This window comes from Ochotona curzoniae, unplaced genomic scaffold (genome assembly GCF_017591425.1).
Source record: "Ochotona curzoniae isolate NIBS_2020 unplaced genomic scaffold, NIBS_Ocur_1.0 contig_2754, whole genome shotgun sequence".
In the NCBI taxonomy this organism is placed as follows: domain Eukaryota; kingdom Metazoa; phylum Chordata; class Mammalia; order Lagomorpha; family Ochotonidae; genus Ochotona; species Ochotona curzoniae.
This window is the reverse complement of record NW_024465582.1, coordinates 33,755,214-34,908,646: the sequence shown is the minus strand read 5'-3', so window position 1 is coordinate 34,908,646 and position 1,153,433 is coordinate 33,755,214. Positions and strand designations below refer to the sequence as shown.

At 44.2% G+C, this 1,153,433-nt stretch overlaps 5 protein-coding genes, 2 long non-coding RNA genes and 1 pseudogene across 8 annotated transcripts in view; 3 read left to right on the top strand and 5 right to left on the bottom strand.

Annotated features, from left to right (window-relative positions):
- Window positions 1-4,682, top strand: part of LOC121154598 — a 5,798-nt gene extending 1,116 nt beyond the window's left edge. The window contains exon 2 of the long non-coding RNA XR_005883564.1: window positions 4,017-4,682. This is a non-coding gene — a long non-coding RNA (uncharacterized LOC121154598). The remainder of the gene's footprint in view (window positions 1-4,016) is intronic.
- Window positions 4,683-25,457: 20,775 nt separating this feature from the next.
- LOC121154595 (zinc finger protein 260-like) lies at window positions 25,458-43,285 on the top strand. Its single transcript, XM_040977629.1, is given in 5 exon segments — window positions 25,458-25,478; window positions 30,339-30,396; window positions 35,440-35,500; window positions 40,896-42,689; window positions 42,691-43,285. Coding segments are annotated over 2 exon segments (1,875 nt in total). The 5' UTR covers window positions 25,458-25,478; window positions 30,339-30,396; window positions 35,440-35,500; window position 40,896; the 3' UTR covers window positions 42,773-43,285.
- Window positions 43,286-62,005: 18,720 nt separating this feature from the next.
- On the bottom strand, window positions 62,006-62,800 carry LOC121154596 (inositol monophosphatase 1-like). Its single transcript, XM_040977630.1, has one exon. It carries the CDS (start codon window positions 62,747-62,749, stop codon window positions 62,006-62,008), a length of 744 nt encoding a protein of 247 aa, XP_040833564.1. The 5' UTR covers window positions 62,750-62,800.
- Window positions 62,801-90,449: 27,649 nt separating this feature from the next.
- LOC121154402 lies at window positions 90,450-110,257 on the bottom strand (annotated as a pseudogene).
- Window positions 110,258-126,498: 16,241 nt separating this feature from the next.
- LOC121154594 (zinc finger protein 260-like) lies at window positions 126,499-130,267 on the bottom strand. The gene has a single exon (XM_040977628.1). The coding sequence runs from the start codon at window positions 130,205-130,207 to the stop codon at window positions 127,883-127,885; it is 2,325 nt and encodes a 774-aa protein (XP_040833562.1). The 5' UTR covers window positions 130,208-130,267; the 3' UTR covers window positions 126,499-127,882.
- A 1,344-nt stretch (window positions 130,268-131,611) lies between these two features.
- On the bottom strand, window positions 131,612-148,219 carry LOC121154599. 2 transcript variants are annotated; one of them, XR_005883566.1, is made up of 4 exons: window positions 148,191-148,219; window positions 132,416-132,542; window positions 132,191-132,283; window positions 131,612-131,624 (listed from the first exon to the last, which is right to left on the bottom strand). It is a non-coding gene; the product is annotated as an uncharacterized LOC121154599 (long non-coding RNA). The 2 variants fall into 2 exon arrangements; XR_005883565.1 differs by lacking the exon at window positions 131,612-131,624 and having other exon boundaries at window positions 132,094-132,283.
- Window positions 148,220-243,387: 95,168 nt separating this feature from the next.
- On the top strand, window positions 243,388-259,845 carry CD180 (CD180 molecule). The gene is made up of 3 exons (XM_040977627.1): window positions 243,388-243,605; window positions 255,209-255,375; window positions 257,517-259,845. The coding sequence occupies exons 1-3, from the start codon at window positions 243,516-243,518 to the stop codon at window positions 259,243-259,245; spliced, it is 1,986 nt and encodes a 661-aa protein (XP_040833561.1). The 5' UTR covers window positions 243,388-243,515; the 3' UTR covers window positions 259,246-259,845.
- A 69,645-nt stretch (window positions 259,846-329,490) lies between these two features.
- Window positions 329,491-923,745, bottom strand: MAST4 (microtubule associated serine/threonine kinase family member 4). Its single transcript, XM_040977340.1, has 29 exons — window positions 923,377-923,745; window positions 762,002-762,155; window positions 732,855-732,979; window positions 606,567-606,598; window positions 438,522-438,610; window positions 403,306-403,375; window positions 397,527-397,605; window positions 391,805-391,962; window positions 389,962-390,037; window positions 388,001-388,210; window positions 383,020-383,121; window positions 379,969-380,101; window positions 376,666-376,733; window positions 374,243-374,328; window positions 367,429-367,637; window positions 365,348-365,486; window positions 363,995-364,127; window positions 362,999-363,164; window positions 361,043-361,144; window positions 354,464-354,586; window positions 354,153-354,265; window positions 352,313-352,440; window positions 351,750-351,985; window positions 348,066-348,266; window positions 344,894-345,123; window positions 343,814-343,936; window positions 335,811-335,947; window positions 333,616-333,797; window positions 329,491-333,347 (listed from the first exon to the last, which is right to left on the bottom strand). The coding sequence occupies exons 1-29, from the start codon at window positions 923,743-923,745 to the stop codon at window positions 329,491-329,493; spliced, it is 7,830 nt and encodes a 2,609-aa protein (XP_040833274.1).
- Between the last annotated feature and the right edge of the window lie 229,688 nt (window positions 923,746-1,153,433).

Below are 1,153,433 nucleotides of genomic sequence, written 5' to 3'. Positions count from 1 at the left end.
TTAAGTTCTCATAATTGGGACTAGATGTCCCCAAGAATTTTCGAGGGAGAAGTCAGGTTCAGCAGAGAGTATTAAGGCAGGGAATAAATCCCTAGATGGCCAGTCTCTTACCTCAATGCCAAGTGCTGCCTTCTGCTCTGAGAAATCACAACACTATCCACTATATGCCCCAAGATACAATTCATTCAGCTTCGGTAAATTGTCTGCTTTAAGAAAAAAAAAAAAAAAGCAACTCTTAGCTCTTTAAAAGGACTCTTTTCTGTGAACAATAGGCATGAGAGAAAAGCAGTGAATGCCCCCTTGATACACCACAGGAAGAAATCATTGCTTTGTGAGTGTGTGTGTGTGTGTGTGTGACAGTAGTTCAGATGACAAATGTGCACTCCTGTGTCTGTGTCAGAATGCCTGGGTTTCATCTCTGTGCAGCTGCAGTGTGCAGCTAATGCCCAGGCTTGGAGGCAGCAGACAATGGCTTGGGTACCAGTGTGAAAATCTCAATTTCCTTTCTGTCTTGTGGCTTCAGCCTTGTCAGTTGCAGGCATGAGGGAAGTGAGACAGTGGATGAAGAGGTGTGCCTTTATCCCTCAGCACAGTAAATATACAAAACTAAGTTAAGCTTCAAAAGTTCTTAGTGCATCTCCTTTTATCTAACTCAAGTGCAGACATTTTATCAGAATGTCCTCAGTTTGTGATCCTCCCTTGAAACATTTATACATGGTCCTCAGTACACGTTTTTGATTTTGCTGAGTTCAAAACTCTTTGGAACAAACATAACTAATTTACCCTGACTCCCTCATTCGCCTAACAGATAGTAGTAGATTGAGGGTTGCCATTCAGAGTGGCAGCTGATGCCCTAAAACCGGAGGGCATCCACTGTGTTCCATCTATTTTATAAAGCTAACTCCTTGGAGAATTAGTATTTTGTTTACCCATCCACAGTCCCATTCCTTGGTGACATATTAATATCATTTAATTAGAAGCTGATATGTAAGGGGCAGTGCAGCGATGATTGATAAACTTTGGGTTCTCTCAGCCTCACCTTGGAAGGAAAATGTTGGCAAAGGCTCAGCCAAATCCTAGGATAATGTGCTTGGGGCATACAACAGTTTAATTTTGCATCACAAGTTGTTTCCGTCACCGGATAATGTGCACCAACAAAGAATCTTGGTGAATAAAAAATGGTGGTGGACTAAAACACTTGTAAATTTGTGAGTGTATTTGTGACTGGTTTCATAAATTATTTCAGAGAATATTTGCAGTGGTCCAATTCTGGTGATAGAGTGGTGTGTGCATGTGTGAGTGTATTTGACTGGTTTAATAAAAAGTATCATTTGTGCTTACTCTCTGGGCCAAGGATCTTAAGACCCAGGGAATTTACTTGGATAAAAGAGTCGCCCTGATTTTTTTTGTTACAAGCCTCTACCAGACCCTAGATAAGCTTCTGTTACAAAGAGATGGCTTTGGGTGAGATCCCTACCTAACTGCTTAAAGGGCACAAAAAACAGACAGTTGAGACTTGCCATCCACCAACATTAACCTGTTCCTGTGTCTAGTGTTTGGGCTTTCACCCTGAGGCCTCAACTAATTCTAGATGCTGATAGAACTGAATTGCTTTGTCATTAGATGTTGGTGGTAAATTGTTATTAAACCAACATAACACATGTGGTGTTAGAAGTGATCAAAGAGAATCCCAGTGGTCACCACCTTCACTTGGTTTTGGATGTGTGGTTGTAGAAGTGAAGTAAGACAGGGAGGAGACAGTCTAGGCTGTGAGGAGTTCCCAGATTCACAATGTCACATTTCTGGCTCCATAAGATTCCTTCAATCAGTGAGATGAGTTCCCTGGGCACTGTGTCCTCAGCGAGAGTGATCCCCAAGGCCTGGGAATGTGGGTAAGCTGCTGAGTGCATCTCCCTGTGAAGTGCAAGCAGGCTGCTTCCCAGAGCTCATTGTCTGTCATGTCCTTGTGCTTTTATGTTTGCTCAGTAATGAAGGAATAGTGTGCCATGAGTTGGATGTTACATCTTTATTGTCTTACATGCAGCTTGAGTTTTTCAGTGGTCTCAGAGAAAGATAACAAATTCTTAATGCCATCATTTTCTGTTATGTTTGTAATATTATGCACAATATAAACTGATTTGCCTAAGTGAGAAAAAAGCCTTTTTCAGTTCAGGTCTTGCTCTCTTTTACCTCTGTCCCTAGAGCTGACTTAGTCTGGGTTTTTGTGATGATTGATTTTTTTGATTGTTTAAAATTTGTTTCTCTGGTAATGTGGTAGCACACCTAATCAAGCTGCTACCTGCTATGGGTGCCAGTTCAAGTTCTGGCCACTTCACCTACAATTCTGCCCCTCACTAATACATCTGGGAAAGCAGTCTGAGGTGTCCCAGGTGCTTGGGTCCCTGTTCCCTTAGGACACCAGAGGAAGCTCTAATTTCTTTGGCCCGGGTTCAGTAATTGCTACCCCATATGGAGTAAACCAGCAGATGGAGCATCTCTCGTTTTTCTCTACCTTTCAAATAAATGAATAAACCTTAAAAATCTACATTTGTTTCTTTTCAAGGGACAGTTAGAAAGTAAAAGAGACAGACACCCTCAGTCCACTGGCTCACTTGCTAGATGGCCCAATTGAGCAGCACTGGACCCAGTTGAGTCCTGGAGCCTGTAGCTTCCTCCAGGTCTTCTGTGTGGGTGATCAGGGCCCAGGCTCTTAGATGATGTTGCACTGCTCTTGCCAGGTGATTAACAAGGCAGTTGGGTTGGAAGTGGAACAGCTGTTTCCGTATGAGATATTGCGTATTATAGCACAATGCTGGCTTTTACCTTAGCTTTTCATACTGATGGCAGTCTTTTTCTTTCTATTTCTCATGTACTAATTCATGGCAAGTGTTTTACATATAGGACAATACTTCTTAGGTTATGAATTGTGGACAAATTCTGATGCTGTACGAGGTGTTTGTAGGTTAGAAGAACTGGAGTCTAAACATTTCCTCCCTGTGCATTTCTTTAGTTTGTGATTCTCTAGGATTGATGTGACTTTATTTTCTTCACATAGTACTAATGATGATCACACTGCTGAGTAGTGGCCACCCCTGGCTGGGCACTGACACTGCAGCATTAACTTGTCCTGATTACTGCCAGTCAGTGTGTACCTTCCCTTGCAGTTCTGTAAAATTTTCCTTTACATAATTCACTGCTCTATTTAGAGCCACTGGGAAGAAACATGTGGTCCTCCCAATTGTGTGTGAAAAGCTGCATCAAACATGCCAACTCTGGTTTTCACCTGACTTCCTTTTGTCATCATTTTTTAAAACTAATTTTTTTTTTATTCCTGTATTTCATTTATAACATTCAGAGACAGAGTGATCTACCTTCTGCTAGTTAACTCTTTAAATTGCTGTAAGATTGTGACAAGGCCTGGCCAAACAGGAGCCAGGAGCTAAAATTTGTCTCCATGACAGCAAGGACAAAGATTCACATTCTTGAGAAATTTCCTGCCTGCTTCCATTGAGTGCATTAGCAGCAGGTCCAGTGTAGAGTGACGGTCTCCTAGCAGTTTCTCAACCACTTTCCCAGATGCCCACACATCCTCATTTTAACTGAGCATCTTACGGGATTGTATTTCATTTTTTTTTTATTAAGATATCAAGATTGTGTCTACTAAATTTTGTTTGTATAGTTTCGTTAGAGCCTGTAATGTACATTTGTCAATGATCTAAACCCAATTATAAATAATCCTGCTCCGTTTCTTGAGAAGGTCAGGTATGTTCTTGTCCCAATTTTTTTCACCTATCTTGTATATACTGTCTATCATTTCTTTTAGTTATTGTAAGTTGTAACATTTTTGTTCATAATTGGCAGTTTCATTTTTAATAAAGATGTATATATTAAATGGTATGGAACTGGACAAAGTGAATGTTTGTACCATCATTTGATGTCAAGCATGCTTTCAATGACCTGACATCCAAAATCACATTGTATTTTTTTTAATAATTTCTCTTTTATTTGTTTAACAGAATGTGAGAAACATCAGAAATCTGGTTCACTGATTTACTTCTCAGATTCCCGCACCTGCAAAGTATGGAACAGGACTAAAGCTGGGAGTTGAGAACTCAAGGCAGGTTTTTCTGTGAGTAGCAGAACTCCAGTGCCTTAAGCCATCACCTCTGCGTCCCAAGGTCGGCCGTGTCACAGAAACTGGAATCAAGATCAGAACTAGGAGTGGAACCCAGGCACTGCAATGTAAGATAGACGTTCCTTACCTACTAGCCTAAACGTTTACTCAGCATGGTTTTTTTTGGGTTTTGATTTTTTTTTTGTTTCATTGGTCTTAGGTTTTTTTGGTTTTTGGGTTTTTTTTTTGGTTGCTGTTGTTAACTAAGATGAATTAATTCGATTTTGAATACCTTAAGTGTAATTTTGCAGGGATATTAAAATGAATAAAACAGCATAAGTAGGGTATGGGAGCGGTAGAATGAATGCATCTTATTTCAGTACATCTCACTGAAGTCCTGGCTACTCTGCCCCTTCAAACCAGCTTCCTCCTAATGCATCTGAGCAGCGTCTGGTGGTGGCAAAAGTGCTTGCATATCTCCCACCCACATGTGAGATGCAAGAAGGGAACCTGGAGTCTGTGTGACACAGCCACAGCCGGGAAAGGCATTCAGAATTAAACCAGTGAATGAAACATCTATATTTCTGTCATTCTTCCTTTTCAAGTGAATAGACATTTTAAGTAAAGCAGTGTAATTCTCTTTCCATCTAGATTCCAGGTTAGTTTTCCAGCAGATGCATGTACAAAATGCCAGGTAACATCATTGTAAATCATGTGCAAGAGGTTCAATGAAAAAAGCGAGCCTGACTTTTGATTACAAGGTTGTGTGTACTTAAATAATCCTTGTGATGGATGTTATGAGGTGACATGTTTTATTGCTACATGCAGTGCCAGCGTTCTACATAAGGACCGGTGAAACTCTGATGTTCGCTTTCTGATCTAGTTCCCTGCTACTGTGCTTGGAAGATAGCAGAAAATGTTCCGATTCCTTGGGCATTGTGTGTACCCATTCCTTGTACCCATGTGGAGGATCTGAATGGAATTCCAGGCCCCTGGTTTTGACTGGACCTTGCTGATCTTTGTGGCCATGGGGGAGCAAACAAGTGGAGGGGAGATCTTAGTCTTTCTGTCTTTGACTCTTGTACTGTAATTCTCACACTTAAGCAAATAAATAAATTGTTTTTAAAGAATTAGGAGGGGCCTGGCATGGTAGCTATAAAGTTCTCAGCTTGCCTCCGCCAGGATCCCGGAAGGGCAGCTGTTCTTGTTCCAGCTGCTCCATTTCCTATCCAGCTCCCTGCTTGTGGCCTGGGAAAGCAGCAGAGGAAGGCCCAAAGCCTTGGGACCCTGCACCTACATGGGAGACACTGAAGAATCTCTTGGCTCCTGCCTTAATAGCAGATTGTCTCCAGCTGTTGTGGGAGTGGACCAGCAGATGGGAGATCTTTGTCTCTCCTCTCCTAAAATCTGAATTTCCAGTGCAACTAAATAAATACACATTTTAAAAATTTTTATTTATTTATTATTATTGTTTTAAAAGATTTATTTATTTATTGGAAAGTCAGATATACAGAGAGGAGGAGAGACAGAGAAGATCTTCCGTCTGATGATTCACTCCCCAAGTGAGCACAATGGCCGATGCTATGCTGATCCAAAGCCAGGATCCAGGAACTTTCTTCTGGGTATCCCACTCGGGTGCAGGGTCCCAAAGTCTTGGGCTGTCCTTGATTGCCTTCCCAGGCCACAAGCAGGGAGCTGGATGGGAAGTGGAGCTGCTGGGATCAGAACCAGCATCCATATGGGATCCTGGCACATTCAAGACAAGGACTTTAGCTGCTAGGCCATGCCGCCGGGCCTTAATTTTTATTTATTATTATGATAATATTACTTAGCTGTTTAGGGTACAAAGGGTCAAGGGCTACAGGAAAGTGGGTAATACCATTGTTTCTACACTAATATAATTTTTCCCCCCTGTATCTGGGGTCAGGGGAGAAACAAAGGGAAAAGCCGCACCCAGTCTCCCACCCATCCCAGGTCCCCGATATGAGACATGCTCCAAGGGACCTGCTCAAGCAGTTTTGATAGTTCAGTAGTTCTGAATTGCTGCCAGTCTTGTCATTCCAATCGCAATGAAATCTATTCAGAATCCACTGGCTGACATAGTCTCTTCATGGTTGGGGTTCTGAGATCAGCGGTTCAGTTGGAGGGATCTTCAAAGAAACTTCGTGTGCTGTGATCCCACACCTGATTCTTGTGTGTGCTTGCCAGTACAGGATCCTGTACCGTCCATCGCCCCAATCAGCTTATACACGTGCTGGTTGTTAACAATTGGTGGGTCAGTTCTGTATCCAGCCTTGTCTTCCATGCGAACCAATGGGTGTTGTAACTAAATAAATATTTTTTTAAAAATACAATAAGCAATTTAAAAAGCAGTAACTGAATTTTATACTGTGTATATTGGGACTATTTAGTGTTTTTAGATAGCTCAATGTTTGAAGGGATGATTCTGATTTTTAGAAATTCGAGTGAATTCTGATCAGCGTGAACTTGAATACTATTTTAAGGTACAGTGCAGCATTTGAGTATATATACAGCACAAACTGAGTAAAGCAGGGGGCCAGGCTTTCCATTTATCTTTGTTTTTACAGCACACCCAATCCTCCGTTCCAGTGTCCTGCATAAGCACTGGGATGGAACACTGGATCTTGTTCCTTCTGTCTCACTTTCTTTGCTAGCTGTTCTACCTCCTTCCTTTCCCCAGGCCTCACTCTTCCCAACCTGTAAAAATCACCACTCTAAGTTTGCACCTGTGAGTTCTTAAGAGATATATATATATATATATATTAACATGTTAGATTTATTTTCATATCCAGTTTCATCTATTTTGCAGCAGATAACAATATTTTATTTTTGTTAGTGACTGAATGCAGTCTTGGCATTCATTAGGTTTTATTATTAAAATCAGGGGAGCAAGCACAATTGAGTATCTGCATTCCTATTTCTGTGCCTTTTATTTCCTTCCTTTGTTTACTTCCGTTGGGAAAATATTAAATTGAATAACAGTAAAAAGTTGGCACTATTATTTAGTTGCATATCTTAGAGGAAATTAACCTCATTTGAGGTATATTGAAGTATATCTAAATATTTCTAGGTTTGCTAAACTTATATGTAAGTATGTATGTTATAATAAGATAAATGGAGAACTTTGTTGAATATTGTCTGTAAGATTTTAATGATACTTATCCTTCATCCTGCTTATGTGAAATATTTGGTTTGCTGATTTTCGTTTGTTGCCTCATTTTCTACTCTTTGGGTTAGGTTCAGTTTGATTATCATATGAGTGTATTGGTATGTTGGATTCATTTTACGTGTATTATGCTAACAATCTTACTTTTATTTTTATCAGGTGTACTGATGTGATATTTTTAAGTAGATTTCTGGGGTATGAAAAGTTATTTCAAAAGAAATATTAAGAAATATACAGAAGATAAATTGTGTAGCAATGGAAATTGCATTTTTACTGAACAATCCCATTGTGTTTTTCAATGTAAAAATTCAGTCAGATGTAGGTTAAGATATCCCAACTGCTGATTCAGTCCAGTTTTGAAATCTAAATATTGTTGGGATCAGGATAAGTTTGGAACTGTTTTCTCCCTTTCAACTTTTTATAGGAATTGTAGAAACTTTGGTGTTAATTTGGTAGAATTTAGTAGTAAAGACACCTGGTATTGACTTCTTGCTTGCAATTTTTATTAATGATTCAACATTGTTACTATTGGTTTTGTCAGGGTTTTTTTTTTAAGATTATTTTTATTTTGAAAGGCAGATATGCAGAGAGAGATACAGAGAGAAAGATCTTGCATCCACTGGTTCACTCCCCATGTGGCCTCAATGATCACAGCTGGTGGAACTGAGCCAATCCAGAGCCAGGAGCCTCTTCCCGATCTCCCTGCAGTGTCCCAAGGCTTTGGGCCATTTTCTACTGCTTTCCCTGGCCACAGGCACGGAGGTAGATGCGAAGTGCAGCAGAAGGAATTAGAACCAGCACCCATTTGGAATCCTGGCACATGCAAAAGAACCATTGGGCTATCATGCCGGGCCCTAAGGTATTTTTTTTTTTTAGATTTATTTATTTTTATTGGAAATACACATTTGCAGAGAAAAGAAGAGACAAAGATCTTCCATCCACTGATACACTCCTCAGGTGTCCACAATAGCCAGAAATGAGCTGATCTGAAGGCAGAAACTTCTTCTAGGTCTCTCTGCAAATTCAGTGTCCCAAGGCTTTGGGCTATCTTCTACTGCTGTGCCTGACCACAGGCATGGACGTGGTTGGAAAATGGTGCATCCGGGACTTAAACTGGTACCCAAATGAGATCCCAGTGCATGCAAGGCAAGGATTTTAGCCACTAGAATACTATGTTTGGACCTTATTGGATTTTTAATGTCTTCCTGATTTAGTTTGGTAAGCTAGTATTGAGAAATTAACCATTTATAACAAGTTGTTTGTTTATAACTAGTGTTAGTAGTCCCTAGTGATCTGTTGTATTTTTTTTTTGTCAGTGAAGACTTATTTTATCTATATGGAAGGCAGAGTCATAGAGAAAGAGGGAGAATTAAAGAGAATCCCATCTGCTTTATCCCTCTCCAAGTGACCACCATGGCTAAAGCAGGACCAGGTTGCAGCCAGGAGTCAGTGGCTTCTTCCAGTTCTCCCACTTCAGTACAAGGACTCAAGTACCTGGGACATCCTCTGCATTCCCACGTGCATTAGCACGGAGCTGGATCAGAAATGAAGCAGCTAGGACTTGAAGCGGTGTCCCCATGGGGTGGTCATATCACAGGCAGAATCTACTCTGTCACAGACAGCCCCGGTCCACTGTACTTCTGTGATAGCAATTTTCATACATTCCCTTTCTTTTTGATTTTATGTACTTGAGTCTGCTTTTTTTTTCGATCTAGCTAAAAGTTCATTAATTTGGCTTTTCAAAAAATGAGTGTTTCCTTTCTCTTTGCTATTGCTTAGTATAGTTTATTCATTTCTTCACTAATCTTTATTTGGAATTTCCTTTCACTATTCCTAGACTTGGTTTATTATTTTCTGGGACATGGAGATCAGTGCTTAGGTTGCTTATTAACCTTTGATTTCTCTCACAGTGGTGGGTTTTCTTTCTCATTGGATATAGGAAGTGTAGTTACAAATAAAGGTGTGCTTTGGTTGCCATCAGAAAGTAGACTAGATTATGTACCTTGAATTCAGGTAATTCTTTTCTTGTGTTTTTTTTTTTTTTAAAGACATTTATTTTCGGGCCCGGCGCAGTGGCGCAGTGGTTAAGGTCCTCGCCTTGCACGCCCCCGGGATCCCATATGGGCGCCGGTTCTATCCTGGCAGCCCAACTTCCCTTCCAGCTCCCTGCCTGTGGCCCGGGAAAGCAGTCGAGGACGGCCCAAAGCTTTGGGACCCTGCACCCGCGTGGGAGACCCGGAAGAGGCTCCTGGCTTCGGCTTGGCATAGCATTGGCCGTTGTGCTCACTTGGGGAGTGAATCAACGGATGGAAGATCTTTCTCTCTGTCTCTCCTCCTCTCTGTATATCTGCCTTTCCAATAATAAAAATAATAAAAATAAATCTTTAAAAAATTTTTAAAAAAAGACATTTATTTTCAACAAAAAAATTAGATTTAGAGAATTAAGGCGAGACAGAAAAAGATGTTCCATCCACTGGTTCACTCCCTAAGTAGCCATAGTGGTCGGAGCTGAGCTGATTCTAAGCCAGGAATCAGGAGTTTCTTCTGGGTCCCCGACATGGGTGTGGGGTCCGAAGGCTTTGGGCCATCCTTGACGGCCTTCCCAGGCTACAGGCAAGAAGCTGGATGGGAAGTAGGGCTGCCAGGATTAGAACCGGTGCTCATATGGAATTCCAGCGTGAGCAAGGTGAGGACTTTAACCACTATGCCGCCACGCTGGGCCCTATAGTTTCATTTTAAATATTATCTGTCAGCATTGGCTCATGCATATCCATACCCAGAACACCTGCATATATATACCATTAAGAAAATGCTTTGATAATCATGTGTGGATAATCATGGGGTAATCCATAAAACATAAACTAGAAAGAATGATAAAAATTAACATATGCTAATCAACATTCCTAGTTTTTAAAATATAAACTGAAATCTGAGAACCTAATCAGTGCCAAACCTGCATATAGCAATCCTACTGAACGGTCAACATGAGGATGATTCCCAATGTTTCCACAAACGTTTTTGGGGAATAAATGAAACATGGAATGTCACATGTCCAAAAGCATAAACCTAATGCCATTATAGCCCAATTTTAGCTAATGCTTATTTTTTTACATTATCTACTAAATAAGCCCAATGAAAGTTCAGCGCAGGCTTTCTGCTCTTTGATAAGCAGTTGTAATACTAAAATTTTCAAATGTATCACAAGCGGTGTATTTGTCCACAGACACACTAATGTTGCCTGTTTAGTGAACTGGGGGTGACATTTACAAGATTAGAAAGAACATTTATGTTCTAGTTATAAGATTGAAAAATTTAAATTCTTAATATAGTCAAAGTCTCTGAAACACAAAAATAATGCAGGTCATTAAAGGGATCCATATCATGGAGTTGAATTTTCTTTTACCTAATGTTTCCTAGTTCTGTGGTAATTCGACATGCAAATTCACAGAATATGCAAGCACTCATTGAGAAAGTGAAATGAACAAAAAGACCCATTCTCCAGTTCACTCCCACCAAGACCCCAGGGTCTCCAATTCCAGGTTTGGCCAGATCCAATCTAGGAGCAAAAAATCACATTGAATTCTCCCAGGGGAGATATCAGCAGCCCAGTCCCTGGCATCATCTGCTGCCATACAGCTGATCAGAAGCATCGTAGCTGGTACAGGAACTCGTGCTCTGATAACAGGATGCCAGTATTATATGTAGTAGCTCAACCTGTTGTGTTCAGTGCCAATCCAGATAAAAAGATTTTAAAGACAAGAAATAAAAATCTTTTTTTTAAAAAAAATAGATTTTTAAAAGATTTATTTTTTTATTGAACAGGCAGATATACAGAAAGGAGGAGAGACTTCCTCTCTGTTGATTCACTCCCCAAGTGGCAGCAATGGCTGGAGCTGTGCCAATCCGAAACCAGGAGCCTGGAGCCTCTTCCATGTCTCCCATGTGGGTGCAGGGTCCCAAGGCTTTGGATCATCCTCGACTGCTTTCCCAGACAACAAACAGGGAACTGGATGGAAAGTGGAGCTGCCACGACTAGAACCAGTGTCCATATGGGATCCTGGCATATTCAATGCAAGGACTTGAGCCGCTAGGCTACTGTACTGGGTCCAAGAAATAAAAATCTTATTAGTTTCTTAAGATGGTATCGTAGAGACAACAAATGGAGACATATTTGAAGAAAATTTTAAAAATTTTTTTTATTTTAAATTTTGAATTTTATCATACAATTTTATATAATCTGGGATTTTCCTCTTCCCAATTCCCATTCCCAACTGATTTTTCCCATATTGTCGTAACTGTACATTCCTTCATGAAGAGTTGCAGTTCCATCAGTTTGCTATTTAAGTGTGCCCAGGCATTGCTGGTACAGTCAATGTCAGACATATGTCCAGTGCTTGCATTGGGAGTCCATCTTTTGTTTGGAAGTGGGGATTCATTTTGCATTGTGTCCTCACATCTGGATATGGTGGTCTCCGTTGCTCCATCACTGTGCGTTCCAGTTTGCATGATGGTTTTCTTATGTTAGAGGGAACATGTATTTGTCTTTTTGGGATTGACTTATGTCACTGAGAATAATGGTCTCTAGTTGGGACCATCTAGTTGCAAAGGGTATAATTTTATTTTTTTTTAAGATTTATTTATTTTATTAGAAAGGCAGATGTACAGAGAGGAGGAGACACAGAGAGGAAGATCTTCCATCCAATGATTCACTCCCCAAGTAAGCGCAACGGTCGATGTTGCACCAATCCAAAGCCAGGATCCAGGAACTTCTTTCCGGGTCTCCTATGTGGGTGCAGGGTCCCATGGCCTTTGGCCGTCCTTGACTGCTTTCCCAGGCCACAAGCCAGGGAGCTGGATGGGAAGTGGAGCTGCTGGGATTAGAACCAGCACCCATATTGGATACTGGCGCGTTCAAGGTGAGGACCTTAACCATTATGCTATTGCGCCAGGCCCAATTTTATTCTTTCTAATGCCTGAATAATATTCCATGGAGTAGATGTACCACAGTTTCTTTAACCACTCCTCTTTGGATGGGTATCTGGGTTGTTTCTATGTCTTTGCTAGTGTAGATTGTGTTACTGTAAATATAGTATTACAGATCCCCTTCTCATGCAGTTTTAATTTCCTTTGTTTATATTTGTAGGAGTGGAATAGTTGGGTCATATGGCAGGCTTATTTGCAATTTTTCAATTACTCTCCATACTGATTTCCATATTGTTTGTACTAGCCTGCACTCCCACCATCAGTGAAAGAGGGTACCTTTCTCCACACATCCATACCAGCAGGTGTTGTTAGTTGAGTTCTGAATGTAGGCTAAACTGAATAGAGTAGGTGGTACCTATATGTGATTTTCTTTTTTTTATTTTTAAGATTTATTTATTTATTGGAAAGTCAGATATACAAAGAGGAGGAGGGATAGAGAGGAAGATCTTCCGTCTGATGATTCACTCCCCAAGTGAGCGCAATGGCCAATACTATGCCGATCCAAAGCCAGGATCCAGGAACTTCTTCCAGGTATCCCACACGGGTGCAGGGTCACAAAGCTTTGGGCTGTCCTTGACTGCCTTCCCAGGCCACAAGCAGGGAGCTGGATGGGAAGTGGAGCTGCTGGGATTAGAACCGGCGCCCATATAGGATCCCAGCACGTCCAAGGTGAGGACTTTAGCCACTAGGCCACGCCGCCAGGCCCTTTAATGTGATTTTCATTTGCATTTCCCTGATGGCTAGGGAGCCTGAGCATCTTTTCATATATTTTGATGTCTGTTAACCATTTGAATTTGTTCTTTTGAAAAATGTCAGTTCATTTCCTTTGCCCATTTTTTTCAGAGTTGTTTCTTTTTACTGTTCCTGGGTTACTGAAGCTCTTTCAAATCCTGGATATTAGTCCCCTATCGCTTATGTAGTGTGCAAAAATTTTCTCCCTTTCTGTTGGTTGCTTCTTCACTTTGTTAATTGTTTCCTTTGCTGTACAGAAAGAAGCTTTTTAGTTTGATGTAGTTCCATTTGGTCATTTTGGCTTTTACTGCCTGTGCTTTTGGCGTCATTTCTAAGAAGACTTTCCCCATTTTTATTTCCTGGAGAGTATTTTCTATGTTTTAATTTAATAGTTTGATGGTTTCTGAGTGTAGATTCAGGTCCTTGAACCATTTAGAGCTGATCTTTGTATCACATGGGTGGGTCTTGCTTCTTCATTCTGCAAGCTGCTATCTAGTTGTCCAACAGCATTGTTGAGTAGACCAGGCTTTTCCCCTGGATTGTTTTCAGTTTTCTTGTCAAAGATCAGTTGTCTATACGTGTGTGGGCTCCCTTCTGATGTTTCTATTCTGTTCCATTGATCTTCATCTCTGTTTCTGTACCAGTACCAGAGTGTTTTGATGACCACTACTCTATAGTATTTCTTGAGGTCTGAAATTGTGATTCCTCCAGCTTGATTTTTATTCTTCAGGATAGCTTTGGCTATTCATGGTCTCTTGTGTTTCCAGATGAACTTTTGTATCATCTTTCTATTTCTGAAAAGACTTTTGTTGTGATTTTGATTGGGATTGCGTATATTACTTTTGGTTATATGGACATTTTGATGTTGATCCTGTCAGTCCAGGAATATGGTAAGTTTCTGCATTTTTCAATATCTTCTTCTATTTCCTTTTTAAATGTTTTGTAGTTTTCATCATAGAGGTCTTCTATATGTTTAATTACCTGAATTCCGAGGATTTAAGATTCTTCTCCACTATTTCAGAAGGCACTGTACTTACAATTTCTTTCTCATCCATGGAATTATTTGTGTACACTAGTGCCATCGATTTGTGTTAGTTAATTTTGTATCCTGCTACTCTGCCAAAGTCTCTTATGGGTTCCAGTAGTGTCTTGAACAAGTTTTTTGGTTCTCCTATGTAGAGAATCATGTCGTCTACAAATAGAGATACTTTCAGTTCCTCATTTCCAATTTGGATTCCTTTAATTCTTTTTTCTTGCCCAATAGCTCTGCTAGGACTTCCAATACTATCTTGAAGAATAGTGGTGACAGTGGACATCCCTGTTTAGTTCCAGATTTCAGTGGAATGGCTTCCAGTCTTTCCCCATTTAGAATGATGCTGGCATTGGGTTTTTCATAAATTGCTTTGATTGTGTTGTAGAATGTTCTTTCTCTACCTGTCTTGCTTAGAGTTTTTAACATGAAGTGGTGTTGGATTTTGTGAAATACCTTCTCTGCATCTATTGAGATGATCATATGGTTTTAATTTTTTATTTTATTGATGTGATGTGTCACATTTATTCATTTGCGAATGTTGAACCATCCCTGCATGCCTGGGATGATTCCTACCTGGTCTGGGTGAATGATCTGCCTGATGTACTGTTGGATCCTGTTGGCTAATATTTGCTAATATGTTGTATCTGTATTCATCAAGGATATTGATCGGTCTGTAGTTCTTTCTCTGTTTTTTCTCTTTCTGGTTTTGGTATTAAGGTGGTGTTGGCTTCATAGGAAGATTTTGGAAGAATTGCCCTTTGTTTCTATTGTTTGGAAAATATTGTGGAGGATTGGGCAAAATTCCTTTTGAAACATTTGGTAGAATTCAGCAGTGAAGGCATCTGGTTCAGGACTTTTCTTGATTGGGAGGGCTTTCTTTCTTTTTTTTAAATCTAGCTTTAAATATTTTCTTTTTTTATTATTTTTTTTTTATTTTGACAGTCTTACAGCTAATTAGGTAAAAAGGTTCAAGGGCTACAGGAAAGTGGATAAGACTATTATTTTTTCCATATTGTTTCCTTCATGCTTAAAGGAGGGTATTAAGGGAGAAGGCCTACCCAATTTCCCACCCTCCCCAGGTCCAGGATGTAGGGTATGCTCTGAGGTTCTTGCTCAAGTGGTTTTGATATTTCAACAGTTATGAATCGCTGCCAATCTTGCCACTCCAAGCACTATGAGGTCCTTGAAGAATCCATTGATTGCCATAGTCCAGCATAGAGTCTCTGTTTGCCCCGTATTTCGTTGCCAAGATATAGCTGAGATGGTTGGTTGACCTGTTCTGTCTTCTCTCTTTTCTTGGTTAGGGTTCTGAGTCCAGCATTCTGATTGGGGAGATCTCCAAAGAAACTTTGTCTGAGGTGTTCTCAAACTGGATGCTTGTGTGTGCTAGCAGGTACAGGGCCTGGCACAGTCCATCGCCCTGATCAGCTAGTGGTTGTAATTGCTGGGTTGGTTCTGTTTTCACTCCTGACTTCCACTGGAACCAATGGGTGTTGCAGTCCAACCTGATTCTGCCCAGCACCTACTCAGCCCTCCCATAAACCAGTGGGAGCTGCAGCATAGTTGGAGCGATCCACAATAACCCCCACCAGGCCTGCCCCCTACCCTGGTTTGCCACTATGTGTAGCAGTAATCCAGTCTGTCCCACACCCCATTCCACCCCAGCCGAGGTCCTAGTTTTATGCCCTCCCATGGAAGTGGTAACCCAAGAGGGAGGAGCCCACTATTTCCCTCCCAAGCCTCTCCCACTCCAGGATTATGCACTCTCCAGATAGTTCTGTGGTTTGACTTGACAGAACTAGACCCCAGTGCCAGCTTCTGCCAGCTGGTGCTGTGGCTAAGCCCAAACAACCCTCACCCACTCTAATTTTGTTTGCACCAGTAGGAATAATCATCCCAGCCTGGCTTTTCCCTGATCTTGTCCACATGAGGTCCACAGGTGTTGTAGCCCTGCCTAGACTGGTCTGCTCCTATACCAGAGCACGCTCTCCAGTGGGAGTAGCTGTTCAGCAAGGAGACCCTCCCTTATTCCCCCTGCCGGCTCTGCCCCCTCCCTTCCTGGTTCTCATGCGTGCTGGTTGGGTGCTTCGGTCACATCCAGTACAGGCAATCTTACCTTGGCATTCTGTATTGTGCATTGGTTTTTGTCTCTACCAAACCTGGCTCGACCCACACTCTGTTCTGGTGCCTGGATTTACCAATGGATGATGGGAACTGATTCAGCCTGGTCTGCCCCCAACCCATGCCAAATGTATGCCAGTGGGAAACTTTTCATGTCCTGTTCTGGGCTGTTTCCTATCATGCTTCTTGCGCTTACCCACCAGGTCTGTGTCCTGCCAGAGGAGTTGCACAGGCTCCTCCAATAGAACCTCTCCCAATGCCAGATTTTGCGCATACCAGGGGTTCCATTATCAGATTTACTCAGTTCACCTCCTGTCCTAGCAGGAACAGTGGCTTTTCCTGACTGGCCTTCAACCCAAACTGGTCCTTGCTGTTGGATGTTTCAACCCAGGCATGATTTGTCCATACCCACATATGGCTCACACATGGCTCAGTAGGGGTTTGAGACCTTGCCTAGTCCATTGCACATCTGCCCTGGTCTTCCAGGACACCAGAGGGTGTTGGGGACTGGCCCGGCTCGGTGCATCCAATCCTGGTTCACACTTGTGCCAAGGGAGACTACAACTGTTTCCAGATCAGAACGCAGCCCCCATTCCAGGTCACATGCCCTTGGCAGGAACCTCAACCCAGCTAGGGTTGTCCCCTTAGCTCCTCAACCGGGCCTGTTGGGAAGGCTTTCAATACTGATTCAATTGCAGTGCATGTTATAGGTCTATTTAGAATATTATTTGCTTCTTGGTTCAATTTTGGTGGATTGTATGTGTCCATAGATCTATCCATCTCTTCTAGGTCTTCTGATTTATTCACATATAGTTGCTTGTAATAGTTCCTAATAATTCTCTGGATGTCTGAGGTATCCGTTATATTTCCTCACTCCTCTGATGCTATTGATGCATATCTTCTCCCTCCTTTTTGGACTATTTGGGCTAAGTGGGGAGTCTATTTTGTTGATTATCTCAAAGAACCAGCTCTTTGATTCATTGATCTTGCGTATATTTCTCTTGGTCTCTATTTGGTTTATTTTCTCCCATGTTTTAATATTTCTGTCTTTCCTACTGATCTTGGGATTGCTTTGCTCTTGTTTTTCTAGTTCTTTCAACTGCAAGGTTAGCCCATTGACTTGGCGCTTTTCTAGTTTCGTAACATAAGCATTGATTGAAATGAACTTTCCTTTTTTTTTAAGATTTATTTATTTCTATTACAAAGTCAGATATATAGAGAGGAGGAGAGACAGAGAGGAAGATCTCCCGTCCGATGATTCACTCCCCAAATGACTGCAACGGCTGGTGCTGTGCCAATCTCTGAAGCCAGGATCCAGGAATTTCCTCCAGGACTCCCACGCGGGTGCAGGGTCCCAAAGCTCTGGGCCATCCTCGACTGCTTTCCTGGGCCACAAGCAGGGAGCTGGATGGGAAGTGGAGCCACCGGGATTAGAACTTGCGCCCATATGGGATCCTGGCGCGTGCAAGGCGAGGACTTTAGCTGCTGCCACGCCGCCGGGCATGAACATTCCTTTTAACGTTGCCTTGGTTATGTCCTGTAAGTTTTGGTATGTTGCTTTGATGCCTTCATTTGTTGCACGCAATTTTTAAATTTCCCCTTTGTTTTCCTTTCTAGACTGCTGTTTTCCTTTCTAATCCACTGCTCATTTAGTAACTTATTATTCAATCTCCATGTGTTTGCAGGTTGTTTTTGGTGCTTCAGACCATGATGGTCTGAGAAGATGCATGGCATAATTTTGAGTTTTTTTTTTAGTTTGCTGAGGCTTATTTTGTGGCCTATAGATAGCATGGTCAGTTCTGGAGAAGGTTTCATGTGCCGATGAAAAAAAGTGTATTCTCTGTAGGATGAAAGCTTTGGTAGATCTCAAGTAAGTCCATTTGCTCTTGTGTTTTGATGAGTTCTGTTGTTTCTTTGCCGAGTTTCTGTTTTTTTTTTTTTATCTGTCCATTGATGTTAATGGGATGTTAAAGTCACCCACTGTGATTGAATTGGAGTTTCTCCCTTTAAACCCATAAATTTGTTTCATGTAGCTAGATGCCTTGGCATTTGGTGCATATACATTTATTATGGTGACCTCTTTTTGCTGAATGGATCCTTTGATAATTATATGATGTCCTTCTTTATGTGTTTTAATGTTCTTTACAGCAATATCTGCATAATCTAAGAAAGAATTGCTACCCCCGCACATTTGTTTCTTACCATTCACTTGAAATATATTTTCCGCGCTTTTACTTTCAGTTTCCTCTTACATTTGTTGGTGAGATGTGTCTCCTGTAAGCAGAAGATCGATGGATTTTGTTTCTTGATTCCATCTTCTAATTTATGGTGCTTAATTGATGAGTTTAACCATTTACATTCAATGTTATATGGATAGGTGACAGTTTGATACTGAATAGTAAATAAATATACAATACACAGTAAGTAAATACATAGTAAAAGTATAAAACCAAATTTAGCTTCAATTGTCTTAGTACAATCTCTTTCACCTAACTTAAGTGCAAACATTTTATCAAAATGTCCACAGTTTGTGATCCCCCTTGGAAAATGCGCATGTTCCTCAATACATCCTTCTCTTTCTGTTTTGCTGAGCTCAAAATTCGTTGTAACAAACATGACCAACTTATCCTGATTCGCTCATTCCTCTGGCAGATAGTGGTAAAATGGGGATTGCCATTCAGAGTGGCAACTGATACCCTTAACTGGAGGGCATCGATTGTGTTCTATTTTATAAGCTAATCCTTGAAGCATTAATATTTTCTTTACACATCCACAGTTCCACTCCTTCCTATTAGTATCAGTAGAAGCTGAAATATAAGGGGTAATGTAGAAAGGATTGATGTATTATGGATTCTCTCAGCCTGGCCTTCTTAGAGAATAAAACCTTTGCAAAGGACCAGGTAAATGCCAGGATAATGTGCTTGGGGCATTCAGCAATTGAATTTGCATCCACAGTTGGTTTAGTAAGTTATCTCAGAGAATATTTGCAGTGGTCCAATTCTGGTGGTAAAGAGGCTTGTACATGTGTGAGTGTATTTGACTGGTTTAATAAAAAGTATCATTTGTGCTTACTCTCTGGGCCAAGGATCTTAAGACCCAGGGAATTTACTTGGATAAAAGAATAGCCCTGATTTTTTTTTTTTTGTCACAAGCCTCTACCAGACCCTAGGTAAGCTTCTGTTACAAAGAGATGGCTTTGGGTGAGGTCCCTACCTAACTACTCAAAGGACAAAAAACCAGAGTTAAGGCTTGCCATCCACCAGCATTAACCTGTTCCTATGTCTAGTGTTTGAGCCTTCACCCTGAGGCCTCAACTAATTCTAGATGCTGATACAACTGAATTGCTTTGTCATTAGATGTTGGTGGTAAATCAAAGAGAATCCCAGTGGTCACCACCTTCACTTGGATTTGAATGTGTGGTTGCAGAAGTAAAGTAAGACAGGGAAGAGACACTCTAGGCTGTGAGGAGTTCCCAGATTCACATTGTCACATTTCTGGCTCCATAAGATTCCTTCAATCAGTGCAGTGAGCCCCCTGGGCACTGTGTCCTCAGCGAGAGTAATCCCCAAGGCCTGGGAATGTGGGTAAGCTGCTGAGTGCATCTCCCTGTGAAGTGCAAGCAGGCTGCTTCCCAGAGCTCATTGTCTATCATGTCCTTGTGCTTTTATGTTTGCTCAGTTATGTAGGAGTAATGTGCCATGAGTTGGATGTTACATCTTTATTCTCTTACATGCAACCTAAGATTATTCAGTGGTCAAAGAAAAAAATTCCTTGACAGTTTTATTCTCTGCCAAGTTTCAATTTGAGTGTAAAGAGTTTTATACTCTTTAGTGAATGCCTAAGTGAGAAAAAAGGCTTTGTCGGTTCGGGTCTTGCTCTCTTTTACCTCTGTCCCTAGAGGAAACTTCGTCCGGGTTTTTTGTGATGATTGATTTTTTCGATTGTTTAAAATTTATTTCTCTGGTAATGTGGTAGCACAGCCAGTCAAGCTGCTACCTGCCATGGGTGCCAATTCAAGATCTGGCAGCTTCACCTACAACTCTGCTCCTCACTTATACATCTGGGAAAGCAGCCTAAGGTGTCCCAGGTGCTTGGGGCCCTGCTCCCTGTGGGACACCCAGAAGCTCTAATTTCTTTGGCCAGGTTTGGTAATTGCTACCCCATATGGAGTGAACCAGCAGATGGAACATCTCTCGTTTTTCTCTCTCTACCTTTAAAATCAGTGAATAAACCTTAAAATTCTACATTTATTTATTTTCCAGGGACAGTTAGAAAGTAAAAGAGACAGACACCCTCAGTCCACTGGCTCACTTGCTAGATGGCCCAAATGAGCAGCACTGGACCCAGTTGAGTCCTGGAGCCTGTAGCTTCCTCCAGGTCTTCTGTGTGGGTGATCAGGGCCCAGGCTCTTGGATGATCTTGCACTGCTCTTCCCAGGTGATTAACAAGGCAGTTGGGTTGGAAGTGGAACAGCTGATTCCATATGGAATATTGGTGGTGTAGTTGGCACTTTTATACATTATCCCACAATGCTGGCCTTTGCTTTCATTTTTGATATTGATGGCAATATTTTTCTTGCTTTTTACTTTTCGTATCTTATTCATGGCATGCATTTTACAATTGGGATAATATTCTTAGTTTACACATGCGGGCCCAAAGACTGAAACCATCCTTTGCTGCTTCCTAGCCATTAACTGGGAGTTGGAATGTAGGTACAGCAGCCAAAGTTAAAGCAGCACCCATATGGGATGCCAGCACTGAGGGTGGATCCTTAACATCAGCATGCTGGTGCCATCTTGTGGTAGGCGTTTGTTTTAGAGACAAGGACAGAAAGCTTGCAGAGAGATTACTCTCAGAAGCTGGTTCTCTAAACAAATTCTTGTACCATATTTAAGTTAAAGCAGGGAGGTAATGAGCCGGTATGGCAGCACAGAAACTTTAGCAAATTATTTGGATATCCATATTTTACTTCAAGACTGCCAGTGCAGGATGTGGCTACTTGTAATGAGCTGCTTCCATTTATGTTCCATTCAAGGAATTTGTCACACAGGAAATGAAAAAGTGGAAGCTGATACATTAGTAATGAAGAATACAGTGGAGCAGAATAAAAGTACAGTGGAGAGTCTCCAAAATAGAATGAAGGAGGCAGAAAAAAGAATCTCAGAATTGGAAGATATTTCCTGTCATTAGGGGGAGGCAAGCAAAAAGCTGAAAGCAGAGCTGGATCAGGCCAAAAAAAGTATTCAAGAATTGAAAGACACTATTAAGAGGCCTAATGTAAGAATTATGGGAGTCTTAGAAGGTGCAGAAAGAGAAACTGGGTTTACAAATATATTTACTGAAATAATAAAGGAAAATTTCCCTAATCTAGAAAAAAATTAGGAAACAAGATCCAGGAGGGGCACAGAACTCCCAACAGTCTTGATCAAAAGCGCTCTGCACCACGACAAATGATCCTCAAGCTCTCTTCAATTGAACATAAGGAAAAGATCCTTAAATGTGCACATGAAAAAGCCCAATTGACATATAAAGGAATGCTAATTAAACTCACAGGAACCTCTACAGGCAAGAATGAGTGGAGTAACATATTCCAGATTCTAAAAGGTAAAAATTGTCAGCCTAGGATAACATATCTTGCAAAGCTTTCTTTTGTCTTTGAAAATGAAATAAAATTTTTCCACATTCATCCCAGAACATTCCAATAAAATGGTAACAGAAGGCTAAACCAATGAACAACCCATTCCTAAATTACAGGAACAAAGTACAATCCATACATATTAAAGTGAAAATAAATGGCTTAAGCTCAAACAAACGTCATAGATTAGTAGACTGGATTAAAAAACAAAGCCCATCTATTTATTGTCTAGAAGAGATACACTTCACCAACAAAAACCAGCGGACACTATATCGCATGGGGTTTTGATGTTTTCTGTTTCATCTGTTCAAAACACTTTGTTCTGATTAAGTCATTCAATGACTGATAGATCATACAGTAGCATCATTTTCTTCAAGAAGGTTCTTGATTTTTCCTTTCTTCAGCTACATGTTAGTCATTTAGTATCATGTTATTTAACTTCATGGTGTTAATTTCTTTTTTCTTCCTGATGTTGATTTTGTTTTGTGGATTTTCATTTAAGGGATGTATAGTAGCTGTGTAATGGAGACTGTTTTTTTCTAGTAACATGTTACTTAACTTCATGGCATTGAAAATTTCTATTTTTCTTTCTATTGTTGATTTTGTATGATGACTTTTCATTTGAGGGGATATACAGTAGCTGTGAAATGGAGTCTAACATCCAGATGTGAGGATACAATGTAGTATGCATTTCTACTTCCAGATAAAGACGGACTTACAATGAAACTGTTTACTATATCTTGACTCTGCCATTGTTCATGCCCGGATTGATGGACATATGAGTGTGTATGAAGAAGTATACATTCGTCATGATCTAGAGGAACTAGGTTGTGGGGGAGAGAATTGGGGCTGGGATAAGGGAAATGCCAGGAGCCTATGGGACTGTATCATAAAATGATAATAATAATAAAATGTAAAAAAAAATTAAAAAATGAATTTTCTGAATTCTGTGTCCCCCCATTTTCTCAATGTCTTCCTCAATTAACTCTGAGGTTGGCATAGGGTTTTGCTCCTTTGCAGGGGAATTTTCAATAATATACATTGTGCTTTTGTCTCTTCTTTTGCTCTTGGTCATTGTACTTCTGGTTAGCAGAGTCTTCTCCTTAGGGCAGGTTTCTAAGGTGTGCTACCCACAGTTCTACAGTTTGATTTTACTTATTGCATTGGTACACAACTTTTTGCTTGCAATCACTTGTGCCACTCCCGCCAGCAGGTTGCAGGTCTGGGTTCGTATGTTAGATTTCCACTGTGGTCTTCACAGCCCCAGCTCCTGGCTCACCTCTCTCCACCTCCTGTGACACAATGCTGAGGCGGCACCGTTGTCTCTGCAACCTTTCTCCCACTTCTGGTTGGATCAGGTCCCAGGATTAGAGAGACACCAGGTGTCCTATATAGCTAGGTAGTTGGTGGTGCTGATCTTATTGGAACCCATTGGATGTTAGGTCTGGGTGCCACACGGACCTATTTTGAACGGTATGATGCCACAGTCAGTGTTATTTTCCTGCAGAACCAGTGCAATCCATGGAATTCAGTGAGTTCTCGTGAGCTCAACACATGCGCAGTTCACTGATGTGCCCTGCAGTCCTAAAGCTTTTGCTACAGTGTACAAAATGGCTACTGACATACGGCTACTAGAGTTCTTGATCTGCTGGCCATCAGATCTGAGGGCTACCCAGACCTGTGTTGGGTGGAACCTATGGAATGCCACATTGCTGCAGTTTACTGAGTCAGAAATGAATTCACTCTCATCTCAGCATATGCTCAGTCCTTTCCCTTACCTTTTCCGCTTAAGCAAAATGGTGCCCAATTCGGCTTTTGGGGGCTGACTGGGCTGTGAAATCCATTCTGTCCTTTTGAGATCTGCTGTTCTGTCTCTGCTCCTGGTGAAATCAAATAGACCAGCAGGACGGACAATTCTTTGTCTGGTGTCACCTCCCAAGCTCCCAGTGAAAGTTCCTTCCCACCTGGTTGCTGGTGGAGTTCTGGCTGCTGGTGGAGTTTAGATTTCCATTAGCTGGATGCCACTGGAATATCATTCATTGCAACACCACGGCCTTGTTTCTGCTGCTTTCCTGTGTGTGTCAATCTTCAGGTACCACTCTGCTGTTGTTCTGTGCTCTGCTGTTTCCTAGAATGTGTCCTCTCTGCTTCATCCTGATTAAATGTTTCTAAGTCCATTAAAAAGCGTCCTTACCCTATTCCACAATCTTGAATCCTGTGCTTGATCATTTTTATATGATGTTGGTTTGAAAGGTAGATTGCAGAGAAGAGATATTCCATCACTGGTTAATTCATGCTCAATATTTCAGGACTTGTAATATTTAGTTCAGCAGCAGGAATCCATCTAGTTTTCCCAGGGGGCTCTTGGAACCCACCACTGTGTTCCAGGCACAGTAGCAGGGTACTACATTGGAAGTGTTGCATAGCCAAGAGACCTTAACAAGGTATTTGGGGATCAGATGTGATCTATTCCAAGCAACAGCCCATCCTCCTGTATCATGACACTCACTCCTCTAAGTCTGATGGTTTTCTCTAGCTGTTGCCTTAATGTAGCTACTTGATGAGGTAAAGTAAAATCACTTGTCAACTATGTTGCCGTATTTATGGATGTCCTATGGGCTAAGGCAAATAATGTGGCAAAGTCGAGTGTGATTAAGGGTTTAGGAGCTGGGAAGTGTCATCCATGTCTAAGAACTTGCATTTGGCACAATTACTGGAAAGCTGTATAGAATAAATGTGTATTATATCCATTTTTCATATATAGGTATGGACAAAGTTACTCTGATCGAAAGATGTTTGCCTTCTACAAAGTTTTTAATATAAACAGCAAGAAGTGTTCTAATGGAAGTCCTTACATGGAGTCCTTTGCAGCTCATGTGTAGAAATAGAAAAATATAGAACACCACGGAAGTGTTCTGTAGCATAAATTTTCTTGACAGTGATATTGTTTCAATGGTGTTTTGTGATTTGAACATTAGTTCTTGAAAAATGTTAGTGCTTGGCAATTACATCAATATTATTATTCATTTTCATAGGAAAATCAGAGTTATAGAAAGAAAATACGGAGAGAAAGATCTTCCATCTGGTGGTTCTCTCTCCAAGTGGCCACAATGGCCACAGCTGAGCCAACCTGATGCCTAGAGCCAGGAGCTTCTTCCAAGTCTTCCGTGCAGGTGCAGGGTCAGGGTCATCAGGTATTGGGCCATGCTTGATTGATTTCTCTGGCTGCTAGCATCGAGCTGCAATGCAAAGTTAGTAGCCAGGATGTGCATTGGTGCCCCTGCAGTATCATGGCTCCTGTTAGATGAGGACTTTAGTTACCAGGTGTAGGGCCCAGTGACAATATTCTTGAATTGCAATAATAAAGCATTAAAGAAATTATAACTTAAGTTTAATCATTCTCAATTATTGAAATTTCAGATACTGTTTCAAGGAAGCCTTCCTGGCACTTGACATTGGTAAAGCACTATTGCCCAGGGAAGCTGATTGCTTTTGCTTCTCCAGCCATTGTGTCTGCTTTCTGTCCTGACTTTGCTTAGCACAGTAGGGACTGCTAAAGAGACTAGGAACAGGCAAGGCCAATTCATCACTCCCTCTCTCTACTTTCTCTTGCAGGTGTAGCCCTGCAGCCCAGTACATGCTTCCATGCCTGGAAAACACAAACACACCTTCAGTAAGTAGTTTGTTTTACATTGTGTTTTAGGAGCTTTATGATGGCTTTAAGCTAAAATGGAAACAGCATATAAGAGGGAAAGAAGGCAAAATTGTCATAGCTAAGACATTGGAGCTGTTAAAGCTGATTGAAAGTTTCTCTTCCGGTTCTTTGATGCTGTAACATGACAAGATTACTAGACATGATTCAAATGAAGATAATTTAATACCAACCTGAAAATAAACACTGAACCTTTTGGAGTAGTACAATTTCCAAACATATATATTCCAAATATATATATATATGTAGCTATTAGCCTTTCACTTTTGCTTTATTGGAATTGGAATTGCTGAAACAGTGTGATGCCTGGTAACACTTGGAGGATGTACTATTCTCATGAGCTGCTACAGAAATGTGTAGAGAGTGAAATATTCTGCAGGTTCTTTTATTAAAGATTTAAATGAATCCAATTATTTGTACATTATAAAGTTGGACTTGCAGAAAGAGTAGGAGAAAGACAGAGGCAGAGACAGACAGATATGTGTGCTCTCTGCTGATTGATTCTCCCGATGGTCACAATGGTCAGGACTGGACCATGTCACAGAAGAACCAGGAGGTCCATCTGAGTCTCCCGTGAGTCTCCCATCCAAGTGCCTGAGGCATCCTTCACTGTTTGCAATTCACATTGACTCAGAGCCGCAGTGGCAGTGAAGCAGCTAGTAACTAACTTGCTATGTCACAATGCCATTTCCTGTTGCTGGGTAACTTTGTTTTGTTATAAGATTTATTAATTTGAAAAGCAGAGCTACTAAAAAATGGGAGATAGAGAGGATCTCCCATTTGCTGATTCGCTCCTCAAATAACCAGAATGACCAGAGGTAAGCAAGTCTGGCCAGGAGCCAGGAGCCAGGAGACTTGTCCAGGTCTCCAACTAGATTATAGGAAGCCCAAGTGCTTGAGCCATCCTCCACGTGCTTTCCAGGCCTGTTATCAGAATGTTGGGATAGAAGCAGAGCACCCAGGATATGAAGCAGTGTCCCTGTGGGATGCCAGTGGCTTTATTTGCCAAACCATAGTGCTGGCCTCTTGTTGCATTACCTTTGGTTTTTATTTGAAATGCAAAGTTGTAGGAAAAATGAGAGAGAGAGAGAGAGAGGGAGGGAGGAGAGAGGGAGGGAGAGAGACAAGTATCTTCCATCTGTAACTTTACTCCCCACATGGCTATAGTGGCAAGACCTAAGCAAAACCCAAAGCCAGGAGCCTCTTTTGAGTCTCCCACATGTGTACAGATGCCCAAGGACTTGATCTATGCTTTGTTGCTTTCTCAGAGCCAAAACAGGAAACTGGATTAAAAGTGGAACACCCTGGACATGAGCTTCACCCATATGGGAAACTCAGCCCAGCATGCTACAGTTCAGTCCACACATCTAGTGGCAGCTTTGAAAGGAAACAGAGGCAGACCATGAGAACACTGACATGTTCCCTGCTTCTTCCAGCTGATAACCCTGTACTGGTTCCAAAGTCTGTGAGAAGGTTAACAATATAGACAGTCCTTGAGTACCATTTCTAATGTTAGTTTCATCATTATACACTTAGATCAATAATGCCTAACTTCAGTTTCTTTGTGAACATTTTTGAATGAAGGACATTGCAGTTGTCATAAAGTGATATCTCATTGTGGTTACCATTTCATTCACCTAAGGATAAATCATGTTGGGAATATTCTTGTGCTAATTAATGTTTTGTTATCTTTGTAGAAATGTCTGTTTAGCTCTTTGTCCATTTTAGAATTTGTTGTTACTGCTCTGAATTGGGAGATTTTTTGTCAACAGACCCCAAGACCACCGAGGGAATGAGATATCAGTTTTCTTCAGCTGTAAAAACCACTGGAGACAGTCTGATGGAACACATCCATTTATTGTAAAGGAAGCACAAGTCATATAGACTAGGAAAGGGGGCTACAGAAGGGCATTCCCTGGCAGCCTTCCCACCCCACAGTGACACTAATTGACTAGAAGACATGTCTGTCCCTTTAGAACCTCCAGTCCTGTCACAGGTCATGTTCGACACACAGGGCTGGAAGCCGTGCCTCAGGTCATGGGCAGGTAGGCGATTATTCATGCCAACTTGGGAACATTTCAGTTGACTATCATAGTTATTATGCAATATGCAATTGTTATTTGCAACTGATGCAAATTGAATTGTGATTGTCCTGTTACTATACTATCCATTGACCTTAGTAAGATTTTGGATGTCTGTACTCTAATTATTCTGCTGAAGAAATTGCTACTGCCCACAGTGTAATGTGTGAGTAGGGTTGAAATTTTGATGACTACAAATTAGATTATAATGCCATTGTTATGGTAGAATTTGTTTAATGTATTTTCCAATTTATTCTAATTGGAAAGTCAGATTTACAGTGAGGCAGGAGAGACAGAGATCTTTGATCCACTGGTTGATTCCAGAATGAGGTGCAATGGCTGGGGCTGAACTGATCTGAAGCTAGCAGCCAGGTGCTTTTTCCAGGTTTCCTATGCAGGTGCAGAGTCCCAAGAGATTAAGATGCCCTTTACTACTTTCCCATGCCACAGGCTGGGAGCTGGAAGGGAAGTGAGCATCCAGGATTCGAACCAGTGACATGTGTGATCCCAGGTGCATGCAAAGCATGAGTTTTAGCTATTAGGCTACCACGCTGGGTCCTGAATTTATTTTTTGAAATGTTTCTTACTGAATTTCATGTGATATTAGCTAATATCAGTGATATTACCTAATCATCTTAATCATCTTAATATTTTGGCTTTTAGATCCTGTAGTCTTCATGTATCTTAAAATACATTTAAGGATTATATAGGAAGAAGCAATCAAAATTTGGAGACAATGATTACACCCACTTTTCCCTAACCCTTGAATCTCCCCATCTTGATCCACATGAAAACATCATCTAAAATATATATAAAAAGTTTTAATTTTATTATTGGAATCACAGGTATACAGAGAGGGAGATGTAGAGAGAAAGATTCTCCACTTATTGTAATGATTGTTTTAGATCCAAGGGTGTTTAGGGAAAGGTGATATAATGTGTTTGTCTTTTTAAGAATGGGATTATAAAATGTATTTATTTTTTAAATGTATAATCAGACACCAGAGGTACATGAGAATATTTTTAGTAGTGATGAGTCAAAACCACTAATCTTTCTTGCTGAATTTGTGGTGTAATGTGTTAATCTACCGCTCTACTGCTGGTCTTACTGCATAGCAGTGCCAGGGGATAAAGGAAATCTCAGAGACTATTGTTTTTTTTTTATCATAAAATTACAAATAAAATACAGGAGAAAAAAAAAGAAGTAGATTGCCTAAGTACCTGCGAAAATATCAACGTAAGTGTCTTTGCGAAATCCTCTTTATTGAATTTGAAATACATTTCTTTTACTCACCAATATAGATCCAGAAATCAACTTAAAATGTGTAGCTTTGTAGTCTTTTAGTACGTTAATTTTTGTGATCATTTTTAAAAATATATGTTTGAAAGGTAGATTGCAGAGAAGAGATATTCCATCACTGGTTGATTCCCAAGATGTCAAGCTCTGCCATGTTTAATCCAGCAGCAGGAATCCATCTAGCTTTCCCAGGGGGCTCGTGGAACCCACCACTGTGTTCCAGGCACAGTAGCAGGGTACTACATTGGAAGTGTTGCATAGCCAGGAGACCTAAACAAGGTATTTGGAGATCAGATGTGATCTATTCCAAGCAACAGCCCATCCTCTTGTATCATGACATTCACTCCTCTAAGTCTGATGGTTTTTTCTGGCTGTTGCCTTAATGTAGCTACTTGATGAGGTAAAGTAAAATCACTTGTCAACTATGTTGCTGTCATATTTATGGATGTCCTATGGGCTAAGGCAAATAATGTGGCAAAGTCCAGTGTGATTGAGGCTTTAGGAGCTGGGAAGTGTCATCCATGTCTAAGAACTTGCATTTGGCACAATTACTGGAAAGCTGTATAGAGTAAATGTGTATTATATCCATTTTTCATATATAGGTATAGACTAAGTTATTCTGATCGAAAGATGTTTGCCTTCTACAAAGTTTTTAATATAAACAGCAAGAAGTGTTCTAATGGAAGTCCTTACATGGAGTCCTTTGCAGCTCATGTGTAGAAATAGAGAAATGTAGAACACCACGGAAGTGTTCTGTAGCATAAATTTTCTTGACAGTGATATTGTTTCAATGGTGTTTTGTGATTTGAACATTAGTTCTTGAAAAATGTTAGTGCTTGGCAGTAACTATTTTAAAATAATTGTCACAATTGTTTAAGCTTAGGGTTGAATTCCTCAATTTGAAAGCACTGGGATCCCATATGGCTGCCTGTTCTAATCCCAGCAGACCAGCTTCCCATCCAGTTCCTTGCTTTCAGACTGGGAAAGCAGTCAAGGACGGTCCAATACCTTAGGAACCCGCACCACTTCTGAGAACCAGAAGAGGCTCGAGGGTCCGAGCTTCAGATTGTCTCTGCTCCAACTGTTGTAGCCTAGTGGGGAGTGAAATATTGGATGGAAAATCTTCCTCTCTTTCCTCCTCTCCGTATATCTGACTTTGTAATAAAAATAAATCTTAAAAATTTTTTTTTTGAAAAAAGTAGTAATTGATTGCATCAACCTAATGATGACTTGAGTTTAGTCACTGCCAATTATTGAAATTTCAGATACTGTTTCAAGGACACTTTCCTGGCACTACTCTTGCCCAGGGAAGCTGATTGCTTTTGCTTCTCCAGCCATTGTGTCTGCTTCCAGTCCTGAGATGGCTTAGCACAGTAGGGACTGCTAAAGAGACTAGGAATAGGCAAGGCCAATTCATCACTTCCTCTCTCCACTTTTTTTGTAGGTGCAGCTCTGCAGCCCAGTACATGCTTCCGTGCCTGGAGAACACAAACACACCTTCAGTAAGTAGTTTGTTTTACATTGTGTTTTAGGATCTTTATGATGGCTTTAAGCTAAAATGGAAACAGCATATAAGAGGGAAACAAGGCAAAATTGTCATAACTAAGACATTGGAGCTGTCAAAGCTGATTGAAACTTTCTCTTCCGGTTTTTTTGATGCTGTAACATGACATGATTACTAGACATGATTCAAATGAAGATAATTTAATACTAACCTGAAAATAAACACTGAACCTTTTGGAGTAGTACAATTTCCAAACATATATATTCCAAATAATATATAAATCTAGCTATTAGCCTTTCACTTTTGCTTTATTGGAATTGGAATTGCTGAAACAGTGTGATGCCTGGTAACACTTGGAGGATGTACTATACTCATGAGCTGCTACAGAAATGTATAGAGAATGAAATATTCTGCAGGTTCTTGTATTAAAGATTTAAATGAATCCAATTATTTGTACATTATAAAGTTGGACTTGCAGAAAGAGTAGGAGAGAGACAGAGACAGACAGATATGTCTGCTCTCTGCTGATTGATTCTCCCAGTGGTCACAATGGTCAGGGCTGGACCATGTCACAGAAGAACCAGGAGGTCCATCTGAGTCTCCCGTGAGTCTCCCATCCAAGTGCCTGAGGCATCCTTCACTGTTTGCAATTCACATTGACTCAGAGCCGCAGTGGCAGTGAAGCAGCTAGTAGCTAACTTGCTATGCCACAATGCCATTTCCTGTTGCTGGGTAACTTTGTTTTGTTTTAAGATTTATTAATTTGAAAAGCAGAGCTACTAAAAAATGGGAGATAGAGAGGATCTCCCATTTGCTGATTCGCTCCTCAAATAACCAGAATGACCAGAGGTAAGCAAGTCTGGCCAGGAGCCAGGAGACAGGAGACTTGTCCAGGTCTCCAACTAGATTATAGGAAGCCCAAGTGCTTGAGCCATCCTCCACGTGCTTTCCAGGCCTGTTATCAGAATGTTGGGATAGAAACAGAGCACCCAGGATATGAAGCAGTGTCCCTGTGGGATGCCAGTGGCTTTATTTGCCAAACCATAGTGCTGGCCTCTTGTTGCATTACCTTTGGTTTTTATTTGAAATGCAAAGTTGTAGGAAAAATGTGAGAGAGAGAGAGGGGGAGGGAGGGAGGGAGAGAGGGAGGGAGGAAGGGAGAAAGACAAGTATCTTCCATCTGTAACTTTACTCCCCACATGGCTATAGTGGCAAGACCTAAGCAAAATCCAAAGCCAGGAGCCTCATTTGAGTCTCCCACATGTGTACAGATGCCCAAGGACTTGATCTATGCTTTGTTGCTTTCTCAGAGCCAAAACAGGAAACTGGATTAGAAGTGGAACACCCTGTACATGAGCTTCACCCATATGGGAAACTCGGCCCAGCATGCTACAGTTCAGTCCACACATCTAGTGGCAGCTTTGAAAGGAAACAGAGGCAGACCATGAGAACACTGACATGTTCCCTGCTTCTTCCAACCGATAACCCTGTACTGGTTCCAAAGTCTGTGAGAAGGTTAACAATGTAGACAGTCCTTGAGTACCATTTCTAATATTAGTTTCATCATTATACACCTAGAGCCATAATACATAATTACTCATGATTTGTTTTGGTTATATTCCTTGTAGAAATGTCTGTTCATTTTTTGTCTATTTTGTATCTGTTTTTATTGCTTTTGAGTGTGTGGGGATTTTCCTGCCAGGAGGCCCCAAGAGCACCGAGGTGTTGAGGCTTCCTATTTTTGGCTGCATGAATCCCCAGGGACAGTGTGAGGGAGATTTCCATTTATTGCACAGTGAGCACAACCAGGAACACTAGGAAATAAATGACAGAAGGGCATTCCCTGACAGCCCTCCCACCCAATAATAACAGTGTAATTGACTAAAATGCACATATATATTGTAATACACAAGCATCATTGATTTTGAAACTTATGCACATTTTCAATTGAGCTTGTCTAATAACTACCATCCACTGACCTTAATAACTCTTTCGAACTCCCTAAATGTATAATAATTTTCGCAAAGCGTTTTCTACAGCCAGCGCACACACAATGTGTTGTAATGTGTGAGTAGGAGTGAAATTTTGATGACTCCAAAGTGACTTATAATGCCATTGTTAAGGTACAGTTTGTTAGATGTAGTTTCTAATTTATTTTGATTGGAAAGTTAGATTTGCAGAGAGATGAGGCATAGAGAAAAATTTACATCCTCTGGTTCACTCCCCAACAGGCCGCAATGTTTGTGCCTTAGCTGATCCAAGCCAGGAGCTTCTGCCACGTTTCCCACACAGGTGCAGGGTCCTAGGGCATTGGGCCGCTCCGTACTGATTTATCAGGACACAAGAAAGAAGCTGGAAGGGAAGTGAGCAGCCCAGAAACGTGCCAGTGTCCATATGGGATCCCAGTGTATGCAAGGAAAGTACTTTAGCTACTAGGCTACTGTTCCAGGCCTCAAATTTATTTTTAAAGATGATTTCAAGCTTAATTCCATGTGATCAAAGAAACTACCTAATGATTTTAATAATTTGGCTTTTTACTCATATTTTGGTCATTGTATTTTCCTTTTACCTAGTTGATGAAAAGGTAACATCTTTATTGGAATGTGAATTTAAGCCATGTTATTTCAGATGTTGAAGAAAGTAACAGGGAAAAAGGGAAGATAACTGGTCAATGTTAAAGGGCATTCAAAATATAATGAAAAAACTAATAGGATTCTTACAACATGGCATTTGCCATATTTGTATATTTTCTGTTCAACTGTCCGGCAGTGACTGGCTATTAGTTAATGTGTTACAAGAAGCTAATTCTGAATAAGGCTGTAATTTGTTTAGCTACAAAGCTATAGTTCACTATGTAGTAATTAAATTTTAGTTTAATTTAAATGTTATTTCATTGAAAAGTAAAACAAATAGAAAGTAGAAAGGATTTTAATATGTATATACACAGATGTAAAAAGTATGGAGTTTAACCCCGTGTCATGGCCTAGCATCTAAAATCCTCGTCTTGAACACGTTGGGATCCCATAAGGGCAGTGGTTTTAATGCAAGGAGCCCTGCTTCCCTTCCAGCTCCCTGCCTGTGGCCTGGGAAAGCAGTCGAGGATGGCCCAAAGGTTTGGGACCCTGCACCCTCATATTAGACCTGGAAGAAGGTCCTGGCTCCTGGCTTTGGATTGGCTCAGCTCAAGCTGTGGCAGCCAATTAGGGAGTGAGCCAGTGGACGAAAGATCTTCCTCTCTGTCCTCCTCTCCATATATCTGCCTTTCCAACAAAAATAAATATTTTTTTTTTAAAAAGTGTGGGGTTCATATTTATATTTAACTCCAGAATAAGCAGTAGGAAATATTTACTCATTTACTCAAGGTCAGTTTAATAATATTTCCAATATTTCATTATTTCATTAGGGATTAAGAACATTTGTATTTTATTATTGCTTTATAAGATATTGAAGTATCTCAGGATATTTGAGAACAGCCTAAATTATTAAAAAAACATTCTTCCTATTTTGTGCAGTATTAAACATGTCTTCTTTATATGATCTAGCATGTTATTTAGTTCATGTTATATATAATCTGTGTATATATTATATATTTATATGCATTGTCTATGCTATATATATATATGTTATATGTATCTACAAATTACACCATGAATTCATTTTATAATTATAGAAAACAATCTGTTACAGAATAATAAGGAAATTGTAACGTCATATTTGCACAGAATTAGCACATAGTGCGCAGAGAATTTGATACATAGCTCCGTAAATGTTGACTAGAATTTTCACTTATTTCCTTTTGAAGTTTTTTCCTATAGGATAGCTGATGAGATACAGGCATTCTATATTCTCCATGTGCAGGTTTATTCTAGCAATGCCTTTCCAAATTTGCCATCCTGTAACCATACATCTAGAACTATATATGGGTGTTTTCTATGATCCCAAGCACTTGAATCATTTACCACCTCCCAAGATACATTTTCAGGAAGCTATGTTTGAAACAGAGCAGGCAAGGCAACACAAATCGGCACTGTTATGCGATATAAGATACCACAAGCCTAAGTTTGAATTTTTTCTAAGATTTATTTATTTTATTGGAATAGCAGATATACAAAGATGAGGAGAGACAGAGAGGAAGATCTTCTGTTCGATGATTCACTCCCCAAATCACCGCAAGGGCCGGTGCTGTGCCAGTCCAGAGCCAGGATCCAGGAACTTCCTCCAGGTCTCCCATACAGGTGCAGGGTCCTAAAGCTTTGGGCCATCCTTGAATGCTTTCCCAGGCCGCAAGCAGAGAGCTGGATGGGAAGTGGAGCTGCTCGGATTAGAACCGGCACCCATATTGAATCTCAGTGCGTTCAAGGCAAGGACTTTAGCTGCTACACCATGCCACTGGACCCTAAGTTTGAATTCTTGTGCCGAATTTTTTGTCCTATACCCCCACCAGTTAAAATTTGCAACTCCAAGGCCTGGCACAGTGGCCTTGAAGCTGAAGTTTTCATCTTGAACGTGCCAGGATCCCATATGGGCACCGGTTCTAATCCTGACTGCTGCATTTCCCATTTAGCTCCCTACTTGTTGTCTGGGAAAGCAGTCGAGGATGCCTCAAAGGCTTGGGACCCTGCACCCACGTGCGAGACTCAGGAGAGCTCTTGGCTCCTGGCTTCAAATCAACACAGCTCTGGCTGTTGTACTCACTTGTGGAGTGAATCATTGGACGAAAGATCTCTCTGTCTCTCCTCCTCTCTCTCTATATGTATATATCTGGCTTTGCAATAAAAATAAAGAAGCCTTAAAATCTTAAAAAATAAAAAAGATTGTAAATCTCCAAGTAATGAAATTTTGATTTTTAAAAGTTATGCTGTTAATGCATTAGTACATAAGATGTAATGCTTATTAATATTGCTCAAGTCCATGTTTTTCTAATATTAAAATCTGCTGTATTTTTAGACTGTCAGGAAACTGCATTGCCTTTATGTGAGCATTTGAAAAGAAATACTTAGATGTTATTCATGGATGTGGTTACTCTTTTTCCTCATTCCAGATCCGTACAGAAATAATGAGCTGCTTGGAGCTAATCAGAAAAGTCAAGAAATAATCTTCAGGCAAGTTGTAATCAGAATAATTATACAATTACTCCCTCCCCAAAAATCGCATTGCCAAAAATGCTTAATCAAGCTCTGGCCATAATTGAAATATGATATGAAAAGGAAATTGTACAAAAAAGAAACTTGAGAAATACTTCTTTCTTTTTTAATTTTTTTTTTCATTTGCAGACCGAAATTTTATTTGCAAAGTGACCAGGTGAATGTAGAAAAACAAAGGGAATGGAATAACATTTTTTGTAGAGAGCAAGGAGATGGGGTTACTATTGAATGGAGGGAGGGAGAGACACCAAAATTTTTAAGAAGGATCTTAGGTTTTCTAAGGGTCTCCTGACCTTTTCAGGTCTGGAAAGGAACCTGTGGGTAAGACATTTCTCATTGGTTGTCTCTCAGTCAGACAGGAAAGAACTCCTACTCCACAGCTCCAACTACACCCCTTCCATTCGTGGCTGTTCAGGTCTCAATGGTGGGAAGCCATATGAATGATAGAATTGAGACAGGAGACATTATAGAGATTGATCTTCTCTCAGTTCATCTATGCTGAGAGTCCTCCAAAGGCCCACATAAGTCATTTCATCAGATCAAACCCAAGCAGAATACGTTTTGGGTGGTAGAAGTCTCATCACTCCACCAACAAAGATAAACCAACCTGAAACATGAGAAAGAAGCCCAGAACTTGAGTACCATGTCAGGTGGTCTGCATTCAGAATCCACCTGGGGCATTTCAAGTCATGCAGAAAGTGGCTCATTCCAGGGACTGTCAGTCCTTCCTCAGGCTTTTTTTTTTTTTTAAACATGCACCAAGAGCTTTGCTTCCAAAATGAAAATTGAGGTGATAGGAAAAGTCCAAATGGGTCGTTGGTGACTAGAGCCTCTTAGGTCCTAAGCTGCTATGCTTCCTATCTCCACCACCATTAAAGTACAATGCATTTGTTAGTCAATGAATCAACAATCAGTTGAGTCAGACTGCCTATGATCTACATCAAAGAATTTTAATAAACCTAATATACTTTTTTTTTAAAAAATTACATTGTATTATGTGACACAGTTTTATAGGTACTGGGATTCTCCCCACCCCTCCCCTAATGCTCCCTCCATGGTGGATTCCTCCACCTTGTTGTGTAACCACAGTTGAAGTTCAGTTGAGATTCCTTCATTGCAAGCATATACCAAGCATAGAGTCCAGCATCTTATTGTCCAGGTAAGTTCAACAGCTTCTTGGGGAGACCTTCTCTGGTCCCTGTTCAGCTGGTGGTTGCAATTGCTGGGTTGGTTCTGTCTTGAGTCTCGACTTCCACTGGAATCAATGGGTGTTGTAGTCCGTCCTGGTTCTGCTCATCACGTACTCGGCCATCACACCAACCTCTGGGAGCTGCAGCCTAGTGGGAATGATCCACAATAATCCCCACCTGGCCCGCCCCTGCCCTGATTTGCCAGCATGTGTAGCAGCCTGGTTCAGTCTGCCCCATATCCCATTGGGCTCTCATAGATGTCGAAGGGTATTGGAGCTTAGTTCCATCCAACCAGCTCAACTGTCCAACCTTCATGGATCTTGTTGAGTGCCTCTCTGTCTAGCCATCCCAGCCCCTGTCCTAGTTGTTATTGTGCCCTCCCTTGGGAGTGTGAACCCAAGAGAGGGGAGCCCACTGTTTATCTCCCAGGTCACTCTGACTCTCAGTTTGTGCTCTCTGCAGGTGGCCCTGTGGTTGGACTTGACAGTAATGGCCCTTAGTGCCAGCTTCTGCTACTGCTAAGCCCCGACAGCTCTCACCCCCTCCAGTTTTGTTAACTCTAGTAGGAATAGTCCACCTGTCCTGGCTGTTCCCTGATCTGGTCCATATGGGGCGCACAGATGCTGCAGCCCTGCCTAGTCTGGTCCCAGCTCATGCTCTCCAGTGGGAGTAGCTATCCAGCAAGGGAACCACCCCTTATTCCCCTTTCAGCTCTGTCCCTCCTTCCTGATTCTCACATGTGTGCTTGTTGGGTGCTGCGGTCTCAACTGGCACAGGCAGCCTCTCTTTGGTATTCTGTGTTGTGTCCTGCTTTTGTCACAACCGAACCTGGCTTGACCCATACTCTGCTCTGGCGTTCGCATTTGCCAGTGGACAACACGAACTGACTCAGCCTGGTCCGCCCCCAACCCATGCCTTTTGTATGCCAATGGTGCACTTTTTTTGGGCTGTTTCCTTCTGTGCTTCTTGTGCTTATTTGGAGGATCTATGTCCTGTCAGAGTAGTCACCCAGACTCCTCCTTCAGAATCCTTCTGGTGCTAGGTTTCATGCATACCAGTGGGTCCGTGGGCCAGCACCACTCAGTTTATCTCCTGTCCTAGCAGGAGCAACAGCTCTTTTTACTGGCCTTAAACCCATTCTGGTTCTTGCTGCTGGATGTTTCAGCCCAGCCACAGCTCATCCATACCCACATATAGCACATACATGGCTCAGTTGGGGGTTGAAACCTGGCCTAGTCTGTCCCACATCTACCCTGGTCCTCCAGAGCACCAGAAGGTGTTACAGTCTGACCCGGCCCAGTGTGCCAAGTCCCAGTCCACACTTGTACCAAGGGAGGTTACAACTGTGTCCCGACCAGAACACAGCCCCATTCCATCGTGTGTGCCCCTTGGTGGGAACCTTCACCCAGCCAGGATCTCCCCCCAGCTCCCCAACCAGGCCTGATCACAGCCAGTGTTACGTGTGCCAGTGGTTGCTCGGCTCAACTCAGAACAGCCCGTTGCCTGTCACAATCCCTGTCCTAGACATTGTGGCTAAGCTCCTTGGTCTCAACCAGCTTAGACTGTCACCATCCCCTCTCCTGCGTCTCCTAATGGGGTTAGAATTTCCACAGGGTGTGGCCCACACCCCCGCCCATACAATCCACCCCCAGATATGGTTCTTGAGTGCTAGTTAATGTCATGGCCCTGTCCACTGTGACCCTTCTACTGATCCATCATCATGGCAGGTAATAGGGACATCCTGCTGGGCATGATGAGCTTTTGAATGAACTGGTATTCGGTGCTCAGCATTTTTACGTAATTACAGGTTCTTCAGAGGAAGATTTACTAATGTCATTGGGAATCTTTAGAATGATTCATGGCTCCAAAGCACTGTGGATTCAGCATGGAGCTACTTAGGCAGTGCATCGGAGAGCCAAAATCCCAGAGCTCCCCTGCTGGGTACCCAGTGCACCACTTGGCGCCAAGCTCTGCCTGCTGACTGCCCGGGAATGGCTCACCCCATGCACGTGGTGGCTGGTGCTTGCAAAGCAGGAATGAGATGACCTGTGTTGCCCTTGGGGGCCTCCACGGCCTGGGGCTGCAAGAAGTTAAAATCCCCGGACCCAAGAACCTGCCCATTCCCAACCCCCTCCCCAGCTCAAGCCAGAGTGAGCAGTAGGAGAGGCCGGACCGCGTAACAGAGCCGGGGACCCTTCTCCGAGAGGTCAGCTCTGTCTGGCAGGCCCGGGAATGGCTCACCATGTGTACGTGGTGGCCAGTGCGCACAAAGCAGGAATGAGACAACCTGTGTTGCCTTGGCGGTCCTCCGAAAACCTAACATACTTTTAAGACCCTAAGCTACTTGGAAACGCAGACGGGAGAGCAGAGAAATATTTCATCTCCTTTGAAGGTGTGAGGAAGACGTGAACTATAACCTATCAGGAACATAATAAGTAACTCATAAACAACAGATTCGAAGCAGTATTAGACAATAGTAAAACTACAAAGGCATATAGGGGAACTAAGAGCTATCCTGACAACCTCTTAAGATGACGTCATATGTACAGAGCTGGGGGAACCCCAGAGTTGAGCAGGGGGACAGGAGGAGGCTTATATCCCAAACCTGAAGACTCTCAGATCCTCACCAAGGACTATCAGTATAGGCACCAAGGACTACAACCCAACAGCTACGGAGACCACAGGGAATTGGGGGCCGAGAACTCTGAGGTAACCCAGCCCTATTTGGATCTACCACATGGGATGGAAGAAACCCAAATCCTTCCTTGCATGAGCCAAGGTCATCGGAACAACAGCCAGGAGCCCTGGGTGGTCTGCAGAAACAGAAGAACCGTAAACTTCCTTCGGGACTAGGGAGAGGAGCCTTTTCTGGTCCTTACTTAGTTCCAATTTTGGATCCCCACTCTCTCTTGCAATGACCATCAGGGTTGCTCCAGAGGCACCCCCCCCCCCAAAAAAAAACCCCAAATTTTAGAATAGATAGAGAAATACAAGGAAAGTTTAGAATCAGACAGGAAACAGTGTGGATCCTCATATACCTTACTAGGTAGGACACAAAGATGAATTACTCCTCACTAGGATATTGAAGATTTCTCTGCACACCGCTCCTAAAACTATTCTGTATTCAACTGTTGACAAATGCCTTGTTAGAGTTATAAGCCAGTTTAGACTATCCTAAACTCTGCCAAGTTCAGCAAAATTATGCTTCAGCACTATAATCTGCTAAATACTAAAATGAATATAGACATGAGACACCCGAATAGTACCCTATAGTCACTTTAAAGTGTATAGCAGCCTGTTCTGTGTATAAACAAAAAAATGTCAATGAAGTAGTCACAGGAGGTGGTTAAGAACTTACATGGTTTTAACATATTGATTATTCAATACCAATGTCAACTCCATAATGTAAATTGTTGTTATGTTGTGGCTTTCAATTGATGGGGATGATATTCTGCCAGCTCTACCCTTAGACCAGAGATGGTCTCCCCAAGAAACTATTGAATTTATCTGGACAATAAGATGCTGGACTCTATGCTTGGTTTATGTTTGCAAAGAAAGAATCTTGACTTAATTTGAACCGTAATACTGCAACAAGGTGGAGGAATCCACCCTGGGGAGAGGGTACGGGGAGGGATTGGGGGAATCCCAGAGCCAATGAAACTGTCACATAATGCAATGTAATAATAATAACTAAAAAGTACAATGCATCTGAAAGCCTAGCCAGAGTTAGACAGTGGCTGGAGGCCTGGTGGTTGGGTGGGTAGGGTCATGTTTGTGTAGAGCAATGATGTACGAAAGGTCATTTGTATAGGTCATCCCACTTTAAGCGAAGGCATGCCAATCTTTTGAAGTATTCTTTCATCTGTGTCAAGCCATGTGGTTCTGTTCTAAGAACCAGAAATCTTTTTTTATGTTTCATGTTGAACACCAGAGCAAATGTTACCAGGAAGACTCAGTGGCTCTTTCCTGAGCTTAGTACAGTAACAGACAACTATACAGTAACAGTTGTCAACAGAAGTTTTACTTGCTAAGTGACCTGGTGAACTTGGAGGAGGGGAGGGGGGAAACACCTTCTGGAACAGAGTTCAGAGATGGGGTGCCCTTTGAAAGGAGAGGGAAATACAGCATAATTTATTTCAAAATGTTTTCTTTATTTTTCCTAGGATGCCTGATGAAATGTCATTTGGGAAAAACCATGCCTCTGATGTCCCTGAGAACAATCTCAAGTGTGAGGAAAATTTTAGTCAGCATGACAAGATACACGTTTGCCAGCAGTCTTTTGAACACAATGGGAAACAGATATTCCTTATGTGTGAGAAAGTTTATATGGAAGACCCATGTAGTAAGCAGCCTGTCAATGTGGGAGAAACAATTGAAGTTGAAGAGAAAGTGTTCCATAACAATCCTTACTTTGGCACACAGCAGCAAACACAATCAGGAGAGAATCTCCACAATCATTTCAAGAGTGAGAAATCTCTTGTTTATGAAACAGATCTCCAAATAAGTCAGACAACCCAAACAGAAAAAGGTCATTATATATGTGTCTACTGTAAAAAATATTTTAGCTATAAATTTTGCCTTACAACTAATCAGAGAACTGACACAGAAGAAAATTTTTATGTGTGCAATGAATGTAAAGAGAACATTTACCAGAAATCAGAACTCATGAGAGATCAGATCCTTCACACAGGAGAGAAGGCATATGAATATAATGAGCTTGGAAAGGCCTTTTACCAGCAGTTATCTCTCATTAGACATCAGAGAATTCACACTGGGGAAAAACCTTACAAATGTAGTGAATGTGGAAAAGATTTTTCTCACAAGTCATCCCTAATCAGACATCAGAGAATCCACACAGGGGAAAAACCTTATGAATGTAGTGATTGTGGAAAAGGTTTTTCTCAAAAGACATCCCTAATCAGACATCAGAGTATGCACACTGGGGAAAAATCTTATGAATGTACCCAGTGTGAAACATCTTTTAGCAAATACACAGATTTCGTTGCACATAAAAGAATCCACACTGGGGATAAACCTTATGAATGTAGTGACTGTGGAAAAGCTTTTTCTCGGAAGTCATACCTAATCATACATCAGAGAATTCACACTGGGGAAAGACCTTATGCATGTAGTGAGTGTGGAAAAGCTTTTTGCCGGAAATCATACCTAAGCTTACATCAGAGAATCCACACAGGGGAAAAGCCTTATGGTTGCAGCCAGTGTGTAAAAGCCTTCACCAACCAGTCAGATCTCATTAGACATCATAGAATCCACACAGGGGAAAAACCATATGAATGTAATGAGTGTGGAAAAGCCTTTTATATGCAGTCACATCTCATTAGGCATCAGAGAATCCACACAGGGGAAAAACCTTATGAATGTAGCCAGTGTGGAAAATCGTTCAGCAACCACTCAGATCTCATTGCACATCTTAGAATCCACACAGGGGAAAAGCCTTATGAATGTGGTGAGTGTGGAAAAGCCTTTTATATGCAGTCGGATCTCATTAGACATCAGAGAATCCACACAGGGGAGAAACCTTATGAATGTAGCGAATGTGGAATAGCTTTTTCCAGAAAATCGTACCTCATTAGACATCAGAAAATCCACACAGGGGAAAAGCCTTATGAGTGTAGTGAATGTGGAAAAGCTTTTTCTCAGACATCATACCTAATCATGCATCAGAGAATGCACACAGGAGAAAAACCTTATGAATGTGGTGAGTGTGGAAAATCTTTTTCCCGGAAATCATATCTAAGCTTACATCAGAGAATCCACACAGGGGACAAACCTTATGAGTGTAGTGATTGTGGAAAAGCTTTTCGTCTGAAGTCATTCCTAATCAAACATCGGAGAATCCACACGGGGGAAAGACCTTATCAGTGTAGCAAGTGTGAAAAAGCCTTTTACATTAAGTCACACCTCGTGAGACATCAGAGAATCCATACAGGACAGGAAACATGAATGCAGTGAGTGTGGAAAAGCCAGTAACACTAGTCAGGTCTCATTTTACATCAGCAAATTAACAGATGAAACCTAATGAATGAGTGTGAAAATGAACAGTGTTAATTTTCCAACAAGTGTGGAAAAATTCTTACACAAACACTTCGAATGCAGTAGAAAGCATAAAAACTTCAACAGTTTGCATACGCACAGAAAGGGATAAAATATTACTGCATTGAATGAAAAGTCGATTTTCTGAAGTCAATTCTGTTGGACCACGGAGCTTAGAAATACAAAAGTATATAAACAGAAAAAGTACCTACCATAAACCTTTGTTGTGGTCTATCAGAGTTTACAAAGTGAATGAAAGAAGCATTAGCCAGAATGCTAATAGACAACACTGTAAAAGTGCAATGGGTTTGGAGAAACATTTTGAAAGTCTCAGCGAGTGTTAAATAATAAACGTGAGGAGTGTCTCTATTTCAGAACATAGGCTATGTACTGCTAAAATAATTAAGATGCAATTTGTATGTGATCTCCCTTTGTTGAGAGGGGAAATTGTAAATAATTTTTCATGTTTTGAATGTTGATAATAAATATTCAGGCATAACACTTGTTTGAAGTATTTTTATCATTCCCACATTTAATATAGCTTTTTTAGAACCTGAATGTTCACCTGTATTTCATTGCAGACTAATATTGGAATCACAGATATCAATTGATGCACGTGGCAATGGTAAGGCTGAAAATTCAGCTCTGAAGGATGAATCTTGTCCACAGTGGAGTTTGTAACATCTGGGTACTGTTATCTCCTTGAATACTCTAGTGTGGGAAATCACCCCTGGGTGTCTACCAGCTTAGCCCATGTGGGAAGCCATAGGCACACGGCACACCCTATGTCCAAGGGAAACCTCTGACAGTAGAATCAGCTAACAAATTCCAACCTGGCCTGTTCACTGGGAAGGTAGCCAGAGTGGTTGCTGCATAGGCCAAGATACTCTGCACCTGGGATGAAGCTGTGCTTGGCATCCGTGATAGCATCTCATATGAAGTTAGAAGCAAGATGAGGGTTGCTTTTAACTTCAGAGCTGCTTATCAGGGACGCTCTAGCACAGCTCCCCCTGCATGTGACCTTAAACACAGCTTACAGCCTGTATGTGGAATGTGACCTGTGACTTGATTAGGAGGTCCAGAGAGATAGGAATGTCTACTAGCTGGTTACAAAGGATTGTTGGTGGTAGTAGTGTTGGGACCATCCTTCTGCCCTCCTCCTTTCCTACTCTATATAAGCTTGTAAGATATACCCAATAAGCAGATACTCCTCACAAGTTTGTCTCTGGTGGTTCTACAGCCAGAAAACACCATCACCTCACCCCTCTGTGGTGTTAGGGCCGACTGGTCAGGAAAGCCCCAATAGTCTAGAGGCTATATCCCAGAGACATAAGAATGTTCTGATATTGGACTCTTGCTTTGTGGTAATAGCCCCTGGAGTTTATGTATCAGCTGCTACCACTACTGTTCAGGTTCACACTGATTTGTGTATCATTACTTCCCACAGTAACTTTCTTGCCAGTGGGTGAGCTACTCTATTTGATACCAGCCTGTGCATGAAGTCTTTCAGTTATAAGGGTGAGAACCAGGACCAGCACTGTTGCATAGTAGGTTAAGCTGTCTGAGGTGCTGTCATCCTAGAAAAGCCCCACTGGTTCACATCCTTGCTCTTGTCTTCTGGCTTCATATCAGCTCAGCTACTGCACTTCAGCCATTTGAGATGTGAACCAGTGAATGGAAGATACCTTCCTGCCCCTGTTTCCTTCATTGTAACTCTGCCTTTAAATAAAATTAAAAAAAAATAATAATAAGAGTGGGTACCATGACTGGTGTTGAGGTAAATCGAAAATTTAATGTGAAGCCCATTAACATGTATCTTTTGTGACATCCTTGACCACTTCCACTACTTAATATTCAGAAACAAGTCCTCATCAAACCCAAAAATGATGGGCATTGAGTGAAGGAGAGGCAGTTTCTTTTTCCTGCAGAATTTTCCCATAATGAATAACTCCTAACTGCTTCCGATCACCATTCCCATGTGAGCCCCCAGCTGTGAACCCTCTGCTATTGTTGCTGATCAGCTCCTGGCTCAGGTCCTTCCGAGGAACAGTCCTCAGAGACCCTACTTGGCAGTGAGATTTCATGCTTTGCTGTTCTTCTTTTCAAACATTCCTAGCTTCTCTGACAACATCTTAACATCCTTTGATTCTTGTGATTGCATCATAGGAAGGTAGAATAGGGCAGAAGAATAGGATTCAAGGGGATTGAGATAAAACAGGAGTGGGTCATGTACTCCTGTTGTAAATCCAGCTCCAGTAACCAAGGGTTGGAACAATGTTCAAGAGGTACAGATCGGATTTCTCTCACCTTTCAAGAGGCACCTACTACCTAGCTTTCTCGGGGAAGTGTTTTCTGTTTCTTCTGCCCTTCCTCACACGGCCACTTTGCAAATAAAACTTCTCTGTCTCCAAATGAATAACTGTAGTTAGAGACACAGTTTCTATATCTACATGCCTCTTGAATATGAGCAACTGGGACTTAGTTTAAATCTCCTCATATACACTTGCTGTTATCATCTAATCATTTTTTTTTTCATGTTTTGGGTTTCTGTGCATTTTTTAATAATTTAATTTCCCTCATTGTATATATAGAATTCCCAAATTTTCTGTTTTATATTTTTTTATTCCTGCTTTGGGTAAGGGGGTAATGGGGAGAAGTCATACCCACCCATCCAACCATCCCAGTAACCCAATGATGAGTACTGGCCCCCACATACAAAGGCCCCAATACTACCTAGTCCACATTAGGGCTGGACTTGGGTCTGACTAGGCTGTTTGGGGTAATGGCCCCCATCAGCAGGAGCCATGACTGGGAGAAGATTGAGCCAGGACAGGTTACAATGCTTGCTGGCAAATGCCGAGTTGATTCATGTTGCTCCAGACTTGAGCACAACACCCACTAACACATGAAACCTGCAGGGTGGATGGTGGGAGGTTACTGCTGAGCTTCTGCTCCCACTTGAGAGTGTGAGTGCTGTACAGGGCAGACCAGCCTGGGCAGTGTAACAACACCCCTTGGCCTTCATGTGAACTGAGTGGAGAGAGTCAAGCTGGGCTAACCAACTGTATCCACTGATGCAGCCATGAGCCAGAGTAAGTAAAGTCTGGTTAGGCTTTGCCTCAGCATCAACTGGCATTTGCTGGAACTAAGGGCAGTTCCTATCAGGCAAGACAGCAGAAGTGGGCCTGGCACAGTAGCCTAGCTGCTAAATTCTTCACCTTGCAAGCACTGGGATTTATTATGGATGCTGATTTATGTCCTGGCAGTCCACTTCCCATCTCACTTTGTGTTTCCTGGGAAAGCAGTCAAAAATGACTCAATATTTTGGGACCCTACACCTTGTGGGAGACCTGGAAGAGGCTCAAGTTTCCTGGTTTTGGATCATCTCAGTACTAGATGTTGTGGACACTTTGGAAGTGAATCAGTAGACTGAAGATTTTCCTCTCTATCTGTTCTCTCTGTATATCTGATTTTTCTTTTTTTTTTTTAAGATTCATTTTATTTTTATTGCAAGGTCAGATATACAGAGATGAGGAGAGACAGAGAGGAAGATCTGTGCTATGATTCACTCCCTAAGTGACCACAATGGCCAGAGCTGCACTGATCTGAAGCCAGAGGTCAGAAACTTCCTCCAGGTCTCCCACGCTGGTGCAGGATACCAAGGCTTTGGTCTGTCCTTGACTGCCTTCCCATGCCACAAGCAGGGAGCTGAATGGGCAAGGAGGGCCACCAGGATTAGAACCAGTGCCCATATGCCATCCCCATGCATTCAAGGCAAAGACTTTAGCACTAGATCAGCATGTATCACCCATATAGGTGGTTTAAAAAAAGACAACAACAACAAACAAGTCAGTGGGGGCTGCCTGTATTCATAAACAAAAAGTTAGCAAACAAACCCCCCAAAAACACTTTAAAAAAAAAAAAAAACAACACTGCGAAACCACCCAATAAGTGCAAGTTCCATAGTGAGTGGGCCTGTTGGGGAAAGTGTGAGCACCCTCAGACAGGCTGCAACTCTGGCCATTGCAGCCACTTGGGGAGTGAATCAGTGAGTGAAAGGTCTTTCTCTCTGTTTTTTCCTTACTCTCTGTATATCTGCCTTTCCAATAAATAATAGCACAACTAATAATAATATTACTGATAATAAAATAAATTTTTAAAAAATAAGCTGCTGTAAATTTATTGAATTTCAAGTCATTCTTGCAGTTGATTTAGCAGAGTCAGACCAAATCATTTCACAGGCTTCGTACAATGCCTGGACCAGACATTTCCTCTTTTGTTTTAAGGCAAATGGAAAATCAGTTTAACTGAAATGACACAGAAGAGGTTCTTCCCCAAAATGTTCCCAACATTTGATTTAGTCTCCTGTTGTTGAGACAGGCCTCGACACCTCTGTAAGATTATCCTGTCAAGGAATTGTTGGGGGTCCACAGAGACATGCCCCTGTCCTCACTGCCCTGCATGTCAAACTACTCTGTGCAAACACCCACAGCAAAGCTGCATTCCATGCTCTAAGCATCTACTCAGTACTAGTGTGAGATGTAGAAGTGATTCAAGCATATTCTTTTTAAAAAAAGATTTATTTATTTTTAATGGAAAGGCAGATTTACAGAGAGGAGGCACAGAAAAAGATATTCCATACAATAGTTCACTCTGCAAGTGCCCACAACCGGAGCTGAGCTGATCTGAAACAAGGAGCCAGGAGCTTCTTCCAGGTCTCCCACATGAGTGCAGAGTCCCAAGGCTTTGGGTCATCCTTTACTGCTTTCCCAGGTCACAAGAAAGGACTTGGAAGAGAAGTGAAGCAACAGGGACGTGAAGAGGCTGCCATATGGGACACTGCCACATCAAGACAAGGGCTTTAGCCACTAGGCTACCGACAGGAACCTGAACATATTCTTATGACAGTGATGTTTCAGTCCCAATTTAGTAAAGGAACAGCAACAAATGGAAAACAAGCAGAAGGAATGGTTCTGGGTGTTTTGCAGGTGTTCCCTAGGCCAAGAGATGAGGCAAAATTGCTGAACCTTGGACAGGCACTGAAGACCCTGGATTCATTCTCAGGGTAGTATAATATTCAGTATTGGAAGAGGGTAGGAAACAATTTTCTTTGGAGTGTTTGTTGGAGTGTTCGGTGTGCCTGCTGAAGAGTCGTGCACCAGCACGCTTTCGTTTGACTTGTGTACGTTATGCAAAAGCAATAGGTGACTTTCATGCAGTTATACCCCTCTTCCTAGGAAATGGGTTACTTTCTGATTTTTGTCTCTCATTTTGTATTTTTGTTCTTGTTTCTTGACCCTTGTTATTCTTCCTCTTTTTTTCTTAACAATGCATTATTTCTCATTCCCAGTAGCTACAAATGCGCTATCTCGAGAGACTTTTCCCAGGTTTTCAATTTCCATGCAGTTTATACTGAGTAGATGGCTTCAACCATGAGGGGTTCTTGTATGGCTCTTTAATCCACAAAATGAAAGAAGAAAGACTGTGTGCATAAGCTGGTATTGCTGACAGTAACATGCACTTTTGATCGAGGCCTTGCAAGAAAGGCAAAATGCATTTTCACAGGCTTCATAATGTGCAGATTGTCCTGCGCTTCCTAAAGCAATGACAGGCAAGAGCACCCCCATGCTGCTCTCATTGTGCCGAGGCCTGTTTGGGAGGGTTGTCACCTTAGATGAAGTCCAAATGAAAAAATCTAGCAAAGAAGATGGAAAATGGGGTAGCATTTTGGAAGGGGGATTAAAATACTCTATGAAAATGAAATGACCGCTATTGATGAATGCCACAATTCCGAGGTGAAAAAAGGCTATGAGATACTAAGCATTGGTGATTTAATGGCTTGGATTGAAGAGCAGCAAATAGAATATAAAGGTTTGGATACAGAAAAGGAGGAAAGTGCTTTTGCTTCCTCAGGATATACGAAAGAAAAAAAAAGTTGTGCTTCCAGATAAGGGGAGAACGCAAAATGAAAATGAGAGGCTGTGGGTGGGCAGTTAAAATGTATGACAAAAAGATGCCTTCGAGATGTACCAGGCAGTTTCCCCATGTTACAGATAAAGAATCCAATGTGAATAGGTAGAATTGCTGTTCCCTAATCATACAGGCAGGGAAAAGATGACGTGTTAACTCGGCTTTCTTGAAGGGTAGTTCAGTGTTCCTTCTGCTGTCCTGGCTGTTTTCTAGCAATTTGCCTTCCCTCAAATAAAAGAAAGATGCTTCTTTTTTTGTGAGATCAAGGGAGAAGGACAGGAGAAAAAGGTGAGGTGCAGCCATGGTTTGTGGTGGTGAGGAAGATGTATGGAGGAGAAAGAGATTCTTGTGCTCAGCCTAAACTGCGTGGAAATGATTTCGTGTACCTCAACTTGCCAAGCAACATGACATTTAACCATGGGTCAGTGTGACATTAAATGGCATGTGTATTTTTGGAGTCACTTCATTTTTCTCCCTCTTTTCAATGACTTTCATGAACTTGGGAGATTCTCTTTCTAGATGCACTCATAGGCAATTGTTGCACTTGTTACTTTACATTTTGCTACTGCCAAGTAGTACAGGCTGTGTGATGAAAAGGATCCTAATTTTAAGATTTTCCTGGGTCAGCATTGTGATTGGTGGAGTGGGTTGATCTGCTGCCTGCAGCATCAGGATTCCATTGAGTGGTAGTTTGATCCATGTATGCCTTACTTCTGGGCCAGATCCTGTGAATGTACTAAAAAACAGGCAGAATGATGAAGTATTTGGGCCCATGCCATCTACGTTGGAGAGTAGGATGGGGTTCCAGCCCTGGCCATTTGGGAAGAGAACCAGCAGATAGAAGATATCTCTTTCTCTCTCTCCCTTCCTGTTTCTCTAATTCTGATTTTCAAAATAAATAAATCTTTCAAAAATTTTTTCTTTAGCATCTGTCATATGCATGTTCTTTAACTGGCACTTAATAAAAAAATTATTCAAATATCTTAATTACTGCAAAGTGAGGAGAATAAAGATGGCAGAATAGGATAAGGAAACGTTGAAACGGACAGAGAAACTTTTAATAAGGATGAAACAGAGAGGATATATTCTAGGGAATTGGCGAGGACAGAACAACAGCAGAGAGGTACCTGAAGACTGACAGACACAGGAAAGCAGCAGACACAATGGTGTGATGTTGCAGTGACTGATAATCCAGCGGCATTCAGCTAATAACGATCTGACCTCCACCAGCAGCAACCAGGTGGGAAGGGACTTTCACTGGGAGCTTGGGAGGTGAGCCTAGAAAAAGAATTGTCCCTCCTGCTGGTTCGTTTGATTTCACCAGGAGCAGAGACAGAACAGCAGATCTCAAAAGGACAGGACGAGAACAGGGTGGATTTCACAGCCCAGTCAGCCCCCTAGAGCTTAATTAGGAGCCATTTTGTGTAAAGAGGAAAAGGCAAGGGAAAGGACTGAGCATATGCTGAGATGAGAGTGAATTCATTTCTGACTCAGTGAACTGAATCAATGTGGCATTCTACAGGTTCCACCCAACACAGGTCTGGGTAGCCCTCAGATCTGACGGCCAGCAGATCAAGAACTCCAGTAGTGATGGTATGTTAGGCGCATTCTGTACACCATGGCAATAGCTTTAGGACTACAGGGGACAACAGTGAACTGCGCATGTGCTGAGCACCAGAGAATTTACTGAGTTCTGTGGATTGCACTGGTCCTGCAGGAAAATAATACTGACTGTGGCATCATACCGGTCAAAATAGGTCCGTGTGGCACCCAGACCTAACATCCAGCAGGTTCCAATAAGATCAGCGCCACCAACTACCTAGCTATATAGGACACCTGGTGTCTCTCTAATCCTGGGACCTGATCCAACCAGAAGTGGGAGAAAGGTTGCAGAGACAATGGTGCAGCCTCAGCGTGGTATCACAGGAGGTAGAGAGTGGTGAGCCAGGAGTTGGGGCTGTGAAGACCACAGTGGAAATCTAACATACGAACCCAGACCTGGAACCTGCTGAGGTTGTTGCACTATTGATTGCAAGCAAAGAGTTGTGTACCAATGCAATAAGAAAATTAGACAGTAAACCTGTGGATGACACAGCTTAGAAACCTGCCCTAAGGAGAAGACTCTGCTAACCAGAAGCACAATGACCAAGAGCAAAAGAAGAGACAAAGGCACAATGAATATTACCGAAGACCTTCCCTGCAAAAGAGCAAAACCCTATGCCAACCTCAGAGTTAATTGAGGAAGACATCAAGAAAATGGGAGCTACAAAATTCATAAAACTCATTTTAAAGCTTCTGATCAACAAGGAGAAGCACATACAAGAGTTCAAAGAATTTAAGGAAGCCATAAAACAAATCAAGACTGACGTATCAGAAATTATGAATACAGTAGAGCAAATTAAAAGTACAATGGAGAGTCTCCAAAATAGAATGAAGCAAGCAGAAGAAGGAACCTCAAAATTGGAAGATATTTGCTGTCATCAGGGAAAGCAAACAAAAAGCTAGAAGCAGAGCTGGATCAATAAAAAAAAGTATTCATGAATTGAAAGAAACTATTAAGAGGCCTGATATAAGAGTTATGGGAGTCCCAGAAGATGCAGAAAGAGAAACTGGGGTTACAAATACATTTAGTGAAATAAGAAGGGAAAATCCCTAACGTAGGGAAAGAATTGTGAAACAATACCCAGGAGGAGCACAGAACTCCCAAGAAGGTTGACTGAAAGTGATCTTCACCAAGACACATGATCCTCAAGCTGTGTTCAATTGAACATAAGGAAAAGAGCCTTAAATGTGCAAATGAAAAAAAAAAACCAATTGACATACAAAGGAATGCCAATCAAACTCACAGGAGATCTCTCACAGGAAACTCTACAGGCAAGAAGAGAATGGAGTGACATATTTCAGATTCTTAAAGAAAAAAAAATTGTTAGCCTAGAAGAACATACCCAGCAAAGCTTTCCTTTCTCCTGAAAATGAAATAAAATTATTTCACAGTCAAGAAAAGTTAAAAGAATGTGCCTCTTCCAAACGTGCTCTACAAATGATACTTCAAGATGTTCTCTTGACAGAGAAGAGGAATAACACCCACTTCTCGCCTACACTCAAACTGGCCTTAGTCATGGGTGTCCCCAGGCAGAAGTGAAGTTTGGTTGATTCCCAGTGACAGGGTCATGAAAGATTCAGGCATGCGTGGGGAACAAGACCTGGTGGTTTGCAGGAAAGTATCCAGAAGATAATTTGGGTTAGACAGATTCACCAGCTCAATTAGGAATACAGAAGATGGGCTATTTGCATAGAACATCACTGATCGCTACACACCAGCCCACACCAAAGCTATGGATGGGGGCCTCTTTGGCAGTGTTAGGTACCATTACCAGACTGGGTGGTGGAGTTGTGGAGTGGTCACATTTGGCAGGATCAAGACACTATCCAGCACGCAAGAGAAACTTGGTCTGGGGGCAGACTCTGTGGGGTTGTGTGGGACCAACCCTCTGGACTACAAGTCCCCCTGGTTAGCTCGCAAGCTGGGGTTGCAATGCTCTAAGCTACGTGTGACCATGCCACCTGCCATCTCTCATGGGTAAAGGAACCCACAACAGTCAGGGTGGGTCAAGGTAGCAACACCTAAATGTGCATCCTTAAACAGGATCTGGGGTGGGCAGGGCTGCCACTGGAAGTAGGCAGAAGGGGGCAGGGCTGAACAAACCTTAACTCCCAAGAAACAATAGAAATCAGGTTGGAGCACAGGTCATGCCACGTAGGTCCTTGCACCTACTGATCTGTGTGAGACAGGGATGCACTAAGCCACAGCATCCAAGGGGCCAGGACAAGTGAGGGGCTCTGCCAAGCTGAGACAGAGCAACCACCAGCCTGCATGTGATCTAACGCTGCAGATATCCCTGGTTGGGGAGCTAAGGGGACACTCTAGCTGGGTTGAGTTTCCCACCAAGGAGTGCATGGGCTGGAATTGTGGCTGCGTTCTGATCAGGACACAATTGTAATCTCATTTGGCAAAAGTGAGGACTGGGACTGGAAGCACCAAGCTGGGCCAGACTCCAACACCATCTGGTGCTCTAGAGGACCGGGGAGAGATGTGTGACAGACTAGGTTAGGTCTCAGCCCTTACTGAACCATGTGTGAGCTGTGTGGGGGTATGGAAGAGCCATGGCTGGGTTGAAACATCCAACAGTAAGAACCAGATCAGGTTGAAGGCCAGTCAGGAAAAGCCACTGTTCCTCTTAGGACAGGAGGTGAACTGAGTAGGGCTGGTTAATGGAACCCCTGGTATGCGTGAAATCTGGCATTGGGAGAGTTTCTGATGGAGGAGCCTGGACAACTTCTCTAGCAGGACACAGTTCCTGCAGGTAAGTGCAGGAAGCACAATAGGGAACAACCCAGAACAGGCAATGGAAATTATCCCACTGGCATACAAATGGCATGGGTTGGGGGCGGACCAGGCTGAACCTGTTCACATCACCCACTGACAAATCTGAGTACCAGAACAGAGTGTGGGTTGAGCCAGGTTTGGTTGCGACACATACCAGTACACAGTAAGGAATGCCAAGGTGAGATGAGCTGTACCAGATGTGGTTGCAGTGCCCAAACAGCACATGTGATAATCAGGGGGAGGAGGCAAAGCTAGCATGGTAATGTGGGCTCCCCTGCCGGACAATTACTTCCATTGGAAAGCGTGAGTTGGGATGGAGGCAGTTCAGACTAGGCAGGGCTATAACTCCGGTGGGCCTTGTGTGAGCTAGATAAGGGAAGGGCCACAGGGGGCTGACTGTTCCAATTCGTGCAAGCAAAAATTAGAGTGGGTGAGGGTTGGTTGGGCTTAGCTGCAGTATTAGCTGGCAGAGGCTGGTACTGGGAGCTAATTCTGTCAAGTCAAATGCCAGAACCACCTGGAGACTGCAGACTCTGGGAGTGGGTGTGGCCTAGTAGGGAAATAGTGGACACCTCCCTCGAGGTTACTACTCTCACTGGACAGCACGAAAACCAGGACAGGGGCAGGGTGGCTAGACAGAAAGGCATCTGCCAGTAGGTGTATGGGCTGGATAATAGGTTGGTTGGGTTGAACTAGGCTTCAATGTCCATTGACGTGAGCGAGAGCTAAATGGGATGTGGGACAGACTGGACAAGCCTGCGGTACATACTGGCAAGCATGGGAACCAGGGTAGGGGGTAGAACTGGTGGGGCTTATGGGGAGTTGCCCCGACTAGGCTGCAGCTCCTACTGGTTTGCCTGAGGACCAAGTATGAAATGGGTAGGATCGAGCTGGACTACAACACCCATTGGTTCACAAGGAAGACAGGGCTGGAAACAGAACGGACCCAGACATCACAATGCTAGCATGTGCATAAGCTGATTGGTGTGACAGATGGTGTTGGAGTGTGTACTAGCAAACTCACTCAAGAATTGGATCTGGGATCACCTCAGATGAAGTTTCTTTGGAGATCCCTCCAGCTGAACTGCTGATCTTAGAACCCCAACCTTAAGAGACTGTCAGCCAGTGGACTCTGAACAGGTTTCATTGTGATTGGAACTGTGAGATTGGCAGCAATCCAGAACTGATGAACTATCAAAACTGTTTGAGCAGGACCCTTGGAGCGCGCCTCCTGTTGGGGATTAGGGATGGGTAGGAGATTGGGTAGGGCTTTTCCCTTTGTTACTCCCCTAACCTCAGATACAGGGAAAAATGATAATATTAGCGTGGAAACAATGGTATTACCCACTTTCACCCTGTAGACTTTGACCCTTTGTACACTACTCAACTAAGATTATTAAAATAAATAAATTTAAAAAACCATTTTGTTCTGATTAAATTCTTCAATGACTCATAGATCATACAGTAACATGTTCTGCAAGAAGATTCTAAATTTTCATTTCTTCAGGTACACATTAGTCATTTAGTAGCATGTTATTTAACTTCATAGTGTTGTTAATTTCTTTTTTCTCCCTGATGTTGATTTTGTTTTGTGATTTTTCATTTAAGGTAATGTATGGTAGCTGTGTAATGGAGACTGTCATGTCTAGTAACATGTCATTTAACTTCATGGCATTGAAAATTTCTACTTTTCTTTCTATTGTTGATTTTGTGTAATGACTTTTCATTTGAGGGGATATATAGTAGCTGTGAAATGGAGACTAACATATCCAGATGTGAGGATACAATGTAGTATGCATTTCTACTTCCAGACAAAGATGTACTTACAATGAAACTGTTTACTATATCTTGACAATATGATGATGGACTGTCTGCCATTGTCCACTCCCACAATGATGGACATATGACTGTGTATGAAGAACTATACTTTAGTAATGATATAGAGGAATTAGGTTGCGTGTGTGGGGGGGAGGGGGTTGTTGGGAATTGGGGCTTGGCTAAGCGAAATACCACGAGCCTATGGAACTACATCATGAAATGATAATTAAAATTTTTTTAAATAGATAAAATTAAAAAAAAAAGAAATGCTAAGGGAAACTTAAGGAGTCCCTAGGGGTGCAAGATAAATTGGGAAGAATGGGTTAGTAGAGGCCCAAATAATTGCAAAACAGATTTGGTTACTGTGATATGGTGAAAGCATGGCAAAGAGTGCCCTTGGAATGGCTGAGTGGCAGGAGAATTCTGGAACAGTTCTTAGTGGTGGTAAGGTCCAGGTCATAACAGTGCAGTGACCAAAGGATGGTAAAGCACAAATCATCAGCATAGAGAAGGTCAGTGTGAGGTAAGCAATAGTTTGGGCCAGCAATAGTTTGCGTGAGTACTACAATTACACATCAGGAGGGCAGATGATCAGGTCAGAAAAAGAATAGAAATGTGGTGTTGAAGTCACTAGGAAGGATCAGTGGAGACTGGATGGATTTTGGCAACAGGGATAGAATTCACAGTCAAAGGTGGAGCCAGTGAGACTGTGGCATGTGGAATTGACTAACACCATCAACCCAACTCAGCAACTGTAGATGCTTAGTGATCAGAAAAGCTGAATTTCAGGGCCAGCACCATGGTGTAGCAGGCTCAGGTTCTGCCTATGGCACCAGCATCTAATAGAGGTTCTGGCTTGAGTTCTGAATGCTCCACTTTTGACCCAGCTCCATATTTATGGCCTGAGGAAGTAAAAGAAGTTGACTCATGTTCTTGTGCACCTGCACCCATGGGGGAGACCTGGAAGAACCTCCTGGCTTTTGATTGTCTCAGCTTAGCCTGTTGTGGGGAGTAAAGCAGCAGAAAAGATATTTCTTTCAGTCTTTCTTTCTTCCAAGTAAAAATAAATCTTTTAAAAAATAAAATAACTGAATTATTCCACCTCTACTCCATCCATCCACAGTTTAGAAGTAGATACTGAGATACAGAAAATAAGATACAGAAAAAAAAATGCTCAGGTGACTTTTAACATCAGGAAAAAGCAACGTTTCTGTTTGAGAACTCACTAGGGTCTTTTGGAAACATGTCTATTTCAGTTCAATGGAAGAGAAGAGGGAAAGACAACTCAAGGACAGCTACAATTGCACAGGAGCTCTCTGAGGTGTGACAAAGGAGCTAATAGGGTTTAGGTAGAAGTGCAGTGCCTTACCTGGTGCCGCTCTGGTCTTTAGATGCCGCATACTAGAAAACCCTGAGTCACAGAAGGCCTTGTGTGAGTGCAAACTGAATTGTTGGAATAAATTTAGGCATAAATTGGGTTCTACTGAGTCATGACAAGTGTGACAGAAGTGGGAGGTTGCGGACATGGTGGTGTGGGGAGGTCAGAGCCTGGTGACAGAGAAGAGGCACTTCTTTCTCAATCTAAAAATCAAAGGTTGGACAACTTAGTAAAAAATCAGGTCACAATACCACAGGCTTACATGGTGTTTTGCTGGTGGAACCGAGAATGACACAGCCACTCTATAACATGACTCTGAGGTTCTTTATTTTAGAAATATATTACTTCTATTACAAAGGCATATTTACAGAGGTAAGGAGAGACAGAGAAAGATCTTCCATCCACTGGTTTACTCCCCAGATGGCCACAATGGCTGGAGTTGAGCTGATCTGAATCCAGGGGTCAGGAGTTCCTTCAGGTCTCCCATGTCGGTGTGGGACCCAAAGATTTGGGCCACCCTATACTGCTTTCAAACATCTGAGTTTATGCATGTGTTAAAACTCACGGAACCAGGCCTGGCACAGTAGCTAAGCAGCTAAAGTCCTTGCCTTGCATGGACTGGGATCTCATATATGCAACAGTTCCTATTCAGGCAGCCTCATTTTCCACCCAGCTCCCTGCTTATGGGCTTGGGAAAGCAGCTGAGGATGGCCCAAGGCCTTGGCACTTTGCACCCGTGTGGGAGACCCAGAGGAGGCTTCGAGCTCCTGGCTTTGGATCGGTACAGCTCTTACCGTTGCAGATATTTTGGGGAGTGAATCAATGGATGGAAGATCTTTCTGTCTTTCCTTTTCTCTGTATATCTGTTTTTCCAATAAAAATAAAATAAATCTTAAAAAAAATAAATGAAAAGTAAATAAAACCTTCTGGAACCACACATCAAAGATTGTTTCACTGTATATTAGTAATGAAAAAAAAAGGAAAACAAATAAATTCAGTACTGAAAATATGTGAAAATCAGAACAAAAAATCCAGTGTTAAGAGATTATTTTTCTTTTGCAGGTGAAGTTGGTGGATGTTCACGATGATGACCTTACAGACAAGAAGCTTAAACTAACCCTGAGCCTCATCTGGACAGTTCTTTCATACTTCTGCATAAGGATTCTGTGAGTGCATTTCCATCTGGTATGTTTGGATATAACCTAGAAAGTCACAGTGCCTTTGCCAGGCACAACTAGACATTCCTTTTGTGTTTGGCAGTGATCAAGGGTGAGTGGGAGCTGAAAAAGGGCCATAGGTTTAGCTTGGAGATGGACTGTGGCATCCTACACTCACAACCTATGGTTCTTTGCATGAGGGGATGGGAGGGTTTTTCACTTGATTATGGCTTGACCATGTGGCTGACAGTCTGGGTGTTAGAAGTCTGTTTGCAGTTTGTGTGTGACACTTGGACCTTGATAGGTTGCCTTTAAATGACAAAGCAGATGAAGTGGCATTATTTGTCTCTAATGATCTCACCAGCCTGGTAAATTGCAACACTGTAGCAGCATAGCTAACAGGGTTATAGTTGTGCTGGTAAGCCCAGTGTTATAACAATGGCCTCTGATAGAGGTTCATGTGGTCATTCGTGCTTCCTGTTGCCTCTCTCCTCCCTCTTCCCAAAAAGCCAATCCCTTTAAAGTCTGGATTACTGTTGAAATGAAACACACCTGTTTGTACAGATGCAGTTCTTTCAAGCAACGTTTAGCTCAACATAACAAGCTATTCATCAGACAGTACTTGCTACAAGGTACGCTTCTTGGGCAGAGGAAGAGCTCCTTCAGAATGTGGGAAAAGGTGGCTAGTGAAGCATTCAAGGCACTGACTCCACAGTGAGGTCAGTGTGTAGAGTTAACATCACTTGCTGACCAAAGGTAGAACAGCAAATATGCTGGATTCCTTAACAGAAAATCAGAGCATAGGTTTTCTTTCTTCATTCTTTCCTTCCTTTCTTCCTGTTTCTGACTTTTTTTTCTCTTCTCTTCTCTTCTCTTCTCTTCTCTTCTCTTCTCTTCTCTTCTCTTCTTTCTCTTCTCTATTCTTTCTTTCTTTTTCTTTGTTTTACTTTTTCTTTTCATCCCCTCACCCCCCGGTTTGGATTCAGATCTGGAAATCTCCAACATGAGCAAGTTGGGAATATATGGTGGTAACATATGCTTTTATTTTTGTAACTTATTTTTTACTTTTTAAATTTTATGATCCAGTTCTGCAGGCAAAGTGTTTTGGCAGAACACAGGGTGATCTTTGCAAGAGTTAGGTATAGGAATAACAAGGAACATGAGCTTGATGAGCTTGCCCTTGATGGTGGGAATAAGAATTGGTTCAGTATTTCTAAGACCAGAGTTACTTTCTTGGAATCCTTTTGGACAGGGAAGGAGTTAAGGAAAGCTTTTGCCATGAACTTGCCCTGGCTAAATGCCCAGTATTAGAATAGTAAGCATGAGAGAGAATCAAGTTAGCCAAACAGAGTGAGGACATATTTAAACAGATGGAGAAACATTACCCAGTGTGAAGCAGAAAAGGCACAATTCAGGAACTAGGAGAGGGTAGAATGACAGCAGAGGGGTACCTGGAGAATGACAGACACACAGAAGCAGTGGACACAATGGTGTGGTGTTGCAGTGACTAAAACTGCAGCAGCATTCAGCGAACAGTGACATTAATTCTACCTGCAGCCAGAACTCCACCAGCAACCACATGGGTAGGATGTTCTCCAGGAGCCCCGGAGGTGAACACAGACAGAGAACTGCCTATCCTACTGGTCTGCTTGATTTGGCCAGAAGCAAACACAAAGCGGCGGGTCCAAGGGGAGTGTGGGAATAGGTTGGGTTTCACAGCCTAGTCCACTTACTATGGTCAAATTTGCACCATTTTAAGGAAACAAAGGCTATGGGACAGTACTGCACATGCCCTGACTGAGAGTGAACTCATTTCAGATTCAGTGAACTGCAACAGTGTGGCATCCTACAGGTTCAACCCCAGAGAGAACTGACAGCCAGCAGAACACTAGTAGTGACATATCAGATGCAATTTTGTAAGGTGTGATAAAGGCTTCAAGACTGCAGGGACAACATATGAGCTGAGTTGGGAGCGACTCAGTTCTGTACACTGCACTGGTCCTACAGGAAGATAATACTGAATTTGGCATAGTACTGGTCAAAATATGTTTGTGTGAAGCTCAGACCTAATGGCCCACAGGTTCTGGCAAGACCAGCACCATCAACTACCTAGCTATATAGGACACTTGGTAATCTCCCTAATCCTGGGACCTGCTCAAAGCAGGTGCAGGATTGTACAATGGTGCAGCCTCAGCAAGGTATCACAGGAGGTGGAAACTACTGAGTCTGGAATGGGGCTATAGAGATCAGGTGGAAATCTAACATAAGAACCCAGACCTGGAACTCGCTAGAGGAAGCGGCACAAGCGATTGTAAACAAAGAGCCATGTATCAACTGCAATAAATAAAATCAAACTCTAGACCTGTGTGTGACACAGCTTGGAAACCTGCCCCAAGGAGAAGAATCTGCTAACCAGAAGGACAATGACCAAGAGCTAAAGAAGAGACAGAGGCACAATGCATATTCCTGAACACTCCCCTGCAAAGCAACAAAACTCTAGGCCAACCTCAGAGTAAACTGAGGAAGACATTGATAAAATGGGAGCTACAGAATTCAAAACACTTGTTATAAAGCTTCTTATCCATAATGAGAAGCACATGAAGCAGGTGTTCAAGGACTTTAAGGAATATGTCACACTGGAAATGAATCAAATGAAAGCTGATACATTCGAAAGGAAGAATACAGTGGAGCATACTAAAAGTACAGTGGAGATTGGAGAGTCTCCAAAACAGAGTGAAAGAGGCAGAAGTAAGATTTTCAAAATTAGAAGATATTTCCTGTCATCAGGGGGAAACAAACAAAAAGCTGGAAGCAAAGCTGGATCAAGCAAAAAATAAATTTATATATTCAAGAATTGAAAGACACTATTAAGAGGCCAACTGTATCATAAATTGACAATAATAATAATAAATGAATGCTTCATTAAAATTATCAAATATTTGAGCAGTGTTAAACAATTATATTGTTTAGATATAATAGTAGCATTGTTGTATTTGATGATCCAAGCAAGGTCCACACATTACACTAAACTTATGTCCTTCCATGGACCTGCAGTTCTGCAAGCCGTCATGCCTTTTTCTTTTTTCAATTTAAACTTTTATTCATGATAACATTAAAACAGATTTAACTGCAAAAAAAAAAGAAAAGAAAAGAAAAGAAAAAACCTGAACTTAGAATACTGTATAAGATTTTTAAAGTAAAAGTGACCAACAGTTTAGGTACAGACATTATTATAACACCTACATCTTGGTATCATATATACTTAACATACTAAGTATATGCAACAATAAAATAACCCCCCTATCTTGAACACTACAAAGAGGCATTTTTCATCTTATTCATTGCAAGGCTCATACACCCACAACAGAATTTCATAATCTGTTCACAAGTCAAGAGATAAAGCTAAACAATGCATTAATCTTTTAGAAATGTCTATGAACCAGTACAATTTTCCTCTTGAGTTTCATAGGCCAAGAACTATGAGGAAATGCTTAAAGGCTTCATAGGACCCAGCAGCAAGGAAGTTAAATGAGAAAAGATCAAGAAAACACACCATGTATCTGCCAGCTCAACCACAGCAGGGTGAGCACTCAACTTGGGAAAAGTCAGGCCACACCTAATTACAACAGGTACCTGAGCAAGTGCTTCTGGGCAACGTTTTTTTCTCCGACCAAAGGGTTTGGACATTTAAGGGAATCCAAACAGCCCATAATGAGATGATTTAGAAAACAGTAATAAGTATTAATTACAAAAATGTCTACAATTGGTGATACCACCTGGCAGCATGGATGATAATGTGAAATATAAAAAGGAAAACTAGGTAAATTGTTACTTTAGGACCTGAAGCATACAGAATGCTGAGTCCATCACTTGACACGCCATTCTTATCACGTTTCTAATGTAAATTTTGGTCTGTCTACAGTCTGGCAGCTACTATGCCAGGTTCTCTGGGCACATTGATTCATGGCAAGGGTGTCCCTGTTACATCTTTACACATAGTTAAAGATGGCCTGATAAACCAAAGGGAAAACTGTCTCCAAAAAGCAGATGTTCTGATGGAGGGTTCTTGTAGATAAATATTTCTGAGGCTCATGTTTTCCTGAAGAACACATCTACCCAATACACACATATCAATGCACACTTTTGACTAGCTTAGTTTGTGTTACAGCTGTCTCATGAACTGTTTACTGCTTTTGTATCTGTCCTAAAGTGCATTCTTAACATGCAACATTTTTTAAAACAGTGAAGCAAACATGGGTACTACTCTTATATATCCCAGTCTTAGTCTATGGAGCAATTGCCAATTTTTTAATCTGGATTCCAAAGAAAATTTAAATCAGTAGCCCACGTCTGAAACGGATGTCCCTCAGTGCATGAACAAATCTGGGGGGAAGTGGCTGTGACTGTGTGTTACTGTCATTAGTCCTCGTCATTCCTCTGGAAAGGAACGATCTGTGTTTCTTTGGAGATCCTTTCTGCTAATGTTCTGGTGCTTGCTGCAATTATTCCTCATGACATCAAATCAAATGGTCCTCCTGTTACATCCATGAGCATGCCACCAGCTTTGATAACAATGATGCCAGCTCCTGCCATGTCCCAGCGGTGAATCCCCATTTCGTAATACACATCTGCTCCTCCAGTTGCCACGAGGCACATATTAACAGCTGCCGTGCCAACACCCCAGATCCCATGAACAGGAATGCAAAGAAGTTTCTCCATATTAGAAAGAATGATTTTTATAGTCTCTGGTGTTCTGGAAGAGCCCAGCTCAGTCACCAAGAGTGATTTGGTAATATCTTCCTGTTGTGAAACCTGAAGCTTTTGGCCATTACAAAAGGCACCTTTTCCTTTTCTGCCAGTATACATCTTATCTTCTATCCAACTGTACACAACTCCAAATTCCATCTTTTTATTTACAACAAAGCCAATCGAAACAGGTACAAAAGGAAACCTATGAACAAAGTTGGTGGTTCCATCAATAGGGTCAATGATCCACGTGGGGTTGTCAGTTAAAACACTCTTCTCCCCAGCTGCCACGGACTCCTCACCAATGAAACTGCGGGATGGGTATTTTTCCTTTATAGAAGCAATAAGCATTTTCTCAACTTTTTGGTCAGTAACCATCACCAAATCAGCAGGAGAACTTTTAATCATAGCATTCATTTCATTTTCCAGAGCTTCACAAACTACCTCTCCAGCCTGCCTGGCCAGCATCACTGCATAATCCATGCATTCCTGCCAAGTGTCAGCCATCTCCTCAGGTCCTCAGCTGTCCCAGATAGACATCCCACAGCTGGCGGTATCCACGGCTCAGCGCTTCTGGAGGCAGAGGGGCTGCCCGGGACAGCCATCATGCCTTTTATGTTATGTAGTTTATAGACATGCTGATGGCATCACAGGATGTCTTTTGACAGTTTTGTGCATCTCTCTATTGCATTGCCCACAAATGGTTGGTTTAGAGCTAGGCCCAAGATTCAGTCACTTGCAGCTTGTGTTTTGTTTTGTTTTGTTATGTTTTATTGGCAAGTAGAAGATGTTGGGTGGGGACGCCCAGGATCCCAGGATGTCTGTTCTCTGTGATTGTTCAGGTGGTTGCAAGCTGATTCATCCACTCTAGCCAGTTGCTTTAGCAGCTGCTGACCATCGATTGTAAAATGATAGTGTTCAAATCTTATTATTTCTTCACAATTACCAGGAGGTTAATCTCATTGTCTGCCCTGAGGGACAGAACCTTCAAGAAAGGCAAGCAAATTGATGCTCTTTCCTTCTGTTTGCCAGTGTTCTGAATAATTACTTGTTCTAGTTGGTTCCAAAAGATTTTTCTTTGCTCCCCTTTAAAATTTTTTCACTCTTATTTATGGATTTTTTAAAGATTTATTTATTGTTTTTATTTAAAATCAGATATACAGAGAGGAGGAGAGACAGAGAGGAAGATCTTCCATCAGATGATTCATTCCCCAAGTGACTGCAATGGCCGTTGCTGTGCCGATCTGAAGCAGGGAACCAGGAACCTCTCCTGGGTCTCCCACATGGGTGCAGGGTCCCAAAGCTTTGAGCCATCCTTGACTGCTTTTCCAGGCCACAAGCAGGGAGCTGGATGAGAAGTGGAGCTACCTGGATTAGAACCAGTGCCCATATGGGATCCCGGGGCATTCAAAGCGAGGACTTTAGCTGCTAGGCCATGCCTCCGGGCCCTATTTATGGATTTTTAACACACAATATGCTTCATCAAATACAGTTATCATTCTTCTACTATTCAAACAACTCTGTCTTTCACAAAATCAATAAATAAAAAAGTGAAAGAAAAGGCTTTCATGAGATTTTGTTACGTAAAAGGTACATTGACAATTTGGTGAAGGAAGGGTAGAATAAGATCTTACATTCACCTGTTCACTTCCCAAATGTGTGCACCACCTGGAACTGTCCTGGTCCAAAGCCAGGAGCCAGGAGCTTCTTGCAGGTCTTCCCTTTGGATACAAGACCTAACAGCCTGAATGACCATTCCGTATTTCCCAAGGGCATGGGACTCCAACAGTAGTGCATCAGCTGGGACTCAAACTGACAATCCTATGGGATACCCTGAGAGGTTGTTAAAATTGGCTCTGAGTTCTAAGATATGATCCTCATAGTCTTTAGTAATCTTCCTTATTTACTGTGTGGTGAGTTGTTCTGCAGTGTATATAATTCCTCTCCTGGATCTGAAACCTACAATTTCTGTGAAAACACAAATGTTAATTTACTGACCCTTATCTGAATATTACCAAGTTACTCGTTGTTGTTAGACCATTTCAGTACTTAGAACTAAATGTGACTTGTATTTTTTCTTAACTTGAATTTGTACTGAAATTAGATGGAATTTCATGTTACAGTTTTATTTATCTTCTTTGACTTTGTATTTTGTAACACCAAAAATTTTGACTCTATTATGATTTACTCCCTTTTCATAAAAACAGTAACATATTGAATGTAATAAAACATGAATCACTCAGATGAAAGATCTTCCTCTCTGTCTCTCCTCCTCTATGTATATCTGCCTTTCCAATAAGACAAATAAATCTTTAAAAATAGGAATCAGAATAACACCAGTTTACAATGAATGTTAAAATTAGACGATTTTTCTAAAATCTTTTTATCCTTAGAGACAAATATTTTAGTCACCTGAAATATTTTCTTTCCATTGGGTGCATCAACCAATTCAGCACACAGGATTGTTTTTAACTGTATAAATTTTATTTTTGATAATTTTTACATATTTGATTAGGGTGCAAAGGGTCAAAGGCTAGAGGAAAGTGGATGAGACCATTGTTTTCACATTCTTTTTTTCCTTGCTGTATCTGGGAGAGGGGAAGAGATAAGGGGAGAAGCCACACCCAGTCTCCCAAACATTACACTGTCCCTTACGTGGGGCATGCTCCAAGGATATGCTCAGGTGTTTTTGGTAGTTCTACAGTTCTGTATTGCTGCCAATCTTACTACTCCAATCACGATAAAATCTCTCCAGATTCCACTGGCTGACATAGTCCACCTTAGAATCTCTGTTTGCCCAGATACTCAAACTCCCACGTGCACTTGTGGTGTGACCCACAACCCATCCAGGGCATTCTCTTAGCTCCCCAACCAGGTCCGATCCTAGCCACGGATTTCACATGTGCCAGTGGTGGTTTCAACTCAGCTAGGCATAGCCCCTCCCCTGTCCTGTCCCTTGCCTTCAGATGCTGCAACTTGGCCCTTCTCTGTCTGCTCTCATCCCTGACTCATGCAAATTAGTAGGTGAAGCAGCCCACCCAGGCATGACCTGCATTCCATCTTGGTTTCTGCACTTTCTAGTGGGCTATGGTTTGCTCGGCCCCACCCAGTCTGCCCCCTTCCAAAACCAATTCACACACTTGCCAACAGATGGAGCTACCATGCCCAGTCTGCCCAACACCCAGGTCTGGATCATTTGCTCATCAGCAAAAGCTATGACTCACGAGCAGAGTTTCCCAGGTTTCCCCATTTGGACCACTCCCAGACCCAGATCTCATGCATGTCAGTGGGTCCGTGACCCTTACACAGCATGGCTTGAACCATGCTTCCCGGCCTTTGTATGAGCAGTTGTGGTTCAGCCCACCCCACACCCTGTTACAGTGTGTTCATGCAGGTGCTGCAGCTTGGACCTGCCCTGGTTGTTGTCTGTTCCAGCACTGGTGAGCATTGGTGAGTTACATGGTCACACCTTGCTCAGCCCATCACCATCCTAACTCTCAAGCTAACCAGTGAGATTTATATTTCCATTGGATTGGTCCACATACCCTGAGAGAATCCAGCCCCAAACCTGGTTCTCTTGCATGCTGGTTGGTGTCATGTCCCAGTCTAATGTGAGTCATCTCCCGATCTGACACTCACTGTCAGGTATTGGGATCTAGCCCTGCTAGAGGGGTCCCCAGCCATACCTTGCATGTGCACTGGTGTGTGGTGATCAGCCATGTTCCATGCCAAGAAGCCCAACCCAGGACTTCCATGTGGGTTGGTGAATCAGCCTGACCCGTACAGATTTTTATGTCTCTCCCCTCCAAACCAACAGGTCTCAGTCCCCTCACTTACCTAAAAGTACAGTGTCCCTGACTTTGGGTGTCCTTAAAGATTCATTCCTCACCTACATGTGCAGTGGCTTTATCCATGAATATTCCTAGGCAGTGATTCCATACCCTCAAGACCCCAGAGCTCACTGCCACAAGACAGTTTCCAGCAGGTAAAAAAAAAATCATCCCTGGTCGGTGTTCTGGCTGCCCACAAGCCCAGGACCCTTGCCTCACCCAGCTATGGTTGATGGGGAGCTAGAACCCCCAGCAGGAAGCCTGGGCCAACATGGGTACCCCCAGTCACAGTCATGTGGCTGAGGGATCCAGACACCACACCGTTGCTCAGACTTATCTGGACTCTCAGTACCCAGTTTTTTTCCTTAACTTTCCATTTTTAGGGATTCTCTCCCTTTTTCTCTATTGCTTAATATTTATATTATTCATTTACATATATTCCAAAAGAATATGTTAGAAAGTGAATACAGGGTTCAGTGTTAGAACCTGGAGTTTCGAGATACCACCTGTAGCACTGGCCTCCCACATGAGCAACAATTCAGGTCCTGGTTGCTCCACATTGAATCCAGCTTGCTGATAATGCACCTGGAGAATCAATGGAGAATGGCTCAAATGTTTGGGCCTCAGCCCCTGTCCTCTTGCAAAACCCAGAAGAAACTCCTGGCTTGAGGCCATTAGTACCATGAGATAGCAGACTCTTACTTTCTTAGTACCTCTGCCTTTCAAATAAAATAACTGTATGTCTTTTTTTCTTTAAGTAAATATAGTGTGTATCAAGAGAAGTTTAAATTCCCTGTATGTGTGAGGCCCAGCACGGTAGACTAGTGGCTAAAGTCCTCACCTACCACGCACTGGGCAGCACTGATTCATATCCCAGCTGCTCCACTTCCCATCCTACTCTCTGTTTGTGGCCTGGGAAAGCAGGGAGTAGGATGGACTAATTCCTTGGTAACCTGTATGCACGTGGGAGACCCGAAAGAAGATCCTGGCTCCTCAGCTTGGATTGGCTAAGCTCCAGCTGTGTAGTGCACTTGGGAGTCATCCAGTGGATGGAAGATCTTTCTATTTCAAAGAGAAAATTAAAAACTCTTTAAAAAACCCCTTTGTGTGGGCACAGGCACCTATTAACTTTGTTTCAAAATGAGTGTTATGTTCATAGGTGTCTGGGGATTTGGGCTTGGCCCCAGTGGCAGCTGGCTGAGAGGGCTGTGCAGGGATGTAGAGGTGAACACCCAGGCTGGAGGAGTAAACCTGGGGATTTCTCCCATGTCTGTAGTCCTGGGCAGGATGGGGGCAGGGGTGGGGAGAGCTCTACATTAGCATGGCCTGTTGTGCTTGTAGACTAGGCTTGGAAAACATACTCACATGAGACAGTCCAAGCCTACTGAAATGTTGGCCACACTTCCAAGTGGGTGGCACAAACATTGTCCACTCATTTCGTAACTGGTTAAGAGATCACCAGCGAGGAACATCTTACCTATAGATTCTTGCCCAATATGGAGGGGTCAGGGAAAGCTTAAAAGCCCAAGACCCTTCCTCAAACATTTGGTGTCTCTCCCTCTCTTGCTTTGAGAGACACCTATATTTCTGGCTTTTGTTCAGGAGTGCTTTGCCCTTCTTTCTTTGCCCACTCACCTGGTCCATTCGCAAATAAACTTTTCTGTCTGCAACCATTTCCTGGCTATTTATTTCTATATTAAGGTGAGGAAAGAACCCACTTGGCTTTTCTGGTAACATCAAGAGGGAATGCAAAGAAGGTTATTGCAAAGATAAATAGAAGAGTATCCAGAGAGGGGATTAAAACAGTGTCCTGGAACATTCCCTGAGGCCTTCCTTACTAATGATGTGGTTGTCCAAAGTCATGTTCCTCTGTACTGGAGTTCTAGAAATCGAATGTGATTATGGCAGCATAGAAAGCTCCATAGCATCTCACCCCCAAATCAGAAGGAGCTTGGGGTTCCCTCAAACCCCTATAAGGAGACAGCAAAGATGGCTGCTGAGTCATTGGAGTCTCTATTGTCTGTCCCATGCTGGCCTCTGGGACTGAGCCCATCTCAGGCACACTGGGTGCACTGGATGGTGTGAGTTGCTCTTGATCCCCCTACTCCCTTAACTCTTCATCCCATGCAACCTAGGGGAGGAACTGAGTTCAGTTTACCTTGTAATTCTTACCCCCACTGTGGCCCAACTGGGAGGGGCAACTGTAGTGTACATCCTGCTCTGGATGATAAGTGGTCTTAGCCCTTTTCCACAATGGTGTCTCCATCCTCAGTGCTAGCCAGAGCTGGTGAGCAAGCCTGCATCCAGATAATGTGCAGCAGACCACTGTGCTGCTATTTGAGTTATTTGTAGTGCTGCAGGTGCAGATGAAGAGAGGGAATGGGATGGAAAGTCAAAGAGGAAAGACAGGCAGTGCCTGATGGTAAAATATGTCAAGCAGCCAGCTCAAGGAACACAGGTGAGGGACGGTGGTCACACAGGGAGAAGGGGATCCAGCTATGGATGTAATGCCTCATAAGACTGAAGCTGGCTCTCTTGGTCATGTGCTTCCATTGCTTTTGGCACTCCAACTCTTCCCCAGTACCTTTGAGGACAGGATCCCCTGAATATGGCTCCTGTGTGTCTGTGTTCCTCACCCTCTGCTCACTACTTTGGCAAGACAATGAAGATAGTAATGCTAAGATGCTTTGTATTTCTAATTTGTGTACTATTGGGAGTTCCAGGAGAGATGAGGCCTAGCAGTAATGGAATGGGGGCAGTGAAGCCAGGGGAAGGTGGATGTCTGCAGTTTGTGTGTCCAGCTTTTTTGTTTGCATGTCTCTTTGGATAACTTATATTATTGCTTAAGCTGGGATCTAGTTCTTCAGCTTAACTAATGTACTTGAGGGTAATGACCATTTGTTCCTCTTGGGGTTATGATTGATTGGGTTTCCATATGGACTTGTGATTTGCTATTTCTAGTGGGAACTGTAATTACCAAGCTTTGTTAATAAAGACTACTTGGCACCGGCTTGGAGGGCTTGCAGGCTTGGGCACAGAAACCGGAACTGTCACCCAACAGTCACTTCTGGCTGGTCAGGGTAGGGGCACATCCTAGCCTGGCTGCTTCAGAATGACTGGGATTGTGTTGGCTCTGGCTTGGAGGGCCTGGAGGGCTAAACATGCAAATGGGACCCTTCACCCCATGAACCACTTCTGGTTGGTTGGGGTAAGTTGGGCGTGGCCTAGCCTGGCTGCTTCCAAGCTGCTGGGGCCATCTTGGCTTGGGCAGTCAAACTGCCAATTGGTGCTGTGTCCACCCACTAGCCACCAGCCAAAGAGTGTTGATGACTTGATGGTGAGGAATTATAACTTAGGGACATCCATGGATAAAGCCAGAGTATGTGTAGCTGAGGATTGAATATTGAGGGACACCCCCAAACAAGGCCACTGTACTTACAGGTAAGTGAGAGGATTAAAACCTGGATGTTTGTGGAGGGGAGAGATTGGAAGACCTGTATGGGTCAGACTGATTCACCAGCAAACATGGAAGTCCTGAGATGGGCTTGTTAGCACAGAGCATCACTGACCACAACATGCCATACCACACGAAAGCTATGTCGGGGGTGGGGGAGCTGTCTAGCAGTGCTAGATTCCAGTGCCTGACTGTTAGAACAGGTGACAGGTTATGTTAGGCAGGGCCATGATAGTAACCAGCACATGAGAGAACCAGGACCTTGGGTAGATTCTGCAGGGGAAATGTGGTCCCAACCCTATAGAAATACAAGTCCTGTTAGTTAGCTCAAGAGTTGGGGTGGTGGTGATGGGTTGAACTAGGTGTGAACATGGAACCTACCAACACTCACGGGTACTGGTTTTGAGAATAGTCTTGGCTTGTCCAAGCTGCAGCATCTGCATGTGCATCTTAAAACAGGGTGTAGGCAGGCCAGGCTAAAACATCCACCAGCTCATACAAAGGCCAAGATGGAGGGGCAGGCTATTCTGGGCAAGGGCCTAGCACCTGCTAGTGCATGTGAGATCTGGGTCTGGGAGTGGGCTGAGAGGGGTAACCTGGGAAATTCCTCTGCAGGGGCATAGCTCCCACTGGTGAGCACATGTTCCAGACCTAGGGGTTGAACAAGATGGGCAAGGTAGCACCATCAGTTGGCAAGTGCTTGAGTTGGTTTTCGAAGGAGTTAGACTGGGCAGGGCCAAGAAAATCTCTGGGCATTGACAAGTGCAGAAACCAGGCTGCAGCGCAGGTTATACTAAGGCAAGATATCACACCTGTTGGTTTGCATGAGCCAAGGATGGGAGCAGACTGAGCAGGGGCTGGTTGCAGCACCCACCAGTGAGAATTTGGTTTGGAGGCTGGCTAGGTCAGGCCAGGCTTAGCATCTGAACAAAAAGGCTAAGACAGAGGAGAGGCTTTGCCAGACCAGGTAAAAACAACCACTGGCTCATGCCATATCTGTGGCTAGGAACAGGCCTAGGTGGGAGAACAAATGGGATGTGCCAGCCAGAGGGTGATTCCCATTGGTGAGCACAAGGGTCAATCTGGTGGCTGCAGTCTGATCTGGTATGGCTACAGAATCCCTCTGCATGGGTGTGGGATGTGTATGGGATATGCTGGACTGGGCTAGACTCCAGCACAGACTGGTGATCACGAGAACCAAGAACCAAGGTGGGTGTATTATAGGTTAGGCTATGTCTGTTTTGGTGATCCGTGCATGAGCTGTGTCTGACTGAGGACCAAGCTTGGTTGGGCTATAGCACCAAACGACAAGAACTGAAAGGGACAAGGACCTGTCAGGAAAGGCCACTGTTCCTGTGGAACAGGAGGTGGACTAAGCAGGACCTGCCATGGACCCACTGTTGTGCTTGAGATCTGGCATTTGGAGAGTTCCTGAAGGAGGAGATTGGGTAACTCCTCTGTCAGGACACAGCCAGTTCACATGAATGCAAGAACTAAGATAAGGAGCAGCCCAGACTAGACCAAAATACTGTATCCACCAGCAGGTTGGGACCAGGCCAGACCGGGTCAGTTCATATCCCCCACCGGCAAATTCAAGAGCCAGATGGAGTGTGTGCCAGGTTCAGTCAGGGTGCATTATCATTCAGTTATCTTTTGGTACAGGACTGGGGACTGGCAGGGCTAGACTAGGCTGTAGCCCCCAAGAGCATGAGTTGGTATTTGGGTGGACCTGGCACAGCCAAGCTACAGCACCCACTGGCAAATGTCACGGTGAGGTGGACCATGCCAGACTGGAAAACAGCACCCAAGCAGCACATGTGAAACCGCATGGATTGTGGGGGTAGAATCAGTGGCAAGCTACATGGGCTACCCCACTGGGTCTCCACTCCCACAGGTGAGCATGAGAGCTGGGACTGGGAAGACCAGGTCAGGCAGAGCCACAAAATCTTACAGCTTACATTTGAGGTGGATCATTGAAAAGCCATGCTGGTCTGACTGTATCTTCTGGTACATGCATAAGCCAGAGTGGGTGTAGGTGGGTTGGGCTTTGTTGCAGCATCAGCAAATTCTGTCATGTGTAGGCATGGCTAGGTAGAGGGTGGCCCCCTCTGGTACCAGTGTGGACTAGATAGTGGTGATGGCTGGAATTAACTGGGCTTCAATGCCCATCAACATGTACAAGAGCGAAATGAGATGTGGGAAAGATTGGACCAGTCTGCTGTACATACTGGCAAGCATGGGAGAACCAGGGCAGGGGTGCTCCTGGTGCAGTTTTTGTGGGTCACTCCAATTAGACTGGTGCCCATGGGATTAGGTGAAGTCTGAGTCTGTGGTAAGCAGGATTGGGCTGGGCTCCAACACCCAGTAGGTTGTGTGAAACACGGGTCAGGAAACAGAACTCACCCAGCAATTGCAACTACCATTGAGTGCATAGGCCGATTTAGGTGACAGACTGTGCTGGACCATGTTGGCAAGCACACATGAAAATCAGTTTTGAGATGGACTCAGATGAGGTTTCTTTTTTTTTTTTTAATTGATTGCATTATGTGACACAGTTTTATAGGCACTTGGATCCCCCCCCCCCATGGTGGATTCCTCCACCTTCTTGCATTACAACAGTTCAAATTCAGTTGAGATTCTTTCATTGCAAGCATCTACCAAGCAAAAAGTCCAGCATCTTATTGTCCAGATAAGTTCAACAGTTTCTTGGGCAGACCATCTCTGGTCTGAAGGTAGAATTGGCAGAGTATCATCACAATCAATTAAAAGCCTTGACATTACACCAGTAACAATTTATAACATTATGGAATTAATTGACATGCTATTGAGTAACCAATATGTTAAAAGAGGAAAAAAAAAAAAGAACCAAGTTCTGAACCATATCCTGTGACTTCTACATTGACATTTTAATTATCAGTTTATATACAACTGGGTTCTATACACCTTAAAATGGCTATAGATCATTATTCAGGTGTCTCATGTCTATTTTAATTTTAGCATTTAGCAATTTATAATGTTGAAGCATGATTTTACTGAACCTGGCTGTTTTTGGGCAGTCTAAATCTATAACTCTAACAAGACATATGTCAACAGTTTAGGTGAACAGTTTTAGGAGGGGTGTGTAGAGAAATATTTAATACCAGTGAGGAGTAACTAATCTTTGTGTCCCACCCAATGAGTTATAAGTGCATCCCCACTGACCGTTTCCTGTCTGTTTCTAAGCTTTCCTTGTTGTTCTCAGATGAGGTTTCTTAGGTGATTGCCTACCAACTGAAACACTGGACTCAGTACCTTTACCATGGCGAGACTTGTAGTCTGACCATGAAGTGCATGTGTCAGAGCTGAGCCTCCTCAGTTGCACAGATGAAGCAAAGGACAGCATATCCAAATGTATATGGAGGCTATGACAGCACATTGGAGCCTCCAGAGGAAGCCTGGTACCATGGCAGAGGATATAGGACAGAGCAAATTGATCAACAACTCCAGTAAATTGTTGGTAGTGAAGATCTGGACAGATGGAGACTCTAAAGTGGAAAATAGCAGCCAGTGGACTCTGGAGAGATTTCATCAGAATTGAAGTGGCGGGATTGACAACAATTCAATCGACACTGTTGAACTATCAAAACCTCTTGAGAAATGTATAAGTTTATAAATTATAAATCTATTTTTCTGCCTTTTTTTAAATTTTTCTATGAATTTTCATTTAAGGGGATGTATAGTAACTCTAATAGAGATTATCATATCCAGATGTGAGGATGCAGTACTGCTGGAGACCTGCTCCAGTGACTCGAGAGCTTCCAAAGGATGTGTGTATTGGCAAGACAAACAGGAAGAGAAAATAAGAAGGAGAGGCAGAGGAAGCATGGATGATGATAACATGAAGCTCATAATGGACAACTCAGAAAAGTTGGCTTCTTTATTTATGCATTAATAATCACAAGCTTTGGCACAACATCCAATTGTTTCATTTATACTTCATTACAAAAAAAAACATTGTTATTACTTTAGTTTAGAGAAAATATTTTCGAAGAATCAAGATGGCAGAATAGGGTAAGGACACATTGAAATGGACAGAGAAACATTTAATCAGGATGAAGCAGAGAGGGCACATTCCAGGAAATTGGCAAAGGACAGAAAAACAGCAAAGAGGTACCTGAAGACTGACAGACACAGGAAAGCAGCCGACACAATGGTGTGGTGTTGCAATGACTGATATTCAGTGTCATTTAGCTAACAGCAATCTGACCTCCACCAGGAACCAGAACTCCACCAGCAACCAGGTGGGAAGGGACTTTCACTGGGAGCCTGGGAGATGAGCCCAAAGAACTGTACTGCTGGTCCGTTTGATTTGACCAGGAGCAGAGACAGAGCTGCAGATCCCAGACAGACAGTGTGAGAACAGGGTGGATTTCACAGCCCAGTCAGCCCCCTAGAGCTTAATTAGGAGCCATTTTGCTTAAGAAGGAAAAGGTAAGGGAAAGGACTGAGTATACACTGAGCTAGGAGTGAATTCATTTCTGACTCCATGAACTGAATCAATGTGGCATTCTATAGGTTCCACCCAACACAGGTCTGGGTAGCTCTCAAACCTGACAACCAGCAGATCAAGAACTCTAGTAGTGGTGGTATGTCATGTGCCATTCTGTACACTGTGGCAAAAGCTTTAGGACTACAGGGCACATCAGTGAACTGCGCATGTGTTGAGCTCGTGAGAACTCACCGAATTCCATGGATTGCACTGGTCCTGCAGGAAAATAATACTGACTGTGGCATCATACCATTCAAAATAGGTCCGTGTAGCACCCAGACCTAACATCCAACAGGTTCCAATAAGATCAGCACCACCAACTACCTAGCTATATAGGACACCTGGTGTCTCTCTAATCCTGGGACCTGATCCAACCAGAAGTGGGAGAAAGGTTGCAAAGACAACGGTGCCGCCTCAGCATGGTGTCACAGGAGGTGGAGAGTGGTGAGCCAGGAGCTGGGGCTGTGAAGACCACTGTGGAAATCTAACATAAGAACCCAGACCTGGAACTCACTAGAGGGAGTGATACTATTGATTGCAAGCAAAAAGTTGTGTACCAATGCAGTAAGTAAAATTGCATTATAGACCCATGGGTTTCACAGCTTAGAAACCTGCCCTAAGGAGAATAATCTGCTAGCCAGAAGTACAATGACCAAGAGCAAAAGAAGAGACAAAGGCATAATGAATATTACCGAAAACTCCCCTGCAAAAGAGCAAAACCCTATGCCAACCTCAGAGTTAATTGAGGAAGACATCAAGAAAATGGGAGCTACAGAATTCATAAAACTCATTTTAAGGCTTCTGATAAACAAGGAGAAGCACATGCAAAAATTAAAAGAATTTAAGGAAGCCATTAAACAAATCAAGGCTGATGTATCAGAAATTATGAACACAGTACAGCAAATTAAAAGTACAATGGAGAGTCTCCAAAATAAAATGAAGTAAGCAGAAGAAATAATCTCAGAATTGGAAGATATTTGCTGTCATCAGGGAGAAGCAAGCAAAAAGCTGGAAGCAGAGCTGGATCTCAAAAAAAAAAAGTATTCAAGAATTGAAAGGCACTATGAAGAAGCCAAATATAAGAGTTATGGGAGTCCCAAAAGGTGCAGAAAGAGAAACTGGGTTTTACAAATATATTTAGTGGGGCCTGGCGCGGTGGCACAAGTGGTTAAGGTCCTCGCCTAGCACGCCCGGGATCCCATATGGGCGCCGGTTCTAATCCCGGCAGCCCCCATTCCCTTCCAGCTCCCTGCCTGTGGCCCGGGAAAGCAGCAGAGGACGGCCCAAAGCTTTGGGACCCTGCACCCGCGTGGGAGACCCGGAAGAGGCTCCTGGCTTTGGATGGGCATAGTATCGGCCCGTTGCGCTCACTTGGGGAGTGAATCATTGGACGGAAGATCTTACACTCTGTCTCTCCTCTCTGTATATCCGCCTTTCCAATGAAAAAATAATAAAAATAAATCTTTAAAAAAAAAAACAAATATATTTAGTGAAATAAGAAGGGAAAATCCCTAAAATAGAGAAAGAATTGGGAAACAAGGTCCAGGAGGGGCACAGAACTCCAAACATGCTTGATCAAATGCGATCTTCACCAAGACACATGATCCTCAAGCTCTCTTCAATTGAACATAAGGAAAAGACCCTTCAATGTGCAAATGAAAAAAAAACCTATTGACATATAAAGGAATGCCAATCAAACTCACAGGAGATCTCTCACAGGAAGCTCTACAGGCAAGAAGAGGATGGAGTGACATATTCCAGATTCTAAAATTAAAAAAAAAAATGTCGGCCTAGGATAGCATGCCCAGCAAAACTTTCTTTTGTTTTTGAAAATGAATTAAAATTATTCCACAGTCAAGAACAGTTAAAAGAATTTGTCTCTTCCAAGCCTGCACTACAAATGAAACTTAAAGATGTTCTCTTGACACAGAAGAGAGATTGCACCTACCAAAAAGAAAGGCAAATGTGAAGAACATTCCAGTAAAAGGACAACAGAAGACTAAACCAATGAACAACCCATTGATAAAATGACAGGACCAAAGTACCATCCATGCATATTAACCCTGAATATAAATGGCTTAAGCTCAATCAAACGTCATAGATCCAGTAGACTGGATAAAAAAAACAAAGCCCATCTATTTATTGTTTAAAAGAGACACATTTCACCAACAAAAATCAGTGGAAACTATATGTAATGAATTTTGTCTTTTCTGATGTTAGTTTCATCTCTTCAAAACACTTTCTTCTGATTAAATCATTCAATGACTCACAGAACATACAGTGGCATCATTTTCTTCAAGAAGGTTCTTGAGTTTTCCTTTCTTCAGCTGCACGTTAGCATGTTATTTAACCTCATGGTGTTGTTAATTTCCTTTTTCTTCCTGATATTGATTTTGTATTGTGTCTTTTCATTTAAGGGATGTATAGTAGCCGTGTAATGGAGACAGTCATATCTAGTAACATGTCATTTAACTTCATGGCATTGAATATTTCTATTTTTCTTCCTATTATTGATTATGTATTGTGGCTTTTCATTCAAGGGGATGTACAGTAACTGTGAAAAAGAGACTAACATCCAGATGTGAGGATACAATGTAATATGCATTTCTACTTCCAGACAAAGATGGATTTACAATGAAACTGTATACTCTATCTCGACAATAAGTTGTTGGACTTTCTGCCATTGTTTATGCCCTCAATGATGTACATATGTGTGTGTATGAAGAAGTATACCTTAGTCATGGTATAGAGGAACTAGGTTGTGCGGGAGAGAATTGGGGCTTGGCTAAGGAAAATACCAGGAGCCTATGGAACTGTATCATAAAATGATAATAATAATAAAATGTAAAAAAATATATATTTTCTGCAAGCTATTACTCATTCAAACCTGAAGTGACATGAAAGAATCCAGGAGATCCATGGTAGGTAGCATATGTGGTTACATAGTGACACCTGGTTTACTTATATTCAAAAAACAATTTTTACTAAACACAAACTAGTATTGCTTAAAATAGTAAGAGTACAGAGTTAAAAGAAAAGATCACAAATGAAAGGAATTTATAAAAGCATATAACATAGATTCTTTATTACATTTTATAATCGATCATGCATTAATTACCACCACCTTTGTCTAGTGCTGATTCAATTGTTTTTGTTCTTTTGTTAAAGGGCAATGAAAGGGATCAGGGCAATTCAGCCATTCTAGAAACAGAGGGCCTTTTACAAGAAACGTCCTTTTATTTTTATAAACTGTTTTCGTTTCCTAAATATGAGTGCCAATTATAAGGTAGAAGTTTTATAAACTCTTTTCTTTCCCTAAATACAGGTGTCAATATAAGGTTGAGATTTTAAGTCATTTTTGCGGGGGGAGAGGGCTCACATTTACTTCATTTTAGAAGATGTCCCATATACTTTCTGCTTTCTATGGTGAGAAACCAAAATGCATCATATCATGTGTTGTAACAGTTTGAAGGACATGGTAAACAAACTTTTCGTACCTCCATGATTGCCATTTGTTCTAAGATATTATCAAGCCATTTCTTAAGGAAAACCTTACTTTTATTAGGGCAAAGTTCAGGACAAAAGGGGGCACATAACAGGATGTTTGGAGACATTGTGGGCTCAATTGTACTATTAAAAATAGTACTATAAAATAGTACTATTAAAATAGTACAATAGTAAATGCTTTTAGCTCTGTGTCATTGCCTTACGTCACTAAAGATGTTTTTATCATAACATGATTGATCAGTTTGAGATGTTATACCAGCTAGAGGAATCATTTCACATTAACAACAACAACAACAACAACAACACCCTCAGGAGAACTCTATGAAACATCAGAGAGGTTATTAAGTGTCCACACAATGGGATGAGGCAGCAATGAGGTGACCAGAGACATTCTGCTGGGTCTTGCCACACAGCCAGAAACTCTTCATAGCAGTGCTAACCGAAGAGTGGAGCTCATCGCAGACCCATCCCATTTGACCCAACTGCATGGCTCCCCACACAGTACAGTATGCACCTCTGCTTCCAGATCAAATATGAACTCCCAATGAAACTCTTAAGTATATATCTTGAAAATAGGATGTAGATTCTCTGCCATTGTCCATGTCCACAATGACGGATATATGACTGTTTATGAAGAAGTATACTATAGTAATAATATTATATGGGAACTCAGTTGGGGAAAGGGCACTTGTTATGGAGGTATGGGAAATTATAAGGCCCATGAAACTGTATCTTAAAATGATTAAGCAAGTAGATCAGTTGTACATGTCAATTTTCACTGATTTATTCATTCAGTCATCCAATCTTTTGAGCATGAATTGTGACCTCAAATTCTTACTTCAATTTACCCCATAATATTGGCTCACTTTACGGAAGTTGCACAATCCAGAAGTGTTAATATCAAAAGAAACATGTATATGGTCCTAGTAAGTAGGGTAGTTAGACATGTACGTTTCCACCTATTCATGAATCCAACCAGCCAACTATTTGTGCAAGAAAGAGAATGGTGAGGATGATTCAGCCAAAAGAGACGGTGGAAATGGACAGGAAAAAAGCTGGGATGCTACAAAGTCAGAAGGGGAGGAGGGAACTGGAATGCAAAGCAAGGATTCTACAGTCTGCAGGAACTGGAAAGCCTCCCTGAGGGCCTCCTTCCACCTCCGCTCAAGAAGAGGAGTACACGTAGGTGACAGTATCATTTGCATGATTATCAGTCCAGGATCCCAGGTGTCCATACATATTCATTGGCAATGTAAACCATGCTTCTTTTAGGAAAACCTTCTCTCTGGTCTTCCTGAGCAAACAGAAGAGTCAAATTACATGAACGAGGTCCATAGGAGATGTAATGGCAGAAGTAGTGCCAAACCATTTGGAAGAAAATAGATGGAGGGGAGAAAAAGAAGAAAACCAGGAAAAAAAAAAAAAGGAAGACAGTATGTTCAGAAGGTGTATTGAGGAAATCAAGATCCAGGCTTTTTGTTTAACCTAAAACCATGTAGATTAAGCTACAGCCTGTGACACTGGCATCTCTTATGGGAGCTGGTTTGAGTCCTACTGTTCCTCTTCTGATTGAATTCCTACTGATGTTCCTGGGAAAGAATCATAGGATGACCCGTGTCCTTGGGCACCTGCAAACATGCATGAGAACCAGACACAGTTCTAAGCTCCTGGCTTAGGCCTGGCCCAACCACAACTGTTGTGACCATTTGGGCAGTGAATCATTGAATTGAATAGCTCTATCTCTTATTCCAATCTCTGTTCTGAATTTCAAACAGAATAAATCATGTACAAAATGACCCTTCCCAAATCTGTTATACATCCTAAAAATAAATGAGAAAACCCCAAAAGCCACTCCCCAAAGTGGTTGCTTCAGTTAATTTGCAATTCCACTCCACTAGGAGTGGAGCCTTCCTTTTGAGCCAGGAGACAGGTAAGGGTGAATTGAGAATCAAGAAGAACAAAAAGATTCAAGTTATACAAATTAAACATCTGCTTCCCTCTCTGGCCATTTGCTTGTTTAATAGCCCAACAGGAGGGAAAGAAATCCTGCAATTAGATTAAAAAGTTAATAATTTACCTGTTTCCTATCATTGCAATAATTTTCACAGATTAATCTATGAAAGCATATCCCCAAAGACTGTTCAAAAGGTTCCTGATCAGTGCTTAAAATCCTTAAATTAGAATTTAGGAAAACACTTGCTTAAAAATCTTCCGAAGAGTTTTCTTATCATGAAGGACAAAACAGAAAAGGCTGCATAGTCAATGCCTCTAGTAAGATTGAAAGACAGGTAATTCAGTCTCTGTGATGGAAATCACAGATTCCAGAAGTATCAGTGGTAAATATCTTCTGCTTCTCATCTTTGTAAAACCACAGTGTACTAATCAGCAGCAGCATCAGGACCGTCATGGTAGCCAAGTGGCTAAAGTCCTTATTTTGCACTTGCGAGGATTCCATATGGGTGCTGGTTATTGTCCTAGCGGAACCACTTCTCATCCAGTTCCCTGCTTGTGGCCTGGGAAAGCAGTCAAGGACAGCCCAGTGCCTTGGGACTCTGCACCCATATGGGAGACCTGGAAAAAGCTTCTGACTCCTGGCTTTGGATCCGCACGTCTTCGGCCACTGCAGTCACTTGGATAGTGAATTATCAGATGCAAAATCTTTCTCTGTCTCTCCTCTCTGTTTATCTGACTTTCCAAAAAAAAAAAAAAAATCTTAAAAAATATCATAACCATCATATGTGGACCACTTCTACATTCTCAGAATGTACTTTTTAAGAACTATGTATGTGTTTGAAAGTTAAAGAAACAGAGAAATCTTCCATGCTGTGATTCATGGACACCATCCAAATACCCCCTGCCCAAATTGCCACAGTGATCAATGGCTTGGCCAGGCTAAAATCAGGAAACAGGTGCTTCATAGAAGTCGCCCACAAGCATTCAACAAATCAAGCACTTGGACATCTTGCACTGCTTTTCCCAGGTACATCAGCAAGGAGCTGAAATGCAAGTGGAGTACCTGGGGCATGAACCAATAAGCATATGGGATGCTGCATTGCAGGCTCCAGCTTTACCTGTAAACTGCCTGTAATGTAGCCCTTTCATTATTGTTTGTACATGTTTCTATTCTTTGCCAGAGACTTCAAGAACTCTCTGGTTTCCGTCAACATTGGGACTGGTGACACACTGGGGAAGTCTCCTGCAGAGAACACTGAGGTGTTTGCCTCTCTGGGAGGAAGCTTCCCTCCTCTTTGATGATTCTAGCTCACAGCCAAATGTTCCAAGGTTTATTTTTCCTCTAGGAGGAATAGCCAAGAACTCTACCCAAGCACCAACTTGTGTGCCCCAAAAGGAGAATCTGGAGAGAGGAAGTAGACCAGGTCCATTCCTATGTCAGACACACAGAGAACTTACATCTCTCCCAGTCCTTTGCTTATCCAAGGATACCTCATGCAGGTGGTGATTCCAGATTCTGGAATATCAGATTCCCTTACTCTCCTGCAAAATCCTGCATCCATGTGAGGGCCGAATATGGATGGGGGTCATACAAATGTGTGACGCATGGGTCAAACATCCCCACCTGGAGGAAACTGATCCCATGATCCCAACCCACATAACTCTGACACTAAATGCTCAACATGTCCTGGGGATTTTCTCATCAGTAAACCAATACATTTTGAGTATGTTGCTCAAAGGTCTATCTCTAAATTTAAGCTTCCACACAGTCAAGCCATCTATCCTGTCTCTTTGTGTTTTTCCATATTAGCCATCTGCATTATTCATGTATGAGATATCTAGATCATTCCTGAAAAACATTCCCCCCTTTAATGACACCCAGGTTACATTTTTCTAGTTTTTCTCCTATCTCCATCATTGTTTCTGGGTCTCAGGATGGGGCATCTCATGCCTGGATCCCAGATGACAGCCACCATGTACCTATGGTGAGCTGTTCCAGGGCAGCCAGTGTGCCATTTGGTGCCAGGTTCTGCCTGCTGCTGGCTGCTCGGCCGGGGAGCTCTGGGGTTTTGGTTGTTTGAGTCGCTGCATAATTAGCTCCAGGTTGAACAGCTGGGTAATGTGTCAACTGGTAATGGAACAGAGTAGATCAGACAGGACTAAGCTAACCTTAGCCCACAAGTAAAACTAGAGACCAGGAGGGAGTACAGGTCATGCCGAGCTAGGCTCTTGAACCTACTGGTCCACATGAGCCAGTGACGCTAAGCCACAGTGTCTAAGGCAGAGGTCGGGACAGGTGAGGGGCTATGCCAAGCTGAGTTAGAGCAACCATTGGTATGCAAATGATCTATGGCTGGGAAAAGGCCCAGCTGGGGAGCTAAGGGGACAACCCTAGCTGGGTTGAGGTTCCTGCCAAGGGGTGTGTGACCTGGAAGGGGGGCTGCATTCTGATCTGGAAACAGTTGTAGTCTCCCTTGGCACAAGTGTGCACTGGGATTGGATGCACTGAACTGGGCCAGACCCCAATACCCTCTGGTGTCCTGGAGGACCAGGGCAGATGTGGAATGGACTAGGCAAGGTCTCAAACCCCTTACTGAGCCATGTGTGAGCCATATGTGGGTATGGACAAACCTTGGCTGGGCTGAAACATCCAACAGCAAGAACCAGTTTGGGTTGAAGGCCAGTCAGGAAAAGCCACAATTCCTGCTGTAACAGGAGGTGGGCTGAGTAGGGCTGGCTCATGGACCCACTGGGAAGCATGAGACCTGGCATTGGGAGAGATTCTGTTGGAGGAGCCTGGGCAACTCCTTTGGCAGGACACAGACCTGGCAGGTAAGTGCAAGAAAAATGATAGGATACAACCCATAACAGGCCATGAAAAGTTACCCAGTGGCATACAATTGGCAGACGTGGGGGAAGACCAGGCTGAATCTGTCCATGTCATCCACTGGCAAATCCAAGCACAGTGCGGGTCGAGCCAGGTTCGGTCGCGACAAAGACTAGTACACAATACGGAATGCCAAGATGAGGTTGCCTGTACCAGAAGGGACCACAGCGCTCAACCAGCACGCATGAGAACAAGGAAGGAAGGGGTCAGAGCTGGCAGGGGAATAAGGGAGGGTTCCTTTGCCAGACAGCTACTCCCACAGGAGAGCATAGGCTGGGATAGGGTAGACCAGACTAGTCAGGGCTACAACACCTGTGCGCCTCATGTGGGCTAGATCAGGAAAAAGCCAGGCTGGGCTAGTTATTCCTACTGGTGCAAACAAAATTAGAGTGGGTGAGGGTTGTTTGGGCTTAGTCGCAGCATCAGCTGGCAGAAGCTGGCACTGGGGTCTAGTTCTGTCAAGTCAAACCACAGAACTATCTGGAGAGTGCATAATCCTGGAGTGGGAGAGGCTTGGGAGGGAAATAGTGGGCTCCTCCCTCTTGGGTTACCACTTCCATGGGAGGGCATAAAACTAGGACCTCGGCTGGTGTGGAATGGGGTATGGGACAGACTGGATTACTGCTACACACAGTGGCAAACCAGGGTAGGGGGCAGGCCTGGTGGGGGTTATTGTGGGTCACTCCAACTAGGCTGTAGCTCCCACTGGTTTTTGTTAGGGCCGAGTATGTGCTGGGCAGCACCAGGCTGGACTGCAACACCCATTGGTTCCAGTGGAAGTCGGGAGTGAAAACAGAACCAACCCAGCAATTGCAACCACTAGCTGATCAGGGCGATGGACTGTGCTGGGCCCTGTACTTGCTAGCACACACAAGAATCTGGTTTGAGAACACCGCAGACAAAGTTTCTTTGGAGAGCTTCCTAATCTAAGTGCTGGATTCAGAACCCTAACCAAGAAAAGAGAGAAGATAGAACAGATCAACCAACCATCTCAGCTATGATGGACTATGTCAATCAGTGGATTTTTCAAAGACCTCATAGTGCTTGGAGTGGAAAGATTGGCAGCGATTCATAACTGTTGAAATATCAAAACCACTTGAACAAGAACCTCAGAGCATGCCCTACATGAGGGCCTGGGGAGGGTGGGCAATTGGGTGGGCCTTTTCCCTTAATACCCCTCTTTAAACATGAAGGAGATTTTTGAGTGGAAGATGGCCAACCTCGAGGAGCCGGTATAAGGTGGAGAACAAAGAGAGAAGGACCAATTCAGCAGAGGAACAAACCAGGAGACACAGAATTGCAGGGAGAGGAGTGGGAGTCACTAGACTGCACTGAAGTAAGAAGATCAACACAGCTTGCAGGGACAGTCAGAAAAAGAAAGAAAGGAAAGACAGCAAGCTGCGCAAGACTTGGTGAGTTGCGGTCCCACACAGGGGGAAGGTTGGCTGCGCAGTCTTGGCCGACCCAGGGAAGACAAGGGCAACTGCAAAAACAAGCTCCCACACCAGCGGGAGCCACAGACTACTGGAGCCTCGGAAACCCTAAGAGTGGCTACAGGTTTGAACATAGGGGCCATCAACCCCTGCAGAGGTTGAGGACAAGCAGGGGAGGGGGCCCCAGCTGAACACCCGCCAACAGCTCAGCACCATTGAGAGAGTGCAGAGGGGGCTGGAGCCACTGTTGGGGACTGGGTCATAGAAACTCCAAACTGTGGATTAGCTGCTGGGTTTCCTGCTGTGCTCAGCCTGAGCCCCAGAAGGGGAGCACCGCACCTCAGAGTCAGCCAACCCAGACGGAGGTGAGGGCTAGAAGGGACACAGCTGCGCATCTGAGAAAATTCAGCAGGAAACTTCACTAGGCCTGGACAACCCAAGATTTTCTGACCCAGCTCCATGCTGCGGATTTCAAGCTGCAGGCAACTGGAAACTCCAGCAGAGACCAGCTTTCCTAACCCAGCTTGGGGCTGCAAATTCCAAGCCTCAAGCTGGCAGCAGGAGGCTTGGGCAGAACCCCCTGCCAGGCTCAGCTCTTAGCCCAGAGGTGGGGCACTGATTCACGGGCTAGCAGGACCACAACAGTGTGTTCTACAGTGCGACAGCGCCTTTGAGAAAGCACAACAGGGCCCTCACGAGACCGGGGCATGCCAAGTTGTCCCAAACCAGCTCAGGGCTGCGAATTCCGAACCATAGGCAGCTGGGAGCTCCGGTGGAACCTCCTGCCATGCTCAGCCCCATCTCCAGAGGCAGGGCAGCACTGCTCCACACAGCTAGCTGAGCCAGGCAGGGTCACAGGCTGTCAGGCTTGGAGGGAGACGACAGTGCGCCTCACAGTGGGACAGCACCTTTGAGCGAGTGTAACAGGTAGAGCAGCCTCGCAATAGGGCCAGGCCCACAGAACCTTCTGACACAACTCAGGGTCGGAAAGAGCAGCAGGTGGCTGGAGACTGGAGCAGAACACCCTGCTGTGCTGTACTCAGCTTTAACTCCAGAGGTGGGGCACTGCTCAATAGAGTCTGCTGACCTGGATGGAGGTGCAGGCAAGTGGGCCACAGCAGTGTGTCTCCCAACAGGGGAGTACATTTGTGAGAGTATAGCAGGATGTGGAGCCGCACACTCTATATCTACCCAGAGCAAAGACAAGAAACCCAAGCCTGCAAAGTCTCTCATCCACACTCTATCCCTGTTGGCACACACAAGACAATACCTAACAGAGGAAACAGAAGGAGGCTGACCGAGAAGGGCAGGCATAGAGGAGGACTTGGTAAAGGAGGGACGAAAGATAGCTGAGGGAAGAGCAGCAGACCAGAAACATGCAGAGAAGAGTGCTTGAAGCGTCCCTGAACACGCAGCAACCAAGAAGAATCATGCAACTTAGGAATCCGGAGAAAGTAAGCAGGAAACACAACAACCCGCCCGGAGCGTGGAAAAAATAGCACAAAGAGAAAAAGCATCAGAAAAAGCAACGACTCAGTTGAGAGAGCCAGCACCCCACCAAATGAGGGCCAAAAGCCATTACCAATATCGGAGATGCGAGATGAAGACATGGAAGATTTACCAGACAAGGAATTAAAAAAAATAATGCTAAAATTCATCAGAGACCATGAGAAGAAGCGGGAAGACTTCAAGAACAAAATAGTCACAGAAATAAAACAAATCAAAACCAAAATGGCTGACATGGAATTTAAAATGGAAAGTTTGTCCAACAGAATAAATACAGCAGAAGAAAGGATCTCCGAAACTGCAGACACACATAATGCAGATACCCAGCAAATTAAACAGCTGGAGACAAGCCTCAACAAAGCTAATAAAATGCTACAAGAAATGAAAGATCACCTCAGAAAATCGAATATTCAGATCATGGGTCTTCCCGAAGGAGTGGAAAGAGAGTCAGGAATGCAAGGGGTGCTCAACGAAATTATCCAGGAAAACTTCCAAAACACTGGGAACATGAATCCAACCCACATACAAGATGGACAGAGAACTCCCAACAGACATGACCCAAAGAGATCTTCACCCAGACACATGGTACTCAAGTTCTACTCCAATGAAGACAAAGAAAGAATCCTGAGACAAGTACGAAGCAGAGAAAAGATCACATACAGGGGAAAACCCATCAGAATCACTGCTGACCACTCTGAAGAGACCCTAAAAGCAAGGAGAGAATGGACAAAGATTTTCCAAATCCTGAAGCAAAACAACTGTCAACCAAGAATAATCTACCCAGCAAAGATCTCATTTATATATGAGAATGAAATCAGATACTTCCATAGCAAAGAAAAACCAGAAGAATATGTCAACACAAAACCAGTTCAACAAAATTGCCTTAGAAATGCGCTAAATCCAGAAAAAAAAAGGAGGCAAACCACATAAACAAAGATGGCAAACAGGAAGGTCTCCAAACTAAAGCCCACACAAACAAGGCAATTACACAGATAACAACACACACAAAACACAATCGCATGGCAGGGCAAAATCGCAACCTCTCAATTTTAACTCTTAACACAAATGGTCTAAACTCATCAATCAAAAGACAAAGATTAATGGAATGGATCATAAAACAAGACCCAACTATATGTTGCCTACAAGAAACACATCTAACCAGAAAAGATGCAAAGAAACTGAAAGTGAAGGAATGGAAAAAGATATTTCATGCCAATGGAAGACAAAAAAAAAAAAGCTGGGGTAGCTAATTTCAGACAAGATAGATTTCAATCTAACTAACATCAAAAGAGACAGGGAAGGCCATTTTATACTGGTGAAAGGAATGATCCATCAAGAAGCAATCACCATCATTAATGTTTATGCACCAAATCTCAACACGCCTAGTTACGTAAAGCAATTACTTACAGCAGGTACTGGCACCTGGCGTTCTCTGGGCTGCTCTTTGCCTTGTTTCTTGTGCACACCTGCAGAGACTGCATCGGGATGAAGGAGTTTCCCAAGCGCCTCCAACAAGTCTCCTCCCAGTGGCAGTTCTCAGGCACCCCACTGGGTCCTTGGCTCAGGTTGACCTTGTCTATCTCCTGTCCTGGCAAGAACATAGCTTGTGGCCTTGCTCAACTGGTCCACACCCAAGTAGCATCAGGTTTTACAGACTGAGGGCCACGTCGGATAAGCAATTTACATATTGGTTATGGGAGTTCCCCTAGTTCTATCTGTAAATCTTCTGTAGTTGTTCCCACACCTTTGATTGGCAGTATCTCCCTCTTTTATAAGCCAAGCCTATAGACCCAATCTGAAGATATAGTTCAAAACTTCAAACACCTGGAAAAATAAGCGCATAGCAACATACAATGTAAATCTATATCTGCATAATGTAAAATGTAAATCAACACTCTGAATGTTCAAATGTATCTTTTGATTGGTTGATTTTTTGATTGATTGGAAAATCAGCGAGACAGAGAGGAGGAGGAGAAACAGAGAAAGATCTTCCATCTGATGATTCACTCCCCAATGAGCGTCACGGCCGATGCTAAGTGGATCCAAAGCCAGGGTCCAGGAACTTCTTCCGGGTCTTCGACATGGGTGCAGGTTCCTAAGGCTTTGGGATGTGCTCAACTGCTCTCCCAGGCCACAAGCAGGGAGCTGTATGGGAAGTGGAGCTGCCAGGATTAGAAGTGGCGCCCATATAGGATCCTGGCGCATTCAAGGTGAGGACTTTAACCGCTAGGCCACGCCTCCGAGCCCTGAAATGTATCTTTTTTTTTTATTATTGCTGCTTACATTGTATTATGTAGTACAGCTTTATAGGCGCTGGGGATTCCCCCCACCCCTCCCATACCCCTCCCCCCATGGTGGATTCCTCCACCTTGTTGCATAACCATAGTTCAAGTTCAGTTGAGATTCATTCCTTGCAAACACATGCCTAGCATAAAGTTCAGCGTCTTATTGTCCAGATAAGTTCAGTGGCCTCTTGGGGAGACCTTCTCTGGTCTGAAGATAGGTCTAACAGAGTAAAGATCCGGTCAGTTAAAAGCCCCAACAAGACCTCAGTATCAATATACAACATTATGGAATTAATTGACATAGTATTGGGTAAACAATATGTTAAAAATAATGCAAGTTCCATTCTTCGAAACATCTGGGTTGAGACAGTATCAATGACAGGTTCAAAAAATAACAAACAACCAAACAAAAAATTACAGGTTAAATCAAGGCAAACATGTGGTATCTAACCTTTTGGGATTCGCTCATTTCCCTTAGCATTATAGTTTCCAGTTGGGCCCATTTAGCCACAAAGAACTGCATTTTGTTTTTTTTAATAGCTGAGTAGTATTCCATGGAGTAGATGAACCAAAGCTTTCTTATCCAATCTTCTGCTGATGGGCATTTCGGTTGCTTCCATGTTTTTGCAATTACTGATTGTGCTGCAATGAACATAGGGATGCATGTTGGTTTGTCGTAAAACAGGTGTTTTGGATATATTCCTAGGAGTGCTACTTGCAGAGGCCATAAGACAAGAAAAAGAAATCAAAGGCATACGTATAGGAAACGAAGAAGTCAAGCTTTCACTATATGCAGATGACATAATCCTATACATAGAAAAACCAGGAGACTCAATACAGAAACTGCTAGAACTTATACGAGAGTTTGGCAGAGTGGCGGGGTACAAAATTAATGAACGAAAATCAACAGCCATAGTGTATGAAATGTATCTTGATAGGAGCTGTGTGGGACCTTTTGTGTGGAGAGGGGTGGGGCAGTTCAGGGCGGGGCTGCCTCCCGAGGGTGGGCTGGTGGGTGGGGAGGGCAAGGAGACCAGGGAGAGCTTTGTCAGTGCTGCCCAGGCCTGCCCGGGCTGCCCCCCCCCTGCAGATGCAGCTTTTCTGTGGCATCCACAACAGCAGAAGCAGAAGCAGCAGCACCCAGAGTGGTGGTGGTGGTGGCCTGTCTGCCCGCGTGGTGTTTCCATCAGATCTCGGCTGTTCCCATCAGTAGCAGCAGCAGCAGCATAGCAGACTACCTGATGAGCGGTGGCGGCACTGGCTACCTGTCCAAGGACGGGCTCACGGCGCAGCAGCTCTTCCCCAGCTCCGACGGCCTCACTTACAACGACTTCCTGATCCTGCCAGGCTTCATCGACTTCACAGCTGACGAGGTGGACCTCACTTCAGCCTTGACTCGGGAGATCACGCTCAAGACACCCCTCATATCCTCCCCCACGGACACCGTGAAGGAGGCCAACATAACCATTGCCATGGCTCTGATGGGAGGCATCGGTTTCATTCACCACACCTGCACCCCGGAGTTCCAGGCCAACGAGGTGCGCAAGGTCAAGAAGTTCCAGCAGGGCTACAAGCCCTACCTTATCACCGGGCTCCAGCAGGGCTGTCAGGATATCGGGGCCCGGAGCCTGTCCAACCTGCACTCCATGATGTACTCAGATAGCTCAAGTTTGAGAAGCGGATCATTTCAGCCCAGCTCAAAGGTGGTGTCCATGGCTTTACTCTTACCAGAAGCGGCTGTATTGAGGGCAGCAGTGGTGGCGCCCATGGTGGTGGCATTGGAGTAGTGCGCCCTCTGGTGCCCATTCAGACACGGCCTCCCTGCATAGTTGAGCTGCCCCCAGATTGCCATTAAGAGCTCCTTGGCCAGGAAAGAGGAAAGAGCAGCTGACCCTAAGGGTTCCGTGACCCATAGCTGAGTATGCCCGCCCCCCTACTCCCTGCCCCAGGGTGGGGGGCCGGACTCTTCTGGGAATGTCTTTAGCTGCCCCTTGGTCAGCCTTTCGCTGGTCCTTGAAAGCATGGCTGGGACCCTGGCTTGCCTATAAAGTTGGTGCCAGGTTTGCGAGCCCAAGATTCTGGATTATTCAGAGGTATGTGTGTCACTTGGCCTATATCCTTGCCCTGCCTTTGTACTGGGTGCTAGGTCTGTCAGCGCTCAGAGTGGACAATCCAGTGGGGCATAGCTTGTTTGGCCCAAATCCTTAGGCTCACAAGCTTGATTGATGCTGGTTCCATGTCACCTGGGGGTAGGGGAGATCGCAGAGCCTGCATCTATTGGCCTTGGCCATTCGCCAGTCTCCACAGTTGGTGTTGCTTAGATGAGCCCCATTGGTGGTGTTCCAGTTGAGCCCTGGTTACCTGGCTCAGGTCATGGCACACTTTTGACAACTAATGCTACTCAGCAAAAAAGTTGGAGTCGTTGGCAGCAAGCCCAGCCATTATAGAATATGACCGCTCTCTGAGCCCTGCAGAGGACATCTGGACCATCACAGAAGGAGGACAGAATAAACTGGAAAACCAACCCCAGCCAAAGGAGGACAACAAATATCTGGGTGAATGCAGACTCTAAGTTTTACTATGTCAGTCAATGGGCATAGAAAGTATTCCTTTATTCAATGAGCTTGACAACATATCAGATCTATCAAAACGACTTATGCAGAACCCTTGGTGTATGCCCTTCCTAAGGACCCTTGCTCGGTCATGAGTGCGAGTGTCCAATCCCTGGGTACTTGGGTGGTTGGGAGAGTGAAAATACCTTCTATTATTACCCCACCACAGACGCAGGAAGGAGAAAAAGAAAATTTGACAATGATAATTACACTCACTTTTGTCCAGTATGCATTCTCTGATGTCTGCTTAGGTCAGATTTTGCGCAAAAAACTTTCCCACACTGGCTACATGCATAAAGTGTTTTCCCTGTTTGGAATCTGTTATGTATGATTAAGGATGAATTATCACTAAAACTTTTTCTGCACTGGCAGCATTCCTAAATCTTTTCACTGTTTATGGATTCTCTGATGTGAGCTTAGATGTCATTTCTGAAAAAAGGCTTTTCTGCACAGTTTACATTCATAAAGCTTTCCCTTGTGTGGATTCTCGGATGTCTGATTAGATTTGATTTCTGGGAAAAAGCGTTGTCACACTGTTTATACTTCTAAGGCTTTTCCCCAGTGTGGATTCTCTGATGTTTGGGTAACAATGACTTTTGACTAAAACTTTTTCCACACTGGCTACATTCATAAGGCTTTTCCCCAGTGTGGATTCTCTGATGTGTGATTAGGTGTGATTTCTGGGAAAAAGCTTTTCCACACTGGCTACATTCATAAGGCTTTTCCCCGGTGTGGATTCTCTGATGTCTGATTAGGGATGACTCCGAATGAAAGGTTTTTCCACACTGGCTACATTCATAAGGCTTTTCCCCAGTGTGGATTCTCTGATGTCTGATTAGATTTGATTTCTGGGAAAAAGCGTTGTCACACTGTTTATACTTGTAAGGCTTTTCCCCAGTGTGGATTCTCTGATGTTTGGGTAACAATGACTTTTGACTAAAACTTTTCCCACACTGGCTACATTCATAAGGCTTTTCCCCAGTGTGGATTCTCTGATGTGTGATTAGGTGTGATTTCTGGGAAAAAGCTTTTCCACACTGGCTACATTCATAAGGCTTTTCCCCAGTGTGGATTCTCTGATGTCTGATTAGGTATGACTCCGAATGAAAGGTTTTTCCACACTGGCTACATTCATAAGGCTTTTCCCCAGTGTGGATTCTATGATGTCTGATTAGGTGTGACTTCTGGGAAAAAGCTTTTCCACACTGGCTACATACATAAGGCTTTTCCCCAGTGTGGATTCTCTGATGTCTGACTAGGGATGACTCCCAATTAAAGGTTTTTCCACACTGGCTACATTCATAAGGCTTTCCTCCAGTATGGATTCTCTGATATCCAATGAGAGATAATTGCTGGTAAACTGCATTTCTCAGCTCAGTACATTCATTTGCCTTCTCTCCAGTCTGAGTGATCTGATCTCTAGTGAGTCCTGACTTCTGACTTATGTTCTGTTTACATTCATTGCACACATAGAAACTTTCTCCCATGTCAGTTCTCTGATTGGTTGCAAGGTAAGATTTATAGCTAAAAGATTTTTTACAGTAGCCACATATACACTGATGTTTTCCTGCTTGTGGTAGCTGATTTACTTTCACATCTGTTTTATAGATAAGAGCTTTCTCACTCTGGAAATGTTCATGCTGTTTCTCTTCTGATTGTGTTTGCTGCTGTGTTCCAAAGTTAGCATTGTTATGGAACATTTTCTGTTGAACCTCAATTTTTTCTCCACAATTGACAGCTTGCTTATAACATGGGTCATTGATGTCAACATTCTCACACATAAAGAGTAACTTCTTTCTGACGAATGGTTTTGCTTTCCCATTGTGTTCAAAAGACCGCTGACAAATGTGCATCTTGTCATGCTGACTGAGATTTTCCTGAATCAGGACGTTTTGCTCAGGGACATCAGAGGAATGCTTTGTTCCAAATGGCATTTCATCAGGCTTCCTAGGAAAAAGGAAGAACACATTTTGAATTGTTTATACTGTATTTCCCTGTACCTTTCAAAAGGCACCCCATCTTGATCTCTCTCCTGGGAGGTGCTTTCCCCCTCTCCTCTTCCAAGTTCACCTCATCACTATGCAAGTAGAAATTCTGTCTGCCTTTCTTTCTGTTTCTTTATTTTATACTAAGGTCAGGAAAGAACCACTGAGCTTTCCTAGTGACATTTGCTCTGGTGTGCAACATGGGGCATGAAAAAAGCTTTGTCTGCCTTTCTTCCAGTGGGATTGACCATTTGAAATCACCCTTGGCACCCCATGGCTCTGCATAAACATGAACACATCCACAAACATCCACACACAATATTTGCCTAGCTATGGCTAAACCTTCAAGTGGATTCTACTTTTAGGCAGATAGGAAACACAGCAGTTTAGGACAAAAAAGGCTCTAATCACAAACTGCCTAGTATGTGCACTTTTTCTATCCCCTCAATTTTTGTTTTGGAAGCCATGCTCTGGGTGTGTGTGTGTTGAAATAATCCTGACAGAGGATTAACAATCCCTACTTTTCTGCATGACTTGAAACTCCCAAGGTGGATCCTGAGTGGTGAACACCTGAAATGGCACCCAAGTTCTGTGCTCCTTTCTCATGCTTCAGGTTGGTTTATCCTCAGTAGAGGAGAGATGAGCCTCCTGGTCTCACAAATTATTTTGCTTGGGTTTGATCTGCTGAAATGACTTATGTTGGTCTTTGAAAGATCCCCTCTACACTTCATAGATGAATTGAAACAAGACTAGTCTCTTTATTTTGTCACTTGTCTCAATTCCACCACCCATGTCCATATGATTTTCCACTTCTGAGACCTGAACAATCATAGCCTTGCAAGGGTACATTTGGAGATGTAGTGTGGTGGGAGGTATTTCCTGGGAGCTTGACAGAACCAATGGGAAATGCCTTACCCACAGGTGTTGCTGCCTTGACAAGAAAGGGTCTGGGGACACATAAAAACCTAAGACCCTTCTGAGAAACATTGATGTCTCTCCCTCCTTCCATTCAATAGTCACCCCATCACCTGGTTATCTCTCAAAAAAAATATTATTTCATTCTCTGTTCTTTCTACATTCAACTGGTCACTTTGTAAACAAGACTTCTGTCTGAAAAAGAAAGAAAAAGAAAGAATGAATGAAACATAGAAAGAATGGGAAGAAGAAGGGAAAGAAGGAATGAAGAAAGAAAGAAATCATACTCTTAAGCTTCTTCTTTCTATAAGTTTCATTTCATATTGTGTTGCTATTATGACCACAAGTAATATGAAACCTCTTTGGCAATGCAACTCTCTTTCAGGTTATTATAATTTTCATAATTACAACTTGCCTGAAGATGATTTCTTGACTTTTCTGATTACCTCCATGCAACTCATTATGTCTGTAGGGATCTGAAATGAGGAAAAAGAGGAACCATATCCATGAATCACTTCTAAGTATTTGCTTTCAAATGTTCAAGGAAAATCAATGTGATTTCTTGGTATTCTTGATACAGCTGGTTTTAATATCAGTATAATGTAGATATTTATAAGCATTAATTATAAACAGTATATCTTCTTTATTAGTGCATTAATGTAAAGTTCAATTACTTGGAGTTGTGTATTCGAATTTATCTTGTATTGGCCACTCTGCTTCAAACACAACTCCTGAGAATGTATCTTGTGTGGTGGCACATGCTGGTTCAACTGACTGGATCATGGAAAAGACAAATGTTTAGTTCTAGACTTATGGTTAAAAAGTGGCAAATTTTGAAAGGCATTGCTAAAATAAATCTGTACGTGGAGACTGTAGATTGCCTGTTTCCTATCAGCTGTCCCATAGGAAAAAAGTTTTAAAAAAAGTGAATGAATTCCAGAATGTTAGTCAACATTGATTGAGCTTCCCTGCCCCCATGTACTAACCTACCTGGTAGTGCCTGGTGTACAGATTTGTCCACTGTCCATGGTGCTGATTCTTGCTCCAATTTGCATATCACATCAGGCTTTGTTATGTAGCACCCTGGGAAAGGAAAATAACGCAGACTTTGTGAAGTCACTCTTGGTCCTACCAATCACTACGCTTTATAAATTCTACTTTCATTTGTCAAGTCTAAAGAAGCATCTTGCTTGGGCATGACAGAATTTTACTCACCCAGGGACAGTAGATTGTTATAGATCTCAAGAATCACATCCCTGTACAGAGTCCGCTGAGTATTGTCCATGATCTGCCATTCTTCTTGGGTAAAGTCCACAGCCACATCTTCAAATGACACCAACACCTATAAAGCACATGTCTCCTCAGTTCTGCATCATTAAATCAGAAAGACTGACAGTGCACTGGAGGTATATGCAATTTGCAACATTTTTTTTGATGCAGTATAGTTCATCTATACAGCATCACAGAACAAAAACACATGAAAATCTATGTCCTGTATTACTTTGCAAATCCAGCACTACAAGAAAATATCCCTTACTCTTGATTCTGTCAAAGATTGTTTTCTGGAAAGATTTTAAGCAACAGCTGCAGGCATTCTTAGAATAAACCTACAAGTGGAAGACATCATTCTGTTTGTCCTGTTATTGCCACAATACTTTTCAAGTAAATTAAATTAAATAGTCATATTAACATACAGCAAACAGATGAACTCAGCGTCTGTAAAACTAAGCTGAGTGTTTCTCAACTGGCATGTTCCCACATACTTCTTTTCTGTAGAATTGCTTCTTTTTGAAAAAAAAATTATTTTTACTGTAAAGTCAGATATATAGAGAGGAGGAGAGACAGAGAGGATGATCCTCCATCCGATGATTCACTCCCCAAGTGACCACAATGGCCAGAGCTGCAACAATCCAACGCCATGAGCCAGGATCTTTTCCAGGTCTGCAACACAGGTGCAAGGTCTCAGGCGTTGGGATTTTGGGCTGTCCTCAACTGCTTTCCTAGGCCAGAAACTGGGAGCTGGAGGAGAAGCTGGGCTGCAAGGATTAAAACTGGTTCCCATACGGTATCCAGGCACATTCAGGGTGAGGACTCTAGACACAAGGCCACCTTGCCAGGCCCAAGAATTGTTTCTTTTTAGAAGGGTGAGATTGAGGCTTTTCTGCCAATTTCTTCTCAGAAGTGGGCTTTTTTTCTAGATCATTTAATTACACGAATAGGAGTAGGAAATGAGTGTGTTCTCTATTAAAAACCATAAATTGAGAACAGAATCTGTATCCACAGTTTCACTGGCTGTCGATTCTTCATCTGGAAGTAGAGATGCATACTGCAATGTATCCTCACATCTGGACATGATAATCTCCAATACAGTTACTATACATCCCTCCTAAATGAAAAGCTGCAATACAAAATCCACAACAAGTAGCAAAATAGAAATTCACAAAGCCATGATGTTCTCAAGAGGATTTCCTAGTCCAACCGTTGTGAGATGCTCTTAGTCCCGCTACTCCAATTGTAATGAAATCTCTCCAGAATCCACTGGCTGCTACGGTCCATCTTAGAGCCTCCATCTGCCGTGAAACTCACTGCCAACATTGGCTGGAGTACTTGATCAATCTGTTCTCTCTTTTGTCCTCTGCAATGCTAACAGGTGTCCTCTGGATCATCCAGTATACTGCCTTAACCTCCATGTGCACCTGAATAGGCTGTCCACTGCTCTGAGACTGAGGAGGCCCAGCTCTGACACAAGCACTCCGCGCTCAGACCACGGAAACTGTAAATCTCCATCGTTGGGGTTCTGAGTGCAGTGACTCAGTCAGTAGTGAATCGCCAAAGAACCCTCATCTGAGGCCATCCCAGACCTGATTCTTCTGTGTGCTTGCCAATATAGGGTCCAACACAGTTCATCAACCAAATCAGCCAGGCACATGTTGGTATTTGCAATTGCTGGGTCAGGTTTGTCTCGAGTCCTATGTATTACAGAAACCACTGGGTGTTAGAGCCCAGCCCAATCCTGCCCACAACATACTCGCCCTTCACGTAAATAAGTGGGAAATGCAGGGTACTTGGAGTAACCCACAATAACCCACACCAGGTACAACCCTTACACTCTGGTTCCTGTGCTTGCCAGTATGCAAAGCTGACTGGTCCCATCAGTCCTATGTCTCAATCAGCTATCTGATGTGTCAATAGGCATGAAGTCCACTTACTCACAAACAGCATCCCTACCCAGTCCACATGGGTGCAGTGAGTGCCACAATGTGCTAGCCATGCTTGTGCCTGACAAATTTTTCCCCCATACCAACATCTGCCAGCAGATGCTGGGACAAATCCTGACACACCCACACCAACTCTGGCTTAATCATGTACAGAAACTACATTAGGCCCAGCCTTGTTTTTCTCTGAGCAAGCTCACATGTAGACCATCAGATGGCCCAGCCAGGTCTGCACCAATCCCAGCACTAATGCTCACCAATGAGAGTAGGGAGATGCAAGCAGCCCCCTCTCTGGGACAATCCCTACCACCCCTCAGATTTCATACATGTTGGTTGGGTTTTGTGCCTCAGTCTGGCACAACCTGCCTCACCTTAGCATTTGCCAACCTGGCCAGGCATGGCACAATCCCAATCATAGCTCATGCAATTTGTCCCAACAGAGAAGTTATCCAAGCTTCTCCATCAAGATCTCTTCCAATGTCAAGTCTCATGCACACCAGTGGATCCATGGGCCAGCCATACTTACTCCACCTTCTGTCCCACAGAAACAGTGGCTTTTTCTGACAGGTCCCCAGCCATTGCAGCCCATTCTGGAGTGAACCAGTGGATGAAAGATCTTTCTCTCTTGTCTCTCCTGCGCTCTCTACATTTGACTTTCCAATCAGAATAAAAAAGAAAATACATTATACAAATTGTACCAAAACAATGGCATTATAAGCCAATTTGCACTCATCAAAATTGTACTCGTACTTACACATTACAGCTCCCTCAGTGTGGGATGGTCTTAGGAATTTCTTCACCAAAATTATTAGAGTTTGGACATCAAAATTACTAGAGTTACAGGACAAGCACAATTTAATTTGCATCAGTCACAAATTAAATAACAATTGATTACATTATAGTATGACTCAACTTAAATGTTCTCATGTGGGCATCAATAATAGCCTACCTGACCATGACCTGAGGCATGGCTTCCAGACATGTGTGTTGAACATGACCTGTGACAAGACTGGAGGTTCTAAAGGGACAGACATGTCTTCTACTCAATTAGTGTAATTGTTGGGTGGAAAGGAAGACAGGGAATGCCCTTCTGCAGCCCCCTTTCCTAGTCTATATGACTTGTGCTTCCTTTACAATAAATGGATAGGTTCTATCAGACTGTCCCCAGTGGTGCTTGCAGCTGAAGAACACTGACACTTTAACCCCTTGGTGGTCTTTAGGCTGGTTGGCAGGAAAAAACCCATTAGATGCAAAAGCAATAAATACTGATTCCAAAATGAAGAGACTACACAGACAGTTCTACAAACAAAATAACCAAAAGACGAATTAGCATAAGAGGATTCCCAGCAGGACTTAGTAGGTGAATGAATGGGTAATCACTTTATACCCATTTAATGTCCCTCATTCACAAAGAGAAAATGAAATTAGGCATTACTGATCTAAGTGTTTAATGATGAAACTAATATTAGAAATGGTACTCAAGGACTGCCTATGTTGTTAACCTTCTCACAGACTTTGGAACCAGTACAGGGTTATCAGCGGGAAGAAGCAGGGAGCATGTCAGTGTTTTCATGGTCTGCCTCTGTTTCCCTTCAAAGCTGCAACTAGATGTGTGGACTAAACTGTTGCATGCTGGACTGAGTTTCCCATATGGGTGCAGTCATGTCCAGGGTGTTCCACTTCTAATCCAGTTTCCTGCTTTTGCCCAGAGAAAGCAACAAAGGATGGATCAAGTCCTTGGGCACCTGTACACATGTGGGAGACCCAAGAGTCTCCTGGCATTGGATTGGCTTAGCTCTTGCCACTGAGGCCAATAGGGAGTAAAGTTACAGTGGAAACATCTCTAGATCTCCCTCCCTCTTCTCTGCAACTTTGCAATCCAAATCAAAACCAAAGATAATGCAACAGGGGTCAGCCCTGTGGTTTAACAAATAAAAGTCACTGGCATCCCACATGGACATTGCTTCATATCCCGAATGCTGCACTTCTGTTCATATGCCAGACAAGGAAGTGGAGGATGGCTCAAGCACTTGGCTTCCAGTAATCAAGTTGGAGTCCTGGACAAGTCTCCTGCCTCCTGGCCAAACTTGCTTGCCTCTGATGATTCTGGTTATTTGAGGCGTGAACCAGCAAATGGGAGATCTCTCTCCACCTCTCTCATTTTTAGTAGTTCTATTTTCAAATTAAAAAATCTGAAACAAAACAGAATAAGCTACCCAGCAACAGGAAATGGCATTGTGGAATAGCAAGTTAACTACTATCTGCCTCACTGACAATGCGGCTCTGAGTCAATGTGAATTGCAAACAGTGAAGGATGCCTCAGGCACTTGGATGGGAGACTCATGGAAGACTCAGATGGACCTCCTGGTTCTTCTGTGACATGGTCCAGCCCTGACCATTGTGACCATCGGGAGAATCAATCAGCAGAGAGCAGACATATCTGTCTGTCTCTGTCTCTCTCCTTCTCTTTTTCTTCAAGTCCAACTGTATAATATACAAGGAAGTAAATAAATAGACTAAACAAATAAGTAGGATTCATTTAAATCTTTAGTACAAGAACATGTAGCATATTTCATTCTCCACAAATTTCTGTAACAGCTCATGAGTATAGTGCAGCCTCCAAGTGTAGGTAGGCATCAAACTATTTCAGCAATTCCACTAAAGCAAACCTGAAAAGTTAAGAAATAAATAACATTTTTTGTATATTGGAAACTTCTACTACTGCCAAATGCTGAGTGTTTCTTTTCAGGTAGGTACTACATAATTTTCATTACATCATGTATAGAATCAATAAACACTACTGCAAACTTGATATCCTGCAATCATTAACAAATTCTTATTTTCAATTTGAATCATGTCATAATAATCATGTCTTGTTACTACATCAAAAAACCTGAAGAGAAAGTTTCAATCAGCTTTGACAGCTCCAGTGTCTTAGTTATGACAATTTTGCCCTCTTTCCCTCTAATATGCTGTTTTCATTTCAGCTTAAAACCATTGTAAAGGTCCTAAAACACAATGTAAAACAAGCTGAGAAGGAAACAACTTACTGAAGGGGTGCTTGTGTTCTCCAGCCTTGGAAGCATGTAGCCGGCTGCAGGGCTGCACCTGCAACAGAAGGTGGAGAGAGGGAGTGATGACCTGGTCTTGCCTGTTCCTAGTCTCTTTAGCAGTCCATACTGTGCTAAGCAATGTCAGGACAGGAAGCAGACACAATGGCAGGAGAAGCAAAAGCAATCAGCTTCCCTGGGCAAGAATAGTGCTTTACCAATGATGACAAGTGCCAGGAAGGCTTCCTTGAGACAGTATCAGCAATTACAATAGTTGACAGTTGTCAGAAGCCATGTACTGTAGACACACTGAAGCCATTTTGAAGATAGAACTATGGGCCAGTGGAAAACCCCCAGCTGGCTAAATGCTTGGGAAAGAAGTTATGAAACTAATCACACGCTTAGCTTCAATTGTTTGTAGCAACTGTATTAGAATGTGATTTATGCTGTACCTACCGACATCATGTTACTGATTACCTATGCTATTGTTGATATGCTGGTTACTATGGTTGATATGGTGGCTGCTCAAGAACAATCGGTCTGGAGACCATGACTTGCGTCCTAGTTTCTCCTTTCCTCCCTGAGCCTTAGTTACTGAAGAATATAAAAACCTTCAACTAAAATCAAAAAACTGACAGCCTGATCAGATGTCCTGTCTTGCTGTCCATTCTTCGTGTCACTTGTCCCCCAATCTCTCATAGGTGGTTGCGACCCCCGTTGACTGTCCTGCTGGACAGGACAGACAGTGATTAAACTTAAGTTACAACTTGGTTAATGCTTTATTATTGCATTATTCACAATAACATCACTGGGTTCGGTGATGTAGCCTAGTGGCTAGAATCCTCACCTTCAATGCACAGGGATCGCATATAGTCACAGGTTTATATCCTGGCTGCTACATTTGAATTTCAGCTCCCTGCTTGGAGCCTGGGAAAGCAGTCAAGGATGGCCCAATACCTTGTGATCCTGTACCCACATGGATGACTTGGAAGAAATGCCTGGCTTCTGGCATCAAATTGGCTCAGCTGTGGCCACTGTGGCTACTTGGAGAATGAACCAGCAGATGCAAGAGCTTTCTCTGTATTTCCTTTCTCTAACTCTGATTTTACAAGCAAAACTATTATTATCTTAATAACAACAGTACAAATAATAAGGTCACCGCCAAGCACTAACTTATTTTCTCAACAATTATTCTTGAAATTACAAAATACCATAGAAAAATACCCTAGTGCCACTAAAATTTATGCTCCAGAAAAATACTTGGGTGGTGTTCAGTATTTCTGTTTCTACAGGTGAGCTGCATAGGATTCCATGTAAGGACTTCCATGAGAACACTTCTTGCTGTTGATACTAAAAACTGTAGAAAGCAAACACCTTTCAATCAGAGTACTTTTGTCTACACCTATATATGAAAAATGGATATAATACACATTTATTCCATACAGCTTTCTAGTAATTCTTCCAAATACAAGTTCTTATGACTTGGATGGCACTTCTCAGCTCCTAAACCCTCAATCACACTTGACTTTGCCACATTATTTACCTTAGCCCATAGGACATCCATAAATATGACAGCAACATAGTTGACAAGTGTTTTTGCTTAACTCATCAAGTAGCTACAATAAGGCAATAGCCAGAAAAACCATCAGAGTTGCAGGAGTGAATGGCATGATACAGGAGGATGGGCTGTTGCTTGGAAGAGAGTACATCTGATCCCCAAATGCCTTGTTTTGGGCTATAGGCCGTGTAACATTTCTAATGCAGTACCCTGCTACTGTGTCTGGAACACAGTGGGTGGGTTCCAAGAACACCCTGGGAAGCCTAGATGCATTCCTGCTGCTGGACTAAGCATGGCAAGCCCTGGCATTTTGGGAGTGAATCAACCAGTCATGGGACATCTCACTCCTTCCTGCAATCTACCTTTCAAAGAAATATAGTTATAGAAATAATCAGAAAAAATACACTGCATCTAAAATTACATATTCTAAGTTGATCTGTGGATACATCCTGGTGAGTAACAAAGAATGACATTTCACATTCAATGCAGAGAACTTCACACAGACACTTCTACACTGGAAATTGTCACAGGTACTTGGGTACTCTACTTCTTTCCTCTCCTCTTCTTTCTTTTTTTAAGGTTTATTTTATTTTTATTGGAAAGTCAGACATACAGAGAGGAGGAGAAAAAGAGAAGAAGATATTCCATCAGATGATTCACTCCCCAAGCAGCTACAATGGCCAGTATGAGCTCATCCAAAGCAAGGAGCCAGGAGTTTCTTCCAAATCTCCCATGCGGGTGCAGGGTCCCAAAGCTTTGGGCTGTCCTTGCTAGCTTTCCCAGGCCACAAGCAGAGAGCTGGAAGGGAAGCAAGGCTGCCTGGAACTGGTACCACTATGCGATCCCGGGCATGAAAGGCGAGGACTTTACCACTGTTATTGTGCTGGGCTCCTTGTCATCCTATTCTTAAAAGGACAAACACAACATATTACATTTTCCTAAAGGCTCTTGCACCTGAAGCAATCATTGTAATTCATGTAATTTGTATGTAACCGTCCTTTACTCTTACATTTATATGCATGCCAACATACATATATACAATATAGCCTATAGAGGAAAATCAAGTTTAGTGTGGATTGGAGCTTGACATACTTAAAGACACTTAAAAATTTTGAAATAGATCATTCCATCCTTTTACACTGCCAAAATCATCTTGGTAGAACTTGACATAAAATGTATACATTATTTTTCAAGCTCATTGTGTTTCAAGTGTCATCATTACCACAATCAACTCTCAATTGTTTTCATCTTCTAAAAACTGTTGGAATTGACATAGCGGTAAAGTTTCTGCTTGGGATCAACACAACCCAGAGTGCCTCCTTTGAATCCAAGCAGCATGCCTGATTCAATTTCAGCTGCCTGCACAAGTCCACCAGGGACATCACTAAAATGTGAAGTTGAATTTGACACTTTCAGCTATGTTCAACACTTAGATTTAACACACAACTTCCAACTATTCATCATTATTTAACTGTCTTAAATAAAAAATCGTAAACATAGTGGTTCATGCTTCCCCCAAACACACAAGAGTCAAGATGAGTCAAGCCAAAGCTAGCAATGAGGAATTCTATCCATGCTCCCATAGGAATGGTTAGAAACCCATGGGAGGCTGGGCTAATTTTACTGTCTATCCAGCAACAATAAAATGAAGCTGCTAATTACAAGTAGCCAAATCCTTAACTAGCACACTTGATAATCAATACGGGCTCAGTAGCTCCCAGGTTTAACTGAATCAACCATGGTACAAGAATGTGCCTAGTGAAACAGCTTCTGAATACTCTCTCCATGCTTGTGTCCTTTCCTCTAAAATGAAAACATACCAAAAGATGGCACCAGCATCCTGTAGTTGAGCATCCACCTGCAGTGCTGCCTTGAGTTCAGCTGCTCCACTTTAATTCCAGCTCCCTGCTAATGACTAGGAAAGCAGCAAAAGGATCCTCTAAGTCCTTGGACCACCATTTGTAAACTAAGAATAATTATTCCAATTGTAAAATGCATGCCATGAATGGGATATGAAAAGTAAAAAGCATGAAAAATATTGCCATCAATATCAAAAACAAAAGCAAAGGCCAGCATTGTGGGAAACGTATAAAACTGTCAACTACAACACCAATATCCCATATGGAATCAGCCCTTGCACTTCCACCCAACTCTCTGTTAATCACCTGGCAAGAGCAGTGCAAGATCATCCAAGAGCCTGGGCCCTGATCACCCATACAGAAGACCTGGAGGAAGCTACAGGCTCCAGGACTCAACTGGGTCCAGTGCTGCTCATTTGGGCCAAAGAGCGAGTGAGCCATTAGACTGAGGATGTCTGTCTCTTTCACTTTGCAACTTTCCCTTGAAAATAAACAAATGTAGATTTTTTTTAAGGTTTACTCATTTATTTGAAAGTCAGAAAGAACGAGAGATGTTCCATCTCCTCCTTCACTCCATATGGGGTATTTCCTGCTGGTCCAGACAAAAGCAAGGGAATTAGAGCTTCCTCTGGTGTCCCAAGGGAGCAGGGACCCAAGCACCTGGGACACTTTATGCTGGTTTCCCAGATGTATTAGTGAGGTGCAGAATTGTAGGTCAAGTAGCCAGATCTTGAACTGGCACCCGTAACACGTAGTAGCTTGACTGGCTGTGCTACCACATTACCAGAAAAACATCTTTTAAGCAATCAAAAACACCAAACATCAGACAGAACCAGGACTAAGTCACCCCAAGGGACAGAGGTAAGAGAGGCCAAGACCTGAAATGACAAAGGCTTTTTTCTCACTTAGGCATTCAGTTTATACCATTCATATTCAAATTGAATCTTTGCCAGAAAATGAAGTTGTCAAGAATGGTCTTTGCTTTCCATGAGATCACTGAATAATCTTAGATTGCATGCAGGAGAATAAAGATGTCACATCCAACTCATGGCACAGTATTCCTTCATTATTGAGCAAACATAAAAGCACAAGGACATGACAGACAATGAGCTCTGGGAAGCAGCCTGCTTGCACTTCACAGGGAGATGCACTCAGCAGCTTACCCACATTCCCAGGCCTTGGGGATCACTCTCGCTGAGGACACATTGCCCAGGAAGCTCATCTCACTGATTGAAGGAATCTTATGGAGCCAGAAATATGACAATGTGATTTTGGGAACTCCTCACAGCCTAGAGTGTCTCCTCCCTGTTTGTCTTCACTTCTGCAACCACACATTCGAAACCAAGTGAAGGTGGTGACCACTGGGATTTTCTTTGATCACTTCTAACTGGTCCTGTTTGCTACAAAGAATGTTGAAATTCAACGAATCAGAAAGAGAAGGGTATATTGAGGGTCATGTACACTTTCCAATGGGGATCACAAACTGAGAACATTCTGATGAAATATCTGAACTTTGGTTAGGGAAAAGGAGATGTATTAAGACTTTTGAAGCTTAATTTGGTTTTGTATATTTACTGTGTTGAGAGACAAAGGCAGACCTCTTCATCCACTATCTCACTTCCCTCATGCCTGCAACTGACAAGGCTGAAACCCCAGACAAAGAATAAATTCGATTTCCATACAGCTTCTCAAACCCTAAGCCACTGTCTGTTGCCTCTCAGCCTGTGAATTGGATGCGTACTGCATTTACACAGAAGTGAAACCAGGCATTCTGACAGACACACAGGAGCCCCAATGTCATCTTAACCACCCTTACATACACTCCCACAGGGCATTGATTTCTTCCTGTGGTGTGTCAGTCAGGGAGGTATTCACTGCTTTTTTCTCAACACTTTTAAAGAGCTAATGGCTATTTTGTGGAAAGAAATAAGACAAAATACCCCTCTGCCAGCTTTGCACACTCCCCCCAGGTTCTCACATGTGCCGGTTGCTCAACTCAGAACCCTAACCATAGAGAGAATTACAGATTCCAAGGTCTGACAATGGAGTGCCATGTGTCAAACCTGAGCCTCCTCGGTGGCTTAGATGGGGCAGTGGACAGGAGCACATGCAGGCTATGGCAGTCCATCGGAATCTGCAGAGGACATCTGGTACCACAACAAAGGATGGAAGGTAGAGCAAATCGATCTTCTGCCACAGCCTTGTGTTGGCAGTAATGATAGGGGCAAATGGAGGCTCTAAGATGGACTATGTCAGCCAGTGGATTCTGAAGAGATTTCATCACACTTACAATGGCGAGATTGGCAGCAATTCAGAACTGTTAAACTATCAAAACCACTTGAGCAGAGCCCTTGGAGCATGCCCAGGTTGTGAACCTGGGGATGGGTGGGAGTTTGGGTGGGGCTTTTCCCTTCATCTCCCCCCCTTACTCTAGATACAGAGAACAAAATAATAGTAATGTGGAAACAATGGTCTGGTCAATTTTCCTGTAGCCTTCGACCCTTTGTGCCATAAACAGTAATGTAATGATTATTAGGTTAAAATAAAATTTTAAAAAACCAAAAAAGACAAATTACTGAAGTTAAATGAATTGTATTTTGGGGAAAATAGATTGTGTTGCAATAGTTCAGGGCAGCCCCTGATCTGAAAGTAGAGATATGTACTGCGTTGTATCCTCACATCTGGATGGATAGTCTCTATTACACAGTTACTATACATCCCCTTAGATGAAAAGTCACAAAACCATATCTACAATAGGAAATAAATAGAAATTTACATTGCCATAAAGATAAATAACATGCTACTCAATGACTAATGAGTCACTGAAGAAATGAAAAAGGAAATCCAGCTAAAAGATGGACTCCCATGAAATTGTTAAATATATCTTGACAATAAGATGCTGGACTCTCTACCATGGTCCATACTCACAATGGAGGACTTATGACTGCTGATGAGGAGCTATACTATAGTAATAATATAGGGGAAATCATTTTGTGGGGAGGAGACTTGGGGACAGGGTAAGGCAAATCCCAGAAACTTTGGAACTTTATCATAAAATAATACTTATCTTTATAATCAAGGAAAATTGGGGACAAAAGTGAGCACTTGGCACTGAGGTAAGAGTTTTGGCCATGTAGGGGTTTATTCCCTGCCTTAGTGCTCTCTCTTTTTTTTTGGACAATCTTGACATAGTTGACTAGGGTAAGAAGGTTCAAGGGCTACAAGAAAGTGGATAATACTAGTATGTTTTCCATATTGTTACCTTCATGTTTAAAGGGGGGTATTAAGGGAGAAGGCCCACCCAATTTCCCACCCTCCCCAGGTCCCCCATGTAGGGCATGCTCTGATGTTCTTGCTCAAGTGGTTTTGATATTAACAACAGTTGCTATGAATCGCTTCCAATCTTGCCACTCCAATCACTATGAGGTCTTTGAAAAATCCACTGATTGACATAGTCCATCATAGCTTAGATGGTTGGTTGAACTCTTCTGTATTCTCTCTTTTCTTCATCAGGGTTCTAAGTCCAGCATTTAGATTAGGAAGATCTCCAAAGAAACTTCTTGTATGTGCTAGCAAGTACAAGGCCTGGCACAGTCCATCGCCCCAATCAACTGGTAGTTGCAATTGCTGGCTTGGTTCTGTTTTCACTCCCGACTTCCACTGGAACCAATGGGTGTTGCAGTCCAGCCTGGTGCTGCCCAGCACATACTTGGCCCTCACATAAACCAGTGGGAGCTGCAGCCTAGTTGGAGCGACCCACAATAACCCCCACCAGACCCGCCCCCTACCCTGGTTTGCCAGTACTGTAGCAGTAATCCAGTCTGTCCCACACCCCATTCCACCCCAGCCACTATCTTAGTTTTATGTCCTCCCATGGAAGTGGCCACCCAAGAGGGATGAGCCCACTATTTCCCTCCCAGGCCTCTCCCACTCCCAGATTGCAGCTGAAGCTGTGGCTAAGCCCAAACAACCCTCGCCCACTCTAATTTTGTTTGCACCAGTAGGAATAAACAGCCCAGCCCGGCTTTTCCCTGATCTAGCCCACATGAGGCACACAGGTGTGGTAGCTCTGCGTAGTCTGGCCTGCCCCCATACCAGCCTATGCTCTCCTGTGGGAGTAGCTGTGCAGCAAAGGAACCTCCCTTATTCCCCTGCTGACTCTGCCCCTTTTTTTCTTGTTCTCACCTGTACTGGTTGGGCACTGCAGTCTGTTCCGGTACAGGCAACCTCACCTTGCATTCCGTATTGTGCACTAGTCTTTGTTGCAACCAAACCTGGGTCGACCCACACTGGTGCCTGGATTTGCCAGTGGATGATGTGGACAGATTCAGCCTGGTCTTGCCCCCACGTCTGCCAATTGTATGCCAGTGGGTAGCTTTCCATGGCCTCTTCTGGGCTGCTTCCTATCATTTTCTTGCGCTTACCTGCCAAGTCTGTGTCCTGCCAGAGGAGTTGCCCAGGCTCCTCCATCAGAACCTCTCCCAATGCCAGGTTTCATGCTTGCCAGTGGGTCCATGAGCCAGCACTACTCAGTCCACCTCCTGTTACAGCAGGAATTGTGGCTTTTCCTGACTGGCCTTCAACCCATTCTGCTTCTTGCTGTTGGATGTTCCAGCCCAGCCAAGGTTTATTCATACCCACATATGGCTCACACATGGCTCAGTAGGGGTTTGAGACCTTGTTAGTCCATCGCACATCTGCCCTGGTCCTCCAGGACACCAGGGGGTGTTGGGGTCTGGCCCGGTTCGGTGCATCCAATCCCAGTGCACACTTGTGCCAAGGGAGACTACAACTGTTTCCAGATCAGAATGCAGCCCCCCTTCCAGGCCACATGCCTCTTGGTGGGAACCTCAGCCCAGCTATGGTTGTCCCCTTAGCTCCCCAACCGGGTCTGTTCCCAGCCATAGATCACTTGCCTGCCAGTGGATGCTCTGACTTAGCTTGGCATAGCCCCTCACCTGTCCAAACTCTACCTTAGACACTGTGGTTTAGCGTCACTGGCTCACACAGACCAGTAGGTACAAGAGCCTAGCTCAGCATGACTTATGCTCATTCCTGGTTTCTAGTTTTACTTGTGGGCTAAGGTTTGCTCAGTCGTGCCTGATCTACCCTGTTCCATTACCAGTTGACACATTAGCCAGCTGTTGAAGCTACTTTTGCAGGACAAGCCCCAAGCCATAGCTTCTGCATGGACTGGTATTTGGTGGTCAGCATTGTTAGTGAATACAAGTTATACAAAGGAAGAGTTACTGCCTGTTTCAGGTCCAAGAAGCACAATGAGTTCAACCTGGAGCTAACTAAGTAGCGACTCAAAGAACCAAAACCCCAGAGTTCCCCGGCTGGGCGGCCAGCAGGCAGAGCCTGACACCAAATGGCACTGGCCATCCGGGGACAGCTCACCATGTGCACATGGCGGCTGTAGTCTGGGATCCAGGCATGAGACGCCCCGTCCTGAGACCCACCAGCAGCCGGGAGACTGCTGGAAGTTTAAATTCCCAGGCCCAAGGTCACGCCTCTCCCAAGTCCCATTCACAGCCCTATGAAGGCAGCGGGTGTGTCCCGGACCTGCGCAGTCCCAGAGACCTCCCTCCTCGGTCTACTCACCTTGAAGGGAGCAGCCCCCAGAGCCCAGCAGGCCAAGGAACAGCTCAGCATGTGCACATGGTGGCTTGGTCTGGGATCCAGGCATGAGACGCCCCGTCCTGAGATCCACCTAGTGCTCTCTCTATAGAGAGAGACTATAGATGACCTGACTCATCCCTCTAAAATTCATGGGGACACTTAACCCAATCATGAGAACTTGAGCAGTGGGGACAGGTGGCACCATACCAGAAGTCCTCAGGATAAATCAATCCAGGCAACTGGTGCCTTAATGGTATAGTGCTCAGGTTCTTCTTTTCTAGGAGTTATTTATTTTTATTACAAAATCAGAAATATAGAGAGAGGAAGACACCAAAAGAAGATCTTCCCTCCAATGATTCATTTCCCAAGAGGCCACAACAACCAGAGCTGAGCAGACAAGACGGCAGGAGACAGCTACCAGATCTCCCAAGAAGGTGCAAGGTCCCACGGCATTGGGCCATCCTGGGCTGCTTTCCCAGACAACAAGCAGGGAGCTGCATGGGGACTGGAGTGGCCAGCATTAGAATGGGTGCACATATGGGATCCCTGCTTGTTCAAGGCAAAACCTTAAACACTAGGCCACTGTGCCAGGGACGGCTTTTTTTTTTTTTAAAGATTTATTTTATTTTTATTGAAAACTCACATATATAAAGAGAGTAGTAGAGACAGAGAGGGAGATCTTCCATCTGCTGATTCACTCCACAAGCAACCAAATGTCTGGAGCTGAGCTGAAGCCAGGAGCCTCAAGCCTCTTGCAGGTTACCTATGCTGATTCATGCTCACAGGGCCTTGGACTAGCAACATGTGCTTACCCAGGACACAAGCAGGGAGCTGGATAGGAAGTGGGGTCATCAGCATTCAAACTGGCGCCCAAATGAGATCCAGGTGCACTCCAGGCGAGGAGTTTAGCTGCTAGGCTACAGCTCCCATAACCTCAAAGACCTCCTCGGGTTCCCCTACAGAAGGCCCTTCAGGTTAGTCCCTGCTGCGCCCCCTTGACTTGTCTACAAGCTCGCTGAGCCACCCCAGTCCTCTGCCAAGCACAACGCCATCACCAGATGCTGCCCCCCAACCTGAGATGAAACTGTGAGATTAGCAAAACTGTTCTAACTACTGGAGTCTGAGCTGCTCTGATATCAGAAACCAGAAAATTGCCCGAGACCCTCAGGAGGAGCTAACCAAGACAGGAGCTGGGGGCTAGAGATGCTGTCTCTCATCGGAAAAAAAAAAAAAAAGAAAAGAAATCTGGGCCCATAGTAAAATACATAAATAAATAAATGCAAATGAGGGCCCGATGCAGTATTTTAATGGTGAAAGCCTTGCATACACGGGGATCCTGTACAGGAAGCAGAGCACGTCCTGGCTGCTCCACTTCCCATAAAACTCCCTGCTTGTAGTCTGGGAAAACATTAGCGCACATTAGCCTTGGGACCCTGCAACAGCCTCAGGTTGCATGGGAGATGTGGAAAAAGATCCTGGCTCCTGGCCTCAGATCGGGTCAGCTCCAGCCATTGCGGCCTCTTGGGGACTGAATCAGCGGATGGAAAACATTTCTGTCCCATTCTCCATAAAACTGCCTTTCCAATAAAAAAAAAATCGTCACATTTTTAAAAGAAAAAATAAATAAATAAAAACAATCAGGATGTTTGAACATGAAGTTCAGATTTTCCCTGATCATCCCCCGCCCCCTCACTGCACAGTTTGGAAAGCGGGAGTCCTAAGGTTCGGGGTCAGTGCTGCAGAGTCCCGGCCCCCGGCCCCCGCCCGCCCCGGGCCTCGGAGATGCGCTCACACACTCACCCTTCCCGCCTGCTGACCAGTCGGGTGTCCTCCAGAGGCTCCTGCGGGGAGGGAGCTCACAGGGCAGCGCTGGCTCAGCCACCTGGGCCTTCCCGGGGAACGACCAGGGACGCGGCTATGGCGGCTCCAGGAAGGAACACCCCGCACTGCCTGGGCGCGCACAAACATTGAGTACTATGGCGTCAGAGGACGCACAGCCAATCAGAATTACACTGGGCAAGAGGGCGGACCCTTGGGTTTCTGGAGGGCGGGGGAGTAGGGGGCGGGGCTTCACCTGAAGTCTGAAGAGCCCTCATCTCCTGCAGCTTGAGCCTTCCAACAGCAGGGGACGCTGTCACCGCACAGATAAATCCACCTGGTCTGTCCTTCACTCCCTCCTTGTTAGCAATCCTGTTAAAGTCTGGAATCCCTAAAAATGGGTGACAATCCCCAAAATGAGTTACAATTCACTGAATGTTCAATAGATTCTGGGACTTCTCTTTCTATTGGCTTTGTGTCATTAGCTCATTTCACTTTTTAAAATACAGAACTGAAATATACTTGAAAATAGAGTACAAATAAGGGCCCGACACGATAGCCTAATGGCAAAAGTCCTTGCCTTCCATGTGCCAGGATCTCATATGGGCACCATCTCCTACCCTGGCTGTGCTGCTTCCCATCCAGCTCCCTACTTGTAGTCTGGGACAGCAGTGAAGGCTTCCAAAATGCTTGGGGAGCCTACATCCATGTGGGAGACTTGGAAGAAGCTCAGGTTCCTAGTTTCAGATCAGCTCAGCTCCAGCTGTTGTGAGTCAGTGCCCTCTCCCCCCCAAAAAAATGGATTCAGTGGATGAAAGATCTCTCTCTCTCTCTCTTGCAATCTGTAACTCTATGTTTTTTATGTAAACTATGCCCAGCAGTTCTAATCCCAGCAGTTCTCTGTCCCATCCTGTACCCCACCTGTGGCCTGGGAAGGCAGTCGAGGATGGCCTAAAACCTTGGGACCTTGCACCACTGTGGAAACCAGGAAGAAGCTGCAGGTTCTTGACTTTGGATCAGATCAACTCAACTGAGCTCTGGCCATTGTGTCCACAAAGGGAGTGAATCATTGGATGGAAGATCATCCTCTCGGTCTCTCCACTCCGTATATCTCACTTTGCAATATAAATAAAACTTAAATAAATAAATAAGGCCTGTTGTGATGGCCTAGCTGCTTGGTCCTCACACTGCATGCCTAAATTTCACGTTGGTGCAATGTTCTGGTACCAGAGGCACTGCTTCTTTTTTTTCCCCTTTTCTTTTAAGTTCATTTATTTTTATTGCAAAGTCAGGTATACAGAGAGGAGGAGCTACAGAGAGGAAGATTTTCCGTCTCATGATTCACTCCCCAAGTGACCAAAAACATATGCTCCGATGATCTGAAACCAGGAGCCAGAAACTTCCTTTAGGTCTTCCATGAGGGTGCAAGGTTCAAGGGTTTGGGGCATCCTCGACTGCTTTTCCAGGTCACAAACAAGGAGCTGGACAGGAAGCATGGCTGCTGGGATTTATTTCCAATTAAAGAAAATAAATCTAAAAGAAAAAAGAAAAAGAAAGAAAAGAAAATTTAAAAAAAGAAAAGAAAAGGAAAGAAAAGAAAAGAAGAGAATATGTAACCTCTTGTATCCTATGAGCAATGTTGCTGCCTGATTGAATATAATACTTGGGGTGGCATGGTCATCTAGTGATTAAAGTTCTTGGCTTGCACAAGCTGAGATCCCAAATGAGCACCAGTTCTAAACCCAGCTGCCCTGCTTCCCAGCCAGGTAATTGCCTGTGGCCTAGCAAAGCAATGGAGGATGGCCCAAAGCCTTGGGAACATTCACACTTGTGGTAGAACCAGAGGAGACTCTGGGCTCCTGGTTTCAAATCAGTGCAGCTCCAGTAGCTGTGGCCACTTGGGGAGTGATTCTGACTTTCCAATTAAAATAAAAACTAAATCATTTTTAAAAAATAAATATAACTCTTTAGGTGTTCTCTAAGAAATATAGCATTCATATCAAGGACAAAGTGCTGTAGAATTAAAAATTAATCCAGTGTTAATTTGTACCAGGCTGTAAGATGAACCCATAATCGGCTAGATTTTATAATAAGATGCACAATTGTTACAAGCATAGAAATGTGTTCTTAATGAAAAATGTAAATGAAAACCTTATGTAGGCTACAGGTGAGGATAGTACTTAAAGTTTCATCTGCAGGATTTCTTAAATATTAATCATCCATACATGGGATTGAATTCTGACTCTCTGTTAAAGCAACAAAATTTCCTCGAAGATGTTATTATTTTCACTGGAAAGATAAATTTACAAGGAGGAGACAGAGGAAGAATTCCACCTGCTGGTTTACTCTTCAAGTAGCCACAATAGCCAAAGAGAAGCCAATCTGAAGCCTGGAGCCAGGAGTGTCTTCTGAGTCTTCAACATGGGTGCAGGGTCTCAAGACTTTGGGGCATCCTCCATGGCTTTCCCAGGCCACAGACAGGAAGCTAGATAGGAAGGGGGTGCCAGTACTAGAACTGGTGCCCATATGGCATCCCAGTGTGTGCAAGCCAGAAACTTAACCTGCTAGCTACTGTGCCAGGTCCCATGGCCCTTTTTTAATGTCTACATCCCTTAGGTCTTGGCTCCTTGAGGATTCATGAGTCCTTTGGGTTTAATGTTATTGTCTGCCAATCTACTGTAACACCAAAATCCTGTTCTTCTTCTATCTGCTGTAACTTTGTAACCCTGTTCCCATCAATCCATTGTAACCTCATGGCACCATACCTGATCACCCTATGCACCAATCTCTCATGGCCCCTCCCGTAGTCCTCACATACCAATTAACTACAGCCCTAGCAGTCCCATCCACCAATCTCTCACAGCCAGTGATACCCACTCTCAAGTGGGTGCTTGCTCTCCCAACTGTCTTACTTAACATGGCGCCCCCTTCTGCAATTATGGCAGGAGACGTCTCCCCACTGCCTCTGATCCTGTCCCCGCAGGCATCATCCCTGCTGGAATAAGACCTCCTGCATCCCTCGCTGTGTCTGGTGTTTTGCATTTGTGGTGGCAATCTGAAAAAGCTAACACAGACAAACAGTTAACATCAAAAAGACATGAAGAAGTTTTCATGTCCTAGGCATAGTAGCTTTCAAGTCCTAGGCAGTACTTCAGACACCTAATGATGTTTAGCTTCTCCTATACTTGATCTTAGCCAAAAGGCGGAGAAGCAATGACTTTTAGCTTCTCCTAGAACGACCCCTGAAAAATATCCTGCTGCTGTTTATGCTTTCCTTTCACAACATGACGCAACCAGAGTGGTCATCATGCCCTGTCCTTAACAGCACATAGAGTCCCTTCTTCTGTGGGAGGGAATGTGAGGAGTCAGATGGGGTAATAAGCAGTTAGGGTTTCTAGACCCCGGTGAAGTTCCTTTTCTAAAATATAAAATCATACTTCTCCCCATTTCTTACCCTTCCAAGAGCAGTTTCCCTTAGGCCTAATTTACAAATGAAAGAGGAGGGATCTGTAGGAGAAAACTTGATTTGATCTGTAGAACTAATTCACACAACAAAGTAAGGTACTTCCAGCAAGGCACAAGGGCATGCGGGAATTCCCATAGTGTTATAAATGAATCACAGTATGAGGTTGTGCAGAAGTGATTTTTATTATTTAATGTAGCAGGGCAGCCATCATCTCACAATATGATGCACCAGGCAAAGAAAGTGAGTTTTTTCACCAGGAGCATAGATGATCTGGGAGTGGGAATGGGCCCAGTAGGGATTCAGTGAACACCTTTCTCTTGGGATAAAACTCTCACTGGTGAGCATGAGAACCAGGACTGGACACGAATGGTTAGACAGAAAGTGGCAACCAGTCTAGCACACATGTGTGGGCTGGATAGGGGTGCTGGTTAGGTTGAACTAGGTTTCAATGCACGTTGACATGCATGAGAGCCGGATGTAATGTGGGACAGACTGAACCAGTCTGCTGTATGTACTGGCAAGCACAGGAACCAGGGTAGGAGGTAGGCCTGGTGGGGGCTTTTGGGAGTCACTTCGACTAGGCTGCAGCTCCCACTGATTTGCATGAGGGCTGAGTACATGGTGGGCAGAATCAGGCTGGGCTTCACCACCCACTGATTTGTGTAGAAGACAAGGCTAGGAACAGAAATGACCCAGCAATGGCAACCACCAGCATGTGCATAAGCTGATTGTGGTGATGGACTGTGTTGGACCCTGTACTGAAAATCATACACAAGAATCAAGTCTGGGATCACCTCAGATGAAGTTTCTTTGGGGATTCTCCCAACAGAACTATTGCACTCAGAACCGTAACCAAGAAGAGAATTGCATTTTCTATGATCTGACCATGGAGTGCATGTCAAAGGTGGGGCCCATCGGTGGCTTAGATGGAGCATTAGAAACCGTAACTAGGAGCACGTGTACAATATGGCAGCACACTGGAGCCTGCAGAGGTCACCTGGTCCCTCAACAGAGGATGGATGACAGGACAAAATGATCACCTTCCCCAGCTCTGTGTTGGCAGTGAGTATCTGGGCGGAAATCTAACATCAGAACCCAGACCTGGAACTTGCTTGAAGAAGTGGCACAATTGGCTGCAAGCAAAGAGTTGTGTACCTATTACAATAAGTAAAATCGCAATGAAGACCTGTGGGTGACAGAGCTTAGAAACCTGCCCCAATGAGAAGACTCTGCTAACCAGAAGTACAATAACCAAGAACAAAAGAAGAGACAGAGGCACAATGAATATTACTGAAGACCCCCTACAAAGCAGTTAAAATCTATGCCAACCTCAGAGTAAACTGAGGAAGACATCGAGAGAATGGTAGCTACAGAATTCAGAGAACTCATTCTCAAGCATCTCATCAACAAGGAGAAGCACATACAAGAGTTCAAAGAATTTAAGGAAGCCATAAAACAAATCAAGGCTGATATATCAGAAATTAAGAACACAGTAGAGCAAATTATAAGTACAGTGCCAAGTCTCCAAAATAGAAAGAAGCAAGCAAAAGAATGTAGCTCAGAATTGGAAGATATGTCCTGCCATCAGGGAGAAGCAAACAAAAAGCTGGAAGTAGAGCTGGATCAGTCCCAAAAAAAAGTATTCAAGCATTGAATGACACTATTAAGAGGGCTAATATGAGAGTTATGTGAGTCCCAGAAGGTGCAGAAAGAGCAACTGTTTTTACAAATATATTCAATGAAATAATAAGGGAAAATTGCCCTATCTGGAGAAAGAATTGGGAAACAAGATCCAGGAGGGGCACAGAACGTCTAACAAGCTTGACCAAAAGCAATCTTCACCACGACACATGATAATCAAGCTCTCTTCAATTGAACATAAGGAAAAGGTCCTGAAATGTGAACATGGAAAAATCAACTGACAAAGAAATGCTAATTAAACTCACAGAACACCTTTCACAGGAAACTCTACAGGCAAGAAGAGAATGGAGTGACATATTCCAGATTCTAAAATTTAAAAAAAAAGTCAGCCTAAGATAAATTATCCAGCAAAGCTTTCTTTTGTTTTTGAAAATGAAATACATTTTTTCCACAGTAAGAAATGTTAAAAGAATTTGCTTCTTCCAAACCTGTCCTACAAAGGATACTTCAAGATATTCTCTTCACAGAGAAGAGGAATAGCACCCACCAAAAACAAAGGCAGATGGGAAGAACATCCCAGGAAAATGACAACAGAAGACTACACCAATGAACAACCCATTCCTAAATGACAGGACCAAAGTCTGATCCATACAAATTAACCCTGAATATAAATGGTTTAAGCTCAAATAAATGTCATAGATTAGTAGACTGGATTAAAATAAAAACACAACCCATCTATTTATTGTCTAGAAGAGACACACTTCACCAACAAAAATCAGCAGAAACTATATCACATGGAATTTGATGTTTCCTAATGTTAGTTTCATCTCTTCAAAACACTTTCTTCTGATTAGATCAGTCAATGACTCACAGATCATACAGTAACATCATTTTCTTCAAGAAGGTTCTTGATTTTCATTTCTTCAGCTACACATTAGTCATTTAGTAGCATGTCATTTAACTTCATGGTGTTATTAATTTCTTTTTTCTTCCTGATGTTGATTTTGTTTTGTGGCTCTTCGTTTAAGGGGATGTACAGTTGTGAAATGGAGACTAACATCCAGATGTGAGGATACAATGCAGTATGTAGCTGTGTAATAGAAACTGTCATATCTAGTAACATGTCATTTAACTTCATGGCATTGAAAATTTCTATTTTTCTTTCTATTGTTGATTTTGTATGATGACTTTTCATTTCAGGAGATATACAGTAGCTGTGAAATGGAGACTAACATCCAGATGTGAGGATACACTGCAGTATGCATTTCTACTTCCAGACAAAGATGGACTTGCAATGAAACTGTTTACTATGTCTTCACAACTGGATTCTGGACTCTCTGCCATAGTCTATTTCCAGAATGATGGACAAATGAGGGTTTATGAAGAACTGAACTTTAGTAATGATATAGAGGAAATAGGCTGGGGAGGGGGGAATAAGGGAAATACCAGAAGCATATGGAACTGTATCATAAAATGATAATAATAGAAAATGTAAAATTAAAAAAATTACAATCAATTGATTAAAAATACTTTTTACTTTTTACTTTTAGTAACATGAGCATGCTGTTTTTTTTCAGATGGTTTATAAATATGGGTAGAGTCAGATTTTAAACATTTGTGATGGGAATCATAAACTGATTAACCAACAAGAGGAGGCCCCTGTTAATTCACATGGAATTTGAAACAGATCTAATTTATGCCTGACTATACCAAGACAAAATAGGAAACATACCTCAGACAAGTATGTCTGATTGTTCAAGTAATTTTTCTGTTACAGAAAACTCTAAAAGTTAGTTGACAATGAGTAAAAAAGTATAAACATTTCTAACCAGAAAACACAAGAAATAATGTATTCTCACAATTTAAAATATTTCTGAAGTAATTGTACCTGGAAAAATGGCATAAAATTAGTATTTATTATGAAGTCAGCTTTTACTTAATCTCAAGGAGTATAGAGGCCAAGCAGCAAAAATGTCAAACAAAAGTTTCTTTTTCTCATTTTCTTTTATTTATTGTTATTTATTTACATTTTTAAATACAATGCACATATACCCCAGGGGATTATTAGAGTAGAGCTGTATTTTAACAAAAACATAGACATTGAGACAGACAAGTGGCCATCATACTCGCACAATTTAGAAATTTGATGGGCCATAATGGTGTCTCCTATGGACCAAGACATATGAAGCTGTGCTGTATCCATTCTTCAGGATTCCAGATGTGTTCTTTAACAGAAACAGATTAGATGCTGTGATATTTGCTTATGGGTAAAGGTCAGTGCAAATCCTGTGAGCCAGGAAGCCGGGAGAGTTTTTTCGGGCCCTGATAATCACCATGGTATTGCCCTCATCCCCCAGACAACTGTGGAGGTTTTGGGAGCTCAGGATGGCCACTGCCTTCTGACTGAAGCCCCCAAAATGCCAAAGGATATGAGAGAGATCATGTCAGACAAGTTTAGCATGCACTAAGGAGTCTTTGTTAACCACGTTTGGTGACAGTAGTACACACTAGAGATCAGTAAATGAAAAATAACCATGATAACTTAGTTTGAATTGAAACTCTGAGAGTGAAAAACAATTATTACTGTGAAAATCATACATTAAGCTGAAGAAGTGTTCTGGTTTCTTTTAGGAACATAAATCATTTTTAGGGATGTATAGTGAAAAACCTAGACACATTGACAAAACTGTGAACATTAATCACTTTTTCCTGGCTTTTTCTCCAACACTTTTTTTACTTATTTGTTTGCTTTAATATTTGTAGTCACATATGTAAAGAAAGTAAATAGGTGTTTTTCCCCCATTGTTTACACATTTTGTTATTCTCTTCCTGTATCTGGTGGAGGGGAAGACACAATAGGAGAGACCATGACCCCATTCCCCAGTACCCAATATCATCTCAGGGTCCCTGCTGTGGAGCATGTTCTGAGGGCTCCACTTAAGTGATTTTGACAGTTCTGAGAAGCTGTTGATATCACTACACACAGGATGAGGAAGCCCAAAAGCAATTGGCTGACATAATCAGGACATAGTTTATTTGCCTAGAAGTTTGCTGTCAAGTTTCACTGGGGCAGTTGATCAATTTATTCTGCCCTCATTCCTCTGTACACCACTGGGTACTGTTGTGGTCCAACCCAACTCTGCCCACGACTTACTCAGCCTCATGTACACCAGGAGGAGCAAATGCCCAGTCAAACCAAACCCAAAGTAAACCTCACTGACCTGGCCCACAGCTCTGATTCCTGTGCCTGCCAACATGTGCAGTGGATTGGTCTGGTCTATCCCACATCCCATTCAGCTCTTGTGTTCATCATTGCATATTGAAGCCTAACTCGACCCAATCTATTCTACTCTTTAATCGACACTTATTCCAGTGGGTCCAACCATCTGTCCAGTCAGGTCCATCCCCAGTCCTGGGTTCTCAGCTCACCGGTGGGAGTGGCAACCCATCTGAGAGGTTCCCACAGCCTTCCAGCTGGAACCACACCCTGCCCCAGTTCTTACACTCTCACGGTGGGTCTGCAGTCTAGCTCAACAGGGCTTGCCCCCAAGCCCAGCATTTACCAGCCTCTACAGCAGCGAAGCCTAACCCACCTGTCCTCACTTCAGCTCATTCCTGAACCAGTGAATATAATCAGCTAGCCCAGCCTGCTCTGCCCCCAAACCCAGGCTGCATGTAGGCCAATAGGTAATGTATTCCTGTGCAGCATGGGTTTTCCCCCAGCTCCAGTTGAAACACTTATCAACAGTGTCTCAGTTACATTTTTCCATTTTTTTAAATTTCATTTTTAACAACTTTACACATTTAATTAGGGCACAAAGACTCAAGGGCTACAGGAAAGTGGGTAAGACTATTGTTTCCACATGTTTTTCCTATATCTCGGGTAAAGGGGAGGATAAAGTAACAAGTCCCATCCAGTCTCCCATCCATCCCAAGTCTCAGATGTCGAGCATACACTGAGGGTCTTGCTCAAGTGGTTCTACAATTATGGATTGCTGGTAGTCTTGCCATTTCCAAGCATGATGAGGTCACTGAGGATTCCTCTTATTGATATAGGCAGTCTTAGAGTCTCCACTTGGGCTGGACAAGTTGATTGATTTGTTCTGTCTGATGTCTTTTTCTGGATAGGGTTCAGAGTCCAGAAGCTCCATTGGGGAGATCCCAAAAGAAACTTTGTCTGAGATGAACCCATACCAGATTCTTGTGTGTACTTGCAACTACAGGGCTTGGTATAGTCCATCAACCCAATCAGCTGGTGGTTGCAATTGCTGGGTCAGTTCTGTTTCCATTCATGTCTTGCACTGCAAACAGTGGGTGTTGCAGTCCAGCCAGATACCACCCAGTGCACACTTGGCCCTCACATAAACTATTGGGAGCTTCAGCTTAGTTAGAGCGACCCACAATAACACCCACCAGGTTTCCGTAATGACAGTATGTGTAGCAGACTAGTCCAGTCTGTCCCACATCCCATTCAGCTCTCCTACATATCAATGGGCTTTGAAGCCTAGTTCAACTCAACCAGTGCCACTATCCAGCCCACACACAAGCTGTTGGGTGCCCTTCTGTCTAGCCACCCCTGCAACTGTCCTGGTTTTCGTGCTCTGCAGTGGGAGTGGTAATCCAAGAGGGAGGAGCCCACTATTTCCCTACTTGGCCAGTCCCACTCCTGGATTTTGCACTCTCCAGGTGGTACTGTAATTTTTTTTTCTTTTAGATTTATTTCTTCTTTGGAAAGGCAGATGTACAGAAAGGAGGAGAGACATAGAAGAAGACCTTTTGTCCGATGATTCATTCCTCAACTGACCACAACATCCAGTGCTGTGCCAATCTGAAGGCAGTAACCAGGTGCTCCTCTGGGTCTCCCACGCGGGTTCCCAAGGTTTTGGGTCATCCTCAACTGCTCTCCCAGGCCACAAGCAGGGATGGAAAGTGGAGCTGCCAGGATTAGAACCAGAACCATTATGCGATTCCAACATGTTCAAAATAAAGACTTTAACCATTATGCTCTTGTGCCAGGCCCGGTTCTGGAATTAAACTTGACAGTTTTTGAATCCAGTGTAAGCCCCTGACAGCTGATGCTGCTACAAAGCTCAAAGAAATGTCACCCACTCTAATTTTTTGCTGCACTAGTAAGAACAATCAGCCCAAGCTGTCTTTTCCCTGATCTAGGGCACATGAGGCTGAAAGGTGTTGTAGCACTGTCTGGTCTGGTCTGCACCCATCCTAGCTCATGTTGTTCAGTGGGAGTGGTTCTGCAGAAGGGTAGGCCATATTCTCCCCATCTGGCTCTGCCCTATATCTGCCTTGTTCTCAATGTGCTCTTGGGCTTTATGGCCACATGCAGTACAAGTCACCCCACTTTGGCATTCCAGTATGTGCACTGGATTTTCTCTCAACCAAACATGGCACAACTGTTCCAGCTCTGGAGCTCAGATTCACGGTGGATGATGTGAACTGATTCAGGTTGGACTGCCCCCAACCAATGCTAAATGTATGCCAATGGGATACTTTCCATGGAGTAATCTGGGTGTGACACATCCTGGTCTGTTCCTGATCTGCACCAAATGCACCTGCATGTGGGTACCATATTTTGGCCTGATCGGAGCTGCTCCCCAACTTGGTCATGGCACTCACATGCAGGAACTAGGTCCCTACAGAAGACTTCCCCAAGCCCCCTCCACCACGATATGTTCCAAGGCCAGATCTCACACGTATCAGTGGGTCCATGGACCAGCCCTTCTTAGCTCACTTCCTGTTCCTCAGGAACGGTGGTCTTTCCTGACTGCTCCTCACCCATTCCAGGTCTTGTTTGGGGCACTACAACCCAGCCAAGCCTGGTTCGGTTCACATCCAGACACAGCTCACACATGGCTCAGCAGGGCCAGAGACCTAGCCTAGTCTGTCGTACACTTACCCTTGTTCTCACAAGCACCAGTGGGTGCTGGAGTCTAGCCCAGTCCAGCGCATCTCAGACCCAGCCGACAAGCATGTCAAGGGATCCTTCAGCTACATCAAGGAGCAGATCATTCCTGGAACCCTGACCCTCATGCTCATCAATCAACGGGGATCAGAACCATAGGCCTGGGCATCCCCATTGCTCCCCAACCAGACCTGTTTCCCTTCTCACATCTCCCACATGCCTCTGGTTGCTCTGAACCGCCTGCTCTGGTCCATCATCTCTCTTAACCTTTGCCTTTGGATGCTGCCAGGTGGGCTCAACTACCCAGCCCCAGTCCCAACTCTCACTGCCAGGTCCTGCCACCTGGCCTTGCTCAGTCTGCTCCCATCCCTGGCTCATGTCAACCAGTAGGTGTGATGTCCTACCTCAGCATGAGCTGCACTGCAGCCTGGTTTCTGCACTCACCAGTGGGCTAAGGTCTGCTCTGCCCTGCCTGGTCCACCCCCTGAGAAAACCAACCCACACATTTACCAACAGATGGGGCTCCCCTGCCTGGCTTTCCTGACACCTGGGACTGAAACATGTGCTCTCCAGTGGCAGTTATGGCCCCACAGGGGGTTTTCCAGTGTTCTCCCACTTGACCCACACACACACACACACACACATCTCACATGTACCAGCAGTTGCTAGGCCCTCTCTGAGCATGGCTTGGCCTCCATCTCGGCCTTTCTATGAGGTGGAGGATGATGCGGGCCAGCCCATCTGACACCCTGTTTTAGGATGGATGCAGATGCAAGATCAGACCTGCCCAAACTCTTTTCAGCACCAGTTCCTGGGAGTGCTGCTGGGTTCCATGTTCACACCTCATTCAGCCAGTCACCACCCCAACTCTTGAGCTAACCAGTGGGACTTGTATCTCCATAGAGTTTGGCCCACATTTCCCCTGCAGTATTAGCCCCCGGACATGGGACTCTCGCACGCTGCGTACTGATGTGACTTGGCCCCTGTTCCTACACTCCATCAGGCACTGGGATCTAGCTCTGCTAGACAGGCCCCACAGCCATAGCTTTCATGTGGGGTGGCAGGTGTCTGTCAGCGAGGCTGTGTGCCTACAAGTGCATCTCAGGACTGTCATGTGGGCTGGTGAATCAGTCTGAGCCACACAGAGAGATCTTCCAATCTCCTCCATACCACCAAGTCTCAGTCCCCAACTTACCAGTCAGTATAGTGGCCCTGTTCTTGGGCATCCCTCAGAATTCATTCCTCACTTACCTGCTTGGATGGTATCCCTAGCCATGCCTGCCCCTAGGCAACAATTCAGCACCACCTAGTCCCCAAAGCTCCAATTGGGTTGGCTAGTGGACAATGCCCAGCATCCACTCAGGAATGCACTGGCTTCCGCAGTGAATGATGCAGGCTGCTTTGGAAGCATTTGGGAGCGGAGCGCACACTGAAGGCCATTTAAGCATTTGGGGGTAGGAAATGGTCTTGGGCAGGTGATCCCAAGGATCCAGGCCAGGCATGCAAGCCTCACTGCATCTCCCACCCCTGCAGCTTACAAACCTGACAAGCACTGAGTAGACAAGCCCCAGGACACAGGCCAGATGACCTGAGTCCGGCTGGATGCCCCACTCCTGCAGCTCACAAACTGCACCCCCTTCCAGGGAAGCCCAAGGACCTGAGGCAAATGACTCAAACCCCATCAGATCCTGCACCCTTGGGCATCACAAACCCAACACCCACCTCACAGGCAGGTTCCTTGATCTGGGCTAGGTGACCCAAGTCCTGCCGGTTCTCTCCTCACCCCAGGGGCTCACAAATGCACACCTCAGCACACGGGTGAGTCCCAGAACCTGAGCCAAGCTACCTGGAGTCTTGTCAGATCCCATGGCCCTGGGACTCATGAATCTGAACCCTGCTGGCACCAGACTAGCATGCCTCAGCTCAGCATCCAAATCTGATTTGTGTAACCTGATCTTGCCTCTACTGCTCCCTGTTCTACCTCCTGCTGCTGTGCTGGTCGATCCTGCAGCCTATGCCAGTCCAGCCTGATTCTTGTCCTGACCCTAATGGGAACTGGCTGGTGTGGCAGCCCAATCTGGCTCCTCCTTCTCCTTGCCCTGGTTCTCAGATCTGCCAGTGGGTGTTATGAACTGGCCCAGTCTGCTCTGTCCCCAGATCTGACCCATAAGTATGCCTGCAGGTACTGGCACCTGGCGTTCTCTGGGCTGCTCTTTGCCTTGCTTCTTGTGCGCACCTGCAGGGACTGCTTCGGGATGAAGCAGTTTCCCAAGCGCCTCCATCAAGTCTCCCAGTGGCAGTTCTCAGGCACCCCACTGGGTCCTTGGCTCAGGTTGATCTTGTCTATCTCCTGTCGTGGCAAGAACGGTGGCCTTGCTCAACTGGTCCACACCCAAGTAGCATCAGGTTTTACAGACTGAGGGCCACGTCGGATAAGGGAAGAGGGTTTGAGCAATTTACATATTGGTTGTGGGAGTTCCCCTAGTTCTATCTGTAGATCTTCTGTAGTTGTTCCCACACCTTTGATTGGCAGTATCTCCCTCTTTTATAAGCCAAGCCTATAGACCCAATCCGAAGATATAGTTCAAAACTTCAAACACCTGGAAAAATATGTGCATAGCAACATACAATGTAAATCTATATCTGCATAATGTAAAATGTCAATCAACACTCTGAATGTTCAAATGTATCTTTTGATTGATTGATTGATTGATTGCAAAGTCAGAGAGATAGAGAGGAGAAGAGACAGAGAGGAAGATCTTCCATCTGATGATTCACTTCCCAAGTGAGCGCCACGGCCCATGCTATGCCGATCCGAAGTCAGGATCCAGGAACTTCTTCCAGGTCTTCGACACGGGTGCAGGTTCCTAAGGCTTTGGGATGTGCTCAACTGCTCTCCCAGGCCACAAGCAGGGAGCTGTATGGGAAGTGGAGCTGCCAGGATTAGAAGTGGCGCCCATATGGGATCCTGGCGCATTCAAGGTGAGGACTTTAGCTGCTAGGCCACGCCTCCGGGCCCTGAAATGTATCTTGATAGGAGTAAGGCGGAACCTTTTGTGCAGAGAGGAGTGGGGCAGGGCAGGGCAGGGCGGCCTCCAGAGGGCGGGCTGGTGGGTGGGGAGGGCAGGGAAAGCAGGAAGAGCTGTGCCAGGGCTGCCCCTCCCCCAGGCCCACCCAGCCTGCAGATGCAGCTTTTCTGTGGCGTCTGCAGCAGCAGCAGAATCAGCAGCAGCAGCACCCAGAGCAGTGGTGGTGGTGGTGGTGGCAGCCTGTCTGCCCGCGCGGTGTTTCCATCAGATCTCAGCTGTTCCCATCAGTAGCAGCAGCAGCAGCATGGCAGACTACCTGATGAGTGGTGGCTGCACCGTCTACCTGCCCGAGGACAGGTTCACAGCGCAGCAGCTCTTTGCCAGCTCCTAAGGCAGTTCACGTTCAGGGTTAACACACATTGGCGGTCATTCAGTCCTGTCTTTGTCGCAATGGGTTTTTCCTTGATTTAGTCTTCTGTTGTCACTTTGCTGGGATGTTCTTCATATTTGCCTTTGTTTTTGGTGGGTGCTATTCCTCGTCTCTGTCAAGAGAACATCTTGAAGTATCCTTTGTAGGGCAGGTTTGGAAGAGGCAAATTGTTTTGAACTATAGAATTTCATTTCACTTTCAAAGACAAAAGAAAGCTTTGCTGGATATGTTATCTTGGGCCAACAATTTTTTTTTTCCTTTAGACTCTGGAATATGCCACTCCATCCTCTTCTTGCCGATAGTGTTTATTGTGAGAGGGGTCCTGTGAGTTTAATTGGCTTTCCCTTATATGTCAGTTGATTTTTTTTTTTTATGTGCACATGGAAGGATCTTTTCCTTATGTTCAATTGAAGAGAGATTGATTATCATATGTAATGGTGAAGATGGGTTTTGTTCAGCTCGGTTGGAAGTTCTGTGCCGCTCCTGGATGTTGTTTCACAATTCTTTCAACAAATTAGGGCGATTCCCTCCCCTATTATTTCATTGAATATACCTTTAATCCCAGTTTCTCTTTCTGCACCTTCTGGGACTCCCATTGTTCTTATATCAGGCCTCTTCATAGTGTTTTTAAATTCTTGAACTTTTTTTTTTTTTTCGCCTGATTCAGCTCTGCTTCCAGCTTTTTGTTTGTTTCCCCCTGGTGACAGGACATATCTTCCAATTCTGAGGTTCTATCTTCTTCTGCCTCCTTCATTCTGTTTTGGTGACTCTCCACAGTACTTTTAGTTTGCTCCACTGTATTCTTCATTTCACATGTATCAGTTTCCATTTGATTCATTTCCATTGCAACCTATTCCTGAAATTCCTTGAACACCTGCTTTATGTGCTTCTCCTTGTGGATAAGAAGTTTTATACCAAGTGTTTTGAATTCTGTCGCTACCATTCTCTCGATGTCTTCCTCAGTTTACTCTGAGGTTGGCCTAGAGTTTTGTTGCTTTGCAGGGGAGTGTTCAGTAATATTCATTGTGCCTCTGTATCTTCTTTAGCTCTTGGTCATTGTGCTTCCGGTTAGCAGATTCTTCTCCTGGGGGCAGTTTCTAAGTTGTGTCACCCACAGGTCTGCAGTCTGATTTTACTTATTGCAGTTGGTACATGGCTATTTGTTTGCAATCTCTTTTGCCACTCCCTCTAGCAAGTTCCAGGTCGGGGATCTCCTGTTAGATTTCCACCGTAGTCTCTGAAAGCCGCAGCTCCTGGCTCACCAGTATCCACATCCTGTGACACTGTGCTCAGGCTGTGCCGTTGTCTGTAACAACCTTTCTCCGACTTGTGGTTTGAGCAGGTCCCAGGACTAGGGAGATATCAGGTGACCTATATATCTAGGTTGTTGGTGGTGCGGATCCAAGAACTGATTCTTGTGTGTGTTTGCCAAGACATGGTCTGGCACAGTCCATCACCCAAATCAGCCTGTGCACACGATGGTAGTTGGCAATTGCTGGCTCAGTTCTGTCTCTAACCCAGTGTTTTACGCAAACCAATGGGTGTTAAATTCCAGCCTGAAACTGCCCACCACATATTCAGCCTTCATGCCAACCAGTGCAAGCTGATGCCTACTTGGAGCGACCCACACTAAACACCACATAGTGGTGGTTACACTCTACCCTGGTTCCCATGCTTGCCACTATGTACAGCTGACTGGTCTCATCTGTCCCATATACAAATTGACTCTTTTACATCTCAAGGGGCATTCAAGCCCGGTTCATCCCAACCAGCCCCACTATCCTGTCCACATAATTGCCAGCCGGTGCCAGCATCTGTCTAGCCATGACTATGTCTGACAGAATCCGGGCCCTGTGCCAGCATCTGCCAGCTATTGCCTTGGAAATCCCCAACCAACCTATACCCACACTGGCTTATGCATGTCCCAGGATTGGCACTAAGAGTTCCTTAGCCAGGAGAAAGAGTGGCCGGCCATGAGCAGTCTGTGACCCTTAGCTGAGTACCCAGCACCCCCACTCCCTGCCCCTGGGAGCGTCGGGTGGTGGCCGGACTCTTCTGGGGGTGGCTTGGTCCGCCCCTTCTTCAGCCTCACCCCGGGCCCTGAGAGCTGTGCTTTGACCCTAGGTGTGTTATGATGTTGCTGCCAGGTTCGTGAGCCAAGATCCTATGGTATTCAGAGGTATGTGTGTCAATTGGCCTGTGTCCTTGCCCTGCCTTTGTAGTGAGTGCTAGGTCTGTTAGCATTGGGAGTTGGCGATCCAGTCGGGACTAGGTTGCTTGGCCCAAATCCTTAGGCTCACAAGTGTGATTGATGCTGGGTCCATGTTGCTTGGTTGTAGGGGAACTCGCAGGCCTGCATCTCCTGGCCTTGGCCATTCACCAGTCTGCACAGTTGATGCTGTGTCCATGAGCCCCATTGATGATGGTCCTGTTGGGCCCTGGTTACCTAGCTCAGGTCATGGCACACTTTTGACAACTAATGCTCCTCAGCAAAAAAGTTGGATTCATGGGCAGCTGGCCCAGCCAATATAGAATATTATAACTCACTGAGCCCTGAAGAGGACCTCTGGACCATCACAGAGGGAGGACAGAATAAACTGGAAAACCACCCCAGCCAAACAACGACAACAAATGTCTGGGTGAATGCAGACTCTAAGGTTTACTGTCAGTCAATGGGCATACAAAGTATTCCCTTAAGTCAGTGAGCCTAACAACATATCAGAACTATTGAAAACACCTAGGCAGAACCCTCGGTGTATGCCCCACCTAAGGACCCTGGGCGGTCAGCAGGGGGAGTCTCCATCCCTGGGTACTTGGGTGGTTAAGAGGGTGGGAATGCCTTCTAGTAGTACCCCACCACAGAAACAGGAAGGAGAAAAAGAAAATGTGGAAATGATAGTTTCACACACTTTTGTCCAGTATGCATTCTCTGATGTCTCATTAGGTCTGATTTTGTGCAAAAAACTTTTCCACACTGGCTACATGCATAAAGCTTTTACCCTGTGTGGAATCTGTTAAGTATGATTAGGAATGAATTATCACTAAAACTTTTTCCACGCTGGCAACATTCTTAAGGCTTTTCACTGTTTATGGATTCTCTGATGTGAGCTTAGATGTGATTTCTGAGCTTTTCGGCTTTATTTACATTCATAAGGCTTTTCCCGCGTGTGGATTCTCTGATGTATCCTCAGCTGTGATTTCCAGGAAAAAGCATTTCCACACTGGCTACATTCATAAGGCTTTTCCCCGGTATAGATTCTCTGATGTGAGATTAGATATGATTTCCGGGAAAAAGTTTTTCCACACTGGCTACATTCATAAGGCTTTTCCCCAGTGTGGATTCTCTGGTGTGAGCTTAGATGTGATTTCCGGCAAAACGCTTTTCCACACTGGCTACATTCATAAGGCTTTTCCCCAGTGTGGATTCTCTGATGTGAGCTTAGCTGCAATTTCCAAGAAAAAGCTTTTCCACACTGGCTACATTCATAAGGCTTTTCGCCTGTGTGGATTCTCTGATGTGAGCTTAGCTGTAATTTCCAAGAAAAAGCTTTTCCACACTGGCTACATTCATAAGGCTTTTCGCCTGTGTGGATCCTCTGATGTGACCTTAGATGTGAATTCCAAGAAAAAGTTTTTCCACACTGGCTACATTCATAAGGCTTTTCCCCGGTGTGGATTCTCTGATGTGAGCTTAGATGTGAGTTTCGGGAAAAAGTTTTTCCACACTGGCTACATTCATAAGGCTTTTCCCCAGTGTGGATTCTCTGGTGTGAGCTTAGATGTGATTTCCGGCAAAACGCTTTTCCACACTGGCTACATTCATAAGGCTTTTCCCCAGTGTGGATTCTCTGATGTGAGCTTAGCTGCAATTTCCAAGAAAAAGCTTTTCCACACTGGCTACATTCATAAGGCTTTTCCCCGGTGTGGATTCTCTGATGTGACCTTAGATGTGATTTTTGGGAAAACGCTTTTCCACACTGGCTACATTCATAAGGCTTTTCCCCAGTGTGGATTCTCTGATGTGAGCTTAGATGTGATTTCCGGGAAAAAGCTTTTCCACACTGGCTACATTCATAAGGCTTTTCGCCTGTGTGGATTCTCTGATGTGAGCTTAGCTGTAATTTCCAAGAAAAAGCTTTTCCACACTGGCTACATTCATAAGGCTTTTCGCCTGTGTGGATCCTCTGATGTGACCTTAGATGTGAATTCCAAGAAAAAGTTTTTCCACACTGGCTACATTCATAAGCCTTTTCCCCGGTGTGGATTCTCTGATGTGAGCTTAGATGTGAGTTTCGGGAAAAAGTTTTTCCACACTGGCTACATTCATAAGGCTTTTCCCCAGTGTGGATTCTCTGGTGTGAGCTTAGATGTGATTTCCGGCAAAACGCTTTTCCACACTGGCTACATTCATAAGGCTTTTCCCCAGTGTGGATTCTCTGATGTGAGCTTAGCTGCAATTTCCAAGAAAAAGCTTTTCCACACTGGCTACATTCATAAGGCTTTTCCCCGGTGTGGATTCTCTGATGTGACCTTAGATGTGATTTTTGGGAAAACGCTTTTCCACACTGGCTACATTCATAAGGCTTTTCCCCAGTGTGGATTCTCTGATGTGAGCTTAGATGTGATTTCCGGGAAAAAGCTTTTCCACACTGGCTACATTCATAAGGCTTTTCGCCTGTGTGGATTCTCTGATGTGAGCTTAGCTGTAATTTCCAAGAAAAAGCTTTTCCACACTGGCTACATTCATAAGGCTTTTCGCCTGTGTGGATTCTCTGATGTGACCTTAGATGTGAATTCCAAGAAAAAGTTTTTCCACACTGGCTACATTCATAAGCCTTTTCCCCGGTGTGGATTCTCTGATGTGAGCTTAGATGTGATTTCCGGGAAAAAGCTTTTCCCAGCTCTGTACATTGATTTGCCTTCTCTCCAGTCTGAGCTATCTGCTCTCTAGTGAGTTCTGACTTATGACCTATGTTCTCTTTACATTCATTGCACACATAGAAACTTTCTCCCATGTCAGTTCTCTGATTGGTTGTAAGGTAAGATTTATAGCTAAAAGATTTTTTACAGTAGCCACATATACACTGATGTTTTCCTGCTTGTGGTATCTGGTTTACTTTCACATCTGTTTTATAGATAAGAGCTTTCTCACTCTGGAAATGTTCATGCTGTTTCTCTTCTGATTGTGTTTGCTGCTTTGTGCCAAAGTTAGCATTGTTATGCAACATTTTCCATTCAACCTCAATTTTTTCTCCACAATTGACAGCTTGCTTATGACACGGGTCATTGATGTCAACTTTCTCACACACAACGAATATCTTCTTCCTGGTGAAAGGTTTTGCTTTCCCATTGTGTTCAAAAGACCGCTGACAAATGTGCATCTTGTCATGCTGACTGAGATTTTCCTGAATCAGGACGTTTTGCTCAGGGACATCAGAAGCATGCTTTGTACCAAATGGCATTTCATCAGGCTTCCTAGGAAAAAGGAAGAACACATTTTGAATTGGTTATACTGTATTTCCCTGTCTCCTTTCAAAAGGCACCGTTTGCCCCCACCCCTCTTCCAAGTTCACCTCATCACTATGCAAGTAGAACTTCTGTCTGCATTTCTTTCTCAGTTTCTTTTTCTTTCTTTCTTTTTTTTTTTTTTTTTTAATACTAAGCTTAGGAGAGCTTTCCTAGTAACATTTGCTCTGGTGTGCAACATGGGGCATGAAAAAAGCTTTGTCTGCCTTCTCTCCAGTGGGACTGACCCTGTGAAAATCACCCTTGGCACCCCGTGGCTCTGCAGAAACATGAACACATCCACCAACATCCACACACAATATTTGCCTAGCTATGGCTAAACCTTCAAATGGATTCTACTTTTAGGCAGATAGGAAGCACAGCAGTTTAGGACAAAAAAGGCTCTAATCACAAACTGCCTACTATATGCACCTTTTCTATCCCCTCATTTTTTGTTTTGAAAGCCATGCTCTGGGTGTGTGTATGTTAGAAAAATCCTGAGGGAGGAGTAACAGTCTCCACTTTTCTGCATGGTTTGAAACTCCCAAGGTGGATCCTGAGTGGTTACCACCTAAAATGGCACCCAATTCTGTGCTCCTTTCTCATGCTTTAGGTTGGTTTATCCACAGAAGAGGAGGGATGAGCCTCGTGGAGTCCCAAATTATTTTGCTTTGGTTTGATCTGCTTAAATGACTTATGTGAGTCTTTGGATGACCCCTCTACACTTAACAGCTGAATTGAGAGAAGATTAGTCTCTTTATTTTGTCACTTGTCTCAATTCTACCACCCATGTCCATATGGTTTTCCACCTCTGAGACCTGAACAATCATAGAATGGCAAGGGTACTTTTGGAGATGTGTAGTGGGAGGTATTTCCTGGGAGCTTGACAGAGCCAATAGGAAATGCCTTACCCAAAGTTTGCTGCCTTGACAAGAAAGGGTCTGGGGACACATAAAAACCTAAGACCCTTTTGAGAAATGTTGGTGTCTTTCCCTCCTTCCATTCAATAGTCACCCCATCTACTGACTCTCTGTCAAAAAAATATTATTTCATTCTCTGTTCTTTCTACATTCAACTGGTCACTTTGTAAACAAAACTTCTGTCTGAAAAAGAAAGAAAGAATGAAACACAGAAAGAATGGGAAGAAGGAGGGAAAGAAGGAATGAAGAAAGAAAGAAATCATATTCTTAAGCTTCTTCTTTCTATAAGTTTCATTTCATATTGTGTTGCTATTATGACCACAAGTAATATGAAACCTCTTTGGCAATGCAACTCTCTTTCAGGTTACTCTAATTTTCATAATTACAACTTGCCTGAAGATGATTTCTTGACTTTTCTGATTACCTCCATGCAATTCATTATGTCTGTAGGGATCTGAAATGAGGAAAAAGAGGAACCATATCCATGAATCAATTCTAAGTATTTGCTTTCAAATGCTCAAGGAAAATCAATGTGATTTCTTGCTTTTCCAGATACAGATTTTAATATCAGTAAAATGTAGACATTCATGAGCATTAATTATTAACAGTATATCTCCTTTATTAGTGCGTTAACGTAAAGTTCAATTACTTGGAGTTGTGTATTTTAAATTGATGGGTGGCACAGGAAATCAAACTAAGGCTTGGGATATCTTACAGTGTCAATTTGTCTTATGTTGGCCACTCTGCTTCAAACACAACTCCTGAGAATGTATCTGGTGTGGTGGCACATGCTGGTTCAACTGCCTGGATCATGGAAAAGACAAATGTTTAGTTCTAGACTTATGGTTAAAAAGTGGCAAATTTTGAAAGGCATTGCTAAAATAAATCTGTACGTGGAGACTGTAGATTGCCTGTTTCCTATCAGCTGTCCCATAGGAAAAAAGTGTAAAAACATCTGAATGAATTCCAGAATGTTAGTCAACATTTATTGAGCTTCCCTGCCCCCATGTACTAACCTACCTGGTAGTGCCTGGTGTACAGATTTATCCACTGTCCATGGTGCTGATTCTTGCTCCAATTTGCAGATCACATCAGGCTTTGTTATGTAGCACCCTGGGAAAGGAAAATAACGCAGACTTTGTGAAGTCACTCTTGGTCCTACCAATCACTACGCTTTATAAATTCTACTTTCATTTGTCAAGTCTAAAGAAGCATCTTGCTTGGGCATGACAGAATTTTACTCACCCAGGGACAGTAGATTGTTATAGATCTCAAGAATCACATCCCTGTACAGAGTCCGCTGAGTATTGTCCATGATCTGCCATTCCTCCTGGGTAAAGTCCACAGCCACATCTTCAAATGACACCAACACCTATAAAGCACATGTCTCCTCAGTTCTGCATCATTAAATCAGAAAGACTGACAGTGCACTGAAGGTATATGCAATTTGCAACATTTTTTTTGATGCAGTATAGTTCATCTATACAGCATCACAGAACAAAAACACATGAAAATCTATGTCCTGTATTACTTTGCAAATCCAGCACTACAAGAAAATATCCCTTACTCTTGATTCTGTCAAAGGTTGTTTTCTGGAAAGATTCTGATATTAAGCTCAGCTGCAGGCATTGTTAGAATAAACCTACGAGTGGAAGACATCATTCTGTTTGTCCTATTACTGCCACAATACTTGTCAAATAAATTAAATGAAATAGTCATATTAACATACAGCAAACAGATGAACTCAGCGTCTGTAACACTAAGCTGAGTGTTTCTCAACTGGCATGTTGCCACATACTTCCTTTCTGTAGAATTGCTTCTTTTTGAAAAAAAATTATTTTTACTGTAAACTCAGATATATAGAGAGGAGGAGAGACAGAGAGGAAGATCCTCCATCCGATGATTCACTCCCCAAGTGACCACAATGGCCAGAGCTGCAACAATCCAACGCCATGAGCCAGGATCTTTTCCAGGTCTGCAACACAGGTGCAAGGTCTCAGGCGTTGGGATTTTGGGCTGTCCTCAACTGCCTTCCTAGGGCAGAAACTGGGAGCTGGAGGAGAAGTTGGGCTGCAAGGATTAAAACTGCTTCCCACACAGTATCCAGGCACATTCAAGGTGAGGATTCTAGGCACTAGGCCACCTCACCAAGCCCAAGATTTGCTTATTTTTAGAAGGGTGACATTGGGGCTTTTCTGCCAATTTCTTCTCAGAAGTGGGCCTTTTTTCTAGATCATTTAATTACACGAATAGGAAATGAGTGTGCTCTCTATTAAAAACCATAAATTGAGAATAGAATCTGTATCCACAGTTTCACTGGCTGTCGATTCTTCATCTGGAAGTAGAGATGCATACTGCATTGTTTCCTCACATCTGGACATGATAATCTCCATTAGAGTTACTATACATCCTTCCTAAATGAAAAGCTGCAATACAAAATCCACAAGTAGCAAAATAGAAATTTATAATGCGATGATGTTCTCAAGAGGATTTCCTAGCCCAACCGTTGTGAGCTGCTTTTAGTCCCGCTACTCCAATTGTGATGAAATCTCTCCAGAATCCACTGGCTGCTACGGTCCATCTTAGAGCCTCCATCTGCCGTGAAACTCACTGCCAACATTGGCTGGAATACTTGATCAATTTGTTCTCTCTTTTGTCCTCTGCAATGCTAACAGGTGTCCTCTGGATCATCCAGTATACTGCCTTAACCTCCATGTGCACCTGAATAGGCTGTCCACTGCTCTGAGACTGAGGAGGCCCAGCTCTGACACAAGCACTCCACGCTCAGACCACGGAAACTGTAAATCTCCATCGTTGGGGTTCTGAGTGCAGTGATTCAGTCAAGAGTGAATTGCTGAAGAACCCTCATCTGAGGCCATCCCAGACCTGATTCTTCTGTGTGCTTGTCTATATAGGATCCAGCACAGTTCATCAACCAAATCAGCCAGGCACAAGTTGGTATTTGCAATTGCTGAGCCAGGTCTGTCTCCAGTCCTACGTATTACAGAATCTCCCGGGTGTTTGTGCGCAGCCAAATCCTACCCACAACATACTCGCCCTTCACGTAAATCAGTGTGAGATAAAGTGTAGTCGGAGCAATCCACAATAACCCACACCAAGCCAGCCCCCTACACTCTGGTTCCTGTGCTTGCCAGTAGGCAAAGCTGACTGGTCCCGTCAGTCCTATGTCTCAATCCGCTCTCTGATGTGTGAATGGTCATTGAAGTCCACTTCATCACAAACACCACCACTACCAGGTCCACATTGGTGCAGTGAGTGCCAGAATGTGCTAGCCATGCTTGTGCCTGACAAAAAATTTTTCCTATGCCAGCATCTGCCAGCAGATGCTGGGGCAAATCCTGGCCCACCCACACCCACTCCGGCTTAATCATTTACAGAAACTACATTCAGCCCAGCCTTGTTTTTCCTTGAGCAAGCTCACATGTAGACCATCAGATGGCCCAGCCGGGTCTGCACCAATCTCAGCTCTCATGCTCACCAATGAGAGTAGTGGCGCATGAGGGGAATCCACACAGTCCACTCTCTGGGGCCATTCCCACCATCCCCAGGGTTTCACAAATGTTGGTTGTGTTTTTGTGTCTCAGTCTGGCATAGCCTGCCTCACCTCAGCATTTGCCAGTGCCTGCTGTAGCCTGGCCAGGCATGGCACACCCCCAATTATAGCTCATGCAATGTGTCCCGACACAGACGTTGCCCAAGCTTCTCCATTAAGATGTCTCCCAATGCCAAGTCTCATGCACACCAGAGGGTCCAGTGGCCGGCCATACTTACTCCACCTCCTGTCCCTCAGAAACGGTGGCCATTCCTGATGGGGCCTCACCCATTCCAATTCTTGTTGTTCAGTGCTACAGTTCAGCCAATCCTGGTCCTCACCCAAACACAGGTCATGCATGTCTCAGCAGGGGCAGATATAGCCTAGCCTGTTCTACACCCACCCTGTTTCTCCTGAGCACCAGTAGGTATGGAGTCTAGCCCAATCCAGCACATCCCAGACCCCGCCTACACACATGCAGAGGGATCCTGCAGCCATACTAGACCAGACTGCAGCTCCCAGCTTGACCAATAGGAGTCATACTAATGGGAATCACACTCTGACCAGGGCGTCCCATTTGCTCCACAACCAGGCCTCTTACCATCCACAGATCTTGCACATATCAGTGGTTGCTCTGACTCAGCTTGGCATAGCCCCTCATCTGTCAGCCTTTGCCTTTTGATGCTGCAGTGTGGCATGATCTAGCCAGGCATAGTCACAATTCTCGCTGGTGGGTGCTGCAACCAGGCCCTGCTCAGTCTACTTCCATCCACAACTCATGCATACCAGTAGGTGTGATGCCCTACCCTGGCATGACCTGTACTCCAGCCTGGGTTCTGCACTTGCCAGTGCCCAGAGATTTGCTTGGCCCTGCTCAGTTTACTCCCTTCAAAAACCAACTCAAGCACTTGCCAACTGATGGGGCTACCTTTCCCAGCATGCCCAATACCTAGGTCTGGAACACATGCTCACCAGTGGGAGCTATGCCCCTGTAGAGGAGTCTCCCAGGTTACCACTCTCAGCCAAAACCCACACACAGATCTCACATTGCCAGTAGGTGCTAGGTCCTTGCCCAGCATAACCTGTCCCCATCTTGGCCTTTGTGTGAGCTGGTGGATGTTGTAGCCCGGCCGGCCCTACACCCTGATTTATCACACACATGCAGGTGCTGCAGCATGGACTTGCACAGCCTATTCTCAATCCCAGTACCTGTGGGTATTGGCACGTTCCATGGTCACAACTAGTTCAGCCCATCACCACCACAACTTTGGAGCTAACTATTAAGACTTGTATTTCTGGAGGTTTGAGCCCACATTTTTTTGCAGACTCTACCCCCAGACATAGTTTTCTTGCGGGCTGGTTAGTGTTATGGGTCTGCATGATTTGTCCTGTGCCCTGTTCTGACACTCACTCAGGAACTGGGACTTAGCTCTGTCTAGTCAGGACCCCAGCAACAGCTTTCGTGTGTGGTTGCGTGGGGCCATCAGTGATGCCTTGTGCTAACAACAAGCCCATCTAAGGACTCCCGTGTGGGCTGGTCAATCAGTCTGACCCATACAGAGAGATCTTCCAATCTCTCCCATCCAAACCACAAGGTCTCACTGCCCTCACTTACCTGCAAGCACATTGGTCCTTTTGCTGGGTGTCCCTTAGGGTTCATTCCTCACTTGATGTACTCTGGCCTTATCCATGGATGTCGCTAGGCTGTAACTTATTACCCTCAACTCCCCAGAGCGCTAGCAAGCAGCCAGTGGGAGGAGCTTATCGTCCACTGGCACTCTGGCTGCCCAAGCCAAGATGGCCTTGTGAATATGTACATATTAAAATCATTTTTACTGGGCCAGGAACAATAGCCAAGTGGCTCTAGTCCTTGCTCTGCACCCTCCAGGATCCCATGTGAACCCAGACCTTTTTCCCAGCAGCTCTGCTCCTGATTCAGCTCCCTGCTTGTATCCTGGGAATCCTGCTTCTGGGAGTTCCCTCTTTGTGGTCTATGGGAGACCAGGAACAAACTCCTGGTTAGTGGCTTTGGATTGGCACAGCTGAAGCCAATGTGACTGCTTGGGGAGTGAAACATCAAGAGGAAGATCTTCCTCTCTGTCTCTCCTTTAATCTGTATACCTCATTATCCAATAAAAAGGTCCTTCCCACTTTGTTTGTTTTGCTTTTGTGTTATAGAATTTAAACTAAAGTAAAATTTAATTTCTACATATTGAACAACAGCTTATTAGAGAAACAAAATGCAGCTGCAAACAGAACTATCTTCTTACAACGGGTAACTAATATCAGCCAGTCACAGCCTGACAGTTACAGAAAATATACATATAAGGGAAATGCCACGCTGCATCTCACCTGATTTTTGTATACGTGTTGGAAGGTAACCAGTTATCTGTTATGTTTTCTTTTTGCTAGTTATTTATTCACATTTTAATATAAAAGCAGATGGAATGTAATTGATATACATAATTTTAACACATTGATTCTACTTTAGTAGCTTCCCTTTTAAGCCAGCATTTTTCAACATTTGAGTAAAATAACATGTTTTAAATTTACATTAGACCTGAGATTCTCATTTTCTCATTAAGTGATTAAAAGAAAAGTAAAATGACCATAGTTTAACAGGAAATGGGTGTAAATAAAATGAAATGAGTCAGGAAACCTTCCTGAGCTCCTGAGAGATTCCTTCACAGTGGACTTACCATGAAGGGAGAAAAATTCTTGGGCCTAGACACGTCCTGGATTGGCTCACTGCTTGGAATGGTGGCTGGGGTTAGGGCTCCAAGCATTAAGTCCAACCTGGCTCAGGTACCTCCAACAGCCACCATGCTGCTAGGAGTGCCCTCCACTCAAGCTGACTATTCCACTTATGACACAGCTCCCTGCTTATGGCCATGGAAAGCAGCAGAGAAGAGCTCAAAGCTCAGACCTGGCACTCTTGTGGGAAATCTACACAAAGTTACTAGCTCCTGGCTTCAGATCAGCTCAGCTCTGACAATTTCAGGCATTTGAGGAGTGAAAGAGCAGATTGGGGATCTCTTTCACTCTCCTTCTCATTCTTTAAAATCAGCCTTTTAGATTTAAAAAAAAAAACAATTTAAATCAAGAGGCTGGCATGGTGACATAATGAGTAAAGCCACTGCCTACACTACCAGCATCTCCTAGGGCACTGGTTCATGTCCAATTGCTCCACTTTGATCCTTGTTCCTGCCAAGGTCCTAGGAACAGCAACAAATAATGTCTCAAGTGTTTGGTCCCCTGCCACCTATGTGGGAGATCAACAAGAAGCTTCTAGCTCCTGGATCAGCTGCAGCCCTCACACCTATATGGGGAGTGAACCAATGGTTGGAAGGAACCTCTCTATCCATTGTTCCTATAACACTTCCAAGCAAATAAAGGAATGTTTATTTTAAGACATGGGTCTGGCATAATAGCCTAGTGGCTAAATCTTTGCCTTGCATCCTCTGAGATCCCATATGGGCACGGGTTCATGTCCCAGCTGTTCCACTTCCCATCTGGCTCTCTGTGTGTGCTCTGGAATGCAGAAGAGGGTGGCTCCAAGTCTTGGGACCCTTCTTCTGGGAGACCCAGAAGAACAAACTCCTGGTTTTGGATTCACTCAGCTTTGTCCGTTGCAGCTACATGGGGAGTGAACAAGCAGGTGGAGAATCTATCTCTCTGCATCACCCTTTCTGTATACTGTGTTTCCAATAAAAAAAAACTTATTAATAAATTTTTTATTTTTATTTTTGATGATGTTTACATAGTTGATCAGGGTAGGAAGATTCAAGGGTTAGGGAAAAGTAGGTCTAATCATTGTTTCCAAATTTTCTATTGCCTCTTTCTGTATAATCCTTAAAATGTATTTTGACACAGATAAACACTGCAAGATCTAAAATCAAAATATTAAAATAATTAGGTAATTTCTCTAATCACATGGGATTAAGTCAAAAATAATCTTTAAACATAAATTTAGGCTCATGTATGGATCCCACACACCAGTCACCATGTGCACATGGTGAGCTGTCCCCGGGCCTGCCTGGGCTCTGGGGGCTGCTCCCTTTGGGGTGAGTACACCGAGCAGGGAAGTCTCCATGACTGGGTAGATTCCCAATGACAGTAACTTGTGGAGAGCGGAGCTGCGCCTCAAAGATGGCGCTTGTTGACCATTGCTTCGTGGCACAAAGGTGGTAAACAAGTTTTGGGAAGTTACTGAGGATTGGGCCAGCACGCAGGGAAGCTACGTGACCTAAGTCATGATTGGTGTACTTACCACATGATGTGAGGAACTGTGTATGGATTGGTTTGTGTAATGTAAAAAGGTCTGGGTGAAAAATAGTTAATGAGAAGATTCCACCAGGTGCAAGGCTAGAGCTAGAGCTAGAGCTATCACTATCACTTCAAGGCTATTGCTAGCTAGCACTAGGCTGCTTTTGCTTTACTATAATAAATCTCACAAGTGCTGTAACTGCTTTCACTTTGCCACAATGCTTGAAGTCTTGACCAATAAATTTTTTTAAGAATCTTTACTGTATTGGGGTCTTGCTTGCAGGACAAGAGACCCCTATATTGGTGCCGTGACTCCTTGACTCGAGAGAATTTGCATCATAATAGGTAAGTAAATTTAGATAAGAAGCTGGGCAGCATTCGCCCAGGAAGAAGCTGGGATTAATACCCAGAAGCTGCAGCAGCAGAGGCCCATTTAAGCTGAGGTCTTGCTTACCTCAGGGAGCCACTAATAGCAGCGGGGACATGCACGTCAGGTTCGCCAGGTTTGCAGGTTGGCGACAATCCAGGTTCCCGGTAAAGGGACAAGTCAGGATCCTGGTAAAGGGACAAGTTAGGATCCTGGTAAAAGGACAAGTTAGGCTCCCGGTAAAGGGACAAGTCAGGCTCCCGGTAAAGGGACAAGTCAAGTTCCCAGTAAAGGGACAAGTCTAAGTCTGTAGTGCTGAGCAATATGGGGAACTTGGCTTCCTTGGCACGTATGCAGAACTTATTACAGAAACTGCTACAAAAGCATGGAACGCCGGTAAAGGTGGGGACGGTACTTTCATTTCTGCAAACAGTGCAGCAACATGCCCCTTGGTTCAAGTTTGCCTGGCCACCTGCGCCGTCTCCTGGAGGTCCTTTGTTGCCTAGTGCGCCACCTTGGCCACAATCAGGAACCCAGCAGATGGCTGAGGCTTCGCATTGTTGTGGCAGGTGGGCCTTTCGTCTGGGTATATTTACCTATGCAGCCCTCTAAAGTTTTAGCTACTTTTCCAGAATTAATGGACCAGGTAATTCTTAAAGCAGTAGAATGAGCTCACGAGCAGTAATGACTGATAATCAGATTTTTCCTGTTGCAACTGCTACATCTTCTCCTTAGCCTGCAGAATTGGCTGCTGTTGCTTTAATTTTAAAATTAGTGCCTAACTCTTTGAATATTCTCTCAGACAATCTGACTAGCCAAAAGAATGGCCTCTAAAGCAGTCTAACCAGACCCTGCGAGGCCTTGGAGTAGCTAACTAGCCACAACAAAGTGCCTCTGTTATCTCCTGGGTGGACCGTGAAGGTCACAGAGGATTTTTTCAACCTTATGTTTGTGCCATTCCCATGAGTTCTTTTTGCCTCTGCCCATACCGGAGAAAAAGTTCGGGATGTTATTTCCCATTGTCTGCAAGCCTTTGCTGCTTGGGGTGTTCCTCAATGTTATAAGACAGATAATGGACCTGCATATGCAGCCAAAGCTTTTGCCACCTTTTGTACTGAATTCGGCATAAGGCATTCCACAGGCATACCTTACAATCCTACTGGTCAAGCCGTGGTAGAGCGTGTCCATTCGGTCCTTAAAACATTTTTTTTAATAAAACAAAAAGGGGGAATAGGGGCCTCCCTATATCCCTCTAGTCCTAAGCATCAGCTGGCTTTGGTGACTTATATTTTTAATTTCTTAATTTTGGATTTGGATGGTTGCTCTGCTGCCAAATGCCACACTGTTGGCACAGGCCCCTGCAAAGATTGGGTGATGTCGAAGGATGTTTTAGCAAAACAATGGATGGGCCCCCATCCTGTCTTACGACGGACGCGAGGAGCGGTTTGTGTTTTTCCACAGGATTCAGACGGACCAGTGTGGGTGCTGGAACGTTTGAAACCAGAGCAAGATGAACCTTTAGATGTGGTGAATGCTGACCGGGTCGATATTTCTTCAGATGATAGAGGCTTGGACCCCCGGGTTCTCAATGACTAAGTCTATTAAAGCCAAGCATGTTGTCTGGAAGTGGGGATGGGTGAACTCCACCCACAGTTGAACCCAGGACAGCTTCATTTGTGCCGCAAATCAAGTCTGTTACTTTCTCCACATCAATGCCTACTGTGATCCCTCATCAACAAACTCTTGGTTGGACCACGTGCTCTATGCTAAACATCTATGCGCTAATACAAAAAGAGAATGCCCAGCAGCTGCTGATGCAAGGATATGCGGACATGTGGCGTGTTATGTTACAAATATCTGAAGATGCTTGGGTTGCTAAGACACACTCTCCTGCTAATTGTACCCCAACTTGGTGTTATGGCATGGTAGTGTGTTATGTTCCCCAAGTTATCAAAGTGTTGTGTTCCTTTCATGTGTTACCTGTATTAATTGATTCCAATTTTCTGAAGCCTCAAATTGATGGAATCCATACTGATGAACATAATGGTACTTATCAATCGCAAGATTGTGTCCCTACTGCTAGAGGTCCACTGTGTAATGGTCTTGTTCATGCTGTGGAACCTTGTTTACTTACACATGCTATCAATGTATGTCATTTTACTGTGTTTCCAGTTGCTAATTATTCAGTGCTGTATGAGATCCAATCTCAGCATGATTTAATTTGTATGGAATTGCCCTCTCCATTTGTTGGATGCATAGAGCACCTTGAGGTTCTTTTTTGGTTTGATGAAGTGTTCCTTTTATTCTGGTATTGTTACTTGTTTTTAATTGCTGCCTTTATTGTGCCTCACATAAGCAGCTTCAGCAACAACAGATCATGGCTCAAGCTGTGTTTGCTCTCCACAAGCGTGATTCTTCAGGTACCTGGCTTAATATGCTGGACCGGTAGCCAGAGACGGGTAAGTATCTGATACAGCTTTACCGACCTAAGACAGGCGCCACGCCTTTAGCCACGTGGTTAGCCCATGACGGGTAAGGAAAGTCTGGATTCGGAACACCTAAGACAGGCACGGTCCCTTATTTTAATAAAACAAAAAGGGGGAGCTGTGGAGAGCGGAGCTGCGCCTCAAAGATGGCGCTTGTTGACCATTGCTTCGTGGCACAAAGGTGGTAAACAAGTTTTGGGAAGTTACTGAGGATTGGGCCAGCACACAGGGAAGCTACGTGACCTAAGTCATGATTGGTGTGCTTACCACATGATGTGAGGAACTGTGTATGGATTGGTTTGTGTAATGTAAAAAGGTCTGGGTGAAAAATAGTTAATGAGAAGATTACACCAGGTGCAAGGCTAGAGCTAGAGCTAGAGCTATCACTATCACTTCAAGGCTATTGCTAGCTAGCACTAGGCTGCTTTTGCTTTACTATAATAAATCTTACAAGTGCTGTAACTGCTTTCACTTTGCCACAACGCTTGAAGTCTTGACCAATAAACATTTTTAAGAATCTTTACTGTATTGGGGTCTTGCTCGCGGGACGAGGGACCCCGATAGTAACTCTTCCTTTGAAAAACTTGTAATCATTTAACAATGCTGAGCACCAGTTCAGGCAAAAGCTAAGGCTCGGGGCTTGTCCAGCAGGATATCCTATTACCTGACACAATGATGGATCAGCTGACAGGTCACATTAGGCAGGGCTATGACATTAACTAGCACTCGAGAACCATATCCAGGGGTAGATTCTGTGAGGGATGTGTGAGCCAAACCCTGTGGAAATTCTAGCCCCACTGGTTAGCTCAACAGTTTGGGTGGTGATGGACTATGCTAGGTGTGACTAAGGAGCTTGCCATCAATCACAGGTAAAGGAACCCGCAACAGTCTGGACTGGTCAAGGCAGCAGCACCCAAATGTGCATCCTGAGTAGGGTGTAGGGTGGGCCAGGCTGCAACATTCACCAGCTCATACATGGCAAAATGGAAGGCCAGACTGCACCAGGGACTGGCCTAAAACCCAATGGCATGTATGAGAACTGGGTTGGGGAGGGGATCAAGTGGAGGAGCTTGGGAAACTTCCCTGGCGAGTCACAGCTCCCGCTGGTGAACATGTGGTCCAGACCTGGGTGTTGGATAAGCTGGGCAAAGTAACTCAACAGATGGCCATTGTGGGAACTGGTAATGGAGTGTGATGTACTGGGCAGGACTGAGCAAGCCTTGGCCTATAAGTGAAAATAGAAACCAGCATGGAGCACAGGTCATGCTGAGATAGGCTCTTGCACCTACTGGTCTGCGTGAGTCAGGAACACTAAGCCAGTGTCCAAGGCAGAGGCCAGGACAGGTGAGGGGCTGAGCTAAGCTGAGTCAGAGCAACCACTGGAATGTGTATGATCTATGGCTAGGAACAGGCCCGGCTGGGGAGTTAAGGGGACACCCTAGCTGGGTGGAGGTTCTCGCCAAGGGGTGCGAGAGCTGAAATCACGGCTGTGTTCTGATCAGGATACAGTTGAAGTCTCCCCTGGCACAAGTGTGGACTGGGACTGGACACACTAGGCCGGGCCAGACCCCAACACCACCTGGTGTCCTGGTCAAGGCAGCAGCAAGGTCTCTGCCAATACTGAGCCATAGTGAGCTGTGGGTATGGATGAACCATGGCTGGGCTGAAACATCCAACAACAAGAACCAGTTTGGGTTCAAGGCCAGTCAGGAAAAGCCACTGTTCCTGCTAGGACAGGAAGTGAACTGAGTAGGGCTGGCAATGGAACCCCTGGAATGCACAAAATCTGACACTCAGAGGGGTTCTGACGCAGGAGCCTGGGCAACTCCTCTGGCAGGACACAGTCCCTACAGATAAGCGCAAGAAGCATGATGGGAAACAGCCCAGAATAGGCCATGGAAAGTTTCCCACTGGCATACATTTGGCATAGTTTGGAAGCAGACCAGGCCGAATCAGTTTGCGTCATCCACTGGCAAATCCAAGCACCAGAACAGAGTGTGGGTTGAGCCAGGTTTGGAAGAGACAAAAACCAGTGCACAATACGGAATGCCAAGGTGAGATTGCCTGTACTGGATGAGACCGAAGCACCCAACCAGCACGCGTGAGAACAAGGAAGGGAGGGGGCAGAGCCGGCAGGGGGAATAAGGGAGGGTCCCCTTGCTGGACAGCTACTCCCACTGGAGAGCATGCGCTGGACTGGGGGGAAGACCCGACTAAGCAGGGCTACAACACCTGTACACCTCACGTGGACTAGATCAGGGAAAAGCCAGGCTGGGATGATTATTCCTACTGGTGCAAGAATAAATTCGAGTGGGTGAGGGTTGTTTGGGCTTAGCCGCAGCATCAGCTGGCAGAGGCTGGCACTGGGGGCTAATTCTGTCATGTCAAACCACAGAACTTTCTGGAGAGTGCATAATCTGGGAGTGGGAGAGGCCTGGGAGGGAAATAGTGGGCTCCTCCCTCTTGGGTTACCACTCCCATGGGAGGGCATGAAAACTAGGATGGGGGCTGTGAGGGCTAGACAGAGAGGAACTCAACAACATCCATGAGGGGTTGATAATTGAGCTGGTTGGAAGGAACTAAGCTTCAATACCCATCAGCATGAATGAGAGCCAAACAGAATGTGGGACAGACTGGACTAGTCTGCTACACATACAGGGAAACCAGAGTACGGGGCGGGCCTGGTGGGGGTTATTGTGGGTTGCTTTGACTAGACTGCAGCTCCCACTGGTTTATGTGAGGGCCGAGTAGGTGCTGGGCAGAACCAAGCTGGACTGCAACACTCATTGGTTCCAGTGGAAGTCAGGAGTGAAAACAGAACCAACCCAGCAATTGCAACCACCAGCTGATCAGAGCAATGGACTGTGCTGGGCCCTCCCCAATCGAAATGCTGGACCCAGAACCCTAATCAAGAAAAGATGGAAGACAGAACAAGTCAATCAACCACCTCAGCTTTTGTTGGCAGCGAAATACTGGACAAATGGAGATTCTATGAGGGACTTTGTCAATCAGTGCATTCTTCAACGACCTCATCAATCAATGCTTGGAGTGGCGAGATTGGCAGCAATTCATAAATGGTGAACTATCAAAACCACGTGAGCAAGTATTTCAGAGCATTCCCCACATCCGGGACTTGAGGTGCGTGGGAAACTGGGTGGGGCTTCTCCCTCAATATCTCCCTTTACCTCAGAAACAAGAAGGAAACCTATGGAAATAATAGTCTTGCCCGCTTCCCTATAGCCTTTGAACCTTTTTACCCTAATTAACTATGTAAAGATTGTCAAAAATACAATTAAAAAATTAATAAAAATAAATATAGGACCCAGCATGATAGCCTAGTAGCTAAAGTTCATGCCTTGCATGCACTGGGATCACATATGGCACCGGTTAGTATCCTGGATGCTCACTTCCCTTCCAGTTCCCTTCCTGTGGAACGGTAAAGCAGTAGAGGGCATCCCAATGCCTTGGGACTCTGCACCTGCATAGGAAACCTGGAAAAAGCACCTGGCTGCTGGCTTCAGATCATTTCAACCCCAGCCATTGCAGCCCATTCTGGAGTGAACCAGTGGATGGAAGATCTTTCTCTCTTGTCTCTCCTGCGCTCTCTACATCTGAATTCCAAATCAGAATAAAAAAAATACATTATAAAAATTGTGCCATAACAATAGCAATATAAGCCAATTTGCACTCATCAAAATTGTACTCGTACTTACACATTACAGCTCACTCAGTGTGAGATGGTCTTAGGAATTTCTTCACCAAAATTATTAGAGTTTGGACATCGAAATTACTAGTTACAGGACAAGCACAATTTCATTTGTATCAGTGGCAAATCAAATTAACAAATCAAAATTACAATGTAAGTATGATAGTCAACTTAAATGTTCTCATGTGGGCATGACAATAGCCTACCTGACCATGACATGAGGCATGGCTTCCAGCCGTGTGCGTAGAACAAGACCTGTGACAAGACTGGAGGTTCTAAAGGGACAGACATGTCTACTACTCAATCAATGTCATTGTGGGGTGGGAAGGAAGACAGGGAATGCCCTTCTGCAGCCCCCTTTCCTAGTCTATATGACTTGTGCTTCCTTTACAATAAATGGATAGGTTCTATCAGACTGTCCCCAGTGGTGCTTGCAGCTGAAGAACACTGACACCTCAACCCCTTGGTGGTCTTTAGGCTGGTTGGCAGGAAAAAACCCATTAGATGCAAAAGCAATAAATACTGATTCCAAAATGAAGAGACAACTACACAGACAGTTCTACAAACAAAATAACCAAAAGACGAATTAGCATAAGAGGATTCCCAGCAGGACTTATTAGGTGAATGAATGGGTAATCACTTTATACCCATTTAATGTCCCTCATTCACAAAGAGAAAATGAAATTAGGCATTACTGATCTAAGTGTTTAATGATGAAACTAATATTAGAAACGGTACTCAAGGACTGCCTATGTTGTTAACCTTCTCACAGACTTTGGAACCAGTACAGGGTTATCAGCTGGAAGAAGCAGGGAGCATGTCAGTGTTTCATGGTCTGCCTCTGTTTCCTTTCAAAGCTGCCAGTATGTGTGGACTGAACTGCAGCATGCCGGACTGAGTTTCCCATATGGGTGCAGTTCATGTCCAGGGTGTTCCACTTCTAATCCAGTTTCCTGTTTTGCCCTGAGAAAGCAACAAAGGATGGCTCAAGTCCTTGGGAACCTGTACACATGTGGGAGACCCAAGAGTCTCCTGGCATTGGATTGGCTTAACTCTTGCCATTGCAGCCAAATAGGGAGTAAAGTTACAGTGGAAATATCTCTATATCTCTCTCCCTCTTCTCTGCAACTTTGCATTTCAAATCAAAACCAAAGATAATGCAACAGGGGTCAGCCCTGTGGTTTAACAAATAAAAGTCGGGCCCGGCGCGGTGGCGCAAGTGGTTAAAGGTCCTCGCCTTGCACATCTGGGATCCCATATGGGCGCCTGTTCTAATCCCGGCAGCCCCGCTTCCCATCCAGCTCCCTGCCTGTGGCCTAGGAGGGCAGTCGAGGCCGGCCCAAAGCTTTGGGACCCTGCACCCGCGTGGGAGACCCAGAAGAGGCTCCTGGCTTCGGATCGGCATAGTATCGGCCCGTTGCGCTCACTTAGGGAGTGAATCATCGGACGAAAGATCTTCCTCTCTGTCTCTCCTCTCTGTATATCCGCCTTTCCAATGAAAAAATAATAAAAATAAATCTTTAAAAAAAAAAATAAAAGTCACTGGCACCCCACATGGACATTGCTTCATATCCTGAATGCTGCACTTCTGATAATATGCCAGGAAAGGAAGTGGAGGATGGCTCAAGCACTTGGCTTCCTGTAATCAAGTTGGAGACCTGGACAAGTCTCCTGCCCCCTAGCCAAAGTTGCTTGCCTCTGGTGATTCTGGTTATTTGAGGCGTGAACCAGCAAATGGGAGGTCTCTCTCCACCTCTCTCATTTTTAGTAGTTCTATTTTCAAATTAAAAAATCTGAAACAAAACAGAACAAGCCTCCCAGCAACAGGAAATGGCATTGTGGCATAGCAAGTTAACTACTATCTGCCTCACTGCCAATGCGGCTCTGAGTCAATGTGAATTGCAAACAGTGAAGGATGCCTCAGGCACTTGGATGGGAGACTCATGGGAGACTCAGATGGACCTCCTGGTTCTTCTGTGACATGGTCCAGCCCTGACCATTGTGACCATCAGGAGAATAAATCAGCAGAGAGCAGACATATCTGTCTGTCTCTGTCTCCTCTTTCTTCAAGTCCAACTTTATAATATACAAGGAAGTAAATAAATAGACTAAACAAATAAGTAGGATTCATTTAAATCTTTAGTACAAGAACATGTAGCATATTTCATTCTCCACAAATTTCTGTAACAGCTCATGAGTATAGTGCAGCCTCCAAGTGTTAGTAGGCATCAAACTATTTCAGCAATTCCACTAAAGCAAACCTGAAAAGTTAAGAAATAAATAACATTTTTTGTATATTGGAAACTTCTACTACTGCCAAATGCTGAGTGTTTATTTTCAGGTAGGTACTACATAGTTTTCATTACATCATGTATAGAATCAATAAACACCACTGCAAACTTGATATCCTGCAATCATGAACAAATTCTTATTTTCAATTTGAATCGTGTCATAATAATCATGTCTTGTTATGACATCAAAAAACCTGAAGAGAAAGTTTTAATCAGCTTTGACAGCTCCAATGTCTTAGTTATGACAATTTTGCCCTCTTTCCCTCTAATATGCTGTTTTCATTTTAGCTTAAAACCATCATAGAGCTCCTAAAACACAATGTAAAACAAGCTGAGAAGGAAACAACTTACTGAAGGTGTGCTTGTGTTCTCCAGCCTTGGAAGCATGTAGCCAGCTGCAGGGCTGCACCTGCAACAGAAGGTGGAGAGAGGGAGTGATGACCTGGTCTTGCCTGTTCCTAGTCTCTTTAGCAGTCCCTACTGTGCTAAGCAATGTCAGGACAGGAAGCAGACACAATGGCAGGAGAAGCAAAAGCAATCAGCTTCCCTGGGCAAGAATAGTGCTTTACCAATGATGACAAGTGCCAGGAAGGCTTCCTTGAAACAGTATCAGCAATTACAACAGTTGACAGTGATTAAACTTAAGTTACCAGTTGGTTAATGCCTTGTTATTGCATTATTCACAATAACATTACTGGGTTTGGTGTTGTAGCCTAGTGGCTAGAATCCTCACCTTCAATGCACAGGGATCGCATATGGGCACAATTTTATATCCTAGCTGCTACATTTGAATTTCAGCTCCCTGCTTGGAGCCTGGGAAAGCAGTCAAGGATGGCCCAATACCTTGTGATCCTGTACCCACATGGATGACTTGGAAGAAATGCCTGGCTTCTGGCATGGAATTGGCTCAGCTCTGGCCACTGTGGCTACTTGGAGAATGAACCAACAGATGCAAGAGCTTTCTCTCTGTATTTCCTTTCTGTAACTCTGATTTTACAAGGAAAACTATTATTATCTTAATAACAACAGTACAAATAATAATGTCACTGCCAAGCACTAACTTGTTTTTTCCACAACTATTATTCAAATCACAAATACCATAGAAAAATACCATAGTGCCACTAAAATTTATGCTACAGAAAAATACTTGGGTGGTGTTCAGTATTTCTCTGTTTTTACAGATGAGCTGCATAGACTCCATGTAAGGACTTCCATTAGAACACTTCTTGCTGTTGATACTAAAAACTGAAGAAAGCAAACACCTTTCAATCAGAGTACTTTTGTCTACACCTATATATGAAAAATGGATATAATACACATTTATTCTATACAGCTTTCTAGTAATTGTTCCATATGCAAATTCTTATGACTTGGATGGCACTTCTCAGCTCCTAAACCCTCAATCACACTTGACTTTGCCACATTATTTGCCTTAGCCCATAGGATATCCATAAATATTGACAGCAATATAGTTGACAAGTGTTTTTACTTAACTCATCAAGTAGCTACATTAAGGCAATAGCTAGAAAAAACCATCAGACTTGGAGCAGTGAATGGCATGATACAGGAGGATGGGCTGTTGCTTGGAAGAGAGCGCATCTGATACCCAAATACCTTGTTTTGGGCTATAGGCTGTGTAACATTTCTAATTCAGTATCCTGCTACTGCGCCTGGAACACAGTGAGTGGGTTCCAAGAACACCCTGGGAAGCCTAGATGCATTCCTGCTGATGGACTAAGCATGGCAAGCCCTGGCATTTGGGAGTGAATCAACCAGTCATGGGACATCTCACTCCTTCCTGCAATCTACCTTTCAAAGAAATATAGTATAGAAATAATCAGAAAAAATACACTGCATCTAAAATTACATATTTTAGTTGATCTGTGGATACATCCTGGTGAGTAACAAAGAATGACATTTCACATTCAACAAAGAGAACTTCACACAGACACTTCTACACTGGAAATTGTCACAGGTACTTGGGCACTCTACTTCTTTCCTCTCTTCTTCTTTCTTTTTTAAGGTTTATTTTATTTTTATTGGAAAGGTAGATATACTGAGAGGAGGAAAGACAGAGAGGAAGATGTTCCGTCTGATGATTCACTCCCCAAGCAGCTGCAATGGCTGGTATGTGCTCATCCAAAGCAAGGAGCCAGGAGTTTCTTCCGTATCTCCCATGCGGGTGCAGGGTCCCAAAGCTTCGGGCTGTCCTTGCTTGCTTTCCCAGGCCACAAGCAGGGAGCTGGAAGGGAAGCAGGGCTGCCCGGAACTGGTGCCCATATGCGATCCCGGGCATGCAAGGCGAGGACTTTACAACTATGTTATCATGCTGGGCTCCTTGTAATCTTATTCTTAAAAGGACAAACACAGCATATTACGTTTCCCCAAATGTTCTCGCACCTGAAGTAATCCTTGTAATTCATGTAATTTATGTGTTACCGTCCCTTACTTTTACATTTCTATGCATGCCAACATACATATGTACAACATAGCCTACAGAGGAAAATCAAGTTTAGTGTGGATTGGAGCTTGACATACTTAAATACACTTCAAATTTTGAAATAACTCATTGCATCCTTTTACACTGCCAAACTCATCTTGCTAGAACTTGACATAAAATGTATACAATATTTTTCAAGCTCATTGTGTTTCAAGTGTCATCATTACCACCGTCAACTTTCAATTGTTTGGGCCCAGTGCGATGGTGTAGTGGTTAAGGTCCTCACCTTGCACGCCCGGGATCCCATATGGGCGCCTGTTCTAATCCCAGCGGCCCCACTTCCCTTCCAGCTCCCTGCCTGTGGCCAGGGAAAGCAGTCGAGGACGGGCCAAAGATTTGGGACCCTGCACCCGTGTGGGACACCCGGAAGAGGCTCCTGGCTTCGGATCCGCATAGCATCGGCCATTGTGCTCACTTGGGGAGTGAATCATTGGACGGAAGATCTTCCTCTTGGTCTCTCCTCTCTGTATATCCACCTTTCCAATAAAAATAAAATAAATCTTAAAAAAAAAAAAACAGCTTTCAATTGTTTTCATCTTCTAAAAACTGTTGGAATTGACATAGTGGTAAAGTTTCTGCTTGGGATCAACACAACCCAGAGTGCCTCATTTGAATCCAAGCAGCACGCCTGATTCAATTACAGCTGCCTGCACAAGTCCACCAGGGACATTACTGAAATGTGAAGTTCAAGTTGACACTTTCAGCTATGTTCAACACTTAGATTTAACACACAACTTCTAACTATTCACAATTATTTAACTGACTTAAATAAAAAATCGTAAACATAGTGGTTCATGCTCCCCCCCAAACACACAAGAGGCAAGATGAGTCAAGTCAAAGCTAGCAATGAGGAATTCTATCCATGCTCCCAGAGGAATGGTTAGAAACCCATGGGGGCTGGGCTATTTTTACTGTCTATCCAGCAACAGTAAAATGAAGCTGCTAATTACAAGTAGCCAAATCCTTAACTAGCACACTTGATAATCAATACGGGCTCAGTAGCTCCCAGGTTTAACTGAATCAACCATGGTACAAGAATGTGCCTAGTGAAACAGCTTCTGAATACTCTCTCTCCATGCTTGTGTCCTTGTCTCTAAAATGAAAACATACCAAAAGATGGCACCAGCATCCTATGGCTGACCATCCACCTGCAGTGCTGCCTTGAGTTCAGCTGCTCCACTTTAATTCCAGCTCCCTGCTAATGGCTAGGAAAGCAGCAAAAGGATCCTCTAAGTCCTTGGACCACCATTTGTAAACTAAGAATAATTATTCCAATTGTAAAATGCATGCCATGAATGGGATATGAAAAGTAAAAAGCATGAAAAATATTGCCATCAATATCAAAAACAAAAGCAAAGGCCAGCATTGTGGGAAACGTATAAAACTGTCAACTACACCACCAATATCCCATATGGAATCAGCTGTTCCACTTCCACCCAACTCTCTGTTAATCACCTGGCAAGAGCAGTGCAAGATCATCCAAGAGCCTGGCCCTGATCACCCACACAGAAGACCTGGAGGAAGCTACAGGCTCCAGGACTCAACTGGGTCCAGTGCTGCTCATTTGGGCCATCTAACAAGTGAACCATTGGACTGAGGAAGTCTGTCTCTTTTACTTTGTAACTTTCCCTTGAAAATAAACAAATGTCGATTTTTAAGGTTTATTCATTTATTTCATAGTCAGAAAGAACGAGAGATGTTCCATCTCCTCCTTCACTCCATATGGGGTATTTCCTGCTGGTCCAGACAAAAGCAAAGGAATTAGAGCTTCCTATGGTGTCCTAAGGGAGCAGGGACCCAAGCACCTGGGACACCTTATGCTGGTTTCCCAGATGTATTAGTGAGGTGCAGAATTGTAGGTGAAGCTGCCAGATCTTGAACTGGCACCCGTAACAGGTAGCAGCTTGACTGGCTGTGCTACCACATTACCAGAAAAACAACTTTTAAGCAATCAAAAACACCAAACATCAGACAGAACCAGGACTAAGTCACCTCAAGGGACAGAGGTAAAAGAGAGCAAGACCAGAACTGACAAACACGTTTTTCTCTTAGGCATTCAGTTTGTACCATTCACACTCAAAATGAAACTTTGGCAGAAAATGAAGTTGTCAAGAATGGTCTTTGCTTTCCATGAGATCACTGAATTAGATTGCATGCAGGAGAATAAAGATGTCACATCCAACTCATGGCACATTACTCCTACATAACTGAGCAAACATAAAAGCACAAGGACATGACAGACAATGAGCTCTGGGAAGCAGCCTGCTTGCACTTCACAGGGAGATGCACTCAGCAGCTTACCCACATTCCCAGGCCTTGGGGATCACTCTCGCTGAGGACACATTGCCCAGGGAGCTCATCTCACTGATTGAAGGAATTTTATGGAGCCAGAAATGTGACATTGTGAATCTGGGAACTCCTCACAGCCTAGAGTGTCTCCTCCCTGTTTGTCTTCACTTCTGCAACCACACATCCAAAACCAAGTGAAGGTTGTGACCACTGGGATTCTCTTTGATCACTTCTAACACCACATGTGTTATGTTGGTTTAATAACAATTTACCAACAACAACTAATGACAAAGCAATTCAGTTCTCTCATCATCTAGAGTAGTAGATGAGGAGTAGGGTGAAAACTCCAACACTAGACACAGGAGCAGGTTAATGTTGGTGGATGGTAAGTCTTAACTCTTTCTGGTTTTTTGCCCTTTGAGCAGTTAAATTGGGACCCCACCCAGAGCTATCTCCTTAGCAGAAGCTTATCTAGAGTCTGTTAGGTGCAAGTTCCAGGGAGACAGGGCTCTTTTGTCTCAGTAAATCCCCAGGGTCTTAAGATCCATGGGCCAGTTATTGAGTCCAAAAGAAGTCACTTTCTATTTAGCCAGTCAAATACACTTAAAATTGTATGACTTCTCCACCACCAGAGTTGGACCACTGCAAACATTCTCTGAGATAACTTTCTAAGCCAGTTGTGGATGCATAATGAAACTGCTGTGTGCCCCAAGCATATTGTCCTGGTATTTACCTGGGCCTTTGCCAAGGTTTCATTCTCTAGGAAGGCAAGGCTCAGAGAACTCACAGTGCATCAATCCTTTCCACATCACCCCTTATATCAGCTTCTAATTGTTTGAAACTAATATGTCACCAAAGAATGGGACTGTGGATGTGTAAAGAAAATATTAATGCTCCTGGGGTTTAGCTTATCAAATAGATGGAACACAATCGATGCCCTCCAGTTACAAGGCATCAGCTACCACTATGAATGGCAACACCCACATGCTACTACTATCTTTCAGTGGAATGAGTAAACCAGGATAAGCTGGTCATGTTTGTTACAAAGAATGTTGAAATTCAGCAAATCAGAAAGAGAAGGGTGTATTGAGGGTCATGTACACTTTCCAAGGAGATCACAAACTGAGGACATTCTGATGAAATATCTGCAATTAAGTTAGGTAAAAGGAGATATACTAAGACTTTGAAGCTTCATTTAGTTTTGTATATTTGCTGTGTTGAGAGACAAAGGCAGACCTCTTCATCCACTGTCTCACTTCCCTCATGCCTGCAACTGACAAGGCTGAATCCCCAGACAAAGAATAAATTTGATTTCCACACAGCTTCTCAAACCCTTAGCCACTGTCTGTCGCCTCTCAGCCTGTGAATTGGATGCGTACTGCATTTACACAGAAGTGAAACCAGGCATTCTGACAGAGACACAGGAGCCCCAATGTCATCTTAACCACCCTTACATTCACTCCCACAGGGCAATGATTTCTTCCTGTGGTGTGTCAGGGAGGCATCCACTGCTTTTTTCTCTCATGACTGTTATTCAAAGAAAACAGCCCTTTTAAAGAGCTAATGGCTATTTTGAAATAGCCATTAGAAATAAGACAAAATACCCCTCTGCCAGCCTTGCTCCACCCTCCCCCCACCCGGATCTCACATGTGCTGGTTGCTGAACTCAGAACCCTAACCATAGAGAGAATTACAGGTTCCACGGTCTGACCATGGAGTGCCATGTGTCAAAGCTGAGCCTCCTGGGTGGCTCAGATGGGGCAGTGGACAGCATATCCAGGAGCACATGCAGGCTATGGCAGTCCATCGGAACCTGCAGAGGACACCTGGTACCACAACAGAGGATGGAGGACAGAACAAATTGATCTTCTGCCACAAGCATGTGTTAGCAGTGAAGATCTGGGCAAATGGAGGCTCTAAGATGGACTATGTCAGCCAGTGGATTCTGAAGAGATTTTATCATGCTTAGAAGGGCAAAATTGGAAAGTGGGTACGCTTAGAACCCACTTTCCTGTAGCCCTTGAACTTTTTTACACTAATTAACTATGTAAAGATTGTCAAAATAAAAAAAAAAAAATCAACCCCCCCCAAAAAAAGTATTGAGAGTTTATATGTAAGTGAAATATTATAAAATCTATGCATATAATAAAATGAAATCAATGTAATTAAAAAAAAATAGAATGGCGAGATTGGCAGCAATTCAGAACTGTTAAACTATCAAAACCACTTCAGCAGTGCCGTTGGAGCATGCCTAGGTTGTAAACCTGGGGATGGGTGGGAGCCTGGGTGGGGCTTCTCCTTTCATCTCCCCCCTTACTCCAGATACAGAGAACAAAATAATAGTAATGTGGAAACAATGGTCTGGTCAATTTTCCTGTAGCCTTTGACCATTTGTGCCATAATCAATAATGTATTATTTATTAAAATAAAATACTAAAGAAAAAGACAAATTACTGAAGTTAAATGAATTGTATCTTGGGGAAAATAGATTGTGTTGCAATAGTTCAGGGCAGCCCTTGATCTGAAAGTAGAGATATGTACTGCGTTGTATCCTCACATCTGGATGGAGAGTCTCTATTACACAGTTACTATATATCCACTTAGATGAAAAGTCACAAAACCACATCTACAATAGGAAATAAATAGAAATTTACATTGCCATAAAGATAAATAACATGCTACTCAATGACTAATGTGTCACTGAAGAAATGAAAAAGGAAATCCAGCTAAAAGATGGACTCCCATAAAATTGTTAAATATATCTTGACAATAAGATGCTGGACTCTCTACCATGGTCCATACTCACAATGGAGGACTTATGACTGCTGATGAGGAGCTATACTATAGTAATAATATAGGGGAAATCATTTTGTGGGGAGGAGACTTGGGCAGAGGGTAAGGGGAATCCCAGAAATTATAGAACTTTATCATAAAATAATACTTATTTTTATAATCAAGAAAAATTGGGGGAAAAAGTGAACACTTGGCACTGAGGTAAGCGTTCTGGCCATTTAGGGATTTATTCCCTGCCTTAGTGCTCTCTCTTGAACCTGACTCATCCCTCTAAAATTCATGGGGATACCTCACCCAATAATGAGAACCTGAGCAATGGGGACAGGTGGCACCATACCAGAAGTCCTCAGGACAAATCAATCCAGGCAACTGGTGCCTTAATGGTATAGTGCTCAGGTTTTTCTTCTTTTTTAAGAGTTATTTATTTTGGGCCCGGCGTGATGGTACAGTGGTTAAGGTCCTCACCTTGCACACCCGGGATCCCATATGGGCACTGGTTCTAAACCCAGCGGCCCCGCTTCCCTTCCAGCTCCCTGCCTGTGGCCCGGGAAAGCAGTCGCGAATGGCCCAAAGCTTTGGGACCCTGCACCCGCGTGGGACACCCGGAAGAGGCTCCTGGCTTCGGATCCGCATAGCATCGGCCGTTGCACTCACTTGGGGAGTGAATCATTGGACGGAAGATGTTCCTCTCTGTGTCTCCTGTCTGTATATCCACCTCTCCAATAAAAATAAAATAAATGTTTTAAAAAAAGAGAGCTATTTCTTTTTATCACAAAATCATAAATATATAGGGAGAAGGAAAGACCAAAACAAGATCTTCCCTCTGATCATTCATTCCCCAAGAGACCACCACAACCAGAGCTGAGCCGACCCGAAGCCAGGAGCCAGCTATTGCATCTCCCAAGAAGGTGCAAGGTCCCAAGGCATTGGGTCATCCTGGGCTTCTTTCCCAGACAACAAGCAGGAAGCTGCATGGGGACTGGAGCAGCCGGCATTAGAATGGGTGCACATATGGGATCCCTGCTTGTTCAAGGCAAGGACCTTAGCCACTATGCCACTGTGTCAGGGATGCCTTTTTTTTTTTAAGATTTATTTTATTTGTATTGAAAACTCAGATATACAGACAGGAGGAGAGACAGAGGGAGAGATCTTCCATCTTTTGATTCACTGCCCAAGCAGCCAAATGGCTGGAGCTGAGCTGAAGCCAGGAGCCTCAAGCCTCTTGCAGGTTACCCACGCTGATTCAGGCTCACAGGGCCTTGGACTATGAACAACTGCTTACCCAGGACACAAGTAGGGAGCTGGATAGGAAGTGGGGTCATCAGCATTCAAACTGGCGCCCAAACGAGATCCAGGTGCACTCCAGGCGAGGACTTTAGCTGCTAGGCTACAGCTCCCATAACCTCCAAGACCTCCTCAGGTTCCCCTACAGAAGGCCCTTCAGGTTAGTCCCTGCTGCGCCCCCTTGACTTGTCTACAAGCTCGCAGAGCCACCCCAGTCCTCTGCCAAGCACAACGCCATCACCAGATGCTGCCCCCCAACCTGAGATGAAACTGTGAGATTAGCAAGACTGTTCTAACTACTGGAGTCTGAGCTGCTCTGATATCAGAAACCAGAAAACTGCCCCAGACCCTCAGGAGGAGCTACACCGAGAACTGAGCAGAGAGCTGGAGACACTGTTTCTCAACTCAAAAAAAAAAAAAAAAAAAAAAATCCAGGCTATAGTAAAATACATAAATAAATAAGTGCAAATGAGGGCCGATGCAGTACTTTAATGCTGAAATCCTTGCATGCACCGCGATCCCATGCAGGCACCAGAGCACGTCCCGGCTGCTCCACTTCCCATAAAACTCCCTGCTTGTGGTCTGGGAAAACATTAGAGCACAGCCCAGGGCCTCGGGACCCTGCACCCACCTACAGCCACGTGGGAGACGTGGAAAAACATCCCGGCTCCTGGCCTCAGATCGGGTCAGCTCCAGCCATTGCGGCCTCTTGGGGACTGAATCAGCGGATGGAAAATCTTTCTGTCCCATTCTCCATAAAACTGCCTTTCCAATTAAAAAAAAAAAAAGTCACATTTTTAAAAGAAAAGAAAAAAGGAACAATCAGGATGTTTGAACATGAAGTTCAGATTTTCCCTGAAAGCGGGAGTCCTAAGGTTCAGGGTCAGTGCTGCAGAGTCCCGGCCCCCGGCCCCCGCCCGCCCCGGGCCGCGGAGATGCGCTCACACACTCACCCTTCCCGCCTGCTGACCAGTCGGGTGTCCTCCAGACGCTCCTGCGGGGAGGGAGCTCACAGGGCAGCGCTGGCTCAGCCACCTGGGCCTTCCCGGGAACGACCAGGGACGCGGCTATGGCGGCTCCAGGAAGGAACACCCCGCACTGCCTGGGCGCGCACAAACATTGAGTACTATGGCGTCAGAGGACGCACAGCCAATCAGAATTACACTGAGCAAGAGGGCGGACCCTTGGGTTTCTGGAGGGCGGGGGAGTAGGGGGCGGGGCTTCACCTGAGGTCTGAAGAGCCCTCATCTCCTGCAGCTTGAGCCTTCCAACAGCAGGGGGCGGTATCACCACACAAATAAATCCACCTGGTCTATCCTTCACTCCCTCCTTGTTAGCAATCCTGTTAAAGTCTGAAATCCCTAAAAATGTGTGACAATCCCCAAAATGAGTTATAATTCACTGAATGTTCAGTAGATTCTGGGACTTCTCCTCTTTCTATTGGCTTTATGTCATTAGCTCATTTCACTTTTTAAAATACAGAACTGGGGAATATTTGAAAATATAGTAGAAACAAGGGCCCGACACGATAGCCTAATGGGAAAAGTCCTCGCCTTCCATGTGCCAGGATCTCATATGGGCACCGTCTCATATCCTGGCTGTGCTGCTTCCCATCCAGCTCCCTACTTGCAGTCTGGGACAACAGTCTGGGACAAAAGCTTGGGGAGCCTGCACCATGTGGGAGACTTGGAAGAAGCTCAGGTTCCTAGCTTCAGATCAATTTAGCTCCAGCTGTTGTGGCCACCTGAAAATCAACAACTCCCCTTCCCCCGCCAAAAAAAGTGAATCAGTGGATGAAAGATCTCTCTCTCTCTCTCTTGCAATCTGTAACTCTATGTATTTTATGTAAACTATGCCCACCAGTTCTAATCCCAGCAGTTCTCTGTCCCATCCTGTACCCTACCTGTGGCCTGGGAAGGCAGTCGAGGATGGCCTAAAACCTTGGGACCTTGCACTACTGTGGGAAACCAGGAAGAATCTCCAGGTCTTGACTTTGGATTGGATCAACTCAGCTCAGCTCTGGCCATTCACAAAGAGAGTGAATCATTGGATGGAAGATCATCCTCTCGGTCTCTCCACTCTGTACATCTCACTTTGCAATATAAATAAAACTTAAATAAATAAATAAGGCCTGTCATCGTAGCCTAGCTGCTTGGTCCTCACCCTCCGCACCTAAATTTCATGTGTGTGTTGGTTCTGGTACCAGAGGCCCTGATTGCTTTTTCTTTTTTTTTAGGTTCATTTATTTTTATTGCAAAGTCAGGTATACAGAGAGGAGGAGAGACAGAGAGGAAGATCTTCCATCTCATGATTCACTCCCCAAGTGACCAAAAACCTATGCTGCGTTGATCAAAAGCCAGGAGCCAGAAACTTCCTTTAGGTCTTCCATGAGGGTGCAAGGTTCAAGGGTTTGGGGCATCCTCAACTGCTTTCCCAGGTCACAAGCAAGGAGCTGGACAGGAAGCATGGCTGCTGGGATTTATTTCCAATTAAAGTAAATAAATCTGAAAGAAAAACGAAAAAGAAAGAAAAGAAAATTTAAAAAAAGAAAAGAAAAGGAAAGAAAAGAAAAGAATACATAACCTCTTGTATGCTATGAGCAATGTTGCTGCCTGATTGAATATAATACTTGGGGCTGGCATGGTCATCTAGTGATTAAAGTTCTTGGCTTGCACAAGCTGAGATCCCAAATGAGCACCAGTTCTAATCCCGGCAGCCCTGCTTCCCATCCAGGTAACTGCCTGTGGCCTAGCAAAGCAATGGAGGATGGCCCAAATCCGTGGGACCATTCACCCTTGTGGTAATACCGGAGGAGACTCTGGGCTCCTGGTTTCAAATCAGTGCAGCTCCAATAGTTGTGGCCACTTGGGGAGTGATTCTGACTTTCCAATTAAAATAAAAAATAAATAATTTTGAATAAATAAATAAAACTCTTAAGGTGTTCTCTAAGAAATATAGCATTCATGTCAAGGATAAAGTGCTATAGAATTAAAAATTAATCCAATGTTAATTTGTACCAAGCTATGAGATGAACCCATAATCTGCAAGATTTTATATTAAGATGCACAATTTTTACAAGCATAGAAATGTGTTCTTGATGAAGATTTTAAATGAAAACCTAAGTTTCATCTGCAGGATTTCCTAAATATTAATCTTCCATACATGGAATTAAAATCTGATCCTCTGTTAAAGCAACAAAATTACCTCGAAGATGTTATTATTTTCACTGGAAAGAAATTTACAAGGAGGAGACAGAGGAAAAATTCCACCTGCTGGTTCACTCTTCAAGTAGCCACAAAAGCAAAAGAGAAGCCAATCTGAAGCCAGGAGCCAGGATTGTCTTGTGAATCTTCAAGATGGGTGCAGGATCTCAAGGCTTTGGGGCATCCTCCATGGCTTTCCCAGGACACAGACAGGAAGCTAGATAGGAAGGGGGTGCCAGTATTAGAACTGGTGCCCATATGGGATCCCAGTGTGTGCAAGCTGAAAATTTAAGCTGCTAGCCTCTGTTCCAGGTCCAATGGCAACAATTTAAATATTTGCTTCCCTTTGGTCTTGGCTTCCTGAGGATACGTGAGTCCTTTGGGTTTAATGTTATTGTCTGCTAATCTACTGTAACATCAAAATCCTGTTCTCCTTGTATCTGCTATAACTTTGTAACCCTGTTCCCATCAATCCATTGTAACCTCATGGCACCATACCTGATCACCCTATGCACCAATCTCTCATGGCCCCTCCCGTAGTCCTCACATACCAATGCACTGCAGCCCTAGCAGTCCCATCCACCAATCTCTCACAGCCAGTGATACCCACTCTCAAGTGGGTACTGGTTCTCCCATCTGTCTTACTTAACATGGCGCCCCCTTCTGCAATTATGGCAGGAGACATCTCCCCACTGCCTCTGATCCTGTCCCCACAGCTATCATCCCTGCTGGAATAAGACCTCCTGTGTCCCTCACTGTGTCTGCTGTTTTGAATTTGTGGTAGCAATTTAAAAATGCTAACACAAAGACTTAACATCAAAAAGACATGATGAAGTTTTCAAGTCCTAGGCAGTACTTCTGAAACCTAATAATGTTTAACTTCTCCTATACTTGATCTTAGCCAAAAGGCGAAGAAGCAATGACTTTTAGCTACTCCTTGAACAACACCTGAAAATACCCTGCTGCTCTTTATGCTCTCCTTTCAAAACATGATGCAAGCAAAGTGGTCATCATGCCCTGTCCTTAAAAGCACATAAGGTCCCTTCTTCTGTGGGAAGAAGTGTGAGGCTTCAGATGGGATAATACCAGTTAGCGTTTCTAGACCCCGGTGAAGTTACCTTTCTAAAATATAGAATCATGCTTCTCTCCATTTCTTACCCTTCCAAGAGCAGTTTCCCTTAGGCCTAATTTACAAATGAAGGAGGAGGGATCTGTAGGAGAAAACTTGATTTGATCTGTAGAATTAATTCATACAACAAAGTAAGTTACTTCCAGCAAGGGACGCAGCTGAACTCAAGGCAGCACTGCAGGTGGATGCTCAGCCAGAGGATGCTGGTGCCATCTTTTGGTATGTTTTCATTTTAGAGACAAGGACACAAGCATGGAGAGAGAGTATTCAGAAGCTGTTTCACTAGCCACATTCTTGTACCATGGTTGATTAAGTCAAGCCTGGGAGCTACTGAGCCCATATTGATTATCAAGTGTGCTAGTTAAGGATTTGGCTACTTGTAATTAGCAGCTTCATTTTACCGTTGCTGGATTGAGAGTAAAAATAGCCCAGCCCCCCATGGGTTTCTAACCATTCCTCTGGGAGCATGGATAGAATTCCTCATTGCTTTGTCTAAGCTAAGTTTGACGATGCCACCTGCTATCACTCATGTCTAAAGGAACCCACAACAGTCAGGGTAGGTTGAGGCAGCAGCACCCAAGTGTGCATCTTTAAACAGGATGTGGGGTGGGCCGGGCTGCCACTGGAAGGGGGCAGAATGGGCAGGGCTGAACAAACCTTAACTCACAAGAAACTACAGAAATCAGGTTGGAGCACAGCTCATGCCATGTAGGTCCTTGCATATACTGATGTGTGAGGCAGAGGCACTAAGCCACAGGGGCCAGGACAATGAGGGGCTCTGCCAAGCGGAGACAGAACAACCAATGGCCTGCACCTGATCCAAGGCCGGGAAGAGGCTTGGTTGGGGAAATAACAAGACACCCTAGCTGGGTTGAGTTTCCCACCAAGGAGCGCATGGGCTGGAACTGAGGCTGCATTCTGATCAGGATACGATTATAATCTCACTTGGCACAAGTGGGGACTAGGACGGGAAGCACCAACCCAGGCCAGATTCCGACACCATCTGGTGTTCTGGAGGACCAGAGAGAGATGTGTGACAGACTAGGCTAGGTCTCAGCCCTTACTGAATCATGTGTGAGCTGTGTGGGGGTATGGAAGAGCCGTGGCTGGGTTGAACTATCCAAAAACAAGCACCAGCTTGGGTCGAAGGCCAGTTAGGAAAAGCCACTGTTCCTCTTAGGACAGGAGATGAAATGAGTAGTGCTGGCTCATGGACCCACTGGTATGTGCAAAACTGGCAGTGGGAGAGGTACTGGTGGAGGAGCCTGGGCAACTTCTCTGACAGGACACAGTCCCCTGCTTGCAGGAAAGCGCAAAAAGAACAATAGGGAACAACCCAGAACAGGCAATGGAAATTATCCCACTGGCATACACATGGCATGGGTTGGGGGAAGACCAGGCTGAACCTGTTCACATTACCTTCTGGTGAATCCGAGCACCAGAACAGAGTGTGAGTCGATCTAGGTTCAGTTGCAACACATACCAGTACACAACAAGTAATGCCAAGGTGAGATGAGCCGTACCAGATGTAGCTGCAATGCACAAACAGCACGTGTGACTATCAGGGAGGAGGCAAAGCCGACAGGGGAACGTGGGCACCGACAGGGGAACATGCTGGATAACTACTTCCATTGGAAAGTGTGAATTGGAATGGGGGAAGTTCAGACTAGGCAGGGCTATAGCACCTGTGGGCCTCACAGTGAGCTGACTGTTCTGACATGTGCAAGTAAAATTAGAGTGGGTTGAGGGGTGTTTGGGCTTAGCCACAGCATTAGCTGGCAGAGGCTGGTATTGGGAGATAATTCTGTCAAGTCAAATGCCAGAACCACCTGGAGACTGCAGACTCTGGGAGTGGGTGTGGCCTAGTAGGGAAATAGTGGACACCTCCCTCAGGGTTACCACCCCCACTGGAGAGCACAAAAACCAGGAAAGGGGCAGGGGTGGCTAGAGAGAAAGGCACCTGCCAGTAGGTGTATGGGCTGGATAATAGGTTGGTTGGGTTGAACTAGGCCTCAATGTCCACTGACGTGTGCGAGAGCTAAATGGGATATGGGACAGACTGGACAAGCCTGCGGTACATACTGGCAAGCATGGGAACCAGGGTAGGGGGCAGATCTGGTAGGGATTTTGGGGAGTTGTCCCAACTAGGCTGTAGCTCCAACTGGTTTGCATGAAGACCGAGTATGAAGTGGGTAGGATCGAGCTGGACTACAACACCCATTGGTTCACGAGGAAGACAGGGCTGGAAACCGAACGGACCCAGCAATCACAACGATCAGCATGTGCGTAAGCTGATTGGTGTGACGAATGGTGTTGGAATCTGTACTAGCAAACTCACACAAGAGTCAGATCTGGGATCAACTCAGATGAAGTTTCTTTGGATATCTCTCCAACTGAACTGCTGATCTTGGAACCCCAACCATCAAGAGACTGTCTGCCAGTGGACTCTGAATAGGTTTCATTGTGGTTGGGATGATGAGATTGGCAGCAATCCAGCACTGATGAGCTATCAAAACTGTTTGAGCAGGACCCTTGGAGCGCGCCTCATGTTGGGGATTAGGGATGGGTGGGAAGTTGGGTGGGGCTTTTCCCTTTGCTACTCCCCTAACCCCAGATACAGGGAAAAATGATTGTATTAGTGTGGAAACAAAGGTATTACTCACTTTCACCCTGTAGCCCTTGACACTTTGTACCCTAATCAACTAAGATTATTAAAATAAATTAACGAAAAGAAAGAAAAAAAAAGAAAAGCAAAGAAAGTTTGGTTACAGCTAGCCAAGGAAAAACAGAGCTATGGAAGCTTGCCTTATAAATTTTTGTCAGTTATTTATGAGTTTATGTCAATTATTAGATAGAAAACATATTAAATAAATCTTGCAAGAAATAAAGGCAGATAAAACATTTTGTAAAAAAAGAAAGAAAGAAAGAAAGAAAGAAAGAAAGAAAGAAAGAAAGAAAGAAAGAAAGAAAGAAAGAAAAAGAATCTAGAGGGACAGCCGGGTGGGGGGAGGGGGGCAGAAACAGTAAACATATGAAGTAATAAAATAGAAATAGTTGGAAGTTGTGTGTTAAATCTAAGTGTTGAACATAGCCAAAAATGTCAAGTAGAACTTCACATTTCAGTGATGTCCCTGGTGGACTTGTGCAGGCAGCTGAAATTGAATCAGGCATGCTGCTTTGTTTCAAACGAGGCACTCTGGGTTGTGTTGATCCCAAGCAGAAACTTTACCGCTATGTCAATTCCAACAGTTTTTAGAGGATAAAAACAACTGAAAGTTGATGGTGGTAATGATGACACTTGAAACACAATGAGCTTGAAAAATAATGTATACATTTTATGTCAAGTTCTAGCAAGATGAGTTTGGCAGTGTAAAAGAATGAAATGAGCTATTTCAAAATTTTTAAGTGTATTTCAGTATGTCAAGCTCCAATCCACACTAAACTTGATTTTCCTCTATAGGCTATGTTGTATATATGTATGTTGGCATGCATATAAATGTAAGAGTAAGGGACGGTAACACATAAATTACATGAATTACAATGATTGTTTCAGGTGCAAGAGCTTTTGTAGAAAGGTGATATACTGTGTTTGTCCTTTTAAGAATAGAATTACAAGGGGCCCAGCATGATAACATAGTGGTAAAGTCCTCTCCTTGCATGCCCGGGATCGCATATTGGTACCAGTTCCGGGCAGCCTTGCTTCCCTTCCAGCTCCCTGCTTGTGGCCTGGGAAAGCAGTCAAGGACGGCCCAAACTTTGAGACCCTGCTCCCGCATGGGAGATTTGGAAGAAACTCCTGGCTCCTTGCTTTGGATGAGCACATACTTGCTATTGTAGCTGCTTCAGGAGTGGATCATCAGATGGAACATCTTCCTGTCTTTTTCTCCTCCTCTCAGTATATCAGACTTTCCAGTAAAAATAAAGTAAACCTTAAAAAAAGAAAGAAGAGGAAAGAAAAGAAGTAGAGTGCCCAAGTACCTGTGACAATTTCCAGTGTAAAAGTGTCTGTGTGAAGTTCTCTTTGTTGAATTTGAAATGTCATTCTTTGTTACTCACCAGGATGTATCCACAGATCAACTAAAATTTGTAATTTTAGATGCAGTGTATTTTTTCTGATTATTTCTATAACTATATTTCTTTGAAAGGTAGATTGCAGGAAGGAGTGAGATATCCCGTGACTGGTTGATTCACTCCCAAGATGCCAGGGCTTGCCATGCTTAGTCCATCAGCAGGAATGCATCTAGGCTTACCAGGGTGTTTTTGGAACCCACCCACTGTGTTCCAGGCACAGTAGCAGGGTACTGCATTAGAAATGTTACACGGCCTATAGCCCAAAACAAGGCATTTGCGGATCAGATGTACTCTCTTCCAAGCAACAGCCCATCCTCCTGTATCATGACATTCACTCCTGCAACTCTGATGGTTTTCTCTGACTGTTTCCTTAATGTAGCTACTTGATGAGGTGAAGTAAAAACACTTGTCAACTATGTTGATGTCATATTTATGGATGCCGTATGGGCTAAGGCAAATAGTGTGGCAAAGTCAAGTGTGATTGAGGGTTTAGGAGCTGAGAAGTGCCATCCAAGTCATAAGAACTTGCATATGGAACAATTACTGGAAAGCTGTATAGAATAAATGTGTATTATATCCATTTTTCATATATAGGTGTAGACAAAAGTACTCTGATTGAAAGGTGTTTGCTTTCTACAGTTTTTAGTATCAACAGCAAGAAGTGTTCTCATGGAAGTCCTTACATGGAGTCCTATGCAGCTCATCTGTAAAAACAGAGAAATACTGAACACCATCCAAGTACTTTTCTGTAGCATAAATTTTAGTGGCACTATGGTATTTTTCTATGGTATTTTTTAATTTTTACAATAATTGTTGAGAAAATAGGTTAATGCTTGGCAGTGACATTATTTGTACTGTTGTTATTAAGATAATTATAGTTTTCCTTGTAAAATCAGAGCTACAGAAAGGAAATACAGAGAGAAAGCTCTTGCATCTGCTGGTTCATTCTCCAAGTAGCCACAATGGCCAGAGCTGAGCCAATTCGATGCCAGAAGCCAGGCATTTCTTCCAAGTCATCCATGTGGGTACAGGATCACAAAGTATTGGGCCATCCTTGACTGCTTTCCCAGGCTCCAAGCAGGGAGCTGAAATTCAAATGTAGCAGCTAGGATATAAAATTGTGCCCATATGCGATCCCTGTGCATTGAAGGTGAGGATTCTAGCCACTAGGCTACAACACCAAACCCAGTAATGTTATTGTGAATAATGCAATAATAAGGCATTAACCAAGTGGTAACTTAAGTTTAATCACTGTCAACTATTGTAATTGCTGATTTCAAGGTTTCAAGGAAGCCTTCCTGGCACTTGTCATCATTGGTAAAGCACTATTCTTGCCCAGGGAAGCTGATTGCTTTTGCTTCTCCTGCCATTGTGTCTGCTTCCTGTCCTGACATTGCTTAGCACAGTAGGGACTGCTAAAGAGACTAGGAACAGGCAAGACCAGGTCATCACTCCCTCTCTCCACCTTCTGTTGCAGGTGCAGCTCTGCAGCCGGCTACATGCTTCCAAGGCTGGAGAACACAAGCACCCCTTCAGTAAGTTGTTTCCTTCTCAGCTTGTTTTACATTGTGTTTTAGGAGCTGTATGATGGTTTTAAGCTAAAATGAAAACAGCATATTAGAGGGAAAGAGGGCAAAATTGTCATAACTAAGACATTGGAGCTGTCAAAGCTGATTGAAACTTTCTCTTCAGGCTTTTTGATGTCATAACAAGACATGATTATTATGACATGATTCAAATTGAGAGTAAGAATTTGTTCATGATTGTAGGACAGCAAGTTTTAAGTGGTGTTTTTTATCCTATGAATGATGTAATGAAAATTATGTAGTACCCATGTAAAAAGAAGCACTCGGTATTTGGAAGTGGAAGGAGTTTCCAACATGCAAAAAAAAATTTTTTATTACCTTTTCAGTTTTGCCTTATTGGAATTGCTGATACAGTTTGATGCCTACTAACATCTTTCACTGTTTCCAGTTCACATGGACTTAGAGCCGCATTGGCAGTGAGGCAGCTTGTAGTTACCTTGCTATGCCACAATGCCATTTCCTGTTGCTGGGTAGCTTTGTTTTGTTTTGTTTAAGATTTATTAATTTGAAAAACAGAGCCACTAAAAAAAAGAGAGAGCTGGAGAGAAATCTCACATTTGTTGGATCGCTCTTCAAATAACCAGAATGACCAAAGGTAGGCAAGCCTGACCAGGAGCCAGGAGACTTGTCCAGGTCTCCAACTTGATTACTGGAAGCCAAGTGCTTGAGCCATCCTCCACTTCCTTTCCTGGTATATGAACAGAAGTGCAGCATTCAGGATGAAGCAATGTCCATGTGGGATGCCAGTAACTTTATTTGCTAATCTACAGGGCTGACCCCTGTTGCATTATCCTTGGTTTTGATTTGAAATGCAAAGTTGCAGAGAAGAGGGAGGGAGATCTAGAGATGTTTCCACTGTAACTTTACTCCCCACATGGCTGCAGTGGCAAGAGCTAAGCCAATCCAATGCCAGGAGACTCTTGGGTCTCCCACATGTATACAGGTGCCCAAGGACTTGAGCCATCCCTGTTACTTTCTCTGGGCAAAAGCAGGAAACTGGATTAGAAGTGGAATACCTGGGACATAACTTCACCCATATGGGAAACTCAGCCCAGCATGCTACAGTTCAGTCCACACATACTGGCAGCTTTGAAAGGAAACAGAGGCAGACCATGGAAACACATGCTCCCTGCTTCTTCCAGCTGATAACCCTGTACTGGTTCCAAAGTCTGTGACAAGGTTAACAACATAGGCAGTCCTTGATTAGCATTTCTCTTTTGTTATTGCTATATTTTTTTATATTTTATTATTATTATCATTTCATGATACAATTTCATAGCTTCCTGGCATTTCCCTTAGCCCCTCCTCAATTCCCTCCCCCCACCAACTAGTTCCTCTATATCATTACTAAAATATACTTCTTCATGTACAGTCATATGTCCATCATTGCAGGCATGGACAATGGCAGAGAGTCCAGTATCCTATTGTCAAGATGTAGTGAACAGTTTCATTGTAAGTTCATCTATATCTGGAAATAAAAATTCATACCACATTGTATCCTCCCATCTGGATGTTAATTTCCATTTCAGAGCTACTGTTCATCCCCTCAAATGAAAAGTCATAATACAATATCAACAATAGAAAGAAAAATAGAAATTTTCAATGCCATGAAGTTAAACAATGTGTTACTAGGAATGACAGTCTCCATTACACAGCTACTATATATCCCCTTAAATGAAAAGCCACAATACAAAATCAATATCAGGGAGAAAAAAGAAATTAACTACACCATGAAGTTAAATGACATGCTACTCTATGACTAACGTGTAGCTGAAGAGATGAAAATCAAGAACCTTCTTGAAGAAAATAATGCTACTGAATGGTGCTATGAGTCATTGAATGCTTTAATTAGAAGAAAGTGTTTTGAAGAGATGAAACAGAAAACAAAACCCCATGTGATATAATTTCCGCTGATTATTTTTTTGTTGTTTAGTGTGTCTTTTCTAGACAATAAATAGATGGGTTCTGACTTTTTAATCCAATCTACTAATCTATGATGTTTGATTGAGCTTAAGCCATTTACATTCAGGGTTAATTTGTATGGATCGGACTTTGGTCCTGTCATTTTAGGAATGGGTTGTTCATTGGTTTAGTCTTCTGTTGTCATTTTACTGGGATGTTCTTCCCGTCTGCCTTTGTTTTTGGTGGGTGCTCTTTCTCTTCTCTGTCAAGACAAAATCTTGAAGTATTGTCTCGCCCAGCAGGACAGTCAACGAGGGTCTCAGCTAACTTAGAAAAAATGAATGGACAAGAGACACAAAGAATGGACAGACAGTAAGACAGTATGACTGATCAAACTGTCATTCTGTTGATTTCAGCTAAGGGTTTTTATTCTTCAGTAAGTAAGGTAGGGAGGAAAGGAGAAACAGGGATGCAAGCCATGGTCTCAAGACCGATTGTTCCTGAGCAGCCACCATATCAACAATAGTAACCAGCATATCAACAATAGTGTAAGTAACCAGTAACAAGATGTCGGCAGATACAGCATAAATCACATTCTGAAACAATTGCTAGAAATAATTGAAACTAGGCGTGTGATCATTTTCATAACCTCTTTCCCAAGCGTCTAGCCAACCGGGGGTTTTCCACTGGCCCGTAGTTCTATATTCAAAATGGCTTCACTGTGGCTATAGTACATGGCTCCTGACAAAATATCCTTTGTAGGGCAGGTTCGGAAGAGGCAAATTCTTTTAACTTTTCTTGACTGTGGAAGAATTTTATTTCATTTTCAAAGACAAAAAAGCTTTGCTGGGTATGTTATCCTAAGCCGACAATTTTTTTCTTTTAGAATCTGGAATATGTCACTCCATTCTCTTCTTGCCTGTAGAGTTTCCTGTGAGAGATCTCTGTGAGTTTCATTGGCATTCCTTTATATGCCAGTTGATTTTTTTTTTTCATGTGCACATCAAAGAATCTTTTCATTACATTCAATTGAAAAGAGCATGATTATCACGTGTCTTGGTGAAGACCACTTTTAATCAGCCTTGTTGTGGGTTCTGTGCTCTTCCTGGAAGTTACTTCCTAATTCTTTCTCTACATTAGGGATTTTCCCTTCTTATTTCATTAAATATATTTGTAAAACAAGTTTGTCTTTCTGCACCTTTTGGGATACCCATAACTCTTATATTTGGCCTTTTCATAGTGTCTTTCAGTTCTTGAATACTTTTTTCTTTGTTTTTTTTTTTTTTGCTTGGTCCAGCTCTGCTTTCAGCTTTATGTTTGTTTCCCCCTGACGACAGGAAATATCTTCTAATTTTGAGGTTCTATCTTCTTCTGCCTCCTTCATTCTGTTTTGGAGACTCTCCACTGTACTTTTAGCTTGCTCCACTGTATTCTTCCTTTTGAATGTATCAGCTTTCATTTGATTCATTTCCATTGTGACATATTCCTTAAATTCCTTGAACACCTGCTTCATGTGCTTCTCATTGTGGATAAGAAACTTTAAAACAAGTGTTTTGAATTCTGTAGCTCCCATTCTCTCGATGTCTTCCTTAGTTTACTCTGAGGTTGGCCTAGAGTTTTGTTGCTTTGCAGGGGAGTCTTCAGGAATATGCATTGTGCCTCTGTCTCTTCTTTAGCTCTTGGTCATTGTGCTTCCGGTTAGCAGATTCCTCTCCTTGGGGCAGGTTTCTAAGCTGTGTCACACACAGGTCTAGAGTTTGATTTTATTTATTGCAGTTGATACATGGCTCTTTGTGTACAATCACTTGTGCCACTCCCTCTAGCGAGTTCCACGTCTGGGTTCTTATGTTAGATTTCCACCTGATCTCTATAGCCCCAATTCCAGATTCAGCAGTTTCCACCTCCTGTGATACCTTGCTGAGGCTGCACCATTGTACAATCTTTCTCCCACTTGTGCTTTGAGCAGGTCCCAGGATTAGGGAGATTACCAGGTGTCCTATATAGCTAGGTAGTTGATGGTGCTGATCTTGCCAGAACCTGTTGGCCATTAGGTCTGAGCTTCACACAAACATTTTGACCAGTATGATGTCAAATTCAGTATTATTTTCCTGTGGGACCAGTGCAGTGTACAGAACTGAGTCACTCCCAACTCAGCTCATGTGTTGTCCCTGCAATCTTTTTATTTATTTATTTATTTTTATGTTGACAATCTTTACATAGTTAATTAGGGTAAAAAGGTTCAAGGGCTACAGGAAAATAGATAAGACTAGTATTTTTCCCATATTGTTTCCTTCATGTTTAAAGGGGGGTATTAAGGAGGAAGGCCTACCCAATTTCTCACCCTCCCCAGGTCCCGGATATAGGGCATGCTCTGAGGATCTTGCTCAAGTGGATTTGATCTTTCAGCAGTTATGAATTGCTGACAATCTTGCCACTCCAAGCACTATGATGTCTTTAAAAAAATCCACTGATTAACATAGTCCATCATAGCTGAGATGGTTGGTTGATCTGTTCTATCTTCTCTCTTTTCTTGTTTAGGGTTCTGAGTCCAGCATTTAGATTAGGAAGATCTCCACAGAAACTTTGTCTGAGGTGTTCTCAAACCAGATTCTTGTATGTGCTAGCAAGTGCAGGGCCCAGCACAGTCCATCGCCCCGATCAGCTGGTGGTTGTAATTGCTGGGTTGGTTCTGTTTTCAGCTCCGACTTCCACTGGAACCAATGGGTGTTGCAGTCCAGCCTGGTCCTGCCCAGCACATACTCAGCCCTCGCATAAACCAGTGGGAGCTGCATCCTAGTTGGAGTGAACTGCAATAACCCCCACCAGGCCCGCCCCCTACCCTGGTTTGCCAGTATGTGTAGCAGACTAGTCCAATCTGTCCCACACCCCATTCCACCCCAGCCACTGTCTTAGTTTTATGCCCTCCCATGGAAGTGGTCACCCAAGAGGGATGAGCCCACTATTTCCCTCCCAGGCCTCTCCCAGTCCCAGATTATGCACTCTCCAGAAAGTTCTGTGGTTTGACTTGACAGAACTAGCCCCCAGTGCCAGCTTCTTCCAGCTGATGCTGTGGCTAAGCCCAAACAACCCTCACCCACTCTAATTTGAATAATCAGCCCAGCCCGGCTTTTCCCTGATCTAGTTCACATGAGGTGCACACAGGTGTTGTAGCCCTGCTTGTCTGGTCTGCCCCCATCCCAGCCCACGTTCTCCTGCGGGAGTAGCTGTCCAGCAAAGGAACTCTTCCTTATTCCCCTGCCAGCTCTGCCCCCTCCCTTCCTTGTTCTCACATGTGCTGGTTGGGCGCTGCGGTCCCTTCTGGTACAGGCAACCTCACCTTGGCATTCCGTGTTGTGCACTAGTCTTTGTCACAACCGAACCTGGGTCGACCCACACTGGTGCTTGGATTTGCCAGTGGATGACGTGGACAGATTCAGCCTGCTCTGTCCCCGACCCCTGCCAATTGTATGCCAGTGGGTAACTATCCAAGGCCTCTTCTGGGCTATTTCCTATCATGTTTCTTGCACTTACCTGCCAGGTCTGTGTCCTGCCAGAGGAGTTGCCCAGGCTCCTCCATCAGAACCTCTCCCCATGCCAGGTTTCACGATTGCCAGTGGGTCCATGAGCCAGCCCTACTCAGTCTACCTCCTGTCATAGCAGGAATTGTGGCTTTTCCTGACTGGCCTTCAACCCAAACTGGTTCTTGCTGTTGGATGTTTCAGCCCAGCCATGGTTTGTCCATATCCACATATGGCTACACATGGCTCAGTAGGGGTTTGAGACCTTGTTAGTCCATCGCACATCTGCCCTGGTCCTCCAGGACACCAGGGGGTGTTGGGGTCTGGCCCGGTTCGGTGCATCCAATCCCAGTGCACACTTGTGCCAAGGGAGACTACAACCGTTTCCAGATCAGACGTCCCTGCAGTCTTGAAGCCTTTATCACACCTTACAAAACTGCATCTGATATGTCACTACTAGTGTTCTGCTGGCTGTCAGTTCTCTCTGGGGTTGAACCTGTAGGATGCCACACTGTTGCAGTTCACTAAGTCTGAAATGAGTTCACTCCCAGGCAGTGCATGCGCAGTACTGTCCCATAGCCTTTGTTTCCTTAAAATGGTGAAAATTTGGCCATAGTAAGTGGACTAGGCTGTGAAACCCAACCTATTCCCACACCGCCCTTGGACGCACCTCTCTGTGTTTGCTTCTGGCCAAATCAAGCAGACCAGTAGGATGGGCAGTTCTCTGTTTATGTTCACCTCCGGGGCTCCTGGAGAACATCCTTCCCATGTGGCTGCTGGTGGAGTTCTGGCTGCAAGTAGAGTTCAGATCACTGTTCGCTGAATGCTGCTGCAGTTTTAGTCACTGCAACACCACACCATTGTGTCCACTGCTTCTGTGTGTCTGTCAGTCTCCAGGTAACCCTCTGCTGTCATTCTACTCTCTCCTAGTTCCTGAATTGTGCATTTTCTGCTTCACACTGGGTAATGTTTCTCCATCTGCTTAAATGTGTCCTCACTCTGTTTGGCCAACTTGATTTTCTCTCATGCTTACTATTCTAATACTGGGCATTCAGCCAGGGCATGTTCATGGCGAAATATTTCCTTAACTCCTTCCCTGTCCAAAAGAATGCCAAGAAAGTAGCTCTGGTCTTAGAAATACTGAACCAATTCTTATTCCCACCATCAAGGGCAAGCTCATCAAGCTCATGTTCCTTGTTATTCCTATACCTAAATCTTGCAAAGATCACCCTGTGTTCTGCCAAAACACTTTGCCTACAGAACTGTATCATAAAATTCAAAAAGTAAAAAATAAGTTACAAAAACAAAAGCATTTGTTACCACCATATATTCCTAACTTGCTCATGTTGGAGATTTCCAGATCTGAATCCAAACCGGGGGGTGAGGGGATGAAAAGAAAAAGTGAAACAAAAGAAAAAGAAAAAAAGAAAGAAGAAAGAAAGAAGAAAGAAAGAAAGAAAGAAAGAAAGAAAGAAAGAAAGAAAGAAAGAAAGAAAGAAAGAAAGAAAGAAAGAAAGAAAGAAAGAAAAGGAAGGAAGGAACGAAGGAAGGAAAGGAAGGAGAAAAGAAGTCAGAAACAGGAAGAAAGGAAGGAAAGAATGAAGAAAGAAAACCTATGCTCTGATTTTCTGTTAAGGAATCCAGCATATTTGCTGTTCTACCTTTGGTCAGCAAGTGGTGTTGACTCTACACACTAACCTCACTGTGGAGTCAGTGCCTTGAATGCTTCACTAGCCACATTTTCCCAGTCTGAAGCGTACCTTGTAGCAAGTGCTGTCTGATGAATATCTTGTTATGCTGGGCTAAACATTGCTTGAAAGAACTGCATTGGTACAAACAGGTGTGTTTCATTTCAACAGTAATCCAGACTTTAAAGGGATTGGCCTTTTTGGGAAGAGGGAGGAGAGAGGCAACAGGAAGCACGAATGACCACATGAACCTCTATCAGAGGCCATTGCTACAACACTGGGCTTACCAGCACAACTATAACCCTGTTAGCTATGCTGCTACAGTGTTGCAATTTACCAGGCTGGTGAGATCATTAGAGACAAATAATGCCATTTCATCTGCTTTGCCATTTAAAGGCAACCTATTAAGGTCCAAGTGTCTGTCACACACAAACTGCAAACAGACTTCTAACACCCAGACTGTCAGCCACATGGCCAAGCCATAATCAAGTGAAAAACCCTCCCATCCCCTCATGCAAAGAACCACAGGTTGCGAGTGTAGGATGCCACAGTCCATCTCCAAGCTAAACCTATGGACCTTTTTCAGCTCCCACTCACCCTTGATCACTGCCAACCCAAAAGGAATGTCTAGTTGTGCCTGACAAAGGCACTGTGACTTTCTAGGTTATATTCAAACATACCAGATGGAAATGCACTCACAGAATCCTTATGCAGAAGTATGAAAGAACTGTCCAGATGAGGCTCAGGGTTAGTTTTGGCTTCTTGTCTGTAAGGTCATCATCATGAACATCCACCAACTTCACCTGCAAAAGAAAAATAATCTCTTAACACTAGATCTTTTGTTCTGATTTTTATATATTTTCAGTACTGAATTTATTTGCCTTTTTTTTTTCATTACTGATATACAGTGAAACAATCTTTGATGTGTGGTTCCAGAAGGTTTTATTTACTTTTCATTTATTTTTTAAGATTTATTTTATTTTTATTGGAAAGACAGATATACAGAGAAGAGGAAAGACAAAGATCTTCCATCCATTGATTACACTCCCCAAAATATCTGCAACGGTAAGAGCTGTACGGCATGGCCTAGAGGCTAAAGTCCTCACCTTGAATGTGCCAGGATCCCATATAGGCACTGGTTCTAATCCCAGCAGCTCCACTTCCCATCCAGCTCCCTGCCTGTGGCTGGGGAAAGCAGTCGAGGACGGCCCAAAGCCTTGGGACCCTGCACCCACGCAGAAGACACAGGAGAGGTTCCTGGCTTCAGATAGGCACAGTACTGGCGATTGTGCTCACTTGGGGAGTGAATCATCAGATGGAAGATCTTCCTCTCTGTCTCTCCTCCTCTGTATATAACTGACTTTGTAATAAAAATAAATAAATCTTAAAAAAAAATAAAGCTGTACCGATCCAAAGCCAGGAGCTCAAAGTTTCCTCTGGGTCTCCCACATGGGTGCAAAGTGCCAAGGCCTTGGGCCATCCTCAGCTGCTTTCCCAAGCCCATAAGCAGGGAGCTGGGTGGAAAGTGAGGCTGCCTGAATTAGAACTGTTTCATATACGAGATCCCAGCACATGCAAGGCAAGGACTTTAGCTGATAAGCTACTGTGCCAGGCCTGGTTACGTGAGTTTTAACACATGCATAAACTCACATGAGTGAAAGCAGTATAGGGTGGCCCAAATCTTTGGGTCCCACACCGACATGGGAGACCTGAACGACCTCCTGACCCCTGGGTTCAGATCAGCTCAACTCCAGCCATTGTGGCCATCTGGGGAGTAAACCAGTGGATGGAAGATCTTTCTCTGTCTCTCCTTACCTCTGTAAATATGCCTTTCTAATAGAAGTAATATATTTCTAAAAATAAAGAACCTCAGAATCATGTTATAGAGTGGCTGTGTCATTCTCGGTTCCACCAGCAAAACACCATGTAAGCCTGTGGTATTGTGACCTGATTTTTTACTAAGTTGTCCAACCTTTGATTTTTAGATTGAGAAAGAAGTGCCTCTTCTCCGTCACCAGGCTCTGACCTCCCCACACCACCATGTCCGCAACCTCCCACTTCTGTCACACTTGCCATGACTCAGTAGAACCCAATTTATGCCTAAATTTAATCCAACAATTCAGTGTGCACTCACACAAGGCCTTCTGTGACTCAGGGTTTTCTAGTATGTTGCATCCAAAGACAAGAGCGGCACCAGGTAAGGCACTGCACTTCTACCTAAACCCTGTTAGCTCCTTTGTCACAACTCAGAGAGCTCCTGTGCAATTGTAGCTGTCCTTGAGTTGTCTTTCCCTCTTCTCTCCCATTGAACTGAAATAGACATGCTTCCAAAAGACCCTAGTGAGTTCTCAAACAGAAACCTTGCTTTTTCCTGATGTTAAAGGTCACCTGAGCATTTTTTTTTTCTGTATCTCATTTTCTGTATCTCAGTATCTACTTCTAAACTGTGGATGGATGGAGTAGAGGTGGAATAATTCAGTTATTTTATTTTTTAAAAGATTTATTTTTACTTGGAAGAAAGAAAGACTGAAAGAAATATCTTTTCTGCTGCTTTACTCCCCACAACAGGCTAAGCTGAGACAATCAAAAGCCAGGAGGTTCTTCCAGGTCTCCCCCATGGGTGCAGGTGCACAAGAACATGAGTCAACTTCTTTTATTTCCTCAGAACTCAAGCCAGTACCTCTATTAGATGCTGGTGCCATAGGCAGAACCTGAGCCTGCTACACCATGGTGCTGGCCCTGAAATTCAGCTTTTCTGATCACTAAGCATCTACAGTTGCTGGGTTGGGTTGATGGTGTTAGTCAATTCCACATGCCACAGTCTCACTGGCTCCACCTTTGACTGTGAATTCTATCCCTGTTGCCAAAATCCATTCAGTCTCCACTGATTTCTATTCTTTTTCTGACCTGATCATCTGCCCTCCTGATGTGTAATTGTAGTACTCACGCCTGTGGCCCAAACTATTGCTTTACCTCACACTGACCTTCTCCATGCTGGTGATTTGTACTTTACCATACTTTGGTCACTGCACTGTTATGACCTGGTGCTTACCACCACTAGGAACTGTTCCAGAATTCTCCTGCCACTCAGCCATTTCAAGGGCACTCTTTGCCATGCTTTCACCATATCACAGTAACCAAATCTGTTTTGCAATTATTTGGGCCTCTACTAATCCATTCTTCCCAATTTATCTTGCACCCCTAGGGACTCCTTAAGTTTCCCTTAGCATTTCTTCTTTTTTTTTAATTTTATCTATTTTTAAAAATTTTTTAATTATCATTTTATGATATAGTTCCATAGGCTGTGGTATTTCCCTTAACCAAGCCCCAATTCCCAACAACCCCCCCCACACACACACAACCTAATTCCTCTATATCATTACTAAAGTATAGTTCTTCATACACAGTCATATGTCCATCATTGTGGGAGTGGACAATGGCAGACAGTCCATCATCCTATTGTCAAGATATAGTAAACAGTTTCATTGTAAGTACATCTTTGTCTGGAAGTAGAAATGCATGCCACATTGTATCCTCACATCTGAGTATGTTAGTCTCCATTTCAGAGATACTATATATCCCCTCAAATGAAAAGTCATAATACAAAAGTAACAATAGAAAGAAAAGTAGAAATTTTCAATGCCATGAAGTTAAATGACATGTTACTAGATATGACAGTCTTCATTACACAGCTACTATACATCCCCTTAAATGAAAAGCCACAAAACAAAATCAATAATAGGAAGAAAAAAAATCAACAGCACCATGAAGTTAAATAACATGCTACTAAATGACTAACATGTACCTGAAGAAATGAAAATTTAGAATCTTCTTGCAGAAATTGATGTTAGTGTATGATCTATGAGTCATTGAAGAATTTAATCAAAACAAAGTGTTTTTTAAAATTTATTTATTTTAATAATCTTACTTGATTAGGGTACAAAGAGTCAAGGGCTACAGGGTGAAAGTGGGTAATACCATTGTTTCCACGCTAATATTATCATTTTTCCCTGTATCTGGGGTTAGGAGAGTAACAAAGGGAAAAGCCCCACCCTACCTCCCACCCATCCCCAATCCCCAATAGGAGGCACGCTCCGAGGGTCCTGCTCAGTTTTGATAGTTCATCAGTTCTGTATTGCTGCCAATCTCATAGTTTCAATCACAATGAAACCTATTCAGAGTCCACTGGCTGACAGCCTCATAATAGTTGGGGTTCTAAGATCAGGTTCAGTTGGAGGGATCTCCAAAGAAACTTCATCTGAGGTGATCCCAGATCTGATTCTTGAGTGAGTTTGCTAGTACAGACTCCAACACCGTCTGTCACACCAATCAGCTTATGCACATGCTAGCATTGTGATGTCTGGGTCCATTCTGTTTCCAGCCCTGTCTTCCTAGTGAACCAACAGGTGTTGAGTCCAGCTCGATCCTACCCATTTCATACTTGGTCCTCATGCAAACCAATTGGAGCTACAGCCTAGTTGGGGCAACTCCCCATAACCCCCACCAGTTCTGCACCCTACCATGGTTCCCATGCTTGCCAGTATGTACTGCAGGCTTGTCCAGCCAATCCCACATCCCATTTAGCTCTTGTACATGTCATGGGTATTGAGGCCTAGTTCAACCCAACCAACCTATTATCCAGCCCATACACCTACTGGCCTTTCTGTCTAGCCACCCTGCCCCTGTCCTGGTTTTTGTGCTGTCCAGTGAGAATGGTAGCCCTGAGGGAGGTGCCCACTATTGCCCTCCCAGGCCTCTCCCAGTCCCAGATTATGCACTCTCCAGGTGGTTCTGGCATTTGACTTGACAGAACTAGCTCCCAGTGCCAGCCTCTGCCAGCTGATGCTGGGGCTAAGCCCAACCAACCCTCACCCACTCTAATTTTTGCTTGCACCAGTTGGAACAGTCAGCCCCCTGTGGCCTTTCCCTTATCTAGCTATCACAAGGCCCATGGGTGTTGTAGCCCTGCCTAGTCTGAACTGCCCCCATCCTATGCCAAATGTATGCCAGTGGGACACGTTCCATGACCTCTTCTGGGCTGTTTGCTTCCATGCTTCTTGCGCTTACCTGCCAGGTCTGTGTCCTGCCAGAGGAGTTGCCCAGGCTCCTGCATCAGAACCTCTCCCAATGCCAGATTTCACGCATACCAGTGGGTCCATGAGCCAGCCCTACTCAGTCTACCTCCTGTCCTAGCAGGAACAGTGGCTTTTCCTGACTGGCCTTCAACCCAATCTGGTTTTTGCTGTTGGATGTTTTAGCCCAGCCATGGTTTGTCCATACCCACATATGGCTACACATGGCTCAGTTGGGGTTGAGACCTAGCCTAGTCCATCCCACATCTGCCCTGGTCCTCTAGGACACCAGACGGTGTTGGAGTCCTGCCCGGTTCGGTACATCTAGTCCCAGTCCACACTTGTGCCAAGAGAGACTACAACCATATCTTGATCAGAACGCAGCCCCCATTCCAGCTTGTGCACCCCTTAGTGGGAACCTCAACCCAGCTAGGGTGCCCTCTTAGCTCCCCAAGCAGGCCTGTTCCCAGCCAGTGTTTGGCATGCCAGTGGTTGCTCTGATTTTGCTCAGCCGAGCCCCTCACCTGTCCCAGCCTCTATCTTAGATACTTTGGCTCAGCTTCCGTGGCTCACACAGACCAGTTGGTGCAAGAACCTAGCTGGGCATGTCTTGTGCTCCATCCTGGTTTCCAATTTTACTTGGGGGCTAAGGTTTGCTCAGTACTGCCCAGTGAGCCCATTCCCTCACCTTTTCATACATTGACGAGCCATTGGAGCTACTTTGCCCAGCTTATTCCAGGCCTGAACCACCTGTTCACCAGTGGGAGCTATGACTCACCAGGGGAGTTTCCCAAGTTTCTCCCCTTGATCCCCTCCCAGACCCAGTTGTCATACATGCCATTGGGTTTTATGCAAGTGCCTGGCGTAGTCTGGCCTTCTGTTTGGCCTTGTATGAGCTGGTGAACGTGGCAGCCTGGCTCACCCTACATCCTATTCAGGATGCACATTCGGATGCTGCTGCCTTGACCAGTCCAGACTGTTGTCAGTCCTTTAATCTGTGATTGATGGCAGGCTCCTTAGTTACACCTAGTTAAGTGCATCACCACTCTATCTCTTGAAGTAACCAGTGGGGCTAGAATTTCCACAGGGTTTGGCCCACACATCCCCCACAGAATCTTCCCCCAGATATGGTTCTCTAGCTTGTTTGTTAATGTCATGGCCCTGCTTAATGTGACCTGTCTTCCCTGGATCAGTTCTGTTTCCAGCCCTGTCATCCACTTGGACCAATGGGTATTGTGGTCTAGCTTGATCCTACCCACTTCATACTCAGTCCTCACGTAAACCAGTGGGAGCTGCAGCCTACTTGGGGCGACTCTCCATAACCGCCCCCCCTCAGGGCCTGCTCCCTTCCCTAGTATGTACTGCAGGCTTGTTCAGTCTGTCCCACCTTCCATTAAGCTCTGGTACTTGTCAATGGGCATTGAAGCCTAGCTCGACCCAACCAGCCTACTATCCAGCCCACACACGTATTGACAGGTGCCTTTCTGTTTAGCAACGCCTGCCCCTGTCCTGGTTTTCGTGCTCTCCAGTGGGGGTGGTTACCCAAGAGGGAGGTGCCCACTATCTTCCTACTTGAACACTCTAACTTTTGGATTGCATACTCTCCAGGTGGTTCTGGCATTTAACTTAACAGAATTTGCCCCCAGTGCCAGTCTCTGCCATCTGATGATGTGGTAAAGCCCTACCAACCATTGCTCATTCTAATTTTGCTTGCATCATTCAGCAGTCAATCCAATCAGGCCCTTCCCCGACCTAGCACACATGAAACCCACAGATGTTCTCCTCACCTGTCTCAGCCTTTGCCTTCAATGCTGTGGCATAGTATCCCTGCCTCCTGCAGACCAGTTGTTGTAAGAGCCTGGGTTGGAATGACATGTGCTCCATCTTGATTTCTCTTCTTTTTTTGTGAGTTGAAATTTGTTTGGCCCTGCCCAGTCTGCCCCCTTCCAGTTGCTGCTCGGCCCACTCCACATCCTGTTTTAGGATGCTCCTTCAGGTGATGCTGCCTTGACCTGCCCAGAATGCCATTGATTCCTTTACCCATAAGTGATGGGAGGTGCCATGGTCACTCCTAGCATAGCCCCTCACCACCCCAGCTCACGAGCTAACCTGCGGGACTTTTATATCTGCAGGGTTAGGCCCACCCTTCCCCCATAGAGTTTACCCCCGGACCAAATTCTCTTGTGTGCTAGTGTCTTGACCTTGCCGAATGTGATCAGTCCACTGTTCCACCACCCAGTCAAGTAATGGTGCCCAGCTAGACCGGCCCCCATCCATAGCTTTGGTGTGGACCAGTGTGTGGCAGTCAGTGATGCTCTATGCTAATAGCCCTTCTCAGGATTCCTTATTTGGCTGGTGACTCAGTCTGGCTCAAATAGATCTTATGGACACTCTCCTCCAAACCACCATGTCTCAGCCCCCACGCTTACGCGAAAGCTTCATGACCCTGTTACCGGGAATTACCCAGAATTCATCTCTCACATACACTAAAGCTGGCCTTATTTATAGGAGTCCCTAAGCAGCAACTTCATATCCTAAAAACCCCAGAGCTTGCCACTGGGTGGCCAGTAGGCAGAGCCTGGCACCATTTGGTGCACTGGCCACCAAACGCCAAGGACTCAGTCACTGCCTTTCGGCAGTGGTTTTGGCCTGCTAAGTCTCCAGCCCCGGCAGGGGCGCACCCCACAGTCACCACATTGTGGGGGGCTGCCATCCACCTCTAACCCCAAGGCCCCAAATCCTCCCAGACTTGTCCCACTGCCGGCTTTTGGCCTCAGGGTGGAGCTAGGACTATAATCCCTTTCCCAAGGTTCCCTCGGCTCCCGGATGGAAGGTTGCTCTTGGGCCTCCTTGGGTGTCAAGGACTCAGTCACTGCCTTTCCGCAATGGTTTTGGGCTGCTGAGTCCCTAGCTTTGGATCTGGCCCGGCAGGGGCTCACCCCACATTGATCTATTTCTTGACTATTCTGATTACTTCCAAGCAGCTCATTCTTTCTGTAGGGATTTGAAATGAGGAAAAAGAATAACCATGCCCATGAAACACTTCAAAGTATTTCTTTTCAACAACCTCATCGTGTTTGGAGAGGCAAGATTGGCAGCAATTTCAAAACTGGTGACCTATTGAAACCACTTCAATGAGTATCTCGGAGCACGCCCCACATGAGGGACTTGGGGTGGGTGGGAAATCAGGTGGGGCTTCTCCCTCAATATCCCCCTCTACCTCAGATATATGAAGGAAACAATATGGAAATAATAGTCTTACCCACTTTCCTGTAGCCCTTGACCCTTTATGCACAAATTAACCATGTAAAGATTGTTAAAATAAAAAAAAAAATGCACAAGCTAGTGCTGCAATCTGGATCTGCCCAGACTATCCTCAGTCACTGTACCCATGAGTGTTGGCAGGTTCAATGGTCGCTCAACCCATCACCACCCCAACTCTTCAGCTAACCAGTGGGACTTGCATTTCCATATGATTTGGCCCATGTATCCTATGCAGAATCTACCACTGGACTAGTTCTCTCACATGCTGGTTAGTGTCGTGATCCTGCTAGACAGGTCCCTAGCCCTAACTTTTGCATGGACTGGCATGCAGTAGTCAGCAATGATCTGTGATAACAAGCCCTTCTCAGAACTCCCATACGGCTTGGTGCATCAGTCTGACCCATACAGATCTTCCAGTCTCTCCACTCCAAATCACCAGGTCTCAGTCCCCTCCCTATCATGCAAGTACAATGACCCTGTGTTGGGAGTTCCCAAGATTCATTCCTCACCTACACACACACAGTGGTCTTATCCATGGATGTCCCTAGGCAGCAATTCTACTCTCCTAGACTTCAGAGTTTGCTTCTGGGTGGCCAGTAGGCAGAGACTGACACTGGTTAGCACTCTGGCCACCTGAAAACCCAAGATGGTGGTGGCAGAAGAAAGCTCTCAGGCCCAGGCAAACCTGGGACTCACTCACTGCTTGTCAACAGTGGCTGAGCCTAGATCCCTAAGCATTAAGTCTCACCAGGCTCAGCGACTCCCATTAGCTCCCTCACTGCTGGGAGATACATCAACCGAAAACCTTAGATCAAACTCATTTGGGCCCCTTCCAACAAAATGGTGGCACACAGAGCCAGGAAACCTTCCTGAGCTCCTGAAAGATTCCTTCACAGTGGTTTTACCATGAAGGGAGAAAATTCTTGGGCCTAGACAAGTCCTGAGTTGGCTCACTGCTTGGAATGGTGGCTGGGGTTAGGGCTCCAAGCATTAAGTCCAACCTGGCTCAGGTACCTCCAACAGCCACCATGCTGCTAAGAGTGCCCTCCACTCAAGCTGACTACTCCACTTATGACACGGCTCCCTGCTTATGGCCATGGAAAGCAGCAGAGAAGAGCTCAAAGCTCAGACCTGGCACTCCTGTGGGAAATCTACACAAAGTTACTAGCTCCTGGCTTCAGATCAGCTCAGCTCTGGCAATTTCAGGCATTTGAGGAGTGAAACAGCAGACTGGAGATTTTTTTAACTCTCATTCTCACTCTTTGGAATCTGCCTTATAGATAAAAAAAATGAAATCAAGAGGCTTGATTATGGTGACATAATGAGTAAAGCCACTGCCTACACTACCAGCATCTCCTAGGGCACTGGTTCATGTCCAATTGCTCCACTTTGATCCTTGTTCCTGCCAAGGTCCTAGGAACAGCAGCAAATAATGTCTCAAGTGTTTGGTCCCCTGCCACCTATGTGGGAGATCAACAAGAAGCTTCTAGCTCCTGGATCAGCTGCAGCCCTCACACCTACATGGGGAGTGAACCAATGGTTGGAAGGAACCTCTCTATCCATTGTTCCTATAACACTTCCAAGAAAATAAAGGAATGTTTATTTTAAGACATGGGTCTGGCATAATAGCCTAGTAGCTAAATCTTTGCCTTGCATCTACTGAGATCCCATATGGGCACGGGTTCATGTCCCAGCTGTTCCACTTCCCATCTGGCTCTCTGTGTGTGCTCTGGAATGCAGGAGAGGGTGTCTCCAAGTCTTGGGACCCTTCTTCTGGGAGACCCAGAAGAACAAACTCCTGGTTTTGGATTCACTCAGCTCTGTCTGTTGCAGCGACATGGGGAGTGAACAAGCAGGTGAAGAATCTATCTCTCTGCATCACCCTTTCTGTATACTGTGTTTCCAATTAAAAAAACAAAACTCATTATATAAATTTTTTATTTTTATTTTTGATGATGTTTACATAGTTGATCAGGGTAGGAAATTTCAAGGGTTAGGGAAAAGTGGACCTAATCATTGTTTCCAAATTTTCCGTTGCTTCTTCTGTATAATCCTTAAAATGTGTTTTAAAACACATGAAGACTACAAGATGTGTAAGTCAAAATATTAAGATCATTAGGTAATTTCTCTAATCACATGGGATTAAGTAAGAAATCATTTCTAAAAATAAATTTAGGACCCAGTGTGGTAGCCTAGTAGCTAATGCTCATGCCTTGCCTGCACTGGGATCACATATGCACTGGTTCGTATCCTGGATGCTCACTTCCCTTCCAGTTCCCTTCCTGTGGAACGGTAAAGCAGTAGAGGGCATCCCAATGCCTTGGGACTCTGCACCTGCATAGGAAACCTGGAAAAAGCACCTGGCTGCTGGCTTCAGATCAGTTCAACCCCAGCCATTGCAGCCCATTCTGGAGTGAACCAGTGGATGGAAGATCTTTCTCTCTCATCTCTCCTGCTCTCTGTATATCTGACTTTCCAATCAGAATAAAGAAGAAAATATATTAAACAAATTGTGTCAAAACAATGGCATTATAAGCCAACTGTAGTCATGAAAATTTCACTCCTACTCACACATTAAAGTACACTGAGTGTGGGCTAGACTTAGTAATTGCTTTGCCAAAATTATTAGAGTTCAGACATCGAAAATATTATTAAGGTCAATGACAAACAGTAACAACATAATCACAATTACAGCATAAACACAATTTAATTTGCATCAGTGGCAAATCAAATTAACAAATCAAAATTACAGTATAAGTATGAGAGTCAACTTAAATGCTCTCATGTGGGCATGATAATAGCCTACCTGCCCATGACTTGAGGCATGGCTTCCAGCCGTGTGTAGAACAAGACCTATGACAAGACTGGAGGTTCTAAAGGGACAGACATGTCTTCTACTCAATTAGTGTCATTGTGGGGTGGGAAGACTGCCAGGGAATGCCCTCCTGTAGCCCTCTTTCCTAGTCTGTATGACTTGTGCTTGCTTTACAATAAATGGAAATGCTCCATCAGACTGTCCCCAGTGGTTCTTGCAGCCGAAAAGTACTGACACCTCAACCCCGGGAGGTCTCAGGACCTGTTCGCAGGAAAAACCCCTGAGACTCAAAATAATAAAAACAGATACCAACATGGAGAAACAACCACATAGACATTTTTACAAGGAAAATAACCAAAAGACTAACTATAATTAGCACAAGAAGATTCTCAGCATGATTTATCATTAGGTGAATGAAATGGTAACCACAAGGAGATATCATTTTATACCCACTGCGATGTCCTTCACTAGAACAAATTCACAGAGAAACTGAAATTAGACATTTCTGATCTAAGTGTAAAATGATGAAACTAATATTACAAATGGTACTCAAGGACCTTTGTTGTTGACCTTTTCACAGACTTTGGAACCAGTACAGGATATCAGCTGATTAAAGCAGTGAGCATGTCAGTGTTACAGTGGGAAGATTTCTTACTCTCTCACACACACCTTTTTCTGCAACTTTGCATTTCAAATAAAAACCAAAGATAATGCAAAGGGTTCAGCCCTGCAGATTAGCAAATAAAGTTACTGGCATCCCACATGGACATTGCTTCATATCCTGAATGCTGCGCTTCTGTTCATATGCCAGACAAGGAAGTGGAGGATGGCTCAAGCACTTGGCTTCCTGTAATCAAGTTGGAGACCTGAACAAGTCTCCTGGCTCCTGGCCAGACTTGCTCACCTCTTGTCATTCTGGTTATTTGAGGAGCGATCCAGGTATTATACCAGTTACAGAAATCATTTCACATTTGCAGAAAAGCAGCAATACCCTCAAGAAAAATTCCATGAAATATCAGGCAGGTGATCAAATGCCTATACAATGTGAAAAAGCATCAATGAACTGATTAGAGAGACTCGGGCCTTGCCAAACAGCCAGAAACCCCTTGTAGCCTTGCTAACCAGAGAGCTGTACTTCTCACACTCTTGTGCCATCTGCCTCAATTGCATGACCTGCAAATTTTAACATGTTTCCATTGCTGAAGACAAAGTTCTATCAAGCCATGGAATTAAGACCCAATTTCATATGCATTAACTGCATAGGTTTCATCCCTGTTCTCACACACATCTTACATGAACGCCATGCATCACAGCAACACTCCTTTTCCCAAAGTTTCAAGCTGATAGACGGAATCTGTTCAACAACTGCATAGTTTCTGAACTTATTTCCAAGAGTACAGTTTTTCTGAAACTGGAATAGAAATGTTGTACCTTCTGGTATGCAATGTACACCCATAGCTTTCATTCCATATTTGTAAAATGCAATCATTCACAAATGTGAAGGCACAGACCCTCAATATTATCAAAAATTTTACTGAAAGAAGTGTATGCTAAGAAAAGTAGTTTGCAACATGTTTAGTAGGAGCATAAAACATTTGTTTATCTGAGAGCGCAGCACATATTGATCACAATTGATTCATTCAAGGAGCATGTCAGTACCCATGCTGCTTTCATCATTCTCATGCAACAGTGGAAATACCTGCTGTTACTGAACTTAGTTCAAGGAATCAAGTTAATTTTCCCAATTGATAGTGACGGTTACATCCAATTTCTCCTGTGAGATCAGTGACTGTTGCTTGTTAGCTGGACTCGATTTACATTAGGTACACCAAAGTAATCATTAAGAGGATGAGTTCTGGAGTAACCAGTGTGGCAGGCGAATTTATATCAAGCCCTGGAATCCATATCCTATTTGATATGTATTTATAGTATACATTTACTTTTTCTTAGAATACGAAAATTATATGAATGCTATTCATCTGAACAAATGTCCCTGTCCCAAATATTCAAACTAAGAGTAAACGCAACCAGATTATGACACATATTGTTTCTGTAGTTATTTTTATGAACAGAATTCTGAAAGTAGAAGATGATATACCTTCTGGTATGTTGTTTTCACCAACATTTTTTTGAATGTTTCATTTTCTCCCTTTTTTATTATTATCATATTATTACCATCTTATAATACAATTCCACAGGCCCTGAGTTTTCCCTAACCCCCTTCCATAATCCTCCATCCCACTGAGGTCTCCAATATAATTAAAACAGCATAGTTCCTCATAAACAGTCATAAGCCCATTGTTGTAGGCCTGGACAATGGCAGAGTGTCCAGCATCCCATTGTCAAGACACATCCAACAGTTTCACTGGAACTCCATCCTTGATCCGAAAGTAGAGATGCACTCTATACCATATCCTCACATCTGGACATGTCAGTCTCTCCTACACAGTCACTGTAAATCCCCCCAAGTGAAAAGCCACAGAGGAAATCCAACAACAGGGAGAAAAGCAGAACGTGCATAATATGCCATCAGCTTTTAATATACAGTGTTATTAAAAGAAGTGAGTTTATCACAGGAAAAGGAGTTTCTAACTAGTTCAGTAGGAACTTACCTCCTTTGGGTTCACTGTGAATACAAAACACACAGCATTCACACAAGATTTGCTTAAGATTCGCTTGCCATGACTCAAGAACCTTGGCTCAGCGGGCTAATCCTTAACCTTTCAAGTGCCAGCATCCCATTTAGGCACTTGTTCATGTCCCAGCTGCTCCACTTCTGATCAGACTGCCTCCTTATGCCCTAGGAAAGCAGTGGAGGATGGCCCAAGTGTTTGATACCCTGCACCCACATGGGACATTCTAAGGAAGCTCCTGGCTTCAATTCAGTTCAGTTCTGGTCATTGGGACCTCTCCTTGTCTCTGTAAATCTGCCTTTTAAAATTAAAATAAAATAAATCCCTTTTTAACAGTTGCTAGCCACAGCATTCCCCTAAATTCATTTGAATATTATGTTGTCTATGTGTTGATATTCAATCAAGACAGGGTTTCAAACACCTAAAGGGGTTTATGTAGGCGAACCTAAAGAAGAAGCTGTTAAGGCAGCAGTTGATTAAATTGATTTATCCTGATGACATCTGATATGGTGCCATTATGTCCCCAATGCTAGGAATGGGCTAGTATTGAACTCTGGACTAGTGCTACAGTTGGCACTAGGAATAGGGATAGGATTATGGCAAGTACTAAAGTTGAGATTAAGTTTAGAATTAGAGTTAGGAATAGAGTGATAATTGGTATTAGATTTAGGCTAAGATGAGTGTTAAGGTTAAGGCTATGATTCGGTATTACTATTAGGGTTGGGTTAGGGTTAGAACAGGTTTGGGTTAGATGAGGAATAGAATTAGATTTAGGACTATGGTTATCATTGGTGCTCATGTTATAGTTAATGTTAGGGATAGCTCTATGGCTATAGTTAGAAAAAAGTTAGCACAAGGACTAGGGAAAAGGCTAGTGTAAGGATATAGAGCTAGGATTAGTGTTAGGACTACAGTTGGTATTAGAGTTAGTGTGAGGGTTAAGATTAAAGGTATGGCTAATATTAGGCGAAGTGTCAGGGTTAAGACAGTATGTCTAAGATTCATTTGGTATTAGGGTTAGAGCTATGATTAAGTCTATGCTTAGGGTTAGGCCAAGGTTAGGGTTTGTGTTAGGAATGATTATTATTAGGGTTAGGATGAGAACTTGGGTTGAGATGAGAGCTACACTAGGGCTACAGTTGAATGTAGGATTAAGGTTAGGACTAAGACAATGGTTAGGATTAGGGTTAGGACTAGATTTAGAATCAGTGCTAGATTTACTATTAGGAGTCAGGTTTGGGTTAGCATTAGGGCTGTGGTTAGTGCTCACATTAGAGCTAGGTGAGAATTAGGATTATGATTGTGACTAGCCCTAAGTATAGACAGCAACAATCTCAAGAATTAACCATAACCCTAACTCTAACCCCAATCTTAACCATATATCCACTGCCAGCCCTAACCCTAAACCTAGTATCAACCTTCACATTACTCCAAATATTAACACAAACTATAACACTAACTCTGATTATTGACTTTTCATATCTGCAATCATGAATTTAGCTGTAGGCCTAATCCTAATTCTAACCTTGACTCTAGTCTAAACTTCAACCTGATCTAGCCGTAATTTTAACTCTAATACTACCATAACTCTAACACTTGTTCTAACCTTGGCCTTCACTCTACTCTTAGAATAAACCTAGCCTTATTCAGAACACTAACCCTGAAATAACTAATCTTAATCCAAACCTAGCTCCAGCCTTAATACTAGCCCTAGCATTAAATCTAGCTGTGACAAGACTCAAACCCTCACCATTATCCTAACCCTAAGCCTAGCCCAAGCACTAACCCAACTCTTTACTTGATGCCTAGCACTAATACTAATTACAACCTATATCACACCCAAATCCAGAAATGATGATTATGCCTAATCCTTGCCCTAATCCTAACCCTCGTGCTGACACTAGCTCTAGGTCTAACCCCAACATAAATGCAATCCTAACCCTAACTCCAGCCTAAGCCAAAGAGTTAATCCTGACTCCAACCCTAACACAAATGTAGTCATCATTGGAATACTAAGCCTAGCCCTAAACTGAACCTTACCCTAGCTGTATTTCTAAACCTAATCCTAACTCTAATCATCACCCTAACTATAACACTAAACCAAAATCCAACTGTAGCCAAAACCTTATCATAAACCTAACACTAGATTTTGACCTAACCTTAATCCTCGAAACAGTTTTAACTCTAGCATTAGTCCTCAACCTAACATTAACTCTAGCTCTAAGCATAATTCTAGCATTAACTATAACCTAACCAAAATACTAAAATCAACACAAAACTTCTTAACCCTAAATTAGCCACAGCTTTAATCCTAACATTAAGTATAACCCTTAACTCTATTGTAATGCCACATAGCACTTCCCCTAATTTTAGTAACCCTCAATCTGGCACTAACCGAAAACTAAGTCTGAGCCATAAATTTAATCTAAACTCTACATCTAGCATTAATCCAAGCACTAATCTGTCCCTAACACTAATCCTGATGCCAATCCTACCTCATACACTAACACTAATCCTAGGAATCTAATCTTATTTCTAAGTTCAAACCTAACCCCAACCATAGGGTTAACCATGACTTCACTGTCAGTCCTAACAGTAACCTCATTACTAATCTAACCTTAACAGCAGCTATAACTCTAACCTTAGCTACATCTAATCTTTTTTAAGATTTATTTATTTGTTTATTGGAAAGTCAGATATACAGAGAGGAAGATTTTCCATTTGATGATTCACTCCCCAAGTGAGCGCAATGGCCGATGCTATGCCGATTCGAAGCCAGGATCCAGGAACTTCTGGTATCCCATATGGGTGCGGGCTCCTAAGGCTTTGGGCTGCCCTTGACTGCTTTCCCAGGCCACAAGCAGGGAGCTGGATGGGAAGTGGAGCTGCCTGGATTAGAACCGGCACCCATATGGGATCCCGGGACGTTCAAGGTGAGGACTTTAGCCGCTAGGCCACGCCGCCGGGCCCAGCTACATCTAATCTTAATCCTAGCTCTTATCCCATTGAGAATTCAAATCATGAGCCCTAATTTAACCCTCACAATAAATTTAGCCCTAACTCTAAACCTACACTTTGGGCTAACCACAACACTATCCCTTGATATAATGAGAACCCTAAGACTCACACTGCACACATCCACATCATTAAACCTAACCATCACCCAGAATTGACCACTTTTACAATATGGTGACCCTATCGCATGACACTGTACTCCATTTGGGAACTTTTCCAGAGACGTGATGGGAAGTGTGATGTGATCTGCCTGTGGAAATCAGCTTGAATTGGCTATTCTACATGACATACCTTTTTCGAAACACCACGTCTCATGGAAAACTAGGATCACTTTGGCTAAGTATTCTCTTCAATGGAAAGATGAAATGTTTTCATAGTAACAGTGCTGAAAAAAGTCCTAGGCTTTACTACATCTTAAGCAGATTTGCACACTCACACTCAAGGGACACCCACCTCATACACTCACGATCAGCTGGCTTCCACAGAGGTTGAACATCCTCGCTGCCAGGGCCGGTGGGGAGAAAGACCACAGAAAGCAAAGCCTGAGCCGCTCACCAACTTTCTCCACTGCACAGAGGAGAATGGTTTTTCTAGAATGCTGAGGCTGTAGGATTCTGGGCTGTTGTGACCAGGCAGCTGCTAATTGGACAGCTTGTATGGTCACAGAGCCCTGGGAGGTCAAAAAGACACAGCCAATCAGAGTGCTCCCTGTCATCAGGTAAGCCTCACTAGGGTGAAGGAAGAGTGAGGGCCAAGGCTGGAGCTCAGGTTCTGCCTTCTCTCTGTGATCTGGAGTTTGGCACAACCTGTGGCAGCTGAGTTACAATCCTATGAATGTCAAATTTCAACAAGTTTCCCCCACACCCTTCTTTTGGAACTTCTCTTCATACTCTCCACTATTTGGTACGTTGTGTCATGGCTGTTATTTATAGGCTTGTTGTAAAGAATGCATACAGATCTTACATACATTCATCCTCTTTTGCGTTTCAATTTTAGGTAGTCTCCCTTCCCAGTCCCATCCCAACTTTGTACTTGGTACCATTTTGTCACTCTGCAAATTGCAAATATTCCTCCTTTGGATCCAGTGATCAAGTGAATTAGTGACTTAGGGTCTGATTGTCTAAAGCATACTTTGAATTATTTCTTTATTGATTTACTCATTTATTTTATTTTGAATTAGATGCTTAGGCCTTGTGTTTTCTGTTTGTTGGTTGTTTCCATGACCACATTTCCATTGTATACCTGGAGTCTGGTCAATGGAAGATGCAAACTAATCCCAGGGGAAACATTTTCAGTAATACTGTGTTATTTGTGTTATATGTTGTTGGCTTCTTTGTGCCAATCTAGATGTGATTAAGAAAGTTAATATTTGAAATTTGTATTCTATTCAATGTATTTTCTGTGTGGTTGCAGGAATTGATTCAAGAAGCTATTTATTTGTTCTTGCTTCAAAAGAGACACTTAGGTTGTTGGTTTCCATTTGTTGGATCTGGTACACTTGCCAATTTGTGGAAGATGGACTTATGATTTTGTAGGGTATGTTTTCTGTTATGATTAGTTGACTGATTGATTCAATGGTTGATTGGTAAATTTACTGTTGCTTCAAACTGGAGTCTCAGCCCTTGTGTTTTCTGGTTTTTTTTTTCAAGTTTTAATCTATTTTAAAAATTTTAAATATTTCTATTATACTTTTATGATACAGTTCCCTAGGCCCTGGAATTTTCTTTATGCCTTCCCTCCCACCCTCACTGAGTTCCCATATATCATTACTAGAGTTTAATTCTTCATACACTGTCATATATCCATTATAGCAGGACAATGGCAGAGAGTCCAGCATTCTATTGTCAAGATATAGTTAATATTTTCCTTGGGAGTCCATCTTTGGAAGTAGAGATGCATACTGCAATGTATCCTCACATCTGGATATGATAGTCTCCCTTACACAGCCACCACACATCCCTCCTAAATGAAAAACCACAATACAAAATCAACAACAGGAAGAAAAATAGATATTTACAATGCCATGAAGCTCTCAAGAGGTTTTGATAGTTCAACAGTCCTGACTGTTTGGCGATCCCACCACTCCAATCATGATGAAAATTCTCCAGAATCCACTGGATGCTATACAGTCCACCCTAGAGTCTTTGTCTGCCAAGATCTTCGCTGTCAGCACTAGGCTAGAATAGTTGATACATTTGTTCTGTCCTCTGTCCTCTGCCATAATACCAGGCTTTCTCTGGAGGCTCCAATTTACTGCCATATGCTCCATGTGCATTTGGATATGTTGCCCATTGCTCCATCTGAAACACTGAGGAGGCCTAGCTCTGACACATGCACCCCATGATCAGACCAGGGAACCTGCAATTCTCTCCATGTTTAGGGTTCTGAGTCCAATAGTTCAATTGGTAGGGAATAGCCAAAGAAACCTCATCTGAGGCCGTCTCAGACCTTATTCTTGTGTGTGTTTGCCAATACATGTTCTGGCAAGTCTGTCACCCAATTCAACATACACACACACTGGTAGTTACATTTGCTGGGTCAGTTTTGTCTCCAGTACCCTAGTTAATGAAGCCAGTGGATTTTGGAGCCCAACCCAATCCTATGCACCACAGACTCAGTCTACAGGTAAACCAGTGGGAGCTGCAGTCTAGTCAGAGCAACCCATGAAAACTCCCAACAGGCCCATACCTGTCCTGGTTCCTGCACTTGCCAGTATGAACAGCAGACTTGTCCCATCTGTCCCACATCTCATTCAGCTCTTGTATATGTTGAAGGGCATTGAAGCCCTCTTCATCCCAACCAGCCCCACTATCCAGTCCACACTGATACCAGAGAGTCAAACCATCTGTCTAAGCTGTGCCTGGGCATGACAGAATTTGACCCCTGAATCAGCATTTTCCAGCTAATGCTGCGGCAAAGCCTTAAAAACCCACATCCACACTGGCATATGCATGTACCAGAAGGTAGAGTCAGCCCAGCCTGGACTTTCCCTGATCTAGCTTACATGTGGGCCATCTGATATGGCTCTGCCTGGCCTGGTCTACCTCCATCCCAGCTCTCATGCTCACCAGTGGTAATGGTGGCCCAGTAGGGAGGCCCTCACAGTTCCTTCATTAGGGCATCCGCACCATGCCCTGGGTTTCACATGTGCTGGTAGGGTGCTGTGGCCCAGTCTGGTACAGCCTGCCTCAACTTGGCATTTGAAAGTGGATGTTGCGGCCCAGTCTGGTATGGCCTGCCTCAACTTGGCATTTGAGAGGGGTGCTGGAGCCTGACCAGCCTAGGCCCACCCCCAATTCCAAGTCACATTGGTGGGGGTGATAGCCTAGCTCAGCCCTGACAGCCCCCAGTCCCAGCCTTCATGTGGACTGGCAGTATTATACCCTGACCTGCCTGAGCCACATTCCATTATGATACTCAAATTTGCCAGTTGGTGATATGAACTGACCCAGCCTGGCCTACGATTGACCTTCCCATCCTGGATGTTGTCTACCTATTCTTTCTCTAGATTAGGAAAAATTTCCCTTATTATTTCATTAAATACATTTGTATACCCAGCTTCTCTTTCTGCACATTCTGGGACTCCCATAGCTTATACTTAGCCTTTTCATAGTGTCTTTCAGTTCTTGAATACTTTTTTTTTAGCTTGATCCAACTCTGCTTCCAGCTTTTTGTTTGTTTCCTCCTGGTGACAAGAATTATCTCCTGATTCTGAGATTAATTCTTCTGCTTCCCTCATTCTGTTTTGGAGACTCGCCACTGTACTCTTAATTTGCTCTACTATTTTCTTAATTTCTGATATATCAGCTTTCATTTGATTCATTTCTTGTGTGATATATTCTTTTTTTAAAAAAAGATTTATTTTTATTATTATTTTTTTTTATTGGAAAGGCGGATAGACAGAGAGGAGAGACAGAGAGGAAGATCTTCCGTCCGATGAGTCACTCCCCAAGTGAGCGCAATGGCCGATGCTATGCCAATCCTAAGCCAGGAGCCTCTTCAGGGTCTCCCACGCGGGTGCAGGGTCCCAAAGCCTTGGGCCGTCCTCGATTGCTTTCCTGGGCCACAGGCAGGGAGCTGGAAGGGAAGCGGGGCTGCCGGGATAGAACCCGGGCATTCAAGGTGAGGACCTTAACCACTTGCGCCACCGCGCCGGGCCCGACATATTCTTTAAATTCCTTGAACACCTGCTTTATGTGCTTCTCATTGTTGATAAGAAGCTTTATGACAAGTGTTTTGAATTTTGTATCTCCCATTTTCTTGATGTCTTCCTCAGTTAACTCTGAGGATGGCATAGGGTTTTGCTCTTTTGCAGGGGAGTCTTCAGTAATATTCATTTGCCTTTGTCTCCTTTTTTTTTTTTTTTTTGCTCTTTTTCATTTTACTGGTTATCAGAGTCTTCTTCTTGGAGAAGGTTTCTAAGCTGTGCCACCAACAGGTCTACAATTTAATTGTACTTATTGTGGTTGGCACTAGGCTCTTTGTTCACAGACACTTGTGCCACTACCTCTAGCGAGTTTTAAGTCTGGGTTCTTACCTTAAACTTCCATCATGGTCTCTGTAGCCCCAGCTTCTGGCTCACCATTCTCTGCCTCCTGTGATACTGTGCTGAGTCTGCAGCGTTGTCTGCACAACCTTTCTCACAGTTTCTGCTGGAGCAGTTCTCAAGATTATGGAGACACAAGGAGTCCCATACAATTAGATTGCTGGTGGTGCTGATCTTGCTGGAACATGACGGCTGTTAGGTCTGAGGGTCACAGTCTTATTTTGACCCGTATGATGCGGTAGTTTGTATTGTTTTCTGTGGGAGCAGTGCAATCTACTGAACTCAGTGATTTCTCACTGAGCTCAGCTCATGTGCAGTTCACTGTTGTCCCTGCCATTTTAAAAGTTTTGCTATACTATACAAAATGGCACCTGATGTGCCACTGGAGTTCTTGATTTGCTGGCTGTCAGGCCTGAGGGCTACCAGGACCCATCTTTGGTGGAACCTTGTTGCAGTTCACTGAGCCAGAAATGAGTTCACTCCTAGTTCAGTGCATGCACAGTCCTGTCCTGCCCCCTAGCCTTTTCCTCCCTATGCAAAGTGGTGCCTGATTCGGTTCTAGAGGGAAGACCGAGCTGTGAAAATACCCTATTCCTGCACTGTCTTAGACATGCCACTGTCTCTGCTACTGGAGAAATCAAACAAACCAGCAGGACAGGGAGTTCTTTGTCTAAGTCTTCCTGAGAGCCTGGTGAACATCCCTGCCCACCTTGTTGCTGATAGAATTCTGACTGCTAGTGTAGTTTGGACTTTCACCCACTTAATGCTGCTGGGTTATGGGTCACTGCAACTTCTCATCGTTGTGTCTGCTGCTTTACGATGTTGTCAGTCTCCAGGTGCCCCTCTACTGCTGTCCTCTCCTATTTCCTGGTATGCGCCCTTTCTGCTTCACACTGCCTAATGTTTCTCTATCTGTTTAAATGTGTCCACACCTTATTCAGCCATCTTGATTCTCTCCTCCAATAAAATCTTAAAGGTCATACCTTTTAACCTACACATTGACCATTAAGTCTTAATGGTCCTGGACCTGGTGTGGTAGCCTAGTGGCTAAAGACCTCACCTTGCACACGCTGCATCCCATATGGGCACCAGTTTCTGTCCCACTGGCCCTGCTTTCCATTCAGTTCCCTGATTGTAGCCTGGCAAAGCCTTTGATGACAGCCTAAACCCCTGGGTCCCTGCACCCACGTGCGAGACCTGGAAGAAGCTCCTGGCTCCTGTCTTTTGATTGGCTCAGCATCAACCATTGTAGCCACTTGGGTAACGGACCAGTGGAAAGAAGATCTTTCCTTCTGTCTCTCCTTCTTTCCATGGATCTGATTTCCAGTAACAGTAAATAAATTTAAAAAAAAAAAAATCTCAACGTGAGTACAATGGGCATTGAAGCCCAGTTTCATCTAACCAGCTCCACTATCCAACTCATACACATGCTGTTGGGTGCCTTTCTGTCTAGGCACCCCTGCCCCTGTCCTGGTTTTTGTGCCCTCCTGTGGGAGTGGTAGCTCAAGAGGGAGGTGCCCACTATTTCCCTTCTAGGCCACTCCCACTCCCGGATTTTGCACTCTCCAGGTGGTTCAGCAGTTAAACTTGACAGAATTATCCCCAAGTGCCAGCTTCTGCTAGCTGATGCTGTGGCAAAGCCCAACACTCACCCACTCTAATTTTGCTTGCACCAGTCAGAACAGTCATCCCAGCCTGGCTTTTCCCTGATCTACTGCACATGAGGTCCACAGGTGTTGTAGCCCTGCCTAATTTAGTCTGCCCTGATCACAGCTCATGCTCTCCAGTGGGAGTAGCTCTCCAGCAGAGGAGCCACCCCCACATTTCCCCTGCCGACTCTGCCCCCCTCCCTCCCTGGTTCTCACATGTGCTGTTGGGCACTGTGGTAACATCTTGTACAGGTCAACTCATCTTGGCATTTCTTAATGTGCACTAGTTTTTGTTGCGACAAATCTGGCTCAACCCACACTCTGTTCTGGTGCTCAGATTCCCCAGTGGGTGATGTGAACTGGTTCAGCCTGGTCTATCCTCAACCCATGCCAAATGTATGCCAGTGGGAAATGGTCAATGACCTGTTCTGGGCTTTTTCTTATCATGCTTCTTGTGCTTACCTACAGGGACTGTGTCCTGCCAGAAGAGTTTCTCAGGTTCCTCCATCAAAACCTCTCCCAATGCCAGATTTCACACATACCAGGGGGTCCATGAGCCAGACCTACTCAGTTCACCTTCTGATCTGGTAGGAACAGTGGCCTTTCCTGACTGGCCTTCAGCCCAATCTGGTTCTTACCGTTGGATGTTTCAGCCTAGCCACAGCTCGTCCATACCCACATACAGCTCACACATGGCTCAGTAGGGGCTGAAACCAAGCCTTGTCCATCCCACATCCACCCTGCTGCTCCACAGCACAAGATGATGTTGGAGTCTGGCCCGGCTTGGTGCGTCCAGTCCCAGTCCACACTTGAGCCAAGGGAGACTACAACCATATTCTGATCAGAACGCAGCATCCATTCCAGCCCACGCACTCCTTGGTGGGAACCTCAACTCAGCTAGGGTGTCCCCTTAGCACCCCAGCTGGACCTGTTCCCACTTATAGAATGCACGCATGCCAGTGGTTGCTCCAACTCAGCTTGGCACAGTCCCTCACCTGTCCTGGCCTCTGCCTTAGATGTTGTGACTTAGCATCCCTGGCTCACACAGACCAGTAGATGCAAGAGCCTAGCTCAACACGACCTGAGGTCCATTATGATTTCTAATTTTTCTTGTAAGCTAAGGTTTGCTCAGTTCTGCCCATTCCACCCTGTTCCATTATCAACCCACACATTAGCCAGCCCTTGGAGCTACTTTGCCCAGCTTATCCTCCCCAAGGTCTGGACCATGTGTTCACCAGCAGAAGCTATGACCCACCAGGGGAGTTCCCCAAGTTCCTCCACTTGACCCACTCCCAGACCCAGTTCTCATACATGCCATTAGGTTTTAGGCCAGTGTCCAGCATAGTTTGGCCTACCATTTGGCATTGTATGAGTTGGTGAATGGTGCAGCCCGGCCCACCCCACACCCCACTTTAGGATACACATTCGGGTGCTGCTGCCTTGAGCAGCACAAGCTATTGTCGTTTCCTTTACCCATGAGTGAAGGCAGGCTTCTTGGTCACACCTAGCTTAGCCCATCACCACCACAACGCTTGAGCTAACCAGTGGGTCTAGTATTTCTATGGGGTTTGGCCCACACATCCCCCAGATAATCTACCCCCCCCAGAAATGGTTCTCTCATGTTCTAGTGAATGTCATGCCCTGCTTAATATGACCCGTCTCCTGATCCATCATCATGTCAGGTACTAGGATATGGTCTTACTAAACAAGCCCCAAGCCTTGGCTTTTGCATGGATTGGTGTTCAGTGGTCAGTATCGTTCAGTGATTACAAGTTCTACACAGGATTCAAAGGAGGTTCGTGTATCAGTCTTACCCATAAAGATCATCTGGTCCCTCTTCTGCAACCTACCAGGTCTCATTACCCTCACTTACCTTCAAAGGAAAAGTTACTCTGTCACTGGGACTCTTTAGGATTGATTCATATCCAAGAAGCACAGTGGGCTCAACACAGAGCTACCCAAGAGCAATTCAAAGCCCCAAAACCCCAAAGCTTGCTACTGAGCGGTCAACAGGTGGAATATGGTGCCAAATGGTGCACTGGTCGCCCGGGGACAGCTCACCACATGAACACAGTGGCTGAAATCAGGGCTCCCCAAGCATGAAGATGGACCCAGCCTGGCACCCTAGAATCCAAGGTTTTCCTCCCCAATCTCATCCACCACACCATAATGTCTGAAGGAATGTCTACTGGGTAAATTCATGTGAGAATTTGAGCTCACAATGCATGCACAAATGGTTGGTTGGATGAGTGAATGGGTGGGAATTGACGTGTGTAACTGCCCTACTTGGTTGGTCTTTATTCTTGCTCCTTTTGATTTTCACACCACTATTGATGTTCACACCACTACTGCCCTCTCCCAGCCAACTTCTGTATTTCTATTTGCTTATAATTTTTAAATTATTATCCTTTTATGATACAGTGCCATAGGCTTTGGGATTTCACCCAAAATCCCCCACCCAAAGTTCTGCAACCTACCAAAGTTCCCTTTCCTCCCACTCAGTTCCCTTATATCATTACTGTAGCGTATTTCTTCATAAACAGTCATATGTCCATCAGTGTAGGCATGGACAATGACAGAGTCCAGCATCCTATTGTCAAGATATAGTTAACAGTTTCGCTGGGAGTCCATCTTTGATCTGGAAGTAGAAATGCATACTGCATTGTATCCTCACGTCTGGATATGATAGTCTCCATTACACAGTTACTGTATATCCCTTTAAATGAAAAGCCACAATATAAAATCAACAATAGGAAGAAAAATAGAAATTTACAACACCATGAAGTTATCAATAGATTTTGATAGTTGGGAAGTTCTGAACTGCTGTTGATCCCAACACTTCAATCCAGAATCCACTGATTGCTATGGTCTACCTTAGAGTCTCCATCTGCCCAGATCTTCACTTGGTTGCCCAGATCAATGTTTGGTTGGAGTTGTTGATCGGTTTGTTCTGTCCTCTGTCCTCTGTCCTCTGCCATGGTACCAGGGGTCTTCGGGAGGCTCCAATGTGCTGCCATATCTTCCAGTTGCACTTGGACATGCTGTCTACTTTCCATATGAACCACTGAGGAGACCCTGCTGTGACACATGCACTCCATTATCAGACCAGGGAACCTGCAAACCTCTCCTTCGTTGGGGTTCTGAGTCCAGGGGTTTAGTTGGTGGAGAATCACCAAAGAAACATCATCTGAGGCCATTCCAGACCTGACTCTTGTGTATTTACCAATACATGGTCTGGCACAGTCTGTCACCCATATCAGTCTATGCACATACTGCATTTGCTGTGTTAGTTGTGTACCCAGTCCAGTGTTTTATGCAAACCAATGGGTAATGGAGTCCAGCTCAATCCTGCCCACCACATACTTGGCCTTCACATAAACCAGTGGGAGATGTAGCCTAGCTGGAGCAACCCACTCTATAACCCACAAGGCCTGACCCCTACCCCCCTACCCTGGTTTCCATGCTTGCCAGTATTCCCAATTGACTAGTCTCATCTGTCCCATATCCCAATTGGCTCTCGAACATGTCAATGGGTATTGAAACTCAGTTCACCCCAGCCAGCTCCGCTATCCAGTCCATACTGGTACCAATGGGTACCAGCATCTGTCTAGCCATACCTGTGCTTGACATAATTCTCCCTCCATGTCAGCATCTACCAGCTGGTAATGTGGCAAAGCTCAACCCACTCACATCCACTCTGGCTTATGCATGTACTAGAAAATAGTCATCCCAGCCTGGCTTTTCCTGATCCAGCTCACATGTAGACCATCAGATTTTGTGTACCTGCCCATCCTGGTCTGCCTGCAACCCAGCTCTTGTGATCACCAGAGTAAGCAGTGGCCCAGTAGGGGGAACCTCTACAGTGCCCCCCCCCCAACTGGTTCTGTCCCCACCCATGCCCTGGGTTTCACATGTACTGGTTGGGTGCTACAGCCTGCCTCACTTCAGCATTTTCCAGTGGGTGCTGTAGCCTGGCTGGGCCTGCCCACACCCAATTCTAGCTCATACTAGTTAGGGGCTACAGACTAGCCTAGCCCTGCCAGCTCCCAGTACTGACCCTCATGTGGAGTGGTTGGTATTGCATGCCAACCCTGCCTGATTCACCCTACATTTTAATGCTCAGATTTGCCAGTGGGTTTTATGAATTGACAGGGTGCCCTGCCCCCAACCCGTGCCAAATGTATGCTGGTGGGTGCTGCATTTTGGCCCGGTCTGGGCTGATCTTCATCTTCATTCTTGCACTCACCTGCAGGGAATCTGTCCTGACAGAGAAGTTGCCCAAGCTCCTCCATCAGGATCTCTCCCAATGCCAGAACACATGTACACCAGTGGGTCCATAGATCAGTCTTACTTAGTTGACTTTTTGTCCCACAGGAACAGTGGTCTTTCTTGACTGGCCCTCAGCCATTCCGGTTCTTGTTGTGTGCTACAGCCCAACCAAGCCTGGTCTGCACCCAGACACAGCTCACATATGGCTCAGCAGCAGCAGAAACCTAGCCTAGCCCATCCTACACCCAATCTGGTTCTTACAAGCACCAGTGGGTGTGGAGTCTAACACAGTCTGGCACATCCCATACCCTACCCAAACCCAAGCCGAGGGATCCTGAAGCCATATCTAGACCAGACCGCAGTCCCCACCCTGGCCCTTGGGCTCACCAATGGGAATGACATCCAATCCAGGGCATCCTCTTTGCTCCCCAACCAGGCCTGCTCCCAGTCATAGATCTTGCTCATGCCAGTGGTTGTTCTGACACAGCCTAGCATAGCCCCTCATCTGTCTTAATTTTTGCCATCAGATAATGCAGCCTGGCCATACCTAGCCCCCAGTCACAACTCTCATTGGCATATGTTGGAACACTGCCTGGCTCAGTCTGCTCCCATCCCTGTCTCACGCAAACCAGTAGATGTGATACTGTACCTCGACATGACCTATACTCCAGCCTGGCTTGGTTTCTGCACTTGATAGTGGGATAAGGTTTGCTTGGCTCTGCCCAGTCCACTCCCTTCCAAAACCAACCCACACGCTTGCCAATGAATGGGGCTACCTTGTCCAACTTGCTTGACCCCTAGGTCTGGACCACATGCTCACCCATAAGAGCAATGACCACGCAGAGGAGTTTCCCAGGTTCCCCCACTTGGTTGACTCCCAGACACAGATCTTACATGTGCCAGTAGGTGCTAAACCCTTACCTGGCATGGCCGGCCCCTTCATCTTGGCCTTTCTATGTGCTGGTGTATGTTGTGGGCTGGCCTGCCCTACACCCTGTTTTGGGATGCACACACAGGTGTGGCAGTGTGGACCTGCCCAACCTATTCTCAGGGGCAGTGCTTGTGAGTGTTGGTGAGTTCCATGTTTGCACCTAGTTCAGCCCATCACCACCCCAACTCTTGGGCTAACCAATGGGACTTGTATTTCCACAGGGTTGGACCCTCATTTCCCCTGCAGAATCTACCTTCAGCCCTGGTTCTCTCAAGTGCTGGTTAGTGTTATGGCCCTGCCTGATTTGACCTGTGCCCTTTTCCAATGGGCAGGCACTGAGCTCTAGCTCTGCTAGACAGGCCCCCAGTCATAGCTATCACGTGGTGTGTCATGTAGTGGTTAGTGATGCTTACAAGCCCATCTCAGGACTCCCATATGGGCTGGTGAATCAGTCTGACCCAAACAGATCTTCTAATCTCTCCTTTCCAAACCACCAGGTCTCAGTCACCTTGCAAGTACAGTGGCCTAGTCATTGGGTATCCCTTGGGATTCATTTCTCACCTACACATACAGTGGCCTTATTCATGGATGTCCCTAGACCATAATTTGTCACCCACAAGTCCTTTGTGCTTGTTGGCAGGCTACCAGCAGGCAAGCCCCAGCCCCAATTGGTGCTCTGGATGCATGAACCAAGATAGCCACAGCCACTCTGAAGCAGCCAGGCTAGGCCACACCCCTACCCCAACCAGCCAGAAGTGGCTGATGGGGTGAGTTGTCCCATTTGCGCCTAGCACTCCAAGCCTTCCAATCTGGAGTGGTGGAATCTTTACTAAACAGGCTTGGTGATAACAAGGCCCACTAGAAATAGCAAATCACAAGTCTACATGGCAATCCAATCAATTGTAACCCCAAGAGGAACAAATGATCATTACCCTGACGTCCATCCATTAAGTTGAAGACCTATGTCCCAGATTTCCAACAATATAAGTTATCACTAAGAGATATGCTATAGATAACCTGGACACATTTACAAAGCTGTAGACATTCACCTTCCCCTGGCTTTTCTGTGTACATTCCACTACTGCTAGGCCTCACCTCTCTTGGAACTCCCAATAGTACACAAATTAGAAATACAAAGCATCTTAGCATTGCTATCTTCATTGTCCCACCCAAGTAGTGAACAGAGGGAGAGGAATACAGACACATAGGGGCCATGTTCAGGGGATACCTGTCCTCAGAGATAATGAGGAGACTGAGTCAGAGTTCCAGAGCAAAAAGCACATGACCAAGAGAGCCAGCTTCAGTATTATGAGGTAATATATCTATAGCTGGACCATTTTCTCCCTGTGTGACCGCAGTCCCTCACCTGTATTCCTTAATCTGGCTCCTTTGACATGTTTTGCCATCAGTCGCTGACTGCCTGCCATTCCTCCTCCACTTTCCATCCAATTCCCTCTCTTTATCTGCACCTGTAGCACTACAAATAACTCAAACAGCAGCACAGTAGTCTGTTCCACATTCTCAGGATGCAGTCTTGCTTCCCAACTCCAGCTAGCAACCAGGATGGAGACAGCATTGTGGAAAAGGGCTAAAATCATTTATCATCCACAGCAGGTCCCAGGAGTAGGGAGACACCAGGTGTCCTATATAACTAAATTGTTGGTAGTGGTGATCTTGCCAGAACCTATTGGCCATTAGTTCTTGGGGTCATACAAAATAGGTCAGACCTATTTTGACCCGTGTGATGCCACAGTCAGTATTATTTTCCTGGTGGGAACAGTGCAAGGCACTGAGTTCTGTGAGAATGCACACAAGATCAACCACTACTAGAGTTCCTGATCTGGTCATCATCAGGTCTGAGGGCTCCCAGGACCTATCTTGGGTGCATGTGCAATTCAATGTTGTCGCCACAGTCTCAAAGTCCTTGCCACACTGTACAAAATGGCCCCCGATGCACCACTAGTAGTTTCTGATCCGCTGGCCATCAGGTCCACAGACCACATGGATCTGTCTTGAGTGGAACCTATAGGATGCCTCATTGTTGCAGCTCACCGAGCCAGAAATGTGTTCACCCCCAGCTCAGTGCATGCACAGTACTGTCTCATAGCTTTTGCCTCCTTAAACAAAATGACACCTGATTCAACTCCATGGGGCTGACCGGGCTGTTAAATCCACCCTGTTCCTTCCCTGCCCATCTGGGATCTGCTGCTCTGTCTCTGCTCCTGGTCAAATCCAACAGTCCAGCAGGATGAGCAGTTTTTTATGTGGGTTCACTTCCTGAGCTCCCGGTAAAAGTACCTTCCCACCTGGTTGCTGGTGGAGTTCTGGCTGCCAATGTAATTGAAATCATCACTTACTGCATGCCGCTGGGGTACCAGTCATTGCAGCACCACACCATAGTGTCTATTGCTTTCCTATGTCTGTCAGTCTTCAGGTACCCCTCTGCTGTTGTTCCATCTTCTATTTCCTGGAATGTGCCCTCTCTACTTCACACTGGGTGATTTTTCTCTGTGTGTTTAAAAGCATTCTTACCCCATTCTGCCCCCTTGATTCTCCACATTCACATTTCTTTTTAAAGATTTATTTATTTATTGGGAAGTCAGATATACAGAGAGGAGGAGAGACAGAGAGGAAGATCTTCCGTCCAATGATTCAGTCCCCAAGTGAGCGCAACGACCGATGCTATGCCGATCCGAAGCCAGGATCCAGGAACTTCTTCCAGGTCTCCCACACAGGTGCAGGGTCCCAAGGCTTTGGGCTGTCCTCGACTGCTTTCCCAGGCCACAAGCAGGGAGCTGGATGGTAAGTGGAGCTGCTGGGATTAGAACCGGCATCCATATAGGATCCCGGCGCGTTCAAGGTGAGGACTTTAGCCGCTAGGCCACGCCACCAGGCCTATCCACATGCACATTTAAGGATATTTTTTCTATATTCAACTGAAGGGAGTTTGATTATCATGTGTTGCATTGAAGTTCACTTTAATCAACTCTTATGGGATTTCTGACCCCTCCTGGATGTGGTTCCTAGTTCTTTCTCCCGATCAAGGAAATTTTATTTATTATCTCATTGAATACACCTTTAATCCCAGCTTCTCTTTCTGTGCCTTCTGGAACTCCCATAATTCTTATACTAGGCCTATTAATCCTATCTTTTATTTCTTGGATGCCTTTTAACTTGGCTCAACTCTGCATCCAGCTTTTTTGTTTGTTTCTGCGGGAAGCCATGCAGTTGGGACTGATGGAGCGAGGGTGTGACTAGCACCACCTTGCTTAGCAAGGCTACAAGGAGTTTCTGGCTGTCTGGCAAGGCCCGGCAGAATGTCTCTGGTCACCTCATTGCTGCCTCACCCCATTGTGTGGACACTCAATCACCTCTCTGATGCTTCATAGAATTCTCCTGAGGGTGTTGTTGTTTTTCTGCAAATGTGAAAGGATTCCAGTAACTGGTATAACACTTCAAACTGATCATTCATGTTATGGTAAAAGTGTTTTTAGCAACATAAAGGAATGACATACAGCTAAAATCATACAATAGTACCACTGAGCCCACATTGTCCCCAGACAGCCCGTTATGTACCCACCTTTGTCTTGGAGCCTGCCCTAGTATAAGTAATGTCCTCCTTTAGAAATGGCTTGATAATATCTTGGAACAAATGGCAATTGTGGAGGTATAAATACTTTATTTACCATGCAGCCTCAAACTGCTGCATTATTTGAAATGATGCATTTTGGCTCCCCACTACATATAGCAGAAAGTATATGGGGCATCTTCTAAGGGAAACAAATATTGTGAGTCCTCACAAGGCAATGGTTTGAAACTTCTACCATTGGCACTTTTATTTAGGTGAAGAAAACTGTTTATAAAGATACACACACCCTGCAGGATGCAAAGCTGGTGCTACTCTCCCTGTGTGTTCAGCTCAGTGCAATTAGCTAGAAATGAGCCCTCTCCAGAGCATCCCTTCAAATTCACACTCTCTACCCCACTACACAAGATTGCACCTGGCAGGGCATGGATGGAGAATAGGGGCTGCTGACTTTCAGATCTGGGGACATTACAGACCCTACAGGATGTGAAACTGGTGCTGCCCAACCCTTGGGGTCAGCTGAGGGTTACCAGCCAGAAACAAGCCCACTCCAGACCATCTCTCACATCTGCACTCTATGCCCCACCACACAAGACAAGCACCTGATTCCCATGCTGTGAGATTCGCACTCCCAGTGATCAAACCCCTGGAGTCCACCACTCTTTCTCCACTCAATGTTGTGCCAAGCTATTCATCATGTTGCTCAAATCTCAGTCTGCGTTCACTTTCTGAGCTCACCCCATGAGCCCACTCTATCACCTGGCTTCCACAAGCGCCATGGCCACCACTGGATTGCTGGCTGCCACTGGAGCCTGAGTCACTGGAGTCTAGATTTCTGCTTGGCAGCTGCTGGTGGGTTTTCTGTTCACTGAAACACCACTACGTTGTTGCCACCACTTCTCTGTGTTGAGAGGATCCCCAGGTATTCCCCCTGCAAAATGTCTGACCTCTATCTTTTCCTGTAATCCTCTGTTTGTGCTTCACCGTGTCTAATGATTTTCTGTCATCCCAATCCTGTCTGCACTCTAGGCTGCCGTGTTGCCTCTCCCTGCTTGTAGAATCTTGAGTGGTGCATCTTTGTGCAGAAGCCAGTCCCCTAACTTCCAGGAACTAGAGTCAAGGCAGGTAAATGAGTTCATCTGTCCCATACATGATCACAAGCCAAATCTGACGTTTTGCATCACACGAGTGGTTCTATGAACTCAGAATCAGAGGAATCATTTGTCCATGGGGATTGCCAAAATGCATTTCAAGGATCAGTGGAATTCTAAATTGGATGTTGGAGAGGCCTTAGCAAGGCATGGGGAGCTTGTGAAAATTGAGCGGTCTTCTCAGCCATCTCTGTAATGAGTCAAGGAGGCAAGTGATCAAGTGGTCTAAGTTTTCTTGCCCTCTAAGACCACTGGATTCAAGAGATGCCTGTCTGTGTTATCCACGTTCATTGAGGATACTTTGGTGAGGGAGGAGAAGTGAGATTGGAGTGCTCCCTTATCCATTCAATGGCTCTCAGATCGATCAAATGTATCCCTAGGACAATAGGAATAGCCAAGCCACCTCACTGCTTGCCTTCTATCCATCACCAGGAAGAGGAAAGCTCTGGGCCTCTCTAGGGCAGCTAAAGGGTGGTTCTGCCTCCTGGTGGAGTCATGCCTAATGTAGGCACCATGCCTCTTCCTTGTTCATGGACTGCTTATCCTCATTTGTTTCATGTATGAATTGATATAAGTGACACTTCAGGACACTCTCCTTTGTATCTGTGACCTGCTGAAAACCACCCTTGCTAAGCAGCAGCCCCTCCCAGAGCAGAGAGCTAGCGGTCCACAAGGTGGAGCTCCACACCCAAGGACTTCTAGTTTATGCCCCTATGCAGTTACCTCTGTGCTGGTAATGGCCTGTGATGACCACTAGAGGGAGTTAGCCTGGGGGCTGTGATCCTTCCTTTGCCAGGTCGTGCCAAGGGCAATGCCAAGTAGAAATGGCATATCAGCCTGTGCTTATGCCCTGCCTCCTTCCTGCATGCATGGCATCCCCCAGTACAGTGACCCTCACATGCCCTTGACATTTGTCCTTTTGTGCCTATGCTATAGATTAATTTTCTTTCCAGAATGATGGACTTAATGCAAAGTAAGACACTGAGTCCTCCTCTCCCCCTGTTGAGTGTAGAACGGTTCGATCTTGCATCACCCTGTCCATAGCCTTTCTCAAGGTCTCCCTGAGACTTTACTCAGTGATTTATGTGGGACATGCAGGTGTACATCTGTCCCTCCTTAACCATCCCCAGGGTCCTTGTGCACCTTCAGGTGCTTGCTCCTTAGCCTCCCCTATAGGAGATATGCTAGGAGCCTGGGATGGACTTTGCTCAGTCTTCCATTTTCAGACCTCCACCTTTGCCCGGGTTCCCCCTTCTCCATTAGCTAGATGTGTCTGTAAGCTGTTACAGGATGGATCACTCCGCTTCCTAGATCTGTGTGTGCTTCTCCCAGCTCCATTCTGCAACTTGGGACATCATTGAGAATCTATTGGGACAGATAGCCTCAATCTCATGCCAGGGGTGCCACCTTGAGCATTCCCATTGAGGCTATGATCCTTAACAAGGCTGCTCCTTCAGGACTCAAGCCCAGGAGTACATAATCACAAGGACCAAAGTCACCTCTGAGATGCTAGCTGCAGTGCATGTGGCTATGAGGGAATTGGCTGGACAGGCAGGAGAACCCAGAAACATGTTCACTGTTGGTTGAGAAAAAGCTTCTAGAGGCAACGGGGAGAGGCAAGAGAAACAGATCTTTGTTAGGCAATAGGCAGATGGATTTGGTTTTTTGATTCAGTTTGCTAATCTATGACATTTCATTGATTAGTATAAGCCATTTATGTTTAGGGTTCATACAAATAGATTTGGCACAGTCATTTTAGCAAATGGCTGTGTCCTGTTGGATTTACTCTTTTTGGCCATTGTGTGGGACATTCTCCATGTTTCCCTTTGACTTTGATAGGTACTATCCCGTATCTGTCAGTAGGACATCTTTAAGTACCATTTGAAGGGCAGGTGTAGTAGAGCCTTTACCTTTAAGATACTGTTGTCTATGGAAGTATTTTCTTTCTTTTTCAAGGATAAAGGAAAGCTTTGCCAAATAAGTTGTTCTAGGTTGATAAATTTTTCCTTTTACTATCTGGAATATGTCAATGAATTCTCTTCTGGCCTCAGAATTTCCTCTGAGAGTTCAATTTGAGTCTGATCAGGGTTTCTATATACGTTAATTGATATGTTAATTGATTTTTCTCACATGTATATGTAAGGCTCTTTTCCTATTCATCTGAACAGAGCTTCATTATGATGTGTTGTGACAAGAATCACTTCAGGTTGGTTCTATTGGGAGTTCTGTGCCATTCCTGTACTTTGTTTCCCAATTCTTTCTCCATGTTAGAAAAGTTCTCATTTTTTAATTTCATTGAATACATCTTGAAACCCAGCTTTTCTTACAGTGCCCTCAACCACTTCCATAATTCTGATACCCAGGCTTTTATTAGTATCCATTAATTCTTATTTTTTAAGATAATTAATTTTATTTTTGATTATTTTTACATAGCTGATTAGAGTGATAACAATCAAGGGCTCCAAGGGTTCCAAGAAGGTGAGTGGGTGAGACCATTATTTTCACGTTCTCTTTTTTTCCTTCCTGAACATGAAATAAGGGAGGAGACAAGAGGAGACAGCAAACCCAGCATCCTAAATGCATCCTTACCATGGGATGAAGGAAAGCCACCCAAAACCACTGCAGGGTCCCTGATGTGGGGCAGGCAATGTCCAAGAGGTTTTGATAGCCCAACAGTTCTGACTTAATGCTGATCTCACCACTCCAATCATGAAATCTCTCCAGAATCCACTGATTGACATAGTCTAACTTAGAGTCACTGTTTGCCTGCCAGTTATCCACTGCCAACAATTGGTTGGGGTAGTTGATCAGTTTGTTTTGTCCTCTGTCATCTATTATGGTACCAAGTGTCCTCTGCAAACTCCTATGTATTGTCATATCCTCCATGTGCACCTAGATATGCTGTCCGTTCCTCTGTCTGAACCACTGAGAAGGCCCAGCACTCCATGGAATCTGAAATTCTCTTCATGGTTGGAGTTCTGAGTCCAGCAATTCATTTAGGGGGATCCGCATAGAAACTTCATCCCAGACCTGATTCTTATGTGTGCTTGCCAACACAGGGTCTGGCACATCTGTTGCCCCAATCAGTTTATGCACATGTTGGTGGATGCAATTGCTGGATGCAATTCTGTTTCCAGTCCTGACCTCTACACAAACTATTGGGTGTTGTAGTCAAGCTTGATGCTGCCTACCATACACCAGGCCTTCACAGATACTTGTGGGAGCAACCCACAATAACCCCCTCCTGGCCCACCCCCTGCCTTGGTTTCCACGTTTGCCAGTATGTACGGCAGAGTGGTCCAGTCTGCCCCTTATCCCATTCGGCTCACATACATGTCAGTGGGCATGGAAGACTACTTCAACCCAACCATCTATCAAGCTCACACATGTGCCAGCAGGTGCCACTCTGTCTAGCCATGTCTTCCCCAGTCTTGGTTCTCATGCTCAACAGTCGGAGTGGCAGCTAAACTGGAAAATACCCACTGTTTCTCTAATGGGCCCACTCCCACTCCCCAACCCTGCACCCTTCAGATGCATCTGCATTTTGTCTAGACAGAATTAGCCCCCTGTGCTAGCATTGCTAGCTGTGGCAGAGCCCAACCAGCCCGCACCCGCTCTGACTTATACTTGCACCATAGGAACAGACAACCCAGCCTGGCTTTTCCCTGGTCCAGCTCACATAAGGTCCACAGGTGTTGTTGCTCTGCCCAGTCTGGTCTGCCCCATCCCAACTCAGGCTCACTATTGGAAGTGGTTTGTCCAACAGGGGAACCCTCTATATTCCCCCTACCAGCTTTGACCCCTTGCTCCCTGGTCTTGTGTGTGCTGATTGGGTGCTGCAGCCCGATCTGGCATGGTCTGCCTCACCTCAGCTTTTGCCAGTGGGTGCTATAGCCTTGCCTATCCCAGCCCACCCTGAATTCCAGCTCAGGCTGATGAGGTCTATGGCTTAGCCCAGCACAGCTAGCACCCAGTCCAAACCATGTGTACTGTTGTGTGTTGCAACAGAATCCAGCCTGATCCACACTCCATTCTGGAGCTCTGATTCACCATTGGATGATGTGAAATGACCCTGCCTGGTTCACCCCTGACCCACGCCAAATGTATGCTGGTGGCTACTGTTCCCTGGCCTGGTCTGAGCTGCTCTTTATAGTGGTTCTTGCACTCACCTGCATGGACTGTGTATTGACAGAGAGGTTCCCCAGTCTCCTCCACCAAAACTTCCTCTCCCAATGCCAGATTTCATGCACACATCAGTGGGTCCAATCATACCTAGTCCATCTCCTGACCTAGCCGGAACAATGGCCTTTTTCTTGACTGGCCTTCAGCCCATTCCAGTTATTATTATTGGGTGTTACAGCCCAATCTAGCCTGGTCCACCTGCAGACACAGCTCACACCAGGCTCAGCAGGGACAAAAACCTAGCCTACCCCATCCTACACCTACCTTGGTCCTCACAAGCACCAGTGGGTACTGGGGTCTAGCCCAGTCTGGCATTCTCAGCCCCAGTCCACACTTATGCCAAGGTATGCTTACCAGTGGGAACCAGAACCGAGCCGGCCAGAGTGTCCCCTTAGCTCCCCAACCAAGTCTGTTCCCAGCTATAGATCTTGCACATGGCAGTGATTGCTCTGACCCAGCTTGGCATGGCCCCTCACCTGTCTTAGCCTTTGCCTTGGATGCTGTACCCTGACCCGACCCAGCCTACCCCAAGTCCCACCACTCTTTGGCAGGTCCTAGAACATGGCCCTGCTCTGTCTGCTCTCATCCCAGGTTCATGCAACCAGGTAGGTGTGACAGCCTAGCTGAGCTTGTGCTGTGCTCCAGCCTGGTTTCTGCTCTTGCTTGTGAGTAAGGTTGGCTCAGCCCTGCCAAGTCCACCCCATCCGAAACCAACCCACACATTAGCCAATAGTTGGAGTTACCCTATCAGGCTGCCCAACACCCAGGCCTGGAACATTTGTCCACCAGCAGGAACTGTGATCCCAATAGTAGAGTTTCCCAGATTCCCCCACTTGGCCTACTCCCTGACCCAGATCTCACATGTTCCAGCAGGTGCTTAGCATTGCCTGCCACTCCATCTTGGCCTTTGTATGTGCTGGAAGATGTTGTAGCCAGGCCCACCTCACACCCTGTTTTGGGATGCATGTGTGGATGCTGCAGCCTGGACCTGCCCAGCCTGTTTCCAGTCCCAGCACCCATGAGTGTCAGCAGGTTCCATGGTCATTCATACTTCAGTCAACCACCACCCCAACTTCTAAGCTAACAGGACTTCTATTTCCACAGGGCTGGGCCCATTTATCCCCCACAGAATTTACCCCCTGGATCTGGTTCTCTCACGTGCTGGTTAGTATCATGACCCCGTCTAATGTGACCCATCTCCTATTTTGATGCTCAGTCAGGCACTGGGATCTAGCCCTGCCAAACAGGTCCCCAGCCCTAGCTTTCATGTGGGCTGGTGTGTGGAAGTCAGTGATGCTCTGTGATAACAGCCCACCTCAGGACTCCCAGGTGGGTTGGTGAAACAGTCTAACCCAAACAGATCTTACAAACTCTCCTCTCCAAACCACCAGGTCTCAGTCTCCATGCTTGCCTGTACATTCAGTGACCCTGTCACTGGGAGTCACACAGGGTTCATTCCTCACCTAAACACACACATTGGCCTTATACATGGATGGTCCTAGGCAGCAATCACACACCTCAAAAACCCTAGAGCTAGCCTCGGGGCAACCAGCAGGTGGAGCCTGGCCCCACTTGGCATACTGTCCACCCAAAGCCTAGGACTCGCTCACTGCATGGCAGTGGTGTCCATGGCCTGAGTCCCAAGCACTGAGAACAACTTGGCTCAGGTACCGCCAAGCAGCCACCACACCGTTCAGGGCTCTCTTCACCCAAGCCTCATGGCCGAACACCCCCTAGACTACTCCTGCCACAAGATGGTGATGGCAGGGTGGAGCCAAGGACCTAATCCATTTCCCCGGATTCCCTCATAGCATACTTACCTGAGGGGAGAAATCTCTAGGGCCTGGGAAAGTCCAGGATTCACTCACTGCATGGCAGCAGTGTCCATGGCCAGAGTCCCAAGCATTGAGTCTGACCTGGTTCAGCTACCCCCAGCAGCCACCATGCTGCTGAGGGCTCCCTTCACCCAAGCGCTTTGGCTGAACCAAGAAAAAACATTTTAAGAAAAAAAAAAATGGTATTCCAACATTCAAAGCCATTCGATGTAGCACAGGTATTTGGTGCAGTGTATGAGAGACTGGCACTCTGCTATCTCAAATGGTACCCGAGTAAAAGTCCCAGATCCAGAACTCTGCTGCTCCATAACCTGGGAAGGCAACAAATGATGACTCAAACAGTTGGGTCCTTGTCATTGAGTTCCAAGCTCCTAGCTGCAGCCTGGCCCAACCCTGATGTTGCAGACATTTGGAGAGTGAACCAGCAGACTGGAAATTGTCTCCATTTACCTGTCTTTCTTCCTCTTAGGTAAAACTAAAATAAATGCATGAACAAGAACAAAATACAAAAACAAAATTCTAATTTTCCACATTAGGAGCATAAAGAGAACCTATAGACTCCTCCCTATAAATGCAGTCAGATTTAGACAAGATTCCACATCCATTGATTATGAAAATTAATGGCAAACCGCAGGTAGAAAGGAGCTCCTTATGCCAACAAACAGCATCAATAGGGCCTCTTGTGGTGGCTCTATGGCTAAATTCTCACCTTACAAGAGCTGGAATCCTAATTCATGAATTGGTTGCTCCACTTTTCATTCAGCTCCCTGGTTGTGGCATGGGAAAGCAGCAGAGGATGGCTCATAGCTTGAGACCCTGCATCCATGTGGGAGACATGGAAGAATCTTCTGGCTCCTGACTTCAGATCGCCTCAGCTCCTCCCATTGTGCCCACTTGGGGAGTGAACCAGCAGATGCAGGATCTTTCTCTTTGCCTCTCTTTCTCCCTGTAAATTAGATCCTCCTTTCCAATAAAACTGAAAGTATTTTTTAAGAGCATTAATGAAAATTCTACAGCTGACGGCACACATCAATGTTGAGACATCGCGTGTGGTTCCCTGTGGTTGGGAATGAAACTAGGGTTTTGGCCCCTACCGTTTCCCCTTGATGCTTCTTAGGCAATTCTGTCTTGGGGCTAAGTTCAGAAATCACCATAGTCAAGGTCAACATAATGCCCCTTCAGTTCATTCAATCCAGTCTCCCCACTGAGAGTGGATAAAATAAGTCTGGATAGAGGAGAACATACCCAAAATTATTACTCTCACATGTCCCCTCGAGGAAAACTAGAAAGCAAATTCTTTCTACAGGTGCTCCTATTTAACATTCTTTTCCGTGAGGTTTTTACAGACAGGCATCAATTTCCTCAGCATATAGATGCTCCACTGAGAATCAGTGGAAAGTACCTCACCACCTGTCACACAACCAGTTAGGAAGGGGCAGGAAGTTAACCCAGGAAGTCCCACTTCCCCAGTCTCTGCCTAGACGCTTAAAAGCTGTATCTACAGAGATTTCAACCTGAATGAAGGGATTAGGACTTTATGCTGTGGGTGGAATGGGTCCCCCAATGTTCACGGGTGTTTGATTCCCAAGGCAAAGGTGCTGAAAGATAGGACTCTTACCAAGAGATTATCGTGGAAGATTCTGCCCCCAATGAATGGGTTAATAGCATTACAGTGGGAGTAGATGAGCCATGGAATGAGTAGCTTCTTAGTCAAAGAACATCTTTTGTCCCATTCTTCTTCCTCCTTCTCTTCTCTCCTTCTCTCTTTCTGCCACACACACCCTAACACACCTATCCTTCTGTTCATTTACCACTCCAAGGACACAATGGTTTTCTAATAAAAAAACTTTTACATTGTTAAATAGTGGAAACTTCTCAGAGTGGCCCTGAAAGGAGTAGACAATAAACCAGCAGCATTACCCAATGCAAACTGCATCTACTCATTCATGATGCACCTGAGGGAAGAGCCCAGGCTGCTCTCCATCCTGTGAATAAGATGTACCTGCTGATGTCCAGCGTGAAGAATTCTGACTGCACCATTGAAGGCAGAGGTCTTCTTCCTTGGCCTGCACAACACAGCAGGGACCAACAAGAGAAGGACAGTGCTTATACTGACAACCCAGAAGGGTGACATGAGAAACACCACAAAAGCTGGAAACAGAAACATGCCCCAGGATTTCACTAGGAAGGCTTTACGTCCTACACAGAACATCAGGAAGCTTCACTTCAGGAAAGATTTATCCCACTCCTGGGTCTGACTGCCTGATCCCAGGCAGCAGTAGGATCCTGACACATGCTGGTAGACAAGGAAACACAGCCTATGAGTCTGCAGAATCCCTGAAGCTCTATAAAATAGGATGTTCCTATGTGCACTGGTCACACAAGGGTACTTCCAGTCATAAAAATAGAATGCAAGTTTTATCTCACCACCAAAATGTTTGAAAAAATGTAAAACTCAATGGTGTAATCTGGGTCCTCCAGATGCAGGCATGTCTGGGGCAAGCTGGACTGCTTAAAACCTGGGCGGGTGGTCAGGGTGTCAGTGGTACCTAAGGGGCATCAGGCAGGGCACTCAGGGGACTTGGGGGCATGGACTTGCTTTGTGGGATGGCACAGGAAGAGGCAAGCATGGATCTAAGGGTTCATGTCCAGGTGAGGAATAACTTCTGACGGTTTACCATGGACAAGGCCACTGTATTTGCAGGGCTAGATCACAGAATCAGCCAGGGAGAGTCGGAACAGGGAATGGGTAATGTGAGGCTGGTGGAACCAGCACATGAGCAAATTAGGATGGGGCCAGAATCTATAGGGGAGTATGTGGGCTCACCCATGTGGAACAGCCATCTATGCTGGCATGTGTAAGATCTATGGCCTGGTTCAAGAGCCAGTGGACATCCCAGCTAGGTTGGGATTCCCATTGATGAGCACAGGAACCAGAATGGGGGTAGCAGACTGGGCTGGACATGGTTGCAGTCTTCCCCAGCATGGGTGGGGACAGGGTCAGGGTAGGGCCCAACTAGGCTGGATTGCAGCACCCACTGGTACTCATAAGAGCTAGGATGGGTGCAGAACAGGCTGGGCTAGGTCTCAGCTTTCACTGAACCACATGAGGGCTGTGTCTGGATGTGGACCAGGTGTGGATGGGCTGCAACACCGAACAGCAAGAAGCAGATTTGGTACTGGCCATTTGGTCAAGGATAGTGCTCCTGCCAGAACAAGAGGTGGACAAATGAGCCTTGGACAAGGACCCATCAGTATGTGCAAGGTCTGCCTCAGGGATGTAGTCCCTGCCAGGGATTGCAGGAATCAAAGCAAGAAGCAGCCCAAACCAGGCTAGGCCACAGTACCTGCCAGCATATCTTGGTCAGGCCAAGCAGGACCAGTTCATAAGCTCAACTGGCAGATATGAGGACCAGGATGGGATATTGAAGGGGCTTGGTCAGGCCACCACACCAGCCAGTTTTATACTGGGGCTGGGATGGGGGCTGACTGGGTCAGGATAGGTTGTAGCACCAACCAGCAGGAGCTGGAGCTAGGTACAGGCTGGACTGAGCCAGGCAGAAGCACCTGCTGGTCTGTGCCAAGGTGAGGTGAACCATTCCAATCTGGGGGTGGTGGGTGACAGGGCTATGAGTCCCAGAGGTAGAGGGTCTGGAAGGGCCCAGGTCACCTGGTCCAGGTCCATAGGCCCATCTGCGCGGGAGCTGCCAGATCCATGAGCCCCTGGAACAGTGGGATGGCAGGGCCAGGGTCACCTGGCCTGGGTCCTTTGGCTTACCTGAGCAGTGATTACTGAGTCTATGAGCCCCAGGGATGCAGGGTGACCCTTGGGTCCACTTGCAAGAACAGGTCCTCTTCAGTGGAAATCTGAATGGATTTAAGCAGTAATGGATGGCTGGCCCAGATCCACATAGAGGATATGCCAGCCCACTAGGGCCTACAGAAGACATCTGTTACCATAGCAGAGGAAAGAAAACAGAACAAACTGGACAACTACCCCAGCTCAACAATGACAGCAAATATCTGGGTGAATGGAGACTCAAAGGTGGACTATGTCAGCCAATGAACATTGAGAGGGCTCCCTCACCTTGCACTGGTGAGATGGACAACATTTCAGAACTATCTAAACCACCTGGACAGAACTCTGGAAGCGTACTCCATATCAGAACCCTGGGTTAATATTAGGTGGCCGTTCCCCATCCCTGGGTACTGGGGTAGTTTACTGAGGCAGTTGGGAGGCTGGGTATGGGTGCTCCCCCTTTTTCCCCCTTCCCCCAGACACAGGAAGGAGAAATAGAAAATTTAGAAACAATGATCACATTCACTTTTCCCTAACCCTCAATCCTTCCCATCCTGATCAACTATTTAAACATCATCTAAAATAAAAATGTATTGTTTTAATTTTATTTTTAATGTTATGATACAAGTCCATAGGCTCTGGGATTTCCCTTACCTCCTCCCCAAACTCCCTCCCCTGCCATTGATTCCCCCCATATTTTTATAATAGTTAGTCCTTTATAAGCAGTCAAAAGTCCATCATTCTGCTAAGTGTGTCCTGACATTGCAAATACAGACAAGGGCAGACAGTCCAGCATCCTATTCTCAAGACAGTTTCACTGGGAGTCCATCTTGATCTGGAAGTAGAGATGCATACTGTATTATATCCTCACATCTGGATGTGATAGTCCCTATTACACAGTTACTATAGATTCTCTTAAATGAATAGCCATAAAACAAAATCAACAACAGGAATAAAGTTTTAAAAAATTTACAACAGCATGAAGCTAAATAACATGCTACTGAATGGCCAATGTGTCAATCAAGAAATGGAAAATAAAACAAAATGCCTTCCTAGAGAAAAAGATGTAACTGTATGACTATGAGTCAGTGAAGAATTTAATAAGAGAAAAGAGACTATTTTGAAGAGATGAAAATAAAAACAAAAATAGCAAAAACTGGGTCTGGGTAGCACCCAACTGTAGCAAAAACAGTATTGAAAGGGTTATTGATCCTGTAATTTGCATGAACAAGAAAAAAGTAAAAATCTACCTTAGCTTTTTATAATATGCATTTTCCATAAATTTTTATAGTGCCCACATACAAGAACTTCTTTGTTTTTTTTTCTTAAAAATTTTTGAAGATTTATTGTTTAATTAAAAGAAAGGGAATAGGAGGAGGAGACACACAGACATTCTTACTTCTGTTTGTTTACTCCACAAACAACAACAACAACAACTAGGACTGGGCCAGGCCAAAGCCACAAGCTATAGCTTTTTCCAAGTCTTCCACATGAGTGCAGGTGCCCAAGGGCTGTGCCACCAGTGACTGCTTTCCCAGGTGTCTGAGCAAGAAACTGAATTGGCAGGAAGTCTTAGTTTCCCTAATGATAACTTCATCCTCAGAAGTGTGTATTGCAGGGCCAGGCATGGTAGCCTAGGGGCGAAAGTCCTTACCACATGCATGCCAGGATCCTATATGGGCACCAGTTTTTTTTTTTCAAGATACATATTTTAAAATTTTTTTTATTAATTACATTGTATTATGTGACACAGTTTTATAGGCACTGGGATTCCCCCACCCCTCCCTCTACCCTCCCCCTATGGTGGATTCCTCCACCTTGCTGCATAACCACAGTTCAAGTTCAGTTGAGATTATTTCATTGCAAGCATATACCAAGCATAGAGTCCAGCATCTTATTGTCCAGATAAATTCAACAGCCTGTTGGGGAGACCCTCTCTGGTCCAAAGGTAGAGCCAGCAGAATATCATCCCGATCAATTAAAAGTCCCAACATAACATCAGCAACAATTTATAATGTTCTGTAATCAATTGGCATAGTATTGAGTAACCAATATGTTAAAAAAAAATGCAAGTTTTGAACCACATCCGGTGACCACCCCATTGACATTTCAATTTTAGTTTATATACAACTGGGTTCCATGCATCTTAAAATGGCTATAGATTACAGCTCAGCTGTCTTGTATCTATTTTCATTATACTATTTAGCATTTTATAGCGTTGAAGCATAATTTTGCTGAACCTGGCTTTTTTGGGAGGGTAGTCTAGACTGGCCTTTAACTCTAACAAGACATATGTCAACCGTTTAGATGCAGAACAGTTTTAGGAGGGGTGTGCAGAGAAATCTTCAATACCCTAGTGAGGAGTAACTAATAATTCACGTCTTTCTCCACCTTCTAGGGTGATGGAAGATTTCTCCGCTCTCCTGCCCCATTACGGAATAACATGGGGTATTAAAAGTATATTAGGTTTTACAATTCTTTGATGTAGATCATAAGCAGTCTGACTCACATTCATTGTTGGTTCGTTGGTTATTTCACAATATTTTATTGCATGTGAGATAGGCTGTTTGAGGTTGAGATAATATTACATTTTACAGGTACTATTTTTCGGATTGACATCATTTCATCTTAAATTAAGGCAAACATGTGGTATCTAACCTTTTGGGATTGGCTCATTTCCTTTAGCATTATAGTTTCCAGTTGGGCCCATTTGGCCACAAAGAACTGCATTTTGTTTTTTTGTTTTTTTTTTTAATAGCTAAGTAGTATTCCGTGGAATAGATGAACCATAGCTTCTTTATTCAGTCTTCTGCTGATGGGCATTTCAGCTGCTTCCATGTTTTTGTAATTACTGATTATGCTGCTATGAACATAGGAGTGCATGTTGGTTTCTCATGAAACAGGTGTTTTGGATATATTCCTAGGAGTGCTATTGCTGGATCATGTGGTATGCAGATTTTTCAGTTGTTTGAGTGTTCTCCATACTGATTTCCATAGAGGCTGTATCAACCTACAGCCCCACCAGCAATGGAGTAGGATTCCCTTTTCCCCACATCTTCGCCAGCAAGTGTTGTTGGTGTTTCTTTGTATGTGGGCCAATCTTACTGGCATTAGGTGGTACCTCATTGATGTTTTAATTTGGATTTCCCTTATTGTGAGGGAACTTGAGCCTTTTTTTCATGTGTTTGTTTGCCATTTGGGTTTGTTCCTTTTGTGAAATGTCTGCCCATTTCCTATGATGGGCACCAGTTCTAATTCTGGTGGTTCTGCTTCCCATCCAGCCCCCTGCTTGTGGCCCGGGGAAACAGTCAAGGACACCCCAAAGCCTAGGGACGCACGTGGGAGATTCAGAAGAAGCTCCTCACTCCTGGCTTCAGATCGGCTCAGTTCCAGCTGCTGTGGCCGCTTGGGGAGTAAATCACTGGATGGAAATCTTCCTTTCTGTCTCTCCTCATCTCTGTATATCTGATTTTCCAATAAAAAATAAAATAAATCTTTTTTAAAAAGTATGTATTGCTCCTTTTCATTCTGGTGAGTGTCAGACCCAGTAATAAATATTAGCCTGTTGTCATGTTCTCAGACATTTAAAGGGGCAAGGAAGTTGGTTCACCCCAAACCCCAAATTCAGAGAGTTTAAGCTGTGGATGTAATCAAGATGATGCTGGTGCATAGCCCTCTTGATTTGCTAACTGAGTACTTTTCAGGAGGCATCAGTACACCTGCATTGCCTCTGTCCTCAGCAGCTATGCGTGGCCAATGCTACCCAGTAAAGGCAGATAGAAAATGAACATCAAAGCTAGCCTGCAGTCATGCTGCAGCACGTGAACAGTCTATCATGCTGAAGGTTGCCACCAATGTACAAGGTGAACTGTCGCCTCAGGCCAAAGATCCCTTGAAACAGGAAGTGTTTCTAGTCTGCCTAAACCTTATCAGGACAATCTTCTCAGTGCTTCACCTATCCTGAACCGCTCATTGCACAGGGCTGCATTTTTTAATACATGCTTTTTTTTACTTTATTATTTTTAAAATAAGTGATTACATGCTTGATCAGGGTGGAAAGAATCAGGGTTTATGGAAAATTAGGTGCAATTTGTGGCTCCCAAATTTGCTGTTTCTTGTTATTGTTCGTGGGGTAAGAGGAGAAACAAAGGTGAACACCACTCACGACTTTCCACACATCCCAGTATCCAGGGATGAGGAACCGCCACCTCGTACCAAAACAGAGTCTCAGTGTGTACATATTCCCAGGATTCTGTCCAAGTGGCTTGGATAGTTCTGAAATACTACTTATTTCACTGATCCAAGGATGATGACACCCTCCCAATGTGCATTGACTCAATTCATTGAAGTTATTTGCTGTCATCGTTTGTTTAGGTTTGCTGTCCAGTCAAAGTTCTGTTCTTCTGCTACAGCACCAAATGTGCTGCCTTAATCTCCTTTTATAACAGGGCCTGTGTCCATTGTTCCACTTTTTCACTAAGTAGGGCATGGTCTGGCAGGCATGTCCAAGTACCCAGGCCAGGTGTTCCAAGCATTGCTGGATCCCACACCCCTGGGGCTCACAAACCCGACACCCATCTATTATGCAGACCCTGGGACCCAGACCAGGAGACCCAAGCCCCGCCAGATTGCCCACCCCAGGGATCATGGAACCAACATCCACCTAGAAGATGGGCCCCAGGATCTGGGCCAAGTGACCCACACCCCACCAGTTACCCTGTCCCAGGGCTCAGGAATCCATCCCCCACCACATGTGGGCCCCATGACCTAAGCCAATCTATCTAACCCCTGTCAGATCATCTGTCCTTGGGATTCATGTACCTGGCCCCCACTTGGCCCAGGCTGGCATGACTTGCCTCACCTGAGCTTCTGTAGTCTTATTGTGCCACCTGACCCAGTCCAGTCTGCCCCCTGTTCCAGTTCCTATTGGTGGGTGCTGCAGCCCTATCCCAGCCCAGCCTGATTACTGTCCCGGTCCTAACATAAACTGGCTGGTGTTGTGGCCGGATCTGGCTCCTCCTGCCCCCTATGCTGGCTCTCAGATCTGCCAGTGGGTGTTCTGTGCTGGCCCAGACTGATCTGTCCTCAGATCTGACCCACATGTATGCTGGCAGCTACTGTAACCTGGCGTGGTCTGGGCTTGGCCTTGCTTCTTGCGCTCACCTGCAGGGACTGCGTCCTAAGCTCCTCCATCGAGTCTCCTCCCAAAAGCAGTTCTTGCACACACCAGTGGGTCATTGGCCAGGATGACTTTGTCCACCTCCTGTACTGGTGAGAACAGTGGCCTTGCTCATCCTGCCACACTCATTCTGGTTCCTGTTGTTGGTTGTTGCAGCCCAGCACTGCCTGGTCTGCACCCAGCCACAGCTTTCACGAAGTTCAGCGGGAGTCAAGAACCAGTCTGGCCAGTTTTAGACCCAAAATCTCTGTCACCAGTACCAGTGGGGGCTGGAGTTAAGACCAATCCATTGCTCCATCACCCCAGTGCACATCTGTGCCGGTGCAGTCTGTACTCATGTACAGTCATGCCTTCTGCACTCGATCCTACCCAACACACTTTTATAAGTTTCATGATGATAACAGGATCTTTAATTCTGACAACTGATTACAATTTCCTGTGTGTTTCCTCTTACTCATTTCTTGCCCTGCCCTTTGCCTGCAGGTCCCAAAATTTCACACTCAGTGCTGGGTTCACTTCATCAGGGCACACAGAATCTGTCATTTCAGCACCCCACTCCTGCTGACCTCTTGAGAAAATTTCCTAATTTCTCCCTTTGCCATGGATCTATGAGCTCCTCTCTGTTGCCTTGTAAGCTTGGTGTTGACCTTGAATACAACTCCTTTCACATCTGTACAGCAAAGGTTTCCATGTCACAGCCCAATCCCACCCAAATCCAGCTGAAGGTGCTGGCCAGCCACTCCAGCTGCCAATGTCTCAGAAAAGGGTGCTAATTCAGTTCAGAGATGTGTCTCCAGTCCTCACTCACGACTTTGGCCTTCCTCGTGATGGACCAAGTGGAAGCCTGTGCCTGCTTTCCACCAACAGGTACTTTCGAATACATCCTGCATGCCACCACCTCTTCCCAGTGGCACACTTCATGGACTTGAATGATCCAGCCACGGATTAAACCACAAATATTAAGAAGCACATGTGGGGAGCCTAGGAAACAAACAGCTCACACAGCAGCATATAATCTTATTTAGCAGTCCCAAATGGCTTGCGTTATGTATCAATTTAAGTCCTAAGTCTCCTAGGAAGCTGCCTCATGGGTGGCTTGAGGGAGAAGGAAGAAAGAATCACAAAGTGAAAATAAAGAACTAAAAATATAAGAAATGCTTTACTGTTATGGAAATCAGGACAGAAAGTGATAAAAAAAAAAAGTCTCCAATAAACTTTGAACAAAGCTTTCCAATAGTCCCTGTCATTTTCAATGTCCATCACCAGCCATAGGCCATCTATAAGGGGAAAGACAATTTCAGTCAAGTCTAACTGTCATGATGTTGCACTTGATGTGTGCGATAAACAATGATTTTAAAATATAAGCACAGGGGGGTCTGGTGCAATAACCTAGTGGCTGAAGTTCTCACCTTGCATATGCTAGTATCCCATATGGACACCACGTTGTATCTCAGCGGGCCCCGCTTCCCATCCAGTTCCCTGTTTGTGGCCTGGAAAAGCAGTTGAGGACAGCCCAAGGCCTTGGGACCCTGCACCCACATGGGAGACCAGGAAGATGCTCCTGCATCCTGGCTTTGGATCAGCTCAGCTCCAGCCAGTTGTGGCCCCTTGGGCAGTGAATCAGGGGATGAAAGATCTTCCTTTCTGTCTCTTCTCCTCTCTTATATCTGACTTTCCAATGAAAATAAACAAATCTTTATAAACACAGGTATATAATTTGGAAAAGAATAAGCAAAAACTTAAAGAGACTCTACTTGGTGCCCAGCCAGTTACTGCCCAGCCCCTGGAGCCTGCCCTCCCGTGGATCCCTCCTTGACTTTCCTGCCAAGAAATAAGTGTGCCCGGCAGTTGGCTGAGTTCCCTCCTGCCAGAGCCGACTTGCCCTTGCTGCTCTCCATCACTCTCTTTTTTGTCCCAGTGGCAGAGTCCTCTTCTTCAGGCTGCACATTGGTAGTTTTGGTAATACCGCTCATTTCCTCCCTCATCTCCTGAGTCTGCTTTGCTTGGCTCCTTTTCTTGTGCAATGCCAAGGGGAGAGTGAGTCCTCCTTACCTGAGGACACATGTGTCCTCCCCACGCTACCCTCTTTCTCTTTGCCCATCATCTCCCTGAAAGGAAGAAGTCGTGTATGTGGGTCACTTGCATTTTGTAACTGCCTTGAAATGATCTCACCCAAGGGACACACAGGCTGCAGAAATTAGGGATCCAGCCAGGCTGTGCGGAATGTGGAACCTGCAGGGGGCACTGCCCCGCAAAAGGAACCCTGGACCGCACCCCTGTCAGAGGAGCTCAGACGAACACCCAGACCTTGAGGACTGAAGGAGCAAAGGACAGAAGATGAGAGGGGAAGGAGGGAAGGGGAGAAAGCTTGAGTGATTTGGAATTGCAAGCTGCTGTTAGAAGGTCAACTTAGAAATTAATTTGATGTGTTTAAGTAGGGAGAAACAACAAAAGCACCTGTTCGGGTTGGATTCAGCCTATGGTATTGGCCTTAACAAAATATGCTTTAAACCTTTGGCTTTCTTCAACCAATACTCTCCAAAACCAGTTCCCCAGTGGCCTGTCAGCTGCCTGGAACAACAGCCTTGTGCATCTTTCTCCTTGAGTGTCACCATGGTTTATCACCAATTAGGATCAACCACCCAAACTGAGATTCCTGCCTTTCCTTAGATTTCTTGGTCATTTCTTTTTCTTCTGTTGTACCCAGATTTTGAGATCCCCAGAAATCATCAGGAGTCTGAAGTCGATGCAATCACATAAGGGCGGCTTATTCAGGCTTGCCTGGGCTCCCAGTCTTGACCCAGCGGGACTGGGAGACGGCCGCAGCCCCGAGGTTGGACACCATAGGGTTTTTATACACTTCACGCCAATTCCACACAATGACACAGTCGTGATTGGTCAGTTTAACTGCTAACTTTTAAAAACAGCAAGTTGGCAGGCTTCTATTGGTGGGTTTGAAGTAAGTAACTTTTGAATAGTACGAACTGGTGGACTGTAGGGTAGTGAGCATCTCTTACCTACAAAGCATGCCAGGGGCCTCCTTCCTGAGGAGTGTTCTGCCTCCGTGACCTGTAGGAGATCGCGCAGGCTGTCAGGCCTGGAGTTCACTCAGCCCCCCAGCCAAGCAAGCAAGGCAGAAGCCACAAATGCGGAAAACACCGCAGTTAGCAAGGAAGGTTTCTCACTTCCTGTTTCCAAAACCACTAATTACGAAGGAGCATCTGTTCTCCGGGCTTCGGCTATTCCCATTACAGAGCTCACCCGCCCCCAAATTGCCTCCAGTGACCCCCGCAACTGCAGCTGGCAGACCTCATGCTTGTAAACGGCGTGTGTTGTGCGCAAGAGCCACACATTCCCAGGGTGGCTCCGCATCCTCCTAGTGCCGCTGTCACCAATTCTGCTTCTTCCCAATCCACCAACCTCTCAATTCACTAATGGCTCCCTCTCTCCTCACTCCCGAGCCACCTCTCTTCTGAAAAACCTGGCTCCCCCTCTTCTTCCACCCATCAGCTCTCAGAAGGACTGCCAGTCGCAAAGCTTGCAATTTATTCCCCATGCCATTTCTTCATCCCTTCCCCTCTACTACCGTGGCTCAAGCCCCATCACTCTTCAGCTCAGACCAGTTACTGAATCAATCAGCTTCTTGCCACACTCTGTGAGCTGACCCTTACTGACTTTTCCAAGCTGTTTCCCCTTCACTCTCTTTACGGTTCACCACATTTCAACTACACTTATTTGGGGACCACGGTTGAGGCACAGTGAGTTAAGCCATGGCTGAAATGCTAAGCTTCCACCCTGTGGCACCAGCATCCCATGTGGACATCTGCCTGTGTCCCAGCTGCTCCATTTCCAATCCAGCTCCCTGCTTATGGCCTGAAACGGTGGTGGAGGATGGCTCAAGGTCTTGGACCTCCGCACCCACAGGAGAGACCCAGAGGAAGCTCCTGGATCCTGGTTTCTGATCAGCTCAGCCCTGACCATTCAAATCATTTGTGGAATGAGCCAGCAGATGGAAGATCTTGCTCACACTTACTCTCTCTGCCTTTCCTTCTCTTTCTAAGTCTGCCTTTCCAATAAAAATAAGTAAATCTTAAAACAAAATCTTCCAAATGTGTATTCAATGGAAAGGCTCCATCCCACAACCATAATCCATTAGTTCATTTTAACTAAGACAACGCTATGCTCTTTAGTCTCCTTTCAAATGTTGTCCCTCACTTGCAAATATATTTAAAATATAATTACTTTATTTACAGAAACAAAGGAACAGCTAGCATGCCAGTCTGGCATGGTCCACCTCTCCTCAACATTTGTCAGTGGGTACTATAGCCTGGCTGGGGCCGGCCCCCCTCCAAATCCAGCTCACACTGGTGGAAGTTACAACCTAGCCCAGTTGGCACCCAGTCCCGGCCCTCATGTGAACTGGCTTGTGTTGTGACAACCCAGCCTGGCCCACACTTTGTTCTGGAGCTCAGATTCACCAGCAGGTGATATGAATTGGCCCAGCTTGGTTCCTTCCCAACCTATGCCAACTGTATGTCAGTGGGTACCATATCCTGGCCTGGTCCGGACTGCTCCTTATTGTGATTCTTGGGCTCACCTGCAGGGACTGTGTTCCAACAGAGGAATTTCCCAAGTTCCTTCATCATAACTTCTTCCAATGCCAGATCTTGCACCCATCAGTGGGTACATGGGCCAGCCTTAACTTAGTCCACCTCCTGCCCTAGCAGTAACAGTAGCCTTTCCTGACTGGCCTTCAACCAATTCCAGTTTTTACTGTTGGGTGTTACAGCCCAGCCAAGCCTGGTCCACACCCAGATACAGCTCAGCAGATATAGAAACCTAGCCTAGCCCGTCCTACACCTACCCTTGTTCTCACAAGCACCAGTGGGTGCTGAAGTCTAGCCCAGTCTAGTGTACCCTAGACCTAGCCCACATTCATGCCAAGGAACACTGCAGCCATATCCAGACCAGATTGCAGCCCCTACTCTGGCCTTCGCACTAACCAGTGGGATCCACAATCCAGCCAGGGCATCCTCTTTGCTCCCCAACCAGTCCTGTTCCCAGCCACAAATCTCACATATGCCAGTGATTGTTCTGACCCAACTTGCCATAGTCCTTTACCTGTCTTTGCCTTTGCATTGAATGCTGTACCATGGCCTGACCAGGCCTGCCTCCAGTCCCAACTTTCGCTGGCAGGTACTGGAACCTAGCCCTGCTTCATCTGCTCTCATCCCTGGCTCATGGAAACCAGAAGGTATGACAGTCTAGCCTGGCATGACCTGTGCTCCAGCCTGGTTTTTGCATTTGCCAGTGAGCTAAATTTTGCTCAGCTCTGCCTGGTCCACACCATTCCAAACCAACCCATACAATTGGAGTTACCTTGTCCAGCCCACCTGACTCCCAGGGTTGAACCTAGTGCTCACTAGTGGGAGCTGTGACCCACTAGGGGAGTTTTCCAAGTTCCCCCTCTTCGCCCACACCAAGACACAAATCTGATGCATGCCGAGGTCCTTGCCGAGCATAGCATGTCCCTCCATCTTAGCCTTTGTATGAGCTGGTAGATGTTGTGGCCTGGCCCACTCCACACCGTGTTTTAGGATGCACATGCAGGTGCTGTAGCCTGGACCTGCCCAGACTATTCTCTATCTTGGAACCCATGAGTATCGGCAGGTTCCATGGTCACTCCTCACTCAGCCCATCACCACCGCCACTCTTGGGCTAACAAGTGGAACTTGCATTTTCACAGGGTTTGGCCCAAATATCCCCTACAGAATCTACTCCTGGACCTGGTTCTCTCCCATGCTTGTTAATGTTATGACCCTGCTTAATGTGACCTGTCCCCTGGTGCAGCACTTAGTCAGGTTCTGGGATCTAGTCCTGCCAGACAGGCCTCCAGCCCTAGCTTTCACATGGATTGGTGTTTGGTGGTCAGCAATGTTCCATGCTAAGAAGCCCAACTCTGGATTCCCATGTGGGCTGGTGCATGAGTGTGCCCAATACAGAGCTTCCAGTCTCTTCCTCCCAAACACCAGGTTTTAGTCTCCTCGCTTACCTACAAGTACAGTAGCCTTGTTATTGGGTGTCCCTCAGGATTCATTCCTCACCTACACATACAGTGGCCTAATTCATGGATGTCCCTCGGCAGCAATTCCAGACCCCCAAGACCCCAGAGCTTGCTGCAGGACCGCCAGTGGAGGAATCTCAGCACTGTAGGTGCTCTGACCTCCCACAAGCCCAGGATTCACACATCACTTGACAGCATTGGACAGGGAGCTAAGATCTCCAGCAGGAAGTTGACAGTGGTGGACAGAGCTGTGATTCTGTGTATGCCCAGAGCTGTCCAGCATTTATCTGCAGCATGATCACTGTGGAAAGAGGAAATTCTCAGATCTTGGGCTATGGACAAGCCCATAATTCACCCACCGCTTGGCAACCCTGGACAGGGAAGCCAGGCTCTGCAGGTGTTCTTCCAGCCATGGCCACATGGCTGGGAGATTCAGATACCTGCACCTCTGAGCAGACTTACCTGCACTCTGCCAAAATAAATCTTTTGTAAAAAAGAAAATAAGAGCCATTAAAGGGCCTCTTGGCCAATCTGGGAGGTTCCCCATGACAGAAAATGCATTGTTCACCCCCTTCATCCATGTGTTAAGGCTTTATTGAGTAGTTACTCTAAACCAAGCACTATCCCAGGACCTAAAATACATTGTGAAACAAAACGTGTGATCCTGTTTTCACAAAGCTTATCACCTAAGGACCATGATCAATACTTTAAGATAAGTGTATTTCATATTTAAGCAAATAAGGGGAAAAAAAACTACAGGTGAGATAAGTGAGCTACTAAAGTGTTCAGGAAAGACATGTCACTCTTTAGGTTACGTTGGTAACAGAGAAGATGAAAAACGCTATGGGGATTCAAGATTTTCTAGAAAACAGGACATAGGAGTTGCAAAAGTTTATGACAAAGGGGAATACCAAAGTTTTGGTTTAAGACACTGGATGATAAAATGTTGCATGAATTGGTGTAAGAGAGCTGTGCAACGGTCCTCCATAAAGCACAAATATCCTGATCTCTAGAACGTCTAACTCATCCAGAAAAAAGTCTTCGCAGACGTGGTTAAATTGAAGCTGTTGAGATGAGATTTTTCTGTGTTGTCTTCGTGGCCCTAGGTGCACTAACGTGTCCTTGTAAAAGGAAAGGAGAGCAAAATTCAGAGAAAGAGAGAGAGAGAGAAGGAGGAAGAGGAGGAGGAGGAGGAGGTGAGATGAGGACAAAGCAGACAGTGAGAGCTGTTTGAAGACTCTGGCCTTGAAGACAGGAGAGATTCACTGGGAAAGTGTCATAGGTCATTGGATACCCAAATATTTGACCCAATACTAGTCTAAATTCATTTGGGTGAGTGTTTGTGGAGGAGACAAATATTTAAGTGAGCTGACCAGGTCCATCAGATGACTCTCCTAACGTCGTTGGGTCTCATCCAGTTGGTTGAAGACCTAAGTCGTGAGGCCTGAGGGGGGATTTATCCTGGACAATTGCTTCCTGCCCTCAGAGTGGAACTTACGCCAGTCACTCTGATTGGTTTCCACCCAGCCAACTGCAGAACAAGTGTCTGCTCAGTGTCTGTAGCAGTGTAAGCAAGTCCTGCTAGATTATCAGGAGGTGATAGCTAGTTAGATTGATGCATTAGACATCAATAGACAAGACACATAGACGGTGGACAGATGGAGAGGAAAGTGAGATGGCCGGTAGATGAGTCCATCGATGATTATGGATATATATAGACACTTTAGTAGGAGACATATAATATGGATCCTATTGTTTCTACCCTCTCTGAATCACAAGATTCCAGAAAATTACAGCAGCCAGAAGGAGCAGAAGAGACAAGGCTCACGCCCTGCTGGTACCTGGAGTTTAACCCACTGCAACCGACTCCGGATTTCGAAAAGAATGAGTGTGTGCTGCTCTAAATTTGTAGACATTTATTACAGGATCCAAAATAAATTAATAGAATAGAAACTATGGTACGAGAAGCATCCAAGGGGATAGGAGGGACAGCAAAATGCAACATGAAACATGGATACTGAGATCTGCTTGAGGGGCAGGCCACATGGGGGTTTGGATCTACAAGTGTGGATCTTGCAACACAGTATGGACCTGTGTCAAAAGTTCCTCCATTCTCAGGACTCTGATGCCATGAGGGAGGAAGGATGAAACAAAAGAAAATACAGCCAAGTTCTGTGTCCTGAGAGTCCCTCCGCATTGAGAACCGAGATGGAAAGGTGGCCCAGGAAAGAAGCCAGGAGAATACAAGGTAGTGGAAGACGAGGGAGGTGAGGGTGTTTGCCTGACACAATGAAGAATTCTGGAGCAGAACGCATTGGGTAGTTGATGGGAAAGCAGAGGCAGCCTGTGTGGGCCACGGCATCTTGAAATTTTGGAGGAAATTAGACAGAGAGCAGAGACTTGCTCAGACACTGAGTCCAGGAAGTTCTATGCTTACTCACAGGTGGAGGAATTTGAAGCATATATATGTGATTTCGAAAATGACCCAGTAGTGGGAATGCTAGGAAACACAGGTAGGATTAGCTGCTGAGGTCTGCGAAGGCGGAGGGAAGGGGGACACGGGCAGCAGAACAAGAGCCTGGAGGACATGTTTAAGCTCCCAGTACAATCAAGACCAATGACGTGAGGTTGTCTGAGCTGGGACCTGAGTGTCCGCCATTGCTGACAAGCTTGCTCAGGAGCATCACTGAATCGTGGAGGTTGTTCAGATCACACCTGGAAGGCTTGGCCTGATGTGCAAAGAGGGTCAGTTTTTAAGTGCCACTCAGATATAGCTAGGTCAGGAAGTTTGGTGGGCGTCAATCAGAGATCCTCCAATTGCTACTTTTTCTTTGCAAACTTCAAGGCAAGCTCAGGTTCTATGTATTTCTTGGACATGACAGGTGAGTAGGAGGAGGCAGAGCTCTGAAGTGCAAGACAGGCGACCATGGTTGATGCTGAGAGTGGACCAGAGAAGGTGTCCATGAGAACTGTGGCATGGGTGCTGGGAAGGACTGTGCGTGAACAGCTGTCCCCAGCCATCCATTCACGGAATCCACTTTTGTCAGACTCCAAACAGGCTCCATGAGCAAGACGTTGTCTCCAAACCCCAGAAGGGGAGGCCAATGACAACAAGATTCAGGAAGAAGGGTGGGATGCTAACCTCTAGGGGCACAGAAGGTGTCTCCTGGGCATGCAGCATGTCCCTGAGACCCATGCACCGCATGGGAGGGCATGGGGAAGCATCCATAAGCGACTCGGCTCTTGTTTTCTAGGGATAACTAGCACAGCCTGTGGCGCTGGGGCATCAGTGGCATAATGTCACGTGGGTTCTGCCGCAAAGGAATGTCCGGGAGAAATCTGGCAGGGTTGCAATGTAGCGGTCAACTAAAGGTTTTCCCCTGGTTTCTCCATTTGGTGATTTCATCATGCGATGTTCACAATGTGGCCACTAGGTGGCAGGATTAGCATTTGCTAAGTCGCTCCTGGGCAAAGCTTACTGTCTGAGAACTCGCCTAACAATGCCCTAAACTCAAACTTGGGGGCAGGCAGGTGTATTTCCTAGGTCAGCGTGGGTCTCAAGCAGACGAATAGTAAATACGTCGCCATGTTAGGCCCCTGCCTAATCTAAGCTCACAAACACCCGCTTGGCTTTGTTTCTTGCCGGTTTCTAGCAGTTACATCTTGAGCACTTGAAGTGTGGCTTGCGTGACTGAGAAACTGAATACTGACTTTTGTTTCATCTTAGCGCATTTAAATGAAAAAACTAGATACTCGACGTAGTCATTGAAAAACTTTTAACCATGCCTGCCACAACTTGAGTCTGTACTTATTTACTTTCAGCTGTAAATTTGATGAAGTCTAAAGCCACACCCAGAATCTCCAATGAAAACATGATGATGAAATGGAGATGCTTATCGGTGTAGGAGAACCGCGGGGTTGGAAGACACGGAATGACTCTTGGAAGGTAAATAGTCCATGAATATTTTACACCAGTGATATTGATTTTCAATTGATTCAAATAATATTTGATAATATTGGATGACATAAATTATTAAAATTAATTCATTTTTTTTTCCACTTTGGAGAGGAGGAGGTGCCGTGTTAGTTTTGGAAAGGAAACCAGTGGAGCTAAGGGGCTGCGCTGGGAATGCAACACAGCACAGCAGGTATAACCCCAGCTCTGGCCCCTGTCAGCTGTCCCCAAACAGCCCAAGACCCTGGGCCCGCCTCCTGCCCAGCTGCCCTCCTGTCCCCGGCCTACCAGCAAGCCATTTCTCTGAATACAGAGCCAGACAATTTTCTGTGCAGCTAAGCTGGCAACAACGACCTTTCATTTTCGGTGCCCTTCTCCCGGTCTCCTCTGCCCTCTATCCTGTTAGACCACAAGGCAGAAGGCAGTGACCAAAGAGGAGACTCCCTGTGCAATCGTCCTGGACCATGCTCCAGCCCCTCAGCTTCCCAGCCCCTCGTGCAATTCCTTGTACATTCTTCCAGGGATTGTTTCACTGCCTACTTTTCAGCACTACAAAAAGTGAAAAAAAAAAACTTAATTTTTAAAAATGTGCTTATTTGATGAGCAGAAAGAGGGAAGGAGACAGGGTTCCCAACCTTGGGTACACTGTCCAAGTCCTCACAGTGGCTGGACCTGGGCTGAGACCAGAAGCTCAGTCATGAATGACAAGGACCTGATTCCTTGAGCCAGCTGCTGCCAGCCCCCAGAGTGTGCATTTGCAGGAAGCTGCAATCTGGGACAGAGCTCAAATTCAAGATCTCTAATGTGGGATGCAGGTATCCCAAGTGCAGCAAATGCCCATGTCCAGATCTGAGCAAAATGGAAAAGCAAGGTGTCGAAGAGGGCAGCAGCTGATTGTGTGTGTGTGTGTGTGTGTGTGTGTGTGTAGGGATGCTTTGCTTTTCTTCCTGTAGGGTGAATGTGGGCTATTAGAGAACTGAGACGAATTGCTATCAAAGAGTGCACTCACCAGCACGCGCAGGATCAGCTCTTAGAAGAAACAGGACTAAAGCTGAATGAGAGCAGGAGACTGGGAGAGGACAGCACACGAGGAGGCTGGGGCATGAGGCCAGGGTGCAGCTGCAAGGCACAGGGCTGCCATGACCACAAGACCCACAAGCTGGGCATGAGGGGCAAGAAAAAGATCAAGGCTCTCATCAAAGCTTCGGCAACCCTGGCTGTTCTGATGGCTTTGCCTTTTTTCAGACTTTCCTGTCACTTCCGTTGTTTCATTTCCGGAGCTCCATTTCCTGGATTCAAGCCCCTCTTCAACCACGCCGTTGAGCATCCATTGAACTTCCTTGTGTGCCTTTACGTGGAAATGACAACTCGAAGTTGAAGCATCGGGCTTAAATGAGCCCTTGGAGTGCTACCTGACAGTCAGCATTCTGCTAGGGATCTTGATTTTCATGGCGGTAGTGAGGGAAAGGAGTGTTTTCTACAAACTTCATTATAAAGATGAATGTTGTGAAATCTTAACACTCTAAGGTGTATTTAAAGCAAGAACTGATAATCCAACAACAAAAAAGCTGCATGAAACGTATTGGACCCTGGCCATGTTATCTTACCAAGTAGAATTCTGGATTGGGACTGAGCTATTTCCGGCCCCCGGAAGCAACCAGCCCTGCCAGTATCAAGCTTCCCACTCCAGCCCCTTACACAAAACACAGAGGGTGACACGCGGGACCAGCAGGTGCATTCGCCACTTGACCTAAGGCCAAGTGAACTCCAGTGAACTCCAGGGACTGTCCGTGTCTCCACCCATTTGGACACCAGGCGAACTACTCTAGACCCTATCACAATGCAGGGTCCCCTCACGGTTTCACACTTTCCTGTAAAAGCGTCAGCCTAGGAAATCTCAAGTGGATTGAGAGCAGTTCTCAAATGACTGACACGTGAAGCCAAGTCTTGTGTCACTGGTTCCGTTTCTTGTTGGCACGTGACTGCTGAGTGTGCAGACTTCCGTACTACAAGTCAGCCTCCCTTTCGTCTGCAGTGTCTGTGGAGTTTCGTTTTGAAAATCAGCTCAGCAAAGCGTGGGCCCGTTCTGAAGGCTGTGCAGGCATCTGTAGCGACTCTGTGATGCAGCAAAAGGGATGACACAGGTCGAACAGTAAGGGTTTTTTGAGCAAACTCTACATAATCTGAGTCCTTTTATAAAACTAACTTTACTTGTTTCAATTTTTTGGCAGGGTGGGGAGAGGGTAGGAGACAGATTTACAGAAAAGAGAGACAAAGAGGAAAAGACAATCCATTCATTTGTTCCCTCCCTAAATGGCCACAGCAGCTGGAGCTGAGCCAATCAGAAGAGACAGGAGCTTCTTCTGGGTCTCCCACAAAGTGTTCCCAAGGCTTTGGGCCATCCTCCATTGTTTTCCCAGGCCACAGGCAGGGAGCTGGATGGAAGCGGAGCAGCTGGGAAACAAACCAGGACCTGTATGGGCTGCAGAGGATTAGTCAATTGGGCCATGATGCTGACCCCACATTTTATTTCTTTTACAAATTTAAATTTTTATGGCAGAATCACTTAAAAGTACATTCAACTATATTTAAAAATTGCAAGAGGAGTGTTAGAATTTCCTCTTTTCTTCTTCCTTTGCCATGTTAATAATAGATTGCAAGAGGAACTGGTTGTGCTCTAAAGAGGAAGACAATTGTAGAACTGAAGTTAAAATTCTGTAAGTTCCCCATCCACGGCACCTGCTATCTGTGTACAAACTTTTTCTCAGCCTGCATGTGCCTAATCTCATCATAACAAATGCTTATTTAGCAATATAAGACAGATTTGTTTCATTTCTTCTTGAAGACACACCCATTCTTTAGCTTTCTATTTCTGTTTCCACAACAAAGCTGGGTTTGTACCAGCTCAGAGGTGAACTGCCTACTGTGTCAGGGCCATGGGGCATCCGGGATACACCCTCTGACGTTAGGTCACGTGGGCCCATCTTATAGGTCAGGCTAAGCTGAGCATGGATCCCTGGTCCTGTAATAGGAGTTCAGAGCTGACATGCGAGGCAGATTTCTTCCCACACAGCACTGCCTGCGGACCCAGTCAGACATTCCAGAAAGCTCCAAGGACTCCAGAGAGTGCACAGCCATGAAACAGTGTTCTGAGACAATGAATACCACGGGTTCTTGCCTGAGCCACCAGAGATATGAACCAATTTTCTGATGAGTGGGAAATAGCGACGGACGTGAGACGGAAAAGCCGTGGTTAACAGTGTGGCTCAAAAATAAAGAGGGGTACATAAGCCTGAAAAGAAGAAACCCAGAAGAGAGAAAGACAAACTTGCAGCAAGAACCAAAGGCTGATAACTCAGCCAGGCCTTACAGGACAAAAATGTTCCATCAGAAAATGCAATGCGGCTGAAATTGACAACAGCCAATAACTCCACGTTGCCTAGGGGAGAATCCAAAGGAAACGGTGCAAAGGGCTTTTCCCAGACCCAGAAGCCAGGGGATGGTCACGTGCTGCCCCAGCTCTCCACCAGCTCATCTAAACAGACAAGTATCTATCATTGGAGTTCATTTCTTCTTAAGTCAGAAATAATTGTTGATTCAAGGGCAGATGTGGAAAGAGAAGACTCGATCATCATCCATCATTACAGCACTTTTATTTTGAAGCAAAACTCTCCGACGTAAGTCACTCCAGGCTAGCATTTTCCCCCCAAAATCTTAAATATCATCAACAGTTACAAAAGATGCAGAAACAAAAAGAGAACTTTTCACAGTTGTCTTTAGCAGTGCGGTTTACCAGAACAGAAATTTCACCAATTGAATTGGAGCAACCATACTTCTCTTTAAGGGATTACTGCGTGGGAGAGGGTTTGGGTTGCAGTTCGAGGTAGCTTTTTAAATACTCAGGAGAAGGAACAAAAGCCTTCAAATAGAAGCTGAGGTGGACATTCGGTATACTGGTGAAGACACAGGACGTGCGTTTCCTACCTCCGGGTGCCTGAGCCCAGCTCCCAGCTCTGCCTCCTGGTAGAGCATCCTGCCAACAGAGACCTTGGAAACTGCAGGACAGCTGTTAATCAGGTTCCTGCTATCCACCGGGGAGGTCCTGATCCAGTGCTTACCAGCCAGCTTTGGCCTTGCGCTCTTTGAGGCATCTGGAGAGTGAGCCGCTGGACAAAAAGTTCCCCCTTGTCTCTGCCTCTCAAGTAAGAAAACTAAAAAAGAAAGAAAGAAAGAAAGAAAGAAAGAAAGAAAGAAAGAAAGAAAGAAAGAAAGAAAGAAAGAAAGAAAGAAAGAAAGAAAGAAAGAAAGAAAGAAAGAAAGAAAGAAAGAAAGAAAGAAAGAAAATAGTGACTAGCACAAGAGGGTCAAGCCATCTCTAGAAATGTTGTGAAATGTGTGGCTGTTCAGATGGTGTCCAGTAAAAGCCACGTGTGTGCAGACTGTTAACCTTGCGCTTCTGGCTCCTCAACTCTCTTCATACCTCCTCCCTGGTCCTTGGAGCCATCACAGGCAGCTGGCATCTCATTATCTTTTGTGATTGGAGAGAGCCCCGCCCCTCTCAGGAGGAAGCTGCAGACGTGAGGATGTAAACCTGGCAAGCCTCCTTAACAACCTCAGCCATACTTAAAACCCAGCAGCCCGTGATGCTCTCTGATTCAGAAACTCAGTACATTGAGCCCAGAACAGCCACCCCCTGCTGTAACATCTAAGTGGTCTATTTGCACAGGACACTGCAGGCAATCCATCTCCGTCAACTGGGAAACCACCCCAGCTGCTGGTATTGGATGGTGAGGGGCAGCACAACCTTTGCTGGACAGTGGCATCAGGCACGCAGTGATCCCAGTGGTAGCTCAGAGCTATAGATGGTGCACAATTGGGAAGCTACATCTGTGCAAAGCAAAGGAGGGGGTGCAGCAAAGCAAAGGATGGGGGATCAAGTCAGCACGTCCGTGGCAGTTACTTAATCCTGATGTCTTTATCTTCTGGGCAGAAGTCAGAGCCCATCCAGATGGCATCTTGATTGCTTTCAGCCCGGCTGATTGAATTTCTGAGTCTGACGCCTCTCCCATCCACCTTCTCCAACTTGTGAAAACGTGGTTGTCAAGGAAGTGCCAGGAGGAATGTCTGCAGAGGGCTGCATGCCACGAGGTCGTGAGGTGAACCCAAGTGCCTGAGAAACCCATTCTAAGCACCTGCCTTGCCACACAGCTGGGGTTCTTGGGTTCCTCTTGCTGCAAGCAAGGGGATTCCTTGCAAGGCAGCATGGGAGGGATTTGCGTCTAGGATCAGAGAGAACCAGTTAGGAATCTTGAGTCCTCTACTTCCAGACCCCATAACCTTGTACATTTCCCTGAACTTCATGGTGGTTTTCTCATCCATAACCTTGGCATACAAATAGGAGATATGTCAGTAAGTCAGTGTGAAGCTGTATAGAACAATGCGTGTAGAGCGTTGGCACTCCTCCCTGGCACCCTGGAGGGGTCCTCCCCATGCATGGTTATCTCTGCCAGCTAACTTTCCTTCACACAGTTGTGAATGAGATCAAGGATCCTGTCTCATTTCTCACACATCCTTTCTACTAGAAATCATTGGAACTTCTTCATAGTCCCTTATGGGCTCCCCTCCTTTGTCATAAACATCCTTGAGAGGTAAGTAGGGAACAGTAGATTGTTAAAGATGAGACAAGTAGGGGCTAACTACCTGTCCAAGGCAACTGTGTCTGAAGAGGGATGTCCATAAAGACCCCAAGCTGTGTTGTGCTGGGAGTACAGGAGTGGACAGAAGGTACGCTCACGCAACCAGCAGCCTGCCCCGAGGGTTGGCTAAGTCATTTCTGAGGGTTACTAGCACGAAGCAAGGGTGCCACATTGCCTTGTATGGAAGATGTCCAGCCGTCGCAGTGGTGCATCAGGGTAACCCTCCACCCTGTGACACCAGCATCCCATATGCACACCAGCTCATCCCCCTACTGCACCACTTTCAATCCAGCTCTCTGCTTATAGCCTGGGAACGCAGAGCAGGATGACCCAAGTTATTTTTTTTTTTAATTTATTTATTTATTGGAAAGTCAGATATACAGAGAGGAGGAAAGACAGAGAGGAAGATCTTCCATCTGATGATTCACTCCCCAGGTGAGCGCAACATCCAATGCTATGCTGATCTGAAGCCAGGATCCAGGAACTTCTTCCAAGTCTCCCACACAGGTGCAGGGTCCCAAACCTTTGGGCCATCCTCGACTGCTTTCCCAGGCCACAGGCAGGGAGCTGGATGGGAAGCAGGGCTGCTGGGATTAGAACCAGTGCCCATATGGGATCCCAGTGCATTCAAGGTGAGGACTTTAGCTGCTAGGCCACACCGCTGGGCCCATGACCCAAGTTCTTAAGCCCCTATACCCATGTGGGAGTCCTAGAAGAAGATCCTGGCTTCCACCTTGCAATTGGCTCATCTCTGCCAATTTCAGCCACTTGGGTAGCCAGCTGATGGAAGCTGTCCTATGTCCACTTGGGCTAAGCGAATTTAATACGACATTCACAGTGAAATGTCCGACTACAAACTGAACGTGAAAAAATGTCCCTGAAGAGCTAGGAGTCAGTGACTGAATGCTAATGTGAATAATCTTAACTCATAGGCTATGTTGTACATTTACATTCCTAATGAAAGAAATGACAGAGATGTATTAGATTGTTTTAAAGTTTCTTTTGAACTTTTAAATGCCTAAAGTGTAAAGCACCACTCTTGGTACCACTTTAATTTAGAATTGACAGTTTTTATGTTTGCAGTCCTGAACTCCCGTGCCGGTATCTCATTGTCTCTAAGTTCACTTAGAGATTGAGTGAAAAAAAAAAAAAAGAAAACCCTTAGGATACTTTTGACATGCATGCCTTTATCAAATACATCAGGTGAAAGAGAAATCATTCTTTCCAATATCGGTAATTATGGTTAAGAGGCGAACTACAAGCAGGGAAGTGTCTCTGGATCGGGCCAGGCAGCATTGCCCAGTTCTCTTGCGTGCACGTGTTGGGGTGCCCAGGCTAGGATGTGTGAACACATGTGTGTTGTGTGGCAGGTGCAGTGCCATGGGAAGAAACCAGGCCTGCTGTGCTGTTAGTGTCGGGGCAGAGGAAGAGCCCCATTCTGAAACAACCCGTCGGGAGAGCAGCAGAAACCTGGAAAGCTTCAACAGGACGCAGCTGGGCTTGAAATGGAAAGTCAGAACCTTCCCCCTAAAATATGCCACTTGGCACGTTGATCATTCTGAGTTGAAGATAACTGAAAGCAGATGCCATACTGCCACCCGCATTTCTGCCTAAAAGCAGGGATCCATTTCCATGACAACAGCACCCTCCCTCACCTGCAAGACTCTAGAGAGCCAAGACAAGGCAAAGCTCACAAGACAACCTTGACCTTCTCTCAGGTTTCTAGTCATCTTCCCACAAGTGACTGCTTCTGGCCCAAACCCCTTTCACTTGCCTTGCCACATCTTTGTATTGTATTGCTCTTCATTACGATGGTATATATATATATGTATAAGCCCATGAGTTTCATTGCTTCTTTAAGGTGCTCCCATCTTTCTATAATGCTCTTTCACACCATGTAAAAATACTAATATCAGATCAATGTAGCATACCCTTGCTCTTATTAATCTGTCTTTTGTCACTTCAATTCACAGGCCTCAACCTCAGAACCCAGGAAGGTATGAGAAAAAGTCTCGCCTGCCAAGTCACCTGAGGTGAGCCATGTTCCGTTCTCTACAACCACATTAACAGGAAGTCCAATTTCAGACAAGCTGAGGGCCGTGTTCAGATGTGTTCAGGAATCAATACCCAAAGAGCCTTCAGAGACAGGGAGCATCACTATGCACTTGTTGTGAAAATGTGGCAAAATACTTAAATGAATAGTTACTATAGAATAAAACAATGAAGAAAAATAACCATGAAATATTCAAACAGACCTTTAGATGCAAACAGGTGTAACCATCTGGGCCTGGGGGTGGGAGAGGAGGGGAAACAGGCATGAGTCAAAAGCAGAACCAAAACTGAGTGTGCAGAGGCGAAGAAGTAAAGAAGTAAAGTAAGAAGTAAAGCAGGTCAGTTCGACACCAACTAGTGCCTAGAAAATACTATGGAAGTTACATATCTCTGGGTGCTCACTAAACATGGGCTCTCAGAATCATAATTTGTTTTGCACATTTGTGAAAGAATATAATTACGCTCTTGTGACCACAGGCAAGGGCCTGAAGACTCAAACAAGGTGTCCTGGTACCCAAGGGGCTCCCCGACTGAAATCACGTGGAGACACGGGGGAGGCAATGTCCAGAGCTCACTGGACACGGAGCTGAGCAGTTCTCTCAGCCACCCAGAGAAAAACAACGGGAGATGAACCGCATAGCAGACAAAGACAGAACAAGCAGTCCTGTTGGGAAGATAGGGTTTGGATCTGTACGTGAACCCCTGTTAATAGCCAAAGGAAAGACACTTGACTTTCATGGAAACTTCCAGAGTCCACAGATCTGTTGGCCAATCTGAAGAAATAAATGAGTTGCCCACACCTTTTCCTGTCATCTCCTCCATCATCGCAGAGCTCCAAAAACTGGTCCTTAGCGTGGAAGACAGCTCCAGTCCTTATAGCATTGTGAGTGAATTAGGATTGCAGTGGTTACTGCAAGTAAACCTTGCTCTCCAGTTTCCATTTATCAAGAACAGCTAAAACAGAACACTTAGAGAAAGAAAGAGAAGATGGTCCGCCTAAAGCATTGGAAACTGAATTTACTTGGCTAAAGCCAAAAACTCAGCTATGTAAGCAAACTAGAATCAGTTTTGAATCTGATGGAATTTTACATGAAGTTTTACATGAAGCCTCACAGAGAAAGTAGACCAGTAGACCAACTCTATCATTTTTATATATGAGAAAATGGAGGCACTGAGAGACCCTCCCAATGACATCCTACCAGCAGCTGGGGTTAAAATTCAAATCAGTGTTTCCTGGGAGATTTAGAAATTATTCAGATAAATAGATGGCTAGGAGTCTGAATGCATGAATTCATGACACTCTTGGAGGAACCAGGGATTTTTAACCTGGAAAGGGAAGATTTGGAGGCATAACAACTGTTTCCAAATACCCAAAGAATTGGCAAGTAGGAAAGGGCTTGAATTTGCTCTACTATAAACAAAGAACACTGTGGGGGTGTTCGAGGATAGATTTCAACAGTTTCATATAAAAGAAAAACCTATTCAGCAGTCAAAATGAGCCAAAGCCATTTTACCACCTGAGGCATTTCTGAATAACCTAAAGATATTATGGCGAATGTGCTTTTTTGTCTACAGATTGCACTGGTGTAAGGGGTGTGGAGGAGAGAACTCAGGCATGAAAATCATTTGGATGGGGTGACCTTTTAAGAGTATGTGGCTCTTTACAACCTGGGACCAAATAAGGGTTTCATTCTTGCCTCTGAACTCTAAAAACCTATCTTCCCATCTGTTTGCAATAGTTTAAATTTTAATCTATTTCATATTTTCAGGGTATTATGCCCTGAATATTTGATTTGAATGCTGTGGCAGAAGGTCACTCATATTCATTTATTTTCTTTTACTCTTATACACTTGCAGTGAGTCTTTTGAATCCATTATGCAAACATATGCAAATGCTATGCAAATGGCGCGGTCTCAGAAAATGACAAAATCTTATGGCCTTAGCTGAGCCATCAAACCTTTCTTCAGGAAGGAAAGCAGTATGCCTTTTGGACATCTCTGGGGCAGGAGACAATTTCCCGCGTGTGATATTTACATGACATCGCAGTCCATGCCTCAGAGGAGTCTTTGCTTCGCATTCTTCATATTTATGTAGGGTTTTCAGGGGACGGAAGCGTTTCACAGGTACAACCCTGCTTGATCCTCAAAATTACCCTGTGAGAGAGGCAGGGTAGGAAATCTAAGTCCTGTTCTTCAGATGGGGAAGAAGACATGAAATGACTTGCCCAGGGTCACTCCATGCGTCATGATGGGTCTGAGGCTTTGGGGTCTCGACAGAGCACCATGTCCACGGGCGCTTTGCAGCAGTGTTCTCTGGGGTCGACCTCACAGGTGCTCTACTAAGGAGGATGCCCTTGGAAAGGAGGCTGGTGGTGGTCCTGGCACAAGGCCCAGGACAGGATTTCTCCAGCCCTGTCTGCTTTTCAGCACCCACTCTGCAAGTCACCAGAGGGAAAGCACTTTTTCCCCAGCTACTCCTTGACCCCTTCCAGAGGCAACAGCCTCAGCTGCAAAGCTTGCCTGGATTGGAACTTGTGTTCTTGGGGGGAGTCATTTAATTTCTCGAAACACAAGTTCCTCTGTCTATGTAAAGAGTGAGTTCGTAGCTCTTTCTTTCTTTTGTTTTTAAAAGATTTATTTTTTTTTTATTATTGGAAAGGCAGATATACAGAGAGGAGAGACAGAGAGGAAAATCTTCCGTCCGATGATTCACTCCCCAAGTGAGCGCAACGGCCGATGCTATGCCGATCCGAAGCCAGGAGACTCTTCCAGGTCTCCCACGTGGGTGCAGGGTCCCAAAGCTTTGGGCCGTCCTTGACTGCTTTCCTGGGCCACAGGCAGGGAGCTGGATGGGAAGTGGGGCCGCCGGGATTAGAAGTGGTGCCCATATGGGTTCCCTGGCGTGCAAGGTGAGGACTTTAACCACTGTGTCATCGCGCCGGGCCCCGTAGCTCTTTCTTTATGGCACCCAGGGAAATACTCTCAAATGGGGAAATGAATGAAAAATAAAGATACAATTTGTTCTGGAAGGTGACACAGAGTAAGAACTCAGTAACTAAAAGCTACTCTAAAAGTTACACTGGTGCCAGTGACCCCGTACTAGGATGGGCTGGACCTTGTTCCTCGTGATCTCACACACCAGGTACCATGGGCAGGAGAACAGTGACCACCTGCCTCCACCACTGTCTCCTGTGCATCAGAGCTGGAGACCAATGTCTGAGGGAACCATCTCAGCCCACCGAGAAACAGTTGAACTTGGACTTTCCTACATAACTGCCACCCATGTACCATGGCAAGGACAATGCGCAAACCTCCTCCCAAGTTGTTTCCAAGAAGAACTAGAGCCGAGGATGCCATCCTAAAGTTGACTTTCCTGTAGCCACCCTGCTAGGCTCACAACCTTGCCTCCACCTGCTGGGGTCGTGTTGGGAGGAATCAACAGCAGGTTCATCCCAGCTGCCTTCCCGGGCCTTTACAACCAGAGGAAGTGACAGAGGGATCCTTTCCCTGCGCTAAGCACAGAGATGACCAAGGCAGCAGCTAGGACTCCAGAAACAGGTACCTACCTAACCCTCATCCTGTCCTCATCATTCACCAGGACAAATCAAAGTGGCTGTCTCAGTGTGTGCAGTTTTCTGTCTCCTCAGCCTCTCTCTGTGTTGCTGACTAGAAAAGCAACTGTGGGAGTTGGCCAAGCCTGTGAAACTGGCTCCAAGTCAGTCAGAACCATTGCACTGAGAGGCTGTGTTTGTTAGCCCGAAAGGCCCATCTGACCCTTGCATGCCAGGAAATGCATGAGCCAGTCCTAGGTTAGGTTCTCTATTATTTTTGGCAATAATGAGTGGTACACCAAAGGGACTTCCCCTTTTCTGCCACACAGAGTCACCAACTGCTGAGCAGTCAACAGCATTTCTCGTTCCAAAATCATCTCTCAGAGTACCTCTCTGGCTGCCAGAGTGGGCCATCCTGGCGTGACTCTGTTTCTGCGTTCCAGGCATTAGGCAATCCCACCAAGCTGGGATGGCTCCTGATGTCGGCTGCTTCCTTTTGGCGCTGCTGATTCCTGCAATCTGTAAGCTCATCAGCTCTTCGGATCAGGTGTGCATTGAGGTGAGTCCAAATGGTTTGTCTATATTCAGCTGGAAAGGTCTGGAAATTTTGAAATTCAGCTGTAGTCCCATTGGAGCCCTGGCTTAACATCCACCATCTTTGCAATTACATCCACAGGTTGCCTCCAAAAGTTTATAGAACATGGACAAAAAGATAAGATTAATTCAGCACCCCTCCCCCCCAAAAATTGACTGGTCCATACACACAAGGATCTTCAAAATGCATTGTCCTTATGAGAAAGTTGTTTTTCGTTTTGGTTTTTGGTGTGTGTGTGTGTGTGTGTGTGTGTGTGTGTGTGTGTGTGTACTGTGAGAAAGGAGACAACGTGTGTAGACAAGGAACTATCAGGTGACATTTTACCAGGAGGAAAGAAGAGGTTTCCTTTCTTACAAAATATTTTTCTCAAAGAATCCACATTGGACCATAAGACATGAACAGGTGTCAAGGCAAACAGCAGATATCCACCACCACCGCTCAAAAAAAGCTTCCAGCTCGCCTGTAGAAGCTGTTTTTCTGTCCTCCCAGCATATAACCACCATCCCCAAAGGACCTTTGGCTTCCTCATGATTAGCGAGGACAGAGTTCTGCCAAAGTTTCAGACTTATAAAAGCTCACCCTGAATGGGGCTGACTCTCTCCTGTGTTTGGACAGATCTCCATCTGTGTTGCTAACCCGTAGAGGTAAAGAGATCTGATAATAGAGCCAAATGACACTTTCTATTTTGGAGCATGACAGTATTTATCAACATTTGGGAAATTCTTGGAGAGAGTGATGAGAGACATCAAAGAGCTGAGCTCAGCCTCTCGCCATCTTCTAAAATGCTGGAAGCCTCTTCCCCTGGCTCGGACCCTGGCAGGGTCTAGTGCTTTGTGCTCTGCCGGACAGCAAGCTCTATTGGTCTTAATGACTTGGGAAGCTGCTTTTAGTTGGTGTGAAAAGAGCAAGAGCCAGGATTGGTGAGATGTGGAAAGGTCCCAAGACGGGGTTGGGAGATTGATCTGCAAAGCAAGGCAAAGACCTGCCAGATAAAACCAGAAATAAAATCTTGGCCTAGAATTTAGTTTAGAACAGGAACTAACAGAACCTTATTAGTCTAATGGTGGGATAGCCAGGCTATCCTCAAAACCACAAGGGCATGACAAGCAAGAAACATGAGAGCAGAGACGTCTGGCTCTGCTTGAGATGCCAGGGGAAACTAATATAGAGTGGGTGATTTACACAACGAAATGGATTGCTTCACAGTTCTTCTGGCCACAGGTCAGAGAGCAAGATTGGTAGGCTGTTTTCTCATGCGTGCATGTATGAGAGAGAGATTGCATTTATTATCACACCTTTGTTATGGAAACTCTAAGATCTTCAGAGTTTATTTTCTTTATGTGTTTTACTTTTTCAAAATTTTAAAATTTTGTTTATTTATTTGGAACTTAGAGTGACATGACACAAAAAGAGCCAGAAGATAAAGAGATCTTCCATCCACGGATTCACTCCCCAAATGGCCACAGCAGCCAAGGCTGAGCCAAGCTAAAGCCAAAACCCAGAAACTCCACGTGGGTTTCCAAAATGAATGGCAGGGGCCCAGGACCTTGGGCCATCCTCTGCTGCCTTCCCAATAGCATGTGCAGGAAGCAACAGTTGGGACTCAGGTCACTGGTATGCTATGGGGGATGCCAGCATCACAAGTGGTTAGCTTTAATCTTTTGTGCCACAAGGCTGACCCCATATTTTCTATTTGTTAGATTATTTATTTGTCCTTATTTGTAAACACATTACAGGCAGAATGCTCTTCTGCCCAGTGGTTCATTCCCCCAAAGTGCACAGCAGCCAGGAGTAGGCAAGGCTGAAGTCAGGGCCCAGGGAGAACTCCATTGTGCCAGCCACACTGGCTGTGGGGGTGCCACACTGGCGGGGGGTTGCCACTCTGGCGGTGGGGTGTGCCACACTGGCAGGAGGGTGCCACACTAACAGGAGGGTGCCACACTGGCGGGGTGTGCCACATTGGCTGTGGGGGTGCCACACTAGCGGTGGGGGTGTCACACTGGTGGGGGGGTGCCACACTGGCGGGGGGTTCCACACTGGTGGTGTGGGCTGCCCAATGACTCTCAGTCTCACTTTTTGCCTCCCATGGGTCACAGTAACAGCACAGGTTAGCAGTTGATCCGAACACCCATCCCTAATTTTCAAAATTTTAAATTGACTTATAATACTTGTACATTTTTCTGAGCATAAAAACGAGTTTCTTCTGCCTTTTTCTTTAGTCTTCTTTCTCTGGGTCTTCACAGACACTCTCATGGTGAGTGACTGGGGGCTAATTCCCTCTCCTTTTTGAAAAGGATGGTTCTATGTTATATTTCAGTGTATGTTTAATATAATTACATCCTTTTCTATGAGCCATCAATTTGAAAACTAGCGTGGCTGAAAAGTTTTCAGAAGTCTTTTCTGGGGGAGAGCTGATTTCCATCAGCCTCCAAATACTATTTATTGTAATACTTTACCTTAAGTCATGCAAAACTATTCAATTGTGTTTACTATGTGAATACTGAATATCAATTTTACTATCTCAAGTAATAATTATTTGAATAATGTTACAGTAACTAGAATCGTTTGTGAGGAGTGTCAACTGAGACTTTTTTGACTATTGTAATCCCATCTTAAAAACATAATTCCAGGGGAAGTGCTTGCACCATGTACAGATTTTGAAAAGTGTAAAGAGATTGCTGGCTATGCTCCACCAAAAAGATGAAAAGCAAAATGAATTTTATACTGTAGATTTATACAAAGAAATATCTCAAACCTCACCTTTTTATCCTGTGTGCGGAGATTTTTCTTTGGATAAATAACAGAATGCATCACTTCCATCATATCGATGAGATGAATTTTTTTAAAAGCTTTATTTATTTTTAGTGCAAAGGCAGATTTACAGAGATGAGGAGAGATGGAGAGAAAGATCTTCCATCCACTGGTTCACTCGCCAAGCAGCTGCAACAGCCGGAGCTGAGCTGATCCGAAGCCAGGAGCCAGGAACTTCTTCTGGGTCTCCCATGGGGTGGGGCATCCAGGATCCCAAGGCTTTGGGCCATCCTCTTCTGCTTTTCCAGGCCACAAGCTGAGAACTGGAGGGAAATGGAGCAGCTGGCGCATGAAGTGGCACCCACACAGGATCCTGGCACGTGCAAAGAGGATTTAGCACAAATAAGAGGAAGTTCTTAGATAAAGGTTTAAAATTGTTGATAAGCAGCTCCAAAATCTTATGCCTATTTTTCCCTGCTTCTATCAATATCCTGGCAGAATCCAACTAGCCAGACAACTCTTGTTAGTAATTTGTGTATGTGAGCTATAAGTGCTTAAAGAACTCTGCCACACCCGAGACATCCTGTATTGCCTGTCCTGTGTCTTCCTTGCTTCTTGATGCCAGCCTGGCTCTTCCTGCATTCTTGCTTCTGAGAGGTCAGATTTGACACTCTCCAGTCTGGCACTCAGAAACTCTCCGATCCCTTCCACTGAGTTTCATCGGAGCACTGCTCATCTGACATTTTCCCATTCTTCCATATCTTCCCCTACCTCCCACCCTCCTTGGAATTTAGAGGTTGAAGGTTTCCTTTCTAGTGTTTATGCAGTCCCTGAAGCTGATCCCACATAGTTCAGAAAATCCCTTCACACACATTTGTTTGCCTCAGTTCAGGTGTTTCAGCCATCAGCTGGGAAACAGGAGGGTTCTAGCTTTGTGCTGACGGCACCCTGTGTGAGTGAGTGCGCAGTGCTCTAATGTGACTTCAGCTTCAGGATGCAGCGCAAGTTCATTTTCACGTTAGCTGGGAGGAAACAGCCCCTCCGCATCTCTGCTTCAGTCAGGAAAGCACTGTCACCATGATCTTCATTTCCTCTTTTCTTGTACGGCAGCTCACCCTCATTGTACCTTAAGTACCTCTTTTGAGTCACTATCTTCAATTACAGCCTGAGATACTGGGGGGGTCAGGATTTTGACATATGAATTTGAGGGATGGGAAACAGGAAGGGAAGATCAGGGGATTTTACCAGCCCCACAGGCTGTTTTGTTCAGGCTGCAAGGTCAGTGTCACAAGACATGCAGATGATATGATAAGCAGGCAACGGGGACAGCACCTCCTTGCTGATCGGGTAGGTGTGCTCTCTGCCTCCTGGAAACGTCCTCGGATAGGATTGTGTCACCATGGAAGTAGTTATTCTTGCACTTACTACTTCAACTCTCAAGCACCTGTGCCCCTACAAAGCTCCTGCAAGCCTCTGAAGGTCATTCCTCGAATGTTGCTGGCAGGTTTTGCAGAGCCCATGCTAACCTAACTACCTAGTGAAGACACCAGGCCTTGCTGTTGCCAGTTCTTGATCATGGCTCCCACTTTGGAACAGAAGAAAGCTCAAATGGGAGAGAGAGAAGACTCTGGTCCCTTGGCTGCATGCTGGGTGGCCTTGAGCACTGGTCTCAGGAGTGCTGTCCAGGGTCCCAGGATCCACAATCCTGGCCTCGTGATGTAGTAGAGGCTTTTCTTTTTGGAGAAGAAAGGTGAGATGGAAACCTCCCAAGACACCGATCTGCAGCCTTCCCCGCAAAAGCACTTGACTTTAAATGGCCTCATGACATGCTCAGTTAATGCTGGCTCCTTTTTAAGAATGATGATTTATTTTGAAAAGCAGATTCACATACAGAGAGAGAGAGAGAGAGAGAGAGAGAGAGATTTTTCATCTGCTGCTTGGGTCACTCTAATTGGCCACAACAGCTGGAACTGGTTAAGTATGGGGGTAGGGGAGAGAGAGAGAGAGAGAGAGAGAGAAAATGAATTATTCCCCAAATGGCTACCACAGGCTCAAGCCAGGCATCAGGAGTTTTGTGAGAGTCACCCATGTGGGTGCAGGGACCCAATCGCTTGGATCATTCTTTACTGCTTTCCCAGGCACATTAGCTGGGAACTGGATCAGAAGGAGAGCAGCCAGGACAGGGACCCGTGGCCATGTGGAATGCTTGGCCTGTAGGCAGTAGTTTAACCACAACAAAAGGAAAGAGATACTTTCCTTTACCTCTCCTGTCTCGCCTGAGTTCTCAGCAGAAGGGTTCTAAAGCTATTTTATAGTGTGAGTGCTGGGAAGGGGACGCTGGGGGGACAGAGAGGATGACGGGAACTGGTTCTGAGAGCAAGAATTTTCTAGACTGCTGTGGAGTGAAATAATAGGAGTGGTTAGAAGAAATGTTTGCTGATGATAGAAGGGTTTGAAATAACGAAACCAGGACCATGACTGAGCCTTTGGAGGCTGACAAATGTCCAAAGAATAGCTGGGATTCAGTGCTGTGTGACTGGGTTGTACTAACTTTGAGATGCTCTTTCAAACAATTGTGTGTGATTGAAGACATGCCCGCAATCCCCTCAAAACCATGGCAAGAGAGATTTCCTGTCCCTAAAGGAAGGGGTCAGAGCTTTTAGTAAACCTCATTCTTTTTTTTTTTTTTAAGATTTATTTATTTATTGGAAAGTCAGATATACAGAGAGGAAGAGAGACAGAGAGGAAGATCTTCCATCCGATGATTCACTCCCCAAGTGAGCGCAACATCCAATGCTATGCCCATCCAAAGCCAGGATCCAGGAACTTCTTCCAGGTCTCCCACACAGGTGCAGGGTCCCAAGGCTTTGGGCCATCCTCGACTGCTTTCCCAGGCCACAGGCAGGGAGCTGGATGGGAAGTGGAGCTGCTGGGATTAGAAGTGGTGCCCATATGGGATCCCGGGACATTCAAGGTGAGGACTTGAACCGCTAGGCAACGCTGCTGGGCCCAGTAGACCTCATTCTTCAAGCAAACTCCAAGTTGACAAGTACAGGGGCTTTCCAGCAGATTTGGGTAACAGCATGATTTTCTGATGATTGGTGGCATGCACCAAAAAGCACTGCATCATTAATCCTCACAGTGGGCCTGCCAAGTGGGGTCACTGTCATCTACTGGCCACTGAGCCCAGAGAACACAGCATGGTGGCTGAGAGCTGGGATGAAAACCCAGGTAGTCTGACTCTAAAACAAAACAGAAAATGAAGTGCGTATTCATTGGAATATTCTTTTCCTGGGGGAGTCAGACCGACTGCAGAGGGTTAGAGGTGTGCCACCTTAGGACTACTTCTTTTATTTGAGTGTTGCTTGCTCTGGGATTCAGTTTATCCAGCCAGTTGCTACCTCTTGGATAAGAATGTGATCAATCAGGGAGAGTTGGGAAGCAGTGTCCCAGATGCCTGCTGTGTCAGCGGAGCTGGGTGCTGTGCGTGTCAGGTACAAATGAGCTAGCCGCCAAGTTGGCAATAAGCACCTGAGAGTGAAATTCAAAGGGTTCCAAATTAGAAAATGTTTCAACACTTATGAAGAGAGAAAATACAGCAGGGTGGGAGGGAGCTATAGATGAAGAAAAAAGAAGCAAAATAAGTTCTTGATTGAAAAATGCAAATGAATACCTGAAGGGGAAAAGGATCTCAAATTCAGATGTCACACTTGGCAGCCCTGGGGACAAAGCAGTGGCACAGGTACCAGGGCCCAGCGGGTCATAACCCAAAGTCCCCTGACTTAGAATATGGGTAGGAACAGAGCAGTGGGTGAAAATCATATGGTCTTGCTGCAGCTGGAAGTCGGGGTGGTGCACATCCAGAAGGGTCCTGAAGGCAGTGTACCTGCAAAGGAGGGAGAAAAATGCCGTTGGAATTGGCCACACACTAAGCTCTCGCAAGAGAAGCAAGTCCTGCAGAAGGTGGTCATGCAGCCCGGGGAAACCACAACCATGGGTGGGTGTCTGCCCAGAAAGGCAACTGAAACACATGGTCCCCACAGAGGGACATGCTGTCTGCTGTTTTTCTGAAACCTGCCCTTTTACTCTGTGCCATCTGGGTTCTGCTGTCACGAAACACTGTCTGGAAGCTTGGATCCAAATTCTGACAGCAAGGCTCCATGAAGATGGTATGTTTTAACAACAACCAAAATGTGTAACCTTTGCTGATTGTCAGTGACAATGGATAAACTTTTAAAAAGTGTGAAATAGGAGCTTGCATTCTTCGAAACATGCCCATGTCAGGAAGAACAATGCAAATATAAAAATTTGTCTCTAATGAGATGGATGTAAGGCCACCACAGTTTAATGCAATATGGGATTCTGGAAGCAAGGAAGAAAAACTACCAATCAGGTTATTATTGGGACAATTGGTAAAATTTGAATGTAAATGCTATGTTGGGTAATAACTATACAGATCTGTGTTAATATTCTGAATTTGATCATGGCATTGTGCTTATACAGGACAATATTCTTGTTCGTGGGTGATACGAACTGAAATATTTAGGTGTGAAGAGTTATGATGTTTATAATTTAATCTCAATGAAAAAGACTGAGAACGATAGTGTGTGTGTGTGTGTGTGTGTGTATTTCCTGTCTTAAAAGTACACAATCAGCTGGAGCGAGCATAATGGCTCAGTTTGCTCATCCTCAGCATTGTAGTGCCAGCATCCTAGATGGGTGCTGATTCATGTCCCAGTTGTACACTTCCTGAAACAGCTCTCTGTTTATGGTCTGGAAAAGCAGGAGAGGATGGCCCAAAGTCTTTGGACCCTGCACCTGCGTGACAGATCCAGAAGATGCTCCTGGCTCCTACCTTCAGATTGGCTCAGCTCTGACCATTGCAGCCATTTAGGAGCGAACCAGTGGGTAGATGAATTTTCTCTCTCCCCTCTGTAAATCAGCCTTTCTAACAAAACAACAAACAAAATTAAATTTTTAAAATGCAATCAACTAAACACAAACGAATACCTCTTAAAAGAGTCCAGAGCATGTGGCACTTTTTCAGGAGCCCTCTCATCATACTACTTTTGATTGTATAGTGGGATTATAAAAGATTTGAAAGGAACAGATGTGGTGGTTAAGCCATTGCTGGGGTTGCCTATATCACATATCATAATGCTCAGGTTTGAGCCCCTCTTCTGCTTTTGATCCAGCTTCCAGCTCCTATGCACACCTTTTCAAGAATTCAGGACTTCCATGTGGGAGAGACAGATGGAATTCTGGGTTCCTGGATTTGGCTTCCTCAACCCTGGCTGTTGTGGGCATCTGGGGAGTAAATTGGTGGGTGAAACATCGCTCTTTCTCTCTCTCTCTCTCTCTCTCTCTCTCTCTCTGTCTCCCCAACCCCAGCTCCTTTCAAATTAACAATTTTTTCTTAAAAAGCTGCAAGAGAGAGACGATTTCCAACAAGAGATTGTTTCATGCTGCATCCTAGGTCTGACATGGACTTCTGACTACCCTGTGATTAGAATCATCTGCTGATCGTTGAGTTTTCACTAGTTCACACTGAGCTGTTTCATTGCCCTGCTGTCCAATTTTTGGGTGCTCCTTGCCATTTTCTGGGTGCTCCTTACCATTTTCTGGGCATCCAGCAGGACCCTGCTCAGGATAGCTCCTCCTAGATTCTCAACTTTTTGAATCACACACGTACAGTAGCATTCTCAACAAGCTGAGCTGCAGCATAATCTAAGGACCCCTGGGCACTGACATATTCAGGAGATAGAGGAAGTGGCAGCATTGAGCTGTTGGATAGAGGTCCAGGATAGAACAAGATGAATTAAAGAAGTCCAATTTCATCAAATATATGCAGCATCAGCAGTAATCACAATAGGGAGTAGAATTTTTTTTTTTAAGTGTCTTCCCAGCTCACAGCTACCTTCACCACCATCAGCATGGCAGCTGCATATGCATAATACTAAAAAGACATAAAACAGCCACTAGGGCCCGGCAGCATGACCTAGTGGCTGAAGTCCTCACCTTGAACGCGCCAGGATCCCATATGGGCATCGCTTCTAATCCCGGCAGCTCCACTTCCCATCCAGCTCCCAGTTTCTGGCCTGGGAAAGCAGTCGAGGACGGCACCTGTGTGGGAGACCTGGAAGAGGCTCCTGGATCCTGGCTTTGGATGGGCATAGCATCGGCCATTGTGCTCACTTGGGGAGTGAATCATCGGACGAAGGATCCTCCTCTCTGTCTCTCCTCCTACTCTCTGTATATCTGACTTTGTAATGAAAATAAATAAATCTTTAAAAAACAAACAAACAAACAAACAGCAACTAGAAGTGGCCCTTTTTCAGCTCACCAATCAGGCAGAACACTTATCACAAGGTATTTTATACACTGCCAGTACTTTCAATGAGGATAGGTTTTGATGATTTCAAGGAAGTCGTCCATGTTCATGGGTACCAAAGCCAGGTCTACCAGCATATATAGATCTTTCTTTTTTCCCTACTTATCAGCTCAATCTGAGTGTTACATGCCACGTGTGTGTTTCAAAGACATTATGTGGATTTGTGGCAGTGCCTGAGGAAGAATTAATTACCAGGAAACAGAAATATGGCATTTTCATCAGTGACGGTTATACTATTGTCACAATACTGAAGACAGCTGGTGATTTCCTGTAGTTGGGCATGCTCTCTGTACCTACTGAAAAGTGTAGCAGTAAGCAGAAATTGGAATAAAACGGAAAGCTACTAAAATGACAACATCTTGAAAAGTTTGTGTTTCAGAGAGAGATATGTACAGTTCTGTTTATGGGTAAGCAGGTGTCTGCAACTTGGGGAGGAACGATGCTCAAGTTGGAGGTGGCGGGGGGCAGGTTTTTTCTCTGCCAGCAGGACAGTCTCTGGGGGCCTACCATGAGCTCCCATGTGACGGTTGGACGGACTTTCCTGGATCCTGAGATTATTGTAGATAGCCCTTGGTCTTTGTGTCTCCAAGGACACATTCCCTGGAGATCGTTTTTCTAACTTCTAGAAGCAAATGTAGATTCCACCAACCTTCACACCTGCCCCACTGCTTCCATTCCATTTCATTGCATAGGCCTCTCCCCAACTACCTCCCAGTTTCTGCCTAGCTGGTTCAAGAGTTATAACTTGGGCCCAGGGATCTAATAAGCCCTGACTAGCAGGCTTCTGAATCCTTAGCTATCCTGGGGTACCAGATGAGGAAGTCACCTACCCCTGTGCCCCTAAGCCTAAGGGCTGATAGCAGCAGCTGACAGATCCAGAGATCAAAATTAACTCCTGCTTGAGATGCCAGAGCCTAAGGTGTGTCACCCTGTATTTTTATGGTATAGCAAGAAAATTCTAGACATAAACAGAAGTATTTACGAAGAAGTTTGCATGTATATGTCATGCAATGGCCAGTAACCATCAATGTTTTTCTTAAACTTTATTAGCTCCTCCTTTGTCAATAGGTTTTTTTTTTTAAGTTTTGTATTTTTTTTTAAAGATTTACTTATTTTTATTGGAAAGGCAGATATACAGAGAGGAGGAATCCATAGTGTTTTAAAGCAAATCCCAAACACCTCCATATTTTGTCCCTAAATATTTCAATATGCACTTCAAAAAGAGTATAGCATTTATTTTACATAACCACAGGGTCATTATCATTAACAAAATTCATAATTCTTTGAAGCAGTCAAAGCCTATTCTCCTTTAAAGTTATCTAACAGTGTATTAAAATGTCTTGTGACAAGTGTTCTTCCTGAATGGGGATCCGAACAAGGGCCACTCTTAGTTGCTGTTTTATGTCACATAAGAAATCTCTCTCTCTCTCTCTCTCTCTCTCTCTCCCTCTCTCTCTTAGACGTATCAATAAAACAAAGTTAGTTCTGTGAGCTTCCCACATTCTGTTTTTGGACTGATTGCTACTGTGTGGTATGTGTCTAAATCTACCTTATCTCTAAGATATGAAGTTGGGTCAAATGTCTGGAGAGGATTCCAATTTGCATTTGGGTGGGTTTTTATTGTTTTTGTTTTTTAAAGGGGAAGATGTTTATTTCAAAACAGAACATATAATGTCTGGTTGTTTTGTTTTGAAGAATCCAACCAGGAGTCAATTTGTTTTCAAAGGGAAAGAAGACATTTCTACGCATCACCAATCCATCTCAAAAACTCTATACAGAAAACTCTTTCTTCCATTTTTCCCATCTGGCCCCATCCTTTCCCTTAACAATAACCAACTTGTAGTTTTCCATGATTTATTTCAGCAATAGTAGAAATGGCAAATAAATACACCTTTCTCACACAGAAGCTGGTCTACTATTTATTATTTATGAGTGGTATGGATTTCAGAAAGTCATGGAAAGCAAAATTAAAAGACAAGCTTATTGTTACAAAAAGAAATTTTTTCATATTTTTTTCATAATGTGCATTTTCCCTATACTTTTTCTTTGTATACCATATATACTATATGCAGTTTTGTATTTTTGCTTTTTGTTGTTGCTACCTACAGTGTGTCTGGAATATCACTCACTAACCATGTAGGGAGAAGTTGCCAGCTGCATCTAGCTGTGTACAGGGTTCCATTTTGGGAATGCACCATGGTTTATTCAACTAGCCCTATGTAGAAGGATCATCTGGTTATTGAGAATATTTTGTTATTACACAAAAACATTGAAATGAGGAAGTCGTTTTGTCATTTTGCAAGCACCTATCTGGTGCATTACTATCTGTAGGGTTACAGCTGAAAGTGTAAATCATATGTAATTTTGCCAGCTATTCACACAGATTACCAAATGCAATATTAATGGACAATGTTTCTTCTACCAGAAAGAAGTGAACAAAACATACAACTGTGATAATTTAGGACTCAGCAGAATTCCTGACACTCTATCAAACAAAACAGAAATTTTGGAATTCAGCTTTAATTTTTTGCCTGCAATTCAAAATACAACCTTCAACAGGCTCCCAAATCTTACCTTTTTGGATATAACCAGGTATGTATTTAAGTTTCTTGTGTATTCATCAGCTTTTACTTAAGTAAATTTATAACTTTGGTTCACACTGTTTCCAGAAACTTCTGGTGGGGATTAGGACCAATCTGTTTATCCTGGATACTTATTCCTGCCCATGAAATGCCTTTTAAAATATGTTTAGTTTAATTCTTCATTATTCTTAACAGATCCATGCAATACATTTATACCAGTTAACTGTAATTTAGTTAAGTGGCAGTCAAAGGAAGGAAAGTGAATTTTTCTGAAGCCAGTTGTACCAGCAGTGCTATGCAAGACATTCCTAGGAATAATGACAACAACAATTGAAATTCATCCTGTACTAAATCAGATAGCGGAAGCTGTATTACATGATATCTTAGCATGACCGACTGTGACTGGGTGACGACACTTCAGAAAATTTAGAGCAAGAACATACGCAATCTACTGACCTCTTTTTTTCTATGAATTGAAAAAGGAATTCCACTGTTGTGTTGCAGGTAGTAGAATCAGCCTCCCAATTACCAAGCTTGGTTTAAAAACTGGTGGGAAGAACTAAACAAGAAAATGCAGTGTGTGTCTGTGTTCCAACATACACACCAAGTATACACCCTCGTAGCGATCCGATTTCTGCTGCTTGGGTCCTTCCACTTGCAAGGCTTAAGGGTGACCGAGCCTTCATTTCCCTGGAGGAAGCCATGTTGTATAGACCCCCCCAACTGCATGAAGAAACCAGCTGTGCATGAGCGTGCATGTTTACTTATGTGTATGATCCAATATTTTAGTTATAATGCCAATATGGGATTCTCTGAACCTCTGATGACCATACGTCTGGAGTGGTCATGTGTATCAAGTGACTCACAATAGTTCTATAAAGGAGTCATTATTTCTGTTCTCACTGATGAACAGAAGTTGAGAAAAGAGGTCATTTGTCTAGGATGGCACAGAATCACATATTTATGTATTGTGGAACAAATATAAGTGACCTTAACAAGTTGGTGGAAAATGGAATTCAAAGTAAGTTTATTTTGGTGTAGAAAAGATGTTGAGATCTGTGTGTACAAAGGATATTCAGAAAGTTCATGGAAAGGGGCTAGCGTGTTAGAGTAACTTCAGCTGTGCACCAGTGTCCCACATGAGTCCTGGATTGAGCCCGGTGTCTCCATTTTTGTCCTAACTCCCTCCTAGTGGCCTGGAAAGCAGTGGAGGAGGATGTCCAAGCCCTTGGCCCTTGTTAGAACCTCCTGGTTCTCGACTTCATATCAATCCAGTTGGGCTGTTATGGCCAGTTGAGGAAGAACCGAACCAGCTGGTGGAATATCTCTTTCTATCTCTCCTTCTCTATAATTCACCCTTTCAAATAAAAAAATAAATATTTCTTTTTAAAAAAAAAAGTTCACGGAAAACATGCAGTATGAAAAATCTATGTGGAGATTTTCGTTTTTTACACAAAAATAAGTTTAGCTTTTAATTCCTTTTCCCACAAGCTTTTAGAAATGTCCCCATGCTATCTACATATTAGTGTGTGTGTGTGTGTGTGTGTGTGTAAAGAGAGAATTTATATGTGTAACTTGAGAGGCAAATAGACATAGAGAAAGCTCCCATCTGTTAGTTCACTCCCCAGGGACTGGGCCAGGTCAAAGCTGAGAACCAAGAATTCAATCTAGGTCTCCCATGTGTCTAACAGGGACCCAACTCTCCGATCCTGATGTTTCCCAGGATCTGAATTAGCAAGAATGTGGACACAAGAGCCCGAGTTGGGATGAAAAATCAGCCACTGTCATATACAAAGTTGAGATCTTAACTGGTGTCCTACCTACCAGGCCAAACACTCAGCTAATATACTAAAATAGTAAACAACAGTTCCATTTTGTCTACAGTCAATTAAACCACCCATAGTTTCTAACAAATCAAATGCAAACCTTTGAAGGCTCCATATAATGGGACAAGATATCTGGAAGAAATTCCAAATCAGAGTGTTCAGAACTAATTACTAATGAATAACTCATTAATTAATTCAAGTACTAAAGTAGGTTTTCCTGTTTACATTGAGTAATAATATATACAGCTTCACTTTACAAAATTGTTAATGCATGCTGCATGTCTTGTTCTATGAAATGATTGTTGAATGCCTATGTTTTTCAAAGGTGTCAGATTAACTGGATACATGAAGATGCTTTTCAAAGCCAAATTCAACTGAGAACCCTTGTGCTCACGGGAAATCCCCTGGTATTCATTGCGGAAACTGCATTTAACGGGCCCGTATCACTGAAGCATCTGTTTTTAATTCAAACAGGGATAACCAGTCTTGAGTTTATCCCAGGGCACAATCTGAAAAATTTGGAAAGTTTGTATCTTGGAAGCAACCATATTTCTTCCATTAAGCTCCCTGAAAACTTCCCAACGAAGAATCTGAAAGTTCTGGATTTTGAGAATAACGCTATCCACTTCCTCCATAAAGAAGACATGAAGCCCCTGAAACAGGCCAGCAACCTGAGCCTTAACTTCAACTGCAATGACATTAAAAGTGTTGAACCCGAGGCTTTCACGTCAATGACCTTCCAAAGAGTGAACTTTGGAGGGACCGTGGACCTGTCTGGCATCTTCAATGGTCTGAGGAAGTCCACCATTCAGTCACTGTGGCTGGGCTCATATGAGGACACTGATGACGCAGAACTGAACTCAACCACATTTCAAGGACTTTGTGAAATGTCTGTGAAGAGCATCAACCTGCAGAAACACCATTTCCATGATCCCACGGCAGCCACGTTTCAGTGCTTCACACAGCTCCTGGAGCTGGATCTGACAGCCACTCACTTGCACCAGTTACCCAGTGCAATTAAAGGCATGCAGTCACTCAAGAAACTAGTTCTCAGTGTAAACAAATTTGAAGACTTGTGTCACATCAGTGCTGCCAGTTTTCCATCCCTCACACATCTCTACATCAAAGGCAACACAAAGAAACTCCAGCTCGGTGTTGAGTGCTTGAAAACGTTAGGAAATCTTGAGCACCTGGATTTGAGCCATAATGACCTAGAAGCTGCTGACTGCTGCCAGGTACAGTTCAGAGGTCTGTTGCACTTGGAAAACCTCAACCTGAGCTACAATGAGCCCCTTCAACTCCAGAGTCAGGCATTCAAAGACTGCCCTAAACTAAGATTTCTGGATTTGGCCTTCACCCACTTGAAGCTGAGAGAGCAACAAAGTCCCTTCCAAAAGCTCTATCACCTGCAGGTTCTGAATCTCTCTCACTGCCTCTTAGATACCAGAAATCAGAATCTCCTCGTGGAATTGCCTGATCTCCGACATCTGAATTTACAGGGGAATCTATTTTACGATGGGACCATCCCCCAAACCAACCTACTTCAGACACTGAGCCGCTTGGAGAGTCTGGTTTTAGCATCTTGTGGTCTTCACTCCATTGACCCCCAGGCATTCCGTAGCCTTGGAGATTTGAGTGTTGTTGACTTAAGCTATAACAACCTGACGCATGATAGTCTTGAAGCCCTTGGCCACCTAAAAGGAATCTATCTCAACTTGGCCACCAATGTCATTCGCACCATCCCCTACCATCTCATCACCATCTTGTCCCAGCAAACCACCATTAATTTAAGTCACAATCCCCTGGACTGCACCTGCTCAAATAATGCTTTCTTAACATGGTACCAAGCAAACCTACAAAAGCTCGAAGGCTCCGAGGAGACTGTATGTGCCACCCCGCCATCTCTCAGGGGCGTTAAACTCTCTGCTGTCAAGTTGCACTGTGGGCTGACAGTCATGGGCATTTGCTTTCTGGTGGTGCTTTTAGGGTTGTTCGTCATTCTGCTCATTTTTGCAATTAAGTTCCTCCTCAGGTGGAAATACCAGCACATTTAAGGATGCGCGTTTTCAGCCAAGGCCAATAAGTGTTCAGCAAAAGTGCCCTCAAGGAAACAAATGGTCATCCGCAGCTGAACAGATGTAGCAGATGGTTCCAGGAGCAGGGAAAGTCCCGGGTGCTTTTCCTAGCCATTTTTCACCCTTGTGAGCCACAGAGAGCATGAGCTTCCTTGGTGGGGATGCAACCCGGGCTGGAGGACCAGTCGAAGCTGTGAGACACAAACAAGGAAATGGGTGCACAATGAGGAAGGGGCCACGACTGTCAAGCACCAGGGACAACCGGCTTTGTAGCCAGCCCCTTTCTGCTCACACAGACACCAGCAGCACCTCACTCCTCATGCTGGAACGGTACTGCCAGGCCACTCCGCACCCCTCATCTTTTCCCATAGCTCAGGCACTGTGCTTGCCTCTGGGTTCATGGTCATGGATCCATTTGGGAAACTTAACCTGAAAAAGTCTCAGTGTTCGTTTCTTTAAATGAACAGAAGAAAAGCACAGTGAATTTAAAGACTGGGAAATGACTCTTGCTATTAAATAAACTCATTAGTGCCCTTAATCCATAAGTTTCTAACGTCTCCACCATGTCTCTTAGGTTCAAATAGTTACTAAATTTAAAAAATATACACAAATAAACACAGGTGCAATGGCCTAGCAGGTAAAGTCTTTGCCTTGCACACACAGGGATTCCATATGGGCTCCAGTTCTAATCCGGCAGCCCCACTTCCCATCCAGCTCCCTGCTTGTGGCCTGGGAAAACAGCTGAGGATGGCTCAAAGCCTTGGAACCCTGCTCCCACGTGGGAGACCCGGAAGAAGCTTCTGGCTCCTGGCTTCAGGTTGGCTCAGCTCCAGCCGGTGCAGCCACTTGGGGAGCGAATCATTGGATGGAAGATCTTTCTCTCTGTTTCTCCTCCTCTCTGTATATCTGCCTTTCCATTTAAAAAATGTTAGAAAAAAATAAAAATAAATAAACACACCCACCCTTCTTCGGTGCAAAGCTTAAGATGTTGGCCACATCTGGTTCACTCCTCCCAGAGCCAGGCTCCCTTTGGCAGATCTGAGGTACTCAGTTTCTCTGTAGATGATAATATTCATCTATAGAAAAGGTGGGCTGTGATCCCAACTGTACTTTGCCTCTGAAGCATCTCTTCCACAAACATGGTGAGGTAAATGGCAGTTTGTTCCCAGGCTAGCCCTAAACAGCCTGTTCCACTGGAGAGCATCTGTCACAGCACATTCACTGTGAACAGGATGGTGTGGAAGAAGATGTCCCAGTACGCCACCTACTGGGAACACCAGGAGGCTGACACACAAAAAGGTGCTCTCCAAGGCAGCTGAGCTGCCTGCTAAGGTAGTTCCAGGAACAGCCAGGTGACTGGGCCAATGAATGCAGACAACCAGGTCAAGAGAAAAATTATGTCACAGCTTAGACCTTCCCAAGTCCCAGTGCAAACACTGTGAAGTCTGAATCGTCAGACATTCTTGCTTGTCATGTTTGTCCTCCGATACTGCACTGACACCATCTTGATTCAGTTCTAGACAAATGTACCAAAATTTTGATTGGGTATCAGTGTAAAATGGATTGACTTCAATATCCAGTCAGAAGTCATCATCCCTTAGGCTGCCGGCATCACCGTGGGGTCTAGCAACAGAGCAGCCACGAGGGGACCAGTCCTCTGTATCTTTTCTTCACTCCCAGGAAAAGCAAAGCAGGCAGTGAGGGGAGCTGCTGGGGATCTTCTTCCTGCTCACGGATTCTGGCTCTGTCCTGCGCTTTCCTTTGTTAGCAGGTGCTGCCACTGCTCTCTGCAAATGAAGTCCCATGCACAATTGGGTGAGGGCTGATGTTTCTTCCCAGAGAGGAGCTCTTCCCTGCCTCACCCACCCTGCATCCAGTTCACTCTCTTAGCATCTTGATTATCTTCATCACATTTGTTGGGATTTGGAATTATCTTTTTGCTTTGTCTCTCGTCCTGTCTTGCATCCAGGAATAGGCTATTAGTAGGATCCAAGAATATACCTGGGATGTAGAAAGGGCTGCATATATATTTTTAAATTTTACTTCTTTTACTATTATCATTTTATAATACAGTTTCATAGGCCCTAGGATTTCTTTTATCTCCTCTCACTCCTCTACTTTTCAAATAAAAATAAATTTGAAGATTTTTGTTATTTGTGAGCTGTTTCCTGCCTTAGGGATTTATACTGCAAATAGAAATTATAATTGCTGGTCCACCACCCAGGAGCCACACTGCATCCTTAATGCTAAAGATGTAACGTAGAAAAACAAAAGCATTCCTGTAGCAGATCTCTGATGCGGATTGCATCACACTAAAGACGACAAGGTCCCAAGGTTAGCAAAACATAATTACCCGTCTTGCTTGCATTCATCAGGCATGCTCTCCTTGTGTCGCCTGCAACTTGCTGCTCCAATACTGCACTTCTATCTAAGGCTCCGTGACAGCTCCTCTGAAGCAACGGTAAATTTACCCTGAAAAGTCAGAACGGGAGCTTTATGTTGGCTGCTGTCAATTTTATGGCTTTATCCTGGTGACTAGGATAGAATCTGTAGACATAGTGTGTTTATTGGTTTTATGTATCACATGTTGCTGCTGTTCTGACAAGCTAGTCCTATAAAAATGTGCTCTTATTGCATGATGTAGCTCAGTGAGCTGACCCTGCATTTCAAAGTGTACTGAAGCAAATAGCATTGAAGTCCATAAAGGCCGGCTGATCTCCGTCACAGAGGACTCGGCATGAGCTGCAAATCTTACAACCTGGCAGAAAATTATCCCTTTTTCTGCTTCTGTAAAATTCCGAGGCAGGAAAGCCTTATATCAGTTCCAACTTGGCCAACTTGCTAGTGAATATCATTTGGAATGTTGACATTTATGTAACTAAGCAATAAGTTCTTTTACATTAGAGAAGAATGCCAGAGGTGTGCCCTGAATGCTAAAGAGAAATAACTTGAGTGACACCAAGGTAGGGTGTGGTTAGCTCTGAGCAGGTCATGAGGGAATCCTGAGTATTGGAATAGAATTGATTGAAAAATTAATGTTCAGCTGCAGAGAAAAGACCTGGCCCAAGGGTGGCTCCCAAAATTGGGTAACCACCAGAATCCCCTGGGGAGTTCTTTACAAAACAAATTCTCCTTCCCACCCCCCCCTAGCTATTGATGTTTGTTGGCTGGGGTAGGCCCTGGACTCTTAGCCAAATGATTTTGTGTACAACGCTTCCCTAGCCTTAATTTTGTCAAACAGTAGCATGTTTAGGCACCATGTGTCAAATGAACTGCTTCGTGTCCTACAAAAGGAAATTTTCTAAAAACAAAAGCCCTCAAGTCCAAAGGCAAAACATGTCAGGCAGACAGCCTCTTTGTCTCTTCGGCCGTCACTGCCAGGTTAAGGATAGCGCTCCAAACCATCACCCACACTCTCCAACTCCGTCTGAGCCAGTTGCAGTCTGGAATTGTTTATTTGAAAAAGAACTTCAAAAACTATATTTGAAAAAAAGAAAATTGACAGATTACATTAAAAACCATTACTACTCATGAAAGATTAAGCCACGAAGCTTATCAAATGCCTTGCTCCATCTTTCCCATCTTTATTTAATATCCTCTGAGAACTTGAAATCCAAGACTTGGTGCAAGATTCTGCAAAGGTAAGCAGAAGGCACGTGGCCACCACAGCATTCATCTACCTCCTCTTCCAGATTTTGTAAGTAGGTTGGGTCTCCCTTTTTTCTTTTTCCTCTTAGAAACAATCTAAAATATGCAAAGACCGGTATTAAATTAAGGAGGATATGTCACATGCTTTTAAATAAACCAGCTATAAACATGCTAATTCTATTAAGAGAAAATACCAGTTAAGATGAGATGAATTGCTATATCTGCTGGAGAATATGGAATAATGGAGTGGGTGGGATGTAGAGTTACAGAAAGTGCGTGCCCTCCTTATAGGAATATAGACTGCTATAGTCATATGGCACTATCTGGCAACAGATAGTCCAATATGTGACTCACAAATTCTGCCCTGAAAACATATTTCATGGAAATTTCTTATGTCAACAAAGAGAGTGGTTTGAATATTTTTCAATAAAAGAGCGTGTATGAGAAGACACATAGCACAGGGCCTTATACAAAGAATAGAGGTAAAGATTATATACAGCCACGGCCATGTTGTTGGATCGTAAAATTGTTAAAAGAGTCTTAGATGAATTAATTTAGCAGAGTTTGAACACAGAAGGATTTATGAATTGGGAAGCTCCATGAACCAGTTGCAGTTCAAAGAGCTCCACCCAGCATTTGACATGATCTGATGAAGCATACGCCTTAAATGCACACAATCTGATTAGATGGCAGTCTATGAGTGCGCGAACTTGCCTAATGTGATTGGCTGATACTCCGGTATCTGGTCCACAAATATACTTGGCTAGGTTGCAGTTCATTTAAAGATCATGGCTGCTTGAAGCTAAATTTTTTTAAAGATTTATTTTTATTTGAAAGGAAGACTTATAGGGAGAAGGAGAGACAAAGAAACATCTTTCATCCACTGGCTCACTTCCTAAATTGTCACAATAGCTGCAGCTGGGTCAACCTAAAGCCAGGAGCCTGAAGCTTGTCTTGGGGCCTCTCAAAGAGGATCAGGAGCTCAACAACCTGGACCGTGCTCTGCTGCTTTCTCAGGCCATCAACACAGAGCTAGAGCAAAAGTGGAACAGCTAGGATACCAACCCGTACCCACAGGGATTGTTGATGCTACAATGCAGAGGATTAGCCTGTGGGGCCACCATTGCCACCCCTGAGGCCAAATTTAATTTAATAATAAATTGAACTTAATAAAGCTTAGTAGAGGGGAAAAAACAAAATGACATATTGACACAGTCATTTTCATGAATTAGAAGGCTTATACAAAAACAAGGATACACATGCTTTAAAGTAACATCAACCAAAAAAACCTGTTAACATATTTGCTTAAGTTCAGGGAGAGGAACTAGATGGTGGTGTTGGAATACTCTCAACAGAGGAAGAAGAAATTACAGGGAAATGAATTGGCCCCAGCACAGGCCAAGGTGGAGGTGCCACGAATTGAAGATTAAGATGACCTCTATATCCTTCACAGGAGATTTTCTAACATACATGGAAAAAAATTAATATGGCACATGCAAATAATAAAATGCTTTGAAGGCATTATAAATAACACACGCTACTTTTATAGACACTGAAATGCTCACACATTTGTGTTGTAATATTCAACCGAAGTAACAAGTTACTGAAGAGCAATTCTACTATTTCGATTTGTAGCAAAAGAAAATTATACCTAGCAACGAATGAGTAGCCGAGAGGTGAGTAGATTTGCAGTGACTCAACTACTTCTCTCCTTGTTTGCCTGCCTTTTTAATTAGCCTTCTGTGACCATGTTTGGACAAAGAAGAGAAAAATTACTTGATTGTTCTCCTTTTTTTCAATTTATTTTCTATTTAAAATTTTTATTTTAAAACTTTAGATGAACAGGTGATAACAGCCCATTTTTTATAAAGTACAATACAACTTTTTTTCTTTGTTGAAAAGCTTTTTTGTTTTACTCTATTTTTATATATATATAGATTTTTTTTTTTTTGACAAAGGTGAGGGTTTATAGACCCGTGTGGGCAGGTTCCCATTAGGATGGAGAGGGTTGAGGTTTTGGGGAAAGTAAGTAGGATAAATGTTTCTCTTTTCCATCCTGTATCTGCCGGGGGAGGGAGACAGGTGCACAGCTTCTCGCTGTCAGACTACATCGGTGCTAGCGGACAAGGACGGTCCTTTGATATCACCCTAGAGGATGTTCTGGGGATGAATGTTCTGATGGTGTTACTTGAGTGATCCTGATTGTTCTGAGTTTTTGTCGGCTTCATTCCAGCAGAGGTGAGAAATTCTTTCTCAGGTCTGCTGTCTGTCCATGTCTAACTGTGTCCACAGACCTAGGTGCTTGCTGTAAAATCTAGCTTGGAGTGTTACTCAACCTGCCCTCCTTCCCATTCCTCGGAGGGGTACTCGAAGTCTTCTGTTGACTTAGTTGAGCTAGCTGCATTGTCTTCCATGTGCATCTGGATATGACCTCTATTCTTGAAAACGGGTCAGTGACTGAAGCGGCTGTAATTTGTGCTCTAGGTTGGACCCATTGTCTACATGGTTTTCTCTGAGGTCAGAGATTGAGCGCAGTGATCTAGTTGGAGAGCCCCTTAAGAGATCCCACCTGAGAAGTCCTCAGATCTCATGCGCACCAGTTCTACCACTTGTCCAGAGAAGCATAGATAGTTCATCAGCCTGTCCAGTACTGCCTGAACCCCGACTCTGTTGTGAATACATGCCATGTTTTCTTTCTCCATTCATGGGCTGATGGGCATCTAGGATGATTCCAGATCTGGCTGGTGTGAATAATGCTCCCATGAGCACAGAGTGTACATACTTTTCACAATTCCTTAGGATACAGAACCTGAAGGAGGACAACTGGGTTATATACAGTAGACACAGTTTTGGCTTTTTGAAGAACCTTCATGCTGTTCTCCATAATCGCTGTACTTAATTCCTACTCTCACTAGCAATGTCCAAGGGACCCTTTCCTCGTGACCAGTATTTTTTTTTTCTTTTTCCTGGTAGCCCTTCTACCCGGAGTGGGATGATACTTCCTCATGATTTTACCTATATTTCCATAATGAACACTGGCATTAAGGATTTTTCCATGTATTTGTTGGCCATTGGTATCTCTCTGAGAAATGCCTGTTCAGATCCTTGGATTATCCATGTTTGTTGAGCTTTCTGAGTTCTGTTTCTATTCTGGGTCTTAATTTTCTGTCAGATGAGTACTTTGAAAGCATTTTCTCCTACTCTGTTGGTGGCCCTGTCACTCTGTTGGCTTTTTCCTCTTTGCTGTATGGTGGCTTCTTGGCCGCGTGCAAACTCATTTCTCCATTATTTGTTTTATTGTCTGCCCTTTGAGGATTTTATTTTAAAAGTCTTTGATTATCCGTATGTGTGGAAGTGTTTCCTCTATGTTTTCTTTCAATAGTTTCGTAGTTTCAGGCCTTAAGCTTAGATTATCGATCCACTTGGGCTTGGCTTGTATGTTGAGTGAGCAGTAGATATGTTCTGTTTCACTTTCTTCCGTGGCTAACTAGTTTTGACAGCACCTGCTTCTGGCCTGGAGTATGTTCTTAGCTGCTGCGTCAAGGCAAAGTTGGCTTTAGATATATGGTTTTATTTCTGGAGTTTCTAGTCTGGTCTGTGATCCTATGAGTCTATTTTTATGACACTATCACAGTGGTTTTGGTCCCATTAGCTCCACAGACACACTTGGAACTTGCTACTGTGCTGCGTACAGTTTTGTTCTTACTGTTTAAGGTCCTTTGGATAATCAGGGTCTTTTATGTCTCCTTAAGAATTTTAGGATTGTTTTTCCCAGATCTATAAAATCTCCAATTGTTATTTGCATTATGATTACATTAACTCTATAATTCATTTTAGATGCTATTTATAGTTTAGCAATATTAGTTCTTCTAATCTGAGAACATGGGCAGTCTTTCCTTATTTTATGTTACCTCCAATTTATTTAAAAATATTTTTAAATTTTCTTTATGAAGCTATTTTCTATCCTTTATTAAATTTATTTCATGGTATTTTGTTCACTTGTGTTCCTTAATTATACACAAATACTAATATTTCCCAAGTGTTGATTTTTGTATCCTGCCATTTGAGTAAATCCGTTTGTCAGTCTCTTGGCTTCTGTCTGTATAGAAACATGCCAATCACAAAAAAGGGCCATTTGACTTCTGTCTTTCATATTTGTATGCTTTTTGTTGCTTTTTTCTCCTCCATAATACACTACCTAAATATTTTAGTGCTATTTTAAAGAAGAGTGGTGAAGAGTGGACATCCTTGTCTGGATCCAAATCTTAGATGAAATTATTTCCTAGTCACAGCAGAAGTGGATAAGGCCCCAGTTCAGGTAAAGCACTTCAGTGGGGCCCTGGTCAACACAGCTTGTGTATTTCACAGAGGCAGACATTGGGGCGCAAGACCTTGGGACATTAGATTTTTACTGGGATAGGTTAGTGCAAAAGGACACGGCAATGCCTGCCTGACAGATGAAGATTTTGGGAGATGCAAATGCTGGCTGCCAGCTTTGCAATGCCTTCCTTCTTCACCTCCCAGCCACTGGACAGCCATCTGCAGGCAATGCATAGTCAAACTAAGGATAAATCCCGACAGGAGTGTCACAGCTGTGTAGCATCAACAGGCTTCTGTATGGCTGTGTGGGCAGCAACTGGGGAACACACGGCAATCAAGTCTTTCCTCACATCAGAATGCAGTGGTCTGGTCTCTGACACAGTGTCATGGCTCAGTTCCCATGTTTTGCAAGTACTCTTCTGCATCTAAGTAGTGAGGCTGTTAAATAATATTTTGTGAGAAGCCACAGAATTGGACTGAGTATATGCCCTGGGCCAACAGTTCATACTACATGTAGGGTTTAACCACAGTAACTCGGCTTTGGCTGATAGCAGCAGTCCCTGTAGCCACTTAACTCATCCACATGTAAACAGTTAACCAGTTTAGTTGGCAGCCATCAGCTGCTTGGCTGATGCGGGTGTAGCCAATTCTGATTTCTGTGCCTTGCTTATGCTTTCTGATATCGCCATGTCAGCCATGTTTTCGCTGGAAGCTTTGCGAATCTGCTCTGGTTCTGGTCCACGTCTGACTCCAGAATCATTTTGTTGTGCTCAAGTAAAACTCAGCTAAGTTTTTTTGAACCTAAGGAATTCTCCTTTCAGGATCTCCTCGCAGGATCTGAAGCAGGGTTCCAGCTACTCCGGGAGAGCAACAGATAACCAAGCACAGAGAGCCCTGAGCCTCCTGTACTGTTTGCTTGCTGCATCTGCAGGGTAAGGTAAAGTCAAATTTGTGTTTTGAGCTCACCGTGAATGAATTTTTGACCTGGTTTAGGTTTGGAAATCGACACTGAAACGAGATCATGTGCTATGAGGAGGTCCCCCGTGTGGGATCAGTCAGCCGGCAACTGAAGCCAGTTCAGTAGAAACAGAACCACAGTTGTGAACAGACTTCTGTCGCTCAAGAAAAAAATGTCAACCTGGGTCCCAAAACTATGTAATGTTGCTAGAAGACAGGGGGTTACTATGAGCTCATCTGGATCCATGGAATTTAGAACTCCACCTGCGGAACTCCACACAAGGTGAGCACACACTGGAAGCATACCAGCTCCAGGGTGCTACCAGGGGCCTGACCGTGCTGTTGGAGGGTGTATGACCTTTAGAGCTGCCTGGGGTAATAAGAAACAGGACTGGTCCAGGGTCCGGCGCTCCTCTGTGTGGCACTCCAGCCAACTTAGTGTGGAAGAACACCTAGAATTTGTACTGCTGGCAAAGAATCAGGTGAGTCTTAACAGGAATAACTTTGAAGGCACTACAAGGGAGTTTTGACTGAAACTGGGTAGCATGCATTAGAACACATAGGCTCAAGGACTCATCAGAAGCAATGTGGGACTCATCTTTTAATATTAATTAGTAGGTAAGGGCTGTTAAAAGACTAAAGGAGGAGAAGAAAGCAAAGTTGTTCACAGAAATTGAACTTTGATTACCGAGGTCTGCCTGTTTCACCACCTCTAAGCCTTAGATAAAAATCTTTTTTTGGAAAAGTATTTTTATTTAAAACATAAAGACAGGTTTTAATTGGTTGATTCCACTCCCCTAAATGCCTGTAATTGTCAGAACTGACCCTTGCTGAAGCTGGGAGCCAAGGACTCAAGCTGAGTCTCCTGTGTGAGCGGCAGAACAGTCACCTTCTGCCGCCCACATGCACTTAGCAGGAACTTGAATCAGAAGCAGAACTGGCGGTTGAATCCTGTCACTCAGATGTGGAATCTGAATGTGTTAAGAGCTGTCTAAGCTCAGCACCAAACTCCTGCCCCTTGGTTTAAATCTTAGAACAGCAACATTGCTCTACCTACTTGTTGATCGGCTCCTGCTTGAGCACAGTGACTTCAAGAACTCAGGCTGGGCAGGACACCTGCCTGTTAGTGATCTGTGACCTGTCTCTAGTGAGTTGAACATACGTGCGTGAAGGTCTCCACTTGGCAAGGTGTTTCCTTCTGCAGTTGGAAGAGGGGATTAAGGTGTTGGAAGGTTTTACAGTGAGGAAGGCAAATTTGGGGTCTGGGAAACAGGCCTCACCTTTGACTTTTGCTTTAAAGAAGATTCCTATCTGTGTACTTGATTTTGATCTGCAGGTGATGGTATTTAGGCCTGCAACATGAGCATCTTAGCAAACAGGTGTTAAGGGCATAGTTGGGATGCTTTGACTCACCCCTTTGCTAAAATAAGAAAAATGGCAAAAGCAAGGTTTTTTTTTTAAAGATTTATTTATTTTTATTACAAAGTCAGATATACAAGAGGAGGAGAAACAGAGTGGAAGATCTTCCATCCCATGATTCACTCCCCAAGTGACTGCAACAGCCGGTGCTGTGCCAATCCGAAGCCGAGAACCAGGAACCTCTTCTGGGTCTCCCACACAGGTGCAGGGTCCCAAGGCTTTGGGCCGTCCTTGACTGCTTTCCCAGGCCACAGGCAGGGAGCTGGTTGGGAAGTGGAGCTGCTGGGATTAGATCCGGTGCCCATGTAGGATCCTGGCGCGTTCAAGGCGAGGACTTTAGCCGCTAGTCCATGCTGCCAGGCCCAAGAGCAAGAGGTTTTAAAGGAAAGCAAATAAGGCTTTAGGAAAAACAGAAGGACTTTAGCAATGCCTGTTTTAATGTGTTTGGTATCTTCCCACCTGGGATACAGTTCATCTTCAGAGGATAGAGACAATTAAGAACTTTTGGAAGTTTGAGTGTGTGCATACTTAGTAAATAAAGGGGAATTTTGAATTTTGGTATTTTTCAAGTGACTTTACCTTAAGCAATGTACATACTAAGGCATACTAACATTTTGAAGTGGCATTTCGTGATCTCCAATGGCTGACTTTGTTTAAAGTATAATTATTAACAAATATATCAAGTGTATATAAATAAGGCAAAAGTTTGCGAAAGAATTTGTCATAGTTTCAGGAATCTTGACATCACTGGCTTACAGTCTTGGGATCATCAAGTCTTGAAAAATGAGCGTTAGGTATAGGTGAAATATAGGCGTCACTTTCAAGTAAGTTAATGCTGAAACATCTTCCTTAATCATTCTGATTAAGGAGAAAGGTCTAATAAGTTTAGGATAAATATGATTCTGACTCAAGGAATTCTGATTCTGTTGGTGTGGGGTACTAGAAATTAAAGAGAAAGTTCCTGTTGATTGCTTTCATTAACAAAAAGGTGGAATGTGTCTTGATCAATTGGAAAATAATGAAGTATTAATGAAACATTCTGTGTGGAAGACATTTCATTATGGTTGGGCATATATGGCAAAGTAGACATGGATTCCTTGCAGAACATCATACAACAGATGTGCACATGCAGAACCAGAGCAAAAATGCAGAAGCTAATAGTTATATCAAGTACTGCGAAGAAAAATAGGACATTCCACTGACTGATGCCTGGTACTTTCTGAACTAGATAACTGAACTGCACTGCTGTGTCAGTCATTCCTGCTATTTATTTAGGACCAAACATAGTGCTGGTCTTCCTTTTATAATTTGATAATGAATAATTTCTGCTTGGGAACATCTTGTATTCATGAGATTTGGGAAAGCTAGATGTATTTGATTCTGGTTGTAGATAAGATAAAGGTTTGACTGATGAGGAAACGAGGTTCTAAAGACTGCACAATGGTACCCTGCTGTGAGATGCTCATAGAAAAGCTCTTGCTTTCTACATTTTCATTAGAAACTAAGAAAACTGTGAGCTTAAAAAATATACATCATCGGGCCCGGCGCGGTGGCGCAAGTGGTTAAAGGTCCTCGCCTTGCACACCCGGGATCCCATTTGGGCGCCGCTTCTAATCCCGGCAGCCCTGCTTCCCTTCCAGCTCCCTGCCTGTGGCCTGGGAAAGCAGTCGAGGACGGCCCAAAGCTTTGGGAACCTGCACCCGCGTGGGAGACCCGGAAGAGGCTCCTGGCTTCGGATCGGCATAGTATCGGCCCGTTGCGCTCACTTGGGGAGTGAATCATCGGATGGAAGATCTTCCTCTCTGTCTCTCCTCTCTGTATATCCGCCTTTCCAATGAAAAAATAATAAAAAATAAATCTTAAAAAAATATATATATACATCATCATTAAAACTAGAAAAACATAATGTCGGGGAAAATAGTACATTTTTGCTGGTTTTAATAGGTAATGCTCTAAAGTATGAGCAAACTGTGGGACAACAAATTTCTATTTTCTAAATAGTACATATTTATACAGTAAAGTGTGATAATTTGCATACAGTATTTACTGATCAAGTTGAGATCATCAATATTTCCACATCCTTATTAACTCTGAAGTCTTCCAAGTTTCTCTTTCCTGTTTGTTCAGAAAGGGTGTAATAGGCCGTTGTTTGTAGTTACCCCTCTGTGCTTATAATTCTTGAATATTTTCTATGTTTAAGTATATTGTGGTATCTGTTATCCAAGCTCCTTTTATCCTTGCTACCCACCCCTTCCCCAAACTTAGTAATCAGTATTCCACACTCAGATTCTTTGTTTAAACCTTTTGTAAATGAGAAAGAGATGTAATATTTATCTTCCTGTGACCTATTTACTTCACTGAACAAGATGTTGAATTCCAACAACTTCACTAAAAATGATAGGATGTCTATTTTAAGGCCAAATAATATTCCTCTGTGAATGCATGTGGGGTTTTTTGTTTCTTATTCGTTAAGACAAATTTCATGTATTTCATATATACATGTTGAATAGCCTAATGACACTTCCCACCCTAACACCTCTGCTCCCCATATTCCCACCCTTCTACTTTCTTATTTTTTCTTTTTATTTGTACAATGGCATATTTTTACCTTACTTTATAATCGGAAGTGTAAATCTCCACCAAATAATCCAAAAAGTTGTAAGTAGAAATGCAGCAGTTCCCCAATAGTGTGGTCAAGAACTGCAAGATAAAATCTCAGTTTCACTCATATTCATTATAGGTTTAGCTCTCTGGATTTTATCTACCACACAACAGGGGAAACAAAAGATATTTGTCTTTTGGCTTATTTGACTGGCTTATTTCACTAAGCATAGTGATCTCCAGTTGCATCCATTTTGTTGCAAAAGACAGAATTTCGTTCTTTTTATGGCTCAGTAGTATTCCATAATGTGTATATACCACATTTTCGTTATTCAGTCATCAGTGGATGGACATGTGGGTTCACTCCATAGTGTCGCCACTGTGGATTGAACTGCAACAAACATGGGAGCATCAAATCTTTTGATATGTTGATTTCATTTTCTTTGAGTAAATTTCCAGGAATAGCATGGCTAGATCATTATCATAGGAAGTAGTTTCAGACTTCTAAGAAATCCCCATACCATAACAGCTACACTAGTTTGCGTTCTAATAATCAGTATATTAGGGTACTTTTTCTGCCGCATCTTCAGCTTTCCATGTGTCTGTTGGCCATTGGAATGTCATTCTTTGAAAAATGCCTGTTACTGTTTTGTTGTTGTTGTGCTTCTTGAGCTGTTTGTCAATTATGGATATGAATCCTTTATCAGTTGCCAAGTTTGTAAATCTTTTATTCCTTTCTGTCAGTTACCTCTTCATTTTGTTTCCTTTGCAGCACAGAAGCTTCTTAGCCTAATGTAATCTCATTTTTCTATGTATACTTCATTGCCTGTGCTGCTGAGGTCTTTTTCGAGGAGAATTTGCCTATTGCAATGGCATTCTTTTCGCTTACTTTATAATCAAAGGTCTAACTCCCCTGAGCGAGCAAGGCTTTCTCAATGACTCACGCAAGTAATTTCATGGAATCAGGTCATAGATGTATATTCTGAATCCACTGTGAGTTGATTTTTGTTTGAGATCTAAGTTAGGGGTCTTGTGGCATACTTCCACATGTTGAACTGCAGTTTTCCTGGCATAATTTCTTGGATAGACTGTCATTTCTCCAGGGATAGGTGTTAGCTCATTTATCAAAGATTAGTTTGTAGCTGCATAAATTTATCAAAGCCTTCCTATTTTGTTCTGTTGTTCTACATGCCTACTTCTGTGCCCAAACCAGGCTGTTTTTATTATAACATTCTTGTAATAATGTCTTGAAATCTTGAGATTCCTCCATCATTGTTTTTGTTAAGAATCTCCACCTATGTAGAGGGCTCTTGTGTCTCCACGGATGTATAGCATCACTTGTTTTTTTCTAAATCTCTGGAGAATTCCTTTGTGTTTTAATTTTGATTGCATTGAATCTAAATTGCTTTGGAAAGTATGGACTTGTTTTGAAAATTTACTTTTATTTGAAGGGACAATGTACAGAGAGAAGAAAAGACAAAAAAAAATTTCCATCCATTGGTTTACTTGCTAAATGGTTGCAGTAGCTGGAGCTGGGCTGATCTTAAAGCCAGGAGCCAGAAGCCCTCTATGGGATTCCCATGTGAGTTCATGGGCCCAAGGACTTGGTACATCCTCCACTGCCTTTTCAGGCCATAAGCAAGGAACTTGACCAAAAGTAGAGCAACCAGGATACAAACTAGTGCCATCTGGGATGCCTACATCTTCAAGTGGAGGATTAGCCAGGTGAGTCACTGCACCAGCCCCTGGACATTTTGAAGACATGAATTCTTCCAATCCATGAACTTGGAAGGTATTATTATTTGGTGTGTATGCCCTGTTTTTTTTTTAAAGATTTATTTATTTTTATTGGAAAAGCAGCTTTACAGAGAGAAACCTGTAAGCAGATTTATAGAGGGAAGGAGAAATAGAAAGATCTTCCATCCATTGGTTCATTCACCAAGTGCCTCAGGCCCAATGACTTGAGCTGAGCCAATCCAAAGCCAGAAGCCAGGAGCTTCATCTGGATCTCCCATGTGGGTGCAGGATCACAAGTCTTTGGGCCATCCTCAACTGCTTTCACAGGCCACAAGCAGGACCTGACAGGGAAGAGGAGCAGCTGGGATATGAACCAGTACTCATATGGTATCGTGGTGCTTGCAAAGTAAGGACTTTAGCCACTAAGCTACTGAACTGGGTGCTCTGGGTTTGTTGTTGTTGATGTTGTTGTTGTTTGTTTGTTTTAATATTTTGTAATTTTCATTTTAGAGATCTTTCATTTACTTAAATTTATTCTAAGGTATTTAAACTCATTGTACCTTTTGTAATTTGGATTAATATTAAAGTTTCTTTCTTAGGGCCCAGTGCAATAGCCTAGTGGCTAACGTCCTTGCTTTGCAAATGCCCGCATCCCATATGGGTGCTGGTTTGTGTCCCGGTTGCTTCACTTCCCTTCCAGTTTCCTGCTTGTGGCTTGGGAAGGCAGTTGAGGACCATCCAAAGCCTTGGTATCCTGCGCCTGTTGTGGCCACTTGGGAAGTAAACCAGTGGATAGAAGATCTTTTTCTTTGTCTCTCCCTTTCTCTGTGAATCTCACTTTCCAGTAAAACTAAGCAAATCTTTTTAAAAATAAATTTCTTTCCTATAGCATTGTTTATATATGTAAATGCTACAGATATTTTGGCATTGGTTTCATGTTTCAACTTTATTAAACTTTCTTATAATAATGTCTTAATGAAGTATTTTGGTTTCCCTGTGATGTAGAATCCTGTTGTCTGCAAATGGATTACTTAACTTTCTCCTTTCCGATTTGCATCCATTTGATCTTTTTTTTTTCTTGCCTAATGGCTGTAGCTAAAATTTCTAGAACTGTACTGAATAGCAATGGTGAGAGTTGGATAGCTTGTCTGCTCCTGGATCTTAATGTAAATATCTCCAACTTCCCCCTCACCCCCCTTAATTTGATGCTGGTTGCAGGCTTGTCACATATTGATTGATTGTGTTAAGGAATGTTCAGTGCAAACACAATTCGCTTTATATTTTTATCATAAAAGGATGCTGTATTTTATCAAAAGATTACGCAGAGTCTATTGAGATAATCATATGGTGTTTATTATCAAACTTGTTCATGTTGATGTAACATATTATTGATTTATGTATGCTGAATCATACTAGGACTAAATCCCACTTGGTCTGTGTGAATGATCTTTCTGATGTGTTGTTGGATTTGATTTGTTAATATTTTGTGTAGGACTTTTACATGTATGTTTATCCAGCATATTGGTCTATAGTTCTCTCTTACTGTATCTTTTTCTAGCTTTAGAATTAATATGCTGCTGGCCTCAAAGAAAAACTTTAGAAGGATTCTCTCGCTTTCAGTTGTTTGAGAATTGGAATTAGTTCTTGGAAAGTTTAGTAGAATTTGCCAGTGAAGCCGTGTATTCCTGGGCTTTTCCCTGTGGGCAGACACCTTACTGTTGATCAATCTCTTTCTTGGCTATTGATCTAGCTAGCTTTCCTATAACTTTTTTTTTCTTTTTTTTTTGTCGCTATATTTTTTTCTCTTTTTACATTTTATTATTATTATCATTCTATGACTCAGTTCCATAGGCTCCTGGGATTTCCCTCATCCCCTCCCGAATTTCCTCCCCCTCCCACCTGGTTCCTCTATATCATTACTAAAATATAGTTCTTCATACACAGTCATATGTCCACCATGGTGGGCATGGACAATGGCAGAGAGTCCAGCATCCTATTGTCAAGATACAGTGAGTGGTTTCATTATAAGTCCATCTTTGTCTGGGTAGAAATGCATACTACATTGTATCCTCACATCTGGATGTTAGTCTCCATTTTCACAGCTATGGTACATCCCCTTACAAGTCATAATACAAAATCAACAATAGAAAGAAAAATAGAAACTTACAACGCCGTGAAGTTAAATGACATGTTACTAGATATGACAATCTCCATTACATAGCTACTATACATCCCTTAAATGAAAAGCCAGAAAACAAAATCAACATCAGGGAGAAAAAAGAAATTAACAACATGATGAAGTTCATGCTACAAATGACTAACGTGTAGCTGAAGAAATGAAAATCAAGAACCTTATTGAAGAAAATTATGCTACTGTGTGATCTACGAGTCATTGAATGATTTAATCAGGAGAAAGTGTTTCAAAGAGATGAAACTAACAGAAAACAACAAAACCCATGTGATATAGTTTCCGCTCTTTTTTTTTTTTTTTTTTGCTGAAGCGTGTCTCTTCTAAACAATAATTAGATGGGTTTTGTTTTTAATCCAGTCTACTAATCTATGACGTTTGATTGAGCTTATGCCATTTACATTCAGAGTTTAATATGTATGGGTGGAACTTTGGTCCTGTCATTTTAGGAATGGGTTGTTCATTGGTTTAGTCTTGTGTTGTCATTTTACTAGGATGTTCTTCCCATCTGCCTTTGGTTTTGGTAGGTGCTATTACTCTTCTCTGTCAAGAGAACATCTTGAAATATCCTTTATAGGGTAGATTTGGAAGAGGCAAATTCTTGTAACTTTTCTTTACTGTGGAAGAAATTTATGTCATTTTCAAAGACAAAAGAAAGCTTTGCTGGATATGTTATCCTAGGCCGACAATTTTTTTCTGTTAGAATCCGGAATATGTCACTCCATTCTCTTCTTGCCTGTAGGGTTTACTGTGAGAGGTGTCCTGTGAGTTTAATTGGCATTTCTTTATCTGTCAGTTGATTTTTTTCCATGTGTACATTGAAGGATCTTTTCCTTATGTTCAATTGAAGAGAGCTTGATGATCATATGTTGTGGCGCAGATTGCTTTTGATCAAGCCTGTTGGGAGTTCTGTGTCCCTCTTGGATCTTGTTTCCCAATTCTTTCTCCAGATTAGGGAAAATTTTCCTTGATTATTTCATTAAATACATTTGCAACTCAGCTTCTCTTTCTGCACCTTCTGGGACTCCCATAACTCTTATATTTGGTCTCTTAATAGTGTCTTTCAATTCTTGAATACTTTTTTTGGCCTGATTCAGCTCTGCTTCCAACTTTTTGTTTGTTTCCCCCTGGTAACAGGACATATCTTCCAATTCTGAGGTTCTATCTTCTGCCTCGTTTATTCTATTTTGGAGACTCTCCATTGTACTCTTAATTTGCTCTACTGTGTTCTTAATTTCTTAATATAAGCCTTGATTTGCTTTATTGCTTCCTTGAATTCTTTGAACTCTTGTATGTGCTTCTCATTGTTGATCAGAAGCTTTAAAATGAGTTTTCTGAATTCTGTGTTGCCATTTTCTTGATGTCTTCCTCAGTTAACTCTGAGGTTGGCATAGGGTTTTTGCTCCTTGGCAGGGGAGTTTTCAGTAATATTCATTGTACCTTTGTCTCTTCTTTGGTCTTGATCATTGTACTTCTGGTTAGCAGAGTCTTCTCCTTGGGGCAGGTTTCTAAGCTATATCACCAACAGGTCTACAGTGCGATTTTACTTGTTGCAGTTGGTACACAACTTTTTGCTTGCAGCCACTTGTGCCACTCCCTCCAGTGAGTTCCAGGTCTGGGTTCTTATGTTAGATTTCCACTGTGGTCTCCACAGCAACAGGTCCTGGCTCACCAATATCCACCTCCTGTGATACCGTGCTGAGGCTGCACCATTGTCTCCACAATCTTTCTCCCACTTCCAGTTGGAGCAAGTCCCAGGATTAGAGACACCAGGTGTCCTATATATTTAGGTTGTTGGTGGTGCTGATCTGGTTGGAACCTGTTGGACGTTAGGTCTGGGTGCCACATTGACCTATTTTGACCCGTATGATGCCACAGTCAGTATTATTTTCCTGTGGGACCAGTGCAATCCATGGAAATCAGTGAGCTCAGCACATGCACAGTTTACTGTTGTCCTCTGCAATCCTAAATCTATTGCCACAGTGTACAAAATGGTGCCTGATGTACCACTGTTAGAGTTCTTGATCTGCTGGCTATCAGATCTGAGGGCTACCCAGAGCTGTCTTGGGTAGAACCTCTAGAATGTCACGTTGATGCAGGTCACTGAGTCAGAAATGAGCTCACTCCCAGCTCAGCATATGCTCAATCTTTTCCCTTGCCTTTGCCTCCTTATGCAGCATGGCACCCAATTCAGCTCTAGGGGGCTGACAGGGCTGTGAAATCCACCCTGTTTTCTTACTGTCCATCTGGGACCTGCTGTTGTCTCTGCTCCTGGTCAAATCAAACGGACCAGCAGGATGGACAGTATTTTGTTGGGCTTACCTCCCAAGCTCCCAGTGTATAAGTCCCTTCCCATCTGGTTGCTGCTGGAGTTCTGGCTGCTGGTGGAGGTCAGATCGCTGTTAGCTGAATGCCGCTGGAGTATCAGTCACTGCAACACCACACCATTGTGTCTGCTGCTTTCCTGTGTCTGTCAGTCTCCAGGTACCCCTCCACTGTTGTTCTGTCCTTTCCTATTTCCTGAAATATGTCCTCTCTGCTTCATCCTGATTTAATGTTTTTCCATCCGTTCAAACATGTCCTTACCCTATTCTGCCATCTTGATCAACTTTTTTTAATTTTTATTTTAAATTTTGAATTTTATGGTACAATTTTGTATAGTCTGAGATTCCCCTTTTCCCAATTACCACTCCTCTGTTTTCCCCCATATATTCACAACAGTACATTTCTTCATAAGAGTTAAAATTCCATCAGTCTGCTATTTGAGTGTGCCCCAGCATTGCTGGTACAGACGATGTCAGACAGTCCAGCATCCCATTATCTAGATATGTCCAACATTTCCATTGGGAATCCATCTTTGACTTGGAAGTAGAGATGCATATTGCATTGTATTATCACTTCTGGATATGGTAATCTCTATTACTCCATCACTATATATTCCAATTTGTACAATTGTTTCTGTATATTAGAGAGAACACATGGTATTTGTCTTTTGGGGATTGGTTTATTTCACTGAGTATAATGGTCGCTAGTTGGGACTATCTAGTTGCAGATGGTATAATTTCATTCTTTTTAATGGCTGAATAGTATTCCATGGAGTAGATGTACCACAGTTTCTTTAACCAATCCTTTTTGTTTTCTATGTCTTAATGACTTAACTTTGGTAGATCTTATGTGTCCATGAGTCTCTGCATTTCTTCTGGATTCTCCAATTTTTTCATATATAGCTGTTTGTAATATCTGATGACTCTTTATTCATGTGGTATCCATTGTAACATCTCTTTTTTCAATTTTGGTTTTATAAAATGTGTCCTTTATTTTTGGTTAATTGGGCCAACAGTGTACTAATTTTGTTATCTTTATTTTCTTTCACCCCCTCTAAAAAAAACAGCTCTTCATTTCACTAATATTTTGTATCATTTTAATTTCAATTTTATTAATTTCAATTATTTCTTTCCTTCTACTAATTTGGAATTTGGCTCTTGTTTTTCTAGGTTCTTGAAATGCATTATTAGAACACTTATTTAATGCCTTTCCAATTTCTTGATGGATGCATTAATCATTATAAAGTTCCCTCTTAACACTGATTTTGCTGTATCCTATAAAATTCAATAGGTTATACTGTCACCTTGGCTTTAAGGATGTTTTTCATTTCTATTTTGATTACATCTGTGATCCTCTGTTAGTTCAGGAATGTAGTGCTTCAGTCTCATGTTTTTCACATTTTATAGAGTTTTTAAGTTGTTAATTTCCAGTCTTGTTCCATTGTAATCTGAAAACACACATGGCATAATTTCATTTTTTGGAGTTGTTGAAACCTGCATTATGACCTAGTGTGTGGTTTCTCCTACGAAAGTTCCATTCCTTGATGAAAGAAATGTCACTGTGGAATGAAATGTTCTGTGTATATCAAGTCCATTTCATTCATTGTATAGATTAGTTCTACTGCTTAACTTTCCATCTAATCTATCCATTGATAAAAGTGAGGTGTTGAAGTCCTCCATTATCAGTGCAATGGCGTTTGTAATCACATCTTTTATCATTACAGAATAGCCTCATTCGTCTCTTTAACGATTTCTTGTGTTTTGTGTGGTATTAGGATGGTTTTCTGTCTCCTTTTTGTATTCCATATAGCATGGAATATAGTTCTTCTATCCTTTCACTTTTTACCTGTTTTTGTTGGTGAGGTATATTTCATGTAGGCAACAAATAGATGGCTATAGCTTTTTAATTTATTCAGCAAGCCTGTATCTTTTAATTGGAGGACTTGGGTTATTTACATTTGAGGTTGATTATTAATAAGTGATGATGTGCCCTGCTGTTTTCTCATATATATACCCTTATTGTTCACGTTGGATTTCCCTTGTGCTTTTGCTAGGAGGTTTTCTGCCTTCACATTCTTTCCTAATGATGACTATCTTTTTGTTTCTCTGCATACAACATCCGAAAGTATAAGGTGCAAGCATGGACCAGTAGTGAAAAATTCAACTTTGTTATGTCATTTATATATAAGAGCTAAGCAGGATGCAGTGTTCTGGGTTGAACCATTTTTTTTGTTTTTCTTTGAGGATTTGAATTGTTTTTCCATTTTCTCCCAGCCTAATGGTTTCTGTTGAAGCATCAGCTGTCAGTCTCATTGGAGATCCTCTGAATGTAATCTGGTGTTTCTCTTATGCACATTTTAGTTATTTTGCTTTGTTCTGCTTTGTTTTTTACTATAATGTGTTGTGGTCATCTCTATTAGCAGTGAAGTGCTTTCTGTAATTGGATCACCCATTCCTTCCCCATATTAGGGAAATATTCTGATACTCTTTCACTGAAAGACCTTCTAATTCATTCTTTATTTCCAGACCTTCAGGGACCTGAAAGATCCACATGTTAGGTTGTTTGGTGTCCCATAAATATGAAACATTGTTTTCAATTTTTCTTATTTCCTTTTTAATCTGAAATATGTCCAAAGATTCATCTTCTAGCTCATTCTTTTGATTGCCTCACCAACTCTGTTAAGGCTTCCCAATGTAGTTTTTGACGTTGAAGCCTTCATTTCAAATATTTCACATTGATTTCAAAGTCTCTCTTGACAAAATTTTTCATACATGTTGTGAATGGACTTCTTAAACTCCTGAGTTTGCTTTTAATTAATCATAATTCTTTAAAATTCCTATTATGACATTTTGTCAGTCTGTCTTCATATTATAGAGTTGAAATGCTCTTATGTTTCTTCCTTGTTCATGTTTCTCATGCTTCTATATATTTAGGCACTTCTGGAAACATGTGTTGGCTTTTCGTGTTTGTTATATCCCTCCATCCTTGGTGGAGTATCTGCTCCTTCAGTGTTTGGTGGGGACGGGGTACTCCAATGAGTGCTCAGAAAGGGTGCAAGAGTCTGAAAGTGCTCAGAAATGGTGACGTTCCAGTTTGGTATATTACATCTTCTCTATTGTCAATGGGGAGGGTCTGATCACATTAGCTATTGTCATCACTGTCTCCCCTCCTCTCTGTTAAGGTAAATAATGCCAAGGGAAAGACCACAGTGCTGTACATCCCATCCACACAGAGGCATAAACTGCACAGAGGATGTGTGTAGCTCTCAATGTGAACACAGAACCCTCTGCAGTGACCCACCCCAGGCGCTCAGGAAACTCTGAGCCTCTAAAACCAGACACAGTGAGTATCCAGGGATTCAGCTACACCCACAGCCACAGTGCTTGATGCTCCCACAGAGGGAGCAGGAGAGCTAAGCTTGGCTCCATGAACCTGCTCCACCAGGGAGAGAGCAGATGCATGCCGAGAGCCTGCTGCTTCAGTGTTCCACCTTGACAGCATAAGGATAGAGTTGGGGTCACCTCTGATGAGGTTTCTTTGAGGATCCTCCCACAACTTCAACTGGATCACTGGACTCCAAACTCCACTGTGAGAATCAGTGAAAATCACAGGATATGGGGTCTGACTGTGGAGTGCATGTATTAGAACTGGGTCTCCACAGTTGCTGAAGCCTGTACAGTGTGCTACAGGCCCAGATGTTCATGGGAGACATGACAACCAATTCATTGAGGCCTTCAGAGGATGCCTAGTACGATAGAAGGCAGAACAAATTGGACAGCTCCCCTGACAAGTATCTGGGTGAATCGGGACTCTCAGATGACCTGTGTCAGCCAGTGGACCTTGGAATGATTTCCCCATCCATGGATTGGTGAGATCAACAGCATGTCAGAACTTTTAAAACCACTTAAGAAGTATCCTCAGAATGTGTACCACATTGGGGACCCTGGGATGACATCACATGGCCCTCCCCTATTCCTGGGTACCGATGCGGTTGGGTTGCTGGGAGTGGTCCATTCCCCTTCTCTCTCCACTTATCTCAGATACCAGAAGGAAAAAGGGAGATTGGAAGTTGTTGTCTCCTCTACTTTCCCCCATTCTCAACCCTCCTCTGCCTAACTGGTGCTCCCATGGGAATGCATCCCTCTCAATTATGCAAATGTCATAAAAAATAAAATGAATTTGTTATTTTAAAAATACAATAAATTAATGTAAAAAAAAGAAAAGCAGAGCTCCCCCCTACCTCAAAATGGTAAGATTGCTGTTCTCAGCCAGCAGCTGACCAGGGTTTGTGGCTGCGTAGAAATCGTGTTTGTCTTCTCTCCAACAAAGTTTTGCTTGGTTTTTCATCTAACTAAACATCTCAGTTAGATCTCTGGAAACATTGACTTCCTTTATTCTTTATATATTCCAAAGCAGCTGAGGTAAGCTTGGCCGTACACTACTCAGCCATGTTGTGAGTCCCTTGCAAACGTATTTATCTTTAAATGTGTTTATTTATTTGAACAACAGAGTGAGCAATTGATCTTCCCATCCACTGATCACTCCCTAAGTGGCTGCAACAGTCAGAGCTGGGCTAATCAGAAGCCAGGAGCCAGAGCTGCTTCTGGGTTCCCCACACGGAGACAGAGACTCAAGCACTTAAACCTTCTTCCACTGCCTTTCAAGGCAAATTGGTCAGGGAACTGGCTCAGAAGTGGAGCAGCTGGAACTCAAACAGGTACCCATATGGGATGCTGGCACCACAGGCAGTGGCTTTACTCACTATACTACAGCACCAGCCTGTGTGTTTTTAATGTGTCTGTTCGTTGATGTATATGTAGGCTGAATCCATCTCTTAGTTATTGTGAACAGAACAGAACAGAAAATAATGTGTCAGGTTTCTCTTTGATATGCTGATTTAATTTCCTTTGATATAATATATACCCATCCAAAAGTGAGACAGTTACATGGTATAATTGATATATTTTAGTGTTCTAAGGAGCTTCTGGACTATGGTCTATGGTTTTACAACATTATATTTTATAAGCAGTGTGTGAGCTCTTTTTTCTACATCTTTTCCTGAATCTATGTTTTATCTCTTTAATATATGTTGGCGTTTCAATTTCCTTGGAGAATTGTCCACTTATTTCATTGGAAATTTTTAAGATTTGGTTATCTGTGGGGCTTTTGTTTCCTGTAGTTTCATGTTTGTTCTCAATCCTTTCTCAGATGAATAATTTAGTTTTTTTATTTTTTGCCCTTTTGTAGGTTATATTTTTATCTTGATCTGATTGTTTGTTTTGCAGTGCTTTTAATTTTGTTTTCAAATTATTTTTGGTGGTGATAGGGGGATTCTTATTAAAAAATGACTGTCTATACCATTATCTGTAATTGCTTACTTTTAAGTATTTCTGCTAAGTTTACTTTTAGTGTTGCATAATTTACAGTCTTACCTTCAGATAGTGACTAATTTTCAGTTTTTATCTTGGGGGGGAGGGTCAAGCTTCAATCTTCTACGAACAGGCCTCCACTCTTCTCAGCATCATGTGTTGAAGAGGCTGTCCCTCCCCCATTGGATTTTGATGTTTTTGCTGTATCAGTTTGTGGTAGATAAGTGGATTTGTTTCTGGGATCTCCACTCTGCTTCCCTGGCCCACATGTCTGTTTCTATGCCAATGCCATGTTGTTCTGGTTGCTAAACCTCTTTATATGCTTTTTGCAAAGTAGCTTTTTAAATTTTGGACCCTCACGTAACTGTATAGATTCACGGAGTGAATATGTTTTGATTTGTGTCAAATTGTGATAAATAGCAAATACGCCACCTCAGATACTTCTTTGAGGTGAGAACCTGAGTCCTCTCCTGTAGTTGGGTTGAAATGCACATGATTGTGAACTGTTCACCAGTCTCCAGGGGGAAGACAAGGGCATCTTCCCACCGGATGCTGACATCGTCTCCCTGACCAAGCTCTCTCTGCTCCTTACCCTTCTCCCTGCCTTCGGCCTCTGGTAAGCGTCATCATCCTCTCAACTTCCATGAGGTCAACTTTTTAGATTCCAGATAAGAATGAGATCACAAAGGAATAATGTTCACGTGCTTGCAATGTGATGTCCTCTAGGCTCATCTGTGTTGTTAACTAGTGACAGGGTTTCAACCATTTTAATGGCTCTTATTTCCTTAGATGTACATTCCACCATTGCTTTATTATTTTCTCTGCTGATGAAAAATTAGGTGGTCTCTACTACATCTTGGCTCTTGTGAATGGTGTTGTGTAAAATGAGACTAGCAAAGATATCTCTTATGGGTTGACATTTGCTTTGAATAGATATTGAAAGTGGTGTTTCTGGAACATAGAGTAACTCTACTGTTAATTTTGAATGATATTAAATAATTTTATACCAAGATTTTTGTCAAGCATAGGAAATGTACATAATTAAAATCAGGAAATTATAAAATGACAGAAATTTTGGAATAGCTGTTTCTGTATTCAAGAAACTAAATCCATTGAAAAAAATATCTTCCTCCAGAAATAACAAAAGGCCACAATTCCACTTACAAATTTTGAACATTTAAAGAGCAAAACAGTAATGCAATTGTATGTTATTTCATGAAATATTAAAACATAAATGCTTTTCAACACCTTTTACGATACCATTGTAATTCAGCCATCAAAACCAAATAATAAAAAGGAAAAACTACAGAACTATAGTCCTAGTTACTAAAGGTGAAAACATATTTAACTAAATGTTCAGCAAACCAAATCTTGTAAAGCATAAGGACTTTTTTCTTTCCTTTTTGTCTATCTGTTCTACTCATGGTATTTACATTTTTATGTGTGATAAAAATGGGAATTACCAATATAACCTTGTAATATTAGGCTCCCTAATGTAGTTCCTGTTGGATAAGCTTGATGGTGATCAAGTCCTGGAGATTTCTCACTGGAAGTCTTTATGTTATGCTTGTTTCTGAAGGACACTTTGCTGTGGGTAGTAGTCTTTGCTGGGACATTTTTTGTTCCCTCATGTCTGGATAGTTCATCTCATTGTCTCTGGCCAGTAAGGCTTTTCCAAGAAGTATGTAGTTAGTTTTATTGGTACTCTAATACAAAGACTTGATGATTTTCATACTATTGTTCTTACTCCATTACATAAACTTTTATTTCAGAACAATTTAAAATTTTCCAAATATAAATTGTGAAGTAGTAGAAAGAGTTCCTGTATACACCCATAGAGCTTTCCTTGCTAATATCTTATAGTATTATAATAATTGTCACAGTAAATAAATCCACCCAATTTCCCCATTACTATCTCATACTAACATAATGTATTTGTCATAGTTAACCAAACCTAAGTTTCCCTATTCTTGAAATCTAAAGTCCCTCTAGCCCTCCAAGCCTGTAATAGTCAACATTCTATATTCAGATTGTATTTGATGTTTTTAGCGCATACATCCAAAGGAGAAATATATGATAGTTTTTGTTCTGTGTCTCATCTGTTTCACTTAACAAGGTGTTTTCTAGTTCCACTCATTTTACTACAAATAATAAAGTTTAATTTCTATCTGTGGCTAACAAATATTCCTTTGTGTGTGTATACCACTCTGTCTTCATTTGGCTGATGATGGACTAAGACATGGTTACATATCTTGCTATTGTAAACTGTGCTGCAATTAACATGGTAGAGCATTGCATGATTGAAGCAATGGTTTCATATCTTTTGGCTATATGTCCGATGGTGGAATTGCTAGGTTGTAGAGCAGATCTATTTCTAGTTTTTTAAGTAATATCCACGATGTTGTCCATATTGGCTGTGCTAATTCACATTCTCAGGAATGATGTCGGTTTCCTTTCTTCGTATCCTCACTAGCCTTAGTTATTAGCTATTAGTTACATTCAAACAGGTGAAAGGAGATGTCGCACTGTGGTTTCGATTTGCATTTGCCAAGAGCATAGTAAAACTGAACATTTATTTATATCTGCTTGCCATTCGCAATATTTTTGAGAACTGTGTATTCAGGTCCCTTGCACATTTGTAACTGGATTAGTTAGGGGTTTTTGTTGGTGGTGAATCTTTCAGTATGAGTATATGTTGGATGTTAATCCTTTGTCACATAAGTAGCATGGAAATATTTTTCCCACCCCATCCAATGTCTCTTTATCGTATTGTTTCCTAAACTACATAAAAGCTTCTCAATTTGATATTATTCTGCTTGTGAAATCTATAAGATTGCTTGCCTGTGTCTTTAAGGTCTTACTGCCAAGTTTTTTTTTCTAGTAGTTTTATACATTTGGTTTTATATTTAGGTCTTTAACTCATTTTCCCATATGCTTTGAGGGGTCTAATTTCATTAGTCTACATATGTATATCCAATTTTGGAGAATTATCTATGAAAATATTATCCTTTCTGTAATGTACATTCTTATCACCTTTGTCAAAAATCAGTATACTGTAGGCTATATATTTGTTTCTGAGCTCTCTCTATTCCATTGATTTATGTGCTGATTTTAATACCAGCACCCTGTTTTCATTGCCATAGCTTTGTTGTTGTTTTAAATCTGGTATTGTGCTATCTGAAAGTAGATACTTATTTTTCTTCTTTTAGGGGTGAATAACTTATGATACCATATAAATTTTGCAATACTTTGCTTCTGTATAGGATGTCATGGCATTATCATGGAAGTTGGAGTAAATTTGTAGCTTGTTTTAGATGATGTGCATGATTTCATGATTGCTGCTGCCCACAGTGGTGAGAATGGGTTTGGGGTGGAAGGTGACATTCAATTGAGAAAAGAAGAAATGAGACAGACACAAGATAAATATTACAATGGTGCGCAGCCAAGGGCAACCTCTCCAAGGAAAAGATGTTGGCTCAGATGGCTTCTTGTCTTAGCCTTTTATTGAACTGCTTGTGGAGTCAAATTACAAGAATTGATGTGACACAAATTTTGCTAGCTGTTCCCAATATTGATGTTAATCAGCCAATGTTTGATGATCAAGAATCAACAGTGTGACGAAGAGCATAAGTCAGGACATAATTCGCTCAAGTATATTCTCAAAGCACACAGTTCCATGGCCTTGGACCACGGCCCTCCTGGGGATCCTCTCCTGCAGGATTTAACCTTTGCCCACTCATGGACTATTGCCTACAGAATTTGAGCTTGGCCTCCAGTACCAGCTGTCTGAGAACTCAAGATTCCAGAACTGTTCTGTTCTCCCTTATCAAGTCCCACGATCACTGTTTTACAAACTGCCTGAAGCACTTGATGATATTATAATCCATGAACATGGAGAATCTTTCCTATTTTCTGTCTTAGATTCCTTTCATTAAGGTTCATAATGCTATAATCTTCATTGTCAGACATCTTATTAAGTTTCTTATAAAGCTTTGTAGTTATTTTGAATAGGAATTATTTCCTCTTTTCAGGAATTTTTTCAGCAAAATCAATAGTGTATTGAATAACAGGGGTAAAAATGAGATATTTATCTTGTTACAGATCCAAAGAAAAAGGTTTTTAGCTTCCTGCATTGAGTGTGATTTGTCACTATGAAATATCATGCTAATTCATTTTGAGACATGTTCCTTCACATAAAGCTATATTAATTTTTTCAAATGATTTCTTTGCATCTGTTGATGATTAATTTGTTCTTCATTCAGGTCTTCTGATATATGATACTTATTGGATTTAGAATATTGGACCACCCTTGCATCCCAGGGATAAATTTAATTTGATGGAGAAGGAAGATCTTTTGATGCAGTGTTGATTTGGTTTGTTAAAGCTTTGTCGAGAATCTTTGCTGCTGTGTTGATCAAGAATATGTTAATATATTTAGTTTTCATATCAGAAATGCTGCCCTCATAAAAAGAATTTAGCACAGTTTCATTTTTTAGAATTAAAAGAGTATCAATGCTAGTGCTAGTTCCTAAATGTTTTTGACATTCAAGCATAAAGATGTTGAGTCTAAAACTTAGTTTTTACGTGAAACGCATGACTTTTATGGGTCTGTTTGAACTTTCTAAACTTTAATTTAATGCTGGAAAGTCATATGCATCCAGCAATTGATCGGTTGCTTTGAACTTTTCTAATCTATTAGCATATAGTTATTCATATTACATTTTATTATTGTATTTCTGTTATGCCATTTGTAATGTTTCCTTTTCACCTCTAATTTTTAAGTCTTCTCCCTTTGTTGTTAGTCTGGCTAAAGATTTGACTATTTATATTTTTAGAAAACAAGTCTTAGAATCAAGATGGCAGGATGATGGAGACTCATTAGGCAGGGTAAAGCACAGAGAGCAAATAAAGATGCTAATTAGTGAATAAAGATGTTTTTCTCCTTAGTGTAGATTTCTAAGATGCATTACCTACAGGTCTAAAAGTCAATTTTTCTGTTCAGTCAGTCAGGCAGGGGTCAGGGAGTCAACAGGGGAGTACCTGGAGACTCCCTGGTCACAGGGAAGAGGCAATGACAGCGAAGCAGTGTTACAGGGAGCAGAAAACCCACCAGCCACTGGTGTACAGCAATCTGGACTCCAGCAACAACCGGGGATCCAGCAATACCCACAGGTCATGTGTTACAGCAGCCAGGTAGAAGCATGGGTCCGCACAGGGAGCTCAGGAGGCAAAGGCAGGCTGGGACTGGCCAATCCTGCTTCATAGTTTGGCTCAGTAAACAACAGAAAGGGAGCTGCCAACTCCACAGGTCAAACTTGTGGTGGATTGGAGCTAACAGCACAGGAATCAAATGCCGGAATGGGCAAGTTTCCAGCTAGTCAAATCCAGCTGATCCTACACGAAGGAAAGTACCAGCTTTGGTCCCTGTAGGATGTTTGTGGTTCCCAGATCTGAAGGCCAACAGCCCTGGCTCTCTGGCAGTGCCCTGCTAGGTGTCATCTTGTGTGTTTAGACAATATCAGCACCACCAACAAACCAGTTATCTGGGACAGTTGACATCTTTCTAATCCAGGGATTTAAAATAAAAGTATGCAAGAATTAAGAGCTACGATTAAAAGGATCAACATGAGAATTATGGGAGTTCCAGAAGACACAGAAAGAGAAACTAGGATTAAAGGTGTATTCCATGAGATAATAAATGAAAACCTCCTTAATATGGCAAAAGAATTGGAAAACAATATACAGAGGAGCACAAAACTCCCATTAGAGTAATAATCAAAAGCGAACTTCACCACAATACATGATAATCAAGCCCTCTTCAGTTGAACATAGAGAAAAAAATCCTCAAATGTGCATATGACAAATATCAAGTAACCAATAGAGGAACCAAAATCACTCTCAGCTGGCCTCTCAGAGAAGGCATTACAGGCCAGGAGAGAATATATTGGAGTGATATATTCCAAAGTCCAAAAGGGAAAATTTTTTAGGCCAGAATAATGTATCCAGCAAAGCTCTATCTTGCCTTTGAAAATGAAATAAAATTCTTCCACAGTAAAGAAAAACTCCAAGAATTCACCTCTATTAAATATGCCCTACAGATAATACTCAAAGATGTTCTATTGAAAGAGAAAAGAAATAGCAGCTACCAAAACCAAAGGCAATTGTGGGGAACATCCCAGTAAAAGGCTAACAGAAGATTCAAAGAATAACCCTTTGCTAAAATGACAGGACCAAACTGCCGCCTATCCATGTTAGCATTGAATGTAAATGGCTTCAATTTATCAATGAAATGCCATAGATTAGAGGACTGGATCAAAAAACAAAACCCATGTACCTGTTGCTCACAAGAGACACATCCCACCAACAAAGATCAGAGGAAACTGAAAGTAAAAGGATGGACAAAGATATTCCAAGCAAATGGTACGGAGAAACATGTGGGGGTAGCCGTTCTTATGTCACATAAGAAAACATGAAAAGAGATGTGAAAAACATGAAAAGAGATGAAGAACAACACTATATAATTATCAGAGGATCTATTCAGCAAGAAGCAATCACCATAATAAATGTATATGCATTAATGCCAAAGAATCTAGCTATGTGAAACAAACATTAATGGATTTAAAGGGAGAAATAAACTCCAATACAATCATAATGGGTGACCATAATACCTGATTAACATCAATGGACAGATCAAAGAGACAGAAACTCAGCAAAGAAACAACACAACTTAGCTAAACTCTAGAGTAAATGGACTTAGTTGATATCTACCAAACCTTTCATCCTACAGAGAATACACTTTTTTTTTCATCAACACATGGAACCTTCTCCAGAATTCACAATGTTTTGAGGCCACAAAACCAGCCTCAAAAAAAAATTTTTAAAAATTGAAATTATATGGTGCATCTTCTCAGATCATCATTGAGTGAAGCTAGAGAACAAAAATTCAAAACTCCCAAGAAGACTTGCAAACACATGGAGACTAAATAATGTTACTAAATGAGGAATGTATTAGAGAGGAGATCAAAGGGGGGAATTATAAAATTGCTTGAAACAAATGAAGCCATCAGCACAACATATCAAAACTTATGGAACACAATCAAGACAGTGTTCAGAGGAAAGTTCATCTCAATCAATGCTTATGTTAAGAAACTAGAAAAGCATCATGTAAATGCGATAACTTTACAGTTGAAGGAACTAGAAAAGCAACAGCAAAGCAATCCCAACATAAGTAGGAAAAAAGAAATAATCAAAAATAAGGAAAAAATAAACCAAATAGAGATGGAGAGAAATGTACATAACATCAATTAATCAAAGAGCTGGTTCTTTGAGAAAATCAACAAAATAGACTCCCCACTAACCCAACTAATCAAAAAAAGGAGGAAAAAATATGCATCAATAGCATCAGAGACGAAAAAGGAAATATAACATACTTTGGATATACACAGAATTATTAGGAACTATTACAAGCAACTATTTATGAACAAATCAGAAGACCTAGAAGAGATGGATAGAATTTTGGACACATACAATCCACTAAAATTGAATCAAGAAGCAAACAATCTAAATAGACCTGTAACATGGCCTGAGATTGAATCAGTAATTATAGCCCTCCCAACCAAAAGTCCTGGACCAGATGGCTTCACTGCTGAATTCTACCAAATGTTTCAAGAGGGACTTACCCCTATCCTCTACAAGCTTTTCCAAACAATAGAAAGAGAAGCAATTCTTTCCAACTCTTTTTATGAAGCCAATATCAACTTAATATCAAAACCAGGTAGAAAAACAATAGAAACAGAGAACTACAGACAAATATCCTTGATGAACATAGATACAAATGTCCTCGACAAAATACTAGCCAACAGGATCCGATAGTACATCAGGCAGACCATTCACCCAGACCAGCTGGAATTCATCCCAGATATGCAGGGTACGGTCAACATTCACAAATCAATGAATGTGATATATTACATCAATAAAATGAAAAATAAAAACCATATAATTATCTTAATAGATGCAGAGATGGCATTTGATAAAATCCAAACCACTTCATGCTGAAAACTCTAACCAAGATAGGCACAGAAGGAATATTCTACAATACAATTGAAGCAATTTACCAAAAACAAACAAACAGAAAAACAATGCCAGCATCATACTAAATGGGGAAAGTTTGGAAGCCTTTCCACTAAAATCTAGAACTAGACAGGGATGTCCACTGTCACCACTACTCTTCAATACAGTATTGGAAATCCTTGCCAGAATTGTTACGCAAGAAAAAGGAATTAAAGGAATCAAAATTGGAAACGAGGAACTGAAATTATCTCTATTTGCAGATGACATGATTTTTCTATATGGGAGATCTAAAAAGATTAGTCAAGACACTACTGGAACTCATAAGAGACTTTGCAGGGTAGCAGGATACAGAATTAATGAACACAAGTCGATGGCAGTAGTGTACACAAATAATTCCATGGCTGAAAAAGAAATTTAAGTAGAGTCCCTTTTGAAATAGTGGAGAGGAATCTTAAATACCTAGGAATTAAACTAAACAAATATGTAAAAGACCTCTAAAATGAAAACTATAAAACATTTTAAAAGGCAATGGAAGATATTGAAAAATGGAGAAACTTACTATGTTCCTGAGTTGGCAGAATCAGCATCATCAAAATGTCCATATTACCAAAAGTAACGTACAGGTTCAGTGCAATCCCAATCAAAATCCCAACAACAATCTTCTCTGAAATAGAAGATACAAAAGTTCATCTGGGGAAACAAGAGACCACAAATAGCCAAAGCTATCCTGAAGAATAAAAATCAAGCTGGAGGGATCACAATTCCAGACCTCAAGGTATACTATAGAGTAGTGGTCATCAAAACAGTCTGGTACGGGTACAGAAACAGAGATGAAGATCAGTGGAACAAAAACACCAGAGGGGATGCCGCACAGGTGAAGCCTGCTAATCTTCGACAAAAAAACTGAAAACAATCCACGGGAAAATCCTGATCTATTCAACAAATGCCATTGGGACAACTGGATAGCAGCATGTAGAATTTTTTTTTAATTGTTAATAACATTGTATTATGTGATACAGTTTTATAGGCACTGGATTCCCCCCCCCCCCCAGCAGCAGCTTGTAAAATTAAGAAACAAGACCCACACCTGTCACATTATACAAAAATCAGCTTTAAATGGATCAAGCACCTAAACCTACACCCAGAAACCATCAAAACTATTAAAGAAAAATATTGGAAATACTCTCCAAGAAAAAGGAATGGGGAAAGACTTCTTAAAAAAGAAGCATAGGCAATCAAAGACAAAATAAACAAATGGGACTACATCAAGCTAAAAAGCTTCTGTACAATGAAAGAAACGATTAACAAAGTGAAGAAGCAACCAACAGAATGGGAGAAAAATTTTGCATACTACCCAAATGATGGGGGCTAATCCAAAGAGCTTTAGAAACCCAAAAACAGTTAAAAAAAAAAAAAAAGAAAACTGTGGGCAAAGGAAATGAACAGGGCTTTTTCAAAAGACATTTGAAAAATGCTCAGGCTGCCTAACCATCAGGCAGGTACAAATGAAAACCACATTGAGGTATCACCTAACTCTAGTCAGTTTGATCTACGTTCAGAATTCAACTAACAACACCTGCTGGCATGGATGTGGGACAAAAAATACCCTCATTCACTGCTGGAGGGAGTGCAGGCTGGTATAACCAGTATGGAAATCAGTATGGAAAGTGCTTGGAGATTTGCAAATAAACCTGCCATATGACCCAGCTATCCTGCTCCTAAGATGTGTCCAAAAGAAAATAATACTGCATATGAGAAGGGGATCTATAATCTTCTATTCACAGCAGCACAATCTACAATAGCAAAGACATGGAAACAATCCAGATGTCCATCCAAAGAGAAGTGGTTAAGGAAACTGTGGTACAGTTACTCCATGGAATATTACTCAGCCATTACAAAGAATGAAATTATACCATCTGCAACTAGATAGTCCCAACTAGAGACCATTATACTCAGTGAAATAAATCAATCCCAAAAAGACAAATACTATGTGTTCTCTCTAATATAAGGAAATCATCATGCAAATTGGAATGTATAGTGATGGAGTAATGGAGACTATCATATCCAGATGTGAAGACGCAATGCAACATGCATCCCTACTTCCAAACAAAAGGTGGACTCCCAATGAAAGTGTTGGATGTATATAAACAATGGGATACTGGACTGTCTGACATTGTACCAGCAATGTGGGGGTGCACTTAAATAACAGACTGATGGAATTGTAGCTCTCATGAAGAAATAAATGTACTGTTGTGACAATATGGGGAAAATCAGTCAGGCACGGGGTATCCCAGACTATACAAAACTGTTCCATAAAATCCAAAATTTAAGATAAAAAAAATTTTATAAATCTCTAAATTGTTGAGCTTATGTATTTTTATTCTTTTAAGTTCATTTCTGCTTTGATTTCTTTTTTTAAAAGCTTAGTGATTTAAAAAAAAAATCATTTATTGGGCCTGGCACAGTAGCCTAGTGGCTAAGTTCTGGCACAGTAGCCTAGTGGCTAAAGTTCTCACCTTGCACACGCTATGATCTCATATGATGCCAGTTCAAATCCTAGCAACCTCACTTCCCAACCAGCTCCCTGATCATGGGCTGGGAAAACAGTCAAGGATGGCCCAAAGCCTTGGGACCCTGTGCCTGCATGGGAGACCCGGAAGAAGCACCTGGCTCCTGGTTTTGGATCGGCTCAGCTCTGGCCATTGCAACCATTTGAGGAGTGAATCAAAGAACAGAAGTTTTTGTTGTAAAGGCAGATTTACAAAAAATATCTTCGTCCACTGGTTCACTCCCCAAGTAGCCACAATGGCCAGCGCCGAGCCAATCCAGAGCCAGGAGCCTCCTCCGGGTCTCCCACATGCGTGCACAGTCCCAAGACTTTAAACAATCCTCTGCTGCTGCTTTTCCAGGCCACAAGCAAGGAGCTGGCTGCAAAATGGAGCAGCCAGGACACAAACCCACACCCCTGTGGGATCCTGGCATGTGCAAGGCAGGGATTTTACCCCTGAGCCATTGTACTGGGCCCTTTTTGCTTTTTAATGGCTTATCAGTTCATTCAGTAGCTTGTCACAATTCCGTGATCTTTAAAGCTTCCTATTTTGATGGATTTTAAAAATGTATTCCTTTGTGGTCTGAGAACATACATAGCATGATTGCATCTTTTCCGTTTTATTGAAAGTTGCCCCAGCCCGCGGGGTCTTCAACGGAGACCTGGGGAGAGAACCGACGATTGGGGGGGACAGGAGACACGAAGAATGGGAGCAAGACAGGAGGTCTGATCAAGCTCCGAAAACTTTATTTTCTCAGGCAGTATTTAAGCCGCAGGTAAAGGCTGGGTGGGGGGAGTTTTACAGCAGGATGTGGGCCAGATAGGGCAGAGGTCACCAGGACAACCATTATCTTGGGTGAACAATTACAGGTGAAAGATTACGAGGAATCTGGGTGAAAGATAACTGGATCTAGCATTCCAAGACCATTACAAAGTGAGGAAATAACAAAATGGAGTCACTCCTGCTGTTCGGCAGTTCTCTGGTCCCCGGCATCTCCTCCCTTTCTATATTTTTTGAACAGGCAGAATTGTATCAGGTCTGCTCCTAGCAAGGAGACAGTGGGCCTTGACCAGAGAGGGGGGGTAGTGACCTGATTCCTCTCGCGGGGATAAAGAGTCAGCAACCCCGCCACCTAATGGCTCTTGGTGTCTTTTGGAGAGGAGGGGCAGAGCCGTCTTGTTGCAAGGTCCTGGGACCACTGACACCAACCCCTATGCAATCAGGTTTACCTCTCAGGGGACTCAGAAGCAGGACTTGCGGCCTTCCCCTTGCAGTGCTCTGCCTGCACCTCTGCTATGGTGCCCAACGCTGCATTGTGCAAGCGTGCATGGGTCTGAGTTCCATGCTGGAGCTTAATCAGCTATGGGCTCATGGTAGCCCTGATCTGCCAAATCGAGCTGATGATAATGAATTTGGATGGGTTTTAGCCAACAGGGAGTGGACCTGCTGCCGAACAAACTGAGTGATACGATCTACAATATAAGCACCACAGGAAACAATCCACAAAATGCTGATCAGGGGTCCCAACAAGGGAAGTAAATATGGCAATATCCCACCCCAGGCTGTCCATACAGGGTTCTGAAACAGTTCTCTGCACTGCTTCGAGCTCTTCTTAATGTTTTTGGATTCGGTCTCGAACAATCCCAGACTTATTGGCGTAGAAACAGCATCGCTCCTTTTACCATCTAGTTCATGAGGAGTTGGGGTCCTATGGCCAGTTTTGAAACTGTACTCATAATAGTAAGTCCATTTGAATACATTCAGAACTATTCAGCCGAACAGGCCCTGTAGGTCTTAAAGAAATTAAAACAGACATGCCTTTCCAAGAGCTCAATAGCACATCCATACATTATTCTCAAAATGATTCAACTCAGCAATTCACATTTATGAATATTTTCATTTATAAGCCAATTAAGATAGACTATATAGCTTGCCACATAAACATGTACATGTGTATCGGGTAACACATAAAACAAAACAACTTTTGGAACAGCTACTTGACAATTCTCTTGAGTGTGTTAACGTTACCAATCGTTTAGAATTACATTTTGCTTTTAATAATATGAATAAACCATACCTATAGTTTACTATCAAACTTTAGCAATGCCCCCCCCCTTTTTTTTTTTTAATAGATCAGTTGTCTGTCCTACAATTAAATAACTTTACCAACTGAAAGATAGAACCTTTGAAACACATTCTTCTGACTTTGAGGCTGCTAGGGGCCCATCTAGAAATCCCAAAACCAGAAGAATTAAACCTATTTAATATGCCAAGAGGCCTTAAAACATCTAATTGAAGATTCATCATTATAATGTCCATTCATTTAGTCAGACTGATTTGAATGCTAACATGTTAAGAAATTTTTATCACTTAGAAATGATCACCCAAACATTTCAAAGTAAATACATATCAGAAAATACCCTTGAAAATATAGCTCTTGATAAAATCATATAACTTTTTAAGAATTGTAACAAATTCAGTGGTTGGAACAAAAATAGAGCTTACTGAAGGTGGATAGACAATTGACAAAGTTACCAATTAAGCAGAGATTATCTAAAATTCAATGCTTCAATTTTTTAACAGCTTTCAAAATTAGAGATACAGGTATTTTTATTTTTAGATATATACCAGCATTTCTATGTATACACACTTCAAAAAACTTTTTTGAACAGATATTAATTCTAACATCAGCATGTATTAGGTATTAACATTAAAAACTTAAACAATGTTATAATAATCTTTAAAATTATGGCCAATTATATATAAGGCTTACAAAGTTCATTTCTTAACTTTTCTGACTTCCTCTGTTTTAACATGCTTAAACCTTATAAATATTTTGTCCTAATTTGCCCTCTTCATTGTATGATAGCCATTTCCCTGTAGGACAAAATATTCTACAAGCGATGCTACATTTTTTAAATAAAAGCATACTAACTTTTAAATACAATGGCTTTAAGCAGTTTTAACCATTTCTCCCAATTCATGGAAACAGATTTTAACACAAACCCGCCTTAAAACCTGGAAAGAGAAGTTTTCCAAATAATCTTCTAGCTGATTTGGGAATTTCCCCTTCTCAAAAGAAGGCAGATAAGAATCACAATGAGAACCTGAAGGAGGCCAAGGTCCTAAATTCCTTACAAAGGGCATACTCCAAGCATGCCTTTCTCAGCCCTTTTCTATGGGTGGTAGGCCTGGAGCTTCTCCATAGTTTGTTTTATTGAAGTCAAGAGAGCTGAAAAACTTCAATTTGGCTGTAGTCTTGGGAGGCTACTTAGGAATCTATTAGTTATCAATAAGGTGAAAATAACTTAAAAGGAGATGTTAAAACAACTTAAATGTTAAAATAACTTAAAAGGTTATTATAAGGATGTTAAAACACTGTCGTTCTTCACAAGGGATCAGACTCCAACTTCATTGTCTTAAAGGCAAAATTCAGAAATTATACACATCATAACCAATTTTACTATACATCTTTAAAGAATTCATTGTTCTCCTGCAAGGCAAAATCTCACATACTTCCTTGTAAGTAAGAACACAAATAGTTTACAATCTGGATTAATTTCATGAGTAGGAAACATTTCAACCAATGAGCATAAATACTCATCTATTTAATAGCATATATGATGCAATAAATTTAGCATAATTTTATAATATTGTGAGATTATAATCCAAATTATTTTAAATGACAATTATATTATCCAAATTTTTGTCTCAATCTTTGAGAGTTCCAGGGATCCTACTAGAACTCTCAAAGTCATGAGACTTGGTTTCAAACTGAAGAATTTAGAGGTGTAAATTAGTTAAACAAAAAGTACATTTAACATTTAACATTTAACTGAACATGTTAATGAATACTGTATTTTAGACCTGATAAGTGCCAGGACAACACTGCAAGCTGAAGACTAAGCAACAAGAAAATGTTATAAGAACCTTTTCTCAGCGGAGGTGGGGAGTGTGGTCTGGTCAAGTCCTGTTAGATAAGTTAGACCTTTTTTTTTTTTTTTCAAATTATTTACCAGGAGAGAGAAAAGGGGGTTAGTCATGGTCCGTCCCATCTCGTCTGTCAGTCAGTCACACACGTACCCAATTCACAACAAGAAAAATAACTTAACAATTCAAGACAAAGATACAACTGGTTAAAGGGTATTAAAACAAAATCTAGTTTTTGTCCGGACAAAAATAATAGAACACCAACAATAAAGACTAAACAAACATGCACAATCACTAAACACATCAAAACAAAGACATACAACTCTTAAACCTTTCTTCGACATACTTTAACCTAGACATATTTTGTAAAACAAGTACATAGGTTCATCTCATGCTTTAGGTTAATTTAACAGTGCATTTGGACCACTCTGTATACTGCTAAATCAGGTTACAGAACAAGTTTCCGATTTTTTTTTTTTAATGGATGTTAATCGTTTATCTCTTACCTGGCTCCTCTCAGCTAGGGGTTAGGGCTATGAGGTAGAGCTAGAGAAATTTAGATCCTGAAGGTGACTGGGTGTGGTTAAGTCCAGAGAGACTGGGAGAGCAGGTTAGGGCAAGGTTAAAGCAGCTACAATGGAGAGGATATCTCTGTCTGCTACCCAGTGAGGAGAGCAAATGGAGACCTTCAGTCACAGGGGATGGGCTTGCCCTCACAGCAATGTTTGGGCCTAGATCATGAGGGATGATAGGATTATCATCCAACCTTGTGTGTTCCTGAGCCAATTCTGGGAGCAAATTTACAACATTAAGGCTGTTGGAGAACAGGTTAAAAGATTCTTCAACTTTTGAGAGAAGTTCTGCTGAAACTACAACAAATAGTTCCTTATACTGTGCTGATCCTTGACATGGCTCAAAATAGGTCATATAGACAGGATTGGACAGAAAAACCTCTGCTGTGGCCCCTTCCCTTCCTCCATCCTCATGGTTGTTGGTAAAAGGGCAGAATTTTCCCAATCTAAGTGATTGAAGGAGGTGACCCACTTATATGGCCCATAATGGTAGTCAATGGCGCTGAGATAACCTTCAAGGGAGGCTGCCAGCCTGTCCCTCATTCAAAATCACTCATTCAATAAGGGACAACAAGATTTGCTGGTTCAAAGTCTTAACACCTAAGGGCTAGCTATCTGACCTCCTGAATTAGATCTGCCAGTTGATAGGGGCAAGTATTAACTCTGGGTGCCTCTCCAACCGATCAATGGACCCCTTGGAGGGGACTGCTCTCCTGGACAAGGGCAGCCATAAGCACGGAAGAATTTGAAAATGTCCTCACTTATAACTCTTTCTTAGAGCAATAATGAGCAAGTAGCCTTGTTCAGGGCCTCTCGAGTCTCCTGTAAGGCTTGTAGATGAGGGAAACTCAGTCTCCTAGCATTTTGCCTTTTCAAATAATGAAAGTAATTGTCCTGTATACATGGGTAGCCAATGGCATAGCCAACTGACCTCTCCAAGAAGCTTTTGAAAATCTACTAGTGAATATTATTCCTTAACGCTTAGCTGGGGTTTCAAGGGGGAGGCCTTTTCAAAACATAATGTTGCAGGAATTTTGACTCCGAGTATGGCAGCAACCTCAAATTCTTGTCTCGCAGGAAAGAAGAATTTTCATGCGGACACAGTTTAGTTTTAAAGCAAGATTTATTAGAAAAGTTGAGAAGAGAAGACTCCCGTCCTAGTGACGGGAGGGGGCTTTGAGATAGAAAAGACCCTTACCTCCTGCCATAGTGGCAGGAGGAAAAGGACCCCAGTGCTCTGCCATAGTGGCAGGAAAATAAGAACCCTAGTCCTCTGCCATAGTGGCAGGAGAAGAATAAGCAAAAACCCGAATGAATAGTGGGGAATGCACCTTTTAAAGGTTTCCCTCAAAGATGTTTCTCCATGAACAAAGAAAATTCCTGGTTTCCATGGTACCTGGCCTTGGGACAAAAGGCCATAGAGGTGCCAGACATAGGACATTCCAGGCCTTGGGCAGATGTGTATTACTTCTTCCTGCTCTCCTTTCAATGATAAAGAGATCAGCCTGAGGCCCTCCCACAATGGCCAGAGGGGATGACCGATACTTCAGGTGGGGAATTGATATGCTAATAGCACCCCTGTCCCTGGGAGAGTGAGTTCAAGACATGGTGGGGAAATTCTCTTTTACTCAGGGACCCAGAATACCCTAACTGCCTACTACCCACTCTAACTCCTCTCTCATTCCTCTCTCAATAATACTGTCCCTAAAATCTTAAAAAGAGGGGGATCATTTGCACCTTCTCTGAGGAGACATTCATGTTAGCTCTCTCTAAAAGCTCTTTTACCTTTTCCCAGACTACTTACACTTCCTGAGTTGTACAGGCTCCTAAAATATTATCCAAACTGCCGGGATACAGGGTTTATGGGCAAGACCCTAAAGACTAGTCTTGGCCCAGGGTGAGTTAGGCTCATTTCTGCCACAGCTTTCTTAAATCTCCTGCATTCCAGGGATATCACGCCACTGGGCGGTTCCCTTCATGGTTAACAATGGGAAAGTCCTGGACTGGCTGGAGGAACCCCACTAGAAGGCTTGCACCTGGGGCTGTGCTCTCGACTCCCCTAGAACTGGGGGTGGTTTCCCGCCCTCTGAGCTTCCCAGAAGCTCTTGTTGGGGTGGCTAAGGTGGTTCAGGGCCAGTTTTGCTCTCCAGTTTCAAAGTATTACGGGCAAATAAATTAAGCAATGTCAACCAAGGTGCCAATCTGACAACAGTCCCTCAGACCTTGACTGCCTGAGCATCTGAGATTTCTAACCCTCAGAACTTCAGAATGTATGATAGCGCCTTAAGCGCGGGATCATCAATTTTCCCACCATTATTGCCTATGGCTTAAGAAAGACAGCAGAGAGGAGAGTGGCACTCGGATACCCAGTCGGGCTGTCGGGCCCAGGGGATCCCCTGCAGAGTTTCGGGTGACACCGAAGTGTTGCCTCGGCCAGAAACCGTCAGTCCTCAGACAGTGTCACTCCAGAGCCACGCATCCACGGCCGTCTCTCAAGGCAGAAGATGAGAGGATAGTAAAGAAGCCAATTGGACACCTAACACCTCCCTTCCCTTACAACCTCTCAGGGGATTCGACCATAGCTACGCCGTGGCCGGGGGGGGGGGGGGGGTCCCCACGTTCGTGCAGAGCTGCGGGGTGCCAAGGGTCACTTCCGCAGGGTACACTCCCATTCGAGAGGAGGAATACTGTACCTAAGGTCACCTTCTTTTCTTTGAGGCTCACCTAGAGCCACCACTTCTCTGACAATTTGCTTCTCTTGGAAGATGCTGCGCTGAAGCTGTTTACCAGCCAAGTTTCTTTTCTCTTAACCCTAATTCTTCGTGCCTTGATGGCCTCCTTGAGGCCCTGTAAAAATAAGTCATGCTTATTTAATTCCTGTCCCATTTCGTCACGCCAATTTACCTCCGGATCAGCCTTCAGGTCGGGTGCTCCTGCGGCAATCACAATGCGAGCCTTCACTCACGAGATGCTTTCGAGGCGGCTCTATCCGAGCCTTCACTCACTAGGCGCTCTCGCGGCGGCTCTACGCGAACCTTCACTCAGGATTCACTCTCGCGGCGGTTCAATGCGGACCTTCACTCACGATTCACTCTCGCGGCGGTCCAAGTGTCCACGGCCGTGGGAAGGCAGACGATCGTCGGGGGGCCCGTACCCCAGGCCCCACGTTGGGCGCCAAGTGCCCCGGCCCGCGGGGTCTTCAACGGAGACCTGAGGAGAGAACCGACGATTGGGGGGACAGGAGACACGAAGAATGGGAGCAAGACAGGAGGTCTGATCAAGCTCCGAAAACTTTATTTTCTCAGGCAGTATTTAAGCCGCAGGTAAAGGCTGGGTGGGGGGAGTTTTACAGCAGGATGTGGGCCAGATAGGGCAGAGGTCACCAGGACAACCGTTATCTTGGGTGAACAATTACAGGTGAAAGATTACGAGGAATCTGGGTGAAAGATAACTGGATCTAGCATTCCAAGACCATTACAAAGTGAGAAAATAACAAAATGGAGTCACTCCTGCTGTTCGGCAGTTCTCTGGTCCCCGGCAGAAAGTTCATTTGTGGTCTAATACATGATCTGTCCTAGAAAATGCTTCATGTGGCCGCGCGCGGTGGTGCACCTGTAGTCCCAGCTACTCGGGAGGCTGAGGCCGGAGGATAGCCTGAGTCCAGGAGTTCTGGGCTGTAGTGCACTATGCCAATCGAGTGTCCACACTAAGTTCGGCATCAATATGGTGCCCTCCTGGGAGCAGGGGACCACCAGCTAGCCTAAGGAGGGGTGAACTAGCCCAAGTCGGAAAATGTTTCATGTGCTGATGAAAATAAAATGTATTACATAAGCGTTGAGTAAAATGATCTAGAAATACCTTTTAAGTCACTTTAATGTACAGTATAGTTAAACTACAATGTATTTGTTGATCGTTTTGTCTGTGTGATCAGAAAAAAATTGATAACAGCGGTGTGATCAAGTTCCCCACTGTTCAGCTGGAGTTCTATCTCCTTTGGGTATAATACTTGCTTTGTATGTCTGAGCTGTTTCATGTTGCATACGTAATTACTTAAGATCATTAGGATTCTTGATGAGTAGATCCTCTAATCACCATTTGATTTCCTTTTTGTCTCTATTTATTTGACTATTGCTATGACTATTCCTATTGTGGTCCAAGATCCCCGTGTCACCTGCCACAGCACTAACCCTATTATTTTATATAAATTTGACCAACCTTTGACTGCAAGTTTAATCCACTGGTATTCAAGGTTGATTTTGAGCATAACTAACTCTTATCATGTTGCTCATTGATTATTATTTGTATCTTGTTTGCTGAATGTGGTGGTGCCATATGTTTCCATGATGATTACTTCAAATGTACAACTCATTTTAGAATTCTTATGAATCCTCTGATGATTTTTTTCCTGTATGTTTGTGAAATACTTTATTTTTCCTTAATTTCTAATTAGTAGTTTCCCCTAAAAAAAAATAGTCTCGGGTAGAACCTTTTTGTTTCCTGACTTTGAATGTATCAGCTTATTCTCTTCTAGAATGTAATTGTCTGTGAGAAATCTGCTGTTAGTTTGGGTTATCCTTCACATGCAATTTGAGGTTTTCTCTCATTGTCTTAATATTCTTTTCTTGTCCTTTGTTTTGATATTCTGACCATAATATGCTTTTTTTTAAAAGATTTATTTTTATTATTTTTTCATTGGAAAGGCGGATATACAGAGAGGAGAGACAGAGAGGAAGATCTTCCGTCCAATGATTCACTCCCCAAGTGAGCGCAACGGGCCGATACTATTCCCATCCAAAGCCAGGAGCCTCTTCCGGGTCTCCCACATGGGTGCAGGTTCCCAAAGCCTTGGGCCGTCCTCGACTGCTTTCCCGGGCCACAGGCAGGGAGCTGGAAGGGAAGTGGGGCTGCCGGGATTAGAACCGGCACCCATATGGGATCCCGGGCGTGCAAGGCAAGGACCTTTAACCACTTGCGCCACCGCGCCGGGCCCGACCATAATATGCTTTTGCAAAGTCTTTTTTAGATTTAATTGAGGTGGAGTACCTTCAGTTTCCTATATATGTATGTTCTAATCTTTCAATTCTTAAAGAACTTTTTAGTTATTTGATTCAGTTGATTTTCAATGTGTTGTCTTCCTTCTTCAGGTATTTTTTTATTATGGATTTGCCTATTTGTTCATGTAATGATGACCTTCATGTCTTGTAGGTTTTCTTTTTTTTTTTTTTAAGATTTATTTATTTCTATGGGAAAGGCAGATGTACAGAGAGGAGGAGACACAGAGAGGAAGATCTTCCATCTGATGATTCTCTCCTGAAGTGACAACAAAGAACATTGCTGTGCCAATCCAAAGCCAGCAGCTAGTAACTTCCTTCCAGGTCTACCATGTGGGTGCAGGGTCCCAGTGCTCTGGGCCATCCTCGACTGCTTTCCCAGGCCACAAGCAGGGAGCTGGATGGGAAGTGGAGCTGCCGGGATTAGAACTAGCGCCCAAATGGGACCCCGGCACCTTCAAGGCACTACGCTATTGTGCCAGGTCCTGTAGGCTTTCTTGATTGTACTTTCTTTTCTTTTTTTTTCTTTTTTTTTTTAAGATTTATTTATTTCTGTGGGAAAGGTGGATATACAGAGAGGAGGAGAGACAGAGAGGAAGATCTTTCGTCCGACGGTTCACTCCCCAAGTGAGCGCAACAGCTGGAGCTGAGCCAATCCAAAGCCAGGAGCCAGGAGCTCTTCTGGGTCTCCCATGTGGGTGCAGAGTCCCAAGGATTTGGGGTCCTCAACTGCTTTCCCAGGTCATAAGTAGGGAGCTGGATGGGAAGCAGGGATTAGAACCAATGCCTGTATGGGATTCAGGGCATGTAAGGCAAGGACTTTAGCGACTAAGCTATCACTCTTGGCCCTAGTTTATTTTCTTATTTTTATTTTTTCCTGATTTGATTATTTCAAAGCCCTTGTCTTCAATCTCAGAAATTTTCTTCAGCCTCATTAATTCTGTTGTCGAAGCTCCGGAATTGAACCTTTATTTGATAATAGTTTTAAGTTCCAAACTTTCTGATTGTTTTCCTAAAATTATTTCTATCATTCTGTTGTATTGTTCGTTCAATACACACTGTTTTCTTCACTTTAAAAGATTTTAACTTTGCAAAAGAATCACATAGGAAGGAAATAGATGAAGAGAGAGAGAGAGATACAGAGAAATGAAGGCCTCTTCCATCCACTGATTCACTCCCCAAATGGCGACAATGGCCAGATTTGAGACAAGATCCAACAGTTTCTTTTTTTTTTTTTTTTTTTTTTAAAGATTTATTTTTATTATTTTTTTATTGGAAAGGCGGATATACAGAGAGGAGAGACAGAGAGGAAGATCTTCCGTCCGATGATTCACTCCCCAAGTGAGCGTAACGGAGGGAAGCGGGGCTGCCGGGATTAGAACCGGCGCCCATATGGGATCCCGGGCATGCAAGGCGAGGACCTTTAACCACTTGCGCCACCGCGCCGGGCCCAAGATCCAACAGTTTCATCTGTATCTCTCATCTGGGTAGCAGGAGTCCAAGGATGCTGCCTGTGTTCTTGGGCACAGTAGCAGAAAGCTGGGCAGGCAGAGGAGCAGCCAGCAAATGAAGTAATGCCCATATGAAATGTGAGTGTCTGAGACTGCAGCTTTACTTACTGTGCCACAGCATTGGCCCCTCTCCATGTCTTTAAGCTGTCTCTGTATTCTCTTGAATGTTCTTGAGTTTTCTTAGCATGAGGAACAAGCCAACTCGGTCAACTTCCATTTTTGCTTCGAATCAGGTCCTGTTTCTTGAGATAAACTGTATTCCTTTGAAAGTTCCACCCTTCTTGTTTCCCGTGCATGGGCTGGTGACTGCACATCTCATTTAACAGTTCCATCTTGATCGGGTGTTCTATATTTAGGTGGCATGCGGTGTGTTACTTGGGTTTTGTTTTGGCTTTGATTCTGTGTAAGTCAAAAAGCATAACTGGAGTGTCTGCTCGATCTTTAATCAATGGCAGCAGGAGCTATGAGTCCCTCAGTTGTCTAGTGTGTGGCAGTTGGTGGAGATGGCAAGTATGGTTGTGAATCAATGTCAGCTCCTTAGAAGGTGTACCTTCAGTCCCCAGAGTGTTGACTATCAACCAAGCTAAGGTTGTGATAACTGTGGCTGTGTCCCTGAGTTGTGGGACACAGAGAGGGCTGTGCCATTGTCCTACCAGGTAAGCCTGAGCGGTTCTGGGGATTGTGCTGCCAGTAATGTGAAACTGTAATGTGTATTGGTCCTTTGCAATGGTTTGCTGGATGATGATGACTGGCACTTGTACCTTGGACACTAAAATCCTTCATCTTTACACTGAAAATGTTAAGAGGACCATGCTCCAATCCAACAGAGTGAATATAATTTACTCTTAGGATTGCACACTTGTAATGTAGGTCTAAAGAAGTAGAATGCATGATATTTTTTTAAAAAAAGATTTATTTTATTCTTCATTGGAAAGGTGGGCATACAGAGAGAAGAGACAGAGAGGAAGATCTTCCGTCCGATGATTCACTCCCCAGGCGGCCGCAATGGCTGGAGCTGAGCCGATTCGAAGCCAGGAGCCTCTTCCCGGTCTCCCACATGGGTGCAGCAGGGTCCCAAAGCTTTGGGCCATCTTTGACTGCCCTCCCGAGCTACAGGCAGGGAGCTGGATGGGAAGTGGGGCTGCCGGGATTAGAACTGGTGCCCATATGGGATCCCGGGTGAGCAAGGCGAGGACCTTAACCACTGCGCCATCAATAGATTCTGAAAGGATGAGCAATCTAATAGTAAGAGTCCTGCGCCATCCAGATGCGTTGCGTTGTTACCAAGTTTCACAGGACGAGAGCTACTTATGCTGGACGTCGTGGAAAGGCGGCAGAAGTAGGGCTCTCCAGATACCCCAGCTGAATGCAGGTTACCCCCCAGAGGTTACAGCATCAACAGTGCCCGTGGCAGAACAGCAGGCCGCAGGAGTGCAGGGAATTGTCCTTCACCCACACTCCCGGGATATGCACACGTGGTTCTGGGGCTTGAGCCCTGGCATCCAACACTGTGTGCTAAGACATGCAGCAAGGGGTGTCGGCTGGCCAGCAGTGACGGGCGGATGTGGTGCACAGAGCCCATCAAAATATACATGGCCTGCCGACTAAATAGCTAAAGTTTATTAGCAGCATCAGACATTTTAATGACAAGTGGTCGCAAAGACATCAGGGAAGAGGCTTTGAGGAATTTATATTTGCACAGCAAGAGGGAGTCCCCTAACACACAATTTGTTCATCTAGCAGGTTCCTTTCCTCAGTCTGTTAATTCCTGTTCCCCTGCCTGGGGGAGAAAGCACCTGTCGTTGATCTATTCTCTAAACCTCAGGTCTAGGGAGTTTCCTGCCTCTTCATTTCCATATTGACTTCTGCCAGGGCCTTCCCAGCAGAATTGCAACTGAGAGAGGAGTCAGACTGGGTGATAGGCAGTTAGGGTATTCTGGGTCCCCAAGTCATCATTTTTTTTTCAAATATACTAGGGTATTTTCCCCACCATATCTTGGATTCACCAGAGCGTGTTTCTCCCAAGAGACAAGTGCATATTATAACATATCAAGAACACACATATCAAAACAAGGGCACATTGACATAACAAATTCCCCCACCTGAAGCACCAGCCCAATTCCATCTCTGGCCATTGCCAAGGGGGTAGATTCAGACTGGCCTCTTTATCATTAAAAAGGGACTGAGCAAGTTGGCCAGTAACACCTTTGGGGTCTTTTGTCCCAGGGCCAGATAACATGAAAACAGGAACTCTTCTTTGTTTATGGAGAAACATCTTTGAGGTGAACTTCTAAAAGATGCTTTCCCCACCATTATTTTGGGTCTTTCTTTCTTTCCTCCTGCCACGATGGCAGGAGGTAAGAGTCCTTTCTCTCTTGAAGCCCCCTCCTGTCACTAGGATGGGAGCTTTTCTTCTGAGCTTTTCTAATAAATCTTGCTTTAAAACTAAACTGTGTCCGCATGAAAATTCTTTCTGTGAGACAAGCATTGAGGTTGCTTTCATATTCGGGGTCAAAAACCCTACAACGCAACTAGCTCTGGCTCCACACTGGCGAGGATTCCCAATGTCCTCTCTTCAATCAACTATTTTCCTACAGATGTGATCAATTGTCCTCCTAGAGAGGGGCTTCCTCTGCTCAGGTCTTTGGGGGTATATTATGGGTTGCTGTTTGTGCCAAGTTCCAAGAGTGTAGAGAAACTTACTTAAATGATGTTGTAGGGAATTCAATGCAAAACACAGCAGCAACCTAATTTCTTGTCTCACACGAAAGAAGAATTTTCATGCGGAGAAATTCTGGTTTGCGAAGCATGATTAATTTAGGAAAGAAAGATGGCTCCTGCGAAGAATCTACATGTTCTCTGCCTTTGTGATCTCTGACTTAATGGCTTGGCTGGGGGCTGTGTGAACTCCAGGCCTGATAGTCTACATGACACCCGGCAGGACACCTGGCAGGGCACTAGGCAGATCATTCCTCAGGAAGGAGGTCCCTGGTGTTTGATAAGATTCACAGCCCTATAGCCCATCAGTTTGCACCTTTTGGATATTGCTTGCTTCAAGCCCACCAATAGAAGTCTGTCTACTTGCTCTCTTTGAAAATTAACAGTTAAAACTGGCCAATCATGACTGTATACTTATATGGAATTATCCTGAAATATATAAGAACCTTGTGATGTTCAACTTGGGCTCTTTTTTTTGCCTTCCTGCTCCTTTTCCTGCCCTGCTGATCCAATCATGGAACATACAATTCTCTCCATGGCTGGGGTTCTGAGTGCAGCAATTCAGCTGAGGGGATTCACATAGAAACTTCATGTGAGGTGATCCCAGACCTGATTTTTGTGTGTGCGTGTCAATGCAGGGTCTGGCACATCCGTTGACCCAATTTATGCATATACTGGTGGTTGTAATTTCTGGATCAGTTCTCTTTCCAGCACTGTCTTCTACACAAAAAATTAGGTGTTACAGCCCAACCCAATCCTACCCACCACACACTCAGCCCCCACAAAAACCAATGGGAGCTGCAGCCTAGTCAGAGTGACGTGCAATAACCCCCACTAGGCCCACCCCATGCCTTGGTTCCTGTGTTTGCCAGTTTGTACAAAGGACTGGTACAGTCCTACATCCCATTCAGCTCTCATGCATGTCAATGGGTATTGAAGCTTAATTCAACCCACCCAGCCTCACTATCCAGTCCATATACCTGCAGCATGTACCACTCTGTCTAGTCATGCCTGTCCCAGTCATGGTTCTCATGCTCACCAGTGGGAATGGCAACCAAAGAGGGAGGTGTCCACTGTTTCCCTACTGGGCCCACTGCCACTCCTGGATCTTGAACTCTTCAGGTGGTCCTGCAGTTTAACTTGACAGAATTAGTCCCCTGTGCTAGCATCTGCCAGCTGATGCTGCAGCAAAGCCCAATCAAGCCACAACCAATCTGGCTTATACATGCACCTGTAGGAACAGTCAACCCAGCCTGGCTTTCCCCGTATCTAGCTCACATGAGGCCAATGGGTATCGTAGCCCTGCCTGGCTTAGTCAGCCCCCATTCCAACTCACACTCACTAGTAGGAGTGGTAGTCCAACAGGAAAGCTCCAGGTAGCCTCCTTACTGGGTTTGCCCCCTCCCTTCCCCTGGGTCTATTGTGTGCTGGTTGAGTGCTGCAGCCCAGTCTGGCACGGCCTTCCTCACCTTGGAAATGCCATGGGGTGCTATATCCTTGCCAGGCATGGCCCACCCCCAATTCCAGCTCACACTGATGGGGGCTACAGCCTAACCCAGCTCAGCCAGCCCCCATTCCCAGCCCTCTTATGAACTGGCTTGTGTTGTGGCCCAAAGCAGCCTGGCCTACTTGCCATTCTGGTGCTCAGATTCGCCAGTGGATGATATGAATTGGCCCTGCCTGGTTTACCCCAGATTTGCACAAAATGTGCTAGTAGTTATATTACCTGGCCTGGTCCAGGCTGCTCCCTATGGTTCTTGCACCTACCTGCAGGGACTGTGTCCGACAGAGTAGTTTCACACAAGTTCCTCCATCAGAACCTCTCACAATGCCAGATCTCACTCCCATCAGTGACTCCATTGGCCAGCCCTAACTTAGTCTACCTCCTGTCCCAGCAGGAACAGTGGCCTTTCCTGCCTGGCTTTCAATCCATTCTGTTTTTTTTACTGTTGGGTGTTACAGCCTAGGCAAGCCTGGTCCACACACAAAGAAACAGCTCACATATGACTAAGCAGGAACAGAGACCTAGCCTAGCCTGTCCTATGCCTAGCCTGGTTCTCACAAGCACCAGTGGTTGCTGAAATCTAGCCCAGTCTGACACATCCCAGATCCAGTCCACATTAGTGCCAAGGAACATTGCAGCCATGTTCAGATCAGATCGCAGCCCCTACTCTGGCCCTCTCACTCACCAGTGGGAACCACAATCCAGGCCTGTCCCAAACCACAGATCTCGTGTGTGCCAGTGGTTGATCTGACCCACCATGGCATAGTCCTTCACCTGTCATGGCCTTTGCCTTTGAATGCTGTACCCTGGCCTGAACAGGTCTGCCCCCAGTCTCAACTCTCACTGGCGGGTGCTGGAACTCAGCCCTACTTGGTCTGTTCCCATCCCTGGCTCATGCAAAGCTCTAGGTGTAACAGCCTAGCCCAGCATGACCTGTGCTCCAGTCTGGTTTCTGTGCTTGCCAGTAAGCTAAGGTTTGCTCACTCCTTCCCAGTCTGCACCATTCTAAACCAACCCACGCATTTGCCAACAGTTAGAGTCACCTTGTCCAACTTGCCTGACCCTAGGCAAGTCGCTAGGTCTGGACCTAGCGTTTACCAGTGGGAGCCGTGACCCACTAGGGGAGTTTCCCAATTTCCCCTACTCATTCTACTCCAAGACCCAAACGTCATGCATGCCAGTGGGTGCTAGGCCCTTGTCCAGCTTAGCCTACTCCTCCATCTTGGCCAAGTATGAGCTGGTGAATGTTGAGGCATGGCCCACTCACCCCACACCCTGTTTCAGGATGCACATGAGGGTGCTGTAGCCGGGACCTGCCCAGACTGTTCTCGGTCACTGAAACCGTGAGTGTCAACAGGTTCCATGCTCACACCTCTCACCACCCCAACTCTGGAGCTAACAAGTGGGACTTGCATTTTCACAGGGTTGGGTCCACATATTCCTCATAGAAACTACTCTTGGACCTGGTTCTCTCCCAGCTGGTTAGTGTTATGGCCCTGCCTAATGTGACCTGTCCCCTGTCCCAACACTCAGTCAGATTCTGGGGTCTAGTCCTGCTAGACAGGTTCCCAGCCCTAGCTTTCATGCAGACTTGCATGTGGTGGTCAGCAATATTCCATGCTAACAAGCCCAACTCTGGATTCCCATGTGGACTGGTGCATTGGTCTGACCCATACAAGTCCTTCAGTCTCTCCCCTCCTGACCACCATGTCTCAGTTCCCTCGCTTACCTGCAAGCACAGTGACCCTGTTGTTCGGAGAGCCTCTGAAGTCATCTCTCACCTACACATATGGTTGCCTCATCCACGTATATCCCTAGGTAATTCTTCGCCCCGATCCCTAGAGCTCATTGCCCAGTGGCCAGTGGGCTTCGCTTGGCACTGTTGGCACACTGGCTGCCTGAGTCAAGATGGTGCCAGCCACTTTGTGGCAGCTTGTGTTTTAAATTCCCAGCTCTGGAGCTAGTCTCTGCCCCCAACCAACCAAAAGCAGCTGTTGGAGTGTCCAAATTGATCGGGTGCCCAACCCAAACCAAGATGGTACACAATTTTCTATTTTAAAGATAACTTCACCAGGGACCAGAGACCCTAATTGCCATATATGTCTGATTCCTCATACAATGATAAGAAGTAAGCATTGTTCTGGGGCTTGTGCCCAGAAATCTCAACTACAAGTGGTGACGGGCATGTTCTCTGCTCTGCAAAGTACTCGGTCTTCAGTTCTAGGTGTATCTAGTATCAGTGAGTCTGCTTCCTGGCCCATAAGTCAGGAGATTTTACACTAAACACAGCAATTCAGTCTGAAATGTTTGCAGTGAAGAGATGTGGCTTGGGTCCCTTTTTGCAGCAACATGTAGTTGCTCAGACCCCAGTCAAGTCTCTCTAGGCTGGAGTTAAAGTTGGTAAAGACAGTCCACTTCTCCTGGGGATGGGTCTACCTGTCTGTGTAGATGGTAAGGGTTATGGAACATTCCCCTTAGTTTTCCTGAGCAACATGGGAAGAGAGCCAGTGGTATGTAAAATCTGTTTTGGCAGTAGCGTGAATTTTTTCTCCTATGGCTTTCAAAGTAGTACTATTTAGTGTCTCCATCCCTTCTTAAGATTTCTGTCCATCAGTTCTGAGTCTGCAGTATTGTTTCAATATGTTTCTAAGGCCTTGCTATTCACCCATCCCTGTCCCCTCCTCTTGATGTTTATGAATTTTACTTTTTTAAAATATACTATATCTTCAAGAAGATCTTTTGTGCTTTGGTTTATTAAAGGCCCTTTGTGTTTGCTCGGCCTAAATGTCTGTTTCTTTCCCAAGCTTCATCAGTTTTCATTAATTATTTTATTGAATCTGGGTTTTGATATCATTTCCTTTCTCCTTCTCTTGAACACCTGTGATTCAGTGTGTACTCATCAATGATGACCCATAAATCTCAAGATTTTTATTTATTTATTTTTAGGTGTGGTATCAGTACACTTTATTTTTTTACTGTCTTTAAAAAAAATTTTTTTTGTTAATTACATTGCTTTATGTGACAGTTTCATGGGCTCTGGGATTCCCCCAGCCCCTCCCTGTACCCTTCCCCCATGGTGGATTCTTCCACCTTGTTGCAGTATTACAGTTCCAATTCAGTCATGATTATTTCATTGCAATCATGTACCAAGCATCTAATGCTTCTTGGGGAGATCATCTCTGGCAGAGCTGGCAGAATATCATCCCGATCGATTAAAAGCCATATCATAACATCAACAATTTACAACATTATGGAATTGTTTGACATGGTATTGAGTGACCAACATGTTAAAAAATGCAAGTTCTTAACCACATCCTGTGACTACTTCGGTGACATTTCAATTTTAGTTTATATACAACTGGCTTCTATCCACCTTAAAATGGCAATAGGGTACTATTCAGCTGTCTCGTGTCTATTTTCATTTTAGTATTTAGCAGTTTATAATGTTGAAGCATGATTTTTACTGAACTTGGCAGATTTTGGGATAGTCTAAACTGGCTTGTAACTCTAACAAGGCATATGTCAGCAGTTGAGGTGCAGAACAGTTTTAGGAGGGGTGTGCAGAGAAATCTTCAATACCTTAGTAAGGAGTAACTAATTTTTGTTTCCTACCTACTAAGGTATGTGTGAGTCCACGATGACCGTTTCCTGTCTGGTTCTAAGCTTTCCTTGTTGTTCTCTGTCTATCTATTCTAATGTGTGTGTGTGTGTGTGTGTTTGGCAGGGAGCTCCAGAGAGATCCTGATGCTCATTGCAAGAGAGGATGGGGATCCAAAGTTGGAACTAAGTAAGGACCAGAGAAAGCTGCTCTCCCTACTCTTGAAGGAAGTTTACTGTTCTGTTTCTTTGGACCGCTTAGGGCTCCTGGTTGTCGCTCTGATGACCTTGGATTCTGCGAGGAAGGATTTGGGCTTCTTCCATCCCATGTGGTAGATCCAAATGGGGGTGGATGACCTCAGAGTTCGCGGCCTGCAAAGGTACTCCAATTCCCTGTGGTCTCCTTGGCAGTTGGAATGTAGTCCTTGGCGCCATACTGATAGTTGTTGGTGAGGATCCGGGAATCTCCAGAGTTGGAATACAAGCCTCCTGTCTGCCTGCTCCACTCTGGGATTCCCCCCTGCTCTGTGCATTTGTTTAGAGGTTGTCAAGATCGCTCTTGATTTCCCCCTGTATGTCTTTATGGTTTTGTTAATGTCTAGTGCTGATTCGAGTCTGTTATCTATAAGTTACCTGTTATATCCTTGATAGGTTATAATTAAAATCTTCCTCACACATTCTAAGGAATGACTTTATTGCATGACTGTAATGTTGAAAAGACTGATCTACAGTTTGGAAATTATTTCTTCTGTCTGCTAGACTCTGCTTTTAAGATTCTCAGCCCTATCTTTAATTTTATTTTTAGTTAATTTTTGTTTTCAAGATTATTACCTGATACTTTGATGGCTGGTTCTCTCTGCTTTATTTATTTTAAAAATATATTTATGTTATGTAAAGGCAGATTTACAGAGAGAAAGAGAAATGGAGAGAAAGATCTGGCCAATCTGAAGCCAGGAGTCAGGAGTTTCTTCTGGGTCTCCCATACGGGTGTAGCTTCCCCAGGCTTTGAGGCATCCTCTACTGCTTTCCTAGGCCACAGGCATGGAGCTGGATTAGAAGGGGAGCAGCCAGGATGCAAATTGGTGCCCATTTGAGATGTCGGTGCTTGCAAGGCAAAGATATTTTAGACACTGAGCCATCATGCCTGGCCCTTATTTATTTAGTGGTTTTTCTTTTTATTTTTTAGATTTATTCATTTAGTATTAAAGTCAGCTACAGGGAGAGAAAGATCTTCCACATGCTAGTTAAGTCTCAAATGACCACAACAGCCAGAACTGATCTAATCTGAGCCCAAGTTCCAGGAGTTTCATCCAGGCCTGCCTCCCATGTGGGTGCCAGGGCCCAAGCACTTGTGCCTTTCTCCACTGGGGTATCCAGGACTGGAACTGGTGCCTATAAGGAATGCCAGCGTTGCTTGCTACACTATTGTGCAGGCCCTATTTCTCTATTCAATGTCTAATTCCTATCATGAATTTTCCTTTTTAAGACATATTTTTATTTCAGAGACAGAGTTAGAGAGAGAATGAATTAGGGATCTTTCATATGCTGGTTCACTGCAAAATGGCTCCAACAGCCAGGACGTGGCTAAGCTGAAGCCAGGAGTCAGGAGTTTCTTCTGGGTCTCCCATGTGAATGCAGGATCACCAGCACTGGTTCCACCTTCTGCTATCCTCCCAGCCAAATCAGCAGGGAAGTGCAGGAGCTGGGACTAGAACTGGTTTCCTCATGTGATGCCAGCACTGAAGCTAGCGGTTTAACATAGCTATGCCACAGCACCTGCCCACTTAAGTTCTTTTTAATATCTTCTAATGGTGGGTATTCTCTTGTAGTTCGTTAAGTTTTCTTAAAATTCGTCTGATTGACGGGGCCCCCCCGGCAGCGTGGTCTAGCGGCTAAAGTCCTTGCCTTAAATGCCCTGGGATCCCATATAGGTGCCAGTTCTAATCCTGGCAGCTCCACTTCCCATCCAGCTCTCTGCTTGTGGCCTGGGAAAGCAGTTGAGCACAGCCCAAAGCCTTGGGACCCTGCACCCACGTGGCAGACCTGGAAGAAGTTCCTGGATCCTGGCTTTGGATGGGCATAACATCAGCCGTTGCGCTCACTTGGGGAGTGAATCATCAGACGGAAAATCTTCCTCTCTGTCTCTCCTCCTCTCTGTATATCTGACTTTCCAATAAATAAATAAATCTTTAATTAAAAAAATTATCTGATTGAAATTGCTTGGGATGCCTGCATTCCAGATCAAAGCACCTAGTTTATCTCGGCTCAGCTTGTAATTCCAGCATTCTGCCACTGGAGGCAGTAGGTGATGGCTCACCCAGTTTGATCCCTGCTATACCCACATGGGATGCCTGCATTAAGTTCCTGATTATAGCGTGGCAGGAGCCCTTAGGGTCCTCTCCCCAGGAAATGGGGGGGGGGGGAAACACTAAAAAAAGGCAAACAATGGTAGATTCTTTGAAGCAGGGCCTTCTTTGAACAGTGGGTTGGGAGGAGGGAGAAGAGATGGTTCTGAACAGTCCTCCCAACGCATCCAGTTCGAGTGAAGCAATGACATGAGGTCAGCTGCAGCCATTTGGGTATCTGTAGCTGTGACTTTCTGTAATGGCTGTGTGGCCAAGTGCGGTGGTACTAAAACATCCAAATACTGTAAAGATGCATATGTATTAAGATGCTTGAAGTTATTTGTGTTGTAAGGCCGCGCGAAGTGAGGACAGCCTTACCTACTCTCGAGAAAGTGAGTCTCCCCAATGATCAGCGAAGACGAGGCTTGATGCAAAAGCATGAGGTTTTATTCGGGTACCAGCGCGCCGGGGCTGGGGCCAGCTCCTCATGCAGGAGGGCAGACACACCACCAGCCCTAAGCCATTACACAACCTTCTTTTTATAGGCCAAAATCACTTACACAGCATTTTAAAATCACTTGTACAAAGGAGTGAAGGCTAAGATCATAAACCTAGGGACTTTTTTCTGACCATTACATCATAAGTCTGCTGTTTCTTTCAGTTCCTTGTCCCAATTTTGAGTTTGCTTTTCTCAGACCGAGTTTACTTTGCTCAGCCCTTTGGAGCCTCCTCCAAGAAGTCAGGGACTTTCTGTCTCCTCACAATGTTACCTTGATTCCTCCTGAGATACTTATCTCAGGGCCACTGTTGTATCCTGAATCCCAATTGAACCTAATCATTTACCAAAGACATCCTATTCAGCTATTCTCAGCAAGCGAGATACAGAAAGCAAAAAAAAAACAAATTGAACATTTCTGTTCTAAATTTTCTCTTTCAGTGTCAGGTATATAAGACAATGTCCTGCCTTGTTCATGGTCCAGAGTTTGGAGAAAGATTTCTCCTGAGGGTCTGCTGGCATAAAAGAATCAAGTGTTACTGTCACCAGCCTGGGTGTGTCCTGCTGCTCTGGCCTGGTGGCCCACCAAAATGGTCTGGCTTGGTGCTGACTGCTGTGGACACCCGGAGTGTGAACCACTAGTGAAAACACACTCGCTTTTCCTCCTTGCTTAATACAAAGTTTTAAAAATCTTTCAGTCCCCTTAAATCATTTTTAAAAATATTCTTTGTCATGCCGTTAGTGGATTTCCTCTGTTCTGTGGTCTGTGGCTGGAAAAAAATTTGTGTTTCTTGGGAGTTGCAACATTATTTTACCACCAATTTCTTTTTTAAAAAGATTTATTTATTTTTATTGGAAAGAGAAGAGGAGAAACAGAGAGGAAGATCTTCCATCCGATGATTCACTCCCCAAGTGACCGCAACGGCCGATGCTATGCTTGTCTGAAGCCAGGAGCCAGGAACTTCCTCCAGGTCTCCCACGCGGGTGCAGGGTCCCAAGGCTTTGGGAAATCCTCTAATGCTTTCCCAGGCCACAAGCAGGGAGCTGGACGGGAAGCGGGGCTGCCAGGATTAGCACCAGTGCCCATATGGAATCTCAGTGCATACAAGGTGAAGACTTTAGCTGCTAGGCTACTATGCCAGGCCCTTTCAGTGATTTCTTATTCCCCAATTTGTGTTTGTTGTTATCTCTTTTTGTTGTCTATGTGCATCTGATGGATCACTTTCTTCTACAAATTTTATAATGTGAGTTTTGTAGTAAAAGGCTTCCAGCTGGTGATGTGCCCTAGGATACTATTTGGGTGTGTTAAATTTGCTTTGTCTCTAGGTAGACCTCTGAATAATATCTATGCAACTTTCCCAAGGCTGATCCACAGTGAGGATGTTTGGGTGGCTCATGGCCTAGGATGCAGGGGTTTGGGCCGATTTCCCTGGCAGCTCTGTGTGTAGTGCAGCTAGCTGTTGCAGCTCTGGTGCACCTGTCAGTTTCTGTAGGTCATGTGAGGGCAAAAATACCTTGGTAGACCTTGTTGAATGCACTGTGGCATGCCTGTTGGTGGACTTGTGTAACTGCTAGTGTCTGAGAGCCACATGGTCAGGGCAGCTGTCAGTATGTCAGCTACATGGATGACTTGGTGAGGCCTCCAGCAACCTATCTGCTCAGGCCAGTCTGCCCAGTTGCTTCCCATACTTGAGCATGGATGGACAAGGCTGAGCATCTGCTGCTTTAGGACCCAAGTGGGTTCAGCTTTTGAAATCAGGTTGTTCAGCTGCTTCCTAAGACCAGTGAAGGGTGGTTGTGAAGAACCTAGGTGTTTTCTGCCTTTTGTGATTCTGCCTTAATGGCTTGGCTGGGGGCTATGTGAACTCCAGGCCTGATAGTCTACGTGACACCCGGCAGGACACCTAGCAGGTCTCGTAGGCAGACCACTCCTCAGGAAGGAGGTACCTGGTGTTTGGTAAGATTCACAGCCCAATAGCTTATCAATTTGTACTTTTTGAAAGTACTTGTTTCAAACCCACCAATAGAAGCCTGCTAAGTCATGACTGTATAATTAATAGCCTGAAATGTATAAGAACTGGGGGGCTTGGGCTCCCTTCGCTCTTCTGGCTCGCGCTTCTTTGGTCCTCCTTGTGGATCCTTGCAGCCTCGGCTGCGGCTGCCCCGGCTGCGGCTGCCCCTCCCCCAGCCCAGCTGGGCTGGGGGAGATGGCTGGGTTATACCTAGGCTAACCTGAATAAACCACCTTTTTGCCTTAGCACCGACTTCAGACTTGATGATTATCTGGGGATTTCAAAAACCGGCATAACAGTTGGGGTTGCCCATTGTTAGAGGCAACCAAAATGTTAAAAGGTCTACATATTAGAAGTGGGTTGAGTAAGTCAAAAGCAACTTGAATTGAAAGTAAAAAGTTTCTACAAATAACTTGGGCCACACTCCCAGGCTTAGGCTGTGAGGGTCAGTGAGTTTTTTGCAGGCACTGATAAGAGTAAGAGCAAAAGCCCATTGTCCCCCACCCCCAGGCTCAGGATGTAAGTAAGGGTCATTGGCCCTGATAAGGGTAAAAATAAAATAGCCCCATGGTCTGCATTTCACAGATATGTTACCTATTGCTTTCATCTGTAACCCCTTAACTTAGAATATGTTTGTCTTGTCATGAACAGCCAAACTGGCCTATAAGAATCTGGCTTGTCCCTAGCTCGGGGTCTTGCTTCATCCACCAGTCCTGTGTGTCCTTGTGAGGAGCTTGACCCTGGCTTGCCAGCTCAATAAACTCTGCTTGCTGATTGCATCCACGTCTGGTTCTTTGCTATCCAGTGGAGGGGTGATTTTGGACCCTAACACCCAGTTCCTTGCCCAGGTCTCTGTGGACTGAGCTATTCAGAATTGGTCATCTGGTCGCTTTCCAAAGAAGAAGGTACATGGCAAGGGTACCCAGCTGTTTCTGGGGGCAGTGGGAAAAGGAAGTGGGCAAGGAAGCCCACCTCTTCCCTGATGATAGATTTGAAGACCAAATCTACCAGACTGCTACCCAGGTACTTCCTGGTTCACAGGTACTGTTCTCTGTGTGCTATGTGCTTAGTTCCCTTCTTGATATGACCACTGAGCATCTCCCGTCTGCATTTTCAATGCCGTGTTTCAGCGTTGGGGCAGCACTGCTGGAAGCAGTCCTTTGCTGCATGGCTGCATGGCTTGGCGCTTGAGGACGCGCGTCACTGCAGTAAGTTGCAGAAGTACTTAGCAAGCTTAGGCCTGGTTACTGAGACCTGGACTGCATTCCCCTCTTCTTTTTGTTTTTAAGATTTTTTTAAATTGTAAAGTCAGATATACAGAGAGGAGGAGAGACAGAGATAAAGATCTTTCTTCCACTGATTCACTCCCACGTGGCCACAACAGCTGGAGCTGAGCCAATGTGAAGCCAGGAGCCCAGAGCCTCTTCCAGGTCTCCCACATGGGTACAGGATCCCAAGGCCTTGGGCTGTCCCCAAGTACCTTCCCAGGCCACAATCAGGGAATTGGATAGGAAGCAGGGCCACAGGGACACGAACCAGCAGCAGTATGGGATCTGGATGTGTGCAAGGTGAGGATTTTAGCCACTGGGCTACCATGCTGGGCCCTGAATTCCCTCTTCTCGCCCCCAGGCAGGGTCTGTGTCTCTCCACCCTGCTGTTAGGAGGTTGGAGAGGTATTACCTATTTCTTTCTTCTTCAAAGTGTCTTTTCATATTTAGCTAGATGCAGGCAATAAGGCAAATTCTAATTATTTTGGTTCCAGAGTAATATAAGAGCCCCTGAAGCAACTGAAAGGGTGTTATTAAGTTAATTAGGGCCACTTGAAAGCTCAAATTGTATGCAAAGCATTGTTGGGTAAGAGCTGCTGGATCTTTTGAATTGTATTTATATGGCAGTATTACAGTTTTCAAAATCCTATAAATTGTGCAGAACTTGATAGTAGGATACAGTGCTATCAGACACAACTTCAGTTATCATGCAATAAGAATATTATTTCCACATCAATTGCATCATCATTGTCATGAGTCTCTAACCCTGGCCATTGGAAGCTTTGTCATTTCACAAAAGGTTTGTTTACTTCTGCCTAAAGTGTTTCATCTTCACAAAGACTCATGCAGATGACTCAGACAAGTTCAGATTTTCTTCACTTTGGGATAATGCCCTTGGGCTGAATTAGAATCCCTAGAACTTGAATGGACTGGTTGACTGCTCCTAAGTCTGCTGATGCAGCATCAGGCACAACGGGACAGGGTCTTGCAGGTTTCCTTCCTGGGTCAACTCGTGCCAGTATTGTTGGGAAGTACAACTGAGTGAACTCCTTAAGATTCATCTCAGAATGCCTGTCGTGGCTTGTTATATGCTTGAATTGGATGAACAAACCTGCTCTTTGGAAGGAATTAAGTTCAGTCTTAAATATAGACTCATGGAGGGCCTGGGAAGCCACCTGGTCTTTCCTGAATGTCTTGTATTTACGTATTTGAAAGGCAAGGGACGCACACACACTCACGCACCCAACCATCCCTCTCCCACTCCTGTGCCTGTGAAATGTGGGGCTGGGCCAGGTTGAAGCTAAGAGTTGTCTCCCAACCATTCGAGCAGTCACCCTCTGCTTCCCAGAGTGAGCATTTGCAGGAAAATGGAGTGGGAAGTTGAGGCAAATCTCAGACCCAGGTACACCGATACTGGGTGTGGGCATCCCACACCAACTGCCTGCCCCTCCTGATTCTAGAAAGTCTCTGTGCCTGGAGGCTCTGCACTTTGATCCCTCATGGAGTAGGGAACCATGGACTTATGATTGGTCATCTGTTATTATCTCATGATAGACTTAACGTTGGTGCTTTTCTCACGCCTCCCATTGCAGTAAATCTTCAGGGACCAGAAACTTAACATCTCAACATTTAAGGGAGTCTTCTGGACTCCTGGAAATGTACACTATTTGGAGACTTTAAGGCAAAGCCATTGAGGCAAAACCTTCCCTAGAAGCACACAACTTTTTTTTTCAAGCCACCAGAACAATCATCATCATGAGGCTCTTATTTCTGAATTCCTAGTGGTGTTTTCAGTTGATTGGGATAGACTAGTGACTCAACCCCCAAACCCAGGTTCTCATTCTCTGCTTTAATGTACCCAGATATTGGGTGCTAGATAATGGACTGGCTGAACTGGGAGGCGTCTGCCCATGCTGTATATGGTTAGATACATTACAATCTGTAAGTACCCATTACAAAAAATTAACAGAGGTCTTTTGTTAAAATAGACAGGACCCTCACCTAGGGTTGGGGCAGGGACTCAAATCATCTGATTCATGTGCATGCTTCAATTCTTGATGATCTAATCTTTTTTTTTTTTAATAACTTACTGGGCCTGGTACCTTGGCTCAATGGCTAAATTCTTGCCTTGCATCCCCAGGATCTCATGCAGGTTCCGGTTTATGTCCTGGCTGCTCCATTTCCATCCAGCTCCTTGCTTTGTTCTGAGAAAGCATTTGAGGATGGCCCAAGGCAATGAGACCCTGAAACCACATGGGAGACATGGAAGAGGCTCATGGCTTCAGACTGGCTCAGCTCCAGCCATTGCAGCTACTTGGGGAGGAAACCAAGTGGTCCAAAAGTTTTTCTGTCTCTCCTTATCCCTGTGAATCTAACTTCCCAATAAAAATAAATAAATCTTTTAAAAAATAAATAATTTACTTACTTTACTTAAAAGTCAGAGTTACACAGAGAGAGGAATAGACAGAGAAAAGGACCATCTACCGTGTTCACTCTCCAAATAACCCCAGTGGCCAGAGGTTGATCTATGCAGAGCTGGGAGCCAGGGCTGCTTCTGGGTCTCCTAAGTGGGTACAAGTGCCCAAGATTTTGGGCCATCTTCTTGTAGGAAGCTGGGATGGAAATGGTACAACCAGGACTAGAACCAGTGCCTGTGTACTATTACAAAGCCATAGGCAGAGACTTAGTCTGATATGCCACCATGCCAGCCCCTGATGCTCTATTCTTAACAGTTGTCATGGTTGGCGCCCTAGTACTCTGTTCTCTCATCTACATGCCACCATCTGCCAAGTGGTCTTTCTCCAAGAGATGAAAATGGCTTTATTAGGAGGATGCCATAACCTACCCACTTTATTTGGGGACTGGAATTCCATGATGACATTGTTTGAAGGTGATACAGATACTCTTAAGTTTTGATCGGATTCTCCAATGATAGAACATTGTTAAAAAGAAATGGTTAAAGTTTTGCAGGAAGTTGTGACATGAGTCAGGCATCCGCATTTGACTAAATCAAGATAGACTTTAGTCACGGTGACTTACGTGTTGGGTGAATGTGGAGGGTCCTGCAAAGGCTATAAACAAGTAACTAGTTAGTTTGTAACCAAATACCTGGCCGATAAGTCAAATTTTCTGTGCTTTGTTTTTATTTTCCGCTATATGCTGTATGATCATGTGGTTGACAGAAGGCTTCAAAACCTTTTTTAGTTCTGGGAGCTGCCAATAATTGAAGATTTTATTTCTGCTTTACTCAAACTCTATGAAACTTAATTGGTCTACAGAGCTTTTCTCTCTGAAGCACTGACAATCTAAGAATAAGCTGCAGTTATGACATGATTTTGTCTCTTGGAAAGGCACAGTTCTGGTCCTTTTATGGTTTGTCCTGAGAATGGGTGACAATGATTCAAGATCTACATTGTCTGAACTTTCATACACTTGAACTTGGGACAAAGTGACTGGCTTTTAACATGAAAGAAGTAATGAAATCAACCTTGGCTCTTGCTAATGCTTGTTATTAATACGTAAGACATGTACAGTATTAGCCACAGTTGTGGACAAAGAGAGATAACTTAAAACATTTGAGGAATGAATAGAAAAGAAATTAAGCTTAGAAAAGAGCTCTACCATAGAATTCTGTAACACTTGACTTCAATGAAAGAAGATTTCCTTAGCTAATGTAGCCATACTTTTTCATGTTATATTTGTGCTGTGAGCCAAGAATGCAGCTGGAAAATTGGCTTCTGATTAATTACAACTAATAAAAGAGCCCGATTTCGGAGAGTGATTAACTTCCTTTGCTTATAGTTTCCTACCAAACTAATGATTTAGTACTATATGATTTTTCTATGTGAAGGGAGAATAAATACATGGGTAGTTCAAAAAGCCATGGAAGATGAAATTAAAGGATAAGTTCATTTTGGTGCAAGATTTGAAATCCATGCAGGCTTTTTTTGTTTATGAAATGCATTTCCCACGACCTTTTTGGCAGTGTGTTTCCCATGGCTTCTTGGTAAGATTCACTTGCCTCTCCTATCCACTGATAAAAACAAACAAACAAACAACAAAAAATAGGTCCCTAGAGATTTTTGAGTGGCTCTTGGATGAAGCCTGGAAATCTGTATTTCTAACAAATACCATAAGTAACTGCTGTCTTCTGGGAAATCTGAGAAAGGAGGGCTTGGTCCATTTTTACTGGCAAATAACTTCTCTGTCATGTCAAAAAGCAGAACGCCCGTGGGTGTGGGGTGGGGCCTGAGCGTCTGTATTCCTTGCAGACTCACAGTGCAACAGTTGCCGGTTTGAGAGAAACCCTTGGTTTCTCTAGGTAACTGGACCAGCAGTCCTATGGGACATTTCTTAGAGGTCTGTTGGCAACAGCTTTACGAGGAAGTTGAGTTCATCTGTGTGTCGGTGGTTTCTTTTTTTTGCTTTTCAACTTTGACTGCGTATTACAACCACCCAAGGGAGATAAAAAAAAAAAAGCCTGGACCCTTGGAGATTTGTTCAGGCAGGCAGCACTGACTGGAAGCAAGTCTGGTCATTCGAGATCCAGCGTAGCTGCAGGCTGAGCTGCCGACATGATTTACACACACGGGGTGGAGATGTGTTCCCTGTGGCAATCATTGTCTCTATTCCTCTTGTGTCTGGCTGCTGATTGCCCAATGTGACTGGCATGAGAGGGTCAGAGTACACATTTTTTAAATTCTATATTTCTTTTAAAAAATCTTTCTTCATTTCTGTTTCCAAGGCAAGAACTTTCTGATCCTCTTGGCAGTCTTGGCCCCCACTTGTTCACCCCATTTTGAAAGAGAAATAGTCCTTTCTGTAGGCTCTATTCCACTATATTTCTAGTTAGTTATAGCAATTTATTAAAAATAGTGCCCTAGGCTTCAAGGAAAAATGTAGCCTTCACTACTAGGAAAATAGTATATTCCAAACACATATTTAACTATATTTGCATTAAAATAGTTGAAGTAAGTTAACATAATACTTTGTGGATGATGCAGATACAAGAAGTTATGCCTAGGGGCTGGCATTTTGATGCAGTATGTTAAGCCATCATTGGCACGCCATATGAAAGAGCTTGTTTAAGACCCGGCTCTTGTCCAATGCAGCTCTCTGCTCACAGACCCTGCTCCCAACGCTTGGGCTCCTAAGCCAAGTAATGGAGAGAACGAGTCATTGTGAAAATGCAAGCCTGACCCGGCAGGTCAGCGCAAGAAACATGATAGGAAACAGCCCAGAAAAGGCCATGGAAAGCTACCCACTGGCATACACTTGGCAGACGTGGGGGCAAGACCAGGCTGAATCTGTCCACGTCATCCACTGGCAAATCCAGGCACCAGTGTGGGTCGACCCAGGTTCGGTCGCAGCAAAGACTAGTGCACAATATGGAATGCCGAGGTGAGGTTGCCTGTACCGGAGGGGACCGCAGCGCCCAACCAGCCTGAGAACAAGAAAGGAAGTAGGCAGAGCCAGCAGGGGAATAAGGGAGGGTTCCTTTGCAGGATAGCTACTTCCACAGGAGAGCATGGGCTGGGATGGGGGCAGACCAGACTGGGCAGAGCTACCACACCTGTGCGCCTCATGTGGACTAGATCAGGGAAAAGCCGGGCTCGGTGGATCATTCCTACTGGTGCAAACAGAATTAAAGTGGGCGAGGTTTGTTTGGGCAGCAGTAACTGGAATCTGGGAGTGGGAGAGGCCTGGGAGGGTAATAGTGGGCTCATCCCTCTTGGGTTACCACTTCCACGGGAGGACATAAAACTAAACAGTGGCTGGGGTGGAATGGGGTGTGGGACAGACTGGATTACTGCTACACTTACTGGCAAACCAGGGTAGGGGCGGTCCTAGTGGGGGTTATTGTGGGTCGCTCCAACTAGGCTGCAGCTCCCACTGGTTTAGGTGAGGGCCAAATATGTGCGGGGCAGAACCAGACTGGACTGCAACACCCATTGGTTCCAGTGGAAGTCGGGAGTGAAAACAGAACCAACCCAGCAATTACAACCACCAGCTGATTGGAGCGATGGACGGTGCCTGGCCCTGTACTTGTTAGCACATACAAGAAGTTTCTCTGGAGATCTTCCTAATCTAAATGCTGGACTCAGAACCCTAACGAAGAAAAGAGAGAAGACAGAACAGGTCAACCAACCATCTCAGCTATGATGGACTATGTCAATCAGTGGATTTTTCAAAGACCTCATAGTGCTTGGAGTGGCAAGATTGACAGCGATTCATAACTGTTGCAACATCAAAACCACTCGAGCAAGAACCTCAGAGCATGTCCTACACCCGGGACTTGGGGAGGGTGGGAAATTGGGTGGGCCTTCTCCCTTAATACCCCCCTTTTAAACATGAAGGTAACAATATGGAAAACATACTAGTATTATCCACTTTCCTGTAGCCCTTGAACCTTCTTACTCTAAGTATGTAAAGAATATAAAAATAAATTTTATTAATAAAAAAAAAAAAAGAAAAAAAAAAAAGAAAATGCAAGCCTGGCCCTGGATTCCTCCGGCTTCTATGCATCTCTTCCACTCCTTCTAGAAAGTTCTTGCTAGAGAACAAACACACAGGGCCACTTTTGGCCTATGAATCTACAAGTTAAATCATTTTTTTTAAATAAAATATAGGGCCCTGGGCATTTTGTTACAGCAATGGAAAATGGGTTCTTAGGCTAGGAGTGTGATTAAGGAGATGGTATTATCTCAGAGAACATGAACATAGGGGCTTTCTTGAGGAACAGACTGAGGGTGATAAGGGCGGAGGCAGGATAGCAATTAGTACCCAGCTATTGAGTTTTCCTGGGAGAGAGACTACACTGGACACTAAAGGTGCTGGAGCCTTGGGTTGGGGGATGCATTTGTCTAGGAGAGAATTTTGCAAAAATAATGAACCTGGTATTTTAGACATAAAGGGAGAAAGAGCTTACCAAAAGATCTAGGATGTGGCTTGGAAGAAAGATAGGGGAATGCAGTGTCCCTTGAGGGAATAGACACAGGGCAGAAGAACCATTTTTTTTGGGGGGGGGGTTGTTTTTCCAAAATTTTGAATGTGAGGTAGAGGAGTTCCGCAGAAATGCCCAGTATTCAAGGGGACAGGCACTCCAGAAAGGAAGCGGATGTTCTCAGAACATAGAAAAGACAGTGGACACAGGTTTGGAGGCTCAGAGAAGAATGATGGTCAATGGGAACTTGGTCCATGTAAGTGATGTCTTGAAAAGTGAGCTTCCGGCCACAGGTGATGAGCTTACCAGAGCAAAGCTGGTGGTGTGGAGGACAGAAGCCAGATTTCAGTGGGGAGAGAAGGGATGTGAAGACAGGAAATATCAAGTGCAGTCTGTGTGGCAGTTTCCTTAGAAAGGGTTTCCTTAGAGAGAAGGGAGGAAGCAATGCTGATGGCCAGGGGCTGAGGCAAGGAGGGAGAGGCCCCTTTTGTCTCTGAACCTGGAAGGAAGAGTTAGTGTGGGTGCTTCAGGCGAGGAAAACCAATGGTAGGCAAAACAGGAAGTGGCTAAAATTAATTTTGAAGATTGGATTCTATGTTCGTTACCTGTTTTTTTTAGAAAAAGGAAAACTGGTCTATGCAACAGAAATGCAAATTTCAACCCTCCCCCACTCTCCCTCATCTGACTGGTTAGGACTCGAGTTTGGGGGGAGGTATGTGTGTATGTGCATGTTGGAAAAATCTTATCACTCATCATGTGTTCATGCTAAATTTTTATTCAATGTTATGCAACTGCATAAGTATAAATATCTGTTCAATGTACAACAATGATGACATCCATAGGGAATTTCTTAGAGAAAATAAGACTGCAAACACTTTATTGCACAGAGTCTAACAAACTTTTAAGCTGGTAAATCTACAGCTGGGAGTACTACCAGGGAGCACATCTTACAATCACACAGAGACTGACCAACTAGAACACAGGAGAACTTTCACCAGCTGATTGGAGAGGTTTACAACAAACAACAAGTATTACATGGATTCAACCTTAGGTATTCTCGACTCATCCAAAAATGCAAAAAACATATTTGGCCGAAATGATAATATGCTATACAAAATTTACATAAAAATCTCATCTGTAAACAAGCAGCTAGTTGTGCTTCAAAGGAAACTGAACAGTTAAAAAGCAAAGGCTGTAAACCATGACCGACCTCCCCAACAGACCTGTCTGAGTGTAGCATTGGGCTAGAACGACCACCATACACAGATATGTATTACAAACGTTGAGACCACTTCTGAAAGTCATGTAACTTCTTGTAACACAGCCATTTCTTCTATACTTTCACAATGGAGTCATAGGGGCTAGCTAAAACCACATGGAAAAAATTAGAGACAAAGAGGAGGACACTTTATTTTTTGTTTTTTTTTTTTCCATCGCCAACTGGTACCAAAGGACTAAGGAGTGAGGCCTTTGTCTTTGGATTGGAACTTAGAACCCCTGTTGGATGAGTCACCCTGCATAGGCCCTAAGACGACGCTGTGCTTAGAGAAAACAGCTTTAGAGCAGAAAGGTAGTAAGGCATCCCTGAGGGACTCTGGGTATTGGATTCGTTATTGACTAGTGACAGATTTTTTTTTTTTCCTGATAAAACAAAATAAACATCCAGGGGGTGGATCGCAAGCATCGCAGAGATAACTATGTGTGTTTTCTCTTAGTGTCTCCCTTGGTTCTCATGTCAGCAAGTGCCATCTGACAGCACAAAACAAGCCATCTGCAAAAACAAGAAACTCGGCACTAAAGTGTTCGAACAGAGTGGACACATTTCATGACATACAAAGTTTAAATAAGGCTTAGCAAAAGTAAAAAGGACGGTCACATTCAAGCACCAAATAGCTCCAACAAGTGTCTTTGTTATAAAATTGCTGCTCTTGTTTATTTTTTTTTGCATACAAATAAAGAGATCATGTTATGAAATATATGGAGCTACTTGATGCACCAGAAAAGAATGTGAAACCAGGGGAACTTGCTAAAAACAGCAAGCTTCAACTACAACATAAGGCCCCAGCTATGTACTCAAATGTATCTGATGTCCTGGTTATTCCTTAATATATGTTAGGATGCCAAAATCCGCTCCCCTCCCCCCCAGTTCTTTCTCAAAAAGAAAAAAAAACCAAAAAAGCAAATGTAAAAGTTCTTCTGATGCCTAAGCACTCACAGGTTTTGCTTGCGGCCATTTTCCTGTGCCTTTGGGGCAGGGCTGGTGCGGGACCACTGTGCTGTGTGTGCTACGGGATTATCTGCTCACAGCGGGAAGGCCTGAGTGTAAGAGGTTGAAAAGAAGGAAGAGAAAGACAACAGAAAGCAAGCTTACGTGGGCAAGTCCCTGCTCTGCCTCACCACTCAACACACCTCCAAAGACGGCTGGCCCATGGGACGCGTGGACCCTAGGTCACGGTGCCCATCGGGAGGACCTTGTCGCTCTGGCCATTCCTAGGCTGGGAGGATTCCACAGGCGGCCAGGAGCAGAGACTGCCGTTGGGCTTTGCTCTGGACAGTCGGCTCGCCAGATCCAGTGCGATCAGAAACTGGTTAAAAATCCACATAAAATCTCAAATCTCCTATATTTCATGGTTTTCCTCTTTACCTCTAGTTCATGTCATAGCTTCTAAAAATGGAGCCTTTAAAAGATCCTCTTTAACCACAGACCCAAACATGTTGGTGAATGTGTAAATATACACGGATATGGATGGATCCACTTTTTTTCACATACACCCCAGTTCTGAGCATCTTGCTTCATTACATTACCCGAAATGTTAAAGCTAAGATCTCATTAAATATGAAAGGGGGGGCTGTATAGTAGACGCCATTAGCAGCAAGAAATACACTCTACATCCCAAACCAAACACATGGCTAGATATTTACAGAGATCTTTCTCCTCCACAGGCCGCATCTCAGGTCAGGTACTTTTCAGAGGTTACAGCTGGGAAGGCATCTGGAAAGGAACTCGGCTCGCTCGCTCGCTCTCCCGCCTGCTGCCTCAGGGGACGCTCCTGTCCCTTTCAGCAGGTGAGCAGCACCTGCCGCGCCAAGCAGCTTAGCAGGCCTTTTTGTGTGGGCTGCTACGCAAACTCTCTTTCCCCCGCCTCTGCCGGACCACGAAATCTTTCTCGGAGGAAAGGGTGATGGGGCGGTCCACGCTGGCAGCCGGGGACGGCTTGGCGGTCTCTCTGCCCGCCGTGTGCTTCCTGACCGGGGCAGGCTCTGTCGTCCCCCGTGTCTCCCTGCTTCCCGAGAGCGCGCGGTCCCGGGGACTGGCCCTGTCCCACGAGCTGGGCTCTGGGTGCTGGGCCTCGGTGGGCGGGGTGGAGACTCGGAAGGAGGGCAGAGAGTCGCTCTTGGTCATCTGGGTTCTGCCGTCGCCCCCCGCGGCGGGGGCCCTGTGCTGGTCCCTGGAGGTGGGGAGCTCCACGGTGCCCGCGTGGCCCTTGATGGGTGCAGCCGCCTCCCCTGTGGCGGCGGTGGTGGCCTCCCGTCCTCGGGATCTGGCTTCTGGGAAGCTGCAGGAGGAGCTGAGCGGCTTCTCGGGAAGAGCCACGACCCGCAAGGTGCTCTGCCCGGACACCGAGGGCGACCGCTTCATGCCAGCCGGCTTGGAGACCTCGGCTGGTGGCTTCGGGGCGCCGTTGCCCTTCGCTCTGGCTTCGGCGCAGCCCTTCCCGGATCCCAGGGCCGGCCTCTCGGTGGTGGCACCTTTGGCTCGGCCCTCCGTGTGTGCGGGGGACGGGCTGGCCTCTGGCTTGGTGCCATCGGCTGTCGTGTGGTAAAGTGCTTCTGTGGGTTTCTTCCCTTCGGGAGCCGGCTGGCCAGAGCTTTTGTCTGTCTGTCTGCAGGAAGCAGGAGGAGGGCAATCTTTCACAGTGGCTGGTTTGGGCTGCTTTGGAAACAGGCTTGGCTTATCAGTGGCTGTGGGCAGCTCCTGGTCAGTGGGCTGGCCGAGGCCCAGGTGTCCTTGTTCAGGCCGGTGCCCAGGCTTCTCCCGGGCCTCCGGGGGTTGCCCACTACTGAGGGTCTGCAGTCTGGCATCTGGCAGGCTCCCTTCAGCTTTCAGGGGACTGCAGGGCCCAGCATCTCCCTGGTCAACCACATTACAACCTCTGATCTGGGCGTTTGCATCCAACCCAGCTCTGCTGCTGCCCTTGGCCGAGCTGGAGAGGGCCTGGCTAGCAGGCTCCTTGCCCTTGGCAACCCCGATGATGCTGGGTTTGGGGGCGGAGAGGGACTTCTCTGGGTTCTTTGATTTTGTGGGGCTGGGCTCAGGACCAGGCTGCCTGTGGCTACTGTTGTCACTGGGCACTGCGGCAGGCTTGGCAGGGTCCTGGGGGCCTGGCTTGCGTTCTGCAGCGGTGGCCTTGGGCCCCAGCTCTCTGCCAGAAGCGTGACTTGGGGCACTGCACTGCTGCCATGAGGGCGAGGCCAGGCCGGGCAGGTCTTTGGTGGGCAGTAGGGGCTGAGGGCTAGCGTTCAGAGGTCTCTGTGTAGGCTGTTCCTTCCGCTCCGTGGGCTCCTTGGCGTTGTCCTGCAGACCTGGGGGATGCACAAGCTGCTCGTTTTTGCCTCTGTCACTTCCGGGCAGACAGTACCTGGCAGGAGGGCCCTTGGGCTTGGGCTCCAGGCTACCTCTGCCCTTGCCAAACTCCTTGTCACAGGGAGCCCCAGCTGAGTGCAAGGAAGACTCCTGCCTGGGCAGCGGCCTCTCCTCCTCCCGGCCATCTTTGTGGTTGGTTTTCCTGCAAGGTCCGGCCGCCGTTGCCTCGGCTGCTGCCGCGTCGTCTGGGCTCTGGCTCTGCGCATGGAGATGCGGGCAGGTCCTGCCCACAGACGGGAGGCCTGGGGAGCCGTCGTTGGACCTGATGCTTTCTGGAGGACGCAGTTCCCCAGAGGGCTGTCTGGGTGTGTCAGCCCTGGAGGGGGGCCGCTCGCTTCTGGCTGTGGGAGGGCCCCCCTCACTCACTTCCCTCGACTTCTCCTTCGAGGGGACCCCTTCGGGAGGACCTGTTTCCCGTGGCCTGGCTGGCTCTGCACTGTGCGGGCTCTGTGCTGGGCAGGGGAGGAGCTTGGTGTCCGTGGGGGTAGGACGACTCTCTCTCTGTGACAGGTCCTCGGTGACTGTCCCAGGGCTCCTGCTAGTGAGGCGAGTGACTTTCCGGTCCGGCTTCAGCTCCTGGGCAGGGGTTGGAGTTGCTGGTGGCGCCTGCAGACTCCGGCTGGGGGGCAGGAACCGAGGCTCGAGCAGGTACGACTTACTCACCTTTAAGCTGGCAGGGGAAAGCTCTCTTGGACCTGCAGTTTCACCCCTTTTCTCGCTGCTGCTGATGGGGATGCCCGGTGGCATGGGGGGCCCCACGTCACTGCTCGGGCTGGGACTCAAGGCAGACTCCGGGGAAAGCAGCTCTGGCTTGGAGGCTTGGGGTCCCGACAGGAGAGCGATGTCTAAAGTACCCTCGAGGGGCTTCAGGCACGAAACCGATCTACCTTCCAGCTTATACTCGGGGCTCTTCCTGACAGGGGACTCGGTGGAGGTCACCAAGCCCGGCTTCTCTGTCCCCCCGTCCACTCGGCCAGCTAAGGCTTTGAGAGGAGCAAAGGAGACGGCGCTCATCGGGGCTGTGTGGGTGCTGCTGATAAACGCCCGGCTCTCGACTGCTGTTGGGGTGTCCTGCTGCCCACCCACGGGCCGGAGGGGGTTCCCCGGCAGGCACTCGTGGGTGTTGGTCATCAGCCCTGGGCCAGGGCTGTCATCTTTGTCTTCGATTGCCATTTTCTTCCAGAGGTAATCAATGTTGGCCAGTCTGCCGTCCAGCTTCTCGTTGCGGAAGTGTTCCTTGGCCTGGGGACCCTTCTCTGCATGCTCACCCCGCCCAGAGGAGGTGGGCCGCTCCAGGGAAGCACAGACACCATCCTGCAGGGGCCTGGCAGCAAGGGCCCGTTTGGAGTCCCCTGGGCCCTGGCTATGCTCCTTGGGCACAGGACTGCAGCCAGGGGCTGCCACTGCATCCAACGTGGCCCCCTCAGTGGCCCGCACGCTGGCCTGCTTATGCAGGGCATCTCGTAGCAAACTGCCCATGGTCGGGGCCTCTGGCCCGGTGGCTTTGCTGTCAAAATGACCTGCTCTTTCTAAAGCTTTGGAGTAAACTTTCTTCTCTCTCTCCTCCCGTCTTGACAGAGGGTGATTTTCCAAGTCACTCTTGAGACCAGGGGCTTTCTGGGAAGGTTCTTGTTTGTCTGGGAGGCCCTCTGGTTTCTTGACCACCACCTTGGCCTTGAGCTTGTCCCGGTCCAGGTCGTCCACCGACTCCTGTCGGCCTAGCTTCCTGGAGACGGGGCGCTTCAGGCAGCCCTGCTCCACGGGGCGTGCACGGCTGAGAGATGGCGCGTCGCACATGCTCTCTTCCAGGCTCTGCAGCGTGGTGTCCCGCTGGCTCTGCTCCCGCTGCACCTCTTCCTGGGTCACTTCCAGGCTGTGTTTGCGCGAGCACAGGTGCTTCTTGTCACCAGCGTAGGAGGGCGCCAGCTTCTCCTCGGACTGCACGCGCTTGAGCAGCGGGGACCGCGGGGGCTCGGCGCTCTTGGGCCGCACCACGTGTCTGACGATGGTGGGAGGGGAGTGCATCTTGCTGGGAAAGGCTTGGGCGATCTTGGCGCTGCCCAGGGAGTGTCCCAACAGCGGGGATGGTGAGCGCTGTGGAGAGGTGGGCTGGGGAGTCGGAGAGGGCGTCCGGGCCAGTGGAGACAGGGGGATGCTGCCAGCCGACTTCCGGCGTCCTGAGCGGTACCTCTGCCCGCTGAGCTTGGGGGCCAGGCCGTGGAGTGTGCTGGGCCGGATGTGCCCCGATCCCGCTGGGGAGTTGGGGGCGCTAGAACTTGGGGAGCTGCTCTGGGAGGAATTAGTACCTGCCGGGAGGGTGGGGGAAGGAAGACAAGGCTGTGAGCATCCAAGTTCTACCTTGTTCCCTTCCCACGTCCAGCCCAGGCTGCTTAAGGTAAGGTTTGGGAAAGGGCACTTGCTGAGCGTCCTCCCTTCCCCCAAGCTAAGCCCAGGCTCTCTTAAACACTGCCTGTGTCATGAGGAAGTCGCGTAGTGTTTTCCCAGGGTCCCGGAGGGTGACTTTTTCTTGCTCCCCACTTTTTCCGCTGTCCAGATCTCAGGACCCTCACTCACCTGATGGAAAGTCAGGGGTGGAGCGATAACTGGGCGTGGGGGAGCGCGGGGACAGGCTGTGCGTGGGCGACCCGGGCAGGCTCTCTCCCGAGGACAGGGACCTGTTGAGGCAGGAGAAGCTCCGGCTGGTATGGAGTAAGGGAGATGGCTGCTTGGCCAGCTTCTTGAAAAGGGATCTCCTCCTGGGAAGAAAACAGATGCACTGAGAAGGGCTTTCCTAGGGCAGAGCTCGGGCCTCCCCACCCCAGCACCCACGAGGTCAGCTCGTGGCTTTGTCAGAACTGATGCGTTGACCCCATTTAATTAAGAGAGCATGCAAGGTCTTTCACGGTGCTGCAGTGAGCAGGCGCTTCATTCACGAAGGGCTGTTTGTAGCGCTTTCAGCCCTCCGAGCTCCTGAATATTGCTGACAGCGCAGCCTGTGTATTTACATAGAAAACATCCAGAAAGCTGAGGCTGAAGCTTACCGTGGCGGCAGATGCTGGCAGCAACCATAAAAGTGAAATGTGCATTTTGAGCACATCTTAAAAAACCCAGCTCTGGGAGCCGGTATCGAACCTCCTGGTTAGGAAGGCAGAGGAAATGCACAGCGCCCGTACCGGCGTGCCTGAGCCCCGACTCTCCAGCCCGACTCTGCCTTGCCACCAGGATGGACTCTGGGAGCCTGTGGTTCAGGTCCCTGTGAGGTCTCCGGTTTGGTCTAGCCTGGAACCCGGCCACGGTGGGCATTCGAGGGATGCTCCTACTTTCTGTCTCTTCGATTTTCAAGAAAAAAGCAAAATGAAATGAACAAGCTTAGCCGCCCTGACTCTTTGGGGCACACAGCTGTGTGGAGCTACTTCACCACTTGGAGAGCCCAACCCTCTTCTCGTGAGCTCAAACAAAGCTGAGTCCTGCCTGGCCTGCAGCCAGTTTGTTCTAGATGACTTAAAAATACGATCAACAATGAAGCACCACCAAAAAAGAAGGATCCTAGTCCTGGCTTCGGATCGGCATAGCATCGGCCATTGCGCTCACTTGGGGAGTGAATCATCGGACGGAAGATATTCCTCTCTGTCTCTCCTCCTCTCTGTATATTTGACTTTCCAATAAATAAATATATCTTTAATAATAAAAAAAAGAGGGATCCTAAAATTTGGGTGTGCAGCTTTAAGCAAAGTAATAAGTTGGATTTAAAAGTCAAACAGTTCTACAAAATGAAAATGAAAAAGCGCTCATATATTCTGGTTTCTCTCCATTTCCCCCAAAACCCCAGTTCCTCTCAGGTGTCTGTCTAATGCTAAAATACTATCCTGATACTACTTAATTTTAGGAATAACCTGTGAATTTCCTAATCTGGGAGATGAGGTCAAGCTCTAATACCAGCTTTGCCATATGCTTCCCCTTGTCTGTCTCTCCCACATAATAAGTCAAAAACGTTTTTTGGTGAGAAAAAATGGTTAGTGTTTCATGGTGCAGTAGAAGTGCTGCTCACAGCCAGTCCATGTGCAGGAGAATTCTGTATCTTTGCTTCTTGGGACTCTTGGTGTACATAGATCATTCATTTGGGGTTTAATTTCTATCATTAGAGATCCTCTTAAGATAAGAAGAGCTGCCAGGGCATGGTGCAGGAGGCACGCCCCGAATGCCTGCCGAGGGCACACACAGGCATCCTGCTGGCATCCGCCCAGAAAGTGGTGCCCAGGCTGCAAATGTGTGTGACCTGCTTAGGGTTTCCTGTCAGTCAAACGATGCCCATTGATTTCTGGGGCTTACATAGAAGCTTTAAAGATGAAGTGATTTTAGGATAGCTGGCATTTTTTTCAAAGAAAAAAAACACACCAACTGTTTGTTTTTAGATAAAGGACCTTTTAAATGTGGATTGAATATGAAAAACTGCCTACAGGTCTGGTCCCTCAAATCCAAGTGCTCTGAAATGAAGGCTGGAGGCTTGAAAAACAGTAAAAGGTTTTGCACGGTGCTCACGCATGATAAAAAGCAAGTTCTATCTCTGTACAATACAAATATGGAAATCCTTTCCCTGGGAAAAAATAATGCTATTGTGACTACGAACTTGATAAGTGTGTGAAGTGCTGTCCCGTATTTCCCAGAGAGAAACGAATGCTTCCATAGGACACGGATCTGAGCGAACCAGGGGATAACCTGTGTCCACCACAGGCAAGGCCAGGCACCTGTGAACCCTCCTTCCACTGTACCTCTCCAGGCTCTCTTTCTTCTTGCATTTCTTGCTCCGCCTCACCATCCGGCTCTTATAGCTGTTTCTTCTAGCTGGTCCCGTTTTGATGGAAGTGTTTTCAAACGGGGTAGTGTTGATTGATACTTTATTTCCGCTCTGTGAAAAAAAAAAAAATGAGGTGCTATTCAAGCAAAGAAAAGTTGTGATGGAAAATCGGAATCAGGTAATAAGAAGATTCCAAATGAAACAGAGGCACCCTCATATGTACACAAGGCTCCGCTCCCTCCCTCTGTGAGGCTCTGCCGACACAGACCGGCTGCAAGGCCAAATGTGGAGGATCTGCAAGAGGCTGGCCTCCAGGGTCCTCGGCTCTGAGTTCGAAACCTGCTCACTGACACTGGCAGGCTGTTTGCCCTTCTGGGAAGCAGCGTCCACTGCTGGCGGGGGGCCCAGCCCAGCTCCCAGGGCTCGTGTGGCGGTTAAATGAGAGAAGGCTGACACAGCCCGCAACCCCAAGTGTGACACATGGAAGGGGGCCTATAAATAACAGTTCTCTTCATCCATATGCATAAGGCCACACATGCCCGGCGGCTGTCTGCTTTCGCTTGATTTATTTCACTTTTTTCTTCCTTTTTGTGTGTTTCCTTTGGCCTAGAAATTATAAGAGGGGAAAACTGAATGAATCTTTTCATTTTAATTGCTTTAAAAGCTTCCTTTCTCTAATTCCATTAAAAAAAAACCTGTCAACGTGCAAAGCTGGTGAAGTCTCTGCTCGCCAGAGGGCGCTCTGCCCCGAACCAGATCACAGAATCCAGAGAAGGTTCCAGGTGGAACCTTGTGGCATCTTTTCACCCACGCCCACAGCTCATCCCCACCTGGAACCAGGTCTCGGGGAGGTAAGTAGGTTGGGCGTGAGAGACTAGAGAAACAAAAATGACGGCCATGGTAAAATCTACGCTCCCTCCCCGGCTCGGGATAGAACCTGCGGCTTCGTAAGACAGAGACTAGACAGCATAAGTAGCTAGATTAAAACCACTGGGGAACCTCTCGTCTGATGCCACTGGTCATTTGCTGCTTGATTTTTTTTTTTAGGCAAGTATCAGCATATGTTCTCATTTTTGGACATGTTTCACATTATATAATTCTGAACAACTTTCCCTTCATCATGAAGTATTAAGAACATGATTTTTTTAAAAATGCAATGAGAGAATGAGAATTTATCCATTTCCATACTGCTGTTTTCCATGTCGCTTATTATGGTTAGTTGTAGCTCTTTAGGAAATGGCTTGTTCATGTCTCCCATCTGGTTTACCCTGGAGAGTCCTGGTCTTTCACTCAAACTTCCTTGTATGTTTAAGAACATATAACCCCACCCCGTGTCAGATTTGTGCAAAAACAGGGTCTGAACTTCAGCGGAAGTGTGTTGTTCTGAAAGAATAAATTATGCAAGGAATTCTTTAGGCAAATGCAAAAACTTAACTAGCATGGAGACTGATGTTCTACTGTTGCTTTAAGAGGGGAATTCAGTTGATGGTACTTGAGGTCTACCTGTTAAGGTTTCAGGGAGTGGGTTGTTCCCATTACAAACAGAGAGGCTTTGGTGAAGGAAAGAGGTGGCAGCGTGGATGGAGCGCGGCTCTCTGACCTTCCTAGGCTCAGGACACATGGGATGTAACCACTGCTGGGCTGTTCAGGCACCAGGGCCCTGGGAACCTGAACCCAACCCTACCCTTCCTTAAGATAACTTCAGAGTTCATGGGCAGGTGGAACTGAGTTTGCTTTGGTGCTCCAAAATGTTGAAATGCATGCTTTAACAAAACAAAACAAAAAACAACTACATGCTTTGAGCATTTTGAAGAGCCTCTGGGTAATGAATGACGACGTCACCTGGAATTTGACGCGTGGCTGCTGTCTTTATTTTTGCAATCACATTCATGAGGTTGTTGGTTTCGCCCTCATGACTCGGGACATTTTTTGCTCATTTGTAAAGAATGGAGCTGATTCTTTCCAAGGCCATAGAGCCTGGTACACAGCCTGCCTCTGCCTTTCACCTGTCCCCCACTGGCTCTGGGCATCCTGGTCCCTCAACTCCCCTGTGCCTAGTATATGCATGCTTTGTATATGCCAGGGGACAGAAACATCATGACACGGTGTAAGATAAACACAGAAATGAATGAAGATCAGAATCTGCTAAACAAGAGCCTTAGTGTCACTAACTTCTAGCTCCCTTGACCCTCCAAAAATCAAACCCACTGTTCCCTTTTGATGGTTGCCCCGGTAACCAGAGTACGGTGGAGCCTGGGCCCAAAGCTGCAACCCTCGAGGTTGGTGAAATCCTGGCGGGCCCCTGAGGCAGTGAGATCACGCTGCACCAATGAAGGGCTGGAGCGACCCCACCCCAGCTTGCATGTCAGGGGAGTTTAAACTCCTTTGCACAGCTCTTGCAGGCTTTTCTTCCCTTTGCAGCCCCTTCCTCCATGCCTGCCTTTCCACTGCACAGGGAAGGGAAGCCCGTGACCATGGTTTCCGGAATCAAGGCCATCTAAATTACTCCTCTACATTTGGCTGAAGTATTCGTTCCCTGGTGGTCGGCAAATCTTACACACTTTCCTACATTTGATTTGTTCCACAGGAGTTAACTTTGAAATGGGCCCAAAAGATAACCTCCCATTCACCAAGAATTCAGGGGCAAAAGTTAGGCTGGAAACGTTAGCGGTCAGATTAAAATGGCAAAATGTTGGAGGGGGAAAAAAAATCAAAATAGGTGAGGTTTGTGGAGCCTGCCATCTGGTGGATGCGCTCTGCTATAGCAAGTGCTTCCTTAAAATGGCTTACTGGGCTGGTTTGTCCTCTTAACACAGTGACCCCATATCAGAGCAATTCAGTGGCACTTGTTCCAGAAATAACAGTGGCAACAGAAATTCCCGCAGCAGACTCTTAAATGTTCAGTTAATTCACTTTCCTATTCAACTCTTTGTGATCCATGCACAGTGGGAGGGAAATTGTTTTAAGCTAGCTGAATTGAATACAATAGTCTGGCTATGCAATTTCTTCTCTCAATCTGGCTCTCTCTGCTAGCTGCTTATCAGTTGGCCTTGGGTAATTCACCTCGAGCTTAGCTGTCTTGCACACTTCTTTCTCTGCGAAGCTCTGCGAAGTCTCCCAAAGGACCCCCTTCATTCCTCAGCCCCACCCATCCTGCACACTACATCCACACAGGCTGTGGGTTCCTTCTCACTAGTTCTTCTGTCTCACGTGCCTTGGGGTCTCTAGCCATTGAATTTCCATTCCTCTTCATTCCTTCCCACACCCACCCCCCCGAAAGATCGTGTGCCCTTTTTCAAATACTGAGTTAATATCTATTTCCTGCACGGACACCCAACTTTTGTATGCAGGCCCTGTGTACCGTGGTAAAAGTCCATCTGTCCTCATTCGGAACACATGCTTGTGGCCTGATCTTCCTGTGGGATTCTGTGATAACAACCTGGCGTACCCCCCCAACCCACCCCAGTAAACATTAGACCGGAAGTTACTGCCACTGTTGGCAGTGGAGCGCCCGAGCTATACTGCCTGGTGGAAATTATCTCTTTAGACAGACTTGGGATGCTATAACTTTTCTCTGCTTTGGTTGGTTCACCAGTAAAATGGGGCATTTATTTTTACAGAGTTTAACTATGAGAGCTGTCTGAGTTAATTTGTGTACAACACAACAAAGCTTGGCAGGAAGCAGGTGCGCCACTTGCTATTGTTTGTGTGTGTCATTCCCATGTGATCCTTGCAGGACCTGACCCAGCACGTCAGGAACTCAGTAAATCGGATGCTCATTGAGGGCCACCACTGCAGTATCTACAGGCTCTTTCCACGTTTTAGAAAAAGGAACATCTGAACCGAGCCTGGTGAAGTTTTAAGACATTGCTTATGTCTTTGGGGCATTTACTCTGATGCTGTCCTAAGAAAGCAACCTGGTTAAATCGAAGTTTTCTGATAATGGAAGCTAAGACTGGCAGACTCTCATGTAAGCAGGAGTTGCACGTGGGTCTGGTCTGTATGGTGTTCATTGGTGGATACAGAACACGAAGAAAGCTTGCAGACGGTAAGTTCTTTGTGCAAGACTGATGCTGACTGCGAGTGAACAGGAGGTGGCTAACTCCTTGGGGAATGCAGGGTGTGAATTCAAGCCAAAAAGGTACACTGCGGGCTTGGCACAATAGCCTAGTGGCTAAAAATCCTTGTCTTGCATGAAACAAGATCCCATGTGGGTGCTGGTTCATGTTCTGTCTGCTCCACGTTCCATTCAATTCCTGACTTGTGCCTGGGAAAGTAGTTGAGGAAGGTCCAAAGCCTTGGGACCCTGCACCTACACAGGACCCAGCAGAAGCTCCTGGCCTCAGGTTGGTTCAGTTCCAGCCACTGTGACTACTTGGCAGTGGTTGGAAGATCTTCCTCTATGTCTCTCCTTCTCTCTGTAAATCTGACTTTCCAATAAAAAATAATAAATCTTAAAAAAATATAAAAGAGTACACTGCAGAGGATTCACAGAGCTAAACAGGATCTGAACTAGACAGTGATGGCGTTCCGTAGTTCCATGGGTCTAGGACGCTATGGACAGGTTTCTCTGTGCATGAAGTTAACTCGCTTTTCCACTGTACATTTACCTTGAAGTTACGAAGGTAAATGAAGCCCAATGTGAAGCTCTGGGCGTAAGGAACAGGCTTTATGCTAATAATCCAGAAGATGAATAGTGCATGTTATTTCAAAACATCCAGCCCCACAGGTTGAATTCTCCACCTGAGGGAGTTGTGAGAATCTGGGGAGTGTTTTGCAACCACAAAAAAATACGAGGTACACAGCGTCTGTGAATGTTAAAGGAGTTGCTCTCCAATGTTAAGCAGGGACAGCACAGCAGCACCCAACAGTGAGACTTGTCATTTCACACTCTCTGCTCCAGAATCACTGGGTAAATTTGGAAGAAAGCTGCGTGATTACACAGTTCACTGGGAAGATAATTAAATCCCTGGTATGCTCTTTGTTTTATGACACTAGTTACTCCGCTGGAGTGCTTCCTTCACCAACTGGATACAGGCTTGGATTTTGGACGGAGCCCACCAGGGTAGCCTAGAAGGCCCAAGGGCCCCCCACCTCTGTTTTTGCACGAGTCATTTCAGGGCTGCCTCGCAAAGTAGAGGCTAGACGTTGTGTTACGTGCCCTGGAACCAAACCAGGGCAAATAAATTAGATGATTCAGTTCTTCTAAGAGATGCTGCCAGCCCTTTAGGGGAAGTCTACATCCAAATTTTATAAAAGCAAAAACATCAGTTATATTATAATTAACAAATGAAATAAGTTTACTTTAGTGCAACTTTTTTTTAAAAAAGATGTTCATAGAAAAACTATAATGAAAACACTACAGTTTCAAAAAAAACAGTTTCAAAAAAAATTTGGTGGTGAGAGTATCTTGTAATTTTGTTTTCCCACAAATTCTTGAAGCATTCTTGCATTTCATTTACCTCCTGTCCTGATTTTTCTGAGCTCGGGATATCACAGAGATGCTATTAGGCATGTAACAAAGAATGAAGACAAAATCCCTTCCACCTTTTTCCTTTTTTTTCAGATGAATGAAAACCAAGAGTTCACCCTCAGAACAGACTCAATCCCTAACATGATGGGTCAAGGTGAACTGGGAACACTCAGAGAGGATTTGAGAAAGAGCAAGCTCCTCCTTTCTCCCCACCCCTGTGGTCCTGAGCAAGACGGAAGCTTTAGTGTTGACACGGGAGACAAGGAGAACACACAACTTCCCTGAGTCCCTGACCCCCTCAGGGTGGCACCTGCCATGTGGCACCTGCCCACTGGCTCCAATCCAGTGGGAAAAGCACTCGGTCGGACTTGAGTCTTTGCTCTTGTCCTTCATGCTGGCTTTTAGGAGAGTAAGATCTTCTCATCACTTTCCCAGTCAAAGGATCTCAAAGTGAACAACTATGCTGTTCCATACATCGCCTGAACACCAACTCTGAGGGAGGGGTTCATCCCTATTGGACATGAGAAGAATACTGCACGAGACTGATGTTCACTGAAGCTAAAATCTCAGGACTTCCCCACATGGATGCCACACTGAAGGCATTTGCTTTTACTCAGTAGCCACTTAGCAAACATGTAAAGCTTAAAGCTTCTACTAAACCAGTTGTGTGATACTTGTCCTCTCGTGGCCACTGTGCGACAACTGGCAAATAACGGCTCATCCACAAGTTGTTAAGCCTCTCTTCCCTATGGGACCTGAGCCCAGGACCAAAATCTCAGTACTCACGTGAATCAGTCCACGTTAGTCACTTTTCTCTCGTTTCATACCATTTCAATACTGTAACCTTGGATAGCCGTCCTATTTCACAGTACTTCCAGAACCTCTTTGTGTGGGCTGGGAAGATGGCAGAGAAGGGCAAACTCCTTCGACTACTGGCACCCCACTTCTCTAAATGCCTGCCAAGTGTAGTCTGACATCACGTCCCTGCGGCGCCTCACACACATTTCCACGCATAAGTGTAGTGTTTCTCCCCCACTACAACCTCCACCGACTGTTTCTTTTTCTTAGATACATCCCCTATACTTTTTGAGGACAAAGATCATAGGATAATGCCCAGAGTCTCCACTGGGACCTAACTTACCTGCTAGTGCTCTAGCTAACACTCTAGCTGGAGGCTGAATATTAAACGGCATAGGGGACTGGTATAACATAGCAGAGGGGTTGGTTCCAGTCTGGGTCGCCCTACTTCTGATCCAGCTCCCTGCAAATGTGCCTCAGAACTTGGGGCCCCTGAGACCCATGAAGGAAGCCTGGACAGAGTGTCTGACTTCACCCTGGACTAGCCCTGGCCGCTGTGGCCATCTGGGGAGAGAACCAGCAGATGAAAACGATACTATGGAGCTGTTTATACAGAGGAACTTTGAAACAGGGTGAAATTTGGTGCAAAAGAAGTAAAATTCATGCACAGTTTCACAATGCATGTTTTCTATGAAATCTTTAAAACCTTTTGTATGTGTTTATGCTAAGTCGTTGATTCTAAGGCCGTGGCCCAAATCTCTGGTACCTAGACCCTTAAACACTCTGGGCACAATATTTAAGAAGAGACTGTCTATAAATCTACTGACTTGAAAAAGTAATACAAGTTGGGACAGTATTTCTCATCACAAATAAATTCACCTTTTTCTAAACTAAGTTTAAATTCATCTATATTTTATCCAGATCCACACTGGAAAATAGACTTGTATATGCTAGAATCAGCAGATGGCAAAGCAAACTCAGTGTCAGGGAAGACGGGGTACAATATGCTTTCTCCACACAGACCCATGCTTCTGCTGAGTTTATTCCGTGGGATTCACTACAAGCAGGATCTCTAGTTAAATTAATTGTCTTGGGAGTGGGAAGAACTTAATAATTGATAGAACCACCAGTTTCATAGAGGGATATGTATATCTGTGTAAATATATATATATCCAAAAAGTATATAAAATCTTTGATAGTTTTGTATTCCAGAGAAATTCCAGCTTGCAGACTAACCCTTCAGACTGGAACTCAGAGTTTCACAGTATCTTTTCTTTATTATACTAGAATAAAATTACCGATGGTTCCTGCAGAAAATCACTTTTAAGACAGGTAATTTGCAAACAGGTATATAAAGAAAAAGAATTCTTTCTTTTGAAGGGATTTCAGAAAGTCCTTATGAAATGGAATTAAAACAAATACTTTTGGTCCCCAAGGTTCCTGAGATCCATGCATAACATTCCATAATACATATTTCCCATTAACTTTTTGAAGACCCCTCATAATTGCAATTTAGAATGAGAAGCAAAATTAGGGAATGAGTGGGTAGATAAAAGGATCTTACTTATGATGGAAATTCAGGGAAATGAGAATATCTTTGTGTGTATATTATATCAGTAATGGGACTGATTATCTGGGTGTACTATAGAAACTCTCTTGGTTCCAGCTCCTTTGGTTACCTGCCTCCTTGTGACATAAGACAATACCTTGAGTAGAAGCTCTATAACTTCAGTGTGGACAAGTCCATGGACTGGCTCTCCATTGATGTGTGTGATCAGGTCCCCGGCCTTCAGTCCAGCCTGGCAGGCCAGACTTCCTTCTTCCACATTCTAAAGCCCAGAAGGAAAGTATATATTTGTCAGCAGGTAGATAACAACTCTTTTTAGCTAAATATTTGAATTAGATCCCAAGTTGCTCACAGGAAATCAAAGAGGCATGGCTAATCTTCCTATTATGGCACTGTCCTAACAAAGTGTAGGGCCGGTGTAAGGATGTGGACATCAATGCTGCAGAGGGAGACTCCAGGGGGAGCCAGTGTCTGGTAGCCTGGTGTCCCAATTGGATCGGTCCCTGTCACTCATTTGAGAGGTTTGGACTGAATTCCCAGCTGTTCCTGGCATGTGGGGAGTGAACCTAAAGGGACCTCATGGTCTCTCTGAAATCAACTTAAACTAAAACTGAAGGTGAATTCAAATGGCAAAGGCTAGTAAAAATAGTGAAGTAAAGTAAAGGGAGGATAGAAATGGGACCGTTTTTGCCTACTCCTATACACAAGCTGGCAGACATAGTCAATGAAATATGAAAACTTAGGGCTGGCACCATAGTATATTGTAAGTTAAGCTCCTGCCGAAGGTGCCAGCATCTCATAGGGCCACAAGTTCCAATCCTGGCTGCTCCACTTCTGATGCAGCTCCCTGCTTATGGCCTGGGAAAGCAGTGAAGATGGACCTGAGTCCTTGTATACCCAGCATGGCAGACCTTGAAGAAGTTGCTGGCTGTTTGGGACTAGCCCAGCTCCAGCCATTGTGGCCATGTGGGGAGTGAACCAGCAGATGGAAGATCTCTCTCCCTCCCTTTTCTTCCCCTCTTTCGGTAAATTTGTCTCTCAAAAATAAATCTAAAAGAAAATGAAGTCTAGAAAGAACTATAAGAAATCACTAGCTTTTGCTAGTTCAGCTCCACTACAAAAACACAAACACCAAGGATGAGAGGAAAATGAGGCAGATCTTGAGCCAGTCTGACAGATCCCTTTGTGAGGAACGCTGCCATGGCCCAGCTGAACTCACCCAGATGATGTGATGCACGGTGTAGACATCACTGTCTCCCACATACACCCGGATGGCACGCATGGTGAAGCCATAGTTCTTCCCCGAGCTGTGGATCACGATGGGCTGATGGGGACTGGCAGACGCTCCCGAGGAGTCCCGGCTAGGAGAGGAATCCCGGGAGGAGGAGGGGTCCGAGGACAGGGAATGGGGAGACATGGGACTGCCCAGTGGAGAAACAGCAAACATGTCTGCAACAGAGAAAGCAGCCGTCAGCGCTGAGCCTGTTCCCACCCCATGTCCATGCAGTGTGCCCTCGCCCCACGGGCCTCCCGGGGTCACAAGCTCAGGCCCCAAACAAAGCCACCCATCCTCAGGACCGTGATGCAGCAATCACACACACATGTTTACGCAGGCAGCTTGCATGGACTTCAAAACAGAAAAGGAAACTTCTCTTTCTGTTTTAACTAGCTTGTCAATGGATACTTAAAAGTAACATTTTCTTAGCTCTTTACACCTACTTCCTGGCAATTTTAATTTACTGTATTAGTAAAAGAAATCAACCATAAATGCATATGAAAAGATACTTCAAAAGGTTGTAGAAAATGGAATTAAAAGGTAAGGGTCTTATGGTACAAAAATTTTTGAAATGGGTGTGTATCAGGAGGTCTTCGAAAGGTCGTGAAAATGCATATCATGATAAAAGTGCATGGATTTCCAAAAATTTTGCACTAAAATAAACTTTTCATTTCTTTCTCCAGGAACTCGTTGAAGGATCTTCACATTTCAAGTATGTCCTTCAGCACAGACCATTATGTACTTGGGTCAAAGATAGGGGGACTCAAAATCTTGCACTAAACAGCTTCAACATGTGTTTTGTTTTTTTTTTTTTTAAAGACACATGCCAGGAAAGCAATCTATCGGTTTAGCAGCTGCTATCTTATCAAGTTATTAAAGTTATTACTTCTATGGGCCCGGCGGCGTGGCTTAGCAGTTAAAGTCCTCACCTTGAACGTGCCGGGATCCCATATGGGCGCCGCTTCTAATCCCGGCAGCCCCACTTCCCATCCAGCTCCCTGCTTGTGGCCTGGGAAAGCAGTCGAGGATGGCCCAAAGCTTTGGGACCCTGCACCCACGTGGGAGACCTGGAAGAAGTTCCTGGATCCTGGCTTTGGATCGGCATAGCACTGGATGTTGCGCTCACTTGGGGAGTGAATCATCGGATGGAAGATCTTCCTCTCTGTCTCTCCTCCTCTCTGAATATCTGACTTTCCAATAAATAAATAAATAAATAAATAAATAAATAAATAAATAAATTTTAAAAAAAATTATTACTTCTAAAAAATAATCAAGAAAACACTGAAGTGGTAAATTCTCTAAAAAAGATGGACTCATTACCATAGTTACAATGGGATCTCTTGATATATTGTTGGAAATTCTAATAATCCTAATAAGGTTTCTGAAGATAATTCAGACGAGGTACAAGAGTTCAAGGGAAGCGCAATTCGTGTTCTAAAACATCAATTCTCTGTTTTATAAGCAAACAGCTAACGTCTAGACGTTGTGTTCCTTTTAAAATTCATAGGCTGAACTCCAAGCTGATGCTAACTGTGAAGTGGGCCTTCTGCAGGGTGAAGGTGTCAGGGACAAGGGGCCTTTGCATGAGTGGCACTAGCACCCTCAGAGGCAGCAGGCTTGCTTGTCCTTCTGTGACAGCACAGAAGTGATCGTCTTTTCACCAGGAACTGTAGCCACTGGCACTCCACTCTAGGACTTCCTAGGCCCCAGAAGAGTGGACAATAAATGGACTAAGACACATACATTTTCAACTAGAGTTGCTGTCACTTGCATCTGTGCTTTGATCGTGAGCTCAGAGTCCGGCTACGATGTGTTCCAGTGCTGCTGAAGTCATCAGGGTGTGGTGGCTTACACTGTAAACTCAAAGGACCCCCACTGCCGTTGCTCCAATTTGTTGACTATCTGAACAAGAACAAACCTAGATGTATCATTCCTCCTGCTCCTTCTCTGACTTTATGTGGCCTCCTAGGGTGACCTTCTGTCTCCACAATGAGAGGTGCCCAGTGGGGGGGGGGGGCAGGAGTCTTCAGGAGAGGTGACAGGATGAGGACAGAGTGCAGTGCAAAGCTCCAACTGACCCAATCCTTCATTTCATGTCACTCTCCCTTCTCTGCCCAAACTGAATAATTTCTCATTTCTAAAGGATGAGTCTTCTCTCTCCAGCTTTCCAAAGTGCCCTGAACAATATCAAACCTACCTTTCCCTTCAGTGTGACTGCACTGGGACAATCCCCCTCAGGTTATGAAGAGCCCATCAGATGATGGCCAGAGGGAGTGGTCTTACAGCACCAAGACAATCTACCGGCATGCCTACTGCCCCCAATGAGTATGTGTTTAGATCTGATTTCCTGTTGCACAAATATGGAATACAAAAATATAATCCTCTGTCTACACTGTCCATATTCTCCCAAAGAGAAGCCATCTGTGATACGATCCAATTCCCATTCCCCAGCTCTTACTGTCGCTTAAGTGATGTCATAAACATCAGTGTGTACATTTCATCTCTGCCAGTGGAATTAACTACTGATTGGTGATCAGCAGAGGCAAAAAGCAAGCTGTGGAAAAAATATTGCAATTCAATAAAACCATCATTAAGCGCAGTTTTCCAAAACAGGGCAGCAAATGACTTGACTACCAGTAGGAGGAAGCATAGCTCAAGCTACAGTGTTAGGAAAAAAACGTTCTCTCTCAATGCTACCTGTGACCTTGGATCTCTGGAAAGGAAAAGCTCACATTTCTGTGTCTCTAGTCTCATTAGTTAGATGAGCAACGCTAAACCCAACTCTTCACAGGATATAAACCATACTGTGTAGAGAAGAAAAATGATCCAAAGGAAGAACTGTATCATTTAGCTTAGATGTAGGAAAGAAACAACACACGAGGTAAGCCATCTTGGCAAGACAGCCTTTACCATCTCGATGTGGAGTGGGAGGAAAGCAGGCCACGCATGCTCTGTGGGAGCCCCCAAGAGCACCTGCAGGGAGAACCTGGGGCTCAACAGGCAGAAGCTCCGTGTCTTGAGAGTGGGTCTGGCACAGCCCCACCAGCATGCCAACTCGGGGCAGGGGAACGCATGCAGAAATGACGCGGTTTCGGGCATGCACACGTCTCGCTACCTCCTGGGATCATGAGGGACAGGGCACTGGCAGACAGGGACTTGGTGACTTTGCCCGAGACTTTCTTTTTCTCTGTGTTTTCTAATCGCTGCCGGGCCATGTGGGAGGCGGGCTCACTGCACGGCTTTGAGGAATTATCTGGACTGCCCACACCCTCGCTGCGTCCATTGATCTGATCCAAGTGCTCTGAAAAACTGCCAACTGCACAAAACAGAGAGGATAAGCACATTCAGGAAAATCCAGGACAGGCAAAGAGAGAGAAGGAAGGAAGGGCACACAGTGTCAGACAACAGCAGGGGAAAAACAACACAGCAGAGATGTTCAAGTCTCTGCTCGTACACGTGTCTGCTCAGTCTTCCACCATGACTCCATGGGACCAGAGGAACAAACTGCTTCTGTTAAACCCTGCTAGGTCATTCTCTTCCTGCCCTACGCCAGACAAGAGCAGGTAATACTCCCACCATTACCTCATATATATCACAACCTATGACCCCTGTGAGACCAATGACCTTCACTATCAATGCTTTTAATGAGAGTTTTGATCCACGGTCATCATTTACCCATTCTAGGCAAGCTCTGTCTGTGCCATCCCCTTCCATCTTCCTAAGGCACACGCTGTCCTAGGCTCAGGTATGTAACTTCAGGAAAATGTCGAGTGGCACCTCTGACTTCTTATGCTGTGTGTTTATGCCAAGCTGCTTCCTCATTGCAAAAGACAAGCCAGAGCAGAGCACCAGCACACTGCCATCTTCCAGACAATGTGGCATATGCTTCCAGAACTTAATCTTCGTCCTTTCTCAGCCATGCTTTCATTATTTTTGGTTTCATTCAAGCTTTAAAACAAAGGGGGGGGGGTCTTTCCACGGCAATGGACTGTGAGTATAAACAGGATGGAAGGGATAGAGATGGGAGTTACCGATGTCAGCTGAGTGACAGCAGAGGGACAGAGGGCAAAAGGTCTTAGGAGTCACACATGGGTTGCCAAGAGAAACACTGAGCAACTGTCTCTTGATTCCTCCTACAATTTCTTCCCCAGGTTATCACTTGCCTGTTTTCACTGAGAATATTTTAGTCCATCCAGAAGAGGCAATGCTTATTTTTACTTGTAAATGTTGTCTTTTCACATTCCTGCGCTGAAGAGTGAAGTCTCTCATATAAGATATGCAATGCATGCAGAGGATTTAATATCATTATGAATGGTCTTTTCAAACAACAGCCAGCACATGATGAATTGCTGAGCAGGTGAAATCCTCTGTGCAGGACTGAGGCTGCTTTTGGCGTGCTCAAGTCTCTGTTACACTGCTGTGAATACGCAAGGGTACTAGTGACCGTGGCTCCAGTTCATGGAGGAGGCACTGACTGCCTGTGTGTGGTCTAAGCTGAAGGAAGCCAGGGGCTTGGGAGAACTGTTGTGCGCCCAGCACACTCCCTGGCCATCCACTGTATACAGTGGTATGCACAGGAAAACAAAACATGAACTTTCATGTATCTTCCATCTGTCCAATGAAGGAAGATGATCTTAAGGCAAATATCAGCCTTCTTCCTCCCATAGGCTAACCTCCTCCTCCCTTAACAGTGGCTCTGTTTCACTCCCTGGGAGAAAACAAATGTTGATGGACTTGATGGAATCTGTCTCACTATTCAGAATCTCATCTCACAGAAGTGGGGCTTCCTTTTGGGTAAGGTACACACTTCTCATTTCTAATTTGGTCTTGATGGGGCCACTAAAAAGCACAAAATCAAAATCTAAACGTATTCACAGTCACCACTGGATCCATCCAAGCATTTACTGGTCACAGAGTCACGAACAATGCTGCTGTGAAAAAGTTGTACTTCCCTGAATGGCACGGTGTGGACAGACACTTTCTGCTTTTAGCACCATTTCTCATTGCTCCTGCCATCTCATTTCACAGTACCACGTCTAAGCGTGTGCTGCTTTTCTGCCAGTGGTGGATAATGTCACCTTAATGTTCAGTAAATGTCAAGAGTCCTTTCTTTTTGATGGCAGAGCAATATAAAAATCAACAAATTTAATTTTACTACAGTCACGGTTTTCAGGTTCCCTAATTACTGTTGGCTCGAGGCAGATCAGCTCATCTCTCTATTCTGCAAAGCCTTTAAGGCCTTTGATTATTTTTAGTATGTTTATTAGGGAGACAGAGAGAGAGAGAGAGAGAGAAAGGTGGTTTGAATCTATTAATCAAAATGCATGGCAGGACCTAACCAGAGGTTTTTTTAATTATGAAAATAATCAATCAAATGCTCAGACACCCTGCTCCTCCTCTCCCCTCCTACCTTCCAGATAGTGAGCAGGCTGAGGAGATGAGACCGAGTAAACAATTTTCCAGGGGAATAGCACATTTGAAATGGAGGTGCTTATGTTGTATTTAGAGTAAGCTAACTCAGACCCAGACAGAAGTTAGAACCTAGCATGTAAAATACAGAGCTAGCCAGCCTCGGCTTAACTACAGGATGAGCTAAGCATGAGCAGCAATCTTAGACTAAGAGATCGGTGGTTGCTACACTATTTCTGCATTGGTATTCTCTTGACCACATTGTTGGGGCGCGAGGAAGAGCATTGGAAGCAGAACTGGGGTGAAGACGGGGACAGCAGGGATAGCATTATTTCTTCCTGAAATATAATCGCCAAGCATGTGTGTGGCACGACAGATCCACTTTAGTGAGGCTGATGTATACCGGGTCCATAAAATTTGCCTTAACATCTTTTTTAAAAAAAAACCAAACACTACGAAGATTCAGTTTAAACTGTTGCTGAAAAATCTTGGAATGGTCATGGATCTAACGGAAACACAGCGACTCTTCCGCATCCATGTTGAGTTTTTTTTTTTTTTTTTAGGGATAAATGTACATTCCTCTGTAAAAGGATATTGTGGGCATCAAGGTTTTTATATAAACAATACTTGAAATGCATGTAGGAAATCTTGTTCTGGGAGAAGTGCACGTTTGACTCTCTAATGAAGACTCTGCGAGTATGGGTCTACAGACTGGATAGGCCCCGCACTTGAAATGTCTTGCCATGATCATGCTGCTGCTACAAGGAAGGTTAGTGCACACAGCGGTGCGTTCAGAGCAAAGATCCCCAGCTCTGAGACTTCTTCCCAAGCAGTCAAAGTTACCACAGAAGCTTCTGACCCCAGGTGCCGTCTAACAGGGAAGGTGAATTGTCTTGTATGCAGTTATTCCACATGCACTTAAATACAAATTCTGATTATGTTGGCATTCTGGAGTCCCTTTCCCACCCAGTGCTAGATGCACCCAAAAGCATCTCTGATTCTCATAGCATGAGCATCTTGTATTCAGTGGGACTGAAGGCAACACCACCATTACTACCAGCCCCTTCCTTTGATGAAGCATCAAGCATCCCTTGAGGCAAAACTGGCTTTCCATTGCACCTTCTGGGTGACTCACATCACCTGCTAGGGTGTAGTCTTGTCTCTTACTCAGAACTATGTCTTTGTACCAACAACTGACAGTGCGCTCCCTGGTAGGCTCTGCTGCCAATGGGTCTGAGACACGAGATTGTCCACAAGCCTCAAGGAGTGAGACCAGCAACACAACAAACCCCAGCTCACAGTCTGGCGAAGCCAGCCCTGGACCAGCAGTGTGAGGATCACTTGAAGGTGGGCTGAAGAGTGGATGCCAGGCACCCCATCCCAGGCTTACCTGACAGGGTGGAGCTGCTGATGGTGCTGGCTGGGGTGGTAACCTCAGGTTCCTCCTGGGCACACTCCTCAGGTGGAAGGGCTGGCTTCTCTGGCTCTGGGTGGGCATCACTGGGGCAGGGGGCAGCTGTGTCTTGTTCCCCCTCTGTTGAAATAGCCAATTTGGGAAGTAGGCCAGAACTGAGTTTCCTCTTGTTGCTTTCAGTATCCGAAGAGTTAGAGGTGGATAACTGTTGCCTTCATAAAAACCAAAAACAAAGTCATAAGGTTGCACTCAGGCATACTGTGTTCAAGGGGAACTATGGAACCAACTAGGTAACACTGGCTCTTGGACAAGCCTCACCAAGACATGGCTGGTGTAGGGGTTCCTAGTGTGTAGGACCCAGGCCAGCAGCTTGGAATGCTCATTAAGTGCACATTCTGCAGGCCACTCCCCGTGGCTGGGCTTAGCTATCTGCAGCTTTTACAAAACTCTCAAGGTCATTCTGAAGCCCACTACAGAACCACTGTTATGCTAGTTAGTGGTTTAGTAACTGCTCTAGGGCCACAAGGTATTTCACATACATCTCAGAGTATTCCGAACTCCAGCTTAACGTTTCTGTGGATGGCAGAGCAATGCTTTTGGCTTTGTCCCCAGGGTCTTCCTTCTCTTCTCCTGGATTCTGAGTTGTGCGATCTATACTGCTGAACACCTGGAAGGCACATAATCAGTGATTACTGAAATTTTCCAGGAAGAGCTTGCCGGAACCAACCCTCCCCCTTCACGTCTTTGCACACAAATCTGAGTATGACTCAAGCTTGAACTGGGATCACACACCCAGAAAGCCCTCTCCTGGGCTGTCTACTTGAATCTTAAGAGGCACGAGTGAGAAGCCATGAATTCACTCCCACCCTCGACCCCCACCATATCTCGTTATAGACGCTGTGCCTGCAAATAAAATCCATAGATGCATTAGGTTCTCTAGGCACATCTTAGATTACTTCTTAGCCGTGAAGTCAATCAGAAAACGAAATAACAGAGAAAAAAGCCTTAATTGGCCACCAGTCACAGGGAGGAAGAAGGAAAAATGAATTGGAATTGGTAGCCAAGAGAATAAATGATCTGTTTTTGTACTTGAGCAGGGTGAGGGGTGGGCAGAGAGCAGGCAGGCAGGCAGGATACATTTGGTCACGAGGGACAGCAGCATTTGCTTGGTTTACAAATCACATTCACAGTCTGCCTCCTGTGTGAAGGGGTTAGAGCTAAGTCAAACCCAGGGGCTTGGCTCACTTCAGAATCTTTATTGTCCTGCAGGAGACATGGGAAGCAATTCAGGAGTGGAATGTCCAGTTCAGGAAGCACACCCCAATGCTGCCTTACTCAGCCCCTTAGGAATGGGATTAGGAGACTGGTGGCTAAGAATAAGGGAAGAAGAATAAAATACTGGCAAAGGATGTGCTTGCCTCGCCAGCATGTGTACTAAAATACAAGTGAAGGACATGGATAATGTTTAGCGGGTGGCTTGGATGGGCTGGAGAGCAGGACCTGGTCCAAGGCTGCATCAGAATCAGCAGAGCTTTGGCTGCCACCTTCTCCAGCGAAATCTCTAGAGAAACAGGTATGCCAGGTCATCACTTAGGAAAAGTGAGAGAGAACTTCAAAATCTACGATGTGCTTAGAAAAGCTAAACAATACTCACCCAACATGCCATGGCAACAGAAAATATGTAGTTAATAAAAAAAAGAAAAGGGAACCAGAATTCTCTCAAAGTTTAATTCTACTTTTCCCAGGGTCCCTCGAACTATCAGTTTTCTTCATTTTATTATTATTATTACCACTACTGCTGCCAAAAAGAAAGCATCTTCACCAAGCATTCATCTTGTTATCTTCCACCACATCCAGAAGTCTAGCATGGCTTCCTTCTGCTTGGTGTGTGTAGCTTACAGTTTCCCTGATTCTGAGCCTTTCCCATCCCTCAATCAGCTGTCCCCAAGCACAGTGGCTCATGTCAAGCACTGCACTTGCTCTGTGTATCCGCAGCAGTTGCTCAGCACACAACCAAGAGCACATTTCCCAGTCCAAAAGGAGAAATGGGCGAGGCCTCCACAGGCCAGTTCTGAGCTAGGACAAGGGTGTGCACAAGGGCAAGCCATATCCTAGCAATGGCTATCCTAGACTCTAGGGAGCCAACTCCTGCACATGACTTCCTGCCTCTGAGAGCATTAACTGTACCCACAGCCTGGAAGGGACCCTGCATCACAAGGGAAAGGGGTCCCTCTTCCTACATAAAAAGGATTTGTGAGCACACAGACTGCCCAAAGCACACGAGGTTTACAATCCTGCCCCGATGTTTCACGGGAGCCAGCTGGCCTACCAGAGGCAGCTCCTCCCAGACTGTACATGCTCACACCACATTTCACTTACTTTGGAAAACCTATGTGAACACGAAGAGAACTGCCTTATCTCCACGGTGAAGTCTTCATCATTGGTGTCATCCTCTTCCTCGGTTTCCATATGATGATACTTTTCTGACCGAGCTGCAGAAAAATGTTTGGGAACAGTCATGTCACTCCAAATTTCAGCTTTTGATTTAGACATGTTAAGTATGCATTTTTGGGTCACATCAACATTATGGTTATGGACATGCAGGTGTAACACTGGAAGGCTCAAAGTCAAGAGAATGTTTTTGCAGACTAAAGGCCAACTAGCTATTCTATGTTGGATAACGCACGTACTGTCGAAATAGCTAGTGTCGTCCTCGGATTCCAGTTGGGGAATGAATTCTGCCTTCTGTCTCAGCAGACTGTTCCAGTCCAAAGAACGGAAGAATCGATGCTGCTTGACCTCATATGCGCCACCTGCAAGGAGGAGTGAGCAGACACTGAACGTGGGAAGCTATACTTTGAGGGAAAGTCGACAGCAGTCTTTCAGAAGGGTTGAAAAAAAATACGTCAGCACAAAAATGAAGTCATGGGTATCGTCCTTTTCCATCCCACAACCAAAACTCAAACGGAATTTCCCATAATTGATCGGCAAGAGACTTGATTTCACTAACAGCAGTTGCTATGGCACAGTTTTTTTTTTTTCTCTGTTAATTTCTCCATGACTTCCTCCATTTCGTAAAGGTTAATGATGCGGCCACTTAAAATCACATTATGCTGGACCCGTGAATGTGGACGCATGCGGGCCCAAAGCAGCCTCCCTCATTACAACGCAGAGATTCTAACAAGGGGCAAAATGCGTTCCTAGCAATAGTTTCTCGGGAGCGAAGGCTAACAATGATTAATTTTTGCTAAATGCTATATAATGGCTACCATTCAATTTGATCGGATTGCCCATTAACATGGGTAAGGAATTAGATTCCATGGATTACAGATCCTTAAGTAAGAAACATAAAACCTGTTCGACAGATGTGTAATGCATCCAATAAAAAAAAATCAATCACAATGTCCAAATTTTAGGCTTTAATTTTTTTTTTTTTTTGGCCAAGTCAGCAGAATAGCACAATTAAGTAAAATGTTCTTTAGTTCAGTTCACTCTTTTGAAGAATGATTTTGAAGGGCAGGCCTCATCATAGAGACGAACTGTGCACCCCATGCAAAGAGAAGGAGATAACGCATTATAAAACCCAGTAGAACCAGGCCCCGCCCGAGCACCAGCTCACATGCTGTTGATGAGGCAACAACAAAGAATCAATCCTGGGAACATGCCAGGAAGAGAGATTTCTCTGAAGACTACGCTGCTGTCTAATCGGCCTTCCTGCCGAGAGAACTCTACTAGGTGTAGCATAAATGCCTGTTTCTGCCAGTTGTCACCCATGCTCTCATCCTATGCTCTGTGGGACACAAAAGGAGTCGAATCAGCAATGCTAGCAGAATGGAAAATGGGCTGTGGATGTTGATTGTTGGTGGCTGGTGCTCCCTGGGTACTGCGAAGATGGGGCTCTGTCCCCACAGAGTCCCTGTAATGCAAGGTATGGAGGTCGACTTGAGTGCCAAACTCACCAGGGGACACAGGTGTTCTAAAAATAATGGAATGGAGAAACGAGAGCAGACGGAGAAAATCACCCTCACCTTGAAAAGTCTGCTGTGTGCATGCTGGGGGGTGGGGGGAGTGAGGGGAGACAAGGGACTGGATGTATGTTTACAAGGCATGTAATGAAAATGTTCAGTGAAGATTCTATCCAGAACACTGCAGTGTGATGTTGATCAGCAGCAGTCGTTGCTACCAAGGTCAAGTAGGTGATATAGATCTCTTGTTTTCCTCAGTTAAATCATCGACAGTAACTCCATGGAGCAGGCACTATCACCCACTTTGGGCTGGGGAAACAAAGACTAAGCTGTAAACCACAGTGACCCAAGAGACCCTAGAGGGGCACGATCATGAAGAGCCAGAACATAAGTCTAGAGACCCAAGGCCAAGCTGAGTGAAGGGGACGCATCCTGCAGAAGCAGAAGGCATGTGGTACTCACTCCCACTCTGCCTGCCCTCCTGCAGTAGTTCACACACAAACCTGTTAGCGAGCCTAAAAGCCACGCTCATGGTCATTCTGCAGTCCTGAATCCTCCATGCAACCCAGCTGTTGTCCAGCCCCACTGCCTGTCCCTGCTGTCCCCAGAGCAGCACAATATGGATAGTTACAGGGCTTCAATCACACAGCCACTTGCTCAGCATGCTGATGACAATGAGGCCCAAAGAGGCAAGTCCTGCTACTGGCCACAGGTTTGCATCCCTGGACATCCAGTCCAGCCACCAGTTCACAGTGACTCACTGCTGTGCACTGGACCGTCACATGATAATAGCTCAGGCACTTGGGTTATGTGGAAGAACAGTTTCTCTAAGGCTTCAACAGCACTGCTAAGGGCGTGCATTTTCCCAGCTTAAGATCCTGGTTGGGACACCGATATCCAGTATCATATATCTGTATTGAAGTCGTGGATCCACTTCTGATACCAGCCTCCTGCTAGTGCATCCCTTGGGATGTTGCCAGAGATGACTCAAGTAGCTCTGTTCTTGATACCCCCAAGGAAGACCTGGATTAAGTTCCCAGCTTCAGCTTAGCCCAATTCTGCTGCTGTGTGCATTTCATAAACAGATAATGACAAACAATGGTACTTCCAGAGTGTTGAATGTTCATACTTTTAATTTGAGAGGTAGCGAAAAAGAGAGCTTCCATCTGCTGTTTACTCCCCAAATGGGCCAGGGAAAAGCCCGGAGTTAGGAACCCCAGCTAGGTCCCTCACACGGGTGGCAAGGGTCCAAGTACTTGGCCCATCTTCTGCTGCTTTCCCAGGTGTAGCACTAGGGAGCTGGATCAGCAGCAGGGCAGCTAGGACACTGGTGTCCCAGACAGTAGCTTAACCCACTGTGTCATGATGCCAACCACAACTGTCGGATTTTTCACTCCTCTGACTGCCACCGTCAGGGCCAGGCTGTTTACAACCTCTACTCCCTCCTCCGTGTGGACAATGGCAAGTGGGATCTCCCCAAGGATTCAACCCCCACATTTTCTCACTGCTTGGTAGCAATGCTGCACTGAGAGGTTAATTATCAGTAGGTTCTGTTTTTTAATCAGAGGAAGGAAAGGGATACATTGGGAAAAATTACCTCTATGCTCAACTGTTAAAATATGGTTGATTACTTAAAACTACATATCTGTAGGTGATTACAAGCTGAATAGCAGCTACATATGCAAATGACCACAGTTGCTGTGAAGACTTAACCTAGAACGGAGGGGAAAGGAAATGGGAATTCTCTGGTTCCTGTTAGGCATTAAGTCAATATGCTAGATGCCATGATGAAAACGTCTGCATGCCTCACAACATTCCTGCATTGTGTAGCATAACAAACCCATTTTCATGGTGTAGAAGCTGAGTCTTGGAGCAATAAATGAACAACTTAAGCCATCCCACCCCTCCACACACACACACCTGCCAAGCTGGTACAGAAGTAGCAGCCACATCTAGCAAGCTCTGAAGTCCAATGAGCCAGGTGGCCACTCGGCAAGTTCTAAAGCAGAGTTGGAGCAGGACAAGGCCCCATATTGTAAGTAATGCTTTGGCACTAACATCCTCCCTGGAGTTTCTCTCTCTTTTCATGGAAGTTTCTTAAACATCCATTATGTTCTTCACACCCTTTTTCTCAGCTTCTCTAGTCTCTTGGGAAAATGTGCATTCACACATTTTCACGGTGCATTATTTTGCCGGCTAAATATGCATTAAAGACAAAATGCTGTCATTGGAAGCAGCATGGCAGGCCTGCGGGATTGTCAGCCTCACTCTCTGGGCCCTCCGGGACCTGTCACATTGGACTTGCCTGTTTGGCAAGCGCTTCTTGACAATGCTGAGAGCCTGGGCAGGGCCTTTTAAACGTCTCTTTTGGGCTTCTGCTAGGGGGATTTGTTCCTCCGGCTGTCAAATGCTAAAAAGACCAAAAGTAGCAGCCCACAAGAAAAATGTGTCGGGAGTAACTGGCACCATAGGATCCATCTTCCAGGAAGTGGTGACCATCATGGCCTGTCGCGTCAAGTCAAGTGCAACCAGGGATCCAGGTGTTCTTGGCTGAGCGAAACGGCGGCAAAGAAAGTGGAGAAATGCTGTGACTGACATGTGAACTCTGAAGCAGGGACTTGAGTCGGCCTCAGTCTGGTTATGTTCTCAGAGGGATCTGAGGGTGACATTTCTCTGGGTCAGTTGAACAGGGTGTATGAATAGACACTTGTGTGATTGCAGGACAATCTTAAAATGTCACTGCTTCTTGCATTTGGCTCATCTGAGTAAAACAATCACTCCTTAAGCTGCTGCCCCACACACGACCTTGACGCGAGTTCTCCGACAGCTCCTCGTGCCTCTTGAACCAGAAAGCAAATACGGCTGCAGGCCAGAGAGGATGGGAGAACAAGGCTGCTCAGCTCTTCAGACAAGTGGAAAAGCAAATAAGGGATGGGGGGAGAATTCAACTATTCAGTTCAAAGAGTTTGATCAGCTCAGCGGCACAGGGGGGCCACTGCCACTTTCCTGCCTCGGAGTTCCTGGAAGCAAAGCAAGCAAGTCTGTGTGCAGAGCATTTAAAATGACCACTCCCGCGGCTGCAGCATCCTACCAGGCCCACGCAGCCTCCTGCGCATGATCTCGCTTTAGTCTTGCAAGAATCCGGGAAGGGGAGACTTCCAAGAGCTCCTTGTTATAGATGAGGAACAGAGAAGGAAGTGACCTACCCGCTGTCGCACAGCCAAGATTTACACTCGGCCAGATGGATTCTAGAGTTGGTGCCCTGAATGACAGTACACTTTGGTTTTCCAAGTTTAAAAGTCTATGCATCTATCATGAAGGGCAAAACGCACAAGGCACTCCAGGAGAAAAAAGATTCAGTTCCAAAAAACCTCCTCAGCTCAACTCTGATTGTAAACCTTCCTGCATTCTGCAATGTCAGTTCTATAGCATTTTTGGACAAATGGCCAGACAGTATATATGACCTACCCTTTCATGGTCTACCCAGTCAGCTCTGAGCGCCCCACCCTGGAGCATGGAGGCAGCCACCGACAGTATGTTGTATGAATGGCCACTGCTGAGTTTCCAGAACACGTCTTTCACACACCACAGACACTAGGCCTCACGAGGCCCACAGGTCACCCTCTGCAGACCCCTGCCCCAGAAGCATTGGGAGAAAACCCAGTTACTGTGTCCCATATGGAAACAAGATCAGAGCCCACAGAGGCAGGATCTGTGGACACTGTGAACGAGACTCTAAAAGAACTCTCTGGAGCTGTCCCAAATGATTGCTGTCTGAGAAAAGCAAGTGGAGGGAAATGATTCTTCAGGAGTTTCTGAGACTTCAAAAATGGGGTGGAATAAAACAACGCAGGGCGAAGAACTCACCAAGCCAGCAGTGTTCACCCACAAACCTTAAGGATAGTGGCTAAAGGATGTGCATTTATGTTTAATATTGTGGCTCATTTAGAGAAATTCATTTCCTGAGATCCAACAATGGGATTTCTGAGTCTGTCTAGTAAGAATACAGGGGGAGAGGACCCGGCGTGGTAGCCTAGTGACTAAAGTCCTCGTCTTGAACACGCTGGGATCACATAGGGACGCCGGGTCTAATCCTGGTGACCCTGCTTCCCATCCAACTCCCTGCCTGTGGCCTGGGAAAGCAACTGAGCAAGGCCCAATGCCTTGGGACCCTGCGCCCACGTGGGTGATCTGAAAGAAGCTCCTGGTTCCTGGCTTCAGATCAGCTCAGCTCTGGCTTTTGAGGCCGCTAGGGGAGTGAACCATCAAACAGAAGATCTTCCTCTCTGTTTCTCCTCCTCTGTGCATATATCTGACTTTTCAATAAAAACAAATAAATCTTAAAATACAGGGGAGAAAAGGAAGCAAAAAAAAAAAGATTTGGAGAAAAGTCAGGAAAAATAGTCACTATGAAACAAAACTATCTGCTTAATATTGGAAAGCACTGGTCTTTTTTATTTTTAAGATTTGTTTTATTTTTACTGGAAAGGCGGATATACAGAGAGGAGAGACAGAGAGGAAGATCTTTCGTCCAACAACGGCCGATGCTGAGCTTATCCAAAGCCAGAAGCCAGGAGCCTCTTCCAGGTCTTCTACGCAGGAGCAGGGTCCCAAGGCTTTGGGCCATCTTCAACTGCCTTGCCAGGCTTCAAGCAGGGAGCTGGATGAGAAGTGGGGCTGCTGGGATTAGAATTGGTGCCCAAATGGGGACCAGCGCTTGCAAGCCAAGGACTTTAGCCACTAGGCTACAGTGCCAGGTCCAAGGCATTGGTCTTTCTGATAACCATAGTAGGCAATTGTGGCTCAACCTCAGGTTGTCGTTTCTAGTAATTATTTCAAGTGCTGATAACCTGTTCCAAAGCCGGTGGAGAATAACCTGCTGGGTCAAATCTTTATGGGAATGGACTAAAAAGCAAAACGTGAGAACTCCATATATCTCACCCCCAGTTTCAAATGATGAAGGCGCATGCTTTGCAGGACAGAAGAGTGACATGTGGCCCTGAGGATTTTTTTTTCAGAGATGTTTTGGTTTTAACTAAAGCTAACTCCGAATCCTTTCTGCTTTGCAAAGCCCAAAGACAAAAACAAAGAACGATAACCCACCCTCCCCGTATACACGCTGCTCTGAATCAGAAACCAAAATTCAAAGTATCATTGCTAGAATGTGCTGCATTCATGTTCTACATCAACCAACAGATGTTGCCTATGCAAAAGCAAAACGCAAAGAAAAGCCTCTGACTGCTCCAGCAAGACGAAGCGTCTTGCAGACGAATATTGGCAAAATCGAAACATATGCTCTCTAACCTGTGCCCAGCCTCTCCAGGGGATTTTGCCTGAGGAGCAGCGTAATCAGATCCTGGGCATCCGGTGGGGGAGCCTCCTCCTTTTCAGGCCAGTTGATCTCATCTAGAAGGAAGAAAAGTCGGTTATAACCCTATTGATTTGTCCAAGGGTGGTCCAGGTCGCGGTCATATGGGCTTGACTAAGAGGTAGTTAACAGCTGCACAGGGCTCTTAGCCCAGCCCTCCCAAATCAGGGCCTGCATGGTAGCAATATCTTCAGCTGGTCCCTAAGCACCATCAAGGGCGAGAAAGCACTGTTTTTATTAAATATGTGAAAACACACAGCCTCCTGCAAGGTAGAGGAAAGAATATTCCAAGAAGTAGGATCTGTCATTTCCTTGTCTGATCTATCTTTCTTCGGCCTAGTCATTCCCTGCAGGTTGCTCCTTGTGGTGATTCCGAGAATTAAAACAGAAACTCAAACGCCATGTTTCCCGTGCCTGCCTGTCGGGTGACCATCTATGGGTAAGGCTTTCTCTCTCTTTCCCCCAGACAGAATGTGGCCCCTGCCTGCCTTCCTCAGCCACTGGAAAAAAGTGAAATCTGGCAGAAATGACTACCTCCAGAGACAAAGGAAGGGTCACAATGTGAAGGAGGAAGACGGAAAAAGATGCCGGAGTAATCATACTAATGCGAGTATTTAAACTGTGCAATAAATATTCGAAGATGTTCTCATTGTAACATACTTGGCCTGCAGATAGGTGTGCAAGCCTGTGTGTATAAAAATGCAATAAAAACATGAGTTATTTCTGTGTATGCCTGCCTCTGGGCTCCTGTGCTGCAGCTGAAATCTGATTTGGAAAGTAAAACATGAATATGCATCCATGCTGTAAGGCATCTAGAACAAAGCTAGCATTTGCTGCTTGTGTTAATTAAACAGTTGATTCCCCTTGCCGTGCAGGACTCGGCAGATCAGAAAACAGTCTAGTTAGAAATCCATAAACAGCTCAGACAGTGTAGAAAGGGGTTATACACTGCAGGCAGTTCACAGATGTACTTGGTTCAAGTTTACAAATCTGCCTGGCTTGCAAAGTCAATAACAGAAAACAATACTATGACTAAGGGGCTCCTCACACGTAAAATGAATTTGTTTCCCTGCATGGCCCTGATAAGCAGCTATAATCCAGAACGAAGTGGACATGGCCAGTGGAGATGTTCGTGAAGACCAAGTTTCAAGATGGGAAGCCTTTTTTTTTTAACCTAAGCTTTGTAGAAAATTTATAAAATCAGCAGGTAGGGTAATGAGACATTCTATTTAATTATCATCTAGATTTTGCCACCAGCTTCAAAACAATAGTTAGGGTCAGCTGGCAGGTTAAGATCTAAAGGTTATTGAATTTTAAATGAAAGATGAACAGCTGTTACAGAAATAACATTACACCATAACAACTACCAATGAAATCATTAACAATCTGGGGATTCAATTTGCTTCCTTCCCATTCTCATTATTTATTATTTGGTAGACATTTGTTTTAGGGTTTATTACATTTTTGTTAATTTCTTCATTGTGCCATTAGCCATTTTTCCCATTTATATAAATGTTACCCACATTAACCTTTTCTTCCCTGGTGTAGTTTTCCTATTACGAAGGGGAAAACTGGACGGCAGTTACATCATTTGCAAATCCCATACCAATTTCTTTTCCAAAAACTGCACACAATAAAAGTTGGTTCCATTGCTAGTACATTTCCACATGCCGTGTTAACAAAACTTCCCTCAGACCAATTTTCAACACAAATTGTTCCCTTGAGATTGTGAAAGTCAGTTATGTGCTATGATGAGTGGTTCTTTTAATTTGTTGGCTCAACTGTTTGATAAAGGTGAACAATTCGGTAGTAGGGACTGTGCTACTCAACAGATTGATAATAAGTAGCTGCTTCCCAAAAGGGGCTTAAAGATAACTCCTGCTGATACTTACCACTGATGACTTGTCCAAATAGCTCTTCTGGTGTGTCCCCAAAGAATGGCACACATCCAACCAGAAATTCATACAGGATAATCCCCATGGCCCACCAGTCCACTGGCTTCCCGTAGCCCTGTCTGAGAATCACTTCAGGTGCGATGTATTCAGGCGTGCCACAGACCTGCAGGATGAGTGCGGTGTCAGAACAATCACATTATTAGATAGGAATGAAATGAGAGAGGTGGATATTTTTGCCCAGTGTGCACCTGCCCAAATACCTGGAACCGTATGGATAAAGAATTTAAGAGCAGCAATTATAGGGAGACACCTATAAACACCAGGGCAAAGTATTACTTTAATACCAAAGAAGGAAAGTTGCAAATTTTGCTCCAACGTTACATCATGTGCAGTGTTTCATTCCAAATTGAAAATCCGACCTTGTTTTCAGCAGTTTTATCTATCTTATGATATTAAAAACATTTATAATATTTTAAGATAACAATGCATTGTTTGATCTGCCACGATCAGAGATAGTTTTAGTATTCATGTGACCAAAATATATTCACACCCTAGTGATTTTATAAAAGCATGATAGTCAAGATGTGTTTACCTAAAGTAACTTTACAATGAACAGATTGTTCGCACATGGTAATGAGGCATGCTTAAAGGGAAATGGGCCATGGCTTGGATTTCAGCACCCAGGATGGTACAATGCATCATGAGTTTCACTAGTACTCTACTGAGACTCCTGAATTCCCTATAAAAACAGCTTTCCATTTGTCTCTCTCACATCCTCACTTGTGCGCAATTAGATCGTTCATCTTGCTAATAGACCATAATGTTGGGGGAGGAATACAGAGAGATTGGACAGTTCAAAGAAGCCCAGGGAGAAAAATGGGAACAATCTGCACTTTATTAAATGTAAGGCTTATACAGACATCTGAACCGCCAGTGCTAATGGGGAGATGGCCTACCCAAGCTGACTGCGAATGCCGGCAGCAGCGCACCCACCTGCTTATCCAGGAACTCCCGAGCATCCTTTTCAATATGACCTTCATAAAGATTGGTGGTCATACTCATCAGTCCCACTTTAGACAATCCAAAATCTGTCAGCTTTATGTGCCCCATGGAGGTGACCAACAAGCTGTGGAGCAGAAGCACAGAGAATACAGCGGTCATTTTAAAGCCTGCTGTTGCATTTAGGTTCCTTCCTCCCCTGTCATTTTGCTAGACTCTTCAATATCTACAGGTATCAACATTATTAGAAAATCTGGACTTGGAAGGGATAGAGTCCTATAAAGCTGTTCACTCTTGCCTGAATGTAATCCAAAAGGCATAGCTAGTCTGTGTTGGAGCAGCCCCAAACAGTGTCATTACAGTCTTCTGAAATTCTAACAAAAATACAAATATAGAATTCTGACCCATTTCTGCTTTCAGAATAAGTACATAAGAAAGAATGAACTACCAATAATTCCATGTCACAGATCAGAATTAAGATAACCAAGCCATCTGTGATTCAAATGAGACATAATGGATAGAAAAATATATTGTTTATGAATTCAACTTGTAACTCTACTTAAAATTTCCATGCATTAAGCATAAAACCAACATTTCCTATATAACTGCAAGGAAATTACACTGAAATATCTGTAAAATTTTCCAAAAACTAAAAAAAAATTAGCATATACATCATGATGGCAATTAAAAATTAAAGGAATAGACTAGTTAAAAAAAAGCAACTGAAAGGAAACTGGTTAAAATTTGAGGAGCTGTCTTTAGTAATTTTCTGAAATTCTGTCATTTTCCCCTGTACTTACCAAATTTCCTTGCAATGATCATAAGTCAAATTTATCATAAAATTTTTAGCACAGTTAATGTCTTTAGATATTAGCATGTGATGTTTTTACAGTCGGCCCAATTAGTAGAGGAGCATGAAATATTCAATAAGTAGAATCAGGATGAATAGTCATTCTGGGGGGAACTGTCTATCTGTTTCTCAAATCAGAGAGCAAAATGAACCCATAAATTAAATATTAATAAAAAATTAAATTGTGAGTAAAATGGAATATCAAGTATATCATGTTGGAGTTGGGAAAGATTATCTAAAAATGACAAGACATGCAGATACTATTTAGAAACACGTCATAAAAAATAAACTTTAAAAAAGTCTGCATTATAGTCTTCTCTTATTTTCCATAAGTTATGACTGTAAGCACCAGGGTTTTTAAAAAACTACACAGTGCTCACCTTAAAATAGTTCAGTTTTGGACATTACAGAAGAAGTTTTAAATGTGCAAATCATATTAAAACAAAATGTTTTGTAGCCATGAAAACACTTTCTGCATTGTGCAAAAGTGTACATACTTATCTGGTTTCAGGTCCCTGTGTACAATTCCATAATTATGTAGATATTCCAAGGCCAAAACTGTCTCGGCAAAGTACATTCTAGCCATATCAACAGGAAGAGGGCCCATGTTTTTCATTAAGGTAGCACAATCTCCCCCTATAAAACACAGGAAGAAAGATTAAGCATGTGTAGCAACAACTCCAATTAATGCAGACCATCAGTTCAGACTGTAGAACTGCAAGGCAGAATCCTCTCCCACAGACACAGGCTCATGTTCATCAGAGGGGACTGGATGTAATCACGTTTCTAATTAAGATGTAGTATGGAAAAAATACAGATGTCTACTCAGAGAGGCAATATTCACAAGGGCAGATTTGACTCAAAAGCAGGACTAGTTGAATCATGGAAACCAGTTAACATATATGACTTATAAAACTCGGATTCTGGAACTAGGCTACTTAAGCCAAAACTGTTCCTCTTCCTCTTGCAGATGACAGTGTCCTGGTGGCTTCATTTATAATTTCAGGACACAAATGGCAGCATTATTGTGACAATTATATCACAAAAGTAAAGAATGCAGGCTACTGCCCCAAACACACTGAACATAGGATAAATGTTAGTCACTGCTGTTATTAAAAAGAGCAGAATCAAGGCTAAGGATACAAACTCTCGGTGCACTGGGAGAATTAATGGGTGCAAATCGGACAGAAGTCACGTTCATGTCTTCCACAGCCACTTGCTATCTAGTAAGTCTCCTTTTCTTGGATGTCAAGAACTTAACTGAAAGATAGCTAACATTACTTTGAGTTTTACACTTTGCTTTTCTGTTCCAACGATGACAAGGGCTTCTATCACATGCCTTGAAAATAATCATGGCCTTTACTGATCTGTTCCATTTATTATTTAGTAGCTCCCAACCTCAAAATTGTATTCTTTATTATTATTATTATTATCATCATTATTTTACTTTATGATACAGTCCCATAGGCTCTGAGATTTCCCTCACTACCTCCCCCAGCCTCTCTTTTCCCACACATTGATTTTCCCCTATATTATTACTATGTATAGTTCTTCATAAACAGTCATAAACAGTCATAAATCCATCACTGTGGACATGACAATAGCAGAGTCCAACATCCTATTGTCAAGATAAATCTAGCAGTTTCATTGGGGGTCCATATTTGATCTGGATGAGGAGATGGATACTGCATTGTATCCTCACATCTGGATGTGATAGTCTCCATTATACAGTTACTATATATCTCCTTAAATGAATAGTCACAACATAAAATCAACAACAGGAAGAAAAACAGAAATTGACAATGCCATGAAGTAAATAACATGCTACTGAATGACTAATGTGTTACTGAGAAAATGAAAATTCAAGAACCTTCTTAAAGAACATGATCTATGAGTCAGTAAAGAATATGAGGAAAAACACTGTTTTGAAGTAATGAAAATAAACACAAAAACGTCAAAATCCATGAGATACAGTTTCTGCTGATCTTTGTTGGTGAGATGTATCTCCTGTCGGCAACAGATAGATCGGTTTTGTTTTTTGATCCTTTGTTAACTACATGTCAAAAAGTCATGCCACTCAAACAAATTTGGAAAATAGGACCACCAGAAGCATTTAAAAGTTAGACCACAGATAATTTCAAAACACTTGGTTAAAAGCTAAAAATCAGGAAGACTAGCTGAATCTTTCAGAATGAATCTCTTTTTCCAAAATTATAAATGCCACACCATAGACCAAAAAGCATGCTCATTCTTTAAGAAAACCGATTGTAATGAATACTTTTATAATATGTGATTTAAAACAAGGAAAATTCTCATCACCTACATTCCAACTTTAATGAACCATCGAGAGGAGGTAGTTAAAACTAAATGCTTTTGAAAAAGAAAAGCGATCTTTTTCCAAATAGCACTGATTTTCCCTTTGCTACTGTGGAGCAGGCACTGTACAAGCAATTATCAGTAGACACTGACCAGGAAACCAGCCATCGCATTGTGTGGCTTCAGTCCCAGTTTCAACAACACCTATGAGACAGATTTCTGGGCACATGTGTGGTGTCCCCCATGTCACACTCTAACTGACCTTCCACATACTCCATGACCATGCACAAGTGGCGCCTCGTTTCAAAGGAGCAGTACATGCTGACGACAAAAGGGTTTTCTGCAAATGTCAGGATATCCCGTTCCACGAAAGCCTGCTGGATCTGGTTTCGAAGGATGAGGTTCTGCTTGTTAATCTTCTTCATGGCAAACCTCTGCCGGGATTCCTTATGCCGAACAAAGTAGACTGCCCTGCAAAGGAGCACAAGTGTTGGGACTCACAGAGAGAGGAAGTCAGGAGGTCTTGGGATGCAGTACATCATCTGATCAGCAACTGCTTTGAAGTTCAAGCGTCAGCTGGAATTCAGCTCACACCACTGGTGACAGCAGTGCAGGCCAAAATCCTCCGGCTAAACTGACTTAAACAGTTCTTTCACATAAGGTCCCAGATCATGCACAAGGCGTCCACCTCCTCTTCACTGCCAACGGCAGGAAATGGACCATGTCCAGCATGAGCTCTTTTCAAAAGTTAGCTGATGTTTTTGGTTTTTGTACAAACAAAGCAAAATATGACATATGCTAAAACAAGACAGAATTAACAAAAATCACACATGCATCAGGAGCTAGATTCTTTCTACCATCAGATAAGTGTCAGGCAGTTTTTCTTCCTAAACCCATAACTGACTGAATGACCATGCCTCTTCAAGTTTCTGGTATCTAATGGAGACTAATTTACTTCCCAAGAGATTTAGAAAGCAGAGAGAAGCAGACAAGAGGTTGTGTGAGGCTGTTCTGCCACAGTCACCTGTTTCCTCCTCACCAGTGACCTTGGCAAGTGCCACCTGTGCCTGTTTCACCTCAGAGAGGACCAGGGATGCTGCTGCTGACATCCAGTTAAAGAATCAGGCATCCTTCTTGCGAAGGACCAGACTAAGCTGCACTTGATCCTTGTCTCAAGTTTTTGCTGAGTACTCTCTAGAGCAGGTTCTGGGAGATCAGGATGCCGGACTCCCCAAGGCTGAAACAGGGCAGAGAAAAGCAGTACCTAGTTGGAGAGCACTTAAAGCCCTATGGGAAGTGCTGAGCAACAGGGAAGATGTCCTTCCTGCATGAACTCCCTTACTTGGAAGTTATTCTCACTTGTCCGAACCATGAGATAATAGGCTTGAACCTTGCAGTTAAGAGTGACCCAATAAATATAATCTATAAAGAGTGCCATCAATGGCAAGAAAGAACCAATAGCCTTCTTTCTACGGTAAGGGCTTCTGCAAACTGAGATGTGCTTTCCTCTCATTAGAATTGTACTGTCCCAGGGCCCAGAGTATTAGACTAGTGGCTAGCATCCTCATGTTGTATGTACCAGGATCCCATATGGGCACCAGTTCATATCCTGGCTGCTCCACTTCCCTTCCTTCCAACTTCGTGCTTGGTGGCCTGGGAAAGCAACAGAGGATGGCCCAAAGCCTTGGCACCTTGCACCTGTGTGAGAGACCAGAAAGAAACTCCTGGCTCCTGGCTTCGGCTCTGGCTGTTTCGGCCACTTGAGGAGTGAATCAGTGGATGGAAGATCTTTCTCTCTCTCTCTGTAAATATGACTTTTCAATTAAAGAAAAGTAAATAAATCTTAGAAAGAAAGAAAGGAAAGGAAAAGAGAAAAAGAAAAGAAAAAAAAGAAAAGAGAAGAAAAGAAAAGAAAAGAAAAGAAAAGAAAAGAAAAGAAAAGAAAAGAAAAGAAAAGAAAAGAAAAGGAAGGGAAAGAAAAGAAAAGGAAAGGAAAGAAAAGAAGAGAAATTGCACTGTCCCTTAACAGTGAGTGTGATGCGGGCCAGGACTCAACACAGGAATGTAATGCAACAAACATGAATCCCCAGCGTCGTCCACCCAGCTTAATCAACATTAACACTTTCCTCTTGAAGGTTCTGTGAATTTAGTTTTCTTTCAAGTCGTGTCTGTAAACCTTCATCTTTTTGCAATATTCATCTTTTTAGTTTACTCAAAAAAAAATCAGATATACACATTCATTTTTTATCTTTTTTGCCTGCTTTGTTCATTTTCCCCTCTTCTTTATCAATTCATCTTTCAACAACACATTAAAAAGTTCTCTCAACCACACCTTAAATAACCAAAATGATTTAGTGTTTGTTACAATGTAAATCAAATCATGTGGGAGCCAGCTAGGTGGATGCCTCACTCTTTGCAACTGACTTAGGGGTGGGACCCAAACACCGATCTGCTCAGGCTCAGCTTATTCCAAAACCTATTGCTTGGCTACGCATGATGCCAAGGTTAACTAATGTAAAGTGTTTAAAATTGACAAAACAGGAGTTTAAAAAATGAAAAGTACAGTTGTTTGTAATAAAAGTGAACGAATGAACTTTTTAAAAAATTCTTTTGATTGTGAGTTAGGAAATAAAATTACTACTGGTTTTGTATGGATGAGATTCTAAAAGTTGAAAAATAACAGAAACCAAGATTGTTCCCTTTGGGTTTCTTCAAGCTCTTACCTCATTTACATAAAAGCTGAAATTGCACAACTCGAAACAGGGCAAGCCTGATTTCTACAGGCTAGCATTACAAGGTTTATCCAAAGAGCAGCACATTCACATGTTTAGGTTAAATCTTTTAGAAATAATTTCTGGTTTTCATTAATTTCTCCGTCAATCACCCAACCACTAATTCTTTTTGTAACCACATGAAGGCTTTCATTATAACTTGTCTAGCTACTGATTGGTTAAAATTAGCAATCCACAGATGATTTGAGGTGCTCCTAATCAGATGATAGTAAGAGGATGTCAAGATAAATGCAAAGAAGCGAAGAAAATAATTTGACCCTCCACGTTGGCGAACTATGTCAACAACAGAGATTTCTGAGAAATTCTACCCTTTACTGAAATTCAGAATTCAAAATGCTGAAAAGAAAAACAAACTCACTGAATTTCCTTTATCACTCATCTATTCTTTTTATAAATTACTATTTATTTGAGAGGAAGGGAGAGAGGGAAGAAGGGAGGAGGGGGATGGGAGCACTCCTAGCTGCTGATTCACTTCCAAAATGCCTGAAGTGGCTGGGGTGAAGCAGGAACCCAACCCATGTCTCCTTCATGGGTGGCGGCAGGGACCCAATCGCCTGACTCACTCATGCCCTGCACTGAGAGAATCACACCTAGGCCCGCCAATGTGGAATACAGGAATTTCAGCCATCACATTAAACAGCCATTCTCTGATTGCCTATTCGTGAGTCACCTGGAATACAACATAATTCCCATTTGAACACACTGAGTGTTCAATGCTGAAGACCTTTAGACATGATTTACACCCTGACAAAGTTGGCATTTCGATTTTCAATCATGCATCACCAGGTCTAACACAAATGATGGCTCTGCAATGAATGTGTTTGTGAACACAGGAATCAAAGAAGGATGAACAGAAATGTAAAGACTTATGGAAACATACACAAAAAGGTGCCTCAGGTCTGCATCTGACCAGCATCCTTCCTGGGCTTGACCGGGGCACTACGCGGTCAAAAATGGCTTCCATTCTTCATTCTCAGGTTTTCGACCTTCTTGTTTCCCTTGCTATGACCTACTTAAAGTAATCAGTTAATCCGTAAGGAAACTGACCTTAAACCAATGGAAGTTAATCCTCTAGCAGAAGAAATTGCTGCCTCAGGACACTCACAGGTATCTTGATCAAGTTGCAGAAGTCAACTGGATGCTCTAATTAGAATGTGCTATAACTGGATTTTGTTTTGTTCTGTGTATCTGGCTTTTTATATTTCTGTACTGCTTAAGGAATATAACTGTTCATGCTGAAATCGGTTGTTGTCTCTCACATACACTTTTCCTTCTTACCCATAGGTGGATGTTCCAAAGTAAATCAGCAGGGAGCAAGTGATTGGGAAACACAAGGAGGGACCAGAGAGATGGACAGACACTGCAGCCGCCGGACAAAGGCTGGAAACCTCCTGATGTTAGAAAGCTGCACCGTGCCCATACGACCCCTGCGCTCCCTGGTCCCAGTGGTTGCCTTCTCTGAAAAGACCACCCCTGTTTCTGTCCTTCAATGACCTCCTTGTGACACAAGAAAACCAAACCGGGTGAAGGGGTCAGGGGGGGGGAACCACCGGGGCTCCTGTCATCGCTGAGACAAGCTTCTTTTCACTCATGCAAAACGAGATGCAGGAGGGTGGGAGAAATGGGATTCAAAGATCTGGGCCAGAAGGAATCAGGCTGAACGGGACTGTGTCTAACGTGTTTGGAATTATGCATGAGGCTGAGGGCACAGGACATGCATCCACACCAGGGAATCTGTGTGTGGCAGTGAGGATACAGGAGGGACAGGCAAGGCTAGAGGGGGAGTGTGTGGGCTAGGTCCACTCCTGCACCTGGGATTCTTCTGAGAAGGCCCCAGGATCCCTGAGGGATCAAAGAGAACACTGCAGAGCAAGCTTGGAAAAGTTGAAGAGAAATCGTCTTTTAAACTCTGGCTTTTTTTGAAAGGTTTATTCAAAAGGCAGAGACAGAGAGGTTTTCACCACCACTGGTTCACATGCTAAATGGCTGTTCACAGGCAGACCAGTGCGAGGCTGATACCAGGAAGCAGGGATTCCATCAGGGTCTGCCGTGTGGGGTGGCAAAGGCCAAGCACCTGAGCCATCTGCTGCTGCTTTCCTAGGCATGCGAGCAGGGGGTACCTGGGAAGTGAAGCAGCCAGGAGTTGAACCAGCATTGTAAACAATGGACTAACCAGCTGTGTCCCAATGCCTCTCTGAATATCTGCCTTTCCAATAAAAATAAATAAATAAAAAATAGATCTTTGTAAAAAGATGGCTGAAAGTCACAGATACAAAGAGATTAGCTGTGTTTGGAATCAAGAGTCCTCTGTAACCACAGCTCTGAAATCCCCCTGCCTCTCATGAAGGTGGGAATGTCAACAACCACACAGGGCTCTAAAGAGAATGAGCCTGGCACCCACGCAAAAGGCTCAGTGGGTGTAAAAGGATGCTAAACTTCCAGGCAATGGTCAGAAAAGTGTGAAGCAGAGAGAGAAATCATATGTCCTGATTTGATTTTGTACATGGAACTATCACCAGTTAAGAGTTTGAGAAAACCATGACGTGTGCTTAGCAAAGTGGAGATAAGCCAAAACTTTCCTCTTTGACAGGGCTGGTTCCCAATGCCATGGATTACTGAGCTGCCACAGGACTGGCCTGTGAGCTGCCCCATCACACAGACACCTTCGGAAGCCACAAGAGTGTAGTTCATCTAGCCACCAAGGAATCCATTTGCTCAACCAGTTCACAGTATCATTTTGGGTAAAACAACAGGGGTGGTTCCAATCAAACTGCAAATGAAAAATAATTAAAACATAGAAGAAATCTGTCAGAAATATAATGAGAGATTAAGTCAGATAAGAGCCAGAAGATAATTTTGGCTGATCAGTGAAGCTCCCGTAGGCAGCTGCAAGCCCATTAATGATTTGGCCTGGATCCTGAGTGTTTACTGATTCACAGCTTGTTTAACTTCTTGTATATTCCCTACCAGTCCCCAAAGTGTGATACACCTCATCTACTCTACAGTGATTTAATCGCACCACAAATGAGTTTACTCAACCAATTAGAACTCCAAATACTGCTAAGATACAAGCCTGAGTTTTATAAAAGTGGTTCACATATCATCTTATTTCAGAAACCCAGTGTCATTAACATCTACCAGTGCTTGAATGCACCCAGCCATTAAATTCAAGATGACCCATCTCTCTAGTGGAGGAGAAAATTCTCACATCATCTCCCAGAGGACAATCAACTACAAAACAAATAGCAATGAATAAACAAAAACCCACCAACAACTGCACACTAGAATAACCTTCCCAGGCTCGAGAAGTTTCAATGAGGAAATAAAAGACTTCAGTATATACCGTCAGAAAACATTAGAGGCCACTGGAGAGAATACGCCACATGACGTGATCCTGAAGGTAAATTGGTGAAGCACAGAAAGGACTCACAAACATTAAAGTTCCGCACTAAGGTAACGGTGTGGAAAACGTTCAAGGTTAAAACATACAGGAAAAAAAAAAACCTTGTGTCACAACATAAGTTGCTTTGATCTCATCTGCTCATCTGTGTGATAAACAGCAATCAATGTCAACAGGATTGTTTATTAGTCTCCATCTACAGATGGAATTAGGATGAATACTTAATTAAACTAGAACTCCTGGGCTGTCTGATCAAGCAACAGTATGTACACTGATGATCCTTCCAAACTATGAGTAATTCAGAAAGACCTTGTCAAATTCACCCTAAGCCCTAAGACAGACATTGCGAACCTATACGAATGGGTCAAGGAAGGAGCCTCATCAGTATGTTGATATCACAGCATGAAGTGCCATTTTGAAAATTCTGGCAGACTACAAAAAGAAAAAAAGAGTGTATTACTCTAACATTTTTTAACCAGCCTTACTTACACTTCACATTTTTTTTTCTACCAAGGTGGAATGCTGGTCGGACAGAAAATGCAAGCTAATCTTCAGGACATAATGGTGTCTATTAAATCTATATGCAATTTACACTTTCCAAAGGGCTAGAATGAAGGAGGTAGAAACAGCAATGCCTAAAATTTTCCCGTTACTTTAGTCACAAAGTCTTCCCTTCCAACAGTTACTTGGCAGTCACTTGATATGTTTGCTGAGGAGTTTGCAGTAAGAAATTATTTTGGCTGCACTCGTAGAGGGGGAGTGGTGATCTGAAAAGTCAGATCCTTACACAACACCTATTTGGCGCAGACACTTGAAGAACAAACGCAGCACCCAGCACCCGGCTGTTTAAGCAGGCAGGAGAGAGCTTCGCTTGAACTACTCACCCATAGGCTCCATTGCTAATCAACTTAATTGTTTCGAAATCACTTTCTCGAGGTTTCCTTCGAAGTTTCAGGGAAGCATTTGAGCTCTTGGAAAACAAAACACAAAAGATATTTCAGAATTTGAGAATGCTACCTGAATGGCAACACAGATAGAGGGGAATACGGGACATTTGCTCCAGGGAACTGGGGAATACAGTGGGGCCAGGTCATTCGTAGCAGTGTTGATGAAGCTGTGTCCCCGACTCTCACTGAGCTGCACTCCACCGAACCCACATTTCCACATGGGGAGAACATCCAACTTTTTGGAAAAAAATCCCAATTTTAGTTTTTCCCTGCAAACTGTTTGCATCACTGTCCATCCTTGTCAATCAGCATTTTGAAATTTGATCCCATGTGGCAAATCTTCCTGCTGATCTCAGTTGATGATGTCTGGGCTGGCATGGCTCTTCATGAGGCCTTTCTGCCTAGGGCCAGAGTTGGGCTGTTTCTGTTCGGAACAAACAGCACCCAACACACATGCAGCTCAAGAGCCTACAGAGTCTGCCTTCCTTACAAACCAGAAACCATACCATGGTGGAGATAACAGTTCTCCAAACAAAATTTCCTTAAAATGTTAAGCCCAAAGGATAGGAATAAACAAAATGCTTTTATTATTAAAAAAAATCCTGTTAATTCTGGCACTGACATCCTTATACCATCTTGGCTCCCCTGTGCATACTCAGAATTCTCTTTCTATTGCTGTAGAAGAAACTGCACGACTACCTGACGGCCCTTCCACTCAGCGTTGTCATAACTGACCGTGTTGTCCCACTCTTTTCCCACTTTCAGCATCTCAGCTCAACTTGAGGACCTGGGCATCCTGGGCTTCTACAAGGACAACAGACCCAACCCCTGAACTCTGGGCCACCTCACCTCTTCAACCCCAGACCCCAGCCTGACCTTCAGAAAACACTTTCACCTTGGGGCCATCACTTGTTTTGCCCACCACTCCCAATCTAAGCTTTCACAGCTGTGGACAACAGGGCTCTCTGCACAAGTCCCTGTGACTCATTAACCATTTCCCATCCCATTGATGTCCATGAATGAGGCTACATCACCAGACCTCTAGCAGAAACTCCTCTCTGAGAGCCAGAAGGCATCAGAACTCACACATCAGGGCCAGTTTGATGGCTCCTCTTGGATATTTCCAAGGAAACTTAATCTCAGAGCATGCAAAATTACAACAGTTGTGATAATGCAATTAAGAAAACAGGTTATCATTTATTACGCACTACATGATAGTGTCCTAAAAATTTTTCCATCTGATTGGGCCTGATGTGGTAGCCTAGTGGCTAAAGTCCTCATTTTGTATGTGCCACGATCCCATATGGGCACCGGTTCTAATCCTGGCAGCCCCGCTTCCCATCCAGCTCCCTGCCTGTAGCCCGGGGAAAGCAGTCGAGGATGGCCCAAAGCCTTGGGACCCTGCACCAGCATGGGAGACTTGGAAGAGGTTCCTGGCTCCTGGCTTTGGATCGGCTCAGCTCTGACCATTGTGCTCACTTGGGGAGTGAACCAGGGGATGGAGGATCTTCCTTCTAGTGTCTTCTCCTCTCTGTATATCTGAGTTGCCAATAAAAATAGTAAATCTCTAAAAAAAAATTTCCATCTGATAATCTTGTGAATTTACGTCACAGAAGGGGAGACTCAGACACAGAATCATTTCCCACAGCTACGAAGAGGTGGTGTCAGCTTTAAATCCAGGCGAGGACAAGGTCTCCAGCGGCCAGCATCTACTCCAGCCTGTGTGTCCCCGGCACCTCTGAGCTGCCTTCCCCAGGCACTGCACCTGCTCCTCCTGCCCCACTCGTTTGCTGCTTTTCAAGATGTAACTCCGACTGGACCATCTCCCTGTGCACACACACACATGGACATGCACACACACGTCGCCACTTCCTGTTGTTCTTCAAGAGAGTGTAACCAAGCAATAGTTGACAAACAGGAGCAACAGGGACCTGGCATCCAGTTTTCACTCAAGTCCTCTCCCGTCTCTGCAGTATTCTTTGCTCTCAATGTCCAGAACATCTGGTTGTTTCTAGTATAATCTCTTCTCACCTTTCATCTCAAATGACACATACTTGAGAAATTTTTTTGAAAACAAATCGGACCGAGCTCAATCTCTTTGTGTTACAATCTGGTAAGGAATGGTCTCCCCCCATCCCCATAGATCTTACATCTCTCTCTCTGTGTATGTGACTTCCTTTTGTTAATTTCTATTTCTCTTTGATGGGAACGGGTGAAAATGGCACGCCCAGTGCCTGGCACCATGGCCTGCACATAGAGGCACAATAGACATTTGGTGAACTGATAAAGTGATGCCACAAAGCCCCCAGATGCTGACCAACAGAAAAGCCAACATCACATTTCATCCAGAGGGTACTCACACTGATAGATTCATCTGTTTCTGGTGTCTCAGCCGTCCCACTGTCATAGTTCCCCAACTGAGCCATTTCTGTGTGGGTAGAACAGGAAGCAGGGTTTAAGAAACCATGTAATTCAATAAGAGTGCTATGCTAACACAAAAGAAAAATAATGTCCCCATTATCATATAAAAGAGAAAAAAAGCTATCTTATACTCCGAAGTGCTGCCCTGGGGAAAATCTGAAATTTCAAAACAGCAAGAGCTGGCAAAGGACTCTTGAAGCTGTCCCATACACAACTGGTCCTGGGATCCCATTTCTTTTGAACATTGAGACAAAAGAACTTGAGAACTAGGCTTCTACCCCAGCTAGCAGGCTTCATGGCCTGGCATCGTTAGAGCCACTTGCAAAGGGCTGGGTGGACCTACAGCTCTTCTTACTGAGACAGCACAAGAAGTCAATCATCCCAGGCACTGACATGCAACAGAAGTGCTCTGATCCTCTGGTGCTGTGACCACTCCTTACCCAAGGCTTCGCGTTCACGGCAGGAGCGCCAGGCAATGCACTTGCAATGCCAGGGAGGAAGCCTCGGTGATGGTTAAGAGCAGTTACAGATGAAAAGATTCGTATAATCACCAGTCTAAGCACTTACTAGCTAGGGACCTTTCAACTTCAACTTCTTTCTGGGAGAGAAGGGAACAATATTCTTTATCTCTTGGAAATTTCCTCTGAGTAATATTACATATGACAATGCGTGCAAAGCGCCTAGCATGTTGACTAACAAAAATTGCATGCTCATTAAACATTGATTATTGTTTATAATTATATCATGTAAAGTAGTCGGTTCTGGGCTGGATGCCACATGTTTGACACCAGCATAAGTGCTACCCTGGTGGTCTAGTCAAGAAACAAAGGCTTTAATTGCCCAACTCGCACTGGAATGAAGCCTACATTTACATAAGTGAGTGAGAAAGCCTGATGTTTAGTGTTCATTTTCATTCTTAGATATTTTTTAAACTGTGAAACATAGCTGACAGAAAAAGAACATGAAAGAATTTTCTCCCAAACTTTGTCAAAGGTGTATTTCAAAGAAGTGGGATCAGAGGGAATCTGTTTTCTCTTTCATTACGTGCGTTTTAAAATTTTTTAAAATTCATCATGTATAATAAAACGTTGTAGGTTTTAACAACATATTTTATAGGCATCTAAAACTTCCCCAGGCTCTTTTTTTTCATATAATCATGCTCTTATAATAGCCCATTTTGGGTAAAGACAATGTATAAGGAAGAGAAAGCAAAAACAATACTCATTATGTCTTTAGATAAAAACTTCCGGGCCAGCCTGACAGCCTAATGGCTGAAGTCCTCGCCTGGCATGAGCCAAGATCCTACATGGGTGCCAGTTCATGCTCTGGCTGCTCCACTTCCCATCCAGCTCCCTGCTTGTGGCCTGGGAAAGCAGGCGAGGACAATCCAAAGCCTTGGGACCCTGCACCCATGTGGGAGACCCAGAAAAAGTTCCTAGCTCCTGGCTTCGGATCGGCATAGCATCGGCCGTTGTGCTCACTTGGGGAGTGAATCATTGGATGGAAGATCTTCCTCTCTGTCTCTCCTCCTCTCTGTATATCTGACTTTGTAATAAAAATAAATAAATCTTAAAAAAAAAAAAGAAGCCACATTTTACTTGTTAGCAAATAGATTTGAAAAACTCTCTTAAGTCAGGAAAACAAGTGTCAAGAATGAAAAGCAGAAGTCCCAGGGATGAATTTCTATGACTAGGCTCCAAACTGGTCAAAGATCACCGTTCATGCTTTAAGGCCTCCATAAAGACAGCAATGGGCCTCAGGTCCTTCCCCGCCCAAGGCCAGGCTACAGCGATGGTTCCTGCCAGGTAAGAAAACTGTGCAGAGCAGCCTTGGTCGAAATAGCAATGGCTGATGTCACCTTCGCCACCGCAGCGTGAAGACTCACTCTAATATAGTCTGACAGCCTCCCCACTCCAATTATTTTAATAAAAAAACAAATTAAAAGATGGTTCTGTTTTAAATAGAATTTCTGCTAAATAACTATTATCTGGGAAATACATATTATTTGTGAGCAGTGGGTAGTAATGGGATGGAACCTAGAGCCGGCTTTTGAAGCAGGGAGCTAAGGCATCATTTTGTAATGCCTGAAGAGATTTTTAAAACTCATCTAAATACCATTAAACATCTGCCCTTTTTATTTCATTGATTTAAACCATTTCTAAAGACTCATGATTCAAAAAGGTAAAGATGGTAATTTAAAAGCCATGGGGAAAAAAAAATCTCTCCCCAGGGAACTTTTCAGAAAAGCCAGCCACTAGTCTGTGATAAGTGATGAATCTGTTGTGGTATTGCTTTCAGTACAGTATAAATTTATCTGGCATTATCTCCCAGTAATGCATGCATCATTTCACTGGGAGCAAAGATACCAGGGCCCTCAGAGCAAGCCAAGCAGTGAACAGGCTGGAGAGGAGCAGAGAGCAGCAGGCTCCCCCCTGGCTTCAGTGGTGTGCCAGGGGGCTGGGGGGCTGGGGTGGGGTACAGACTCTCTGAGCCATCACTCGAACTCCATTACAAACAGGATAAACACTGTTTGCAAATTCAATTTAATGAACCAGGAAGACCACTTTGAACGAAGGAGTCAACGATTGTTTATGAGTCTTTTTAGACAGCACATAACCCTAAGTTATAAATAACAATCCCAAACAATACTGAACAGGAAACGGGTGGGGGTGGGGCTGGGCGAGGTTGGTTTACCAATATTAGATTTTTGAAAATCACCAACAGGAAGCTTCCTTTTCTCTGTAGCTAACAGGATTACACCTTTTTTGTTCTTCATATGAATCAGCCATAAATCCCTATATAAGCTTTACAGAAACATTTCCTCCCCCCCCCCTTCTGGCTCTCTTGTCTATAATTATTAATTTTCTGAAGACAAGTAAGAGAAATATATCTCAACATTGAACTCTGTGCAATCTACCATTGGTTTTCCACAAGAAATTTCAGTGTTAATTGTAAATGAATGGTAGTTTCCTTAACAACAACAACAACGAAAAGCGCCACAACTTCGCAAGGGCAGATATGCTCAGAGACTGAAATAGCAATCCCCCTAGGATAGGCTGGCACGCTCAGCTTGAAAAGCCTCTAGGATTTCACGCTCTGTCCCAGAGTTCGGGCACAATTCAAAACGGGGCGTGCTCACTTGCTCCCCGGGAAAGCCAGTGCAGCAAGAAAAACAATGGCCGGCCACTAAGTGCTCCCAGGGGCCACAGCTGGTGGAATGCCAGCCCAACCACAGTACTCACCTTCCAGGGGGTCTTTATTGAGCCCCAGTTGGCTAATGATGTACCTGGGAATGTCACTTTTAATCCCCTGGCCTTCTTTTGCATGACCTTCTGCCGCTTCCAATAGATAGTAAAATTCTTCAGGATCAAATTCCTAGCAGAAGACAAACACATATGGGTATCTGAGCCAAAACTGTTTGGGATTTTATGCCACAAATCCTACCTACAAAGAAAAGCACCGGGTACACATGGCTGTAGTTCTGCAGGCACAAAGGAGGGAAATGCCTTGACAAGTATAGAATCTGCACGTGATCCACTTAAAGTGTCCATTTCGCTGCAACCACATATGCATGACTAAATTAAAAAAAAAATCTGGGGGCTGCCACCATTCATTGTGTAGCAGGCTATTCTACCACCTGTGGTGCCACCATCCTATATGGATGATTCAAATCCCAGCTGTTCTACTTTCTATCCGGCTCCCTGCTTACGGCCTGGGAAGAAAGCAGAGGATGACCAAGTGCCTGGGTCCCTGCATCCACATGGGGTACCCTGAAGAAGCTCTTGGAGCCCAGCTCTGAATGATGCAGCCACTGGGGGAGTGAATCAACAAATGGGGGCTTTGTGGATCGTTCCTTCTCTCTAAAACACTTCCTTTCAAATCAAAATATATATTTTATATGTGCCTTTTATTTTATTTGAAAGCTGGAGAGAAAAAGACAGCTGGCCAGATAATGTCCATCCATTGGGCCTCTTGGCAAATGGCAGCACAGCTGAGGCAAGGCCAGAAAACCAGGGGCCTGAAGCTTGACATGGGCTGCCAGGTAGGTCGCAGTGACCCACGCAGTTACACACTGCATCCTCCGGTGCATGGCAATGGAAAGCTGAATTTGGAAGTGGTGCTGGGACCCAGCAAGGCTCTCTGGTGAGCTCTGTGAGTACCCTGGCAACATCTCCACCACTGGGTCAAGTGTCTCAGATATGCTTTCTAATCACCCTTTGCAGCAAAGTTTGAAAATCTGAGAATTCATCCAGAAGGTTCAGTGTTTGTTTTTGGTATTTTTTTTTTCTTCATACAACCAGTCTTGGAAGGAATAAGTAAGATCAGAAAATATTTCCTCCCTAGTTTTTTGTTGTTGTTGTTGTTGTTTGTTTTAGGAAATTCAGAGACATCTAAAAATATTAGAATAAAAAACTTCAAATTACCCTTTTTGCTGATTTAAAATTTTTTTCATATTTACAACGCCAACATTAAAAAAAACAGGATATTGGGCCCGGCGCGGTGGCGCAAGTGGTTAAAGGTCCTCACCTTGCCGCCCGGGATCCCATATGGGCGCCGGTTCTAATCCCGGCAGCCCCGCTTCCCTTCCAGCTCCCTGCCTGTGGCCCGGGAAAGCAGTCGAGGACGGCCCAAAGCTTTGGGAACCTGCACCCGCGTGGGAGACCCGGAAGAGGCTCCTGGCTTCGGATCGACATAGTATCGGCCCGTTGCGCTCACTTGGGGAGTGAATCATCGGACGGAAGATCTTCCTCTCTGTCTCTCCTCTCTGTATATCTGCCTTTCCAATGAAAAAATAATAAAAATAAATCTTTAAAAAAAAAAACAGGATATTAATGCTTTCATTACCTTTGTTTGTTCTACGATTTTGATATATCTTTCCTACCATACACTTTGGTTTTCTTTTTTTTTTTTTTTAACAGATCTACTTATATACTTATTTGAAAAGCAGAATGACAGGCAGAAGGGAAAGAGGGAGGGAGGAAAGGGGTAGAGGGAGAAGAAGAGCATCCAGCTGCTGGTTCACTCTCCAAGTGCCTTCAAAAGCCAGGGCTAGGCCACACTAAAGCTGTCCTCTGCTGCCTTACCTAGCAGACAGGACCAGAACTGGCATTCAGATGTGGGTGTGGGCATATCCAGCAGGGCCTTAACGCACTGAGCCTCAAGCATAACCCTCATGTATTCAGTGCTATGTTCATGGCTAGGAGAACTTAAAAGTGACATTTTTGAAACTTTTTAAACAATTATTTCAAAGGCAAACATTCATATGCATACATATGCATACATATGCTTCAGGCGCTTGTAGCAGCCAGGGCTGGGCTGGGCTGGGCTGGGCTGGGCTGGGCTGGGGTCAGGACTAAGAAAGCAATCCAGGTGTGCCAAGTGTGTGGCAAGGGCCTAATGACTGAAAGCATCATTGGCAAGTCCCAAGGTCTATACTAGCTGAAACCTGGAGGCAGAAGCCAGAGGTGGGGATTGAACCAGGGCCAAATGACCAGAAGCATCACTGACAAGTCCCAGGGTCTATACTAGCTGAAAACTGGAGGCAGAAGCCAGAGCTGGTGATTGAACCGCAGCTCTTCAGTGTGGGATACAGGCATCTTCGTTAAACACCTGCTCCCTAAGAGGTGCTCTCATGAGATTCTATAGTCCTCTACAATCATTCCGACATCCACAGCTTCATATTTATTCAAAGGTTTGACCAAAAATGAAATTTTCACCAAATAAAAAAAATTTAAAACAGAAAAACAATCACTGAGAAGAAAATAGTGACAAAGAGGAAATGAGATGTAAAATTCACACTCCTTCAGGTTTGAAAGAGAGCCTGCTCTACTCTCCAAAATGGTTGCTAACTAGCACCGATCACTAACATTACACCTTTTGAAAAAAGTAATAATTATAAACACAGGTCACCATCAAACAAATCTCTGATTTCCCTCTCTCTGCATCCTGTCAACTCCAAAAAAGTGGGGCATGGCAAGGGTTTTAAATTAGCTGTTGCATACAGTAATTATGCTGAGATTGGTTTAGAGGCATTATTTCATATCATCTTTCTAGTATGACCAGAATATGATAGGATTATCACTTCATACAGCACAAGTCCCAGAATTCTTTCTTAAAATCAGAAAAGACAAGTCACACACGGACGCCATCATACACATTCACACGCTGTAGTTCCTCCTGACTCTTTCCATTTAGCTCTGGCGTTTGAAGCCAAATGAAACTGGCGCTTTCTGATGGCCTCTGCTTTCCCACAGTGCCAGTAAATAATGGAAGTCACGTGGAGAGACACATACCAGGCACTCTAATAACCGAGCAGGCCGGGCAATGACAATCAGGATCTTTCGGACGAGCTGCTTAATAAAGGCCAGTTCGCCACTTTCGGAGCGGTCGTGAGCCTATGGAAAAGCAAGGGAAAGAATGATGACACAGGGCAGCTCCAGTGAATGGCAAAGACATTCAGGAAAACAAGCTAATTAGGTCATTGCAAACAGTCAAAATTGAGTGACTTAAGTGATAAAAATATTCTTCCAACACAGACAAGCAGGCATTATCTGCAAATACAGAATAAACTTTAACTGCAGAACTTAAAACTCAAGCGTAAGAGCTCTTGTCATGAACCATGAATGAAGGAGACATTAGCAGCTTAAAATACTTTAAGTACGTGGTGCAGGTGGAACAGGCAGCCGATCCCGACCCTAACTTTGAACATTAAATTTCTCAGAAGCATGACATGGCTAAAGGACTGATGTCACTACTGTGCGCATCCCCCCATTCGCAAAACATTTACATCTACAACACAATTAGCCTATAATTAGTTTTTAACCACATGGAACAGCGTGTAATGCTTACCTCAAATTTAACTGCATGCCTACACTTGGATGTATACAGCAAGACTCAACTCAGGAAAATTTAACCCATTTAAAAATAGTTAAATAAATGTTAATTTTAAATGTTGCTTTAATCCAATAAATATTCTGAAAGCAAGTTGCTTTTTAAAAAGATCACTGAAATATTTAATGATAGTATTTTAAGAAGTAAGGCAGATCTACATCAAGACAATCATAAAACGACTTTAGAAGTTACTACCAGTAGTAAGATTTCTTAATGTTTAACCTAGTATGAGTTAATTCCTTCTAATAACTTAAAAATATTTATATAAAAAAAACTAGGCAGAACCAAGTTACGAAAGATGATGGAACTTAGAAGCCCATGTCTACTGACTTTAAGGCATCGAATCAAAGGCAATCTTCCAAAATACATAGAAACCATATATGGACAAAAGCACAGCAGCTAACATTCAAAACAGAACAGAGAAGATGAGTACTGGTAAGTAATTGTAGAACACAATATGCTCAAAGAAAAAGCAAACCAGGACTTGAAGTGTAGGATCTCAGTAACAAGTAATGAGACCAGGACACACACAGCACGCACCCTCAACTTTCAAAACCTGCATTTACATTTTCTAGATAGACTTTAGAAGAAATAACGAATGCTAAGAAATCTGGTTATATGTCTTCCTTATAATTTAGTAAACAGAAAAACTTAGAGATAATGCAAAACCACCACCTAACTTCTTGGCTGATAAGTTAGCCTCAATACTGAAGTTTTTTTCTACTTTCACAATTATTGCTTTACAAATGACAAAACATGAACAAAATCTAAGCAGCCCCAGGTCACTTTTATAGTCTCCAGGATGGAAAACGTGAACTTGATTTGTAAATAAAACTTAAAAACAGTCCACTTATGGCTCTATTCACAAAATCCTAAAACAATCAGTTCACTTCAACTTTTTCCTACTAAGAATTATTATACACCACCAAGGCAAAAGATAAAGTCATCAATTCAAATAACACTTTATCCACTCATATTAAGGGAAGAGAAGGGATTCTATGAAAACAACATCAAATAAAAAGGCAGCACTAGCCAGGGAAGAGGACCAGCTTCTTGGTTGTTTGGGGGCAAGCCCTGTGGGGGAAACATTAATGGAATCCTGCCTCTATGGTTTTAGTATTGGCCTCCGTAAAAGAACCACATGATCCAGCCTTGAGAGGAGGTTGGTGTTTCCCAAATGCTTCATTTTCTTTAGCTAAATACATCTAACAGGATGGTGGGTATCAGAGTTCCTCTGAAACTAACCTAGACCTCAGGACTTGAGCAAGCATCAGCTAAAGCAAGGTACTGACATTGCAGGATGACTGCTTGTATTACGCAAATAACAAATGATGGGAAAATGGTTGGAAGGCGGTTCTTCTGGGCACAGAACATCACACTGGGAACTGATGAGAGTACCACGAGGACAACTGTGCAAGTTCCTAAGATTCAGCTGAGCTGGAAGGGACAAGCTTCCCAGTAACCAATCAGCCCTGAGATCTGGAAGGACACTACACATGGGAATCTGAAGACAGTGTTTAATTCTTACAAATGGAATAACAGAAAATGTTTATCTGTAAACCATTAGATGTTATTCATACCTGCTTCTCTAACCAAGAGAAATTTCTCTCTATAGTAAAAATTATCCATTACGTAGCTTCTTCACATGAATTTTGAAACTCTATTTTTTCCTTTTCTTTTTTGGTTGCTAAATCTGCCCAGTCTACCATAAAGACAGCAAAGTCAGTGGAAGATTTCACTATCCATAGCTGTGGCAACCAATGCTACCCTCCCAGGGAAATGTTATGAAGGAAGGAAAAATGCAGAAATTAAACCAGTGATGATGGTCGCCTCCTCCAACAGAGCTATGGGATCCCAGGAGGAACAGCCCCCAGAGGCTCACTACTATTTTGGTTTGCCTCTTCTGTTCACAAGTGTAGCTAATATTTCACAAAGGGGATTTTTAAGATATCCCCCTAAGCAAAAACAGGCAGAGAGCTTCCATCATTTTCCAGGTGCTGATTTGATAAAAATGAAACAACAGAATTAGGTGACTTGACGAGGTGGCACAATGTATAAATATTTCAGCCATGCTGATATGGTAACTTCTTCCTTCCTCAACCCTACCTAGTTAGGCAGGATCTGAGAAACAGTAGGCATTCAGAGGGGCAGCAGGGAGTGGAAGACAATGCTGGTTCCTCATAGAGCCCACCATCTACTGATGAAGGGAGATGCAAGAGCTCATTACAATATACCGCAGCTAAAATGGATTAGAGGGGTGGAATACCACTGTGGCCCATGTTACACTTCTTAACTGCAGATACAACTCAGTGCTGAAGGGTGTTAGGTATTCTAACAGCTGTGTAGAAGTATGGATGTGTAGGATTAGGACTGAAAGAAGTGTGGTCCAAAGAGGATGAGGTCTGAGTTAGGAAGTTTATAGAGGGGGCAGGGGTCAGAGAGGAGTTGTAGAAATATTCAAAGTGCATTATGCGAGCCTAGTGAGAGAGTGCTTGATGGAGGACAGGAGGCAGCCAACCAGAGCAGCCTTCTGGCAGGAAATCAGATAGATGGTGCTGCCAAGGATGCGGGCAAAGAATGCAGAGGAAGCAGGTTTGGTGAAGAACCGTTGGGCATTCCAGCATTGGAATCTTCTGTTGGATCTTCTGTTTCAGTGGACTGTGCAGGTGGGAAGATGTCCAAGGGGTGGACAGATAACATGAATGTGAAATCGGAAACAGCTGCCTGTCTAAGATATGGGGTGCCATTTAAGCGGATATGGCAATGAGCCCAAGAGCTCTGTCAACATGACAGCATGACAGTGTAGGGTCTAGGAAACTCACTGGTGGAAGGCATGAGCTGGAAGAGGAAATCCTGCTGAGAGGCAGAGAGCAAAGTCAGACAGGTACAAGAATAGGGGAAAATGCTAAAAACAAAACAAAAACAAACCAAAAAAGGAGGCAGGGCGGTTGGAGAGAGAGAATACATCACCACTGGATACAAAAATGTTCCAGTAAAATATCCAGCAGATCTGAAGTTAATAAGGATAGCAGGGAGTTTAGCGGGAAAAGACCAGTTCCCTGCATTTGGCAAATACTGGCCTTCTTCAACGTATGACACACTAGTCTAGGTAATGCAGCAGACAAGTATTCCTGTGCACAGAGACTTTGCATCCTAGTACCATGCTACTGCTCAAAGTGTGGTCCGCACTTGGGAGTGGAGTCAGCCTACCAACTATCAGCAGTGTGAGGAGGCAAGTGCAACTATTGACAGTAGCGATGAGAAACACGGCAGAGTACATGCTGATGGGATACCCAAGTGCACGATCTTCCCGCTGCAAATCTGTGTGCGTTTTAAGTTTTGAGGGGACTAGTCCCTGCCAAATTGATCATCTGCAATGATACCCCCCAGACAATGCATTCACCGCCACCCCTGAAAGACACAGCATTAGCAGGTTTCCATAGAGTAGAACCTACGAAACGGGAACAGGGTATATGGGAAACTGTGTTGGTGAATTCTGGGTGGGGAAAGGGCGAGAGAAACAGTTAACCCAGGAGGAGAGGGCTCTATCTCAGTCACCATAACTGTAGTAGGGACATTACTGAAGCTCAGATTTCCCCAATATTGGGGTACTAGTATGTTAAAATTATATATTTAAATTCAAAGAAATTCATCTATGACTTGTTTCAATGATACAATTTATATGCCCTGTAAGAGTCAGAAATATGATACATCTAAATACTGGGGCTAAATAGGTTTCACACACGGGCTGTAGAATTACAAACTAAACGCCATTCCACCATTGCATACCCTCTTCCTGCCCCACGTGCTATCAGGAGTCAGGCATACCAGCGGGAGGCAAAGGCAGGTCCCATGTTTATCTGTCATTTTGGAAATTGGATATTTTGTTAGAAGAAGAACTGACACCACTGGAAATGCAAGTTACCATTTACTACCCAACACCATCGCAGGTTAATTAATAGGACACATAGCCTGGAAGAAGCCTGCAGTTTCTCATTTAGCTTTTCCAGATATGAGAACCAGATAGTGCCATCAAATCACATACCCATGCTCAGGCAATTTATAACTTTATGGTGAAGGGGAAAAGAAATCACTGCTTCAAAATCCTTCACAATCCACTTATCCCAGAGTCATAGATTGTTGGGTCCCAAGGTTCCTGTAAAGGTTATTGCATTAACTTTCTATTACTCTACATAACGACCAGAATCAATTTATAGCAAGCAGCAATCAGCTGGGTGTTTCCCCTTCTCCGTCGCTGCCCTGGAATGCGAGCTCCGTCTTACAACTACAACAAGCAAGCAAACGGTCTCATACTTTTTTTTTTTTTTGCCAGGATATCTGCAAAAACAGATTAGAAAACTTTATACGACGCATGGTTCTCACCTCCTGTAGCAACTTATCTAACTTGTGCTGCAATTCAAGGAAGTATCGCGAGGTGATGAGACCCTGGTGGGATTTGTCTAAGCAGTCCCGGGCCAGCTCAATAACCTGATGGTGAGTGAAACTCAGCACTCCGTCTGCCAGGGGCAGGACACTGTCGGGGGAGTAACTGCTGATGATCTCCTTCAGGCGTTCCTCCATCTGCGCGGTGGCCTACTCAGAGTCGAAACACAAGGAGACACAGTCATCAAGTCAGAGAGCTCCAAAACCGAATTCTAGGCATCACATTCCAAAGATACCTCATTTCTGTGATTCTATAATGGTGCATACACTTCACCAGACGTTTGTCCAAACCCCTTGATTTTACAACACTCAGAAGGGCCCTCATGTGCACGCAGTCAACGGATGAGAATCAGGAGTCCCTGTCAGTTCACTAACTATCTCTCTGTTTTGGGATGCTGATAACGGAGGAGGGCTCTGCCTATGGAAATAGGGGAAGGGGGCATATGGGAAATCTCTTTATCACCCACTTAATTCTGCTGTGATCAAAGTTTTCAAAATAAAAAGCAGAAAAGGAAGCAGCAACGTCTCCGCCTTCCAGCGTGGAATGTAGACAATAAAAAATTTAAAGAATAAATGTGCAGGAATACTGGCAGGATGCTTTCTTCCTACACCCCATCTAACTACAATGGGTCATCTGAGCTGCTTCAAATGAACTCAGATCATACCGAACCACCTTGTGCTCCTTTTAGATTTGAAGCACTTCCAGGTGGCCGGAAAAGTACATCAAATGTTTCTTTAGGTTTTACTTAAAAATCAAGACTATGGCTAGAGTTCCACAGGGGAGTCCAAAGGTTGTTTTCTTGGGTAAGTTTTAATATACCAGGAGTACAATCTTATATCCTTATCAAGAAGCACATCGCATTAAAAAAATAATAAGGTCAAGGGAAGTACCTTGATGAAACACACCCAAAGTTTTATATTCAAACCTCATTTCTTTCCCTGAGATCACCAAATGTCTCTTCAACACCCCTGGATGCATTCATTTTGTAAGTAGCGGGATTCCTGCCTCCTGCCCCTCTCTTACGGCAGGCCTGCCTTTAGCAGGCACAGTCAGTATCTGCTTCCCCAGTGACATGTGAGGAATAGCTGCGACAGCTTTAATCAATGACATCAATGTTGGGTTCATTACAAAGAATAAGTGTTCCACTCCTGATTTATGAAACCAGAGATTTCCTTTTATTCTCTTGCCTAGGGTAATCAGCAGGGAAGCGGGGGGTGGGGGAGATCATCAGAAACAATGCAGAAAGGCTGCCTTTGCCCGACATTGTGGGAACGCTTTGGTGGGAAACAGCTGGAAATAAGGAGAGGTGACAGGGACGTTCAGAGAGCAGTTTCTTGCAGTCAGGGAGCGAGGTAACAATTATTTACCAATTCCTCTCAGGTTCAATTCAAACTCCTTCTACCAGCCTGACTGGGGAACACTGCAGCAGGACTGTTCCTTCTAAATTACAGAGTTAGAAGTCTGAGGATTAAAAGGATGGGACACCAATAAGTTTTTTTTTTTTTAAATAGGCAACTTTCAGGATATACCAATCTACTAGATTTTGGGGTAGAAAATGTTCTCTGCTTGGCAAAAGAGCAGCAGGTGCATAAGTTGGAAGGAGCAAGAACACACAACCTTATAAAGTAGACTTCCCATGTGGCTTCTTATCAGGCCCAAATGCAGGTGGCACTCAAACAGCAAGGCTTGCCTTCCACCCAAACGCAGACAGCAGCTGGCTGGTAGCAGTTCTCAGCTTCAACTTCTTTGTGTTGTACAAGCCGAATGCTGCTTTACGTCGCTTCCTAGCTTGGATCCTTCCGCTCTCCTAACCAAGCCACCTTACAGATGCTACTCCCCCTCCCCCACTGCCCACTGTCCATTCGGTTAGATGCTAGGCATCTTCAATTCAATTCATTACCTTGGGGAATCTTTCTTTGTAGACATGGTTCATCATAATTATTTCATGGTCGCAGCAGGCAGGAGATCGTCCAGGGCTGCAAGCAAAGCAAATTAGCCTTTTAAACTTGCCACAGCATGAAATGAAAAGAAGCTTTGTATTTATAAACAGTCAGTTGTGCATCAAGAGTGCTACGGAACCTTTGTATGAAAAGCATTTGGTACGAGGGAACGCACGGCAAACTCACTCATTAGTACCCATGTAGACACATCAACTCACAAATGCAGACACTCTACACAGGATTCAAAAAGAAAGCGCAAGAAGTGGAATGCCACAAAAAATCATTACACTTACAGCACTATTCAGAAAACGTCTTTAAATCGAGATTATATTCTGCCTATCATTGGCGCTTACGGAGTTCCTGAAGCCAATTAACGAATTACTATATAAAACAGAACAGGGTAGCAAGAAACAGCCACATGCAGGACATGTTTAACAGTGCAATTTCACACTTCTCCCATACACCTGCGCTCCGTCACACACCACCAAAGAGGCCTGAGTCTTCCGTGGCACAGGTGTCATAATTGAAATCCATTTTCTAACCTAGTGAATATTTATCTGGGATGCTGAGCTAGGCGTTACATGCCAGATGAACGGAGGCATACAGCTGGTGTGCAATTCTATTTATTTCAAGAGCAGGCCTGTGCTCCTCCCTGACTGTATACAGCGGCATTACTTTAATGTATTTGTATTCCTATGTGCAATTCCTAGGCATACATGCTATTCTTGGACATCCCTTAATAAAAGCAGAAAGGGTGCCCATGTGGTAAAGCACAGTGCCCTCGGGTGAAGTGGCAAACCTTTTTTGCTCTGTATCTCAAAATTACCTGAACCATTAATATCAGTTTATGACACTAAAGAAAGGTACAAACACAAAAATGTAATCAAACTGTGATATCCAACACCTATTAAAAACCTATGTTTTAAAAACTACTAAAATTCTAAGTATGTCAAGTATACCAAGCCTGCGACATCAAGATCTTGTGGTGGCACACGAGAGGTCCTGCCCTATTAGGACAAATCCTGAGCAGTCTGGTCCTTCAGGGCAGCCACAGCTCGTCGTCCATGGCCACATCTTGCCAGGGCATCATGTGCCGTAATGGACCCAGTGCTGAGATAGAAGGGCCATTTGTCCCAGACGCCTGTTTCTGGGTGCAATGTGCAGAGCAGGTATGGCCTGTATTGCAGCCAGACTTCTTCCTCTGCCCAATTTTGTGCACTTCTACTCCTCCCACCCCCAGGTGTTGATCCCCAAAAGCACCCACTCTCTGATAAACATCCCGAACATGAGTCTGCTTCCTGAAGAAACCACTGGCAACACATATTGTTTGAAACAATATAAACCAGCCCCATTTAATGTTCAATGGATTATATTTCGTACCCAAAAATTTAGTTGAAACAAAGAAATACAGGTGACAGCAATTCTAAACATTTGTTAGAAAAAATAAGACTAATCATGGAAAATAAGAATAAAAAGATTGGAGTGGACTTTTATGAAATCCAAAATAACCTCTTATTTTTGCTGCCTTTCTTTTTCAATAGAACATTAACCACTTAGGCATCATAAACACATTGCCCTGAAATTTGAAAATTTGAATGATCTTCGGGTAGGTGGCCGAAGCCAGGATCATCGTAACCAAGCAAAAAAGAGTGAAAATTCAAGAGATAAACAGCAAAATGTCTTTTAAGGATAATAAACAGTATGAGGCACCAATCCCAAACTCCCCCATTACATGTGGATTAGAGAGCCAAGAGTCTTGGACAACACTGGCTGAGTGAAGAGTGTTCAGTGCAGTCTACACACCTCAGACTTCGAGATCGGGGCCGTAGGGGAGTGTTCCTGCATCTGCTCTCAGCAGCAATGCTTTCGGTGGTGCAAAAATGTTTTGATAAGAAGTGTAATTCATCTGGCGTCGGTTGGTATGGCAGCTGATGTAACTTCTCCTGGGAGGAGCAGGATGACTGAAACAAACCAACAGAGGTCACGTGACTATCTCACAAAGACATTCTTCCAATAGAAGAACGCTAAGGCAGGGTGGGTGGGAATACAGGCAGTCCCTTCCAAAACACATGCTGGAGGAGTTCAGTCCTCTGGTGAGGTCTTCTAACAATGGAAACTTCATCCAACTGTGGTGTTTCAGTCAGGTCATTAGGAGGCAATGGGGAGGAGAGGTTATCAGGGTGATGTGACAAGATGAAGATGACATCAGCAACACACCTGCTCTCCATGACTCTTGCTGTGTAATGCCTGGCACTACTGCGAGACTTGCCAGTGAGAAAGCCCTCCTCGGGTGCAGGTCCTTCACCTTGGACCAGAACTTCAGGCCAAGTCTGGTCTATTTTTCATTATAATATATGCAGTTTGAGGCACTGTATCACTACTAACAGCAGAAAATGGGCTAGTAGGATATAGTTTCTACACTATAGTTACAACTATTGCCTAAATATGACTCCTTGATGCTCTCTCAGAAGTTGAAATCTCTCTACCTCAATTCAGAGCAAGACTGGGTGTAATCACTCTGCCTACAATTGGAAGTGGGATCCTCAAGGAGGCCACACAGCTTCCCTTTCTAATGCATGCTGCCCCTGGTTGCCATTACCGTCAACATGTCAACATGTGCTATGGGTGAAAGTAGGGAGGAACGAAGAAGATAATGGTATTGTTTGAAAATTGGGGATTACAGTATCTTCCTTTTTGTGTGTGTGTGATTCAGAGACAGAGCTAGGCAGAGCTCCCATCAACTGGTTCGCTCTCCAAATGCTCCAAGAGCTGAGGGCCAGGAACTTAACCCAGGTACCCCTTGTGAGCAACCATTAACTTGAATTTTATTTGATATGTGGCAGCTATTATAGAAATGTACAGGAATGAATTGGACATCCTGTGATATGACTGCCGTTTACACTCCTGTGGAACTATGATCTTTCTGCTTTTTTACTTTGCTGAATATTATGGTGTGTGGTGAATTAAGCCTGTGATTTAGAGTGAACTGAAATCATGTCTCTGCAAAAATTAAAAGTCAGGAAGGGAAAGGAGGGTGATGGAGAGATGGAGGGGGGCGGAGAGAGAAGTGACGTTTATCTTCTCAGAACTGTCCCCATGACATCCATGCAAAATCCATTCTCTATTTCAACAACAAATTAAAAAACCATAAAGTGACATTTATTTCATCTGTTGAATGTGAATGCTGATTCAGGTCGCTGAAGATAATTGCTGCTGGCTCAGTGCCACTACGCTACTGCATCCAGTCCAGGGGTCATGTTACGTTTCTAACAGTGCAGACACTTTCCCAGACACGCCCAGTTCAAGAGTTGCACATAAAATATCACGGCTCTGGGCTTGCACAGGAGCAAAACAAACTTACTGCAGGGAAAAGCCCCTCCACGGAAGGAGATGGGAGCAAGAGGCTGGCTAAAGTCAAATTTTAAGGGTTACCTGTACGATTTCATTTACCAAACAATTTAAAATTCACTTTTAAAATCAGTTATAGTGAATATAAAAATCGTTAACATCTGTTAAGTCGAGACAAATTTTATGATCATATACATAGCTAGGTCATTTAATATGGTAAGGAATGTGGCCCATGTTTAGGGATAGAGTATATGCTAACATAAACGATGTAATGGTGTAAGTAATAGTAATAGAAACTAATGCATAGGAACTAGGAGGCAAGGAACTTATGGGGGGAGAGGTCCCATTTCACCCCAGTTGGAACAAGCAAATTGTTAAGGAAATAGTTCCACGTGACACTAGGATGAACTGGGAGCAATGGAGACAAGTAGAGGCCAGCCAAAGGACTGAGGCTGCTTCCAAAGGTGTCCTGTGAGACAGCTGACCACTACAGGCTCAACTTAGCGGAGAGGAAGGACTTGGAGAAGACCCTGCCATGTCTGTCAGGAGGGCCTTCAGGAGCAGCAGGTGTGGCCAGCATTGTCCACAAGAGCCCACTGCCCCTAGCAATGACACCTCCACTGGCCCACATGTCCTGGGGATACCACCCGTAAAAGTCTGAAGGACCAGTTTGAGGCTCTCCTGGTGTGCTTCCAGGGTTCCTCATCTTCCAATCACTCCACATGACTTCTGACTACACCATAAATCAAGTTGACTCTCAAGGAATGGATATTTACACAAGAAAAACTGTGGTTTTTCATTCTCAGGGCAATTGGAGTTGCAAAAACATCCTCTGAGTCACAGCGCCACCCCCAGGAAGCATGGAACTTCTCAAGGTAACCAGCCTGCAGAGTACAGGCCCATGTTTCGACTTGCTACTTGTTAAAAGTCATATAACTTCACAACCATACCTCATGTTTGTGCAAATTTATATTGCTATTTCCATTCCTTCAGCAGAAAAGAACTCATCTGGCAAGAAATACAGAAGGGAATGCCTTCCTACCACTGCAATTCCAAGTTACTGACTTCAAATGTAGAAATTACGATCTGAATATTATCTTGGAAAAGTTCCACAAGTTAACTTTAACTGCAAGACCCAATGTTAAAAGAAGTTGCGATACTAATATCCTCTTGGAGGGCTGATACATTTCATATGACCAAATCTTTCCAATTTCAGAATAAAACATTTTTAACACTTGGCAGTCTGCAGAATATTCAAAGAATAAAGATACAATAATATTTATAACTCCATAGAAGTGTCCTGAAGTCCTGCTAACAACATAACCATACATAAAAGCGAAATTAAAGTTTTCTCAAAGTACATGCTATATTTTTATATATCTATGTTGTTACTTTAAAATACATAAAATGAATTTCTGATTAATTAACTGACAGCAATCCAGGGAAATGATCATCTTCTCAGGAATACTTTACGTTAGACTTTAAAAAAAAAGAATTAATTATTAAACAGTTTTGCGTAACTTTTGTCCCAATATGTAAAGACCAAGAACACACATAACACACATACACACACACAACTGAGGAAAACGAGAAATGCTTTTCTAGTTTTCACTCATTAACTTTTCTTTAATCAAGAAACAAAAAGGAGAAAAGGTGGCTGCATTTTTACACAACCGCTCCTCTAGTCTACAAATTAAACAATTCTGCTAAGTCTTCAGGCAAAAGAAAAAGTAATTTTGGAAGCTAAAATTTCATTTTGAAGAAAAAAAAGAGTAGGAACACTGAGATCAAAGTACAGCGCCTTTTTAAAAAAAAAAAAATAAAATAAAGCACTCTTTTGGAAATGCGCTGCTGGAAAATGTGGAGCCTGTGAGTCTGACTCAGAACTCGTCTGGGAGCTGCTGCTTCCACACACATGGAGTTAGGAGGCAGCACTGGCGCCATGGTGACTGACGGCAGGCTGGTTTCTTTATCAGAAGGTCACAAATGGCACACGAGGGCCAGAGTTGTGTAGCATGTTAAGCTGCAGCCTGTAGCATTGTCATCCCCTGCAGGTGCATGTTGCACTCCTGGCTGTTCCACATCTGTTACAGCTCCCTGCTAAAGCAGCACAAGGTGGCGAGGTGCAAAATCCAGAAGATGTTCTTGGCTTTCAGTCTGGTCCACTCCTGACTGTTGTGGCCACTTAAAGAGTGAACCAGCTGATGGACGGTCACTCTCTGTAGCTCTGCAGGCCATGTAAAATTTTGAAAAAGTTCAGGGAACCCAGGGCCTTGACCACTTACTGCTTTCTCACTGATACAGCAAGGGGGTGGGTGAAGAGACACCTGTTCTCTGTGCCTTGGATTCCTCTCCCACAAAACTGGGCCCAGCATTGCAGTTCCAGCACAGGATACATGATAGCGTTCAATGAGCCAACCCACTCAAAGGCATCAGAACAGTTCCTGGCAAACAGGGAGTGCTTGTAGACGCAATTTTTAAAAATATTTGTACTAGACAGGGTCCAATACCATGTAGTTTATTGTCTCTCTTCATGATTCACCTTTCTGTAGCATTTACTAGAAAAATGAAGAAGGGCCTGCTCTCATCATTTTGAATTATAATAGAAACCTAGCTGAAGTCGAAGTCAATGCAAGGTGGCAGAACTGAAATTAAAACAGAATTTGAATTCAGGAGGTATGAAGTTAAACTGTGGGTAATGAGAATTAACTAAGAATTTTTCCTGGAAAACCACAGCACAAAAAGTCAGGTACTCTGTTTATACATGGCTTGGCTCTACTTAAAGACACTTCAGGGTCTGGAGGAGGAAGTGTGCTTACAAATAAAGAAAATAAAATTACTTCTTTTCCTTCCTGCCAATCTACTTTAGCATTCATGTTCACGCTGCGATGCTCCACATTTTCAACATCTATCAACAGTCAATGATACCAGCAATGGTGATCTGCATCATAACCAGGGCTGAATTCACTGTTTTTTAGGGAGATTTTCATCCATGGGTGCATTTAGGCTTTTGCAACATCCTTTATAAACATGCAGCTGGTGATGCAAGGTTATTAAGATGTGTTTTGAAAATGATCAAATTCATGAACAAAATAGAATAGTGAATAGAAAAACAAAGTACCTGTCTTTAATAAACAAAATACTATACAGAAGTGATTAAAAAATCTAATATAATTTACATGTTTCAAAAAAAGTATGTTGATTATACTTGGAATTTTGAAACCACATAAAGCACTGGTGATACCAGTTGGCTTAGATCTAATTAATTACAGAGTTTTTTTTGTTAGTTCAAGTATAAATAACTAGCAGTCCTCATGCTGAATACAGTGCTGAGAGCTATAGAAAATGCCACTGATGGACATCCCTAGACTTTAAGCCACAGACGATGACAAACTAAGGATGAGAAGGGGTTCTAAAATCACAGGTCCATACTCCTGTTGGGTGCAAAAGCATTTAAATCATCTCACTGGATATTAATTAAACAACAACATGGACCTTTTGAAATGACCACCAGGTCTCTAATGCCCTGCAGACACAGATATATGCAACGTCACTCATTTATACTAAGAAAGTATCCAAGTTGGCCCCTGGGTAACATGTAGTGTGGGGCAAGACTGCACAATTTCTTCTTTCCCATCTTCACTGCTCCATCGTGTCTCTTTATTTATCTCAATTCTCTTCTAAATTCTTTTAATCTCTCTTGAAAACAAAGTTCTTCACCTAGCACAGAGAAATCTATTTCTCTGTGACAGTTTATTTATTATTCATTGAAGGAAAAAAAAAAACAAAATGAATCTCAATCTCTGCTGTACAAGAAAAAAGACCCAGTCCATCACAGCTTAATAGCCTTTGCAGTCCTACTACCACTGGCATGGAACCAGAGCAATAAAGCCAGATTGTGTTTTTTCTACCCAAACTACACCAAATGGTATTAAAACAGAAGCTTCCAACCTCCTCCAAACTTGGGATCCTGGGACTTACCCAGCTGACACTCTACAGCTGAAAAGCTTGTAGCAAGAGGTTGTCTTTTTGTGTGCTTAGCAGGCCATCATTTGATGCATCACCTATTCCAAGGGGCAGGCATGCAGAATTTATCTTCTCTTTCCTAGCAGGCAGCATTCACAGAGAGCCCTGCCTTCCTGATAGCCCTGTGGGGGTGAGGCAGAGGAGCACTTACAGAGACGGTAGAGCTGGGCGTGTTGGTCCCATAGCCAGAGGAGGGGAGGGAAGCCAGTGACCAGCGACGTCCGTCGGTCCTGTGGGGAAAGCACCAGTGTATCGTTACAGGGGAACGCCAGGCAAATTGAGTATTTTTAGTCAAACAAATGACACAACATAGTCTGTGAGGGTGTGGACATGATGCTCAGCCCAGGACCAGGGTAAACAAACATTATACACCAGGTTGATTTTTATTTAAATGAAATCAATATACCCAAACAAGCAGAAAGTGAATGGGGAGATCCATATTATTGATCTCTCACTAATACACTTTGACAAAATGAATACCAGGGATAATTACAGCGGTCAGACTCAGCAGATTGAAATGAATAAAAACAAAAAGGAGGAGGAAAGCTATTTGGGAGGGATATCCAGGGCGCAGAACTTTTGCGATTCAGGGTCTGAGTTCCAGTGTGCAACAAGGGCCTGTGGACACTTTCCTTTGATGACTTGTCTGCGTATTCTTTTTGAAGGCAACATGGTTGCTCAGCACTCCAAGGGAAGAAAGGATCAGGTGGCCAACGTCTGGCTCAAGCCCTAAGTGGCCAATAACTTCAGCACTAAGAAAGTGACTGACCTCATGCTCAGAATCTCCTAAGAGTTACTGCCTTCCGACACGACCTGGCTATAAAGTGTCACACCCAAAACCCCTCTCCGAGATTCTGACCACACAGCCCAGCTCTCACCAGTAACCGTGGGAGCAGCATGGAGAATTCTGCCCAGAGGTCCCTGCCTGACAATTAGAGGCAGCACTGTCTGGGGCCTCAGAGGAGCAGTCTGCACCTTCTGCTGCTGATGGGATGCGAGCTTTGGACTGGGTCCCTGGCTATGAATCACGGATGTCGCTAGGGCCTCAGATACATGAAAGCTGTAACAGCAGAGACGCTGCAGCTGCCAAAGCAAGGAGATCTCAGGGACTGCAGGGTGTGACCTGATGGGCAATTTCAAGTACAACTATTAACACTGTGAAAACAACTATATGCAAAATTGCCAAGGTGCAAAACGGAAAAAAAGAAATTAGTATTGGAGTCTTCATATGTTCATGGAAGATGGGCATTCTCGTTTAGAGCTTTTTCAGAAACTTTTGGAAGTGCTTTCAGACTGCAAATTTACTACAGGATCATAAAAAGACATCTTGTAATTCACAATTATACAAACCTGCCGAGTGAAAGACAAGAATGGACAAGAGCTGAGACCTGCTCACAGCAAACTGAAGTCAAGGAACTCAACAGCTTGAATTGGAGAAGTCACAATTAGATGATTTTGTGGCACACTGACACGCGAGCCTACACTTGTACTCAAGCGAAAATATAATGATAGGTCACCATATGTTCTACCTCCAATAACTTATAATGGTCCACAAAGACAAAATGAACAAGTTCAAGTGGACATCACACAGAACTACCATGTTAAGATTTCAGTCAAATTTACCTGTCATTTTTGTGACCATGACTGAAGTACAACTGAATCAAATCATCAAAATAAGACTTTACGTAAGGGACTTGGGAAACTAAATTTTATGTCCTGTAAAAACATTTTGAAACAACTGAAAGTATTAAAACTTAAGCAAAAAAGTAATTACAACGAAGTGATTATAAAGATAGCTACCAACTAAATGGGTAAAAAGCAATCCTACTTCATTTGGCTACTTATTAAAGATTTTGAATATCTATGCTTGTACTTTATATTTTACACACTTTCAATCTGGAAAATAAGAGAAACCTTACCATTAAAAAAAAAATTATTCAGTCCATTTAATAGCAATTATCAGAAACTCGTCTGTGGAAAGAGGGAAAGACAATTTTCCCTACCATGATTTTGTTTTGTGATTCGTTAACTCTCCCTTCCCTCAGGTATCAGTGAACATATTTCAGATGAATGAACAATTCCAACAGGAGACATGTTCTTATTACTTCTAAAGCATAAATTACGTTTGCTCAGTCTGGAAAACATACAAACTGGAAAGATGTTTAAACAAGAATGTGTTTTGTACTCTGTAGAGCCACAGACCAGAAATAATTTACGTCTCATAAAGTCCCCTAAGTTGTCCGTGTCTATTTACTCAAATGGAGCAAAAGGACCACTGCCTTTTCATTACCATGACAACCGCACATCAGAAACTACTATATATGCTCCATACAGTGCTTAAAAGAGAACATGCCTTTTTTTCCCCCAAGAAAGCTATCACACAAGTGTAATTTGCATCCCACTAGCAGTGTTGTCTTTCTCTGCAGTAGCCTCCAGCACAATGTTATCTGAAGAGAAGGCTACCTTCTTGCCAGAGCAACAAGGCTTCTCAGAAGAGAGATTTTCAGCATTTAGTGGAAATGTAAGAAGGGACAAACACCTGATAGGAATTTAGACTACAAAAAGGCTAACGCAAGATTTCAAAGCTACTTTTAAAAGTTTAGATTAGTATAGTCTACAACAGCAAGCATTTGCATGTCAACGTGGCTATTAAAATTGCAGGAAGAGGAAAGCAAATTACTTTTCATGTGTGATGGTTAGTTGAGGTAAGAGGCTATACATTCTGGTTGACGTTGGAAAGAGCAGAACTATGTCAGTTTGCAGACAGTGACCAGCTGGAGTCCACCGAGGACTACCTATGAGAATGCCTAAGGGATTGCTCTGCTCACCAGTGCTCAATGCCTACAGCAGAAGGGAGGACTGGACGGATAAACAGGCCTCCCCTTAAGCTCTTCACCCAGGACAATTTCCAAAACACAGCAATATTTTACTTTACTGAGCTAAATTTATAAGATAAAATGTGTGTGGGGGGGGCAGGTCTCCATATGGCTCAGTTTTTTTAAGGACTTTGAGACGCACCCCCCCAAATGCAAAGGACGTGAGAGGTACAAGTGGAAGCCCTCTGTTCTCCTAATGAAAACAACTCTAACATCCAGGAGATACTAAATAAAAAACAAACACCAAGTTGAATTTTCATACATTATACAAGGTCCTATTTGCTTGCATTAGAGTAGCAAGGATGATCACTCATGTCCTAATCTACATTAATGCTTTCTGAAGAGTGTGGAGGCTGTTCCATCTGGAAACCCAGACAAAGTGAACCCCAGGTCTCCTGTGATAATCTCTCGTCACGGTGTGTGGTTTATTTGTCAAAAATTAACATGCCTGGAAGTGTTTTTTATTTTTTATATTTTGAAGCTTAGAAATCAGATTAATCTGTCCTTCAGTCACTCACTTAATTATTGGATTCTATTCATTTTTATATATCTGCAGGACTAAAATACTATGATTTCTGTCGTGTTCAAATGCATGCAATAAATGCAAATTTTTCTTATTAAAGTAATGAAATACATTTGTCCCTGTTTAAGAGATATTTTTAAAATTTTTATTTTGTTAATTTAAAAAGCAGAGTGACAGGGATAGAAAGGCAGAGATCTTCTAGTGGTTTACTCAACAAATGGCCCTAGCAATCAGGCTGGGCCAACTCAGAACAGGAGCCCACAGTTCCATCCAATTCTCCCCAAATGGCCCTACAGGAGAGGCTGGGCCAATTGAGACCAGGAGCCCACAGTTCCTTTTGAACTTCCAACATAGGTGGCAGGGGCCTAAGTACTTGTGCCATTATCTGCTGCCCTCCCAGGTGCATTAGAAGGAAACTGGATCAAAAGTGGAGCAGCTGGGATTTGTACCAATATTAGACTCCTAGGAGGCTACATAACCTGCTGTACCAGATGTGGGACCCTAGAGAGAAGCTATAAAGAAGGTGGTGGTCACTTGTTTATCAAGTTTTATGGGATTGTTTTTCTATCTGCAATAGTAGCACCATCAGAAACTAGTATTCAGTAGGCACAGACTTCACATGACCAACCAATACTCATGTTTTCTGGATGGTACTTAAGATGAGGAACTAAAACAATATATTTTCACATCAAGAAAAAATCAGGGTGAGTTTTAGTAAGCTGTCGGTTAATGTCTTTTTTTTTAAAAGATTTATTTTTTATTATTTTTTATTGGAAAGGCAGATATACAGAGAGGAGAGACAGAGAGGAAGATCTTCCGTCCGATGATTCACTCCCCAAATGAGCACAATGGTCAATGCTATGCCGATCTGAAGCCAGGAGCCTCTTCCGGGTCTCCCACGCAGGTGCAGGATCCCAAAGCCTTGGGCCGTCCTCAACTGCCTTCCCAGGCCACAGGCAGAGAGCTGGATGGAAAGCGGGGTTGCCGGGACCAGAGCTGACGCCCATATGGGATCCCGGACGTGCAAGGCGAGGACCTTAACCACTGCACCATCGCGCCGGGCCCATGGGCTAATGTCTTGATCACTCTCATACTCTCTTGGTACTGAGGTAGAAGGTGCATTTTAATGTATGATGGGACGTGACTAATCCAAGAGAAAATCTCTCTTTTTGACATGAGGGTTACAACATTATAGTATTAACTATTAATTATACATCAGAATTCTGAAAATGCTGCAAACATGCTTTCTTCCAAATTTTGCAGTATAAAATGCAGTATAATTGACAAAAAGTAGTTGTAGGCATTGTAAGCTTTGTTGGTTAGTAACATGTAAGAACAAATACATATTTTAATCCATCTAAGTGTCTTTATCAAGGGCTACGATAGTCCCTTAGGGTACAGCTAGGTCTCTGAGGAGGATTTAGCAAACGCTGAAGCCAATGAGGCCATAAGCCAAATGTGTCCTGAACACTCAAGAGTCCAGGCTGAAGGGATACTTTGTATTCTTCATGTTATCTTCTGGGCAGAGATGGACAAGGCATGGATGTGATGGGGTAAAGGGGCCAGCACGGGTGCAGGTGTCAAGCTATTCCCACAAAGAGGCCACAGAAGAGATGACTGGTGGACAAATCATAGAGCAAGATCGCCGACTCAAAACTGGACATGACCACTCCCTGCTAATGCAGCTGGGAAAGACATGGAGGATGGCCCACATCCTCGGATGACATGGACTTCTGTGGGGGACCCAGGAGAAGCTCCTGGCTGGTGGCTTCAGCCTGGCCCAGCCCTAGTCATTGTAATCATTTGGGAAGTAAGCCAGTGGATGGAAGCTCTCTCTGTCCCCCTCTCAAATTCTCCCTCTCTCTTCTGTAACTCTGCCTTTCAGATAAACAAAATGTCTTTTTTTTTAAAAGCGCCAGATAAAAAGCCTTCTGGGCAACAACACTTCCTCCTGACTCAATGATTCAGACACAAGATATGTGTCTGAGACGTTGACTCTAAACAGGACAGGAAGAGAAGACACGAGGCATTCTGCTGACCACCATGGTGTTGTCAGAAGGTGCTGCCTTGAAGCTCTCAAACACACAGGAACTTCAGGATTCTTAGCTTATGATGCTAAGAAAGTCCTTGTTACACAAAATAATTGCAATAATAAGACAACTGCACCAGGACACAGATGCACCAAGTGTCTATAATCTAAGAACTGATAATTGAACCAGAATCCATCAAGTACCAATCATGGACAACGCATTGCAGTAAGAATGGGCGGGAATGGGGAAAGTGCAACTTCCAGCCCTTAGTGGGCACTGTGCACCAGTGAAAGTTCACAAGGGCACCAAAGGCCAAAACAAGGCCCAGATGATCTGCCCTGACCTGTTCCGCAGGTCCGTTGGAGCACAGTTCAATGGTGGCCTGAGGAGCCTCTGAGCAGCTCATCCACAAAAGGGAATGAGCAGGTGAATGGAAAGAGAGGCTGGAAAACCAGATTCTCCACATCACACATCACTTCTCTACTCACAAGGGGGCCTTACCTCCGTGCAAATGAAAAGTGGGCTGAGGCACTGGGGGAGAAATTTCTTGGGCTATCTTGAGGACTGTTTCCTGCAGAGAGAATGGAGAAAATGTTACAAGTTTGGTTTTGTATCATTATCCACATCCATGGTCATCTTCCCCTTGGTCATGGGTTTCTTTCCATTTTATAAGTTGTTATCTCCTTCAGGAATGGGCTGGCCTGCCCTGGAGTAGGAGTATTGAGGGGAGCAGGGAGCCTGAGTTCCAACACAGTTTCCCAGATGTGCCAGACGTCCATATGTTTAAAAAACAAAAACACCTTGCCTATATTACCACACAGTAGCTCTCTGTATATCTAACATGTAAATATTCCAGACCCATAGAATAATGCATATATTCTAATCTTGGTTGTAACCCTCCCAAGGCAAACACATTCAAAACAAACACAGTTATAGAGACAGGTTTCAAACTGGGGGAGCGTTCTGTTTTGGGGGAACAGCCTTAGCAGTTTAAGGCTAACTGCATAAAGGTCTGAGCTCTCGAAAATTAAATTGTCCAAAAGTGCCTATTGTCAAGGTCCACGTGTCGGAACTAAGAATTCGGCCACCTACACCCAATGAAGACGACCCACATCTGTTTTACTTCAGCACAAGCAGTGGAAGGGCAGAGCCCAAAAAACTCCTTTGTCAACGTTCCCCTCAACAACATCCCTGTTCTATGTAGGGCAGCTGGACTGCAACTCGCCAGGCAGTCCTGGAACACCACAGCGGCAGACGGCCCAGCTGAGCACGTCTCGCCAAGTTCTTCCAAGGTAGAGAGCGGGCAGTGATTGCTCACTGAAAGGAGGGCAGCTCCTCGGGGGCTTGTTACTTTCTCTATTAGCCCACTCAACCTGCTGCTGATCATTGAGAAAGCTTGGCAGGCAGCTGGCGAGGGCAGGACCAGGACACTCCAGACCACCCTGCTGCCCTCGGCACATGGTGTAAGATTGGTGGAATTGTCTGAGGACCACAGAGGGCCCTAGCTGGTTTAAATAAGGAGCTGAGACATGAGAGCTGCCAAGTAACTGGACATTCTTGCAAAATGGAAAATAAATCAGAAGGAGATGCTTCGCTCCTAACAGCCACATTACGAGCTTCCCAGTGGAAGTGATGGCTGCAATTAGGTATGAAGAATTCCAGGCAGCACGGGAAAGCCAGTGTACCTGGCTGGAAAGGTAAACAATTGATGAGCTGTGAGCACCAAGAATAGATGAACCCATTACAGAGGCCAAATTTAGTGTTACCTTGAGGACTTCTGGATGGGCTACATCTCTACAGAAATTTTTCAATTAAGTGAAGGTCGCAAATTTTGCAGTGATGCCTTCAACAGATGCTATTAACTGTATGACAGTACAATCAAAGCCATTTAATAAGCAAGTGCTGAGCAGCCCGTTTCTTGAGGGAGGGAAAATCAGGAGGCCCTTTCTCCCCTGCTGCAGGGAAATTTATCATGCCTTTGCATCTGTTGTTCCAGGAGCCCCTGGAGAAATGGATTCTGCTTTCGCCACCCAGCAGTCCACGATTCATTTTGTCCATTTATCTATGCGGCAAATTAAGTTCTTTCAACTTCGTGCAACAGCCTCATCATTGCCCCCATACTTTTAACTTGGCTTATACATTCCTCTCCGTACTCCACAAAAGAGCTCAGTTATTTCAAGATTTTTGATAATCTTTTGTTGTTGTTGTTTGTTTCCTGATGAGAATTTAAAGCCAGAAATCTTCTTACAGATTTTGGCTGGGATGAATGTATATGTTGCTCACACACCAGAAAAGGTAAACTACAAGTCAATTATCAGAACAAAATACGCGATTATTCAAAGCAAAGGCATTTTGAGAATAATCTCCTCTACCTCAATTCGTTCAAAATGAATGAGACCAATGAAACCTGGAACCAAATTCTTATCCTTTGCTTGCTGTTCAGAAAACACTATCTCTGGAGGTTTAAATGTGATCAATCAGAATAATTAGAGAGTCTATGAAATATTTTCTTAAATCTCAAAGAGAGGAACGAGGGACTAGGTTAAAACCCTTTTCACTTTCAGAGCTTTTAATGCGTCCTCCCCAAGATATCAGGTAACATATTATAACACATGGTGACCTATCACCTTTAGGATGGATGGGCAGAGAAATAGATCCAGAGCTAGGGTAATTTAATCTTGTTCTAAAACAGCAACAACAACACAACCAAAACCAAACCAAAAAAAACCACCAAAGCTGCCACTAATTACTTCTCGTGTTCAAATTTTGCCTTCCAATCCTGGGCTGCCTGTCGGGGTTCACTGATTGTAAAATTTTCTCCTTTTCCTCTCTCTTATGCATATCTTTGATATCAAGAGAGTCACCTGTATTAACAAGCAGAGATCGTTTCAGTTGTTCCTTGTCAGAGCTGAGCTGAAATGCCAATGAAGTTTGAAGTGATGTTGAAGACATCATTTGGAGGCTGGGACTGGGTAAGGCAGTCAGTCGTCCACAGCCCCGGCAATCCCATGTGGGCACCAACTTCTGTACTGGCTACTTCAGTCCCTCTTAAGCTCTCCAGTAATGCGCCTGGAAATGAGGTGGATGATCGCCCGAGTGCTTGGGCCCTTGCCTGGTGTCAGCCTGACCCAGCTCAAGCCACTGTAGCCATTTGGCAAGTGACCTGTCTCTTCCTCTCTTCCTCCTTCTCTGCCTCTTTCTAAAACTTTGCCTTGCAGATATATATACATATATATATATGGGGATTGGGGGAATGACATTATTTGGCACACACAAGTGCCTGGGTTAAGTTCTCTCTGATTCTTCCTTTCTGCTAACACGCGCCCTGGAGGGAATCAGACCATGGCTCTGTCTGTCATTTACATGGGAAACTGTGATAAAGTTCAAGATTTCTGGTTTTGAGCTGGGCCAAGGAGAATGACCCCCTATTTTAAGAAACAAGTGGGCAGAAGTATGGGCTGGGAATAGAGAGGGGGCAATGCAGTGTTCTGCAGATCCCTGTGTCATGTCCTGCAAACAATTCCTCCATCTTCTACAACAGATAGACAAAAGTCTTAGGAGGCTTGGTTCTCATTTCAAATAGAAATGGATTTCTACTTGACCTCAGAAGCCTTCTCACCTCTATTTGCCTACTGGCAGCAATCAAAACATCGCTGATGTAGAAGAAACCTTGCTGTAAAGCATACCTGTGATATTCTGAACCCAATGTGGAAGACTGGCCCACGGTGCATACTCGCCCAGGCTGACAGCCAGAGGAATGGAAGCGCAGTCCTATACATGCCCTTCACTCTTCACAGCACAGTTCTCTGAGTTCACCCACCCATCTGCAAAGCTATACCTGGGAGACTCTCAAAATGAAAACTGGTGCCAGTCAATTCTCTGCCCATATGTGCAGCACTTGCTTATAACTCCAATCTTACTGCTCCAAGGGACTGGCTGGCTGTAGATGGTTGAATGCTAGGATGTTTTATGGACTGCCAGCATCGCTGCTGATATTTCTGACCCCACTGGTAAGCTCAGTAGTGGTCAGACATCAGGTAGGTAATTAACGCCAGTATCCTCAAAGGGCCCTGGCATGGCTGATGCACAGCCATGTATCCAAAACATACTTTACCTAATGGGGTTGTCTGGGATGCCTCATTTCAGAGGTGTTTATTGTTAAAGTGATTTCCAGATTAATTAAATTGTTTGATTGCTTGGTAATTAGGTTGGCAAAGTCTTCTGTCTTTCCACAAGGATGCAAGTTGCAAACCTTTTAAAAAGGCATATGCTATCCCCACTAGAAGATTATGAATGCGCTTTTAATAGGTGTCTGATCTTAAAATGATGGTTTTTGATAACATTATCTATCAAGATGGAGGGGATTCAAAAATTAATGATAACTGTCCTTGAAATTGCTGGTGAATAAGAGAATAAACCCCGGTTTGAATTCTTCTAGTCATCATTTGCTGATCCCTTTAAATGAGTTGTGACTGTGGCACCCCAAGAGTCAGTTCTGTGTGTCACTGCTTTGTCAGAGGTTCCCAGAAAGGCATGAGTACTGCCTAAAACCTTAAGACTGAACTTCACAGCATCAAACAGGAACCCATGGCAAGGTGAATGTCAGCAGATAAAGCAGGATGTGGAATACTGATGCGGGAATCTCAGATCAAGTCAATTCATGAAATAGTTAAAGGCCATGGAGAAGTTTAAGTCTGTCCCACCGGACCCGGTCAAGGTGGTATACACAGAGAGGGTCAGAGATTGACTTTCATGCAGACACCTGTCTCAGAAATTGGCTCCACTCCAGGTGTAATTGCAGACTATTCATTAGGCCTGGACAGCTGTTTAAGATCCAAATGGCTAAGGCACAATCTTGATTGACTGTCGGTGGAATTGTCCCTTGGTTAGCTGTGAAGTAAGCACCGCGGGCCAATGAACACAAGGAAACCTCTGTGCTTTGGTTTTCAAGTGGAAAGAGAAGTACATACTGCCAAGAAAAGCTTTCTTACAATCTCCAGACTCTGACTCTTTGGTTTTTTCCTGTCCCAGCCTCATTCATCTCCTAACAGCCACGACCCATGGCTTGACTGATTTAATCAACAGATATTCATTAGCCCACTATGACAGAGAGAAGAATGACAAGACCAAGATCTTTCTTAGCTATTCTGTGTCCAGGTAGGCAAGAGTAGAAGCAACGAGGTGAAGCAGGAAGCTGCCAGTAAGGACGAGGTCACAGGAGACAGTATGTGGTCTTTGCAGATCTCAGCTCGGTTTTGAGAGTGGAGCCAATGGGATGTGCTATGAAACAGGCTAAGTATATGAAGAGAGGAACAGAGTTGACAAGATCTTGGACAAAGTAAAGGAGTAAATGGTGACATTAACTCAGATGGGGACAATTGAGCAGGACAATTGAGAGAAGAACTTAAATTCTTGTGTAGGCTTTGGTCTCCTAATGCAGGGTGGACATCAAATTATTTTAAATATATGAAAGTATTTGAAGTGAGATGCAGTTACATGTAATAATGTCACATCTACTTGTGTTTCTCAGATATAATATTTATATCATCTACACATTCAAAAACTTAGTTTTCTTAACTGTAGTTTAGGGCAAACGACTTTTTCTCCCTTCACATTATCTAGTTCCTAATGAACTGAATGGTCTTGGTTTGTTTCAGAGACTCAAATGGATCAATTGTGCTAGAAAAGGTATGCAGAGAAGGAACATCATAGACATTAAATACTAAAGCTTGGGTAATGATAATTTCATGGTGTTTCTAGTCACCATGGGTAAAACCGAATGGAATATAACAATATGGATACTATACTCCATTTCTCTCTTGTTCCAATTTATACTTCTAAACGTCATCAGGGATGCATAAAAGTTATATATATACATATATATAGGCACACAAAAACTGTACTGTCAGTTCTCAGTAAACTAGGGACACAGTAGTTTTTCCTAATTCAATGATGACACACTTGCCCATCTGACAGAACTGATAAACCAGTGTGCAAGATACAAAACCTCAAAGTCTGCTGACAGAAGCAGATACACCAGTCAGCAACTTGGGACAACACCAACTGTGGATACTTGCTTATATGAAAAAGATTTTTTTTTTTTTTTGGTTTGGAAGCAAAGCTTCAATGTAACAACATTATTGATTCAAAGTCAACACGCCTCAATGACAACACGGTGGATTCACACAGAATGTTCTCTCACAGCAAACGCTGACAAACGGACATGTGATGTGTACTAAGGAGTGATGGGTAAGGTTACAGGGTGGAAAACAAATAGGGAGCAGAAGAGAGACCCAAGAAGAGGTCAATTCTGTGTCACCCGGCTTTCACAGCTACCCACTGTCTCCATTTCAGGGAGCCGCTGCTCTGGAATTTGTGTACTGTATTTGAAACGTGGTGGCACTGACACGAATCCCTTGGAGATGTGTTATAATGGGTTCCTGAGAATGTTTTAGCTTTTCATTGACCCTACCTTATTACTCTGAATTGGTGTCACATCTCAAGGTGATCCAAGTAAAGACTGGTGAATGTCAAGAGTGATGAAGAAAGTTGATTTTTACTTGTATGTTTCCCTCCCGTCCACAGTAATTCATCTTCTCAGTGATAGCCAAGAGATTACTTTTAGCTTTTGTTTAAAGTTATTGGGTAGCATCTGTCAGGCCAAGGAAGGGGAGGTGAGAACACCGAAGAGAGAGCCCTCAGTTTCATGCAGTTTTGGGAACCTTGATTCATTCTAGCAATGTTTGATATTTCGTCTCTGAATCTGGATCAGATGGAGTTAAAGAATATAATGTAATACATGCATTTTTTTAAAAATCTTATAGGAAGGCATTTCAAATCCTTAACATAATTAGATACAAAATTTTTCCATTTTCGTCTAGAAGGAGGAGGTGGATGTTATCAGGAAATTGATTCTATTTAGTGTGTTTCATTTGTTGAATAATTTCTAGCCAAAGAGGAGTTATTTAAATGAAATTCTGCATCCCCATTTAAGTCTTAAATGTAAATCTAAAGGTATTATCTCCTACAAACTTCTTCCTTCCAGTTCCTAGCTGAACAACTGATACTAAAGTTAAGGTGGCCCATTTTAACAAATGCCAAATGCTTCTTTGGTTTCTGCTATCTATGAATTCCAGCTGAAAGAAGCAAAAACATATTACAAAAAGACTACTTTTCCGCTCCAAAATGGTATATCATTTTTCAGCTTTTACTTTCCCAAATCTGTTCAGACTTAAAAGAATCAAAAGGACCCAGCTCTGCTGCATCATAATAAAACAAAATTCAGTGGCCCAAGAATACTGATATTCAGTTCCCACAAACCACACTGGGAGCCGCGGGACTCCCCCTGGCCTCAGGACTCCCCCACCCCGACTATTTGTCTCATTACCTTCTGTTCCATTTTCTCAGATCAACAAAGTCCACAGCCTGTGCTGCACATGGAATTCCTTAGGAAGCTTTCTCAAACAATATGCTTCTACCCAGGCCCTACCCCAGGCTTTTAATGGAGATGATATGCACAGACAGCTGGGGTCGAGGAACTTGGCCATGGGATGTCTCAGAAAACTGCAAATCCCATGCTGAACTTGCACTTGCTCCTCAGAACACTGAAGCAGGAAGTCCTGGTTTTCTTTTCATTTTCCTGTTCTTCTATACAGTACAACTTCCTTCTTTCTTGTCTCATCCACAGAAGTTTAATGTCCCCTTTCTATCCTTACTTCATTCTGATCCCTTAAGTATTCTCAAAAACAAAGAAACAAAAAACAATAAAACAACTCAAAGACCTGAAATCCCTTTCCTGTCAACCCAAATAGCATCCTACTCTGTCAACAGTATGAAATCCTACCTGCCCGCAGGTGTTCTAAAGTAACGACATTGGTAACTTCCCGTTCCACATCTTTTGCGAACTCTGTTCTGAGTTTCCCTGATTGTGGACCAGACTGAAGTCCACAATTGCTCACTTCCTCTAGCTGTGAATTATTCCAATGTTCCTGGATTAAGATTAAAAGTCCCTTAAAAAAGAAAGCATTCATTAACCAAAATCTTGCTGACACTTTCACTACTTTAATCATTTGTTGGTACCAACCACTTTTCAGCTTAATCAGTACCTAACGGCTGACAAATATAACACAGCTGACTTAAAATCTGTACATTTCATGCTTCATTTCTTCTCCACATACAGCATGCATATTATTTCACTCATGTAATATTACCAGGACAGTTAAAACCAAGGCATGGGATTTTTGTCAGCAGGTGATTATCTAATTTTCTACAGAAAACATGACTTTCCTTTATCTATGAGAGGGACGTAGCCATCCCAGTTCTTCGTTTATGTCTAGAACCTGTGCCTAGTGAACATTTCATTTCTAGTAGACAATCTAGGAGGGCTGACAAGGTTAGTGAGGGGAGCTTGTTTCAAATCATACCCAAGTCTAAGATGCTATGTCCACAAATATCAATCTCTAAAACTCACTACTTCCTGGAGTGACAGTTGTTAAGGACAATGTGGAGAAACATGCTATTTTGCTGTGTATTGAGGCAGGGACATAAAAGTCATGGTTACTTTCTCAAAAAACACAGCAGAGTCCTAACAGTCCCTCTCACTTAAAAACTGGCTCCATAACAGGCACATGTTTTGACATTCTGAAGCATTTAGAAGCATCAATCAACAGTCAAAACACGCTGAACACTTCGCTAAGGACAGAACGTGAAAGGCCAAGGACAGCTGGTGCTCCTGCATGTGATACTGACAGGAACAATGCAGGAAACAGAATATAGACAATTCTAGAGACCGCAATTAAGCTATACCTGTGCACTTGGCAAATAGAAAATTGAAAATGTCTAACCTCTTGGGTATCGTATCAGACAGGCCAACTGGTACTAAGAAGTTGGTCAGGAAAGTGCTGCCCCCCCTTTCTGCCCTTGTGAACACAACAGGATAGTTTGTAAAGAAGGATTAGGCCCTGACCACAGGGCTGATACTCATCTTGCAACTTTGTTACACAGAGTATGTTTGTATCCAGAAATACACACATATATGGAAGTATGTAACATGTAAATGAAAAGTTCATTCCACTGCATGATGCCATATCCAATGCTATGGCTACATAACTTAAAGCTTTAGTCTCATATTTTTTCTTAATAATCTATACCTTTCTATATTAAATCCTAACGAATGCACTTAAATCTTGAAGTTTAAATCTGACTGAATTCAAAATTTCAATCATCATCTCTTAGCCTTGAGAAATATTCCATTACATCACGTACCACAGCCTTCTCTCAGTGGATATATTTGTTTTAATGTTTTGATAATTTCTGAAACATCTTCTGAATACTAAAGCGATTATACCCAAAAGCTGAATTTCTATAATGGCTGTTGCATCCAAGGGTCAACACAATTTCCCGTTAGCATTGATTGCTAAATTAACACTTTCACTAATAACACTTTCACTAATAAAACTTTCACTGTTTGCCCTTCACCTTGCCAATATTGGAATTTCTCTATTTTTGGTCACTTGAAAGACAGCATCATGTACTTTGATACTGTTTTTTTTTCCCAATTCTTTTGGAGGATAATTGAGACAAAAGATGTATCAACATAACAAGATATTTTGGTACAAAAAGTACATTATGGAAAGGTTTTTCTGCAGTCAAGCTAAATAACATATCCACCCCCTTCTTCTATAGTTTTCAGACAGTTACGTATGGAGCTCAGAATCTCTTTACACCTTCACCAATTCTGTTTTTTTATGTAAAGGCTTGTACCTTATTCCACTGAGTTCATATGTTAATCTTTTTATTTCTATTGATCTTTTGCCTCCGTGATTTGGAACAATTCTGTTAATTTTGTGAGCTTCTCCAATAGGTGTCTATGTTTTAATATCACGTAGGGAAACTTTCCCCTAAAAGAAATTTCTTAAATTTATCAACCATTTGCTTTTACTGTCTTTATGGTCTTTCTCGTGTCAGGTTTGGAGAGGACTCTCAAATTAGTTTCAAAATGCAGTCATACATTCATCTAATACTTAAGTAGTTTCTTTTTTAAAAGTTCTTTTCCTTTCTAAATCTACATGAGGGTCACTTGGTTACATGAATAAGAAAAAGAAGTTCAGGTTACCTTGGACTCAAACCATATGTTGGCCTGAGCTAGAACTTCCCTAGTGACTGAAGCAAGACACAATGAAGGCAGTAATTTGATGCTGTGGAGGAGGAGGAATCACATTAAAGTCCTGCACAGTAAGGAGCGCTGCCCCTGCCTGGGGTCAAACACGTTGTGCATGACCTAGGGACCAGGTGCTTCTCCACCTCTGTGAAGCTGGTACTTTAAAAGCAAAATAACAACAACAAACAAAACCTAAGGATTGCAAGTGCATCATACACGGTACAATAATGTTTCAGAATCCCAGCTTTAAAACGGTCATCTTAACCTTGGCTTCACATTCAAATAGTCCAGGGAGCTTGAAAAGCCCAGAAGCCTAAGCCACACTGCAAACCAATTAAATCACCATGGGGAGCGAGAGGGGGCACTCATCACTCACTGGTAAAGCTTCCCAGCTGACTTCATTGCATTCAAGTACACTACTTTAGATTCTGCTTAAAGAAGAAAAAGTGAACTTTACAGTTTTACTTGTTCTCCAACCCTGACTCTATCAAAATCCCTGGAGAGCTTTTAAAAAGATATACACTGACGCCAGGCCAGACACCTGAAATTTCTGCTTTAATTGGTCTGGGGCCTCACGGGTGACTCCAGAGAGCAAGGAGGCGTTGGAAATCACGCTGCAGAAATTCTCCACCTGCACAGCACGTCAGAATCATCCTGGGAGTTGTCAGACTGCTGGCTATCACCCTCAGAGCCATTTCATTAGCTGCTCTGGTTTGGTACCCCAAAGTTTGCAGAAGGGTACTTCCCAAAGTCCAGGGGAAAAATGAAAAAAAAAAAAAAAACAAACAAAAAACTCAGCATGGATACCAAACATTACATGCACCCAAATGAACATCTTTTCATTTCATTTCTCCATGAACACATGAGGGAGGCTCATGTATCTGTCTCCTGCTGCTTTGGCTGAGCTGCCATCAGCATCACTGTGGAGACCCCTGCACTCCAGGATGTCACGATGAGTCATGAGATGCTTCATTGGTTCTCATATCTGAAAAAAGTCAAGTGACATAGAGAGGAATGTCAATCAGACTCACAGCTGACCTCTCTCAAGAAACTCTACAGGCCAGAAGGGATTGGAGCAACTTATTCCAGCCACATTGTCAGAGGAAAAAATTGCCGGCCCAGAATAACGTATGCAGCAAAGCTTTGTCTTTGAAAATGAAATAAAATTCTTCCACAGTAAATAAAAGCCCAAAGAATATGCTTCTTCCTGACCTGCCCTACAAATGATACTTAAAGATGTACTCTTGGCAGAGAAGAGTAATAGCTCACCAAAATCAAAGGCAATTGTGAAGAATATCCCAAGTGAAGACTAAATTAAACAACTGACAACCCATTGCTAAAATGACAGGACCAAATTATCATCTATTCATATTAACCCTGAAGGTAAATGACTTAAACCTATCAATTGAATGCCTTTGATTAGTAGACTGGATCAAAAAACAAAGCCCATCTATCTGTTGCTGACAGGAGACACATCTCACCAGCAAAGATCAGCAGAAACTATATCTCATAGATTTCGATGTTTTTGTTTTTATTTTCATTCCTTCGAAACAGTTTTCTCTTATTAAATTCTTCACTGACTGATAGGTCATACATACATCAGCATCATTTTCTGCAAGAAGGTTCTTGATTTCTTCAGCAACACATTAGTTAGTCATGCTATTTAATGTCATGGTGCTATAAATTTCTGTTTTTCTTCCTGCTGCTGATTTTGTCTTGTGGCTTTTCATTTAAGGGGATGTATAGTAACTGTGTAATGGAGACCATCACATCCAGAGATAGGATACAATGCAGTATGCATCTCCACTTCCAGATCAAAGATGGACTCCCAATGAAACTGTTAACTATATCTTGACAACAGGATGTTGGACTCTGTGCCATTGTTCATGTCCACAATGATGGGCTTAACGACTGTTTATGAAGAACTATACTACAGTAATAACATGGGAGAAATCAGTGTGTGGAGAGAGGGGATTTGGAGAGCAGATAAGGGAAATCTCAGGGCCTGTGGAACTGTATCACAAAATAATAATAAATTTCACACACACACACACACACACACACACACACACACACACACTTCCATTTAGAAGAAGAGTTTGATGGAATTGGAGCATGGAGTCTAAGTGCAGAAAGAGATCCCAGCTCTCTGTTTCCCATATAAACCCTAATCCACATATTGGCCCTGGAAAGAGCCTAGCTCTAAACACATTTCAGAGGCAAATAGGGAAGGAGCCTGAAACAAAAGCTGCTGCTGAGGTCTCCAGTTCGGGCGAGTAGCTAGCAGGATGATGCATTAATCACAACAGCACGGTGCAAGTCATTCGGTTATGGAGAGCCTTGGCTTGTGAGGTCTGCTTGGACACTGATGGGGAGTGGGTAAGCAAAGGGAAACAGGAGCTGTGTTTAGGAGAGACATCCTGGCCCAACATAAAGCTGTGGACCAAAGCAGCCCGTGCAGGAAGCAGACCCATGTGTGCAGGTAAAAGGAAGACAAGGGCTCTCACAAACAATACTCCCAGAGAATGAGGCAACAGGAAGGAGCCCAGAGGACAGAAAACAGACTCAGCTACTACCGGAAGCAAGGGGAAGAGAGTCCCCTAACCAATCCTGCAGGTGTCCAACAGGGAGTTCTGGTCACGGAGACTAGACAGTAGGTCCCCCACAGTGGAGCAGAACAAGGGCACGAGGTGAAGCTCGGGTCCATAAGGAACTCATCCTGACTGCCTGGAGACTGCCGAGGGTCCTGAAGCAGGAACTCTGCTTTACCAAGACAAGCAATAAAGCTTGTGAGTCACACCAGCTCTCTTTGACCAGCAAGCTATAACTTGAAACATAGGAAATTTCAAATGGTATAAGAGCTAACTTAACAATTGTATAGTTACTTAGAAAACTAACTTTGTTCTAAAGATTTATTTTATTTGAAAGTCAGATATACAGAGAGGAGGAGAGACAGACAGGAAGATTTTCTGTCTATTGATTCACTCCCCAAGAGGCTGTAATGGCCAGAACTGAGCCGTTCTGAAGCCAGGAGCCAGGAGTCTTTTCTGGGTTGCCCACGCAAGTGCAGCATCCCAAGGCTTTGGGCCATCCTCGACTGCTTTCCCAGGTCACAAGCAGGGAACTAGATGGGAAACAGGGCTACTGGGATTAGAACCGGCGCCCATATGGGACCCCGGCACTTGCAAGACAAGAACCCTAGCTGCTAGGCTGTTGTGCCAGATCCTAGAAAGCTAATATTAAAAATGTATAGAGAGGGCCCGGCGCCATGGCGCAGTGGTTAAGGTCCTCGCCTTGCATGCCCGGGATCCCATATGGGCGCAGGTTCTAATCCCGGCAGCCCCACTTCCCATCCAGCTCCCTGCCTGTGGCCCAGGAAAGCAGTCAAGGACGGCCCAAAGCTTTGGGACCCTGCACCCACGTGGGAGACCCGGAAGAGGCTCCTGGCTTCGGATCGGCATAGCATCAGCCGTTGTGCTCACTTGGGGAGTGAATCATCGGACAGAAGATCTTCCTCTCTGTCTCTCCTCCTCTCTGTATATCCACCTTTCCAATAAAAATAAAATAAAATCTTTAAAAAAAAAAGTTCACAGAAAGTGTGTATTTAAAAAAAAATGATGGCGTTACCCACTTCCCTGTAGCCCTTGAACCTTTTTTACCCTAATTAACTATGTAAAGATTGCCAAAATATAATAAAAACATATATTAAAAAAGATATATCCAACAGTTTCATTCAGAATCCATCTTTGATCAGCAAGTAGAGATGCTTCCTAGTAGCACTGTATCCTCACATCTGGATATGATAGTCTCCATTAGACCATTATACATTATACATTGCCTGAAATGAGAAGCCACGAAACAAAATACAGGATTGTTGCTTTGGACACCTTAATGCAGAACAATTTTACCAGGACATTTTTAATGAATCTTTTCAAACCAAAAAATAACGAAGGAAAAAGTTCTGTTATGTGGTTTTGTGAAACTTTCCAACCATAATGACTTCTGACCCAAAACAGACCTCTTTCTTCAGTAACTTATGTCATTAAAAAAAAAAATACCCCACTGGAATCTTCACGGCGCGGGTTCCCCATCACCCTGAGGCACACGCAGAACATTTCTAGGTGGCCAGTATGTAGGCGACTGCAACATATGCTCATGAGCACCATGGGAGCTGACTGGAGAGAAACTAGACTAGGGGGATAACGTCAGGATTGCTGTTAATACTGGAAAACGTTATACAGAAATTGTTCAACTGCTTGAAACTCAAGGCAGATGGTGAGGGTGGCAGTAATACGCACACGGGATTTGTCTGGTAAAACTATTAAAAACTAAACAGGAACTGCTCACTTTTAAGATAACTTTTTAAAACCCAATTTTACAGGTAACTTGATACATGATCATAGCTGAGGACCTGGAGAGATATGTTAACTTATATAAATGAACTTGTTAATTCTAATGTAATAACCTTGTTGTCTGTCTTCATTTTCTGATAGTATGTATCTCTACTATCAGAGATAGTATCTAAATATATAGCTTTTTAAATTATATCATAAGCTATACTTATTTTTGTGTCCTGGTCTTTATAATTCTGTTATGATTATGATGTTCCTATGCCAGTAATGCTATGCTAGCATAATGGTTTTTTAATGGTTACAAATCATTGTATTATACAGGTGAGCTCCAATATAACCACCACTCTTTTATCATTTTATGTTTATTTCTAATTTTGTACGATTATAAATACTGCTATGACTTATACCTCAAATATGCATTTCTAGGTTCATTTCTGCTTATTTCCTTAAATTTTGGTGTGCCAACACCAAATGAAGTGTCAATAATATGTCAAATGACACGACCTATTTTCAGGACTTTCCATCATGAAATATCAAGCCATTTTCTAAGACAACAGAAGTAGCAAGACTATACATCTCACTGTATCATAACCATAAATGAACACCATGTTTGCAAATCAGGTGAAAACAACTACCTCGTCATTTCTTTTGATTTTTAATGCTTATTTCTCTATTGGAAAGGAAGATTTATAAGGAGAACGAGAGACAAAAATCTTCCATCCACTGGTCCATTCTGAAATAGCAGTTGCTGAGCTGATTGGCAATCATGATGCTGGAGTTTGTCCTGGGTCTCTTATATGGATGCAGGGTCCCAAGGCTCTGGGTCATCCTCCTCAGCTTACCCAGGCCACAAGCAGGGAGCTGGATGGGAAGTGGGGCTGCCGGGACATGAACCAGCAACCATATGGGATTCTGGTATTTGCAAGGTGAGGATTTAGGCATTGAGCCATCATGCTGGCCCCTTATCTCACTTCATCATGTTGATTTGCATTTCTTTGCAGATAGACTGAACTTTTCATTGCTTATCCACCTTCCTATTTTTTTCATGAATTATATGTTCATGTTTTTGTACATATATTAATTGAGACATTCAAGGTTTTTTTATATATTAATTAAAAATAACTTATGACTTAACAATATTTCTAAAATTTCCATTTTCGTTTAGAATCAAAGAGAGACAGAGACAGCTTCCACTCACTGATTCATTCCCCCCACCCCTCCCCAGCCAGGGTTGGACCAGGCTGATTCAGCTAGGATTCCAGATCTCAAGCCAGGCCTCCCACATGGGTGGCACGGACAGGGGGACTGGAGCCTTCATCTGCTGTATCAGTAGGGAACTGGCATCAGAAGCGGAGGCAGGACCCGAACCCAGGCACTCTGGGGTGCAAGCGCCCCAAGTGGTGTTTTAGTTACTTTATCAAATGCCTGCCCTGTGACTCATAATATTAACCTTCTGTTCATTTTTTATATATCACTGTATTTACATAAAAGGTGGAGGCAGAGAGAGCTTCCATCTGCTAGTTCCTTCCCCAGATGCCTGCAGCTGCCAAGGCTAGATCAGGTGGAATCCAGGAATCTGGAATTCCTTCCCAGTCTCCTACTTGGGTGAGGCATCCCTCTGTTTTAACAGGTGCATCAGCAGCGACTTGGATCTGAACAGCTGCAGCCTGGACTCAAGCTGATGCTCTGATAGGATATGTCCATGCTGCAGACAGTGGTTTAGCCCGCTGTGATGCAACATCAGTCTCCCTGCCCATCATATGTGTTACACATATCTCCTCAGTTTATGCTGTTTGTCAATCTAGAGAATTTTAAACTGTCCAGACAGTCATGCTAGCAGTTTTTTTCCTTTCGGCTGTTTTCCCCCACTTTCACCAAGTTCAGACATCCTTACTTTTACATTCTAAATATACTGAATGCTGAGCTATATACTAATGTCACTCTTTAACGTTCAACATAATCAGGTAATTTAAAAGCCACACCAAAAAAATATATATATTGTAGTACAAAGTATGCAGCAAATTAACCTTTTCCTTTAGAGAGGTTAATCAACAAATGATATTGAGCAAACTGGCTCTTTCTTTCTCAGTAGTCTGTGATGTTTCTAGCATCACATTATCATCAATCCTTACCAATTTTTATTTCATTTGTGAATTATTTTTCAGATTACTGTCCCTTTATGATGCTGTCATCTCAGGTGGCTCAGATCTAAGTCACTAAATTCACTGGTCTGATTTTACCTATATTCAGCTTCCCAGGTGTCTTACGAAGTCACCACGTCAAGTCCCCAGGATAAGCGTCTGTCATCTTCATGGTCACCCAGCTGTACCTCTTGATCATCATCACTACATAAGAGTAATTACCCACCTCATCAGCCCCACCTCTCCAAAACAGAGTGCCTAGCCTGCTTTTCCAGGCTTCCTTACACTCAGCCTCCAGCTTAGGTTTTGCCATTTAGGTCTGACCTCAGCTACTGTGTCACAGAAGGAACTAGCAGGGCTGGAAACAAGAACTGATTTCAGCAGCAAAATTGGTGGCAGAGCTCCTGGAACTCAGGGTCCAGGAGCAAAGAGCCAGGCCCTGCTGGGGTACAGTGCCAGCTTGAGATGGGATGGTTTGTGCAGCTATGTGGCCTCCAGTGCTTTCTCTGCTCTGTGCCCCCACCAATTCTACTACACATCCCTTAAATAAATTCCTCTTCTGCTTAAACCAGACAGTGGACACCAGGAGCTTGCAATAAAGGAAACAAGACTTCACACACAAAGACGACACACTCCTGGAGGATTCTGATTGGAAATATCTCAGAATTATAATTTGGAGAAAGTCAACAACATTTAGGCCCTTCGGCAATGCACGTAGCATGCCATTCCTTTATTCAAGATTGCTGAGTTTTCAAATAAAGCTGTGTTGTGTGTTCACAGAAAATCCTTTCAAGTCTCCTCCCCATTACTTCAAAGCATATTTTCTGTTCCTTGTCAGAGGTAGGGATGGAGGCAGTGGACAAGCCACGTGGGTGCTGTCACGCCCTCCTCTCCTCATTCCATTATCATCTCTAACTGTTGGAGGCATTCAACACTATTAATTTCCATATATTTATCTTGAACACAATCCATATTACTATTTTCGACTTAAGATTTTCTAGGTCACTTACATCATATTAATATTTCAAGATGATGGCATCATCTTGGAATGAGACATTTTACTTCAGTTTTATGTGTCACTTAACTGCAAAGACCCGCTGGAATAAAGCTACCTGCTAAGGGGGAGAGAGGCTTTCAGTATCTTGCTAGATAAAAGTGGCCACTATCCCAAATTAGATGATTTCCCATATTATGGGACTCTCCATTTATTCTTATTGTTGAAAGAATTAGTAGAGATGGATGCTTAATTTTACCAAGAGCTTTTTCAACATGTATTCATATGAATAGATGACCTATTGCATTGACACATCCATAGGTTATAATATTAAACTAATCAGGCTTCTTGGAATAGAGCCCAGTAGTTTGTAACAGAAAGTGGGCCTTACAGTGTTCCAACACTTAACATTTATATTTCCAAGCTCTGGTAGTTTGCTTCTACTGCGCTGTATGAATACTTTCGTTTTCTCCTGTGGCATACAAGGAGATCGTTGCTTTTCATGTTAGCATGTTATTATCTTTAAATGTTTTTACAAATATACCCCAATGCATGTTTTACTTACTTAATGAATTCCAAAGGAATACCATAATTACCATTTCCTCTTTCATTTCTGAAAATAGTCAAACAATTTAAGCATGTGTGTGTTGTAGCCATTTTTCCATCTCTCAGTCAATGCAGCCATGAGTACTGGATCTATATTATTATTTGTGAATTAATCTCTGTGCTACTATATTTTAATGAACCTCTTCCATGTGCAGTTTTCTATCAATGCTCACCACACTTCTATACTCCATCTTTTCTATTTCAGTTAGTTTAACGTCCAGTCATCTTGGTATAATTTTTTCAGGAAAGACACATATAAAACATTTGCTGTGAGTCTTCAAATGTGTATGTGGGAAGGGTAGAGAGGAGTCTTAGCAAGTAGAATTCTCTAACCATAGCCACCACTAAGGCCAACGTGTTCTTAGCTTTTTGTGAATTCAATCAGTGTTTGTTTGTTTTTCTGTTCAGATACTTGTAGCTATTTTATTCTTCATTGCACAGAATAGGATACATCAGGGCCCAGGGCAATGGCTTACTGGCTAAATCCTTAACTTGCACCTGCAGGGAACCCATATGGGTGCCAATTCATGTCCTAGCTGCTCCTCTTCCCTGCTTGTGCCCTGGGAAAGCCGTGGAAGACGGCCCAAAGCCTTGGGACCCTGCACCCACGTGAGAGACCCGGAAGAAGCTTCTGGCTCCTGGCTTTGGCTCCAGCTGTTGCGGCCACTTGGGGAGTGAATCAGCCGATGGAACATCTTTCTCTCTGTCTCTCTATCTCTCTGTAAATGTAACTTTCCAATAAAAATAGATAAATCTTTAAAAATTTTGATAGATCATAGAACTCTAAGGTGGAGCTCTCTTTGCATGGTTTATATTCTTTCACTTAATTTTTTCCAGCTTACAAAACACTTCATTACTAGCATTACGCTTTCTTTAACAATATTTTTGATCATTGCTTTTATTTTTTGTCAAAGTATATTGGTACAATTAATAACTGGATCCTCACCTTCTGTGATGTGGGGTGTTTAATACCAGAAACTTCTCCATTGCCTTAATGCTGCTTGGAGGACGGCAGATGTCTCCAATCAGAACATCTCAACTCCGGGTGTAGGAATCAACTCTCTAATATGCAGGGTACAGGGGAGCAACACCCACTTGCCATCTCCCTGCAGGTTGCCTGCCACAAGACTGTGTGTAACACCCAGGTAATAGGAAATTCCTATCAGGGATGTGACATGATCACTGCTAGATCCTTGGTCACCAGTGTTACTGTCGTTTCACAAATTGGTGGTGATGGCAAGATAATCTCGGTACTGCAGTGAAAAGTATGATCAGCCATCAAAAACACAATCCAGAAAGCAATTTCTGATCTCGGGCTATGGGACCATTAGTAATTTGATTTTACAGTGTCTCTTCCCTTTTGCTAGTGAAAAGGATTTTATGAAATGGTATGGCAAGTCAGATTCATGCTAGACAGACAACTACTCAGGCCAGAAAGCTAGAAGTCCCCACATGACCAGCAGAACTGAAAACCCATCACTGATGTCAGCAAGAGAAATGGGAGGGGTAGGACCGCTGACATTACAGAACCAGTGCCAAAGCAGACCCTACTGCTGGCAGGAGTCAGCTGTCCAGAGGGATGGGAGGCCCTGTTGTTGACAGTAGAACGGAGCATTTGTGCAACGAGGTCTCTTGGGACATGCGTCATCCCATCAGATGACGGTCTCTGATGGGTCTCAGGGGAGGAAGAATCTGTATGTGGCTCTGGTCTTTGAGAAATCAGAATTGTCAAATGAAATGACTCATAGCCTATAGAAATAATAGCACAAGAGCACCGAACATGAACCAATTAACTTACTTCTTTTTATCTTCTTTCAGTTTCTTGCATGACAGAACACGGCCATTTTCAGACAGTGATTCCATAAGGAAGGAAAGTTTTGTTTTATTAATGAAGGTTAAAAAAATTCCCCCATCGTGACTATGTTAATCAGTGGATTCTTCAATGACCTCATTGTGCTCAGAGTGGCGAGACTGGCAGTGATTCATGACTGGTGAACTATCAAAACCACTTGAGCAAGAATCTCAGAGCATGCCCCACATCCGGGACCTGGGGTGGGTGGGAAACTGGGTGGGGCTTCTCCCTTAATATCCCCCTGAACCTCAGATACATGAAGGAAACAATATGGAACTAATAGTCTTACCTATTTTCCTGTGGCCCTTGAACCTTTTTACCCTAGTTAACTGTGTAAAGATTGTCAAAAATATAATAAAAAATGAAAAAGAAAAATTCCCCCATCTCAGTCTCTCATTATGGGTTCATTCACTGACTGGCCACCTGGGGAACCAGTGTACAGACCCAGAACATTGCCAAAAACTGGCTTTCCAATCCAAATATGCCAGCTTACCCACAGAACCACGAAAAGCTTGGATGACCTGCTATTCCACATGAGTCAGGGAACACATGACCCTCAGAGTGCTTGGGAAGTCCAGGTAACAGCAGGACAACGTGTCCTTCCCAGAGGCACACCCATCCTCAGATGCTGGGGACAGGTCAACCACATCACCTGCAGAACACATCTGGGGGCCACTCAGGCATGTCCTCTTAGATCAGAGAGTCCAACCCCCGTTCAGTCTCTTTGTCATCTTATTTTGGGTGCCAAGAGTGTCATTTGTCATCAGACCCTTGGATCACTAAAGATATCAATCTGATTTCACCATCTCTGATTTTATAGAAACCATATGGCCTGAAACCCACCTCCTCTGCAACTAACAACTGGAAATACAGAATCACAGCATTCAAAGGAATATTCTTACAGAATATTAGTTCATCTGTTGATCTCTATGTTTAGCGGAGCCATAAACTTTCTTTCTGGCTATAAAAAAAATTAAACAAAAAGAGGACCACAAACTATGGCAACATATAATACAGGAAAAAGGAATACCAGAAAAATACATGTACACAGATAACTGCGTATTGCTCTTTTAGTAGAACAGGAAATTTAGGTAAGCAAAGATAGGAGAATTACCCAAAGTCATATCTGATTGTTAGCAGACTACAATAAAACCCTAAGGAAATTAACCTGAAATGGAACTTTTTCATATCTTGGCGGGGAGGGAGTAGAACGTGAGCACAGTCCACGTAATTAACTGATCTTTTTGTCACCAACTTTAGAGGGAGAAGCCAAGTTCTGCTTGAACAGAACAAAGGAAACATAATTTGAAGGAGTCCCTGTGTTTAGAACCCAGAGGGAAGGCTGAATCAAAGCTTCCTTCAGACAGACACTAGAAAACTTCCAGAAAGGATCTGTAGTGCCAGATGCCAGGCATTTCTGGAAGAGAAGCAAGGGACACAGGTCACCATAGCTGGCACAGACATCGATCAGCCATGCCATGTAGGCCTGAGCACATGGGCACACTGGATCGCCATTTCCCAGAAGAGGGTGTGTGTGTGTGTATGTGTGTGTGTGTACACAGCTTTAACTCACACAAAAGACTACTCTCTAACCCAAGAAGTGACAGAAGCTGAAGCCACAGTGGGAGTGGGGGCTGAAAACCCCACCCGCAGACCACCCTGCCTGCTCCAAATCCCTGAGGAAGCTCCAGCCCCCAGGACAAACCGCTTCCCATCTAGCATAGGAGCGCCCACTCAGGGATGGCCAGAGACCAGTGAGACAAAACAAAAACTACACAACCCCCTGCACGCGTGTCCCAGGCAACCCTCCATTCCACTGTCAACAGCCCACGTGGACTTCAATAAGCCTGTGCGCTTTGCTTCCTACTGACACTTAACAGTCTTATTGCTTCTCACTGTCATGAGTTTAGATTGGCTAAAGTCTCTTCAAACCTAAAACCACTGTTGTTTGCGATGCTGCAAATACCTCCACATTGAAACAATCCCACAGTTTCAAGGGCATGTTTCATTACTGCTACATGATAGACAAAGAAGGTTTTTATTGATGGAGAGTGATTTGCCCACACTGGCACTGCTGATGCATGGAAGAGTCGGGTTACAACCTGGATCCTTTCCCAGAGGGCTAGTGCTGAGGGTCTGCACCATTCAGCATGTTCTCTGGTAGCAAAATGGAAGGCGCTCTGGTCACAGGGCTCCTCGTTTTCAGAGAGGCTGGGGGTTTCCTCACCAGTTCATTCCTGGCAGGAGCACAAACTGCAATTGCTCCTGCTTCATTAACATCACCACGTCACCAGGATGTTGCAGGATTCCTGGAAGTTTAGAACACTAGCTATTGTTTCCGCCAAAGACAACACACTTGAGATGTACCTAGCTATGTGTAAAGGTATTATGGTGCACACACAAACATTTTTGATGCCTATTAAATGTCATTTACAGCGGGCATTTTAAGAGCATTTATGTGGATATAATGTCTGATTTCTAGAGCTTCAAAACTATAAGTCAGACAAGAATAGATGACCCAACAACACAATGAACACAACAGTAGGAAGGGCAGCACTTCAAAGAATACTTTGCTAAGTTATTCTGAGGCACCAAGCTAAATTAATCAAAAGGATTTCAGCAAAACATTATTTCTATAGATTGTCTATCCCTAATGCGTAAGTCCAGAATCCAAAATGCTCCAACATCAGTGCAGTGGATATGATGTCAAGGTGAAAAACTGCACACTGGATCTTAGGATGCAAGAATACTGTATCAAATTACCCACAGGGCTTCTGAGAGGAGTATATGGAACACAAAGGGACGCCTGACTTAGATTTGGGCTCCATCCCCAAGACACATCTCATTATATATATGCAGGTATGAGTATTCTCAAATCAAAATCTGAGGCAATTCTGATCTCAGCATTTTCAGCAAGGAGCACTCAATCCATAATAACAAAAGTAACAAAACCCAGAAACAGCCAAAATGTTCATTAGGAGAAGACAGTAAGAGCAGGTTGTGATTCCATTAAAACCATGTGCTGGGAGGAGAAAAAAAAATTTCAAAAATTATTTGCATGCTCATTGCTTTCAGAAAATATTTATTTATTTGAAAGGAAGAATGACAGAAATGAAGAGACAGAAATTTTCTATCCATGGTTCACTCCTCAAATGCCTGCAATGAGTACTAGGCCAGTGATAAGCCAGGAGCCCATGTTGCCCACACGGGTGACAGGAACCCATGGACCTGGGTCATCATCAGCGCAGACATTTGCTGGTAGCTGGCTAAGAAGCAAGGAACAGAAGGGACACAAGTGAGACCATATATATAGAATGTAAGAGTCCACTGTGGCAGCCCAACCCACAAATCCCATTACCAAAAGCCATTTGATGAAATATAAAAATATTCAAACACAATCCTTGAAGATGACTTAGACTGAAAATTATATCCATGATTCCTGTATCAACATGTATGGCTATACTTCAGAAACTTCAAGGGAGAATGAATTAAAAGATAAGCTCATCTTGGTACAAAAAAATGAAATTTATGCATTGTTTTCTCATAATATGAATTTTCTATGAACTTCCTAAAGTCTCCATACACACACACATATTCACAAGTGTAAATGTATATACATAAATTTATGCTGGCAAATTAATTTCACAAGTGTACAAATACAAATTATGTAATGTGTAAAATACACACATTTAGATAAGCACTCAAAATTTATTCGGATTGATGCACTAAAACTATAGCTGGTTTTTATATTCTATTTTCCACATTTTTATATTGCTATTATTTTATGATACAGTTTCATAGGCTCTGGGGTTTCGCTTCCCTCTCCCCAAGTTCCCTCCCCCTCAATACTGTTTTTCCCTCTAGTATTACAATGGGTGGTCCTTCATGAACAGTCATTAGCCCATCATTCTGCTACTGAAGTGTTTCCTGACATTGTGGGCATGGACAATGCATTCGAATATAAGATATCTACACTGAATATATACAATCTTTGTAAACAGAAAGCAAAAAAGTTTTAAGGACGCATTTGAAAAACACAAATGTTTCAAGTTTCCCAAAAGCAAAGGTCATCTCTTGTACTATATGACTTTTCCTGTAATTGTGCTCTTCTGACTTTCCTCCACTTCATTCCTCTCCTGCCTAGAGAGGCCAACATCCAGATCAGTGCAGGAGAGCGACCAGGCTCGCCTCTCCGGGGTTGCACTCACTGAACCCCAGATGCCACACAGTGGATGTCCACATCACCATGTCATAACCGGCTCTGTGATTACTCACTGGTCCTCCTAACATAAAAGCTCAGAACTGGAAAAGCCTGCAATTTGCATGGCTTTAGTAGAGCTGCTGCAGTAAATAAAAAATCTGCCAACTAGATAACATCCGTAGAGCTGGAATTGTAATTACGCTGAAGTCAATAAGTTCAAAGATTGAGATGGAGTTGTCGCACATGATGCTGATGTGTGCAGAACAGGGAAATGTTTTTGAGCACATAGACTTTTAGATTCCCCTTCACAGCTGTCCAATAGGCTGAGGCCACTCTGTTGAGTATTTACTCTCAAGTAAATGTCATGAAGACAGCTGACCACCCTCTGCTAATGGGGCCCACTGCCACAAGTCTTTTTATCATTGTGTAAAACTTGGTTTGAATATGAAACAGCCCATAAGCTCTTGCCAGCTCTGGCATAGGGAGGGTGATCTGGTCTTGCTCACTTAGAGCAGAAGATTTGTAATTCAAATTCAGAGATAACTTGGGGGTGAGTTGAAGCAGAAAGAACCACTTAAATCCTACCGCCCCACAGGAAGTCCTTTTCTTTGAAGAGATCCAGTCCTAGTTTCTCCAGGTCTGGAAACCCAGGAGGTGGGAAGCAGAGGAGTTGGGATTTTAAATGCACCTTTTCCTTCCTTGGTAAGCATCTCTTGCAACAATAAAGGAAACCATAGATACAAGGTACTTTCTCCCATTCTTCAATCAGTTTCTCAAAACATTTTTTGCTTTTTCCTAATTTGAATAAATAAATTACAGGGATCAAGAAGGCATAACACATAGCACGTATAAGAGCTTGTATATTAAGCATACGGTGTTTTAAAATAAATAATTATCATACTGTATGAATTTATTAATTATGTATGAATTATCATACTTTATGAAATGTAAGTCTAAAAGTGTCTACTCCAAATGTAAACAAAATTGGTAAATCAATCATCTTCATGTCTTTGGTCATATTTTACAAAATCTAAAATTAAAGAGACTCTACCTTGATAGCTTTCAATCAAATCAGCTAATTTTAGACTGCAGTTTCTTAAGAACTCTTTTCTCTCCGGAATTTAAAGAATCCCTTTTCTCAGAAAAATAACCCCTAGAATCCCCAACGTCTGCTTTCCACCAAAATAGCAAGGTGCAGATCTCTGTGGTTGAGGTGTTTGCCTGTCTTTAGGCTGGGGAGGTTTGTGTAGGAGAGGCACCCTAGCAACTCAATCAACAGTCAAAGGCCACTGCTCTGCTCTCAGCAATGGCCAGAGATCACATGATGGACAAATGAATGAAGGATTTACTTAAATGATTCCCCAAGCCATCAAGATCATGCTCTCCATGGGGCCTTATAAGTACTTCAAGATTTAAGAGGATTCCTTTTTTGGGGGAAAGCAAACTTTGCCTTGCTGTCTTTCTGGTCTTAATCATAAAAATGCAACTAAAAGCATTTTTTTTTTCTATAAACAGCTATTCATTCACAATGTTCACCAGAAGCGCAAAAGCGGCAATGGATTTGATAATGTCCCTCCCACTCCTGCCCTGTTTTCCTAAAGATCCTATAGCACTGTCTTAGCCTCTTCCCCTGCCATTCAGACTAATGACGCTCAGCTTCCTGACAGCCTTGCATAGTGGATCCTGCAGGCCCGCCCTAGATCGTCCTTGTTCTTACTTCAGACTTTCCCTTTTCAATGATTTATCCATCCCCAGGTCTATATACCATACTGTAAGTAACTGGCTTCTAAAGTGGCACTACCAACACAGATCCCAGCTATGGGCTTCCCGCCTAGATGACAAATACATCCATACATCACTTGGGTGTTTAATAAACCCAATGTACAGCATAAGAATTCTTCAGCACAGCCTTGGCTCTGAGTATGTTGTCTCCTTCACCTTGGGAATGACATTTCCACTGTCCTAGCTTCAGTGTGACATTTGGAAGCCAACTCTGTTTAACACTCTCACCCCATATCCAATCAATCAAAAAGTGCGGTCAATTCTAACTTAGAAACCAAGTAAATTAAGATCTGAACAACACTATAGTAATAAAATTTAAGAGAATCCACAGCAGATATGCAAAATAACATACCCACAACTTGCTGTACAACTTTGACTGAAACAATGACAAGGCACTGGCACTGTGGTGCCATCTATGACACCAGCTTCATCCACAGCATCATAGCAGCATTCCAGCTGCTCCAGTTCCCATTCAGCTCCCTGGTAATGACCTGGGGAAAGCAGCAGAGGATAGCCCAAGTCCTCGGGCCCCGGCATCCAAGTAGGAGACCCAGACAATGCTCCTGGCTTCTTGGTTGTAGCCTGGCAAAGCCCAGCTGTTGGACCATCTGAGGGTGAACCAGTAGGCGAAAGCTCTCTCTGTTCCTGTCTGTTTCTCTCTCTCTCTCCCTCCCTACAACTCTGACTTTCAAAATAAGTAAATCCTGAATTTAAAAAAGGCAAAACACAATGTAGGGCCTTTCTCAATGGATGGGGGAATAAAAAAGGCTTTGTGAGTGACTTCCCAGGCAACCATTTCTAAAACAAACAAACAAACAAACAAACAGAAAAGATGGAATTGCTTTTATTAACACATGGGAGCTTAAAAAATAACTTGCGAGGTCAACTTCCAAAAGTGTTAATTTATAATCATGGACGGAATAAAAGAGTAAACCAAAGGCCATTATGGTTAAACTCTCTCAGGCTCAGATTGGGAGAAATATGAAAGATGTCAGTAATTGAACTATCCCGAGGCATAGATTCCATGTAAGCAATACAATCTTCTCAAAGGACTCAAATGGTCAATGCAGGTCACAGAGGACTTCAATCTGCATAAAGGAATTAACAAAGCCTAATATGATACTGGTATATACAGCCGATCAGTGATTCAACACAAAGCAATAGCCCAAACCAGGAAAACACGGGATGACGTCAGTCCATCTGATTTTATCATTATTTTCCTTAAGCAGGAAGGGCAAGTCCAACAATCGCCAATTATACAAAGGCCCAGAATTAAACAAAAGCAAGCTGTGAATGCAACGTGGGATGGAAAGTCAGTATTCTCTAGAATTCTGAGAAACTGATTTATGAAATACTTGAAATCACAGAACAGAGGTATTATGAAATAGTATAGCTTGGGCACACACACCAGATTAAGAAATTTGGTCTCCAGACCCATGGATGTTTTCAACAAAAGGAGATGACCCCAACCTAGGCATGACTAAGAAAGCCAATGGGACAAAGTGTAGTCCTTTGCCTTGCCTATGTTTAACCAACACCAGATGAACCACAAGGGCTCTGAGGTACATTAAACTCAAGACAAGGTTTCATGAGTTTTGAGTTGATTTTGTGAAGATCAGCTAATAATGGAGGGAAAAATGATAACAGATTACATCAGAGATGTTGCTGGGGTGTAAAGAAAGAAAGTTTATTTTTAAGGAGTGAGTGACTACCAGGAGTCCAGCACACTTTGCTCTTATTCATTGAAGCTAATCATTAATTCCCCATGACCCTGCAGACATCATCTCATTTCTTCCTACTACCCAAAGACAGCAATGACAGTGTTTATTTGCTGCTAGCTAGGGGGACTGTGCAGCAAGGGTCATCAGTGCCTTGCCGGGTGCAGAACTTTATTTAAGAAATCTAAAGCAGGTGCAGAATGATAAATGATATATTTCAAGCATAGAAGACCTGCTAAAGACCTTTGAATGAAAGATGCAAAATAAATGAAACAAAGGCATAATTACGCTCTGGGCTACTCTCCTAGTCTCCTTTACCTATGGAGAGATCTTTCGCTGGTATCTAAAAGATCATTTATCTACTAAATTATGTTCAGCAGCAAGTTAGTATTTCTATGTAACAGTCTCCCTTATGGTACTGCAAATGTAGGAGCAGAAAGCTATGTGAATCTTCACCAGAGGCATGTGGTCAGTGGAGGGAAGCTGCTGAATACCTGCTTGGCTTTCAATTCTCTCCCCTTTATCAGTGAGCCTCTACCGGTTAGGAAGCATTCACAAAAAGTCTTTCAAAAACTTGCTCACTGCCTGTGAAAACCCTTGCCCAACCCTGACAGGTGAAGGAATATGTCACTGATATTCAATTTGTTTAAGCACAAGGGAGGGAAGGGAAGCCAGAAGCTCAGAGGAAGCAATTCTGAAAGCAAAACCACAAAAATGCAAGAGATCCAATGGAAGCTACAAAAGCATGGGCATTTTGCTATCATATGACTTTAAAAGCTTGGGTCCTTGGGTCTCCATCATCTGTCTGTGCCTTGTCCATGGCTCAGCCTTGGGAGAATGAGGTCACACACTCCTCACCTGACTCATCATGGAACATGGACATGATGCTGCCATCATTTCTAGGGTTCTGGCTAAGTTTGAGTCTGGAAGTGATATAGCAGCAGGCAAAAAGGAGACAGGGGATTTCTCCAGAGTCTTATTCCCTTATTAGGGGGAAGATATGTTAGTGTAGCCACTGTGGAAAATGGTATGGTGATTCCTTTTAAAATGAAAAAGTGACTTGCCCTATGAGGCAGCAATCATATTCCCAGGTCCTTACTCAGAAGACATGAACTCACTGTACAGAAGAGAGCCTTGTGTCACCATGTCTATAGCAACACCGTTCACAACAGCCAAAATACGGACTCAGGCAAGGTGTCCATCATCAGAGCAAAGAGAATTTGAACACACAATGGAAATTCAGTTCTACAAAAGAATGAGACTCTGTTGCTCCGGAAAGGACATAACTGGTGGACAGCATGCACAGTGAAATAAGCAGGACACAGAAATGCCACCTGTCCTCCCTTTCATGTGGAACTAAGATCAGGAAAAATCTAACAAAAAAATACAGAAAGAAATGCACTCATACGTTAGTATGGCTGCAAATACAGCGCTTTGTTATGCTCTGGTTTAAATCTTTATCAAACAAGTTACTATTGTTTACTGATCTGAGTTTGTTTTAGAATGTGCTGAATTGTGAGTGGAATGGGCATCTTATCATTTGCTTGTTGTTGGTATTCCTTTGTTTCTATATTTTTTACTTGTTTAGGTGCTTTATTCAATGGAGCACTGAAAAGAATATCTCCAAACATTTTTTTTTTCCAGTGGATAAAAGTTTCACCTCCTAATCCAGTCAGTAATCTAGGCAGCTATGAAAGGACTTTGCAGGTGTCACTGATGCCCCAAGCTAGCCGGCCTTAACACACAAAGATTATCTGAATGGATCTGATCCAAGCAAAAAAAAAAAAAAAAGAGGTTTTGCTTGATGGCAGAGGTCGGAGACATGAAACAGGAGCATGATTCAAAGTGGCGTTGCTGGCTACAAAGATACAGAGGGCAGCTCTAATAGCTGGTGCTGACAGGGAGAAAGGAAATGAGGACTCAGCCTTACCAGGACAAAGACCTGACTTGGGACACAAGTTGCACAGGACAGACAGCAGATTCTTTCCCAGTCTCTAAACACAACCCAGTCCCAAAAATACCTCAATTTGGGTCTCATGACATGTTCAAAAGAGGATCCAGGCAAGCCTGTCCAGTTCTGGGCATTAAAATTGTATAGCTGATAAATGCATGTTGTTTTAAGCCCCTGAATTTTGAGAATTTGTTGCACAGCAACATAAAATTCTTGCAGATGACATTTGGTTTCCTTTTTAGAGCCTTGTTTTTTACGACATGTTAATGTTTTTTCTCCCTCCTACCTTAAGTCTCCTATAAATGTGAGAACACGCAAGAATGCTATACATGTGTGCATATGCATACTCTAACATAAACACACATGAAAGGAAAACATGCATGTTTTTTACCAACTTAGGAACTTAATATCAGCATACAAAAGCCTACCTTGCTCTCTGTAGCAAGCACACAATACTGAGTTACACACCTGAACCATACATGTCACCAGGCCCTTACCAAAGGAAGAAGAAAAAACAAATAACAAAGAAAAAATCTGGGTGCGCCACAAAGGCTCAATGGCCTAATCCTCATCTTGCAAGTAACAGGATTTCATATGGGCACCAGTTCATGTCCTGGCTACTTCACTTCCTATCAGCTCCCCACTTATGGCCTGGGAAAGCCACAGAAACAACCCAAATGTCCACTCACAGGAGTGGATAAATAAACTATGGTCTATCTACTCCATGGAATACTACTCAGCCATTAAAAAGAATGAAATTCTACCATTTGCAACCCAATGGTTTCAACTAGACACCATTATGCTCAAAGAAATAAGTTAATCCCGAAAGGACAAATACCATACATTCTCTCTGATATGAGTCAACCTTCATGTAAATTACAAGATCAACATCATTGCAACTCATGGATTTTGATATCCCTTTTGTTTTCATTTCTTCAAAATAGCTTCTTTTTTTTTTTAGCATTATTCTGTCCAAGAAGGCTTTTTGTTTTTGATTTTCATTTCTTCATCAACATACTGGTTATTCAGTAGCATGTTATTTAACTCCATGGTGTTGTAATTTTTTTTTTAACTTTATTTCTGTTGTTGATTTTGTTTTATGACTTTTCATTTAGGGGAATATATAATAACTGTGTAACAGAGGCTGTCATATCCAGATGTGAAGATACAATGCAGTATGCATCTCTACTTCCAGATCAAAGATGGACTCCCAACGAAACTGTTGGATATATCTTGAGAGTAGGATGCTGGACTGTCTGTCACTGTCCGTATCGGCAATGTCAGGATACACTTAGACAGCAGATTGATGGACTTATGACTGCTTCGGAAGGAATAAACTATTATTATAATAATATAGAGGATATCAGCCTGGGAGGAGAGAATTTAGGAAGGGAGTAAGGGAAATTCCAGAGCCTATGGAACTAAATAATAAAATTAAACATAAAATAGAAGGAAAAATAAATAAAATAAAATTGAACCCCCCCCCAAAATCCTTTATGTAGATTTGCTATGCTATATGGTAATGTATCTATTTAGCAATGTACTCAATGTTCCAATTACTATGTGCTTTTGATTTAGTTTCTCACCAGTGCTCCTGGGAGGCAATGCAGGCTGGCCCACGTACCTGGGATCCTGCCACCCATTTGGGAGACCTGGATGGAGTTCTTAGCTCCTGGCTCCAGCCTGGCCCAGCCCTGCTGCTGCTGCAAGCTTTTGGAGAATGAAAATCTTTCTCACATACACAGTCTCTCCCTCTCTGCCTTCTAACTACCTAGATATATAAAAACCTAAAATGTGTCCATTAATTTGCAGCAACATGAATGTCACACAAAAGAGACCATTTCAACACATCTTGGTTATGGGTTTTAACATTAAATGAAAGCAACCCAGCGGATTAAGCAGCTGCTTGTCATGCTGATGTCTTTTACCATATTGGAGCAGTCTTTCAAATCCAAGCTGCTCTACTTCTGAGCCAATACCCAGCTAATATGCCTGGCCAAGCAACGGAAGTTGTTCAAAGTGCCTGGGACCCTGCCACCCGCAAAGGAAATCCAGCCTCAGCTGCTGCGGTCATTTAAGGAATAAACCAACAAACCGAAAATCTCTTTTTTCTCTACCTCTTCTCCTCTCTCTGCCACTCTGCTTTTCAAATAAATAAATACTTAAAATACATAAATAAGTTTAAAAACACTGACAACATATGACTGCATGGTACTATCTCAATCTTGGAATACACATCTCTTACGGCTGCAATGAAAGGCCACTTTCTGAAGTTTTTGTTGGCGTTTTTCTAAGACATGCTATTTACACCTTTTCCCTATAGTCCATTCACCACTTCATGTCAATTTATACGAGTTCACTGGATATTAGAACAATCAGTTACAGACACAAAATACTCTTCACAGCTTGTGTCTTTGTCTCTTACGGGGACATTTTCATTTTAGAAGAGATAAAGTGACTTTGTGCTTAGAGAGGCTGGATTGTATTTCATTCCTAGTTCTTCCTGAATCTAACGGGAACACGTGATGGTCTGCTTTTCCTTCTTTCTATCCACTGTTCGTTTAGGAATCCCTGCCTCTCTGCAAGACACTTTGTTTCAGGACACAACGCCAATGGCTGCTTCTCAGAGCACCAGGGACACGCACACAGGTCGGGCAGTGCTTCCATGTCTCCATCTGGGAACACGCTCCATGGGCCAGCCATGAAAGGCCCGGATCACATAGTCCCTCCATACAGAAAGGAGAAAGTTCACCTTATCTTTTAGGATAACAAATGCTGAGAGAGGGCAGTTATTCCCCCTTTTGCCTTTCAGGGAGACATCTAGGAATCCTCATCTGGCGCACTGAGTTCCAAACACAGGCCAGAGAGCAGAGCAACAGAGGGAAGAAGTGAAAGGGATGGCAAGTGGCAGGGCTTCGCACAGGGTGGAGACATAGGTCTGGTACTATTTCATTTCCATTGCTTCCTTTTCGTGTGTAGAAATTGGACTCTATTGCACTGTGATAAGCATCACTTCTCACAGGTCTGACAGATGACTACTGCTCCTGTATGAATAACAACTTGTTGGCCTGAGACCATTAAGAAACCTGAGCTTAGCAGCGGGACCACATGCTACTGTCTGCCCTTTCCTCCGATGAAACTCACACATTCCAGTTGGAGATAAAAGTAGTCAAGGTAAATCCATATGGAGAAAAGAAACAAAATTAAAAGGATTATTCGGGTCCGGCACTGTAGACTAGCAGCTAAAAGTCCTCGCCTTGCATGCACCGGGATCCCATATGGATGCAGGCTCTAATCCCAGTGGCCCTGCTTCCCATGCAGCTAGCTCCCTGCTTGTGCTCTGGGAAAGGAGTCTAGGATGGCCCAAAGCCTTGGGACCCTGCACCCACGTGGGAGACCCAGAAGAGGCTCCTGGCTCCTGGCTTTGGATTGGCTCAGCTCTGGCTGTTGCGGCTACTTGGGGAGTGAATCATCAGAGGGAAGATCTTCCTCTCTAACTCTTTTTTGTATATATGACTTTGCAATAAAAATAATTTTTTTTAAAAAAAGGATCATTCATGTCTCAACCATATTTCTCTCTTCTCAATATCAGAACCACAGAAAATCACAGCCATAAAAGACTAATAAATGGGCCCAAAATGTATGGTAAGGTTACTGCAAAACATCACAAAGAGTAATGTTCAATTTGACAATCACTATTATCTTAAAAAAAACACAATTCATTCTTCACTTAGCACCTAGGAGTGTATTCAAAAGAGTTCATGAAAATGGAATTAAAACATGAGTTTATATTGAAGTAAAAGAAAATAAAAATTAAAAGCCATGCATACACATACACTTTGTCAGGCCCTGTATTGAGGGCTGGAGGATGACAGATATTTTCAAAAGAATAATCTGACACACATCTTGCTTTGCCTGAGTCTCCACTTCTTTTTTCTATATGACCACGATACAAGTCACAAGAGCATAAATGTTTATAACACAAATGGTGGTGCACTCATTCTGCAGCCTGGGAAATATTACCAACTCATTTCCTCTCCAGGTGTATTGACCCCTCAAGCCTTCAAAAACACCTACTGTTCTATTGGCCTTAAAAATCATCATGTCTTCCTTTAGAGCTTACTGCAAACATATGAGAGGACTTCAACCAAGGATCTGCATTGCCTTTTCATTCTGTAATTATAGGGGCAGGTGTTGCAGTATAGCAAGTTAAGGTGCAGTCTGGGATGCTCACACCCCCCATCAGAGTGTCTGACTGCAGACGGGTGACTCTGTGCTTCTGATCTAGCTACCTGCCAATACGCATGGGAGGAAGTGAATGATGGTCCAAGTGGTCAGGGCCCTGCCACCATGGAGGAGACCTGGATCTGGAAGACATTTGGGGAACTTTGACTCGCAAATGGAAAACCTATGTGTTTGTCTCTCCCTCTCTGTTACTCTGCCTTTCAAATAAACAAACAGATCCTTTTTATGGGTGACTCAGTTGCGCTATGCCACAGCTCAGTCACCTATTTTCTAATGGATGCATTCTTTTCAGATTGTTATACATATTTAACCATAACAAATGAGCTGCCGACTAGCCTAGAACATGTCTTCCTGTACGCAAGAGGTTTTTAGCTAGGATAGATGTTCCTGGAAGTGACTGGCCCATCTTACAATACACCTGCTTTTCCTTGACCAACATTCATGTATTATTACGGGGAAATTAAAATTCCACTTCTAAGGAGCTCTTGTGTTTCAATTCTTCTCTCTAAACTTCTAATAGACAATTCTCACTCACTATGGCAGCTCCGTTCACCTGCAGCACTACCTTTTGGGAGAGATGGCAGCTTGGCCTTGGAATATGAAATTGAGGTCATGTGAAAACCTGTGCATGTGAATCTGGGTGTCCACAGCAGCACGGTGCAGACAGACCTAATCACTCATCCTTCATGATCACGTAGATACCGTCCTAGAATCCACATCCTCCCACCATCCTTCAGGATCACTAGACACTGTGCTGGAACCCACAGTCTCTTCTAGTTCCTTCCAGCTCCTCCCACAGTCTGACCCTCACCTGCTTTTCCTGCTGCCATCAAGTACACAAAGCCTGCATTACAGCCATTCACTGGGCATTCTTTCTCTTATCCATTCCTACCTGCCAAAGACTTGCCTATTTTCCCTATATTGGAAAAACAGCTCATCCTATGTCTCCCTAATTTTGCTTATTGGAATTAATTTCTTTCTTTGCATCATCTTGGCTAGATCTTCCAGAAAAAAAAAAAGACAGCCTATAGAGTAGTCTTCATTGCACAGTTTTTGTGATTTAATTTAATTTTCCTTATAATTTGAATGAAGTACTTGAGGTCAACATACTTCTCTTGAATCTTCATCTTCCCCACAATGGCTTTAATCATATAACAATAAAATGTTTTTTAAAACTTTGTAGAAATGGAATTAAGAGATACTTTCTATGTAAAAAAAAATCCTACAAATAATTGGATTTTCTTATAATACATATTTTTATGAACTTCTTGAAAATACCTCATGCACAAATTCCAAAAGTTGTTACATTGATATAAACTTCTATTTTTTTTTCATGAATTCTTTGTGCTATCATCATGGAGAAGTACAATTACAGGGAGAAACACAGTGAACAGCTTTTAACACTAATCTACTTCAGCACATCCAAACGAGTTTCCTAACATGGAATCCTTCTCTACATGTCACAAATTGGCAAATAAAGAAATAGATAACCGAAGAAGATCTTGAATTAAAAAAAAGTTATTCTGCATTTCAGAAACCAAGTGTTCAAATAGAGGCTAGGGTGGGTTTAACCTATCAGAAAGAACAGTTTCATCCTAAAAATCACAGGAAAACCAAAATGCAAAGACAGGCCTGAGTCTTTAAATGCTTTGATTACTTAAAAAAAAAAAAGCCAACATCAATAAAGCAACACTCAAGAAAAAGAGAGTCATTTACCTGCATGAGCAGACAAAGGGGAGTGCGGCCGAGGCAATGCTGGTGACTGTCCATTGCCTATCAAGCTTTTCCGGTTGCTTGTTCGGCAACTGTCAAAAGGAAAGGAAAAAGAGAGCGTGAAGAACAGAGGGTGGCACCCACCACACTCAGGCATGTTCAGTGTAGGCAGAGACGAGACTGGGCAGCCCATTCGCCCCAACACTTGCTCCAATATTGCAGTTTATTACACAGTCACTTCTATAGTGTCTGAGTCTTAAATATGAGGAACCAGAATACATTCATACAGCGTAACATCATCAATATTCCTCACCATCAGGGAAGCTATAATCAAATGCCTTCTTTCAGCTCCTGACTGTAAAGATGTGACATGCCATACAACTGAGTGATAAATTATGGATTCCAATCAGCAAACCACAGGTAGCACCTTTGTTGACATGAAATTTCTAATACAAAATCACATGCAATGAAGCACAGTAATATTAATCTTAAATGATGTACTAATTAAAATCTAATTATTTAGACAAATTTCATATTTATGCCTTTTGTTAATGGAACAGCCGATGTCTAAGATAAATGCATTTTACCACTCATTCATTTTTCATCTTGCATACTGCATCCAAATTCCTTATTAAGGTAAATGTTTCAGAGTCATAACACAGATTCCCCTGTATGAAAATAACAGTGGTGGTCTCTTTGGCACAAGTACACAAAGTGAAGGGTTTTATCTCAAATACCCAGGGATTAGAAATAAATTACTCCACATAGGCACAGGCACATTTTTTTGGTCTTAGTTTTGCTGGTAGGAAATGATAAAATGGTTAATTCAACTTCCAAAGAGCATTAACAAGCCTTGGAGGAATGCAGCAAGCACTAAACCATTTGATAGAAAGAGCGGAAGTTTGGTTGATTTTCATTTGCATTCTTCAGTACAGATTATACTCCATTCTCTCTTCTCAACAACCGAGCCCATCTGGTCCCAGTGGCCCTCTTCCCATCCTGGTGCTGACCTCAGCCACCAAGATGCACCTGCTGTGCCGCCAGCTTCACTGAGAACAGAGCAATGTTCCTCCATGTGCCCCAACAGAAATGTTCACTTGACTTCTAAATGAGGCATGCAAAGCTGGTGATTTTCAGAATTCACATAAAATGTTTGAAAGGGATGTTTCTAAACAATCAAATGATCCATTTCAAAACCAAACCCAATTCCTTTGTGCAGCATTGAGCTGGGAGCCAAACCTCTCTTCTCGATGCTTGTTCTTCATTATCATTTGTCAACATCCTCCTCGCCATAAGCCCAGGCTACATCATTTCCCTTTCCTTTTTGCAGCAATCAACATCCATTTGCATTACCTATGAATTCAATTAGTATCATGTTTACTCACCCTAAAAGAAGCTGAATAAGACTCGGCCCTTGATACTTCATTAAGAAGTTGAATTGTGATATTATCAACTCATCTATCAAGAATTGCATTTGACCTATCAAATTCATAATCAGATTACTTTTAAGAGATGTTGTAGAATATACTTAACATTCATTTATATTAACTTGCTGATGGTGACAAAAGAAAGTATAAATGACAGATTTATATGCTGGAAATCTCAGCAAGCTTACTTGACCAAGCCCTGAAATCCAGGATAGTTATACAAGGACAATTCGTATTTAGTCTACATGGTTCATAACTATTCCTATTTATTTTAATTATTAATGTTTATATATCTCAGTGTGTCTATAATAATCTAAAAACTATCTTAATCAGACCTGTCAGTGAATATGTGAGCTTCTTTAAAACTACAATTTAGAAAATGGCATTTCTTCAAGCAAGTCTTGAAAAACAGACTTCTTCCTAATAAAAATAAAGTGACCCCAACACTATTACAGCAAGCAAAATATTCAACAATTCAAATTTAAAACAGAAAAAAATGACACAAAAGGAGATTTAAAAAAAAAGTATATAAACAAACCTACAAAGTTAACTTTTAATGGTCAAAAGAACAAGACATTCTAAATAATTAAAAGCTTTTTCTCTAATTTATTTATCAATCTTCAACACAAGCTAGAGATGGTATTAAAGCTATACTAGACTTGAAGGCCCAGTGCTATAGCATAGTGGCTAAAGTCCTCACCTGACACACACTAGGATCCCATTTGGGCACAGGTTCTAAGCCCGGCAGCTTCACTTCCCATCCTGCGAAAGCAGTCAAAGACAGCCCAAAGCCTTGGGACCCTGCACCCACATGGGAGACCAGGAGGAGGCTCCAGGCTCCTGGCTTCAGATCAGCGCAGCTCCAGGTGTTGTGGCTACTTGGAGAGTGAATCAGTGGATGGAAGATCTTCTCTCTGTCTCTCTTCCTCTCTATATATCTGACTTTGCAATAAAAATAAATACATCTTAAAAAATATAAAACTATATAATAGGCTCGGAACACAGAAGCTTCAAAATATAAAGTGTTCCTAAGTGCAGCAAAGCCAAAACTCATAGAGCAAGTCTAATTTCCACATAGCATCCAGAAGAAATCTGTACCTTTACAAAGTAGGCCTTTAGACTTGCAAATCGATTTGCTGCTAACATCCTTCAGGCTAAGACAGGCATTTCATTGGGCATTTAACGTTGGAATACCTGGATTTGGGTGCAGCAAGACATTTTAAAATCCTAAGAAACGTTGCCTTGATCAGTTCTCCAAGGCAGGGGATGTGGACAGCCATCTACTCTCAACACGACTGATTCTGTTAGACACCGATGACCAATGTTCTAAGTATCTAAAACTCAAGTCGTGAATTAAAAACTGAGAGGATCCGAGGTGGGTAGGACCATGAGTAGTAGCCACCAGCATCGCCAATAGCACCTGGCGCTGTTCACATCAGTAATGACATGGGTGTCCAATGTTGAGCTGGCTTCTGCCATCCTTAGTCAGTTAGGTATCACACCCTTTCCTACCCATGAAAGGAGATGCTGACGGCATCCGCGTGGGAGGACAGGTGTCCAGGTGTGTGTGACCCCATGCACTCACTCCGCTCACAGGAAACACCTCCACTTGGGCAGAATGCAGCTTCCCTCTTTCAACATGACTTAAGCTGATTCTTATTTTTTTTTTCCCCTCATGCCATCACCCAAGGGAAAAACAGATGATGGCCCACAAGATAAACCAGGAAGCAAAATATTTCTTGCAGCAGCAATCTCTTGTTAATGGTTGACCCTCATTCAATCCCTTGAGATTCTGGAGTTGATCTCCAGTTTTCAGCCTTAAAGGCACAGGCACATGACCAGCAAAAGGAAACTGACAAACAGCTATGAACGGTTCAGTTACTCCCGTCCCTACAAACGCCTTTCAAACTTCATTGTTCAGGGTGAGCAACAACTCACCCTGTCTATGCTCAGACAGGAAAGCCAAATATAGTAATATTGACTTCCCCAAAAGGCCCCTCTCCTCTCTCTCATTCTCCAGCTGCAGCAGCACATGGAGAATCTTCCATTTCCTGTGAAAAACATGCCAAGTCTGTTCACCCAATTTGTAAGGTGTCTGTCACTGTTCTATCAACACAATGGCAAGGATCCTGTCCTTGCAACATCAGAAATTAGTCTGAGAGGAAGTTGCCTGGAGGTGCATGTTATGAAGGCAAAATTAACCAATGGTGGATCATCACAAACTAGCATTTCTTATCTCATTCCTTCGGTTCCTCCCTGGAAAGGTCTACTTATGGACAGGCACAGGACACTAAAAGCCAGCTCTTCCCCACATGAGGTAGGAAACGTTCCCTCTGACTGTGGACCTGGACTCTTAGGAGAATGGGAAGATACAGAAGGTAGAACTGGCTGGGCCCTGGGAGGCAAGGACAGAGCAGTGCGCATGTGAGTGTTACAGCTGGACAGTAGAGCAGTGAAGAGGCTTCGTGGTGGCTCAAGGCTCGGCAAGCAAGTGTTGTGTCTGCTCAACCAAAATCGGTGAGGACGGAATAGTGGCCACTCCTATTTGTAAATTCACTGTCAATAAAGCAGTTTGACAAGGACCTTGTCAATCTTTTAATTCCTGCCTCCCCTCACTCCCCACCCTAACAGGGTATTAGGAAGAAAGATTCACCATCTCTAATCAGGCCTACTTGGAGGAGTGAGCACCAACAGGAATACAGGCCACTCAGAGGAAGGAGAGGGAGGGCAGGTGGAATGCGTGCTTCGGGCCATGTCTATGCTCAAGACCAGCTAAGAAATGCAAGAGCAGGACTTGCATATATTCCACAATCAGATCTCTCAGGAGTTAACTCTGTTAACTATTAGGTCTCTAAGCTCCATGAGGCCCCGGCACTGTGGCCTTTCACAATTGTTCTGAGTAGCTGAAATTCAGCTTGATTTTAATTTCCCTTCACCTTAAGACATGAATTCTGATCATGTCTGATCACAACAAGGTAGTCATTGGAAAAGTCCCCAAAGCAGTAATTGTTGCATTCACAGTTGACCCAGGAGTTCCACACGGGGTACACTATATGCACTGTCCAAGAAGCACCCCAGTAGTTCTGGGAAGTGAGGCTACATTTTCTTTCCTGATCCTGATGAACACGATACACGAGCACAAGAGACCAACTCTAGGCCAAAGATTCGGTGCCGGTGAACTTCTGCTGTTTCCTCATACCTTAACTGAATCGCAACATCTGGATATTCTTTCAATGGTTGGTAAATACAAGTAAAGGAAAACCAGGCATAATTAGCAAGCAGAATGTTCCCAAAGCTTTACTGCAAGCGGTTTGAACCAAATCAATCTTTACTATCCCATAGGAAGCGACCAGACCATCTATCCCACCTATTTCCAAACTTTAAAAAAAACAAAGTGGTTAGAGACAGAAATCAAATATATCCTGACTTCTGAGCCAGTCACATCTACTCTCCGAGCAGGCTTCTGAAAGAATTGTAGCTTGTAGCTTTTCCATTCCTTTCTGGTACCACTGCATGCATACATACATAGCGAACAACACATGTACGCGGCCCTTACATTTTCATTAATGGCATCATACGTCTGCAAAACCTAAACTGTGCAAAAGAAAGGAATGGATTTCTTGCCAGTATCTTGCCAAACTTTCTCTAATGAATTTTCTGATTCTATAAAAGCATACACATATCCTTGTCTTTATGTTCACTATGCTACATTGAGATTCTATAGGGCTGAAGTGAATTTGTACAAAACTGAGACTAAAGCAAAAGATTTTTCTCCAGGTAGTACACACAAACTACTGTCAGACATAATTGACATCCATGCCATAGAAAGATGACTCCAGACATTTAAACCATTGTCCTATAAAGCAAAATCATTTAATAATTCCCAACACATATTCATGCATGTCTATTTTTAAAAAAGGAATAGCTTTGGGGGCCTGGCGCAATAGCGTGGCCTACTGGCTAAAGTCCTTGCCTTGAATGGGCTCCAGTTCTAATTCTGGCAGCCCCACTTCGCATCCAGCTCCCTGCTTGTGGCCTGGGAAAGTCAAGGACTGCCCAAAGCCTTGGGACCCTGTACCTACACGGGAGATTAGGAAGAGCTCCTGGCTCCTGGCTTCAGACTGGCTCAGCTCCAGCCATTGTTGCTGCTTGAGTAGTGAACCATTGGAGAGAAGATCTTCCTCTCTGTCTCTCCTCCTCTCTGTATATCTGCCTTTCCAATAAAAAAAAAATCTTAAAAAAAAAAAGAATATCCTTGGAGCCTGCTTTCAAGTTATGACTGCTCTCATTAAACTTGGACACACGGTCATTTCATATTGGTATGACAGTCATGTTGTTAAGTTTTGGGTAAATTACACTTGAGCACTGGGTATACAACTTACTCTAACTTTCTTTTCTTCCATTCAGCATTATATATATATTTTTTTTAATAATCTTAGTTTATTAGGGTACAAAGGGTCACGGGCTACAGGGTGAAAGTGGGTAATATCATTGTTTCCACACTAATATAATCATTTTGCCCTGTATGTAGGGTTAGGGGAGTAACAAAGGGGAAAGCCCCACCCTACCTCCCACCCATCCCCCATCCCCAACATGAGGCGCGCTCCAAGGGTCCTGCTCATACAGTTTTGATAGTTCATCAGTTCTGGATTGCTGCCAATCTCTCCGTCCCAACCGTAATGAAACCTATTCAGAGTCCACTGGCTGACAGTCTCTTGATGGTTGGGGTTCCAAGATCAGCAGTTCAGTTGGAGAAATATCCAAAGAAACTTCATCTGAGTTGATCCCAGATCTGATTCTTGAGTGAGTTTGCTAGTACAGACTCCAACACTGTTCGTCACACCAATCAGCTTATGCATATGCTGGTCGTTGCGATTACTGGGTCCGTTTGGCTTCCAGCCCTGTCTTCCTTGTGAACCAATGGGTGTTGTAGTCCAGCTCGATTCTACCCACTTCATACTCGGTCTTCATGCAAACCAGTTGGAGCTGCAGCCTAGTTGAGGCGACTCCCCAAAACCCCTACCAGTTCTGCCCCCTACCCTGGTTCCCATGCATGCCAGTATGTAATGCACACATGTTCAGTCTGTCCCACATCCCATTTAGCTCTCGCACACATCAATGGACATTGAAGCCTGGTTCAACCCAACCAACCTATTATCCAGCCCATACACCCACTGGCAGGTGCCTTTCTGTCAAGCCACCCCTGCTCCTAGCCTGGGCTTCCTGCTGTCCAGTGAGGGTGGTAACCCTGAGGGAGGTGCCCACTATTTCCCTACTAGGCCACACCCACTCCTAGAGTATGCAGTCTCCAGGTAGTTTTGGCATTTGACTTGTCAGAATTGGCTCCTAGTACCAGCCTCTGCCAGCTACAGCATTATATTTTTGAGATTTAACCATGGCAACATAAATATGGGTCTAATCCTTTTCTTTTTTAGATTATTCATTTGAAGCAAACTATAAGATTTTTAAATGCACTCAAATTACATATTATGGACATTTCTTTTTCCTTGGCAACACTATATATCCAGGATCCTGCATATTTGTAATTCTGATTGCAAAAGCCTTGAAAATGTCTTTAATAAGAAACTTCAACATACAATAAAAGGCAAAGTTTCTTGATCATTTTCTTTGGACATTTCCCCCAAATCCTGCGTACTGCCACTTCCCCATATCTCTGTCTTCACTTTCATCCTACTGCCTTTTGGAAACCATATAAACCAATGGGACCTTTCTCGGGCTGTCTCCATGACTACATCTTTATTTTTTTCTTCTTTCTTTTTAAGATTTATTTATTTTACAAAGTCAGAATTACTGAGATAGGGAAAGAGAGAGAGAGAGGCGGAGAGCTTTTCCATCTGCTGGTTCATTCCCTAAATAGCAGCTTTGGCAAGAGCAGGTCCAAAGTTATGAGCTAGGAGCTTCTTCCAGCGTCTCCCATGTGGGTGGAGCGGCCCCAGGGACATGGGCCATTCTTTACTGCAGGATCAGAAGTGGAGCATCCAGGATTACAACCTGCACCCACATGGGATGCTGGCACTGCAAGGCAGAGGATTAGCCTGTTGAGTCATCGTGACAGCCCTAAAAATCAATGTTTAACATCTACAGTATGTAAAGAGGGAGAGGGCAGGGCAGAAAGTCTTGGTTTTAAATTAGCAGTCAGGAAAGTCTCCCTGGGGAAGTGGTGTGTGAGACAACCAGAAGGGAGGAGGTTCACCGTGAGCCAAAGCAAAGGCCCTGAGGTGCACCTGCTTCAGAAGCAGCAGATGGGGAACCTGGGAGGAAGTACCAGGAAAGGAGACAGATGGCAGAGGCAGATCTGTGCCGTCTCGTAGGCCACAGCACCGAGTCAGCTGATCAGACTGAGAGAAGGCAAGCTACTGGAAGATTCCAGAGAAACTCTGACTGGGTTTCAGATAACCATTCTGGCTGCTAGGCTGATGTAGTCACAGAAGAGACTTCAGAGACTCATTAGAAGTGAAGCTGATCTGCATCCCAAATGCTTTCTCCTCTTCTTGTGATTCTGATTTCCAATACAGTACTGATTTTAAGGAATTAGTTCATGGGCCGGCATTTGGCTCAGCAGTGAATCGGAGTCCCAGCTCTGTTCCTGGAACCAGCTTCCTGCTAACGCACAGCCCAGGGGGCGGCAGGGGATGGGTCAAGCAGGTGAGTTCCTGCCAGCCATGTGAGAGACCTGGACTGAGTTCTCAGATTTCAGCCTCAGCCTGTCCCATCCCTAGTCACGTGGGCATTTGTGGAAGGAGCCTGGTGATGGGAAAGCTCTCTCTTTCCTTCTCTGCCATTGAATAAGCAAACACATTTTTTTTTAATGAGCAAAAGTGGCCCCCAAACCCAATACAGGTGTTATAAGAGTCCATGCTCCTTTGTACAGCATCCAGTAAACTGCGGAAACAGTAAAACCTGACACTGTAACAAAGGCCAAGCCTGATGCTGAAGCTTGTGCATATTTGCATCAACATAATAAGCTGGTTCACGGTTATCCAGGGGATGCAATTATTGATACTTTTGGCTGAATACCTGGACTAAACTTTTCCATTAGCAGAAAAATTCTTGTTTGAAGGCATTAATTATGATGAGAATGAATGCTTGCTTATGCTGTTTTCACCTAAGAACAAAAAAGGTAGGCTAAGTTTCATAGCTAGAGGAAGAGACAGTTCTCCACGCTTTCAGAGTTTTTGAGGCATGCAAGCCGAAAAATATAGACACAACTTTACTTTACAGAAACATATCTAATTTATTACGATAAGCCTCCCGTGAGGTCTGGCTCTATTTTCTGTCTTCATGAGGAAGTGATAGCTAGAAAAACAGGTGTTTAGAAAGCACATGTATCTGTGGAACATGTATTCTTAAACACAAAAGACTTGTGGCAGATCAGAAAACGAAAACATCTTCAAAGTTCTTACAGTACAGAAGAAAAGACTTATTTACAGATAATTGGATTATAAAACAGAATAGGGAAGAACCTCGCCATGTACTTGTTGTTAGCTCACGCAGGAGATAAATCTCCAATTTTAAACATATTCTCATCAATAATAAATACAAGACTTTAACAGCACATACCATGCATTGCAAATGATCCATTAGTTTCACAGCACATACTACAGGACACATTGACATATATACCATACATACATAGTTATCTCCGTGTGACTGTAGTTCTGGTATCACACTATTAGCATTGGACTGATGGGGCCGCCACTCATCAAGTGGAATCACAGGAATCCTGGCAAAGAAGGGGGCACTCTATAGTCACTCACTCATCTCATAAAATGACGTGGTGGTAGGCATGAAATCTATCATCTAGAAATAGGGCATACATTCCTTGGGAGTAATGGAATTCAGCTTTTTTTGGATAATCCTTTTGGATGCCCAGGAACATAAAGAAAATAAGAATGACTGGAACAGAGATCCAGTAAATATTCATAAACGGCTGGCTAAATATGATTCCTGCCTTTGAGAAATTTAACATATAATTTGTAGGGCAGTCTAACTTAAACACTGAAGTGATCTAAAATGGAACAACATAATCTACTGCTCCTGGATTGATCAAGGTCATATACGGGACCAAGAAAACACAGAACCAATGAAGGTGTCCTGCTGGATGCGCAGTGTGAAGCATCCTGCTGCTAAAACCTAAACACACATCATTCTTTACAAAACACAAGGGAATCATAGGTATGAATAGAAGAAGGAGCAGTGCATAATGGTCAAACACTACCTAGGATTTGTACTAACAGTGGAGACTCAGCTGCCAAAAATGTTAGAAGTAAGAAGTAACTAAATGAGAAGCATCTAGGTGTCTATACCTACCAGCATTTTCATTTATTTTATTAAAGATTTATTTAGTTTTATTGCAAAGTCAGATATACAGAGAGTAAGAGAGACAGAGAGGAAAATCTTCCATCCAATGATTCACTCCCCAAGTGACCACAACAGCTGGTGCTGCGCCGATCTGAAGCCAGGAGCCAGGAGCTTCCTCCAGGTCTCCCACACAGGTGCAGGGCCCAAAGGCTTTGGGCCGTCCTCGACTGCTTTCCAGGCCACAAGCTGGATGGGAAGTGGGGCTGCTAGGATTAGAACCAGTGCCCACTTGGGATCGTGGCGCATTCAAAGTGAGGACTTTAGGCGCTACAGGAATCATGAGTGGTAGCCAGCCTGCAAGTACTATCCAGGAATTTCAAGTCACCAGGGCAGGCCAAGACCTGAGAGCCTTGAATAGCTTGAGGAGTCGCTGACAGATGACTTTCAGATAGAAGATTAGCACAACAGCAAAGATCAAAGACACACAGTAGTGTTCCTCCTGGGAACAGGGTGGGAGAGAGCACAGGGAAGGCCGGTCATTATCACTGATCAAAGAACATGTCCTGTGCTAGCCTGGTCCAGACATTGCTTGGAATCACTCCAAATTCCTAAGGCAATCATCCTACAAGGACAGAGAGCTGCTGCCACACAACTGGGCCTACCTCTGGCTGGGCAACAGAAGTGCAAAGCAACAGGCAAGGAAGAGAGGGGGAAGTTGGGGCCAGTTTATAAGTGGCTGAAAAGTCAGTAGCAAATATCTATAGGACTAATACCGAAGCCTCCAGATGTGCCCCCGGATGTCACAGTGAGAAACCAAAGAGAAGTTAATAGACAAACTGGCATATCAGGACAAAATAAACAGAACTCTAACTCACGTTTTCCTAATTTCCACTTTGCAAGTGTGTGTGAGTACACGCACACGCCTGAGTAAGCCATCTTGGGCTTTTCAATCTCACACTTCACATTCAATAGAATTATGGATATTCCAAAATCACAACTTGATACATCTTTTTCTAAGGAATAGAAAACTGAGTTCAGTGTCCTATTAAAATGACCTCAAATTAAACTTAATGGCATTGGATTATTATCAGTTAGTCAGTGACAGAATCAGTCTTACAAAGGCCTTAGAAAGCAATGACAAGAATCAAGCCACAGAATTCAACAGCTCACATAGGTCTGATCTTCCTTCCTGGAAGTAGCAAAGTTTTCCTCTGAACTCCTTTCCCCTGTACTTCATCTCCTATGTTACTGCTTCTAAGAAATGGTCAATGTTAAGCCACTGCTTGCAACACCCTGCATCCCGTATCACTGTAACTGTTCCAAGTGCAGGCTGTTCCCCTCCCAATCCAGGTGTCTGTAGATGAACCTGTGAAGGCAGTGGAAGACAGCCAAGCGGTTGGGCACCTGTCATGCACAATGAAGGACTGGATGGATTCCAGGCTGCCGGTGTGGGCCTCTCCAAGTCACTCCTGTTTCACGGACTCAGGGGAGCGACTCAGAGGACAGAAGATTCATTCTCTCTCTCTGCTTTTCAAATCAAATATCTTTTTTTAAAAAGAGAAAGAAATGGTCATATGTTTTAGAAAGCTGAATCCAGACAAGTTCCTATTTGTTTACAGTTTATCTATTTTCATTTAAGAGTGGTTATTGAACTCGGTTACCTCCAAAATGATTTGTGGGCATCAAAACCTCTAGGCCAAACTTGCGGAATACAGAGAATTTAAACGTCTTTTTTTTTCAATTAAATGTTAATTGAAAAAATATCTACATACTCCGATATCTACATACTCTGATATGGAATGTTATTGCCCCATGTAGCATCCTGACTGTTGAGCAAAGCGTCCTTTCCACAAACTCCTTGGAGTCCCCTTCATGTGATAAACTAAAATAGTATTCTTCTACTACCCATTCTAGCTTCTTTCATACTTCAAAATTAAATCTCAGATTGACTTGCTACATAAAGAATAGATTTGTCAAATATATTCTAATCCAGCACTACACAGATGAATACTCTCCCTAAAAAAAATAAACTTCTTCTTGGTCCTGGGGACTCTGACTGCTCCTTCTGAACCCACAATGGGAGCTGACTTCTGTGATGACCGACGCTCCTTTTAGGACACTCAACAGAAATGGATTTCAGCCCTAGAAAGCATCTACTGACCACTTAGCACCTTTCAGCTCCAATGCGTGCTGCGTTGCCCCAGCAGCCTTGGCTCTCCCCAAGGCTAAGCTTCTGCGTGCCTCTGCCACCGGAACACAGCCAAAGATGCAGAGCCAGCATCAAGGCCATGCTTCCACGTGGCTCTGCCACCGGAACACAAACAGCCAAAGATGCAGAGCCAATATCAAGGCCCTGCTTCCACGTGCCTCTGTCACCGGAACACAAACACTCAAAGACGCAGAGGAGGAGTCATGTGGCTCAATGCCAGTCTCTTTCTGTGCAGTATGCTTTGCCGTTAGCTGCTCCTGATTCAGTATCTTGTAAAATGACATTCTGTTAATGACATGAATGTGAAAGCTGTGATAATAGGCAAAAGTAGAAGAAAATGCTTCCTAAATGGAGAAGCAACAGGAAAGCTGCCAGCTGGATATGAAAATTGGTTGTGTGTTTATTCCACACTTTGGTACTTAGTCCTGTACCATTTGTTTTCTACATGAATGGGAAGGAGGTCTCAAAGGAGAGAATTGCCCACCTTCAACAAAAGCGTGTGCACAACACACAGGAGGTCAAAGGATTGTTTTCCCTTAATTAACTTGACAGATGTCTTTTCTTCTTCCCATTTGCATCCACTGATGTTTTCTTATTCCTTCTCTCATTCTGCAACGATGAAATTGGCCACGAGCAGCCAATTCCGTTGCTACAGACAGGAGGGCTGTGGAGATACCAGAAGATGCTGGCCTTTAAGTTGCTCAGTATTCAGGCTGGATAATGAATGAGGCCTTTGAGATTGTCATTTGTGAGCTGAGTAACAGAATTTTAGGACCAGAAAATGATGCAGAGACTTGCCAAGGTGGCTCCATCAATTAGAGACAAACACAGCCGAGGAAAGGAAGTGATGTGCTCCCACCAGCATGAAGTTAGAAATCTGTGTCAAGCATAAGGATACACTTAGCTGCTGCCTTGTGAATGTATAATAATTCCATTTCACAAGAGGAAGAGAAATACTTCTCTTCTAGATGCAATGGATTATCTGCTGTTTAGGAAAATGCGTCTGGGAACTACAAGACGTTTCTGTTGCAAGATCTAGTGTTAAATTCCAACCCTTCTAAGCCTCAACTTACTGATCCATAAAATGGGAAACAGAATATCCTAGAGGGCTATGCATAGTCTGTGAGATAATATATGTAAAGAAACTATCAGAGTGAATTGTAAATAAAACAAATGGTCTTTCCGCCTTGCACATATTTGTCTCACATGTCTCAAATTCACATGTCAGACTGAAGATTTCCTGTAGGGCTTTTGGAAAAAGAAGCCTAGCTAAACCCACAAACTTACTTCTAAAATCAAATTAATTGATTCCATAAGTGTAAAAAAGGCTGGCTCATTAACCTGCAGGAAAAAAAATACTAAAAAGAGAGTGATTGACTCTAGAATCACAGGAAAACCAAAGTTTCAGAACTAATTGAAAGTAGCCACACAATCAACAGCAAGAACCTCAAACTGGCAATGTCATGGTAGACCAACCGACATGGAAGCAGGTGCACCTAACAGACTTTAGGGTTTCCAACCAATTGTCAATGCCACAGGCATCAGTCTGGCTTATGCCAAGCCCTCTAATCACTCAATTAAAGATCATTCTCTATGGTGCTCTGCCTGTATATTCCCCAGAAGACCTTCTGAGTAACTATAGATAGATGCCCGAAGTGATTAGAAGAGCAATAACCAATGCTAATGTTGAAAGCGTCTAACACTCGGACAGATGGCTTAAATTTCATGACAGTCACCAGGAAGCAGGAGTTACTCTGATCCACATCTTCATCAATGTGTAAGCTGAGAAGTTCAATGACTTGTCCAACATCACCCAGCTAACAAGTGGGGGAACTGAAATCCAAACTCAGGCTGCTTCAGAACCTGTGCTTTTCACAGTTGTGTTAGACTTTCTACAAAGCGCAGAGTTAGTATTATGAGGGTCCTCAGCCTCAGTATTTAATCATGCAATTGGACTTCTTAGCATTGTGATCGCACACAGAAGTCACGCAGACCTCATAATTAGGAATCCATGCCTCTGAGACTGAATTGCTTTTGGGGAGCAACTAAAGCGAACCCCCACACCCACAGCCTTGATGGTGAGGGACCAAGTTGTGTGAGCTTTCAAGGTTTTCCAGGAGACAGCAAGCCCGAGCTTAGTGGCACGAGGTGTGAGACGACTGCTGCCCCAGAATACACTGTTCACACAATGTTCAGGGACCCGGTAGACCCAGTAAGATGTGGGCACGGTGGAGACAGTCCTCCTCCACTACGCCTTCTGCGTGATCAACAGGCTGATGATGCAACAGCAAGTGTCCATGGCAAGCAGGACTTTCCTTCCTTATCCCTGCCCAAACCAGCCAGTCCAGCCAGCACCACTGGGGAGAGAGCCATGTTTACACACGTGTGTGTCAGATGTTTTGTTCTCCTGTTTCTTCAAGGATTTCAAAATGAAGCCCAGATACCTGGATCATGCCCCTGTGCTACAGCTTTTCTTTGTCGTTTGCCTCTCTGTTTCTAAGTAGGTGACTCACAGGTATTCAAGGGAACACACAAATCCAGCATGCACTGTGAGGCAGACTTCACAGAAAAGAACTAACTACCCACATTGTAATAAGAACCAGGAAGCAATTTAGGATACACATTTAGAAAACATAGGAGAGAGTATATTCACTAAAGAAATAAAGCATTTTTGGAAGTTGAAGTATTTACTATTTAGTTCACAACAAAGCAAATTTAGTGAGACAAAATATATATATTTATGGCTCTTATAGCCTCATGGTATCAAATTTTGTATTCTGCTGCATTTATTCTTTGAAAATACTCATTTAGTCTGACATCTCTCCATACTGTTTTCCAAAACCCCCTCTCCCTGGTCCCAGACTCTAAGCATGAATGAAAGAGATTTGAATATGCAGGGAAAAAAAACAGATTAAAACTAAGGCAGGAGTTCATATGAGACAGAGTTCACTTCAGGCATCTGTAACCTGCAGGTCTCCAGCCTGCCCCAGGTGGCATGGTCGGTTTTTTCTCATAGGTCCAGCCTTGGGTTGAATGAGATGACTTCACTCATCCCTAGCCGGCCAACTCCCTGAGCTGCAGGGCAACACAACCATTCCACCGCTTCCCCATATTCAGACACCCACTCTAAGCTCACTCTGCACCCCCTGCAGTGACTCAGAGAGATCCTGTCCGTTGTGTTCCTAGATGCTTGTTTACTGGAGTTAGGGAATTCGTTTGAAAACGGAAACATCTCCAAATAGAAATTCAATAGGACAGAGAGATGACACCCTACCGTGTCAACTTCCCACACTGAAAAGGGGCCCCCATGAAATTAAATTACCTGCCAGGCCCAAAATTCACGACATTTCAATGAGCTGAAAATAAATCACTAATCCTTGCAAAGAAAGGCATGGGAAATCTTCCACTGAGTTTTCTAAATAGACAACTTTTCTTAGCGTTGTTCTAAATAGACACTAAATACTATAAAAAGTGTAAAAGAAATATGCAAACAGCGATGTGGTGAAACTTACCTAGAAAATGAAATCTGTCAATTGCCACCAAATCAGTTATTCCTTTGGCTTTGAGGTCACATCATATTTTCATGTAATCAGAAAATTGTAGGGCTCCTTTGTAAAACACACAGTATTTTCAACATTCTCAGATTAAGACCTCTCAAGAGGCTTGGTTCTTTAGACACTAACGACAATGGGTGTTTATTAAAGCAGGCTGCAAAGTTTCCGAACTCAAAAAAATCATACAATCAGGAAACAACTTCAGACTAACTGCCTACGTACTGTACAATAAAAATTTTCATGTTCCAGATATGAAATGGCAAAAAAAATCATTTCTCATTTTACTGAAAAATAAATCACACCAATCCTACGATATTTATTCTTACATCTCAAAGTTTTGATATTTTAAAATAATGTAAAAGAAAGGAGATGATCAGCAAGTACTGGGTTATGCTGTCTTTCCGCCACCTGGCCCCAAATAGTTCTTTTTTTTTTAAGATTTATTTATTTTTATTGGGAAGTAAGATTTACACAGAGAATGGCAGGAGGTAGCTTTCATCTGTTGGTTTACTCCCCAAGTGTCCACAACGGCCAGAGCTGAGCTGATCCAAAGCCTGGAGCCAGGAGCTTCTGCCAGATCTCCCACACAGGTGTAGGATCCCAAGGCTTTGGGCCATCCTCCCCTGCTTTCCCAGGCCACAAGCAGGGAGCTGGATGGGAAATGGAGTAGCCGGGATGTGAGCTGGTGCCCTTATGGAATAATGGCACTTGCAAGGCTACCACACTGGACCCCTCAATCAGTTCTTAAGACAGAGTTACTGACACCTCCCCAACAAGTACCAAGTTGCTTTTCATGTTTCCACTCAACTAGTTTTTCTGGTGTGCTCGAACTGTGTTACTCCACCAAAACCCCTTAGCACTTTTGAAAGAGTCTCTTGCCCTAGAAGGAGGAAGATTGATTAGGGGCTCCAGGAGCCGCGCTCAGAAGCTCGCTATCAGGAAATCTGCTGGGGAGAGACTTTCCTGCATGTCTCAATGGCTCCATTAAGTAACACCGTGTGATTGAGAGGCCAAACATACACTAATAAAAATAAAAATTTGCCTGCCTAGGATTTGAGACACTAAGCAGCCATGTTTTTACAAAAAGAGATCAAACAAAAATAATCTCAATGAATATATAAAGTTGTCAATTGCAATGCAACTGCTATACAGAAAGATTTCCACATGCGGTAAGCTAAATGTTCCTGATTTGGGCTATGATATTAAAAAAAAAAGTGCTAAAAAATGAAAATTAAATAAAAAGTACAAAACAAAGGAAAGATATTTAACCAGGGAGGAATTATTAGCACACAGAATTACAAAACAGTAAGAGGAGGCAGGCTCAGGAGAAGCTCCCTGGGAACTGATGGAGTGTGTCTGCCATGCCTTGCTCAAGAAAGCATATTGTTCTACTAGTTTACATAATTAAATCACAGTACCATCAGCATATCTGACAAGTAATGCTCCTGCTCTGGCTTACGGAAAGGAAAGGAAAAAACAAAACAAAACAATACAAAACAAAACAAAACAAAAGGAAGAAGGAGCGATGCACCAACACCATGGTTAGGAGGAATTACGAGGAACTACTAACATTTGAATGATAACTATCCCCAGCTCCTCCTGGCCACTTCCTAAAGTTAGTCACATGTCAACTGTTGACACTTTGCACAGGAAGAACTTTGATTTATTTTCTACTTCCTCTTCGCAGATTTTACCTGCAAAAAATTAATCTTTATTTTTTTCCCAAAAAGTTCATCAATTTGTACAAGAATAAAACAAACTGTTTTTTGAAGAGTTTTGAAGATTTTTTTAATTGTGTAAGATCCACAAAAAGAAGTTAAAACTGGTTGGCAACTTAGGAGAGTTCATTGTTCTGTTTTTATGTTCTCAAAACACTTTTCAGGAACCCAATGTAACATGTACTTTTCACAATCTATACCACAAAAAAGTCTGAGTTCTCTCTGAATCATACTACCCTGCAGTTAAATGATAGAAAACTCTAGAACTGATGGAAGAAGGAGCAGTTTAAAGAGGGACACAGACAGAAAATGACCACAGGTAGCATGCCCTTGCAGGCTTAGTAGCTGGAACTTACAGGAAATCCCTTTCTGTCAACTCCCATCCTCTTTTTAGTCATTAATGTTTATTCATCCTTATTTATTTGGAAATAAATTTAGTGATTTATCTATTTGGAAAGCAGAGAGAGGAGAACAGTGATAAGATCTTCCTTTTGCTGGTTCACTCCCCAAATGCCCACAGTGAATTTGGTCTGCTTGAGGTCAGGAGTCAGGAAATGCACTGGAGTCCCCAACATGGAGAGCAAAGACCAAGCATTTGAGCCATCACCTGCTGCCTCCCGGGTGTACTGTCAGGGACCTGGACAAGATGCAGACCTGGTATTAATGCCAAGCACTCTTGAGGTGGGATATGGCATCCTGAGTGGCTGCTTGGCCCACTGTGCCACAGTGCCTATCCAAGCCTTTCTTTTCTTCCCTTCAAGTCATTCAGCAAACATCCCACTCCAAATCGGACAGCCTTTTCGAGGTGGATATTTATCTGTTTCTACTCAAGTCAGTTGATCACTTGCCCTTCCTCTCTACATGAACCTCCTTTTTCGAAATGACAGAGAGCAAAAAGAAGGACCTGGAGAAGAAATGGTTCATCTCTGTCTCCCCCAAACCTGAGTGATGGAGTTCAGCCATGTCAACACTGCAGAATGTGAGGATATGCCAGTTCAAAGACAACGGATTGGAAGGCAATGTCAACCAGGAAGACAGCGATAACTTCTCAGCTCAGGGACAGGGCCATGTCCATGTGGGTATGCTCAAGCTTTTGCTTCCAAAACAGTTAATTCTGAGCACTGTAACTTCTTATTTGGGGGGGAAAAATTCCATAAAGAAAACCAAGTATGTTTTTAGAAAAAAAACATTCCCTAGCCAAGATTCGCAAGGGCAATAATGTAGCCTGTAATGGATAATCTAATGCACTGTTTATTCATTTGTGGGTCTGTTTCTACTGGAGAGAACGGAAAGTATTTTTTTTTCCTTCCCCCATTCCAAGAAGTCTTGACATTCAGAGACTGGGCTCCTGGGTCTTAGAGAGTCTTCAACGGATTTCAGGAATTGAAGCAGATGCTGGCAGGTAGATGGGAGACCAGCCCCCCATTGGCCCTCTCACAAGAAGGAGACAGCCTGCTGAGGCATGCTCCAGCCTGAATGGCCTAAGTCGCAAACACAGGCAGCCTCCTTTGGGACTTGAGCATGCACCAGTGACATTGGGCTCCCTGTGTGAATGACCCAGAGTTGCACCCACTTCATTCCGATGCAGGGCAACGACTGGCAGAAGACTGGTCTGTTAGGTCCATTAGGGGAACGAACCAGGGGATTCAAGCCCTCTGTCACTCTTATTCTGCATTTCAAATACATTTTTTTTTCAAAAATGATTCTGCCCATTGCAGAACATTACATCCTCAGACAAGAACAAGACAGATAATTTAATTCCATGTGGCCATGAAATAGACAAAATTTTTGATGAGTAGGAAGTGATTCCTGGCTCTTACATCACCTGATCATGGCATGAAGCCTGTATCAACTAGCCAGCATGGAAAACATGACACGTCAGACCCCCTGTGTTGAGCAACACCCCAATGCCCTGACATGCTTATCAGCAACCCACAACGTCAGAAGCCTGCACCTTACAATACAATACTTCAGAAAGTGTGTGCAAAAGCAGAATTAAAAGATTAGTTTATTTGGGGCAAGAAATATTTTCAAATCTTCTTTTCATAGTAAAGTTTTTCCGCACACTTTTTGAAGAATATAGAATATATGCAGGGATTTCAAAAACTTTTGAAACAAACATCTTGTAATGCTATTGTTTGTTTTTAACAAAGTTTGTGAAACCTACTTATATGCCCTTTCATTGTTTTAGCCAAAGTTCATGGTCCTTTGAACCCTGAGTTTCCATTGTAACAAACAGAAACAAGCACAGAATGTTGCCAATGCAGTTTGCAAACGGACGGAATCCTTGGTACCTTCTTAGTTAGAATCCAACGGCTGCCGGCTATGTGTTCCAGAAGCACGAATCAAAGTCAGGTCAGGTGCATTCTAATAGTTATTAATGACAAGAAGCCCTAGCCAGATTTTGTCAGGTTTGGTCAACTCAGGCGAAAAGACCTCCTTTATTTTAAATGCAGCAAAGCAAAACAAGTAGAAACAACACCCCAAAACCAAACAAACAAAAGTGAAGAAAACAAAACCAAAAACATCCCAAATACAACTGGACTTGAAGGTTTCAAAGTGAGTGCAGGCAAGTAATCTCACTGATTCTCTCTAAAACAGCTTTCCTTCAGGAGAATCTCTTTTCAGGGCTAAGAGATTAATCACTGAGTTCCATGAGCACACTCGTAAATGATGACTGCTTGTAGAACATCCACATGGAGCAAACAAGTGATAAGAGCGTTGTACATACCTCGCCACTCTAGAATAATGAAGAACCCTACAGAGGTCATTGTCTCCCAGCATGCATCCTTAAATACATCTGCTCCTTTCCAAGCTTTAATTATTGGATCTGTATTCAGGGGCAGTGATTATCATATTGTATCAGCAATTCAAGTACCTCACATTCAATTTACAGAATGCTTAAAGCTGTAAAGCTGAATCTAACTGGAATCACAACATCATAAAGGAAGAATGTATCCCAGACCTGGGGTTAGTGGATCTAGATCCAATCATGTTCATGCAGTGCTTGACATTCCAGTAAGGTCATTGGGCTCTCACTACACAACTGTGGTTATAAAATCAATGGTATGAACGATGCCAATTAAGAATCCTGCACCAGAATCCAGGAGCCTCTGGTTTTGGAGTTATTGTTATACAGCCTCCTTCCCCAAGATGACCACCAGTATCACCTGGGATGACCCCAAGCCATTTCCCTCCTGAGCCTTTTCCAAAGGTTATTGAAACGCCATGCCTTTGTGGTGACATATAGCAATTCAATCTTGTTTAGAGTTCAAGCCCCAGAAAGGGTATGTTGTCTTTCAGGGCCAGACACAAAGGCAGCTCAGCAGAAAACAGCTGAATAAGCTCTAAGGAACAATTGTGAATTCTCTAGGTGTGGCCTGTGATGACAACACAACAAAAGACGGAAGCCTTTTCAGCTTTAAATGAAAAGATTGCACAAAGCTTGGTAAGATGTTTCATACTCAAAACACTGGCCAAGTGCCTTACCTTGTTTGAAATGCAGTCTGCTATAAACTACCAGGAAGGGCTTCTTTCATTAGAGACCAAATAGATAAACAAGGTTAAATACCTTTCCCTTAAAACCTATTTTACTTATGTAAAGTCACTGTAAAACCAAAGGCAACAACAAGAAAATAAACACAGATGGCAGACTGTCTTTCCACAGTAGTCAAGGTCAATCAGTTTACCATATTGCAAAATCCAGATCATTCTACCATGGCAATATTCACAGGGCACCACATACCATGGCCTCACTGATGCACACAAGCATTGCAGCTTTAGAATCACTTGTTTCACTTATGACTTTGACCAGGCACTGCTGCTTCTGGATCAAAAGGCACAGAACATTTTCTAGGATATAAACCTGATTATGCTGTAAATGGACTGGGCCAAACCAGCTGTCTGATCCTGTGCTTCTTTCTGCCCCTCTCTTTTCAGTCTTCTTAAAAAGAAGAGGTATCTGTAACAATATATATTTTAAAAAAGCATGAAGAAATTAAGACCTCAATAAAGTAATGCTTACAACTTTTATCAGTTAACTGAGAACAAAATTCTACTTTGTTATTTTAATGTGAATTAAAAATTTTTAAAAAGTACTATAAGATCATCAAGAGCGTGTGTGTGTGTGTGTGTGTGTGTTTTAAGGTGGTTAGTTGCTAAGCATTTGGCACTGTCATTAGGATAGCATTTTGGATGTTCACATCCCCTACCAGAGGGCTTGCACTTGGCTACTAGATCCACTTCCATTTCCAGCTTCCTGGAAAAGTATATCCTGCAAGGGGGTAGGTAACACCCAGGTACGTGAGTCCTTCCCACCCACTTGGGGAAACTCAGATTGAATTCCCGATTCGTGGCTTTGGCCCAGCCCTGGCTGCTGCTGGTGTTCGGTTCACTCACCAACAGATGAAAAGATCTCTAGCTCTGCCTCACTCTCCCACACAAAAAAATAATGTTTTGGAAATAGTCCACAAAGAGTTACTACTCTATTCACTAATACCAATTTCCACTTATTTCCCAATATTTACTTTGAGGTCTTTCCAAGTATGAAACTCCATGCAAGCATGATTAAATCAGGGCAAAAGATCCTTATGCAAGATCCTGTAGGAATTTTAAGTAACACTGCACTGGAACTTTTAATACATGCAAATATGGCATATAACCCTGATACCGGCACAATACTGGACATGAAAGCAACATTAATCAGTGAGTCACTTGTTATCTGTAGTAACTCTAAGAGTGTGTCTGTGTATTTCTGCTTACAATATGTAACACTCTTTTTTGAGTTTTGTTATTCTTAATAAATCCTTTTGGCATTTGCGTAAGCTCTCTGGTAAAATACCATTCTGTATACTGATACGTATGACTAGAAGTAAACCCTTATTTTGGTGTCAGAGTTAAACATCTGTCACTTCCCCAAATATGAAACACTCTTTAAAATGGGTCCTACTCTAACATGTTGCCTTGTGGCTCTCCTTCTAGAAATTGTAAGCTCATGTCAGACAAGCATCTGCTTTGCTCCCTCTATAGTCCTAGTACAACACCTAGCAAAGTCACACATGATAAAACCTTGTCAGATAAATAAGCTGACGAATGAAGCTAAGAAAAATTAGATAAAGGAAAATCTACCCAAAATGGCGGTTGGGTAAAGGGGTTTGGTCATAATCAACCCTAATCTTTCTTAACCTCCTTTCTTGGGAATTTCCTGGACACAACAGTGAAGACACATTGGGATATCCTCATCCCATTGCTGAGGACCTGAGCTCCAGCCCCAATCTACTTCCAGCTCTGAATTGCTGCTCATAGGCTGCCTTGGAGGCAACAAAGGATGGCTCAGGTCCTGGAATCTCTGCTACCCATAAGGGAGACGCAGAGGGAATTCCTAGTTCCTAGCTCCTGCCTAGCCCAGTCACGGTTGTGGTGGGCAATGAAGAGGTGAACCCAGGGAATGGGAGATAAGTCTTTTGCTCTCTTTCAAACAAATTAAAATTTGAAAATCTTCTTTTTTAAAATTGATGACAATTATCATGTTGTAGTTTCTCCTAAGAATCCTAAATCTTCATTAGGATGCCATGAATATGTAGCAGGCTGCACCGAAAGCTATGCAAAATCAAATTCTATCCCTCACCTCCTGGGACTCCATCTAAAATGGTTGACTTGACAGGTACAAAGGATCATTTCTACAAAGATTTAAGCAACTATAAATATATTTGAAACAATCTATATAGGTAGAAGGGTTAAACCAGCCATGGAGTGAGAGCTTTGGGGGTGGGACAGATTGCTTTTGACAAATAAGCACACCTTCAACACAAGTGACAGAAGTAGGTCATGATGAGTAAGTGAATTTTCCACTGACTCATTTCCACATGTATCCTGGGCAGCAAAAAGACACCACTGATCTAGTTCTCCACCTGAGAGCTGTACAAATCAGTTATCCAATGAAAGAAGCCAGGATGACGTGTATCTTAGCATGGAGGGCAGCCTCTCTGATGGATAAACAGGTCAGTAGATAGAGAGGTAGCAGGACTGCTCGGAAGAGGCATGTCAGACACTCCAGCCTTTACAAACACGTCCAACCCAGATGGTAGGGAGGTGGCAACAAGGCAAGCTGTGTTCTTTGTCCAGCTGACAGAACAGCACAATCAGTTTCAACAGGGTTGCAACAATTAACATCTACTGGATCAGTGTCTAATGCAAATAAACTCTATTTTAAGTATGATGAGGGGAAGGGGGTGCCTTGGTAAATTATTTCTAAATACAAATTCATTAATTTTAGTGCAAATGGAGCACTGTAAATGTCATATAGTTACCATCCATTATGGTAATAGGGCCCAATCTTTCTAACTTATTCAAAGTTCAATGCATGAATGATCTGAGCCCTCAGTCTCCAGAAAGAGCTTAAAATAAGTTCTTACTTCAAAAGTTCAAGGGCAATAAATCAGGTTAAAGATGGGACAGGAATGGTCCTCCTCTGCCGCTAACTCAGGGCAATGCCCTGTGGCTTTTGCTGTAGCACAGGGAGCTACAAGTTGGTCAGCGTGCAGACGGTCCCTGAATGGGTGGAGATATAGAGACTGACAATCTCTACCCAGTAGAAAGTTACATAATCTAAGTGTGCTGAATCAATGCACATTTTTTGCTGGTGGGAGAGCAGCTGTGGAGACAAACTTTTCCTACACAGAGGGAAGTACTCTGTACTGTATAGAATTCCAACCAATGGTCATGGGTCTTAACTTTTTCTACCACAACTGGGGAGTTAGGCAGCATTAATTATATTCTGGAAAAAAAATGTAATCAACTATGATTAACATTGACTGATGCTACAGGGGGAAAAAAATTCAGCATTAAAGCTGATTGGTAGGAGCTCAACATCCATGACTTGGTCTCTTTAGTACAAAGTTCTGTGGAACTAAGATACTAAATAAAAATACAGCCATTGAGCTCAGCAAGGCTGTACAAAATGAGACATTGTAAGACAATGATATAAATGTGCAAGATAGGAAAGCTGGTGAGCTACAGAACATTAAGAAATCATTCGGTACTCCAGACAGGTAATACTCACACGGTGTGCATGTTTGGTCAACTAAACTCTCTTGAAACTATAAAATAGAATGCAGTAGCTCAAAACTGTCATCTCATTGCTAACACAAAACAGGTCTTATTCTATGTATCACTCCCAAGATCGAATGCTCTGGAACGGTGATTTACAAAAAAAGAATAGATTTTTATTTTCTGAGTTAAAACGTCACCTCGATGATCTATTTTTGTCACCAATAGTTACATCTTCAGAAACCAAAATGAAGATTACCATTTTACAGCAGTAACCCAATGGCCTTAAGATCAGAGATCTTACTCACTATTAGCCTGGGTTAAATGAAAATGTAAACGAAAAAGTAACCCTAAATCATTACATAATGTCTCTGAGCCTCTCCACAAGGGGTACCTGTGCTTAAGATATCTTCTCCTGAGATTACCAAAAGTAACCGGAGCCTTTCTATTACACTGCTCTGGGAAATGATTTGTTAAAAGAAGACTTAAAAGAACATGAATGATATTCATCCATGTGCATACAAAACATCTGAATCACAGACACAGGTGTTTGGTTTAGAATGCAGCATTATAATTCCCTTGATGTTCCTAAATAACCATTATATTTAATGTAGAATCCTGTGAAGTCTTGGCAAATATCAACTTTAAATATGTCTACATTTTTAACTGAAGTAAAAAATCTCTCTCAGGCCTGGCATGGTAATCTAGTGGCTAAAGTCCTTACCTTGCAGCCCTCAGGATCCCATATGGGTGCAGTCGAGGACAGCCCAAAGCCCTGGGACCCTATACCCACGTGAGAGACCTGGAAGAAGCTCCTGGCTTCTGGCTTTGGATCAGCTCATCCCTGACCATTGTGGCCACTTAGAGAGTGAACCAGCAGATGGAGGATCTTTCTCTATCTCTCTCTGTGTGTAAATCTGACTTTCCAAGAAAAATAAATAAATCTCTTTTTAACAAAATATTTTTAATGAAATTTTTGCACCATGTAACCCACAAGTGACTCCCACAGCATACACCTTTTAACTCTGCAGATTGCCATGTCAAATATGCGTCTCATAATCAAATTTTAAACTCAAGAAAAACAAGCTTAGATTTGCTTCCTGCTCTCATTCTCTCCCCCCAACCCCAAGGAAACACGGCTTTCTTCTACAGCTCCTGTCCCCATCGTTCTTCACGGACACAGAGGTTCGACTAGCAAGAGGTTTTCTAAATTGAAAACACTATTTTTAGAGAGAAGCAGGAAAATAAAACTTAAGAATCGGAAACACAAACATCTTGCCACAGAATTTCGCAAGCTCAATTTCCAATTCTTATCATCCTTACTTTCCTAGAGATGGACTATGTAAGATGGTGATGCTCCCTATGTAAGATGGTGAGCAGAAAACAGGAGCACAAACCTTCACAACTGGTCTCCCTCACTCGAATCATCGCATTAGTCATTCATTCATATGTGTCTCACTACAATCTCACAGCCACTAACCTGGCTGCGGCATCATTATCACCTCTACCCAAGAACCTGGCCAATCACCCTCTCACTGTGGTCCTCGTTCCCCTCTGTTCAACTCTCATTCATTTGTCACGGTCAGAAGTCTTTCCAAAGAGAAAATCTGATCATAAAACCCTTCACTGGTTCCTTTGCCCTTGAAGTGCATTCCATGCCTCGGCTATCACATTATTGGAATTTCTTCTTAACTCTTACCCTTCTCTGTTTGCTATCTGATCTGTCTGCTTGGAATATTCTCATCCACACGTCACTGACCTCTCACCCACCAAGAGTTTCCACTTGTTGGTTCAGTGTCCCCTGGATAGGGCAACTCCATCCTCCCCCACCTCCCCTCCCAGGGCACGGGTGGGAAGTGATAAGAGCAGACACATGATCACACGTGATGCTGCCCATGCTTGTCACGCCTCTGCATCTTCTTGTCTCTACATCCATTCCCACTGCAGTCCTCCTAACACAGTGAGTTATGCAGAAGGTGCAAACTATCCCCTCCTCCTCGGCCTTCCCAACACAATGGCTTACCACAGAGAAAGCTAAAGTAACAAATGCAAAGGAGTTCAGACTGCCCCTAGCTCCACATTCCAAACCACATGTCACAAGCAAAATCTCCCTGGCTTTAAGCAGTTTGGAAATAATCTTCAAATTAGTTATCTATTTGAAAGAGAAACGGACAAACAGGTAAAGGGATCTTCGAATGCTGGTTCAGGCCTCCAAATTGCCACAATGGCTAGGGCTGGCCCAGGCTGAGGCCAAGAGCCAGGAACTCCATCTGGGTCTCCCACATGGGGCCTAAGCACTTGAGTACATCTTCTGCTGCTTTTTCCCAGGCACATTAACAGAGAGCCGGACTGACAGTGAAGCAACCTGGACTTGAACTGGCACTCCAATATGGGAAGCTGGAAGCACAAGCAGTGGCCTAATTCACTGTACCATGACCCTGGCCCCATGTTTTATCTTCTTAAATTTGAAAATGACCCAAAGAATAGATCCTATTGCCCAGGGTAGCTGCCAGAAAGGAACCATGTACCAGATGTGAGTTGCTGAAAACAGACAAAAAGGAAAACAGCTTCTTCACCCAAGCATCTATTCCTTAAGAAGCCATACACCTCTTCCCAGGCTCCAAGTCCTTATCACACACAGTGAAGGCAGAGCGTCCTCTTTCAAGACAGACAAGTGAAGTCTGTACTTGCATTTGTGGGAAGAAAACTAGGAAGAAACTCCCATGGGTGCATCCCATAACCATGTCTGAGAGCCCATCACTAAAATGTGTTTCTTTTTGCGCTATCAAAAGGTGTTCCAGAACTCTCTTTGTGGTGAACACAGGAGTACGGTCTACAGACAGGACTGACTTTGTTTTCCCAGGACAGTGGGTTCACTGGAGGAGGATAAAGACCATCAGTAAGAGCCACTGCTCAAAACACATTGCACTGTGTTAACGTAATACCTATCGTATTGCAGTGCATTCTGCAGTACAGATGAAGAAATGGTCAAACCATCTATCCTAGTACGTTGAAATAAAAAACGGTTTTCTATGTTAATTATCCACACTTTATCATTAAAAATGTAGTCGGTTGGGCCCGGCGCGGTGGCGCAAGTGGTTAAGTCCTCGCCTTGCACGCCCGGGATCCCATATGGGCGCCGGTTCTAATCCCGGCAGCCCCGCTTCCCTTCCAGCTCCCTGCCTGTGGCCCGGGAAAGCAGTCGAGGACGGCCCAAAGCCTTGGGACACTGCACCCGCGTGGGAGACCCGGAAGAGGCTCCTGGCTTCGGACCGGCATAGTATCGGCCCGTTGCGGCTCACTTGGGGAGTGAATCATCGGACGGAAGATCTTCCTCTCTGTCTCTCCTCTCTGTATATCCGCCTTTCCAATAAAAAATAATAAAAATAAATCTTTAAAAAAAAAAAATGTAGTCGGTAAATATTCTTATGTACCTTCCAGCAGTAAGTCTAAAAATTTATAATTACATAAAGATGCCTTCCTGATCATTTTTAATAATATTACCAAAAAATCATGTTAAAATAAAATTCATTGTAACTATCCTACCTTCCATATTAAACATGAGATATTTGCATCTGACAAATTGAGGTAACCATTTTTACCAGATTCTGTTTAGCAAGAGTTCCATTTTCATCAGATTTCAGTATGAAAATATGAACCAAAGCGCCAAGCTAAGGAGAGAACGAAAAAGTTGTTGCCATTTATTCTGTGCTCAGCTCCTGTGAGTCACTAAAAAATGATGGATTTTCTTTTCTATCTCTCTTGAACAGAATCCTGGGGTCTCGAGTATTACAGGAGGGGAAAATGTGCCTGAGGGGTTATGATTTACAATGATTTTATTTCACGCCGATTAGCATAAACGACCATGATAGAAAATTGTATGCAAACCTTACAGGAGTCAATAGGAGATATTGACCCACATAGCAGCCAGAGGAGGGAAAGGCGCTTACCGCCTATGCTTCTAGCTGCCTCTCTCATCATGAACAACACTCCATGTTTACAAGGCATATAACACATGAGCTGCCCTCAGGAGCAGAAGGACAAACCAATTTCAGGACTTCACTCTCCTTTCTGTTGGGCAGAAAAGAGTCTACCCAGATTCAAAGATGCCCGAGATGGCTCCTGCCAAGCCGAGAGGAGGATGCTCTGTCGGAAACCACTGTGACATGCTAGCAGAGTAGACAAGAACAATGCATTTAGAAACATCCATAGCTCTCCCTGATTCTTTGAGACCATCAATCTTTCTTCTCCTCAAAACACAAAGGTGCAAATGGCAGGCAGTAAGGAGAAATGCCTAATTTTTTTTTCCAGACTTTGCTTGTCCCTCCTCCTACATCAAAAAGCCCAGGGAAAACACTGATTAACAAACAACAATGCCAGGGTGTCAAAACACGTTGCAACAAAATAGATATAATTTCCCGGTTCTTTTTCCATAAATTTTGTCCTTAAACCTAGATCATTCAGACACAAACTTTAGGAAAGAAAAGGATTTGACTAGCAGATAAAAGGAGCCCAGATTATTCCTGGACTGGAAAAAAGTATCTGAAGAGAATCCAGCAGGTTTCAGATGGCTGATTTCTTGGCCAGGTGAATCAAAGGTCAAAGGTGACGTTTTTGGGCATCATATTGTGTTGCTCATGCCAGCATGTACAGTCAGTGTCCAGACAGACTTTCGGGGCCAACTGAGCCAGCCTTTGCCTACACTCCAGCATCTAGGCTGCTGGAGACACCAGAGAGCTTCTAACCCAGCTATTTCTAAACTAAGATCCATGCACTTGTAGGAGTCCCTGGGGAGTCCATCAGGTCCAGGAACTCACCACTGACCAGAAACTGAAACATAACATTTCCTTACCTGGTGCATATATAATGACAGTATTAGTACTATTTGCAATTTGTCACCACCAGGAATACATGCATTTTTATGTTACTGAAGCCTGATTTAAACAGTCTTTCTATTTAGCCACACAATCTAAACCCACTTTAACCAGATCTGCTTCTAAATCTTGGTAACTGAAAAGCTAATAAAGGACCACATTAATCACAAATATTTTAAGGTGTTGATGGAGATTTGAACATAAGTGGTGTCCCTTTTTTTTTTTTAAAGATTTATTTATATATTGGAAAGGCAGATATTCAGAGAGGAGAGACAGAGAGGAAGATCTTCCGTCCGATGATTCACTCCCCAAGTGTGCGCAACGGCCGATGCTATGCTGGTCCGAAGCCAGGATCCAGGAACCTCCTCCAAGTAGGCCACAAGCAGGGAGCTGGATGGGAAGTGGAGCTGCCGGGATTAGAACTGGCGCCCATACAGAATTCCAGCGTGCTCAAGGTGAGGACTTTAGCCAGTAGGCCACGCCACTGGGCCCCATAAGTGGTATCCTTTTACGAAACTATAGAATACGTCAAAAGATCATGGAAATGTGAAATTAAAAGATGTTTATCTTGGGAGCCAGTGTGGTGCATGACAGCCCATACTGCAGAGTCCCGATTCAAGTTCTACTCTGCTCCTGATCCAACTTCCTGTACCTGAGCCTCCAAGGCATCAGCTAACAGCTTAACTGCTTGGGTCCCTGTCACCCTGACCTGGGAGACCAGGATGGCGTCCTCGACTCCTGGCTTGGCCTGACCCTGCCCTGCACATGACTGGCTAATTTACGAGGAACGAATCATTGACACAAGAGCTGTCTTCCTTTCTGCCGATCTGCCGATCAGATCAACTTTTTGACAAAAGTTTATTTCGCTGAAAAAAAAAACTGAGATCATTACAATTTTCCCATTATATGTAATTTGTATGGACTTGCTCAAGTAACGTCATGTATTTTATTCATTTCAGATCTTCTTCTGAGAAGACACTGATAACAGGATCTGCTATACCATCAGTGGAATCCATGGTTTTTAAAAAGTTGAGAAACAAGTAAATAGCCGAAGCAGCAAACATTTTTAACTGTCACAGAATCAGGGAGCCGCACAAACATGATCAACAGTATCCCTTGGCTCATATCCCATCACACTGGCTCACTTCAAATGATCGTCGCTAGGAAGAACGCGGAATGTCCAACCATGAGCAAGTGAGAGAAGCATGTGCCAGGCTCTGCTGCTGCTCAGCTCTTAGTCCAGGCTCTTCCCTTTTCACTTGCATTACCATCAGTATTTGTGGGACCAGAGGTTGATTATCTAGTTTAGATACTAAGTAAGCCACAAGCTCTATGCATCTTCAAAACAGAAAAACCAGTTCCCTTATTATATTCACCATCAAAGAGGGTTTCTCCCAAAACACCCCCAAGAATAATAACTATGACTAAGGGTATTTTCTAATCTTATCCTAGAAAGTGCACTCAAAGGTCCTTTTTCTAAGGGCCCAGCATGATAGTGTAGTAAAGTCCTCACCTTGCACGCCTGGAATCCCATATGAGCGCCGGTTCTAATCCCAGTGGCCATGCTTCCCATCCAGCTCTCTGCTTGTGGCCTGGGAAAACAGTTGGGGACTGCCCAAAGCCTTGGAACCCTGCACCCACACGGGAGACCAGGATTGGTCTTCAGATTGACTTCAGATTGGCCTAGCACCAGCCGTTGTGCTCACTTGGGGAGTGAACCATTGGTCGGAAGATCTTCGGCTCTGTCTCTCCTCTCTGTATATCTGTCTTTCCAACAAAAAAAAAAATAAATCTTTCAAAAGAAAGTCCTTTTTCTAAGTCACTAAGAGGTAAGAAAGATTAAACCCCTGAGTGCAAGCAGAAACATCTAACAGCCAATATGCCAATGCTCCCCCTGTAAGCGGACCCAGGTTTGACTTCTGAGTCTGCTTCCTGACTCCAATTTCCTGCTGCAGAGTCTTGGGGGTGGGGGGTTGGAGGGAATAGTGATGGCTCAACTATTCAGACTCCTGCTGGTCAGAAGTAACACCTAGATTGAGTTCCAAAACATCTGGCTTTAGTCCTATTCCAGCCCTGGCCACTGCTGCACGCATTTGGGGAAGGAACCAAAAGATGGCAACTTTCTTTTGCTCTGTCTGTCTCTTTCTCCGAGAAAACAGGAAACAATGTTTTAAGAGCTTGAAGCACCCTTCATGCCCATTAGGATGACTACTACCAATAAAAACTTGAGTACTGGTCAGGATATAGATATAACCTTTGTGCACTGTTGCTAAAATGTAAAGTGATGCAGTTGCTATGGAAAACAGTTACCCATTGCTCAAACAATGACTAATAGAACCACCAGCAATTGGGCATTATATGCAGAAGAATTGAAAGCAGGGTCTTGAGCTAGGTGCACACACCCATATCCATGGCATTATTTAAAGTAGGATTACCGGCCAAAGTCAAAAGCTGGAACTAATAACCCAAGTGCCTATGCAGGGATGAAAGGATAAACAAAAGGTGGGATATGAACACAATATAATATTATACAGCCTTACATGGTAAGGAATGGTTGCTCAACCTAATCCCTAAGATGCCCAAGTTACACATCAGAATACCTGGGAACAGCTCCTCACTGCAGCTCCAGATTGCAGCTTACGGTTTGCTAATTCAGGCAATGGCACATAGTTGTGACGGCTTGAGTATCTGGGTGCTTGCCACCAATGTGGAAAACATGGATCGAGTTTCAGGGCCCTAGCTCCCCTAGTTTCAGTCCTGGCCCGGACCCAGCTGCTGTGCGCATGTGGTAAGTAAATCATGGAAATCTGTCTTTCGTTCTTTGTCAAATAAATACATAAAGTTTTTAAGTACATCTTTTAGAGGAAGAAATTCCTGACACATGCCACTACATGGGTGGGTCCTGGGGATATTATGCTAAGTGAAATAAGCAGGCCACAAAGAAAGAAACATGGTAAAAGTACACTGGTAGGAGGAACAGTGAGTCCAGGCAGAGGTGCAGTCTTGCAGCCTGTAGAGTGTTCTGGAAACTGGCAGAACAACATGTGAATGGACTTACTATGGAAAGTACGTTCAACATTGACCCAGACAGATTCTTTTTTTGTGTGTACGCAAATATTTTAATCCTAAAACAGTAATCCAGTATAGACTGGAAAAGAGATGAATTCTCCAAGCCTTGTCCTGTCATGCTTGGATCCCTCGAAACATCACAAGCCATCTTACCTGGTGTTGCTGAGGAGAGTCTGTGCCCTCCCTAACGTGTTAGCAGATATGGCCATTTATCACGGGTAATTTATGGGCCTGCCCAAAGGAGATGAGGAAGGGGAAAATATCAAACTGCAGAAAAAGCTCCTATTGCCCAAGGTCACAGCACAGAGGCTCAATCTTCTTACACACACACACACACACACACACACACACACACACACACACACACACACAATCAACTGAAGATGAAAATGCATTATACATTAGACAAACAATGGTAAGCCTTGATAAAAGCAGACCTTAGAATGTGCGTTCACAACAATTTGCATTTAGTAACCTTCCATATTTGAACATTAAGTGACTTGAAGAGGAAAAGTGAACAAGAAAAAAAATCCAATTGCTTTCTTGAAATACTGTGAATAGCTGAGTAAAAGCTCAGAGCAACAATGAAACCCCAGGAATTATTTGTACCTAGAGTATCTTTTTTTTTCTTATGAACTATGTATTTATTTGCAAGTCAGAGAGCCACAACAGAGACTGGGAGTTCTCATCCAGTAGTTCACTTCCCAGACATCCCCAGCAGCTGAAGCTGGAACTCAGTCTAGGTGTCCCACAGGGCTAACACAAGGGCTCAAGCCCCCATCACTGCCTCCTAGGGTTTGCACTGGCAAAAAGCCGGAATCACAAGCAGAACATGGGCGTTCAACACTCTGGTATGAGATGCAGGAGACCCAAACAGTGACTTAACAACTAGGCCAACCACAAGACAATAACTTCTCTCCAACAGTTTGCTCCTGTTGTCTGCCTCTTTCTGGTCCTCAAACACCATTCAAGGCCCTTTTTATTTTTCTAGAAGCATTTCATTCTACATTGCATGCTACACTCATGCCAGCCTTGAGTTTGGCTAGCATATACTCTACTGTCATTTTTTTTTTTTTGCAAGCAAAATATGGAACACCAGACTTCCAATCTAGCAATAATGTCCCATACAATATGAAAGTCACAAACTTGGAAGGTACTTCAAGCAGACATAAAAGCTACTTGGCATGCTGTCTTTCCATAAACATGTTCACATCACGTTGGCCTGGAAATCCCTATTCTAGAAATGTATCCTTAAGAAACAGTCCAAGCGAACAGAGAAAGCTATAGGCATGAATGTGCTTGCTGCGGATCGCTTTCAGTCAACAAACCTTTATTAAGTGTCTGTTATGTGCAGGCACTATGCTGGCACAAAGTCTAGGCCTTGAGGAGGCAAAATTACACAGAGCATTACAGCACATGCTGTGCTAAATGCTTACAGGGGACTATGCAGGGACAATGGAAACAGCAATGCAATGGGAGAATGGTACAGAAAAAAGTGGAGGTTGACTTTTGAGCAATGACTTTATAATTTCTTTATATAGTATAAGACAACAGGACATGTTAACCTATTGAACAAATCATTTTATTATTCTGAGAAATTATTCTTCAACATCTTTTTTGGGAAAAAAAAAGATAGAAAGCAAGTATAATTATTGCTAGGATGCTCAGAAGTCCCTGTTCTTTTCTCTCCAGAGTGTGAGAGTTGGATTTCAGTGATCAGTCACTAAGTTCCCAACCAGTACATTTTACTCCAATGAAGGGGAAAAACAGTTAAGCAACTCTGATTTCATTTTGCTTAAAAAGCAAAAGAAAATAAATACTCCCCAAACCTTGACTGCTTCTTCAGAAACCTTTTCTTTCAAAGAGCCCAGGGTGGCTGCTTTTAGAGGGCTCTTTGCTAATTTGGCATGTTGAAACTTGTCAATGGTATTTTAGTGTGTTTACAAATGAGGAAATCCCAGGCATAGCAGGTGTGTTTGAGAACTTATGCAAAAGTATAGATGGGACTCACTTTGTGATATTTAATGAGAAATAATATCAACTCAATGGGGACATGTTACAATCTATCTAGCCAGCACTTCACTTATTCACGCTTGAATTGGAAAGAATCCTATCCCTGTAGCAGGCACAACACTCAGATCAAGTCAGGACACGCCACATATCATGGTGTGGGAGCCATGGAGACGCCTCTTCCAACATGTTCTGTCCTGTATCATGGATCATGACTTTGGCTGGACTCCAAGGTGGTGGGGTGTGGCTTGTGAAGGCTTACACCTGACCTTTGCTTCTTGAAAGAGAGCCTGAAGAGAATGACTGAATTTAAAATAAATCACTGAGATGAAGGTAAAACAAACCTTTTTTGAGTATCTTTACTTCCCTTATGTTTGGGCTTAGTAGTTTTTCTGTATAAGGCCAGAAACAAATGTTCTGCAGCCCAGTGATCCTGCTACAAATACTGGATCCAGCTACTGTTGCACAGGCAGACAGCAACAATGCCCAGATGAGTTAGCGTGGTCATGTTCAGGTCAAGTTCAATGCACAGAAACAGGTAGTTGGGGAGATGAGGCCTACAGCCTGCAGTTTACCTGGCCCGTTCTAGATGCTTCACAGTCTATTTCACTTAAGAGAGCAAGTGGACTGGTTACCTTCCTTGCTTGGATATGAACAAGCCAGGTTATCAGGGGGCAAGGCGACCTGCAAGCTCACATGTCTATGCTGATGCAGAGTAGAGTGTTCACAGAGGTTTCTTTAAACAGAGCCTAGACTCTGCTCTACAAATGGAACCTCCCAGAACAAAGAATACGGGCCAATGTGGCTGTAAGAATAGACTTCAAGTCTCCAGTCTTCCTTCTCAGTGAACATGAATGGATCTAGCCCCATTACCACAAAGCAACGGGGGAGAGACATAAAAATGCTGGTAAACAGGGTGACAGGGGAAGTATTTCCCCCAAGAGAAACTTCCAGAATATTCAGCACTAAACTCCATCACACCATAAGGGGGGGAGAGGAACCAAGTGCTTATTTACAATATAACTGACTATTACTAATATGGTCACTACTGAGATGATTCTGTACAAGCCCCTTAATAGTCACACATTCAGCAAGTCGTTCTAGTTTATGCCCAGTGAGCTACACAAGCACTTAATAAGACAGACCTGTGGCACCTGTCCCTTAGCAGTGCTCAACAGCATTGAGAGAAGGTGTGTGCACTGATCTGAATTGCCACTGAGGCAAAAAAAGAAAAAAAAAAAACCCTCAAGGAACAATAGTCAACAAATATGAGAGCACCTCTCCGCCTCCGCCTTGAACTTTAATCTGTCCTCACTGCATTTCTTTTTCCCCTTGAGAGATTGCTAATCTCTCACTGCGGTTACCCTAATTTAGAACCTGAAGACAAAGTCCATCTTTGTGGCTCATCTGCTTGAAACTTTGGTACCTGAACATTAATTTCCTTTTCTTACATAAGCAGCTTCAACCAGATGCTTCCCAAAGTCTCTTTCAGGCTAGGCCTCTGTGAATCTTGTTTCTAAGATATGGTTCTATATGCTCTCATTTCAATTAATAATAATAACAACAATAATAATGAAAGTAGTATGTAGGACATAACTTAGATGCCCACACACTTTAATCTATGGTGTTGCATTCTTTAGGTCTTTATAGCCAAGAAAAATTTCCATAATTAAAAATATGTCCCTGGAACAGGCACAGTGGCCTAGCAACTAAATTCCTCGCCTTGAATGTGCTGGGATCCCATATGGGCACTGGTTCTAATCCGGCGGCCCCACTTTCCATCCAGCTCCCTGCCTGTAGCCTGGGAAAGCAGTTGAGGACAGCCCAAAGCCTTGGGACCCTGCACTTGCATGGGAGACCCAGAATAGCCTCTAGACTCCTGGCTCCATTTTGGCTCAGCTCTGGCCTTTGCTTGAGGAGAGAATCATTGGACAGAAGATCTTCCTCTCTGTCTTTCCTCCTCGCTATATATCTGACCTTCAAAATAATAATAATAATAATAATAATAATAATAATAATAACAACAACAACAAGTACACTTGCCACTGCCCAAGTTGGGGATCCCTAAATGTCTGGATTCCTATTATTTAAAAAAAAAAAAAACTACATCCCTAGAAAACACAGAAAGTTTTATTTACAGTGATATACAATTCATTTCTGGAAATTAAATGATAGTTTTCCCCCCAAGGACAGAGGGTACAGAAGATGTGGAGCAGATGGATTCATTGTTCCTCTATGGAGAAAAAACATTTCTACACCTTGCAAAAATATATTAATTGGCCTGCCATCTGGCAAGCCTGCTCACATACATAAGAGATAAAGTTTAGAACTTGAGGTTTCACATGTAAGCCTGTGGGGAAATGATAATTGGTGTCTTCTTGAGTTAGTATTAGTATTTTTAAAGGAAGCACTTCCAGGGAGGTCTGCCCATAGGTGGAGGAAGGCAGACCTGAGCACGCTGCTGTGCAGTGACACCACGGGTGTCCCGGGCCCGGCATCACTGCACAGCCTGGAGCTGGCCAGGACAGGCTCACGTCACGCAGTCTGAGCTGAAGCACAGGTGCTCGCCTTGAGCGTGGTTCTGAATGACACACTGAGACTCTGTCATCATTCCTCCCAGGCCTTCTTGCATTTATGTTATTTTTCTAAAATGTCTAGAAATCCTACTCTGGTCAAACTGTATGGTTAAAAGATTCTCATTGAGGGTGTGGGGAGAGCATAATAGAAAACAGGAATGCAAATAAAACGTCTGCCTGAACTTCACGGTGCGTGCCTGTGCCACACCTGGGACACGTACAGACTGCAGCGTCCCCCCGCACACACATGTTCTTAGCAGTGGATACATCTGAACTGGGAGCAAATTTCTTTCTGTATGGTCACAAATACATTCTCCTTCTTTTGCACCAGTACATTTTGGGTTTAAAATGTATCTTGAAAGCTAGATAACGTTCACTAAATTAAAATGCAGCTACAAAACAGTCTAGGTTCTTGATCAACTATTTTATAAAGACAAGGGATCCTGGATGTGTCTAAAACAGACATTTTACTTCGTCTTTATTCCCTTGCACAGAAGGCTCCCGGGACTTGCTCAGCCACTCCGCATTTGCTGTCCCACCATGACAATCTGTGTTGCAATCCACCTGCCTTGCGCATACATTACCACACCACGCATACCACCTCATGGCCACGTTTCCTTCCCCAACAAATACTGCCACACTATTTTTAAGGATTTCCTGCTATTCCAATCTGTTTATTTGGTTTCTTACAACTTTCCCATCTATGCAGCAGCAAAAGAATTTATTATGTATTATTAATGAACCACATAACTTAAAGTTGTTCTATCAAATATCCCATTGGGATACACTTTCCTGGCAACTCACTGGACATTATCACCATGTCACAGAATGATACTCTCATCATTCCTTGCAAAGCTGATCTTTAGAGAGGATGACACAAGGTGCCATGGTCCAGGGTACGATGCTGGATTAGAAAAAACAAAGTAGGGACAAAAAACAAATGTTCATGGAATGCAGAGCTTAACTGAAGAGCCCATCTTATTTTCACCCTATATTAATATTACCAAGCTATTAAGAATGTTTAGAACTTTTTGAGGTAATAGGAATACTCTAATTCTTGTGGAATAAGCTCTGAGGTGTTTGTTAACCCTCACTGAATTGCATACCTAAAGAAGATGCTTTTACTGTAGGTATGTAAGCTGTGTCCAGTAAACCTGGCTTAGAACAAAATGAAAACTGCTGAACTCACCTACCCTTTCTCCTACAGCAAGTAAATACAAATGATAAATCCTTTGCCAGGAGGATTCTGAATTATCCTGGGCCAAGTTCAACTACAAAAAGTACTTTCGGTATGTACAAAGTACCCAAAGGGAAGACTTTTATTCTGTGCTTAGGGAGGGGCTGTCATTCCTTAAAAACCAGCTCTCCTACATCCTGTACCACTAGAGGCTAAAAGATGGCTACTGCATGGATTGGTGTGAGCAAAATAGTGTGCCCTTTGTAAACTGTAGATTGTGTGTAGGTTACTCTCATACAACTATTTTATGCATTGCAAAGCAATTATTTCTTAGTTCTGCAATCACAATGATGTTTTTCCCCAAGGAAAAGATGTATTTAGGTCAGTGCTATCAAGTCATTTCCTCTTCCTGGTGTGGGCGTTTAACTTGAGATGCCCTTGGGACACCCACATCCCATAGTCGAGTGACTGGGTTCCCGTGTCCAGCCTCACACCCTGGGAACCGGCAGGTGATGCTGCAACTACTACCCTGCTACCCAAGTGAGAGACCTGAATGGAGCTCCTGGCTTCTGGCTCCGGTTTGGACCAATCCTAGCTGCTGCAGGAGAATGAATAGAGAATGAAAGATAGATCTGTCTTTCTCTGTCTTTCTTTTCAAGTAACAAATAAAAGTCACTTTCTTGTTTGAAAGTTAACACAAACATATTTAAGAGTAACTGGTATATAATTTTTGAAAGCGGAAACAGCCTGTAATTCATTTCTCATATCCTAGCAGTTCCAATGATGTACTACCCTATGACATGCAAAAAAAAAAACAAACCCTCTGGCCCTCCTGTGAACCACATAACACTGTTACAAGAGTAACACATATGTTGAGATGGGTGCATAACACTCATGTGAATGCATGGGATTTTATACAACCCAGAGGAAAATCTCAAAGAAGCAGGGTGCAGTGAGGCCTGAGTCAAGAGGGCTCTGAGATAGCAGCAGAACAGAGCTGCACCACAAGCAAAGCTTGACCTGAAAAGCACAAGCCTATGCAAGCTCCGCTATAAACCATACGTTAAGAAGAGATTACGGAGAATACATACACAATTTCCATTAATGGGAAAGACAGTCAGCAGGTAACAGTTTTAAAACAAAGTAAAACCTACTTGCATTTCAAATTCTCTTCCCTCAGTCAGCAGGTGGCATTTCTATAACAAAGATAAAGATTATCCACAAATGTCCTTGAAACTGCCAAGAGGGTGCCTTTCACTGAAATTAAGACGCAAAAATCTTGCTTCACAAATAGCAGCATCAACAGTCAGAAAACTGCTGGAGTTGTATTTCCCTTCAAGACAGGATATGAAATTGTATTTTAATTATTATTATTCAGGATTCGCCGCTTACTGCTGGTTAGAACAGGGGAGAATCATTTCTCAAAGCCTCAAATTTTCATCTGTATAATAAATGTAATAATACTCCTTTGCCAGAGCTTGTACGCGGGTCAAACCAGCTGATACAGTTTAACCTGTGCCTAGACTGGCTCTCTGGCCCCTCTCCTTGGCTGACGCTCCTAAGCTGGTAGGTCTCCTATCAGTTACTGCCTGATACTATAATTATTTGTCTACATGACTCTTTTACACATCCAGCTTGAGCTGCTTGAAGAAGAAGATCATGCCATACCTTTTCCATCAGAGCCTTGGTCATAGAAAAGGCACTCACACAGTATTTGGCACGTAAATGAAAAAGCGAGGGGATGTGATAAATGCCTGGACTCCGTCCACACAAGTCAAACCTAGTCACACTCAGTAATTAGGTTATCAGATCGCTGAAGATGATTCAGGCTCCTCCTCTGGCTCCCACGGCAGGAAAGGGTCACACGAGATGCATGAGCTCATAAATAACCCTCTCCGATATCTTTAAATGTAATTAACTTCCCGTGCCTCAGATGTTACTCTTTGCAGCTCTTGCTTTCACTGGCTTTGGTCTCAGTGTATAATCATATTTGACTCTCCTTTAGTGCCTTGCAGGCAGACCAAGAAAAGCATGTGAAAGAATTGTTCCAACATTCAAGACTAGCCCACCCCTCCCCAACAACAGCCGGAACCCCAAGACATATTAAGTAACTCACTTTATAGCAAGAAGACAAAATCAAGCAGAGCAAAGCACAAAGAAAGCCAGAACCACTTCAATTGAACAGGTCTTAACAAAAGTTAAGATATACACACCTGGGACTTCCCAACAAAGTCCATAAGTGTTGGGCCATGAATCCCCTCCAAACATATTAAATAGATTGGAAAGCAAACCTGTGAAGTGGCAGAAGGGAGAGCTACAAGCCACTGCCTGCTGGACACACCTATGAGAATGGCAGGTTTGAAAAGTTGAACCTTGTTTCTTCAGCTCCAGGCTGGGCATGCCACTAACATGGGAACTGGCCGAAAACGGAGACTATAATCTTTCTGGAACAATGGGTCATGACGAGCTTCCTTAATGCCAAAATAAGTGTTCAGAAGTGATTTCTGCTAGCTGAAAGAAAGCATGAAGGGCACATATATTTACTCTGGCCTAAGAACAACGCTTCCTAATGTCGGTGCCAGGAGTCAGAATTCTGCAGTCCTTCTGGATTTCCATCCTGTGACTGAGTCCACAGAATGGCTGTATAGCCTAAGAATGGCATCAGAAACTTGCTTACATTACTAGTAAGCAGTTTGATTCAGGTACCTTTAGCTCCCCAAAGCACCTACATATAAGAGGGCAACTTTAAAAAAAAAATTTCTTTAAGTTTAGATGATGTTTACATAGTTGATCGGGATGGGAAGGATTTGGGGTTGGGAGAAGAGGATGTGATCATTGTTTCCAAGCTATCTATTTCTTCTTCCCATTTCTGCGGGGAAGAAGGTGATGGGGGGATAGACTATACCCAGCTCCCAATCAACCCAGTACCTGACGAGAGGGATGGGGAAAGGCCACCCAGTATCAGCCCAGAGAAACAATGGCGCATGATCTTAAGGTTCTGCCCAGAGGGATGTGATAGTTTTAAAACGCTGTCAGTCTTGCCGTCTATGGATGAGGAATTCTTTCCAATGTCCATTGGCTGACACCATCAACATAGTGTCCAATCGAAGCGTAACTTGTTTTAACAGCACAAACATTCATTCAGAATGTAGAGTGCATCTTTTGTTGTTGTTCGTTCAAAAGATGTGTTTGTTCACTTGAAAAGTCAGAGTTACAGAAAGAGGTAGAGACACAGAGCGAGAGATCTTCTAACCGCTAGTTCCCAGGTGGCCATGACAGCCAGGCTGAAGTCAGGAGCCAAGAGCTTCTTCAAGGTCTCCCAAGTCAGTTGCAGGGGTCCAAACACTTGGACCATCCCCTGCTGCCTTCCCCAGGTACGTCAACAGGAAACTGGATGGGAAGTGGAGCAGCCAGAACATGAACCAGACATGCAGGATGCCTGAAACACAGGCAGTAGCTTTACCCGCTATGCTACAATGCCAGCCCCAAAGGTCCACTGATTTTAAAGGTAACTCTTCAAAGGGAAGACAGTCATACTTGCCCTTGGTTAAAGAGCTTTCTTTAAAAAGTCATCAGATGATAAGCAATCAATTACAGTGTCAAAGAAGAATGAAGTCTGTTAAGGTCCCAGAAGGAACTTTAACAATGGCTCCGCTGGCACAAGAATATCTAAGTCACTAAGATCCAAGAGGCAGAGTAAAGAGAACAGGTCCCTATCTCGGGCCTGGATTCCTAAGACAAAAACACCACTGCTAATTTCTCAGCTCACTACAAGGAGTAATACATCTGAAATTGACAAAAGAATTGACTGAGAAAGAATGATTCCCAGAAATTTTACAGGCCATACAATGAAGAACATGGCAAATTTCTTTATTAACTTCGTTTTAAAAAGTCTAACTCTAAGCATCAAATCCTGAAACATGGTGGAAATTAAGATCATTAGTGCAGAACCCTACTTAGCAGAATCCATAATGAGAACTGCTGCTGTGTGTCCATGGACCACGCCACATCTCACCTGTGTCACCACTGTCCATCACAGCCACTTGAGATCAAAGATAAGAAATCCTTCAATTTCACTTTGGTTTCACCTACCACTGACAGAAAATGCAGATTCATAATCATTCATTTGATTTCTCAAGGTGATGTAGTAGCCCATCAATCACTCTGCCACCCACCCGCCTGCCTTTCCGAGTAGTTGGGCCGGCCTGGGCTACATTTACCACGAACCAGTTTTGGGGTTATCAATTCATTTGTTTGGGGATCTATGGGTACCAGCATGTGGGATATTAATGGGATAAAACCAATTTTCACATAGAAAATAAAAAGTTGTTCCACACAACTTGAGTATCTATAATAATAATAATCTGGTCTAGGTAATATATTCAGGAAAAGTCTTTTTTTTTTTTTTTTTTTTGGTATCAAAGGCCTCAAGATTAGCCAAGTCAGAGTTATATTTTTACAGGAATTTTATCTCAAGTTCCATGACCAACAATCCATCCATATCAGACTTGGAGAAATAACATTACATAATAGCCTCTTAATAGCTATTGTTTTATAGTAACAAAGGTTTTGGTTACCATATTTCCTAGAGGGCTTTATTTGGCTGGCAGCTTTTCCCATGACAAACATCCTTCTTAGCCCCTCCATACATCTCTAAAGTAAAACATTTAGCAATTATCAGTTTCCATTTAAGGATATCTTCTTTCTGCCTTTTAAAAGACATGAAAAGGACGCAGGTGACACTTAGGCAAGCAACGGGAATCCTGACTACTTTCAGATTTAGTGCAGAGAAACACAGCTGTGGCTGGCTACGATTCTAACGGCGGCTTTTAAGTGCAGTAAATTCTGAGAGATCAACATGCACAGTCATTTTTTTCAAAGCAGGGTAGAATAAAGCACGGCCAACAACACAGCTTCAAGGTGTACTCAGCTGGGTCTGGTGCAGGCACCAGCTTGCTTCCTTATCTAAGATCCCAGGAGACCTCAGCCAGTTTCGCCCTTTTTCTTGTGCTCAACCAGGTTTCACCCTGCACCCAGATACATCACCACTGATCTCCGAAAGATACCTGCAACCTGAACGTTTTTGGAAGCTGGAAACTTTCCAAGGACGAGAGAAGCAGGTTCCCACCTAGACAGTGCTAAAAGCTTATTCAGAAACTTCAGAGTATCAATGGAGAGTGTCCTATCACACGTACCTGTAATTTGACTAAGTAAGAAGAGAAGCTAAACTCTAAGGAAATCAGAATCCCTGGCAAACGGAAAACAACAAAGTCAGAGAAATGTAGAAATTCCCAGGGTTCTCAGGTGCAGCAAGCAACTAACAACAGAGTGCTCAAGATGAGAGATAAACATTAATGACTGCTTGTTCTTACCAATCTATTTTACCTTCAAGAGCTGATCAAAGCCTAAATTCTCTACTAGAGTTTTTTTTTCCTTGAAAACAAAGCAAGTCCTTTCGGTTTGATATTGGTATAATTACCTTCTCTAATAAGCATATCCAATAGTTATCAGTGTAACTAAATCTCCCACAGGTCCTGTTAATCTCTTAGTAAGGTTGTGAGGTCAACAATTTCCACATTTACAATCGAATTCAGGATGGAACTTTGAATTTCCAAGCAGACAGAAGAAAAGTCGATATAAAGGACCAGAACCACTACAAGCAGTTAAGATTTTCTACAACTTTTATTTTGAGAGATCCAAACACCAAGTTGGCTACTACGTAGCCAAGTTCTCTACTGACAACAGATGGACTCTGCTTTTAATAAGACAGTTTTCTATCACCCTGTGTCATTCAGGTAGGTAGCCCCAGGACCATTTTAATGTCTTGGCTCTACTGCTCAACTTTCAAAGGGATGACTCAGTTACTGTGATGTCACTCCCAAATGACTAGGCTACACATCCTGAAGACAGCTCAGATGAAAATAGCCTTGTGAGTGCTCACAGTGGAGACAGGGTGTGTAAAGGGTGGGGTGGGGTCTTCCTCAGAGCCCAGCTACTTCCATTTCAAACCACAGGAAGAGAAACCTCCCCAGTCGCTCCTCCTGAACACTATTCCCCAGCTTTCTCTCGATTGGGCCATCTCTAGGCCGAAACTCAAGACTTCCTGCCGCAGCACCTCTGAGATGTGAGCCCAGAATACCTAGATCTCTTGAAGCTAATGATTCTCATGTTAAAGACACGATTTAGACTTCCATACACAGTGTATAAGAGAGGCAAGTGAAACCAAAATAGAACAAAATGTTCCACTCTCAATGTGAACTTCAGGACAGATTCCTCTCTGCTTCCATGCCTTGAGAGTACACACACACACACACACACACACACACACACACACACACACACAGAGTCACTCTTCCCGTGGGGTCCAGTGGTAGCACCACACAGCCCATGCCTCCCCAGAGGGCACATGCTCCATATTCAAATGATTTATTTTTAATGAGTTTTTTCTGAAATCTCCTTTTTGCATTATTGCACAACTCTCCTCACCCCAACTCACATACATACACCTTCCCAGACTAAAAAAAAAAAAAAAGAAGAAGCACACACACACTCACACACACACACACACACACACACACACACACACACACACACACTCCATGTTCCAGGGGCCAGAACAATCTGCAGTCTCCTCCTGTCAGCCTTGCAGCAGAGCTACAAGCACCGTTTTGGAAATGTGCAGATTTTTGTTCCCATCCCTTGCATCTGGTAGCTTTTGGCAGGGCCAGGCTGCCCAGCCAGCCAGGCTCTCAACAGAAGCCTCAGAGCGACTGGGAGTGGCTGTTGGGGAGGGCGGGCAGCCTGGGCACTGGAAGGTTTGTGTAGCAGGGTGGAGGGGCAAGCCTAGCAGTGATTCACAGGACAGAAAAGAGAGCAGGAAGAAAGGATGAAATGAAGCAGTTAAGAGACAGTTAGGAAACAGGTCTGAGCAAAGCCCGGGGTGGGAGACCTCAAGGGAGAGGCTGAGCATGCTGGTGAGGCAGGAGCTGTACGGGCCAGGGTGGGGTAGCAACAAGTGGGGTCAGGTTTTAGGCACCTGGGGAATGCAACAGGGGACAGGCTGAAGCCCCAGGCTCAGAAGGAGATAGTGGTTAGAAGCCAGAAACATCACCCTGGGATCCTGTGGGAGAAGCTAGACTCCGGCCACTAACACCTTAGAGGACAGATCCTCCTAGGTCTGCAGGAAGAACAGGAGCTTCCAGCAGTGAGGTGAAAAGGAAGCTGGCGTTGCCAATTTGGGCAATGAAGCAAGCAGCCAAGTGAGCAACAGTGAGTAAAGGGATGTGATTCAGGGAAGCGGGCTGCTGGGCGGAGGCCAGGCTGTGGCGAGGTGTGCTGGCCTTCCCACCAGGAGGGAGGGAACAGCTGTGGCCCTGGCTCTGCAGTTTCTACCTGCACCACCGTTTCCTGCCAGGGACACTGCCACGCTCACCCCGAGTTGGTGGCTGCCTGAATGGTGACATCATCGGTGAATACACTGTGGCCAGATCCAACACAGACAGATACCCCAACTTTCTGTGTGGTGGCAGGGCTTGCCTGCAGCTCCAAGATGACTTTGCCTTCCAGAAGACTCCCTGACGATGGATACACACACCTCATGAGCCTCCTTTCCTGCAGGAGCTCTCACATATGAGCCAGGGCCACTGCAGTTGTGTCGTGTACTAACTTAACCTACTTCTCAGATGGTCTCAGCCAGTGACTTCCAGGCCAGTCTGCCCAACTGCACAATCTCACTATTCATGGCTTTCTCTTCCTAGTCTCTGAGCCTTGGGTGCTTCCAGGGGCTGGCCCCAAACCTTCCACAGATGGCTCTCACTCACCATTCAGATCTCCCCAGTATGTCCCCTTCCCTGACCATGTTATCCTGAAGTAGTCTCATACTCATCACCAAACAGCCCTTGCCGTGCTGCGAGCACAGGTCACAACTGGTCAAAGAACTAATGTAGACACATGTTTACTGATGAGGTTCAACCACTCTGTCTTCTATCCCACTGGATCCCCTCAGACACCACGTGCCTGAGCTGTTCTCCCCAGCTTCGGAGCCCAGGACACATCCCCTTGTCCTCATGACAGCTCTAACAGCAACAGCTAGGGTTTCTCTTTTACCACAGTCATCACAGTAAGCACTGGACAGATACTTGGTGTCAATAATCTATGACATAAATATTGTATTTATGCCATTCAACAGGTGGAGCAACTGAACCAAGTACGAATACAGTGGCTGAATGAAGGAATGAACACCCCAGGGCACTTGGCTAACCATATCCAACAAATAGGGTCCTAACTAAAAATTTGGAGGAACACAGGGATGGAGGGGCTGTGTCTTTCCCCTCCCAAACTGCTGCACATACATATGGTTCCCTCATCTCCATGTATCCCAACTTCAAAATCCTAGGATCACCCTGGAATCTTTCTTCACCCTTGGAGTCAAAATCTCATCACTTTCCATCTACTTGAAATTCTGAGTGTGTTCAAAGGCAAAAATCTTACTATAATCTTTATTCAAAACTTAAAAAATAATCAGGCTACTCCAATAGTTTTTTAGTTTCTAGGTCTTACTTGCCATTCCAGCCCTGAACTACCCCCATGCCACAGACATACCCCTCCCTCAGAAGTGTAAAAGCCAACCTTCCTCACGGCCTTTGACTTGTCCTCAAGTAGTGACTGCAATGGCTGGGCCTCATGGCCGGTTTTCTGTGTAAGTCATCACATCAGATGTTTTACAACAGGAATGATTTTCCATCTTGACAACAAAAGTGGTAGTAATTTACTTAGTTCATTTACCGAGTGGAACCACTGATGCCTGAAAGCATTAACTCATCCACTGTCACAGAGTGAAGATTTGAACCCAGGTGGCTGGCTTCGGACCAACCCTTTCAACCACCGGGCTGTGCTGCCTCTTCCAACTTTCTGCTTCAGCAATGCTAAGCTATGCTCTGGTTCTTTATGCTCCAATAATACTGAGCTATGTATAGTTCCTTGAACTCTGCACTGCTCAGGTCATTGTGCCTTTGTTCATACCATTTCTTCTGTGTCCGGAGAAGGCCCCATCCTGTCTGACAGGCAATCTATCTTCAAAACCTCCCGAGGGGTTGCACTTGTACGTGACCTCCCCCCCCCCCCCCCCCGGGCTCTGTGACCAACGGCACTCTCACCTACTGACGACTCCTGTGACTTTGCATGTACCCAGGCAACACCTCTTTCCCACCCTGGTTTGCCATCATTTATTCGTGTGGTTCATCTGGGTCGACTTGCCCAGGTACACAGTAGGTGTGCAATAAATGTGAGTTTTAATGGACTTGCACTCTTGCTCACACAAAGTCCAATAACACCAAGAATGCCAGGACAAAGGAGTAGTCTATTCTATACAAGTCACAAGCATTCATACACAAACTCAAAAAAAGCCCCACCAAACACTACATGCCATTCTGAAGGGAAGATGCAGAATGTACAAAATTCAATACATTCTGACAACTAGAGCAGTAAGCGTAAGATCCCTGCATGTATCTGCTGTTCATAGCACCTGCTGAGTAATGCGGAATCCACACACACACACACACACACACACACACTTCAAAAGCAAACTAAAGAGCCCAAGGCAAACCAAAACAAATCTTCTTCTATCCCTTTGGTTTTCAGAAATTTGGTTTTCAGACAAAAATACAATGAGAAAGATACCCAAAATGATTAACCATGTCACAAATGATTCGCTGCCATGGGTAAGGGTGCTTGGGTGTCAGGGAGGCCTGCGGATCATCACTGCAGTAGGATGGACATTATGTCTGAACATTGGGATTGGAAAGCAACATTGTCAAAGCTGCCCTTTCACAAGATGAAGGCCCACTCTTCATCCTTAGCAGCAACATCAAGAAACCAGTGGTGGCCCTTTTCTCAGTGTCACAGTGAGGGGACAGAAGTGAAAGAGATCAAGTCCACCCTCCTGCATAAGATTGGTAACTCAGTTGAAAAACAAAAGATGTCAGAAACACAAGGAATGCCCTAGAAGTCAAATAATTTGCATCGATTGGTATAAGGTGCTACTCAATGGATGGCATGCGCATAAACCTATAACATGAACACGTTTCCTTAAAACATGAATTTGCGTTGAGTCTGCCCAGGAAAATGTATATTTCTGTTTCTTACAGCAGCAAAGGAATGGCTACACTTGGACTTCCAGGAGAAAACATGAGAAGGGGAGGAAAGGAGAGAGAAGGCTCAAGGCAGAGAAGAATGACTCCCAAAGCAACAGGTGAGCTTTCAGAATAGAGAACAGCCATAGTCCCCCAGACACCCCAAAGTCTGCAACAATCCAGACAAAACAGAAGGAGGGGCATGCTGTACCTCTAAAGACATGGCATCCTGACCATCCCCGGGCTTTTGGGTTATCAGTTCTCTGAAGTTCTAATATTCCCAGTTACAAGAACAAGCTACCTTTCTCCAAGAAATCCAGGATTATAGGCCCTGGCAGGGCTCAGAATGGAAGACATCCCTGAAATGCTCCTATGAAAGGAAAAGTAACTGCGCCACACAGAACCAGGAGTGATGAAGCAACTGATGAGTTGAAACCATCCAAACTCTCTTGATATTCAGAAAACAATTATTAGAAAGACAGAGGTACAAGGTGAGACAGACAGACACTGTGTGTGTGTGTCTCAGAGAGCCAGATCTCCCATCAACTGGATCACTTGCCAAAGGCCCATAGCATCCACAGCTGGGTCAGACTGAAGATAGGAACCACGTTAGATACTCCAACATGAACTACAGTATCCTAAGCATCATGTTAAATGTTGTACCAAATGCCCACTCAGCTTTCAAAGGGTCAGGCAACAAGCTCCAAGCCAGGCTAAAGCTAGGAGCCAAGAACTTCATCTTGATTTCCCACATGGTCTCGGAGTATTCAAGCCATCTTCCTCTGCCCTCCCAGACATATTAGTAGGACACCTGCTAGGAAGCAGAGCAGCAGGCACTGCACTTTAGGTTGCCAACAGTGACTCAACACACTATGCCATGAGGCCAGTCCCTTAACTTGTCTTTTCTTTCAGTGGATCCTGCTAGCCATATGAGAACTAAGAGGTTCATTCACAAACTCAAAGCTGAATTTTACTCTTTGAAACAAAAATATGATACTAAAGAAACGCTTAACAAGCAGGTGAGGTAAAATATCTAAAATGAACAACTTGTCAGACAGGACAGCAGGTGTACAGGAAGGAAACTGGCCGTGGGCAGGAGAGGTGTTCCACCATGTCTTCACCTGGACTCTGGGCCACCTTCTTTGAGGCTGGCACAGCAACAAGGACAGCTTGGAAAGAACAGGTGATTTGCAAATGATGTGTGTTGACCAGCCAGATAAAGCACAAGCCTAGCCTGGGAGGAGGAGACGGGATTCGGAGCACTGAAAAGACATCTCCAAAGTGTCACGAGGTAGGCACAGGTTTCAGGTCCATATGGAACAACAGAGCCAGAACGAACCACGGGATAATAATAGAACACAACAGTCACATCCACAGTCCTGGGGAGGAGAACATCTGGCCTTCTTCTCTCCAAACCTATACTGCAAATGCAAAGCAGGGCTGGCCCTTTGGGATACACCAGAGAGGTTGGAGTGAACTTCAATATGCTTATTCCCGAACTTTCCCACACCTGGCCAAGACAACCTTTACTCTGAGAAAAGGACGTCCACCCCTCTGTTTTGCTTTTGTTGTTGTTGTTGTTGAGCTGAAAGTGTAGGGCTCACAACTTACGCAGCAGAAATGGTCCTGCCCCACTCTCCCATTTTGCTGGGATGAATCCAGGAAAAGTCCAGACTCTCCGCCAGCATGACTATCTGAATCGGAGTGCAGGGCCGCTCAGATAGTGCCCTAAAGCCAAAGGTGGGCCAGTCAGAACTGTGCAGCTGACTCTATTGGCAACTTGTCCAACAGAAAGGGAAGAGGAGAAAGAATCCCAGGTACACGTTTAGACACCACGTGAGAGCTGACTAATCTCTCCAAGAATTGGCTCTGGGTAAGACTCAAGGCTGTACCACAGCCAGGACTACACTGCTCAAGAATATCAAAGGGATTCCATTCTGCTGAAAGTTGAGAAGCTACGGGTTTCACCACCAGGAGGGGCTGGCCTGTTCACAAATAGCATGCATGATTCTTCAGTTTCATGAGTTGATTTGGAGGTTCAGTGTGTGGGTGACACAGCTTGAATAAAAATGATCAACACCAAAAGAGTCACGGAACACACGGTTATATGACAGACTGAGAAAAGTATGGCCACACTATGAAATCGCACAATCCTTAGGCTCCAACGTGGCTTGATGGTATCAACACTGTTCAGTTGCAATCAACGTAATATGACTTTGTAACCTGCCAGATGCTACACAGGTGCATATATTCACAAACTGGTGAGCAAATACTTGTGTTTAAATGTATATTATGTATTATATACATTAACACACACATATAAACATGCATTTGTGACTGCTTGAGGCTGCTTCGAAAAATCTAAGACACTGCGGACATTTTCAAAAGCAAAATCTACTTGGGCAGATTTTCATTTGGCGTAGGAAGTTGAGATACTGCTGGGGAGTGAACCAGCAGAAAGAGTTCTCAGACTGTGTCCCTTAACTTCTCAAGTTAGAATAAACTTAAACATGCTTTAAAAGCTTCATTCCAAAACATGCTTAGCCTTCCAAAGCCACAGCACAAAACTTTAAAACTCTAACCAAAGAAATAGAACGATTTTCTTGGGTTCTCTGAACACTGGAGATTACCAGCCCCACAAGCTGATAACTCTGTTCCTGTTTTTCATCGTACCTTCCTTCTGCAGGCTCATGTGGATGCGCGGGGCAAGTTTTGAATAGAAATAAGGAATCTTTGTTTGCACAACTCAAGAGGGTATAAACCTCTAAAATCACAGCTAAGCTACAATTCCATGCGGGTCAGGACTGCGGAGAGGGGACCAAGACTTTCTTGAACATCCAACTCTGTCAACTCCAGTGTCAGCTCATTAACGCTGAGCCGCCTTTCACCTGTGCTGCGAGTTCCCCCTTGACTTTAAACATTCTCCTTCTGCCAAGTGCACACACTGGTCTCCGTAGCAAAGGCCAGCAAACCAGCAAGTTAAAAAAAAATGGCAAAGTTGCCCGCACCTGTTTCATGAAAGCAGACCCATGGAGCAGACTAAGTTGGGCTGTGGCTGCACAGAACACTGAACACGGAGCATTTGCAAGGACAAGCAGGAGCGAGGTCCAGTGTCTGTTGAATGAAGGGGACATGCCTGACCGGAGCAGAGGGGGTACCTAGAAACACATCTCTGCTCTCCTCTCTCCCCCTCACTCCCAAGGAAACATCTGATGACCCAGAGCTCAGAAGCACGTTCAGCAGGAAGACCCAGGGAAACCTCGAGGACAGCAGGATACCTGTCTTGGGTGTTCCCCGAACAAGTTACAAACTTTTCAAAAAGTGTCCCATCAGCTAAAGCCCAGCTCTGCAGGGGCTCCCGCAGCCTGGAGCAAGGACAGAGGAGACCCCAGGACCAGAGAAAGCGCCCCCTTCTCCAGACTGGCATCCGCGCGGAGTTTACCTTTGTGTTCTTCGAAGCCTGTTCCCACTCCTCAAATGAGGCAGAGTGAAGTTGGAGAGCACAGTCCAAAAATTGGGGTCAGACATATCCATATCTTTTCTCGTTCCAGTTCACTGTGGGTTCAAGGCCATGTGACCAAAAATACTGAGAGAGACGCAGGGGAGGAAAGAAAAGAAAAAAAAAAAAAGCAAATCCCAATTATCTGCTCACCCTCTTGAGAGAAAACGTGGTGTGAGCTGAGATCCGAAGAACACCTCGGAACATGTCTAAGAATTACCAGGCGCGGCCTTTAATTAATACGCAGCCACCTCTGAGAGGCTCGGAAACTTATTTCCTCCCTGGTTTGTGCTCTCCTAGCAAGGCTGGGCCGGCAATAAGCAGTAATTACAACAGTTGAGCCTGCGTTCTGCTCAAAACGCTGTCTGTGTGTGATTCAGTCCAAGGTACTTTGTCATCTGTTTGGCAGATACCATTTGCAGCTCCTGCGAGGGGGGGTAGGGGCAGTGACTATTTTAAGTCTTTGGTTCCGGGAGGCTTGTCGCTTATCGGCAAAACCACTCACATCCGAACATGCCCAGTGCTGAGTTTCCTTTGGGTATCTACATACAAGGAAAAGAATTCAAATACAAAAAGCTTCTCCTGCCCTCCCCTCCTGGGAGAAAGGGGCGGGGGGGGGGTGGACAGAGAGGAGGGGGACCAGGAAACTTAAAAGCACTTTGAGAAAATCAGCCTATGGGAGGACTTGAACCTGACACCTTCGTGGTGCCCTTGTAGGGACGGGAGGGGGAGGGCAGGGGGCGGCCAGGCCCTAACCACCCCAGTGCGGCGCGTGGGAGCGGGGCCTCCTGGGAAAGGGACACCCCGCACCCCTCTACCTCCCCATGCCCGGGCCGAAATGGATCCGTCCCACAAAATAAATAAATAAAAGTGGCGGCGCTGGGGAGGCGCTGGGGTGCGTGCAGCGCACACCTGAGGCTGCCGTGTGATTCAGCGCCGGCCGGCTCCCAAGCAAAACACTCCCGGGAAAGTCGTGATGACTCCTCGGTGACGCTGTTTGTTGTGTAGGAGACGCGTGCCAACGGCAAGCCACGTTGGCTGAAAGCTCCAGGAAGCCAAACTGGTGAGTTCAGAGAGGAACTGCCGGTCTAGGTGAGCCAGAAGACCACCTGGCATGCAGTTAACAGGATTCTTCCCCCGCTCTGAATGTGCTCTGAATGGAGAGGAAGGAATAAAGGCTGCTGGGGCCGAATCAATGCTGCTGAAATTCATGTGGAAGAAAGGCAGGGGATGGATAGGGCTCCCAACAACTACAAATGATGCTTGGCTCAGTGCATACGAGTCCCATGTAAATATAGTTTAGTCCATTCAGTAAACACAAACGCACAAAAATAAGAGGAAAAGAAAAGTGTCGGGGTGCCAGCTGATGAGGCAGAAGGCCCCTTAAGTGGAAGTTGGCTAGGGAGTCAGGTTAGAGCCCACAGGGCATACCCAGGACAGGAAGCTTGTATTTCTTACATTATCTCCTCCAATTCTTTTTTTTTTTAAGATTTATTTTTATTATTATTTTTTTTATTGGAAAGGCAGATATACAGAGAGGAGAGACAGAGAGGAAGATCTTCCGTCTGATGATTCACTCCCCAAGTGAGCGCAACGGCCAATGCTATGCCGAAGCCAGGAGCCTCTTCTGGGTCTCCCATGCGGGGGCAGGGTCCCAAAGCTTTGGGCTGTCCTCGACTGCTTTCCCAGGCCACAGGCAGGGAGCTGGAAGGGAAGCGGGGCTGCCGGGATTAGAACCGGCGCCCATATGGGATCCCGGGCGTGCACAGATATTTGAAGATGGACAAAGAAGACAACACGTTCTTGATTTTACAGTGGAGAAACTGAGGGTCCGGAATCCTGAGTGACACTTGGCCCAATACCAAAAAAAGGACTTGGCCAGCAGTTGTCTTGGTTTTCCATTGTTTTAGATATTGGTTTTCTTTCTTTGGAAGGCTGAGGGACACAGAGAGAAGGAGAGACAGAAAGAGATCTTCCATTTTCTAGTTCACTCAGCACAGGCCCACAACAGGTGGGAGGGTGAGCCAGGCCAAAGCCAAGTACCCAGAATTCCATCTGAGTCTCCATTGAGAGTGGCAGGTACTCCAGTACTTGAGCCAGGAGTATTAGCAAGGAGCTAAGGATGGGAAGTGGAGCAGCAGGGGCTTGAGCTGGAGTTCTGCTGCAGGATGTGAGACTTGGTGGCATAACCCCACACCACAATGCCTACCCTGGGCCACTAGTTTTGCCCTATGCAAAGTCACTCGATGTGAACCAACTTCCCCAGCTTCCAAGCAATGCCAGTACTGACAATCATACATCTACTCACACAGATGTTCCTTGGGAGCAAAATCACTCCTCATTGGAAGCCACTACTCCAAATAAAAGTCTTCACGGAGAAGGTGGTATGAATTTAGGAGCAAAATCATGGTGTTCAAGTTGTGGTTCTAACACTTACCGAGACCTTAGTAATATGGAATCCCTAACTGGACCAAACTCTAAGAAGCTGAGACACAAATGGAAGTGAGATGGCATACTTCAGTCCTTCCATGTCTAGCATACATCTGCACCCACACTGTACAGCTGTATTGTGCTATATCTAGTACTATCATTCCTCTGGGGCTAACATGGCTCTAAATAATATCACAGCCAAACCCCAGGAAAGTACCCTCGGGGTCCCACTTCCCTACACCTAAGGCAGGAGAAGGGAACAACTTTTGGCCCTTACTTTGAAGTTGCCTAGATTAAGGAGGATAATTGTATGTTACTGGCTCTTCCCAGAGGACAGCCAGTGAGACTGTGAGAAGGGACTTGGCATTGTGCTATACCAATTACAGGTTGAAGGAACTCTGGCATGTAAATGCAGGAGAGAACATCCGGGGAACAATTTTGGGTGTTCCTTGGATGCTGATCAAACTATGCGGAAGAAAAGTTAGATGCAACGATGGAAATGGCTGAGGCAAAGGGAGACTTTTTCTAAGAGTGTTTGAGCAGAGGGATCACTTGAAGGAGATGCAGTAAGAACAAAGCTCTGTGTGTTTTATGAATTGATGACTTCTGTCCCTCCCAACTTTTATACTTCCAGTGGGTCTTCTAGAAAAGCCCAAGGATTTGACCAGCAACTCAAAAGGTGATAGCAATGAAAATGGACAAGTCAATGACATTGAACGTTGACATTCAACGTTGATTTCTTCTCTTTACTGAAAGATGCCCATTCTGAGCTGTGGGCGTCAGAAGTCATTACCACATTCAACTTTGGCATTTTGAGACATGCATTACACAGATTCTCAAATGGATAAGTAAAAATACATAATTTAACTAGCTACATTTTCACAGTTGTGGGTTTTTGTTGTTGCTGCTGATGCTTTTGGTTTTTTTGTTTTGTTTTGCATTTCAGTGTTTTGGGAGAATTTTGGACAGTATCCAAAGTGAAAAACTAAAAATTGCTAAACCAAAAAATAAGAAGCAGAGGTGAATTGGTTAATAGAAGGGAATCGCCTGATACGTTCCCTACTCCTTTAAGATAAGAGTAGGTGTGACACCAAAGTATACCTTGTCTTCTAACCTGTTTGACTTGATTTGGGAACCCTGTGATTCAGAAAGTGAAGCAGTCAGTAAACACGAGAATTAAAATTGTCAGAACTACTGACATTTTCCTACAGATGAAATAATTATATGGGCAGAAACTGAAGTACAGGTTAGTTGAAATGATTGGAAAATTCTGACTATGGAACTAACAGGGAACTGAAAACTTTAAAATCCTTAAGACGATAGCTGGTATGGCTCAATAAACAGACATTCAGCAGGATTTTCGACTTATTGCACAACAGTTAAGCCTACATGACAAGGAGCAAGCTTTATGATCCAGAAGGCTCTATTCATCTAATCAGAATATCATTGGTCATTGTTTTTATGAGAAAGGTAAATGAAACAGAAAAAGAAGTTTCTCATCCTACTGAAATACTAGCTTAGGAAGAAATGACTATTTGAGAAAGTCAAGTCTTTGATGCTTCACTTTCCTTATATGCAAACAAGGCCGGATCCTTGGTACTGCCTTCAATCTGCCTACTTTCCTCCCTCTAACCCACACCCATGGAGGAATATTCTTTGGCTCAACACAGGAAGATTGTTTAAAGATCCCTGTCTTGAACTCAGATACGAGGGGAAGAATGTGTTTTCCAGGTTGTGAGTGCGAGGCATGGGAAACTATGAGAATATTCTGGCCACAGGCTCCTGTCCAATGAGTAGGCAGTACCATGGAAATTGGGTTCCTATCACTATTCCATCGGATCCTGGTCTATACTAGGGATTCTGCAATCAACTAGCTTTGACCTCTCTCACCCCCATTTCCCAAGTACCAGAAGTGATTATCTCACAGGTCACTTTGCTATGGCTTTGGTCATCTTCAAGATGCTGTCCTGAGAATTGGATGAGAGACATGGGAACAGCAAGACCTCTATCCAACATGAGCAATTCTTAAAAAAAAAAGCTTACACTGCCATAGAAATGTGAAGAAAGCTGTCCCAATGAGGAGTTATTAAACAAATCTGTGCTCACAATGTGAAGAGAAAAAGACAAATGCCTATTAACCTGCCAAGGCAGATCTCAGTGATGAAAACCAAGCGGGGTTACCTCCCCCGAAACTATCACAAAAATGTGTAAACGGAATCACAGGGTAGGAGAGATTCAGATTCCTAGAGAGAATGACTCAAAGGAAAAAAGAAAAAACAAGAATTAGTCTCTGTTTCCTGAGTGTTGAGCAGAGAACTTCACAGTCCCCAGTGGTAGAAAAAAGGCTAAGGCCCAGGTGAGCAAGGGCCAGACTGGGAAAACAACCATGTGTTTTTCACAGGTAGTTTCTAGACCTCAGGGGACTCAGAGTTCAGAAAGGTAGCTGCTGGGCCAGGCGCCACAGCTCAGTGGCTAAACCCTCGCCCTGCATGTGCCAGGATCCAATATTGGTGCCAGTTCATGTCCCAGCTACTCCACTTCCCATCTAGCTCCCTATCTGTGGCTTGGGAAAACAGTAGAGGTCAGCCTTTGTCGGAGACCCGGAGGAAGCGTCTGGCTTCAGATTAGCTCAGCTCTGGCCATTGCAGTCACTTGGGCAGTGATCCTGTGGATGGAGGATATTTCTGTATCTCTTCTCTCTATAAATCTGCCTTTCTAATAATAATAATAAGTAAAGGTAGCTCCTGATTAATACCTTTCCTGGAGGGGAAACTGGAGACACCGGAGATAAAGCACTTTGCTCCTTCATTTGCATGATGGAGTTACGCATGCAGGAAACTGCACAGCTCACAGGCCTGGCGACGGTTCAGAATCACACCTTGCATGCACACCCAAACTCTCCATCCTCTGATTTTGAGGAGGACTCAGGTTGCCTAACTACTATCCCTGCCTGCTAGAAAAGTGTGGCAGCTCCCAGACCGGGAGGGCTCATCCAATAGGAGGGAGATGACCAGGAAATATCCAGAGATTAATGTGCCTTTGCAACCTGGAAGAGTGACCCAGAAGACCCATCAAGAAACCGAGGACAGGAGGCAGTGCAATAGCTCAACTGACTAAACCTCATCCTGCAAGCACTGGCATCCCACAAGAACACCGACTCGTGCCTCAGCTGATCCACTTCCCATCCAGATCCCAACTTATAGTCTGGGAAGGCCAGAGATGGACTGCCCAAAGCCTTGAGACCCTGAACCTGCATGGGAGATCCAGAAGAAGCTCCTGGCTTCTATCCTGCTCAGCTGCAGCCATTGCTGCCATTCGGGGAGTGAATCAGCAGATAGAAGATGTTTCTCTCTCTCCTGTTCTCTATAAAAATCTGCCTTTCCAATAAAAATAAATACATCTTTTAAAACATCAGGACCCGTGGGCAGCACTGGTTTCTGACAGCTGGCAATCCAGTTAAGGCACCTAGAGGAACATGAGGCAGCCAACGCCTGCATCTGCTACTAGGAAGGTTTGTGTTAATAGCACACTGGTTGCTGCAGACCCAAGGCAGTCTTCCTTGGATGAGATGTTCCTACCTTGAGATTTGCCCTGGCAACTACTACGTGAAAGGGTTCTCCCACGGTAACAAATCTAGATCTATGTAGTTACAGATCAAATTGAGGGGAGGCAGCATACGTCAGCTTGAAATCCTCAGTACCACTCCCAGGGCAAGAATGGATGAAGCAACACAGAAAAGACTCAATGTGGAGGGAGTGGGAGGCAGACAGAAAGGAAGGATGGATAGGCTGCAAGTCCATGCTGGAAGTCCTGCGTAGGTTTCACAAAAAGTTTACTGTCTCCTATTTGAGTTTCAGGGGCCTAGGAGTCATTTCCAATATATCTGACTTTTTGGGCAGTTCTCCTGTCTCAGATTTCAAAACCTCGGAAAATCAAGACCCTGTACGTATCTAACTGTATGGCCTTGTATGTCTGTCGCGAGCTACAAAGGGCACTCTAAATGCTGTGAGATGGCAACAGAGAACCTCAGGCATTATATTCTCAGGAGGGAGTTAACTGCCAAGGACAGAACGCCTCTTGATCCAGAAGCCTGGGTCTGAGGTACATCATTTTTCACATAGCTCCTGAGCATGAGTTACAGTGCAATTATAAGAAGTGTCAATTTGGTTTAAGTGGGTCAGGGTGGCTATATTTAGCCCCTGAGAGGCTGACATCAAGCCCTTACTATAAGATAAGATGAATTTATCAGATCTTCTTTACTTGAAGTTTTCTCCAGGTCAGACTTCTAAAGCAATGGAAAATTCGCCCATTAAAATGAGAAGTAAAGTTGGCTCCAAAGTAAACAGTCACACAGAGTTAGAAATGACATACTCTCTTACAGTCAGAATTTGCTTCACTTTAAGGCTGAGGCAAATTAGTCTACAAATTATAGGTATGATAGCAGTGAAGACAACATGAAATTGCTAAGCCAAGAGCGTCACAGACAAGCTAAGTTATATCAATCTTAAACTACCAAGAATTTTCGAAGTAGCATTAATTTATAGGAAAATAAAGTCAGAGAAAAAAGCATTTGTTCTGGGTATTTCCTCATAGAAATCTATCACAGCCAGGTAGCAGGAATAAGTGTTGGCATTCTATTACAAAGATGTGATTATAAACTCAGATTCCAAAATAGCTAGAAATATTGTAATGTTCATCAAAAAGAAATGATTTGAAATAATATGGCCCAACGCGGTGGCATAACAGCTAAAGTCCTCGCCTTGAACTTGCCAGGATCTGTATGAGTGCTGATTCTAATCCTGGCAGCTCCACTTCTCATCCAGCTCCCTGCTTGTGGCCTGGGAAAGCTGAGGAGGATAGCCCAAAGCCATGGGATCCTGCACCTGCGTGGGAGACCTGGAGGAAAGTTCCCTGCTCCTGGTTTCAGATCGGCATAGCACTGGCCGTTGCGCTCACTTGGGGAGTGAATCATTGGAGGAAGATCTTCTCTGTCTCTCCTCCTCTCTGTATATCTGACTTTGCAATAAAAACAAAAAAATCTTTAAAAAAATTTTTGAGACAATAAATAACCTAAGGATCCTGAGTGGATAAATGCACAATATATAAATGTACCAAAATGTCACCAGATTGATAAAATAAAAACAAATCAGATATCATTTTTATCCATTTCAGTGGCAAAGATTTTAAAAACTTCCTGGACCTTAATTAGGAGAAAGAAACCACACATATAGCTATGTATATGTGCACATGTATGTGAGGATATTCAAAACATGTCTGGGTATGGATAAGCCTTGGCTAGGCTGAAACATCCAACAGTAAGAAGTGGAATGGATTGAAGGCCAGCAAGGAGGGCTAGCCCATGGAACCACCAGTACACACAAGATGGATGTTTCAGCCTAGCCAAGGCTTATCCATACCCAGACATGTTTTGAATACCTTCACATACATGTGCACATATATATAGCTATATGTGTGTTTTCATTCTCCTAATTATGGTCCAGATGTGGTCACAGCACCCAAACAGCACACGTGAGAACCAGAGAGGGTGGGGCAAAGCCGGCAAGGGAATGTGGGCTTCCCTGCAGGACAACCACTCCCACTGGAGAGCATGAGTTGGGATGGGGGCAGACCAGACCAGGCAGGGCTACAACACCTGTGGGTCTCATGTGAGCTAGATCACGGAAGGGCCAGGTTGGGCTGACTGTTCTGACTGGTGCAAACAAAAATTAGAATGGGTGAGGGTTGTTTGGGCTTTGCTGCAGCATCAGCTGGCAGAGGCTGGCACTGGGGGCTTAATCTGTCAAGTTAAACTCCAGAACCACCTGAAGAGTCCATAATCAGGGAGTGGGAGTGGCCTAGTAGGGAGATAGTGGGCACCTCCCTCTTGGGTTACCACTCCCCGTGGACAGCACAAAAACCAAGACAGGGGCAGTGGTGGCTAGACAGAAAGGCACCTGCCAGTATGTGTGTGGACTGGATAGTAAGGTTGGTTGGGTTGAACTAAGCTTCAATGCCCATTGACATGTGCGAGAGCTAAATGGGATGTGGGACAGACTGAACATATGTGCATTACATACTGGCATGCATGGAACCAGGGCAGGGAGCAGGTCTGGTAAGGGTTATTGGAAGTCGCCCCAACTAGGCTGCAGCTCCCACTGGTTTGCGTGAGGGCCGAGTATGAAGTGGGCAGGATCAGGCTGGACTACAACGCCCGTTGGTTCACAAGGAATACAGGACTGGAAACAGAACAGACCCAGCAATTGCAATGACCAGCATGTGCATAAGAAGACTGGGGCAGCGGACTGTGCTGGACCCTGCACTGGCAAGCATACACAAGAATTTGGCCTGGGATCACCTCAGATGAAGTTTCTTTGGAGATCCTTCCAACTGAACTGCTGATCTCAGAACCCCAATCATGAAGAGACTGTCTGCCAGTAGATTCTGAATAGATCTCATCACGATTGGAGCGGCGAGATTAGTAGCAATTCAGAACTGATGAACTGTCAAAACTGCTTGAGCAGGACCCTCGGAGCATGCCTCACATTGGGGACCTGGGATGGGTGGGAGACTGGGTGGGGCTTCTGCCTTTGTTTCTCCCCTGACCCTAGATACAGGGGGAAAAATTGATGATATTAGTGTGGAAACAATGGTATTACACACTTTCCTGTAAAAAAAACCAAGATGAATGGAAAAGTGAAATTAAACATAAGTGTTTTCCTGGACAAAAAAATGAAATGCATCTATTCAAGGGGTCATAAAAATGTGCATTGTGAAGAAATATGCACAGATTTCAAACTTTTGTACCAAAATGAACTGATCCTTTAATTCCATTTTCCATTGTTTTTTGACGTTCTTTCATATATGCACATGTACACATCTATACATGTGAGCATACATATAAACATGAATAAGTCCATATAAATGTTCAAGATACATACATGTATTCGAAATATAATTCTACATCCTGGAATTTACCCAAAGAATATAATGAAGTATGCATATGATTTATGGATGCAGCAGTTAATTTCAGAATTCCTTATGACAGCGTAACATTGGGGAAGAAGGACAAGGGCCAATTGTGAATAAATGCCAAATTAATCATAAAATAACTAGAAAACTAATGGCTATCATTGCAGTAAGTGAAGACATCCAGGCTCTAACCTCAGGGATTTAAGAGTATGTGCCCTTCTATGGCCCAAGAAGGATTTTCCAGATGTGGTGTGAAAGATCTTGAGATGGGGTGAGTACCATCTCTAACCCCAAGCCACAGGCACATCTGAAGAACACAGCAAGTTGTAGTTAAAATCGAATGCTAAGTGGCTGGTTCGGAAATGGAGGAAAGGGCCAAGAGACAAGGAATGCAAGGAATGGTACTCTTCTAGAAGGACAAGGCAAGGAAACAAGTGTCCCTGGGGCACTTCCAGTGCAAGATCTGCCCCGAAGGTACCTTGATTTCAGCCCAGTGAAACTGGTTGGACTTTGGATTGCTCAAATTCTGAGAGGATAACTCATTATTTTAAGACCCTATATGTCTCAGAATTTGCTCCATTACTTATTTGTTAGGAGTAGAAACTCAATAATGTTTAAATAAAATATGTAATAGGAAATGTTCCTGAAGTCTTGGCTTTTTTTTTTTTTTGAGATTTATTTCTTTTTATTGGAAAGTCAGATATACAGAGAAGAGGAGAAACAGAGAGGAAGATTTTCCATCTAATGATTCATTCCCCAAGCAGCTGCAACAACTGGAAGTGCGCCGATCCAAAACCAGGAGCCAGGAGCCTCTTCTGGGTCTCCCATGCGGGTGCAGGGTCCCAAGGCTTTGATCATCCACTGCTTTCCCAGGCCACAAGCAGGGAGCTGGATGGGATGTGGGGCCACCGGGATTAGAACTGGTGACCATATGAGATCCCCAGTGTGCAAGGCGAGGACTTTAGCCACTAGGCTATTGCTAGTTTCTTAAAAATGGAGATATGACCTTAACTATTTAAAAGGTTACATCTGGGGTAAGATTGTGAAAGCCCATAGCCACTGTCAGAGCATGGGTTCCAGTCCCAGTGGCTCCTCTCCCACTCCTGCTCCCATTCCTTCTAACGCTCCTGGAAAGCCAGAGACGATGGCTCAAGGGATTCCTGCCACCCACACAGGAGACCAAATTCAGTTCCTGCTTCCTGCCTTCCATCTGGCCTGAGCTCAGCATTTACAGCCTTTGGGAAAGTGAATCAGTGGGTTGCAACTTTTGTCTCTCCTTCCCTCTCTCCCCATCTCCTTCTCCCTCCCCTTCTGCTTCTCTCTGCCTTTCAAATACATAAAAAGGATATACGAGATTGCAAATACATAAAATATGGAAATGTGTAATAAACATATGAATGTGGGATGATGACTGATTTAATTTTTTTACCCTTTTTATATTTTTTAAGCTTCAGTTATTTTTAATTTAAAAATTTGGTTTTAATTTCCAGGAGCTACACATTTGACAGTGTTGTTATCACATCCTAAAAGCTCAAGTTTCTGAGAATTTCAGAATCCTTTGAGGAGTTTACAAACTTAACTTACAAACACACATTTGCACTCTGACATTCTCATAGACACTGATAGACATTTTTTGACAAACAAAATAAAATGCATATGTAAGAGCTCTACAGGCCTTGGAAACACAAACCGAAATTGCTTTTAAAGAGAGAAATCTTTTCAACTCCCAGGAATCTTATAATAGCAAGATGAAAAATATCTGTTTTCTAGACATAAATCCTTATCTGTCTATTGCAACTGGGGAAAATGGTTTTTTTTCAAAGCCTACTGGGTGATAAATCCAAACACTGCTTTGTTTTGGGTTGAATATATGCATTATTATTTGTGGATTGGTGCGACTGTGCATTTATGTAGGCAGTTTTGAATTCCAGACCTGCTTCCCTGTATTGTTTCATAAATTTTTTTTTCATTGCTCTGAAAAAAATCAGTAAGGAAGCTTACTTTGAATATTATCCAGATTTGTATACAGTAAAAAATGAGGTTCTTCCACCCAAAGAATTAGCTAGTTATAATTAGGGATTAGCTCCTCTTATCCCCAATCTGCATACAATCTTACTACTGCCCATTAGGTGAGAAAATTCAGTTGACTATCTAAAACATTAACCCTGAGTTTCTATTGCCAGCCATACACATATTTTTAAACCAAGGTGTTGTGTTATAGTTAGAGAAAAACAACTGTATTAAAGTTCACGGTGATCAAACATTTTAAAAAACTATATTCCAGGGGCCTGGGGCGACAGCCTAGTGGCTAAAGTCCTCGCCTTTAAAGCACCAGGATCCCATATGGGTGCCAGTTCTAATCCTGGTGGCCCTGCTTCCCATCAAGCTCCCTCCTTGTGACCTGGGAGAGCAGTCGAGGATGGCCCAAAGCTTTGGGATCCTGCATCTGAGTGGGAGACTAGAGGAGGTTCCTGGTTCCTGGGTTTTGGATTGGCTCAGCTCCGGCTGTTGTGGTCACTTGGGGAGTGAACCATCAGATGGAAAATCTTCCTCTCTGTCTCTCCTCCTCTCTGTATATCTGCCTTTCCAATAAAAATAAATAAAGTCTTAAAAAAAAACTCATAATACTCCAGTTAAAAATATCTGTGACAGTAGCCAGCCACGTGGAGCAATGCAGTGACAGATGGCAGATGGAGGAAGACCTATCAATGTAAGATAAGAATTATCTTGGGAAATGAAGGACACACAGAGTTATGAAGAAATCAAACACACTGTGGAGAACAAACAGTACCAGATGATGTATGCACAGTAGGAACAGAAAACTAGAGAACAGAGAAAAGCCCATTTGAAAGTGGCATAAAAATACCCTAGCTTGGGAAATGGAAGTAAATTGGGTCAAAGTTTTTCATATACCCAAAGTGATGAAAGAATCACAGACTGTCCTGTTTTCACTCCATGGCCCATATTCCCGGTTATGGCTTCTGTTATCTGTTGACAGCACTAACAGATTGGCTTCTTGCCTCTCACTGCTTCCCACTCTGTGGGCAACTTGCCCTTCCAAAAGACCCAGTTCTAAGACCTGCACTGGATCCCATTCCTTGGAACAACAGAGTTCAATGGCTCCCCTAGAGCAGTGCATCTCTGAGTCTGGCTGCTGTCCTACCATAGAGTCACATGGAGCGCTTATTAGTTTGGCCTACAACTGACTCAGGACTCCTGGACGTGAAGCCCAGGAATCTGCATTAAAATGTCCAGGTGATGCATATACCCAATCAGGCTTGAAAAACATTTCACAAGAAAAGATCTCCTTAAATGCAGTACTTGATGATGAAGTCCAGTTGTCGCTCATTTCCTGTCCCTTGACAAGGATTCCATATGATGCCTGATTCCAGAGTAGTAAAACAACATCCTGTTAGAGGGGCTGGCATTGCGGTGTAAAACCACCAGCTGTGATGCCAGCATCCCGTATGGACTCTGGTTCAGGTACTGGCTGCTGCTCCTCTTCAGAACCAGCTCCCAGCTGATGGATTGGGAAAGCAGCAGAAAATGGCCCAAGTGTTTGAGTCCCTGCTACCTGTTTGGGAAATCCCAGGGAGGCTACTGACTCCTACTTAGAGCCTGGTCTAGCAGCAGCCATTGTGGCTACTTGAGGTAGCCAGCAGATGGAAGATCTCTCAGGAATTCTAACTTTCGAAATAAATCATTTTGAGAAAATGTGCTTGATAGAAACAATGAATTACCTTACTTTCTCTAGACAGTTGGCTCTGCTTGCCTTGTTCACACTTTCTCTGTTTAGAAAACCCATGCTCACTCTCGAGTGTAAGCAACAGGGCTCACTCATGCAGCAAAGGTGACCTGACTCTCCTACAGATTAAGTGATTTCCCTCCTGGTTCTCTGCCAAATCTTATGCACCTCTTTTACAGCTATCAGTCTACCACAACACAGTAAAGTCCAATTCCCCAATAGGTTCCAGGCTCTCCAGGTACAGGGACATTGCAGAAAGCTGAAAACCATTTCTCAAAATACACAGCAGACATTCACCAGAACGCATGGATGCAAGCATGTTACTTTGTTATTTTCTAAGGTTAGTTAAAGGGAGAAGGAAATGTGCCTATGTTTTTCTGTTTCTCCAATGTTGACATACAAGCCTTAAGGGTTTGTCTCCAACGCAATGTTTCCTTTGGTCAACTGAGCTGGATGCTTTTTATGTAAAGGACTATCACTATGGACACTCTTTGAAACAAGTAGTAGAAAGGATAATGAAAGTGCAAGCCCGCAGAGGTGGTGCTTTGCCTAGCAGTTAAGGCAACTCTGCCCGCCCCCCCCCCCACCATATTGGAGTAAGTGGCATTGAGTTCTGGCTCCTGTTGCTGATTGTAGTTACTGCGGAGCCCAGAAGGCAGCAGTGAATTCCAGCGCCCCCACTCCCACCCGGAGGAGGCCTGGATTGTGCACCCGCCTGCTGGTTTTAGCCCAACCTCAAGCAATCAAGGGCATTTGTGAGTGAACCTGGGAATGGGAGCTCTTTTTTTTTTTTTTTTTTTAATTGCAAAGTCAGATACACTGAGAGGAGGAGAGACAGAGAGGAAGATCTTCCATTTGATAATTCACTCTCCAAGTAACACAACGGCCAGAGCGGTGCTGATCTGAGGCCAGGAGCCAGGAACTTCTTCCAGGTCTCCCTTTCAGCTGCAGGATCCCAAAGCTTTGGGCTGTCCTCAACTGCTTTCGCAGGCCACAAGCAGGGAGCTGGATGGGAAGTGGGTCTGCTGAGACACAAACGGTGACCATATGGGATTCCAGCGTGTTCAAGGCAAGGACTTTGGTCACTAGGCCATGGCATTGGGCTCTGGGGATGGGAGTTCTATCTCTGCCTATATTTTTGTGTGTCTTCCTGTCTCTCAAATAAGAAAAAATCAAACCCATGATATGTGGCCTTATTTTACTGCCTTATTAAGAAATGAAAAAAAAAAAAAACCCACTGAGTGCTTTCCATTCCTTCATACTGGATTACTATGGTGTAGAGCCTCCCCTGAGAAGGTAGATAAAAACAGGAACATAGGCAGGGTGACCTTTCCCCAAGGCTGGAAACTCAACCTTGCTGGGAACATGATCAACATCTACAACATTGAGTATCCTCAGTCAGGTTTTTCTCCCACCATACCTCCTCTTGGGCCAATGCCCATTCTTACATTGTATTCTTGCTCTTACTTCACCATCTCAACTGAAGCTTTAACTAAAACTAAGAGTTTTGATGACCAAGTCAAACTTGTGTCCAAGGCTGGCACAATAGCCTTGCTATCCTCGTCTTGTATACAACAGGATTTCATATGGGTGCTAGTTCTAATCTCAGCTGCTCCACTTCCCATCCAACTCCATGCTTTAGCCTGGGAAAACAGTAGAGGATGACCCAAAGCCTTGGGACCCTGCTCCCGTGTTGGAGACCCATAAAAAAGCTCCTGCCTCTTGGCTTTAGATCGGCTCAGCTTGGGCTGTTACGAATACTCGAGGAGTAAACCCGTGGACAGAAGATCTTTCTGTATCTTCTCCTCTCTGTAAATCTGCCTTTCCAATAAAAATAAATCATTTTTTTTAAAAAGATTACATGCAAGTTATTTAAAAATTGATTTTAAAAAAGTTGTGTCCATTCAGCTGGGTTTATAAATTAGAAAGAATTGAAAGTTTTAGAGAAATGTACAAGACGCAGATGATAGAGAATTGTACCCACCAGTGCAGATGCTGGATGAGGATACCAATGAGAAAGTGGGGACAGGCACCCCAACTCCCCAGGCCCTTTCATCAGAAAAACATGCAAGTAAAGACACGGAACACAGAACAGGCTCTCAGTTCCTGCTGTGGATATTACTGTCTCTTCCCTTTTCCTTACAGTTATGAAGGGTAAAAGGACCCATTCCCAAAGTACCCAGCCACAAAGATGACCACTGTGAAAAATTAATTACACAATGGCAGAGTAAAATGTCACATAACAACATGAATAAGCTCTAACTGTGCTTTGATTACAATCACGTAAAGTCAGGTCTGGATGCACCAACAGGTTTGTAAGCATTACAGAAAGTGGAAAATAAGTTCCCCTTAAGTGATTCATTAGCTCGTTCTGCTCTTGTTTTTATATATGCTAAAATCTACACACATTTTTTAAAGGATGGCATTTTCTTTCTTTCTGGGAGATGCAGAACTCGGGAAAGATGGAGCCTCTGTCTGCTACCTCACTCACTGAATGCTTGCAACGACCAGGAGTTTTGACAGGCTGGGCCTAGAGAACTCAATTCAAGTCACCCACAGGAGTGACACAGACTCAGCCCTATGAGCCATCAGTGGTGCCTCCTACACTGAGTCTGCACAGATCGGCAGGTGGAGCCGGGAACCAAAGCCAGGTATTCCACTGTGGGGCAAAAGCATCTCAGCTGGTGAGTAAACTCCTGACCCACATGTATTACATACTTCACAGTTACCTCCTGGTGTCTTGTGACTTGCGCCATGATTATGTCAGTTTATCTTGTCATCTTCCCTGAAGTGACTTCAACTACGTGCAAAAGCACACAGGCGGCCCTGGGCTGACGCTGTAGGCTCCGGGGAGGGACAATCTTCAGTTCTTCAGAAATACAAGTGTAAGTTGCCAGGGTCTCAAAGATCCACATAATTGTTACTGAACACCTGATTGGCAGCAGGCATCGTCAATGTTCTCTTCTCCTCCCAAAATAAACCTTTCTTCTGTGTATTTATCCTAAGTATCTAGTCCTATGGTTTTCAAAACATCACTGCACAATCCAAGGCTAGCAGAGCTATCCCGCAGATACACAAGTTAGTGACTTGCCAGGCATTCGTAGAATTTAACATCCATTTTCTATTGCTGTCACAAAATGCTTGAGCCTGAGTGCTTTATGAAGATAAGAGGTTTATTCTGCTCACAGTCCGGAGGTTTAAGAGCAAGGCCCCAGTTTCCCCTCTATTGAGACCTTTTGGCTACATCACAACATGGCTAATGTAATCTTCAGGTGCACACATGAGCAAGACACAGCACATGGGAAAGAAGCAAGACACACACAGGAGCCCAAGCCTTGATCTCATTCTAACAAGCTGCTTTTCCAGGAGTTAACTAGAATCTCCTATGAACTACCTCAATCCCTTCTGAAGGTGGTACTCCAACTATCTTCTACTGAATCCTCCTGTCTCCCACTGAAGTTCCACCAGCTCTCAGGGTCATCACAGTGACAACCAGGCTCCCGGCATGAACCTTTGGGAACACACTCAAACAACATCCAATTCACAACAAGTGCCTAAAACTAGAAATACTGCTACTCTGAGCTCTGCCAAGCAGTGATGCCTGACGTGTGTAGCAGAGAACTCTGGTCCAGTCCTTCGCATCGCAAAGGCCGCCGCAGATGAGCCTTCAAGACAGGTTAGAGAAGCTCTAGGTGGGTCTAGTGTCCGTCTGTCCCCACGTGATCAATGGGTTACAATCATAAAAGCACATCAAACATCCAAACGAGGAAAACTGTCAACAAGAGAAACAGAAATGATCATGGGATGTCATGAGCATGGGCCATGCTGTAAGTAAAGAGACTTTTGTTTGTTTGTTTGTTTGTTGTCAGTTACTGAATTTCTGTGTTCTTCCATCAGGGAAGCAAATCTAAGACCAGGTGGGAAATGATGAACACGTGTACAGTCTGACACATGCAATCTAGTATTTTTCCCTTGTCCCGTACCCCCAGAATAGATCAGAAAGATGTTTTATGCCCAAGTTTCTGTGACATCTCTTGTTCCATTCAACTTTTAACCCTTCAAGTAGACCAGGGCCTAATCGCTTCTTTGAAAGGCATAGTAATTTATGGTCCTGAATTTCAAAGTCTTTAGGTTCTGAGAAAATTTCACTGAAGCCTTTCTGAACAGTGTTTATTATTATTATTATTATTATATCCAAAGCATCAGCATTCCAGATGGCAATAACTAATTTCATCAAAACTTGCTATTGTGTAAGAAAAAGGCCAGTGGATAGTCCAGTAATACTGATTTCCCCGACTGAAATACATCTAATCTTACTGTCAGAATCTGGGGAAATCCAGAATAGATCATACCTAGATATTTACAAGGCCACTTAGGTAACCCTGGAAAAGTCTCAGTCAGAATTACGGGCAGAACAATGTATCATCAACTGTAAGACAAAGGACAGAACAGCCATGAATGTGACTCTTTAGACAAGAATAGGAAACCAACCCGACACATTGGAAACACGTCTGATCAAGGGTTGTGATCAATATCAACGCCAAGAGTTTCCAAGATGGCTAAAGTTATTTTTAAAAAGGGAATCAATTTTCCTTCTTGGACAAAAGAAAGTAAGGCATGACTAACAGAAATACACTGATTATTTCACACAGCGAAATTTGGAGGTTGACTTTTGGCCACGCTGAATCTTCCACGAAGCTATCGGTGATCAGCAAGCACTGTCTAAATTTCCCTTCTTTTGTGTTTTCCCAGGACACCTGTGACAGCTTGCTGGGAGTCAGATATGCCCTCAGGTAGGGTTTAAGGGTAAGTCTGCAACAGCAAAAACTTCAGCTCCTTTTTCTAAGAGGAATCCTCAACAACTTCATGGGCAAAGCATAATACGGAAAATCTACCTGCGGTTTTCAAACATTTTTGCACTAATATAACCTTCATAATTTCACTTTTCCATGGATTTTTTTTTCCTGAAGTACCATTGTCCATCTGCTCTCCGAGTACTCTGGCATTGACTGCAGATTTTTAAACATTGATGAAGAGGAGACATAGAATCAGAATATCATTTAAAACAGATTTAAGAGATTGATGGTCGAAACAGTCTTTGTACTTCCAATGCAAACACTATGTTGTATTTTCCTCATTCTAGAAAAAAATATTTTCTTCCTCAGACAAAAAAAAAAAAAAAATGGCTGAACGTGACTGCTTTTGATTGCACACCCTTGGGAACTCTTAAAAAGTTTATCTGAAATTATACGTCTTTCCCTACAGGAGCTGCTTTCAAAATGTCAGTGGGAAAAAAATTATGCTTCATCATATAACATATAAAATGTAAATCACAGGACTGTGTTGCTTTGCCACTGTGGGTTCTGATGAAAATCACACATTACCACTGCCAATATGCCTCCATCCCCTACCGCCACATCACAGGCCGGCACTGCCACTGTGCCTCCACTTCCTACCGCCACATCACAGGCCGGCACTGCCACTGTGCCTCCACTTCCTACTGCCACATCACAGGCCGGCACTGCCACTGTGCCTCCACTTCCTACCGCCACATCACAGGCCGGCACTGCCACTGTGCCTCCTACGGCCACATCACAGGCTGGCACTGCCACTATGCCTCCACTTCCTACGGCCACATCACAGGCCGGCACTGCCACTGTGCCTCCACTTCCTACCGCCACATCACAGGCCGGCACTGCCACTGTGCCTCCACTTCCTACTGCCACATCACAGGCCGGCACTGCCACTGTGCCTCCACTTCCTACCGCCACATCACAGGCCGGCACTGCCACTGTGCCTCCACTTCCTACCGCCACATCACAGGCCGGCACTGCCACTGTGCCTCCGCTCCCTACTGGTACAGATGGGATCGTTTGCTTAAATAGATATTGCACTGTCACACACTTGCATGAGTCAGGGAAAGCCTCACATGGTCAGTATCTGAACAAAGCCACTCTCAAGTTCCGCCACACTGCTAGTTGAAAGCCTTGGAGAGTGCACTGGCTTCCTAAAGGATAAATAAGTGGCCTTAGGAGATGCCAGGAGAGAATGGTGCCCTTTGCCAGTTCTCCTGTGGGGTTGCCTGTGTGGCTAAGATCTCCATCCAGCACCTAGTGTCTGGGTTCAAGCACTGGCTGAAGTACTCTCTACTTCCAGCCTGCTAACACACACCCTGGGAGGGAGCAGGTGATAGTTCAAGTACCTGTGCCCTGGATGCCCACATGGTGGACACAGATTGCATTTCAGGTCTTTGACCCTCACCTGGCCAAGCCAGTACTGTTAACCACAACTCATGGAATGACCCAGTGGAAGAAAGATCTTGGCCTCCGTCACTCTGCCTCTCAAATAAACAGAAATAAATGCATTAAACACTGAAAGAACTTTCGAGAATCTTAGAGAAGCAGCAGACCCCAGGGCCACTTAAAAACATTAGTGTCTTAGGAACCATTAGGCTTCTGAAATTTCCATTTCATATATTGTCAAACTTATTGAAATACACCATATCCCCCCATATGCCATGTTAACCTTCATTCCTCTTTAAAAAGTGGCAATGATTTTATATTTTTGTCTCATATTTCAGTAACTCCCAGACATATTTGGGATTTCTCTATGAAGGAAAGGTCTAAAATAAAAATTGTTCTCAAATATTAGCATACCTGTGAATGTTAAATTAGCAACTAAGTTGATATATTTTTGTTTACAAATATTTCCCTTATTAAAAGATACAAGCTAAAATATGAAAAAACACAGTACAAACATTTTGATTCTGCCGTTTCCTCCTTGTGTTTTGCAACCAAAATATCTTTCTCCTCTGTAGACTCAAGGTTTTCAAACTTCCACGTCTGACTTTTCAGGCTTGGGAAACCGAGTACGTGAGGAAAGTAACATTCCATGCTCTGAACGTGGCTTCTGGCTCCCTGCTCAGCTCTGCAGTCACACCGACAGGACTCCGCTGCTGTCCCATCTTGGGTGAGTTGCTTCAACTCTAAGTGCCTGTAGCTTTCCTGTCTGTGAAATGACAGTAATAATAGTTCTGACCTCATAGAGCTGTTGCTAGGATGATTAGAACAGTGAGTGGCATTCTAGAAATGTTCATCACTTTGATGTTATTTCACATGCGATGGATGAAAGATGGTTTTGGAAGAATTACTCCTACCAGCCATGCTGCTTATCCACTGGATGGACCTCAACATTTAAGCAAACATAGGCTTAGAGTCTTAGCTAATACCCTTCATTCTGCAGTTTCCTTCGCAAAGATTCTTGTTTGGGAAGGAAACATGGATGATCCCAACGTATGGATATCGACGCTAAGTATTTCGGGTTAAGGGTTAGCTAGTAGGCCCAAAGTCAAAGCTTTGAACCCCTTTTCTCTCCCCAGAGGAAATACTAGGCTCACTCCCCTCTAGTGGCCAGCATGTGCAATTACAGCTTTTTGGCCAATTTCAACACTTGGGGTCCATTTCAACGAAAATATACCAGAGGATGGTAAACCTAAGGGAAAAGTCAAGTTTAAGCCAGTGCAGAGTAGAAAAACAAGCCAAGGAGCTTGTAAAAAATAAAGCACTAATGTACATTTGCACAGTGTCATAAATTATTAACCTCAGCCTCACAGAGTAATTTTAATTAAATGTAACTTCAGTGTAACTATTTCGCACTTCTTCCAGTGTCCTCTAAGCACAGACAGTGTAATCCTCATGATAAATAGCCTTTTGTTTCCCTAGTTTTTTAATGGATGGGGCTCATTAGTTTACATAATCATCCCTAAAACTAGGACAGTGTTCCACTGTCGCGCCACAGTAAAATATTAATCCTACCAAACCAAATATTTGACATGATTGGTTGGACTTGGAATATTTTCCTTAAACTATTAACTTCCCAGGGGCCTAGTAAGACCAAAAAAAAAAAAACTGACAAAAAGAAAGGAAAAATACCATGTTTTTAACTAGCTTTATCACATAAGGGGTCTATTTCAAAGGATACTAGATTTTCTTTAAAAGGATCAAAATTATTTTCTTGCAATTTCTGTCCTAAGCTATTTCAGCGATCCAGGCATCCGCCTCTTCTGGAAGATGATGACTTTAAAAACACACTGTCCGTGATTCCTTAGCACACACTGGATGCAATGAAGGAAGGTTACACCAAGCAAGCTGTGAGGACATGACTCACTTTTCATTTATAACTTCACTCAGAAAGGCTAGAGACATGTTACCCAGCAGACGTAACACCTTCCTACATCAAGGCTCCCATTTCTTTCACATCAACTCTATATACTACTATACACATATTTAACTTCAAAAAATCTCTCCACAAACATACGCCCATGAAAGAGCCTACCTCATTCTTTCATGCTATGGAACACACAAACAGCAAGGCAGAGCTCCTGCAGCGTATGCAGTGCCATGACGAATCTAACCAATCTGCATGCTTTCATGTTCATTTGAAATATGACAGCGCATACACACTGGCACATGTGTATCTATGCAACACAAAATGCAGTGTTGGGGAAATGATACATTTTAGACACTTCATTTGGGGTGAGAGCAAAACCACCCAAGGGATGATGTTATCTCAAAATCTGACACATAAGGCAGAAATGAAGGGGGGAAGGCGCAGAGAGCAAAGTGTTACAATGCATTCATAGATGTTATTTGTTACAAAAAATACAATTACCATACAGTCTATCGAGCTATCGAGCTATCGAGACATTGCCTCAGACACCTATGTGCCATATCAGAGAACCTGGCTTTGATATTTGGTTCTGATGCTGAGCCCAGTTTCCTGCCAGAGCAGACCAACAGGGATGGCTCATTTAGTTAAGTTTCTACAACGAACACGACAGAGCTGGAGTGAATCTTTGGCTCCCAGCTTCAGCCTGGCCGTTGCAGACCACTGCAGAGCACTCACGTGGATGAAGGGATCCCTCTTTCTCAAATGAATGAGCAAACAAAGGCTACACATCTCTATTGCCTCGCGTGGGCAGTATCCCCTTCCCAGCCTCGGCCCCTGATCCGTCTTTCCCCCCTTGTCCCCTTCTTGTGTCACTGTGTCCTCACTAGTTGCTCTCCTGCTCCTGATCAACAGCTTTTCACCCTTCTACATCCTGTGGAAACTGAATCAGACAGAATGAACACCCTCTCCTTTGACCCGTGATTATATTACCACCAACTGTCTTCATGTCTCTCTTCCCAAGGGAAGGCTATGGGGCATCCAGCTCAGTAGCCCAGTCTCTACTGCATGATTGCTACGGGCAATCAATATGAGTTCGTGGGATAAATGGGAGCGGTGCACAAAGGTGGCTTCGATCTTTCTTAGAAGGAGATGGGAAGGAAGCAAGCCTCCCGGGTGAGGCTGAGATGTCTGTCTGTGCTGCATTACGTTCTGTGAGTTCACTGCCACGCAGCGTCCCAGGACGTGACCTCATGCATGCCTTGCCCTTGTTCCTACTCCTCTCTCCCTCCCGCACACCTTACTCTATCTAGCCAAATTATTTCCTTCCTCCAAACCAGACCTACTATTTTACCTACTCCACACATGTTTGTCAACTGCATGGACACACACAAAGACAGGCTCTAAGTTCAAGGAAAAGAAATGGGTACCTTGTAACATCCTTCCAGTCCTATCATGCACATGCAGCCTGATTTGGCAAAAGGGAAGGGAAAGACATAAAGAAAAAGCCATCAGATATCAGGGACCAGGATGCCCCCATTGCCCATGCAGAAAAATCTAAGGCTCCTCAAGCTGCTGGTGTCATAGCCACATTTGACCTTGCCAAGCATTTTGTCCGGCACCTGCAAGTCACTTGCCACTCCCCTGCCTCCCTCTACATCCCTCCTCCTGAAAAGGTCTCTTCATTCTTTGGCCCATGCACCAATGGCACTGACATTTAAATGCCACTTGAGAAAGGGGACCCCTATCCCATTCACAACTCTTCTTTGCTTCATCCCTGCAAAGTCTCCCACGTGTTCTTCCTCTCACCCCTGCCCATCTCTCCTCTGGCTCTTGGTCTCCTGTTTCAGTGAAGCAGCATCTTGGTGTGGTGGATCAGCTCCTGGCTGGAGACTTACACACTGATTACTAGCCAAGACCTCCTACTTACCTCACTGTTCTAGCAGGAATTCCTGGCTTCATGGGGCTGTCACACAGGAATGAATTCCAGCCCTATTTCCTTAGACAATCCAGCTCCTCTACCCCCTCTCCTCTGGAAATGGGGTCACCATCTTCTCTATGGCAGCCGACAATCTGGAAGCCATCCTTGACTTTGCTCTCCACCCACCTCCTTTCTCGCAACTCATCCCTGGAGATACCTGTCTGGAGCCATTGGCATCTCCCCTTCTTTACACTGTTTTTACCTCCAGAGTCCAAGCCAACATCTTCTCTCAGAATCTTTCCAATCAGTCCACTCTGAACACTGCGACCACAGGATGCTTTACAAAAATAAATAGATGGGGCCCGACACGGTAGCCTAGCTGCTAAAGTCCTTGCCTTGCACATGTCAGGATCCCATATGGGCACCGGCTCTAATCCTGGCAGCCCCACTTCCCATCCAGCTCCCTGCCTGTGGCCTGGGAAAGCAGTCAAGGATGGCCCAGAGCCTTGGGACCCGGCACCCACGTGGGAGATTGGAACAAGCTCCTGGCTCCTGGCTTTGGATCAGCATAGCATTGGCCGTTGAGCTCACTTGGGGAGTGAATCAGCAGATGGACGATATTTCTCTTTCCAACAAACAAACAAACAAAAAAATCTTTTCAAAAAGAATTGTAAGTTAACTTTTTTTAAGTAAACACATTACTTCCCTATTTTAAAGTCTCAAAAATTTCCCACCACAACTAAAGAAAAATCACCTTCCAGAGACTTGCAAAGCTTTTGAGAGCCAGTCCTGCCCTTTCTTGCATGTCAGGTCACCTCGCCAGACACCTGGCCCAGGCACCCATCACTCCTCTCTAGGGTGCTCCCGCCCTGGGTTCAATGCTTCTTGTGTGTGTCTGTAACATCACAGCCATCCTGGTCTGATCACAGAGCTCTAGCTTGCCTGCTCTGAAAGGAAGAGAGTACCTGAGGCCTTCTCTGTAGCTTGTATGGCACAGTGCACTGGTTCTGGTTTGGTTTCTGGAACATCCTTTGCCCCTCTCCCTGAGCCCAGCGAGAATATGAGCTCTGTGCAGCAAGAACCTTCTCTATGTGGCTGCTAAGCACATTGCCCCAAGCCAGGAATGCTGCCTGGACCAGGCATGGATACTCAGAAACACTTGGTGAAAAGAAGGCTGCAAGAAGGCAAACAGGGCTGTACACCTCATCATCCCTGTGTTATCCTTGAGCACTCTCCAGGGAAACACAGAGATGCACCGTCTAGAATCCTCCATCATCCCTACTCATACTTGATGATATCCCACGGAGTAACTTGCATTATCTGACAGTGCAGAATATATATTTGTACTTTTCTGGAATTCTTGCTTTAAAAAAAAGAGAGATTTTTAAAATTTTATTGCAAAGTCATATATACAGAGAGGAGGAGAGACAGAGAGGAAGATCTTCTGTCCACTGATTCACTCCCCAAGTGGCCACAATGACTGGAGCTGCGTTGACCTGAAGCCAGGAACACGGAGCCACCTCTGGGCCTTCCACGCGGGTGCAGGGTCCCAAGGCTTTGGGCCGTCCTTGACTGCTTTCCCAGGGCCACAAGTTAGGGAGCTAGATGGGAAGTGGGGTTGCCAAGATTAGAACCAGCACCCATATGAGATCTAGGCACGTGCAAGGCAAGGACTTTAGCAGCTAGGCTACCATGCCAGACCTAGATTTCCCACCTTTAAGAAGAGCTTTTAGAATCCATTTCACTATAACAAAACTCCTGTCAATGAAACTACAATTTCACATGAAGAATTAACTCCAAATCCTCCTCCTTTGTTAACAGTGGCTTAATGGGAGTCATTTTACTCATTATCATCATCATCTTGGGTCTGTTAACCTCAGTGAGTGACTTTGATCAATCTACAGGTTGGTTTTTACCATATCTGACCCACCATGCTGTCCAATGATAGAAGTGGAACTCAGTGGGCATAGCATAGCCTCCTCATGAAGAAAGCATACACAGGTGGCAAGGGCAGAAGGAGAGGTCCTAGGCAGCAGGGACTGGAACCTGAAGCCATGAATCTATGCCCACGAGAGGAATTCACTAATGGTCAAAGGGCTACACCACCGAGCTCCCTCAATAAAAACGCCCTGCAGATTCTGCTTAGCAGGAGTAGCTCCATTCTGTACATCTTTCATTGATTTTTAAGTTGATACCAAAGCCAAATCTAACCAGACGATGAACCCTGGGTGATCAGGTGAATTAATTACCAGTGAAGGGACCAGAGTTCCAACAGGGTTGGCAGGCTAGCCATCTCTTAAAGCAGAGTGCATGTAGGTACTCTAGTGAGGGAGATGACAGGAGCTAACACAACTGCAGTCACAAGTTCCTGCAGGAGGGAAAGCCATGAACCAATGTGTGATGGGCTGTGCCTGCATCACAGCTGGAGAGAACAAAGGATTGTCCACGCAAGGTCCGTGACTGAGCTAAGGCCACCCAGCACGGGGGCTTAGGCCACCACAGGACATTCTCAAGCACAACAGGTCAGTTCTTTAAGTGATTGTTTGTTTTTTTTAAATAAGACTTGCTAGTTCTGCCCGACTACCAATAGGAGTATCTACTGAATGTCTCAATGACTTCAGATAGCACGCACACCAGGACGAATAACCAAAGTACATCTTCAAGTACTCTTTCATGGCATGATTTTCCACCTCTGATGGCTTATCAATGACCAGATACACCTGCCTCACTGGGTGACACCCCAAAGCGACCCTCCGCACTGTGCTGGGACTTATTTCAGTCTCTAGAAGTAAAGAGAAGTGAAGGGTGTCAGATGCACCTATATATTCACACATATTCACCCACAGTGCAGCTCCCAGTTAGCCAAGAAAAAAGAACAATTTCCCCCAACAAAAGCTGAGTTGGGCAAGGCCCTTTTACGAGAATACAGCAGATCCTGGCCTTGCCATTTCCCACCATGTCAGACTCTGGATGGATTCCTAAAAATCTGTAAACTCCCAAATCCTCATCCTGAAGATAAGGATGATGCCACCAAGTGACTATACCTAGTCTACCCACCTTCAACATGGAGGCCTCACATAATGTTTAGATGACCTCAAACATGACAAAGAAATAAATAATGGGATGGAGTTCAAATAGACAGAGTGACCTCACTGGGCTTTTATGAGGATCAAATTAGAGTTTCTGGGTGAGAAGAGCCCTTAAATTGGAGAGCACTTTACAATCGCTGAGCCAAACTGAACTTGGCAGAAACTCTACCGAAGCAATGCTGCTGCACAGCACTCAACACCAAAGTGGGTCAGAGTCTCTTGGAAAATGAAATCTCCAATAATGACGAGGACAGGAAGCAGCCCAGCCCTCACCCGGGCAGTCTCTGACCGCTCAGTTCCCCGAGTGATGGAATGCAGGATCCCCACCCTCAACGAACTGGGAAGGTCTTCTAACGACCTCTGCAATTTCTGGCGCATTTCTCTCAAAACAGTTACAATGCAAACATGCTTGTTACAATACAAAAATTCCATTGGCAAAGCAGTGGCACAGGTAGTGCCACCCTTCTTCCCACCCACCAGCAGCACTGCCAGGCCTGCTGATGCCTATGGAATTCAGCTGTAGAGGGGGTGTCAGAATATTTCTCTACACAGGGTGCTGAGTACATTTTGCAAAACTAATCAGAAAGGAATACCTCCCCTTGGCAATCCCCATCATATGGATTTCCAAAATGATCTGATTATTTCCAATGAAAAGATAAAGCTTAAATAATTCTGCTTACTCTACACATGTAGGTATGGAATATATATATATATATTTTTTTTTCAGGTAATATTTTGTAGGTACCTTAGACTAAGAAGGTTAAAAATAACCATTAGTTCCCAGAGTCACACATTCGAGTAGCGTTAAACGCTTCCCAGAAAAGACAACCAAATACAATATTTTTTTTAAAAAAAAAAAACTTATTTGAAAGGCAGAGTTAGAAAGAGAGAGAGAGGGAGAAAGGGAAGGAGGAAAGGAGAAAGAGAGAGAGAGAGAATGAATCAAACCAATCTTCCATTCACTGATTGAATCCTCAAATGGCTGCCATGGCCAGGGCTGAGTCAAGCTGAATCCAGGAGCCTAGAAATCCATCTAGATCTCCCACAGGGGTGCGGGGGCCCAGTGACCTAGGCCATCTTCTGCTGCCTTCTCAGGCACAGAATTAGAGGCCTTATTGGAAGTCAAGTGTCTGGGACTCAGCTAGAAGCACGTCAGCATCGCAGACATTGACTTAGCATGCTGTGCTACAACATCAGCCCAGGTTACCATATTTTTACCTTAATGTTTTTCATCCAGGATTGGGCAGGTTAGGCCTCCCACTGTAGCACTGAGGTCCAGTACGGGTGCCAATTAGAGTCCAAACTGCTCCACTCCTGACCTACCTCCCTGCTTGAAAAGCAGTAGATGATGGCCTCAGCAATAGGTGCTGACCTGGGCCCCTGCATCCCCAGGGGAGACCCAAAAGAAGCTCCTGGCTTCTGGCTTCAGACTGGTCCAGCTCTGACTGTTCTGGCCATTTGAGGAGTAAACCAACAAGTGTCTCTCCTTGCTTTGCTGTAACTTGCCTTCCAAAAAATAATTTTAAAAAATGTTTAAGTTATGCATCTAAACGATCTCTCTCATACTCAATTTCCCAAGCTTTGACGTCTCAGTCCAAAGAAATATTTTTTCTTTAACATATATTTGTTCTTTCTTGAGAAAAAATAATAATTATCTGACCTGCTGCCCCTCTCAAAGAGAGAGAGAGAGAGAGAGAGAGAGAGAGAGAGAGAGAGAGAGAGAAGGCAGGGAAAGACGATCAGTACTGCTTCAATTCCTCCAGCCACTCAATGACAGTCAAAGGATTGTCTTCCATTCACAAAACACTTACCTGCTCTTTCTAGAATTAGCCAGGGCCTTTGTTCTGGAATGGTAGGCTATTTGAAGCTAAGCAAACCTAGGTTAAAGAGATGATATTCTGAAGACAAGGAGAGGTGTGCTAAATATACATTTCTCAAAGTTGTGCTGCATTAATTAAACCTCTCCTAGAAAACCTCTCCTAGAAAGCCAGGCTGTTGCAAGAAATGCAAAACTTATACTCCCTGATCCCCAGTTTTTTTCTTTTAAAAAAGATTCATTTAGAAGATTCTTCCATATTTTTTAGTGAATTGCTAAGGTCATCAATTATTATCTTAAAGGTTACTCGTAGAATTCCACATTAGAAGGACCCGGCATGATAGTGTAGTGGTTAAAGTCCTCATCTTGCACGCGCCAGGATCCCATATGGGCACCAGTTCTAATCCCAGTGGCCCCACTTCCCATCCAGCTCCCTGCTTGTGGCCTGGGAAAGCAGTCAAAGATGGCCCAAAGCTTTGGGACCCTGCACCTGTGTGGGAGACCTGGAAGAGCTCCTGGCTCCTGGCTTCGGGTTGGTTCAGCTCCAGCCGTTGTGGTCGCTTGGGAAGTGAACCATCAGATGGAAGATCTTCCTCTCTGTCTCTCCTCCTCTCTGTATATCTGCCTTTCCAATAAAAATAAATCTTTTTTAAAAAAAGAATTCCATATTAGAAAAAGACACACTACTCCAGAACCACCAATGCTTTTCTCTGACACTGAAATGAAATAGATTTGACCACTAGGAAGCTCAGTTAAATTTAGATCTCAATTACATCACTAATCTTACTAATGTGTCCCACATAAAGAAAGTTTGAGTTCTTAATTATCTTTATTTCAATTAATTTGTCATGTCTATATTGTAAGCCAATTCAGAACTTTTTTTTTCTCAAAGCATTCAGGCACAAATCGTAACACCCCAATCCACTGTGCTGTTGAGTATCCAATGCTGTGGCAGCAGCTGCTCTCTTCACCAGGTCATCCTGGCCCCATGGGCACTTCTGCGTGTCAAGTGTGAACCTCTGAGGCACTGTAAGAATTAGTCACTTACACCTGGCCACTCAGAAGTAATGAAGTATTTTGTCCAATCCAAATAGAATTTTGTGTCTGGGAAGTTAAAGTTAGTGAGGCTTGTATTCTTCTACTAATGACTTCTAGATATGAAAATTGTACATCATCATGATACTGATAATGATATCCCCTTAACAAACCAAAGATGCTGACATTCAGGACCATTCCCCACTACTCGGTCACAGGCATAACACCTGTCTGCTCATCACATGTATTCTACACACACAGTCACAGCCTAAATAACATGTGTCACATGACTAGCAGAGGGGTATCACTTCTCAGAAACCACACAGACATACTCCAGAAATTTCTGCAAAGAACCTGCAGGATGGTCAAATTATTGCCAGAGAGTTCAGCATCTCTGGCTTGTGGGAAGATCTCTAAAATGAGTTCGCTTGGTCTCTGGACAGTTAACATGTGCTAACAACTGCACTCTCTTGCATGGGCAGCCCAATCAGCAGCCCAACGTGTCTCTGTCCCCACACCAAAGGGCCCTTCCCCAGCTTATGGGCATGCTTGGGGGACTTCATGATGTGTACCCCCAATGGCATTTAGGGCTACTCAGGACTTTCTCCAAATCACAACTTACTCCACAGTTAACTGGAATCAAAGTAATTTGAGCCCCAGCCCCAGCTCATCCCTGTTCTCTGAACCCATCTGGTTACCTTGCTTTCAGACCTAAACCACAAGACAATAGAGCTAAGTGAACTTGGCCAAGTGAGGCCAAGTGAGGCCAAGTGAGAGAGGCCACTCAGCATCTTTGCTGAGAGGCCCCTACCCTTCAACCATGTCAGACGTGAAGTCCTGGCCCTCGCCCAAACTCTCTCCAGCAGCAGGTCGGGCCTTGCTACCTGGCCGCAATCCGTCATTTTCAGACGTGATGTTACTGAGCATTGCTAATAATGAAATTGTTAGTTCCCAAACTGCCTTTACATCCTTACTCCTGTGTTAGATCTCCCGGTTCTCCCAGTCCATGCAATGCCTTCCTCGGATGCAGCGCCCTTTCTTAACATCTGTCACAGATTCCCTTCCCCTCCTGATGCTGCCTTTCAAGGTTGGCTCATTTTCTTTCTTATCTGCATTTCCTGCTCTCTCTCTCCTCTATTCATACTGCATTTCCTAGCACAGAACTCTTCCTCTGTGTAACTGTCCACATAAACAAGGCTCACACGTGTCTTCTACTGAAAAATTAAAATTCACGGTTGGCTTGTGAGATATTCCCTACACTCTCTTCCCAATCATAATTCTAATGTTGCTTCCATGGAAGCCTAAGTTGAGCCACTCCCTTGCTTTATACAGCTCTCAAGCAAGCCGGCCTATGCCTGTTCTTGAACACTTCTTCTTCGTCCCTCCCACCCTGTTCTTCCCCAGCGACCTACTCTCCTTTCAGTGCTTTAGCCCTGAGCAATCTTCACCATCAACTTTCCATCCTGCTCCAAAACTCCCATATTCTCTGTGCTAAACACATGGCACTCACGACATAACTCTGGACATTTGATTTTTCAGGCATTTATGCTTAACAAAGCCATTACTTAAAGTCAAAATAAGTTCCTATCAAACAAGAACACCTCCTCTTGGAACCTCTCCCATGGCAAGAGGAGAACAATCTCATGAGAGTCAAGTCTATTTACTGATTGAGATCCTGCAACTCAGAAGTAATTTTAAGGACTAATATTTTTAAGAGTAGAAATTAGAAAGGGGTCATTTTAGGTGTTCAGTTCCTTAAGTAAAATGTTCTCATTACTGCAACCCACCTAGCCACAGAAGCTGTTAACTATGACTTCTTGAGGGAAAAAGGGAAGAGTAGAGATCATCTTCATAACTGGAATGATTATTTCTGATGTCAGTGCTGTGTTAAAATGTTTGTAATAGTTTCAAATCATATTCCTTCCCATATTCAGCCATAGCCAAACTTGAAAATGCATGCATACAACAAAACTTACCCAGGTGATTTTAGAATAATATTAATTGGGCCTGGCAAGGTGGCTCAACTGGCTAACCCTTTCCCTTCAAGCGTCGGGATTTCATATGGGCACCAGATCATATCCTAGCTACTCCACATCCATTTAGCTCCCTGCTTGTAACCTGGAAAAGCAGTGGAAGATGGCTCGAAGCCTTGAGACCCTGTACCTGCATGGAAGACCCAGAGGAGGAGCCTGACTCCTGGTATCAAATCAGCTCAGCTCCGGCCATTGCGGGCACTTGGGGAGTGAGCCAATGGATGGAAGATCTTTCTGTCTCTCCTTCTCTCTGTGAATACACATTTCAAATATAAAAAAATAGATCTTTTAAAAAAAGAATAATATTAATTTGAACAAGCTAGCCTGAAAAGTAAGGTTGAATTTAAAGTTCCAAAGAAGCATAAAAGAGAGATGAAATGCCTTGGATAAGCATAGGGTTCAAAGTCCTGAGTTTTGGTCATCCACAGTCACTATGTACTGAAGATGACACCAAAATGCACGTCATATGACACAGGGCAGGCAGGCGTTCGGTACAGTGGTTACTGTGTTGATGGGGACATCAACATCCTCTACCAGAGGACCAGGGTTTGCTTCCTGTCTCCATTCTCTATTCCATTTTTCTTCTAATGTGTACCCTGCAAGGCAACAGCTGATAGCTTAAGCGCTTGGGTCCCTACCATCCATGTTGGAGAGTTAGGTTGAACTTTCAGCTCCTTGATTTGACCTGGAACAGTCATGCCTGTCGCAGGTGTTTAGGGAATGAATCTGAAGATGGGTGATCTGTCTTGACTTTTCAAAGAGAAAAAAAAAATACATTTATTAGGCAAAAATGACAAAGTAATCAAACTCATTTTCTGCACGGTCTCTGTGTGTCAAACCTCCAGCAGGAGGGCCAGTGTTGTAGAGCAGTGGATCAAGTCACTGCCTGTGCTGCCAGCATCCCATAGAGGAACTGGTTTGAGTTCCCACTGCTCACTTCCAATCCAGGTCCCTATTAATGTCTTGGGACAAATAGCTAAAGTTGAGCCACACACTCTGGCCTTGTGACTCATGTCAGAGACCCAGAAGCTCCAGCCTCCTGGCTTTGGCCTCACCCAAACCCAGCCTTTGCGATCATCTGAGTAGTGTAGTGGACCATTGGATATCTGGAAAACTTCTTTCTAATGACCAATCTCTCCTTCTCTCCTTCTCTGCATACCCACAATACTTACACACATGCTCATGAACTCTGGCTTTCAGATAAATAAGTAAATCTTAAAAAAAAAAAAACCCTCCAGCTGCTTCTCTCATATTAGGAACATAATGATCAGATAGAGCCTTTTGGGAAATCCAAAATAAAATGGGGCCAGGCGAGGTTGCTCAGAGGCTGAACCCTTGCTTGCAACCATCGAGATCCATATGGGCACTGGTTTGCGTCCTAGCTATTCCACTTTCTTTTTAGCCCCCACTTGTGGTCTGGGAAAGCAGAGTGGATGGATCAAAGCCTTGGGATTCTGTACCCACATAGGAGACCTAGAAGAACCTCCTGGCTCCTGGCTTCAGATTAGGTTAGTTCCGGCCATTGAAGTGATTTGGGGGGTAAATTAGCAGATGGAAGATCTTTCTCTCATTTTCTCTGTAAATCTGCCTTTCCAATAAAAACAAAATAAATCTAAAAAAAATACCAAAATGAACCACATCTGGAAAGGGCCTTTTTATAAGTCAAGCAACATCTACAGGTTTCAGAGGTTCAGAAATGTAATATTTGGAACGACCATTCAGTCCACTGAACACATCCACTGCATTAAGCGCTGGTGCACAATTACCAGGAGTCTCTCCCTCTCTTTATTTAATTCTTGTATGCTCAGCTAGAAACTTCTTTGAAGGTAAGAACTAACTCTTTGGCTTTATAAGGCCTACTCCTTTTTGTTCATTTAGAAAAAGAAAAGACTTCTTATTCTATTCCATTTTAAATTCCCACCATTAGACTCCATGCAATAATAGTGATAATAATCTCACACTCAAGTGTCTGACCTTCTGTTCAGAGAAGATGGAAATGACGAGAATGCTTCATAAATGTTTCCATTGTCACACGTCAAGGACCTCGCAATGAGTGTGTGGTAGTGCAGTGTTATAGCTCCGAATACCACTAAGATCAAAACACAAGAGAATTACCAGAGTCAAAACTGTATTGAACTCCAGAACAACTGTGAACATCGAGCTGTTGGTTTGATACTTCCCAATGTCAAGAAAGAAAAAGGTAACGGCCAACCTGGAAGAAGCTGATGTAGGCTCGGAACAGGTGAATTCATTGGGTGATTCCTGAGGGTGCACTGTGTACCAGCTATTGAAGACCAAGTGGTAAACAAAAAGGCAAATCTCTGTCAATGGGGCAATTATAGTCTAGCTGGCTAAGATATCAAGGAAACTGAAAATAAACAAAGATATATTAGGTAGGGTTGTGCAAAACAGGAATTAAGACACAGAGGAGGAGAAAGGTGGTGGTGATGCCCTCATGGGTTTGCTTGGGTAGGCCTGTCCATCGTAACCACATTTAGCACAGACAGTAAGGAAGTGGGGCAGAGAACTATTTGGTCCCCTGTGGGTGTTCCTCACAGTGTTTGAGACAACTAGAACATCTTGCTGTACCAGAAGGTGAGGAAGTGCTCAATGACAAACAGGTCATGCCAAAGGGACCCAGGAGGCAGACTGAAAGGCTGCATTTCAGGTCAACATGTCCAACAAAAAAGAGCAGTGACAGGATTCTTACATACCTATTTTATTCTTTAGTTAAATGAACATTCAATGGCATAGCTCTAAAAAATGATGAGATGAAAGACCAAAAATTCTTTAAAGAACATTATCTAATAACAAAATGAAAAAATTGTAACAAACATCAGTGCCATTAACTGACTGAAGCAAGGTCATCAGTGAATGCAAAAATCAGGGGGTGAAAAATCTTGACCAGGAAAGGATTCTCACAGGAACTCCAAAGTGTCACCCTGGAAAGCACTTCGCAGAGCAGAAGTGACATCACTAAAACAGATGTCATGTTCTGGGCTTCCTAGTGTGATGTCACAGGGTGGACACAGTCCTCTGCTTTTGTCAAATCCATTCAACCTGACTTTAAAGATGAAAAACTGATGAGACAAATCAAGACTGCAGGGTAGTCTGCAAGAGGGTTGCTAGTCCTCTTCAGAAATGTCAGTGCTCTAAAAAGACAAAAGTGATACAGCCTTATAAATTTGAGGAAACTCAAGAGACACAGCACATTGTTTTTAATGGGGTTCTGGATTAAACAAATGTGCCAAAGATACTTTTTTTTGGGACAACTGGAGAGATTTGACATGGACTGGACAATCATGAAGTGAAGAGGAATGCGGTTGCTTTCAACAGACACAGGTTCAATTACTTAAAGGTTCATGTCTGGATGTTTAAAATATTCTCAGATGGTTCAGCAAACAAACTGTGTTAAAGATATGTATTATACATGGCCCAAGAGGGAAAGAGGGATGAAGGGATGGAGGGAAGGTGGGAGGAGAGGGAGGGAGGGAGAGAGGAAGGGATGGAGGCAGGGAAGGATGGATGAAGGAAGGAAGGGAGGGAGGAAAAACCAAGTGAGGGAGGCATAGACGGAGAGGAGGGAGAAGAGAAGACACAAGTGGCAAGTGATAACTGGTGATTTGAGATGAACGAAGCTCAGTGTACTCTCCTTTCATCTTGACGGTAGGCTTGACTAAAATAAAAGTTCAAGGTGTACAAGGAAAATGTTCCAGGAATGGGGAGTAGTAGGCCTTAAAACAGGAACATTAAACAATGGTTAAATAAAACCAGAGTAGCTATGCGGACAGAAGGGCATGGAAGCTAGGCCACAGGCAACAATGGGAAGCCACTAAGAGATTCCGACAAGGGAGGTGCTTACACAGCACAAGGACCACTCTGAGAGCGGGGTGGAGGGCAGAGGCTGCTTGAAGCAGGAGCACAGGCTAGAAGGCTATTCCAACATGTAGGGCTAGGAGATCGTGATTGAGACTCTGGGACTGAGCCATGGCCACCACACCACAGGGCCTCTCCCGACCCTCCACATCCTTATATCCATGGCACACAACTATATAACGTATAGGGAATGAAAATTAAAGGTCACTTGTGTTTCTGGATCCAACTTAAGGTTGAAGGGACTATATAATTTACACAAAGCAGAAAGAAAGAGCAGTTCCAATGCTATAGCTAGAAATCACCTGTTCCTATTACTTTTGATTTTTCCACAGTGGTTTATTAACTGGCACCACTAATGGTTCAGTTGAGCTCATTGTCATAAAAAAAAAAAGATAAAAAGATTGGTAAGCCTAAAAATGCATGAGAGTTAGCTCATCTCCTTTTCCCAGACCCATGAGTACAGTTCTGGTTTCCTATTTCACCACTGTCAGGTTCAATTAGAATATGCAACAGCCTAGGTACAAAGGGGGAGCTTTGTGGTTCATCCTGAATGCTAGATTTCCAGGAACAGTACAGAGCTAATAATAAAAATAAAACAGAACACTTATCTCAGAGCATTTCACAGATGTTACCCAATTAATTATCACAACACCTCCAAGAGGTAGGATCATCCACATTGCTCCTGGAGACTTGGGTGTTTTGCTATATTCTGCTCCTCCCAAGACACCCTCTGCTTCTCCTTATCATCACTACCCATGCTTTCCAAGAACATCACCACGAATTCTCCTCTCAACAGACCAGCTGCTGAGGGCTCCTCTCATATTTTGAAAATGTAGGAAATGGGCTTAGAAACATGATGCGAGATGAGTTTTTAGCTAGTCACAATGAAATGTTGTAGCAAAATGGAACATAGGATACAGAACATTGACCCCTTACCCCAATACACAACACACACACACACACACACACACACACACACACACACACACACACACACACACACACACAATTTGGTCCCCAATAAGATCTAGTCAGTAAGAGAAAACTTATTGTCATTTTAATGCCAAAATCAGCCTTCAAAACCTTGGGTTAGTAGTCACAGTTTTTGACCCTGAAAACAGTACATAATAATGAGAATTCCCAAGCTGTACGAGTCAAAGGAATATGCACTAGTAGTACATGGTACTAGTAGAACATGCACTAGCAGGTGGTACTAGTAGAACATGCACTAGCAGGTGGTACTAGTAGAATATGCACGAGCAGAAATGCACAGGAGCCTTGCAATAGGGTAGGTGCTCCTTCTGCAAGGCCGCCTAAGGATGCTCCGTGGACACCTGAACTTCACAGCAAGAGGACAACAGGAGAGCAGTGGATCTGTCCTGGGGATCCTTCCCACCACAGCCCACCCACCCTATACCGCCCTGTCATCCTCTGCAGTTCACCAGCCATGGCATCCTCCTTTTTGCATTTTCCCAAGCAATGAAAATCTCCAGCAGCAGCAGCAGCAGCAGCAGCAGCAGCAGCAGCAGCAGCAGCCCAAGCCAGGTAAGCGGAGGGCAGAGACCAACACTAAGCAGTCTGTTTACACCTCCTTACCACCATCCTGTAACGTCTGTCGCTGCTACGAACCATCTCCACCTCTACCAAGCACCACACCCCCAGGCCAGCAGGGTGGGCACAACCAAGCTTATGTCTGCAAAGTAGAGCCACGCCCTGTGGTGTATCTGCATTACACAGACTCAGTCCTACAGAGCAATTCATAAATGAAAGGCGGGGGTACACGAGGCAATTCACAAAATCATCACTCAGAAAAGCTCCGATGGCATCTGTAGAGTACAAAGATATGACCATCTGGTCCCAGCTCCTTCGGATTTTTTTTTTTCAAGGTTCTCCACAAAGTGAAAATGAAAAAAAAAAGAACAAAAAAAGATAAGCAACTCTATTCATTCTAACAAGTAAGAAAAACCAGAAGGGTTGAGCACTTTCACAGTCAGGTGACTTTCCCACACTCACAGGGTCCCTATGGAAAAGAAAAATCACACACCTTGCCTGTGTCCCACAAGTGCTTGTTAGGCTTGATCCTCACCATGGCAACACATAGAGGGAAAGGGATTGGGCAGCTGTGGATAGCCGGCAAATGCAGCAGCAGGGACGCACAAACGGGTTTGCTCTTGGCAAAATTTGATTGGGGCCTTCCCTGCTCAGAAACTGGCTAACTTACCTATATCTGAGGACTTGCTCTGTCCCGCTCCTGCCAATGCCAAGCTGTGCTCCTAAACACCTGTTAGCTACTGTTTTTCTGTCCACAGCCAGGTAGGGGATTCACAGACAGTGAAAGCCCAGAGAGTTCATGGCTGCTCAAAGTCACAGTACATGTAAGGGCAGTGGCCAAGACTCAGTTACCGTATCTCCTAGTCAAGTTACATATTCAAATGCCTCCAGGCTAGAGAGACTATGTGAATGAATGAATGAATGAATGAATGAATGAATGAAGCAGTGAAGCTGGAGCCCCACGGACACAGGGTCACAGTGTCCTCTTACAGGCACAGTGTCAGCAGGAGACACAGACCCACGGAAGGGCAAATTTCTGTAAAGCAGCCCCACAGACCAAAATCCACAATTCTCATGCTCCTTCAAAGCACATTCAAGGACAAGAAAAATACCTCTGAAATATTTCTTTTTTGTTTTCTTTCTAAAGATCTGTCTGTTGATTCACTCCCCAAGTGGCCGCAATGGCTGGGGCTAAGCAGCCAGGAACTTCTTCTGGGTCTCGCACATGAGTGCAAGGTTCCATGGCTTTGGGCCCTTGTTAACTGCCTTCCCAGGCCACGAGCAGGGAGCTAGATGGAAAGTGGAGCACCTGGGATCAGAAGTGGCACCTACATAGGTTCCCAGGGGATGCAAGGCAAGGACTTCAGTCACTAAGCTACCGCACTGGGCCCCACCTAATTCTTCAATATCTAGCAGAGATGCTCTTCAACTTACGCCAGAAACATATTGAGGGCATGTGTTTGGTACCGCAGTTAAAGTACCACTGGGGACTCGCTTGTCCTTTATATGATGGCGTGAATTCAAGTCCCAGCTCTGCTCTTGACTTGTTTCCTGCTAATGCAAGCCAGCAGGAGATGGCTCAAGTTCCTGAGTCCTTGTCACACACGTGGGAGGCCTAGATTGAGTCCCGAGCCCCTGGCACTGGCTTGGCCTGACCCTGACTATTGTGGCAATTCGCAAAGGGAACCAGTAAACAGATGATCCTTGCTCTGACTTTCAAAAGCAATCCAGTATCTTTGGCCAGCAAACACAGTGCACATGCCCAGCCTCCTGCACACCCAAGCTCAGCAACACTGTGCATTGTGGGGCGTGGATCCCTTCCCCTCGTGACTATCAGGCTGAGTGGGAGCTGCACTTGCTGTTGCCACACAGCATCATGAGATGGGATCAGCCTGTGTACTGCCAGCCTGGGAAGGGATCCAAATTCACAGGACAGCTTCTACTAAGTGAATGCTGCTTTGGCATCTTTGTAAGTGTTGCATACCAGGGCTTGTGTGCACACAGCAAGTATTGTTATAGGTGCTAGGCAGATGGATGGCAATAAGAGACAATCTTTCACCCTGGGGGATCATACGCTAACTTCCCCTGTGGTTACATGTCCTCTTTCATGTGTGTTCTGCCATGACTTCCGAATTGTATTTTTTTTTTTTTTTTGCCTTCCCCACAGCAAGGGCTCATCATAAAAACACTTTGCGTTATGGGCGCCGGTTCTATCCCGGCAGCCCCGCTTCCCTTCCAGCTCCCTGCCTGTGGCCCGGGAAAGCAGTCGAGGACGGCCCAAAGCTTTGGGACTCTGCACCCGCGTGGGAGACCCGGAAGAGGCTCCTGGCTTCGGAATGGCATAGCATTGGCCATTGCGCTCACTTGGGGAATGAATCATCGGATGGAAGATCTTCCTCTCTGTCTCTCCTCTCGTATATCCGCCTTTCCAATGAAAACATAATAAAAATAAATCTTTAAAAAAAAACACTTTGGGTTGATCTTTCATTAATCATGCCTTCCCTCTCTGTTCTGGAGCCTCACACTTTCCACAACTGACACCTGATCAGGTTTTACACGTCGATGGCTCCGATTTACTACATATGGTGGACTCATAATATTCATCATTCCTTCATTCGTCAAATCCACACATATCTTTGAAGCTTCTCGTGTGTGTGTTAGGCACTATTTGTAGGTTCCCTGCAAAAAAAAGTCTGACAAGAATTGTTGTTTTCACGGAGATTACAGCCCAAAGACAGCATTCTCTGAAATTAGCACAGGCTCCTATGAGCAACGTGTTTTCCACGCAGGGAGATGGAGAAGGGGAAATGTAAGAAGAAGAAAGGGAATGTCTTCTCTACTGCTAACTCAAGCACACCTGACCATAGAAAGGCAAAGAAAAGCATGGGAGAAGCAAAACAGAAGGGGTCCAGGAAATGCAGTAGGTGTCCCACAGACTGTCATCTAGGTCCCCACCTAGCAAGCGAAACACAGTTGTTGAGTACTAGTAGCCAGCCTCCAACTGCTTACTGGGTCCCCCTGGAGGGCAAGGCATCATTGGTGTCATGTGTGAAATGAGGAATCTTGTGACCTAAGCCAAGTAAAGATGATGAGCAGGCATAGGTGCCATTAACATCAAAGCTTCTGATACCACCTTCGTGCGAACACCTCCCACCAACACAGCATTCAATTCATTAAGTACTTGGGATGGAGGGGATAAAGAATGGCTATGGAAAGTACACACAAACCTCACGCAAGACCTTGAAGGTGTGCTCTGTCACGCTGTTACCTGATAAATTGAGCTTTGAAGCACGTATTATAATTTTTCTTGGTGTGAACAAAGTATATAGTTTACCTCTTTCTCTGGCCCTGCTGGAAAAATTGTAAAAGTATGTCAGAATTTCAGGATGGAATGGCCTTTGGAAATAAAGAGGTTCAATCCTTAGCTCAGTGCAGGACAAGGCAGTGCCTTTCTCCAGCCCAGCTGGCATGTGACCTTCCTGAAATAGACAGCCTGAGGAAGCTACAGTGCAGGTGCACGAAGCTTCCGTGAGACACCCTTCCTCTCACCTTGAGCCAAACTCTGCCTTGCTGTACAACGTCTCATTCCCCTGCTGTCCCAAGCTCAGCTTGAATTCTGCTGAGTCCCTGAGCTGTGTGAGCCAACCTTCTGGAAGCCTGACCTGCAGAAGCACACGGAATCCTGCTGGAGAGGACAGCTGACTCAGGTCTCAGCACAGCCAGGCCACCAGGGATGCAGTGTGAATTGGGACAGAATATTCCATCACTATCTTTAGAAGCCCTGTCTCAACACCTTATGGAGACTAGAACGCAGCATCGCTCACCACACTACCTCCCCTAGAGCCATACTCACTCATGGGGGAACAAAGAAGAAATCCAAGTGTATGAAAAACGAAACACCAAACCTCTGCATGGATTTGACACAGGTTTCTCGTTTGTACTAACAGCATGGACATGCTTGGAGTTTTCACAAAGACCATCATTGTGGGGGCAAACTCTCAGATGTAATCCATTTCAAGATGCCAATCGGATATCATCACATAAAACTGTCCCAATGTGTTCAAGACAACCACATTATCCCTCCTCCCCAACTCTGCTCTCTTGTCTTCATGTCAACAACAGTAGGAATCCCAGTGCAAATTTTTCACTAAAGATTACCTACCAAACGCCTAACATGGACACTTGCCCTTCATCAACTTCTAGGACAAGCATAGCTAACTCTTTGCCAAATGTATGTTCCTCCTTGCCCTGGACACAAGGCTTCCTTACCAGTGGGTGTGACCGGATCAAAATACTACATGCTTGGCAGTGCAAGATGAGTGGGATTAAAGTGATCAGGTTGGGCACTAACCTACACACTCTCTTCCTATCCATCATGCATGTATTAAATAAGCCACTGAACGACTCGATGGAGCAGCCCTTTGGTCTATGAGTGAAAAATTTGGCTCTGTTGTTTCTGAGCCATTGCACATTATTTTTGTGATCGATTAGTTAGCAGCACTGTATCTATTACACCTTTCATTTCCTATCCAATCATTTATTCACTCTTCAATAAACATCTCTCAAGCACTTATTACATTCCATGACACTGGGGAAATAAAATTTACTAACAAGGAATCACAAGGTCTGCCCAAGGTAGATAATTAAAACCCAGTATAAATGATATCACAGCAATGTGTAGATCTTATGTCAGTCACAATGGAAAGATTTCAAATTTCATTTTGAGTCCTTGGCTAGTTAAGCTAGTTAATCCTTGTGTTAGTATTTGCATATATTTAAAAAAAATAGTATTCCCTTCTGTCTTACAATAATGTCATGTGGAATAAATTGAATCATTATGAGCAATATATGTGTGTGTGTAATTCCATGCAAAAGCATGTACAAGTATTACATTAAATACACATATATATCCTATATATGTGTGCATCACTGCTTGATCAACAATAAACATTTTGAAATTCTTTATTTCAATTGCCATAGCCCAATATCTCTCATTCATGAAGTAATCATACCAGCATCCTCACTGGCATTTCTGCATAAAAAGCAATCTAGCCTCAATGCTGGCAAGGGGATATGACTTACATCCAAAGTCAGAACAGCTATTTCCTTATTTTAAAAAAATCCATGACTCCTGAATCCTTACAAACAACAGCCAAAATTGTCTAATTTAGTATGTACAGCCCTATATAACATGACCCCAAATTAATGCGTAAGCCCATTTCCATCTGTACATGAGTTCCCCTGTTAATCTTTTTCCATTCACTCTATAGTTCAGCAACACATGATTTCTACAATGCTCTCCACTTCCTTATCTCCTTACTGTTTTCTCTCTTATGTTCCCTCACTCCAGTCCCTCCTGCACTGAACCACAGGATTTTTGAAGATCTAGCTTAAGTGCAAGTAGTTCCATAAAACTCTTCCAACATACTTCTCAGAACTGCCCTGTCTGCAACATGACCACAGCGTTTAGTCTTTGCCTCTTTTTTTCCTGCACTGGAGCTAACACGTTCATTTGGAATAGCTCATTTTGTTTGGGAAGCAAAACAGAAAGGAAACATATGTTTTTAATGAAGATATGTTATACTGGAAATACATAGTTCAGAAGACAGTTCAATTTTGTGTGGTTAGGGCACCAAAAACAGACAAATTACCAGAACAATGGAATTCTCCAGATAGCGAAATAACATTCCTGAGCTTTAAGATCCATTACATTCAGAAGATGTTTTATATGAGCTATTATATGGAACTTTCATGCTGAAAGTGACTTCTAATAATAATAAATATAATCCCATCAGTAGAAGCATAGAGCCAAAGTTCAAAGTTATTAATTCATTTCCCCAGCCAATTCTTCACGGTCACAGTTCAGCCTTACTTTAGAAACAGGAGAGCAACAAATGTGCTGAATTGTTTCACCAGGATCATCTAAAGCCTGGCAGTTGGTGTTTTTAAGGAACTGGCTGTGAGTTGCACATATTTCATTTCTTTGCATATATAGTAATACAAAGTGTTTATTGATAAGATGATTTAAGTTGCCCTTTCCATCAACAAAGAGCTGGGTTCTCTTTTCTCACCCAAGATCACAGCTGCGGCTGTGGGGCTGGGGGAAGCTGGGGACTCTCTGATTTCATATGGGAAGCCTGAACAAATCTGTGAATATTGGAATCATGAAAAACTATTAGGTCACAAGTACCATACACAGGACACAAGCAGTATTTTCTGTCATGTAACAAACTATGCTAAAATACAAGATTTCCTCGGGGATATTCCTCTGATGAAAAGAGAACATATTTTAACAGGCCTCTGAATGAGAGGGCATAGATACATGCATGAGAGTTCTAAAAATGGGTTTAGAATCCTTTTAGAACACATGATATTTTATCCTGTAAATAATAGTGTATGCACTAGGTTGTGGCAACAAATCATGAAACTGTAACATGAATTACAAGATATTTTCTAGAGATTGTAATAAATTGCACGATTATAAGAGACTGAAGAAAAATTATGGAATTTATCACAGATCACTTTCTAAGAAAGCGACACACACAAAAACATAATATACACACAGAAGTGAAACAGCCAACCATCCCACACCAATGAAATATTGTTGAAATGTGCTAAGTGGAATAGTACACGTTCACTGTGACTCCATAGGTCATCAAGTCAACAATTGCCTGTTTCTTTGCTTCATATATAGTAATGCCAGGGAAACAATTAAGAAGTATCTGTTTACTGCATTTGGCAGAGTCCAAAGTGTTCAAAGGCCCTGCTGGTGGGAAATGGGGAGTAAAAGACAAGGCCACCGTGGGCAGGCACCGGGCACGCTTACCTCCAAAAGTGGAAAGCCACGAGAGGGCTGCAAGGACTGCCTGGACTGGACGGGGTTGGACTCAGGCTCCTTGGAGTGAGACTGCAAGGTGAAATAACATCATTCCAAGTGGGAGAACTGACCGTGGCCATCACAGCATCACTCCCCAAAGGGACCACACGTCTCCATCCCACCAGGTGATCGTCTCAACAGCTGGCCCTCCTACGGCCCTGAGATGCAGAGCCAGTCAAGAGGCTTCCTTCCAGAACTTATCTTTTAAAAACTACAGCTGCCATTTTAATTGAAGCCGTTCCTTGCCATGAAGCAATTCGGCAGATGTCTTCAGCATTTCATTTTGGCATCACCAAAAATCCACACTCATTTTAGATTAAGCACATTTTATTTCATGTTAAGATTCAACGGCAAATCTGTAATATAACTAAAGGGAAACAGTTGTCTCTCAGACAATACAAATAACAATTCCAATGAAATACTGTAGTTTTTAAAAAGCAAAACAATTAACATCATTTTGGGAGATTGTGTGTTGAAGCACTTTGCAGAGAAAGTGAGCTTTCTCATAACAAAGATGCAGGAACAACATTTATTCTTAAATCCTCAGGACCAGAGGAAAAAGTATTCTTGCATAAGTTCCTAATAAAGAACTTCCAATTTCTTGTACAGTGCAAGAAGTTATTTTTTTTCAGAGGGATTTTTCTCACTCAGCTACCAGCAAACCATGGCAAAACCCTGATGCCCATCAATCCTTGCATAACATCAAGCATACTCAACAGCCAATTCTCAAATATTCGTCACAGAACTGACTAGTGGCATGAAGTCCAGTTCTAAATGTGTGTTTTTTTCTTTTTTTTCCTTCTTGCCTTAAGCCTCTTTTCTGTTAGGGAGGTAAGGAGACCTAGATTGCATCTCTGACTTACAGGAAAGTCTACCAAAGATCTAACAAATATGAAGCTGGCAGTAAATTCCAGAGAATTTTTTTAGATAGTCTTTGAGCTAGGCATTACCTATGGATTCTGGCCTCAACTCTCAGGATCAAGCGAGAAAAAGAAACTACTCTAGCACAATGAGTGTCTTGAGGCACATTCTTTGGCTTTTTCACTGAGTGCTGGCTCAATGTTATGCCAGGCTTTCCTTAGGAGACAGGTCTTGGGAAACAGGTGCACGCGAATGGAGACACAAGCTGGTTGTACCCTTAACTGACTCAGACAGTAGGCAAGAATGGTCAACACGAAATCTGAGCTTGGTCTGCAAATTCTCAATGCCATCTTCATCTTCTACTATATGGAAAATCGAGATTTGGCTGTGGTTGTCTTATACTGAAATATGAAATTGTTACTCAAAGCCCTCCAACTTATTTCATAAGAAATTTCAACAAAATGTGATATCTTCCCAAACAATTCTCTGATTTGATGCTAGCACATGTTAAACTAGGAAACTGATTTCCTTATATGTTCAGAGCACATTCAAAGTCTGTGCTGGGAAGCATACTGGACCCCACTTAGCAGCTCATTGGAAAGCTCTCAGGAAATGCTCACACAGATAGGCTCATCACTCCATCTCAGTACGGGGCAGTCTTATCTGTCCCCGCTACTCTTGAAGCAGGCACGCTGGGCTGCTGACGACTCTCCCTGTCATCAGGCAGAAACACATGCAATGATGCTCATAGTAACCATGACCCTAGTTCTTAAAACACCTACCCACTTTCTTAGAAATCAAGGACAACACCTCCTTTCTTTCCCAGAATTTAGAAAGTCAGAAAGGGACCATGGAGATCTCTGACACTTTTACATAAAATCATGACTCATCCTTCTCTGAGATATTTACACATTTCATGTATTATACTCCGAGCTTCGATTTCTGAAACACAAATCAGAAACTGCTCTCAGGCTATTGATAAGTTAGAGGGAAGATTCTAGATTATGTCTGCAGAGTATAAAAATACTGATGAAATAATATTCCATAGTTATAGAGCTAATGAATTAACACTGTTAATCCCATCCCCTCAAAATTCAGTACTGTCTCATGCCAGAATAGGCAAAAACTGCTTTACACTTTTGAACTACGAACTAAGGACCACTTATAAGGTCCTGGAACAATGAAAATTACATGCATTAATTTTTGTTAACAGTGCCAGTGATAGACTTTCTCTGTGGTGATTTCATGTTGAATTTACTCAAGTGCTGCAGAATTTGCTTTCTTCATGAGTGAATGTATGACTATTGGAGAGTAATTTTACATTTCAAAACAAGTGCTCAAAGTAGGTTATGAGCTAATGATATTTAAGGGTGAGCCTCTAATTTACCATCTTGTGTTCCTTAACTGAAAAAAAAAAACTATCAAATACGCCGTAACATTTACCAAATCGGAGGCTAGGCAAGGGGGTGTGGCCTGTTGCCAAAGTCACATCCAGGGAACTCCCTGTGTGCTGAGTCATCAGTGGGCAGACCTCAAAGTGCCAAACCAGAAAAGGATCGTTTGACAGAACAGAGTCTGTGCTTTCAAACACTTCGAAGTACATCATCTTAATAGGAACAAGATGTGAAAAATGAAAGAAGGAAAAGCTAGATGTGAAATGACACCTCCTACTTCCAATTAAAGATGCAGCAACCTCCCCCTAAAAAAAAAAACACATAAAGAAGTACAAGCGAAGCTGAAGGATAGCACCCATGGCTTCTAAACATGAAGCTGCACTTTCACAGAAAGCAGAGAAGAGGGTTAAGTGGAAGAATGAGCAGGCCAATGATACAGTTCACACAGATGGGGAGGGTGGGATGCCAGGGAGAGGGCACCAATGGGGGAAACAGGCAGGCAGCACTTGCATGCCCCTTGCCAACTATTTGGCAAATGATCACATCCGACAGGACGGCTGCAAGAGCCTCTAACTTTTTAGGTGTGCGTTCCTCATTAGCGGAAGGTCAGTGTGCAATTTAAAATAAAAAAGCATTCACTTCAGGAAGGTATGCTTCGATGGATCTCTTGTATGAAGCATCTACGGAACTCAAGAGGAGCAATTAATTAATTAATACTTGGAACTGGCCATCTTTCTTTTGCTGCAGTCCAGTATGAGATCATGGAGACTGTGCAGATGTCATCCAAATGTCATTTTACAGCTGAACTGTAAGTTTGCAAAAAGGGTTATCTGGGTCCCTTTTCTGTGTAATATATAACATACTGCTCACGATTTTCAGTGTACCAGCACAGACTACCTCCCAGCTTCTGCATCTTGGACTAATAGATCTAAAAGTCAGAATTTGCTGACACTTCCGGCATCACAGATGTCTAACTTCTGCGCCACCAGTGAGATGTGGACATTTTCACAGCATTCTGTCACATCAGAAGGCGGATGAGTGAATGGGTTAAAAATCAAACAGCTAAGCAAACACAGAGCTCAACTAGGTAAACACACTGCAAGCAGCGGTTGGAGACTGCAGACAGGGTTCCAAATGGACTCCAGCTCATTAATATTCCACCACACAGATGGAACATGGGTCACATCTAATTACTGTCACCAATAGCCCTGATGCGGCACTCTAATCCATGGCCATGTCTCCTATTATTCAATGCAGACAGAGGCCTTTCTTTCGAGAAAAAAGGCAGCATGCAGATAAACAAACAGGAGTGAGAGGAGCAGAGAAACACAGACACGCTACGGCCTACTGATGCATTCTTTCCCAATGAGCTGTTAAGACGTTTCCAGAACTGAGCTTCAGTAACTTTCAATATGCAGCAGCGCTTTCTCTCCGACTGCAGTGCAGAATGCTGGGTCTGGGCTTCCACAATCGCTGTCAGCATAACGGCATGCATTTCAGACAGGCTCCTTTAGCTCACACTGCAGTGCTCCCAGACCGTCAGCACAAACAATCGCTAAAGAGCTATTGGTCACCCACAAGCCCGTGCCATGCAGAAAACATTGAAATATGAAAGGCAGACAATACTTACTCCAAGGTCAGCCCTGGAATCTGGAGCCGTTCCCGCTGGGCTTTCATGGTTGTTGTGTGTGAGCACACTCTATTGTAACCATGACACACGGTCCTTGCCAGTCAGCGTCCCGGTGATGACAGAGAGCTCCGGCAAACCTCTCCAAAGGACTGGACTAACAGTCTCTCGAGGGGGAGGGGGGGACCCTGCAAGTTTGGGTCCTTCCACCTCCCGTCGTAATCAAGAGGTGCCGGCTGTTTTCGGCAGGTTAATGCCGGTGCACACTGCACTGATTGCCTTAACAGAACGGGGCTTGTAGCTCTGCATAGCAAGTAATTGGGTCCTGATTTTTTTTTTTTTAAAGAAAGTCGTTCCACTCACAGACCCACTTTTCACCTCAGGGAAATGAAAAGTCCTTTGCATCATGCACACTGGGAAAAAAATCATAAAGCAACAGTATCACACACAGAGTTCATGGGAGCCCACGCAGGCTATCCCCACCTCCCTGCTACACCATGGACAGGAGAATTCAACCTATCTAAGGAAGTTGGGCTGATTTTTTTACCCCTGCAGTTCACTAAAATCACTTAAATTCCACAACAGATGAGACACAGGACCCAGTGGAAATAACTAGAGTTGTCTTCCCCCCATATATGGCTAGCATCAGAAAGAGGAATATGCTAACTTCATTTGGAGGAAGGTGAACTCTGTTTGGAGCAAAGAATCCTAGGAACAGGCAAATTCCTCCAGTGGGAAAGCATCAACTGGAAATGCAAAGAGAGCGGGTTTAGGAGCTCTCGAAAATAAACTTTTAGTTTTGAGAAGCTGATTTTTAAGGCTATCTTGGTGCTGTACAGCTCACAAAGCAAAATAACACGAATAAGGAAGGAGAGAGGGAACACACAATTTAAAAGCCTGAAGTTTCATCCTATGTTTATTCAAGGAACACAGTTTTTTCACAGTTCTGTAAATTTGGAACTATGCGTACTGCCATTGTCTGTGAAGAACGCATCAGACTCACAGCCTCACATGCATTTCAAAATGTTTTAGGAACTTGGCAACCACTGGGTTGTTGAGAAGAAACATGAGAATAACTTAGAACTTTCTTTTATCAAGAACATTAAGTTGTCAAGCACTACAAAAGCTGCAGCCTCGCGCGTGCACACAAACACACACACACAGAGTCAAATGGACATAAACACCAAATGTCAGCTACTCATTTGCAGTTCAAAGGTGAATGAGGCCAAACCCATCTTTCTACAGATACAGAACCCAGAGACACACTCCAGGTAGTGGAGTATTGGGATTCCTGAGTGTTTCCTGAGGCCGCTGTCATGGTGGCATAACACAGGTGTGTGTGTGTGGGGGGGGCAGGTCTTGTCCTGTGCATGAGGGTTCTGGACATGAAGGACAGAAGTGGCACTGAGCCCCAGCCTGCTCCCCACAGTGCCAAGCCTGCACCCAGCTCTGGGCTTCTTACAGCCCATCTTTATTATTTCCTCAGTCACTCTTAGTGCCCTGCCCTTCTAGGGGAATGCCTGTTGCAAATTTGACAAAGAAGCCTCTGGTCTGGTGGAGGCTTATGTGAAATTCCCACAATATAATCTTCTAATCTTTAATTGTCCAGTGGCTGTGCATCATTTTCAATAGTTCATTAGGTACCAACTTCTCCTTGAGTGTGGGCTCCTGGAGCAAACTAGGCTCCAACTTTTCAGAAGAAACAAATCCATCCTGGAAATAGAGTCCTTGGGTAGACACACCTTCAGAAAGGGGGAGACTAAAACATAAAGCAACAACAAAAAATGCAATTTAGTACAGAAATGTGTAACGAGGAAATACTAGAAATGTAATGAAACCCAAAAGAAGATGGAGCAAATTGCATTGGAAAGTCAGAGAAGGTCTCAAATCAGGAGTGCCACGAGGCAGGTCATAATAAAAAGAAGGCAAACAAAAACTGCTATCGTGTACAGAAAGGAATCTTTTAAGGCAGATTCCTATTAGATCATATGTTACAACATTATTGAGAAGACTTCTGCACACAGGTCTAGAGTGAACTTTAGGTCCATATCACCAATGGACTTCAGAATGTTACTGCAGCTTGCCTTTTACTATCCCTAGTTGAACGCAGCAAACTCACCATCCTCTCCCTAACCCCTGGAGTAAGCCTCCTTCTGGCATAAATGTGCAGATTCTCACCCTTCTTGCCACAGAATCTACTGTGATGCAAGATACACAGAATTTGGAATCGCTTGCTGCAATTCCCTCCTACCTACTCTCCCCATTTCTTCCCACGTTTTAGGGATGTACTTTGTGGACCACCTGCATTCCAGAATACTTTTTTCAGAACATTTCTATCTCGTGCTTCTTTCCAAAATCTCTAGCAGGTTCCCTCTTATCTGGAGTAAAAGCCAAGAAGTCCAGCACACTTGGCAAAACATAGTAACTGAGCATCCATTGCAGTGAGCAGGGCAATGTATTAAAACCCAATAGACTTCACAGTCTTAAGATTCACAGGGAGGAAGGAAGGGAACCAGGCAGCCACCCAGAGACAGGGCTGGAGAATGCAGAGAGCTACCCCATTCAAACTGCAAGCTATGACAGAACCAGGCATTGATCCTGCTTTCCTGTCCCTCACAGGAGTGAAAATGATGCTCCTTCTACAAGTGCCCCACCTAGTCAGTAAACAGATGACACAGGTGGAGTACCACCATCTTTCAAACTCTAGTCAACTGTTAGATAAGTAATGGTTGCTAACATCACGAAGCTCTTGAGCAGTCACCAACCATGCCCATTCACCCTAGGGTACAACCCGGCCTCTACACCAAAACTGTGATTTAAAGGAAAAGTAGATGTACAGTGTCACAGGAAACGCTGTCACAGATGAGTAATCAGCCAACGCCACGTGTGAAAGTGAACAGATGAAATGTTCTTGTTCTGACAAATGATCTGTTCCTTCAAAAATGTTCAACACTGGAAGAAGAGATGGACCCCCAAAGCACAGGCAATAAAAGGCAAAAATAGACATATGGGATACTTTCAAGCTAAGATGCTTCTGGAGTACAAAGGAAATACTTAACAAAGTGAAGAGGCAACCTACAGAACAGGAAAAATATATGCAATCTATGCGACTGATACAGCATTATATCCGGGATCTATAAAGAACTCAAGAAACTCAGCAACAACCAAACAATACAGAGAGGAAATCAGGAAAGGACATCAACAGGCATTCCTTAAGGCAAGAAACTCAACAACAACCAAACAATACAGAGCTGAAACCAGGAAAGGACATCAACAGGCATTCCTTAAGGGATCAAATACAAATGATCAACAGGCACGTGAAAAAATGTTCAGGATCATTTGCCATCAGGGAAATGCAAATGAAAATCACTACGGGATTCCATCTCACTCCAGTTAGAATGGCTCTCATTCAAAATCAAAAAATAACAAAAGTTGGTCAGGATGTGAAGAAAAAGCATCCTCATCCATTGTTGGTAGGAATATAAATTAATACAGACATTATGGAAGATAGTTCAGAGACTTCAGAAATGTAAAAATAAATCTACCATACTACTTAGCCATTTAACTCCTGGGAATTTACCCAAATGACATAAAATCAGCAAGTGAAAGAGAACCCTATTCCAATGTTTACAGCAGCTCAATTCATAACAGCTTAAGATAAGGAATCAACCAATGATGGGATAAAGAAATTGCAGTATACATGCATGATGGAATATTAGTCAGTCGTGACAAAGGCAGTGTTGAAGCATAGCACATTAAATTGCTACCTGTAGTGCCAGTATCCCATGTAGGTGCAGGTTCTGATCCAGCTTTCTGTCAATATGCCTGAGATGACAATGAACAATGGCCCATTCTTAGGACCCCTGCATCGTGTGGAAAATCGGCAAGAAGTTTGGACCCTGGCCATGAAGGCCATTTGGAGACTGAGTAAGTAGACAGAAGATCTCTCTTATCATGTTTTTCCTGCCACCCTATCCGACTCCACCATTCAACTAAATCTTTTTAAAAGTGCACGAAATCCTTTCTGTTGCAACAAAATGGATGCAGCTGAAAATCATCATGCTTAGTGAAACAAGCCAGTCCCCAGAAGCAAAAATCCTGTTCTCCCTGATTTGTGGTCAGGAACATATAGAGTACAAAAACAGTGTAACGCACACAAGTGAAAGTGAAACCTCGAAATTGGATGATTGTTTACAGACTCTGTCCCTACTCCTTAGGGACAGGGTTTTTCTACCTACTACTTGTTGAATTCTTTATTTAGTGGTAGAGTAAGCTTGTGATAAAGTAACTTGAAAGTACCTCATTCTTAAGAGAAAAGAAGAAGAAAGGAAGGTGGTCAGCTGGGAGGTAGAGAAGGACGGAAATCTGTACAGGCAGGATACACGAAATGTATTCCTTTAAATACAAAAATTAAATTACCAAGAAAAGAACCTGAATATGAAAATTGTCATGAGAGGTATTATTAATTAATCGTAATACAAGGGCTTGTTCTGAGCCCTGATATTACAGTAAAACAATTACAGCCATAAGAAAATATTTAGTAAACAATTATGATGCTATACATCACTGCTATAAATTGATATAGAAAGATACACATCAGGGCTATATGTTAGGGAAATATGTACTGATTATTATAATACATATTAACATATATAAGTAGTATAATAACATTAGTTTTCTATTAATTACACATATACTTCAACCTTTAATATATGTCAAATGCATGCATACATGAATGACCAATATGATATTACTGGAATCTAGACATCAGATAAAATAAAGCAATAGATTTTAAATATAATAGTGGATCATGCTTACCTTTTATGCCCTATCATGTAAGACACGCACAGGACCAGTGTTGTGCAGTCTATTAAGTTGCTGCCTGCAGTGTCAGTATCTCTTATGGGTGGCAACCGAAGTCCTGGCTATTCCATTTCTGACTCAGCTTCCTGCTAATGTACCTGGGAGAGCAGAAGATGGCCCGAGTGGTCGGGCCCATCACTCATATGAGAGACACAAGTGGAATTTCAAGCACCTGGCTTCAGCTGGCCCAGTCCTGGTCACTGTGGAGTGAATCAGCAGTCAGAATTGTTCTCACATTCTCATTCTCAAGCGTTCACTCACTCTCTCACAGTCTTTTCCACCCTTCTCTACCTTCCAACTACACACTTTTTAAAAATCATGAGCACAAAAATGTTCATATATGAAAAGAATGTGCAGGGGATTTGTTCCAAAATTACGTGGGAGAAGGAGCAAAAGATTAAATATAGCATTTATACATATAAATAATAATACATAAGTATAATAGATATAAAAAGCTACTGATAGGTTGCCATGTGTTAAAACTGTGTGACAGGTAGGGGAAAGATTTATCATACCATTCCCTCTGTTTAAGCTTATCCAAGACAAAAACTGAGATGATCACCCGAGTCTCTGTAGGACCTGCTGTCCCCCGCCTCCCTGCCTGTCTCTAACACCCTCTCTGCCTAGTTCATCTTCACCTACGCCGAGATCATTCCTTCTGCAGGCCCTCTGTATTTACTGCTACCACAGCCCGGAACTCTTCTCCCTGAAAATGTCCAAATATCCTCTGCTAAACTACCTTTACCTTTTTCCTGACCATTTCTTGGAGAACACCCCATACCAGCATTTCCTTTTCCTCTTCATATATGTATATATATATATTTTTTTTTTTTTCCTTTTTCCTTGGCTTCTGGCCCCTAGTCAGCAAGGCACTAACACACAAGATGTCATCCTATAACAAAGAACAATCCAGCCCCAAATCAACAGGATTGTTCTAGAAACTCTGCTGTGCAAGGTAAGGGTCCATTTCTGTAGGAGGTTCCCCTGTTTCAATCAGTTTCAAGTATCATCTTCCTCCCAGTAGCATTTGCAGAGCTTTGGCAGGGCACAAGGAAGGAACCATCTTATTGCTTCGCTGTCCTTCCCCCATGTCCTCTCTTAGTCATCCCACTCCCCCGAAGGTACGTGCAGGCTTCTGCCCTGATTTCAAGGGGAATGGCTTTTTATAGCCAGGGCCCCAGAAGAGTCTCTCAGTCACAGAAACCTAATTATCTCCATGTCACGTAAGAACACCAACCTAGATTTGCAATTTTGTAAAGCAAGATGACCCAAGCTACCAACAAAACAAGGTCCCCAGCTGCTCTAAGGCCCAAGCTGAAAAGCTGGCACAAAAGCAGAGCCCAGTGCATGGGTCCAAGGCTGAGGCACAGGAGGGATGGACACTTAGGGTTTTTGACTTCACAGAAGAAATTCAGGAGCCACGTCTCCCCCAAATCAGCATCTTCTCACTGCTTTCCTCTACAGATTTAAGGTTCCCATAAGGAATTCATAATACCCTAAGACCCTTCACATACTCCAGGAATCACTACTGCCATGTTCAGACTTAGTAAATGTGCAAGCTCTGTTCCAGGTGTAAGAGAGACCACAACTGTACGGGTAGAAATGAATGCACGTGCAGGCCATTCGTCAGGTGGAAACAATTATAAGATCACAAAAGCGATCATTTCCAATGATGACATGTCCCATCATGGGTGGCAGTCAATGAGTTGTGGAGCATACATCCCAACTGAGTCTAGGGGAATTACACACTGACTAAGCAGAGAAAACATCACCACTGGGTCATGAGTAAATATGCAGCCACACTCTACACACTCCAGGCACCCTCAGGAGGGAAAGGGGAATAAGGATCCCAGAGAGATGCTGTAGTGACAAGGACTTGTAAATACCTAACTTTATGCAGCAAGGAAGAGGTGGGAGATTCAGGGATGGGGACCAGAGGAAATCAAAGGCTAGAGTAGCGTGGCCAGAAGCCAAGGGCTGCGTGATACTCTCACCCAATTCTACAAGGAAGGAAAGAGTTCCCCCCATTAAGTCTCCAGATGAAGAAGAGGCTCGGATTCCAGACCTGTAAGACCCATCTCAGACTTCTGACCTCCAGAGCTCGATGATGAATTTGTATTGCTAGAGCTAGATGATAAATTTGAATTTCTTTAAGACACCAAGTTTGTGGTAATTTGCTATAGCACCAATAACAAACTAACATGCATTATGTAAAATGGAATCAAGAAGTAGGGTTGTCTTGCTACAAAACAAGTAAAAACAAAAACAAACAAAAAACACACACTGAAACCTGTGTATACATGATGTCTTAAAAACACACATATGCAGGGTTGGTATGATAGCTCAGCTGACTAACTCTCAGCCTACAATTGCCAGCAGTCAATATGGGCATTGATTTTTATACCAGCTACTCCATTTCCCATCCAGTTCTCTCATTTATGGCCTAGGACAGCAGCAGAGGAAGGGCCGAATCCTTGGGATCCCGCAGTCATGCAGGAGACCTGGAAGAAGCTCCTGGCTCTTAGCTTCCAACCAGCTCAGTTTCATCCATTGCAGCCATCTGGGTAGTGAATCTGCAGATGGAAGGTCCATCTCTCCTTCTCTTTGCAAATTTGCCTTTCCAATAAATAAATAATAAATAAATAAAAATAAAAGCTCGTGGAAATGTGTACTATAAAAAATTATGCAGATTTGATCTTAATATATTGCAATAAATTTATTTTAATTCTATTTCCCACAAGCTTTTTCCTTTTTTGTATATTATTTTAAATTTTAATTAGGTTTGAACAGATTCCATATGATTTCCCTTTTTTTCTCCCTCCATGTCTGTTCCTCCTTTCTTTCTTGCTATCTTTTTCAACCTTAGGTTTTGAGATATATTTTCCCACAAACTTTTTTTTTTTAAAGATTTATTTTTATTATTTTTTTGTTGGAAAGGCAGATACACAGAGAGGAGAGACAGAGAGGAAGATCTTCCGTCCGATGATTCACTCCCCAAGTGACCGCAACGACCGATGCTATGCCGATCCGAAGCCAGGAGTCTCTTCCGGGTCTCCCACGCAGGTGCAGGGTCCCAAAGCTTTGGGCCGTCCTCGACTGCTTTCCCGGGCCACAGGCAGGGAGCTGGAAGGGAAGCGGGGCTGCCGGGATTAGAACCTGCGGCCAAATGGGATCCCAGGTGTGCAAGGCGAGGACCTTAACCACTTGCGCCACCGCGCCGGGCCCCCCCACAAACTTTTTCAAGTGCATCGAAGTACCCAACTATTTTGAGGTTGGAAAATGGAAAAATAAGGTAGTAGGTGACAAAGCAATATAAAAGTTTTCATGTATTGGATATGAAATATGCAGAAAATTGATAAATAAGGAAAAACAACTTGAATGTTATTTTTTTAAAGATTGATTTATTGTTATTGGTAAGTCAGATATACAGAGAGGAGGAGAGACAGAGAGGAAGCTCTCCTGTCCAATGATTCACTTCCCAAGTGAGTGCAACGGCCGGTGCTGCGCCGATCTGAAGCCAGCAGCCAGGAGCCAGGAATTCCCTTCAGGTCTCCCATGTGGGGGCAGGGTCCCAAAGCTTTGGGCCGTCCTCAACTGCTTTCCCAGGCCACAAGCAGGGAGCTGGATGGGAAGTGGAGCTGCCGGGACTAGAACCGGTGCTCATATGGGATCCGAGCATGTTCAGGGTGACAACTTTAGCTGCTAGGTCACGCCGCCGGGCCCTTGAATGTGTTACTGTGAAATGTTGAGAACATTACTACAAGATCGGGAGAAACAGGATTAGAGGACGGGGAGGGGTTAGCAAGACTTTGGTTTTACATAAGCCCAGTGGCATTGCCTAGTTTTTAAAACCCTTTTACGTAGGTAGAAATTATGCTAAGTAGAAAAAGAAAGCTTCCATGGTCTCTACTCTGATGGAAACATCATCTAAGCACACTGTACTTGTAATTGCCTATTTTTGCTAGATATACTACTACTTTAAACACGTGAGTTAAGTTCCTACAACTTAGTTTTTCTTCCTCACAGCAATAGCTCCCTCATGATTACTGGGAATCAAAAAGCTTTGTCCACAGAAATCAAAAAGAAAGAAAGCAAATGAAACAAAGAATATGCAAAGGAGCACAAGGAAACGAAGAGAGAATTTAACAGGTCCAGGGTGTTCTTCACATGACATCATCCCCAGGAGACACCACCACACTCAAGACACCACACTTCCTTAGCATGAGTATGGTGGCTGCCTTTCTACCCCAACTTGCAAACTCTACAGTTAAACTTTTTGCTGCTTACCGGAATTGCAATGAAAAATTATCTTTCCCTATCCAGCTTGAGATCAAGAACATAAGCAGCCATGTTAGGCTGACCCATGCAAACAGGAGCTATTCCCTGAACGCAGAAGCCTGGCACCTGTTTGTCGTTTGCAGCACCTGTCCTCTAGTTTTTCTGAGAGCATACCTCCACTCCTCTCACCTGCATCCAGGATCACAGTGATGCTTCCAGGATGGGCTGTGATGTCTCAGGCTAAAGACACGAGGAGGAGGAAAGAAGTAGTGTATCTGCTATTGTCTGTGACTCCAGAATGACACCTGCCATCACTCAAACAGAACCAACACATACCTGAGGAGAGTTGGCCTTTAATGACATTGTCGAAGCTATGAGGGGAGACCTACTGGAAGCTGGCCATGTAAACTTGGCCAGGTCCAGGACCGCACAAGTCCCTTCTCTTAGTTCAATGTGGGCTGAACATTTCATCACTTGTAATAGTGACACTATTAGCAGAAACAACCAGAAAGCTTCCTGAGCTGTTCACACCATGTTTTCAGTTTAACATATTCTTCCCCACCATTTAAGAAAATGCAATAACTCAACAAAGGTGCAGGCCTAGACTTAAAATGCATTGCAAAAGCAGCACAGGTTACAATAAGCAAAAACTGGAAATCGCCTAATGGTCCATCAGTGGAACACTAAATACATCCTGACACATTCACTTAGTGTAATGTTACACACCAATGACACCCACACACACCGCCACTACACATGTAACATGAATGAATGCTGCAGACATCAAAGGAACAAAAGAGTGTAACTCCACCATGATGGTGTAAAATGGTGAAAACTTTATCATGGAATGAGCATATGACTGAGCGTTTCCTTTTCTGGGTGTACACCCCAAAGAAAGGACAGTGACTCAAATCAGTATTTGAAGATGCATACTCATGGCACAGCATTATCAACAACAACCCAAAGTGGGAGTCATCTAGATGTTCATCAACAAATAAAGAGCTGAACAAGATACAGAACTATCCATGCGATGGAATGTTCTTAAGGCTTAAAAAGCAAACTCCAATATATGCCACAATGTGGCTAAACCATGAAGACTTCATGCTTTGGGTGAAATAAACCAGACACAAAAGAAAAACAGTATATGATTCTACTTAAGTGAGCTATCTAGAGACGCCAACCAGATATAAAGTCAAATGCTCATTGCCAAAGAGTAGGGGCAAAAGGAAATGAGAAATTAGTGTTTAGTGGGTAGGGAGTTCCTTTTGGGTAAGATGCATGTTTTGAGGTGGATGGCACGGATGGGTGTAGAACATGAATGCAGTACAAGTGCGCACAGTGTGGAATGTGGCTCTGAAGAGAGCAGCTATTGGGCCTCGCTTCTCAATGCACAGCACGCCCCTCTGACTCCTAGTTTCCTGCCATTACAGACACTGGAAGGCAGCAACGTGGCTCCAGGAATGTGGTTACCTGCCACCCATGCAGGAAACCTGCACTGAGTTCTCTGCTTCAGCCAGGCCCAGCTTCTGCCAGCATTTGGGAAATGACCCTGCTGGTGGGAGTACCTGTCATCGCTCAAGTAGATGAAGGCTTGAAAAAAACAAAAAACCTGAAATGTAAATTTTGTTATTTTTATCTTAAAACCTTTAAAAAGAAGAAGAAAGTGCACCTATTCTATGTCCCTAGTAATATGAAGTTCGTGTGCAATAACTGACTTATGCTATCAGGAGTTAGGACAGATGGGTCAGCAGTAAGCATTAAAGTGGGCATCCAAGATATGAACAAAGTTTTGGCTTCTTGATCCTAGTGGGCATGCTGAACTCATGAAAATTCACCAAATTTGTGATTGCAGGATTCCTTAAAGTCTCAAGCTACACCTCACAAAAGCAGAGAACCTACGTTACAAGTGTATAACTTCCAGACACTTTATAAAGATCCGTTCTCCTAGATATATTACTGATACAATCAAACCAGAGACAGGAAAAGCAGAAGAAAACAATAATTTCATGGAAAATTATGCATATATACACACATGTTCATGGGAAATTGTATATATTATATAACACTATATTGCACATAATATGCATGTTATAAGACTATATATTACATATACAATATATTATATAGCAATGTATTATATATAATATATACAATAAAACATTATATATATATTTTTTTCTGTATATATGTGTTATATATACAGAAACTAGAATCCTAAAGTATAAGGATAATTTTATAGCTATTATTAGTACATTATATGCAGTAACTATTATTATTCAAAATACTTATTCAAATTCATATAAGGAAGTTTAGTATTCCTGAGTTTAATAACATGTTTTCAAGTCTTAAAACCCCAACTTTATGAAGTTTCACTGGCTACATCCTGGGGGGAGGGGGTAAAAGGGAGGGAGAGACAAGTTGATCCAGACATATTTGTCATAATCACTATGTCTATATTGACTCTCACCCTGATGTTCCAAATTTTACGAAAAATGAAGTCAAATACCAAAAGAAGAGTGAAAGGAGACTTCCTTGTTGGTTTAGGGACCACCAAGTTTGCCTGCATTTCAGGCATCTGGGGAGAATGACAGAGAAAAGGAAGGCTTGTTCCTGTCGTTTCCGTTACTAAGCACCCAGAGGATCCTATGCTATTTTGCTAAGACAGCTTCACATCTTCAGTGACGTCAGAAAGAGGAGGCTGCAGGGAAAGTGGTACTGAACAGTGACGTGAGCGGGAGTTTGGCTTCCCACATCCAGACGACAAAGCAGAAACCTCAAAACATCCAACATCTCAGAAATCAGAGAACAATGTTAACCTGCCACACAGTGATTTTCACTAAAAAAAAAAAAAAAAAAAAAAAAAAAACCAGAGTTTATACTGAACATGCTTTAGCAGCAAAAATAGAAGAGAGAATGATTCACACACACTTCCCCATGTACAGATGAACACAACAGAGGAACGAGAAAAGAAAAACTGTTCTTTACATCGATGTTTCTTTGACAGGTCAGGACCGAGCAGCGACGCAGTCTGGTCCCAATCCCTGTAGACATCATAAAAGTCACCCCAGAAAAAAAATGCATTGCAGTTCCAAGGTCCTACTTCTTCTAGGGCAGAAACAACCATAAACAATCTGGAGGTGAAAAGAATTAGTACATCATAAAAAACAAGGAAGAAAAATACAATACCCTCACATGGACTGTTCCTGTAAGAATTTACTCACATGCTTCAATTTATGCAGCAAGTTGCCAGGAGCCCCATAAATACTGGGCCCATAATCAAGCTGTAATCATTCATTTTATTTACATTTCATCAGGGGCCACTAAGGAAATGATCTTTGAAAGATTTCACTGTAGCCAATGAAGCAAGAAGTGGATATCCTAAAAGGGGTGAGCATAAAAAGAGAGCATCGTTGGTCCCCGAGGCAAGGAATTATTAAAAACAATCTGTTTTAAAAGTTGGTGTGCGCATTTTCTACATTCTTGTAATGGCACTTTAAATTATGTTTACTCCACACAGTACACGTGAGGTGATATCTGAATTTCTCAGGCTAGAGAATGTAGAAGGAACTTCCAGCAGGATGTGGAAAACAAACTTCCACGAAATAAACGCTTGCAACAGTAATTTCCAATGCATCTAGAACATTCACCATATATATTACCACTTGTCATTCACTGTTGAGAAAAATCCATGACAACCTTTCAGGCACTTCCATGGCAATTTGAATAGCTGAACAAAAGGGCAGAGCTGAATTAAACTAAATAAAACATCCAGAGCTGGCATCATTCCTTTGAAGGCTGTCAGCCATACATTTTGAATAACCTGAAATGAAGATCAAAAAGGAATAGAATACATTTATTTATTTATTTTACCTGAGGCAGTGAATGAAAAGAAAGATTTAGAAAAAAAAGAAAAAGAAAAAGAAAGCTCAAAATTTCAGCAAACATCAATCTCTTGTTCATAAGATCCATGAAGAAGTTCCAAAATCACATCAACATCACAGAGTATGTCACTGGTGTATGAAATCGAGGCCAAAGCTATGGGAAAAAAATAAAGAAAAATAAAGCCAGATGCCCTTTTCCCCACGTTTTTCCCTTCCAGACACAACTTCTCTCTTCCACAGACACAGTGTCTCCTGTGTCTGTGTCCCAGAAGGTCGGGGACTTCACTCTGATTCTCTTGATAAATACAGCTTCAGTGTGGTGCCTTTCTTGTAGAGCAGCTCCCCAGAAACAATTAGTGTCTCTCCTTTTCTCAAGCACGATTCAGAAACAGGAAGAACTTGATAGAACTCAAGACAGGAAAGAAACACAGGGAGGCTGTGTTATTTCCAAATTACACATACATATTATGAAACGTGGACATTCCTTTGATAGGAGCCTTCCTTACACACCACACCTTAATATAGACGTGAAAGAGCACAATTAATGAAAAACTGAGGGTGAAAGTGGTCATTAAGACAGCTGAACACCGACCTAATGTGCAAGTTTAGTGGGCACCATGGAAAAACCTGGTGCTACCAAATAAGTCATTGCCTACAAAAGATAACTCCACTAATAAGACAATCCTCTGCCTAGGGTTTAACTAAATGGCTCTGCTGCTAAACTAAATATGATGCTGTAAGCTTTCCCCACAAAAGGAGCAGTGAGTGATGGCAGTAGCCCATCAACCCTCAGAGGACACTGATGTGACACCTGCTCCTTTCTTCCTGCATGGGTCCCACCTGGGTGATGTGCATCTCGAGGAAGCCATTCCCACACACAGCAGCCACCTACCTCTGACTCCTATGTCAGGTTCAGGTACATAGTGCCCAGGAGGTTCTAAACAATACTGAAGAAGGTGTTAGGCTGCAGCCGGTTGCTAACTCATTCGTCCTTTACAGCAGAGCTTCCCTCGGAAAACATACTGATAGGCTTGAGGCAACCAACCTGAATGTGAATTATTTTAAAACAGCACATTGGAACCTATGGCACTTAAGAAAAGGCAGCTAATAAACAAGGTCTCTACTCTACTGGACAGCTTGCCTTCAAAGCTTCTTGCTTGCTCATCTCAGTGCTAAGATATTGAGCCAGTCACTATCTTCCAGGGTCAAGTTTGCTCATTTAAAAAACAAAAAGATTTATTTATCTACTTATTTCTTTTTTCAAAAGGCAGAGTTACAGAGAGAAAAAGACAAAGAGATATTCCATCTGCCAATTTACTTCCTAAATGACTGCAACAGCCAAAGCTGGACCAACCCAAAGCCAAGTCTCCCCCATGAGTCCTGGGGCCCAAGGACTTGGACCATTAGTGGGGAGTTAGTCTGAAGTGGAACCACTGGGACTCAAACTGGCACCCAAATATGATGCTGGTGCCACAGACACCTACTTCGCCACTGCACTGGCCCCAGATTTGCCCATTTGTTACAACACCCCAGTCCATGGATATTCACTGCTTTTTTTCCTCGAACAACTTTCCCCATACAAAGGTTTGAACAGTCCAGAGTATAGTAGACCAGATACTCAGAAGAACTCCAATGACCTATACTCTCATCCAAGCATACTTCAAAAAGCTCACAATGTCAAGATGCACTTAAACAGCAGAATGACGGACTTATGACTGGTTATGAGGGATTATACTATAAATATGGGAGAAAGCACTGGGAGGGCAGGATTTTGTGGAGGGGTAAAGGAAATGCCAGAGCTATGGAATTATATCATAAAATAATTTTTTAAAAAAGCTCACAGAAAGTGGAATGAAAACCTAAGTTCAAATCAAATAAAATCGAAATATACACAGGGGTCTTGGAAAATATGTTATAAAAAAAACTTCATGGATTTCAAAATACTCTTATGCCACAATATGCTTATTTGGAACTTTCCGAAGTGTCCTTGAATGTGGCAGAACCTGTGAAGATGGATGGCCTGTCACACACATGATGAGGCTTATCAATGGATCAGCCAAGAGACATTTATGCTGGCTGCTGTCACCTTCATTAGAGTGAAGTGTCACAGAACTGCTTCTGCTACCAGCCTATATGATGTTGCTGCCATGAGTTATAAATGTATAAGATGCTGAATTCTCCCCGAAACCGAGGGAAAGCTTAAAAGAGGCCTCCACTGGCCATGACCAGACTTCCGATCTGAAGAACTGTGAGATAATAAATGGGCATTGTTTTAAGCCAGTAAGTTCATGGTTCATTGACAGCAATGGAAAATTAATACAGAGAACAGCTATACACTTATGTGTTTCTATAACCTCAGAGAAAAAGAAATATCAGAAGCCACACAGAACATGTATACAAGAAAGAGCGAGCTAGGGGAAAGGAGGGATTCGAGACATGCTGGGCCAAACACTGCAGGAGCTTTACAAATGTTACGTCTTACAGAAAATGTTTAATTCAGAAAGAAGTTCTATGGTCTCCTATTCCTATAACATGGAATTTTTAACTTAAAGCCCAGTTATCACCAACCTAAAGCTGAACTTCATATCCTGGTGGAAACCTTCTAACCATCAAAAGGAAAGACAGCCTTGAAGATTTGCATTGAAAATCACTCAGACATTTGACCCAACAATACATAGCCACTTATTTTTTTCATCTGGACCAGTCAGAATGAATTTTCTCTATTTTTAGGAAAAATGAACACATTATTATTTTTTAACAGAGAGACACAAAAATCTTTGATAATCACAAGACAATGTGAATCATAAGCTCCTTTTTCTGAAATCAGAAAGTATTCTGCAAATATTCTTAAAAATAAGAATAGTTGTATAAATTAACTCCTACAACTCAATACACAAACAGTGGCAATGTTTGGTGTTTTTTAAAAGGTAGACATGGAAAAGATCAGCAAATACAAAAGAGTCCTTTGCTAGTTCAGAATTATTTTGAAGCTACCACCATTTATCAGTGCTTTGACTTTCTCTTTAAAAGTAAGTATTTGGAGCTGGTGCTGTCACATAGCCGGTTAAGCCTTTATCTGCAGCACCGGCATCCCATAGGGGTGCAGGTACAAGGCCCACCTGCTCCATTTCTGATCCAGCTCCTTGTTTATGGCCGGAGAAAGCAGTGGAAGACAGCCCATGGGAGACCTGGAGGAAACTCCTGGCTCTTAGCTGCAGAACAGCCCAGTTCCAGCTGGTGCAGCCATTAAGGGAGGGAACCCGTGGTGGAAGATCCAGCTCTCCTGTTTATAATTCTGCCTTTTAAATAAAAATAAATCAATCTTTCAAAAAACAAACAAAAGCAGACACATCAAGCATGGTCTCCAACACTAGAACACTACCAAAGGGAAGACGCAGCACTTTGTAGGTAATTTTTCACACCACTAATTGACAGTCTAATGCTTCAGGCAGAAAAATGGAAATGTCGGAATAAATGCTAAAAAAAAGTTTTTTTATGTACTATTAATAACAATTTTTGCTTCAAGACAAAACAATCTGTAATTCCATGAAACAAATGAAGCTCTTGAAATGTGCTCAGATGGTAATTTTATGTTACTATACTCCAAAATGTTATACCACAGATTACACAAGATAATGACAGCCAGAGCAATTTACACATCTGAAACTTTCCTGCGGTTAAAAAAAAAAAACCCATTACAGAAAGATTTTTAAAGCTTTCCTCATCATGATCTGATCCCTAAATTTTTCTGCTTCTTATCTAGTTGCTGCACGCCTGCCCTTAAATCACAATCTGAATGGGCATATCTAACTAAACCTACTACCACACAATTCTGTAAGGCAGATGCTCTCATATGCCTCATTTCATTCATAAGGAAATTAAGATCAAGAAAGGTTATTTAACCTGTCACAGGTTATGTCGAGTGGTCAGCAGAAGTGAGATTGCCAGGGTTGTGGTTGAAATATCTGTGTCTTCCCAAAATTCCTATGTTGATTTCCTAAGTCCTGATTTGATGGTGGTTGGAAGTACAGGTGCTTGGGTGGTGATGTGCAGTTCTGATGGAACGAGGTTAGCTTCTGTAAAGAGACCACCCAGATGGCTGTTTCGCTCCTCCACTTTCCCAAGACTCATTTATTTTACTTGAAAGTCAGAGCTACAGAGAGACAGAGAAAGAGAGAGATCTTCCATCCACTGGTTCACTCCCAAAATCATTGCAATGGCCAGAGTTGGGCTGATCTGAAGCTGAGAGCCAGGGTCTCCATGTGGATGTAGAAACACACAGCCTTCAGCCTGCTGTCCTCCTCTGTTTTCCTGGGCCATTGTAAGTAAGCTGGATTGATAACAGAGAAGCTGAAACTTGAAATGGTGCCTATAAGCAATGCTGGCACCCAACCAGAGGATTATTTTGCTATACTATCACACTAGCCCCTTGCCCCCTTTTTAACCACTATGAGTACATACAGAGAAGATGCTCTCTACGAACAAGGAAACAGACCAATAGCAGATAATGTATTTGGTGGTTCCCTAAATGCTAGACTTCTCATTCTGCAGACCATAGAAAACACTACTGTTTTTAAGCCACCAAGTTTGTTTATTTTGTTATAGTAGTAGAATCAAACAGCTTCCAAAACAAATTAGCAATTCTGGTTTTAGATTAGTCTCCATGATTTAACTACCCTTAATAAAACACATTCAAGGCAAGGCATTAATCAAGGCTATCTTAGCACATGGGGACAAATCAATAGACAATTTTTGCATGCATGCACTGCAATAACCAATCATCTGAGCCCTCTAAGGTATAACACACTCTGGCACCCACACATTGAAACCATTATCAACAGGTGGTATCTCAGGCTGAAAGAGAATCATTAGCTATTTAATCAAACTGGCCTATGTGTCAATTTGGCAACAGTTACATTCATTTGTAAGCACTATTATATTATTTACATTATAAGTTAACCTAATTGGTGTTACTTTTTAAGCATAAATTAACAATCAGAGGATGACTATGTTAGCTAATTTATAAGCATGATTATTGTTTAATTTATATTATAACCCTATTATTGAATTCACATTAGTTAATATATAACATAAAGTAAATGACATAATGTAAGTAAGACCAAGAAGGAAGTCATAAAGAAATGTGAATCTTTATAGCTTTGCTTACACAAGTTACATTACCAAAGATAAGACACAAGCACACAGATATGGATGTACAACGGTCTGGGATAGAAAAGAATGAATGAATTATTTTAATGTAATTTAGAAGACATTATGAATACTAATCTTATATAGTCTACCAGGATAAATTTTCCATATACAAACACATTAGATTTCCCTGCTAAAAATAAGATAGTACATGAAACACAACTGTTTCACAGCAAGGTCTAGAAAATACATTTGTAATGGAGACCACAAAAGTTTGTCATATCTAAAAACTTCCCAAAGTGAAAATGTAAATAATTCCACATAGAAGGGTAAATACATGAACATATAGGGAAAGAAGGTCCCTGAGGTAGGGATAGCAAAGGAAAAAGCAAAAACAAGTAGATCTTGGATGAATTCTGGAAAATCCTATCCCTCCTGGGGATTTGACCACCTGTGTCATGACAGAGATGGGAGAACCAATCCAAGTTCTCCCCTCCTGCATGTACCAGGGCCAATACCACATAGATAAGGGAAGAAGAAGAAAAATAAAACAGAAGAAACCCCCTGTGGGACTCATTCCCAGCTCAGGGGTGTCCTTCCCTTGGGGGAACCCTGGCACTTGTCACAGATAAGTCAGTTTCACTTTTACACTGTGGTTTGGACTTTTCCCTTTATTTCCATATTGAGCAACAAGTTCAACGAGAACAGAAAGCTGTCTCCCCCTGCTCACGCACGCCGGACATGACAGGAACCAGCACTTCTCAGTGAGGACTATTTAAAAGTAAAATAGAAAGAAGATGTTTTGTGCGTTGGGGTGGTAGTGTGGGTTATTAATGTTGGGCAACATGTTATGAGGTTGCGGGGGGGAGCAATGGGGAGGGGGGATACTGGGGCTGTTGGATCACAACCATGATTACACATGTGGGGGGGGGGGCACACTTTACTTATGCTATTAACATGTGGGAGAGGAAGAGAGGAACTTTAACGGAGACGTGTATTTGATTTGGTGTCTTTTATATACTGTAACTTGTTTGGGGGGTATACATGGATCAGCAGGATGGCTATTGTGGGACAAGGGATTGAGTCACATGACAATTTCTTTACTAAGTGGGGGGGGTTACTGTCATAGCATTTTTACATGACTGTGTTGCAATGTTTTTAACGCAATGATCTGCTTAAACTTGGCATAGAACGCAGGTCACTTACAAAATGGCTTTACTCATGTGACCCTGCGTACTAAACCACACTATTAAATAGCCTGATCAACCATTATACTATCACAATGTGGGGGGTGGTGGGTTGAGGGGTGGGGTGGTGGGGATTGATGTGGGGGGGGGGTGGGGGGGGGGTGGGTAGTGGGGGGGGGGGGGGGGGGGGGGGGGGGGGGGGGGGTGGGTGGGGGGGGGGTGGGAGGGGGTGGGGGGGGGGGTGGGGTGGGGGAGTTGTGGTGGGTGGGGAGTTGGGGGGTGGGATGTGGGTTTTTGGATTAAGATCATTTGATGTGGAGGGTGTGGGGTGGTGGGGGGAGGGTGGGTGGGGTGTGGGTCAAGATATTGACAGATTCTAAATGTCACTCCTATAGCAATGGGGTATATTAAGAGTGGGGGAGGGTGATTGAGGAGTGGGATTGTATTCCCCCCACCGTATATTTTATACATATTAGGACACCACTATATCAATATACAATATAGGGTTTTTGATAATAGTAATTTACACACCCCACTGAGTTAGACATCTGACGTAGTCGTGAGGATGAGGGAATCGGTTATTTGGGGAGTGTGGGGGGTATATGCTCTAACTCCAATCTCTAGAGTTTATCTTTCATTCATATCATAGGGTTCTATAGTGTTAAGAGAACCGGGAGTCATGGCAATTGGGGCAGGAACACAGCATGAGAAGCGTGCGCTGGTGGGAATGACGAAGGGGTTAAGGGACTGGTGTGCTGGGCAGCTGGGGTGGGTAATTCTGGCAGGATGGGCGCGCAGAGTTCCAGGAAAACAGACAGTGCGGCAGGTGGGGGCCCCCAATAGGAGCGTGTAGAAAGCGCAGTGGGACGGTTGTGAATATTTACTGAACCGACTATATGTGGCCTTCCCAACACAGTGAAGGGAGATCCATGTTATTTGGTCTGGGTGGAATGGCTGGATGCAGGCGGGATGTGGATATTTCCCCGTTTGTCATTTGGCAAATTAAAAAGCAAATGAAAGATCTCTTTCTCCCTCTTGTCTCCTCTCCCTCTCTGCCTTTTAAATCAGTCTTCAAAAAAGAAAAAGAAGCAAAACAACAACAACAAACAGACAGATGAGGCTATAAATCAGTGTTTCTCCAATTTTTCCATTAACATCTGAGTAGGGAGCTTGTTATATATTTTCTCCTAATTTTCCGCACCCAGGAGATACACTATATAGCCATTCATAGCCTGTGGAATTTGGGAGGGTCATAAACTGCTGTAATGCTTTACTCTCCTCCTCCCTCCCCTAAAAACAAAAAATCAGTCTTTATCTCCTTGGCAGTGATAATGTTTATATTCAGAACACAGTGCCATGGGGCTTGAACCAAAGCCACTATTACACTGATAAAGCATTAGAAACCCTAAGGAAATCATGGCACCAGCTGAGTCCAGATCGGCTGCACTTCCTGCGTGATGTATGCCTCTTACTCACCTCACCTTTCAGGGAGGAGCCTGACGGTGGGCTTTTGTCCAACCGCCCTTGTGACTGCAGCTCATACTAAAACAGCCATTAGCTTTCTCCCTGTAGAACCAGCTGAGACAGTGTTCTGAAGAAAGATAAATTCATTAAATTCAAGTGATTTATTCATATCCTGGAGCTATTCTCTCTCCCCCGATAGCAAGCTCCTATCAGTTACACGAGGCACCATGTGATCGAAGTATTTACTGGACAGGCCTCCGGCACAGCCACTAACAGGCTTGGATACCACTCCCCATATTCAGACTTCCTGTTAACACACATCCTGGGACTCAGCAGCAGGGACACAAGTTCTTGGGCTTCTGCCACCGACACTGAGCCTCAAGGTCCCGGCTGTAGCCTGGCTTATCTCTGGCTATTTTGGGCAGCTGGGAAGTGAGCACAGTTGACAGAAGATCCTTGATTGTGCCTGTCTTTCCTTTTCGGTATCTCTTCCTTGAAAATGACAAATACATAAATCACGAGAATGTAAGAGAACAAAGTGTTTCTTACACTAGACAGTGTTTTTCAGAGTAACAGTCCACATTTAGCTGAATTCACTAGAAGCATTCCAGGAACAAGCCACCTGCCATCATATATCCTTATTTGAGAAGGAAGTTTCATGCCATATTTACAGTTCATAAGGAATTAAGAAATGGGAAAAGAAGTCATCATTTCTAAGTGACTTCAGATACAGAAAGCTAAACAAAATCGATTAAGAAGCTAGTAGCCCTGGCAGGTGCAATGTCAGTTTATTAAAAAATTTCTAGTTTCATAAAAACAAAGACATTGTAAAGCATAACCCTAGTGAGAAATGTGATTTCTAAGGGCACAAAACCAAAATATTTTAGGAAAAGAACTAATATCTGCACCATTAAATTGAATATAAAATTGTTCCTCGAAAAAAAACCTGGATATCATAACAATGTTTAAGCAAAACATATACTCTTCACTTTACATGTCTCTTAGAGAAACAGCATGCTGAGAGAACCTCAGATATGATTATAGCAATTATCTAGAAAGAAAAAGCAGCTGAGGAATTGAAGAAAGTTTTGACAGAAAAATTTACCAACAATAGCTGAAGTACAATATGTATGTGCAGCTGATAGCAAACATTTTAAACTGTGAAGGAAGACCCAGAACACAAGATTAGGAATACAAGGAGTCAGAACAACCAGTGGGGGACAAAGGAGAATATTTGATAACAGGAAAGAGCAACAGATTAACAAAGCTGTAATGAATTAAACCTACTCTGCACAAAACTAAAAGCCCATCAGATCACCAACATTTATTTTGTGCCTATCAGATGCCAGATACTGTGGGGTAACACAGATGCAAAAATGAAATGACAAATGGATAATGCAACAAATCTAGCAATACATGTGAAATGGCACACAGGTACTCCAAGCCCTTTACAGAGAAGGAGGGCTAGCGTTCTGGAATGAGCACTCGGAAAATTCACCAAGGGTCAGCTCTGTTCTGTTCACCAGCATCTTCCACCACAACATACAGTACCTGGCATATGGCAGGCCTTCAAACATTAGCACATGCTAGTGACAGTGTTACGATACCACTGCCCTTCTGGGTTTTTGTCATTCAACCTCCAGTTGGTGCGAATTTTTCCTGTGATTTGGCCTCTGCAGAATAACAAGGACATGGACTAAGTAGAGGTTTTCACTGCAGCCACACTGGAGTGGGAAGGAGGGGGTGACCAGGCAAAGGAGACCCAGCAATACCTACCAGTGATTCCGACCCAGCAATACCTGCCACCTGCAGACTGACATCCCATCCTGGGTATTCCACCTCTGATCCGGTCCCTTGCTAGTAATGCACCCAGCAAAGCAACCAAAGAAAGTCCGAACACCTGAGCCCCTGCACCCATGTGGGAGACCCAGTTCTGGGCTCCGGGATTTAGCTTGGCCCATCTTGGGCCACTGTGGCCATTTGGGGAGTGACCCAGCAGATATAAGATTCTCACTCATTCTCTCTCTTCCCCACCTACTCCCCAACACACTTTCAAATAAACAACTAAATCCCCCCCCCCCCCAATCTTCCAAGTAGCAAAGAAAAGGAAGGAATGGCAGCAAAGCAGCTCAGAGCTGAAAACTGTCTAAACACAAGAATACATTTCTAGGGGAAAATTTTCTGTTGCCTCACAGTGTGGAGGTACTTAATCTTACTTGTTTATCACACACCAGGAAGCATGCAGGGTGCCTCTATACATATTATTTGGGGGGGGATATTGTTAGTTTTTTTTTATTACCTTGCATTATGTGACAGTTTTATAGGCACTGGGATTCCCCCCTCCCCTCCCCAACACCCACCCCCCATGGTGGATTCTTCCACCTTGTTGCATTACCACAGTTCAAATTCAGTTGAGATTCTTTCCTTGCAAGCATCTACAAAGCATAGAGTCCAGCATCTTATTGTCCAGGTAAGTTCAACAGTTTCATGGGGAAACCGTCTCTGGTCTGAAGGTAGAGCTGACAGAGTATCATCCCAATCACTTAAAAGCCCCGACATTACATCAGTAACATTTTATAATGTAATGCAATTAGTTGACATGGTATTGTGTATCCAGCATGTTAAAAGAGAGAGAGTGAAAAAAAAAGAGTCCTATGACTTCTACATTGACATTACAATTACTAGTTTATATAAAACTGGGTTCTATACACCTTAAAATGGCTAAAGATTACTATTCAGCTGTCTCATGTCTATTTTAATTTTAGTATTTAGCAGTTTATAGTGTTGAAGCATATACATATTATTTTCATTTGATTTTTTAACAACTCATGTTTCCGGGCCCAGCGCCATGGCCTAGCAGTTAAAGTCCTCACCTTGAACGTGCCAGGATCCCATATGGGTGCCGCTTCTAGTCCCGACAGCTCCACTTCCCATCCAGCTCCCTGCTGCTGGCCCGGGAAGGCAGTCGAGGACGGCCCAAAGCCTTGGGACCCTGCACCCGTGAGGGAGACCCAGAAGAAGTTCCTGGATCCTGGCTTCAGATCAGCATAGCATCGGCCATTGCACTCACTTGGGGAGTGAATCATCGGACGGAAGATCTTCCTCTCTGTCTCTCCTCCTCTCTGTATATCTGACTTTCTAATAAATAAATCTTAAAAAAAAAACTCATGTTTCCAATACCCTAATGACTACATCTGTTACACACATGTAGAAACTGAGAACCAGAGACCATTTACATGAAAACACCATGTAGTTATCAAGCGGCAATGCAGGAATTGAACCTCTGTCATGAAATGCATTCTCATTCATACGGTTCTTTCCAGACACATGAATCCATACGAGGATTTCTTTCTTTTGAAATCAGAATAACTGAAGGACAAGATACTAAGGGAGTGTCAGAGGAAAGATGAAGACTGGAGCTTGAATCTTGTTTCTCTCAGTCCTAGGCTGTGAGATTCTGGGCAAGTCAGACAACTTTTCTTGGGCCCTGACTTTCCCATCAGTTAAAGGAAGATGGTGCAAGACTAGCTTCAGACTTACAGACGAAGGAAGAAAAGTTCTGGGGAAGATGGAGGGGCCAGAGCCAGGTGCTGGCTGCCAATGTGGCCACCACAGAGCTGATTTAAAATGTGCCTGAAACCTGTGCTGGCAAAGGTAGCCTTGGGATGACACAGGACATACACGAAAGACAGGACAGACTGGCAAGGTGGCTCGGAGGACACCAAGAGATTGAGGGACGAGAAGATTTGAAGATGGCAACAGGGCAGATTCAGGTAGTAGCAATGAGGATGGCTGTTTCCAACAGAACTGGCTTTCAATGCTACTCCAAAGCAGTATTCACTACCGAAAGGTGACCTCACTAACAACAATAGAGAATCTGGGGCCAGTATTGCAGCATCTAGGTTAAGCTGCTGCCTGCAACGCTTGAATCCAGGATGGGCACTAGTTTGAGTGTCCACTTCCAATCCAGCTCCGTGCTAACATGCCTGGGAAAGCAGAGGGTGGTGCAGGTTCTTGGGCTCCTGCACCCCTGTGGGAGAATGTGCGGAGCTGCCGGCTCACGACTTCAGCCTAGCCCTGCCTCTGCTGTTGCAGCCATTTGGGAAGTGACCCAGAGGATGAAGGCATCTCTCTTTCAGTACTTGTGATGTTCATATAAATAAAAATTTAAAAGTTAATAATAGGGGTGGGTACTGGGATGTAAGAAGTTAAGCTTCCTCTTAGGACTCCCTCATCCTATACAGAAGTGCCTGGGTTTGGTCCCAGTTGCACGCTACACTGTGCTTCTGATCAGCTTCCTGCTAACGAGCCTTGAAAACAGCAGAGGATGGCGAATGGCTTGGGTTCCTGCATGCCAGGGGTGAGACTCACATGGGGTTTTCAGCTTCTGGCTTCAGTTTAGCCTAGATCCAGTCATGAGCATTTCAGAAACAAACCAATAAGCGGAAGATCGCTCTCCTTCTCTCTCACTCCCACTCAGTACTCTTTCAAATACATAATTTTTAAAAAGTTAATAACACCAGTGCACCAAATTCTGTTATGAACATCACATTATAACAGTATGCCAAAACTTAATGAAAACTATGAGATTTCCTCTCTTGGTGTGAAATGAATTTGAAAAGTAGTTACTGCGCATCCTTGCCTGTTATCACCTGTGGTAGTCTGAGACAGTAAACACAGCTCAGTGCCCAGCACAGGCCCAGCATGACTCAGGGCACATTCGAAGTTCCAGATGACACCCTCATTGCCACCTGAGCAGAGACAGAGTGCACGACTACTAAGCGGAAGAACCGAACCGGAGAGCCTTGCCACATCTTTGGGAGACATCACTAGAGCAAGTAGGACCACACAAGGAGAGAATCAGGAACACCACTTTCCCACTCGCTGCACAGATCTGCCCTGCTGACACTGCCCTTAGCGAGCCTCCAGCACCTAACACAGCTCAAAGTACAGCAGGGTTGAATTAAATCACCAAAGCCCACTACCAAAGTAAACACAAAAAAGCAGAGCTAAAGTGAAAAGGATGATTTCAATACGACATCAAGATAAGCATTAATGGGCCTGGTGTGGTTGCCTAGCGGCCTAAGTCCTTGCCTTGCACATGTCGGATCGCTTATGGGCACCAGTTCTATTACTGGCTTCCCCACTTCCCATCCAGCTCCCAGTCTGTGGCCTGGGAAAGCAGTCGAGGATGGCCCAAAGCCTTGGGACCCTGCACCTGTGTGGGAGACCTGGAGGAAGTTCCTAGCTTCTGGCTGCTGGCTTCGGATTGGTGCAGTTCCAGCCATTGCGGCCGCTTGGGGAGTGAACCAACAGACAGAAGATTGTCCTCTCTGTCTCTCCTCCTCTCTGAATATCTGACTTTCTAATTTTTTAACAAAGAATAAGTTAATGAAGCCCAGCCTCATCTATTTGAGGGATACATCATAATTCAACCCACTGAGGCATCAAGTCACACCTGCTAATGCTCTGGAAGCCACTGCATCAATTTTGGCCCATCGTATATAATTTGTGCTGGCTTTCCTCATCCTGGAGTCTAAAAGGGATTCTTAGGGCATATAAATATTTAATACCTCTTAAAAATGTATTATGTCATTAATAGTCTTAAAAAATAGGACCAATATGATGACTACTCTTTAATTTCAAACTGCCCTATGATTCCAGCGACCTATTTCCATATTGGCTTAATAAGCAATTCAGCCAAGAATTACTGCTTCAATTATTCCGAGCTAATGAGAAAAGGTCACAGGCCTAACACGCAGAATAAAGTGAGCATCAAATGATGTCACAGAGCACTGTGGAACTTTCCCAAACAGCTTTTCATTGAAGGAGTTGTAAGAGAACAGAGCTTCACACTGCCCACGATAAATACTCCAACTCAAAAAATAAATACTGTAAACCAGAAGACAAGAAAGAAAGGAAGGAAGGAAGAAAAGAAAGAAAGAAAGAAAGAAAGAAAGAAAGAAAGAAAGAAAGAAAGAAAGAAAGAAAGAAAGAAAGAAAGAAAGAAAGAAAGAAAGGGAGAAAGAAAGAAAGAAGGAAGAAAGAAAGATAGATAGACAGATAGACAGATAGATAGATAGATAGATAGAAAGGAAGAAAGAAAGAGAAAAGAATAGATCGATCCTGTGCCCACGGAGGATCCTGTCACGAAGGGTGATGCAGTGCCAGTCAACTCTCATGCCAAGTTCACCCTATTGTTTTCAATGGTAAACTTTTGCAATCATGTTGGGTTTATTTGTGATTTAGTGACAAAATCATTGAGCCCATATGTTCACACCTGTTTGAACAGAGTAGCTCTAAAATTAAAATGATGTTAGTCCACATCGAATAAAAAGTTTTCTCCAAGTTTATACGTAATGCCAATTTGAGGAGCATCCCTAAATCTAAGGGTTCAAATTAAAAAACACTATGAGTTTGTAAGAGAAACCACAACATAGTCCGCAATCTCTGAGTGCTCTGCTGTTAGTGCTCCTCAAAGAGTAATCATGAGGAAAGGCACATGTCGCAGGAGCTTAAAGTTCAGGGTCCACGAGGGGTATCAAGTCATCCTTCCCTTGTGGCTGCCAAGGAGTCTGCGGGGTGTGGACGACAGATGCAGCACACACACACACACACACACACACACACACACACACACACTCTCACTCACTCACGCACAATTTTAGGGAATTCAAACTCCACAGAGCTGTCCTGGGATGCTAAAATTTAAATATTGGGAAAAAAGAAACAACAGTAAAATGGAAGGTGCTTGATTAGATTAGGACACGGCAATGACACGGTGGCATGCAACTAAGAGAGAAAGAAGTTGGGGCCATAAAAAAAAAAAAACAACCACAAAACTGAACATAACTTGCTATTCAAAGGAAGCTTCAAGACTTAGACACACAGTTCCAAGTCACACAGTCAACTGCAAGAAGTCAGGTTACGAAAGTACAATTCCAGGAACATGCGTATTTATCAGTCATTTCTCTACAGCACGGGGCACGCACGCACAGTACAGGCAAGGGAGTTGTCAGGAATTCATGTTAAAGAGGCCTGGACACAGCTTAGGATCATCAAATATGGTAATCAACTAACCAGACACACAAAAGGGCAAATGAGATTTTAAAGGGCCAAAACTTCTCTGACTTCCCAGTGTCTATGGGTCTCAAAATCTGACTCTTGCTTATGGATAGAACCATCTAGAAAGTAGAAATAATCACTGCTAAGCTTCCTGGTTGCCAGAGAACACTGAGTAATAGATTCAAATCCCAGGACCATGTTTCCCTGAGATTCCTTTCAGCCAAGTGCAGAGTTTGAATAAATGAAAGGATTTAATTGCTAAATTTCATGGTTTGTCATAGAGTAAATATCAAATTTCACTCTATCAATGAGTAATAGAAAAATCATAATAAAAACTGTTCAAATTATTTACATAGCCTAAGTAGATATCAAAGATTGCAGACATGCTCTGAGGAACAGATAATCACCAACCCATGACCCACGCATCGTTAATTACCCAGCGCACCAGGGAAAAAGCCTTCATTGCCTATTCAGTTTAGATGGCAGCTTCCAGATCAAGGATTCATCATTTCTGGTCTTAAATAAGAGTCAGCCATGCAAGGAATTTAATTCGAAGTGCAAGCACAATATCAACACAAGTTCACTTCATATCCTTTTCATTTTTATGAGAAAGCAAACCATGTTATTTTCTGAAATATGCAACCTGCGCAGTGGCCTCAAATTTTCACTCACCCTCACCACTTCTGAAATCAAACGATCCAGCTGAATTAAAATGAGGAAACAGAAGTTTTCTACAGAGTAAATATTTTATTAATCCCTTTTAGAGTAAGCAATCTAGAGGAGAAAAGAAGACATCTATTTCTAGGATTAAACTCCTCTCTCCAGGCGTGAGAATTCCCTGTGGACAGGCCAGTATCAGGGCAGGTGTCTGGGCTAGTGGTTAAGACGTCTTTATCTCATGGTGCAATGCTCCGGTTTCATCCTAGGTTCATAACAAAGGCAGCCACTGAAGGCTGAAGTGCTTTGATCTCTGCCCTCTCCCTGACCCCACTACCTACTGAAGGACCCGGATGGAGTCATCTATTCCTGGCTTGCTTTGCTTTGGCCCACTACTGACCACCATATGAATCACTGGATGGGAGATCTCTGTGTGCATGGTTGTCTTAGCCTCTAGAATTAAAGAGAAATACACCAATGTCAGAATTGATCATATTTTTTCCATTTTTAAGAAAGATTTCTTTAGTAGAAAGGCAGAGTGACAGACGAAATAGAAAGAGAGATAAAAAGGAGGATGAGTGAGAGAAACAGAGAGAGGGGGAAGGGACTAATCTTTCACTTCCTAGTTCAATTTCCAAAGGGTCCCCACAGCCAGGGCTTGGTGAGGCTGAAGGCAGAGTTTACCTCTATGCAGGTCTCCCACTGGGGTAGCAGGGACCCCAAGTGTGTGACCCATCACCTCCTGCTTTCTCAGGTGCATTAGTCGGGAGCTACATGATCAGAAACAGAGCAGCCAGGACTCAAACAGCTGTTGAAAAAAGCATTCTTCTGATAAAGTAATGAAGCTGTACTTTTCAAAGAATTCCTATCTACTCATTTCCAGAAACACTTCAAAAATGTAAATTGTAGTTTGACAAATAGTTACCTGTAAAAAGCTCTCATGTGTTCCAGGTTTTAAAGATTTATTTATTTTTATTGCAAATATTCAGAGAGGAGATATATAGAAAGGAGGAGAGACAGAGAGGAAGATCTTCCATCTGATGGAAGTGACTTCCATCTCCTCAAAGTGACTGCAATGGCAGGTGCTGCACCGATCCAAAGCCAGGAGCCAGGAACTTCTCCCAGGTCTCCCATGTGGGTGCAGGGTCCCAAGGCCATCCTCAACTGCTTTCCCAGGGTACAAGCAGGGAGCTGGATGGGAAGTGGCACAGCCAGGATTAGAGCTGGTGCCCATATGGGATCCCAGTGTGTTCAAGGTGAGGACTTTAGCTGCTAGGCCATGCCGCTGGGCCCATGGGTTCTAGTTTTATGTTCAGCAATTCAGAATGGACCGTCTATGGAAGAACACCAATGTCATATAGATTGTTTAATCATTCTGGCTACTGTTTGGATACATCTTCCATACCAGCCCCTGTCCCTTGAACACAAAGGCTGAAAAGCATGTGTTCATGATTCTTCAGAGATTACACTGCAGGGCTCCTGGTGTGCACTTGTTCTAGAACTCTAGTGATGTCATTAAACAGGATAACTCGGTGTCAGTGTTGCGGGAAACCACCCCCTTTCTGGAACCAACTGGACACTGGCCTTGCTTTGCAGGCTCCTCCATACAGCACACACACATACACACCCCTGAGAGCAGTACTACCCATAGCACGATCTGACTGCACTTGGTGAAAGATGCCAGGGACAGCATCAGGGTGAGGAGCATCCAGCCCATGGGCCAGGGGAGGCTAAGAGATCATAAAATCATATGGTCTGGCTCTGCCAAGGCAACTGCAGATGAGATGCCAAATTCACTAAATCTCTAACAGGCTAATTTTTAAATTGATCATTTTGTGTGCCCCAAATTGCATATAAACATCCAATGGCCTTTGGCAGAAAATAAGATTCTCCACATCTATATCGATAAATAAAACCCAAATAATATCAGACCTTCTACATTGTCCCAGAGTAATTACCAGAAACTAACAGGTGAGGTCCAGTGTCATGTCAAGCCCACACTTATTTTCTCAGCAGGTGACAATGATAATAGCTTCATCAGGGATGTGTTAGGAAAACTGTTGGGCTCAGGGTTGGCTGGGCACCTTTTCACAACTTTGCTATGCCCTGTTTCCTCCAAGGAAAATAGTGGAAATAAGACATTCATGCAAACCACAGCACACGTCCCTGCCTCACCCATCCCCAAAATGTAATTTCTGACAACTGTATAAAAAGGGAAGTTTGGGCCCGGCGCGATAGCGTAGTGGTTAAAGTCCTTGCCTTGCAAGCACCGGGATCCCATATGGGCGCAGGTTCAAATCCTGGTGGCCCCACTTCCCGTCCAGCTCCCTCCCTGTGGCCTGGGAAAGCAGAAGAGGACAGCCCAAAGCTTTGGGACCCTGCACCCGGCATGGGAGACCCAGAAGAGCTCCTGGCTTCGGAATGGCTCAGCTCTAGCCGTTGTGGCTGCTTAGGGAGTGAATCATCGAACAGATGATCTCTCCTCCTCTCTGTATATCTGCTTTCCAATAAAAATAAATAAATCTTCAAAAAAAAGGGGGAAGTTCACGTTTGGTAAGATTACAACCTGGAGAAAAGAGGATAAAAGGAAGGCAGGTCAGGAAGGAACCTTTAAAAGTTCTCATAATATTTGGATGATCATCAAAAGAAGAGCAAACCTATTCAGTGAGAATATATGCTGTTTTATAGACTTTAAATATACATGTAGCAGAGCCAGTGCAATGTCATTGTGGGCTAATCCTCCACCCTGTGGTGTTTGCATCTCACATGGGTGCTGGTTAGGGTTCCAGCTGCTCCACTTCTTTGCTTGTGGCCTGGACAGCCACAGGGGATGGTCCAAGTCTCTGGGACTCTGCACCCATGTGGGAGACCCAGAAGAAGCTCCTGGCTCCCATCTTTGAATCAGCTCAGCTCTGGCCATTGTGGCAATTCAAGAAGTAAACCATCAAATGAAGACCTTGCGTTTCTCCTTTCTCTGTATAATCGGCCTTCCAACTAAAAATAAATATATCTTTAAATATATATGACATGAGCCTTCTAAGTTCTCGAAGCCATAATTTTAAGTGTCTCATGTCCCTGTGACTCTAATGATCCACCCAGAGACTGACTGTGCCTTCTCACTGATAAAGGAAGTGCCAGGATGCTGCTCTCCACCCTCTAGTCCCCCTGAAAATACTCCCTCCAGGGACAAGCCGTGACTCCAGAGACACAGCAAAGCACATGTCACTGGAGATGCAGGAGGCAGCCTGAGAGGACCCCCACCGTATCCACACAGCGGGGTACAGCAAGCCCCTCCTCAAGTGCAAGAACCAGGGTCCTTTTACTGTTCATGGCAAAAATGAAATTAAAAGGCAAGTTTATTCTGGTACAATTTTGAAATTGATGCATTTTCCCCCCATAAATCACACTTGTATGAACTTTTCAAAGATCTTATATGTACACATTCAAAAATACTTGCATCAAAATAAATATCTTGAATTCCATTTTCACAAGCCTCTTAAAGACCTTACAGGTGCAACCTCAACTCTGTCAAAGCAATGTTACCCTCTGCCATTGCTTCCCCACAGGCCCTCCACTGGACAACCCCACAGCAACCCTGCCCTCCCGGCTTCTCCCAGTCATTCAGTGACTATGAGGGTGGTAAAGCCCATTAAGAACTGCATTAGGTTCATTGGCTCCTTTCTACTTCATGTAGTCCCGGGTGCATGTCAGTCAAGTACATATTATCAGAGAGACAACAAAATTCAAATTTCCTAATTATTTCTTGGCTATTCATTCCTCATTGACAAATTCCTAGTCTCTGTATCCTTTAATTCTTTGCTTTTCATTTATAAGCGTATACACCCCCCACTGGCCTAAGATGATGAATGTCTGACTGAAATTAAAGACCAATCTTCTCTGTTTGCTGTTCACTGTTCTGGAAAAAAAAAAAAAAACATTTAAAAGGAAATCAGTGTTCCAGCCAGCCAGGATGCTGGCGCTGCTGCTGGCAGCAAATGCTAATGTTTAAGGCTATTTGTGGTATGAAGGTGGCATGCTCATGGGGTAATGTGGTAGTTAAGCCCAACCTAGGGGAGAGCACTTCCGCAGCGTTTACTTGGGCTGCCTGAACCCCACGTTGCAGGGCCTGAGTCTGAGTCTCAGCTCAACCTCTGATTCCAGTTCCCTGCTAATGCACACCTGGAACATCTAGGACTGGTATGGCGACCACCGATCATCAGAATTTAAGCACCTTCCACCATCATGACCCCTAGTAGACAGTCTGCCTTCAGGGATGAAGACAGATGTTCCAGCTCCCAAATGCACTCTAGGCAGTAAGGAGAAAGTACAAGGAAAGTGGCCCATCAGCTGAGTACTCCTTAAGCACTTCTGTGCACATCTCATCAGCCACAGCGAGGGACCACAATCACTCCAGCTGTGACAGAGCAAGTCTGGTGGGTATAATGTCTCAGCTGCATGCATTACCAGCCTAACCAAGACCACTCTTTTACTGGAAAAACAAAAGCGCAGTGCAGACACTGGTTATGCAATGTGCAATCTCCCAGAACAAGCAGCGGGCTTTTGTCGTGGGCAGGGACACGGTCTCCAGCAGCCCAGGGGACTTGGGAGAAGGCCAGTGCTGAGTGGAACAGCTCCTTTCTAGCAGGAAAGAGCACACTTGCCCAGAGTGCCCCCTGGACATCTTTCCCAACACATCCCTACCCAGAAAGCAAATCTGCAGGCTGATTGTATTCATAGGAGGTGGGAAGCTTTTCAGCGCTACCCACAAAGGTCTACTGAGCAAGTAGTATTATAGGAATGATACTCATTTGCTATCACCTAGAGCAAAATTGATTGGATTCCAGTGGATTCGTTTTTGCTCTAATGAGGTGTGGAGAAAAGCCTGGAGAGGATAAAGAAACAATAGCAAGGAGAAACTCATACTTCTTACTGGCAAATGCACTTTCAACCCTTCCCCCCACCCCCCCAAGAAAAGTAACTTCTCATAATACTATAGTTTTCTCAGCCGCTATGCTCAGTATCCATGGAGCTATGGAATTTATTCTAAAGAATTCGCTAAGAGAAGGGAACAGACAGACCACAAGCCCAAGTCAGGCAACAACAAATAGCAGGTGTAACCTGCCTTCCAGCCTTGAGCACTGGGGATGAGATCAGAGGATTGTGACACCCAAGTTCAAGTCCTAACCCCATTACTCTGGAAGGTGACTTTATTTTTGTTAGAAATATAGTCTGCCTAGATAATCAAGTTCAGATGTAGTCATTAGGGCAGGCTCTAATTCAACAGGAATATTTCACGCTACCAGTACTTAAAGCTTAAAGTGTTCATTTCTGTTTGGGATGCCTGCTTTGCAGCCCCACTACAGCAGCCCAGCAGATGCACCTGTGGCAGGTGGAACATCTTCACACCCCTCCCTGCGTCCAGTACAATGCTTCCTTTCTCAGATGTCTGCATCCTTTGCCTCTCTGCCCATTCTGTCTCTGCCTCTGATTACTTCTCAAGCCCCACAATCTTCACCAACCATCAGTTACACACCAAGGCTCCGGTCCCTACAGATTGCAGAGTCGGTTCCAGGGATTCACTGATAGTCATACAGCAAAGGGAAGCCATGGGGCTTTCCACCTGAGCAGCAGTTGTCTCCTGCTCTGAACCAGGTGCTGTGTTTCAACATCTGTGCCCATGACTCACCCACAGACTTATGTAGAAACTAAAACTACCTTAGTGCAGGAAGCATCAGAGTAAGAGACCATGTCTGGGAGGTATGCTCTCACTCACTTCCGGTGACTGAACAAGCTCAACTATCTAACTGCATCAGTGGGTGAAAGTCCCTTTAAATATGACTGCTTGCTTCCATAACTATTCTCTAACCTTTCTTTGATTCTCCTGGCCATCTTTGGGACAGGATCTGTTGGGACAGTACACAGAAAAAGCTGGACAAGAAAGCAAAGTCCTCCCATAATGAAAGTAAACTGGAGGAAATCTCACTTACTAAAAAATCCATACTCTAGCTTCTATTGTTTTTTAATTTAAAAAATCCAGGCAGGAAACAGCAAATATTTACTGCACATCCTTCTGTTTAACCAACTTGGTAAACAAAACATGAAAGCTTGTACCCCGTCAGAGGCCCTTGACATCTGCTCTTGATTTCTCTCTCCCCAATAAGGGTGCCTGCCAATGTACTTTTACTACAAAGATAACTCATTCAAAAAGACAGGGTTTACTAGTAACACTTCAATCCATGAGTTTTAAAATATTCAATTTTATTTTAGAAATACAGTGACAGAGACAGAAACCTTCTATCTGCTGAATGACTCTCTAGCTGATGACAACCGCTGGGGCTGGGCCAGGCCAAAGCCAGGACACTGGAAGTCAAACAGTGCTGCCCTCCAGTGGGCTGGGCCAGGCCAAAGCCAGGATACTGAAAGTCAAGCAGTGCTGCCTACCAGTGGCAGAGACTCACGCACCTGAGCCACCACTGGCTATTTCCTAAGATGCGCATTAGCAGGAAGCCAGATCACAAGTGGAGTTGCAGACACTCCAAAATGGGATGTGGGCTTCCCTAGCAGCACCTGCTTGGTCCCAATGTCATACACAGCTTTTGACTCCTCCTTTCCTCCCTCTCTCACTCCTACCTTCTTTTCTTCCTACCTTCCTCCCTTCTTTCTCACTCTATCTCCTCTTTGCCTTTCCCTTACCTAGTGAAAGAGTATCAGTTCCATGCATCCAAACTGTGGAAGCAGCAGCTGACAACAATTTCAGTCTCACCAACCAAATACTTATTTTTCACCTCTGTTTAGCCACTGTTGCTAGAAGAAATTCAAGTTAGATGAATAGGAAGAACACTTCACACGAGGATAGATCTCTGGCATTCCTCATGTGGACCCTTATCACCTGTGCTGAAAACTCAGACAAGATAAAGTGGATCAATTATGACTTAGGATAATATTCCAAGAGAACTGTACTCCTTATCAGAGAGGAATGAAAGAACATTACTTATGCACAGAGCAGGGGGGGGACCCCAGAGTGAAACAGGCAGACAGGAGGAAGCTTGTATCCCAACCCTGAAGACGCCTAGATCCTCACCAAGGACTATCAGTACGAGTTCCGAGGACTACATCCCAACCGCCAAGGAGACCACGGGTAATTGGAGTGCCTTCGGAGGCCAAGAACTCTGAGGTCACCCACCTCCATTTGGATCTCCCACATGGGATGGAAGAAGCCCATACCCTGCCTTGCAGGATCCAAGGCCATCGGAACGACAACCAGGAGCACTGAGCGGTCCACAGAAACATAACAGTAAACTTCCTTCGGGACTAGGGAGAGGAGTTTTCTCTGGTTTTTGCCTGGTGCCGACTTTGGGTCCCCACCCTCTCTCATAATGACCATCAGGATCGCTCCAGAAACCCCTCAAAACAAATTAACAAATAAACAAACAAACAAAAAAACCTAGACTAGATGGAGAACAGCAAGGAAAGCTTAGAAACAGGAAATCGGCAGTGGGGATGCACTTATAACTCACTGGGTGGGACACGAAGATTAGTTACTCCTCACTAGGGTATTGAAGATTTCTCTGCACACCCCTCCTAAAACCGTTCACCTAAACTGTTGACATATGTCTTGTTACAGTTATAGAGTCAGACTACCCAAAAAACAGCCAGGTTCTGCAAAATCAGGCTTCAATGCTATGAACTGTTAAATACTAAAATTAAAATAGACATGAGACAGCTGAATAGTAATCTAAAGCCATTTTAAGGTGTATAGAACCCAGCTGTATATAAACTAATAATTGTAATGTCAATGTAGAAGTCATAGGATGTGGTTCAGAATTTGCACTCTTTTTTTGTTGTTGTTGTTTTTCCACTCTCTCTTTGAACATGCTGGTTACACAATATCATTTCAACTAATTGCATTACATTATAAACATTATAAAATGTTACTGATGTAATGTCGGGGCTTTTAAGTGATTGGGATGATACTCTGTCAGCTCTACCTTCAGACCAGAGACAGTTTCCCCATGAAACTGTTGAACTTATCTGGACAATAAGATGCTGGACTCTATGCTTTGTAGACGCTTGCAAGGAAAGAATCTCAATTGAATTTGAACTGTGGTAATGCAACAAGATGGAAGAATCCACCATGGAGGGGAGCGGGTTTGGGGGAGTGGAGGTGGGAATCCCAGTGCCTATAAAACTGTGTCACATAATGCAATGTAATCAATTTAAAAAAAAAATAAAGTGACATAGTGAAAAAAAAAAGAAAGAACATTACTTGGGAATGAACCCATAACCACTACCTGTTCTCATGAAAGATTTGCAATGCAAAAAATAATATTGGGCCAGTCTAGAAATCCAGACCAATGGGCAATTCAGCATTCACATTTATCAAAAGTTGGAATCAGTTAATGTAGATGCTCAAGAATTAACTGCCCAATGACTTCATAAATGGACTGGTAAGGGAAACATGAATCAATAACACACAAAACAGGCCTACAGGACCTACAGGACATCTGCCACATGCCAGGCACAGTTCTAGCACACAGAAAGTACAGCAGGCAAAGTCCCTCCTCCTAGCAACTTGGACACCTGGTACATACAAAGTTACAGTAATGACATATCCTAGGAGTTTGGAGAAGCCCACCATCATAAAAACACTCACTCCACAAATCACAACTTGACTAAGAATGGCTACAGTGATGATTCTGGGGAAATCTTAAAAAGCCCTGAGTGTTAGAGCAAAACCAAGAGAATCCATTCTATTTTCTGACACAGTACATCTGTTGACCAACGTATTACAATGGGTTCTGCAGAGTGATTTCCTGAACCTAAAACACCACCAATGGCTGAAAGGAAAAACGCATAAATGAATTCGTGAAAACAAGAGAAGATGTGGGATCCTTAAGAACTACACACAGCCATTAGGAAAAGCATAGCAATCTGCTCTCTCAAAGATGCAGCAAATTTTGTGGGCAAACAGGACACTCAGCTCCTATAGAAATGGACAGAAAATGTGCACCATCAGTCAGGGTCCAGCAATGTCGCACAGCGGACTAGGCCACTCCTTGTGATGCTCGCATTCATGTCAGAGCATAGGTTCAAGTCCCAGCTGCTCTACTTTTGATCCACATCCTTACTAATGTATCATTTAGGAAAGAAGTGGACGATGGATCAAGTACTTGGGACCATTTCCCCAGTCTGCAAGACCCGGATGGAGCTCTAGGTTCTCGCCTTCAGCCTGGTCCAGTTCCAGCCATTGTGGCCATCTGGGGAATGAACCAGTAGATCTCTCCCTCCTCCCTCCTGTCTACCTCCTAGTTATTCTCATTTTCAAACAAATACAATTTTTTTAAAAACTCAATAACCTCAAATGACAAGGATCTAGTGGGGAATCTGAAAAAAATAAAATTATGAGCCTTATCTTTACATAGTTTATCAGTAGAAACTTATGGCTTCATTATATTTCTATATTTTTCCACAAGGAAATAGCAGCAATGATTAATGCTCTATGAACTAAGAATTTCCCTAGTAAGATAAAATGGCACCCTATTCCTTAATGCAGAGACTATAATACTAAGGTGCCTAAAAGTAATTTAATGCATCAGAAATCGGAAGCAAAAGCTAAATTGTCTAATTTAATTTTAATTTCAAGACTATCTCGACCCTAAGCGATAAGATATGGGATCACTTTGAATGCATGTCATTCCTACCTGCATCTTCTGGTTTCTCTGTAATGATCATCTGCATGACTGACGCAATTCTTACTTAAACTGCAATTTTCTAACTTCTTAAAATTTCATATATTCTACACTGGCAGTCAAAACAGAGAGCACAATCACAGTAGAGCTATCCATTTGTTCTCTAAAATAATGCCTGGAAATGCCTCTAGGTTTAAATTACTTCCCTCTTTGAAACGATCCATAGAAGTTCAGAGAGGTCACAACATACAAACTCTTCTGAAATTAGCTATTTGAACAAAATACACAGGTGCCAAGTCCTCAATCCATGCCACTCTGCAACCGATCAGTAGGAGCTCTGATGATCCAGGGGAAAGAGATGCATGGACACAGAGAGAAAACGGAATAGTGAGGCAGCTTTGGTTTTTAAGTCCCTCTCCCATGCAATTCATGCCAGGATGAAAGAGTTTCCTGATGACAATAAAACAATGAAACCCAGGGTCAGCTAACTCCTTTATGATAGGTTTTTAAAGCTCCCTTTAAGATGAGCTTTTCCTTCCTTCTGCTCCTAACCCCATCCTTCAGTAATCCAACAGTGGACAATAAAGCCAGAGAACAATTTTTCACATCTACTGATTCCTCTCCCTGCAAAGCCAAATTTAATCAGTTGCCCTTCTAAACAACTTGAAAAATATGACTGTGTTCTCGGACTAAGGTCAGGATTACAGACACAGGCAGAACAACTTTCAACAGTGTTGACTGAAAAAGCAAGCGCTATGGCATTAACAGAGCCATTCTCACCATCCAGAGAAGAAGCAGGTGCTGCCATCAGCCTTGGGTGTGATAGGACAGAAGCTGCAAAGTTTCAGGAGGATAAACAGCTAGGACCACAACAGAAAGCCAAGAAAGTGAAGACAACTTGATGGGAGCCACAGACTCAGAAAGCACCTGCAATTCTCACCCCACTGCTCTCTCTGGTCAGTTGAATCTTTTTGAAACAATTCTTCCATGGGCTGCCCCAAGGTCATGACTGAAACTTCATTTGGAAGGCACCCGTCTCCATCATCTTTGCTCATTCCCCCTCCAAGCTTGAAGTGTGAGGGTCCCAAATAGGAAGATGCCCCAAGAGAACAACTCTTTCTTCCAGGCCTATATACTGAATTTGAAAGCCTTCTACTACCTGACATTTCTTTTAATCAGTTCTACTTCTGGGTACATTGAACAAAGCCATCTGACTTTGCAGACATCAATGCACGTCTATGAAAGGAACCCACTTTGTATGATGACCCCACAACGGGAAACAATCCACTTCAAAGTGTGGTAAGCTCTCACGGTTCTGGTGCTTTAAAAAAAAAAAAAGAAAAGGCAAAAAAATCTAGCTCTGAATCTCTGATTCTTCATTGTTCAGGCCTCCAAGGAGCGTGGTCATATAAGAGATGAAAAGGATCTTCTCAAAGTTCCATGTAAAAGAAACGATTTTACAGTCACTGTTTCCTTACAAATACGATCTTCTACTCCACAGCTGGAGACCTGCAAAGATGAAAATCAAGGGGCCCTAACCAACAGGGTGGAAACCTAGCTGGATTAATTAGAGGTTGGGGGAAACACATACTGCCACAAATTGGGGGTTTCTGAGGTGCCCTCCCCACCCTGTGAATATTCCACTCATCCTTAAAATACATTCAGTACCATAGGATGGCTTTAAATAGACATGTTTGTTTTTTTTTTCATCACTATTGAATAAAACTGCATTCAAAATATCTTTACTTCCTACTGCTTTGGCATGTTCACTTTTGAAGGTTGCTACTCCGACATTTCAATCATCCTGTCCTTGTCTAAGAAATGATACAGTGGCCTCTAACAGTGGCAATACTAAGAAAAGGAACTAGTGGTACCTTTTATTTTTGGCAAGTGGTCATTTCATTCATTAGAATTTGAATGTTAGACCAAGTGAGGACGGCACCCTAAGTGGAGACTAACATTTCCACCAATTTTTCTTCATACATATTGAAACTGTTTTCATTGCATTTATGTTTTAAATTCATAGTTAATTATACCTCTGACATTTTACCATTACTTAGCATACCCCTCCATAGATTCAAACTCGGTGTGCCATTTTAAAGAGTAATCCATTGACGTGAATTCACCTGGAAGTTAAATGCAGTGCCTGCTACCAGCTCACAGCAACCTTCCCAAAACAAAGGCAGCTATTCTCACAAAAAGCAGAGACTTCAAGAGACTGACCACTGACGCACGGACTTTATCCAAATAAACGGAGAGGCTTCAACACACTCCTGTGTGGCCGGAAGACTTGGCAGCAACCCTCACAATTAGAGCTGATTTATACTTCATACCACAGGTCCCGGGACAGTGCCAGCCCTTCGTCAGAAAGCGCTATACCTGCTCTGGGGTTACTGCACTGCACCACTGACAGAGCACATGGAAAACTTCAGGGGCACAAGAACCCATCTCAGCACCAGATCAGGTGCGTCAATCCTTCGCCACTTGACGCATGCAGGAGGCTTGCCTTGTTCTGCTAATGGCTGAGGCCAACTAAAGATGACAGGCTGGGACAGTAAGGAGCACATATCCACGAGCACAAGCTTGTAGTGTTTCATTAGAAGTTAAGAAATGTGACATATTCTTTTAACCATCTGTAGGCAACCTTGACAAGTCTTAAATCAATACTTTACGTGGGGCCCAGCATGGTGGCCTAGTGGCTAAAGTTCTCACCTTGAACACACTAGGATCTCATATGGGTGCCGGTTCTAATCCTGGGCACCCTGCTTCCCATCCAGCTCCCTGCTTGTGGCCTGGGAAAGCAGTGGAGGATGGCCCAAAGCCTTGGGACCCTGTACCCACTTGGAAGACCTGGAAGAAGTTCCTGGCTCCTGGCTCCAGATTGGCTCAGCACCAGCCATAGTGCTCACTTAGGAAGTGAGTCATCAGACGGAAGATCTTCCTCCTCCTCTCTGTATATTTGACTTTGCAATAAAAATAAATAAATCTTTAAAAAAATACTTCATGTGTGTAAAATATTCATCAGCATTCAGTTTTAGTTATTAGTCATATGTATTTTTTAATTTTTGAAAAGTACAACAGCACACCAAGTGGCTTTATTTCAGGTAATCCAGATTTAAAAGGCCTGTGAACCAAAAGGAGGGGTTACTGTTTAAGCTCATCTCCTCTGGGCCAAGAGCAATCCTTCTAGTGTTAAGGGTACCACTTTCCACACAAGACCTCAAATCTTCAGGAGGTTCCAGCATTTCCCATGTCTGCACTACAAAATCCCCCTTGCTTGTAGCTTTATGATGTGCTTATGCACTTAAATCAACTTTACGCAATGTTTTCTAAGGGCACTCTTTACTTCCCATCCCTGAAAACTGACTCCGTCTAGAGCATCTATCTTTCTATTTGGTTGCCTCTATCCTCAGATCACAAGTGTTTTTCTGGACTCTTGGTCTACTAGAGGAACTACAATTGTTCTGGCTTTCCATGAACATAACGTTGCCCGAGGACTCTTTCAGCCACACCAAGACAGCTCTTTATTTGTATTTCTTTAACAACAACAAACACATTTTCAATCCTGGTTTACACAAAATTCTGTGTTTTTTCTTTAAGGAGTCTTTACCAATTAGACAAATTAGAGGCTAAATATCTGACTAGTAACAAAGCAGTATTATTGTCGTTAATCCAATGACCTTTGGTACTTCTTGATTTTAAATTTCTAAGACCCTATATTTTAAAACAATTTAACAATGTGGAATTTACAAAGATACACATACATGATTACAGTTGAGATACATTTTGATTCTATCTTCTCATATTTATGTTTATCAACACAATCTTGATGATAAACAGCAGCACTTGATCAAAATATAGCTTAGTTGGGAACAACAGACACGTGATATTCCATTTAGCAATCTGTGTCATTTGTCATCTCTGCATATATCCGTATCATGTGTCACATCAGCATATATCATGTATGACTGCTGGCTTATTTCAATGTCTTAAAATTACCCCTTTGTGCTGTTTACAGTTTCATTATTGGTCAGCAGGCGTACACTCAAGTTGGTTCATCTGTCTTAAATCTCAAGCATCATATTCATTGTTGAAAGCACTCTTGCTCTTCGGGAAAAACAAACAAACAAAAATCCATCTGCTTCAACCAAAGCATACAGTTATAGCTTCCAAAAAAAGCTTGGGCTGTCCTTCGGTGGGGAGTAATAGCAGACACCACCACAACAGTACAGGAAGTAATTGTTCATGGTTTCCTGTGAGTGCTAATCAAAGTCAGAAGGGAACTGTCCAACACCTTTAGAACAAAGCACAGAAACCAGATGCGACTTCATCTGGAAAGATTCTAAGCTCATGTAGTTTCAGTTTATCTACTTGTTGTGCTCTTTTGGTATTATTGTGAATAATTTTCTTTACAATTCCAAATTATCATTGTTAAGATTTATAATGATGGCAGGGGGCGGCACCATCCCACGCCTGCATGGCAGGGGTGGCTGGGGCACAAACGTGCAGGGAGCCAGGGGGTGGCACCGGTTGGACTGAACAGGGACCTGGGGGCTTACGTCCAGGCAGGCAGAGTGAGCCTGGAGATGCAAGCCCCCAGGTGCTTGGTCCTGTGTGGTGTAGGGAAATGGGAGGGGAGAGACCCAGGTTAGCATGCTGGTCTGGTGGGCTGGTGGGCTGGGTTTCGGGAACTTTTTTTTAAAATTTTGATCATCTTTACATAGTTGATTAGGGCACAAAGGGTCGAGGGCTACAGGAAAGTGGTTAAGATACTGTTTTCACATTATTTTTTTTCCTAGATCTGGGGTAAGGGGAGAATAAAGGGAGAAACCCACCCATCCCCGTTCCCCAATGTGGGGCATGCTCCGAGGGTCCTGTTCAAGTAGTTTTGATAGTCCAACAGTGTGAATTGCTGCCAATCTCATCATTTCAAGCATGATGAAGTCTCTCCAGAATCTACTGGCTGACACTGTTCACCTTAGAGTCTCCATTTGCCCAGATGTTCACTGCCAACACATGGTTGGGATAGATAATGATTGCTTCTGTCCTCCATCCTGTTGTGGTATCACGTGTCCTCTGCAGGTTCTGATGGACTGCCATATCCTCCAAGTACACTTGGATTTGATGTCTACTGTTCCATCTTAGCCTCTGAGGAGGCTCAGCTTTGACCCTTGCACTCCATGGTCAGACCGTGGAACCTGCACTTCTCTTCATGGTTGAGGTTCTGAGATCATCAGTTCAGGTGGAGGGAGCCCCAAAGAAACTTTGTCTGAAGTGATACCAGGCCTTATTCCTGTGTGCATGTTGGTACAGGGTCCGGCAGAGTCCATCACCCTGATTAGCTTATGCATATGCTGGTAGTTGCAATTGCTGGGTCAGTTCTGTTTCCAGCCCTGTCTTCCACACGAACTAATGGGTATTGCAGTCCAGCCCGATTCTGGCACTGATTCCCAGCACACACTCGGTCCTCATGCAAACCAGTAGGAGATGCAGCCTAGTCGGGGTGACTCCCAATAACCCCCACCAGGCCTACCCCCTGCTCTGGTTCCCATGCTTGCCAGTATGTATAGCAGACTAGTCCAGTCTGTCCCACATCCCATCCAGCTCTCCTACATGTCATTGAGAATTGAAGCCTCGTTCAACCCGACCAACCCCACTATCCAGCCCACACACATGCTGGTGGGTGCCATTCTCTCTAGTCATGTCTGCTCCAGCCCTGGTTTTCATGCTCTACAGTGAGAGTGGTAACCCAAGAGGGGGGTGTCTACTTTTTCCCTAATGGGCCTCCTCCCAATCCCGGATCTTGTGTCTCCAGATGGTTCTCCAGTTTACTTTGACAGATTTTGCCCCCTGTTCCAGCATCTACCAGCTGATGCTGCAGCAAAGCCCAACCAACCCTCACCCATTTTGATTTATGCTTGCACCGGTAGGAACAGTTAACCCAGCCTGGCTTTTCCCTGATCTAGCTCACATGAGGTCCACAGTTGTTGCAGCTCTGCCTGGTCTGGTCTACCCCATTCCAACTCATGCTCTCCAGTGGGAGTGGTGTTCCAGCAGAGGAGCCCTCCATATTCCCCCTACCAGCTTTACCCTCTGCCCCCCTGAGTCTTGCATGTGCTGGTTGGGTACTGTGGCCCAGTCTGGCATGGCCTGCCTCACCTCAGCTTTTGCCAGTGGGTGCTGTAGACTTGCCCGGCCCACCCCCAATTCCAGCTCAGGTTGATAGGGGCTAAATCCTAGCCCAGCCCAGCCAGCACCCATTCCAAGCCATAATGTGCACTGATATGTGTTATAACCAGACCTGGCCCGACCCACACTCTGTTGTTGTGCTGCAATTCTCCAGCAGGTGATTTGAACTGGCCCTGCCTAGTTCGCCCCCAACCTTTGCCAAATGTATGCCGCTGGGTACTGTTCCCTGGCCTAGTCTGGGCTGCTTTCTACTGTGGTCCTTGCAGTCACCTGCATGCACTGTGTCCTAACAGAGGAGTTATCCAGGCTCCTCCATCAGAACCATTCTAGGCTTGGGGAACTTTAAATGGGCATGGATCTCAGGTGTGTTCAGGAGCAAGGTCCCAGGCCCATACACGTGCTGGGAGCTTTGGACCATAATGGGTGGGCAGAGCTCCAGGCCAGCACATCACTCCACTAGAAGACTAGGTTTTGGAAGGCTGGGCTGGGGAACCCATGTGCTCCTGGGTACAGGGACTGTGGATTGATTAGGGAAAGGGGCAGGGGGACATGAGGGAGGGAGGAATGCTGAATGGATAAGGAAAGACTTCTGAGGGACTCCCAACAAGGCCAGGCAAGCGAGGGAGCTGAGACTGAGCAGTTTGAGCAGGGAACAGGAGGGCCTTTAAGGGACAAACCGAAGCACCAGCACATGTGGGAGACCTGAGCTGGGGTAGTGAGCATCGACCATCACCAAATGCCACTCACTGGCACACATTTAAGCTAGGGCTGCGGGCTTACCTGGCAGAGCTAGATCTCAGTACCCACCAGTGAAAGTCAGAACAGGGGACAGGTGATTTTAGGCTGGCATGACACTAACCAGCACACGACAGAATCAAGTCTTGGAGCAGAATCAGGGGAGGACAGGGTAGAGGGAGGGACGGGGAGTATGTGAGCTCACACCTGTGGAATCACAATCTCCATTGGCACACACAAGATCTTTGACTGAAAACAGGCCTGGTTGGGGAGCTAAGGGGATGCCCCAGCTGGGCTGTGGTTCCCACTGGTGACGTGAGAGCCACAATGAAGACAGCAATCTGAGCTGTCCCTCAGCATAGGTGTGGACTGGATCTGGGGTATGTAAGACCGGGTTAGACTCTCCAGCACCCACTGGTGTTCATGAGATCCAGAGTGGGTGTAGGGTCTCTCTGGCCCTACTGAACCACGTGACAGCTATGTCCAGGCATGGACAAGGTGTGGCTAGGTTGTAGTACCCAACAGTAAGAACCAGAATGGGTGTGGGCTAATTGGACAAGGCCACTGTTCTTGCCAGGACAAGAGACAGACTAAGTCAGCATGCGCCAAAGACCCACCAGTGTGTGTACAATCTGCCAATGGGAGGAGACCTGAAAGAAGAGTTTGGGGAACTCCTCTGCCAGGATTCAGTTCCTACAGGTGAACGCAAGAACCAAGGCTGGAAGTAGCCCAGACCAGGCTTGATTCCGGTACCTGCTGGCATTCGTGTGGGTCAGGTCTGGGGGTGGGCCAGGCTGGGCCAGTCCATAGCACCCACTAGCAGTTATGAGAACCAGGACAGGATGCAGGATAGGCCAGTTCAGGCTGCCAGTTCACATTAGGGCCAGGAATGGAGGTTGGCTAGGCTGAGCTAGGCTGTAGCACCTGCCAGGAAATGCTGAAGTGAAGCGGGCCATGCCAGACTAGGCCACACATCTACCAGCACATGTGAGAATCGGGAGTGGAGGGATGCAGTGTGAGACTGGAAGGGAACTGTATGGGCTCCCCTGCTGAGCCACTGCTCCCACTGCAGAGAATGAGAACTGGTAATGAGGACTGACTAGGCCAGGCAGGGCTACAACTGTTGGCCTGCATGTCAGCTGGGTTAGGGGGAGAACTAGGCTGGGCTAACCAACTGTACCCACTGGTGCATGCATAAGCCAGAGTAGGTGAGAGCTGGTTGGGTTTTTGCTGCAGCATCAGCTGGCAAGTGCTGGAACTGAGGACAAATCCTGTCAAGTGAGACTGCAGAACTACCTGGAGAGTACAAGATCCAGGAATGGGAGTGGGCCCATTAGGGAAACTGTGGGAACCTCTCTGATGGGCTGCAGCTCCCATGGGTAAGCATGAGAACCAGACTGGAAGAGGGCCTGGCTAGACAGGTGGTAACACCTGCCAACATGAGTGTGGGATGGATAGCAGCGTAGGTTGGGTTGAATTAGGCTTCTGCACCTAAGGTTGTATATGAGAAGTGATGGAATGTGGGACAGACTGGACCACTCTGCTGCACATACTGGCAAGCACAGGAACCAGGCTGGGGGTGGGCTTGATAAGGGTTACTGGGGGTCACTCCAACTAGGCTGTAGTTCCCACTGGTAAATGTGAGTGCTGAGTGTGTGGTGCACAGGGTTGGGTTGGGCTACAACATTCATTGGTTTATGGAAGAGATAGGACTGGAGACAGAACTGACCCAGTAATTGCAACTGGTAGTGTGTGCACAGGCTGATATGGGTGATAGAGCCAGATCCTGTACTGGTAATCACACACAAGAGTCAGGTCTGGGATCACTTCAGATGAGGTTTATTTGGGGATCTCCCCAGCGGAACTGCTGGACTCAGAACTCCAACCATGGGGAGAACCACAGGATATGTGGTTTGACTGTGGAGTGCATGTACACTGGCCTCCTCAGTGGCTTAGATATAGCAGTAGACAGCATACCAAGATGCAAATGGATATGGCAGTCCACTGGGGCCTGCAGAGGACATCTGGCACCATAACAGAGGAAGGAGAGTAGACCAAATTGGACAACCACCCCAGCAAAATGTTGGCAACAAGTATCTGAGCGAATGGAACTCTAAGGCAGACTGTCAGCCAATGGACTTTGGATTTAGTCATCCTTGGATCTGCAAGATCAACAGCATGTCAGAACTATCAAACTACTGAAACCACTTTAGCAGAACCCTTGGCATATACGCCACAGTAGGGACCCTGAGATGATACTGGGTGGTCATTCCCCATCCCTGGATAATGACGCAGTTCGGAGGCTGGGTGCAGCTTCTCTCCCTATCTCCCCTCTTCCCCCAGATACAGCAAGAAGATCAAAGAAAATGTGAAAACAATGGTCTCTCTCACTCCCCCCAACCCTCAACACAACACTTCCCACCCTAACCAACTAAGTAAACATCATCAAAAATAAAATTAAAAAAAAAAATTATGGGACCAGCGTGGTAGCCTAGTGGCTAAAGTCCTCAGCTTGTATGTGCCCTGGATCCCATATGGGTGCCAGTTGCTCTGCTTCCCATCAAGCTCCCAACTTGTAGCCTGGGAAAGCAGTCGAGGACGGCCCAAAGCCTTTGGACAAGGTACCCACATGGGAAACTCGGAAGAAGTTCCTGGCTCCTGGCTTCTCAGCTCTGGCCAATGAAGCCACCTGGGGAGTGAGTCAGCGCATAGAAGATCATCCTCTCTGTTTCTAATCTGGCTTTCTAATAAAAATAAATGAATCGGGCCCGGTGGCCTAACAGCTAAAGTCCTCACCTTGAATGCGCCAGGATCCCATATGGGTGCTGGCTCTAATCTCGGCAGCTCCACTTCCCATACAGCTCCCTGCTTGTGGCCTGGGAAAGCAGTGGAGGATGGCCCAAAGCTTTGGGATATCCAGAAGAATTCCTGGATCCTGGCTTCGGATTGGCACAGCACCGGCCATTGTGCTCACTTGGGGAGTGAATCATCGGACGGAAGATCTTACTCTCTGTCTCTCCTCCTCTCTGTATATCTGACTTTCCAATAAATAAATATTTTTTTAAATTTTAAAAATAAACGAATCTTTAAGATTTATAACCATGCAACTGAGATCCATTTATTGGAATTACAATCTCATTACAATTTGTAGGAATCTCAACTTTTTAGAAGATGACTATTGTTCCTGAGTATAGCACCTAATGGTAAACACAATACATTAGTTTTTCAGCGGTTCATTTCTGGCTACAGGACAAGCAAATGGTTTCCTTCTGCTTCATCAAGTAATCTAGACAGAGTCTACACAGGAAAGTCCCTCTACTTCCAGACACAAAACACAGAACACACGTTTGCTTGTACATGCTCACATTAAGGCTATCACCATTATTATTTTTAAAGATTCATTTTATTTTTATTGGAAAGTCAGATATACAGAAAGGAGGAGAGACAGAGAGGAAGATCTTCCCTCCTTCACTTGGGGAGTGAAGATGATTCACTCCCCTGATTCACTCCCCAGGTGGCTGCAACGGCTGGTGTTGTACTGACCCAGGAGCCCGAAGCCTCCTCTGGGCCTCCCAAGTGGGTGCAGGGTCTCAAGGCTTTGGGCTGTCCTCCACTGCTTTCCCAAGCCACAGACAGAGAACTAGATGGGAAGCAGACCATCAGGATTAGAACTGGTGCGTGCAAGGCAAGGACTTTAGCCACTGTGCTGGGCCCTATCACCATTATTTTTAATCCCAGGCAGTTTTAGTGTTGCAATATTTCCAATGTGTCTTTAAAAAAAAAAAATAACACACTACAGAATGCCAGGATGAGGTTGACTGTACCGGATGTGACTGCAGTGCCCATCCAGCATACGTGAGAAACAGGAGGGGAGGGGACAGAGCCAGCGGGGGAATAAGTTGTGGTTCCCCTGCTGGACAGCTACTCCCACTGGACAGCATGAACTGGGATGGGGGCAGACCAGACTAAGCAGGGCTACAACACCTGTGCGCCTCATGTGGACTAGATCAGGGAAAAGCCAGGATGGGTTGATTGTTCCTATGGGTGCAATCTACAATTAGAATGGGAGAGGGCTGTTTGGGCATAGCCGCAGCATCAGCTGGCAGAAACTGGCACTGGGGGCTAATCCTGTCAAGTTAAACTGCAGAACCACCTGGAAAGTGCACAATCCGGGAGTGAGAGACCTGGGAGGGAAATAGTGGGTTCCCCCCTCTTGGGTTACCACTCCCACGGGAGGGCACGAGAACTAGGACAGGGGTTGGGGTAGCTAGACAGAGAGGCACTCAACCACACCCGTGAAGGCTTGACTGTTGAGCTGGTTAGATGGATCCAAGCTTCAATGCCATTTGCCATGTACGAGAGCCAGGGGGGATGTGGGACAGATTGGACTGGTCTGCCACACATATTGGCAAACCAGGGTAGGGGGTGGGCCTGGTGGGGGTTATTGTGGGCCGCTCTCATCAGGATGCAGCTCCCACTGGTTTAGGTGAAGACCAAGTATGTGCTGTGCAGAACCAGGCTGGACTGCAACACCCATTGGTTCCAGTAGAAGGCGGGGCTGAAAACAGAACCAACCCAGCAATTGCAACTACCAGCTGACCGGGTGATGGACTGTGCTGGCCCCTGTGCTTGCTGGTGCATACAAGTATCTGGCCTGGGAACACCTCAGACGAAGTTTCTTTGGTGATCTCCCCAATTGAAATGCCAGACTCAGAACCCTAACCATGAAGGGACAGAAGATGGAACAAGTTAATCAACCACCTCAGCTATAGGTTGGCAACAAAATACCGGGCAAATAGAGGCGCTATGATGGACAATGTCAATTAATGGATTTTTCAACAACCTCATCGTGTTTGGAGAGGCAAGATTGGCAGCAATTTCAAAACTGGTGACCTATTGAAACCACTTCAACGAGTATCTCAGAGCATGCCCCACATGCGGGACTTGGGGTGGGTGGGAAACCGGGTGGGGCTTCTCCCTCAATATCCCCCTCTACCTCAGATATATGAAGGAAACAATATGGAAATAATAGTCTTACCCACTTTCCTGTAGCCCTTGATCCTTTTTGCCCAAATTAACTATGTAAAGATTGTCAAAATAAAAAAAATTATTAAAAAAAACCAACAGAAGTATTTGCTAGCTTAATATTATGCTGGCTATAGTTTCTGAAAAGCAATTGAGAAAATCAACAAAAATGATTAAGGAACACAAATTAAAAAAAAAACTATGGCATTGTAAATTTCTATTTTTCTTTCTATTGTTGATTTTGTATTATAATTTTTCATTTGAGGGGATGTATACTAGCTGTGTAATGGAGACTAACATATCCAGATGTGAGGATACAATGTAGTATGCATTTCTACTTCCAGACAAAGATGGACTTATAATGAAACTGTTTACTATATCTTTACAATAGGATTCTGGACTCTCTGCCAATGTCCATGCCCGCAATGATGGACATATGGCTGTGTATGAAGAATTATACTTTAGGACCCAGTGCGGTGGTGCAAGTGGTTAAGGTCCTCGCCTTGCATGCCCAGGATCCCACATGGGTGCCGGTTCTATTCCGGCAGCCCCGCTTCCCTTCCAGCTCCCTGCCTGTGGCCTGGGAAAGCAGTTGAGGATGGCCCAAAGCTTTGGGATCCTGCATCCGCGTGGGAGACCCGGAAGAGGCTCCTGGCATCCGATCAGCATAGCATCAACCATTGCGCTCACTTGGGGAGTGAATCGTCGGACGGAAGATCTTCCTCTCTGTCTCTCCTCTCTGTATATCCGCCTTTCCAATAAAAAAATAATAAAAATAAATCTTTAAAAAAAATTTTAAAAAAAGAACTATACTTTAGTAATGATATAGAGCAACTAGGTTGGGGGGGCAGGAATTGGGGCTGGGATAAGGGAAATACCAGGAACCTATGGAACTGGATCATAAAATAATAATAATAATATGTAAAATAAATAAATAACAAAAAAACCCTCTCAAAACATACAAATATTGTGACTTCACTGGAAATTTCAGGTGTGTTTACTTCCAAAGTTCATATAACATTCAACGTAAAGCTTAAAAGAATAGAATCGTGAAACTTCCTAAAATACATGGTTTATTACTGCCTTTAGTTAGAGTTCATTATATTGTACACCCTTCAACCAATACAGATGCCAACTGGTAATAGCTTAGAAAATAAACAGAAGTACAAATTGCTGATAAAGTTACAGTCACTGGAAGCTTCTGCCACGTTAGCTTGAATGCAGTAATACAGCTTTTGCAGACTTAAATGGCATGCCTGTTCCTGATTTCAACATCCTGAAGTCAATTTATATTAGCACACTTAAAGAACTGAAAGTGACAGAAGAAATTAGCCTTTGTTTAACAGTAAATATTTTTCCCAACTAGTGGCATCAGGTAAACAGATGTCCATAATGAAAAATATTTTTTAAAAGAAACTTTTTAATTCTATTTTACTTCTAGTGTTATATTACCATTCACATTTAAAATATTTAAAATTCCTCCAATTTCAATTTTTTTTTTAATTTTACCAGAACAATGTGGTAAAATCTGTAAAAAGGACAAAGAGAAGGCTAGCCAAGAAAAACTTACCAGACATTACAAGTCAGTAGAACAGCGCTGCATTGGAAACACAATGATACTGACACAAAATACAGAGACAGGGAACAGAACAGAGGGCCCCAGACAGAGCCAGGCACGCATGTCAAAGAGTGCCATTTCACTTCTATGAAAAACAAAGTTCCAGAAATAAGTAGGAAAAAATTCCTACAAGGAACTGTGCACAAAACATAAAATTAGAGAGCTGAACAATTTAAAAATCAAAAGATTTAAATGAATATTTGTATGATCTTGGAGGAAAGCAATAGTATGACTTCAGTAGAAACAATAAATGAAAGGACATTTGATTAAATGCTCAATAATAATTTTCATTTGGCAAATGACATCATAAAAAAGATAAAAACTATAAATCTACATTTGCACAAAACTAACAAAAGATTCATATAAGTTTCCATAAAATGAAAAAGAAAAACACTATGAATGGGAAAATGGGCAGTAGAAATAATCATGAAGGAAAGAGAAACTCAAATGTACAATTAACATATAATATACACTCAACATCAGTGACAGGGAAGGACATGTCAATTAAGGTCATCAGAAACAGAAGACTGGCAAGGACTAAAAAGGTGACATCCAGTGCTGGTGAGAATGTAGGAGATGGGCGTTCTGACGTGTGAAGGTGATTATTCCTTTGGGTAATCTAGAAATATCCATTAGAATTAAAATTACACATACCGTTTGACCAAGCAATGCCACTTCTGGGAATCTATCCTATAGGGAAAAAAAGGACCAGTATGTAAGGATATAGATACAAAGATGTTTATTGTAGCATCGTTCATTGCAGGGTGAGGAATTGCAGGCAATGAAAACGACTTGACTGTCCATTAATAGAGATATGGTTAAATGAGATGTGGTCTATCTGTGATGTGGAATATTATGTAATTGTTAAAATGGAAAAGATAAATCTACCTACTGATTGAGAGGTGGGAAGAAAAACACCTGGAAGAGTGGGTGCTTAACATGTTTCTTAAGACAATGTGGAAGCACTTGAATGTTTATGATGGTAAGGAAGAAGTTAAATGAATCAAAGTAACAATCTAAGGATGAGGATGGAGACAGGGATCAGAGTGATGATATCTGCTTCATACTTTTTCTCCATCTCCCATATGCATACAATATTAGTATATTCATGAAAAACTACTACTTTCACTAGCAGTGATAGAGTATTTTGACATTTATCCTTAGTAAAACAGTACCAAATAAACAAACATTCTTTCTTGTGCCAGTCTCACCACAGTGCTCAGTAAGGCCAGCTCTCTCTCTCTGCTGTGTGTATCAGCCAAGAAGTTCAGCTGGGATTGCCTGCACTCCATTTTCAAGGACTCCTAAATGGTCTAAAACACTGCCCTCCATTCCAGATACAATTTGGATTCATTTTTTTTTTAACATTTTGGGTAATAATATTGAAACATTTTTTACAGGAAGGTAAGTATGATTTTCAAAAACCCAATATATCCAAAACACTATCATTTCAACATGTAATTAATGTATGATGCATTAATGAGAGCGGTCACATTCTTTCGTCATTGTTCAATTCTAACTAGCTGTAATGCAGGACCTCAATGGCCATCAGTGACATGCCTACAACAATGGAGAAATCAGATCTCAGTGAAAGAGAATAGTGCCACAGTCACAGGTGGATGCATAATTTAAAGATGTAGTCAAAGAGAAAACCTTACATTAGGAAGAAAACTACATTTTCTTGTGATGAGAGTGACCATGAACCTGGTCACTGTGGGAACTGATGTCAGACATCCACAGATGTGCCGAGGAGGGAGGCTGCAACAGGATGAAGAACTGGATCCTCCACAGCAATACTGAGCTCCGGGTCAATGCACACATGGAGTCTGGACTCCACTCACAGAAGCTGGCAACTTTCCTCTATGTTATTCAATAACTCAGGTCTTCCACTACCTGCCATCCAAAGTAGACTCACTGATAAGTTCATGTATGGACATTATGTCAAGTACAAATAGAATCATTTTCTTAAATGAACTGACTCAAGCTTTTCAAAGATTCTTCCATTTACCTGTAGTCCAGATATTCTTCTGTTAAAGCAGATTCATTGACTAACAATGTTAGGAATCTTTTTGAGAACAATTCTGAAGAATCCCACACACTCCCCTGAGGGCACAGGGTCAGTTTTCACGGCGACTACACAAGAGAGGATACAATCCTAACCAACACACCTCCCACACACACTATCTTCTTTTTCTAGACCCACTTTGTAGCAATGCTTCTCCACCTTAGTACTACTGTCATTTGGAGCACTTGACTGAATATGGGCACTGTCCCCTGCATATTTCAATGTTCACAAGTATTCCTAGTCTTCTCCCCACAGATGACAGAATAAACTTTACCCCATCCATCCCAATAGCTGTGACAACCGGAAATGTCATGATGCCATCTCCAGCCTCACAACTTTTCTGGCCGTATGAACCTGTCATTCACTGAACCTCACATAATGACTCTGTGTCAAGTCCCAGCTCTCTATTGCAGTTCTTTGCAAAAGAAATACATACAGCTGCCACTGACTACAGCCCCAAACCATTGTCTGAGCTGCTCCCAGAACTACACACTCAATTGCTTCCTTGGGGTTTCTCTGAGGGATTTTTCTGACAAATGATCAAATCATTTATGCCATTCATCTTCTCCATCAGTACATCCTGGGGTCATTCCTTCCCCATCTCCACAATGCATCAACCTGTTTACTGATATTTCTAATCCATCACTAATGCATGATTATAATCACTGGCTGATTCTGACAGCTCCTCAATAGGTTCAATGCAAGGCCAATAAAAGTCTCAACATGTATTTTCTCATTGACACTGACAGTCTAAAGTGAAAGAACCTAGAATGACAGAAATAACAAGAAGAAAAGAATTTGGAGGACTAACACTACTGATATCATGACTTATTATATGGATACAACAACCAAGTAGGTGTGGCATCGATACAAAATAAGCCAATGGAATAGAAAGCTTGTAAGTGGATATACATATACCAACACAACTCATGTTCAAAGTACCAAACATTTAAGTGGAGAAAGGTAGGATGTTCAATAGATGGTGCAGGAATAATTAGATATAATATGCAAAAACATGAACTTCATCTCATACTTCATCCTATGTACACAACTAGGTCAAAATTAAACATACATCTAAATGTAGAATCTAAAATTATAAAACTTCTAGAAGAAAATATAGGAGAAAAACCTTAGTGATCATGTGTTCAGTAAACACAGTTAACATGTAACACCAAAAGCATTTAAGGAACAAGTTGATAAATTAGACCTATTTAAAATTACAACCTTTTGCTCTTGAATAGATGCTGTGAAGAGAATCAACGTGCGAACTACAGTCTTGAAGAAACGTTAAGAGATCACACGCGCAAGTCAGGTTTCCCTTGTCTGCATGCCTCCAGTTATCTTAGACTGAGATTTTTAGACTTAGCAACATTCGCCTGGACTTCCAATTAGTATCCCTCATCTGAAAATTCAGAAGGTTTTGAGTGTCGTGTTGGTGTCAGCTTTTAGAGCATATTCAAATTTTAGATTAGGGATGGTCAACCTGCAGCAGGCTTATTTGTACAGACCAGAAACCTATTAAAACAACAACAACACAGGGCCCATCAATAATTGAATGGGTAGTCAAAGGGCACCATAGGCTTTCAATAAGATAGTATTCAGCAACAAAAACCAGTTAACTATTTTTTTTTAAGATTTATTTTTATTCGATGAGGTACCACCTAACACCAGTAAGATTGGCCCACATAAACAAGAACACCAACGACGCTTGCTGGCGAGGATGCGGGGAAAAGGGAACCCTACTCCACTGCTGGTGGAGCTGCAAATTGGTACAGCCTTTATGGAAATCAGTCTGGAGAACACTCAAACAACTCAAAATCAGCATACCATATGACCCAGCAATAGCACTCCTAGGAATATATCCAAAACACCTGTTTTACGACAAACCAACATGCATCCCTATGTTCATTGCAGCACAATCAGTAATTGCGAAAACATGGAAGCAACCGAAATGCCCATCAGCAGAAGATTGGATAAGAAAGCTTTGGTTCATCTACTCCATGGAATACTACTCAGCTATTAAAAAAAACAAAATGCAGTTCTTTGTGGCTAAATGGGCACAACTGGAAACTATAATGCTAAGGGAAATGAGCGAATCCCAAAAGATTAGATACCACATGTTTGCCTTGATTTAACCTGTAATTTTTTGTTTGGTAGTTTATATTTTTCATTGGAAAGGTGGATATACAGAGAGGAGAGACAGAGAGGAAGATCTTCCGTCCGATGATTCACTCCCCAAGTGAGCGCAACGAGCCGACACTATGCCGATCCGAAGCCAGGAGCCTCTTCCAGGTCTCCCACGCGGGTGCAGGTTCCCAAAGCTTTGGGCCGTCCTCAACTGCTTTCCCAGGCCACAGGCAGGGAGCTGGAAGGGAAGCGGGGCTGCCGGGATTAGAACCAGCACCCATATGGGATCCTGGGCGTGCAAGGCGAGGACCTTTAACCACTTGCGCCACCGCGCCGGGCCCCAAAAACCAGTTAACTATTAACGTATGACAATGCGTCTCGATCATGCTGGAGGGGGGTAGAGGGAGGGTCTATTCTCTTGATGTAGAGGCGATTTTTCTCACAGGTGAACATACACGCTAAAGTCTGTGAGACTGCATGCCAACAAAGCAGTTTTTTGTAGTTTCTTTTTTTATTTTAAAGGCAGAGAGAAAAAGGACTTTCACCATTAGTTCATACTCCAAATGTTCAAAACCACCAGGCATCCCTCAGTAAGGTGCCAGAAACCAGGAACCCCAGTACTTGGGCAGTCACATGTTGCAGCAGTAGCAAGGAAGTTGGGATTAGCAGCAGGTCTGAGACTCAAACCCAGACACAGCATTGCAGGATGCAGGCATCTCCAGCAGGGTCTTAACTGTGATGCAAATGCCTGCCCCAAAGCTAGGTCTTCATCCAGGCAAAATCAACAGTGCTATCTACTGGGGGGAAACTTGAACTGGCAGAGCACTGCAGGATTGAGACTCCCGATACTGATGGTGCTACCCAGGCTCCTCAACAGCATTCTGCTTTATTCTTTGAAATTCTGGTGTAGGCTCACACAATCAGAATGCACACAGCTTTGGTACACCGACGTAACATAACCTAATGATGTTAAATGATATTAAATACTACATGTAGCAGACATCAGGATGTGGGAAGAGTAAACGGAGCCTCAGGAAATACCAGCTTCAACTGTCTGCTTTAATTCTTCTATGCACCTCCCAGACAATCAGCACCATTATCATTCATATCACTGTCTTAAAGATCTACTTGATTAATACCTTCCAAAAGAAAAGAAATAGAGTTAAGTGGTCTGAAACACAATCAGGTAATAAGCTTTTCTGGCTATACTGTTCACTGTCCAGCAGCAATGGACTTGGTGCACGGAGCCGATAATGACATGTGTGGACTACTACTGACTGATGGTCAATAGCTGAAGCTTATTAGTGGCATCAGACTTTTATAGACTGAGAGTCATATAGGATAAGGCAGGAAGTATTGAGCTTACATAATTCCCATAAACCTTTCTGAGGAACCCATCAGTTGTTTCCATACCCCTGTTTGGAACCATCCTTTGTTTTGTATATCCCATCAAGTGTTCTCATTCAAATATTCATTCAGTTATTCTCACACAAATGATATACAATCAGTTATACAAATGGTATCCAATCAGTTGTTCTCATACAAATGTTATCCTATTATTTGTAAACCTATGCTTGCTGTTATTCTAGAATCACGATGTCCACCTACCACAATCAACTGCATTTGCACAGAACGCCACCTGCAGGAGTCACTACTATTCTCCTAAGGTAGGAAAGCTGTGTACTGATCTATTAATTTCATTTCAGTACATAATGTCAAGTGCAGTTTTAAAACATTTTCTATCACTTGCAAGTGTTTCTTTAATCCAGAAGGACTAGTTTTTAGCATTTAAACTAATTCATCCTAGACATAAAAAAAAACCTTCTGCCTATTCTCACAGATAATTGATTCTTGATTTGTTAAGATACTAAACACAGGGCTTTATGCCCTGAGATACAAAACCCTTTGTGAACTCAATCCTCTGCCTCATGCAAAACAAATGCTAATGCCCACTGCTTCAAAGAAAGCAGAAAAACAGACCAAAGCTCTCCTTGCCTTATCCCAGGAGCTAGCCCAGAGAGAAGGTCTATCCTGCTACAGTCAAGGCTGTCTCTGGTCCCACAGCAGCTCCACGTGGAAGTCATATGGTGTCCACGCCTCCAGGAAACGTGCTTCTCAATTTTCTAAAGTCCATCTAAAAAGTTGTCTCTTCCTCAAAGCTGCCATTGCCAGGCCCAGAGCACACAGCATCCAAAACTGAAATGGTGAAGGCGACCCTGGGTTCAGGAAGGGTTCAGGAAGAGCTGGGAACGATGCAAATGGCATCACATGGGTAAGCCCGTGATTCTCCAGCACACACCAAGAGTTCACACCCATTTGTTCTGCCAGAATCAAGAGCACAAAGGGTATGCTAGGTTCATGTTTTTTGAAAAAAGTTTAGGGGGCCCAGCGGTGTGGCCTAGTGGCTAAAGTCCTTGCCTTGAACTGCCGGGATCCCATATGGGTGCCGATTCTGGTCCTGGCGGCTCCACTTCCCCTCCAGCTCTCTGCTTGGGAAAGCAGTCAAGGACGGCCCAAAGCCTTGGGACCCTGCACCCATGTGGGAAACCCGGGGGAGGTTCCTGGTTCCTGTCTTTGGATCAGCACAGCACCAGCCGTTATGGTCACTTGGGGAGTGAATCATCGGACGGACGATCTTCCTCTCTGTCTCTCCTCCTCTCTGTATATCTGGCTTTGTAATAAGAATAAATAAATCTTTTAAAAAAAAGTTGAGGACACTTTCACATTAACTGTGAACGACACATGCAAACATTTGTTGAAAGATCAAATGATTAGAATGAAGGCATTAAAAAATACATTCCAATGCAATATACATATATGAACTTATTATCAGTATTTCATTCTTAAAAAAATAAAATAGGAGCAAGTCCCATGGTGCAGCAGGATCAAGCTGCTGTGCACGGAATGCCAGTTCAAGTCCTGGCCGCTCTGTTTCAGAGTCAGCTCTTTGTTAATGCATCGTAGGAAGTGGCAGAGGTGGTCCAAGAACAGGGATGCCATCAGCCATGAGACCTGGCTGGAATTCGTGATCCCTACCTTCAGCCTAGACCAGCCCTGCGTATGGCAGCCATTTGGGTAGTGCACTAAAAGAAGAAAATAAGATCTATCTCTCATTCTCTCTCTCTCTCTTGCTCTCTGTCACTCTTTTAAATACACTTTTATTCCAAAGAAGTCTACAAAATTTATCCATTGAAATAGATACTACTGTGCTCCATCAAAGTCCTGCCACCTACTTTCTCATGCAAATCAAAGTTACATCCTATACCCAATGCTTGATTTGGGTAGAATCTGAAGAAATTTTTTGAAAGCTCTCACCTACTGGCCCAGTCCACAAATGGCCACAATGGCTTGGGCTCTAGCAGGGTTGGAGCAAGGAGCCAGGAAAAAAATCAGTATTTTCAGGATCTGCACTGGTGGCAAGATGAAGGCAAGAACCCAAGCAGTGTTTTGGTAGGGGATGCAGGCATCTCGACCTCTAGGATAAATTCCAGCCCCTCATTTGCTGACATTCAATGGTGGGGTAGAACTTTAATCTGACTGTGGTGTTTACATGTTGGATCTTCAGGAAACGGCTGGGATTACACAGGTACATTAGGCTGCCTTTCACATAAAGGAAAAACAAGTGCTTTTGCATTTTACACAGACTTCATCTTGTCACACATTTAGGCCAAGGTCATCTGGGTGCCCCTGGGAGGAACAGTGTGGAGTTGCCGACCCACTCTGCAGCCACTGCCTGACAGGTAAGTATGGGAAAGCCACAGACACTACCTTAGAAATGACCCTGCAGGACTGTATGTTGAAAGAATCCCGTTCAAAAATGACTCCAGGATCCTCAGGGGTCCAGGGCCCACCCTGCTGCAGCTGAGCAGACTGTAGAACACTCTGATGCACATTTCAGGAACAAGGAGAGAGAGAAAAAAAAAAAAAAGCAGGGTGCAAAAGGGAAAGAGCGAGCAGCGATGTGAGGAGAAATGAGAGAGCCAACTGCAGTCTCTCCTCTTCATGGGTCCTGTCCAGGCCAACCAGGCCCAGCAGGCTACCACACGATGGGGCCAGGAGAGGACAGAGTGCAGCCACCCCACTCACATGTCCAACAGCACAAAGGATGTATTTGGCCATTGCCAGGGCCTGCAGCTGGGCCCAGAGTCCCCAGTAGCGTGGCTGTCACTTCTTATTTGGCCAAGTCCACTCAGTTCCTGGCAGTGCCAGGGGTGTGGATCTGAGGTTTGCCCTGAGGCTGCAGCACCAAGTCCAAGCTTTTGAGAGGAATTTGGGGTATTATCTTCCAAAATGCTCCAAGAAACCACGAGTCAGGGATCTCTACCCTTTATTTGTCCCCTTCTGTGGATGCTAAAATGGATCTCCCTGTATAAGACAAAGAGTACCCACACCTCTGCTGTTGTAGTTCTCAGAACCTCAAAGCCAGGAACCCTAAAACATTGGTTCTCATGGTTCATAACCAGTGTGCTGTTAGAGCCCAAGCCAGTCCCAATGCCTTGGCTTTGTCCATGCCTCACTTATCAAACACAAATATATAAAGCAGGTGTCTCCTAAGGTTTATTACAAACATCTGCCTCGTGGCCAGCTATACCCTCTCACCCTCTTTAACACCAGTCTGTCCCCCAAACACAATTTCAAGGGTGACTTGTATCCTGTGAAAAAAGTAAAAGAGTTTGCTGCAAGAAGGGCCATGGACCACAGAATCTCTTCCCTCATAGGCTGAAGTCTGAGCATGTTAGGGAGTTGCAACACATACTGGACCCTCTGTTAACACGGTGGTCACTGCAGAACACAAGCAAAGGTCCACCCCTAGAGATAAAGCCACCTGCCCTTCGGTGTTCTCCATGGACACAACACAGCCCTGACTGAGACACTATCCATACCACCTAGAAAGGAGAGGGCACATGTGTCTGTCTACTCCAGTGCCTTCTGTCTAACACAACACAATTTGGGGGGAAGAGGACCAGGGCATACATTCTGATATGTTTTATTTATGAAACAAAACACTTGGTGAGGTGGGCAGGAAGGTGGTAAAGAACTGAGAACCCTCCGTTTCTGTGCCACAGTCCTGCATGTATTACCCAAGAACACACACCATCTTGGCAAGTGCCAGGGCCTAGCTCATATCCAACACAGCTTCAGCTTAGCACACATGCTCCCATCATGCACCAGAGATTTAAAATGCAATTGTGAGATTTAAAAAAAAAAAGAAGGGGAAGTAGGTGGTCCTCAAGCTCTGCCCCAAACCCTGTTCCTTTTGAATATTCAATGAAGTGCCACCTCTATCACACCAAAGAATGAGCCTGAATTTGGTTGACGCAGTTCTCCCTCATCAGCTTGCCTGCACTCCCATCTGAGACTGAACGTCCCCTTTGCCTTCATTCAACTTTGCTTTCTTGCTCAACTACTTCTCCTCCCTGGATTGTTTCACACACAGAAGTAAGAACTTGGACAAAGTTTAACCAGGAGTCTCCTCCACAATGCTGGGACACTCCTATCCCATACCAAAGTCTCTAGGATTGAGGCTTGGCTCTGTTTTTGATTCCAGCTTCTTGATAATATCAACCTTGGCAGGCAACAGGTGCTAGTCTAAGTAGTTAGGTCCATGCCACCATCATGAAGGCTTAGCTGGAATTCCAAGTTCACATACTACTGAATGTCAGACACTGCCTTAAGTACTCACATATTAATTGATTTGATCTTCTAAACAATTCCAGAATATCAGCGTATCTCCATTTTATAAATGAAAAAACCAAGACCTACAGAGTTGAAGTAACTTTCTGAAGGTCACAGTGCTGGTTAAACAGGAGATAAGATTCAAATCCAGGTTCTGGGCTTCTGAGGCCAGGCTCTGAAATGCTCCTCAGTGATCACCTACAAGTGAACGAATCTGACCAGCGCCTTTAGTGAGCAACCAGAGATGTCCACCAGCCTCAGCCAGCAGCTCTCTAACAGCCCCCTGCTGAACCACGATGCTCCCTGAAAAACCCTTCCCAAATGCTGTTTGACTCAGATATGCTAAGAAATATTCCAGGAAGTACCAAATGCATAGTTCCCTTCCTTTCCTTTGGGGAAGCAACAGCCCACTCCACCTGCCTACATAGTGCCCGAAGCTGTTCACTGATTGGCATTGTGGAGTCTCCTTGAGGACTGTGAAACACACAGGACATATACACACAGACACTCACATTCACACAAACACACACGCATGCATTCGTGCAGGCATGCCAGAGATGCAGGGTTGCATTTTTGAGGGTGTTTAGAAACACACATATTCTCATGAACATGACACTCCCCCACCACCACCATTAGTCCAACAATCTCCGTGGAAAAGGACTAAAGTGTTCCTCTAACTTGTAAAGGTAAAAAGCTAGAGTCTCCATTGTTTCTATGTCCCAAACCTCCTTCCTACCCACTTTGCAGAAGATGAATGCAAGCATGATAAGGAATGCTGCAAATCTATGCCAAATATCAACCTAGCTATTCAATGAATATATAAATGCAATTGACATTCCTCCCCAGTCTGAAATTCTTTCTTCACACTCCGGATATATTACACTACTCTCTTTTTATATAAACATGCCACTTTAAATGCTAATTCAGCTGCAACACTCAATTTTTTCTTCGTTTTGTTTTTGGGTTTCTAACATTCAAAATGACACTGGACTTCCATTTGGCTTCAACAACAGATATTTTGAATCTTTACTTTAATATTTGCAGGTGGGGGGAGGTAAAAAGCACAGACGGGAAACCTAAATTTATTTTAAAACTTATCCAAATATAGTTTACATGTCCTTTATTTTGCTTGAATTAAATTTCTTCATTCTCTTTCAGGAAATGTTATCTTCACCTTGTTGAAAAATCTCATAAATCTATTTCAAATTTGCTGTAAAAGCAGGTGATTCTTTCTCCTTGCATTCTAGAAATAACCTCATTTTACTCAAACTACTTTTCTAAACAGGCAGCCACGGCAGTATTCTCAAACATATCAGGCTAGGATGTAAGTTCACTTTTGAAAAAAAAAATACAAAGACCTGTGTACACCAATTGCATCAATTCAAGCCTATTCAATTAGTTAGAAGGTGACTTTCAACTGTGCTTCAAAATGAGGACTTCCAACCTTACAAATACCCTAACCCAATGCACACAATTCAATCTATTTAATGCAAGGCTGACCCAACCTCCTAACTCCTGCAGGCTCAGCTCCACTAGTGATGGCCAGGGACAAAATGCTCCTTGACACTCTCTCTCCTCTAGTAGCCTTGTCTCTCACCAGTGCACCAGGAGCACACACCAGTCATCGGCATTTGCTGTGCCCAGCTTAGTGGCACCTGGCTCAAAGAGCAGCACATCGTTGTGAGGCAGTAAAGGGAAGACATCTTTAAGACCCACTTGGATGAATTTCCAGCTTAGGGATGCTTGGCCCTGTGGCAGGTGCATTTAACTTGGATATGCCATCTGGCAGGAGGGAAGGGAGCTTTCTAGGAGCTCCCTTGAAACCATCACCTAACAGTGGACATTTACCGTGGACCCTTCCATGGTCAGTCCTCCTAAACGCCAACCAGAGCGATGATGAGAGAAAACATAGGAACGGAGAAGGAACATAAAAATGCTACGCAAGGGAGATTGCTAGTAGAAACTGACATCGTCATTAGTCCATGATGTTGAAGCCAAGACTTGAACTGCCTTCTCTGGTACCTTCGATGCTCCTAGCAGTTCCTCAGCACACAGACATACACTTCCCCAGGTGACTGTTCCAGAGCAGCTCCTCAGGATTCCAGCTGCTGAATATCCTGAAACAGTATCTCCCAAGCATGTGTGACGACACACACACACACCTAAGTGTCAGTTGCTGCTTCCACTACCCCAGTGACAGCTGCCGATGAAGGCAGAGATCACAGACATACAGGGTGCCACAAAAAAGGCAGAGGAACCACGTTACGTAGCAGGGAGAATCTGTTTGCTGAGAATGGACAGTGTAGTTTCCTTCTTTGTGTAAACAGAAGCAGAAGGAGAGGAACAAGGGAGTTGGCCCTAGCCAATTTCCTGCCTCTCTCTCTAGGGTATAAACATTACCAAGGACACTCCATCCTGGAAAGCTGTTTATTCAGGCAACTGTCAAGTCACTGGGGTGGGGTGGGGCAGGGCAGAGTCCTTTATAGACAGACATCTGGGTTGTTCCTCATCATCCATTAGCTTACATCTTGGGCTTTGCCATTTTTTCCACTTGTTTTACTTGAAAATAAGCTCCTCTCAATTTTTCCACTTAGCAATGTCACTTCGGACTAAAACACCAAATGCGGGTCAACCCTCCCCCCTGCCACAACACTAATGGCACTTTCAGAGATTCAGATAACTTGGGCTAGTCTTCGAAAAATCAAACCGAGGGAACATCAAGAGAGGGCTACACATTCCATATTGCATTCAAACCGTGAAGAATCCGTCATCAGAGACCTAGCCAGTCCTGATCTAGCAGGTGCAGTGACTGGAAGCTGACAGAAGAGGCAGGGCACATTCAGGCAGCTTGCAGGAGGCTCACTTTGTAGTGATCAGGAGATAGATTCCTATGCATGCTAGAGAAGTTACAGCATTGGACATTTTGTTGAACCCAAAGACCAGTCCACTAGAAGCCACTCTCTCTCTCTTTTTTTTTTTAAATTATTATTGATTACATTGTATTATGAGACATAGTTCTACAGGTACTGAAATTCCCCCCACCCCTACCCAACCCTCCCCCCATGGTGGACTCCTCCACTTTGTTGTGAAACCACAATTCAAGGTCAGTTGAGACACCTTCATTGTAAGCATATATCAAGCATAGAGTTCAGCATCTTATTGTCCAGATAAGTTTATCTGCTTCTTGGGGAGACCTTCTCTGGTCTGAAGAGTAAAACCCCAATCAATTAAAAGCCCCAGCAGCAACAATGTATATTGTTATGGAATTAACTAACATAGTGTTGAGTAAACAATATATTAAAATTACATGTAAGTTCTTAACAACCTCCTGCGACTATTTCAATGATATTTTAACAATTGAGGTAGAAGCCACTCTCTTAAAAAGGCTAAAACTCTAAAGCTACAGTTCGGAAGTTAAATATTACAATGTGCCATTTCCTAAGGTATTATCTCATTGCATTATCTTCTACTCCCAAGTGGTACATAATAAAGCATTTCAGTAATAAAAAATTGTGATAATTTTTATGATGTTTGGCATTAAGTCATAACGCTACTGCAGCTGACAGTCCAATTATCATAAAATCTCATTCATTTGGGTCAATCTTCACCATGAGAGAAGCAATCACCACCAACAACAAAACACATAAAAAACAAAGCCCATTAAAAAGCCACAAATTTTGTATTTGTTCTTATTCAAAATAGATTAATACTTATTTTTGTCTTTTACTTTCATGTCCCCATAAATATTTGAATTTTACTTTATATAATCACTACCAATTTTAAATAAAAATATCATAAGACTATCAAAGTGTAGAGGGCATGCTATAAACACACAAGCAAATTTCACCTCATCAAGCATATATATGAAGCTCTCTGTAGAGTCTTCTCAAATCTCTTGTCTCGTACTGACTCCTGGCACATAACCTTTATCGCAAACTTGCTTCCTCTGCATGTTTTACACTTTACATATAAATGATTTTACTCAGCAACATCACGATGTATTGTTATACATACTTTTCAATCTTGTCATGCAAATGCAATCTCTTCTCCAGAGTTTGCTTTGAGTGCTTGCTAACTGTTTTATGTTTTATTATTATACCTACTGAGGTATCCTCATCATTTTATTTGCCACGATTCTATCACTACTTTGATAAGCAGCTAGGAAGAGCAGAAAATAAGACAGCTTTAGCTCCAAAGGAAAATGACAGAGGAAGGGTTAAAAGATCGTAGGATCAGAAGTCTCAATGCACGGATGCTCCTGGCATGGAGTGTGTGGCTAGCATTCCCTCCCTCCTCCCCCGGCAAAGGAAGCTGGAGCACAGGGAGAACTGGGAGTCCTGGAAGGGCAGGTGGCTAGAATGGACACTTCTAAGGAGCTATTGGGTTACCTAATAACATCTTCCCTTGATTTCCTTTATCTGTTGCTCTGTGCATCTTATAAAGAGGTCACATTGCCTTTGCAAGTTTTGAATTGAATAGGGAACAAGAAGTTTTTACCAATAACAAGTGTAAATTATAAATTAGTGAGAATTTGATTTTTTTCTAGACATATTAGTTTGCTTTCTCAGACTTGAAAATAATAATATAGGTTCTGTGTCCTTTAACCTACAAAAGCTTTCATTTAAATATTTTTATCAAGTGATTTTTAAAAATCTTGCAACTTACTTAATGCTTACTTAATACTAAAAAAAAAAAAAAATCCCACAAATTGTTTCAAAATGAAGAAAATGGAATGCTAAGGCACACCCGGCACGGCATATAAATCAGAAGCAACAGATCCAGCGAAATAAGATGCTTTCCTCCGATAGTACAGTCCTCCTGACAAGTTCAATTACATTGTCATGTAACCAAAGGCAATGAGGAAAAAGGCAATGTACTGTGTGCAGCTGCTGACTGTTAACATGTAAAGGACTCCGCAGAACAGCAGGACCACATCGTCAGTCCTTCTGGGAGGCTTAAAAGATTTGAAAGTATTTATGCGGGAGAAATTTGGGCAGTCAATAAAACAAGCAAGCTTTAACAATTTCAACAGTCAGGTACCAGGATGTGGGCCTACACTAACACCTAAGGAGAGTGCACTTGTGCTCTTCTTCATTAGATTTTTATTAAAATCACTCTAGCGTTTGTTTTAAAGAGCATTTTCTTTGTCTAAAAGTCGTAAAACAAGCTTGCATGAGGAGAATAACTGGCATTCTGTTTGCTGTTATGGAAAACGCTGGGTGGCCTGCGTTTCAAAACCACTATATTAGGCATCATTAATTCTTTAGAAAGTATTTGTTATAACAGAAAATAGAAAACAGCACATTTACTTTTGGTTTGCTTCACTTGGAAGTATTAATTGTCCCAGAATTCACTCAAATGAAGGCAGCTCTGCATTGGTCTACCTTGGCACCCGAATAATCAGCTAATTTTTGTTAGGGAGAATATTTTAAATGATTTGCATAATTTCATCCTTTTTTCTTACTATGTATTCAAAATAGTCTCCAAATAAGTTTCATATCCCTTCTTTTACAAAAGAAGCCTACTCTCTCAAAAAGAGGAAATTAACATTTTCTTTGCTCAGTGTGCATTTTACATCAACTCATAGCTATCAGCTAACATCAAAAGAATTGAGATTTACACAACTGCCCAAAGAGAAAAGCCCCGTATAGAGATACAAGGAACTTAACTTGCTAAGTAGCATGATTCTTACACTTAATGGCAGAATAAAATGATCACTTTAGGGTAGTAGGGTAGGACCATGATTTTTAGTTGCATTTTATAATCCTGTGAATTGTGGTCTTCCTGCCTTTTTACTTGTTGAATATGATGATTATTAGTAAGTTAACCTTGTGAATACAGAGTGGATTAGAATTGTCTTTGCAGAAGCTAATCAATAGGGGAGTGAGGAGGCAAGAGAAGTTTTAGGAGCTGCAGGGGGAGAGGGACATGTGGCTGTCTTCTTGAAACTGGACCTATGGAATGCATAAAACCTGTTTTCTCTTGTGGTTCACAAAAAAAATAATACAATGGATGGGAATGCACTAATATGATAACTCAGAAATAAGATGGTGACATTAAAAAGAAAAGCAATTATAAGGCTTAAAAGCAAGATTTGATCATAATTTTAGTTTCAAACAAAGATTTAAAAGGAAAAATATGTAGGGTATAAAAGCCCTTAAAAAAAAGAATCGAGAAAGTGAGTTATTTTCCCCTATAGGAATGCTTTATGTAGTTTTATTTCTATTTTCCTTATTTGTCACTATGATGAAAAATGACAGAGGTTTAGACTCTTCTAAGTTTAAGCAATAAAGCCCTAATTATGATGCAAAAGATGCATCATGATTTCAATGCATGTTTAATTGTAGGAGTGTTTTCTATGGGAAATTAGGACAGCCTCATCCCCCAGCAGCAGGAATGGAAGACGGGAGCTGATGACCATTAATATGGGCACATTCTCCAAGAATGATGCTCAGGAGGCTTTTCAGGCAGCCTGAACCTGTCTAAAAGCAAGCCACACCTCCACTGCAACTGACCGTGCACAGCTGATGGGCACCAGGTGCCCCACACAAAGGCTGGTCACCGCCAAACTCTAGCCAATAGAACAAAATCCCATGGAAACATTCACCACATAGTTTGGCAATCTTCCACAATGTGATCTGCAGGAACATATCTTAAAGCTGCCCCATCTGACAACTTTACTAACAGGAATCAGACACCTAATTCAAAAACCTCTAGATCAGCTTTTACACAGTTCCAGTTAACAACAGCCCCACATTCACTGTAGTGGAATATTAAGGGCAGTTAATTCTATGTTCTGCAACTTGTTGATAAAAAAAAAAAAGACCCAACTATGAATGATGTAAATGTGCCACTGGCTTTACAAAAAGCTGAAACACTACATGGAAATTCAAGTTGTTTCATACAAATGTCACTTCAATATAAGAATCCTGCCTGAATCAGGATTGGCTGGTAATATCTTCATAAATTCCAATGTCAACATATATCATTTACTCTGCATAATATCCATCATATAAAGAACGATCATATATTTCCAGAAAACACAGATGAGTACTCATTCTTGATTCAGATCAATTTATTCTATCTGCAGATCAAGTTAATAGACTCTCTTGATTATACAATAGAATTTTTTAAAAATTAAGTTCTCCCAGGAATAAATATGCATTTTGATTTGCAGTATTTATGAATAACACTCCAAAGTTATCATGAAATCATTAATATTGGATTTTTTCAAATAAATTCAGGGTTTTTTGTTTTCTGAATTGTATTGATAATCATTATTTTTTTCAGTACCAATTAAAAAAAAAAAAAACCCAACCAGGCCGAGAGGAATCCGCACTAGGAAGTATGCGAGAAGAAAACAAAATTTAACTACTTACAGACTGCCTCTTCTGGGGAGACTCAACTCCTTCTGTAAAAGAAAGGACACACATGTAGGAGATGCCCAGCACACGGAGACCACCACGACACCCAGTGGGGAACACAACATGTACCATGCTTGGCTTGGCAGTTTCTATAGGGAAAAGATTCCAATGCTGGAGTCTTTCTCACATTGTTCCTTTGACCCAATGCATCTAAGGTACAAACACAGTTTATCTGAATTCCTGAGCATTCCAGACTTCAAAGCTTCTACAGTAAAACACCAAGTTGAGTTACACAGGCTATAATTGAGCCTGCGGGAAATCTGAGTAACCCAGGCCCTTCAGCAAACAGGAAACAGAACTCAGAAGTAAGGAGACATTTTGCAGGGCAATTAAATGCAAGTTGAGATGAAAAGAGCAATTAAATCAGAAATAAATTCACGCGAAACAGGTGTATACCACAGATTATTAGTTTAAAAAAAAAAGATAATGCAAAAGGTTTCCTTCTGGTATTATTTCTCAAAACACATGGAATGCATTACTTGGGTTATTTTAAAAGTAGATCCAGGAGCCTGTAAAAGATAACTAGACACATAACAATGACTGAAGTGTCTTGCAGCTTTAAAAGGGTATACTTTAAAAATAAATACAATAAATTAAAATGGTACTCAGACACTGATCTCAAATTAAGAGCATTATTTATCTAGTGATCAAAGAGAGGCTATGGAAAATCAAAGAAACAAAGCGAACAAAACTAGATTCAGAAACATCTCTTGCAACTAAGGAAATTATTTAGGAACCCAGCTACTCAGAGAGTGACCACTGGGTAACAATAATAAAAAAACAAAGAGCAAGAGGTCATTTGGATGTCCTGAACAAAAAACCAAAATGAAGTGCACCATAAATTCAGAAGATTCAACTACATGTGGTTATTCCTTACTGTAATTCTCATCTCTTTGCTGCCTTCCAGGAGGCACCAGTACTGATTTGAAGGGAATCCCTTCCCTTCTCATTGCTCCTTTCCTCTCTTAGGTCTCTAACACACCTTTCCTGAAATGTCAGTCGTGGCTAGGAACCTCAGATATCACTTCTAAATAATGTCATTTACTCCAGCATAGTTTATAGGAAATGGCCTCAGGGGTATCAGCAGACTACAGGAGGCCCTTGGATCTACTGCTTCAAACACAGGACACCTGACTTCTATCCAGGGTGACATCTCATCATCTAACAGTTAGAAGAACAGTCTACACTTTGAGGTACCAAGTATCCTCTTTCCCCCAGTAGCAGACATTTTCTTGTGGAGGGCAGCAGGGCTCAGTGGTAATGTGTTTTATTTCCTCTGCTTTGTTTTTGTCTTTAATCCTTGATTATCCTCAAGAAATTACAGTGTTTGCTGAATCTGGCTCCCTGAGTCTGAAAAACTAATATACCTTTATCTACCAAAGACTTAAAAGGCAAGAGAAAGTCCCTGGCCAAGACAGGTTTCTTTAGGAACCAAAACATTAATAGAAAATAATCAGTTTTCTTTAATAGAAAAACAACGAGCAATTATCTACTTGTGTAAGTTTGGTCATGTCATGCCCTGAAAACTCATTTTACATACAAGTTAAAACAGAAGAAAGAAGAGAAATTTTTATAGAGCCAGTGCTGCCTGTAAAACTGATATCCTACGTTGATGCGAGACCAGTTCAAGTCGTGGCTGCTCCAATTCCAATCCAGCTCCCTGCTGATACACTTGAGAAAGCTAGTATAGTATGGACCTAGTAACTGGAGCTGGACATCCATGCTGTAGACAGACATGAATGGAATTCCACGCTCCTGGTCTTGACCTGGCCCTGACCTGGCCCTGACCTGGCCTGTGGCCATCCGGGAAGTAGCTGGAAACTCTCTCTTTTTCTTTCTCCCTCCAAGTTCTAATCCCCTCCCTCCTTCCCTTTCTCTCTCTGTAACTCTGCCTTTCAAATAAATAAATGTTTTAACACAAAGCGAGAGAATTCACTAGAAGAAATAACTCGCTAGACCATTTCCTTCAGAAAGAAACTGAGACCCACTTCATAGCCAAATGACTTAGGTCAAAGTAGGCTAATTCTGTTCTGTCCAGTAAGCTGATCTGACAGCAGCATAAAAGATACCTGAGGTGTTGGCATTACTGAAAAAATAAACCGGACGTCACTGCAACCATGAGCCTATGCAGACAGACCACTGAGAACACAGAAGAGGGAAAAAGGTAAACAAATGAGTTCAATAGCTTAAGCATGTTCCACCAAATGACCTCACCATAACCTGGCAGCTTTGCTCTAAGGGAAAGCTGCTGAAACAGCAAGATAAGGGATAAAAACCAACCCCATTTCTAATCAGAAGTCTTTCTAGTCGGTCCAGAATTATGAGTTCTAAACAAGCAAAAAGGTTACCATGGGTAACCAGGTTCATGGTTCCACGAGACAAGGGTTCCAATTCTCAGACGTGGAGTAGAAGACATTTAATCAACCACTGTCAACTGACCTACGGACACCACGCTAACCAAGCTGAAGGAGCTAATCCACCTGACGGCTTGAATGTCAGGCTCAGGCCTGGAAACTCAATTTGGTAGCAAATTGGAATCAGATGCGATGGTAATAAAGTGAGAGAAATGAATGTGCCGTGGCCAAGACCTTGTGAACGGCAGCTGCAACAGTCTGCATGTCCGGGAGGGCTGAACAACTGCAGACTGAGCAGGGAGCAGGCAGAGCCCTCATGGCCGGGGACCACATGCTGACAGATCTGCACTGGTCAAGGAACAGAGTTCAGGAGCGGCTCTGGTAGCACTTATACACTTGTCCTCATTTTGCTTTCTTAATGGCAGCATCAGGTCACCACCACCTACTTAGATAATTAGATCATACATGTGGCATTGGTTTGATTCATTCACCACAGCATATGCTTGAATACACGACCTACGGGTTCAAAATGCAGTGTCAGGTAAGAGAGAAAGGCAGGATGAGAGGAGAATGGACAAAAGGAACAAGTAGCAGTCATGTGAACAGTTACCACTGGATTAAAGTGATCCTTAATGTAGCAAAGACTGAAAATGGCTTTCTTGATTGCTATTGAATATTCACTGTCTTTGATAATCCGTAGGGCCGCTCTGGATCATCATTTGCTTGATACTGTTAGAGTGTGGGTAAAATGCTATTGTTGGGCAGTGTGAGGTTCCTTTGTGTAGAGAAAACTGCTATTCTGCTAGGCCAGGAGGCACCTGGAGCTTGGGAGGATTCAGCTTTAGTGATAAATCTGTTCTTTGCTGTCCTGCAACTTTGTGAACCCTGATTCAGGGGGGCAAGGGCACAATTCTTCTCTGGTCCCAGGAGCAGGAGGAAGATAAGGGTGTGAGAATGGGATGAGCCATACAGATAATGGGTATGGGAACAGAACAGGCTGCCTGTGCCTGAAGGTCATAAAAATGAACATGTCTAAGGTTGTTACTTTTGATGTATTTCCCAGCCCAAAAGGGCCTATACAAGCTTCTGTCTTGGGCTATTCGGGGTCCGACCGCCCTGCTTGGCTGGCCTGTGTGCCCCAAGCGTGGTCTGGCCCCAGCATGCTGGCGCAATAAACTCTGCTGTTTGCATTACCAGTGAGACTCTTTGTCGTTCTCTGGGGGTTGACTAGCTCGCACCCTGACAACCGGGGGCTTTAGCCTGGACTCTTAACAATACCAAATCCTTAGCAACCTTTCCAAAAATGGTAACTAGTAAATACCCATACGGATGCAATAAAATTAAAGATACAACAAAATTAACCGTATCTGGGAATCCTATTTTATTGACATCTCTTAAGGAGATCTGAGGATACCAGTTATTTGAAACCCTAAGAAAAATTCATGGAGATCTAGAAACAGCAGACAGACAAGGCAAATGACTGTCCCTTTGTCCCGGCATGCTTGGCCTGCAAAAGAGAAAGTAGCTTTTTCTTTCTTGAAGACAGTCAAATGCTAGTTTGACACATTCCAGCAATTTCCACAGGAATTTGCAAATTATTTATTGGAACTAACAAGTATTTACCAGTGATACATACACAAATAAAATAATATAGCTACCCATGTCACAAGTGTTTAGAGAAATCTCTGAGGTATACTTTGTGATTCATGGGTAAAATTGTGATTGAAAAGAGAAAAAAGGAGTTGGTGTTACAAGCAGTGGTTTAAGCCGCTGCATCCTGTTGTCGGGATGCTGTTCAGCTCCCAGCTCTGTTTCAGACATAGCTTCTTGCTAATACACCTGGGAAAGTGGCTGCTGACGGCTCCAACATGTGGATCTCTGTAGCCCACAAGGGAGACCTGGATGGAGTCCCTAGTTCCTGGCTCAGGCCTAGCCCAGTGCTGCTTGGTGAGGGCACTTAGGAGTGAAATCAGCATGCGGAGGATACCTCTTCTTCACATCCTGACACTCTCTCATTGTCACCTTGCCTTGCAAATAAGCAAATGAAGAGAGAAAGGATTTATAGATTTTTAAAGAGAGAGAGAGAGAGAGAGAAAGGAAATTTACAGAAGTTAAAATAACATGTACTGGTATTTTAAAAATCAGGAAAATTGGAATTAAAATTTAGGTTTAAAGGTGGGCATCTGGTGGGGTTGCGAGAGAAGAGGGGCTGTTTAAGAGCTGCATAAACTGTGTTCTCTCTGTATTAATGTTAAAAAGTTAGACATTGACATCTCACATCAGAATGCTTGGGTTCAAGTTCTGCGTCTACTCTCAATTAAAGCTTCCTGCTAATGTGTATCCTGGGAGGTAGCAGGTGATGGCTGAAATAGTGGTGTCCCTAACCACCAATACAGGAAGCCTGGATTGAGTTCATGGCTCCTGGTTTAGAAGCCCCACCTGCCCACTGCGGGCATGTAACACCCCAGTAACTGGAAGATTTGTCTCTACTCTTCAAATACATTTAAAAAGTGTTTATTTTGGTGGGAGAAACAACTGAAATCCATGTAGTTTTCTCATGATTCACATTTCCAGGACCCTTTTAAAGACACACAAATGCTCATTCCCTTAAGTGACAGACCTCAATTCTCCTCCCTTGCAGGTGAGAAGGGACTCCAGGACCCAGGGCAGAGAAGAGGAACAATGGAAACAATACAGTGGAGAAATCACCACATAATCAAGGGTAGCATTGCCATCCTGGCTTCAGACACCTTTCTCTGAGAAGATGTGAAACACCTCACTTATAAGATATTCCTCACCCCAATCCCTAACTCCTATAGAACCAAGAAAAAGCATCAGGGAAGTCCAAATGAGGGACATTCTACAAAACAGCTGCCAAATATTCGGCAAACCTCCAAGCTTCTTTTTTTAAATTATATATTTTTTATTTGAAAGATTTTACAGAAAGAGAGAGAGACATCTTCCATCCACTGGTTCACTCCCCAAACAGCTACAATGGCAGGAGCTCAAATGAGCCAAAGGGAGGAACAACTTCTGGGTCTCCCACATACATGGTCCAGGGGTCCAAGGACTTCACTATCCTCCCCTATTTTCTCAGGCCATAAGCAGGGAATCAGATCAACAGTGGGGCTGCTGGGAGTAGTATCGGCCCCAAAATGGAATGTCAGTGCTACAAGTAGAGGATTACCCTGTAATAATACCACTGGCCCCTCCAAGCTTATTTTAAGACAATACTTAAAACCATTTTTTAAGGAAATCATAGCAATTGCCTAAGAGGAGAACAGCTAGGATCAGCAGTGAAGGTGTGAAAAGTTGTAAGGTTAGAGATAAGTTTTTTACCCAAGTTTCCAAAAGAATGAATTATAAAACATGAAAGAGAACTCATGGAGGAGGTCCCAGGATTTGGCCTGGGCAAAGAAAGCTAGAAGGAAGCAACACCCTTTCTTCTCTCTGTTTGGACAGGTGATGTGTAAACTGCTTGTTCCAGAGGTGCTCCAGGCAGGCGTTTCCGAACAGACCACTCAAAGGAAGAACCTGAGTACAAACGAGGTCAGGGCTTTGGTGAGACTGTGGAGTCACCATCATCCAGGATGACACAGAAAGCCAGGGGACTGGGCAGGACAAGGAAGAGAGACCTTGTATCCAGATGGAGGGAGGTGCAATTCTCTGCATTCAGGGCCTTTATCACTCAAAATCTAGAACTGATGAAGCCATGCCAGAGAGGTAGTCTGCATTCCTACACTCCCCCCAGACACTGGTCTCCATCAACAGATGACATGATCTTTCAAAGGTGATGTGTGGTTGGCACTGTGGTGTTGCAAGTTAAGCTCAGCTCCGGCCACTGTAGCTGTCACTAGCGCATGTACGAAGAGGCCAACTCTGGGATCAGCTTCAAAACTGGGCAGGGAATTTGGAAGTTGGGCAACTTGCCTCCCTAACTCCTCCCACTAAAAACCCCAGTCCACAGATAGAGTAGCCAAGTCCAGAGCGCATGCGCGCACACACACACACATAGTTATCACCTTGCAGAAAGCAGCAAGTTTCAAATTCATGCACTGTCCCACTATCGCCTTGCCTGAATTGGTCAACAGTGATCTCATTCTGACTCTGAGTGTTAAAACAAGTAACTTAGGGCAAACAGTTCATTGAATCGGGATGTGCCGGGCAGTAGCTCTGGAGTCATTAAGGACACATAAGCAGAAAAGCAAACCAAAATTCCCTGAGAAGCTAGTTGGAGAAATACATACATGCACAAATCAAAGAGCTACTAGCAGGTACAAGATAATGCGACATAACTTGAATATGTAAATGCCAAGCAGGGAACAGGGTAGAAAAGAAAAGGGCTTGGAGTGAAGCCAGCCCCTGCAGTGGCTCTGCAGCCTGGCCACACATTAGTGTTCCCCAGAGAGCTTTTAAAATACCAACGCTGGGCCCACCCCTACCGATCCTGCCAGGTCTTTGCATGCTCTCTTTATAAGAGCCTAGCACTTCCACATCCTCTGAAGGATTGTTAGCTTGCATACACCCTTTGTCTTTGGAATTCTCTTTACAGAATATTAATTTTCTAAAAAGTTGTCGGAGTTGTAGTGAAGTTTGAGGACTGTGGAACAAGGAAAGTTGCCTGAAATTGAACTCTCTTCCTGGATAATATGTTAAATTAGCTCTGGATGGAGGCCCATCAAGGCACTGGCTATCGAAGAAATGCTTTGGTCCCAGATCTTTCCACAGAGGTTTCAGACTGTATCAGAGCAAGAGGCAAGAATAGCTAACATTCAAACAACTCCTGAGCAACCCAGTAAACTGTGCATGAAAGAAATATTAGGGTAGTACTTATCATATACATGGTTTTCTGCATAATTCCAACAGAATGGGAGCAGGTGCTTTGCTCAGCCATTAAGATGCCTACCTCCCAGGTCAGTACCTGGGTGTGGCTTGTGGTTCTAGCTACTGGTTCCAGCAGCTTGCCAATGCAGGTCCTGGGAGGCAGCAGGGATGCCTCGATTAGGTTCCTGCCCCATGCCTGGTAAGGCGGGGTGATCTGAGGGACTGGTCCAGCCATGGTTGTTGCGGGAATGCCAGGGGTAAGCCAGCACATGGGAGTGCTGATTTGCCTTCCCCGCCTCAGCTTTTTCTCTCCCTATCTATGTTCTTCTCAAAATTTCCTCCCAAGTCAACTAAAACTGGCATATCATTAGGGATATCCCTATAGAAATGCCGTAAGCCTATATAAGATCAGCAAAATTCTGTGAAATAACAGTAAAACTATCTCTGCATTTCAATGAAATAAATAAAACTTTTAAAAAATTTTTCAAAATCAAACACCCAGGGTGGGCACTGTGACATAGCAAGTTAAGCTGACTCTAGTGACAAGTGTGTTCCGTATCAGACAACCTGGGAACGATACTCATGCCGGCTGCCAATGCAGCTTTTTCTGCTCATGGGTCTGAGAGACAGCAGACAGCGTCACCAGAACGTCAGTGGCTGCCACCCCTGGGGGAGAGGAGGTTGGAGTCCCTGCCTCCTGGGTCCATTCCAGCCCAGCCCTGGCCGTTGCAGCATTCAAGCAGTGAACCAGCAAAAGAAAGAACTTTCTTGGGCCTCTCCCTCTCTGTTGTGCTTTCCAATCAAAAAGAAAAGCACGTGTCTACTTTCTTTGAAAAATGGAGAAGAAAGTAGCTACCCTCATTATGGATCTCAGTCTTTGGACCGGAGTTGTGACATGAGAGACTGAGAAGAGGAACTTGAATGAACCCACAAGCCGAGAAGGCTAGCACTGAGGATAGGAAAAAGCATAGGATTTTGCTCAAGAAAGATGGAAACATGTAGGTGAAGACACACTTCCTAAAGCAGCAAGGTAAAATTCATGAGTTCCGTACTTTCAGTAACAGAAAAAAACAAAACTCTCCGGCCAGCGTGAAAGTGAGGGCACATTTGGGGATGAAAGCAAGCCAAATGGGTTTCTGTGATTCAGTTACGCCTCTGTCAGGATAGTCAGTGTGGCAGCTGCTGCTCCAGGCACTGGGGATAAAGTTCCTCACTCGTAGTAAAAGCAGTGTGAACGGCTTGCAGAGGTTTCTACGCAAGGGAAGAGTGATTCCCGGATATCTGAAGAAAGTCAGATTGGCTATTTTCCCAACAAAGTAAATAAATGACCAAAACCAGGTGGGACTGACACTGCTCTCACTGTCTGATCAAGTTCAGCCCATCTGCCTAGGTCGGAGATACCATGAAAGGAAGCCAGTGAGCTGATGTGGGTGCATACAGATAGCAGGCAGAACAGAACAGATGGCTGGAAGCCAAATCCAAGCAGTGGATCCAGCCTTGAGCAAACTCAGGAGTTTTTGGAAATGTGAGCCAAGTAAGTCCCTTGGCCAACCAGTTTAACTTGTGTTTTCTGTTTCTTACAATTCAAAAATGCCCAACTGGCAAGCTGCTTGCACCCATGAGCTCTTCCGCAATGCCTGTGATGTACCCTGGCAGCCTCAGGAATGGGAGAGAATGAGGGAGCAGATGTGGCACAGTAGGGTGCAGTGAGGCAGCATCAAAGTCTTAGGAAAGTCCACATGGCTAGAGGAAAGGAGTGAAAACTCAACTGAAGGGGCATATGCACAAGGAGAGTCTGCCTTTCTCCTCCAGGCAATGGGAAGCAATGTGAGAATAACACGGTCAAACCAAAATGATGAAAAGAATCATTCTGCCATTAGGATGTAGGGTGGCTCACAAATGGTAAGATGGGAAAGAGAAGGAGACACAGAGAGATCTTCCAGCTGTTACTTCACTTCCCAAATGCCGGCAGCAGCAGGAACTGAGCCAGGCCACAACCATGAATCTGGAATTCCATCTCGGTTCCCCTTCAGCCTGGTCCAGCCCTGGCTGTTGTAGCCATGTAGGGAGGGAACCGGCATATGGAAGATTCTCATAGTCTCATTTTCGCACTCTCTCTATCTTTCAAACGAATAAATAACTAACTAAATTATATTTTTAAAAAAGCCTGAGATACTCAAACTCAGGCACTGTGATATAAGAATGTGGGCATCCCAAGTTCAGAGTAACCAGCTATGCCACCACTCACCAAGTGGGAAGCTTTTTCATTTACTCAGGAAGTGCAGCTGAGGGCTAGGATCAAGGAAGAGGCACAGGAGAAGACAGCAGAGTCAAGCAATAAGTGTAGGATGCACCAAAGTAGAGAAAAAAACGGAATTTCTGGGGAGGTACAGAATACCCATGGTGGAGCTAAGGGCTGAGTGTCGTCCAGAGAAGAGTAAAAGAGATATCTGGAAGTACTGAGAGCATTTCATATGGTTAGTATTTAAATCTGAAGCTGGAGGAAGAGATGGGCAATGGGGGAGGGGGGAGGGGGAAGGAATCTACCAAGGCACAGAAGGTAGACCAGATGGTCCCTGCCAAGCAGGAGCATAAGATAAAGTTAGACAGTAAAACAAAAGCGATCTTCACTTCCATGAAAAGTTAAACATCAATCATACAAAATGCTTTTCACCTGAAAATTGTTAAACAACTGATGGGAACTGCTCTTCTTTGTTAAACTCAACTACCTTTATCAGCTTCATATTGGTGTCCGTACTGACTGCATGTGACATATGTTATCTTCCTTAATTTTCAATGATTTCACCATCTTATAGGTGAGAATACTGAGGAAAGGATAGGCTAAACAGCTTAATCTGTCTTTGAATTTACATGTACTGGACACCAGAATATTTTATTTTCCATCAATAACTAATGATTTGGGGAAGGGCATTTGGTTCAGCAGTCGCTACTTGAAACACCTGTTGCTATATAGAGTGCTTGGTTCGAGTCTCAGCTACCCTGCCTGAGAATCAGCTTCTTGCTAACGCACATTCTGGGGGATGGCAGCTAATGGCTGCATTCCCCGGATCTCTCCCATCCATGTAAGAAACCGGGATGGAGCTCTAGGCTTCCTCCTCTGGCCTGGTCAACACTAGCTATTTCTGGCATTGAAGCAGTGAACCAGCGTCTGGAGCATCTCTATTTTTCAAATAAAATGAAAATAAATGGTCAATAGAATGTTAAAAAACAAGAAACCTTATAAGTAACAAGTTGGCATATTTGTAGTGTAATGCCCTCCGTTAGGTGTCAAATTGCCACCAAGGGTATCCCCCACTGCCCAGTGCTCTCAGCAAAGAGCAAACACAACACAGAACACAGCAGCTCCTTCGAAGCACATTTCACACTTCAATTATTGTTACAGACTGATTTCATCTGAAGCAAAACCCTACAAATGTTTTTTTTAACACAGACCTTTGAAAGTAGAACAAGTATAAAAGTCAAGTAATCAGCTAACGCTGGGTAAATGAGCAAATAAATATCATTTTCAGCCAAAAACCATAGTCTTTGATGCTTCCGTATATGTATGCATAATATACTGGATGCCCTAGATACAAAAAAAAAATTCAAGCTTAGGAATTAAACATTGCTATACACATCATACGAGGGAAACCCACCCCTACACTCAAGGCTTGCATTCTTTGCTGCAAGGCTTGGCCAAGGCATGGACTAGAACTAGACAGGAGAGCAGGTCTGTTTTACTGAGCGTTTACTACACATGAAGCAAAGTATACTTCTGATCTCAAGGTCAACAGCTTCCAGCCACTGCCAAATTGCATCTTCCGGGCTCACTTTGTTCTCAAAGAACAAAAGAACTGTCTCTTTCAAGCAAAAGATCCCATGTCATTTTTAAAATTAAGGGAAACCGCTCTGATCAAATTAGAAAAGTTACAGTCCTTCATCATGAAAAAGACTAAAATCGGAACTACATGATCAATAGAACATAAAGCTAAAAAATCCTTTCTTAAGTCAATTGACTATTTCATAGTGATTATGCAAAGAGAGGGACAGGCACTGCAGTGTGGGGAGTTTAGCCACTGCTCAGGATACCCGAATGCTACACTGCAGTGCTGGTGCAAGTCCTGGCTGTTCCACTGCCAAGGCAGCTAGAAGGCAGCAGACAGCAATTCAAGCACTTGAGTCCCTGCTGCCCATGTGGATAATCCAAATGCAATTCCTGCATTCTGAAATCAGCCTGACCCAGTAATTGTGGCCAACTGGGGAGTGAATCAGTGGAAGGAATCTTTCTGTCACTCTGCCTTTCAAATAGATACTTTCTCTCTCTCATGCCATATTCTAGTCCAAGCCTGAAAGTGTCATTGAATGACTTTAATTTCTCTCTATCTCACTTTCCTAAACTGTAAAATGAAGGCAACACCTCCACAACCACCCCATCCTGGAGTTTAGGGTTTTTTTTTGACCCACACGGGTACCTGTAGCCAGCTGCATGCTGCCCTGGAGGAGGGCACGTGCAGCAGGCCTCCAAGACCCCCTGCTTGGAGGCCTTTCAAACATAAAGGTACATAAAGCTGAATACACTGGATCCCTCAGGGAAGGGAAGCTCAGAAGGCCTCCAGGACTACCCCGTCCTGGAGGTTAGGTTTTTCTGACCAAGACATGTGCCTGCAGCTGGGTGGCCTGGTACCAAAGGTGCTGGGCAAAGCCCCTCATGTCCCTCTCCCGATTAGAGGGTCATGATATACAGGGAGAGAATGGGATTGCACAGGTAGCAGTGGGAGATGACCTGTGGTTTTTATACCCAGTTTAAGAATTACATCTGAAGGACTTCCATAGACAAGTCTACAACATGTGCACATAAGTAGGAAACTGACTAATTGGTTTGGAGGGGAGAACAAGAGTGGGAAAAGTGGGTCTGATAGCAGAATCTGTGGGGGCAATGTGAGCTCACTCCTGTGGAACTGCAATCTCTGCTGGCTTGCCCAAGAACTGTGCATGGGGTCAGGCCTTGCTGGGGAGCCCAGGGGGTGCCCCAGCTGAGTTGGTGTTCCCACTGGTGAGAAAGAAAGTAGGACTGATGGCAGCTGGTGTGGCTGTGCCTGGCTACAGATGGCACTGGTGCTTGTGTGCACTGGGATGGTGGAGTAACAGATCGGCTGGACTCCAGCCCCAACTGATACTCAAGAGAGCCAGGTTGGGTGTAGAATAGGCCAGGATAGGTCTTGACTTCTGATGAACTACGTGAAATCTGTGACTGGGTGCAGACCAGGCAGCGCTGGGCTACAATAACCAACAAGAACAAGAACGGGTGTGGCTGACTGAGCAAGGTCACTGTTCTCGCCAGTACAGGAGGTGAACAAAGTCAGCCTGGGCCAATGACCCACTGGTGTGTACAAGAACTCCACTGAGAGGAGATTCGATGTAGGAACTTGGGACGCAGTCCCTGCAGGTGAGAGTAAGAAGCAAGGCAAGGAGCAGCACAGACCACATCAGGTTACAGTACCTGCTGGCATATATGTGAGTCAGGTCTAGGGACAGACCAGTCTGGGCCAGTTCATAACACCCACTGGCAGATGTGAGAACCACGGCAGGGGACAGGAGGAGCCAGATCAGGCTGTAGTATCAGCCAGTTCACATTATGACCAGGACAGCAATCAGGCTGGGCTGGGATAGGCTGCAGCACCCAGTAACAGGAGCTGAAACAGGGGGGCAGACTAGGCCAGGCCAGGCAGTGCAATAAGACTGCAGACACTGAGGTGAGGTGAGTCATGCCGGCCTGGGCCCAGAGAGCACCAGGTATGTGAGTTCCAGTAACAGCGGATCTGACAACGCTGACATAGCTTGGCTCAGGTTGGCCCACCTGTGTGGTGGGGGATGAGTTCCTAAGGCCCATGGGAACCAGTAGGTGTGGGTAGATTGGCCCAGATCCTGGGGTTCACCTTCTAAGTGGGTGTTGGTTTCATGACCCCCGGGAATGGGGGTCTCTGGTGGGGCTTGGGTCTTCTGTCCCAAGCCCTGGAGCCCATCGTACCAGGTGGATGTCAGGTTCATGAGGTGAGGGATCCGGCGATTCTTGGGACACTTGGCCCAGGTACTTGGACTCACCTCCAAGAACATGCCCTACTTAATGAAAGAGGTGGAGCAGTGGACACAGGCCCTGTTGTAAAAGAACATGCAGCACATTTGGTGCTATAGCAGAACAGAACTAACTGGACAACAACCCCAAACGATGACAGCAAAAAATCTCAGTGAATGGAACCAATGGGAGGGTGACATCATCCTTGGATCAGTGAAATCTGTAGCATTTCAGAACTATCCAAACCACTGGGACAGAACCCTTGGAATATGTACACATTGAGACTCTACACTGATATGAGGTGGCGGTTCCTCATCCCTGGGTACTGGGACGTGTGGAAAGTCATGAGTGGTTCCCCCTTTGTCTCTCTTCTTCCCCCAGGAACAACAAGAAGAAATAGCAAATTTGGAAGCAATGAATTCACCCAATTTTTCATAAACCTCAATCCTTCCTACCCTGATCAACCATATAATCATTACTAAAAGAATAAAAGTAAAAAATACATATAGAATACATTTTTTAAATAGGAAGGCAATGTATTGCCACACAGGACAAAGAGAAGACTGGAAGTATGCACCCTGCATCCAGCACAGTTCCTAAACATACGAATATCTGATGAAGGGATGTAAATATTTAATGCACAAATGGGATTAAAAATTCAAGGTACTGTTAGAGAAAACATTTTGAAAACCATGCATAATATTCTCAGATCATGGATTTCCCAAAAATGTATTAATATTAGCTATTATTATTTACACGCATTATTCAAGTTAGTTGAGGAAACTAGAGTGCCAGGAAAGGGTTCTACCAGAGTAGAACAAGGTTAGACAGCAGGTCTACATGACCCTTAGCCCTCTTCCACATTGGAATGCTGACCTAAGCATGGCATTGCCAAAAAGCCTGAACACACAAGGCCAAGTGGGCTTCTGTGAAGCCACACACCTTCTCAGCAAGTCCATAGCAAGAGGAGAGCAAACATCCACACTGCTGCCACTTAACAAGGCAAATCTACACAAGATTCAGGACAGTCACAAAATCAAGGTCGTGGTGGACAAGTCTTGGTGATGTTCTCTTTCCTTCGAGGAGACTTATGAAGTCACTTGATAAATATGCAAATCTGCCCTACCACTTAGCTGTGCTTCTTGCTTCACAGGAATACCCGTGGCCCACAGTGAGCTGAGATAAAAAGGCAGCACCACACAGCTGTGCCCCATGAGTCTCGGCAATTCTTTTTCAGTTCTTCCATCTATTACCAGCAAATTACAGTAAATTCAAAATATTGATCTGTACACCCTTATATGGGAAGAAAGTTACCATTGACTTTTATTGCTTATTGTTGAATCCAATTCTCTGGAATCAATACAAGCTACAATGTTCATAAGCTTCTAAAAAGCTAGTTAATATAGTGGATATGAGACGGCTTTTAAAATCACTAGAAATCTATAGGGTTCTTCAACACAATGGTGGCAAACATCTTCAGTGTTCAAAAGCCTTATTTTATTTTAGAACCTTCACCTTCCCCAGAAAAATGCCCTGAGACTGAAATGAATACTAACACAAGGAAATGAAAAAAACGAAGCAATTAGTAAGGAAGGACCCTAACAAATTTCCAACCAACAGCAACATCCAATCCACAGCCCATCATTAAGCCGTGCCCTAACACAGAGAGAGCGATTTCCAGGACCCATCGGATAAGACCTGTTTGCTTATAAACACCATTTCAACTGACCCTAATTTAAAGAATCAATACCCTTTTATGAACCAATTTTTAAAAATCAGATAATAATTCAAAGGTTCCATTAATATTACAGACAACCTTAATACTACAAAAAGGCTTTTTTTTTTTTAATAGAACCAGGAAACAGAATTGGATGAGACTGTGGGGCCAGTGGTTGTGAATTTATTCTACTGAGATTAATCATTTTTATTTGTAAAGGACACTTCGTAGTTTATCTAGCAGTCACTATTCTGAAAGCCTATTTTAGTGTAGAAATTTACTGGCAAATCAGCTCAAGGGAGCTGTTGAAGTGCTATATGAAGCTAATACCCACAAGTCTACTTTCTTCTGGCCATTCTTCTCCATCTAAATGCAAAAGACGACACTTAAAATGTGCATCTAAAATGTATGAGCCCAATGGAAGATTAATGATGCACATATCAAATAATCAATAATGTGAACTTAAGCCTCTACTGGTACTGGAATTTATTGTAGGGAGAGCACAGAATAAAATAAACAATTGGCTTGTGGATGGTATGTTTCACTTAGTAAGTAATAGATCCTATTTGTTAAAGGGCAAAAAGTACCTGACATTATTATTGTAAGTTTTTTTTTTTTTCTGGTCTGTTTTTTTCTTTTTTGGAAAGGCAGATATACAGAGAGGATGATCTTCCATCTGCTGATTCACTCCACACATGGCCTCTAAGGCCGGTGCTGAGCTGATTCAAAGCCAGGAGCCAGGAGCTTCTTCCAGGTCTCCCACGTAGGTGCAGGGTCCCAAGGCTTTGGGCCATCCTCAACTACTTTCCTAGGCCACAAGCAGGGAGCTGGATGGAAAGCAGAGTCACTGGGACATGAATTGAAACCCACATGGAATCTTGGCATATGCGAAGCAAGGACTTTAGCCACAAGGCTACCATACCAGGCCCAGTATCTGGCATTTTATTTATTTCTTTTTTTTCTTTCTTTTTTTTTTTAAAGATTTATTTTTATTATGTTTTTATTGGAAAGGCAGATATACAGAGAGGAGAGACAGAGAGGAAGATCTCCCGTCTGATGATTCACTCCCCAAGTGAGCGCAACGGCCGACACTATGCCGATCCGAAGCCAGTAGCCTCCTCCGGGTCTCCCACATGGGTGCAGGTTCCCAAAGCCCTGGGCCGTCCTCGACTGCTCTCCCAGGCCACAGGCAGGGAGCTGGAAGGGAAGCGGGGCTGCCAGGATTAGAACCGGCGCCCATGTGGGATCCCGGGCGTGCTAGGTGAGGACCTTAACCACTTGTGCCATGGCGCCGGGCCCAGTATCTGGCATTTAAAAAAAACATTTTCTCTAATGTGCTATTTTTTAAAGACTTATTTATTTCTATTGGAAAGGCAGACTTACAGAGAGGAGGAGAGACAGAAAGATCTTCTCTCTGCTGGTTCACTCCCTAAATGGCCACAATGGCCAGAGCTGAGTCGATCCAAAGCCAGGAGCCAGGAGCTTCCTCCAGGTCTCCTACATGAGTGCAGGGTCTCAAGGCTTGGAGGGTCCTCTACTCCTTTTCCAGCCCATATGCAGGAAACTGACAGGAAGTGGAGCAGTCAGGACATGAACCAGTGTCCATATGGGATTCTGGCACTTGCAAGGTGAGAATTTAGCCACTGAGCCATTGTGCCAGGCACTAGCACTCTTATGGTTGTGTCAGGCACTGAGTCACACATTTACCTTCTCAGACATGGTTTCATGTAAACTTTACCTACAGTTATAGACAAAATGGGTAAAGTGAGTCTTGGAAAAGTGACACTGTGATTGACAGAAATTGACAGTTCAGAAATATTCCATTAAGGCCGAGATTCAAGATAGCTTGAGTCTTTGATGACACTGTTGGAATACTGTTGGAATACTGTCCCAGTCCTGGATATCCTAGCAAGAAATGCATTTATCTGAGAAAAAATTAAACTCCTGTATACTTAAGCCATTGCTAGTTTTTTCCTTTTAAATACAAGCAAGCCAAGTCTATTCCTAATCAGCATTCCCCAAAAGTCCTGCCCATTGATCCTGACAAGCCAACTTTGGGATACTGTGTTGATACTAAGACAACCCTGGCACCGTGAGGACTGGCATACGCTACCAAAGAAAAATGATCATTTGTTCCCTAGATTGGCATGAATCTCTATAACAAATAGCAGCCTTGGAAGTCTTCACCACAGATGTCTCGACTGGTTTTCTTTCTCCAAAAAAATATCTGGGAGGGGCTGCTACATGTGTGAATCACTCTGAAGCTAACCAAAGAGGCCCCAAGCTTAATGGCATCATATTGTTGTGACAGTTAATTAGCAAATATATACACATATATGTATATATTTCGGTGCAATGAGATTTTTGCTTTTATTTTAAGCATAAAAAGGCTCTAGAGTATTAATTGCTTTTTCCTAAAGTCTGAATTTTGTTCTGAGAGACAAGAATCCTTCCTTGAAAGTCAAGAATGAGCCCTTGTGGATTTTTGGAATTACAGGATTGCAAATAGGATAAACGTTTAAATTTGAGACGTGAAATGACTTTGATAAAGTGGATTCTTTTTAGACACGCTGCTTTTATCTCAAAATTAGAGCTAGAGAGAGAAAGAACTCTTCCATCTGCTGGTTCACTCCCTAAATGGCCTGAACGGCTACAGCTGGGCTGATTCGAAGCCAGGAGCCAGCAGCTTTCTCCGGGTCTCCTCATGTGGGTACGAGGGCCCAAGAACTTGTGCTATCCTCTGCTGCTTCTCCAGGCCACAAGCAGGGAAGGGAGCTTGTGGACTGGAAGTAGAGCAGCCGGGACACGAACTGGTGCCCACATGAGATGCCAGCCAGCGCTGCAGGTGGAAGCTTAGTCTGTGATGCAGTGGCACCAGCCTAGTAGATTCTTACAAAGAAAAAAAAGTGATTCTTACGTCTGTTCACTAAAACATAAAGTAATGTGCAAGCAGGAATGCCCCAGCGTTATCATAATGTAACCCTCTACTGCTCAGGCATCAACTTCATTGATCTTCGCTCTAGTCTCTATGACAATAATTAGGCTCTTGCTTTAAACAGCAGAAAGCATACATGATCATACTGGACTGAAATACTGAATCACATGCAAGCTTTGTCACTGAATTAATTTGAAAACCTGAAATTCAGTCTTTCTGTCCCAATTTTCTGTAGAAAATAAGTTGATACACATGCACTCAAACAAATGATAAAAACTGACATTATAATACAGTATTAACAGGGCAGGGGGAATCATCTGTAGAATAAGAGAACTTGGAACAATGTAAAGTTTTAGAAAGCCGAATGATCCAAAACCATGCTGTTTAGGCAAACTGAAGAATTTACACTAATGCTTTGCAATGGTTCTGTTACTTTAAATGCTGGTCTAAACAAAAAGATAAAAAGAAACAACAAACTGAACAACACCATATGAACTACGTCAACAGTCACTGAGATGAGCTATATGTCAATCAGAAAAATACAGACAGTAACTAGAGAAAACAGACAGTTGAATGTGTCCTTCCATGAGGGACTCAAAATTCCCACGTTAAATCATATGCGTTAAATTAAGTTACTAACCTGCCATCTTCAGGGTCAAGGCTGCAGAGCGACAGGCTGTGGCCTGGCACTGACTCACCCCACTGGGACAGGAGGAGTCACGCCCGTGACTGTCAGCCTCAGTTGGCCACATGGTGTAGGACAACTTCCCCCAACTCCCCTCTACCACCCACCATGGCTTTCTTCCCTCACTGGAAATTACAGATTATAGGAGCTCATAATGTTATTGTGAAGATTCAAGGGAATAATACATGTAAACTATCTAGAAAAGTAACTGGCACATACTGAACACTCTAATATTAGGTTATTATTCCATCTTAAATATGCACGCACAAATCTGATAGTGCAACCCTAAGGTTTTGCAATTTGAAAGTATAAAGTATTCATCTACATAATAGGTAGTTATGCTGATTTATTGTCAGTGCACCAAAGGACAGATGAAAAACCAGTAATAAATTTAAATACTCTCTAAGGCTGCTTCAACAGAAGCTTAGAGAATCTAGTCTTGAATTTATTATTGATATTCTCAGGTGTTTTCTAAATGAACTCTGCTGCTTTAAAATGAAGCCCAGAATGGATTACCTGGGTGATGGCAATTGGCATTTATCAAGCTCGCAGTCTGTCGCTTAATGAAAAACGAACTTCTTAAAAAGCCAGGTTCCATTTTTATAACACACATGCTAGTCCTACTGGCACATGTTCCAGGCATTCTAGAGTTGTGTATTTTAAGCAGACCCTTTTTATCTCATGTAGCCTTCATTAAATTACCAGAGGAGGAAAAAAAGTATTTCCTGCTTTGGCCAGGAACAATATGCTAGGTTTCCAGTCTATTCTTGCATTCTGTAGTTTTCTTATTCTCCCTTTCATCAACAAATAACAGTGTTGCTTTAACTAAAAAAGTGTGGAAAATTCTGATTGAATTTTCCACTTCAAAGTACACAAAATCACTTCATCTAACATGCTGTGTTAGAAAATCCATGCTCCATTCTGACCTCCTGTTGCAGGCTATTTCAAGTATTGGTGATGTGCCGTGTCACACTGCATGGCTGGTGGACGAGAGTAAACGTATTGACTGAGAAATGGTTTGAAACCCCCCCCACCACCAGTCCACATAGATCCCAGCTCCTGTCAAAAAAACACAAAAATGTTTGCCTTCTTTCTGGGTACGAACATGCCAGAGGCTCGAGGAGAAAGTCCCCACAACAAATAGAAAACAGCTCCTTGAATAATGCTCCCTCCAAGGAGGACTACGCATGGCTTACAGCTGGAGGGAGGGTGGGGTGAAACTCAGCCTCAAACTCATGTTCACAGGCCAATGAGAAAAGACTTTATGAACCGTGCCCTTCTGTGAACCTATTGGCAAGGCTGGAATAAGTTTTAGCAGGAGAGATCACTGCCCCTGGTGAGAATGCACAGCTCAGCTGGCAGCCAAGGACCACACGGCCAGAAAGGTAATACATCAATTGACCTCTCCTTCTAATTGCAGTCCAGACAACTGGCTGGTTTTTCTCTTTCACGGGGAGAGCAAGGACAGGACAGCTGACCAATCTTGTCTTCCTGGACCAACAGCCTGAGACAGTCCTTGGACACACAGCAGCCAAGACCAGGATCCCACCGTGAAGGCAGAACGTTACGACATCCACAATGTCCCAAGTGAGAGTTCTTCAGCCAAGAATGCAGTGACCAACCATACTCGCGTGTTACAGCTCTTCCTCACTCTGGGATATAAGCAGCTTCTTGAGTTCTTATCAGAAAGCAGCGGAAAAGAAGTTTTCCAAGTGGACAGGGCCCAGTGGGACAGAGTCCAGTAGGATGGGGCCCAGTGTAACCCTAACCCTGACCCTGAGATGAAGTCAGAGTCCACTTAACCCAACACATCTTCAAAACCAATGTTCTAACTGTGCTAATGAGTACTTGTTGACATGAAGAACTTGTTCAGCGTAAGCTACATGTTCAAGTACATTTAAGAAATATCTACCTAAACAAAGCTACAAGATTGATATCTTCCAAGATTTCCCCCCAGACTGTCAAAATTGTTGGCATTTTATTTTCAAGGAGCAAAGGATGTTCACCAAATTACTCAAACTAAGGAACATTCTAGAGAGACATATTCTTTAACATACACAGAGAATTACTTTGTGAAATATAGGTTTAACTAAGCTCTATTTTAGGAGAATGCTAAGATGACCATAAAAGAGACAGAGATGAACAGCAGAACGGGTACCTTACTCTCCTGGCAATGTGACAGTGGCTGGGAGAACCTGTGCCATGCCAGGCTGCCTGCTGGGGACTCTAGCTCTCCACCTGCTGTTCCTGGGTGCAGGAAGGGTCCTGGGCTTGTGGGCCACCAGCACACCATTTGGCGCCAGACTCCACCCACTGGCTACCCAGCAGCGAGCTCTGGGGTCTTGGTGGTATCAATTAATGCCTAGGGATATCTACAGATAAGGCCACTGTATGTGTAGGTGAGTAATGAATTATGAGGGACACTCAAAGACAAATGTACTGTACTTGCAGGTAGGCGAGGGAACTGAGAACTTGTGGTTTTGAGGTGACAAACTGGAAGGTCTGTATGGGTCAGACTGATTCACCAGCCCACCAGCCCACATGGGAGTCCTGAGATGGGCTTGTTAGCACAGAGCATTGCTGACCCCCAAACACCACCCCACATGAAAAAGCTATGGCTAGGGGCCTGTCTAGCAGAACTGGATGCTAGTACCTGAATGAGTGTCGGAACGGGGGATGGGTCACATTAGACAGGGCAGTGACACTAACCAGCACATGAGAGAACCAAGTCCAGAGGTAGAATCTGAGGGGGATAAGTGTGTCCAACCTTGTGGAAATACAAGTCCCACTGATTAGCTCAAAATTTGGGGTGGTGATGAGCTAAACTAGGTGTGAACATGGAACCCATCAACACTCACAAGTACTGGGGCCGAGAATAGGTTGGGCAGGTCCAAGCTGTAGCACCTGCAAGTGCATCCTAAAACGAGGTGTAGGGCAGACTGGCCCGCAACATCTACCAGCTCATACAAAGGCCAAAATGGAGGGGTAGGCTAATGCTGGGCAAGGGTCTAGCACCTGCTGGTGCATGTAAGGTCTGGGTCTGGGAGTGGGCCAAGTGGGGGAACCTGGGAAACTCCGTTATGGAGTCATAGCTCCCACAGGTGAACACATGGTCCAGAACTAGGGGTTGGGCAAGCTGGGCAAAGTAGCCTCATCTGTTGGCAAGTGTGGATTGGTTTTGGAAGGGGGCAGGCCAGGCAGTGACAAGCAAACCTTAGCCCACTGGTGAGTGCAGAAACCAGGATGGAGTGCGGGTCATGCTGGGCTAGGGTATCACACCTACTACTTAACATGAGCCAGGGATGGGAGCAGACTGAGCAGGGCCAGGTAGCAGCACCTGCCAGTTAGAGTTGGGACTTGGGGCTAGCTGGGCAAGGCCAGGCTGCAGCATCTGAAGGCAAAGGCTAAGACAGATGAGGGGCTATGCCATGTCAGGTCAGCGCAACCACTGGCATGCACAAGATCTGTAGATGCGAACAGGCCTGATGGCGAGCTAAGTGGACGCCCTGGCCGGGGAGTGACTCCCACTGGTGAGTACAAGGTCCAGGGAGGGGGTGCGGTGTGGTCTGCATATGGCTGCAGGATACCTCGGCATGGGTATGGGCTGGGTCTGGGATGCACCAGAATGGGCTAGACTACAGCACCCACTGGTGCTCGTGAGAACCAGGGAACCAGTTTCTCACGAGGGTGAGAGGGTGGGTGTAGGACAGGCTAAGCTAGGTCTCTGCTCCTGCTGAGCTATGTGTGATCTGTGTCTGGGTGTAGACCAGGCTTGACTGGGCTGTAGTATCCAACAGTAAAAACCAGAATGGGTTGAAGGCTAGTCAGGAAGGCCACTCTTCCTGTGGGACAGGAAGTAGACTAAGTAGGGCTGGCTCATGGACCCACCGGTGTGCACAAGATTTGGCATTGGAAGAGATCCTGATGGAGGAGCTTGGGGAACTCCTCTGTCGAGACACACTTCCTGCAGATGAGTGCAAGAACCAAGATGAGGAGCAGCCCAGACCAGGTCAAAGTACGGAACCCACTGCATACATCTGGCACAGTCACATTACCTGCTGAAGAATTTAAGCACCAAGTGGAGTGTGGGTCAGGTTGGGACGGGACACAATATCAGCCAGTCCACATGAGGGCCGGGACTGGGGGCTGGTAGGGCTGGGATGAGCTGGAATTTGGGGTGGGCTAGGCACAGCCAGGCTGTATTGCCCAGTGGCAAATACTGAGGTAGGGCAGGTTGTGCCAGACTGGGCTGTAGCACCCAAACAGCACATGTGAAACCCAGGGGTTGTGGGGATGGAACCAGTGGAGGGGCTGCAGGGGTCCCCCTATTGGGCTACTACATCCACTGGTGAGCTTAAGAGCTGGGATGGGAGCAGACGAGGCTGGGCAGGGCCAGAACATCTGATGGCCTACATGTGAGCTGGATCAGGGAAAGGCCAGGCTGGGTTGACTGTATGTTCTAGTACATGCATAAGCCAGAGTGGGTGTGAGAGGGTTGGGCTTCGCCACAGCACCAGCTGGTAGATGCTGGCATGGAGGGAAAATTATGTCAGGTGCAAGAATGGCTAGAAAGATGGTGGCACCTGCTGGCACCAATATGAACAGGATAGTGGGGCTGGTTGGGATGAAGTGGGCTTCAATGCCCATTAACATGTACAAGAGCTAAATGGGATATGGGACAGATGGGATTAGTCCGCTGGCAAGCATGGGGACCCAGGCAAGGGGTGGACCTGGTGTGGGTTAGTGCATGTCGTTCCAACTAGGCTGCATCTCCCACTGACTTATGTGAAAGGCCGAGTATGTGGTAGGCAGGGTTAAGATGAGCTCCAATACCCATTGCTTTGCATAAAACACGGGACTGGAAACAGAACTGACTGAAAACAGCAACTGCAACTACCAGTGTGACCATAGGCTGATTTGGGTGACAGACTGTGCTGGATCCTGTATTGACACACACAAGAATCAGGTCTGCCTTGACCTCAGATGAGATTTCTTTGATGATTTCCTACCAACTGAACCTATGGACTCAGAACCGCAATCATGGAGAGGTTTGCAGTTTCCATGGTCTGACTGAGGAGCATGTATGTCAAAGCTGGACCTCTTCAGTGGCTCAGATGGAGCAGAGGGCAGCCTATCCAGGTGCACATGGAGGATGGGGCAGTATATTGGAGCACCTGGAGGACACCTGGTAACATGGCAGAGGACGGGGGACAGAACAAATTGATCAACTACTCCAACCAAGCAATGACTATCAAGACAAATGGAAACTGTAAGTTGGACCACAACAGTCAGCAGATCCTGGGGAAATCTCATCGCGAATGGAGTGGTGAGAACGACAACAATTCAGGACTGTTGAACAATTAAAACCTCTTGAGAACTTCATAGCATTGTAAATTTTTATTTTGCTTCCTGTTGTTAGTTTTGTATTGTGGCTTTTCGTTTAAGGAGAGGTATGGCAACTGTGTAATGGAGACTATCATATCCAGATGTGAGGATATAATGCAGTATGCATCTCTTCTTTCAGATCAAAAACGGACTCCCATTGAAACTGTTTACTATATCTTGACAACAGGTTGCTGGAGTCTCTGCCATTGTCCATGCCCACAATGACAGACATGACTGTGTATGAAGAACTATGCTATAGTAATGATGTAGGGGAGCTCACTGGGAGGGAGGGAACTTGGGCAGGGGGTAAGAAAAAATCCTAGGGCCTATGAGATGGATCATAAAATAATAATAAAAGCAAAGAGAGAGATCAACTGTCTGTCAGCTAGTATAATAGCTTTGTACTTGATAACTGATTCCCACAAACTTGAACTACACTACGATGAAAAATGGTGGATAGTCTACACTGTCATTCAGTCAAGTGTCTCCTTATATGCCTTGCAAGATCGGAGTACCAAGGTCCAAAGTCCCAAAACAAGAGCTACAGACACACATTCTTTATGTGTTACAGTGACCAAATCTCTAAAGAAACACACATTAAAAAAAAAGCCTGAAGGGCCAGCACAGATGTGTAGCACCTTAAGCCTCTGCCTGCAGTGCCAGCATCCCATACAGCTGCTGCTTTGAGTTTGGCTGCTCCACTTCCCTTCCAGCTCCCTGACAATGTGCCTGGGAAAGTAGCAAGGATGGCCCAAGTTCCTTGACCCCTACATCCACTTAGGAGACCCAGAAGTTGTTCCAGGCTCCTGGCTTTAGATGGACCCAGCACCAACTGTTGCAGTCATTTGGAGAGTCCATCAGTGGGTGGAAGCTCGCTCACCCTATGTCTCTCCTCTTCTCTGTATACCTGCCTTTCGGATAACAATAAATATTTTTTAAAATAAATAAATAAAAACACTTGCCTACCAACCCAGAGGCCTACAGTCCATGTAAAAGGTAGACATGATCAATAAGGATGGCTGACTTGCTCATGCATTTGTGTGTGTGTGTTGTTTATTTATTTATTTGGCCATGTATCTGTAACTGTAACACAATAACAGAACTGTGTCCTGGTCATCAATGCACAAGGGTTATCTTTGTTCTCTTTCCCCTCCTGGCATATTTCCTTTCTCTACAAACAATCTCCCATTTCTGAGACATCCACATAGGATGCAGACAATCACCAGAGACCCTGTTCACCACAATGACAATAAAGATATGAAGAACAGCAAAACATGAAAACCATAATTTGGCTGCCTCCTCCTGTCACTCTGCTGAGCGGACAACCACCACAGGCTGCCACTTTCCTTCGAAAATTTTACACTTGCAGAATTCACTTTATTTATATGTCTAATAGTTACTTGCAAACTGTAACTTTGGACTCACCCAGTTTGTCTTGATTGTTAGGATAATAGCCATGGTCCCTTATGATACTCTATTCCCTAAATATAAGAAAAAGTGACAGAAGAAAGTATTGCTTCTTCCTGTATCTAGGAATTTCAAATGGGTTCTACGCAATTAAATAAAAGAATAGCAGAAATGGAGGTAAACAGTATACAGCTCAGAAAAACATGTGCCTCTTTTGCATCATGGCATTTGAAAAGAGGTACTGCTCTCTGCTAAACTTAGCTCTGAGTATCACTCACAGTCAAGAAAATAAACAGGAAATACAACCAGATACCCAGAAAGTGGAGATGCTGACGTGAGCAGAGAAGGCATAGTGCAAACAACATGACAACATGAATTAAGACATGGGAAGTTTCAGCAAGATAGCTGTAGAACTACAAAAATAAACAAAAAAAGGAAAAAAAGGCTGAGATACACGATATCAAAATAAACATGCTTATTAGCATAAAATAACTTCTCAGTAGGCTATAAAGCTACCTTTACATATGCAGCATTTATGGAAAATAGAATTAAAAGACACACAGACCTTGGTGCAAAAAAAATTTTCAAATCCAGGTGTGGCCTCTTTTCATAACGCACATTTTCATGAGCATATTGAAGACACATGCATTTCAAAATTTCAGCATCAAAACTATATCTTCTAATCCTTTCTAGGAATACTCTGAATTACCCTTAAAAGCCCAAATGAGCCATAAAGAGAGTACAGCAAAAATGAGAGTTCTAAAGTCTGGATGGTCTCTGGAAGCGTAAGAGCAGAGCAAGAACTGTGGCCCTGGGGCCATGGCAGGACCAACATTTAGGAAGCTACTTTGGCTTTTCCAGCTGGTTGAAAGGAGTACAATGGGATCCATAACCAAAGGAGGCACTATGCTCCCAGCAAAACCCCAAGGCAGTACTGCAAGCCACAGTAGTAGCTGTTGGATCTGGGTATAAGGACAGGGTACAGAGGTCCCAGTGTAAAAGCTGAAGGCTAAGATCTTCTTCCAGAAACAGAAGCAAAAAAGAAGTTTCAAATGATAAGGATTTTCTATTTAGAGATGGTGATAGTCTTGCAAATATGTAGACTAAAAACTCTACAGCATCACACAAAGCTCCCCATTTCACTAAAGTTCTGAAATCTACCATCGTGTAAATAATTTCCATGTCTTTTTAATAATAAAATAATGACAGCCAGTATCTCTCAACTTTAGTTTCACACTTCTGGTGTGAATGTTTTCAAACAAAATATGTACATGAAAAAAAAAATTCTGTAGGACAATATAAAATCACCTTGCATATACACACACACACACACACACACACACACACACACATTTATTTATTCATTCATTCACTTATTTATGGAGTCCTAGAAAGTGAGAAAACACAACAGGGTGCAAGATGTCAATGAAGAAATATGGTCTAAGACTTTCCAAACATTGGCGAAAGTCATCAATCAACATGCCCGGAGATTAAACAGATGGAAAACTTAACTTGGACATCGTGTAGCCAAACCTATTTTTTAGGCAAGATACAGACAAATTTGTGAAATTATGGGAAGGGAGGGCTCGTGATTAACACACACGTACTAACTTTTACAAATATTAAAACAGGCTGACATTGTGGCACAATAGGTTCAGCTGGCAAGTGGGAAGCCTGCACTTCATATGGGATTGAGACCAGGTAACTCCCTGCTCGTTAAAAAATTTTTTAGTTTTTGAAAGGTAGAGTGGAAGGATGGAGAGGAAGGAACAGAGATTCTCCATCCACTTGTTCATGCTGAATAGCCACAGTAACAGGGCTGGGCCAGATCTAAGCTAGGTGCCAAGAACTCCATGCAGGTCTCCAACATGGGTGGCAAGAGCCCAAACATCTGACCATATTCTGTTACTTTCCCAGACACATCAGCTGGAAGCAGCACATTCAGAACTCAACTGTCATTCCATCAATGCCAGTGCCAGCATCAGCATTAAGCCAAGGGTTGGCTTAACCCACTGTGCCTACCCCTGCACTGCTGATCCAGCTCCCTCTTAATCCATCTAGGAAGGCAACAGGTGATGGCTCATTTCTGAAATCCATTCCTTCCTCATGGGAAATCCAGACAGAATTCCTGCCCCTACTTTCAGCCTGGCCTGAGCTTGGCTGATGCAAGCTTCTGGGGAGTGAACCCTCAGACAGAAAACCTTTCTCTCTGTCACCCTTTCAAATAACTAAAAAAAATTTTAGTACTAAAGGAAGCAATGGTGTGGTCAAGATAGGAAGGCCAGTTACAAAAAGACAAAGACACATCTTTGTCCTTTGTGCAATGGCCGGCAAAACTGAACTATTCCCAATATGCCTCTTAAGCACAGCTGGGAAGCCAACGTCTTCCGCAGGCCTACCAAAATCCTCAAAAAAAAAGGACCACCTGGTTGAAATGTGAGTCATGTTTTGTGGTCACCACTGGGTATGTTTTGTTTTTCTTTTTGCTTAAATGACAGAGGGCCGCAGGGGCCACCAGAATCCAGAAATCCTTGACGACTGGGGGCTGTTTCCAATTCTTCACAAATCTGGAGGCCAAATTGGGCAATATGGAATGAACCTATTCTGTGACCTGTTCACATCGACATGTAAACCATTTCCAACTTTCCCCTTCTCTAAATAAACTGCAAATCCCATCTTGGCCAACATCCTGTTACACAAGTCCTTGGCAAGCACAGTGCTGGTGAGCCACAAAAGTCAGCAAATGTCATTCCCTGTTTTGTTTTCCTAAGATTAAAAAGAAAGAAAGAAAATCTCCCTACTGGTATACAAGATTGGGCTTGAACATTTCACCTACACACAGACTCGGGCTCTGCCCGCTGCCAAAGCAGAATGCTGCACCCCAGTGCCTGGAAAGAGAACTAGGTCACTCAGACCACGCTTCCTCGGGACTCTTTCAGTCACAACATTCCAGAGACCAAGATATGAACAGCTCCAGCGGGTACAGTCCTTGCCCTTGTGTTCTCTGTGTTCCCTGTATTTTCGAGCCAAATCTGAATTCAGTTTCACTACTAGCTGCTGAACCTCACCTTGTGGCCAGGCATTGTGTACCTGGACTTAATGATGAGTGTGACAACTAGCATACCACTGCCTTCGAAATTAAGACGTGGGAGACACTATCATAAAAGACACATGGTTTTGGAAACCCAACCAGTAGGAATTCTGAACAATGAAAATTCCTACAAGGACAGCTCAAGGGCAATTCATGGGTACAGTTAATACCGTGTGATCTTGGTGATGACCACATGATTACAGGCAGCTGCTGGAAGTTTGCTAGTCACTTTCCTTTAGAACATGCTATTCTTAGAGGAAAACCAAAAAACGTGACTAAGATCTGTGGGGCAGTATCAAACTTAACATATCTGTATTTTTCTATGTATTCGTGTGCATATATACACACTTATAAACATAGTGCTTCAATTAAAAAAAAAGGTTTAAACAAGATAAGAGTGTTTCTGCAAAAGGTAGCTGGTTACACTCAGTGTTAAGGTCAAGTACGCAATGTTTGGCCACAAAGTAAATTCTCAGTAGTCAATAGTGAAACTGAATTTGGGTGCTATGTTTTTTAATCCCTGTCATTTTTCAGTGTCTTAATTCTTTGCTTACGTCACATCTTCTAGGTTATGTTGTGGAAAACAAGTGGAATCCACTTTCCCTAGAATTACTCACATTGGCCTGAGAATGGAGGTGTTACAAAAAACTGGGGTGAGTTCTATGGCCTGTGGCTTCTCCCTATGATCCTGGAGCATCCTGCCTTTTGTTGCAATAAGACGCTCAGGGAATGGAAGACAGTGAACAAGTCTGCAGAACTTGTGGCCAGGCAGGGTTAGGAGATGACTCACAGTGAAAATAGGGTCAGAATGCTGGATTTCTTTATACTTAAAAAAATAATAATAATGACAGATAATGGACACTTCAGATAATGGATACTTTGCTTCACTATAGTAATCATTTTACTACACTCAAATGTATACTGTAATATTATATCATATTCCTTAAATATACACAATAAACTTTTCAAATATTTCTGAATGACTCATTAATTTCAATCTCATTTAAAAGTGCTTTTAGCTTTATTTTTTATTTTTTATGATTATTTATTTTAATTGAACAGACATATCAGATTTGCAGAGAAAACAAGAGACAGAGAAGAAATTCCATCTGCTGGTTCACTCCCCAAAGGGCCGCAATGACGCTGAGCCCATCCAAAGCCAGGAGATGCTTCTGGTACTCCCATATAGGTGCAAGGTCCCAAGGCTTTGGGCCATCTCCTATGGCTTTCTCAGGCCACAGGCAGAGAGTTGGATGTGAAGTAGTACAGCTGGGACACAAACCGGTGCCCACATGGGATCCTGGCATTTGCACGGTGAGGATTTAGCCAATTGAGCCATCACATCAAGCCCCTGCATTCAGCTTTATTAAACAAAAGTAATTTAAAAAAAAAAAAAAACCTTACATCCCTTCCAAAACCTGTCTTGACTCACTCAATTCCTGTTCTCTTCCCAAAGATTTCCATTGGCCTGAGTTCTACATGCCTAGAAACTAAGATTAAAGATTAGCGCTGACAGAATACATAAACTACAATGACTAGATATTCCTGTTCCTCTTCTATTTGCACGGATTAGGAGATCCATTCATGCCCTGGATTTTTCCCTTCCATCAGCAGACCCTGCTCTGTGCACAAGAGTGGCTGCGTGGCATTTCACAACATGAAGGAAGTTTTTTCACTCAGCTAGCCACAGAGATGTAGGAGTTGTTTCTAATCTTTTGCTGCTGGAAATTTCATCAGGAACAGTCTTATCCACCACTTCCTGTGCCTGTGTGTTGGTGAATGACTGCACCCCTCCAGCTCCCCAGAGACCGGGGTGACGCCTGGACATGTGCTTTTGACTAATTTTGTTAATTTGCCCTCCACAGAGTCTGTGTTTCCTTACATTCCAGAAGACCATTTCCCTAGAAAATGTTTTCGTACTTTGAGGTTTTTGCCAATGTGACAAATGAGAAATTTCTCAGTACGGTGCTTAATTTGTACTTCCACTATGAAGCAGCTAAGAATCACCTTTTATATGTTAAAGTCATTTATTTATATTTGCTTTTCTGTAAACGCTCAATTTGGGCCCATTTTCCCATTTTTCAATGGACTCATCAGGTTCCTGGAGCTCTTATCCAAGCCAATGGAGGCAAAACTCCCCATGAAAAGCAGACGGACACAATGGAACTAAGGACCCTCCTTGGTTGTTTTTTTTTTTTTTTAATTGACATAAGAGACAGAAAGAAAAAAATGAGAGAAATATTTTCCTTCTTCAGTGCTCTCAATAGCTGAGGGCATGGCAGTCTGAAGCCAGAAATCAAAGCTGTGTTTTCCACATGAGAGACTGAGAGCCAAGTACAGAAGCCATCCTCTGCTGCCTCACTGGGTACTGGAATTGACAGTTGAGGAGACAGCACTTCAACCCAGGCACCTGGATGTGGAACATAGTCGCCTCAAGCAGCATCTTCCCCATCGTGTCACAATGCCTAGCCCACAACAAGCTCATCAGAGAAGGCTTGGCAGCATTCCCTAGATCCACATGAGTGTGGACCCAGTGGCAGGAGAATGGGGTCTTCAGCAACGGGTATCTTTGGAGCTTGAGGGAAAAAAGTACATCACGACAAACTGAGGCTCAGAAGCAGCGCAACTACTGAGATCCTAAGAGCGAGCTGGCCGTGGCCAGATAGATGATAGGTATAGGTATAGCACGGATCCCAGGAAGAGAGCTTGCCTTTCCATGGCAGAGGCTGCCAAGAACACGGGAGGACAGGTCAGGTCAGAGAAGGACCGCTCTGGATCCTGACTTTACCTTTCACTTGTCCTGGGGCCTTATGTGGGTGATGGAACGTTACTGCGCCGTTCTCCCTGTCCGTGACTTTCTGTACACTGGTTCACCAAGTGGGTGTATTACAAATGCAATCCCTGAAAAGGGACAGGGTGTTTTTCCTGACCACAAAGAGAAGGATTTGATCATTCTGGGTGTTGGAAAACAAATTTTGTCAGTGGGATGCATGTTGTCATAGCTGCATCCTGTAAACTGGCAAATGTGGCCCAGAGGAGTTGAAACGGAACTCCAAAGACAGTTGTCCCACAGTGAAAGAATGGCCAGAGGAGAGATGAAAACATCATTCATCTGGCCACGGCCAAGTCTTTCTTCTGATCTCAGTAGTGGCAGGTGTTTGTTTACCCAGCCATCTATTTACTGATGTCTAACAAATGCTGGCAGCGCCAACTGTGTCCTCCACTGGGAACACGAGGTTGTCTTTAAATTCATTGAGAGATTTCTCCGCTTTCCTCCTAGAGGCATCTGTGCCTGTGGGCCAGTCCTAACCCCAGGGGCCACTTGCTGTGATAAAATCAATGAAACAGTGGGAGTTTTCTCTATGCCCTGGCAGTGTCTGATACCTGCAACAATTTCAAGATGTTTTACATTTCAACTGCTTCTGCTTTGGAAGCCTTCACTGTTTCAAGATGTTACTCTCCACCAGCACAATATAGTGTCCAAAAAAAAATGACAAGAGGCTTTGTTGTTGTTCTGTTTTGTTTTAGGATTCAAGGCTGCCTACTGGATGGACTCTGTTTCCCGGATATGGGTGCTGACAGCAGTGAAAGGGTCCACTTGAGGAAATTCATCAAGGTAGGCATTTATGAATCTAGAGCACATTTCAATCAGGAGCTTCGCATACAAGAGCAAACACTGAATGAAGAAACAACAAACTACTTCAACAGAAAGAACTCCTGGGGACTGCTGGGCACACCCCAACAATGAACTTTCATAGGAAAAGCAAGCACCGCTTGTGATCACTGGTATTTAGTGCATCAGGAGGCAGCCACACATGGGATGGTTCAGAACAGGGCCTTGGAACAGGCCTTGTGGCTCAGGGACAGGCTGCTGAGCAGGATGTCTGCTGGAGTCATGGGAACTCTGCCCTGACCCTGCTGACCCTGGGAGGTAACACGTGACCTTCCTGCCATGCACATGGGAGACCCTGGCTGAGGCTGGGGCTCCGGGCTTTGGTCTGGTCCAAAATCAAGATCTCTCTCCCTCCCTCTCTCCCTGATTCTCTCCCACCCTGTTGATCTGCCTTCCAAATGAATACTTCTTACAAATAACAAATAATGAACAGCTTCTCTAAGAGCCATACGAACTGGGTTTGAAAGTGGCTTTCCTCTCCCTAGCTGCTGTGATCACAAGCACATCATTTAAGTCTTCTGCAGCTTAGCAGCCTCACCCGCTATACAGCAGCAGCAGGAGCAGCAGACATCCTGAGGTCGCTGTGAGGATGAAAGGAGGTCACTTACAAGGGGCCTTCTAAAACTTCATGAAAAGCATGCATGAGGAAAAAGCAATGCACAGATTTCAGAACATTTTTGAGCCAAAATAGACTTGTCTTTTAATCCGCTTGTCCATGAAGTTTGAAGTCCCCACACGTCTGCCCTGCAATATCAGCCACACCAGGCCTCCCGGGTCACCTCACCCCCTTCAGAAGCAGCTTGTCTGCAATACAGGACATCTCCTAGCCTATGGATTCATGGGTAAGAGGAGATGGCAAGGGATCGTCCCCATGTCACATCCTGGCTACCCCCAGCTCTTCTCACTTGCATGTCCAGTTCCAGATCCTTCTCCACCTTCTTTCTAATGTGCCCCAGGGATATGCAGCTCTCTACGCATGTCCCTGGAAGAGGCACACAGGACACCATGCCTCACAAAGAGTATGACACTACACAACCAAGTCACTTAGGCTCCATCCACAGGAGTGTGCATGAGTCTTGCAGGCTCAGGCTAACTGCTGACTGTGACCTGATGGCATCACTCTGCTTTCCCAGCCACCTTGCCAGCTGCCGACACCACCACATCCCCAGGGGTCAGGAAAATGCTGCAAGAGACCTCTGTGTGTCCTCTACAGAGGCCACTTCTTCAGGATCAGCAAAAAAGTCAGGTCAGAGAGTAGACACCGTAGCTAATCTAAAAGCTCTGTGTACCCCCCAGAGGGGTCTGATTCACCCTGTGCAATGGTTGCCCGATTATCTCATTAAAACCACATTACTAATGAGGTCGATGATGTCATTCTCCACTATGCCCACTTGGAGATAAGAAGCACTTCCATTCATCTAACAATCCACAGAATTTGAGAATACTTCTGTATAAGCTCAGAGGTACCGTTTACAGATTGTAAAAGGCCAAAAGACAGACGCAGGGACATTTCAACTTGAGTTACATCCCCTCCACTCCAGCTGGACCAAGAACCAGTCCACATATTCACACACTCATGCACGTGCATGCCCACACATGAGCTGCTCTCAAGTCCCTAGCAGAAGCAAATAACCACCACTCCCAGTGAGGCCATTTTGGCCACCAGATCTCCTGCCACTCAGAATCAACATGGCACTGAAACTGTCTGCTATGCAGTTTATGGCTGCCTTCACTTACCTTCCCACTAAAATTACATTCCCAAGGGTAACCAAGCATTCTCAAGGGTAACATAGCTGTTATGTTCTTTCATGTCTAACACACCACTGAGTGCATAGTAGCCATTCAAAAATTAGCAGACTTACAGAGATTATTTAATTTTTTTATTTAATCAAAAGTCAAAGAAATAAAAGGAGAGGGGAGATTTTCTATCTGCTGGATCACTCTACATTACCGTGCAACAGCCAAGGTTGGACCTGGGTAAAGCCATGGGCCAGGGTTGGTGTCCCATGGGAGTGTAAGGAACCTAAGTGTTTGAACCTTCAGTTGCTACCTTTAAGGGTTTGCATGAGTGGAAGTAGAAGCAGGACTGGATACCAGAATGGGGTGTGAGTATTCCAAACTGCCTCAATCTGTTAGGTCACACTGCCTTCCCCCACATAGATTTGTTCTTTGGTAAAGATTTATTTTGTTGTATTTATATTGGAAAGTCAGATCTACAGAGAAAAAGAGAGAGAAAGATCTTTCTGCCACTGGTTCAGTCTCCAAGAAACCGCAATAGCCAGAGCTGAGCCAATCCGAAGCCAGGAGTCAGGAGCTTCTTTCAGGTATCTGACGAGGGTGCAGGGTCCCAAGGCTTTGGGCTGACCTCTACTGCTGTCCCAGACGACAAGCAAGAAATTGTGGATTGGAAATGCAGCAGCTGGGACATGAACTGGTGCCCATATGGGGTCCCTGATGGTTGCAAGGTGAGGATTTAGTCATTAGACTATCGTGCCAGGTCCCACATAGCCTTTTAATGTGGACTGGGGTGGGCATTGTGGTACAACATGGTAAAGTATTACCTGAAGTGACCACACCTCTGAGTGTCCTGAGTCCAGTTCCACCCTTCCAATGTAGCTGGGAGGCAGCAGAGAAGGACCCAAGTACTTGGATTCTGGCTTCCCATGTTGGAAACCAAGATGGCTTAGCACTGGGCATTGCTGTATTTGGGGAGTAACCCAGTGAACCTCTTGCTATCACCTGTGCTTCAAGTAAATAAATTATTTCCTTTCTCAAAAGACATTTCGACCTAAAGATCATCTGGTTACATTTGCTTCCTTTACAAAACAGGGAGAAAAAAGGACAGAGAGAGTAAAACAACATTTGGTAACTCTGATGACAGTAACCATATATAGGAGTCTGTTACAATTTGATACTCTAAGTATCTGATTTGTGCTTAATAGACTTCAAGCATTATCTTATTTAATCCTCAAAGCCTAGAAAGACTGATGTTACTATCTCATTTTTCAGACCAGGAAACTGAGGCTTTCTCAGACCCATTAAGCAATTGGCTAAAAGTGACAGCTAGGACATTTCAGAAATGAGACTCAGGTTCATGTTAGTTGAAGCCACAGATCATTTATAGATGGCTGATACAAAAACAACAAAAACTGTAACTGCCTCTAGGACTCCCAATAGAAATGTATCATTCCTGAAGACTGCTTTTACAAAGTTGACATGGTACATTTTATATGACTAAAATACTCCCAGAATAATTATGGAAACCAGTCTTCTAGTCCCTTTCCCATATTTCCATGTCCTTAAATATAGTAACAAGTATTGCATCCTCCAAAAAAGAAGAAGAAATCATCCCTTAACGCTTGAAATTCCTGGGAGCAGGAAGTGTTAATTACCACCCAGAAACTCGATGCACAACAAGGCTTAAAAATTTAGGTATTTTAAAGCCTGTCTCTTTGTGCTTAAAAACTCATCCTATAGCACTTCAATCTTACAGAGAGAGGCAGCGGCACTGCATGATGTCCCATTGCTTTCATTTTATGTCATTTATGCCCCTATGCTCTGGTCAAGACAGCTCTTGGTCCCCTTGAATAGTGTCGCTTCTAAGACCTCAAACACGTTCACTCTTCAGATAGGTAAAAATGAAAAAAAGAAAAAGAAAAAAGAAAAGATCAATCCTAAAAGGTTTATAGTACTGAGAAACGCAGACCATCTGCTCGGAGATAGCTCTGGGCTGGTTTTCCCAGCAGGGAAGTGCAGGTTTTATAAACCTTGTTCTCATTAGAAAAAGGGAGAGAATTTGCTGAGAATGAGTAAAAAGGATTTCCAAGCCCTACAGCAGATTGGAACAATGTATCTCAGAATCGCATGCAGATTTTTTTTTTTTTGTCATTGGATGATCTGTGCTTTTGAGTAATTTGGATGTGTTTTAAAGAAAGACAGATTGTTAAAACACTTCCCAGTTTGGGAATTTATTAGATGCTATGCCTATCACTATTTACTCGCCTAGCTCAAAATTTCAATACAATCTCCCCGAACCTGTTTATTCTGGATCAGCAGAGCCTGCTATGTGAAGTGAGAGCTCATCTAGAATGAATCGCCATTCCCCTTTGTGCTAAAATGTCAGGAGATTGGAAAGCGAATCCTCTGTACACTCCTGGGCTCTCCTTTGTCCCCCGGATCCTGTCCCTGGTGCTCCCATAGCCAATTGATTTTCATTTAACAGAAGCCTTTCCCAGCTCCACACACAACTGCTCTGTGGTCTTTGAACTATTATTCCTACTGCCCGCTTGACTTCTTTCTTTGTTCATTTGCTATGTTACAGCATTCACACTGGGGGACCCACAGGTCCCACAGGGGACCCACATTCTCAAAGTGAAAGGCACTTTAGGAATTCCTGGTGGACAAGCTCAGCCAATCACAGGTGCATTATCTGTCTTTGATTTACCCCTCACCCTTTACTTTTATTCAAATACAAGGGTTTTTAAAAGCTTGTTTTCCTATTCTTACAGCATAAAAGACTTCTACAGGCAAAGAAAAATTCACATTAAAAAAATCCAACTCCTCCAGCAAAAAAAAAAAAAGAAGCCCCTCATTTCTGATTGTATTTTTCCTCCCACAGCTTTACAGGAATTTCTGCTTTCAAAGTTAACTTTCACTGAAGCCACTCACAAAAGGCTGCCTAGCAGTAAAGCTTGGCAGGTAATGAGGAATGATGTCATTAGCTGAGATTTCAGGAGTGAGAAATGCCATTCCAACGTCTCAGACTAAATGGTAAGATACCTAGCTAGCAACATCAGCTAGAAAAACAATGCCATCATTTCATTAAGAGAACATTCCATAATGCTCTCCTCATTTCATGGATGAAAACATCTCATGAAGGGAAGGCTCAGTGGTGACAACTCAAGGCCAACAGCTGTTGTCCCACAATCCAGTCTGGTGTATTTTTTTTTTTGCACCACACCTTACTGCTACCGTAATGCTAACCACTTCCACCTGGTCACACTTCTCTGCTGATCCTATAATGCAAACTCACGATCAAATCAATGTTCTCAGAGGATCTGGCAGCTAGCTCACCATAAATTGTTCCTCACCCCTGAAATACAGAAACCTGTAATTTGTAAAAATTCTTTACTACAACTCAGGTTATTGAGTTGAAAATGACAGAGTGCAGGCTGTAAGCCAAGTGTGCTTATAATGAAAGGTCACTGGCTTCGCAGATGCACGTTTCCATTTGCCATTTATTGCCCAAGCAATGCACCTGCACTGTCCCATCACTTCTCAATGCTAGGAAAAACTTCCAGGCCCTTCTCAAATTCCTACCATTTCACAGGAGGACAAGATTTGACTAAACTTATTTGAAAATCACACAACACATCAAGGCCCCAGGTACTTCTTCACAGCAATTAACTGCTCTTGAATTTTTCTAGCTAAAAAAAGTCACAATTCTCACTCAAAACCACAAAAAGACTGTCATCACCATCCAAAGAACATTAGCTGATCACATCATGATGAGGCACAGCATCTCCGAACAAGTCATAACGCAAGAGACGGAACAAAGGCAAACGCTGAGCTGAGAGGCTCAACACCACCACCAAGAGCTGCACGGTATGTCCAACACAATATTTTGGTGCTTCGTGAGTTAGGGAGGGGCCAAGAAAGGCCTGCTGTCCCAAGCTGTCCTCCACGTTAGCAAAATCCACAATTAGCTTGGGACTCCGAGGGAGAGGAAAGCCCAGGCATTTATCAGCTGTGACAAAGGGCTGTGACATCTGTAGCCTTACTCTCAAACACCTGAGAATCTGCATTGTAATATTGTAATAAGGACCAGAACCATATCTGAGAGCGAGCAGCATAAACAGAATTCTCGTGCTTGCGGGCAGCTCGCACCGACTGTAGTGCTGTCCATGTCTCAGCACCAGGCAGCCGGTGCATGGAAATACCCTCATGGCTCTGCACCACAAGCTCACTCGTCACATAGCACATGTTAACAATGGGCTCTCCTGGCTGAAACCAGTCGTGTTGAAGATAATCAGTAAGCTAGATAATGCTAGAGAACTTCCCTGTACAAACAGGGGATGAGACTCGAGGGAGACCTGGAACAGACACGCTTCCTCCTGGCACCTGAGGTTCCATTGCTCATTGGCTATGTCCAATAGCTGAGTCACAGGATCCCAAGCTGCTTCATTTGGACTCCAATGAGGATTTCAGACAAGCTTCATGAATGCGCTATACTTGTCTACTCACAAATATTGGTTTAATATAAGACTGCATGCCACACAGTGGCTTGAAGCCTACTGAGACTGTGTGAAATAAGCAAATCCTCACGTTGAACCCCAGCGACAGTACTATGACTGTTGCTGCTGTCAAAAAAACTAAGGCATGGGGGCAGGTGTTAGGCCCAGCAGGTAAGATGCTGCTTGGAATAACCATATCGCCCATCAGGGTGCCTGGTTCGAATCCTGCCACTGCCACTTTCTAATCCAGCTTCCTGCCAGGACGTACCATGAGAGGCAGCAGAAATCACTCAAGTATTGGGTCTTGCCTCCCATACAGGAGACCCAGATGGCCAGACAGAGTTTCTAGTTCCTGGCTGCAGCTTTGGCCATGGGCAGGTCTGGCTGTTGTAGCCATCTGAATAGTAAACCAGCGGATGAAAGGTTCTCGGCCTCCGTTTTATTCAAATAAATAAGTAACTAAATCTAAAAAAAAAAAAAAAAAACCTTTGGTTTGGGTGTCTAAGCATAATGTGTTGAGTTACCATTTAGACCTCCATATGCCATATGAGTATCCGAACTAGAGTTTCACATATTCTGCTTCTGGTCTAATTCCCCACTGATACACCTGGGAAGCAGCATTTAAGAAGCATTTAAGTGGGAGTCCCAAAGAGGTTCAGGCTCCCCTGGCTTCATTCTAGCCCAGTTCTGGCCAATGTTGAGGAACATTGAATTAACCTGACACTTTGGATACCCATATCCCATATCTGAGTGCCAGTTATAGCCCAGGCTGTTCCGCTGCTTACCCAGCTCCTTGCTAATCCACCTGGGAAGGAAATGCAAAGCAACAGATGCTACCAGCCACTCGGAAGCCTTAGAGAGGTCCTGCCTCTCAGCTTCAGCCTGTTCCAGGATTAGCTCTCGCAGCCATCCAGAGAGTAGACCAGCAGCAGACAGAAATATGTGTCTGTGTCTCCTCCTTTCCCTGCAGTTCAAGTTAATAAGTAAATAGATCTTAAAAAGGACCTCTTGGGATCTTGGCTGGCGTGGACATTGTGGTGCCACAGGTTAAGTCACCACAGAGCCACCCATAATCCCATATTATGGGTGTACCAGTTAGAACTTCCAGATTGGAAGATTTTCAGCTTCAAATCCTGCTTCCTGCTAACACACCCGGGAACCATCAGAAGATGGCTTAAGTACCTGGCCCCCCCTTGTCACTCACGAGGAAGCTCAATTGGAATTCCTGCCTCCTGGTCCAGCCTTAATGATTGTGGTCACTCGGGTTGCTCAACAGATAGAATTTCTCACTGCTCTTCCTCTCCACTTCACTCTACCTCTCAAACAGGTAAATAAATATTTCAAAAATTACTTTCTAATTATTCCATTTTACATAGGGTTTCTATTAATTATGGCTTCATGGTGGAGAAAAAAATATTACAAGTCTTGCAGGATGCTACTGAGCATCAACATCCAGCTCTAAGTTCAAGGATGTACCCTGGGGACTAGAGAATGGCTATCCTAGAGTAAGCACAGAACAAAACCCGGCCAGTCCTGAAAAGCATGGTTGTAAATGTTTACTTGAATACCACTGGTGAACATGGCCTTGAACTAACAGAGCAGCTTTGCCTCTTCCCCGGGCCCATGTTCCAAAGGCTATGAATGCACTGGCATCAACGAGACCCCAGAACCCGCCTGGCCTCACGAGACCACGCGCCATGCACACCCACTGCCCAGGGCAGTGGGACTCACTCACTTTTGAAGCCGCCGGCTCCACTAGTCTCTGGCGATGTCGGGCTGAGTTGAAATGACTCTTCGGAAGCTGCCCTTCCTGGCAGTGAATGGAAGGTGGGGGATGAACGAGAGGCAGAAAAGAAGAAGGTAGGGTGTGGGATGATGGGGAAAAATGGTCAAAAAAGGGAGAGGGACAGTGTTTAACAGCACTGAACATTGTCTCAGTTAACAGTTCAAGACAAAAACACAACACACTTTCTCCCCCACAATAGCACAAGTGATTTCTGTAAGAAAGTCACACACAATCATTTAGGCTATAAAGACATCTCCCATTAAATCTTTATTTTTGTGTGATCTGATCTTTGCCTCTAACTATATTTCAGGATAGGAAAAAAAAAATTGGAGCATGATTTCTCTGATCATGAAGTCAATCTTGCTAAATTACCAGAAGGTATCACAGAACCATCACAGGGCTCAGCAGCGCCCCCAGTGGGCTCTGGCCAGAATGGCAGAGAAATGACAACCAGCCGCAAAACCATGCAAAATCTCTTGCCATACAACTCTCCTGTACCCAGCCTCCTGGCAGAATGCCTAGGACCCAGCAGTCACTGAAAACCATGTCTCCAATTGTGCATGACATTGTTTTTATGATTTATTTTTTAATTTTTTTTATTGGAAAGGCGGATATACAGAGAGGAGAGACAGAGAGGAAGATCTTCCATCCGATGATTCACTCCCCAAGTGACCGCAACGGCCGATACTATGCCGATCCGAAGCCAGGAGCCTCTTCTGGGTCTCCCACATGGGTGCAGGGTCCCAAAGCTTTGGGTCATCCTCAACTGCTTTCCCGGGCCACAACCAGGGAGCTGGATGGGAAGCGGAGCCGCCAGGATTAGAACCGGCACCCATATGGGATCCTAGGCGTGCAAGGCGAGGACCCCAACCACTGCGGCACCGCGCCGGGCCCATGTGCATGACATTTTTACTGGTGCAGATATTCTGTATAAAGCTGATAACTTGAACCCACGTCAAAGGCCCTCTTCCCAAATCCTGCTAATTCTCTCCTATATACAGTGAATCAATGAGTCACACAGACAACCTTACCATCTCCCCATCACTCACTCCACAGAAACACAAAAACACAGCAGGCAGGCCTCCCTTTCCCAGAGGCTCAGAATGGGTGTGCCTGCAAATGGTATCTTGTTTTACTATTTCTGTGTCTTTCAGAGATGGACAGTTGGAAACAAGAACATGAGAAGCAAGCACTACCTGTTGTGAATTTTCACTTCTGGGAAGAAATATGAGAAGGCAATGGAGACACACATAGTTTCACAAAACCCTTTAAAAACCCTGATCTAAGTGAGCCAGGACACAGCCAGCTCAACAGCTCCCAGCTCAACAGCAAGACAGCTAACATCTGAGGAAGATCCCAAAAAATCTACTTAGCTAAAAATGCAGCATCTATGTTGCAGCACAGTATTTATGAATTCACAGTTTCTTCAAGGAATAATAGCACCATTACTTTTAAGACGCCTATCAATCACATCACTTGATTTGCCAACGACCCTGGCTCCTATGTCCATGGTATAATGCTTACCTTTCAAAACGAAAATGTCATGAGTAACAGATTGCAAGTCAGGATGATGTTTTTTCCTAGTAACCGCCCTGCCAATAAGAATTCTTTCTCTACTCTTCTTCTGAAAGAAAGGCAAGGAAATAGTCCCAAAATTCAGTTGACCTAGAAAATGTTCCAAAAGCCTTAACAGCAGATATGTATAATTGACTCACTGAATATTTGGCAAAACAAACAAAACATTGAGTATGGCTTCCCATGTCAACAGACTCATTAGTGTTTTAGCAAGAAACAGAATTTTTGAGAAAAAACAATTATAGATTCATTTAGTTTGATTTTGCACCTTTAAACTAACTCTTTTACCAGAAGATAGTTTTCACTTCTTTTCCTCCAAAAAGAAGTTGCCATACATAAATAAATTGCTATCTTCATTAACACAATTGGAGGAATGTTACCCCTATTTACCCCCCTCTGGAATGATTCCAGCTGATTTCAGAGCTCCAATGCACACTGCCAGGTTTCTACTCATCACCAAAAAATTAATCTCAGCATTAAATACACAATTACAGTGAATGTGCAAATTAACTAAATCCTAGCCTTGTGCTTTATTGCTCTTCCTCTGACACCATGGTGAAAACGTTATTTTTTTTTAATTAGCTAATTGTACCATGAACTCAACAGGGGGCAGATGTTGATATGAAACCCGGGGATCTGAATCTTCAAGTCCCCACGGGTGGAAGTCTTGTTAATGAGACAGCAAGCACATCCTTCAAGAGGTGAGTTTTTGAAACCTGGTCTCCAGTTTATGTCATTTATTATCAAGCACAATGGATCCTACAACAGCTTGCTTGTGAGGAACAAATAAGCCCGGGAAGTAATCAATGTGGCTACACAGAGATTCCAGTATGCAGCTTCACAGAAACCGAGGAGGAACCTGGAGAATAAATGACATTTTAATGAACTGCATATGGAATGAAAAAATGGAATTATGAACAGCTCACAGCAGGCTTTTCCCCTACACTATTTACATCTTAAACCAACCTTCGTTTTCAATAGTTATCACAGTCTTACAAAAAAAAATAAAACAATGAGGGTGTTGACTAGTTGCACCTGTACCCTAGAGTTTGGCAACAAGGAGATTTTGAGGAAAGGTGCACGGAGTGAGATGTCAAATGGAAAAATTGAGAACTGAATCCACGAAGTTAGACACTGCTTCTTCATCTGGAGACAGACCCCCTAACTGAAAAGCTTCTTCTGATCTTGACCTTGTCTTGCTGACAAGGAGCTGGTGGGAGGGCTTAGTGTTGTTATAGGAGTTCATATGTTAATGCGATTTGAGAGGGGAGCCTTTAGCAAGTAATTAGGCTTACAGGAAATAAAGAGGGGGGGGCGCCACAGGGTGGCATTGGTGGCACTGGAAGAGGAAGCTGGCGACCTGGCTTGTTCTGGCCACCTGACGCCCTGTTTCTGTGTCAGGCCTAGCACAACAGCCCTCAGCAAATGACAGTACCATGTTTTTGGCCTTTGCAGCCTTGAGGACTTCTGCCAAATCAACTTCCATTCCTTGTAAATGACCCTGTTTAAATTGCTTTGCCGATGCAACAGAATATGGACTAAGACACTGTTTAACAAATATGTTCACATAGTTTTTCACAGTTCAAAAAGAAGTGAATTCTATCACTCATGCCATCATTCAAAACAGATTGTAGGATTTCTTCCCCAACCCCCAATCTCTAAGACCCCGAAGTCTCCTTCTAGGTAATAACCTTCAGACTCTGCGTCACTCATTTCAGAAGTTATCAGGTGCCGGTCACAGGCACCACCTGGCTAATGTCATCATAGGAAAATACTAGGCTGGATGTGGGAGAAGGCCCTGAACTGCAAGGACTAATTACATATGGAAAACAGGGTTGTTCACTGCCTTGGGAGCTGGAGGGAGTTGGGAGGTGGAAGGAGTTGGGACACTAGAGAAGTGTCTTTAAAATGCTCATTGCACAGGGCTGCATTTTTTTTTATTACTATTCTTATTTTTACTTGCGAAGTCAGATATACAGAGAGGAGGAGAGACACAGAGGAAGATCTCCCGTCTGATGATTCACTCCCCAAGTGACCACAACGGCCAGAACTGAGCCAATCCAAAGCCAGGGACTAGGAGCCTCTTCCAGGTCTCCCACGTGAGTGGGGTCCCAAAGCTTTGGGCTGTTCTCCACTGCTTTCCCAGGCCACAAGCAGGGAGCTGGATGGGAGACGGGGCTGCCAGGATTAGAACTGGCGCCCATATGGGATCCTGGGGCGTGTTCAAGGTAAGGACTTTAGCCACTGGGCCACTGCTCCAGGCCAAAACTTATGCCACATTTTATCTCTGCTAAATGGTTTTACCTGTTAGGCCATTTAGAAAGTATCAACATTGGGTCCAGTACATAGCCTAGCGGCTAAAGTCCTCACCTTGAACGTTTTTATGGGTGCCCAATGGAATATAGTTGCTGCTAGTAGACTACTTATAACTCTTTCAATCAGGTTTTAGTGACTGTCTCAAAAAGAGCACACCAAGGGAAAATTATAAACCCATAAATGTATGATTTTGGTATCAGGATCATTTTTTTCTTCTGTTAAGTCTATCAAACATGTCCAGCCTAGGAATGAATATACCTTTTGATGTTTGAACAACTCCCAAATGACTTCCTGAAAGTGCACTGAAAACATTTTCTTACATTTTTAAAACATGTCTAATTAATTCGAGATGCACAGACATACACACAGAGACAGAAAGAGCCCCATCTATTGTTTCTCTGTCCCAGACAGCTACACCAACCAAGAGCCAGGAGCCCAAGCCAGTCTCCTACCCAGAAGGCAGAGACATACAGAATCTACCTAGAGCAACTGCTGCCTTAGAAGACACTTAGAAGCAAGCAGGAAGCAGAAGCAGGGACTCCAGACATTGTTCATTTTTCCTTCTCTCTTTCAAAGACAGAAACAGATAGCTTGTATCTGCCGATTTACTTGTCAAATGGCCACAGTAGGCAGAGATTGGCCACGTTAAAGCCAGGAGTCAGGAGCTAAAGCCAGGAGCCAGGAGCTTCGTCTGATCACAACATGACAGCAGTTCAAATATTTGGCCACCCTCTGAGGCTATCCAAGGGCGCGAGCAGGGAGCTGAAGCCAAGGCTGAGGAGCCAGTGGCAGTCACAGACAGCTTAACCTGCTGTGCCACGACACTGCCGCCCACCTCCCTCCCTCCAAAAAGAGACCCCGTTTAATGTTGTAAAGAGTCACACACATTTCTCCAGCCAGTTTTGTCTGATGAATGCCTTTCACCCTCAATCCAAATCTGGGCGACACACTAAAATCTAACAGAGTTATTACAAACAGGTACCATTAAAGTGTCCCGAACATCAACAAAGCAATGAGAACTTTTTTCTAAAAAAAAAAAAAAAACAAACCTGTTTAAGCACTCCATTAAAATGAAGTGATTGATGGAATTCATAAGCTTTGGAGAATTAACAGTCATCAAGCATATCAAAATAGGGACCAAAAACTCCAATGAACATCAAAGAAAGATGCCACTCAGAAGATGGAACACCTTCTCCATTACCATGTCACAGCTTCTAAAACCTATGGAACTGATCACTGAATAATTTACAAAAAACCTCCATAATTAATAACCTGGTAATGAGGAGAGTGGGTAATTTTTCTCTCATCTCCTTTCAAAGCCTGCTTTTTCAAATTAGTTCAGGAGGTGAGGCACCAGAATGGGACAGGGAAAGGAGCTGGGCCATTTCCCAGGCCCTGAGACAACGGCTTCCTACTTCGTGTTAATGCCCACAATTTACCAGACCAACAACACGTGCCGGCACTAGCAGCCAGCGAGCTCCTTCTAAAACAAATGCTGCTCTCGACCTATCAAACTGATGATGTGACCTGCGGTTAAAAAATCCAGAAAGCCAACAGTTCTTCAAATGCAACGAGACGGCAATCACCCAGGGACCTCATTAAAAAACACCCTAGGTTGTGTCCCAAACTTCAGTCACTTATTTAATCATTTTTTCCCCCTTCACAACTTTGTGCTACATGTGCTGGCACATACATTACAGGTAGTCTTCTTTTTATTTTTTTTAAAGATTTATTTTTATTATTTTTTTATTGGAAAGGCGGATATACAGAGAGGAGAGACAGAGAGGAAGATCTTCTGTCCGACGATTCACTCCCCAAGTGAGCGCAACAGCCGATACTATGCCGATCCGAAGCCAGGAGCCTCTTCCGGGTCTCCCACACGGGTGCAGGGTCCCAAAGCTTTGGGCTGTCCTCGACTGCTTTCCCGGGCCACAGGCAGGGAGCTGGAAGGGAAGCGGGGCTGGGATAGTACCGGCGTCCACATGGGATCCCGGGCGTGCAAGGCGAGGACCTTAACCACTTGCACCACCGCGCCAGGCCCGGTAGTCTTTTTTTTAAATAGATTTTTAAAGATGACAACTTCCATTTGAAAAAATTTAATTACCCAAGGTATACATGTACTGATATACAAGATGATACTCCATAAATTCGTATAATTTTTACTTCTCAGGTAAAATGTCATCAGAAACATTAAAGGCTTCAATTTTATTTTCAATGCTTATTTAGTTTGTTTATCTGAAACGGGAGAGAGATCACTTCTATTTGTTGGTTTACTTCTCACATGTTCACAGCAAGGGCTATGCCACCCCACAGCTGTGATGCTGGAATTTGGTCTGGATTTTCCATGCATGTGGCAGGGATCTGGGCACTTGAAGCAGCGTCTGCTGCATCCCAGGCTGTGCAGAGGCTGGAGCTGCTGCAGAAGCCAAGGTGCGACCTGATATGGGAGAAAAGTATTTCAAGTGTCCACTTGACCGGCTGTGCTATAAAATCTACCCCCGAACAACAGCCAATGTAATGACATCCTTCTTAAGATTCATTTTTATTATTTGAAAGATAATAATAATTAAGATATTCCATCTGCAACCTTACTCCTACTCCATCCCCGGGACCACCCGTAAAAGTCAGTGTGCAGCCAGGCCAACACAAGAGACCCCAACTCCATTCAGCTCTCCAAAGTAGTGGCAGGGACTCAAGCATTTAAACCTGAAGCCACCACCTGCTGCCTCCTGCCATGCACATCAGCAAGAAACCCTGATCAGCAGCTGAGGCAGGACTTGAACCCACAGCCTGAGTGGGATGCAGGGATTGATTACAAGCAGGGGCTTAAGCTGTTGTGTTATAACAACTGTCCCTCTTCCTGGCACTATTATGAAGCCAGTAAGTGAAGAGTTCCACATGATGAGTTCAACCCTATCCCCTGTGTCCACTGAGGCTTCCTATAGGAACCAGAAGGCACTCAGGTCTGAGGCCTGAGAAGAACGTGGTAAAGGGATTACTCTCAAAGAGACAGGGAGTATTTCACCACACTGTGCAGAATGAAACAGAGAGCCCGGAGTGGAGGGGCACCTGACAAGAGTCCATACCTTGAGTACAGCATCTATGGGCATGTCCACCACCCCCAGAAAGGGCATTTCAATGTTCTTTGGGCTTCCCTCCGGCCTCCTGCTGAACACAATCCAGACTCCAGAGTACTGGAGCCCTGAGAAGCGGGTCCATCAGGAAACAGGGAGGGAGCAGGAGAGAGAAAGCCAAGTTGAGAAATGAAGACAGGGGCAGTCCCGGCGGAAGGGGCAGGAAGAGGGACAGGGGGCTAGGCACACAGCTCAAGAGGCAGAGGGGATCTATGGAGGTCAGGCAGAAGACATCAGGAACCTTAGCAATCACTGAGCAGAAAGGGATAGCTTCCTTCCGCCCGCTTCTGCCTGGCTCATTTCCTGGGCACCATGCACTTCATGTTGCAAACCACGGTGGCTGCACTGCAGGCTCTGACCTCATCCCCTTGTCTGATGGCAACAGAGGCAGGCAATGTGAGCGGAAAAGCCACACACACACACACAAACACACACACACACACACACACACACACACACACACACAGGAGTTACTCCTCAGGTTTCCACTTCCCAGAAGTGCTGAAGAGGCGAACTAGATATTATCTGTGAAGCCGACATGAACAATCCTTGGGATTTTTTTCTTTCGTCATGGTTTCACACGAATGTCCTCATCACAGCTCTGCAGTCCCGAGCTGACAGCAAACTGTGGACTTGCAGATTCCTGATGAAATTCTTACTGAGAAATGCAAAAATGACTTCCTGCCTCTGATCCGCTTCAATCTGCCTTTTCAACTTACTGAACCTTAGGAAAGGACAAGGGGCTATGCACATAGCAACCACGCAGACACCGTGCGGAGGGAGCCCTGGCGTTCTCTGAGACACAGCCTGTGGGTGCTTCCTCCCAGCCACCACCTGGTGGTAGCCGTGGCCCAGACCTCAGGACCCCCACTGATAACCAGGCTTGAGGAGCTGGAGATCTAGAATTCCATAACTCAGTCTGAAAGTACACTCAGCATCATACAGCTGAACACACAGCCAGGGATTAGGCTATTTCAGAAACAAGTCAATTCAATTACTGGGCTCGTGTCATAGTTCAGCTTTTTTGCAGGCCTTCACGGGACGTGTGATTGGGGAATCACAGTATTGACAAGCTATTTAGAAAATGTTTATGTTCCCAGAGAAATGTTTGGGTCTTGGACTAAACTATACAACCGGTCAATGATTCTTTGTTAGAGCATTTCGGAACATGGTATATTGACTCAAATTAATGAGTTTTATGTCAAAGACCAGTTAACATATTTCACCACAGACAACAAGTTTATGGATGTAATTACTGATTTGAGCTCCAAAAAACACAGCACAATTATACTGTAACACATATGTCAACCTACTTAACTCATTCCAGTTTAGGGGAAAAAAATTAATGATAGCACATGCCACACATTTTTTTAATGAGAAAAAATTATGAGATACGTAATTTAAGAGGACCAATGTTCCACAGGGAAATCTGGGGGGTGGGAGCAGGGAAATGTAAAGATAAACCAATTTTCTGATAGCAAAATAACATTTTCAGCATAGCTCTGAGTTGCACCCAGAGCAAATTACTCACCAGCAAGTAATACGGTTCTGGTAATTAGACCTGATTGGAGTTTAAATTAAGCAGGGGAAGCACTGGACTCTCGGAGCTGTTTTGATGTGTTTCATCTGGTCGGAGCAAGCTTGAGGACAATGACCAGGGAGGGCCCTAGGAAAGAGGAACCTGCCTGGCCTTGCAAACTGGGCAAGGATAGCACTTAAGTGACCTCACTTTCACTGGGTAGCCTCACAGCACACAGATTCAAAGGTGAAACAGACTCAGGGCCCACATGCAGTATGTCCCTAGCACAACTACAGTGCAGGGCACTTAACAGAACACTGCTATTGCAGAACACAACGGCAATCAAGTCATGCACAGAAGTGCAGGATAAGAGTGGACACTTAAGTGGGAAACATGGATGAGATATCATCTTCTCACAGCTTAGCCTGTATTTTAAAATATGTAATTGTCTGTTTAAAAGGCAGAGAGAGAGAGAGAAAAAAAAAAGTAAGAGAGACTGAGATATTCCATCTGCTGGTTCACTTCCCCAAATGGCCACAAGAACCAAAGCCGTGCCAGGGTGAATCCAATCCTGGCCTCCCACATGGTGCCCAAGTGCCATCCTCTGCCTTCCCAAGTGCGTTAGCAGAGAGCCAGGCTGAAAGTGGAGCAGCCAGGGCTGCAGCCGCTCCTGCCAACAGTGGCTTCACCTGCCGCACCACAAGGCCAGCTCCTTGTTCTGATGCTTAAAGAACACAGATTTGCATACTTTCAGGGAATACCAATAAAAACACTCTTACATTCAAGCCACGTGCCCTAATTTGATTCTCCATTCTTTGACTAAAATCTACTTTTACCTGGAGGCAATTTTTTAAAATCCCAATATAGCTTCCCCTCCAAACTAGGCTTATACAGCATGCAAGAGAGATACTGTGCGCCACAATGGGAATTGCCCAAATCCTCCAGTGATGTTTGTGTTCCGATCCTGCATACCTAGCAGAGCCTCAGTGTTCCAATCTGTAAAATGGAGACAATGAAAGTGTCTACTCCACAGAGCGCTAACGTCAGTAATACACTGATCACCATTTAGCACATGCCTATCTGGGCCTGTCTGAGCAAACATTAACTGCTGGCTACTACCGCTATCAAGGCAGTGCTCAGGGACAACCAATCCAGGACCTCTGACACTGACTCAATTCACTTTGGCCTCTAACTCCAAAAACCTGACTTCAATGAGGATTCAGAACACTTTCTAGTAGGTTGAATGGAAGGTGACAGGGCTGAAGCAACGGCCTTGGAAGGTGTCAGGTTTTGCAAGGACCATGGCCGTCTCCTATCTGGCGTTCATGTCTAGAAGCAGAGGCACCACACGGATGCCAGCTGTACTTCTGGTCACCCTATTACAAAGCACACTCTGGGCTAATCACTTTGCAAATAACGGAGCACAGTGACCCCAGAGCAGAAGCAGATGGCTTCCAGAGCCTGTCTACCCAGCACCAGATCAAACCTTGTTTCCTGTCCCACTCCTGGCCATGCGTCATAGCGATCTCAGGAAGGGGCTGTCACCATGCACAATGCTGTTCCCATGGTGCTGCCCCCCTCCACGCTCCCACCTGCCCCTCCACACAAACACACACATACAGTGGCCGGCAGAGGAAGGAAGCATGCTACACAATCAATGAGCAGAGGAGGCTATTTTTTTTTTTTCAAGTTAAGAGGATGGGAAGTGGTAGGAGGGACGTGCCGAGACATGGGGGAGTGCGGGGGCAGATGACAGAAGGACAGAAGCACAGGAAACGCTGGGGAAGAAAAACAAGAAAGGCTGCTGACGAAAGACACCCTAGCGAAAAAGGAAAAGGTGGTCTCTGCCAAGAAAAATGTGCTAATCTTATGCAGCTGAAAGAAATATTTAAAGAAACTCTGGAAGACTTTTGTCTTTAACGCCTTGATTCTTAATCAAGTGCTTAAGGAAGTGCTTGATCCCAGGAGCTTTTCCCCCAAAGAATCAGGAGCAGTTCACGACTTTGAGCTCTAAGCATCACTTCTTCAAGGCAACCCTTGCCAGGACAACCTATCTTTCGTCCTCACATGCAAGGCAAAGTCTTTGAGGCAGAATATTCTTATTGGTTTGTGATTTTTTTAAGGAAGAGCAGTTGCATAAACAGATATTATGGGCTCTGTTGTATAGTGCACCTGCTAAAACTGCTCTAATTTTCCGACGGCATTATTATTATACTTATCTTTCAGATGAGAAGGTAAAGGAATAATGGGGATTAAATTATGTCTCTGGCCACAAAGCTGGTAAGCAATGGAACTAGGATTCAAATCCAGATTGGCCAGGGTCCGGGTTCTGAAGAGCTTCCCCAGAGAGCTGGCGGGTAGTCAGTTGATCATCAACAAGGTTCACTTAACCGCTAGTTTAAGGTGGCATTGGTCTAGCCATTTGACTTTGCAAATTCAGTGGCCTCAAGCCCACCAAGACATTCTGGAAAGAACATACACACACCTTAGTAAGTCCAGCTCTGAAATTAAAGCCCAGATCTCAGAAAGACACAGCGTGCCCAGGCCTCAGCTGTCCTGATTTCTAGGAGCAAGAGATCCTGGTGGTGCCATCTCCATCATGGCCGTGCAGGAGGGTGGGACATGTTCATGGGCCACTCTGCTCTCTGGAATCATTCGGCCCCTGTGTATACTCACTCATGGCATGTGACACTGCCCTCAGGGTCAAGCGTTCACCTGGTTTCCTCCAAACGGATGGCTACGACGAATGCATTCCCCATGGTCAGTGCTTTCCAGCTGTGCTTGATACAAACAGGTTGAAGATAAAAGACATCTGAAGTATAAGGTTACACAATCCAAAGACGTCAGTGTGTTGAAGAACGGGCCAATCCAAGTTTCTACATGATCCTATTGCTGCTAGAGTGTGAAGGGCTTATGGAAGAGGACCAGGCCAGAAGGACGGTGAGGTTGGACAGAGAACCAAGGATCAATGAAGCCACTGACCTGTGTTTTATATAAAGGTATTTAAGCCAGAACTCCAGTATTTTTTTAAAAAGATTTATTTATTGGAAAGTCAGTTACACAGAGAGGAGGAGAGACAGAGAAAAAGATCTTCCGTCCGATGATTCACTCCCCAAGTGAGCGCAACGGCCGATGCTATGCCGGTCCGAAGCCAGGACCCAGGAACTTCTTCCAGGTATCCCACCCAGGTGCAGGGTCCCAAGGCTTTGGGCTGTCCTCGACTGCTTTCCCAGGCCACAAGCAGGGAGCTGGATGGGAAGTGGAGCTGCCGGGATTAGAACCGGCGCCCACATGGGATCCCGGTGCGTTCAAGGGGAGGACTTTAGCCACTAGGCCACGCCACCGGGCCCAGAACTCCAGTATTTTTATACTTTAATGCAATACCAAGAAATGGCCAAAATGCCAAAAAAAAAAAAAAAAGAACAATATTTACCAATATGGAAGACAGAGTAAGAAATTTAAATATCTAACAGACTATAGAAAGAAAGGTTAGAGACTCTGAGGCAGTTTAATTCTTTTGCTGCAAACCCTGTACAGAAATTAAACAGGAAGCACTACAATGTAGCTATGATCTACCAAGGTCCTAGATGCCTTCACCTATGCAGTAGCAAAAGAAAAAGAAGCAGAAAATTGGAAAGCTATTCTATCTGTAGCAGACAGAATGTCTGCTATGAAGATATCATTAGATTAAAACCTACCATTGTATATTTTTTTGGACAATTAAAAGGGGAGGAAAGGACATTTTTAGATACAAGATCAACCCACAGAGTTATTTAAATGTACCAGCAATAAGCAACAGGAAAACTGACACAACACTGAGGCAAACCAATCTATCAAAACATAACAAGAGCTATACAGGGAAGATTATAACGTGGGTTAGCAGGCAGCAATAGCAGTATTACCGGAGCCATATGCCATACATGAAGTGATTTCAAAAGCTCATGGGAAGAAGGCACGGCCCTATTGTGTGGGTCCCCGATGGCCAAAGGGGAGATCTAGACAGCTTCCCTACTCCTGGCTTAGGCCTAACCAATGCAGGCATCTGGTGAATGGGAGAAGTGGGGGGGTGGGGGTTGGGGTATGTGAATGTGTCTGCCTGCCTTAAGTTAACTTTAAATACTAAAACAAAATTCAAGAAAGCATTACTTCCTTATTTTTTAAAGTAGCTTTTTAAAAGTTTATTTTACAAAGCAGACCCACCCGGGCCCAGTGAGGTAGCCTAGTGGCTAAAATCCTCTCCTTGCACATGCTGGGATCCCATATGGGCGCTGGATCTATTCCCAGCAGCCCTGCTTTCTATCTAGCTCCCTGCTTGTGGCCTAGGAAAGCAGTCAAAAACGGCCCAAAGGGACCCTGCACCTGCGTAGAAGACCTGGAAGAGGCTCCTGGCTCCTGGCTTCAGATCGATTCAGCTCCAGCCATTGAGGCTGTTTGGGGTGTGAATCAGCAGATGGAAAAATCTTCCTTTCTGTCTTCTCCTTCTCTCTGTATATCTGATTTCACAATAAAAATAAAAATAAATACATCTTTAAAAAATACTCATTTTTAGGAAAACATATGAAAGGAATTATGGTAGATTTATAAGACAATAAACTGCCAGCACTTAAAATGAACTAATATTCATGAACGTACGAAATTATATCTGAAAACAATCCTAAGTAGGAAAACAATGTTACAAAATCCATATGAGCTTAAAAACGCAAGCAGACACACAGCAAATTGCTGAGGACAGTGGTTCCATGGGGGAAGGGAGACTGAGGAAGGAATAACATGGGGGCGGGGGGAAGGGAAATCAGGGCGATTACACCTTTTCTGTTGCTCGAATATTTGTTGCTTTCACCAAAAATATTACCCAAAGAAAATGACCAGATGTAAATCTTTCAATGTTGGATGCCACACACACAGGTGAGTGCCATGCTGTTTTCTTTATATTTCAGCTCTCAATCAGCTTTTCCAATTTTTCAAAGGACCACCTTCGGGGCAGATCACGTCATCGTGGAATCAGAATTGTCGTCTAGGTAAATACCTCAAGGAAGAGTCGCCCCTGTTCATAAAAAGCTCAATCAACAAGAAGATGGGTGGAAGGGCCGTCTTTGTGGAAATGCACGGGGTTTGAGTCAAAATCAGATAGAAGCGAGATCAGCTTTAAAATCAGGAAGGCTACCCGTCAGTGTGTGCCTTCCTGATAAAGACAACACACCGGAATTCCTAATCTTCCCCTGCAGACAGCACTGACATTGACTGGCACATGTGAGGGTAATTAATAACCCTTCAAAACCCAGATCGATATCTCACCTTGCTTTTGTCCAAGAAGAAATAATAAAGTACAACCGCTTCCTATTTCCAGCCGCTGCAGTACAGAAGGATTTAGCCACTTCGTTTCTAGGTGAGGGCTAATCACGCCTTAGATGTTCCCTGCCTTCCCTTCCTAACCCTCAAGGGCTGAGGTCACACCTGCCATTAGGCCTTAATCCACCCCCCTTGCAGGTTCAGCAGAAGCCTTGGTGCCCTCTCCTCTGCCCTGGGATTCCAGGGCCAGCTTGGACTAGCCTGATGTGCTCACAGTTCTCCATCTCAAATGCACAAGCAAGCATGGTGCATGCTTCTACCCCACGAACCCCTGCATTCTCAAAACCCAGGGGAGCCCAGAGGCCCAGAAGGAAGAGGAGTTGATTCTCCTGGGACAGCCACCCATCAATGGAAAACACAAGCCCATGTTTCTCGTGGAGTCCCTCAACTGCATGATGCATTCAACATGCCTCAGGAGCGGTGTCCCCACGATTCATCCGTAATCATGACAACGCCTTTCATCTCTCCTCCCTCATCCCTGCCTCTGGAGCACACTTCCCCAACTACCCACCCTCCAGTTGTTAGATCTGCTTTCACAAAAATCCAAATTCAAAAGACATTCTGCCTTGTCCAGCTCTCACCACAAAATGCTTCTTTTCTTACCCACGGATTCCATCATTTCCTAAATATTTCAGTGCTAAACAACAGGTGTACTACACACATAAAAATAAACAGGACAAAACAAAGTCCCAACCATCCAGAAACTCAGCATCTAGCAAAGAAGCATTCACACACACTTATAATAAAGTGTGACACTGGCATTGTCATGTAGAGAGAAGAGCTGCTGCCATCCGATATGGGCACTACTTTGAATCCAATCTGCTCTACTTGCTATCCTGGAAAAGCATGGAGATACCACAAGTGCTTGGCCACTTGCACCCATGTGGGAGACCTGGTGACCTGGCCCAATCCTGGCCCTTGAGGCCAATGAAGTGTGAATCAGACAGAAGATCTCTCCCTTCTCTTCCTACCTAATTCCCTCCTTCTCTCCCTCTGCCTTTGCCTAATTCTTTCTTTTTACAAAGAATCAGCGATGTCATGAAGGTAGTGTGATGATCTTCACCTTTAAGATGCTCCCAGGTCACATGTGGTACTCTTTCCTCACCAGGTCAGCATTTGCAAGAATTCCCACTCTGTGGCTCTCATCCACTCATACCCTTTCCTAATCACCTCCCATCAAGTGTGGGATTTGGGACAACAAAGCGATGAGCCATCCCTTCTGAGATGGGGTTACACAAGACAATGAATTCCAGGTTGCTTGCCCTCTGGCTCCCCTACCAGAGCAGCAAGTAACCTCTTGGAAGCTGCTTTATGGGGAAGCTGACACAGCTGGGAGCAGAGGTGGCTCTCCAGGCAACACCCACACCGGAGCTCAGCTCCTCTGTCTAATCACCTCCAGGGAACCAGGGAACGGTACCCTCCCCACCCACTGGTGTGAGCTTGGAAACAAGTCATCCCCAAAGCTAACACAGATGTGCCCTTGGCCTCAGCTCTCAAAAACCCTGAGGCAGCCAGCACACACAGTTCAACTACTTGGATCCTAGATCCACCAAAACTGTGACATGAGAATTTTGAAAGCAACATTTGTGGATCATTTGCTACCCAGTCAAAGATAACCAGCTATCCAGGATTTAAAATCACCAACAATGGAGATACAGTTTAGGCAAAGAGTGACTCACACATTAAGTCTTTATTCTTGGGACTGGTATAATGGTTCAGTGTCTAAATCCTCACCTCAGTGCCCAAGATCCTATATGGACCCTGGTTCGTGTTCCAGTTGCTCCACTTTCCTTCCAGCTCCCTGCTTATGGCCTGAGAAAGCAATAGAGAATTGACCAAAGTCTTGAGACCCTGTACCCACATGGAAAACCAGAAAGAAGCTCCTGGCTGCTGGCTTCGGATCAGTTCAGCTCTGGCTGTTGTGGCTACTTGGGAGAGTGAACCAGCAACAGAAGATTTTTGTGTATCTCCTTCTTTCTGTAAATCTCCCTTTCCAATAAAAATAAATAAATCTTTATTCTTTCACATGCTTTTTAAAAAAAAAGATTTGTTTTATTTTTATTGGAAAGTCAGATATACAGAATGGAAGAAAGACAGAGAGGAAGATCTTCCATCTGCTGATTCACTCCCCAAATGGCCAAAATGGCTGGAGCTTAGTCGATCTGAAGCCAGGAGCCAGAAGCCTCTTCTGAGTCTCCCATGCAGGTGCAGGATCCCAAGGCTTTGGGCCATCCTCGACTGCTTTCCCAGGCTACAAGCAGGGAGCTGGATGGGAAGTAGAGCTGCTGGGATTAGAACTGGTACCCATATGGGATCCCAGCACAAGCAAGGCAAGAACTTCAGCAGGTAGGCTACCACACTGGGCCTTCATGTATTTATTTAATAAGCACCTATCACATGCCTGGCAGGGTCAATGCAAAAGTCACCTTCTAAAGTGACACGGACTTCATCGTCATAAGCAACTCAAATTTGCAAAATTAGAAACACATGTATCTATGCAACCACACTAAAACATTATTGCTATGAATTCTTAATTCCTACTTAATTCCTACTTTGACCCTCAAAGTAGTTTCTTAACTGTACAGTTGAATTATCTTTGCAGTATGAATGCATTTTATGTTCAATGTAAGATTCCTAATGGTTTATTCAATTTGCTCAAAACGTAAGTCATATATTTAGAAAAGAACTGCGATTTTGTTCGCCACAAAAATTCTTACAGGAATTAGCCCTCTTCCTTCCATTCATTCAGAAAACTATTCCCACAGGCCAAAAACCCACAAAATAGTGGATTGGAAAACCTCATGTGCAAACATTCGGTCACACTTTCCAAATCGACCACTTGGAAGGCAGCGTCCCGCTCCTCCTGATGAGGCTTGGTAAGCGCTGTGCAAACTCAAGATAAATATTTACTGAGCAAGGACACTCCTGTGGGACTTCCATCTGACGTGACCTAACGCTTCCCTTGCACTCCACACTACCTAGAAAGGACAAACTGGCAATATGGAGGCATTCCATTCCTTCTCACAGACCCAAAAGCTACGTCTCTAGTCCTATTTATTTACTATTAAAAATTACCACCATTTTTTCCACAGCATCATAAGTAGCTTTGACCATACTTACAGCAATGTGACCACTGAGGAAAGAAAACAAAGTTAAGGGGAAAGGATCTTACAGTGAAGAAGTTAAACATACACCCATACACTGGCCCATCGATTTCATGGAACTAGACTAGCTCAACTCATCTCAATTACATCCTAAAGAATGAAAATGGAATGTTCATACCAGTTATGCAGGTTTGCTTTTAACACATCCTCATTGAATAAGCTACTTTCACCAATGTGACTTCAACAGAAGTTCAGGTTCATTAGAATTAATTCTTGAATTCATTATCAAATATGGCACAAGGCCATGAATCAAGGAATGCAGACACCAGAGTCAAACTGTTAACAAAGGGATTGAGATTCATTCACCACCCTCTCCTTGGGCTCACAGTCAAGTTCAACCCAAGTTGTCACCGCTCTTAAACCAAGAGTAATAGCTTGTCTTCCAGTTACAGAGGGGAGGCTCTGCTCTACCTATACACCTTATCACATCTTCTTCCTTCCCCTTTTTTCACGACCCAAAAGTGACACAACAGGATTCTACACAGAGCGGACGACAGCTTCGACTTCATTGAGGTCTGGGGACTTGCCTTGCAACGACAGTTTTTTCCTAGACAGAAGACTTACCTTTCTCTTTTAATTTTGGGGAAAATATAAACCACCTGACAAGCCATTTGAATTTCAACTGTGCAAAATGTTTAAATCACTCTGGAGTTACAAAGGGTCAGTCGTGAGACACAATTCCAATAAATCTAAGACATTGAAGGGACATCAATTTGTAGCCACACAGACAAGTCATGTGATAACCAGGCAACCTGCTGAACATTTTAGAACCTCAGTTTCCACATCTGTTACATGAGATTGATAACACCTTGGGCATCTAATAGGCTAGAGCTACTATGCGCAAAGGGACTTGGGATATAGCACTGAATAAGTAGCTGGTATTCATTATGATCTGGTAGGTTATAATGTGTTTCAAAATATTTCACTGCACTAAGCCAAATACTAGAATTGGTCATACAAAATCACTACTGGTTGAAAATGCAGAGCCTGGCGCAATGACTCAATCCTCCACCTGCAAGCAACCCACATGGGCACTGGTACATGTTCCAGCTGCCCCACTTCTCACCCAGCTCCCGGCTTGTGGCCTGAAAAACAGCAGAGGATGGCTCAAGTCCTTGCATCCCTGAAGCTATACAGGAGACCTGAAATAGGTTCCTGGCTTCGGATTGGCTGAGCAGCAGCTGTTGCAGCCATTTGGAGAGTGAACCAGTGGATAGAAGATCTTTCTGTCTCTCCTTTCAAATAGACCTGTCTTTCAAATAATAATAAATCAGCCTTTAAAAGAAAAAAACACTGATGGTATAGGTAATGTAGAACACTTCACTGGGTTGCACAATAAAAGAAATGCACTCAGTGAATCCACCCAAACTCATCTAACTGTAAACACCACAATCACGCCGACCAAGTCAGAATAGAGTCCAACTAGAGGGTATAGATATGAGTTGATCTGCAAGAGAAGTGTTCTTCCATTAGCTCATCTGCAGAAACCTGCAAACCTGCACCAAGGAAACACTCATAGAAACGGAAAGAACACAGGGAAAGGGGGGCGGGTACATGCTACAATAACCCAGTGATATGTGGGGCTCATAAAAACACAAAGGGCTTCAGCTATGTAGCGGAGGTTTTTAAAACATTAAGAAAACAGACTCTGAAGAGTCATTTCCCAAGGAATGAAAAAGACTGCACGCTGGAGCAGTATCTCACACGAATTAAACTGTCCGTGAAGAGCAATGGCCAGTGCACCAAGAATGCATCGGAGGCTACTTCGCAGCTCTGGCTACGGGTGTTAAATTTTGCGTAACAAAAATTTGTAACTAACAGGTTGGCTCAAATTGCCTGGCAGTCTGATCAATTAGATTGCTGCCCTGCCCAGCCTCCTATTAAATCTTAGCTAAGGAGATGCTCTTTTTCTCTTCCCTAAGACTTTTTGCTGAGTGTTTGCATAATGGGATATAAATAGCTAGTAAGCTTGATAGGATGGGATAGGAAACAATTCGATTGTGGTCCTTCACACAGGCACAAAGCAGGGCCAAGAAGGAACAGTGGCCAGAATCCCATTTGATTTCAGAAGTCTAGGAATAACATCTATGGGGAAATATTGCTGGGTATATAATGAGTATAAAGGCAAGTATTAGCATGAGAAATACTATTATACTGTTCCCATTCCAAGACAGGATACAATCCTGTTGTACAATGGTTTCGTTTTATGTTTATCTTTCAATGAAGGGTTTAAAATGATTTCTTGAGGAAAAAGGTTTTATGCAGATTTATATTGAAAGAAACGACAAACACAAGGGTCCAAGGCTAATTCTGCTCTATATGTGATCTGTTGGGGTTTCATATTTCCAAATGAAAATGGAATCTGAATGCCTTTGGGAAAGATACACACTTTCCACTTTGGCCCCTGACTATACTACCCCCTGTTGTTCTCTTTGCTTTACGATTTGTACCTGTCTCCTATACCAAGATCTGGCACTTCCTCACTCAAAGGTGATTTGGGATGCTCCACGGGGCTTCTTCATTTGCACAGATGACGTTCAAATCGATTGACTGCGGGCTGTATTCTTTAGGGGCCTTCCTAAGTATCACATAAAGGCCTGAGAGCATTTAATTTGCCTCAGTTTCTTAAGACGCAAATTTAATTAATAAGACACACACTTTTCAAACTCTAGAAAATGGAATCTACAACAACTTGGGAGAGGCTTTTGTAATTTACCAAGTCAGAAGTCTCACTCGAGGTTATGAGTGAACTTTCTAGAATGTGGCAGTTTTTTCTCGACAAGGAACAGCTGGTCACTTAGAAAGCAGCACTCAACATAACCACAAAAAAGAACTCCGGGGCTGGTGATGCAGGGGAGCCAGAGTGAGCAGATGGAAGAACAGTTGCCAACTCGTAAAAAAAATTTTATTTATTTATTTTTATTGGAAAGGCAGATATACAGAGAGGAGGAGAGAGACAGAGAGGAAGATCTTCCGTCCAATGGTTCACTCCCAAGCGGCTGCAACAGCTGGAGCTGAGCCAATCCGAAGCCAGGAGCCAGAAGCTTCTTCCACTCCGACACGAGTGCAGGGTACCAAACCTTTGGCCCATCCTTGACCAAATTCCCAGGACACAGGCAGGGAACTGGATGGGAAGTAGGGCTGCCAGGATTAGAACCGGTGCCCATATGGGATCCTGGTGCTTTCAAGGCGAGGACTTTAACTACTAGGCTATTGTACCGGGTCCACTGTTGCTAAGTCTGAATGAAAACCACCTGGATGCCCAAATTTGTTCTTTTGATCACTTCACTGAGGTCATATTACCTCTCTGTAATTCAGCATCCTTAGCTGAAAAACGAAGTAAGTGAGCTACATTAAATCACTTTCTGGGGAAGGTAATTGATAAACCAGTTATAATACCATGTTGGGATGCCTGCAGCTGACATCAGAGTACCTGGCTTTGAGTCCTGCCTCTGCTTTTGATTTGAGCTCTGCTAACGTGCATCCTGAGAAGGCAGCACGATGGGTCAGCATCCCTGACACCCATGCGGGATGGATTTCCTGGCTCTGGGCTTCTGTCTGGCCCAGACTTCCTTTTGCCGCATATTTGAAAAGTAAGCCAGCAGATAGTATTTGTCTCCCCGCCCCACCGACTCCCTCTCAAACAAATAACTAAAAGCATAACATTAAAAAGAAAAAAAAAAAAACTAAGGTTTTTATTCTAGACATAAAACCCTGTGATTGCCAGGGGTCAGTATTGTGGCACACTGAGTTAAGCAACTCTGGCATCCCATGTGGATGCCAACGTGAGTCGTAGCTGCTCCACTTTCTGTTCAGCTCCTTGCTAATGTGCTCTGGAGAGCCAGGAGGACGGTTCAAGTGCGAGGGTGCCCATCACTCAAGTGGAGATCCAGACGGAGCCTCAGGCTCCAGCCACAACCAGTGCAACCATCCGGGCTGTGACCCAGCGGATGGAACATTTCTGCCTCTCCTCTTTTCTCTATAACTCTGCCTTTCAAATACACAACTTTAAAAATGTTTAAAAACACAATAAAATGTAGGGAGATGTATAAGATATTCCATGATTCCCTAACTGTAAGGAATCTCAAGCTTTAGCTATTGAGGACAAATGGGTCACCCCTTCCCCTGCTCAAAAAAAAAATTACAAATAAATAAATAAACAAGAGATAAACAGTATTACACATGGACCCTGAGGAATGTCAGAGGCAACAAGAGGTAAATCAAGCAAACTCTTCACCTGGAACTGTGCAGTGAGTCAGAGGACATTCAGGGAGAAAAGAATCCAGAATTTATCATCTTTACTGTGGCTGATGTAACCACTATAAATAATTGCCTCATGCCTGTGAGGCTAGATGGTTTTGCCAAGGGCCCCATTAACAGCTGAGAACTCAACAGTTTCCTTTATTTCACGCCCAGCTTTTGCCAAATTATATTTCTTTTGAAGCTTTCTGTTCCATCAACCCAACACACAATACACAGCCTCCAAATAAAACAGCTCAAAAACAAGAAGAATCAAGGTCCCCTGCAGGCCCAGCCTTTGAAAGCAGCATTTACTGATGGTATGTGTCTGACTGTACACTGGGGACGCACTGAGGGACAAGACTATTTCCAGGTCTCTAGAAGTTGGCCCACCCATGGAACAGGGACAACAGGTAGCTGGGACAGTCTGATCAGGACTGAGCAAGACCAGAACCATGGGGAGAGTATCTTACCGGGCTTTGGGGAGTTAAGAGGGAAAGACTGCTTCTCTGGGCAAGAGTTTATCCAAGGGTATTCCAGACAAAGGAGGGAGTGTTGAAAAAAGGAAGGGGGTGGCGCGAAGAGAAGGAATAGATGGAAGGAAAGGGGATAAAGGTGAGAGCAGCCTGGAGGAGAGACAAAGGAGGGAAAGGAAGAGAGCCTGGCCAGGAAGGCTGAGGGGGGAAGGGGTGCCCCAGGCCAGCACAGAGGACTTTCCCTGGCAAACACACTAGATTCAGTTTCTCTGTTGCTTCCTTAGCCTCTGAGATATGAAGCAGAGCGGAGCAAATTGAGCAAAACTAGACAGAAGCCTCAAAATTCCTGATTAGGGAAAACACTGTACTGTCGGCACCTCCCCAACCCCCATGTGGCTTGTGATACATCATCCAACCCAATCCAACAGTGCCTAAAAGGACTGAGGAAAGCTGGACAAGAACATCTCCAGTGGTCCAGGTCTAGGGTTGTGTGAGAAATTATTTCACAGAGTTTTCTCCTGGAAAAGTCTCCAGCCCTCCACACAATTCCACATCAGCTGGAGCTGGAAGGCAATCTGTCCACGTGGCTGTCACAGTTCCCTGTTGAGAGCATACAAGCCAGCTGAATGCAACACAGGCATAGACGCTGAGTGACACTCGTAAGAAATCACACCTATGTGTTCATGGAAAGCATGGCACCCGTTTGTCACAGGGCTGAGCTTTCTCGTGGGACAGCCACATCCTGCTGCAGTGTCTCAGAGTTCAAGTACCAGCTCTGCTTCTGACAGCAGCGTCCACTAATGTCCACTTTTGGAGGGAGTAGATGATGGCCGGCTCAAGCCCTTGGAGCCCCACCATGCTCTGAGAGTCTGGCCTCTGCCTGACCCAAGCTCTGACTGTCACAGGCTTTTAATAAACCAATGAATGGATTACCTGTTTCTGTCTGTCTGCTTTTCAAATAATTGAAAAACAAATAAACAAAATAATCATGGGACTGGCATTGTGGTAAAGTGGGTTAATCTGCAGCAAGTGGCACAGGCAACTTAGCCAGGTCCAGTTCCAGTGGCTCCACTTCCTGTCCAGATCCCCATCAATGTACCTGGGAAGGTATCCTAGAATGGCACGTGCATCTGGGCCCCTACAACTTGCATGGACAACCTGGGTGAAGATCCTGGCTTCAGCCTGGTCCAGTTCTGGCTATTTGGGTCACCTGGGGCATGAACCAGCAGATGAAGATCTCTCTCTCTCTGTCACTTTACCTTTTAAATGCATACAATAAATATTTTTTTAAATTGCTTTTCAGGCATACTCTTTTTATCTATTTAAAGGATTTTTAAATAATTATTTGAAAGGCAGATTTACAGAGAGAAAAGGAGAGACAGAGAGCGTGAGCGAGATCTTCCACCAATTGCATCATTCCCCAAATTGGATCATTCCCCAGTCTGGAGCCAGCAGCCTGGAGCGTCTTTCAGCTCCTGCCATTTCAGGATCTCTGGCAACACACAGCCAACCCCCCCAGTCCCCCTGAGAGCAGCAGATGAGTCAGTTTCTTGGAGCAGACAGGGTGAAAGGCACAAGGAGTCACAGCTCAGCATGGACTCGACACGTCAGTGACGTATGACTATCAAATCAATGACGATGATTTAGGCTAAGTGGTCATCGGTGACATCACGCCCAGCAGTTCACTACTTACTGAGCAACAGAAACATCTGCCTGCCTTTAAAAGGTGAGCACCCAAGAGCACTCCCAGGCAGACAACGTTAGCATCTTTCTGATAAATGCCACTGAAATAAATTTGCATTTCTTCAGTATCACTTTCTTTTTTGTTGTCTCTTTGCAATCTATTCACAAAGAAAATATTCTTCTATAATAAAAGTCTATATTGTAATATAATAAAAACAAAAAATTTTTATAAAAGGAAAAAACCCATTGGGGTGGGGGAGGATACTAAATTTACCATGACAACAAAATAAAAAGCCCTAAATATTCAAAAGGAAAAATTTCTATGTTAAGATAATTTCTAAATGAAAAAGATAAAGCCATGAGGATGCTTTTTGTTCCAAATAACAAGATGCTCACTTCAGAGTGAATTCAACAACCTAAAAGATCTACCACTGGCACAACTGATAAATTCATTGAGAAGTCGCTTTTTTGTTTGTTTTTAAATGGTTTTTTTTTTTTATTTGAAAGTAGAGTGATGCAGAGAGGGAGACAGAGAACTTCTACCCAATGTTTCACTCTCCAAATGACTGGTCCAGGCTGAAGTCAGGAGCCTGGAGCTCCATCCAGGTCTCCCATATGGGTACCTGGCTCATACTCCACTCCCTTGCCAGGAACAGCAGCAGGCAAGTGGATCAGGGGAACAGCATTTGCAACTCCAACGTGAACTCCAAATAAGGGACGCCATGGTCACAGGTGGTTGCTTACCACTCTGCATATGCAATGCTGGTCCCCAGTGAGAAGTCTGGCTTCAGTGATGGTTTGTTCCAGGTATCTTACACAGTTTTTGAGGACCTTGTTTCTTTTCCAATCATTCATGGCACGACCATTTTTCTCAAACAAGTTCCTTCATATACTCGGGTAGCTTCAAGCCACCTTATTGCCTAACTGATGTCCGATAAGGAAGAACAGCTTTCCCAGTAGAATTAAATAACTGATAAGGAAGCAACAGAGGGGAATGAGAGCCAGGAAATACTTAGCACCAGGAGACCATATACTCTAACCCAATTTGGTTCATCACATTCTACCTCAAAATTATATTCCATAATTAAAATGAACAAATGTTCCTAGACACAATTTCCTCTCCTCCAGGCCATTGGAGAAGCTGGTAGGAGTGGACTTCTAATTATTTTGCTATCCAGCTCTCACTTCCACGCGACACTCTCTCACCCCCATTTCTGAGCTTTTATGCTCCTATAGCTGGTGATCTCATTTAAAAAATGGGGGGGAGGTATCCCCTCACATGGACCACCCATCATGCCCACCTCTGAGAGGCAAAAAAAAAAAAAAAGTGGGGACAATGGTCCAAGCATTAGGAGTGTGTGGACAAACCACCTGGATTTCAGTTCGGACTTTCAGAGTTCTATGGTTCAAGCCACGTTCCATGGCTTCCTAAACCCAGGAATCGACCAAGTGTACACTAGGATCACAGGACCTCCCCAACACCACCGCTGTAGGAGGGGAGCGGCCTGACTCACACACCATGTGGAGCAGTGCCTGGCGCAGAGAGGCTCAACAAATGTCAGGTTCATGATTACGACTACTGCTGTTTTCCAGCGTGTCCTTGAAGTCCCAGCAGAGAGGAGGACCCAGTACACACCGCAGCCTAAGTCACTGTCTATCTCACTTGTTTCTTCCTTTGGCCCTTCAAAGATGTCCCTAAAGACTGGTGTACCTAATAGCAGGCCCTTCCAGGCCCACCCTCCCTCCCTTGCCGCACACCTTCAGGGGTAATCTCACCCACCCTTGTGGCTTCAGCCATCGATCTTAACTTCCAGGCACTGTTGCTCTTCATCTGTTTAAGCCCAGATATGGTTTCTTTATCTACGGGGCATCTGCCCTTGAATCTCCCCAAAGGACAATGACTTAACATGAGCAGAGCAGAATATGCCTTATCAACCTTTACTGCTGAGATGTCACTTCCAACAGCTGAGCTGGTTGGTAACACGCTCTTGGGTTCTCTGATGGCCTCCTACATACTCACAAATCTATCCACTTATTGAGTGCCTACTACGTAGCCAACTAACCACTAGAACACTTAATTAACTAGTTATCAATCTACCTTCCCTCCTTATAGACATAAGGTCCCAAAGGTGACAGGAACTGGGTCTAGCTGGTACTTGTGTTCCTAACCTGGCCAAGCAGATATGCAGAACAAATATCTATTGCGTGAATGAATGAAGGCTGTGATGACACTGCTCCAATAATGATCTCATTGATCACGAGTTAATATCAAGACATGAAGGCAACAGGAACAACATAGCTAATTCTTATTCTCAAAGCAGAGATACAAAGCTCAAGGGTGGGGGCCTGGCATGATGGCTCAATGGTTAAATCCTCACCTTACAAATGTTAGGATCCCATATGTGCATCGGTTCGTGTCCCGGCTGCTCCACTTCCCATCCAGCTCCCTGCTTATGCCCTTGGAAAGCATTAGAGGGTGGTCCAAAGCCTTGGGACCCTGTACCGGAAGAAGGTCTTGAAATCTTGCTTCAGATCGGCTCAGCTGCAGTCATTGAGTCAATTTGGGGAGTGAACCAGCAGATGGAAGCTCTTTCTCTGTCTCTGTCTCTTTCTCTCCATAAATCTGATCTGCCTTTCCAATAGAAATAAGTAAATCTTAAAAACAAACAAAAAGGGTTCTTCTTCAAACATAACCAGCATTCTTATGCAGCATTCAAAAGAATTGCAATTTATAATATATATGGCAAGAACATTAAACAAACGTATCTGTGTCTGAAAACGGAAGAAATTACAGGAGGCCTTAAGTGAGAAAACCACACACACACACACACACACACACTGAGGACAGCAGCTGTTAGAAACGAATGCCAGACCTCACACCAGTTTTCAGTTTGGAACAACGTAAGGAAGGCACCTGACAATAGCAGGAAGGAGTGTTCCAGTGAAAGACACCCTCCTAGTGTGAGCAACAGGAAATGATGCAACCCCCATGGGTCACCACAACCCAGCCCAGCCTGTCTAGTTCAGCACTTGTGGAGGTCTGGGGGGGTGGACTACAAACTGAGACAACTCACACAGGAAAGGAAGCGCCTAGTCACAGGAACCTGGGCCAGTGCAGTGCGCTCTAAGCCTGTGCACTGACAGTCCTGGCTGCGTGCATCAAAATCCCTAAGAATGTTTATTTCACCAGAAGAGCTGACCATTCCTGGAAATCATCAGACCTTTCAAAGCACAAAGAAAGTGCTAAGTCCCTGGGGTGGGACTCCCAGAAACTGATGGCCTGATTCAAACCATCTCTAACATTCCTTCGTGCAGACGCAGGCTTAAGAAAGAACGCCACTAAAAGCCACATTTCTTTTTCCAAACCTAATGCCAATAGTGTGTCTCATCACATGGCGAAGGCTATCAGAAAATCTTCCTGCCAGCATCCACAGGCATGAGGCAAGAGACCAGGCCAGCAGACAGGAAATCCCCCATCCGGTCCCTTCTGTTAAGGGGAAAGCAACTTCCACATCGAAATAAATGGCTTCTTGAAGGTGTGAACTATCCAAAAAGGCTAACTCGTATACATTCAAGGACAGAGCAACAGCCCTGCTGATACATAATATTCTTTTCAAAGTAGATGACAAGTTCCCACTGGTAGATGACTAGAAAATACGAGTGAACAGACAGCCCTGGAGAGAGGAGTACCTCTTGAATCCACTAAGGTGACAGCTATCAAACAAAGAATTTTTGTGACATCAGGGCTCTATGTCCTGAAAATCTTTGAAGTAACACAAATGAAAGATCCATTTTTTTTTTCCTGGGGCCAAATAAGAAAGAATTGTAGGGCACCCTTAGCCATTTTCTATACAGAGAGTCATGATTAACACAATGACATAGTACATAGGCTTAGTCATACTTGAAAGCTCATTTAGGCACTGGGTTTCAAAAATTTTTGACTGCTTAGAGTTGTCCGGGCTAGTACGATGTGAGAGATACAATATTTCATTCAAGAGATCTTAAATAATGGTGATCAGATTTTTCTAGACCTGTAAGCAGAAACTAAATAAAAAACATGTGGATAATAGAATGCACGAGAATTTTAAATGCTTATTTTCCAGAACAAAGCAAAGAACTGACCGTGTGAATTCTTGGGAGTCTGTAAGCTAATCTGTATTTGCATTTCAATAGCTTGCAAGGTAAGCTCTGTGAAATTGGCCAAATGTGTAGACTCTCATCTTGCCTCCAACCCCAAATCAGTTGACCAGCTTCTAGAGAAATAGGCATGTGGAAGTTAATACCCGGGAACTCAAAACATATGCCAGATGATACAGATCAAAATAAGTTCAAAAGAAATATGTTCAGGATACAAGTTTTCCACAGAACAAATTTGTGTATCAACAGATAATGGCTGGAGTGGTCAGTGAAAACACACTGACCACTTGAAATAAAACAGACAAGGCAATGCACAACTGAATCATAAAAGGCGAAAGAACACAGAATTCTAACAGGTCGAAAAGCGAGTTTGGCAACTTCTGCCAACTTAAAAGGCAAGCATTTCAGATGCCACTCCACTATGCTGATGAATACAGACTTGCTGTCCACAGGAGATTTCCTAAGACTCCAATCCCACACCCCAATTACCATGTACCTACTCTAGGATGAAAACCTTTACTGGCAGCACCTAACTGCCCCTTGTCCCCTTCTGGCCACTCTAATGCCAAGAGGTGCAATGAGCAAAGGGACAGTTAATTTGCAAACACTACACCTGTGGACTACCTGATCCGCATGTGCCTTGCAGCTGCATCCCCTTTTTTCTTTCATCAACCATCTGCCACAGTCTTAGTTTTTTCCTTTTCAGCACAGAAGTGAAGTGTTAGCTTGGCTCATAGTAGGCACTCAAGAGCTAGGAAAGCCCTAAATTTTTGAAAATGAAAGAAGGGAAGAATAGAGGAATATATGGAGAGAGAAAAAAAAAAGCTACTGCTCCTCTCACTAGGCAGTCATTGACCTGGCCAGGGTTGATGCTGATGTTGGAATGCTTGCATTTCCTCTGCAATTGTATGCAGACACCCTAATCCCTAGTGTAACAAGAGTTTCAAGACAGGAAGGTAACTGGAGTCAAAGGAATCTTAAAAGGTAAGGTCCTTAGGATGGAATTCATATACTCTCATCATGACAGCAGCCATTCTGTATTCCAGGAAGACACCTCCACCAGACTGAACCTGCTGGCACCTTAACCATTAACACCTAGCTTCCACTGTGTGAGAAAGACAACCACTGGTCTCTGTCATTTAAAAATATATATATTGACAGGATGTGGTTAGGAACTTGCATCTTGTAACGTATCGGTTACTTAATACCATGACAATTAATTCCATAATGTTGTAAATTGTCGTTGATGTTAAGTTGGGGATTTTCATTGATTGGGATGATATTCTGCCAGCTCTACCTCCAGACCAGAGATGGTCTCCCCAAGAAACTGTTCAACGTATCTGGACAATTAGTTGCTGGACTCTTTACTTGGTATATGCTTGCAATGAAAGAATCTCAACTGAATTTGATCTGTAATACTGCAACAAGGTGGAGGAATTCACCATGAGGGAAGGGTAGGAGGAGGGGTTGGGGGAATCCCAGAACCTATGAAACTGTGTCACATAATACAATGTAATTAATTTTAAAAAAGGAAAAAAATATATATATATAGAGAGAGAAGCCATGAAATAAAGTCAACAACTGGTATGAATTAGAACAACAGCCACAAAAACAACAACAAATTACAGCACCATGAAGGAATGCACCAGAGTAACCAACACATGGATGACAAAAAGGAAACAGAAAAGTCTCATGGCTTCTCATGCATGGAAATGTATAGTGATGGAGTACTGGGGTCTACCATATCCAAATGTGGGGGTACAATGCAACATGCATTCCGACTTCCAAACAAAAGATGGACTCCCAATGAAACTGTTACAAATGTGCACACAATGGGATGCTGGACTGTCTGACACTGTCTGTACCAGCAATGTCGGAGCACACTTAAATAAGAGACTGATGGAATTATGATTCCTTATGAAGGATTATACTATTGTAGCAACATGGGGAAAATCTGTTGGGGGTGTGAGTTTAGGGGGAATCCCAGTCTATACAACATTGTACCACAAAATTCAAAAATTTGAAATACAAACATAACAAAAAGTATACATACATATATATGTGTGTGTGGTTTTTACAGATTTATTCATTTCTATTGGAAAGGCAGATTTACAGAGAGGAGGAGAGACAGAAAGAACTTCCATCTGATAGTCCACTCCCCAAGTTGCAGCAACTGCTGGAGCTGTGTTGATCCGAAGCCAGGAGCTTCTTCCGGGTCTCCCATGCAGGTGTACAATCCCAAGGATTTGGGCCGTCTTCAACTGCCTTCCCAGGCCACAGGCAGGGAACTGGATGGGAAGTGGAATAGCTGGCTCACGCACTGGTGCCCATATGGGATCCCAGCACATGCAAGGCAATGACTTAGCCACTAGGCTACCGCAAGGCCCTAGTTATTTATTTGAAGGACAGAGTCACAGTCAGAGAGATCTTCCTTTACCGTTTCACTCCCCAGATGCCAGCAATGGCCAGAGCTATGGCAAAACCAAAACCAGGAGCTTCTGCCAACTCTTTCCACATGGGGGCAAGAACCCAAGCAGTTGGGCATTCATCTGCTGCTGTCCCATGCACAGCAGTGGGGAAGTGGATCAAAAGTGGATCAGCCGGGACTCGAACAGGTACCCACAAGGGATGTCAGTGTTTTAGTTAGATTTAAACAGCTGTGCCGCAATGCTAGTCCCTCTGTCATTTTTCTTTCATAATAGCTCAAAATAAGATAGTTGTTTCTTACATTTGGTTGTCATGAAAATAATCCTGCCAGGGGATGCTAGTGTCCTCATATGACAGAAAAGGAAGCTAATCCTCAAACAGTCTGAAACACTGTGCACACAGCTAGAAGGCAGCAGGGCCAAATAATGCCAAGGAAGCAGAAAGGGAGGAAGGTGGTGGTTCAACTGACTTCAAATGCAACTGCAGTTGTAACTTAGGATGGATTTGCAATGTACTCAATTTTTGGTACCATTCATACACATCTGGTTTATTTTAATAACATTTTTTGGAGGCAAACATCTACCTGATGACAGAATTAACATTTACAATAAGAATAGAGTCGTCCCCCCCCACCATTCCCCAGCCGCAAAAAATAATGGAGCCAGCATTGTGGAGTACGGGTAAGGACAACTCCTGCAATGCTAACATCCCATAACATCCCATATGAGTACTGGTTCAAATCTTGGCTGCTTCCCCATTTCCAATCCTGCTCCCTGCTAATGGTCGGGGTAAAGCAGACAAAGATGGCCTAAATCCTGCCACTCAAGTGAGAGACTCAGATGAAGCCCCTGACTTCAGCTTGCTATAGCACTGGTCACTGCAGCTATGCGGAGAATGAATTCATGGATGAAAGGTCTCTTCCTACTCTCTCCCCAAAATAAAGGAAGGTCTTGGTGCACCTACATTCCAAAAGGAACCTAGCAGATGTCAGAGCCAGTGCGCTCAACCACAGCCTAAGCCTGCCTTCCCCGTCAGTCACCACTGCCCTGGGTGCCGGGTGACAATCCGCCTGCAGATGTAGAGTCTTCCAACCCACAAACACTTATTCCCACATTTCTGCAGGTGTGGACATAGACCAGGAGTCTATTGGTCTTGACTGCAGGAAGCAGGCTGACACTCACCAGCTCCTCATGAGTTTTGGTTGAGTCCAAAACTTGGAATGGGGCAGTGCTCCTTTCATCATGTGCTTCTCAAAGTCGGTCAACAAACCTCAAGACTCTCAAAGTGTACCAACACACTTCAAATGCTGCTAAGCACTCTCAGGCCAGGGAAAGGCACCTGGCTGAGCCCAACGTCAAGGTGGAAGAGGAGGGCAGGAGTGCCAGTGTCCATCATGAGGAAATGAGGCATAAATGTACACCTCTACTAGAGTGAGGCATTAAGAATAAATGAATCTAGCAGACTGCCCAAATTTGACTGACACTCACCATATTGTGTCTTTAGTTGTATTGCTAAACACCTATTGGGAAAATAAATCTGTGAATTTATATTTGGAATATAATTTTAACTGGGAAGTATAATTAAATTGTTCAATAAATGCTGCCATTCAATCTTACCTCCATAAGGTAAGAGAACGGCTCATTAGAAAATATGAAACTCTCATCAAAAATATTGTGATAAAAACCATGTTAAATATTTCTAACACTAGCTCTTACTTGGAGTACCAAGATTTAAAAAAAATAGAAAATAATGTCTCCTGTAATAATTTGAGCTGATTCTAATAGATTGTATCTTTAAGCTCTACAACTTTCCTGAAGAATTCCATGTTCTCAACAAGCACGAACTCGGAAAAAAGCATTGCAATAAAACTAAGTTTGCATACTTATTTGTCACCAAAAGAGTGGTTCAATTGTTTTATTATGAATATATTGTAAAGCCTCTGCATACATATTTATGCACAAAGAAACTGAAAACAGAGTGCCAGAAAACTGATAAAATTGTACATGTAATGCATCTTTCTCAGTGATGTCCCATCTTCAATTATAGAAATTCCACTCACATGGAACAAAAATCTTGGCTGAATCTGTGGTAGTACCTCTCAGATTTCAGATTCATTCAGAGTTTCAAGCAGTATGGTACCATCATCATCTTCATTTAAAGATGAACTGTTTTTACTTACCAACTCTACTTTGAGATATTTCATTCTGCCTTTTCAAAATCCTATTAGAATAGACCTTGTAGGCAACTTGTCCAAATTGGAAGCAATTTTCCAAAAACAAAAATACACTTTCAAAATTGGGCATGGTATTTTTTTTAAGATTTATTTATTTATTGAAAGGTCAGATATACAGAGAGGAGGAGAGACAGAGAGGAAGATCTTCCATCCGATGATTCACTCCCCAAGTGAGCTCAACGGCCGGTGCTGTGCCGAACTGAAGCCAGGAGCCTCTTCCGGGTCTCCCACACAGGTGCAGGGTCCCAAAGCTTTGGGCCATCCTCTACTGCTTTCCCAGGCCACAACCAGGGAGCTGGAAGGGAAGTGGAGCTACTGGGATTAGAACCGATGCCCATATGGGATCCCAGGCATTCAAGGCGAGGACTTTAGCCACTAGGCCATACCGACAGGCCCGGGCATGATATTTTCAAGATGTGACACTAAGCCCTAAAACTCTCTAGGCAATTTTAACCATTTCTACAAAAAATAAGTCTTTAAAAATGCATATTATGATATAAATCTTAAAAATTATTCTAACAGAAACCCATTAGTCTGGGAAAAATTGTGTTCTCCTTTCTTCTTTGATTATTTCAACTAATTCTACAGCTAATGATTTCAGCCTCCATCTCAGCTTGTCCTCTTAGGAAGTCAAAACCTACAAGATGGGCCTGGCAGTGAGGCCTAGTGGCTAAAGTCCTTACCTTGAACACGCCGGGATCCCATATGGGCATCGGTTCTAATCCTGGCAGCTCCACTTCCCATCCAGCTCCCTGCTTGTGGCCTGGGAAAGCAGTCGAACATAGCCCAAAGCTTTGGGACCCTGCACCCCTGTGGAAGACCTGGAAGAGATTTCTGGTTCCTGGCTTCAGTTCGGCACAGCACTGGCGGTTGCGGTCACTTGGGGAGTGAACCATTGGATGGAAGATCTTCCTCTGTGTCTCTCCTCCTCTCTGTATATCTGACTTTGTAATAGAAAAACAAATCTTAAAGAAAAAAAAAACCTACAGGAGCTACAGGCACAGGTCAAAGGCACATCCACCTTCCGATTCACAGCATCGACTGAGCTTGCCATCACCATCCAAACCTTTTGTGTTCCTTGTTCATTTCTGGTGTCTACTTGGGACTGGAGGTCACCTCCAGCTTGGTGCAGCTCTCCTTTCCCAACCTCCAGAAAGTCACCACATCCAGTCAATGCTACCCTCGGTGGCCTTTTCTCTGTTTCTTTCACTGTCAACAGTCCAGCCCCAGCAGTCTTGAAACCAAGCCCCCTTAATGTAAGAGTAGGACCTATGAGCCCGGCACAGTGGCCGAGCAGCTAAAGTCCTCGCCTTGAATGTGTTGGGATCCCACATGGGTGCCAGTTCTAATCCCAGCACCCTACTTGTGGCCCAGGAAAGCAGTCGAGGATGGCTCTAGGACTTGGGACCTTGCACCCACGTGGGAGACCTGGAAGAGGCTCCTGGCTCCTGGCTTCAGATCGACTCAGCTCCAGCCATTTTGGCCATTTGGGGAGTGAATCAGCAGATGGAAGATCTTCCTCTCTGTCTCTCCTCCTCTCTGTATAACTGACTTTGCAATAAAAATAAATCTTTTCAAAAACATTCTAAAAATTGCACACCAAGCCCTATTTTTGAGGGACCAATTATTTAACACACTACAGTCTGAAGAAACAACAAAATCTTATGGCCCCCACCAACATTTTTTAGTGCATTTTCTCTTGGTAATGCTGAAAGGAAAGAAACTAGATTCTTTATAGGAATGCATAATATTCAGGCTTTTTATCCCTCATTTTAATTCATTCTCAACGACTCTGCAAAGAAGTGAGGAATTAAGAAACGTGGCCAACAGCACATATTTCCTAAGTGGTCGAGAAATCCCAATTCTCCTTCCGCCATCCCTCCAGAGGACCACTCTCATCCCCTGCTTCTCCCCACCTGCCTCCTTCTCACGGACAGACACAGAGGACCACTCTCATCCCCTCACTCCTCCCCACCTGCCCTGCCTCACAGATAGACACAGAGGACCACTCTCATCCCCCCATTCCTCCCCACCTGCCCCCTTCTCACGGATAGACACAGAGGACCACTCTCATCCCCTCACTCCTCCCCACCTGCCCTGCCTCACAGATAGACACAGAGGACCACTCTCATCCCCCCACTCCTCCCCACCTGCCCCCTTCTCACGGACAGACACAGAGGACCACTCTCATCCCCTCACTCCTCCCCACCTGCCCTGCCTCACGGACAGACACAGGGGACCACTCTCATCCCCCACTCTCCCCATCTGCCCTGCCTCACGGACAGACACATCTAGCAGGGCCTGTGTACAGCACACATCTTCAGAGAACTGTACATACACCACACACATAGCTACAGCTCATATCCCTGTTACCACTCGACATGCTTGTCAGCCTTTCCCCATAACATTAAACATTCGTCAAGACCATGGTTTGAGTAGGCTCATTGTTTTCCAACTCATGCTTCTTCTAAGTTATCCACCAACCCCCATGTTTTCAGAAAAATCTGTGACTTCTAGGACCCTTTATAAAGCTCCGTTGTTTTCCTTAATTTATTTGGAAAAGCATATCTCAGGTGAATTCAGACAGCCTATTTAATTTTTGTTCAACTCTGGTGCACACAAAATGGCTCTTGCATGCATACTGATCCTTAAAAGTTCATGTAATTCTCAATTTTTATAGTTTCTCCAGTTTATGGATTACATGGTCTCAGTCTCCTCATCATTGTTTTAAGTAATTTCATTGTTCAAAATGCAATAATATAAAAAATTTTAGACACTGTTTTGAGACACTTTTAAAGACAGGTTCAAATTCATAAAAAGTTACAATAAACTCACTCTTTTAAAAAGACATATATTTTTATTTAAAGGAATTGCAGAGAGACCAATCTTCCATCAAGCAGTTCACTCCCTAAATGACCACAACGGTTGGGATTGACCAGCCAGGAGCTTCTTCCAGGTCTCCCGTGACAGGAGCCCAGTGATTTAGCCCATCTTTCACCGCTTTTCCCAAGCCATAAGCAGGAAGCTGTACTGAAAGTGGAGCACAATATTGCAGCTGTTAGCTTTATGTGGTTATACTGTAGCTCTGATCTGAATAAACTCACATTCTTAAAAGAAGGAACCATGAGGTAAGCAATGAAATAGTGGCTAATTGTAGCTAGAAAGCTACTGCCTCTGAACAGGAAATTCAGCAGGAAGAGGAAGAGATGGGGGATTCACTCAGCTCTCGCTCTCTCTCTCTCTCTCTCTCTCTCTCTCCCTCCCTCCCTCCCTCTCTGATTCAAAGGAGAAAAACCGCTTCATTTGGGGAGGGTGAACCTCGGTCAGTGCTGAGCTCTGCACTAATTTATCATGTGGGCCTCCTCTAAGAGACAGTGCACAACATACTAGATGGACTCTGAGGCAAGCTCTATCAAAAGCACACAAATGTTTCTTCACAGTCAATATTTGAAGCAAAGTAAAAGTCAAGGACATCATGTGAGGCTCTATCAGAGCTGGGTCATGCAGGTGTGCCACATCCTGGTTGGCACACGGTGGTTGGCACACCTGCTGGTTGGGAGAGCTCAGGGTGTCCTGGAGATAAGTGGTCCAAGGCCTCTCGGGCCATGCCTTCACCATCACTTCTCTGAGACATGCATGCCCAGATCTACTGAGCAGAGCAATTCTGAGTTGAGATTGCTAGCAGGCTATGCAGCTCAGGGTTCCTGCATTATTGACTGAAACGACAGCCATATACTCTCAATGCTTAAGACAAAAGAATAAATAGCATTTGCCCATGAGCAGAGCTGCTGTGTTGTCATCCCACACAGTGGGCAATGGCTGGCATCAGAAGAATGGCTTTGAATTGCTCCCATGCTCCCACTTAGCTCAGTTCCCTGTGATGGATCCTGAGACCTGAGTATTGACTCTGGCGAAAACTTGAGAGCAAGGGCAGCTCGATGTATGTTCATCACACACCATACAGAAAGGACTGTGTCTCTTCCAGCCCTCCAGTTTTACCCTTCCTGCCAGCTGGGACACAGAGCCTAGATGACACCAACAGTGGATCCTCATAGCATACCTTTCAAACAACTCATAGCAAACTCTCCTGGGATTATCCAGTCCCTCCAAGTCATGTTTTTATTGCCTGGACCCAGCTTGAGTCTCGTACATAATTATACAAAACTATGCTGTGCAAGGATTATTGGTGACAAGAGGAAAAATAACTAAGGACACCTGAACAATGACAACAAACCAGAACTGTGTTCAAAGATTTATAATTGGCCCCGGCGTAATAAACCAGCGGCTAAATCTTTGCCTTACACGCCTAGGATCCCTTATGTCTGCTGGTTCACGCTCAGGCTGTTCCACTTCCCATCCAGCTCCCTGCCTATGCCCTAGGAAAGCAGTGGAGGATGGCCCAAACCTTTGGGACCATGCACCCACATGGAAATCTCGGAAGATGCTCCTAGCCTTGGATAGGTTCACCTCTGACCATCACAGTCACTACAGGGGTGAACCAGCATACAGTATCTTTCTCTCTGCATCTCCTTCTTTCTGTACATTTGCCTTTTCCAATAAAAATGTAAATAAATCTTTAAAAAAATCATAATTTCCTTGGTCTTTAAACTATTTATTATTTCCATTTACAAGTACGGACACACAAATTCTGAACAGTCAAGAAATCTTACACAAGTTACAGAGTAATTCAATGTCATTCAACACATATCTAGTTCTAAAGCCACTAATCCCCCATAGAGTTCCAGTGTTTCTATGAGATATTCATGAGTAAAATGTTTTAAAATACTTTCGCTAACTTTAAAGCATTGCATTAGGGTCAGTGGCTGTGGCATGGGGGGTCAGGCTGTTGCATGCAGCACTGGCATCCCATATCAGCATTGGTTTGTGTCCTGCCTGCTCTATTTCAGTTTCAGCTCCCTGCTAATGCACCTAGGAGATCAGTGGGAGATGGCCGGAGTCCTTGGACTCCTGCAACTCCATGAGGATCTGGAGGAAGCTCCTGGTTTCTGGCTTCACCCTGGGTCAGTCCTGGATTTGGGACCATCTGGGGAAAAAACAAGTATGAGTCAGTTCTGTCTGTCTCTCTCTAGCTCCACCTTAAAAGAGAAAGAAACTTTTAATGCTTCATTCTACAGGATCAGGTATGCAAAATAAATAAAACAATGACTACCCTATAACTCAAAACGGAAAATTTCAGGACTTAGAACTTACAGTCTGGGATAAGTAGTTGGAATTTGGGTAAAGAGAATCAAGGGCTTAAGCAGAAGCACAAAGTCTTCCCCAAGCAGGATGAAGGATTCATGGGGCAGGTTTGGGGGGACAAAGAGTCAGCAATGGGACCAGAAAGGTGGACTGTTTCCTGCCATATGGAAAGGGCTCTTGGCTCCAAGGCAACGTGGCTTGGAGCAGTATGCTTGCACCATAAATTCTAGCATTCCAGGTGTGCAAGGGGTAGGCCTAAACTTGAAACATTTTCGTGATGGAGTACAGGGCCCAGTAATTACAGCAAGAGATGGAGAAATCAAAGATGGAAGCCTGAATGACCTGGATATTTATTGCTTCCACACAAATGCAGATGGCAACATTCTGGGGTCCTGACAACTACACTAGAGGTAGATGGAGCAAGAGATCCAGTAGGTCAATCTGGTTTTTTTTTTTTTTTTTTTTTAAATTCTATCAAATACAATGGAGTGGGCCTTTGGCACAGTGGTTAGGATAAGACTTAGGGCCCTGCAATCAGTGTCTGAGCACCTATTCTCAAGTCCCAGCCTCAATTCCTGCTATTGTGCACTGGGGGGAGGCATTGAGAGACATTCAACTGACTGGACTCCTCCCACCCCCCGGCGGGGAGACCTGGATTTGATTTCTGGGTCAGAAGTTGGCGATCATCCTGATTCCTCTGGTCCCAAAGAAGTCTCCGCTTTAGCACAGGCCTCGTGGCACAGCACGTTAAGGCACCATTGGGAACCCCTGCATTCCATATATATTGCCAATTCAAGTCCTACCTATTCTACCTCCAATCCAGCCAACCAGTAAGTAAATAAATTTTTCCAAAAAGAAAAAGTCACCTCTGTGCTTCTGAAATTGCTAAAGAACAAATATACCTCGTCCCAAAGGGGAATTATCAAAGAATTGCTATTATCCTCTTACTACACTTCTTCCCTATTACTGCTCAGTTAGCCAACGCACAGGGATAGAGCAACACTCCCATGCGACAGCATCAGTCAATTTCTTTTCTTATTTTTATTGCAAAGTCACATATACAGAGATGAGGAGAGACAGAGAAGATTTTCTTTTTTTTTAAAGATTTATTTTTATTTTTGTTGGAAAGGGGGATATACAGAGAGGAGAGACAGAGAGGAAGATTTTCCATCCAATGATTCACGCCCCAAGTAACTGCAATGGCCGGAACTGAGCCTTCCAAAGCCAGGAGCCAGGAGATTCTTCCGTGTCTCCCACTTAGGTACAGGGTCCCAAGGTTCTGGGCTGTCCTCAACTGCTTTCCCAAGCCACAAGCAGGGAGCTGGATGAGAAGCGGGGCCACTGGTTTAGAACCATTGCCCATATGGGATTCCGGTGCGTGCAAGGCAAGGACTCCAGCCACTAGGCCACCGTGCCACGCTCTTGATATGACTAAATTTCAAAGGAAATGCACATATCCGTAATGAAAGGGGAAGGACATGGAAGAAAAATGAGCTGTCATGGAATGACATCATTTGAGCACCAAACAGAGGTAGCTTGATAACCAACTGAAACCTACAAATCCACCTGTTTCTGATTCCCAAAACTGAATTCTAGACAAAAGCCAGTGCAAACATCCAGGTGTAGGCCAGGGCAGCAATGTCAGATTTTAGTGGTGTTATTTTCAAAAAGTTTGGAAGTGTGAAGTTAAGTAGAAAGGAAAAAGCAGCAAACAAAGCAAAATCAAATTCTAAACATGCAAATCCAAAAATTTTAAATGATTTTTAAAAATTAGCGCTTCGGTTGTCCAGCTGCATGTGACAACCTGGAAGTGACTGAAATCGTGCTATATAATCAGGGCAGGTGGGTCCGCAGGCAGCACAGAGGGTGACAGGAAAGCACCTGGGTTTCTCTGGGACCCTTCCCCATCCCCACCCCGTGACCTGCACCTGCACCAGTGACGCATACTCAGTGTTCTGCCTTCAAGTCTATCGTGTTAGGGGTTCAACCACTTTCATTAGAATAAATAAAAGGGAAACATACAACAACAGCAATCACTAAAACAATTAATTTCCTTGATAGTTAAAAAAATATGATCCAAGCATGAGGGATACTAGGCCTGAAAGGAGCCCGTTATCCTTTGACAAATGTGACCTGTCTAGAAATTCAAATTGCCCTCAGTCCAAGGACCGCTGAAGCCCATCCACCCGCCAACGTTCCCTTGTTTTCAGATGTACTCTGCATGGTTTCCCAGACTCCAGCAGTGGCAGTTATTGGGGCTTCTTACTCCCCCTCCCCTTTCCAAGGCAGTGACTGAAGTACTATCCGTAACACTGGAAATATTAACACAGTCCACTGGGAAAATGGAAAAGGGCAGTCACTTAAGATGAACACCTCAGCTGTGCTGCCATTTTGTGAAGTAGTCACGCTTTGAGAAATGACATGTCCTGACCCAAAATAATTTTTCAAAGTCCAAATTTTAAGGACAATACTTTTGGCGTTCCCATGTCTCAAGAGCTGTAGGTACTGGAATTTCAACATCGGGTTCTAAACACAGACTGAATTCTTTCATGCTAAACACATACTGTAGCAAAATTAGATTTTATAGAATTAGAATACAGTGTGCTTGAGCTTTCCAACACTAGGCTTCAAGTTATTTAAAGAACTAATTACTGCCACACACTATGCATCTATTCCATGTACAGACACATACTGTCATTGTTCTATAAAATCCTTTGTTAGCCTGTCATAATGATCACTGTAAATAATTATATATTTACTAGCTTTACTGATAATTGCTCTAACCAAAAGACAAATTCCAACAGGAAACAGGATGTAAAAAGGTAACCATTTCCTTAGCATGACATAAGTATTTTAAAAAATAAATCATCCCGATTTCCATCAATACTGAAAACCAAGTATATGCTATCTTATTCGATGGCCTTTAACTTTCAAAAACTTCAATGAACAATATCCTTACTTAACATACCCAAAAGTCACATATCATAGTTTGCATTTTGCAGAATAAAGAGATGGGGAACAGATATGTGGCTTGCTCAAGACTGCCTCACAGCACGGGGTTACAGTCAGGGATCCACAGGTGCCGCCTTACTGTTGCAGCTGCTCCTCATTTACACACTGCAATGTTCCACACAGCTATATTTGTAAACTGACTGAATTCTTCTAATTCACTAGGTGGCGTTACTCTGACAAGCTCTACAGCGACATCGCTGTCACACAGAGCCACACTTCAGTTTTGTATTTTGTGAATGGTGTCCTGACACTGGAATGCCTCGGCTGCTCTGTACATGTGATCCATTCTACTGTGCTAGATCTAACGGGACTCAAGGCAAAACTGGCTTTGGTTGAGTTAGAGGACAACTGCTAACTAGGAAGAGGAAGAACTTTCAAGCATTTCTACGTTGCTAATATCCCATAATCGGAAGACCGTTCTCACGCATCGCAGAGAGCAGACATCCTTGTTTTCCATGATGTAGGGCAGGGCAAGTGTAGCTCAAGTAAGTGAAGAATGTGACTCAGGACTGTATTAGCAAGGCAGGATGCTTTATTCGGCTACAAATCTGTCAGACAGAAAAGAGCTTTATCCTTTTCAGTAACTGAAATAATGATTCTATTAGTTCTCAGATTAAACAGTCCATGAAACCCACGCCCCTGATGCCTCACCCATGCCATCTGGAGTTGGCAAAAGGCGCATCTGTACAAACGGGAAAGTACAAGGAAACGCTCCTCAAAACTGCACTTGAAAATGACCTAAGGTGAATTAAAGAAAACTCGGCACATGTGCAATGCTAATGAATGCGATGAGGCGCCAGGGAGAGCTGGCCACGTTTTCACAAACAACCTTCGCATATCTAACGAGTGGCCCCCAAGAGGACATGACCACACACAAACAGCCACGATCACCCAACTTCTAGGGACACAAAGAAAACAAAGAAAAGGAAGTGAACAGCAGTGACTAACTATGTGCATTCAAAAACAATGACCACACTGACATTCATTAAGGACACAGTCTGTTTACTTAGGTTTGAAACAATAGTTGACATACAGTCCCTGCTTCTTTAATCCCTCTTTTCTTTATCTGCAAACAGTTGAGTAGTTTGCCCGTGACAGTATTGCAAGATAGTAATAGGAATATCATTAATATTGCTAAGTGACACCTGGCACAAAGAGCAGCCAGCCAGATCAGCTGTGATTCAAAAGTCTATTCAGGAAGTCTATTCTCTCAAAGGGCCATGTAGGCTGCACGCTCCAGCACACCTACTGTTTTAATTTCAAAAATAATGAATAAGAGTTCAATGGCCAAAGATAAGATTCCTTCACCAATAAAAATGCTATTGGCAGGAAAAGTTCTCAAGGAGTGAAATACACTCATTTTGAACATGTTAAGGTTCTTGGCTTCCTCAAACTTACAAACCGCCAAGCAGATTTTTTTTTTCAAGTTTTCTGATGTGCCAAGTTTTAACATACATTATATCTGAACACCAAAGTCAAAGTCATTTCATAAGGGAAACTTGGGCACAAAGAACAAAGCCATCAGATGTACGGCTCTGCCCATCAACAAATCACAGGGAACTCTGATGGAGCCAGGAGGAACTTTGAGCTGCCCACAACTGCAGGGCGGCCGGTCAGCCAGAGGCAGCCCTGCCGAGGTGGAGCCCACACAAAACTGAGTCCCAGCCTCCTAGCCTCCCGGACACTTGACTGAAAGCCAGATCGGCTCATCAGCTGTCACGGCTCGCCAGAATTAAAACTATTCTTGAACCACCCGGCAGAAAAACAATGCCACCGCCCCAGCACCAAAGTGTCCAGCTCAAAGTCCCAGCTATCATCTATGACAAAGAGCCTCCCTCGCTGAACCTGTGAGAATGTCACACCTGGAACTAGACATTCCACGTAGCTGCTTCCTAAGGAGCTCCTGAGGACTGGCACATATGCACGCCCAGTGAAGGAATGACAAGGGAACTTTGCAATCCTCTGCGGCTGGCCACAGACAAGGCTAGATGGCAAGAAGGGAAGTGTTTCCTACCTGCAGCCCTCTCCGTCTTAGAATGCTGGACTCATCCATGTCACCCTCTGCTGTCTCTGAGCCTCTCACCACCTCCTAGCCATGCTGTACTACCTCGGGTTGGCCACGCTAATTCAGAGCCCCGCAGCTGCTAAACACTTACATCACGCCCTAGCTGATTGGAGCCCAGAGTCAGCTGGTCCCGCTTACTTATTCACTCCAGCAACTTCAGAGATCACCGCTGCCTGCAGTTCGCTGGGAGTGAGCAGCAAGTGGGGTCCAACACCTAACGCGTTTATCCAGGCCGGCTGAGGTGGCGGTGACTAGTACCGGGGACTGGCGCACACGTGGGGGGTCCCTCTTTTTGCTGGTTTTTCACTCTTTTCTTCGGAATGCTGGCCATGGCGTCGCAGGCAACCAGCAAATCAGCGTTCCTCAGAGGCTTCAGGTCTAACTCCTTCGGAAGCAACACGGTGAGGTCAAGGTGGCTAAGTCGATTCGGTGACCGACACCTCTTTAACAGGCAGCTGCTGATTGGGATGGTGGAAAAGTAGGGCACAGCTGGGCAGCCAAGCAGCACCGTGCTGCCCGCGCTCCCCCGCGCTCCTCTGAAGGCATCAAAGAAAGTGAAATGTAGCAGAACGCACAGGATGCCTGCAAAGCTGCAGATCTGGGCGGCTCAGGGCAGCTGTGCCCCCAGCCAGCTGCCTTCCGAGGCACACCGCACACCTCACACCTCCCAGTGGGAAAGCCCTTCATTTACATAAACACTTGCTGGTCTGTTCCTAGCTCGGAGACCTGGAGATGTTTGACATTTTTCATTTCCCTCACAATAACTTAGTTCTGTTGCTAGCTAAAGGGTGGGTGGGGGGGGGGTATTTGAGGCGACAGAAATGCTTCAAGCTGTCATTAGCTGGGATATTAACCTATTTAGAATCTATCAGCAGCTAAAAAGAAAGACTCCCATCATGTGCAATTTCACAGTCTGTTTAGGCTTGTTTACCCTGCTCATCCTCATCTTATTTCAATTCAAGGCAACCTAGAGATGAACATTAAGCTTTCATTACTGGCAGGGCACAGAAGCAACAATATACAGTACTGCCAATTTATAATAAATTATTCCCCTGGGTGCCTACTCTCAAAGATATTTAAATTGAGAGAATAGCCTGGTCCTGAGGATAATCTACAGTTTGTCTTGCAAACATCCTGTCCCTCGCTCTATCCATCACATTTTTTTCTTGACTTGAAAGATAGACAGAAAATTAGGCATCACATTTTTAAAAAATTTTTTTTTTCCAGAAAAGATCAGTCACCCCTGGGTTTTTCCCAATCCAGAGAGCTAAACATTTTCCACTGTGTGGGGAGGGAACGAAGCTCCTTCCTCCATTCAGCTGCTCTTCCACTAGCTGTCGGTCTAGCTCAGCCTGTCAACACACTATTAGGCTTGCTATCAATTGATTAGATTATGTCATTAAAAATAGCTCAGGGATTTATGAATCTAACCACTGAGGAAAATTGATTGCATTTTACATTCCCAAACGGGCTTGGCACACGTCTTCAGGCGTACTGAGAGGTCTTGTCACCCCAACACCACCCCTAAGGGACGCGCTGTCACTGGATACTGCCCAAGGGAGAGGGCCCAGAGTCTTTAGTTAGTTCTCCCTTACACATGGAGCCACACCATCTCCAGCAAAAGGAAAGAACTGATCACAGCTCAGGTTCAAGTATACCAACACGCTCCAGAGTGGTTATTCTGAATGATTTCTAAAGCCTATGTTGACACGGAAGGACAAAAGAATAAGAAGAAATAGCTCTCCAGGCAGGAGGTAGGTTTGTCACCTGCCACAAGCTCCATAGCTGGTGGGACACACACCTACCCCCTCCTCAGGCTCATCTGCACTCAAATCTCTACAGAGGAAGGATCCAGAGAAGACAAAGGGGCTGGCAACCTACGCCTCCTTTCTCCCAAGTGCCCTCTCCATCTGGTCCCTCCCCATCCCCGCCTTCGGGAGGAACAGGCACTTCCCTGGGTGTGAACTGCTGCTTCCCACGACCACACCATCTCAACTTGAGCATCACCATCCTCTGACTCCCAAGGCAGGAGGAATCCCGATGGATTTTAGGGAAAGGTCTTGCCCCTAAAGCTCACATTTTAAAAAGCAAAAGCCAATCATGAGGTCCTTACACATGCTGCAGGAATAACAAGGGCAGAGCGCGGCACCAAGATCCCACTAAAGAGACAGAGGAAAAACACCTTCTCCTTGAAATCAAGATCACAGGTAGCCAAGTGGGGGGGGAGGGGGGGAGAGAAAAACCATGTAGGAAGCCCATCTTACTGTGACCAGTCAAGTAAGCCAGCGGGAAGTACAATCGGAAGACGTGTCGAGGACACACTGCCGGAAAGCCAGCTGACGCACAGTGGACATCCCTGTGTCCCAGAGCCTTCTCCACTCCGGTGCTTTGGGGTGTGGGCCTGATACAACGGAATGAGGCTATAGACGAAGAGTGTGATTCCCAACAAAAGAATACATTTTGAGATAAAATCTGGTTTGGTATTCTACCACTAACTAAGTCTGAAATGAGGATTATGACCACGGCGCCATCACATCTACTATGAAAAATATCGATTACCTGTCAAAACGCATCACGTTGAGAAGTGATACACATACATTTTAAAGAAATAAAACCAGCCAGAGGCAAAAACATTTGGGACAAAAATGAAAGGCTGTTGTAAAATAACATCAAGCAATAATGGCTTAGTGGAGGGAATAGTAAAAAGAAAATGGCTACATTTACCCTCCGCGATGTATTTTCTCATCAAGATAAGCCATGTGTTAAAATGCAATAAAAACTTCAAATGATAACACCAGTCACAGGTAATAATTAGGACCTAGCCTAATTTCCATTAATAAACTCATTTTTCCTGCAATTTTATACCTTCGTGGAATATTTTCACAATATTGTGAGTCAATTCACAGAGTGAATCCTTGATACATACTGCTTTTACACGTGTATTCAAATAATAAACTCTCAGGCATTGCTATTAATTGCAATCCAAAGCCAGGGATTTTGTGATGTTTGACTTAAAAAAACTTTCTGTATGAGTTCTCCACATGCCCTGTTTATTCTAAGCATAATTTATCAGAATATTCAAAATCCATGACCATCGTAATCCAGGTCAGATTTTAATTTTTATAAATTTTTGCGATAACATGGTTCATGGAAACAAACAATTCCACATTCCTACTGAGAAAAAGCAAAGAGAACCTACAGAGTTCGTTCATCCACAATTTCCCAAAATTGTTGATTGAGATTTGTGTAGTCTCTCTTTAGCGATATTACCTGCTGCCAAGATTCAAGTTTGTCAGATACCCTTCACATATTCAGAAATGTTAGCTCTGTTAGTTCTACATGGGTTGCCCTCAAGTAAACATATCATCGTTCTAAAAATCTATTTACTGATTTGAGATGTAGGGAAATAGAGACAGAGCTGCCATCCAATGACTCACTCCCCAAATTGTCAAAATATACATCACCAAGTGCAACGCAAAGCTCTCCCATGTGAGCCAGGAACCCAAGTACTTCAACCCTTATCTATTTCCTCCCAGAGGACCTCTTGGAAACCAGCTGGAATCACGATCAAAGACAGGAGTTGAAGACAGGCACCACAACACAGGATGCAGGCATTCCAAGCAGCATCCCAAATTCCTGGTCCCAGTTTACACGTTTTCTGATTAACCCATTTTGCAGCAGCAATTGGATAATTGCAGAGGAAATGCTGTTTTATTATTTTTTTTAACAACATGAAGACATGTGATGTTCCCAAACTTTCACCATTTGAATTCCCCATGGAGCTGGAGTCAGCCAAAAGGGTACAGGAAGGATCCTTTGCCATGGGAGGCTTCTCCCTGCTTCTCAGCCAGGGTAGACATGCCAAGGACAGTGCAGGCTGGGCACCTCATCTCCCCAGAGTTTTCAGGGGGTTAGGAAGGTCACTGTGAGCACTTTCACCACAACCATGGGAGCTTCAACCCAAATGAGCCATGTAAGTGAGCCACGTCACTCAACAAGGTAGACCACAAGCAACATTAATCCTTGTATTCTGTTGGTTACCTTAGCAAAAGGTTTTTATGTCTCTATAAGAAGATCTCAAAAAGTTCATGGAAATGGAATTAAAACCTGAGTTTATTTTTGTGCAAAAAAGAGTTGAAATTCATGCAGTTTTTGCATCATACACATTTTTTCTGCAAACATTTTGACGACATCACACATGTTTATTCACAAGGCAAGTTAATATTTGTCAAGTGGATATCCCTCCATTCAAGCACTATTCACTTTTTCATTCACAAGATAATGGTTAGTGGCCAATGACTCCACTGCATCAAAAAAAAAAAAAAAAGCAGTGTAAAAGTTAGAAAAAGGAACAAGGGGTAAAGATCTGATTCAGGAAAACACACACAAGGATTCATGAGATGATTACAATCACACACCTTTGTCAAAGTGGTGAAGAGAACTTGAATGTCAATGACCAATCAGCCATCAGATTTGCTAAAATAGGTATTTCCCTGTTTTATATTTATAGTCCTTCTGAAGTTCTGTACTTCCCCCTCCTCCATATTTCATTTCTAAAAATTAGCAATAATGGCCAAACTTCACTGATCACCTGCTAGCTGCCCATTATGGTTGTTAAGCACGTCACAGGAACCAATGCATTGAACACCCCTAAGAAAAAGCTCCCCATCTTCTCTCCCGCTGTGTGGAGGAGAAAAATCAGTATTCAGACAAATCAGGTAACCTCCTTAGATCACAAAGCCCAAAAAGGGAGACCTCTCATGCCAACCCTGACCAGGCCAACTGCAGAGTCTGGAGCCCTAACCAGCACGCTGCACTTAAACATAGGAAAATAGAGATTCTTTAATTACTCAGGGAAAAATGACGCCATTATAAGCTGTCAGTGGTCAGTACCTACCAGAGAGAGCATTTGGGACTCCAAATTTAAATGTGTTGTGCTTCTGAAAGAGAAAGGGAAGACTCAGCAACTTCAGGAACTTCAAGAGAAAAGCTGAAGGGCATGAGGGGACAGAGGAAAAGGCTCAGCCAGTTGATATTCTTGGGCCTCCAACACTGTGAACAATCCTTCATCTCCCTGACTCCAAAACTGCACAGTTCTGATAGAACCTTTATTTATGCACAAACACGTTCCACAAAGCCCAGGGCCCCTTTCAGCCACTGTGCTGGAGGACTGGGAAGCTCTCCGTTTCCTACCCTGACACTTGCATTGGAATGTCCCATTACAGGAAGCTCCTTCAATCTCTCATTCTGGAGCAAAATGACTCAGGGCAAGGCTAGTCTCCCTGAGCAGTGCTGGGAAGAAGCGAGCAGGGGATCCCAGGCAGACTTCTCCCTTCCTTTTTGGGCATTGCTGACTTCCCAGCATATGAAGAAACACTTGTGCTGAAAGCCAGCTCAGGCGCAGCCACGGAGAAACCAGGTAAACTGAGAAAGTCCCTTGACCTCCCAGAGCTGGGGCCTTGTCAACTGTTACCATAAAGATGTCATCACAGGCTGTGGGCAGCAAACTAGAGAGCAGGTGGCCTCCTAGGAACTGACCCACAGCCCTCAGTGAAGAGCCAGCACACACAGCACCCCCATGCTGTGGACACCTGCTCCCTCTCACTGCCTCCCAGCCATGGCTCCCTACTCCTCTATCTGTGTCATTCCCAGAGTTTCTGTTTTACACATGCTCAGCTGCTTGGTGGCTGGCTTCAAGACTCCTTCGTCCTGGCCAGGCACCTGTTCCGGGCTGAGGAGCAGGCAGTTTCCCACCCACCCATCCTCCTCTTCAGTCTTCCAGTGAAAGTTAAGTGTGCCTGAAACAAACACCTCGAAAGTATTAATGGTAACGCGTAGATAAGAACAGGTTAACATTGATGCTAACATTTCTACTAATATTAGTACCATAATATAATATCCACAAGTAAGAACAATCTGCTATTTATTGGAATAATACAAACATGAAATTACTAGTGTGATTGTACTCAAACATCAAAAGACACCTCCCATTCTATGTAAAAGGCCAGGAGACAATATATGGAACTAACACTGAGGCCACCCACGATCTTTTCCTGTATTTTTAAATAGTCAGTTGGACTTGTAAAATGAAGTTCTCACCTCTGAAGTTAACAAAAGTAAAGAAACAGCCGTTCACACTGCATGGGGCTCTATTTCCACCCTCCATCCCCAAGACAGACTTGAAGGAGGAAACAAAGGGTAAGTAGGCTGTCATCCAGGAAAGATGGAATCTTCCTCACTTAAAGGAAAAGAGGATCTGACACCTTCTCACTTACCGCACACTCCAGTCGGAATTCATCCAAAGAGGAGCACTTTCTAAAACAAACTTCGTTTAGCCAAAAAGGAAAAAAATGCAGGTGGGGTCAGCAGCAAGCACTGGCTGCACGCATGCCTTCTGCATTTTGCTCCCTCTTCCATTCGGCTTGCAATCCTGAAGACTTCAACAGATGCACTTGGTCACTTGCACTGTGCAACATGCATAAGGACGCTTAAGACATTTCACAGGAAAGCTATATTGTCCTGACGTTCGCGTCACCTTTTTTTTATCTAATTATTCCTGGCATATTAGCTATCAAATCACTACTGACAATATGACAGGAATCATGGTATTGAAAAAATTACATCCTAGGAGGAAATAATAAAATATAAATCACATACATAATTTTCTTTTGAACATTTTAACAATGACATCCTCATATACATATGAAATATAGCAGACTATCCTCATAAATGCCCTAACATCAATCACAGCAGGAAAATATTCTCTACTGCGCGAACACACGAATCCAACAAAATATAGCATTTCCAATAAAACTGGGTACTACGCCTTCATTTTTTTTTTTTCTGATGAGAGCATGTGGGAAGATCAGACAATTGGAAACTGTGCCAATATCTTTTTTCAATTATGTCCCTTTATCTCTAAATGAGACACGGCTAACAGTGGAATCGTGAACATATCTTCTCTGCATCTTACATATTCAGTTTGGGCGACTGTTCCATAGATGTTCAGCGCAGCCAAAGTAGTCAGACACTGGAGAGAACTCAAAAAGTTCAGGGAACACTGATTTGAAAACATATATTGATTGGCCCACAAAAAGAATTGAAATCCATGCAAATTGTTTCATAAGACACATTCTTTAAAAACTTGTTGAAAGTTCCCTATGAATAGATTTTCACTATTTTTTCCATCAACATATTCTTTGAATTCAATCTACCACATACCTTTTGAAGTATGCTCACATACAAAAATGATTTTTAAAAGTAACTAGATGTCTTTCAGACAACAACCCAGAAGTTGAGATGCACTCTTTAAATCTTGTTCATCATTCCACTAGTCTCACATCTGGCTTGACTTTCTGTCATCCTACACTCAGATGTCATCCACTGCAGACACCAACAGAACCAAGGCTGCCACCTGCCACCTAGTTTTGAGCTGAAAGAGAATTAAGTACTCTTTGGGACTCCATCATATAACACAGTAAGCAATATATGCCTCCCTTCACTCTGATATTAACTCTGTCCTCTGGCATTACTGCAATTTACTTAACTGAGAGACACCAAATGGGCTCCAGATTCCACCTCATTAATCCTCATCAGTTGCTTGTGAAGTAGAAAGGAAAGAGACTGGTTCAATTTGCCAGTGAGGAAAGTCAGACAGTGAGGTTAAGAAAAGAGCCCAAGGTCATACAAACAGTAAAGAAAAAGGCAGAGCTAACAAGGGAGTTGAGGCTCCTCGGGTCACAGCTCAAGGTCCAGATGGCCACCATGTTTCCTGACACCTCCCTCTCCTCCCACACTGCCACGATCCGCCCCATCACAACACCAACAGCAACTCAAGGGCAGAGGCTGCCCTGCAAGACTTGCAAGCAGTCAGCACGTAAACCGGACGTGTGCATACTTGACTATACATATGCATGTAGACAAAGAAATGCTGATAGGAAATGAAGATCAGACCAAGGATACATATATATATATATGAATATGAAAAAGTTGCACCAAGCACCACTAGAGGACATGGCATTTCTATCCAAACTGCTGAATGAGACAGAAAACACAGTGCTTAAATCTGTTCCAGTTTCCTCTGTTATTGAGAATTTCCTTCAACGGTCTAAAAACTATTAAGTGGGAAATTTTAAAAATTCAAGAAAAATAAGTATATTTTAGTGTAGAATATAATTTTGATATCTTTGCAGAGTTGTTTCATAAGACACATTTTTGTGAACTGTCGGAAGAAACAGGAATACACAGATTTAAAAATTTTGGCACTGAATCATACTTTGCTTTCAATGTCATTTCCCATGAACTCTCTGAAGTGCTCTAATACAGTCATGTATCAGTATTCAAAACACCTCGTGTCTCGTGGATCATGTCACACTTTGAGTCTGTGGCCCTTCCCAAAAAACTTAATTTTAAGACAGGCAGAGTGACAGAGAAGGGGAGATAGAGGAAAGAGCCTTCATCCAGTGGTTCACTCCTCAAATTGCCACCAAAGCCAGGAGCCGCGAGGTCCATCCAGGTCCCACCCAAGAATGGAAAACAGAGCAGCCAGGGCTGGAACTGGCTCTCAGATACAGGACATCAACAGCCAAAGCGGTGGCTCATGCCCACTGCACCACCATGCTGGATCCTCTTTCCCTAAGACCATTTTAAACTTTTTGAATTTTAATATTACTTACAAAATTGAGTGGGATGTATGTCCACGTGGGCCTTTAATTAAGGTGAGGAAGATCAGGTGTGGAGGATGGTGGGTGGGACAAATGTTTCAGACTTTTTTTTCTCTTCTTTTGTCTCCAGGGGAGGAAGAGTAAGAACCTGCTCCTTACAGACAAACTACATCAGACCGGTGAAGGAGAACAGCTGTTTTCCCTAAGATCTTGGTGAGTGCCTCTCCCGCCCTGCTGCCATCTTTATTCCAAGAAAAATACAACTTCTACTTTTAAAAAAAGACTGATTAATTTTTGGGCCCATCGCAGTAGCCTAGCGGCTAAAGTCCTCACCTGGCTCCTGGTTTCAGATCAGCTCACCTCTGGCCGCTGTGGTTACTTGGGGAGTGAATCATCGGATGGAAGATCTTCCTCTCTGTCTCTCCTCCTCTCTGTATATCTGACTTTCCAATAATAAATAAATAAATCTTTAAAAGAAGGAGAGACAAAGAGAAAAATCTCACATTCATTGATTTACTCCCCAAATGGCCACAACAGATGCCGCTGAGCCAATCTGAAGCCAGGAGCTTCTTCTGGGTCTCATGAAGCAGGGTCCCAAGGATTGGCCCATTCTCTCCTGCTCTTTCAGGCCGTAAGTAGGGAGCTGGATGAGAAGTGGAGCAGCTAGGACACGAACCGGCGCCCATATGGGATCCAAGCACTTGGATGCAGAGGATTAGCCAATTGAGCCATCATGCAGGCCCCCTGCTTCTCTTACTATTTTAAAATTATAAACGCAATGAATATCTGGAATATGCAATGATACCATAAAGTTACAGCTAACGATAATGAGCCACTATTTATGACACTTTTTAAAATTTTTTTATTTCAAAGGTAGAGTTACAGAGAAAAAACAGAAGAGAGCTCTTACCATCTGCTGGTTCATTCCTCAAGCAGATGCAACAGCTGAAGCTCGAGCAGGCAGAAGCCAGGAGTCTGCACTGTCATCCTGGGCTGCCATGTGGAGGGAGGAGCCCAAGGCCCTGGGCCGTCCTCCGCTGCTTTCCCAGGCCATCAGCAGGGCCAGACAGGGAGCAGAACTCCACTGCCATCACAGGCGGAGGCTCAGCTTCTTATATCATAGCACTGTCCCCTTAACATTAAAACAGAAAACTCACAAAATTTACATGCACTCGAGCACATACGGAGCAAGATATTTCTTATTAAAGCTTTCTTCCTGATCATTCTTTAAGTACAACTGCTGGACAGCTTTGTTTAACCAGAATCAATTTATAACAGACTTCCCAAAAATACAACAGTAAATACTTTTTAAAAATTCGATCCTTCTAATGGCTGACTGAATTTCGTAGGTTAATTTGCTCTCTGGTCCACAGAACAATTCAATAGCACATTGTCCTCTAAAAAAAAAAATCAAGAAAATCTATCTCAAGTTTTACATACTGATATTAAGTCACTATGTTCTATCTGAAGTCCCCAGCTCATTCATTTATATTCATTAATCTTAATGATATCATTAATGTTCAATGTGTTTCACAGAAACTAATTGTATTTTGCCAGAATCAAACATTAACAATTATGCCTCCCATTATCAGAACATAAAAGAAAATAAAACTTAAAAAGTCTCAGGCATGTCAGTGAATATTTTGGTATGGCAAGTGATTTGCATTTTAATGCTACAATACATTCACCAGATTATCACCAATTAGATAAATTACTATACCCTGAGCAAGGCCATAGTGAATCTTGTGTTGCAAATCCACAATTTGCTGGATTCAGGCTTAGCCTTCCTCTGTACCTTTATCTAAAGCTGGCTTTGTGATGGAGGCTAATACCTTACTGCGGATGGATTCCTCTTTAATTTCACACACTTATCACTGTGTAAGGAAAGACAGAAGGTTACACAATCTATGCTTTTCAAGTAAAGGTGAAAGACAGCTGCCCAGACAATAAAAGAGCCCTGAGTCACAAGGGAAGAAAATCATTTGTTTAGATTATTGGAATGCTATTTTTTTTATTCCCTGTTTTAAAAGCCAATCACCAAACATTCCATCTGCACAGGACACTATGACGGATGTTGAGGACACCAAGATGAAAAAGACTCAATCGCACCCGCAGGCAGTCCTGGGGTCCCAAGGACAAAAACACCAGCCAGGGAAGTAAGTGGCGACCCTAGGACAAAACGCACACCACGCTGCTGGTGCCACAGAGGACAAGGGAGGGGTCTGGAGAGGAGGTAAACTGAGCAGCATTTCCCAGACTGATCTGCGCAGAATCACTGCAGGACAGGTAGGGTCACAGCAACCAGCATGCCCCACAATCCTGAGGGTGGCCCCACAGTCCTGAGGGTGGCCCCAGCCCCCAGAGTTTCTAAAGTCCAGATTCCAGTGCCCAGACAATCCCATGAACCAGCAGGGTGAGTGCAGGGACTGGGAGACGGCTGGCCAGGCAAAGGCGAATGCAGGTCCAGGTCTGCAAGAGAAGCAGTGGGACAGCACCAGGACCCAGCAGGTGTGGCTCAAACAGCCATCCTGTGCCTGAGACCTGAACCCCCAACTTCTGCCTCTCCTCCCAACGTCCCAGAGTGGAACTTCCTTATATTTACCACACACACATCAAAGAGCTTTAATCCTGACAATACTGGCTTCCTAACATATACCTGTCATTCTTTTCTGTAAATCATTCTATAATTTGAGAAAAGGGGCGGGGAAGAAAGAAGTAATGGACAGAGAAGGGGAGAGGAGAAGATGGGAGGAGGGGAAGGGGATGAAAGGGGAAAAAGGGAAGGGGAAGGGATAGGATAGGGGGAGGGGGAGAAGGGGCAGGTGAGGGGGAGGGGAGTGCTGGGAAGGGGAGAGAAGGGAAGGGGGGAGGGGAGAGCAGAGGAAAAGAGGAGCAGGCAGGGAAGGGGAGGGGAAAAGAGCGGAGGGGAAGCAATGATTCCCATGCCATGGAAGGCTCCAGTCTCTGCACTTCCTTGGAAGGACTAGATCCAGTTCCCACAGCGCTGCTCTGGAATGGGAGTTCACTGAACTGGCCAGCTCTGCCAGGGAAAGCAGGAGCCTCCATCCTTTCTTCCTTGGGGTTGTTCCCATGCCACCTGAACTCTGGTGATGCTCTCAACACCGCCTGACACCCTTGAACACCTGTCCCCACACTCCTAGGAGACCACAGGTAAGGGTGTCAGTGCAGAGCCTGCTAACTGTATTCCTTCACTGTCCTCTACAGGAAGCTGGGTGTAACCGGATGTGTGTCCAGAGAGAATGAGTGCATTAAGTCTGATGCCACTTTGCCAAGTAATACGTGGAGACTGCTTATCGCACAAAGCCACAGGTCTCTTTGGGGTGGGGGTGGGGGAGAGAATGAAAGCCTCATACCTTACTAGAAACCAGAATTTTTTAAAGTCCGTGCTTGCCTTCTGACAACATGTTTTAAGTATTACTGATTTCCTACTAGATTTTCATTGTGTTAAAAAGTAAAAAATTCCGTTACCCCACTTACTTCTAAAGAAACATCTTGAACCATCCAAATCGAAACCTGTGGCTAATGTACTCTGAGCACGGAGTTACTCATTTAGCCATGGTGTCTAATTGCACATGCAGTTGAGAGATACTCATGCCTTCCAGAAGTCTTTTCCTTCTAAAAGAAGTTCTACTCAATATGTTCAATGTAAGTGTTACAGAAGGCATTGTTCCAGCTCAAGGATGCACCATTTTTCAAATATAACTCAAACATAGAAACCTGGGTTGCCAAATGTCTTCTACATATTGTCCTCTACAACTCAAAACACCATCAAGATCATCAGCTTGTCTGTCTTGCAGCCCCAGCTGCTGTAGGGAAAGTCTTCACAGGCCTCCTCCTCCTCCTTCTTCTAAGATTTATTTTTATTGGAAAGTCAGATATACAGAGAGGAGGAGAGACAGAGAGGAAGATCTTCCCTCCAATGATTCGCTCCCCAAGTGGCTGCAACTGAGCTGATCCAAAGCCAGAAGCTTCTTCTAGGTCTTCCAAGTGGGTGCAGGGTCCAAAGGCTTTGGGCCGTCCTCGACTGCTTTCCCAGCAGGGAGCTGGATAGGAAGGGGGCTGACAGGATTAGAACCGGCACCCATATGGGATCCCGGTGTATGCAAGGTGAAGACTTTGGCTGCTAGGTTACTGCACCGGGCCCTTCACTAGCCTTCTTAAAGCATGGTAATTTCAACTAGTCTATCAGCTGCTGAAAAGTTCTTCCCCGTCATTTTCTGACAAGGAAAGGGTCATGTGCTCAATTATTTCTCTCCCAGCTGATTTTCTGAATACTTGGCAAACAGGCCAGAGCTTGCTTTGGCGTGAACTAGGCAGCTCCTTCCCTCCATGACAAAGGAGGTTTGCAGACACACCACCTAGTGGACAAAACACCGTCAGTCAGCATAGCTTCAGTTCACCTGGCTTCTGTTTTCCAGCATTTAACCATTCGGAGGCTGCTCTCAATGCAGAAAACCGAGTGCTCTGCAGAGCCATGCTGGGGACGCTGTGCGGGAGTGCTGGCCTCTGCTGCTTCTCTAAGGATGCTCCACAGGTCATGACTGAGAAGGGACAGGCTTCCTGCTGACCTGGAGCACAGTGACTGCCTGCCTCTTCTCCCTGCTAGCGCACAGCAGCCCGTTCTCCTACAGATGCCATCAGGCTAACGAGGGCCCAGGGATCATCCACAGGCATTTCGATTTCACAATTTGCCATTAGCTCAGGTAACATCATAAAACTGAAAGACCTTCCTTTCCACAGGAGGGATGAGAAAGCAACAGGCAAATAGTACCTTCTTTTTATAGATTACACATCCCATACAGTGCCTCTTTCTTTCTTTCTTTCTTTCTTTCTTTCTTTCTTTCTTTCTTTCTTTCTTTCTTTCTTTCTTTCTTTCTTTCTTTCTTTCTTTCTTTCTCTCTCTCTCTCTCTCTCTCTCTCTCTCTCTCTCTCTTTCTCTTTCTTGGTTTATATTTATTTACATATTAGAAAGTCAGCTAATCAGAGATTAGGAAGAGCTTCTGATGATTCACTCCTCAAGTGGCTGCAACAGCGGGAGCTGAACCCTGATCCGAAGCCAGGAACCTCTTTCGGGTCTCCCACATGGGTGCAGGGTCCCAAGGCTCTGGGCCGTCCTCCACTGATTTCCCAGACTGCAAGCAGGGACCTGGATGGGAAGTGGGGCTGTCGGGATTAGAACCAGCACTCATATGGGATCCTGGGGTGTGCAAGGCGAGGACTTTAGCTACTAAGCTACCGTGCCAAGCCTTCCCCCTTCTTTCTTTTACCCCATCCAGCCTGGGGCCAGATGGAGTGGCCTTTAGTTTCCCTGTCCTTTGGCAGGAGGGAAAGACAAGGAGGGCAAGTAAGGACCTACTTAGACCCCACCTCCTGCTCACAAAGCTCTTGCAAGAACACATCCCATTCTGGAAGCCACAGAAGGGTGTGGCCTTCAATTCTCCCCTCCTCTGCCTATCTGACTACCACAGCAGCCCTGAACACTTCATTCTCTGCTAAGCATTGCTTCCAGGACTCACTCTGTCGTTCCAAACCATCAGAAACAAAAGTTGTAGGTCCAGCCTCATCGGTGTAGGAAACATCGACCTAATATCATTCATGTCAATCCCACTGGCCATTTTGTAAGCAGAAACGTTCACACTATGAGGTCCACAAGCAGAGCCCGGAGGAGAGATCTCCATACACCTGTACTCTCTAGCAAAACGAGCAGCTGGCATCTCTTCCGGCTTTCTCCACTTCACTTCCTCGTGTCTTTGGGAAGATCACTTCATAAATTGCTTTGTTTAGTTTGTCTTTTTTTTCCTTGGGGGAGAAAGAAATACACTAGCCTGTTTCTACCTCCACTGTTTTAGTTTGAAAATTTTCAAGCCTCTACAAAGTGGGAAGAATAAAACAATGAATGTGTTTACACCCTTCACGCAGATTCACCAATTGTGAACATTTCTCTACAATTTGCTTTGCTATGGATACGGGGCACTTCCAAAGTTGCGTGGAAAAATGGAATTAAGAGATATATTGGTTTTGCTGCAAAGAAATGAAATGTATGCAGAGTTCTGTTACAATATGCATTTTCATGAACTTTTTGAAGAGCCCCCTCATATGCATAGGTTGCAAAATTTTTCTGCACCAAAATAGATGGATTTTTAATTTCCTTTCCCACAAAACTCAAATGACCTTCTTAGTTGTCAAAAGTGCATTCCAGATGAAAAAGGGCTTTTCATCCAAAAAGTCTGAGACAAGAAATTTTGCAAAAGGAGGGGACAGAATCAATAATTGTAAGAGCAAGGTTTCCTACGAAGGAGGCTTTTGTGCTGCACCAGGTTAAGCACTACATGACACTGGCACCCAGTTTGAATTCCAACTCCTGAACTTCTAAGGCAGCCTTCCGTGGATGTGCCTGGGACACACAGCAGATGGTATCCCAAACACTCAGGTCCCAGCCACCCATGTGGGAGACCCAGATGGAGTTCCTGGCTCCTGGCTGTGGCCAGGCCCAACCCCAGCCATTGCAGCCACTTGGGAAGTGAGTGACCCAGCAGTTGCAAGATTCTCTCTATTTTCCTCTCTCTCCCTCCCTTTCTCTCTCCCTCCTTTTCTCCCTCCCTTCCTTCCTCTTGCCACTCTGTCTTCCAAATAAATGAAACAGAAATATATATATATATTTGCTATGAATCTTTTGCTAGGAATGAAGACTTCTGTAAGAAAGCTTAAAGCTGGGCCCGGCCCAGCGCAGTGGCGCAGTGGTTAAGGTCCTCGCCTTGCACGCCCGGGATCCCATATGGGCGCAGGTTCTAGTCCCGGCAGCCCTGCTTCCCTTCCAGCTCCCTGCCTGTGGCCCGGGAAAGCAGTTGAGGACGGCCCAAAGCTTTGGGACCCTGCACCCGCGTGGGAGGCCCAGAAGAGGCTCCTGGCTTCGGATCGGCATAGTATCGGCCGTTGCACTCACTTGGGGAGTGAATCATCAGTCGGAAGATCTTCCTCTCTGTCTCTCCTCTCTGTATATCCACCTTTTCAATAAAAAAAAATAATAATCTTTAAAAAAAAAAAGAAAGCTTAAAGCCAAAGAGTCCTCATTAATACCTTCCAGGAAATGCTTCCCTAAGCACAGTGAGCCCTACGTGCACCCCAGAGACCAGGCTTTCTCAACCCATCCTTTCGGAGCTGTGTCAACGCACCAGCAAAACTGCTTCTTGCTGGCACTAACTTTTCAGCCTGCCATTAACAACATGAACTTCGCCAGAAGAGAGCTAGGAACACCAAGAGGGAAAGCAGAGTACAGGGAGGAGGGGAAGGCAGCGGGGACAGTCAAGGACAGCCACTGCCCTCCCCCGCAGCCCTCCTCCGAGGCAGCCCAGCCTCCCTGAGCACCAAGGGCATGTGAGAGGTTGGCTCTTCAGAGCAAGCCCAAGTCTGCCAATTCCCCTTCCCATCCTCAGCCTTACACCCGCCTTCCCCTAAGCCACAGCCAGGCCCACTTCACACATTCACTGCAAACATACTCATTTTTCCCTCTTTGCAGATAACTGGTTTTCATGTCCCTTCTCACTGCAGAGGAAACACAGGTTCTATCAGAGCAGAGATCTGAGCATGCCAAATGAGGCTCTAGCACACACAGCTTTGCCGGATAACTGCCTCTCTAAGCCAGCCCAGGCAGGGCCCTCTGGAGGACACAGGTAGGTGGGCTGTCCCCTAGTCTCACATCCCGAGGGCTTGGGTTAAAGATGGGATTGCCTCTGCTATTTTGGTCTTGTGCTCGGGAAATACACAGGCTTTTGTTAATAAACCTATCCAAGGCTATTTCCCAAATCCGCAAATCAGTAAAAATAATTCAACAGAATATTAATTTTCAGGAACGTATCTTCTATTGATCATCTCCTTGCCATACTTCCTGAGGCGGTATGGTCCAGTAGCCAGATGTGTACCCACTGGCTGTATTGCAATGATAATTATCGATGGAGCTCTATTGTGTCAGATCACACCATTACCCAACTGGCCCATTCCAGCCTTTCATTGTGGGTTTGTTTTTTGTTTGTTTTGTTTTGTTTTGTCATGTTCTGTTTCCTGATCCAAACCCAGCTCCACATGGTGGACAGGGAGCAGCTTACCCTTCCCATCAATTGCTTCATTTGTTAAATTAGGGCACTCATGAGTTCCTCTATTGAACACTCAAGATGCCTTGATAAATTCCAGCAAAGGCACACAATTCCGGTATTGATTCTTAGAGTTGCCAGGTTCTCTGTCAGTCCTTGCTGCCTTTGAAGCTATCTTGTTAAACATCTTTTCCCCTGTCAGAGAACTGTGTCCAAAATCCTGACAGGTACCATTATTTAAAGGGCAGATAATGCCTTCAGCATCTGAAAGTAACAGGTCATTGTATGTGTCCATCTGCCCTCTTTCTATGTGCCTGCCCTAGGACACAACAAATGGTAAAATCAAGATGTTCACCACATACCACTTTCCTGACATACGAAACTGCTCAAAGATAACAGATGTTAAGCTACCCAGAATGTATTATAGGTTCTATCAAGACATCAGAAATACTCTGAGGCTTTCCCAAGCTCAGAAATGCAAACACTTTCCTTGAAAAAAAAAACACAAAGGAAAGAGGCAAAGGAAGCAGGCTGGAGTGCGGAAGGCAGGAGAGATGTGCGGAAGGACAACGAAACTGGTTTCCAGCCCTCCCTGGAGGATGTCCTCATGTCCTCAGAATCCAACCGCATGTAGAGTAGTCTTTTAGGGATTTGTTTCTCATGTTGAAAACATGTCTACACGTCAAGAATAGAGCTGCCTTTCATTCTTTACTCCCACTCTAAAATAGCAGCATTAAAAAAGCGCTTATTACAAATGCGGTCTTCACTGACTCTCCAATGACCAAGCTACACGGAACAAGCCATCCACTGTCTGTTGCTTGCCCTGGGCAGGCTGGGATTCCTGAGCAGCCAAGGGGTGACAGACCATTACTGATGTCTCTCTCTCTCCTGCTCTCAGAGCTCAACAGGGAGAGAGCCCAGCTGGTGGGACAGAAAGGCCAGCATGAGCCACTTCTGTCTGGCAGAGTCTCTGGGCTGCTGCCCAGCTCCTGCGCGTGCCTGGCCCTCCTCTCTTCTAGGAAGCCAACACCTGGCAAAGCCCTCGCGAGGCTTTCCCCGCAAGCAGTTACACAGCGGTGGATCCAGGGAGTGGGTAACAAGTTGTTGTGTAAAGTGACAGCAGCGTTGTTAAAACTTCTGCTTCTACGTCAAGGTTCTCAGAGAGATTCCACACACACTACCTTACCCCACAGGGCTCTCCCCCTTGTCTCCTTAAGCTCAGCCACAACTGCTGCGACGGTCATGAAAGAATGTTAACTTGGAACAAGAATGGAAGAGCAGAAGGAAGGACTCCCTTCTGGAATAGCAACTGGTTCTCCCCAGGACAGCACAGCCACTTCCAGGAACAAGTCTTGCTTTGGTGACACAATCGTTCAAGTGTTTGGCCATGTCTATCACATCTGTTTCTGAGAATGCAGAACACCTTTCCTACTTGCCCTCGAGGTGAGTGTGGGCACAAGGCCAAGGGCTGGACAGCAGAACCCAGGCACAAGAGTGACATCCTCTCAGATCTAATGCGTGCCTCCTGGACTCAGTCTCCTCCCCACCCCCTTTTACAATTTGGATGTCAACTCCAAGAGAGTTCCCGGCAGTGACATCAGATAGCAAGAGCTCTGTCCACCCAAGTGCCCAAAAGACTATGTGAATTTGAACACAGTCTGTCGGTTAAGGAGAAGCACACTTTCATGGCCATGAGCCAATGACAAGTCTGAGTATATTTGTCATGACGGCTAACATTTCATGTGACCCAACACACTCACTCTAAGTCATCCCAATCAAACTCTGGAAGAAGATATCCCTCACCCGTAACTATAAAAGGCCATACAGACTAAAAATAAGTGTGTGCCAGCATTCTCACAGCAGCCAGCATGCATGCCACAGATAGTCACAGTGCCTGCAAACTGAGGTCTGGGGACGCGCCCCACACGGGCTGCTCAGACGGTACCAAGGAATGCTGTACTCATACCATACCATAGCGCACGTTATTAAAATAGACACTGCAAGCCTCCACACACTACTCTGAGACCCATTCAAGTCAAATAGAAAAGTCAGGCTCTATAAAAATTGTTGATATTTATTTAAAAATTATATATGCTTTTTTCCTTGGAACAACTAACAGGAAACAAAGAGCAATGGCTATCTTTAGAGAGATGAGGGAAAAAGGAATCTTCATTTCAATACTGTTCTAATTTTCTAGTATTGTTTATGTGTTATTTTTAATAAAGATGTCATCAGGGGTATACTTTTCTTCTTTATACAGTGCTTTTTTGATGGGCATTTGGCTGAGAAGAGAGCATGCGTCCCAACACATACTGCAGTGGCTACATGTACGTTCCCAAACCAGGTTCCTGCTAATGTGCACTGTGGGAGGCAGTAGATGACACCCATGTGGGAAACCAAGGAGTGCCAGGCTCCCGGCTTCAGCCTCACTCTAGTGGGTGCTTGGGAAGTGAATCAGGGGATCGGAGATATCGCCCACCCCTCTGTTTCACTCTACTTTCCAAACAGTTGTTTAAAAAATCAGCAGTACCAAAGGAAAGACTCCTTCAACACTGCCAGAATGAGCCACCTCGGATGAGGAGTACTAGGAAGCTGTTGGCAGGCAGCTCCCATCCTAAGCACACTGTTCTGGCTGGGCCTGGGTGCCACGAGGGTCCGTGAGCACCGTCCTGATGGGTCACTAAGAAAGTAACACGTGGCAAGGGCAGTGCTGCTGAGCCGTAAGAGCAGCTCTGTCTGGACTTGTTCTCTCCATCTTCCTGGGAGTCCGCCTTCAGGGGAGGGAAGAAGCGGGCACCACTCAGGTTCAAGCTACACGGATGTGGACAAAGGCATGTAAAGTGAGAAACACAGGAAAGGTGACAGGCCTCGGGCATCGTCCTAGGACCACATTCAAGAACCATCTCTGCTGCCTCTGTGAGAAGTTTCCAGAGCCCTACCACACAAATGCCCTTCAGAAAAGTACTGCTCTTCAACCTGCCCAGTTCCCAATCAAGCACAGAAGTGCCTCTTACAATTCAGTATCCTTTCCAGTTTAATGGGCCCTGGGGCGGCAAAAAGGCTGCCCCTGCAACTCCATATTTTGCTTAAATCAACTGAATCCTGCTCCACCGGAACACAGAAGTGATGCCAGAGACAACGCGTGTCATGTGTTTAAGCATTCCAAGATGAACGTTCCTGAGATGCTATCAGGTGCTTTCAACTACAGGGTGGAGAGGGTTTGCAACAGCTTTGCAACTTGGCCTTGACCTTGGAAAAACAGAGGACACACACACACACACACACACACAAAAGAACCTGGCCTGAAATATATTTACTATATATATAGAGAGAGTATAGTATAGTATATATATAGTATAGTTATATATATATATTCACTCCCCAAATGGCAGTACCGGCCAGAGCTGAGATGGCCTGATGCCAGGAGCTTCTTCCAGGTCTCCCAACTGAGTGCAGGAACCCAAAGGCTCGGGCCATCTTCTGCTGCTTTCCCAGGCCATAAGCAGAGAGCTGGGTCAGAAGTGGAGCAGCTGGGACATGAACCAGTGCCACAAGATAAAGAATTAGCTTGCTGTGACACCACCCCGGCCCTCCAAATTGTAGTGAAGAGCATTGCCCTAAAATGTACGCTTTCTCATAACTGAACCAGACCCAATGAGAAGAATTGGGTCTCAAACATGGCAAGCTTAAGACGGTACTAGGGAAGCCAGAAACAGGATGTGCTCAGCATTCTACTTTATGACCATGTGCAGAGTTTAAAATACACCACCAACTGAAACCAGGGCAAGGGAGACAAGGGCTGTGACGTCCATCACTCAGGATGATCATCATCCCAGGAAAAGACCCACGGCTGCTGCTCCAGGGTCCCCTGCAGGCAGAGGGAAGTCAATGCTGCCCTCTAGAGACGCCCAGGGATATCGCCAGTGAGATCAACGCAGCCAGCACAAATGGCATCGCAGAGCAAGAGGAAGGACTTCTGCACAGCCGCCCAAGGCTCACAGGCTTTTAGGAACCAAGTCCCCATCCCCAGCTCATTCCAAGAGAAACTAAACCAGCAATCCATCAGCCCCACAGTTCCCAGGAGCACACGCATGTGAATTTCTCAGTGAAAAGAAAGTGGAGCACCAGGAATCCAAAGAAAGAGAGATCAAATAAATAAAAGATGACGTCTAAATGAATACAAGACAAGAGCGCAGGTAGCAACAATGAGATGTGTCACCAGGGACCAAAGGTGAGCACCTGCTGGGGTGTGAGAAGCCCCTGAGTTCCACCACCAGAGTTATGAACTGCAGAAAAGGAAAATGAGGTTAGGGAGAAAGCCAAAGAGAGAAATTAAAACCAGACAGGCAAGGAAATCAAGGAGATATGAGAGTCCGTCTCAGACTGGCAGCTTGGGGAAAGGAAGAGTGAGTAATAAAAAGGCACACTTCTCTCACCAGGTACTGTGACGCAGGAAATGGAAAATGAGTTAAGATTTGTATCCTGCTTCAAGTTTCTGCAGAAACTGACAATAGAAAATTGCCGAACAGTTTTTAAAGTAAAAGATAAAACACAGAGGTTACCTTCGTTTCCCTGCTGGTCAAGTGGACCTAAGACACAGTGATATGGAGCTAAAATTAAGTTCTGCCTGACCAATGATATTTTACCTGCCCTGATATGGGATCCCGAGCCCCTTCCCTCACTGTGCACTGGCAGACACAGAGGATGATCGTAAATCAGATGCAAGTGTGTGCCACCTGCCAGGCTTCCAGGGCAAGTCAGAAGCTTCCGACCGCGGTGGGAACTGTTGTCACCAGCAACTTCAGCCGCATCTTGTTCATCTCAGATCAAACACAGATTTTTTTTTTTCAAAATGTCACACAAGGCTAGATCATCCAGGGCTGCCCAAGACTCCCAGCCGTGACAGTGGCCGTCAGGCTTGGTAGATGAAGGAAATTATTGCTGGTGGGCTGGCAGCGCCCACCCCTGGCCTCTGAGCACAGCCCTCCCATCAGTAGCAAGAGGTAGAGATGTCCTGAATAACTCCATGGACAGTTGGGGCAGACAGCGCATGCCCAGTCACACGGCACAGTCACCAACTTTCTACTTTTTCCATTGGCTGACACCAAGAGAAAATTTCTACATCAGGAAAAATCTCGAGTTACAGTGGCACTTGGTTCCACTCACAATATCACACCTATAAGCCACAAGAAGTCTGCTCCTCCTCATTCTCCATAAAAGTCAAAACAGTGCCCTTGAGACTGGCAGAAGCTGGGCGGGATGCATGATGCCAAATCCTGCCTCTGCCCAGCCTTGGGAGACTGGGGACCAGGCAGCTCCTCTTTGCTGGGCTAACGTCTGCCGTGCACAGGCAGGCCTGCTCCAGAGTTCCAGGTCCGGGTTACCCATCACAAAGCTCTATGTGAACAAGTCCCACAATAGCCTCCAGGCTAAAAGGGGAGTAAGGAGAGGCAGCCGGAGAAGAAACCATTTCTCTCTCCACTGACAACACAGAGGGACCAACGGTTTTACAAAAGTAGCTGTTGTTTAATATTTTCACCTCACTGGTACTTGAAGAAAATGTAGTCACTTCCAAAGACAGACAAGTGTTAAAACGAGAGGCTGTCTTTTAAACAGAACTCAAAATAAACGTAACCCCAAGAGTTATGAGATACCCCTAATCAGCCCTACTAGATATGAAAATATAAAATGAAACTACAGGAATTAGTTACGTGATAAGAATCAACAAGACAAATCGAGGGAAAAAAAAAAACCCATAAGCTGGGGCTGGGCAAATGGCACAGCAATTAAGTCACAGCTAGGGACCTCTGCATCCAATGTCAGGGTACCTGGTTCTAGTCCTGGCTATTCCACTTCCAATCCTGCTGCCGGCTGACACCCACCCTAGGAGGCAGCAGAGGACGGCTCCAGTACTGGGTCTCTGCTGTGCACACAGGAAACCTGAGTTGAATTTGTACATCCTAACTGTGGCCTGACCCAGCCCTGGCTGCACTGGGCATTTGGAGAGTGAATCACCGAGTGGACGGGCTGTGTTTTTATCTCTATAAAAGTACTGGCATTTAAATATTCCAAGCAAACAAAAAAGGACATTCTTTACCTGCCATAGAGCGTGGGGGGGAAAAAAAAGCAAAAACCTTACAGCATGAATCAAAATGAGTATGAATCAGACACCAAATGATGTCAACACTCTTATTCAACCAGGTCTTAGACATTCTAATGAATACAGATGAAGAAATAAACACAACGCCTGGGGAAGGGAAAACCAGAGCCATTATCTGTACATCTCATCTACAAAACCCCTTTATCCTCCACGGATTGAGAAAAAAAAAATCAATGAGAAGTAGCAAGCTTAGCTGGCAGCACTGTGGTGTAGCACATTAAGCTACTGATTGCAACATAAGCATCTTAAACTGGACCATCGCTTGAAGTCCCAAGGGCTCTGGTAACAATCCAGTTCCTTGCTAACGCACCTAGAGAGCAGTGGAGGATGGCCCACGTATCTGACTACCACCCACATGGGACACCTGAATGGATTTCCTGGCTTCTGTTTGTTCTAAGCCTAGTTCCTGTGGTCACTGGGAGACTGAACCAGCAAGCAGAAGATCTTTCTTCCTTCTCCCTTCCCTCTCTGTTGCACTACCTTTGAAATACACACACACACACACACACACACACACACACACACATACTTGACTAGTGAGTTTATTTTTAAAACATATAAAATACAGCTGAATTCTTATGTATTAGCAAACAGGTAGAAATGCTTTTTTGTAAAGATTATTTAAAGTTCCTAAAAAAATTCTTTCTGTTAAAAAAAAATCTTGTAGAAAAGGGGAGTCCTAAGTAAATGCAGCAATATGCTACATTCCAGAATAATAAAATTCAGCAACATAAAAATGTCAATTGCCACAATCTGATCTACAGATTTAATGCAATTTTAATCAGAATCTCAATCATCCTGCAGAACCTCCCAAGCAAATTTATAGGGAAGATTAATGTGCCAGCGAGAACCAACACTCCTGAATCACCGCAATGACGTAACGGGCCTTTCCTGATGATTACCAAGATTTGTCATGAAAAGTCCTTAGGGAGGTGTGATGCTAGCACAGGAATAGGCTGACTAACCCGTGAAGGAAGGAAGACCAAGAAACACACAAAGGACACCCAGAGTTAGCCGCTTGCTGGGATAGGAATCACACCCTCCAATGGTTACAACACTGCGGCTGGGATTAACCATTCTCATTAACCAGGACTCAATGAAACTCAGACAAGTGCCCAGCATTGCCAAGCCAGCAAAGTCAGCCACAGAATTTAGTCCTAGGCTTCCCAGCCTTGAACACACCAGCCTTTTCCCTCATCTGTTATGTTTTGAATTTCAGCTAATAAATAAAACAAGACGAAGGGCCTCCTGCTAAGGGTGACAGGAGTCCCTCAACAAAAGTCTTCACAGAAAACCAGGCAGAGCACGGCAAGACGAACAATCATTGCAAGGGGGTCAAGGAGAAATGCTCTCTCCTCTGAGACCCTCACTCTGGGGCCAGCCCCAAGCCCACTTAATTGAGGAAGGTATATTGCATGTCCTGGAGAATCAAGGACACAGCACCCGAACTGCTGGACTGATTTATGTGGGTCACAGTTGGAAAACAAGAAAACAACAAAGCAATCCAGCACACTCAGGTGAAAAGGCTCTCATATCCACACTCACAGAGACCAGAACTCTTGCAACAGATACGGCTCCCAAATCATTGGGCACAACCACACTGCACACACCACCTATGCAAGAAGTGGTGAGGATTTAGATATGCCATTAGAAATGTTATTTATTATTTATTATTATCATTGGAAAGTGAAATACACAGAGAGGAGGAAAGACAGATAAAGATCGTCCCTTGACGTACTCCCCAGTGGCTGCAATGGCTGGAGCTGCACCGATCTGAAGCCAGGAGGAACCTCCCGCAGGTCTCACACACAGGTGCTGGGTCCCAAGGCCCCAGGCCATCCTCAACTGCCTTCCCAGGCCACAGGCAGGGAGCTGGACAGGAAGCAGGACTGACAGGACCAGAACTGGTACCCTTATGGGACCCCAGCTGCTAAGCTATCACACTGGGCCCAGAAATGCTAATTTTTAAACATCAGTAGCAGAAGGAAAATCGACAGCACCACGTCCCATTAAGTTTGTTTCCAAGGAGCTATAGTTCTCTGCTTGGGCTCTCAAATATTTAGTTTAGTTATGTGAAACTCCTATTAAAATGTTTTATGTTCTAGGCTTACTTAATAGCTTGATTTCTCTAGTAGTTTGTTTATGCCTGGCTTCCATGAATATAGAGACTCATGCTTTAAATAAAAATGAAATACAAGAAAAATGGCATTTTAAAGAATGGAACTCAAATTAAAATCTAAATTGCAAATCGTCTAACATATATAAGAAAGCTAAATTAGAACTCCAAGAAATGCTGAAAGGAAATATATTTTTAAGGGTCATAAACCAAACGATAATATTAATTGCAATAAGAAGGCTTATCTAAATGAAAAGCCCAAAACCAAGGATTTCATAAGCAATGGTCCTAATTTACATGCGTCACATGCTAACATTTGTTTCTTTCCTATACATAGCTAACCAATTAGAGTATATTTCTAAAGAACCAATTTTATTTGCTGACAATTATTTGTTATCTTAGCTATAATTCTGCAGCTTTTCAAGCAACAAATGAATGTCTTACATCTGGAGAAGGAAACACAGAAGTGATGGTATAATGTTTGAATACATGCAATTACTGGTATGTTACATTCTAATTAACATAATGAGCTTGGAAACAGTTCTCACAATAACTGTCAACACTTATGTCAATTTAGTGGCAGTTAATGACATGTGTAACAAAGCTCTGCTAGTATTTCCACTTAAAAATAAAATAAAATAAACCTTATCAAGAAAGCAGGGGCAGGCAGGCGCCCTGCCTGAGCACTCAGAGCTCATGTTCACCAACGGCTCTGCTCCAGAAGGCCCAGAATGCAGAGCTGGTATTTCACTGCACGGGTCTACACGCTGGGTACAAGAAGTGGCACAGCACACAAAAGAAATACTGGAAATGTTTAGGGAGACAAGAGCAAAACACCAGTTTCTATTTTTCTATATCTTCTCTTTGTTGGTGGGTTTTAGAATACATTCCGTAAGCTAATACTTGGCAGACACACACCAGCAGTGACGGCTGTCAGGTTGGCCACCAATTGCTGCCCCCAAATGCCCCAAGTACAGTACAACCCGGAGTTGTCTGAAAGAGAGGGCCTTATCTTTGCAAGGCAAGCTTCACCAATTCTTTAAGTCATGAACACCAGCTCTGTACTTAACAAAATTTACATTTCTTGGCTTAAATCAATATGTCGGCTCTTTGCCCAAAATGATACAATGGTTAGCATTCAATACAATCTTAGGTGCTCCAAGTGGATGTCTCTATATGTGCGATTTCTTGATTCCAGCAACCATCACCTCAGCAGTCCCACTGCTCAATGGCACTGGACGTGATGTTCCTCAGCCAAGGTCATGTCTCCAGTGGTGAAATCAAGATTCCAACCCAGGCAGCCAACCTGTGGAGTCCAGGCTCTTCAACCTCACTCTGAACTGCTTGTAATCATTAACTTCTAAATCTAGTGGCTGTAAATGATCACGATTGAGAGAACGGCCATCACAGAGCATGAACTGCCTGGGTCAGGGGAAAGGAGTGACTCCATGCCCGACCTGTGCACAGAATTCTCTGCTTCCAGGATGCATTCTGAAAAGCAGTCATTGCAAAAGTCAATTACATGTAGAGAGGAGCTACGGACACGATCGTACACTGCTTCGTCTAGCATCATCTCCAAGAGTCCATGCCAACAAAACCTTTTAGACTCCCATCCTCCTCGGTTAGCGCTCATTTTCCGAGCCATGGGGATGAGGAGAGACAGGAAAGAAGACGGGAGACGCTCAAGACCTGTGTAACTATATAATGAAGGCACAATTCAAAGCAAGGTCATGTACATAACCCTGACTACAGTAAGCACGGGCAGAGAGGTCAGCAAAGAGGCTTTGCATGAGCCAAAGACAGGGCAAAGTGACATCATGGATCACATTACTGACCATGCTAACACTGACCACATGTGTATCCTGAAAGTCCACGGAAAAATGGAATTGAGGATGGTGTTGTGGCATCGTAAGTAAAGCCACTTCCTATAACAACAGAATCCTGTAGCTGGTTCCTGTCCAGGCTGCTACATTCCCAATCCAGCCAGCTTCCTGTTAATGGCCTGGAAAATAAATGACAGAGAATGGCTCACGCACTTGAGCACCTGCCACCATGGAAAGTCAGTCTCTCTCTAATTCCTTCTAAATAAGATGGTGGAAAAATAAAAATTAAAATTAAAAGTGTATCCTAGTGAAAAGAAATTCTGAAATCTATACTTTGTTCATAACAAGTGTTTCCCACGAACTTATTGAAGACTTCTGCATAAAGAAAGTGGATTTCATGCAATAAGATATTTTATAATTAAGAGTACTGAAAGAAGTACTAGTTCTTGCAAAAATAATTTCAAATGGATGGAAATAATTTATACATACATAGAATGCGCACACATTAAGGACATATTAGTTCCAGTCATTTAGTAGCTTTACAATGATACAATGAAACAGTAACACAGAATCTTTGATTTTTTTTTAAAGATTTACTTATTTTAATTGGAAAGGCAGATATATAGAAAGAGGAGGAGAGACAGAGAGGAAGATCTTCCATCTGATGATTCACTCCCCAAGGGCCACAACAGCTGAAGCTGAGCCAATCCGAAGCCAGGAGCCTCTTCCAGGTCTCCCACATGGCTGCAGTCTCAAGGCTTTGGGCCGTCCTCGACTGCTTTCTCGGGTCACAAGCAGGGAGCTGGATGGGAAGCAGGGCTGCTGGTATTAGAACTGGTGCCCATATGGGATCCTAGTGCGTTTAAGGCAAGTACTTTAGCTGCTAGGCTACCACACTGGGCCCAGAATCTTTGATTCTTAAATCATTTTAAATATTGACCACTCAGAGTAAAATTCAAGTTTGAGTTGAGGTTCATCTTGAATATACAGAGAGATACAGAGACTAAGACAGATAGGTCAAAGGACGGACATCAGGACGTGAAGGCTGGATCGTCGTCAATCTTGCTGTGGGACATTTATCAAAGCTCATCCCAGTCTTTAGGCTTCTGCCTGTTATTTGTTGAAATGCCCTCGGCCTATCCATTGCTGAGAATTGGGGCCTGGCACGATGGCTCAGTGGCTAAATCCTCATCTTGCAAATACTGGGCTCCCATATGGCCGCCAATTCGTGTTCCAGCTGCTCCACTTCCCTTTTAGCTCCCTGCTTACAGCCTAGGAAAGCAGTAGAGGAAGTCCCAAGTCCGTGGGATCTTGCACCTGCCTGAGAGACTCCAAAGAGGTCCCTGGCTGGTGGCTTTGGATCAGCTCAGCTCTAGCCATTGCAACCACTTGGGAGTGAACCAGCAAACAGGAGATCTTTCCTTCTGTTTCTCCTCTCCATAAATCTGATCTGCCTTTCATATAAAGGTATCTTTAAAAAAATTAAAAAGAAAATTCTTGACTTAGACAAAAATATTATTATATTCTCACAATACAGAAATGGAAGGTAACAAAGAATATGTATTTCCTTCTAGCTAAAACATCTAAAGATTTCATGCTTTCCACCATGAATATTTCCTAAGTGGAAAGGATTATTGGGTTCGGTGGTTAAGACGCACATGCAGGGGACTGGCATTGAGATACAACAGGTTAAGCTGCCACCTGTGAAGCTAGCGTTCCCACACGGACATGGAGTTGAATCCCAGCTGCTCTACTTCTTTTTTTTTTTTTTAAAGATTTATTTTTATTAGTTTTTATTGGAAAGGCGGATATACAGAGAGGAGAGAGAGAGAGGAAGATCTTCCATCCGATGATTCACTCCCCAAGTGAGCGCAACGGGCCGATACTATGCCGATCCGAAGCCAGGAGCCTCTTCCGGGTCTCCCACGCGGGTGCAGGGTCCCAAAGCTTTGGGCCGTCCTCAACTGCTTTCCCAGGCCACAGGCAGGGAGTTGGAAGGGAAGCGGGGCTGCCGGGATTAGAACCGGCGCCCATATGGGATCCCGGGCGTGCAAGGCGAGGACTTAACCACTTGCGCCACCGCGCCGGGCCCCAGCTGCTCTACTTCTAATCCAGCTCCCTGCTGATGCACTTGGGAAAGCAGCAGCAGCAGCTGGTCCAAGTGCGCGGATGGAGTTGCAGGCTCTTGGCATCAGCCTCACCATCCTGCCCACCGCAGTCATGCGGATAGAGAATCAACAAATCACAGTTTTTCTCTTTCTTCCTCTCTGTGTAATTCTGCCCATCAAATTAAAACAAATCCTAAAGAAAACTTATTTACAGAAATGACCGCTTGTCTGGGTAGTTGGAGGATCCCTACACACTTTAAGCAGGGACTTCCCTGACTAAGCAGTAAAGGTGGCAGTACAGGTGGTATTTTTCTGAGCTCCACATTAAGTCAGAAATCACCCTATCACTGCAAGGTACCCCAGAATTCTCACACAGCCCTGGAAATGTCACGCAGGAATAAACAGCTCCACTTCCCACTGCGATCTACCATCTCCCTCCCCTGCTCCACTGCATATACATCTCCTGATGCGCTGTTTGTCTAACCAAAGGCCACTCGGCTTTTAAAACTCAAGTTGCAAAGCTCTCCTAGAAACCTGCAGTCCAGGTTATTCTGCTTCTACAAGTTCTCACAGCTTCAAATTATCCAGCATGTCTCTTTTACCTTGCTCCAATTTCTTGAAAGTCTTACTTGAATTTGCGTATAAGCATCTCAAAAGACAGCCACGTATTACTTCTTTTCTATACAGATTTTAACAGCAGTCCCATAAAAGAGACTCCATTAATAGTCAATTAAGCGATAAATGAGCATTTGGGGAATACATGAATTAAAAAATTCAACCTAAATTGATGCTTCAGGTGCCAACAACCCAGAATCGAGCATAATTACCAATATCTCTTATTATACTAACTGCAGAATTCTGTCTAGAAAAGGAAGGGTGCAAGGATATTAAAGCATGTTTTCCATGAGCCACAATAACCAGCAATTTCCTCAGAAGTTTCTGAAACAAAACACAAATTTTTCCTTTTTGCAAAAATGAGATATTCCAACCCCTCTATCCCGACACCTTTCCTCTACAAAGCTACTGTCTGTGGTTCTGTGGTTTCTTGGTTTCCTCAAGGCCACAAAGTCCTGTGAAAACTACAGCAGATAGATGCTGATATTTTACCACGGGAACAAAGAATATCAAAAATGATGCTCCAACAGGTGTGCAATTATGCAATATCCATCCACCACTGCATCAGTGAGCACTTCCAGACAGTGTTCCTGCTTTCCATCCTTTATCCACAGGGCCCAGGGAAGTCTCCAACTATCTGGGAATTCAACCAGTGTGGGTTCCAGGAGCAAGAGGACCACCAAAGCAGAGAATGGAGAAGTCCTCCCATCTGTGAATTAGCAGCTACTTTCCACGGACTAATTAGACACCAGGCACTTTGCCAAAGATGCAATACCCGTTCCTTGTTCCTAAAGAGAGAGGAAGGAGTAAAAGCTGAGCTGCATACACAGACAGCTGCCACGGGTTCGTGTTTCAATACTTCACACCCAAGTTGGCCAGCTCCTGCAAAGGTGCACCAGTTGGGCCAACAGGTCATCAAGGCATTAGTGTGTGCATTTCTTTATACAAAGGTACTGCAAAAAAAAAAAGAAAAAACCCATAGGAAAATGAAATTAAAAGATAACATGACTTTCCATGAACTTTTAAGAATCGTGCTGTTATAAGTCTGCTTTGCTCTCCTCTGCCAGGATAAGAATGTAAGAAAGGACATGTGTTTCTGTTCTGGAAATTCCACAGACCACAGAAGTCTGGTCACCATTAACCTGATTCTCAAATGCCTTTGCTAACAGGAAGCTCATTCACTGGGCTGGTCTCTCCAGGCACACCCACCGAGATCTGCCCTGACCCCACAGTTAGCACACACAGAGTGTAATGAATTGCAGCTTTTTAACCTTTGCTAAATGAAAAGAAGAAAAAAAAATGTGAAAAAATATGAAGTGGCTACTCTTGGTGGAATTTCATTTCAGAAAAAGAAAAATCTTCCAAATATGTAGAGGTTGATTCATTCCTTCAAATGCTGTCTGCTCATTTCCCTCCTCACAGCTATGTGTGCCTAAAGAAGGATGCACGTTCAGATCATCTCTTCACAGAGGCAGCAGTTGGATTAAAATCAGGTTTTTATCATTCATTTTTAAGCTGATCTTTGCTTTACAGACTCCTGTTAAAGCAGCTACTCTGTGGATGAACCCAGGTGAGCCTATAATGAGATTTCTCTTTAAGGATTAGGCCTGACCTATTATAATCTGCTCAGGACTCCCCACTGCTGTTTCAGCCTTGAGTTATGAAAATTCATCCCTTTACTATAAACAGAGCCCAGCTCAGAGAGTAATAACTATGAGATGTATGACTCCTCGAATACAAGCACTCCAGAGACTCTGATTATAATGTCCACAGCTGAAGGCACTATTTCACAATTGAGATTACTACTTTCCAGATGAAAAAAATACTGAACTGCGGAATAATGCCTTCAGCTACACGCACTGTAATCACACTCAGCAGTTCCCATATCCCAAGAGCATTACAGGTTACCAACAGTTGGTATGGTAAGTTGATTCAGGGAATGAAGGGGAGACATTACAGGAGCAAGCATGGATAACCCTAATTTCCTATTTGCTACATCTGCAGGCTTTACCATAAGACTTCAACTTGTCCCAAAACCACATAATCCTAATGAACAGATTGCAAAGAACAATTATTTTCCATCAAACAGGCAAAGCTTTCTTTGCTTTTTGTTTTAAGAAAACAAGGTTGAGCCCGGCGCAATGGTCCAGTGGCTAAATCCTCATCTTGCATGTGCCAAGATCCCACATGGGTGCCGGCTCAGTTTCCCATTCAGCTCCTTGATTGTGGCTTGGGAAAGCTGTATAAGATGTTCCAAAGCCTTGGGACCCTGCACCTACAAAGGAGGTCCAGGGCAGGCACCTGGCTTTGGATCAGCTCTGCTCTGGTCATTGTGGCCACCTGGAGAGTGACCCAATGGATGGAAGATCTTTCTGTCTTTTTATCTGTAAATCTGACTTTCCAATAAAAATAAATAAGTCTTTAAAAATTTGTAAAAACCCAACATTAACTGTTGACCAAGGTAAAGTGAGATGACTTTTCCAATGTATACAAGCATAACTTTGAACAGTACGCCTAAAAACAATTCCACAAGAGCGATGCAGAACCTCAAGCACCTTTTACTCTCTATTCCAATAGACTCACTCCAAGAACCTACTATAAGAAATAATTAGAGGTGAACAGGGCTTATTGAAAGTCTACTCATCCCCATTATTTGCAATAGAAAACATTCCAAAGTCATCAAAAGGGGAAAAGAGTTTAATAAATGATGATAAACCCATACATTAGGCTATTATGAAGCCTTTGAATTGAGTCACAATGACAATGAGGGAATGCTTATTCGGAGATGGATTCTATAATTTTTGTGAACCAATTTATCTAATGGCATTCAAACTGTTCCTGCATCAATATTTAACAGACACTCTCTTGGAGTTAACTAATACGGCTTCAGATTGGGTTTTTGTTTTTGAGCTATAAGGCTAATGAAGTATTGATATAATATTAAATGACTGCAAATAAAGTCTGTATCCTAAATAAATGCTGACATTATGTCTCAACATTCTGAATGAATGGAAAAGGAAGAATGCATTTTTGCATATGCTTAGTGCATTCTCCCTGACTCCTCATAATGTATTTTTGCAAATAGAAAAGATGAATATTCATCAAGGCTCTCTGAATATATTACAGTTTAAATAGTATGGTTTTAATATTTATAGTACATCATGAAATATAATTTTTCCATTAAAAGTAATGGATATGACAGCCACTGCAGAAACAGAAAAACACACAACTTAACCTAATATTTAAAAGTTGAAACACAGTGTTTGAAAGCACCTTGCCCTTCACAAAAGTTAAGTATTCTGGAAGAAGATCTTTCTGTTTCCTCAACTGGTGAATTTTGAATGAAGTTATGGAAGAAAACACAAGCTATTCCACCATTATGCAAGGTAAGAGCAAAGGGCGGAAAGTCCTACAAAGGCCTGATGATCAGAAGGAAGAGTGCCTGCTTTTCTCTCTCCTAGAAATACCATTCCAGCAAAGCCTAATTGCCAAGCTCCAAGAAGCATTTTTCATACCAATCTCAGAAATCCTGCACACAGCTTTCCTGAAAGGCAAACACCATGTACGGAGTCTACTCGTTTTATCCACAGAACGACCTGAATAAGAAGTATTACCATTAGTCCCATTTCCCAGATGAAGAAACTGAGGCTGACAGCATTAACCCTGAGGATAATAAGCGAACAGACAGATGAACCTGGGCAGCCTATGTTCTTACACTCCACTTCTCCCCTTAACTCCCATTTTCCAATGGGACAATTAATTGTATGTTAATTTCTTAACATCCCCAGTTAACCTTTCTCTGATTTGATGAATCAATTGTGCATGGTTAGTATTATACAGCCTAATAAAAATAGTTATTTTAATTGAAAATAAATACAGAAGAGCCATTTTTAGAACACTGACAATGTACAGAAATGAAATATACTATTTACAGATGCAACAATCATACTAAATATTTACTGTGTGACTGGGCACTGGAAAAACAGATGGAAAACAGAAAAAATATCTCTACTATCATAAAATTGATATTACACTAAGAGATTTACAATAGGCCTTCTATACTCATGGCTTAAACATCTGTGGGCTTAACCAATCTTAGTGCAAACATATTTTTACATAAAAATCATGCCTGTATTTGAACACATACAGAATTTCCTTTCTTGTCTTTATCCTATGGGATACAATACAGACAACAATTGATGCAAAGATGACTTAAAGAACACGGGAGTATATATGGGAGCAGGCACCGGGAACACTGCTTGGGACACCCGAATCCCAGGTTGCAGTGAATGAATTCAATTCCAGGCTCTACTCCTAGACTCCAGCTCCCTGCTCACATACACTCAGGCAGGCAGCAAGCAACAGCTGAAGCAGTTGGCTTCCTGCCACACACATGGAGATTTGGGTTGGCTTTAGCCTGGTGCAGCCTCAGCTGTTACAGGCATTTAGGACATGAACTGGCAGAGAGGAGAACTTTTCCCCAACCACCCACCTGTCAAATTTATAAATATTTTTAAATATATAGAATGAGTGTGTCAATTCTATGCAAACACACCATTTTATACAAAGGATTTAAGCAGTCTCACAGTTTGGTATTCACAGAGAGTCCTGGGACCAATCCCCTATGGACAATAAAGGACAACGTATAGCACAACGTGCTAATGGCATGGTGCACTGGAAGGTGAAAGAGCCATGAAAAGCAAAGAAAGTAAGTGAGTGGAATGTATAACAAGCAATAGACGAAAGAATGTCAAACAGGACAGCCAAGCAAGGTCTCTGTGAGGAAGTGCACAAACAAAACGGATAAGGGACAAGACTCAAACAGAAAAATGAGCAAAATATTGGGAACTAACTTGGACACTGCTTCTGCCATTTGATTACTTGAAAACCCAAAAGCCATGAATATTCCTCACGACGGTCACATGCAACATGTCTAAACTTCAGTCATCAAGGCTCACGACCTTATTTTCCTACAAAGAAGTCAGTTACCACTGGCCCTGCATTTGCCTCCTGAAATTTCCATCTTTCTTGCCAGAAAACAGCATCTGTATAAATCCCTCGGCTTCTGACGAGTATGACTTCTTTGATAAACTACCCATGTGTGTGGGGAGGGACAGCAAGATGGAGGCAGCAAATGGGAAAATGAGTTTTCCCTTCTTCAGATTAATGTATATGAAGTAGACAACTGACACTTCATCAGCACTCCCGGCTGGTGTCCCAGCAGGCCAAGGCTGGCGGAGCATGTATCCTGCCCGCCACCAGGCTACTTAGGAGGAATTGGCAACATGCCATTTATCTGAAATGCCCAACGTGTCGGGGCGAGGGAACACAACTCCATTTAGCATTGCCAAGGAAAACTAGATACTTCAGGCTAGGAATTAATCTCTTCTTGAGAAGGTAGTTAGCACTGCCTTCAAGTTGGCCTGTGGCATTTAAATCACTATAGGTCATGCATTTACTAAAATGTGTATCCGACACAGCACAGGGCCTTCAGTTTATAACTTACAAACATATTAATACCTCTCAGTTTAAGGGTCTGTGCTTTTCTGAAATGTACAGTGTTATGATGGAGCACGGCATTTTGTTACACTGAATATAATGCTGTCATCTGGGCATAAAGCACATTGATTCCCTATTTTTCCCATTCTCTCATACTTGGAAACACATATCACTTCCAACCTAGTTATTCCATGAATCAACAAAATATTTAAACCATGTGACTACCTGACTGATTAAAAGTGAACACATGAAATATCCTTGACCGTGATCCCTGATCATCCCTTCTTTGTCACCCTCTCGTCTGAGAACTCCATGGGATCTGCCTTCTCCATGGACTTGAAGGTTGGTCAATTGAACAGCAAAACCACGGAGGTTCTGGATGGACAGGCTCACAAGGTCAGCCATTCCAGCGTGTAGGGTCACACGTCACTCTCACCTTGTGACTAGAGCTACCATCTCTCTCCCACAGTAAGGTTTATCTATTGAGAGTCCAGGTAAGTGCGATTGTGCTAAGAGTAGGGAGGAACAGGAAGTTCACCAGTCAGGAATTCTACCCTCTTGGAGCTTATAGTCACGCAGGGACATATTAGACACAAACGCAAAGCAGAGACCCACAGTAAATGCTAAGGAGATTCCTGGGGAAGGATGACTCACAGGGACAGATAAGGGCAATGAGGCAGGACGAGTGGCCAAGGGGATCCAGCAGAGTGAGGCAGATTCTACAGCAAAGCACACACCCATCACGTTGAGTTTGTTTGGATAGTCAGGAAAAGAGAAAGAAAAAGAATCACAGGGGAAAAAAAAGGCAGAAGGGTTCTTTTGCTTACATTTCTACTTCAGCATTATTCTCCATCAAATCTCTTAGTTTGTAACTGGCAGAAAGAGTTTAGATATGACCCAATTCAAGCTTGATAACATGAAGCAGATGATAAACACTAGTCTACTTAGCTGGGTAGTTTTGCAATGAGTACCAAAAGGCAAGAAAAGAAAAAATGATTCTGAATGGTTTTGAGTGACATATTGACGTAAAGAATGTGGCGCAGGAATGAGGGCAAGCATGTGGCAGGGAACAGGATGGCACACTGCCCAGCAGCTCTCCCTGGTTCCTTTGCTCTCCATCCCAGCAAAGAAGAATGCAAATTGTTTTCACAGTCTGTGATTAGGAGCTAGAGAAGTTTCTGGAGGGAGAGCGGGAATCCTTCATTACCTAGTAGCAAATGCTAACCATATTCTGGCCTCTGTATTTGAGCTAACCAATGACATAACTACGGAAGAATGAACACGGCAGGTATTGGAGACTTGCGGTAGCTAAGTACTATTTAAGTTTGCACCACATGGCACTTCAGCATCTTGGCAATTTTCATCTTGGGCAATTCTATAAACATAAAAACCTGCAGGTGACTCATTAATAATTTGTGATTGTTTGATAAGAATGCCATCTCAAAGGTTTTAGATGGTGTTCTTAGATTTTTCTAGGAACAGTTATCTTTACTTTTGAATCCTATTCCTAAATATTTAACGTTATTACACACATATTTTATTATGGAATAATAGATCACCTTCTGAATATGTATATGTGACTAAAAGCATTAGGCATGTTCTTTGTGATAATGATTTTTTTTAAAGATTTATTTTTATTGAAAGACAGATGTACAGAGAGAAGCAGAAACAGAAAGTTGAAAGTTCTTCCATCTACTGGTTCACACCCAAATGGCCTCAATGAGCCGGAGCTGTGTCAAAACAAAGTCAGGCGCCAGTAGCTTCTTCTGGGTCTCCCATGCAGGTGCAGGAACCCAAGATTTTGGGAGCTGGATGGGAACTGGAGCAGCCAGGACATGAATTGGCACCCATATGGGATTCTGGCGGTTGCAAGGTGAGGATTTAGTCCCTAGGCTACAGCACAGGACCTTAAGTTTATACAAGTATTTGGTAGCAAAGGCAGGACTATAGGCTAGACCTAAATCAAATCTATATGCATTATTATATGAGTCCCAAATAACCAAGATGTTGTATTGCCAATGAAGAAAGCTGTAAGATACTATGGCATCCCAGTTTAGTACCATTCACATCTTTACCAAAGAAGATGTTCAAAAATCCATTTCTGTATCCTCACACACTACAACCAAATGCAAAATAACCTTTAAAGACTTCAGTGCAGAACACAAGCTTATAGTAGAGAAGCAAGGAGTCTACCAGCAAAAATCATCATCCTCACCATCATCATCATCACCACCATCATCACTACGCTTCAAAGCTTTCTGACAAGTAGACAGTCAGCAGTGCTACCATAGCTTTGGGGGAAGGAAGGCTGATGAGCAGCTGTCAATCAACCTAATACCAAGTGTGAAGGCTGACTGAATCGATCCAGTGGTGACCCCCAAATGGTGGCCTAATATACTAAAGGCCCTGTCGAGAGTAGAGCATTATGGGAATATGCTGTTCAAAGGCAGGCAAGAAGCAAGCAGGGTTCTACATCTTGGAGTAAGCTCAGAGGCACTGCAGGAACCAGGAGCAAACCCTCCCGCCTTCCCCAAGAGGAGTTAAAAGAAGTCTCAGCCAGTGTATGTCCTGAGACCCTGAAGTCCAGGCAAAGCAGGTAGCTGTAAACACTACATCCTGTGCCAGAGTGTCCTGGGGACACATAGAGAAAACTATAGACACTGGCTACCAGTCCCAAGACCAATCCTTTCAGCTAGTAGAAGCTGTCTTTTAAGTTTTCAACAAACAAGGCACAGAAGATGAGAACCTAAACAGTGGTGTGAAGGCATGTGGCTTTACTAGCCACTATTCGTGGTCCATTCTAGGTAAGCTAAAATGACAAGAGAGGCAGCCATACTCCCAATGTGGGACCAACAATAGATCGCTATCTAAGTCAGAGCCTAGCTAATATGTACACTACCATCAGGAGGGATCATGGAACTAAGAGAGTCTGACCTGTCTCCAGAGACAAGAACAAGTCAGAGGAGAAAATCGAATTCCTTTCAACAATCCTGGACAGAAGAAGAAAACTGATGGGGCCACAGAGTTCCACGTGGTAGAATTCAGCCTCCCTCAAGAAGCTCCGGGCAAGGCCCAGAAGTGCAAGGAAAGTGAAGTTTTTGCTCAATGCTCATGCCACACTCTGTGTTAATTCCTAAAATGGCTCACTCACTCATGTGCATGCTCTCTCTCCCTCTCCCTCTGAGAGGGAAGGAAATGATGAAGGAGCTATAAAGAGATTTCTCAAGCCTCTGACTTGTGAAGTAGATTCTCAATTTCTGATTTACTTATTTTTCTATGTCCTTGAGGGCCTCATCACATTTTTGTGAAGAGACCTATTAACTTAAAAAATAAGTGCCACATCACATTTCAGTCACAAGTTAGTAGAAGTGGAAGCCCAAAGAGCAAAAGCACAGAATTCCCAGCTCTCCTCCACAAGGCACCTATGATCATTCCAGAAGGCATTCTAGCTCAGGTTCATCCCATCCACAGGCACATGTCCAGGTTCAGGTGGGATGGTCTACTGATGCCTAACCTTTAAAAACACTGAAGCCGAATGGTCCAGAGCCAGACAACAGTCTCTGAGAACTGAAGCAACTTCTAGAATCTTAGCAGCTAGAAACAATCTTCAGCCAAGCACTGACCACCCAACACCCCTATACTATCCTGCTAGGAATCCTGGCTCTGATGACTGTAGACAGGACTTGAGGGAAGCAAACCAATGCAGATCATTCATCCCATAGCACCCACCCTACACTTCGTTGATTAGTTTGCTTGGGGTAGAAAGTATTACACAGTCACAGACTTAAATGGTGAATCCCTGAGCATTTGCTTGGACTCTGAGTGGGAAGACCTCAAAACCCAGGAGATGTCAGTGGTACTGGCTTATTTCACCACATGCTATAAAAGTATTATTTTGTGAGAAACTGAACGAAAACTTCTGGGGCTGCTTACTGAGCCTCAACAGACTAATCCTCTGCCTGCACCAGTAGCATCCCATAGGGACACTGGTTCATGTCCTGGCTACTTCACTTTAATCCAGCTCCCTGCTAATGCAGTGGGAAAGTAACAGAGCTCAAGTCCTTGGGCCCATGAACCCACAAGGGAGACCTAAAACCTCTTGACTTCTGGCTTTAGATCAGCTCAACCCCAGCCATAGTGGCCATTTTGAAAGTGAACCAGAAGACGGTTTGAAAATCTGCTTTTGAAAAAAACCTTTTTCTTTTCTTCTTAAAAAAGGAAAGGTCCAGTCCCACCTTATGTAGAAGACATTCTTCCTGCCAGCCCCTCAGAGACTTCTGATAAATGATGTGGCAATAAGGTAGCAAATTTTCTAAAGAACCTGAATTATTTAAGGTATATAATATCCCAAAGACACAAAGCCTGTCCCAATATGGGGAAACTATAGCCTGTAACTGACAAGGAAATTAAGAAGGATTCTTGGGAATGGCTGTATTTGGATAATCAATTTGGGGCTAATAGCAAAATCTTTTACAGGAGAGGAAGATGGCCCCTTTGAAATGGAACAAACAATGTAATCAGGCCTCCTCAAAGCAAATGCCTCTGCTTTGGTCCTACAGAACTGCTTGCATGGAAAAGCCCTAATTCTAGTCACCACCTGACCTAGAAAAGCCCCTCCCTGAATGAACAGAAAGACCAAAAATCATAGTGGGTGTCCTAATGCAAACGTTGAGAACATTAAAATAGGGGATTATTTTTGCAAAGTTAGCTAAAATGTCCCAGACCTGCAGGTGGCTGCAGACACCTGCTCACAGGTGAGAAGTGGGAAGAATTTACTATGGGATAACTCCTAACTGTCTGAGCCCCATTCTAGTGGCAGGTGTTCTGGAAACAAAAGGGCATTGCCAGTTGGCTGGTGGCCAGATGCTGCAGGACCAGGCTGTGTGACTGGACGCTGCACACCTGGTCAGATGGCTGCCTGTGTCTCAGGAGGTTCAGCCTAGGCCCGCTGCGAAGTAACAGACCTGTGTAGTCAAGCAGAGAAGCTCTCAGAAGTGACCTCTCTGTCTGCTGCAGAAGCAACAATGGTTTGTACAGGGCACCGGTTTTATAGTAAATGATCGCTCGAGGGCAGGGTATCAACTATGCCTTTCTTTCTAAGGATGTCTGCAAGAGGCATAAAGAATAGCCTGCACACAGGCCCATTACTAGAAGGAGGAGAAGGACTTCAACAATCCAGAAGGACTCACAGCCCTGGAAGGAAAGAGGGATCCGTAATTCAAACAACAACGAAGGAATTACAGACAGCAAAGGAAGGCTGTGGAAGAATCTAAATAGTAGGCCACCCAAGAACAAAACATTGTGTTACAAAGTAACATCCTAGCTCTGGTGACTGGGAAGCCCAGAGCTGTCACCACAGAGACTCCATTTACTGAGGATTCCCCCCTTTCCCCTTACCAAGCTGAGTCTAATTTGTCCCAGGCAGGCTCAGAGGAAGCTCACTGAGACAGTTTTCTAAGCAACATGGTCTAAGACAAGGAATGGAGTACAAGGGATGGCAGACAAAAGAGGAACAGTGTGGACACCCTGGAACCTAGGCTGGGCTCTTACAAAGTACGCCCACGCTTTCTCCCCAAATGGTAAACAACGTATAACTGATTGACACACTAAGGGAGCCAAAGCCTCTCCCACCCCCATGAAGGAATTGGTAGATACACTGGTTCTTTTTTTTTAATGTACATATCAGCAAGAAAGTAACACAGAGATCAGACATCCCCTATCACTTGTTTCCCACCCTACCCCCTAGTCCCAACCTCAATCTAACTAAGCAAAACTGTTCAGACAGGGGTAGGTCACCTGGAGAAGACTGGCCAACTGACTACACAGTTATGCCAACAGAGAATGTTAAATACCTCCTAACATTTATAGTTACCTTCACTAAATGGTGCAAGCCTTCCCCTGCCAAACTGACAAGGCTAAGGAAATCATTAAAAGCCTGCTAAGAGAAATTCCTGGAGAGTCAGTCTCCCTAGGGCTACATACAGTGATCATGGAGTAGTTTTTGTTTCAAAGGTAGTGGTTGCAGATGCAAACACTCACATCGCATACCAGTGAACCAGTTCAAGTTTCAGCTGCTCCACTTCTGACCCAGCTGCCTGGTAATGCTCCTAAATAATTTGGACCTGGCAGCCCCTGCGGGATACCCAGAAGGAGTTCTAGGCTCTGAGCTGACCCAGTCCTGGTCATTGCACTTATCTGGGGAGTGAACCAGAGCATGCAAGATCTCTTTATCTTTCAATCAAATAAATCTTAAAAAAAGAAAAAAAGAAAGAAAAACAAAAAAGTTGGTGGTTGAAATGTTGCAGACGTTCAAGGTTAAATCAGAAATCACATGCAGCCTGGAGACCCCAGCCATCCAGTGGCACTGCAAAACCATTTGGACACTAAAGCTAACCTCAGCTAAACCCTCCCAGGAAACTCATCATAATGTGTTAAGGCTCTTAAAATTGTCTTAAACCATGTTAGAGCAGACCCCAAAGGAAAATCAGGCTTTATCCCATTTGAGTTGCTATAGGAAAGACACTTTGCTAGTATGACTGGGCCTCTGACCTGCCCAGATATGGAAACTGGAGTGATAGATAAAATGTAATAGATACAATTAGGGCAGGTAATGATGGCTCTCAACAGATACACACATGTGACTCTACTCCCACCTACAGCGGTAAAGCTCCACCCATAAGAACCAGGAAATGAAGTCCTCCTTAAGAACACTGGAGATCGTGTTTTTCAGAGCATTAACAGAATCTTCTCTCAAATTACAAGATGTAAATTCTGAGGTTCATCACAGAAGAATAAAGAAAGCCCTTTGGACAGAGACTTTCGGAAGCCAGTGATTGTCCAAAGGAACCAACACTGACTGTAAGATAAGGATACTTTCCAACTTCTTGCCATGTTGCTTACAGCCCCTCTGTGCTACCGTGAATCCTGGAATGTAAGAGTTCCACTCCTGTACTGAAGAGAATGCCAGCACCCCAAATGCAGGAGCAAGCATTTTCAGAAGAATGACCTCTTTCCTTTATCCCTCAAGAATGAGGAATGAAATGTCTGCAGGGGTGGCACCTATAATCAAGAGTGCAGAATTTAGAAAAAACGGGCGAGCAGAGGAGGCACAAGAGCAGAGGGCAGCTGTACTCTCTTAAGCTTGGTTTTTCAGAAGAGCTTGTCTGGCAGTTGTACTTAGAAGGCTCGGGACCTTCACACACAAGGAGCAGTTAAAGGTGCAGGAGATCAGCACTGGTCAGGTCTTGGAGACAAAGCCAAACTTTCTTCATGTAACAGGAGGCAAGGGGAGAAGAGGGCCTTCTTTACCGTGATGTGCAGCGTGTGAAGAAGCAACATGATGAATGTTGCTTCTACTGGGAAGCGGAAGCAGAAGCAGCATCCCCCTTCCTCTACTGTGACATCTCGGATATACTCCTCATCTTCGCTACAAAACCACTATCCACCTGCTTCTAAAGAAGGCAGCATCTTAGGGAATTGTCCCTTCCAATGGCCCCATTCAGTTGTCACAGGTAACGCATCCATCTAAGTAACTGTCATTGGAGGCTGTGGTCTGGCGGTCACACCAGCCAACTGACCCCTTGTCTGCTACCAGTGCCTCCTCTTTCCTGCAGCAGCTACGGGGGAAAGCAGGCAACACTGACTGGAGGCCCAACATTACCACCACAGTAAGAGACAAAAGGATCGTGGGCCGCCACACCCTGAGGTCACACCATCCAATGCCGTATTCTACCCTCGACTAGCACAACAGGACAAATACAGACACTCCAGCTTAGGAAAGTTTCTCAGAATGTCCATTTTTGACAAAAGGCAAAGCTTATGGAAATGTCCCCCATTAGTGAAGACTAAACAGATTAATGATTAAATACAAAACATGATACCAGACTGGCTCCTGCACAGGAGGCGGTACAGAGCCAACTGATAACCCTGAGTCACGGATGACTCAGGTTTGAGGCAGCCACAGATTTACCCAAGTCGGTAAGAGTAACAAAGGGCTTTTAAACAACTTGCTGTCAACTAGCTCACACATGATTATATGTGTGGGCATGGGTATCTGTGTCTATACACACACATGCGGATACATGTCTGCTTACATGAAAGCAATAAAGCAAACCGAGTAAAGTGTTAAGAGCCTAGATGCAGTACCAACTGGAAATCTATGCATTTTTCTTTGCAGCTTTCCTGCAAGTTGGAAATTATTTCCAAATACTTTTTAACATCCCCAAAACATTTTCATTTCTTCTGAGAAAAGTGAAAAAATACAAATGGAGCAAAGTATTTCAAATTGGGAGGTGGGGGTGGCATCAATCAGCACACTAAGAGAACTCCAGCCTGCCAAACCTGTGCTTAATGCTCCACGGGTATGTTTGAGTGTAGACAAATACAACACGTTAATACAATTCCCAGGTGGAAGGGGACTGGAATGGAGCCTGCTCTTCGCCGCACAGGGACACTCACCAGGCTGGCGGTGAGCGAGGGCGCCGACTGGCCCAGGGCCTGGCTGCGCATGCGCACGAGGTTGGACGTCTCAGCAGAGGCTGGCCAGGCCTGCCCGGCCACTGGGTTCGGCAGGAGGTATCGCCCTGTGGGGGGAAGAGGAAGTCAACGTTAAGTGGCAGGCAGAGGACAGTGGTTCCGTCGCAATGGGGCCTCTCTTCTAAGCCATCCTTCTTCTATATTAGCTCTGTCTTCTTCGGTAATTACATTTATTAATAGCAACCAGAGAAAAATTGTTTTAATTAAGCCAGGCGATCCAGTGGTGCGTTCTGACCCTGACTTCCCGCGGAAACCCAAGGAAACTCTGTCTCCTGCATTAGAAGCTGGATCAGGACAGGATGAGGGGTTTTCATCCATCTGCCTGCCCCGGGGGAATGTGCGGAGGCTATATTTAAACACACAGAGCACTCACAGAAATGAACGTTCGCATTTATAAATGCTCTTGGAAACCAATCTCATATGGAAAGTGATCTAAGAATTGACTCTGAAAGGGCTAACCAGGAAGAGGCAATGACCAACGACAGAAAACTGGGGATTCTTTCAAGATGAAACGGGACTGGCATCTCTCCTCCACCTGCTCTGGGGAGGCACTGGCCATCCAACCACCACTGATGCACACATGAAGTCAGGATGTCAACGTCTGTCCAGCTTCACGGAGCAATGTCTTTGAACGCTAACGTATAGATGCATGTTTTTAAAGTCAGGCAAGTGAACCATTTGATACTATCCTTTGGCACCTCAGCTGGTTATCAGTACACAAGAATGGAAGCTTTTGGACTCAGGAGAAGCAAGATGGACCTGAGTATTCTCATACTCAGTAAAAGCAGAGGCTACGTCTGGTTTGGATCTGCTTTGTACCAGCACAATGATGGGTCATGAGAGATGCCCCATGAGCGTTTACCGAGTAATGAAAGGATGAATGGGCATGCACGTGCCAGGAAGCACAAGGGAACAATGAAAAGACGGCAGGTGATTCAGAAAATCTACTCAAGAACCTTGCAAGGAGGAAGGTGAGGTGGAATGGAAATCAGCTTTGTTCCTCTTCAACCATGAGGGACTTTGGCATGCATGGCTGATGGTTCTGCAGGAGAGCTGAACATCTGCGGCTCACTGCTCTCAGGGCGTATATCACAAGCATGCATCCTGGGTAACAAGTGCTGCATTATACTGACTCGCATATCTTGACTGCACATTCTAACTCTCTGTATTATCAGAGTCCATGGGGCGAAGGATACCTCCAATGAATTGTCCATGCCAAGAGACCCAATACTTTATATAATCCAAGTGCTTTTAGGAATTTGCTTTAATTGCACAGGGAAAAGGACTTAATTTGCCAAAAAAAACCTCATTGTTCTCTTATTGTACAATCAAAGCAAAGATTCCAGAGGGGAAAGTCAGATCAGCTTTTGAAGTTTTGTCTGATAGTTAAGTGTTAAGTTTGTCAACCTCTGCTGGCCTTAGTTTTTCTGCCTCTAAAATGGAGATGACAGAATCAGTTAAGTTTAACTTGTTGAAGAGATTTGCAACATTCATGAATAAAGAACCCAGGAGCTATTTAGTGCTAATAATGACAAAAATGCAATGTATATGGCTTTGATTTCTTTCCCTTCACTTATAAGAGAAAAATATAAATTTAAGAAAATACCTTGCCTACCAGCTGCTTAACTGTGGCTGATGCCACCTTGGGTCAGGCTGGGCACACGAATGGGAGCTTTCACTCCACCAGCCACACACACAGTTTTAGCTGCTGAGGGGGAGAACGGCCTAGCCTCCAGAACCGGGAATTTCAACCCACCAGCTGCTTAAATGCGGCTGGCGCCATCTTAGGTCAGACAGCTAGGGTACCAATGGTGCTGGGAAAAGACCTCTGCCCCCCTCTCTGCCAGCTTTGAGCTCTGGGGATTTGCGGGTGTCTATAGGTTCTTGTGGGGTTCTGTTGCAACCTGAGAATTCATGTCCAGGTAAGGAAAGACTTCCGAGGGACTTCAATGGACATTGCCACTGTTCTGGCAGGTGAGCAAGGGTGCTGAGACTGAATTGTTTAGAGCAGAGAACAGAAGGAGCTTTAAGAGTCATACTGAAGTACAGTTCATCTAGGAGGCCTGAGCTGGAGCAGTTAGTATCGACCATCACCAAATATCACTCACAGGCACATACTGAGGCTACGATGGGTGCCCTCATGGTAGGGCTGGATCGAGGTGCCCACCAGTGAGAGTCAGAACAGTGAATGGGTAATGTGTGTCTGGGCCATGAAACTGAGCAGCATATGAGTGAATCAGGACTGGGGGCAGAATTTGTGGGAGCGTATGGGTTCTCACTCCTATGGAACAACAATCTCCACTGGTATGAGCAAGAGCTGTGGCTGGGAATGGGCCTGGTTGGGATACTAAGGGAACACCTAGCTGGGTTGGGCTTCCCACTGGTGGACACGACAGCCAGAATGGGGGCACTGTTCTAGGCTCGACATGGCTCCAGTCTCCCTCAGTGTAGTTGTGGACTAGGTCTGGGGAGTGCCAGACTGGGCTAGACTCCAGCTGAACCACATGAGAGCTATGTATGGGTGTGGACCAGGTTTGGCTAGGCTGTAGCACCCAACAGTGAGAACCAGAATGGTTGTGGGCTGGTTGGGCAAGGCCATTGTTCCTACCAGGACAAGAGGTGGACGAAGTCAACCTGGGCCAAAGACCCACTGGTGTGTGCAACATCTGCCACTGGGAGAAGACCTGATAGAGGAGCTAGAGAAACTCCTTTGTCAGAACACAGTCCCTGCAGATGAGCACAAGAACCAAGGCAAGTAGCACAAACCCACCAGCACACATGTGGGTCAGGTCTGGAAGTGAGCCAGGCTGGGCCAGTTTATAACATCCACTGGCAGATCTGAGAACTAGGACAGGATGCAGGAGGAGCCGGGTTGGGCTGCAACACCAGCCAGTTCACATTAGGTCTGGGACTAGGAGCTGCGTGAGCCTGGCTGGGCTGCAGCACCCACTGGTACGAGCTGGAAGAGGGGCCAGGCTGGACCAAGCCAGGCTGGTGGATAATGAGGTGAGGCAAGACAAGACAGTCACGGGAAGGTGTTGCTGGGTCTGTGAGCACCTAAGGGTGGGAATTCTGGCAGGGCATGAGTTGCCTTTCCGGGCTCCTTTCCTACCTGTGAGATGGGTGCCTGGTCTGTAAGCCTCAGGGCCATGGGGTCCTGCAAAGCCTGGGTTGCCTGGCCAGAGTCCTTGGCCCACTTGCACGGTGGGTGCTGGGTCCATGAGCTCCAGGGATGGAGGATCCAGCAGGACTCAGGTCCTTGGCTCAATTGTGTGGTGGATATCGGGCCTGTGAGCCTCAGGGTGGGTAGTACAGTGGGGTCCAGGTCACCTGGCCTGAGTGCTTGGCCTGTCTGCGGGAACTGGTCCTTCTCAGGGGAAAAGATGGAGTAGTGGTCAGCTGGCCCAGATGCTCATGGAAGATAGGGCAGCTCATTGAGGCCTACAGAGGACATCTATACCATCCCAGGGAAAGGGGAGCAGAACATACTGGACAACTACCCAGCCAAGTGATGACAGCAAATATCTGGGTGAATGGAGATGCTAAGGCCAACTATGTCAGCCAATGGGGATCGAAAGGGTTCCTCCGTGCTTGGATCAGTGATATTGACAGTTCAGAACTATCAAATTCTCCTGGGCAGAACCCTCAGAGTGTGCATAACATCAGGACCCTGGGTTGATATTGGGTGGCCATTCCCTATTCCCAGTTTCTGGAACAGTTGGGAAGCTGGGGATAGCTTCTCCCCTTCCCTCACCCATCTCCTCACTGAAACAAGGAAAAATAGAAAATTCTGAAACAATGATCACACCCACTTTTCCCTAACTGTTGATCATGCCACTCTGATCAACTATGTTAAATCATGTAAAATTAAAAATAAGTTAATAATAATAATAAATACCTCAAAAGAACCAAGGAAAATGAAATCAGCATGTATTTTTGGTACAAAAAGCCCTCAAGTATGTGAAGTTTTTCATAATATGGATTTCCATGAATTTCTGAAGACACTTAAAACTCCTGAACGAAGAAAAACATCACCTTCAATCATACCAGAGAAAACCATTCTCAACTTTTCTGTGATTTTTCTTCCATCCCCTATCTCTACAACCTGCATTTTCTTATAAAAATGGGGTCTTCTTGGTTTTTGTCACCTGTCCCCTGTCAGTGCTATAAGCGATTATGATGCTTTTCTAAGTAAATAAATATAGCAAGTGTCAATTAAGTAAAACATAAACACCATAATTGAAAATTCAAATGCAATTACTCTCTGGGGTTCTGATGACCATTTCAAAAACACAGACACAGTTTTGTGCAGGCAATGTCATATTTCAAGCCTAGCATTTGGTTTTTTGTTTCATAGCATTATGCTGAAATGGGAAGTAATAAACTAGTAAAGAAGGGCTTTGGAAAATCTGCACCTGCTCAGCCCAAAAGCAAGACATGAAGGAGGAAAAGCAGAAAAAGCAGACTGCATTTAGGAATGCGGAGTTAGTGTCACATGAATGCCTGGTTCCTCTTGACGGGGGAAGCTCTCCACTGTGCGAAGGCCATCAATTACTGTTTCAGACTGGCCTCCAGCAGTCCGAGCCCAGTCATGCTCACTTCCTCCCTCTTGGGTCCTTTTCCTGGGCTTTAGGTGTGCTGTAAATACTTTGTTGTAAAAGCAAACAAGGGTTGAGAAGAAAACACTGGGACGATCGACTGTAATCCTAGAAAACTTCAATGAACAATTTTGTAAAATTAGTTTTTCCATTAATAGAAAATTGATTGTGAGATTATCTGCCTGTAATCCCCTTGATGCGCAGACATGCTCAGTATATGTTCAATAAATGCTTGTCGGCTGAAATGTAGTTGAACTGAACAATACTTGACCAACTTTAAACCAGAAGAGCACTGCTGAAGAGAGTATTTTCTGGACTTTCATCAGAAGATAAAGCACAAAAGCTAAAATACACAGACATCTTCACACATGCCCGGCAATGTAATAACCAAGCCTCCACACGGCACAGGTGTTACACCCACTTCCAAGCCAAGCAGTGGGTAAAGGCACATAGCTCTCTGCAGCCAACTGGAATCACGACTCCAAAGCTCATTACTCATCATCAGTGTAGACATGAAAAAAAGAATTCATAAATGAAGACAGATGACTCCACTTACTTAGTATGTTCTTAAAGGAAAATATTAAGCTTTAATAAACTCACATGTTCAAATATGGACCACATTCTGATAAGAACCCCTACAAGCAGGGGAATAAAATACCATGTACATAAGCCTACCAGCTAGTTTTATTAAAGCTTAATATTTGCTGTTTTATTCAGATGCATTTAAAAATTCTACACTTAAGACCACTTAAGTCCCGAGTGGCTCTCTGATGTATACATGTTATCTTGGCAACAAGGACAACAATCCCTTTGTTATCATCACAGAGCCTGTCCTGAAAGAAGACATTCTGATATTCCAGAAATGGTCTCATACTGCCCATGGAATTACCTTAGACCCTCATTCCACTCAACAGGACATAAAGGTCCTTGCCATTCACAGTCAAAGCCAATTTCTTTGTTGTGGCTGACTTGATGGTATGGACTGCTGAGTTACTATTCTGAACCCCAAAACTAATCCCATTACTTACATACTGAACTTTAATTCTCAGGTCCTTCACTTTAAGGCAGCTGAAAAGGTTGAGGATTATTGTAAAATCTTAAACAGAAAACATTTTATAAAATGAACACTCAATAAACATGAACATTAAGAAACACAAAGAGCTATCCAACACACATCAGATTACAAACTGAAAAAGAAACAAAATTGTGCTCAACCACCAGAAAAAGAATAGATGAGGAAGCAAATATATACATATACAATGTAGTGTCCCTAATGATGAGGAGTCAGATTTTAGACGTCATTATTTTTATATGGGCCTCATCCAAAGGAATTGTATAAACGGTACAAATTGGAAGGTCTATTAGCACAACACATGGGATATTTTATTCCTGCCTAGATCCCCATTAGCACTAATAGGGAAAAGAGGACAACAGATGGATTTAAGGCAGTCATTAGAAGGCACAAACGCAATGCCATCATGGTAGTGATTGCATCAAACTTTATATAAATCCACTTTCTGATGACTACCAAGAGCCTCTAAAAAGTGTGTTGCTGTTATATTCATGCATCATTTGCTGCCTACAATTTAAGAAAATTAGCATCTGTCAACAGCATTCTTCAGCTGCACAGGGTGGAAATTAATGTATTATTCCCCTTCTAATTTGTTGTATGAGAGGTGAGCTTTCCTAGCAATCTGGCTGCTCTATTTTCATACTGATTTGAGTTTGTTGTTAATCTGGAACTTCGATCAGCTCTGTGTTCCTTGGAAACATGCTTCAAAATCTCTCTTTGTGTATGAAGGTATTTATTGCATATTTTCTAATGACATAACTAGAAATTTGGAGGCAATAAAGAAGATTCCATTTTAAAGTAGGATCCACTGGCTAGGTTTCCACTCCACATGAGCAAGTTGTTTCAATGGACATTTTTGTAGGCCACGGTGACCCTACTGAACATAGGAAGTTCTGTGGCCTTGTGAGCGATACAGCATGTTAAAGCAGGTTGCTGGGCCAAGGCACAGAAGGGAATGTGGCTCCGTCTGGGGCATAAAGAACGTCCTTAGCAATGTGCTGTGCTTTATTTTCATGCCAAGTTCCAAATGAAACCAGCAACTTTACCAATTTGTGCTTTCATACACGACACACATGCACTGAAGTCCCCCAAAGCTGGAAGTATCCCTGTGAAGTTAAAAAAAAAAAAAAACCCTACAAGTCAGCAATAACAGCAGTGGCATGGCCGTATAAAGAATTAAATATAGCCTCTGGCGATCGACTTTATCACTGGGCAATAATGGCACCTGACTCAACTTGAAAGCTTCCATTAGGAAAGTTCTCTATTACCTGAAGTGCAGTGCTTAGTACTGGGTCTGGAGTCTTCTGTTTTAGATTATTTCTCATGGACTACAAGCAGGATATCAAAGCAGAGAGGAGGACTTAATAACCATGCAACAGATATCTCTTTTGATATGGCTTCTGCTGTTCAATTATACATAAAGACTCAAAAGAGTTTGCTCAGCCCTCTGAGGTACCACCCATCAGGAACAAAGGGAAGCTAAGGCCAATGTGCCGCAGTTAAAGGTTTCGTGGAAGGAGGGAGAATGAGGGTAGCACAATAAGGGCCAATGAGATGGAACCTTCTGAAAGTCGTTAAAAATCCACATTAAGAAAGAAAAGTTTACGTCTTAAAAACCATTTTTTATTCCATTTTCACCATGGACATTAAAAGTATATTAACTTGAGGACCCAGCATGATGCCTCAACTGGCTAATCCTCCACCTCCAAGTGCTAGGTTCCATTATGGGTGCCAGTTTATATCCCAGCTGCTCCACTTCCCATCCAGCTCCCAGCTTGTGGCCTGGGAAAGCAGAAGAGGATGGCCCAAAGCCTTGGGACCCTGCACCCGTGTGGGAGACCTGGAGGAGACTCCTGGCTTCAGATTGGCTCAGCTCCAGCTGTTGCTGTCACTTAGGGGAGTGAATTAGCATTTGGAAGATCTTTTTCTCTGTCTCTCCTCTTTGCGAATCTGTCCAATAAAAATTAGTAAATCTTTAAAAAAAATTATATTTACTTGTACAATTGATATATTTAAGAGACAGAGAGACAGGGAGAGACAAAGGAGAGATTTCCCATCTGCTTGTTCATTCTTCCAACGTTCCGAATAGTTGCGAGTTGGCCAGGAACTCTGTTTGGTCTCCCGTACTGGCAGCTGGAACCCAGACACTGGAGTCATCACCTCCTGCTTTGCAGGGTGTGTGTTCACAGGGAGCTGAATCGGGAGCAGAGTCAGGCCTCGAACCCGGGTACTCTGACATAGGATGTGGGCATCCCAACCACCTACAGCTCTAGGGTATTTCTGATGTATCCTTACACTAGCTTCTACATCAGGCAGATGGGGCCACAAGGACTTCTAGGAGACCTTCTTCTTTCATCCTGTATCTTTTAGGCAGGTCTCCTTACAGACAGTTGTGGCCTGAGCACCTACTGAAGTTTTAACAGTTGTGTCAGAAAGTTTCTGTCCATCCAGCACTCCATCGGAGGGAGGGACGTTTCCACCATTTTACCTTCCTGCCCACCAAGTCGAATTGCCCCTCATCTGCATGTGCACACAAAGGATATGCCAACAGGACCATAAACAGATATTTGTACACCTATGCGTTTGGAAGCCTTATTCACAACAACCAGAAGATGGCAACAATTCAAATACCACCAGATAGATCAAGGAATAAACAAGATGTATTTGCATACAATGAAATACTGGCCAGCCTTTAAATGGAATGAAATTCTGATACTTGTTATACAATGAAAGAGCTAGGAAGATGCCATGCTACATGAAATGAGCCATTCACACAAAGACAGGTGTTCTATGATTCCATTTACATAAAATACTTGAAACAGTCAAATTCATCGAGACAGAAAGTGTAACAATGGATTCCAGAGGGGAAGAGGAAGAAGGAGTAGGACTTCCTTATTTACTGGGAACAGAGTTTCAGTTTTGCATGAGGAAAAAGTTCTGGAGATGGATAACTGATGGTTACACAAAGATGTGAGTATACTTAATGTCACCATACTGTACACTGAAAATTATGTAGGTGGTAACCTTCGTTATGTCTATTTTTAACATAGCGTATTTTTTAAAAGATTTCTTTTGCTTACCCCAAGCCACCTTAGGAGGAAAAACTAAAGGCTTCCTTTTTGCTGTTCAAAAGGAGGCATCCAATTAAATAACATTTATACATAATTTTACAAGTGATAATAACTGGAGTTTTTCAAATCATGTGCAAGTCAGGGGAAATGAATTTCTTTTTTATTTTATTTTTATTAATTACATTGCATTATGTGACACAGTTTCATAGGCTCTGGGATTCCCCCAACCCATCCCCGTGGTGGAAATGAATTTCTGAAGACCCCTCCCAACCTCACAAGTGAGGAGTCTAGACCACGGTTAAGTCATTGCGGATGCTGGACGGAACTCACTCAGCATCCCTCAATCTAACTGGTGCTCCCTCATCACCCAGAGATTTGTCTTCTATGCCCCATTGCTCCCTCCTAAACATTTGTTCCCGGGTCGTCACAACTCTTGTCCTCACAGGCAATGCTAGCCTCCTGTTATTCATCTGGGACTGTGCTTCTACACACGGAGACATGGTTCCTTTCATCATCCCACTCACATGGGTGACTGACTTCCAATTTCTTTGTCCCCACTGCAAAAGAATGATTGTGCCTAGACAGCATCGGCAATGCTGCTACATCGTTCTTCCTAATGGCATAAATAAATACAATCTGAGAAGCCAGAAGACCTGGGATTAGAGTGCTGAAATTCACTGACTCCTAGACTGGGTTGCTGTTCTAGCATCTAAAACAAAAACCTAACAAAAAAGTGTTATGTGTTTATTTACACAGCAAGACCTAAGCAGACCCCCAACTTTAGGTCCTTGAGACATCAGTCTACTGGCCAGTCATCTCCAGATGATAGGACACTGGACACTGAGTGGACAGAACACACGTGTTTTGAGAAGCTGGCCTTCAGAGAAGTGTGATTCTGCCAGGGCATCTAGGTCTTAATCAAGTGAACTTTTTTTTTTTAAGATTTATTTATTTTTATTGAAAGGCATATATACCTAAAGGAGGAGAGAGGAAGATCTTCTATCCGTTGATTCATTCTCCAAGCAGCCACAACAGCTGGTGCTGAGCCAATCTATCTGAAGCCAGGAGCTTCATCTAGGCCTTCCATGCAGGTGCAGGAACCCAAGACTTTGGGCTGTCCTCGACTGCTTTCCCAGGCTGCAAGCAGTGAACTGGATGGGCAGTGGCGGCTGCTGGGATTAGAACTGGTGCCCATATGGGATCACAAGGTGAGGACTTTAGCCACTAAGCTATCATGCCAGATCCGAAACTTTCTTTTTGCTATAAGATTCATCCACCAGAAATGCCCTGTTTCACTTTTGAGAATTTTATCCCCAGGATTCCATGTTTCACAGGATGCTAAAAACTACAAGAGCCTGGTGACACAAGTCAGAAGAACGCTTTAAAATGAAGCTTATAGCAAGCAGTACAGGTTTCAAAGTTAGCAGACACATTTGAGCCCACAGCACAAGTCTGCAGGAGTCACTCTCGGAGTGACTCCTAAGCTCAATGCCATGCTGAGACGGCCAGGACAAGGACAGATGCACACAGCAGAAGCCCACGCTGCTGGACAAGCCGTGTTATACCATCATTCTACACTAGAGTACTGACTCCAATGCCAGTTGTCGTGCTTCAACCCCAGGTCCCCGCTAGCACACTCAGAAAAGGAGTGGAAGATGGTACTTGCAAGTACTTGGGGTCCCTGTTACCCAAGTGGGAAACCCAGATGGACCCGCTTTCTGGCTTAGAAGCCATTCGAAGAGTGAAGTGGTGGATAAAATATCTCTCCTTCCCTCCTTCATTCTGTTCCTCCCTTCTTCTTTCTCCTTCCCTCCCTCTGCCTTTCAAATAAGTACACTTTTTAAATAAATAGTAACTTGTGGTGTGGTGATATAGCAAGGCGATCAGAGGTAAAGCAGTGTTCTCCCTTACTGACAGCCAGCTGTTTCCCTCACCTTCTTATGAGAAAGGGGCAATAACCTCAACATGTAATATACATTAAAACAGAAACAGTTCTCAATCATGCTTGGAAATGTATCTGTTCTTCCCTTCCTTTTGCTTTCTCTTCAATTGTTCTTAAAGGATGTTTCTAACATTACCACTCTCCCTCAGATTCAAATAGAAGTAGACATTAAGATCAAATAAGTTGACAGTTATTAGGCTGTGGTGCTGGCATTATTAGAACAAAGCCCGTGCCCAGAAAACTCTCCCATTCTGGGACGAGACCCTGCCAGGGCACCTGTCTCCTGCACCTAGACCACCAAGGCAGCCTCCCTTCAGGTGCTCCTTGTCTGCATTTAAAATACTAATCCCAAAATAAATAATGGTTTAGCCCTAAGCTCCAGTTGCATAGACCAAAGGCTAATGTGACAACCCCAAATTGATTTTAAAGAAGCATTAAATGGAGCCTACTCTAATGAGAACAAGGGAACAAGAATCTGACACCACGCAGCGTGCCTTGGAATGAATGTCTGCGGGAATGGGGGGTGCCCAAGTTGCTGGCGGCAGCTAAGCGACGCTGGGCAGAGGTCAGAGCTAACATCTGCGAGCTGAACTCCCTCCATCCACGTATTGAAATATAATTCAGCAGAATGAATTGCTAGACATGTCTAAACCCCCTGGGAAATGACAGATATTGATGAATGCTGCTGGCAAGATATATGGAAGGAAAAGGCAAATAAATAGAACCATTTTTTCTGCAAGTCATTTCGTAGCTACGTGGAACAGCTGTTAAACTACTCGTCAGCTCCGCGTTCCTCCTCCTCCTCTTCCTTCCTCTCCTGCCGGTCTCCTCCATGGCTCACTAACAGCTCCTCACAGCCCAGTACCTTCTCTACGTCAAAGCAGCCAGCAGAAGAGTCAACACCGTCCCCTTCACCTCCCCATCAACCTCTGCCTTCTCAACCCATGAGTGCCACCCTGCCCCAAATGCCACTCTACCCTCAGAGCACTCACTGCCCCCCATCACCGATCAGTGCCACCCTGCCCCAAATGCCACTCTACCCTCAGAGCACTCACTGCCCCCCATCACCGATCATCCTCCACTTCTTCAACCCAGGAGATAACCCTGTTGATTTCAAATGCACCGCTACTTGATCCCACCAGATCAAATCCCAGATTCAAATCCTGACCATGTAGGAGCTGTATGACTTTGACCAGGCTTCTTAATTGTCTAAGCTATGGTTACCCCTAAACACTCTGTAAAACAGAGATACTATCCCGCTCATGACACAACTGTGAGAATGACTGTATGAAGAGCTACTCGTGAAGAAAAGAGCTACTCGGATCATGCAGTATGGAGGAGGCCTGCCTCTGTCAATGACCTTCAACAGTCTCCCCCTAGGAGTCAGCCTCTGACAGGATCCGATTCTTTGTGGCAATGGACATGTGGGAACAATCAGGTATGCCACCCATCAGGCAGTCTCAGGAATACAGGTCCCAGCTTCTCAGTTCACCACTCAGCAGGCAGGGAGCCCTCTTCAGGCTTCTGTTTCCCTGATGACAATGATGGCAGGTGACACACACAGAGTGTTTAGCCCAGGCCTGAAGCCATTGGAACACACCACCTGTGGGACTCACTGGATTTGTCCCATAATCACCTGTTTATGCTTGTGTACAGTCATGCTCCACTTGGTCTCTGAAATGTATTTCTCTTGCAGATTGCATTTCCCCAATATGGTTTAGCTTTACATTGCCTCAACGAATATTCCAACGTAGTTCAACTCTTTAACAAAAAAGACAATCATGAGAAGACTCGGGCCTTAAATGTGACATGGAGGAGATTATGCTTTCATCTCTCGACTTTGATTTTTACTTCTGAAAAAACTCCGAGGAAGCTCACTATACCCACAAAGCTATGATCGTTTCAAAGCAAGGCAGTTAAGGTCTATACGCTGCAGAACAATTCCTACTTGGCATGAGACCTTTGGAGACTAAGGAATCCCACTCAGTGACACCTGCACACAGCAAGATGCTCTGATTGATGTACCCATGTGTCCCTGGCAGGCCTGAGAAAAAACGACCACTTCTGATGAATGCCCTCCATCTAGACAGGTAGGACAGAGGCTAAGTGGGAGCTAGGGACCAGAAGCCTCCCAAGATAAACAAAAGGACAAACACAGGGAGGGAATGAACTCATTGTTCAAGTAGAAGCCACTGTTTAAGCAGAAATTCTACAGAGGTCCCAATTTCCTAACTGCTTCCTTGGTTTTCACAAGGAAACCCTAATACACAGCCTAACGTACTTCATCATTCTTTCTCACATATATTCTTTTTTTTTTTAAGATTTATTTTTATTATTTTTTCATTGGAAAGGCGGATATACAGAGAGGAGAGACAGAGAGGAAGATCTTCCGTCCGATGATTCACTCCCCAAGTGAGCGCAACGGGCTGATACTATGCCGATCCGAAGCCAGGAGCCTCTTCCGGGTCTCCCACACGGGTGCAGGTTCCTAAAGCTTTGGGCCATCCTCGACTGCTTTCCCAGGCCACAGGCAGGGAGCTGGAAGGGAAGCGGGGCTGCCGGGATTAGAACCGGCGCCCATATGGGATCCCGGGCGTGCAAGGCGAGGACCTTTAGCCACTTGCGCCACCACGCCGGGCCCTCTCACATATATTCTTTTGAAATATTTTCTAGTTGCAAGCTGGGTCTATTTCAAACAGATTTTAAGTTGTTCCTCCTCAATCACCATGGCTATCTAAAGTTCCAAAGAGAAAACTTGGCCTTAAGGAAAGCTTGTTAATATTAATTAGTGAATAAGAAATCAAGCACGCAATCATAGATTATTCCTTCAAATTCAGTAGATACCTCTTCTAGCACGTCCCAATGACAAGGGATTAAAGGCCCCCTATTTCTAGACAAGAGGTCTCAGGCAAGGACTTCATAACCTGCTCTCCCCTCTGACTTAGCAGGGAAATTAGCTTAATCTTCCAGGCTTAAAAGTAAGAGGATGGCAGCAACCATTGCTACTATCCAAACAGCAAGTCTGCTGCCAGAATTAAATCCCTCAAACTGCCAAATGGTTTACAAAATATAACCATGCCGTTGTTTTTAAGAGAAAAAACAAAGCCAAGACTATCATCCTGATTGCCTCAACACTGCCAGGAAACAGAGGGCAGATGCAGCGTTGAAACTCAGCCTGCCCATTTCTGCCTGTTATCCAGCCGCTGACCACTTCCGGGGTCGGGGTCTCATGCTGGAAAGCAACAGCGTTGTCACGGCGCTTTGCAGAGAATCCAGCCATGCTTACCGGAGGCTAGAACAGGGGAAGGTGACCAATTCGTTCCAGTCATCCTCCAATGAGGACTCTCCAAAATGAAAGGCTGATCATTTTCATTTGCTTACTCCCTCACACACACTTAGCTCTCATTATTTGAATCCACAGAAAAGTCCTGGCTCCTGGCTTCAGATCAGCTCTCAATTCTGGCTGCTGCCGCCATCTGGGGAGTGAACCAGCACATAAAAGATATTTTTCTTTGTCGCTCCTTCTTTCTGTAAATCTTTCAAATAAAAAAGTGAATCTTAGGGGAAAAAAATACTGTAATAGGTCACATGCACAATGGCTTTTTATGTCAAAGAGATATATCTATCAGATAAGCTTGGAGTCACCCACAAAGATGCTCCTGACAGTGACACACACTGGACCAGTGTCTGTGAATAACACATCCAGGCCTTAACCACTCAGATCACACAGACCTGCGCAACAACAATTTCGCAAATATTCACACAAGGAATCGGTGTTTTCTGATAGGATGATCAGGTCAGCAAATAAAAATGCAGAATGCCTGAACACAACTGACTGCAAAAACATTTGACTATGTAGGTGCCAACTATGATTACAATGGACGTAGGATAAAAATTGTATTCATTTTTAATCTGAATAAAATTTCCTGGGCTGTCCCCTAATTTACCTGTCACATCTTTTTACTGGGCATATAATACATGAAATGCATGGAACACTGCCTTGGATATACACAGGAAACATCTTCAGGAAACTGGTAAGAAGACAGAGAAAGGGCTGACAGGTACACAGTAGAAAGTTAAGAGTGATCTCCTCTTAAGCACAGGCACTAGCAGAGTGGGGTATCCAGCTCTCGTGGCAAAACAAAAAATTCAAGTTTCTCAGCCTGGTCCAATCCCTTTTACTTTCTTCTAGAGAAATGGGTTCCAAAGATATCAATAAAAGAGCCATGAGACAAACAACTTTTCCTGTCATTCAAGGGAATTTTGAGGAAATGCAGGAGGAACATTACAGTATGGGACACTGCATAAAGCACAAACACAGAGGAACACACAGCCATGAGGCGCTTTCCTCTGCTACCTTATACAAAATCCCTCCTGAAGCCGTCTTTGGTGGTGTGACATTAATAATTTACAGCGGCCCCAATCTGTCTTAGTTGGCACTGCTACAACAAAATACCTGAGCTCGAAGGGATTTATAAAGCACAGAAGTTTAATTCTTGTGGTTCTGGAGGCCCAGACTGGGATCAAGGTTCTGGCATGAGGTCTGATGGGAGGCCTTCTCCTGGACCCTTGCAGGGCAGAAGGGAACGCAGCCCTCACTGTGTGAAGCTTCTTATAAAGGGGTCTCAATCCCATTAAACAAGGGCACAGCAGCCCCAGGAAGCCTAAGCGCCTTGTACACTGTTACCACCATCCTGCACTCACCACCTGAACTGGAGGAAGCCTGGTTGAACCGTCACAGGATTCCCACCTGAATTCTTACTCAGATAGAAAGAAGCGGGCATTCAAGTCGCATTGTCTTGCTTTCACAAGCATTTTCCCCAGTGAGCAAGTCAGCAAAGAGTTAAAGCTGCCAGTAGTGTGTGAGCACACTGATCTCAGACCCTCCAGCTCTCCCTTCAGGCCTAAGCCCGACTGGCTCAGACAGCAATGTCAAAGTACAGAGAAATTATCTGGCTAGGCAGACATGAGAAAATAAATGCAGCCTTGACAATACATGTTGATTAAGCACTTGAATGACAATGGAACATGACAATGACAAATGCAGCCTACCACCACCAGAGTCATTAATATATCAGAAACACTAATTTTTATAAATCTTTAAACTTCCCAGTTGGTGGCATTTGCATTTCTTTGCCTACTCCTTCTCTTGGGGAGCTGACAAAGAATCATTTTCAGTTTCCATCTGGGATGTTAAAAAAAAAATACCTTCTAGGTTTTCAGTGGCTTTGACGGGTCACTGAAAATGAGTTTCAAGAGATGGATGGTGGGGTGGGCACTGTCTCAGAGAACAGTCCTGCTCAGTCAGAGGAGGAGCGGGGCTTCTGCAACAGCAATGGGAAAAGATGTGAGCGTGCAGGGGGCTGGAAGAGAAGACTAGCAAGTGAGGGGAGAGCAAAGAAAACCATTTTCTGCAAGGATTTCTCTCTCTCTCACCTTGGTTATTAAACTTCCTATCAAAGCTCAAAGAGACCTTGAGAGTAAGAATCCAGCCAACCCATTTTACAGATGATTAAACTGAGTATCTATGCAGCAAAGGCATAGGTCCTTAGAGGCTGTAACAGCAGCCTAGGATCCCACTTCATCTGTCCCCTTATACCCCCAAAACAGAGAACCTCAAGACACAGTCTCCATGGTGCCACCCACCTGCCCTGGTGCCTTCTGCTCCACTGCAATCTCCACGGTGCCACCCATCTTCCCTGGTACCTTCTGCTCCACTGCTTTCCTCATCACTACCACCCAGAACCTGTTACAGTGCCTCTCTTCTAGAGCGGACCTGGGTACAGTCTAACTGACCTACCCAGCACAGCAGCAGTTGGCACCTCACACACACTGCTATACCGGATGCGCTGCACTGTAGTTGATCAGAAAATGACACCAGAAGAATCAAGTGCCTACATCCACCACTGTACCCGTGTCCTAGTGCGGCAGGCCATGACGCCACCAGCACTGGGTTCCTGCCTTCTCAGGCTTCATTCCCTCCTCTCAACAACTCCAGCACCACTAGCTGTGAGATTTACCCATTCACATTAATGTTCTGCTGTTTCAACTAATATCCGGTGCTCTGCAGTGTATTATAATGGTGTTCCGGAATTTTCATGAGAAAATAGAATGAACAGACACGGACGTGAGTGGAAACATTTTGAAATTCGTACAGAGTTTTCATGACAGGCATCTTTCAAAAAAAATATTTTGGATATCCTTTGCAAGAATCTCAAAAGCTCTTGCATAAAAATAAACTTTTCTACAAACTTTTCCAAGCACCATGGTATACGCAATTCAACTTTTGTGGCTCCCTTGCATACCCTAAAAACTCACCAGGAACTAAAACACCACCATCACTTCAAGGCTTCTCACACAGGAAAATCAGTGGATTAGCCATCAGCCTTGCACTTGCAAGGCACCAAGTATCAGGAACGCATGCCCAGTGATGCCCAGGCCTCGACTCATTCTATCTGGACAAAACAGATTTTCAGAGAAGTACCAAACCAAACCAGAAAACCAGCAATCACCACATGGAAAGAACAAACTGAATAGGATTGCATCAGAATTCCACGCCTTGACAATATGCTCGAAAAGACAGACAGAAATAAATTTCCTATAATAAAGGGAATTCTATGAATAAACGTCACTGGCTGGAATTTTTCATATATGGATTCAATAATTCAGTAATTCATTTTTTATCCTCTCAGGAACAATAAAACTTCATTATATAAAGATTCACACTATAATGCAAGAAATGGGCAAGATGGAAGAGAGGAAAGCCTCCTTAAAATGTTTTAATGGATCCAAATGTTCTATACATTTATGGTGTATTTCTGCAAAGTTTCTTTGTTAGCCTAATTGGCATGGAGAGCCCCTTTCCAGAAATACATCTAAACACACCTCTAAAATCCCGCAGCAACGTTTAAATGGGAGCATGCGTTCAGGCTGCAGATGACGGTAGCATGTCCCATTTCAGAGGGTCTGCCTTTAATTCTCAGCTGTGGCTCCTGGCTCCAGATTCTGGCTAATGCAAACCCTAAGAGACAACACATCATGACAACTATGATCTCGTCACCCACGGGGAAGACCTTATTGAGTTTCTTGCTCCCAGATGTTGGTATTTAAGGCATAAAACGGTGGACGTGATTCTCTCTCTAAAAATAATAGACTTGAAAAATTAGAAAAGGAAATTTTAAAATATCCATCACATACATACATACTTTGGTATTCTTTTGAGAGTTTCAGCAACTGAGTTTGGTTTACCACGTTCATAGTCACGTTCATCAGTACAAGGAGGGGCACTCTACATATTTTTGCAAGTGGTGACTGTTTAGCTGTATCTATTTCCTTGAAATTCTACATCAACAACCTATGAATTCAATGTTAACTGTGACTTAAGGTCCCGGTCCCCTACTGCAAGAAGAAACACTCATCAAGGAAATAGAGAGAAACCAGACCTTTATGGGGCCTATCATCTTAACAAACACTCAGGACAAGTGTTAAACCCTTACAATCTCAGGTAAGGAATTGTGAAAGGGACTACTAACGAACCAGGTTCTCATTGAGTCCATCAGAGCCAACAGCTGCCCAGGCCCTCATCTGCATCTGAGGTTTCAAGTCCTCATTAAGCTCTTTCCTTAATTAACTCTCTCCTCATGCCTGACTGGTCACCTCTCTGGAAGGCTTCCTTGGTGTAAAAAGCCCAAGAGAACAATTTGAGCTTCCACAAGGGCTCTGCTGCCAGGCCAAGAGTGAAGGGGGCGGTTTGGCACTGCCTAAGTAGCAGGTGCCTGGAGGCGTGGGGGCCGGGGCCGGGGCAGCACCATACGAGTGTGTCCCAGGAGCACAGATGCACGGATGGACCATCTGCATGGGAGATGTCCATTGTGATGCTCCTGGACAGCCAGCCGCTGGGAGGCAGCATCTGCCAAAGAACGTGCTGACAGCTGCGTGTCCAATTAAGTCATGGTCTCAGGAGTCCTTCTCTTCTGACAAGGAGAAACTGCCTGCACTTAAAAACACAGGAATATTCAGCTTCTGTCTAGAGCACCCAGATTGTCGGCAGCTACTCCAGGCTAGCAGTTGACACACAAGCAGCGAAGGCAGTCAATGATTTTAAAGGCTTCTTAAAATTACACGCTGTCTCCAAGAGCAAGAGGCTAAACAGAACTGCTTCTCTATTGCTGAGCCATTCAGCAAGAAAGAGATCACCTCTAACGTCATAAAATACTGCTGGCCAGCAAAAGAATCCCTGCCTGGTGTTACGTGTCTTCAGCACAGAGATTCGATAGGACAAAGGATTGTGTGAGCTCTCTGTGATCCGGGCTTTTGTCTTCCTCTCGACAGAGAGCCCAGATCCCAAGAAAGCATAACAGAGCACCAACGCTAAGAGTTCTAAAGATCTTTGGAGTAAAAAGTTCCAAAATGTGCAGAACTATAAAATGCTGCCATTCCAGTCACCCATTAGGGTCTGGTGAAGTCAAGTGTAGACCAACCAGTGCCCAGCCCTCCATCCTCCCCCACCCCACTCCCCGGTCCCCACTTGCAGTTATCTTTTTAAGCTTCCACTGGAGCTTTGCCTTGTCCCCAGGGGAAAAGCCCATGGTGCACACACCTTCCTGTATGGGTGAGCTGCACCATGCCTACAGCCCCGAAGGCTTCTCACCAGGCCTCTCTGCTGTGTTTCCCAAAGCCAGCATCCCCAGTGCACAAGCTGTCCCAGTGCCCAGCCCTGCCCTTGGACATGCGCCCAGTTTTTATGATCGGCTCCTGACAGCAGACCCCACTCTGGCTAACTGCTTCCAAGCAATCCCACTGCACTCCCTGATTTTCCCTTCCCTGATTTTAAATCTCACCCCATATAAGGCCACCAATGCCAGCCAACACAGTGTCACAAGGCTGTTAGAAGAAACAAAACCGTGACATCTATCCAACTACCTATGCTCTTATTTTTCTAAAGATTTTTTGTTTTTATTGGAAAGGCAGATATACAGAGAGGAAGATCTTCTGTCTGTTGATTCATTCCCCAAGTGGTCGCAATGGCCAGAACTGTGCTGATCTGAAGCCAGGAGCCCAGAGCCTCTTCTGGGTCTTCCATGTGGGTGCAAATTCCTAAGGCTTTGGGTCGTCCTTGACTGCTTTCCAAGGCCACAAGCAGGGAGCTGGATGGGAAGCAGGACTGCTAGGATTAGAACAGGCGCCTATATGGGATCCTGGTACATGCAAGGTGAAGAGTTTAGCTGCTAGGCTACCATGCTAGGCTCTACCTATGCTCTTTTCAAATATTTATTTATCTGAATTGCAGAGTTATAAATTCAGAGACAAAGTGAGGTCTTCCATCTGGTGATTCGTGCCCAGATGGTTGCAATGGCCTTATGCCAGGAGCACCTTCTGGGTCTCCCTCATGTGTTGATGCTTGGGCCATCCTGCTGCTCTCCTATGCACATGTGCAGGGAGCCGTATGGGAAGTGGAGTAGCAGGGACTCAAATCAGTGCCCATATGGGATACTGGCACCACAGGCTGTGCCTTACCTGATATGCCACAGCACCATCCCCTACCTATGCTTTTAATGCAAAACAAACTCATTAAAAATTACTGCTATGGAAAGGGATATTCTAAAAATTTAACTCCTTCATCTGAGATTGCTGTAGGTGGCTATGCAGTTGTAAGAAATTGGTATAAAAAAAAATCCCCAAACTCCAACATACCAAGTTTTCCCCACTGGTAACATCTTGGAAAACCACATTACCAATTCACAAACTACATCATATCACAAAGTCAGCAGAGCCTCTTAGCCATGCTCGCGCTGAAGATCCAGGGGAAAACCATTAGCAGCAAGAAAAGCTGAGGGAACCTTCCTGCAGCCACAGCCACTCCCTCTCACCTCACTGCCTCCAGAAGAGTCTAGCCATCAGCAGTCAGGGCCTCAGTTCTAGAAGGTTCTATATGAGCAGACTTCATACAAAACAGAGGGAAAGACATTTTCTACAGACCTTCTGATGGCCCACATCCATCCAGCATGATGTCTGCCGGGTCACCTAGGTTATTGCATGCTCATTCCTTTTTTATTGTTCTATAGTATTCCCCGGTAAGAATGTACATCCATCACCTGCTTTTCATCTATTTTCTCCTGCACAAAGCAGGAAGGGTCCTCCTCCTGCAACCTTTTCCCATGTGCTCGGGGCCGCCCTGCCCTTTTCTGCCAGTCCTCTTTCCCAGGACGAGCATCCGTAGCCTCTTGCAGTCACATTCTCACAGCGCTCACACTGCTGGCTCCCACTGAGCCCTGAGACCTTCCCAGCTCACACTCCACAGCAAACTCCTCAATGGCGTCATTGTGTTCCTCCCTACCCACACGTAAGCTACCTCCAAGTGCTTTAGTCACCGATTTATTTTAACCCACTCTAATCTGTTTCTACATCTCGCTATTCCTTCCCCATGCTTATCCAGGGATCATACTGTCAAACCCAAAGATACTACTCTGCCCTCATTGTATGGACATGCTCAGATGCAGTCTATATACAATTTGCCACTCTCTCCTCAAATAATGATTATTTCTATGACTATACAACTCTAGTTGATTTGCAAGGTGGTGTTAGAAACAGGGACATCTTCTATCTGCTAGTTCTCAGGAGGCAGGCATGTCCTCTGGGTCTCCCACATGAGGGCAGGGCCCCAAGCATTTGGTGTATCATCTATTGCTTCTCCAGCACTCTACTAAGGAGTTGCAGCCTCAGTAGCACAGCTGGTATTTGAACCTAGGACCGTATAAGTTGCTGGCATTGCAGGGAGTGGCTTCACCCACTGTGCCATAACTTTACAATTCTACTTGACATCTCTCTAGAGCACGTCTCTTTGGCCTTTCACGTGTCATACACTCAAACTTGAACTTACATCCCATCTTTATTATAATCTATTTCTTTCTCAGCCTCCCCCACCTTCCTTGGTGCCACCTCACGTGTAATTGAACTGAACAACAGGTCAGCTGAATGTGCATCCTGGCATCCACCGCAACAGCAGCAGCCATGGGATGGGCCATCACCCTGTCACTGGCTCCCTCCACCAAGAGTGGAAAAGAACAGGAGCTCTCCTCTAGCTGAGAATGTCCCAGTGCCAGAAGGTTCCTCCTCTCCCCCTCCACTTTGGTCAACTGGAAAGAGACCAACACCAGGAAATGGGATGACTATGATTCCCTGAGTCATGATAGAGAAGGGAAGTGTGCAGTACGCTCAAACTCAGGGGGCTGGCACTGTGCTCCAGCTCTGCTCCTCATAGCACATGGTGTCTCTAACAGGCTCCACTTTCTGATGGGTATTCTTTCAGTGGCATTCAGAAACTGAAAAAAAAAATGTGATTGTTCAGGTTGTACTTAGATACAGTATCTACTAAACACCATGGCCACCCATAAAATAGCCTTCTTTTATGTAAATTTGATTGAATCTGAATACTTCAGATTTGCCCAAAAAGTTCAGATGACTTGTAGGCTGAGAAAATCATTAGCCCTAAACAATATTCAAATGCAATGGCTTCCAAGTCAATCTTATTTTAAAAAAAAAATCATTTATTTGAAATACGGAGTTATAGAAAAACAGAAGAAGTGACAGATTTTCCATCTATAAGAGTTGGGTCTGGGACAGACTGTGCCCAGGAATTTAACCAGGTCTCCCATATGATTATGTACAGGAACACAAACTCTCAGGTCATCCTCTGCTGCTTTTCCAGGTCATCAGCAGGAAGCTGGATCAGAAGTGGAGCAGCCAGGACATGCACAGGTGCTTATGTAAGAGGCTCATGTTGCAGAGCACAACGCCAGCCCCATCCAGGTTAATTTTAAAAGAAAAATTGGTTCCTACGATTGTGTTGTTTTTCCTTTCCCTCTTCAAGTAAAATTCACACTGAATTCTCTTTTTAAATTTTTTAAAATTGTTATTATTTTGATGATCTTTACATAGTTGATCAGGGCACAAAGGGACAAGGGCTAAAGGAAAGTGGGTAAAACCATTGTTTCCACAGTTTCTTTCTTCTTCCTGTATCTGAGGAAAGGGGACAGATTAAGGGAGAAGCCCCCCGCCCAGCCTCCGACCCATCCCAGGGTCCCTGACATGGGTCATGTTCCAAGGGCACTGTTTAAGTGGTTTTGATAGTTCAATAGTTCTGAATTGCTGCCAATCTCACCATTCCAAGCACAATGAAATCTCTCCAGAATCCACTGGCTGACATAATCTACCTTTGTGTCTCTATTTGCCCACTACCAATATATGGCTGGGGCATATGATTGATTTATTCTGTCCTCCATCCTCTGTTGTGGTACCACGTGTCCTCTGCAGACTCCACTGTACTGCCTTATCCTCCATGAGCACCTGGACATGCTGTCTACTGATCCCACTGAGCCTCTGAGGTGGCTCAGCTTTGACATTCACTCCACGATCAGACCATGGAACCTGCAGTTCGCTTCATAGTTGGGGTTCTGAGATTAGCAGTTCAGAGGCAGGGAGATCCCCAAAGAAACTTTGTCTGAGGTGATCCCAGACCTGATTCTTGCGTGTGCTTGCCAGTACAGGGTCCGGTACAGTCCAGTGCTCCAGTCAGCTTATGCACATGCTGATGGCTGCAACTGCTGGGTCAGATCTATTTCCAGCCTTGTCTTCTACATGAATCAATGGGTGTTACAGTCCATCCCGATCCTGCCCACCACATACTTGGCCCTCACACAAGCCAGTGGGAGCTGCAGCCTAGTCAGAACGACCCGCAATGACCCCCACCATGCCTCCCTCCTGTCCTGGTTCCACCAGGGGCTGGTGCTATGACGCAGAGATGAAGTCATGGCCTGCAGCACCATTATCCCATTTGGGGCACTGGTTCAAACCCCCGTTGCTATACTTCCAATGCACTGCTAACACATCTGGGAAAGCAACAGAAGACGGACAAACACCCACCTGGGACACCTATGTGCAGTTCCTGGCACCTGGCTTTTGCCTGGCCCAGGTCTAAACACTGAAGCTATTTGGGCAGTCTCTCTGTCCCACCTCATTTTTCAAACAAATAAAATAAAATTTCAAATATTTTTTCAGTTGTTATTCCAAACTTATTTCCACAGCCCAAGGTGTTAAAAAAAAAAAGGCCTTTTTTTTTCTTTAACCCAAATTAGAATCCCACGATTCTAACAATTTTAGAAAATACAGTATATATTATCTACAAAGCTAATTTCACACCTTCTCACTTTGGAATGTACCAAAATTCCTCTCTTATATTCCAAACAATTCCTACCCTCCAGCACACAACCCTTCCCAAGGAACAAGGACCACTCCCTGCATCACCATGCCAGCCGGGATGCAGGACGAGGACTGGGGCATTAATTGGCATCTCCAGAAGCCAGGGAGAGATCCTGTCATCCCATGCCTCACTGTGCAGCCTGTGAACTGTCAAGCATATTACACCACACCCATGCCCAGCGCCAACGGACAGCGTCATGATGACACTAAGATTCCTCAGCCTCATTGGGGACTCCAGAGCCCAGCCACCTTTTACACTATACTTGCCAATTCAGCAAGCAGTGAGCTGTGAAGCCACAAGTAACCCCAGCCTCCAAAAATAAACAAACCAAATGGAGGCAGTGACAGACCTATTGTTTAAATGTTAGTTCTGAAAAAACAAAACAAAAAACCCCATCAGTTGTCCTGTCTTCCCTCTTCCTTTTAATCTAATATCCTTAGTGATTTGGAGAAGAAAAATATCAAAATTTCAACCATGTGTGAAATCACGGGCTTTGTTTTTCTTTAGAGTTGTCTATTGTTTCTAAATTTTCTACATTGGTGTGGATTACTTTTATAGATTATAAATAAGCAACGAAAATATTTTTATTGTAAATAACTTTTCTAGAGAAAGAGAAGCTAATTATGATAGCTAAATTACTGGACTCTCCAATGGTAGTGTTATGTACAGTCACGCGCCATTGATGACAGGGTCTTCATTCTGAGAAATGTGTCATGAGTAGATTGATTTTGTTGGGTGCACATTACAGAATGCACTTCACAAACCTAGATGGGATACGTCAATCACTTGCTGCGGCCTCGTGATGCAAATTTATGAGGCTGCCGCTGGCCTAACACGGCAGGCCATCTTACAGTAGATTATTTTTTAGGAAGTAAGAGGGAGTGTACTCTTAAAAAAGAATGGTAAACAGTATAATACAATGGTACTCCAGAAAGCACATAATCAGGGGCAGGCAAATTCAGCCCACAAAGTAAAATGTCAGTTAAGAAACTGACAACCCACTGGCAGGGCCCCTGTCGCTTGGCCTGGGTCCTTAACCTACCTGCACGATGCGTGTTGGATCCATGAATTCCAGGGGGGTGATCTGGCAGGGCCTGAGTAGCCTGACCTGATTATTTTGGCCCATCTGCAAAAACGCATCCTGCTCAGTGGGAAAGACAGAGCAGTGGTCACCTGGCCCAGATGCTCATGGAAGATAGGGCAGCTCATTGAGGCCTACAGAGGACATCTGTACCATCCCAGAGGAAGGAGAGCAGAACAAACTGGACAACTACCCAGCCAAATGATGACAGCAAATATCTGGGTGAATGGAGATGCTAAGGCCGACTATGTCAGCCAATGGGGATTGAAAGGGTTCCCTCATCCTTGGATCAGCAAGACTGAGAACGTCTCAGAACTATCAAGCTCACCTGGGCAGAACACTCAGCACGTGTGCCACATCAGGACCCTAGATTGATATTGGGTGGCCATTCTCCTTGCAACTGGAACGGTTGCAAGGTTTGGTATGGCTTCTCCCCATATCTTTTCCCTCTCTCCGCAGAAACAGGAAGAAGAAATAGAAAATTTATAAACACTGATCACACCTACTTTTCACTAACCCTTGATCTTTCCCACTCTGATTAACTATATCAGAGTGTTAATATCATCTAAAATTAATATATATACATACACATATACATACATATAAAAAGAAATTAATTGATACTCCAGAGGGCTGATGCTGTGGCACAGGGGTTAAGCCACCACTTGCAACACCATCATCCAATACAGGCCCCTACTCAAAGCCTGGCCACTCCAATTCTGACCCAGCTCCCTGCTGTTGCATCTTGGGAAGCAGCAGAGGATGGCCCAGTCCTTGGGCCCTGCAATCACAAGAGCAGACACAGATGGAGGTCTAGCTTCATGGCTTTCGTGTAGCACAGGCCCAGTCACGTGGCCATCTGGGCAATGAAACAGTGGATGGAAGGACTGTATGTGACACTGCATTGCAAAAAGGAAAGAAAGCAGAGAGGAAGAAACCCACAGGATCCCTGAGACATCTAGCTCCAGCAGCTCGAACTCTTCTAGTCTTTCACTGGGGAGCAGTCTTCTGTCAGTCAGTCCAGCAGCCCCACAGACTAAGTCAGCTCCAGATACCAACTAAGTGAAAAAAAATTTTTTCCCACTTAAGAACTCACTGTAATTAACCCTGATAGAATTTAGAGTGTATTTAAAACTTTCTGAATCATAGTTGTTCTGCTAAAGAGATGGTGTTGAGAGGCTCAAGGCAATGGCTCAATGGCCAAATCCTCACCTTGCAAGAACCAGGATCCCAAATGGGTACCGCTTCATGTCCTGGATGATCTACTTCCCATCCAGCTCCCTGCTTGTGGGCTGGGAAAGCAGTAGGGGACGGCCCAAAGCCTTGGGACCCTGCACCCACGTGGGGGATTCAGAAGGAATCAAAGCAGAGCAGTGGACAGGAGGCTGGTCTTTAAGGAGCTGGCTTCAGATCAGCTCAGCTCCAACTACTGCGGCCATTTGGGGAGCAAACCAGCAGATAGAAGATCTTTTTCTTTCTCTCCTCCTCTCTGTAAATCTGATCTGCTTTCCAATAAAACTAAATCTTACAAAAAAAAAAAGAGAGAGAGATGGTGGTGAGGACTGACTCCCCAGCCATAGGGTGTGGGCAGGTTCAAAGTCAGATGCTGCTTTCAATGAGCACCATGACCTAACTTGGCCTGCCTCTGCTTCTGTGTCCTTACCTGTAAAACGGAACAAGAGTCCCTCACACTCAAGGAGAGATGGAGTATGTCCGTAAATTAATTCCTCCCAACAGTGTCCACTACACAGGAAGTTCTTAACGTTAGCTGGCACTCTTGCTACCCTCTTCATGTGAACTGTCACTCATCCTCAGGCTGACAGCAAGAGCCATCACTCCTCCTAAAGCTAAGATTCACGAACTCAAGAATAACTGGGTGGCAACGTGTTCCCTCTCTCCACCACGGCATCACAAAACCTTCGATGCACACTAGCCAAGTAAACACGCTTGGATTAAAACAAGTGAGAATGACGGACAGGAGGCTGGTCTTTAAGCAAAAAGCTGACGCTGCCGATGGGAAAAGCAGCTTGAGGTCACCGTTGTTTAGCCTCAGGGTTTGCCCCCGAAGGAGAGGTCCCTTGTGGTGATTCACCACTGTCCAGGCCTCGCAGAAAGTCTCCTTAAAGACCCCATTGAAGCTGTGATCCTGGACACAAGCCTCCATGAACAGCGCCTAGCACAAGTGGAAATTAGCCAGCTTTCAGGAGCCCGCCCTCCCCACCAACTTTAAAAATGCCACACATTCAATGTCTTTAATGCCCATCAGTAAGCTAAGTGCTTTGCATATATTATTCTATTAAATCCTTGGCCAAGTCAACCAGAGGCCTAATTAACAATATATTTTTATATTCTAATACATCTTCGGAAGAACTGTTTTCAAAAACAGGCAGATGTTAAGCAGATTGTTAAAACTGCTTCTAAGGACTGGTACACATTTCTTTTTAGAAATCTGATGGAACATTCCATGATAATATAAACCGGATAGCAATTTAACTGCCTATGGATAGAAATGACAGAGTTGTTAAAATCTGTAAATAAGGATCAAGTCATTTTTTTCTAAGCTTAAAGGCCAAATGGCATGTGGCTGCTCAAGTGCTTACGCCCAGAGCTTTGTGCTGGCATCAACGTGAGCTTCGAATAAGTGGCTTTAATAAAAACGGAGAGAATAACTATTACCTCTATTATTTGTCAAGAATGGCTGAATCCAAGCAAATAAACTTCCTCTAAGATTTCCCAGTCGATAAAATGAGGAGTGCCCCACTTACAAAGCATCTGTGAAAGCTAAGCAGGAACGCCAACAGAACAAGCATCAGCCACAACTTGAGTGAAACACTGGCCTTGAACTTGGTCAAGTGTGGCAGTTTTTCTTGACAAATCTCTTCCTTGCCCTTGCCTTAAGCTTAGTTTAGCCTCCCGTGCCAGCTGCATGCCAGACTGGGTCAGATGTTCCAGACTCCACTGACCATGTGGCAAAAGCATTTTCGTTCCCAGAAATTTTTCTCTAAAAAGTCAATCATCTATAAGTCTCAAAAGAAATGTGAACAATTCAATTAATTTTCCAGATCATTTATAAGCCAGCAGTCAAGACCAGTGTATAAAGAGAGAAAAATTTTCTTAGCGCTTAAAAACAATAAAATTCCTTCAGAATGTTTACGTTGAGGGAGAAAAGGAGCTAAGAGAGATCTAAACTTTAAGGACTGAAGTTTAAGGCCATGCCATTGCAGATGACACGTTCGATCTTAAAAAGCCAAGCGTTAGCCAGCTTAGTTGCATTATTTTTCAAATCATTAAAAGCTATTTCTGAGCTTTCTGGATTTAAACAGCTTTAATTTATTGTGACAAAGCAGGTAAAAGATCTGAACAGATCCTTGACAACAAATGTCCAATAAGCTCGTAAAAAAATATCCTGAATTATGGAGTCATCAATGTAATGCCAATTAAAGCCACCATGTGATACAAATACACATCATTAACCATGGCTAAAATGCCAAAGGCAATGTCTCAGGCTGGCAAGGAGCAGAGAAGTGACCTGCTCATCCACGGCTGGCATGAATGCCACAGGAAACAAATTTTGGACCTGTCTGGCAGTTTCTCATCATGTTAAATACACAGTCCTGTAACACGCAACATGGATGAATCTCAAAGACCAAGCAAAAAAAAAAAAAAAAAACCTAGTCACCAAAGAGGATGTAATATAGTCTTCCATTTATATAAAACTCCTAGAAGAGAGCTGTGCCCTGCAGGGACAGGAAACATCTGTGGGTACCTGGAGCCAACGCCCCCAGCAGGAGCAAGGGAGAGGCTAGCCCTGGTCCTACTGTGCACAACCCACTGCATGCGGGCATTCATTATCTGCGCGTTATCCTTTATTGAAGTTCATTAACCAGGTTCTCCACGTAACTGCGTTCTGCGCCGAGTGAGGCTTGACTACATGGGTTTGCATGGGCCAGTTGTGAGCCAGGCTGGCATCTGCACGTGGCCCCCACGGCCATGGGGCCCTGCCAGGGAAACGGCGCCGTCTGCTGCAGAAGCCCCCCCAGGACTCACCGGTCAGGGCTCCCCCCAGACTCCCTCGCCGCAGCTGCCGGCCATCCTCACTCAGCTGCCGTTTGTACTTCAGGGACTTGGCGGGGCCAGAAGCCACATCTGGGTTGCTGCATTTCCGAAACGGCATGGGTGGCGGTGACAAGATGTGGTCAAGCTGCAGAGAGAAGGACAGTAGCGTCATTTCATTGTGAATGGGCAACATAACTCCAAATGTGGGCCAGCCCTCCTCCCCCGCCCCCCCCCATGTCATCTTGCTTTTCCTCCAACCCTGTCTTCAATTTGGCTAGCTTAGAGTGTTCAGGATTTCATTGCTGTGTCTTCCACCTGCCAGGTCACCACACACTAGAAGGTGATAAAATCATGCTCAACAAATTGTGACCACTATTTTTTTTTTAATGTACCAGAACAGACATGAATGCAGTGAAAAAGAGAAAAGTTCTTCTGTTTCATGACATGTTTTAATCAGCTACCCGTGCATGTCTGTCTTAGGTCACTGCATAGAATATGTCATATGATGAGCACTGGCCTAGCAGTTAACACGACACTCGGGACACCCAAGCCGCTGCATCCAAACCCTGCTTCTGGTCCCAACACAAGTTTCTTGCTGATGCCAATCCTGGCAGGCGACAGGACATGGCTTGAGCAGCTGGGTCCTTGCCACCCGTTTAGGAGTTGTACATGGAACAGCCAGCTCCTGGATTTGGCGCGACGCGTCCCTGGCTATTGAGAGGGAATGAAACTGCAGACGGTAAACTCCTTTTTTTCTCTCCCTCCAGATCAAGTAACCTATCTAAATACAATTTAAGATGGTCCAGACCCCAAAATGGAAGACGGGTGCTTTATGGAGAAGTAACTTCTTTAGTTCATCACGAAAGCAAATTCACAGACGGCTCACACATACACATCCACGAGAGAAATTCCCAAAGACCACAGCCCTTAATGGAAATCAATACATCCCTACATGACTTCATAGCTTTTTAAAAGAAAACCTGTCACAAGAAGCAGAGAAACCACAGTCACTTCAAGAGACAGCTTCTTACAAAAGGATCCCTGTGCACAACACTTATTTCAAGATCCGGTCTGCTTTTATAAGAAAACCTTTCAAGCTTGAATTGTGCCACACCTTCTAAAATGCTCTGCTTCAAGTAGACACGTTGCATGCATTCCAGATAGATAATTAGGACAAAACACAGCTGTGCACACATGTACACATACACATAGCTGTGTATGCATGCAGATGTATACATGTATGTCAGCCATGTGTACATATAACTATCAAGAATGAAAAAAGGATAAATATCAGACATTCAAGGGAATTCCCATTTCACAGAAAAGGGCCAATTTCATAGCAATTAAAAGAAATAAAGATGTGGACAATTGCATAAAGCCAGGCATTTTATTTTTAAATAATTTTCCTTTAAAAATTTATTATTTATTATTTCTTTTTATTGGAAAGGCAGATTCACAGAGAGAAGTAGAGACAGAGAGAAAGGTCCTCCACCTGCTGATTCACTCCCCAAGTGGCTGCAATGGCTGGAGCCAGGGCAATCCAAAGCCAGGAGCTTCCCACACAGGCGCAGCACCCCAAGACTTTCAGCCGTCCTCCACTGTCCTCCCAGGCCACAAGGAGGGTGTTAGATGGGAAACAGAGCAGCAGGGACATGAATCGGTGCCCACATAGGATCCTGGAGGATGCAAGGTGAGGACTTCAGCCACTAGGCAATTTTAAGAGATGATTAACTGAGATTCGTTTTATTTCCATGAGACAAAAGGAACTCAGTGGGTGGTAACTGTCTGAATCTTTTCCAAGATGACCCTGGATCTACTTCCGGCAAGAAGAGGTCTGGGATGAGGCCATTCACCCACTTGTGTTTGCACAGCATGCTTAACACTACTGCACATGGGCAGGCCCGTGGCCTGACACTGCAGCTGTCACAGCACCTGGCTCCAAATCTCCCACATGGGTGCAGGGGCCCAAGGACATGAGCAAATTCCAGCTCCCCGTTCGTGCAACCTTGGCAGATCTGTGGCAACAGCTCAAGGAATTATTTCCTGTGACACTGGTAGGTGGGAGACCTGGATTGAGCTCCCAGCCCTAGCAGGAGCTCCAACCCCAGCCCAGGCCCAGCCCAGCCCCAGCCCCAGCCCCAGCCCCAGCCCAGCCCAGCCCCAGCCCAGCCCCAGCCCAGCCCCAGCCCGAGCTCCAGCCCAGCCCCAGCCACAGCCCAGCCCCAGCCCCAGCCCAGCCCCAGCCCCAGCCCCAGCCACAGCCCTGTCCAGCCCCAGCCCCAGCCCAGCCCCAGCCCAGCCCCAGCCCAGCCCCAGCCCCAGCCCAGCCCAGCCCAGCCCCAGCCCCAGCCCCAGCCCAGCCCAGCTCAGCCCCAGCCCCAGCCCCAGCCCCAGCCCTGGCTGTTGCAGCATTCAAGGAATCCAGAATCTGCTCTTGGGGGCCTGTGAAGGTGTTTGTCTGGGATTTCATCCATCTACCTCTCAAATATATAAAGGAGAGAAATTCTGTTTGGAAAAAAAATGTAAACCACAAACTTGGTCCTGCTTATGAACAGTCTCTCCCCAGGGTGGCAAGTCACAGCTCCCACAGAGAGTGGCACGTATGGGAAGGTGTCCGCGCAGGGGCCCGCTCACTCATCCGTGCCCAAGCGGGCGGGGTCGGCGGACAGCATTGTCTAGCTTCAGATCCGGGAGCAACGAGGCCAGGGAAGCCCAGCCACTCTGCACCAGCCTGGGCCATGGTCCAGCTGTCAGCAAACCATCATGCAACACTGTCATTTTGGCTTCCTCCTTAGATTTCATTTGAGGCCATCACTGCAATTAGTTTTTTTCTGCCCCCTTTCTTTTACTTTGAGAAATAAGACAGTTAGGAGAACAGTACAATGAACGCCCATCCCTCCTTTCCAAGGGTGAAGTTTTGACCTTGTGACATCGCTTTTGCTCGCTCCCTCTGCACACATGCGCATAGCATGCACCTATACAGTGACCGTGACTAACAGTCAACACACCATGCATCTTTGTCCCTAAATATTTCAAATGGAAAGGACAGAAATAGTCACTTTGAGTCTCTTGTGCTGTATCTCACACATTCTCACAAGAGGTCTCCAATCTTGCATGGTCAAGATGAAGTATAAATACCAGGACTGATGTGGCACCAGGCTATGTAGCATGTGTGGACTTAACGAAAAATTTCCTGTTTCAACATTTCAGGGAAATGCGCAGCCAGCCACTAGGTGGCAGTGTGTCACAGTCGGTCAAATGGTTCCTCCCAAACTCCAGGTCCTTGAAAGGCACCCAGAACGGCTGACCGCCCCCAGCGCCATCAGGCGAGTTAGGGTCCATTCTACTCAGTGATTTGCTCTTAATTACTAGTGGCAGCTGCATAAAATATAAATATTTACTGTTTAAGGTTCATCAGCTTCTCTACTTATTTTTCATTCAGCTTGAAGAATTGCAATTAATTACTCTGGGGAAGACGGTTCTATCACAAATTAACATAGGATAGGAAAATAAGTAGGAAAAAAAAAGATAATTCCTAAGTAGGAATTCTGTGACTTCCTTACATATTTCAACAAAGACATGAAACAAACATGGGAAGAAAAAAGGGAAATCAGGAGGGAAAAAAAAATTTCCTCACTGACACAGCCTGGGTTTTAATCAGAGTCACTACCCCAAGAGTGGAGTATTATTTTAAATCTGGGCAAACTGTGGCAGTGAGCTGTGAGGGCTGCAAATGTTTCCAACACAATATGAGTTACATCATGCAAGGCTCCAAGATCCTATTTCTACGTTCCCATCAAATCATACTCCCTATAGGGCTTTCTCTAAATCGATCATTTTTCAAAGTTTGCTGTGCTGTCAGTGGCTTAACTATTCTTTCTACAATTAGTCAAAGCTGCTCAAACGCTCTGCTGTGGCCTTGCAATTTATTTTCCATTTTTTTGGTCCTGGTTCAAACGCTCAGGATCTCTTTAAAAACACTTCATCACACCCTCGTGCTTAAGAGCAGACATCAGATATGGCACTGTGGACATTGCCCTTGAAATAACTTCAGTATTATGTTTGTCAACTTTTCCGAACTCTCAAAGTTGTCCTGTGATAAGGAAGCTAAGGGCAGAGGCTGTCTTCAAACTTCCACTGGAGTCCACAGGCAGCTGAACCTGGGCTTGTTACACTTGCGTCAAATGCTTGTAATTCCCCGCCCTGGGCAAACAGTAGGCGTCCAATCGTACCCTCCTCTTGCCCAGCACTGAGCCAGCCACAGAGCACCCTGACTAAGCTAGGAGAGCACCCAGCACTGAGCCAGCCACAGAGCACCCTGACTGAGCTAGGAGAGCACCCAGCACTGAGCCAGCCACAGAGCACCCTGACTGAGCTAGGAGAGCACCCTGACTAATCTAGCCACAGAGCACCCAGCACCGAGCTAGCCACAGAGCACCCTGGACCAAAACAGGCTCTCCAGCCATCCATCCCCATTGCATTCACTGGTAATATGGATTGATTCTGGTGGCTGTGCTTGCTCAAAACATCGCATCACTCTTCAGGAGGTGCATTTGGAAGTCTGATGGGGGCGCAGCCGACCAGCAACATGTGAGGGCTATGTAATCCCTCCTGCTAGCTGGCTATTCCCAAGTCAGCATCTTAAGGAACAAAAGGTACACAACCAAGATGAATCCAGTGCAGCTTTTGGGGACAGTGTCCACAATGACCAGTCCTAAAGAGGTGCTGATCCTCTCCGGGGCAGATGATGGAACGTCACAGGTGCGTTTCTGGATTTACCACCCCTTCCTTGTGGATGCTATTGCACGGCGAACAAGGGAAGAATCCGCTAGCATTACATCGTGGCTCCTGCCAATGAGGAGGGATCACTGCCACTGCACGCAGACCACAGCCCTCCACCCACGCGCGTCTACCAGGCAGACTGCAACTGGCAACACCAAACTGTCAGTCCTCTCTCCCCTGACCATCTTCTTCAACTTGATCTCTAGACACCCTCAAGGCCAGACCCAGTTTCTAAACATTAATAACACTTGTATGACGAGAAGCAGAAAGGTTTTCCTGACTTCAGAAAATGGTAACTGCTTTTGTCTAGGGACTCAGGTCACAAATCTTACCGTTACCCTCTCTCTCTCTCTCTCTCTCTCTCCCCCCCCACACACACACACACACCCAGCCAGCAAGTCCTCTGGCTCCACTTCCCAACACATACCTTCATCCAGATTTCATCTACCTGTCTCAGCCCTGCCCTCCACATCTCCCCCACGATATGTGGCTGTCTCTCCAATGGCCAGTGGCCCCTGACCCAGCAGCCAGATGCCCCAGCTCCACCATCGGACTCCTCTCCTGGCTGCCCTTCACCCTTGAGCATGGCCTACAAGCTCCTACCACCTCTTTTCACATCTTTGATTCCAGTTCCCACCTCTCAACTCAAGGAGGTCCACTGGCCCCTTCAGATGCCAGGAGTGTCCCACGCAGGATGCTATGCTCATCATTTCTACGAGGGACACTCCCAGGTAACAGGTGCCATGCCCTTGACTTTCCATTTCCCCGTGCGGGAAGCCATCCCTAACTGGCAAGGAGAAACAGCAAGTCCACCATCCCATGCTCTAACTCTCCTCAGCAGCATCTATTTCCATGAGACACAAGATCATTCCAATCCTTTTCCTTGCCATCCTTCCCTTGGTAAAACAGAAGCTCTATGGAACACGGGCACAGCCGGCTTCATCCTTGACACCATCCCTACGACACAGCTGATGACATAAAGGGTGCCCTGTAAATACTGATGGAAAGAACAAAGGAATGGCAAATATCTGGTATTTAGATTAAAAAATTTAACAACAGGGAGAAAAAAAAAACAGAGCTGGCGTCATAAAGGGCTTTTGTTGCTGAAAAAACTGAATAAATTTATATTAAATGCTACTCAAGGCAAAAGGCTAACATGAGTCCAAATTCTGTGAAAAAAAATCGAACCCCTCATGTATGAAAAAGACCTTTAGGTTATGGCAAATGGCATCTTTTCAAAGGGCTCTTTTTATATCAGGCAAACTAATATGCTAATTTTTGAACACAGCTACCTCTGAAGGTGATTCCTAAATAATTAATTATTCAACTTTCCCGCCATATCCCTGTGAAATTGACTCATGTCTATCAATCCAGCCTTTTCCAGGGCCCACTCCTCTCCTGCAGCAGCTCAGCACTCGCTTGCATTTTAAACAGCCATCCAGAGCGCACGTGCCCGAAGGCCAAAGTTCACAGTTCAAAGCGGTCACACTGTCATACAGAATGGGAGGGGCTCACCCACCAGGGCTTTTGTATGCTCACAAAATAACCACGTGGTGAATGACTCGCAACCTCAGGAAGACACTGTTTATTCTTCTCATTCTTAACATTAAAAATTCTTTAAAAAGCGGATGATACGTGAATGCTGTCATCCTCAACCACTCTTCTCTTCCTCCATTCCCGCCACTCAATAAAGGATCAAATTGCCAACCTTACTGTCTTTCAAAAATCGAATTTTACTTACTTTTCAACCACAGTCTCCAATCAATATTTTAAAATTTGATAGGCCAGGGGCTTCTATCCTTAAAGCAGTCATTATTGGAAATGTACTAATTCCACAGTGGTTAGGCACACGCAAGGGCCAATACTTACTGTTCCAAGTCAGGTAGTTAACTATTTCTGCACCTGCCTCCTCTCCCATAAAAATCTCAGTAGCGATAATAACTATTACTGGGGTGACTGCTGAGTTTCCAAACATAAAATACTTGGTGCTGCAATACATATTGTAGTTGCAGAATGAATGGGGCTCAAGTCACTAGTAACGCTCCTAATTGAGAAGTCACCTACCTCGCTGTAGAGGCAGAGGTGGTTAGCAAGGAAATGCAACTGCTCACAATGTGGCCAAGTTTTAGATTGTTTCTTGGTTTTCATTTCTAAAATGAAAATTGGGTTGAGACCACCACCACGCGGCTGCAGACTGTGCTGCCACTCCTGCATGCTGGGGACAGTGTCGCTGGAGGCTGTTGGCAGTTACTGCCTTGTTTTTGGCAGGAGGCAGGGTGGATCCCAGGGCCTGCTGAATGGGTCAGGAACAGAATCTCAGCACCGGGCCCTGGTGGGGGGTGGCTGCTCTCCTAAGCGTGGACCCCACAGGTGGTGAAGCACAGACACACACTCAATAACCAGGGGAGCTCACAGCGCCGACCATCCCAACCTCAGCTCAAGTCTCCTTATCCCAATGCCAGGGCAAGCCCGTGGCTGGTACCTGGCCCTTCCTGAGTTAGGCCTCTGCTCTGCTCGAAGAATAGAAGTAAACAGAAGCATTTCCCATCCTCTGCGCTGCCAGAAGAACACACATTACCCCTTCGCCTGGCATCCTAAGTGTAGCTAGCAATGACACTAGACAACCAAGTCAGCGGGCCTTCTGGTCGCACTGTGTACCTTACGCCGTCGGCTCCTTTCCCTGAGGCTCCAGTGTGATGACACCACCCGGAATGCTATCCCTTTCAGTGACAGCATGACGAACAGCCCAGGAAACAGTGTCGTCAAGACCCCTAGATTTTTCTATTTTATTATTATTTTTTTAGATTTACTTATTTCTACTGAAAAATCAGATGCACAGAGAAGGAGAAACAGAGAGGAAGATCTTCCATCTGCTGATTCACTCCCCAAGTGGCTGCAACAGCCAGAGCTGAGCAGACCCTTAGCCAGGAGCCAGGAGCCTTCTCTAGGTGCTCCACATGGATGCAGAGTTCCAAGACTTTGGGCCGTCCTCGACTGTTTTCCCAGGCCACAAGCAGGGAGCTGGATGGGAAGTAGGGCCGCCGGGATTAGAATTGGTGGCCATATGGGATCCTGGCCCGTGCAAGGTGAGAACTTGAACTGCTAAGCTACCATAGCAGGCCCGAGACCCCCCAGGCTTTTTATTGTGGTTTGAAGCAGCTGCATGTGTGAAAGTGCTCTGAGCTTAGCAGTAGGCCAAACAGCCATAAATGATACAGACAAAACTCCCTGGCCGCTGGGAGCTTCTGCCAGCTCGGGAGACAGGCACTTGGTGCAAATCCTTCCTGTTTTCTGCAACAGAACTGCTGCTACCCTTTAGGTTCCAGGGTCATTCGTGGACCTGGGGGATACAGAAGCCAGCTCGTTCTCTCCTGAGTGAGTCTCGGACCCCTTCCCAGACAAAGGTGGCCTTGTCTCCTGTCCAACCCAGACTTCACGGGTCAAGGCACTGTGTGACCCTCAGGCCATATTCACCTTTGCCACTAAAAGAGGGTGTCTCTCCTCTCATACCTCCATTCTGGGATACGATGGCATACTCAGATGGGTGTGGGCTGCTGCTATCTCCTGGCTAGAGGTCAAGGGCATTACTAAGCATTATATAGTGTACTGGATAGCTCTGTAACTGAGACGTATACAGCCCCCATGGCATAGCAAACTCAGCCATCAGTGCCACTGGCTTCCCATGTGATTTGAATACCAGCTAGCTGCTTTATTTCTAATCCAGCTCCGATGGCCTGGGGGGCCAAGGAGGATGGCCAACTCTTTGGGCCCCCATAACCACTTGGAAGACTGACTCCCAACTTTGGACTAACCCAGCTCTGGCCATTGTAGCCATTTAGAGAATAAACCAGTGGAAGGAATGTCTCTTTCTCTCTTGTCTCTCCTTTTCTAACTCTGCCTTTCAAACAAAGAAATAAATCTAAAACTGAAAAGATTCTTTTAAAAAGAATTAGCCAGCAGTGTCTACCATGCCGCCATTATGCACCACGCTCTCCACTCACTCCCTTCTGTATGGTTGCCACCGATTTGTAAGTTGTTCACCTTGCTGAGTTACATATTCTTACAGCTTGTTTAATCTGCAGAAAACTAGAGGGATGAGAAGGGCCTGGCACAGTCACCTAGCAGCTAAAGTTCTTGTGTTGAATATGCCAGGATCCTGTATGGGTACCGGTTCTAATCCCGGCAGCCCCACTTCCCATCCAGCTCCCTCCCTGCGGCCTGGGAAAGCAGTTGAGGATGGTCCAAAGCCTTGGGACCCTGCACCCATGTGGGAGACCTAGAAGAAGCTCCTGGCTACAGATCTGCTCAGCTCTGGACATTGCGGCCACTTGAGTGAATTATTGGACAGAAGATCTTCCTCTCTGTCTCTCCTCCTCTCTGTATATCAAACACTGAACCTTCTAAACACTGCACCTGCCGACAAGCCTCGGCCTACCAACCATTTCCTGGGCAACATGAATTAGCCCAAAGCATTTGCTGTTAACTGCACTTTGCTTTCATAATCAGCATTCGTACTAAACACACACACACACACACACACACACACACACACACACACACACACACACACACACACACATTGATAGAATATATTTAAATTCAAAGACATACTAGAGACCAATGTAATTTTCCAACTTTGGTTTTGTCATTAATTCTTTGAATCATAAACTTCAATTAGCTATATTAAAAGGGTTTCAGAAACAGTCCAAAATACATTATAGGATCAAAATGCAATGGCATTGACCTCAACAGAGTTGTACCACTGGCTTTGTCTGTTAACAGATTGATTTTCTTTCTTCCCTTCCAAGAGAAATATGTAAATGAGCACTTTGATAGCACTATCTCACTTTTGTCTGTCAACTTGACTTCAAGAAAGTCAATTCCTTTGCTTACGAACACACACACACACATTCCAGCAGCACAAATTTCATCACAGCTCAAGGACAGAGATCTATACAGCAGGCATTTAATCACAGCTGTGTGATCTGTGCATTGAACAATAAACAGTTTAAAGATATGAAAAAAAACAAAGATCGTCATATTTCTTACATGTTTTTACAACACGACATTTGCATGCATAGTGTTGGGAAGATGAAGCACTTCTCCAACTTCAGCAACAGTGACGCCAGGGAAAAGCCGGAAATACACAAATGCGGCTTTGCATATGTAACACGTGCTCTCCTGTCACTTTCATATTGCAGATGTTCCCTGACCTTTATGTAGACATCCAATCCATGCTTGAAGTTGTTTACTCATCTGAAGTCATTAGATCCCCTGGAACCTTCCTGTCCCCATTAGCAACAGTTTCTCTCTAGCCCCCTTCTTTCTGTCTCAAGTCAGAAAGGAAGATCCCTGTCCTGCCCCGCCCCCCAAACCCCACCTACAACTCCACAAAACGTGGTGAGCACTTCCCCAGGGATAGAGCAAGCTCCCCGCCAGAGCCATTGCTCCCATTCCTCCCACGAGGAATCCGGTCCAGAAAGATTAATCGAAGTATCACCCAACAGGAGGCAATGCCAGGAATAAAGACTCACATTGCTCTTGCCGCCAGGTACGTCTCCCAGAGAGTGCCCCCTGCTGGCTGAACAGGGAGTCTGCACCTCCTCTTCCTCAGTCTGAGAAGACTCCCAGGAGAAGACCACAGTGCGAATCCTGACAACCAACTTGAGCATCCTGCTCAATTCTAACTGGAGGTTTATGAAATCAGTTCCCAACACTCCTAAAACTAAATTCTTCAAGTGAGAATTCCAGACTCACAGAACCTCAGGCCCTGAAGAACATCAGTTGTCTAATATCCTGGAGCCTGAGAGGTCGACGACTCAGGTGTAGAAGCCCCATCTCCATGTGGAGTCTCCTGCCTGCCCCTACCGCACTCCCTTCCCTGCCTCTGCTTTCCGCAAGCCTGCAGCACGTATCACAGAGCCACAGACAACAGGCAGGACTCCCTGTGGTTTTCTGGTCAATACATGCTCCCATTACACAAAGTTTCCAAACATTTCTCTTACTCTTGTATGTCCTGTGGGTGCGACATGGCGGAGAGCAGAGGGGATATGCTCACCTTCCACAGGGTACTAACTTCCGAAGCCAAAAAACGACACAAAACCACACACGCACACAGCATGGCGAATGTCAGCACGGAGTCAGATACAAGTGCGCCCCTAGGGCTTAGAGCAGGGTCATGGTCCCGCATCTCATTACTGGGCATGTTCCTGCTGCACTGGCTGGGTGATGCTGGGATTATTAACGCTTGCATTTCTTCGCATAGGTAAGGGGCTTCTCAGGTGCCCGGGAGTCAGTCCCAGAAGGAGCCTGACATGGTATAGCACACTCGTCCATCTTCCTTCTGGTCTGTGGACATACAAGCCCATTCACTGTTGAGAAGTTCAGAGGGAGTGGAGTCTTTCCGATATGTGACAGGAACCCTCTTGACAGGTGCCTTTAAGATCCTACCTCTCCCGTGGTCACCAGCAAAGACCCCCAAAGAGCTGTCAGCATAGCCCAGGCTATTTCCCAAGGCTGGCAGGGGGAAGATGGCGCCCAGAGGCAAGCCCTGCTGGGACCACCTTCCTCTGCTTATCTCTCAAATAATGTTAAGGACTTCCTGCTTGCAGCATCCTTGCAGATCAATACAAGCCTCCCAGCGTAATACCTGGCCCAGGAAGCCTCCTTCCCTGCCCTCTCTTAGCCATGCCCATCTTGTTCAGACCATCAAAGAGCATAACTAATCCTTGGAACTTCCCCTGTTCAATAACATGCATCGGAGCTAAGCATAAACCTGATACGTTTCTAGAAAAATTTCCAGGACACACTCTCCTTTTTAAAATGATGTTTAAGCTCTCTCACTGGATAAAGGCCATAAATTCAATTCATTTGTGATTTTACATGAACAGGAAGTAGGCTGTGTGGGCAAGTCCCCAGAGAACAGCAGTCATCAACTGACCTCTGACCCAAGAGGAAAAAAAGCATCCTTAAAGCCTCAGTGACAGGGTTGCACAGCCTAGGGCTCTTGCCTAGTGAAAAACCGAACTACTTCAGAAGGATCTAGAAAGGCAATCACTGGCAAATCGTAGGACGGTAAGATGGCGCCAACCAAAAGACATTAAAGCGGAGGGAGAAGAGAAAGGCTGTGGGGAGGGGCAAAGGAGAGAGCGAGAAGAAGAAGTTAAAAGGAAAAAGTGATCAGATAACAGATGCCTCCCGCCCCAAACGCCCTGCTTGTCTCTCACCAGCTCTTCCCACGGCTCCACTCAACACTGCATCTACTGTAGAACCCAAGATCAATCTTCTGTGTTAGACAAAAGAATTAATCATTAGCAAATAAGTAGCATTTATGCTACATAAGATTTATTCCACAACAATTATTTCAGTTATAAGAGCTGAAGTCAGCCTTTCCCTGGTACAGCACCAGCTCCACGTTACCCGTGATGTCTGCGTGGCCAGAGCCCAGCCCTGCCCTGCTGCCCAATCTGTTTCACTGGGCTCAGTCCCTGCTTCTTCACATCCTGTGTCCTGGATCTCAAGGTCCAGAGGTCTGCTTTGTGTCCAGAGTTTGCACCAACTGCCTCCTACTGCTGAAAGGCCACCTGCTAAAGACAGGACCCCAAGTGGCACCCAGCTTCAGCGATGCCAGTCCATCTCCAATGCTGTGTCACACATCTGTCCCCACCTCTGCCGGGGGCACATATGGAAACAGAGCTTGCTTTAGCACTTTATCCATTGGCAGAGGGTACCCCATCCTTCCATGGCTCACTGCATGCCACGCTAGAGCTGAACCCCAAGGTGCTATCTGTCAGCTGAACTCCCAGTCCCCAAGGCAGGCAGATCTAACTTTCAACTCCATAATGGAACATGGACTCAAGAACCAGCAGAAGGTTAAAACTGAAAGAAAGACACAAGGAGAAAGAATGGAAGCGATCCGAAAGGAAAAAGGACAGTAAGGAATAGTCTGATGTACTCTGCAGAAAACAACCCCGCTCCCACCCCCCCAGCGGAGATCTTCCCTATAGCCTTCTATGCATGTGGGCTGCTGATGGGCTCAGAAACAACGGCACATCACAGAGAATCTCCCACATTCTCATACAGTTTTATTCTTCACAGAAAGAGCTGGTTTCCACCAGAGTTGATCCCTCAGCTCCCCAGGAAGCCAACTCTAGGTTGTAGAAGTAACCAGGGTAGTCCCAGATCTCACAGGCAAACAGGAGACAGGGTCTTGCCTTTGGGAACAGGTCCATGCTGCGCAAACACAAGTTTGCACCAACTGTCATCACACAGGAAGACAGACAGCAAGCTATTCAGTGTCACGAGCCCCTTGCACCATCCAGAGACCCCCAAGGAATGGGCAGCTAGGAAGGTGCCAATAGTACAACAAACCCAGAGGACTTGAAGAGCTTTGAGAGCTGCATGCTATCATGTCTATAAATACTAACAACAATTACTAAAATGACATCCAATTTTAGTCACCACGAAGAGCAACTGATTCTTTGTGTCCTAAAGAACAAAAACAAAACCTATCCAACGCATAAGAACCCCAAGGTGGAAGATGCCAAACTGGGAGCCACCTGCCTCCTTCTGGAAAGCATAAATGTAGTAACACCTGAAAGTCAGCCTCTTTCCCAGCCTGTCTCCTGCACCCAGGGTTCAGTTCCCCACTCCTTCCTGCTTCTTACTGGAGACTGGGCTCACACAAACAGGTGTGCAGCTGAAGGCCGGGATGGAGTGACAATCTAAAGGAAGTTTCACTTTGGAACCTGAAATCTGCCCAAGGGGGGGCGGGGGGGAAACATTCCACTGTACACGGAGAACATTCCTCTCAACAAGTCCAAGGGCAGAGTGGGCCTTGTGGCACCCTTGCTAACCTTAGGTTTGGGAGACCTAAATCCTATGTCAGAGTACCAAGTGGCGTTCTGAATACTCTGCTTCAACTCCCGCTTGCTGCGAATGCTTCGGGAGAGCAGATGATGGTCCAAGTGCTTAGGACACCATGCAGGAGACCTGGCTGGAGTTCCTGGCTCCTGACTTCAGCTTGGCCCAGACCTAGCTGCTGTGGATATTTGGGGAGTTAAACCAGCAGATACACAATCTCTCTCTCTCTCTCATTTTCTTTCCAAGTGTGTGTGTGAATCTGCTTTTCAAATGAATAAATCTTTTTCATTTTTGTTATTATCTTTTAAAAAACTAATGTATGATGCTAATGTATAAAAATCTAAAATTAAGAGACTTGGGAGGGAAGAAAATGGTTAACAGGAACAAGGGTGGGATTATGTAAGAGGAATAACTTGTAACATACCGTAGCACTGTAGATTAACTACAGTTGGCAGAAATTACTTGCACACGTTTCAAAACAACTAGAAGTGAGGATTTTGAATGTTCCCAACACAAAGAAATGAAAAACGCTTGAGGTAATACAAATGTGAATTATACCCATCTGATCAGTGCAACTGCATATACATCTATTGAGATGTAACACTGCAACCCCAACCTTCACTAAATCAATTAGACCTCTTTTCCTTACACAGAGATTTTAAACAGCTAATTCATTTTCTATGTGTTTATTTAAAGATAACAAAAACTAGTTCTCAGTGTGTGAAAGAGCAGCTCCTATTTATGGGGCCATTTATTTGATCGTGTGGTTGGTGCAGCACACAGACACCACCCTCAGGGATCATCAGGTCCAAGGGAAGTCGGCTGCCTCTTTCCCAAGGCTACAGACTCCTCTGTCCTCCAATTCCGTACTTTCCCCTAAAGATGGGCATCACCTCCCCACTGCCTACAGCAGATACGTCTACCACAGCCACTTCAGGCCCATCCCTGACCCACACCATTTGTTGGTATTCCGGGGATCAACCACTCATGGCCCATATGCCAAGTTAACAGTTTTGAACTCTAGCCATGCTTGCTTGTTCATGAGTGTCTATACTCTTCCCATAACAGCATGGTTGACCAGTTGCCACAGAGATTGTACAGTGCACAAACTCTAAAGTAAGTGTTATCCAGTTTCGTTAGATTCAGTGTGTAAATGCCTGGTATAGTGAGAAAGTTTGCTGGGTAGCTAGCAAGTGATGAAGGTAGCTTGGGCACTGCAGAGACAGCAGTGACTGCAACAACAAAGTCCTTCAGGAGGGCAGGAAAGAGGAAGAAAGCAGGCTATGGGACGGAGAGCAGACACACAAGGGAAGGGCAAGAGGAGCCAGGGAGGGAGTTAAAAGGCTTCCAGGAATCCGCATGTGTGAGCGACAGCAAGCAAGGTGGCTAGGCCAGCACCGCCTGATCACCGATGGGAACACTCTCCAGATGGCCTTACCTGGTGAGACTATCAGCCCTCCCCCACAATGCAGGGACCAGCTGAGGAGTCTCCTTAGCACACAGGGTTGAGAAGGGATAGTGCAGATTTCTTCACTGCTCTCCTCAAGTTCAACGATCCCCTCATGCTCTGAGCACAGACACAGCTTCCTCACCAGCCAGACATCACACTGTTCTGTGACTCCCTTTGCCCCATTCCCTCTGTCTTCATAACAGCCTATGATGCCTTCATCACCTGTGTCCCTTCCCCTGCCCTCCCACACTGGGTACAAGGCACAAGTGATTGGCCTTGGAGCCACCATGGGCCCACATAGCACTGACTCCTCCCAGAAGTGCAAGAGCCCACAGGTAGGTAAGATGCATGAGGATTTTCCCATGTGTCCAAGCCAGATATGGGGGTGGAATGCCCATTGCAGCCCTCCAGACAATAACACTGAGAAACCTAACACTTTTTTATAACCAGGTTCCATGGCAACATTTATAACCAGGTTCCATGGCAACATGTGCCACAGAGCAAGGAACCCTGTCCAAGAAATATCACCTACAAAAGGTGAGGTGGGAAAACGGCAGAGGAAAAATCACTTAGCCAGCCCAGTGGGATGACAAGTGCCAAAGTGCTCTGGCCAATTCTCCTAATTGCCATAACATAGACCTCGGCCCTGGTTAATATTTTCATGACACACTCTAAGCTCTACTCTCCTGCCCAACACTCTTAGGAAAAGATTTGATATAATCAGTACTTGGGATATCAGGTATCTAAGTAAACATCCACTTGCATTTGAGGGCACTTGATCAAGGTGGTAACTTTTATTCCCACTTTGACTTGAAAGGCCGAGACAGAGAAAGAGTGGGAGAAAGCAAGTGGGACAGAGAATCTGCCATCCCCAAATACAACAGCCAGGGTTGGGCCAAGCTCAAAGCTAAGATGTCAGAAAACAATCGACGTCTTTCATGTGGGTAACAAAGGCTCAAGTTCTTGAGCCACCACCTGTCTCCAGGGTGTGCCAAAGCAGGACACTGGGCTGGAAGTGCAGCCAGGAGTCGAACCAGGCACTGTGACACAGAATGCCAGAGTCCCAAGCAGCATCTTCATCACTGCGCAAACTCCTCACCTTCTCAAAAGGAGGTAAGAGAGACACCACGGTGGGCACATGATAAGACTGAATCCAGGTTTAACTGCTTCTTCTCGGAGAAATGGAGAAGAGCCCTGGCTATTTGGAAAAAGTCCTTGGAGCGGGGTTAGGAGAGGTGGCATTCAGTTCTCTAATACCCTCCTGCTACTCCTTAGGCTGAAACACACTCTCCCAGGAATCCCAGCCCGCAGGGAGTCAGAGGTCAAAGAAAACAAACAGGAATGGCCACTGCCCCACAAGCAAAGAGAGAGGGGGCTGACGGCTGAGCAGGAAGTACCTGCAGGTTTAGAATAATTTTACATTTTGTCATCTAAATGATATTACACGTAAAAAGGCAAACCGTGTATCATTTCCCCCATGTCCTCTTGTGAAAGGAGGAAAGAGCAGAAAACTTAGTTCTGAGAACTACTTAGGAAATTGTGGGCAGTTGGTCCCGGGACTCTGCCTGCTACCTGGTGGGCACGGCTTAGAGCTCACCTGCCTGTTACCCGAGGCACAGCTTCCAGACCTACAAGTGGAAAATGACCTCAGATGTGACCAGAAGGTCAAGGGAAATAGACCTGTCGTGTGGTATTGCGAATTACAGTGTCTTTGGTGGGTAGGGGGCCTGCCGGAAGACGCCCTCCTCCCCTTCCCTTCCAAAACCTTTAAAACCTGTAACCTGTGCATAATAAAATGGATATTCCTCACCAGCTTGTCTCGGGTAGTTCTTGTGGCTGAAGAACACCACTGCCTCACCCTCGATGACCTTGGGGCCTGTGGGCAGGCCTAAACCCTGACAGAAAACTTAGAAATTACCACTACCAAACCACACAGATACAATTAAGTGATGACATTTCTCACATGATACTAAAACTATCATCACCATCACTAACAAAAGCAAAAACCAAAGTTACCCACAGGAAAAGGACAATGAAGGCATCAGTCATTCCAGACTCCCCCAGCTGCAGCCAGAGAGAAGTGACCAGCCTAGAATTTTTTGATTTGCTTGTTTGTTTCAAGATTTATTTTTTTAGTATTTGAATGTTAGCATGATGGGGTGGAGGCAGATCTTCCACCTGGTGGGTCACTCTCCGCATGCCTGCCAATGGCCAGGGCTGTGCCAGTTGAAGTCAGGATCCATATCTCCCGTGGTGGTGACAGGGACCCAAGTACGGGACCATCTTCTGCTGCCTTCCCAAATGTATTAGCAGGGAAATGGATTGCAAGTAAAGTAGCTGGGAGTCAAATCAGTGTTCCAATATGGATGTTGGGGTGGTAGGCCGTGGCTTAACCACTGTACCCCAGAGCCTTTTAAAGAGACTTCTAAATGCTATGCAGTCACAGTATCTTATGGCCAAAATTGAATAAACAAAGGAACTCAAGTTGGAAATTAAAAGTCAGGAAGTAAGAAGGCAGGATGGTCATTTGTCCTCATGCTTAAACCACTGGGTTGGGATATCTGCTTCCCAATATTGGGAGTGCCTGGGTTTAAATCCCGGTACACTCCCGATTCCAGGTTCCTGCTAATATAACCTTGGGGGCAGCAGTGGCAGATGCAGTAGGTAGGTCCTGCCACCCACGTGGGAGACCTGGACTGTGATCCTGGATGCCGGCTTTGGCCAAGCTCAGCACCAGCCACTGGGGATGTTTGGAGAGTGAGCCAGTGGATGAGAGCTCTGTCGGTCTCCGTTTGCCTCTCACATTTCGAACAAACACTGTAAGAAGGCACACCTGTCACTACATTTTCATACTGGAGGACGCCATCACAGCCACCTACACAGCCTTGCAGGAAACCGTTAGAACAGAGTCATCTCCTCCCTGCCACACACAGCCTTGACCCAACCCTTTCTGCTTTGTTCTGACCCATGGCACCTTTCACCTTACCACAGTACATGTTTGACTTGCTTGCTCACAGTCGCCCTTACCTCATTCAATGTACGCCTCATGGAGGGAGAGACCAGGATCTGTTCTGTTCTCCAGCGAGTTTCACAGGCCAGAAGAGTGATCGGTACACAGAAAGTGCCCTAACCATCAGAGCCCAGGAAGTTGCTCAGTTACTCCACTTTCTAGGCCCCCAGGAATAGCACATACCCTCTGTTATCCTGGACTTAGTTGAGGCCACATGACAAAGTCCACTTCTGGCCAGTGAGGGTGACAAAAGGTGGCATGTGCCTTGTCTGGCCTAGGACACTCACCTGCAGGAACGACCCTCGGGGCCTCTTGCCTAACTCTGCTTCAGTAGTTTCTGGAGCATTGTTCTGTCAGCCTATCCCAGCCAACTCCCAAGGGATACAAAGCAGCTGCAAAACTCAACGTCTGCGCCTTAAATCTGTTAATTCCATGGTGGCTGGTTGTGGCTACTGCTCTCCTAGAGCTCATAGATCAGAATGGATTCTGAGGGACTCAGATGGCTCACAATGCTTCCATTCCAATTTAGAACATGCCACAGTTCCTAGCTGACACTGAGTACTTGGGCAGGTGCTTTGGCACTGAGGTCAAGCTGCCACGTGGGTTGCCCACATCCCCTATGTGTCCTGGGTGAGCATCCCATCTCAGCTTCAGCTTTGTGTAACACGAACGCTGGGAGGCAGCATATAATGGCTTAACAATGTAACCTGGACCGCATGGACCATGGACTGCATTTGGAGTTTGGGCTCCTGGTTTCCACCTGGCCCAGCTCCAGCTGTTATAAGCATTTAAGGAGTAGATCAACAGATGGAAGATATCTTTATTTATCTACCTACCTTCCTATTTTTCTGCATCTCTCTGCTCTTCTGCCTCTTACAGACATCAATAGACTTTAAAAATAGCATCAGTATGTGAAAAAAAGAAAAAGGTGTTCTTGGAGAATGTACCTGGTAGGACAAAGTTATCAGTTGCTTCCATTCACACATCCAAGGCTCAAGGCTTCCAGCCTCAAGGCTTCTTGGAGTTTTTAGTTGATCACAGTGCGGGGACAAGCATGGTGACATGGTGGTCTTCCACCTGTTCCACTTCCCATCCAGCTCCCGGGAAAGGCTTGGCAAAAGCAAAAGGTGGACCAATTGTTTGGATCCACATGGCCTGGCTCAGTTATCTGGGAGCAAAACAGCAAATGGAAGATAGATCTACATAACTAGGACTTTAAAAAATAAAAAGAAGAAAGAAAAAGAAGTCTTTATTGTAAGGAGTGGTTGTCGTTTGCAAGACAAAGGTCTACCTTGAAGATGTTTTACTTGTAAGTCTTTTTAGTTTTTTAAAATTTATTTTTATTGGAAAGTCAGATATACAGAGAGGAGGAGAGACAGAGACGAAGATCGTCTGTCTTATGATTCATTCCCCAAGTGGCCATAACAGCCAGAGTTGAGCTGATCCGAAGCCAGAGCCAGGAGCTTCTTCCAGGTCTCCCACACGGGTGCAGGGTCCCAAGGCTTTGGGCTGTCCTGGACTGCTTTCCCAAGTCACAAGCAGGGAGCTGGATGGGAAGCAGGGATGCTGGGATTAGAACTGGTGGCCACATGGGATCCTGGCCAGTCAAGGCGAGAACTTTAATCACTAGGCTACCACACCAAGCCTATTGGAAACCTTTTTTAAAAAGGGCTTAAAGCTCTTTCCAGCAAAACACAGAACCTGGAGGCAGGAAGAGACTTCCAGGATGGAGTTGCAGCAAGTCCAGAAGCAGAAGGCTGAAGTGATCAAGGGGACCAGACCAAGGGGAGGCAGTGGGGTGCCCAGAAGTGGTGATTTTAGCAGTTAGCACCAATTTCCACTTCCCTTCTCCCTTCAGTATGTATCCCTTAGAGACCTCCCATAGACTGTCATTCTGAAGAGTGACTCACCTCTTGGGGTCGCAACTCAGCATCTATGACCTCATGACTCCTGAGGCTCAGCCACCTTGGTGTTGTGGCTTCCTGTCTCCATGTTTTTTCTCCCTGTGCCCCCACTATTCCATCTGGCAGAAGATGTACTCTTCCCAGGCAGCCCTAGGCAGAGGAAATAAAGTCTTCCTAATGTGGCCAGCATCAATGTGCCAACAACATGAGGGCCCCTCTCAGGCCACAAGATGACCGCAGCCCCCTGGAACCTCATGAACGACCCAGAGCCAGAAACAACCAGTTAAGCTGCCTGGGACAGAAACTTTGGAATTATAGCTTTATGGGTTTTTTCCCAAGCTGTTACATTTGGGGGACAACTGTGTACAAAGCAAAAGGAAAGGAATATTTCAAGTTTTGTGGGCTGGATATGTGCTGGTTTTCATGTGTTTTACAAGTGATGTAGGGCCAGCGACTTCCTGCAATTCTTTTACATGCCGACCCAGATAACAGATGTAACTGTGAGAATGCAAACAGATTCAACCCAAGCACAGCATCCGCAGCTTCACAGGCCCAGATCCTACTGGTTAGTAAAACAGTAATTCCCATCACTGCAACTTTGACTTTTTGCAAATAGTCTTCTATTGTGAAAAAGTTCCGTTCTTTACAACACATCATGTACAACAGACCACCTAATCACAACCCAAAAAGTTCTTGCAAAATAGCCAAGAAAGGAAGAGCCCGCTATGAACAGTAACTGAATGTAGTCACTTTACCTTTATTCATAATCTACCTTGGTCCAAAAAAGACAAGAAAAATCTTAGTAGAATGGTCTGAGGAGGAATCGTTTTCCCTGCCAGTGACCCACTGCCAGCTTCAACTAAAACATAACTCCAGATAGCAAGCTGAACATTTCTCATTAGTTTAGATGGTTCAAATAATGTTTTGGATATCATAAGAGCAGAAAAAGAACTCAATTTCATTTTTTTTTTAAAAAGGGCTCAAAAAAAAAAAAAAAAGCTCAACTTCTCTATTTATGCTGTCAAGAAGACAGAATAACAAGCCAATTAGGAACCAGGAACTTTAAAACTTTTTCTCTTGATTTGTGGTGCATCTTCCAGGAAACAGGTTCTCAGACACATGACAGAGTGTTCTCCAGAGTGGGCATGTGATGTCAATGGGTGTCAGGTGCGTGAAGGCAGAGCCCTCACAGGAAGAAAATGGGCGAAGACAAACCACAGACTTAGGCATTCCCAGGGCTTCAAGTTGGAGATATCCCACATACCAGCACCACCTCCTATGTGCCTAGTCACAAAGAATTCAGTTCCTCACTTGCAATAGCATTGCTGTAAGAAGCTCAAAGACACACAGGGCTGATGGCTACCATGCTGGACACTGCTGACTAAAGAACATCTCTACGGCCTTGACAAGCCCCATTGAGAGAAAACACAGAATGCATTCAGATTCAGGCATGAGCAGAAAGTACATGGCTTCAGAGATGAGTCCTTTTCAGCTAAGCTTTTTGATCTTAACAGGACATACATTAACAAAAAAAAGCAGAAAACAGGATTAAGAATGTCGAGTTCAGCACAGCAATGTCCCATGTGACACAGTGACAGCCACAGAGCCAAGGACTTCAATGGAGGCCCAAGAGCAGACTCAGGAGCAGAGAGCTCAGACCTCGCCTGCTAACTGCATTTACCGAGTTCCTAATGCAAGGGCACTGCACAAAAATTCATATAAAATGAAATGAAAAGTTTATTTAGCTCAATTTTTTTTTCTTAAACCCCTGTACACAAGATATCATTAAAAAGTGCATGGAGATTCGGGCCTTGGGGTTGGAGGCAACTGCAGCTCCCTGCAGTGTGGTGGCTGTGTGTGGGGGGTGCCCCTGCAGGGTCAGACCCAATGCTGGGGATTCAAGCCAAAGACACTGCTGCAAGGCAGTGAACGAGTCCTTGGCCTTGTGCGGCCAGTGCACTAAGTGGTGCCAGGCTTTGCCTGCTGGCAACCAGGCAGCAAATTCTGGGGTTTTGAAGATATGTAGCTGCTGTCTGGGGACACCCATGACTAAGGCCAGTTTGAGTGTAGGTCAGAAGTGAATTTTGGGTGATTCCCTGTGACAGGATCATGAAAGTTTCAGGCATGAATGGGGACTGAGACCTGGTGGTTTGGAGGGAAGTATCCAGAAGATAATTTGGGTTAGACAGATTCACCAGCCCAATTAGGAATCCAGAGATGGGCTGTTAGCATAGAACATCACTGATCACCACACACCAGCCCACACCAAAGCTATGGATGGGGGCCTTTTTGGCAGTGTTAGGTATCATTACCCGACTGGGTGGTGGAGTGTGGAATGGTCACATTTGGCAGGGTCAAGACACTATCCAGCATGCGAGAGAACTTAGTCTGGGGATAGACTCTGTGGGGTTGTGTGGGCCCAACCCTGTGGAAATACAAGTCCCCCTGGTTAGCTCGCAAGCTGGGGTTGCGATGGACTAAGCTAGGTGTGACCATGACACCTGCCATCACTCACAGGTAAAGGAACCCACAACAGTCAGGGCAAGGCAGCAGCACTTGAATGTGCATCCTAAAACAGGGTGTGGGCTGGGCCAGGCTACCACTGGAAGGGGGCAGAATGGGCAGGGCTAAACAAACCTTAACTCACAAGAAACAGAAATCAGGTTGGAGCACAGGTCATGCCAAGTAGGTCCTTGCACCTACTGATCTGTGTGAGACAGGGACGCTAGCCACAGCATCTAAGGGGCCAGGCCAAGTGAGGGGCTCTGCCAAGCTGAGTCAGAGCAACCACTGGCCTGCATGTGATCTAAGGCTGGGGATAGGCCCGACTGGGGAGCTAAGTAAGTGGACACTCTAGCAGGGTTGAGTTTCCCACCAAGGAGCACATGGGCTGGAATGGGGGCTGCGTTCTGATCAGGATATGATTGTAATCTCACTTGGCACAAGTGTGGACTGGGACTGGAAGCACCAAGCCAGGCCAGACTCCAATACCATCTGGTGCTCTAGAGGAGGAGGGGAGATGTAGGATGGACTAGGCCAGGTCTCAGCCCTTACTGAACCATGTGTGAGCTGTATGGGGGTATGGAAGAGCCATGGCTGGGTTGACTCATCCAACAGTAAGACCCAGATTGGGTTGAAGGTCAGTCAGGAAAAGCCACTGTTCCTGCTAGGACAGGAGGTGGACTGAGTAGGGCTGGCTCATGGACCCACTGGTATGCGCAAAATGTGGCACTGGGAGAGTTTCTGATGGAGGAGCCTGGACAACTTCTTTGGCAGGACACAGTCCCTGCAGGTAAGTGCAAGAAGCACAACAGGAAACAGCCCACAACAGGCAATGGAAATTATCCCACTGACATACACAGGGCATGGTTTGGGGGCAGACCAGGCTAAACCTGTTCACATCACCCACTGGCGAATCCGAGCACCAGAACAGAGTGTGGGTCGAGCCAAGTTCAGTTGCAACACATACCAGTACAGATTAAGGAATGCCAAGGTGAGATAAGCCGTAACAGATGTGGTTGCAGCGCCCAAACAGCGCATGTGATCATCAGGCGGGGGGGGGAGGCAAAGCTGACAGGGGAATGTGGGCTCCCCTGCTGGACAACTACTTCCATTGGAAAGCGTGAATTGGGATGGGAGCAGATCAGACTAGGCAGGGCTATAATACCGGTGGGCCTCATGTGAGCTAGATCAGGGAAGGGCCAGGTGGGCTGACTGTTCTGACTGGGGCAAGCAAAAATTAGGGTGGGTGAGGGTTGGCTGGGCTTAGCCGCAGCATCAGCTGGCAGAGGCTGGCACTGGGAGCTAATTCTGTCAAGTCAAATGCCAGAACCACCTGGAGAGTGCATAATCTGGGAGTGCGTGTGGCCTAGAAGGGAAATAGTGGGCACCTCGCCCAGGGTTACCACTCTCACTGGACAGCACGAAAACCAGGACAGGGGCAGGGGTGGCTAGACAGAAAGGCACCTGCCAGTAGGTGTATGGGCTGGATAGTAGGTTGGTTGGGTTGAACTAAGCTTCAATGCCCAGTGACATGTGCGAGAGCTAAATGGGATATGGGACAGACTGAACATGTGTGCATTACATACTGGCATGCATGGGAACCAGGGTAGGGGGCAGACCTGGTGGGGGTTATGGGGAGTCACCCCAACTAGGCTGCAGCTCCCACTGGTTTGCATGAGGACCAAGTATGAAGTGGGTAGGATCAAGCTGGACTACAACTCCTGTTGGTTCATGAGGAAGACAGGGCTGGAAACAGAATGGACCCAGCAATCGCAACGACCAGCATGTGCATAAGCTGATTGGTGTGATGGATGGTGTTAGAGTGTGTACTAGAAAACTCACGCAAGAATCAGGTCTGGAATCATCTCAGATGAAGTTTCTTTGGAGATCCCTCCAACTGAACTGCTGATCTTGGAACCCCAACCATCAAGAGACTGTCAGCCAGTGGACTCTGAATAGGTTTCATCACGATTGGAATGGCAAGATTGGCAGCAATCCAGAACTGATGAACTATCAAAACTGTTTGGGAAGGACCCTCGGAGAGTGCCTCCCATTGGGGATTTGGGATGGGTGGGAGGTTGGATGGGGCTTTTCCCTTTGTTACTGCCCTCCCCAGATACAGGGAAAACTGATAATATTAGTGTGGAAACAATGGTATTACCCACTTTCACCCTGTAGCTCTTGCCCCTTTGTACCCTAGTCAACTAAGTAAGATTATTAAATAATAATTTTTTTAAAAGTGCATGGAAGGGCCCAGTCCAGTAGCCTAGTGGCTAAAGTCCTTCTCTTTTATGTGCCAGGATCCCATATGGCCACCAGTTCTAATCCTAGCAGTCCCACTTCCCATCCAACTCCCTGTTTGTGGCCTGGGAAAGCAATGAAGGGTAGCTCAAAGTCTTGGGACCCTGATCCATGTGGGAGACCCAGAAGAAGCTCCTGGCTCCTGGCTTTGGATCGGTGCTACTCCTGCCCTTTGCGGCCATTTGGGGAGTGACTCATCGGACAGATGATCTTCCTCTCTGTCTCTCCTCCTCTCTGTATATCTGACTTTCAATAGAAAATTAAAAAAAAAAATCTTTTAAAAAAGTGCACGGTGATATATGCTCTGAAAAGCCACAGGGATTTCAACATTCTTTGCACCAACATGTAGTTTTGAACTCTATTTTCTAAGAACTTTGTGAAGAACCTTTGTATCCACGTAGACTCTGCAGAGAAAAAGTTTTGAAATAAGTAACACATGTTTTATACTTCAGGAGGGAGAGAGGGAAGGGGGGAAGGGAGGGCAAGGCTTATCATTTGTATATCTAACTCACACAGCTTCAGTAGCCACATGTCAAAACCACCATTAAACCGCATCCAACATAAGAACCCCGTGAATCATGCCACATCACTGTTAGGAGAGATACTCCTGATTTTCACTCAAACATTATCCTTTCCAGAGATTCATCTCATTATGTGTCTCCTGAATCCTTTTGCCTCGTGACTGACTGGATATGATGTCTACATGAAAATAGGAACTTTTCAGAAAGCCTCCATTTCATCACATAAAACAATTAAGAAATGAGACAAACAACCCAAGCCTATTTCTCCTTTGGGTCCAGTCAGGTCTAGTATCAAGTCATGCACAGAATGCTCTAAAAATAACCCCTCCCCACCCCAGAGTCTGTTACCCAGTTGGGGAGCTTGCAAACACTCACATAGGAACCACGGCAGAGTCACAAATCCCATGAGGCTAAACGAGAAGGAACTCAATGACAACTTTCCACAGAACATGCAAAAATGTCATAGAACAGAAACAAACAAACAAAAAAATAGGGTCCAATTTTGTTTGTTTGGTAACAAGAAAGGCTGAGAGTAAGATTTCCAAGACAGGCTCACACAGCAGGCTGTTAACTTGTCAACAAAAGGGAACAGGAAGAGAGGCAACCATTAGCAGAACATTCAAGAAACTATTATGTCAGTAACTTTCAAAATTACCTACAAACCACTCTAGCAAAGGCATTTTGGACTCTACTCAGCATTGTGCCACCGAAAATTCTCATTTTCCAAGGTGAGAATTTAGCCTTTGCTTGCTATGCTAGATTTCATCTCCAGTGTCATTTCATCTTTTAACAAATCTAAGTTGTGGCCAACTGAGCTAATTTTGTGACCCATTCATGGGTTCTTAGTAACAGGATGAAAAACACTGCCTTTGATAGGGAATAAGAACACCTGTGATAGCAATTGGTAAATAGTCTATCTGAAGAAAGAGAGGCATATTTGTAAAGATAGCATCAGAGGGGCCAGGCCTATGGTCCACAGGTTAAACTGCCACCTGCTATGACATCCCATGTGAGTGCCAATTCAAGTCTAACTGCTCCACCTCCAAACCTGCTAAAGTATCCCTGAAAACTACAGAAGATGGTCCAAGTCCTTGGGCCCCGCCATTCACGTGGGAACCTGGCACGTAGTTCCTGGGTCTTGGCTTAGGCCCAACTCTGGCCATGCTGGCCACTTGGAAGTGAACAAGCAGATGGAAGATCTATCTTTCTATCATTCTGCCTTTCAGATAAATACTTTTTTAAAAATAAGAGGATCAGAAAATCACCTGTGCATGTATATATGATTATGTGCTAGAGGCAGAAAAGTTCAAGGGAAGTGTTAGTGAAAGAAAACCTTCCATGTGTACTTCCACCTCTGGAAGGCTAGGAGAAAGCATTCAAGGACAGCCTGGCCCAGCGGCTCTGCAGAGGGTGAACTAGGATGTCAGCCTGTGGGGCTGTCAGCATGCACTTGGAGAGCCAGCGTGACTACTGAAGCATCAACATTATAAATACAGTGAGGACCTGGGTGACCGTGGTCAGAGAAAGGAAGCGGGGCTTTACAATGGAAACAGACAACATGAACAACAGATCATCAGAGCAATGATGCGGCTGTGAAACAGAAGGGGGCAAGCTCATCAAGCCATTCCATCAACACACTGGTCCTGTCTGACCTACTTCTTCCTTCAGCAAGCTGGAATGCATCATGGGTAACTATGACAGTAGCCAGAGATCTCTGTCCCAGGCCCAACACATTCAGACGTGGAGCCATCGGAAGGGTTAACTATGCATCTGTCCATTCTACCCCCAGGGAATCAGACGATGTACGAGCCACTGGTTACACCAAGTTCATGAAGACTGTCCTTGCCATTAAGAAACATAGTTGAAGATTTATTTTTTTTATTATTTTTTCATTGGAAAGGCGGATATACAGAGAGGAGAGACAGAGAAGAAGATCTTCCGTCCGATGATTCACTCCCCAAGTGAGCGCAACGGGCCGATACTATGCCGATCCGAAGCCAGGAGCCTCTTCCGGGTCTCCCACATGGGTGCAGGTTCCCAAAGCTTTGGGCCATCCTCGACTGCTTTCCCAGGCCACAGGCAGGGAGCTGGAAGGGAAGCGGGGCTGCCGGGATTAGAACCGGCGCCCATATGGGATCCCGGGCGTGCCAAATAAATAAATGAGGTGGTAGTAAGTGAGCACGGTGGGGACACAGTGCAACACCAAGTGCTACAGAAACACAGAAGACAATGTGTGTAGCCTGCCAGGATGACCAAGGCATTCAGGAGGGGCAGGAGGGGGACAGCTCTTCCATGGGAGGCGAGAGCATCTGCCAGGTGGTAAAGACAGCCAGTGCGTGGTGTGCAGGAGGGGGAACATACACCATGAGGTCAGCCAACAAGGACTGGGGACAACCAAGAGGGTGTCAGAAAGAAGGGTGGGAAGAAGATGCTGGTGGAAGAGAAGGCAGAGATAGGTTTGTAGGCATCCTGTAGGCAGAAATGACAAGGACAAGTTGCATGAGGTCAGCCAACAAGGACTGGGGACAACCAAGAGGGTGTCAGAAAGAAGGGTGGGAAGAAGATGCTGGTGGAAGAGAAGGCAGAGATAGGTTTGTAGGCATCCTGTAGGCAGAAATGACAAGGACAAGTTGTAACTCCAACATAATAGGAAGCTAGACACTCCGAAGTTAGGAAACAGTTCATACCAGCAGTGATCTCTCAGAAACCATCCAGCGAGAGGCGAGAAGCCAGGAAGCGAGGGCACTTGAGAAAGAGCCTGCTGCCACAGCACAGACGGGTACAAAGCATGGGAGCAGGTGCAGCCACTCCACAGACAAAATGAGAGATCTTTGTGGCTAACCAGAGGGAGGGTGCTTAACCCAAAGCTTAATGCATTCAAACGCTTACCTGGGGAGAGCAGGGTGGTTTCAGAGGCAAGATAAGAAAAACTGTTCCCCAACAGGTTGAACTGAAAATGCCTATAGAATGCTCTGAAGGATTTATTGGGAAAACAGGAGAGAAATCTAAAGGAAGTGACACATTCTGGGACTACAATATTGAGCGATAAGCAAAATGGAAGCAGACAAAGAAGCTACTAACTCTTAAACACCAACCAAACCAAAACGTGGATGAGAAATAGGATCAAGTGGTCTTCAAGAGCAAGATGAAGTGACACAGGCGCACTGAGCAGCACGCTGAGCACATCTGTCTTTCCCGGTTGCTACACGTGTTTTAGAACTGAGCAGCTATCACCTAAACACACAGTCATAAAAGTGAAGGCGGTTCAAGAAGGGAAAATTGATGGGTTGCCAGTTCATTGGATGCTCTTGAACAGGAATCAGGCAAAGTCCCAAGAAAGGTGATGTAATTAAACTAGCATGACACACGAGCAGAAACACCTTGTTCTGTATGCGGATGTCTGACAGATAGACCCCAGTGTCTCCATAGACAGCAGCTGTTCTGATCACAGGAGATCACGAAGCTGTGCCAAATGCTGCTTCATTGCAAAGCACGTCACGAGGAGATCACGTGCTAGGAGAGTGTCCCTGCACCTCTCGGGGAGCTCTCAAGAATCTGTGTCCCACCACTCCTCCTCCGTAGGCTGTCCTGATGCTTCTCCAAAAAACAAAAATAAAAATGCTGCCGATTTCGAGAGGTGGGCTAGCCTTCATTTGTGCTGGTATCTGTAACGAGGCCAAAGTCTCAACACCACACCCGATCAAAGTTCTGGTGCTCATTTCGATCTGGATCTGGATCTGACATCTGCTTCTGTTGTCAGTGTCTTCAAAACTTTGAAAATCAACATTTCTGTCCCAGCCCTTGCTCCTTATTGACTAAAATTTGTTTGGGAATGTGAGGGTATTTTCAAAAAACAAATGCAAAATGATAATTAAAGAGATGTTTATCTTTTTATAATGAACCATCTGGGAATTCATGAATAGTTTTTCCTAACTCTGTACTTCTTTCCCTTGGGGGAGGTGTACTGTGGGAATATGTAGAAAGTAAAATGGTGTGGTTAACACATGCCTTCTTCCATGACCACCGAAGGACGCAGGAAAAAAACAACCACAGCAAGCAAGCTCACCAGGTTCCGTACAATCCCCTGACAACCAGCTGCCAAGACCCACACTTAACAGAGCGACTTTTAAAGATACTCATAATTTAGGCTTTCTTGATCTTAACTGATTAATGTGAGGAACATATTCCACCTTAACTGCTGCTCAGAATCCCTTTAAATTACCACAGATCGGCAATCTGTCATCAGCAAATACACTTATGTCAAATGCCCCGATAATGAGCTATCACGTCTTCCAACATTTTCTTCCATTACCTAACCAGGAGATTTAAACAACACCCCTAACCGTCAGAGAGGAGAGTAAATGAAATATTGAATCTGGGTTTAAATGAGCCAACCCCAGCCTGAACAGTAGGGGGGGAAGGAAAGTATAAATTGAGAAAAGAATTACCTATTCATCTTCATCAATAGTTGACACCATCATCATTGGGCCTCTAAAAAGGGGGGGCGGAGGATATTTTAATTTGCTGGGAAGAATACATACATCTCTTCAGGGAGGAGATTTGGGGATCTGACCATGAATAATAATGAGATATGCAGAGTTTTCTTCATATGTAAAATGTAACTCCAGTCCTTCAATCCAAATGAGATTCTAAGTTGCAGAGGGAGGGCAGGGGGTTCCATTTATTTATTCAAGACCATGTAGGCAAGCTTCATCCATATCAACCAGCACTACACTTCCTCTCACTCAAATTAACATGAAGACAAAAGGAAAAAAAAGACAACATTCCCATTTGTATTGGCCAGCTTGTAGCAACAACCCCAAGTTCAAAGAACAGCCCCTGTTCATGAAGCTGCTCACGGCCCTGCCTCAATGCTCCACCGCAGGAGCTTCGGGTACCCACTACCAGAGGCCTCTCATCATCCCCCCCACACCTTCGGGAAACGCAAACCCTTTCCATGGCATCCGTGTCTTGCAATGAATCGTTCAGCCTCATGTCAAGGTTCGAACCCAAGCATTTATCAATTTTAACTAAGTTCTGATACCTATTATTGGCTATGAACAATGACAGTATGTTTCTGAGCCCATTCTTTCTCCTATGCACCTCAGAAAGCTGAGAGAAAGCAATGATACCTCTGACCTTCTGTGGCTTCCCAATCACTCCTGCTTCCCACAAAGGGGAAAAACAATCCCGGAGAGTCCAGGAATATTATGCAAGTCAGGTAGACCAAATGAGAATCTGGGTAACGCAGACTTACAAAGAGGCCCTCAATATGCAGCACTGAAGTGATGTATAAATCAATAGCAAATGATTAAAACACTGCTCTATGAATGGCCTGCATAGTTAATATGCATTTCATTATGGAAAAAAGAATGCAGTAGTCAGACCAAGTGCTTGGGCAAGCAGTATAACAGAAGCAAAACATGTACCAAGCTATCTGAATATAAAGAATATCAAGGAATAGGTTTCATTAACACGATCATCTTTAATTTCACTTAAATTCCATTTCAAATATTTCATTTGGAATTTAAATGTTCACATCAACAGACATACACACACCTACGTATACCCTGGTTTCTTATCTACCTCATCATTTTACAGATAGTCCCCCAATTCAAAGCATCAATTAAAAATCACAGTATTCACACACAGATTCCAGCACAAAAATATCTTGAGCTAAATATCCCTACTTGCGAGACCATGACACTCATGGGAATAAAACACATTCTTATCCTTCTTTCTAACTGGATCAATTCAGTGCTGTTGCACTTCCCACTCCCGCCCTCCCTTTTTCTAGAAAAGAAGTTTAAGAGCTACATATTGTGTGGTTTGACTTCTATTATCTTCCTTGGAAATAAAGCATTGTGCTTACAAAACAGAGCAAGAAGGCCTGGGGAGTGGATGGCATTCAAGAACTCCAGAAGTTCAAGAACATTCATCAATCCTAGCTCAAGTCAATGTCCCCTCCTCTAGACACAAATACAAGGCCCTGACCTTTGGAGCCACCTGCTGGTGTCAAGAAAGCCATGAGGGCTTTTGCTAAAAGTCTCTTGGCATGTCCTTCCCAAAGAAAATAGTCTTTGCTTTCATTTTCCACATTTTAACCACAGCGAACATGGAAGTTGATCCCAACACAATTCACCTGAGGTTCATAACCTTTGTTGCCAGTGACGTCTTTGAGCTAAATACTAACTTCCTCTATTCAGAAGAAATTAATCCTTTACAGACATGACTTTCCCATCATTCAAAGAAATCTCAAAAAAGGGTTAAATGGAGTCATCTGGAATGCACCAGAATTGTACCACGCAAAGAGGGATGATAACTCTAAGTTCATGTCACAGACGGGTCAGTCAGTGCTGCTGACGAGCTTTGTGAATCCTCTGCAAATTCAGGGTGTGCCTGCTATTCCACAGAAGCCAGCCACAAAACTATCTACATTTGGATGTATTCTCACGCCTTTCTGCATCCCAGGACATCTTTATTTTTCATGGCAATTTTTACACTTCAGCATACACCAACAGAAGAATTTTAATCCTAGCTCATTTGGGCCTGGCACAACAGTTCCATCAGCTAATCCTCCCCTTCAAGTGTCAGGATTCCCATATGGATGCCAGTTCATGTTCTGGTTTGCTGCTCCACTTCCCACCCAGCTCCCTCCTTATGGCCTAGAAAAGCAACAGAGGATGATCCAAAACCTTGGAATCTTGCACTCATGTGGGAGACCTGGAAGAAGCTCCTGGCTCCTGGCTTTGGATTGGCTCAGCTCTGGCCACTGCAGCCCTTTGGGCAGTGAGCCAGTGAATGAAAGACCTTTCTCTCTATGAATCTGCCTTTCCAATAAAAAAAAAATTTTAATGAACCTTGAAAACATTCAACATCTCTCCCAGTGCAAAATAAAGTTGCTCAATAATTTAGTTATAAGAAGACAATAATGATTCATTCATTTTCAATGTTTGCTACGCTTCACAAAACCTACAAACCAAACAGATGATTATATCTCCTGTTTTATTCTGAAAAGACCTAAGTCTTTGGTCAGAGGAGACCACAACAGTTCCCAGTGAGAACCCAACCCAGACTGCTACTCTGTCCTGGAGCCCCCACAGACACTCTCAAGAACAAGCCAAGTGAAAACGGTCTTTAACGGTGACCCTTGACCTTGGGAACACCACCAAGGAGTCTTCAGCTCTAGATAAGGAGAATGTGAACTCATTCCTGGCACCCCAATGTTTGTCTATATTCAGAGGAATGCAGACAATTCAGCAGCATAAGGAAGACACAGACTGGCACTTGCTCTTCTCCTCTCCAAATCCCTCCCAAATCATCTACAGGAGTGCCAGCAGGACTAACAACCCTACTGGTAGAGATATCAACTGGGAATGAAACCCAGGTTGCCCGGGAAGGTGGCAAGAATTGAACTGCTTGAGCCATCAACATTACTCGTCAGGGTCTAGCATTAGAGGGAAGTTGGAGTCATGAGCTAGAGTTGGGACTCCAACCTAGACACTCGGATGTGGGACACAGGTCCCTGAACCACTAGGCTAAATGCCCACTCCAGCATGTGACACTATCACTGCGCTGTGTGACCTTTGGTTGGCTGGTCAAGCATGTGGCACGGTACCTTGTCCAAAAAACATTTCCGTAGTACACTCAATTCAGAAGCAATTCTTTGTATTTCCCGCTCTCTCCTCTACTGTGTGTGGAAGGTATCCAGAGAGAAGGAGTCATAAAGAAACTGAGAAAGATGAAGCTCCTTGGCCAGAGATGCGCAGCTGAAGAAGCCAGAGCCAATGGCGTTTACCCTGTTGGTCATGACCCATGGGTAGAAGAGTTCAGTCAGTTCTTGGCAGTACTTTAAAAAAACTGAAACAAAATAGAAATCAAAGTGTCGTGGTGTGTACACCCAGGAAGGTAAAACACTGTGCAGCAACATCTCTTTAATGCAGTTATGCATATGCCAGTAGTATGTGTGTCCAGCTATAATCTAAAATGTATTTTTACATTTTAAAAAATGTCATGCAGTACTTGACACAGCTGTTATGGTGTCATTTCATCCCATGATAGAGTGCCTCGGTTCAGATCCTGGCTCTTTTGTCATCTCCAGCTTTGGAATACATGTGCCCTGGAAGGCGGGAGGTGATGGTGCAAATAGCTGGGGAAATGTCACACGCACAAGAGACACGAATTGGCTACTGCAGATATGGGGAGTGAATCTTTATGGAAGATCAATTTCTCTCTCTGTTGGAAAAAAAAAAGTGACTTGATTCCTCCTCTGACCTTCACCCTGGTATGCCACTAGCTGCCTCTGTCAAGGTCACCTTCCTGAATCCATGCCAGCCTCTCTGCTTCCCTTACTGTTCACACACTTCCCGGGAAGGCCAGTTTCTCTCACCACCAGCTTCCACTCTGATCTCCAGGACAGCAGCATGCCCCCTTCAACTTAGACAGCCTCTGCCAGAAGGACCAATCCAAGACAGATCCCTAGCAATCCCCAAGCTGCAGGCTTTAGTGCTTGCAGAATCAAACCGAAGTGGCCAGGACGGCACAGCACCTGCTCAGAGCCCACAGGGAGCACCTGTACATTCATCTCCGAGGTCGCCCACTCCCCTTCGCTGCTCAGCTGGGGCTCTCCGAACGCTCCTGGACATCCCCATGACACTGGTACGAGCGTGTTCTCCTGTGGTCACACACAAGCCAGTCTCTTTTCCTCCAGTGTCTTTCTGCAACCTTGGAATGCACTCCTAGCTCCCAGCTTACCCCATATCTGCCTCTCTCTGTAATCTTACCCCTGGGAAATGAAATTACCTGTTTACTTGCAACTTCTATTAGACAACAGGGTTTTTATCTAATTCCTCCAGGCCTTTACTCGAATGTCACCTCAGTGAGACCTTCCCTGCTTTCCCCTGACCATCTCATCTGGATTTTAAACCTATCACGGTCATCCTGTCCCACTGCAAGCTCCTGACACTGGTTTCATCTTGCTTTTTTCACTCATCATGAACTAATGTGCATGCACACATTTACACAGACACATCAGCAAATACACAAGTATGTGTACACATTTTTAAACGTCTAATTTTCGTCTACCTTCACAGTCACGAATGCCAGGTGCTTTTTTCTCTTCCTTACTGCTAGTTTTCAATATCTGGCGAACAAAAAGGCTTTCAAAAGATACTCGCTTAATGAACAAATGAAAGAACACCATTAAGATCAGACGTGGAAACTAGCTCAACTTTAAGTGTCTGACTTGTATCGTAGGGCCAGTGCACAGTCCATACGCTGTACAGGTTTGCATTTTAGAAAAGGAAAACAACTTCCATGTGATACATTCTTGTGGGGAGCAGTGTGTCGGGAGCTGACCCCACATGTATGAGGGGCCACTGCAAGATGGCGGCTGGCCGAGGGCCAGGAGGCGGGATTTGTCCCGCCAGCAGATAAACAGGAAGTCACAGGGATAGGGTAGCGATTCCACCAGCCTATTAGGTAGTGCCCAGTGGACCCATGGGGAGAAGTGATTGGTGAAGAAATATATATAAGCAGCCCATTTTCAGCAATAAACTCTTTTTGTTCACCTGCCCCTTTTCGTTCATCTCTCCTTTCTTGTCTGCCTATTCGTTTGTGTGTGTTCGTGTGTGTTCAGTGTGTGTGTGTCGGTTGCAGTGGCGGTTCCAGGCCCTTGAGATTCCTTGTCATTTTAGTGTCGCCGCAGGACGGCGACATACTCTTGCTTGTTTGGGGGGCTTTTGTTTTTGTTTGCTTGTTTAGTTGTGTTTTTTTTTTCCTTCATATACTTCTCCTTCCAGGAGACACAAGACAGGAACAAACAAACAAACAAAACAAAAAGGCATCAGGCTGGATAGACTGGCAAGCTAAGACCGAAAGAGAAAGCAGAGGTTTAGAATATGATTTGCCTGTGGCCTGGGCAGGCCACCAAAGTGAAGAGATCTCATGTCCAGCTGTAAGTACTATTGAAAAAAGTCGTTCCTTTGTTTGACACAAGGGTCAAAAGGATAAGGAATCTAAATGGCTGTATTTTCGGGATACTCATCTTTGTTGATAAACCATTAAATCTCTGAAGGCAGCTGAAGCCAATGAATCGTCAGGCATCCTATCCTTTTTGGGAGAGAGATGGGTTTTCCTTGATAATAAATCATGGACATACTCAATATTAATGATCATTTTGAAAATCAAATCAAGAATGTATACAGAATGATAAAATATGCATATGTTCTTTAAGTTGAAAACTAATCTCACACATGGACTTCAGTAGTTTCCACTGGAACACAAATTTGTGAAGACTTCAAACTGAAAAATAAATGAAGTCTTTTTTTAAAAAAAACCTTCTTGTGACCCAGTAAAAATTATGATATAAAACTGACAGAAGTTTTAAGATGCATCTTAAAAAATACGGCCAGGAGAGACAGTAGTTCTTCAAAATGATAGGGTAGTATATTAAGAACAAAGTTGACTTGGCTGAAAAATAAGGAAATATTTTTAACACCTCCTCTTTCCCCCAAAAGGAATGGAACAATGAAGGAACAAATGGAAGGTGATGATCTACAGAGGAAAAACCCAATAAAGACACCAACTAGTAAGATTCCTTGAGCCAAGGTCCTTACAAATGTTCACCCATTAAAATGGCCCTACATGCTGGAACCCTGGAAGAGAGCACGATTCCAGAGGGTTCCACTTTGCTCAACACAGCACCCTGCTCCTGAGCAAAGGCAAGAATGACTCAAACCTAGATCCACGACTTGTCACAAGTAAGCAAAACCCTGCCTGCCAACTTGCTGTGTGTGACGACTTTCAAACTTGCCGTGACCGTGAAATTGTGCTTAATCAGGGTTAACGAGCCAGCAAACGAGACCCAGCCTGGTACTTCTTTGTAATGCATACTGTATAAGCGAATGTTTAACTCAACAATGTATAGCCAGAATATCAAGACTACTGTTACAAATGCTGTAAAAAGAAAAGGAAATATAGCAAACAGAGCTCTTTCCTCTGCCAGGAGGAAAATTAATACTTCTCTTCCTTAAATGGGCCAAGATACAATCACCATATTTGCTTGGAAAGAAAATGAGAATAATGCTACTGAAAGTGACAGATTTGTATTTTATAACCTTGAGTCAAACTTTCAAAATATCTCCATGTTTCCCTTCTGCCCACTATCCCCAGAAATATCCTAGCCATGGATTTGGCAAAGGTGGGTGCAGGAACAAGAAGATGTTCCAGGAGGTGCTGTAAAATCCACCATAGAGCACCATGTGCTCTCCAAAGTATTTCTACTTTTAAAAGGGGGAGAACAAATTAAGACATTGGATTCACAAGGCATAATTTGCCAGGGAAGGTGTCTGGTCCATCATTTAAGATGATGCCTAAGACGTCTACACCCATGTCGGAGTGCCAGGATTTGAGTCCCTTCTCTGCAACACATTCAGTCTCCTGCTAACACACATCCTGAGACACAGCAATCGATCATTCAGGAACCTGTGCCCCCACCATCCACGTAGGAAACACTAGGAGTTCCTAGCTCCTGCCTATGGGCTGGACCAGCCCTAATATTGCAGGCATTTGGAGAATTTTCTAGTAGATGCAAAAATATCTCTTTCTACCTCTCTATTTTGCAACAAAATTGCTTTAAATTTTATATACATATATGTGTATAACATATATATGTGTGTGTATATATATATAATTTGTTTTTAAGAAATGTGTTCTTTTCACTCAAATGAACTGGTTAAGTAAGAAAAACACTGTGGGGATCAGTTCAGTTGCACAGCACACTAACTCTCTACCCTATGGAGCTGGCATCCCATATGAATGCTGGTTTGTGTCCTGGCTGCTCCACTTCAGATCCAGCTTTCTGCCTGGGGCCTGGGAAAGCAGCAGAGCATGGCCCGAGCCCTTTAGACCTTGCACCCATGTAGGAGAATCAGAAAAAGTTCCTGGCTCCCAGCTTTGATTCAGCTCAACTCTGTCACCATAGCTGGATAGTGACCTAGCAGATGGAAGACCTAGCTTTCTCCCTCTCTCTGTAAAATCTGCCTGTCAGATACAAATAAATAAATCTTAACACCTGCTCCCCTACCAAAGGAATTCAGTATGTACAAATCTCTGATTAAAAGAGAAACCATCTATTTGAGATCTTTCCTCAAAAGGCACTCAAGGTAACATCTCCAAAGGTTCCTATTTTCCTAGATTCACAAAGTCCAGTGAAAGTTTCAAGTTTGCGAGAGGCAACAAACACTTCCTTTTGTGTACAAAGCTGCTTACTTCCATACGCAACATCAAACAAGAAACATAATTAGCACTTCTCTTATCTGTAAGGTTACGCCATTATTACAGAATCCTAACAAGGGTAAAGTCGGCAGCTCCACAGCCAAGCCTTCTCGTGCTATTCCAGTCCGCAGCACTGTCATTTCCACAGCAGTGAAACAAACACGGCTCTGGCCTATTTCTCCAGACATTCAGTAAGCTGAGTTTTCTAGGAGAGCTAGAGCCAGGGATCTATAACAGATGGCACCATGCTTAAGAAGAAACTTTGGGATGTAGGAATAAGGACAGTTGGAAACCCAGAACCTGTCCACTAACATTCTGGACAAGGGATTCCAAGAAGTCATATCCTAAAGGAGCAATTATTCCCACGCCCTCTATAGTACAAGGAGGCTGGAAACATGTGACAGAACCAGGAAGAACCCACAAGAAGGAATGGGCAGAAGCATAGCCATACATTTAGTTATGGCACTATTCCTCTTACTGACACTCAGAGATGGGAATGGTGGAAAGTTGCTTCAGAAGTTCACCTCTGATCCTGGCACAGTAGCCTAGTGGTTAAAGTCCTCCCCTTTCCTGTGCCAGGATTCCATTTGGGCGCCAACTAATTTTGGCAGTCCCATTTTCCATCCAGCTCCCTACTTGTGTCCTGGGAAATCAGTTGAGGATGGCCCAAAGATTGGGATCCTGCACCCAAGTGGGAGACCCAGAAGAGGCCCTGAGCTCCTGGCTTCGGACTGTTGCAGCTCCAGCCATTGTGACCACTTGGAGAGTGAATCATTAGACAAAAAAAAATATTCCTCTCTGTCTCTCCTCTTCTCCATGTATCTGACTTTCCAAAGCAAATAAATGAATCTTAAAAAAAAAAAAAAAAGAATTTCACCACCAACCTGACTTCAGCACATCCTTTTCTGCCCCAGGCCTGGATGTTAGACAGAAAGGTCCCTCACTGCCCTGGATGCTGCTTCCTCAGGGCCCATCCTTCTGCATCCAGAAACAGACCAGAGGGCCCAGAAAACTATTTCAAAACCAAGTTCATTTGGATCCCGAACATCGACTTTCCTGAGCTGCGGCCAACATGGCTTCCATTTGCTCAGCTGCTTGGCAAACAGTCAATGGTTTTCCTCCACGTACCAGCTACTATTGTGCATGTGTGGAACACATCAGTGAAAAACCAGAGATCCCAGTCTTCCTGAAGTTCACATTCTTCTTTTTTAATGGGAATGTCCTTTTTTCTTTTCTTTTTCTTATATTATTTTTTGTTTATAAAGTGAACACATTTCATGTATTTCATGATTTAAGATCAAAATGTTACCTGCCCCCTCCCCCTTACCCATGTTCACACCCTCCTTCCTTGTTAAATTCCTTTTTTGGTGGCGGGTTAAGCTTGTGATTATGACATCAACTGAAATTATGTCACTGAAGATTACATTGCAATGAGGGAAGCAGAGAGTCAACAAACAGAACATGTGATACCGTTTGGCAGGCAACCAACAACGCTGGATGAAGGGCAGACATTTTCTGCAGCAGGCTACACTGTGGGCTGAGATGTGCACATTCCAGGACTGCCTGGTCTGCGTAGTCAAGCTTCTGCTCTGGCTTCTTGCTAATGCACATCTTAGCTGACTGTAGATAATAACCCAATTCCTTGGGTCCAGCAAAACGGCCTAATGGCTAAAGTCCTCACCTTGAATGTTCCAAAATCCCATATGGGTGCCAGTTCTAATCCCAGCAGCCCTGCTTCCCATCCAGCTCTCTGCTTGTAGCCTGGGAAAGCAACTGAGGACAGCCCAAAGTCTTGGGACCCTGCACCCCCATGGGAGACTTGGAAGAAGCTCCTGGCTCCTGGCTTCAGACGGGCTAAGCTCCGGCCACTGCAATCTCTTTGGCAGTGAAATATCGGATGGAAGATCTTCCTCTGTCTTTTCTCTTCTCTGTATATCTGCCTTTCCAATAAAAGTAAATAAATCTTTTTTTAAAAAATTCTAATTCCTTGAGTCTCTGCCACCCATTCGGAAGATTTAGAAGGAGTTCCAGACTCATGATGTGGGCCCGGCCCAGCCCAGGCTTATTAAAGGTATGTGGAGAGTGAGCCAGCAGATGGAAATATTTTTATCTCTCTCTTCCTTTCAAATACAGGAAAAACAAGCTTGTTAAAGTGCTATATTTAAAACTATACTGCCAAGTAAAAAGATTGGAATCAAGGGCCATGGTTGAATACAACGGTTAAGGGCAAGCCTCAACATTCGATGAAGATGGAACGAGGTAGAGGGAACAGGCCTCCTAAATATCAAAGAAAGCATTTCTAGAAAGGTGCTTGAAGCAGCCATGAGATCACAGTATGTCTGGCCCATCCCAAGAACACAAGGAAGCCACACGGCTGGACTGCAGGCAGGCAGAGATGAGCAGGAGCTTGGAAAGGACTGAGGAGGAGTAGGTGAAGGCCTGTGTGAGGACTTCGGCTTCTACTCTGAGCACAAAGTCTAACAAGTGCAGAGTTCTGAGCAACAGAGGGATCTGGCTGACATTTTCCAAGGATCCCTCTGGCTGCTGGGCCTGGCACAGAACATGAGGCAGGGCAGTGATGCAGACTGCAACAGTGCAGGCTGAGCATCTTGCATGCAAAAAGCCAAGAGCCAAAATCTGAACCTCTGAGCAAAGACACAAGACAGTATGTGCAAAATCTCCCATTGCACCTTCGTGTGACAGGTGCACTACGAGTACTGCATGCAATCTCCCTGGGCTGTGTGTAAAGCTGTGTGATGTATAAGTGAATTTCCTGTTTAGATTTGTGTTCTATTTCTTTAAAAAAAAAAAAGATTTATTTATTTTTATTGCAAAGTCAGATATACAGAGAGAAGGAGAAACAGAGAGGAAGATCTTACCTCCGATGATTCACTTCCCAAGTGGCCACAAAAGCCAGAGCTGAGCTAATCTGAAACCAGGACTTACGAGCTTCCTCCAGGTCTCCCACACAGGGGCAGGGTCCCAAAATTTTAGGCCGTCCTCGACTGCTTTCCCAAGCCACAAGCAGGGAGCTGGATGGGAAACAGGGCTGCTGGGATTAGAACTAGTGCCCATATGGGATCCCAGCATGTGCAAGGTGAGGATTTTAGCTGCTAGGCTACCAAGCCAGGTCCTACGTGTTCCATTTCTAAGATACACTATCATATATATACACAAATATCTTGAATTTCTTTTTAAAATCCCACATCAGAAAGACTCCTGGTCCCAGGTATTCTGGATAGGGGTATTGAGCCTGGGCTTGCTGAATGACAGAAGTTATAATGTAGATCAGGGTAGCAGCAATGGAGGAACTGAAAGTAATCTAAAGATAAAACAAAAAAATTGCCCAATAGTCAGGATACAGAGTTTGAGAAACTTAAAAAATCCAGGGTGATTTCACTGTAGCCTGAAAAACTGAAAGAAGAAGCAGGCTTTGGAATGGAAGAGAAGAGAACAGCATTGGAAAGCAGATGAAGGTTCAGTTCAGGACACTCTAAACTTCAAGACACTTATTAGGCATTAACAGGGATAGCAAGTCACAGAATATGCTCATGTGAAGGTTGGCAAAGAGGTCAAGGTTAAAAACATAAGTTTGAAGGTCATGAATAGAGAGTGGCAGTCATTGTACAGATAAGAGCACAGGTGCCTGGGAAAAATTTAGGCAGCAGGTCTGAGCACCAGACTGTAGGACTGGCCAACATCAAAGAGGCAGAGGAGAGAAAAGGTAGAAAAGAGGAGAGTGGAAAGGGGTAGCCAGTGAGTCAGGAGAACTACTAAGAGTTTGAGAGGCTCCTGCAGGCAAAGTGAGGGCATCGCATTCCAATGTCCAGTGAAGGTCACTTACGGGCAACTTTGACAAGAGCAATCTCCATGGAGTGAGGGGAATGAAAGTCCCATTGACTGGGTTCAAGAGGTACCAGGAGCTACTAGGGGAGGATGCATTTGAAGCAGGGAGTAGGAGGAATTCTGCAAAGTATGGGAACCTAGTGGAAACCAGAAGGCCAGTGGGAGCTGGGCTGAAACAGCTTGCTTCTGTGTGGACAGGAGGACCTAGCAGAGGGAGGGGATTGTTGGGGTGGAGGCACACAGGACTGGCTCTAGGAAGGAGCATGCATGGTTACCCATGGCAACCAGCACAAGAGAGGTGTTGGAACAGAGAGACTGGCAGTGGGCAGATCATGTGAGGAAGCCTCTGGAAGCTTTCTTCTGGTTCAGTTTTCTCACCAATGGAGGAACTCAGTTCAACAGCTAAGGGTAAAGACAGACGGAGAGATGCTTTCAGTTTGAGCAGAAAGGAGAAAATAAGAAGTCACCTTGAATAAGGTAGGAAAAAGTCAGTATAAGATTATTAAATAAGGGTCCAGCACGATAGCATAGTGGTTAAAGTCCTTGCCTTGCACGCACTGGGATCCCATATGGGTGCCAGTTCTAATCCGGGCAGCCCCACGTCCCATCCAGCTCCCTGCTTGTGGCTTGGGAAAGCAGTTGAGGATGGCCCAAAGCCTTGGGACCCTGCACCCACGTGGGAGACCCAGAAGAGCTCCTGGTTCCTGGCTTTGGATCAGCTCAACTCTGGCTTTTGTGGCTGCTGGGGGAGTGAATCAACGGATGGAAGATCTTCCTCTCTGTCTCTTCTCCTCTCTGAATGTCTGCCTTTCCAATAAATAAATGCTAAAAATAAATAAATAAATAAATAAATAAAAGGAGGACTCCCAATGAAGTAGTTAAATATACCTTGACAGTATGAAAAGAGACTTTTTACCTTTGCCTATGTCTACAATGCCATGATACCCTTAAATAGCAGAATCTTAAACTGGTAACTGTTATTAAAGTATTATACTACTGTGATAGTATGCAGAAAAAATGACTGGAGGGAAAAGTGTGTAGGGAGGAAGTAGAGAGGGAAGGAGGAATCCCTAGACGTACAAAACAGCATCATGGAAACTAATAAAAAAAAAGAAAAGAAGAAATTCTAAACTAAATGTAAAATAAATATCAGATACAGTGACCGAGAGTATAACCAGCGTTAGACACCAAAATTTGCAACATATTCTTAAATCATTCCTGATAAAACTTTAGTAAGTTCACATTAAAAATATTGACAAGAAACCGTAACATGAAAAATAAGGAATTAAAAAAAATGAACTACAAGTCTGGAAAAATAGTTTTGCCACTAAGCTAGATCTTCCGGTGGATCTGAGATATTGATCACTTCCGCCTAAGCGATACGAGCCGCTCTATTATTACACTGCAACCTGGGTGTCTGTTCTCACCAGGGAATTTGACTTTCTGCTCTCCAGCGAGGTCATGCTCCCACGACTGTGATCCCTGATGTAAACTCAGGCAGTCTGATTACCAAACTGTCTGAAATAAAATACAAATTCTTTAGGGGAACAAGTCTGGTTTAACTGCATTTTTGCAAAACTATGTAATAGATCTTGATAGCTGCCCAAATGTCCATGAATTAAGAAAAACAAATTTGTAAAATACTGAATACTGGGGCCACAATGATTTTATTCTCTCTCATTTTGTAACCAATTTTAGATAATGGATAATTCACTAGGCATTTAGTCTTAATATTTACTCAGCTGTAGTTTACAAATAGGAAACTCTTCAGCTTAAGGAAAAGATAAAAACTTTAAAACTCTCATTTCTCTTTCCCAGCTTTTATCTCACTAGGATTTCCCATTGGGAAAAAAGCTCATTTGAAATTAAATGAGTGTTTGTTTCCTCCAAGTGGAATTGGTGAAATCTTTCCTAACTGCTTTTTGGTTCCAGAAGCCACCAAGCCCAAAGCTAGGATGCTTCGAAGCTGCTCCCAGACTACCATGATAGGTATATTCTCAAAATGTACATGTAAGTCAATCCCAAACCCATTCCTTTCCCTTCTGCAGTGCACCCCAACCATCCTGAAGCTCAGAGACTCACTGTTTCACTTCTGGAAAAGTCAGGAAATTAGATGATACTTCTTGGTACTTGGTGGTATAAAACTTGCCAAGAGAGGACAGAGTTCAAGACAGTTAAGGCACCAACACACAAAGTCATTATTATTAAAAACAATGCCAGGTTAAGCTTTCCAAACACTAAACTGTTCTGGAGAACAAGCCTGGAAGTGAAGCCAGAAGCTTAGGGAGTGACACTGCCGGTGCGTTACCAAGAGGAAGTCTGGTCTCCAATGCAGGATCTGAAACAGTAGGAAGGTTCAGGAAGAGTGCCAGTGCATTGTGGAAAGGGCACATTCAGACCTACACGGGGAAATCAGAATTTGCAGAAAATGCAAACACTGATATTAAACCCGGACGAGACCCCTATAATACATATCTGTAAAGCTGTCTGAAAGCCCTCAGGTTCCTCCCCAGGCTCTGTCCAGGAGACGGGGCAGCCGTGATTGCACCTCTCCACCTAGCCAGATTGAGTAGCCCTGGGTAAGCTGCCTTCCACCTGAGCCTCCATCCCCTCTCTTGTGAGTCCCCATGGGGGCACCTGCACTGCTTCCTGCATCTCTGAGTTGTCAGGGTGAGCAGATGCCAAAGGAGCACAAAATCTATGCACAGATACAAGAGACCAGTGTCTGACCCAACGGATAAGGAAATACTGTAACTCAGTAACTCGTGTTTCAAGGCAAGCTTTTTTAAAGCGCGCTTCCAAAACAAATTACACCTTCCAGCACGGCCTCCTTAGTTTTGTTTGTGCTCTATTTCCTAAGCAAAGCTAACCAAACACTGGTAGGGAATATATACAGTCAGTCGCCGTGTCTTGCACCACAGAAACCCGTGGACACTGAAGAGGCTTTGAAAGAAGCATTTTTTTTTTCAAAGTATACAGGATGTGAGCCACTGTGCAAGGGCCAAGAGCAACACTGTCAGGGCTTGAAATGTAGTCCCTGGGGTCCCAGCCAGGACACGGGGAGAGAGGTACTTTAGCAGCTGTAGAAGACGGGTGTGGGAGAGGGGACTGAAGTCACACGGCCTCCTTGTTTCACGAGGCAGTGAGCAGGGCCCTGTCTGTCCAGGCAAGACCAGACAGCTAATAGCTGAAACAAACCAGCCCTCGGTGGGGAGACATGACCGTCTAGTGACATGTAGTAAACGTGAGCCTCCAAGGAGACGAGATGCAGTCTCCACCAACACAAAACTGGGGCCAAGGCGGGAGGGGTCGGGGGAGACACCTAAGGCTGAAATGCCAGGAAGAACTTATTTTCCTAACATGGCGATCTAGCGAATGCTCAGCAACATCCCCAGGGAAATCGTCGCAAAATCAGGGTGGCGAGAGAAATTCATTTCTGAAAGCTTCTTTCCAACTTGGGAAATGCAGCCCTCTGCCTCCGTAATCTCCAGAAACCGCTTGGCTGCGGTGGGTGGATCCATACGTCAGAATTCATACAGAGGCTATGCTGCGCACCCACCAGAGGCTAGAAAACAGTCAAAACTCAGAGAGCCAACGAGTCTCGGCTTATGCATGCGCATAAGCTACCACTTCATAACAAAAATAACCACGTTGTCACTTATCTAGATAAGACAGTTATTTAAAGAAGAAACATTTGAACAAAAACCCAGAGAAATGGGCTTCGTTCCTATCCCCTCCACGCTTCGTAGAGAAGGGATGCTAGCACCTTGATCCTCTAAAGCCCTTGGTGTCGCACAGCTTCCTGCCTCAGCAGGCTAAGTCCTCTAAGTTCAATTCCAAATCCTCAGCTGCCAGGGTCCAGCTCAGGCCTAAGCCCCTGCTCCTTCAGCACTGCCTTCTCTCCACGGTCCACTGTGTCCTGGAAACCGATGACCCACCGGCTGAGCAGAGAGTGGCAGTTAGCCCCATGTAGAGGAGTTCCTTCCAGGGGAATTCTGCCCTTGTTGCCCATGAGACTCCTGCTTAGCACTGTGCTAAGCCTTGTGTTTGTTGAATGAATGTTCCTAATGCGAACTGAGTGGAAACAGAGAAGAAAAGGATTACAGAAACCATGAGAGATCATTACAAGGAACAGCACTGGCCACGAGACCCCAGGACGCTGCCCAGTGCAATTGAGGGGACGATCAGAAAAACAGAATGTAGCTGCCGTGTGTGTCACCGTTCCGCTCACAGCCCCGTGGAAGTGCTCCACGAACATCTCTGCTTCCCAGCTCATCCAGACAACTCTGAAATCAATGTTCTGCCACTACAAGTTGACACCTCGACTTATCCATGCCATACTTCATCAGCGGCAAAGGATCTGGTTTCTGACATTTTGTAAATACTGGCATTTTTAAAATGAAACTTTCATTCCGTCTTTTAAATGTATTCATTGTTATTTAAATATCACACTGACCCAGTGCCAAAAGCCATCTAAAAAATACACGAACAACCTTCTACTTACCATTTTAGTTTGGTTTCCTGCAATCTTTATGTCTATTTCATTTCCCTACATTATTATGTCCTAATAATTTTATGCCTTAAGGATTTTTCTTATTGATCACACTATCCTGCTTCTCTACCACAAAAAGCTATACAAATTATTATTTTTTTTTATTTCCAGCAACCAAAAGTATCTAACAGAATTTTCATCTGGATTCAATTATTACATCTATCAGGAGGAAGCAACTTAATGCACAAACTTATAATTTCATTAAAGTTAGAAAAACACATTAAAGGAAATTTGTATTGGAAATATTGATCTCAGTGAGAGGATATGGCTTATTTGTCAAATTGGCCAAAACTTGATAATAAAGAGGTTTTGTTGTTGGGCTAAGAAATGTTTCAGAAGCAATTTTACTTCATTGCTTTAAAATATAAAGTAAAAAAAGCACTTTGCTCATTAGTTCAAAGAAATGGAAAGAGTTGTCACAGCAGGTACTTATACCCCTCAGATCCCCAATCATTGAGCAACTCACATGATCGTCGGCATCCACTGGCAACTGTTTGGGGTCATCTTCGGCTCTGATTTCCAAAGTCACCTGATTTCTATAAGGATCAATTTCCAAGCCATTACTCATTCCCTTTCTTAACACCACAGCCTGTCTCTGCATCTGGCAGTTGGGTTTGGCAGTGGATTTATTTCCTGCGGCTTCAGGCTAAGATAAGATCTGGAAGAGGTAAATTGAGGCAATCCTTTAGCAGAAGTATGCTCCTGGAAGGGGACACTTTAGGGAAGAACAGAAAGCGTTGTATTCTCATAACCCTTGATGGACCTAGCACCTCTTAAAGAGCCAAGGAGGTCACTTACAACCAACATCTGTAGATTTGGAGGGCAAGTGTGCTAGACAAGGCCCTTAACTAGGAGAAGCAGTTTCAGCAACTAATCAAAGGCAAGACAGACAGACTGAAAAAGCCATCCTGAAAATGGGATGTCACTGCCAACCATGGAATGACCTAGAAGGCACAAGAAACCCAGCAGAGATGTGGATAGGACCCCGCCACAAAGCAGACCAAAGTGCTTCTCCCCGACCAGATGTGAGCAGGCACTCACACTCAGCTAGTGGCAAAGCTAACAAGTGCCATCGAAAAAGTAGAATTAAAAACAAAAACACAGGTAAAGATCCACCACAAAAGCAACAAAGGAAGCAGCTTTCAGCATCTTACAGTTCAAGGTTACATTCAAGAAAATGCAGAGAACTGCTTTCAGAGGGAGTGTCCTGCCTGCCAAGGGCAAGTGCAGGAGTGAGGCGCGGTGTGCAGCAAGCAGAGACAGCGGGCGGTGATTAAGCGCTATGCCACAGGAGTAACCCAGGCCTGAAGTGGACACCAGCAAACCAACAAATGGCTCCTCATCTTTATGTTGTCTTCTCAAATAAGAGAACCACTCTCACTTCCTGAACTTTGGAAGCCAGGTATTCACACCTTCTCTAAGGCAGATGGTTTCAGCCAGCCAGCCAACATGGGCACAGGCAGGAACCAGCGGCTCCTGACGCCTTATAGGGCACCAGGGATGCAGCCATCTACAGCTTGTAATGGGCTTTTTCTGCACAGCTCTGGTAACTCATGTTCCACCTTGCATGTAAATATCTAGGAGACGACCAAGAAGCACAACTTGCATGCCTTAGGCTTATAGCCAGCAAGGCAGTCTTAAAAACACAGAATCAGAGTCCCATGGCTTCATTGTGAACGCCAGCCCACCCACTCACCAGCTGGATAAGTGACTTATACTAAGTTCTGTGCCTCAACTTTTCAAGTAGTAAAACAGAGAAGTGAAAGAACCTTCCTCATTGGTTTATTGTGACAACTAAATGAGTTGATACCAGGCTTGGATAAGAGTAGTAATCATTCGGGCTATGAGGACCATTGCCATCACAGATGCAGAACTAGAGCATCAAGGAGTGAGTGACCATCAGTCAGGTGTGACCTGGTTCTCCTTTCTAAGTCTTCAGGTCAGACCTTGGCTTTAATTTTCCATTGGCCTCACCATGGACAGTGGGTCAGGAACTACTGACAGAGAGTTTACAAATAAAAATATCATAATATGCCCCCAATAGGGTCATTGTTTGCCATGAGGTAGAAAGTTAGGAAATGCAAAATTAAAACTTAAAAATATTAGTCAAGAACTTGATTCCTTTGAAAAAGAAAGGCACAGGAAATGGAGGGTGGGGTGAGCAACTAAGACTTCCCAGCCTGAAGTATCAACTGGCTGATGTGCTCTGTCACCACAGTTAATCTCACAGCCAATATGACCCAACACAGGAAGAAGATGACGTCATCATGGCGTGCATGCTCATGGGTTTATCACACAGCTATTTGAACTTGCACAGTTTTGCCACTGTCAGTGTTCCCACTACTCATTCTGTGGCCCCAGCCTCTCCTCTCTAGTTCCACCCACACTGATCAATGTGTAGGCAGGAAAAGGATACAGCTGCTTCAGGCCCGAGCTCAGGTTGTGTGCTGTGACTCTCAAGAGCAGGGACACAATACAAACAAAAAATGGAAAGAGAGAATTAGAAAGTAGTAGCAGCAGCATACTCCCTCTGCTGTATGCTGGTTTAGAGTACCTACCAAGGTAGGGACAGGGAAACGTAGAGAAATGTAGATGGGAAAGTCACATCTGGACACATACTTCTGGACGAATCTCTCCTTCACTGTTCCCAGGTAGTATCAAGTATTTTTTATATCACAGACCTTAAGGTCCTTGTAAGGCAAATCAAGATTTTTAAAAGCTAGGTCTTGCTAAAGGAAAAGTAAATAGAAACAAACTTAGTCTATCCTTGGATCATTTTTATTACTCCATATTATGGAGAAAATGTTCAAAGATATGCCAATGTAAAAATTATCACAACTGTTCATTAGGTTTCTTTTATTTATTTATTGATTTTTGACAAAGATCGTCTGGAGCTATTCCTGAGTTACAGCTTATTCTAGCAAGTTCAAGGATCGTTCTTAAAACTTACTTCCTTGAGAACTCAAAGTTAAATCTAATGGGGAGACCAAGGCTGAGCAAGATGAAGCCAGACTGGCTTAAAATCTGTGACACACTTATCAGCAGTGAGGTTTCCCAAGAGGATTTGGTAGTTACCTAGCTCCTTGGATGAAACAAGCCTTTTTCCCTCCACAGTATCCCTTAGGACCTTTCTTCACATGAACACACTTAGCAAAGCCCTAGATTATATACCCTGGATCTCAAATGGGGACTAATGTTGGGTTTAAATCTAGGACAAAGCCGCCAGGTCCCAGTGTAACCACCACATGTCCTTCTAAGAAGGCGGCAAAAAGCAGACACTAGAGTGACGTCATCTTAGGACTACACGAGACAACACACAGCTACTAGATCCTGGAAAAGACAAGACAAACTTCTCTCTCAAAGCCTACGAAAGGAATGAATCCTGCCAAGGCCTTACTTTCAGGTCAAGGAAACAGACTAGCCCTCTGATTTCCATAACTACAAAAAAGTCATGTCTTCAACTCAGTAACTTTGTGACAATTGTTACAACAGGATACTAGGAAGATAATTGCATGATTATACAGAAAGGAGAAGGAACAGGGCACTGTGGCATAGCAGGTAACACCAAAACCTACAGTGCAGGCAGCCCATAACGGCACTGGTTCAAGTCCCAGCTGCTTTACTTCTGATCCAGCTCCCCACCAAGGGCCTGGAGAGCAGTGGATGACTAAAGTGTCTGTGTCCTTGCCACCTATCTGGGAGACCCAGATGAAGTTCCTGGCTCCTGGGGTGGACCTGGCCCAGCCTTGACTATCGAGTCCATCCAGGGAGTGAGTCAGAGGATGAACAATCCCGCACTGTATTTCAAATAAACTTCTAAAATTGAGAAGCACTGAACTAACTATTGTTGTACACAACAAGGTTGATTTTCACAAATACGTATTTTGAAAAATAAGATGAAACAGAAAACAAACTGCATGATAACATTCATTTGAAATTCAAAGACAGGCCAAATCAGTCCACCGTGTTAGAGGCTGGGACAGTGATGATCTCCAAGAGATAATGACTCGAAGGACGTAAGGACTCCTAGAACAAGAGTCTCTTCATTTGGAAGTTGATTACATGAATGCATTTATTTTAAGAAAATGTATCAAATTGTGCACACATATAATTTTCTCTATATGCTAATCATCAGTAAGCTTTTCTTAAAAAAAAATAAATCAAACCTATGTTGTTGTTTTCCTCTTTAATCCACAGTAGATCCAAGTGACTCATAAAACAACTCTCTCGGGGAAGCAACTTATGGAGCTGGGTGCAGTCTGGGACTTTGGTGGTTCTCACACGGCCAAAGAAAAAAGCAAAGAGGGCCCAGTGTGGCAGTCTAGCGGCTAAAGTCCTTGCCTTGAACATGCTGGGATCCCATATGGGCGCCGGTTCTGATCCCAACAACCCTGCTTCCCATCGAGCTCCCTGCCTGTGGCCTGAGAAAGCAGCTGACGACTGTCCAAAGCCCTGGGACCCTGCACCCACATGGGAAACCTGGAAGAGGCTCTTGACTTCAGATTGGCTCAGCTCCAGCTGTTGTGGTCACTGGGGGAGTGAATCATCAGATGGAAGCTCTTTCTCTATGTCTCTCCTCCTCTCTGTATATCTGACTTTCTAATAAAAATAAATAAATCTTTAAAAAAAAAAAAGAGAGAGAGCAAAGCAAAGAGAAGGCGAAAGTTCACAGCACCAGCAGTTAGTCCACAGGAAGCAGCAAGAACTAGATCTCTGATGAACAATCAATGCTTCTAACAAAAGGAAAAAGACACTCTTTTAAAAAAGACATTTAGGGCCCGGCGCAATGGCGCAAGTGGTTAAGTCCTCGCCTTGTACGCCCGGGATCCCATATGGGCGCCGGTTCTATCCCAGCAGCCCCGCTTCCCATCCTGCTCCCTGCCTGTGGCCCGAGAAAGCAGTCGAGGATGGCCCAAAGCTTTGGGACCCTGCACCCGCATGGGAGACGCAGAAGAGTTTCCTGGCTTCGGATCAGCATGGCATCGGCCGTTACGCTCACTTAGGGAGTGACTCATCAGACGGAAGATCTTCCTCTCTGTCTCTCCTCTCTGTATATCTGCCTTTCCAATAAAAAAATAATACTAAAAATAAATCTTTAAAAAAAAAGACATTTATTTTTTATTGGAAAGGCAGATTTACAGAGAGAATGAGAGACAGAGCTTCACTCCCCAAGTGGCCACAATGGCTGCAGCTAAATCAGTCCGAAGCCAGGAGCCTCTTCCAGGTCTCACACATAGGAGCAGGGTCCCAAGGCTTTGGGCTGTCCTCAACTGCTTTCCCAGGCCACAAGCATGGAGCTGGATGGGAAGTGGAGCAGCCGAAACACAAATCAGTGCCCGTATGGGATCCTGGCATGTGCAAGGCTAGGATTTAGCCATTAAGCTATCACACTGGGCTCCAATTCTTCTAACACCACCACTAACAACAAAAAACAGAGTTCATAATCTAGAATTATTTTTTCCCTTCAAAATCCAATCTATTAGCTAACACTAACCTAAGTAGGAAAAGGATAAGGTAGAGAAGTCACTGTGAATCCACTGAGCTATGGAAGATACGCTTGTATCTGCAGTCCTACAGTTAAGAAATTTAAAAGAAAAGATAAATATTCACAGAGAGAAATCTCCACCCACTGAGCAAGGTCAAGATGCTACTACAGTGTATTTATCTCCTGTCCTTTTGTCCAGTAAGATAAACAGCTTCATATTTGGACCTTGACATGGCATGCATTATAAAACACACCACGTATGTTATAGGTAGAGTTTAAAATCAAACATAGAATTTTTCTCCCTCCAAGACAACGACCATTGCTTCCTGTGGCAAATCTGATCAAGATGAATTTGAATGCAGTCACAGAGTGCTAATCTGAAAATTTTCAAACTCCAGGCCTGGCACTGTGACCCAGCATGTTAAGCTGTCGTCTGTGACCCTGGCATCTCATGAAGACCAGTCTGGATCCCGATTACTCCATTTCAGACCCACCTTCCTGCAGATGCACCTGGGAAGGCAGCGAAAGATGGCCTAAGTATCTAGGAGTCTACACCCATGTGGGAGACCTGGCTGGAGCTCCAGGCTCCTGGCCTCAGCCTGACCTAGTCCCGATCATCAGCCATTTGGAGAGTGAACCAAGAGGTACAATATCTCTTTTTCTTTCCCTGTCTCTCCCTCTCACTGTGTCACTCTACCTTCCAAATAGATCTTCATAAGTAAAAATACAATAGAAGTTTCAAAAAAAATAAAATAATAACAAAATCAGAGAGAGAGAGAGAAAGAGAGAGAATGGACAGAGATGAAAGCAACTCAATTTGAGGTACCCAGGCAGGATCAAAGTGGAGAATTACAGAGGGCAGGCCTGAACTCAGAAAGGAAGGAGAGAGGCAAAGCAAACAGCATCTTCTTCCTTTTAAAGATGAGACTCCAGGGTGTGAGCTAACACAGAGGGCAAGTGGAACCCAGACACAGCCTGTCCAGCCACTAGCACAGCTCAGGGCTCCCCTGCCTGTGTGGCACCGCGTTCGGGGAGAGCACCTGCCTTCTCACGTTTATGGTCGCCTTACTGCAACACCCACACATGCAAAGGAGACCCAGAGGCAGAGGGAAGCCTTCAACCAGACTGGGGATTTTTTGGGGAGTGAAATAACATTAGTACTAATACGTGGTTATGGGTGTAAAGTTAAATTTACTGAACATGAAATTTGGATAGGAAATGAGTATTTTTCTATGTAAAGTTATAAAGCTTTATATAAAACTGTGTGATTTCCATATATATATGTATGTGTGTGTGTATATATAGGACATATATATAGGACATATATATGTATGATTTGTAACTACAGAACCAGAATGCCAATTTGGCCTTCAGCATTTATTTTGATATGCAGCGTTCCTGAATATAACATAATCAAACTAAAAGCATACAACCTCCAATGCCTTTAAGACAGAGCAGTGAAATTATAGCTTCAAAAACCTGAGAATTTTGAAAATCTGAAGCAAAGCAGTCACAACTGCTAAATCTGGATACATCATTTTCAAAGGAGGCAAAATGAAAGAATGTCACGAAATTTCTATAAGACAGTTCCCTGCAAGAAAATGTTTTGGTCATTTCTGGAAGAAAGTAACAGATATCAAAGTAAAAGCCCTCTGAGTACAAAAACCAGCTGAACTCTTAGTAGAGGAAAGTTTATGTTTTCTGCCTACATAGAACATTATTCTCTCAATATGAACTCTTAGTATCTATCCCCTTTTCTTATTTTAGGGAAAAAATTTAATGCTATTTTTTCCTCAATCATTTATATTTTTAGAAATATTGCCACTATTCCAGGAAGTAAATCCACATGGTCAAGCACAATCTGTGGCAAAATGAAACTCAGGCTTTGTGGATGGCACTGTTTTACACGACTCAGGATTGCTGGGTGGGATTACAGCAGCTTGCTCATCCAAACAGCCAAAGTCATTCCAACACAGCCAAACGTACAGCTCATGATCACCAGCAGCAGACGAATGTCTGACATTCCAAACAGAACACAACAGACTAAGGGAAGACAAAGTAGGATGCCAACGGCAAGTGTGATCCTGACCTGGAGGTCAGGGCCATCTGCCCAGGCACTCTGCATGCAGGACAGGCACAGAGAAGGCAACCAAAGCTCAGTCTATGGGGCTTCCCCTGATCAGGCATGAGGTGCCAACACCAATTCATCATGTAATTTACAGGAGGCTGTTTTTAATCACACAATTCAACCATGACTGAGAGCTTGCTGAGATTTTGAGAGGTTCAAAGCTTTGCTACTCCTCATTCCATCCTGACACCATCGGTGACAGACACATTAGCACCAATACCACGTGATTAACCAAGACTAAAGTTCAGAATCAAAACTGCCCCAATGTGTTCAGCCAAGGCACTAACCTTATATTCTAACTCAAAGCCCTGGATTCTGCATAAAACCAAAAGTAAGTGTGATGTGGAGGCTGCAAGGTGGAAGCAAAGCTAGGAGAAGCATTGCAGAGCTGAACTCCACTCTCAATTGGTCATTGTATGAAATAAGAAAAGTCATTTCAAGGGGCAGGTGTTTGGCACAGCAGTCACAGTGCTGCTGGGGACACCTGCACCCCATTTTAGAGTTCTGACTCTGCTTCTAATTCAGCTGCCTGCTAATACACACCCTGGGAGGCAGCAACGGATGGCTCAGGTCCCTAGGTTCCTGTTGCCCATCGGGGAGGATCAAATGGAGTGCCTAGCTCCTGGCTTCAGACCAGTTCAACCCCAGCTTTTGCAGGCATCACAGGCCCTTAGGGAGTGAATCAATACACAGGAGAGCTGTATGTCCATACAGCTTACTGTCATTCAAATAAAAGTAAGCTTAAAAAAAAATGGAAAGTCATTTAATTCTTTGGATTTCAATATCCCCTTGCAGCTGTAGGAGAGATCTACCCACCCATTCTCTTCTCTGTGAGAGACCAGAGGGATTACATGAAGGTCTGGTACTCACGGCACTCCAGCAGCAGTTGTTACTGTTATCAGTTGAGCATAATCCACTAAGGGAAACCAGCTTTGTGGGGTCAGCACAGAAGCAGCCCAGAGTTAAAGCCACTGTGCTTTACCGTACTACACTGCCTTGCCTTTGGTTTCCATCACTCCAGGATTCTAGGCTTTCCCATGGCTATGGGCTCTCCTGCCCAACAACAAAATTCTTATGTTGGCAGTCCCATCCCCTAGTCCTTACAGCTACAGGGAAACAAGGCTTTTACAGGGGGCAATTAACAGTGAGTTAAGATGCCGACATGGGGCCCGGCGCAATGGCACAAGTGGTTAAGGTCCTCGCCTTGCACGCCCGGGATCCCATATGGGTGCCGGTTCTAATCCCGGCAGCCCCGCTTCCCATCCAGCTCCCTGCCTGTGGCCTGGGAAAGCAGTCGAGGACGGCCCAAAGCTTTGGGACCCTGCACCCACGTGGGAGACCTGGAAGAGGCTCTTGGCTTTGGATCGGCATAGCATCAGCCGTTGCGCTCACTTGGGGAGTGAATCATCGGATGGAAGATCTTCCTCTCTGTCTCTCCTCCCTGTATATCAATCAGCCTTTCCAATAAAAAAAAAATAAAAAAGATGCTGACATGGCAGGTGGCATCCCATATCGGAACATTGGCTGAAGCCCTAGCTGTCCCACTTTGGATCCAGCTCCTTGCTAATGTGCCTAAGAAGTTGGCAAGTGATGACCGAGTACTTGAGACCCTGCCACCCATAGGGGAGAATCAGGTGGAGTTCCTATCTAATGGCTTCAGCCTGGCTCAGATCTGGAGGTTATGTCCATTTAGGGGGTAAACCAGCAAATTTTAGAAGATCTATTTCTCTACTAGATAATTTTTCTAAATATGAAGTCACCAAGGCTTGGAATTAATCGAGGCATGTGATTGATGTCCTTATAAAAAAGTGGAATAGAAACAAAGGTAAGGAGAAGGCCTATGTAAGACCAAGAGAACTGACGGTCAACAGCACATTAAGCAACGACATCAGAAGAAAATCCACTGGCACCTTCATCTCAGACTTGCAGATTCACCTGTGCTGTTTAGGCTCTCCACGGGCAAACCAACACATCCCCTAAAGGGACAGCTTGTCCCCACTAACAGCCCATCTCAGGCAGGAGGAAAACTAAGTCCTGTCACTATACAAGATTCCAGAAGCCCATCTGAATGAGCAGCAGGCTAGAGTCTGAGTGCACCAGTCCACAAGACAACCAACTGTTCCAGTACTTTCAACTCTAGGGGCTACTCTATAGGCCTCCTCCAGGAGGGCCTGGAATACAGGAGTGAGACAGCTCTGGTCTCTTACTAGAATCTATTAACATGGACTGGGATCTCTTTGGGGGAGAAGATGGACAAGAGATAAAAGACTTCCTGTCTGAATGTTTCCAGCTTTGTCATCCACTTGGACCAATGGGTATTGTGATCCATCTGGACTAGTCTGCCACACATACTAGCAAACTAGGGGCAGGGCCTGGTTGGGGTTATTGCGGGTCGCTCCAGCGAGGCTGCAGCTCCCACTGGTTTGTGTGAGGGCCGAGTATGCGCTGGGCAGAACTAGGCTGGACTGCAAATACCCATTGGTTCCAGAGGAAGACAGGGTTGGAAATAGAACCAACCCAGCAACTGCAACCACCAGCTGATCGGGGTGATGGACTGTCCTGGGCCCTGTGCTTGCTAGTACATACAAGAATCTGGTCTGGGAACACCTCAGACAAAGTTTCTTGGGGATGCCCCCAGTCGAGCTTTCGGACTCAGAATGCTAACCATCAAATGACAGAGGACAGAAAAAGTCAACCAACCACCTCAGCTATATGTTGGCAATGAAAATACTGGGTGAATAGAGACGCTATGATGAACTATGTCGATCAGTGGAATCTCCAACCACCACATCGTGCTTGGAATGGTGAGAGTGGCAGCAATTCAGAACTGTTGAATTATCAGAACCACTTGAGCAAGACCCTCAGAGCATGTCCCACACCTGGGACCTGGGGTGAGTGGGAGACTGTGTGGGGCTTCTTCCTTAAAATCTTTTATATCAGATATATTAAGGAAATAATACAGAACTAATTGTCTTACCCATCTTCCTGTAGTGCTTGAACCTTTTTACCCTAATTATGTCAAGATTGTCAAAAATTAATAAATTAATAAAAAAAAAGACTTCCTGTCTGAATGCTGAGAAACACCACAAAATTCTCAGTTATCAGCCCCTGGGGAGGAGAGGCAATGAGCAGAGAAGTCACTGCCAAGGCTCCTCTGTGGCTGGCTTTCAGTCCTGGCTCTGCTCCCAATGCCAGCATCTGCTGATGCATACCTGTGAGGCAGCACATGGCGCTGGAGGAGTTGGGTCCCTGCTGCTGGAGACTGCTCTGAGGTCTTGGCTCCCAGCTCTGGCCCCAGCCATAGGCTGTGGCGGGCACTTAGGAAATCAACCAGAAGATGGGAGCTCTCTTTCTCTTTGAAAAAAAGCTTTCTTAAAAAGCAAAGTTACTGTAGGTAGAACTACAAGTAAAAAATAACAGTAATTTTTAAAGTCTAGCAGTACATTAGTAGTTTCTTACAGTATGAAGAAATTCTATAATTATTGCTATTATTTTGAAATCTTCAAGTGAGGTCTGAGAACACAGTTGCTTAGGGCAAAAGCATTAAATCAACAGTGAATAATTTGGCTAGAGCCATGTAAATCCATGCCAAAGCCTCTTGGCCCATCACTGGAAAGTGGAATCTCTTGTTTATAGAATGGCAATCATTCAAACTGCCAAGTCTGAGGAATGAAGTAGACTGACTGAACATGAAAAATGTTTATGAATCATTAACTTGAGGATTTTCTCTGATCATTTTAAAGGACAAAAATAATTGCTATATGTCTCCTCCATCATTAGTCAGAAGGGACACATTTTCTTGGAAAATCCTTTATTTTCATAGAACGTAATTCAACAAAATGAAATTATACATATTCATTATAATAAGAACTAAATGTTCTTTAAAAGAACGTGTGGGGCAGCAGGTCTTATTAAACTTAAATGCTGCTTCTTGTTCCCAGGAATTTACATTTCAAACCATGGGCTGTATCCTATTTCACACAGCATCATGACCAAGTGGTAGGCTGGGGCTACCCCCCAAGGGGCTACTCCCTGCCCCCACAGACATGTGCTAACTCACCTACGGCCTCTGTGTTTCCCAAATCCCTTATCCTGTGTGGATGAAAGGTCTTCAGGGACAGCACCCCAGCATTTCTCAAAGATGAATCCCTAGATCAACTTAAATAACATTAGATAAGCGATGTGGAGGGAGGGGGTATTAATGCATGTTCCTGGGTTATGTCTAAGTTTACTAACTTAACCTTATGATACAACCAAGGAATTCTCACATTAATCAAATTCCCCAGTTGATTTTTATTCTGACTCTAACTTAAGACCCTAGGCAGCCCTATGAGTCAGCTAAGGCCATTTAGCTTAAGAGCCAAAAGTGTAACTCCAGAAAAGTTGCTCCATTCTACTAAATCTTGATTCTCTGTCTACATACTGTGCATAATAATGGGCCCTACTTCCAGGAGGTGCTGAAGCATGATACATAATAATGTACACATAGCCCTCAACACATTGCCCAAAATGTCAGCTACTATTATGAGACACAAACGATTCCAAATTAATTTGGTTTCCAAAATACTTTGGTTGATTACCTAATGCTTTAGGAGAGCAAAATGAGTATGTTGCAAGAGTCAGAGGAATATGTCTTCTGATTAAAAGCCATACAGCTTTAGCTGCTCAGTCCTTAAGTAATATTTAACAACAAGTGCCTGGCACATGCCTGCAAGAACACATTGTGAAAATGCAGTGCTATAGTCACCTTGCTTTTCATTTCACAGCGTCTTAAATGGAGGTGCCAAAGCAGTCAGGGGACCCTGCAACTGTTCCTATGAAACGCGACTTGCCCGGCTGTCCAATTGAACAGCATAGCACTTGCCTGTATAACTGTGTATTTGGCTTGGAATTCTTTTATATATATATATATATATATATATATATATCACTTAAATCTTTTGTTTCTATCTTTGGAAAAAAAAAATCCCGACATACTACTAAAGCAGAGATTAGAAACACACCTGGGACTTGGGGAGGAGTGAGGCAGCACATGGATTTAATTACAGGGAGGTTTCTGGCGTTATCATGCTGAACATGCTCATGCTTTACCCATTAAAAACGGGAAAAGAAGGGGGTGGGGGAAGCTGCAGGGAAATGCAGACAGCACACAGTGAGTTTAATCTTTAGATGATCTCAAATGAATTTGTGCCAGCAGAATTCTAAATTACTGCATGTAAATAAAAGAGCAAAGCTAGGCCCTCCACCCTCAGCTCTCCGGAGACAGTCTCTGGAAGGAATCCCCCTGCAAGAAGTAGGGCATCATTGAACTGTGGGTAAGTGGGAGCACTCATCCCTGAGGTTTAGTGGGCACCATAGATTTGCTGCTTGATCCTGAGCCAGGAGAGCACCCACCCTGGTACTGGCCACGGCAACTCCCCCACCTCGTCAGGGATCCCAGCCCCCAGAAATATGTGAGACTTGTGTTTGCCTGGGAGATGGTGAGCGCCGAGACTCTTTGACATGAAAAGATGCAAAAGGAAATGGAGACGAGGCACGACCATGGGCAGTTACAACATCTTTTTAAGTTGTAAGACTTATTTACTTGAAAGACATACTGATCGAGAAGGACAGAGATCTTCCATCCATTGGTTCATTCCTCAAGTGGCTGCAACATCCGGGACTGGTTCAGGCCAAACCAGGATCTAGGAACGCCATCTGGGTCGCCCAAATGGATGGCAGGAGGCCAAGCACTTGAGCTGTCATCCACTGCCTTCCCAGGCCCATTAACAAGGAGCTGGATGAGGAGAAGCGGCCAGCACTCCAACTAAGCACCCAACATGGGTACCTACATTCCAAGCAACAGTTCAACTCAGTGTGCCACAATGCTGGCCCCCAAATCACAATCTTAACAGTGGGATAGCACAGTGGACAAGCACCAGGTAGAATGTAGAGGGAGTACTTCAAAAAACATGTGGAAATGGAACTGAACAATAAGCTTATATTTGCATCCAAACTTGAAATGCATACAAAAAGTCTTCAACATCTTCACGGGAAATGCCTATTTATAAGAAACGCCTAACACACAATGAAAGAAACATCTTTTCGCTCCATTCTCATGAACTTCTGAAGTCCTCTTTTAGAAGGAGTCAGGAGTTTCCAACACAGATGAAGCACGGACACGCAGCTGTAGGGTTAAGAGAGGCTGGCCTGGAGCTCAACACTTGAGTGCAACACTGTAGACAGGAGTACATTAACATTACAGCTACAGTCAAGCCTACCACCTGGTAGACCATCCTTCCTGCCACCATTCAGCACTTTACATCTAACCCATGAGGGTGGCTATGAGGATCCCCATTTCACAAACAGGCAAAGGGAGGCACACTTGGTACTTTCTGTTGTTCTTGTTATTGTTTTTAAAGGTTTTTTTTTTCTTTTTGTTAGAAAAGAAAGGTATACAAAGAGAAGCAGAGACAGAGAAGGACATCTTCCATCCGCTGATTCACTCCCCAAGTGACCACAATGACCAGAGCTGAGCCAATCCAAAACCAGGAGCCAGGAGCTTCCTCCAGATCTCCCACATGGGTACAGGGTCCCAAGTCTTTGGGCCCTCTTCGACTGCTTTCCCAGGCCACAAGCATGGAGCCGGATGGGAAGTGGAGCAGCCAGGATGCAAACCAGTGACATATGGAATCCCAGTGCATACAAGATGAAAACTTTAGCCACTAGGCTACTGCACCGGGCCCACATTTTGCATTTTGTAAGGATTCAACCCAACTAATCTTTGAGTTTGTGCACACAAATATACGTGGTATGATAAAATGAGACGTAGATGGTTGCAGGGAGGGGAGAAATCGGGTACTTGAGCAATCTGCCTTAATCATAAAACCCTGTGGACCATTCTAACAAAGAACAGAAACTTGAGGAAAATCACTGTCTCAGACCTACTTCCATGCTAGCAACCATAAAACACACCAACTAGCTTCAACTACCCACAGCACCACCACATTCCACATTCGATAAGGGCACGCAGGTGCTGCTGGAATGCATCACTGTTTCCGGATCCCATGGGAAGTTTGTGACTTGAAACCTGATGATCTTTGTGTTTCCAAGATAGCTCAAAGCTCCTTACTCCACGAAGAATCCAAAGTGAAACACAGGTAAACATTTTTTCTTCTGGTTTCGGTCTTGTTTGCAAAAGCTTGAAGACTATTTGAGTTTTGGACATTGCCAAGGAACACAAAACCACTCCAAATGAGGAAGTAGGATGTGACTCCAAATGGGCATGGGGACAACAGCTTTCCACAGCGACTGGAAATCACAGCCTTACATACCGAAGATGAGTACATTTCATGGCATATAAATTATATCCCAATAAAGCTGCCTAAACATGACAAAACAACAATATTCCTTTGCTGCACATCCAGAGCTCACCTTGTGAAAGCAGTCACTAGCTGAGAAAAATCAAAGTTCTCATCTTGTTCCTTTTGTTCTGTATCTCTACATTCCCCACCAAAATGCTACTCAAAAGATGATTTGATGAGAATGATCATTTATTTTAAAGAGCCTGTTGCACATTCGATAGCATGATGGTTTATTTTAAGAACGACTTTTCAAAGGCATTTTAAAGTCACTTTTATGTCACAAATACTTAGCTTAAAACTCAGGACTCTGTTTCCATCCACATTCTCTTCTTTCTGGAGCTCAAGCCTTACTCAAAGCACCAGAAGAACAGCTGAAGGTGACAGGACAAGCGCAGGAGTACTGCACCCACCACATCCTGTCAGGGCGAAGGAAGCCACCAAGACATACATCCAGGGCCCGGTGCTGTGGCGTGGTAGAGTAGGTCCCTTCCTGTGACACTCTAATCCCATCCCATATGGGTATCGCTTCATGCCCAGCTGTTTCCGTTCTGATCCAGCCTGGGAAAGCAATGGAGGATGGCTCAAGTCCTTGGGCCCCCCTGCACCCACACGGGAGACCTGAAAGAAGCTCCTGGCTTCAAATTGGCACAACTCCAGCTGTCTCAGCCATTTGGGAAGTGAACCAGCCGATCTGTGTCTTTCCAGCTCTTCTGCCCTGCTTTATCCCTGCTCACCCCTACAGGGCTGAAATAGTTGCCTGACTGTCGATCACCTCAATACTGACTTATGTCTTGCTATTCCCCACATTCAAATGTCTGCTCCATGAGAGAAAGGACTCTGTCCAGAGCCTGGAGACCAGAGGGTTCTTAATCAACACTTGCTAGTGAGTGAGTGAACCCAGGTGTAAAAGGGCAGGGGCAGAGCAGGGGTCCCCTGCTGTCCCTGGGGTGGTCACACAAAGCAGGCCCAGTAGTCAATGTCCCCATTGCCTTAGAGGACAAAGAAGAAACGAACAATGAACAAGCCAACACGGAAGATACTTATTCGCCTCCTCAGAAAGCTGTTCCTGGGAGTAGGTCTTCTTCAGAACCATCAGTCGGCCTCCGGAGCCTCCGAACTTCTGCTCCACAAACACAAAGATGACTCAGAAGTCAGGACAGAGTCTAGTGTGGAGTGTTGTAGTGTAGCAAGTCACGCTGGCCCAAGGGACACTTAGATTCTACATCAGAGAGTCAGTTCATTTTCCAGCTACTCACTTCCCATCTAGCATCTTGTGAATGCGCCCTAGGAAGGAAACAGCTGATACCTCAGGTGCGTGGGCTCTTACAAGACCAAGATGGAATTCCAGGCTCCGGGCTTCCACCTGGCCAGCGCTGGCTTTGCAAGCATTCGGGGAGTGAGCCAACCAATCACAGCTCTCTCTCCACCCCTTTTCCTTCTCTACTACCCCCATGCTCCCTCCTTCTGCCTCCGCACACACGCGTGCGTGCGTGTGTGTGTGTGTGTGTGTGTCGGGGAGGGGGTCTCCTGCCTTTCAGAAACATGGAAATAAACTGATAAAAACATAGACTGACAGACTTGGAGTAGTATGCAAACTTAATTTTTAAAAACTGCCAACTTAGAAATTTTTATGTTTTAGGTAAAGCAGAGTCCTCTAACAGGTGAAAAAGAATACTTAGGGAGCACTTTTACTCTTTAAAATAATAACTTTCATAAGATTAGCATGCTTATGATTTGCATTTGATAGAAGAAAAGAACAGCTCGAAAAGGTTAAGCAACTTGCTCAAGGACATGAAATTCCAGCATACAAACGTGACCTCATTTCTTCTGTTTCAATGTACTACTTACATTATTTATGTTGGGTTTATAGAAACTTATCATGTGTTCTTTGAGATGAAGACCTAAATAACAGCATTTTAAATTCGAAGTGGTGGCCTTTAGCCCATGAGAAACTCAGTGGCAGCAGGTCAGAAACAACCAAGGACCTCCCACTGTGCTGAGTCAAGAGACTTGCTCTGCAGCAGATACAGATCAGATACAGAAATTAGGTGTGAGGGGTAGGCGCTGTGGCACAGCATACTAGGCCACCGCTGGCAACCCTGGCATCCCAGGGCAGATCACCAATTCACGGTCCAGCTGCTCTTTCAGTGCGACCCCATGCAAATGCTCCTGGGAAAGCAGTCCAAGAGGGGCCAACTGCTTGGGCCCCTGCCACAGCACATGGGAGACCCAGATGGGGTTCTGGATCCAGAGCTTTGGCCTGGCCCAGCATCAGCAGTTATCATCTAGGGCGTGGACCACGTTCTGTGACTCTGCCTTTTAAGTACTTTTTAAAATCATGTTTAAAAAATTATGGCTGGGCCTAGTGCGATGGCCTGGTGGCTAAAGTTCTCACTTTGAATGTGCTAGAATCCCACATGGGCACCAGTTCTAATCCTGGCAGCTCTGCTTCCCATCCAGCTCCCTGCAGTGGCCTGGGAAAGCAGTTAAGGATGGCCCAAAGCCTTGGGACCCAGAACTTGCATGGGAGACCTAGAAGAAGCTCCTGGCTCCTGGTTTTGGATTGGCACAGCACTGGCTGTTGCAGTCACTTGGGGAGTGAATCATCGGAGGCAAGATCTTCCTCTCTGTCTCTCTTCCGCTCTGTATATCTGATCTTGCAATAAAAATAAATAAATCTTCTTAAAAGAAGAAAAAAGAGAAAGGGCAGAACAAGATTTTGTTTGGGTCACAATGGACAGTCAGGATTTTCCATCATGAAAATCATGAAATGATCGATTTCTACATAATCTCCATGTGCTAAGAAATATAAAGGTATCAAATCATGCTTTTCAAATCAGCATTAATTATGCTCTTTGTACCAACAGAGCAAACACAATTATCAGTCTCCATTTGGGCCTTAACAACTTTACACTCTAAGGAAGAAGGGTGGGGGAGAATAACCCCAGGGTCACAGAGCAAAAACAAACCAGGGTACAAACGACACCAAAATTGCTGCCACAGCAACAACACAGCATCTACAGCATCCCTGGTATAATCCATGCTGGAAAGTACACAGCACATCCACTAGGACACACCGGTGATGGAGTGGTGGTGAAGACAAGGTCCCCTGGGACACTCTGCTCAACCAAGTGAGATGGAGAAAGTGGGGTAAAGAATCTCAGGTCTGGCTGGGGGTGTAGGGGTGCTCCCTCAGCCAGGGCAGTCAGGGCCCCCTGCTGAGGACTGATAAAGAGGCGCAATTACAAGAATTGAAGCAAAGAGCACTGAAGGGAGAAACAGCAGTAAATCCAAAGTCTCTGAGATGAAACCAGGGTGCTCCTGTGGACAGGAGGGGGACCAAAGTGGCAGGGGGAGGCTCAGGGCAGAAGCAAGAAACCGTCAGTTTTAACCAAGTAGCATCAAGATGCCACCAATAGCTGATGAATGACATGATCAAGTTTAGACATCAAGATCTAAGTGACAGATGCAGAGTAGCTTATCTCACGGTGAAAGTGAAGTGTAAGTGAGGAAAGTGGTATCCCACATGAAAGAGATGGCTCCGGAAGTAGAGCTCAGTGACAGAGACCAGAAAGCATGGAGGGGCTAAAGGATGGCTCACAGCTTACGGTCCTGAAGGTACACAGTGTTACCAATTAGGAAATGGGAAACCAACTGGGTTTATTAAGATGCCCATCAGCTACCCAAGTGGAGAGGCTGAGCATTGTCTGGACTTTAAGCCCCAGCCTGGGGGTAACCAGGACTGTGAGAGAAACAGGAGACACCGTGTCACAGCAGAGCTGAGGACTGACCATGAGCGTCAGTGAACTTGGGCACATGGCTGCATCCCAGTCAGATGCTGGGATCAAGGGCATATGTACTTGGCTGTGCTCATGCACTGGGAGAATGGACAGACTTCTCGCTTTAAGTTAGATTAGACAAAAGTCAGGCCATAACAGGATTGACAGGCAAGGAGTGGCAGAGCCTGTGGGTTGAAGATTTTCAAAGAACATTTGAGGCACATATGAATGGAAGGGCAGGAAGTGGTGTAAGACAGTGGACTGAGAAGAACTGAAACTCTGGAGGTGGTGTAGACTTGGATGGGAACAGCAGGGCTGAAACATTCTGCACTCAGTCCCCTCTATGCTCCTTTTGAATTATTGAATGCCATGTGTCTTTTAAGTTATTATGGTCCTAGCTGTTGATGTTTTCTGTATTAGAAATGAAAGCAGAGATTTCCAAACAGCAGAGTAACAGATCTATTTCACGTCAACATAAAGTCCTTTTGAGTGATATATTCAAAAAGCTGAGACAGTGGCATTTGCTTTTCCCCACACTTCGTTGACATCGAGCTTGAAAGAAAACAACTGCATTCTCTTATCTGTGCTGCTTTCTATCTACTGCAAGGTGTTGTCAACTGAAGTCTATGAAAAAGTACTCACCATCGCAAGGACACAGGGAGTTGAAGAGTCCTCTGAAACCTTGCAAGTGCTAATTTCCTAAAACACTGATCAAACTGGAATGTAAAACCCTTTCTATGAAACTTTCTGTAAGATTAATTCTTTGAAAGAGCAATAGAGAAGACGACAGATCTTCCATCTGCTGGATCATTCCTCAAATGCCCAGGAACTCCAACAGGGGTCTCCCATACTGATGCAGGGGCCCACACACTTGGATCAGCTTTAGCTCCTCTTTCAGGAGCAGGGAGCTGACCCAAAAGCAGAACAGCTGGCACTTGAACTGGCACTCCAACATGGAATGTTTGAGTCACAGGCAGCATCCTAACCTGTCATGTGACAACACCAGTCCCTAGCCGTGAACTTTAAGGACTCTTTACATTAAAGAGGAATCTGGCATTTTTACTGGGTCTTTTATCCACCCATGATCCTGCAGCATCACAGATTGATCATTTTGGAAAGTATTGATCACTAAGTTATACAGATCATCCCAAACTGATCCTTCAGAAAAGTCTACAAGCTCCAGGAAGCTTTCGAGCCCAGGACAGAAGGTGTTATGTTTTTCTAAATTTTCATTTTCCCTTGAAGGCTTGAGTTTGTCACTGGCAGCAATGACAGTTGCTACTTTGGAGCACTGGTTTGAGACCTGGCTGCTCTGTTTCTGAGACAGTTTCCTGCTAACATGCCTGGGAAGGCAGTCCTTGGGGCCTTGCACCCAGGTGGAACACCTGAAGGGAGTTCCTGGCTCCTGGCTTCAGTCTGGCCTACCCGGTTTCAAGAAAATGTGTCAAGTGCCCAAGTGCAATAATCACTGTGTGGCTGCCAGTCATGCCAGTCAAACGTGGCGAGCAAGGAGGGAAAATCAGCGAGTCCCACTTGTCGTTCCAGTAACCATGCGCTTTTCCCTGGCACAACCATCGCACTTCACCATGCAGGATGTGCTTTGCGTGACTTCCTGCCTCACCACACGGAATATTAAGCAGGAGTGCTCTCAAGGGTTGAGATGCAATAAAATTAATCTTTCTTTAACCGCTCCATCAAGGACACTGAACTGAGACTGGCGCTGTTTTACACAGTGAGTGACGGTGGCGAACACAGTCACTGCTCATCCTCTTGGGCTTCCTGACTCCAGCAGTGTTAGTCACCATTTCTCTGGCCCATGTCAACACAGTGCGAATGTCAACATGCCAAGCACAACATCTGATGGCTTCATGTCACTGGGAGAGCAATTCTGACACTGAAGACTCCTCCAGGGACCTAGTGGATCCCAAGGCACCACAGACCACTCTGAGAACCTGATTTCCTGAAGTATGGCTGTCAAGTGTGCGCGCGCACGCGCGCATGTGTGTGTGTGTGTGAGAGAGAGAGAGAGAGAGAGAGAGAGAGAGAGAGAGAATGAATGTGGTTGAAGTCAAAGGGAGAAAACAGTTGGATTGAGTAAATCAAGAATCTAAAAGGCCCAAAGGTTGACTTAATCATCACAGCGATGCTCCCAGTTGCTGACAATAATAGAATTTTTAGGGGAAAAGCAGAGAAAGGAAGCAGGAAAGGCCTTAGGAAAGACGTGGGTGTGGCTACTACACAAGCCTGTAGGGAGAACCCAAACCTGAAGACGTGCTCTTCAAAGCCCTGCAGGTTTTTGCTGATAGTTAATAATAAATAAATCTTATGAAATTTTAACTATTTACTGAAAAGCAGAATGATGGAGGGAAAGACAGAGAGAGGGGCAGGGAGTGGGGTAAGGGATCAATCTTGCACCTACTTGTACTCTTTCATTCCCCAAATGGCCACAACAGCCACGACTAGGCCAGACTGGAGCCAGGAGCCAGGAACTGCCTCCAGGTGTTCCATCCAGGTGCAAAGCTCCAAAGACTGCCTTCCCAGGCATGTTAGCAGGAAACTGCCTCAGAAATAGAGCAACCAGGTCTTAAACCAGCGCTCCAAACTGGCAGGTAGGTGTAGTGGGTAACAGCCTAACCCACCAAGCCATGACGACAACCCTAGTCCAGCAAATTTTTCAAGAAAGAGCAATAATTTGCAAAGAGTAACAAGGAGATTCCTTCCCTACCTCCGGTAAGAGAAGAGAGGGGGACTGTTGGAGCCAGGAAGGGTGCAGGGTAGTCCTTCAGCACACCTCTCCTGTTTCTTATGACCAAGGCACTTGGTCCCACACTTCAGAATCACCTGAGCAAGTTTCAAGAAATACCAGAGTCAAAGATTCCATTTCAAGAAATTCAAATTTCAAGACGCTAGGGGTAGGTTCTGGGAACTGAGTCCCTCCCATGCATTTCTGATGCCACTGCTGTTTAAATCATGTTGAAAATCACCGACCTCCCAAGTCAATCTATTCGATTTTCACTTTATGTCTCCAATCCAGCAACTTAAAGATAGTTTGGGCCTGCCCCTCAACCGTGTGCATGTACCATTCCCTTCACTTCAAATACTCTATCCTAATGGGTCTTCTAAGTTTGATCAGTACTCCAAAATTAAACCAAATTCCTCCTCTTGTTTAAAGCTTTATGTGTGATGGTCACAACCCTGGATGAGACTCTCCTAACATCTCAAGTACCTGCCAACTCGCTTATCTTTCCCCCAACCACACGCTGACCCACTTCTGTGTTCCAACTGCCTATGGCCCCATTGGGACTGAAAGCTCCAGGAGATTTGGGTCATACCCTCAATGATTTGCTAGTGTCTAACACTGTGATTTCTTAATAGAGGCATGTAATTAATCCTCTCTTCACGTTCTTGTGGCAGAGTGAAAATAAAATACATCAGCTAGTACAACAATTTCATTTCCAAATCAGAGTTTTCCTTAAAGAGCTTAATTTGTTAAAATGAAAATGAATGAAAAAAGCATTTTATAGCTTTTGTTACATATGAAGCTTTCACGCATTTAAAAATATTTGAATGTTGGTGTTTTTAGATGCCACATAATTGGAAAATTACACTACATGCAGTCAACATTTGTAAAAATCATGATTCCTTGATTACAACATTGATCTTTAATAACTTGCTGAAAGCAAGGCAAATTTAGGCCAATGAACATTAAGGGGAGATGGGAATGGGTACTAGATGCTAAATTCCCAACATATCTTCAGTTTCATTACACTTTCAGTAATATGAAACAAGAGACAAGCTGGTCCCTAGGAAAAAAATTCAGAGATTTTTCTCATATTATGGGGAGATCATTCATTTCTGTAGTCAATCATAAACAAAAATGATACCACCTTTGAAATCAGGAAATACTTGCTTTTTGCATTCATGTGAGTGATTCTCAAAATTCAGTGCACAGACTGTCTAACCACACGCTTTTTTCCCCTCAATGGATGACAAATATTATCAATCTACCTCAAAGTCCACTGGACTACTTACTGCAGAATGGTGTGGGAAATCCAAAGGGAATGATCCACATGTAGTCATTATTCTACATGTCAGAACCCCCAGCAACGTGCAGCCATGAGTCTGACATCTGGAAGCAGTCATTCAAACACCTGAGTTTGCTTTCTGATTTCAGAATATCTATTTCCTGGTGTGTGTGTGTGTGTGTGTGTGTGTGTGTGTGTGTGTGTGTTTATTTTTTGCTTTTATTTTGAGATACAGAGAGTGCTCCCATGGGCTAGTTCATTATCCAAATGCTCAACACTGGGCTGACGCCAAAGCCAGGAAGCAGGAGTCACCTGCCTGCCAGAGCATGCAGGAGCTAGTGGCTGGCATTGGGAGTAGAACAGGGACTACAATCTGACACTATGGCCCAATGCCTATGGCTCCATTGCCTCAGACATACAAAGGAACACCACAGTGGACTAGCTAGACTGACCCTGCTTGTACCTTAATATGGGCTTTCACAGCTTCTAGGGCCACGAGAAATCAAACCTTGTTGTCTATAAGTCACCCAGTCCCTGGAATTCTATTACAGGAGCCCAGACAGACTAAGAAACCCAGCTCATTGTCTAGTGGCTTTCTATTTATTGTAACACATCTACTAGAAATTTTTAAAAGATTAACTTATTTTTATTGGAGAGGCAAATTTACACAGAAAAGGAAAAACAGAGGGAAAACAGAGAGATCTTCCATTCGCTGGTTCACTTCCCTGAAGGTCTCAATGATTAAAGCTGGGCTGATCTAAAGTCAGGAGCCAAGAATTTCTTCTGGGTTTCCCAGATGGATGCAGGAGACCAAAGATTTGATCCATCTTCTGCTGTTCTCCCAGTCCATAAGCAGGTTGCTGAATGGGAAGTGGAGCTACCTGGACTAGAAGCACTACCCATATAGAAGGCCGGAGCTACATGCAGAGGATTAGCCTGCAGTGCTACTATACCAACTCCAGAAAATTTTTTCCTTACTGTTTAGTCTTTACATATTAAAATGGCCCTGCTATCATATGACATTTCTTTGAAGTTAGCAACAATTATATGAGAGTAAAGATCCTGAAAGAATCGATCATTTAAAATTAAGCCATCATGAGGTGGTGCAGTGACATAGCAAGCTAATCTTCTCCCTGGTACACCGGCATCTCAGAGTTGTGCCAGTTGGAAGGTGTGGTTGCTCCACTTCTGATTCAGCTCTCCGTTTGTGCCCTGAGAAAGCAGCAGAGAAAGGACTGAGTCTGGGGGTCTTCACACCCCACAAAGAAGACCTGGAAGAAGTTCCTGGTTCCTGGCTGCAGCTCAGCTCAACTCTGGTCATTGTGGGCATTTGGGGATTGAATCATGAGATTGAAGACTTTTTCATTTTTCTCTCCTACTCTTTCTATAAAATTCTGCTTTTTAAACAAAAATACATGAATCTTTTTTTAATTAAGCCATCAAAATCAATAGGGCAGAAAAACCCTGAATTCCTAATAATCACACCCAAATGAATCTGAAATTCTCTAGTTTTTCCCCCCAAAAAATTCCATTTATTCAAAATGTTAGTGTATGAAATGTGTGAAATGAAGAAACTTATTCTGTATTAGTGATCAACAATCTCAGCCCTCCCACCCCAGGCAAGTTGTTCCCCTGACTTCCTGCTGTCCTAAGTAAGTACGTAACTGAGACGACAAAGTCCAGTTCTCAGAGGCAGCAGTCCTGAAGTCACAGGGTCAAGTGTACTCAAGGACAGTCACACAATAAGAAACAGAAGCCTTCAATTCCTATTGACGAGTCTCAAAGCAGCTATAGACATTCTACTCCCGGAAGCCTCCTAACACCGGAGCCAGAGGAGCTCCAGCGCACTTCCTCACCCTGCCAGGATTACAGGGACACGGCATCCAAGCAGAGACAGCATTCTTATCAAAAATCTGTATTGCTCTGGCTTGGCTAAAAGTTACCACTGCAAACTCAGCTACATAAGAATTACTCTCATTATGCTTTCTGCTGTCAGAACTCAAAAACAAACATGTAATTAAGACCCATGAAGGATCGACCACTTAGATGAAGAGATCAGAACCAAGGGATGGGAAGGGACATGGGCTATCATTCAGAATACTCTAGAATCTGAAGAAAGAGAAGTTGACAATCTTCTAAAAATGGTTGCCTATTAGACCATGAAAATTTAGCTTAAGCTATAAAGCAAAAACTGGAAGAAAAATAGAGCAAATATTTTCTAGTCCTGGACAACAGAAGAAACTGACATAAAATTCCCCATAAAGATTACTTGGTTTCTAAAATAACAGCTGAAGGAAAATTTTCTTTCCTAGATTTCAAAATCTTGTAACACTATTAACTGGCAACATTATCTTCTGCCGACAAACTTATAAAGTTCTCCAAATGTTTGCACAATCAGAATGGAACCCTCAAGTTGTTGATTCTGTGAGGTAGACTATGATAAAAGTTGTGGTTCTTATTTTACAAATGAGGAACCTAGGAAATCAAGAGCAAAATGACTTGCTTAAGGTCACATGGCCAGGATGTAATGGAAAGGAGAGCAGAGTTTCCTTCAGCCAAAGCTTTTCCATCATACCCCATGGATTAATTATTACTGATGGTGAATAATGTCATGGAAAGGATCCTAACTGCTCCAAAGTTTCCGTATCACATGCCTAGAACACACTCAAGCCTTCCCAAGTGAGGGGGCCAAGTGGAGGTGTATCCAATTCATGCGAAAAGCCAAAGACCTGAAGCATACAAATCATTCCTCAAGCAAGTTGTAGAAAATGATTTGAGATCTCATTGCCCTCCTGCAGTACTTGCACCTTCCACACAGACAGCACCATGCGATACACATGTCCTACCAGGCACTGGACACTTTAATGACTGGGGTGATAAAAAGTAAACCCATCATAAATGTGGAGCTAAGGTTCTACAGCCACTGCAGGTGTTACTCATCAACCTCAGGCACAAACACCCAAAGGTAACCAGCATGAGCTGGATTAGGGCACACATCAAATGCCAAGTGACTTTGAACTTCTAGATTCGTAGGTTCAAGGCAGGTCATATCACCAGCAAGGGAAGATGGAGCAGTGGGAGGCACAGGACGGAAAGCACCTGAGAAAGGGAATGGCTCAGTTACAAGGGCAGGGAGAGAGAGCATGCAGGGGTGACAAGAGTGGACGAAGCAGCACAGAACAGACACTGGTGACTCAGCCCCAGTGAGAGCTCCAAGGAGCCTACCTCTTGTTCTCTGCTTGGAACTGAAGAAGCCCTGACAGGATCAAGCTCAAATCTGACCTGATCTCTTCTCAAGCCCCTAAGATATGTCAGAGGAGAACTAAGATAACATAAGGCAGCCAGATAGCCCAATAAAAAGAATACTAAGTGGCAATTAGTGTTCTTCCCGCAAATGAAGAATTCATAGGAAGATCAAAGTAACCCACTTAAATCGCAAAAAGAGGAACTGCTTAAAGAAAGCGGTTACTGAGTCTGGAGAGCCTGTTACTAAGAGACTCTAGGCTCCTCCTTGTAAACCTCTTCCCGAGGGGTAGCCTATACACTGACATGTCTGGGACAAGGCTTTGGATGATGAAAAAAGGTTGGGAAGATTAACAAGTACAGAGCTTTCTTCGGTTAAATTTTACAAAGCATTCCTCACCAGTTAACTATATATGCAGCCCTGGTTGCAGCATGCCGCGAGGGCTGCCACCCCAACATCCTCCCTGGCTCTGTACTGTGGCCCGCGTAGCCAGTCTTGACCCAAACAAGATCCTTCTCTGCCTTTCCCCTTCACGTAGTAGCCTGGGTCAGAGTCTTGTTCTCTTCCCCTGAATTCACCACACCCCCAAGGAGAATGGCTTTTCCTGATGTTGATCCTGAGTGATGCAACAATCATGTCTGTCTCCATTTTATTTCACAGAAAGACAGCACCTTTTAAATAAAAAATCATTTGAAAAGATTTCCAGAGATAGGCAGAGACAGAGAGATCACCCATCTTCTGGTTTACTCCCCTAATGGCCACAACAGCTAGAGGCTGAGTCCACTTGAAGCCAGGAGCCTTTCCATACATCACTGCAGGGGCCCAAGGGCTTGAGTCATCCTTCACTGCTTTCCTGGCCCAGAAGTAGGGAGTGGGATTGTAAAACGGAGCAACTGGGACACGTTGGCACTACATGTGGATGATCAGCCTGCATGTCACCATGCCAGCCCCAGACAGCACCCATCTAACCACTCAGAAAAGACTGAGACTTCTGTTGTTCAGGGAAGCAGAACATGAGGTATTAACACACACAGACTCCTTTTCATCCTGAACCATAAGCACAGCTCAGGGTCCCAAGCCATCACTTCTGGCTCCACATACACAATGGCAACTACGCAATCAGCCTGGTCGGTAAGGCTCATCTCAGCCAAACTCCATCTAAATCCTTGAGCAGATTCAGTCCCAGAGAGCAAGCCCTTGAGCAGGTAGGATTACCAGGACATTCCTATGGTCACGCCCCCTGGGGGGCGTGTCCAATGCCCACAGGTACCTGATTGATGCCCTCCATGTCCTCCAGGATGCACAGCAGTTTTAGAAAACAGGTGGTCTCGTCTACGGCCATACCACCCTGAACGCGCCCGATCTCGTCTGATCTCGGAAGCTAAGCAGGGTCGGGCCTGGTTAGTACTTGGATGGGAGAAAACAGGTGGTCCCATTTGGTCAAGCAGCAGACACACTTTGGGACGGGGACACTTGGATCTAGTGGGAAATGTACTAAAAGTTCAATCCAAAACCAGACGTGATCTAAGATAATACCTCGTTCTGTTTTATGTCGAAGCAGAAGGTTAAACCAGAGAATTTTCTGACAACTTTAACAAACAGAAGATTAGCACATAAGGACAATACAACTACTTACGCAATTACTTAACCACAAGCTAAGATTCTGGCCCATACCTCTGCACTTGGAAAATGCTCTGAGTGTACTGATGAAATACCCACTGAACTTAGGGTCAATGGCTTTATACTTGAAAAAAAAAAAAAAAAGCATGCGGCCAGTATTTCAGCAAAGTGGGTAAACTAGCCTGCAAAACTGACATCCCACCTGGACACCAGTACACATCCGAGCTGCTCCACTTCCAATCAAGTTCCCTGCCAATGGCCTGAGCAAAGCAGTGGAAGATGGCCGAAGGGTCTGGGTCCCTGACACTCGGTGGAAGAACCTGATGAAGGTCCTGTCTCCTGATTTCTACCTTGCCCAGTTCCTGCCAAAGCAACAAACTGGGGAGTGAAACAGCAGAAGAAAGATCAAGCTCGCACTCTCCTTTTAATTCTGACTTTCAAATAAATGATTCATTTTTAAAATAACAAACAATGAAATAAAGTAGATTCTGGAAACAAGTTTTAAAACCCAATATCTCATTGAATTTAAGATCTTTCACCAAGCAAAAAAGAAATTTCAAAAGATCAATTTTTGCACTTACAACTTCCAATGTTATAAATGACAAACAATTCAAACAGTCCTAGAAATCAAGTTGGGGAAATTAGTTAAACAAAGCTCAAGTAAAATGCCTACATTTTTTTAAACCATGAATTTTGTTATCAATGACTTCTACCAGTAAGACGCCAAATTAGGTAACTGGGCAGTAAGATATGTCAACTGGAGTCCCTGTCCACAAAATTCACAGATTTCGCTGGCAGTGGTTTGTGGCAGGGAGACACTGGAAAGTGCAAATAATTTTTTACAAGAGCTTCTGATGGAAGTTCAGAATGCAGGTGAGGAAGAAGCCTGGAAAAGAGATGCTTATGGGCCACAGAGGATGAAATTCAAGTGGAATTTTGATAGTGTAAAATGTGCTTTCTTTTAAAGGTGGATTGGTTCATTTTTATATATAATTTTCTTTCTCTTTTTTTTTACTGGAAAGTCAGACATACATAGAGGAACAGATATACAGAGAGGAAGATCTTCTGTCCACTGACTCACTCCCCAAGTGGCCCAACGGCCAGAGCTGAGCCAATCCGAAGTGAGGAGCCAGAAGCCAGGAGCCTCTTTCGGGTCTCCCACACAGGTGCAGGGTCCCCAGACTTTGGGCTGTTCTTGACTGCTTTCCCAGGCCACAAGCAAGGAGCTGGATGGGAAGGGGTCCATTATGCTATGAACTGGCACTTGTAAGAGATACCACCACATACAAGACAAGGACTTTAGCCACTAGATTGCCACACCAAGCCTGGATTGGCTAACTTTAAAATATATATATTTATTTATCTAAAAGGCAGAGTTACAAAGAGAGAGAGAGATAGGCCATCTGCTGGTTCACTCTCCAAATGGGCCAGGCTGAAGCCAAGAGACTAGAATTCCATCCAGGCCTCCCACATAGGTGGCAGAGGCCTCAGAAACTGGGTCATCATCTGCTGCTTTTCTAGTTGCATCAGCAGGGAGCTGGGTCACAAGTGTAGCAGCTGGCACTCCAATGGGTGCCCACAGGAGATGCCAGTGATGAAGATGAAGGTTAAAGCTACTGTGCCACGGCAACACCAAGCAAAGGACTGAGGGAACAAGGGCTCCGATATCTCCAACAACTGACGCTGAGCCAGGAACTCCATCCGGGTCTCCTAATTGGGCAACAGGGACCCAAGGACCACAGCCTTCATCGATGTGTCACACTCATTAGCAGGAAGCTGAATCCAGACACTCCAATGAGGATGCAGGAGCTGCAAGCACAGCTTAAGCCACTATGCCTTACCTATCCCATTTTTCTTAAGGCTAATGTGTTGTTTTAGATGCCATTTAGGCAGCAGAGCTACCAGAGGAAAATCTCACCCTTATACGGTTACCTGAGCAGCATAAACAAGCACTTGCCTTTAAAATATGGTTAAAACAGCTCTAGAGTCATAACAAATTTAATCTAACTTTCCATCTCCGAATTAGGCAATCAGTTTTGGCACTAGTGACTCCAACTTGTCTAACATTTCATGTACGACCAGAAGCACACAGAACCACAACAATAAGATTAATGATGACAGTGACTACTGTAAGTGGCTAATACTTTTTTGAGCCCAGATTATTATGCTGGGTACTGCACTCAGAATTCAATCAGAGATGAGTTAATGTTGTAACTATATTAAGTCATTATCCCCCTCTTACTGGCTAAGGAAACTGATGCTTAGAAAGCTCACAAAGCTATTGCTATGAGAGATTTTAATGTGGATGACCTAACTCTAGAGCTCACACCCAAACACCCCTTCCTTCAGAAGCACACTTTAACAGAGACTGGTCCCCAAGATGAATCAAGGGGCACATTTTCAGCGCATTAGGCCGTCCCTAGCAAAGGACTGCTGCATTCAGCCATTACCAGTCAGACTGGGGGAACACTGCATCACCAACAGCTCCCAGCAGAAAAAAAATCTCTAGGAAGAAAGCAAAGCAGGCAACTGAACTTGCTTCCATTAAAGTCACTAGGCAAATGTTTCTCAAAAGCCTTCTTTGAATTCTTTGTTTTACATCTCTGATCTTTAGAATTTCCTAGATTACCTCGTGGCTGGATGTGTAGCTTCTAGTTCTTCTACCAGAGCAACTTCTAAACTTCTAGAGGCCAACATCATATCCTAGTATTATCAATCATTCATTCATTTTATTTGAAAAGCAGACAACAGAGACAGAAAAACAGAGCTGTTCCAGCCAATGGTTCATGCCCCCCAAACCTGCAGCACCTGGGGCAGGATCAGACCAGAGCCTGCAGCCTTAAACTCCAGCCAGGTTTCCCTGTGGGTGGCAGGGACCCAAGTACTTAAGTTAGCACCCGCTTCCTCCCAGGTGCACCTTATAAGGAGCCTGGGCTTGGAAGCAAAGGAGAGACACGAACTCTTGGGCTCAGCTGGGATGTCGACATTCCAAGCAGAGCCTTCACCACTCCACTGTGCCTGCTGAACCAGAAGAGCTCAGAGCGGGGCTGTTTAGACCCCACTAAGAACTGGCTCTATGCAGCACCTTTAAACAGAGTGATCCCTCTTCCCAATTCTGCTCCCCCAACTCTTCTACTTCAATGCCTCACAAACAAACATGAGAATTACTCTTTCCAGGAACAGTAAGGTGAAAATGAAAATCTCTCCATATATCACTGGCAAAGCAATGATTATATTGCATATGCATGGCTAATGAGACATGTGACTGGCAACTAGTTCTTCGAGCAATTTTTCAATCTTGATTTTTAGCCAAAAGCACATGTATAAAACATACACACGCTCCTATAACCACATTCACAATGCATATATACAAGATATAAATATTCACATTCTTTTCAGAGCAATTTATGCATCTTATTTCCAAACACATTTAATTGAACCTACTGTTGCTTCAAATGAAATTTCTACTTAATTGGTAACTGTGTGAATTATTAACCAGTGCTCGTTGAGAATAGGATAGAAGGAGAGAATATCTTTGTGAATATCTTTGACCTTAATGGTGGCCCAACAGGATATTCCTTTCCCCCCCAGTTCCTGTGCGTGCTGTGAACAGGTGAATTTTAACGATCACCCAGCCAAAGGACAGTTACCACCTGTGTGGCCCATCTGGGTGCAGAGGTGTTGAAACAAGCTCTGTAAACACGGCTACAGTTCTCACCAGGTGTGTGGAATAAACTCCAGTGACTTCCTTAAACTTTCCTCTTGTCTTTTCAGGCAGCATGCATACATCTTCAGGTACTCAGGTATGCACAGCTGCTCGGGGAACTATGCTCCAGGAGTCCCAGCTTCACTTGTGAACCAGTTAGCTGGTGGCCCCGATCGCAGCGAAAAGCTCTTCAACAAAGGATATGGGAGCACACACAGGCACAGCTGGCAGAGACAGGCACTGACTGCACAAGCCAGGCCAGTGGTGCTGGGTTAATCCAGGGACTACATGTACATGACTACACGTACCTCTCAACTACAGGTGGGCATTAGCTGGTAGAAAGCATCTACGGCCCAGAGAGCCAGAGTAAGAGTTCAAGAAAAATGAAGTGTCAAGGGGTCTCCTGATATCAGTTCTTAGTGGTATTCTTGCTCCAATCTAAGTCAGGCCCAAGGGCCAACCTCCTTAGCTGAGGCTGGGGCTAGACTGACATGTTTAATGTTTGCAAGGCAGCAAAGATAATGCGAATATGGCCATAAAGGAACTGGTCTTGGAGTCTGTGGCCAGCTACCAACGAGCTGGAACAAAGGGAAGCTGCTGCACCACGGCACAGGGTGTTTTCTTGTGGAGGGGAGTCCTGCAGGAGGGGTTCTCCTAAGTGGCCCTCCACTCATGCAAGGCCCCTCTGGCCCTTCCTCTGTCCTCCACTCCAAAGGCTCCAAGTGCCACCAGCCCAGAGAACAGACCCAGGGACAGTACAAATACAACAAGCAACCTTGCAAAGGTCGTCCTTGGAGGAATTAAAAAACCCACAAGGGCTTCTCCGATTACTTCGGCAATTACTCCCTCCACCTTTTCTGAGGGGTACGTCACTGTCAACAGCGCTGACTATGGGCAATAATAACCCTCAGCTGCTCCTTAGTCTTAGCCAGGCAGCAGCCCAGGTGGTTTGATTTGATGGCTTATCGAATCCAGCCACTCTAAAAGATGCGCACTATCAAAGTCCCTGTTGCCCAGTTACAGCACTCGCTGAACAGGATGTCTGGAATTTGGAGGTCTGACTCAGAGCCCCAGCTACATCCAACCCCCTTTATTTTTAGCTTCTCTCCAGATGCAGTTCACAGTTAGCAGTACCGATACAGCATCGTTCACGTGTGCAAGCATTTCACATCGAGGTGTTCCCTCACATTATCCTTCTGGAAGCCACAAGCACAAGAAAGCACTTTCAACCATCATTAGGAACTCACGAAAATGTTAACAAAATGAACCTCAGTGCCCATCACAATATGAGCACCACACACTCAAGGCCAGGCAGGTCATGACACACACTGATCCGTTTCTGGGATGTCTGCCCTGACCCTGACCTAAGGGACAACCTTAGAACTTCCATCTGTGCGACATGTAACTTTAGGGAGTGTGGCAGCGGGCATCTCTAAATCAGATGCCTTCACCAGGAACAAGTGTGTTGATAGCCCAAAATAAAACCTGGACACCTAACATTTAAATGACAAAAATACATATACACACTGCACACACACGACTGTCCAGAACTTCCACCTAATCTTGAGCAATCAATCCCCTGAGTACACACTCCAGGCGTCAGTAAGCCAACTCCCCAGATGATGCCAAACTGGATGATGAACAAGCAACTGAGGGGCCTCCAGCAGCAGGTGCCATACATTGGGAGGTCTGTGTCATCTGCAGGCTGCTGTATCACCCCCAGTCCAGGAGATCTCGATCCAGTCTCTGTGGAGTGCACTGCTTCCTGTGGGAACCACAGATGCGCTGCTTCAGAGAGGCCCCCCAAAACCCTGATGAACATCAACTCAAGTTAGCCCTGTCCAGCAAGTAGGGAAGCAATTCTCGAAGAGGCACTAACCGACCCAGGTTCATTTGGGACTTAAACTTTGAAGCTACGGTTCTGGGGTAAATCATTTCACTCTTCTGGGTCTCCTTCCTTTTGTGTTAAGTGGAAGGCGGTGAAATTGATCCTGAAGGGTCTTGTCTAGGTCTGAAACACTGTCTCTATGAAAAGTGCTTTTGATGGTAACCCTCAAAGCCTGACATGTCTTTTGCTTCACACACACAAATAACAAAGTGAGCACCTCATCAGAAGGAGGCTATGCTGGATTTGGGAGTAACACACGTAGCTATCACCCAGGGGGATTGAATGCCTAACAGGCTTGCTCTCCCTTTGGGCTTGATGTGTGCCAGGTCAGCGACGCTGGCTGCCGCACAGAGGGTGTCAGCCACTATCCCAGGTGGCAGGAAGCCCATGTTCTTGACCTCTTCAAGCTTGGTGGCGTGCTTTCCAGGGCTCTAGTTTCATGTCAAGGTGACTCCTGAAGACAGGGCTCCAGAATGATCTTGCCAGCAAAAAGAACACTGAACAAGGACATGGATACTGTCCACGCTTCCTTCTCTTTCAGATCTGCTCAGGCTAGGGCAGGGTTGGGGTGGGATGACACAAACAACTTAGGAAAATCTCTCTCACCCATGTGCATGGCAGAAGGGCACAAAGAGCCATTTTTCCCCCTTCCTTTTGGAAGGCTAACACTTGTTCCCTGTGAAATCGCGGCTTGTTTGTTCAGTAAATAAAGCGTCTGATTTAATAGGGGATTTAAAGAAGCTGGAGGGGAAAGGCCTCGCCCTAAAATAAGATCTGTGGTTAGCACCAACTCTCAGTGAGAAGATGAACTGACATTCTCATTCTCTCTTTAATTACGCAGGGAGGGGAATGCCGCAGCTGGCACTGCGGGGACTGCCAAGGAGGTTAGGAAGGACCCTGGAGGACAAAGGGAGAGAGAAAGACAATGAATGACAGCGCAAATACAAGGTTAAAAACTGCTGCCTGGTGCTCCCTGATTTTCTTCTAAGACAACCAAATAAATTAGATTACAAACCAGTGAATCCTATAAACAAGAAAGTCAACAGAGTTCTGCCTCAATTTAGTGCATCCTTCTAGCATGAAAGGAGCCAGAGATGCACAATGCCGCGAGCTGCCCACATTCAGAACAAAGCCCATTCCCAGGCTGCCCCGGCTCCCCCTCCAAATCAAATGCACTATTTCAGGTGGATGCCAGGAGCCCGGTCCCAACAAGTGAAATAGAGCTCTCTATTAGAGAAATTCCCTTTCCTCAGGACGCACTTGACCTTTCTAGACACCCAGTGGAGGGACACAAAGACAGAATTTACTCCCAGACTTTATACATGTATCTGCACACAATAGAAAAGTAATATTAATTGCAATGTCAATTTTAAAAATCTACACTGAGTTTAGTGATGTGGAATATGGGTTTGGAGTACAGTGGGTTCCGTTATCAGCCTCATGGCCGTGCTCAAGGTCAAAAACAAATGATAGCCCTGCACACATCAGGCTCAAGTACCTGCTGCAGAGGACACGTGGGAAGGGTGTGCAAGGACAGCGCAAGGAAAATATGTTACAAAACAACTAGGAATGGATTCCAAAGGATTTTGGTTCCCAAATAAACTACTTTCTCCATATGCTTAGAGGCTGTGTTAGCTGCTGCCCCAGTACCGGAGAGCCTACACTGTACTGGGAAGCTTGTACCTGTTGGGAATCAGTGAAATGGGGCCACTGCCTGGGCTTTCCACATAACAGGTCACTTCAGAATGATTTCACTTGCCAGACCACAGTGGCCGTGAAGGGAGAAGGCAGCAACCAGGGAGAGAAAACCTCACAGGCCTCTGCAGGGTGTCCACGCAGGCCACCCTCTCTTCTGTTATAAATCCAGATGACATAGAAGCTGCTCCACGCCCAACCCCACCACCAGCAGAGGTTCCACAGGAGCCACACCGGAAGCCTCCTTCCACACACAAGGTGCCCTTGATTCCCCCAGAAACCAAAGAGGTGTCCCCACTTGGTCACGTGCCGCCGATCATGACACCAGGTCAGTTCTAACTTCTAAATGCGATTTAGGCTGTCCCCTCCCTGCAGCTGTAATCCCTGCGTTTACCCCTCCTGGGATCACTCACAACACGCACCGCTTGCTCTTGTCCTCTGTCTTCATGGTCAGAGTAATCTTTCTCATCACACCCCAGCTTCATCAAGGTGTAATTGAAAAATGAAATGAGCATACGTGTGTGTGTGTGTGTGTATAGTAAAAGGTGATGTTTGACATATATGTATATGGTATAAAGATGACTGAATCAAGCTAATGAGCCTATCCATCACCTCACACACTTGTCATTTTGTGTAGTTCACACATTTAGGATCTACTGATCAACTTTCAACTACACTATTATTAACTGTACTTACCAACACTGTACAAATCCCTAGAACTTACCTATTCTAACTAACTTTATACCCGCTGATCCACGTCTCCCACCCCACCCCGTCCCAGCTTCTGGCAACTACCATTTTGCTCTGTTTCTATGAGGTCAGCTTTATTAACTTCCCCACAAAAGTGAGATCGTGCAGTGTTTGTCTCTCCGTGCCAGCTTATTGCTGACCGTGCCATCTCTCAAATTCAGCCCCACCTCTAGGGACTCTCATCTTAGCGGAGAGGGGGAGTATTTGGTGCCGGGAGTCTGCATTTCAACTGCACTGTTCAGGTGGTTCAGAGCAAGCATACAGCAAGGACAAGAGCAAACTGCAGGTTTTCCCCACAATCTCCTGGGCCACACCTGCTCCTCCAACCCTCAACAGAAGCCAGTCTGATGTCTCCATGGAGTCCCCCGTGCTCTAACCACACTTTGCTAATTTGTATGCAGCTGCCCCAACTTGGCTCAAACATCAATTCCTTGGGAATATATTTCTAGGCACACATCTTACTCTGGGCACCTCTAATTCCCTTTGCTTGAGATTTTTTTTTCCCCCCTCTCTCCTATTAGCCTCACAGTTGCAGGAGAAATCCTATTTTAATCATCACTGTTGCAATCATACACAGTAGGCACCCAAAAATGGTACCCTCTGATTTTTAATAAACACATGCGTACCCTTTGAACAAACCCAAAATCGAGAGCTAGAACTGTTCACCTTTAGACTGTCTTTCACCAACTCAGAACAAAGAGATGAGAGGCTAGGGAGGAGAACGGTAAAGCAGTGAAACCACTTCAGAGCCCAGCACAAACTTTGGAAAAACTTATTTATTCTGATTCTTTTCCATAGGCTCAACATAGCTCCTGGAGATTGTACATTTCCAGCAATAGGAACTTGAAGAATCCCTTATAACTGTAATTTTCCAACCATGCTGCACGCTAGATGGTCTCATTCAATAAATATAATCTCTACAGAAGACCAGAGCACTTGTTTGCACTGTAAAAGGACAAAAATCCAGAAAATGTCACTTTTTAAACTTTGCATTTCCTTGTCGGGTATCTGTAGCTGAGTCTTCCTCAGCTGCAGTCCTGGTTGTAGGAGGCACTCAAGAAATGCTCACCAAGAAAGACTGGTTCCCTCGGTGACAGAGTACACACATGAGTACCAAATGTAGAGGACAGCCCTCTGCTCAATAACCTTCAACAGGAGATGCTTCTTGTACAAACCCTTCAGCCTCACTCCTGGTACTGAATGATGAATCAATATGTAATTTTCTTGACAGAACCATTATTCTGCAACTTGTTTGTTTCTTAAGTACGAAAAAGACTTTCTTTAGGTCTCTTACAAGTTAAACTCAGAAGTTAAACTTATAATTTACTTGATCAGCCAGGAACATCTAAAATGCCACCATCTTAAGGATGTAAATACGTTGAAAATAAAATGCCTCCAACATGAAATCTAGGCCCCTCCTCCACAGTGGCCACTGACTACAGGCAGCCGGCACACTTTAGAACAGGGCTTTCCTCTCCACAAGTGCTCCGCTGGCTGGCTCATGATCCAATCTCTTCAAATCAAATATTTATCATCTCATGCTGCTCCTTATTAAGCCCTTCCTTCCAGCTTAATGACAAATTAATATTCCCAGGTCTAAAAGCTGTTGCGAGTTTTCCACCAAAACTCACACAGATATTAAAATTTCCAATAGCCTCGTGAGCAAAAGAGCTTTGGGAAACTTCAACCATCAGAGAGCCCAAACACTTGGGCATGAGATGGTTAATTTCCTTTACAGCCTAGCTGGCCACAACTAGTGGCCACAGGCAATGTGAAAAGTTCTATTTCCTTTCAAGTTGCAGCCAGCTCTTAGGATTGGAAACCATCTTGTAACTAACATGTTGGGTTACAGCTCTTCCATCTATGGTCACCCCATCTGACCCCTGCCTTCCAAGCACCTGCTGTGTTTACACATAGGAGCCACATGTTCCAGGCCTCAGAGGCTAACAATCACAGTCTTTGACCTACCCTTCACATGCCAAGCTTTTACACTCCCTTGCATCTTGGTCCTTCAGAGTAACCTTGAATCTATTCAAACCCGATACATCACGGGAGCCACCCAGAGCAGAACAGAGTAAACCGTTTCTTCTGGTGCACACTTCATTTCCACCAAACATCATAAGAACAACCTAGCAGTTCCAGTCTTTGGGTTTTGTTTGTAAAAATATCAAATTATCGACACACACACAGAGTTTCCATTGAACTAAAACGTGAATGGCATTTTCACGTGGTGCTTGATAGTGATGGCTTCTTTATTCATCACACAGAAGCAGCTATTCTTTTTTCTGAGCATCAGAACAAGATGTAAAATTTATTCCCTATTACATTTCATCCTGTTAGAGTAGGCTCTTTGTTGCGGCTCCTGGGGATCTTTGGAGATCCTGATTCTCTTCATCAGTGCACTCACTAACTGTTGCAGCTAGCTCAACTTCAAAAGCAGATTTGATGAGCCTCCCCGCTAATGTGCCCAGTTGATTCATTCCAGGGGCCCAGACTCCCTCTATCCCCTAAGGGTACCTCAAGGCATTATTCCCATTGCCCAACACTCTTTGGGTTAAGATGTTCAATTGGTTGTGACCTGGACATGACACTTGCAGGAGAGTTACGCAAAGGCCTTCCAGAAACAGAATTATCATTTTTGTAATTTTCTTATTTTTTTAAACTGAAGACTCCCTTCAAAAAACCTGCATTTCAACTGGCAAGGACAGACCATAGCTAATCACACTGGTTCCCAGTGGCAGTCTCTTTCCTTTACTAATGACTTTTGCAGTCAACATTTGCCTTTCCTGTTGGCCAACTAGAAGAAGGAGATTGTTACCAGATTTTGCTAAGAAAAGTAAACAGGAAGCTAAATATACACATAGTCTCCCAGAACACAAGCAGCCAGGGAATGGACAACTTACCTAAGCTCAGCAGAGTTCCACTGAAGGCTTGGTAAGTAGAGTAGTGAGTCTAGCAGAAAGCTAGGGAAATTCAGACTGTCCTGGAGGCAGGCAAGGTCCAGCAGGCATCAGTAAAATGTCCACTAGCAGGGTCCCCGGCAGGAGCTTCCTAAGAGTTCCATTTCTTTAACGTGGACTGGCAGCGTTCTTGACTATCTGGCTCCTCCACTTTCTGAAACTGGCTCTCAGTCTTCCAGTGAAGATATTCCTTATCATTCTAACACTCATTTGTGTGTGTTATTCAGAGTGGGCTTCTGTTGTTTGTAACCAAGGACTCTGTCCGATAGTAGCCTCACAGTCTATTGGCTCATCAGTTTAGAATGCAGCTTGGAGTCCATAACAACACAGTAGAATCAGAAGGCTAGCCCCAGCTATCTCCACTTGGGACACTGCTAGCCCTGCCCAAGAGTTCCAAAAGATGGGTCAGCTCAAATTTAGCAAATCCACATCCAGGTCTTCCCAGGACACTGGGAAACAATTCTTCCAAAGCAGAGTCTGAACTCATTTAGACCAAAAGGTACTGACTCTTTTCACCGGTCTTAGGTTTCTGACTCCTCTTACCAAATCTGTTCTCACTCATTTCACTATTTCTCCTATCCTCCTTGTTGACAGTAAGAGCCAAACCACATCCTGGTAACCTTTCTCCTCCGTACACCCTGTAGATACTCTAAGTATTCCTAGAGCTCCACAGCTGCCCTTTCCCCGCCTTTGATTAGTAAATAGTCCTTGCCCATGGGACACAGAAACTCACAACAAACCAAGCAGGCAACTGGGGTCTGGATATATTTAGAAGGAAGACAGTTCCTCTGTCAAGATCCACTCCCGGGGCCCGGTGCAGTGGCGCAAGTGGTTAAGGTCCTCGCCTTGCACGCCCGGGATCCCATATGGGCGCCAGTTCTATCCCAGCAGCCCCACTTCCCTTCCAGCTCCCTGCCTGTGGCCCGGGAAAGCAGTCGAGGACGGCCCAAGGCTTTGGGACCCTGCACCCGTGTGGGAGACCCAGAAGAGGCTCCTGGCTTCAGATTGGCATAGCATCGGCCGTTGCGCTCACTTGGGGAGTGAATCATCGGATGGAAGATCTTCCCCTCTGTCTCTCCTCTCTGTATATCTGCCTTTCCAATAAAAAAATAATAAAAATAAATCTTTAAAAAAAAAAAAAGATCCACCCCCTCCTCCAACCCCCCAAAACTTAGTCACTGCACTTTGTTCCAACCCAGGTCCAACACACTCAATTCCCAAGTCATTCTTTCCAAGTTTAGACACTCAAAATTCCCAGGCTGTATATTTATTCTTATTCTTAAGGGAAAATGACATTCTGTGACCCAATGATTAGCCACACTCTTGTCAAGTCTTAACTTTCATGCTATATAAGTTCTTTTCCAAAGAAACAAAGCTAAATACTCAGACTTCTTTGGACTTTGTATAACCTTGAGACCTTTACTATGTAATGTTGTCTTTAAATTTATAACTAATAGTAGCACCAGGTACAGTTTCCTGGAGGTAACTATTTTGTGATGCTAATCGCAGATAAAGGCCCAAAAGTCATCAAGTAATGCAAATGTAGGAAATACAAAATGAAACATGTAAACATATTCAAATAAAATACTGAGTGTGTGATGACCCAAATGGAAACATGCACTTAAAAGTGACTGTCCATGGCCAGTAGGAAATAAAAACTGACCATGGAAAAAGAGGAAGAGGACAGAGGAAGGCTTTAGTTTCAAATAAAGGTTTAACTTGCACAAGATGGTAATTCCTAGGAGTGAATGCTTACCGTTATTTTTAGGAACAAAGGGAGGAGGCAACACACACACACACACACACACACACACACACACACACACACACACACACACACATATGATCTGGGGAAACAAATCAAGCTAAAACGCACACACACTCATCTATGTGAAAACCAACTATATTCCATTACTTATGTCCAATGTTGACTAAGCTGTTTTAGATTCACAGCAGATAGCACATACGACAGACTGCATGCTGAAGTTAGGCAAAATTGAGTCACTTGGAAGGAAGAATTAAAATATTCATATACTTCTTTGGCATATTTCTAACTCAGCTAAAAATGGAAGAAATTAAACTGCTTTGCCAATGTTAGATATCTGATATTACATGATGCTTTAAAAATTAAATGGCATTTCCCCCAAACTTGTAATAACATTAAGTACCCTTTAGAGCTGATCACGCGTAACACAATCTCAGCTAATGAAACGCACCCTTTTGAAACAGTTGGTGAATCTGTTCACTTTATTTTCAGAAGTAAATTAAGGAAAAAATGAACTTGGACGTTGTGGAAGATCACTGCCCCTCGCTTGAAGGAGTTCAGTTTAACCTTTGTGCAGTCATGGATGTCATAGGGTTTTTTTAGTAGTGTGGCTGTGGTTAACTCTTCAGATAAAGTTGTCATGTCCAAATCCTTATTTCTACACCCCATAAAGCGGCATTCTACAGCTATGGCAGCCTTTGTGGGAACAACAGGCCATTCACACCCCTGTGGCACCTTCTAACACAACAAAATGAAAAGTTCCCAGGTCCTTTACTAGCAAGGAACACACGTGGGACCCAATTATGACCAACAAAAGCACCTGCTATCGGGGCCTTAGTGCATCGTTTCTATAAACGGTAGATTTCCCCGCCAGAACCCCTGGGCTGATAGCTCATCTTTTCTACCTACCAGACCACAGCTGTGACGCCTGCAAGTGCAACAGGAGACTAAAGCAGCAAACCACAAGCATGGAGAAGACCAGGCTTCCAAGCTCAACAGCAGCCTGCATGGCCAGGCCAGCCTTAACCACCCATCTCCAGACTCCTTGTCAAGTGAAGTAGGGAGAGACCTTTATTATTGTTTAGTCGGTGTTCTGCCAAATACTTTCCTACCACAGATAGTAGCAGTTAAAAAAAAAATGTTTATCAAACCTGGGCAGCAAGGTAGATGATATTTATAAAACTTATTAAGTCAAAAATACTAGAAACTGGCATGTACATCATCACAGTCCCTATGTAAGAAACAATAAATGCATCTGGTCACGCACGAAATAGCAAAAAACAAAGCAAACACAGTGGTGTCAGGGACGTAGGCTTATGTTTAGATAAAGTGACAACATAATTTGGTTTTCTAATTCAGGACAGTTTAAAGAGAAAAGGGCCCTGTGAATAGTTATGCTGAGAGAAAGACAAACAAAGACTGTCCCAGGCAAGCTACAATATATGAATCACATTTTTAATATGTTCACGTTTCAAATAACATTTTTTTCTCACACTTTCATTTCCAAAAGACCAAAATGATCACGTTTACTTTCAGTTTTCCCTCCAGTTTCAGCCCTTCTACCTCTTAGAGACATTTCCCCTGCCTGACATCACAAGAAAGTCATCGCCGAGCAGGTCCAGCTCTCTGGAACTCTCCAGGAAAGAGAAAAACCTATGCCCCTCTGATGAAGAAGCTTTTCTGAGAAATTCTCCAGGCAAAATTTCATTGTCCATGAGCATATTTTATTAAGAAAACAAAAACAGGCCTTGAGCAGGCCACGTTCCCCTAGTGGCATCACTGAACGACCTCCCAAATTGAAATTTATAACAAGCTCTGCAAGAAAACATTCCAGCCAAAAGAAAAGGAATTTGAAGGCTAGGAGTAGATAAATGACTATAAGCTGGTAGAATATGAATTATGAAAATATTTTGATTATATGCTCCTTGCAACTGAGACCCGTGCCACACAGGATGATTTGTGGGCCACTGGAGGACAGTCTACAGTCATGGGAATCAATGCAACAGGAACTCCAAGAGCCATTTCGCAGTGACCTTGGAACATCTGCTTTCTTACTTCCTTTTGAGTAAGAAGACACACAGGACTGCCATTTTCCACAATGACCTCGCAAAATCTGTTAACTGCACAGGGCTGAAGGTTAATTGCCACACCTTTACTGGGACTCCCCACACTGCAGCGTAAGAGAGAGTAGAAAGAAGCCCTGATGTCCCCACAGCAGCCTGGTGCCTCAGGCTCGTCCCCCTCACTGTTCTCTATATCCCAAGAGCTGGACAGAATCTCAAATTCACATGTGGGAGTCTGGCCTTACCCTTCAACACAGCCTATGACCACTTGCTCTTGGTTAAAGCTTATTCACCAATCAAGGCTCAGTTCAGATGTCACCTTTCCCACGCTGACCCATACCCACTGCAAACCTCCTTCCTGCTCTGTGCTCTATGCCACACTGTCAGCTCCCTCATTCCAGCAACAGCCTGCCTTGGCTCCATGGAACTCTCCAGACCCTCACCTACCTCCATCACTCCCAGATGGGCAAACAGAGCAGCATTTCAAAAGCACTCATCAGCCATGGGCTCCAAGACCACACTCCCCTAGCCTGTCCAGTGTCTGTCACAGTGCCAGCAGCCTTGGCTCCCGCTCCCCAATCTTACAGCTGCTAAGCCCAGGGAACATCATCTTTCTTGTCTGCCACCGCTGTGTGCCATCCTCACCCAGTCCCTCCTATATAACCATCCACAACTCTGAGCTCAACTCAAACGGCCTGGACACATGCTAGCCATGAAGCCATACAAAGAAACACAGCTGCAGGGAAATCAATACCTTTCCCTGTCCCAGTTGGTCCTTTTTTATTTGTCTATTTCTTCCAGAAGCAAAAGAGATACACAGAAACAGAGTTTTAGTATTTTCTGATTCACCCCCCAAATATCCATGATTACTGGGATGTGGGGGTCAAAACTGGAAGCCAGGAATTCAATGCAGACAGGTCTCCCATGTGGGCAGTAGGAGCCCCCTGAGCCATCACCCCTGCCTGCCAGGGTCTGCAACAGTGGGAAGCTGCAGTCAAGAGTGAGACTGGGGATCCAACGGTAGGCTCACTGACGTGCAAGGCAGGCACCAGGGCCAAGGGCTGCACTCCGTTTGAAGTGAGGAACGGAGCATCTACTCTTCAGCATGCTTCTGAATGGTGCATCATAAGCAGGATCTCCTCTTCAACACACCTCAGGGCAGATGATTCAAGAAAACAGTGCTGGGCTGTCTTGAAGACCAGCTTCCCTGACAACCAGTTCCAAGATGTGGTCGATTCTGAATGAGAGACAAATTCCCCTATGCTGGTTCAACAACTGTGCTCCAGCTGAATTCTTACAGAGGCTGGAGACCAAGATTTGGGGAAGAGTGATGTGCAATGTGGAGGCCGTGTTCTTACCAGCCCCCCTTGGGTCCTTATTCTTGGAGCTGTGGGTACTTCCTGGATTTTTGTTTTCCCTTGGTAAAACTCAAGTAGCTTCCAGGTTTCTCTTACATGGGACCCCTTGGGAGCAAAACAGTCCTGCTAAATCGCAGGCTTCCCACTTTCCACATAATCAGCAGCTGTCCATGGAGCTCCCAAGGCTAGGTCGCTCCCACTTCCTTTGTCTTACCATCTCCAATCTTTTTTTTTAACAAACGTACAAAGCCTTCCTGGAACATAACGTCCGAGGATCCTAAATGAAACTACACTGTGCCAGTGATCCCTGCAGCACTGATGACGTGGTATCACTGCTGCCAGCACTCTGCGTGAATCAGCACTCCGACCACACCCCCCGAGGGGCTGCTCCATCACTGGACCCCTTCTGTGCTCAGGGGCAAAGCCTGCTTTGCACCCTCAGCCTCAGCATCTCCCCCTGCCACTGCAGTCCTTTCTGAAATGGGGAACAAAATACAAACCTAAGCAGGAAAGCCTCCTTTCAGATTCATTCTGAGGAGAGGAAAAAAGGGGCGTGTTAGGGATGGAGCAAGTTTGGAGATCAAGTTTCAAATACCTTGCACACTCACTACAATCAAGGAGACTACAATGTCAGCACAAGTAAGCAGGGGGAACCAACACTCAAAAAGGCTACGAGCAAGACTTTGTTGGGATATAAAATTTCTTTATAAAATCCAAGTATTTGAGTATCAACACAGTTAATACTAAGCCAGCTGATTATATGTAATAATATCTAATTACAGAAAATAAAGCCAAAGATAGAAATTCAACTCCTAACACTTTCTTTGCATCTCATATTACCATTATAAAAGAAATCTGTTCGGGAGCCAGTGTAGTGGCTCAGCAAGCTAATCCTCCACCCACAATGCCAGTATCTCATATGGGTCCCCAGTTTGTGTCCCAGCTGCCCGGGAAAGCAGCAGAGGATGGTCCAAAGCCTTGGGAACCTGCACCCATGTGGGAGATTCAGAAGAAGCTCCTGGCTTCAGATTGGCTCAGCTCTGGCTGTTGAGGTCATTTGGCGAATGAACCAACAGATAGGAGATCTTTGTCTCTTCTTCTCTTTGTACATCTGCTTTTTAAATTCAAAAAAGTTTTTAAAGACAAAAATGCTAAAGTTATAAAAACAAAAACAAAATAAACAAAATAATGTTCCAAATTGAGCACAACCTTGCTCATACTGTCAACAGTCTAGCATTTAGTCCGAAGCCATGATCAATCCTGTGGAATCACTTATGCCTCATTGGAATTCAACTGGAAAATTGTTCTTAATACACAGTGAATAAGAACTGATTTGATAAATTAAGCAACCCAGAGTTTCATGCATGAAAAAAAAAATTAAGTCATCAATTGTTTTAGCAAACGCCAAAATGCAGCTCTTGCTGCAGCTAGCCTTGCTGGGCATATACACAGTAGAGAAGGCCCTTAACATGATGAACAGGTAAAAATGAATTGCATCCCAACAGCATGAATAGCAAACTGAATCACACTATTTTCTGCAGATATTTAAAAAATCAATTAATATGTGTTGTTGATGCCGTTAGGAACGGTCCCATTCCACAGACTGAAGTACTAAGCTAACAGGTACTGGTCCCTAGGGTTGGTGTGTCCATAGCAAAGTGAAAAACAAAACGTAGTGGCAGTGATGAATGCCTGGGTAGGAATTCAGCATCACCAAGGATGGAGAACAGCAAGGTGAGAATTGGAGATGAATGCCCCAACTCTAGGCTGCTACTGGGAGTCACTGCATTAGATGAGGCTTCTGGCAGCAGCTCAGGCTGAGGAAGGTGAGACAAAAGGAGAAGACAGGGTTCCAGAGAAAGGCCATGAAAAGCAAGCATTGTCATCTGTACCAAAATGGTGCTGCATTTCCTGATAAAGAATAAAGGAATGGATGTTTCCTGTAAAGGAAGACAACACTGGCGATTATTGCTGTATACGCAATAAAATCCACTGTCGTCACCCCTCTGTGTTCATGAGGAATTTGTTCCAGAACTCCTCAAAAATACCAAAACACACAATCAAGCCCCCACTCTAAAATTTCCATACAACCTACACGCATCTTCCAGTAGCCTTTACATCACCTCCACATCACTTACACCACCTGATATAGCAGTAAAGAACTGTTCCACTGGTCTGTCTAGGGAGTAATGCTGTGCAATGAAGTCTGCCCATGTTCAGTACAAGGGCAATGTTTTTGTTCTGAGTATCTTCTACCTGTCATTGGTTGTTCTGTAGACACACAGAGGGTCAACTATTTCTAGACAGAGATTGGCTACGTGCAAAGGATATGCCATCTGAGAGGACAGAAATTAAATGAATTTCATGGCTGGACATTTTTTTCTGATCCTTCCTTAGTACTTAACCCTGAGTAGCAGCAGTATAGAATTAGGAAGTAAGTTTAGAGCTGGCATTGTGGCAGAGCAAACGAACCCATTGTTTGTCACACCAGGAGCCCATATGGATGCCAGTTCGTGTCCGACTGCTTCACTTCTGAGCCAGCTTCCCGTTGACAGACAGGAAAGAGCAGCAGATGGAGTACCCAAGTCCCTGACATTCACAGGGGAGACTCTGGAATCGGCGGCTGGCTTTGGCCAGCCCAGTGCTGACCACTGCAACAGGCTCCGATGGATGGAGTACTTATGCCCAGCCTCCTCTCTCTTTCTCCTTCTCAATATTTTCAAATAAACACACCTTTTTAGAAAACTTAGTGTAAATATTTTGAAATCAATGACTGGTTTTTCATTATAGGCTCTGCCTAGGATGCATTTCATAAATATATCATTTATTGAAATCATTTATTTGGGGGGTAAAAATGAATGCTATTTATAATTATACAAGCTAGGCATAAATGCATATCCACATATCTCTCTCGGACCACTCTATTTGCCACGCTCCAGCATGTGATCCTCTGCCTAGTTCAAAACATAATGCTCTCCCTTCCTCGAACCCCACTTTCACATCCACCCCTACCAGCCCCACAACTCTCACCATAGAGGCTGCCTCTTCCCCACACCCCCGAGCAAGCCGCCCTGTCATATGCTTTTGCACAACTCAACAGCTTCCCCCCGCCCTAGCATTTGCCACACTTCATTGTCTTTCTGCTAACTCATCTGGTGCCTTTACTAGCTATGCCCAAATTTCATTTGCATGCTGTGATTGTAAAATGGCCCCACATTGCTCAGAATTATGAATCTATGGGGAAATAATGTTTAGCATTATAAAGTCACAGTCACATGAGTTATGGGGGCTTCTGGATCAATCTGTGGGCTTGTAAATTTTATGGAAAAAACAGTAGTCCTTGAAAAGAAGAGGCAGTAAAGTGGTTTCACGTTTATTTCTATTAGACAAGACACTGCAGCCAATTTCTCTACTAAATTACCTTTCCTTGCCATCGTGGTGTCAATGTGATAACAACTGTCCCAAAGGCTATACATTTTAAGTCACATAAAAAGAAAACATGCAGGAATGAATATTCTATTTTATTTTGGCAAGCCACACAATTCATTTGGTGTGATTTGTGCAATTTCTCCCGGACCAGAGGTTTCGTAAGGAAGAATCACACAGCGGAATATTGCCTATCAGACATTACATGGAAAACTGGATGCTGGCTGAGCCAAGTTTAGAAGGCTCCACCCCAGTATATTTGTAAACACAATCTTGGCAAACTTAAGGCCAGTACGAATATTACTGTGGGTAGTGATACGTGAATGACTGAATTAGCCACATCGTTCAGCCAGGGCCACCCTCTCTGTAAATGAGAATAGCTGTAGTGTTTTTGTTTTTAATGAAAACACAAATGGCCTAGTGCTTTCTGCCGATCTTGATTAAATCAGAATTTTTTAAAACCATTTATTTATTTTTGGAAAGTCACATTTACAGAGAGAAGACACAGAGAGATCGAACCTCTTTCCATGATTCACTCCCCAAGAGGTCGTAATGGCCAGAGCTGACCTATTCCAAAGCCAGAAGCTTCTTCCTGCTCCCTGATGTGGGTAAAGGGTCCCAAGGTCTTGGACCATCCTCTACTGCTTTCCCAGACCACAAGCAGGGAACCAATGGGAAGTGAAGCAGCCTGGGCACAAACTGGCACCCATACGGGATCCTGGCACATGCAAGGGGAGGGAGAATCTAGCTACTAGGCCACTGCACTGGGTGAAACTTCAGATTCCCCAGCTGGGAGACACAGGCATGGGTATTTTCAAAAGCCAAAATGGTGTTCCATTACACAGCCAATGTGAGCACTCACAGGTTCTCCAGGCCCGGAGAGAGGAGCTGGAAGTGGTACTTTCTGGGCCTGGCATTGTCCTAGGAACATGTACATATTAACTCATACAATACTTATAACGTAAGTACTAACATAGAAGTACCAACCCCCACATTTAACCAAGGAGGTTAAACATTCAGTTCCAAATTCCACATCTAACAAAGAAAATGGGGTTTTAGCCTCAACAATTTGTCTCCTAGATTGGCTCTCTTATCAGTAACTATGGTTCTAATACTGTCCCTGAAGGAAATCCCAGGGTCCTATGTAGGTGACTGGACATTGCACTGAGGGATACATATCAGAGAAACACCAGAATGGGGGCATAAGAAGTGTCGCCTAAATATGCCACCCAGAATAGATCAAATCAATCAGAGTGAAAAAAATCACACAATTTAAACTCTGATTTCTAATGTATAATATTTGTCTTTATATACTTAATTAAAAAGGTGGACTTGTATTAATGTGAATCTCAGTAAGGCTTTGGGGACAGTTGTGCAGAAATGTTGGTCTAATTCTTACAGCAAACACAGCCTGCTCAGGACATCACCCAAGCATTCACCTTTGACCCCCTAGATGAGCCTCATCAACACATGGACACATTCACTTACACCAAATAAGAAAAACCAGACACATGCTTGCTTGTCCCACGGCTCTCATTCCTCTGTTCCCTTTTACACAGCATTGCTCAAATGAGCTTCCTCTACACACTAAACTCTCCTGCCACTCCTCTTTAACTTTTCTGAAAAATTACCTGCCACTATCACTTAAAGTTGTTTGTTCTTTTTCTCTTTTTTTCCCCTTCGTCTTTTACATTCCAAATTCATATAAATTGGAAATTCCTACCTTACCAGATTTGGTAGAAAGTTATTGTCAGCCTTTTTCTGTGCCTCAGTTTGAAGATTTCAATCTGACCAACTATCCAGGCAACTAATTCTCTTCTCTCATTAGTCTAATCTTGCATTAAACCAATTCATTATGTATTTTATTTTGGGAACTGCCATTGCAGTGCAGTGGATTAAACCACTGAGCGAATCTGCAGCATCTCAAGTGGGTACTAGTTTGTGTCCCAGCTACTTCTACTTCAGTACAGCTCCCTGCTAATGAATTGGGACATTGGAAGATAGTCCGGTGCTTGGGCCCCTGCCAACCAGGTGGCAGAACTGGAAGCTGCTGGCTTCTGGCTTCAGCCTTGTACAACTTCAGTTACCGCAGCCACTTGGAGAGTGAACCCGCACATCTAGCTCTCCGTCTCTATGTGAAGCTCTTTCAAATAAATAATAAATATTAAAAAATAATTTTACTAGTTCATGTTTTGATTGTACTTTACCATTTGGAGCTCTCTGAAAGAGTGTTCAATCTCCCATCAATTCCTTGAGCACACTATACGAATGCTTATTCAAAAATGTGTGCCCATTTTCTGATCCCTAGAGAGCCTGGTTCTATTTTTTTCCTTTTTCTGTTGGTTTTTGAACATGTATACTCACTCCAAAATCATGCTAGCCAAAGGGTTCAACTACCTCCTGCGTTCTGAGAACTCCCACATTAACATCTCCTGTCCCTCAACTTCAGACTCAGACATTCCACATTATCCAGTACACATCTACCCTTGGCTGTCCAACACAAACATACTGACAAAGTTAATGCAAAAACTAAGCCTCCAATTTCCACCGCTTTCTCCTCTAGCAACCTCCTCCATCTCAGCAGACGGAGATTCTGTTCTTCTCATTCCTCCAGCCAGATGCTCTGGATTCATCATCATTAAACCTTCTAGGCATCAATTTAACATTGGATTAACCTTTTCACTGCATCCAGCATGTACCCACCTCTACCTCTCTCACCATCTGGGTCCAGCAGTGTAGCCACCTCTGCCCCACGGCCCTTTCCTCGCCTCCATGCTGACCTCCCATAATCCGTTCTCAGTGCAATAGCCCAAATAATATTGGATTTTAGTCTCAAGAATTATCCTTCACTAATTTGATCAGTCTTTCACTGAGCAGTTTTACTTCTCAACTAACATAAAAAGCAAAGATCTTAGGATCACTGCCACCATTCTCCGAGCTTTGATGCTCTCACCTCCTCCAGAAGTAGCGAGCTCTGCTCTTCCCTGATCAAGCCAGATTTCCCAAGCCTTGCAGCTTCTGCTCCCTCTGACAGCCCATGACTAATTCTCTCATTTCTCTCAAGTTTATTCAAAGGTCACCCTCTCGGGGCTCTTCCCTGACTGAGCAACGAAAAACGGCATCTCCTCTCATCATTTCCCATCACCCACAACCTACTTTATTTTTCTCCTTTTGTTCTATCTAACCACCTCTGCTCCTAGATTTCAAGTTCTGTGAAAGCAGGACTTTGGTCCAGTTTGGTCATCGCTGAGAAGTTAAAGGTTACTAGCTTATAGTGGTTAGTGAAATAACTGTCAAAGAAAAAGAAATAGTGAAGAGCTACGTTGGTTGGTAATGTTATACTAGCCTTCTTTATCTGTTCATTAAGATCACTCTTAAAGAGGAAAGAAGAGTACCTCAAAAGCAAAGAAGTCCATCTCAAGAGGAAGCATCTTCCAAAAGGAGGAGACCATTCCTAAAGAAGAATTTAAGATACTAAAAATGCTCATATACACACACAGTATCACACAACACAATGGAGTAACACTGAGGATTCAACAATGAAATATCAAAGTTAACCAACACTCCATAACTAAATAAGTATCTTTAAGGGATCACCAGTGTTTTTTTTTTTTAAGCACATTCCATTGCTAATTATCCACAGTCTTAGAAAGGTCCCCTGTCCATTTCTTCTTTTCATTATCTTTAAACAGATGGAGACAATAAAAGGCAACCTGCATGTTCAGCATTCTAATTACTAAACTGTAGTTCTTTCAAAATATCGCTGTCCCTTTAACTATAATCTGTTCACATGCCAAAGTTCAGAATATAAAGTGCACTTGTGCATATTAAGAAGTGCCTAAAGAACTAAAATCCTTGACTGTATTACAATACACAATTAGGAAAAGAAAAGAATTCTGTAATTAAGGTACTTTTTATGATGGAAATGTGAAATACAGGGCTTAAATGAAATGATTTGACAGACTCCAAAGAGAAATTTCTCTACTCACAACTTTCATTGCCTGTGTTTTGCCTTTCTGCAATCAAAAACTATGGCTTAATTAATTAATCATTATGTCTTACAAACAGCCAACAAAACTATCAAAGGAAAGAACACGAAATGAAAGGGCCATAAGAATAGTGCAAAGATTGGTTTTTAAAACAGTAATTCTCATGATTACATTATGAAGAATTCAACCCTCTGGATGACACAGAGAGTCCGGAGACTTCTGTTGGATTCTCTGCTGCATCTCCACAGCCAACAATAAGGCCTGGTGCATACCGGGTGCTGATGAAAAAGTAAGAGCAGTTAATAAGTGCACCCTACACTAAGCATGGCACAGAACAAAACTACTACTTTTAACTGCTTTCACTATTGGAAAGAAAAAAAGAAAGTACCTAAGAAGCATGGCTCCCCTTTCCTTTAGTTACCACCCAAAAAGTCTCTTAGACCACTCCCCCACTCCCCCCAAAAAAGCTTTTTACAAAGAATATTATTCTTTTCTTTAAAAAAAGATTTATTTCTATTAGAAAGGCTGATATACAGAGAGGAGGAGAGACAGAGAGGAAGATCTTTCGTACGATGATTCACTCCCCAAGTGAGTGCAACAGCCGATGCTATAATCCGAAGCCAAGAGCCTCTTCCGGGTCTCCCACAGGGGTGCAGGGTCCCAAAGCTTTGGGCCGTCCTCGACTGCTTTCCTGGGCCACAGACAGGGAGCTGGATGGGAAGTGGGGCTGCTGGGATTAGAACCGGCACCCATATGGGATCCTGGGCGTGCAAGAGGACCTTAACCACTGCACCACCGCGCCAGACCCAAGAATATTATTCTTATACCCTATCGGTTCTTTGAAAATAAAATATTATAACTGACCATGCAATTCAATAATTTGAGCACAACCTCTTCAGTTAAAATTACTAAGCAAATTATGATAACTCTTTTCTAACTCATTAAAAAATATAGGTGTCGGGCCCCAAGTGGTAGCCTAGTGGCCAAAGTACTCATTTTGCATGCGCCAGGATCCAATATGGCCACCAGTTCATATCCCAGCAGCCCTACTTCCAATCCAGCTCTCTGTTGTAGCCTGGGAAAGCAGCAGAGGACGGCCTAAAGCCTTGGGACCCTGTAGCCACAAGCGAGAGCTGGCGGAAACTCCCGGCTCGGGATTGGTGCAACATGGGTCATTGTGGCCACTTGGGGAGTGAACCAGAGGATGGAAAATCTTTTTCTCTTCTTCTCTCTGTATATCTGACTTTCCAACAAAAATCAATAAATCTTAAAAATCCAGGTGTCTATATTGACTTTGAATTTTCTTATTCAACCATCCATGTGATACATGGAATAATCATTCTATCTCCTAAGACAGTGTGGCTACTGTGTGAAAAATTCAAGCCAAGAGTCAGCAGATCTGAAAACACTGAAAACGGGGCCAGCAGAGTGGCTCAGCAGGCTCAGCTGCCACTTGTACCACTAGTAGCCCATACCAGAGGGCCAATTCCAGTCCTGATCGCATCACTTCCAATCCAGTACCCGGCTAGTATGCAGGAAAGGCAATGGACGATGGCCAAAGTACTCAGGCCCCTGACAACTACCTGGGAGACCAGCATGAAGTTCCTGGCTCCCGGCTTCAGCCTGGCCCAGTACCAGCTCTTGGGCCATTTGGAGAATGAACAAGCAGAAAGAAGCTCTCTTTGTGTATCTGTGACACTGCCTTTCAAACAAATTACTAGAAGAAAGCCCTGTTTTTGAATATTGTGACATAACTATAGCTGACCACTACATGTTGCGTTCTTGCTCACATGACAAATTTATGTTTATTTCAGAAAAGCAGTGTTCCCAAGCAGTAATAAGATTAAAAAACAAAACACAACAACCTGACAATTTCTGGGTTCCTTTGCAGGTATCAGGAGCTGCACAAACAGTGCTGGCCAGTGACAGTCACTGTCATTGTGCAAATGAGCAGCAGTGACATACACATCTTGACCCTTCCCTCTCCATCCTGTATGGACTGCAGGTGCATTGTCTGAGTAGAGCAACCATTCCAAGCCCAAGAGGGAATACGTCCAAGCCAAAGCTGGTTCGACATTAGGACAGAAAGTGTCTGATTCCCTGGGGAAACATGAGAGCCACTGAACCAGCGGAGGATTACCCACCTCAATTTCCCTTCAATGACAAAAAAACAGAACATCCAAGTAGGTTAAAACCACTGTGTCCAGCCATATTTCTCACCATTATATCTAATGCTTATTGATGACAGAGGTACTACTGAAGAGTACAGGACCAGAGGGAACAATATTTTTAAAAAGCTCTCCTTAGGTTTATTCATTTGGCATCTTTATGAAACCCAAAACACACCACATGTTAATCTCAGATTTTTCACATTTCAGTAAAACAGTATTGAGAGCCTCATTGTGGTTGTCTGGTGCAAAGAATTAAGCTTTTAAGAAGACATTCTTTCATTAAACAAAATCAACTAAAAAATTCATGCAGGGGTTGGGAAATCCAATCACCATTAATGAAAAGTCTGAATTATAGGATTTAATTGTATTATTTTTAGTTGGGAAATTAGTAAGATGATTATTTGCACACAAATAATTTTTCTAAAGTACTTGCTACCAAAAGTACTTTGTTATCAAAAAAACTGCTCCACTAAAAATTTAAAGTAAGGCCCAGCACAGTAACCTAACAGCTAAAGTCCTCTCTCTCCTTGCATGCGCCAGGATCCCATATGGGTACCAGTTCGAATCCAGGTGGCCCCATTTCCCATCCAGCTCCCTTCTTGTGGCCTAGGAAAGCAGTTGAGGACAGCTCAAATGCCTTGGGACCCTGCACCCATATGGGAGACCCGGAAGAAGCTCCTGGCTCCTGCCTAGTGATTGGCTCAGTACCAACTGTTGTGACCACTTGGGGAATGAATCATTGGACAGAAAATTGTCCTCTCTGTCTATCCTCGAGGCTCTCAGCATATCTGACTTTACAATAAAAATAAATAAATCTTACAAAAAATTTAAAGTCCCTCTCAAAGCTTGCAAAATTCACTAATTTAGAGCAGAGCTAACTCTGGCAACCCATGTGAAGTATCAGTTTGAATCCCAGCCGTTCTACTTCTAGCCTAGCTTCCTGGTACTGCACCTGAGAAATTGTTGGGCCCTTGCCTACCACATGAGAGATCCAGATGGAATTTCTGGCTCCTGGCTTCTGCCTGTCTCCAGCCTAGGGCCATATGGGGACTGAACCAGTGGATGGTAGATTTCTCTTCTCTCTCTCTCAACTCTGGCTTATAAATACGTCAATCTTTGCACAAACATCACTCACTTGCATCACTTAAAGACAATGCTCCCTGGACTGTGGCCAGTCATGTGACACCAACTGTGTTGTATCTATCACAATTTTCCAAGGACTGGAGGACAAGAGAGTGAAGTTTTAGCATATATGTACAGACGCTCTTTAAGTAATTCTGAGGTGAAAGCTGACTTTTCTAATTCCACATCCTCTGGTTTTGGAGAACAGAGGCCCACATCTCTCAGGGATTCTCAATGCAGGAAATACCCAGGTTAAGTCACACTTCTATGCCTTCCCAAGCAGCACTTTTCCCATGCGGGGGAAGACCAATCCCTCAAGGCTCCCACCCAGCCTCTTGGGAGAAACCCTGAAACGGCTCCTGGCTTTATATGGCAATTCTAGCCTCTGCAATCCTGCCTCCCACCTTTACTAGAACATGTACCATGCAGCCTTGTCATTATCTGTGTATATATGACACTATTACAAAATGCTCATGGAAAAATGAAACTCAAAGGTAAACTTACTTTGACACAACATTTGAAACCCACATATCATTTTCTCAAAACATGCATTTTCCATGAAGATTTTTTTTATAAGATTTCTCATAGTTCTTAGTCTCTCTCTTTTGGCTATAAATTCTTCACAAGGACAATACTTTTCTCACCTTTCCATCCCCAGGGTCTATAAAAGTAAAAACAGCAACATCTGTCAAAGAGTGAACAATTCACTGAATCTGTGATGTCGCTTCCTGTTGTGAACATCATGGGAATAAGCATTGTTCTGACTCACAGGGGATACATACGGTTGACCTTTTTATAAACAGAATCTCTCCAGGAAAAAAAAAAAAAGAGTTTGATTAACTCTAGAAATCTCTTACTCCTGGACTTCAAAGCCATCTTTCATTGGGAAAACACTGGAACTCATTCATACAGTCTATTCAGGCTACAGCATGAAGCCTACTGTGTGAAGCCTACCGATTACAGACAGGATGAGCCAAGTTCAAGTCCTGCTATTCCCTGGCTATGCAATAGCGATTGCAGGCTTTTGTGAGGATTAACTTCCTTGTTTGTTGTTGTGTCTCTGAGAAACAAGACTAGCACTTCAGAGCCATGCAAACACCACTGAGCTGAAAACCCCCTAGAGAGCTGATGGCTGCACTCAAAGGTTAGGCCTCTTCCCAGCACATCCTGCGAGCTCACAGAACTTACTGCAGAAAAGATCATTTTTCTACAACTCACTTTAACAACACTCGTGCCTTATCAGTGCAGAGTTGCCAGTTTGTGGCCTTGACAAGTCCACTGTTTCAGTTTTAACTCAATATTGATTTAAAAGCAAGAGTGGACGAAAAGCCCATAACAGTTCTTCAATTAACAGTTAAGCTTACACAAAACTTGGCTGGAAATAGGCTGGTCTCTGTGACATTTCATTTTCAGGAAACTGGAACTGGATTTCTGTCCACGAGGTTACATGGTTGGTTTTTAGGGGTTTTCATAATTATACCTATAAACCAACCATGTAACCTTACACGTCTTCATAATGGAAGGAAATTGTTTTTAAGCTTCGTGTTCGTACCTCGGCTCTTTTCATATACACTGCATATGGAGCTGAGGGGATCAGGTAAAGTGGCATCATCAAGTTGCTCTGCACTGCAAAAGATACAGCTACACCTCACACACCACATCTTCGTCAATACGGAGACAATGGATGCAACGGTGATCAGTCCCCATTCCCCAGCGCCTTTATGACACGTGCGGGGCTCATGTGTCCAATGGCAGTAGCAAGCAAAACTTCTATACTCAGTCATACAAAACTCAACATACAACACATATTTGATAACACTGTTACCTGCTTTACGTCTTTACTATTAGCATTATGTTAGTGTGTGCTCCTACTTATTGAAGGTTTACTGCATAGCAGTATGCCGTGATCCACCAGTGGCAGTCTCAGACATAGTTTTAAATAGCATTTAAAAAACGAGACTTATTTGAAAGGCAGAATTACAGAGAGAGAGAGGAGGACACTACATGGCCCTATAGGGCCGCAATGTCTGAAGCTGAGCCAGTGCAGAGCAAGAGCATCATCAAGGTCTCCCACATGCATAGGAGGGCCTCAGAACCTAAATGGAATGGCAGGGTTGCAGGCAGCAGCTTAACCTGGTACACCACAGCACTGGCTTCTCCGGATAGCTCCTAATGATGTCACTTTTCCTGTACCAGAGTGAACCTGACATTTTTTTTTTCTCATCATGACAAAGAAGCAATAGACTATCACAAACACGCACACGCTATCCTGCAGCTTGGGAGTATCATAGGTTCCACATCACGTTCTGTGTAACTACAGTGCAGGATTTTCGTATGACAGTAAAATCATGTAATGGCTTCTTTTTCCCATGAGAGCACATCCCTGTCCTAAGGTGACATGACTATAAAATGCAGGCCAATTGTAACAAGCTCCTTAGATTGCAGAGTAAAAGCGCATATGCAGACCCCGCATTTACACGCAAGCGTTCTTAACGCTGCTTCACACCAGCACAGGACCCCCTGTGAGAGCACAGCGGAGAATATTCAGGACGTGCAGTCCCGCTTGTTCCTTTTCTCGTGTGTTCTCTGCTTTCCCACCTCCTGTGTGGGTGGGGGGGCTCCATCTTTTTAACCGTTCCCATGTTCTATCACAGACTGGATGCAAACCATCGATCAGCAAGGCAGCGCACCTTCCAAGCATGTCCATGGCCAAAGGAAACGACAGGCAGTGCAGCGGGAGGGAAGAGCATACAGCTAGAACAGAACCCAAGTCAGACAGAAAGCAGATATCCCTTGCAGATAGCTTTCACACATGCGTCTTCATTCAAAACCACACATTCATAAAAGTGAAATTCCATTAACTGCAAATGTGTACAGGGAATTACACTAGCAATACTGATCTCATTTTCAATTGCAAAATGCAAAAAAATACATATTTCTTCTCAATCAAGGTGGGAAATGGAATATCTGCACATTAACACAGAATATGCAATTTTTTTTCTCTGCAATATATGAGGGCTGCACAGGATACAATTAGAATGTTAACAGGATGCTCGCACATTGTCCAACTGTGATCAGTTCACAGATTGCCAAACTATTAGAAAACCTGAAGACAGTTTCCTTTGTGATAAGACAACGTCCTCTGTTAAAACAATGATAATTTTTATCTATACTAGTCACCTCGTAAACCAGATAGGCTATCGATTTTGGCTGGACATCCAAATACCTAAGCAACCACGAACGGTGAATATGTGGAGTCCTTCATCAAAGGCAAGGACAGATATTTTATTTAGCCGATCAGCAAATCAATCTGTTCAGTAGAAATAATTTATAAACCCTCTGGAGAAGACGTTTTTAAGTTTCTTACCTCGGTTGAAATTTCTCAGAAATAAAGTGACTATTTTTGTAACTGCAAAAATAAACAAACGGATGGAAAAGACAGACTTGACACTGCCAGGCAAAGTAAGACAAATGGGCTTTCAAAATAAGGTCTTACTTAGGAAAAAAATGAAACGACTATATCCAATACTTGAACCTCCATGCCTTATGTCTCACTGGTATAAACAAAGGAATGTTTCCTTTGCAAGGCACTAGTGAAGGAACACATTTCATTTAGTATGTTATCATGTATAGGGAAACACTTTAAAATTGGGAGCTGCTTTCATTTTATAAAATCAAGTCACGTCAGAAAGAAGGTGCACCTGCAATGGCGATCTTTCAGCCAATCAAGCGAGCTACCTCAGCATTGTGTCCCCTCTACATGGGAGCACCAGTGAACCTTAGCAAATGAGGTTATCAGAGTTTCTTTAATCGAACCTTCAGTCCTACCCACACCATCTTCTCATCAATAATCCTCAGTGCCTCCCCCCACTCAGTCACAACACACCAGGGCAACCCTCTGACTGATGGGCCGTACACACAGGCTGATTTCCCACTGCTCAACAGCCTTAATATATCCAGGGAAGCTATTTCCATAACTGAATAAATGGAAAAGGGTTAGAAACAGAATTTAATGGAACTGGATCTCATAATAGTCTCAACCTCATCAGCAAGCCAAACAGGCAATTTATGAGGAAAATTACTCAAGAGAAGACACACCTGAATGTAGCGACAGCCTTCACATTATCTCGGAGCTACTAATAATATTAATACAACACCTCCAATCTTAAACAATATTTGCTATTCCTTTGGCCATTCTGGGGTTGCTTCCACCAAGCTGCCTCTGAGAAGTGACATGAACTCCTGTCTTCACCAGGGCTCTTGGTTCCTTGTTCTCTTTCAAGATTTCATTCCCGACTCTCACACACACCTAGAGCTTTCAGAACTGCTACATTTCTAAGGACTGAAGTTTGCGACAAATATTTTCCAAGTTTGCCAAAAGAAGGGAGGAAGGAAGGAAAAAACAGAGGAAGGGAAGGGGAGGGTATGGGCGGGAGAAAAGTGTAGAGGAGGGGAGTGAGGGAGGAAGATAGGCAGACAGACGCGGGACACTCACACTAATGGATTTTTGTGGGTTTATTTTGTTCTCAGCACACAGAAAGTTCTGAATCACACCATTCCTTGCACAGAGGATCAGGGCTATCTCCTAGATTTCAACTAGGTTACCTGCTTACTAATCAGTTTCCACAGCACGGCTATTAACACATGCAGTTCTCACTGCATTGTGATGCATGAGTAAGTGTAGAATAATGACAGTGACTCATGTGGCTTCTCAAATTAGGTGACAAACTCCTTAAGAGAGCAGTGTGCTCTGAGAGCTCTTTGCAGCAGTGCTACTGTGTTCATTCTTCACAGCACTCCAGTTTCCAGTGTTTGCCAGGGGACAGGCTGGCCACACTCCAACAATGGTTTCCTACAAAAGAAACCTGGACCACTGCTACAACTGCTGGTGTTACATCAAGACCACTGGTCCTGACTGATGCTCCCCTCGATCTGAAGTCTCTTAGCATCCAGATCACCACACTTCCTAGCAACTTCCTGCATCTCTAAATGGCCCTTCACTATATTTTACTGCTCATTGGGAACCTAATATAAGTTCTTGCTCCCACTCTGCCACCACTGGGCTCACACATTGAGAAAACTCACTTTGAATTCTCTGACCTTCAGTCCCTTGTGTTACAAAATGCTCACATCCACTGTTCTTTGAAAGTGTCATGAATCTAGTTTTGCTAGAATTTTCAACGTGCAGTAACCTTCAAACATGATACATCAACACTGATGATGTCATGACACATTTAACACCAAAGTTCTAAGACTCCAGTTGCACTGCAGTGTGTCTAAGCTGAGGAAACAGGCTAAAGTCAGGGCCTACCCCATGCTGCTTGTGAAGGTCACATTGGTAATAATCTCCACGTCTGGCTTTCAATAAGCACTCAGTAATACTCCATCATCATTAAAACAAACCTAATTGGAGCCAAGTTTAATAGATTTTTATTACAATCTAAAGTCGCAATATAGGTAGGTTGAAACACTGGCTATCTACAAATTCTCCTTTTAAAAAAAAATCAAACAATGAAATATTTGCTTTTTGGCTACCAACCAGATACATGACAGAAAGTACATCTCAGCCATACAGAATCCCCAAGAGTTAACAGTATGTGATTCTCTTCTGCTAAGCCTTGTTTGTTTCCTGTTTAAAAATTACCTGAACATAACTAAAGCCAACCACCAAAGTGAAAATTTTTTTCTACAAAAGTGGTTTTATGAATGCAATGGTCTAAGAATTCTTAACCCACCTGTACTACTCAGCTTTTCCATACACAGGCTGTACTGTAAGGACTTTACAACAAGCATTAGCTGTCAGAGGAGTCTCCGGACCCTGTGTTTCATTTTCCGAGCACACTGCATTCTTTATAGCACCAGCCATGCTTTGGATGTGATTTAGTCCTGGAATTCATGCGAGACTAACTTTAAGTTAATTGCACAAAGAAGATGGGAATGAAATCCAAATATGGTGTCTAGAGATGATGCTTTGGGAGGTGACTGGATTAAGTCATTAGAGTGGGACCCCACGATTTAACCCCAGTGGTTTTAGAAGGATAGAAACAGATTCATGAGTGTTCTTGTCTCTGCGCCACCTCACGACTCAGCCAACAAACAGGGCAATAGCAGGTGAAGGCCATGGACTTTGCACCTCTAGAGCTACAAGCCAGGGGAAGATTCTTGATCTTTATAATGCGATCCCTGCCCCAAGTCTTTCATTATAGTAGCAAAAGGCTAATCAGTATGTATCTCACCATGTATTAATTTAATACCTGCCCCTTCTACTGCTCTTTAAGGCCCATGAGGGCAAGGATTTTATTTGGCTAATTCAACAATACATGCCAAATATCTATCAGTTTCTCTTAAAACACAAAGTAATGTGTGTGTGTGTGGTGTGTGTGGTGTGTGTGTGTGTGTGTGTGTGTGTTAAATAAATCAACAAAATCTGGATGCTTATGTGGCTCAGCACTGCACCAAGCTCTATCTCACAGATGGGAAACCACTTTCCTGCCAAGGTCCATGTGTATACGTGTAACATCATTTGTAGGCCACACAAAACTATGAACTTAAAAATTAGCCTGATGTAGATGCACTGAATTTTGAGCCCAATCTGTGATTACCTTGGCAAGGCCAGATGATTTTGTGGGCTTTAGTGGCCTGGACATTCCTATTCCTACATCAATGGGAAAGAAAGCAACAGATCCTGTCTTTCCTTACAGAAACCATGGTATTCTTGGGAAGCAAGAGGGAAGGGAATAAGTGTCCAAAGCCACTTCACCAGAGCTTTCAGAGAAGGGCACATGGAGGGGAGCAGGACATAGGCTGGCTTTGGCATGAGCATTAAAGGAGGGCTGAAGAAGAGCCCAGATGGCCTTGCACAATGAGAAAGCTGCTGAAGCATAAGTCAAGGGAGGACAGAGCTCTGACTCAGGCAGAAATGACACATGCAAGACCCATGTTGCTCCATGGAGAGCTGGCTGGGCAGCTCGGGTTATACAACCTTGAAGACCTTGAGGTGGTCACATTGGACACAGTGCTCCCAAGGACCCCTCCAGAGCTCACAGAGCACATCAGGCTAGCACTGGGAGGGACCTGGCCCAGCAGTCACAGATCTACCAAGGATCAGAAAAGTGGGGGCAAGGAGACTACCTAAGGCCTAGCGGTCACTGGGATACCAGCCATGGAAGCAGAGAAGTAACATGCTGAGACTAATACAAGTTCCACGACTTCTACACTTCAGTACAAAGCAGAAAGAGGAAAATTAAACTATTTCAGCAAGAGGAAGAACAGACACACATCCTTCACCTCAGATAAGGTGCTACACCTTAGGAGGTGTAACACTGACAGAACCACTAAGGAAAAACGCTGAAGTGCTTATGCCAACTGGCATTTCTGAAGATTGGCTAAATGAGGCTGATTACCAGGATGAACTGCTGAAAATCTACCCTGGATCATAGCTCTGGACCTTTGAACAGCTATGCCATCAGACTGCTAGGTGAACTGCTAACTAAGGGTACATGGCCTCCTAGGCATCGAGGACCACATGAATCAGGCAAAGCTCAAACTAACACAGATGCTCAAGGCTGGAACTTAATAGAAAGAAATGATGAGTAGTTCTCTTTGAAAAACAGAATAATGGCCCACTGCAATGGACCAGTGGCTAATTCTTTGCCTTCCAAGCACCAGGATCCCACATGGGTTCCAGGTCTTGCCCCATCCAGCTCCCTGCTTGTGGCCTAGGAAAGCAGTAGAGGATGGCCCAAAGCCTTGGGACCCTGTACCCGAATGGGAGACCTGGAGGAGGCTGGCAGCTCCTGGCTTCCAGTTGGCTCAGCTCTGGCTGATGCATCCTCTTGAAGAATGAACCAGCAAATGGAAGATCTTTCTCTCTGTCCCTCCTTCTCTTTGTATCTTTGACTTTGCGATCAAAATAACCTTTTTTTTTTTAATAGAACACTGTTTTTCTTAAACAGAAAAACAATTTCTAAATAAAGTTAAAGGTAATATTGACTTATACCCAGATTTCAAAGTTAATTCTGAAAGTCAAGTTTATCGGGAAAAAACAATAGGAAGAGGCCAACATTGTGGCTAAGAAGATTAAGTACAAGTTCAAGTCCCGACTGCTCCACGTCCAATCCAGCTTCCTGCTAATGCACTTGGGAAAGCAGTGGAGTTTCAATTGGAATTTCAGGTTCTTGGCTTCTGCTTGGCCCAGCCCAAGCCACTGAGGCCATTTGGGTTATGGATCAGCACATGAAAGTCTCTGCTAATCCCTCTCTATATAACTCTGCCTTTGAAATAAATTGTTTTTATTTTTAAAATAGGAAAACTGCATTGTTATCTATCAGCTTACATTAAAGATTGAATTCTATTTCTTAGGCAATGTGAAATCCAGGTAAACAAATGGGTATTTGTACTGTGCTTTACACCTTTCTCTAAAACAAAGACACAATGCTAAATATGCCTTCCTTGCTGACAGGTTGTATTACATTAGCCTAGAGACTCAGGCAATGTTTAGTAACCATTTTTAGTATATAGGCTGCCAAAGTGAGCATGAGAGTAACCATTTTTAAGCAAGTTAGAATAATACAAATAAATGAAGCTGATGGATTTTTTTTCAAGCTTGAATAGTATTTAAATGCATTTGTTAGGTACTATACAATATTTGGTGGTTCAGGAAGCCAAACATAATGAAAAGTAGAGAAACTACCATGACAGACATAACATCGCTGACATTCAGCCATTCATTCAGCACAAGTATCTAGAGAACGCAGTTCGCCTCTGTACACTGGGAACATTCTCATTCCAGAACACCTCCCAACCCCACCCTTGCCCACATACTGAAATTCACCATGCTCATCTCTCCCACATAAAACAGCATTTGTGTGTATAACCAATGCACATTCTCCCATATACTCCAAACCATCCCTAGCTTGGTTATAATCCTCTAATGGTCTTAGGAAAGACTTCAGGCTCCAGTTAAAGCACACCAAGATTCCAATCATCAGAAATGGCCAGATATTGATGTTGTGAGCTACCAAAGTAGGGAACATTTGTTATACAGCAATAGATAATTAATGCAGTAACATAACTCCCTTTTTAGAATTATAACTATGAGGTTCTTAAAGACTGCATATGCAAAAATAGGAAACAAGGTCAAGAAATAATTCTTTAAAGGCTATCTGAAATAAAATTCTACTTTCAACCATTTTAAACAATTACATACAAAATTTATCTGACTGATTTATTGATCTTAACATTCACTGCAGATGCTGTATCCAATCAGAACCAAATCACCAACCATCAGAAAAAGATTTGACAATCATGATGAAGGAATCAATTCTATTGACGATACACAGGAGTAAAACAAAATGGGAGAGGAAGACTGAATATTAATATTAGTCCAAACCCTCTAGAGGGGGAAAAAGAACATCAAGCTAAGCATAAAGAGGAACTTGAAAGAGTTACTGGGAAGTAATGGTCTTGCATCCATAAGTGATCGCCCCTGCCTCACGATGTACACTCAGAGCAAAAATTCAGATTTCCTATCTCACACTTCAACCACTCCTGATTAACATCTATTACAGTGTATGAGACATACTTAAGGGATTACCTCCTATCCACCTGCTAACAAAACTTTACCCATGAATACTCCAACAAGAAGGAATATTCGGTGTTTCAAAGGCACATAATGTTCTGTGGTCATCAGGATATCAGAAGTGAGACAGGCTGAGTCACTGCCCCAGTCCTCGCCCCTCCATGTAGCCACCTGTGGCAGGTGACTGTGCAGTTACACTCCCCGAAGGCAGAGTGGATTTACTCAGACACAAGACATGCTTTGATCCAAGGGCTGTGATCAGTAGGGACAACAAACCAGCTCCAAGGCTCTCAGCCTCAGCTTGGCTGGATGTAGTGCACTGGGGCCAACCCAGTGATAGAGCACATGGTTGGTATCAGCTCAAAGCTCACTGGAAACACACACTGGCAACTGTTAAACACACTAAGATGGCTTAGATCATATGGATTGGAAACTTACAGTAAAAATAAAGGTACTCAACCTTTATAAATTCCTAATTTATCCACTTCATTTTACTCTGGCTTCTGCTGTGGAGACTGTGCATCACAGGGGTGTGATGGAAGACACCTCACATGGGTGTGCCCCAGCAGTTCTTCCCAAGGATTTCATAAAATTAGAAGTATTCACACCTCAGGCATGGGTAATCCAAACGAGGGCTTGACCTCATCACAGAGCATTCAGATTTTTTTTTTAAGATTTATTTATTTTTATTGGAAAGTCAGCTATACAGAGAGGAGGAGAGAGGGAGGAAGATCTTCCTTCTGATGATTCACTCCCCAAGTGGCTGCAACAGCCGGTGCTGCGCCAATCCGAAGCCAGGAGCCTGGAACCTCCTCCAGGTCTCCCACACATGTGCAGGGTCCCAAGGCTTTGGGCCATCCTTGACTGCTTTCCCAGGCCAAGCAGGGAGCTGGATGGGAAGCAGGGCTGCTGGGATTAGAACCAGCACCCATATGAGGTCCCAACACATGTAAGGCAAGGACTTTGACCACTAGGCCACAGCATCAGGCCATTAGAGTTCAGATTCTATCACCATGAGAAATGTTTCAAGTATTCAGCTGAAACCCCAGAAAGAAGATACAAAGTGCAGACTGGAGCCGGGCCATGACAAGGAGGAGACAGGCCCGGTCAGAGCACAGCTTGACAGAGCCTGCAGCCAAGGCCAGCTGAGTACAGCCAAGACACACTCAACCAGCAGCCAGCCTGAGAATAAAGGCTTATTGAGTAAGTCAACTTAGGAAGAAGGGAATTCAGTGAGAACCAACTCAGTCCTACACTGAATTTGTTATAACATCAGACACTGAGGATTCAAGAGCGAAAGAGCACAGTCAAGGTGCTTACAGACCAGGAAGAGAAGGGCAAACACAGAGGCAGCCATAACCTGCAGAAGAAGGTGGGAGGACAAGAGCAGTGCGTTACAGGGAAGGATCCGACCCAGGATGGGAAGGCTGCCCAGGGGACATGATCTGTGAGCTGAGAATTTTCCAAGATGGCAACCAGAAACAAAAGCCGAACAGCCAAGAAAGCCACTCCTGTGAAAAGAATAGATACTACAGGGAAAACGGGCAGGATTTGGCAAGTGACTGAAGTACAGCGGAGATGGCCTTGGATGAACCCCGGTTGGGGAGGATCCCTTTTGGCACCCCTACATCGAGTAGAGGAGGCGCAGAAGAAAAGCACCATTCACCTAAGCAACCTGAGAGATGCGTGCAGAGCCTGGCCCTACCCATGGGCTCAGGCACAGACGTCACCGTTCTCATCACTCATTCGATGCTTAATCCACCTGCTTTCCAGGCATCCCCGAACACGTTCCAGTAATGAGACTCCACAGCTCGAATTCATTCAGCATCTCCTAGGAGCATTTACAGACAGGTATTGTGTATAAATGATAAGAGATCCACGTAGATTAAGTCAGCATTTGGGGCTGACTTCCATGAAACACTGCATCACAAAAGCAAGAACGCCCTATACTCCCAACCAGAGATGAGAATGTAGACTTGAGAATACCACATTCTTTTCACACTACACCTTTTCAGATCCAAAGCGTACATCTATCACTTCTGAAGGCATGTCTGAACCAACTCACTAAAACAAGCAATTTTAAGTAGAACCGATGAAACGTAAAATGTTTGTTGTTAATTTTCATCCTTTTAAATGAAAACAGTCCAAACTCATATGGAATGATCATAATTATAAAACAGCAAGTCTTCATGCAAGATTTTTTTTGCTTCCATGATTTATTCTGCAAGTCAAGTCTGACTACCCTGTAAATAACAGAAAAACCGACTTCACTTTAGGCATACTGGTAAATCAAGCACACAAATGCCATTCTACTAGCTGACAATTCAAATATTAAAACAGACAGAAAATAAAATATATGACGAGGTTTTCATTTAGTAACATCCCAGAACACAGTTCAGTCAAGGATCAACTTATTCTTCTAAAGTTGTTAGGCAGAAACAAAACACTAAAGTTAATAAGGTCATCTTCTTTGGAGTCTTGGGTTAAAAAAAAAAAAGCTCAATAGACATGCCACAGACAAGACACAAGAGTTTAAGGGAAAAAAGTATGTTAAGTCACCAAACTATTATTTTCTTTCTCTACTACCAATACACACACACACACCTCCTGAATTTTTGGTATGAAGAAACACCCACTCCATTAATAATGGCAGAAGTATCCCACAGGCCCCTTGTTTGATGTTCCCATTTCTACTGGACTTCACTGTTGAGCATCTTACATATGGGATTCTTTTTTCAAACATTTTTTTCTGTTCAGCTGCCTCTCAGCCATGCCAAGTTAAACTTTCCCAAATCTTCTTGTTCTAATCATAGCACTGCAAACTCCAGTAAAAATAACTGAGTAGCGCCTCCCTGAAATGACTGGTATCTACAGCAAAAAAAGCAACTTCAAAACTGAAGTTTTTTCTTAAATATGTTATAGCCAAGGTACCACATTCCCATCAATCCTGAAAGTGGCATTAAATACAGAGCACAGCACACATGACCACACTCAGGACGCAAGTGAACTTGGGAATCTCCCTCAAGCTGTACAGCATCAACAATGCAAATGACTTACCAGGTACAATTAAGGAACACATTCACACTTCTTAGAAGTTATTTATTTGCAAGTCAGAGTTACAAAAACAGAAAAAGAGACAAAGATCTTTCACCCTCTGATTCTCACAAGCTTTGTGTCATAAAACAGATCACCAGCCTCCAACCTAACTACAAACCACTCAGGTCCCAGCCACGTTACAACACTTAACAGTTTATCTTCCCTTATTTCAATATATTCAACATGATGCAGATAGCTCAAGATGATTTTTTTTTTTTAGATTTACTTTATATAAGACATTGGAAGATATAACCTTCAACCTTCAGCATGAGTGAACAACCGGCTTGGTCATTATTGATTTTCTTTACTGCAACATCCAATATCATGAGATGGCAGAAGTGCTTCGATGTCATGTTCAAGGACACGGAGCAGCCACTGAGCAGTGGGAGCAGAGGAGAATTCAGAGGTCAGGACAAGGAGAAGGCTCCGATCCTCCATTTCTTTAAACATTGGAATATTGGTAATGGAAGGTACCAAATATTTACACGCTGTTCCAATCAGTAATCCTGGAGCCAGGCTTGCGATAAAACATCCCAAGTTCTCCTACATGACCAAAGATTTAGAACATGAAGATTATTTGGGAAGTTACTTATGAAGCACTGACATTCCTAACTCCAAATCTTCATCTATTCCAAGGTAGTTAGCCTGCTGGGAGAACTAATCCATGGCATGTCACATGTGGTAGCAGAAGAAACTCAGCAGGAGTGATTTACACAAGCAGCGACCTAAGACATCTTCCTTAAGGGTTCTTTTCAAAGTCATTTGTATGTTCAAGCACACTGGTAACAATATGGTCTGAAAAGTTACAGTCTTTAAGCCCAGGCAAGGACAAAGACACATGATGTCAATCCCGTCTCTGACACGGGCTCCTGTCAGCCAGGGCAGCTGCTAGCGGCCATGCCATTCCTGAGTTACGGGCCTCGCAGTCGTGACAAACAGGTTTCATGAGGTGTTCGTGACACATCTGACATCATCCACTAGAGCTGAGGAATCAGTAAAGTATGAAGTAGAAAATATAGGGTGCAATGATTTTCTAACGTTTGGTGTTAAAACAGGTGAATAAAGAATTAGTAACAGCTCTATGAATACAGATAATAATGGATGCAGTATTCTTCCTTCCAATAATAACACTGGCTTTCTGGGAAAAAAAAATCGTATTAGATTTACACTTTATCACCATGTTTTTGTTATTCCTACATCAGCTGAAATGACAAGTTAAGTAGTGCCGGGATGTCATTTTTTTCAAGCTAGCAATGGAAGACAATTTTTAGCACTTAGAGAAGCTTAAGGCTTCAGCAAGAACTAAAGCATTAAAATCAGAGGCTAAAATTGGGCTCTAAAATATATGCTGCTGTCACAACTCAATTTCTGATGCCTGCCTATAACCAGTGGCATCCTTATGGATGTTGGGCTCTGAAGTCAATCAAAATGATTTATCACAAACATTGTTTTAAAGTATATTCCTTACTAATGATTAATGACCAAAAAGTTCTCTCATCCCAGTATCCAACTGACTGGCAAAAAGACAGGTTTATGACACTTAGTATAGTAGAGAGAATTAACTGAGACAAAATGGGAGAGGGGAGATTACTGCCAAAAAAGATACATCGTTTCCATCATGAGCAAATGCCCTTTCACTTTCTATGCTATCCATTGCAATTCCAGAATACTTTAATAATCTTTGTATAGTGAAAGAAGAGCATTACCAGTAAGGAACTATATTATGCAACTATATAACTATTTTAAGTTTTACATGAATAAAGAAAATGTTTCCAAAATGTTTTAAATTTACAGATGGAGAAAAAAAAACTTCAAAACTGAGAAGACTCTAGCAAAAGAGGAGGGAAGGTGGAATGAACTAAAACATGAAGGACAAAATAAAATAAAAATCGTCATCAAACGGAAAGCAAAGACTTCGAGTGACACTGTCAAGGTTGAAAGTACAGGCAGTCCAAAATGCAGTATTATAAAAGGATAGCTTCAGACTTATCTTCATAATTCTTAAAGATGATTTGTTTTCATCTACTTAAAAGCAGAGCAATAGCCAGAGATACAGAGAGATTCTGCATTCAGTAGTTCATTCCCCAAATACTCACAAAGCCAGGGTTGGGACAGACTCCAAGAAGGAGCCTGGAACTCCAGCCAGGTCTCCCCCATGGCTGGTAGGGCCCAAGCACTGGAACCAGGAATGCAAGAGCAGGAAACTGGATTGGAAAGGGAATAGCAGGGACTTTATTTGGCATTCCACTTCAAGACATGAACGCAGGTACCACAGGCAGAAGCTTAACCCACCACACCACAATTCCTTCCTAGAGGGTAATGTGAATCATTCCAAGATACCTAATTAGTTGGGGGACGCACACACGCAATGCCACAGCAGCTGTGCTGAACTTGGGGTTCTGCCTCCCATCCAGCTTCCTGATAGACAATGGATGATGGAGTAGGTACTGAGCCCCTGCCAATCACATGGGAGTTCAAGTGACTGCAGTTCCCAGCTCCTGGACTGAGCCTGGCCTAGGCTTCGATGCTGCATTCTTCTGGGGCTGAACCAAGAGAAGAAAGGTCTCTCACTCCTTACCTCTTCCTGCCTTTTTACCTTTCAGTAAGGCGAAGATTAAAACATTTTAAAAAGAACTGAAAAAAAAAAATGCCCCATGTTGCTCAGTGGTCCAACTCATTACTGCTGCCCAAAGCCCCAGCTGAGAATTTAGTTCTATTACTAAGAACACTGGTTTGGACAGAGTCTTTGTGAAAACTGGAATGCCTCCTTCCCCACCCACGTCACAGTCTAAAACAACTAAATTTAGGATGTCCCATTTTAGATAATTATAAAGTCAGTGTACTTATAACAATTATGGACAAATAACAGAAACATGAGAAATACTAAACATCTCTAAAGAGTTTATGGAAACGTATATTACAAAAAGCTATGTCAGGCCCAGCACAGTAGCTTGGCAGCTAAAGTCCTCACCTTGCACATGCCAGGAGCCCATATGGGCACCAGTTCTAATCCCAGCAGCCCCACTTCCCATCCAGCTCCCTGCTTGTGGCCTGGGAAAGCAGTCGAGGACGGCCCAAAGCCTTGGAACGCTGCACCCACGTGGGAGACCTGGAAGAAGCTCCTGCGCCCTGGCTTCAGACTGGCACAGCTCCAGCTGTTGCAACCCCTTAGAGAGTAAATCAACATACAGAAGATTTTCCTCTCTGTCTCTCTTCCTCTCTGTATATCTTTCTAATAAAAATAAATCTTTAAAAAAAAAAGCTACACATGCATGAATTGAAAAATTTTTGCATCATAAAAACTGATCTTTTGAGTGCATTTTCCACAAACTTTCTTAAATATGATCATATCGCTTCATTTTCATGTGATGACTCAGAAAAAAATGATTGAAGAACAGCTCCTAACCTCTCCCTGAACTTTAATTTCATTGTTTATAAAGGACAAGTTTGAATTTATAGTGGCTCTAGGCATTATTGATTACAGAGTTCTTCAACACTGTCTTTAAGATTCATTTATTCATATGAATGGCAGAGTTGGAGTCGGGGACAGGAAAGGGAGGAGTCAGGAGGCAACGAGATCTTCCACCTATAGGTCCACTTCTCAAATGTCCACAATGGTCAGCACTGCATCTGGCAAAAGCCAGGAGCCTAGAAACCTTTCAGGTCTCCCACATGCATGGCAGGTGGCTAGGGCCATCTCCAGTGCTCTCCCAGACAGAAAAGCAGGGAGCTGTATTGGAAATAGAGTCGTCAGGGCTTGAATCAATGCTCATATGGAATGCCAATATTGCAGGAACGTGACTCTAACCCACCATGCCACAATGCCGGTCCCCAGAAGAAAGCTTTAAGAAGCCTTCTTTCCCTACTTTCCCCAAACAGACATAGACAACATGCCTACCGTACACATGCATCCTGACATACAAGCATCACTACACCTGTAACCCCTGCACTGGCTAATGCCCAGGGTCCAACCTAGACGTAGTACCGTGACACTAGCATCAGGTGCACTGACCCTCCATGTCTGACCTTGTAAGGTTAGAACAGGCCATTCTGGACTAGAGCTGGCTATGGGAATGGACAAGCACCTTTCAGAGCATTAAACCTCCTAGACATCCTACCCAATTTCAATCTTCAAACATCTAACTCCAAAGCAAAGAATCCTAACACACTGGAACATCATGGTCCCCTCCCGAGAGCCCTGCTTGGGGTGTTACCTGGGGCTGGCTTGCAGCCCTGTGTTCTTCGTTGCGACTAATTATTTCTGTAGCCTGTGGAAGCCACCTCACCCAGACAAAACACCCCCCTTCCCATAGCAAAAATTGTCCACAAGGTTTTGGTTCCCCTCTCGAAATTTCAGTTCACAAACTGAAGCTGAGGCAGTAAGAATCGTCTCTCAATGATCTAAATGAAGAAATGAACTAGAATAAGATGCAAGAATGTATAAACAAAGCTTACCCCTAGAGTGTAGCCTTTGATTGGTAAAATAATCTTTTTCATCTTTTCCTCTGCCTAAAGGCAAACTTGCCATAAAGCTAATAATTTCCCAAACCTTTCTCAAACACAATCATTTGTCTAAAGTGAAATTGAGATATTTAGACTCCTCCTACGCAAAACTTGTACTATTCCAAGAATTTCAGAATTGAGAGGCTATTAATAATATTCATATATCCATCTAACAGAATTCAATTTTGCTTTAAACCTGAAGAAAAACGAAAATAGGAAAAACCAGTCTAACAGAATTTCTCCCCAGCAGTTTATGAAAATATTCTTAAGTATTCAAGTCTGAGGACATAGTGGAAAGCCAAATAAAAAAGAACTTGTAAATGAATGCTGTTACTTTTTGGGCTACTGGAATGCGACAAAATTCAAACCCTGCTCTTCTTTCCCTCCCAATAAACCCCTTAGATTCAGAAACATTAGCAACAACTTGGGAATGCAAAGGAATTTTCCATTTGCATTTAAATTTAACCATGACTTAAACAGAAGAAATACAGTTTAAATTTTTAGAGGTAAACTGAACCCAGAGGAATAAGTTGTTTGGGAATTTCTTTAAAACTTATTTTTTTTCACTAGCAAAACAAGAAGGCTGTCAGAAAACAGTATGAAAAAACACAGCTGAAGCCAAAGAAACATCTTAAAATACAGCCTGCCATCAGAATGCTGCACAACAGTAAACTAATTACTGACGCCCACCTCTAGAAAACCCCCAAACGTCCAGTTCATAGGTTTCAGGTTAAGTTTCTTTAAGCCCTTTTGCTACTCTGGATTTTTCAAGTGACTGCAAAGTGAAGGACGCTCTTTGTTTTTTTCTTAGTAGATGTATGTGGGCATGGTAGAATACTCAGTCTCACATATCACAAGAACACAATAACAGGACACACAAAGGCCAGGCAAGTTCAAAGCCGACATGCTGCAGCCAGCACTCCAGCCAGTTTAATCAGTCCCCTTCATCTGAGAAAATATATTTCCCATGACATTTTAGGGGAAGGGAAACACAGTTAACAAGTGAATATTTCCTACATCTATCCTGCAAGTGCGTTTAATTCTACGTCAGACAATGGATTCAAGCCAAAATCTCCTGTTTTCCAGAAGGCAGCGCTGAGCACATGTCAGCCATATATATTTTGTAAACAACCATTTGGCCCATTGAGAGAGAAATTAAAAGGCTTATGCTGTGAAATTCACATTGACACGCTGGTTTACGCTCAAAAGCTCAAGGCTCAATTTAGACTCTTTTTCCCAGGTTTCCAGCTAAAAGAGAAAGTAAAAACATAGAAACCACAGCAGACAATGCTCCAAGGTATTATTAATGCTGTGCCTAGCTTAAACTCCCAGAAGAAAAACATCAAGTAAGAAACGGTGCAGCACCATTAGGACCAACATTGGACAAAACACTTGGATCCAGGTTTTTTGATGAATATTCTCAGGATTGCATATTCTCAGCGTGTGTAAATATGGGCAGTGATATCGTGATTTTATCCAGTGATCTCTTATGAGGTTAGGAATAAGTATTTTTTTTAAGAAGTGAAAAATTTCAAAGCTAGATAAGGCAGAGCAGTGAACCTGTCTTTATTCTCATTTGGGGACTATTCCTGGTTCCTCCGGCTCAAACCCCTTTCCCACCATCCTAGATATCATTTGATCAGATCAAATCTCTGCATATACACATCGTAAACACATCGCACCATTTTAATCTCTTTATATCAAATACCAACACTGATCAGTTTCTCCAAGTATCTCAAAACGGTTTTTTTGTTTGTTTTGGTTTTTTGTTGGCCAGAGCCAGTGTGACAATAATATTCCCATTGAACACTGCAGCTTCTCAATTACCTCATCATCCTGAAGTGTAATGCCAAGTGGAAAGACAGAATTAAATGTTTGTTTTTTTTTTCTTTATTACGTTTGAAATAACAAATTAATTTCCTACCATCCTTCAAAGGTGACTAAAGAGGTTCTAATATCATGAAATCACCGACTCACACACTTTAAGCATTTCAACCTACTGTCGCCATTATCGTCCCTGGTCCTCAAGCATCACAGTAGCCACTGACAGAATCCTGGGACAACCTCATCTCATCTTTGATGGCCTTGATGTTTTGTGGTATGACAAAATGCTCCGATTTATATTTTTCATTTTCTACTCTAAACCTGGGGTCAGCCACTCTTGTTAGTGAGAAGCAGCATTTAGGGTTGACAGTCTGGGTCTTAGGAATGCTCATTGCAATCGGATTCATCAGTATTGCTACTCCTTTTTGGGGAAGCAATAAGCAAATGTATTTCTAAAATACACCCAGATTTAACTGTAACTGAAGAGGAATTGATATTAAAAGTATGTTAGAAACTCATAAAACCACCTAACTTGCCAGCAATCCCACTTCTGCAACCCTATCAGCACCACCAAAATTAAGCGTGTAGCTTGTAGAGGTACTTGAACTCTTCCGTTCACTGTATCATTGCTCAAAATGCGGAAACAATCCACATATCCACCAACAGATGACTAGCAAACACACTGGGATGAAAGCGAAAGGGAAAACTATTCACATCTTACAAGAGGAGGTCCTGCCGTGTGACAACAACGTACATGAACGACAGACATGATGCTAACTGAAATGAGCCCATTACAGAGGGAAAAATACTACATCATTCCTGATATACACAGAATCATTGAAAAGAAGCAGAATACACAGAAAAGCGTGCAACACGGAAGGTTGTGGAGAATGGAGAAAGATGCAGGTCTAGAGCACAGAAGTGCAGCTACCTAACGTGAGTACTTCATGCGGACCAAGTCAACAGTCCCATATTACACTCTAGAAACTGGGTGACAATAGATCACAGGTGCTCTGACCAACCGGACAACCAGCTCAAACAACAGAAATGTCCCCATCATCTTCACAAGTTGGCGGGAAAACTGAATTAAAAGATTTTCTGAAATATTTCTTTGAAAAGCAGAGTTACAGTGATGAGGGAAAGAGGGAGAAAGTTAAAAAAAAAAATTAGATCTATTTTCCATAAACTTGAAGATTCTCAAGAGAAATCAGGTAGCTGCTAATTTTAACTTAAGGTCTTTGACAGACATAAATCCATAGAACTTAGTCAAGTACAATTACGTCAATTAAAAATGCTAGAACTTATACTTTAAACATTTACTCAGATTAGAATAAATTACAACTAAGCATTTAATCAAATTAGAAAACAAATTATAGCTAAGTCAGTATATAAGAACATATATAAGTTTCGAAAAAAGAAAAATTGAGCTTTCATACTACAATGCAACTGAAAACTTTCTAACACTATTACTAACTTTGATGGGAACAGATTGATACTACTTTGTAACAGCTGCATATATTTTTGATAAGAGAACGATGGATTGCCTGATAGGCAAATGTCCAATAAAAAATAAGTTAGAAAAAGAAATAAACTAACACAAAGATTTTCAACTTCACTAATGATCAAAGAACTGCAGACAAATAGGATATCTAATTATAAATAAATTATTGAATATTTTCATTTTAATAACAGAACCTATCAGGTTAGCAAGTTTTAAGAAAATATAGGGCTTGATGCAGTAGCTCAGTGGCTAGAGTCCTCACCTTGCATGTGCCAGGATCCCATATGGGTGCCAGTTTGTGTCCAGGCTGCTTCACTTCCCATTGGCACCCTGCTTGTGGCCTGGGAAAGCAGTGGAAAACGGCCCAAAGCCTTGGGACCCTGCACCTGCGTGGGAGACTGGGAAAAAGCTCCAGACTCCTGGCTTCGGATTGGCTCAGCTCTGGCTGTTGCAGTCACTTGGAGACAGAAGATCTTCCCCCGTCTCTTTCCTCCTCTCAGTATATCTGACTTGCCAATAAAAATAAATAAATCTTAAAAAAAAAAGAAAAAATATAATGCCCCTTAGGAAAAGTATGAGAAAAATACAAAGATTTCAAAAAATGTCTCCACCAAAATAAACTTTTCTCTCAATTCCATTTTCCATACTTGTTGAAGAATTCTCTCGGTAATACCTGCTATGTTACTTTTCCAAGGATAATTTAACGACACATAGCCAATTTTTTTTTCATTGTATCCACTTTGTCCCAGCAATTCAACTTATAGGAGTTTATAAGGGAACTTTAAAAAGTACATAAAAAATAGAATTTAAAATGAGTTTATAATGGACAAAAAATAGAAATCCATGCATAGTTTTCTCATAATATTCATTTTCCATGAACTTCTGGAAGACCCTCTCACATGCATGAATTTCAATTTTTTAGCAACAAGATAAACTAAAGTTTGAAATCCATTTTTCTGTCAACTTTTCTGAATACTTAAATATTCTGAGAGCAAGATTTAAAGAACAAATAAGGACTTATGTGAAAGTGTAATCAAAGTCTGATTTACCACCAGACTTAGGAATGGAAACAATCCTGTGTCCAACAGGAAATTAAATGTTGGCATATCCATATGAACAATATCACTCCTTAAAAATCTGCTTTTTCTCACATGGAAAAATACTTGAGATATTATGGGGGAAAAATATAGATAACTAAATCATGAGTTTGTTATGAATCTCAGTTTTCTATAAAGTATATGCACATTTCCATAGTATAGAAGGCTATTAAAAGGTTGGCAGTGGTACCTCTCCAAAGCTGTGGGTACACACAAATGGCTTTTATTTTCATATTTTAATTTTTATGAAACTTTAACAACAAAGTGTTATTTTTTTCCATAAATACATTTTCCTGTGCAAATATCTAATTTCCATGTTTAAAATTTTTTCTAGGACATAGATGATGGAAGTCAATCATCCAATTAAACAAGATGATTCTTTAAAATACAGATTTACTTACTTTTTGAAAGTCAGATGGGTAGGGGGAGATCTTCTGTCTGCTGTGTCTCCCCCACAATGGCAACAGGGAAGGTCAGGCTGAAGCCAGGAGCTTCTTCTGGGTCTCCCACCTGGGTGGTGGGAACCCAAGCACTTGGGCCATTTCACTTCTCTTCCCAGAGTATTAGCAGGGACATGGATCAGAAGCTTGGGTTATTGTAGAGGTGGAACAGCTGGCAGACACAGCAGTGCCCATATGGGATGCCAGCATTGCAGGCCGTGGCTTTACCTGCTATGCCACAATGAATGCTGGCACTCTGCCAGACACATGCTCAGCTCACCTCCTTAGTCTAGATCCTGGCCACTTGAAATTACTTCATATGCATCACAGGAAAACTAAGCTCCAAGATTTAATCACAACTACAGCCTCAACACCAAAACCAATAAAAACTTCCCAGATTAAGTTGAGGGATCACAGCCTGCAGGGTATGGAATCCACTTTTTCCTCTCTAGTCCACATCTAGATTTGGCCAAATCAGCCCAGCAGCAGTTTGATCCACATTTGTACCACCTCAACCACCACTGCCACTCATCCCACAGACATGTTGCTGGTGAATTTGATGCCATGGAATCCCATCGTGGTACTCAAAATGTGGCTGGGACACTCACCATGGCATCTACTGTGGGTACGCAGAAGTTCACTAACAAGTCTTGCAATTGCTCCTGGGAGGAATTCCTGTGTGAACTTCGCTTCAGAGGTCTGTGCTGCTTCTTGCAATTAAAGGGTCTGTATTTACCTCATTTGTCAGGCAGGGAACAGGGACTCTCACACACACACACACACACACACACGCTAAGACTTCCCTCTTGAGATGTGTGCTACACTGGGCAGTTTCAGGAAGTTCACACACATCCTCTCTGCCCCCAGCTTTAAGAACACCCATCTCCTGTCACACGGGTGGCTAGAAAGGGTCACTTCAAATTTAATGCCCATCACCAACAAACAGTGCCTTGTAATGGGCATGCTGCAATATTTGAGTACCTGGTTATAATTCACATCTCTTAACTCATATTTACCCCAAATTTTAACTCCACACTTTACTCAAGTGCATATAACCTGGAAAACAAACTTTTTGCAACAAGGCGAGGAAGAATAAACAATAAAACATCATACTAATTCTAAAACCTTGTGTGACTTGAGGAAGACTTCCGCTTCTCACCTCTTCCATGCATCTTACGGAGTTGCCTAGAACAAATAGCAGGTTCTAACATGCAGAAGTGGCAGGTGTCATTTCCAGGCCAGCACCTGTGATGGCTGATGGTCTTCAAGGATTCCAACCATGTCCTCTGTCACTGTCACTCTCTGTGCCCCTGAGCCAGGACAAGCCGCTGGAGGGGGCGTTCAGCCAAGAAGGCATGGAGATAGCTATGAGCTTCAACCTCTCGTGACCAACGGCACCGCAGAGCCCACACTTCAGAGAAGGCAGGGGGAGAGGTTCCCTTTTCCAAAATGCTTGGGACCAGAAGTGTTTCTGGTTTCAGAGATTTGCAGATTTTTCAATTTTCACACAGACTTGACCAGTGAGCATCCCTAATGTGAATGGTCAAAATCTTCCAAAATCTGAAGCTTTGAGTAAGCTATTGCTCAAAACATTTTTTTTAATTTTGAATTTCATGGTACAATTCCCTAGGGTCTGGGATTTCTCTACCCCTCCCCAAATTCCCTCCCCCAGACTGATTTTCCCCATATTATTACAATAGTACAGTCCTTCATAAGCAGTCACAAGTCCATCATTCTGTTATTGAAGTGTGTCCTGAATTACTGGTACAGACAATGGCATAGAGTCTAGCATCCTCTTGTCAAGATATACCCAACAGTTTCATTGGCAGTCCATCTTTGATCTGGAAGTAGAGATGCATACTGCATTGTATCTTCACATGTGGATATGATAGTCTCTATTATGTTGTCACTATACTTTCCCTTAAGTGAGATGCCATGAAACTAAGTCAATAATAGGAATGAAGTTAAAAAATTCACAGCACCATGGAGTTAAATAACATGCTACTGAATAACTAATGTATTGATGAATAAATGAAAACAGAAAACACAAAAGCTTTTTGGGTAAAATGATGTTACTGTGTGATCTGTGACTCAGTGAAGAATATGATAAGAGAAAAGACACTAGATCAAAACATTCTGGAGGAGCCAGTGCTGTGGTATTTCAGGCAAAGCCTCCATCTGCAGAAAGAGCATCCTACATGGTTATCAGTTAAAATCCTGGTTGCTCTGCTTCCCATCCTGCTCTCTGCTGGCAGCCCGGAAAACACAGCAGAAGACAACCCAAATGTTCATGCCCCTGGCATCCACAAGGGAAACCAGAAGAAGCTGCTGGCTTCTGCCTGTCCCTGCTTTGGCCATTGCTGCTATCCGGGAATGAGCCAGCAGATAGCAAACTGCTCTTCCTCTCTCTCTTTTCCTCTGACTCCTCTTAAGTCTGACTTTCAAAATAGATAATTTTTGAAGCTTTCGATTCCAGTGCATTTCAGATTCAGATTTCTAGGTGAAGGATGCTCAACCTGAATGAGTTCGGTAGGAAGTGCACACCAGAGTCAGGCTTTCATTCTCAGCACATCTGGCCACATCTAAGCATTCATGGGACAGGTCAGGGTGCCCTGAGCAGCACTGGCCAAGGAGGAGGTGGCAGAGAGGGGCATGCTGAACAACAGCAGAACAACAGCAGCAGAGGTAACCAGGGAGGAGCTGACCCTATCACTCAGACCCTGCCCAGGACCCAGCCCAAGGCCCTCACACTCAGCCTGAAAGGAGAAGGACCACAACCAACAATATCCAGCTTCCTGGCTGCTGCCGCTCTTGGCTGACGACACGGCACTTGCTTCAGCAGGCACCGAGTACATATTAGAATTCTTTTTTCTACAAGGGAAAAAAACTGATGATGGGGGCAGGAGGAAGAGAACAGGATTTTTTTTTTCATACTTAAATGATGCAGTCAAGAATGAATTGTTTTTGTTTTGTTTTTTAACATGATTACAGGTCCTAGGCACTACAGCAAGACCACAATTGGGTATATTAGCAAGGTCTTAGCATGCATGAAGAAAAACAAAGTTCCTAGGAAACTCAGTACCAACAACTCAGAACAACACAGCGCTCAGTGCTGAGTGCAGGAGAAATTGCTCTCCTGTGTGCTCATAACAAGGCGACTAGGAAACCCAATCCTTGGGGAAAACAAGGGTTTCTCGGGGATCTTTCTCAGGAGTGTGTCTCAGAGCGGCAGTAAGCTAACAGTCCCTCAGCAAAGCGCCATTCAGAAGAATCAAGTCCGTGGCTCAAAAACCAGGCCATCAGAACCCAGCTATCTGATGGGCTAACGTGATCCAGCAATCAATGTCTCAGTACTTGCAATAATTAGACTGAAAATATTAAAGAAAAAAAAAAAAGGCAGACAACTTGATTGGAAAACTAACCAATTTAACCGAAAATCTAACAGGATGCTAGAAAACGTCTTTGCAAGCATTTGAAATGCTAAATAAACAGGGATAGATTAAATTGGACCACATGATGTGCAGATACGGCAGGGCGGTAATAAAATGTTTTAAAATATTTATCACAAAGCACTGGTTTGACTGTGTACTCTTCAGGTCTCCCTGACTACGACATGCACCCAACCCTGTGTTAGGTTACTGGGTGGTCCTGACACAAATCCTTCAGTCATCAGTTGAGTAGATTCAACAGCTCTGCATCTCAGCCAGCAGCAGTGCTGAGACAACTATTCTTAACAAGAAGGCGTTTGTACCTGTGCACACGAGTCCACTGAGGAACGAGCTCCAAGCTCAGCCAGGCTTTTCTTTTTTAAAATATTTACTTATTTTTTATTGAAAAGTCAGATATACAGAGAGGCGAACAGACAGAGAGAAAGATCTTCTGTCCAGTGATTCACTCCAAGTGCCCGCAGCGGCCAGAGTTGAGCCGATCTGAAACCAGGAGCTTCTTCCAGGTCTCCCACACAGGTGCAGAGTCCCAAGGCTTTGAGCCGTCCTTGACTGCTTTCCCAGGCCACAAGCAGGGAGCTGGATGGGAAGCGGAGCAACCAGGATACAAACCAGCACCCATATGGGATCCCAGCACACACAGAGTGAGGACTTTAGCCACTAGGCTATCACGCCGGACCCAGCCAGGCTTTTCTAAACACCAAAATCACTCCTGACACAAGAACAGGCAACCAAGGTCCCAGAATCAGTCTTTGTAACAGATCTGTTACCCAAGGAGTTCACAACTGGCAATGCGTACAGAATAGGTAAGACACAAATGAAGGCAGGATGTCTAAGTGTCCCTTTCACAACAGTGAAAAATCATTAGATATAAGATATCTGAATATACTATAGAGAAAATTAATATCAATTATTGGTTAATGAGCAGAAAAATCAGTCATCTACATTAAAGGAAATTTATGACTGTATATGTATATTCATTAATACACATACACACACACACACACTTCGCTTTACACTTACCAATGATATGTGAATAGTGCAAGAAATCCTTCCACATGTCAAAGCCAGAACAATTTTAGCCTGGATATTTTATAATGAATACTAAACAAGCATCTGCTTTGGCCATACAACACAGGGAGATACAGAAAGCACACAGCGTCATCAAGTTCAGCAAAACTTATTTTTAAAGCTGTATGTATGTATTTGACAAAGTGACAGACAGAAACAAAGATAAATCTTCCATCTGCTGTTTTGCTTCATAAATGGCCCGAAGAGCCAGGGCTGCTCTAGACCAGAGCCAGGAGCCCAGAACTCCACGCGAGCCTTCACACGGGTGGCACGGGCCCAAGGACCCGGGCCAGCACGCATCGCCCTCCCAGATACATCCCAGGGAGCAGAGAACTATACTGCTGTTAACAACATGGGGAAAATCAGCCGGGGCGTGGGAATTTGGGGGGCAGATTCTAGACTCTATGGAATTGTACCATAAAATTCAAAATTTCAAAGTAAAAATTCCAAAAAAAGAAAAGAAATAAAGAGCCTCTGGATAAGTAGGTGGGAAAAAAAAGAGCAGCACAGCACAAGGCAGTAACTTAGCGGCTAAAGTCCTCGCCTTGCACACACCAGGATCCCATATGTGGCACCGGTTCTAATCCCGGCAGCTCCACTTCCCATCCAGCTCCCTGCTTGTGGCCTGGGAAAGCAGTCAAGGACAACCCAAAACTTTGAGACCCTGCACCTGCATGGAAGACCCAGAAGAAGCATCTGGCTTTGGATCAGCTCCAGCTGTTGCTACTTCGGGAGTGAATCACTGGACAGAAGATCTTTCTCTGTCTCCCCTTCTCTCTTTAAATCTGCCTTTGCAATAAAAATAAATAAACCTTTAAAATAAAAGTAGAGCAGCAGGGACTCTAAGCAGCTCTCAGGTGGAACATCCCAGGCAACAGCTTAGCCTATTGCAACACAACATTGACACAAGCAATAGGACTTTGCAAGAACCCACCTGGCAAAACTAGAGAGCGCACGCTGGGCTGCTGGCAGTGCAGACATGTTAGCACAACTAGATAAACTCTTATTACTAAAACTCCGCATGAGACACATACTATCCTCGTCCAGTTTCTAGGCGGAACTTACCCCAGATCAACCGGCTCCAAAGCCCCTGTTCAACCACTGTACTGTTCACCCAGTGTTATTACCATTATCCATACCAATCACAGACATGGCATTAGTATTCTAGTAATACTTCCCATATCTCTATCACCCTCCAAACTATTTTTTAAGGGAACAAATTAAAATCCAAGGAAGTAATTCTATCCTCCCCCAGGCTTTTCAGGAGATGACAACAGCATTCCTACCGGCAGCAGCATGGTTCTCAAGCTTGCCTAAGAAGCTGACAAAAACCAGGCAACTTCCACATACTTCCAAGGATGAAGCAAAAGAGCAGAGTCTCCTTGGGAGGAGCAGCCAGTGCACCTGCTGTCATTTGACCCCACATGGATTCCGTGTGGAACAAAAACTAAAGGTCCAGCCGTAGGACCTATCTACTCAGAAAAAGCATGAATGCTTCTCCAGAAAGAATGCAACTGCCTTGGAATTGCATTCACCACCACCACCACCCCCAAATCTAATTCTGAAGTCCCAATGAAGGGGAGGAAAGCTGTGGAGATGTTTATTTTGAAAATGTTCTCCAGGGCCCAGTGCAGTAGCCTAATAGCTTAAAGTCCTCACCTTGAACGCGTCCATATGGGTACCAATTCTAATCCCAGCAGCCCTGCTTCCTATCCAGCTCCCTGCTTGTGGCCTGGGAAAGCAGCCAAGGACGGCCCAAAGCCTCGGGACCCTTTACCTATGTGGGAGACCAGGAAGAAGGTCCTGGTTCCTGGCTTCAGATTGGCTCAGATTCGGTCATTGCAGCCACTTGGGGAGTGGATCCACGACGGAAGATCTTCCACTCTGTCTCTTCTCCTCTCTGTATATCTGACTTCACAATAAAAATAAATAAATCTTTTAAAAATGTTCTCCAGGTATACACTACTTCAACATGACATGTCCAATGGGATATTCAAAACCACTACATTGCCCCCCAAGGCCAGGCTCTCGTGGAGGACCCAAGCCAGATGCACAGTGGTCTGTAAGGGGACTGGTTCCCCAGGATACTAAGGTCCGAGGGCTCTCCAAGCCCTTAGGCAAAATAGTGCAATGTTTACACACAGCCTGTTACAACACCCCAGTGACTTGTATCTTTAGATCACCTATATTATAGCTAAAATAATGTAAATGCTAAGCACACATTTGTCATACTGGATTGTTTCAGAAGTTGCTAAGACATTCTATATGCTTAATACGGATGCAAATTTTTCCTGCTATTTTCTATATACAGCTGGTTGAATGCATAAACGCAGAACATAGATAAGGTGAACAACTGCAGCAGGGCCTACTCGTTTCCCCAGTGGTGGAATGCCACTGGCTCAGTCAGTCCCAGTTAGCTATGGTTACAGTCACAGAAAGCACTGCTTTTTTCCTTTTCTTTATTTAAAGATTTATTTATTTATTTTTATTGAAAAGGCAGATTTACACAGAGAAGTGGAGAGAGAGAGAAAGACCTTCTGTCCACTGGTTCACTCCCCATTGGCCACAATGACCAGAGCTGAGCTGATCCAAAGGCAGGAGCCAGGCATTTCTTCTGGGTCTCCCATGCAGGTGCAGGGTCCCAAGGCTTTGGGCCATCCTGGACTGCTTTCTCAGGCTACAAGCAGGAAGCCAGGTGGGAAGCGAAACAGCTGGGACATGAACTGGTGCCAAATATGGAATCCCGGCACGTGCAAGGTGAGGACTTTAGTCGCTAGGCTACTGTACAGGGCCCTGCACTGTTTCTGAAAACATGCAATTCTTCAAGTAAGATAACCAGAGGTCATATGCATCCTTCAGATAGAACACCGCCTATGGTGAAGGGATTTCACGGTTCTCCCAAGCCCAAGTGGGCAGGAGAAATACCAGCTAGTAAATAAGAATGGTTAGTTGGCCATAAGGAAAATTAAGATAAATTATTAGTTCTTCTAAATGTGCATAAGAAGAACAGACTTCATTTCACACTTAAAATTAACAACAATTTGGTTTGCAACTGCATTACACACCGTTGGTGAGCTGCAATGGAACAGCCATACTCGCACTGTGCAGACTGGATCAACACAGACACTTCAGATAACCAGTCTGGCAACAGAAGAGTACTTAACAACAGCAGAGGGGGAGGAACTGAAAGACTAAGTTGATTTGGGTGCAAAATTTTGGGGGTCTATACAGATATTTCACAGCACACATTTTTCATGAACTTTTGGAAGCCCCCTCATACGCACGTATTTCTGAAGTGTTTTGTAACTAAATGAACTTATCTTTTAATTCCATTTTCCATAAACTTTGTGAAGAACCCATGCACTACTTGTCATTGGGCAGCTCTACACATCATCTCCCTGTTAGTCAGGGTTCAAAAATTTAAACTCACATAATCCTTGGGAGGGATTCAGTTAAAGTAAATAAAATCTTCCCAAATCTAAACACAAAAACGACAACCCGGCACCGGGAAGATTCCAACTCAAAACACGCATTGTCACGAATGAAGGCGGCTGCTCTCCTGCATGTAGGGCTACTATCTTCATTTTTGGTCCATTCTGCCTCTTTTTCCTCTACTGTGACCCTTCCATCTCTGTTTACCACCTGCTTGTAAATGACCCCTCCAAGACCCCAAATGGTGGCCCTGGTTCCCAAGCATTGATTACTTTTCCATTCAACTTCCTAACGTTTCCAGTGTCTCAATCCCAAGTACACATGGTCCCTCCCCACTCAAGACAGTTCAACCTACATTCCACTGGTGTGAAAGCAATACTCAGTAGAAACCAATTCTCACAATAACACCACCCAAGTTACCGTTGTTCCCCACTGCATGAAGCTTTTCCTATGGGCACACATAGGAACAAAAGGGGATCAGGTCTGAGATGCTTCATCAATTTCTCAGCACCGAAAAGCCAGTTTGATGTCACTGCATTCTTTTGGAAGGTTCTCAACGTCTCTGAGAAAAACTGCTCCTAGAATCACCAGGGAGCTCAGGCCAGATCCAAGCCCAGACCCCACGAAGCCTGCCTTCACCAGTAGTCTGGAGTGAGGCCAGGGATTTTTCATTCGTTTAAGTTCTTTCAACCACTGCCTTCCATGGTCATTTCTTGTCCATAAAAGTCAGATCTTCTAAGCTGACAATGAGCACCAGGCCTTCTGTTCTGAAAAAATTCAGCACTCCATCCTAGTTAACTTGCATCCATGGCTAACTCAAATATCAGTTTTGAAATAAAAATACATTTCAGTTCAAATGTGAATATTAATGACTTACAGGCAATCTTTCCAGCTGATTGAAAAGTATGAAGCATTAGCTTTTCAATTAAGCTGTTTCAATACCAAATCAATTATGGGGATTTCTTTAATCATCACACATTCCCAATTCTTGCACCAGTTCCCAGCAGCCAGTTCAGGGTGTGACAGTATCTAGATGTGTTTCCCTAAATACTCAGATCCATGAAAGCAAAGCAGTGGGAGAGAGGCAGACAGCAAGTGCCACATGTGCTGCAGAACACTGATGTTTCATTTGAAATGCTTTCAGGGAGATGAATGGAGGTATGTATGGGCTCAGGTGGAAACGGTTCATAATGTTAAACATGAAATGCCCTAAGCAATTTGCTAAAACTTGGAGTCAGACAGCTGAGACTGTAGAGGGGGAAAAAAAAGGCAAAGGATGAGAACAATCTGCGGGTTGGTGTGGACCTGCCAGACCCTGCAGAGCTGCCTGCCCTAGGATCAGACGCGGGATGCTACGAACATCATCTCGACTCCCACCTCCACCTCTTCTAGCTGACAGTGAGGCCTGCAGGCTCCAGAGCAGGATTTACAACACCCCTTCCACAAGAATTTAGGTGCAAGAAGAACATACGTTTGTATTCCAAGTATGGCTTTTTCATCCTAACAGATTCAGTTAGAGAGAGGGGCCTAGCCCTGCACTGCCTCCTCTCCTGATGTTGGTGGTCCCCCACACAAGCACACAGTCCCAGTAGGCTCCTTAATTCCCAGAATGAGCCCTTAGCCTGTACTCCTTCACTCAACTGTCAAAACACACAGACATGTCCTTAAATGGACAACATGGACTATTTCAGGGGCAAGTTTCCACCTCAAAACGACAGCACTGCTTGGTTCCCTAACATAGCTATTCTTTCAATGAAGTCCCTAGGTAATTCTGGGATATCATTGAATCAGTGAGGACATTGACTCTGAACGCGGGCAGATTTCTCAGACTTTAGGACAAGAAGGGGTCTATTTCTCCTCAGTAGCTGTTTTTGCTTCACACCAAGCCACTTAACAATCCTATTGCCAGCTGCCAAGGCTGCTGTTGAGCAAGCAAACTCAGAGTCAAGTGTTGCCCTCTTCCAGCGCCAGTGGAAGATCTGCTCTCACATGCTCTTACACATTAGCCTCACCAGAACCCTATTTTTTTCTCTCTTCTTCCTTCAATTTTCCCTTTGCTCCAATTTCCTGATCTATTAATTTTATTCTCTAAGTAGAAATTCCCTCCACAATCTACAGGAAGAAATTCAACCTAATCTGTTAGATGAAATAACTGTACGCAACTGCCATATCACGTTGGCTAAACAGATGGCCAACACCTCCCACATCTCTAATCTATTGAGAAGGATCCTGTTCCACAGTTCTGCAGCATACACACACACACTTCTATATCCAGAGGGGCTGAATCATATTTAACCTGCCTAAACTTCCGGTAAATCTGAGAATGCTGTGTACCCACTGGAAGTGTGAGGACAATAATTAAGATCTCAAAGTCAGATGGATTAACTGTCATCAATGGGAAATTTTTAAAGCAGCTTTGTATCTTCCTATTTCAGCTTTTGAAATGGACAAATCTGATTCTCATTATCCAAGACTGTTATGTTTAATAATACTTACATGATGAGGATAATCACAGCAGAAGATTAGAGAGACAGCAACTTGTACACATGCCACAGAGGCCCAAATTGTACAGGCTGTTAATTACCTGCACTCTCTGATCTAGAAACCGTTTCCTGAACACTACACCTAATCGACACAGGTTGAACTCGAGCCATTGATGGTGTCCCTCCTGCTCAGTCCCTCCTCTTTCAATAGCAGTGGGCATGGCCGGCCACATCTTGACTTGCTTTCCAGGGTACCACAGATGTTCCTCTTAGGGCTCCCATCTTTGGCTAGATGCTTCTCACCTCCCCGACTGGTGATCTCCAGGGTGCCGCAGGGGTTGGCCGTCTCCTGTCTGAGACTAACTATTCCCACGAGGCCACTAGGTCCCACAGCTATAGTTAACTCGGTGACACTCCTGACCTCTGCTCACTTATCCAACTTCCTTCATCACATCTAACAAAAATTTCAACCCACCACCTGAAAGGATTAAAAACACACGACACTGTCAGCACTGGCATGTAACACTCTAATAAGACAAAGGTGGAACTAAACTATGCGTCTCGTTAGAAGCAACAGACATCGCTTCCAGCCGTTACATCATGCCTGCACTGGAGCTGTCATAAAGCTGGCAGTGCATGTAGGAAACAAGTTGCAGATGTTTTAGTAAACAATTTACAGAATGCCCTAAGTAGACAAGGCTGTCCTCAACTGCCTACTGGCGCCAATTTTACATGTTGCTTAGATGTGTGGTGGACTGGAAGAGAATTATAAGTAGTACAGCAAGAACCAGCAGTGTAAGGAAACGTACACTATGTACAGAATACAGAGAATGGGAAAACCACCACAGTGCAGAACTCTTTTTTTTTTTTTTACAGTGTAAGATATCACACACAATGTATACATTTAAATTGTATAGCTTGATGCATTTACATGTACCTAGTGATCCACTTAATTAACTTCCCTATCACCTCTACACAATTACTATTTGTGCATATGATAAAAACATCTTAAGACCTATCTTCCAAGTCAACTTCAAGCATACAGAGTAGCACTATGTATTTTCATCATGCTGGATGCTGGATCTCCAGAACTCAGTCATCTTGCCTAACTGAAGCCTTACACGCTTTGACCAACCCCATCCCCTATTTCTAGTTCCTGGCAGAGACCACCCTGCTCTCCCCTCCCATGAGTCTTACCATTTTACCTCCCACATGTGACATTATACAGTGTTTCTATGCGTCTTGCATATCTCGTTTACCACACTGTCCTCCAGTCCCATTCAAATTGTTGCAAAGATTTCCCTCTTTTTAAGGCTGGGCAATATTCCACTTAGATAGGTGCATCAGACGGTCTCCACTTTCTTCGGGTTCATCTGCTGAGAGTCTTTTAGGTTTGTTCCATATCCTGACCCTTATGTATAATACTGCAATGAACATGGGAGCATAGCTAGCTCTTTGGAGTTCTGAACTTGGTTCATCCAGACACACACACACACACACACACACACACACACCCCTCCACCTCCATTGACGGGGTTGTTGGACTACACTGTTCTATCTGGAATTGTTCAAGTAACCTCCATCCTCTTTTCCATGATTCTACTTCACATTCTCCTCAGCACTTTATAAGGACTCCCTTACTTACGCAACTGTTAACACTTTTTATCGTCTTCTCTTTCATTTTCCTCATTAAAAACATGGAGTACCATCTCTTATCACTATTAGTCATCTGAGTTTCTTCAGAAGTATTCTGCCCATTGTTTTAATCAGTTTATTTGTAGTTTTTGAATGGAGATGGATTAGTTCTTAGATAGTCTGATGTCAATCCCTTCATTAGATAGTTTGCAAACACTTTCACTATCTCTGTTGTCATCCACAAGGGTTATAACCCAGCCCTGGAGGGACAGACTGCTACTCAGAATGCAGTCAAGAAAAGAACAAATGAGATTTTTGTTGGAAAAACATCCTTTTCCTAATTTATAGGCTACAGAAAGACACTTGTGCCCTATAATGGGAGACAAGTAGGGGTTTTTTTTTTCCCCATTCTCTGCACTTTCAATTTATCTTAACCTAAATCTCATATCAGCATGTGGTCTTGTTGCAGCAACAAGACACCCAAGAGAGAGGCCAAGGCAGGAGCAAAATGCCACAGTGCCACAGTGCTCCGTGGTCAGTTAGAGAAAACACAAAGACTGAAGCTTTCTGTATGCTGGGAGTCCTCTGGGGCTTGTCTGCACCATCTGCTTCAATGCTTCCTTTGCTGAAAAGCAGCTTCTCAGCCGGGCATAATCCCATTTGTCTAACTTTACTTTTAGTGTCATATCCAAGAAATGGCTGTGAAGATCAAGGCCAGCTCATCCTTATGTTGTCTAAGGCAGTTCCAGCTTGGGATCTTACGTTTTAAGACTGATGCGAGTCGATTTTGTGTATGGTGAATGTAGATATACAATTTTTGCAACACCATGGGCTGGAAAGATTGTTGTTCTCTTATATGTTCGGCACCCTTCTCAAACATAGTTAACCGTAAATGTGTGAATTTCTGCCTGATTTTATTCTGTTCCACTGTTCTGTATATCTGTTTTTACGCTAGTACCATAATGAGGAGATAACTGCAGCTATATCATACAATCTGAAGTCAAAGCATAATGCTTCCAGTATTGTTCCTGTTTAGATTGCTTTGGCTAGTTGGGGGTCCCTTTTGGTTCCATATAAATTTTAAGATTTTTGTTTGCAAAAGTAGAAAAAGCAAATTCATTGATATTCTGATAGATAGAAGTGAACTGAATCTGTAGGTTGCTTTGGGGTGGACACTTAAGGCACTGATTTTTTTTTTTTTTTAGATAAAGTTCCATAGGCTCAGGGATTTCCCTTTTCAACCTCCCCCTTCCTCCTCTCTCCCACTGTCTTCCCTCATATTACAATAGTAGTCTTTCAGCAACAGTCACAAGTCCATCATTCTGCTATTTAAGTGTATCATGACATTGTAGATGAAGACAATGGAAGAAAGCCCTCATCCTGCTGTCAAGACATATTTAACACTTTCATTGGGAGTTCATTTTCTCAGGAGTAGAGATGTACGCTTCAATGTATCCTCACTTCTCAGTACACTACTTTCCATTACACAACTGCTCTAGGTGAACATACGTATATGCATGCTCATCTACATATTACTGCTCTTACATTTTGCATGAAGGCTGCCTTACATCAGAGAGAACATGAAAGTTGTGCTTTTGGGATTGGCTCATTTCACTGAGCATTACGGTCTCTAGTAACACTGGTTCTTGTAATCCTTATATACCAAATGTCTTTCCACTTCCTGTGTCTCTTAAATATCACTTTTTCATGGCAAAATCTCTCCCCCTAGCTGATTAATTCCTAAAATGGGTTAGTGTTAGTCCTAGCTGATTAATTCCTAAGATGAGTTAGTGTTAGTTCACAGAACTGACGAGTCTTACGAGGTAAGGTCTCTTGTAGTTTCCCCATGTTAGCTTACACATCTCTCCATGTCAAGGACGGGCTGGTATACCAATGGGGAACATGATTTCTTTTGCTTACTCATATGTATCAAAAAGGACACACTGAAAGAATCTCGGTGTGGTGTTTTCCTCCGTGCCTTAAGAGATCTGGACTCTGAAGGACCCACAGTAGCAAAGTGTAGGCTATAAATAACTCACGTGGACCACAGACACAGCCTTAGGTATAGAGTCCTTGCAATCAGCAGGACACATTCAAATGCAGAGGACAACATCGTCTTGCTCAGTCCATATGCCTTGAAGGGCCTGAGATCTTGCCTGGCAAGACTGCTGGTTGATTGGGCAAATGGCCCTCTACCTTTCCAGTTCACCTCGTCTTTGTTCCTCTCATTGCTCCCCCTCAGTTCACTTCTAGGACCTAGCTCCACATCAGCCTGACCTAAGCACCAGCATCTCCCACCTGGTAACTTGTTTACTCAGTTTCCACTCAGCCTCCCGAATCTATGCCTGTGATCCTGTTAAAGATCAGATCTGGTCACTTTTCTATAAAAGCCTCCCAGGGACTGTGTAGCTCACTGGGCTTAAAGAACATGTCCTATAAGGTGGCAGGAAGAGGCCTTACTCTCAGCCTTTGCCTTCTCCTCTGATCACACCTAGGCACACTCCTCCACATTCATTTGACTCCAGATCCTCTGGCCTCTGACCAGTCCTCCAATCCTCCACCTTTGTCCTGCCTCAGGCCCTTTGCACCCTGCTGTTCACTCTATCTGGATCCTCCTTCTCCTCCAAAACACACATGGCCAAGTATTGCATCTTAGTAAGAGCTTCAACTGTCTCACCTTTCCAGGAGGACTTCCCCGGCCCTGCTGTCAAAAACTGCAGCAACACACATCAGCTCTCCATGTCACATCCTCTTTAACTTTCTCTTCTCCCTTGGGTAAACAATCATCTAAACATGTAAGTCTGCTAACTAGGAGCCATGGGTCAGATCTAGCTCAACACCTGATGACGCAATAAACAAAGTTCTGTCACACATAACTATACCCATTCACAGATGTACCACTGATGGCTGTTCTCACACTTAATGACACAGTTGAGGCAATGTAAGAGAAGAGCTAGCCCATAAAGCCTGGAACAGGCACTAGATGGCTCATTAGAGAAAAGGCTTGCCAACTCCTGCTCTAATGCACTAATTCTGTGTCCCATCCAGGTATGTATCTCCACAAGATCAGGAACTTAAAATGTTGCTAAGTTAACTCACTGCAGTTTCCAGCATCTGTTCCACAGTAGGTGCTTAGCAACCTTTGCTAAATAAGTAGCAGAATGTATATGTGCTGCCGAAGCAAGCAGAATGAATGCTCAAGTTGACAAGACTGACTTAAGAAGTCTTGGACATGCTGCTGACTTTTCTGGAAACCACATCCAAAAGGAAATCAGAAAAATACCAGTGATACAAATGTACTGTAGAACACACACAAATTATTCATGGAACTACTACCCAAGTAAATGAGTAGACTATGCTTAAAGCCTTTGCTTCTCAAACAGCCAAATTAAAAATAGCTAAATGCAAAGTGGAATGTTATGATACCTGTCATAAAGATCTTAATCACTTAAGGAGCAGCCCTGGTGCCCTCTGCATGCCCTGGTTCTTACATCAAGAACTCAAACACATCACTTCTACAATAGCATATTTCAGGAAGCCTGTGGAAGCTCGCGATGAAGCAGTCTTGCCAAGGTTCAGGCAGTGTAAGTCACTCACAGGAGAGCTTTGGGCACTTAATTAGAACCAGCCCCTCTTCTTGAGGTCCCCAGAATGAAGTCCCTCTCTAAACTGAACATCGTACTACTGAGGTTCCTTGGGTTTATGTAAATCTCCAACCTGTTTTTCATCTTAAGTATGTCTGATCCCTCAGAACAAGAAATTAAGTCATTCTCAGCTCCTCTTCCTTTCTCTCTCCCTTTGATTTATTAAAAAGACACGGCTGCCAGTGCTCAGAGAATTTAGAGGTGGGGAAAAAACAATCTATTTAGAAACAATTCTGACTTAACTGCTGTGTCATTTCCTATATATGTCTCCATTCCTCTGAATTAGGGGGGACATTTGCATTAAAGCTGTATCTCTCTTACTTAGAATGCACCTGCTCAGGCTGATTAGGTCCCAACTGAAGTCATAATCCTCTACTCTTTGAGATCACATCCATTCTAACAGAATGAGTTATCACTTCTACTAAGACAAAGAGATAGAAAAGTTCAGGATCTGTAAAAACAGAATTGCAGAATTGTCACCAAATGAAAGAGACAAACAGTTGGGGGAGGGGGGGTGGGGGGAGATGTGAACAAAGAGACAAGGGAACAAATATAAGAAACAAGTGTTAGCAAAGATTTTCTTATGAAAAGCACTATCACAATTTGGAAATAATTAACATTCCATGGGACTTTCTGCTCACAGAGCTAAATTCTTCCCTAGTGCCGGAATTGCTGTGTGTTACTGTATTGGAGTAAAGGTCAGGCTATGCTGTTTGCTCACAGGCCATCGGGCAGGGCTGACCATCATTGACAGCAGGGATTGCAGATCGGCTGCTCACACTACTGTCCCACAATGACACACATGATCATAAAGGTTAGGGCTAACCAAGCAGGTTCAGAAACCAACTCTCTACTGAGCTTCTGCAATGTCTTCATGCATAACAGCATGAAGTGTGACGATGAAAGACACACACACACGCACACACAACTCAATACAATGCTATGGTATGAAAGTCCTGGGGAAAGGACCCACATCCACCTTCAATCATGCCCAAAGTTTCAGTTCCTGAAGCCAGCCCAATGCAATACGACTTGCACAACACTTGTTAATGCTACAGTAGGATCAAAGAGTAGCAACTATTTTTAAATATAGTCCCTCCCCCCCTCACTCCATCAGAAGGGAAAAAGCATTTCACTCACTGTAACACCTATTTTGCAATACTAAAACTGTAGTACAATGTACTGGACTAACAGCATCTTTTCTGCCTTTAAGCATTAGTAAGAATTTACAAGTCTGATGCTTCAGGTATGACAAAAACTGGCCTTCTAAAAATGAGTATCATAAAATAATTACATTCACTAATTTCCTTTCTTTCTAGATACACAACTAAGCAAAACATCATTATTCAAATGATATTAAAATAAATAGGTATGCTGAATAGGTATTCGGCCAAATACATATAAGGTTAATGAAATTGCAAATACTCCCCAGGAGCAGGTCAAGAGTACGCACAGCAGTATCTTAGTCACAGTGAACTACATGGGGGAAAATCATTTCATTCCCCTCGGCAAACCTATATTGGCATTTACAGGAGCCACCTGTATGGATTCACATGTATGCAGCTGCACCTATAAATATGAGGAGGATAATCTATTAGGAGAAAGGTGTGTAAGCAGCTCAACAAAATTTTACAGGATCCTGCAGGCATTAATATTACAACATGAATTTTTATGAGTTTTCAGGAGAAAAAACTATGCATAATAAAAGGTTGATAGGATCTGTCAGCTCCCAGTAAGTGAATATACACAGCCTGGAACTCTTAGTGACCAGACCCTGCTCTGAAGAAGGCACAGGTGTGATACGGCACCCAGTACGCCTCTGCCCTGCTCAGCACTGGAAGGTTCAGGAATTCCATTCAAGCTCAAATGCAAAACTAAGTCCCAGAGAAGCTACACCAGCACAAAGTTCAGACTCGTCCTGAGGATCCAAGTACCAAGAAATGGAGAGCAACACCTGCTAGATGACCACCATCCTCTTCCTGCTAAAGCGTTGTCACCATTTTTAGGATCTCTCGTCTTCTGCGAGTGTGAGGGCCCTGCCTTGGAGTGACAGGTGGCATTTAGAACATGGCCCTGAACGGAAGGTTGTGGCTAGAAGTGGTACCTTTAGGAGAAAACATCTCTTGGCTGGTCTCAGCATAACAAAATGGCACAGACAGCCTGCAAAGAGACGAAGGGAGGGAGGGCTTCTCCATTTCCTCTTTACAGCCCCAAGTATCCATCAGTTCAGCAAAATTAACTCAGAAAAAAACAAACCTTTCCTTTTTATAAGTTGTGCACAAGCAATTCTCAGACTACTAAGGGAAATGAGAAGCACACCACCCCTAATGGGGATGACACTTTTTAATAGCTGCCTTGCTATTTGAGGCTCCACTTGCCAAGCATCAGGGTAAACATCCAAGTCGCATCTACTTAATCAGAGGTCTTGCAGCCCAGCGTCTCTCTCGTCCTCCCTCCCCATTACAGAGAGAAGTGATCGGTGCTGAAACGAGACATTAGTGTCTCTCTAGAAGTCAGGCTGAAACAGGGATGCAAATGTGTAAAGACACACATACACATAAACACTTGGGAATTTTGTACAAGCTACAAAAACATTCAGGAGCAATGCAAGGAGTGCCAATGCGCCCCCACAATGCTTTGTTTCTTGGGGAGAGCAGGCCAGTGCCCTCTACCTTCGGGTCCAAACTGAGGATCACGGAAAAGCCAGAAAGTAACCAAAAGTCAGACGCAGAGATAGCAAACAGGTTAAGTTCAAACGCTATCCCTGCTAAGAAGTGGAAGATGAGGATGTCTCTGAAACCAGGTTTCTTACTGTGCAATGGGGTTGCCACCCTCCACCGCACAGCCCCAACAGCACAGGGATGAAGACGAGGATGCGAAGATGCACACTCACACCCACCACAGCTCCAGCTCCCAACAGAGCCCTCTGGGCAGCATGGGGCCAGCAGCATGATCCTCCTCCACAAGGCCGATGCACGCCCCCAAAGCTCCACAGCAGGCCTTGCCCTCACACAAGCATCAGAACTTGTAGTCAAGCTCCCAACAACACGCAAAGTCAAAGCTCTAGAAGGACTGCAAAGGAAGGCATAGCCCATACCAAAAACGTGGCTTCTAGCTGTTGAGCCCCAGCGCCCAAGAACGCAGTCTACATAGTCTGTTATGAATAGTCCTTGGGCCGCCCATCTGTATTCTGGGGGAACTCTTTTAAGGCAGTATCAAGGGTGGGGTGGGCATAGACGTAGGCTGAGCATGCAATGGAGAGAACCAGAAAAAATCCAAGGCCACATGGACCAGTGATTCACAGGCTGACAAAGCTGAGGGGTGTCACACAATCGCTGTCGTGTCTAACCTCCCAGGAACCCGAACAGTACTCTGCAATTTTGCTCCACACAGTTCACACTAACCATCAATAGACTGGTCATTCGATTCTTAAGTCCCCCCTGCTTGTCCTGTGGAAAATAGAACTACTTTTGAAATCAGACACACCATGACCAGGTTATGAAATCGCAGTGAGCTTCACTTTCCTTACCTGGAAAAGGACACCCTCTACCCTCCTCCTAGAGCAAGGGAAGAATTAAATGTTACAATGTGTATTAACCATTCGTACATTATCCTGCATAAGTAGGTCTTCTTTCTTCAACAAGGCCCACACTAAAATTCATTCTCATATTTTCCAAAGTCAGATAGCCACAGTGGATCATTCCTTTGTTTTGGAAGAGTTTTGTAGCCATCCGTTTTTTTTAACTCGAAAAGCAAAAATTACAGAGTTTCCATCTGCTGACTCACTCCGCAGACATCCATAACAGCCAGGACAGGGCCAGGATCCCAGAACTCAACCTGGGCCTCCCATGTGGGTGGTGGGGACTCAAGCGGTGGGGACTCAAGCAGAGCACACACTGACAGGAAGCTGGAATCAGCTGGGCAGCCAGGACTCGAGCCCAGACAACCGACACAGGAGGTAAGCATCCTCAGCCACATCTCACCTGCTACAGCAAATGCCCACCCCCAAGAACCACTTGTAATTAACCACATCTGAAAACACAGGTATTTTTAACAAGATGCACACTCCTGGCTGTATCTGAAGGCAATCTGAATGCCTCGTACTTAGTTCTAATGTTGTTCCTTTACCTTTCAGAGAAGGAATCTAGTCAATTAAATCATTAATGACAGATTTAACGTTCTGCTTGCAGTCCAGATGTGAATACGCCAGGTGTCTATTTTCAGGGCTCAGTCACTGAAGTTGAGACCATTTCCCCCCAGCTTTATATGTTTTTATAGCACGTTATTACACACATAATTGAACACTGCAATTCAGCAACCAATTGCTGAGAAGAGGTGCCAGCAAGCTTTGCTGTCAGGGAAATTAATTAGTCAAAGAAAATAAAGGGGCCGTGCTCACCAACTAGTCAAACAAGGAAGCCTCAGTCTTCCTGCCCAGAATTTGTTTCTGCAAATAAAGGAGGGAGTGTGCACGACCCTGCCCTCTCCCGAACTGCCCCTCGCACAGGGACACCTGCCAGCCTCTCACTGCACACTTTACTAAAACCTTGGCTCTTGGGGTCCTCACGTCGATCCAGAAAAACATGGCCTCCGTCTCACTGGAAGCCATGCCAGGCTTTCTCCTCTCCAGGATCGTGACGGGAAGAATATCGAGCTCTGAGACCACAGTCCCAACCTGTAGGCTAGTCTCAATTTCCCCCAGATAGTTCTGTCAAAGGGGTGACAAGTGACCAGCCAGAGGATCAGACATCCAGAAACTGATTCTTGAACCAGTGCTGTGGTACAGTGGGTTAAACGGCTGCCTGTGGCACTGGCATCACATACTGGAGTGCCGGATTGAGTTCCAGCTGTGTTGCTTCCTATTCAGTTCCCTGCTAATATGCCTGAGAGAGCAGTAGACAATAGCCCAAGAGCTTGGGTCCCTGCCACCCACATGGGAGATCCTGATGGAGCTCAAGGTTCCTGGCTTCAGCCTGGCCCAGCCTGGCCCTTGCTGCTGTTAGGGGAATGAACCAGCTGATGGACAGTCTCTCTGTGCATCCCCTACAACAAACCCCATAATGCTGCATTTCAAATAAATGTTTAAAAACCAGAAAACCTGACTTTTTACATACAATATAAACCTACAGAGGTAGTTTTTAGGAGTTCAAGATAAATGGCATTAAAAAGTATATTTTGATACAAGAAGAAATTTGCAGTCCAGGCATACTCTTTTCATAATGCACATTTTCCATGAACTTTCTGAAGTGCCTTCATACAAGATTTAAATTATTTTCTATGTTTTAATCATCTCTTCTTTGAATCCAGCTGTGAAATGCTCAGGCCCGAATGTGGAAAATTCGTGCATTGTGCATGACCGTGGCCTTTGGGGTCCTGAGGGGACCTCTGTCCTGTATTGCTGCATTTATCTATCAGCAGCTGGCACTCACAGCACAGCTGCAACTGCCCTGTACCTGCAGGTAAAGGTTCCTCTGTGCATTTACTTCTTCAACCAAGACTCACTACACACTGGGAGGCAACGGCTATGGCTCCAGAATAAAGCAGCGCAGGAGCCTGAGCCTGCGAAGCTCCCAGCCCAATGTGGCAGAGAACACCTGTGATGCAATGAGCTGACTGCACCCCCTAACAGGAGGGATGGAGGAAGCATAGCCCTTACCTTCTCTAACAGCTTGCCTTGACTTCACTGGTGTTTAAGCAATATTACAGAGAAGACCGAGATTTTCAGTCTGTGGGGCTACAGCATCCAAACATGTTCAAGAACCCAACTCCTGTTCATGGAGGCAACAGGAATAAATTCTCAACACGCCAGGTCAAGGTCTTTCTTAAAACCAAGTAAATTCATCTTCCAAGACTCAGGGCAGGAAACTGGTCCCAACAACTTGCTCCTGGCCTGTCACCCAAAGGGCAGGGTCCCCACGTTCCCACACTTACTACCATAGCCCTTGTGCTCAGCCAGGGGCGCATGTGACCCAGCACATCTGCCTTTCCACCACAACAACAGCACCAGGATCTACCACACTGGGAAGCCAGGTGTCTCCTGCAGGCTCTCTAGGCCCAGCCTGAGACCAGTGGCCATCCCTGACCCCATTCTGCCAACCAGAGGCTCACTGAGGAGTAGGGAAGTGAAAGACACGTTCTACCTGCAGGCTCTCTAGTCCCAGCCTGAGGCCAGTGGCCATCCTTGACCCCATTCTGCCAACCAGCTGGCCCCAAGCTGCCCCACAGAGGAGTGGGGGCAACCTCTGTGGCCCAGGACCCACCAACCTTGAGCCCCTTTCTGGCACAGGGAATCTGCTTCTCCCAACCTGTTCTCAATCAGAAGCCATCCTGCAGCCCTACAAGCACAGTTTTCTTCCTTCCAGACGTTCACCAGTTTACAAAGAAATAGAAGGGGCCTCGTCCTCAAACTTCGCAGTTTTCTGCAAAGCAAGTAACCCCAAGGCAAGGAATGGCAAGCCCTGGTGTTCCTGCTTAACATAGCAAAAAAGCCAAGAGCAGAACACAGACTCAACATCTCATAAAAGGAGTCAGTGTTGTGGCCTAGCACGTTAAGTTGCTACTTAGCAATGTCAGCATCCCATATGGGCACAGGTTTGAGTCCCAGCTGCATCACTTCCATTAGCAGGTTCCCTACTAATGAGCTAGGGAGAGCAGTGGAAGATGACCTAAGTGCTTGGGCCCCTCCATCCACAGGGAAGATCAGGAAGAACAGCAGGCTTCAGCCTGTCACAGCTACCCACCCTCTCTTGCAATGACTCACATCAGAGTTGCTCCAGAGCCCAAAAAATTAGATCAGACAAGACAGATAGAGATCAATTAGGAAAGCATAGAACAGACAGGAAACAGTCAGCTTGGACTCTCACATACCTTACTAGGTAGGACACAAACATCAGTTACTCGTCACTAAGGTATTGAAGATTTCTCTGCAAACCCCTCCTAAAACTGCTCTGCTCCTCAGTTGTTAACATATGACTTGTTAGTGTTATATGCCTGTTTAAACTATCCTAAAATTCACAAAGTTCAGTAAAAATCTCGCTTGAATTCTATAAGCTACTAAATATAAACATGAACAAAAAAAGACATAAGAAAGCTGAATAGTACCCTACACCTAATATAAGGTTTACAACAGTCAGTTATGTATAAACTAAAATAGAGATGTCAATGAAGTAGTTACAAGATGTGCTTGATGGGCCCGGCGTGGTGGCGCAAGTGGTTAAAGGTCCTCGCCTTGCATGCCCAGGATCCCATATGGGCGCCGGTTCTAATCCCGGCAGCCCCGCTTCCCTTCCAGCTCCCTGCCTGTGGCCTAGGAAAGCAGTCGAGGACGGCCCAAAGCTTTGGGAACCTGCACCAGTGTGGGAGACCTGCAAGAGGCTCCTGGCTTCGGATTGGCTTGTGCTCACTTGGGGAGTGAATCATCGGACGGAAGATCTTCCTCTCTGTCTCCCCTCTCTGTATATCCGCCTTTCTGATGAAAAAATAATAAAAAATAAATCTTTAAAAAAAGATGTGCTTGATAACTTGCATTTTCTAACACACTGGTCATTCACTTAGCATGTTCGTGAACTTCACAATGTTGTAAATTTCCATTTTTCCTCCTGTTATTGAATTTGTGTGGTGGCTTTTCATTTGAAGAGAGGATATTCTGCCATTACTTTCAGATCAAAGATGGTTTCCCAATGAAACTGTTGAATTTATCTTAACAATAAGATGCTGGACTCTCTGCATGGTCCATGCCCGCAATGATGGAACTATGGCTGTTATGAGCTGTACTACTGTAACAATATAGAGGGAATTAATATGAGGGGTAAGGGGCTGGGGAGGGGTTGGGGGAATCCGAGAGCCTATGGAACTATGTCATAAAATGAAATTAAAAAAAAAAAAAAAACATTTAACTTGGGGGAGTGAACCAGCAGGTGAAAGATCTGTTTCTTCCTCTGACTGCAACTTCGCGTATAAGTAAATTAAATCTTTTAAAAAAAAATGGATGAATGAAAGAGTCTCCCCTCTAACTCATGGGAGTAAAGAAACTAGAAAGCAATACCTTATTTTAAAATAAGTTTTTAAAAGCCCAAAAAGAACTATCCTGCCACACATATCCCACTACCAAAGCATCAGGAAGGCCACCCTACGGTACACACCAAACCAAAATCCCCAAGGGAGCATGAGCTCCCATTTCCAACATGAGGGGCCATTGGGCTTCTCCCTGCCTCTGACCATGACGTCTGCATTCTCCCAGTTCTCTATGCCAACACCTCCTTGGTGTTGCAAGGCCCATAATGAATCATGTATTTGGGGGGGGGGGGGAAGCCACAGAAGGAAACTGGAGGTTTCCTTTTCTGGCTCATAGAAAAATCCCACGGATGTAAGGTTGAGCTTGCAACTGCTCTCATTGAGAGACAAACGATTCTGGAGCCCCCAAGTGCCACTTTAATAACAGACAATAAGCTGCTTGGCACTCCCTGCCAGACAGACAGCCTTCCAGGAATCGCTTCTCTCCCACCAAACCATGCGTTCACTAGACTGTCGGCAAGGCTTTGGTGCAGCAAGTTAACAGTGAGCTTGATTTGGAGTTCAGAACAAATAACGTGGCTGTAGCCACAAATTTCAGAAGTCCAGAGTACATACTGTGGTTATAACAAAAATAACTGGGAGACAGCAACTCTGCAGGAGTACTGGAGCTGCCTGACCCTCAACTGGAACCCCTAGACTGCTCTCCGTGTACTTCTCAAAGCCAGGATGAAGGTTAGGAAGTACTGGGCCAGGAAAGGCGAGAAGGGCAGAGAGCAAGTTCATCTGGGAATTTAGTGTTTGTCTTCTCATTATTTGCCTGGGCTTGGGTACAGCTGAGCTGTAGCCCCTCCTCTGGTTTTCCCCACTCTCGTCATAAGCTCATGCATACAGTCCACTTGGCTGCTTTGCTTATGGCATTGGGAAGCAACTACCCTGTCCCACGCAGCCTCCACCTGCTCCCCCAACAGACATCCACTCACGTGCCGAGGGAAGAAATCACCTCCTGCTTAGAAAACTGGAGGAGACACACAAAGTTAAGACCACATTTAGGAATTCAGAGTTTCTAGAAAGTTCAGTTCCCTCCCCACCCGCACACTGGGAACCAGCTATGCCAACAGGACTGAGGCCTTGGACAAACTTCCTTCCTGAAGTGACTGGCTCTGTACTTGAGACCAGTCAGCCTGCGGCCACTGAGAATGTTCTACCAAATCCCTGAGAGCTCTTGGGAAGCTCCAGCGTGAGCAATCGCCCCAAGTCCCTGCCCTGCTCCTGGTGGGTGTGGCCTAAAGCTTACTTCCCTATGGCTTGAGGAACAACTGCCAGACCTACGCGTGCAGTGTGACCCCTGACATGGCTAGAACGTCAGGGGGAAATACACGTGGAACATGACCTGTGACATGACCAAAGATCAAAAGAGATAGACATGTCATATAGCCAACAACAGTGTCTTTGATGGGTTGGAAGGGGCGTCTGCTGGAAGACGCCCTCCTGCCCTCCCCTTTCTTACACTTTGAGAGCTGTAACCTGTACATAATAAAGCGGACATTCCTTACCAACTTGTCTCTGGTGCTTCCTGTGGCCAAAGAGCACTACTGCCTCACCCTCGGCGACCTCAGGGCCTCCTGGCAGGCCTAAACCCCAAGACTCCAGGGTAGAGGGATGCAATGTCATGGGGACCTGGGGACCTCACCAACTGGGGACCTCCATCGTCATGGTGCCCTGACGTCTGCCAGAGACCCAAAACGTGAGAGTCTCTCCCTTAAGAAGGTTTTCCCAAGTCTACTGTGAAGAGGAGGCAGGAGGAGGAGGAAGGGAGAAAAGACCGAGGCAACAGTGTTTGGAATTTCAACTGGGCCAAAAACATCACTGCTGTAGACCTGCCCAATTTCAAGCACTGAGCAAGGAAAAACATCCCAAAGCAAGGGACGAAGATGCTATCCCAAAGATGGTGTTAAAGGTGAGCTGTTGGGCACACTCTCACCAAGCATTCTTCTTCCTTAAACCTCTAACAAAACAAAAACTCAAAGTTCCTTAAGAAAACAACTCAAAAAAAATATTGATTGTAAACACTGCTTCATTACCCAGGGAAATATAAATCTCAAAAAAAAGATGCAATATTCTTGATTAGAAAGTTATGAAGCCATAAATAAGCCGGTACTAGAGAAAACACAGCCTTCCTGGTAGTACATTTCATACCAGTAATTTTCAATTACCCAGGCACAAAGAGTTACCCATAAACACATCAACAGTAACAGCAAAACCCAACCTGTCAATTGATACTCATTGCAAATATTACTGTGTTCTAAAACATGAATAGAAAACTTCCCTAAGACTACTTCCCGGAAATATGTGTGAGAGGTCAAGTAACTTCCTCTCCTTTCCAAAGGCTAGGGTCTTTAAGGCATGGTGGACAGACAACTAGGCTGATCACTGGCCCGCCTTCCAGGCCCTCAGCTGTTGCCCATGCTGGGAGTGTGCTGTGCACCTTTTCCCATCCATCTACAGGTGCCTTTAGGTCCTGACCAGGCCATGTACTTCTTTTTGCATCCCCCTTCCCACCTCACCCACCAACACCTACAGCCTTTTCCCAGCAGCAAGGTTCAAGAAATAGCTCCCAACTGGATAAAGAAAAATGACAAGAGTTTTCACACCAGCAGAGCAGGAAGGGTTAGCAGCAGCCAAGTGGGGGTGGAAGGTAGCCCCACACCTCACCTCCAAAAAGGGCTCTTATCAAGCACCTGCTGTGTGAAGTGGGAGGGAAAGGCAATGATCCTACCTCTCGCACCCTTGCCTGCCTGCTCTCCAAACACTCCAGCAGCAAGGATGGCCTGTAAAAAGCAAACCTAGACCCCAGAGAAGCTGCCCTGACAGCTCTGAGATTCCCATGCCAGACAGGTCCAGGTCACAAGGAACTGAAATCAATCAACTCCGAAGCAAGCAGCTGTTTTAACCACATCAAGCCCAAAGCTACCCCTCAAAATTCAAATGATTCTGATCGCCCTGGGCTGAAAGAGAATGCTTGAAAAACAGTTATTCATTTTACAAGTTTAGAAACAAAACTTTAGGCCCAATACAATGGGCTAATCCTACCCTTAAGCACCGGAATATCACCCGGGCGCCAGTGCGTGTCCTGGCTAGCTGCTCCACTTTCCATCCAGGAACCTGCATGTGGCCCAGGGAAGACAGTAGAGGATGGCCCAGTGCAAGGGGGCTTGTGGCTCCTGGCTTCAGATTGGCTCAGTTCTAGCCATTGTGGCCATTTGAGGAGTGAACCAGTACAGGGAAGATCTTTGTCTCCCCTTCTCTCTGTGAATCTGCCTTTGCAATCAAATTATATATACATATCTTTAAAAAGTTTCAATAATCATGCTTCAAGTTCTACAAAACCACCTTATGTAAATTTTAAAAACAGAAAAAACCCTACACTTCTGTAAAAATTTTATCATATACTCTGCCACTTCTTCTCCAAGCCCACAGAGAAAAGCAGCAGTAATTAAATTTTCATCTGTAAATGTCCTTAAGTGTCAAAATAAATTTCTAACAACTGCAGGTAACGGTGTCTTAATTCAAAACAGGGCCCATGTGATTACAGGCTTTTCGCAAGTACAAAGAGCACCCCTGACGCGTCTCGGCAGGGCTCACAGTTACCATTAGGAGAGCACTTGATAAACCTGTATTTACCACAGAGGAAGAGCTGTGTTCGCCTTCCCTTTAATTACCACGCAAGAGCTCCAAAGGGATGCTGGGAAAGGCTCTACAGGAAGTTGGGCTCTGTGCTAGAACCTGGCTAGAGGCAATTTTGATGGGGCCTTTGCCATCTTTTTACAAGAACAAATTGCACTAATTCCACAACTCTGCCTTAACCCTCCTCCCACAAGCGCAGCAGACGTGGCGAAAGAAGGGAGAGAGAAACCAGCAGCAGAAACCCAAGGAACAAAACCAGCCTCTGTCCGGGAATGATGCACCCACCCTCTCACCAACTCCTAGGAATACACAACTGTAAGGTCTCTGGTGGAACGAGACCACATGGCAATGATCCTCGTAGCAGGAACACGTAGCAGGCTTCGTCTACAGAAACAGCAGATGCCACGATCAGAGACTGAGAAGCAGGGGACACGTGACGGCTGGTGGTGAGGAATCAGGCCATTTGTCACGTAAAGACATCTTATATACACAGGATATGCCTTGGACAGAACCCTGTTATTTTCCAACAATAGCACTCAGGGTTCTTGGAAAACAGTGCTGTGGGACTTGCTGGGAGCAACTACCTGATCCCTTAAGTTCTGACCCTTTACTGTCCTCCCTCCCACTACAAGTGGGCTGAAAATGGCAGGAGGCATTTGGCTTTGGGTTAAAATAATTCATGAGAGAGTTATGGTTATCGTATGAGGGTGCCCAAAAAACAAACAAAAAGTCTTTGCCACATCTCCAGGAGGGTCCCCTTGACTGCCACCTGGCTGGGACTGCAGGCCGACTCTGAGTTCCTCCTCCTCCAGCCCCGGTGTTCCCTAACCCAGAACCCCTGGGCAGGAAGGGCCTGCTCTCCAAATGGACAGCTGACAGCTGAGGACTAGGGGTGCCATGTTTATCCAGCCCCAGATGCTGGAGAACAGGGGGTGGCAGCCTTTTTTCTGTCCACTTTTAAACTTAGAAAGAGTCAAAAGATCTACTTTCAATAACAGCACACACAATCTGATGCCCACTTCCCACCTCTTCTCACTCTCTCATATCTTCAAGAGTTTTTGAAGATGATTGATGCCCACTGTGAGGCCCCAAAGCACAAGAGGCCCGATCGTTTTAAAAAAAAAAAAAATTAGCTTGTTCAGCACAGAATAATAAGGCTGGAAAATGCACAGTGATGTTACGGAGGGGAAAAAAAAGGTAAGGCATAGGTGGGAACAAAGAAAAGCTTTCCAATTAATCATGAATGAATCATAAAATCCAGGAACCGAGCAAGGGTTTTTTCTCCTCCAAGCATCCTATTAAGCTAAGGTTTTACTACAGTCTCCTAGACCAGTTTGTCATTCTTTTTTCCTCGTGTATGTTAAAATTTCAACAACCAATCTACAGACAGGAAGGAGAAAAAACAAACAAATAAAAAAAAATTTCGAACCAAGGCATGACAGTCTCATACACACAAGGCGATGACTCACAAATCATTTTAAAGGAATACAAAACAGTATGATTTTACCAGGCTACAAAACTGTCACGTTGTTCCTCCACTGGAGTTAACTTTGCAACAGATCTCATTTTGTAATGTTTAAACTTGTAGCCTCAGGCTGTTCCCACACGTGAGCTGGGCTTTCACCAGGCGGAAATGTTTTCAATTTCAAAGTGGAAATCTTAAACACAAAAACGATACTGATGTGTTTTTTATGAAGAAAATCCAAAACAGTTCCAAGCCTTCATAACCATTTCTCTGTGTCTTCCTGAGGATCCGCATCCCGGCTGGGCCGCACCCATCCCAGCCGGGATACACCCATCCCCCCCAGCCAGGCTACACCCATCCCAGCCGAGCTACACCCATCCCAGCTGGGCTACACCCATCCCAGCCTTCAAGGTTCTACAGGTGTTAAGTTCACCCTCCTAGGCCGCAATGAACCAGAGTTACAGGGCCAAGGCTCGCAAAACAAACAGCTAAGAACTTCCAAGGAAACCAAGCAGGATACTAAATAAAGTTGCCCAAGGTAGTATTTTGAGCAGTAGAATAATATTTCAAAGTATCAAAATGTAGAGCAAAAGGAGTACAGTCTTTTCATTAGCTCCGAGCAGCATTCCTCTCACACAGTCCAGTTTGAAAGCTAGGGCTGTGCTTCTGCTTACCATGCTGATGAAAGCCGCAAGGGCACATGCCTGGGGCTTCCTGGTCCGTAGTCTACTCATGGGGATCGGCTCAAATTCTCCGGCTACCAGTAGGGTCGCTCAGGGGGTCCTTTGTCAAGCCCGAAGCCGGCGGCCTCCTGCTTCTCCTCCGCCCCTGCCTCCAGGATAAGCCCAGCTGCTCTGTTAAAAGCAGAAGCCTGGGGAGCAGGTCAGATTCCTTCAATTCAGCCATTATAGGTGAATAGCTTTTGGTGCGGGCACTAGGGGTGTGAGCCTGTGCCTTGGTGCGGGCGCTAGGGGTGTGAGCCTGTGCCTCGTGCGTGGCCAGACAAGCTCCTCTGGAGCCACTTTACTTATCAGGGGCCTGTTTGTGAAATTCACCAGCCACCTTCCGAACTAACTGGATTTCATCACAATCGCATTCCATTTTGATACCTCGATGTCGTGGAATGGGCGAGGACTGCATAGGCACCTGTTTTCAGTTTGTGATTAGGGAGGAAATAAATCTGAGTTGATAGTGCACGGTGACCTAAGAGTTTAGCCTTCACTTCTTACCCCTGGTGAACTTGATTTCCCCACCACTGAGGTCCCTCCCACATCGCAGAAGGTCCATCCAATTCTGTATAAAGAAATGTCCAAAAAGTTAAATGTGGAAGTCCACAAGTGTGAGATCTGATAGGTGTCAAAAAAAAAAGGCACAGGTAGGAGGAAAATAGAGACTTCGTTACATGGCTAATTTAAACAAAAAATGTTGCTGGCAGGATTCTAAGGAAAAGGCAAAAGACTACAAGCTACATGTAATATAAGTTTGTTTACTGATACTCATCTACCCACACTGAATTGGAGGTACCCGTGAGTTTGCTTTCTATGGAAAACACTTCTAAAATCAAAAAGGTTAAAATTAAATTTTCATTTTCCAGGTGACAGCCTATGAGACTAGTTTACAAAAAGAGGCCTGCTTTGCCAGTATCTTCACCTTCCCTGACACATATCCCCAAGCCCCCAGCTTCACTGCAGCACACCAGGGCTGAAAGGTTTAGTGGAGCTAAGCATCATGATCAGAAGTATACGGACCGTGTCTGAGAGAACTGATGGGCTGGCACTACAATACGGGTCTAAGCTGCGAATTTATAACCGTCTCACGGACAGGTGTCCAGCTGTGCATTCAAATCATTAAACGCACGCAAGACGGTCTTCACTAAGGAGAGATGGAGAAGTTGCAAGTCGCAGGAGTCCTTCCCATTTACACGCCACGGAGTGTAGGGGGCTTCCTGACAACCACAGTCCGACTCCACATCCGGGTCTGAGTGCTTGGTTTTGTCGGCTAATGCTGAGAGCACAGGTCCTTCCTAAGCTGGACTACCAGGGAAACGATTCCTGAACCAGGGGACAGCGCCCAGCCAGAGCAAAGAGAGAACAGATGAGAACACAGCCGTTGGGGGAGAAACAGCCTTCTGTCGCATCTTGTATTTTATGTCATGTTTTAACCTACAATCACATTACCAGATAGGAAATCACAGACAAAACATTGGACACATAAAAGGCAACACGAATCTTTGAGCTAAAGGAGGCCGAGTTGAGTCAAGGTCACCCTGAGCACAGGACGCAGCCAGGTCCCTCCGAATTTGCAGCTGCTGCACTGGCATTAGTGCTTTATCCAAAAGGCTCCTGGAGATCTTCCACGTTTGCTAAAAAAAAAACTGAAATGTTTATTATGGTCCCAGAGAGAACTTTGGTTGAGTACCTGGCACACACGAGCTTTACATTTTGGAGTCTCATCAAATTCCCACAGATCGCTCCTCTGAGATGATCAAATGGCTCCATGCCCACCTGCCTTCCCACCCCCCATGTATATAGGAAGCCTGACTTCTCCCTACCCCATTCTCGGGCCCCAAGCCATCACTGAGGAAAGCGAAGTAAGGGGTCATCCCACTGGCCTCCCCATCTGGTTGACCCGGCCCCTTCTGACTAACTCCCCACGTGCAGCCTGTTCAGACATTAGCTAGTAACTATCAGAAGTAGCAGGCTCCATGCGCACAAGGGAGATGGTGTTTTAATGGTAAGGCCAAGGAACCATATGCCCCAAGTTTTGTTGTTAGCACCTCACATGAAATGCTCTGTCCATGAAACTAAGTGCCATCTATGCTACAGACCTATCTACTCATGAGCCAAAAGCCCACCAGGACGTGGTGCTAGCAGTATCATCCTGGAAGGGAGAGAGATTTCCAGGCCTCTGTTTACTCCGGAGAAGTGACAGCACTGGCCCTCTGCATTCCTGAGCTTTCCCAAACTCAGAACTTACTCTATCTGCCACGAATTCTACATCATATATCTCGTTCATTCTCCTAACTGCCTCCTGTACTGTCAGCATGCCTGTGTTCAGATGAGCAAAGAGCAGCAACCCAGGCAAAGCCCTACAACCTATAGGAGGCTGAACAAGACCATGAGTCTGCAGCCTCAGGCACGACAGTCCCTGAAACACGGGCTGCTGGCTCAGAGGGGACACAGGAAAAGAACCCAGGTCCTGTACAGACAAATACCACAGAATTATCAGAAACGACAAAGGTGGCTTTCCTCTAACAAGGATCACCATTCCCTCAAAGCTGTCTGCATCGACACACTTCTGTCAGCTTCCCCAGTGCAGGCCACGTGGTTATGAATCGTCTCGTTATGGGTTACATTCCACAGGCATCTGTTTATTAATCGGGTCTGCTACTCCTCATGGGGTCCATGTGAAACACCAACCCGGACAAGCCTGAGTGGGTATCCATCATCACAGGCTCTAAAAGGCCAAACAGAATTCCCTGGAATTCCCTCGAAAGCCTCACACCAGAGCTGGGTAGGGTAAAAGCTGACCCGGTCTTCTCCAGGAAGATCCAGGTGAGAAGGCCAGCCAGCAGGTCTCAGGGTCAAGGCTCAAACAGCACACCTGCTGCCAGCAGGAGCTACATCTCACAGCAGACAGGCTGGAGCTCCCACCTCCCAGGGAGCAATGCACATTACAAGGCCTTTTATCACTCAAGACATTCACATTCATGAAGTTGTTCTTCACTGAGAAAACTTTAGACCTCAGATAAAACTGCAGCAATTGGCCCCTAAGATGCCCTTTTGGACCAGTGTTCATTCTTTCCTTCACTTGAGGAGGACTTCCAAAAGTCCATGGCAGACCGGAACTAAAAGGTAACACATATTTTTCATGAGCACATTGCTGGTCCCTGGCATTTGATTTGTATTTACCTGCAGTCCCTGAACCACAGGAGCCCAAGTCTGTCTCCTGGACGCCATGTGTCAAGATGCTGCCTTCTCAGGTTGCCCACCCCAACTCGCGGGCATCCTCACAGGCCACACCAGCAGTTCCCAACCAGTTTGCATGCCATGTGAACCTCTCACCCCAGCACATCCTGGCTTCCAACCTGCCAGTGCCCTTCTGGAAAAGTCTAAGCAGCACTGCAGAATCTTAGCACATCCTCTCTGCCAAACATCATCCAGTGTGCTGGGCTCCTTTCCTCCCTGTCAGGGAGCCTGGGGTCCCTCCTGGAGCCACCATCTCAGAATGCTCGCTCTTGCTCAGGCCTTGTCCATCTCCTGCTCCAACATCTCTTCCTGAGTCAGGCAGTCACCCACGACCAATGAGGTACATACGTGGTCACACACATATACCCTCCCAGGCTCTCTGCCCACCTGCCACCACTGACACCAGGGAATTCAGCAACCAGCCCCCCGTGTAGAGGAGACACTCACGGAGGCCAGTGTCATCGCTGGGCCTCCCACGGAGTTGGACTCAGCACACACTGGCTGACTCTCTCAGCTCACGGCTCTCACTGCAGCAATGAGCCCAAAAGTGGACTAAATAATAAATAGGCTAAGATTTATGCACTACTCTTTTCAAGTTATGTAGTTGCTGTGATTAATAAAATATTAACCTGGTGGAAACCCTTGTTAAATTCATGGTTGCTTTTTGTTATTTATTCTCTTAAGCAACCAACAGTAGAAATTCTTCCACTGCATTTCTGCCATATGGGGAACACCCACCCACACACACAATGACACCAGAAGCAGTCCTCAGAGCATCTCAGCTTAACTCCCAGCTCTAGTTCCTAGTTCCAGCTTCCTGCCAATGCATCCCTGGAAGGTACAGATGATGGCTCCCTGCCACCCACAGGGGAGATCTGTATTATGCTCAGTCCATCTCTGGCCATTGCGGACATTTGCTAAGTGAACCAGCAAGTGGGATGGCTCACTTGGGCAGGGCTGTGTGTGTGTACACCCCTCTCAAAATATAAGAAAAAGAAAAAAAGACCAGCTGTCCTCAGATTCATGATCCAGTTAGTACAATTCAAAGCTACCCCATAAATGTGCTTTTATGAATATGAGAAACTGTTTGTCAACTTATGCCAGTAAGCCTCTTAGTGTAGCAAAGCACAAAAGGGTTGTGTATATTGGATTGGAAAGCCTTTTCATTCTTTTCCACCTTTCTATTCCTGAAAGTCTCTACAATGAAAAGCAGTTAGCAAGTTTAACACACGAGTCCTTGCCAAATCATTCAGAGTGGATTCTCAGGGAACCAGCTTTGTTTACAATTTGCCTGGGGAAAAAATTGGTTCATAATGGTTTTTGCTGTGAGCAGGTCTTTTCACACTGTGAGTTCTCGAGGTCTAAGCAGCATAATTCACAACGATGTCAATGAATCCGCAGGTAGGCACCCTTTGGTCCAATGCATAACTCTTTACAGATAGTTTCCCCTTCCATTCACTATTTATACATGGGGGCACCCTACATGTAAGGCACATGCAGTAAAAATCCATGCCTTCCACAAATGTACTGACCAGCAATCACTAAACAGCACTCAAGCATTGCATTAGAGTCATCACAAGGTGTTCTGGGCAGACAGGAAAAAGGTCTAAAGGCAAGTCTCAGAAACGATGTAGGTGGCAGGTCAGGGAAGAGGGGTGAAAGCTGGCATTGTGACATGGCAGGCCCAACTGCAAGGCCAGGTGAGCACCAGTTCCAGCCCTGGCTACTTCACTTCCAATGCAGCTCCCTGCTAATGCACCAGGGAAGGCAGGATCAGATGGTCCAAGTGCCTGCGCCTCTGCTGTCCTCATGCGAGATCATGATGGAGCTGAAGGCTCCTGGCTCTGCCAGGCCGGCCCCAGCCACTGTAGCCTTTTGGGAAGTAAACCAGTAGATCACAATCTCAATCTATCTCTCTCTATCTCTCTCTGTTAATCTGCCTGTCAAACTTTAAAGTAATCTTTAAACACATTTTAGGGGTCACCTCTACGGTGTAACAGGTGGTCGCCATCTGCTAGGCAGGCATTCTGTATGGGTGCCAGTTCTAGTCCTGGCTGCTCCACTGCTGATCCAGCTCCCTGCTAATGTGCCTGGGAAAGCAGTGTTTGGGCCCCTGCACCTATATGACTGACCCAGATGAAGTCCTGGCTTTCATTAGGCCCAGCACTGGCTGTTGCAGTCATTTGGGAAGTGAATCAACAGATGGAAGAGCCTATCTTTCATACTCACTCTGACTTTCAAATAAACAAATCTTCAAAAGAAAATGTCTCAATGGTATTTACTACTAAAGTGCAATGTGAGTCCCCTCACCCCAGCATCCCCAAATCCACAGGCTACAGAAAGAAGGCAGACACAGCTTTTTAAAACAAAAAGTCATGGGCTGTGGCTCAACAGGCTCATCCTCCACCTGCTAGTCCTGGCATCCCATACGGGCACCAGTTTATGTCCCAGCTGCTCCATTTCCCCTTTAGCTCCTCTTATGGCCTAGGAAGGCAGCAGAGGATAACCCTGCACCCACTTGAGAGACTTGGAAGAAAGTCCTGGCTCCTAGCTACAGATCAGCTCATTTCTGGCCAGTGTGGCATTTGGGGAGTGAACCAGCAGCTGAAACATTTTTTCTGCCTCTCCTTCTCTGTATCTCTTTCAAGTAAAAATAAATACATCCTAAAAATTTTTTGAAACGCAAAAATCACGCACACTGAGTCAGAAGTACGAGGTGACTACACCGACTTACACGAATGAGACGTGGCAATTTTATACAATTCCTGGAAGTGAGATAAAATATTACATGGATCAAATGCTGCTGACATTATGAGAAACACCCAAAACCACTTCACCCAGGCTGTCCAAAAATTAGCACTAGAAACTGGAATTGTGCTTTTTAAAAGTTAATACAACAGGTTGCACTAAACAAACAAAACGAAACAAAACAAAACAAAAAAAAACCTTGGAAAATGATGAATCTCCCAAGCTAGACATAATAATTTCAAAATCTAAATGAGCTTCTTTCCACTTTCTGAGCCACACTTAAGCCTCTTACTGCTCTACACGCAGTGTCCACTAACAAAGCCACAACCTGAGGCAGATAAAAGATGTTTTCCAGTTTATGTGAGGAAAATGGGAACTATATGGGCACTTTAAATTTGGGGGTTTTTGGGGACATGGAATTAAAAGATAGGTTTGTTTTAGTGCAAAGAAATGAGAACTCCTTACAGCATTTTGTAATATACTTTTGCATGAACTTTCTGAAGTATCCTCAAAAAACAACCACAGATCCTTGAAAAGTAACTAAGGAAGTATGCATCTCACATGGCTTATCACGCTAATGCCCCATCCACGGTACAGGGGCCCATGAGGGCTCTGGTTTTGCGTCGTGGTTGCTCCACTTCTGATCCAGCTCCCTCCCTGCATATAGCCTGGGAAAACAGCAGAGGATGTTCTGGGCCCCTACACCTCCGTGGACAACTGGAAAAAGGCTCGTGGCTTTGGATCAACTCAACTGTGGCTGTGACAGCCATTTGGGAAGTGAGCCAGCAGGTGAAAGGGCTCTGTCTTTCCTTCTCTCTTTAACTCTTTCAAATAAAAATACTTTTTTAAAGAAAGAAAGAGGACAACCCAACCTTGCATTTCCACTGCACAAAGTTTTGTCACAAATGAACATAAAAGTTGACAACTACTAATAAATACGTCTGACTTGCTATTAATATAACTAATATTTGCTTGGCACTCAATGTCTATGCTATTGCTCTCACTCCCACTTAAGAGATGAAAAAACTGAGGCTTATAGAAATACAACGGTCCTTGATCACACAACTACTCAAGGTGGTAGAAGTAGGAAGGAATACAAGGAGCTCCCAATGAGCTGACACCTGGCATCCCTGAGCCCTCAGGGTGGTATTTATACCTGGGCAAACTTTGTGAGAGAAGCCAGAAGCTTTCCTAAGATTCCTCAAAGGTTCACCATCCCTTGCCAGGTTAAGATCCTATCATCACCAATCTAAGAACCACAAAACGCACCCCGTCCTTCAGCCCCTCTCGCAAAGCCATCACTTCTCTATGGCGGAAAGCAGAGAAGCCTACCTGGTTTTAGCTCAAAAATTCTGAGACAAGTCCAAATCTCATTCCTGGCCACTTTCCAAGCATCTGCCGCCACAGGTTAAGATACACAATAAATTGTGGTGCTGTATCCATTTACATCCAATTCTGGGATTTCACAAGTAGTGACCAATGTTATTTAGCCATTCCACTTTCAAAATGTGTTTCAATCAGCCACTCCTCACCATACTGCCTCTGAAATAAGCTATCATTATATCCACTTCGCAGACAGTAAAGCACCATCACCCTGAGGCCAGGCAGCAAATGAGCTACAGAATTGGGATAAAAAGTGAGCCACTCATAACTCCCTCCCCGCCATCTGCAAACCCGGGCCGTTGTTTTCCTATAGAACACATTCCTGGCTAATCAGAAAACACAGGGCTGTTAGCGACAACATAGTGTTAGGGTCTGGCAGTAAACCATTGTGTACACCCCAGCTTCCCAGCGGCAATATGCTCATCTCTGAGAGTTGAAGCACAAACGACAAGGTGAGCACCTGGCATGCTTACAGGGACAGGCAAGGAACACGGGGAATGGTCCAGGGTTTGATCAACTGTGCCAGGACCTGGGTCCAGGAGGGTGTGGCACTCACCGAATTCCTGGAGTCCTGCCCCTGCAATCAAGCTGGAACTTGAGAGCCGTCCCAAATTCCTGATAATGAACAGAACCATCCCTGTGAAAAGGAACTTGACCTCCAAGGCCTCAGGAAAGGAAAATAACACCCCTACTGTCCCAAGGTCTCCTAACCTCTAAGCAGAGACAGTTACAGAAAGCAGGTCAGTAGCCACCTGTTCTGAATCCCTACACCCGGAGCAATGGGTCACTGACCAGCCTGGGTTTATTCCATTTCTGCTTGACCAGGATCTGCCTTCTCTTCCCTTACCCCAAATCCAGTCTTAGCTTCCAGTCTGGGGACCCAGGAAGCTACTGCCAGGGCTCTGACCTCAGTTCGCTCCCTCTAAAGACAAAGGCAATTATTTACTAAAGCTGACCCCATCAACGATAAGGAAAATCCCACTCTGCCGCTGAGGAATAAATTTCACAAGAAGGCCAGGTTAGGCTGATGTTTTATTTATGACCCTGCCCGGTCCAATGACTGAAAACAACAGAGCAATCTTCCAGGCACGAAGAACTTGGGATTCCTTTAACTGTCTTCCAAAAGCAAATAAAAGCCACTGGTTGCGGCCGGGAGAATACCAAAGTCACAGGCTCAGCGCATTATGAAGAGACACACACACGTTCTGGACACACACCCTCCCAGGAAACAGGGAGATGCGGTCCTCCTGAAACAGGTGAGCCATCCCAGGTTGGTTCCCTGGGCAGCGCGCTCACACCAATGTCCTGAAAACTACTCCGATGGAGCTCAGCTCCCTGCCCACCCAGCGCCGGGGCTCCTGGCTACAGGAGGATGAGTGCTGGCTTTGGGGACCCAGACGCGGGCTCTGTCCCAGGGAGCCGTGCTATTGAAACCCCGCGGGACCGTTCGGAGAGCACAGCTCCCGCCTCCACGCACCGCCCCCGCTCGCTAACCACCGTGTCCCCGGCCCACGCATGCCGCGGGTGAGCAACGCCCACTTTAGAGAAGCACGTCTGCCGCGCGAACACGCCCGGCGTCCAGATCGCGCCCTTCTCGGCCACCCGAGCGCAGAACCCCCCCATCCAGCGCTTGGCCGCTCTGACACTTTAATAAGCACACGTCCGCAGGCAGCACATGGACGCACACCCCCGCATATAGCCATTCAGGCCCCGCGGGAATCCACGACCCACAGTAGCCTCCGACCCGTCACAGCCCGGCACGAAGCACAGCGCCCAGGGTCCCTCCCCGTCTATGTGCCCCGGTACGCCGCCTCCCAACGCCCGGCCCACCTCCTCATCCTGCTCCTCTTGGGACGCGCTGCTGCCCCGGGGCGCAGGCGGCGCGGCTCCTCCAGGGACCGGTGGCCGGGCAGGGACTCCGCGGTCCAGCAGCGTGCGCACCGGAGCCCACGAGGCGGGCGGCCGGGTGCCCAGGGAGCCTCCCGGCGGCGGCGGCGGTGGCGGTGGCGGCGGCCTGCGGGAGAAGCCGCCGGGCTCCCCTTCTTCCGACAGAGTTTCTGAGCCTGAGGAAGATTCGGCGGAGGAAGCGCCGGGCGAGGACTCGGCGGCACTGGCCGCCGTCGGCGCGGCACTCCGGCTTCTGTGGCCGCTGCAGCCGCTGGGCACGGGCTCCGGCGCCTCCGAAACTTTCTCCCCCATGTCCCCCTCGTGCCCAAAGTGCTGCCCGCGGGCCGGTGAGGCGCGGCGTGCACTCGGCGCCTCCGGGGGGGAAAGCCGCGGGGCTGCCCGGCTCTGTGGCTCCGGCTCTCTGGCGCTGCCGCTTTGCGGGCTGAGGGGAGCCCCCCGGCAAGCTACTACATGACGGCAGCGGGGCCCCAGGAGCCCACCGCCAAGTTAGACGGCGCTCGGGCCCGAGGGGTCGTCAGGGGCTCCCGCGCGCAGGGACATGCCCGCTTCGGACCGCGAGCGGCGCGCCACGGTGTTGTCGCGCTGCGCCCGAGCCGCCGGGACTGCGGGCTTCTCCGACAAAACCTGCCTCCCGGGCCGGAGCGGAGGAGACGGGCAGCCCGGGGAGCCAATGGCAGGGCAGGAGCGCCGGTGGGCGGAGGCTGCGGCTCCCACGGCCGCGCGGGCGCCAGGTAGGGAAGGCGGGGCCGGGGCGCGGCCACCGAGTCCCGCTGCCGTGCAAGGCGGGCAGCGCGCGGGTCTGGAGCCGGCCCGCCGTGGAGCGGGGAATCGGAGCGAAGGGCCGCACCGCGCGACCTTAGCAGGGGAGTGAGGGCCGCGGGTCGGACGGCAGAGGGAGACGGCGAGGGGGTGGAGACACCTTGGGCCAAGAACTGAACCTTATCTGGAAAAAGTGGAATGGGAGAAACTAGCCAGAAAAAGAAAAAAAAAAAGGGGGGGGGGGCTTTCTAGGCTGAAAGGAGACACGCACGGTCGCGCGCACACACACGCACCACGTGCTAGGGGACAAGAGGGGTGCAAGGAAGGAGTAAACTTTGTGGTATCAACCCAGACGATCTCGCTTGTCCGCTCTATTCTGCTTTAGCTCCGGCGTGTCAGTTTCTCGAGTGTGAATGGAAACGTTTAGACGGGTCTTGGCTGGCCTTGAGCCAAAAGGGCGTCAGAGCAAATCTTGAATCTATAGGAGACATCGGCAGAAGCCTGGGACCCGTGGGAGTGCTCCCAAGAGACTATGTGCTGCCCTGGTTGCTGTGTATAAATTTTTTTTAAAAAAGAGAGTCTAAGACTTGCAGCTTTTAGAGGAAAGGAAAATAGGCAAGGGACGCCCCTGCTGGATGGGAAAACCGTCTGTGGCCCTAACTCTTGTCTTCTCATGGCCATTCTACTGACTTTCTCCCAGCCCTGGATGGCAAATCAGTGAGATGCGCTGCCTGTTTCTTACCCCTGGGAGCTAGGAGAGAAAGCTTTAGAATCGCCTGAAAGGCCTCTGATTCCTCCCCCGCCTTCAGCTCTGATCCTATTCTGTGGCTGGCGTGGTGTGATCCAGGCGCTCCCTTGAACCAGAGGCGTGTGCTAAGGGCTTGCATGGCTACAGAGAGGAAGAGGCAGGTCCTGTGGGAGCCTGTGGTCAAGGCAGGGACTGAGCCTGCGGAGAACAGCTCCATTCTTCTTGTTGAAAAGCACCCCCCCTGAAGCGCCACGGGCAACACCCTGCTGTGGGGAAAGAGGAGACTAACAGACCAGTCATAGCAGCTCCAACCCGCTCAGGGGTCTTCCAGAATGCCCCTTTATTTTTCTTTGTCAGAGCGGTTTTTGTCAAATGTGCGTACGAGCTGAAGGACTCCTGTGCAAAGCCCTTCAGCTGAGGAGCCCTTTTAGGCTGTGTTCACAGCCCCACTCAACAGGGCTCTCCTGGACATCACTGTACCCTGAGCAGCATCCCCATCCGCCTACACTCAAAGAGGAAGGCGAAAGCAGCCAGGTGAGATGCGGTTGCTGCAGGCAACCACGCGACACACCGGACTTCCCCAGCTGGCAGGCTTAGCCTTGTGACACTTTAGGATCAGCCACAGAGAAGGCCGGACCTGCAGAGGCCAAAAGACAATGACGGTGACTGAGCTAAGTGGTGAGAGCCAGGATGAAGAGAGAGCACAGTGGGGTGGACCGAATCCAGCCCTGTACCTCACAATGGCTTTCCTATCACGAAGACTGTGCGAGCCCGTGTGTGGTTGATTCACCAGGGCCAGTCGCGGAAAAGAACAGGTGTGGCTGCTGACCCACCTGAACAAAAAGAACAAGGATGTGGGTCTGCATTGTCAGCAGCAGCAATGCTACTAGTTACTGCTGCTTGGGCCCTATGAGCACCTACGGATGGTCTGATTTCTTCCTGGCAACAACTTTAAAGACAGAGCCAATCGGTCCCACTGTATTGATTAAGAAATTCAGAACCACAGAACCAGCATTGTGGGTAGCAGCCGCAATGCCAGCATCCCATATGGGAGCTTATTTAAGTCCTACTGTTCCACTTCCCATCTAGCCCCCAGCTACTGTACCTAGGACACAGTGGAATATGACCCGAGTGCAAGGGCCCCTGCCATCTACTTGGGAGACCTGGAAGCATTCCTAGGCTTTCCCGCCTCTACCCTGGCCCAGCCCTGTCCTTGTGCCCATTTGGGGAGTGAGCCAGCAGATGGAAGCTAGTCTCTCAGTCTTTCCTTCTCCCTCTCTATTTTTGTAACTCTGCATTTCAAATACATAACTTTATGTTTAAAATAGAAAAGGCAAAAACACTGGGAATCCATAGCTAGCTTGCCCAAGGTCACAGAGCCCAGCAATTGATGGAGCTGTGCGGCCTGAGCCCGATAGGCAGCTTCCAGGGCACTCTTCTGCAGCAGTCCAGAATGATGCTACTCAGAACAGACAGGTGTTTCAGGCCCTTGTATAGATAAGACAACAAATACTCATAGCAAAGGGACTTTATTGTACTGACTCGATGTTAAAAATATATACTTGAGGAACCAAAGTGTTTTGTTTTTTTAAAAAAAAAATATTGAAGGGACAGAGAGTAACAAATAGAGAGAGACAAAGCTCTCATCTACTGGCTCACTCCCTCAAACCCCTCAGGAGCCAGGACTACCCATGCAGAAGCTGGAAATTGAATGTTGTTGTCCACATGGGGGGCAGGAACCCAATTCTATGAGCTATCAGCACTGCCTCCTGGGGCACATGGGCAAGAATCTGGATTCAACAGCCGATTCCAGGAGGCAAACCCAGGTCATTGGAGTGGGAGGCAAGCCCCTTCCTTAACCACTAAGCTAAACTCTCACAGCAGGGAGCAGATGCTTTCTTGTACAAGCCATTTACTATGTGACAGCAATGGTGCTAAACATTTTATATGACTGGATCCCCTGATCAACTCAATGACACATTATTATTTTCATACCACATATATGAAATGCATTAAAAAAGAATCCTAACACAGAAAGGTTAAGTAATATGTTCCAAGTCACACAGCTAGCAAATAACAGAATTGAAATTCAAACTTGAGCAGTGTGGTCCAGCATTTATGCTCTGAACTCCTTACAGGTCAAAGTCAAGTCCTGGACAAGTGTTACACAAAGATTTTAAACACTAGCCCTAAATAAGAAATAGATTTCACATTGCAACTCACGATACATATAAGTGCATATAAATAAATTCTCATGAAATCATACTTATTCTTCCTGTAAACACTAGAGCCTGAACTTCTATTATATCTTATTAAAATGAAGGTGTTCATTGTGATCTGCTAAATGGATTCTGCACTCTTTTCTGAAGCCTGTAATTTCGAAGGGTGCTTGATTACCTGCACACCCACCTGTTGGGGGTTCAGGTAAGAGTGTCCAGACCAGAAGGAGGCAAGCTCAAAGCATGACTCTATAAATAGAAGATGATCAGAGGGTCAGGGTAGTTCCTCCAAAAGTCTCCCAGCTCAATGCTTGGACAAGTCCTAGGATATGGCTGAACCACCGGGCCAAAATACCTAAACACTGAAGTTTGGCTTTCCTGTCTTGTGACTTAAATCATAAACATCTCGGTTGCCAGAAAAAGTATCTCCTCCAAGAGAACTTCTCAATTGAAGATCTTAAAAATAATTTTCGAAAGATATGTCTTGCAAAAAACAAACATGAATTTCAGTATTTTTGCACCAAAAGAGACTTAACTTTTTGTGTCATTTTCCATTAAATTTTTGCAGTACCTTTTTAAATGTTCCCTATGTTGGAGACTTTGACACCCCATAGGGTGTGAAAGCAACTTATTTTTTTCTGCAGTGTCACTGCAAGCAGGAGCCAGAAAAATAGAAATGTTGCAATTGTAACTCTTAGCAAACCAACAGCATAGCTGCCCTGACAGAACCGGAATAGCCTTCAGGTGTGGACGGGTGGGTTAGCCCACTGTGGGGTAAGCTGGCTCCATGTGTTCTATCCTAAACTCCAGTGTTTCATGCAGGGCCAAGCATTCGTGGGTACCCAGCAGAGTGTGCGTTGTGTTGTGTGGTAGAACATTGCTTCACGTTTCTGTCTTCTCCTTGGTAAAGGGAGAGTCACCCCTGGGAGTCTCTGCCATGTGGATGAGGCCAAGTGTAGGTCAAGTTCTGTTAGACAGTGTTGCCATACAAGTCCTCACTGCTTTAGTGCATCTACAATGTCACAGCCTTTCCCATGCATCAGCTTTTGGATTTCGTGAAATGGAACTCAATTGTCCTTACACAAAATCAATTAGAAAAGTTATAAGCTCAGAAAGAATGTTTTTGCAAAATTTCAAGTATATACATTTCTGATTAGTATACTAGAAATCCTACTATCAGTTTATTTGGATTATGAAAATGTTGATATTATTCACCTATGGTAAGTCATCATCGTCACTAATAACGATGGATTTACCCAGCATCCCATGATGAATGGAGTGCAACTTCAAGACAGAGTAAATGTCCATCAAAAGGAGGTTCTGGGGGCCTAGATGGGGTTTTCCAATTTACACCTGCCAATGTAACATAGTGCAGGGGATGCCAGTTTTGACCATCTAGCCAGGAGGAAAAGCCCTGGCAGCTTCTCAAGCTTCTGTTTGTGTCAGAAGCTCTACAGAAAGCAGCGTGACTACAAGATTCCAAAACAAGTAGAAGAATTGTTCAATGAGCAAAAAGGACAAGATGTAAACTGCAGCTGTTGGAGTCTCTGACCTAGAGGAAGGATGGGAAACAGCCCCAAGTTACTAAATCAAAACAAGTCATTGGTGGACCAAGGAAGAGTAGGGTGCTGCTTCCCCAGTCCCTCAAAACCAGGTTTGCCAATGCGCTGTATGTGGAGCACTTGCTGAATTACATCCCAAGGGGGAGTCTGGCAAGGTTGGTTTCCTAGGCCCATTCAAAGGGCTGGGCTCTGTAAGGACCACCCCAAGTGAGTGTCAGGTATTCTAAAGCTTTAGGATTCCTCAAGAGGCTCCCTGATTTGGAGATCAAAGAGCCATTTACCCAAGCAAATGGGCACCGCTGTGGAGAAAGTGACTAGACTGAACTTGGCTGGCTGCAGGCTGTGTCTGTTTAGACCTCATTATTCTTTCTTCCCTGAAAGTTGACCACATTAAGAAGACAGCTGAGCAGCTGGACAGGAATATGCCTGTTTTCAAAACAGCTGGGAAAACTGAGCTAATATACAAAAAGGACTGAGGGTAACGGTCCCTTGAGGATTCCGTTGAAACAGAATTCAAAATGGTGACCTACTTCCCACAGAAGACTCCAGTTTTTTTGCATTTGTCTTGAAAAATGTATACTCACATCTGGCATGTTTTTGTTACGTCTTCGGCTTGAATTTTTTTTATTATTATTATCGCTCTTCGTTTCTCAAAAAATGATTTATTCAGTACTCTTTGCCTGTTGAGGAACTAAGACAAGCAAACACATTTGCTCGTTTTTATTTATTACCGAAGTTTGCTTTCAGAGTCAAGAGATCTTTCCATTTTTCTAGTCCTAGAGCAATCTCTTTGCCTCTGTCTGCACCACATGGCAAGCAGTTCCTTCCACCCTTAACCTCAACTAATTGGAAAGGCAAATGATGTGGAATAGTAGCTTAGAAAATAGCCACTCCACCCTGCAGCCATGAGCTACTTTGCAACCCCAGGAGTAACTTTTAGAGCTTTTTGTAAATATTACCGTCTAGGTCCTTGCCCTGCAGAGTGTGTCCTGCCAATAAGCCTATGCGGGAGCTCATCAGAAATACAGAAGCTGGACCATTGCTCCCAACCTACTCAGTCAGACTCAGAACAAGATGCTAGGGGGCTTCATGGGCACTGGGAGGTCTGTGACACTGCCCCACCACCCTCTCAAACTGACCTGGGCTTGAGTGGACTCCTTTGTAGATCTTTAGAAAATACTGCCACCTTAAAAAAAGAGAGCGAGAGAGAGAAAGAGAGAGAGGGAGGGGCAGCGTGGTGGCCTAGTAACTACAGTCCTCACGTTGCATGCCCCAGGATCCCATATAGATGCTGGTTCTAATCCCAGTGGCCCTGCTTCCTGTCCAGCTCCTTGCTTCTAGCCTAGCAAAGCAATTGAGCAGGGCAGCCCAAAGCCTTAGGACCCTGCACTGGTGTGGGAGACCCAGAAGAAGCTCCTGGCTCCTGGCTTCAGATTGATGCAGCACCAACCATTACAACCACTTGGGGAGTGAATCTTCGGAAGGAATACCTAGGGACAGAAACAGCATCCTAAAAGGCCACACAAATGTAACTAAACATCCACTTGGGAAAAGGTTTGTGGTCAGTGCCATTGGAACTAAATGCTGAGGGCCAGCACGATGGCTCAACTGGCAATCCTCCACCCACCCACATGGGTACCAGTTCATGTCTCAGCTGCTCCACTTTAATTCAGCTCTCTGCTTGTGTCCTGATAAAGTAGGGAGGATGGTTCAAAACCCTGGGACCCTGCACCCACATGGGAGACCCAGATGATACTCTTGGATCCTGGCTTCAAATCATCTGACTTCTGGCTGTTGCAGCTACTTGGGAATGGACCAGCGGATGAAAGATATTTCTCTATGTCTCTCCTTCTCTCTGTAAATCTGACTTTGCAGTAAAAATAAACCTTCAAATGAAAGAGAGAGAAGAGAGAGAGAGAGAAAGAAACAAAAAAAAATAGAAAGAAAGAGAAAGGGAGGGAGAGAAATAGATAGATAGATAGATAGATAGATAGATAGATAGATAGATAGATAGATAGATAAAGTGGCATATGGGAACCTGGCCCCCGCCCCCCATGTTTGTTCTGTCTTCTTTTGGTAAGAGCATCCCAACTGTCAGGAAATGACCTTTATCTTCTGGGAGGACTTGACCCTGCCTCAAGACTGGCCTATCTTTCAGGAAAGTAACATGAGGGTACTCCAAAAGTTCAGGGAAAAGGTCCCTGCTATGTGTCTGGGAAAGCCCAAGGGCTGAGACGCCTGCCACTCATTGGGAACAGGATGGCTTTCTAAAGTCCTTGACTTCAGCTTGACCCAGTCCCAGACCACTGGGGCCATATGGGGAGCAAATTAATGAATGGAAGCTCTCTCTCTCTCTCCCTCCCTCTTGTCTCTCCCTATCGCTTTCTCCATTCCCCTGTCATTTTGCCTGTCAAGTAAATGATAATTAATCAATCTTTTTAAAAAGTTCATGGAGAATGTATATTATGAAAAAACTGCCTTGGTTTCAACATTTTCTGGTTGGGGAGGCAGGGAGATGGGCACAAAACAAATGTCAAATTCCAGCTTTCCATGAACTTTTTGAAGCCTACGAGCCCAGTGGGATCAGGACAACATCCCTCCACTCCCCTGGCCCTTTCTGTTAGATGCAGATCTGCTGAGTTTCCAGTGCTTTTCAGGGTCTTACTCTCTGGCTTTTCCTTTGATCCTGACTTAGCTATGTCAGCCACAGCTGCCACTTGCCACCAAGAAAGCAAAGCAGCACACGTGTGCAGATCTGAATCCCCACCTGCCCAGCTCAGGTGTGAGTAAGACATGTGAGTGCAAACGCGGGTTACTTATGATGCTCTGGAATTCAGTTCTGATCTCAGCAGGTGTGCCCAGCTGGCCTGGCCTGGCCTGGCCCACAGCCACGTAGTAGCTTCACCAACTCAGAGGAAGTTATAGGAAATCATTACTGTTTCAGGGACAAGAAGGAATTTTTCTTACTTGAGATCTAAGTACATAAGAAAAAATAGTGTACTGGCAGAATTAAGACTACCAGTTCTGGCAAAAACAATTTCCAGCATCACACGTTCCTGGAATATCTGCCTTCCTACTGGGTTATCAAACAAGATTGTACTGTCTCTTCCTTACTGCCCATGAACTTATTTGTGCCATCACCTAGCATAATGGTGTACAGTAATTCATTAAAATTCCATGCTTATCCAAAACAAGGTTTACCTAGTTTAAAACACAATACAGGTTAGTTAAAAGAACTCCAAATATTTGGGCCCGGCATGGTAGCATAGTGGCTAAAGTCCTCACCTTGCACGCACCAGGATCCCATATGGTGCTTCTAATCCCAGCCACCTTGCTTCCCATCCACCTCCCTGCTTGCGGTCTGGGAAGGCAGTAGAGCATGGCCCAAAGCCTTGGGACCCTCTACCCTAGTCAGGGACTTGGAAGAAGCTCCTGGCTCCTGGCCTCAGACTGGCACATCTTCAGCCATTGCAGCCCTTGGGGAGTGAACCAGCAGACAGAAGATCTTCCTCTCTGTCTCTCCTCTTTGTGTATACTTTCTAGTTAAAAAAATAAAACTTAAGAAAAAAAGAACTCAGGCCAGACATGTGAACTGGAACCTCCACTCCATTGGCCGCTTTTGATCGGGTAGCTATCCTCCAAAAACTCAGCCAAATGCCAACTGACCTATTGACACCAGGCTCCACCCTCTGGCCACTGACCGACAAGCTCTGGGGACTTGGAGTTGAGAAATTACTGCCTAGGGGCATCCATGGATAAGGCCACTGTATGTGTTAGACAGACACCCAACAACTGGGCCACTATACTTGCAGGTAAGCAAGAGGACTGAGACAGGGGAGTTTGGAGGGGAGAGATTGGAAGATGTGTTTGGGTCAGACTGATTCACCAGCCTACATGGGAGTCCTGAAATGGGCTTGTTAGTGCAGAACATTGCTGACTGTCACCCACCAGCCCATACAAAACTAGGGCTAGATCCCAGTCAGAACAGGGGATGGGTCACATTAGGCAGCGCCATGACATTAACCAGCACATGAGAGAGCCAGGTCTGGGGGTAGATTCTGCAGGGGATAAACGAGCCCAACACTGTGGAAATACAAGTCCTGCTCATTGGCTCAAGAGGTAGGATGGTGATGGGCTGGGCTAGGTGTCATCATAGAACCTGACAACACTTATGGGTCTGGGGCTGAGAATAGGCTGAGCAGGTTCAGGATGCAGAAGCTACATGCTCATCCTAAAACAGGATGTGGGGTGGGCCAGGCTACAACATCCACCAGCTCATACAAAGGCCAAGGTGGAGAGGCAGGTTATGTCAGGCAAGGGTTGCCACTCTGACTGGTAAGCATGAGAACCAGGACTGGGGAAGACATGGCTAGACAGAGAGTGGCACCTGCAGGCACATGTGTGGGCCTGATGGTGGGGCTGGTTGGGTTGAACTAGGCTTCAATGCCCATTGACATATAGGAGAGCTGAATGGCATGGGGGACAGACTGGATCAGTCTGCTGTACATTTTGGCAAGCATGGGAGCCAGTGTATGGAGCGGGTCTGGTGGGGGCTATTGTGGGTCACTCCGATTTTTTTTTTTTTTTTTTTTGCAGCTCCCACTGGTTTGTGTGAGGGCCGAATGTGTGTTGGGCAGGATTAGACTGGGCTCCAACACTCATTGATTTACGTAGAAGACAGAACTGGAGACAGAACTGACCCAATAATTGCAATTCTCAGTGCGTACATGCAACTGACTGTGCCAGTCCCTGTACTGGCAAGCACACACAAAAATCAAGTCTGGGATCACCTTAGATGAAGTGTTTGTGGGGATCCCCCCAATTGAATCGCTGGACTCAGAACCCAAACATGGAGAGAAGTACAGGTTCCATGGTCTGACCATGAAGCGCATGTGTCAGACCTGGGCCTCCTCAGTGGTTTTCAGAGCAGTGGATGGCATACCAAGGTGTACATAGAGAACATGGCAGCCCCCTGCAGCCTGCAGAGAATACCTGGTACCATAACAGAAGACAGAAAACAGAACAAATTGATCAACTACATCAGCCATGTGTTGGCAGTAACTGGGCAAATGGAGACTCTAAGTTGAACTACGTCAGCCAATGGATTCTGGAAAGAATTTGTCATGCTTAGAGTGGCGAGATTGGCAGTAATTCAGAACTGTGGAACTATCAAAATCTCCTGAGCAGGACCCTTGGAGCTCACCCCACACTGGAGACTCTAAGATGGTGTCAGGTGGCTGTTCTCCATCCCAGGGTATAAAAGTGCTTGGAAGACTGGGTGTGGCTTCTCTCTCTTAATCTGCCCCCCTTCACCAGAGGTAGGAAGGAAAAAAAAAAGAGAATGTGGAAGCAATGGTCTCAGCCACTTTCCTGTAGACCTTTATATCCTAATCATCTATGCAAAAATCATCAAGAATAGAAATTTAAAAAGAGAACTTCAAATATTTAAGGGGGGGGGAGGGAGGCAGTAAATGGACCGCATTCCCATGAAGAGTTTCTCACTGTAAGAAAAATAATAATTACTTAAAAACCTTTCATTCAGAACCTCTAATGGGATGGGTGTTTGGCACAGCATGTAGGATGCCCGTTAGAGTGAGCAAGGGTGCCTGGATCAACTCCCCGACTGCACTTCTGAGTCTTGCTTCCAAATGGGGCACATGCTCTGAGAGAGCAGGTGGTGATGGTCCAAGTACTGGACTCCCTTCCACCCCCATGGGAGACTTGATTTGTGTTTTGCTTCAGGTCCATCACAGTCTGGATATTGCAAGCACTTGGGAAGTAAACCAATAGCTTGTAGATCTCTCTATCTATTTCCTTTACTATTTGCCTTCCCAAATAGCCAAATTAAGCATCCCTTGCATTTGATCTGAATAGGATGAAGGATTGATTCCTTGACACTAAAGCTGTATGACTGGGCCTGGTGTTGGCGTAGTGGCTGAAGTTCTTGCCTTGAATGCATTGGGATCCCATATGGGTGCCAGTTCTAATCCGGGAGGCCCCACTTCCCATCCAGCTCCGTGTTTGTGGCCTAGGAAAGCAGTCAAGAATGACCCAAGGACTTGGGACCCTGTACCCGCATGGGAGATCCGGAGGAAGTTCCTGGTTTCTGGCTTTGGTCTAGCACAGCTCTGGCCTTTGGGGGTCACTTGGGGAATGAATCATCACACAAGATCTTCTTCTCTGTCTCTCTTCCTCTCAGCATATCTGACTTTGCAATAAATAAAAATAAATAAATCTTAAAAAACAAAACAGAACAAAAAAGCTTCAAGACCGGCCTGCAGGTGACCTGAAGACATCACTGAGGGCCACGGTCACAGTGGAAGAAGTCTTTGCCCTTCATTTAAAAAAAAAAAAAGATCTCTTACTTGCGAAATGATTCAGATTGTTTGCTATGCTTAGCCATGTTACAAACATGTTACAAAACAAAACTTTTTTTTTTAGAGAAAGAATCAACTGGCTCACTCTCTAAATGCCTCCAAAAGCACAGTCTGGGCATGGCTGAAGCTGGGACCCAGGAACCCCTCTAGGTTTCCCATGTGAGTGAAGGAAACCAGTTACTCAAACCATTACTGCTGCTTCCCAGAGCCTGAATCAACAGGAAGCTGGAATTGAAAGCTAAGCCAGGACTCAAACCCCAGGTATTTCAGTCTGGGATATGGGCATCTCAACCATTCGCTTAAACACGAGGCCAAGCACTTGTCTGCATGTCACAAAATGGATGCAGGGCAATTGTGACAGGCAGGGAGATGGCATTTAAGGAGGAGAGATTTCAGCCCTACATGAAAGTCAGGCTTCTCAGTTGCCAACCACAGAACAGATTCTGTGGTGTGAACAGAAAGTGGTTTATTAAATTATTAGGATGCTTTATTTCTGGAGGAAATAAAGATACAGGCTGTGGAGTCACCTTCCAGGGAGAAACCCCAGGACCCCAGAAGTGGAATGGAAGGGAACTGTAGCTCCTGATGATTCCAGAACCCTCTGCCTCCCTGCCATCTGTCCCTGCAAAACAGATGCCCTGCACACCCCCTGCTTTTCACAGAAATCTCTGCCGCAGCCGCATCTCCGTGTGTGCATTTGATTAACAGAACCAAAGTCATGTGACTGTACCTCGGAAGCACAGGAAATGGAGAGATGTGGGAGCTTTGCATTCTATCTTGGGAATCTGGGGTTCACACCGCGGAGAGCCATCCTAATGCAGTAGGGAGTGCCAACGGATTTGGCTAACAGAGTGAGCCAGAATAATTTAGACTTTATAAAGCTCCATCCTTTCATTGGTCATACCAATCTGCCGCCCTCTGGCATAACGTTTTCAGCCATTAAGCACACATAGTCCTGAACGTCCATTTCAGGACACCTGCTCCAAATGTCAGTGTTGTTTCCTCATTAACAATTTCAGAAGGGAAAAGTGTTATCAAGTGCCAGACATAAAGTCAATGCAAGTCACTGTGCTACGTGTCTTCTTAGACGCCATGTTTTTCATCTATCCCATATCAGTTCAAGGATGTGAGTCCCATCATATAGACATAGAAATCAGGGCTGAGGAATTAAGGAGGTGTTCTCCATGTCTCAGAGGAAGGCAGAGAGCAAGACTTTTATTCAAGCTCTTCCTTGAGTCTATGCTCTTCTTCCTGCATTGCCTTCTTACACAAGGTGGTTTTGGAGTCACAGTAGTGGTCTAGCGCTGCCATCAGAAGCCATTCCTGTGGATATGCAGCTGTCTTTGGGTATCATTTACAGCTTGGATCAGATAACAGTGAAACTGGACTCTCCAAAGTTGTCATCAACCCCTTTGGGATCATTAAATTATTGTTACAGGTGTATGTACCCACCTCCCCACCAAATATACATACACATACATATATATGTATATATGTATGTGTGTGTATATATACACACACATGCACAAACAATGCACATAATGGCCAGGGATGAGCCAAGCCGAAAGCATGAGCCTAGAACTCCATCTGGGTTTCCCATTCAGGAGCCATCATCTGCTGCTTCCAAGGATGGGCATTAGCAGAAAGCTGGATAGAAAGTAGAGACAGAACTCAAACTCAGGCTCTTCAGTGTCGGGTACAGACATACCCAGTGGCGCACTGAGCCACAGTGTCATCACCACTGTGCATGCATTGGTGGGCATATGATACATTGCTATTAACCGTAAGTACAATGCTTAATGGGAGAGTGCTAGTTTTTCTTTTTTCATTTTTAATACTGATATATTTGAAAGGCAAATTTACAGAGAGACAGTGAGAAAGAGTGACACGGACCATTCACCAACTCACTTCCCAAATGGTTGCAATAGCTGGGACTGAGCCAGACTGGAGCCAGGAGCCAGGAGCTCCATCCAGGCCTCCTTTGTGCATGGCAGGGGCACAAGCACCTCTGTCATCTTCTGCTGGTTTTCTAGAGAACTTCATCCGAAGTGGAGCATCCAGAACTCAAACCAATGCTCACAGGAAAGTTGTCATTCAGGTGGTAACTCAACCCGCTGAGCCACAACACTGGCCACAAGAACTTTTTCATTTTGCCCAACTGAAACATTAGAAGCAACCAGCAGCAACTCTTAGTTTCTTTCCTAGTTCTAGCCACATGACAATGAACATTCTACTTATGGCTTCTATAATGTTGACTAGCTAGCTAATTTTTAAAATATATTTTCTCTTAACATTTACTGTTTATGATGTCATTATGCCATATTGGATTTACATCTAAAATTTGAGCCCAGAGTCCTGTGTCATAGGGCATGGGAGAAGCCATGTCTATGAAGAAATGAGATGAGAAAGATTTTCTCTGAAAAACGAAAAGGCGCTGAACAAATCCAGAACATATTTTTCTTCTAACCACTGAAGTCCTAGCTGTACATCAGCAGGCCTCCCGTCTGCTTGTGACTTTCTGGCTGACTCCATTTACCAGGGCCTCCATCACCTGTATGATGTGGTAATATAAAACCTGCCATCATTTTCCCCATCACAGTGTTATGAGATTGTTTTGAAAGTACTTTCCTTTCCCCAACAGAAAGGCATTATAGATCTCTATATATTCCTGTTACGACTTCCTGGGGGGAGAAAAGCACCACAGAGAAGGCTGGGCTCACGGCTTCCAGGACTGAATGATTTCTGAGCCTCACAGGCATCCATACATGTGATGTTTTTCATGGAGAGAGATGTTGTTTCTTATTTTGTTCATTTCCAGTGGGCTGCTTTCCCCTCCTCTGCTCATTTGTTGTGTTTTTTTTTTTTTTGAAACCTTCAATATAAACAAGCTTCTCAAATTGTGTTATCTAGCAGGCATGTTGGTTAAGAGGGTTCATTATTCATGCCGTGCTGTCATTATGCATGTTCTACAGAACACAGAAGCTTTACTGTGGAAACAAAATGAAGGCTTTCTAAAGTAGAATGATGCAGAGGAGCCCAAGAGAATGAGCGCCCCTCACTTACACAAGTGGCAAGATCCGCCATAAATGCCTGAATAGGAGAGTCTGTTCACGCGGTATTTTATGAACAGCACCAACATTTTGAGTATAAAATGTACCCCCTCTCTCTGTCTACTCCCCAAGCAATCAGTTTGTAAATGGCATTTTAGAAAGCTAGTGAATATCTGAGAGCCAACACCACGCACAAACTTAATTTCAAAACTATGAAATGGACCACAAATAAAATCAGTGAGTGGTTTCCATAATTCGACCTGCTAAGGTCAACAGATATATTGATCAGCAATAAGAGAAGCCAAGAGCCCCTCTTTAATAGGTAAACTAGCAAATAGCATGAAGTCCAATTGGTGGTTATTCCTGATGTTGTTGCTATGTTTCATTTCCTTAAATGGCTTTCATAAAGAAAAATATAAAGATATTCACAATCACGATGATATCTAATATAAGAACACTTTAAAAACAATCATGGAAATTCATATTATGAAAAAAACCCATGCATCAATTTCAAGAATTTTTGAACCAGAAGAATCCTTTCACTCCATTTTCCAAGGACTTTTTGAAGTCCCTTTGTATAAGGGATCAACACATGATATTTGTTAAGCAGCTGGCAGAAGAGACTTGAGAAAGGAGTTTTATAAATAGCTTCCCCCGGCATCTTCTTTGATTACTGTAGCTCTTCATTTCGAACCATACTCTCATATGGGACTTTGCTTGGATGAAAGGTAATTGTTCTTACTCAATGACTCACCTGATGTAGGGGCTGCTTCCTGGCATTGAAGAATTCTTTAGATTGCCCCTAGCACAGGACAACTGAGCTATGTTGTTTTGCCCCATAGGGAGCAAAAAACCCTTCAGCTCCCAAGCTAGCCTCCACATGTCTGGTTGAGTGTTCTTCACTTATGTAACTCTCCCACCCAAGCCTTCTGTTGTGTGCCCAATTCTGCCTCCCTCACTTAGGCAGGGCCCCATCACCTCTAAGTTTACTGTAGCAGCCCTCTTGGCAGCTTCCTTGCTTGCAGTTCAGCCCCTCTATTTTATCTTGTATCCTCACAGCAGAGTATTTTTTTTCAGAAACTCTGCTTTTCTCATGCCACTGTCCTACATGTCCAGGGCTATTCGGTGCTAGTAAGATAAAAGAGCAGAATTCTCAGCTGAGCATGCAAACCTCACCGTCTCTTCAGGTCTATCAGTGAGAGCTCCCTCCACAAGCCCTGTACTCTTGTCAAACTGGATTATCATCGTCTAATGCAGAACACAGGATAGCTCTTTGGCCACTCATTAAAATCTGGCAACCTTTTCACTAAAATCCAGTCACCCGGGTGGCAGTTGCAAAACATGTCTACTGATTATTTGACCATCAACCCCCTGAGAGGTAGGGTTTTGGTCTCTCCTTCTTAAATTCAGGCTGACTTTCAGAGAGCTGCTTTAAGCCCTCAGAATGCACAAGAAGGGTGAGTGCATAAATATCAAGGTTCCATCAGAAATGGCTGTATAGTTTCCACCTGCGATTCTTGGGAGCCTTGGTCCAGGGAAAGCTAGGTCCCATAGCAGAAGCATGAATAACTTAGACTACTGTGAAGGGAAGACCAACTAAAGACACTTGAGTGGATAGCTCCACTGGGCTCTAGTGTAACTACCAGTCATGGACATGTGGAGGGGCCAGTCAAGCTTTCAGCATTCAGCAGACTCTGCCCAGGTCAACATCCCAGGATCAATCCACTTCCCAGATTCGTGACTGCCAAATAAATGGCTGTGCTCCGTTGCTAGAGTTTTAAGGTCAGTTTGTTTGCAACAATAGTAATTAGAACACTAAATTCTCTTTCCAGGTTTTAGATCTAAGGGTCACCTCTCCTAAGTTTCCAATAAATTGCACTATATACTCATTCATTGGCTTTGGGTTGGATGTCCAGGAAGCAACAGGCTTTGAGAAAGATGCTAACCCACTTCCAACATATTCCCAGTCTGTTGGAGATGGTCAAGAAAACATGGAATTGTGATATCAGTGCTTATCTGAATATGTAATTTCTGCCAACATTTTACTTTGTCATGAGAGAAAATTTTGAAAATCTTAAGTGTGTTTTTAAAAATAGATTATGGGATAATAATGCAGAATGAGTCTACAGAAAGTGGAGAATGTGGCTCTATGGTTCTGAAGAGAGAAGCAGGCTGGGGGTTTAGATTTGAAATGAACAACACATAGATCACAGAAAAAGCCATCAGCATATGACTGACCATAAGAGGGACCAGAGGAGAGAAGGGCAGGGAATTTGGCCAAGAACTCGAGGCACAGAAACATATCATGGAGAGAAAGAACATCCTGCAGGGCCAGAGCCGTAGCTCACCAGGCGAATCCTGCAAGTGTTGGGATCCCATACGGGGGCTGGTTTGTGTCCCACTCCTCCACTTCTAGTCCAGCTCCCTACTTAGGACCTGGGAAAGCAGTGGAGGATGACTCAAGTCGTTGGGATCCCTCACTCACAAGGCAGACTCACAAAGAAGCTCCAGACTCCTGGCTTCAGACTGGCTCAGCTTCAGCCATTGCAGCCATTTGGGGAGTGAACAAGCAGACAGAAGCTCTCTTTTTCCATCTCTCCTGCTCTCTGTTAATTTGCCTTTAAAATAAAATAAAATAAAATATAATAAAATAATAAAAGAATAAAATAAAATAAATCCCTTAGGGTACAGGATTGTTCATGTTGCAAATTTGAATTTTACATGTTACAAAACTTATATGTGTAAAGCTACAATTATTTTCTGTTAACTGAAATTAATTACAATGCCCACCTTATCAGAGAGGAAATGTTCTAAGACCCCCAGTGGATGCCAGAAACCACATGAGCAGTACTAAATCCTTTATATTATACTAGTAACCGAGATGGTTACCAAGTGACTGATGAAAGGCCTTAGAGAGTGGATTTAAAAATTGGGATTGGTGCATTTATGGAATTTTCTATTTAATATATTTGGGCTACAGTTGACCTTGAGTAACTAAAACCAAGGAAAGTAAAACCTAAGATAACAGGGAAGTGACAGATCTGGTGCCCTTTTTACGAATGGATTTAACTTTGCCATCATTCACGTAATTCAGGTCAATTTGCCTTCAAACACACTGTGTTTTTGTAATATAATGAAATCCCAAATTCTAAGTCATTACACTACCTCCAAGGGTGCTGATGGCTGGTCCTGGTTGGGAATGCTTCCACACTGTCCTCCTCAGAGGCAGCTCCCCCATCTAGATCATGTGTGTTAACCTCTGTCTTCACTGTAGCCACTGCTGATATCTGAGGCCTCACCAGGGTCCTCAGTTGTGGACCCATGTGGCTGAATCACAAAACTGCTGTTTCTCAGCTCTGTTAGTCACTCTCTCCTAAGCTGGGGTCCTTGTCCTCTATTCTCAAGGACAGAATCAGGGCACTCCTGGAGACTGCTTCCATTGTCAGTAATCTACTACCTAGGGGCTGTGTGAAACATGGGACATCTTTAGAGCTCATGGTGTTGGTTCTGTAAACCAATGCCAATTCAGGACATAGAACTTGTAACACATGGGCAAGTATTCTGGAATTATTCCCAAACCCATTCTCTCTTAAGAGCCCCAAACTCTTAAAAATCAAAAAAATATTTTGGGGCTTGGCGCAGTAGCCTAGTGGCTAAAATCTTCATGTTACACGTGCCAGGATCCCGGAAAGGCACGAGTTCTAATCCCATCCAGCTCCCTGCTTGTGGCCTGGGAAAGCAGTTGAGGCTGGTCCAAAGCCTTGGGATGCTGCATCCGCATGGGAGACCCGGAAAAGCACTTGGCACCTGGCTTCGGATTAGCATAACTCCAGTCATTGCAGCCACTTGGGGAGTGAATTATTTTTTTTAAGTTTTTTTTTTAATTGTAAAGCAAGATAGAGAGGAGGAGAGACAGAAAGAAAGAATTTCCAGCCATTAAATTCACTGCCAGGGCAGGACAGGAACTGGAAGCCAGGGCCCTGGGACTCCATCTGCATCTCACATATGGATGGGAGTGACCCAAGCAGGTGGGCCATCCTCCGCTGTGCTCTTAGGCAAATTAGCGGGGAGCCAGATCAGAAGTGAAGCGGCCAGACTGGAACAGACTCTCATAGGGGATGTTGGTGCTACAGATGATGGCTTGACCTGCTGTACCATAAGCCAGGTGCCCCTGCACATACAATTTTCTTGTTTAAATAATATACATGTGCAAGAGTACTTGTGGTAGAAATATTTACAATGCAAAAAACATAGGAACAACTGGGTTACTCAATAATAGAAGTTTTCTAAAAACAGAATAAAGCATGGCATATTTAAAAAGTGAGTTGTCAAGTGGTCTCCTAAAAGATTATTTTTTCAGTGAACATTTAGCAATGTGGAATGGTGCGCACGATTTGCCAAGGGAAGAGTCTGAGTGGCAATACATATATACAGAAGAATATCAAATTTTAAAAATGATTTTCAATAAAATTCCTCATGCTGACTCAATTTTATGCTTAAGAAAGTAATTAGAAGAACATAAAAAGATTTATGTGTACAGATGTTCATTACAGAGTTTAATATACCAAAAAAAAATAGTTTAGAAACCTAATCAATCTCATGTGGTACATCTATTTAGTAGGAAACTTTATAGTCATTAAAAGCTGCGGTTTTAAGAATATCTGATGGAACTAGAAAGTGTTTGTAAAAAATAGTATCAAGTACAATGACACAATGTAGCATTATTCACATTTGTTGAAAGGAGAATCAACTTTCCTTATAGCGTGGTTGCTAATAGTTTTAAAACTGCAAGTACAGAGCCAACGATTGACACAGACTGTAATTATCTGGGTTAGCATTATCCTTAGGTTAGGATTAACTCACAGATACAAATATACAGTGTTCCTAATGATTGCTGAGTTCTTTTTAAATCATACGAAGCCTACAGAATTGGTCTCTCTGATCCAGGCTTTATAGCAAGATCCCTCCTGGGTGTTAAGGTAGGAAAAGAATTCCTAGTACCTTTTTGGTTCCTTTCCCTTCTTTGGCCCAGGCTGAGGCTTCTTGGTTTGCAATAGTTTGGCATCCAGCTCCAAATAGCCACTTCCTTTCTGAGCCCCACATCTCTCCTCCAGGCCAGGCCACCTCCCCAAACTCTGTTTCCAGACTGTTCAGTTAAAGACTTTCCCATCTGTCCCCAGGCCTTAACCACAGGGCCCTTCTTCCATTCAGAAACAGAACATTTTTCTCCAAAGGTTATCAGCTTTCACTGGCTCCATAGAACGGCAGAGAATTGGCTTAGATAGATCAATAAAGAGGTCATCCTTATCTCATATCTCTGTCCATGTGTCCATCTGTCCAGTGAGGGACTTCGACACTGCCTTCATATGACTTCCCAAGCCATTCACTAGAAACGGAAAAATCTAAGACAGAAGGATGGCCCTGTTAACAACATCTTAATCATACATGCTCTATTCTTATCCATAGCAACATGGTGACAAAAAGCAGACAATCCAAGTTAGATGCTTCATGTGGAAACAAACCATTTCTCAAAACCACCTGTATGCTCTCACTCATAAAACTAGAGGTAAAATATTTCTCCAAATAATTTTTATAAATTTTGAATTCCTCAAAGGACATTTTTTCTATTTTAATGCTTTACTTTTTTCCTAAAAATGGATACTTTTTAAAAATAAGCCTAAAGGCAATTACATTTTTATGTACAAAGTGCCATTTTTATTGTATTTTTTTTAAATGGAAAGGTAGATACACAGAGAGAAGGACACAGAGTGTAAGATCTTTTGTTTGCTGGTTCACTCCCCAAGTGGTCGCAACGGTCAGAGCTGGGCCAAGCCGGAGCCAGAAGCCAGGAGCCAGGAGCTTCCTCTAGGTCCCCCAGGCAAGTACAGGGTCCCAAAGCTTTGGGCTGTCCTCTACTGTTTTCCCAGGCCATAAGCAGGGAGCTGGATGGGAAGTGGAGCAACCTGGATCTGAGCTGGGACATGAGCCAGGACACGGACTGGCATCCTTTTAGGGATCTCAGCGTTTGCAAGAGGCGGTTTAGTCAAATGAGCCCCACATCAGCCATTGCACCAGGCTCCAAACTTAGTTTTAATTCCTGAATGTTAATGGGCTCACTCTGTAAAAACAATTACATTTTTTTCCCTGGTTCCCAATGTGGTGTGTGTGTGTGTGTGTGTGTGTGTGTGTGTGTATCATGCAGAATTTTTAGACACAAAAGTAGATTCAGTTATCACTGATCATGACTGTTCATCCCAACGACTCAGGCCGGGCATTCTGGAAACACACCTTACACATCATGCAAGCTGATAGTCCTTGTCTTCTAGCTCACCCCTCATTCCAATGGTCTGTTGCCTAGCTACTCCAGATGCTAGTTTTAATAAGGCATCAATTTACACAACAGTTTACAGGACAATGAAACCGTTGGAGATAGAATCACTAAATATTCATGCTGCTATGTTAAAAATGAAACAAAAAAAAAAACCTTCTCCCAAAATGTGTAGATAAAGGTTATTTGATGTGCAGTTACCTACTTTTTGTAGATGACTATTAATTGTGATTTATGAGCCATTTGCTTTAACAACTGCTCACAACATTGAATGTCCCAACCAAGGGGACTGTTGCAGGTCAAACAGTCCTTTAAGTAAAAAGAAAATGATGGAATGGGATGAAGAAAAAACAAATCTCAGAGGCAAATGAGAAAAAGCATTGAGATGCGATCACCCCCATTTCCACCCATGGATGGTGTGAATTGCCCCTGCAGGAGGCCTCTGAAGCTTCCTGCCAATCACGTCTGCCCGAGGGACCAGGCTCTGCCTTCTCTCTCACTAGGAGATAACAGTCCAGCCCCACTCCAGACTGCACCACTGCTCCAGGCTGCAGCTGCTCCAGCTCCCAGGCCCGCAGTACTCATCAGCAGGATGAATTAGAGCACCTGCTGACACAAAGCCCGGCACACCCTAGCAAGTGCAGGGCAGAGACCTTCGTGCCTCCAGAGGGCTCTGTGGTTAACTCTGGCTCCTGTCACACACCCTAAGTGCACACGCCTGTTCCTCAGTTGGCTTCTGCAGTCTCAAATCATAATGATCTCTACAAGCAGATACGTGATACCACTATTGCCACAAAGGAGTAACAGATCGTGTGGGGACAGGCTCTGTAAGTAGCAACCTTGGCAGCTTTCTTAAGCTGCCTACTCACTAAGGGTTATTAGGTGCATTGTTCATTCCTTTTCGGAAGACAGGATCCCAAAACACTTGAAATAGAGCAAATGCTACAATTTGAACCAGCAAATGATTTTCTAAAATATTATCCTGGGGGAAGAATCAGTGAGCAGGTATTTATAGAAGAGGACGCTCGTTGTGGTTGTAACACCGACATATGAGAAATCTATGACGTATAACTAAACAAATGGTGTTACACAAAATTGGGATATTAATAACCATTTAAATACCATGATACAGACAATTTAAAAATATTTCTTTTATATTTGAGAGGTGGAGAGACAGAGATCTCTTATCTACTGGTTTACTGTCAAAATTCTAATGACAGACAGAGCCCAGGCAAACTTCTGGAGCCAGGAAATCAATCCAAGTCTCCCAAATGGATAAAAGCGACCCCACTGCTCTGCTGGCTGTGGGGTTACAGCCATCATGTGCTGCCTCCTGGTGTGGCATCAAAAGGAAGATGAAATCACCTCTAGGAGAGTCATCGTTTTTAACTGACAAGCTCAAGTTTTGTTAAATGAAAAATTTAAATTGGGAGCTGGCATTGTGGCACAGTGGGTTGAACGATCACTTGCAAGGGCAACATCTTGCATTGATGTTGCATTGAATCTTGGCTGCTCTGCTTCTGACCCAGCGTCTTGCTATTGTTCCTGGAAAAGAGACAAGGGGTGGGCCAAACCTCTTATCTGCCACCCACTTTGGAGATCTGGATGAAGTTCCTGGCTCCTGGCTTCAATCTGGACCAGAGCTGACCATTGTGGCCAGTTGGAGAGTGAACTAGCTAATGGATGGTCTCTCTGTTCCCTGCTCCCCCTGCCATGTGTGTGTGAGAGAGAGAGAGAGAGAGTGTGTGTGTGTGTGTATGTCTGTGTTTATGTGTATAATTATCTAATAAATAAATATATTTGTAAATATAAAAAATTAATAATGTAGGCTAGAGTCAGGATATATGGTATGATTTCATTACATTTAAACATAACAGAAAATGCTCCTGATGACTCCACATCAAAACGTTACCAAATTTTTATTTCTGCTGGTGGCATTACAAGCAAATGTCATTCTCTTCTTCATAGGTCTTTATAATAACTGAAAAATCACAAAATAAACTTGAGATTCCATCCCTACTTTCTAGGACATGGGAAGGTTTTTATTAGAATCATAATTTGAATAGCCTAAGAGGCTATTTTGTGTATAACATCCTATTTATTTCTGGAATGCACTGTTTAAGCTTAAACCAAGCAGTGAGAGTGTGTAGACAACATACTTTACTCTCCAGCTCACCAGTATTGGCAACTCAGACAATCATCTGGCTACAAGTTGAATAAAATCAGACGAAATCACAGCAGCCTCTCATCTCCACGCCGTTGAAGTATGCTCAGGATCTCCCAAACACAATCTGGCCACCTCATGGATGAGTGGTTCCATTCACCAGAAGATTCTTATTCAGGGATTAAAATGATGAGGCACGGCTACCAACCCAGCTCCTCTTATGACCACGGCAGACATCATTAATCACACTTTGTCCCGTGAACCCAGATGTGACCTCAAAATCCTTTCCAGCACAGCTGTGTTCTAGGCAGCCCCTATCAATCATTGATTTCAACTCTAGTTGAAATCTATTAGCCATATCTGCTCTGATTACTCTGGCTAGAACATTATTATTCCTTCGGCTAGTTCCCAGGACTATGGAATTGAGGAGCATGACCGCTTTCTTTCTTTAATGATTTCCCTTCCCCTTGAAAGATTTGGAACACAAGAAGGTGTTGGGGACTGAACGTTAACCCTCAGGAGCCCAAGCAGCACGAGTGCCAAAGCTCCTGCTCTCAGCCTGACCTGGAGGAAAGATGACTGCTTCCCAAGAACTGCAAGAATCGGAGGACGCGATGTGAATCCTCTCCTTCCAGTATATGTCCTTACGTACTGTATCATCTCACATAATGAATAACAATCTCTTACCTCTTTCTTAGTATAATATTAAGGACAGTCACATAGATACAGAGGAAATAGAATCCCCAAAGGAATGCAGTAAAGCAAAATGGAGCATGTTGATATCTATCTGGTATCAGAGCCATAAATGAGCCAGCTTTTGAATTCCATATCCAGAAAAATGGAACTTTTCCCAAAAGTTTGAGAAAAAGGTCGTGAAATCCCCAAAAGGAATTTCCACCTATGAGATGAACAGAATCCAGACTTAAAGAACGGCCATTTGGAAACTGGGGTCCATATGGCACAGTAACCACAGTTCTTAGACTTAAATCCTAGGAGACATCCTAACACACACACACACACACACACACACACACACACACACACACACACAGAAGGAGAGATTCAGCTCTGGAAAGAAGAAATAGTGCATCATTAGCACACCAGAAATCTTGAAGGAAACAAAAGTACAAAGCTGGTGCAAAGTAGCCCAAAACATGCAGTGGGAGTCAAGGAAGAAGAATTCTAGAATGAAGATACTACAACTGGCAGGGACATAAAAAAATCACAGAAATACTGAAAGAAAAACTCCAGAGGCCAGGGTTGTGATGTAGCAGGTGAAGTCACTGCCTGTGGCTCCTGCATCCCATATGAGTGCCTGTTCAAGCCCCAGTGCTCCACTTCTGACCCAGCTCCCTGATCAAGCACTTTGGAAACAGCAGAAAGTGGCTCAAGGGCTTGGTTCCTGCACCCACAGGAGAGACCTGGATGAAGCTTCTGGCTCCTGGCTTCAGACCAGCCCAGCTCTGACTGCTTTGGCCATTTAGAAGTGAACCAAATTGGGCCTGAGGCAGAAGCTAGTGGCTGAAGACCTCATTTTACATGCACCAGCATCCCATATAGTCACTGGTTCTTTGTCCTGGCAACCCTGCCTCCCATCCAGCTCCCTGCTTGTGGTCTGGGAAAGGTAGTTGAGGATGACCCAAAGCCTTGGGATCCTGCACCTGCATGGGAGACCCAGAAGAGGCTCCTGGTTCCTGGCTTCAGATCGCTGCAGCTCTGGCCAGCCACTGTGGCAGCTTGGAGAGTGAATCAATGGACAGAAAATCTGCCTCTCTATCTCTTCTCTCTGTATATCTGACTTTCCAATAATAAATAAATAAATCTTTTTTTAAAAAATTGAACCAGATGGAACCTCTGTCTGTCCTTCCTTCTTTGTAACTCTGCCCTTCAAATAATTCAATAAGACTTAAAAAAAAAAAAGAGGGAAAGAAAAACTGCAAGCACTGAACAATGACAGGTTTTCAACAGAACACAAACACGGAAGGTGAAGCAGGCTGGAACACACATCTGTTGATCAAATGTTAGACACTAAGGAGAGAGAGAGATGGTATTACGGAAGAGCAAGGATGGATCTGGCAGCAGACTTCTCTGGGTGCTAATAGACAATAGGGAGCCTCTTCCGAAGTTGCAGGGCAACATATTTTGAATAGATCTTTTGCTCAAAAAAACAAACACACACACACACACACACACACACACACACACACACACACACACAAAACCACAAAACACCACAAAATTAGAGTGAAATAAAAAACCCGACAGTTTCAGTCGCAAGCAATTCTTGATGCATTAAGCAGTTTACAATGGGAAGAGAAAAGGAGGAGGAAAGAAGGGAAGGCAAAGAGGAGAAAATGGGGAGAGAAAAACTAGAAAGATTTTCTGCGCAGCGAGTCACATGGCGGTGACGAGTTCTTAGCGCCCTCCGCCGTCCGGGCAGCGTGGCAGTCCTTGGTCCCGACTGGAAGTGCCGGTAGCGTGCTTCCAGCAAATGGGGCAACTGCTCCAGCCTTGTCTCTTTTCCCGTGCGAGGGCAAAGGGCAAACCAACAGATATATTTCCCTTTAGATTCCTCAGTGTCACCACGTTAATAGCTGGGCTTCCCATGCGGACAGCACAAGGGTCTCATTTTCTCATGGAATTGGGGCAGGGGAAGGCACCTGGCTGTTCAGCAATGCCTTGGCAGCTATCAGCCACATAGACCCGCTGCCCACTGGGTCTCCCTTGCTGCAGTAAGCAGCAGTAACTCACACACAATGTCAACAGGAGGATGGGCCAGAAGGCTCAGGAGGTAATCCCCTCATAAAAATAACCACAGCGCACTTTGTGTACAAAGAGCTTTGGCATAATTCTGATTCAAGCTTCACAAACAGTCCCATGGAGAGAGCAAGAGATACAATTACAAATCTGTCTCTCAATCTTTTTTTTTTTTTGCATAAAAATAATTTAACGCCCAAGTGATTCAATGAAATGTCCAAAAACATTGAGCAAGTTGGTTAGGTCCAGCGAGTATCTTCTGTATGTGGAGAGGCTTGGCTGCTGTTCTGAACTCAGTCTCGTAAGATGGCAGGCAGGCCCAACAGGGCACTTGGAGTGTCAGGAGAACCTGGTGGTGATCACGGACGCATCGTGATGACAGTTACTCCCAGGATTGATCATTGTTGTGAAGAAGATAGGAGACAGAGAGTCACAGAGGAGGATGGGAGGATGGCTTGAGTTGGGGCAGGCAGGGGGTTGCTGTCTGACCCAGGTAGAGTTGGGAACGTGCTCTGAGCTAAGAGCTGTGTGTTAAGACACCTGTGCAAGGATAAGGGGGAAAAGCATCCCTGCTGGAGGAGCGAACAGCACAAGAGAGGATAAACTGGCCTGTTGGAAGGATACAAGCAAGGGCTGGCCTATGGGAACGCAGTGAATGAAGGCAAGGGCTTAGGGACCAGAGTTCAAGGGGTAGGCGGGAACCCGTCATGTCAAGTTTTGTGGGCTGTGATAAGGAGCTTGGGTTTGATGGTATAATAGGAGGTTTGCATATCTTTTTTTTTTTTTAAGATTTATTTGTTTTTATTGGAAAGTCAGATATACAGAGAGGAGGAGAGACAGAGAGGAAGATCTTCCATCCGATGACTCACTCCCCAAGTGGCCACAAACGCCAGAGCTGAGCCGATCTGAAGCCAGGAGCCAGGGGCTTCCTTCAGGTCTCCTGCATGGGTGTGGGGGGTCCCAAGATTTTGGGTTGTCTTCGACTGTTTCCCAAGCCACAGACTGGGAGCTGGATGGGAAGCAGGGCCGCCGGGATTAGAACTGGTGCCCATATGGGATCCTGGCACCTGCAGGGCAAGGACTTTAACCACTATGCTATTGTGCCGGGCCCTGGATGTCTTAAAAAAAGCATCTTTAAGATATATTTTATGTATCTCAAAATTCACCTGTGTGTGATACAAGGATTTCATGTGTGTAATACAAGGATTTTTATAATGCTAATGAAAGGTGAAACCATCACCATCAATCAATTTTAGAACATTCGCTTCCTTTCAATAAGATCCCTTATGACCACTTACAATTATTTCTTGTTCCCACAGAGCTACCAATCTCTTTTTTGGACTAAATTAATTTGTCTCTTCTGGATATTCCTATAAATGGAAATCATTTACCATTCATGTGTCAATAGTTCATTCTTTTTCATTGTTGAGTAGTGTTCCATTGTATGGCTAGGTGACAATTAGCTCATCTCTACATGTTCTGATGAACAGGTGGGTTGTTTCTGGGGCTTTACCATTATGATTAATGCTGCCACGAGTAGTTGCAGGCAAGGGTTCATGTGGGCATATTTTCCTGGTTTCTGGTTCTCAGTATATTCACCAACATTTGTCACTGTCTGCTTTAGCTGCAGTATCCATTCCACTGGATGTGGAACAGCGTCCTCCTGAGGACTTAATTCATATTAAATTAGTGACAGAGATGTTGAGCATCTTCTAAAGGGCCAGAGCTGGTCAGGAGCTGGAGTCCGGAAACACTCCCGGATCCTTCAGGGTAAGGTGCAGGAATCTGGCCTGCTGAGTGCCCTGGCCAGCCCTGATCCCCAGAGACCCGCGACCTAGCAAGAGGAGGCAAACGAAAATGAAAGACTTGCTTGTGGGAGAGAACAGAGCTAATTATTTCAAAGCTAGAATAAGCATAAACTTGGGCTAAGGGAAGCATCAAGAAATAGGTTTAAACTCACTGGCCAGTTTATCCTGTGCTGGCCATTACCATAAGGCACATGTGGTCACTGAACACTTGAAATCTGGTTGTGGAATTAGGATGTGTCTAAGCATAAAGCACACACAACCATTCAAAGATTTAGCACAAAAAAAGGCATACACATTTTCATCAGGAATTTTTAAAATTGATGGCATATTGAAATAACAGTTTGATAAGTTGGGTTAAACTGATATTAAATAATATCACAAATCCTTTGTGCTTTTTAAAGTAGCTATTAGGAAATTTAAATTGCGTGTGTAGCTCAGGTTAGGTTTCTTTTGATCAGTGCTGGTGTCAACTGTTCTGCCCACAGTCTCACCCTGATTTCCAGAACTGTCATTGTGGCTCCTGAATTTATAAATTTATAAACATATAGAAATTTATATAAATGGCCGATCTATATAAAATTTAATAAATGTGTACAAATTTTGTTTTACTTTCGTGCGTTCAAAAAAAGGTTTTTGTTTTTCTTATTTCCTCTCTGACTCATAGGTCACACAATAGCATCATTTTCTTTCTTTTTTTTTTTAAAGATTTATTTTTTTATTATTTTTTTTTATTGGAAAGGCAGATATACAGAGAGGAGAGACAGAGAGGAAGATCTTCCATCCGATGATTCACTTCCCAAGTGAGCGCAACGGGCCGATACTATGCCGATCCGAAGCCAGGAGCCTCTTCCGGGTCTCCCACGCGGGTGCAGGTTCCCAAAGCTTTGGGCTGTCCTCGACTGCTTTCCCAGGCCACAGGCAGGGAGCTGGAAGGGAATGGGGGCTGCCGGGATTAGAACCGGCGCCCATATGGGATCCCGGGCGTGCAAGGCGAGGACCTTTAACCACTTGCGCCACCGCGCCGGGCCCAATAGCATCATTTTCTTCAGGAAGGTCTTTGATAATCTTTTTCATTTCTTCAGCGACATATTGGTCATGTAGTAGCATGTTACTTAACTTTGTGTTGTAAATTTTCTATTTTTCTCTCTGTTGTTGATTTTGTTTTATGGCTTTTCATTTAAGGGGATGTATGTATAGTAGAGACTATACATAAGATGTGAAGATACAATGCAGTGTGCATCTCTAGTTCCAAATCAAATGTTGCCTGTGTCTTGACAATAGGATGCTAGCCTCTCTGCCATTGTTCCTGCTTACAATGTCGCAGAATAATGGACTTATGACTGATTGTGAAGGACTGTACTATTGTAATAATATGAGGAAAATCATTGTGGGGGGTGGGGACTTAAGGCTGGGAGAAGGGAAATTGCAGAGCCTATGGAACTGTATCATGAAATAATAACGTTTAAAAAAAGAGTTGTGCTGGTATTTGTTACAAACCTTCTCAAGACACTAATAAGCATAAATCATGTCCATAAATTGAAAGATAGGTGCCAGTATGTTGGGTATTCTTGCTGTAGATTTACATCATGCAGGCAGACTTCTATTTTCACAAAGGCAATGCTACCTGGACCATTGATCCCTTTTTGAACTAGGCAATTATGCTAAAATGGAGATATCATACACACCACATTCATAAGACTTAATGTGTCCTTGCCAACTCTGAAAAACTCAATCAAGTAATTTCTCCTTCCATCTGGTTAAATACAACTTGATTAAATGATGTGAAATGTAATTATTTAATACAGTCACCATATGAGCTAGAAACAACTTTTTTTCTTTGTCATCTTTGAGATTCTTTTTCTTTTTTTTTAAAATCATTTTTATGTTTGATGATTTTTACATAGCTGATTAGGGTGATAAAGGTCAAGGGCTCCAGGAAGCTGAGTGAGATCACCATTTCCACATTCTCTTTTTTTTCCCTTCATGTAGCTGTAGGAAGGCGGGAGATAAGGGGAGAAGCCACACCCAGCCTCCAACCATCCCAGGGTGCCCGATGAGGGGCATTCTCCGAGAGTCCTGCTCAGGAGGTTTTGATAGTTCAACAGTTCTGAATTACAGCTGACCTCACCAGCCCAAGCAGGATGAAATTCTTCCAAAATCCACTGGCTGACAGTTTATCTTAGAGTCTCCATTTGCCCAGATATTCACTGCCAACACTTGGCTGGGGTAGTTGATCAATTTGTTTGTCCTCTGTTCTCTATTGTGGTACCAGGCATCCTCTACAGACTCCAGCACACTGCCGTCTTCTCCATGTGCACCTGGACATGCCAGACGTGCTGTACACTGCTCCGTGTAAGCCACTGAGGACGCCCGGGTCTAACGCATGCACTCCACGATCAGACCCTGACTGTGGAGTGGAATCGTAATTCTCTCCATGATTGAAGTTTTGAGTCCAACAATTCAGCAGGGGGATTCTGCAAGAAACTTCATCTTAGGTGATCCCAGACCTGATTCTTGTGTACTTACCAATACAGAGACCAGTACAGTCTGTCGCCCCAATCAGGTTATATAGACACTGGTAGTTGCAATTGCTGGGTTAGTTCTGCCTCCAGGCTTGTCTTCTACACAAACCAATGGGGTTGCAACCCAGCCTGATCCAGCCCATCATACTCTCAGCCCTCACACAAACTAGTGGGAGCTGCAGCCTAGATGGAGCTATCCACAATAACCCCCACCAGACCCGCCCCCCTACCCTGGCTCCCATGCTTGCCAAAATGTACAGTAGACTGGTCCAGTCCATTCCTCATCCCAGTCAGCTCTACATGTCAATAGGCATTGAAGCCCAGTTCAACCCAAATAGCCCCACTACCAGGCCCACACATGTGGCCCACACAGGTGCCAATCTCTGTCTAGCCATGTCTTCCCCAGTCATTCTCACCAGTTGGAGTGGTAACCTAAGAAGGAGGTGCCCACTGTTTCCCTATTGGACCCACTGCCACTCCTGGATCCTGTCTTCTCCAGGTGGTACTGCAGTTTAACTTGACAGATTTTGATCCAAGTGCCAGCATCTGCCAACTGATGTTGTGGCAAAGCCCAACCAACCCAATCCCACTCTGGTGCATGTACCAGTAGGAACAGTCAACCCAGCCTGGCCTTCCCCTGATCCAGCCCACATGAGACCAACAGGTATTGTAGCCCTGCCTGGCCTGGTCTGCTCTCATCCCAACTCTCACGCTTACCAGTGAGAGTGGTGGTCTGGCAGGGGAGCCCTCCACAGTCCCCCTACTGACTTCACCCCCACCCCACTAGGTCTCATATGTGCTGCAGCCCATTCTGGCATGGCCTGCCTCACCTTGGCAGTTGCTGGTGGGTGCTACAGCTGGCCCATCCCCAATTCCAGCTAACGGTAGTGGGGACTACAATCCAGCCCAGCCAAGTTGGCCCCCAGTCCTGGTCCTCATGTGAACTGGCATGTGTTGTCACCTAACCCAGACCGACCCACACTCCATTCTGGTACTTGGAGTCGCCAGTGGGTGATATAAACTGGCCCAGCCTGATTTGCCTCCAACCTGTGCCAAGTGTACACCCGTGGGTACCATTACCTGACCTGGTCCTGACTGCTCCCTACCATAGTTCTTTGCCCTCACCTGCAGGGACTGTGACCCGACAGAGGAGTTCCCTAAGCTCCTCCATCAGAACATCTCTCAGTGCTAGCTCTTGCACTCATCAATGGGTCCATGGGCCAGCCTTAGTCCATCTCCTGTCCTAGCAGGAAGAGTGGCGTTTCCTGACTGGCCTTCAGCCCATTCCAGCTTTTACTGTTGGGTATTTCAGCCCAGTCAAGCCTGATCCACACCCAGACAAAGCTCACATATAGCTCAGCAGGGGCAGAGGCCTAGCCCAGATCATCCTATGCCTACCATGGTTCTAACAAGCAGCAGTGGGTGCTGGAGTCCAGTCCAGTCTGGCGCATCCAGATCCAGTCCATACTTGAGCCAAGGGACACTGTAGCCATGTCCAGACCAGATAGCAACCCCCACTCTGATCTTTGCACTTGCCTGTAGGAACCACAATGCAGCCAGGGTGTCCCCTTAGCTCCCCAACCAGGTCTGCTCCCAGTCACAGATCTTGCATGTGACAGAGATTGTTCAGACCTAGCTTGGCCTAGTCCCTCACCTGTCTTAGCCTTTGGGTGCTGTAGCCTGGCCTTACCTGCCCTGCCCCCCAGTCCCAGCTCTCACTGGTGGATACTGGAACCTGGCCCTGCTCATTCTGCTCCCATCCCTGGCTCATGCAAATTGGCAGGTGTGACAGCATATCCTGGCATGACCTGTGCTCCAGCCTGGTTTTTGCTCTTCCTGGTGAGTTAGGAGGTTCATCAAATTCTTTTCCAACTGTCATAATGACAAGAATTTTTCATTAAATGCTAGGAAAGTTCCCTTTGATTAGAAGTTATCCCAGAAAACAGCACAGATGTATCTGAGTCAGCCTTCGCCACTCTGCCCTACCCCAGAGCAAGGGTTCATTTCAGTAGGGTCATTCCCTCAGAGAGGTAGGGCTACATGATCAATAACTAGCTAGATTTTATCAGATCTTTGCAAGCATTTTCATGATCCCAATATTGAATATTCCCTACTGCTTCTGCTTCAAGTACTGAATCCAGAGGTGTAGTAACAGCTTATGCATACAGCCCATTGGAAGGCTGCTTGTTGGAAGTCTTCTAAAATGCAAAACACAGGCCCAGCGCAATAGCCTACTGCCCTTGGGATCCCACATAAGCACATGTTCATGTTCTGGCTACTCCACTTCCCATCCAGCTTTCGTGAGATCTGGGAAAGCAGTAGAAGATGGCCCAAAGCCTTGGGACCCTGCACCCACAAGAAGACCTAGAAGAAGCTCCTGGCTTTGTATCAGCTCAGCTCTGGCCAATGCGTCCACTTGGGGAGTGAATCAGCAGATAGATCTTGCTGACTCTCCTCTCTGTAAATCTTCCTTTCCAAGAAAAATAAATCAGTGTTTTAAAATAAAATAATAAAATACAGTATCCACAGCTGGGTTGGCTGTATTGGCAGAGTATCCCTGCCAGACATCTTATCTTTTATTTTTAATATTGTTTACTTAGTTGAGAGGGAGGGTCAGATATGAAGGAAGGTGGGTAGGACCTTCAGGTTTTTTTCTCCTGTGTCCTCAGAAGAGGACAGGGAGGGCGCCCCCTCCATGCTGTCAATTTACATTAGCAAGCAGGGATGGGGAATGGTCCTTTGGTGACACTTTAGAGACCCCAATGTAGGGAAAAGCCGTTCCAAGGGTATTACTTGAGTGGTTTGGATAGTTCTGAGAACTTGTTGATTTTGTTGCTGCTCCAGGACTGAGAAAATCTTCTCAAAAGCTATTGGTTGACAAAGTCCCCCTTAGTGCACCTCCAGGCTTGCAACTTCAGCCTGGCCCAACCCAGGACACTATAGGCATTTGGGGAGAAAACTAGCAGAAGGAAGATCTCTCTCAAACTCTGTCACTCTGCATTTCCAATAAATAAAATAAAATCTTTTTAAAAAAACCATTCTGTTCATCCTCTACACCCTGTAGACTTTCTATACCATTAGATTGAACCCTGGCATTGTAACACAGTGGATTCAATCACTGCCTGCAGTAAGGGCATCCCATATCAGTGCTGGTTGGAGTCCTGGCTACTCTATTTCTGATCCAGATCCTTTAAAATTTTTAAAAATATTTATTTTAGTTTTTCTTGGAAAGTCAGATTTACAGAGAGGAAAGGCAAAGATCCGTTGGCTGGTTGACTCCCCAAGTGTCTGCAACAGCTAGAACTGAGCTGATCCGAAGTCAGAAGCCAGGAACTTCTTTTGGGTCTCCCACATGAGTTCAGGGTCCCAAGGGTTGGAGCCACATTCCACTGCTTTTCCCAGGCCACAAACAGGGAGTTGGAAGGGAAATGGAGCAGCTGGGATACAAATTGGTGCTTATGTGGGATTCTGGTGCATGCAAGCTTTAGCCACTAGGCTATCATACCAGATCCTTCTCTATTTTTTTAATTTGTTTTCTTTTTATTGGAAAGGTAGATTTATTGTGAGAAGAAGAGACAAACAGAAAGATCATCCATCTACTGGTTTTCTCTGAAATGGATGCAATGGCGAGAGTTGAGCCGATCTGAAATCAGGAGCCAGAAGCCTTCTTCAGATCTCCCATGTGGGTGCAGGGTTCCAAGGTTTTGCGCCTTTCTTCTGCTTTCTCAGTCCACAAGCAGTGAGCTGGATGGGAGGTAAAGCATTTGGGACACATACCAGTGTCAATAATGGATCCTGGTACTTGGAAAGAAAAGGATTAGCCAATTGAACCACCGTACCAGGCCCAATCCAGTTCCTTTCTAGTGAGCCTGGGAAAACAATGGAGGGTGTCGCAAGAGCTTGGGCTCAGCACTCACATGGGAAACTGATGAAAATCCTGGCTCCCAGCATTGGCCTGGGCCAGCCCTGGCTGTTGTGGCCATAGGGTTGCGAGTAAGTAGATGGAAGATCTCATGCTGTCTCTCCTTGTCTCTCTGTAACATCGCCTTCCAAAGCAATACATTAAAAAAATTTTTTTTAAATCAACCATTGAGTTAAGCCCCCCAAATTTGCCTCTGATCCAGTTCCAAGTTCATGCTTTTATTGCATGTCTAGGGACCACCCTGAGAAGCACTGGTCACCCCACCTTGTCCCTCCTAACACTGCCTTTGTACTTGCTTTGTTCAGAGGTTGTTCATTTGCTGACTTAAAGCAAAAGTTCCTCAAACGTCAGATAGTTTGGCAACTCTAAAATAGGCTCTCAGAAATCAAGCCAGTCATCAGAAATGCAGACGACTCTAATTTTGATAAATGGAAACTAGATTATTTTATTAGCATTCCGAGATTATCTATAAAAATATGCTTTGCAGTTGGAAGCGAAGATCAGTCAGTATTAATTTCTTCTCTCAGTATACCAATTACTGCTTATCCATCTAACCATTACACTTGGGCTGGAAGATGAATGTGAGAAACACGAGGCACAGACTGCTCATCACTGCCTGCGTGAACTTCTCCGACGGGAGAGGTTTTCTCCTTGGACCACTTCAGCATTGCAGACTCGTGTTTCATTTTCATCTTTGTTGCAAAAATTTGATAATCAAAAAGAAGATTTCCAGGTAGGCGTGATAAAAATGATACTTACGAACTCAACCATTTGCAATGAGAATCACCCAGTGAATGTGTTTAAGTGTTTCAGCAATAAACCAAAGGTTGTACCTTTCTTATGCCGCACGAATAATCTAGCTTTGGATGCAGCCCTAATGCTTTCAATGTCTAAGTCATGATTCAAAACTTTAGGACACGCATAAGATGCCCACATCCCATTTTGGAGCATCTGAGTTTGACTTCCGGCTCTTTTCTGATCCAGTTGACTGGCCATGCACGCCCTGGGAGGCAGTGGGTGGTGGCCCGGGTACTCAGGTTCCTACTGACCCTGTGGGATCAGATGCAGTGCCCGGCTCCTGCCTTTGGCCTGACGCTGCCATGGATGGTGTAGGTATTCGGAAAGTGAATCAGCATAAGGAAGACTTTTCTCTGTCTTCCTCTCCCCGCTTCCCCATTTCAAACTGGAAAAAAAAAGTTAAATTAAAACCTTTCTAAGGAGCATTTACTGCAGAAAAGTAAATGCCAACTGCAATGCTGGCAAAGATTTTCTAGATACACCTAGAAAGCTCACTTGCTCTCTTTATTTCTGTTTTCCATTTGTGTTATAGGAACAGTACTTTTCTTCTTATACAAAGTGTTGATGCAGATATATTTAATTTTTAAACAACATATGTCCCACAGCTTTTGACTGAAAAGGCTGAATTTTCTATTAGAATAGGTTGTTCCCTTTCACCACGAATGTGACTTCTGTAGGTGCCCCCAAGCTAAAGAGATGATGTCACCAGCTCAGCCATCCAGCCAAAGCTGGGTGGTAACACCAGCTCACCTCAAAACCAACTCCTGAGCTGCAGTCATCACCAGTACCAGCAAGGGTCAAGAACAACTCAATGGGATGGGCGTTTGGCACGGTAGTGAAGAGGCCTTCATCCCACATCATAGGGCCTGGGTTCAAGCCTCAGCTCTGCTTTGAATGCCAGCTTTCTGCTAACACACCCTGAAACACAGCAGCTCAACAAGCTGAGTCCCTTGCCACTCAAGGGAGACACCGAGTGAAATTCCTCGCTCCTGGCTTTGCCTGACAACAGCTGAGGCTGCTGAAGGAATTTGGGGGGTAAATCAACAGACGGAGCTCTGTCTGTCATTGTGTGTGTCGGCCCGCTTCTGAGAGAGAGAGAGAGAGAGAGAGAGAGAGAGAGAGAGAGAGAGAAAAGAAGAGGAAAGGGAAGGGAAGGGAAGAGAAGGAGTCAGGACAGTGTGGTACAGCAAGCTAATCCTCTGTCCTGTGGCACTGACATCCCATATGGGCACTGGTTCTTATCCAGGCTGCATATATAGATTTATAAGACCAACCAGCATAATCAAGAGACAAAACATCTTTCTTGGGACAGCATGGTGGTGCAGCATGCTAATCCTCAGTCAGCATCCCATATGGGCACTGGTTCATGTCCCGGTTGCTCCACTGCTGAACCAGCTCTCTGCTTATGGCCTAGGAAAGCAGCAGAGGATGGCCAAGTCCTTGGAGCCCTGCACCTGGGTGGGAGACCTGGAAGAAGCTCCTGGCTCCAACCTTCAGATTGGTTCAGTTCCAGCTGTTGTAGCCATTTAGGGACTGAACCAGTAGATGAAGACCTTTTTCTATCTTTCCTTCTCCCTCTGTAAAATCTATATTTCAAATAAAAAATAAATCTTCAGAAAGGCAAGAAAAGAAAAGAAAACAAGAGAAAAGAAAAGAAAAGAAAAGAAAAGAAAAGAAAAGAAAAGAAAAGAAAAGAAAAGAAAAGAAAAGGAAGAGAAAATGAAAGGAAAAAACAAACGTAATATTCAGTGCTGGCCAAAGCCCGGTGTTAACAGGAATAAAAACTGCTATATCCTTTCTGGAGAGCAGTTTGGCAGAAATTGACAACTGTAGAAATTCACTCCCTTTGTCTCAGTAACCCTGTTTCTAGGGTTCCCTTCCCAAGAAATGTCAGAGATACAGATATCTGTATACTCAGAGTCACTGTGGGACTGTTTCTGACACAGACCAACAGGACACATCCTAAGGTGCCAATAATGGAGGGATAACTAGAGAAATAATTGTTCATCAGAATCTCTTCTAAATCAGTTTGGGAGGCTTTGCCATGAAGGAGGTGGTGTCGGGGAAGGGCAAACTAGTGAAAAACCATACGAAACTGTGGATCCCATGTTGGAACGTGCTGTGTCAGTGTGACCAGGAGTCAATGCTAGGTCCAAGAGTTCTGTTCCTGCCACAGGTTAGAGCTAAGAGGAACTCATGTGAGCTTTACAAGGTCAAGGTGACAAAGCAGTCACTGCTTTCTGAAGGAGTCTGCAGTCAGACATCGTAGGTTCCAGCCTCCCCATCCCTCTCGTTCCACTCTATGTCCTGCATTTCTTACTTTGTCCCTGCAGGCCATTGAGCAGTTGACGCCCACTTGTCCAGGTTCTCTCTCACACAGCCTACAGAGGAGCCCCTCAGCTGCTTCCCTGTGACTCCGTGGGTATTTTTGCTTGCTTCCTCTTACTAGTTTACAGCTGACCATAAACAGAGACATTTACAACCACATGAGCGTATTCTCTCCCAGCATGGAGTGCAGACACTTGAAGTCAGTTTGCGTAGGCTCCAGTAGAAGTGTAGGCTGGTATCTCCCAGAGCAGGCCACTTGATCCCTTGACCCATGAGTCCTTCCTCACCCACGTCCACGTTTCCCACGAGTGCAGTCTGATCCGCCTCCTGGTTATTATATGCACCACGATAACGTGTTTGTTGCTCTCTTCCCGCAACATCCCGTCTGAAACCTGGGCACCTCTCCTCCCATCACTGCATGATGTCCAATTCCTGCAACATAGAGACTCCATTCCCTCTGCTTGAACTTGAACTAAAAAAAAATTCCAATGGTGTCTACAAAACATATGCTTCCATAACTGAAAGGATTACATGCACATATAAATACGATGATAGGGCCCTGCGGCGTGGCCTAGCGGCCTTGAACACACCAGGATCCCATATGGGCGCCGGTTCTAATCCCAGCAGATCCACTTCCCAACTAGCTCCCTGCTTGTGGCCTGGGAAAGCAGTCAAGGGCGGCCCAAAGCCTTGGAACCTTGCACCTGTGTGGGAGACCCGGAAGAGGTTCCTGGTTCCTGGCTTCGGATCAGCACAGCACCGGCCGTTGTGCTCACTTGGGGAGTGAATCATCGGATGGAAGATCTTCCTCTCTGTCTCTCCTCCTCTCTGTATATCTGACTTTGTAATGAAAATAAAATAAATCTTTAAAAAAAAACAATAATAATGCTCATTTCTTTGTCTCGTAAAAAGATTTACTTATTTCAAAGGTATAGTGATGGGGTCGGGGTTGGGGAAGAGAAAGAGAGAGTGAATGAGAAATCTTCTCTCTTCTGGTTCACTCCCTCAACTGGCTGCAAGGCGCAAATTCAGGTTTTCCTTGGAGGTGGCAGGAACCCAGGTCCCTGGGCCATCATTTCTACTTTCCCATAGTCACCAGCAGGGATCTGGATGAGAAGTGGAGCAGCCAGGACACTACCCAGCACCTTTATGGGTTGCCTGCATTGTAGAAGTGGCTTTAAGCTCCTGGCTTCAAACCAGTCCAGCTATGGCTGTTGCAGTCATTTGGATAGTGAACCAGCTTCTGTGTGTGTGTGTGTGTGTGTGTGTGTGTGTGTGTGTGTGTGTGTGTGTGTGTGTGTGCGTGTGTGTGTCTGTGTGCACATGCATTTCCTTCTCTCTCTGTAATACTTTAAAATAATAAACATTTTAAAATTATACAACATCATGGAGAAAGTTCCTAGATTATATTACTTTGACGTAATCTACTTCCTGATAATTATACTGTTTAGAACACATTTAAACACTTTGAACCTTGTTGGATTAAGTTACACTCCTCTACAATCCCATAACAGCCCCTCACCTACCTGCATACCTCTATCAAAGCATCAGTTATACGATTCTATCCTGTCCGACTCCTCCCCAGCCTCTAAGCGTTTTAGGGACCAGCTCCCTGCTCTTTGCACGCTGTCACACTTCTGATCCCAATCCTATGTAGACTGTAACCTACCAGATATTGAACACGAAGCGGTGCAAAGGCAGCACCCTAGCTGCTCCGAGCCTGTTTCCACCTGGACAGATGTGAAATAGGGTTGCACAATCCAAATCAGTGATTCCTCATTTCTGAGCAATGACAAAGACCTTTACACTCACACTTCCAGACAGGAAATGACTCTTTCTGCTTTAAGGGAGTTTTAAAACACTCCCCCCCCCGCCCCCCCCAAAAAAGGCTGAGAAAGTAAATCCCACAGAGAGAACATCCCTCTTGTCCTTCCCCAAGATTAGGAACCAAAGTCTGTCTCTCTGGGGTCAGTACACAGGGACTGTGGTAAGGAGGCCATCTCCTACCACCTCATGGGAGAAAACCACATGGGTTTAAAACATACTAGCCTGGACCAAAACTTTTCTGTTTGTTGCAATAATTAGGGACGATTACCAAGTTGTTTAGGCTTGCATGAGGCTCACCATGGAGCCGTTACTTGGCTGTGCATTGTGGGATGAATCAGGAAACAGACAGTTGTCATTTGTGGATTATATTGCTATCAGCAAAGCTCTGTGCCACAGACTCCCTTGTTACCATTACTAAGGACCCGTTGGCTCAAAGTTTCACACCAGCTAATTAGAACAGAAATTTCAGCCTTCAGAATAGGCAACACCAGGTAAATACTCACTTCCTCCCCTTCCAGCTGCCAGCCATTCGTCCCCACGCCTCTGGGAGACTAGATCATAACAGGTTCTACATTAAGCTTGAGGGGGACAATATGCACCTATAATTAAAGCTCAAAGTTTGTTGACTGAATGAATGATTGAAATCCACATGCTACCTGCCAAAACTGCAGGTTCTACATCTTAACATTTTATACCTTATACCACTTCTTCCCTCACGAACATAAATCTTACCAATGGAGTTCATGTATTTCCCCTCTCGTCTATTAACAGCTAGATGTAGCTCTAATGCCAAAGACTGTATTTTCTTCTACCATTAATCTTTCTCCAGCTTGTGAGCTGGAAATGTCATAATGATGGGAGTTGTCATAATGAACCCAAACAGTAATTGTAATAAGAAAATGGAGGAAGGAAATTGAAAAGGAAAATGTCTCTCTCACAGCACCACAGACAAATGATCCTATTCTTGCCTGATTCCAAATCCACATGGTTGTATTTGTTCTTGTCAAGATCATTAGGCACCAAAGGACCATTTGACATTAGGGGGAATGATATCTATAATAGGAGTAATATATTGATGTTGAAAAAGCTTGCCTCTTCATTCTGTGGGTTCCTGTGTAGTCTGCAAAAACTTAAAATGCACTTAAAATGCTTAATATAAAGTTTCTATGAATGCGGCATGAAAGTGAGCAACCTGTCTCAGTCGATTTCCTTAAATTGAGATAAGCAATTACTTCTAATAAAGCAATCGAGGGCTTGAATGAGAACAGGTTTGGTGCTAACTTAGTTAAATATTAATTTGGCGATTTAAAAGACTCTTTTCCCAGCTCTTTTCTCCTCCTAAAGAAAGCAAAAAAAAAAAAAAAAAAAAAAAAAAAAAAAAAAGATGTTTCCAAAGTCATTCGCAGTCATTTTGGTAAGTTACATCTTCCTGTCATACCAAAGCATTTAAGATACCATGAGAATTACTAGAGGATATAGAGAAATGTATAAGATCGCTAAATCATCCTGACACCCTTGAGGCCTGATGGATTTAGTAATGAGCTCCTCAATGAGAGCCCCAACAAATGAAGTAATTAAGCCTCCATCCAGAAGAGAAGGGTAGCCCTGTTGTGAAGCACCAAGAACTCCGCCTGCAATGCTTGGGCCTCACCACGCTGGCTCTTCTGCAGTGGCACTGTGAGAAGGCGTTCCTTATGTCACACATTCCCAGTGCTACGCAGCTCCCACGCTGATCCACCTCCTTCCAGATGATGGCAAAACACCCTTCTCTTCTCCTATTCTCTACGCTTTATTTTTAACACAGTGGAAACATCATTTTGCTTTAATTTCGTTTATTTATTTATTTTTTCTTTGAGAGGCAGAAAGAACTGCCATTGACTACTGGTTCATTTCTCAAATGTTTCACAATGACTGAAGCAAAAAGCTGAGAACCAGAAACTCAATCCAGGTCTCCCCCATGACTAGCAGGAACCCTGCTCCTTGAGCTAGTAGCATTGTCTCCCATCGCACATTCAAAGAAGCTAGAATCAGGTGCAGAGCTGGAACCCAGGGACTCAGTGTGGAACAATGCCTGTCCTAACTGATGACTTCATCACTGGGTCCAATGCCTTCCCTGGATGTTCTTAAAACAGAAAAATTGTTTCTCTTCCAATCTCTCTGTTTTTCTGAACTTCTTTGAAGTCACTATATAATGTTCAACCCAATTCTCAGCAAAACTATGAAATCAAAGCAGTGCTGGTTTAATTCCACGATGCCCAGGCTTGGCTGCATATTGGAATCCTCTGCAGAGCTCTCAGAGCAGTCTGGTGTCCAGTTGCTGCTCCGTCCCGCACCTGTTATGTCAGCACAGGGTACCTGCCTCCCGACTGTGTCTAAACGTCTCCAACGGACAGCCGTGTGTGCCCAGTGGCCCAAGGATAAGCTGGCAAGTTGTGCTTTACGTGTTCAAAAAGGCAGTCGGTCCATACCGCTGCCTAGGCACAATACTGGAACTGGAGAGAGAACATCAGTAACTCCTAGTGTGAAAGGATGGGAAGGATGATTTACATGCCATGGAAAACACTGCTAGTTTCAAGCGCATACACGATGCTAGCTTAAGGGCCCTCAGAGATTCACTCAAACAAGAGAAATCAACTAAAGCAATAAAATATTGCTATATGCCCAAGGACCTAATGGCAGACACCATCAAAATATTCAATGCAACCATGCAGGAATGTCCTAAGAAAGCGAAGCCAATTTCTTGCTCAAGATGCAAAAAGGGAAGGACTTGGTTCACAGCTGGTTAGCCACAGCTGTTCCCACTGTCCAGGGTGACTGTGTAGACTTCACTCAAGTGTCAATGACAACACTAACAATGACAATGGCAGCATGTCAGGGTGGGCGGGCTCAGCATGAGCAGGACAGCACCCTCAGGTCACCAAACGTGATTTTATGGACTGTCTCCAAGATCAGTTTTTGAAGGACTGTCTTAACCGCTGAAGGGAGAGGCCCGGTGAGCCAGATGTGCCGTGATCACAGCAGGCAAGGCTATATTACACGGCCAGGTTCTGTGGTGATCAGAAGGACCCTGCTGAAAGGCCAACATTGTCCAGGATGCCTTTTTAAGGGGTGCCCACTAAATTAAACCTTGTTGCAGCCCCATGCACAGAAATGAGTAAGTTCTGCTCCATGGCTTACATCCGTTTTTTACTTTGGGTATAGAGGATCTTTGCTTTCAGGTTCTGTACAAGCCTTACAGAAGAAAACACTTGTGGGAGGGAAGGAAGGGGACTAGGGAATAACAGTGGGACAGTCTCCTTTTGGTTTAGACACATGTGTGTTTATGTGCATATGCACAAGGGAAATACCACATAAAGAAAGGACACAAATGACAAGATATTCTTTTGGCTGATAGGAAAAAAGCTATTTCAATTATTTAGTGTTTTCTGTGTGATTTTTTTTCTCCAATATTTCTAGTTCTCAATCATTATGATGCCTAAATCATGTCAATCGTTAACTTCCAATTCCTCATCTTAAGACTGATTTCCATCTAAGAATTTCAAAATTAACACGTTGCCTCCATTCTGGAGGTGGCAAGCCTGAGGAATGAAGTAAGACCAAATCCCTTCGCCAGTCTCTCCTTTCTGAGTTAGAATATTTTCAACATTATCAAGGAACCTCTAGATTTTTCAAAGCGGGACAGACCAGCTGGTACACAGACACAAAAAGTGGATGCTACCAGAGTAAAGATAGAATTCTTCTGTGTTCTACACTCCATGAAATTTTAACAGCAAAATAATGCTGATGAGAAATGACTACACCAGCAGCAGCTGGTGACTCCATGGATCCAGCAGACAGGATAAGGCATGGCAGCTGGGAGAGCCAAGGCTGGCCGAGAGCGCCGGCAGTGGGACACTTCACTCAAGTGTCAATGATGACATGCTAACAATGACAACGGCAACAGTGACGTGGACACTTATTGAGAGATTGGGGGATGCCAAGACACACTCACAGGCACCGGCTCTCCATCTTCACACCACCCTCCTGAGCTAGGAACTATTTCATACAGTCCCATCTCCTGGAAGAGAAAACTGAGAAACGGAGAGAACACACATTGGGTGCTGATGCTAGGATGTAAAGCACTTGATTCATTTTATTATCAACATTCTAAACTTAAAAAACAAGGTGAGATAATTGGCCTTCCCTGAAAGTTCAAAACCCTTGGCTTTGTCAAACACAGTAAGCCACAATGAGAAAAGGCTTTGGAGGCAGGAATACCAGGGTTCAAATCTTGGATCTGCTACTTTTCACCTCTCGGCGATGCAGTTTCCTCATCCACGGAGAGGCCTGTCCTGCCCCAGTGCTGTGATTAAGATGTCAGATACGGAGGATGCTGCAAGTGGAGTGCATGCTCTGAGTGAGGCAGGACAATGAAGCCAGCGAAGGGGCTCAACAGAGTAACATTTTAAATCATCTACCACTTACAGAAACGATATACATATGCTTAGGAGGGGCCAGCATTGTGGTGCGGTGTGTTAAGCCACCACCTGCAATGCAGGCATTTCCTATGAAAGCATCCGCATGAGTTTTAACTGCTCTACATCTAATCCAGCCTCTTACTAATATGTCTTGGAAGGAAAGGAAAGAAAGTCCAGGTCCATGGGCCTCTTCCACCTAGAGGGGGCTCCTGGTTTCAGCCTGTGTCAGTCCCAGTTCTTACAGCCATGTGGGGAATGAGCCCACACATGGAAGATTCTCGCTCGCGCTCTCTCTGTCTCTCCCCACCTCTCTTCTTCCCTCGATCCCTCTTGCTGTCTCTCTCACTCTGCTTTTCAAATACATAAATCTCATTATCATTTTTAAATGAACCTAGGAACACATGTGCTCTTAATGTTGATTATTATAATTTCTTGTCTAAACCAGAAGACTTCAGCAAGGGAAAGGGTGTCATTAGCAATTATCCTGGATAAGAGGTGTCAAGAAACTCAATCCTGCCTGAGGACATGCACTTCCTGTAAGCCCACCATTATGGGATTCTTCCTGGGCCGTCAGCTCCAATTCTGGGGTGGTCACATACTAGGCAAGAGACGCACCCAGGAAGAAATTCCTTGGGGAGTTTAATTTGCTCTCAGCTGGAATCAACTTCATTCTATGAATTATCTGGAAAAGCCAGTCCTGGTCCAGAATACAGAATCTGGTACCATGTGTTGACATGCAATCCCTTTACTTCTCAGTGGTCTGTGAAGGGAAAGACTACAGTAGTTGGGAGGTGGAAATGTACAATTGGTCCCTTCATGTGTGTGTCCCCCTTTAAGAGATACCGTTGTCCTGGTAACTGGATCTGCATCACTTCTGCATCCTGCGCATGAAGGGCCCCTTGCGCTGGCATAGGCCTTGGCTTACACACAGGACGTCTCAGGCACAGGATCCTGGCCAGATTTGCTAGTCCAGGGCCTTCATTGCAAGTACACAGAGCTCCAAGGACAAACTGGTCAGGGCCATGCTCTAAGCCACCTGTAGAAGAATCAGAACCCAGGACCTCGCTCACTGCACACTGGTCCCTCCACTTCTTCCCATTATTTCACAGCTGTTTCCCTGAAAAATAGCCCTGCCAGCTCAAAGTGCAATATAGTCATTCCAAAAATAACACACGATTTCAGTTTTATTAGTAGGAATTCAATATTCTCCCACGGTAGCCTGTCACATTCTCATAATTAGACATATTTTTCAGTTCTTATTGGGGGAAAATTAAAATTAGATTTATGTTGACACTTTAAATTCTCTACAATGGCCAGGTAATAAGGGTGCTAAATAACACACGTGTAGATGATGAATAGAACTTCCAAAGTTGGGATGTTTGTTTCCTGTATTGACATAGCTGGTGATAGAAGGAAGGAAAATGATCTGATTTCCCAACCCGAGTAAGGAGGCTGAACAGAAATTCTGATAGACATGAAGCTGATGGTGAGGTCCATGAATCGAAATTAACCTGAGATCATTGGTTTCATTCACTTACACTTCATGTTTTCCTACCTTATGTATCTAGAATGGTAGATACAAAGATAAAATGGTAGGATAAGACAAAATAAGATTGAGGGTGACAAATAATGGATGGATCCTGGACAATGAGACACTGGGCAGTGTCTAAAAACACATTTGGGAAAAAGACAGGCTTTGCTTCACATAAACACTCCTTCTGTGGTGTCTCGGTCAGCTCAGGCTGCTGTCACAGGACCACCATGGGCAGGGTGGCTTCTCACCCGTCAGGAGGTAGTGCAATCTGAGAGCAAGGTGCTGGCACAGTTAGGCAAAGGCCTTTTTCTCTGTGTGTTTCCATGGCTGGAAGAATGTGGGAGCTGGGCTGTAAGCCTTCACTTCAAGGACAAGACAAAAACCTAAAAAAAAAACCTAAGAGCCACAGTGAGATGCAACTTCAAACTCAATGGGTGGGAAGTAAATAACCCATAAGTTTCAGGATGTGCAAAACTGAGAATCACATATACTCTTGCTGGGAACATAAAATGGTGCGTATACTTTGGAAAATCACCTGGAAGTTTCTCAATTAGTTACCACATGACCTCTGGAAGCTCTTGTAACACATACCTGTTAGATGCATTCATTGCCACTTCATTCCCAACACCCCAAAAGGGAAACAATCCTTTTTGTTTCCCATGAACTGATGAATAGATAAGCAAAACATGGTGTATTCCTCAAATAAAATACTAGTTGATGATGAAACGGCGTACTGGTCTATATTACAGCATGGGTGAACACTGCAAGCAGTATGTGAAATGCAAAAAATTCACTCACAAAAGACCATACGTTGTTTTGTTCCATTTTTAGGAAATGTCCAGAATTGGCAATTTGACAGAAACAGAAAACAGATTGGTTGTTCCATGTACTGAAGAGACCATGGGAAGATGGAAAGTGACAGCTGACAGCTAGAGAGCCTCTACTGAACTACAAACATGTTTTGAAATTAGTTGTTGGTGGTGGTAACACAACTTTATAAATACAAAAATTATATCTCAACGAAGCTATTATTTAGTGGAGTGCTGAGTAGGCCTGCCACTCCCAAGGACTCAGCACCCTGTAATTATAACCTGATACATGCACTGAAAGCAAATACGTTAGGTCTGGGAAGAACCACACACCTGACTGTACCCTTTCTCTGTCTGAAGTCACTGTTCGTCATTGCCAACTGATTCACGCCCCTTTGCTCTGATCCCCCAGGTAGGGAGGGCCAATGAAGAGAATGGAAACACCTGCGGCTCTCTTGTGCAATGTGGACCAAACAGTGATGACTGTGCTGGTGACGCACTGCTCTAATCCTGGGCTTTGCTCAGCCTGGATTCGGCGAGGGCAGTGAGGCACACAGCTAGGTCAACGAAGCCAGACCCAGATGACATGTGAGCAGGCACACTCCGGCCAGCGAGAAGCCATGCACACACACACTGCACAGAGCCACTGCTGAGAACAAGGAAAGACACCATCACACTGGGAACACAGCCAAACAGGTCCACAGAGATCCACAGCTCCACCAGATGCTGCCACATTCCTGGAGTCTGGACAATGACAGCCGAGCTGAGAAAATGAATTGACCAACGTGAAAGGCATCTCTTTGCTGTAGAAAGTATAATGTCTGTTTTTTAAATATTTGTTTTTATTGGAAAGTCAGATATACAGAGGAGGAGAGACAGAGACGAAGATCTTCTGTCTACTGATTCACTCTCCAAATGGCTGCGATGGCTGCAGCTGAGCTGAGCCGAAGCTAGGAGTCAGGAGCCTCTTCTGGGTCTCCTACGTGGGTACAGGGTCCCTCACGGCTTTGGGCTGTCCTCAACTGCTTTCCCAGACCATTAGCAGGGAGCTGGATGGGAAGGAAGCCAGGACACAAGCCAGAGCCTATATGGGAGTTGCGTGGGAAACGTGGCCACTGGCACACAAACCAGCGCCCCTATGGGATCCCGGTGCATGCAAGGCCAGTACTTTAGTTGCTAGGCTACTATGCCAAGAGATGCCTTTTTTTAGAAGTCAGGTTTTACAGAGGGAGAAGGAGAGAGATAGAGAGGTCTTGCATCTGTTGGCTCGTTCCCTAAATGTCCACAAGCCAGGAGCTGAGCTGATCTGAAGCCAGGAGCCAGGAACCTCTTTCAGGTTTCCCATACGATACAAGGGGCTCCAGGATTTAGGACATCCTCTGCTGCTTTCCTAGACTACGGAGACATGGATCAGAAGTGGAGCAGTCCATACCACAGGACAGAGGATTAGCCCACAGTGCCAGCACGCTGGCACCCAAAATGTGATGTCTTTATGCATTAAACAGTATTTCAGCAATTTTTTTGTTTATATACAATATCTCTAAATTGACCCCAAAATTGTTTCAGGTAATGAGAGAGAGGTAATGACCTGGCCAAATTGAAAAAGAAAAGGAAAAAAAAAAATAAAGATTAGCAGCTCTTTTTCCTAACTGTAATTCTGGGCATATTACTTAAGCACTGTGACTCTTTGCTTGTTTGTTCCACTAGGATAGCAATGGCCCTGCCATCACAGAGCTACAGGCTGTGCGGCAAAGTGCTCAGCGCAGGACCTGGCGTACAGAGGGCACAGCCCCCATGGGCTCCCTGGTGGGACAGCTCTCTCTTACTGGAGCTAGGGATGTAATTGTCAGAGGGTCTCTCTCACCACGGGAACACTGGGCTCCATCAGGTCCTGCTGCTGGCTCCCAGGGGGAAACAATGCATTGTGCTAACCAGCAATTTCCTTCTATTCTTCCCGTCAATCAGCTTCACTTTTAAATCTGGCCGTTTCTCTCCATGGCAGCCTCATTGATCCTCCATGGTCTTTGTTGTAGACTGGAGATCTTGAAGCTCTCTCTCCACCCTCTCTCTCTTAAACAAGCCTCTCTGATTCTTGCCAGCTCTTCTTTCAAATTGTCTTGGCTCCATGACTTTTCATGACATCAGTACTGCTTTCCCTTCGCTCCCCTCCCCGAAACCCCATCACTCCCACTTCCCAGCCCAATAAAGTTGGTTCTGTTTTTGTTTGACCTTCCAATGTGCAAACCTTCCTCAGGTACAACATCCCCGTGCACAGTGGGCCAGAGCTAAATATCACTTTTGATTTAAAGATCAATCGCTTTCCCTGTTCAGCTTTATTTTCAACCACCTTTCAGTATCAATCATTTGCTTTATTGTATTGTTTCAAATGGTGTTAAGCAAGCAATAAAGCATAATCCTTTACTTTGCATCAAACCAATTCTTTTTTGTCTGTCACAAAATGCCAGGATTTGTTTGCCCTTGGTTCTTAAAGACTATTTCAAATTTATTTTTGAATCATCATATAGTAAAAATTACTTTTGAGTGCAATTCTACAAATGTTCATGCATGTTTAGAGTTATGAGACCACCCGGCATAGTTAAGAGACAAAACAGGCTTTCTGGGGATAACACGCTAATCCTCAGCCATCCCATATGGGCACTGGTTCGCATCCCGGCTGTTCCACTTCTGAACCAGCTCCCTGTGTACGACCTGGGAGAGCAGCAGAGCATGGCTCAAGTCATTGAGGCCCTAGACCCACATGGAAGATCTAAAAGAAGCTCTTGGCTCCCAGCTTCGGATCAGCTCAGTGTTGGCCTTTGCTGCCATTTGGAGTTAACCAGTGGATAGAAGGCCTTCTCCCTGTCTCTCCTCTCTCTCTGTAACATCAGTCTTTCAAATAAAAAAATATATCTATTTTTAAAAGTCTCCCAGCCCCCCAAGATTGTTTATAGTGCTATCCCATTGATCCTCAGTTCTTCCTTTCTTATAAATCCTGATAACTGGATCTGGCTTTGTTTATTCTGATCCCATGAATGCCCATACTCCGGTCTTCCAGGTCAAATAGTAGCCATCTTTTCATAGATTGTGCACATTCCAAATCCCCATGAAACTTTCTCTTCATGTGCCGTTCACTGTCCAGCCCATGCAGGCATGCATTAGTCCTTCACCTACATAAGAATCAGCATGAAACTTCTGCTGTATAGCACAGGATCAGATTTTGAGAATGCAAAGATGCTTTAACACACTCTTGTTCTGGAGAAACCCTCAGAGGGTGGTCAAGTGCCTGATGTTCAATGTGCCTTGTGGAATAGGAAGGGTACATCTACAAGGCACAGTGAGGGGCCAGCAAAGTGAGTGGTCAGGGTTGTCAGGGCACATGGAGAATCTGAAAAGCCCGTGGAGGGGACATCACTGCAAATCTCAGCCCCTGAGAACAGAGCTTGCTACAAAAAGGGAGTGGTGTGTGTGCTACAGGGCAGCTTTATTCAAGCCTGGAAGTAATGCAGTTTAGAATCTTCAAAAAAAAAAAAAAATTGAGGGCCCGGCGCGGTGGCGCAGTGGTTAAAGTCCTCTCCTGGCACGCCCGGGATCCTACATGGGCGCCGGTTCTATCCCGGCAGCCCCGCTTCCCTTCCAGCTCCCTGCCTGTGGCCTGGGAAAGCAGTAGAGGACGGCCCAAAGCTTTGGGACCCTGCACCACTATGGGAGACCCAGAAGAGGCTCCTGGCTTCGGATCAGCATAGCATCAGCCGTTGCGCTCACTTGGGGAGTGAATCATCGGACGGAAGATCTTCCTCTCTGTCTCTCCTCCTCTCTGTATATCCGCCTTTCCAATAAAAATAATAATAATAAAAATAAATCTTTAAAAAAAAATTGAGATCAGTATTATGGCTCAACAAATTAAGCGATGACACCAACATCTCTTGTCAGAGCCCTTGTAGGAGACCCCTATGTTCCATATCCAATTCAGCTCCCAATTAATGTACCTGGGAAACCAACAGAAGATGACCCAAGTATGTGGGCTGCTGCCACCTGTGTGGCAGAAAGAAGTTTCAGTCCCCTGGCTTCAGCCCGTCCCAGGTCTGGCCATTGAGGCCATCTGGGGAGTAAATCAGTGCATGGAAGATCTCTTTCTCTCTCTGACTTCCAAATAAAAAAAAAAGTAATAAATACAAAACATTCAAATAGAAAGTCAGGTAAAACTACACACATTCCAAATCTAGTAAATACCACAAACATCACACATTCCAGGAAAGAGCATCTTATTGTTGCTGCATTGCTAATTAGCATTAGTGACTTAACTGAGCCATCTCTCTGATACCCACTGCCCCGCCAAACCCCCACACATGTATACACACCACAGTTTAGCCTCCCTTTCCTTGTTTGGTTGTATGTCATTTCCTGGAGAGAGAAAGAGGTCCATTTTGGCAGGTGTGAGAAACCCTGTTGCGGTAATAAATAGCTTGGGAAGCTTCTTCTGAGCTCAAACATAAAGTTGGTGGTGAAGTGAGGTCTGGACAGGTGTGGAGGTGATGAGCCTCTGACCTCAACTCCCCAGGGTGCCATGTGCTCCTTGACTCAGACCAAATTTTGCAAGGGGGTGAAAGAGGTGACCTGATTTCCTTTGGAAAAAGCCATTGGGTGAAAGTTGTAGGGTAGATTCAGAGGGGAAATCTAGAAGCTGTGATTGGCCCAGGAAAGGAGTAACTAGCTGGGGCTAGAACACAAAGAACAGGAGGGAGATGTGATGCTAATATCAATAAGAATTTTTACTGAGCACTTCTATGAGTCAAGAACAGTGCCATGTGCATTTAGGCATCTTCACTTATTTAATCCTCACCAATGATCAGAAGACACATGAGGGATTGGAGACTTTCAGAGGTTACATAACTTGAGTGATCAGTGATTGGGATCTGTTTCCAGAGCCATGGAAAAATGATGACAGATTAAATTTGGGGGTGGAGGGAGATCAGAAGCTATAAGGAGGAACACATTCAAAAGTGAGTAAGATGCTATAAACTGAATCAGGAAATACTTTCCCTTCTCTTTATTCTCACAACAAATAATTTCACTCTCAGGATGTTTTGCAGGTGAATAAAGTATTGTTCCTGTCAGGTCACAAACCGCCTGAGCACAGCATCACTGGTGTCTTACTTATCCATGCATCATACATTTAGTCAACAATTTCTGGGCATCTATAGTGAACTCAACCCTGGACTCAACACCAGAAACAGAAAGATTACAAGTTTTACAGCCCTGGGGGATTGAAAGAGGGTTCTGACGGGCCATGGAGTGCAGTTCTAGGGTTAGTTGTGCTGAAAAGAGGGTACAGCTGTGGGAGCTCATCTCGATCCAACAGAGGGGGCCATTAAGGAGTTGGCAGAAGTGATTCTTGAGCCATGAGTCAACACATATGTAGGAGATCACTAAAGATTAACAGGCTGCCGAAGAACCTTCCTACTTGGTGAAGCTATCTATGGCAAAAGCAAAGATGTCCAGCATTTTTGCTGAAAGACATGAGTGAGAGTACAAAAGAGATGAGACAAGACTTAGGTGGAGCAACCACCAATGATGAGGGTGTGGTTGTGGATGAATAACAAGGAATTCTGAGTTGTCATTAAGGATCAGCCTATACTTAGGAAGGCACAAGATGAATTAACCCAGTGTTGAGCGTATTAGCTGTGATTCTTTATAGGCATGCTCAATTCAACACAAATGACTTGACTGCTTTTCCCATCAATAGGTGGAGTCTATTTCTTCAACATTTGCATCTGGGTATGGCTAGTGGTCCTCAGTGCAGGTGAGGCAAGTAGGAATCTGAACACTGCTTGCACTTTGCACTTTGCCACTTTTGTTGCTCTCTGGGAACTCTTTCACCAACTATATGAATCAGCGCAGCCTAGCTTTGTGGAGGATGAAAGCCACACGGCAACAGGGGCTCTAGCCCATTCATTCTCACCTATCTGAACCAGGGGGCCTCAGCTAAGCTGTCCTAGACAAGAAACAGCCATAAATCCACAAAACAGATATATAATCAATGTTTATTATTTTAAGCCACTAAATTTTGTTGTAGGACGAGGCACTGTAGTGTGGCGGGTTAAGCCACTGATTGTGACATGGGCATCCTATATCAAAGTGCCTGTTCAAGTCCTGACGGCTTCACTTCACAGTCAGGCTCCCTAATAATGTGCCTGGGAGAGAAGCAGAAGATGGTCCAAGTACCTGGGTCCCTTCCCTCTGTGTGAAAGACTTGGACAGAATTCCAGGCTCCTGGCTTCACCCGGGCCCAGTCCCAGCTGTTGCAATCACTCAGGGAATGAGCTAGTGAATGGAAGATCTTTTTCTTTCTCTCTTTCTTTCACAGTGCCTTTCAAGTAAACAAAATAAAATATTTTAACGAAATTTAGAACCCAGCATGGTAGCCTAGTGGCTAAAGTCCTCACCTTGCATGCCCTGGGATCCCATATAGGCACTGGTTCGTATCCCAACTGATCCACTTCCCTTCCAGCTCCCTATCTGTGGCCTGGAAAAAAACAGTCAAGGACAACCCAAAGCCTTGGGACCCTGCACCTGTGTAAGAGATCTGGAAGAAGCTCCTGGCTCCTGGCTTCAGATCAGTTCAGCTCCAGCTGTTGTGGCCACTTGGGAAATGAGCCAGTGGATGGAAGATCTTTCTGTACCTCTCTGTATATTGGCCTTCTCCATAAAAAAAATAAATAAATCTTTAAAAAAAATTTAGTTGGTTTGTTTCATAGCAAAAGCTTACACACACATGGATTCTATTCATTGTTTCCATAAGTAGTCTCATCATCAATGAGCAGTAGGATCCCAATGCCTGTAGAACCTGCAGGTGTGCACACGACTTTGCACTGGGGTGGTTTGGCCTCAGGTGTGCAGTAACACCCAATAAACTTCCTAGTCCAGTAGGGCAAGGGTCCAGTCTTGTTCTCTCCTCTGATCTTTATTAAGCAAGAGTGGAGAGACACTGTGAGTGGCTGGTTGTGCCAGGTCCGGGACCAAAGTGAATGACTCTTGCCTCTTCATTAGCCTGAATTGCACCAGCTGCTGCGCCCAAGGAGCCTGGCATGGTCTCTTAAACCTGATCCCAGCGGAGGGAAGCTTAAACCCTTCTGCTGTGTTGTCTACATGGTCAACGTGTATCTAGCTGCTTGTGTGTAGTTTCTACACAGTTAACTTCTCATCTGTTAACTTGAATGATTCATCTGGAATTCCCGAGGAGGGTTTTACAAGGGATTTCACAACATATTCTCTGAAACAGAAAAGTCAGGACTGCTACCAGGTAGTAATACAAAGGAAACAGCCCAGTGACTGTAGAGAAAATAAATGAGAATATGAACACAAACTTCCTATCAGTGTCCATGGGGCAGGCACCTCCAAGTATGAAAGGACAGACACATTAATCTAAAATTTTTGCCCATATTTCTTTCCAAATGTGAAACTTAACTGAAGCTAATTCAGACATAATTTCATCCCCAGCACATGTAAATTATGACCAAAGTGAGTTACCCATCAAACAAACAAACAAACAAACAAAGAGTCAAATACAGTTCCTATATGGGTAAACAGAAAAGATCACTCTTTTTTTTCTCTTTTAAAAATGCTGGGAAGACAGTAACTGCTTAAAAATTTCAATATATTCTGAAATTATAAACTAGAGTATTGTGAAGTAATTTATAGTAACTAACTGTAAACTAAAAAAATTTTCAGGCCCCACCCGATAGAGTAGCGACTAAATCCTTGTCTTATATCCGACAGGATCCCATATGGGTGCAGTTCATGTCCCAGCTGCTTCCACTTCCCATCCAGCTCCCTGCTGGCAATCTGGGGAAGCAGTGGAGGATGGCCCAAAGCCTTGGGACCTTGCACCTGCATGAGAAACCCAGAAGAGGCTCCTGGCTTCAGATTGGTGCAGCTCCTGCCCTTGCAGCCACTTGGGGAATGAATCGGCGGAAGGAAGTTCTTTCTCTCTCTGACTCCTTCTCTGTTTTTATCTCCCTTTCCAATAAAAATAAGTAAATCTTAAGATAAAAAGAAGTGAAATTTTCACAAAAAATATCACAATAAGAATACAGCAACAAAAACATTAATTGTAAGGATCTTGTCCTATCTGTAAAGTGACACAAAGTTACTTGAGACTGATTTTCAGTAAATTGTCAAATTTGATATATTGGGAGCAATGAAGCAACTACTAAAACTTGATGCAACAAATTGGGATAACTAGTGAAGCAAAAAAGAAAAGAAAATGTGAGCCTGGCGCGGTGGCCTAGTGGCTGAAGTCCTCATCTTGCACATGCTGGGATCCCATATGGGCACTGGTTCTAATCCCAGCAGCTCTACTTCCCATCCAGCTCCCTGCTTGTGGCCTGGGAAAGCAGTGGAGGACGGCCCAAAGCCTTGGGACCCTGCACCTGTGAGGGAGACCCAGAAGAGTTCCTGGCTCCTGGTTTTGGATCAATGCAGTTCCAGCCGTTGCGCTCACTTGGGGAGTGAATCATCGGATGGAAGATCTTCCTTTCTGTCTCTTCTCCTTTCTATATATCTCACTTTGCAATAAATAAATCTTTAAAATAAATAAATCTTAAAAAAAAGAAAAAAAAATGTGTACATGGAAAAAAGGACAGGAAAAAGGGAAACAAAGCAGATATAGTAAACAAGACTATAAAGCCAATAGCTAAATATTTAATTGCACTAAATATAAATGCTCTAAGAATATTATAGAAAAGCAATAAGTTTTTTGATTGAATGGAAAAGAACAAAATCCAATTGTCTTTGAGAATAAATAGCTAAAAAAATTTTAAACGCAGAGACACAGATTAAAAGTAAAAGGAATGAAGAATAACTTCCATAAAAACAATCAAAAGATAAAAAAAATAATCAAAAGAAAGCTGCAGGAGCTGTCTCAGTCTGAAATAAACAGACGTCACTGCAAACTCAGAAACACATTTAAAGATAAGGGGCTCCATACAAATCTTACATATAAGATCTATATGTATATGTATATATGTATATGCGTATTAGATCTTCAAAATATACAAAGTGAAACTGATAGAACGAAAAAGAGAAATGTATGAACTCAATTACATTGGAGAGTTTCAAAAATCTGCTCATAGTAATTAACAAAGCAAGTTAGTGGAAAATCAGTGAGGACACTGAAGAGTTGACCAACACCATCAACAAAATTAATATGAATTTAATCCTTCACTTTACAACAACAGAATATATATATTTTTTCCTAAGGACACATTGAAATTCGCCCAAATGATATTCTGTACTGTCGCTGTCCCGCAGCGACGAACTTGGTGCACGGAGCCGATAATAACACGCGTGGACCCTGACTGATGGTCAAAGCCGAAGTTTATTAGGGGCATCAGACTTTATACTCTGAGAGTCCATCTGGGGTAGGGGAGGAAATATCGAGCTCATAAACAAAACCATCAACTGTTTTCGCACTCTAGATTGGAATTCCTATTGTCTTTACATCGCGCTAGGTGTTCTCATTTGCATGCTGTTTACTCGACCCGTGGGAACTATCTCCCAACAGGTATGCAAAGATAGCCATTTGGTTGTTTCCATGCAAATACTGCCCAATGAATGCAAACCTGTGCTCGCTGGCCTTCCAGGCTCACAATGTCCTCCTACACTGTACCAAAACCAAGCCATCAATAAAATGGGATCATGGGGGCCAGCACAGTAGCTCAACAGGCCAATTTTACTTTGCAGTGCCAAGGTCCCATATGGGTGCTAGTTTGTGTCCTGTCTGTTCCACTTATAGTCCAGCTCACTGCTCATGATCTGGGAGAGCGGCAGAGGATGGCTCAAGTTCTTGAGCCCCTGAACCAAGTAGGAGACCTGGAAGAAGCCCCTGGCTTGTGGCCAGTTGGGGAAGGAGCCAGCAGATGGCAGATCTCAATTTCTATCTCTCCTTCTCTCTGTAAATCTGTCTTTCAAACAAGAATAAATAAATAAATACCATCTTTAAAAAGATTTTGAATGTAATTATACCACATACATATATTTCAGACCATAAGGGAATTAAACTTGGAATGAATAATGGGAAGATTAGATATCTTCCTATAGATAATAAAAAGGTAAGAAAATATTGTGACTTTTACCAATAAATTTGATAGGCTAATTAGACAAATTACTGAAGGATACATATAATAAAGCCTATCTGATAGATAGCTTGATGGTAAAGAAACTGAATATGTCATTTAAAACCTTCCTACCAAAAAAATGCCAAGCCCAGATGACTTCATGCTCATGGGTGAATCTTACCAAAAACTAAAGAAGTGGAAACCAAGCCTACTCACTTTCAAAAGCAACAGTTGGCAACACTTTCCAAATCACTTTAAGAGTTCAACATTGTCCCAAATCTAACAAGGCCAACAAAAAACAGCAGTAGTATTGCTGTGCAGTGGATGAAGCCACTGTCTGCAATGCTGGCATCCAATACGGACTCCAGTTTAAGTTCCAGCTGCTCCACCTCAAATCCAGCTCCCTGCTAATGCACCCAAATCCCCTGAATCCACGTGGGAGACACAGATGCAGTTTCAGGCTCCATTTTGGTCTGGCTCAGTCCAGCTGTTGCAGACATCTGAGGACTCAACCAGTAAGTGGGAGATGTCTTTGTCTCTTTCTTTCTCACCCTCTAACCCTGCCTTTCAAATAAATAATTTCTTTTTTCAAAAATAAAAAGAAGGGGCCCGGCGGCGTGGCCTAGCGGCTAAAGTCCTTGCCTTGAACACACCAGAATCCCATATGGGCGCCGGTTCTAATCCCGGCAGCCGCACTTCCCTTCCAGCTCCCTGCCTGTAGCCCGCAAAAACAGTCGAGGACGGCCCAAAGCCTTGGGACCCTGCACCCACGTGGGAGACCCAGAAGAGGCTCCTGGCTTCAGATCAGCATAGCATCAGCCATTGCGGCTCACTTGGGGAGTGAATCTTCGGACAGAAGATCTTCCTCTCTGTCTCTCCTCCTCTCTGTATATCTGACTTTCCAATAAATAAATAAATCTTTAAAAAAATAATAAAATAAAAAGAAGGAAATTAAAGAAAGCTAAACACGTGGCCTAGTAAAGACTTCCCTGTCAGGATGCCCACATGAATCATATGTTCTTGATCTAAGAGCTAACTCCAGCTCCTGCTTCTGGCGTCCTGTTGATGCAGTCCTGGGAGGCGGCAGGGCAGCAAGGCTCAACTTGGGGTGCCCTTTGGCTGCACACAAGCCCCTCCTGGTTCCTGACTTCAACCATCCCAGTTCTGGCCCTTGGGGGCATTTAGGGAGTGAGGGAGCCAGTGGATTAGAGCTCTCTCTAGACTCCCCAACTCTCACATTGCTTTTAAATTTAATATTAAAATTGAACCCAGCTAGAAATCAAATGGATACTATGTCAGGATCATGGGGATCTGATTGTATGAATGACAATGGATTTAACATTGCAAAATCAGTTCATGGAATTCACACCACTGGCCAACTAGTAACAGAACAACAAAAGCTATGATCTCAAATGGATACAAAAAGATTTTGCAATGGTCAAAATATCCACATGCCACATCTGAATGTGGATTCAAGCCCAGATCTGACTCCTGCTTCCCACCAGTGACAACCGTAGGAGGCAGCAGGTGACAATGGATCAAGTAGCCAAGCCCTGAATTGCATGGGAGGCCTAAATTGCGATCTTGGCTTCTTGCCCCAGCCCTGGGCCCTGCTTAGCTAGCACAGACATTTAGGGAGTGAACCAGGAGGTGGAAGCTCTCTCTTTCTCTTTCAAATTAGTTGATTAGCTCGTTAGTTAAACTCATAAATAGATGATTTCTTAAATCCAACATCCGTCTTCAAAGTTCTCAGTGGGCCCAACGCAATAGCCTAGTCAATAGGGGTGCTAGGATACCATATGGTTACCAGTTTATGTCCCAGCTTCTCCACTTTCCATCCAGCTCCCTGCTTGTGACGTGCTTAGTGGAGGATGGCCCAAAGACTTGGGACCCTGCACCTGCGTGGGAGCCTCAGAAAAGGCTCCTGGCTGCTGGCTGCTGGTTTTCAGTTCCTGATCGGCTCAGCTCTGGCCATTGTGGCTATTTGGAGAGTGAACTAATGACAAAAGATCTTTCTGTCCGTCCTTCTCTCTGTAAATCTGCCTTTGCAATAAAAAATAAATAAATCGTTAAAAATAAATAAATAAATAAATAAGAGTCCTCAACAAAGTCTAGAAGAGGATTTTCAAGCCTTATCAAGGGCACAGAGACGACCTTCAGCCCAAATCGTCCAAAAAGGCAAGAAAAGAAACAATGTGTGTATCAGGTAAGAAACAGCAAAACAGTCCATGTAGGAAATCCTTATGCTTTTAATAAAAATGAAAAAATAATACTGGCATAGGGGCTGGTCTTGTGGTGCAGCAAGTAAAAGTGCTGCCCTCGATGCCAGCATCCTGTATGGGCAACTTCTCTTGTTTTTTTTTTTTTAAAGATTTATTTTATTTTTATTGGAAAGGCGGATATACAGAAAGGAGAGAGAGAGAGGAAGATCTTCCGTCCAATGATTCACTCCCCAAGTGACTGCAACGGCCAATGCTATGCCGATTCGAAGCCAGCAGTCTCTTTCAGGTCTCCCACACGGGTGCAGGGTCCCAAGGCCTTGGGCCATCCTCGACTGCTTTCCCGGGCCACAGGCAGGGAGCTGGATGGGAAGCGGGGCTGCCGGGATTAGAATTGGTGCCCATATGGGATCCTGGGGCGTGCCAGGAGAGGACCTTAACCACTTGTGCCATGGCGCCGGGCCCTGCAACAACTTCTGCACTTCCAATCCAGCTCACTGATAATAGCCTGGTTAAACAACAACAACGAAAAAATAGCTGAAGATGGCCCAAGTGTTTGGTTTCTTCCCACCCACTGGGGGACCTGGATGAAGCTGCTGGCTCTGCACTGGCCCAGCCCTGGCAATCTGGAGTGTGGCTCAGTGGATAGAATATCTTCTGGTCTCTCCCCCTCTCTCTTATAATTCTGACTTCCAAATAAATAAGTACATCCTTATAAAAACCCCTACTAGTACAACCAGAAATGTAGCGAGTTCAGAAAACACAAAACCATTATATAAAAATAAATGGAAATTTCTTATCCCATTTAACTACAACCAGAAATAAAACATTCAAATAGTGTTTACAATGACATTAGAACAAGATGTGGGGATAAATTGCATCAAATCTTGTAGATTTTCTATACATTGAAAACCGTAACACATCATCAAGAGCAATACGAGATGTAAAGTAGAAACACACATCATTTTCATGCTCGTAATATTCAATTTCACTAGGATAGAGTTTCCCCAAATTTGTTCCATAATGCAATGCCAATCAAAATCTCAGCAGTCTCTTTGGAAAAGTTCACATTTTTTTTTTTCTAAATCTTTAAGCCAACACAAGCAGCCTACAAGAGATAAAATAATATGTAAAAGAAAGGCAGACTTGGAGGACTCATGCTACTTGATTTTAAGACTTAACTGTTAAGCTACAATAATCAAGAAAGTTTGATATCTGTGAAAGTATAGGCATTTAAACCAATAGACCAGAACATAGTTGATAAATGTACTGACTTGCACATGGTCAAATGATTTTGAATGGAAGTACCAAGGGTAAAACCATTGTCTGGAACACTTGGACATTTGTGAGCACAGAAATGAGCCCTGACCCTGACCTTGTATCAACCACAAAAATGAAGTCAAGATGGACCACAGATGTAATGTAAGAGCTAAAACAATAGGACTTCCCAAGGAGAGCAGGTGGGAAAACACTTTGGACCTTAGATTAGGCAAAGGCTTCTTGGGATAGAAGAAGCACAAACCGTAATGGGGAAATATGATAATTGGGCTATACCAAAAATAAAAAAATTGTTCTTTGAAAGACTATCAGTCAAATGAAAATGCAGGCCACAATCTTGGAGTGCTAAACACAGATCTGGTCAGTTTCCTACGTCCAGATTAATAGAGAGAGCTCTCATAATTCAATAAGACAAATGTTCCATGTTTTTAAGCAATGCATAAAATATTTGAGTGTACGCTTCACCAAAGCGGAGTTAGAAATGGAAAAAATGAAAGGACATGAAAAATAGTTCTATCAGTGATTAGGGAAATATCAATTAAAACAATGAGATGTCACTGCACACTTGTCAGAATGCTTAAAGTTGAAAGGACTGCCAGATTGCAGCAATGATAATGGAACCAACTAATCACAAGTATAGCTGGTCAGAATGAAAAATTGTACAGCTCTTCGGAAAAGTCTGATGATACTGTGTGAAATTATATACTGATCATATGACCGCATGATTACCTTTAGGCATCACCAAAGAGAAATGAAAATATACATTTACACAAAGATTTGACCTCTTATATTCATAATAACCTTATTCACAATAACCATAAACCATCAATTAGCTTTTGGTTGGTTAAAACATCAGACATCCTTTCGATGGAATACTAGTCAGTAATAATAATAAAGAAGGAACAAACGGAAACACACAACAACATGAATGAATATCAAAATCATTCTACGAAATAAGAGCAAACACAAAAGTCCATGCATCATATGACTACTTATATGTAATTCCAGAAAAGTAACTCAGAGTGGATAGATGGTTATCAAGGGCTGGAATGGAAACGAGTGCAAAAACATTCATTCACTTCAAATAATCTGTGCCATGACTACTGTGGTAAACAGTGGCATGCCATTGCTGTTGTATGCAAGTTATACCTTATCCACAGATTAAAGTTAGTTTCAGTGGGGTGGCGTGGGATGCAGGAAGCATCTCCCCAGCTCGTTCCAGCAAAGCTAGTGCAGTAAAGCTAGTAAGCCCCAGTGATGCATGATTGCACTGGCCTTGCTCTTAAGTAATGCCATCTACGAGGGTGAGGAGCACCTTACTGAATTGCTTCTAAGATAGAGAAACGGGCAACATTGGTGGGATCCTACCTCAGTAGTTAAGTGACCAAAGACTGTGTCTACCTGACTAGCACTGCTGTGTCCTGCTGACTCACGCTGCCACGCTGTAAGATTCTCCATGGAGAAGCCACGTGATAAGGAATGAAGGGGACCTCCAGCCAAAAGGTCTGGAGAAAGGAGACCCTACCAACAACTCAGGAGAAAGTCAAGTCCACTAACAATGACAGGAGTGAGCCACAAGGGAGGTCTTATGTGTAGTCTTAAATAATGATAGCCTTGTGAGAGACCCAGAGCTGCATGATCCACTTTTCAGGTGCTTAAGTTCTAGACTCATAGAAGTATAAGATAATAAATGGCATCTGAACTCATCAAACTGTAGGGGGATTGGTCGTGGAGCAGTGGATAACTTAAAGAGAAAGCAAGGTGGATAGCTGGAGCTCTGAGTGTAACCTGGGTGTCGAGGCCTTCATTCTATTCTAACTAGGAAAATGTTTCTTAAGAAATAATTGCTGCCACAGGACTTGAGTCACACAGAATTCACTGGAAGAAAGGAAACTGGAAGGCCTTTCTTCCAGGTCGGGGAAGGTCAGAATAAAAGACTATTATCTATATTTTGATTTTTCTCCAGGAGTAGCCTTGAGAACAACAGTTTTCTTATGGTTACTGAAATTATTCTCATCATCTATCCATGAGAACTCTCTTCATTCTTATACATGGAAGACTTGCCCTAAAAGAAATCAAAGCGAACTCCAAATGAAAATGAACCAGACATGGCCTGGCACAACAGCCTATTGGTTAAATCCTGGCCTTGCATGCGCCAGGATCCCTTATGGGCACTGGTTCATGTTCCGGCAGCCCCACTTCCCATCCAGTTCCCTAATGACGGCCTGGAAAAGCAGCAGAGGATGGCTCAAGTCTTGGATTCCTACACCCAAATGGGAGATCTGGAAGCAGCCGGAAGTAGCCGCCTGGATCCCAGCTTTGGACCATGTAACCTCTGGCCATTGTAGCCATTTAGAGAACGAACCAGCAGATAGAAGGTCTTTGTCTCTGCTTGCCATAAATCTTCATTTCCAATACAAATACATAAATCTTTAAAACAATTAGCAAAAGCAAAGCCTTGCAATATCACCATGTTCCTCAGACCTGGTGAGATGCAGATGATGGTTTGGTCACTTTGAGGATGCAGACTTGGCAGAAGCGAGCTTGGGGACGCAGGAATCACCTTGCGCTGACCATGCTGGTTGAAGAGTTCTCACTGTGATGAGAGCCCTTCACTCGGGAGCCAGGGATTGGTCGAATGGCTGAGCCTTCTGAGAAGAGCCTAGAAAAGCAGAGCCTAGACGCCTGTAATGAACCAATTAGGAGCACTGAAATGAGGATCTATGAGTGAAAGTTTAAAAAGGGGTTGGAGGTAATTTTGCATGAAAAGGATGAAGAGTGACTCGCTGTCTTCAAATAAATTAGGAGGAATTACTGATAGATAATTAACAGTATTGCTCATTCCCTAGCCATGCAACAGAAACAAGAAGAAACGAGTTTCAATTGCAACAGTGACGTTTGGTTACACTGAAAGGAGAATTTATTGACCAGAAGAGTGATTAAACACACAGAAAAACCCAGCTTCCGCTGGCATTTCAAGGGAAGCTGGCTCTCTCTGACAGCAGCCCATCTGGTGATAGAGAAAATTTCATCCAGTTGACTGATAAAAGTCAGGTGGATTAAACATCTGCATGATAACTGGATTTTTTAATAGATTAATTGAGCTGAATAAATATCTCGTGGCTTGTGGGAAATCTTACCAAAATAATGAAAAGTTAAAGGAGCCGCATTCTTATCTTATGCTGTGGGGGGAGTCATTTATTTTATGTGATTAGAATAACACTCTGCATCTGACAGCGGACGCGCTCCTTTGCACTCACACGGCAGACAGAGCATCTCCTAATTAGTCAAGTCTCCACACTGAGATTTACTTAAATTACTCAATGTCTCGACTCCCCAGTGAAACACAGTTTTCTACCACTTAGAAACACAGCTGCCTAAGAGCTTTTAGAAGCCTTAAACAAACTGGTCGTTAGTTTAGAATTGAGAACAAAAGAATTCAGAACTCTCGTTGTTCACATTTGCTTCTTCCATAGATTCAGGCCAGGACGGTTTCCACTAGGAAGGAAAGACTGCCATGTACAGAAAACCTTTGCTCCCAGAAAGCCAGTCCCCAGGGTGGGATTAAGGTACTGTCTTCCCAAGTGTACTTCCTGGGTCAGGTTTAGCATTACCCAAGAACTTGTTGGAAATGCAAAGTTTGGGGTTCCTCCCCAGTTGCAAGACAACCTCATCAACTCTGGAGTAGGGCCCAGGAGCCTGTGTTCTAACCAGACCTCCTGGTGATGCTAATCCACAGGCAGATCCGACAGCCTCTAGATCAGAGGACTGCCTCAAAAAGCCTCCCAGCCGAACCCAAACTGCCTGTCAGCCTCTGACTGCTCAAGTAAGAGTCGGTCCTTATGCCTCTCTACTTCCATGAACTGCGGAGAAGTTCATAAACTGCACCCAAGGTTCAAGCATTCAAGACAAAAGCAAAGGACATGAAAGATAGAAGTATGGACAGATGTTTAGATATTCAGTTTATATTCAATATCTGTTGGTTGGAGAAAAAATAGAAGCTTGGTACCTAAGAGAATCCATGAATATTGATCAATTGTTGGAGTCCTCCTGATCTTTGGCAACATTTTGGTGCCCAAAGGCGTGGGTTGGACCAGCAATGGAAAGGTGTATGTTCATTGAAACAAACAAACAAAATAAACAAAATATATCAAAGACATGGGGTGAGACTTGGAACAGAAGCAGCTGTTTCAGAGCACAGGAAGCAGTGTTGCTCAGCTGTGGGGTGGAGCTCTTCTCTCCTGTACTTATCAACAGCCCTGCAGAAAGCCTGGACACCCTGAGGTTCCAGGCTGCCAGGGGGTGGAGGGAGCTGGCTGTGCCCACTGGATAGGGGCTGTAGAAATGATAAAGAATACTGGAGACACTGAGCCAGATGCTGTGATTTGAATATCAATAGGACCTTACTTCATTATCCACAGGTTGGTAAGGTTAAGACAATCAGGTTACAAATACAAAAAGCTAAACTATATAAGATGCACTAAGCAGGAGAAGCGAAAGAGCATGCTAAGTTCTGTTCGGAGTGTTACAGAGACTAATTTAAAGCTTTGGCCAGCCTGCTCTAGATGCTTTCAGATTCCAAGCAGTATAGTGATTGTCGGGTCTAATAGCTATCTGTTGATGTCAATGAGTTGGGAATTGTGCACGCCAGAAAAAAATCAATTTCTATAAAGTGTTTTAAATGGAGAAAGTGACGTTGTCTTCTATATGATGAATAGAACAGAGAACATGGAAGCAGAGGAGTTTCAGCTTTCCCCCAAACTGGTGGCCCATGTGTGTTTATCGCTTTCCTAATGTCAATCAGCCACCCAGAGCGGGAATGTTTGCTGAAAGCCCACCATGTGTCATGACATGTGCTGGATGTTGCTGGTAGAACTGGACAAACTGGGCGTGCAGCCCTAGAGCCACTTGTCCGACACAGTAACCACGAGCCACATGTGGCTACTGAAAGTCTGTTAGTCACATTCACTCCATTCCACATGCTCTGCTGAGCTAGCGCCTCCCATGTGGGCCAGCACAGATGCAAGGACACTCCCTATCGGGCCTGTCCAAGTCTCGGAGGTGGCCTTGGCCTTTCCTTCCTCCATCTCACCCCCAGGAGCCACTATGCCACTCACTCCCAGGGTTGGTGGTGTGATGAGTGTCTGGGACCCTGGTATAAGCAGGAGGTGTCTTAACAGATTGTTTTGAGCAGGTGTCAGAAAAACTTCAAGGCCGACAGGTTTTCTTGCAGTGGACTATGGCTAATCCCATTATTGATGGAATGAATTCTGGGCGTGTGTATAAAACCTTCAGACTTTCTCTTGTAATTCCCAAGGGTATCCACCTTGTAAGTGAAACTAACTACACATCTGGAATGTGGGCAGCTTCCTGCTCATTTCTCGCTTCACCTTTCCTGCTAGAGGCAAAAATGTGATGTCTCCACGTGAGAGGGGCCACGTCGCTCACAAGGACAGGAGGAAAACAAAAGCACAAAGATTGGCATTTCAAGATATTATCTTGCCATATCAACAAGTAAAAAAAACTTGATTCTTACCTCCCACCTGCCTTTATAAGTGGGAAAACACGGGAAAAGTGGAAAATCGTGGAAAGTGAGTAACCGTCCTGAGTGAAGTAGCAATATTAGACAGAAATAGAAAATGTCATGTGGCTCTCCATGGTTAATACAGCCAAGCGCTGCTGCAAACCCTCACTACAGCTTTACACAGGGGTGTAGAGGGGATGTCTCAGCTACATGGATTTATCTATTGTTGTAAAAGATGCATCTATTTATTTGAAAGTCAAAATTACAGATACAGAGAATCTCGTATCAACTGGTTTACTTCCCAGTGGCCCAAAATATCTAGGGCTGTGTCAGATAGAAACCAGGGTCCAGGAGCTTCTTCTGGGTCTCCCACCAGCTTTCAACTCTCCCTTAAACATTTCTGAGCCCCGGATCATAGCAAATAAAAGACAACAGCTCCAACTCCAATTGTACTTGCATAGCAGAAAGAAGCCTGGCTGTGTAGGGACTATGTTGTACTGCTTCCATTTAGTTTTCAGAGAACCATGACTACTGGCATTCCAGGACTGGGCAGTTCATGGTCTCCACACTGAAGGCCTCCTGGAAGTGGAAGTCTCAGCATTAAGACCGGGAAAGTGGAACGTGTTGTGGTGCAGCGTGTTAAGTGGCCACTGTGCTACCCACATCTCCTAAGAGGATCTGATTCCAGTCCTGGTTGCCCTTTGGAGCCAGCCTCCTGATAAAGTGCTGAGAAGGCAATGACAGGGCAAGTACTTGCGTACTTGACAAGTGTTTGTGTAGGAGACACAAATGGAATTTCAGACTACTGGCTTCTCCTATCCTGCTTATTGTGGTAGTTTGGGGAGCAAACCAGCAGAGAAAACTTTCTCTCTTGCTTTCACTCTCTCTCTCCTTCTCTCCCTCTCTCCTTCTCTTCCTTCTTTCCTCCCTAATCCCTCCCTTTTCAAATAAATAAAAATAAGTAAACAAAAAAATCTGTGAAAATCACAGGCAAAGTCAAATGGCCGCTACCTTAGAAACAAAAGTGGAACATACAGACAGCCTTCCATGCCACTCACTTAGCTAATCATGGATTGAAAATACTTGGGGGGAAAACTGTATCTGTATAATGTGAGCAGACTTTTGTCAACATTATTTCCTAAATAACACAACATAATAGCTATGTACATAGTGTTAACACTGTATTGAGCATTATAAGAAACCTAGAGATGATTTAAAATATACTGGAGAAGGTGTCTAGATTATACGCAAATATTCCACCATTTAATAGCAGGGTCTTGAGGTTTTGGAATATGCAAGGGTTTCTGAATCCAACCCCTGCAGGTGTCAGTGGATGGGACAACAGAAATACTCTCTCAGTCTCTGCTAGTTCTCGTTGTCTTCCACCCGCCTTGATATCTCTTTAGTGACATCAAAGACGAGTTCTGTTATTAGATAGTATTAGCTCAGTGCCAGCTTTGCACTGTAGCACGCTAATCCTCAGCCTGCCACACTGGCATCCCATACAGATGCTGGTTCATGTCCCAACTGCTCTACTTTCTTTTTTTTTTTAAAGATTTATTTTTATTATTTTTGTATTGGAAAGACAAATATACAGAGAGGAGAGACAGAGAGGAAGATCTTCCGTCCCATGATTCACTCCCCAAGTGAGCGCAATGGCCGATGCTATGTTGATCCGAAGCCAGGAGCCTCTTCCAGGTCTCCCACATGGGTGCAAGGTGCCAAGGCTTTGGGCCGTCCTCGTCTGCTTTCCGGGCCACAAGCAGGGAGCTGGAAGGGAAGCGGGGCTGCCGGGATAGAACCGGCGCCCGTATGGGATCCCAGGCGTACCAGGAGAGGATCTTAACCACTTGCGCCACCGCGCCGGGCCCCCAACTGCTCTACTTTCAATTCAGCTCCCTACAAATGGCCTGAGAAAGCAGCTGAGGATGGCCCAAGGACTTGAGCTCCCGAGCCCATGTGGGAGACTCAAAAGAAGCTCCTGGCTCCTGGTTTCAGATTAGCTTAGCTCTGGCCATTACGCCCATTTAGGGAGTGAATCACTGAATGGAAGGTCTCCCCCCCGCCACCCCCCACACATTCTTTCAAGAAAAATAAAGAGCATATCAACTCAAGTGAAACAATCCAGTCAGAATGCTAGTTTGTCTATATTTTACAATACAGAATCTATGGACCTACTTACATGGGAGTAAGTTGTTGGTATTGGTTAGTGAGTAAATTGCTCCAAGAGGAGTTCTGGGTTCCTGCCTTGGCCTGTTCAGCCCTGGCCATTGTGGCCATTTGGGGAGTGAACCAATGGAGTGAAGAGCTTTTTCTTACTGTCTCTCCCTGTCACTTTTCCTTTCAAATAAGGAAATCTTTTTGGGCCCTGCAAGTTGCTAGACTCTGTGGTTTGTTATGGCATTAATGGTCTAGGTTTATAAAGTACAGGTCTGGGCCCTAGGCAAAATGATAAGGTACCTATTTGAAGTTGTCCCAAACCCATCACTTTCTTCTCTCTGACAGAACTGGAGTTCTTCCTTCTTCCTCATAGGCAAATCTGTTCCCAGGGAAATAACTAATACCAGCAGTTTACTCATTAGTGTGAATGAAGTGGTATCTCCCCCAGGCTGATTTAAATTGTAAGTTTTATCTTTAATTATATTCATTCATTCCTTCTACTAATAAATATTCACTGAGTGCCTCCAATGACTAAGTTGGGAATGCGGTAAGTGAAAGTGACACAGAACCTGCCCGAAGGAACTTAGAAAATTTGGCCTCCCTTAATTACTGACATCAGATAGCCAGTAAGAAAGGAGAATACAGGGTAATGATGGCTTTCCTGACTGCTGGGGAAATGCTAGCTCTTCAGCTGGCATTGTAAGAGGTCATTGTGCTAGGGTGAGACGGTCATGTAGTCCCTGGAGGAATTCATAGATTAAGACACTATTAAAGCTTAAAAATCAGTCAGTTCTGTCATATATTACATTGTATTGTATTTATTCCCTATTGAAAAATGATGCTAAGTGGAGGAGTGGGGATTGGAGAAGTGGGTCCACTGAGGTCTGCACCAGGAATAAAACTAAAAAGAGGACATAAAATAGAGCAATGTAAGATCCTGAGCTCAGTCCATACAGTCCTTGGCTTGGGGATCATATTCAAATGCCTCACAGGGAAGCATCTGATGTTTAAATACAGAGCCATCTCCATGACCAAGACCGGGAATGGTCAAGTCAATACAGTATACCTGACTGCAGAATTTAGCACAGCTTGTTCAATGTGTAATTATAAAAGATAATGTGGTAGCTTGGGAAAACATTAACACATTAATCTTTAAAATCAAGAAATGGAAAGTTATCTAGATTATGATGAAAAGTGTGTAAGATTTATGAAAGTATATGAGCAAGGACCAGAATGGAACATGAATGATTGAAAATTGCTGATGCCAGGTCAGTAAGATTTGAGGCCAATTATTTCACTTCTATTTACATTTTTATAGTATTTGTACAATAAGAATGATGAAAAAATCAATTGCACAGATAAGAATTGAGGAAAAATGCTAGTTGATAAAGAGCCCAATGATTTGATTGACTCCAAGCTCACAATAGGCCAAATGACAGTGTCATATGACTCCTCTCTTAAAAAATGGATTCAGTCTTCATCCACGGACACATAATCTAGATCCAGCAAAGCAAATGTCCCCAGGCATTGTGCACATCTGGGATATTCTTTTTAGTTCATGGTGACCCATTAGAAGGCAGAATTAAAAATAAAAATAAAAATTAAAATAAATAAATAAAAATAAAACTAAAAATAAACTAATGCTAGGCAAACATGGTTAACAAAAACAAAGAATTGTTTTGGGCCCGGTGGCGTGGCCTAGCAGCTAAAGTCCTCACCTTGAATGCGCCAGGATCCCATATGGGCGCCGGTTCTAATCCCAGCAGATCCACTTCCCTTCCAGCTCCCTGCTTGTGACCTGGGAAAGCAGTCGAGGACGGCCCAAAGCTTTGGGACCCTGCACCCGTGTGGGATACCTGGAAGATGTTCCTGGCTCATGGCTTTGGATCGGCATAGCATCAGCCGTTGCGCTCACTTGGGGAGTGAATCTTCGGACAGAAGATCTTCCTCTCTGTCTCTCCTCCTCTCTGTATATCTGACTTTCCAATAAATAAATAAATCTTAAAAAAAAAAAAAAAGAAAGAATTGTTTTAATAAGAACTGGCCAGCAACACAATGGCCTCTGTTGCCAAGGAGTGTGCTCAGCGTGGAGTGTTCCACCGCCGGAGGCTGCTCTGCATACCACTGAAAGACTCATTGGATCCTTAGGCTGTATGTTTCTATCAGACCTGGGAGTGAAGGAATTCGTTAGTCTCTACAATTCTTCAGGCACAGGCATGAGGTAGGTCAGGTCTTTCTGTACACACCCTCATTCAATTTAGACACATGCAATGTAATTAGACTGAAGCCAAATGAGAGGGAATAGATTTTGTCAATTCCCATTGGATTGTATAGGTGCACACTCAAGAGTTTAGTTGAAAATTCCAATGCTCAACATCCATTTGATTACTCTCAACCTAATTACTTTTGGCCGCACTATAATTACATTCTTGACCTTTAGGCTAATCACGAAGGGAGAAGATTTTTTTAAAAGACCTTTAGGAAGCTACATGTATAGACCAAGGACCATATTCGACCTACTATATACACACTCCTAAATTTTATAACTGTATGATGGAAGAATGATTGTTCCCATTTTATAGTCAAGCAAAAACGCTTTGCTATAACTAAGCAAACATATCCGAAGTCCCACAGCAAGTATCAGAGTGGGCTTCACACCATGGCTGGTTTATCCCAAAGCTCCATTTGCGACAATGCTGTTGCATCAGGTTGTCCAATCCAAATCAGTGTTAAGTGAAAATGCACCCAGGAGTAACTACCATCCTAGCCCGAAGGAAGAGCCTCCCAGCTCTCAGTTGTGTTTCGGGAAACTGAGCTCATTCTCTTTAGAGTTCCCAAAGCTGCTGTTACTTTAAATGGGAATGTTCAATGCACGGACATTCTCCCAGAATTCCAAGCTTTATTCCTGTGGTCTAAGAAACCCCTCCAACCTCCCCCCTCCCACCAAAAAACATCCATGTGGTGGGGCTAACATTGTGGCTTAGTAGATTCAGCTGCCCCATTGAGGTGGCAACATCATATATTGGAGTTCTAGTTCAAGACTTGGTAGTTCTGCTTCTGATCTAACTTCCTGAGAATGTGCGTGGGAAGGCTACAGAAGATGGCAGGACACCTGGATGAGTCCCTATCTCTCCCTTGGGGAGAGAGCCAGGAAGTTAATCAGCTCCAGGTTTGAGTCTCCACTGCTCCACTTCTGATCCAGTCCTTGCTAACATGCCTGGGAAAGCAACAGAAGATGGTCCATGTTCTTGGGCCTCTGTACTCACAGGGGAAACCCAGACAGAGTTCTTAGTTCCTGGTTTTTTTTTTTCCCCTGGGCAATCGCAGTCACTGCAGCCACATAAAGAACAAACCAGCAGATAAAAGCCACTTCTCTCTTTCTCTCTCTTCCTAGCTCTGAACTAAATAAATAAGTCTAAAAAACAAAGGAAGAGAAGAAAGTAGGATGGAAAGGAAGGAGGTAGGGTCAAGAGGAAAAGATGGATAACAGAGCAAATGTGGAGAACGCAGAGGAATACTTAGGCGACATTGAGCCCACAAAGAGAATCAACTGGACTCAGCCTGTTGAAAGGGAAATTTGTAAACTGATTAGACCCACATAAGTGCTATTTTCTGAACACACACAGCCTACACAGTCAGAAAGCCATCCCAAGAGTAGGAATGGCCATGAGCTTATAGTAGACAAGCCTCATCCTTAGTTCAAAGGCTGCACTGGTGACTGCCCAGCACTTCTGCCTGCTCCTTGCCAATAGACAGCATTCAAACGGTCAGCCTGCTGGTGGGTACCTGCTCCTACCCTTTCTTAATTTTAGGAAGACAGCCTCAAGCATGGCTCTGGAGGGCAGGCCTGCACTGGGATTAACTCGAGCACTCCCCAGCCGTTGGTAACTCAAGCATCTATCTGAACAGATTGCTATTACGTGCTCTATAAAATTAGGAACATTTGTCTTCTCAGGAAGTTCATCTCATTTGTCCAAACCAAGTTATAACCTGGCTTGAATCGATGCTGCAGAAGCTGTGTTGGTTTCTATATGACCAATGATGGTAATGTGAACTGAGATACGCTTGGGTTTCTGAGAAACACAGAAGCTTACTAGTTATGGGATCCTAATAGATTTATTCTTATATAAAACCTCTTTAGTGCACTGTATGGACTGAAAGTTCAGGCTCTATTCGTGAGACGTTGGTTGAATGACTTACCTCTCTGAATACCAGCTTGCTCAGCAATAGTATTTCATGCACTACCTGGGCTGAGTCCTTAAGCCAAAGTAAGTAGCATGCACTGTTCCCTCTTGGCTTCCTCTAGCCCCTCTATTACACAGCATTTACCCCATCTGGTGTGTGCTATGTTTGGAAATCCAATCACTCTTCTTTGTGAATGGATTAAGGTGCCAAAGATAGGACTGAATTCATCACCACAAGAGTGGCTTTGTCACCCAAGTCAGCTCTGTTAGTCACCTCTCCCTCTGATGCCCTGTGCCACACCCTGATGCCTCAAGAAACCTCTCACAAGACAGTGGTACCAGGTGCTCAGATTTCAACCTGCAGCACCATGTGCAAAGTAATCTTTATTCCTTACTCACTACCCAGTCTACAGCAATCAGTTATAGCAACAGAAGTCAGAAAACACACCTTCTCTAAGTATAAAATTTAACTAGTTTTTTTTTCTTTCCCGTTTATCTAGATTGTATTTAAAATGGGCTCATCCTCTCTGTGAATCCAAAAGCCATCACTGTACTCTTGTGCTTGGTCATTTTGGGGGCAGGAAAAACATACAGGAGTAGACAGGGCAATCACTGGATAAGCACCCTCAAGTAACAAAAATACATCCATGAATTTTTTCATATTGTGGGTCTCCTGCATGCCAGACCCTATGTAAGGCATTACTAATAAAGCAATGATGGCCCAGTATGATGGCTCAGTGGCTAAATCCTCATCTTGCAAGCACCTGAATACCATATAGGTGCGGTTTGCATCCCAGTCACTCCACTTCCCATCCAGCTCCCTGCTTGTGGCCTGGAAAAGCAGTTGAGGATGGCCCAAACCCCTGAAATCCAGCACCCATGTGGGAGACCCAGAAGAAGCACCTGGCTCCTGGATCCTGGCTTTGGGTCAGCTCATTTCCAGCCACTGCAGCAACTTGGAGAATGAACCAGTGAATGGAAGATCTTTCTGTCACTACTTCTCTTTAAAGAACTGCCTTTCCAATAAAAACAAATAAATCTTTAAAAATAGAACAATGGATTAAACAGAGAAAGTTTCTGCTTTGCGTAACTTGATTTCTAGTAAGGAATCTACACAATAAACAAGAAACACAAATTTAAAAAATGGTGGGTCAGAGGATAGAGGAGGATGAGGGAGGCATGCATAATGCCGTGCTAAGCAGGTGCCATGAATAGTGGCAGAAATCATCAAATGCCAACTCTATGTCTTAATTTTTTTTTTTTTTAATTTGGAACAAGGAATGAAAACTGTAAGCTAGCATTTAGGAGCCCAAAGCAAACTAGTTTATAGGTTTGAGCTAAATTCAAAAGATGAAATAAAGAAGTTGTGGGTGACACAGAGATAGAACACAGAGTTCAGAGTCAGAGGAAACTTGGCTCCATCATATGGTCCAGGATGGATGGCATATCGGAACAGAGGAGTTACTGCCTCAGTGGCGCAGGGGTCCTAGTGATGGTCTTGGAGCCCATGTTCCTTTCTGACCCCGCTTTTCAGAGAAAGCTCAGCTTCTGCTGCCTCTTCTCTAACGTGCCAAGAGGAAGACTGATATGGGAACATCTCCTAGGAGGCTGGTGCTCCCCAGATCCTTAGTAAAAGGCAAATTATAACCAGGTGAAGTCACATCATCTAGAATGGAAATCCTGTAGTAAAAATAGTCTAAACAGAACACATAATCTTTTTTTTTTTTTAAAGATTTATTTTTATTATTTTTTCATTGGAAAGGCGGATATACAGAGAGGAGAGACAGAGAGGAAGATCTTCCGTCCGATGATTCACTCCCCAAGTGAGCGCAACGGGCCGATACTATGCCGATCCGAAGCCAGGAGCCTCTTCCGGGTCTCCCACGCGGGTGCAGGTTCCCAAAGCTTTGGGCCGTCCTCGACTGCTTTCCCAGGCCACAAGCAGGGAGCTGGAAGGGAAGCGGGGCTGCTGGGATTAGAACCGGCGCCCATATGGGATCCCGGGTGTGCAAGGCGAGGACCTTTAACCACTTGCGCCACCGCGCTGGGCCCAGAACACATAATCTTTACCTAATCAGACAAGTCAGGGTACAGACAATATGGCATGGTTTCCTGTCTTTTCTTACCGTTTGCCACATTCTAACCTTTGGCTAGCGATATGTGAGTTTTGGGATACACTGTGGAAAAAGTACAACCGAGTTCTTGTGAGCTGCACAATGGCGGTCCAAAGTAAACCAGGACACAGATATATCCTGCATGTTCTTTCCCTTGGCTTGTGTTTGGCCAGATGATGTCAACACTTAGTTTGCCATAACTCTGGTTCTAGCTGGCAAGCTATGCCTGTGCAAATGATAGGGTCTTCTTGTCTAAATGGAGCTAAAAAATGAGGTACAAGAGAGTGAGACAAACTCAACTTTCAACAGTGACTCAACATATCAGCTTATCCTAAAACTTTGATTCATCATCTTTGAAAACCTCTTGGACAGCTAGGCGGAATTTGATGGAGTAGGTATTTTCAAAATGCATTTCAGATATGAAATGTAATGGAAATACTTTAGAACAATCAAATTGCACATCCCCTGGGGTTTTATAAAGTGTTGTGGAAAGCAACAGGTTTAACCATGGAAAACCTGTTTTTTCCCATCAAGAAAAGAAGGCTATGTTTGGCCTAGCAGTTAGAACATGGATTAAGACACGAACCCAACAAGATGCCCATATGAATGGGTCTGGCTTCCTGCTAACGCATTTGCTGGAAGACAACAGCCTCTCTCAAGCAGTTGGGCCCCTGGCACCCACACAGGAGATGTGATCCGAGTTCCTGACACCTAACTTTGGCCTGGCCCAACCTTAGCCATTGCAGATATTTGTGGAATGAAATAAGCGGATGTGAACTGACTCACTCACTATGTTAATTTTTCAATGTTGATTTTCTTTAACAAGAAATCTTCATTTTTGAAAATTTAGAAATGTTTCAAACCAAAAATAACAAAATCAATATCATCTGCAATCTCCGTGAACTGAAATGATCAAAAAATCATTTGTTAAGTGCTCTCCCATGATTTTAAAGTCTACATTGTCTTTTTTTGTTTCTTTTTGCAAACTTGCAGATCATATCCAGTTCAGGCATCATCCATGGATGGCAGGAACCCAGGACCTTGAACCATCACCTATTGCATCCAAAGGTGTGTGTTAGCACAAAGCTGGAATCAGAAGCAGAACTGGGACTGGAACCAATGGGATGTGAATGTTCCAGGTAAAGCTTTAACCACTGTACCAAACATTTGCCACCAACCTGATTTACTATCCCAGTTATGTTGTAGAACATATGAGGAAGTAAGCCGGGTGAAAGTTATTTCCATTTGTATTTTACAAGTTAGGAAAATATGTCAAAAAAAATGGACAGGGTTTGTCTGGAGCCATGAAGACAACACCACGGGCTCTCAATGGAAATGCAACTCCTATTACTGCATCCATCCCTTCTTCTCCTAATGAACCCTTTAATAAGAGAGTTTTTGTTTTGAATAATACATATTTTTACTTTTTTCCTCTCTAATTTCCATGATCCTTTAATCTGCATGAACACTTAAAAGAATGCATTTGCTTTTAAAATTTTTAAGAAATTGTTTTTTTTGTTTTTTTTTTAAAAAGATTTATTTTATTTGAAAGGCAGATATACAGAGAGGATAAACAGGGAGGAAGATCTTCCGTCCAATGATTCACTCCCCGGAGCCACAGGCAGGGAGCTGGATGGGAAGCGGGGCTGCTGGAACCAGAACCGGCGCCCATATGGGATCCCAGGCATGCAAGGCGAGGACCTTAACCACTGTGCCACCACGCCAGGCCCAAGAAATTGTTTTTAAGAACTGCAAACCTGAAGTCCTTGTCATGGTGGTCTGTATGTTTAGAGGGAAGAACGTAGAAGTGGGAAAAATGAACTTTGTCTTTAAAGTCCTAGGGCTGTTTTCCCTGATGATTCTCTGTCAGGTCTTGCAGGTGAACCCAGCTCCAACCCTAACAGAAAACCATAGTGGGAGGTCCTTGCTCCTGCCTGTGTCATTGTGGTCACTTGGAGGTGGCCTACAGTCATCTCCCCCTGAATGCTCTGACCACCATGGTGTCCCCGTTAACTGGGCCCTTGATGGGTGGGTGGGGGAAAGCCCTGGATTGAATAGCATTTGAATTTCCATGGTGTAACTTGACCCCCAAAGTGGGTGTGAATCTGCCTACATGATGACACTGAACCTGGACTTGGAAAGACGCCCTGAAAGCTGTCTCAGGTGAGAGCCAATGTCAAAAAAGGCTGTACCGGAGCTCTGTGGCAGCATGGGAGACCAAGTGCTTGTCATCCCACGTAGTGTAGCATCCCAGCTGCCCCTCAAGGGATGTTTTAGCAACTGGACATAGATCCAGACTTGGTTCTGAGAGATTTAGTATATCCTAAAAGTAATCCCTTATACAAGGTGTGGCCAATGAACTCACAATGTAAGGACCCACAGCCTTGGCTTCCATGAAGAGTAACGTTATAAACGCAAAATCCCAGCTTCTCCCCAGGCCTGCTGAATACAAATATGCATTTTAATAAGATTTCCAGTTGAAGAAGCTCTGTTGTACTAATTTCCTCTCGTCTCAAAGCTATAACACAAACTAAGATCCAAGAACAATACTAGTTATGCTGGAATTCCCCAAGGTCAAATATTAAATGGAATCTAAAATGAACCAGAAATTGCAGATGAGCTTCCCAAATTAAAACAAGTATAAACAAATTTATTAGGATAGGTTCAGGCACGGGGACTCTGTTTTCTGCCAAGGACCATTTGGGTATTTATACCAGGATTCACAGGGCATACAGAATTGTCACCTTACAATGCTGGCACTGTGGTACAGCTGGTTACGCTGCCTCCCACAGTGTCAGCATCCCACAGGGGTACTGGTTGGAATCCCAGATGCTTCAGTTTGACCCAGATCCCTACTAATGGTCTGGGAAAATAGTGGAAGGTGGCTCAACTGTTTGGATGCCTGCAGCTATGTGGGAAACCAGGATGAAACTCTTGGCTCCTGGCTTTAGCCTGGCCCAGTCCCAACCATTGCAACCATTTGAGGAATGAGCCAGAGGAAGGAAAAGATCTCTATCTTTTTCTGTTTCTCTTTTCTCCTCTCTCTCTCTTTCAACTCTGCCATTCAAATGCTACGTGTGTGTGTGTGTGTGTGTGTCTGTATGTGTATTTTTAACTTGTCAACTTAAAAGTTAGCCTGCTATACATCCATTGGATTTCAGGTCCTGCCTGTGGTTGCCTTGGCAGAGCCAGATCAAATAATCTTGAAGCCTCATACAGAATGTGCAACAGATGTACCCCAACCCATAGCCAAAACTGCAAGAAAGCAGTTTTAGAGTTGGGAAACCTTTCCCCAAAACCACAGACTGAGAGTAATACATAATCATTAAAAAGTAATGATTTTGTCCACCCAGTTTTTCAATAATAAATAGTATCTATTGTGATACTTTTCAACAATAAATAGAAATGTTATATTATTTTAATTAGGAAAAAAATGAAGATCTTTCCCTATTGTTCTATACCAATTAGCTTGTGAGAGCTGAGATTTCCTAGTATTTCTGTGTCATTCCGTAGTGTTCCAGGGCCCCACTAAAGAATAGTTGGCATGCTTCCTAGTTCTCGCCCACTGGAGCAAGGCTGCCATGGACAGTCACACACATGATCCATCCTGGACCACCATGAGAGCCACGCTGGGTCCGTGTCTGTGAGCAGAGTCCCTGAAGTATGAGGTATGAGATGCACACACACTTTTGTTGAATCTTTTAGTGGCCTCTTCACTCTAGCTGCCTGACTGACGTCCCCACCACCAACGCTGAGGGGGCTCCACTTTGTTCACTCCTTTTTCACTCCTTGGCTTTTGGATTCGTGCCAACTTGATGAGTCGAGAATGCCATGCCATCACATACTCCCTCTTGTTTACATTTTTCTGACATGAAAGTAATCCTCTCAGGGCCAGCACAGTGGCATACCAGGCTAATGCTCCACTCTGTGGTGCCAGCCTCTCATATGGGCATGAGTTCAAGTCCTGGCTGCTCCACTATTGACCCAACTCTCTGCACATGACCTGGGAGAGCAGCAGAGGATTAGTCAAGTCCACAGGACCCTGTGCCAACATGGGAGTTTTGGGAGAACATTCTGGCTCTCAGCTTGAGATCAGTTCAGCTCTGGCTCTTGGGGCCATTTGGAGAGTGACCCAGTGGATGAAAGACCTCTATATCTTTCCTTCTCCCAGTAAAATCTGCCCTACAGATAAAAATAAATAAATCATAAAAATATGTCTATCATAATAAAAAAAGTAACCACCTCTGCACATATTCATTGCCAATGATATGTTCCCTTCTGGCTAACTATTCACAGTCTTGGATGTTTTTCTATGGGATTCTATCCCGGCTCATGTACATTTTCAGTTTAGTCACATTCACTCGACAAACGTTCAAAATCATCTATTGTGTGTCAAGCCTTATTGTGGGTGTTAAAATAGCAAGGTAAACAAAACACTGGAAAAAAAGAAAGCCCTGACATCACGAAGCTTAGATATTATTGGCGGAAAGGACAGGAATAACTAGTCACGTGCTGTAAACCTGGCTTTGGAAGGGTGTTGTCAAGAAAAACAATGACTTAAGATCACGGAGAGGGTGTGGGGCGTGGTCCTGTGAGAGCAAGGTCAGCGGAGTTCTCTGTGAGGTGGTTTTACATGAGCAAAGACCCGAGTCAAAGTGATTTTTCATGCTGTGTGTTAATATCTTGTCCTTAAAGGATATGAATATATTTTCCTAGGATTAACTAGCTGTGATTCCCTTTGCTATTCAGGAATCGTTACTGTCAACATGGTGAAGCCCATTGATTATTTTATGGTTTGTGCATTTTTGGGTCTTGTTTAAGAAATTCTTATTCAAGTTGAAAGGATATCATCCCTCATTTGCTATATAACTTTATAATTCTGTTTTTTGCATTTAGCTTTTTACTCCACTTCACAAGCTTTTCACTCTTTTAATAGACAGGGTTTTCTTTCCTGACTCATTGGTTAACTCTGCTTCCAACAACCACTACGCATTAGTCATTTCATTCTGAGTTTGTAATATAGATATATATATATATACTTGTATATGTACATGTGTATACATGTAAATACATATGAGTTCTCTACTCTGATTAATAGATGGCTATACATTTCTGAAAACTAACTCACCCTAGTGTTGCCTGTAGGACTTGACACATCACTCAATAAATGCTTTAAATTTCCATATAAAATGTTCTTCAGATATTGCCATTCACTTGGACTGTGAACATTATAACCAGTTATCCACTACTGTCTTCCACTTGCAGAGCTGAATTTTTCTGAATTAGGAAATGGATTTTCTTCATTTGCAAGCATAAAACTACATTTTGAAAAAAAAAAAACGCCTTATTTTGACATGTAAGTAGAAGATTTTACGTGAGTGAGAGACTAGAATAGAAACTTAATGGACCAGTGAGTCTATTATTTAGACCAGAGTCTATTATTTAAGAGTTATTGATTGCCTTGGATTTTGGGGGAAAAGTGGATCCTGACATATTTGATAATGTTTAAAAGTGACTTAAAGCTGGCAAATATTCCATTATTCCCAGCATTTTCTGAATCAACTCTAGTAAGGTAGAATATAAAGTAAAATTCAAACTTTGTTTTATAATTAAACTAAATGCTTTGTGAGCGTTGCGATCCTGCTTCTGTTAATGATGAGCTGGATAATATGAAATAGCTTTCTTAACAAGGAACGTTGAAAGCACAGGGGACTTAATAAGACAATGCTGAGTCATGGGGCACAAAGAAGAAAGGGCTACCCAAGCAGCACATTGGCATTTAAACCTGTTTCTGCCAGGAAAATAAAAACCATTATGCCTACTTTTCAAGAGGCCCTGAAAAGGTCAGGCAAAATAATTTAATTGAAAAATTGTCAGGCAGATTATGATCAAGCTATCAAAAGCAAGTAGTCAAGCAAATTAGTAACGGGAAAAACAGGACAGGGCATCTGTAGACAAACACTAAATCAAGCAAAAACAGTTGAGGTGTGTAATGCGTAAGTTGTGATAGACCGTGTTTCTGAAGATGGTCATAGTTTCTATGTTCAGCTGTGCTTTTTGGAAGTGTGAACTTGCTCCTGCTCTGACAACAGGCAGACTCCTTCTCCATTCCCTTGCATCTGGGTGGGCTCTGGGTGGAAGAGCAGCATTTGACAGCAGTGAACTCCCTGGACAAGTCCTTGTCCACACGAAAATGGTTGTTACAGCTGGTTAATTTGTTACACAATAATAGATCATCAAAATAGGTACCAAGCTGGAAAGCAGGGTTAGAATAAAATAGTACAAATTTACTTTAATCAATCCAAATAGCAAGAAAGGTGGCAATTAAAAATACATAGTGAGGGTCTGGTATGACAGAGAAGTGGCTAAATCCTCAGCTTGCAAGTACAGGGATCCCATATGACACCAGTTCATGTCATGGCTGCTCTGCTTCCCATCCAGTTCCCCAACTGTGGCCTGTGAACGCAATGGAGGACAGCCCAAAGCCTTGGGACCCTGTGGGAGGCCCAGAAGAAGCTCCTGGCTCCTGGTTTTGGATCACCTCAGCAACGGCTGTTGTGGCCACTTGGAGAGTGAACCAGCAGATAGAAGATCTTTTTCTCTGTCTCTCCTTCTCTCCATAAATCTAAATTACCATAAATCAAAATCTACCATAAATTTATTTACTTATCTAAAAATAAATAAATCTTTGAAAAAAAAATACAAAGTAATATGGTAGATTTAAATCTAGGTTACCAGCATATACGTTAAAGAAACTAAAATTGTCAAAAGACAGAGGATTCACTAAACAAACAAACAAACAAAACAAACAAAAAAACATGATTCTTAATCATCTATTGAAAATACAATATAATGTAAAAAATGTGGAGCTATAAAAAAGGTAAAATATTGGAAAGCCACATAACATCCAAGTAAAATAACAACAGAAGACTAAACCAATGAACAACCCATTGCTAAAATGACAGGACCAAATTACCACCATTGATATTAACCCTTAATGTAAAAGGCTTAGGCCCATCAATCAAACATCATGGATTAGTAGATTGGATTAAAAACTACAAAACCCATCCCTTTGTTGCCTACAGGAGATACATCTCACCAACAAAGATCAGCAGATACCATATATCACAGATCTTGATATTTTTTTTAGATCCATTTTTTCAAAACACTTTCTCAAATTCTTCAGTGACTCATAGATCATACAATAGCATCATTTTCTTCAAGAAGATTCTTGATTTTTTTCATTTTTTCAGTGACACATTAGTCATTAGCATGTTATTTAATTTCATGGCTTTGTAAATTTCTATTTTTCTTCCTGCTGTTGATTTTGTATTGTGGCTTTTCATTTTAGGAGATGTATAGTAACTGTGTAATGGAGACTATCATATTCAGATGTGAGGATACAAGCAGTATGCATCTTTAGTTCCAGATCAAAAATGGACTCCCAATGAAACTGTTAACTATATATTGACAAAAGGATGCTGGCCTCTTTGCCATTGTCCAGGTCTATAATGATGGACATATGACTGTGTATGAAGAACTATACTATAATAATTATGTAGGGGAAATCAGTTTGGAAATAGGGACTTGGGGAAGGGGAAAGGGAAATCCCAGGGCCTATGAAACTGTATCATAAAATGATAATAATTTAAATTTAAAAAGCTTAAAAAAAGAAAAAAATAGCTCCTAAGAAACCCCATTACAGCAGAATTTCCACACTTCTGTAAGTGTGACTTCCAGAGCTTCTAGTAAATAATTTAGAAACAGAGGAAGGGTAGAGGAAGTATTCTTAAAGCTGCTAGAATCCTCTCTTTTTTACCAGGTCTAACCTCAGGAGAAACAATCTTGCTGGAGTTTAGGCAACTGGGTTTGTCAAAGCTTAAGCAAGCTGGGGGAATGAAAACTCCAACTGCAGCCAACTCTTGCCACCTGCAACCATGTCAGAGGTGGTACTGAGAAGCACAGTGAAGCTCACAGCTTAGGGGTTTAAGCTCACCAAATGTGTATGCACATAGTAATATCCTCTTAAAACACACAAAGCCAAAAAGCCATAGGTGAATCCATAGTCAAAGTGGGATATTTAAAAAAAATATATTCCCAGATTAAGTAAATTGGCTCACTTTGTCATTTACTACCTTTTTTGGTGTCCTCACTCACCGATGCTTTTCTGGGGTGGAACACAAAATCTAAAAAAAACTGCTCAAACTGATCATTCGAGACAAAGAAATTAAATTGAAGCCCAAATTGAATTTGAAATCCTAAAATTTCTCACCCATCCTTCATCTAAGCTCTACTAATGGACAGATTTTGTGGGGGGAGGTTTTGAAGAGAACTAACTTCTAGAGTCTCAGGGAGATATTTCCACAGGAATCTATTTATGGATTTGGGGCTATGTCTGCAAAAGAGAAAGAAGGAAGGGAGGAAGAGAGGAAAGAAAGAAAATTTCTCAGCCAGATCTAGCAGTGATAAGGCACTATGATACTGGGAGGTAGCCAGTCAACTGACAAAATGAATTATCATTTAAGACAAAATTAGCTATAGCTTAGAACAGATTGGCTGAACTTACTCCTCTATGGCCACATTGACTTACCAATAACAACAATCAGTTTACACAAATATTCAAATATCCAGACTGCACCATTTTCCATATCCCTCCATTGAAATAATGCAACTGAACCGCTACATAGTAGCTACCAATGTCAATAATCTTATAGTTAGGACCAGCACCTTGGTCCAACTGGCTAATCTTCAACCTCCAAGCACCAGGAAACCATATGGGTGCCAGTTCCTATTCAGCTCCCTCCTTGAGGGCTGGGAAGGCAATAGAGGACCACCCAAAGCCTTGTGCCCCTGAACCCACATGGGAGACCCAGAAGAAGCTCCTGGCTCCTGGCCTCAGATCGCCTCTTGGGGAGTAAAGCAGTGCTTGGGGATTGAACCAGAGCATAAAAGACCTTTCTGTTTCTCCTTCTTTCTGTAAATTTGCCTTTGCCATAAAAATAATATTTTTATTTATTCATATTTCAGTGATATATTTATATTCCATTAAAACAAATATTTTAAAAAATAGTAATCCTATAGTTGATACGTGGCACATTTGTAATGATATCAACTTTTATATCCACATACAGCACTGTCGATGACCACCTATGGAGCAGTTTATACCGATCTTGATGCTTTAGCTTTGTTCGTATCATGTGTTCCTTAGGAAATGAGGTTTATTTTATTATTGAATGGAGTGCCTCTGGAGACCTTCTCTCATCTTATGCACATCATCCACATTCAGAGGACCTCGCTCTTGCAATCATCTTTGATTGATAAGTTTTCCACCTTTACAGGTGTATATCACACCGCACAGTCTGGGTTATGCTGTGTACTGTTTTCCGTGAGATTAACATAGACTCTTGGGAGCAAGACAGATGCTGCCAGTCTAGCTCCCACAGGTTTCCAAACAAAGTCTGGACAAATCTGTGATCTACTCCTGCCAAGTCTTTGCACCATGACTGCTACCATCACGTGTTCCCGGTTCTCAGCCAGCGAAAACTTGATGTCTGTCCGCAAGACCAAAACTGAGGAGCAGGTTTTGTGCTTACCTGCCAGACACATGGCAAGGGACATTCACTGAAGCACAAGGGAAATCGTCCTACAAAATACCTGCCCGGGGTCCTGTAACAGGTGCTGAATCTAGTTTCCAAGAGTCTCATACCTGGGCTGTCTAGAGTGTCACTAGGAAACTCATTTAACTCCCGCAGCGCCCACCACAGTTGCTAACCACAGCCTTTGGGTGGCTATCCCTGCTTGGTTCACTGGAGATGATCTGTCATGGAGAGCCAGACCCTCACCATTGACAACAGCATCAGTTCCGCTCTGTAAGTGGGATGCCTCTGTCCTGATGACAGTTCACACGCTTTGCTAGGCTGTGTCTTTTTTTCTTTGAGGCATTGACAAAATAGATTGTGAACTTCCATTGGTTCTGCTGCATTTTGTTTGGAGAGATCTCTGCGTGGCTAATTCCCTCTTGCTTGGTGAGTGATGTCTGGAGTCGCTACTGTTTCTTTTTCAAGTGATCTTTAAGCTGATTTAACGAGGTCTAGGTGTGGTGCTTCAGGACTGGTGGGTGGCAGGGGTCAGGTGGCAGATACAGGTGTGTACACACGACTCCACTGTGGTTTTGAATGTGTATCACATCCCCAGGGAGTTGGTGGAGCACCTTGGCTTAGCACAGTTCTCTATGAACAGGCACAGCAAACATTCATGTAATGCGATTTAGCCCTGCTGCCTCTGTTGTAGCTCCCTGAGCTTCAAAGAGGCTTGTTGCCAAAGCATGTTACCACTAAGATTTTGGTAGCTCCTCATAGAAAAACAATGCCATCACTTGATACTTAAAGAGCTAAGCCCTACATGGGCATTCGTGTGATTTGCTGTGCAGCCGTACCTGTTGGAGCACAGGAACAGACATGGAAACACAGGTATTACATCATGATCAATAGGACCCTTGTCTAGGATGCCAAGCCCTCCCTGTTTCCCTCTCAGCACAAATGGACGGCACACTGTCCCTTTTGCTTGAAAGAGCCTAAAGTCATCTGAACTGAAGAAGGCAAGGTGGAACAAAGGTCTGCCTGGAGCATGGTTCTCTGTCTAGTTTACAAATGATCCTTTCCTGACAGGGAGCAGAGGTGAATTCCTCATCCCCCTGTGTGAATAGACAAATAAAGAAGAGGAAGAGGCTATACGTAGCCTCACATTTCCAGGGTCTTGATGGATAACTAGCCAAATGACTCCCCATTAAGGTTAACGGACTTCCCTCGGTTAAACTCCCTCCCATTAGGTAATATTGGCAGTAGATTCTTGGGGTCAGTGAATCAGCAAATGCTAACGTCTCCGTTTGTGAAAAGATGCCACTCCATAGCCTACCTTTGGCTTATGGGTTAGTGACAGCTTCAAAATTAGTCAGCAACAGAGCCTGATTCTGGACTACAATGTCAAAATCAAGCACTAAGGAGAACTGATCCACATGCCGAGCTGAAAGGCTGAAAGGAAGCAGCACTTCTAGGAACAGCAGGTGGAGAAATGAAGCCAGCTATAGGGGGTAAAGCAACTCAGGAAGGGGCTGTGAAGAATCACCTGTCTACTAAAATCACAGCAAAACAGCATGCTGGCAAATTTAAGGTAGATTTTTATGCAGATGGGGTTTACATGTCTTTTTTTTTTTTTTTTTTGGCGCCTGCTGTCAGTAAGCATTAGCCCATAAGCATCAGCAAACATTGATTAAGCATATTGCCTTGATGAAACTTCAGGTGAGAAAAGAAAGTAGTTCAGCAGGTCCAAAGCACAGAAGACAAATCACTCTTGGTACAGCAATTAGAATGGGGGAAATTGCTGCACTTTCTTTGAAAAAGCTCTCTAGGCTTGGTTAGGAGACAATCTAATAATAGCTGCTGTGACTTTCAAGAAAACGCTCACATTCTCATTACTGTTGTGTAATTTTTTTTAAAAAAATGTACTACAGGTCCATAAAGCACCCCCTGATCAAAACTATAAAGGTCAGTCTGTTTCTAAGATAGACTTAAGACTAGATGTTTCAACTCATTCGCTTCAAGAAATATGTGCTGTATTAAATGAGCTGAGAGAGACTGGGGCGGGGGAGCCAGTATTCCTGCACTTCCTAGAGCAATGTCCATCCTGAGCTGGGTTTTCTAGCAATTTCCCTCTGGCAGGTCGATAGCATGAATGTTTCACAAGCAACTTGAAAATGCATTAGTCATTTTGGGATTCATTTCTTCCCTGTTCGTGCAGCTGCTTTTGATCATGCAGCTGTACTTGGACTGTGAGAATAAAATAATAACATACCCAGTTGGGACCACCTATGTGCAGCGTGAAGCAACGCTGGCAATGAGCTCCAGTACATTCTAGTTCCCATTTAAATGCATCAAGCTGAACATGACTGGGAGTAAAGATAAGGACGTGTACAACTGTGTGTCTGCATACTGAGCCAAAAAGGCACATGGTGATACCTCAGTTTTGTATTATTCCTTTCTTCAAAGTGTTGAGAAAATAAAATTTGTGGGTTTTTTTTTTTTGGTGTGTGTGTGTGTGTATATATTGTGTTGGGCTCTGCATGGAGAGTTGCAAGTGGCCTTGATGGGAGAAACCTATCTAGGGCAGGGCCTATGGCTGCTGAAGTTAAGACGTCTAACACTGCACCTGTCATGATGAACTATGTAATACCAGAGAAGTACTTTAAGATTCAGCTTGCCACCTTCTTTTTATCGTTGTTAGAGAGCATATAATGAAACAGGCCATATCAACTGCTCAACACAGAATACAGTACACAGCAAGACTCAATGAATGAGCTGGTATGATACCTCCGTTGATATGACAACAAGTCCATGAAGTATGTAGCATTAGCTCTATTTCACAGATGTGAGAACAGAGATGAGGGGAGATGAACTTCCTTCCCCACAATTTCAACATCCATCATGGTCATGGACACCATGGACATAACTCCATTTGGCAACTTCTTACAACGCTTCCTATTTATTGCACATCACTTCTCCAAATGAAAATGTCAGCTCTCTTTTACCTGGTAAAAGTCTTTACTGCTTTCCCAGGGAGCTTGGGATCAATCTATTTGACGATCCTAAACAACTACTTCCTGGGCCAACGTAACTGTGCTCTGCCGGGTGTAAAATGCAAAGGGAGCTGCCCAACTTAACGTGCAGTCTGCAGTTTGTGGTTTTGTTGTATGTGTGTGTGTTTCTGGGCTTCAAATATTGATAAGGATGGTCAAATGAGCTCATCATCTAGAAAAATCAAAGTCTTGTGCCAGTTGTGAACTAGAGGGGTTTTGCATCGAACAGCGAAAATCACCCTACAGAAAGCATACTCAATGTCTGGAAGTGAAGTTGAGTTACATAAATAATTAAACAAGACCACACACATAATCAATGACCTTTGCTTCCGTTATCTCTTGCCCTGTAAGAAGCAGTGAAAGCAGTTTTCAATAAAGCAAAAACAACACTTTCTTACCCTCATGGTCAGTATGTTGTAAATTCTTTTTTTGCTCCACCTGATTGAAACTGTGGCTGTGGACTTGTCAGGGTTCTTTTGGCCAGGAACATCCACAATGGCTCTCTTATATGTCTGAGGCTGCAATGGGGAGAGCTCGGAGACTGCACAGATCTGGAACAGGGGAACATTTGGGCCCTCTCTCTCCTGCCTGTGGAGCCTCAAGGCCTCTCTGTTTCCATATGACCTGCCCCAAGGTTTCACCAGCACAAAAATCACATTGCTAACATGGCGTCTTAGGAATTCCTAAGGCACAGAGGTGAGGCTTTCACATTTCCTCAAGGATTAGCCTCAGGACTGACATAGGATTCTGCCAAAGTGTGTTGGTTAAGGATTGCCATGGGTGCAGCTCATTGTCCATGTCAGAGGGAACACGACAGGACATATCCAAAGAGGTGTGGCCCACTAGACATCAGGCCATTGATCACATCCCCAACCCAACAACCAAAAACAAGCACCATCCCGCCTCCAAAGTCCAGAGAAGTCAGGATGGTCTGCTAAGATAGCTGATGTGCTCAGATTCTCATTGGTTGCCTTTCAACTGACTTTGTTTTCTAGGATTCCATTTTTCACAGGAGCACTGCAGCTCCATGGCATTGCTGATCTTGGAGTGAGAAAAGACAGAGGGTAGTAAGCTGAGATTACTAGATTTTTTGGATTTGTAGAGAAATGACTATACTTTTGGAATTTTCGAGAAATACGGTGGGTAGAATTTCTGTCCACTGTTTCACTCCCCAAAATAGCTGCAGGCGTGGGAGGCTGCAGGCAGTAGCCAGGGAATCGGTGTAAGTCTCCCACGGGAGTGGCAGGGAGGCAGCAGCATGAGCCACAATCAGTGCCTCCCCCAGCGTGTGCGTCAGGAGGGAGCTAGAACGAGGATTCCAAGGGAAGAGGCAACCCCGGCTGCTCTGATGCACGACACAGCTGTCCTAAATGGCATGTTCACCACTAAGGACAAACACCTACCCTGCTCATCTGAGGCTATAATGATACAGCCTCACCCAGATCACAGAAATGGTTCTCGCACTGCTCCACTTCTAGATAACTGAAGAAATGGCATTAAGAGGGTCAAAAAAAAAAGTAGACTAAGACCAGAAGCAATCAAATAATCTCTTAATAAGAGAATGACAATTCTGTCGTTGAGCCTATAGTACAGGAATACAAGTTGGGGAGCTCCTGACATGAAGTGTTAGCAGCAGATTTTTAGAAAAGGGGAGAGTCTATATTTTAGAAATAGCTACAGGATAGAGCCATAGGATTTAACGGCCAGTAGCCTTAGGAGGGGAGAAGATTAACTTTGAGCTTAGGGGCTGAAGTGACTAGGTGAATGATGACTCAATCAGATTCCAAGAAAAAGAGAAAAGGAGTAAGTTTGGGGTGAATGATGGTGGTTGACCTGAGGACAGAGTTTGAGGAGTCTGCAGGAGAGCTAATGGATTTGAACAGCGGGCAACTGGATCAATGTCTCTAAGGTGGCAATTTGCTGTCCCTTTCCTTTCTCTCCCTTCCTTTCCTTTCCTTTCCTTCATGGATTCCTATGTGCAATGATTCCTGCGTGGTACGGGTAGGAAATTTCACATGGAATATGTCCTGATGAAAGCACACTCTCAAATGTCAAATCCTAAAGGGCCAGATACTTGCTTCGGCAGTTAAGATACATACACATCATATAAGTTTGGCTAAATAGGTAGACCCATCCTAGATTCTGAATTCAGAACAAGTGAGCCAAAGAAGCAAATTCAGGGAAGAAGCGATTCTGGAAGTTTCAGCAACAGCCATTTCCCAAGGAAAGTTTCGCTGAAGAAGTGAGAAAAAACAACAAAGACTTTGTGTGACAAGAGCAGATTGCAGATCGGGGCACTGCTGCCGTCACGCATGCGGCACCCCCAGCAACTGGCGGTGAGAGGAAATCACCCTGTGGCCTACTGCTTGTGGTTTCAGCTGGGAAAGAATCCCGCAGTCAACCACGTACTTTTCTTTTCAGCCCAGACAACCAGCAGGGGTCTGCGCAGCCGCCACACTTGGGGCAGGGAAGCCACCTTGCTTCCCTTCCCTGTCCCAGTCCTACAGAGTATGAAGCTAAGCAGTGCTCATCTGCTCCACCCCTACCAGGATCAGAATCGGCGTCAGGAGGAGACACCATCTCCTTTGAAGAGAAGTAAGAGAAGGCTGCCCCAGTCCATCACCTGAAGGACAGCCTTGCGCAACAGGCAGATTTTGAATCCAGCCGGAAGCTAGTGGGGACAGGGTGCGCACCTAAACCCGTGACATGAGAGCACATTGCCTGTTCCCCAGCCCTCTCTCACTCACCAAAAAGAGGATTTTTATCTCAGAACTAAATGCATGGTCCTCACTGAATTTAAATCTGATCCAGAGCATCAGCAGCAGTGTGGAGGACACCCAGTTAAGCCTGTGAGGTGCTCCCCTCCCCAGTATGCCTCTGGTGCCCCTAGTCAAACAGCTAACCAGAACATCAACAGACAGCTGGCCCGGAAACACCTGTTCCCTCCTCGCGGCCAGAGCAACCTCCTGGAGCTGAGTGGATTCTCTGCTCCCTGCGCAGTGTGTGTGGGGTTCTGTGACTGCAGGCCAGGGTGTGCGGTAACGCGCGCTCTTGGCTATCACTGTGTCTGTCTTCAGAGGCTCAGGGCCGGGCATGAGTCATCACAGGGCATTCTGTCCTTGCACTGAGGACCATAGGGAGCCTTCGATGCTCGCAAATGCATGGGTGAGGATTGTAGCCACTGTGGGCATTCCCTGGGCATCAGTCGTCTTGGCAGAGAAGAGCTGAGGCTGTGAGCAGCCAATGTGACAGTAGAGAAGCTGTGACAAGTGTCACTCTGGACTTTTGCACCCCGTGTGAGCAGTGACCAGAGCTCACTGCTGGGATCAAGGACACGGCTCTGAGTACCCACTGCAGGAGCAGACACTGCACCCAGCCACAGGGCATATTTCAAAGACAAACGTCATCAGAGGAGAAACGAATTAAAAGGCCTATTCAGTGAGATGATAACAGAACACTTTGCTAATGTGAGGAGACACCCGAGCACCAGAAGCACGTGAAAACAGGTCTTCACCACAACACGCTGCATTTATGGCACCCAGTGCCTACATCAAGAAACTGAAAAGACATCAAATAAACAGTCTAACAATTCATCTCAAGAAACTAATAAACAACAACTCAGACCCCAAATTAGTAAGAATAAATAATGAAAATTAGAGAAGAAATAAGCAAAACTGAGACCAAAAAAATGCAAAATATCAGTAAAATGAAGAGTTGATTTTTAAACAATAAACAAAATTTATACACCAATGACCAAAGTAACCAAAAGGAGATAGGACCAAAATTAGTAAAATAAGAAATGAAAAAGGGACATTGACACCACAGAAATAAAAAAAGAATCAGCAGGAATGACTACAAACCACTACATGGCAACAAATTGGAGAATCTAGAAGTAGTGGATAGATACAGATTTCTGGACACACAGAAATTGCCAAAATTGAGTCATGAAAACACAGAAAACCTAAATGGACCAATGACCAAGATAAAGAGTGAATCAGTCATAAAAACCTTCCCAACAAAGAAAAATCCAGAACTGGATGGCTTCAATGCTGAATTCTATCAAACTTTCAAAAAAGAACGAATTCTAATTCTTCTTGAACTATTGAAAACACTTGAAAGGGAGCAAATCCTCTACAACTCTTTCTATGAGTCCATAATAACCGCAACTGCCAAACCACAAAAAGATACAACAAAGGGAACTGAAATATAGGGACCAATACCCTTGATGAATATAAATGCAAAAATTCTTAACCAAATATTAGCTAATAAAATCCAACAACACATCAGAATATGTTTCACCTGGGCTAAAGATTTATTCCTAGTATGCGGGAATGGTTCAACATTTGCAAATCAATAAATGTGATACACCTCATTAACAAGCTGAAGACTAAAAGCCATATGATTATCTCATTAGATGCAGATAAAGCATTCGATAAAATATCCTGCTGTGTTTAAAAACCTTAAACAAGCTAGATGTAAAAAGAACGTTTCTGAACACAATCAATGCAATACAAGACAAATCCACAGCCAGCATCGTGTGGAAAAGGGAAAGTCAGTAGCATTTCCGCTAAGCTATGGAGTCAAACAAGGACGTCTGCTTTCACCATTGTTGCTCAAGAAGTTTTGCAAGTGGTAGCCAGAGCCATTAGTCAGGGGGAAAAAAAATCAAAGCTTTCGTGAATTGAGCTGCAATAAACATGGGGGTCCACATCACTCCTTCACACGCTGATTTCATTTTGTTTGAGTAGGGTCCCTAGTGGGATGGCTGAGTCCCATGGTAGACCTATTTTTAGATTTCTGAGGATCACCCTATGGCCTTGCCTAGCGGTTGTCCTAGTTCACATTCCTACATTTACCCCCGATATTCTTGCCATATTCCTTGTGGTTTGACTTTTGTATGATAACCATTCTAACTGGGGTAAGGTAAAATATCATTGTGGTTTTTATTTACATTTGTCTGATGGCTACTGATGTCCGTTAATGAATGACTGAACAGAGAAAATGTGGATTATATAATTAAGAAATACTACTCTGGGCCCAGCGGCGTGGCCTAGTGGCTAAAGTTCTCGCCTTGAACATGCCGGGATCTCATATGGGTCTGGTTCTAATCCTGGCAGCTCCACTTCCCAACCAGCTCCCTGCCTGTGGCCTGGGAATGCAGTCGAGGATGGCCCAATGCCTTGGGATCCTGCATCCATTTGGGACACGTGGAGGAAGTTCCTGGCTCCTGGCTTCGGGTGCAGAACCGGCCGTTGCGGCTGCTTTAGGAGTGAATCATCGGATGAAAGATCTTCCCCTCTGTCTCTCCTCCTCTTTGTATGTCTGACTTTGTAATAAAAATTAATAAATCTTTTTTTTAAAAAAAGAAAGAAATACTACTCTGCTATTAAAAAAAAATGAAATACTGGCAACTGTAACAAAATGAATGCAACTGAAAACTGTTATACACCGTGAAATAAGTCACTCCTAAAAATATAAATAGCAAATATTCCCCTAATTTGTGATAACTAATACACCAAGTACAAAAAAATTCTAACTCATGGGGGTAAAATTGACATTTTGAGATTTGATTATGGTTTACATACTTTGCCAGTGGTTTCCCCCCCCCCCCATTTTCTACTTGTTGAAATTTTTACATAGTGCAAGGTTAAGCTTGTGATTATAAAATAAATTTAAAGCATATCATTGTAAAATTTGAAAGAAAAAAATGATAAAGGAAAGGCGGCAAGTGGGCTGGAGGGAGTGTAGAGTGCAAAGTACCATTATAATCTTCAATCTGAATACATGAAATACGTGACATTTGCTCACCTTACATAACTAATTTTTAAAAAAAAGAGATGTTAAAATGCTCAGGGCTGAATGAGATTGTCCAGGGCAAAAAGAAGGGGGCTGAGGATGCGACACGAGGAACAGCAGTTTATGCGTCAGCCTTTTGCTTCTGAGAACAGTTACCTGAAGGACAATCTCAAGTTACCAATGCAAGATAATCCTGGAGTAGTGGCTTCAGCTGTCAGCATGGCTGTTTGGAACCTGCAGCTCCATCAATTTGAGAGATGACAGAAGGAAGGAGACAGAACTGGAAGCAGGAAACAGCTCAGCAATCAGGCAACACAAGAGAACAGGAAATGCCACAAGCACTAGGCGTGGGCAACAGATCAGAGAGAAGTTTGAATCCAGACACAGGAGAGGAGCACAGGCATGGAGTGTCCAAGATGACTGACGGTGCTGCGACAGACGCCGCTCTCTGGCCTTCTGCGCTTGCATCACCTGCTTGCAGGTGCCTAGCCCACGCCTTCCAGGTGCAAGGAGCAGTGCAGCAAGGCTTGCTCATCAAAGCAGCACTGGGTCTCCTGTTTCTGGCTACTCAAAGACCTGCATGATTTAAGTTAGAAAAAGATTCTATCCAAATTAGAACTAAATAACAAAACAGCTAGGGACTGGTCAACAAGTCACAATTCACTGCCTTTCACATTGACTTAGTCCTCTGTTACAGAGGATGCCGTATCCCTTAATAGTTGCTCCTGAATGCTGTCATCCTGTCCTGCACAGTGTCCTGGGCTTTAATTGTTACATGTCCCTTTCACCAACCTGACACATCTCCTAGCATTTAATATCTCCTTTATCCAGCCTCAGAGCGAGATGAAAGGCACGCACATATTTCAGTTTTCAGTAAGTACCTGACCTAGGTCACTTCTATACAGAAGTACCACAAAGATTGCAGAAAAAGGAATTAACTAAGTTTATTTGCATGCAAAATAACTGAAATCCATGCACAGTGTTTTTTTTCATAAAAAATGTACTTTGCTAGAACTTCTTGTGTATATGGATTTCAAAATTTCTTGCACTAAAATAAATTTATCTTTTAACTCCATTTTTCCAGACTTTTAAAATACTCTGAATCAAAACTAGCCCTGAGCTGTCATACCTAAAACCTTGGACCGCTCCCTACAACAGATCATGATGTATTTCTCTTACAAGTGTGTTTTTCTTTCTTTTTGGCTCCAACGCTGTTCAGAAATTAACTAGGGCACTGAAATTTGAGGACTTAATGGAGTTTGGTAGCTTCACTTATCTGATGGCTATGAAGCCTGACCATTCCACTTCTAGTCAGTAAGATTCCAGGGAAGCTGCCTGACAAGCCTCCACTTTGCTAACAATTTTATGATCCTGTTACCCATTGTAATTACTTAAATGGCATTTTAATTAGCCACTTTAAATGACTCTGCTTTAAAAAAAAAACTAAAACCAATGTGTGTTTTAGTCTAGAACATGGGTAACCAGTGTCTTTTGCCAGACGACTGTGTTTATTACAAGGAGAAATGCGCACACATTTGTAGGGGTTTAACTGATCATTTCTGTAGCTCAGGTGGATTTTTGGATGTGCATTCTATAATGACAGGTAAAAGCTCCCTACATTTTCTCTGGTTTTTGGATACTGTTCATGCGTTCATGACCTCTCCAGGAACTAAGTTATGGAGATGGAGTATCCCTAATGACACACCAGCAGGATGTTCATTTCCTGTCTGTGACCTTCTGTGCAGCTGGCCTAGAGGCCTCAGTCCAGTCTGGATTCTATGGTACTTGGGAGGGAGGCATGCCACCTGGATACCTTGGGCCGTTGGTGCCTATAAACCAACAAAAGAAGTTATTGTACTGCCTGGGGCGGCAGAACTTGCCTACCAAGGACACACAGGGCCACTGTTCTGCGACAAAGGTGATGAAGAGTGGCTGAGTGCAGGAGATGCCTTGGTGCGTCTCTGAGTATGCTATGATGAAAGTCAACAGAAAACTCCAACAGCACAGTCTATGAAGGACGAATGGCCCAGAACCTTCAGCAATGAAGGTTTGGGTGACATCACATCCCTGCCCAAGAGGAAACCCTTTGACCAGCTCTGGCATCTGATGAGGGCGAGACACCAACACCGGCCACAAAAATGAAGACTTTAATCACCATGAGTAGGTCCTCATTTTTTTCTGTATGTGTGTATGTCCCAGACTTCTTCGGTCCCTGTAACTCTTCTGCCCTTGTCATATAACATAAATATAGTTGGCTTCGCATCACACTGTGTACATAATTTTCACTTTTTGTCAAACTTTGGAAGTTATGAAATATGAAAGAAATCATCCAAAGTCTTTACATCAGTTTCTTTGTTCCATCTTCATTTACTTGAAAATTGAAGTTACAGAGAGAGAAGGAGACATGGACAGATAGAGAACTTGCATTCTTCCAGATAGCTAAATAGTCAGGGCTGAGTCAAATCAAGATCAGGAGCTTTATCTGAATCCCACATGGGTGGTAGGGCCCATAACCTGCACCAATTTTCATTGCTTTTCCCAGGCCATTGTTACTGGGGAGCTGGATTGGGCATGGAGCAGCCAGGGCACACACTGGCATCCTTATGGGATACCAGTGTTGCAGGCTATGTCACAACTCCAGCCCCAGCATCATTTTCTGGAGAAAGGATTGGTGCACCTTTACTCATATGCAGAATTATTTATTTGAGGATTAAGTATGGCTTAAGAAGATACACAGAGGTGCCAAGCTGACAAAGGGGATTACTTGTTATAATTAATTTTACATGCTCAGGTGTGTACCTAGCTATGAGGTCATGTGTTATTCGGGGTGTTTCTGTGGGAGTGTTTTCAATGAGATGAACATTTCAGTCAATGAACTCTGAATAGAACAGATTGTTCATCAAAACACGACTGGGCCTCTCCCAGTCTGCGGAAGGCCCGAGGGAACAATGGGTGGCCCTCCATTGTCACTCAGACTTAACTAAAAGATGGAAAAACTAATTTTGTCACTGAGAGTTTATCAGCTGGAATTGTTCCTGTTGAATCACTATTTGTCAAGAATTAACATTTTTCCATTCGGGAGAGTGTTAGGAACCTGCCTAGCTAACAATGCAGCAGAACGAATGCGAGGCATTGATGTGCTGGGATACGTGCAGCTCTGCTTGCCTCTTAGGCAGCCCCTGCATGCATGCAAAGACTGCGCTCTGTGAAACCTTCTCAGAGCTTTGACTCATACTTCTACGCGACGAAAAAGTCATCAATAAAGAAAGTAGCTAATAAAGTGAGAGATTGATTGATTAAATCCCACAGGGTGCCAAGAGGGGATGAGAATTTTGCCAGGTTAGAAGGTAAGAGGAAGGAGGACATCTTCTTAAGACACGGGAAAGGATGTGTGGGGACACAGAGAGTCAGGTATGGAAGAAGGCGGGGTGGCTAGTGGAGGGGATTGGTTCCTCTCAAGTTGCAAGAGTTATCTGAGAGTATAAACCCCACAAGGAAGATAACAGTTGCTCTTGTTCACCATTATTTCCATGGCATCTAAAACAGGACCAGGTCCAAGGGAATACACAGTAATCATTTGCCAAATGTATTAATGAGCAACTGGTATGGGGAAAGTGAGCAAGCCGATAGCCACGGAGCCAGAGACCTTGCACGTGAGCTAAAGGCTGTTTACGTCTCTCAAATCGGACTTTGCCAAAGGAGTTGCAATCTTCAAACCAACAAGAGCCAGAAGGTACTATCATGGAGTTCTTCAGACAGACGAGCCTAGAACCAGGGGAGAAGCAGCCATGTGTTTTCCAAGAGTGAAACCACTGTGGCTCCCAGCTGATCAAAGTGTTTTATAAAACCAGTGAAACACGGGCAACGGCTCAGGGGCTTCAAGTCTAGACCATATCTGGACCGCACATACAAATCTGGATTCTCCAATAATCTTCCTTTTCTTAACATTCTGGACTGAGACATTCAGACTTTTCCTCCCGTCTCTAAAACTGTGGGCCCTGTAGACTACAATAGTTACACCCGAGTTGATGTATTCTCTTTCAAGAGATCACCAAACACCCTTCAAAATATTTGAAAACACCATGGATCTTAGCAGGACTGCACTAACAAAAGACATCTTAGCCAGAATAACTTATTAGGCATGAGTGATTTTTTTTTCCAGATGTCTAGTTACACCTACTTTTTATAAATTCTAAAAATATTATGACTTGTAGGGGAGGGGAGAAAGAGAGAACACCGTTACCAGTTGATTATCTCTCCCAGTGTGTGCAGCTGCCAGAGTTGGACCATGCCACGGCTGCAAGTTCATCTCCATCTCCTGTGTGGGCAGCATCACACCATCACCTGTGCCTCCCAAGACAGATGTTAGCAGGAAGCTAAAGTAGGGAGTGGAGCTGGGCAATGATTGCAGGTACCCTGAGATGGGACATGGTCTTCTTACACTGCTCCCTCCTGCACACCTCTGCATCTATTTTTAATGAGATATTTCAAAGGGTGATTTCTTTTACCTTCACAGAAAGAAATCTTCAATTTCCTTTCAAAATGTAAACATTTCCCTGATAGAACACTCCAACTCAAGCATGTCAAAATATATTATGGAACTTGACAAACCTAAGAGAAGGTGCTAATTTTTTTTTTTAAATTCACTATAAGGTTGTAATTGGTTTCTTTCTCCCACCTGCTGGTTCACTCCCTAAATGTCCAAACCAGCTAGGGCTGTACAAGAAAAGGCCAGGAGCCAGGAACCCTGTCTACATCTCCCATGTGGGGATGTCAGATCTAAATAACTGTGCCATCACCTGTGCCTTTTGGGGCACACATGAGCAGGAAGGTGGATGAAGAGCAGAGTTAGCATGACCCCCAGAACTCTGACACGGGGTGCAGGCCTCCCATGTAGCAGCTGAATCACTGCACCCAAGTCCATCCGCCACTACATTACTCCATGTTCATGCTGTTATTATCAGTGGCATATGTTTTTGAGATAGTATCAATTTAAATTTCATAATCCACTTGGCCAAGCGATACCATACTAGTCAAATATGCATAGTTAGCAAATAGGAGCAACCTGTCCAAATCAAATGTTCAAGGGAACAAAGACATAATATGCTTCTCCTCTTGGGCCTGAATTACTCTCAAATCACAGCATCACAGTGGCCTCATCTCAGACTGGCTCTCTCCAAATGGCAAGAAGGAAATCCCTGGTACCACCAAGTTTATATCATCTCTTGATTTCCCAACTGTTTTCCTTCAGCATCCATATCAATCCCAAGACATATTCTGGCCTCTGAGTTGGATCCTCTCTCCAAACCAATCACCATTTGAAGTAATCAGATTGGTCAGCCTGGGTTCTGGCCACTCCCTACCCATTCATATCCCACAGCCTCAACTCATGGAAACCTGCCCTACTATGCTTTCACAATGATTCTTATCTTCCTTCAGGCTATGCTGAGTCCCTGTCCCATCCCTGGCCACAGACTCTCCAGTCTGTGCTGTGCTAATGCCTCTTCCTACCCGATTCCAGGCCAGGAAGCCAACAGAGCATGGGACGGCATAAGCAGTGCAAAAGGTTTCCTAGGGAGTAACAAGATGCCAGTGAAAGAGAAAAGGCAAGATTGGACTGGGCAACCTCAGAATGAGATACAAGCTTCCTGCCATTCCTACTGGATGGAAATGGCCAAGCTCCAGCATCACTGCCCCTTCAGGTGCAAGAAGGGTGTGACCTCGGCCTGACCTCGAGGGAGCAGCATGAGGCAGCAGCTCATCACCCTCTCTGCATCCGGCCAGTGTATCCTTCTTGGCAAAGAGATCTTGGTCTGCCATACCCACTCTGATCCTGTGGAGCAAGAAATGCCCAGAAAATCAGACCAATGTCTGGCCCAATAAGGCATTCCAATTTTGAATGGGAATAGACAGGACAAATTTTCAGTCTCTCAGATCACATGGGCATCAGCTACCCAAACCACACAACTCCTCTAGCATCCTAGAAAGCCATATGCCCTTCCAACTTAATCCAATGTATTTTTCCACCCCTGTAATGACCTTCCAGATGGAATCTTGGCTTTTTCACAAATCATATCTATCACAAAGTGACCTAAGAGTTGCCAGGAATGAGGACTACTTAGTATGATATTGTATAACTGAAGGTACTACTACATAGTGTTCATTTTACAAGCTAAGAAACAATTAAGTGTCCGTGGAGTGGTAGCCTGGAATGCACCATGATCTCATATGGGCACCGGTTCTAATCCTGACAGCTCTGCTTCCCATCCAGCTCCCTGCTTGTGGCCTGGGAAAGCAATAGAGGATGGCCTAAAGTCTTTGGATGCTGCACCTATGTAGGAGACCTGGAAGAGGTTCCTGACTCTTGGCTTTAGATTGGCACAGCTCTGGCCTTTGCAGCCCCTTAGGGAGTGAATAAACAGATGGAAGATCTTCCTCTCTGTCTCTCCTCCTCTCTGTCAATTCTGTCCTTCCAATAAAAATAAATAAATCTTAAAAAAAAAAAAAAGGAACAATTAACTTTCCAACGACACACAGATGGAGCTGTGGGGAGTATTCCAGCTTTCTTGATCTCCAAGGTCTACACTCCATCAGCCATTCAGAATATTACATAAAACATTCCCAGAAAGCCTTTCTTTCTTTTTTTTTTTTTTGTTTAAAGATTTATCTATTTATTGGAAAGTCAGATATACAGAGAGGAGGAGAGACAGGGAGGAAGATCTTTCGTCTGATGATTCACTCCCCAAGTGAGCGCAACGGCCAATGCTATGCCGATCCGAAGCCAGGAACTTCTTCCGGGTATCCCACATTGGTGCAGGGTCGCAAGGCTTTGGGCCATCCTCGACTGCCTGGGATTAGAACCGGCGCCCATATAGGATCCCAGTGTGTTCAAGGCGAGGACTTAAGCCGCTAGGCCACGCCACCGGGCCCCCCAGAAAGCCTTTCGCCCAACACATTTTAAAAAAATATTTTGTGCTTAATTAGAAGAATGTGTGGCTATGTATTTTACTTCTGCTTAGCTAGCAGGAATCATGCATTCCAAAAGGGCATTTGGAAGATGAACTTTAGTCTCCCATAAATTCTGTGCAAAAGTTCAGCAAAAAAGCTACTCAAGTACATTATCTTTAGGAAGAATCACTAATTTATTGCTGATTCATTTCCTCTAAGCTTTGAAGGCTCTTCCCCATCTCTTCTCCCGCCACCAAATAGTGTTACAGTTTTCAGTTGACCTTGGCCATGATGTTGAAAACTCATACACGCCCTACCAACCTGAAGTATCTGATGCTAGACTTGTTATTCACACCATCTCTGCCAGGACTTCCTGGGAGGACTTAATATACATGAAAGGATAGCAAAATCTAAACCTCACTCATTGAAACAAGCAAGCCAGTGTTGCCACGGGGACCAATATCAAAAGCATACAGCCAGTCCTTGGTTACTCTTATTGTGTGTGTTTAAAAGAAGCTGGCATTTTTGTCTTCAGACATGCTCTTGCATCAAGGCGGGGGAAAGCAGAGAAGTGATAAGGACAGAGATGTCCACATTAGATAGTTGAAGAAGACACAGGGAATCTTGTACGCATTTGCTTCTCCATGTTACTTATTGCTCCATTACTATCCTGTTCAATGTCTGGCTGTGCTCGTGACCACTCAGGGCGGGCACCCATAGTTTGAGATGCTTAACTCTTTTTTTTTTTTCTTTTTATTACAAAGTCAGATATACAGAGAGGAGGAGGAGGAGAGACAGAGAGGAAGATCTTCCGTCCGTTGATTCACTCCCCAAGTGAGCGCAACGGCCGGTGCGATGCTGATCCGAAGCCAGGAGCCAGGAACTTCTTCCAGGTCTCCCACACGGGTGCAGGGTCCCAAAGCTTTGGGCCGTCCTCGACTGCTTTCCCAGGCCACAAGCAGGGAGCTGGATGGGAAGTGGAGCTGCCGGGATTAGAACCGACGCCCATATGGGATCCTGGTGCGTTCAAGGCAAGGACTTTAGCCACTAGACCACACCGCCGGGCCTGAGAAGCTTAACTCTTGACTACAAAACAAACATGCGCGACTATCTCAGGAATTGGGGGATGTGAGCCGAAAGTGAACAGCAGAGCCTCACGATGCATACATTACGGGTACGGGAGAAAGGCAAAGGGGGTCCTTGTGTACTTGCCTTTAATATTTTTTTTCCTGCCTTAGGTCCACAGTGATACTCACCTGAATAAAGGCAAACTGTTAACAAAGACCCTTGCAACCAAGTTCCCTAAGAGAATGAGTTACCCAAGCAATGTGGGATGCCAAGCAATGAGGCTTTCTAGCAAGGAGCCCTGTGGGGTGACAGGTTCAGTTTTGGTACTATTTGATCTCTTTTTTTGCTACAAAGCCAGGTAGTGGCCTGGATGGCACATAGAGAGGCTACAGTCCTCGTTGCCAGTCAAAGCTCATCTTCCTGCCAATGCCAACCCGGGCTCAGTTCTGGGTTTACCTCCAGTAGAATCACGGTCTATGTGGAAGACTCTGCAGGAAACACAGCACACGCACGCAAGACCTTTACTCACAATTCCACTTCATACATTTTTTTTTTCATCTAGAAAACCTCACAAGACAAAAGCACATGTAGCTTATCAAATCAAGACGGCAAACACCTTTAAATTCACCATTTGGGTCAAGAAAGAAACTTGGCCAATGAGCCCAAAAACTCTTGCAAGTGCCTTCTGAACACTTACAGAAGTCTTTTCTTGTGTTTTATTACGTGCCCAAGTGACAAAAGTTTTAGTTCAGTCTGCCTTATTTTTTATAAAGCTGCTTTTTAAGTCCCTTCTGACCTTCAGATACCCCCAGCTCTTTCACTTTCCCTAACAATGTACCAGTTGAAGAACTCAGAAAGTGTCAGGGGAGGAGTCGGCCTCAGCCTGGATTTTGCTGGAATTTGCTGGGTTTAGCCCACATGGACAGTGCAGGTCAGAACTTCTGCCCTTGGGTTGCCTTCCAATTGGCAGCTGGATTCACTACACCACTTGGCTTTCCCTAAACCTCACTGCCTTCCCTCTCCCTGCCAGGAGGTGCCTTTTCCCACAAGGTACAAATTCAACCCCGTTAGGCACATACTGGCTTCTACACTTTCTGTTTGCTTAACCAGCGTTCCCCTCCTGCTCCCTGAGTCTTGCAGGGCCCACAGCCAAAGCCAAAGCCACCCACGTGCTGTTTGCAGTCTTCAGGCATCCTGCAGGTGTGGAGTTGGGGGTTCAAGGCTGGGTGGCAGGATTTACTCTTAACAACAGTATTGTTAAGGGAGTTTCTTAACTGTTAGCATAACTGCTCTATTTGGCCTCTGTAATTGTTGCTTGGCTTTGTTGCACAAAGAACAGGACCGATGCCATGATGGGCCTAAGGTCGGGGAGTAGGCCTAAGTTTCACTTCACTTCAAAGTTTCATTTTCCTCAGAGTGATGAAGAGGGCAGGGGCAGCATCCTTGGAGACGGGCCAATCAGGGGCATCCGCACATGCGCAAGTAGAATGTGGCCTACACTGGTACGAGCTATACGTGACCAAGATAAGGACTTCACAGCTTGCTAGAGACATGTTGTATGTGACTAAGGGGGGGATAAAAAGGTTCGCAAGAGACAGGTGGGGTCCTTGTCAAGACTCCACTGTGATGGATGTGACATGGAGCCTAGCCTGAACTAGCAATAAAGTTTCTTTGTTTTTGCATTGTTGCATGTGGAACTTGTCTGTCCGTGGTTCGGGGATTTTTTGGACCCAACACAGGCAGAACCTGTCACCTGGGTATGCAACCTGCGCTCATTCACCTTGGGGACCACACTTGTCATCACTGCCAGGACTAGCTGGTCTCCTGGCCCCACTCCGCCCCTGCCCCCCTTAGCTGAGCAGCAGCTGCTGGGATTCAGCACCTGCTCCACTTTACAGGCAACACCTGCTTTCCTTTCACTCTACCCCTCCCCTCCCCAGTGCGTCCTCCTTTCCAGGGCCTCCGAGGTCAGCTTTGGCCTGCTTCACACTGCCTTCCAGCACCTTTTTTGTTGGGAAGCATCTGTGCCTTCATTTCCTCTAGGTGGCGCTGGACCTGAGCATCCCAACGCCTGATCACCTGGTACCTCCTGGCCTCAGGCTACCCGCTAGCCCAGCACCTAGCAGCACTACCAGCACGATGGCACCTCCATTCAGCCACAGTTAACCAAGGCAGCAAATGACTCTGGGATAAACATGCCCCAAACACCTCCTGCCCCCAAGCAGGAGTCTGCAAGCAATGAGGAACTGGTTCTCTCCTATCTTTGCATTAAACTCTCGCTCACCTTCCAAACTCAGCTTTAGAATCACTAAGAACTTGCCTGATTAACTCGACCCAGTTCTCTCAATGCCTCTACTCAATGAGCCTTAATTATGTACCTAGAGATTTTACTCTATTCAAATGCTCTCCATACGTTATTCTATGCATATGCTTTTCCTCTCTTTTCATGTGCATTTCTTGAGAGGAAGAGCTGGTTTTTCCTTTCTTTTGAATCTCTCCCACATCTCTGAATAGACAGACCTAATAAATATCAGTAACCGACAAATGCACGTGACTACACCTGCACCTGTGTCCTTGTAATTTTCTTGAGCAAGAACTGAAGGAGCAGAGGAAGAAAAGATGCTGAAATTTCTAGCCTCTCTGAACGTTGTACCTAAAATGCCTGTTTTTCTTTTCCTGAATGGAGCCCTTTTTATTTTCCTTCTTGCTAATCTGCTAAAATGTGCTAACCCGTCAATCTCTTGAGCTCTTTAAATAAAGACGTATCGGGCAAGTTTTGCCTTTCAAAGAAGGATTTCAGAAGCCAATTTAAAGTTCTCAATACAATTAAGTATATTACACACTGGCCAGGTGTGTTCATTGTAAAGAAATATCAGTAAATCAATGTTTCTTCATCAGTGTCGGGGGTTGAGAAACTTTTCTCTGCCATGAGCCATTTGAATCTTTGTAATATCATTCTCAGGCCAAACAAAATTACCAGCTTAGAGTTAGCTAGAGATCTATTGAATTTCGATACACACCTACAGTTGCCTTGGCAGAGGGAAGCTGGATATTTCATTGGCCTTCCCCATCTGTGGCGGTTTTCACTAGCTCTTCTTACAGACCCTTCTGAAATATAGGCATGAATTTCTTTGAGAAATGCGCTCTGGTAGAGCTGAAGTTAAATTTGAATTATTTTTATTACATTTTACTTTCCAAAGGGAATATCTTTCAGGTCCTAGACTTACAGACCTATGATCGAGTAAATTTAAAACTTTTCTTACTAAGATTATATTTATTTGAGAGGCAGAAATACAAAGGGAGAGCGTGAGAAAGAATATCTTCATCCAGTGGTTTACTTCTCAAATGACCATAATTGCCAGGACTGCAAGAAGCTGAAGCCAGAAGTTTGAAATTCCATCCCATTCTCCCATCTGGGTACAGGATCCCAAACACTCAGGTGGTCTTCTTCTGCCTTCCTAGACACATGAGTAGGGAACGGAATTGGAAGTGTGACAGCTGGGACTGGAACTGGCGCTCATTAATGTGTTCAGCTGAGATGATTGCTACTTTCAACAGGGAGGGAGCGGGGCAGGGCAAGGAGACCAGCAATCCTTGAACTTGATAGGAGTTCCAACGGGCAATGCACGCTGTATTTCAGTGAGAAACCTCAGACCCACAGTGGTTAGGAAGAATGCTCCAGTAGAAGAACTACCCAGGAAACTTGTCATTGTTATGTCTTTTATACATAAAGTGACTGTCTGGATTTAGCCAATTAGGAAAGAAGCAGAAGAGGGCTAGGATGACACCCAATCAGGGACTTGGATTACAACCAATCGGAGGCTAGGATAATAACCAATCCGAATCAAAAGATGCTGACTATTCAAAATACAAGGGAAAAAAATTTAAATAGCCCGAATGTTGATCTGAGCAGCTTCTGGAAGGAGGTAAGCACTTCATCCACTCTCGAAGAAGCTCTTTCCCTTTTTTCATCCCAACAAGGACCTGACCTAACTGCCTGTTAACCCATCTAACTCATTCAACAAGGGATGCCAGTGACAAAGGGAGGTGGCTTCACTGCTGTTCCACAACGCCAGCCCCTAAAACTTTTCTCAAAGACAACGGCATTTGACCACATCTAAACCAAAGGAATTTCACATTCTCCTGATAGAAAGTAGCTCCTGAATGCGACATTGCCCACAGAGGAAACAAATCAGATCCTTTGTTTGTATGTGTGTGTGTATGTGTGTGTGCGTTTACACATGTGTGAATGGATAGTACATGTTACACACTGCAGAGTAGGCTCCAAGCTGCCACACTGAGACACTGAAAAACTCTAGAGACTTTACAGAAAGTCTCTTGTGATTTTTTTGCTCATGACTTTTTTGGCCAATGTGTTAAGAATTATTTAGTTAACTTACAGGAAAAAAAAGGCAAGATTATTTCTATGTGTGTGCATATGCAAGCAGCTACTGGGTAAACACATAATCAGAGTTCATCCATTAATTTGAAAGGGAATGATCACTTTGATTATGCTAACTAAGGTGAAATACATTTTCATTTACTCATGATAATTTAGCTGTTTAAAGCCGGGGATATGACTTCAATAAGTGGCTAAGTCTGACAATATGAATAAAAGAATTCAGTTGACAGAAGTTGTAGTGATAAGCTCTCCGGAGCCTGGGTCCTCCCTACCCCAGCAGCCTGTAGTCCCTAGGGCTCAGTAATTCATCCCTGATGTTTTTTCTTCCCTCTCTTCCTCCTCTTCCTCCCCTCCCCTCTCATCCTCCTCTTTCAAAGATACATGGTAGCCTTGCCTTTTTTATTTCTAGTGGTTGTCATAGCCTCTACTTTGGATTCGTTTATTCTCTACGTCTATCCCTTCTTCCCCTTCTTTCATTTTTAATATAATCAGGCCCTTGTACCACTAGCTTCTTATTGCGCATGCCTAATGCAAAGGAAATGAGAGTCGAGGAATCCTAAGCAGTTAGCGACTTACTGAGCCAGAAACACCTGCAGCTCTGCCCAGACGCCGTTGTCCAGCACAGGAGCCAGCAGCTACATGCGGCTACTGAAATGCGTATTTCAGTGAATTAAATAAAATGAACGTGCAGTTCCTGGGTCTCTCTAACCACGTTTCAAATACTCAGTACTCACACAGTAGCTAAGGTGTTGGACAGCATATACCATTTTCATCATCACAGAAAATTCTGGAGAAAGTGCTATCCCAGATTCCACCCTCGGATGGGCAGGCACGATGCCTCTGTTTACCACACTTTCCTGGCAGGAAATGCTGTCCTTTCTTCTGTAAGAGGTTTTCCACCCTCGGACCTCACTAGACCTCCTCCAAATGGTGACTTAAAGCTGGATCCGCAGCCTGTTTCTGAATCAAATGGATTCCACAGGCTCTCAAGGGAACGCGGGTACTCAAGGAAACAGAAGGAAATGGGCAAGCCTAGAGGAGCTTAGCCCTGCCCAACAGGAAGTAGCAAAGGATAAATTCAGTAAATCAGAAACAGCAAAGAAGTATTTCAGCTACCATTCTTGTCCCGGTTAGAAAAGGAGATTTAAAATACCTCACGTTCAACAACACTTAATTGTGTGTCAATAAATATAAACGTACCAGCCAGTCACAGTGAAAAGAACCCTGAAGTGGAAATATTGCTAACTTAAGAATCCCTTTTCAAGTGCAAATTGACAGCCATTACCAGGATCAAGCAACCAGACACACCTGTGACCAAGGCTGCTAGGAATTGGCAGGAAGTAAAGCATCTTATTAACAGGGATTACACTTTTTTTTAGTGTTTATTTCATTTTTATGGGAAAGTCAGATATGCCGAGAAGAGGAGAGACAAAGAGGAAGATCTTCCCTCCCATGATTCTTTCCTGAAGTGCCCGCAACAGCTGGAGCTGAACCAATCTGAAGCCAGGAGCCCAGAGCTTTTTCTGGGTCTGCCACGCGAGTGCAGTCCCAAGGCTTTGGGTCATCCTCAACGTCCACAGGCAGGTTGCTGGATGGGAAGTGGGGCCACCAGACATGAACCGGCGCCCATATGGGATGCTGGCATGTGCAAGGCAATGACCTTAGCCACTAGGCTACTGAGTTGGACCCTGGGATTGCATTTAAAAGCCTCCCATGGGATCCTGCCATGGCAGCAGAGCCTGCCTTCCTCACTGGTTCTCTTCTACCGGGCACAAAGCTGGGCACGCAATAGAAGCCCAGTGAATGCTCTTGAATGTTTCTCCCAGTTGTTTGTACCTAAGGTTCTCCCTCTTGACTGCCAACCTCCCCACAGGGTCACCTGGTGGATGGGTTTTTTTTTTAAATTTGATTAAAAGTAAGATTTACATCATGATGGTTGTATTAATACTATATGTTGCTGAGTCAAGTAATTTTTATGGTTTCTTTTCACTGGCTTCACTGGCTTCCCATTGGCTTAATTTTGCCATGTATCCTTCAGCAATTCTTCCAATAGTTCCAACAGGGCTGGGAAACCACTGGTATTCCACACTGGTATCCCCATCCCTCTAGTCCCACCTTGGCTGAATTGCCCTGTTGTTTGGGGGATTCTGTCTACTGCCCTGTTTTCTATTTCTGAGTCTCTTGTTTCATCCCTTCTGGATTTACTCCATTGTCTTGCTAGGTTACATCTTCTACCTGCTCCTTTAAGAAAGGATGTACTCTCCTGGCACGATGCTCAGTGACTCAATCTTCACCTTGCACGTTCCAGGATCCCATATGGGTGCCAATTTGTGCCCCAGTTGCTCCACTTCCCATCCAGCTCCCTGCTTATGCCCTGGGAAAGTAGCCAAGGATGGCCCCAGGCAGTAGACCCCTCCACCTGCATTGGGAGACCTGGAAAAAGCTCCTGGCTTCGGATTGGCTCAGCTCTGGTGGTTGTGGCCACTTGGGGAGTGAACCAGTGGACAGAAGATCTTTTACTCTGTCTCTCCTTCTTTCTGTAAATCTGCCTTTCCCATAAAAAAAATAAACAAATACAAATCTTCAAAACAAAAAAAGAAGCTGTGTGTGGCTGGGAGGGTGAATGTATGTGTCTGGGAAGATGTCCAACCTACACTCATGTCTGGTTTGGTTGAATTGTCTGGCATGATCTTGCATGCACCTTGCAACAATTATCTCTGCATTTTATCTGTTTAATCCTTAAAAATTCTCCCTGAATCCTAAATGAATTACCTCATTTTCCTTTTTTTTCCCTTTCTGTGTTCCATTCCTCTTTTCTCCTATTGCTTCCTTGGAGATCTCTTCAATTTTGTCCTCAAAAAGTTCTGAAACTGTAATTGCTGCCATTATATTTCCATTTCCAACACATTTCTGAGTCCTTCGGTCTGTGCCTCTCAGAGGGTTTTAAGCAGGTGTTGTTTCAAAATTGGTTGTTGCCTCCTGGTTGTCTCTGTTGCCTGGAGGTCCCCTTCTGCTGTTTATATGGCCTTTGTCTTTCACACACAAGCCTACTGAAGCTCTCTGGCCATCTCTCATCAGCTAAAATGATGATTGGAAGCTGGGGTCTGGGCAGGGACTGTCACTTGAAGGGTTTCACACACTCAGGATTTGGAGAGCTGTTCTCTCCACAGGGTTTCAAGTTCCCCAGGGAAGAATCATTGTTAAGTCTTTCGAGCCTCAGCAGGAGTAAGCAGTTCTTTCAGGAAGGAGGGTGGAAGAAGGGGCCTGAGGGATCAGGGTTTCCCAGTTGGCAACAGTGGCGTTCAGGAGGCCACAGGCCATGGAGGGTCCCTTTCAACTCGGCTCTAATGCACAATCCATGCCACATTGGAGACACTGGAGAGAAGAATCTCTCACACCATTCCTGAAGGATTTAGGCTTTAACCCTTGTGAGAAAACCTGGGAGTGCCCAGTGACACAGGTGCCCCAACACTGCCCCCATGTCTTACCCCTGCCTTCCCGCAAGTCCTGCTGTTTTTGCAGGGACACGGACTTGCCCCATGGGGGCACCCAGACTGCAGCCTCCTGCCTCTGATGAGCTGCCACTGCACCCACCTGCCTTTAATCTTGCCACCACATGCAGCTATCCTGCGTTCTTTCTGGTCTCCTCTGGGCATATCTTTGGCTAATTTATCTCCTTACAACTATCTTGGTGGGGTTAACAGGACAATGTAATAGTTAATTTACCGAGCTTTCTCAGAGGTCTGTATTCTGAGTATGTGCCAAATAACTGTACGTTAGACAATTCATCATCCAAAGAGTGAAAGGGGTACCAGGAATAATTCATTGTAATTTTCACAGCTCTTAAAAATTAATAAATGCATTCATAACACATTTGTGGATCTACAAAATTTTACTTAAATCTTTCTGAAATATAAAGCTTTCTGGAAAATTTAAATATGTCCACAAATAAAATCACATATCCATGTACGTTAAACTGCCTTGGTGCATTAGAGACATTGATTATCTGCAGATTATATGGAATAGTGATTCCTGAGTCATATTTGAGTACTTTAGGTATTTAGTCCGACCTGCTTCTCATACCAGATCGCCATTTTTTTTAAAGATTTATTTATTTTTATTGCAAAATCTAGAGGACAGAGAGGAAGATCTTCCATCCGATGATTCACTCCCAAAGCAGCCGCAACAATGGAGCTGAACCAATCCAAAGCCAGGAGCCAGAAGCTTCTTCTGGGTCTCCCATGCAGGGGTAGGATCCCAAGGCTTTGGGCTGTCCTCTATTGCTTTCCCAGGCCACAAGCAGGGAACTGAATGGGAAGTGGGGCTGCCGGGATTAGAACCAGCACCCATATGGGATCCTAGCGCAATCAAGTAGGCTGCCATTATTTTTCTGATCAAAATTCTTTTTTTAAGCATAGTCCATAGTAAAATCATTAATTTTTTCACAAAATTGGCTGTAATATTTTCAAAGCTGCTGTACTTGAAATTGTAGAAACTTTCAATGAAGTGTTCTCAGGAAATGATAACAGTTTAGACTAACTATAGTCTAGATTTTAGTTTGAAAAACCTACCCTGTGGGGGCAGCACAATGTTCAATTGGCTAATCCTATGCTTCCAAACACCAGGATCCCACATGCGTACCAGTTCATGTCCTAGCTGCTCCACTTCCCATCGAACTCTCTGCTTGTGGCCTGGGAAAGCAGTAGAGGATGACCCAAAGCCCTGGGACCCTGTACTCACATGGGAGACCTGGAAGAAACAGAGTTCCTGGTTGCGGGCTTCAAATGGGCTCTGCTGTGGCCATTTCAGCCATTTAAGGCATGAAGCAGTGGATGGAAAATCTTTTTCTCCATCTCTCCTCTGTAAAATCTGCCTTTCCAAGAAAAATGAATACATCTTAAGAAAAAAAAGAAAGGAAGGAGGAAATCTAGTCTGTATATTTCCCATGAGACACATGGGAAGCTTGGGTGCCGATTTTGCTAAAAGGATGCTATCCTCAATTCCACTTTTAGAAACAGAAATGCATAAATATCCCAGCCTGGCATTTTCATAAATACTGCCTTTTCTGCTTCTATTCATGCTACTGTTTTGGCAGTTAATAAGATAAAAATTGTCAAGGATGTTCTCTCTGCTTCTTTTTGTATGCTATTTCTTGAATCAAACACAGCTAAGCTTTAAATGATTCTTTGATAGGGGCCAGAGTTGTGGTGTAGTGAGTTAAGGTGCTGTCTGAAAGTACCAGCATACCTTATTGGAATGTGAGTTCTAGTCCTGGCTACTCTGCTTTGGATCTAGATTTTTGTTAATGCACGTGGAAGGACAGAGATGCTGGCCCAAGTCCACAGGCCTTCTCACCCACGTGGCAGTCCCAGATGGAGTTCTGGGCTTTTGGTTTTAGTCTGGCCCAGCCCTGGCCACTGGGGCCCTTTGGGCAGTGAAACAGCAGGTAGAAGCTCTCTTTCTCTCTAACTTTGTCTTTGAGATAAATGAACTAATTAAATCTTTTTTCAAAAAACTAGTTCTTTAACAAATTACCCATTTCTGTGTTAGGTCAGTCACCTAGTTGGGCTTATAAAGCAGTTCTCCCAAGGCTCAAAAATAGCAAGGAGCATCTATCTCCCTATAGTCTGCAACGATTTTTTCAGAAAACGTTGTAGTTCTATCACTCTGAGCACATACAAAATAGGTGTAAATCTTAGCAACTAGAACTAGTGCTTTGATTGGTAGGATACTGCAGCTTCTCAGAACACACAATTGTGATTGATAATCTTTGTACGCAATCAATTTCAAAAATGTTTCTGTTCCATCGTTTCCTTACTTAGTAAGGACATTGCTATTGCTATAATGTTGTACCTCACCCCAATTTGTATCTGTGTTATTATTACAAAAAGAAATCTATTATTTTGCTTCAGTGTTAAACTTTTGAACCGTACTTACGATGTCATTCACATTGAGCGCAAGCAAATATTTCAAATTCAGCGCAATGAACTGATGAAAGTATTACCTGACTCCATGAATTTGATGAATAAACTGAATCATTGTTTGAATTAACTTGACGGGTCTTTCCATCCAAAGCATTCGGTGTCACAGATATCAAAGAGGTGTCAGGTGCGGGCGTTGGGCCTGGAGGCTGAGATGTGCGTGTCCCACGGTGGAGAACCAAGGTTTGACTCCTGGTTCAGCTCCCTGCTAATGCCCTCCCTGGGAGGCACCAGTGAGGACTCCTAGAAGGAGATCTTGCCATCCACCTGGGGAAGCGAAATGGCTCCAGGCTCCCAGCTGTGGGTCCCCGGCCTTTGAGGGCCTTCGGAGAATGTGCCAAGTGATGGGCATACTCTGCTTCTCCATTTTACCCTGCCTCTCCCTCTTCCTCTTCTTCTCCCTCTTCCTTCCCCTTCTCAACTAAATAAATTAATAACATTTTTTTAACAGGTACCACTTATCCATTTGCAAATTTCTTTCATCATTGATAGGGCCAACACATTGACATTTATTATTATTATTATTATATATTATTATTTTGCACAAGTACAAGAAAACTCGGAGGTAGAAATTAGGGAAATTAATTTAGAATAATAGTCACTTTATCAAAAAAAGAGTCATACTTCAGAGTGTTTGTAAACACATTTGATGCAATCGAGTGTGCTAAGCTGTCTTGGTCACTGCCTTCTTGGAAAACTGTCTTTAAAGTAGATGTCCATAGTTATTCAGCAAACTGGTGTCTCCTGTGTTGGAGTGGTCAGGAATGTTACCATGCTTCCATGGTCAATGGTCACATTGAAATGTCTTGGTCTGGGATTATCTATCCACCAATGACTTCATGAGAAATTACAATTTAGTTCTTCATTTGTGAAAGCTCATGTCTGAAAGAAAATGGGAGGAAAATCATCTAAAAGCCCACTCCTCCTTAGAAGAGATGAAAAAAAAAAAGTTCAAAAATCAGAACCAAAGTTTTTGGAATTTTGAAATCAAACCAAACATTTTGCAGCAGCCCAGAGAGCAGGTGTTTAAGAAAAGCATCTGAATCTCAATAAGAATAGTGAACTTTGCATTCCCTTAAGCTACCCTGGGGCATCCCACTTCCTTAGCCTGCATTCCTTGCCCCTCAACAGCCAGCTAGACCAGACCAGAAGAGACATCAGTTGCTAAGTGTCCTTAGTTGATGTTTCCAGTGGCTCCTGGGAACACATGCTCAAAACATTTGTCACTACATACCTCATCTTACTTAAAGTCTCCCCTTGTGCTAAAGTTGATAGAAGAGTAGGGATCCTTTGTTCAAAGCATTCACGGGCCATTTTCCAGTCTCTGTTGTTGGGTACAGTAAATCAAACTTAGGGCAACTGACAGATGAACACAATGTTTGGCAGTAAGAGCTCTGACTAACTAGACCTGGGATCCCAGAAGTCTGCCTGAATGTCCAGAGCCATTATGCCTGTTTAGAAACCCAGGGACGCTCTCAAACCTTGGGCTGACCTCGAGGCCCTCCTGAAATAGGAAGTAGGGCCTGAGACAGGGTGTAAAACATGCTGACTGGATGTCAAACGCAAACTCTGGTACACAAGGGAGTCCCTCTGTAAACAATGGGAGTTTTGTTTTGTTTCAAGCATTAAAAGCCAGTCTCCATTTAATCCATTTAATCATTGACTAAAACTTAAGCAGAGGCTGTGCAGTCTTTGAACAGTCAAAATAATCACAAGACCAAAACTGGAGGGGGACATAGAACTTCTGGCTTTAAAAATTTAGTACAAAATCACAGTAGACAAAACAACATACAACAGGCATGAGGAAAAACATTGACCAATGAAACAAAATTGTGAATTCATCAGTACTCACATTTCTGTGGTCATTTCTTCTCCTTTCCTCCCTCCCCCTCCCTGCCTTGCTTCCATTCTTCCTCTCTTCCTTTCTTCCAAAGCAGAGTGACAGAGTAACAGGTAGGGAAACACAGAGAGATCTCCCACCTGCAATACCCAAGCCAAGAGCCAGGCATGGGGTGCCAGGAACTCAAATACTTGGCAAATCATCTGCTACCTCCATGGCTGGATTGAAAATGGAGGTGGGATTTGACCCCAGGTACTCTGACATTGGATGTGGTCGATTCAAGTACTGACTTAACCTACAATGCCCACCTCTAGACAGCACATTTTTGACAAAAGATGGCAAGAAAACATTCCCTGGAAACAAATTTTCTTGATCAATAATGATTGAAATAGTTTTTCCCCCAAATGATTCTGGGATAACTGGACGTCCACATACACCAAAAAAAAAAGCACTTGAAATCTTAGCTCGCATTACATTTAAGAATTAACTCAAGATAGATTTCAAAATCTAAATATGAGAACTAAAACTTTTAGGATAAAACATGGATATAAGTGTTTCATGATTTGTCTTAGGCAATAGTTTCTTAAACATGACACCAAAAGCACAAGCAAGAAAAGAAAATCTACGTAAGTCGAACTTCACTAAAATCAAAGCCATATTTGTGGGTCTTTGGGCCTGGTGACTGAAATAGATCCCTGGATCCCATGTTGCAGTGCATGGGTTCTATTTCCGGATCTGGATCCTGACTTCAGTTTCCTACCAGTGCAGATCACGGGAGACAGCAGGTGATGGCTTGAGTGATCAGGCTCCTGCCTTCCATGTGGGAGACCCGGACTATGTTTCCAGCTCCTGGCCCTGGAACAGTCCCAGCCTCAGCCCCAGCCTCAGCCCTGACCTCAGCCTCAAACTCAGCCCTGACCTCAGCCCTGACCTCAGCCCTAGCCCCAGCCCCTACCTTAGCCCTGACCTCAGCCCTGGCCCCAGCCCCGACTTCAGCCCCAGCCCCGGCCCCAGTCCACCTCTAGCTCCTGCAGGCATCTCGCGAGAATTATGACTGTCTGCTTCTCTCTCACACACTCTTACTCCCAAATAAATTTTAAAGTTTCTGTTTTTACTAAAAGCACTTGTTCTTCAAATGATACTACCAAGAAAGTAAAATAAACATATCTCACAGAATGAAACAAAATATTTGCAAACGAGTTATCTCAAAAGTGTCTATTTTGTGACATACAGTGAAGATATACTTGATGGAAAGACAAACCAGCTATGTTAACACTGGGTAAGGGATCTAAATACACATTTCTCTAAAAAACATTTGCAAATTGCTGATATGCACAAGAAAAGATTTTGAACATTGTCAGTCATTAGGTAAATACAAATCAAAGCCAAAATGAAGTAACACTTCACATACACACCAGAGTGGGGCACAATCAAACTAGACAGCCTTTCACAAGTTTTGGCAATGATATAGGCATATTGGAAATCTCACCCACTCCTGAAAGGGCAGTAAAACAGTACAGCCACTTTAGAAAAACAAGTTTGGCAGTTCCCCAAAGACTGGATCCAGCTGTCCTATAACGACTCAGCATTGACATCCCTAGATAACCAGCCAAGAAGTGAAAATAATGGATAACAAATACTTACACACAAACGTTCCTAGGTGTCTGCTTCATAATAATCAAAAAGCAGAAACAACATGAGCTGCAGCTTTGTTCATCCCTTAGCCAACTCATGCATAAACAAAATGTGGCACCCATACGAGAAAATTCCAACTGCAATAAGAAATATTATACATGAGACAACACAGATTAAACAATCTGGACTCATGCTAAGTGAAAGAAACCAGATGCAAAAGAGTGCATATTTAATAATTCCACAAATGTAAAATGTTCAGAGTAGGCAAATCCATGAAGATAGAAAGCAGATTGGTGATTTCCAGAGAGCAAGATGAGAAGATTTAGGAATGATGGCTAATGAATTCACAACTGTGAGCAGTCATAACTCCTTTGGCTTCATGTCAAAACCATTGAGTATTGCACTTCGACTTGGTTGAAATGGTGAATTCTTTTAAAATTTATGTTGGTAACAGTGGGTTTTTTTTAGCAAACAACTTTTTAGAAAGTTTACTTATTTTTAAAAAATAAATCAAGGTTGGTGTCTTCCATACAATAAATGAGAGAATTACTATAGCTAAAATATTCCTAAAGTCCTCTCCCATTGCAGTATAGCAGAAATATTTAGCCCCTGTTTTTCACATATGTTTCGCTGTCTGACCTATAATGTCCCCAGTGCCTCCCTGCCCATCATGCTTGTGGTGGCCTAGAAGACCCATTCCTTGCTTTTGGGCACCCTGCATGACTGGCTGATACCCCAGCACCCAGCTGTGGCCAGTGCTGATCCCTTCCACCAGCCCTGGAACCAGCAGGAGCTCTCAAGCACTTGTCATTATCAGCGAGCATCCTGCCAGCTGCCCTGGAAAGGGAATGGTTAGTAGATGCTGCATCTTTTAAAAATGTCAGGGACAGACACAGGGTTAGTGCTGGTCCTTTGTACACGTGACTACCTGGTCTGGTGAGAAGGCTGTTCAGGACACGCATAATCCCTCACTGTGGCAATCAACGTGAGGGTCTACCAAACCCATCCTAGTTCCTTTCCATGTCATTGGGAATAACAAGATTTGCATTTTCATGGGCCCTTGCATGATGGTTTAGTCACTAAATCCACCCCGCCCCTTGCATTTGCTGGGATCCCATATGTGTATCAGTTCGTGTCCCAGCTGTTCCAGTACCCATGCAGCTCCCTGTTTGTGATCTGGGAAAGCAGCTGAGGACAGCTCAAAGCCTTTGGACCCTGCATCCACATGAAAGACCCAGAAGAAGCTCCCTAATTCCTGGCTTCAGATCGGCTCAGCTTTGGCTGTTGTGGCCACTTGGGAAGTGAACCTGTGGATGAAAGATCTTTCTCTCTGAAAATCTGCCTTTCAAAGGAAAATAAATCTTTTTTAAAACAAAATGGATTGAGAATTGGGACAAGCACTAAATAAGAAGGCCTTTCAGGAGAAAAGGGGAGTTGGACTGTCTCCATTGAATCAAGACATAAGTCAGGTTCGCTTGAACGCAGGCCACTTCGCAGAGTCAGGGTCAGGTGTATGGTATAGAAATGAAGCCCTACAGAGTTCCGGGTGAGGAACGTGCCCAGCCTCACCAATGCACACATTCTGTGCTGAACATGATGTAGCACTAACTGGTGGGAGCAGAAAGAAAACCATGACCCAGGACAATGGGAAAGGGAAAGAAAAGCAGAAGATACATTTGGAAAGAAACAAAGATCTGTTGCTGAATACTGGTGTAACTCATGCTTTCCTGTAATGACACATATTTCCCGCTTACAAACTATACCCAGATACTGTTCACCTTATCTCTCTTTCCAGCCAAGTGCCTTCTTTTTTCCCATGAAAAACAAAGAAACAGCTTGTAAAATTCTTCTTCGTTTTTTGTAGACACATGAAGCTTTTCCAAATATTTGCATGCGGAGCTATCATTGGTAAATGGATACTTTTATGGTGCCCGTTACAAAATAGAGGTTTACTTTAGATTTGATTTCATTCAAGCTTTAGTACCCAGAGCAAACACAATGATGTACAGGAATCCAGACTGAGCTGGTTCTGTGCACTTTTCCCCTGCCCAGGTTGACTCCAGCCCCTGGCCTGCTTCTGCTAAAGGTGGGTGGTGGTGAAGTGGCCCTTGATGATGTCTGCGTCTCATAGCTGAGGGCTTCTTTGCACACCAGAACTCCCCCTCCCCACTTGCAATCCAGCTTCCTGCTCATGGGCACTATGGGAGGCTGCACGCAATGGCCGGAGCACTTACATCACTGCCCACCCACAGGGGACACATAAGTTTCTCACTTTTGACTTTGAGTTGGTGCCACCGCCATTTGGAGAGTGAACCTGAAGATGACAGCATGCTTGCTCACTCTCACTTTCTCTCTCTGCCTTGCAAATAAGATTTTTAAAAATTGTTTCAAGGAATTAAACTGCCGTCTAAAGCCAGATGCCATTGCAGACGGCACTCCCGGTGCCCAGGGTCTTTTATACCTGTTTTCTTGCAGGCTTGTTCAGAGCCGTTGGCCTCACGGAGACAACAAGTAGCCTTTAGGTTTACCAAATGTGTTTGGTTCCATTTTCGTTCCCCAATCTGAAAGCTCCAACTGCTAGAATAGGGAATTTTCAATGTTTTGCCAGAAATGTATGTGAACACATTGAAAACTCAACTTTTGTAATTCGGACACACAGACTTCACCTCCCAGAATGGGGATGGTCACAGAGGTTCTAAGGTGAAAGTTATCAAAAAATAAATCAACATCCTCCTTTCTATCTCACCCCGGGCCATCAGGAGGCTGTCCTCTGGGAAGAGCATTTTCCTGGAGCAGTACAAGCATCTTCATTAGCAGGAAAAACCAAACTGAACATTGCGCCCTGCTGCTCTGGGTTTCACTTGGGCGCCTGTGTTCCTTGCGGCAAGGGAACTATGATGGATCCCAAACCTGTATTTCACCTGCCACAGTAGCTGTGGATTTTCATGGAGACTACAAATCTCTGGGAGATAACTTTAGAGAACAGGGCAAACTTCATAATTCAAAAATCCGAGCTGACACCAGCTCTAGCATTCATGAGTTTTCAGGTATGAACAAGGTGGAGGAACAACACACACACACACACACACACACACACACACACACACCCCTTCCATCCACTGGTTCGTTCATCAAATGGCCACAACAGCCAGGGCTGGGCCAGGAGCCAGGAATCCCAGCCCACCTACTTAGGGCATGTTCTGCTGCTTTCCTAGGTGCGTGAGCTGATGGGAAGCCAGGGCTCTGACACAGGATGCCAGCATCCGACATGGGATGCCCAGCATTGCAAACAGCAGCTTGGCCCGCTGCCCCACAATGCCAGCCCCCGTTAAGCAGTCTTGAGACACTTCACATGTGAGCAATCTCTGAGGGAGAGACATTCTAGTGATTCAGGCGCTTGGGTTTCCTCGGGTCAGAATGCGAAACAGAAGCCCCTCCTAACAAGACGATAGATCTGCAGCTTTACTGGCAAGGAAACTCAGACAAATCAGTGACAAAGCTAACAGCCTAGTCTTTGATGTTTAAAATCCTCTGTGTCAAACCAACGAGAGTTGCTGAAACTTCTCTTGCCCTCTGCCCTCGACACTGAGGTCTCTGTGAGTCACTGCAGCTTAAGGAGTGGCAGGCTAGAGGAACATTGAAAATCAACCAGCTGAGGGAAAGGCTGCTTTTAAAGAATGTTAAGATTAGATTTATGAGAAAGTGTTATTGTGAGAGAGTTGAGCCGCTTCTCCCACAAGGAGTCCCAGCGGCTGTCTGTAAGAACAGGACTTGCTCTTCTCCAAGATCAGCAAGGATGGTGACATGTGACCACCCGCAAGGACACGGCGACTGCCGCCTGTGGGCCACGCCATCCAGGCGCCTGTGGGCCATGCGCCATCCAGCTGCCTGTGGGCCCTGAAGATGCGGCACAGGTGAGAACCCCTTCCTTGGAACACCGAAGGAAAGCAGGTTTAAGGCGTTGTTTACTGAAAAACAGAAGGCGGCTTTTCAGCTTAAGGAGTGGCAGGTTAGAGGAACACGGAAAATCAACCAGGCAAGTCCTGCACCAGTCTAACACAATCGCAGGGCCAGGGAACTTGCACCCAGGAAGCATAAACTGGGGCTTTTATACTCAGATCCAAACAGGAAGTGGGGCGGGGCCTAACAGGGGAGAGAACAGTTCCTTATAAGGTAATATGAGTGCTGATAGGCTTCCTTGGGTCTAGTCATGCCTTACATCACTTCTGGTCCAGACAGGGGATTCTGGGCATTGTAGTCCCTTGGCCTGATTGCATCAGCCATCCCCCCCCCTCCCATCTGCCTGCTTCCTGCGGGCTGCCCCTGCACCACCCCAGCTGGGCCTTACACACACCCTCAGAGGCAATGGTGATGGCCCAAGTTAACTGGATCTCTGCCCTGCACATGGGAGTCTTGTAGTAAGTTCCCTCCTAGCTTCAGCCTGATTTAACCCCTGGACATCACAGACATATAGGGAATAAGCCTGCAATTGAGAACTCTCGGATCACTCAATGTCAATCCCAGCTCCTCAGACACACTCCCCTCCAAACCTGCTCTCTGTAAATAAAAACAAAGCAAAACAATCACAACCAGGGAGGCACACACCCCACGGCTAAGTCAGGGACACACAGAAGAAATGTTGCTGCGTTTCTCATGAGCCACCAAGGAGACTCCAGTGGCGTGTGTCACAGTGGGCTACACCGCCACTTGATGCTCAAATCTGATTACCGGGGTTCTAAGTCTTCCTCTGCTCCTGCCAGCCTCCTGCTCACACTCCTGGGCTGATGCAGATGTGGCTCGTGGCCCTGAGTCCCTGCTGCCTACCAGGAAATGGGCTGGCAGGCTCCCAGTTCAGCCTCTCCCCAGCTCTGGCTGTGGAAGACCTGTGGGGAGTGAATCAGCAAGCAGGAGATCTCTCTCTCTCTGATTTTCAAAAAACTTAAAATCAGTCAACAGTAAAGAGAGTCACTGATAAGGAAGCCGGCTCATTGGACACGATCAGCTCTGAAGGAGCCATTTAGTCCTTGAGAGTTTTGTCGAAGCTAAAAAGTCTACTTGCCCGAGCCCAGCATGATAGCCTAGTGGTTAAAGTTCTCACCTTGCACACACCAGGATCCCATATAGGCGCCTGTTCTAATCTCAGCAGCCCCACTTCCCATCCAGCTCCCTGCTTGTGACCTCGGAAAGCAGTCGAGGACAACCCAAAGCCTTGGGACCCTGCACCTATGTAAGAGACCTGGAAGAGGCTCCTGGCTCCTGGCTTCAGATTGGCTCAGCTCCAGCTGTTGCGGCCGCTTGGGGAGTGAATCATCGGACAGAAGATCTTCCTCTCTGTCTGTCTCTACATATCTGCCTTTCCAATAAAAATAAATAAATCTTTTTTTTTTTTTAAGTCTACTTGCCCTTAGAACAGAGAGGTAGGCCTTAAAAACAATCCAACCGCTTGTGCTTTGCCAACGCTAGCTTTTTCAGTTCTACCTCAGATGGGGAGAACTGAACCCTTAGACACGCTCCTGCCTCCATACTTCCAATCTGATGTGGCATTTCACTCCTCGATCAGGGGTCTGCAGCCATAGCCAGGGCGCACTGCCAGGCCCTGGGCTCCCACTGAATGTCCGTTGGCTTCCAGAGGCAGGAGATGTTTCTTGCCCCTGTGCCACCTGCTTCGCACTGACCCCGCCCCAGCCCTTCCCGACACAAGCAACTTGAGAAGGTGAGATTACAGAGGCGGAAAGGCAAACGCGTGCCATCTGCCGCAGAGGCTTCGTTATTTACACCTGAGCCAGCTGCTTCCATCCCCAACCTTACACTCGCAATCAATCATTTCTCAGCTCTTTTTTTTTTTTTTCTTGATGCAAAGCCAATTTAAGAGAAGAATTGTGCTTTCTCTTTTCTTCCTGACTAGAGAAGTTCTCATGACCAAATAACCTCCTGTTTCATCTCAGAAAGGCTCCCCTTGGAATTAATTACTTTGAAATCAAAGTATTCCTGGACTCACAGTTCCCTTTAAGAAACATCATGAGCACTTCTCCCCGACAGATTATCTTCCCTAATTGAATCAAACCTTCACTAGAATGTCACCAAGAAGAGTTAGAGCAATAAAAATACAGGCTAATATCATTACAAGGTAACCTGCATCATCACCGCATGCCAGTTTTCAAATGATATTATCATCATTATTCTTTTACGTTAGATAAAACATGTCCTACTGTGGAATTAAGCCTGAGCTCTAAACACGAATATGGGGAACTTTGCCTGGAGTGCAAAACTACAAAAGGGGATTATTGCTTCTCAGTAGGAAAAGCAGCGCTAACTAAAGTATTTATGGCTATTGCTCCTTTGAAATTTGGACAGGTGACTCTCAAGCAAGGAAACCCGCTCTGCCTAGCTACCCAAGAACAGCTTCCTGATTGGTCTGCGTTCTCTTGATTCCTCCTTTCCCTACATCCTAGCAAGGCATCAGTATCTTTCAGCATTTCCTAATAAAATCTCATCTCTTGAATTCTGTCTATTTTTCTGTAACCATTAAACAAGAACTTCCTGCACCCCTCCCAACTTCCTGGCAATCATTATCCTAGCTTCTGCATTTCTGGATCTTGCCATCCTGGGAACTTCTTAAAGAATAGGGTGTCCCCACTCCCATGGAAAATGGTATGGCAGTTCCTCAAAAAATTAAAAATAGAGAGTCTAATGTGATCTAGTCATTCGATTTCTGGAATTGTACTGGCTCTTTGACTACTTATGTTTCTGTTGACCGCCTTTTCTCACATGACCTCAAGGTTGATCTGTCTCCCTACGGCCAAACAACATTCCTTTGGATGTGTACCCCACGTTCTGTTGATCCGCCCATCACTCTGTGTGTGTGCTGCCAAAGCGGGCACTGCCCATCTCTCTGTGAACACTGGCTGTCAGGAATAAGGCTGCTCTGAGCAGAGGTGTTACGGTCCTGCCTGCTTTTCTTTTGAGGTGGTTTTGTGTTTAGGTGTTGGAGGAGCTACCATGCCATTGCCTCAAACGTTGTACCATGTTCTCTTTCTACCAACATCAGTCCAATTTTTCCACATCGTCACCAAGGCTTGCTGCTTTGTGATTTTTTGCATAAATTCTTTATTTTTTGTAATATCATACTAATGGAAGTGACGTGGTGTCTCATCATGGTTTCATTTGCGTTTCTTAATAAACTACTGACCTTGAGCCTTTTTCATGTGGTTATTTGTATTTATTATCATCTGTGTATCAGAGAAGTTTCTAGAGTTCTCTCCTTGCTTTAGAACAGGGTACATGTTTTCCTTCGTTGAGTTGTTTTTGTCCTTGTATCTTTTGGGCTGTTCACTCTTCACCACATATAAGATTTAAATGTACTTCCTCCATTGTGTGACTTGCTTTTGTCACTCTGTGGGTATTATGCTTTAATGATTTTTAAAATTTTGATTAAGTCCACCTGATCTGTTTTTTTTTTTCTTTTGTTGTCTATGCTTTTGTGTCATAGCCAAAAACTCATCACCAGATCCCATTTTCCCCTGTTTTTCTATACATCTTGTGTTTTTGGTCTTCCCTGTAGGTCTTTGATAGAGCTTTTAATCAACTTTCATATATATATATATTTGCTTGTGTATTTCCTGATTGTAATGACTTCTTTTTCATCCTATATTGTTTTGTATGTATTTGGGCAACAAATAATTCTTCTTGTATTCTCTCACCTTGTCCCTGATTGCCTCTTGATTCATTCATGGAGTTTCATTTTTCTCACATAGTCAACAGATGTGCAAATATCTGTACTTTGCCCTAGAGTATGAGCTCCTTAAAGGAAGGCAAAGAATTTTGTGTTTCCCTTAGAGTTCTCAGAGTTAGTGTCTTTGTTTCTATACGCTTTTTGATCATGGTGATGGTTTCAATCACGTTCAGTGGCAGAAAGCAGAAGCCACTCTGACTGCCTAAAGGAGAAGCAGAATTAAGAGACAACCATGGATGTCTGCAGATTCATAAGAAGAGCTAGAGTAGGGGGACTGGCTGAGCATCCAAGAGCAACTGCACGACTGGCCAACAGAACAACTGCTGTATCAGGCAGGACCTCCCAAAGCTCTCTGGAAGTGCAGACTTCACAAACATGACCCAGGGATCAGAAAGTCATTGCTGCTGAACCTGGAAGTGCTAAGATCCACGCATGCCCACTGCACCAGAAAAAAAAATGGAGGTTCCACATTCCACCTCTTGGTACCCAGGAGCAACAACTGGGTCATGAAATCCTTTCTAACAAAATACAATCTGTTTGCCCACAGAGTACTGCAAAACTGGCAAGAAGAAGTCCAATACCTCACCCCTGCCTCTTAAATTTCATTTGAATGTGTCTAATTGATGAGATATAAGTCTTGTCAAAAATTTCAACTACAAGGGAATTTAGCAGATAGCCCCTTTTATCTCTCTCCAATCACTGAAGAAGATAAAGGCATATCAGAAAGGGCTGACAGTTGAGTGCAAATCACCCCTTTTCCAATATTTACCATCAAGATGAAAATGTTGATTACAAAAATATATCTTTGATAGCAACTGCCATCACCATGTAGAAGATTAAGCCATGAGGAGTGACTTCAGCTTGATGTTTTCTTTTAGATTGTTCTGGGTAGTACATGTTGCTCCGAGCACCAGATTCCTGGCAAAATCACAAAGTAAAAGAAATGACTTTCTTGGTGGCCCTTGAATAGCATCCCAGAGTCAGCCAATCCCCACCAACTTTCCTGGCTGCTCTCAGTAACTTAGCTTTCATTCTTCTTTGTCAAAGCTATACTTCACAGCGTTCTCGATCTTTCTCTTTGTCAAGGAGATGAAGCATTTTGGGTGAACCCAGTGGTTCACTTCTCCATTCTAATAGCTTCACATTAAGATCCTTCAGAGCAGTTGGCCATTTCTCATGCATTTGACAATTTTAAGGATTATCTGAATGCGATATCTACTTGATCTGGACAAGAATCTCAGCAAATCAACTCACTAAAAAGCCGTGAGTTACAGTGGTTGCTTGAGGTCATGTACTTGAGATTCTTGACTACTTTTTTTCACTGTGTACCCAGTAGGTCAATGTCATTCTGAAGATGAAGAGCATGAGACAGGGAAAGAGTCTAGCCAACCCTTTTTGTTCACAAATCTTATTTCACAAGTTCACAAGTCTCATTCTCTCTCTCTCTCTCCTCTCTCTCTCTCTCTCTCTCTCTCTCTCTCTCTCACACACACACACACACACACACACACACACACACTTCTTAAAGGTCCTGAATTGACTGGCAGTTAACACAGGCTCTCTCAGCCTCTTTTCTATCCACTGAAAAAGTAACCCTCAACTACAAACTACAAAGTTGGTTGTGAAACCATGAGGTACAGGTGTATAAGGCTAGCTTCAGCTACAATTAGATGTTAGATTCAGGGCTCAAATAACTTCCTGTATCTGGTCTTCAGCATCCCTAGGGCTGAACCTCCTGCTACACTGACTTAATGCCTCTACTCTTTGATGAATTCTACCTGCTCTGAGCTCTCTCTTTGTGATGGTGAAATGCAAGTACCTGCCAAAACATCTCAGATAAATAAAACAAACAAGAACCCTTTCAGATTACAAGATTACAAGAACAAGACTCTTGTAATCAAACCCTCTTGAAAGTCAAAGATGTTTTCTGTTTTGACTAGGTTAAGCCCCTTGACATATCTTGAGCCAATTATTATGACCGAAGAAATATGGCATAGAAATTGATTTTAAAGGTATTGCATGTGCTACCACTAAGTCTTAGGCTGAGGATCCTTAGATGTCACAAATTCAATATGGAGGGTAGATTGCCCATCCCCCAAATTGGAGCTTATAACCAGAAAAGAAGAAAGCATTGCCTGGGGAGATAAATGTCTATGGTCTTTCTCCTTCTTCTAAATGGCAACAAGTATGGAACCTGATCTAGGATAGACTGATTAATTGAGGTATAAATGGGAAGTACTGAATCCTAAGTGTTTCCCTTCCTTGCCCCAGCCCAACAACTTCTGCAGGTAAAAAGGGCATCTAATAAATTCTTTGCTGACATCCAATGAGTATCCCTTTAAGCAGCAACTGAGCTCTGAGAAGGCGAGAGACCGGTGGGCTACCAGGAACAATCCAATTGCTCCAGAAAAAATTGGATGGAACTGAGTTGCTTGTTGACATCTCCAAGGGGAAGCAAATAGTGTCCAAAAGGGCTGGGAGTGACTCAATAGCGTTCAAAAAGACCTTACTGTTCAAGTAGACTCAACTGCCATTCAGGCACAACTCTATGGCATGCAATCCACGTCTCTGCATGAAAATCTGTCTAAGCAAGGCCTTTTTACAAAAGTTTTGACCAGAATTTTTTTTTTTTAAGAAAAGCTTTATTTATTTATTTTTTTTATTGGAAAGTCAGACTTACAGAGAGAAGGAGAGACAGAGAGAAAGCTCTTCCATCCACTGGTTTGCTACTCAAGTGGCCACAAAATCAGCCAGAGCTGATTTGATCTGAAGCCAGGAGCCAGGAGTTTCCTCTGGGTCTCCCATGTGAGCGCAGCGTCCCAAGGCTTTGGGCCATCTTCTACTGCTTTCCCAGGCCACAGGCAGGGAACTGGATGGGAAGTGGAGCAGCCAAGGCACAAACCATGGGATCCTGGAGCATACAAGGCGAGAACCCCAACCATTATGCTACCATGCCGGACCCTTGACCAATAATTTTAATCTATTTTTTTGTGGTATTCAAAAACTAAATCTGTTTTTCTAGTGGATATCAAGAAAGCTAGAGTTTTCTATACAAATAACTATCTGAATAGGCAGATGTATGGCAGTAATAGCCAGAAGCATAAATACAGTTGGGGGAAACAATCTAACCCCAAGGCAGAAGAAAGAGAAGTAAGAAGAACGCTGAACTTAGAGAGAAGGCTGGCTGTGAGGCACTCTCTCCTGTGGACCAAAGTATAGATGAGGACTATGCAGCCCAGGTCTCTCCTCAAATGTACAAAGAGTTCCACTTTGATCTGTCACAAGGCAGAGCATGAACATGATAGAACACAGATTAGCGAAAGTCACATCAATGGATTTCCAATTCTTTGGTCTTACCTGCTCTAACTTAGAAGGCCTCATGAGTTTTACCCTGACTTTCATCTCTGCTGTAATTATTTCTGGTTCCTTCACATTTTACAACAAACAGCTGAATCCAAATAAGGAACAGAACATTGGGGGAGTGGGGGTGTATCATCCTATTTTGTTACCATAGGAACCTGCTCTCAGTAAAAGTATCAAGCAAGCCGTTTGTCTTCCCCAGCTCTGGGTTAGCACCCCAGCTGTGTCTCCCAGAACCTTCCATCCCTTGGGTAATTCCTCATGTCTTAGTTCTTCAGTGGCCCATGTGCTTCTACAAATCGGTGCTCTTAAATCAGTCACATACTCTTAGCTAAACGTATCTGATAATAGCTTCAAATGCAATTTCACCTCAGATGTTTGAATGTTGGAGTAGGCTCTGAAAGTCATTAACATCGGCAGTGCAATTCCATCCAGCAGCTGCCGAGAAGACAGGACTTTGGCATAGTTCAGGTCATAACTGGGCTTCTTGCCTTAGGGTTGATTACACAGGTGTGTTCAGTTGCACAGAAATAATGTGTCCACTTTTTTACATAATAGATCTCAGTGTTTATTTTTTTCATGCAGAAGGAAGCTAGGGGTCTGAACTAATGTATGAGTAAGGAGAAGAAGCCAAATTTGAATGATTTCAGAGGTAAAATGAAATCTGATGGGAGATTGTGAGCAAGGAATGCCAGCTTTTTGGCATCTACCAGGACAGAGCTCTTAGAGGAAAGATGTCAGAGAAAGTGGAGGTATGAGGGGAAAGAGTGTATTTTATTTTTGGATATGTCGAGCTTGGGCCATTGAGCTTGAAATAGAGCCTCTTTTCTAGGGAGGGAAAAGAGGGCCTGGGAATAGATATAAATTGTTGACATGTCAGTGGTAAATGAAATGATGCCAGCTGAAAGGTAGCCAGGAGAATGTATTTCAGTGAATCATTTGAGAGAGAAATGGGTTGAGATGGGGCCCCTGGAAAGCATCAATATATGTATTGGGGTGGGAGGAAGAGGGAGGAGATCAGAAGGGGGAGATTCGTAGAAGCAACCTGAACAGTTTCATGGAAATTCATCGTCTTTGCAGGATGGAATAGTACAGAGTAAAATGTTTACTCTCTTCTGTCCCATCTCCCTTCCATCCCACGTTACACCTGCTTCAATCTGTGTGCTGCTGAGCTTTCCTGCGGACTTAAGGAAGAAGGTATACAAAGCAAAAGCCTACTGGTCAGAAATTCCAGTTCCTCGTCCGGGAACTGAGCAGGACAAGTCTAGGGACCTCTGCTACTTTCTGGGCCTTAGCTTTCTCACTTACTGATGAGGAAGTTCAAACATCTTGTCTTTAAAGAATAGCAGTAAAGCTTTCATCTTCTGTATTTCCGCCCATGAGAGCAGCAAAATCCCTACCCTGCTGGCCTCTGAGGCACATGAGATTAAAGATATGGAACCAGAGCTTGCAGATGAAAGAAATGCGCTAAAGTTGCTATCGAATGAAAACTTTCAGCAGTCAGCAAGGCTTAACACACCGACCAGCCACTGCAAAACATTGACAGGACATACACAATGTGCGGGGTCGTATCTATCCCTACTGGCTAGCCGTGCACCTAAGGTACTCACCAATGACTGCTGAGGAACAAACAAGGTAGAATTGAAGATGATGGGCTCCGGATCCAATCCACTTAGTTTCTCGTCTACCAGATGTAGCTGTTTCTTCGTCTCTAGAATGAGGACAATCATAGCGCTTGAAACTTAGTTGAAAAAAGCTTTAGAATAATGCCTGGCACACAGAATGCACAAGTAAACATTGGTTCCTATTGTTTCCAAATAATGACCCATTCTTAGGGCAATGAGCATCTAACCATCCATGTACATACATAGTAAGCCTTGTTCCTGGACACATGTTGGATCACAAGAGCAGGTGGCAGTGCTTCTGTACAGCCAGTATCTCCCCTTGGAAAAACTTCTAAATGCAAATAGCTTCCAAGTCCAACCAAACAAACGGTGGAAAAATCCCAACTGCTCAAGACACTTGTTTCAGATGATTTCCGCAAAGAGGCAAGGAGGAGCCTTTGAAAGTTTACCAATAACTCACCATAGATAGTATTTCATGGTTGGAACTACAAGAATTTTAAAGGCATTTGCTTTTTGGAGCCAGATTTGGGGGATCTGACTTACAAGGCTGTTTGAGAAGTAGAATTTGTCAGAAAGAGATGTTGCATTTATGGTTAAAAAAAAAAATGTAAGTTTCATATCCACATCCTGAAATGGACTTTGGCCTGAGAACTTGCTCAGATTCTGTTTCTAGTGGGCTATTTGGTTTGGGGAAAATGAAAGGGATTCTTACATCACAAAGAAAAGGCAAGGAGATATATCAGAATGAACAAAGAAATTAGAAAACATGTTTCTGGGCCCGGCGCGGTGGCGCAAGTGGTTAAGGTCCTCGCCTTGCACACTCGGGATCCCATATGGGCGCCTGTTCTATCCCGGCAGCCCCGCTTCCCTTGCAGCTCCCTGCCTGTGGCCCGGGAAAGCAGTCAAGGACGGCCCAAAGCTTTGGGACCCTGCACCCGTGTGGGAGACGCGGAAGAGGCTCCTGGCTTCGGATCGGCATAGCATCGGCCGTTGCGCTCACTTGGGTAGTGAATCATCGGATGGAAGATCTTCCTCTCTGTCTCTCCTCTCTGTATATCCGCCTTTCCAATAAAAAATTAAAAAAAAAATAAATCTTTTAAAAAAAAAAAAACATGTTTCCTCTGGGTTTTCAGAAATATCTGCTCTTCTCTACCACTTCCTATAATTTGCTCCAAAAAGAAAAAAAAAACTCTAGAAACAGCAGTGGTATGGCAGCTTAGCCGTAATTTCTTGTAGACTGTAGGAGAACTGGTGAAGAACCAGAATATTCAAGCATTCTCTTAGAAGAGAGTGGGTGATTGACAAAGAGATCAGCTCAGGAATTCACCATGGCAAAGGCAGGTGCGTTGGGCATCATCCTCAGAGTTGAGCGATGAGCTCACCTGCATCCTCGGCCTCCTACAACTCCCTCGAATGTTCTCCAGTCCCCAGTCATAGAGCACTGCCCTCCATCAAAATCCCTCTACATTTTAGTTGTTTTCTTGCTTATTGTCTCTTTTCTCTTCTAGAATTGGCTCCTTGAGACAGCGAGTATCTTGTTACTTATTGTTCTCCCAAGTTGTCAGACCTCCCAGGACACAGAGGGTGCTCAGGAAATATGCACTGGTTGAATGAGTAAATGAGCGGATGAATCCAAGGGCACCCACGGCCATTTTGAATAAGCCATCAAAAAAATTCAATGTTGCATATACATTCTCAATCAGTTGGGTCACCTGGTTGCACTGACAAGCATTTGACCAGATTAAATGGCCAAATCAATCAAAAAAGATGAGCTCAAGAATTTCGTTCAGAATCTTACTGTCCACTAATTTTGACAGAGGGGCTTCAAATTATCCTCCTGGTGTACCTATTCAATAAATTTATTCCCTACTTGGCTGCTTCTACAGCTATAACTAATGCTAAAAGAACAAACAATATATTAACTTGCAGAACAATTAATTTGTGGGAGTATAATGGTCGATTGAGGGCAATCAAATTAAATCAAGGGCTTAGTGATTATGGAACAATTGACCTGCATGTGGGTAGGATATTGACCGTGGAATCAACTGAGAGCCAGGGCAAGGCTCATGATGCTATACCAAGCTTGCATTCTTCTTTTCAACAACTAAGAAGGATTTCCCAGAGTTTAGTAGGATTGAGTGGTTGAGAGACAGACAGCTGCTTCTCCTGTAGTTGGGGGAAAGAAACCTTGAGAGACGACAGGAAGGAGGAGAGAGGACAGACTAGCTGGCAGGCAGCAGGTCTCACACTCACGCACACATGCTCCCATGGGCACACGTGCCTGAAACAAAAGGCAATTCTCCAAAAACCCAAAGCATTGAAAATAAAAAAAGTGCTTCCAAGGTACATACCCAGCAGGAACATAAAAATGAGGGACTAGGATTATGTCCTGTGATTTTTATTAGGAAGAAATATAAACTACTGACTCCACTGTTGGAAGGTTTTTCTCAAAAAAAAAAAAAAAACTATTTTACCAAAGGCACTGAGTTCAATAAGTGTTTCTTCAAGTGAAGAAAGTGTGAAGTGTTCTGAATGCCTGATATCAACTCCTTGTGGCCATAGGTGTGCAATAAAGAGCATTTCAAAGCCACATCAACAAAGCCCTTCCCTGAAGTCACAATCCTAATGATGATGATTATCACGGTTCTTCACCAGCAGGAAAAAAACATTTGCTGTGGAAAAAGAGATTATTCTCCTGGGAGTTAGGTTGTAGAACCAATACCGTGGACATCAGAACTCAGGACCAAAATGAAAGTTGGTAATGCAGAAGAGAGAAAGATTCACGAATTTTTCAGTTCAATAGATTCCATACTGAGCGATGAAGAGCTGTGTGGTGGCAAAGGGGAGGGAGACATTTTTATGGCATAAGTAAAACTTCAGAGAGTGAAACCAAGGTGGCAGCTAAGAGGCTTGGGGCCAAAGCACCTCCCCAAAAGACACCAATGCAAATCACTTCACGAGAACAGCAGAAGCCCAGGGGCCGGGGAGTGGTTGTCAATGTGCAAGGAACCACGGTGCCTCATCTTGTCTTCAAGAAAATTCCCACTGGTTCCGGCATGGTAGTCTAGTGGCTAAAGTCCTCGCCTTGCACACGCTAGCATCCAATATGGGTACTGGTTCATATCCCAGCAGCCCCACTTCCCATCCAGCAACCTGCTTGTGGCCTGGGAAGGCAGTCGTGGACAGCCCAAAGACTTGGGCATCTGCCACCAAGCCTCTCCCAACCACAGGCAGAAAACAGAATTGCAGCTGCGCAGAGGGAGTTCAGCAGGAGCTGGGACCTCACCTGAGAGCACACAGCTTGGCCTACTGCCGAGACCTAGCCTCTGATCCAACCCAAAGGCCTCTAGCCCCAGCAAGTGTGTCCAGATGGGGCATCTAGACTTACCTGGCTTCAGGCTGAGATCCACGGTGCCTGGGATTTGGACTCATTTGCTGAGTGTCACTGTCTGCACCTGGTGGGCCCCCCAGGGAATTGGTGGTGACTCGTGATGGTGGGTCCCAGAGGACCACCTTCATCACACTCTACCAACTGTTGGCAGACAGTCAGGGACCATGGGACTGCGTGTTAAGACTCAGTGCTGGGCAGGTCATGAGGCAGGCAAGTGTCCGGGCACAAAGCATATGGATTTGCCCTAGGAGCAGGCACGCTGGGAGACAGACTCTTCTCGGCATATGTCAGCCTCCCTCCCAGCTCCCGGTGAGACTGGTAGGCACCTCCAAGATGGGACAGGGCCCAGTGCCTCTCTGCCCCAATTCATTCTTACCTGTGTAGCTGCCTCTATCACTCCTCCTACCACTTCCAGCAGACAGCAAGGAACCCCTAGAGTTCCAAACCACAGGCAGAAAATTGCCTAGCACTGGCTAGAGCCTCATGACCTTTGTGCCCAGGTCAGTGCCTGCAGACAGACCTACTGGACCACAGCAGTACCAAGCAGTACTCCAGGCAGTCCCTGCCCCAGCCAATAGCACCAGTGCCTGATGGGTGCAGCATCACACAGTGAGCTCTGCTCAGCCGCAGGCAGACCATAGCCAGAGCAGCTTGTGGTTCAACCCCGAGGATGCTGTTGCAGGCTGAGGCTGCACTTGTGAGCTGGTAACATGGCCTCTGCAGGCATAAAAGTCCAAGTCCAAGTGCATCAGAAGCCCAGAAAGAATCTTCCACTTATCAGTTCACTCTGAACAACACATCCACTGCAGATTTGTGATAAATTTAGGTCTGGGGAGAATTGTTAGATCGAATTTAAAAACACACCTGCACACACATCAATAACAGACATGATGCTAACCATGACGTATGGCATTATTTAGTGATGAGATAGCAAAGGCATTCATTGGCTCACAGAAAATGAACAGATTGCCTAGGGTTCTAGTAGCACAGCCACAAAGAAAGCCAGATTTCTACCATTCATCCTTCACTGCAGAGACAATGTTGTGCACAAACAGGCATCATGAAGTTACAGGGAACCATGACCACACCGAACAGGCACAGCCAGTGCTGGGACCCAACCATCCAGAAGCTGCAGTTTCAAAGTGCTCACATGAAGACTTCAACGGTGTTTTTAAAGAAACCCAATGCATGTCAAGAGAACAGAGAATTATTTAATATTCTGACTGAGATCTGATAGAACTGGAAGTAATTAATCAAGACCAAGCAGGAATTTTCCAATAAAAAGTGGAATTTAAAATGCGATAGAAGGCATGACTTACATAATAGATAAAACGGGATCGGGGGATGGTGAGCTTGGAGTTGGCGTTGTGGCATTGTGTACTAAGCCATTGTCTGCAATCCTGGAATCCCATGAGGGTTTATGTTTGAGTTCTAGCTTCTCTTCTTCTAATCTAGCACTCTGTTCATGTTCCTGGGAGAGCATCAGAAGATGGGCCCATGCTTCAGTTGACTGCACCCCAATGGGAGACCCTGACAGTGTTCCAAACTGCCTGACAAAGCACCAGCTCAGAGAGTGAACCAGCCGACAGAAGCTATCACTCTCTGTATCTCTCTGTCCCGCTTTATAACTCTGCCTTTCAAATACACAAAGTTGCAAAAAATTAAAAAGAATCAGTGGGTTTAAATACAGACTTCGTGTAAACATGCTTTTGGAAGAGCCACAAGGGACAAAGAAGAGTGAAGAAACATATGGGAAGTATGGATGGCGTCAAAAGAGTGAGTATTTGAGTTCCTGGGATTCAAGAGAGACTTGAGAGTGAATGGATAGAAAGCACACCCAAAGAGACAGTGACGGAAAGCTTCCCAGAGACAGACTGCACCAGCCGTGAAGATCGCCGTAGAAAAAGAGTCCCTCCCTAGTCGGCTTCACTGCTGAATTCTTAAGGAGGACTCACCACCAATCCATCGTAAAGCATTTCAAAACTAGAATGGGAAGGAGTTCTTTCAAATTCATTGTATGAGGTCAGCACTATTTTAACACCAAAACCAGATAAGGATGCAACAGTGAATGAAGGTACAGGTCAATATCCTTAATGAACATAGATGCAAAACATGAACAAATTGAATTCAACAACATATTACAGGGAAGGCTGGTTTAGCGTATGTAAGCCAAGAAATATAATGGACATTCTTGACAGACATGACAGAGAAAGACAGGACATCCAAAACAGCAGAGTGGAGGAAATATGATTGTCCCTATTGGCAGATGACAGCATCTTATGTACAGAAAACACCAAAGATTTCACCAAAAAGCTGTTGGCATTAATAAAAACAAATAGTAAAGTTGTAGAATACAAAATCAATGTACAAAAATCAATAGTGTTATGTCCTAACAGTAAATCATCTAAAAAGGAATTCAAAGGCAATTCCACTTCTAATAACTATCAAAAGCAACCTTTTTAAATTATTTGGTAATAAATGCATCCAAAATGGTGAAAGATCCCTATGATTAAAACTACAAATCATTGATGACATAAATTAAAGAGGACAAAAAGAAATAAAAAGGCATTCTATGTTCATGGACTGGAAGAATCCATCTTAAAAATATAGATACTACTCCAAGGGATTTATAGATCCAATGTAATCCCTATCAAAGCCCAAATGGTATTTGTCATAAAACAATTTTAAAGATTATTAAAATGTATATGGAACCACAAAAACTGTAAATAATCAAAATCATCGTGAAAAAAAGTACAATGTAGAAGATATTATACTACTTGATTTCAAACTTTATTACAAAGCTACAGTAAGTAAATAGCATGATGTTTCATAAAAACAAATTCACAGACTAGTAGAACAGAATTTAAAACCTAGAAATAAACTAACACATCTGATGCCTGACATGGGTGCTAAGAACACTTTGATAAATGTTTCTGGGAAAACTGGATAGCAAAATGCAGAAGAGTAAAACTAGACCCCTCTCTCCTACTATGTAGAAAAGACCTAAATGTGAGACCTGAAATTTGAAACTCTTAGAAGAAAACATTCAAAAAACACTTCAGAAAAATGGAATGTGAAAGGATTCTCTAGACCAGATCCTAAAAGCATCGGAAATAAAAGCAAAAACAGACAAATGGTATTTCATCAAACTAAAGTGCTTTTTTCACATAGAAAACTACAAAGTAGAAATATAAGCTACAGAATGGATGTAAATATTTGTAAGGTCACATTGTGGCAGAGAAGGCAAACCTACCCCCTCTATGCCAGCATCCCATATGGGTGCCAGTTCAAACCTTGGCTTCTCCACTTCCAATAGAGCCTGGGCCTGGAAAAACAGAGAAAAATGCCCCAAGTTCTTGGCTCCCTGCACCCAGAAGGGAAATCAGAAATAAGCAAATGGCTCTTGCTTTCTTCAGATGGAGAATGTGTGTGTGTGTGTGTGTGGGTGTGTGTGTGTGTGTGTGAGAGAGAGAGAGAGAGAGAGAGAGAGAGAGAGAGAGAGAGAGAGACTGCCTTTCAAATAAATAAAGAAGTTCTTTTTTTAAAAAGGATAAGAAAATCAAAAGATTTGCAATATGCACTCAGGGCAAGGGGTTAATATCCAGGATATGTAAGGACTCCAAACCACTCAATAGCAAAAACAAAACAAAAATATATAAAATATAACAATCCCTAAGAATCAAGATGGTGGAATAGAGTAAGGACACGTTTAGCACACAGAGAAACATTAGCCACTGTGAAGCAGAGAGGGCACATTCCAGGAAATAGGAGAGGAAAAAAATGGTATCAGAGGGATACCTGGAGACTGACAGACAGGGGTGTTGCAGTGACTGACACCCCAGAGGCATTCAGGGAGCAGCAATCTGAATTGCACCTGCAGCCAGAACTCCACCAGCAACAAGGTGTGAAGGAATGTTCATTGGGAGCTCAAGAGATGAACCCAGACAAAGAACTGCTAATCCTGATGGTCTGTTTTATTTGACCAGGAGCAGAGACGGAGTGGCAGGTCCCAGGCGGGCAGTGCAGGAACAGGGTGGCTCTCACAGCCCAGTCTGCCCCTTAGAGCCAAATTGGGCAACATTTTGTTCAAGGAGGAAAAGGCTGTGAGACAGGACTGTGCATACTGGTAATGAACTCATTTTGGGCTGAGTAAACTGCAACAACATGGCATCCTAAAGGTCCCACCCAACATAGGGCCAGGGAGCCCTCAACCTGATGGCCAGCAGATCAAGCACTCCACTAGTGGCATATCAGGTGCTATTTTGTACAGTGTGGCAGAGGCTTTAAAACTGCAGAAACAGCAGTGAGCTGTGCTTGCTCTGAACTGGGAGTGAACTCATTGAGATCAGCGCACTGTACTGGTCCCACAGGGAAAATAATAGCAACTTTTAAATCCTATGGGTCAAAATAGGTCCATGTGGCTCCAAACGTAACAGCCAAAAGGTTCCATCTAGATCAGCACCACCAGCAACCTAGCTATATAGGACTCCTGGTATCTCCCTAATCCTGGGAACTGCTTGAACTGGGAAGTGGGAGCAAGGTCGTAGAGACAATGATGCAGCCTCAGCATAGAATCACAGGAGGTGGAGACTGGTGAGCCAGGAGCTGGGGATATGGAGACAATGGTGAAAGTCCAACGTAAGAACCGCTGGAACTCGTTGGAGGAAGTGGCACAGCACAAGTGACCGCAAACAAAGAGTTGTGTACCAATTGCAATAAGTAAAAATAAATGGTAGACCTGTGGGTGACACAGCTTAGAAATCTGCCCCAACGAGAAGAATCTGATAACCAGAAGTACAATGACCAAGAGCAAAAGAAGAGACAAAGGCGCAATGAATGTTACTGAAGACTCCCCTGCAAAACAGCAAAAGCCTTGCCAATCTCAGAGTTAATTGAGGAAGACATCGAGAAAATAGAGAATACAGAATTCAAAACACTTGTTATAAAACTTCTTATCAACAACAAAAAGCACATAATATAGGAGTTCAAGAAATTTAAGGAACATGTCACACAGGAAATGAATCAAATGAAAGCTGATGTATGAGAAATAAAGAATACAGTGGAGCAAATTAAAAGTACACTAGAGAGTCTCCAAAATAGAATGAAAGAAGCAGAAGAAAAAAATCTCAGAATTGAAAGATATTTCCTATCACCAGAGGTAACACACAAAAAGCTAGAAGCAGAGCTGGGTCAAGCTAAAAAAGGTATTCAAGAACTGAAAGGTCACATATAAGAGTTACAGGAGTCCCAGAAGGTACAGTAAGACAAACTGGGATTAAATGCTTATTCAATGAAGCAATAAGGGAAAATTTCCCTAATCTAGAGAAAGAATTGGAAAACAACATCAAGGAGGGGCACAAAACTCCCAACAGGTTTGACCAAAAGTGATCTTCACCAAGACACATGATAATCAAGCTCTCTTCAATCAAGCATATGGAAAAGATCCTTATGTGCACATGAAAAAAAAAAATCAATTGACGTATAAAGGACTGCCAGTTAAATTCACAGGAGACCTCTCACAGGAAACTCTACAGGCCAGAAGAGAATAGAGTGACATATTCCAAAATCTAAAAGCAAAAAATTGTTGGCCCAGGATAACATACTGAGCAAAGCTTTCCTTTGTCTTTGAAAATGAAATAAAATTCTTCCATAGCAAAGAACAGTTAAAAGAATATGCCTCTTCCAAACCTGTGCTACAAATGATACTTCAAGATGTTCTCTTGACAGAGAAGAGGAATAGCACCCAACAACACCAAAAGCAAATGTGAAGAACATCCCAGTAAAATAACAACAGAAGACTAAACCAATGAACAACCCATTCCTAAAATGACAGGACCAAATTACCACCATTGATATTAACCCTTAATGTAAAAGACTTAGACCCATCAAGCAAACATCATGGATTAGTAGATTGGATTAAAAAACAAAACCCTAAGGTGATATATGTCACCAAGAAAGATCAGCAGAAACTATATCGCATGGATTTTGACTTTTTTTAGTTTCATCTCTTCAAAACACTTTCTTTCTCATTAAATTCTTCAGTGACTCATAGATCATACAGTAGCATCACTTTCTTCAAGAAGTCTTACTTTTTTTTTCATTTCTTTGGTGATATATTAGACATCCAGTAGCATGTTATTAAACTTTGTGTCATTTTCAATTCCTTTTTTTCTTCCTGCTGTTGGTTTTGTATTGTGGCTTTTCATTTAAGGGTGTGTATAGTAACTGTGTAATGGAAACTATCACATCCAGATATGAGAATACAATGCAGTATGCATCTCTACTTCCAGATCCAAGATGGACTCCCAGTGAAACTCTTTTTTTTTTTTTTAAAGATTTATTTTTATCATTTTTTCATTGGAAAGGCGGATATACAGAGAGGAGAGACAGAGAGGAAGATCTTCCATCCGATGATTCACTCCCCAAGTGAGCGCAACGGGCCGATACTATGCCGATCCGAAGCCAGGAGCCTCTTCCGGGTCTCCCATGCAGGTGCAGGGTCCCAAAGCTTTGGGCCGTCCTCGACTGCTTTCCCAGGCCACAGGCAGGGAGCTGGAAGGGAAGCGGGGCTGCCGGGATTAGAACCGGCGCCCATATGGGATCCCGGGTGTGCAAGGCGAGGACCTTTAACCACTTGCGCCACCGCGCCGGGCCCCCCAGTAAAACTCTTAACTGTGTCTTAACAATGGGATGCTGGACCCTGCTATTGTTCATGCCCGCAATGATGGAAATATGAGTATTTATGAAGAGCTACACTCTAGTTATGATATAGGGGAACTCAATGGCTGGGGGGAGGGGATTTGGGGAAGGGTTAAGGGAAATCCCAGGGCCTATGGAACTGTATCATAAAATGATAATAATAGTAAAAAAGGTTAAAAAAATAAAAAATAAAAATCCAGGTTTTAAAAGGGCAGTAGAGATAAGCAGACATTTGTCAAAGGAAGACATACAAATGACTAACTGGCGCACCCAGCATGCTTGAAGTCACTAATGATCAGGGAAATAGGATTCAAACCACAACGAGATATCTTGCTCCAGTATGATTTGCTAATACCAAAAAAAGGCAAAAGAAACCAAGCGTTGACTGGAATGTGCACAAAAGGGACCACATACACACTGCTGGCAGAAATGTAAATTAATGTGGAAAGCTGCCTGGTATTAAAAAAAAAAATGGAACACTATATGATCCAGCAACCCCACCCGTCAAGGAAATAAAACGCAGGAGGCATCTGAACCTGCCTGTGTATTGCAGCACTACACACAATAACCAAAGATCTGAAACAACGTAAGTGTCCAGAAACAAATGAAGGAGCGTGGTACGTATACTCAATGGAATATTACTCAGCCATCTTAAGATGAAATCTTGGCATTTACAACAATATGGATGGACCTGGAACTCATCACGGTCAGTGAAATAAGCCCGGCACAGAAAAACAAATACCACATGTTCTTATTCATACATGGTGTCTTTAAAAAATAATTTAAAAACAAACAAACAAAAAAACTAGGTGATGCCCTAGACTTTAAAAACGTATTGAGGGTTAGCAACTGGTGGCTGGGGAGGGGAAGATTGGGATAGGTGGATTGAGGGTACTAATTTTGGCTCTCTTCATGCAAGCTAGTTGTCGAGCTCTGCACAGCAGGGTACCCATAAAAATGTGAAGGTACTATGTATTTTTTCCACTTTAAAAACACTAGAAGATGACATTTGAGATGCTTTCACTATTAAAAAAAGTTAGATGCTGAAAAGAATAAATATTTTTACCCTGGTTGGATATTATACAATTTTATGTTTGTTAAAAGTTCTTTTTTAACAAAGATTTATTTTTTTTATTAGAAATTCAGATATACAGAACAGGAGAGACAGAGAAGAAGATCTTTCATCCACTGATTCATTCCCTAAGTGGTCACAATGGCCAGTGCTGAGTCAGTCTGAAGCCAGGAGCCAGGAGCTTCTTCCAGGTCTCCCAAGGCTTTGGGCCATCCTCAACTGCTTTCCCACGCCACAAGCAAGAAGCCAGATGGGAAGTGGGGCCGCCAGGATAAGAACCAGCACCCATATGGGATCCCAGCATGTACAAGAAGAGGACTTTAGCCACTAGGTTATCAGGTTGGGCCCTCTTAAAAATTCTTAAATTAAAAATCTCTTTCTATGCTTCACAGGTATCTGATGAATTATGAATTAATGAATTATCATTACCATTGTGTTTTACATAAGGTATTTCATTTAACTTCACAACAATCCCACAGGATAAATGCGATCATTTGGGGTTTGGCCAAAGGGAATTTAAGCTGAAACAGCCACTGAAAGATGGAGCCAGCTATAGGAGACATACATACTGCCATGGAGCAGCCAGCAGTTTGGGAAAGATTTGCTAGCTAAAGTCAGGTTTCAGTTTAGCATCCAGGATGGGACATCTTGAACTTGGAAGCAAGCCTATTCCCCCCGGGATCTTACGCATCTTGCTCCCAGGAGAGGGAAAGAAGAGTACTGGTCAGCCCAGTGAGAACAAACCCTCAGCATGGGCCCTGGTGGCACTTGGGAACTTCCTCAGAGACTTGGTGTCCTCAGCGGCAGAAGGCATACCTTCCTATTTGGACTACTACAAGGTTTTGTGCCTACATAAAGAGCTGAGAGTCAACTCGACTCTAACAGATATTTAATGGGAAACAGGAGGGAATGTGAGGTGATTGTGCTGGTGGTCCATAATGGATGACATCCAGATTCATTTGGTCATATTTTCTAGAAGAAAATAATTCTCAGAAACCAGAGTCTTAAAAGAGATGGCAAGGAAATTGGGACGCTGTCTCACACAATAAGGACTTGAGAAGAGAAAAAGAGAGAGTACCCAGACACGGGAGTAGAATGAAGATAACAAACAAGCATAGCCCAAGGACAGAGCAGCCTTAGCAGGGCTGGCTGGGCGAGGGATGGCTGGTTACACTGAGGGTAGAACAGTGAGCCTCAACTACCATCTCATCACCTTACACAAACCAGAGACAAACCATGCAAGCGTCTGTGTCTCTTAGTGCATTTGGATTTGTGCATTCCTGCCCCACCTGCTTAGAAATGATTGCTGAGTCCACAAGTTTGTCAGCAGCCATAGGATCCCTTAACTGTGCAATGCATGTGACAGGGGAACAAATGAACATCAAATGAGAAAAGGCAGGAGGACTCCAGGTTGTATGTCAAGAGACAGCGGAAGCAAAATCCTAACGTTGTAATGAAGTGATAGAAAGATTGTTAAGACATCCCAGGTACAAGATAAATCATCACCTCAACAATGATGCGTTTGCCCCGTTCCCAGGCACACAATACTCCAGGTGAAGATCCCCTTTTCTAGACAAAGCAATTGTGCCCCAAGACAAGAATAATTTGCCTGCATACCACAAAGGAGGTGAGAGGTGGCACTTTGCATAAGACGTTGAACGTGCCTGTCACGCACATTCTCATTGCCTGCCCTCCCTCTCCCAGGGGGCAGCCATTGGCCATGACAACTCTCTCTTGCCATGCCAGCTAATCCAGCTCCCAAACTGGCCATAGGAGTAGGAACCTGCTTGGAACTGAGCAAACAAAAGGCGGTTCTTAGAAAAAACAGCACTGTGGGTTCCTCCTCCGCAGCCCGCCTGTCTGCCTCAAGGTCCTTCCTGCTTCTGTATGCAGAACAACCACATACTGCACTGACCTGTGCTGGTGACAGGGAGCCTCTCTCTCACTATCTCCTTCTCTCTTGTCTCTCTCTCTCTGTCTGTCTCAGAAGTACAGTGTCTTGCCAGTCAAATAGGGTTTGACTGGTGTTGAAATTAAGTATGAATTCCAGGTAGGTCACTTCCTTTGACTACTGACTAATGCAGTAATGACAAGAGGGTTTTAAAACAAAAGGTTGGAGGACTGGTCATTCGGCCTAATGGACTGTTGAATGCCGTGGAAGGCATTTACAGACTTTGGCAATAGTTATATTATTATTTATACATTTCCACAGAAGAATTTCTTTGCAAGGGAGCTCATATTGTTTTATAAGAGCAAGTGTCTTAATCCTTGGAGTATCCCAAGGCTACAAATTGGAGATCCACTTTGTTAGCTCTATTTAGAGAGAGAGAGATAAGCTCTAGAAAGGCTAAGTCTCTAGCTTCCGGTCACTGAGCAAATGAAGATGGAAATTGAAGATGCAACTGCAATTCCTGCCTCGCACTCTGGAGCTGTTACCATTGCAGGAACACAAATTGGAGATGTAAGAAAAAAAATAATAATGTCTTTTACAGATCTGAAATGCAGTTGAAAGTATCCAACCGAGGCAAAGGCGGTGGCCAGCCACGAGGAGTGTGACATCAGCAGCTTCAGGAAGCACAGTTTTGATGTATGTTGCTGCTCCACAGTCTAGCAGGAAGGGGATGGGGTACAGTGGAGCAACCGGTGCTAACAGCTCTCCTGGGAGCCGTGTCACAGTGGAAATCCGGGGCATCCCTTCTTTCTTCTCCTTCCTGTGTCGGCAGAGAGGAGAGGGCAGTCGGGGCGGGTGAGGAATTGGGGGACCATCACCTAACTCCTAGCTGGAGGGTGGTGGGTGGTCTGAAGCAGCCCTCCAGCACTAGCAGCACCCAGGAGCCTGTTGGAAATGCACTCCCAGACCAGAGGGCAGACCTCTGGGTGATTCGGAACCCCAGGAAAAGCTGGGTCAGTGTGGAGGCTGGATTTCTTGCATCTGAATTAGAAGCCCCCAGCTCTCCTGGACCACCTTTGCAACCCCAGGACACGATTTAACCTTTGGTCATTCCTCTATTAAACTGGGGACACTCATGACGTTTCCATGAGATTATCATGCTGTTCACACAAGACAACTCAGTCTACTAAGGACTGTGCTAGAATTCACCTATTTATTACGAACAACTCCCAGGACATAACAGCTTTTTTATTCATGCTACCTTGAGGCCCCTCCCTCTCATCCATTGTAATATCATTTTGGCATGGTAAAATACTTGAGGAACAACACACGGGTTTTTCTCTGGAACCTCATTTCTTTAAGAATGCCTTCTGTGTGGGCAACTTCTCTGGCAGGACACAGTCCCTACAGGTAAGCACAAGAAGCACAATAGGGAACAACCCAGAACAGGCAATGGAAATTATCCCACTGGCATACACATGGCATGGGTTGGGGACAGACCAGGCTGAACCTGTTCACATTACCTACCGGTGAATCCGAGCACCAGAACAGAGTGTGGGTTGAGCCAGGTTAGGTTGCAACACATACCAGTACACAAGTAATGCCAAGGTGAGATGAGCCGTACCAGATGTGGTTGCAGTGCCAAACAGCACATGTGATAATCACGGGGAGGAGGCAAAGCCGACAGGGGAATGTGGGCTCCCCTGCTGGATAACTACTTCCATTGGAAAGTGTGATTTGGGATGCGGGCAATTCAGACTAGGCAGGGCTATAACACCTGTGGGCCTCATGGTGAGCTGACTGTTCTGACAGGTGCAAGCAAAAATTAGAGTTGTTGAGGGTTGTTTGGGCTTAGCCCCAGCATTAACTGGCAGAGGCTGGCACTGGGAGCTAATTCTGTCAAGTCAAATGCCAGAACCACCTGGAGAGTGCATAATCAGGGAGTGGGTGTGGCCTGGAAGGGAAACAGTGGGCACCTCCCTCAGGATAACCACCCTCACTGGACTGCACGAAAACCAGGACAGGGGCAGGGGTGGCTAGACAGAAAGGCACCTGCCAGTAGGTGTATGGGCTGGATAGTAGGTTGGTTGGAGTGAACTGGGCTTCAATGCCCATTGACATGTGCGAGAGCTAAATGGGATGTGGAACAGACTGGACAAGCCTGTGGTACATACTGGCAAGCATGGGAACCAGGGTAGGCGGCAGACCTGGTAGGGGTTTTGGGGAGTTGCCCCAACTAGGCTGCAGCGCCCACTGGTTTGCATGAGGACCGAGTATGACGTGGGTAGGATCAAGCTGGACTACAACACCCGTTAGTTCACGAGGAAGACAGGGCTGGAAACAGAACTGACCCAGACATCGCAACGACCAGCATGTGCATAAGCTGATTGGTGTGATGGACGGTGTTGGAGTCTGTACTAGCAAACTCACTCAAGAATCAGATCTGGAATCATCTCAGATGAAGTTTCTTTGGAGATCCCTCCAACTGAACTGCTGATCTCAGAACTCCAACCATGAAGAGACTATCAGCCAGTGGACTCTGAATAGGTTTCATTGCAATTGGAACTGTGAGATTGGCAGCAATCCAGATCTGATGAACTATCAAAACTGTTTGAGCAGGACCTTTGGAGCGAGCCTCCTATTGGGGATCGGGGATGGGTGGGAGGTAGGGTGGGGCTTTTCCCTTTGTTACTCCCCTAACCCCAGATACAGGGAAAAATGATTATATTAACGTGGAAACAATGGTATTACCCACTTTCACCCTGTAGCCCTTGCCCCTTTGTACCCTAATCAACTAAGTAAGATTATTAAAAGAAGAAGAAGAAAAAAAAAAACAAAAAAAGAATGCCTTCTGTGTCATGACCCACATGCTGTCACAGTTCTTTCCTCCCAAACTAACCCCTGGCCACCCATCTCAGCCCCCAGAATTCTGTTCTGTGGGGGACAATTGTTATGTCCTGGGTACCCGTGGGTGGCAGAAGACCTGAAGTCAATCAGCCACACAGCTCAGCCACAGCCTCCCAGCTCCCACTGACATTCTGATGCTATTCAGGAAAGCTCTAAGTGGGAGAATGGCACAACCCCGCCAGCACGCGGAGCCGCACTCTGAGCCCTGCATTGTCTGAAAGCGGGGGAGGCTCACCTGGTTTGTCACGAGACAGCGACAGAATGGGATGAAACAGACCGCCCACTGTTCCACTGACCTTTATTTAGCAACAGAGGTAATGTGTGAAAACAGGCAGAGCCGAAGACTGAGATCTGCCAGGCAGGTAAAGGCCAACCTGGATGGGTCTATTCATAAAAGACTGCCCTTTCTTTAACTGTCAGAGAAGTTTATAGAAGGAGACCTGCTTTCATCCATAAACCAGGCATCAATTAAGCAGCAGACAAGGACAGTCCCCCACGTAGTCCTTGGCAGTGTCTAACGTTGGGAGGAGAGAACAGAGTCACAGCAGCCTCCCAGCTGCTTTCCAGCGGCAGCAAGCCACAACTCAAACCCTTACATTGAACTTAGCAATGGACATCCGCATACAGAGCTCCATGTCCAGAATTTACAATTTAATTATGATATCCCACACCCCTTTCTTTCCTTGAGACCACTGGGAGCCAAAGCAAGGACTGCAGGGTTTAGAGTTGAAATTAGCGAAGACGGAAAAAGCAGTGAACCTCTTGCTTACCAGAGCAACGCCTGGAAACATTCCCTCCCCGCCCCCCGCCGGCCCCATCACAAATGCAGCAGCCGGAAGTGTTACCATAAGCTGCTGATGCGAATTCAGATCCTGCCTTCCTGCTGCCCACTGCTCAGCCTGTCACGCCCTCCACAATCTTTTGATTTTGTCCTGGCCTCTCTGAGTGACCTGGTAAACAGCGAATGGGCGCTACCCAGTGTGCCTGAAGAAGGTCCATTTTGGTTTTTCTTGTTTGTTCGTTTGTTTTTTAATTCAGACTGCCCTCTCCTCTCTGGGCTCTCCTTGGAATGCGCAGGCCTGTTCGCTTCCAGGTGTGGCCTGAGCAGATGTTGGCTGCCATCAGCGGCACACACATTTACAGCTGGGATAGGATGTAACGGCACGAGAGGCCACCTGCTGTTCTCCTGACATTTATTCAGTTGGAGTGGGGTGCATGTTGACATCAATATAAAACAGCTGTCACATCAACACAGCTCTCCATAAAGAAGGAAAATAGGAGGCAAGCAGGGAAGCAAGGTTGGGGGGGGATGTCACTGACTAAGAGAATTGCTTGCTAGGTGGACGACAGCACACACAGAGGCAGAGAATTGAATGTTTGGGTTAGTACACTCGAAATCTGGTATAACTCTAGTGAGAAAAGAAGGAAACATCAATGACTGGGCTTTGGCTTTCGCAAGTAAAACTGGAGCCCGCAAAAGTGCTGTGTTGACAGCTCTGTAGGTAAAAATATGCAAAAACAGCTGGTTTGGGGGTCTCGACACAGTCGTGGTAAACCCCGTCATGGTATTTCATCATGGACATGCTAACATCTCCATTTCTGCTTATGAAAGAACGAGGTACCACACAAACCTTGGCAGGGCCACGGGGAGCCAGAGAGAAAGCATCAGACAGCATCTTCTCCCTACTGCGCAGGCAGTCACCGATGAAGCCGATAGAATCCTGGAGGCAAGGGGGCTGGGATCACTGTTGACTTGCACAAGCAACTCCTTTCTTAGTGGGGAGGGAGCTTGTGCGATCCAAGTTGGACAGCAAACCAACGATGAATCCCCATCCCTCTGTCTGCCCTGGAGGCCCATCCCTCTGCACTCACATGCCAGCAGCCATCCACATCTCCAGAAGGGCGAGTTCAGACAGACGCAGGTAGCCAAGACCTCCCCTAGACCTTGTGACACAGTGCCTCTGGGGCAGAGAGCTGAAGGTCTAACGGGCCCTCAAGTGATGTTGCAGCCAGTCCAGAGACTCTATTTTGAGAACTGCTATGTGAGGTAAATTCATGGGTTGGGAAGTTCCAAGAAAATCCCATGGTGGTAAACAGTGTTTGGGCCTGAATTGTCTGAAGAGCAGAGCACAGCAGAATGAAGGTGGCCAGCAAAAGCAACATCGTCAGGCCTACACCTGGCAGGAGTAGACCTGTATCCCACGGGAGAAAGCAGAAACAGCTTGGAAGCAGGGCCTGGCGTTGGAACATCACCAACCTGCTACAAGTTGGATGGAGCCAAATTGTCCCACAGGCCACAATAAACCTGCAGAGAAACCCCACACTGAAGATTCACTTAGGGATTCTTCTTCCTTCTTAGCCTGGGTTGTTTAGAGCAAAAGACCCAGAAAGATCATGAGATCTAGTTAAACGGACACAGAAGATTCTTTTTCTCTTGAGCATTTTATCTGGTATGGCAATCAACGAAAACTATAGAAAATTCACTGAAACAGTTTCATATTAGAGTCACGTTATCATTCAAACCAACACTTATCCAACTTTACTTTCCTAATAAGAACTTTCGCTTTCTCACTTTTCCTTGCCTTTGGCTTCCTACTGTAAGCATGAACTACTTTTCATGAGACCAAATAAAACTCCAAGGCATCCCAAGAATGATTGTGTAATCTATACACACAGACCTTGAAAGTCCATGTGAGAGGTGGGTATGCACTTACTGCTCAGGGCCTCACTCCCACACACTGACCTTGAAGCAAGTGCTTCAAAGCTGGAGCTGAAAATGCCAAAGTTAAGTCATTGCACGCCGAGGGTTGACCGGTCGGTGCTGCCTTGCATTCTGGGTTCGGAGCCAGGCCTTGCATTAGCTGTTTCCCTGCCCTTGGAATGGTATTTCATCATACTGGGCCTCATCTTCCTTATCTATGCTTTGGCAGTCCCCCTGACCTGCCGGAAGATTGCTGTTTTGCAAGGCAATGGATTCCATTGTTGGCCAGTGCGTGAAGTCCGATTCTTCAGTAATTTATGCCCATGTCTGACTCCTCTTATCGTCTGCCCATTTCCCTAATTGTGCCCTGTGCAAAAACACAGATAAGACTTCCCCTCCCTCACATACCTGGGCATAGCTGTCATGTCTCCTTTAAACCTTCTCTTCCGGTCTCACAGCTGAAGTTCTCTCAGCCATTCATCATAGCAGATCACCCAAAACTGCACCGGACAGAGCTGCCAGCCAGTAGATGTTCAATAACAGTAAGTTCAATCAGTGAAAAAGGATTGCCCGGCAGGTGCATAAGAAAATACAAGCGCTAACCCTGCCCCTCTCTATGCTTAGTCCATCATTCTTGTTCAGTGAGGTGCCCAGATCCTAGACCTAGCACAGCTGACTTCTGACAATCACCAAGTTAGCATTTACAGTTTCAGTTACTTTTGAGTGACTCTCAAGACCTACACAATGCTGTAATTTATGGTTCCAGAACAGCAAAAACAAAATAGAACAGGTGTCACAAGTTTTGTGTGACAGGTACGTCACTTAAATCACATAGCCAGCGACTGGACCCAAGTGACTTTCCAACATTTGAACCTCAATTTGACTTTTATTCTGTGTGTGTAATTATGGCATAAATGATATTCCTCGATGGTGTCAGGAATTCTGAGATTTTTCAAGCATCTTAGATTACATTATTCTAAAATTGTAAAGGAGAAAGAGTCTCAACACGGACTAATAAAGAGCCCGATGACATAAAGCTTGCCCCTCTGTAAGTGTGGGACACAGCCTTCCATCAGCATTTTTAGTTGGATCACATCATCTGGTCATACTGTCATTTTCACTGTGGATTATTTGTGTTGTTCCTTTTGCTGTATTGTTCCTGTTGTATTATCTGAAAGGAGACTAAAATGTTCAAGAAAGAAGTTGGACTGTTCCTCTGCCAGACCTCCAAGGGAGATAAGGTGTAAGTAGATTCTGCACCTTGGTTTACATGGTTTACATGTCAAGAAAGTCCATCATATTAATCATTTCTGCTCAGGCTCTTGGGTATGACACATACAAGCCTAACACGATTAATGTATAATTTACATTGCCCTTTTAAATTTTAATGAGGTCTGTTTTTCTGTAGTGGTTATGATATTTGTATCTAATATGAGGGGATCCCTTATAGAAACCTAGGGAAGCTTAATCAGTAACCAGAAGTTTGCTTTGTTGAACACAGGATCTAAACAAAGGGAATTGAATGTTCTTGAGCGATGTAAATTATACCTTGTGCTACTACAGTACTCACACCTGCTAAATATTGCCTTTCTCCCTTCTTCTGGGTAATTATTGACAAATCCCTGCCATCCAATTTCCCTTTGTTTGGACTCTGAGCAGGCCAGTCACATCCTATAAATCTATTCTTTCCTTTGGCACAAGAAAATACAATGGCATAGGTCGTAACTCTTTGCAAGTTGTACTACATGCTTGAAGATAAATAAGGATAGAAGACTTTCCAGTTTTACTTCAGCAACACATTTAGAAACCACTGCTACTACTACTGTTACTACTATTATTATTATAATTATTATTAAGGCAGATTTACAGAGAGAAGGAGATACACAGAGATCTTTTGTCTGCTGGTTCACTCCCCAAGTATCCACAACAGCCAGAGCTGAGCTGATCTGAGTCAAACCCAGAAGTCAGAAGCCTCCTCTGGGTCTGCCAGGCAGGCAGGTGCAGGGTCCCAAGGCTTTGGGCTGTTCTCCACTGCTTTCCCAAGCCACAAGCAGGGAGCTGGATGGAAAGTGGGGCTGCCGGGACATGTACCAGCACCCATATGGGATCCTGGTGCGTGCAATGCAAGGATTTAGCGAGACCATCATGCGTTGGGCCCAGAAACTATTTCTTAATATAGGTGATCACTTATCTATTTTGGTTTTTTGTCACTATTTGGAATAGGTAATATGCACACGTTGTAGAAGAATTTTCCTCTAAAGTTATCCCCCAAAAAAAGTTTTTGGTAGAATTTTCTCCCACTATTTGCAGTCTCTTATGTATCCATCCAAAGATCATCTATACATACTATGTCTGTTTTGTTCTTTGTTGATAAAAAGCATAGTATGCTCTTTAATGGCTTTACACCATTCCACTTGGATGGATGTACTGTATTTGTTTAACTGGCATCAATAACAAAACATATTTAGATTGTTTCCTGTCTTTTGACATTACAAACACTGTTAAAATAAAATAGCATTGTTTAACACTTTATACATGTGCAGTGTATCTCTGAATTATCACAGTATGATAGTCCCTTATTAACAGTGACAAGATCCTATTCAAGGGTGTCATGAACTGGTAGGTGTTGGTAGAGGCAGAAAATCTAGTATTATGCTGTATGGGTGGGTATATTTGCATGTTTCAAAATGGGAGTCGTACTTTTGCTCAGAAGTAGAGAAGCATACTATAACATAACTTTACTTTCCAGCAAAAGCATAGATTAATTTAATACACAGAATTCTTGACCAAGACTCTGAAAGGGCTAAAGAAGCAAACGAGTGTTAGTCATCACGAAGCAGCTGGGGCCTCTGAACCAGTTTGGGAGCATTGCCAAGCCACTGGCAGTGTGGATGTGGCTGATCTGGGGGCAGTGTGACAGACTGAGCTGGAATCCAGGAACACACATTCCAATGATGCTGCAAAAATGCCCAGCACTGCCATTACTGCTGGTGTGGCCAACACTGCTGTTGTAGAAGCTACCAGATGATGTGGCAGAGACAGGGAAATGGCTCCTCCTTGTCTTTCACTCCTCAACCCCAACCAGGGAGTACCTCTCCATTGTAGCCCCCAAGCAAGGGCAACTGGCCAGGAAATCCAGACATGCAGTGCTGTCTTCCAGCCAGCACCTTTACAGGGGACATGGAAGGGTGGGAAAGGGCTAAGTGTCAACATACAGTCACCCCACCCTTCGATTTGAAAAACACGCTTATCATATAATGCACTCCACCGTGCTCGAGTCTTTACTTGTACATTTTCTAATTTTCTCCCCATTGCTCTATTTAAGGTCCATTTTGGACCTTAAATATTGGATTGAATATTACAATCCAGTAGAGACAGTCTCACTATTTCTTCAAAAATGTCCTAATTTTCCTGGATTATTTTTCCACATATATTTTATAATTCATTTGTTTAATTCTGAAAAAAAAAACCCATTATTTTGTTGACAGTCTATTATAAATTTGCTTTACTTTAGACAGATTTAAAACCTATGTGATGGGCCTGGTGCGGTGGCGCAAGTGGTTAAGGTCCTCGCCTTGCACGCTCGGGATCCCATATGGGCACCTGTTCTAGCCCGGCAGCCCCGCTTCCCTTCCAGCTCCCTGCCTGTGGTCCGGGAAAGCAGTCGAGGACGGCCCAAAGCCTTGGGACCCTGCACCCGCGTGGGAGACGCGGAAGAGGTTCCTGGCTTCAGACCGGCATAGCATCGGCCATTGCACTCACTTGGGTAGTGACTCATCGGACGGAAGATCTTCCTCTCTGTCTCTCCTCTCTGTATATCTGCCTTTCCAATAAAAAAAATAATAAAAATAAATCTTTTTAAAAAAAAGCCTATGTGATAATAGATGTTTCCATTGATTTATTGTACAACTGTCTTATTTCTTCATTAGTTTTTCAAGATTTCTTTTTTGTTATAGACATCCACTGGTTCACTCCCCGAATGTTCTCGATGGCAAGGACTGGGATAGCCAAAAATAGATGCTCAGAGCTTCCTCTGGGTCTCCCACATACTTTGGCCATCCCCTACTGCTTTCTCAGCTGACCCAGCAGGGACCTGTATGCAGAAGTGGAATAGCTGGGTCTTGAATTGGTGCCCATGTGGAATGCCATTGTTGAAGGCAGAAGCTTAACCTACTATGGCACAACACTGGCCCTTTAAAATTTCTTTCTATAGATTTCTTTCTATAGATTTAGCACATGCATTGAAAATGTATTTGTAAGTAGTTCATGTATTTTGGATCTGTTTTTAGAGTTCCTGCTTACTGACTATAGTTAGTACACATAAAAACTTGTGATTTCCATGTTTGTTCAGTGTTTATGCTGATTTTCCCGTTATCATATTTCAACTGATTACTTAAAGTATCGGGGCAAGAGTCATGGTATCTGCTAATATTTATAATGTTTATAGCTTCTATACCAACTTTTCACTCATTTTTTCTCTCCTCTAATTGTGCTGAAAAACATCGCCAAATCATAATCACAGCATGGATGATATACGCTTTTTCTTTTTTCTGTTCCCGATTTTAATAGACATTCTTCCACCCCTTTCCCTGTTAGGCATGCTGTTGGCTCTGACATACTAGAGCAATATCTATTAATTGCCATTTAGTAAGATTTCTTCTTAAGGAAAAAAATCAGTCAATGGATTTTCACAAGATATTCGTAAAAATGATCATCTTATTTTTCTAGCCGAACTCATTAATACAGAATATATTAGCAAATATACAAATAGTAAAACGTTTTCATGGCATGACAAAAATTCTTTTGGTCATTTATTAATGTTTTAATTTGCGCTGTGTGCACATGCCTTATTCAGGATTGTTGCAGTGACTGTCCCACGTGACTCCAGGCTGCATGCTCTTTGTCCTCGACCATTTTAAGATGTTTTCTCTGCTTGTATTTCCTCACAGTGGATTCCTATATGCTGATTGACATGAAACTGACCTTTTAAACACAAACACTACACTTACTATTTATTCCCGATCACTTCATCTAATGGTTTGATTTTGTTGCAGAGTCAATCAACATCGTTTTGAATCTTGACTTCTCTCAATAGATTCTGTTTGTGAGTTGCAGAACAGCATGTAGCTGAACTGAAGGTCAGTAAGAGGTTGGCTCTAACCTCTCCCTTACCTTATGAGAAAATACAGAAAAAGTAGTCATACAATGACTCCCCATCCCAGAGAACAAGGATGACGTATGTCCTGTCCCCATGCCATGGAAGGCCCATAAAATCACCTGGTCTGGCCCTGCCAAGCCAGCAGCAGGGAGGACTCAAAATTCAATACATCTAAAGCAAGCTAATTTTTAAGTTGGTAATTTATATGACCTAAGAATGATGTTTTCAATTTCCAAATGGCTCTTGGTAGAGAAAATGGTCCCGATCAAGTAAGGAAGAAGGACACAAAAGAAGAGCTTGCTAGAAGCATGCTCAGCTTGGACCCAGCCCAGCAGGAGGGGATAATGGTAGCCTAAAGAACCACATCCTTCAGATTACCGTAACAAGATAGTTGGTGCTGAGGCACTTGGCAAGAAAAGGCATTTATGGCCCACAGTTCTGAAGGCTGAAGAGGCCAAGATTCAGGGACCAACAAAGCCCATACCTGGCCAGAGTCTGGCCTCTGCTTGTGAGCTGCTGCCATCTGCCCCAGTCCACTTGGTAGGAAGGCAGATGGCAAGGTGCCAGAGTGTTCCTTTTAACCTCCCTTCCCTCCTGTAAGGGCACCAATGCATTCATCAGGGCAGATCTCTCATGAGTTAATCACTTCTTAAAAACTAGCCCCTCACAATGCTACAACCTTGGGGTTTAGGCACCCACCTAGGAATGTCGGAGGGACAGGCACCCTCAAACCATAGCCAGCATGTCAAGCTCAAATCCAATGAATAGAGCAATAAACATGGCGGGGGCAGGCACATAGCTGCTGGGCTCTCAAAATCTCTAGGAGCATGACTCTGGTTTCCAGCAATGCCTCCCCCTGCCATGAAGTGGATAGGCACCTAGTGACTAGCACTCAGGGCAGTATGTATTGTTGTTAGTATGCAAGGTTATTTATGGTTACTCTTGGCAATGGCAGAAACCAGGAGCCAGCCTTCAGAGCTATTTGCCATTTGGGCTCAAGATTCCTATCGTTGCTTTGTTAACCGGCAAATTAACACCTAGGTTTACATGATACAATGAATATGGTGTTTTACTTCTGATAATGCCTATATGTAATAGAGACAAAACATAAATACCTATACGATATACATACCAAGGATGAGTTACTAGAAAAAAAAAAAAAAACTTTGATCATGATCATTGACCCCACGGCAGGTATTTGGCCTATAGCTCAGATGTCAGCTAAAAGTACTTCTGTGCCTTTTGGCTAGGATCAAGTGCAGTGTGAGACATCAGCTAAGATGACTGTGTCCCACATCAAAATTCCTGGGTTTCAGCCCCAGCTCGAGTTTCCTGCTAATGCAGACACAAGCAGCGACAGATACCGGCTCATGGCCTTGAGTCCCAGGCACCTCTGGGGCCCTCTTTGTTCCCCTCTGGTAATATCTCATGTCCTCAGGTGCTTTGTCTGCAAACTTTCTTCTTATTACAGTTTGTATAATGGATTTTTACCCATTTAGCTTATCCATATCTTTATATTTAAGAATGATGACTTAGTAAGTTCGGGTAAATCATACCTTATTATTGATACAGTTGGATTTAGACCCATTTTTATTCTCTTTCTGTAGCTTCTATCTCTTTTTGATTCCTCTGTGGCTCCATTTCTGCCTTCTTTTTGTTTGAATATTTTTATGTCTTATTATTCAAATATTCCATTTTGATTTATCAGTTGGCATTTTGAGTTGCTCTCTGATTTATTATTTCTTAGTGGTTACTAGGGAATTACGATGTTGCTGCTTAACCTGTCACACTATTTTGAGCTTATTACTTCAAGTAAAACGTATTCATACAAGCGCACATGTCCTTTCCCCTTCAGCACTAACCTTTATGCTTTGTTGCCGTGTATCTTACATACATCTATATTATGTCAGACACGCTGTGAAACTCCCACAAGATGATGTTACACTTTTGCTTTCCATGGTCATACACATTTTTAATGAACAGATGAGAATATGTTTTCCTGTTACTCAAATCCCTGGAGATTTTGTTGCAGGCTTCCTGGCTCGCTTAGCATTCCCCAATTTGCTACCAAGCCAGTCTGTTGGAATTTTAATCGTAATCTTATCATCCACAAATAGAGACAATTCTATTTTTGTTTAATTTCCAATCGTATGTCTTTTTTTTTTTGGTTTGATACAAACATTTTTTAAGTCAAAGTATGCAACAAATAAAACCTACAGAAAATAGATTTTTCCATCTCAATATGTTGCTTTAACAAAGAATATTTTGAAAACACATTCCTTCAGTCATCATAAAGTTCTTAAAATACACAGATGCCATTGTTAGGACTTGTATGTAAATTGGTGGCAATGCTATCAGAAGATTAAACACCACCCACTTCCATTCATACCACCTTACCCATAGTGACCTCCACTGTCTCCACCATCTTGGCCACACTACCACGCCATCAGGAGTACCACAGCCTCCACTGTCATTGTTCCCCATTCCCATCCCTTTCTTGCCTGATTGATCTGGCCAGAATTTCCAAAACTGTTTTGAGTAAGTGTGATGCAAGTGGCCATCCTTGCCTTGTTCTGCATCTCGGACAATGTTCAAGCTTTCATCTTTCAATTTGTAAGGCTTTTGTAGCTGCTCTTTACCAAGTTGAACTTCTGGCTATTATTTTTCTGACTATCCTTAACTATAAATGAGTATTATACTTTGTCAAAAGACCTTTCTAAATCTAGATTTATGATCCAGGGATTTCTTTTTTGCTCTAAAGTCTGTTAAGATGGTTTGTAAGCTCTGTTGACTGAGCTTTAAATATTGAGCCAGGTTTGCATTCTTGAAATAAATTCTATTTGTTCATGATCTTTTATGTATTCTTAAATTTTATTGGTTAATATTCTAATAAAGATTTTTGGGTCTGTATTCAGAAGGATGTTGGTAATTTTCTTCTTTTGTGCATAGTTTTTATAATACAAATAGTATCAGTATAATATTAACCTCATTAAATGTTCTATAACCATCCCCCATCTATAAAATAATTGTTAAGTTTCTTCTCCATATGCATTTATGGAGACATGAGACAATCTCCCATTTTTTTACTCTATCATCAAACATAATTTAGGAAGTTCAAGAGAAGGAAAGTTTAGTACATCTACATATGCTCATATCGCTGCTTAACATGTTCTTTCTTCTGATATTTCAAAGTTCTTTCTTTTATCTTTGCTAGTTAACTTCCTCTAACCACTCATTTAGTGTCGTTCTGCAGGAGACAAATTCTTTTGCTTGCCCTTCATCTAAGAATGTCATGATTTCCCCTTCATTCCTGAAGAATTGCGTTCTTAAAAATAGAATTTTGCATTGACTTTTCTTTCAGCATTTCTGGAACCATGTCACTTCCTTCTGGTCTCTGTGGCTTCTAACCAGAAATTACTATCATCTGACATGGTTTTTCCCACTCAGGTAAGGGACTGTTTCAAGATTCCTTCCTCTCTGTTAATTTCCAGCACCTTTTCTACAGTATTTCCTGACATAGATTTATTTCAGTTTATTTTGCTCAAAGTTCAGTCAATTCTTTGAATCTGAACTTTATAATTACACTTGTAAAGTCTGGGCAAGTTTCAGACATAATCTCTTTGAGGACTGTCCCAATCCTGCCCCCTTATTCTCTCTTCCTAGAACCTGGATGACAGAAATGCTTGAATTTTAGTTGTAATTTCACATCTTTTTGTGGCTCTGGTCACTCTCCATCCTACAACTCTGCCGCCCAATGTACTTTTTTCCCTCTGCCCTCTCCATTCTGCTCTTAAGTCTGTTCACTGAGCTTTTAATTTTGGTTATTGAGTTTGTTAATTCTAAAATGCCCATGTGTCCTTCTGTATAGCTTTTTTCATTTATTTCAAATGCATCCATCATTGTTAGCCAAAGCATTTTTATAGCATGATCTTTTCAATCATTTTTAATTACATTATCTTGGCAATTGTTTCTCCTTCAATTTTAGATACTGGTGCTAGTATTTTAGCTTTAGTTCTTGTTGTAATTATTTTAGTCAAAGCATGGATGTGTGTGGTAATCTGTTCTGTGACTGGGGCTCCTGTTTAACCACTGTTTTGGTTACCTGCTCTCATATCCCTCTGATATGTGAGTTGGGATCTTGTTTATACCTTGCTGTGACAGCACTGTGACAAGGGACTGGAGGGGTGCACTTTCACTAATTCAGGTGCAAATTCCAATCCATGCTCTCCACCCAACCTCCATTTGCACCAAGGTGGGGAGGGAGCCCCTCATTACACAAGGTGAGCTGGGAGTTCTTAGTCCCATGAGGACTCTACCTATACCTCCAGCAGGGAGGGAAATGTGTACCTTCTCACTGTCATTGTAAGTATGAAAGTTTATTTATTATTTATTTATCTATTTATTGCATTTTGAAAGTTTTAAAGTGGGGCTGATACAGTGGCATAACGGACAAGCCTCCACCTGTGACACTTGGCATGCTGTATGGGCACCAGTGCATATCCTCGTTGTCACTTGCCATCCAGCTCCCTGTTTGTGGCCTGGGAAAGCAGTAGAGGACGGCCCAAAGCCTTGGGACCCTACACTCACATGGAGACCCAGAAGAAGCTCCTGGATCAGCTCGGCTCTGGCTATTGGCAGCCATTTGGAGGAGTGAACCAACAGCAGATGGAAAATCTCTCACAGTCTCTTTCTCTCTCTCTCCCCCCCTCTCATCTTATCTCCCATTCTGTCTCCCTATCCCTCTCTGTAACTCTGACTTTCAAATAAAATAAAAGTTTTGGAGTACCCTCTTGTGATCTAGGATTCTGGCTGTACTCAGGAATGCAGAAAAGGAGAACTTCATCTTTCCGGAAATGGAACTCCTTGCTTTGATGTTTGTGGTTTAGGTTCTTCTTGGTTGGGTTAATATGCCATCAGGCACAGGAAGTGCAATTGAGACTTTCTGGTGACAATTTCTGTAAAACAGCAGTAGTCTGTTTGGAAATACTAAAGCCAAGAAACTCTGAGCCCATATACTCTATTCACAACGAGATCACATTCGCACATTACCCACAAGTTTACTGAATGCTCACCATAAACCATCCATTGCCATTAATCAGTGATAAGATATTGTACTTGCACTTAAGAAATTTGTATCTAGTAGGACAGAAAAGCAAAGTGCCATTTTAATACATTGTAGTAATTACTGTGAAAAAGATAAACCCACATAAGAGATATAGTCTGGGGAATCATAGATGACATTGTGGAGGAAAAGCCAACAGAAGCCAATTCTTTCTAGAAAATGTAAATGGATTTTTTTAAATGATACTGGATACAAACAGAACAATTGGAGGCGCTGGCTGATAAAGAGACAAAAACTAAGCCAGCTTGAAATAGAGGCTAAGCAGGATCCAAGGCAAGGGCTTTGGGTCAGAGCCCCTTTGGTCAAGTTTGGAGTGGTGACACAGCAAGTTAAGCCACCACCTTCAATACTAGCATCCCAAGTGAGTGCTGGTTCAAGTCCTGGGAGGGCAGCAGCAGGTGACCCAGATGTTTGTCCCTCTGGCTTTGTGATCATCTGGGGATTAAGCCAAAGAATAGAAGATCTCTTTTTGTGTTTCTTTCTTTGCTCTCTGACTTTCAAATAAATAAAATTAAGCATTTCAAAAATAACCACTCTGGTCAGAGTCTTTCCCCTTCCATGAAGAGATTTTCATTTCTTACCTCCTTTCACTGTGTATGAAACTCAAAGTTCTGGGAGGAAGCCTCTCATTGGGCAGCTCACCTACAACTAGCTCTGTTCGTTTCTAGTAAAGATGCCAGACACTTGGATTGATAGCTAACCAAGGAGATACAGAGGAGAAAGGGTTAATTCTCCAGAAGGAGATGAAGATGCTGAAGGGTTACAAGATGCTGAGCCACAGAAAAAGACGGCCAAGCTCCCTGACACCAGCCAAGCTGAGGCCAAGGCATGGGGGTAGAGTCAGCAAGTTCCAGAGTGAGGAAAAAAAAAAGCAAGTTTGGGAGGAGAGACTGGCATGTACAGCCTGGGAACAAAAGGAGGCATGAAAGTAGTTTATGGCACCTGGGGCACAGAGTTGGGAGAGCAAGTGGACTGGGCATAAAGAGATGACACTGACCACAGAAACAGAAGCAAGGTGACACTGTGCCTGGAGACAAGGAAAACCCTTGGAGTTTCTTCCTAAGTGTAAGAGAGCTGTTAAAGTGTTTTATGGGCCATCGTGACATTTTTACTTTTGAGTGATGCCTTTGGCTCTTGCAATAAATTCAGGTAGAGCCAAAGGTAGCCTGAAGCAGGATGCAACCGAGTAGATGGAGAGAGTGATCAACAGGATTGCAGGGAGGAGAGGTGAAGGGGTAGGAGCAAACAGAACGTTCCCCAGGGGTCTGGTTAAGACACCACCTGGATCAGTTAAGAGTAGATTGTTGAATGGCCTTGAACTGTGAAGACCAAGATAGAGATCTGAGCTCAAGGTTTAGGTTAGGCATCCATCAACACGGGGAAGCCGAGAAGACACTTGGAACATCCCAGGACAGGTCTGTAGAGTGAGAAGAGATGGAACCTTTGTGGCATTGACACTGAAGGACTGGGGGAGGCATCCTGGACTCACGTGCAAGGAGGGAGTGGGGGAGTGGAGGGAGCGGAGGGTGAGGAGGTGTAAGGACACGGAGACAAGCAGGCAGGGCAGCTCCATGCACACAAGAATTGCCCGCAGAGCCTTGAACATCAGGAACATCTGGACTCCCCCTCCCATGATTGGGAGCCAACAGACATGCTATGCCAGTTTCCTGAGGCTAATGTTGCCAGTGAGCACACCTTTGGCAGCTTAAAGAAACACTTTCATTGTTCAGAAATGCTCCAGCGGCCGCACTGGGCCACATGCAGTGTAGCCACAGGACTGCAGAACTCTCCAGAGGTGCCCAAGTACCATCTACCTTCTCACTTGGTCGCGCCTCAATCTCCCTCCTCCATTTGATAAAACCTCCCTCTGACTCTCTACTGCTCCCCCTTTTCCCTTACCAAGACCCTTGAGATTACAGATAGGGCCCACTCCACGTAGGATGCTTTCCCACTGCAAGAGTCTTAGTTCAAGAAGGAAGAGGGGTCCTAGAAGTTAGGTTGTATGCATCTTAGTGGCACAGCACATTGGGATGCCAACTGCTACGCTGGTGTCCCATCTCAAAAATGCCGGCCTCAAGCTCAGACACTCTACTTTCTGAGCAGCAGAAAGATCATGGCCAAGGGTGTGTGGATCCCCGTCACCAAAAGGAGCTCCTGGCTCCTGGTTTCAGTCTGGACTCAGCCTCTAGCTGTTGTAGCCAACTGGGGAGTGAGCCAGCTGAGGATGACCTATCTGAGTGTTACTCTAACTTTCAAATAAAAACACATGGTAAAAAAGAAAAAGATCGCAGGTGCAATTGCAGAAATACAGTCCACCATCTTTCCCATGCCTTGCTTCTTTCAAATTACAGTGAAGAAGAACAATTTTCACTTGACGCTTTTTAAGGTCAGCCCAGAGCTAACTCTTGTCCCCCCTTCCCTTCGTCAAAACACTGCATATTATAGAAGCCTCCAAAGCTACAGTTATAATTAAAAAGTGAGCAAAAGATATGCAGTCGCATGTTCAAGGTGAGCCCGAAGATATCCAAACCCAGATTTATAGAAAATGAGCTTCTCCGAGGCTGAAACTGAAGAGGCTAATCTGAAATGAAACTCAATTTTCTCCAACGCGGCGGCCTGAGGTTACTCGAGACGGGTCTTTTGTCAGCACAGGGGCCTCTGAAATGACAGAGCACAGACATGATCAAATGCCAAGATGGCCATATTGCGCAGGGAAGGCGAGCATGTGTTTTGGTTGGAAAGGGAAAGAGTGTTCAATTAATCCTGAAATGTTTGCAAAAACAAATGATGGGCAGAAAGAAAACTCAACTTGAAAGGGGTGTGATTCTTTATGAAAGAACCATCTCCACCAGCCTGGCAGCTACAAAATAAACACATCAGCCAGCCAGGCCTCGGCACAGATAATGAGGAGTGAGGAGCCGCGCGCGGACGGTTTTCATTAGAGCTGAAGCAGAACGGCAGATGGGCAGGCCTCAGCGGCTCTGCAGCGCGGGCCTTGGAGGAGGCGGGATTCGGCTCAGCACCACTGCAGGTTGCAGGGCTGGGCCTATCCGGGTCCTCCTGGGGCCCAGAGAGCAGCCCCTCCCCTTTAGATGAAAGCCTGGACGGAAGAGCTATGTTGAAACAGTGAAGGTGTCTGCTCACACCTAAGTTCCTGGCCAGAGCGGCCCAAGCGCAGGTGCCTCGGCCCTGGGGGAACCCTACTGGCCTGTCGAAGTAGGGGGACTTCTTGTCTACACTTCAGATAAATTCCTTGTTCCCACCACCCCCCAAGACTGCAAACAGGTCCAGGGTTACTTCGCTCGGGACCCCTTCCATACACAGAACAAAGGGCCACCCCTAGGAGAAGTATTAATATTAAGCCATGTCTTAAATGTTGCAGGTTTGAAATGGATATTAACACCATTCAGTGAAGGGTAGAGGACTGATCTATGCAAGACCAAGTCCGGGCCCACAAGGACACCTCTGCCACCCTCCCTGTGACACAGTATGAGCAGTGAAAGAACCTTGTCTTGGCAGTTGGACTTCCGTCTGCTTGATGAGAAAGTGCCAGTTCAGTGTCAGTGATGCAGCCCACTCCCCAGGGCAGGCCGCCTACCACTGCTCTGCGTCAACTCAATAGAGTATTTGATTTCTGTTACTCTGAGCCATCAGCTGCTAGATGGAGGTGAGTGGTCTGGATGGTCAAACAGAAGGAGGGTCAAAACATTCCCGGCTATCCCTACACACTGCCTTCCCATCCAGCTTCTCCCACCGAAAGAACACAGATGAGCTGAGATGAGGTTCCAAGCCCCTCCCTAAACCCACTTCACACGCTCAGGAGACTTCCTCACTGCTAGTGGCTTTTCCAGCCTTGTGCAGAACCGACTCACATGGGGAGGCGATGGGGAGGTGATGGGGAGGTGATGGGGAGGTAGGACCTGAGCTGTCTGCATGGAGCAGGCACTCCAGGAGGGGGGGGGGTGCTTTCTGGGACCTTCCTGAGAGAGACAGCCTGTACTTGGGTTGACCCAATACTTTGAAAAAACCTGTGTGAAAAACATGGCAGGACACAGCACCAACAGAATCGGGGCACCTGTGGTCAGAAGGTCAGCCATGGCCTCAGAGACAGTGCGACCAGAAATGAGCTCCGTTGGAACAGTGAAGGTGTTTGCTCCCACCTAAGTTCCTGGCCAGAGGGGTCCACGTTCAGGTGCCTCGGCCCTGAGGGAACCCCACGGGCCTGTCAAAGTAGAGGGACTTCTTGTCTACACTTCAGATAAATTCCTTGTTCCCACCACCCGTCCCACCCCTCCCACCCCCCAAGACTGCACACGGGTCCAGGGTTGCCTCCATCACAGCAGAGACAGAGATGCCTGTGGGACACTGGGCAGATGGGCAGCAGGTCATCTGGAAACATCTCTGCTTTCACCTTAAAATCCCGTCAGTGGGGGACGGGTCATAGTTTATGTATCATTTTGTCTGACTTGCTTTTTCAGCCTTGGTTTTAAGCTCTTGGACACAGCTTCCAACTTGCCTTTGTGTTTTTCTAAAACGCAATACAACAATCTGTCTTTTAAGCACTGGATGTAATTGGAGTTCTTCTTGCTGTAATGCTTTTGCATTTTTGCTTACTATCCTTTATTCATGCTTTTTGAATTTCGTGTATATGTCTTTTCTGCCTGTCTCTGCTCTCTTGCAATCTATAAACTGTGTTTATCTTGCTTGAGTGGTTATCTTTACATTTTTAACATAAACATTTAACCATCCGTTTTCTCGCGAAGTCTACATTTGTTTATTATTTCTGTTTGCCTACAGAAGAGGAAAAGGCTTTAACACAGTTCTAAACACTGCCTTCTTCCTTCCTCGGCTTGGTTGTTTATTCCTTTTTAACCCAGATATTTTTCGAAACAAAACAATCATTTTACATACTTTTTAAACAAATTGTTAATTAAATCCACCAACTTTTTCAGAAGTTTGAGTACTCACAACTGCTTCATGGGGCTTCCCTCGGGGCTCACTTTGGTCTTTCAGAAGATAATGTTTTTAACAATATTATTCTGAGGGAGGTAAACTCCTTTTAGACTCTACATCTTTTATAATTTTATCACTTGTCTCTTACTTTTAAATAACAGTTTGAATGGCCCTAAAATATCAGACTATTATTATCCCCCATGTGCTTCAAAGAAATTCAGCCAAGCCTTGGGGGCAGAGAAGTCTGCTGACACCTTGCTGGTTCCTCTGGGTCAAGGGTCTGTTCCCTGTTGGTGCCTCTGAAGCCCTTCCTGCTGTTCCCAGGAACCATGTGGTTCCACCAGCGGATGTCTCAGTGTGGCTTTGCTTTGGCTGAGTCTGCTCATTCTCAGGGCGTCCTTACAGTCAGGAGTTCCAATTTTCTCTTCTCTAACATTTCGTGATCTTCTTCCCGAGCTCCTGTGAGGACAGCTGGTACAATTTCCTAGTCATTCACCGTCTCTCCTAAATGGGTTCCTTAGGTTATTTTTATTTTGTACTTTTTCAGTTCAGATGATGTTTACATAGTTGATCAGGTGGGAAGGGTCTGGGGTTAGGGAGAAATGAGAGTGATCATTATTTCCAAGCATTCTATTTCTTTTTCCCATTTATGGAGGGTTGGGGGAGATAGGGGGTAGGCCATCCCCAGCTCCCCCACCATCCCAGTACCCGAGGATGGGGAAAGGCCACCCGATAGCAAACCAGGGTCATGATAGCGCATGTTCCGAAGGTTTTGCCCAGGTGGATGCAATAGTTATGAAATGTTGTCTTTCTCGCCTCTCTATGAAAGAGGAATTCTTTGCAATGTCCATAGTACCAGATGTCCTCTGCACGCCCCAATGAGCTACCATGTCCCCCATGTGCACCATGGTCTGCAATCCAACACTCCATCCTTTACATTGAGGAGAACCAGTTCTCATAGGTGGGGTCATGGACCTGGGCCAGGTGACCCAGGCCAAGCCAGATTCCCAACCTTGGGCCTCATGGATCCAGCGATCACCGTTCAAGCGGGCCCAAGGCCCAGGGTCATGCGACCCAGGACCCACCAGACTCTCCATCCACAGGGCTCATGGAACCAGCCCCTACCATGCAGGCAGGGTTGGTGACCTGGACCAGGAGACACAGGCTCTTCTGGGCTCCCCACCCCTTGGGCTCACGGATCCAGCACCTACTACAGAGGTAGGCCCAAGGAGCTGGGCCAGGAGACCCAGGCCCTGCTGGACTCCTCCACCTCCAGGTTCACATACCCGACACCCACTACATAGGTAGGCCCAAGGGAGACACAGGGCCAAGCTGAACTCCCCACCTGTGAGGCTCATGGATCTAGCACTCACCATGCAGGCAGGTCCAAAGCCCCAGGCCATGTGACCCAGGACCCACCGGACCCCCACTTCCGGGGCTCATGGACCTGGCCCCCACCATGAAGGTGGGTTTGGTAACCTGGATTGGGAGACCCAGGTCCCTCTGGATCCCCTACCCCTGGGGTTCATGGATCTAGCACCCACCACATTGGCAGGCCCAAGGACCTGGGCCAGGAGTCCCAGGTGCCGCTGGAGCCCACCCCCAGGGCCAAGGGCTCGTTAGGTTTTTATAACCCCTCTTTACTCTGTTACATCCTGGTAAACTTCTAAATAGCATTCCAACTCATTAATTACCTTTTTGATTGTTATAATCTGAAGTTTAGCCCACTTACGAGGCGTTAAAATTTTCAGTTATCAAATGTTTTATTTCTAGGTTTCTTCTTATATTTTTCTCTTACAGTTTCATCTTTTCTTGCTGGTTATGGTTGTTAAGCCCATTTCATATTTTATATTGTGGCTTTTTTCACATATCCTTTGAATATCCTGAGTGGAGTGTTATTAGAAAGTCTTTATAATATTATTTCATCAAACTAATTCTATTTCAAATTGAGTTTTTGTCTAATTGTTCATTGTACTGGAGAGCTTTTTAGCATGTGAATTCCTCTTCTTCTAGATGAGTTATGGAGGTTTGCTTTGCAATTTTTGTTTCCCCTTTCTCTCAGCTATGTCATGATTCCTCCTCATGAATCCCTCGTCCTCCAGTTGAAAATCAGTTTTCACTTGTACTTTGCAACCTCTACGTTAGAGTGCTAGAGCCAATCCAGTTCTTATATCAGTAGGCCATTCTTAGGCCCGGAACTTCCAAAAACGCCATACCCACTCAAGAATTGTCAATAGCAGGTGATTTTTTAAATGACTTCCATTTTAAAAAGTATTTATTTACTTATATTGGAAAGGCAGTTTAACAGAGAGAAGGAGAGAGGGAGAGAGAGAGAGAGATCTTCTGTCCACTGATTCACTCTCCAAGTGGCCAGAACAGCCAAGGCTGAGCCAATCCAAAGTCAGGAGCCAGAAGGTTCTTCCAGATCTCTCACATGGGTGCAGGGTCCCAAGGCCTTGGTCCATTCTCTACTGCTTTTCCATGGCACCAGCAGAGAACTGGATGGGAAGTGGAGCAGCCAGGATATTAATCACTGTCCATATGGGATCCTGGCGAATGCCAAGGCGAGGATTTAGCCCCTAGGCTATTGCACCAAGCCCTATAGCTCCCTTTTATGAGAAGGGGAAATCTGTTCCTATCCATGACGTCCAGCAGTGACTGTTCTTGTGGCCCATTCTGCATGGAGCAGTCACTACACAAAAACGAAGCAACCAGTTGTCATGTCTGACTCTGGACTTCAAACTCGAGAGCCTATGGTCTCAGCCTGACTTGGGCCTTGCATTGCCAGTCCATTCTGTCTTGGTTTGAAGCCTGTCTGTGCCTTTTTCATGGTATTATTTTATGTGTTATCACTGTTGACATGTGTCTGAAAGGGATTAGATAGATCAAAGCCCAAATGATAAGTCAGGAAAGGACAACAGGAGTAGAGGCCAACAGCCTTGCCCGCAGTGGACAGGAGCTTCTTGCCCCTCTCCTGGAGCCCTGGAAAGCTCAGGGGCCTGGGAACTGGCCAGGGCCTGAGCTCACCAAGCTTCATGGAAAGAACCATGTAACCTAGGGCAAAGAAAGCTCTGTCAGGAGCAACAGAAGGTGCTGTTCCTATCAGAGAAAACTGAACAGCATCTCCTGGGGGCCTCGAGCAATGGAGCATGGAGTTTGCAGTATCACCATTGGCTGTGAAAAGCATTCTGTTTAGTATAAAGTGCTAGCAAGGATATCTCTCCCACTTTATGGTATGAGAGAATTATCCCACGTCCTCTCCTTAAAATGTGGGAGACAGGTGCCTGTCCAGGCTAAATGAATTGTCACAGAATAGATCCTCCAAGAGGCCCATTCTGAGCAACAATTAGCATAGAGAATGCTTAATAGGATGTTCAATTCTTCTGAATAAATCCCATTGAAGGCAGGAGAAGTGGGAGAGAAGCTGAGTTCTGACGCAGATGCAGTAGGGGCCTGGGGCAACCTCTTCTCCCTCCAAAAACTCTGAAATGAAAGTGGCCCATGGTCACCAAGGCTGTGGCAAGATGGTGGCCTTTGGCCACAAGAACCACCGGAGACAAGCTGGTGAGGAATGTCTGCTTTATTATGCACAAGTTACAGATTTTAAAAGGTAAGGAAGAGACAGGCAGGAGGGAGCCTTCTGGTAGACCCCACACCCACCAAAGATGCTGTAATTGGCTGTATGACATGTCCATTTCCCTAGATCTTCTGGTCGTGTCAGTGATCATATTGCACATGCTTAACCTTGTAGCCATGTTGGAGGTCACACTCCCTGTGTAGGTCTGAAAGCTGTGCCTCAGGCCATGGAGAAGGCTGGACTTGGGCCACGCCCTTCAGGCAGCAGGGGGCGGGGCCTGGGACGATTGCCCACAAGTGGCTCCACATTAGGCTAAGATCAGCTACTAAGGGTGGGTACTCTGGGAAGGGGCACTGTGTTGGGTGTGGTCATTGTCTGCCACCGAGGCCATCCCGATGGCACCCAAGTGACACTCCCAACAGCTGTGCACCAAGCTTCTTCCAAAGGACAGATTTGGTTGGCACACCTGTGCCCACACAGCATTAAAAACAGAAAAGGATTCTTTGAAATATAAAGCAACACGATAGAACAGGGTGTTACCCCAAACCTCCAAGTTGGAAAGCAGACTGGCCTCCTAGTTAAATAAAGCACAGATTTCCAAGCTAACAGGAGGTTGGTTTTTGTTTTTTAACTCCTTCAATAGATGAGACTTTATGAAGCTATATCGCTGTAACATCCTCTTAGCAATTCCCATCGTGGTCACCACAGGGGCCTGCACATCAGGGTTTAAGGAGTTTCAATTTCACATCTCAGGCAGCTCTCCGGAGCAGAGAAGAGAATGACAGCCCGTGTGTGCCAGGAGCTATGACACAAGAACAAGCAAGAATTTAGGTTGGAGGGTAGGGAGAGTCTGGAGGAGAAAACAGAGGAAGGGCCATGGAGAGGAATCAAGGGAATCCGAGGGAAAGGGTACTTTCTTCCCTGGCTTAACAAATGCTCGCTGGGGACACCCTTGCAAGAGGCACACACAGGAGACATCCCAATTTACAAGTCCCTAGCATCCTGTGGGTTTTAAATGCGATTTTGATTACATCACTCACACCTAAGGAACAGTCCACTCATCAGCTCAGGCTGCTATAGCCAGCTGCCATTGACTGAGCAGCTTCAGTAGAAGCCTATTTTCTCATAGTTCTGGAAGCTACAAGCCCAGGAACAAGGTACTGGCAGGGGTTGAGTTCTGGTGACAGCTTACTTCCTGACTTGTAGACGGACGGACGGCCCCTACCCTTTGCACACACAGGATTGGTGGGATGTGGGATATGGGATGGGGAGAGCTGGTGTCTCTTCCTCTTCTGACATAGACACCAGTGCTCTCATTTTAAGCCCTCAGTTTCTCTAGTTTCATTCTTACGTTTTTATGTATTTATTTGAAAGAGAGCAAGATGCCACCTGCTGGCTTGCTACCTAAAGGTTTATAATAGCTAGGACTAGGCCAGGCCAAAGCGGTCCTGGGTCTCCCACAGGAGTAACAGGAGCCCAGCCACACTGAGTCATCAACATTGCTTCCCTGAGTGTACATTCACAAGAAGCTGGATCGAAGCCAGAGCCAAGAGCTGATTCCAGGTACACCAATGGGGACATGAGTATCCTAACATCTTCACAGCTAGGACACATGACTGCCCAACATCCCCCCCTTTAGACCTGACTCAATCTTTACAACTTCCTTATAGGTCCTATCTCCAACGAAAGTCTCCCAGTGGATTGGCACTTCCATAGATAGATTACAGGTGGAGGGGACTGGTAACATAGTGCATGATAAACAAATCAGAGCTAGCATTGCTTGGAAGTATGTGTGCGAGTTGGCTTTGTGAATGGAAGGCTAGGACGCTTGTGTCTGTACTTCACTGCTGGTATCACAACCGAATCTCTGGAGTTACAATCGGACAGAGGGAAAGGATTGCAGTTCACACCTGGGACCTATTCACTTCTCAACAAGGCTGTTTTGGATCACTGACTGTACCCCCTCCCTTTAAAAAAAAACAAAAAAACAAAAACAGGGCACAGTTCCTGGAGCATCTGCTCAACAGGTGCAGTCCCAAAAGGGCCCAAAGGAGGGAGGGCTCCGTGGGAGATGGGCGGAGGCAGAGACACAGCCTCTTCCTGCATTCTCAGATGGAGCTGCTGCATTTCCTGGGGCCAGAGCGGGCAGGGTTGTTGATGAGGCTACAGCTCCTTGTCTAGGGGAACAGGCAGGGCTGCCTTTCCTATTTGGAGCCACGAGCAAGGTGGTGGGATGCTTAAAGCCCTCTGAAAATATCTGCTGTTTGAGGGGGGAAAAAATTATTCCCAAATTTAAAAAGCAAGAAATCTATCAGAATTGGTATTTGTTTAATCATACTCAGAACTTCAGTTGCAGAATAACCAATCCACATTTCAATTCTCTGCCTACTAGCACTGAAGATTCCTTTGCTGGAAACACATTTCTCCCCTTCTCAGCCTCATGCCTACAGATTCATTCAGCACATGCTTCCTTACTCTGTGACTGATTCCCTGCCCCCCAAGAAGCTCTCTCCCCTGGCACCTTTCTACACATCATACATGGCTCCCCTGTTTGTGTAATATTTCCTCTGTATTCCTTTCCTCAATCCTGAGTCCCAAGGAAAAACTCCCAAGGCCTATGACTTTATGCTGTCTCCTCGGAGCCCAGCAATATACTAATGCTGGCATAGCTATTGTTTTGTAATCGTAGTTTATTGCTGGAGGCATTGTCTGTGCATTTAGTTGTCCTACCAAGACACTGGCATAGAGCTCAAGAGCCTGCTTGTCCTTCTCCTACTCTGCTTTCTGTATCTAACCCCTCCTTGGTCAGCTCTGCCAGTGGGAGGCCCTGGCAGGAGACAAGTGCAGAAGGCAGGAGAGGTGTGTCCTTCAGAATCCCAGTAGACCATGACCCTGACTCTGAAGACCCAGCCATACTGTCTTCTCCCTCTAACTCTCCAGGACAGCGATGTTGGTAGCTCCCTTCTGTTACTAATCTCTGGGTGGTCTCCTCATTGCTTCTCTGCTCTTCCATCTTCCCAAACCAATCCTTTCTTATTTTCTTTAAACATTTATTTATTTATTGCAAAGTCAGATATACAGAGAGGAGGAGAGACAGAGAGGAAGATCTTCCATCCAATGATTCACTCCTCAAGTGAGCGCAATGGCCGATGCTATGCTGATCCGAAGCCAGGAGCCAGGAACTTCTTTCAGGTATCTCACACGGGTGCAGGGTCCCAAGGCTTTGGGCTGTCCTCGACTGCTTTCCCGGGCCACAAGCAGGGAACTGGACGAGAAGTGGAGCTGCTGGGATTAGAACTGGTGCCCATATGGGATCCTGGCACGTTCAAGGCGAGGACTTTAGCCACTCGGCCACGCCGCCGGGCCCTCCCCAAACCAATTCTTTACACCAGATGCACTCCAGTTTTCTTCATTGTGGTGGGGGAAAAAAAATAATAAAAGCTAGCATCTTAACCATTTCTAAGTAGCAAGTTCAATTCTCTTAAGTGTATCTCCCTTGCTATTGATGCATTTTAAAAAAGATATATTCGTTTCTTATTTGAAAGGCAGATTTTACAGAGAGAAAAGGAGAAACACAGAGAGATCTTCCATCTGCTGGTTCACTCCCCAGATGACCATAGCAACTAGAGCTGAGCTGATTCAAAGCCAGGAGCCAGTGTCTCTCCAGGTCTCCCTATGTGGGTACAGGGTCCCAAGGACTTGAACCCTCCTTCACTGCTTCCCAGGTCAGAAGCAGGAAGCTGGATGGGAAGTGGAGCAGCTGGGCCTCGAACCAGCCGCCCACATGGCAGAAAATTACCCTGCTGTGCCACCATACCAGTTCCAAATGAGCTCTGTTTTAAATATTAGAAAAATTTATTTTTGTTGTTGTTGTTGTTGCTTGATGAAGTTCTTATTCTTGCGGTGGTTTTCAGAAGCAGGTACTCAAGATAAATTGTGGTTGCCCCTGCCCCTCCCTGCACATGTTATTGGTGATAATGTAATGATCTCACCTTGGAAAGCTTCTTGCGGTGGGATACTATTCTCCCTAACACCCATTGCTACAAGTTCACATTGCTTCTAGACCTATAAGCAGAATCAGATATCACTATAGTCTAGGGAAAGAATCACATGGCTTGTTCCTTTGTACACCGAAGCAAATGCAAGAGCTTGCTCATTCACATAAGCAAGAACCTGGAGAACAGCTGTATGAGTAGAGATTAGGGGTGATAGCTCAAGAATAGAAAATAATAGGTGATTTAATCAACAAGGATATGCTTACTCAAGATTTCAGATTTAATGATCTAGCTCATGCCTCTGGAAACAGTTCCAACAGTTTCCATGATTGGATCCAACGGCTTCTGTTCAATTACAACAAGATGCAAAGCTTCCCTAGTATAATGAGCTCTTGCATACCTCTGTCAGCACCACTAAATCTGTGAACTTAGGGAATGCCTCAACTTTCATGATATGTTACACATCATTCTAAACAAATAATACATTTTATAGAGAATACAGAGCAGTGTTGACTTCACATGTATGGGATTCATTGATCTTCCCATATCCTTCACTTGCCAAAGGAAGCTGGCTGGAAGAAGGCCAGTGAATTTGGGTTCTACATAATAGGTTGTTCAACAAGCTTTAAGTGTGAAATAAAGTGTTGGGTATACTTCTGCTGTAGCCAACAGCTGCCTCTGAGAACTGAAGAATGATGGCTGGCCCCATTCATGGCGTAAGTTTTTCAGAGGCCTGTCTCTGGTCCCTGCAATCTTGAAGCTATGCACAAGGAATGACAGCTTCCCAGGAACCAGAAGGGGGAACTTTCATCCATCTATGTAGATTTTATCATGTCGCTGGCTTGATTTCAATTGTCAGGGGATATTGGGTTGTTATGACACAGTGAAGGCCAGGGGTCATCATGGGAGCTGGTAGCTAATCTGAGATACCTGTTATAGTAGTTCAATGGAAGAATACAACAACTCAACAGAGACGGGACCACTAAGGACTCATACCCGCTAGGAATGTGATGTGTTAGCCACTCTACTCGGTTAAGAACCCCAGCCTGAGAGAGGTGAACCCCAGCCTGAGAGAGGTGAACCCCAGCCTGAGAGAGGTTGGCTGAAGAAGAGAGCACAGAGAGGAGGAAATGACAAGCATTGACTTCATGGTCAATTACAAGCATGAAGATTACAGTAGCTGTGAATATTTCTGTTCTATTATTTGATTCTCTTTTTCATTTCCTTTTCCCTTGTCTTTTTTTTTTTAATATTTATTTTTATTATTTTTTCATTGGAAAGGCAGATATACAGAGAGGAGAGACAGAGAGGAAGATCTTCCGTCCGATGATTCACTCCCCAAGTGAGCGCAACGGCCAATGCTATGCCGATCCGAAGCCAGGAGCCTCTTCCGGGTCTCCCACACGGATGCAGGGTCCCAAAGCTTTGGGCTGTCCTCAACTGCTTTCCCGGGCCACAGGCAGGGAGCTGGAAGGGAAGCGGGGCTGCCGGGATAGAACCGGCGTCCATATGGGATCCCGGGCGTGCAAGGCGAGGACCTTAACCACTGCACCACCGCGCCGGGGCCTCCCTTGTCTTATCATCAGCATCCGTGGTGGTGAACTTAGCGTTGAGCTGGTAAGCTAGCAGAATAGGAGAAGCCACACCCAGACCTTCGGGGCGGATCTTCGCAACTGGAAATGATGGCTTGAAGTAGAGGCAGCCGGTGGGACCTTGGGGCTCCCTGGGCTGGGGAGAGCATGGTGGCTTGTGTGACACATGGCCCAAGTCAAGCAGATGAGGATGGATGACAGGTTGGACAAGAAGCCAATTGCATAAAACAGCTATTGCTCGCTTTGTTCTCCATCCTCTGTTCCTCTTTTGTGCTATTCTGGGAACCACTCTGGTTCTCAGCCTCTTTTCCTTGAGCTTCTGAAGAGATACCAACAACAGGAGGAAATGAGGAAAGATTGGAGGGCTAGAATAAGAGAAAAGTCAAAGGTGTTTCTCCTCCTTGCCTTGCTCCCAGTGGTAACTACAATTTATTCCAAGAATTCCAATCCAATTAGAAAGACCCTCCGTAGCTCCTGCTCATGTTAAGTGACACCAGCGGGAATACTTTTTGTCTCTTGGTTTTTCTTTCCAATATAGGACTGCTTTTGCCCCTCTAATCAATTCTCTGTATGCAATTTGCTGTGATTTAAATATTTAGAGGGTGCTCTATTTTCCTAATGAGATGTGACTTACTGTTTCACTATGCTAGTTTAAAAAGATATTTAAAATCTTATTTGTTAACCCAATACAATATCAGAGATATCCTTCCATTTCTGACCAACAAATCTAACGCATTGTTTTTAAAGATTTATTTATTTATTTCAAAGAGTTACAGAGAGAAAGTGAAAGACAGAAAATTGGTTTACTAACCAAATGACCATAATAGCCACAGCTGGGCCAAGTGAAACTCAGGACCCAAGAGGTCACCCAAACATGTGGCAGGGGTCCAAGCACACGGGCCACCTTCCACTGCTTTTCCCAGGTCATAAGCTGGAAGCTGTGTCAGGGATAGACATGAACCAGCACACATATAGGATACCAGCATTACAGGCAGTGGCTTTACCAGCTATGCCACAACACCAGCCCCTAACTCATTCTTTTTGTTGACACATAATTCACATACAACAAAATGCACTCTTTGAAGGTACAAAATCAGCAGTTCTAAGTATACTGCTCACAAATTGTGCAACCTCAACATGATCTAATTCCAGAATATTTTCATCACTGTCAAAAGAAAGCCCACATCTATCAAGTTACTCCCTCTTCTCTGTCCCTAGAAAATGCCTATCTACCTGTTACCTTTATTCACTTGCTTCTCCTGGATATTCCACGTAAACGGAGTTGTACAAAATGTGACCTTTTGCATCTGACTTATTTTCCTTAGCATACTCTTTTCACACCATGGCATGGATCAAAACTTCCTTTTTACAGCTGCATACTACTCCTCGGAACGGATATACTCTAACCTTTGCTTCTTTACATCAGTTGATGGATATGGGAGTTATTCCCACCCTTTTACCGTTATGAACAATGGTGCTATAACCACTCTAAGTTTTCATATGATGTGTATTTTCAACATTCCTGGGTATTTTCTTCTGGATTGTAGAGTTACTTTCTATCAGCTTTCTAAGGAGCTGCCAAGTGCGTTCCAAAACAGCTGAACCATTTTGTATTTCTAACTCAATCTTTTTAATTGAAGAACCTAGGTGTTTTCAGCCTTTTGTGATCTCTGCCTTAATGGCTTCGCTGGGGGCTGTGTGAACTCCAGGCCTGATAGTCTACGTGACACCCGGCAGGACATCTGGCAGGTCACGTAGGCAGACCACTCCTCAGGAAGGAGGTCCCTGGTGTTTGATAAGATCCACCGTCCTATAGCTCATCGATTTGTACTTTTTGAAAGTTGCTTGCTTCCAACCCACCAATAAAAGCCTGCTAAATCATGACTGTATAATTAATAGCCTGAAATATATAAGAACTGGGGGGCTCTGGCACTCTCCCTCCTTTTTGTCCTCCCTGCGGATCCTGCAGCAGCCTCTGCTGCGGCTGTCCCTCCCCCGCCGAGCCCTGCCGGGCTCAGGGTGTTGGCTGGGAGACCTAGGCTAACCTGAATAAACCACCTTTATGCCTTAGCACTGACTTCAGACTTGATGATTTTCTGGGGATATCAAAATCCCGCACAACATAACTACAGAAAATTCTACCACATAGAATTCTGCAATTGATTTAACCCTTCTACTATTTGAATATATTTAAGTTTTCCCAGGTTTTCATGAGTATAATTAATCACAAACATAGAACTTCATGTACCTCCATAGGAATAGGGATTCTTGAATGGAAAACTGCTACATCAACTAAAATTCAAATTTTTGACATGAAATATGTCAAAGTACCCATGAAATGTTGTCACCAACCCACACTCACATTTGACACATGAAAGAGCACCTTTTCCCACCCCCTTTCTAATATTGGATAAATTCTTGTTTTTGCCAATGTAATGGGACAAATGTCATGTGTTTCTTAATTGCTCTGCCTTGCTCACCATTGAAACTGAATGCTATTCCAAGAACTCATGTATCTATTGCTCAAGCATAAACAGCCAGATTAGCTTATTTCTAAAGGTCTCCACCGTTATAAAATTTGACTTGTGTGATTTATGTTCTGGCAAGAAACAATGATTACGAGAATGCTGGCTGTATGGCGCATGATTCACGGGTGGTGGACCAGGCCTTTGTGCTCGCCAATACCCTCCCTCCCACTCAATGTCCATTAATGGGAAGCCTCCACTTGTTAAGTGTAGCCCCGTGTGGGGGCAGGTGGGAGGGCTGGAGGAGCTATGCCTCTTAGAGAGGCTCAAGCTAGCACCCTCTAGAGAAGAAGAGCTGGACGATTGAAGATAGAGAAACGGCCTTTGAGAGAGCATAGTGTCATGGGAAGCAAAACTGGGAAGGCAGAAGGTTGAATCAGCCTACTTCTCATTTCACTCAAGCCAACCATTGCCCAGAGCAGAAACTCTGTTGCAATGGGATGGACCTGGAATATAGGGTTGGAGGATCTAGTCCTGATTCAAGCACTCAAGTAAGATTTTTGAGTCATTTCCAGCCTCACTCTTTTGGTCTGTTCAATGATAACATTTCCCTATTATGTCAAATATTACAAAGTTCAAACATCAGGTGAACCATAGTGAAAAAAAATAGCATTCCAAGAGCCAGAGCTATAGATTTTTCTCTCCCCTCTCCAGTAGTTAGAATCATAGATGCCACATCACCTGGCCTGTAGTTTGGGCGGAAGTGCCCTGCTCCTTCCCTCCATATACAGCTGACATCTCATGATAGCGCCTCTTAGGACACGGTTCAAAAGAGCCACACTCCATCCCTGCCAGCCTCACTCCATCCCTGCCAGACCCCCTCCATCCTTGCTAGACTCACTCCCAAACTTAGCATGCCAGGCCTTTCTTCATCTCCTAAAAGGATGAAGTAATTTTAAGAACTAAAAGGGCTTTGTCTATATTTCATCTTTAACTCAGCCAATTGTATTTTTCTCTGCATTTGCATATATTTGCCAAACTTCTTCACATTTCCTTATAAATCAGATTAACAGATGGCTAAGCATGGAAGACAACCAGCGAGCAGACCTTGGCCATGCCACCAAGGTGGTCAACGCACGTTCTCAGTCCACAGTTGAGAACTGTGACGATGAGGATATACAGCTGCCATTGTGGCACAGGAGGTGTCATGGCGCCGACATCCCATATGAGCGCCAACTTGTGTCCTAGCTGCTCCACTTCTGATCCAGCTCCCTGCCAATGTGCTCTTAAAGCAGCAGAAGACGGTCCAAAGGTGTGGGCTCCTGCCTCCCAGGTGGGAGACCCAGATAGTGTTCTAGGTTCCTGTCTTCAGCCTAGCCCAACCCTGAATGCTGTGACCATTCAGAGAGTGAGTCAGAAAATGGAAGGTCTATTTTTCTGTCTCTCTGTTGTCTCTCTGTTGTCTCTCTCTCTCTCTAACTCTCTCTTTCAAAGAAATTAAACTTTTTTAGATTTATTTATTTATTTTTATTGGAAAGTCAGATAAGATTTCTAGAGAAAGGAGAGAGAGTTAAGATATTCCACCCATTGATTTATTCCCCAGATGGCCACAACAGCCAGAGCTGAGCCAATCTGAAACCAGGAACCAAGAGCTTCTTCCAGGTCTCCCATGTGAGTACAAGTGGGATAAGAACTGACACCCATATGGGATCCCGGTGCTTGCAAGGTGAGGACTTAGCTATTGAGCCATTACATTGGGCCCAATCAGCCTTAAAAAAAAAAAAAAAAAAAAAAGAGGAATTTTGGTAAGTCCTAAGGAATTGCATTTCTGAGCCCTATGGCATCTGCAGATCACCATGCCACTAGTTTACACCCGTGGATTGTAAGTTGGATTCGTGGCACCTCATCTCCTGACAAGGGAGTTTTAGAAGTGAGGGTTCCTTCATCACGGTCTCTTTGACCTCACAGTCGGATGCAGAAGAAGGCAAGGTCATGGCTGAACCACAGCGGGTAGAAGGTGCCCTGATCCTCGAACAACCACACTGAAGATAGATGCCCTGCCTTGACTACCACCTGAAAACAAGTAAGAATTATTTTCTCTGGGCCTGGCACAATGGCTCATTGGCTAAACCCTTGCCTTCAATGCCCCGGGATCCCATATGGGTGCCAGTTTGTGTCCCAGCTACTCCACTTCCCATTCAGCTCCCTGCTTGTGGCCTGCGAAAGCAGTAGAGGATGGCCCAAAGCCTTGACACCCTGCACCTGTGTAGGAAAGCAGAAAAAGTTCCTGGCTCCTGGTTTCTGATCAGCTCAGCTCCAGCCACTGCAGCCATTTCAGGAGTGAGCCAGCAGACAGAAAATCTGTCTGTTTCTCCTTCTCTCTGTAAATCTGCTTTTCCAAAGAAAATAAAATAAATCTGTTTTAAAAAGAATTACATTCTGTTACTTCATTTTCAGACTTCCTTGTTTAATCAGATGTCATTATTTTACCACCCATCCTAAAAGTATTCCACCAACATGATCAGTTAAATGAAGCAGATATTATCAAACCTCATGACTTCTCACAGGCCCAGCTTCAGTTAAGCCTGGACATTGCTTCTGCTCCATTCTGCTATACTCAGAAACTCCTGGCTAGAGCTCAGCGAACTTCTGAAGCACAAGAAACAGCTGTTTAACAACAGAAAGTAACATAAATATGCTGAGTGTTTCTGGAAATCATCAGGAAGTAAAGAAAAATTAGAGTATGTGAAAGATTAAAAACGGTATGAATAAGAAACAATCTTACCTCCAGAGCTTCCAATTTCAATGGCAAAGCAAGTATTAACACAACAAAATTCTGCTTCAAAGCTGTGTGTCTGTGGTCCCAGCAACAGGTGCCATATAAGACTTTTAAAGAAGGTAAGATCATTTTTACTTGGGGGGGCTATATTATTGAGTGTTTCCTAGAGGGGCAGAACCCATAGCATACAGAGCGAGATGCTAAGGGATGGGATTCATGCCATTAGAAAGGCTTCCACAAAAGGCCGTTTAGAAGCTGGCTGGCCGAGGATGTTAGCAGCATGGCTCAGTCCAAGTCTGGGGCTCAGAACCAAGAAAGATGATGATGTAACTCCCTGTATGAAGCCAAAGCCCTGAAACTCCAGGGAGCCCCTGACCAAAGTCCCAGAGTCTAAAGTTCAGAAAGCTTGGGGTTCTGATATCCAAGGCAAGGCCAGAAAAATGCATCCTGGCTCCAGGAAACAGGGTGACCAATTCATTTTCCCTCTCTTTTCATTCTATCCTGGCCTCAGCCAATTGGACCATGTCCGGTCAATACTGAAAGTGCTTCGTCTCTCCCTAGTGCATGAAGACTCACATGCCAGTCTTATCTGGAAACACATGTAAATATCATATGTTCTCTCTGATATAAGACAACCTTCATGCAAAATCCAAGACCAGTAGATACAGAGGTAAACACCCATGTACATATAGTCATCTAGAGGAACTGTACAGTGGAGACTACTAGCATGCCAAGAAGTGAAGATACATTGCAGTATGCATCTCCACTCAAATAAAAGATGGACTCCCAATGAAACTGTTAAAATATATCTTGACAAGAGGATGCTGGACTTTCTGCCTATACCTACAATGTTATGATATACTTAAACAGCAAAATGGACTAGTGACTATTGTTGAAAGACTACACTCTCATTATACTACAGGGAGAAAAAGTAGCGGGGAGAGGGAATGGGGAAGGCAGAAGGGAAACTCCTGAGCTTATGGAACTTTATCATGAAAACTTTTAAAAAAAATTTTTTACCGAAAAAAATAAATTAAAAAAAAAAAACTTTACCAGTGCCCAAGAAATCCCTTATTGCACCCAAAGTGTGTTGGATTACTGAGCTCAGTAGAGATGAAATTGGCAAGCTACACTTACTGATACATTCTAGACATCCAGAAGAACTTGGATGCCAGGTGAAGGAAGTGGCACATCTTTACCGAGGCAATAAAGAGCTAGTCATTTTAGGGCCCTTGAAGCCGCAGAATTTTAGAACTAACTATATGACTTGCCCATAACTAAAGCCATAGCAGCTGACTGTTCCTTTAGTTATGTTCAAAGTCTTCTTTATTTTCTCGTGACCTACTTCCACGGCTTGTTCTACAAGTGCCACCTTCTCATTCTCAGTCCATACCTAGATATTCCTGGCTTATTTTTATGTAATATTTTTTTCACATCCACTTCTAACTAACGCTGTAAGCAAAAAATAAACCTGTGAAAATAGAATGGATATCTATGCTGGATTCAAATTTCTTCTAACACGTGATCAAATAAATGCACACCCATTAAAAACTTGAAAGTGTTTCCCCTTGCAGGTCCCACCAGGAGAAACACAGTCCTACTTAGAACCACCTTCTGGGTGCCAACTTCCTCGTCTCACCACATGCACTCTCCCAGCTTGTCCTGTCCGTTTGCCACACCCAGTAACTGAAGAATATTCGACAAGAATAAAGTGTGGGGTCAGTGCTGTGGCTCAACAGGCTAATCCTCCACTTTCAAGCCAGTTCATGTCCCAGAAACTCCACTTCGGATGTCCCTGCTTATGTTCTGGGAAAGCAGCTGAGAATGCCCCAGTTTCTTGGGACCCTGCACCAAGACCCGGAGGAGGATCCTGGCTTCAGATTGTCTCGGCTCCAGCTATTGCAGCCATTTGGGAAGTGAACAGTGAATGGAAGACTTCTATCTCTCTCTCTCTCTCTCTCTCTCTCTCTCTCTCTCTCTCCTTGTCTCTCCATTTCTCTATAAATCTGCCTTTCAAATAAAAATGAATACATCTTTTTAAAAAATGAAATTGTATCAGCTTTCTATTGCTGCTCTAACAAACTGCTACAAGTGTAGTGGCACAAACAACACAGATGTGCCATCTGCTATTTCCATGGTTTACAAGTCCAAGCTAGGTTTCACTGGGCTAACCTCGGGGTGTCGACTAAACAGAACTTCCTTCCCTTTGCAGGGCTCTAGGGAAGAATTGGTCCTGGTCCTTCCAAATGTCCAGAGGTCTCCTGCATCCCATGGCTCATGGCCCGTGGCCCATCTGCAAAGCCTAGATCCCTCTCACAGCCACTCCCTGTGACTCTTCTACATCCATCCACTTCCAGGCTCCTCAATGATGACTCAGGGCCCACCTGTGACATCCGGGGTGCACTCTTTCCTTGTCAAAGTCAGCTGGTTAGCAACATAACTCCACCCATAACCTTAGCTCTCCCGGACTGTAAAACATGACATGTTCACAGGCCCCCCGAGAAGCAGGACATCATCTTTGGAGAGAAATCATTATTCTGCTTATAAGTCTGCCGGCAAGACAAACGGTCCATGAGCGCGTTTGTTTGAGCAGTTTAATATTTTCTTATTCTTTCCTTTTTCATTTAATATAGTCTTCTTTTTTCATTTTATTAAAAAAAAAAAAAGCCTTGGGAAATCTGGGAATAAGGGCCTGGATGCCTGGATCCTCTCACCAAATAACTAGCAGGTGCTGAGCAGCGACTGTCCCTTGAAAGCGACAGAGAGCCCTCTAGGAAGTCACGACCTCCATCGCATTCAGTTATGAATTAACCATGGCACACTTACAGCTAACAGACCTGCCTGCTGCCCTGATGTGTCTTTAAGCTCTGCTCCAGAGATCTTACCAGCATCTGGATCCCAATCTATGACTTCCTTGTATGTCACCGGACTTCAGACACCAAGGTTCCCTCCCTGAAGGCTGCAAGTCTTCCTGTCCAGAATTCTACTGTTGCCACAGCCATGTCCCAGGAGACTTCTCTTCCGGCTCCAGAGCAGCACTGTGCCTGGAGTTGTAGGGCTGGGTGCTCCCAGCATGCACAGCCCCTCCAATGGCAGGGACCCAAACACATCCTCAACCAGGTGACAACTTTAACTTACTGTCCCTGATCAACACCGACCCTCTCCACTCTGTTCTCCAGCCCTTGACAGGAGATCTTCTTGAATGAATTTCTTTACTCTGACAACAAGCTCGATTCTGGCTCATCTCCAAGCTGCACCACACTGTCCTTGTGGGCTCCAGTGAAGGGCAAATCACTCTATGATGCTCCCCAAGCCCATGCAGATGTGAATAACAGCAGGTCTGCCATTCCATCTTCATCAGAGGCTGGATGGCACATGGGCACCCTGGATTATGAGCCTCTCCTGTGCCCAGGTTGGGGCCCCCTTACCAGACCTGAAAGCCACGTTAGCAGGGCCACATTAGAAGGGCAAAATCTCTCCTACCACAATAACTGTCAAAACCACTTGAGCAAGACCCTCGGAGCATGCCCTACATCGGGGACCTAGGCTGGGTGGGAGGCTGGGTGGGGCTTCTCCCTTAATATCCCCCTTTACCTTAGATACATAAAGGAAACAATATGGAAATAAAAGTCTTACCCACTTTCCTGAAGCCCTTGAATGTTTTTTACCCTAATTACCTATGTAAAGATTGTCAAAAATATAATTTAAAAAATGGAAAAAGTTTAAAAAAAGACTCAAATATTTGAAGCAATTACACTCAATAAAGACAACAGAAAAAAAAGAAGAAGAAGCCAACCAAATCACCCAAAGGAAGCAGGCATGGCCAGTTTATTTCTACTCCAGCTGTTCTTTGACCTTCTGCTTCAGAGACCACCCCGCATATCTGTGAAAGAAGGGGGGGTCTTCACCTCCTGAAGCCACAGGAAGGACAGTGGCTGGGCAGCATGCATGCTTCTGGTTAACCTGTGTGCCCACGTGGACTTGGGGCAGCTCCTGGCATTTGTGCTTCATCAGACTTCACTGACCTTCTCAGAGATTGTTGGCTCCATGAAATAGGTTGGGAAGACGGGACAGACACATGGGCCATTTGCAACTTGCAGTCAGACAATGCCCTTCTGCATGGCCAGGCACTGGCGGCCTGGTGGATGGACTTTAGCCATGGTAGGGTCTGGGCCTGAGGGAAGCTGTGTAAGGGAAGGCTTAGGAGGGACTCTGGGTACCCCTGGGCAGGAACATTAAGGAATACCTGAGTGCAGGGATCTAAGGTGTTGGGCCTGCCTATTGCACGTTCTGATGTCATCGCAGAATGGAGGACAGCACGAAGAGCCTCTCCCTTTTCCTTTGAAACTGGCCTCCTCAAAGCAGTGGGGAAAGCAGTGCACCTGTGAGATCCAAAGAATCACCTTCAGGTTCAACGGCGGTAAGGGGCAACTGCACAACCTGGCAGGAGCCTTACAATCTAACTCAGGGCCGAGACACTCAGATGGAGGAGCAAGGCCTCATGGGTCCTTGCAGTGCCGACATGCTGATTCCAGGGCTCGAGGAGGCCCCTGTGTCCAAGTACCTGATGCAGCAGTCTTCAGGTGTGTTGCTTGTCCCCTCCATAAATGAATGACTGGTTTCGAACTTTCAGAGCAACATCAGGAAAGGCTGGAGATCCTGCCATGGAACAGGCCGAGTGTAGTACCTCCTCTGAGGTTCCCTGACACCTGCACAGTGCTGCTCCTTGGGAAGACCTCGGTAGACAAGACTGAGCCCCTGATGTGCAAAGACCATGTGAGGAAGAAAGCGGGTCCTAGAGTGACCTCAGAGTAGAGGAGACTGGGGAGCCGGACAGGGGGACTGTGGGAAGGTCTGTTGGGATTCTGAATTTCTGGAAGTCGACATTGCCCTGTGTGGAATTCTTAGCTTCTTCCTGGGATGAGACCAGCAACATGCCAGGTGCTGTCTCCAAGGACCCCTCTCCGTGACGATCCGAGAAGGTTCTCGTCAGCCTATCTGGCCCCCCACCTTTGCAAACATCCCATAACGCTCCCATCCTGATCACGTGGAAATGTGGCAGAGTTGGCTGCCTACCTGAGCGATTCGTGCCAGGCATGTACGATGGCAGGAAGTGTGGAGAACCATGCCCCTCTAGGAAAGCCCACCAGCCTGCTGTCCCCTGTCTTCCCACACTCACCATGTCCAAGTGTGGGAGATGGGATGGCACTTCCTAACTGCACCCCCCCCCCCCACCACAACCACTGAGAAAAGATGAGAGAGAAACGCAAGCTCGCTGCCCTGCCCCACATAGTACTGGGCTTCTATCTTGTGGCTTTGGCCTATCCCTGCCTTGCTTTGGTTCCCACCACAGTTTGAATTCTCTTCTGGCTGCCCCCAGGCCACTTCCTGCCTCATCTGGAGAAAAGGCAAGGACAGTATAAGGCAGGCAGCCCACGGGCTCCATGACTCCTGACTCACGTGCTTACCTCTGCCATGTCAGGAGCATTAAAACATGCAGCTGAGTGTGAAGCTCCATGCTAGTATAACACTCCAAGTCGTCTTACAGAGTCAAAGCCAAGATACGCTGCACAAATTCAGGTCTTCTCCCCCAGCATGTACTTTCCAATAATTTCAAGATTTCACTAGTTTCCCTATTGTGTGAAATCGTATTAAGGTAGTGGCACTATAATCATTACAGACTATATGCTAAAATAGTTCCATGCTAGACTGTGACACTCCAGCCTGTCTTGTTCGTGGCTGCAGACTGTCCCACTTTGGAACCGCTCCCCTCCGCTCCATTGCTGTGGCTACACAGAATAACCTTCGGCACATGTTGAAGTACATCTGTGAAGATCAGTTCCTAGAACTGGGATGGCTACATCAAAGGGGAAGTCCCATTCAATGTTTTTATAATACATACAAATAAGTAGGGTATGAATCATAAATACAAATCTTCTTAATACCTGGTAGATCTGACTTCCAGAAAGTCACAGGCGAGAGCCCTCAGTCTGGATGGTGCCATCTGAGCCTTCCTCACACCTTTTTCCCTTGCCCTAGAAACTGCAGTTTACAGCATGTGTGTGTCTTAGAGGCCCTCTATTTTAAGAGACATCATGGAATTTTCTGGAATTTTTTCTGGAATTTTCAGGAAACAGTTGATGAAGGAATGCTTGCAGAACTGGTGACAAGATCACAGAGCATGAAGACATCAGCCACTTCCCGGCTGTACTCGTTCCTGTCCAGTCTGCCTGGTATTGTACAGGGACTCAAAAACAGATTTGAGGAATGAATGGAAAATATCACTGTAAATATTTACTCAAGGACCAGGGAATGGTTTAGTTTTGTTACCCTTATCTCCTTTTTAGCTATGCCCTGATGAATCAGCACCTCTTAGATCTATTAAACTAATTTTTGCCAGTTTATATGCGAATCTATTTTATAGGCTTTTGATTTTCATTTTGAAAACCAATTCTACATTGACAGTCTCAGTTGCCAAGAATGATGGGGGGTTTCTTCCCCATATGCTGGTGTGTTTCAGAATTGGATCAAGATTGCTCAATTCCTAAATGCTTCATGATCTGGCAGAGAAGAGTCTGGAACAAGAAGAGGTTCTGAAAATGTGTCTAGCTCATTCCACCACCATGCTAAACACACAAAGCAAGACAACTGTGGCCCAGACAACCTTCAAGCCCTCCTCTTCTTGGACTCAAGCAGACTGAATCCCCATCTCTAAAATTTGTTAGAATTAAAAACACGATGAACCTGATCAACAGCCTTTCAAGTTATTGAGCTTCCCCAAGCCCCAGTTTCCTCATGTGTGAAATGGGAACATGGCTTCGGGAAGCCACTTCAAACACTGTACTCAGTTTTGCCAAGAAGCCAGGATGGAGTTTCCTGTGGCAGGTCTGACCCTCCCCAACAGGTGGCCCTGGCAGCAAAAAAAAAAACCAAAAAAAACCCCAACAAATCTAATCCAATCTGAAACAATGCACCCAATCTGATACTCTCAGTAGTGTCCTTTTTAAATTCCAACCTGTCTCAGCATGTCACGCCCTCCACCTCCTCCCTTCTGAGATGACAGCTGGCCAATGGGCTATTTCAAGAGGAACTAACCCCCAAGCGGCCACGTCTCCGAACCTTCTACTCACCCCGCTAGTCCTTCTTCGGCCTGGCTCAGGGTGTTCTCTGGCTATCCAACAGTGGTTGCTCTCATGCTGTTTGTCCTCCTGACTAACTCCTCTTGCTGACTTGCTTCAGCTGATCCCTTGTCCCATCCAAGATGCTGTCTGAGCAACCAGCCTCATAGCCACTGGCCACAGTTTCACCTCACTCCAACCACCAGGAACCCATCTCTTCACCCCTTCCACCTGCCCCACAAGCTCTCCAGCCAGAATCTAAGTGGATGCTAACATTTTCTTTGGCTAACACACATCTATAGCCAAAAAATAAAATTAAAAAAAAGAAGTCCACTGAGATCCAGGCTTCCTATGTGTTCATACTTTGTCATTCTAAAATCAGCTGACTAGCTCACTAAGAAGGCATCTTGGGCTCCTGAATTACATCCACAGGGTTATAACCAGTAGACATTATTGCATATTCCAGAAAGAAAACTCAGAAATAGCTTCCCTTTCTGCTACCTTCCCAGAAGTTCCACTCAAACTTCCACTTGCATTTCATTACCCATAACATGGTTTTGTGATCATTCCAGCTCTAATGGTGCTGGGAAATAGTCTTCCAAGTTAGTTAATAACTGCAAACTGGGGTTCAGTGACTTGAGAAGACAGAGGCATGAAAAGCAAGGGACCTTTAAGTCCATGCTGATGGCCCAACCCAAGGCGTTTAGGGCTCCCAGACTGGCTGTCCGGAATGCGGTTCATTTGGCATAGTTGTTGTCACCAGGAGCCCCACTTGGGCTGTGTCATGAAGATTTCCTCTGATACCAACAGTGCTCCCACTCCACCAGAAATCCACATTGCCCTGCATTCTTGCCCGATGAAGCCAAGTTAGAACCCACATGGTTCTTCCCCCAACTTCCTGTTTGACCCCCCTCCTTACTCAAAGCCCCAGAGGGTAGAAGGAAGAGCTTTTCCACATCCTTTCTCATGTTACATTCAACAATCCTGTCCCCTTTCCCACAGTCAAAAGATAGGATGAGGGAGGCAATGGAAGACTACAGAGGAGACAATTGTAGATGCACTGGCATCAGATTTTGAAAACATCATTCTTCTCACACCTATGTTTATTTTTTATGGAGTACATGGCAAGCACTACAGAGACCTTTTAAATGAACAATCGTTGGGCTATAGTGGAGGCCCCAACAAGATAAACCAGGCAAAGACTTTGCCACAGTATGTGGCATGTCAGAGATGCTTAGTAGCCTTTATTGTTGCTATTAGCCATTAGCCAGTATCACTACTGTTACTTAAATACCATTTCTGCCTGCCTTAGTTGGCCTCGGTCCTTTTCATGGCTCCCAAACCATCACTCCAACAGGCAAACACAGACCCCATCTCACAGAGACCACATTCTGCTCTCTCCCAGCACTTGCTGTTTTCCTTTGTTGGAAAGCCTGTTTACTAGAAACCAGAGGAATTTTTTTTTCCTCAGGAAAGGAACAACTACTCATAGACCTAACTTCTAATTAACTTTGTTCCTGGATGCTGTGTAACTGTGGGTGAGTTGCTGTTCTTTAGGGAAGAGGCTAATTGGAAGTGGAAAGATTGATGAAGGTCAGAGTGGCTAGCGACGTGGAATTATGGCCAGAGGCTGGGTCAGCTGAAGTCAGGCCTTTCCAAATGGGACCTCATCGTAGGACTCTAAATTACTTCTTAGCCCTGGTGACCCCCTACACTTTATGCTGTTTGTGTAACAGGAGCTCAAGAAAGCATACAAATTGAATCAAGAAAGATGGGAATTGATCTATTGACAGTTAATGGGGCATTGGCTCCACGAGGCTATAAGGTGTTGCCAAGGAGCTCCGAACTGGAATTGCCCTTCAATAGATTTAAGGAAAGCAAGGATTGCATTCCATTTTCCCTGGATTTCCTTGGCCTCAGAGTCTAGCAGTGGCCAAGTATTTCCCAGGAGGGAGCAAACAATCCCCAGAGATTTGGAGCCCTGAGCCTAGAGATCAGTTCAGTCCAGCGAACATCTGAATAAGTGACTAGCTCAGCTATTTTCAAGTAAAGTCATGTGTTGCTTAATGATGAAGACTGATTCTGACTACTGCATTGTTCGTTGATTCTGCCACTGTAAAATTTATACAAAGCAAAGGTGGTTTGGCCTTTCACACAGCAGGGTTTTATGCTGGCATCTTGCTCCTAGGTTACAAACCCATACAGCATTGATTGAAATTATGATTTGTGCAGTTTCTGAGCAGGTGCCAGGCTCTGTGTTCCACCCCCTTCCTCCTGCTGCCACTGACCCCCAAGCTCAGCAGGCCAGGGTCTCAGAGGTGCAAGGTGCAACTTCAAGGTTATTATTTTTCAGGTGTTCTGAACTTATTTCCAATACACTGACTTTAAAATGAGAAAGTAGATGATTTGGAATACAAACTGAAGATAATTGCTTAGAAATAGAAAAAAGAACTCACTTTATTGAAGGATACTTCTGAATGGAATTAAAAATTCCTTCATTAGGTGAAAATTACCTGCCAGAAATTTATGTGACCATAGTACTTTTCAGTTCATTCCAAAAAGTTCACTTCTTGGACATAAATTTGACTGCTGGGAGTTTCATGCAATCAGTATTGCTATGGTGACATATTCTTGCAACAGTATGGGTCTGCACAGCCAGACTCTGAATTGCAACCGAGCAAACTTCAGCCTCAGGTTTGCACTCGTGGGTTCTGCAAACTAGATGTTAGGAGCTGTCATTTTCTCAAAAAGATCTAAACTTTATTGCCAGGAATAAAAATAGCCTAGGCCATTTTGTGTTCATATTTTATAGTTCATTTTCAGAATTAATATTTCATAAGAAAATTATTTTGATTCAAAATGTGACTTTTAAAAGGTTTATGGTCTTCTTGAGTATAACTTTTATTATGCCTTGGGGCAGCCGCTTTTCCAAAGGACTCGACTGGAGGTATTGATGTATGGTACCCCTTGTGAATTGCCCGGCACAGTGTTCTGAGGTTTGAACATGAGAAATTTTCTTCTGTGTATAATTCATTCCTACCCCTCCTCCTTTTTCCTGGCTTCTCTTATGTTTCTTTCACTGAAAAAGTAAATAAACCACCTCTATTATCAGTGGAAGCTTAAAAAAAAAAAAAAGAAAGAAAACAGGTTGTGTTTTTAACCAAGCTGAGAGTGAAAACAGCCAATCCCAGAGACCTGGAAACTAACAGTGGAAAACCACACTCAGCTGGTGGCCACCTATTCTGAACATTGTTTCGCTGCTGTCCTCTCTGTTCTAGGTGGAGATGATTGAATTCCTCTTGCACCTTTCCCAGGATGGAGTGAAAGCCAACAATCCTGCTCAGTGCTCTTTCAGAGGGTCTGGAATGCTGAAGTCCCCAAACTGAAAACCACACACGTTCAAGACACATGTGGACCAGTTACTAACGCACAATACACCCCCAAAAGGAGCAGCTTCCATCAGAAATGATTGGCTGTTTTTCATGGTCTCTGGGTCAGGGAGATGGAGGAGGGCTTACTGACCTCAGCAATTTTCTCTCCTGCCTCTGCAGTCAGTAGTCTTCAAATGACAATACTGAGCAAGAGAGAAAGGCACAATCATAAAATTATTCACACAACGAAAGCCAAGGGAAAGCAGGAGTCATCACGTAAGTGCATCTGTGATGTAAGGAAGGTCTGTCTTGTTAGGGTACAGGGTGTCCCCCAAAAGCTTGGAACCTCCCAGAGGTGACGCTCTGGGTGCTGAAAAGCCCAACCAGCACTGTGTTTAAAGCTCAGGCCTTTCCTGTCTGCAAGGCCACCATTAGGCCTGACTCACCTGAATGGCTGCATCACATGACAAAAGACAGCCCTTTGGAGGGCTCCAGTGACTCCATGCGTAATACAGGTGTTAATGCGAATGTCACCAGACATTTAATAAGTGCTAACTAGGAACCAGGCGCCCTACTTACTAGGAGCTTCATTTTTGAAAAAATTATTTATTTGAAACAGAATTACAAAGCAAGAGAGAAAGACAGAGATCTTTCACCCATGAGTTCACTCCCCTAGGGCTGGGCCAGACCTAAGCCAGGAGCTTCATCCAGGTCTCCCATGTGGACAGCAGAGGTCCAAGGACTCAGGCCAGTCCCATAGCCTTTTCCAGGCAGACTGAAAGTGAAGCTTCCAAGACATGAATCAGCACCCGCCTGGGATGGCTAAGGCAGTGGTGGTCCCCGCACCTACTTGGGATGCTAAGGCAGTGGTGGTCCTACCCTCTATGTCACAACACCAACACCAGGAGCTCCATTTGATGAATACCTCTTTCATCTTCAGGGATGTCTTATGTCCTGGGTACTGTCACCATCGCCATCTGATCCATGAGAAAGTCAAGCAGTCAATGTCTTGTCAAGAGGCAGGCTTATCAGAGTCATAATTTGATTTCAATGTCTTGTCAAGAGGTAGGCTTATCAGAGTCATAATTTGATTCCAGGCATCTGACTCCAACTACCTCATTGCATTGTTTGCGAAAGTCAAATGAGATGAAGCATATAGAATGCCGAGCACAGGACCAGGACAGCATTAGCAATTCTCCGAAACATTCTTAGAATTAAGAGTGCCTTACCCATCCCTGTTGTTGCCACATCCAACACATCTACAATAGTTGTGAGGCTGTGCTGGGAGTTTGCGTGAGGACTCTTTCCTGAATCCTGCTCCATGACAATTGCACAGCGAAGTTTTCCCTCACCAGGAACAGCATTCCAGACCATCCCCTGGAGACATTTCTATTTGTCATCCTGAGTGGAAGATAATAAATACTAGTGGGGTGGTCAGACCCATGATTTGTGTTTTAAGAATCTCTCCTGTTGAGGGTCAAACCTTTGATGGTGTGGTTCAGCCCTTCTTAACTCTGTTTGTTGAATCCATATGATATGGTTGACTTGCTTTTTGTCTCCCTCTCAAATGTAACTATATTGTTTTCATGAAAAACATTTTCAGCAGTGAAACCAGCTGTGTAAGCCAAGCTCCTGATAGGCTAAACCCAAACCCATGTATCTTCTGGGTTTTCATCCCCTGTTGTGGGAGAGGAAGACCAATATCTCTAGGGTACCATATTGACCTTCACAACTTCATAGATCACTGGTTTCATGAAATTGTCAAAGTCAGGTTTCCCTATGCCGGCAGCTTAAGGCAGAACAGACATAGGTCCGATAAGGGATTACTGACTGTCTTTCGCCTTCAGCAAATGTAGTGACTGCTTCCTGGATCCCCAGTCTGCACTGGGTCTTCAGGGCTCCTGGCAACTTGAGCATCCAGGAGGTGGGAGAAGAAATGGGGGAAGAAAGGAAGAAAAGAAAATATTCCCTCCGCACCATTCAGAAACTATGAGCTGGCTGGGAATCCTAGACATGCACAACCAGCCCGGAATGTGAGTCTCAAAGATGTGCGATGCAGCAATCCACGGCACAGAGGCCCAGCAAGGAGATCCACGTGTCTGACAGAACCGGCATGCACAGACTCCGGACTCAGATGGAGAGGCACCACACGCCCCAGAGGGGGCGTCTGCAGGTAGACCTGTTGTTCCACCTGCATCATCTCGCCCCTTTTCAGGTTCCTGACAAACTAGTTTAGCAGTCAGTTGTGGAGTGGCACTGAGAACCCCAAAGATCTCCTACCAGGAAGACCTGTTCTCCCCTAAAGGGAAAAGCCGAGAACTGAGGGGCAATATGTCCCTTAGGTAGGGAATTTGAAATCTGGAAAGAGTTCTGAAAAAGACCTTCCTCTCTTTGGCATTCAGGGCTCCCCCAGCTGACCGTCCTCTCCCCAGCCCCACCACACATTAGTCCAAAGGACGCGTGACGGGCTCCAGAGCAGACAGCACCTCAAACCTACCAAGTCTGTTAAAAAAAAGAAAAAGAAAGAAAGAATCGTGAGAAAGAAGCACCTCAAAAAAGAAAAGAAATTTTCATGTACCTAACTTGATTTTTAAAGGAAAACAACTTAAGACTTTTTAAGGAAAAAAGACACAAGAAACCAGAGAATCAATGATTTATGTATAAAACAATAGAAGAAAATAAAATTCTGGAAGAAATTTAAGGTAACAATAAAAACCGAAGGAGAAAGAAATCGTATTACACAGGCAGCAGGAGGAATCAGTAATATTGAAAACAAAGTCAGACCTTGGAGTATAGTTTCTGAAATTCACACGAATGAAATAAGGAGAGAACAAAAAAACAAACGAGATTATGGAGAAGATAATCGCATTTGAAGCAGCGGGAAGAACAGATAATACTGGAGACAGTCGCTGGGAAAAGGCTTTTCATGTAGACATTTGATTTTCCTAAAGTGGAGGACAGAACAAATATTTCAAGACACGAAAAAGAAAACTTTTCTGAGATGAAAGAAGACGTGAATTCACTGATGAAAACTATAAAACACAGAATTTTTGTTCAAGGAAAAATATGATCTCAAACTTGAGCCATATCTTAGTGGGGTCCCTGAAGTTCAAGAATAGAAGGGGGGGGGGGGAAACCCTTAAGGCCTCTTGAGAAACCAAAATCATGTTTCCCAGGTGGGTAGAGAATGGCTATTGAGCAACCCTTAGTGCTAGAAGCTGGTGGGACAATGTCTACAGAATTTTAAGGAAAGTATGTGGCCCAAGAAATAGACGCTCCGTTGAAAGGTAGCTGAAAAGTAGTTTTAATAACCCTTCTGGTAGTATAGCACTTAGAAGTCTTCTCAAAAGAGATGCTTGGGAATAAACTCCAGCTAAGCCAAGATCAGTAAGAAGTATTTAAAGTCCACTCATGAATGAAAGTCCCATTGGTGGCCACGGAGTATGTAATTGTATTTCTGCATCTCTGGTCTGTGTAAGGCATAAATCTCAATAATATAAAAAGTAATAAAAAGTGAGATGAGGAAAGAAGCTAGAGGGAAGAAAGAAGTGCAAAATGTTTTCATCTTTCATCATGTGATATAAAAACTGCCCAAGATGGATAACAAAAAAAAAAACTAATCTTATCTACATCAAAGTTTTGAACATTAATAGAAGACCACACAAAATGCAAAAAGGCGAAATAAATACAAGAGAATATTTCAAAGAAACAATACAGAAAGATGATACAGGTGCCATCATGGTGGTATAACAGCTAAAGCTGCTGCCCGAGACACCAGCATCCTGTGAGTATGCCAGCTCCTGCCCTAGCTGCTCCACTTCCCATCCAGCTCCCTATAAAGAACTTGGGGAAAAGCAGCAGAAGATGGCCCAAGTGCTTGGAACCCTGCATCCACATGGAAGACCCAGAAGAAGCTCCTGGCTTTGACCTGACCCAGCCCTGGCTGTTGTAGCCATCTGGAGAGTGAAATAGTAGATGGAGGATCATTCGCTCTGTCTCTCACTCTTTCGCTGTAATTCTACTTTCAGATAACCCAAAAAATATTATAAATAAGCCAAATAAGTAGCATGACAAAATTAACTTGCACAAGAGCAGGCTTCAGGACGGTGATTAAGGTGCCATTTGGGATACCCACATGCCACTTGGGGAGCCTGGGTCCCAGTCCTGGCTCTGCTCCCAGTCCCAGCTTCCTGCTGATGTGCACCCTGGAAGGCAGCAGGTAACGGCTCCTGCCACCCACATGAGAGATATGGACCGAGTCTCCAGCTATTGGATAGCTAGTCTATCCTTGCCAGTCGCAGGCACCAGAGGAGTTGAATCAGTGGCTGGATCTCTGTCTAGCTGTCTCCCTTTCTTTTCCGTCTACCTCTCAAATAAATGAACACGATCTTTAAAACAACTAAGCTTATAATTTAAAATGAAGCGAGTTAGGGCCCAGCACGGTAGGCCTAGCAGCTAAAGTCCTTAACACTGGCCTGAAATCCATATGGGCACCAATTCTAATCCCAGCAGCCCTGCTTCCCCTCCAGCTCCCTGCTTGTGGCCTGGGAAAGCAATCAAGAAGGGCCCAAAGCCTTTGCCCTTCCCCCATGTGGGAGACCTGGAAGAAGCTCCTGGTTCCTGGCTTCAGATCGACTCAGCTCCAGCTGTTGTGCTCACTTGGGAAATGAATCATCGGACGGAAGATTTTCCACTCTGTCTCTCCTCCTCTCTGTATATCTGCCTTTCCAATAAAAATAAATAAATCTTTAAACAAATGAAGTGAGTTAAATAATTGCAATTCTATTTATTATAAAAATAAATGTAAATGAGGCAAAACTAACAGTATGAATCAGTAAAACTCATCCTTCATGTTAATAATAGAAAAAGGTAAAAAAAATGACTTGGATAAAAATATTTATGGTTCTTTCATAAATAGAAAATCTGAAAGTCATTAAGAAAAATGGCACATTTTAAGAAATTTTATGGAAATTCAATATCAATAGGAAAAATGACAAGAATAACGCATTGCATTATCTGTGTTTTACAAGGGATGTAGGCTGTACACAGGCAGGTTTCTAAATCTGCCTGTTTCCCGTGGGGTTTGCCTAGGTGTAGGTGCGGTGTGGTACAGCAATGTGGCAGGAGAGCTGATGAGAGAGGCCCACCCCATGGTTTATCACCAACATCTTTAGAACTGCCGGCACACGCTGCTAATAAAAAAGCAAAACAACTTTTAGGAAGTTTTATTATGTTTTTATGATCCTTTCCTAACAACGCACCACCATATTGCCTGTACCTGGGGTGCTGCTTCTTCTTGGTCTGCCTGAACATGCTTGTTACCTGGAATGGGACGCACATCTGCACGAGAGTGTGTATGTGTGTGTATGTTTAACTGATGAGTTCATACATAATAGAGCGAGATGAATGAAGGATGTGTAAAAGAGAGCTTACAAATGTTTTGATGCTGTACAAAGATCTTTAAACAAGAATATCTCATTACAATATGGTTTTAGTCGATCATAAAAATAAAAAACAGCGGTGATGCATCGCACACTAGGCTCCTGCCTGCGGCACTGGCATTTCCTGTCCTGGCTGCTTCTCTCCTGATTCACCTTGAGGTATAGCAAAGCAGTGGAGGCTGGGTCAAGTTCTTGAGCCCCTGCATTCACATAGGAGACCCAGAGGAAGATCCTGGCTCCTGGCTTCAGATTGGCTCAGCTCCAGCCATTGTGGCCATGTGGGAAATAAACCAGCGGATGAATGGTCACTATCTCTTCATCTCTCCTCTCTGTGACTCTGCTTTTCAAATAAAAATAAAGTACATCTTTAAAAAACAAAAATAACAAGTGTACAAAATAGATGAACCTAAGAAGACAGCGATATAATTGAATAAATTTACTTTGGTTTCCTGCCAGGTACAGCACGCACAGCACACATGCAAAATAAAATAAAACGTAGTTATGCTCATATTCCAAAATCTATCCCAACACATGGTGTACACATGCACGCTTGCGCGCACACACACACACCAAGACATTTTATTAAAGCTTAGTGGGAAAATTAATAAATTAATATACTCAAGATGCTTTTATGGCAATTTACTTCAGGAAATGTCACATGAATTGTATCGCTAGTGACACTTTAAAAAAAAAAACACAGAAAAGATAGAAAATCACTTGCAAAATGACCCTTTGTTAAGTCAACCCTCGGAATTTTCAACAACACGATACTCAATTTTATGTCCTGCTAGATCTTTCTGTTGGGAACTCAAGAGCAGTCATGTGCTGCCTGCTGCAAGCCTGAATTAATGTTCATATGGTGCTTACAGGATATAGGGAAACTGACGTGGCACAGGTCCCTTAGACTGTCTCTTTCACGTGGGCAATGGCTCAAGTGGCCGTTAGCAAGAGCTAGATTGCTGTCAACTTCCATGTGAGACTCTCACAATACGTGAGGCGCCACGCTCATTGTTGTCTGAAGAGTCCTCTCCCTTTAGATGCCCGACGGGCTGGTGAGAGCGGAGGTAATATACATCTTTTTAGTTCACTCCTTGCTGTGGAAGAAAGAAAGTAAGTGGGCTCTCTGCTGCTCTAAAGGCTGTTTACAAAAACATCCAAACTCATAATGTAGGTAAAGACCAAGATGGCTTTTGTTCTATCTCTCATCCTTCCCAGTAGGGAGGGGAGGAAAGGGATGAAGCTGACACAATTCTAATTTCTCACTCCTCTAGGCAGAATTAAGCCCATGGGAATGGCAGAAAGGGGCAGGAGTTGTATTTTGACATTTTACAGGCTCCCAGCAGGTGGAAGAGCAGAGACAGGAGAGTGGCCCTTGGCTTAGACTCTCTGCCCAGGGAACAGGCAGGTGAGGCCTCTCCTCCCATGAGACCAGCTGAGTATGCTCTTGATCTTGCTGAATGACAACTTCTAGCACAAGCTTACAAAACAAACATAATGTTGGCAGTCATATTGCAACACGGGAGTGTGGGCTTGACACTGACATTCAAGCTGCAGTGTTCCCATCACTGTGGACCAACCAGCCTCCTCTCCAGGCTCCACACTTTTCCTGCTCCAAGAAGGAAGGTCTCTTCACTCAGAGGTATTCTCTAGCAGGGACCTAGGGCATAGGGAAGATTAGTCTGGAGTGAGGGATGGTTCCTACCATAATACTTCCCATTGTCATTATTTATGAACTTTGTGTACATTCAGATACAGAATGCAAACCAAAGAGTTCGTGATGAAGGATAGAACCAACATCCACATCTCTGTCCCTGAAAATGAACTTTCAATGTATTCTGCATTTGCAAATATTCATGTAGTCCCTCAGGGATCTGCATCAAGACCACCTTCCCCAGGCAGACCTCTCCACTGGCCCTTCTTCCTGCGCTCCCGCAGTGATCGCACGGTGCTCTGCACTGGAGACCCCAGGGTGCAACCAGACCGTGTGCACTACGGGAGGTCACTGTGTACTCAGAGTTCCTGCACATGAAGGTTTCCTACACACACGCTGGGTATAAATGGGCCCAGTTTCTGGACATCCATCCACCTCTCTCCCTCCCCAGTGCTCACTCATCAGTGTCACTCTGTGTCTTCTGGTGCAGTTGAGGAGTAGTTAAAAAGTTTGGATTTCAGGAGGAGAGGCACTCTGTACACTCCAGCCTAAGCCACAAACCCTAAGTAGAATTTCTGACCCAACACCAGTCATTCTAAGTGGAACTTTTTGCTATGACATTCTGTCAATGTCAAGATCCTTCCAAATATCCAACAAAAAAAAATGAATTAGAAAATAAGTTTATTTTAATGCAAAAAAAATTGAAAGACATGCATATGAGGCATCTTCAAAAGGTTCGTGGAAAAAAATCATGTTGAAAGTTACATGGATTTCATATATTGTTTATACCAAAATAATTTATCTCTGAATTCCAATTTTTGATGAATTTTAAAAATTTATTTATTTAAAAAGCAGAGAGAAAGGAGACTTGTTGGTTCACTCCTCAAAGACCTGCACTAGCTGCGTTTGAACCAGGCTGAAGCCAGGAGCCACAGATTGAATCTAGTTCTCTTCTGGGGTTGGAGCACAAAGATGCACATTAGCAAGAAGCTGGCATCGCTAGCAGAGCTGGGATGCAGGCATCCGACACAATATCTCAGCCATGACCCTAAATGTTTGCCACTCTCTACATTTTTTAAGATTTAATCATTTATTTGAAAGATTAAGTGACCGCACAAAGGGCCACAGCAAGTCAGAGTGAAGCCAAAGCTGGGAACTCCATCTGGGTCTCTCCAAGGGTGTCAGGAACCAAGATGCCTGGCCTCATTTGCTGCTCCTCAGGAGAATCAGCAAAAAAAAAGGGATCAGAAGTGTGGGATGCTGGAATTCAAATCAAGCACTCCAATATGGCTGCAAGCCTGCTACATGGTGGCTTAAATTGCTGTACCACAATGCCCATCTCCCTCAACAAAGTATGCCTCCCTTGGTAACTGCACAAGAGAAAGAAGCTGGTAAGGATGGGGCCAGCCAGGAGTACCACCATCCACCAGGCCTATAATAAGCATGCCAATATTTGTTGAGATGAACGAGGTTGGGGATAAGGAACTAAGGTTCCTTAGTTTCCACAGCAATACTGCATTAGCCACAACTGCATCAAGAGAATCCTCTGGAATTCATGCCTTGAGGTGGAACAGTTGCATAGAACAGTCTGTGGATGTGCAAAGAAGTCCAGTTGCACAAAGCTTCTCTAATGAATGCATTTTACAAACACATGGGAGGTGTGTGTCCTCCCATGGATATGCAAGAAGATTTGCCACACAAATGAGCAAATAATATTATTCTGAATATATTCATGTTAATTATGAAAATTGATTTCACAGATACTATTGATTAAAACACTGTTAAATATCTGTGTTGTAATTGTTTGAGTTAAACAGAACGTTACCTCATCTACAAGCAATTAATATAAATAATAGTCTAGGTGACATAAAGTCCCAAAATGATAAATATAGGGTCCTGGCTGGACCTGTGGCTGTGTGGGCAAAGTCTTCCTCTGTCAGCTCCACAGAGCTGCCTGATGGAACAGCCTCAGGTACTGGAGGGACTGTGGCCTTCCCTAGAGGACCAGCTTTGTGACCTCGAAGGCTCTCCAGGAACAGCACAGATACCAGGAAGGACCAGAGCCTCTGGAGAGCTGACGTGCCTTGTCTGTGCCTGGGCCAGCTGCTGGGCTGGTGCCTAAACCTGGGGATAAATGTTGGCGTAGGCACTTATCGCAGGAGTTAAGATGTTGCTTGGGATGCTTGCACCCCATATGGAAATGCCTGGGTTAGAGTTGCAGCTCTGCATGCCAGCTTCCTGGTAACACACACCCTTTGAGGCATCAGAGAGTCCCCGCCTCCCCCATGCCTGATAACATGCACCCTGGGAGGTATGGGGAGTAACTGTCTCCCTGTGGGAAACAAACCAGGTTCCAGACTCCTGGCTTCAGCCAGGCCCAATTCCAGGTGGAAGATGGCTCTGTGTCTGACAGTCTCAGTTTCTCTTTCAAACCAATAACTCTGTTTTGTTTTGTTTTTAAGATGAAGGCTGGTGATAGGAAGCAATAGAACAATTTTTAAAGAATTAATGCTCGGGCCCGGCGCGGTGGCGCAAGTGGTTAAGGTCCTCGCCTTGCATGCCCCAGGATCCCATATGGGCGCCGGTTCTAACCCAGGCAGCCCTGCTTCCCTTCTGGCTGCCTGCCTGTGGCCTGGGAAAGCAGTCGAGGACAGCCCAAAGCTTTGGGACCCTGCACCTGCGTGGGAGACTCGGAAGAGGCTCCTGGCTTTGGATCGGCATAGCATCGACCGTTGCGCTCACTTGGGGAGTGAATCATCAGACGGAAGATCTTCCTCTCTGTCTTTCCTCTCTGTATATCCGCCTTTCCAATAAAAACATAATAAAAATAAATCTTTAAAAAAAAGAATTAATTCTCAAACTGTCACCAGTAGAGTGATGGGAGCCACACGAACTCTGCTGAAGCATTAGAAGGCACAGCATGGCTAAGACGTGTCCTGAGCACACACCAAGTTGAGGCTGAGCCACGTCCTAGACGCTAGGAGCCTTTGCTGCTGCCCTGGCCAATCCTGGAACCTAGATGGTAACGAACCCTCAGGGTCCCTCCTACAGCAGGACAGTGTTGAAGGCCAAGTGCTAATGCCTGTGACCTGTGATGCATGAGATGGGATTAATCAAAGCTATAAAGAATCTTGGAGAGAGCCAAGCTGGAGCCTGGAAGCCAAGATCAGCCAACATTTAGCCTGACACCGCTGGGACAAGGTCATGGTCAGCAGTGGAAGCCTCTCCAGCACTGTGAACACCTATGCTACTGCTGTGCCCCAGGGCCCCTTCTGGGCAGAGCCAATGCTGAGTGGTTGCTGGCACACACAAAGTCAGAGCTCAGTCAAGAAAAGCTGCCACCCAGAAAATACCTGAAGGAGACCCAGAAGTAGGAGTGAAAAAAACAATAAGATTTAAAAATTTTATTTGAAAGGTACAGTTCAAGAGAGTCAGGGGGAAGATTATGTATAAGGAGAGACTGCCCATCCCCTGGTTCATTCCCCAAATGGCTACAGCAGTCAGGACCGGGCCAGTCAGAAGCCAGGAGCTAGGTGCAGGTGCCCAAGCACTTGGGCCATCTGCTACCGCTGCTTTCCAAGGCACCTTAGCAGGGAGTTAGACTGGAAGTGGAGCAGTACATGTGTGGGATTAATCCATTACGGCACAGCACAGGCCTCAGAAAAAATATTTTGAGGATGCACAAATACAAGAAAGAAGGGACAGTACTTGAGCTAAGAGCCAGAGCCTCCATTATGAGAGACGCCTCACGACTCACTCCATGGTCCAGATCACCAACGTGGCAGTTGCACACCTCCAAGGTGTGTGCTCAACCTTTGCTTCCAAGGACCCTCAAAACACATCCCCCTGTGGGACTCTGGCATGATCCTCAAATGTGGGAGGGCCTGGTCATCATTCCAGATGCCTCCACAGGGCAAAGCTGCTGCCTGAAGTAAGTAGCTATGGTCAGCTATCACATGGGCACACACAGGTGAGCTGGGACTTCTCGTGGAAGGAGATACAGAGGAGCCTCTCACATCAATGGCGAGCCAGCAGGAGAGCAGAGCAGGTGGTTTGAAGCTACTAGGAACAGAAGCTCAATCTTGGGCATTAGCTCTACAGAAAACTTGAACAGTAGGTAATTCATAGCCTGGTCCCAGACACTAGGTCTCTCTAAAAGCCTGCCAGGGACCTTGATCTGGGCTCGTGTCCTGCTCTTCCTTCCTCCACAGCTTGGAACTGTCACTGTTGACTTACTGTCCTCGTTCCCCATAAAGCCAAACCTTAGGTATTATTCATCTGGGTAATTCTAATACCCAGTACAAAAATACCTAGTGCAAAATGGAGAACAGAGAAAAGTGGGAACAGGGAAACGCATTAAGTGAACTTGAACTGAACTGGCAGATGTCCAGCACAGCCAACTCACTTGAAGATCCCAAGAGGTATGTTATCACAGTATTTCAAAGACATTTCAAAGTTTAGACCATGCTTGCCAATGCCTCAGAGTAAATGATTGTTCAAGGTAGGAAGGGAGCCTTTGTCAAATTGAATCTCACCACAACACCACCCCCTCCACCACGCCAGCAAGATACTCCTTTTCCTTGCTGTTAGGCTCCATGCTCCCTCCACTTAATAGCCAGTCTTTTTGACATGAAAAATGCCCTCTCAAAGACAGAATTGCTAATCACATCATAGAGCAAACCTAAGCTCTGAAACGTGGAATAATTAACCATAAAAAAATCCATTTTCAATGATGTTTTTCCAGTTCCCTGTCTTCAGCTAAAGCTGCTTTTCCATCCATGTAGTGGGTTTTCCTGGCATCCATTCACACTTGCACCCATCCCTGGAGAAACCCTCCAGCCAGTTGGAAAAGTTTTGGCTCTGCGTCACCTAACCAAACTATGTGGTGTCTCTCTCACATACACGACTTCTTTCCAAAGCCTTTCCCTTGAGATGTCCTTGTTATCTCCTATCCTCTCTCAGGCAGTGGCTCGTGGCTCAACTTGGAGATGAGCAGGGCAAGAGGAAGTGATAACATAGGAAAACAAGCCTCTTTCTCTCTCTCTCTCTCTCTCTCTCTGTCTCTCTCTCTCTCTCTCTCAGAGCACTTTCTCCAGAGCTAAGTCAGCTCCCTGTCCCACAGGGACAGGATGTAGAGCCCCACTGAGTGTTCCTGGGCTGTGTGAAGGCTGAGCTCAAGACAGAAGATCAATCAGGTTGCCTATGGTTCCTCTGGGTCACCCCTTGCTTATGACCTTGCACTGCTCCCGGCTCAAATGTCACTTCCTCGGGAAAAGCCAACTTGACTAGTTCCCCTTCCTTTTGACCTCACGGGGCTCCACTCCTGTCTCTGGGAGAGTGCTGATCCTGTGTTAGGATTTAACAGAAACCATCAATTAGATCCTTCCCTTGTGGTTTTGGAATCAATTGAGAAATATGCACAAGTCTAAGAGATGGAACTCACAGTGTCAGCTATGTGACATAACAGATGAAGCTGCCTATGAGAACACAATGGGCCCGTGGCTAAAGGAGCTTTCCCACAGGGCAAACCCCCAACTGCCCAAGCCCATCTCCCATACCAACTGCCCTGGCTCAGCCACATAGGCACACTGAGCAGCTGGAGAACCTGAAGCAGCTCCAATAGCACAGATCTCCAATCACGTAGGCGTGTATACCCACCAATAGTGCAGATCTCCAATCACACGGGCGAGCACACCTGCCAATAAATTGCTTTAAAATGCAGAGCAGGGGGGCCCGGCACAGTGGCGCAAGTGGTTAAGGTCCTCGCCTTGCACGCCCCAGGATCCCATATGGGCGCCGGTTCTATCCCGGTAGCCCCGCTTCCCTTCCAGCTCCCTGCCTGTGGCCCAGAAAGCAGACGAGGACGGCCCAAAGCCTTGGGACCCTGCACCCATGTGGGAGACCCGGAAGAGGCTCCTGGCTTCGGATCAGCATAGCATCGGCCCTTGCGCTCACTTAGGGAGTGAATCAATCATCGGACAGAAGATCTTCCTCTCTGTGTCTCCTCTCTGTATATCCACCTTTCCAATAAAAAAATAATAAAAATAAATCTTTAAAAAAAATGCAGAGCAGGGGACAGAACTTTGGATAACAATGATCTGAAATGAATGATCACTGTTGTCAATCTTTTCTTTTTTAAAGATTTATTTATTTTTGTTTGAAAGGCAGATATACAGAAAGGAGGAGAGGCACAGAGGAAGATATTCTGTGGATGGTTCACTCACCAAGTGGCCGCAACGGCTGGAGCTGAGCCAATCCGAAGCCAGGAGCTTCTTCTGGGTCTCCCACACGGGTGCAGGGTTCCAAAGCTTTGGGCCGTCCTCAACTGCTTTCCCAGGCCACAGGCAGGGAGCTGGATGGGAAGCGGGGCTGCCAGGATTGGAACTGGCGCCCATATGGTATCCCAGCGTGTTCAAGGCGAGGACTTCAACCGCTATGCTATCGCGCTGGGCACCACTGTTGCCAATCTTAAGTTGCAGGTGTCACCTTTTCCTCATCTCAGACAGCAATGATGTCACTTTTGCTTCATGGAGAAGCAAGGGACAGGTGACAAGCAGGGAGAAGCCTTCCACTATTCTAGAAGAGACAAGGGCAGAAGCGTGAAAAAAGAACTTTGTCCATGCGCAAGCCTCTCTGTGTGTATGCACACACACACACACACACACACACACACACACACCCTAGGAACTATAATTTTCAGCGTAGAGTCATGCCTCCCTCCCTGGACTTTGAGTTTCAAGGGCAAGGACTACCTCATTAATCTCTGCATAACAAGAAAAAGAAATTTCCTGGCTGCCACAAAGGCTTTATTCAAGAGATGTTGCCTGAATAAATGAATCTGTGACCCAAGTGTAGAAGGGCCCTTCTCTTCTATCTTACAGGTTATTGGCCCTCCCATGAGAGTGAGAGCAAAAGGGACACAGTCCTAACAAATGGGAAATGAGATGGAAATCATCATGACCACATCTGGCTTACAGATCCCACCACACCTGCTGGCACCCATGGTGGCCAGCAAGCCTCCAACTCGGTCTTGACAGGATCCCATGAGGTAGCTGGCAAGCTGTCTGTCACCTCAAATCCTACCCCCAACCCCACCCCAGGATTTCTGTGACTCTCTGGGGACCAAATACACAGCAAGCTGTGCTAATATGCAGCCATCTTTGTACTGTACCAGGCAGGATGAGCGGAAGTGTTTTTCTGCTCTTTCATTACTTTTCCATTTTTTCCCCTACTTCCACTATCAGAACATTCCATGGAATGTTCCATTTCCCCCAACTCTTCTAAATGCCACCCTTCCTGGGGCAGGCATTTAGACTCACAGTTAAAACACAAGTTAAAATAGCCACATCTCACAACAGAACACCTGAGTTCAATTCCTGGCCGTGGCTCCGTAGCCCAGGTAACTGTGATGACATGAGTGAGTGACTTCCTGCCACTCCCGTGACAGACCTAGATTCAGTTCCTGGCTCCCACCTTTGCCCCCTCCCCACCCAAGTGTGGGCATTTGAGGGGGGAACTCAGTGCACAGGCTCTCCCACCCTCCTCTCTGCCAATATTCCGAATTCGTTCATTTTACTATCCATAGTCCTGAAACACCACAGCTCTCTCTTCTATGTTCTTTGAATTCAGGGCCCGATCTGTGTCTCCAGAAACCTGCCCAGATGAGCAGAAAGCCCCAGGTCCCCACCCACCACCCCCCCTTCCTTCTGATGCGTGCAAACACCGGTCACTCAGACTTGGAGGGCTCTCGGGGGGTCTGGGAGGGGCACGCAGCTTTGCCTCCCATCAGCAGGAATGGTCCCCAGCGACCTCCTGAGGACACTCGCCCACACATGGTGCTGACATGTTCTTCTCCATGTACCCTTTTGTTTCTCTGCACTGTTCTCATAGCTCTGCGTTTAGACAGCTGGCAGGAAAGACAAACTGGGAAACTGAAGTGGCCTAGAGACATTTCTGAGCTTGGCTTTCAAAGTCCATGCCCTTAGAGAAAGGGCCTTAGGTCAGTACAGTCAGGATTTCTTGGGACAGTAGAATTATCTCCATTGCAGACAACAGCTTCTTTCAAGTTTGGGATGAGGCATAGAAACTAGAGGAAGAAAGAAGGTAAAGAAGGGAGGACAAAAAACAGGAAAACAAAGAAAAGGGAACCGATAGAGAGCAATTGTCCTATGGATGCTGAAAGCAAGCAAAGAGCTGAGTCCACAACAGAAAAGCAAGAGGACTTCAGAGCAAAGGGAATGCCTGTACATGTGGCAAAGTGAGCTAGGGGTTCCATGCATTGATGGGACTGGAGGCCGCAACGAATCAGCACACAGATGAGCCATGGAACCGGGCTGGCAACCAGTCCAGCCTGCCAAGTGAGCTCCCACGCTGGACCTGCCGCTAAGGGTCAAACAGACCACACTCTAGTGCTACATGAGTCCCCAGATTTGGGCCATCAGAGAAGAGATCGGGGGAAAGACAAAGCTTCAACCCTGAAAGTTACCTTTCTTAAAAACCTCCAGGTGAATGAGTCAAAGTGTATTAGCCAGCTTCTCATTGCTACAACTAACATAATGAGATGAGTTACTTCTTCGGAGGAAGGTTTGTTTCTGCTCAAGGTCTTGAAGGCTCACAGTCCAAGACTGGGCAGCTTCTTTGTCCGGCATTGATTGGGGGCAACGGATGCAGAACAGGTGCAGAGAGAGGGCCACACCATGAACCAGGAAGCAGAGAGGGAGGGACAGGGAGCACGCTTGCTTGCCCTAGCACTTTTCGGAGACACCATAACTGAATTAGCCTTCTACCCATCGGCCTAGGACACTGGGCTCTAAGCATCTGCTTGAGCTGGGAAGCTGAATCCTGTTCTAACTACGCAGAGATATCTGTGTCTGCTGGCTGGGGACTAATTTTCCTCCAGATGGGGCCTTGTCTGACTTCTCCATGAAGAATGCACATCCTTTAATCAACATCAACTTGATCTTCTCCTTGTGGAAGCAGCAACTTAATTACTCTTGGTGTTTCCACCTTACCTGTGTATGATGGTATCTACTAATGACTTCTTTAGGAGATTTTTTTTTAACACAAATTTGCTGTCCCAGTGACAGACCAGGAGAAGAGATGAGGCGAGCCTTGCATCATTTGACAAAATGACTGAATGACAGGCTCAACCTGCAGTTGAGTTCGATATAACCAGCACCACCCATCACTGTTCATTCCGTGGGGCCAGGGAACTGCCTCCTTTTTCAAGATAACCCCTTTTCCTACACTGCTATATTCCCTGTCTAGTGGAGGGGTGAGCTCCTGTGACTCACTTGCAGCTTTGGAAAGTCCTTACTATGGAGGCCAGAGGAGAGTGTGATGAGGGTCAGGCTGACCCTGGTCAAACTGCAGGTGCAAGTCCCAGCCCTGCACTTCCTGATTGGGCAAACTTGGGCAAATTATTTAACTTCCTTTTGCTTCAATTCTTTCTACCTGCAAAATATAAATAAAAGAAGCTACTTGGAGAACAGCACCTGGCACATCATGCTCAAAAACGGGCCAGTCATTATTGCTAGCAGGAGCTCTGCTAGCAAACAAAGACGTAATTGGGGTTGTTATTCTTGTGCCTGATTTATAGACAAGGAAGTCAAAGCAGTGAATTGCTGCAGGAGTTGGGTCTGAAGTTCAGCCTTCTGTTTTACTGCGTATTCCAATAAACTCCACTCCGAAGGCGAGATTGATTTGTGCCACGAGGGTACCACTTGTGTGTGGTTTTATTTCCCTCCTAGCACATTTGAGAAATAAGGAGGCCAGCATTCCTTGCCAGCTCACCTACCACTACAGACCTGCCAGACTCCTCTTAGCTTTCTCCATGACACCAATAGGGCAGTGCCCAGAATAGAAGAGCACACAGGGAGAATCCCCCAGCCAACTGGGAACTAACCTTCAACTTGGCGTCTGCTCTAAGACAGAACAAAACAGTGATGTCATCGTTTTCTCACCCTGCCCTGACCCTTCCACATACAGTTGGCAAAGGAAAGAGAAGAGGGTAGACCCTGATGTTTTATGAGAGTGACTAGAGCACGTGACCCAACATCAGCTTCCACCCCAAGTCCTAATGGGAAAAAGTCCTAACTCCCCTCCCCCACCGTACACTACCACCAGATCCACACTTCCCTGGGAGTCACACAGGAGGATCAGTGAGCCCTTGATCTCTCTCATGGAACCACAGCTAGAAGCATCAGCCCTTGCTGCTTCCAGATCCTTCCTTGCCAGGCCTTGCAAGAGCAGTTGGATGAATTCAACCATCAGCCAGCCACGGATTGGTGGCCAAGAAGCCCGTCACTCCTTCAGAACTCACAGTAGCCACTTTGAATGCAAGCTCCCAAGCTAAGGAAAATGCCACGATAATAAAAGCTGCCTCCCATAGCACACTTCCTTAAGCAGCGGGAGGCATGCTAAGTGCATTATGGACCTTATCTCGTTTACTCTCAATCAGCCCAGGAAGTCGCTTCCCATCTATGTGTGAGAACGGCAAGGCTTGAAGAGCTGAAATAGTTTGGCCTGAGTGGTAGAGGCAGCAAATGGCAGGGCTGGCACTGAATGAGGGTCCACTCTTCAGGGGCCTCTGAGAGATCTGCTACATTGTAACTCCTGAGACACTGCCCCCAAGTTCCCCCTGCCAGGGCCTGTGTTCCTGAAGTATGACAGCTCCATGTTATTATGTGGGATGCAAAGGTGACGGGCAGGCTCAGGGTTTACCAAGCCGAAATGAGGACAAAGAAACAGTGCAGCCTGAAGAAAAATGACTCTTGAGTCCTCAAATATGCTTGGGAAATTCCAAAACAAAAGAGGCTGGTGCTGACTGGCTGGAGTCCTCTGGGACACTAGCCAGTCCTGAGATGATCCCACTATGGGTGCATGGCTCTTCTCAGTGCAGGCTCCTGGGCCAGAGGGAATCCCTCCAGGGGATCTGGACAACCCGGACACGGCCTGCAGGGGAAGCGACTAGTGTCTCCCGCTCTCTAGGAAGAGCTTGGTGGCGTTCTGTTAACATGATGATGACACACAGTTGTGCATGGCGGTATGGTCCCCAGGTGGGAGGCGGGCTGCATCAGTAAATGTTTTTGCAGGGGTTGGGGATCGGTGGGGTTGGGGGAGTCTCCCCCATTGCAGAACTGCAGGCCACAAATGACCTTGGATTCATGTGCCTCCTCAGGCCCTCCCAATGAGAAAATCAGTCTTGCCTGCCAAAGAGCAGGAGGGAGAAATAAATGAATAAGATGGAACTTAAACCCAAAAAGAAAAGAATGCACACTCGTACTGATGGAGTAGACCATGGCAAGACTGAGTAACCAACAGCAGCTGCTGTGGTAACTGGAGATAAAACTCCCTCAAGCTAAGAAAAATGTGTAAAACTTTATTTCTGCATGGACGAAAGAGAGGCTGGGACAGGTGCAATGGTTCAACTGGCTAATTCTCTGCCAGCAAGCACTGGCATCCATTAGGGGTTCCACATGGAAGACCTGGAAGAGGCTCCTGGCTCCTGGCTCTCTGGCCACTATAGCCATTTGGGGAGTGAATCAATAGATGGAAGGTCTTTCTGTCTCTCTTTTCTTTCTATACATCTACCTTACCAATAAAAATAAATAAATCTTTTTAAAAGTAAGAAGCAAAGCAAGAAGCCAACTCCCAGGCTACAACAGCAGTGGGAGTGGGAGACGGGCTGCGGTGAGCAGAGGAGTACTGGAGAGGCTGTGGCTTACGTCAGGGACAGTGTTTAGGTGACACATTCACAGATGAACATCAAACAGGTGAATATTACAGCTTGTGCCTCTCCCTGTTCTAACCCCAAGTTTCTGAGGATGTAACTTCCCTTGCTCACAGAGTCACAGCACATGCAATGAGTTAGGTTGGACAGGACGGGTCCCTGATCTAATGCAAGTAGTATCCTTATGACGGAGCCTTGGAAAACTCAAGAAAAAGGGATAAGACATCCTACAGAAAGGAGAATTCAGAGGGATGCATGCACAAACCACACACCAAAGATGGCCAATAAATAACCCAATGCAGGGAGGAAGGTCTGGGGTACACTGTTCCTCACAGCCCTACACAGAAACCAACACCTTACTTTCAGACTTCCAGCCCCCGGGAACTGTGGGACAACAGGTTTCTAAACGCTTCTTCAGCTACAGAAAGCTGTCGCTAGAGCCACTAGGTTCCTGGTAGAGTCCTGAGTCCCTCCAAGGGTGTGGAAAGAAGTTTCGTGGCCATGAAACCAGTAGGTGTCACAGCTTGATGGCCTTGTCTGTTTAAATATTATCACCCTGCACTCACACGAAAGTCTAATTACCAGAATGTTAGTAGTGGTACCACAGTGATGGACTAGTGGCTTGAGAGGCCTTTGCAGGGTGAAGAGGTCTGAGAGGTCTCTGTGATTGAATCCTGGTGGCTTAGAGGCTGAGAGGACACACTCACACATGCACACGCACACACACACGCCACACACACACACAGCCTGACTCTTGCATAGATGCTCTGTGTCACCCCAGAACCCCGCCAGCAGAAAGTTCATTGCTGAGGCCTAATCAGGGCAGCCGTCTGATCTTTGACTCTCCAGAACCATGAGGCAACAGGCCCCATTTCCTCGTACAGTAGCCTGCCTCCGATCATAACAAACAACTGACTAACACACCATCCAAGACCTAAGTCCCTCCACTTGGGGATCTCCTTTGCTCACCGTACGATTCACATCTCCTGGACGCCTCCCACAGCCATGCTCTGTGAGAAACAAACCCCCCACCCTCCCTCTTTGCACCTGCCCTGCCTCTCTGCTTTAAATGAAACCTAACTCTGACCTGAGCCCAGCTTTCTCTTCATATGGATTCCCTCCCTTCCCCCACAGCCCTAGCCTCCAGGGACACACAAGGAATGCTATTTCTCCCAACAGAAAGCCAGGTCTGTTTCTTGGCTCCTTGCCCCACTCCCTCCCAGAAGCCGGGGACTCTGCAGTGTCCTGGGCAAGTGTGCTGTCCTTACTTCTACTCTCTACCTCACATTTGAGGGTTGGCTACACTTGCTCTGGTCCATCTGCTTTGCCTAGTGTTTGCTCTGAGATCTAAGCTCCTGCATCTTTTCTTAAGGTTTATTTGTTTCAAAAAGTTTATAGCAAGAGAGAAAAAGATGGATATGTTCCATCCTTTCAATGGATGACCACATGGCCAGGGCAGGGCCACCAGGCCAATATGAGGAGCCAGGAGCTTCATCCAGGTCCCCCATGTGGATTGCAGCAGCCCAAACACTTGGGCCATTTTCTGCTGATTTTCTAGGCCAATAGTAGGGATCTGGTTCAAAAGTATAACAGCCAGGATCCAAACCAGCACCCATATGGGATGTCAGCACAGCAAGAAGTACCTTTACGCACTATGCCACAACATTGGCCCTGCTCATACATTTTCAAAACAGATTTTTTTTCCTCCCAAGACAGCATTACTGTCTTAACAGCCAAGATCTCATTTTGGTACTCTAAAGAAAAACAAAGAAGTTTCTTTCCCTTTGCCCAATGGAAGCCTTGGAGGAACACTTTTGTGAAAAGAACATAGCCACAAAAAGAATGTGATAACTGTTTTTCATCCCCAACTTCTGTTACCAGACAATAGTATGGGGAGCCTGGGAGTAGGGGGTTGACTGAGAAAGTGCATAAGAAGATATTCAAAGCCATACTGTGGGGGATGGTAGACGGGGACCATCTACAACAACTAGTTCTTACATATTCTTGTCGCATCTTTCCTTTACCTTTCTTCCCCCTTCCTACCCTGAGCCCAATCAGCAGCAACCCGCCATTGCTCCGGCTGAAGCGCATTTGCGACTAACTCAGCAAAAACAGAATAATTCAACTGAGTTCCCACCTACTTCGCTTTCCGTTAATTCATGGCACAATCTCAATAGCCAAAGCAGCTGTCATTTGCAAGAATCAAGAAATAATCATTAAACAGGAACCGTTCAGCTCTGAGAGGCCAACAGGTTCAGATGCTCAGCCCATGGATCTGAGTCCAAGTCCCCAGGGCCCCGCAGGTGTGGAAACAGCCACAGTTAGAACTCAGGGCAAAGAGAAGAGGGGGGATCCGAAAAATGATTAAACAACAAAAAAGGTGGGTGCATTGATCTTGAACTATACAGAAACTAGGCAGTCTAGACTCCAGACTAACTCTCCACTGCCCCAAAGAAACGAAAAGATAAAATTCCATGTCTACTGTACATTTGAGTTGTGGCACATATCCTTTATACCTGCTAGTGGTTCCTCCTCCTCTAGTTCCTGGATTGCCCCCTGCTACAGCATACAATGGGTCTCTCTTTTTTTTAATTTTTTTGACAATCTTTACATAGTTAATTTGGGTAAAATGGTTCAAGGGCTACAGGAAAGTAGGTAAGATTATTATTTCCATATTGTTTTCTCCATGCATCTGAGGTAAATGGGGATATTAGGGGAGAAGCACCACATGGTTTCCCACCCACCCCAAGTCCCGGATGTGGGGTATGCTCTGAGACACTCGCTCAAGTGGTTTCGATAGTTCACCATTTACGAATCTCTGCCAATCTCACCTCTCCAAACACTATGAGGTCGCTGAAGAATCCACTGATTGACATTGTCCATTATAGCATCTCCATTTGCCCGGTATTTTGCTGCCAACCTACAGCTGAAGTGGTTGATTGACTTGTTCTGTTTTCTGTCCTTTCATGGTTAGGGTTCTGAGTCCGGCATACAATGCGTCTTTTAAAACTTACAGAAATCCATATTATGGAAGAAGTATGCATGGACGTCATTTTTTTTTTTTTTTTTGCAAAACACAAAACCCTTATCTTTTAATTCTATTTTTCTACGAACATTTTGGAGTAATCTAATATTTCTGACACAGGGTTCCTCTCCCACTCTTCAGTTCTCTTTTGAGGCTCCAAACTCCAGTCCCTTCGTGCAACTTCAAGAGCTTAGCCAAGACATGGTGTTCCAGCTGCCTGCAGGGATGGTTTCTACCTTCTTCTCCAATTGCACACCCCGTGTGTCTCCCCCTAACCTACCACCATCTATCTGGTCTCAGCTTCCTGCCATTCTGCATCTTGCCATGCCTCTTCCCATCTTGGGCTTTCCTCCACTGTTCTGTGGCCTGCACAGGTCCTTCTCATCAGGCCCCTTAGCCTGCAGATGGGGCTGAAGTGTTACCTGTTTAGCAACACCATCTCAGAGGGTCCATGCCTACTCACACCCCACAGTTCTCTATCTCCATGTTGAGTCTTTGCTCACTCTGTTGTAATTGCTTCATTTCTTCTGGTTGTCTCTTATTTCATCAGGTAAAGTCCATGTAGGCAAAGGCCCTATCACTCTTGCTTAATCTTTTATTCCCAGGGAATAACCCAATGCTTGGCACTCAATTTTGCTCAATGAAGGAGCAAATGAACCCAAGCTTACTGCCAGTGTAACGCCTCAGATGGAGCAAGAGGAAGGAAGGCATTTTCTCTGTGGATGTGGGTAATGCCTTCCCAACATCTGTTTATAGGACCACAGGGAGCATTTTACTTTAACAAGCCCAAGAATTTACATTTCCAAGAAACACATGTGGTTACTAATGACATTAAACCAGTGGTGAGCAACCTTTCCTGGTGGAGAGCCAACTCGGAGAAACACAAATGTTTATGATCAGCATTTTAAAATTTAATGTGAAAGTAGCTCTGCTGAATTCTGTGAGGTGGGGGAAATGGTGTGCAATTTCTGCTATGAAGATAATGTACTTTATCATCAACTCCCAAGGAGTAAATGGGCATTACCTTTCGCCGCTAAATTGCTACTATGACTGGCAATCCACAGACACCTATGAAATCATAAGATTATATATATATATATATATATATATATATATATATACATTGTCCTCAGTTTCTGACACAGAGCTGCTAGAATTCACAAATCTGCAGAACAGTGGGCAGCAGATTGATGGGAGACCCGATGTTCCTAACAAGCTCCTTTTGACCACATTGAGTTTACACTGAGCAGCAATTCCTGCTGGGTCCCTTCTTAGCTTCAAGAAGAGGATTGGTCACCAAAAGACTCAACCATGAGATCAGAGAGTTGCAACCCCCAGACCTACACTGAAGGAGAAAGAGGGTAGAGAAAGAGTTCAACCACCAATGGTCGATGACTTCATGAGCCATTGTCCAAAAAGAAATCTCCACTAAAACCTCAGAGGACCTCTGATTTGATGATTAAAGGGAAATGCCAAGAGGATGACCCGGAACGCAACCCTTGCACTTGGATATTTTCAAATCGTATCGTGAACCAGCAACCAGACCTACCAAAAGCAGTGCTGGTCCACTGAGTCGTTGCAACAAGCCCCTGAGCCTGAGCTGTGTTGGCTCACAGCTCAAAGAGTATTGGTGACAACACTGACACTTGCCGATGGCATCTCCAATGGCTGCCCTCTTGTGCAGCTGAGCCCTGAATTTATGGAATTCAATGCCAACTCTCAGTCAATAATGTCAGAATTGCACTGAGTTGTAGGGCACCCAGTGGGTTGGGGAGTTGAAGAGCTATTGGAAAACACATCACACATTTAGAGTCAGAAGTGCTGTGTGTAAAAACAGCCCAGCTTTTATCTTTTTCCCCCTTCTGTGTCTATCAGGTTTTAAAGTCACGCTCTCCAAAGTAAAATAAACACAACCCAGGGGGCACACAAACGTATTCACTGGGTTATAGGATAAATAGTGTATTAAAACATGTATTTATTTTTGCCTCCCCTTTTAAAAAGTGTAAATGTTTGATAGAACTCTTGATGGAACATGTATGTCATTTAAAAACAAATATTTGTACATTGGGATACATATTTAAAGCCCAATAGGAGGATATGCTGAAAAATATTGGATGTTACTGAGGTCACATTCCCAAGGGCATTCAATCATTTCATCTTTGAAACAACACTGAAAATCACTGCAGTGCAGAACTAACAGATGGGAAAATTAAGGGTCAACAGCAGGTTGATTAGTTCAATGTCACACCAGGTGTTAAGGACATAGCCTGTGTTAGAATGTGTTCGCGCCTGTCCACTAATATCTACTAATGGCCCAGTTAGGTCAGCTTCTGCGGTAGGCATTAGGGGTAAGAACATCTGGCCACCCCCTCCCCACACAGCCCTCCCCTGCTGGAGCCACCCATTCCCTCGATAATAGAAATTCCTATGAGACCAGCATGTAGACCATCTAGTGAGACTGTGGCCCACATCAACTTTGCTCTCGGCTGCCTTCCTGCCTATCTGTCCCCTCACCACAAGCCATGCCCCTAATCCCATCCAGAGGACAGGACTCTGGGATTCTGGGGTTTGAGGACTTGCTGAGTGGGAGCTGAGTGCTTTGGCTCATAGCGTGTGATAACAAGTACTTGCTTATGAGGCAGGCCGACTGAGTCTGTAGCGTGAGCGACTCAGAGCTCTCTAGAAGATCCAGGAAGGACGCAAGGACAAGGCAGTGAGCGTATCAGGGAGGCTGGGCTCAGGCTCTGGGAGAAGGCTGCAGGCTATTGGTCACAGGCAGAGCCACAGCAGAGGAGGGAGGGAGCAGGCGTGGGAGAGGAGGGAGGGAGCAGGCGTGGGAGAGGAGGGGGCGTGCAATTGAGATGACCAGGGCTCATTGCTGGGCTCCTCTTCCCTGAGAACTGCCAACAAGACTGAGCAGATGTGTTGGCTGGCACTGAGCAAGAGGCAGAAGCATAGTCACCAGAAAGGAGGCCAGGGCACCGTGACTGGAGCTAATCCCGAGGCCACAGTGCACTGGCAGCAACACTACCTTCTTAAATCATCAGCCACGCCCCCAGAGGAACTGACAATTCCCTTCCCCAGCGCAGCACTCCTAGGAGGGTCTGAAGCAGAAACCCGAAATAGGAGATTAAAGACTTGTACGCATGTCACCTGCGCTCACTGATTTATCAACACTTACTGAGAGCCCGCAGGTTTTCACGATGCTTCTGGGGAGGAGGTGACCAGCCCTGCCCTGTAGAGGTCTCTGTGCCAGAGGGACATGAACAAGCGAGAGACACGACAAAATATATGAGTACTGCAGGGGGACAGGGGAGGGGTCAAAGGGGTGTGGGGCCTCCAAGCATGATCAAGGGCAGAAGCACACACAGCAATGGAAGGCAGTCTAGAAGAGGCCAAGGTAGAATACACAGGCAACAAAAGGATACCCAGCAGATCAGGGACCCCAGGGACCCAGGAGAGAGCAAGAGCTAGAGCCTATCACCTTCTATAGCACTCTGTTAGTCAATAGGAGTTACAGCTGTCTTAAGGTCATGGCCAGGATTGTGACAAAGAGTTAAGCTGCCACCTATAACACTGGCATCGATATGACAGTACTAGTTCCAGTCCTGGTTACTCTGCTTCTAATCCAGCTACCTGCTAATACACCTTGGAAAACAGCAAAAGATGGCCCAAGTGATGGGCCCCTGGCACACACATGGGAGACCCAGAGGCATTGTAGGCTCCTGGCTTTGGCTTGGTCCAACTATCCGGGAAGTGAATCAGTGGATGGAAGATCTCTCTGCCTCTCTCTCTCTCTCTCCCCTCTCTTTCTCTGTCACTCTGCCTTTCAAACAAACAAATATATCTGTTTTAAAGAAAAAAAATGTTAGACTCTAGAAAGGTTATGAATCACCTGGGCTGCACTGCCTGTTGGAAAAGCATGGCTCAGAGCTGAAAGAGCTGGCTTTAAGGGTTTAGGACTCTGCCACCTGCCCAGCCAAGTGAACTTGGCAGACCATTGCACTTGCCAGCCTTCGGTTGGTCAGTTTCCTCCTAGTTCCCCCGATGGACAGGATCCAATTCTGGAGACCCTTGGTTCTTAGTGCTCTCTCCATCAATATGGTCAAGATCCACCCACTGCATTGCAGGCCAGTGTCTCTCTGGGCCGCTCTGTAACCGCTCATTGTATGAACACACAGATGGATCATTCACATGCAAGTCAGAATTGGCAAGACAGAGGAGGAAAAGGGAAAACTACTCATTAAACAGAGTTGAAAATAAAATCATTGTCTAAGTGGTGTAACATAAAAGGGAATCCCCTAAATGATCCCATATGTAAACATCAACTCCAGATGAAATTAAAGGTGTGCTTGTCAAGACAGAAAGTAAAACATTCAGGAAAACATGTAGGTGGATGTATTTGAGACCTGAGGTCTAAAGCAGAGAAAGAAGACACATTCAACATTAATTATAAACAAAAGGATGAATACAATGGGATTACTAAAGCGCTTTCCTTCCAAGGAGAGCCTCAGTTTACACATGTGTATCATGAGGACAAGCCTGCCTGCCTTATGAAATCTGATGATTGTTTCATTACAAGCCATAGAGACAGCACAGACACTATGAAACAGCCATAGAAAGTTGAAAATTTAAAATGTTTCTATAAAGAATTTTGAAATTCATTCATGGGTAGAATCTTCAAAAAGTTCATGAAGATATGCATTATGAAAAAAAAAATGCATGGGTTTCATTTTTTTCACCCCCAGTTAAACATCCTTTAACTCAATTTGCCATGTTCTTTTTGAAGAGCCTGAGTGTTTAAACCATGCAAGCAATAAGAGGACAAGCATGGAACACCTGGTGATGGTTTCCAGAGAGATTTCATGATGAAAGCTGCACTGAGTACAGGCCTAGAGGCTGAGAGAAGACTCTAATGTTTCAGCCATCCATGCTGGGTACCCACTTAGTGACTATAGCAACCACTATGATTTTTCCCCACAATTACATGTACAACCTTCAGGCATTATCTTCGACCAGAGAAGAGAAGTCACCTCCCCAGTGTGCTTGGGGATGCTATAGTCCCAAGACACCCAGCTAATACCAAAATCTACACCATGAAATGGCACCACCTTGACATACAATCTGTACAAACTGTCCCATCAACTTTCCTTCAGCTCTGGCTAACTTACAACCACTACACTCTAAATGCTATATAAATGGCTATATGCCGTGTTGTATTAACGATGATTAAAAGGCCTATAAGTGTTCAATACAGTCACGGTTTTTCTCAAACATTTCCAACCGCAGTTGGTTGAATTCGCAGGTGCAGGCTCATGAACACAGAAGTGCTGACTACATTTGAACATCTACACACCTCTAGCACTGTCAGGGCCAGAAATCTCAACACAGCCCTTGCTAAGGTCCACTAACAGAAGAGTGACAAAAAGAACAAAATGACAGATATATACTGTCTCATTTAGGTTGTTACATTTCCTCTGCAAATGAGTGGAAACCCCACATTAGCATCACCCCACAAAAAGAAAGCATGTCCACAAATAGGGAAGTATTCAGGAATGGCTCGCTCAGCAGCTTGGCAGCACAGGGAGGGCTTTCTGCCTGCCGATGGGTCTGGGGTGCAGAGGTCCACAGCTGTTCTGTAACACACAGAGCCTGGCACAATGCGAACAGAGCTGCACTAGGCAAGCCTCATTCCAGAGATGCTGGAAGGCCACAGGTGGCTGCCCTGCCTCTCTGCTTTCTAGGATCACATCACTCTACGGCTCACCGCTTCTTCATGAGGTTCTCTCTGATCATCAGAAGCCAACATAAGCTCAAAAAAAAAAAGAGAATTGCTTAAAGATAGATGGTATCATATCATTTAATGCGGTATTTGTGGAACTCTGAGATGTCAACATTTATTCAGCTCTCTCAACCAGTATCTGCTTAGAAACCCATTCCTGAACATGACATGGATCTTTATAAAACAAAAAAATTCACATCTAACGATTTCTGGAAAGGCTCAGCACCTTCTGGAACAGAGCTCCCATGAAAACCAACTCAATCTTACTGAGGTACACAAACTTTGACACTTGGCTTTCAGAGAAAAAAATGGGGGCTGGGATTGTGCTGCAGTGAGCTAAGTTGTCACCTGCAAGTGACAGCACCCCATACTGGAGCACCAGTTTGAATTCTGGCTGCTCCAATTTTTATCCTACTCCCCTCTGGATCCATGTCTTGGAAAGAAGCAGAAGATGGCCCAAGTGCGTGGGCTCCCACTCCCACTTGGGAGACCCAGATGGAGTTTCAAGCTGGCCTGGTCATTGAAATGTTTAGAGAGTAAAACACCAGATCAAAGATCAAGCTCTCTCTCTTCTCTCTCTCTCTTCCTGCCATTCAAATAAATCAACAAATCAGTCAGTCGCACAACTTACTGTGAGAAAAGATAAAGAGAGAAGCTACTACACACACACCATGGCATGTTCTTTTTCCCAAGAGCTGGAAGGTTTCTTCCCTAATTAGTCATTATGCTCACTCTGTGTTTCTGCTTTGTGCCTCTTGCAGTCAGCCCACTGTCTGCCTTTCCTGCCTCACAGGTGTCTCGGGATGATGTTTGCTGTCAAGGCCCTGGAAAGGACATCGCACAACCTTGAGTTGTGTACCTTTCTAGATGATGATCTTCAAGGACAAGGAGGGTGTTCTTATCGTATCTTTCTAGTCCATCGTGCCCACCCCAAAGGTTCCCATTGGATGTTTAGGAAATGTGGATGTTAATGGACAGCAGTTAGAAAATACACACCCAGCCAGGCTAAAGCTGTGGGGTACTTGCTAGCTGCCACGTGATACTGAACATCTAAAGCAGCATGGAGACCATGAAAGTCGGAGTCGCCATCCCATGAAGCCATCAGAGTAGAGAGGTGCTGAAATCAGACACCTCTGACCTCGGTTTGCCGTGGAGAGGGGAGCACCAACCAAGCTAAGCTGAGGAGAGACTCTCAACTTTCAAAAGGTTTAGAACTGCTCCCAAAATGAGTAATTTCCCTAGCCTCTCTCTCCACCCTGCTTCTCATTCCTTCTCTGGGCAGTTATCTTTCCAAAGGGTCATTAAACTTCAGTGCCTGCTCCAGCCCAGCTCCACCCTGCTTCCTCCCCACAGCCAGGTTCTGCATGGGAAGGAGCAACGTAGCCAGGGCAGAGAGCAGAGAGGGGCGATCAGAAAGAAGTGGAAGACAAAACAAGCCAGTGGGGAGACGATGAAAATGACAAACACCAGGATGTCTCATAACCCAGTTTCTTCTGATTTTTGTGAGGTGCATCGTTTCTGTGACATGGCAAGAGAAGTAGCAATAGGACACATGGTCCTTTCATAATGTTAGCCTCAGCACCATGGCCGTGTGTGTGTGTGTGTGTGTGTGTGTGTGTGTGTGTGGTCACTCGTGAGGAAGAGGAGGCGGTGCAGGAAAGGACTGCATTTCTAGGAAGAAAGCCAAGGAGAGACCAACTCGCCAGAAGGAGTAATGTGGACCGCAGACATACAGGGCTGCCCATAATTGCTGCATGATTGGGGAAATGTTGGGGCTCCCAGAATTGGATGTCCAAGTTATTCTATTGTACTACCAACTGGAAGGTGCTCCCAAAAAAACTGAGAAACTGGAGATACTCCGCTAGCTGTCATGTGGGTTATAAGTGTCTAAAGTCTTATTTATTCTAGCTGTAATCTAAGTGATGAATCACTGAGAGTGAAGAAGGCGGGGAGGCAAACACATAAAGAGACAGTCCTCTATTGCAGGTGTCCAAGGTGAAACCAGAGAGCTGGCTCTTTCTACCCATTGGAATGCACGACCGTGTAACCCCTCTCTAATTCATAAGCCAATGCTCAAACCATTTTTCTTTGAGATTAAGGATGAGAATGAAGGAATTTTCCAGATATTTGGGTTTTACCACGCATCCTTTTGCGCTAGGTTAAAGGGCAATTGTCCCGCCTCTAGGTGGTGCCTGAGGATTCCTGGGCCAGAATAATTGCCCAAATCCAGCCACAAGTGCCTTCCCTAATGGGAATCAGAGAATACTTGGTATATACTAGCATTTTTTAAAATTTTGCATTAATATCTCATACTTTAATGTATGATTAAACAGAAATTGAGCTGGTATTGCTTTACAAGATCCCGTGATACTTTCTTTTCAGCATGGATGTGCCTGGGGCACCATACCAGGTGCTGGAGTTGAAGGTAATCATGGCAGCTCCACCCTCAGGGGTTCACAGTCCAGTGGAGGGTATCATCAGGTGACCAAACTGCTGCTTGGAACAGCCCGGATACACAGCAGACTTGGGAGGGAGTGAAAATGCTGTTTCAGGCTTAGGTCTTCAGACAAGCCTTTGGCCAGTTATATAGACTGCACTTATGCCCTCTCCACCTGATATGGGTAAGGCAGGCAGCTCGTTACAATCTGCTAAGCTGGAGGCATCTGAAGCCTGCTACCCCCTGTCTCCAGTGTCATTTTATTGTTCTACTTGTCAATCAAAATACCCCTTTTTCCAGGGATGCATCTGTTTCATCCAGGACTGGGGAGGGAGGGGGAGGCACTGGAAAAACACTAAGATCTACATGGAATTTTATGCAAATATCCTAAAACTCCCAGGTGACTTGATGCTTTTGGAGATATCCACCTCTGACCTCATCAAAGAGGCCTACAATGTGGGGTGAGGAAATTCTCTCTCCTCCCAGCAAACACAATTGGAGGAGGTGCTGGGGTGCTATATCCCCTTCCTCTTTCTTCCTTTGGGCCCCCTAGCCACTCAGCACAGTTATTCCTCTGAGTGGAGCAACCTGTGTGCGCGCACATACATACACACACACAAGGGTGTTTGTGTTTGCTTTCTCACCTTTAAAATACAATTCACTTCATGTATGTCAGCACCAAGAATTTTTATCATTGTGAATGACAAGGGCCTGAAATAAAAGTGAACGCCCTCCACTCTCACTTCTGTCCACTCCTGCCAGTGTAGGCAGGCTGGGGAACATATACTTCTTTCACCCAAGTTCCCCAAGGTAATTTTGGGTTTTTTTTTTTTTTTAGCCCATCTCATCTTCGCCTGGTTTTGTTCAATTTTCTGCAAGCTTTGCTATCTAGCTTACGTATCTCCCGTTATCCCTCAGAACCATCGCCAGTAATTCCATTGACTGGCAGGGACATTTTTTCCATCAGAGAGCAGAGCTGGGCTGTGGCAGCCGCATCCCCTCCCGTCACCAGCCCCTCTGACCACATTGACCTGACTGCTGGGCTTCTTAGGCCACTGGGGACTTTCCAGAAGGTAGCTCTTTTTCCCTGTGCAATTTCTGGCTGCTGGGTTTGTTTTCCTTAATTACATTTGGAACTGCAATTCACACAACAGAAGCCAACCCAGTTTTTAGGTGAGTTAGAATACTGGAAGGGAGTCCCATCCTTTCACTTCCCTCATCAAAGCAGAGCTGAGTTTAATCTACAGTAAACATGAGGATAAAAATGAATGACGAGGGTGGCACTGTATAGAAGGATGGAAGGGAACTAGACCCCCAGGAAGAGGGCACAGGTCCTGTCCCACAGTTTACTCTGCCAGGGGCCTTGGGCAAGTCGCCTAACCTCTTCAGCTCCATATTACACTCAGAGTGGAGCTGGTAAGATGGCATATACACATTGCAGTCAACATGCTGTATGAACTGCAAAGCACTGTGCAGTTGACCAAGGGTACCCATCAAACACAGGACTGCCTGAGTGCTCTGTCCTGAACATGAGAGTGAGGACTGGCTCAGCTTTGGCTCACCAATTAGCCGAGTCACTGGCACATTGAATGGGGAGGGAGGGGCACGAGGGAAGGGAAGGAAGGAAAGCAGGTATCCAGGAGGTGTGAACTGCCAGGTGCTGTACAGACCTTGGAAGCCCATCACTTGGTAGTCTTCCTTGAATTTGCATTTGTGAGTTGAATCTCATTTGTGCAAGAAAAAATGACATTGGACCAAGCCTGCACTGCTTACAGGCCAACAGCAAAATTCCTCCCTGTGTGTGGCCTCTGGGAAACAGGTTTTTTTAAAATTATATTAATTATTTCTATTTTTGATGATGTTGATATAGTTGACTAGGGTAAATGTCAAAGGCTATACGGGAAAGTGGTTAAGATCTTTATTATCACATTTTGTCCTTTTTTTTTGCCTTCCTGTATCTGGGGGAACTGGGGAGATAAGGAGAAAAAGCACACCCAACCTGGGAGACAGTTTATTTGGGCAAGTCAGGTGCCCAATACCTTAATCCTTTTGTAGTGCTTTTCCATTTACTAAGCATTTTTAAAGTGCTTGACCCTGGCTGGGATGCCAAGTTATTCACATTTTCTACATGAAGAAAATGCATCTAGACGAGATGTAGTAACTTCCAGTGTCATGTCAGTAATGCAGCTCAGGGAGTGTAGAAATCCCCCATCAGATCTGAATCCTTGTGCGATGGTTTAATTACAGCTTGGTTTGGGCTCGAGCACATCCTCTAAAGGTTGGTTCTCAGTGTGGCTACATTGAAGTGGTGGAATCTTTAAGAGATGAGGCCAGAACAAGTGTTTAGCGCAGCAGCTAACATCCTTGGCACTCACATTCCGTATTGGAAGGACAGTTTCCAGTCTAAGCTTCCCTTCAAATACCAGCTTCCTGGTAACATATGCCCTGGTAGGCGACAGCCCCTGGCTCAGGTCCTAGAATCTCTGCCACCCACAAGGGAAACTCAGATTAAGTTTCAGGCTCCAGGTTTTGGCCCAGCACAGCTCAAACCACTGTGGGCACGTGTGGAATAAGCCAGTGGGTGAGAGCATTCTCTCTCCCTTTCTCTCTCTCTCCTTCTCCCACTCAGTCTTACCATTATATGTCTTTCAAATACAACAGAAAATAAGTTTGAAAAATGTTGAGGCCTTCGTGCCTGTTAAAGCCATGGGTGCAGCACCCTCAGAAGGGATTAGTGCTGGTCTCATGGAGTGGATTAGTTCTCACAAAAAAAGGCTGCTACAAAGCAACCTGGTGGTTACAGCTCGGCCTTGCCTGTTGTCTTGTCATGTGATCTTTCTCCCTCTTGTACATGCTTCCACCACATAGATGCTCATACAAAGATGCTCATAAGTGCCAAAGCTGATGACGTCATCAAAATCTTGGACTTCCAGAAGCGGAGCTAACTAGGGGTCTCTTCTCTAGACTTTAAACAACTTTAAGTATTCTTTTTTTTTTTAAGCCAATTACAGAACTTTCCTTTATTTATTGTAATTCAGAATAGTGAAAACATTATTTAGTTTCCCTAAATATATTTATTGATCAGCCATAATAAAATACATATTGTTTCATTTTATGATCCCAGTTAGTAGTTATATTTTAGGCTAGGTCTCTACACTTTGGGCTGTTTTTTCCAGTAATGTCTGCAATTTTGTTTTTTGGTTTTTTGGTTTTTTTTTTTTGCAGACACAAAATTTTATTAGTTGAGACTTGTGAAGCACTTTAGTGATGCCCAAATTATCTAAGTAAAAACTAATGTGTTTTACTGTTAACTAGCTTATGCTAGCTACTTTGCTCAGATTAATTCTTTTTTTTTTATTGTTAATCACATTGTATTATGTGATACAGTTTTATAGGCACTGGGATTCCCCCTACCCCTCCCACAACCCTACCCCCATGGTGGATTCCTCCACCTTGCTGCATATTCACAGTTGAAGTTCAGTTGGGATTCATTCATTGCATGCATGTACCTAGCATAGAATTCAGCATCTTATTGTCCAGATAAGTGCAGCGGTTTCTAGGGGAGACCTTCTCTGGTCTGAAGGTAGAGCTAACAGAGTAAAGTCCCTGTCGGTTAAAAGCCCCTACAAAACATCAGCATCAATTTACAATGTTATGAAATCGATTGACATAGTATTGAGTAAACAATATGTTAAAAGTAATGCAAGTTCAATTTTTCACAACACATGGGTTGAGACAGTATCAACGACAGGTTCAAAAACAAATAAACCAACAAACAAATAAAATTACTGGTTAAATTAGGGCAAACATGTGGTATCTAACCTTTTGGGATTCACTCATTTCCCTTAGCATTATAGTTTCTAGTTGGGCCCCTATGTTCATAGCAGCACATGGAAGCAACCAAAATGCCCATCAACAGAAGATTGGATAAGAAAACTTTGGTTCATCTACTCCATGGAATACTACTCAGCTATTAAAAAAAAAAAAAAAACAAATTGCAGTACTTTGTGGCTAAATGGGCCCAACTTTAAGTATTCTTGGAACAACAGAAAGCAAGCTGTAAATGGCAGAGCTCTCTTGGCTCTTCAGCCCTTTGGCCATTTTTGAAGATAAGGAAGGTATTCCCATGGTGAAGCCAACAGCCTTGGAAGCCATCCTGCTGCAATCACTGCTACCCTGAATCTGTGCAGAGTGTAGCGGAGTCACAAAATCAAAGGAGCAACTACACAAGTGGTAAACCAAAAGTTTTTCATTTTTGACTTCATTAACAATCCACCTGTTGCAAACAACAAGGATGTGCAGTTTCCCCTAACACGTTAGAAACAATAAAATCAAGATTGATAAGAATGTACTAAAACTGGTGTTTATGCGTAATGCTGGTGGTCTCACACACAGTTACAAGTTTTTAAAACCTGTTTGGGCCAACGCATCAAAAGCCAAGAAATTATTCACTGTTTCTGGATTAGTGATTTTACAGCTGAGAAATCTATCCTAAACAAATGCTGTAAGGAAGAGGAAGAGGGGTGAGGATCATCTTTCTAAGGCTCCGCCATTGAATTCCCCATGGAGAGCCATGAGACACCACAGTATCTTTTTATTTTTCAGGATTGATTTTTATTTTATTCTATAAATTATCTCTTGGTTTCCATTCCAATTCACGTTTTGTTAGACCGAAGCAAATATATATATATATATGTATATATATATATATTTATATACACAAATGTACTTTACTTCAAAATATATGTACACAAATGTATTTTATGTACACACAAATGTATTTTATATATACACAAATGTATTTTACTTCAAAAAAGAACACTCTTTATTTTTAAAGGCTCATTCCTGGAGAACCATGGTTCCTACTTGAAGTGAGTTGACTTCTAAAGATTGGATTGCCCACAGGGAAGATATATGCAGGAAATTTACTACTTTCTAACATTGAGCAATGTATGTAAGATTGGAATGAGTGTAAGTGGCTCTTGACATGTTATTCTCTCAATATACTTTAAAGTGCTACTTGTTAGAAATTTATTTTAAAATTCTTTTAGTAGTTATGAAAAGGAATTGGATTAAACATTAACAAAAGGGATATTTTAAAGATGTGCTAGTATTTATATGGTATCTTTTTTTATAAATAAGATTTGTAAACCTATGTGTGTGTGACATACTTTCAGTTTTTAAAATCAAAACTTTATTGACTTTGTCAATTGAGAAGTTGCAACCTTTTTGGATAGTTGATCAGTACAAAAATCATGCTTTGTGTGAAAAACTGAAAAAAAAAAGTTCTCCATAAAAACGTCCAAGAATCGTGACCTTCTGCTGAATAGTAATTCTTTGACGGTTAAAATATTTGTGTTATTATTGCTTTCAATTCCTTTTTTGTTTCAGTTAGTGTGAGTTGATTTCTGCAACCTGGTGCCAGAACTGATATTAGAAAAATAAAAAATAAAAAATAAAAAATAGCTAGTACAAATATTGGTATCCTCTACTTCGTTTTTCTTCCTTTCTTCTTCCCAAACTGACCCTTGGCAGTGGACATTGGGTGCAGCGGGCAAGCCACCACGTGTTCTGCTTACATCCTATCCTGGAGCGCCCACATTCTAGCCCCAGGTCTGTTCTCCATGGCAGTTCCTGCTAACGTGCAGTTAGAGAAAAAGCAGGCATGGCTCAAGTGGTTGGCTCCTCCCCACCCACATAAGCCTTTGCTCGTCTTTTAAGCCTTATTCTCCAGTTTCTACAACTCTCTCCAATCATAGCAGTCTGAATTTATTACCTGCCCTTTGTGCCCATAGACACCATATGGTGGAAGTCAGATGTGTACCCAACTTGGCACAGGTCCTGGCACATAGTATTCACTGGCGTGCGTGAGATTCAATTACTCCTTGCTGCCTGCTTCTACCAGAAGTTACGGCTAACTCCTATCCGCAAAGGATCCCTTAGCATATTGAATAGCAATTAAAAAAAAAAAAGAAAGAAAGAAAACAACGTTTTGCCATGATAGTGAGAGACGAAACATGAGCAGAGCTTGTTAGTTTGCCAGGCCAGTAAATGTCATCATGCTTTGCTCTCTAAATTCCCTAATGAAGATAGCAGCTCTCAGGCAAATAAATAAAACATTAGGTTGACAACACGCAGCACATCACAAGCACAGCCCACCGCTTTGCTCATTGCTGAAGGACAGCAGCAGCCTTCACTGTAACCTCCAGAAACACACTGGCCAGGCGCTCTCTCCCCTAGACAAAATGCATCAAGCCATTTGCACATTTTGCAATATCAGATATATTTTTGATTGCAATAACTTTCTTTACATATTAAGATATTCATGTTCATCAAATGAAAGCTATTTTTCAGTAATGGTCCTAAAAGCCAATTCCTTCTCTGGAAAAACATCTTTTTGAATCACAAGTGGCTGGGCTAAACAGTGCTCTCAGAATGTTAATGTGAGCATAAGCTATTAAAATGTCACGTTTAACCTTTTTAAAAACCTAATTAAATTAAAATAATAATATGTAAAACCATTTTTCCTGAAAGGAGAGGCCCTTTCCCCAGAAGGTGCTCCAAGTCTCGGCGCTCACACCTTGAAGCCATGATGGGAAGAGGTTTAACATGCAGACAAAGAAAGCCTAGCTTTGCACCTGCTGTGATTAACTTTTCGTTGCTAGTATTAGAGTTAATTATTGCAGCAGGCTGGAGGGCAGGGACAATTTACTTGCCTGATCACACCTAATACGATGTATTTACAGATGCTGCATCTTCGTTGGGATTTAACCAGCAAACTATCAAGACATTCAATGCTGCTAGACCCCACATCTGTGTGATTCCCCCCAACCCATATGTAAAATATAAAAACCTGGGCACAGAATGCTGAGGGTGTGGGCAAGAGGCTCAGAGCCTCCTGGCTGGCTGGCATCACCATGCAGGGGTGTTGCCCAAAGGCCTGGGTCCGCTCGGAGCAGAGGTCACTGCAGCCATCCGCAAGGAAATCAACGTCTGAGAACTCCTGTGTTCTCCCTAAAGGACCTCTGGGAGGGCTCACGGGGGACCTTTGCACTTCCTCTCATGTGGGGAAAAGATGGCGCCCCCAACGCATTGTACCTAAGGAATTTCTAGAAGTTCCTTTATCGTTTATGCTTAAATCCAGAGAAAAAAAATTTAAAGAAAAAGAAAGTAGTTAAGCCCTGAAATAGCCTGCTATGTTCCATAAAAGGACACACCCTTATTGCATTGCATTTCCCTATAGCTCCAACACACGGCAAGCAGGTAAAGTGCTACTGTAACCGACATAGGACTTTCATACAGGTGAGTAACCCATAAGTCACTCATCCTGAATAACAAAGTGACCCCTCAATTTCTTATAATCTACTAATTTATTCATCTGTTTATCCATCCAATACATACACCTGCCTCGCGCCAGGAGCTGCGCTGAACATCTTCCCAATTCACTGATTGTGGACTCTGCGTCCTTGAGCTCATGGTAGGTTTGCTGTGGCTTCCAAAAGACAGTAACATTCTAAAAGTGACCCAGAGCAATTCTATTCACATTCTACCAGTGAGAACTAGCCACAGGGCCACACTTACCTTCAGGGGAGGCTGGGGAATAATACATTCCATGTCCAGCTAACATCCAGGGGTTTTCCACTAAAGTCAACATTAACTGCAAATGCTAATGCTTGATGTTTGGATTGTACCTAAAGACGCATTATGTTAACCTAAGCAGTCAGGCATTTTGGGGGGCATCACCACTGACCAGAGAGATGGCTACGAATCAAGAAGTCAAGAACCACATGGGCAGGTTTCTCAACAAAGATGCAAGCTTAGTTCAAAGTCATGGCGTCAAAGTTAGATGCAAGTTTCAGATCCCTACAGGACTAGCGGTACTTCAAGTCAGCATCTTCATTCACAAAGACTTCAGGGGGAAAAAAGTGATCCTCTGTCCTGTTGCACAGATATTTTCAAAAGTTTGAAAATAAGGCACACACTGCAGAATTATTCAATATTTGTGTTTTTCTGTGTTGATGTCAAACAGGAAAACCTTTTTACCTGTTCTCTTGGGTTTAGTATTTAGGACTCTGATTTTGTTATGGTCTTAAGGGGCTAGCTCAGGGTCGCTAGCTTGGAAGCCATGCCTCCCCCATATAATCCTTTCTGCCTACCAGAGAGTCACCTGTCACCACCTGGAACCTGAGAGCGGGTGGTATTGCACTGTTGTGTAACCACTCCCCTTGCAAGTCCCCATAAAGGCCCATGATAAGCAGGGGCTCCCTGCTTGGTCCTGTGCTTCCATTGCTCTGGCACTCTGAATCTTGGCCTCCCTAGGAACTTCTTGCTCTCTGGCTCCCCAAGGACAGACTCCAAGGATAGGTAGCCCCTGAATATGGGCCCTGTATGTCTGTATTCCTCACCCACTCACTGCTTGGGCAAGTCAGTGAAGATGTTAATGCTAAGATGCTTTGTATTCCTAGTTTGTGTACTTTCAAGAGTTCCAGGAGAGGTGAGGCCTAGCAGTAGTGGAAGTGGGCAGAGAAGCCAGGGAAAGGTGAATGTCTGCAGCTTTGTAAGTGTGTCCTGGTTGTTCACTGCACCTCTCTTAGGATAATTTATATTGTTGGGGAAGCTGGGAGATAGGCCTTCAGTTTAATGGACAGATTTCACAGTAATGGCCATTTGTTTGTCTCAGGGTTCAAATTCAGCCTGGATTGCCATGGTGATTTCATTTGCTAATTTCTAATGGGCCTTGCCATCACCAAACTTGGTTAATAAGGACTCCTTAATACATCCTAGACTTGTCTAACATGGTCTTTCTCACACAATCATATAAACTGGCAAGAAGGTTAGCAAAAGAAAGTATGAAGTGAATTCATGTATAGAATCAGGTGCTCACAAAGTGGCTCAAAGATGCAGATAACTTATGGTGCTTCTAAACCATCTTAACAGGAAAAAGGGTTCGATTTAAAGGGGCAATAAATGGTGGGAAGTGACTGAGCAATACATTGACAAGACCCATGGGAAGTGTGACGGCTAGTTCTATCAGCTTGACTGGGTCAGGGGACACCCAGTGCAACACTACTTCTGGATGTGACTGAGCAGGTGCTGAGATTTGCAACTGAACTGGTAAACTAAGTAATGTAACTCACCCTTCCCAGCAGGAGTGGGCCTCCTGTACGATGATGAGGCTCCAGGCAGAACAAACAGGTGGAGGAATGGAGAACTCGCTCTCCGCCTAGTCAAACTGAGCATTAATCCCCTGCCCTCAGATTGGAAATTACACAGACTCCCCTCGTTCTTGACCAGTTGGACTTGATCTAGAATGTACACCATTAGCTGCCTTCTGGCTTGGACTGTAACCATAGCACCAGCAATCCCAGCCTGCACATGACAGGTCATGGGACTTGAGAAACCCCTCAACACAGAATCAAGCACTCATCCGTAAGGTCTGTTTATGCAGCCAGGGTCAACTTCTCTATCTCCACTGGTACCACAAACCTCTCTTAAAGGGGAAACCTACAATACCGGATGTCAACAGGAATACCGGATGTCAACAGGCTCTTGGAGCATCTGTTGACTCTACAACATGTTCAGCTCAAAATAATCTTAATGCCACAGTGTCACATTCTGACCCTGCCACTGGTCGTATCCAAATTTCATTAATTCAATTACTTGGAAGGAAGGAAAGATGCTGGATTTGACCAAGTATTTTTCAGGTGATGTATAGACTTTAGAAAAAAAAATTCATTGCATTGCATCTCCCAAACTCAGTGAATGCATCATTTTAATAAAATAATGTGCAAGGGATCCAATTTATTTTTATTTTTTTAAAGATTTTAAAATTTTTATTGCAAAGTCAGATATTCAGAGAGGAGAAGAGACAGAGAGAAAGATCTTCCGTCCAATGATTCACTCCCCAAGTGAGCGCAACAGCCGGTGCTGAGCCAATCTGAAGCCAGGAGCCAGGAACTTCCTCCAGGTCGCCCACACTGGTGCAGAGTCCCAAGGCTTTGATCTATCTTCAACTGCTTTGCCAGGTCACAAACAGGGAGCTGGATGTGAAGTGGAGCTGCCAATATTAGAACCAATGCCCATATGTGATTGCGGTGTGTTCAAGGTGAGAATTTTAGCTGCTACGATACCGCCCCAGGCCCAAGGAATCCAATTTATGGCACAGAGGGTCAATTCATCACCTTCCATGCTGGCATCCCATATCAACACCAGTTCGAGTTCTATTAGTCTGCTTCCAGTGTAATGTCCTACTGATGCACTTGGGAAGGAAAAAGACAGCCCAACTTGGGCCCCAGCCACCTGCATTAGAGACTCCAGTGGAGTTGCACGCTCCTGGCTTCAGCCTAAATCATCTCTGGCTGTTGAGATCACTTGGGGGGAGGGGGGAGGATAAGCCAGCGGATGGAAAATCTCCATCTCCTTCACTCTCTTCTTTACCCTCTCCCTGTCCCCTTCTCCCCCTCCTCCCTCTCCTCACTCCCTCCCTCACTCACTCACTCTTCTCTTTTCCCTCTCCTTCTATCCCTTCCCCTCCTTCTCCCACTTTCTCTATCATTCTACCCAATAAATAAATAAATAAATACATCTTTAAAAAATAACACATGAGAAAAGCCTCCAGTTATATTCTAAATTCAAATGGTAGGCATTCATGTTCCACGCAAGCCCTTCGTTCCTGTGTGCACTGCTCCGAACACCGTTCCACAGCCTAGGGTAATTCATTCTGACTTTCACTTAGCATTACACAAATCCTTCTAAACAGACGGAACAAAGCCAAGCCGGGAGCAAAGCCTGGTGCTGGCAGAGGATTCCACTATCCCCAAACCAGTTGCTTACCAAGGGCTACATTCAGATTTGAGATCAGAAGGAGACGTGGTCAGTAATTTACACCCTAATAGGAGATTCGTGTGGACACCCAAGCTCTTTTGACTCTGCCTCAATTCTATTTGGGGGAAGTTATAGTTCATTTGTTTAATTTTATATTAAAATTAGCTGTAATTTTTCCCAAAAAATAACAAGATGTGGGGCAGGTACCCTGGGCTCACATAGGAATGCCTGGCTCTGTTTCTGAGTCCAGCTTCCCACTCATATAAACATTGGGAGGCAGCGATGGAATCGGGTTCCTGCCATACACTTGGGTGACCTGAGCCCCAGCTCCAGGCTTCAGCACCCCTCGACCAAGCCTTTACCAGCACCTGCAGATGGAAGCTCTCATTGTCTGTTTGACACTCAAATAGATTTGAAAATCAAAAATGACAGAAGGGAGTAGGTGTTCAGCGTAGCAGCTAAGATACGGCATCATATCAGAATGTCCGGGTTTAACACATCAGGGATGTCTCGAGCAACTGGGACTCTGACAACCACATAAGGAGACCTTGGGCAGGTTCTTGGCTCCTAGCTCTGGCCACAAGATGTGGATGTTTGAGGAGTGAAATGGTGGATGCAAGATCTCTATGTCTCCCTTCCTTTCCAATAAATAAAACTTTATTTTTTTATTTATTTTTTTAATTAATAAAACTTATTTTGACATTCTTTACATACTTAGTTAGAGTAAGAAGGTTCAAGGGCTACAGGAAAGTGGATAATACTAGTATGTTTTCCATATTGTTACCTTCATGTTTAAAAGGGGGGTATTAAGGGAGAAGGCCCACCCAATTTCCCACCCTCCCCAAGTCCCGGGTGTAGGGCATGCTCTGAGGTTCTTGCTCAAGTGGTTTTGATATTGCAACAGTTATGAATCGCTGTCAATCTTGCTACTCCAAGCACTATGAGGTCTTTGAAAAATCCACTGATTGACATAATCCATCATAGCTGAGATGGTTGGTTGACCCGTTCTGTCTTCTCTCTTTTCTTCGTTAGGGTTCTGAGTCCAGCATTTAGATTAGGAAGATCTCCAAAGAAACTTCTTGTATGTGCTAACAACAGTAGGAAATAGGTTACACTTGGCGTTTTCATGCAAGACATCTGGTTTTGAGAAATGGATTACTGAGACTTGGCCAAGCATCATGACTGTCACCTGAATCTTTTATTTTTTTTTTTTTTTAAGATTGATCTTCCATCTGCCGGTTCATTCTCCAGATGGCCGCAACAGACAGGGTTGGATCAGGCCGCAGCCAGAAGCCTGGAAGCCCGTTCATGTCCCCCACATGATGCAAAGGCCCAAGCTCACTCGGGCCAGCTTCTGCTGGTTTCCCAGGTGTGTGAGCAGGGAACTAATCAGAATCAGAAAAACCAGGACTCAAACCAGCGCTCCACTGTGGGATACCAGCACCAGCAGGCAGCAGCACCACAACCCAGCCCCAAGCACCTTATAGCTTCAGCTGCTTCAGAGATGAAACAGTGAACAAATACTAAGACTTCATTTCCTGATCTACAAAATGGACAGCAAAGCTTCAGTGCATGGAGTGATCGTGACTAGTGAACAGAACACACAGTGTTTTAGTGCTCACTTCATTGTCATTGCTATGTACTAGCTATTGTCAGTCAAATGTCTCGTGGCACAGCAAAGCCAGTGGGTCCCTGGGGTCTGGCTGGGGATACCAAGGTTTGCCACCTCTTTTTGTTTCCTCTTTCATGTAAGGCCAGTGGCTGGTTGTCAGGTTGCCCAGTGACACAGTGGAAGTGCAACCCATATGGATTTCATTTCAGTCAGTTCTAGAATGTCCAGCTGGCTGGATGAGAGCAAAGGAGGAAGAAAAAGAACTGCTGGTCCAACCCAGTGTTCTATCAGAGAGCTCACACCCTGCTTCGAGTAGGAGAGGAAAGAACCCCAGGCTTCCTGCTCCGCCGATGGCATAGCTGCCCCAGCCTCCATGGAGCCAAACAGCTGGAGGTACACAGCAGCTAGCAAAGTTGGGGTTTTTCAAGGCAGATCCGCATGCCAATTTTTGCCCTCTATGCTGACTTTACATACCCAGCCCTGGCACCTGCTAGCCAAACCAGAAATAAGCTTAGTCTGAGGAGAAGGATGCAAACTCCCCTGATGTGTGAAAGAAAGGACTCAGCACAGTAGCCTAGTGACTCAAGTCCTCACCTTGCACATGCCAGGATCCCATGTGAGCCCTTGTTCTAATACTGGCAGCCCCACTTCCCACCCAGCTCCCTGTTTGTGGCCTAAGAAAGTGGGCAAGTATGGCCCAGGGCCTTGGGACCCTGCACCCATGTGGGAGACCTGAGCAAAGCTCCTGGTTCCTGGCTTCAGATTGAATCAGCTCAGGCCATTGCATCCACCTGGGAAGTGAATCAGTGAACAGAAGATCTTCCTCTCTGTCTCTCCTCCTCTCTGTATATCTGACTTTCCAATTAATAATAATAATAATAAAGAAGAAGAATGGAAGCCTAGGGTGGGGAGAGGGGTGGATACTGAGCTTGTTTGCCTGAGCCCTGGCCCCAGCCCTCCCCACCACCGCATAGGCAAGAGCGACTCCCTTGCTGCCTACAGCGGGACTACAAAGAACCCCAGTCCTGAGACTTGTCACAGGGAAGAATCTCAGAGCTAGGGGAGAAAAGAAATAGCTGCTTGCAGCCCTAAGCCCAATCCCTGCCTCTCTCAAAGCTCCAGCAGATACCTTCTACCTTCAACTCACCGCATTTCAAAATGCAGCACCATCACGGAGAGATGGCAGTGATTTGCTCCCTCAGCCATGCGCAGTTTACACTGGCAACCTGCTGGTGGCTGCACACGCAGGCAGTCTTTCGCCTTTACACGGACACACCGTCCAGAGAAACACTTCTAATCTCAGCCTGCAGGTCTCCCTGTGTTGGCAGGCACTGGTCACGGCAGCATCCAGACCAAGGTCGGCTGACCACACTCTCCCACCCTAAGCAAAAGCTGGGAGCAGCAGGGACCTCAGACTCCCGAAATCTGATCACCCTTTTCTCTGATCGCTTGGCCTAATTTACACACAGAAGGACAACACAATGAAACAGCAGCCCGCTCTGGTGAATGAGAGAGTAATTACAGCAAAAGGGTAGAGCCCTCAGGAAGATAAGAACAACAAGGGGGGTGGGCGGGGAGGCTCTTCATTCAAGAGCTCCTTTTTTCACCTGCTCAGGCACCAGGTCCCTGCATACTCATGCCTATGGGGCATATGTGGCACCCCAGGTTTTAGAGACCTTCGCCCTTTGATTGCGTGCCTCCGAGCTGCTACTAAAAACAGGGAAAGAGATGAGTGAAGCAGTGTGAAACCTAACCAGCTCACGCAGAGGGACCCAAGAGAATGGGGGCTTCCAAATGGAAGCTCCAGTTAGCGCTGCGTGCTCAGAATCACATCGCTCCCACGGCGATTCCAAAGGGGCGTTCCCGTGGGACCCAGCGAGTGCATCCCTTACGTTTCCCACGATGTTTATGGGGAAAAAAATCTGCCCTGTCGAATCCCCTGGAGGTCGAAGTGACAGATTCAAAATGAGATTTGCAAACATACTCTCTCTCCATCCCCAAACATGAGGATCAGCAGAATGAGGCCCGGACTGCCTCTCCATGGTAATCCTCATCGGGAGCTAGTAGGAAAGCAATTCGGCTAAGTGAAGACCCCAAGCTGTCC

What these genes read in the sequence shown, in the direction of transcription:
- LOC121154596 (XM_040977630.1), bottom strand. Translation starts at nt 62,749, where the DNA reads ATGGCTGACACTTGGCAGGAATGCATGGATTATGCAGTGATGCTGGCC.
- LOC121154594 (XM_040977628.1), bottom strand. Translation starts at nt 130,207, where the DNA reads ATGCCATTTGGTACAAAGCATGCTTCTGATGTCCCTGAGCAAAACGTC.
- CD180 (XM_040977627.1), top strand. Translation starts at nt 243,516, where the DNA reads ATGGCTCCTGATGTCGGCTGCTTCCTTTTGGCGCTGCTGATTCCTGCA. An exon ending in CGGATCAGGTGTGCATTGAG is followed by an intron (nt 243,606 to 255,208) that starts GTGAGTCCAAAT and finishes TTCTTCTACCAG; the next exon opens with AAAGAAGTGAACAAAACATA. An exon ending in ACCTTTTTGGATATAACCAG is followed by an intron (nt 255,376 to 257,516) that starts GTATGTATTTAA and finishes TGTTTTTCAAAG; the next exon opens with GTGTCAGATTAACTGGATAC.
- MAST4 (XM_040977340.1), bottom strand. Translation starts at nt 923,745, where the DNA reads ATGGGGGAGAAAGTTTCGGAGGCGCCGGAGCCCGTGCCCAGCGGCTGC. An exon ending in GTTCACATAGGTTTTCCAAA is followed by an intron (nt 352,441 to 354,152) that starts GTAAGTGAAATG and finishes TGTGCCTTCCAG; the next exon opens with GTGTTCAGCAGTATAGATCG. An exon ending in AAGAAAGAGAGCCTGGAGAG is followed by an intron (nt 333,798 to 335,810) that starts GTACAGTGGAAG and finishes TTTTCTTCCCAG; the next exon opens with GAGGAGATCCCTTTTCAAGA.